At 38.6% G+C, this 1153433-nt stretch overlaps 8 protein-coding genes across 14 annotated transcripts; 4 read left to right on the plus strand and 4 right to left on the minus strand.

Moving 5' to 3' along the window:
- The first annotated feature begins 4650 nt into the window (after positions 1-4650).
- Positions 4651-82311, plus strand: ADAM19 (ADAM metallopeptidase domain 19). Of its 2 annotated transcripts, none has more exons than XM_058171154.1 (23): positions 4651-5227; positions 8093-8178; positions 18425-18495; positions 36072-36150; positions 39808-39884; positions 42540-42732; positions 45671-45736; positions 49045-49116; positions 50884-51050; positions 51416-51500; positions 52506-52645; positions 55537-55714; positions 56299-56388; positions 59732-59927; positions 61564-61672; positions 62623-62827; positions 64107-64184; positions 65489-65597; positions 65932-66076; positions 66817-66898; positions 69359-69577; positions 72030-72179; positions 77120-82311. In XM_058171154.1, the coding sequence occupies exons 1-23, from the start codon at positions 5134-5136 to the stop codon at positions 77171-77173; spliced, it is 2745 nt and encodes a 914-aa protein (XP_058027137.1). In that variant the 5' UTR covers positions 4651-5133; the 3' UTR covers positions 77174-82311. The 2 variants fall into 2 exon arrangements, with proteins under 2 accessions (XP_058027137.1, XP_058027138.1); XM_058171155.1 differs by having other exon boundaries at positions 8096-8178.
- A 1063-nt stretch (positions 82312-83374) lies between these two features.
- NIPAL4 (NIPA like domain containing 4) lies at positions 83375-97489 on the minus strand. The gene is made up of 7 exons (XM_058171849.1): positions 97380-97489; positions 97087-97179; positions 92208-92456; positions 91343-91399; positions 89487-89577; positions 88479-88639; positions 83375-86830 (listed from the first exon to the last, which is right to left on the minus strand). The coding sequence occupies exons 2-7, from the start codon at positions 97130-97132 to the stop codon at positions 86226-86228; spliced, it is 1209 nt and encodes a 402-aa protein (XP_058027832.1). The 5' UTR covers positions 97133-97179; positions 97380-97489; the 3' UTR covers positions 83375-86225.
- Positions 97490-122513: 25024 nt separating this feature from the next.
- CYFIP2 (cytoplasmic FMR1 interacting protein 2) lies at positions 122514-187708 on the minus strand. 2 transcript variants are annotated; one of them, XM_058172626.1, is made up of 28 exons: positions 187570-187708; positions 165781-165918; positions 164529-164618; positions 164358-164435; positions 163107-163208; positions 161061-161242; positions 160691-160787; positions 159539-159667; positions 158761-158865; positions 153670-153758; positions 147837-147954; positions 146015-146134; positions 144619-144744; positions 143964-144130; positions 142930-143077; positions 141258-141411; positions 140664-140820; positions 139860-139956; positions 139658-139734; positions 138747-138855; positions 136368-136487; positions 135133-135332; positions 133916-134003; positions 132387-132530; positions 131124-131214; positions 129462-129592; positions 123937-124009; positions 122514-123554 (listed from the first exon to the last, which is right to left on the minus strand). In XM_058172626.1, exons 2-28 carry the CDS (start codon positions 165895-165897, stop codon positions 123424-123426), a joined length of 3240 nt encoding a protein of 1079 aa, XP_058028609.1. In that variant the 5' UTR covers positions 165898-165918; positions 187570-187708; the 3' UTR covers positions 122514-123423. The 2 variants fall into 2 exon arrangements, with proteins under 2 accessions (XP_058028609.1, XP_058028608.1); XM_058172625.1 differs by having other exon boundaries at positions 153670-153761.
- A 1098-nt stretch (positions 187709-188806) lies between these two features.
- Positions 188807-229971, minus strand: ITK (IL2 inducible T cell kinase). The gene is made up of 17 exons (XM_058169065.1): positions 229748-229971; positions 212617-212721; positions 211498-211579; positions 210611-210739; positions 208731-208771; positions 207959-208110; positions 206995-207060; positions 205896-205950; positions 204866-204945; positions 202328-202464; positions 200853-200927; positions 199710-199881; positions 196927-197143; positions 195932-195996; positions 193984-194102; positions 192045-192202; positions 188807-190383 (listed from the first exon to the last, which is right to left on the minus strand). The coding sequence occupies exons 1-17, from the start codon at positions 229946-229948 to the stop codon at positions 190312-190314; spliced, it is 1926 nt and encodes a 641-aa protein (XP_058025048.1). The 5' UTR covers positions 229949-229971; the 3' UTR covers positions 188807-190311.
- A 6598-nt stretch (positions 229972-236569) lies between these two features.
- On the plus strand, positions 236570-240922 carry MED7 (mediator complex subunit 7). 2 transcript variants are annotated; one of them, XM_058171404.1, is made up of 3 exons: positions 236570-236719; positions 239258-239438; positions 239750-240922. In XM_058171404.1, exon 3 carries the CDS (start codon positions 239767-239769, stop codon positions 240457-240459), a length of 693 nt encoding a protein of 230 aa, XP_058027387.1. In that variant the 5' UTR covers positions 236570-236719; positions 239258-239438; positions 239750-239766; the 3' UTR covers positions 240460-240922. The 2 variants fall into 2 exon arrangements, with proteins under 2 accessions (XP_058027387.1, XP_058027388.1); XM_058171405.1 differs by lacking the exon at positions 239258-239438 and having other exon boundaries at positions 236573-236719.
- A 6407-nt stretch (positions 240923-247329) lies between these two features.
- Positions 247330-266137, plus strand: LOC131192345 (hepatitis A virus cellular receptor 2-like). Its single transcript, XM_058171403.1, has 6 exons — positions 247330-248075; positions 249533-249880; positions 252948-253036; positions 257651-257780; positions 263342-263381; positions 264663-266137. The coding sequence occupies exons 1-6, from the start codon at positions 248027-248029 to the stop codon at positions 264754-264756; spliced, it is 750 nt and encodes a 249-aa protein (XP_058027386.1). The 5' UTR covers positions 247330-248026; the 3' UTR covers positions 264757-266137.
- Positions 266138-356727: 90590 nt separating this feature from the next.
- Positions 356728-876729, minus strand: SGCD (sarcoglycan delta). Of its 3 annotated transcripts, XM_058165781.1 has the most exons (10): positions 876618-876729; positions 736871-736992; positions 683388-683575; positions 573720-573905; positions 508340-508441; positions 465020-465107; positions 455122-455241; positions 424415-424487; positions 364037-364160; positions 356728-360010 (listed from the first exon to the last, which is right to left on the minus strand). In XM_058165781.1, the coding sequence occupies exons 4-10, from the start codon at positions 573903-573905 to the stop codon at positions 359837-359839; spliced, it is 867 nt and encodes a 288-aa protein (XP_058021764.1). In that variant the 5' UTR covers positions 683388-683575; positions 736871-736992; positions 876618-876729; the 3' UTR covers positions 356728-359836. The 3 variants fall into 3 exon arrangements, with proteins under 3 accessions (XP_058021764.1, XP_058021763.1, XP_058021765.1); XM_058165780.1 differs by lacking the exons at positions 683388-683575; positions 736871-736992; positions 876618-876729 and adding an exon at positions 591103-591422; XM_058165782.1 differs by lacking the exons at positions 356728-360010; positions 364037-364160; positions 424415-424487; ... (1 more) ...; positions 736871-736992; positions 876618-876729 and adding exons at positions 453003-453969; positions 591103-591423.
- On the plus strand, positions 876689-890881 carry LOC131189594 (uncharacterized). 2 transcript variants are annotated; one of them, XM_058165784.1, is made up of 3 exons: positions 876689-877512; positions 878188-878323; positions 890847-890881. In XM_058165784.1, the coding sequence occupies exons 1-2, from the start codon at positions 876689-876691 to the stop codon at positions 878228-878230; spliced, it is 867 nt and encodes a 288-aa protein (XP_058021767.1). In that variant the 3' UTR covers positions 878231-878323; positions 890847-890881. The 2 variants fall into 2 exon arrangements, with proteins under 2 accessions (XP_058021767.1, XP_058021766.1); XM_058165783.1 differs by lacking the exon at positions 890847-890881 and adding an exon at positions 878617-878798.
- The last annotated feature ends 262552 nt before the right edge of the window (positions 890882-1153433 follow it).

Genomic DNA, 1153433 nt, shown 5'->3' on the forward strand with positions numbered 1-1153433 from the left:
TAATGCCTTGTAAGTATGTCTGCTACTATTCTTCCTGTGGGGTAGTAATCAGCTCCTCAGTCCCATTCAGCTGTGTATTTCATCCAGAATAATAATTGGCACCAATGTGTTTTATATGCATAGTAATTTTATCTGATTTTGAAATCAGAATGCAACTTTTATTGTCCTCATGCGTAATTGTGGGACTAATTTATGGATCCAGGTTAATTTTATCTGTAGGTATGTAGTCTACTTCTGTGGATGAGAGGGTGATTATTGATCGGTTTCTATTAGTCCAACTGCTCCCTCGTAGTGAAATAAGTTTATACTAATGGGTTTTCTGTACTTCCAGCCCATTTGCATCCATAACCTTGTACTTAGCTGACCAGACTGATCTTGAAATGTAAACTAGCATCAGATCTGGTTAAATTGGATGGGTAACCATCAAGAAACAGTAGAACCATAAGCTAAATTGGAAAACAAAAATATCAGAGTATAGTATTGTTGCCCCTAGTCACCAAAAAAGACATAGAAGTATCCATAAGTCAACAAAACATGAACTCAATTCAAAGATTTTATCTGCCCTACAACAGCTGCTACTGCTTAGACTAATTTTTCTTCAATATTTTGGGTATGCTTATTCGGTATTCTGAAGATTTGAAGCTAACATACTTGGCAGACTCCAATTTAAGAATAGAATAGAATTCTTTATTGGCCAAGTTGATTGGACACACAAGGAATTTGTCTCCAGTGCATAATCTTTCAGTGTATATACAAGCAAGTGATAAATTATGATCATAATCATAAAATACAATCATAAATCAGAAGATACAGCACTCAGTGATAGTCATAGGATACTAAATAAGCAATCAACATAAATCATAATAGGATACTAAATAAAAACAATCCACATAAATCATAAGATACAAAGAAGCAAAGTTATAGTCATAAGAAGCTAAGGAAATAGGTTATAGGAAAGATGAGAAGGATAATAGTAATACAGCGCTACTAGGTAGTTTGACATTCCAGGGCTTAAGACAGTGTTGTGGAATTAGTTGTTTAGCAAAGTGATGGTACGGGGGGCGGGGGAAAAATGTCCTTGTATCTAGTTGTTTTGGCATGCAATGCCCCATAACATTTATTTATTTATTTGTCACAACATCATATAAAAAGATTATATAGTATATACACATATATATGAGTAAATAGGAGGTATAAGCATATATATATATATATATATGAAGAAGAAAAGAAAAACAATAGGACAGGAATGGTAGGCACGTTTGTGCGCTCATGCATGCCCCTTATGGTCCTCTTAGGAATGGGGTGAGGTCAACAGTAGAAAGTTTTTGGTTAATGCTTTTGGGATTATGGGAAGAGACCACAGAGTCAGGTAAAGTATTCCAGGCACTGATGATTCTGTTACAGAAGTCATATTTTCTGCAATCTAGATTAAAGCGGTTAACATTAAGTTTAAATCTATTGGTTGCTCTTGTATTATTGCAATTAAAGCTGAAGTAGTCTTTAACAGGAAGAACATTACAATAGATGATTCTATGAGTTAAACTTAGGTCTTGTCGAAGGCGACAGAGTTCCAAGTTTTCTAAGCCTAGGATTTCAAGTCTGGTGGCATAAGGTATTTTGTTGTTTTCAGAGGAATGGAGAACTCTTCTTGTAAAATATTTCTGGACATGCTCAATTGTATTGATGTCAGAAATGTGGTGAGGGTTCCAGACAGGTGAGCTGTATTCTAGAATTGGTCTAGCAAATGTTTTATATGCTCTGGTTAGTAGTGCAGTGTTTTTGGAAAAGAAGCTACGCAAGATTAGGTTTACAACTCTTGGAGCCTTTCCTTCATTCTCTTGAGGGAAGTTGAAACAGTTTAGGACCAGGATGTGTTGGTTGGTTGATATTTTCACAGCCCTCTTTCTAGCTTGTGTGGTACACAGATTCTCAATGGAAGGCAGCTGGTTGCAAATGCTTTTTCTGCAGTCCTAACTGTCCATTGAAGTCTATGTCTGTCTTGTTCAGTTGCTGTGTCAAACCAGACAGTTATAGAAGTGGAAATGACAGAGTCAATAATTCCTTTGTAGCTGTATCAGCAGCTTTCTGAGTTTTCTGAATTGGCTCAGAAAAAACATTCTTTGTTGTGCTTTTTTGATGACATTTTTGATGTTAGGTGTCCATTTTAAGTCTTGAGATATTACAGTACCTAGAAACTTGAAGGTCACTACTGTTGATACTGTGTTGTTTAGTATTGTAAGAGGTAGTAAAATAGGAGGGCTTCTCCTAAAAATCTATCATTTCTACAGTTTTGAGTGTGTTCAGTTCAAGATTGTTCTAGCTGCACCATGCCAGTTGATCAATTTTCCATCTGTATGCAGATTCGTCATCTCAAATGAGACCAATCATTGTATCATCTGCAAATGTTAGTACTTTAACAGAGGGATCCTTTGAGATGCAATCATTAATATAAAAAGAAAAGAGTAGTGGAGGGAGCATACAACTCTGGAATACCTACTAATTGTACAGGGATGTGATGTGATTTTGTTTGGCTTCACCTGCTGCTTCCTAAGCTTATGATCTACTTACAAGTGTGGTCAGGCACAGCCAGCTGAGTCAGTTTAGTGAGAAGAATATTGGGAAATATGGTATTGAATGTCAAGCTGAAGTCTACAAAAAGGATCCTTGCATAGGTCCTTGAAGATTTAAGATGTTGTAAGATGTAGTGCAGTGCCATATTAACAGCATCATCTGCCGATCTATTTGCTCGATAGACAAATTGCAAGGGGTCTAACGGTGGATACATGATGGTTTTCAGGTGGGGCAGTACTCCAAATTAAGGGCCTGTTTCTATCTATCATAGAACCACACACCAACCTTTTTCATCAGATTCCATACTACGGTAGTGCTGTTTTTCTCTTGCGAAACAACAAACTAGAAAAATTACCTATAGTATATGAGACATTGTCTTCCTTTGCAGACGGCTTGCTTGATGCTTGGAGCCATCATTAAATATGAAAGAAAATTGTCCAGGACCATCTGCTCAACCCAGAAGATGGAGTAATGGAAAATATAGCAAACTATAGCTGCAATTTGCCTAGTTAAGAACATACATACATCCTTCCTTCATCATGAATCAAAGGAAATTATTGGAGACATAATACTTGACTCATTATCTTCTGGATAATATTTTCTATTAAAACCACCTAATACAGTATTCAGCTTCCTACAGGACTTGTTTTATGGAACCCAAAAGATTTATTATAGTATTATATAGCTTTTGTGGGCTACAGCCCACAATGGCAGATGCCAGAAATACAACACTGATCATTCACAAAATAATAATTTCAGGACACCGATAAAGATCCTGATGTTCAGAATAAAAACTGAATCCTTCAGATGAAGTCACCATTTCTTATTCTCTGGATTTATTGAATCTAACTCCAGTGGTCAGTGGATTTCATATGTAAACCAGCAACCACAGCTGCCGGAACTTGCTTTTCTTTCCCAGTTTGTAACAACTTTCTGAACAGCACTGGACTAGGCACTCTCACAAGGCCTTTCTCAAGACAACAGTGTCTGACGAGGGTGAGAAGGGATTAACAGTGATAAGATGGTGAAGGGAGCATTGTACTGTAAAGGCTGACCTTTTTTTTTTATATATGCTAAAGTCATTCTTTCTGCCTTGTCAATTTTGGCTGCTGCAGTGTATGCTGCTGGCACTAGTCTTGACTTTTAAATAGATCCTTTAGAGAGTGGGAATTCTGTCACTCATAAAAAGAAAATCAAATGCATGACTATAGGAGGAAAGGTACTTGGCCCATAAACTACTACCTTGGAATTTATGGTTTAAACCAGTGGCTCCCAACCTTTTGGGCATGGTTCCATGGAGAGAGCTATTTCTGCAGACCAGAGAGGATGTGGTTTTACATCCTACCTGCATTCTGCGGATGGGGCTTTGCTTGCTTGTGCGGACTGGTTGCTGACATGCCACGGACTGGTGTCGGTCCATGGACCAGAGGTTATGGACAACCTTCATTTAACCTTAGCACTGGAGAATTCTGGGACCTGAAGTTCACACATCTTAAAGTTGCTGAAGTTGAGAAACACTGATTTGGACTGTAGTGCTTTTCATGCCAAAATTTTGGGTTCCCCACACCATTGACATCAATGGTGGTGGGTTTCAAAATTTTTTACTACCGGTTCTGTGGGTGTGGCTTGGTGAGCGTGGCATGGCATGGTGGGCATGGCAGGGGAAGGATACTGTAAAATTTCCATTCCCACCCCACTCCAGGGGAAGGATACTGCAAAATCCCCATTTCCTCCTGATCAGCTGGGACTTGGAAGGCAGAGAATAGATGGGGGTGGAGCCAGTCAGAATCTTTACTACCGGTTCTCTGAACTACTCAAAAATTCCACTATCGGTTCTCCAGAACTGGTCAGAACCTGCTGAAACCCACCTCTGATTGACATCCACGAAAAGGAAGGTGGAGAGAAATGTTATTGTGGGTATCATTCTACCTCCAGCACCGGCTTCTGGAAACCAGCAGGATCTAGACTCGCCACCAGAGGGCGCACCGAAAGGGCCATTCCGGTTACTGCGCATGTAGACTCGCAATGCGGTTCCCTTCGGGGAGCTTGGTGGAGGCGCGCGCGGCGCTTTATTTCTAAGGTTGGAGCTGCTCGGGTGCTGTCGGCTCGATTTGCACGTTAAACCTTAAAAATAAGGGCAGGCGTGGGGAAAGAGCCATCCTCACGGATTTTAGATTCCAAAGGGGCTCCTTAGAAGCAAACCTGACGGAAGTAATAGATTGCACGTATAAATCCAATCGCACTTGGAGACTTGGAGTAGTTAATACCCGCTGCAGGTTCTGATCAGTTTTAAAACGGGAGGCAAGAAGAAGCTGGGAAGAAGGATCGGTTTTCTCGCCTGCATCTTTTGTGATGGCTTCGTATCATTGATACCGGGAGAATCTCTGACCAATGGGCGGAAGGATGGCTTCCGTGGGCGGGCTTTAAGAATGGCCTTGAGTAGGCGCACGAATTCAAGGGGCTTCTGCCCAATGTCCTTGCAAACGCGGAGGCATAGAGTGGCGGAGCTGTCAGTCTTCATCTCTTGGACGATCTCCTTCCTAGACCATTGGAAAAACGATGCCCATGTTGGCAGAAGGGGGCTTGGCTTATTGCATTGGCATCACCTTGCTTTGTCTAAGAGAGTTTGCAGCTGAGGCTTCAGGATGGACAGGTAAATGTTTGCATCGCTCTGCAAGGCTAATATTATAATTAGAGGTGCTAATTGAGTGGCTATTCAACTAGAGCAACTTAACGGTGAATGAAAATATCCCCAGCATTGGATAATAATCTTTATATTTTCTTTAAAAAGTGCCATTATTATTATTATTAAAAAGGGGGTGGTGGTTAGTGGGAAATAAATGTCCTGGGTTCTAGGGAATGGAACCGGTATGATATATAAGCATTTCTGGGAAGAGGAAATATGAGGTGTGTGTTTAGTTTTCATAACTGCATAAGAACTTGTGTATAAATTACAGGTCTAAAACAGATTGAACAGGGGAGCAGAATTGTTATTCCTCATCTCCCTGTTCTGCTTTTATTGCTACTGTAATTGTTCTGCTCCCAAGAAGGTTTAATTCAGAAGCAGTGCATTTGTTTGCGAAAAGAAGTTCAACAGGTATGCCCCAGAGAAATGGAATTTCTGAATTTTTTTTTCCAAAACAACAGCCACAACCTGGTGTCAGCAGAACCCTGTGGGATAAGTTACAGCAGCTGTAATTAACAGCCTCCAGTTGAACTAAGTGTAGAAGTTTTTAATTTTAGGTTAATTGGAAAGGTATGAGTACTCTTTGAAGAACTAACACAGAGTCTTAAAATGCCAACTGTACTTACAATGTTCTTTGTAAAATATGCTCCAAAAATGAATAAAGTGAATAACTCATACAGTAGGTGGGTTAATTTCCTCCTTGATTGGGGAAGAGGAGAGAGCAGCTTGCCTGTTACTTCACTCTGGTCATTGCTCTCCATGGTCATTTTTTAAAAACATATTCTGTCTCCTCTCTAGAGAAATTTTCAGCCAAATCAAATGGAGAAGAGTTCTGCCACTTCCTCCTTTAGCCTAAATGACAGGAAGAATTATACATACAAAGGTGTTTCTTTTCCAGCATGCCCATCATGGGGCCCATCAGATAAGAAAGTGTCAAATATGTAAGGGAATCAATTGGCGGGGAGAGGATGGGGGTAGAGGAAGGAAGGGATCCTACTAATGATCTAAACCAAATGTCCTGAAAGCTTTCCAGCCATGGATGGGAGGGATAAAGCAGCAGAGGAATCCACCAATCAGGGCAGTGGAAAACATGGTCCCTACAGAACCTCAGACCATCACTGGACAAAAAATAGCAAGTTTGAAAGTCAGAAAGGAATTCCTTGAGCCAGTGTGGTTCCCAGCTAGTTTATGCACAGCAATTGAGCAAGTTAAGACTGCAGTAAGGAAAAAGCAGGTAAGGGTGAATAGTACCCTTATTTATTTATATCTCACCTTTATTATTTTTATAACTAGCTCAAGGTGCCAAACATATCTAATATCCTTTCCTCCTCCAATGTTGCCCATAACAATAACCCTATAAGGTGGGTTGGGCTGAGAGAGAGTGACATGATAATTATCTTTCAGTACCTGAGGTTGTCACAGAGAGGAGGGGATTGACTTTTTTCTCTGAAGCACCTGAGGGCAGGGCAGGAAGTAACGGGTGCAACCTTGTTAAAGAGAGATCCATTCTAGAAGTAAGGAGAAATTTTCTGACAATGAGAACAATTAATCAATGGAATAGTTTGCCTCCCAGAGTTGTGGATGCTCCATTACTGGAGTTTTTCAAGAATAGACTGGACAGCCATTTGATCAGGATGGTATAAGGTCTCCTGTCTTGAGCAAGAGTTGGACTAGATCAGGGGTCTCCAACCTTGGCAACTTTCAGACTTGTGGACTTCAACTCTCAAAGCTGGCTGAGGAATTCTGGGAATTCTGGGAAGTCCACAAGTCTTAAAGTTGCCAAGGTTGGAGACACCTGGACTAGATGATCTCTGAGACCCCTGCCAGCCCTATGATTCTGTGCTATATGTTCTATATTCTAAAGGGGCAAGTTAATGTGAAAGATGAATAAAGGATGAGAAGAGATAAAAGATGAAACTTACTTTTCCAAGGGGAGAAAATGTAATCTGGTGTGTGCATTTTGAGAGGCCCCTTATAAAGCCAAAGCCAACAAACAAGGAGAGATTGGAAGGAATGGTATATACCCAAAGACCACCAACATCCTATGATGATTCCAAAATCTAAATCTGATGCCTCCAAGGGTAGAAAGAAAACCAACCTAAATAAAAACCGCAAAAAACAAAAAAACCATAAATTTTAACAGAATGGAAGTGACAGGATCCAATGACTGTGAAGAAAAACAGGGTCCCTTCCAACTCTGTTATTCTGTTCTGTTCTGAGTTTCTAACACTGTTTATTTTATTTTTCCAATATTTTTAAATATGCAATATAGTCAGATAATTTCTGTTGCAGGGCATATCCTAATAAATGAGATGATGATACCATTAAATTAAAGACGGAATATTTGAAAAACACTATTATTATTATTTATTAGATTTTTATACCGCCCTTCTCCCGAAGGACTCAGGGCGATTTACAGCCAAAATTAAAACAATAGCAATGTACACTTAAAACAGAATTAAAAAACGTATTATATAATTGGCCAAACTTTAAAACATTTAAAATCTAAAAACCCTTAAAATTCATCTAAAAAATTTAAAATTTAGGCCAGCCCCACGCGAGTAAATAAATACGTTTTCAGCTCGCGGCGAAAGGTCCGAAGGTCAGGCAGTTGGCGCAAGCCAGGGGGAAGTTCGTTCCAGAGGGTAGGGGCCCCCACAGAGATGAGTCTTTTCTGAAAATAAAGGATGCTGATGAAGGGAAGTAAGAAATATCCACCGTGATAAAAGTTGTTGCGTTCTTAATGAATTATGAATTATGGGGTTTTTCCCCCCTCTGATGACTGTTACAAGTTCATAATAGATCTTTGAGCAATTCCTTATATTTCTCCAGCAGTGAGGAATACGGTCAGTGCCCAGATGCCCCATGAAATTATAATCCCTCAGTGGAGAGCGGATGCAAACTCAGGCAACGCCAAGGTAGGTTGCCGAATTACAATTGCTAGCAAAGATTCTGTTTTCTGATGATTCCTCCAGATACTCATTCTTGATCTGCTCATGGCAAGAATGGTTTTGCCTGTGGCTGGTTGCTCCACAGCTGCAGTGACGAACCCAAAACAATGTGATTTGCATGTGTTTTTTGTACATGTGTATGAGAGAGAAAAGATGTAACCTTCTGAAGCAATATATGGGAAGAAAATTAGAGTTAAAGTTAAAATGAGTATTCCCTTTTGAGATTTGAATGCTTTGATATTAATAATCTCCTCTTCTAGAGAAGGAATCTTTGCCAAAACCTGTCTAAATGTTAAGCATTTGTTTTCCCTCTCATGGGTTTGTTCTGGGGGAGAGGGATTTAAAAAAGTCATGGTGATAGCTGAAAATTTCCAATTAAAGCCCCTGCTTTTTTACATTCCTAACTGCTCCAATTTTGATTGTAGAAAATATGACTTCAGTAACAGAGTTGTTAATACTTGGAATATACTACCTGACTCTGTGGTCTCTTCCCAAAATCCCCAAAGCTTCAACTAAAAACTGTCTACTATTGACCTCACCCCATTCCTAAGGGGTGTGCATAAGAGCACAAGCGTGCCTACCATTCCTGTCCTATTGTTTCCTTTCGTTATATCCAATTAATATAGTTATTACATACTCATACTTATATCTATGTTCATATATTGTATAGTTATTTCATGCTTATGCTTATATATACTGTGTGACAAAATATATAAATACAAGTAAAAAATATAAAGAAAAAGAAAGGTCCCTTTCCAATGGATGTCCCTGCTGCTTCTCTTAGAAGCATATATCAGATTCGGTTGAATTCAAAGTGAGTTGAATTGGAAAAGTGCAGAATTGTCTGGATCAAAGCAGGGCTTTTCTAGATAAGATTGAACCTAAATCCTTTGCTAATGATGTGGAGGAAGAGGAAATATATCTCAAAAGGGCTGATCTGCTTTTCTTCCTGTTCTTAAGCTAAGAAAAGCACCAGCCTGCAGAGCTTCCCCAAAGGAGATATCTGATTTTAAACAGTTAATCATTCATTGTCATTCTCCAGTTGCTGCACTTAGTTTCTGAAATTTAGCAAAATATTGACAGGATTATCAGTGGAAAGAGACTAGTGGTTAACCTATTGGAGTAAGAGTGGGAAACCTGCTGGGTATCCTCGGGACAGTCCCTCCCCCTCACTCGTAGGCAGAAGGCAAGAGCAAACCTGTTCTGACCCAGCTCCCCAAACACAACAAACCCTCTGTAGTTGAAGCAATGATTCCTTTATTAGGAACACCAGCAGCCCTGGCAAAAAGTTTGTCTCACACACAGCAGGCTAACAGGGAGATGAATAGTTGTCTGCCACATCTATACATCTCTGCTCCCTGCCTTTTATCCCCAGAGCTAGGGTGGAGCTTCACTAGCAGTGGTGGCTCTTCCGTTCCAAGGATCGGCCCACAGATTTCCACTGCTCTCCTCTCCTCTGTCTTCTGCACATCCACACGTCAGGCACTGGACCCAGCTCAGGGGTGAAATGCTTCCGGTTCAGACCAGATCGTCCGATCCGGTAACAATGGCGGCGGGTGGTTCAGAGAACCGGTAGCAAAAATCCCTGCCCCCCCCTGCCCCAGCTGAGCCGCACGATCATCAGAAGGTTTTTTTTTTTTTACTTTTAAAACATTTTTTCTTCGCCCAAAAAATGCTTTTAAAAGTTAAAAAAAAAGGCTCTGATGATCATGTGGCTCAGCTGGGATCATCAGAACCCTTTAAAAGCATTTTTTCTACAACCTCTTGGGCCGAAGAGGTTGTAAAAAAATGCTTTTAAAAGGTTCTGGCGATCAGGTAACTCAGCTGGGATCGTCAGAACCCTTTAAAACCCTTTTTTTCTTCTGGCAATCCCAGCTGAGTTGCCTGATCATCACAGGCTTTTAAAAGCATTTTTTTACAACCTCTTTGGCCGAAGAGGTTATAGAAAAAATGCTTTTAAAAGTAAAAAAAAATAAAAAAAGTTGGCCACGCCCACCCAGTCACATTACCCCACCACCAAGCCACAGAACCAGTAGTAACAAATTTTACATTTCACCCCTGACCCAGCTATTCCTCCTCTTCCTCATCAGCCACCTCCAGACCTGGAGGCTATTGACTCTCCATCTGAGGACTGACAGACGGCCCAGGCTCCTCTTCTGCCTCTCTCTCTGACAGCTCCATTCCCTCTTCCCCCTCAGTGTTCTCTGGTTGTCTTGATGCTCACCCTGACTCCCACACCTCCTCCTCATCTGATTCAGCTGTTGGAGGAGCTGGCAGCCAACAGGCCACAACAAAACCACTTCCAAAAACATTATCAAAAACCCCTCCCTGGACTTGTCAGTGTAGTTGTCAGAAGTCTGATTGATGAGAAGATCAAAAGGGAAAAAAGCAAAGAAACGAAGCAGCGAAAATAAGAGAAAGGGAAGAAAATGCATTTCAATTTTTTTCCAACTGTAAAGATACTCTTGTACAACAATTTTAAGGTCAGTAACACAAACTTGATCCCCTCATAAGCAATCAACATGCTAATCTGACAAACCTGCCAAGAAACCATTAAAATATATGGCAGTTCTATTTAAAAATAAAAATACAAGGTGTAAATAAACCTTACATATACTTACATACATTTATTTTATTTATTTATTCATTTGTATCCCATCTTTATTATTTTTTTACAAATAAGGCAGTTAACACATCCAACATACATACATCTTTCTATTTTCCCCACAATAATAGGTGGTAATACAGGCTGGTCTTCAACTTGTAACCATTTGTTTACTGATTGTTCAAAGTTACAATAGCACTGAAAAAAAGTGACCTATGACCATTTCTGACACTTATAACGATTGTAGAATTCCAGTGATCATGTGATCAAAATTCGGAAGCTTGGCAACTGGCATGTATTTATGACAGATGCAAAGTCCCAGGGTCATGTGATCACCTTTTGTGACCCTTTGATAAGCAAAGTCAATAGGAAACCCAGATTTACTTAACGACTATGTTACTGAATTAACAACTGCAGTGACTCACTTAACAACTATGGCAAGGAAATGGGCAAAACTAACAACTGTCTTGCTTAGCAACAGAAATATTGGGCTCATATAGTCATAAGTCAAGGATCACCTGTACCTTTACTGGAACCAACTGGTTATACTTGTTCTATATTTATGAGGTACTTCTAGCAAATATACATAACTGCTATTGTGCAAATGAAAATACTTTTTAAAACAGGGAAGCCTTATGTTTGTTAATAAATGTCTTGCATAACTTTCTGCTTTGTTCCTCTTGTTGCTTCCTCTTGCTTTACCTGGAATAATGTGTGAAAATGCTTAGCTCAGAGTATTGTATTAGTTTTAATAGTAGTGGAGCTTCCGATGTGGAGGTCATTTCATAGTAGAAAAATGAAATTACCAGTCTTTCGCACTTAAAAGACCATAATTCATGTACACATTTCATCTTGTGAATCATTCATTTTCATTGTGGATAAAAGAGGAAATACGCAATATGTTACCACAGTGTTAGATGGATTGCCTCTGAATTGCCCAAACTGCCGCTAAAAGCTAAAATTGCCTTTAAATTGCTAAAATCTCATGCAAGAACACTAAAAATCTGTGAGACTTTATGTATGTATATAGCTGATATGCATCACAATTTTGACATTTTGAAGGGTATTATTATTTTAAATGTTCTTCAGGCAAGTCTGACATTTTATACACACATACATACATACATACATACATACATACATACATACAGTATGATGTTGAGACTCTGGAAAGAATGCAGAGAAGAGCAACAAAGATGAATAGGAGACTGGAGGCTAAAACATATGAAGAACAGTTGCAGGAACTGGGTATGTCAAGTTTAATGAAAAGAAGGACTGGGGATAACATGATAGCAGTGTTCCAATATCTCAGGGGTTGCCACAAAGAAGAGGGAGTCAAACTATTCTCCAAAGCACCTGAAGGCAGGACAAGAAGCAGTGGGTGGAAACTAATCAAGGAGAAAAGCAACTTAGAACTAAGGAGAAATTTCCTGACAGTTAGAACAATTAATCAGTGGAACAACTTGCCTGCAGAAGTTGTAAATGCTCCAACACTGGAAATTTTTAAGAAAATGTTGGATAGCCATTTGTCTGAAATGGTGTAAGGTTTCCTGCCTGGGCAGGGGGTTGGACTAGAAGACCTCCAAGGTCCCTTCCAACTCTGTTGTTGTTGTTGTTGTTGTTGTTATTATTATTATTATTATTATTATTATTATTATTATTATTATATATAAATTCTATTTAATAAATCCTTAACAACAGTTCATTTAGTAGCCATTCAAAGTTACAATGGCACTGAAAAAAAGTGACTTATGACCGTTTTTCATACTTAGGACCGTTGCAGCATCCCCATCCATGGTCATGTAATCAAAATTCTAATGCTTGGCAACTGACTTATATTTATGATGGTTGCAGTGCCTTGGGAGTCACGTGATCAGCTTTTGTGACCTCCGTACAAGCAAAGTCAACGGAGGAACCAGATTCACTTAAAAACTGTGTTACTAATTTAACTGCAGTGATTCATTTAGCAACTGTGGCAAGAAAGGTCGTAAAATGGGGCAAAACTCACTTAACAAATGTTACACTTAGTGACAGAAATTTTAGGCTCTATTCGGTGGTGGGATTCAACCGGTTCGCACCACTTTGGCAGAACCGGTTGTTAAATTGCTTGCTGGCCCCACCGCTCCCCTTCCCGCCTCTTCCAGAAGTCACCCCACGGCCCGTCAGGAGGCTGCAGGGAGGAGCGAGCCAGGGGAGCCCAAAATGGGGCGCAGGGAGCCGGCGCCCCCCTTCCCCCCACATTTTGTTTTTTGCTCCCAGGGGAGTGCAGGAGGCCGAGTGCTGCCTGTCATACCCCCTAGCCATGCCCACCATGGCCACACCCACCCAGCCGGTCATTAGGACAGAGAACCGGTTGTTAAATTATTTGAATCCCACCACTGGCTCTATTGTGGTCATACGTTATTGACAATTGATAATTGTATCAACTTACAAAGATCTATCTATTATCATCCAAAGTTACAAAGGCATTGAAAAAAATGATTTACGATTGGTTTTTGTGCTTACAATTGTCACTGCATTCTCCCAGACGCATGATCAAAATTTGGGCCCTGGCACGTATTTATAACAGTTGTATTGTCCCAGGGTCACATGATCACCGCTTGCAACTTTCCCAGCTGGCTTCTAACAAGCAAAGTCAGTGGGGGAAGCGAGATTTGCTTCATGGTCACATGATTCACTTATCTGCAGTGTTTCACTTAAGCATGGCAAAAAAGTTGTAAAATTGGACCCAACTTATTTAACAACTGCTTTGCCTAGCAACGGAAATTCTAGCCCCAATAGTGTTGTAAGTTGAGGACTGCTTGTATTGGTAGATTCAGACTTGGATCCATTGGGGACATTGTTTCTTATGCTTTGTTCAAGACCATTAAAGAAACCCTGAAAACATAAAATTTATGCCTATGCAGTTTAATTGATCTTATTGCTTTTCCCAATTATTATATATTTATTGCTTTACTTGCTCTTTGTATATTCGTCCATCCAACATCACTTTTTTGCATCTAATCTCTTTGGTAAAATGATGGCCCAGACCAGCGATGGCTAACCTTTTTGCCATCGCGTGCCAAGAGTGTGGGGACTGCGGGGGAGGGGGTTCGTGTGCACGTATGCCCACACCCATAATTCAATGTGCCCTGCCACCTGCGCACAGGCATGATTCCCCCACACACACTCCTCCGCTTTTGGCATGTGATGGCACAGTAGGCCCATTTTTTTGCCCTCCCCAGGCTCCAGAGGCTTCCTTGGAACCTGGGGAGGGCGAAAACAGCCTTCCCCACTTCCCGGAGGCCCTCCAGAAGCCGGAAACAGCCCATTTCCCGACTTCCGGTGGGCCCAAAAGGCCTGAAAAGCAGCTGGGCGGCGCACGCACGCATGCTGGAGCTCACCTAGGGCAAAGCTCGCATGCCCAAAGATATGGCTCCATGTGTCACCTGTGGCACGCGTGTCATAGATTCGCCATCATGGGCCCAGACTATACACAGGTGATACATGTTGGTTGTTGCTTAAGGAACTGGTATTGTATACAAGACTTCGATAGCATGAATTAGTAATACTGATTGGATTCAGCCTCTCTTCATTTTCTTTTGCTCCGGGCCTCGGGCCAATGTTGAGAATTCTTTTAGTCCCTACCCAGTTATTTGCTACAGACAAATAAAACCCAGCTCAGGGGGCAGGATGATGTGAGATCATTCGGTTGTCAGCCTTCACTGTTCTGACTGTATAGTCGCACCAGCTGAATTACAGTGAACACAAGCAGAATGTTATTTCCTTTTCTGTGCATGTGGCAGTATGCTTTGCTTCAAACATCCTTCATTTGTGACCAAATCTTGCAGAGTAAAGGATGGGGAGGATGTGGTAGCTTTGTGCCTCATGCAGGAAAGAGTATTGTTATTCTGTTTTTGTTTTTCTTGAGTTTAGTGTCGTTACATAGATTGCCTAACAAAGGCATTGCATAGAAAACTGTCAAGCTGGGAACTCTGTCCACCTCTTTATCCTGGGTGTAAGCTGGATATCTATGCAGGCCTGATTAACTTAAAGGGAAAAAAAAGTTATGCTAAATTTATCCAATGGAAAGTGGGAGCCAGTGTCTCTAATCTGCAGACTCAACATTTACTACCTTCTCCTTTAACTTGATCATATCTTTAGCATTGTCTATGAATTTGACTGAATGTAAACTGAAAAATTCTAAGAGGAAAAAGTCCTGGTGGGTAAAACAAAGAGTTCTTCCATGGCAAAGGAGTGCAAAGGCATTGTGAATGTCCCGTCTATCATTCTACGGTGACCTTTGTACTGATTTATATTCAGTGGTGGGATTCAACCAGTTCACACCACTTCGGGAGAACCGGTTGTTAACTTTCTGAACAGTTTGGTGAACTGATTGTTGGAAGAAATCATTAGGGCAGAGAACCGGTTGTTAAATTATTTGAATCCCACCACTGTTTATATTCCCTCGCTTCAGTTAAATCCCAAGAGAAGGAGCAACTTCTATGGACCTTTGGCATCTTGGGAACCATGAATTGAGACAATCTGCAGTTGAAAAATGTAAAGATCATAACTAGGGAAAGGAACAGCAGCAGCCTCACAGACATAAATACCCTTAAAAATGAAGTAGAACACTTAAACATCATTTGTGAGTGTAGAAGCATTTCCAAGGGATTGAAAATGTTTGATATTGGCACAATATTAATGAAAATGAACCAAACAACCCCCAAAAGATGGAGGTTAAATAAAAAGAACAGAGAGAAACTAAAATTATCAACCAATATTCTAGTTTATCCAATTACTAACCGATATTACTCAATTACTAGCCAATATTCTGGTTTATCCAAAGACAAAACAAAAAATCCAGAGGCTTTGTAGGTGGAAAGGATTGTGACTGGAAAGCTCATTGTAATAATTTGAGGAATGCAGGGAACAGAATTTTAAAATTAAAATGGACATTTTCTTTCATAAATAATGAAATTGGATATATAAGATGGATTCACAGAGAGCTAGCAGGGCTTAGTGATCTAAGACTTAGGGGTTGGACTTGGACCCAGTCCTAGTTGTCCATCCTCAATCAAGGAACCCCTCTTGGAGCCTTCGGGTCAACTCACTTATCCCAACCCGCCTCACATGGTTGTAGTTGTGAAATAGAAAAAAGATTACCATCTGAAATTCATGGAGAAAAGACAAAGATATAAATCTAACAAATAAAGAATAAACAAATGATGGATGGATGGATGGAGTTAGCATCCTTTAATAGTGCGCCGAGTCATAAAAATTATGCTTGGACTCTACCTAGAGTATAATATATTTTCTTGATATTATTGTGTGCTCAGCATTTTAACATTTAGGGAATGAATGAATCTGTAATTATATTTAGGCAGCTGTCATAGCTAGAGGATTTATATTTGTGTGTTGTATCTAAATCTATGTTTGACCACAGGAAGTATGGTTTTAATGTCATCTGAGAGTGACATTAGTTACTAATGTCACTCTCAGATGACATTAGTGACTAAGGGTCAGGTTTCTAGATGATTTTTGAGGATGAAAGCTTAAAAGTAAAATAGGTATGTTAAAGTCTGTAGATTAATAATCTATTTAGCTTTTAATTTTCATGAAAACCACAAAAATTATGCTACAGAAAACAAGTGATTTGCTCTCAATTTTTATCGGTATGGTCTTGAGGAGGGCTAACCCTTATAATTGTGAAAAATGAGCTGAGGAACTGCATGTAGGTTTCATGTTTCTATCCCACATGAAAAGAGAAGTAATAATTTAATATTACAAAGAGAAAACAGGACCTAATATATGATGGTTACAAAACACACATCTATTCACCTAGATCGGGGTGGGGAACCATGGCCCTTTTATGACATGTTGACTTCATCTCCCAGAATTCCTGAGCCAGCCACAAGTCATAAAAGGGCCATGGTTCCCTATCTCTGACCTAGATAGACTATGTTCCCAGTATCCTGTCACTGATATCAGGGAAGAAAAGAAAATATAGAATACAAATACTGTACAGAAGCTACAACGTCCTACTAAGTAGAATGTCCTACTAAGACTACAGGGGACAGATGGTTATGCAAAACTATGAAGATGAGAGCAATTATTTAATGATATAATTTGGATTTCAGGAGCCCAAATTGCCATTTTCCTTTCTGTTCGTTGACAGTTTTAATTCATTATATCTAATACATATGCTGGCAAGGATATGCAGGGGAAGGAGACAATGGCTTGTTATTTTGTTCATGTTTGTTGCAATACCATATTTGGTTCCTCACTCATAGTTGACAGTCACACAAAAGTTCATTCTAATTGGCCAACTTCCCCACAGATGTAGCAAGAACTGTTACCTTCTTATTCAGAACCTGCTTCCAGTAACTGTCACAATATGTGTCCATGTTAATTTCCTTTTAAATCAAGTTTTTTCTATATAGCTGCTCATGTACCTTTGATGTATTTTTTTCTTTTCTTTTTTTCTTTTTCTTTTATGTACAATGAGAGTATATGCACCAAAACAAATTCCTTGTGTGTCCAATCACACTTGGCCAATAAATTCTATTCTATTCTATTCTATTCTATTCTATTCTATTCTATTCTATTCTATTCTATTCTATTCTATTCTATGTTGCATGTCCATGTACTGAGATTTTTTAATATAATTATACCACTTGAGCATTAGATAAGACAGCAAGGAAGAAAATCAGTTTTGGGCAAGATTAGAAAAAGCCACCTTTTTCTGGCAATATAATTTTAAATTAGTTTAAGTACCTGCAGAAATGTTGGTGGCAATTAGAGAAAAAGAAATTCTTAAAATGGCAGCAACTGAAACTAAGGTGTTTTAATGGGCTCTTGAAGATACTGAGTGGTATGTCAAGGGAAAGATTATAATAAAAGTGATTGAAAATACTTGGTGATATTTCAAGAGTCCCCTTGCAGTACGAGGGCATTTGGTTTGGCCTCTTTTTCCAGAAGCCACCGATTCATCAATCTGGTATCAACCAGAAAGCGTTGTACAGAGGTGGATTGGTACACATGCACAATCATAGCATTGAAGGGGGCTGCTTAGATTATCATGTCCTACTCTCTACTTAGAACAATCCAGATTGAAACATCTCCAACAGATAATATCAAGTTTGTACTTGAACACATCTGATGAAGAAGAATTTCCACCTCTCTGGTTTCCACTGCTCAAATGTTTGTAAAGGAAGGTTTTCATTACATTTAGTAAGAAACTGTCTTGCTGAAACTAGCATGGTTGTGAAGGCATGCGTTCAGTACAATTGAATTGGAATGTAGGAGTTATTTCAATGTTCATCAGTGTTGGCTCCAAAAATTAGCTTCTTCTGACTATTTTCCTCTCTTTTTATTATAGTTCAATGTACCATTTGCAAGTACAGTGTAGATTAATGGATTTGAAGTATAGTATCAACTGATCAAGAAATCTACATCAACAGAAATAAGGGAGAGAATGAAGCTATAAGTTGAAGTTGGCTTGCTCTGAAATTTGAATCCTGAAAACTCAAATGTTCACCTAGATAGTAAAGGGATGAGTGCATGTATCCACAAAGCTTCATTGTATGGATATGTATTAGTAACTGTTAATTTTTATATTCTATGTAGCATCCATCGAGAGCAGAACTCAGGATAACAGCTGAAGGAAGAAACTTTATTGTCGATGTTGAAAAAAACGAGTAAGTACTTGAAATCTTACCATCATAAAGACAGGTATAAATAGTCAGACAGTGCAGTGCTTCACACCAAATCTCCAAAAATAGCTTTGTGGCACAAATTAGCACCTCTCCATAATACTTTGAAGTAGCTGTTTACTTCTTTCAGGTTCTCAGAGCACCAATAAGTGTTTTTTAAATTCATTAAGCAAAAACATGAAGGTCTTTTAGGGTCTGAGTAATTAACCTGAAGGACGTCTATGGAGATTCTCAGTCATCCAGGTCATGGTTGTCCCGAAGGTGCTTTTTCAAGAGGCAAATGGACTTTCTGGTTTTTCTTTAAAGACATTGACATCCAAGAAGCTTCTTCAGCTCTGACTGGATGGTGGGGAATGGAAGGATGTATACTCCTTGCAGACAGTTGGACATTTGGATTCTTTTAGCAGCACAGTCCTTTCAACAGTTCCAAGAAGGCTCCACATTAATTTGTATCACTCAGGTGACCCTGATGATACAGATAAATCTCCAGGTGGCCTTAATGACCCTCTCAAAGAATGCAAATGACCAGCTGTCTTCAAGGAATATAAATCCTTGCATTCCCCACCATCCAGTCCAAGCTGAAGAAGCTTCTTGGATGAGAAGCAAAATGTCTTCAAAGAAAAACCAGAAAGTCCAGTTGCCCCTTGAAAAAGTACCTTTGGGATAACCTAAACAGACTGACATGTATCTTTAAATATGTAACCGAGAAAACTTTGGGAGGGTCTGTAATAGCTTCTGTCAATAATAAGATACATGTGATCTTTCACATTCCTCCTTTTCCTGAAATTTCACTTACTACGCATTGGTAAATGTTGCCTGGCTGCATTAAAATGGCACGCAATAATACATGGTATTTACTACTGTAAAGTAGCTTCAGTATTTGCATATCAAAGCAAAAAAACTGCCATATCAAGTTCTCAGCAATGAAAATTAGCATAAATTTTAGTATACTAAATGAAAATTGGAGCATGAACCTTCACTTGTGTCCTTAAGAAACAAAGAAAGGTAAATATACATGCATTTGGGAAATGAGGGAATAGCATTAAAAGCATTTAGCCTAATCCTATTATGAAGTGTGCATCTAGCTGCCAAACTCTCCCTCTACAGAGAGAAGTTTTCATCCTGTTTCCTAGTGATTTGGATCTACATCCTAGTATAAACATAACTCTCTCACCATCTGGCCTTAAATTTCCAGCAATATCTCTGAGTCGTATAAAGCAGTACAGCCAAAGCCACTGATGCAGCAGAATTGGAAGAAGCAGAATCATTAGTAAAATTCAGACATATATTAGCATGGAGGATAATGATATAACCACCAGATGCCTCCTGGGAATTAACGGTGCTATTGCCATGCAAAGCTTGCTCTCAACAGGCTAGCAAAACAGAATATATATCTTATCTTTACTTTCCCAGTGGGCTCACCATTCAATCAAATGTGCACGCATAGCCATTCAACTTTGAAAGGGATTGAAAGAGACAATGGTACAGATTCATAATTTTTTGTACTGTATGCACGTAAGTGCTTTAAACTTATTCTTGTGTAGATTTGAAGTGTTCGAAACATTAGCTCCTTAGTTTTTTGCTAATAGATTTTTTTCTTATTTATTTTTATCTCACCTTTATTATTTTTTGCATTTAACTCAAGGCAGCAAATGTATTCAACACACCTTTCCCCTCCTATTTTTTCCACAACAACAACAACTCTGTGAGGTAGGTTGGGCTGAGAGAGATTGGCTGGCCCCAGATCACCGAGCTGGCTTTCATAGCTAAGGACTTGAACTCAAGGTCTCCCGCTTACTAGGCTGGTGCCTTAACCACTAAACCAAAGGTGGCTCATCCAAACCAAGAAGTTCTTGAGTCCAGTAGCCATCATCTAGTTATTTCATTACCACTGACTTTATAATTTTAAGAAAATGAGCTAGGGGAAGAAGAAGATTAAAAAAAACGCAACAGTTGGAACATAGAAAAAAATCCATAGAGTTTGTATATTATAATAGTCTAAAAGTGAGGAGAAGATAGAAAGCCCGGCACCAGGCTAATTAAATAGGTAGACTAGAGCCAAGCAATCTGAAGGTAAATGACCACATTTAATATTTGTAAAAATACAGAAATTTAGGGTTGTAATGGGCAGGACAGTATTGTGCTCATGAAGTCAGACAGAATTTTCCGTTTTATTTCTGAATTGGAAGACAGACATTTTGAGATTCCTGTTGTAAAAAAAAAAATCCCCATCAGAAAAAATTGTATTAAACTGTACTTAAACTACATATACTTTGCTGATGACTACAGTTGAAATCCTATACGCAGGGGACAAATCTTGTCGAGAAGCTTGTTTAAGTATTAGGAAATGGCAAACTGTTGCGAAATTCTCCTTACCAGAGGATGTGCTTGATTTCAGCATCTGTTTCCAACAAGATGATCTCAGTTGCTGTACCCCTCTTTATTTGGAGATCACTCCCAAAATGGAGGCCAGACTGGGAAGCTAAATCCTTTACAGCTAAGAATGTATTATTTATTTAGCTATTAAAAGTGAGCTATGAAATAAGCATTTTTCATGCTTTTTAAAAAAACCTTTAAAAGTCATCTGAGTCCAAACATAATTTTGTTGGGATCCAAAGAATTGGAGCCAGATGGAAAAAAGCTTTTAACTGTCAGGTAGTCAGGAAGCAAAGTCCCTGGTTCAATAATTGGGTTAAACACACAGGCCCGTGAACCCCTAGCAAGCGAAAAAAACACAGAGAATGATCATACCCAAAGGACAATGCAACACCACCATCAATTAACTTGATAGCTTTCTCGAAAGTCTAAGGAATATAAGGATTGGCAGGAAAAAGAGTCAGGGACAAAATATGAGGTAGGTCCAGAGCAGAATAGTAGCATTCTGGAAGGAGATCTTGGATTCCACTTTATTTGAGTCTAGTTGAAGATATACTGAACACATTCTAACTAACATTAATTTACATTTGCCTTGATATTGCCAGTATTGTGTCAGTACAAAGCACATTTAATTCCACAGGAAGTTACTCTATTTACATATGAACTCTGAATTGATTCCTAAACACCCGGTGCACTCAAGTTTGTTTTTCACAGATGGGTTGTTGAAATGTTTAAGTTCTGCAGCTGCAAAACAGAAAGCCCAAAGCAGAAGGATATCATGAGAATTAGGGGGGGTATAACATTGGCCATTACTGTCAAAGAGCATCAGATGTTCACAGATGTGTTTCAAAGCATAATTTGCTGGGGGGAGAGAGGAAAGAAAGAAACCAGCCCTCTGCCTGAAGTTAATGAAGTCTTGAAGTTGCAATAAAAACAAATAACATTGTTTTAAGTCTGTGTTTAATTAGAATTAATGGCTTTGGGTCAGCACTGGCCATCTGCACAGGCTAACTGGGGACAAGTTCAGGAAGGAAAAGATAGGATGTCGGTTTAGTAATGGAGGCAGCAGCATTTTCAGGGGGTGGCAAGGGGAGTTGGAGTGATACTGCTGGAATCACGTGAGTTAGTACAAACCTTGCTCCCTTTCTGATATATGTCATGATATTAGCCATGTTCCCACAGGGGCAGAGTTTACAGCTCAATGCTACTTTTTTCATTGTGACCAAGCCAGCGAGAGATTATAGACATGACTGAATGGTTGTGGTCAATCATTTTAAAAAGATTTATCTAGCCATTTATTTATTTATTTGTTTATTTATACTTCTACGCTGCCCATTCTCAAGACTCTAGGCAGCTAATAGTGAACAGTTCTTTAAAAACAAACACCTAAATCAAAATGCAGAAAGAACATTTACATAGTAAAAACATAGTAAAAACAGAAACAAAAAAACAAAAAATGCATGCCACAGAAACCATATCGTAAAACACTCTCTTTCTGACTTATTGGAAGAAGTGAGTTTTAGCAAAATCTCAGAAAACTTTCTACTTCTGACAGGCCCAGGAGACATGAAATAGATCAAATTTGCACTGGGAGGAAGTTCAAAAGAATTGGAGCACTAATGGATAAAGCCCACCTCTTTCTGATAGCAATGAAACCCTCGAGTTAGTTCATCTATATGATCTGGTTGTACAAGCAGATAAATACAGGGGGTTGGAAAAAGCAATCCCTCAGATAATCAAGACTGGAGCCAGGTGGGGCTTTATACTGGTATTCATAGACAAGAATGTAGCTCAGGTTTGAAATGAGAGGTCCTTGATGCTCCCTGAGCTTGGTTGTTTTCTGGCAGACATTTTCTTACCAAACTAGGTAACATTATCAGAGAGCATCAAGGACTCTTCTTTATACAGATGACAATCAACACCTTGAATCACCCCTGGCAGCCCACTGGCAATGAATGGGATTCCCAAAGCAGAGAGGAAATTGAAGAGCTCACATTCATCACTATTTCAAGTTTCAAGTGCCACATTTTATAGTAACTGTAGCTTCCAACTTTCAAAGGCAGCTCTATCTTACTATGTCCTGGGGTGAGCAGAGCGTGACTGACAGAGCCTCTCGATCCAATAATGGTTGCAGCTGGTGTATCAGATGTAACTGCAAAGGTCTTCCGTAGTCACCTCTGTCCTCTGTTCCTCAAGCAGGAATTGTGAGTCTAGGAGAATTCCCAAAGTGTGAACCATCTTTGAGTCAGGGAGTATAATAACAATAGCAATAGCACTTAGACTTGTATAGCTCTTCATAGTGCTTTACAGCCCTCTCTAAGCAGTTTACAGAGGTGGCATATTTCCCCCAACAATTTGGACCCTCATTTTATGCACCTCGGAAGGATGGAAGACTGAGTCAATAATCCTATTCAGAGACAAAGATGGCGCCTCCCTGGAATGTTTGGCCCACAAACTCAGAGCCACTCCATCATCGACAGATTACACCGCCCTGAGTCCTTCGGGAGAAGGGCAGTATAAAAATCTAAATAATAAATAAATAAATAAATAAAATTACTCTTGAGTCTATTTCTCTTCATTCAGCTCCCATCAGTCTCCAGGCACTGGATCAACACTTCTATCACATTGCTTGTTCAACATGGAGCTGAGATATATACAGGAAGTCCTCAGCTTAGGACCAGCCATTTAATGACCTTTCGAAGACAACCTTGGAAAGGGGTTTTTACAGATGCTTTAAAGCATTTCTAGCCCTCATAAAATTTCACTGGCCCTCTCACTCATATGATGTCCCATAGCCACATGACCACAATTTGTGACATTTTTTGCTGGCAAAAAAATACCCTTTGGGAGAACGTAATTACTTTAAAAAATGTGAGATTCACTTAACCACATGATTTGGGCTTAACAACTGCATGATTCAAATAATGACTGCTGTAAAAACCAGTCAAAAATTGGGTCCAGTCATGTGGGTGCTCAAACTTATGACCAAAATAATTTAGGACTGAAATTCTGACCCCAACTGTGATCATACATTGAGGATTATCTGTATCTGTATCATTCACATATTGATGATACCAAACACTATGTTGAAAATGACTTCTCCTGTTGGTTCAGATTCCAATAATCCAATTTTGTCTTTCCAATTTACTTCTTTTTTGAGGAGTTTAACTTCAAGCAAAGAAGGCTGTTTTCTGAAAACTACTAATAAAAAGTAGACAATAACCAGAGCCTAGATCTTGAAAACCCAAGTCCAACATATTCTCCATGAAGCCACATTGAGAGATTTCACATATGCCATTAAACTTTCTTTCGGTTTAGTGTTCTCCAGGGTATAATTGCTGCCACAGAGTTTGCAAAGGCTTATTTCATGGCTTACATTGATGTGTGATCCCAATCACTCCTGGCTTATTCAAGAAACCATAGTTTTAAAAATTTATTATGAACTGAGACATTAGTTTGGAAAATCTCCTCATCCACAAAATCTCTGTCCAGTTTACCTAGAACCAGGCTACCAATAATGTGAACAAGCTGTAGCAAGTATTATATTTGCCACGTTTAATGTGGGATGTATCCGCTAAATTACTCTGCATTGTTTTATCTGAACTACATTCAGGGGACTGAAGGAGGCTGCCAATTTGATCAGGGCAACAACTCGGCTCAGGAAAACAAGTGCCTAGGTTCTTACATCATGCTAAACCATCGTGCATTCCCTTTGGGTTTAGGAAGTCTTGTGAACCCAGCCCGTTGTGGCTTATTCAATTCATTATGGTTAGCATTATGTGTAAGCCAAGTCAATGTGGAACTGCATGAAGGTGGTCTGAATGCTATTCTTCCCCCTGCAAGTTTTCTAAAAGAAGGAGAGAAAAAAGACGCTGAGGCCATGGCTCTTTGCGTTTTCTGAAGTTTCATCATGAAGGATGTTTGCCCTGAGACGTGGCATTTTGCCAGAAAAATTCCTGAGTAGCCAAGATGTGATGTAATGAACTCCATGACTAGAGCAGCTGGCATAGGAAGAAGTCCTGGCATCCAGCCCTATTCAGCGATCTAATTTTAGAATTGCAGTACTGTAGTTTGGAGCACAAAACTCCCTCATTGCCAAGCATACTGTACCCTTCCCTTGTGTCAGGGCTACTCTGAATGTCCTCCGGAGGTGCCCCCATCCCAAGATTCAGCTGTGCTGTTAATCTTTGTCCATCATTTCCTGCCTTGTGGTTTCCTTTCCAGTGTTTCCTTTAGAGATTGGAAAGAGGAAAGATTGTTTTCCAGTTTTGGCTTTGGGTTGGCGGGATAGCTGAACTTTTCTCTGCAGGGATGCCCTCGCCTTAACTTTTGTTGATAATTTCCTAGATGCAGGGATACTAATGGGGGCAAACTGACTGGATGCCTTGACCTTTTCCTGCAGAGTTTGCAAAACTATCTGAATGGTCAGAACAGAGCAGCCACCTGGGGGTTTGTAGTTCATCTTCCTCCTGGAATAATGATTTCATTTTCTGGAGGCCAGGCAAGGAAGCTTGTCTCTCTAAGTTATCTGTTCCCCATTGCAAAATTTCCTGGGAGGGAAGTATACTTCCTTCCTTTCCTTCACTGTTGACTTTTGGCTCTGCAGTTTCACAGTGCAACCCTTTGAGTGATAATTTAAAAGAGAGAGAGAGAGAGTGGGAGGGAGGGAGGGAGGGAGAGAAAGAGAGAGAGAAAGAAGCAAGCATTGCTAGAAAAGTTGCATTCTTCACAAATAGGAAGATGCTGAAGTATAGAGGATTGAAATCTCTGGCTTTGGCAGAGCACATGTTGAACATCAGCATCTAAAAAGGATGACTTTATCCTCTCTTTAGCTTAGGAGCTGGTTGTGTTAATGAAAGGTTGGCTTTTCTTCTTAGCCTCTCGGTGATCCCAGTTCAGCAAAATACAGGCTGAAAGATGTCAGTGCAAGCAGCCTGTCTAAAAGTACAAGCCTGAAAGCATAGTATAATAAATTGTGTGGATACAGCAGATAATCCTAGCTCAAATAGGTGATTATCTGCCTATAGTAAAGAAGCATTGATGTTCAAATCCCACAAGAAGTTTCCCTTCAAATTACGTTTTTCAGTAGAGTTGGTCCATAGATTTGACTGCAAATTATCAAACCTGTGAAAACTAAGTCTGCAATGATTACAAAGTATGTGTTGTCTTTGATATATGAATGTTGGTTCTTGGCCATTCCGTACATTTGGTACCTGGTATTGATGATATGCAGTCATCATTTTGTATTTTGTTCAGCTAACTGGTTGTTAAATTCCAACACTTTCTTATAGAGGTAAGATGGTTTTACAGAACAAAATTCCTCTCTTCCCTTTTAAACAAATAATACAAATAAGAGCTCTGATAGAACAAGACCTACCAGAGACTTCCATAGAGAATTGTTCATTGTAAAATAAGGACAGGAAAGGTGTTTTTTCCCTTGGTTGGAGCAATCTATCGGGGCAACCTGGTCTACCCAATTATGGGACGGAGCATACTGCTTCCATTTTCATTTTTCAGCCCCAACCCAGGGGCCTTCGCTGGCAGTCACTTTCACGACAAACTATTTTGTGTTAAATTTATGTTTTACTGAGAAAGAAATAAAGGGAAACTAATATAGATCTATTTCAAGCTATTTAGTTCTCATCAGCTAGTTATACTTTTCTCGGATGGCCCAGGTTCATATCCCAGAAGGTTATGGCTAGCTGATGAGAGCTAACTAACTTGAAATAGATCTGTACTAGTCTCCCTTTATTTTTTTGTCGGTAAAACATAAATTTAACACAGGATGAACATAGCTATGAAAGGTAGCATATTTGTAACCCTCCAGATGTTAATAAACAGCAACAGTTTCCACATCCTAAGCCATTCTGACCAGGAATGAAAGATTGCTGGGACATAACTTTAAAAAAAAAAAAGGTTTTGTATACAGAAATCAGCAGCTCTTAAACCAGAGGAGGTATCTGGTATCACAAGTTCTTCTGGAAGAGACTTTATAACAAGTGCTTGAACCTGCCTCCTTCCCTGAAATAAAAGGATTTGTGAAAATAACCTTGATCTTTTTGCAGCCTTCCTCAGTTTGGTGTCCCCCAGAGCTGTTGGGTCTATAGCCCTGAAAATGTTTAAGTAGCATGGTCTGTGGCTGTGCTGCCTCAAAAATGCTGACTGTCATAATATGATTTAAAGGACATTTGTGATTTCCTGTATTTTGTGCCAATTATTATCGCCATTCTCAACCATTAGACACCAAACAGAGTTGCCCAGAGTTGCATTAACACTGAGATGAGTGAAATGTAAAATTAATAAATAGAGCTGTGGATCATAGATAGTAGACTTTAGACTGAGATAAGGGATGGATGACATGTTTGAACTGTCAGAAGTTACAACTCTAAGCATCCTAGACAACACAGTCAGTGAAAAGGAATATTTGGAGTTGTGATTCAAGAACATCTGAAGACTCACAGATCTCTCAACCGTGTCTTGGATAGTCAGAGATATTGCCAATGTTATGGATTTGTACAGGACTTTTTTGTCTTTTAATTGTATTACATACAACACAGATCTCAGCTTTCTTCCATCATGGAAGAAAGAATCTCAAGAGGCTCTTGTCTTACATAACAGAAACAGCAAGAAACAGACAATCCTGGGTCAAAAACCGAAGCTAAGTTAATATGAACATAGTTGAAAAAACATAGTCAAAGCAAGTATTCAAACAAAAGGTTTCAGCATCCGAAGAAAAGTTCAAAATGTTAAGCAACAGGCATTGGCAAATTTGATAGAAGTAGGATTAATCAAGTTATATTTTTAGTGCCTGAATTACTTCAAGCAAAGGTTTTTATTCCAGAAGCTTCTGGATTTCACTGATCACAATTTATAACCCTTAAAATGAATTTTGCTTTGTGACTTGTTTTGGAGCTATAACGTACTCTGGAGACATGGTGTTCTTCTGAACTGCCTACTCCTCCCAACAATCTGGTGTTTCTTGGACCCTCCACTTTCTTCTCTTAAATGTGGGGAGGATGTCTTTGTTTTTGTATCCGATTCAAGAGTGTAGGATTGGGAATGGTGGAAGATGATTCCAAAGCCAAAACATATCTACAGTAAGTAAACAAGCTTATCATGTTTTATTTCCTATATGCTGGGCATTAGTATGTAGACCATAAAGATTCTGAACTTTGCAAATTAGTGTTGTTCCTGTGTTTTCACTGAGTGGTGCAATCACATGTAGTATTCCCAGAATAATCTCAATTAAAATATGAATAACATTAAAACCAAAGTTGGAAATTATTCAGGTAAAAAGAGTTAATCCACCCTGCTCCAAAGCCTAGAAGAATAGCCTCAGGGGGATGGAAGGCTGAGTCAACCTTGAGCCCTTCAGGATTGAACTCCAGACTGTGGGCAGAGTTAGTCTTCAATACTGCAGTCTAACCACTGCTCTTGCTCCTGGTGGCACAGTGGTTAGAAAATTGGTCTTAAGTATGTTTATCCATTCTGATGGGGTTTTCCGTTGTGTAGGAGATGATGAACTTAGTATAACAGTCTTGCAACAAAGAAACTATGTGTCTCTATTCTCATGTTTATGACTTTATGACATATTGGCATTTTCTACCCGAAATTTCCATCTGCCTCATTTATAAACTATTTGCATCCTTTCTCTTCATATTGGGTTAATGGCGTAAATGCCACAAAATAGAAACCCCCTTCACTGTAGGCGCCTTCGTTGCTCCATCCCCTATCCTGAAGATGGAGGCTTTGCTCAGAACAATGGTATCATTGACACAGTGGAGGATAGCCAAAAATGTGCTGAATTGGGTTGGAAGGGAAATAAAGCCTTTAAAACATCTGTATGTTGTGGCTACAGGCCAGGTTCTTGCTCATTCTCTGGATCTGACTCTGCTCCTGAGGTTTCTACTGTAATGAAAAGTGGCAACAGCTGTCTGCTTTCAGCCAACATCTGTATTTTAGCAGAAGGATGCTAGGTCTGCAGGCCACAGTCAAGCTGTATTCACAAAGTGAAAAAAAGAATCCAAGCTTTTGATTCTAATAATCCTAAACATGCAAATTTGGAAGTTAAGTCCTACTGAATTCATTGAGCTTACTTGAGAATAAACATGCCTGGGCCAAACTTCATATAATTCACAGTTATTTTACCCTCTATTTGTTCTTTCAGCTCGTGCTTATTTTCTCCAGATGTTTTTTTTTCAGATGCATGGCCAGGTAAACAAAGTAGCTGAAGCAGCGAGAGATAAAGTCAGGCATTGCTATATTCTGTGATTGCCGCAGTTTAAAAAACAGTTCCAAGTATATCATTCACCTTATCACTAGGAACAGTTTCCTTTTCAAATCAGGGCAGCCAATATTAAAAGCAAAACCCAGCAAAATACTAAAATCAGCAACCTGGTTAGGTCACTGTATTAACAGCAGTTTTAAATAAACATTGCAGGTAGTCCTTGACTTACAACCATTCATTTACTGACTATTTGATGGCATTGAAAAAAAGTGACTTGCACCTGGTCCTCACACTTAACATACATTGCAGTATCCCCATGGTCATGTGATGAAAATTCAGGTGCTTGGCAACCAGCAATTATTTACCATAGCTACAACATCCTGAGATCACATGATCACCTTTGTGACCTTCCCAACCAGCTTCTGATAAGCCAAACCAATAAGGGAAACCAGATGCACTTAATGACTCCATGCTTCACCTAACAACTGCATTGATTTGCTTAACCACCATGGTAAAAAAAATAATTGTAAAATTCAGTTGCTTAGCAACCGATATTCTAGTCCCAATTGTGATTCTAAGGTTCTGCAACCCAACAAGAAAAACACAGACTTCAGAGGATAATTAGAACTGCAGAAAAAAATAATTGCTACCAACCTGCCTTCCATTGAGGACCTGTATACTGCACGAATCAAGAAGAGGGCCGTGAAAATATTTAGACTCCTCGCATCCAGGACATAAACTGTTTCAACTCCTACCCTCAAAACGACGCTATAGAGCACTGCACACCAGAACAACTAGACACAAGAACAGTTTTTTCCCAAAGGCCATCACTCTGCTAAACAAATAATTCCATCAACACTGTCAAACTATTTACTGAATCTGCACTACTATTGATCTTCTCATAGTTCCCATCACCAATCTCTTTCCATTTATGACTGTATGACTATAACTTGTTGCTGGCAATCCTTATGATTTATATTGATATATTGACCATCAATTGTGTTGTAAATGTTGTACCTTGATGAACGTATCTTTTTTTTTTTATGTACACTGAGAGCATATGCACCAAGACAAATTCCTTGTGTGTCCAATCATACTTGGCCAATAAAAAAAAAATCTAATCTATTCTATTCTATTCTATTCTATTCTATTCTAAAATGAAACCAGTTTGGTTAAACAAGAAAGATTGACTATAGCAAAAAAAATTAATTAATTAAGGTTTTGTCATATACTCAGTCAATTTATACTTTAAATTATTGATTGGTCCTGAAACACTATCAGGTCCTCCTATAAAAATTTGGAATCTCTGTAAGTCTATCCATCTGAAGAACAAAGTGATTTTTGAAGGATCCAATCTGGGTCAGTCATCGGGACCAGAGGTTTTGTCCAAATTCCAAACCTCTGGTCCAGCTGACTGACCCAGTTCAATCTCTAATATGCAAAGCTGGCTGAGGAACTCTGGGAGTTGAAGTCCACAAGTCTTAAAAGAGCCAAGTTTGCAGACCCCTGTCCTAGGACATGTATAAATTACCTTCATTTGTGAAAGTGATTTTTAGCTTTTTTTCCTCTTCTTTTTTCTAAGATTCTGATTTTTTTAACATGAGGAATATAGTATATAACCTCTAAAAAAGGCTTCATCCTGAGGTAAATTCTAGTCCCTCTTAACATCCCTCACAGATCTTTTACAGGTGTAGGAAGAAGATAGAATACTACTGCAATTTTCACAAAATGATACCCATCAAATATTTTGGCTCCAGTTTGAGAAATCTGCTCCAGAATATTTTGGGAAGAGCATGTTGGAGATTGTTCACTGCTTTTTAATGTAATACTTCTTGGGACAAAAAGCAAATCTTTATCTCAATGTTTAGAGACTTGGGTATTAGAGTAATTAGTGCAGCAATCCACTTCTTTCAAGGACTATCTCATCATTCTGCAAAAAAGTTGTGGTCTTGTGTCTTTTGTTGTGTTACAGGCAGGGACACCCTCATGTACATTATCTTGTTCTCTGAATGAAAAGGCAGGATTCATAAGCAATAAATAAAAGCAGCAAAATACCTGAAGATGGGGGAGCCTGTTAAATAGAATCAATCAGTTGATTGATTGATTGATTGATTGATTGATTATGTGCCATTAAGACATTATCAACCATATAGATCAGGGGTAGAGCTATTCTGGGATGAGGCTCTTTTGTTTGTTGTCGCACTATAGCTCCATTTAGTTTCACTTACGTAACATGAACTAAACTTATGCACGGGTGATACAAATAGTATATTTTCAGAAATTTAAATTGTCACGGGGAATTTTATGAAAACCTAATGAAAATGTTTTTAAATAATTCTATGAAAAATTTTTTAAAAGTCAATTAAATTAAAAAAAAGTAAAGTGCTTCAGTATCGGACAAAACCCATACCTCCCACCATGAAAGCTGGAACGCCTACTAGTGGGTAGAAGGGACCAGGTTGACTACCACTGATGTAGATGGATAATAGTCTGTCCCCAACCTGGTCTTTCAGCCCTTCCAATAGTGCACTCATCTTTTTAACATCAAATATCAAACATAACTTGGTTAAGAGGAGGAAAAAAGGAAGTGGTTCACTGTGTTGGAAAATAGTATAAACCATCACACCTTGACCACATTGATCTTAGTTGCTCTAAACTCATCAGTCACATATTCATAAGGTTTACCGTTACAGACATTTTTGTGGTAAGATATCAAGGAAATGGATGATTTCAAATAAACAGGTAGGCTGGATTTTATCATGTTCTTCAGGGAAAAAAGACCACAGTACCCTTCGTCATAGTGAAATAATTAGTCATTCATCAGTTGTCATTTCATGATTGTCAATGAATAGCTCCAGAGAGATCTTTAGTGGACTTTTTGTACATCCATAGTCAAGTCATTGTTGAAGAGTAAAGTTTAAAGTTACTAAGGATGCTTAGATAAGTTACATGCATGAGACTCAGTCCCAATAAAGTTGGTAGATATGTATAGTTTGCATTGCTCATTTATTTCCATTCTAGCTAAGAATTGTTAGTATTGTATTCATAGCACGAGGCTGAGAAAAGTCAACATAAGCTTTACATTATAGAATAACTGGCTCTGTTGCTAGAGAACCAGCTTGGTGTAGTGCTTAAAGGTGTTTCATGTAATGGTTTAGAAACTGGAATAGTGTAAATTCTAGTTCTTAGGCATGGAAGTTAGGTGACTGTAATAGGCCATGTCTATCTCTCCCTCAGCCTTAAGAAGAAAACAGTGGTAAACTAGTATTAAAATGTTGCTAAGAAAAATATGTGGACTTGTTCATTTAATTGGTAGACTGATTTAAAGGTACATTCACATATATACATTGGCTTTGTTAGCACTAAACATTGGTTCGTATATCCAGATTTTGGTTCTTAGTGGGCATTTATTTATTAAATGTATCTACCACCCGGCTCATAGTGACCCTGGATGGCTTCCAATTGTCAGTGAGAAGTCAATAATAGCTGATGGGATGTGACAAGAAACAGACACTTTTTAAAGTATATGTTTGGTAATTAAATGAACACACAGTGCAGCAAAATGCTTTTTTTCAAGGTCCATCCATTTTTCATGTGTCCAGATTGTCTATGGGTTGTGAGCCAAATGAGCTCAGAGGTATTGCTAATGATGAACATGGATGGAGATAGTGCACTAAGCAGTAAATCCTTTGTATCATTAAAGTAATAGCTTCCTTATAATCCAAAGTAATTAGAGGAGGAGGCTGGAGAGGAAGGACAGTGAAGTAGCCAAGACACCTGAGAAGAAGTACAAAGATAATGGGCAGAAAGTAGGGTGGCAATGATTCAGTAACAAAGTAGCTATGGTGACATGGAAGGTGGAGGATCTCCTCAATCCAGAAATATCATTTGAGCCTCCCACCTTTTTTCTTATTGCAACTGGTGCCAATGCAGCTTCTTTCTTCTGTTAGATTTTTCTACTGAATTCTAACATTGTAGGATAATGTCTTTGATCATTTCACTCGGGGACCAAATGTTGAGTGGGGCATCCTTCTACTATAGGATTTGGGGGAGTTATTTTCTCCTTCCAGCTTTTATTAGATCTATTATATATATTCTATAACTGTTAAAAGGATAGTACTATGGAAGCGGAAATGTGTTCTCCTAAATTCTTTCTCAAAAGTAACTTTAGGGGGGAAAAGGATGGCCTTATTTTTTAGTTGTTACATTGACAGTAGTAAGACAAGAAAAAATTAGAACTAAGCATTAAACTTTACCCTTTTCAGATTTTAAAATATTGTACATAATGTTTTCCTTTGGAGTTTCATATAAATGCCCCTGATAAAGGTGCATTCCTACATAATGTACATGCTATTTCTAACAGAGATGGAATATTGACTAAACTCAACTTGTACAGTGGAATTTCTGTCTAAAATATAGATTATCCTAATTTCTTGTTTTTTAGGATTTACAGAACCCTCAGTGAATCCTCTATTTGCAGAAAGCCAGACATACTGAATAAAAATTCTTTCTCTGAGATTACATTTTAATTTATTAGATATCTAGGCAAAAGGAAAATGGTAACAATATTAAAGCAGTTGTCTCTCATCTGGGAATAGGCTAAGTCATCTTGATGCCACCCCAAAATCTGTTTTGCTTATTGTAAATGTTAAATTTGTGTTACTAGATAGAAATCAGAAGGTGCAGTTTTGTTTGTTCATTGTAAATAATCCCAATATTTCCTGTTTCTTTTATAGTCTAAAGAATGGCATCATAGGCTAAAGAACAATAAAGGGAAATGAAGTGATAAAAACACAATATAAGGAATATATAAACAATATAATTATACTGTATATATAGTGCCCTTGATAGTATCACACTGTCTGAACTGCAATTCATCCATCTTTATTTGTTTGAGACTGGAAGTTGGAAGAGAGCGAAGATATTTAAATCAGATTCAGTTATGGGTATAAATATATAGGCATACTGTATATGAAAAACGTAGCAAATCTACATACACTTGAAAAGCAGCTATGTGGGTAATAGATAAGCAGGTTCTGAACCCTGAACAAATGCAGATCAGTCAGAGTCAGATATAAAAATACAGTTTTATTTTTATATAATAAATATAAAATACTGTGTTTAGCTTCACCACTCCACAAAGCAATCTTGACTCAGCCATTCTACTGACCACTCTTTGCTAATTGCTGATGTCATTTTCCAGACAGGTAATACAATTGGCAAAGAAAATGATTGATTCTTGAAAATGCATGCTCTCCAGACCCTTGGTAAAACAGGATGTATAACTGAACTTATTTTGCAGTTTTGTTTGCTTTGATTAACCATAGTCTAAAGATGCAACTTGAAGTGACCTCTATTAACAAAGAGCTGGGGAAAAGCAAAATTAGATTTGTTAGAGTGTCACAATGGGAGGATAAAAGCTTCCATGACTCATCCGTTAACCAAAAGAGCAGTGGTCACCAACTGGTGGTCTGTGGACCACTGGTAGTCTACGAAAAAATTTTGGTGGTCCGCAGAAAAATTATTTGAATTTTTTATATTGCACTAAATCAGGGGTCCTCAAACTACGGCTCCTGGGCCAGATACATGCAGTGAATATTTGTTTGCTGCAGAGAGTCTCCCCCTTCTGAGTCTTTTTGTGTGGGTTGGAGGGAGGCAGAAATTCTGACTTCGGGTCTACTTCAGCCTCCTGGTGCAGGGCTTTGAGCGAAGGCTGGAGGGAAGTGCTGCTGGTGGCGAAGAGCCGAAGGGCCTTGTTCCAGTGAGACTGCATCATGGCCTGGAACTGGCTGACCACCACAGCCCACTGAGCCTTCAGGCGCCAGTACCTGGTCTTGCACTCCCGCAGGTCTTCCCTCTGCTTGGAAAGCCTATACTCGTAGTCCTCAGTGAGGTACTTCTATTGAGCCTCCTTCTTGGTCAGATCCAATTTGAACTGAGCTGTTTTGCCAACTCTTTCTCAGGGTGGTTGCTTAGTTCCAACAACTTAGTTCCAACAACAACTTAGTTCCAACAACAACTAAGGGGCGTGCATAAGAGCACAAACGTGCCTACCGTTCCTGTCCTATTGTTTTTCTTTCTTTTTTTCTTATATATATATATATATGCTTGTACCTCTTTATATTTCTTTATATATATGTTTATATACTATATAATCTTTTTACGTGATGCTTATGTATATTGTTGTGACAAAATAAATAAATAAATATAAATAAATAAATAAACTGCTTCCTGGGGCCCGAAGGAGCCCTGGTGGGGAGGCGAGGAGTGGCTGGGACGGAAGGGGTGAGTAGAGGCTGGCGAGGCACCCCTCGACATTGAGTTGGCCACACCCACCCAGTCACATGACTACCTACCCACGCCCACCCAGCTGGTCATTATGCAGATCATATTAGTGGTCCACGGGAATTAAAATTATGAATTTAGTGGTCCCTGAGGTCCGAAAGGTTGGTGACCCTGTTCTAGAGCACATTTAGTGTGCAAAATATTTAAGTTTCTCTAATCTTTTCTATGAATTCATGAGGTGAAGAACCATCGGAGGCTGTTTAATGACATGAACAATCATATGTTTATAGAGTTATGAATGGTATGAAAGGAGTGGAGAAAGACATTTTTCTTTCCATCTCATCTTGCATTATGCAGATTGTTGAAGTGTCAGATTGGCCACAGGGAATCAGATGTCCAGCAGTTTTAAGAAGAATATTTTTCACTTGCTAAATTGGTTCTACTTCATTTTGCCATTTTTCTTGGCACATAATGTTTATATTTATTAATCATTGTCACAACTTTCTATTTTTTTGAGTCTGATTGACAAATTTTTCTAAACATTACAATTGGTTATTGCTGAAATAGAGTTGCAAGATTTCATGTACATGAATATCCAAATAATATTAATATTATTTTTCCTCTCCTACACCCTATACCCCATCCTTCCCTCTTTCTTTGTTTTTGTTCGTAGGGATCTCTTTGCACCAGACTACACTGAAACTCATTATACCAAAACTGGAACAGCCCAAACCATCTGCTTGAACAAAACAGTGAGTATCAAATGTAATTTCATGAGACAAATCCATTTGAAAACACAACCCTGGTTCCAACTTGGATAGGCTTTACACAGAACAAGTCTTGACTGCACCCTGAAAAAAATGATTTGGAGGTACAAAAAGGTTGGAGAAAAAATGATAAAGGGAGCAGTTTCAAATACACTCTGATTCAAAGCAGGGGAGGTAAATAAATAAATATTCATTGGTTTTTTATTTTTTTTTGAAATGAGTTCATTACTAAGTGTAATGATGTAATATGGAAGTAGTGATTGAATAAGAATCTGATATGGGATTTATGATAATGGCTGCTATAGTTTTATTAACTGCAGCAGTCTATTCAGTTCATTTCTTCAACAAATCATCTTTCTATGACTAAATATAATAAGCCACTGTATTTTTTTATATCTTTACTGCCAAGAGTCATTTTGGAATAGTATAACATAGAAACTCCAACAAAATATAAATACCATTCATATGAGGCAGAATACTTGAAACAGCAAAAACTGAAATAAGTTCCATTCCTTTTCCAAACTGTGACTATCTTAAAAAGCAAAACTCTTGCAATCTACTATATTCCACATTAACAATTTACAAGATATTGTTTCATAGAATTCACTGAAATATTAGGTGTAACTGTGTAATGATGAACAGCACCATAGAGTGCTGTTACAACTGCAGTGATCCATAACTACAGATAATCAGTTTGCAGTTTGGGTGTGGCCCTTGAAATTCCATACAAAATTGGCAATGAACTTCCTTGGTGTCCCTACTAGAGTGCTGTCTTGCAGCGATATGGTGATGGGCCACTGAACTATAAAACAACAAACAACAACAACAACAAAACCAGTTGTCACCTCTCCGGTTGTAGTCGTCACCTCTTTGGTTGTAAGAACAAGTGCCCGCGTGGCCTGACGCTAAGGGCAAAAATATAAAGCACAAGAAAAGGCAAGGGCAGCTTACTCAGCCATGCCAAAGAGAAAGGTGGATCCTGCTGAAGAAGAGCCGAAGAGGCAATCCGCACAATTATCGGCTAAATCTGCCATTGCTGAAGTCGAGATAAAACCAAAAAAGCCCACTTCAAAGGTTAAGTCTGAGGAAAAGAGACCTTCAACAAAAGGGAGAAAAGGACTGAAAGAGAAACAAACTGAAGATAATAACAAAAAAGAAGTAAAGGATAGCTTGCATGCAGAAAATGGAGAAACAAATCTGATATATCAGAAGAAAAAGAAGAAAAAATCTGAGTAACAGTGTTTAATCAGTGGTTCTCTCACCGCTGCCTTGTACAATCCAGAGGAATATTTTTATCAACTATTTTTAAATGCAAGTTTTTTTTAGTGATTTTAGCAAATACACTTTTAAAATAGGATCTTTTCCCATATCTCTTTTAATGTAATTGAATGTATATGCCTTGTTTTAATGAAATTAAAATCATGTACTAGTTATGTGTTCTCTGTACAACCAGTAATTTAATGGAATGTTAGATGAAGGAATATTTCAGATTTTTACTACTTTACAGTTCAGTCTTCTGGATGTCCATTTAGAGGCACTTAATTCAATAAATATACATAGGATTATAGGTTTAACATTCCAGAAGCCTAGGGTGGGCAATTTACAATATATCGTTTATGTAGGATTTTCGTTTTAATGAATACAGGATTGCTTCTTTAAATTTCTAGCTCTTAATTGAAAACAATGCTTAAGTATATGCTAGTAGAAAATAAGTTGCTTATTCCTTTTGTAGATTGAAAGATAATTCAATAAACTATTAAGAAAAGCATTGCCTCAAGGAAAATAAGTGTGTGGGGGGGTTCACAGCTGTCATCTTTGATTCCTTGTTGGTTGATCTCACTTTCAAGTTAATCTATGACAGAGTTATTTTTTGTAGTACAGCTGTAGTTTATTTTTTCAAGTTTTCTAATACATTGTGAAAGATTGGGGATCTGGGTGTGTAGTGTGTGTGTGCTGTATAAATTTTCTGTTTAATGATACGACTAGACATGAGACACTGGTACTTTTCAAATTTAAATGGGTTATTAAAGAAATTGTGATAACACGGAGTTTACGTTCAATTATTGGAAGAAAAAATTATTGGAAGTATATGAATACTTTATGTGATTCATCCGATGATCTAATAAAATATTGACAATTTTACCGTTTCAAAACAACAACAACAACAGTGAACCAACCATTAGAGCTATGCAACTGAACTCATATGAAGCCATGTTATTAATGTGCATTCTTTCCGATTGCCATGTTTTGACATTTCCTCTTACACTTCCTACTTGTGTATTATCTGTTTGTGCTCTTGCCCATGTCTGATACCTACCCGATCCCTTGCTCCTGTCTGCAGAGGACTCCTCATGTCATAAAATTGAAGAGATTGGCTATAACCTTTTCTTTTGCCTCAATAGCAAAGTGCTTATACACGAAAATCCCAGATTCTAAATTTATGTGTGATGTCTGTACCTTCTAAGCTATCCAGTCTAGAAGTGCTCATGAACTTAAGAATGGATATCATCCAGGAGCTGATCTTTTAACTTCTGCCTTCTGCTAAGTGGGATCTGAAAGCTTGTTATCCTTTCAAGGCCTTCCTAAACTAACATGCCAGCTGGCTCTTGTCCAGCTGGGCCTCTCTTCTGACTGGAAAAAATGTTGACTGGCTAGCAGCACTTCAGATAGTGAATTAGGTGGTTTACAAATAAGTGTTCATAATAACAGCTTTCTTCTTCTCTTTACTGTAGTTTCCTAAAAGAGGCTGACTGTGCAAAATTGTAATGGCTGTTGGGTTGCGGATTTTTGTTGTTGTTGTTGCTTCTTTGCTAGTTTTCATAGTGGAATTCTACAGCTTTATCATTTCACGATATGTTTGTGGTTTTTCATAAGAATAAAATTGTAAAATACTAGCTACCCCAGAAGTCAGTAAAACTTTTTTAGCCAGAAATGTTTCCATCTTCTCTCCAAAGGTTTTGTTCAATAGAATAATAAACTCATTAGTACATACAATTCTCTCTCGCTTACCTTTCAAGTAGAAATAGTTTTCCAAATTATTTTTCCTTCCCCTACAACATACTCCCTCAACATTTACAAATAAATAAGGGTATCAAGGGTACAAAGGAAGTATTTGTAACTCAGGGTTGAAATGAAGGGTCCTTGGTGCTGTCTGAACGTAGTTGTTCAGCCAAGTTCACAGAGCACCAAGAACCTCTTAAATGAGGGTATGCATACAAAAGTAAGTGGGGTCACAAAGCATACTAATCCATAACATGATTTATGGCATTGTCCAAACATTTTGCTAAGCCATGTTTGATTTAAGTGTTATTTATTGAAAACTACAATTGGTTGAGTTTAACAAGACAAAACTAAGACAATACCAAGGTAACTGTATTATGGCTTAGACCAGTCTGGGAAGCCCAGCCATTAAGGACAATTCAGCTGTAAGCTTGATTTTGGTAGGAATGAGTAGAGGGAGAGTTTGGACAGAATTCCTATCTCCAGAAGGTTAAATAAGCCATGATAGAATCACTTTTATGCCTTTTCATGCCTACCTTTCATGTAACTCTGACTTGCATCCCTACCAAAGGAGTGAGGATAAGAGAAATGAATCTGCAGGATGAGATTACTTGCTCATGACACTTCCTTTCACCCTCTCAGGATAACTGCTTTTACCATGGAAGAGTGAGGGCCGTTCGTGAATCAAGTGTGGTGCTCAGCACATGCAGAGGTCTACGGTAATTTTTCAGCTCTTTCATGCATTCTCTGTCTACAAAGAAATATTTGCACAATCTCATAATTTGCAGTTAAAAGTTAGAGTGATGACCAAAGGACTTAAAAAAAAATACTAGATAGATGAATGGCTAAATAGTGATAGACAAAATCTATCACTAATTTCTGTATGCAACTCTGCTGTTAAACCGATATTTCTGAGGATGATCTCAGAAGGATTCAGTAAGCTTTATTTGTATTGTTCCTTCCAAATACCACAAGATAGGGATGGGCAGTTTTGGCAACAGGACTGCTGCTGCTGCTCCCTTTCCTTCTCCACCATCACCAACAACAACAACACTATAGACTATACTAAGATGACCACACTGGGGGGGGGATACTGATACACTCGTTTGTTTTAAGAAACTTGACTTTTTAAACAGAAGTATCCCACTACATCTATTTTATTATTCTTTTTTAAAAAATCATTTCTTCAGAGTTTTGCATCAAATTTCTGTAGACTAATTTTAAAAGGCTTCAAGGGTCATGAAAAAAAGGAGCTAGCTAGAGGGTAGCTTCACATAATTCAGAAGTTGGAAGCTGGTTATCCTTGCTGTAAAAACAAATGTTAATTTATATCTAGGGATTCCATTTTTGGAAGATCTATAGTCTTCTTGTTTAGCTTATTTGGAATAAGACAATTGATTGTCTAACCCAGCATTATCCTCCTTAACTGATAGCAGGTCTGCAGAATTTGGGATATGTGGGTTCTTTTCCCAAGTTTCCCTGGAGACATGGAGGGATAAAATCTGGAACTTCTGTATACAAAGCAAGTCTCTTCCAAAAATGCTACAGATAGTCCCCGGTTCTAACAAATGCCAGAATCTTTCCATTTTCATTCATTCTTGCCTTTCTTTAGCCTGATGTTATTTATCTCAGAAAAGTTTTCTGAATATTTATTTTGGTTTAATATTTGTAGCAATCTTGCAAACATCTGATCCTTACTAGTATGAAGTTCTCAGTAATGGGATTTTGTAAAATCCTTTCCTGCTGATTAACATATGCTAATTCTACAATGCACTTAAGAAATTAAACACATTGTTTTTATAAATAGGACTTGTTTTCCTTTTGGTCACTTCAGAGCCTATTGAAAGTTGGGCTTCTGTCCAGCTAGGAAATAGCTTTGGCCAATTTTTTTAAAATCCTCAATAGTCTCAAGCCAAACTTAATGTAAACAAATTGTCTGGGTGTATAAACAAAATAAAATCTTCCTTTTATGGCTGACACACAAGATCTGCACAAAATAGAAAGCATCACAGATGCAAGGTGAGCCACTTTCATCCCTCCCTTCTTTTTCCAATGTTTTGGGCCCTGGCTTCAAAATTTCCAACCAAAATTGTAGTTTGTTGTTAATGTTTTGATTGACTGTACAGCTGTTCCATATACTGGCCAGCATCCTTTACATTATTTGAATATCAAAATAATTTGGGACTCCTGATCAAAAAGCAGAAGGTAAATTCTTGCATATTTTTTTAATTCTCGTGGGAAAATAAAGCACAGCTAGGAAAGAGACTGACCACAGACAATTATTTCTTGCTTTGTAAACTGGTGTTCATTAAAAACCAATTTGGAACTTAGTGCTTAAGTCTGAATTATAACACTTAATATTTCAATAAAGCAGTTCTGTATGTAAGATATTACCTGAAATTTAATGATATTATTTTTTCTGTAGAAACCAGGAGTAGGTTGTGAATACTGAAATATTGACTAAAACTCATTCCACATGTATGAAAACATAGTGTTTTTAGCAGTTGATCACAATCATATTTTATTTATTTATTCACATAGCTGCTCACCTTATAAACATGACTATGTGGTGTAACATAAATAACTATAAATGAATAATATTGAAAATGTGCCTTATTTTTTAAAAAAGCAATATTATTAAAATACTGGGAAAATATTTACGGGCAGAAAAACATCTGACTAAAGAGAGAATTGGGTTTTTCAGAGGCTGATCTCCACAATAGTTTACAATAGTTTTCAGTGACTTAAAAAGCCTTCCTTCCAAAGAAGATTGTTGAACGCGAAAAAAACAGACACAATTAATTAATTAATTAATTAATTCCTTTGTTTCAATCAAATTATATGGCTGCCCATTTCACAGCAGTGACTTTGAGTAGCTAATAAAGTTAAAACTTAATTTTAAAAGAACAAGCAGTAACAATAGCAGTAAATATACATAGACTGGTTAGACCTAAAATATAGATATTTTAAAGGACTTTCATTTTTATTACAAAGTCATGTATTTCCATTACTAATTTTACTTCAAGATTCTTTTGTTCACTTAATATATTTAATATTAGGTGTATCAATGTAATATATTTAATATTAGTCTCCTTATAGCCATTTAAGAAAGTGGAATGGTCTTTTTGGGTCTTAGAAATAGCCATGTCTTTTCTTTGTTGGCTTCAAAATTTAAAATCTGGGATTTTATTAAATGTCCTGTTTAGCTTTGAAAATCAAGACTAAAAAGGGCTTACTGACTTTCCAATATTATTAAATGTCACTCTAGTAAATACCAACTCTGAACTACATCTTACTAAAGTCTGTTTTTCTGTATTTTTCTTTAGCTGATTTGCTTTCCCTGCCATCTTATGGTTTGTTGAATTGTTTTTCAGTGGCCTTATAGTTATAAGCAACAACCTCAGTTACGTCTTAGAGCCTCTTCCTGATAGCCAGGAGCATCACTTCATCTACAGGTCTGAGCATCTCAAAGTTCCTCACGGAAGCTGTGGAAATGAGCATTTGGAGTCAAAGGTGACAGATTGGCTTGCAGAGTTGACAGGCCGAACTGAACCCCGTTACCACAGGGTATGTCTGAGTCACTCCTCCTATCTTACAGTGTGTAGCAACATCAGAGTGGGAGGGAGTAAAGAAAAATAAAGTGGTGCATTTGTTAAGCTTTCAAATTGCTCTACATGGACTATTCCAGCAATCATTCAATCACCACCAGTTAGAAAATATAGGCTAGTTTATTATCACAATGCTGAGGGATGGAAAGCTGAAGCTGAGAAATAACAGATAGTCCTTGTTTACTGACCACTCAGTTAAGTGACTATTTGAAGTTGCAATGGTGCTGAACAAGTGATACTTAAAATGGTTCTCGAAATTCTGGCTATCACAGTGTCCCTGCAGTCACACGATTGTGAACTGAGTGCTTGCCATTATGACAGTTGCAGTGCCCCACAGTCATGTGATTAACAATTGTGACCTTCCCTGCCAGCTTCCCTTAAGCAAATTTCTCTCGCCTCTCCTGTTCAACATCTATATGAAGCCGCTGGGTGAGGTCATCAGTGGTTTTGGGGTGAGTTACCAACTGTACGCGGATGACACCCAGCTGTACATTTCCACCCCTGACCACCCCAATGAAGCTGTCGAAGTGCTGTCTCGGTGTTTGGAGGCCATTCGGGTCTGGATGGGGAGAAACAGGCTCAAACTCAACCCCTCCAAGACTGAGTGGCTGTGGATGCTGGCATCCCGGTACAGTCAGCTGCAACCGCGGCTGACTGTTGGGGGCGAGTCATTGGCCCCGATGGAGAGGGTGCGCAATCTGGGTGTTCTCCTGGATGGACGGTTGTCTTTTGAAGAACACTTGGCGACCGTCTCCAGGAGAGCTTTTTACCAGGTTCGCCTGGTCCGCCAGTTGCGCCCCTTTCTAGACCGGGATGCCTTATGCACGGTCACTCACGCTCTCGTCACTTCGCGCCTGGACTACTGCAATGCTCTCTACATGGGGCTCCCCTTGAGGTGCACCCGGAGACTACAGTTGGTTCAGAATGCGGCCGCGCGGGTGATAGAGGGAGCCACTCGTGGCTCCCATATAACACCGATCCTGCGCAGGCTGCACTGGCTACCTGTGGTTTTCCGAGTGCACTTCAAGGTGTTGGTTACCACCTTTAAAGCGCTCCATGGCATAGGACCGGGATATCTTCGGGACCGCCTTCTGTTACCACATGCCTCCCACCGGCCGGTACGCTCCCATAGAGAGGGTCTTCTCAGGGTGCCATCAGCCAAACAGTGTAGGCTGGCGACCCCCAGGGGGAGAGCCTTCTCTATGGGAGCACCTACCCTCTGGAACGAGCTTCCCCCAGGACTTCGACAACTTCCTGACCTCTGGACCTTTCGCCGCGAGCTGAAGACGTATTTATTCTTTCGAGCAGGACTGGCTTAAATAGGGTTTTTAAATATGGATTTTATTGGGGTTTATTTTTTATATTTTGTATGGTATTTTAAATTTAGGCTATTTTGAATAAGTTTTTTAAAATGTGTTTTATTGTAATATTGTATTATTTTATTTGCCTGTTCACTATCCTGAGTCCTTCGGGAGAAGGGCGGTATAAAAATTGAATAATAATAATAATAATAATAATAAAAGTAATTATTATTATTATTATTATTATTATTATTATTATTATTATTATTATTATTATTATTAAAGTCAAAGCGGAAGCTGGCAGAGAAGATTACAAGTCTCTCAAGGAAATATATCCTCCCAGACTCAAAATCATTCATGCACATCATTGCAACCACTGCTGTTGCAACAACCCATATGTCCTCCCCATCTGGTAGCAGGCCTGAAATCACTTGCATGCACTTTTGCAACTACCACATACTTTCCCCTACTTGGGAGCAGCCACTGACGCCCCCCTAACCCAACTGTTTCATCTCTTTGTTGGCAAACAATTGAGCGGAAAAGAACCAATTCACTTCTGATGTCCTTAAATATTTTCATTGCTTCATAAATTGCCATTTTCTTCCTGAAAACTCCAATAATGTCTGTGGTGGATGAGGTAATCACTCTAGCATTGTGTCAGTTTTGGAAGACAAAAATTGTTTGTTTATTTAAGAATGTATATTCTTAAATAAATTTATTTATTTAAGAAGGCATAATTTAAATAAATTAAAGAAGCTCAAGGCTTTTTTCTAAAGTAGAATCCAGTCAGTCCAGAAATATTTTGTAGTGTTTATACTTGGTAACCTAAATAAATCATAATTTAAAACTTGTGATAAAATAATAGCAGCTAATATTTATAGGCGAGTTCAGTGAGTATTTTGGGCAGAAATATAATATCTTGATAAGAAAATAAGAATACAAGTAATTTACAATTATATATCTGTGTATGTATGGCAGATGACTGAGAATAGGACTTAAATAAAGGGTAAACATGGTGAATCGTCTATATAAGAACAATTCCTAAATATGTAGCTTAAATGTAGTTTGCGTAAGATACACCATTGATACTTATTATGAACAGTTGCTCATCTGGGCTTCAACAATTACCTGACCTTAGGACCTTTCGCTGCAAACTTAAAACCTATTTATTTCGTATGGCTGGACTGGCCTGATTTTTAAATTTTAATTGAATTTAATGGGTTTTAAATTTTTGTAATTTTATAGGGTGTACTGTTATTTTAAATTTTTTGGCTAATTGAAATAAGTTTCTTAAGGGTTGTTTTTAATATTGTGTATGTTTCTGTTTGTATTTTATTTGGCTGTTCACCGCCCTGAGTCCTTCGGGAGAAGGGCGGTATACAAATTAAATTATTATTATTATTATTATTATTATTATTATTATTATTATTATTATTATTATTATTATTATTATTATTATTATTATTATTATTATTATTATTATTATCTACTGTATGACTGGTCATTATTTCTCTTAAAATGAACATATGTACGGAGGTTCATTGTTTGACCAAAATAAACCCCAAACATGTATTTTTGTGTGTGTTTCTGCCATAGGTGAAGAGGGATGATCAACAATCAATGAAATATGTGGAGCTTCTATTAGTAGCTGATTATGCAGAAGTAAGAAAGTTGCCTATTATGTCTAATTAGTGGTGAACTCAAGGCAGATAAGATACTAACTACACATAACATGGACAAATCAGTGATCCAAAGTCCCAGTTATGTTACCTTAGAAGTAGCTATGGGGAAGTCCTAGTATCAGTTTTGTGAGAAATAATTTTGATTGTACACCGTCTTGCCGAAGGTTAAGAGGCAGTTCTGCCATGTGCCTAGTCAATCTCTAGAACTCCAACTACAAGGATATGATTGTTTCTGAGTAGCCTCCCTTTAATTGTTGATCCCTAGTTTACTGAGGAGATCTGGGGATGAAACAGCTGAAAAGACACCTAGAGTGCTGATGTCACAAAACAAAGAAAAATACAATTAATACAGATACATCTCAGGTTCATGGCAATAAGAATGGTGCAACAGATTTATTGTGTCTGCAAAATTTTATCCATGACATTTAAGATGACCTGAATTTTGTTTGATCTGGGCATAGGAGAAGATTTCCTAGTAGGCCACTGTGGCTGATTTGCAAAACACTTGTAGTCAAAAATTCCTCAGAGTCAGGTTACACCAATACATTGAGTTAACGGAGATTATATATTATAATGTAAATCTAGGATTCCTTGGAGCTTGTAGACTGCAGTAGTAGGAAGGTTCTCTGCAAATGAACTCTTCTATCTACACATTGGACCAAACTCTTGCTTTAGTTAACTAGTGGTGGTGGTGATAGAGGTAGATGGATTTAAATGGTGGGAAGTGCTTCTTTAACAGCAGCTCTTACCTATGTTTAGTTGTTGAGTTCGTTCTTCATCATCCACTAGCAGCATCTAGACATCTCTTAATCCATTTAATCTCTCTTCATTCTTTCATATACCACAGAGAACACCAAGAGCCCCCGGGTTAGGAGACACCACTTGGGCACAATCTTGTCTAAACCTCATTCACTTTCCTATTCCAGATGGCGACTAGGGACTTGGCAGGACTATGCAGCTGATCTCATAACCTCCTTGCTCCCTCTGAAACCCATTAGGGTCAATCAGTCATTGGAGTAGACCAATCTAATAGGTTTCCCCCCTCCTCTGTGAAGGGGTGTGACTCAGGAGAAGATCATAGCTACCAAACTGTGATCTGGCAATGACAAAGGGATCAAAGAAATGATTATTAATCCCAGATCACAAAGGCACCACTCCTTCAAGAACACCAAATTGGGTGTGTGACCACTATTCCTAGCTGTGTCCTGCATGACTGGACAGGCCATATAGATCTAAAAACATTCTGTGTGAACATGTCTGGAATCTGTTTCTAATCAATTACTGGAACTAACTAGTATATTTCCCAATAGGACATTAGATCATTCATGAATTTTTAATTTTAATTCCTTTTCCTCCTGCTCGGTTCTTTTCAAAGATGCGATTTCTGCTGACATCATGTCTCTGGGGTAATTTGATTGTCTCGCTGGCTATTGACTATTTTTTCCTATTTTTAATTTACATTTGATACAAAGAAGTATATATTCCCAGCCATGGTGACAGCTATATTCATAGTCACATCACATATCTATACATCATACACCTGAGTGTCCAATTATGTGACTCTGAATTTGCCAAGTATAAGGTGCATAATAATATACCCAATAATTTTTTATTCAATTATCTTAGAGTGAATACGCCATCTTGTCTTACTCATGAATTATAGCTAAAATTGTGCAGATTCTGCTGAGTTATGATTATAATATATTCTTAGTGAAATGAACAAAAGTGTAATTTCATTTTTCTTTCCCTCTGTGGAGAAGGTGTGTGTGAGAGAGAGACAGCGGGGGGGAGACAAGCAATAAAGGAGTTTCTTGAGATTCCGAATGTTTCCTTTCTATATTTTGTTATATAAAATAATGCACTTAATTAAATTATGTTTCCTTAAACAGAAACAGGCAAGCTCTTCATAGTCAGCTCCCAAAAATGAATAAATAAATGCCTTACATCATTCTTTATTAAAGAAAAAGTTTATAAAGCCCACTTAAACCCATGGGATGGAGGGGATGAGAAGAGAGATCCAGCTTTCCAGGTGTTCTTTCACTTAACTCTCATTATCTCCGTGAATTATGCCCAACATATTAAATTACAGAAATGTATATTCATACATTCAGGTAGATTGAGTTGCCATAATGCTAAATGAAGGTAATGCAACGAGCTGACCATAGGAAAGAAGGATTAAAAATATTGTTTTCTAAAACACAAGCTTTTGTTCCCAATGATCCAAACGCTTCTGAAGTCTGTGCTTAAGATAATGCCCAACTATTGTAGGTAAAAAATGGAACAAATGGGAAGCAAACCTCCCTGGATTTCTCTGTTGGCTTTGGAAGTTGGGATACCATTCATCTGTTACTGCTTAGCACTTAGCAATAACAATGGCACTTAGACTTACATATGTTTCGTAGTGCTTTACAGCCCTCTCTAAGTGGTTTACAGAGTCAGCAAATTGCCTCCAACAATCTGGATTCTCATTTTAACAACCTTGGAAGGTTGGAAGACTGAGTCGATCTTGAGCCGGTCAGGATCGAACTCCTGGCAGTGGGCAGAGTTATCCTGCAATACTGCATTTTAACCACTGCACCACTATAGCTCTTAGGTGAAGCCTATTTGGTTTCTTTCCTTGCATCTCTATCACACCCAATCTTGTTGCCTATTAATACAATACAGAGATTGTAGCCCCTTGTGCGCTATGCTTCAGAAGAGAGAGGCCAATTCCAAGTTTCTGATATGCCAGTGAAGGTGTAAGTATCTTCAAGGCTTCGAGCAACCATTTTACTCGAAGTCCTGCCACCCAGCTATCCCCAGTTTAAACATTTCAACCCATATTTTACCCTGTCCATTCTGCTACCTACATATGGTCTGCCGGCTGTACTTTTTGCAAATGTGATGGAAATCATACAACCGAAAACATTAAGACAGTGAAGGAGAACACTCATTGAATAAACATGTGGATACATTACATAATTTATTTGGAGTCAGACATGTACTAGAAGAACAGAAGCTAGGGAAAAGAAACTTCATTGGTCATGATGTTCTTAACTCAAAGAGTTAAGACTTGACTTATAAGACTTGACTTATAAAATCCATGGGATAAATTTGAGACTTGGATTTCAAATTCTGGCAACTAGGCAGTAACAAGAGCTGTACATGAGTGTATTATCTACAGCTAGAAATGGCTGTATGGCACCTTATTCATTGTATTTATGAAAGTATATATTGTAACATAGTTTTGATTGATTATTTTGCAGTTCAGCGGCACTGATTATGGCTGAATTTCTTTTTCTATTTCAGTTTCAGAAAAATAAATATGATCTTCAAGCAACCAAGAATAAATTAGTGGAAGCTGCCAATTATGTAGATAAAGTAAGATCAGATATATATGTTTTAGAGGAAAACCTTTTATCTTTTTAAATAACAAATCAGGAAAAGCTGATTATTTAACTGCCTGTTCTGTGTAATTCCCCACACTTTCTAAAAAAGAAAAACAGAAAATAATGGATAAAAGAAAAAAAATTGCAGTAAAGATAAGGTTGTGGGAGAATTGCCTTTTAATTTAATTATTCTATTTCTTTAAAAATACAATTACAAAACAATTAATATTTATCTTCTAAAAGGATATATTCTTTGAAAAGGAAAAGGAAAATTAAAGAGGAAATAAGAAATAAGAAAAAAGGAATATGCAACTATAGGAAGGAAAAAGTTTCATTAGAAAATTCATGTATTTTTATATATCATGCAGCCAAATTTTAAGATAATATATAATCAATCTTTCCATGCTATCAATGGAATGTTGCTTTATAAAGAGAAAATGATTACATATCTCTAATCCTAGGTGGTAAATCCAAAATAACTCTGAAATAATGATTTTCCTTTCTACCCCTCATCCATGATCTTATATCAAAATTCCAGAATCTGCAATCATGAATAATTATGGATTTAACTGTAGATTCCAAAATTTTGGTATACAGTTTGAGGTCATCTTCACATCTTTAAACAATGATCTTTATAATAGTTTATTAATGGGAACATTAATAGAATCTTATCATAACGTCATAAGAGCTGAGAGCAAGTTTGGTGGAGTAGTTAAAGCATCAAGTTAGAAACCAGGAGACTGTGAGTTCTAGTGCCATCTTGGGGTGCAAAAGCAAGTGGGTGACTTTGGGCCAGATACTCTTTCAGCCCATGGAAGAAAGCAATGGCAAACTATTTCTGTCAAACCTTGTCAAGAAAACTTCAGAGACCTGTCTAGGCATTCTCCAAGAATTGGACACAATTGAGCAGAAGATTTTTTTAAAAAAACACAGGAGTAACTGTTCTCTAATATGTATGACACTTCTGTCATAACACAGTTAGTAAGCAACTCTTTGTAGACATTATGTGAGGAGCTTAATAGCTAAACAAAAGAAATAGTTTATCTCATTTTAAGATATACCAATATGGTTGATATTTTTAAAACCCTTTCTCATTGATTCAATGGTATAGGATATCTTGACTAATATGGACCTTAGTAATATGAATTTTTCTATTTCACTTTCTCCCAGTGATATTGAAAATGTGATAATGCTGTTGAATGAAAGAATACCACTGATGGTGGGTGGGTGCTTTTGGAGCAGAGAAGTGGTACAGGTAGCTTCTGTCCTTCACAATATATTTTCTGTTTGGAGACCAATCCCAGAAACCTGAAAACTGCAAAGAACTCAATTCAGCAGGAGTTCTTTGAAACATCATGATATTGTCAATACCATGCATATCAAACTAAACTTTGTCACAGTGGCGTCACGTGATGTATTGGGACTTTTCCACCTTTTGCTAAACCGGGCATGGGCATGGCCAGCACGTGATGCATCTGGCCCACAGGCCAGGAGTTTGACAGCTCTGGTCTATACCATGGGTATCAAACGTGCCACATCACATTGCCATCATGTGATGTTTCATGACATTTTTCCCATTTGTGGAGCATCCGGCCTGCGGGCTACCAGTTTGACACCCCTGATCCATACGGACATTTACTTCTCAGGGAGAAGAAATAAGAAAGAATCTGTCACAAAACCTTCTTGGAAAGGTAGCTCATATTAGAACAGTTTCATTAAGGCAAAGCCTGTTGATTAAGTAAAATTCTTCAACTTTTAGTTCTACAGGTCGTTAAACATACGGATTGCTTTGGTTGGACTTGAAGTCTGGAATGACTACAATAAGTGTGACATCTCTGAGAACCCACATTCAACGCTTTGGTCATTTCTTGCTTGGCGGCGCAGATTACTAATAAATAAAAAGCACGACAATGCCCAATTGATTACGTAAGTTGTTGATTTTGAAACAGTAAGACTCCTCCCAGATGTCAATTACAGCAAGGATAAGTAACCTTGGACCAAATCTGGCCTGCTCGGCTAGATCAGATCATTTTTTACTGATTTAAATGGAAGAAGGGTGAGGCTTTCTCATAAGTCTCTCTTCTTAAGTTCCTCCCTGTGAGATCATCTATCGTACTTTGTATGGTATGCAAAGTTAGATCTGATCCAGTTCCTTGCTATTGTCTCAGGAGAATGTAGTGCAAGCGGTCATATTTGGCTACATAAAATGGTCTCCTTTCAAAGTATTTGTCCATGCATAGATGGACAAATTTTATTCACAATTTCGTTCTCTCTCTTATAATATGGTACAGTGGGATGTCCTTCCATGGTACTACTATTGGCTTGGCCCCTCTGATGGCCATGTGTTCGGCTTATCAGTCTGGAGGAGTAAATATGGTAAGTTACACTTGATAAATAAATTCTTGCTTTGTTCAAAATAGTTTGAAATAAATAGGAACAAACCCAAAAAGATGAGATGTTAAGATGAGATCTTAAGGCTGTTTTTTTTCCCCTTCATCAGAGAGGTGGCATTTCAGGGTCCAGTTCCTTTAATGGACATTAGCGCCATGGTTTGCTTTGAAAACCTGGATTGTTTCATTATGGGGAAGGGAGGGAAAATTAATTTTTTTTCAGAAGGGTTTGGGGGAGAGAGTAATGTTTTGCTGATAGATTTGTCCACAAAGGGGATCAAAATAACTGGAAGGGGCACTTTGCGTGTTTCTGCTATTTCCCGCCCAAATTGCTTTGTACAGGCTTTACCTTCAATCAAATAACACATGCTCACTCAATAAAACTTGCTAGGAGTAGCTTTGGAACCTTCAAAAGCAAAAGTACTGCTTTATGGTACATAGTTAACATAAGGAATATGATACTAAACTACCACAAAACAAATTATGGCCACTATTTTAAATTGCTTTAAAATAGGATTAAATACATTAGTGGAATTTGAATCTTTCAGCTGATAACTCTTCATGTTCACAAGATGTATACATCTGAATATTAATTCCTGGGAGGACAAACAGTGCTTCTCTCATGTAGTCACTATAACAAGCCAATTATTTGATAGAATGATCCAGCAAGGAGGCCCTTAATGTTTTTTAAGAATGTAATCCTTAAAAAAGTTACATTCGCTTATTCAGGTAGTCCTCGACTTGCAACCATTCATTTAATGACCATTCAGCGGCACTGAAAAACGATTTATGACCACTTCTCACACTTGCAAACATTACAGCATCCCCACAATCACGTGATCATACTTTGAGCGCATGGCAACTGGCATGTATTAAAATGGACAAGATTGGGCTATGATCTTAATGCACTCTCCTTGGCTGAATGAGCCAGGAGTGGGAAATATACCATAGAATTATAATATTAAGTAATCTTAATTCTGTGCTTGGACAGGATCACTCTGAAAATGCCATTGGAGTTGCTGCCACTATGGCCCATGAAATGGGCCACAACTTTGGTATGAGTCATGATTCAGTTGGCTGCTGCTCTGCCAGTCCCAGAGACGGAGGATGTATTATGGCTGCTGCAACAGGGTAAGTTGTTTATGCATGTGTACAAAAAACTCACAGTAATAGCAATAGCAGTAGCATTTAGACTTACGGTATATACCACTTCACAGTGCTTCACAGCCCTCTCTAAGTGGTTTACAGAGTCAGCAACTTGCCCCCAACAATCTGGGTCCTCATTTTACCCACCTCAGAAGAATGGAAGGCTGAGTCAATCTTGATCCTGGTGAGATTCAAACTGCTAAATTGCAGGCAGCTGGCAGTCAGCAGAAGTAGCCTGCAGTACTGCATTCTAACCACTGCGCCACCATGGCTCTGAAATTTATTTATTTTATTTTGTCATATCAGTATATATAGGCATTAACATGAAATGAAATAGCTATATAATATATAAGCATATATATGAGCATAAGTATGTAATAACTATATTAATTGGATATAATGAAAAGAAACAATAGGACAGGAACGGTAGGCACTTTTGTGCTCTTATGCACGCCCCTTACAGTCCTCTTAGGAATGGAGTAAGGTCAATAGTAGATAGTTTTTGGTAAAAGATTTTGGAATTTTGAGAAGAGACCACAGAGTCAGGTAGTGTGTTCCAAGTGTTAATGACTCTGTTACAGAAATCATATTTTCTGCAATCAAGTTTGAAGTGGTTAATATTAAGTTTAAATCTATTGTTTGCTCTTGTATTGTTGCGATTGAAGCTGAAATAGTTTTCAACAGGAAGGACATTGCAATAGATGATTCTATGAGTTAAGCACAGGTCCTGTCGGAGGCGGCGGAGTTCTAAGTTTTCTAAACCTAGGATTTCAAGTCTGGTGGCATAAGGTATTTTGTTGTTTTCAGAGGAGTGGAGAACTCTTCTTGTAAAATATTTCTGGACACATTCAGTTGTGTTGATGTCAGAAATGTGGTATGGGCTCCAGACAGGCGCACTGTATTCAAGAATTGGTTTAGCAAATGTTTTATATGCTCTGGTTAGTAGTGTAGTGTTTTTGGAAAAGAAACTACGCAAGATTAGGTTTACAACTCTTAGAGCCTTTTTTGCGATGTAGTTACAGTGGGCTTTGGCACTTAGATCATTTGATATTAAAACTCCAAGGTCTTTAACAGGGTGAGGGTCATCTGTAAGGTAATGTCCATCAAGCTTGTACTTAGTGTTTGGGTTCTTTTTTCCAATATGTAAGACAGCATTTGCTGGTTGAGATTTGGACTTGCCAAGTTTTAGACCATTCGGATACAAAGTCAAGGTCTTTTTGAAGGGTAGCTGTATTGTTGGTGGTGTTAAATAGTTTGACATCGTCAGCAAAGAGAACACAATTACTTGTGATATGGTCACAGAGATCATTAATGTATAATATGAAGAGTGTTGGTCCAAGAACGCTGCCTTGGGGAACGCCACTCTTGATAGGAACAGGATTTGACAGGAATATTGCCTATTTTGACCACTTGTTGTCTGTGAAATGAAATGAAATGTTTTACTTAAATTAAGGCCTTCACAAGGAAAGGGGCTTTATCTGAATTACTTTTTTTGGCTATGGCTGATACATACAGTATGTAACCGATTCAGGGCATCCATAAACAAGATCAAAATAGGCAAAATGGACAATAGTGTCACAAGGCAAGAAAGGTCCCTTTCTTATGTACACATGTTCAAAAGTCGGGGCTTATATTGTAACATCACAAGTGTTTAGTATTGTATTTAAATAATGTTATAATTCAGTATTATACAGTAATGTCACACTGTACCCTTTTTTCATTGTTTTAATAGAATTTATTACTAAAAGTCAGCATTAATTTTATTTTTTCAGCTGTTTTGTATATAAAGAATTGAGCAAAACACTATTAACATTTAGAGGGTATCAGTTCAAAACCAAATTCCTTCTTTGACCCAAAGAGGTATGCACTGCTTGTTTTCACTTTTATAGGCACTTGGTCCAAATGTATCTGGTTCTTCAGGAACCAAACATTTTAGTTACCCTTCCAAAGGCAATTCTTTACAACTAGGAAAACAATCACAGCAGCTGGCAAGTTAGAATTTATCATTTGAAGTTATGGCCCTTGTTCTAGATGATCAGGGTCATAATTGTCATTCAGCCAACATCAACTTTCCAGCAAAGTGGACCAATTTTTTTACTCTTTCCTTCCTTACCCTCCAGTAGTAGTCCTACTTTTAGTGAACTAAGTCAAGTGAGTCACCAAGGTTACAATAATATTTATTAAAGGAACAAGTAGAGCTTGCAGGCTGGGGACTATTGTTAGATTTTTCTGCAGGCTCAACAGAAAAATGAAGTTTTGACTTTGAGATTTGAGGATTAGATTTAATTTGACTACAGAAATATTGTGGATTATCAAATAGCGCTAGTCCTCGATTTAAAGCCACAATTGAGCCCAACATTTCTGATGCTAAGCAGGACAGTTGTTAAGTGTCATTGGGGACATTAAGACATTGGGGATACTGCAATGGTTGTCACAAGTCATTTTTTTGGTGCCATTGTAGCTTTGAACGGTCAATAAATTGTTGTAAATTGAGAACTACCTGTATATGGCTATGATTTATTTACGGTTAATAAGCTTCTATGTTTTAGATTAAAGTTAAACTAAGAATATTTTTTTTTAATATTGGTTGTTAATACTTTAAAGTTTTACTTAAACTTAGAGGTTGCTGTATTATATAATTGTCTCTATATTGAAAAAAGTCAAACATCATTTTTATATGTTATTTTATGTATTTTTGGTCACTTTTTAACTTTTCCGTTCTATTTCTCTTTTTTCCTTTTCCCATTTATGTTAGTATGTATTTTATTGGGTTTTTTAAAAAAAAAGTAATAAAAGCCTTACTGTCGAACTTTTCAGAGGTACTAATGCTTGAATAATAACACTCAGTTTAAGATTTCTCCTTGGGTGTTTTACAGGGCACCCTTCCCCAGAGTCTTCAACGAATGCAATAGAAAAGAGCTGCAACGATATCTGCAATCTGGTGGTGGGATGTGTCTTTACAATATGCCAGATACAAGGACCTTATATGGAGGACAGAGGTGTGGAAATGGGTATCTGGAAGAAGGGGAAGAATGTGATTGTGGAGAAGTGGAGGTAATTCCTTTTGGTTGGTTTCATAGATTTTTCAGAGTCAATTGGGAATTAGTATTTAGGTATTCCTTAAGAAATAATGAGAAATATGTTCTTTTAATTATCGTTTCTATTATTGCCTCAACCAAATATTTTTTCTGGTTTGAAAGCTTCTGTTTATTATAAAAATGTGGTTTCCTGTAACTTAATGAACATGGGGACCACACCTCCTCGTTTCCTCTTATTTCTAGAGCTTAGACATTAAAAATTAAGGATTCAGATAAAACAGCAGCGAGCCAGTATTGATGCAATTGTCTGAGAAACTTAAGAGCAGATTCCATCGTTTGAGAAACTCAGAGTTGATGTTTTGGGGTTTTAATCTCAATTTATTTGAGAATTGAAGCATTTGAGTCCCAGATGTGACATGTTTAAGAAGCAACTTTGAAGCTTCTTGGATATTGTTACGCTTGGCATGAAAAGTAAAAGCGTATCTAGCTACAATCTTACAAGCCACCCAGAAAGACAGCCAAATGCTTTCCAATGTTTTCAGATATAGAACATCTGTTCTGTAAGTGCAGCACGTGTCATTTCTGTTATTTCTTCTGCAGGAATGTCATAATCCTTGTTGCAACGCTGGTAATTGCACTCTGAAGCAGGGCGCTGAGTGTGCTCATGGAACTTGCTGTCACAAATGCAAGGTGGGATTATACCTTCCTTTTACCTGTGCCTTTCAATTCCTGTTTAGTTTCTTAATTCTAATACGCATAATAAAGGCTTGAATTCTCATTTGAATCAGCACTTTGATTTGGAAAGATTGTAACCTCAGGACACACACCCTCTTCTGAATCACTGCAACCGGAAGAAAAGCAGGGTTAGGGTTACATGATTGCTTCATCTACTTGTGAGTAATTAAGTGCCAGAGAGGACTGGGTTGGTGGCACAATACCAAACAGGATCCCCTGGGTGTGGGGAAAGCTTCAGGTGGCCAGAGGGTTTGGTCTACCTATCATAACCACCTATCAAGCAGTGTGTCTTAACATGCCAAACTGTGTGTGCATACACACATACACCATTGTCATAACTTAAGGATATGTGTTAAAATGTTTGGGTTTAAATATACAGAATTGCAGAAGTTGTAATCAGGAAATAATTTTAGTTGCATACACTGTTTCTGCATTTATTCTGAGGAAACTCAGTCATTTAAAAAGGGTGTTTGTTTAATTGTGCAATTGTCCAAGGGCCTTGGATTTGGCTATTATATGGCCAATTCTACTTGTTACCAGGAGTTTTATGGCATTGTGCAAAAATTTATAGAGTCAGTTTGATTTAGTGATTAAGGACATGGTCTAGAAACTCGGAGATTATGAATTGTAGTCCTGTCCTAGACGTGAAACCTACCTGGGTATCAGGGAGAGAGAGTCAGTTATTCCCTCTCAGTCCTAGGAAGAAGGTAAGGATGAATAACTTTTGAAAAATGCTAGGAAAACAAATTCATGGCATGCCAATTTTCTGAATTGATACCAGGCATCAAGACTGACTTGAAGACATCAGACAAAGCAGAGAAGCCTAAGCAAAACGGAAGTTTCTTTATTTGTTTTATTCAATTTATATAGTTGCCCATCTCAAGTACGGTACATAACTCTCTGTGGCTCACAACATTAAGAACAATATATAAACACAAATACAAAACAAAATGCATAATAAAACAGATAGCAGCTTGAGAATCATAAAAAGCCCTTAGTATAGCCAGGAAACAGGTGCTGTCATATACACTTAGGACCCTAAGTTTGAATACAGAACCAGGTGTTCAAGGCCCTATGGAAGGCCGGCAGGATTGGGCCAATCTAATCTGTGGAAGGGATCATGTTCCAAGGTCTGCCGCCATTCTTCTTCAGGGCCCCACCAACTGACATTCCTTGGCTGACAGTACCCACAGCAGGCCTCTCCTGCCAGATAGCATAGGATAGATAGAGACAACAAGGTTCTGATTTTCTCACTTTTATATCTTTGGGAAGCCACCCAAAGCAGCTGGTTTGGCTAAAATTAGTCCTACCCTGAGATTAGAACTACAAACGCGAAGCTTGTCTTGCAAAGGAGGTTATTGAACTTCAGCTGGGCCTGAAGTTAAGCCTTCTGTTTGATTGCATTACCAGTCTTTTTTACATGTGGTGTCTGGCAAGACAAAACCTTCATTTAAAGTTTTCTCTGACTCTGTTTCTTACTGATAGTTTTCTGTTGTCTGTTATATTTTACTGAATTTGAGAAATCTGAATTTCTCCACAGATTGAGCTTCATTTCCTGGGTAGGGTGGAGTAGATAAATATGCAGACAAAAGATTCCTCCGTATCACTTTACATTATAGCTTTCTTAGGAAAATGTACTTAAAATAGTCTTGGTATGTTGGGTTTTCCCCCATATGTCTCCTGGAGACCCTGCTCTCATAAATGCATCCCTTGGGTTTGCTTAAAATTGCTGCTCAAGTTGGTCAGACAAAGCCACTCAATATGCAACGTTTGGATTCTTACACACCACTACCATCTGATATTTTGGATTGTTTGTGGTGGCATTCAGAAGCTTAGTCCTTTACATGGTGACAGCTGAATAGAGCTGCCTAGAATACCATCACAGAGCAAAAGTACCTTCCATGCAAATTCAAGCAGCAACCACATCCCCCATTACGGTGAAAAGTATTGGTGATTCTTAAGTGTTGCATGCAAACAGTAGTTCCTTTCCTTTGTTAAGCAAAGGAAGCTCCAGAATCCGCTTTAAAAGCATGATCTGCCTGAAAATAAACAGGGTAGCCTAGTGCTAGCAGAATATTGCCTGTTAAAATGATTGTTTAAAATTTATACAATATATACCAGATGTTCTACTTGCTCTGTGTCCATTAAGCCACTTGCTAACATTTATCAGTTCATCCTGCCAGGAGCTTTTAAGCAATAAATACACTACTTTTTTAAAAAACAAAAAATCAGAAAATGCTGGGAATTGAACATGGAATATTTTCCATCCCAAAGGTGCTTTTTCAGGGGGCAACTGGACTTTCTTGTTTTTCTTTGAAGACATTTCACTTCTCATCCAAGCAGCTTCTTCAGCTCTGACTGGATGGTGGGGAATGGAAAGATTTATATTCCTTGCAGACAGCTGGTCATTTGCATTCTTTTAGAGAGTCGTTGAGGCTACTAGGAGGTTTAACATTTTCTATCCCAACTCTGGTGTCTTCCTCTGTTATGGGTTCTCCTATGGAGTAAAGGTATAAGTGATTTGTAATGAAGCATTACTGAGCAGGAAGACTAGATTAGGATATGGTTTAAGATTGCTTTTGTTTGAAAAAATGTCCTCGGATATTTGACAAAAAGGGATTCTTTTCGTAGCATTGAGACAACAAAAATGTAATTTGGGAGCAATAATGAGGAGTTTGTTCCCTTTAGTGATGCTTCAGGAATTAGGTAGAATGGAAAGGATATTTGCTATACAGAATGAAGAGAACTGAAAGTCAGTTCGGCTTGTCTTCAGAATAAATCTATGATATATACATCTTTAAGCACTTAGATCAGGAGTTGGCAACCTTAAACACTCAGAGAGTCATTTGGACCCGTTTCCCACAGAAAAGAAAACACCAGGAGCCACAAAACCCTTTTGACATCTAAAATGAAAATAACACTGCATACATCACTTTTTAACTTTATGCTATGCATAAAAAAACCTATAGTGTGCTGCGTTTATGAAATCAATGACCTGCTACAGAGAAAACACATTTTTATTTCTGCATGCAACAAAAATATTTTGAACTCCAAAAAAAAAAAAAAAAAGATAGGCCAAAAAGCTCAATAAATCACATGCCAGCGGATGTAACACATTGGCGGTTGTGACGCATATTTTGAGCGACAGGGAGCCACAGCAGAGAGATGAAAGAGCCACATGCAGCTCCAGAGCCGCAGGTTGCAGACTTCTGACCTAGATCAATGCTTAGCCACCTTAACTGAAATGCTAAGTATTCCACACTATCCTGAAATAAATAATTATTTTCCCTTCCTTTAGTTGGTTTCACCTGGAACTCTTTGCCGGGAACAGGAAAGAACATGCGACTTACCGGAATACTGTTCGGGCAAATCACCGTTTTGCCCTGCAAACTTCTATCAGATGGACGGTACCCCATGCGAGGATGGCAGGGCATATTGCTACAATGGCATGTGCCTGACGTACGAGCAGCAATGTTTGCAGCTTTGGGGATATGGTAAGGAGGACCAATCTCTAAGAAAGACAGAGGCCCCTTGCATTCACAGGTGTAAGGAAAAGGAAGGAGAAGATTGTTCTTATTTTTAGTGTATGGAACTATAATTACATCAAGAAAGAAGAATAGAGAAAGGGAAAATGCAGGTGTTCATCCGCAGAGGCTATTGTGATCAGTAAAGGCCAGGCAGCTACTTTTATGTATAATTCTAAGCTTTGCTTTGCTGAATTATGGTTTGTTGGATAACATGTTAAATGGTAACAGTAACAGAGTTGGAAGGGACCTTGGAGGTCATCTAGTCCAACCCCCTGCTCACGCAGGAGACCTGTACTAGGGAGTCGAATTACCGAACTGCCAACCCTTCTGATTGACAAGCTCAGTGTCTTAGCCACTGAGCCACCTAGTCAGGCTGTTGATTGAGTCCATATCACTCTACCCTAATCCTAACACAATTCTTAGAGTGCAATGGCTGGGTTGACACATAACACACTAAATCAGAATGCCTTAGTGTGACCTTGCCAAGTCAAGTCTGGGTTTTTTTTAATTTTATTTTTAAGTTTGAGAATTGATTCAGATTTTCATTCCAAGGGCTAAAAACTTCTTTAAAATGCAGTGTGATATTTCTTAATGGTTTTAATACAAATAATCATAAATATAGATATGTGAGGGTAGAAGTTCGTTCTCTGAGCTTGTGGGTTGGTTTCCGAATGTTTCATTACCAGGCTAGGTAACATCTTCATATATGTTTAAGATATAGTTATAGATAATCATAGTTTATTTGTACATGAATACAGGTAGTCCTCAACTTAAGACCATAATTGAGTTTTGCTTCATTTAATGATTTTTCTTGCTACAGTTGTTAAGCGTATCACTGCAGTTGTTAAATTAGTAAGACAGTTCTTAAGTGAATCTGGCTTTCCCATTGACTTTGCTTGTCAGAAGCTCACAAAAACTGATCACATGACTACAGGACTCTGCAACCAGAGGTGGGTTTCAGCAGGTTCTGACCAGTTCTGGAGAACCGGTAGCAGAAATTTTGAGTAGTTCAGACAACCGGTAGTAAAAATCCTGACTGGCCCTGCTCCCATCTATTCTCTGCCTCCCAAGTCCCAGCTCATTGGGAGGAAATGGAGATTTTGCAGTAACCTTCTCCTGGATTGGGGTGGGAATGGAGATTTTACAGTATCCTTCCCCTGCCATGCCCACCAAGCCATGCCATTCCCACTAAGCCACTCCCACAGAACCGGTAGTAAAAATTTTTGAAACCCACCACTGCCTGCAACCATCATAAATATGAGTCAGCTACCAAGCATCTGAATTTTGATCACATGACCATGAGATGTTACAACGTTCATAAATGTGAAAAATGGTCATAAGTCATTTTTTTCAATGCCACTGTAACTTTAAATAGTCACTAAACGAACTGTTGTATCTCAAGGGCTACCTGTAGTCATGTCTGGTAAACCCCATGCGCATCAGATGAAATAAATTCTAGAGTGGGCTAGGACAGTTTTGCCTGTTCTATAAGCAACTATTTTGTCCTTACTGATGGATTCATACCCAATGCTACGCAGCTGTGTGATACAGTTGGTAAGTTACCTTTCACAAACACCGTACTTTGTGAATCTTTTCCATACAGGAGCAAGGCCAGCCCCTGACCTTTGCTTTGAGAAAGTTAACGCTGCCGGAGATTCCTATGGGAACTGTGGGAAGGATATCAGTGGGAACTACAGGAAGTGCGACACAAGGTAGAAAGACACAAAGCCAACTGTTTTCATGTGAGATAAGTCAGTATCCTCACAAGTTAAAAGACGAGAAAAATGAATTCAACCTACATTGCAAATAGCTGCAAATTCATTGGCCATTTTGTTGGACCAAATGGTCACTTTTGCTTTGCTTATATTAAAATCTTTCAGAACAAGTTCATACCCTGACTTTTCTGGTTGTGGAAAAAGTGAGATTATTTTTCATGACCTCATATCTAGGAAACAGCAGAGAAAGGACTCGTGGGTTGTGTGAATGTATCATCTGAAGTACTTTCCCCAATCCAGATAGGAGCTCCTTACTTCTTCCAGCAGATTTCTCTAAAAAAATCTTTTGAAGCTTAAAGCTTTTCAACAATCCCAGACTGTTTTCATAAGTAACCCCCTTTTTTTAAAAAAAAGAAGAACAGAAAAGCCACCAATACTTTGGTCTCAATATGGATCAGGACCCTTCACACTTGATACTGAAAAGAAAGAGATACAGTGTTCCAAGGTGGGATATCAAAATGCTCTTCAAGCCGTATTCTGTCTTAACAACTATAAGCATGCTCATTTTCTGGCAATTCCATAATCCTTAGATACACAAGGCAAACAAAGGTTTTATTAATGAAAAGAAGAAGTAAAATTGATCTCAGAAAGTAATGGAAAGTCACTGTAAATGTCTGAATACATGTACATAAAACTCTATGTGACACTGGGTTTTTACTTACCCTATTATTGGTAGGGTAATTTTGAGGTCAGTGAACATGAAATAGGATATTCTGCATTTTAAGAAATATACTTTTCAGCACATAACATGGAATGTGACTCACCAGGTCCCTCAAGACTCTTCATTTTATTGGAAGTGAATAATTTTATGGAAGCCTTTATGTTGGGTGTGTGTGAAGCTAAGATCTTAGCCAGAATACTGGGACTCATGAAATATTTCTTTCCAGAAATGCTAAATGTGGCAAGATACAGTGCCAAAGTTCTGCTTCCAAGCCTCTGGAGTCCAATGCTGTTGCAATTGATACAACTATCAAATTAAATGGAAGAGAAATTCATTGTCGTGGTACCCACGTCTATCGAAATGAAGGAGATGAAGGAGATATATTAGACCCAGGACTCGTGATGACAGGAACCAAATGTGGTGACAGTCATGTAAGCACTGGCTGCCTATTGTACATTATTCCACTTTGAAAATACATGTTTGATTTCCCCCAGAATTAATTGCATGCAACAATTTGTTTTAGAGGTTTAATACAACTTTGAAAAAAAAGAGAAAAACCCAAAGGGAATCCTCAAAATCAACAACTTGGAGTAAGAAGGACCTGCTGGGTGTAGTTTCCCTCCCTTGGAGCAGTCTGCTCTTTGGCTAAGATCAATACTGTCAGTCCCTTTACAAGTCTTGAATCTGGATGTATTCACACTCTACGCAACATGTTGGATCCGGCATTACAAATTTATGGAATTTTGGGGACTTAGTTTAGTAACCCTTCATCTTCCCATAACTAACTTCTATTAGTTGGACGATGCTAGCTTTAAGCAGCTGCTGAGAGCAATGGCCTTGCCTATGGGATAATTGCAAGAGTTGGCTTCGCAGAGTTGATGCAGTGGTTTTATACCGCAAACCTGCCTTGTACCCAAATCATTTAATAGCATTATTCTTGTAGTACATACAGGGGTGAAATGCTCCCAGTTCGGACTGGATCGTGTGATCCGGTAGTGATGGGGGTGGGTAGTTTGGAGAACCAGTAGCAAAAATCTCTCCCCCCCCCACCGCTCATGCCTCGCTGTTCCTCTTCTTTGTCCCTGAAGCTCTCGGTGGTGATATAGCTGCAAACGGCCTTAAATGCCTGCCACAGCGCTTCAAAGGGCCGCACTACAGCTGATCAGCGCTATAGGCAGCTAGTAGAACGGTGCCTCTATTTTTAAAGAAGGTAGACCGGTGCCTCCCAAAAAAAGGCAATTGGTAGACCGATGCCTCTATTTTTAAAGAAGGTAGACCGGTGCGCTTCCAAGTTTTGTATACTTTATTATTTTTATTATTTATTATAAATTTATTTATTTATTATTTATTTATTATATTATTATTATTATTATAATTTTTTATTATTATTATTATTATTATTATTATTATTATTATCATTATTATTATTATTATTGGCCATGCCCATTCAGTCACCTGACCACCAAGCCACCAATTAAACCACGCCCACAGAACCAGTAGGGAAAATTTTAAGGGTTCATTCCTGAGTAATACTATATTAAATATTAAAGTAGACACATTCTATAGGATTTTAATACTGCATTGTTTTTAAACATATGTAGGCAAATAATTTTGATTTCATGGACCTCTGACAGGGCCTTTGGGGACTTAGAACCACATTTTAAAAACCACTGCTCTAACATAATTCTGAATATTCGATTTCTCCTACAGGTGTGCTTTGAGGGCCACTGTCAGAATACCTCCTTCTTTGATAGTGGACATTGTGGAACAAAGTGCAATGGCCATGGAGTAAGTGTCTGTCCTTGTATTCCGATACCATGTGACTATATATATTCCTTGCTTTCTTGGCCAGCTCTTACTCTTTTTGTTGGGTTTCAGAAAACTAATAAGCAATCTAGATAGCATCCATGGAGAAAGATGTCCTATCAAAGATATGCCTGGTTGTAGAAAGACTTCCAGTTCAAGTTTATTTGGAGAGCTAGTTTGGTATGGTGGTTAAGAAGTTAGCCTAGAAACCAGGAGACTATGAATTCTAGTCCATCTTAGGCATGAAAGGCAGCTGGATGATCTTGGGCTACTCAGTCTCTTAGCCCAACCTATTTGGGGTGTAGAAAATAGGAGAGAATATATTACAAACATGTATGTCCACTGCTTTGAGTTACTCATAAGATAATAAAGGTGGGTTAAAAATCCAATAAATAAATAAACTCTTCCTCTGGAACAGGGATCAAACATATTGTTTAAAAACAGTTTAATTTGTACATTGACCAAAATATATTTTAGAACAGAAATGCATGTGTCTCCTAGCACCCCATTTGTGCCCTGCCAGCCCCTTGAAATCACGTGGCTAAAATTTGAGAGCAATGTGCCCATTTTTAAGTAAGCAAAACAGAATAGGAATTGATGAGAACAATAAAATAACAAATAAAAATAAGATTTCAATGGCTATAAATGCTTTTGTACTTTTTGTGGAACAAAATGCAAAACATTTTTGTATTTATGATCTATTTTTCTTGGCATATTTTTATAGCAAGTGGTAGCTAAGAGGTGGTTGAACGGTGAGACAGAATACAAAATGTTAGAGTAGGTGTCTGTCATGCAAGATTAAACTGATGCTTCTCTCACAGTTTTTAAAAATCTTTAGGGTTCTCTTCAGAACATAAAGACCGGCTATGAAGTATTATACTGATCTTAAATATCAAATGTTGGAAGGGGCGGCTTTCCTTAAGCTGTGGTTTTACATTTGAGAAGAAGTTATGGCCATTTGTTATGGAGAGAGTATTTATTGGGAGGTTAAAAATAGTGGGAAGTCATCTCTGTTCCTCTTCAGGAATGCACATATAACCCAAAGTGAATTTTGAAAGATGCAAATATACCCTTTGTGGCTTAAGTGTTAAAAATGAAAAGAATGTTCAAACACTGCATTTCTTGGGAGGGATGGTGGATATAACCATGGATTGTTGGGGTGACTTTTAAATGCACTGAGCTCTAACAAAATCCAAGGCAAGTTGCAAAGGCTTCTTGTGCTATTGGATTGGCCTGAGCAGGGTGTTTACTACAGAAGTAACACTGATGGTGTTCTCTCAATACAGATCTGCAACAACAATCACAACTGCCATTGTTTCAGTGGATGGGCACCTCCATTTTGTGATAAACCTGGAAAGGGAGGAAGCCTGGACAGTGGCCCCATGCTTGAAAAAAGTGGGTGTGATTTGTATTGTTATTTGATCATTGACATGTGGACAGAGCTTGTGGGGCAGGGATTTGGCTGAGTAGGGGAATCACAGGACCACAATGTATTGGGTGGTCCATTCCAATATAACTGAGGGGAAGATGGAGTTTGGCAAGTGAAGTTTTCGTCTCTCTCATATTCAGCATTGGGACAAATGATACAGATACTGTATGCCCTTCACTATTACCTGTTCAAATGCTGACATCCTACAGTGGGTGGGTTTGTGGGATTTTTTGGGTGGTGGTTGCATTTTAGCACAATCAGTGGATTTGAATAATTTTGACTTTTTTTTTTTTGGTCCAGGTCCTATTCCAATCATCATAGGTGTCCTGGTTTCCATCTTGCTTTTGACTTTAATTGGAATAGCTTTTTGCTGTTACAAATGGAGAGCCAAACTTGTGCCAGTTAAGAAGACTATCTTTGCTCCCAAGAAAACCCAACAGTCCAGGTGAATGAATGAAGGAAGGAAGGAAAGAAGGAAAGAAGGAAGGAAGGAAGGAAGGAAGGAAGGAAGGAAGGAAGGAAGGAAGGAAGGAAGGAGTGGGTGGGTGGATGATTTGTCAGTAAATGAGATGATTTTTTTTTATGGTAAGTAAGCATGAGGGTGGTTGTGATGTTGCTCATACCCCCTCATATCTCATTTGATTTATGGATACATACATGATAAGCCAGTATTCTTTTACTTATATACATATATTATAAATGTACCATTACAGTTTCTGGAAAAGCTTTGGAGACCATAATCAAGGCTTTTAGAGAAAGGTTAGCTTTGGCAAATCTTACTCTGTAGAGACTCCTGCCCTAAATTGATTTACGAACACAGTAGCTGAGTACATATAAGAGGTGAATTACATATAAGAGCCATACTATAGTGTGTGAACTATAATTTGAAATATATCCAGGGCATAATTCCACTTAGAATTTTGATAACTATTCAGACCTGTCAGCACTCACCCTATAGATCTCCTGCTAGAAACATTATGAAAAGAAGTCTCTTTTTATATTTAACAAGAGATTTCACCCATAGAAATATGAGTTGTTGGTTACTGAGTATATTGGCCTTTTTGCAGTGTTAGTCTAGATAAAAACATGTGGTTTTATTTGTAAGAGAAATCGTTATACAAATAATGCAAGTGCAATTGCAGAAATGATTTATAATACCCATTTGTCCCTATTGTTTGGATACAGCACACCTCCTTCCGTTCAGAAGGAAGTGAATGGACATGCCAACCCAGCATTCAAATTGAAAACTCCACAAGGACAGAGAAAGGTACTTTGAAATGACTAATTTCTAATCAAACTTCTGTTGAGCCATGCTCTGATTCCTCAGCATTTTAAAATATGCTATCAAACAAAGCAGTGGTGGGTTTCTACTAGTTCGTCCTGGTTCAGGCAAACCGTAGTGGCGGCAGCGGGAGGCTCCGCTCACCCACCTGGACGTCATCAGGGACGCTCTGCGCATGCACATCCACACATGAGCAAAGTGAGAGCGCGCACATGTGTGGTCCCGATTCCGAACCAGTAGCAAAGGTAAGTAGAACCCACTACTGAAACAAAATATCTTAATTTTACAACTAATTTTCTTGTTACGTTGTAAGAAACTTGTTCCAGATGTCAGTTCCCATAAATTCTGAATTAGACCATTTTGGGATCTTCAACTATTTTTTTCTCATTGCAAATCATTATTTATATATTTATTAATTATTTGTTAATTTATGAGTGTACTTGAGGCAGTGTAAGTGGGGGGTCTGTCTTACTCTTACAGCAATGCCCCAGGGAGAGGCTGGTCTGAAATATAATACCTGACTCAGTTGCTCAGTGTGTCAAGTGAGTAACTGGCTGACAAACTGCAATCAACGTGTAGTTCTCAATGGAGGGAAGTATGCAGTGGAGTACCCCAAGGCTCTGTTTTAGGCCCAGTACTCTTCAACATCTTCATCAATGACTTGGACGAGGGGATAGATGGGGAACTCATCAAATTTGCAGATGACACCAAGCTGGCAGGAATAGCCAACACTCCAGAAGATAGGCTCAAGTTATAGAAGGATCTTGACAGACTTGAACATTGGGCGCTAACTAACAAAATGAAATTCAACAGTGAAAAAAGTAAGGTTCTACATTTAGGCAAAAAACAACAACAAAATGCACAGGTACCATATATGTGGTACCTTGCTCAATAGTAGTAACTGTGAGAGGGATCTTGGAGTCCTAGTGGACAACCATTTAGATATGAGCCAGCAGTGTGCAGCAGCTGCTAAAAAAGCTAACACAGTTCTGGGCTGCATAAACAGAGGGATAGAATCAAGATCATGTGAAGTGTTAATACTACTCCATAATGCCTTGGTAAGGCCGCACTTGGAATATTGCATTCAGTTTTGGTCGCCACGATGTAAAAAAGATGTTGAGACTCTAGAAAGAGTGCAGAGAAGAGCAACAAAGATGATTAGGGGACTGGAGGCTAAAACATATGAACGATTGCAGGAACTGGGTATGTCTAGTTTAATGAAAAGAAGGACTAGGGGAGACATGATAGCAGTGTTCCAATATCTCAGGGGTTGCCACAAAGAAGAGGGAGTCGGGCTGTTCTCCAAAGCACCTGAGGGTAGAACAAGAAGCAATGGGTGGAAACTGATCAAGGAAAGAAGCAACTTAGAACTAAGGAGAAATTTCCTGACAGTTAGAACAATTAATAAGTGGAACGACTTGCCTGCAGAAGTTGTAAATGCCCCAACACTGGAAATTTTAAGAAGATGTTGGATAACCATCTGTCTGAGATGGTGTAGGGTTTCCTGCCTGGGCAGGGGGTTGGACTAGAAGGCCTCCAAGGTCCCTTCCAACTTTGTTGTTGTTGTTATTATTATTAAGTGGAGGCTTTCAAGCTCAGCCTCTTAACCACTATATTATAATGCCTCTTAATTTTGTTCTTTTTTAGAGTTGCAAATTGTATTTATTGCAAATATTTCTAATAAGGAACATGTATAGATTATATTTTAAATGTACTCTTCCAAGTGCTGGAATCTATAAAAATAAGGACACAAGAATGAACAGAAAAATCCATATATACATAAACACCCCACATACACACACACACACACACACACACGCACTTACTAAGCCAGGACATAAAATATATTGGCAGCATTTGGCAGCACTCATTCAAGAAAGATACTTGGAAAATAGAAGAGCAGTGATTGCTGTAACCTTATTTGATCTCTGTGAGTATTTGCCAGAGTAGGGAAAAGATAAAAATCAGTGGTGGGTTTCAAATTTTTTTACCAGTTCTGTGGGTGTGGCAAAATCCCCATTTCCTCCCCATCAGCTGGGACTTGGGAGGCAGAGCATAGATGGGGGCAGGGCCAGTCAGGATTTTTACTACCGGTTCTCCGAACTACTCAAAATTTCTGCTACCGGTTCTCCAGAACTGGTCAGAACCTGCTAAAACCCACCTCTGGTAAAGATAAAATGAGTTTAACTCCTGGTGACTTATGGACACATTCCCCTAGTAAATTTGGAGTTGTTCTTCGACTTCCAATTCTCACTTATAACTATGCAAATCCCTTGAGGTCCCCCAATTAAGCATGAACTAAGTCTATCCTAAGTCTTTTTGAGCCCAGACTGGGTCAGTTCGGTGCTGTCCCCTGTTAAAGCCAGAAAAAAGTTGGTTGTCAATCAGTCACACCAACTGATCAAATAGAAATGCCATCTTCCTCTTTGTATGATTTGCTTATAGATTACTGATATACAGAATGCACTCTCAAAATCTGAAGTGCTATACTGCGAGCCACCTACAGAGCTCAAGAGACAGGGTCAGCCACCACCCCCGGTTTTTCCAGCTAACTACACAAAGAAACCCCCCTTTCTGGAACAGCGTACCGAGGAGAAACATTTGCCAAAACGAACTCCACCAAACAGACCTGCACCTCCGCCTCCAAAAGTCATGGTTCAGCAGGTGAGGAATTTATATACCTATGAAATTCTCCTTGTCAGTAACTCTGGGTAAGCTGTACAGGTGTTTTAAAAATAGCGAACATTCAAACAAGTACATTTGGTATTTGCTACCAAATGTGTTCTAGTGTAATTTTAGAGTAGAAGTGTCTGCTTCAATCTCCATTGTATAATTGGACCGTATATTTTTCTCAACACAGATGTAAACGGTGTATCATTTGGGTGTGTCTTATATCTGAGATTGACTGTCACTTGTACGGGCATGACCTGGCCTATAAGGGGAGCACTCATAGTTCTTTTGTGTAAGCAAGTATTGACAAGGAAAATATATAGGATTATATAGGGTTTTTGACTGATGGGTTGATGCAGCAAGAGAGCATAGTGGTTGATGTGGTAATGTACTGAAAGTAGTTCAGGATCCAGTATTATTTTAAGAGAAGTATTTAATAATTTAATATTTAATAATTTAAATATTTAATAATTTAATATTTAATAATTTAATAATATTTAATAATTTAAATAAAATAGATTTAAGCTTAATGTTAACCGCTCCAATCTTGATTGCAGAAAATATGACTTCAGTAACAGAGTTGTTAATACTTGGAATACACTACCTGACTCTGTGGTCTCTTCCCAAAATCCCCAAAGCTTCAACCAAAAACTATCTACCATTGACCTCACCCCATTCCTAAGAGGTCTGTAAGGGGCGTGCATAAGAGCACAAAAGTGCCTACCGTTCCTGTCCTATTGTTTCCTTTCGTTATATCCAATTAATATACTTATTATATATATGCTTATATATTGTATAATTATTTCATGCTTATGCTTATATATACTGTGTGAAAATAAATAAATAAATAAAAAATAAATAAAATATTTATTCTCAGAGAAATGGTTTTGCTTGTATATATCAAAATGAGAGAATTAAGCATTTTAAAAAAGATTCCCATCAATAAATGATGAAGGACTTGCATTTTTGTGTTTTGGTGGAATTACTGCCAAAGTTTAGGTGAGTAATATATTGGGGCCTGAAAGCTGCAGGAGCTCTTCACAGCCCAGATTTCTCTTACCGCCCTTACCATTTCATCTCAAACAGATTCAAGTTGGTTGGCAAAACCAATAAGGTTGAAATGATAGCACCACCTTGTGTCTAACAAATTTCCTTTCCAATCTCTTCTCTGCATAGAACATCTCATTTCAGCGATGAGGAACTAAACTTCATTTTTAGCTTGGAATAATATATAGTTGGTTTAGTAAACCCTGGGTTCCAGATTTTTAACTTAGCCTTGTGATGAACCAAGCCATGTATCAACATTATTTTTAATAATTTCTAGGCCCTAACAAGCTACAATTGTTCATTCCTTGAAACCAAAAGTGCCCAAAATGTTTCCTGAAGCTGATTGTGCAAATACATCATAAATGTATGGACATGACAATTATGATGCTTAAATCCAGAATCTCTCTGATCTAATTTATCTACAACAACCAGACAGCCTGTCATGAGACTTCAGTGAAAAGAACTCTGAGACTGATGCAGCCTGAACAAAATGCTGTTATTGTATTTCATACTAACTGAGGTTTCTGCACTTTCTGCAAGATCAGTTCCGTGTATAGCACATTGGTTTCTTATATGAGAATCAGCAGCAATTTATGAGCCATGGGCGGACAGACAGACAGATAGCAATAGCACTTAGACATATATACCACTTCATAGTGCTTTACAGCTCTCTCTAAGCAGTTTACAGAGTCAGCATATTGTCCCCAACAGCTTGGAAGAATGGAAGGCTGAGTCAACCTTGAGCAGGACAGGCTCGAACTCCTGGCAGTGGCAATGCAGAGTCATCCTGCAATACTGCATTCTACCCATTGGACCATAATGGCTGTTGACACACACACACACACACACAGAGAGAGAGAGAGAGAGAGAGAGAGAGAGAGAGAGAGAGAGAGAGAGAGAGAGAGAACATGGTGGGAGCAATCATGTACATCTTCTAAAAATGCAAATCAGTGCATATTTTTGTCTTGCATAACATTTGTATACATCATAAAGCGTGAAAAGGAAAAACAGAATATAATTATCTTAAATTGACCTTCACAATTCTGGTGGCCTCCGGGTGTATTACATTGCTGCCCAAGAATTCTGAAGTTGCAACGCCACCACATTTGGGCATTTGGGGAATATATGGTACCTTAAATTGTGAATGTTTTTTCTGCCTAATAAATTTCTTTTCTTTCTGAGCTCTTCTAATGTTCTTTATACCACACTGTTAATAGATACCTGTTTATCTATCCAGTTATTAGATCTGTACAATTTTTATTTTGTTTTATTTTATTTTATTTTATTTCTCTCTCTCTCTCTCTCACCTATCTATCTATCTATCTATCTATCCATCCATCCATCCATCCATCTATATATCATATCATAAAAAATGAAGAATTCTTACTTTTTCCCCTAGGATTCTTCCAGACTAAAACCACCTCAGAGAGCACTTCCGGCTAATCCAGTCCCTTCAAGCAACAGGACGGGATTGTCCAAAGTGAAAACAGGAGCAGTACCATCCTATGGCACTTCAAAGAATACAGGAATACATGCAGTCTTGGCAGAGGTGAGCTATAAAATGATAACAAGGATATATAAATACAAGATAAAGGGGAAAAAATAACACTTGAGTGTTGTGTGATATTTTTCCTGTTTTGAAATATTCAACTGGACACATGATATCAATTTTTTTTTTGTTTTTTGGGAAGGACAGAAAGATAAGTTGATTTAATAAAAGAATAGTAAAGATATCCACCTAATTGTAGCATATTTTCCAGGGGTAGAAAAGCCTAAAACTAAAATTCACCAAGAGATGAATTTTAAAATAGATGCAAAAACCTTGAGGCAATGAAATGTCACTGGAAAATTTCAAGGCTCCAGATAAGCCTTTCATGGGAGACGCTTTAGTCCTTGGATGTCACCAAAAAAAAAAGCTCAATTGTCACTTGCCTCAATTGTCTTCCTGAAAAGAACTCTTTATTAAACCCCGCATTAAAAAGTGAAAACAAGGTGAGGTGTGCTTGGATCCCGGCATCTCTGAAGAATCCCTACTGTTTTTCCCTGGCTCTTAAAGAGGCAGTGGTTTGTTCAAGTAGCCCTGTCTGAATCCAGTAGTTCTGGCAAATTTTGTCTGGTTTCCAATTCTTCTCTTTAGGGAAGGTTGATGGAAAGTGATCAGTTTACAGCTCCTGTATGCCAGAGTAATGTTGGTTGAAGATATGAATATGTGTATACTTTGTATGCGGATAAAACCAATGTTGACTGGGAACTTATATGAGTGAGTGAATGCTAAGAGTGAGGAGCAGGGATCTTAAAATTACTGTATCAAAGATCAAGGTAGTTGCATTTGGGGGGTGGAAATTGAGTGAATTATTGCAACCTATACCTCGATGGTCAGCAGTTAGTACAAGTATGTGCATTTGTGAACTTGGGTAGAAAGTTTAGTAAATAAGGGGAAAAGCAGAAATTTTGGAGAATGCAAATCCTGATAGAAACCTAGTGGGTAACAGATGGTCTAAGAGAATATTGTTAGAAGGGACCTTGGAGGTCTTCTAATCCAACACCTGCTAAGAACAACAACATATTTTTACAGTCAGTGATCAATGTAAACATGAAGTAAAGTAAAGAAAGCATTTTAGATTAAGATGCAATGCATATTTATTTATTTATTTATTTATTTTATTTGATTTTTATACCGCCCTTCTCCCGAAGGACTCAGGGCGGTGTACAGGCATAATAAAACCGACAATACAATATACAAGTTTAAAATACGATTTAAAAAACTTATTTAAATTAGCCCAGTGATTAAAATTTACCATACTAAAAAACCTCGTTTAAAATTAATAAATTTAACATTAAAATCCCAATTTAAGCCAGCCCTGCGGATAAAAGATGAGTCTTGAGTTCGACGAAATGTCCGAAGGTCAGGTATTTGGCGAAACCCGGGGAAGCTCGTTCCAGAGTGTGGGAGCCCCACAGAGAAGGCCCTTCCTGGGGCCGCCAGCCGACATTGTTTGGCGGACGGCACCCTGAGAAGTCCCTCTCTATGGGAGCGCACGGGTCGGTGGGAGGCGTGTGGTAACAGCAGGCGGTCCCGTAAGTACCCAGGTCCTAAGCCATGGAGCGATTTAAAGGTCATAACCAACACCTTAAAGTGCACCCGAAGGCCACAGGCAGCCAGTGCAGTCTGCGCAGGAGGCGGTGTTACATGGGAGCTACGCGTAGCTCCTCTATAACCCGCGCAGCTGCATTCTGACTAACTGAAGCCTCCGAGCGCACTTCAAGGGAACCCCATGTAGAGAGCATTACAGTAATCCAAGCGAGAGGTAACGAGCGCATGAGTGACTGTGCATAAGGCATCCCGATCAAGGAAGGGGCGCAACTGCCGAACCAGGCGAACCTGGTGGAAGGCCCTCCTGGAGACGGCCGTCAAATGGTCTTCAAACGACAGCCGATCATCCAGGAGGACACCCAAGTTGCGCACCCTATCCTTTGGGGCCAGTAACTCGCCTCCAACAGCCAGCCGCGGCTGCAGCTGACTGAATCGGGGTGCCGGCATCCACAGCCACTCCGCCTTGGAGGGATTAAGCTTGAGCCTGTTTCTCCCCATCCAGACCCGTACAGCTTCCAAACACCGGGACAGCACTTCAACAACTTCATTGGGGTGGTCCGGGGTGGAAAAGTACAGCTGGGTGTCGTCAGCGTACTGCTGGTATCTCACCCCGAAACCACTGATGATCTCACCCAACGGCTTCATGTAGATGTTGAACAGCAGGGGCGAGAGAATCGACCCCTGTGGGACCCACAAGTGAGGCCCCTCGCGGTCGACCTCTGCCCCCCTGTCAACACCGTCTGCGACCGGTCGGAGAGATAGGAGGAGAACCACCGATATACGGTGCCTCCCACTCCCAATCCCCCCAACCGGCGCAGCAGGATACCATGATCGATGGTATCGAGCGCTGAGAGGTCTAATAGGACCAGGGCAGAGGAATATCCCCTGTCCCTGGCCCTCCAGAGATCATCCACCAATGCGACCAAAGCTGTCTCCGTGCTGTATCCGGGTCGGAAGCCGGACTGGAACGGGTCTAGATAGACATCTTCATCCAGGTGTTGGGGCAGCTGTCGCGCCACGGCACTCTCTACAACCTTCGCAACAAAGCGAAGGTTGGAGACTGGACGATAATTACCCAAAATAGCTGGGTCCAAAGAGGGCTTCTTAAGGAGGGTCTCACCACCGCCTCTTTCAAGGCGGCAGGAAAACCCGTCCAACAAAGCGTTGATAATCCTCTGGAGCCAGCCTCGTGTCACCGCCTGAGTGGCCAGTACCAGCCAGGAAGGACACGGGTCCAGTAAACATGTCGTGCCGTGAAGCCTCCCCAACAACCTGTCCACGTCCTCGGAGCCACAGGGTCAAACTCATCCCAAATGTGCTCAACAAGGCGTGCCTCCTCTCCTCGCTTGGATCATCCCAAATTCGGTCCAGACCGTCCCTCAGCTGAGCGATTTTATCGTATAGATAACCACTAAACTCCTCGGCTCGTCCCTGCAAAGGTCATCCCGCACCTCCTGATGTAGGAGAGAGCGGGTCACCCAGCTGGGGCGGCGGGCGGTTATCTGCCGGCGCAATGAGGGTGGAGGCGAGGAGCGCCTCGCTTCCCTCATTGCCACTAGGTAGGTCCTAGAATAGGTCCTAACTAGTGTCCGATCAACCGGGCGACTGGACCTCCAGGTGCTCTCTAGGCGTCTTCTCCGGCGTTTCATCTCCCTCAGCCCCTCGGAGAACCAAGGGGCCGGACGAGATCTACGCCGGGTCAGAGGCCGCAAAGGCGCGACACGGTCCAGGGCCCCGGCCGCGGCCCGCTCCCAGGCCACGACCAGTTCCTCAGTCGTGCCGTGGGCCAGATCCTCAGGGAATGGCCCAAGCTCCGTCTGGAACCTCTCAGGGTCCATCAGGCGCCTGGGACGGAACCACCGTATAGGTTCCGTCTCCCTGCGGTGGTGAATGGCGGTTCGGAAGTCTAGGCGAAGGAGAAAATGATCCGACCATGACATTGGTTCTGTTACTAAATCATCTAATACCAGATCATTTAACCACTGTCCAGAGATATAAATCAGATCCAGCATGCCTCCCCCCATGTGCGTAGGGCCATCATTTACTCGAATCAGGTCCAAGGCCGTCATGGAAGCCTGGAACTCCCGAGCTGCCGTCGATGACAAGCCAACTGATGGCAAGTTGAAATCCCCCATGACTATAAGTCTGGGGGTCTCAACCGCCACAGCAGCCAGTACCTCCAACAGCTCGGGCAGGGCTGTGGTCACGCAGCAAGGAGCCAGGTACGCGATCAACAAGCCCAACTGATTCCTATGGCCCCACCTCACATAGAGGGATTCACAGCCGGCAATCTGAGGAACAGTGGCCTCCCTCGGCTCTAGATCTTCCTTAATAACAACCGCCACCCCCCCACCCCTACCTTGGGCCCTCGGCTGATGAAATGCTCGGAAACCTGGAGGGCACAACTCAACAAGGGGCACCCCCCCCTCCGGGCCCAACCAGGTCTCCGTAATGCCCATAAGGTCCGGACTCCCCCTGAATAAGATCACAGATCAGGGGAGCTTTATTAGCCACGGACCGGGCATTATATAACATCAGCCGAAGATCCAAGCTCTGAGGATCATGGCCTCCTGAGGAACGGGTAGGAACTGAGGGGCCGGGGCACGGGATCGGCTTCAGACATTGAACACGTGCTCCCAGATCTCGATCGGCCCCCCTCCGCCATATCTGCCTCTCCCACTAACCACACAGATGGAACCACAATTGTCACCTGGAACATCACCTCCCCGAAACCTTCGGACCTATTAGCACCCCGCCGCAAACACGCGCAGTGACTGGCCCCACCCTCGGCGGGCTACCCCCAACACCCGCCCTTTCCCTCTCCCCCTTAAAATTCCCCTTAAAATCCCCCGATAAAAAACGACTAAAAGAGTTCATTAAAAATCCCCTAAGCCTCCTAGATTTCGCATGCCATCTCTCGGGGTTCCAAAACCCGTCCTCAAGATGTGCCCTCGATAATGTGGAGGGCCAGACCTGCAAGAGAGGGGAGTCTCGCAGGGCAAGAAGGTCCGCGGTTGAAAATCTTCGCATAAGTAAATAAAGTACAAAACGGTCAGCAGTCCATCCAGGCCGGTCAAAATGTCAAGGTGTTATTGTAGCGCGGTTATTATAGCAAGGTTAGGCTCTCTGGCTGGCAAGATGAACCGTGGACTTCCAGGGCTCCATGGGGCCGTTATTCTGCCCTCATATTTAGTACCCATTCTATTTTATTGCATTCAGCAGAGCTACAGTCTGTGGATCAGGTTATAATTCACTTATAGAAAGAAGTGATGTGACATTTAAAATGTTTGCATGCTGGAAATACCCATCTCTATCATTTCATCTAAATGCAAATATATCTCTAGTTTCTCCTATCTGAGACAAAACAAATACTAAAATTATTATATCTTTTGTAGAATCGAGTCATGAGAAATCCTGGAGCGGCAAATACTCTGAAGTTTAGAAGCTGAAATTTGTCCTATGGTTCTAAAATCTGCATCAATTCCATCTGGTTTCACCTGGAATTTTCAAGGGCTTTGTTTCGTTTTTTACAAGTCTCAGACCTAAAGTAACTGAGGCCAATTTCAGAGCAACCTTTAGGAAAGAACCTATATTTTGTGGCATGGGCTGATGCAATTCTCTAGAAAAGGTCTAGAGATCTCCCAATACATACCAAGGACCTTTCTCCATTACAACATTTGTTTGTTTAAATTGGCATGCAGAGGGAAGCAGAGGACTTAATTACTCCTGTAATTCATTGTTTCAACAATAGATGGATTGATTAATCAACATTGCATAATGGAGCCAATATATCCATCTTTGAACACTTTCTGGAACAATTAAAGAAGACAGAAATGTGATGCCCTAATATCATCGCATGCTGGTGAGAGATCCTCCCAAACTACTTTAAATCATGTAGAAGAATTTCCCAATTTGAAGAATTTTGTTGTATATGCATTTAAGAGAAGAATTTTCTTTCGCTTTAAGGAATCTTCTTACATATATTTAATCTCTTATATTCTTCTATGGCATCAGCTATCACTCCAAAGTTTTTTCGGTCCACACTTTTCAGAATTTAGAAATTTTAGTAATACAAGTGCAGTGAGTCCATATTTTGCCTTGAACTTCCACGATTCTCTGAGGTATACTCAGGTCTATTTCAGTAGTAGGTTTCAAAACCTGCTGCTACAGGTTTGTTATTGGTAGCGCATGGGCACCCACGCAGATCATTTTTTATGATGTCTGGACGGGTGGGCGGAGCCTCACGCCGCCCGAACCGGGGTGAACCCGGAGCAACCCACCACTAGTCTATTTGCCTTGGAATTATAACAAGTACTGACCAGCTATGCAGGAGTGCTTTTGTGATGGCAAATGTTTACCTTCAACCTTCAACTGGTCTTGACTTCATTTCTACTCAGATGTCTTATGTATCTCTGAAATGCAACTTTGGGAAATGATCGCTGATCTTTCCTCAAGTGTTACATGAGGTAATTTCAACAGAAAGTGAAGAATGGAGAGATGCTTCTAATATGACACCCATCTCTATTCCGAAGGAAAATACGTTGAAGGAACTTCATAAACCTTTTATATGAAGAGGGAAGTGGGCTGTTTTAGAGGGGACTAGAATAGAGAAGAAAAGGACAAAAATTAGGTTGGACTTTATCATGCATGGGGAAGGGGCAGGATTTTTTTCTGGTTTTTTTTTTTTTGGTAGAAGAGGTAGGGTAGGCTTTTAAAGCTATATTATGCCTATTTTAGGTTAACTTTAGAGTTTATTTATTGTCTGGTCTTGAAACAACATTTTACGGTACAGTTGGAGAAGGTGCAAGAATTCTTTTGCTCTGAGGGATGTAGCAAACCCTTGACCCAATACCCCATGGTGTGCTGGTTCACAAGAGCCAATTGTTACATTTTCTTGAATTTTGTGAGCTGATGGAGAACAGAACTCTGAGCTACTCTACCTACAGTACACACCAATCATCATTTACCAGCATATCAGTACCCATTTCTCATATACTAGGAGACCCTCATGGATTTTGCTGCATGGACTTTACCTTCCTGAGGACAAAAAAAGATGAGAGATATTATCCAGGGTTTACACAGTGTTTTTGTCACTGCTGCCCCACTCTGCTTAAGGAGTTTTTTAAAATGTATTTATCTTTCATATATAGACTGGGCTTATTCACTTAAAACATTTGAAAATTTCCTTAATGTAACTAGTGACTTTTTATACTTTCTAATTTGGCACTGGTATAAAGAATACAGCAAATTTATAATAAGAACAAAGTCATCAGATAAGGTACCACATTAACTTTTATAACATCATTATAATGGGGAATTTCCTGATTGAAATGCAATGCAGAGCTATTTATAAGTGTCCATTGATCAGTGTTTATGTAAGGATGTTAACTTACTCATCCCACATTCAAAGTTTTATAGGCTTCTCATTCCAATTCATTAGGGGATATCTAATGATCCAGCTTAATTAGAGGTCCACCACAGTTCACGAAGCTCAAAATAGGCTTTTTGATTCATGGTGCTAGTTGAGCAGTTGATAAACATCTATTGTTTGTCTAACTGTGCTCCACAAGTTGTCTTTGCACTTTAAACAACCTTGAATTGTAGTGAAAGTCAATTGTAACACTGAGGCATATCCGAGGCTTCACAAATGTTCTCAGGTTTTAAGTGGTGCTTCCTTTATCCTGTGGATTTATTTTCAGTTTGCTTTGCAGTATGTTGGTGCTAAAGAAATGCTGTTTGGTTTCTGATGACGTAAAATTGCCATGGTTAGTCTAGGACAAGGGTCTGCAAACCTGGCTCTTTTAAGACTTGTGGACTTCAACTCCCAGAGTTCCTCAGCCACAAAGCAAAATATGTCTCCTCAATACACACTATAAAAACACTTCTACTTGAATGTGTTGTGCTAGAACAGGGGTGTCAAACTCGATTTCATTGAGGACCACATCAGGGTTGTGTTTGACTTCGGGGGGCTGGGGTGGGTGTGGCCAGTATAGGCATGGCCAACTCAATGTCACTCGTGCTGGGGCGCCTGTGGTGGCCTGAGCTCTCTGCCAGTGAAAAAGGGCTCCCTTTCACCGTTTTTGCCTGAGATGGCTTCCTGCAACCCTCTGCCAGGGAAAACGGAGCTCAGGAGGGCCTCCCACAGCCCTCGCAAGCTACGTTTTTGCTGGCAGAGGCACCGCAGGCCAGTCCTTCCCTGTTTCCAGAGCGACCCCGCGGGCCAAATCTAAGCACCCCGTGGGCCAAATCCATCCCCCAGGCCTTGAGTTTGATACCCCTGTACTAGAACATAGTTTGAACAGTTTCATTCTGTTGGACAAAGCTTGAAACTGTTAAAAATATTCTGATCATAGGACTTAGTGGGAAATCTAGATCCCTATTTTTCATGCCAGAGAGCTACAGACATTTATAAATTAGCATTTCATGCCAAGTTTTATGTAGAAAATTTGATCAAGTAAAAACTAAAAACCCCAAAAAGTTCTTCAAAACTTTTTGAAAAACATTAAATCCAGAGAGGAAACAAGAGGAACAGAGTTCTGCTCTAACCATGTACTCTTTCCACTCTACAACTGACTTCCACATCTGCTTATCCAGTATGAACTATAACAGCAAGAACATCACTTAATCCTTGCTAGTTTACCGATATGCTGAAAAAGTAGAGAAAAGGGAACCCAGTCGTAAGCCACAAAGCAATAGCCCAGCTGCAGTTCTCAGAACAGGTAAAGTGCTGAAAATGACTCCAGCCTAATTTCACGCTCAGGACAAACTGCTGTGTTTTGTTCTAACCAAACTCTTGAACCAAACAACTTTTCGCTCCATGTTTGCAATAGCTGAAATGATCATTTTTAAAGCTAAAGTATTTTGTGCATTCCTAGGTGTATGTTTCAAACCCACGCCAATCAAGCAACTCGTTTACAGTAAGAAAGTATCTAGAAAGTGCAGCCATCATACGGAGTTATTCTTGGTCCTTTGAAGAGGATAGATAAATTTTCAATACAATCCTATAATGTCATTCAAAATTATGGCTGCAGGAGTTGAAGCCTTGCTGTAGCCATATCGTGTAATGACTGCCTTAATGAAATGCAAACACATCCTACATTCTCAGTCTTCCGTAATCTGAAAATCTGTTTCCAAAACTTTGCAGAATCATATTAAAAATCCTTTACTGAGAGCCGTGGCAGGTGAAGACACAAAAAAAATCAAATTCTTAATTTAGCACTGCTTTGATAAATATGCACAATCCTGCCATTTCTTCCACTAAACTTTATTTGGCCTATTATTTCATATTGCTTCAAGGTGTGTCTATTTCCAAGAATATTTTACAGCCAAAAGGGTATCTTATTAATCAGATTGCTAGTTCTTAAAAGTGACTTCCTCATAAGTTCTAAAATTAGCATCCTGCTCCCTTCTCACCGGTGCAGGAATACAACTCTATCTTCTCCCTCTACCTCCTGGGAATAAGAGACATTTCCTTGTGTGATAATGGAAGAGAAAATAACTCTTCCTACAGTTACTGCATGATGGAGGGAATTTTGGAACATTTCATAATTATGTTCTAGAGCAGGGGTCTCCAACCTTGGTCCCTTTAAGACTTGTGGACTTCAACTCCCAGAGTTCCTCAGCCAGCTTTGCTCTGGGAGTTGAAGTCCACAAGTCTTAAAGGGACCAAGGTTGGAGACCCTTGTTCTAGAGCAGGGTTCCTCAACCTCTGGTCTGTGGATCTACACTGGTCCCCAGCATGCAAGAAACCGAGCCCCATCCACGGGATGCAGGCAGCTTGCAAATGCTCGACGCCTCCAGTCTGTGGAAAAACCTCTCGCCACAGAACTGGTCCCTGGTGCCCAAAAGTTTGGGGGTCACTGTTCTAAAGGAGTCTTTTCAGATGCAGGAAATGACAGCCTCAATTACAGCATATGCCTTAATACTGATAATACTTCGCATAATTCTGTTTTTTCGTATGCATGGCATAGATTGGGAGAAAAATGTTACATGGGGCTACAGCTCAATACACATTGAATCAGTTTGTGCCCCTAAAATCCTGTGAAGCTTATTTCCAAGTTTAATAAACACTAGAGCTGTGCAGTGCTTTGGATTCAAAGGCAAAAGGCAAGATGAAGATTTACCAAATTGGGGGAGGGAGGGAGAGGCACAGTTTTCAAGCCATACATTATTTGGAGATGATCTTTGCTGCATGATCACAGGAAAAGATAATATTTGATTAAATGGGTTCCAAAGTGCCCTTTTTGCCTTTATAACTGAAGTACCGTACAACCCTAGACTGCACTATAACGATTTCCACACAAAATGTTTTGAAGAAGCCTTTTTTTACCATGTCTTACCACTTTGTTTTGGAGTTTACAGTATGATTTTTGTGTACCTATACAAATTGTACACCTATACAAATACTTGAACAATGCAGTTCGTTGTGCCTTTTGCCTAGATATACTGAATAAATTTTGTGATTGCTATTTGTATACTTGTCATAAATTATTGCATGGAGATTGCTACTATTAAAGAGGTAGGGGATAATATTTTTTTAACCAATTGTTCTCGTTGCTGGAGAAGTTTTCTTCAGTTTGAATTCAATCCAAGAAACAATGTGGATTTACTTAACATAACATAACATAACATAACATCAGAGTTGGAAGGGACCTTGGAGGCCTTCTAGTCCAACCCCCTGCCCAGGCAGGAAACCCTACACCATCTCAGTCAGATGGTTATCCAACATTTTCTTAAAAATTTCCAGTGTTGGAGCATTCACAACTTCTGAAGGCAAGTCGTTCCACTTATTAATTGTTCTAACTGTCAGGAAATTTCTCCTTAGTTCTAAGTTGCTTCTTTCTTTGATCAGTTTCCACCCATTGCTTCTTGTTCTACCCTCAGGTGCTTTGGAGAACAGCCCGACTTATGTAGTTTCCTTGGACAAAACAATACATAAATCCTGCTGAGTCAGGCCACAGGCCCACCTAATCAAGCATTTTGTATCACACAGTGGCCAACTAGATCACAGGTGTCAAATTTGCGACATGTTGCTGTCACATGATGTTTTGCGATGTTTTTCCCATTCATGGAGCTGGGCTGGGCGTGACCTATGTGTGACACAACTGGTCCGTGGGCCGCCAGTTTGCCCCCCCCCCCGGTGAACTAGATTAGGGAAACTCAAAAGTTTAGAGTAGAGAACAACATTCCATTCTGCCGGCCCTTCCCAGTAAATCAATAAGGCTTTTTGCCTATGATTCAGGAGGTACTAAACAGCTATCAGTATAGAAGTGGTTTGTCACTGTTTTCTTCAAAGATAATTTCTGAGTTTTGAGGATCAACTAAAGTTGGCTAGCTTTGTGCTGTCCCCCCCCCCCCAATGACATTGAACTTTTATTTTTAAACCCCTATGGCCATCAAGTCAGGTTGAAATATGGGATTTTTTTCTCTTTTTGTTCACAGACCATTCAGAGAGTAAATCTCAGACACAGGAGCATTTCTCCAAATGTGATACATGCTTTTTAGCTATATTAGATGACAAATCGCCTCCCATAAAACAAGGCTAATTTCGAAAAAGATGTTAAGGGGCAATAGAAACTAGCAAATGAAACAGATTACCAGCTTTGGAAGTTCATAAAAACAATATGTTCTTCCGTACTAAATACAGTAAATGAATTGTGCTAAAAGTCTTATGAATCAAACAAGAACAAATTTCAGTCATTTATAAAGCCATTTGCAAAACTCGATTATACAATTATCTAATTGTAAAATACATTCATTGGCAACGAAGATCTCCAAAGTTTTAAAAGATTTGCTTGACATGGTTTTATTTTTTTTGTAGTTTTGGAAAATGTAGTACCTGTGAAACAAACCTTCACTATAATGAAAACCAAAGCAGAGTGGCTGGGTTTATACATGCTAAACAAAACCTACATTATGGCTTAGCATAAGGAATAGATACAAAAAGTTGTTTTCTGATGCCAGATGAACACAACAGCCCTTAGTACCAGATCATTACATCTAACCATCCAGAAAGCTTCAAATATATCATTTTCCATCCCCAAAGTCAATGTAGAACCTTAATTTTGAAAATTTTATTATTTTTTACAGTATACAATTATTTACCTATCTATTCACCAATCTACCCATCAATCTACAGGTTCAAAAACCAAGAAACAACATTTTGCATTGGAAATAAAGTAGCAAAGGAAATAAAGTAGGAAATGTATAGAAGAAAATGACTACTTATATGAAGCGAAGCTGCAAATAGGGGAAATTTGGGAGGGGTCAGATTTTTTACCCCATTTTTATTATTTTTATAATTAAGATGATGAACATACCTAATACAGGAAGTCCTTGATTTATCACAATTGAGCTCGAAATTTCCACTGCCGAGCAAGACAGTTTTTAAGTGAGTTGCCCTATTTTATGATCTTTCTTGTCACAATTGTTAAGTGAATCATTGCAGTTATTAAGTTAGTAATAGTTGTTAAATCAATCTTCCCTATTGACTTATTTATTTATTTATTTATTTAAATTTTTATACCGCCCTTCTCCCGAAGGACTCAGGGCGGTGTACAGCCAAACTCTGGTTATCAGAAGATCGCCAAAGATGATCATATGACCATGGGGATGCTGCAACAGTCGTAAGTGTGAAAAATGATCATAGCTCACTTTTTTCAGTGCCGTTGTAACTCTGGTCACTAAGCAAATGGTTGTAAGTTCAGGACTACCTGCACTCCTTCCTCCTCCTATTTTGCCCACAGCTATCTGAAGTGAGTTGGACTAAGAGAGTAACTGGCCCAAAGCCACCCTTTCAAATCCAGGATCCAGGAAACAGAATGCCATTGCAAGGCATCTTTGTGCTACGCTGTTACAAAAAAATATACAACTTTACAAAAAATTGTACAGAGAACACTTTTGGTTTAGCACTTTCATACAACCATCCCATGAACTATATACATAGACGGATCTCCAATAAACCTTATTATGGTATTCCTCTTAAAAATTACATGTGCTCTTGTGATCCCTGCAGTTGTATCTATTGCATTATAAAATAGTCCTTTTTTAATAAATGAGAACTATGTTCTGCTGTTGACCAATAGCAAAGTACAAAGAACTATATATGTGGGGTCCTTGGTGCTTTCTGAGCTTGCTTGATTTCTTGCAGATGTTTCATTACCCTAACTAGGTAACATCATCAGTAGCATTGATGACGTTACCTAGTTTGGGTAATTAAATGTCTGCAAAAAAACAAGCAAGCTCAGAGAGCACCAAGGACCCTCATTTCAACTCTGCTATAAATATTCTCCTTTATTGGAACTATATATGAGCTTGCTTTGTCTACTTTTCTGACTTTACAATAATCAAAATAGGCTCATTAATTTAGAAGCACAGAGGCAAGACTCAAAACAGCCTGAAATATTTATCCAGAAGCTTTTTGCAATGAAGTATACCTTCAAACTTAACAAAATTAAGTTTGTTAATTTTGCACTTGATACAACAAATAAATAGTTATCTCAAGCCAGTCTTGCGAATCTTCACAAGCACAGACAATTGTAACACTTTAGATTGGAACATCTTGGTCATCCAGACTAAAAAGACTTTCATTAACCAGTAAAATAGCATTAATTGGGTGGCTAGTGATAATTATCATAGGCAGTTAAGCCTCTAACTCATTCACTTAATTAAATCTTAATTAACTTTTGACAGTTTTGATCCCAGTTTACACTTTCTGTGATCATAACTGAGTTCTAAATTATAGAAATTACCCCATTCCTCCAAAATATCTACAAAATATAGTTTTGTATGGGGACAAGAACAAAGCATTATCACAATTAAATTATAATTCATATTTGTGGAAAATGAAAGATAACTGCTGCTGTATCTGAACATCTAATAGTATCAGTAAAATTAATTAAAATAGGAAAAGCACCAAAATATATTAAAATCCAATATCCAAGAGAAATGTTGTAGGGCAATTTTTTGAGACTGCACCATTTAAGAATAAGGACATGACTGAAATTCTGAATGTCTTGGGCAACATTACTACCTGGAGGGAAACGCAGCTATTTATTTTACCATATTTTTAAAAAATGACTTGGGTATTCCTAGCTGGAAAAAATAAAAGGCTTTTTTTTGAAGCTTCAAATTCTTCACACACTTCAATGAATACAGCTTTTTCTCGTGAAGATAGGGGAAGAGTGAAAAAGATCTGGAAGAAACAATGCCAGTTGACAGTAGAACATTTCTTCCAAAGGCAGAGGGGATATGCCCATGTTTGACACAAATACATTCACCACTGCTATTGATTCTAGAGTGTGCAAAATCTAGTACCATTGCCAAGGATGAAAAGAGGAGAAGCACGATGCAGAAATGTGGAGGTAGCAAGCTGCGTTGAAGTTAGTTGCGGTTTTCAAAAGGCACAGATGGTGATGTTTCATTTAAATTCTTTCAGATGCATGCATGTTTTTATACTGCTTGACCCCATTACTCAAAGAAATAGAAATATTAAATTAGGTTTCAACTGAAGATCATGAATACTTTGGGTTTGTTCTGATCCTTGGTGTCTGGATTTTCCAGCTCTATTAAAGTGTTCTTGTCATCCTTAATTGGTGGCGGCTCATTAGAAGTCTGGAACGTTTGTGGCAGATTCTTCAAACTGACATCCATATCTTTGAAAGCATGGAGTAAAAAGACTCCTAAAATAATGGTAAGAAATCCACATACCGTCCCGATAATGTCTATTACAGACATGGTGACCCACTCTTTAAAGAGGATAACTGAAGTTGTGATGACAACAGTGGTGAAGAGCACATAGTAAATGGGAAACACCATAGAAGTATTGAAGATGTCCAGAGCTTTATTGAGGTAGTTGATCTGAGTAGCAATAGAAGCCACTAATGTGAAGACAAGAATCCAGGTCAATGGGTTTTGTAGAACAGGCAGATGAGTGAAAAAACTCTTGATGGCAATGCCCAGCCCTTTAACAGAAGAAACGGAGAAAGCCCCAATCACAGAACAAATGGAGAGGTAGATGAGAATATTGGTCTGGCCATAACGTGGTGCTAGGAAACAAATCAGAACTAAGCTGATAACCAAGAGGATGCTGGCATAAACAAGAAAACCTGGAAGAAATAAACAAAAAACAAAAAAAGGTGACAAATCGTGACATTTTTATACAAGATAGAATGCAATGCTTAGCACAAGCATTGGCCAGTACAATAAATGGATGGGTAGAGCAACAGAGCACTGCATTGTTTTAAGGAACTTAAATAAATCAATCAGTTTATTGTAAGGAATAGGCATCCTCCAACACATGCAAGAACATGGTTTAAGTCTATAGATAAACAAAGCTTTTAAGGACACAAGCCTATGGCCCTATAAAACGTGAAGGAGAGGAGAAACCTAGCAGACAGATGTGAATATCTATCCTGTCTTGCTGGCTGCAGACTACTGGAGTTGGGGATTACTGAAATAATCAGTAGGATTACCAGGAGAGCATTTTATCAGGTTCGCCTGATCCGCCAGTTGCGTCCCTTCCTGGACCGGGATGCCTTATGCACAGTCACTCATGCTCTCGTTACCTCTCGCCTGGACTACTGCAATGCTCTCTACATGGGGCTCCCCTTGAAGAGCACCCGGAGACTTCAGCTAGTTCAGAACGTGGCTGCGCGGGTTATTGAGGGAGCGTCTCGGAGCTCCCACATAACACCTATCCTGCGCAGACTGCACTGGCTACCTGTTGTTTTCCGGGTGCGCTTCAAGGTATTGGTTACCACCTTTAAAGCGCTCCATGGCTTAGGACCGGGCTATCTACGGGACCGCCTACTGCCGGCTTCTATCTCCCATCGTCCGGTACGCTCCCACAGAGAGGGACTCCTCAGGGTGCCGTCAGCCAAACAGTGTCGACTGGCGGCCCCAGGGAGGGCCTTCTCTGTGGGAGCTCCGACCCTGTGGAACGAACTTCCCCTCGGACTTCGACAATTAGCTGACCTTAGGACCTTTCGCCGGGAACTTAAAACATATTTATCTCGGATGGCTGGACTACCCTCATTTTTACTTTTATTGGACGTGTTTTTAAAATTTTGTTATTCTACGGGCGAGGACGTTTTTTAACATTTTGGGCATTTAAATTAGTTTTTTAAGGGATGTTTTTAATTATTGTGTGTATTTATATTTTATCTGCCTGTTCACCGCCCTGAGTCCTTCGGGAGAAGGGCGGTATACAAATTAAAATATTATTATTATTATTATTATTATTATTATTATTATTATTATTATTATTATTATTATTATTATTATTATTATTATTATTATTATTATATTCCAATTATTGAATTTAGGGCTACTTTGCAACTGATCATACAGCTCTAAGGATAAGATTCAGTGAAAGGCAGGCATACATGCTCTGTATACTTATTTTCTCTGAAAGGCTGAACATCAAAAGCTGTTTCTCTGTATCTCATCTCGAAAACCAATTTTTTTAAAATTGAAATTTATATCAATTCAAAATGAAATATTTAAAAAAATTGACAACAGGACATGAGAGTTTCATGGAAGATTTTCTCCCTCGGAAAGAGAAGCAAGACAATTGGCACAGCCCATGGGATGCCACCAAACCCAAATATGTACAAAATCATGGAAGATTCACCCTTGTGCAAGACAGTTTTACAACCATCACATTACTTCGCCTGGGAAGCTGGTTCAGATATGATAACATTCCAACTAAACACAACACCTTCATTCCTTTGCTATCTTATTTCATAAGCTTACCTGGTTCCTTCAGTTTTGAAAGCAATTCTCCCAAAGTGGTGATTTCCTCTTCTTCTGGAGCATGTATCACAAGAATGGTGCTACCCACAATGCTCAGCATGCAGCCAAGTTTGCCTAGCAAGTTCAGCCGTTCTCCAAGCAAATAAGAGGACAAAATGGCACTGGGCACAACAGACAAATACAGAAGTACAGCCTTTATTCTTCCTGTTACACTTGTAAATTACTGATAACAAACATAAAGTCAGTGGTGAAATTTGAACCGGTTTACTACCAGTTTGCTGGCTGCTTGTGCGTGCTGTGTACGGTATGCGCAGTGCGCACCACGCACCAAATGCGAGGTGCGCACACTCAGTGCACAAAAAGGAGGCATGTGGTAAGTAGAACAGTGCATGGGCATCAGCTGTGGCACACGATCTTTTTTATTACTTTTAAAAGCATTTTTTTAGCAACTTCTTAGGCCAAAGAGGTTGCAAAAAAATGCTTTTAAAAGTAGAAAAAAAGCCTCTGACGATCAGGCAACTCAGCTGGGATCGTCAGAGCCTTTTTTTTACCTTTTAAAAGCACTTTTTACAACCTATTCAGCTGAATAGGTTGTTAAAAAATGCTTTTAAAAGTAAAAAAAAAGGCTATGACGATCGCGTGGCTAGCTGGGCACGGGCGGGGTGGGGGGGAGGAGGGATTTTTCCTACCGGTTCTCTGAACCACCCACTGCCATCACTACCAGATTGGCTGATCCAGTCCAAAACGGGAGCATTTCACCCCTGCATAAAGTCCTTACAAATCTGTATTCTATTAATTGACATAGATTAAAGTCACTGAAACATAAAAGTATTATGCAAGATCAATTTTAAGAGGGGGGGAAAAAAAACAGGACTTAAGTACATATCTGGCTACTGGTATATTAGCACAAGATTAGAAATCTCTTTTCTGCTGGCAAGCCAGATCACATTATTAACACCTAGACCTAGAATAAATGTAGGAGAACAGAGCAAAATAAAAGGAAGTCACCTTATAAGCACACTAAGTGCCCCGAGTGGTGTAACAATTGTTGCAGCTGCAAAGGCATATGCGGCAAAGTTGGCGGCCTCTCCTCCACCCACTGAGCAAATAGCCACCAGGAGAAAAAAAGAAAAAGAACAGGTGAATTACAACTATTACTACCAGTATTTAGGTTCTCACTGGCCAGCAGCTCCACTCAGTTCCATACAATTGTCTTACTAAGAAAACATTAAAGCTTATGAATGCTAAGCAGAAAGTTATCTGTCCAGGTAATCCTCGACTTATGACCATTTGTTCAGAGATTGTTCAAAGTTATGATAGTGTTGAATGAAGGAACTTATGACCTGTGCCTAAAGTTATGACCGTTGCGGCATCCTTCATTGTCACGTGATCAAAATTCAGGCACTGGCAGCCCACCTGCACTTATGACCACAGGGTACCATAACTCCCTCCCACCTATCTCTTCCCTTCCTCCCACACCATCTATGCCTGTTTGGTCCCCTGCTGCTCTCCCCCATCTGGCTTTCACTGTCTTCTTGCTCTCACTGCTGACAAGGAATGCCCGGCCGGCTGCCTTGTGCTATGAAAAAGAAAGAATAGCCTAAAGAATAGCCTATGCACGGTCACTCACGCCCTCGTGACGTCTCGCCTGGATTACTGCAATGCTCTCTACATGGGGCTCCCCTTGAAGGGCATCCGGAGACTGCAGTTAGTTCAGAATGCGGCTGCTTGGGTTATAGAGGGAGCCCCTCGTGGCTCCCGTATGACACCTATCCTGCGCAGGCTGCACTGCTACCTGTGGCCTTCCGGGTGCGCTTCAAGGTTTTGGTAACCACCTTTAAAGCGCTCCATGGCATAGGGCCGGGTTACTTACGGGACCGCCTACTGCTACCGAATGCCTCTCACCGACCCGTGCGCTCTCACAGAGAGGGACTCCTCAGGGTGCCGTCAGCTAGGCAGTGCCGTCTGGCGACGCCCAGGGGAAGGGCCTTCTCTGTGGGGGCTCCCACCCTCTGGAACGAACTCCCCCCAGGACTTCGTCAACTTCCGGACCTCCGAACCTTCCGTCGCGAGCTTAAAACACATTTATTCATCTGTGCAGGACTGGACTAGATTTTAAATTTATAGGGGTTTTAAACTGGTTTTAATATTTATATTATTTTTAATAATTTGGCTTTTAGAATAAGTTTTTTAATGGTTATCTTAATTTGTACATAAATGTTTTTTATTTGCCTGTGAACCGCCCTGAGTCCTTCGGGAGATAGGGCGGTATACAAATACGAACAAATAAAATAAATAAAATAAAATAAATAAAGCAGCCCCTGAACCATTGCAGCACACTAAAATACCCCTTTGCAAAGAGCTCCTGGGTGGGGCTGAGGCTGGCTTTGCACTGTGAAAAGGGCAGGGGGAGAAGTTGCCTGCAAATATTTCCTGCATTTCAGTCCACCAAAGCTCACACCACTATAAATTTGTCAGTTGCTGAAGGCGCTACAAGGCACATTGCTGGCTCTGACCAGCAAATGTCTCTTCTGAAAATGAAATCATTTAAATTCCTGAACATTCCTATGTTATGGTGATAAGATCTGAAAAAATAATTTCCACAAGCTTCAGTGTAATCTGTCAGTGCAAAGAGGCCTTTCAGCATAAAAAGATCTTTAAGGTATTCAAACATAAACTTCAAGTACAAAAAGGCCCCCCCAAAAAAAAAAGTAATAGAAACAACTTCTGTAACTGAAGCATGCAAAATAATCTTTACAACCCTGGGAAACACAGAGTCCTCACAATTAAGTCCTCAGTAATCATCAAGGTTAAATATTTGATCAGATACAAACCCAAGCCTGGCTAAATATAATCGTACTTACTGGTTAGCAAACCAGCCCACCACAGCCAGTCTCTTAGATAGCCATGACCTCCATCTCCTTGGGAAATAAAAAAGACATATTTAGAGGAGCATTTTGTAAAAACCTTTTATATAAAATAAAATCAATTCTAAACAGAATGCTATGGTACTTAAACATAAAAGAGAGAAAGAAACAACAGCTTGGACTGAAAAAACAACAATTGGTCTACAATTCACAACATACATATGTTCAAAGACTTTTAAATGCCTTTCAAGAAAAAAAAGTAAATAATACCTGAACTGGCAGGCCCTTAAAATCCCTCCCCCATACCCGCACCTTTTGCGTGCATGGACTGAACTCTCCTGGCTTAAGATTTCTGAAATTAGCTGCCATAACCTTATGCTCTGACTTGAACATTTTATCATAAGCCATAGCATATATTGTTACAGACTTGTTTTTCAACATTTTCTCCAGAAATATATTATACTAGAAAAAGTATTGTTATTCTACAAAACAGGACTGGATTATTAATCCACTTGGATTTGTGCTATGAATACTGTCTAGTAGCATCTCTCTAAAGTTGCAGGTTGTGTATTTAAAATGGCAACTGTAGGATGAATTCAATGTGATATCTGAAGGGGTCTTAAGAGGCCAAAAGGTATTAATTACTTCTTCAAACTGGAACTTGACCGCTGTATTTTCTAACAACCATTATTCCAAAATTCAGAGCCACTGCAACATATCCTTGATTATACTGGCTCGGAATTTTTAAGAAAGTTGAAGTCCAATACGACAACACTTAAAGAAAGTTGGCTTAAATGCCACTAGAGTTCTTTTCCAGAAAACATATTTTTCTGTCCCGTCTCATAAATCAAAAAATTCATACCAGCTCTGGTGCCACCTTTCTCCACCAGTCGACGCAGTCCTTTCTTCTTGAGGATGACACTGGTGCCAATGAGAAAACTTGAAAAGATGGCCAAGCCCAAGCCAATGTAAAAGCCATATTTGTCTTCAACTTGTACCATCCAGTTGGAGCTTAAATTAAGATTTGTATGGGGTGAAACTGGAGAACTGATATTCTTAATGATTTCACAAACAGCATGATGATTCAGGCAAGCCAGAGTGATCAGAGAGCCTAACCAAGACAAGGAAATGTGGGGGAGAAGAGAAGATTAGAAATTAAGACATTAATAACTAGCAGCCCACATGTCTTTAATTTTGCATGCAACCTTCTAGATTATGTTATTGCTAAGAATTTTTTCTTTCTTCATTTGGATTCTTGCACCACAAGTGGCATTTAATTACTTCTTAGAAAAACTATGAGGTTAAAAATATACATTCCAAATCTATGCAAGGAGAAGAATTGAGAAACAATGGCATTCAGATGCCTTAAAACACAACCTTATAATAACCAACAATCTGGAGGCACTGTATTCTTCTTGGACTACAAATATTTTCAAGGTATATTTCAGACTTGAAATTCAGCTTAGATGAGGCCATGTATTTGGAAACCTACTGCTTCTTTAATTACATATTTCTAAGACTATGACATTATTGCTTTGTCCTTCCAATGCATGTGCTCAAGTTTGGCCTTGCTCTGCAATAAATTAGTATTTGTAAATAGCCTTTGACCATTTCCACTCTTTAAAAGGATCCCTGATTGTAAGATTATCTACAGGAACCTTCAATTTATACACATCATTTTAGTACATATTCAACAGACTGCTCCAGTGTTTCCCAAAGAAAAGCTTGTCTCCATTTTATTAGGTGGAAATAATGAGAAGATAATATTTTTTCACAAGTTCTGAGATGTCTCCTATTACAGGGTTGTCAAACTAGATTTCATTGAGGACCGCATCAGTGTTGTGTTTGACCTTGGGGGGGCATGGCTGGTATGGCGAGGGCATTACCCTCTGCCAGTGAAAAGGGAACTTGGGGTAGCTGTTTGTGGCCTCCCGGTGCCCTGTTTTCAGCCGGGACGGCCTCTTGCAGCCCTCTGCCAGTGAAAAGAGAGTTCAGGGGGCTGCACATGCAATCATAAGCGTTTCTCATGAGATGAGATACGCATTCTTAATATTAATTAATGTTCTTAATGAAGAAGTGAAATATAGTGGGAGAACAAAATCTAGGAAGGTTAACAGTTTCACCAAAGCTTTCCAAGGGCACCTTTAGGGGCAAGTAAATTTTTTTCAATCCAGATATGTAATAAGTGGATTTTTTTCCTCAGACAATATAGCCTTTTCTGTCTCTTTGCCCATCACAGCCCTCTTCCCAGCCATTCAAGGTATTTGTGATCATCTTTAAAGCTCTTCCAGCCATGGGCCCAGGTTACCCTGTCTTGTCCCAATTACATTGGCCCATCCCACCCAATCAGGCAGGGCCGCTAAAGAACTTTGATTAACAGGGTCTAGGAAGAGGTCCTTCTCTGTCATTGCCCCAATCCATTCTGTCCCTTGAGGTGAGGCTGATCCCTATCTTTCTGGTATTCCAGAATAGCATTAAAATATGGGTTTTATTGGCATGGGGGCAATTGGCATGGGGGCTGAAAAGTAATATACAACTCTAGGGTTTGTTTGTGGCTTACGGGCATTCCCTCCATCTTTTTAACTCTGTCATTTAACTGCCTTTTAAACTTTGTTAATTTTATTTTATGTATGGATTTTATGGATTTTTAAAAAATCTGTAAATTACCCAGAGTCACTATTAGTGAGATGGGTGGTGTATAAATTTGGTTAATAAATATATGAATTCCTGAATGTCATGGACGTTTTGGAATTGCATATTCAGATATTGTAGTGGAACAGGACATCAAGAGAAATTGACAGGGCTCCTTTGAACAAGTCAGGAAGTGTCTTTTTCTTTGAACCAGACAACCCTGGATCAAAACCACCTTCTTAAAAATAAATAATCTCATTCATTTATATATATATTTTTTGGGGGGGTTGTTGTTCCTTATTTGAGTTTTAATAATGAAGTAGTATGCATTGAATGGATACATTCACAAATCAGAAACTGAAGAATAGAATTGAAAGAATCATTACAGAAAAAAATATATTAGCAGCTCCATATTTATGAATTTGCTAAAACTGCTTAAATACAAAAGGAGAGATAATGACCAAATATACTGAGGGAACAGGAAACTCAAATCTGTCTTTTGTCAAATTAAACAGAAAAAAAGAATATTGCTGATAAATTATATCTACAGCAATGCAAATATAGCATGGTGGTGTTTAGACCCTGGCACTTTGCCTAATACAGGACAGTCTTTGTGAGCCTGAAAACAAAAAGAGAATTCTTATTAGTTCTGAAGCCACAATGCCCTAATGTCATGCAATAGCTGGCCCTTTCCTTCTTCTGCGATAGTTACCCTCAAAAGCAAATAATCAGAAAGAAAGAGGCTAAAAATGGAGAGTTGTTAAGTCATATATTTTATTAAGACAGCTTCTGCTGTACTTTTTGGTAGGAGATTAAGTTCAAAGCCCTCTGAATAGATAGGAATTGAATGTTAGGCCTAGTCCATGTACACAGCAGAAAGAAGTGGTGATAAAGCGGAAAGCATATTAAAGAAGTAGAATTTCCTTTCAAAATTTAAAAAAAGGATGTCTTATGGAGATTCTCAGTGATCCAGGTCATGGTTGTCCCAAAGGAAGAAGAAATTGTTTTGAACAACAATTCCTCTGTTAGAATCAGTAAAAGACAACTTTTCAAATCAGGAAACTGAATCCATTTGTCTCAGATCTAAGGCTTGTTTTGTAGAGGCAATCAGGTATCCCAATTTATTATGGGATATTTTAGCAATTCATATACACCTGTTTGTTTACTTAGGCAACTTGCCTTTCTTCTAAATTTCTGCAGACTATGCTAGAGAATCTCATAATTAACCCACACAAACCTGTCAACCATGGGAAATTTTAATTAGACACATGTAATAAGACATGCTCCCCAATAAAATCAGCAATGTACAGTACTGGGAAAGACTAGCAATGTCTACTGAGTCTGACAAGTGGATTTAGTTTATGGAAACAAGACTCAATTTTGCTCCTGCAAGAATAAATTAAATCTACATTGGTAATTTAACAACAGATGGCAAAGATTTATGTATGAGCAGCAGGATAATGCCTCTTAATATGCAAACTGGAGAACATTATTGCTCTGAAGAAGTGATTACACATCAATCTGTAGAATTAAGAGGTTGCTTTCCTGGATCAGGCTTCTAATAACTCTTTCAGGATCCACTGCCTAAAGAATCTTCTTTCAGAACAAACAGTTTGCTGCTCTATATTTTGCTTAGAAAAATATAGAGCAAACTCTATAAAAGAAGCTGAAAAGCTGAACAGGATTGTGGCAGGATGTTAGGCAATTACACCCCTGATCCTTTCACCTCCATTTCTAATAAGGTCTGGTTTCACTAACTTTGTAGGCTTAGGACAAACAGGAGTGGCTTGATGGAGCTGATTTGTTCCTTATATACTCAAGATCTTTGCTTCCTCGATTTGGTCTTCCCCCAGTTATATCACGAACAAACAAGTCAGTCCTAGAGGAAATCCATCCTGACTGCTCTTTAGAAGGCCAGATCCTGAAGATGAAACTGAAATACTTTGGCCACCTAATGAGAAGGAAGGACTCACTGGAGAAGAGCCTAATGCTGGGAAAGATTGAGGGCAAAAGAAGAACAGGACGGCAGAGAATGTGGTGGCTGGATGGAGTCACTGAAGCAGTAGGCGTGAGCTTAAATGGACTCCAGAGGATGGTAGAGGACAGGAAGGCCTGGAGGAACATTGTCCATGGGGTCATGATGGGTTGGACATGACTTCGCAATTAACAACAGTTGTATCACAGGAAAATGACCCACATTCCACTAGTCTGAATTCCAGTTTTGCCTTGAGAGTTACTCATGAATGCCAAAGAGAATGTTTTCAAAAGCAGTTTGGAGGCAACCCTCCTCCCATGAACCATACCACAATCTTGGGCCTTGTGTGGTTTCACCATGCATTAAATAAAAAAACCCGGCTGAATTCTTAATCCCAAATCAATAAGTATCACAGTGCAAACTGTTTTACAGCTGAATGCAAAATGAATTAGGAAATCAGTTAAGTTCATTAAAAAAGTCACCTTGCCCTCAGCTAATCCGTCTCCCTTTTGATCCAGCAATTATATCACCCTTGGCAGATTAATTTTAAGAAGTGTAGACCTCAGCTCCCAGAATTCTGCTCAGGAAGATGAAGTCTACACCTCTTCAAAGGCACTAAGGTTGAGAAATACTGAATTATACAGTAATTATACATTCTTGTTAAATTTTGTAGGAGGAAAGGGAGGAGGAGGAGGAAGAGTTGAGGGAAAACTTCTGGAAGCCAAGAAAACGGGTAGGTTCCGATCTTTTCCCACAGAAGAAAGAGCTGTGCCAAAGAGGAGGCAAGGTGGGCCAAGTGGGAGGAAAGAACTGGGGTGGAGACCTTATCCATTTTTAAATTTTCAGGGTTTTTTTTAGAAATCAGTCGGCCTTCTTGCATCTCTCCTAGGGACGACAGATGAAGTCAGGATCGTCGCGAAGGAGGTGTGTGTGTGTGTGTGTGTGTGTGTGTGTGTGTGTGTGTGTGTGAGAGAGAGAGAGAGAGAGAGAGAGAGGAAAGTTTCTCCCTAAATCTTTTCTTAGAAGCCAACGAATTTGGAAGAAAGGTTTTCCGTGAACAAGAGAAATGCAAGCGGGTAGGAAAGGGAGCCTCTTCAAAAGCCAACCTGGAGGCAAAACGAGCGCGCTCACTCACCGCTGGCACAGCTCCTATTCACCCACAGTGGCTCCGGGAGCTCCATGCGCGCTTCGGGGTGAGAAGAATCAGCACATTCCTAAAAGGCAGCCGCTAAGGAGACGCGGCAGGAGGAAATATGGAGACGGGGTGAGATGCGCGCCTGGTGCCCACGCTGGTTCGCTCGGCTTCGCTGCCGCCTCCCTCTTTCACTGTTGGCTCCCTTCGGCCGTCAGCTTCGGAAGGAAGAACGGCCTTCCCTTCCCTTCCCTCCCCTCCCCTCTCTCCTTTCTCCTCGCCCTGCCTCGCCTAACCTGCGCGGAGCTTGAAAATTGCCCCCTGGCGAAAGTGGGATCGCACCTGCTCCAGACGGATACGCCGCGCCACTCCTTCCTCCTCCTCTTGCGTGGTGCCTCCTTGAGCGTCACACACCTGTCCTCCTGGACCTACGAGATCGGCGGACTTTTGGAGCGGAGCACGTCACATACGAGCCCTTGCAGGCATTCTGTGTGTACCTGGCTTTCTGCACGAGTCCCTTGCGCTTTCATAGAATAGAATAGAATTTATTTTATTTATTTATTTTTGTCACAACATCATATAAAAAGGATTATATAGTATATAAACATATATATGAGTAAATATTAGGAGGTATAAGCACCAATATATATATAGGAAGAAGAAAAGAAAAGAAAAACAATAGGACAGGAACGGTAGGCACGTTTGTGCGCTTATGCACGCCCCTTATGGTCCTCTTAGGAATGGAGTGAGGTCAATAGTAGAAAGTTTTTGGTTGAAGCTTTTAGGATTATGGGAAGAGACCACAGAGTCAGGTAAAGTATTCCAAGCACTGATGATTCTGTTACAGAAGTCATATTTTCTGCAATCTAGATTAAAGCGGTTAACATTAAGTTTAAATCTATTGGTTGCTCTTGTATTGTTGCAATTAAAGCTGAAGTAGTCTTTAACAGGAAGGACATTACAATAGATGATTCTATGAGTTAAACTTAGGTCTTGTCGAAGGCGACGGAGTTCCAAGTTTTCTAAGCCTAGGATTTCAAGTCTGGTGGGATAAGGTATTTTGTTGTTTTCAGAGGAATGGAGAACTCTTCTTGTAAAATATTTCTGGACTCGCTCAATTGTATTGATGTCAGAGATGTGGTGAGGGTTCCAAACAGGCGAGCTGTATTCTAGAATTGGTCTAGCAAATGTTTTATATGCTCTGGTTAGTAGTGTAGTGTTTTTGGAAAAGAAGCTACGCAAGATTAGGTTTACAACTCTTAGAGCCTTTTTTGCTATGTAGTTACAGTGGGCTTTGACACTTAGATCATTTGACATGAAAACTCCAAGGTCTTTAACGGGGTGGGGGGTCATCTGTAAGGTAATGTCCATCAAGTATGTACTTAGTGTTTGGGTTCTTTTTTCCAATATGTAAGACTGAGCATTTGCTGGTTGAGATCTGGAGTTGCCAAGTTTTAGACCAAGTGGTTAGATGATCAAGGTCTTTTTGGATGATAGATGCATTGTCTGTGGTGTTAAATAGTTTGACATCGTCAGCAAAGAGAACACAATTACTTGCGATATGATCACAAAGATCATTAATGTATAGTATGAAGAGTGTTGGTCCAAGGACGCTGCCTTGAGGAACCCCACTCTTGACAGGAACAGGATTTAATAGAGCATTGCCAATTTTGACCACTTGTTGTCTGTTGGACAGAAATGCAGATATCCATTTGTGAAGGGGTCCTGAAATGCCATAGGATTTTAGTTTTAGGAGAAGTTTATCGTGTACTACTGAGTCAAAAGCTTTGCAGAAGTCTATGTAGATTGCCTCTATTGTTTTGCCTTGATCGAGATTTGTAGTCCATATGTTTTTACAGTGAAGAATTTGTAAGTTGCATGATAATTTTTTCCTGAAACCAAATTGTTTATTGGAGAGTAGGTTGTTAGTTTCTAAGTGTGAGGTAATGGATTGGTTGATGATTGATATAGAATATAGAATAGAATAGAATAGAATAGAATAGAATAGAATAGAATAGAATAGAATAGAATAGAATTTTTTATGGCCAAGTGTGATTGGACACACAAGGAATTTGTCTTGGTGCATATACTCACAGCGTACATAAAAGAAAAGATACGTTCATCAAGAATTCTAAGGTACAACACTTAATGATAGTCTAGGGTACAAATAAGCAACCAAGAACCAATCAATATCAACATAAATCATAAGGATACAAGCAACAAAGTTACAGTCATACAGTCATAAGTGGAAGGAGATGAATGATGGGAAAGATGAGAAGATTAATAGTAATGCAAATTTAGTAAATAGTTTGACAGTGTTGAGGGAATTATTTGTTTAGCAGAGTGATGGGGTTCGGGAAAAAACTCTTCTTGTGTCTAGTTGTTCTGGTGTGCAGTGCTCTGTAGCGTCGTTTTGAGGGTAGGAGTTGAAACAGTTTATGTCCAGGATGTGAGGGGTCTAAATATTTTCACAGCCCCTTTTTTGACTCGTGCAGTATACAGGTCCTCAATGGAAGGCAGGTAGTTAGACATTTCTTAGGCATATGTTTGGACTCCTACGTCTATTTTCAAAGGTGGAAAGGCCATCCGTTTTTCCACTCTGATTTAAACTATTTTTCCTTCTTAAGTTTTATTTATGCACTTTTTGTTTGTTTTGGCAAGGTATGACTTACTGAATGTGAGCATACCCCACACTCATCTTTGATGGTGTTACCTAGTCACGTAATAAAACATCTGCAAGCAAACAACCAAGCTCAGAGAACACCAAGGACTCCACAGTTCAACCCTGTTCAACCCTGAGATACATATCTTATTTTATTTTGAATTCAGTATAATCTTGTTCTAAATCTTATGGATTCTAACAGATTAACAGAGTTGGAATAGACCTTGTAGGTTATCTAGTTCAGCCCAGCAGAAGACCCAACACCAATTCTGACAGATGGCAGTCCCGTCTCTTGAAAGCTTCCAGTGATGAAGCTCGCACAACTTATGAAAGCAAGCTGATTCAGTGATTCAGGCCCTTATAGTCTCCAGGTACTGGAGAGGGATATCAGCAGTATTACCAGTCTTGCCTCCATGCTGTTGTGGTCCACCAGCAGCCTGTGGAGCTGGCAGCGGACTCGGACAGTGAGGAGGCTGGGGAGGTCAGTCCTGGAATTAGGGGAAGGCCCGGAAGAAGGTTCTGCATCAGAGGCAGAGATGGGGCCAGGGCCATCTGGGAGCGATGGGCGGATTCTGGAGCCTCCAGAGGCAGACAGTAGAGAGGCAGAGGAATGGGAGAAAACCGTTCCTAGTGCATGCATGCGAAGAGCTACCAGAAGGCAAGAGCAGCTAAAGCAAAAAGGATGACTCAGGAGTAAGGCCAGGAGATGATTGGCCCCTCCCATAAGGCTTAAAAGAGCAGCAACAGCTCTTGGGCTCTTTGTAGGAAAGCAACATTGCTACAATTGTTTCTAGTTGGTGTCTCTTGTTTCTGAACTTCGTGGGGCTTTGCCAAGAAAAGACTTTGGCAGGGTGCCAAAGAAGACAGAGTTTTGTGATAAGGCCGAAGGACATTTTATGAAGGATTTGTTTTGGAATTAATTTGGACTAAGCTAAGAATGAATTACTTCATTCTCAGCTTAGTCCAAATTAATTCCAAAACAAATCTCAGTAATTCTCAGCTGTTCTAATAAAATATGTTTGTTTAGGACTGATTGCATCTGGTAATAACTACTTGGGCCTAGGTCACAACACATGCAGTAGCAATGCAAATCTTGGGTATCAATTAGGATATTGATAATACCAAACTCCAAACAGCAAGGTAGCCTTATATGGATTGTTGGTGGGGACAGAGGACTGTCTCCTGTGGAATTGCAGAAGGGAATAGCCACTGGGCCTACCTGCCATCCTCACCCACTAGCCACTGGGACTGACCACTGAGGGAAGAGCAGCAAAACCACTGCAATGCTGCAGTCTCCAGACCCTGCAGGTGGTCCAGAAAGATACCATAACTGGTGGTAACGAAAGCTGCTAAGATATCTAAAATGATCGGAATAGGTTTATTTCCTCCAGTTAGTTCCTGGCCAAGGTTATCTGTTAATCCAGTCACTGTTGTCAGAATGTCTAAACTTAGACATTCATCTGCTTCCTCAATGGAGTTCTGCAGTTGAGCGTTCCTCATTGTCTCAGCAACCTCCCCCAAAAGAGAAGGCTGGATTCAGGAAAGACTTCAAGAAACGGGACACCACAGTTTCCTTAAAGGCCACTGGCAGGTTCCTCATGAACTGAGGTGTAGCAATCTATCAGCATTTTGTGGTAGGCCAATCAAGAAACAGACACTTCAGAAATTTCAGGAGTGCTGTTTATTGTTGAACGGTAGAGTAAAAGAATCCTGAACACTCTTCTTCTTTCTCAAGTTTCTTTTAATTCTTTCTTTCTTTAATTCTTTCCTTTCCCATTTTCAAGGACAGCTCTGCATTTCTTCATACAATCTACCAGATAGGAAACTCCAACTGCCATAAATATGTGTCAGTTGCCAACTGTCTGAATTTTGATCACATGACCATGGGGATGCTGCAACAGTTGTAAGTATGAAAAATGGTCATAATTTTTTTTCCAGTAATATTGTAACTTTGAACACTCACTAAATGAACTGTTGTAAATTGAGGAAAACCTGTACTTGTCCACCATTAGATTGTGAATGGGCAAGGTCTTATTGAAGCCAGACCTGGCATTTTGGATGGTTTTTTGATTATGCCAATTTATTTCTGTGGATGAGTGTTTATTTTAACTATGGATCTTGCTGCTGTTTAGCATTCTTAATAGAAAGCTGGCATATAAAGACAATAGACAAGATATATGAATAAACACCATTTTCAACTAGACATTTTGATAAATGTCATTATATCATACATAATACAGTGAGTACTGTGGTATCACCTAGTTGTCAATATAGAAAATAATGTTTTTCATTTACGTGCAAACAACGGGCAGGGAAGGGAAGTTCTTGTTAAAAAGGCCAGTAAGATACATGAGAAAGGTATGCCTACACATATATGATTACAAAATAATTTTATTTATTTAGAATCATAGGGATGGAAGGGACCTTGGAGGTTTTCTAATCCAACTCTCTGCTGAAGACAGGAAGGATTTAATTAATTTTTATCCTACCTTTATTATTTTTATAAGTCATTCAAGGCAGCAGATATACTTAATACTCATTTCCCCTCCTATTCTCTGCACAACAATAATCCTGTGAGTAGTTTGGGCTGAGAGTGACTGACTGGCCCAAAATCACTGGCTTTCATAATTAAGGCGTGATTAGAACTCACTCTCTCCTGTTTTTTGGCTTAATGCCTTAACTACTTAACATTAATTTTCATAATCCAGGTACAGGTCCCTGGTAAGAAGAAAGTTCTAAATCTAAATGTTTATTGCATGTCAGGCATCATACATCAGGACAGAGAGTTTCAGTAAATTACAGTGTTTTCCTAACATTGCTTGTTAGGTCTGGGCAGTGACTGAAGTAAGATATTGTGGCAAGGAGCAATAATATATCATTCTGAGAATGTTGACTTGACTAGTCAAGCTTTATTGCTTCAGGCTCTCCTCAGTCATTATTATGGCTTGCCAGCAGACTTAACAACAATCTGGCACGTTTGTTGAATACTGAGATTTGCTAGTTTTAATCCTCCCTCAATGTCTCCAACAAATCTTTTTACAATTCATTTACATTTATAAATAAATAAATAAATAAATAAATTTCATTTACATTTCACTGACACCGCCAGAATAGTTTTATGCCAAATATGTAGGGGAAAATTATTTGGTTACTCCCAAAAGATGTCTTTATAAATGCCTTTACGTAGAGTGTTTACATGAAGTCCAATGTATGCCTCCTTTCCAGATTTAAGATTATCTAACAGTCTTATCTGCTGCTTAATTTAGGTAATATATGTTTCTTTAGGCAGGTCTGTCATGAAGGCATACCTGGGATTTACAGACCTATTGGGTGCTTCTAGCACAGGGGTGTCAAACTGGATTTCTTTGAGGGCTGGATTAGTATTGTAATTGTCCTCTGCGGGACGGTCAGTAGGGAGGGGGGGAGATGGGATGGATGCCTCCTGCAGTACCCTGCTGGCCAAAATGGGGCCCAGAGGGGACATGTGAGGCCCTCCATACCCCGTTTTGGCTGCCAGAGGCACTGCAGACCAGCCCTTTGCTATTTCCAGGCTGCCCCCGCGGGCCAGATTTAAGCACCCCATGGACCGAATCCGGCCCGTGGGCCTTGAGTTTGACACCCCTGTTCTAGCACAATAGACTCAGTGGGAAGACATGGGAGGTTACTACAAAAGATAATATCTTTTGAATTCCTCTTATTTTTTTGTGAGTCAGGCAAGGCAATTGTTTGATAAAAGCCTTATGGGAAAGCACAAGATGAATCATATGTAAACTCTAGAGTTAATGGTCGGAAGTTCAACCTGTGTTCTAATTTAGAAGTACATTCCCAACAAAATTATTGTTTGGGAATATTGTGAGTTCTACCTCACTGATGATATTAAAGACTATTATGACTGAAAAATTATTAAAAGTAAAGATGTTATTTTAAAAGTAAAGATAGTCTCTACCTTCTTCCACAGGAAGCCTCGCATCCAATTACCATGCCTGAGCCTGCATAGGATTTTTGTGACCAGCCAAGGTTGGCTCAATGCTACTTCCTACTGTTGTCTTTTGCTAGAAACAGGTGATAAGAATGTAGGGTGACATTTCTGGCCTCAGCTCATTAAACTATCTGTGGAATTAAACAATTAAAACAAAGCCATGATAATAAAAGGTCCTTTCTTTCCTTGTGACGAAGTCTTAAATTGAAAGTACATCTGTATACCATAAATGTCACTGAGCCCAAATAAAACAGAGTCTTTAAGAGATGAATCCATGAAAAGGTCCTGCCAAGTCCCCTTGAAATTGGCCCAGTGAAACTTCTGTAAAGAACATTGTTTTTTCAACAATGTGGCCATGCTTGAAATACTGGTTTGCAAGCTGGGTGATGAGAATCTGAGGTAACTAAGAATCTGGAGTGTAGGTTAATTCAATGCTTCCCATTAAGTTACTCGGCTGAATAGGAAACATGAGGGATATTATCTGATCTAAAGAATTGCTTTTAATACTTAAAGAAGAGTTTCTCGTTTTTATAATATAAAAAAAATCATTGTTATAATAATTTTTCTTAGAGTTTAAAAATACAAAAATAAAAAATAAAAATAACTAATACAAACTAAGAAAAATATAAAAATTAAAAAGGGGAGAGAGAAAAAAAAATAAAGAAAAAAAGATATATATATATAAAATGACTCCCCTTGCATCAAGTACAATTTTAGTACCTTAACACCTTCTCTGACATTTCAACAAAAGATCTCTTCTTCCCATATCTCATTTGTAATCGTTAAACAAATTATGACTTAGTCACTCCGTCCTAATCAGCAAAAGTCTGTTAAGTTATTAGAAACAACACACACACAACACATAATGAAATAAATCAGTTTTATATTCTTTTCTCAAAAATCTTTTCTTCCCATCTCTTATCTCTAAACAAATTTTTGAATTCTTGTCATTTGGACCTACAAAAGAAAAATGGATTAAGAGCTACCAGAAACAACATGTATCATAATTTTTGGTCTGTAAGACATACTCCCCCCCTCAAAAGTGGGTGGAAACGTCTGTGCGTCTTATAGAGCAAATGTTGCTGAACCCCCCCCACACCCAACGGCCCCCACCCTTTGGGCTCTGCCTCCCAGCAATTTGGCTCCTTGCTGCAAACGGCAAACAGCCTGGTCAGATTCAGCACAGCCCAACTTAGCACAAGCAGCTGATTGGCAGTTGGATTGGCTGATCAGCTGTTCCAGGCTGTGGAGATCGCCACTGCCCATCACCACTGTCGCTGCCCATCACCACTGTCACCACCCATCGCCGCCTCGCATGCCCCATTTTTGGCCTCCACATCCCGTTTTCAGCCTCCATGCATCCTGTTTTGGGCCCATTCCAGGTGGCAGGAATAGGCGGCAGCAACAATTGCCGCCGCCTGTAACGGGCTGAAAATGGGATGCGTGGAGGCTGAAAATGGGGTGCATGGAGGCTGAAAATGGGATGAGCAGAGGCTGAAAATGGGGTGCATGGAGGTAGCAATAGGTGGCAACAGCAATGCGTGGCGACTGCGGCGATGGGCAGTGGCGATCCCCGCAGCCTGGAACAGCTGATCAGCAGTATTTCAGGAAGCCGATCCAACTGCCAATCAGCTGCTTGCGCTAAATACACAAATATACAAACAAACCTGAAATTTAATTGACGTTAAAGAAATAGATATAATTGAGTCAGATACTTAAAAGTGATATTGTGTAAAATTAAACAATGTGTGTAACTTTCTAAATACGTAACCAATTCCAAGAAATAGATTGGCCATTTGCTAAAACCTAAGAATGGAAATGACTTAGCACATATATGAAAACAGGAAGAAAATTATTTCAAAAGATTAAATTGGACTACAAAGCAAAAGGTGTAATTCATCAGTCAGGCATTCAATGTGGTGTTGTGTAATAGCATAGGCACTGTAGGAAGAGAGCCGTTAACCTATGGCAATCTAAAAACCAGTTTTGTATAGGCAGCACCTTTTCCAACCAATTCTGTTAAAAGGCATGAATTTTCATGATCTGCAGTTCATTTCATCAGACTCACTACCAGAGACCTTCTGATTTTTGACATACTAGTTTCATTTTTACTTCATGGAAAACCAATTCCTGACTTTTGTGTTCTGCATTTTGACCCTTTTTACTACACATTAGACCCTCTTATTCATGTGTCCAGCACCTTTGCCCAAGTCTGTCCACCTCAGAGTAGATTTTAATTCAGCATTGTTCAATGAGGAAGAAAAGAAAATACAAGTAGTTACACTAAATCATTTATGATCTTTTGAAATGGACCGGTTTTAAAATTTCCTTTGAAGACATCCAATGGAATTTAAATAAAAACATTATCTCTAACTTCTTGAAAGGATGTAAGAGACATTTACATAAAGTAATATAAACACAAGGTCAGATTGCATTTATGTTTTGAAATTTAACATATTAAAGCAGAATAAGTAGCTGTTAAAATTGTAAATCTATGTAATTAGGGTGGCTGGTTCACATGAGCCTAGTAAGGTATCCCTTTTTAACCAGCTTTTATTTTTCCTAAAGGAACAGGTTCTTAGAATGTTTCAATTAAGCTGGCTTGGTTTCTGTCCCTTCCCCCTTCCTTCCTTTCTGGAATTCAAGGCAATTAACAGTGGGTTTTTTTAAAAAAAACTTGTAAAAAGAGATATTAGAGCAATGCCCATTTTTTTAAAAACAAAAAACCAGTTCTATTAAACATGCTGGTTGCACCACTTCTTGGAAAACTGGTCTAGCACGTGTCAAATGCACTTTTGTGATTGCATAGACTAATTATGTGCAACATGCAGTTTCTGCCGCTTAGTTTAACGACAATGTAGAGCTTGATGCTGGAGCAAAAGATATGTGTTTTTAGTATGTATATTTAGTATACTAAATGTGCTGCATATACATATATGTGCTGGATATATGTATAGCTTTTATCCTCCCTCAGTGTCTCCTTATTGCTTTTTACCCCTGACTATTCTAAGCATAATTACCTTTTCCAGTGAGTTTGATCACATGACTTGGTCTAAATAAGATAGAATTTTGTGATTTTGCCTTCCAGCAATATGTTTCATTTTATACACACCAATACTTGCTTGTCACTTTTTTGCTGTCCAAGGAATGCACACAAGCCTTCTCTGTTAGTGCACCTTGAATGAATCAATTTTCTTCCTGTGTGGTTTCTTCATGATCCAAATGGACAAATAAAGAATTAATAAAATGCCACTTTCAGTTTCTTGATCTACCAGTCATACGTTCACAGAATATATCGCACAGAAGAATTTTTCTTCATCATCAGAAACCCATTATATGAGTGTTAAAGAAAGAAGTTGTATGTTTACTTTGCTTACACTACAAAGGTGTATAATCTGAAGCCTGATGCTGAGCAAGGCCACCAAAAGCCTTCAAGCCTACCCTTAGAAATTTTCCAGTGGTCGTTAGTAAATTGCCTTAATATGACACATTAATGCATGAGTTGAGAATGATGCTTATAATAATCCGCTGTAAATTAAAATTTAAAAATACCATTAAGTTCTGCCACACTGATGATAAAAAACTGTTATTTCCCAAACAGTAAGTATCCTTCATCAGGGAAACAATTATCCAGGTTTTACTCTTCTGTCATCTAATCACCTACGAAAAATGTTTGGATCATGATTTTAAGCTTGCCTAAGAGGCACAGAGGTTTTTCCTATAAGATTAGGAAAAAGTGTTACCATTGTTCCAGTTGTGTTCCCCTTCTTGCCATTCTAAAGATCACAGGGTTATGAGTGGCAATTTAAAATTGCAGCTGGAGAACCCAGATTTATTTGTAGCACCAGGTGATTCTGAAATGCCCAGTTCAAGGAAATTCATCTTGTATCCTAAATCACAGACAAAATCAAGTGCTGGAGTCATTTCTTCACCCTCGTGTTCACACATTTATTATTTCAAATTTCCCCCTTAGATTCATCCCAAGTTTATTGTACACATTGTTTGAAACTGCAATACAGGTCATCATCATGTCATAGCACGCAAGGTATCTTATTATTAGAGAAGCATTGGAACAGCAACAAAACCTCTGTTGACCAATGATGAAAGAACAAAAAATATAAAACAATATATACCATTTTCTGCTGCTTAGCAAATATGATTCAAACACCATAGCTGATCACTGCTGTAAATATACTGCACCATAAATAAATGTAAAGTCATTGTACAAAAAAACTTAGACATTTTTCATACAAACAGGATACATTTGGAAGAATTACACAAAGATTTTCCTTATATTTTCCTTTTAAAAGAAGATTGTGTTTATGTTCTCAAATATCCAAATACTAATGAAATGCAGATTAATACAGAAAAGCTGTGAAATTACTATGGGCTCTGATATATCTGACAAGTGCTGTTGGGGAAACGAATAGAATTCAAGTGTATATTTCATTTCAAATCACTTGTTTTTATCTGAAATCATTAAAACCAAAATGAGAGCAATTTAACTGAGCTAGAGGGAATCAGAATGTATTGAAGAGATCACTGCCTGTACTTTTCTTAGTTTAAAGGACTCATAATGCATTTTTGTAAATTGCTAATTCCCATGAAGAATGATTACCAACCAAACTTTGTATCACATGTGGTTGGATAGTTTAATGCACCAAAACTTTTTGTTGTTGTTATTGAAAATAAAACTTGAAAGTTGCAAATAACTAAAAAAGAGGTAGTTAGGGCCTCTCAATCTCAATTTTTCTATTATTTTCTTATTGAAAATCATATTTTCCTTCTCATTCATAAGAACAGGAAATAGGTGGTTTTGTACTTAGATTAACATGACCCCAGCGTCTGATAAGTGGAAAACAGCACGTGGTATAAAAAGTAGGTGCACATTTGAACTTCACAAACATGCTTTTGAAATGTGTGGAAATAAGCATTATTCGCAACAAAGACTTCAATTTCTCTGCCTTGCATGGATGGACTTCTAAACACTTCACCAAGGCAATCAATTGTGCTGTATGCCTATATGGGGTTAGGCTTTGTGGAGTTACAGATAGCTTTACATTTGCCCAACATTATTATTATATATATTTTTTGAAACAGAAATGTCCTCATGAACTTTGGAGTACTATCTTGGCCTATAGTTTGGGATGAGTGATTTACGTTTTAAAATTTTGAATATATCTGACAGCAGGAGGAATTAGAATAGCATTCTACAAAGCCCAATACAAACATGGGGCAAGTCATTCAGAGAACAAAATCTCAGAGAAAAAAATAGTCTCTAGCAGATGGGTCAACATTGTACAGCATTATTTAAACAAAAACCTGAGTGAAATATATCTGAACTTACTTTGAGGTTCTCTGACACTCAGTGACAAGACTGAATACCTTCAACAAAATCCTGCTTTTCTTTTCACCACCACACACACATACAGACAATATTTAGGATTTCCCCGCACTGATTTCTTTTTCTGGGAGTGATTGAGAACTCTTTTGTAATAGTGATATAAAAGCAGAACCTAACAAACCTCTTTCACATGACTGAAAATGCTTATTAGAATTACTTTTGTTTACACACTTCTTCAGAAAACAAGATATAGAATGCTACACCAATCCTAGAGCAGATACTTTGGGAGAATATTTGTTTTGAAGCTAACTGGAAAACTTAGAACAGCAGTATCCAGCTCTGATAGGTAACTACATTTTTTATTTACCATATTTAATGACTGCTGTAAGAAGAAGAAGAAGAAAGAAAAGAAAGAGGAGCAGAACATCTGCCTATCTTGCCAAGTGAATTCAAAATCAATCACAAGAATATGTTCGTGTTTGGTTTAGTTTTTAAAGTTTGCTTTGTTTTTTAAAGTTAATCAAAGCTTACTACGGTAGAAACTGTGATGTTAAGGAGTTCTGGCAATATTTCCATAAAAATCACAAGACACTTGAACTGTTCTGGCAGACATTTGGGATTAAAAAGAACAGGACATTTCCCTCCTCTGAACTCTTTTGTTTACCATTGCTGTCTGTGTACAGAGTCTTAATTTTATGAGCCTTTCATATGTCCATCAGTACAAGAGGCCCCTATTTAACCACCACAAACCCATTGAATGAATGTTAAGAATAAGCCCATCACACCTGAGATACTACACTAAATCAGACATTTGCATACGCAATGTACTTTTTGTTCTGAAAATGTTTTCATACATACAATTGTACAGATGTTGACTTCCATTTAACATGGAATCTGGTATGGCAAGGTTTGAGCTCATGTGAAAAGCAAACGATGTACGATTAGGTGGATATCTCCTTAGTACAAATAAGAAAACTGTATATTTGAATATCTGCTTTGATGCTCTTGGATAGAAGGCTTAGTGTTGTTGATATCATGGTTTTCTCTTGCATGAAAAAAAGCTGAAATATCTTACCACTTGAATAGCTGCCTCAGTGCTTATACATAGAAAACAGATATGATATGTGAAACAATATTCCATCAACTTCTGCATAAAGAGATGTAAACCTTCAGTGGAAAGAAATTTAAGAAAACCACATAATTAATACTAATAATGTTATGCTGCTGCTATTGCTTAGGACATAATGTTCTTACAAGATTGAAAACAGAGAACATTAAGCTAACCTTTTTTATATTTTTATCAGTATTAGTAGATCCTGGTTTAATAATACCTGGCAAATTCTGATGAACAGTAATTAAATATGCATTTATGATAAAAAAGAAAAAGCACAGGTGAAAATTTCTAAGATCTAAACGATGGAAAACAAAATCTTAAGCTAGATTGCCCCTCTTTGGTGTCTTTCCATCAGAATGGGGCCAGAATTCTGGAGGGCAGCAAATTTGGCAAAACTAGTCTTGAACAAGGTAAGGTCAAAAGCCAACTGTTATGGAAGAGTCTGGAACTGTTGGGAAACATCCAACACTGAAAGAGCCTGGCTTTATTTTTTGCAGGCTAAAGAACATGGAAACACCTCCACCACCATCTCCACCCTAAGAATTTCACAGATCATTACCTTAAAGTGGCACCAGCCACAAATTACCAAGATGTTCTAATGATCGAGCCTCCATAGATGAATAGAAGACTACTATTGTCTAGCATACTATTATTCATTTACATAAAGGAACTTTTTAATGCACTATACCCTTGCAGTTCTGAACAAACAAGGAAAACTGTCCAAATCTTTACTATTTTGAATTAATTTTGAAACTGTAAGCAACAATAGAGCAACATATATTTTCTTTATAGGAAATTAATCTGAACTGTTAGCTGACTTCATTCTAAAATTCCTGTTTTTACCCTGGAGAATTACAGGGGAACTTGCTTAATGAATTTTATCAAGTCCCTTAGAGCAGGGCTGTCAAACTTGTGGTCCACGGGCCGGCCATACCCACACCTGGTTTAGCGAAGGGGAAAAAAGTCACATGATGCCACAAGTTTGACCTGACCCTGCCTTAGAGTATACCAAAAGAACTCAGAAGTGAATTATTCTCTTAAGGTCTTAAAAGATCCTCCTTTTCCTTTTATTTCCTCTTATATGCTCCACCTTTGGTAATTAAACTAGTTCTGCTTGGGTAATTATAATTGCTAAACTGGGTAGCTTTTATCCTCAAAATCTTTTTTACTGTCATATTTGGACTCGCAAAGATCTTCTCACCCGATAAGAGTTGTGACTGACTTAATAGTTCTGTTTCTCTTTCATCATTCTTGCCCGATCTTGTCTCTTTAAGGCGTACCTTGTCCTATAGTACATATCTGTTATGGAAAGCGTCTGACTTAGTTTCTCCTGACTGTGTGTAGTACCCTTTCATACAAATTACATGGATTTATCTCCTAGATGAAGAAAGTAAGAGATCTATTATGAAGAAGAGCACATATGTGTTCTCATTCCCCTTCATTCTATAAGCTTTTTCATTTTTAAAATGAAAAATGAAAATTTCATTTTAAAATCAGCTATGGGAAATCCATATGTCATTGGAACCATACATATTAAAGGAAGACAAGCTGTTGCTTAGAACAAAGATTTTGTTGCATGTATTCCCAAGAGCATTTCCTTTCAATTACTAAATATGGATCTAAAGTTTTGAATTATCATAGATTCCCATTTTCAGGAAATACAGAAATGTAACAATCTCATTTTTTAACTAAAAGCATTCCAAAGAGAAAAAGATGTTGAGCTCAAAATATGAACCCCATTTCCAATCAACCTTCAAAGAAGATGTAGCCTGCTAACTTCGCTAAGGGCTGAGGCCATTACAATGTGTATCACATATAACATAACATAACATAACATCAGAGTTGGAAGGGACCTTGGAGGCCTTCTAGTCCAACCCCCTGCCCAGGCAGGAAACCCTACACCATCTCAGTCAGATGGTTATCCAACATTTTCTTAAAAATTTCCAGTGTTGGAGCATTCACAACTTCTGAAGGCAAGTCGTTCCACTTATTAATTGTTCTAACTGTCAGGAAATTTCTCCTTAGTTCTAAGTTGCTTCTTTCCTTGATCAGTTTCCACCCATTGCTTCTTGTTCTACCCTCAGGTGCTCTGGAGAACAGCCCAACTCCCACTTCTCTGTGGCAGCCCCTGAGATATTGGAACACTGCTATCATGTCTCCCCTAGTCCTTCTTTTTGTTAAACTAGACATACCCAGTTCCTGCAACCGTTCTTCATATGTTTTATCCTCCAGTCCCCTAATCATCTTTGTTGCTCTTCTCTGCACTCTTTCTAGAGTCTCAACATCTTTTTTACATCGTGGCGACCAAAACTGGATGCAATATTCCAAGTGTGGCCTTACCAAGGCATTATAAAGTGGTACTAGCACTTCACGTGATCTTGATTCTATCCCTCTGTTTATGCAGCCCAGAACTGTGTTGGCTTTTTTAACAGCTGCTGCACACTGCTGGCTCATATCTAGATGGTTATCCACTAGGACTCCAAGATCCCTCTCACAGGTACTACTATTGAGCAAGGTACCACATATACGGTACTGGTGCATTTTGTTTTTGGCCTAAATGTAGAACCTTACTTTTTCACTGTTGAATTTCATTTTGTTAGATAGCGCCCAATGTTCAAGTCTGTCAAGATCTTTCTGTAACTTGAGCCTATCTTCTGGAGTGTTGGCTATTCCTGCCAGCTTGGTGTCATCTGCAAATTTGATGAGTTCCCCATCTATCCCCTCGTGCAAGTCATTGATGAAGATGTTGAAGAGTACTGGGCCTAAAACAGAGCCTTGGGGTACTCCACTGCATACTTCCCTGCATGTGGATGTAGTTCCGTTGAGGACTACACGTTGAGTGCGTTGGTCAGCCAGTTCTGAATCCATCTGGTGGTGGTGCTGTCTAACCCACATTTTCTACTTTATCTAGTAGTAGGTTATGGTCTACTTTATCAAATGCTTTACTGAAGTCCAAGTAAATTATATCAACAGCATTCCTCTGGTCTACTAATTTTGTCATTTTGTCAAAGAATGCGATAAGATTAGTCTGGCATGATCTGTTTTGACAAACCCATGTTGGCTTTTGGTTATTACTTTGTTTGCTTCTAGGTGTTCGGTGATTCGTTGCTTGATTATCTTTTCCAGAATCTTCCCGGTATTGAGGTCAGACTGATAGGTCTGTAGTTTCCTGGATCTGTTTTTTCCTTTTGAAGATGGGAACTACATCAGCTCTTTTCCAGTCCTCTGGCAGCTCCCCTGTGCTCCAGGATCTTTGAAAGATATAGTTCAGTGGTTCTGAGATCACGTCTGCCAGTTCCTTCAGAACCTTGGGGTGTAATCCATCCGGTCCTGGTGATTTGAACTCGTCTAGGGTAGACAGGTGTTCACTTACCATTTTCTTCCCTATTTTAACTTGTGTTTCTAATCTGTTTTTTGTAGTGCTGTTTTTGATAGGTTGGATTGTTTTCCTTTTGTGTAAAGACAGATGCAAAATATGAGTTAAGTAGATCTGCTTTCTCCCTGTTGCTTGTCATCTTCTTGCCACTTTCTCCCAGCAATGGGCCAATTGTTTCCTTGACTTTTTTCTTGTTTTTAACATGTTGGAAGAAGCTTTTTATTATTTTTACTTTTGTCGCTAGCCTTTGTTCATTGTGAGCCTTAGCTTTCCTCACTTCATCTTTACAGGCTCGGGCTGTTGCTGATATTCTGCCTTAGTTATTTGCCCCTCTTTCCACTTTTTATATTTGTCCTTTTTGTCTTTCAATTTGTCAGATAGTTCTTTATGCATCCATGCTGGTTTCTTTTGTGATCTACTATTTTTCTTCTTCATTGGTATTGTGTTAGACTGTGCTTTTATAATCTCACTTTTCAAAATTTCCCAAGCTTCTTGAGTTGTTTTCCCCCTGAGGATTCTCATCCATTGAATCCTTCTCAAGATCTCTCTAAGTTTATTGAAATTAGCTCTCTTAAAGTCCAAGACTCTAGTTTGACTTTGTTCTACTACTTGTATTTGCTTAATGTTGAATTCCAATATTGTGTGGTCACTTGCCCCAAGGTTCCTGTAGCTTCAACACCTTCTATCATTTCATCTCTGTTAGTGAGAATTAAGTCCAATATGGCTGATCCTTGTCGCCTTCTCTATTTTTGGGAAACAAAGTTGTCTGCTAGGTTTGTTAGGAACCTTTATGGAATATTTTACTTGGGGCGTGAGGTCGGCTTTATTATATTGCATTAGGTGCTATAAACTGTCTTAAGAGACTTCACAGTGGATACCACAGTATATAAATTGTTGTATACATAAATGAACTCATAGCTCTTCAATGACCAAAAGACTTAAAAGGGAATACAATATTTCAAGGCAAAGCAAGAGAATGAAGTTCATTATCCTTTTGGAAATCTTATTTAAGAAGAGTTTCTTAAAGTTTCTAAATAGATTTGTCTAATTTTTTATACAGATGTTGATTTTTTTCTTTAACATCTTCTTTGTGCTACCCAATGAATACACTTATACATTAAAAAAGGCTACACTGAGAGTTAAGTATTTCCTTAACTGACATAAGTATATCAGTCTCTTCTTTTCTGCTCCAAGTCTTCTCTAATAATTTTAATGCAGACTATCATCAACTAGTATCAATAACAACACAATGTTTCTCAATAGTTTCAAAGAGTGATTGGCAAAATCTAAGTTCATATTTGTTTCATGTAGCAATCTGAGAGTGGAGTTCTATTGTTATCATCTAAAGTATAGAGTCACTTTCAATGGTGAGATGGATGGTATATAAAATAAATAAACAAACAAATAAACAAATAGAGTGACAGGGATATCCTGAAGGGGAAAAATTAACTTTAGAGAAAATGCAAAGAGATGCAAATCAAATTATTATATAGAAAATCTATGTATTCTATATTTGAGACTTTTCTTGAAATTAACAATACAGTTAAGGAAAAATAGATATTTTATTGCTTTCTTGAGACATATCCTTCAGAACTACACTGTTTCACACCTAATCCTCTGGTGTTTTCCATAATAATCATAAAAAATGCTGAGGTACACATGGTTCTCAATTTTGTATATAATATGTTTGAATATTAAGGAATGCCTATCTGCACTCCAGAGAAAGGGTACAATGTGGTACTGAATTGTGGAGATGGAGATATTAATTGAGGAGCTGAGCTGTGAAAAACTCAGTGGGATCCCACAGAAATATGGATAGCTTCTCCACAGACATTAGTATCTGTGGGATTAGTATTAGTATTACTCAGAAGCAAACAATTCAAGAACAAGAAGGCCCAAGGCTTTGCTGTGTTAGGAACAATCATCTGAGATCACTGAAAATACATCTCACTCTGTACTGGTTTATATTTAATGTCTCAGAATGTTCTTACTATGTATACTAAGATGGAACTACATGCACTTTCAAATCAGTTTCTGACTCCTGTTGACTGCCTGGACAAGTTCCTGAACTTTAGTAACCTTGAGTTATTTGAAAAATGAGAAAGGTGTATTAGGAAAACAGCAAATATTAAATTCCAAGATTCAATCAATAGAATGCATAATTTGACTTTTCCAAATAGGACAGCTGATTCAGTTTGAATAATTGTATTAGAGGCATCCAAACAGATTTAATTTCAACCATGAGCATTTGTGTTTTTATAGCATTAATAATCAATCTGAACAGATTCAGTTGAATTTAAATCATCAGGAGCAATCTGTACATCCATAGGATGTATAAGAAGACTGAACAAATTATATATTTAAGGTCAGTAATGGGTTTCAATTTCGGTCACTACTGGTTTGCTTGCGGGCGCGTGCTCATAGGTGACACTTCTGCGCATGCACAGAAGCTTCTGCGCATGTACAGAAACATCCGGGCAGGTGAGCGTAGCATGCCGCTGCTACTGGTTCACCCGATCCAGGGTGAACTGGTAGCAACCCACCACTGTTTAAGGTGTAGTGTTAAATCTAAGATGATAATTGGATGAGGAATATTTCTAATTGGAATCTGCTGTATGAACGGCTAACATTTGTTAGCACTTCATGCAGCTTCAGACTAGCTATGAGGATTTAAAGAAGGTTCAAGGCTGAGCAAGCTAGCTTCCTTCATACAGGACTGCTAGTGAAGCTTTAATTTTTTTAGAAAAAAATCTAATTTTGGAAATGTTTCAGGAAATGTTCTCATGTGCCACAGACTGCAGCTGATACAGGCTTACAAATCTCTCACTGCAATCAACAGGAGCAATGGATGTCATTTTATCTGAACTGCTGTTATAGGATAACTGATCAGCTAAGACTTGGGTAAATAGATGTCAGACAAAGAGCAAAGCATTACATACAGAGAAGCCCCCAAGCACTGAAACAGCACCTTCCAGGCTGGCCTCCACCATCTGTGTAGGGACAGCAACTACCAGCATAATATCTGGGGATTCTGAGAGTTACTGCCTTCACACATTGGAAAGGCAACACAGGTGAAAATTTGTCACAAACTTCCTTGTACTGCTTCATTTAGTCCTCCACAAGGATCAGTTCAAAATGGGCCCAAGAAATGAATTTATATTTAAATGTTGTGATCCAGAACAAATGTTAGAATACTTGGAGTCATAAGACAGATACGTAGCCTGTGCCATACTGGTATTCTGTCTTTTTAAAAATTAAGTGTGAGCATCTTAGTGGTTTTTGAAGTCATAATCATAAAAAGGGGAAAAAACCCTACTATATCTGATAGCTTAAAGGCCCAGCCCTCTATTAAAAAGAACCACAAGCAAAGAGCAGATGTATAGCAAAAAAGGGCTTTGCCAAGCACAAAGATGCAAGTGAGCCAAGCCACAGAATATAAAAGCATAGAGAAAACCCAACATTTCTGGAATTGCAACCAGTCTAGTCCAGACTGGCCATTATAAGTATGTATTCAAAAATGTAGCATGTAGAATGTCTGTGTATGCCTGTGTAATGTATGCCTGAAAGGGAGATAAGTAATCAAATGTCAAAATATGTGTTATCATCAGAGAGACAGGATTGATTGCAGGTTCTTGTGAAGGGTACACTAAGAAAGTGAATCAAGAAAATGTCTTGCTATACAACCATGTCCCCCTCTTTACTTTTTCCTCCTCCTGATAGTTGGGATAAGGGTTTAATCCCAAACAGGATTCAATGGTTATATTTTGGGGCACATATGGACCAATGACAGTGGTTTAAAAGTTCAGTCGAACACCATTCCTAAAAAATCTAATAAAAACCGTAGAAAGTTTGAAGTCACATCTGTAATGACAGTCAACAAGTGGTAAAATGTGAATCCTTATGTCTCTCTTCGCTGCAAAAAGGAAGGAGAGCAGATGAGAAGGCAAATTGAAGAGTCTACTTGGGTTTACGTAATACCAAATCTTCTGAAATGCTATGTTCACCCATCTCAGGGCAGAAGCTCACAAGGGAGAACCAACTATGCTTGGACAAGGCACAGACATGGAACACATGGTTATCTCCATCTCTTTATTACAGAGACATTCTATTGCCAACAGTGAAGCCTGGATCAAGAATAGGCAACAGTCTGTTGGTCCAAAAGGGTCGGATAGAAAAATCTAGAATTTATACTCAACGGTAAAATAAATGCATATAATAATAATAATAATAATAATAATAATAATAATAATAATAATAATAATAATAATAATAATAATAATAATAATAATAATAATTTAATTTGTATACCGCCCTTCTCCCGAAGGACTCAGGGCGGTGAACAGGCAGATAAAATATAAATACACACAGTAATTAAAACATCCCTTAAAAACTAATTTAAATGCCCAAAATGTTAAAAACGTACTCCCCATAAAATAACAAAATTTTAAAACCCATCCAATAAAAATAAAAATCAGGCTAGTCCAGCCATACGAAATAAATAAGTTTTAAGTTCAGAAAGGTCCTAAGGTCAGGTAATTGTCAAGTCCGAGGGAAGTTCGTTCCACAGGTGAGCTCCCACAGAAGGCCCTCCCCTGGGGGCCGCCAGTCGACACTGTTTGGCTGACGGCACCCTGAGGAGTCCCTCTCTGTGGGAGCGTACCGGACGATGGGAGATAGAAGCCGGCAGTAGGCGGTCCCATAGATAGCCCGGTCCTAAGCCATGGAGCGCTTTAAAGGTGGTAACCAATACCTTGAAGCGCACCCGGAAAACAACAGGTAGCCAGTGCAGTCTGCGCAGGATAGGTGTTATGTGGGAGCTCCGAGACGCTCCCTCTATAACGCAGCCGCGTTCTGAACTAGCTGAAGTCTCCGGGTGCTCTTCAAGGGGAGCCCCATGTAGAGAGCATTGCAGTAGTCCAGGCGAGAGGTAACGAGAGCATGAGTGACTGTGCATAAGGCATCCCGGTCCAGGAAGGGACGCAACTGGCGGATCAGGCGAACCTGATAAAATGCTCTCCTGGAGACGGTTGCCAAATGGTCTTCAAAGGACAACCGACCATCCAGGAGCACGCCCAAGTTGCGTACCTTCTCCATCGGGGCCAATGATTCACCCCCGACAGACAGCCGCATCTGCAGCTGACTGTACCGAGGTGCCGGCATCCACAGCCACTCCGTCTTGGAGGGATTAAGTTTGAGCCTGTTCCTCCCCATCCAGACCCGTCGGCTTCCAGACAGCGGGACAGCACTTCGACAGCTTCACTGGGGTGGCCCGGGGTGGAAAAGTACAGCTGGGTGTCATCAGCGTACAGTTGGTATCTCACCCCAAAGCCACTGATGATCTCACCCAGCGGCTTCATATAGATGTTGAACAGGAGGGGTGAGAGAATCGACCCCGCGGCACCCCACACATGAGGCACCTTGAGTCGATCTCTGCCCCCTGTCAACACCGTCTGCGTCCGATCAGAGAGGTAGGAGGAGAACCACCGATAAGCGGTGCCTCCACTCCCAACCCTCCAACCGGCGCAGCAGGATACCATGGTCGATGGTATCAAAAGCCGCTGAGAGGTCTAATAGGACCAGGGCAGAGGAGTAACCCCTATCCCTGGCCCTCCAGAGATCATCCACCAGTGCGACCAAAGCTGTCTCCGTACTGTATCCGGGCCGGAAGCCGGACTGGAACGGGTCTAGATAGACAGCTTCATCCAGGTACTGGGGTAGCTGACATGCCACCACACTCTCTACAACCTTCGCCGTGGCGAAGATTGGAGACTGGCCGGTAGTTCCTAAAACAGCTGGGTCCAGGAAGGCTTCTTGAGGAGGGTCTCACCACCGCCTCTTTCAAGACGGAAAGACCCCCTCCCGCAAAGAAGCATTTGTAATCCCCTGGAGCCAGCCTCGTGTCACCTCCTGAGTAGCCAGTACTAACCAGGAGGGCACGGAACCAGTAAACATGTGGTGGCGTTCAGCCTACCCAGCAACCTGTCCATGTCCTCGGGAGTCACAGGATCAAAGTCATCCCAAACCACCTCAACAAGACGGGTCTCGGAACCCTCGCCTGGATCTACCCAATTTTGATCCAATCCGTCCCGAAACTGAACGATTTTGTTAAACTCCTCGGCACGCCCTTGTAGGGGTCCTCCCGCCTCCTGTTGAAGGAGCGGCGGGTCACCCAAACAGGGCGGCCGGGCGGTTATCTGCCGGCGCAATGAGGGAGGAACGAGGAACGCCGAACCCTCATTGCCACTAGGTAAGTCCTACTATAGGACCTAACTAGTGTCCGATCAGCCTCAGAGCGGCTGGATCTCCAGGCACTCTCTAGGCGTCTTCTCCGGCGCTTCATCTCCCTCAGCTCCTCGGAGAACCAAGGAGCTGGTTGAGACCGACGCCGGGTCAGAGGCCGCAAAGGCACGACACGGTCCAAAGCTCCAGCCGCGGCCCGCTCCCAGGCCGCAACTAGCTCTTCAGTCGAGTCGTGGGCCAGGTGTTCGGGAAACGGCCCAAGCTCCGTCAGGAACCTCTCCGGGTCCATCAGGCGCCTGGGACGGAACCAACGCATTGGTTCCGTCTCCCTGCGGTGGTGGGTAGCGGTCAGAAAGTCTAGACGAAGGAGAAAATGATCTGACCATGACAAAGGTTCAACAACTAAATCATTTAAAACCAGATCATTAGACCACTGGCCAGAGATAAAAATCAGGTCTAGGGTACCTCCCCCGACGTGGGTAGGGCCGTCAATTAACTGAATCAGGTCCATGGCCGTCATGGAAGCCATGAACTCCTGAGCTGCCGAGGATGCTACGCCGGCTGATGGCAAATTGAAATCCCCCATGACCAACAGTCTGGGGGTTTCAACTGCCAACCCGGCCAGCAACTCCAACAGCTCAGGCAGGGCTGTAGTCACGCAGCAAGGAGCCAGGTACGTGATCAACAAGCCCACCTGAGTTCTACGACCCCACTTCACGAAGAGGGATTCACACCCAGCTATCTGAGGCACAGTGGTTTCCCTCGGCTCAAGACTCTCCTTAATGATAACCGCCACCCCTCCACCCCTACCCTGGGCCCTCGGCTGATGGAATGCTCGGAAACCTGGTGGGCACATCTCCACTAGGGGGACCCCCCCTTCGGTGCCCAGCCAGGTCTCCGTAATGCCCATAACGTCCGCGGTCCCTTCCTGAATAAGATCTGAAATCAGGGGGGCTTTATTAACCGCGGACCTGGCATTACATAACATCAGCCGGAGGCCCAGGTCCCGATTACCCTGGCCACTCGGGTCACGGGAAATTTCTGGGGGGCCGGAGCACGCAATCGCTCGTAAACAGCGAGGGCGAGCCCCCGAAACCTGATGTGGCCCCCCCTTCCGTCATATCTGCCTCTCCCACTTACCGTAGTAATAGCTCGACCCTGACAAACTGGAATGACGCCCCTCGCCATAACCCCAGGACCTATTAAGTTACCGCCGCGTAACTTATGAACCCTGTGATCTGCAGTAAGCAAATCGCCTGGTTATATATGATTTCTCTTTGATTGACTGATTATGTGCCATCAAGTCATTTTTGACTCCTAGTGATTACAGGGATTCTTTTTTCTACATGACAATTTCTCCACCGTCTGTAATAACGCACATTATCACATTCTGTGAAGCTTTTGCTCTATGGCTCTTACTGAAATAATAGTTGCATTTAGAAGTCAGGATTTCCAAATAAATAAATAAATCTCTATGTGATTGTTTTGTTATTTGCTTGGTTGCCATTTTATATTTTGTATTTATAAATTGTATTGCTTATTGTTTTTATTTGATTTATTGTTTTTAATGCTGTCACACTAGATGAGTTGGATGGCATTATATATCTAATAAATAAACAAATAATTGTGGCCAAGGCAATGTTAACCACAAACCAAGTCAAAATATGAAATAGTTCTAGAAACTCAAATGTACTCCATCAGGAGTATGCATTCTTAATTATTTTAAGACCCAGGGAATTATTTCAAACTCAGTAAGATGACAGTGATGTTCTGTTGTTATCTTTTAAGACTACTGTAATTCACACGTGGCTGCCCTTAAAGTGAACCAGAACTGCAGCTGCCACAGAATACAGCCACCGTCTTGTAGTGTGATGCTAGCTGGTTCCTTACTTTATGGAGTACTAATAGTTGAAATATCTTTGAATAGTAGTAGCTGGGGTTGGTAGTTATATTGTTGGTTTGAGCTCCAAGCTTGGCGATTTGGTTGTAAACATTTCGTCCCCATTTGAATGGGGACGAAATGTTTGCAATCAAATTGCCAAGCTCGGAGCTCATACCAACAAGTTCTAATAGTCGCCAGTGGGTTTCTGGTCTTAATTCGATGTGATGGTCATTACCTATAAAACCCTACACATAACCTGAGCTTTGTTATCTTTTGAACTCTCTTCTCCAAGCAGAATCTGCCTGCCTTACATAGTGCAGCCAGGAAAGGATGCTGCGGGTATCCATTCCCAGAGAGACTGAGGCTGGCAATGCTCCAAAAATGCCATTGTCAGTCGCATGTCCCCAGAACTTAGGTTAGCTCTTGTTCTTTTATCCTTTACAACAGTGGTTCGCAACCTGTGTCTGTGGACCTATGGGAGAGCCACGATGTCATCACAAAACATAGCCTGCGAAGCCTTGAAGAAATGTTATGATTTAAATCTTGAGAAGACTTGGGGGTCCTTTGACACAAAAGGTATCTAAAGGGGGTTTGTGGTGAAGAAAGGTTGAGAACCACTGTTTTAACAAACAATCATAAAAAATCTTCATCCAGAGGGCATTCAGTGAAGAAATTTTAAAACAAGGACAACATCAGATACAGTAGCTTTCACTTGTCGACTTCTTGTTCAGTGATCATGAAAGCACTGAAAAAAGATTTACAATCATTTTTTGAACTTGCAGCTGTCACAGCATTCCTATGTAAAGAAAAACACCAAGTGCCAATTTTTGTTTTGGGCATTTGGCAATTGGCACATATTTATGATGGTTGCAGTGTCCCCCTTTGAAGAGATTGCCATTTGCAACTTTCACAGCAGGTTTCTGACACAGTTAATGGGGAAATTGGCAGTCAGTCGCGATCATATATGACACTGCACATAACCACCACACAGCATTAACTTCAGAGCTGCAGCCAGAACTGATGTTGTAAGGCAGCAAGGTCATGTGGTGTTTTACTTTACAACCATGTCACTTAGTGACGGAGTTGCTATTCTCAGTTGTGACCTGTAACTTACGACTGCCTGTATTGATTTTATCACTGGACACTTCAATCTTTGAATACTGTTAGACGTCTAGAGTGAGTGGGCAGTTCATACAAATTTGCAAATGAACAGGTACATAATTTGATTGCCACAATTAATGTGCTATCTGAAAGCTGCATATTATAACAGAATGTCAGTGAAAATATGGAAAACTTGCCAGAGAAGTACTGTAATGGGTAGCCTGGTCTTATTCTTTGCCATGACAGAACCAAGAGAAAAAAAATTGGAGCCAGGGGTATAGGATACAGTAGGAGTCCATGACTATTTTGAAACTTCAGGGTCCATTTTCAGAGACAAGAGAATGCCTTGCCTGATATTCATGTGAACAACAATAACAACAACAAACATTTCAAATAATTCAGATTCAGGCCAATAATGACAAACTGATTGTCTCTGAAGCAGAGGGTGATTATGGTGGACACACAACTACATAAGAACCATACTGAATTTCACCAATTTTGTTCAGTCACAAGTAATGTTTCTATCAATATTCTGGGGTGTACAGCTGAAATCCAGGCAACAAAAATAGAAAGGCTTCTTGAGATCCAGGATGTTCGGGGGATGGGGGATGAGGAAGAATCAGGGCTGGGTGACGTGTTGTGTCATCCAGTCAATATGGGTTTCAATGTCATCCTTACCTGAGGAGTTCCCAGCCTCTCTATTAAGGGAACCAGGTGAAGTGGGGCATATTTGGCTTCGAGACGCTTCATGCGTACCTCCAAGCGTTCTCCTTCTGTTAAGCGAGCAGCAAACAGTGAAATGAGAAAGCAAAAAGAAAAAAAAAACCTAGCATTTCAGAGTCATCTCCCAACCATTATCCAACTCTGGGACAAGTATGACATAAAACCGTGGAAATGAATTGTGAAGAAAGGTCTTTACTGACAACTGTGACACCAAATACACTTGTAAGAGGATCTTGTTTTTAACGCAAACATCTTGCTTTGCTTATAGGGTGCCCTTTCTTGTGGATTAGCCAATAGGGCCCCTAGTCAAATGAAGGCAATGAATAGCTAACTACATCTAAGATTCTTCGAAAGCTGAAATTTCTGTAACTTCGCAGCTACTACATAGCTAGGGAATAATGACTGATTTCTGTGCATCTCTTCACTCCTTACCTTTGATGTAGACCCTGGGCAAAATATTTTGGAAGGGAGCAGCATGCAGCAAATCACACACTTCTTCCTGGGACTGAGGCAGGAGGAAGAAAAATAAAAGGTGTTAAAAACTACCTAAGAACTGACTGTTTAGCTGTCAACCAAACCGGGAAGGGAACAGTGATCCATTTGCTTTCAGAAGGCTATTCAATTCTATCTCAATATCCAGGACAACGGACACATAACGTGTGTCAAAAGTAAGTTTATAATAAAGAGAATCTTGTTGTGTTTTTTTTTGTAAAACTCAGGACTTCTGCTTTGTTTACTTCTTCTGATTCAGCAGTAGGATTTCTTGACCCCTGCTGCAAAATGGTGTACTTTCCATAAGATTGTAATAAGGACTGCTGATAATTAACCAGGTTCCTCCTTCTTTGGGTGATTTGAAGTTGTCAGGCACTGCCAAGGATTGTGCGGATCTGCGTTGATGTATCTTGAATGGTCACATTATTCCACATAGGTGTATCCACATATAGGCTGCTAACAGACATACTTAATTGATTTGTCCACTCACAACTGCCTTAAGAAGAATTCTCTGAATGCTTTGTTTAAATATGAACTATAAAGGCACCCTGAAAATTTCATTGAGTTTCAGTGATAAAGCATGTAGTACGTATTGCACTAACAGAAAAAAAACTCCAGAATGTACCAGATGTTTAGGTTTTCTACCAGGCTGTGACTTTAATTGTGATTGGATATCTGGACCTGCTACTGAGCATCCCCATTATAAAAACTTACAGTGTGTAAGTCAAATTAATTAAAAACTTATTTATTTATCCAAGCGGGACTGGCTTGATTTTTAAATTTCTAAATTTTAATTTTTTGTAATTTTATATGGGGTATTTTAGGTTGGGTCAATTGACGGTTTTAATTTGGCCATTATTGAATATGTATTTTAAATTGATATTTTAATTTTGTATATTTAAATTGTTTTAACTTTGGCTGTACACCGCCCTGAGTCCTTTGGGAGAAGGGCGGTATAAAAATTCAAATAAATAAATAAATAAATAAAATTATGTATGTGACAGACACTAGTTGCATTTAAGCCGGTAAGTTCAAACAATAAGCCAGAGCCGAGGTTTATGAGAAAATGTGTTTATATTATATTGTAACCTCTTTTGACAAGGCTTTACCTTGAAAAGCAGTATGACAATATTATAAATGAAATTAATATAGTGCAGTTGTTAACTTGCCTTTTAAAGAGAAAAAAATGAAAACCTGGTCATTTTTGGCTATGTTAATTATAAGTGTGCATCAACAAAGACTCAACATTTGGTAAATTGGAAAAAAAAACCAAGATGGAAAGTAGCAAGGGCATAACTTTGTCACAGAGCCTTCCTTGGCCACTAATGGCAGTGGGACAATGATCAATCTGATAGACGTACAGTCCGAGTTTGGAGGTTGGAAAGGCTGATCTGACACAGAGTATACAGCTGTCCTTGGAATAGTGTTGCAAGTCACTGTAATGTCTAATAGAAAAGTTAGCAGCCTATGGGCCCTGTGAAGCTGCAGCTTGAGTCCCAGTAGGGTGTTTCTAAACTTCAATAGCAAATCTCCAAATTATATGGGGTGGTGTTGGTGTTCACAAGTAAGTGATATATATATATATATATATATAGTATAGTATAGTATAGTATAGTATAGTATAGTATAGTATAGTATAGTATAGTATAGTATAGTATAGTATAGTATAGTATAGTATAGTATAGTATAGTATAGTATAATGGGGTGCAATGCTCCCGGTTCGGACTGGATCGCCCGATCCGGTAGCGATGGCAGCGGGTGGTTCGGAGAACCAGTAGCAAAAATCCCTGCCACCCCCATGCCCAGCTGAGCCGCGTGATCATCAGAGGTTTTTTTTCTTACTTTTAAAAGCATTTTTTCTTTGGCTGAAATATGCTTTTAAAAGTTAAAAAAAAAAGCCTCTGATGATCGCGCGGCTCAGCTGGGGTCGTCAGAACCTTTTAAAAGCATTTTTTCTACAACCTCTTCGGTAGAAAAAATGCTTTAAAAAAAAAAAAAAGTTGGCCACGCCCACTGTCATATTACCCCCCTACCACCAAGCCACGCCCACAGAACTGGTGGTAACAAATTTTACATTTCACCCCTGATAGTATAGTATAGTATAGTATAGTATAGTATAGTATAGTATAGTATAGTATAGTATAGTATAGTATAGTATAGTATAGTATAGTATAGTATAATCTATAATATAATATAATATATTATACAATATAATATTATTGTATGTATAGATATATAATTACTTACTTGTGTACACATAAATACACACATACATACTAAGTCTCTACCTGTTTTATTGTGGAAAATGCCCAAAAATATTTTTTAAAGGATCTGAGAATTCTGGTACTGCCCACTCTGATGTCCTCATTGGCATCATTTAACAGAGACTGACTTCCTGAGTATCTTCTTTTTTTACCAACTTCATTTGGAATCCAAACTACAAGAAGCAGAAGATGAACCAGACTGGGGGCCAAAGGTGACCCAACACAACTTCTATGTTGGGCATTTTAGTTGTTGCTGTGTTTTTCACCTGAAAGCAGCACGAGAGCGGTATGACATTTGGTTCAAGACTGTGCTTACAGGAAAGGAAGACTTATCTGATACCTACATGTCAAGTGGGTAAAAAAAAATAGAATGGCAGACATAGCAAGGAACTGCTCTTACTTTCAAAAACATGGGAGATCTTGAATGGCCTTCAGGCTTTAATTATACAGTGAATAATACAGCTGTTCTATCCATCTATATACGTTCAAACTTAAAGTTTCATGGAATTCAAAGAGGCTTCAGTTTTTTGCTGCAATATTTCCTGTGAATTTTAATTCGCTGCATGTTTCTTGGTATGGACCACTCTAAAAAGAGACTCTGTGATGTAAATTGCCTACTTTCCTGGGAATATAGCCCAGTGATCAGGTCAAACTTATTTCCAAGTAGCCATACTTAGAACTGAGCTGGAAGAGGCTGAGAGAGGAACCACAAAATGAGAAGAAATTTAAAAACACATACAGAGATCAAGAGTTAATCTAAACTGCAGACACACAAAGAGGCAAGACCTCGGAAGCAGGAATGTTGGCGGAGACTTGAGTAATGATTGCAGCAAATTCTGCATGACTCTACATGGCGGTATAGCAACAAAGTAAGCCATGATAGCTGCATGCAAGGAGGCAAGACACTGCAAAAGGAGGTGGTTTTGATATACCCTTGTGTGAAGGCGCATTTGGAACGTTATTGATCAATTTTCTAACTCCCAGACACACTTTATATGGACCAAAACATGAGCACTGGTCCCTTATACAAGCCTCAGTGATATACAGAATGTAATTTTATGTGCATTTTTCTAGGGCAGTCTAAAGGAGTTGTTGCCATATGGTAATATCTTATGGTAAGTAATATATCATATAATTTAGAATATCACGGTTTCCTATTTTATAAAAAAAAGGCCACATCAGAACTTGGTATGTTCGATTTCAATCTTTAGAAGGCCAACGTAGAGGGGAGGTTTTAGCTGCTAGAGGCAGCACCCCAACTAATCGTTTTATGTGAGAAAAAACTCTGCACACTGTAGAAGTTTTGTATAATCAGCACAAGACTGTGCTCTCCTACAGTCTTGGAACCATCAATCCAGTACAGTCACTTATACCCAGATTTGCTCCATCCTCTAAAGGAGAGGGAGCAGATTACCATTTTAATGCCAGAAGTCAGTTTTCTTCATGCTTAGGAGGCAAGGAAAGGTGCACACTTTTTAAAAAAAACTTTAGAACAACTTTAGAAACATCCTAAACTCCTACTTCATGATAAGTTAGTACATTTATAGATTATTTTTCTCTCAGAAAAGAATAGCAGAAAAGTAAACTTATATCAAAATATTCTCTTTAAGTCATCATTAAGAGACAGGTCTCAATCAAGAAGCATTCATAAATAATACAATGTACGCAGTAACATATGTTCAGCATGCACTATGCTTATTTTTGTGATCATAAAAAGCTCAGGGAAATTAGATCATTTAGTTATGGATACAATAAATATGGGTTTTATTCTTCCAGGGGATTGTTCTTGGCATATGATTCAGAATGCTTACCTCCATTCCACCTTTGGCAATCTGCAAATTATTGGCACTACGGTATTGTCATAATAAACAATGTGCTATTATTAAGTAATTAAAAACAAACAAAACATGTCCAATAAAAGGGAGAACCTATTGTGAACTTTTAAATATTATGCAAATTAGAAGGATTGTCCTAGCAACAAGGGGAATAGGCATGACTTCTTGAAATCATGACATCTTTAAAATTGGTAAATATGTTTTTCATCTTAATGGAAGAAGAGAAATATCAGAGAGTTATAAACTGGTAGGGAGTAGTGTGGCACTCCAGAACTTGCCGAACTACAACTCAGAACATCCCTAAACTATATAGCAAATCATGACAGATGCCAGGAATTGTAATTCAGCAACTGGAGTAGTATGGTTTGTTCATACTACATATTGATTATTAAGATTTATTCTGAAAGATTATCTATCTATCTATCTATCTATCTATCTATCTATCTATCTATCTATCCATCCACCCATTATCTATCTATCTATCTATCTATCTATCTATCTATCTATCCATCCATCCATCCATTATCTATCTATCTATCTATCTATCTATCTATCTATCTATCTATCTATCTATCTATCTATCTATCATCTATCTCAGATTTTTTCATTTGGAGCTGGATGCTATCCCAGGTATGTAGGAAGCAATATTGGATGCTAACTTGATAAGTCAAGTTGTCTTTACAGATATTAAGAACAATTTTATGCAAAATTAACCACATGCACTGCAACTACACTTACTGCTACCACACTTCAAGTGGGATTGAAGCACATATGAAGCACGTATATCATGTTATCAAGGTGCACATGTTATTTTGATACTATTGTGGTTTGTTAGAGATGCCGTGATCACAATCTGCAATGAAGCCTGAAGACAACTGCATTTTTTTTCCAATTAAAAAAAATGGAAAAGCAAATAAGTAAATAAATACAATCAGCTCATTGGTATTGTGTTTAGGCACTCAGAGTGCATTTATATGGACAAGTACTTCTGCTTCTGTGTTTGTCTCTGTACTTCATTCTGGCAGGCTTTTGGCAAGCCACTGAAGAGTACTGTGACATGTAATAGCAAGCTGCAGCATCCTTTTCAACCTTGGACCTTTCGGGCTGTGTGGGCTTTAGCTCACTGAATATCCCAAGCAGCATGGCAATTGCTACTGTAAATTGTGGGATTTGACACCCACCCATTTGAATGGCATACACATTGCAGAAGTCGCTGTGCAGGACTGGGAGTGTAGGAGCTGAAGTTCTGTAGACCACAGCTAAATTGACAGCTAATTGAACACAGATAGCTCATTTGTTTGTTCCTTTGTTTCATGTATAATGATTTAAGCCCAATTATTTTCCCAAATAATTCATTTTAACTCACCAGGGCCTGTTCTATGAGAAGGCAGAAAAGAATGGCATTACCCACTTCCCTCAGACTTTGGAATACATCAGTCTTTAGTTCTGCATATTCAATTATGTCCTTCAACTGGTGATGGAAAAACTCCAGGATTCCTGAGGAAAAGCAAGATATAAATAAAAGACCCAAAGGTGCTTTTTCGAAAGGCATCTGGACTTCGCTAGTTTGTCTTTGAAAACGTTTCACTTCTCATCCAAGAAGCTTATTCAGTTCTGACTGAATGGTGGCGAATGAAAGGATTTATATTCTTTGCAGTCATCTGGTTGTTAGCACCCTGAAGGTTGGTCGTTAGCTCTCTGAGAGCCATGGAGGCCACTTGGGGTTTTATCTAGGCCCACCTCATAGGACCTGCCAGGTGTACGTCCCTAGCAGAAGGATCTGAATCATGACCTCTCTGAAGCATATCAAATGCAATGTGCAGATATAACTGGGAAGAGGTGATGCCTCAGATTTTGTTAATGGGTAATAAAATTAAAACAATGTGGGTAAGCAACAGAAACTCTTCACTAAGAAACCAATGCAAGGTAGAGGATGGGGATTCTTAGCTTGGTAACAGAACTTGTAAAAAAGATCTTGTAATAGCAGCTGAGTGCAAACAGTGTGGTGTGGCTGCAAAAAAAGACAAAGACAATTTTTAGACAGCATCAAAAGAAAAAAAATATGTTCCAAATCATGGGAAGTAACTGTTCCACTTTCTTCTGCTTTGTTCAGATTCCATTTTAAATACATTTTAAATGTATCCCATTCTGAGAATCATATTTTAAGGATTCAAAATAACTGGAATGGATTTACTGTAGGACAAAGAGGACAATCAGGGGATTGGAAATTAAGTCTTACGAGAACAAACTGTAGGACCTGTGAAAATTAAGCTTTGCCAAAGGATTGGAGTGGATGGACTATTACAGCACCCTTCAAATACTTGAAAGGATGACATATTGAAGAAATTCGAAATTTTCATTCTGGTGTATAGGAAGAATTTACTCAATAATTTACTCAAAAGATTCTCAAACATTTAATGTTAGAAAAAAAAATCCAATAGAAAGTTTGTCAGTGGAACTAACAGCCCAGGTAAGTTATTGCCATACCTGGGAGGCCTTAATTTGGATTCTTGCACTGGGCTCAACTCTTGTTTCTACAGTGATTCTTATACAGTAATTACAGCTGTTTCGACAACTCTCAATTAGTTGCTAAATTAAACCTCTGTAATCTTAATCTTTAGTATATTTTTTTACATGTCTAAAACACAAATTGAGGCCAGAAAAATATGCTGTACACATGCAGATAAAATGGAATGGATAGTACAATGAAAAATTTAAAATAGTATAATTCAAAATAAGTCATGCTGGTGATTTTGGACAAAGGACAGGAAAACCCAAATGTGATAAATAAGAATTAACAGAATAACAGAGTTGGAAAGGATCTTGGAGGTCTTTTAGTCCAACCCCCTGCTCAAGCAGGAAACCCTATACCGTTTTAGACAAATGGTTGTCCAATCTCTTCTTAAAAATCTCCAGTGTTGGAGCACCCAGAACTTCTGAAAGCAAGGCAGTCCACTGATTAATTGTTCTCACTGTCAGGAAATTTCTCCTTAGTATTATGCAGATTTACTAATCTCACAGTACTAACCTGGAGATCCATACTCATGCCTTGGCAGGCGGCAAATCTTCGGCATCACCTCTATCAAGGTCTTCACATACTGAAGGATGGTTCCTTGCAGCTATCAGAAGCAATTGGGGATGAATGTCAGCTCTGGGAAGTAGACTCAACATTCAAAGCATCTGCAGTTTTACAAAGTAGCCTGCAGCTGCAAATCTTGGCTCCCTTCAGCCAATTTATGCAACTGCAAGTAATCTTGATCCTATCTCACTCAGTTCAGAGAAGAAGGAAGCTTTAAATATAATGGCTTATTAAACAGAAGTAAACAAATGTAACAATGCCAAAAACATTTTCTGAGCTCAATAGTTTGTAAGAAGAAGCCAAGGCTCCAGATGTTCCAAAATCCAAAGGGAAACATTTGCTAAATAAAAATAGGTGATTGAAATTGGCAACTGGATGTGTAAATTTCTGGGTCTCTGGAAGCTCCTCATGGTGTTTTTGAGCTGGGATCCAAACAAGTACTTTTGAATCACTTTTAAAGTGGTTACAATACTTAAATATATCCAAATAGCTGTTTAAAAATATTTTTCTTTGAAAATACAAGAATAAGAAAAATAAGAAAACAATTTTAGAAGTTTACTCTACTACTGTGTTTCCTCGAAAATAAGACCCTGTCTTATATTTTTTTTGAACCCTGAAATAAGCGCTTTGCCTTATTGCCATGCACTCAAAAGCCTGATTGGGCTTATTATCAGGGGATGTCTTATTTTGGTGGAAACAGGGTAGTAACCCTATTTAAAAAACCCAAGCAGACTTTTTATATTTTTATATTTCAGTGCATAAAAGTATTTATTCTTTTTTTCCTTTTGTTACCAAGAAATCACTATATCTTATGCTGACCTGATAATTTTGGTATATGGGTTTCTGAACACAGGTTTATCATATCATGGGAGCAGCTCCATTTCTGCCAGAATAATTACAGATTTATAGCAGAATTACTGGCAGATGTGAAAAGCTTCCTCAAATCCTATGCAGAAACCATGTCTGGAAAATTAATTAAAATCTGCCTTGCAGTCTTAGCACTATATTGAATGTCCCACGAATCAACTTCTATTTATACAACATGAATTTTCCTTCCTCTCTTCCCCAGATCCACTTCCGATCCGCCTCAAATCTTTGCCAGAACATCAGTTAAATTTCTGCAGCAGATTTTGGGGAACCACAAGGAACTTTAAGAGGAAGAAGAGAAGAAAAAAGAGGATTAAAAGCAGTGGGTTTATTTATCCCCATTACCAGGCTTTTGACAATCTTCAGCAATTCTTCCATCACAACAGCAATCCCTTGGTATCCAAGGAGTCGGCAGATTGTCTTGAAGTGGGGGGGTCCCACAAAGTTTCGGTAAGAGCTATAAATGTGGCTGTATGCAATGTTGAGTGGCTGAGAATAAGAGGAGCAAAACATTTATTTAATAAGACAAGCAACACATTATGGTTACAGTAAGGACAGTATGTTGATAATCACCAGACAATGATTGATAATTTATTATTTCTAACTTTTTAATATCCAAACAATTTGGCTCAGATTCTTTTTCTCTTTTAGCCATGGCATTTCAAACAGCTACTAAACAACAATGCATTGATTTATAAACTTTCTTTACAGATAATCTAAAGCCATGGAAAGATAATTTAGCAAAGCAGGATAGAAGCTGTAGTACTAGCCTTGCAATCTGAACTTTGTTGATACTACTATATTTTCTGATGCCAAAAGGACAATTTAGAGCAGGGGTCCCCAGCCTTGGCAAGTTTAAGACTTGTGGACTTCAAATCCCAGAATTCCTCAGCCAACTTTGCTGAGGAACTCTGGGAGTTGAAGTCCACAAGTCTTAAACTTGCCAAGATTGGAGACCCCTGGTTTAGAATCCATCTTAGAAAGTTGCTTCTGTCTCCAACAGTGGGAGCTGCTCCTAAAAACAGCATGAAAGTTTTGATGCATAATGTACAATGTCCTCAACTTGCAACTGTGTTCAAGTTCAAAATTTCTGTTCCTGAGCAATGTGAGCTTAAGCGAGTTTTGCCCCATTTTACAACCTTTTTTGCCACAGTGAATTACCGCTTTGCCACATTGAATTACTGCTAAGTTGTTAAGTTAGTAACAGCGTTGTTATGTGAATCTGGCTTTCCCATTAACTTTGCTCGTCAGAAGGTCATGAAAGATGAGCGCATGACCCTGGGAAACTGCAACTGTCATTCATGCATGCCAATTGCCAAGCATCCGAATTTTGGTCACGTGACCATGGGGATGCTGCAATAGTCATATGTGTAAAAACTGGTCGTAAGTCATTTTTTCCAATGCTGTTGTAACTTTTAAAGGTCACTAAATGGATGGTTGTAAGTTGAGGACTACCTGTATATAACATCTTGGGTATCAGGGTTCCAGAAAAACCTCCTCTGCATAAAAAAAACAGGCCTAGTATGGTTTCCAGGCCTGACATTGGGCTTAGGTATAGTGTGAACACTGATAACATGGGGGGAGGGAGCAGCTGACCTCTTAAAATTCCAGAAATGCTCTGATACATAAATAGTGAGTTACAGACATGCACTAGCTAACTTGTTCACAGTTATTATTTGATACACAATGCTGCACTGTTTCAGATGGTGTAATGCGGAAAATGTAACGCCTTTATTCTGAAGTGATCAAAAAATACTACAATACTACTGATTGTTCCTGCCAAGTATTCTATAAAATCAAGCTTTTCAAGAATTTTCAAAAGCCCTATCAGCTGTATGGAGATCTAGAAACAGCAAGCCTGTTGTTTGACTCACCTTTGAGCCATAAAGGTAATATGGCTGAACATTGGCGGGTTTATCTCTCTGGGGTTCTTGGGTGAATGGAATTGCTGTCCGCACAAACCTAATAATTGTAAAATGACACAAAAAAGGTGTGTGTGAGGAGGAGGGCTGCATCAGTCATCCTATGCCACTTATGACACAAAATAGCTATGTTTCAATTAAACATTGCTTCCTAATTTAACACTACTTATCCTAGATGGATCTTCAAGTAATACATCTAACACTTTTGCATCTGTGCTAGCAATTTATTTATTTATATTTATTTGTCAAGCACATATTAGATAATATATATAGGTATAAGCATGAATTGAATACATAAAAAGAATACAATTAAAGGGAATATTAGGACAGTGATGGTATACACACCCCTTACAGACCTATTACATTACTATTAAATATAATATAGTATAGTATAGTATAGTATAGTATAGTATAGTATAGTATAGTATAGTATAGTATAGTATAGTATAGTATAGTATAGTATAGTATAGTATAGTTTTGTATTGTATTGTATTGTATTGTATTGTATTATATTGTATTATATTATATTATATTACTATTATATTACCTATTACATGAAATCCATTATATAATGCAACTTGGTTTGGACCATAGAATAGAAAGGAGCCATTTAGGCTACAGAATCCAAACATCTATCGGTGCAATAATTAAAAATTAAATTATCCTAGACAAATTGTTGTGGAGTTTCTACTTGAAGATATACGGTGAAGACCACTGTCTCGCATGGCAATTAGTTGCACTGCGAAACCAGTCTTCTTGTTAAGAAATGTATTCTAGCATTTGGGAAGAGAATTTTTTTTTTTTGTTTACATTTATATCCCGCCCTTCTCCGAAGACTCAGGGCGGCTTACAGTGTATAAGGCAATAGTCTCATTCTATTTGTATATTTTTTACAAAGTCAACTTATTGCACCCCCAACAATCTGGGTCCTCATTTTACCTACCTTATAAAGGATGGAAGGCTGAGTCAACCTCGGGCCGGGCTTGAACCTGCAGTAATTGCAGGCTACTGTGTTCTAATAACAGGCTTCTTAACAGCCTGAGCTATTCCGGCCCCACTGAATGCAGAGCTGCAAAACTATTGTTGTTATTTATCCTAGCAGCTTAGTGATTTATTTCTAGTCTTCAGAGAGGGGACCAACACATATTATTTTGACATTTTATTTGTACCTGTTAGTAGACCCATTGTAGCAGTAATTAGGTAGAAAGTCAAAGTTTAGCTCCCAGAAGACATGCAACGTGATGCGCCCATAAGGAGCTGAAACATTATGATTGGCCTCGCGGAACATGGCATCAAAACTGTCTAAAGTCATGTGGTTGCACAAGAGTCTATGTGTCAAACGATTGATCTCCAAAAGCCATTCAAGTTCCTGCATCAGAAAAGAAAAGAAAAGAAAAAAGAAAAGAAAAAAAAGAAAAAAAATCTGCTTTCTCAGGATAAAAACTGAAATTTCTCATACATCAATGTTTATTTGTCCCATGTTATTAGATGAAATCAAATATTAACAAATGCATTCCATCTACAGGTAGTCTCTAATTTACGATCATAATTGAGCCCAAAATTTCTGTTGCTAAATGAAACAGTTGTTAAATTAATTTTGTCCCATTTTATGACCTTTCTTGCCACAGTTGTTAAGTGAATCACTGCAGTTGTTAAGTTAGTAACACGGTTGTTAAGTGACTTCACTGGCTTTGCTTGTCACAAAGTCACAAGCAAAGTCACAAAAGGTGATCACATGACCACAGGACATTGCAACCGTCATAAACATGAGTCAGTTGTCAAGCGTGCAAATCACATGACTATGGGGCTGCTTCAACAGTTATTAAGTGTGAAAAATGGTCATAAGTCACTTTTTTCAGAGCTATTGTAACTTCAAACAGTCACTAAATGAATTGTTGTAAGTGGAGGGCTACTTGTATGAAATGCATTTGTGAATCAGAATCAAGTCCCATTTTTGCATCTTCCCAACCCAAGTTGTTAGGAACATCCTGCCAATTCCTGGGGAACTTGAATCTTACACATATTTAGGAAGTATGAAAAATCTTGATAATTACAAAGAAATATTGATAATTCTTCCTTGCCTATAAATAAAATAATTAAATGCGGACAGTTGTCAAAAGTTATGTACAGGATTGACATCACCTCAACCAACATACCTGTGAGCAAAACAGAACTTACTATAAAAGCAGATGTATTTTTTATTTTATTATCACACTGGAAATAACACACTTTAATAAAGATTGATAGAAATAAACAGAATGAATTGATACAATTGTACTAGACATGCAGTACTGTGTAGTCTTGTATGTATGTATGGATGGATGGATGGATGGATGTGTGTGTGTATATATATATGTATGTATGTATGTATGTATATAGTTCCTTGTTTTGGAGAAATACTTACCACAATGGATGTCAGATCTTCACTTTCAAAGCGGCTTATAGCCTGATCTAGTGATTTGTACATCGCAGCTGAGATACGCTGGGTAATAAGTCTGTTCAAGTCAATTGACCTGCCTAGCAGCTGCAAAAGACACAAGTGTAAAACCAAGAAATTGGTGATTAAAAAAAGGACCAAAATCAAGTACAGAACCAGAACAGTAGAGCGCTTAAGGTTTTGGACTGGCACAAGATGTCAAACCTCAGGATGCTGAGCAAGACTAAGGGGACAAAAGCTATCAGCTTCCAATAAGGCATCTTTAATGTTCACCTGGGGCAACCAAATCTTGAAAAATTGGAGGAATTCCCCACCTTCATTTATAGTGAGTTAATTACAGCAATCTCTCTTTGAAAGCTTTTTTCCCAGATTTCTTCTCACCTGGGCTACATTATTTTTTATAAGAGAAACTGCCCACAGATTTATCCATTATCTATTTCCTTCCTTATGCTGAGAGTACTTTTTATATTTTCCAAAAATATGCCTTCTGCCATAGAGAGATTAATAATAATAATGATGATAATAATAATAATGATGATGATGATAATAATAATAATAATAATAATAATAATAATAATAATAATAATAATAATAATAATAATAATAATTTAATTTGTATACCGCCCTTCTCCCGAAGGACTCAGGGCGGTTTACAGCCAAGATAAAATACAATGAAAACACATGCAATACTAAAACAGACATTAAAAAAACTTATTAAATTTGGCCCAATTTTAAAATACAATCAAACCCTATAAAATTAATAAAAATTAAAACCCATAAAATCAACTAAAAAATTAAAATTCAAGCCAGTCCTGCATGACGGAATAAATAAGTCTTAAGTTCGCGGCGAAAGGTCCGAAGGTCTGGTAGTTGTCGAAGTCCAGGGGGAAGTTCGTTCCACAGGGTAGGAGCCCCCACAGAGAAGGCCCTTCCCTTCCCCTGGGGGCCGCCAGTCGACATTGCTTGGCTGACGGCACACTAAGGAGTCCCTCTCTGTGAGAACGCACCGGTCGATGGGAGGTACAAAATGGCAGTTAACGGTCCCGTAGGTATCCCGGTCCTAAGCCATGGAGCGCTTTAAAGGTGGTAAATAATACCTTGAAGCGCACCCGGAAAACAACAGGTAGCCAGTGCAGTCTGCGCAGGATGGGTGTTACATGGGAGCAACGAACCGTCCCTCCATCACCCGCACAGCTGCATTCTGGACTAACTGGAGCCTCCGGGTGCTCTTCAAGGGGAGCCCATGTAGAGAGCATTGCAGTAATCCAAGCGAGAGGTAACAAGAGCATGAATGATCGTGCATAGGGCATCCCGGTCAAGGAAGGGGCGCAACTGGCGAATCAGGCGGACCTGATAAAAAGCTCTCCTGGAGACGGTCGTCAAGTGATCTTCAAAAGACAACCGCCCATCCAGGAGAACGCCCAAGTTGCTCACCCTTTCCATCGGGGCCAATGACTCGCCCCCAACAGTCAGCCGCGGCTGCAGCTGACTGTACCGGGGTGCCGGTATCCACAGCCACTCCGTCTTGGAGGGATTAAGCTTGAGCCTGTTTCTCCCCATCCAGACCCATAAGGCTTCTAGACACCGGGACAGTACTTCGATAGTTTCGTTGGGGTGGCCTGGGGTGGAAAAGTACAGCTGCGTATCATCAGCGTACAGTTGGTACCTCACCCCAAAACCACTGATGATCTCACCCAGCGGCTTTATATAGATGTTGAACAGGAGAGGCAAGAGAATCGACCCCTGTGGCACCCCACACGTGAGGCACCTCGGGGTCGATCTCTGCCCCCCTGCCAACACCGTCTGCGACCGGTCAGAGAGATAGGAGGAGAACCACCGATAAATGGTGCCTCCCACTCCCAAACTCCCCAGCCGGTGCAGCAGGATACCATGGTCAATGGTATCGAAAGCCGCTGAGAAGTGTAATAGGACCAGGGCAGAGGAATAACCCCTGTCCCTGGCCCTCCAGAGATCATCAACCAACACGACCAAAGCCATCTCCATACTGTATCCGGGTCGAAAGCCGGACTGGAACGGGTCTAGATAGACAGTTTCATCCAGGTATTGAGGTAATTGACGTGCCACCACACTCTCTACAACCTCAGATTCACAGCTGAAGCCCTTACACAAGCTAAGGTACTTATGCTAAGATACTTATGCTAGTATGGTTACCTGGAAAACATAAATACTTGCAAACAAGTATTCTACGCCATGGAAATGTATGGCTTAGAATACTAGCTTTCCTATTTCCTATGCCAAAGTACTACCAGACTTTGGCATAGGAAATTAATGTGTGAATTTGTCCTAAAGAGCAGTCCATAAAAAACACCAAAAAGGAAATTGTACCTGGACATGTCTTTGTTTGAGCAATGTTTCATAGCGATTGGATGGTGGGTAAGGGATAATCACTCCATAATTTTTACATTCAGCCCGGAAGCGCTTATCCAGTAAAACACTGTGAATAAAAAATACTCATAAGAATCTTTACTTGATTGTCTCTTCACTACCACAAGTCATCTATTCTCAAGACATCAGTGACAAGAAGAGTTATGTAATAACATCTAGGGCTTGCATTAAGGGATAATGAAGAAGAAAAAAGGACAGAAGAAAACTCAAAGTAGAAACTGACTTGCTTTCTCTCCACAAATTTTAAATGCTTTTCTGAAGAGTTACAAGACCCTATGTATTTTTTTCTTCATATTGTTCAGTGTTAGTATGAAAAGATGGTTAGTCAGGAATACAATTACTATTGTCGTCGTCATCATAGAAATCTGCAAACTTAAATTTTTGGTTGTGGAAAAAATATTTCCAATATCTAAAATAATTTGTTCAAGCTACCTTGGGAAGGCATTGTCTCGTTAGCAGAAATCCAAACCAATAATTTATCAAGACTATGTGAACTGCCAAATTAGTGGAAAGATGAAATATTCTAGAAGCAGCTACCATTTTGATAATAAAGGAAATTGGATTCTCTGATGTAAAATAGATTTTAGGTAATATTATTCAACCAGTTGATTTTTAATTGCTGAAGAAACATTGATCATTCCGCCAGAAGCAATACTATGCGAAGGTTTGCTATAAATTACTGCTATCATGTTTGAGTATGAACAATCTTCTTTCATCAATGTCCAGTAATATCTATTTCTTGTAATGTCATCACACAAATCATATATTTTGCAGCTCGGGAACTAATTTATCCATACAGAAGAACATTAATAGCTGGTGCAACACTCCCCAAACCAATAGAGGTTTCATACCTGCCAGCCATTGCTTTATAGTAAGCAAAGATTTGATCTGCCAGTTTATACACAAACTGATCAAAACACAAGTTCACCTGGTAGAAAAAGAACAAAAATGGGTTTTATAATAACAGGCTTTATCAAAGTTGAAATGATATATGTAAAATAAATCAAAAGTTTAGTATTAATAATTAACAAAAATAACGCAGAGAGAACTCACTTCTGCTTCAATTTCATCATAGAGAAACTGCTTTTTAAACTTGGTCAAAGCATAATAGGCGCTATCGTTGTAGAGATCCAGTGGGTAGAGCACATATCTGCAATTAATGAAATAGGTCAGCCAGCACAGACATGTTTGTGCAAACATTTGTCTCAACTATGGTAGAAATTTTAAAATGCGATTTAATTTAAAACTACTGATTTCAGGAAAGCCTGCATAAAATTTGATACAATATTAAAGCAAGCTTCCTTAATTTTGTGCATTAAGAATCAATATTTGCTTACAATCTCTTTGGCTCTATAACAAAATTTCTTCATACATAAAATTTATATATACATAGTAGGCTTCTTCATAAGCCTACTACAATGGAATCCAGCCAATCACAAACGATCATGAACTTTCATGAATTCATTCATTTGCAACATTTCTATTGGCATATATCAACCAACTGCCCATCTACTAGCCTGCTCATAAATTATTTCCTATCATCAATTTTTCCTTATATCCTTAAAAATCTGAAGGGAAAAAAATCGCTTTATACAAATCACTTCATAATTTCTTTATTGCCTGAAACAAACTATTGTTTAAGAACACTTCAGCCCTTCGCTCCTCTTTGTGAGGATACCACTAGACTACATGCAATAAATAAAAGTAAATTATCCTTCCAAAGAGATTGGCAGATGCAACAGAAAAAGGGAGACTGAATTCTGCTCCCTGTCACGAGACACAAAGCTGAATTTGAATTAAATCAAATTCCTTCAAGTATTACCACAGATACATTTCATATCATCCTGGAGTTCTTACTCCATCATGGAGGGTTCTTTGGTATCCAGGATGTGATCAGTTAGAATCCAGGGCATTGACATCTCAATGGGGAACTGAATTCGGCGACCCATGGTCAACTCCAGAAAAAATTCCCGGAACCAAAGTTGGGACAAATCACAGCACTGTTGGAGGGCTTCTGAAAACATAAAATATTTCCCCAATTTAAAGTGTAAGTGAAAACGTATAATATTCCCCCAAAATAAAATGCAAGACAGGTTTAATACATATAACATAGAAAGATATTGCAGAGTATGTGAATACAGCAAGTGCATGTTATAAAATATTATATGGAGATAATGTAACAGCATATTTGAACTGATAAAATTGATTACATAAATATATAAAATTAGACTGCTTTCTTACAAGAATAAGATCACAATTTATTTTTTTTTAAAACTAAATAATTGGGCTAACAATTTCTTTCAAGTTCACACCCAGTTCTAATAGTTCTTTAATATAAATTACAATGCACTGAAAATTCATTGTTCCAGACCTGGTTACTCTTGACAAGCTAATTCTTGAGAAGTTAATTCTGTCTAGGTTATTTATTTCAGAGTTGATGTTGCTACTTGCCACTTATATTGAGAAGATGTGTAAAGAAGAAGGACTGTTTATGAAATTCTTCAATGGCCAGAACTATTGGTCCATCCAAACTGCTTCTAAGTGTCTTCTTTGAACCACTCTTGTCTGCAATGAGGGATTCCAACATGGTTCTCACCATATAAAGCTGAAAAGACATGTTGATGATTGTTATTACAGGAATCCTTTGATAAATAATAATAATCATGTATAAATAATAGTGCAGGTAATCATCAACTTAATACCAGTTGCTTAGCAACTATTTTGGGTTACAATGGTTATAAGGGCCTTGGGAAGGTGCTGTCATAAAATGACACACTGCTCCCCTGTTGGTCACATGACTCATTTCGAGTGCTTGGCAACCAGCTTATATTTATGACTGGTTGCAGCATTCTGCAATCATGTCATCATGATTTGCTACTTTTTTGGTGGTTTTTGATGTTTTACATTGGTTTCTGGCCAAAAATGTACGTTCAAGAGAAGGGGTTAGCCCTTACAACCATGTGATTTGATTAGAGACCCCATAACATGATTGTAAAATCAGGTCTGGTCACATCGGCGCCTTGACTGACAACTGTCATGATTTATGACTGAAATTCCAGTCCCAATTGTGGTTGTAAGTTGAGAACATATTAATATTCAGTGGAAACTGAGAAGAGAGCTGGTATTAGTCCATATCAGCTGTTCCACAGATGAAGGTGTCCTATTGAGTAGGCCTGCTCAAAGGAACTTGAAAGATAGAACTCACTTGGAGATCAGAATCTCAACTGAACTTTCCTCCTTGATCTCAGCGGAAAAACAGATTCATTTTGAAGCAGAGAAGGTTTGCTACTACTATTATAGTTATAACGATTTCTTTCAAAGAAGGAAGGAAGTCCCTGGATAAATAATAGAATACAGGTGTATTCTATAAATAATAGAATACAGGTGTCAACTCGCAAAGCATTCCTGACCTGCTCTTGAGTTGCCATAGGCAGGGGGATGGGGAACTGAACCTTGCAGCTGCAGCGAGGAAATTGCACTTCAGTCAAAAGAAAAGCACATTCCAGCCATCTCCATGTCAAGGCCATCTCCACAGAGACCCACAGTGGCTGGAGGGACTTCTACAACCCAAGAAATTGCTTAGTTGGAGAATATGATTGATGACACACATTGGGGGAGGGGGAAACAGGGTCAGAGTCGGGGCGTGAATCAAGTGAGGTCAGAGTTGGCTTCACTTGGTCCGTGCCGACATGAAGCTCCTAATAAATAACTGGATTTCTTTTGAAGCTTGGCTCAAGGCTCATGATTTAATTAGGTTGGAACACTGACAACAGGTAATATTTAAATTTTGACTGTAATGGAGACTGCCCAGTATGATTGTAAGATTTGACAGTTGTAAAGCTGGTAGATCATGTGATCAACTCATTTTACGTTATTTTTTGCAGCAGGTGACCACCATAGCAATAGCAATAGCACTTAGACTTATATACCGCTTCACAACAGCTTACAGAGTCAGTATATTGATTTCAACAATCAGGGTACTCATTTTACTGACTTCAGAAGGATGAAAGGCCGAGTCTTTATTTACTTTATCAGTATGAAACTGAAGTGTATAATAAAAAAACCTATTCTAAAGATCTGGTTGATAAATTAACCTGCATCTTCTTAATAAAGGAACAGATACCTGTGTGCTTGAAGGTCCAACAGCTCGTCGTGGGACTTTGATATCAAAACCACCTTTGGGATCTTTCTCCCCTCTCAGACAGGGATCATTTGGAGGCTCACGTCCTCCCTCCCAATCACAGATTGTCTTTCTAATTGCCTGAAGAACACTGGGAAGATGAAGAGTGGATCTATCATTGAACTGCTGTGTTTACAGTGAAGTCTAAATAATCAATTTAAATATGAAGTAGAAATATAATTACGTAAGTACTGCATGATGCTTTAGGGATATCATACAAATCTGATATTTAATGATAGTAGCATCAGCACTAATTAATCCAAAAAACTCTACTACTTTGGTATGTAAAAAGAGCTACGTATCCCATATCACATTAAAAGGCTAATTTCAGTTGCTAATCCATTCAGGCTATGAGCAGCAGATGAATGAAGACTGTCTTCAGTTACACCCACACATACATACACATTATATACACACACCCACACAGACAAAGAGATTGTGTTTGTTGGTGGAAGCGGTGGTGGCGGGGAGAATAGGAGAAACAAAATGTTCTGATAGTCTATTAAATGACAGCCAATAGAAACTAGAGAAAAGTAAAAATCACAACCCCAAAGCTTCATGGTTATAAGAGACATGACTATAATCCATGTCCTATCAAGATCTTCTCTATGGCAGCAATTACTGGCCAAACATTCAGCATATGTGGATACTGTCTGGAATGCTGATTTTCTAAATACAAATTCTTGGGGACAGTGAATATTTGAAAATGCCTTGCTTGACCACTATTGTTCCATCCAACCTGGCACTGTTTATTCTTTTTCCAGTTTTCTACACTTGCAGCCTAAGTATTTTCCAAGCGTTCTACTTTTTAATTGGCAATATTATAGATTTATCCTGGCATTTTCTGTGAGCCATGCATGGAATCAGTCCTGCACTTAAAAACATGCATGCTAATTTAATAGGTATAGGCAGGCAGAAAAAAATATATGAAATAGAGTCCATATATTTACAAAACTTCTAGCAAGTGATTTAGTTACCTGATGAGGACATTTTTCTTCTTCCTAACCGCTTGCCTCAGGGGCTCTCTCAGGGTCACCTGAGCAAAGTCCTGTAGAGCAGCATAGATTGTGTTCCTGATAGCCTGGTTGAAGACACTCTCCATGCGACCCATGAGCACTTGCAGGCCCTTGATCATAGCAATAACCTGCGTAGAATAAAAATAGTCAAAAAAATACTCTTTTAACTCTACCAGGCCCATTCACATGCAATCTTAGGAGAGCATCCCAAAGGCACTCTTCCAGTGCTATCCTGGAAGCCCTGGATTTGAGTGGTTTTTCTCTGCATACAAGAATACAAGAACAAGTGGAGAAAACAGGACAGTTGTAAATTAAAGACAGCAATGTCTGGATCAGTAGTAGGTTTCAAATCCCGGCGCTACTGGTTTGCTATCGGTAGCACATGGATGTGTTCGCTCGCTTTACAAGCGTGCAGCGCTTCTGCGCATAGCGTTTTTGATGATGTCTGGGTGGATGGGAGGAGCCTCCCACCACTACCACTACAGGTTCTCCCAAACCGGGGTGAACTGGGAGCAACCCACCACCTCCAATATTCCATTTCAACACAAGATTGCTTCAGTCATCCATTCAAGGAAACTATGTACCCTGGGCAAAAATGAGGGATATAGCCACCTACCTCCACAAAAGCAAACTTTTCCTCACTGGTATAATTGTATCTTGTAGCTCTCTCATACTCTTCAGCAGTGCCTGGACAATCTTTGTTACAGAACTTATCAGTGGGATGGACTAGTTTCCAAGAATACTTCGCGGCGGAAAAAAAACACAGAAAATCCAGATGGAAAAATCCAAAATATTGATTTCTTGGAAAATACTAAATTCAGCCTATAATGTAATTTCTCCAGTATATGTAGATTCTATTTTTTAAAGTCAGGTTTTGTAAACAGTACACAGGCATGCACTTCTTTAAATAAGTTCAATTTTTGCAAGCTTTAGAGGGAAAGTAAATTAAAACATGTTCAAGACTCTGATTTATGCTGAAGGCAGCTTTATTTATTTTATTTATTTTTATTTATTAGATTTTTATACCGCCCTTCTCCCGAAGGACTCAGGGTGGTTCACAGCCATAATAAAAATAGAACAATATACAATTAAAACAACAATTAAAAAACTTATTATATATGGGCTGAGATATAAAACAATATCCTATTAAAATTAAACTCTCTAAAAATATAAAATTATAAAATTTAAAAATCATGAAGCCAATCCCGCACAGATGAATAAATAGGTCTTGAGCTCACGGCGGAAGGACCGAAGGTCAGGCAGTTGGCGTAATCCAGGGGGAAGTTCGTTCCAGAGGGTAGGAGCCCCCACAGAGAAGGACCTTCCCCTGGGGGCCGCCAGCCGACATTGCTTGGCGGACGGCACCCTGAGAAGCCCCTCTCTGTGTGAGCGTACGGGACGGTGGGAGGTATTCGGTAGCAGAAGGCGGTCCCGTAAGTACCCTGGCCCTAAGCCATGGAGCGCTTTAAAGGTAGTGACCAACACCTTGAAGTGCACCCAGAAGACCACAGGTAGCCAGTGCAGTCTGCGCAGGAGTGGTGTTATGTGGCGGGAGGTAACAAGAGCGTGAGTGACCGTGCATAGGGCATCCCGGTCAAGGAAGGGGCGCAACTGGCAAATCAGGCGAACCTGATGAAAAGCTCTCCTAGAGACGGCCGTCAAATGATCTTCAAACAATAGCCGTTCAGCCAGGAGAACGCCCAAGTTGCGCACCCTTTCCGCTGGGGCCAATGTTTTGCCCCCAACAGTCAGCTGCAACTGCAGCTGCCTGTACCGGGGTGCTGGCATCCACAGCCACTCCGTCTTGGAGGGATTGAGCCTGAGCCTGTTTCTCCCCATCCAGACCCGTACGGCTTCCAGGCACCGGGACAGCACTTCGATAGCTTCGTTGGGGTGGCCTGGGGTGGAAAAGTACAGCTGCGTGTCGTCAGCGTATATAGTTGGTACCTCACCCCAAAACCACTTTACTTTAAAAATCAACATATAAATGTATCAGAAAAAAAAATACTTACCACTTCCATCACATGCGCACTCCACTTGGACAAAAGTTGAAGTCCCCGTAAAGCCAGGTCAAAAAGCTCCCTATATTCCTCATCTGACTTCTGACTATCCAATCCGGAGCCCGTTACAACCTGAAAAAGGAGTAGATCTCTGTCTCACTCAGTAATCTTTTCCTTTAATTGCTTCATGTTGCTATTTTCATTAACTGAGCAAAACATTGCAAACATTCATCAACAAGAGTTAATTGATGGACAGGGAATGAGGGGAGGATCTGAAAAATTAATTTATTGATTTATTTACTCAATTTCTATAACCGTCCATCTCAATCAATGACTCTGGATGGATTACAAATCCAGAATTGCTGGAAAGTTCCGAGATAAAATACACAGATGACTAACATCAAAATGACATGATTCCTCCAGTCAGTTTCATATTCTAGTCCTTCACCTACGTATCTCAAACAATATAATTCAAAGATAACACTCAATTATAAAAACTCATCCAGTTTCCTATATGTTCAAATAAAACTAGGAAGATCTTCAGAGAAAAATGCAGATGTACTAATTTCTTAATTATTGCAACTTTCACTGAATTCTTTCGGAAACATTTTGACTAAGAGTAAATATCTAGCTCCTATAAAAGAGGAATTCAAGGATAACCTCTTCTTTGGGCTGATACATGCAAATATATTGTGTAGCATAGTGCCCTCTATTGTGCAGGCAATCATCTGCCCACTGGCTAATTGTGAATCGTTTTTAAACCTTGAAATGGGAAAGGCCATAGATATCCAAGCTTCATAGGTGGTAGGTTTAAACAATTCTGAACAGTATGTAATCTGACAGCACTAAAAGCAATTTGGAATTTGGGAGGCCTAGGAGCACTTAGGGATGTTTAATTGTTTTCAGAAGGAGGTTCATATTTATTCTTCAATTGTACAATGCATCCACAATTAAAATAAGTAGATAGAATCTGGACAAAAACTAAAATTTATTTGGTTTAACCAGTAAAAGGTTCCCTTCGCGCATATGTGTTAGTCATTACCGACTCTAGGGGGCAGTGCTCATCTCCGTTTCAAAGCTGAAGAGCCAGCGCTGTCCGAAGATGTCTCCATGGTCATGTGGCTAGCATGACTAAATGCCAAAGGTGCACGGAGCGCTGTTACCTTCCCACCAAAGGTGGTCCCTATTTTTCTACTTGCATTTTTACGTGCTTTTGAACTGCTAGGTTGACAGAAGCTGTGACAAGTAATGGGAGCTCACTCTGTTACCCGGCACTAGGGATTCGAACCATTGAACTGCCGACCTTTCGATCGACAAGTTCAGTGTCTTAGCCACTGAGCCACCTTGGTTTAACCAATACTTAAGTTTAATTGAAAAAAAAACAATGAAACAGAATTACAAAGATTATTTTTTAATATTTTTCCCTACTGTCTAAATTTAAAAATGTATAATTTAAAGGCAACCTTTGAAAAAATTTGCAGGCTACAGGATGTCCCAGGACTGCACATGGGATATTGCATTATATACTGTTTTACTTTGCAAAACAATAAATAAGAATTGGACTGTAGACTATATGTATAATACAGAAGAACAGAGAGTTATATACTTTTGAATGAGAAAAATCTTTCTACTCTGAATATCTGGAGAGCTGCTGCTGGTTGGAATAGACAGAATTGGACATTTGCCATCTAAATCTCCAAGAGGCAACCTATTTGCATACCAACACCATAATCAAACCACAGAATCAAAGTAATAATGAATTGCCCATAGAACACACTCAACATTTATTCTTTCACACATGGATTGTGCAGCACATGCCTCCATGGAAGCTTACCTCACTGTTGCTGTAGCGAGCAAGTTCAGAGATAAACCGGATATGATCGTCTCGGATCTGTACCATCTGTTCACAGATGTTATACTGTGGACTGATGCTGCTCTGTGTGCATGTCCATCTGGGCAGAAAACCAATGTCTTTAAGTTAACACTCGTTTCTGACTCTACGGTTATTACTCAAGATAACTGTGGTCCACTGGTCCACTAATATCTCACTTGGTCCAATGTCTTTTGATAAGGTGCATCACTCAGTAACTGACAACTGAAAACTATAGTTGTTGGAGTCGATATGTTTTTTAATTTCCTAATTTATCCTACACTTGATATGTTTATTTTATTTATTTTATGTTTGTGCTAAAAGTATGGTAGCAAATCCATAGACGACAAATGGAATTATTTACTCAATAAGTGCACAACAGAATTTGAGGACTGGTCTTTAAGAAACTATATATACTGTAAACAAAAGTATATACGGAAAAGATGTCTAGAATTAAAAATGGGGGTCTATTTAACCTAGATAGGTTAAATGTTCTGCCAATTTAGAACATTATCAGCAAAAAAAGTTAAAAATTGAATTAGGAAATAGATAAGGGACAAAAATGTTACACCTGGCAACCCTAATAATAATGGCAAACCATAGTTTAGAATAGTTTCCTTTTCCTGGCTGCCAGAGCATGATCTATAGCTATGATTCATCTATTCAGATATCACACAGAATCATAGTAAGTAGCAAATGCTTTATAAAGTTTTCAGATTAGAATTTCTAAATCTTGGTTATAGATTCACAATTTCTCCATTTAAGATGACATCAATAATGACCCATCTTTAACATGATTTTCCATGAAGTTTGAATTTAGCCATTCATTCCTTCTTTTTTTACATGACTATGAATTATTCTTAAATGTAGCAAATGAACCTGACTTCTATTTAAATGTCAGTAAAGAGTATTTATAAAGGCTATCTTTGCTATTCAAAATTTGCTGCTTATTTTGAAAGAGTGGGATATTTTAAAATCTCATTTCTGGGACTAGATAGGTAATATTGAAGTAGATGCAATTATCTTAATTATGTTGACAGTGATGATTAGGTTCTATTATATTTCCAGATGTTCAGAAATCCAATGCTTTGCTCTTACCCTTCCAGTGTACTGTTCCCCAAAGAAATCATCAACAGGTTATCAGTGGTGATCAGATATTTGGCTGCACTAGCCCAACCTGCCATATATAATCTATTCCATTACAGAAAATTAAAAGGCCATACAAGAAAAAAAAAACCAGTTAATTTACATCTCACCACAAGGATGGAAATGAATTAGGGAGACAAAAAGGAAAAGAAGGACATGAATGTGCAGGAACATAAAAACCCCACAACTGTTGTGCAGCCAAGTTAGTGCCAAGGTGCTCAGAAGGCGATACTGCTCTGCTTAGAAACTGAATAAGAAAATAATTGTTAGTAAGTAAAGATGAATGGAAAAAATAGTTCGCAGTTTGATTATTGGGAATGGGGTAGGATAAATTAGAAATGGGATTTAAAATACACATTGTTAAATACTTCCATGGACCGGGCTGAGTTTAAAATCCAACTTATTTTGGCAATAGAAGGTTAGAATGATGAGTGAGAAACAACATACACATTTATGCTGGTATAGAAGCCATTAGTCAGATACCATAAAACGAAATAAATATACACCCAATGAACACCATGAATTCCAGTAATGAAATCCAATTATAACCTGATTTTTTTTTTGCAGTGATTAATTAGTGATTGTCTCTTATTAAGCAATAATTATGTGACTGCCGGCCTTCTGGTCTAAATTTGAGAAACTGAAACTGTTTTTTTGGTTCGAATCTTGGTAGTTATCCCAAAATAAAGTACACCAAGTTGTGTTGTGAAATGGCAACTGAAACTGCCAACTGAGAGGCATGCATCACATCAAATTTTGTGATCTTTGTATGATTGAGCCACTTTGGATTTACATCTGGCAACACTTACCCTTTATGCCTAGAAATAGCTACAGGGGAGGCTGCCTGAAATACAGCAGGACAGCATTGCCTTCTAGGACTCCATACCAAGATAGGTGGTCATAATTCAACCCTTAATTGTGATTTCATTTACCAGTGTCTTTATAGGGGAGATGGGCAGCATCAAAAGTAATAAACAAACAAACAAACAAACAAACTCATCCTCTCTAAGCTATCACTGAAAAGGCTCCCCAAGATTCATTCCTATGAACAATTCCATTGAAAACAATTCCAGTTGGGAGTAGCTAGAGTTTATGCTACATTTCTTTTGTTGTCCTGCCTAAAACCCAATCTGAGAATCCTTCTGGACAGATAGAGTGCTGTGTTCATGCTCTGGAGGATTTTCTATCCAATTGAAAAATGTGGATAAAAATTACCCAGAGCAGGCACACTCGGTCACATTCACGTTCACAGGATGAGCATTCATACCTACATTCACAGCTGCCAAGCACGCAAACGAATAACAGTCAACATACAGGTACAGACACTGAATTTAATATATGCAAATATATTCCCAATGTATACATTAACACTTATATCCATTTTTCTGCCATGTAAGTGTTCTTCACATGGACATACTTGCACAAGTCCAATCATTCCTTTCCATCTTCACAAATACCTCTCAGTCAATACTTTCTTATACACACAGGTATAAGTATATTATACGTATATAATATACATATAATTTCTTTATATGTATATTGGCCACCATATACATATTAACTCTCAGTGCAAATGTATTGATCTGCACTCAGTTTTAGCAATCATTTCCCTGTATTCTGAAAGACACATCTTTATGGCTATAATTTATGAACAATTTGCTAGTTAGAGACATTTAGCCAGCCCCTACGGGTAAGCATGCAGAAAGTCTGAGGAGGTTTGAGGAAGATAATCTACATCCTTGCTTGGATTAAACAGATCTCTAATATTGTGTTTCCCTGAAAATATGACCTACCCCGAAAGTAAGTCCTAGCCTGATTTTTACACGTGTGCCCAATATAAGCCCTACCCCCAAAATAAAGTACACCAAGTTGTGTTGTGAAATGGCAACTGAAACTGCCAACTGAGAGGCATGCATCACATCAAATTTTGTGATCTTTGTATGATTGAGCCACTTTGGATTTACATCTGGCAACACTTACCCTTTATGCCTAGAAATAGCTACAGGGGAGGCTGCCTGAAATACAGCAGGACAGCATTGCCTTCTAGAACTCCATACCAAGATAGGTGATCATAATTCAACCCTTAATTGTGATTTCATTTACCAGTGTCTTTATAGGGGAGATGGGCAGCATCAAAAGTAATAAACAAACAAACAAACAAACAAACAAACTCATCCTCTCTAAGCTACCAAAAGGCTCCCCAAGGCTAAAAGGCTCCCCAAGATTCATCCCTATGAACAATTCCATTGAAAACAATTCCAGTTGGGAGTAACTAGAGTTTATGCTACATTTCTTTTGTTGTCCTGCCTAAAACCCAATCTGAGAATCCTTCTGGACAGATAGAGTGCTGTGTTCATGCTCTGGAGGATTTTCTATCCAATTGAAAAATGTGGATAAAAATTACCCAGAGCAGGCACACTCGGTCACATTCACGTTCACAGGATGAGCATTCATACCTACATTCACAGCTGCAAAGCACGCAAACGAATAACAGTCAACATACAGGTACAGACACTGAATTTAATATATGCAAATATATTCCCAATGTATACATTAACACTTATATCCATTTTTCTGCCGTGTAAGTGTTCTTCACATAGACATACTTGCACAAGTCCAATCATTCCTTTCCATCTTCACAAATACCTCTCAGTCAATACTTTCTTATACACACAGGTATAAGTATATTATACGTATATAATATACATATAATTTCTTTATATGTATATTGGCCACCATATACATATTAACTCTCAGTGCAAATGTATTGATCTGCACTCAGTTTTAGCAATCATTTCCCTGTATTCTGAAAGACACATCTTTATGGCTATAATTTATGAACAATTTGCTAGTTAGAGACATTTAGCCAGCCCCTATGGGTAAGCATTCAGAAAGTCTGAGGAGGTTTGAGGAAGATAATCTACATCCTTGCTTGGATTAAACAGATCTCTAATATTGTGTTTCCCTGAAAATATGACCTACCCCGAAAGTAAGTCCTAGCTTGATTTTTACACGTGTGCCCAATATAAGCCCTATCCCCAAAATAAGACCTAATTAAGACCCCGCCCACTCCAGGGTGCATGGGTAAAAATTAAACTAGGGTGGGAATGGTGGGTGGAGCTGCCCTACTACTTACCTTCGGACAGTTGCAACCAGATCCCTCACACCCTGACACCTGCCTTGCTGGTCCATTTCTTCTGCAGCTGGCAAGGCTTTCTTGAAGGCCTCTGCAACTGATAACAGAGCTCCGGATCAATCCAGAACTCTGTTATCGGCTGCTGAGGCCTTCAGGTAAGCCTTGCCGGCCGCAGAAAAAATTCCTGAAGGCCTCTGACAGTGAAAAGGAGGCGAGGGGTGATGTGAGCAAGTGAGGTGAGTCAGTGGACAACTCCACCCCCAAAAAAGATAAGACCTGGTGCCTTTTTGGTGGCAAAAAAAAATTATAAAACAGGGTCTTATTTTTGGAGAAACATGGGTATTCCCTTACTAGCCAAAGGACTGGATGAAATTTGAAATTGAAATTAAGTTGGAAATAGCAAGGAAGAAGTAAGAAAGTTTAAGGTTAGGAGCAAAATCTGCCTGATTTAGGGAAAAACTCTAGGAATGCAAGAATTTTGAATGGTAGCCAGAGTTCACTGAGCTTGAAAAGTGTTGGTATAAGACAGAAATATAAGTCTTATACTTGGTATAAATCTTCAATAGTTGCATCCCTGGATTTGTCATCAGAAGTTAATAACTCTGTGCAGCCAAGCAGAGAAAGGTCCCAAAAGATCTGGAGTGTCACTTCAAGGGTAAAATAATAATCTGATTTAATTGCTTCTTCAGAGAGTTAATCTTGAATTGCTCCTTTAGTAGATCAAAAAAAAAAATTAGGGGCTTTTAGACACTCAATCAGCTCAAGATCACAGCCTGTTGGGATGTCAAAGAACTGGAAAACACCAGGGAAGGGAGATTAAGGTTGAAGAATATTTAATTCCAAAGGTGGCAGTACTTGAGGAACCAACATTTTAAAAACTGCACTCTCTGCATGAGTTATCTTTCCATTTCACTAATAAAGGAGAGTATTTGAAGCAGGGTTGACATGAGACGTCCTTGGTGCTCTCTGAGCTTGCTTGTTTTTCTTGTAGACATTTCATTACCCAAACTACACAACAACATCAGGCTAGTAAGGAGTGCAGTTTGCTGTCAGTTTACATGATGGCTTGCCTGTCAGTGTTGCTGTGGGTGGTCTTAGAGATTCTTTGGTTGATCTGTTTGCTGTTGGCTTCTTTGGCTGTTGGCTGATGATGTTACCTAGTTACATGAATGAAACGTCTGCAAGAAAACAAGGAAGCTCAGAGAGCACCAAGGACCCTCATTTCCATTTTTAGGACTTACTGGGAGGTCTGGCTGGGGAGCCAATGAAGAATTTCAGGGAGGTAAGGTATATTTAACTGTAGAAATTGGTACAATCAGTGTCTTTCAAGATACAGTAAAGAGAAAGGAAGAAATCATATTGTGACCTACATCCTTAGCAAAGCACTCATTTTTACATTCAGTCATTTAATCACTCGGACACAGGCTCACAGGCAGTCACGCAGTGAGCTTACACACGAGTGGAAGAGTAGACTAAGACACACCAAAGCCAAGAGACATTATGGCAGGCACTCACTTGGATTTGTTCTCCTCATAGTGAGCACTGGTCTTAATGTATCTGGCCAGCTCTATCTGCATATCGCCGAATAAAGGAACCACCTGCAGCTGCTGGAAGAAAAAACAAGAAATGGTTTAAAGAAGGTAAAAAGGCTTCCTTTGGTATGAGTGTGACACATGGAGTAAAGGGGCATTTAACCACCAGAGGGGGCTAAAAGACTGAAAGAGTGTTCCTGACAATATTGGGAGGAGCAAAATAGTTTGTGAATTTCCATGGTGAAGCCGAGAAATATGAGTAATTAGGATGATTCAAATCAGGTCAGCACAATTTTTAGCTAGCAGTTTATTATCATTTTGCATGGAAATCAATCCTGTTGAAAACTACCTCTGCAAGATTTCTGAATGCCAGGTCTATTCGAAAACCACACCTTTTTTACAATATAGTACATTGGAACACTCCTGGATCATTAAGTGTTGGGGGGATATATTGAAAAAGAAATACTAATTGATGGTCTTGAGAAGGTTAATCTTATCAATGGGATCTATTAGAAAGAAGCAACCATGTCCCCATGGGTTCTAGGGTGAGGAATATAGGTAGTCCTCAACTTACAACCACAACTGAGCACAGCATTTCTGTTGCTAAGCGAGACATTTGTTAAGTGAATTTTTGCTCCATTTTATGACCTTTCTTGACACAGCTGTTAAGTGAATCACTGCAGTTGTTAAGCTAGTAAGATGATTGTTAAGTGAATCCGGCTTTCTCACTGACCTTGCTTGTCAGAAGGTTGCAAAGGGTGATCACATGACCCTGGGACAATTGTCATAAATATGAGTCAGTTGTCAAACAGCTGAATTTTGATCACATGACTGTGGGAATGCTGCAATGGTTGTGTCAAAAATGGTCATATATCACTTTTTTCAGTGTTGTTGTGACTTTGAACGGTCACTAAATGAACTGTTGTAAGTTGAAAATTACCTGTAGTGCTATCATATGAAAACAAAACAGTGGCTCTAAATTGTCTGGCCAAATACACAAGAGGATAGGACTTCTATTGCTTTAATAATTGCCTAAAAGAAGAATGTCAGCAGAATTAATAGAAGTGCATGAGCATTAAGTTCTCTTGCACCTGGTCATCCTAATATGATTGCCCTTAACCCAGGAAATATATCTTCACCTTTTGCTTCCTATTTTGCTTCCTGCTACCATACCCAGCCATCAATCGCAACACATATAGAAGCTTAGTATACAGACAGGAAGATGGAATTTCTGCTCTCATGACAAATCTTGAATCACATTATTTCGTTTATTAAATATGAAGCCAAGTCTTCTCAATTGCCTCAGATCATTATTGAGTCTCAGAGAACTAAAAAGGAAAATAGCTTTGGCTAACGAGAAAGGAAATTTAGAGTTGGTAAATTTTCAGTACATGATTATATGATTCGCTTGAAGCAATTACCTGAATTTTGATTACCATTTGTAGGTTGCAAAAATCTGAATCTCTGCTGCCATCTAATGAACATCTAGATTTTGCAACTCAAATATGGGTAGCCTTAAATATAATATAAAAACTGTTGAAAAACCTAACAGTAAAGATAACAGTAAAAATTATCTTAAAAATAATTTGAAATTATATGCCCATTTTTATTGACAAAAACAATAGAATAACAACAACAACAGATTTTTTTTTTCCTAAAAGGAAACTATAGTCTTCCAGGAGTGCTCCTGGATTAAACATGGTCAGATTTTGTTCAACAAAGTGACTTCTCCCAAAGGTGCTTTTCCCAAAAGGCAACTGGACTTTGTTTTCCCTTGAAGGCATTTCGTTTCTCATCCCAGAAGCTTCTTCAGTTCTTCTTCATTTCAGAACTGCAGAAGCTTCTTGGATGAGAAATGAAACGTCTTGAAGGGGAAAAAAAGGAAGTCCAGTTACCTTTTGGAAAAAGCATGTTTGGGACAACCATGATTTGGATGACTGAGAATCTCCACTTCTCATTTCCATCCTTCTCCAAAGAATGTTTTTGATTACAGTGATTTGTTTGAATTATTCACTGTACCCAAATAGAACTACATCATCAAACTATAAACTACATCATCAAAGTTGAATCAACCAATTAGCAGCCAGTTACTAACACAATAGGTTCTCTAAAGAGGCAGAGCTAAGATTGCTTTCACTGTGATTTTTTTTTTTTTTGGTAAAGTAAAATTTTTAACTTGCAGGTAGTTTTCATTTAATAGCCCCTTGTTCAGCAACCATTCAAAGTTACAACAGAGCTGAGGGGGACATATAACTAGACCTCATAGTCTCCGTGATCACATAAGTGATGACAATTTGGACACTTGGAAACCAACTTGCAATTATGACATTGCAGCGTTCTACGGTTGTATGTTCATATTTTACAACTTTCATTGTCAGCTTCAGACAAGCAATGTCAATGGGGTACTTGGCAGGAGATTACAAAGGGCGACCACATGACCATGGGCCATTGCAACCATGTGGGATTAGCCTAACAGTGGCAGCTGGGACTGCCAGAATTGCTCTTGTAAATTGGCATGGAGATTGTGCTTTATGATCGCATTGTTTAGCAATCCCAGTTACTGTGAGTTAAAAGGACTACCTGTATATGGAGACGTTATTAGGTATCTGAAGACTATAGAAGTCTAATTCAGATATTTAATACGTTTTACTTTAGATCAGGAGTGTCAAACTCAATTTCATTGAGAGCCACATCAGGGTTGTGTTTGACCTCAGGAGGCCGAGGTGGGTGTGGCCAGTTTGACATTATTCATGTCAGGGGCGCCTGTGGTGGCCCGAGTGTTCTGCCAGTGAAAACGGGTTCCCAAGCTCTATTTTCACTGGCAGAAGGTTGCAGGAGGCCGTCCCAGCTGAAAGCAGAGATTGGGAGCCCGTTTTCACTGGTAGAGGCAACACAGGGCGGTCCAGCACTGTTTCAAGGGTGGCCCTGCAGGCCAGATCTAAGCACCCCATGGGCTGAATCCAGCCCGCGGGCCTTGAGTTTGACACCCCTGGATTAGATTTATATTGTACTTGGCATAGATTTAACACTATTTTTAAACAGGTACAAGAATCCAATGGACTTTCATGCGATAATGACGACTCTAAACTTTGGGGTACCTCTCACTTTTGAAATTCTTGTACTCCAAATATTAAGCTTATAGAAGAAATTTCCATATTAATTTTTGACAAATGCAAGAAATTACTAATATCTGCATGCGGGAGGAAGAATGAAACATGTAAATCAGTTAATGTGTAGCTCACATTCACAGGCATATGATTGGATTGTGGAATTCTTTCTGGAACTAGGCATTAGCTTCAAGGAATGATGAAGTTGAACAAGTATACAAATATCTTAATTTAAAATCTGCTCTTTTAATTAATCAAGAACCTTAGCAGCCGCGACCTTGCTGGTGTGCTGAGACTAGACCGATAATGGATGATATATTCACCATATTCATGTTTCCTTCATTTGCTAAATGAAACACATATTGTTACGTTTGAACAGCAGTAGCTAGAATGTTAGTAATTAGTAATTAGAGGTGATGTACTATAGCCACCATGTAGTTTTGAGTTACACTTAACAATGGAAAGTACTCATTTTAATGAACTTGCAACAATAAGCATTTAGCAATGCTGCAAACTGAACTGCTAAAAAATAAGCCACTGGAGAGGGCACCTGAATGTTTACAGCAATCTGTTGCCTTGATAATAGGAACTATGTTTGGTTACTTATATACAATGGTTGCTATTTTGAAACTTTCAAAACTTCTGCAAACAATTGTAAACTTTAATTCTCAATTCACCTTTCACTTCTCCACAATTTTTCATCAGAAGAAATGTTACATCCCCTTTTAAAATTTACCACGGCATAAAAAAGTATAATAAAAGACAATATTGTTAAGAGCTAAATCAAGCAAGAGTGAAACAATCAGAACACTTTTTATGCAGTTCAGTTTTTAAATGACTTTGTTAAATAAAATAAAAATGATAATAAAGTTTCCCTCCAGTTGAGTTTAACTTCTGATGGCCTCACTGGTGATTTCTTTGGCATCTGTTCGGAGCTATATTCTTCTGGAAAGGTTTTTTTTTAAAAAAAGACTTCTCAATCTAGTCTCTTCTACAGTCTTGGCATTTTTGGATAGCTTCCACTGTTACACTATAGAACAGAAAGGATAGCATGACCTCCTAGCAGGTCCAGCCCTTCTTAACTTTCAAAGATCAGCCAAAGCCAGCATCATGATGTTTTTAAAAGTTTGGTACCAGCCTGAGAATAGTGCACAACTGAGCTTTTTTTAAAAAAAAGAGAGGACAGAGGGGAATATATCAGAAGAAAGAACCAACCAAATTATGTGTTTTACAGTCAGCCATTACAGTGAATTCCATAAGAACTTTCTTTCTTCTCTCCTTTATCCACACCTAATTTTACTCAGAAAATACCTGAATGGAAGTCACAGCTTTCATTTATTGATGTATGCGTCTCCATAAATATACATGCCCTGTATGTTTTTGTTTTAGTTCCCGCCTCTGTTATAATTTTGCGTATTCTCTTTTCTTTTTCCCCCTGTATTTAATTTAAAAACTGAAAATTAAAAACAAAAGTATCTGAATGGAAAAGCTTGTGCACAGTAACTCACATTCTATTAAGGAATTCACCATTATCTAAAAGATAATCAACCTATTGTCCTTATATATGTAACTATGTCCATTGCAGGAACAAGATTTCCCCCGAAGAAGGCAAGGTAAACAGAAGAATTCCTGTTTATGATGCATGTCCTGCTGTTGATTTTCAGGTTTTACAGTGCAGAGGTGAAATCTGGTAGATATGGAATTAATCTGTATGAATCTGATTTTAATCAGGACATTTTTTGCAGAAATATTAGCATGCTATTAAAACACACAGAATAAAACCCCCCTAATTGCTTATTTTCAATTGTGCAGCGGTAAAATATTCAGATGTTTGCGAGTCAATCGCACCTTAGGTGCCAGCATGTCAAATCCTCCTGTCTTTGCTTTATCTCTTAGACAGTACCAATACAGATAATTTCAGGTCCCTCTGGAAATAATCATGAACCAGAGCCAAGCCAGACACTGACCTTGAAGAATTTATCAATTTTGCTGAGGTTGATTCTCTTCTTGGCATCTAATTTGTAAATATTACTGACATTTCCATCCATCAGGTACAGACCAAAACCCATCACCTAAAAGAAAAAAATGAGCAACATCTGAATGTTCATCACAGTCATTTAATAGTTACTGTTTGAAAGAAGGAAAAGGGCATATTCCATGCACAAATTTTCAATTTAAAAAAATCCCCACATATAATATCTGAGACTACATTTACTCTGTGCCCAACCATAACATACTTTTGATTTCCAAAATTATAGGAAGCTTCCTTAAATTGCTTCAAAGTATTTGTCCAGTTGACTCAATATTGTCCACTCAGACTGGCAGCTGTTTTCTGAATGTAAAGTTATTTTACTCTGGCTTGCTTTTACAACTTCCATTTGCACTGCAACACTTTTTAAAAAGTGTTGCACACACACACAAGATTGGGACCTTTCTGTGACCCACAGGCTTCCATCCCTTAGATAAATAAAGGTTTTTCAACCTGACGCTGAAAAAGATTTGCAGGATTTTTTGAATGTATTTTTTAAAATAGTTTAATTTTTTTTTTTGAATAATCCAATAATTATCTTTTCATAAAGAAGTTAAAAATTAAATTAAATCTGTATAAAAGGAGAAAAATATCCCCCCCCCCCCGCACAAAAAACTCCACACCACGACATACATCATGAAAATAGGCATCACAAAGTACTTCAGATAAATTGAAAGATGGCTAAAATACATTTGCGGAGAATTGAAAGAAATTACCTTCAAGAGCATATGCTTCTCGCTGGGTGTCAAATACATCTTGTTTTCATAGTAATCCACACAGATGTTGACAATATCAGCCAACAGTTCTTCATAACCAGGGATCACTTCCAGCTGCTGATGCAGGCACTTAAAAAAAATTCCCACAAGACCCTCACTAATTTTCAATGAGAATGAAATAAAAGGTCGTAAAGTTTAATTTAGCATCTTCCTTGCAGTGTATAGGCAACAAATTAATTTAAGAATGTACTGCTTACATCAAGCACTGCATTTGCTCTAAATAGTTGTATGCAGTGCTGGGCAGTGTAAGAACGATTAAACATCTCTTTTCCTATAGCTACTGTATCCTACCATCTGCCTAGTCCCGATGTATTTCTGCTACCACCATTCTTCTTGAAAAGGCAATAGTTTTGACTTCTGCACTAGCCAATTCTACATTTAGTAGCTTGCAAAAGATAGTTGTTTACAAAGGGTGCAAAAAAAATAATTTAAGTGTTTGTGTAAAAAACGGAGTGGAGTTCTTGGTGCTCTCTGTTTCCCTATCCTCCATGAAACACATCCCCTCAGCAAAAAAACACCTGGTGCAGGGTAAGTTGCTATACATAAAGAGGCATGTGTGTTTCTATATATTTGTATGTGTGTGTGTGAACGTATCTGTTATAGAATAAAAAACACAGTATTTGGTTGCTATGGAAATGTGGTTAAAAAGCTTTGCATGGCATTTGCTATTTCATAGCACAGTGTTTGCTATTTCATGGAGTTGATGTATAAGTGCCATCTATACTGATTTCATAATGCCCAGTGCTTCATAAATAGTCCAAGCTGACTCATTTCCTATATAACAACTTGCAATTAAAAAGGCCCAAAGTCCCAAATACAAATATATTTCTTAAGATGTACTGTATTCTCCAAACTCAAGTCCAAAGCATACATGTCAGGCAGTGGTGGGATTCAGCCAGTTTGCACCCCTTCGGGAGAACCGGTTGTTAAGTTTCTGAGCAGTTTGGCAAATGGGTTGTTGGAAGAAATCATTAGGGCAGAGAACCGGTTGTTAAATTACTTGAATCCCAGCACTGATGTCAGGTCAAAGTAAACTTATTTAAATATCATAATATTTGTAAAAAGATAAAAAGATAAGAGAGAACATTTTACCTGAGTGATTCTATTATGGTTTGCTAGGAACATGGAGAGGTTCTGTGATTCCTGAATAGACTGAGGATCAGCCATTTTTCTTAAGAACTGAGCTGCTCTAAAAAAATAAGAGGAAATTCAATTTTGTTGATAACTTGGAAGACCATACCAGCACATTGCTGAGTAACACAGACTTATAAAAGGGTCCACAAAAGGAATACAAGAATGGCATTTCATTGTCTTTATTCCACTATAAATATATTTTGACACAAAATAGGATTTAGAAGCCTCTATTCCATGACTAAGTACTATTAACATTGGAAAAAGCACTGGCCTATTTCCAAAGTTCCCAGTAATAAGCCCTATTAAAATACATACGTATTAATCTCACCTTTTGTAAGCAGAATGGTCATTTTTGACACTACACTTCATGTTCTTCAGTTCATCCAAGACTGCAAACATATTGATAAACTTTCCTAATGTCAGTAGATACGCTTCTGAAACGAAGTCTTTCCTTCTCTCTGCATGGCACAAACGCTTGACCTCGCTACAGAATCGTTCAATGGCCTTTCTCTAAGAAATAGTAAGACAGCAGTAATTTAAAGAAGGATTAAAAGAGAAGGAACTGCCAGTAATGGGTGAGAAATGAGGCTTTATTAAGTACATGAGATTCTACCATCTCCAGTCTAAGCTTGAACCTGCCTTACTTCCACCTCCTAAAGGGTTAAAGGAAGTTGTCATTTATTCATGCAGTTGATCTGTTGTCCTCAACATACCTAGCATTCTAAGAAACTAAAAATGGGAATTAGCCCAAACTGTGACATCCAGAAAATACTCCCAACAAGCTGAGGAAATACTATGAAGCATCCCAGTGCTTGGAGAATGGAAAAAGAAGGGATTCTTTTGGCTATGCTAAATGTATCATTTTTGAACACCAGCTCTTATGCCTTGTTTTCCTTGTGGATATGTGTGTGGTGGCTGATTTATATTTTTTTCCTGGTTTTGCTTTCAGCATGATGCCTATCTTGTTTTCTTTGTTTCTATTTTTTTTAAGAAAGTATATGCTGGAGATACTTTCTTTAGCATCCACCCAATAGCCTGCTGTCCCCACACTATGGGGATGAATTTTGTGAGCTCTGGCCTTGATTCTGATTTTTTTTTCATTTGGTAGTTGAATTATTTGCCTTTTCTTAAAAGCCTCACCAAATTACCTGTTTGAAAACTGACATTTTGTTATTTACTATTCCTCTAAATAATTTAACTAAGCAAATATTTTCCTCAGTTTGCACTAGATCCTGAATTGGCACATTGTCAAACTTTTAAGGAGACCCATCAACCCAAAGGTTTTGGGGACACCTACAGTTTCTCCTGTGAGAAAAGAATAGCTGAATGGTGCCTTTAGTCTGGCACTCACACACATAATTTCATTTGCTGAAAATTGTATTAAATGGAGTGGTGGAAAAAAATAAGATTCAATTGACAAGGGAATTTCAAGCAAGAAACTAGAATCTGTATTCCTCTTCTGTTTAATTCTTTTAAAGTCTGTCTAATTTTAGATATGATAATAGATAAATATACTTAAGTTAGAAAGGAAAATAAACCCATATCTGAGCAGAATGGTACTTCATGTGACACAATTAAGCAAAAAGTGACCACCACACAATAATATTTTTATTCGATGGTATCCCCTAATTGTGTGTTTATGCATTTTGAGTAGCCCACAACTATGATACTTTTAAAATATAAAGTATTTAAAGTATTTCTCCTGTTATTTTCAGTTTAGTCTGTTTCTATCATATTATCTTCCAACTTAAAAGGCTTTCATTATCCGGGGTCATATCCTTGGGTTTGCTTATTTGGACTATGATTTGCGGTGCAGTTAAACATCTTTCAAAACCGATCACAATGAACCTCACATTAGATTAGAGAATGGTTTTCCCACATCTGTGTAACTAGTCTTTTTAGGCAAGCAGAAGGAAAGGTCAGCCAATATTGACAGGAACTGGAGTACTGTCTGTGTGGCATCCAATAACACTCATTTGTTGACAAAATGGCAAAGGGACTGAATGCTAGCTTTTCCCGACACTATCAAATACGCCTCTGGAGAGAGTACTGTGTCTTTCAAAACAATTTGGGAAGTGCAGACGTATATATGGATGGGAATGGATAGAGTCAGCAGAAATTTGTTCATATAATTTTAGATATTGCCCTCTTTTACTAATTAAAGCAAAATAAGATTGGGTAAGTTTACTGCAAAAATTGTATTTTGTTTATTTATTTTATTTATCAAATTTATCAGTTTCCCATCTTACCACAGGGTAACTCTGGACCAAGGAACAACAGAAGATCTACTTTTATTTGTTCAGTATCTGTACAGACAGGGTTTTCCACAATAATAAGTGACGAGGACCGAAGCATAGGAATTTGGAACACCTACCTGAAAGTACATGAACTTCATGAGTTTTGTCACTTCTGGTTCTAAGACTTCCACTGTCTTCTCATAAATCTCTACTCGGTTTGGTTGCTCATTACACTTTACCTGAAAGTTAACGTAATAATTTGATATTAGTAGTGCTCATAGACATCGTGAAGAAGATCCATGGACACAGAGGGAGATCATTTCTAAAAGGATAGTTTGACAGTCTTATGTAGCAAAAACAAAAGATCTTGGAGTGCTTTTCAGATAAAACCAATTTAGAATGTGAGGGGCTTTCATAGACAAATCATAATCAGTTGTCAGATAAAAGTCTTCTAAATGAGAAAAATGCAAAGATTGTCAGAAAGTAATTAGTACTAGGAATGATATTCCATCATTTCACTGATCACACTTTTCTACAATTTGTTCTCTAGATCAGAATGAACCAATGTTGCTGATGCTTACTTCGTTTATTACGTTAATGTATACATTTTTCTTGCCAAAGAATAGCATTCACAAGCTTTTCAGAAGCCAAATACTTCTATGCCTTTTACATTTAGCTTGCTGAAAACCCATTTCTTCATTCCAGCCTCCTTGATATGAATGTTCTGGGGAAAGCATAATAATGCATTCTACTTACTATAATTGTATTTGTTGATTTTATTACATATTTTATTAGCTGTGCATACTATTCTAGATACATCTAACATTATAACGCAATGTAAAATAGATTATTATGGTTGGTTACGCAGTCAGCCAGATGTTTAGATTGGATTTGGCATTTTGGTTCACCTATCAAGTGTCAAGTCAATTAACTGCAGGATGAAAGCTTCTTAATTGAAGGTTATGGAGTTTAATCTACCCAATGGAATGGTCCATTGTGAGTTTGTAGTATTTTTCCTCCAATTTCCCAGTCTAGGATTGACTGGCCCAAATTCACCCAACCAGAATCTGTGTTTAGGAGTAGGCTAGTACCTGTGTCTTTACACTCTAATCCAGCACTACAATGGCTGTCCATAGTAGATTAAATAAGAAATAAAATCATCTGAGTGAATGTTCATCTATTAATGATTTGTTCCTTTGGAAATAAATACTGGTCACAGTATCGTTATTCACAGTGGGTCATTATTCTATAAGTTATTAGAGTGTCTATAAGTTATTAGAGTCTGAGAAAAATAAAAGCTTATGGCATTCTTTGAGTATCTTTCAATTTCTTCTTGACAGAAACTTCTCTCTGATTGAAGTGGATTACAATTTAATTTGACATCTTACCTGGGGAATAGCTCTGGAACAGCTCCTCCAAGTATAAAGCATTACCGCATATTCGTGCCCTTCCTCCAGCATCTCATTCTGAAACACATTGGGACAATGTAACAGCGCTAGTTGTCACATATCAGTCTATTCTGCATCCCCATAGTCAGCTCTGGATCACCTGATACCTACCATGCTAGAATGCACTGTTGCTTGTTCAATGTATCTAGCAATACCAGTTACAAAAGCATTTCTATCTTCAAAATTTGTATCAAAGTTGGCCTGAAAGCAGATAAAGAAATAATTAGATATTCTTTTTATTTAGATTTTCATTTGATTTCAGAGATTTTCCACTGTCCTATTGTAGGAATTATAGTATCAATGTGCAACCAGTTAAAATGGAAAATACAAAACTATAATAAAAACTATAATAATGCATAAAAACCTATAATAATGCATAAAAATTAAGCAGTTGTCAGATAACAGAATATAGTTACCTATCTATCTCAATATTTTAAAAAAGCTATCAGTGAACAAAATTACTGTATCAATAAGATAAAGTCAGAACAAAACCAAGAAAAAATGGAAATAAATATTAGCTTTACAGTGATTTAGCTGCTTGGCTAAGATCAAGTGTACATTGCATTATATAATGATAACTGCACATATCATTTGATCACTTGGGCATATATATAACTACAATCTACTAATCTATGTACGGAACCTAGAGTGGACAGTTTAAAAAGACATTCAGTTTTATAATATATTTATCGATATTTACCTTATTAAAAATTGCATTTTTTGCATTTATTGGTAGAAATGAAATTGATACTAGAGCTTCTCACAACTCTTTTATGGGATCCTAAGATCACGCTTTAAGAAGCACTGCTATGGATTATATGAGCACAGAGATGTACTGAACTTGAAGAAGAAGCAATAGAACTGTTCTATAATAAACAATGGCTTGTGTTTATCATAACAGCAAAAAACATATTTTGATATTAGGAGCATGGTTTAGCCAAGCTTGTACCTCTTAAAAGTTTGCATAACAACGAATGTTAAATGCTTTGTCAAAAGAAGCCAGTTCATATAATTTCCACTAATCTTTCTCCACCAGATTCATACAAGACAGTTTTGCAGTAAATTAAAATAAAAGAAGAACCAAAAATTTCCAAACTCCTGAAGGAGGGAAAATATGAGTACAAAGAGAACATCAACTTGTTTCTATGCCACTAAATCAGAATACAGCTTTACAGCCAAACTATCCCATGGTTAACATTCTTATCCTACTTCTTTAAGTCTTTTTTTGCTTGTCCTCTTCCACCTTATTCTATCTGCCTCTTGGAACTCTCCAATATTTTTTCCTTTGACAAACTTTCTTCTTCTCTTCAAAGCATGATTGATGAGTTACTTCAAGGTCTGATTCTAAGGAAATATTGGTTACCTGGTACATAATGGATGATGGAGGTGGCTCAATGCATGGCTGCTGATCTGGTAATGGCAGCTCCTCCAGGAGGTCCACATTGGACAGAGCATCTTCCAGGGTTACGTGAGTTGTCATGGTTCCCAGCTTTTAGACCCACTAAAACAACAATAACAAGTGCTTATATTATAGAACTGAAATAGAAATACACAACTATAGAATGAGTACTGAAGGAAATCAGGCAACAGCAAAATGTGACTGTTTTTGATGAATTCTAGTGATATCTTAGGCTAAATAGCTGGATGACGTTTAGGAGTACAAAAGCCTTCAGTATGAAAGTGTCTATGGAGATTCTCTGTCATCCAGGTCATGGTTGTCCCAAAGGTGCAACTCAGTGGTGAAATGCTTCCGGTTCGCACCGGTTTGGGCGAACTAGTAGTGATAAAAGCTATCGGTTTGGGAGAACCAATAGTAAAAAAAAGTTATCTGTCCATCTGAACCGGTATTTCTGATGATCAGCTGTGCCACATGGAAATCCTGCTTTCTAGCAAATCTAAATCATGCAGCACAGCTGTTTCCCTCTCACTATTCTACTTACCCTGTTAAGTTTTTGGCATGCACTATGCATGTGCGTGCACAGCATGCGTTTGGCGTGCACAGCACGCATTTGGTGCGCATGCATGGACAGCGAACCGGTGGCAATCCGCAGAGGATTTCACCACTGGTGCAATTGGCCTTTCTGTTTTTTCTTCAAAGGAAGGCAGTAGCCTTAACATTGAAGTTTACAGTAAACCCACACACACAGATCACTCTTTAGATTTTGATTCCACCCACCCACTGGAGCACAAAATAGGAGTCATCAGAACCCTACACCACTCTATACCACCAAGCTGAAGGTCTGGCTACCAGCAAAGATGGGGGGAAAAAAGAACCAAAACACATCAAGGAAGTCCTCAGAACATGTGGCTATCTCAAGTAGGCCTTCATCAAATCTCAAAAAAGACCCTGCAGAAGCTCCTCTACAATAGACAATGGAGAGGACAATAAACAAAGCAATGTCATTCCATATGTTGCAGGAATATCGTAAAAACTCAGGAGGATCTTCAGCCAACACAACATACATGCACAGTTCAAACCCAAGAATACACTACGGCAGAAGTTTGTCCACCCAAGGATAAAACACTCAGACACAAACTGAACAACATGGTATTTGCAATGAATGCAGTGAGCCATGTGCAGATTTTTACATTGGGGAAACAAAACAACCACTTTTATAAATGCATGGCACAACATAGGAGAACAAACCCATCAGGACAAGAGTCAGCAGTCCATCTGCATTTAAAAGACAAAGACCATTCTTTTGAAGACAGCAAAGTCCACATTTTGGACAGAAAGGACTGCTGCTTGGAAAGAGGGGTCAAAGAGGCCATCTATGTCAAAACTGAACATCCAACATCATCTATCTTCACTCTAAAACACAGTTCTTTCAACAGTTCCAAGAAACAGTTCCACATCAAACAAGAAGAAGACCTTCTGCGCACAAAATCCAATCGTGCTTTCTATAATTTTGTAAACAACAAACTTAAAGACTCGAGATCCATCCCATCCCTAAAAGGATCTAATGGTTAAGAATGCAATGATGAAACAGTTAAAGCAAACCTCTTTAACACATTCTTCCGTTCAGTCTTTGTTAACAGTGATGGATCATACCCAACATTCCCCAGTCGTACCAACAATGATTACAATGATCTAACACAAATAGATTTCACAGAAGATAATGTTGAAAAGGCACTTCGCAGACTGAAACCATCTCTATCTATTGGACCTGATGGTCTATGTGCATACTTCTTAAAAAAGCTTTCTACTGTTATAGCAGAACCCCTAAGCATAATCTTTTAAAAATCTTTCAGGACCAGCTCCCTTCCCAAACTATGGTCACTAGCCACAGTCATCCCTGTCTTCAAAAAAGGAGACCCCAGCCTAGTTGAAAACTACAGACCAATTTCTTTATGCTGCGCCACCTGCAAAGTAATGGAATCAATCATCAACCAATCCATCACCCTCCACCTAGAAACAAACAACCTACTCTCTAATAAACAATTTGGTTTCAGAAAAAAATTATCCTGTAATTTATAACTTCTTCACTGCAAAAACATATGGACTACAAATCTTGATCAGGGCAAAGCAATAGATGCAATTTACATAGACTTCTGTAAAGCTTTTGACTCAGTGGTACATGACAAACTTCTTCTAAAACTAAAATCCTACGGCATCTCCAGACCCCTCCATAACTGGTTAACTGCGTTCCTATCAAACAGGCAACAAGTGGTCAAAATAGGCAGTGCCCTATCAAATCCTGCTCCTGTTAATAGCGGTGTCCCCCAAGGCAGCATTCTAGGACCAACACTCTTCATATTATACATTAATGACCTCTGTGACCATATTATAAGAAATTGTGTTCTCTTCACTGATAATGTTAAACTATTAAACAGTACCAACAATGCGGCTACCCTTCAAAAAGACCTTGACTTTGTGTCGGAATGGTCAAAAATTTGGCAACTCCAAATCTCAACCAACAAATGCTCTGTCTTACGCATTGGAAAAAAGAATCCAAACACTAAATACATATTGATGGACATGACCTTGTAGATGACCCTTACCCTGTCAAAGACCTTGGAGTTTTCATATCAAAAGATCTAAGTGCCAAAGCCCACTGCAACTACATTGCCAAAAAGGCTTTAAGAGTTGTAAACCTAATCTTGTGTAGCTTCTTCTCCAGAAAGATTACACTACTAACCAGAGCATACAAAATATTTGTTAGACCAATTTTGATTACAGCTCGCCTGTCTGGAACCCACACTTCATTTCGGACATTAATACAATTGAGCGTGTCCAGAAATATTTTACAAGAAAAGTTCTCTACTCCTGTTGTGCCTCGCTCGCTCCCCCCGCCGCAGCCGGGCCCCTCTTATCTCCTGTCAGACGCTGATAGTGCTGAAGAATGTCCTGGCATGCCTCCAGCCCCCAGCCCTGGCACCATGCCCGGACAAAGCAAACAAACAAACCTCCCTCCGATAGCATGTGCGCCTGAAGCCAGCCACGAGCTGGGATTACCAACAGCTGGAGACGAAACGATGCAATGGATAGATCCATGCTTCCGGAGAATGGAGAGGCGACGTCACCAAAAGGAAGGGAGGGGCAGGCCTGGATAAGTGGTGAGTCATGGAGCCATACCCCATGGCCTATATAAAGGATCTGCTTTCTGGCATTATCTGAGTCAGGCAAAGTCTAATCTGGATTGCTGAAGTCACACCTTGGATTCCTGCCTGCCCTGAGAACTCTGATAGGACTTTGGCAGAGCTGCGGAGGCACGCTTGATACGGACTTCCCCAACCCGGCCGTCAGAGGAGTGGGACACGACAACTCCTCTGATTACAACAAAATACCTTATGCCACCAGACTTGAAATCCTGGGTTTAGAAAATTTAGAACTCCGCCGCCTTCAACATGACCTGAGTTTAACTCATAAAATCATCTGCTACAATGTCGAACATGACTTCAGCTTCAAGCACAACAATACACAAGCACACAATAGATTTAAACTTAAAGTGAACCGCTCCAATCTTGATTGTAGAAAATATGACTTCAGTAACAGAGTTGTTAATGCCTGGAATGCACTACCTGACTCCGTGGTCTCTTCCCAAAATCCCCAAAGCTTTAACCAAAGACTATCTACTGTTGACCTCACCCCATTCCTAAGAGGTCTGTAAGGGGCGTGCATAAGAGCACCAGCGTGCCTACCGTTCCTGTATCCAATTTGTATGGTTATTTCATGCTTATACTTATATTGTTGTGTCTGACAAATAAATAAAATAAAAATAAAGTGTTACATCCATTTGCACTATTCAGGTGACCCTGATGACACAGATAAACCTCCAGGTGGCCTCAATGACTCTCTAAAAGAATGCAAATGACTACCTGTCTGCAAGGAGTACAAATCCTTCCATTCCGCACCATCCAGTCAGAGCGGAAGAATGAGAAATGAAATATTTTCAAAGAAAAACCAGTAAGTCCAGTTGCCTCTTGATAAAGCACTTTTGGGACTTCTGTGTGAAACTGATTAAAAGGTGGTCAGTTTCAAGAAGCAAAGAAAGGGAGCCCAGGATTCTAATCAACTAATTAAGGCCATATAGCTGATATTATTAACTTACCCTTAGCACTTAGGGAAGCGCTATGCTGCAGATAAAAGCAGCTCAGGAAGAGATAGCTTGTTTAAGCAATTTCTCCACCTTGCAACATGGGCAAAAAGGAGGGGAAAAGAGCACATGACTGTAGGAGAGAACTTATCTGCACAAGATGGCAATAACTACTGGTCTTCTCAGCATTCTGAGTCATGTGTTCACTTAGTAACCATGTTTTTATAACCCTGTCATTGGAACAGAAAGTGGTCAGCCAATGAAGAGAGAGGGTATAAGCTAAACTACTAATAAAAGTGTGCCAATCCAAAGATATATATCAAATGATTTCTCTCCTGTGACTGATTTGGTTTTTTCCTCTCTCCCTCATGCAGAGGAGAGAGATTTGAGAGGAAGGGATTACAAGAGAATAAGTAAACATGCAATATGAAATACATCTAGCTGTTTGCATAGTATGCTTGCGATGGCTGGTGTCGCTGCATTACTTTTCATGTGTATTCCCCACGGTGCCTACTTACTCTCTTGTAATCTTTTCCTCTCCAATGAATGTAAATACAATCATTAATTTCCTTCTTCTAATTATCCCATCACCAGGTGGACATTCCGAAGGGAAAAGAAGTGGTTAGGAGGCAAACAAAAGTGAAAGGTGTGAATTTTATTAGTTTTGTCAGTTTCAAACCAACATCCTAGTACCAGGGTGAGCATTTCAAAGGGTAGGGAAGTGAGAAAATGGAAAGTACAATTACAGTAACATGATTTCCCACTTATGACTGCTTCACTTAAAAGAGATGTTGGTAGAATCTATATTCAAAGAAACCAATTAATCGGGGAAAACTGCAAAGCTATTTAGAAAAATATGGGGTGAAAATTGATCAAACATATAAGGAATTGATGGAAGAAGATATAACACAAGATGAGATTAATGGAATTATACAAAAAATAAAATTAGGGAAAGCTCCAGGTGAGGATGGATTACCTGCTGAGTTCTATAAAGAATTTAAAGAATTAATAATACCAAGATTGCAAAAATTATTCAATGGAATATTACATGGTGGAGAAGTACCTTCGTCATGGAATAGAACGGTGATATCCCTAATTCCTAAACCAGATAAAGATTTAGAAAGGATTGAGTCCTATCGGCCCATTTCTTTAATTAATCAGGATGCAAAGATATTTACTGCTATTATAAGTAATAGATTAAATAGATTTATAGATAGATATATAAGTTATAATCAAGTAGGTTTTGTGAAGGGTAGATACATGAGTGATATTGTTAGAAGAGTATTAAATATTATAGATGTAGCTGAATATAATGGTGATAAAATTGGTATAGTATCATTGGATATTTTTAAAGCTTTTGATTCTGTACAATGGGAAACTATTAAAGTAATTGTGGAGGCTTTAGGCTTTGGTAATAAGTTTATACATGTTATTTCAAAATTGTATCAAAAAAGCAGTGCAAGAGTGAAGGTGAATGGAATATTAACTGAAGAGATAAAATTAGAAGCTGGTACGAGACAAGGATGTCCCTGTCCCCAACATTATTTTTATTGGCTATGGAAATATTGACAAAATGATAGAAAAGATGAAGAATTAGAAGGATATAAGGGTATAAGATAAATTTGTATCGGATGATACTTTAATTATTTTGAAAATGTAGAGAAAGACCTGAAAAGATATATAAGCATTTGATAGAATTTGAGGAAATGACAGGTCTGAAAGTAAATTGGTCAAAGTCAGAATTATTGATGGATAGTAATGGTAATGAGTCTGAGAATATGCAAGAGCAATTTGGGATAAGGATTAAAATACATTGAAATATTTGGGTATAGTGCTTTCACTCAAGGTTAAAGAATTGAAAAAACTTAATTATGATGTGGTGATTAATGAAATTGAGAAGAAGATAGACAAATATAAAATGTTAAAGTTGTCTTGGTTTGGTAGAATTGCAATGTGTAAGATGATGTTGCTGCCCAAGTTCAACTTTTTATTCGAGATGCTACCGCTAAATTTGACAGAGAAAGATATTGAAGGATATCAGAAAAAATTGGATAAATTTTGTAATGGTGGCAAAAGACCTAGATTAGTGAAGAAAATGTGGTATCAAAATCAAAAGGAAGGTGGATTAGGAATCCCCAAATTATTTAATTATTACTGTGCGTATGGTATCCGGATAGTGGTAAAAATATTTAAAGGTGAAGATAACTATTGGAGAGACTTAGAGTTAAGGGATATAGAGAAATTTGGATCAAGGTGGTTTTTAGATAAAGCAAACTCAAAATGTGTAATTAGAAGTTATTGGTTAAAGGGATTAAGTAAAATGTGGAATAAATTTGTTAAAATTTTAATTCCGGATATAATCTTTTTGGGGGAGACAATTGGAAATTGGCCGATTAAAAATAATATAAAAGGTAATGAAGTGATAAAAGAGGAAAATATAGAAATTATTAGAGATTGGATAAAAGTTATGGAAAATGAAAGGAGGAATAAAGAAATTATTGAAAAATTAGGGTTAAGTTGGTTTGAAAAAATACAGATAGAAAAATGGACAAAAAAATTAAGGGAAAATTATTCGATAAATAGATGTGAAACTGAATTTAGAACTCCGCCGCCTTCAACATGACCTGAGTTTAACTCATAAAATTATCTGCTACAATGTCCTTCCTGTTGAACATGACTTCAGCTTCAAGCACAACAATACACAAGCACACAATAGATTTAAACTTAAAGTGAACCGCTCCAATCTTGATTGTAGAAAATATGACTTCAGTAACAGAGTTGTTAATGCCTGGAATGCACTACCTGACTCCGTGGTCTCTTCCCAAAATCCCCAAAGCTTTAACCAAAGACTATCTACTGTTGACCTCACCCCATTCCTAAGAGGTCTGTAAGGGGCGTGCATAAGAGCACCAGCGTGCCTACCGTTCCTGTATCCAATTTGTATGGTTATTTCATGCTTATACTTATATTGTTGTGTCTGACAAATAAATAAAATAAAAATAAAGTGTTACATCCATTTGCACTATTCAGGTGACCCTGATGACACAGATAAACCTCCAGGTGGCCTCAATGACTCTCTAAAAGAATGCAAATGACTACCTGTCTGCAAGGAGTACAAATCCTTCCATTCCGCACCATCCAGTCAGAGCGGAAGAATGAGAAATGAAATATTTTCAAAGAAAAACCAGTAAGTCCAGTTGCCTCTTGATAAAGCACTTTTGGGACTTCTGTGTGAAACTGATTAAAAGGTGGTCAGTTTCAAGAAGCAAAGAAAGGGAGCCCAGGATTCTAATCAACTAATTAAGGCCATATAGCTGATATTATTAACTTACCCTTAGCACTTAGGGAAGTGCTATGCTGCAGATAAAAGCAGCTCAGGAAGAGATAGCTTGTTTAAGCAATTTCTCCACCTTGCAACATGGGCAAAAAGGAGGGGAAAAGAGCACATGACTGTAGGAGAGAACTTATCTGCACAAGATGGCAATAACTACTGGTCTTCTCAGCATTCTGAGTCATGTGTTCACTTAGTAACCATGTTTTTATAACCCGTCATTGGAACAGAAAGTGGTCAGCCAATGAAGAGAGAGGGTATAAGCTAAACTACTAATAAAAGTGTGCCAATCCAAAGATATATATCAAATGATTTCTCTCCTGTGACTGATTTGGTTTTTTTCTCTCTCCCTCATGCAGAGGAGAGAGATTTAAGAGGAAGGGATTACAAGAGAATAAGTAAACATGCAATATGAAATACATCTAGCTGTTTGCATAGTATGCTTGCGATGGCTGGTGTCGCTGCATTACTTTTCATGTGTATTCCCCACGGTGCCTACTTACTCTCTTGTAATCTTTTCCTCTCCAATGAATGTAAATACAATCATTAATTTCCTTCTTCTAATTATCCCATCACCAGGTGGACATTCCGAAGGGAAAAGAAGTGGTTAGGAGGCAAACAAAAGTGAAAGGTGTGAATTTTATTAGTTTTGTCAGTTTCAAACCAACATCCTAGTACCAGGGTGAGCATTTCAAAGGGTAGGGAAGTGAGAAAATGGAAAGTACAATTACAGTAACATGATTTCCCACTTATGACTGCTTCACTTAAAAGAGATGTTGGTTGCAATTTTGATCACTAAGCAAGGACTACTGATATTGTTTACACATTTTGTATTGGAAGGAATTGATTTACAAATAACATTAGTAAAACATTTTTCCACTGCAAGGTGGACTTTCATATCATTCTCACCACTTTTGACTATTTCAAAATTCACATCAGAAAAATAAATAAGCATAAACTTTGTAGAGTAATAATCTCCAAATCTCAACCTTGAAGCAATAGGTAGAAACTCTGCAAAGCAAACAAGTAGGTATCAATTACTCAAAAAATTCAGGCAATAGGGGCATTATTGTCTTTTAAATTAAGCCCATATTGCCTTGAAGATCTTATAATGTTTTCATAATAGTATGAGAAGATTTTCATGCTTCTGCAGAGCTTTTTATATTTAATCAGATAACATATTGTTGTTTTTAAGAGCAATTTCACACCATGAAATCTTGTTAACAGTATGTAAAATCTATGCAAAAACATTAATGATAAGCAAGGGACTATAAAGTGTGCATATATAACCGATCACAATTGCATATCAAGATGCATCTATTCTTCAGCATCTATCAGTGGTTAGTGGCACTTGGAAATTGGATGGTTTCTCAGAAGCCCTTTTCCAGAAAAGAGGACAGATGGACTCAAGAATCAGATGAGGTAATTCTCCAAAGGTTTCTATGACAAGTGTGATAAACAGCCATCAGAGCAAAGCAGCTGTTCCCCTAGGCTTCATGAAGAAAATAGCATAGAGTAAGAGAGTTTTAGGAAAATGACACGAGGCCCTCCTATTTTGTCTGAAACAACTTAAATCTGATTGCTCCTGCACATTGATAGAATCTAAAATGTTGAATTTCACTGCCAAGGTAGCAACCCTAAGTATAAGATGTCAATTACCTTGAAGAATTATTGACATTATAATAGTATTGCCTCAGAGGCATTTGTTTTTTTCACAACAATCTTATCTCTTGTATAACAGTGTAAGTTTGGAGGGCTTGTACCAGGGGTAGTATTGACTTACCTTCGCTACCAGATCACAAATGTGAGCACGCCCACTTCGCTCTCGCGCAACACCCCTGCGCATGCGCAGGACCTTCTGTGCATGTGCAGAGTGTCAAAAACGGGACGTGATGACATCCGGGCGGATGGGCAGCCTCCCGCAGCTGCCTGGTTTGTCCGAACCGAATAGAACCAGCTGAATACCACCACTGGGTTCTACTTGCAGATGTGCAAATAAATTTGGAAACTAATTTCACAGAAAAGCAATCTCTTTCAACTGGTGTGTGAGGCAATGTACAAGCACTACTATTGAACTGCACTTTAGAGATTATAGTAAGCAGTTCAAAGAGCTTAACAGGTACAGAAGATCTGTTTCGTCAAAAGAAAAATTAAACAGAATGGAATTATCTACACCCATACATCTCCACAATACATGGAAGATATGGAAACTTAGAGAGGTGTTTCCAAAGGATAGATGGATATATATATAAAAAAGTTGAATAGTGACACCTGATCCTTTTCATATGTGTTACTTGTAAAATATTGTCCTCAAATATTATTGTTTACAAAAGCATTGCTAAAACAGGAGTTGGAAAGGAATCTTTCTCTTTCAAACTGCACAAAAAATCTTCATAGATTCTATGGGGATTCACAAAAATGAAGCTTCTCTTCTTTATTAGCATCTTTATAATTTAACAATTTTAAAGACATACAAAAATTTATTGGTGGGACTTTACAAGCTTATCTTCTGTATCAGGGGAAGTTTCCCTACTATGTTATTCCCACAAAAGAAGCTGTATTAAAGGGACAGAGACATGAGACACACTCACGCTTGGCAATCCAACAACTCTAATAAAGAAACAAATCATGAATCTTAATTCACAACAATTTCTACTGGTTACACTGGTAATTTCACCTTTGTGTTCCCAATTCTTGAGTTCTAAAAAAGCAAATGGGTTGCTGTAGCAGAAGATCTACCCAGCTTTCTCATGTGAATGAAGAACATCTGCCAGTTAATGTTAGAATCATTATCACAAGCAATCCAAGCCAAAGAAAGTTGCCCTTTTGCAAAGCTATAGCAATGAGTTCATGGGGTCATTGATCAAAGGTCAACATGAAATATTAGCCAACAGAAACCATCTGTGCCTCCTCCTAGGCCTAAACCAGGCAGGGTTGATTGAAGTGAGAGCTCAGAAGTGAACAAAACAGGATGGTGGGGGAAGGGGTGTTGCGGAAAGGCAAATAAGCTGTTAGGTCTGTGGTTCATGTATAAGTGCAACACTTCCTGCATCGTCATGCTCAAGAGACAGCAATTGCAACTCCAGATTCTCAAGATGTAACAGCTGGATGCTAGATGTAGATTATTCATTACCAATGAACTTGAAAGAGGGACTTTTGAAAAATAGGCTGTTTTACTTTTTGTACAGGAAATACAAAAACACAGAAAAGCACTATCACTATACAATCTGGAGTGATTTATGGCTCCGTTACAAAACAAATCCATGGAAATTCACCTCCCCTCTTTTCATAGAGATAAGTATATAAGTATTTCCAGCCACTACAAAACAAATGAAATCAGTAATATGTTTGAACCTCTGGAATGAATTTACTACTTTATGAACACAGAAAGGCTAGTTAATTAGTTTGGGGTTCTTTCTTTCCGAAATGTAGAGTTATTACTTTCCGGAGATGCACAGAAAAGTAGCTCTTTCATGTGCTTCTGGTATCAATCTAAGGCAGCAGCAACTCCAGTGGAAAAAATATCTTGAATTGGTTTGATGACATGAAAGAACTTTACGAATCTGGAAAAATTGCATGCTTGCACATTCATTGATTTTGGTTGGAAGTACTCAATTGCGTGGAACACATAATTTGATTGTGCTGTCATTCAAATGCTGAATCTGATATTGATTCAGATTTCTTCAGATTATTTGAATTTATTTATACATTTTTGTTAATTGCAGCACTAAAACAAGGGACATAAAAATCAGAAAGAGTCTGGTAGCACCTTTTCTAACTAACAAATGTTATTAAAATCTATAAGCTTTTGTGGGGACTTCCAGGGGAAATATGGGAAATTGAAGACAGCTCTGGAAAAGGACAGCCAATGACCATGGCAGAGAAGGAGTAACTGGTGAGTAGGTAGATCATAGGAATATCTCTGAATAAAGATGTAAGATTATCCACATGTGCTCTGGATAGCTGTTCCTCAGGAGTCTGTAGGACATTGGTTTTCTGCAGGTTTGAGCACAGAGAGACAATGGGATTTGCCATCTTGCTCACAATCACAGTGGAAACTTTTAAAGGACACTAAGTTTGCAAACTGCACTTTGCAAATCACTCTTGGAAATTGCTCATTAACTACTTCTAAGCTATTAGAAATCTTCAAATGATAAGTTTGAAAACATCCGATAAATCTGCTTATAATCCTGTATGAAAGAATACTTTAATTATAAGCTTATAAATATGAAATAAACAGCAAAAAGTAAATACAATTTTGATCTTAGAAACTTATATACCAAGAGTCCAAATAAAATTGGAATCTTTTACGGTACGATTTTTGAATTAATTATAAACACATTTTCACAGGAAATAGATTTTATTTTGGTTTTCACAAGACATAACATAAATACGGAATTTCATGATAACCGTAAGATGGTTATGACTTTTGAAGAATGGAATCAGAAAATCAGAAAATTACTGACAATAATAATGTCAGTAATGATATCATGCTTCCATGATTAGACTATGTCCAAAAGATGTTACAGAAAAAATATCATATGTAGAACAAATTTTACTTGACAAGACAGAGATGGATTGAAAGTGGATTTGCACGTGACAGGCTAAGACAATAGTTAGAAAAGGATGTTTCATTTGATGTAAAAAACAACAACAACCTGGTTAAAATTTAGAAAGGAAATAAAATGATAAACTGAGAGAGCAAACTGGATATTTTTTGCAACTAGATTTACAAAAAAGTCTTGTGAAAGCTTTGAAGAACTCTGTGCAATGAAATAAATGATTTCATGAAGAAATGAAGATAAATCAAATCCTATGACAGTGATGGCTAACCTTTATACCATCGCGTGCTGGGGGGGCACGCGCATGCGTGACTGTACCCATAATTCTATGTGCCCCATCCCTGTGCATGCACATGTGACTCTTCCCCCTGACACGCGATGGCCTGGTAGGCCCGTTTTTCTCTCTTATCTGTCTCCAGAGCTTCTCTATGAGTCTGGAATAGGTGGAAAATGGCCTTCCTTATTTCCCTGGAGGCCCTCCGGAGGCCAGAAATGGCCCATTTACCAACTTCCGGTTGAACAGGAAGTGAGGTTTTTTGCTGTCCCCAGCCTCTAGAGACTCCTAGAGAGGCTCTGGGGGCTGGGGACAGCAAAAAACATCACTTCCTGTCCAACCAGAAGTTGGTAAACGGGCCGTTTCTCGCCTCAGAAAGGCCTGGGGAGGGGTGGGAAAGGCAGTTTTCCACCCCCCCAGACTCCCAGAGAGGCTCTGGAGCCAGTAAGAGAGAGAAACGGGCCTTCCCCATCAACACCCAGGCCCTCTGGAGGCTGTTTCCCTACTTCTGGTGGGCCCAGAAGGCCCGAAAATCAGCTGGCCAGTGTGTGCATGTGCACCGGAGCTGAGCTTGCGTGCCCACTGATATGGCTATACATGCCACCTGTGGCACATGTGCCATAGGTTCGCCATCACAGTCCTATGACAATATTTGAATGAACTACAGATTAAGACTGTTGGAATTTCATTGTTTACTCCTCTCTCTTTTCTTTTCTAAATTTAATTTTTATTAGATTTTTCAATTATACTCAAAATTTTCACTTCATCACATGTATACAGTAGCCAGACTAATAGAAAAGTGTATATTTATATGTTTATTCATTTATAGTTTACATGTCTACTCATTAAATTGAGCAGATAGGTAATATAGCTAAGTTGAAAAGATGCATGTAGAAAATACAGTGGGATGAAAATCATGAAGTGACAGAGGAAGTTAAGTTGAAAGACTGAATAACAGTTGCCTCACACCTGGCAGCATAAGGAAGCAACGGATTTTTGGGAAAAAAAATGCGGTCTGTGGCTGGCAATCAGCAAGAAAGATGAACAAGAATAGTGTATAGTGGGATCTTTGGTTTGTTTCATGGCATCTGTCATTGGAGAGCTGGTTGGAAGAATTCCAACAATGAGAGAGTAGACTTGGTGAGATGGTAGAAGATTGAATGAGCACTAGGCCAAAAGCAACCACAACAGACCTGGCAAATTGCTGGAGGTGTACTTGCTGTTCAAGTCACCAGGAAGGTCTGATGAGCAGTGGCATCAGTAGAAAGCTGTCAGAGGTAGAGGGACCAGGATTTGAAAGAGCACTGGGAAGGTGTACCAGGTGCACTTCTGTAGTCTAGGGAGGTTACTTAGGTGGTAGACAGATGAGAATATACTCACTGTCAAGGGAAGTTCCTTGTTGGTTTATTGATGGGGAGAGTCAACAATGGCCAGGACATACTTAGACCAGTGATGGCAAACCTTTTAGAGACCGAGTGCCCAAACTGCAACCCAAAACCCACTTATTTATCATGAAGTGCCAACATGGCAATTTAATCTGAATAATGAGGTTTTAGTTTAGAAAAAAACAACTCATATGTAGTTAACGTCTTTTCTCTGAACCCGCCCCCCCAAAAAAACCAGAGCTTTCAATGAATCAAACAACTTTTTATTGAAAGGTAAAAGTTTGCATTTGGCATGCTTTTGATTAATGTGACTTTTGCTTTTGTATGCACACTGATAATTTTTCTAACATTGGCTCATACTTTGTAAGTTTGAGAGCAACATATGCAGCACTCAGGTCATCTGTTAGTCCAGGATACAGGATCCTGATACAGAACCGGTAGTAATAAAAATTTGGATTTCACCACTGCCCCCAATTACTTTCTACTTAACCACAGAGCACACTTGCATGCAAATGGGGCAAGACAAAGAGAGAGAGAGATGGAGCAAGAGAGTAATCCAATTGTGTATGTGTGGTGTGTATATGGGAGAGAGAGCGATCCGTGCTTCATCCAGGCCACCCAAACTGTTGGCAATGGTGTGGGCAACACCTGAGTAGTGAGGTGGGAGGGAGGGGTTGAGTACAAAGCAAGGCGAGGGGTGCGAAGCTGCCCCCCAGTGCCAGCACTGCCTTACCTGAGTGCCCTGCCAGCCAGGCACGGAAGCACTGCAACTGCCGCTGCAGTGAGACAGAAAGAGAGGAGGGAGGCTTTCCAAACCGTGTGTATGTGTATCTGTGCGTGTGTGCATGTGTGTGTGTATGAGAGAGAGAGAGAGCATGCGATCCCTGCTTTAGTCAGGGCAATCAAGCTGCTGTCAATGGCGATGGTAGAAAGAGCCAATTGAGCAACCATTTTTCTCCTTGTCCTCCCCATTCAAGCAGTGGCAGGCCCTGCGGGACAGCAGGGCCCCTCATTTCTCTCCCAGTGTGGCGAATTCCAGCTTCAGTCGGGGCATCAAGCTGCTGGCGGTGGCAGCCACCTAATGGTTGCCCCCTCCCCAACCAGCCAGCCAGCCCCACCTGACCTGCTCCCTGCCGACTGGCACAAAACCTCACCATTCTTCTCCTCGCCTTCATTGTTGTCCTCCTTGCCCAGGTGGCAGTGGACTCCACTGGACAGGGTCTCATTCCTGCCCTGGTGCAGTGAACTCTGGCAGGCTGAATGTGAGTGTGAAGGGCCTTGCTCTGCAATTTCTTGCTCAACTGAAGGCTTTATTCAGCATTCAAACAGTAAGGCTGGCACATGCAAGCAAGCAGCGTACCAGGGCCATGGACAGCCTTGGTTCCTGCACCTGGCCAGTTTTGATTCCATGGCCAGCCTTACTGTTTGAAGGCTGAATGAAACCTTCAACTGAGTGAGGAAGCACTGCGGGGCCAGTCCCTTTACACTTCAATGCCGCCAGTGGCACTGCTCAGCTGGTGGAGTAAAGAAGCTCATGGCAGCAGGAAAAGGGGCCTGGCCGTGCCGAACCTTGCATGCCCATCCCAGGGGTCACACTTTGAAAAAGCCAAAGTGCCCTCGCCAAAGACATTCGCCCATCAGCTGTCAACCCACCTACCCCGTGTGCCTTCTCTGCACTTTGGCTGAGCTCCCTGCTTGTGCACGCCCTCCCGGCCCCTTAACAGCCAGCCAGGGGATTGCTGGAGGAGGAGGAGGAAGCCACTACAGTTTGTACTTGTGTTGTGCCTCGCTCGCTCCCCCCGCCGCAGCCGGGCCCCTCTTATCTCCTGCCAGACGCTGATAGTGCTGAAGAATGTCCTGGCATGCCTCCAGCTCCCAGACCTGGCACCATGCCCGGACAGGCCGAGCAAGACGAATGGCCTGACGTGCCTCCAGCCCCCAGTCCTGGCACAATGCCCAGACAAACAGAGCAACTAAACCCCTCCCCCACAGCATGTGAGCCTGAAGAATGTGAAGCCAGTCATGAGCTAATATTACCAACAGCTGGAGGCTGGAGAGATCCGAAGAATGGAGAGGCGACGTCAGCAAAAGGAAGGGAGGGGCAGGCCTGGATAAGTGCTGAGTCATGGAGCCACACCCCATGGCCTATATAAAGGATCTGCTTTCTGGCATTCTCTGAGTCAGGCAAAGTCTAATCTGGATTGCTGAAGTCACACCTTGGATTCCTGCCTGCCCTGAGGACTCTGATAGGACTTTGGCAGAGCTGCAGAGGCACGCTTGATACGGACTTCCCCGACCCGGCCGTCAGAGGAGGAGTGGGACACGACAACTTGCTCCTCAGCTACGGGCATTTCCCCCTTTTATCATACTTTCCTCCTGGTTCCCATTCCCACCCCGCCAGCCCTTATGTTAGCGAGGTTGGCGTTGGCCACAGCCAAGTTAGGCCAATGTCTCAAAGCACAGCGACACATGCCCACAGAGAGGGCTCTGCGTGTCACCTCTGGCGCATGTGCCATAGGTTCACCATCACGGCCTTAGATTGGTCATAGGAGCAGAGCAACTGCCTGAATGAGCAGGAAGGACAAATGGCATGGTGTGATGAAAGTTTAATAGGATGGTTATTTAATGAATAAAATAGGAGAGGGTTACTGGATATGCTGGACATTTTAAGGGATTGCTCCAAACAGAATGATGGAAGAGTAGTATGAGAGTATGGGAATCTCAAGAAGCTAATATTGAGGCAGGGGACATATTCACATTGCCATGATCCATGGGAGCTATGACAGGAGGCTTCGGTGAATCATTCCAGAAGAGGGAATATCAGCAATTTTAATACAGGTCCTAGTCTTCAACATCATCCCTCAGTTCAGAGTAATAAACTAAGGGATGACTAGGCACAATGGTCTCAGACAGCTTTAGCTGAATGCCTCATTAGTATGCAAAAATATTTCATTCATCCACAATACGCTGGAAAAGTAACATGGATAGGACTTGCTTCACAAAGGTGTGGCTAGCTGAGGACAGGGATGTAACCATGGAAACCTCAAAACTTTTTCCAAAAGTCATACAGACAAATTAATTTTTCTGATCTAGAGAACAATCTTCCCCAATCCAAACATCTTTCATATATAAGCACTACCATCATCTAGGCAGTTTTATTTTGATAAAAATTGTTTCCACTCTATCTTTTGTTGTTACTACCCTTTTTATTATACAGGAGGGCAAAGAATGGGGAAACAAAATATGGGAAACATAAGGAAAAGGGAACTACTATGTATTAACCAAACAATCCACAATTATGATATCATAAAATGTCAGAAGAGATCATAAAATCAATTTTCTACTGATTTGAATAATAATAATATAGAAATACGAGATGCAATTAATTAGAAAAGGAGAAAGGCACTACAGGAATTTAAACTGAACATGTAGGTTATCTTAAATATGTTCACTTAAAAAAAATCACAGTGTGTCACATAGGTTTATTCCCAGATAAGCAGCATAGAAATGTGTTTAAAACAGGAACTAGTCTTGAATCTAATCTAGCAAATGAAATTTTTTTTTTCAAGAGGTATGATGGTTAAATACTCTTGAAACTATTCTAACTTTCTCAGTCCCTACAAACTCAATTTTATCTTTGGAATTTGTTCTTTCCCTTATGATGTCTGATTTGCTAAAATAAAGCCTAACAAACCAAGTATGGGTGTTACTTGGAATTTTGTTAAAGGTCCATGTAATTAAGAGAAAGAGACTTCATCAAATTCAATTTTTACAATTAATTTCTCAGTTGCTTAAATATTCCAAGTTAATATATAAATGGAAGAGGTAATCAGCTATTCTAAGATAGCAACCTGATCTCTTGTGCTCTCCCTTCTGTAGCTAAGACTTCCCAATCTTGCATGATCTCATGGAAGAATGCCAATTCATAAGTTTCTGGGGTGTCAGCAGCCAATGGATGGGAGGCAGAGATAAGACAACAATTGCAGCAGCGTGATCAAAATCAATCCCTTTTCATACCTGTGTGGTATTGATGAGCCTAACAGGAAGGATTTGGTACATTCAAAACTGCCCCACGGACTTCCTTTTAAAAATTTTTTTAACTATGCATGCCTGTGCTTTATTGTTTGATATGGCCTAGAGGTCTAGAGAAGTTGTTGTCCCTTGATCTACTTGAAAGAATCATATTCCTTCCCCAAACAAACTCAGGAGAGTTTACATGCAATTTCCTTCCTTTGACTGTAATTTTGTGCATACTTGTTTCAGATTAGAACTTACTATACTTATAGTCTTTTTTTTACTTTATTGTTCTAAATTGAGCATACCAAATCCATTTAAAATTTAACTTTTCATAAACTCTGGAGGCTGTGTGGCTTTCATTCTTATTCAATTAACTATTACTGAATAGATGATTATTGTGGCTTTGTCACCCACCTTTAAAGTGGAACTGAGTATGTTAAATTTGAATTGTGTACTTCTACTAAATAAATGCATTTATCATTTCTTTATCACTTAAATCACATAATGCCACTCCTTGGGTCCCATACCTCTCAGTCCAAAAACTCTATTCCTATTTCCTTAATTATTTATTAAGGAAATTATAATTATTTTCCAGAAAAATATTTGGCTTTTATCAAATGTTTCCATTAGTCGTCTTTTCTCAAAGAGGCAAAAGGAACATTTATTATATTATAATACTTAGGCCTTTTTTCTCTTCCCCTCTCCCTTTAAATATAGCTCTATTATCACTATCAAGTCTCTATTTGTACTTTTTCAGCATAAACAAAACAAAATTTAAAAACTATGAAATAGTTTATATTTTTGAATGCAGACTGTTTAGTCTTGTTCATGGTTTAGGAAAGCAAAACAAAATCAGATTGTGATAAATAATCCTGGTCTGTTTGATTCAGAAAAGCAAGCTCTTTTCCTCAAGCCATTCCAAAGAAGGCAGGGAACAAATCTAAGGTTAAACCAATTTAATACAATTTGCAAACCAATCAAAGTTTAATACAATTTTCAAACCAAATCAATGATTCATCTTTCTCTGATGCTTCTCCTCCATCGAATGTTAGCTATAATATATCTTTTGGCAGAGCCCTGTCTTTTTATAGTCTGCAAGCACAGTAATGAAGTATATATAACAACAATCCAGTCTGGCATAATCCTTACAGTGTATTCAATGAAAAATTATCTTTTTTTAAAATTTGCATTTATATCCCGCCCTTCTCCGAAGACTCAGGGCAGCTTACACTATGTTAGCAATAGTCTTCATCCTATTTGTATATTTATATACAAAGTCAACTTATTGCCCCCAACAATCTGGGTCCTCATTTTACCTACCTTATAAAGGATGGAAGGCTGAGTCAATCTTGGGCCTAGTGGGACTAGAACATGCAGTAATTGCAGGCAGCTGTTAATAACAGACTGTCTTACCAGTCTGAGCCACAGAGGCCCTGTATCTTAAATTACTATTGGCCTCTTTCTGTGTCCTATCAAGATAATTTTGATCTCCATACAGCTAGAAACTTCATATGGCAAGTTTCCAACATATGAATTTACCTCCTGTGAAAACAACTTGAGAAAAAGTGACTGTACCCCAAAACGTTCCGTGTGGGTGAGTGTGTATAATAAACATATGTGTAATAAACGTATATGGTAAAGTAGTATTTTTCATGCAATTCTGATTCCCACTGAAAGGCACACTGGAAGATTTACAACATTTAGAAGTGACTTTTAACTCTTGACCTAACATGAACCCCATCTTTTTATGAATGTTTTCTCACAACGAATAACCATTGATAACCATTGATAACTGTGTAAACTCTAAAGATGAAGCCAAATTCATTATAGTATAAAAATGTATTTGGAGCCTTACTGCTTGTTTTTTATTATTGTAAGTAGCCTTGGATGTCATCTTGGTCCCAAAATAGGGCAAAAACATAATAAAATCAAAAAGAGACAGAAAGTTATTTACAAGAAAATCTTCCTGAATCCTGTAAGTACCATGTAAATATGGATAGGTTTGATCCTCAAATGGCAAAGAAAAGCATTCACGGGCAAATAACAGATTCCAGGAAAGCAAAATGGGTTTGAAGAAAAAGTTGCTTATACAATACATACCCAAATGCACACACTGAAAATTAAGTTTAATTGTGCTAATCTGGAAGAATATCACCAGTTGTTTGGGTAAAGCTATTTTCTTGGCCACTGGGTTGGAGAATTTATTTTACTTTAAGAGCTGGTATTAGCTGAAGCTTTAGTTCAATGCAGATTAAAGTCAGCTGATTTCTTGTATTACACCAGCCAAAAACATTTTTTATCCACAAAGGTCCAATGTTTCTCCTAACAAAATAGCCTAGGAATAACATCAGATCTCTGCATGCCTCTCTTTCCATTTCCTGTAGTTAAGTCAATCTCATTACTTGAGATTTTTGTGATGGGAAATCCCTGAGTCATCCTAGTGACAGCAACAGATAGCTCAGGGGCCCTTCTATTTCACTAACAGTAATCTCGTTTTTACCTGCAAACTCCAAAATCTGGGTTAAGTTCCACAGGGGCTATCTTTAAAACAGCTGAATGAAACTACATTAGGCCATTCCTTTCTATATGTCCGGTTCCCTTTTTATTTCAGAGATCTCAGTTGTGATTGACAGTACAATTCATTGCAAACCTTATCTAGCTGTTGTTTGGCACTAGGAAATAGCTGATTTCCAACCCACTCATGCTTTATAAGCACAGAAGTTTGCCTCATACATTTGATGCTACATAGTCTTATTTAAGATATCCCCAAGGACAGAATTTAAACGACACATAAAAATAATAATTTGACGTAGCCAATTTCAGATTCCAATTCTGAAATTCTAGCCCAAACTCCCCATTGGCCTAACCTGTTCTTTAAAGACTCCATTAAGAACAAGATGGTAGAGAAACTATTCGAATAAGCATGGCTTAGATAACTATGTTTATTTTTCATATTTAACCACCCAAGCATCTTTTTGTATTTTTCAAGTTGAAAAATACACCTGCTGCGATTCCATTTCCTTTGAGCGTTCTCTATCCACCACCCCTCCCCAGATGTTCGTTCCTATGCATCACACCTTTTTATTTTGAAAGAAAGAAAGACTAAAGTACCAATTATCTCTCTAATTGCGGGCAGTTTAATTTAAACCCCCCCCCATCCCTTAATTCAGTCTGACGTATGTTTTGTGTTAACAAAAAATCCAATTAGTCATGGCGTGGAAAACCTAGCCTCGGATCACATTTTTTTTTTCAACTGCAAGACATCAATAAAAAAGGCTGATCACATGGCAGTTGCTTGATGCGCTCTTATAAACAAGGAGGCCTCTCGATGCATAAGCATAGGTATCTCTAAGCATTCTGGGATATAGCTCGTAAAAATCCTTCTTCCCGAGGGGGCTAGCAGGGCCCGCGCTCCCGGCAGAATGACAGCCGCACCTGCTGGTGCCCCCTCCTTCCTCCTCCTCCACCACCACCATCCCCAGCCGGGGTCTCTTAAGAGCCTGTTGCAGAAAGCCTTGAATCGGGGCAGCCTCTGCCGCTCGGGCTGAGCCACCCTGCAGCAGCCCAGCTGTCACCGCCGGCTCTTGGAGGCAAGCGTCTCCACCTCCCTCGCACCCGTCAACCCACCCAAGGCCGCCCAAGCCTAGCGATCGGAAGAGTGGTGGAGGAGGCCAGAGGCGGATGAAGGAGGGTGGTGGGCGGCGGAGGAGCCGAGGGAGAGTCCCGGTTCCAGCGCCCGCTTCCTCAAAGCTACACCTGCGGCTTTGCCTCTCGCTGTAGCGTCTCTTCCTCCCCCGCACTACCACCATCCTTCACGCATTTGCCCCCGCTTCCAGCCCTGTGGCCAGCAGGTCTGCCGTCTTTCATTAACTCGAAGAGCAACCCCCGCTCGCTCCCTTGCTCGCCCGCCGCCGCCGGAGCAGCAATCTCGCCGCCACCCCCCCCCCCCCCGCCTCGTGCTCGATGGTGGCTCTCCAAGCCCATGGCGAGGAGAAGAAGCCGCGAGGTTCCCGGGAATACAAACAGCGAGGAGTCCCGTTGCTTACCTGGCGGGAGAGGAAAGATGCTTTTACCCGGCCTCTGCGGCTGGGCTCAACGTTGGCTACAGCGGAGGAAGGAGGCAGGGATGCTACAGCGTCGACGCCACCGCCGCCGCTGCCACCACTCGGCAGTCTCCACCTCCGCCGCCAAAGCCACCGCCTCCTCCCCCCTCCCCTATTGCTGCTGCCGCTTGAATCTATTTGTGTGTGTGTCTCTCTTTCGCACACGCAGAGTAGAAGCCGACCGGGCTGTAGCCGGTGCAGATTTCCTGAGCTCTTGCTCTAAAACGACTCCCACCCGCCGCGAGAAAGAAACCTGCCTCTCCATAGCCTGCATGCCCGCCGATTGCTTACCCCTCAAGAAACCACACTCTTGTCCCGATGACAGTTTGCACCTGTTAATCAGACAAAGATTCATTCATACTTTTTAAAAAAATCATACACACACACCATTATCTAATTCTAATAAAAAATATTAAGAGTTTCCCTATCCCCAGTTTAAAAAGACTAAAAGAACAGAGTTGCATTTGTCATTCCTGAACCGAGCAAACTTGCATTTTACAGCTGGAAGATGAACTGACCGCCCTCTTTAAAATTAATGCAAGTTCTTTTTCCCCTCGTTCCTTAAACATCTTCTCTTCCTAACAATAAATAGGCTGTTACAATAAATATTTTGGAAGGAAATTGATTCTGGAGTTCCTTCTGAAAAAAAGTTGAAGCTACAATGTCTCTATGACAGGGAGAACCGTGATTCTCCAATCTGATGTCCTCCATAGATAGACTTTCCCATTACCTGCCATAAACTTCTGCCATGTTGGAAGGGGTTTATGGGAATTGAATTTCAACACACCTCAAAGACATACATTTGGGTTGAGTTGGACTACTTCAGTAGGTTGTACACAGAATTTTCTGAGTACATGACTGGAATTGCAACTGGATATGAGTGACATAACAGATGAATCAGGAACATTTTAATTTACAGTGCACTTTGCATACATAATTTAGACTTCACGTCATTTATTTTAAAATTCTTACTTTAGAATTATTCACTAACAGAATTAAAGGAAACTTTATACAGATAATGCACATCTACACTGTTACATTTTATAAATATGTATAAAACCATTATTTATTTCCCGGCTTAAAAACATATTTAATATTTTAACAATTCTCAAAATGGATTACACTTTTAAAGTTTAAGCATAATATAAAACATACAGCAATTATCTACAAAATCCTTCAATAGCAATTCCTTTCAAACAGAATTCAGTCATTTTAAACCATCCCTAAAATATCTAGGATATTTTATTCTGGAACAATTTACTTTTCCATCTAACAGTCAATATTTCTTTGAGCTCTGGGTCTTTCTTCAGTGTTCTGAGAAACTGAAGCTGAACTCTTGAAAAGCACCCTTCACAGCTTTTTACTGTATGCCATGTATGTGTGGTGGAATTTTAATTCAGAAACCAAAGTTTTACATGGTCAACAATCTCCAATAGCTTTCTCCTCCTTAAAAGAGCAAGATGTAGCAAACCCAGGGAAGATGAATTCAGGCAGATGTCAGACCCATAAGTGATTTACACTAAACAAAATTACATTCTGCTTATTTGATTAAATATATATTCAATACATTTTTGACAAAAAAAAAGAATTACATTTGCGGCCAGAAACAGATCAGACCAAGTTGCTAAGACTAGTTCAGAATAACTTCATAAAAGCAATCTTTATATCTCAGGCAATTCCACAAAAAATGAGTGAATGCCTTTATATATTCATGGCAACTTTTGATTGCATATAACAAACTTTAGCTTAAGAAAACTAAATTTGGGTTCAGAAGAAAACACAACATATCTGTGGGAGTTTTCAACATTTTTTTTTGCATGAAAATAGTTACACCAATCATACAATGGTGATTAGCCATAGAAAAAAAGATAGTTTGCAGGTAAAATCTTTAATTGTTGATTGAAAGTTGGAACTATTAGTCATTTATTTACAATCTTCCTCCTTTTCTTTCTAGGCAAAAAGCTCAATATCTTTTTGCTTTCAAAATTTTCAAATTAATAAAATGCTTCAACTTGTCTCAGATAATGTATTCAGCTGTACTTCAGTTCAGATATCTCCAGACTCAGTCCATAACAGTCCATAACTATGGAATTAGTGAATGAGGGATCCAATGTATCTGATGTAAGGCCTTATTTCACTGCAGCCAAATTAGAATGAAGATCAAAGATGTCTGCTCCATAATCTTCACCTCTCTCTCTTTCTCGATATATTAGTTGAAACTGGGAAAAAATAATTCACATTCTTAACCTTCCTATCTTTGTTGCATTCTGTCTCTCCAGTCAATCCATTCAATCTGCTATTGAAACTGTTCATTTATAAATAAATTGAATATTCTTTTTTCAGCTTTAAGCAAGCTTGGAGGATCTGTATCATAGTTTCACTAAATAATTTCCTGTGATACGCTCTAACAGATCTCTTCAGTTTATTACTGCTATTGTTATCATTATCATCTCTATCATCATAATTCCATAATTAAATGGAAACAGGCATGGGAACAGCACATCAGACTGCTTTTCTGTATCTTGTATTATCCACTTTCTTGGTTCTCAATTCTTTCAGAAGGCCAAGAGTCTTCTTAGTATCTCAGTGGAAGTTGGGTTACTCCTTCAAGAAGTGGATAATGAATATATTTGCCCAATGATTACAAAAATGTATATCTTTGTATCTTCTCAAAACCATAAATTCTTAATGATCAGAATCAGAAATTTCATTGAGATTGTAGAGCAGGTGAGAAAAAGGTGGTCTGTCGTTTTGCTTCTGCAGAAGAAAAAAACAAGGAAACAGAATTAAGCGCTAGCATGTGAGTGTACTTAGAATGGCAATAATGAAAAAAAAAGTCTATAATAAAATAGCATTTTAGATGAGCACTCCATATTGATGAATTCAAGAGACTATAATGGTGTACTCCAGTAACAAATGTATTAATTTCCCCCCTGCTGGAGGCAAAGCCATTTGTAACTGATAGGAAAAATCAGAAGGAAAATCCATAACAAAGCATTGTGCTACTAGATGAATGGTTCAACTTTACAGGAAAAAAATATTTAGCCTTATTTTTAAATAAGGATAATTTAAAATCCAAATATAAAATGAGCCATTCTAAATAATGTTTTTTTTAAAAAAATCCCACATTCCACATTAAAGATGAACATTTGCATCTTTTTGGCATTTCCCCATTGATAGAAACTCTTGACAAGTGATCACTTGTAATTTATTAGACACTAAGTCATAGCAATAGCACTTAGACTTATATACAGCTTCACAAGGTTTTACAGCCTTCTCTAAGCCGTGTACAGAATCAGCATATTGCCCCCAATAATCTGGGTCCTCATTTTACCGATCTTGGAAGGATGGTAGGCTGAGTCAACCTTGAGCTGGTGAGAATCGAACTGCCGAACTGCTGTCAGCAGAAGTAACCTACAGTACTGCATGTAACCACTGCGCCACCACAGCTCTTAGTAACATTATATGTGATCCCTATACCTAAGTAAGAGTACATATAGTTCAATAATTACATTTTTTCAATAATAAAACTTCCAGATAATAACTTAGTTATATCCTTAAAAACTCTTGGTAATATCAGCTAATGTTCTTAAATAGAGACATACTGCCTGTGCAAAGGTCCACCTGGAACTGTAATTTGACAACTGACAATCGTTTTTATTTGTTTATTTTTATGGTGAGCAACATGTTGAAGCCTTATAGTCGGGTATCATTGAAAATCTTCAAGGACAGAGCATCTTCTGGAATCTTGGTGGATATCCTATGCTGTTGTTATAATCCCACTCCATTTTAACATTATATTTGCTCTCCTTCAAGATCCAGTAAAAAATTCCAGACAAAATGCTATAGATTTTAAAAACTTCTATTATATTTGACTAATTAAAAACTCGATACATAAGTTGTTTTTCTTAGAAGTTTAAAATAATTTTAAGCTTCAAGTTAATTTATTTTTTCCTACATTTTCCAGTAGTGCTGTATAAAACTTTTTGAAAACTGGTTTTATAGATGGCAGTTCATACCCAATTTCAATTGTTAATCTGAGTTAAATTCCCTGGGTTCATGAGAAGCAATTAGAGAAATAATAATAATAATAATAATAATAATAATAATAATAATAATAATAATAATAATAATAATAACAACAACAACAACAACAACAACAACAACAAAAACAACATATTATTATTATTATTATTATTATTATTATTACATAATAATATAACATAATAACAAATATTAAGGCTATAGGTAGATAGACAATCAAAAACTGCCATTTTTTTGAGAAACATTTTCTTTACTGTTGTCAAAAAAACCCTCTACAATCAGGTCCATGAAGTCACCAAGAGTTGGGTGTGATTCAATGGAAAATACATTACTGCATTCTTACATCTTTCTTGCATGAAATAGGATGCACTAACCTCATTCCAACAATGTTGCATAAGTTTATAAATGGTATTGGAAGCAATTCTGGGTTTATACAAACGTAAGCCAGCAGTGACTTCTTCTACCACCTCAGCATTTGTCCGATTCTCATAAGGAGTTTTGCCTTCAGTGAATACCTCCCACATCAATACTCCTGAAATAAGGCAGGATACATAATTTATTAAGAATAGCATAACAATGTCCACCACTCCATCTTTTTCAAATAATTTAATGTTCTGGTCCATTGCTTAAAATAGACATTTTTTCCCCAGTGAGATTCACAATGTATTCCTATATATGATTACAGAAAGTTTCATTAAGTTTAGAGGAACTTTCTACCAAATGAAGATGTAAGGTTGCATATTGGTTAGTCATCCTATTGAAATAATATTAGCAGGCTCCAGATTGTCAACAGATTGTGAGTTTGCTTTTGACTATATATTCATATGTTGTTTGTTCACTGTCACTTACTATTACTACACTCCCCCTCCTCCCTAATCCTGCTGTTCTGTGTATTGTGGTGGCAGCACAGGCAGGGAGATATTACTGGATGAGATGAGTGAAGAATGCCAGAAATGTGTCAAGGGAATATAATTCTAAGGCATGGTGATCATCCCAGCTGCCCCGCTAAAGCAAGCAGGCCTCTATATTGAGCAGTGGTGATAGAGGAAGATGCTAGAAGCAGACGGCATCATTTCATACTGGCAGGAAAAGGCAATTATCAAACTACTTATGCACAATGTTAAATGTGAAAGACAATATAGTGCCGAATGGTGGTCCTCCTCAGGTCACATGGCACTCAACACACTATTGAGGAAGAGCTGTGGATCTTTCAGGGTATTAATGATTAGATTAAAGCCTCAGGATATTTAGTTGGTGATGTTGCATGGAAGAAAAGAAAATATTAAGCTACAAAGATAGAATTAGAATGGGAGCATAAAACGTAAGAAGCATAAACATTGGAAAGCACCACACAGTGGAGAATGAAATGAATTGCTTATACAGTGACATTTTAAGCATCAGCAAATCAACACTTTCAGTCAGAAGCTACAGCTAGTCCTCATTTAGCAACTGGCTTCTTTAGCAAAATAACAAAACTGATTATTTTGGGATCCTTGCAAACCTACCACAGTTGACTTGATTTTTATTCAGTCAGCATGGACAATTTTTAAAAAAAACAAAAATCTTAATTGCAATAGAAAGTTCTTTAGCTCTATTTTGGAAAAACAATCCCTGCTTACCTGACCACTGACTATGATAAGAGACCCCAAATCCTGCCCCCATGCTAAGCCACACTAGGTTCTAACCAAATGAAAGTTTTTGTCATTCAGATATTGTAACTGTATTTATACATTCTAGCCAAGATTCCCTTTTAGCTGAGTAAATTAAAATTTTAATTGCTTTTTAGCTGTTTATTCATAGATATGTGTTCATTTTCATTTCTGGATTATATTATTGATTGGCTGATTTAACAACACAATAAAAATATGAAATAGACTTGGAAGGGCAAAGCATAAAAGCTCCTTTTACGCAACTCATGTGATGTGGAGTGACAATAAACTATAGAAGGTTCTCATGTTTTGTGAAATTTTTGTTGCTCTATGTCAGGGCTGTCAAATTCCTGGTCCATGGGCTGGATGCGTCACGTGCTAGCCATGTCCATGCCCAGTTTAGCAAAGGGGAAGAAAATCCCAATATGTGATGCCACCATGACAATATGAGTTTAACACTCCTGTTTTTTATAAAATTCTAAAGATAAATATGGCTTTAAATACTTTACACTTTAAAAATGATATTGAAATATTTTTAGAGATCATCTAAGAAAAAAACATGGTCGAATTTCTTGTCCTGTTAAGATAAACAATGAACAGTTTTTTAACCATAAGAACTTGAAGCAATTATGTGACTGGGATGTTTGTTCTTCAAGACTCTTACCAAATGACCATACATCCGACTTGGTGCTATAGCGGTTATAGGAAAAAACCTCTGGTGCTGACCACCTGATGGGGAATTTAGTACCCATGGAGCTGGTATATTGATCATCAAGAACATACCTAAAAGACAGAGATTTGTTTAAAGTATTTAAACAATAATTCTAATGGTATAGCTCATGCATGAAAAACAAAAGATTAAAATCTCAGAAATGTTACTGAATTATTAATCTGAAACCATGAGTTATAATGATATAGAAGATTCTACCTTTTTATATACCTGATCCACCAGCAATAATAGAACAAGAATATATATACCCAGATTGGAAGTTACACAGATTGACTTTCATTCCATGTTATCAAACACTAACCATTCTCTAGACATGCTTCTCTTTAACTGTCAGTACTATGGAAGCTATTGAAATAAAACAGACAGCTTGTTGTTATGCTACAACCAATGCTATCATTGATTTTATGAGCACTGCTATTCTTTCACATCCTCCTCTTTAGAAAAGCAGTAATGTCTGTAGAAAGAAACTGACTTCAACTGACTTCAATTGACCAATAAAATATAATTGGAATATGTCTGGCTGGCATGTGATAGAAAGGTGTCTGGAAAGTAGGAAATGATCCTAGAAAGCTATGCATGATAGGATGTTGGGTGTTTCTGTGAGTGGAACACTTATTAGGTGAACTCCAATAACATGTCATGCAGAACTTCTATTAGCATAATTATGAGGAGATAATTTTGCTTTCCTAATACAGTCCTTTGGGTACCTTCAAAATCTGATCTTCAAGTTTTAAGGGAAGAGAAATTGCAGGATAGAATTGAGAAATAATGTCCCACTGTCCCAAAGGTGTTTTTTCAAGAGGCAGCTGGACTTTCTGGTTTTTCTTTGAAGATGTTTCACTTCTCATTTAAGAAACTTCTTCAGCTCTTCTGAAAGCACCTTTGGGACAACCCTGACCTGGATGACTGAGGCTATCCATAGACATTTAACGTCTCACTGAGCAAGCAGAGTTGCTATACAATACAGCAGTCATAACCTATCTGAAGAATCCCTGGTTGGAAAAGGCTGCATAACAAAATACCTTATAATTATATAACAAAATACCTGAAAACAACAAAATACCTTATCCCACCATACTTGAAATCCTAGGCTTAGAAAACTTGGAACTCCGTCGCCTTCGACAAGACCTAAGTTTAACTCATAGAATCATCTATTGTAATGACCTGTTAAAGACTACTTCAGCTTTAATTGCAATAATACAAGAGCAACCAATAGATTTAAACTTAATGTTAACCGCTTTAATCTAGATTGCAGAAAATATGACTTCTGTAACAGGATCATCAGTGCTTGGAACACATTACCTGATTCTGTGGTCTCTTCCCATAATACCAAAAGCTTTAACCAAAAACTTTCTACTATTGACCTCACCCCATTCCTAAGAGGACCATAAGGGGCGTGCATAAGAGCACAAACGTGCCTACTGTTCCTGTCCTATTGTTTTTCTTTTCTTCTTCATATATATATATATATATATATATGCTTATACTTCCGTATATTTCCTCATATATATGTAATCTTATAATCTATATAATCTTTTTGTGTGATGCCTATATATATTGTTGTGACAAATAAATAAATAAATAAATAAACCTTACATCTTCATTCATACTAGTTACAGTTTTGCAGAGGTGAACAGTGGGAAAATTCAAATGATAAACTAATACAAAAATACATTGATATCTTTTAGTTCTCTTAAACTGGCTGTCAAGGGAGGAGTAGGTTATAGAAATTGCAGCGGAAACAGAGCAGGGGTGAGCTTTAGAAGCTTTTGCCAATATAATAAAGTTAAATTGGGTTAGGTTGGATATAATTAAAAAAACTGTAATGGATTTCCACTCATCCTTACTATAGGGCTAATAATGAATCAGAAACCTATATTACCGTGACATTCCAAAATCTGACACTTTGACAACTTGAAATTCACCCACCAAACAGTTCCGAGCAGCCTGTGGGAAAGAAAAGACAGGATATATTTGTAGAGCTAAAATAAGCCACATTGTACAATACCTACATTTATTGCTGACAGAAAACCAGTGGTGGGATTCAAATAATTTAACAACCGGTTCTCTGTCCTAATGATTTCTGTCAACAACCAGTTCACCAAACTGCTCAGAAAGTTAACAACCGGTTCTCCCGAAATGGTGCGAACTGGCTGAATCCTACCACTGCAGAAAACCCTCTATGAACTTCTGGCGAACAGGAAAAAATGAACTTCAGCAGTGACCAGGATATGAATGACCATGAACAGGGCATGCTGATCCAGGAATGGGTATAATTGGTATGCAAGATGAAGCTGTGCAAAGGCCCCCTAATTCCTGGTTGTCATCTGCCTTTTGAGCAGCAGCCATAAGTCTAGAAAATTCTGTAAATGGAGCTCTGGCTTTGTTTCAGACTATGCTATCCCATCCGGAAAGAAAGATGGAAAGTCTCTGGATCCAGGAAGTCCCATAATCCACCAACACTCAATTTTATGAAGGTGGACTTTGAACCTGTTTTTTTTCCCTATCCAGTCCTTTATAATCCTCTCTATCTAGGCCCTCCAGACAGAACCTTGGTATGATATCATATATTATTATACCCAATAACAGTAAGAAATTAGAAAACCTATGAAGACATTAAATTTACTTTACATAGAAAACTACTGGGCACTACAAAACCAAATAAAATCAATAAAATTTTTAACACTCTCACATAGAATGAACAATCAGAAATATTGCACAATCCCCACTGTTGTACAATCCCCACTGTTGGTCCAAACACTGAAAGCCTTCTTACATTAAAATTTAAAGATAATATATGTCAGTAATTTCATTTTTATGCTGACTTTTTATGGTATGGATTTCTTTGCAGAGAAACAAGATATGATCCAGACATACCAGATCTCTATGAATGACAGATGCCTCCTCAAGGTAAGCCATTCCTTCACACACATCTTGACACATTCCAAGAAGTTCTTCCTTTGATAAGCTTCCACGTTGCTTCTTCAGGTAATCAGATAAACTTCCAAACTCCATGAACTCAAATACTAAACATATAGGAGAATTTTGCATGCATACCCCATGTAACTGGACCAATTTGGGATGAGAAAGTTTCCTGATGATGCAAAAAGATGAATCAGGAATTTACAACAGAAAATGAGGAAGAATACCAATATGGAAATATAAGAAAGAAAGAAAAAGGGAAAAGTGTAATTATTGTAAATAATTTCCCTCATTCACTATGGATAATTCTTGAAATGAAAATCAGTTGTGAAGTTACTCTTTTCACAAATATACAAAATTTCACTGACACTTTTTATTTTCTGAAAAATAAGGATCTTGTTAAATATGTGTTCATAGAATCACGGGGAATAAAGTTCACCTCAAAGAAAAATGATTTTCTTAAAACTTAATTGAAAACAGTATTAGAGATTGTACTTTGCAGAACTTGTATCTATTTAGCAATACAGCATCTTCAATCAAGAAACCAATTATTTAACGCCTGATTGTGCCAATCATGTTTAGGAGACAGTCATGTTTGTGAGACATAGCAAAACAGTGTAAATAAGATTTTTAAAAAAATCACAAAGCAGTCATATTTTAAGTTTCTTTGTGAGTGCCAATGATAGAAGCTCTTTACTACTTCAAAAATAGTACATAGCAAAAATTCAGACTTTGGGAAGTTTGTGAAGATCCTTTCCCAAACTTTGGTCACTTGCCAAGGTCATCCCTATCTTCAAAAAAGGAGACCCCAACCTTGTTAAAAATTACAGACTTATCTCTCTATGCTGCGTCACCTGCAAAGTAATGGAATCTATCATCAACCAATCCATTACCCTCCATCTAGAAACAAACAATCTACTCTCTAATAAACAATTTGGTTTCAGAAAAAAATTATCATATAATTTACAACTTCTTCACTGCAAAAACATATGGACTACAAATCTTGATCAGAGCAAAGCAATAGATGCAATCTACATAGACTTCTGTAAAGCTTTCGACTCAGTGGTACATGATAAACTTCTCCTAAAACTAAAATCCTACGGCATCTCAGGACCCCTCCACAATTGGATAACAGCTTTTCTATAAAACAGACAACAAGTGGTCAAAATTGGCAATGCTTTATCAAATCCTGTTCCTGTTAAAAGTGGTGTTCCCCAAGGCAGCGTTCTTGGACCAACACCCTTCGTATTATATATTAATAATCTCTGTGACCATATTACAAGTAATTGTGTTCTCTTTGCTGACAATGTCAAACTATTTAACACCACCAACAATACAGCTATCCTTAAAAAAGACCTTGACTTTTTATCTGAATGGTCTAAAACTTGGCAACTCCAAATTTCAACCAGCAAATGCTCAGTCTTACATATTGGAAAAAAGAACCTAAACACTAAGTACAAGCTTGATGGACACTACCTTACTGATGACCCCCATCCTGTTAAAGATCTTGGAGTTTTCATATCAAATGATCTAAGTGCCAAAGCCCACTGTAACTACATCGCAAAAAAGGCCTTAAGAGTTGTAAACCTAATCTTGCGTAGCTTCTTCTCCAAAAAAACTACTCTACGAACCAGAGCATATAAAACATTTGCTAGACCAATTCTTGAATACAGCTCAACTGTTTGGTACCCACATTTCTGACATCAATACAACTGAACGTGTCCAGAAATATTTTACAAGAAGAGTTCTCCACTCCTCTGAATACAACAAAATACCTTATGACACCAGACTTGAAATCCTGGGTTTAGAAAATTTAGAACTACGCCGCCTTCGACATGACCTGAGTTTAACTCATAGAATCATCTATTACAATGTCCTTCCTGTCAAAGACTACTTCAGCTTCAATTGCAACAATACATGAGCACACAATAGATTTAAGCTTAATGTTAACCGCTCCAATCTTGATTGCAGAAAATATGACTTCAGTAACAGAGTTGTTAATGCTTGGAATACACTACCTGACTTTGTGGTCTCTTCCCAAAATCCCCAAAGCATCAACCAAAAACTGTCTACCATTGACCTCACCCCATTCCTAAGAGGTCTGTAAGGGGCATGCATAAGAGCACAAACGTGCCTACCGTTCCTGTCCTATTGTTTCCTTTCATTATATCCAATTAATATAGTTATTACATACTCATACTCATATATTTGCTTATATATTGTATAATTATTTCATGCTTATACTTATATATACTGTGTGACAAAATAAATAAATAAATAAGTAGAAACCAAAAACTGACTACCATTATTTAATGCACATTTGCTTTAGAAGCTTTGTACCACTAGACTTGCCTAATGTTAAAAATGCCTGTTGTCAGCTTGAGACTAAGAAGCACTACACAGTTGCTAATATTCATACAAACATAGGCACATAACTGTAGACAACAACATTCATTTGATCATTCTAATTCTTCCAGTAAATATTTATAGAAGAGATGTGTAGACCATATCATATATTTTAATTTCATCCACGATGCACAATATTCAGTGTTGCTTGGAAGGAATGAGTTGGAAGAAGATTCTAAGTTTAATTATAAAAATAATTTAAAAAGTTTGTGGTCCAGCTTATCAAAATTATTAAAAATAAATAATAATGTGAGCCACATCGAATGATCATGTCACTGCATTATTCATTGTATAAATGAAATGGGAGTTTAGTAGGTGTTTATACTGCTTACATCATGACTTGGGCCTCTTCAATAAAGTCTTCTTCTGACATTGTTCCCGTGCGAATTGTCTTTATGGCCACTTTCATCCGATCAAGCCAGTTGCCAAGATGAACCACCCCAAACTCGCCAACACCAATCTCCTGTTCAAATGTTAGTTCTTGCGGATTAATAATCCATTTGCCTAGGAAAAAGCAAAAGAAAAACAACCTAATAGTTGCTTTTGTTCAATAAATAATAATTGTTATATAATCAATAGTGCCAGTGTTTGTGTATGTGGAAAGAACTTGATTAGGAAACCTTCATTTAATCATTACTTCCTCTAATACTCCGGACCCTTACTCCCATTCAAAGACACTTTCTGATTGCCTTATTTATTCTTATTTAAAATTTAAAGAAAAAAAGCATGAGTTTCACTTTCACTTTGTCTCAAAACCAAAAAATTACAAGGTAAATTAATCTGCACAACTATTAATCTTCTCACTGTTCCCACCACCCATCTTCTTCCACTTATGACTGTATGACTGTAACTTAGTTGCTTGTTTCCTTACAATTTATATTGATATTGTTTCCTGATTGCTTATTTGTACCCTATGGACTATCATTAAATGTTGTACCTTATGATTCTTGATGAACCAGTAGATTTAAACTTAATGTTAACTGCTTTAATCTAGATTGCAGAAAATATGACTTCTGTAACAGGATCATCAGTGCTTGGAACACATTACCTGATTCTGTGGTCTCTTCCCATAATACCAAAAGCTTTAACCAAAAACTTTCTACTATAGACCTCACCCCATTCCTAAGAGGACCATAAGGGGTGTGCATAAGAGCACAAACGTGCCTACCGTTCCTGTCCTATTGTTTTTCTTTTTCTTCTTATATATATATGCTTACACTTCCTTATATTTCCTCATATATATGTTTATATACTGTATAATCTTTTTGTGTGATGCCTATATATATTGTTGTGACAAATAAATAAATAAAAATAAATAAAATAAATGTATCTTTTCTTTTATGTACAGTGAGAGCATATGCACCAAGACAAATTCCTTGTGTGTCCAATCACACTTGGCCAATAAAAAATTATATTCTATATAAAAAGAAATTCTATCCTAAAATTATATTTAGCAAAATACCTACTTTACTTACCATAACTTAATCCAGCTGTAACAGGAGCTTTTTCTCTCCAGGTGGAGACAGCATACCTCAACCGAGTAACAAGACCTGTGTTTTGAAGAAAAGTACAAAAAGATTTTTAAAAAGATTCAAAAGTAAGAGTATATTGGGGGATTTTGGTAACTCAAAATTGAAATAAAGGGACCTTGGTGCTCTCTGAGCTTGGTTGTTTTCTTGCAGACATTTCATTACCCAAACTAGATAACATCACGAGTGCTAGTAATGTACAGTGATATACTAGCACTAATGTTATTACCTAGTTTGGGTAATGAAATATCAGGAAGAAAACAACTAAGCCCAGAGAGCATCAAGGACCACATAAGGGCCAACTTTTGACAGCTTAGAAAAAAATGATGGGCCCAGGGGTGAAATCCAGCAAGTTCTGACAGGTTCTGGAGAACAGGTAGCAGAAATTTTGAGTAGTTCGGAGAACTGGCAAATACTACCTCTGGCTGGCCCCAGAGTGGGGTGGGAATGGATATTTTGCAATATCCTTTCCCCAGGAGGGGGGAGGGAATGGGGATTTTGCAGTATCCTTCCCCTGCCATGCTCACCAAGCCATGCCCACCAAGCCACAGCACACCCACCAAGCCACGCTCACAGAACTGGTAGTAAAAAAATTTGGATTTCACCAGTGGATGGACCCTAAAAATAGAATTATGGAGATGTACTATAAGAATCAAATATAGAAATAAAGTTACCAATGTGACACTTCAGTAAAGTATACAAAACAATTTTCAGGAAGGTTTGTAAAGTTTTGAATATGCAGCATATAGGCACTTTGACCATGTACCTGAATCAGTGGTGGGTTTCAAAAAATTTTACTACTGGTTCTGTGGGTGAGGCTTGGTGGGCGCGGCATGATTGGTGGGTGTGGCTTGGTGGGCATGGCAGTGGAAGGATACTGTAAAATCTCCATTCTCATCCCACTCCAGGGGAAGGTTACTGTAAAATCTTCATTTCCTCCTGATCAGCTGGGACTCAGGAGGCAGAGAATAGATGGGGGCAGGGCCAGTCAGAATTTTTACTGCCGGTTCTCTGAACTACTCAAAATTTCTACTACTGGTTCTCCAGAACTGGTCAGAACCTGCTGAAACCCACCTCTGACCTGAATATGCTAAGCATTTTATATTAAATTTCTTCCAGAATATCTAGAAAGGCAAAGAATTGCCATTTATTTATATAATTTCTCTTCAATATAATTCAAAGTTATACTTAACAGGGGTACATATAAAGAGAAGGCAAATACAGGCTTCCTATAAGAGATCCAGTATTCAGGAAACTTTCAACACTTTATGATACTAAATAAATTGATACTCATTTATCACAAGAGCTTTGATAATAAGGAATTATTTAAAAGATCAGATGTCAAGATAATTTTTCCTTCCATTTTTAGAAACTTAGAATTAAGTTATCTACATCTTCTTACCTTTCTTGCCTGAACTTACCTCCTGCATTATACTGATGATAATTGATCAATTCCGGGATACAATCAAAAACATGTTTCTCTGCCAAGTAATACCTCTTGGGCTTGTCACTGGTCTCCTTGATGTGATAGTGCTTTATAACAGGGTTATTGTCATTGCTAAAAAGATAGCAAATATGCCTCTTTAATATAATGTAAAGGCAGCTAAAAATGTCCACCTAAGGCAAAATAACCTATGATTCGTGAAGCATCAATCCAATTTGGGTTTGATCCATAGAATAAATACTATGAACCACTTTATTAGAGTCTATTACCTATACAGTTCCACACTATTTTTTTTTTTACTGTGGAACTTTATACTATGGAACCAGTGGTGGGATTCAACCAGTTAGCACCACTTCGGGAGAACCGGTTGTTAACTTTCTGAACAGATTGGCAAACTGGTTGTTGGAAGAAATCATTAGGGCAGAGAACCGGTTGTTAAATTACTTGAATCCCATCACTCTATGGAACTATATATATTTTTTCTTCTCATGTTATGTTTCTTCAGACGAGTACCAGAATGCCACACTCTGGAAAATCTAAAAGTTTTACCATTTCTTCAAAATGAAGATATAAAACAAATAACCTTTCATCTTTTCCTCGGATTTTGAAAGAATAATCTTGGGATTAGGGAAAATACCAAAGGATCTGTGTAGAAAATCTATTGGCACTAAAAAAGGAACACTTTATATCTTTAGGAAAATGAAAAAAATACAGAAAATAAAAACTGTAATTCTTTATCTGGGTTGAAACTATCAAGATTAGGCTTTGGAAAGATTAAGGAACATTCACTGAAATGAATACATCAATGATATCATATTCTATTATTTTATTTTTAAAAAATGAAGATTATTTCTATAAATAGTTGGAAGAGATAGCAACATATAATTATTATTTAAAGAACCAATAATTCTGAAAACTAATTTTTAGAGGAATATGTAAATTATTTATTGAGTGTCTTGGTGGCCTAGTGGTGAAGACACTTCCTCCCACTTGGAAGGTTGAGAGTTCAATTCTAGGTAGCAGTAGATGTTTCTTTCCTAGGGCGCAAAGAAAAAATATCTGCTGCATACTCCATGTAGGCGTCAGGAAGGGCATTTGGCCAGTAAATGCTCAGGTCCATCCAGTCACCCTAACTCAGTGGTTCTCAACCTTTATAATGCTGCGACCCCTTTAATACAATTCCCCACGATGTGGCGACCCCTGAGGATCTCAGCGCGCCTCAGCAGCCGCAGAAGGGGAAAAAAAGCAGCAAACTGTTTTTTCTTAATTTATCGCGCCTGAAGCCGTATTGGCTAGCGATCTGAACTGCTTGTGATTGCCTTGAGGACGGAGGCATTAAAGCGGAGACTCCTCCCCTATTAAGTTTATCGCGCCTGAAGCCAGATTAGGCTAGCGATTGGGAGTGATTGCAGCTGGCTTGAGAGGGAGACATCAGAGCAAAGATTTTTCTCTTTTTTAATTCATCGCGCCTGAAGCCGAATTCGGCCAGCGATTTGAAGAGTCTGCAGCTGGCTTGTGGAGTCAACCATTGGAGCGCGATTCTTCGACTCGCAAGTATACTTCCCATATTTCCGATGGTCTTAGGCGACCCCTGGCAAATCGTCATTTGACCCCCAATGGGGTCGCGACCCACAGGTTGAGAACCACTGCCCTAACTCTACCCCAAATTAAAGGATTATATAGGGTCGTAAAAAAGAAATGTTTATGTAAGTTATTTATTGTTACAGCAACACCAAAATTATGCCTTTTGTTAGTGTTTAGAAATTAATATTGAAAAGAAATGTTTGTTTATCTGAGGGATAACCTCCTATATTCATCCATCATTTAATCAGATTAAATAGCATCAACTCTTTCTAGGTGCCATCACTAAAGGATTGTCACTTGATGAGGTCTTGTAAGGGGTCCGTTGACACTCTTTGGCAGGTTTGGTTATCTTTATCCATTTGGGCTTTAAAAATATTGTGAAAAAAAGCTATCAGTTCCATGTGTTGCAATTACACAGAATGCAGGATATTTGTATGTTTTGGTTTTTATTTTATTTTTTGTACTCCTTTAAATGCATTTGGGATTAGGGGGTCATTTTTTTTTGTTTGTTGATAATGTTAGCTGCTCAGATCCTTGGGGAATAAGCAGCACACAAGCAGACCAGAGCAAATGAATAATTCAGAGGGCAGCAAGAATACCTATAGCCTAAAAATAGTGATAGTAATAATATATTCCAATTGTCGACCTTTAGCACATCAATTATTAGAAAGTGTATTAATAACAAAGTCAGGATATTAAATATAACATCTACTTTTACATTATTTTGAAATATCAGATTATTTAAAAACAAGATGAAGAGAAATTACTATGGTGAAGAGAAGGATCTCCAAAAAATGTCATGAAAAATCCGTATATTATAATAAATTATGTTTATTACTTCTAATGCCTGATGAAGTTTTATTGCATATTAATTTTTATTTAAATGTGTTTTTTTTTAAAAAGCTGCCACCTTTCCTAAGATCTAGCTTACTTTAATGCTTTTGTGAAGACAGAGACTGTATAGGTGCCAGGCTGCCTTGAGTCTCTCACCATGAAAGCTCCTTCTTTATCCTGCAGAAAGATGAAATACAATGAATTTACAAAGGAGCCTATAAAACGGCCAGTTTTAAAGTCTGAAATGCTACATAAGCATTCATTCATTCATTCATTCATTCATTCATTCATTCATTCATTCATTCATTCCAGTTGTGGGAACTTCTGGACAAGTCCATGTAATCCTTTTGGCAATGTGTTTTTCAGTAGTAGTTTGTACAGAGAGGGATTTGCCCAAAGTTAGTCTTTGTGCCTAAGGCAGGATTAATATTTGGATTTTCCTACTGATAACTCAACACCTTAACTGGATGACCAGATGTATCCATTGCTAATCATATCATAAAGGCCTTTATACTTCATGCTTGTAAATGTACACATCCATCCATACACAATTTGCCTAAAGGAAAGTAAAACAAAGCAAAAGCACAAGAAAGCAAGAAAATGAGAAGATGTCTAACAAGGAACAGACCAAATACCCCAAAATTATGGAGAATGAACAGGGATGTAGTATTGTCAGATTAATTTGAACAGTCGGGCGGTTTTGGCTTCCGAAAATATTCAAAAGCTGCTGAAAGCTAGAATTTGGCTTTTATCTTAGTTGTGCCAAAAGTAAACTAATTCCTTCTTGCTTGTTCTGTATTGGTATCTCATGGTTTTCAAAAGCAGTATTTCTCCAAAGACTTAGGCTGTCAATAAGTAGTGATTTTGCCTATATTGTATATGCTCAGCAATCATATGAGGGAAGCAGACAGGCTGGGGAACAATGAGTGGGAATTATAATTTACAACGTTATTTGGCATAACCAGCCAAATCAAATTAAAGGTTTTTAACCAATTAAATTCAAAACTACTACTTGATTTCCTTATTACATCACTGAATGTTAATTTCCTATATGCCCAAGTAAGTGAAGCAAGACATTGATTTAAGTACAGTAAAATGTGGGTACTATTTAAAGGGAGTTACTTTACCTCTTCCCTGAGCATTGTTTCTGCTTTGGTTCGGCTGATATTATTGTTGTACCAGCTGCAATGATTAAGTACAAAGCAAAACATGTTGCATGTCAAGTGAAACCTATTCATAAACAGCATTAATGTTTGATATCATGACAAATAAATAAGATATTTTTGTAGATACCAGTAGTCCTCAGGTTATGATAATAATTGGAACCAGAATTCCCATTGCTAAGCAATGTGGTCATAAAGCATAACCACATTGATTAACAATATGAATGCCAGCTGTGCTCATTGACACTGTTAACTGAATCCAGCCGGTCACAATTCAAGGACCACACCATTCATGTCTTGGTTCTCCCCAGTCTCGAGCCTTGGCAAGGAGAGGAACTGCCTCCTCTTGAACTCTCCCCCCATCTCTGTCCTTCTGGCCACCCTGTACAGGAGCACTCCTTGGCAGTGATGGTAGTGGAAGGCTGAATTAGATACCTGGCAGTCTCAGCCAGCTACTCTTGCTCCCAAGCCTCTAACTTCTGCCCCAGTACCGCCACCCCATCCCTGCTGCTGAGAAGCCCATGGCACAATCAAGTGCCACAGTGCAAATCACCAGGTACTCTGACCATCCTGCACTTCCTAGACCCTGATGTCTCTAGCTGACCTTCACCACCTCTTTCCTTCCACTGCTGACAAGGCAGCAAGCAGCTGCCTTATGCGAGGCAGCTGCTTGCTGTGCCAGGCCTTCTTCCTGAGGCTGCCTATGCCTTTGAAATCCTTCCAAAGCATTGCATGATTTGGCGAAGGGTGGGCACAGCCTTCTTGAAAGCTTTTGGAAGGCCTTGTTAACAGCAAATATAAGAAGATGGCAAAGGTCAGCTGGTCCTGACTAGGATAACACCTGGTAAAAGGAAAGGAAAACTGAGATTTCCATTTCTTTCTTATATATAAAAAAGAACATTAATCTAACCCAACATTGCTTGAGAGTTATCAGTTTATTTTTCTAATAAAAAATGAACTGACATCTTAACGTTAAGATTTAAAAATTACATAATTCAAAGTTTCAGTTATAACTTAGTCTCTTGATAATGATATTACATATAAAAAAGCAGCAATTTCTTACTTATATATTTGAAGATTATCTGGTGATTTTTCTACTATGTAGCTGCTTGGCACATATCCTCCATGCCTGCAACAAGTAAGTTGTTCTTTTAAAAGATGAGAAACTTCAGCATATGTCTTGATTAAAATTAAAATTGATTTGACTTGATTAAAATTGTCTGTTAGAGCAGAATACATGGTACCAAACCTTCTGCTGATGGAATTAGCACCATTTCTTACTGAATACAGAAAGTAAAAGTGTCAATTTTATTTCAAAGCATACCATTATTTAATGTATGTCATATCATACGTGGTCTTGCAATATATATTAATTATTAATTAATTATTATATATTTCATCTAGATTAGTAAAAGACAATAACATATAAATGTTAAAAAGATCTATGTCCAAATACCAAAGACCAATGTAAAAAACATTAAAAAAACATATAATTGTTGCATTCATCATGGACTAAAGGTATAGTGCAGTATCCAAGACAGGAAAGCTGTCAGGCCTGGAAACCATACTAGACTTTAGGGTTCCAGACGCTGCCACATTTTTCCCCTGAGGGGAAGAAGGGGGGTTGAGGGGTATGGTAACATTCTTCAAGCGGTCAAGGTCGGATGGTGTTCACATCTGCAGGAGGAGTAGCGAGAAGATATTCGAATGAACTGGGAGAACGTGGGACCATGTGACCAGCAAACGGGTTAGGGGGGTGGGACTCTTGGGGTTGGTATAACTGGGAAAAGAATCCGGAAGTTCAGTTTTGGAATTTCACTCATCGTGTGCCAGTTTCCTCATGCTAGTAAAGAACTCTGAAAGACAATGGCTTCTGAGTTTTTTTTATGCAGAAGAGGTTTTTCTGGAACCTTGACAAAAGCAAAATGAATAAGAAATATACAACATATGGGAAAAATGTAATGTAGGAGGGAATTAGAACATACATTTTTTAAAAAAGTAAAGGTCTCTTTTTTCTATAGACCTACCCATTCTTATCCTGAACCAACCACCAATTGACTTCGGAGTTATCAATAACATAATATTCCTCATTGCATCGTAATGTCAGTTCCTGAGGATTCTGAGCAATATAATCATAAATGGCAACTACTGAAGATTCCTTGGTATCTAGTGATGATTTCTGGGGTTTTTTTTAAAAAAAGAAAGACATATTAAAAGCAGAAAATGACTACAAAAATATTTGATTACATATATAGTATGTCAGCATTGTCAAATCATATTTTTTTTTTAAAAAGAGATTTTTAGAATTACATGATATACTGTGCCTGTAATATTAATACTGTAGGGCATGCTAGCCTTTTTAAATTTATTATTTATTTATTTGTGGGCTGCCTTTATTATTTTTACAAATAATTTTTGTACCCAGCTTTCATGGGTATGGCAGGACTTCAATTCACACTCTCCCATTTTCTATCCTGATGCCTTAACCAATAGACCAGATTGGCTCAATATTATGACTTTTGTCTGTAAATAAATAATGAATGAGCCTTACATTTTTTCATCAAATTGGGATCTAGTTGCTGTATTCTTAGAAAGTAATAGTAGAAGGCATTATGCGAGATCATTCAAAAGATGAAATATGATCATCACAAATTGCAGAGCTATTGCTAAAAATTTAACTAGAGATGTTATAAAAAATTGCAATCATTAAGCCACATTGTAGATGAAAAATTTGATATAATATTTCAAAAATATTGCATGAGGCTCCTCTATTAATACTACCCATATCTTGATGCTCACCATGTTATTCTCCGGTGTAGGTGGAAGAGGTTTACTAGAGGCTAGGGAAAGAAAAACATATGAAATCAACATAACATGTGTGCATACCAAACAGAAAAAAAATATTAAGAGCTTTATAAACCTGAATGTCTTCAAGGACTACAGAGTAACTGTATATTTATTTATTTATTTATTTATTTATTGAATTTTTATACTGTCCTTCTCCCGAGGGACTCAGGGCGGTTTACAGCCAAGATAAAAACAACAACAATATACACATAAAACAATGACTTAAAAAACTTATTACACAGATGGCCGAATTAAAACATTAAAATGATAAAACCCCATAAAATTATGAAATATTAAAACATTAAAACTATTAAAATTCTATGCCAGTCCTGTGCGAATAAACAAATAGGTCTTCAGCTTGCGGCGGAAAGTCCAAAGGTCTGACAGTTGACGAAGTCCAGGGGGAAGTTCGTTCCAAAGGGTGGGAGCCCCCACAGAGAAGGCCCTCCCCCTGGGGGCCGCCAGCCGACATTGCTTGGCTGACGGCACCCTAAGGAGTCCCTCTCTGTGCGAGCGTACAGGTCGGTGTATTGTTTTCTATATTTTTTAATCTTGGGCTGAAGTAGAACATCTCCAATGACCCAGGGAATTGGTAAGGTACTGGCTGGATCAAGAATTATGACTATAAACTATAAGCAAACCGGTCTCACTTTTTGCTAAGAAATAATTTTAGGAAATGAGCACAAATACACAATTAACCACAATTATAAGTATACCAAATTAAATAGAAAAGAAAAAAAATTTACAAATAGAAATAGAATTCACAAAAGTTGTAAATGTTTTCTCATTTTGTTTTTCAGAGCTATATTTTTCTTTGGACCTAGTGTCCTTTTTTCTTTATAATATATGGGAGTCAGTGGTGCTGTGATAAAGATTTTATATATATATGCAAGAAGATCTGTCTTTTCGCAAAATACCAACAATCAGTAATGGCTTCCATTTACCTTTGCTACCGGTTCGGAACTGTGAGTGTGTGCATGTGCAGAACCTTCTGCGCATGCACAGAGCGTCCGTGATGACATCTGGATGGGTGGGTAGAGCCTCCCACCGCTGTCACTACCGGTTCGCCTGAACCAGGTCGAATTGGTAGAAACCCATCACTGCCTACAATACATAGCTGTACAATGTGAAGGGAATACAGCTTTGCTAACTGGACAGCCAATTATTTGGAGTAGGAACTGGCAATGGCCACAATAGCAACCCACAATCGGGGCATGGGTGATAATAGGATAAGAGTATTGCCCTTAAACACAGAGGCCAGACGAAAGGAAGTGAGGCTTGTGCACCAAAAAGAAAAACCACTCACAAATCCTAGTGAATCCAAAAGTGAAACCTAGTGCTTAAAGTAGATAATCCGCAATTTTGCTTATTTAAGATGTATAATTAATGTACAGCCCTTATGTTGCATGCCAACTAGCAGTACTATCCACATATGTTCTAAAGAGTTGCATCACAAACACAGGGCAAAAAGCACAAGAAAATAATTCTAGGTGGATTTTCCGGCATTTCACATTGCTTTGTACCATATTATGGAGAAGTTAAGCATTTAGACGTTTATTGGTTTTATAGATGAGCAACACTGAGTCTGGAAATCTTCAGTCCCAAAGGAAATGAATAGATCCACATTACAGATTCAAGCCATATGGTGAGTAGATCACTCTCCTGAGCCAGATCATAAAACAGTCAAGCCACTATATAAAAATAATAGAATTAAACATAAAGCTTTATTGAACTTCTCCCATACACATTTTGCAGATGTCCTGTAGCTTATATAACAGTACTTTAAATTATTCTTAAAACCTTGATGGAAGAGAAGTTTTTGAATTTCCTACCAGTCTTGGCTGGACTATACTCCATGCAGCCTGTTGCCATCTTCTCTAGCTGAGCACAACATCTCCATCGTCCGTCTATCCAGAAATTCGGGTGAAATTTTGACACCAAAGTGGTGTTGTTCCTAGTTTCTAAAATGGAGAAAATGTCAGATACTCCAAGCAGAGCAATCCTGATAATGATAAACAGCTTTTACCATTTTCCCCCATCTGATACCCTGCAAGCGTATTGGGATTGCCATTACCCAAATTCCTAAAGAGTCATTTTAATGATTACATTTGATGGGAAAGAATTGCTTCCATTACATCCTCCACCCCATGAAACAGAAGAGAGCAGGTATTGATGAAATTCCAAAGCATCCTGATCATGAGTCAGAAAAGCAAAAGCTACTTTTAGTGTGATTAAAACAAAGCAAAACACAAAACTCCTGAAGTTTGGCGAATAGGTTTCACCATGATATTATGAACACGCATTGCACTTGCTACAAATAATACAAGAATAAGCTATCATTGTAATAAGGACCAATCTTGTTTTATTTTAATGTGCTATTATGTAAAAGGAGTCATTGATGGAGCATATAATTTCATTAGATACGTAGATAAACACATATCCCTTTTATCCGCAAACATTATTCCCAGCATATGGAGATGAAATAAATTCCCATCAACAGTTTGCCATCAACTTTTTTTTTAAAAAAAAGTGATATTAGAATAATTGAAGGGCTGCAGCTGGAAACAGAAATATAAAAGTCACTTCAAAGCCACAAAAGCTAATGTTCAATATGTATTTCTTAGCCTTTAATTACCTTAGCCAGTATAATACCTTGACATACTGAATTTCAAATGAGGTGTTGACCTAAGGAATTACAATATGATGAGTTACAAATTACCTTCTTTCAGAACCATGACCCATTTCTGGCAGCTTGCTAGGTTGGGGGCAAAGATGTAGAGCATATAGTTGTCATGAAAAATCTGTGACCGGAGGAAAAAGGATTTAGAGTTGATTCTAAACTGAACAGGATCAGCCCACTTTCTATGAATGGTTTCTAATGTGATGTTAGAAGGAAAAGTGAACTTGTAAATAAAGTAAATAATAAATATTCTAATTACATATATTTGCACACAATGGATAAAACATAATAAAAAGCACTGAAGATCCATTATTCCATTGTTAGATCTTCTTAGCAAAATCTCAACAGATTTCCACAGACTGGAATAGAATTTTTCTCTTTAAAAGAGAGTAAACCTAACTGAGGTTCTAAAACTCCCCAATAAATATTCACTTCTGTATTTTTTAAGAAACAGAAACTGTAAGAAACAGAAACCATAAGCTATCTCTACCTTGGCCAATCATGAATTGTATCACTAGGATCAAACATTTTTCTTAATTTTTTGAATGGCACTGTATTTGTAGCACATTATGGATCGTTCATTTCACTGCCAAACAGGAAGCTAACATTTGGGCTGCAGCTGAGGGGAAAAATGATTTCACATGCTGTTTATGTTATTATATATCTGGCTTGCTTTAGTACAACCCACTCAAAAGAAACTCCATATATCCCAGAAGAAATGAAAAGTTTTCTCCCCAATTAATTACTTGTGTTTGGGGATGGGGTGGGGAGTTTCTAGAGTTTTCTTTCTAGAGAAAAATGCTATTGGAAGCATTTTGCAGGAGTGAAAATAATGTTAGCAAGAGCCTGAAATATAGACAAAGGAAGAAACAGCAAGAATATGTGCATAAAATTAAATTTTATATACTGTTCTAAAATTGGATCAGAAAGGTATTGTACAAAGCAGCTGGATTCTTTTTAGAAATGCCAATTAGCATCAAAAACAGAAACAAGTCTGAAAATGCTATAAGCTGTTTTTGGTACAATTTCCCTCTCACCACCTAAGCAGTTCTTACTCCTTAAATCTTTTGGTCAAGTAAAAAAGCATTAAGCATGACTTGCAAGTTTGATGTACATGTTATGCTTAGGATGATTGCAATGGCATATGTTGATACTTACCTGGAAAGGATATTTATAGTGACATGGAACTGGGACATCACTTTTTACAAGTTCTACACATTTAATCTTGGATAGCTCAATTGAACCTTTTAGAATTCTTTTTTTCTAAGAGGAGAAAGAAAATGCAAAATACAATTAGGGTCCAAGACAATTTGGTTTCGTTGGTTACTTGACATTACACTACCAAGTCTTTACATATTCATATCTGGAAAGTATTTTAGCAAGGGAAGTGAAAATAATGAATGACATGTTATGATTTTCAGCATAAAACAAGAGAGAGAGAGAGAGAGAGAGAAGAAAGAAATGTCTAGAGAAATGTCTAATTAAATTTCTGAACATGTAGCTGACTTATTTCCTGAGAAATAGCGGGGTTTTTCCCCCCTCTCTTTTTCATTGGTAGATCTAGGAAGCATCAATGCATTGGCTTGTATATTTTGCTATAAAAGCTGCATTGAACAGGAAGCCAAAAAGCAACAACTATAATAACCCCGCTGTCCACTAATGCCTTGCTTTGAATGATTCACAGCCCTCTTTTAAAGTAACTGATTTCCTGCTTTGATTTTTCTACAACTGAGATGTAACACTTTTTGTCATTCATTTCAGACAGAGGTTAAATGTGGAGCTTCTGGAATAATTCTTCTAATGTAACAAGCAACTGATCTTATGCCTTTTCTATCAGAAACAGATCTAAGCGGCTTACAAAAATGATACACAATTAATTATGCAATTCATAAGAAATGCCATTATCATACAAGCACAAGAAGAACATCAGAAGCATCTTTGATTGAAGAAAACTTTCACAAAATGGGAGGATAGATTTTGGCATAGTTGTCACTCACATATAATTAAGCCTTACATAGCCCACAGCTGTGTGATAGCTTATATTTTTCCATGCTTGAAGATGACAACTTAGTCCAAATAGATTGCCAGTTACATTCTATTTATAGGTTATGGCATTCACAGACACCATATGAGAATCTGAATAGAGTTTAGAAGGACTGATACATTTATCTGTCATCCATTATTTAAAAATGTGCCCAGAAGAATGCTAAACCCACATATAAACCCACATATAAAAGGATCCTGCAAAATGCCTGTACAGGGCATGGTGAAGCGCTGGTTAGATATTGCACAGGCAGATGCCTTTGGGATATAGAGTATCAACTCTTCCGCAGTCGCACCCCAATCCAAAATAGATATGGAGGGCATGACCCAACAATTGGCAGGGTGGAAATGTGCCAGCAGCAGTCAAATTTGACAAGTGGGTTCTGGGTCTGGTTATGCCATTGGTAACATCATCAATGAGGCATCAGAGGATGCTTATTCCTTCTCAACACAGGAGACGAAAAACATTAAAGCTCAAAGAGGTGAAGAAGAGCTGAAGAGTATGACACAAAAGATGCTTCACAAAGACACAATCTCCAAACCCATGTCCTCTAAAGGCAGAGGACTGGATAGTATTGATTCCAAATTTAGCTTACTCTAATTTTAAGGGGCATGCATAAGCACACCATGCCTACCGTTCCAGTCCTAATGGCCCCTTTTATTTGTATCCATTTCATGTATTCATAATCATGTTTATACTTATATCTGTTATTTAATATATGCTTGACCAATAAATATATAAAAATAAAAATAAATAACTTTTAAGCAATTTACAGAACAAGTCTGTTCTTGGATTTTTCTTCCAAACCAAACTTTGCCCCAAGCTATCAAGGCAAGCGATAACAAAATATGCCTGCTGCTCCTATATGTCGCTGTGGTTATAATTACATTTGTTTTGTTCCTTTTGCCCTCACTTGTAAAATGATTTGTTGCAGTATATAGTTAAATCTGTAGTCATGAAAAGAGCCTCTCCCTGGTTTATTTTCGGCAAATCCTTGATATCTATCAATATTTATTGTGAAATAAAATACTCTGCATATGTTCAAATGCACTAAATTCTTTCATGAATTCCTGTGAAAAAGAATTTCTGATGTTTATGTAGATATAGTCAAACAATTTTCTTGACAACAGAATGGAGACGTTTTGCCATTGCCCATCTTTTGTAACATTTTTCAGTTGCCTAGTCTGCTTTGTCAATTTTCTTCACCTCATTTTTAATGTTTATCCAGGTATTCAGAAGTTGCTGAATTAGCTAAAGAATAATTGGGATGAATTGGAATATTATTTATTGAGTACGGTATCCTATTAGTATTATTAATTAATAATTAATTAATAATATTAATTACAAACCCTGAGGGTTTAGAAATAGACAATATAAACAAACAGACCTGATATGACTATTACTATTTGTGATATCTTCTTTTTTGTATTATTCAATGAAATCTTTTTCTTTTGTATTTTACTATGTTAAGAATTTCTTAAAAAAAACAGGAAATACCAGGGTAGTAGATACCTAAGGCAAAAGTAAGTAATAATAGCAAAAAAAAATTATGCTAAAATAAAACCCAAGAAGTCAATAAGTTTTAAAAATTAAAAAATAAGCAAAAAAATACGGATATAAAATCTAAATATATTATGATTAAATAAACTGAATAAAGATTGAATAAACAAAAACAAAAGTTCTATATAGAAATACTTATATGGAATTAATTCAAATGTTGAGCTTATCGTTAAATCTGGACCATATAGAAACTTAATGTCATTTTATACTTATTAGAACACTAACACTTAAAAAAAAAAGAACAATAAGCTCAAAACCAGGATCTATTCCTGGTTAAAAGCAGCAGAATAATTTTTAAATAACATAGAATTATTCCTTTTAGTCCCTTTTAGAGACCTACAAGGGTTCTAAAAAGAAAACTCTTCCTGATATGACAAATTCTACATTTTAGGAAAATAATTCAACGTTACATTGGAGATACTTTAACATTTCTTTCCCAAATTATATCTATATCTATCTTTTAATTTGAAATAAAAACAAAGTTACAGTATACCCAGACTGAATCATGTGAATTAAAGAATATTCTTAATCACTAACATAAGAATTTCTATATATCTACCCATTTTTAAACATTCTTTGAGGGTTCCAAATAGGTCTGAAATAATATTGTCTGATAAATTAGTTTCATTTTTAAATCATAAGTATAGTTCAGTTTTTTAAACATCTGGACTCATTGATTCCTAAAATTGGATACACTAACTCTTCTTTCCATAGTTATATAACACATAATTCAATTTACCTTTTTTATATCTTTTAAAATTGAATTGTTGGCTTCCATTTAAAACGCAGCATGTCTTAAAGAAACTAAAATTGCAGGTATCTTAGAAGCTATTAGCACATACAGACCATATTGTTTAGTTGCTTATGTTGCCAACTGTATATGGAAAGTAAGTCAAACTTAAACTTTCAAAAGGCAATCTTTCAAAACCTTTACAAAAACCATTAAAATAACAAGTGGTTTGAAGTATTTCAATAAAACATGTTCCCTGCTATTTTCACATTTAGCCCTGGTCTTTCTTAATGATCCAAGTACTTATCTTGCTCAAAACAGTTTAGCTTCTGAGTCCAGATAAGATTGACCAATGCTGCTGCCAGCTGAAATACAACAAAATACTTTGTGCTGATTCAGGCTCCTCCACCATCTCCAACCGTTTTTAAAAAACTAAAATAGCCTGGCTGCTTTTATCTATGCTTTGGGAACAACTAGATTAATCTCTTGCAATAAATTGTTAAAACATTGTGCCTTAGAAGTTGCTTTTTGCAACTAACGCAGCAAAAAGATTCTAACCTGGTCAAATGGTAAGTTGCCTATTATAGGACAGCTGTTGTGGTTTCGTGTTTATTTATAGGAAAAACACAAATGGCTATTTTTAAACTTTCAGGCAATATGCAGCATATACTTGGATCATCTCTTCATGGGAACCTACCTGCCTGTACGGTTTAGCATTATAGTAAAGACCTTCTCAGTAATCCCTGCAAAAAAAAAAATCTCTTTAGGAGGATCTGCCTGAAGCCTATACATTTTAAAGATCGTTTTTTTTTTTTGTTGTGTCCAAAACTTTTTACAGTTTTATACTATGCTTAAATAGAGACTTTGATATTTTATTTGCTTTCTTTTTATAGACTATTATTACAATAGTTCACAATGCCATCTTGAATGTTAAAAATTAAACTAAATTAAACAAAGATAATCTATGAAAAATATCCAAATAATCCAACATTATTAAGGATAATTTATTAAGGATTTTTTAATCATCAGATGATAAAATACAAAATGCAAGGGATGAAAAAGAACCATGGAGCATTTCAGAAGTGCTTTGCTATACACACCATAACATCTCTAGTTTAAAATCAATCACAACCCAGAGGATTGAATACAGTCAGTAATAAAAACTGCATTTACAGGTCCTCTTAAACTATAATTACCAATAGCCATTCAGAGGCAAAGAAATTAGAGCTGAATCTCCAGCCCTTCAAAATACAAAGACCAGCTGAACCTCAATCTTTACAATAATAAATCACAGTAGAGCCAAGCTGTTGCTATTTCAATAAATGAATTTCTCCTAGGAAGATTTGTTGTTTAAATTTGCTTTACTACTTTATTAGCTGGTTACTGAATTTGTGGTTATCTGTGTACAAGGATCTACTTCCCAAAATTAAAGTCGGATTGTGTAACATAACCATAGATACCTGAAAGTAGGCATAAGGGAAGATTACAAATGTTACCTATTATGATGCTGTGACCAGCCTATGGACATTTAAGGAGGTACCATTTGACAATACAGAACAGAGCAAATTAAATTGCATAAATCTTGATCTCAACACAGAAGAGTCAAATGATAGGAATTTAGGAATATAATTTATATCGCAGGCTAAAGACGAAAGCTCTTTAGAGAAGCAAGCAGTAAAAACAACAAAAGAAAAATAGTTTTTAAATATCTCCTTCATGCTTTACTTTTCTTTTCCCCAAACGTAATTCTTTATCATTATAGAAAGGTATCTATTACTTATGAGAGAGAATTAGAATATAACTCTTTCCCCAGTGTTGTTAATTTCTGTCTTTGAAATGACAGTAAACTATACCAGTATAGCATTTGTAGCCCTCATGGCTGAATCCTATCCATAGAGGAGATAAGGAATGGCCTTGAAGGCTGGAGGAAGAGTTGCTACCAAGGCAACATTCAGATAAGCAGACCTTGAGCCCAGGTCAAAAAAATAACTTGAAAAAACTGCCTCAAACAAACCTCTCCTTACTTCACACAAAGATAAAGGGAAGGACAGAGGAAGTACTTTTAGATTTTCAAGGTTGTGTTACCGTAACTATTTAAATAGAAAATATTAAAATACCTACATGGCATTGGTTTCTTAGTCCACCTTATTGTGCTAACACTGCCTCAGCTGACTATGTTTTGAATCACTGCACACGCTTAGCTTCCCTCCAAAGTAATGGGTGACAAAGTCTAACAGATTTTATATACCTTGGAAATAGTATTTGAAGAGTGTCAGAATTAGAGGGAAAATGCTATTTCAGTGATGATATGGCTAAGCTTCACTTAAGCCTCTCACACTTGTGATCTGGGGATGAGATGATGGCAAAATCATGGGGACATGACAAATATTGCCTGGATGTATTTCTACAGTGCTTATATGCACTGGCTCTTAGTCAAACAAATGAGGGAGAGAAATTTCAATAATGTTAGATTTGACATACATTTTTAAGTTCAGACAAGCAGGCAATATTAGCAGGATCAAGGATGCAAGAAATCTTTCAGAAACAGTATTCCATTACAGTTGAAAGGGTTTACTTCTAGTGGGATTCCTACAGAATCTCATAGAGAGAGAATTATAAATATAGACTTACACAATAGAATTATGATGAGTCTATCAGATTCTCCCAATGATCATTGCTAGAAGCAAGAGAAGAGACCACTAATCAATTGCTTAATTGCTTACGATACTAATTAGGCAGAGAGCAGGGAACAGAAGGCATATAAAATGGCTGAGGGCTGCAAATTGCTGAGTGCCCATATATGCCTTAGATTTTTACAATTAGCTCCCTAGTTTTTGTCAGTATGCTAAAAAAAAAAAAAAAACCACACCCGCTAGTCATCTGTTCTGAACTACAGCAATCTTAGCATTGCAAAACTGGAGCAATTGAACATCTCTCTGCAGATCCCAAAAGCATATTGATTCCTTCACCGTGGAACTTGATAGTAATTGATAGGAAACTGAATGTGCTGGGTGAAGTACAAGCTGGCACTTTACAAGTTCCTTGCTTGCTGCACCTTGCTAACTACATGTTTTGTAGGTTGGACCCAGTGGTGGGATTCAGCCATTTCGCACCAGTTCAGGAGAACCGGTTGTTAATTTACTGAACAGTTTGGCAAACTGGTTGTTGGAAGAAATTATTAGGGCAGAGAACTGGTTGTTACATTACTTGAATCCCACCACATGATTCAGGGCTCCAGTGAAGAGACTATAACAATAAGTTCCTAGGCCCCAGAGTGAAATCCATAGAGCTTCAGCAGGTAACCTAGAGCCCTTGAAATATTTTGGAGTTCAACTCCTGTCAACCTTATCTAAACTAGCCAACTGAGAAGGACTGTGGAAGTATTAATCCAGGATATCTTTAGGGAACTGTTTTCCTTATCCATGTACTAGTGCAACAGAGACAAAGATCTAGTATTTATGGCTATCTGCTGTGCTTCATGTAATGCATAGCAGGGGATGAACTGCAAAAAGATGTCTCAGTCTCTCTCATGTGGTGGTTTTAATTCTGAAAAACCACAAGATACAATTCAGAGTAACAAAGACAAGACAATAAATTAAAATACCTACTGCACCTGCACTAACATGCAGTGCATGTGACTAAATTTTGTATTATCTATATACATAAAATGCAAGAAAAGTACACTGATAATTTTGGCAGATAACATGAGAAGCAACTTGGCAGAATGGTTTAAAGCAGCAGACATATTAGCTAACTAAAATTAGATTTGAGCTGTGTGGGATAGATCTTCTGTTATCCAACATAAAGAGGATAAAGCTCTTCTTCAAGTGAAACACAGCTCCTGGGGAATTGATAATACACTTCTTTGCAATTTTACTGGCAGCAGTTTAGAAGGATTTGTTACTACTTTCTTCCTGGATTCCCCCCCCCCCTCAACCTTCCAATCCAGCTCAAAGTTTTAATATTCCCTGGAATATGAAATAGCTAAGGAGACCTGATCCTGGTTCTTATCCCAGAGGTCATATCTGCCTATAATTTTTTTTTTAAAAAGTGTCACGTTTGTTCATACATACTTAAAATTGTATCCAACAGAAGCAAAAATGGTCTCAAGTAACCTGCAAAAATAAAGAGTTCATTCAAAAGATGATACAATAAATAAATTATTCTTGGGGGGGGGTTAAATTTATCACTTAAGCTTTTGAATGTTAAAAGAGTAAAGACTCAGTAAAGACTGAGCCTAACTAAATTGGGAAACTAAACAACAGGAAATATTAGAAGAAGCATGGATGGGTTCGTGGAAATATCAGCTGAAGTCTACCACCCAAATGGTAAATAGGTCCATCTCTACACAACTTTTATGGAGAATCAGTCAAATTTGATCTGGTCCTGCCTCTGGGTAAGTGGAATGATAAGCAGGAAAGTGTTCTTCATTCATATCAGCAGACTTCACCAAAAGAAGTCTTAGTTACTCTGGGAATGGATTACTAGAGAGGTCTTTTTTGACTTATGTTATGGCAAAGGGATCTTGCCTAAATCTAGAGTCAGTGTCCCGTTTCTTTTCTGTTCTGGGTGTGTTCAAATCAATAATGAAAACTCGTTCTCATTCATCCATTCCATGGTAAATTGTACTGTGTTCAAAAAGATCTCCTGATAGCTATATATACAATATGCAAAATGTACAAACAGGCAATTTAAGTCCACCAATCCTACACATGTTCTGTTCTGTTACCCCCAACCACAACACGCGAGCTGACTATATCTGCCAGCAATTTACTCCGACGACAGATATCAGTTCTGGCAACGAACCTGTGATTGCCTGCCAAGTTCTCCTATCTCCTCAGACCAGCGTAACTGCAGTTCAGAAATAAACAGAAGCCAAAGTCTTAGTCTCAAAATACTGCAGCCAAAGTTTCCAAGAGTCAGTTTTTGTCTGTCACAAAAAGCTATAGAGCAGCTCCTCCTCTTTTATACCCTGTGGGGTGTGGCTCCGTGACTCAGTACTCTCTAGGCCTGCCCCACCCCTTATTTTGTTGTTCCCGCCTCTCCTTTCTGTGATACCTGGGATTTAACCAGGACTGATTGTCAGCAGGGTCTTGGGAAGGTGTGGGAGAAAGAGGCCTCGTCATCTCCTCCACCTGGCCTGCCTCTGGGACCTGGAGCGGAGCCAGAGAGGAAGGTCCTGCAGAGGGAAGCCCTGTCGGCTCTTCCCCCTCACTCTTTGAGTCACTATCTGCCAGGAGGCCCGGCTCGGGGGCTGAAGACACAACATGTTCCTTTAGAATTAAGCTCATAAACTATATAATATATTTTAAACAACTTTTACAGAAATATATATGAATTTTTTGCTCATTTAGATATATTTTAACAGAAGACTCTATTTAAATCTAGAATTATATTAATGGCCCTTACAAGTTATATAGCTATCATTTAGTTTAGTTCATTTATGAAGTCTTTCTAATCAGCTGTAAAAATCTAGTTTCAAAGCAATGTATAAAAATATAACTGAGGAAAAGACACAAAAACAGCAGAATAAATGATCAAATTATTTTAGAAGGATTTTTTTTCACAATTACTGTCTATCATCTAAGGTATATATTTTTGAACTAAAGCCTGACAGGTAAGAAATAAGATTGGAAAGAAACATAACTGAAGACTTATTGCTTTCATGGTTTACCACCCTTATATATGAATGTTATCTTGCTCATAGCTCTCTCACCTATATATACAATTGGCTATGTTGCCTCTCTGTTGTTATATAGTCCAGCATTCCTCAAGTTAGATGCTCTTAGAATGTATGACTTTTGACTCTCATTATTCCATACTAAGCATAATTATTATGATTTAGGAGTTAAAAGTTAAAGAAAAGGATGCCTATGGAGATTCTCAATCATCCAGGTCATGATTGTCCCAAAGGTGCTTTTCAAAAAGCAGCTGAACTTTCTTAATTTTTTCCTTGAAAATGTTTTACTTCTTATCCAAGAAGCTTGTTCTGAAGGAAGTCCAGCTGCCTTTTGAAAAGTACCTTTGGGATAAAGATTGTGATCCAACACGTGATTCTGTGGCACCATAATTTTAATTACTATGATGACAGGTTTGGCGAGTGATCTTAGGGAAGCAACTTTTTCCCACCTGGCTCATGTATCAGATGAGCTCATGTATCAGACTTTTGTGAATATCATGATACAATAACATAAGTAAAGGATATCAAATATTTTAAAATACATTTTTAAATGCTAAATATACTATATTTGCAAGACAGAGGTTTGCATGTCCATTTATACATATTGATAAAAATATTGAAAACACAGTTGGATCAGGAAAAAAATGAGGGAAGTTTAACAAGCTACAGTATTTCAGGAGAGAATTGTGGAACTTCTGAAAATCTGGCCAGCTATGGTCCTTGTTTAAGGACATTACTATAAGGAAAGAAGAAGTGGTAGCACAATACGAATATAGCACAATTGCCGTATATAAAATTTAGTAATGGATTTTTAAAATGTATTCTTAAAATATTTTTTAAAAATTAGAAGCTAAACGTTCCCATAATATTTATGACCGTGCTGATTTCCTAATTCAGTCTGGATTCAATCAAATATCAAATTATCAAAATCTTCAAAGCAGGACTGAAGAGATCTTAAGATAGAAGGGCTTGCTTCTTATTGATCGTGGTTTTATTACTGACACACTTGTTTGCTAGATTATCATGATGAGAAAAAACAAGCAATAATTTAAGATTTTTTTTAAAAAAAATGATACATGAAATAAGTCAGATATTCCTGGCAATCTGCATGTCTTCTTTAGAATAGTGAGAAATACCATCAGTGCTTCCTGGCTGATGGAATATAAGTATATAAGAATTTTTGTCAACACAGATCCTTTCAAATGAATTTGATTTAAAACTCATGGACATTACAATGGCTGGACATTGTAAATGTTGCTGTTCAACAGATCTGCAAACTATGACAGTGGGAGGACTAATATGGAGAGATGTATCCTGCAATATACTAGAGAAGAAATTTGGAGTAATTGAATCCTATATTTTTATACCATCTAATTCCTCATCGCACACAGTGTAGCTAGGCTTTGTATAACTTAATAAATATTTTATAAATGCAGCTGTTTTGTGTCTTTGTAATTCCACTATGGGCATTTCTGAATATGATATATATATATATAAATGTATCTTTTTATAAGGCAGCTGTTGCTGTTTTGTAATGCACTGTCAGTTAAATACCTCAAATGCTACCATCTATTTTTGTTCCAAATAATACTTGCATGCTATATTATAAAGTAACCCTGATATGACCAAATGAGACTGAATACCCAAAAGTTACTGCTCTCAAGAAGTCCAGCACCAAATTACACTGAAGTTACATTTTTGCACATTTTTGCATGTGGTTTTATATTCTATAAATGTAGAATATGTCTATAATTCAGAAGTCACTCAGAATTTTGGAACAACTCAACACATACCTAGCTCCAATGAAAGAGTACATTCTTTTTCTTAAAGAAAGAAAAGATAAAATGACTTTTAACATGGAAGAGTTATGTTATCAGAGACAGCTACCAGAGAAGGCTAACTCAGCTACCATTTTCTAAAATTGCTAATATAGTTATAATCTCATTACAGAAAGCCTTACCATGACTTTTAAAATTGTGACTGTCATCCCTGGCACAGAAAGTTCTTTTTCCTCTTGCATTTAGCACGCAATTGCCATTAGCATTAATGAAAGGTTTGTATGTAATCAGGGGAAGAATTAACCCCAGAAAAACTATCAACAATAAGCATCTGTGTCTTCCAAAATTCATTATACAGTGCACAATGAGGACCTATCTCATCATGAAGGAAAGCACACATAATGGGTATGTGTGTCCAAGCTTGACTCCCTGCATAAGTCCACCAGCATCTCATAACTGGCTTCCTTATTATAAGATGCAAATTACTATTGCAGACAAAATTTTTCCCCTTCTTAAAATCTGACCTTACATACACTGACGTATGCATGCAAACTGTGCATATGCCTGCAGTCTAATTGGCAAACAGTCTGGCCCTCGGCCAAATTCCAGAATGTGAATTCCAGAAGTGCAAGTATTCCCAATTTTTTCAGGTTTGTTGTTTTTTCAAATTAGGATAGTGCCTTTTTGCAAACGACCCTCAAGGCAGATTTACCAAATAGAACCTAAAACCAGAAAACACAAAGACGGCATCAGCAGACAAATTGAAACACGCTAAAACATAGCGTGATCAGGAGATCATCGGTCATTGAACTGGTGCCCAAAGAAAGCCAATTAATTTCACTGACAAAGGCCAACATAAATTGAGGTCTGCCAACAAGGCTTAATAGCTTTCTCTGGAAGGGAACTGCAGTTATGTGGCACAACCAGAGAATACTTTACACCAAAGGTAGCCTCAGGAGCCAAAAGTTTGTTCAGAGATGGCACTCAAACAGGTATCACACAAGTCATAGGAGCATGAGAGATCCTTCAGTATCAGGCCTTGGTTACTCACTGAGGCACTTTACTCCTATTTTAAGGAAGACCAGAATGCCAATCTGGTTTAACTTCAGCATTAAAAATTCTTGTTCCCAGGCCAAATGTTTAGGCATAGTAAGGGCAATATAATATTCTTTGCCTATAAACTGTACTGTGCAAGCCAATTAAGTATTTTTAGTTTATTTTGCACAATACAGGTAAACCTTGACCACAATTGAGCCCAAAATTTATGTTTCTAAGTGAGAAATTTGTTGTTAGTTTTGCCCCATTTTATGACTTTTCTTGCCACATTTGTTAAGTGAATCACTGCAGTTGTTAAGTTAGTAACAGGGTTTGTTAAGTGAATCTGGCTTCCCCATTGACTTTACTTGTCAGAAGGTCACAAAAGAGGATCACATGACTCTGGGACACTGCAACCGTCAAAAATATGAGTCAGTTGTCAAGCATCTGAATTTTGTTCATGTGAGAATGGGGATGTACACAACGGTCGTAAGTGTGAAAAATGGTCACGAGTCAGTTTTTTCAGTGTTGTAACTTTGAACGGTCACTAAATGAACTCTTGTAAATCAAGAACTACCTGTAGTCTTTTTTCCCTTCCTAATCATATGCTAGTTACAAAAGCTTCTCTTCCTGATGTTTGGATTCTGAGAGTTGATAAGCACTGATTGTATTATCCTAAATACATTTTTGCAGGTGTAAGATTCAAGCACTTTACTACGTAATTAAACCATTGCTGCAGTTCTGGTGACAAGAACAAAAGATGTTCCATGACACATTTTGAATTTTACACTTTTGCAATCGGAGCAGTTTTGATTAATTAAGTCAGAAATTAGTGTAAGTCAGCCAATGAAATAACTGAGAATTTTTTTTAAATGCAAAAATTCCCTTGGGGATTTTTTAAAAAATATTGTCGTCATTAAGGCCGGAATTTTTAGTGGAAGATTAATATGGGGTAAAAAGGTCTCTGTTTCCTCTTGAAAGACTATTTTTCCATTCAAAAGAGTTTGCTTTCCAAATGGGTTAGCCTCTTCTCCTATGAAGGAGAGAACTACCTATAAAAATATTGCAGGCAGGAAAAAGTATATATGATCAGAGCACCCATTTGGAGGAAGAATATCAAAAAAGTCAAGATGGCAGTTGTGATCATGCAACGCAAGGCCCCGACCCCACAAAGTCCTGACTCAATTTTACTCATATTCCTTGCATATAATAGCATGCCATTACATTTTGACACATTTTGACTACTAATACACAAGTGTAACCAGAGGCCAGATTTGCCCCGGGGATGTACACACTATTATATACAAGCTATGCAATCCAGAGAGTATAGTCAAAATACTGTAGCCCACATTCCATTGATAGGGAGGAAATGCAGTATAGTGACCCACAATCTGGATGCAGGTAATATGTATTGATCAGGAATTTTCTATGACCTTACTTTTCTTATAAACTTGTAAGATAGTTGGTGAGAGTGAGAGAGGAAGGGACGGAGACTGGCTTAAAGTCACCCAGAGAATTTTTAGAACTTCCTGTAGGAGTGAGCTTGAGCCTGACCTATATCTTAGTCTAATTCCATCTTTGTTCAGCAGTACACTTGAACATTTTAGGGGCTCGTATTATGCACCTGCCTTAAATTATGTCACATTCACTCTTAAAGCGGGCCTGATTTGTATATTCAGACTAATTATATATGCCTGGACTACATATAGAAATAGGTTAAAATAGAAATAAAAGTGAATTCTTACTTTATGAAACATACCAATAAATATTGATATTTTTATCTGCTTGCAAAACAGATATCAAGTGCCAATGTTTAAGAGATACAGTGTAGAAGATGCAGAATATTTACTTCCAACCACCTGCTATTTACTTTAACTTAAAATCAGCCATATGGGAGCCTACTGCAAACTGGTTGAATGTATTGCATGACGAGATACTGTTCAGAAAACATCCTTGACTGATCTTTGAGCAAATAGCCTCAGTGTATGTGAGATGTTATTTTGGTTGGGAATTGGAGAGTGCTTTTTCCTTTTTTGTTATTCATTAAAAAACAATAAAAATACAAAACACAAAGTTTCTGAACATTAATAGGGTACTTAGTGATGTCAATGGAGATTCTCAATCATTCAGGTCATGATTATCTCAAAGGTGTCTTTTCAAAAGGCAAATGGACTTTCTTGATTTTTTTTATCTTTAGGGCACTTAGTGATACATTTTTTGGGGGGTGGCTTATAGGAAAACCAAAACAATACATAAATCTCTGCATAATACTTTTAAATCATTGGCAAAATAATTTACATTTGTTTTCCTTTTTTTTAATGTTTAATAAGTCAGTTTTCAAACTTATTAGGAGTGTAAAAATTAGCTTTCAATCAGCTAAGATGGTACAGCTAAGATGGTACAGGAGAAAGGAGAGATAAGTTGAAAAAATAATTATGGATGCTGCGGCTACAGTCCTAATTCTTTCTGAGATACTTTTAAAAGATGAGATGAGATCTCATTTGTACTGATCTCATCTTATATTATCAGAACATAATTTACACTTTTTACAAAAGATGTTCATCTCAGAATATAATTAATATCATACTTTATTTTTCTGCTTTTCTCTTTTTCAAGATTTAACACTCTACATTAAATGTAGGAAAATATGTGGAAAATTGGGGGCCCTTATCCTTGGTTTCATTCAATGCAAGGTTCACATGAATCATATCTTTTTTATTCAAGGCTATAAAACAATAAATTAAAACAGAAATAACTCCAAGACCTATTTCAATATTTACTTCCAGTCAACCTGCCTCACAAATAGAATTTCATGAGATTCAGACATAATCTTTCACCTGTAACCCTTTTTCTTCTCAGTAGAAAATAGTTCTCTTGCTTATATCTCTTTTAAAAAAGTGTTTAAAAAGGAATAGCATGGCCACACAATATAATAATATAATATAATATAATATAATATAATATAATATAATATAATATAATGTAATGTAATGTAATGTAATGTAATGTAATGTAATGTAATGTAGTGTAGTGTAGTGTAGTGTAGTGTAGTGTAGTGTAGTATAGTATAATATAATATAATATAATATAATATAATATAATATAATATAATATAATATAATATAATATAATATAATATAATATAATAAATATAATATAACAACAGAGTTGGAAGGGACCTTGGAGGCCTTCTAGTCCAACCCCCCTGCCCAGGCAGGAAACCCTACACCATCTCAGTCAGATGGTTATCCAACATTTTCTTAAAAATTTCCAGTGTTGGAGCATTCACAACTTCTGCAGGCAAGTTGTTCCACTTATTAATTGTTCTTACCGTCAGGAAATTTCTCCTTAGTTCTAAGTTGCTTCTTTCCTTTATTAGTTTCCACCCATTGCTTCTTGTTCTACCCTCAGGTGCTCTGGAGAATAGGTTGACTCCCTCTTCTTTGTGGTAATCCCTGAGATATTGGAACACTGCTATCATGTCTCCCCTAGTCCTTCTTTTTATTAAACTAGATATACCGACTTCCTGCAACCGTTCTTCATATGTTTTAGCCTCCAGTCCCCTAAATCTTTATACTGTTTTTTTTTCTTCCATACAATTATGTGCAATTCTTGTAGACAACATGGATAGGTCTCTGCTTGGTAAGATTTTTGGTAAGATTTTGGTAAGATTTTTCAAAATTGGTTTGCCATTGCCTTTTTCCTAGGGTTGAGTAAAAGTGACTGGCCTGAGGTCACCCAGTCGTCTTTGTGCCCAAGACAACACTAGAACTCACCTTCTCCCAGTTTCTAGTTTGATGCCTTAACCGCTATACCAACTGACTTTGACTGGTCATATCTGTCAAAAACCACTCTTGGGTGTGAACTTTTTCAGACAATGCTTTTATCATGCAGTTGGTTGTTTTGTTCAGAGAATTTTACAAGGAGATCAAACATGTTTGTAATCCATTTGACAACCCTCTTTTTTAAAATTAGTTACTTTTACTTGATTTTTTACTTTTAATTAGTTACTTGAACTCTTTTGATGAGTAAATCAAGGAGCATTCAGGGAGAACTCCACTATTCAGTCTCTTCCTTTTTGAATCTTTGCAACCTTAAGAAGTGATGAGACAAAACTACTGCTAATGTAAAAGAATCCCCACTTGAATTGACAGTTCCTATCTTTGGCACTAGATGTTGCCCTTCACCTGCCTAGCTGGATAATAAAGAAGGAAACTTCTACCTATTCAGAATATCTCCCTTTTTATCATCTATTACCACCTCCTATTTGTGATATTAAAAACATATTGGGGAGCAAGAAGTGGAAGGAAGCTGATGACAGGACTTGAACCAACAATGAGCCAGAAAAAAATACATTTGTCTTTCATCCTACTTTCATAGTGATTTAAAGGAAGACAGTCCAGCTTTTATGGAAAGACAAAGCAATACAATGGTAACAATTTTATCCTAATCATTTGTAAGAATTATCTGCAAAAAAAAATTCAAGAATATCCAGGATCCTAAATTCAGAAGTGTTTCAGAAATAAATAAATATACCACACAATCATAAAGTGGCAAACAGGAAACTATAATTTTGCTTATGATTTCAGCAATGGCTTCCAAATTGGTTAGCTAAACTTGAAGTGTTTAGCTGACAATGGTTACCTGCCAAGCACTTGGAAAGTTGGCTGATGGACTTCCCTAAACTGGGGATCTGAAGAATTAGTCTATATTTCATTTTGCTAGGTATTTAGAAAAATAACATTAGGCACATTAACTTCCTTTGAGGATATCTAAATAATAGAAACAATAGTACTATCAGAACACTCCATTTTCCTGAAAAAGATACTCAGGACAATTTTTGCTGACATGGTTGTATATGTGTATACATATGAAACATTGGTTCTGTATGTTCCTGCAGGGTTTGAGTAAGTCTGGTTTTCAATAAGAAATATGGACCTTGATAAATCTTTCAGTTGTAGTCAAAAGACTGTCCTTGGGGACGATCAAGCTGATTATCAAATTCTTGAGATTCAACACTCTTGTATATACATCAGTTCGTGTAAACTGAAAACATAGACACCCCGGGTGAAAAATACAGAGCTATCTACATTAACATTGTGGCTAAATTAAAGCATTTCTCTGTAAAGGAATAAACAGCATTATGTCTTTATGATGATCTCCCTCAAATGCACAGGTTAAAGTGTTAATTCACAAATTAATTATTTTTCATATCAGAAATTATTAGTCTGATGAAATCTTTGTTCTGTCCAGGTTAGTCTTATTTACAAAATAGCTGTGATGATACTGGCATATACTATGAATTCATTATATATATAGTTTTAAACAGAGTAAAACTTTGAATCCTTGCTCTACAAAAATCAACAGTAAAAAAAAATCCAGTGAAATATTCATTTTCTTAAGAACTTCTGTATATTTTGAGTGACAGAGCTAGGAAACTTCATGGAAAATAGCACACCTACCCCGGGCCGACGTTCAAAATATGCCAGTCTTGATTTTGTTAAGACGAAGAATCGAACTTTAAAGTTGGAAGGAGAGGTTCTTCTCTTTTGCTGAGATTTTTTGATCAGTTCTTCTTCCAGAAGAACACAGTTATTCATTGCCAGCATGTAATGATCCAAATTGCAGGATGAAAAGGGACCTGCTCTTAATACTCCACACATGAAACCAGGAAAATGAAATTAGAGACAAAGACAGAACTGTCTCAAACGTGCATGCAAAAAACAATGTAGGTGCTTTATCTTTCCATCTGTCATCCAGGCAGTACTGTTCTATAGCTTCCTTTCTGATATAAAAGCCATAACCACATCCTTTCAAACACACTGCGCAATACATTATAATTTATGTTACACATGAAATTAAAAGGTAACTCAAACAAAAGCTTGAATGACAACTGTTTGCTGTTAATCTAAAAAAATTAATGCTTTGGTGAAAACACTTGGAGCCAAATTTTGCTTATAAAAAAAAAATCCACAAAAGTATTTATTTACTTTTGTTTTGCCCTACTATTCAGTTTTAGGAAAGATTGAAATTAATATTTTTTAATCCTTGACATTTTTTAACTTGATTCCAAAGTTCAGATTTTTAATTAGCCCATAGTTATTGATATACTTGGAAGCTATTCATTTCAGGAAGTCTTGAGTATGATTAATTTGTGTTGATATTTCTTCATTACATTGTAGAAAATATATACAGGGATATTTAGAATAGAATAGAATAGAATAGAATAGAATAGAATAGAATAGAATAGAATAGAATTTTATTGGCCAAGTGTGATTGGACACACCAGGAATTTGTCTTGGTGCATATGCTCTCAGTGTACATAAAAGAAAAGATACCTTCATCAAGGTACAACATTTACAACACAAACGATGGTCATAGGGTACAATTTAACACTTAATGATACAACACTTAATGATAATCATAGGGTACAAATAAGCAATCAGGAAACAATCAATATCAATATAAATCATAAGGATTACCAGCAACAAAGTTACAGTCATACAGTCATAAGTGGAAAAAGATTGGTGATGGGAACGATGAGAAGATTTAGTAAATAGTTGGACAGTGTTGAGGGAATTATTTGTTTAGCAGAGTGATGGCCTTCGGGAAAAAACTGTTCTTGTGTCTAGTTGTTCTGGTGTGCAGTGCTCTATAGCATCGTTTTGAGGGTAGGAGTTGAAACAGTTTATGTCCAGGATGTGAGGGATCTGTAAATATTTTCACGGCCCTCTTCTTGATTCGTGCAGTATACAGGTCCTCAATGGAAGGCAGGTTGGTAGCAATTATTTTTTCTGCAGTTCTAATTATCCTCTGAAGTCTGTGTCTTTCTTGTTGGGTTGCAGAACCAAACCAGACAGTTATAGAGGTGCAAATGACAGACTCAATAATTCCTCTGTAGAGGAATTTTTATCGACTTTATAAAATATCTCTGCATATATCTCTATAACATAGCAAAATAGATGCCCTAAAATTTAAGCACTTATTTCCTAAATGTAAGCAAAGCCACCAAAATAGATTAACCATTATTCATTGACCAAAACAGATAATTGAATGAAATCATTTGACACAGATCCTAATTTTTGACTGATTATAACTATTATAAAATTACAACTGCTTGCATTTTTAGGGTGTTGATTTTTCTATCTATAGATCCATTCCCTTACTCATTCGTTCTCTTTTCAATTTATTGTGTGCTCATTTAGTTGTTTTGTTTTGTTCAGTGGTTCAATATAGGGTATTATTTTGTTGTCTGTGCTCAGTTTCAATAGAATTTGTGGGTCTGCAACTATTTTCAAATAGTTCTTTCATTGTTTTGACTTAAAGTTTAAGGAAAGCATATAAGGTATGTGTAAGAATGTGGATTATCCCAATTGCTTAACTGGCTGATTCAATCAGCTAGCATGTTACTGATATCATGCATAAATGGAGGTAGCCAATTATCTCCTAGCAGGAAGGAGACAAGAAACTTTCTAAGGGAGAACCTTCCCTTGACCAAAGAGATCTGAATAATTCTTTAAATATTCTAGGAACTATTATAACCCTAGAAAATGTGATCAAGATAATAGTTTTACAGATGTAGATTCATTTAAATGATATTAATTTGTTTAACCTATTTGAATCGGATTTCAGCAAGATATGGTTGCTGAAGTTGCTAGGTGGTTTTGAGGGATTATATTTTCTAGAAACTGCATGGGGGAGACTGCCTTGGTCAATCTTCCTCTCAGCAGTTTTAGTATACTTGACTACTGTATTCTTCTGAATTGCCAGTCGGGATTGAGCTTTGGCTGTGCTGTTTTACAGGAATCTAATACTTCATTTAGGGCTATGTGACACAGATGACACTGATGAACTATAATTGACTATTAGTCAGTTGACCTGCAAGATTCCATATTGGGCTCATTGACATAATTATGTTGACAAAGGTTGAAATGTGGTCAGTGTGTTGATGACATCCAGTTCAATTGCTCCTTACAATCCATCTCCAACAAAAAGTTCTTGCCAAAGTCCAGTATGTAATGAGAGAGAATGATTGAACATAAAATACTTTATAAAAGAAGGTTTAGTCTGGAAGTTACTCTTTATATTCAACTGTCACTGGATTATTAGTAAGAAGCTGTGGCAAGAAATGCCTTTACGCAATTATGCCTAGCCAACCTTCAAATATTTTTTTTGTCCCATATTTAAAAAAAAGACTTCCATGCTCAGTCTTACATATTGGAAAAAAGAACCTAAACACTAAGTACTTGCTTGATGGACATTACCTTACAGATGACCCTGTTAAAGACCTCGGAGTTTTCATATCTAATGATCTAAGTGCCAAAGCCCATTGCAACTACATAGCAAAAAAGGCTCTAAGAGTTGTAAACCTAATCTTGTGTAGCTTCTTTTCCAAAAATACCACACTACTGACCAGAGCATATAAAACATTTGCTAGGCCAATTCTTGATTACAGCTCGCCTGTCTGGAACCCATACCACATTTCTGACATCAATACAATTGAACGTGTCCAGAAATATTTTACAAGAAGAGTTCTCCACTCCTCTGTAACCAACAAAATATCTTATCCCACCAGACTTGAAATCCTAGGTTTAGAAAGCTTGGAACTCCATCGCCTTCGACAGGACCTGGTTTTAACTCATACAATCATCTATTGTAATGTCCTTCCTCTTAAAGACTACTTCAGCTTCAACTGCAATAATACAAGAGCAACCAATAGATTTAAACTTAATGTCAACCGTTCCAATTTGGATTGCAGAAAATATGATTTCTGTAACAATCTGTGCTTGGAACGCATTACCTGACTCTGTGGTCTCTTCTCATAATCCCAAAAGCTTTAACCAAAAACTTTCTACTGTTGACCTCACCCCATTCCTAAGAGGATTTTAAGGGGCGTGCATAAGAGCACAAACGTGCCTACCGTTTCTGTCCTATTGTTTCTTTTTCTTATATATATATGCTTATACTTCCTTGTTTCTCCTTATATATGTTTATATACTATATAATCTTTTTGTGTGATGCTTGTGTATATTGTTATGACAAAATTAAATAAATAAATAAAAATAAATAAATGCTGTGTTCGGGGCATATTTGCTATGAGCTTTCTGTGGAAGCTACTGCTGCTGCCAAATGGAAGACGCATTAGTCAAGCTTATGCTATTAATTTTCATTGATTATTTGTTTATATGAAACTTATGAATCCTGATACTATGTTTCTCAGTTGCTATTTACACTATATTCTATCATTGCCTTCTTATAGTATAGTAAACTAGGTAGCAATATTACATAGTTTCAGAGGTGGGCTGCTGCCAGTTTGGACCGGTTTGCCCAAAGTTGTGGTTCTGATTCTGTGCAGTTCGGAGAACCAGCAGAACCAGGCTGGCCCCACCCATTTTTGGGGCCGTTTTCAGCTGTTTTTCGGTCCAAAATTGGCATGAAAAACAACCTGAAAATGGCCCAAAAATGCTTTCCCTTTTGATTTGCATTCAAAGATTGAATTTTTGAAAATATTTGCATTTAAAGAAGCATCGATTATATGAGATTTTGTTATTGAAAAAATCCTTTTAATTCAAAGCATTCACTTAAAGAGTGAAATATTAATTTGATTAAAAAAGAAACACCAGGGATAGGTTGTCGTTCCCTCCATACAGTCTATATTGTTTTTCAAACCTAAATCATCCTCCAAACCTGCTACTTGCCTTTCTCAAAGCAAAAGGCTGTTTTCTATAAAAGCATGGCAAAATATAACTGTTAATATAACTGTTAATCCCAAAGTGTGTTTCTACAGTGCTTTCTACACATCACTGTATTTCATAAAAAAAGCAAAAAAGATAGTTCCTTCTCAAGCCATGATTAGTGCTGCTCTCTGCTGCCTAAGTGTGGCATAACATATGTAATAAAGTGGACCACAAAATAATGCATTTTTGTTGTTTTCATTTGTTCTATTAACAATGCATTTTTCATGTGAAATTTAGGTGGCAATAGAAATTCATTTGGAAAACTAGAGGCAGAAACATATTAGATAATACGTATTCCATGAAATCTATTATATTTTTTATGCTGTGTTACAAATAAAAAATGTTTTATTTTCTTATGTATTTATTTGGTATATTTATATTATATATAAATTGTATATGTTTATGTATATATTTGGTATATTTCTATTGATACATGTGACTCTGGGCAGCAGTTAAAAAACACAAAAAATACAACAAAATAGAAAATAACATAAGAAAAACAAAACTATTAGTGGGTGAGCGCATTCAGTTTCCCTAGTAATATAACCACTTTACAGGTTCCGTATCTATGTTCCTGGATCCTTAGGCCAAATGGTAAGGCCGTGACATCAGGCTATTTTGGAAGGCCAACAAGACGGAGCCAATCTGATCTATTGGTGTTTCAAAGGGTAGGGGTCACAGCAAAAGAGGATCTCCTCCTGGGTCTCATCTGATGACATTTTTTTCATGGACAGGACTCACAATAGTCCTCAACAGGACTTCCTGCTGGATCTGATAGCATGGGTAGATGTGACTGGTGAGATACCTCAAATACCCATCTTCTAGATGTGAAGAAATGAGGTTCTACAATGAGGAATACCCCTCTGAATTTCAATTGGTATCATGTGGATGTACAGTATATCACAGAAGTGAGTATGCCCCCTCACATTTTGTAAACATTTAAGTATACCTTTTCATGTGACAACACTGAAGAAATGACACTTGGTTATAATGTAAAGTAGTGAGTATACAGCTTGCATAACTGAGTAAATGTATTGTCCCCTCAAAATAATACAACACACAGCCATTAATGTCTAAACTGGTGGCAACAAAAGTGAGTACTTTTGCGAACCCGTGGTGAAGGTAAGTGAATACCACCCCTGATATAAGCTGTATACTCACTACTTTACATTGTAGCCAAGTGTCATTTCTTCAGTGTTGTCACATGAAAAGATATACTTAAATATTTACAAAATGTGAAGGGGTGTACTCACTTCTGTGATATACTGTATGTAATACACAGGAGTTCCGGAAAATCTATCTCATAATTTTAAGATGATGTTATTATCATCTAATATTTTAGCGTTTTGCATTATTAAAAAAGGACAAAAATGTGATCATATCAGAACCTACATATATTTCAACTACAATTCCCAGGCACAGTGATCAACATACTGGTAGTAACCCACAGACTTTCCTGATAACATAAAAACAGTCACTTTAGGATTGAAGAGCCATCTTTTCTGACAGCATAAGCATAAACTACTGAAAATCTCTTTTCTACCCAGTTGTCCAATATTGTATCTAGCCACCATATTTTACCCTGGAGCCACCAAAAACATTAAGCAAATCCAGGTTATAAAACAAATACCCACAATACTATATAAACCATACAGATACAAGGATAAATTTACATCTGAATATTTCATGGTCAAGAAATTTAACAGCTGGTTTTAAAACAGCAAAGATATTTTGGGTCTCCCAACATGTTATACAGGACCTTCCCAAGACATTTTACTGAGCAAAATATAGTAAAATGCAATTCAATATTCCATGTACACAAATGGACCAAACTGGGTATTCAGTTTTAATTCTGCTGAATGAACAAAATCACCCACTGCACTTTCCAACATCAGGCTATATTAATGAATAAATTCAGCCTTAACCCTAACTGTTCCAGTTTGTTCAGTGCTAATTCTCTTCTAGAATTTTCTGACAATAATTTACGGACAAAATTGGACTGGCAATCTAGTTAATTCCGATCTATTTTTGCCAACTCCAGCTTTGCACAACTGGCTGTGTCAGGAAAGCATACCTTCAGAGGATTATTTTATTACATAAATTTATACATATGATTCAAATTTGTTATGTATAGCAATTAGTCTAGCAGAGAGGGAAATGGCAAGAACGTATTTTAAATTTTTTAAAAACTTTTCCCAGGGAAGATCTGATTTTGAAAGAATTTGACTAACATTTGTGTGGCCGTCTAATCATAGCTACAATAAAACCCTAGATAGTTCCACGGCTCCTGTAAACCACAATAACATTTCAGGAAATATGCGCCACCCAAAAAACAAACCCCCGCCCCCATCTCCTTAAAGGTTTCTTCTTAGCAAGACTTCAAGAAGGAAACAAGAGGCAGGGTGGGTGACTGGCAACGGAAGCCACACGCGCAAATTCCTCCGCCCCGCCCCTTTTATCGGTCTGCCATTTGCTTTCAACGGCGTCTTTTTCGTTTTTCCGGTTTGGGGGAGCTCGCGCCTCCGCGGAAGCCAATGAGGAGAGCGGTGCGCTAACGTGCATATATTGCGCGCGCCGGAAACAACTGTTTGCTGCAGAGAAGAAGCGGAGTGGATACTGAAAACTGATACTGTGTCGCGGAGCTGCTGGAAGCCCGGCGACTGATTCCTTTTGGTGTGTCTGGGAGCCAAATATCAAGTAAGCCAAAGGTTTTCCCTTCGGGATTTCCCTCCTCTGTACTGTCAGGACCAACTCTTGACTGCTCCCCGCTGCTTTTTGGGAGTCTGCATCTTGCGCTTTCCCCCTCGTTTTGTCCAAAAGGACAGGTTAACGGACTAGGCACGACTTTAATTTCCTAGGACCAAAGATTAAAAGCGATCATCATCCACGTTCGCATTAACATCACGAGCCCAAATCTGTTCCTTTGTCTTACATTTGAATATGGGGCGTATAAATTTTGCTGCTGACACTCTCCCCTTAAAATCGAATCAATTTAGTTTTATATTTAGTGCCGAAAGAAAGAACAAAAAGCTAAGGAAAAAGCTGATGTGGACTTAGTATATATTGGAACGGCATCTTCTGTTTGTTTGTTACTGTAGAAGTGAATTTCTGCATAAGGCAAGGAGGTGGAGTAGGTCTTGACTGTATCACCAAACCTGTATTTCTTAAAATATGTGCTATGGTTGACAATAAAACAAAAAATACAGTAGGATCAAATGTATACATAATTGTAAAGTAGTGAGCAATAATATTAATAGGATATTAAAACAGTAAGGAAAACTATTGTGTCAACCCTCTTACACGTTCTTAGGCACCTTTCAAGTGTGTATAGTGAATAATATAAATTTTTGTCAATTTTTTTTTTAATTTTTAGGGGGAAAAAATTAATGGTTATTTTAAAAAAAGCCTGATACCTAGGAAACAATTGTGTTACTTTTTGTCTAAAGACTAATCACCAAATCTAAGCTGAATTTCCTTTTTTAATGTTCTTGGTTTTCCTGGACATTTCAGTTCTTTTTGTCAAATTCTTCTTTTTTTGTTTTGTAGATGGGGGAACTGTAAAGGGGTCACTACACCTCAGTTTTCTTTTCATGCTAGGCTCTGCATAGGAAACATCCTTTTTTTCCCCATCAGCTTGGATATCTTGGAGAAGTTTCAAGAGGGATTGAATTGATTCAAATCTTTCAGTATTTTTTCCCCCCCTGGTGCTGCATTTTCTGAACTTGTTTCTGGAAGAGCTTGTATGGGGTCAAGTTTCAAATTGTTTAATATTTTTCTTGAAGACAGTTAAGGTTATTGACAAAGCACAATCTCTTTCTGGGCTTTCCTGGGCTTCAACATAACTAGAGCTTTTATTGAGTCTGTCATTTGCACCTCTATAACTGTCTGGTTCGGTTCTGCAACCCAACAAGAAAAACACAGACTTCAGAGGATAATTAGAACTGCAGAAAAAATAATTGCTACCAACTTGCCTTCCATTGAGGACCTGTATACTGCACGAATCAAGAAGAGGGCCGTGAAAATATTTGCAGATCCCTCGCATCCTGGACATAAACTGTTTCAACTCCTACCCTCAAAACGACGCTATAGAGCACTGCACACCAGAACAACTAGACACAAGAACAGTTTTTTCCCGAAGGCCATCACTCTGCTAAACAAATAATTCCCTCAACACTGTCAGACTATTTACTGAATCTGCACTACTATTAATCGTTTCATAGTTCCCATCACCAATCTCTTTCCACTTATGACTGTATGACTATAACTTGTTGCTGGCAATCCTTATGATTTACATTGATATATTGATCATCAATTGTGTTGTAAATGTTGTACCTTAATGAACGTATCTTTTCTTTTATGTACACTGAGAGCATATGCACCAAAACAAATTCCTTGTGTGTCCAATCACACTTGGCCAATAAAAATTCTATTCTATTCTAAAAAAAGGCCAACTGAAGGAGAATCAGGATTTAGAGGCAAGGTTTTTGTAATATCCACAATAGTGGATATTCCAAAGTGCTGCAGTCTGGAACTTGGAGAAAATGTTCTCTCTGTATGGTATCCCTATCAAAATTCATTGTTTTATATCTATGTTTTTTTTCTTTTTAATTTCTGATTGTGGAAGTTCAGAATCTATATTACCTAAACTCTGTTCTTCCATCTCAGTTAATCGATGGGATTCATTATTCTCTGTAATAAGAGATTCTGTTTCCTTTGTCCCCTGCAGCTTATTAGTGTCTGAGACTTCTGTCTCTAGGTTGTTTCCAAATATAACAGAAAGGCCAGTTTTACGTTTTTTTCTCTTAGTCACATGTTTACTCAATATACTATCATTGTGTGATTTTGCAGTATCCTTATCCAGGATAGATAGTGAGCAGCTCCTGGAATTCTGTGGCACATTCCAAAGGTTGTCTCCAAAAATTGTGCTTGAATTCAATGCCAAAGTAGAGTCATCTACTGGATCACTATTTCCAGTACTTGCCAATACTTTGTCAGTGAAAGAAGAGAATGACTTCTTTACCTCATGGAAAGGCATACTCCTCTAAGTCTCACCAAAAGCAGATTCCAATAGATCTAAAGGGAATTTCTCCAGACTGGTGGATGTCTTTCTGCCACTGCCACTTCCTTCATCATCCATAAGAGATAGTGGAATTCTCATAAATTTTTGTGCCATTCTAGGACAGTTGCTACCATTCTGACTTACCATCATAAGTATCGTTTATCTCTTTTATCCAGCAATGGAGAATAGGAATCACTCTCAGAAAATCTGGTCAGCTTGATTGCAGTTTGAAAGCAGCTGTTCATAAAGAGCTTCAGTTCATCAATATATTTTTTCACGGAGGAGAGTTTTTGGCACAAGGAAGTATTTTCCAAGTGACCCAACTCTACTTCTTTCTGCAGCCACATCTTGTCATCAGTAAGTTCTTGGGCTGTTATCTTGGCAGCATTGAGGGCCAGAGCCAATGCTTTGTTGTTCTGTTTTAGGGAGACCTTAATAATAGAGGAATTATTAATTGTTCTTGTTCTAATCTTTTAAATTTTTGTCAATTTAAAATCCTCTAAATATAAACAGGTGGCAATCCGTGCTAGTAAATAGTATTCTTAACCATTTAGTGTGTTGGACAGAAACATTTTAGCTTTATTGTAATGTATAAATCCTTATCTTGTATGTGGTGTCTAAATGCTAATTTTATTTTTATGTTTGCAAATTTTATCTCTTTATTCCAGCAATTTGTTCTGCTGCAATGGGTGAACCTCAGCAAGTGAGTGCCCTCCCTCCACCTCCAATGCAATATATTAAAGAATATACTGATGAAAATATTCGGAAAGGTTTGGCTCCTAAGCCTCCACCGCCTATTAAAGATAGTTATATGATGTTTGGAAATCAGTTCCAGTGTGATGATCTAATTATTCGACCATTAGAAAGCCAGGGTATTGAACGATTGCATCCCATGCAGTTTGATCATAAAAAGGAATTAAGGAAACTCAACATGTCTATCCTGGTCAACTTCTTAGATCTCTTGGATATATTAATAAGAAGCCCAGGCAGCATAAAAAGAGAAGAGAAACTGGAAGATTTAAAACTGCTATTTGTTCATGTGCATCACCTTATAAATGAATATCGACCTCATCAAGCAAGAGAGACTTTGAGAGTCATGATGGAAGTGCAGAAACGTCAGCGTCTAGAAACTGCAGAGAGATTTCAGAAACATCTAGAACGAGTTGTAGAAATGATTCAGAATTGCTTGGCTTCTCTGCCAGAAGATTTACCTCATTCAGATGGAGGAATGAGAATAAAAGCTGAACGAATGGACACTGAAGACAGCATAAACTGTATTGGATCAAATGAACAGCAAAGAACAATTTCCAGTGTAAAAAAAGATCAGGTTTTGGATAAAGATGCTAACATGTGTAGCATTATTGATGAAATGACATGAAAAAGCTTTAGGATTTGTGATTTTCAGGGAACATGCAACAGAATATGATGTTTCTTTTCCTTTTGCTATGTTGATTTAAACAGTAATGGAACACAACATATAAATCGGTAAATATTGATAATTTATTTGTTTAGCTTTTGCATGTATATCTATGCTTGACTTTAAAGAACATCAATCTTACTGGTAGCTTTACCTGCTAGGCTAACTATGCAATTCATCAGTATCCAAATTTTGCTGATAGTCATTTATTGAAACAGGAGGTACTTTAAGGAATTTAAATACATGTGATTAAATTTAGCTTAAACTAAAAGACATGTTATACTACAGCAGCACTGTTATGTATACAAAGTGGAAGAAAAAACAGTAAATATTTTTTTCTTGTTATGAATATTTGTGAATTAAAGCAACTGCTTTCTGAAGATAAGTAAACTTTAACATTTATTAAAAAGAATGAAATTCTAAATTCTTTGAGAAAACTTTATCTTTAAAATATTTAACAGAAGACCTGATCCAAATTAGACATGTATTTTATAGGATGAGCCATATGCTTCCCTCTGATTTAAATATTGGGTTGTAAAATGGTGGTTCCTCAGATCGTGACTGCTTGTTAATGCTGACTGTGTTGAAATCTTTGTGTCTGTGTCAATTACTAAAGAATTGGAAGTACGTAAACAGTATAGCCATAGTATATATATATTCAATATTTATACCACATACCATGCATTTAAAATATTTCTATTTTTTTTCCTAATTTCTAAATTTCTACACAATCAGGAAAAGTTTCTATACAAGACAATTATTAATGGGCCAAGAAAAAATACTTGCAAAAACAAATACTAACATATACGTACCAAAGAACAAATTAAGTTCTGTATGTTACAAGGTAATGAAATTATTTTTGATCTCTACAGATTGAATAATTCAATTTTCCCAAATTCCATTATTTTCTGGGGAAAATGTGAGGGTGGCAGATATTTTTTTGACTTCAATCTGTATAGATTTTTTACTTTGCTAGTATGGTGTAACCAGAGATGGTTTTGTACTAATTAAAAGTATTAGGGAAAGTCAGTAATGTTTTGCTTCTATTTATCCTCACCTGATTATATTTGTACCATGTATCATGCAATTCAGAAAGATTCAAAATGGCTGGAGTGAGCAGCAGCTTTGAGCTTTGCTCTGCTTTTTACTCTCTACTTTTATCCTTTTTTAAAAAACATTATTTCTACTTTTAAATCAATTTTTAACTTTTTAACTTTGTTCTCTTTTTTACTCTCTATTTTTATTGTATTTTTATCTAAAACTACTCTTTTAACTCTTAAATCAATTTTTAAATTATTTTTTAACTTTTAACCTTTAAATTTAAAAAGTTTCAATTTTACTACTTGAAAAGAAGGAGGGCGGGGCTGCTGTTGCTGCTGCTGCTGGAGCGTTTTTGCAGCAGCTCCTCTTGGTTTTATTTTATTTATTAATTTTTAGTATACCCACTGGAGCCTTTTTATTTAAATAATATTTTTTGGAGACGATAACATCATAGACCACAACACAGACAAAGTTTTGGCTGAGGAGGAATAAGAAGGCATGGAGAAAAGAAAGAAGCGCCAAGGCACTAGCCCGGGATCTCTCCTACCAATGAAGAATGCAAAACAACCAAAAATTGATGAGCATTTTGCTGACAAGAGTCTTGTAAGTAAAAATATCACCCCCCTCCATTCCCAACAAACTGGAGAGATTAGAGCGGAATCGGCAAAGAGGTTTGACAAAACAGCAGATACTAGACTTTCCTAATCTGGGGGGAGGGGAGCAAAATAACAGCCAGCTGTTTTCACAATCAACGAGTCCAGCTCCAACTTGTATGGAGACGGAGATAAAGACTAAAAAGTTTTAACAACAAACTAATTCAGTTTATGGCAAAGCAATGCCTTCTTACAGCACAAACGGTGGTTTCAATATTTGAGCAATTAATAACCAACATGACTTGGAGACACTGAAAAAAGATATAGATGTTTTTCTGCAAGCACAACATCGGGCTACAGGCACCCACACTAAAGTCCATTCAATAGACTTGGGTGGACCACATACTCAGGATAGGGAGGAGAAAGGAGAGCAAAGACCCAGGGAAACAGCTGGAGAGCCTGCCAGAAAGTGGCAGCCCACGCAGAAAAATAGTCCTTTTTTAGACAAGGCATCAAGAGGAGGAGGTATTAATAGAGGAGTTATTTTGCTAGTATGGTGTAACCAGAGGTGATTTTGTACTAATTAAAAGTATGAGGGAAAGTCAGTAATGTTTTGCTTCTATTTATCCTCACCACCATGATTGTATTTCTTTATACCATGTATCATGCAATTCATAAAGTCTTTCAATTCTCAAAAGCAGCTTTCCAGAATAATCCTAATTTTTGTGCTGATTTTTAGTGTTTTTTTTGTTTTTTCCCTATATATTGGGTGTGTGTGTGAGTCTCTATATATATTGCACTAATTTGAATTATTTCAAAATTAGAAAATACAGTTTGGCTAACAAAGAGAACAGTAATTAAAATTCACCTCAGGAATTCAATTATGTAACAAAATACTTATCCAAAAATTGTGCTTGGATATTTTATCCTAGTATTACTAATGATAATTGGTAGTAGTGATATTTTAGCTACCTATTATCTTTGCAATGATTCATTTACACCAGTGGTAGTCAACCTTTTTATACCTACCGCCCATTTTTGTATCTCAGCTAGTAGTAAAATTTTCTAACCGCCCACCAATTCCACAGTAATGCACCGTGTATCGTCTGTGCATGTCTCTCATGCATCGTGGATTGAGTTTCGGGGGGGAGGGGTGCCAGCTACCAGGTCTGCTTGCTTGTTAAAGCTGGGTGGTGGTGGGGGAGATGTACGAGCTATTCTGGGACGAGGCTCTTTTGTTTACAGTTGCACTATAGCGCCATTCAGTTTCTCTTATGTAATGTGAACTAAACTTATGCGCAGGCGATACAAATAGTATATTTTCAGAAATTTAAATTGTCACTGGGAATTTTATGAAAACCTAATGAAAATGTTTTTAAATAATGCTATTAATTTTTTTAAAAAATTCAATGAAATTAAAAAAAAAGGAAAGTGCTTCAATATCGGACAAAACCCCTACCGCCCACCATGAAAGCTGGAACGCCCACTAGTGGGCCGTAGGGACCAGGTTGACTACCACTGATCTACACTTTATAATTTGCATGAGAAAAAATTACAGTCAAATTTATAAACAAAAGAGTCCAAGAAATATGAAGGTTTTGTCTTTATGTTCCATCTTCATTTGGCATTTCAGATTTAGTAAACATTAACAAAATAGTACAGTGGGCACCAAACCAAGTTAGATTTTTCTAATCTGTTTATTTTTGCATTTAATAATACTACATTGCTGAAAATAGGTGAAATCCCATGTAAAGAGAAGCAGAAAAATAGCTCTGGATTAAAAATAATTTATAAACTGCTGTGGAATAAAAAAGTTCTTTTTCTTGAAAACAGATGAAAATAATTTATGATGGGGAACAATGGGAGTTGATTTTTTTCTCCCTTAATAATGTACAACTTGTTTATGGAGGTACCTGCAATAGTCTTAATATTTAAATACAATGTAGCAGATTTTTTGCCTCAGAAGGAGGCAGCACCAAGCTGACTTTGGCTGAGCTCAAAGGCTAAGTTTTGAATGTCTTCTCTCAGCAATTGCATATAGATATTTAAAAACATCAGGTTTGGTGAGACCTATAAAAGAGGAAAGACCGAGCCAACTTCCTTTCCCCTCTAACTTCACTTCCTAAATAAAAAAGAATGGAATTGCTGCAAAATAGATGTTCTCAACCATGATAGACAACTTAAAAGGATACCACAATTAATGGTATTGAACACTACTGAGGGGCTCTAAAAGGACCTAGAGTTGCTCTCCCTCATGGAAAAAATTTCCATCCCATGGCCAGGATTCTACCCCCAGAGCCTGGATATTGAACTCTCCTGGCCCCATTAGCAGAGGAGATTTCACCACCAGTGACACTATGTAATCCAGGCATGTCAGAATGGCTACTGCTATGCCTTTCCATATTAGCTGCACAAATCCTAAATGCACGTGGAGGTGCATTTGCACTGAGACCTTCAAGAACAATACTGTAAGATGGAAAGCATCCTGCAACATCAAGGGGACTCATTCGAAGGAACTGCCAATAAGGAAGAATACTTTGAAAGCAAATAGCTTTCAAAGTGAAATATACATTAACCAAATGGTGCTGCGAATAGGTGAGAGCCTAAAATTGTGCCTTCAACTTGATATTGGGAACTGCAAAGGAAGTTACTTTGCTGCTATTATTGTTTTTCTAGAGACTATCCAGTAGAGAGTTTTCTGGGTGATTAGAGGACTGTTGCAATCAGGCACAGTGATGGAGATAGGGGAATCTTCAGATGTCTGCTGTGACAATGATGTAAGACCTGAAAGCAAAATCACAGGAGTTTTCATAAAGCCTGATGTTCATGCTGTATTGTAAAAGTTAAGGAATGGCATTCAGAAAACCATGAGTATGGATGTGTGGGACTGGTTTCAACTGGTATAGTCTAATGATGGGCACAAGGTTTTGGAAAAAGTCTGGCTGACCACATGGATTCTTGACCGATCATGGCATGTGGAATCTAGCTAAAGGGAATTGATTAGGCAATTAGTACATTTCTGAGCCATGCGCATAGTGGCCTTAATCTGGAAAACTGTCATCTACTCCTTAAAAAGAAACTGCTTTTTACAATGAAACTGCTGGCTTCAGTTTACCCATTAAATACTTAGCTAATTCTTGTTGAAGTTGATTTAAAGTGAAGCTTTTTTCACAGTAGGAATGCTTCTTTAATCATGTTTGTATATCCAAATTCATCCTGGTTTCTGCCATAATGATATCAGACCTGTTTTCAGAGTTGCTTCTGCAGAATTTTATTTTTCTATTGAGAAATATTAATTTATTCTTGTAATCGGACTACATTACACTTTGGAAGATTTGTGAGAATTTGGCCTTCGCTCTAATCAGGTCTATTTTTCAGATTAATTTCACTTCTGTGACATCTAAACAATAATTACAAACTGCAATTATGCTGTATCTTGTAAAGGTTTCATTTGCTTACCTATTAAAAAGTTTCTGTCTAAAATGCATTGGCTCAAAGATTGGCCCACTCATCAAAAGTTGTGTCATGGGAATAGAGAGTACATAAAATATCAGAAGGGAATGAGTTTTTTAATTGGAGTCCTCTTAATGTCATTTTTCCATTCTCTAACCTTTTATAAGGTTCTGCAAACTGTCAGCTTAAATTTTGCATAGGTTTGCTGAGAAAGTTAAGTGTACACTTGAGCAAAATTCTAAAATTAGAAATAATCTTCAGGTAGCTGGGGAAAAAAAGCCCAGTCGACATATTAAATCCCTCAGACCAAAACTATTTAATGAATTTTGAATTGATTAAAGTTTAGACTAATTGTGGAACTACATGAGTTTGGTTGTTGTTGTTAGTTGCGAAATCATGTCCGACCCATTGCGAGCCCATGGACAACATTCCTCCAGGCCTTCCTGTCCTCTACCATCCTCTGGAGTCCATTTAAGCTCATGCCTACTGCTTCAGTGACTCCATCCAGCCACCTCATTCAAAGGAAGGATACAAAAAAAAGACATAATAATTATACAAAGAAAAAAAAAGAAAATGAGAGAATGGGATAAAGGGAAGAAAATTTTAAGAGGTGGATTGCCGAATGGACCAAGAGAAAATGGTTAAAAAGAGTAATTAATGGAAAGAAAGAAGGGTGATATGATATGTACCTATAGTTATAAGTGAATGGTATTATTATTTATGTTTGTGATTGTAATATGAAATATATTGTGTAATTCAAATGGTAGAATGGAGAAAAACAAGGGAAAGGAGGAAAGAAAATATATAGAGTCATATGAATTGTATTAACCGTATTGTAAAAACTGAATTATGATATAAATTGTGAAATACAAAAAGAATGGTAGAAGGGTTAATATGATCTTATCTATTTAGAAGGGGTTAAGATATAGAACTTCAAATGAAATTGAAATTGAATAAGACACTAATAGAAATTAAAAAAAAGAAGATGATTAAGAGATTAAGATAATGTTTGTAAAAAGGTGGTGTGAAAAACAAAACTGAAGAAATATATTGTTTTTGGTAAAATGGTAAAATGATTAATAGGAAAATAAGAAATGATAAATTGGTCCATCATAGAAAATAATTGATATTAAGAGATAAATGTGAAATTAAAAAAAGAGAAAGAAATAAGGATGGAAATGACTGTGTTTAAATTAAGGGTTTCAATAGAAAAAAGAAAATAAGAGGAAACAAACTGATGATAATTTACAAATGTGGTGATTTTGAGAAATATATGTGATAAATGGAGAAATAAGATAATGACATGAAATAAAATTAAGATTGGAGGTTAGGGTGGATGGTAATATTGATTTTAAATTAAATATTAAGTAGAGATGAAAAATAAAGTGAACATTATGGCAGAAATTGAAATATATAAATTATATTTGGGAAGTACTTACATCACAAGCTGTAAATTTTGACTTGGTCAATACCCTAGTCAGAAAAAATGTACAGTTTATGTTTGTTTTAAAAAATAAAAATAAAAAAAGAGAAAGATATTGCTAGAGGTGGTGCTGGGCGGCGGGGGTGGGTGGGCAGCGGGGGACTATGGATAGGGATTTCCCTAATCCAGGAATTGAGAAATCTACTTGCCCTGGAAGGACCTGTACCCACTTTCAAGAAGCAGATGCATACTGTGGCTGTTTTTAGAACTCTTGTTGGAGGCTTTTATGGGGGGGGGGGAAGCTCTGGTAGGAATACTCTCTTGGTAGTACCACATTTGCCAAGAATTTGTTATGCAGCATCTAAAAATAAGGCATTTTTGATACAGGAGCCACAACTGTGAAATTATCTTTTTGTTCAGTTTGGGGTCATGTACTTTGTAAGCCTTTCATCTCATCGGACAAAATATTTGCTTAATTAAGTGTTTTAATTAAATAAGTAGTTTGAATTTGTGCAGCTGTACCTTACACTGATTCTGAATTAAGGAGGTATTTTACAGTTGTAATTTTTTTTTTGTATCCCCAATTTGAATTATTATGACTGTAATGAAATAAGGGAAAACAACATTTTGGAATAATAGAAGAACTAAAAAACAGTAGTGGGATTTCAAAGCTAAAGCAAGTCCAGAAGAAATAAATTCTTTGAATTGGTGTGTTCTATTCTATTTTGTTCTGTTCTGTTCCATTCCGTTCCGCTCTGTTCCATTCCGTTCCTTCCCGTCCTGTCCCATCCCATCAAATTTGAACATGCGCACAGTTATGCCCACATGACTGTTTCAGGCAAGGCTTCTTTCTAGAGACTGCTAAATTTATGACAGGAAGAGGAAGTTCTAGTCAAAGCTACATAAAGTGCACTATGACTAATGACATGCAGCAGTCAGAAGTCAAAGAAGTTCAGAAACTTGTTTGGGAAACAAGCCTTCTATTAATTAGGCAGAAGGAAATCTTTTCTGTGGTACCATGTTTTCTTGCCTGCTTCTGAAACAGATCCTGCTGATGCTATTAACAGGTAAATACATTTTCCTAAAGCTACACATAGATAACATCTTTGTAACAGTATTGCTTCAATCTCTTAGAGGATTTGGTAGTATGATTCTGGTCAGAATTTTGGCAAGTTATTGCATGTATTTTAAAGCTGCCATTCCAATACTAGGATGTAAATTGGATGGTTCATGTCTGAACAAAAATAATAGAATTGGAATGGATGAATGACTGAAAATTAATATACTGACATCAACTTCATATGTTATTTTTTTACATGGTAGGAAATAAAGGTATTATGCATGCTAATATTAATGCAACACCAGCACTGCCTTATTTAGAGTGTTCATTGAAGTTGATACTATTGATTTCCAATATTATATCTGAATCTTTTTTCTAATATGAGTGCAAAAAGAAGGAAAAGTCAAAACAAAATCTATACATTTTTACAAATAACATTTACAAGTTTGTGACTCCTTGATTACCCTGTGTATAACAACTAAGTATAGGCAGTGGGTGATCTGTAATCTTCGTTAATGCCAACTGAAAAGGATTAGTTGTAATCATGTTGAGACTATATATCTAACATTAATTCCTATGTTCATGGTTATCTGGCTTAAAATAGACAGCAGTGACAACTGTGCGCTAAGAACTTCTCAACTGAGCATTATCTCCATTGTGCAAATATGTGACTTAATTATATTTTCCCAGTTTTATAAAATAAGAATAAAATAGGAAAACATGGCCTTCTACCCACTGTATATAGTGACAAAAATGTTGCGAAGATGTGAAAAACAAAAACTCAAAAACAAAAATAAGCTTTTAAAGTTTTTAATGCAGGATACTATTTATTTATTTATTTATTTATTCATTCATTCATTCATCCCCCTGTCACTCTTCATCATATGCTAGCTTTGAATCACAAAAGGTCTTCCTGTCATAGCAACTGATTAATTAAGTGTTCTTTCATTTGTGGTAAAATATCACTTCCTCCACTAAGAAAATGCTTGTTTGCTAGGCTGAGAAGACAACGTGTTAAGATGCTGTAGACCCTCCATCAGAAAAGCTATAACATGTTATAAATAATGTCCTGTTTAGTAACCAACTATTACATAAACAGAACTTCCACAGTGAGAACATGGTACTGGATTTTTTTCATTTTATGAACATTTTAAAGAAGGTTATTGAGCCATAAAAATTATTTTGCACGGAAAAATAAAGTTCCTGGCAGGCAACCACAGGGTGTGCGTGGGTATATGTTTTAACCAGCATTTCCATCCTGGTTTTATTTTCTTTATATTACTCAGCAAACTGAGGCAGTGATGTCATAGTATCTGCTTAGGAGGATATTTCAGATGATAATTTCATTCTTCTAAGGAAAGCTGCTTAGAAGAAAATTCTTTTAGAAGCTATGGCCTAATTTGTCCCAAACCAATCTTGTTGTTTTTTTAAAAAATAATAATAATTGTAACTTTTCTGCTACAGGTTCCTTCACATCATATGCTGAAACTGTCATACAAGGAAAAGTGGGTGAAAACATCACTTTACCCTGTCATTATTCAGTTAAGGATAATGGACTCACAGATATATGCTGGGGACGAAGTTGCCCTGCAGCGGGTAGTTGTCCCAATAAAATGATTAGCATTAATAAATATCTGGAGATAGATGGGCAACTCCAAAAATACCATCTAATGGGAAGTGTCAGTCAAGGAGATGTATCTCTGACCATTGCTAACATTACAGAAGACGATGTAGGGACATATTGTTGTCGAGTGGAGTATCAAGGCTGGTTCAATGATGGGAAAATATTTTTCAAATTACTGATCAAGGAAGGTGAGCAGAAGATTTAAATTTCTAAAAAAATATGCTTGTAAATTTGAAAAGAAGTTTTATTTTTATGAACTTAATCTAATGACTGTCTCTCACTGCAGTGTCAGTACCATCTAAAATTATATGCAACATGATATTTACATGTGTTATGTATGTGCTATTTATGAATTATGATATAGTCATTAGCATTACTGGTTCTGGGTTTCATTTGATATGGAACTCTTCTACTGTGTTCTTTATTAAAAATACAACTCTATTCACACACGCATACACTTTGTTATGTACGTATATGTTAACCTACATATGTGTGTGTGTGTGTGTGTGTGTGTGTGTGTGTGTAGGTCTTTGGTTATTCAGGTTTTCTCCCACGTAAAATTGGAAGTGTCTTGGCAATGTTTCAACGAAGTCTCATTCGTCATCTTCAGACCTGTGCCATCTGCTTCATGCTTCTAGGAGCAATGTGTGAGCGTAGCTGTTTCTTCCTTTTAACTGCTAGTGGGGTTTGAACTGATTGGTTGGGAGCTTGGCTGTGTTCTGATTGAGTGGAGGTGTATCCTGATTGGTTGGGGGCTTGGCTGTGCTCTGATTGGATGGTGAGGTTGGCTGTGCTATGATTGGATGGGGTTGTGTTCTGCTTGGGTGGGGGCTTGGTTGTGCTCAGATTAGTCTGAGTTGCAGGGGGATTTGAGTTGGTGAGCTGCATTGCTGTTGTTTGGCTTCACGTTGGTGGTAGTGTTACATCTTCATGGTGGGTGTCAGTCTGCTGCATGTATGGATTGGAGGGGTTTGAAATGGCTAATGATACAGCTGTGGTCTGGCTTCTGGTCCGTAGTCGTGCTTCATCATCGGTGTGGGTTTGAGTCTGCTTTCTGCGTGGATGTGTGGTGGTGACATGCTGTGTGGCACTTGTGAGTGTGGGTCTTGTGTCATTCTTCATGTTAGGGACTTGTTTGTTGATAAGGGTGGGTTTCCAAATGGCTGGTAGGCGGGAGGTATCATCTCATTTATTCATGCTGTGTGGGCATTTTTCTATCTCGATGGCTTCTCTGATTATTCTGTTGTTAAAATGTTCAGTTTTGGCGATTGTTCTGGTATTTTTAAAGTCAATTTTATGTCTTGTGGCTTTAAGGTGTTGGACCAGGGAAGAAGTTGGTTGCTCTTTTCTGACTGAGTTCTTATGTTCTTCAATGCATGCACTTATTCTTCTGTTGGTTTGTCTAATGTATGTGGTGGGGCAGGTGGGGCATGGGATTTCATATACTCCTTGATTTTCTAACTCAATTTTGTCTTTGGGGTTTCCTAGGATGGTGGATATTTTTCGGTTTGTGCAGAATGCTGTCTTGATGTTATGTTTGTGGAGGATCTTGCTGATTCTGTCTGTGGTGCCTTTTATATATGGGAGGAGGGCTGTGCTGTTTTCTTGTTCTCTGTCTTGGATTTTAGTGGGGGGTTCTTTTTGGATTAGTTTGGTAATCTTATTTCTCTGGAATCCATTGAATGTTAGTACGTGTGTGAGAGTGTGTAGTTCGGTTTTTAGGTGGTGTTCGTCAGCTAAGCGTTTTGTCTAGAGATGAGTGTCTTGGCTACGGAGTTGATCTGTGCTGGGTGGTGGTGTGAGAGTGCAGGCAAACAGCGGTTTGTGTGTGTTTTCTTCTGGTAGATGGTGTGTCCTAGGGAGCCATTGGGTTTCTTGTAGACTAAGACATCTAGGAAGGGAAGTTGGTTGTTAACTTCTGTTTCCATGGTGAACTGTATTTTGGGGTGTAGGCTATTGAGGTGTGTGAGGAAGTTGTCAAGTTTTTCTTTCCTGTGTGGCCAGATTATGAAGGTGTCGTCTACCTATCTGAGCCAGAGTTTGGGTTTGTGATCAGATTTGGGTTTCAAAGTGTTCCATGTAGAGTTGGCAATGACAGGTGAGAGGGGTGATCCCATGGGTGCTCCTTCTATTTGTTTGTATTTTTGTCCGTTATAGATGAAGTATGTGTTGGATAGGCAGTGGTTGGTCAGAGATCTAGGATGTGCTTGGGGGGGTTATATTTGTTTTGGATAGCTGTCAAGGCTTCTTTGATTGGCACTTGGGTGAAGAGGGATATGACATCAAAGCTCACGAGTAGGTCGCTGGGCTGTAAGTTTTGTTTCTTTATGATCTCTATGAACTGATCTCTATGAACAGACCCACACTCACAAGGTCCACACAGGATGTCACCACCGCACATCCATCCAGAAAGCAGACCCAAACCCACACTGATCATGAAGCACGACCAAGGACCAGAAGCCAGACCGCAGCTGCAACATTAGCCATTTCAAACCCCACCAATCCATACATGCAGCAGACTGACACCCACTATGAAGATGTAGCATGACCACGAAGCCAAACAACAGCAATGCAGCTCACCAGCTCAAATCCCCCTGCAACACAGACTAAACTGAGCACAACCAAGCCCCCACCCAAACAAAACCCCCATCCAATCAGAGCACAGCCAAGCTCCCACCCAATCAGTTCAAACCTCCACTAGCAGTTAAAAGGAAGAAACAGCTGCGATCACACATTGCTCCCAGAAGCACGAAGCTGAAGCCTGAAGATGACGAATGAGACTTCGTCGAAACGTCGCCAAGACACTTCCAATTTTACATGGGAGAAAACCCGAACAACCAAAGACCTACATACAAACACCCGTGAAAACCTCAGAAAACATAAATATGTATGTCTTTGTATATTCATGTATACACACACAAATATGTACATACACATATGTGTATATTTATAAATATATGTATGGATCTGTATGTCATTTGAAATGATGTGTCTCAAGTTATATGATCCAATTAAAACAAACACGGACCCCAAAAAGCATGTTCAGACACAAATATTAGTTTAACACTATAAGATTTGCTTAGTGGTGAAAATGGTTGATGTTGAAAAAATAGAATGAATGATCTTTATAAATTTTATGGAATTCTGTCTTCCAAAATTGTTCTGTATGTATAGATAGATAGATAGATAGATAGAGATAGTTAGTTATACGTATACAATTTTTTTTTATTCTGTATTAATACTCTTATTTTTCAGCATTGCTTTATACAACGCCTATATATTTTAGTACGTCTAATTTTGTTCCTGAACCAAAATTGCTATTCATTACTGAATCTCCACTCAATGTAAGTATCAATATAAAAGTGTGTATGTTTCTGTGTGTGTGCATATGAATTGCTAGCTATTTATGCTAAGTCTTCTGAAACCTAGCATGCTTTATCTACTTCTCCTTTGTGTTGTCAATTTCCAGGAATTGGCTATACATTTTAGTGAGGGTCTGAAGAAAAAAAGGGGGAAAGTGTCCATGAAGCATTGGGTGCCCATCCTTGCCATATCATAACTATCATGTTTCAAATGCTAGACAAAAGGCATTATGATATTTCTAAGGGGTTTATTCTGGCAGGGGTGAAATCTAAAAATTTTCCCTACCAGTTCTGTGGGTGTAGCTTAATTGGTGACGTGGCTTGGTGGTCAGGTGACCGCGTGGGTGTGGCCAATAACAATAAATAATAAAAATAACAAAGTACACAAAACAATTAAGAGGTACCAAAAAACAACTTTCACACTTTACACACACACAACTGACTCACACACAATGTAAAAGCAGCTGCACCTCACCCAAAATGGCCCCTGCAAGAAGCAGGAACCTCACACAGCCCCAAAAAGCCCCAAAACAACTTTCACAGTTTACACACACACACACAACACAACACAATACAACTGACTCACACACACACACAAAATGCCACATACAGCTTTGTGAGATTTTGTGTGTTTGTGTAGTTAGAGTGAAACACTACAGAAAATCTTAGAAAGCTGCACAAATATTTTATTTTATTTATATTTTTAGATAAAAGCAGCTAAATTTAAAACTTCCTTAACTTTAAATTTATTTTTAATGTCTAAAAATAAAATAAAAAATAGTTAACTGGTGTCTAAAAAATACCCCATTAACTTTTTTTTTTAAAGTTCCCCCCCTAACTTACCTAATTCAAGGGAAAAGGCAGGCAGATTGAGTTACTCACCGATACGATGGATTGTAGGCAGGCAGATTCAGCTGCTAGCTGATGCAATTGATTGCAGCAGCCGAAGCAAGGCCGTAATAGCGAGCGAGACTGAAAGAAGCAGGAAGCTGCCAAGCAGGCAAGTAGGGACCGGGCAATTGGGTGGGCATGGGCATGGGGGGGGAGGGATTTTTGCTACCAGTTCTCCGAACTACCTGCCTTCATCACTACTGGATCACGCGATCCGGTCTGAACCAGGAGCATTTCACCCCTATATTCTGGGTTATATAAATAATGGAAATAGCATTGAGAACATACACAATTATTTCCTGAGGAACTCTGAGAGATGAAGAGCCAGAAGAGAACTCTGGTATAGCTTTGAAGGAAGATGAAAAGCAAATTGGATCAAAATATAAGAAAGAACCCATACTATGGATTAAATTGTGGCAAGTGTCTGCTGATAGTGACCCGGTTTTAGGTGACCCAATTCCTGGTGGGAAGAGATGTGTCATTGGCTATCTGCAGGGTTACAATGAGAAATATTCTTGCTATCTGACAAATGAACCTTCTTGGATCTGCTTGGAATTGGACTCTGAGTGGACATGTCCAATTGAACTACCCGACACAAGGTTTTAGACACCCACACCCACACCCTAGAAGTGTCAGTTCTGAGGAAGAGTTAAGCATAATCTTCAATATAGCTTTCAAAACTAGTTCCCTTCCAAAACTCTGGTCTCTAGCCACAGTCATCCCTATCTTCAAAAAAGGAGATCCAAGCCTTGTTGAAAATTACAGGCCTATCTCTCTATGTTGTGTCTCTTGCAAAGTAATGGAATCCATCATAAACCAATCCATTACACTCCATCTCAAAACAAACAACCTTCTCTCTAATAAACAATTTGGTTTCAGAAAAAAATTGTCTTGTAACCTACAACTCCTCCACTGCAAAAACATATGGCCTACCAACCTTGATCAAGGAAAAACAATAGATGCAATCTACATAGACTTCTGCAAAGCTTTTGATTCAGTAGTACATGATAAACTTCTCCTCAAACAAAAATCCTAAGGCATTTCGGGACCTCTTCACAATTGGATTAATGCCTTCCTATCAAATAGACAACAAGTGGGCAAAATTGGCTATATCAAATCCTGTTCCTGTCAAAAGTGGCGTTCCCCAAGGTAGTGTTCTTGGACCAACACTCTTCATACTATACACAAATGATCTCTGTGACCTCATCTCAAGTTATTGTGTTCTCTTTGCTGATGATGTCAAACTATTTAATACCACTAATAATACTTCTACCCTTCAAGAAGATCTCAACTTAATTTCCGATTGGTCTAAAACTTGGCAACTCCAAATCTCAACCAGCAAATGCTCAGTCTTACATATTGGAAAAAAGAACCCTAACATCAAGTACAAACTTAATGGACATTACCTAACTGACGACCCCCACCCTGTCAAAGATCTTGGAGTTCTCATATCAAATGACCTTAATGCCAAAGCCCACTGCAACTACATAGCAAAAAAGGCCCTAAGACTTGTAAGCCTAATTCTACGCAGGTTCTTTTCTAAAAACTCTACACTACTAACCAGAGCATACAAAATATTTGCCAGACCTATTCTTGAATACAGCTCATCCGTCTGGAACCCATACCTCATCTCTGACATAAATACAATAGAACGAGTCCAGAAATATTTCACTAGAAGAGTTCTTCACTCCTCCGAAAACAACAAAATACCTTATACCAACAGACTTGAAATCCTGGGATTAGAAAACTTAGAACTCCGTCGGCTCCGACATGACCTGTGTTTAACACACAAAATCATCTATAGCAATATCCTTCCTATAAAAGACTACTTCAGCTTCAATCGCAATATTACAAGAGCAAAAAATAGATTCAAGCTAAATGTCAACCGCTTCAAACTTGATTGCAGAAAATATGACTTCTGTAACAGAGTTGTTAATGTTTGGAACTCACTACCTGACTCCATAGTCTCTACTCAAAATCCCAAAATCTTCAACCAAAAACTGTCTACTATTGACCTCACCCTATTCCTAAGAGGACTATAAGAGGCATGCATAAGAGCACAATAGTGCCTACCGTTCCTGTCCTATTGTTCCCTTCATTATATCAAATTAATATTATTGATGCATATTTTTACTTATATATTTTCTTCAATACATGTTGTTTTATCTATGACAATTGTTTGTATATACTGTTGTGACAAAATAAATAAATAAAGAAAGAAAGAAAGAAAGAAATGAACGAATGGGAAGTAGTCTGATGATTATCTTGAGTAAATTCAGTTCTGTAAAGTGTACTGAAGTTTTGCACTTCGTAAACTTGGCCATCTGTTAGATCCAGGTCTCCCCTGGATGGTTAAGACTGCATAGGAGATAACCTGTGACTGGGCCCAGTAACTGGCTGCTTCTCTGAGGAAAGGATAGTCCCCAATGTCTTGAAAGAGGCCATGCTGTATCTGCTTCTTAAGAAGTTATCTTTGGACTTAATGATCCTGGAAATGGGCAATTTCCATCTAGTTTTCAGCCTTCCATTTTAAGGGGAAGGTGGTAGGGGAGGATCGTCAGGGTTCAGTTCTAGAGGACCCTAAAGAAACACATTATCTGGATCCATACCAGTTTGCTTTCATAGCAACATTGTTGTATTTATGAATGATTTGTGGTAGAACTGGGATGCGGTTAATGTTCATCCTGGTGCTCTTTGATCTCCCAGCAGTTTCTGATATATTTGATCAAGATATGCTGGGTTAGGTCATACATGGTTATTCAATTGTACAATTCAATACCAGGTGGACTAAGTGATGCTGTTGAGGTCCTGACCCAATGCCTGGAGTCTGTGGAGATCTGGCTCGGGAAGAGCACACTCAGGCTCAATCCTAGCAAGAGTCAGGGACTATTTTTTTTTTTTTACCTTCCCAGTTCTGGGAATATTCTATTTACCATTGCACTGTTTGCAGAAACAATTTAAAAACTCCGAATTCAATTTTAAAAAGTAAAGATTGAAGGCCAACGTTATTATTATACTCAATTCTCTCCTTCTGTGACACACCTAATAAACAACCAGTGATGAAGACAGTTCAAATCACAGTTGGAATACTGTGTGTGTATGTATCCAAATACTATTTGTATCTACACCACCCAAGTTCTAAGGAAAATTATAAATGGAACAGCAACTATTTTACTGCTAGATAGAGATTCTACTATTTTTGCAGTCTCCCATCATGTCTCATTTTAAGATTGCTACTAACTGTATGGTGTGGCTTTTTTTCACATCCCCACTTCTTGTTTTAGCTTTTTTTTTTTAGCAATTTGCTAAAGAAGAGTTTATCTGAACACTTGCACAACATTTTGTGACTTTTCTTGTGACTAATTTCCCAAACATAAGGGTGAGAGCCAATTGAATCTTTTGTGGGCCAAATTTTAAATTTATAACTATATACTTTTAAAGTTTGAATAAATCGTTCTTAAGTGCACACGCCCACCCACCCACACACACACCCTAGAAGTCTGATGAATGGCTTTCTTGTACTAAAATCTTCAATTGATGGGATAAATGCTCCTATTAACTTTCCTGAATGCTAATAATATTAATAATTAATATACTTTAGAGCTTGATGGCTCCAGTCGACTCTGGGTAGCTTTCATTAAATAAACAAACTGTTCAGCTCAGTGTGGTTCTGCTGTGATGTTTTTTGTTTATTTGCTTTTCCAGAATATTTCATTATATAGGTCTATAATGGTAAAGGAGCAAACAAAGAATTCACCTTATCGGATAGGCCTATACCTTGGAATTGGGATATGTGTAATTCTATTCGCCATTATAATCTTGCTACTTATAAAGTGTAAGTACTGTGACTTTTATTAAGAAGGGTTTTTTTGTGTGTGTTGGCCATGTAATACTTTGTCTTGCCATGTCCCTTTGCTATACTTTATTTAGTCTTTCTTATAGGCCACTTTGGTCTCTGTTATTCAGTAAGTCTTCATAGTATAGCAGCTTCACTGCATCTTCTTCATTGTCATTTAGATATTATTCCAATGCTTCTTTTCCCCTTTTCAACCATCTGGTGTATTTGCAACATTCCACACCTACCTCTTTTCCTTGATAAGTAGAGTCTGCATGGATGAAGGGCATGATCCGTTGTCATTATTTTTCTGATCTTCCTATCTAGAGCTTTTAGTTCTGCTTGAGTCTGCTCCACTATTCCAGCTGTGTATCTAATGATTGGAATTGCTCAAGTGTTAATTGCCCGGATGGTATTTCCTATACATTTCCTTTGAACTTTAAGATCTTCTTCACTCTTCATGATGTATTCACTTCTAACCTTCTTCTTGATTTTAATGTATTTCATGTTCTCAGCTGGAAAAATTCCCAGATATTTGTAGTGATCTTCTTCATCCAGACTCTTGATGTTATTTCCATCAGGGATCTTGATTTCTTCAGTTTTCACTATTTCTCCCCATTAATGGTAAGGGTAGCACATTTGTCCGGTCCAACTCCGTTGCAATATCTTGCCTATAAATATGGATAGTACATCATTGAACAATGATTCTGTGTCAGATGATATTTTTCCATACAGCTTTAGATCATCCATATAAAGAAGGTGGGATAACCTAGAAGATGCTGGGAAAGATTGAGGGCAAAAGAAGAAGGGGATGGCAGAGAATGAGGTGGCTGGATGGACTCACTGAAGCAGTAGGACATGAGCTTAAATGGACTCTGAGGGATGGTAGAGGACAGGAAGGCCTGGAGGAACGTTGTCCATGGGGTCATGATGGGTTGGACACGACTTCACAACTAACAACAACAAAGAGAAGGAAAGTGCAACTTTAATAGCTTGGGTTGATTATAAGAAGTCATTTGATTCTCTGCCACATGATTGGATAATCGAGGACCTAGAAATAAGAATAGTCAGAAGCTTTGCACAAAGATCAATGTAAGACACAGTTGTTAGTTAATGGTGATAGACTGGGATGGATTAATATCAAGTGATAAATCTTTCAAGGACACTCATTACCAACACTATTGTTTTCTTCTGACAACGATACTGAACAAATAAGGCCATGGCTATCAAATATCAAAAACATCTTCTAGGTTATCCCACTTCCTGATAAAATAATTGTTTCTAGATATTGAGGAACCCTTATTACCCTGTTTTCCCCAAAATAAGACATCCCCTGATAATAAGCCCAATCAGGCTTTTGAGTGCATGGCAATAAGGCAAATATTTGGCTTATAAGGCTTATTTCAGGGTTCAAAAAAATATAAGACAGGGTCTTATTTTCAGGAAAACATGGTATTATTATTGCTAATATTAATCCTGATGTTAACATTTATTTATTTATTTATTTGTTTGTTTGTTTGTTTTACACATCTTTGAACTGCCCATCTCCCTCAGACAATATAGAATATTTGCAGTGGAACTTATCAGCTGAAATGGAACTGTAGAGAAACTGCAGGAAGGGCCAATATCAAACAGCCAAAGCACTTCTTTGCTACAATCTGTCTTCTTGGTCTCAAAAGTTTCTTTCCCTACATAGAATCTTCTTTTTTCTACCTTCTTTTCACTGAAATTAATAATTATTGTGCCCCTGATTTTGAGCTGATTTCATTGTTGAGAGGTAAAACCTCTCAGAATTTTCCCTGAAAAATAAACCATAATCACTTCTGTTCTACCAAACTGAATGAAAATGGTAAAAGAAATACGCAGAAGAAATATTGCCTAAGCACTATATTAAAATGCCATATTAAGCACTGGTAGGATGACTTGGGATAGAGAGATTTTCTTTGTGTAGCACTTCTTGGTTTATCTTCTACTGCCAATGTATTTTGGGTTTCCCACTGCAAGTTTAGTGCATGAATATTGAAACAAGCCTGATATATTTTCTGCAATGATCATTGGGATCTTTCTCCTTGATTATTCTGTTAATGTAAAATGTTAGAATAGACTAGAGCTGGAAGGGACCTTGGAAGTCTTATAGTCCAATCCCCTCCTCAAACAAGAGAACCTATACCATTTCAGACAAGTAACTGTCCAGTCTCTTCTTAAAAACCTCCAGTGATGAAGCACACACAACTTCAGAAGGCAAGCTGTTCCACTGGTTAATTATCTCACTGTTAGGAAGCGACTCCTTAGTTAATAATCGCCCAATGACCCTCTTTAAGGTGAGCTGCCTCCTCATGGGGAAGGAGGAGATTGAGGTCCACCTGAAGGGGCGTGCTGAGGAATTTGCGGATTTTATAGAAGACAAAATTGCTCAACTTTGTTCCCAGTTAGATGCCGGCATGGTTGCTGGTCCAGTGGAAGCCCCTGAGGCAGGTTCATGCCCTGTTATCTGGGTGCAATTGAAGCTGCTGGTTGTCACCTTTAAAGCCCTTCATGGCTTGGGACCAGATTATCTGAGAGACTGCCTCTTGCTGGTCACATCTACCTGACCTATAAGAATGGGGAGGCAGGGAATGCTGTAGATCCCATCCCCAAGGGAGATACACCTGGTGGGACCCAAAAGAAGGGCCGTCTCTGTGGTGGCCCCCTCTCTCTGGAACATAATTCCCCCAGAGATTAGAATGGCCGCCACTCTAGTACTCTTCGGGAAGACCTGGTTCTGCCAGCGGGCCTGGGGAACTCAGAGCAGGATGGAGCCCATTAAATGCTCATGTGATCTGCTGTTGCTGGAGCAGGGGGTGGGGGTGATTTTATTATATTATACTATATTAGTTTATTTGATTTTATAGAAGACAAAATTGCTCAACTTTGTTCCCAGTTAGATGCCGGCATGGTTGCTGGTCCAGTGGAAGCCCCTGAGGCAGGTTCATGCCCTGTTATCTGGGTGCAATTGAAGCTGCTGGTTGTCACCTTTAAAGCCCTTCATGGCTTGGGACCAGATTATCTGAGAGACTGCCTCTTGCTGGTCACATCTACCTGACCTATAAGAATGGGGAGGCAGGGAATGCTGTAGATCCCATCCCCAAGGGAGATACACCTGGTGGGACCCAAAAGAAGGGCCGTCTCTGTGGTGGCCCCCTCTCTCTGGAACATAATTCCCCCAGAGATTAGAATGGCCGCCACTCTAGTACTCTTCGGGAAGACCTGGTTCTGCCAGCGGGCCTGGGGAACTCAGAGCAGGATGGAGCCCATTAAATGCTCATGTGATCTGCTGTTGCTGGAGCAGGGGGTGGGGGTGATTTTATTATATTATACTATATTAGTTTATTTGATTTTATAGAAGACAAAATTGCTCAACTTTGTTCCCAGTTAGATGCCGGCATGGTTGCTGGTCCAGTGGAAGCCCCTGAGGCAGGTTCATGCCCTGTTATCTGGGTGCAATTGAAGCTGCTGGTTGTCACCTTTAAAGCCCTTCATGGCTTGGGACCAGATTATCTGAGAGACTGCCTCTTGCTGGTCACATCTACCTGACCTATAAGAATGGGGAGGCAGGGAATGCTGTAGATCCCATCCCCAAGGGAGATACACCTGGTGGGACCCAAAAGAAGGGCCGTCTCTGTGGTGGCCCCCTCTCTCTGGAACATAATTCCCCCAGAGATTAGAATGGCCGCCACTCTAGTACTCTTCGGGAAGACCTGGTTCTGCCAGCGGGCCTGGGGAACTCAGAGCAGGATGGAGCCCATTAAATGCTCATGTGATCTGCTGTTGCTGGAGCAGGGGGTGGGGGTGATTTTATTATATTATACTATATTAGTTTATTTGATTTTTTATTAGTTTTATTGTTTTAAATGTGGTTTTATATTCTGTAAGCCGCCTTGAGTCGCCATGGGCGAATAGGTGGCTATATAAATTCAATAAATAAATAAATCCAGGTGCTTCTGTCCTTAATTAGTTTCTATCCATTATTTCTTCTCTTACCTTCTGGTGCTTTGGAAAATAAGTTGACACCCTTTTTCTTTGTGGCAAACTCTCAAATACTGGACTACTGCTATTATGTCTCCCCCTCTAGTCTTTCTTTTCTCAACATTAGCCACACCCAATTCCTGCAACCATTCTTCATATGTTTTAGTCTCCAGGACTTAAATCATCTTTGTTGCTCTTCTCTACACTTTTCCCATAATCTCAACATCTTTTTTTTTTGTAATGTGGTGACCAAAACTGGATGCAGTATTCCAGATTAGTTAGTTTACTTTATTGTCATTGTACCTCATACAAGGAAATTAAATGCCATCTTCAGTATACATTATACATAAAAAAAAACCAAAACAAAACACACATCCTTCATATTCTATACAATTGACTTGAAAACCCCTGATATTGCATTAATATTGCACTATACAGTAGAATTCAATATAGTTACTGCTCTGGGATAGAAGCTGTTTTTCAGCCTATTTGTCCTTGTTTTTATTGTCCTGCACCATCTGCCAGATGGTAATAGTTCAAAAAAAAAGGGTGCCCAAGATGAGATGGATCTTTAAGAATGTTTTTAACTTTCTTAAGGCAGTAGGAGCTACAAAATTCTTCCAAAGCGGGGAGAGGGCAACCAAGGATCCTCTGGGCAATGATGTTAACCCTCTGGAGCACTGACCTATCTGCCACTGTGCAATTGGCAAACCATACACAGGTGCACTAAATTAAAATACTCTCTATGGTGCAGCGGTAGAAGGTCACCAGCAGTTTTTCATTCAGTAGTTGTTCCCTGAGAAATCTCAGGTAGTATAATCTTTGCTGGGCCCTTTTGACCAGTGCTGAAATGTGAGCACCCCAGGTCAAGTCCTTTTTTATGATAACACCCAGAAACTTAAAACTAACTCCACTTGGTCTCTCTTGATAACCAAGGGCTGGTCTTAACTACGGTGTGGTCTTACTAAGGTTTTATAAATACTTCACATGATTTTGATTCTATGTGTGGGAATCTAGATGATATTAAAGGTTAAAGCTTTCAACTTTCCAGAATTCTGGGGAATTCCTGACCCTCATGTCAGAATCTCTAAAGACCTCCACCAAACTTCCTTCTGGCTTAGTTAGATATTTCACTATGCCAGACCTTGCTAGAACATGAGTATTATCATTAAGTGAAGCAAGCAAGAGGGCAAATGTGGTTTTTAAAACAGTGGGAATTGTAAAAGTTATACTTTCAACAGGGTTATGTAGAGCAGGAAAGGTTGAGAAGAATTACTGCCTGGTAGGACTTGATAACCTCTCTTCTTATAACAAGCAATATTAGTAGATTTGATTTTGATTTTTGAAATTGTGATTTCGTGATTTTGTGTATGTAGCGATTTCAGCTTCACTACATGTGTGCTTTAGAAGTGGATGCTATGCAGACACTCTCAAAGTACATGATTTGACTACTGTATCAAACCCAGAAAAAAGATATCTCATTCTTAAAACAATTGAGTAAATTGTTTTCATCTTCTTTCAAGTGAAAATTATTTGTTGCTCTGATTATCTTCCAGGGTACCTACACAAGAAGCAGAAGACAATTAATTCTACAAGGTAATTACTATTAAATCTGTTTTTATTTGAATGGTAGGAAGAATAAAGCCCTCACTTATTATATAACTGCTACAAGGAAACACAATACATGAATATGATGTTAACAGTTCATGAAAGCACTAACCTTCAAAAAGGCTGACTTCAACCTACCCTAACCATGGAATCTGGTCACTTCAAACTTATTGGATGCACAGAAATAGTTCTATGTATTTCATACTACTAACTCAGCATTCATACACACAGGAAATGCTTCATGTGATCAAATAGATGTGCATATAAATCTAAAAAAAAAATCCAACAAATTTGAAACTTAAGGGATTTTGAATATTTAATTTGGGTTTGTTGCCGAAAGGAAAAGAAAAAGGTGGTTTAAACAGAGCAATCTCAGTGGCACTTGGTAATTTTCTTGGCATTTCTCAATAAATAAATAAAGATGTCTTTTTTTTGAGAAGGTCATTCCAAGGAGAACGATGCATGCTAAGATTAGTAAGAAAGGAGGAAGTAATAAAGGAGGAAGAAAAATTGAACTACAAAAGTTTCGTTCCTGTTTTTGTTTTGTTTTTGGCTTGAGATACATTGAGTGAGTTACGTAAATTCTATGCCCATTCACCCATCCACCCTCACCAATTCATTTCTAATCGACCAGATTTTTCAGAAATCATATATGACCCAAAATGGAGATTAATTTTGTTCTGAATTTTGTAGCATCTGCTGTGAAGGCTTTCCTATGCCATTTTCTAATCTTTTTCCAAAACAAAAACAACAACAAAGGGAGATGGCAAGCTTATTGGGAGCATGCTGTTATAGCATCATTATGGTGCATGGGGAAATGAATTTATTAACAATTTAAAAGATGAAAATGGGTGACGCATTATATGGTGTTTAGGACAGAACATTTAATGCAGAAAGTGGATCAAAATATCGTCTCTTCCTCTTGCAACACTGGAACCAAATTAACAGTATTGTTAAGTTGAATGATGGAGGTTTGACAATGAAGCCGAACAAGTGCACTAAGTATAAGTAAACTGAATGAAGGAAATTGCAGGATGTGAAAGGTGTTATTTTACTGGATGTATAGTTAAAAATGAAAATCATAAGAGATTATTATAGTCTGCAATTTAGCTGTCTTCAAAGAGGAAGGTAAGGCCATGATTGGCTAATTATCATAATGTAATATTGCATTCATGCCCAGTGGAGTTCCTATAGCACCTGAGCAAATCTATGACATAATTCACCATGGCAGTTAAATTCTAATCTGATTTGTACTTTTGATTTTTACAGTCAGGTGGCATTTACAAATTCAGCAGCTCAAGGGATTCAGCATGTTGTCAGCGCTGATGTCCATGCGCCGGAAAATATTTATCACTGCTTTTGAAGAATCATTTTAGCAGACTCATGTCAAAGAAGGCACTCTATTTGGAACAGCATATTTGGCAAACAGGTCTTGTCATAGACGTGTATAGATTCAAGCTTTTGTTTATATTCATGAAATCAAATTAATGTATGTAATATGAGACAAGAGAATCTATTTTACAATCTTATAGTAGAAATATAATATTTCACTCTGTCAAAGACCTTGGAGTTCTCATATCAAGTGATCTAAGTGCCAAAGCCCACTGCAGCTACATCGCCAAAAAGGCATTAAGAGTTGTAAACCTAATCTTGCGTAGCTTCTTCTCCGGAAATATTACACTACTAACCAGAGCATACAAAACATTTGCTAGACCAACTCTCGATTACAACTCATCTGTCTGGAACCCACACTGCATATCGGACATTAATGCAATTGAGTGTGTCCAGAAATATTTCACAAGAAAAGTCCTCCACTCCTCTGATCGCAACAAAATACCTTATGCCACCAGACTTGAAATTCCGGGTTTAGAAAATTTAGAACTATGCTGCCTTCGGCATGACCTGACCATAACTCATAAAATCATCTGCTGCAATGTCCTTCCTGTCGAAGACTACTTCAGCTTCAACCACAACAATACACAAGCACACAATAGATTCAAACTTAAAGTGAACCGCTCCAATATTGATTGTAGAAAATATGACTTCAGTTGTTGTTAATGCCCGGAATGCACTACCTGACTCCATGGTTTCATCCCAAAATCCCCAAAACTTTAACCTAAAGTTGTCTACTGTTGACCTCACCCCATTCCTAAGAGGTCTGTAAGGGGCATGCATAAGAGCACCAGAGTGCCTACTATCCTTGTCCTAATGTTCCCTTTAGTTGTATTCATTTTGTGTGTTTATTTCATGCTCCAATACCCAGTTCTCCCTTTTCCTGACACTAAGTCCAATGGCCTGGGCTGCGTATTTGTCATCCATCTGCCACAGGTAGAGACAAACTATATCAGTGCTTTGCTTATTTGCTTTCTATTACCAAGTGTGGTCATAAGGTCACAAATTGCCCTTATACCACCACCAGATGATGCACTTGGATTTAAAATGTTTGCTAGGTTATATGTCTGCATTTTATTTTTCATTCTATTGTCTCTTCCCAGTTGAAATATGCTTTTCTTTCCATTGCATATAGTCCATATTTTTTTTCTTGATTTGTCATTCTTTGATACCTAACACAAACCTAAGCAATATTGATGTTGATGTATTTCAGATGATGTTTCCTCTGATGATAAAAATTATGTCTATTTTTTAAGTGGTCACTGAATTATCTTTGTTGAACAATAAAGATTTTTTAAACAACACAGAAATTGGCAGATAATTACAATTAACAAGGATTTTGTTGCATTGCTGTCTGATATAGAATGCTACTAAAACATCTAAGTATATTTTGAAGTTGCAGTATAACATATGCTTTATATATTTCCCCCATTATCAATTCCAGTGCCACTTTTCCCACTAGAAAGGTGCTGGAAAATATGCTTGTGTGAGATGGTCCGATGTATTGCTCTCATAGGTGCTGTGTGTTTTCAGTACTAAACACTTGAGTTTTCCATATGACTTAGTTTTGATGATTTCATGTTAAGTAAGTTTTCAAACTGGATATAAAAATCAAGACGTTTCCTTTAAAATTCTTGGCATTGGCCATTACAGAACTTGCTAAAGTCACATGTTAGAAAGTGAAAATAAGAACTACATTTCATTGTAATGTATTGTTAAAGAAGTAATGAATAAAAACAGGGAAGAGGATTTTTTCTAAATACTTTTGCTTTTCAGCTGGGGAAAAAGGGAGTTATTTACAGGAAAAAACATACTGAAGTGATAAACTTGATACCTTTTTTAACTGTAATATATTAGAAAAAAAGTCTCTTATGTCTAATGTAGAGTAGGACTTGATTGAAGTCCTAATACTTACCAATCCAAAAGTCACAATATGTTTTGAACAACAGCCATTGCATAGGCTTTGCTACCATCCAGATCAACTCAGTGACCCAACCATGTTTCTAAGACCCTAAAAAATGCCTGAAGTCCAAGAATGTTGTTTTGGCAAGATGATTTGATATATTAATTCAGCCATGACTTTTTCCAGGTTTATTTAGAAATGACTGGGAATAGCTTTTGATGTAGTTGTTTTAGCAATGCAGCAAGAGAAGCTGATTGTACATTCTATGTATTATTTTAATCCCTTCAAACATTTCTTTCATAAAAGAAGTTATATAAAAAGAAATTGCATCAATTATAAAGCCTTCCTTTGATAAACATCTACCCATTGGAGGCTACTGAAATCATTATGGGTTGGGAGACTTATGCCCTGCCTTCATGAAATTTTGGAAATGGCAACTACTATAATCCATGTCATCAATCCTGGGGCAGAAAAATAGCCTTGTGAATTATCCAGAACTAAACTTTCAGACTGATTGGTGGTTTTTTGTTTTTTTTTTTGGGGGGGGGGAAGGGCTCTCATATTCCAGGAACCTTTTTTCCTAATTTTCTTTTAATAGCAGCACTTTCTCAAGTTTTCTCTGAAACAAAAGAAAGAACATTGTCATTTTTGCTTCCCCTTTTTCCGTGGAATGGGGAAATGGATGCTTACGCCTTATCTTTGGCGTGGGATGTGTGCAGAGAAACTATAAAAAACATGTTTTATTGAGTTACTGCTGTTCTTCTGATTTGTGTATACACGATTTAATATTTTATATTCTCTTATGTTGTTTTTACCCTTTTCAACTGAAAGTCCATAGAGAGTGTGATGCTTACCTCAATATTTCTAACACTTGGGCACCAAGATAGGAATTTTAGTTTCAAAATAACCATAGCCAATAATGCAAGGGCAGGAGGGAGTGGAAAGGGGTGAAGAGGAGGTGGTTCACTGGGGAATATATTGTCTTTTCCCTTTTACAGTAATCAAATAAAAAAAACAAAAAACAGATTTCACGTTTGGTGAATGAGCATTTGATGTTACCTATGATCTCATGAAGGTCACTTTGGATCTCTGATGTAGAGAAAAGGACCTTTTAGAACAGGAGTCTCCAACCTTGGTCCTGTTCTGTTTCCCTTCCCCCAATACTCCCAGCAAAGAGTCCGTCAGAGGCCTTCCTTTTTTCCTTTTATTTACATAGATACATGTCCTGGCCACGTCTACCCACGGGCCTGCCAAGTTTCTGGAGATAACGAGGAAATTATAGATAAGGCCAGAATTACTCACGAATATATTCTTCCCTCCATTAAAACAGTTAGCTCGCGCCAATTCATTAGCTCGCGCCAACTCATTACTTTGTCCAAGACAAAAAACCAGGAAGTCCCGCCTCCTATTTATAGTCTCTGCAGATGTCACTGCATGACAATTATGACTTGGCTTTGTCCCAACTCTTCCGCTGCTGCGCACGCCGATCAAGCCTTCGTAATCTTGCGTCCCTCCAAAACTGTTCTTGGGGCGTTGCCAAATCAGAAGAAGGCCCGGGAGAATCAGGCCTTGCCGGCCCCTCCCTTTGAGTGGGTGCCAGGGAGGGAGAGGGCTCAAGAGAAGCAGGGCTTGCCAGGTCTTCTCCCTCATTTTCTGAATCATCCGAGTCCAGGAGTCTGGGTCCAGGAACCTGGGTCACAACACTATCCCTCACCGCAGGGCCCTTCCCCCGGGGCTGACGATCGGGATGCGGTCGGGCTGGGTTCTGCTCATGGAAGGCCTGCACCAGGTCAGGGGCATGAACGTCGGAGGCATCTACCCAGGAGAAATCAGTCCCGTATCCCTTCCACGCGATCAAATATTGGAAACGACCCTTTAGCCAGCGAGAGTCTCGCGCTGTGGACTTCAGATTCCTCCGACCCGTCCTCGGCGACAGTGACGGGTGCTGTTGGGCACCGAAGGGGACTCGGTGTGGCCTCAGGAACCAGAAGGGACCGTGAAAACGGGTGGATCCGCATGGATCGTGGCAGGGTCAGTCGGTAGGCTACCGGGTTGATGACTGCCTCGACAGGGAACGGGCCGATGAATCGGTGGTCCAACTTCTTTACCGGCCGGTCGGACGGGAGGTGTTTGGTGGAGAGCCACACCCGGTCTCCAACTGCCAGCGGGGGCGTTGCCCGTCGGGAGCGGTCAGCGGACCGTTTGTAGTCCTCCTTTGCCCGATTCAGCTGCTGTCGTCAACTGTTGGACCGCATGCAATTCCGTCAGGAAGGTCTGCGTTCGGGAACAGGAGAGTCCGGTGGTGCCAGAGGAAGAGCGCGGATGGTACCCCACATTGGCAAAGAACGGGGTCATCTGAGTAGAGGTGTGCTGAGAGTTGTTAAAAGCAAACTCCGCCAGAGACAGGTAGTCGGCCCAGTTGTCCTGTTGCTGGTTGATGAAGCAACGGAGATACTGTTCCAGTATACCGATGACCTTCTCTGATCCCCCGTCGGTCTCCGGATGGTGCGATGACGACAGACATACCTGCACCTCCAACGCGCCATCAGGCTCTTCCAGAAGCGGGCTGTGAACTGAACTCCAGCGGTCCGAAACCACCCTGTCCGGTAGACCATGGAGGCGGAAGATGTGCTGCAGAAAGAGGCGGGCGTTTTGCGGCTGTGGGCAGTCCGCGGCATGGGATGAAGTGTGCCATCTTGGTGAGCATGTCCACCACCACCAGCACCGTGGTGAACCCAGAGGACGGCGGCAGGTCTGTCAGGAAGTCCATAGAGATCGCCCCCCAGGGTCTGTCGGGTGTCGGCAAGGGCTGGAGGAGCCCGGGAGGGGCCCCGTGGCGGTCTTGGCTTGCCGGCACGGCACGCAGGATGTCACGTAGGCATGTATATCATGCCGCACTGGGCCACCAAAAGGTCCGTGTCACCAGGTGGAGGGTCTTGAAGAACCCAAAATGTCCTGCTGCAGGGTTGTCGTGGCACTGGGTCATGACGAGGGCTCGGAGTGGTCCTGTGGGCACATATAATCGCCCAAACTTGAGTAAGTCCTCCTCCAAGGTCCAAGGAGACGTGGGGCCCACCTCCGCTCTCCTTTGCTGCGACCAGGCGTCCTGGCGCTGCGCCTCGCACCTGGGCCCGCAAGTCCACTGGCTCCCGTGCTGCGGCCAAGGCTTCTGCCGGCAGCACTGTCCGTGGAGGAAGGGGTCCTTGGCGCAGAGGTACTCTGGCTTGCGGGACAGGGCATCCGCCCTCCGGTTGTGACCGCTGGGAATGTAGGTCACGCGGAAGTTGAACCGGGCAAAACAACGACCACCGGATCTGCCGCTGGTTTAACTTCCGAGCTGTGGTGAGGTGCTCGAGATTCCGATGGTCCGCTCGACCTCCACCTGATGTCGGGCCCTCCAGATGGTGTCGCCAAGCCTCGAATGCAGCCTTGATAGCCAGCAACTCTTTTCCCAGATAGTGTAGTTGCGCTCGGAAGGGTTGAGTTTCCGGGAGTAGTAAGCGCGGGAAAAAGTGTGCCACCATTCGCCGGAGCCTGTAGCAGCACCGCTCCCAGAGCCACATTGACGCCCGTTTCCACCACAAAAGGCCGGAGCGGGTCGGGATGCCTCAGGACGGGTTCCGTGACGAAGGCTTTCTTGAGGGCTGTGAATGCTTCTTGCTGCGGGGACCCCACCGAATGCAACCTTCTTCCTGAGGAGCTGGGTAAGTGGAGCTGTCAGTGTGGCGAAGCCGGGATGAAGGTCCGGTAGTAGTTGGCGGCCCAGTAGGCGCTGAACATCCTTCACCCGACGAGGGCTTCCCAGCTACACAAAGCTTCTACTTTACATGGGTCCATGGCTATGCCTCGGGCGAGATGATATGCCCGAGGAATTCTATGGAAGTCCGGAAGAAGACGCATTTCTCCAGCTTCGCATTGAGTTGTTGCTCCATAGCGTTGCAGAACCAGACTGGCGTGTCGAAGGTGGCTTTCCTGGACCGGGAGTAAATCAGGATGTCGTCGAGGTAGATAACCACGAACCGATCCAACATGTCTCGGAACACGCTGCTCATGAAGTGCTGAAAACGGCGGGAGCATTGGTCAACCCAAATGGCATGACAGTGTATTCGTAGTGTCCGTATCGGGTGCCGAATGCCGCCTTCCATTCGCCTCCTTCTCGTATCCGCACCAGGTTGTAGGCCCCGGAGATCGAGCTTGGTGAAGATCGTGGCCTCCGCAACCTTTCCAGTAGCTCCGGATGAGCGGCAGGGGTAGCGATTCCGCACCGTAATGGCGTTTGGCGGCGGTAATCACAGCATAGGCGCAAGTCCCTGTCTTCTTCTTCACAAAGAGGACCGGGGCCGAGAGAGGGACTTTGAAGGCCGGATGAACCCTCGGGCCAGGTTTTTGTCCAGGAAGTCCCTGAGGCGGCCAACTCGGGCTCCGACATGGAATACAGGCGTCCCACAGGCAGTGGTGCGTTGGGCAGAAGGTCCACGGGCAATCGAGGGGCCGGCGCGGGGTAGTCGGTCCGCCTCCTTCTCGCTGAACACGCCGGGCGAAGTCCGTCAGCTCAGGAGGCAAGGTGATGGCAGCGGTGGGGACGTTCTGGCCGGCACAGGTGTGGCGGATGTGATCGACGCACTGCAGACTCGGGAAAGAGATGGCGTTCCGCGACCAGGCCACCTGAGGATCGTGGGTCCGGAGCCAGGCCAACCCAAGGACCAAGGGAAAATGAAGGTCCGCCGTGACATAAAACTGGATCGCCTCCTCATGGTCCCCAATAGCCAGGCGCAAAGGCTGGGTGGCGAATTTAATGGGGCCGGACACCAGTTCTCGTCCATCAATTGTCTCTACCCGCATCGGAGGGTCCACCGGAACCACGGGGACCGCAAACTGGGTCACAAAGGCCTGGTCCATAAAGTTTGTTGTGGCCCTGAGTCCACCAGCGCATGCGCCTGGAGCCCGTCCGACTGGTTCCCCAACCATATCCGTGTGTCCAGAATCAGATGCCGAGGGGCCCAGAGTCTACTTCCATGGCGTCCAGTGGGGCTTAATGCGTGCCCGACCTAGGGTTTCCCGAGGTCGGGCCTGCTCCGCTTCCGATTGGTCACGCTGTGATTCGGGGACGGCGTGCGTGCCCGCCGCTTTCTGGGGCAAGAAGCGGCGAAGTGGCGGGCTCCCCACAGTACAGGCACAATCCCCTTGGCGCCCGGTTCCGCCTCCTGGGCTGTTAGGCGAGGTCTGGCCGCTCCCAACTCCATGGGCTCTTCCGCAGCGGTTACAAAACGTGGGGCGACCCTGGGTGCTGGTGGTGCAGGAAGTGGGGTGCAGATGTCGACGGAGGGTCCCGGGGGTGCGACGGGACGGTCGCCGTTGCAGGCAGACGGGCATCGAGGCGGAGACAAAGGGCACCAAGTTGTCGAGGGTCCGCGCGCCCACGCGGGCCAGCTCGTCTTGCAATTCCTCTGAGAGTCCCTCCTGAACGCTCCACCAGCGCTGCATCATTCCAGTCAGAGTCCTGGCACAAAAGACGAAATTCGCGATGTACTCCTGCAGGCGTTTCCTTGATGGAGTTCCTTAAGGCGCCTGGTTGCCGTCAGCATTCGAACGGGTCCTCATACATGGTGCGAGGTGCTGCCAAAACGCTGTTGGTCCGCCAGCAGGGGCTGTCCTGGAGCAAGAGGGCGTGGCCCATCGAGCAGCCGAGCCGGAAAGAAGGTTAATCACGAAGGCCACCTTAGCCCGGTCGTCTGGGAAATCCTCTGGCCTCATAGCCATGTAGAGCTGGCACTGTCCCAAGAAGGTCGGGAACATCTCAGGCTGCCCAGAAAACTTATCCCGCACGGTTATCGGGCACTTGCGAGGAGGAGGAGGGGGAGGATGGGGGGGGGGCTGCAGGCACATTCCTGGCAGCAAGTTGGCCTGCCAAGTGAGCCACTTGCTGCTGGAGCTGTTGATTAGCCGCGTGTAGCTGCTCTAACTGCTGCTGTACCTGCTGCTGATCCATCTTTGGTGGAAGATGTTTTAGTCAGGTCTTGGACAAAATGTTCTGTTTCCTTCCCCAATACTCCCAGCAAAGAGTCCGTCAGAGGCCTTCCTTTTTTCCTTTTATTTACATAGATACATGTCCTGGCCACGCCTACCCACGGGCCTGCCAAGTTTCTGGAGATAACGAGGAAATTATAGATAAGGCCAGAATTACTCACGAATATATTCTTCCTCCATTAAAACAGTTAGCTCGCGCCAAATTCATTGCTTTGTCCAAGACAAAAACCAGGAAGTCCCGCCTCCTATTTATAGTCTCTGCAGATGTCACTGCATGACAATTATGACTTGGCTTTGTCCCAACTCTTCCGCTGCTGCGCACGCCGATCAAGCCTTCGTAATCTTGCGTCCCTCCAAAACTGTTCTTGGGGCGTTGCCAAATCAGAAGAAGGCCCGGGAGAATCAGGCCTTGCCGGCCCCTCCCTTTGAGTGGGTGCCAGGGAGGGAGAGGGCTCAAGAGAAGCAGGGCTTGCCAGGTCTTCTCCCTCATTTTCTGAATCATCTGAGTCCAGGAGTCTGGGTCCAGGAACCTGGGTCACAACAGGTCCCTTTAAGACTTGTGGACTTCAACTCCCAGAATTCCTCAGACAGCTTTGCTGGCTGAGGGACTCTGGGAGTTGAAGTCCACAAGTCTTAAAGGGACCAAGGTTGGAGACCCCTGTTTTAGAAAAATGTTATTCTCCCCCACCCCCGAAAAACCCAAAAAACTCAGAAATACTTTTTCAGTGACTAATATTGGAAATTCTAGTGCAGAGAACTGATGCCATGAAAGAGGATAGACAGCATTTTAGTCTGTCACAAATAGAGGCGTCATGATTGCTTGTTCTAGTATTTCCATTATTTTCCATGCCTTTCAATTTACAGTTACGGACTGCATCTTATTTAGAAAGGACACAGGGGGAAAACGCCTTGTTAACTTCTATGTCATAATGCAGGGACATTCCTCATGTGAAAGTCAATCCATATTTAGCTACATGCGTCAAACTTTCCTCCTGCAGGTGATGCTGGAGAGAAGCCAACACCTTTGAATGACATTGGCAGAACAGGTGGTAAGACTTCTTAACCATAGTACTCTTAGGGAGAGCACTCTGATTCAGTAAGTACCTGAATGGTTCTTAACACTATCCACATTGTCCAATGAATGGGGAGGTTTTGATTCCAATAACCTCCATAGACCAACCCAAAAGTCACTGGTTATTATATCATATTGTCATGGCATGTCATATATCAATTCAGATTAATGGATTTAGGAATAAATCTCTATTTGAACCAAGGTTGACTCAGCCTTCCATCCTTTATAAGGTAGGTAAAATGAGGACCCAGATTGTTGGGAGCAATAAGTTGACTTTGTATATAATATACAATGGATGAAGACTATTGCTTGACATAGTGTAAGCCGCCCTGAGTTTTCGGAGAAGGGCGGGATATAAATGCAAATTAAAAAAAATTTATCTTGAAGAGATCTTGCTCTAGAAATGCAAATGAGAAGCAGCATAGGAACCCAAGCGCCCTTTCTTTCTGCCTTGCTGTTCATATCCCCACTTCTAATTATTTACTCAGACTTATGTCTGAATTTACAAAAGAGATCAGAAGATAGGAAACTCTATAGAATTCAAATGAATCCTGCTGGAATCTATTTAGATGGAAATGCACTGAACTAATTCATGAAGAACTGATACCAGCTGTCAGCATATTTAATGAAAGGTTAAAGAGAGTTTTGAGAGGCAACCATAAGAAGGAACTTTTCTCTAAAGGAGTCAGGGACTGAAAAGCTGGAACCTCTGGGACAGGAATGACACCTCTTGTAACTTTGTCAAGCAATGAAGCACTTAAATCTCAATATTCATAATTTTGTTTCACTGGAAAGAAGTCCTTAGTTCTGGTTAATGATGAATGATCCTGTTACAATGGCAACATTAATCAATCTGACATACACTCAGATGGCAGTTCTTTAGCATTACAAAGCAGTTCTGTGTTTGCAGATGGGCAAAGTGCATCAACTTCTGCCTTAGGCACAAAGCCAGCTGGGTGACCTTGGGCCAGTTAGCCCTAGGAAGGAAACAGTGGCAAATGACTTGTGAATCTTGCCAAGAAAACTGCAGGGACTTGTCAAAAGTCAACATTGCCAGAAGTCAACATTGACTCAAGGTCTTCATTAGATCATTACAACTGATGTGCAAACTAATCAGTCAGTCATTTTATTTCAGTCACTGATCTGCAAAACAAAAAGTTATTTTGGGGGTAAAAATGAATATATTCTATATTAATATATAGAAAGAGTATTATACAGTATATGCTTGCCACCTTAATGCAGGATAAAAATCTAAGAGATGATAGACAGACAGACAGACAGACAGACAGACATAGTTATATAAATAAATTAAATCATTCTTTAAAATAACAAAATAGTGAAATATATAGAACCATTATAATACATATACCTGAAGAAAATGTGATTTATAAGTAACTTTAATATATAAGTAGTGATTATGGGTTTTAAAAATTAGAGTCCAATTATAGTGACTATTTATAATGTTAAAATGACACTGGCAGCTAATGAAAATAAGACATAAAACATTGATTGAAAATTGAAATTAAATGGACAGCTGCTAGATTATTAAGTAGTAAACTAATTTTATTGAATGCAATATTGTAATTTTTCTTTTGGTTTGTTCCCACATATAACCACAACAGTTAGTACTTTACTTTTTAGGTTGTACTGTATATATACAAGTACAAATTGGCTTGCATTGATGACAGGCTGATGAGCAACTGCAAATGTAATATGATTTCTGATTTTAAAGTGACAGAGCACCATTGCCTCTTAGCCAGACAAACAAGAGATTAACTATAGTGCTTGCCACAATATGTGATATAGAGCAGGGGTCCCAACCTTTTGGACCTCAGGAACCACTAAATTCATAATTTTAAATCCTGCAGACTAATATGATCTGCCTAATTGGGTGGCCATGGCTAGGTGGTCATGTGACTGGGTGGGAGTGGCCAACTCAATGTCACTCATGTCGAGGGTTGAGGGCCACTATTTACCCCTCTCCTCCCAGTCACTCCTTGCCTGCCCACCAAGGCTCCTTAAGGCCCCAACAGGAAGCAGTTGTTGGAGCTAAGCAGTCACGATGAGAAAGAGTTGGCAAAACAGCTGGTTCAGTTCAAATTGGATCTGACCGAGAAGGAGGCTCAGCAGAAGCACCTCATTGAGGACTACGAGCATAGGCTTTCCAAGCAGAGGGAAGACCTGCCAGAGTGCAAAGTCAGATACTGGTGCGTGGAGGCTCAGCTGGCTGAGATGGTCAGCCAGTTCCAGGCCATGATGCAGTCCCACTGGAATGAGGCCCTCCAGCTCTTTGCCATCAGCAGCACTTACCTCCAGCCTTCATCCAAAGCCCCACACCGGGAGGCTGAAGCAGACCCTAAGTCACAATTTCTGCCCCCCTCCAACCCACATAAAAATATCCTGAAGGGGGAGACTCTCTGCAGCAATACAAACATTCATTGCACGTATCCGGCCATAGTTTGGGGACTCCTGATTTAGTGCAATATAAAAAATGCAAATCATTTTTCTGCGGACCACCAAAATTTTCTCGCGGACCACAAGTGGTCCACGGACTACCAGCTGATATAGAGCATTCCCAGCATAATGAGAATTCTAAGCTATATACACAGTGGTGGGATTCAGCCAGTTCGCACCACTTCGGAAGAACTGGTTGTTACCTGTACAATTAGCACAGGGCCCCCCCCAAGGCTTTGTGCTCTCCCCACTTCTCTTCTCTCTGTATACCAATGACTGCATCTCCAACAATCCATCTGTTAAACTACTGAAGTTCGCAGATGACACAACAGGTCTCATTCGAGACAATGACGAATCCACATATAGACGAGAGATCGAACGATTAGCCTCGTGGTGCAACTGAAACAATCTGGAACTGAACGCACTCAAAACCATAGAAATGGTGGTAGACTTTAGGAGAAACCCTTCTATACTTCTACCTCTCACAATACTAGACAACACAGTATCAACAGTAGAAACCTTCAAATTTCTAGGTTCTATCATATCGCAAGATCTAAAATAGACAGCTAACACCAAAAACATCATCAAAAAAGGACAACAAAGAATGTTCTTTCTGCACCTACTCAGAAAGCTCAAACTGCCCAAGGAGCTGCTGATCCAGTTCTATAGAGGAATTATTGAGTCTGTCATTTGCACCTCTATAACTGTCTGGTTCGGTTCTGCAACCCAACAAGAAAGACACAGACTTCAGAAGATAATTAGAACTGCAGAAAAAACAATTGCTACCAACCTGCCTTCCATTGAGGACCTGTATACTGCACGAATCAAGAAGAGGGCCATGAAAATATTTACAGATCCCTCACATCCTGGACATAAACTGTTTCAACTCCTACCTTCAAAACGATGCTATAGAGCACTGCACACCAGAACAACTAGACACAAGAACAGTTTTTCCCCGAACCCCATCACTCTGCTAAACAAATAATTCCCTCAACACTGTCCAACTATTTACTAAATCTGCACTACTATGAATCTTCTCATCGTTCCCATCACCAATCTCTTTCCACTTATGACTGTAACTTTGTTTCTGGTAATCCTTATGATTTATATTGATATTGATTGTTCCTGATTGCTTATTTGTACCCTATGATGATCATTAAGTGTTGTATCATTAAGTGTTAAATTGCACCCTATGACCATCATTTGTGTTGTAAATGTTGTACCTTAATGAAGGTATCTTTTCTTTTGTGTACACTGAGAGCATATGCACCAAGATAAACTCCTTATATGTCCAATCACACTTGGCCAATAAAAAGGACCCAGATTGTTGGGGGGGCAATAAGTTGACTTTGTAAATATACAAATAGAATGAGACTATTGCCTTATACACTGTAAGCCGCCCTGAGTCTTCGGAGAAGGGCAGGATATAAATGTAAATAAAAAAATAAAAATAAAAATAAAAATTCTATTCTATTCTATTCTATTCTATTCTATTCTATTCTATTCTATTCTATTCTAATTTTCTGAGCAGTTTGGCAAACTGGTTGTCGGAAGAAATCATTAGGGCAGACAACCAGTTGTTAAATTACTTGAATCCCACCACTATATATACTCCTTTTCAAAGCCTCCTTAATGATCCCAGAATCTATTTAAAAGGCTTCTGAGTGGCAATTTTTAGTGTTGTGGGGAAATGTGTGACAGCAATTACAAATGCATGTGTTAATTGTAAGTACATTTAACTTATTCATATTTGGTTTTTTCTTCTTTGTGGCATACACTCAAAGGCCAAACGTAATTGTCACATCCAAAAATTGGGGTCTCTTACAGTAGAAGAATGCAATTAAGATAAGTTACTTTCTGCAATTAGCCCTAAATAGATAGCAAATGCTACCAAATACTGTGTTAGAATCTTCCAAATGGACTAGAGTTACAGAGAATTATATTGTATGGTGCCATTTAGGAGATTTAACATCTGAACCTGTTCAAGTTGACAATATAAGAAATATCATTTTGCTTCTTGATTTATTTATTTTTACGACTGCCATAGTTTCTTCCACATATGTATAGCAGGCTGTCACCTTCTCGTTAAACTACTGGTTGATTTTGGAAGATTTGAAGCTGTTCGTCAATGCTTTCTATATATGGAAGGAAACACAATTTATCACTTATGTGCGTGTATTGGAATGACTTATTATTTTTGCAGTGGGCTCGTGAAAAAAGTTTGTTCAGTCAAGAAGAAAGTATATCATTTTAATGCATCCTGGGTAATCCGTAGTCACTCCATGGCCCAAGTGGTTTTTAATTTGCTCAGATTCAATGTCAAGACTTAATAGTATTATATCTAAATGACTTGACAAGGCAATATGGTAATTCAATCAAAAGTACTTTACTTTTCTCTGCAAAATAATTTCATATGGACCTAAAATGTCTAGGCTAAACTGACAAACAGATTGACTCAGAAAAGCCTGAAGAGAGAGGATAATGATCTTAGCACCCTGATTAATATAGGCAAGCTGGAGGAAAGTCATTAAATATAAAGATATAACTGTTTTGGAAGAAGAATTGGATAATGAGGAAACAAAAGAAAGCTGCAGCAAATCCAGAAAGCAGGTGAGACAGAAAGACAAGTCCTTTAAGAGGAAGGTATTAAAAGATTATTTCACAATTAATGGAAGGTCGCAATGACTTTGTTAATAAGCCTCACTGTAGCAGATATTTTATTTCAACCTTTTCCTTCTTGTTTCATTAGTTCTCCTAAGACTTTTTTTTAAAGGATTCTTGAAGCAAGCAAAAGCAACAGCCTTTGAAGGATTTAATAGGGCTGGGATTAATTTTTTTTAGAATGAAAATAGCAAATTAAAAAGCCACCTGCTGAAAGGATTTACAATTTGAAAAAAAATCTGAAAGGAAAGATACACAACAGTGAAAAAGGACACATATTGATCAAATTCAACTAATCAGTATAGTCTGTTCAATTTAGCAGACTTTTTTTTTAAAAAAAGTGACATGACAGAAGATGGCATAAAGGAATTTTCTAAATTAAAGAACTGAATAGACTGAGAAGTAAGTATGCTTTTATTTTCCCTTTCTAAAAGGAGATCAGCAACAAAATCCCTTGCCATTTAAAAAAAAATATATTTTCCCCTGAACACTTATAATTCAAATAATATATGCGTTACATATAGTTGTGGGTCTATCAAATATGTCTATGGTAAAATCCAAAGCACTTAGTATCATAATGAGTCACTCATACGGTTTGGAATTATTATTTCCAAACTTATGAGTGAGTTACAGAATATGAAGTCTCTGCCCAAAGCAAGCATGATTTACATTACAGGCCCACTTGATTATTCTTAGATAATGACTTGCCTAGCAATAAATTGAACTGCTTGGTTTTAATTTTTTTTTTTTTGATATTATATTTTTAAGAAAAGTGTACAATATATAGATACTCTGCATTTTAAACTTTTTAACCATTTTAAAATAGTTATTGAACAGTTAACTATTTTAAAATAATTAAAAGAGACTTGCATGATATAATATCTGTGAATCTAATATTTAAAACAACCCTAAATCAACAAGTTATCTATTTTGAGATACAGTATCTCAACACTATTTTTCTAGGCAGTACACATTCTGTATTAATTCTGAATAATTCAACTCACTTTAGCAAAGCGTTAGTTAGAATTATACAGTAAAACTTTTTTAATATCCTCATTAAATATGGCATGAATATAAAAGACCCTTGAATCTTATTGACAGTGCATCCTTATGATATGGATGATATGGATGACTCTCATACCCAAAATCTCAAACCAACTGATGTAACATAGATAGCACTTCTATTACCAAATATTTACAGACCCCTCGTATCCTAGATATAAACTGTTTCAACTCCTACCCTCAAAATGATGCTATAGAGCACCGCACACTAGAACAACTAGACACAAGAACAGTTTTTTCTCGAAGGCCATCACTCTGCTAAACAAATAATTCCATCAACACTATCAAACTATTTACTGAATCTGCACTACTATTAATCTTCTCATCGTTCCCATCACCAATCTCTTTCCACTTATGACTGTATGACTATAACTTGTTGCTGGCAATCCTTATGATTTATATTGATATACTGACCATCAATTGTGTTTTAAATGTTGTACCTTGATGAACGTATCTTTTCTTTTATGTACACTGAGAGCATATGCACCAAGACAAATTCCTTGTGTGTCCAATACACTTGGCCAATAAAATTCTATTCTATTCTATTCTATTCTAAATCCCAGTTTGTTTCATTGCTGAGTCGAAATCCTACCATGCCACCTTGCTAAAGCTGATGGCAGACTCCTAATAGAAAGTATTGGATATTATAAGTGAGATGTATTTTGAATTGAGCTTCTAGTTCATCAACACCAATCCAAATTTTCCTTTTATAAATAGAGCCATCCTGTGATTTCCTTTCCTTTAAAAAAAAATCCCATGAAAGTAAGTGTGACATGTTATTAAGTATGATTTATTAGGGCAAGATGCTTCACTGGGGTTATCTGTCCCAGGTAGACCTCTCCTTATCTGCTTCCAAATTTGCACCAATTATTGATACTGGTTGTCTGGCTCCTCTTTATTATCTCCATTTTTTTTTGTAGAACTAAGTTCTCAGAGTCCACAGGTTTTTTTTTTCCTTTTATAAATGCAGGAATGAACAGAACTCATCTTTGCCTATGAAAAAACAATAGAGATGGAGGATAGTGATAGTCAATCTGGCCCTAGTCTTGTGCCCCAGTACACATAGACCCCAATATGAGGCAGGAAGATCATTTAACTAAGATTTATTCAGAACAGTCTGCTAAAAAGAATTCCTCTCATTCAAACAGAGAATCCTGAGGTGAGAAGCAGCAATACTGGTTTTTTAAAAAAGTATTATTTTATGATGCAATTTTGAAAAGTAGACAAAAGAACAAATTGTCATTTAACTATTTTGGAGAAAGAGGAAAAATACACAACACTGGAGAATATAATTTGGTTATTCCCCCCTCCCCACAACAAGAAAAGTTGTATTGTTCAACTGTGAATATGCAGGGCAATTGAGAGAACGTATAGAGCTATCACATCTGTGTTTCAGAATTTCAGACAATTACTGTGTAGTGGTAAACAAACACTGAAAACAGTAATTCTTTGCTATCATCCAGTCCAATATCATGGCCTAAACATTGTTACTATTCTACAAATAACATCACCATACCTTTGTGATTGTATACTATTAGTGGTTTTCGTTTCCCTTCTGCAGCTAAGTAACTGCCATCTCAGCCATGATATAGAAAAAAATGATGCAAAAATAGGTTTGGGTCTATAATACTGAAGATGCAAGTTGATCAGTCCCTGGTTAGTGCTGATATTTGCACCTTCACATTATCCAGCTAGAAGAAGCACTGATCATCTATTCGGAATGCCTAAGAGCTATTTTGCTTTGGGTTCTATTTAATTTGCTACCGGTTAACTCATGTGAGCACGCTCACTCGCACACGCAACACTTCTGCACATGTGGAAAAGCATCCAGGTGGGTGGGTGGAGCTTCTCACCACAGCTGCTATCAGTTTGCCTGATCGAGGGCGAACCAATAGCAACCCACTACTGCTTTGGACTAATTGGGACCTGTAAGTGAAATCCTTCTGTCTCAAGTGACTAGATATATTCTGAAGCAATACACCTCTGTATCTTTATAAAAAGACCCAGAAAAAAACTAGGAATCTCAGGAAAATAAAAATAGTAATTAAAAACACACAGATTTCTGCTGAGTTTCATCAGCATCATATATTTGGAAAGCAAATGCCATAACCTTTGTGATACTAGAGGATTCATAGTAAAGTTAGCTCTAAAAGGCATGAGAAACTTTGATAAGCATTAAGTCAGCTGAATTGGCATTCCTACCTCTGAAAAGTAGCCAATGAATTGCTGGGAATAGCCTGTAATAAATTGTAAGGTGCTATCTCAAATGGACAGGAGTGCTCCAGGCAATATAACATTGGAAAAGTATTATTTGGCAGTGCAACAGAAAAAAACACACTCTTAAGTCACTTTGACAGTGAGTGGGAGTTTATTAGAGAGCAATATTTTATCTGATTAGGCAGGAAGGCCATGTTGCAGGTCCTGCCAGTCAAGAAGTGTTGACTCGTAGAGTTCAGTAGGAATGCCTTTTCTACCATGGCACTGCCCTCTGGAACCTCATCCCTCAATCCCGCTGGCCTTGGCCTCGCTCAGACCTGTGGCCCTGGGCATATTACCTGACTATGCTGAGGGTTTTTAAATAATTCTTTAGCTGCTATGTGTATTATTTTGCATTGGTATATATTTATAAATATATTTATATTCTGTGTGTCTATCTCTGTCTCTCTCATTCTCCCTCTCATCTCTCTATATAGACATGTATACATACACACATATACACACACACATCTCTATACATCCATTATCTATCTATCTATCTATCTATCTATCTATCTATCTATCTATCTATCTATCTATCTATCTATCTAGTGTATATGTGAGTCTCACTTATGTTGGCCATGTCATGTGGGGAATTCACTGGAGAAAGCAATTATGTTTGGAAGAGTTAGTGGTAAAAGGAACCAGGCCACCAAAGAACACAATGGCTGGTCAAAATTGACACCAGTCAGAGCATAAGAAAAACTCAAAGAAGCAGGGCAAGATCAGAAAATGTGGAGAAAGATGTGGCCCATGGAATCGCCAAGAATTGGATACTGAATTGTTGGGTAACACTATCATCATATATTTTTATTTTATTTGTTTTAATGTTGTGAGGCACCCATAGTCTATCCCTGCAAAAAATATTGTAAAATAAGTCATAGTCACCTAATTTGCATTTGCATACCGAGCAAATAGATCAACAGATGATGCTGTTAATATGGCTCTGCACTACATCCTACAACATCTTGAGTCTCCAAAGACCTATGCAAGGGTCCTTTTTGTAGACTTTAGTTCAGCATTCAATACCATCATTCCAGACATTCTTCTAACTAAGCTAAACCAGCTACAGGTACCGGAACAGACTTGTAAGTGGATCACAAGCTTCCTAACAAACAGGAAGCAGCAGGTGAAGCTAAGCAAGATCACATCAAATACCTGTACAATTAGCACAGGAGCCCCCCAAGGCTGTGTGCTCTCCCCACTTCTCTTCTCTCTGTATACCAATGACTGCATCTCCAATGATCCATCTGTTAAGCTACTGAAGTTCGCAGATGACACAACAGTGATTGGTCTCATTCGAGACAATGACGAATCCGCATATAGACGAGAGGTCGAACGACTAGCCTTGTGGTGCAACCAAAACAATCTGGAACTGAACACACTCAAAACCGTAGAAATGGTGGTAGACTTTAGGAAAAACCCTTCCATACTTCCACCTCTCACAATACTTGACAACACAGTATCAACAGTAGAAACCTTCAAATTTCTGGGTTCTATCATATCGCAAGATCTCAAATGGACAGCTAACATCAAAAACATCATTAAAAAAGGACAACAAAGAATGTTCTTTCTGCCAACTCAGTAAGCTCAAACTGCCCAAGGAGCTGCTGATCCAATTCTACAGAGGAATTATTGAGTCTGTCATTTGCACCTCTATAACTGTCTGGTTCGGTTCTGCAACCCAACAAGAAAACACAGACTTCAGAGGATAATTAGAACTGCAGAAAAATAATTGCTACCAACTTGCCTTCCATTGAGGACCTGTATACTGCACGAATCAAGAAGAGGGCCGTGAAAATATTTGCAGATCCCTCGCATCCTGGACATAAACTGTTTCAACTCCTACCCTCAAAACAACGCTATAGAGCACTGCACACCAGAACAACTAGACACAAGAACAGTTTTTTCCCGAAGGCCATCACTCTGCTAAACAAATAATTCCCTCAACACTGTCAGACTATTTACTGAATCTGCACTACTATTAATCGTTTCATAGTTCCCATCACCAATCTCTTTCCACTTATGACTGTATGACTATAACTTGTTGCTGGCAATCCTTATGATTTATATTGATATATTGATTATCAATTGTGTTGTAAATGTTGTACCTTGATGAACGTATCTTTTCTTTTATGTACACTGAGAGCATATGCACCAAGACAAATTCCTTGTGTGTCCAATCACACTTGGCCAATAAAATTCTATTCTATTCTATTCTATTCTATTCTATTCTATTCTATTCTATTCTATTCTATTCTATTCTATTCTATTCTATTCTATTCTATTCTAATGACTCATTTAACAACTGACATGACTTACAATTGTAATTATAGGCTCAATTATAATTGTAAGTCAAAGGTTACCTCTGTTTTAGACTTAAGAACTGCTTGTTAATAATTACGCTCAGTGGACAGCTTGATTGCAACAGAATGGTGATTTAAAATTGCACCTTGTTATGATCTATTCCTTTTATCTTTTCCCCGTAAGTATGGATACAGAACAATAGAGATATCCTTGTAGCTGTATATTCTGAATTTGTCAGGCAGTATATTGTCCTTTTAAAAGTTTAGATTTTTTTAGAGAGCTCTGTCCATTAATCTGTTAAAAGATCTGGGAACAGTATATTTTATTGCAAACTATGCACTAAAAAGGAATTGTTGTTTTTGAAAGCAGAGCAGTTATAATGACATACAATCACAAGGAGGATCATAAACCTGTTAGGCCTCTGTATTTACAAAGGGTTTTGGCAACAAACAGACATTCAAACTTGGTTTAACTGTGAATGTCTCTCCATTCTGTGTTTATAGTTTTTCCATCATTCCACTGATTTGTAACGGGATAATTATATTTGCTGATAAGGCTTATTAACAGTTAAAAAGCTAAAATGATAAAGTTATATAGAATTTAGCAAACAATTTTTCCAAGTTAAATTGGCCTTGTTGAAGAGAGCAAAAGTATCTATTAGCTCTGATAATCTCTGAATACACAGCAATGGATATTTGCTTAATAAAATATATGACTCTTAGTGGTACTGTTCTTTCTCTCATAAATCTCAGTGAATCTCAAGAAAGATAGAACTAGCATAGAAGCACCCTGATGAACATTTAATTGTTCAGAGCACAAGTGTCAGGGTTCCAAGTAACATCCCCAGCAGAGGTAAAACTTCAAGGCAGGCAGTTCCATTTTATTAGAGAAGTCATATTGGCAAATCTGGGAAAATCCAAATCTGAAAGGCCTCCAAGTTTTCCCCACCCAAATCAAAATCAAGGTTCCTTCCCCTGTACTCACATGTCCATCACACGGTCCAATCATGTCCCCATTCCAACTGGAGTTGCTTCCCAGTCACGCCTCTCCAGGTGCACGTCCTCCACATCCTTGACTCCCAGGGAAAAGAATGTTGTTATGGCTATACATCTCACCCTGCCTCCATCCACCCCCCCCCCATTTCCCACTTGCCCGTCCACCAAGTGTGGCAGCCCTAAAGATCCAAAATAAAAGATTGCTTCCAGGGCTGACAACAAGTTTCTAACTTCTGAGATTCTTCTTTGCAGTGTGGATCTAATTTAGATATTTTTCTTTACTTTTCTTTTTTTTCTTTATATTTTCCACATCCTGTCAGCTTCCCGATTGAGTGTCCTTGTGAGAAGCTGCCAGAATGCCTCAGAAATCTCCCTTCCCTTCTCTATGTGTGCCTTCAAGTTAGCGTTGCTAAGAGTCAACACTGACTTGAAGGCACATACATACAAATAGACCTCCTCCACTCCACCCAGTTGGGCAGTGTTGAGCTTCAGGGTTTCAAGACAGTGGTCTAGACAGCATATTTCCTGAATGATTACAGCACAACTGTGGCTGGCATCTTCAGAGGAAGTTGGTCTACTGTGGACCATAGGCAGCAGATACAGGAACTGACTGGACTCCTTTCTTTATAGTCAGGTGATCTGTTTTCTGATTGGTATGTAGCTGATTTGTATATATAAGGGATACACCAAATATTAAAAAGGAGAGTCTTAAAAGCCATGTCCATAAACATGGTGTGTTCCTTTTGCACTTTCAAATTAGAAATGCAAGAAATGTGGCCTGATGGGATGGGAAAAGTGACCTTTAATGTTTCCTTGTGCCCATCTGTCCCAGACTTCAGTCTCCTGACAACCATCCATTGACAGGAAAGTCTGTGACCACCTCTTATCCCTTTGACTGTCTTTGCCTCCTCTGTGTTTAATTCCTTCTCTTTCTCTCTACCTTTCTACACCTTTTGCGGACAAAATTTGCATGTATCTGATTTACACACACACACACACACACATAATGCTGACAGAGTTCCTTCTTTTTTTCTAAATTGGAAAATCTAACAAAAGAAAAAAGAGTCTAAGAACTCCGATAATCTATAAGATTAAAGTTACAACACAAGAATTACAACAAGGGCCCCACTTTAAAAAGAAACACCAATATATAAGGAAATGATGGCACCAAAACTCCTCTTTGTTTCTTCTTTCTTGTTCAAGGTATTCAGTAGTCATTGACAGCATGGATACCTTCTGGAACTTTAAATCATCTAGCATTTCAAAGAGGCACTTTGTAACACACAGAATGAAGTCCATTAAAGCCATAATGTCTTTTTCAAGCAGAGGCATTCACAGGATCTAGTACTTTCTTCGGAATAATTAAAATAGCAGCATAAGGCCTCAAGCTTTGATCCCCTTTGTGTATCTGTGCAATGTCATGATGCATGTCTCCCAGAGTCCCAAAGGCATTTATTTTCCCCCAGTGCTCCTTTCTCGATGGATGCTGCTGCTTGTAAGGCTGATACAAGGTATTTATTTATTTATTTATTTATTTATTTATTTATTTATTCGTCAAACACAACAGTATATATAAGTATAAGCATGAAATAACCATAAGAATTGGATAGAATCAAAGGGAACATTAGGACAGGAACGGTAGGCACGTTGGTGCTCTTATGCACGCCCCTTACAGACCTCTTAGGAATGGGGTGAGGTCAATAATAGATAGTCTTTGGTTAAAGCTTTGGGGATTTTGGGAAGAGACCACAGAGTCAGGTAGTGCATTCCAGGCATTAACAACTCTGTTACTGAAGTCATATTTTCTACAATCAAGATTGGAGCAGTTCACATTAAGTTTAAATCTATTGTGTGCTAGTGTACTGTTGCGATTGAAGCTGAAGTAGTCTTCGACAGGAAGGACAATGTAGCAGATGATTTTATGAGTTATACTCAGGTCATGCCGAAGGCAACGGAGTTCTAAATTTTCTAAACTCAGGATTTCAAGTCTGGTGGCATAAGGTATTTTGTTGTGATCAGAGGAGTGGAGAACTCTTCTTGTGAAATATTTCTGGACATGCTCAATTGTATTAATGTCCGAAATGAGGTGTGGGTTTCAGACAGGCGAGCTGTATTCAAGAATTGGTCTAGCAAATATTTTGTATGCTCCGGTTAGTAATGTAATCTTTCTGGTTCTGAGTGCTTCTTTTGCTCCCCGTCCCCCCCAAAAAAATATTGAAAAAGTTGTTCTATGTATGGAAGTCCTTAAGCAATGTTCAGCTTGGGAAAATGTTGAAGAATGGAATTCTATTCTAAGGCACTAATTTACTTTAAAATCTTTGTTCATGTAATTGTGACTGTGTGAATGAATGAATGAATGAATGAAGCAATCAGTTCTGATGGTTTCCAGTTCTGATGGTTTCAATTCAGATGGCAAAAAAATATACTTGCTAACTGGAGAAAGGATGGAAGAGACTTAAAAAGCAATTTCTCTTCTCAGGTGGGTCATCAAATATATTTCTTCTCTCTTGATTCAAATTAACTGAAAACTGAAAACTAATGGAAATATTAATCAGAACCTGTTTCATTCATCTCAGTCATGGGAAAGCAGGTGAACATTAAGCATGGTATTTTACAATGAAATTGATCTGTTGAACGAATATAGTTAATTAAGGTTTCAGAACAGTGCATTATTTTAATTGATAAAAGGAAGTCCCACTAAATACGTGCTTTAAAGGTTGTTAGGAAAGAGAACTCTTGAATTCATTTCTCTCCACCCTTGAACAGCCTAATGGGGTTAATTTTATCTACTCCGTCTCAAATGCAAGGCACATTAATGAAATGATAATTGAGCTGAGAGATGTGTCTCAAAAGCAGAGAACAAACAAAATGTTCTTCAGCTGTGTTTTTTAGGCAACTGAGGTACGGGCACCACTATGAATAACAAACAGTTATGGCTTTTAACAAATCTTCCAGGGCAAGATTTGCACCAGCAAAGGGATACAATTAGTTTTTCCTCTGTTATCGTTTTCATCCATTTTTATATTATGCTTTTAATAAGTTATTAGTAATTAACACACTTTAGATAAGCTTTTGGCGTTTTTTTTTCTCCACAGTAGCAGAAATAGTGACCTTATGTGGTCATACAGGAAGTTTAAGAAGTGCTACTGATAAGGAAGTTTACATTGGAAGAATTGATATTTGTTAAAGGATAGTTGGGGCTATTTTAGCCTGATATAAGGTTATAAAAGCAGACAGATGTCAGCTGACATCAGCTTCCTTACCGGCAGCATTTTCTATTATCTCCAGTGGATGGAGAAGAAGGAAAATGTGGAAGGAGATTCTGGTAGATTCAAGTATGCAGTCTGGTATATGAATAAGAACCCATGAATGCCACATTTCCTCCTTTTGCCTTATCTAACTTTCTTTTGGGATGCCTATAGACTTATGACCAGAGATGGGTTTCAGCAGGTTCTGACCAGTTCTGGAGAACTGGTAGGGGAAATTTTGAGCAGTTCGGAGAACCAGTAGTAAAAATTCTGACTGGCTCCACCCCCATCTATTCTCTGCCTCCCGAGTCCCAGCTGATCGGAGGAAATGGAGATTTTGCAGTAACCTTTCCCTGGATTGGGAAGGGAATGGAGATTTTACAGTATCCTTCCTCTACCACACCCACCAAGCCATACCCACCAAGTCACACCCACAGAACCGGTAGTAAAAATTTTTGAAACCCACAACTGCTTATGACATATACATTTCCTATATAAACAGGAATCTATTTCCTATATAAACAGGAATCATGACATCTTAATATTTACTTTTCTGCAGTTTGTCATTTGTTTTTCTGACGCAGTAGGACATACACAGCTTTCAAAAGGATATTGTGCTGACCTTTTGGAAGCTGTGTAGGGGATTTCTGTGCATGAATTGCTTACTTAAAAGTGGTTTGTTGAAAATATCAATTCAGAAATGAATATTCTTCAAGGATGACTGCAGGGAAAAGCTGATTATAGCCCTGATTCCTAAAGGGAGAGAGCAAATCAGTCTACAATGTTCTCCCCAGATTAATACGCAGGAGTTGTTGATAAGGGGATGTGGGATGCAGATGAAAGAAGAATGACGTGAAACCAGCTTTAAGCAAAAATAATGTTTCAAAGAATTGAACAAAAAATATGTTTCCTTTGTAACAATTGGATGTGGTTGGATCAATTTTAATAAGGATAGTTTTTTATGTGTGAGAGTCAGGGCCATCCCCAGGAGTGTCTATCATATCTTCTTATTTTCTCATTGTTGCTTAAACATTAATAGAACCATTGTCATAATCTGGGACTGTAGTAAAACATAATCCCTAATTATAGCAAAGCAATGTTGAAGAGCTTTGGGCCACCACCCTTACAAGTATTAAGTAAGTGTCTCAGCCAAAGCTGCATCTAAACTAAAAGAGATAGCCATCCATCTTGTTCCTGAGATTTTGGACAAGTAGTAATGCATTAAAAACATAACATTTTTAAAAATAATCACTATTATAACATTTATAGAAGGCAGCTAAAGTCCTAACTGAGTACCAGTGGGAACAGTCAAGTTATTAAGGCTTTTTGGGATTATGTCACAAATCTGCATGTATGATCCTGGAAACAGAATCCTTTGAATATTACCAGAGTGCATATAATTTATTATTCTTTTAAAGTAGCAAGTTTCTAGTTCTTCTTGTAAAAAAAGATTAAGGAATTATGATTAATTAATGTGCACAGGACTATTACGGTGAATTTGCTTTGAAGTTTTAAACAAAAGAACATTACAGGAGAGAATGATTGGCTGTTTGTAAATAATGAAGCAACTGCTTTTTTCATGGTATTGCTAAAAGAAAGCTTCTTGATCTGCCTGGAATGTTCTCTATGAAAAAAGGCCGTAGCAAAATGAACTTTTTATTCCCAGTGACATTTCTGTGTGCTTATGAGAAAAAGCAGAAGATCAATTCAAGACTGAGAATGAAAAATAGACCAAGGGCAGCCAAGAGAACTGAAGTGAAATGGGGAGACATATTGGATTTAAGGATCCGATGTGGGACTGATAATCTGACTAGTGTTCTGTTCAGTTTGTATGTTTGTGAAATGGACCCTAACATTTCTGGATGGCTGCATCTTTATAATTTCTCTTTCTTAAAGAAACAAAGGCCAGTTCAGCACTGAGTCTGCAACCCTTTATCTTTTAGAAAAGTGTAAAATGGGCATGAAACAATGCAAAGTTGATATGATGTTTATTGCAGCTATAGAGGATCAGAAATATTTTAATTGTTGCCCTAAAATGCATTTACAATAAGATGACACCCTTTCCTTCTTTGATATTTAAATTCTATGTAAAAATTAAAAGAAAATCCTGCTACTTTGTTCTGTAGGACATCAATTAAAGCTATGGTAATTCAAAACAAATGTGTGTTTATTGTTCATGTGCATTTTTCTTTGGAATTAATTCTATTTGTTCAAATCTGTGAACTGTCTCTACATCAGTGCAGCAGATTGTTAAATGTTTAAGAAATGCAGCATTCTTTATCTGAAGGAAAAGATCATTATCTGCCTAAGAAATGTTTTAGAATTTGACCAGTGGGTGCCACTATTTTCCTATAGTTCAATTCAGAACTACAATTCAGAAGTTTCAAAGGAGCATGTTTATAATTTTGTTTATTGCCATTTTCCTGTCATGTAAGTGAGAACAAGAACAATGACACTCATCATAAGATTACACCTTGAAAATATCACTAGTAAAAAAAAACCTTCCTTAATTTTCTGAAAGTTATTTGTATAATTCCTCCCCCATAGTTTTGCTTTATGTTATGTATTAACAGTTGTGCCTTTAAATATTTGAGCGGGAAATCAGCACGTTGCTGATTGGACGAAGCCTCCAGCAGAACTGTATAAAAGGAGAGGTTTTTGCCCCAGCCTGTTGCTGGGTTCACCCTATATTAAAGAGCTGTTGTCACTACCCTGGTCTCCAGCCTCGTTACTTCCCGAACTTAACATTGGCGACGAGGATGGGATCTCGAGGCTAAGGAGAACCAGAACCGAGCTGAAGCACGCTAGTCCCGAACCCAGCAAACTCAGGGCAGAAACGCGGAAATGGCAAACACGCCACCCGCACCGTACAACCCGGCAAGGAGAAATGGGGAACATATATGACCCGTTTGAAAGCTTTCTAGAAGCCAACGAACTACAGGATCCCTGATAACCGCAAGCGGGCTTACTTCCTAAGCCATTGCGGGCCGGAGGTAATCGAGATTGCGGAAGCCCTGGCAGAGCCAACGCCGATACAATCGGTATCGTGGCCGACTCTGCAGACTTTGCTGAAGAACCATTTCGCACCGGCGCCGTCCAAATACGTGCAGCGGTTTGAATTCGGAGAACGTAGACAGATGGAGGCGAGTCCATCGGTGACTACATGGCGCTTTAAGAAGGCGTCCAAGGACTGCGGATACCGAGACTTAGGCGAAGTGCTACTCGAGCAACTCATCCGAGGGGTCAAGGACATCCGCCTCGGCGGCGACTGCTAGCCAGGAGCAACCTGACACTAGCCACCGCTCTGGGCGAGGCCAGAGCACGAAATGTCTACTAAAGCAGCAGAGACTCTGCAAAAGCCTCTTCAATCCAAGGCGGCGCAAAGCCAGCGCCAGTACACCAGGAGGAGATTCAGTCCGAATCCGAAGGTGAGGCGAGGATGAGAAGGGTCTGCCGGACCGAGAAACGCGACACTGAGGACCGTGGCGAGTCACGGAAGCTGCGGAGGGCAGCATCAGCGCCAACGCTGCAGGTTTAAAGACGCAACATGCCGGCGGTGTGGGAAGAAAGGACACTTAGCTCAGGTTTGCAGAGCGGCCCAACCTTCCGCCGAAAATTCAAATCGGCCAATCAAAGCGGAACCGGAAAGGCGGCCGCGATTGGTTCAAACAAGAAAGGCGAAGTCTAACCAAGCGACTGTCATTATAGGCGCGCCTCAACCAAAGTGGAAAGAAGATTTTCACAAAGCCCAAGATCGAGGGAGTACGGTGCAGGCTTGAAGTGGACACGGGATCAGCGATCACCATCATGTCCTGGGACACCCTGGCGAAGTCGCTGCCGTCCGTCGCGGCGCCATCTGCAAGCACAGCGGCTACGAGTGCACGACTACCAGGGAATCGCATCCCTGTTCGAGGACCACCTCCGTCCGAGTCGAGTCGGCCCTCACAAAAGACCCTGCCCATCACGATCGTCGAAGGAACTCTGCCCAGTCTGTTGGGACTAGACTGGTTTCGTGCCCTGGGCATGGGAGTGACTGGCATCTACAGAAGTGACTGCAATTTGAAAGACATTCTCTTTAACGAGTTCGAAGATGTCTTCAAGGACTGCCTGGGCAAGTACAAGGGACCCCTATTTCCTTCAACTTAGACCCCAGGTAGCCCCATTAGGCTTAAGGCGAGGAGGTCCCTTTTGCCCTAAAACCAAAAATTGATAAGGAGCTGGACAAGCTCATAAATCAGGGGTTTTGGTGCCAGTCGATCACGCAAAGTGGGAGGCGCCAATCGTCACCCCATCAAATCGGACGGGTCAATTAAATTTGCGCTGACTACAAGGCGGCGCTTAACAAAGCCTTACAGAAAAGCGCGTGCCGGTTCCGTGGTGCAACATTTATTGCACTCCTTGGGGCAAGGGCAAGTCTTTGCAAAGTTAGACTTGGCCCAAGCCTACCAACAACTGCCAGTAGACGCCCGCACAGCGAAGCCCAAGCGATTGTGGCGCACAGGGGGCATTCAAGTGCACCGATTGCAATTTGGGGTTAGTGTGGCACCAGGGCTGTTCAAAACCTGATGGAGCGACTACTGCAAGGGCTCCCAGGGTAGTTCCCTACTTGATGATGTCCTAATTTCAGGGAAAACATGGAGGAATTGGGGAGCGGTTAAGAAAGGTCTTGAGCATTTTCGGACAGCGGATTAAAAGTCAAGACAAATAAATGTCAGATAGGGGTCGAATCGGTCGATTTCTTGGGCTACGGATAGACAAGAAAGGAATTCACCCTACTGAGAGCAAAGTTAAGGCAATTAGGAAGGCTCCAGCGCCCAAAAACAAAGCAGAGCTGCAGGCATTCCTGGGATTGGTTAATTTTACGCGGTCTTTTAAAGAACAAAGCAACCGTTCTTGGAACCGCTGCATAGGCTCTTAGGAAAAATACTGTTTGGTCTTGGGAAAGTCAGAAAATAGGGCTTTTGAAGCAGTAAAGAACCTGCTCTCAAGTGATAGCCTGCTCATCCAATATCACGACTCACTACCCCTAGTGCTGGTTTGCGATCGTCCCCTTATGGGGTGGGGCTGTACTCAGCCATAGACTTCAAACGGCACAGAAGCCCCTATAGCGTTCTACTCTAGAACGATGTCCTCCCCAGAGAGGAACTACAGCCAATTAGACAAAGAAGCATTAGCCATTGTATCAGGGTCAAAAATTCCATGAGTATGTCTTTGGGCGGAATTTTGAAATCGTGACTGACCACAGACCGTTACTGGGATTACTGGCTGGCGACCGCCAACGCCTGTGGCACTTTCGCCACGTTTGACTCGATGGACTATATTTTAGCCGCTTACTCATACAAGCTGCAGCATCGACCGGGAAAGAAGTGGGGCATGCAGGCGCATTGAGCCGATGCCCACTGCCAGGGGCGACCGAAGACCCCACTCCGGGACACCCATCCTCCTTATTGACTCGTTGGACTCTGGCCCAGTCACATCAAAGGAAGTGGCTCGGGCATCATACCGGGACATTGTGTTAAGGACTGTACTCGGTTGGGTACAGAGAGGGTGGCCCGCTGCGCGGGCGAGCAGTTCAAAGAATTTGTTAAAAGCGTGATGAGCTCTCGGCTCAAGGGGTGCCTGTTATGGGGTGATCGTGTAATAATTCCTGTTAAGTTAAGGGGCAAGGTATTGGACCTCCTCCACGAGGTCACCCAGGCATCGTAAGGATGAAGGGTTAGCTAGAAGCTATGTATGGTGGCCACTCATGGACGCAGAGATTGCTGAGAGGGTAGGGAAATGCCAAGCTTGCCAAGAGTCCAGACCGCTACCCCAACAGCCCCAGTCAGAGAATGGGAAAAGCCCCAAGGGCCTTGGTCAAGAATCCACATTGACTTTGCTGGCCCTTTCACGGCCAAACGTTCCTAGTGGTGGTGGACGCATTTTCCAAATGGTTAGAGATCATACTTATGAAGTCCACCACAGCCGAAGCAGTAATCGCAACCCTGCGCCACCTATTCGCAACTCACGGGTTGCGGACACTCTGGTGTCCGACAATGAGCCCCAATTCACGGCAGCCCAGTTTGAAGAGTACCTGGCAGAGGAAGGCATCCGACATGCCCTCTCTGCACCTTTCCACCCTGCGTCGAATGGCCTTGCAGGCGTTCCGTCCGGGCGCTAAGGAGGCATTGTCCAGGCTCAAGCCAGGTGACTGGCAAACAAAATAGACTTTTCCTAGCCGTCCAGCACAGAACCCCAAGCACAGCCACGGGAAAAGCCCAGCCGAATTGCTAATGGGACGAAAACTCCGGTGCCCACTTGACGTTTGAACCCCATTACACACCCGAGGGTTACAAGGGGAGCTAGAAAAACAAGGAAATGAGCATAGGCGACGGTGTGGGCCGAAACTATGGGGACGGCCCGAGTTGGGTCGCCGGACAAGTAACAAAAGTAACAGGGCCAAAATCGTCGTGGTAGAGCTACCAGACAACCGAATGTGGCGGCGCCACATAGATCAGTTAAGGAAACGAATAACTGGCCAAACCAAACCAACAGAGACAGGTAATGACCAATACCACTTTGAATCCACAGCCGACAATGACCCGGGGGAGGCGCAAGACTTAGCTGAGGTTCCAGAGTTCCAGCGGCGCCATCAGGTCCCCGAGGGAAACAGCAAGGAAAATTCCAAAATTAATCCAAGGCCGGATGGCCAAGAAAAAGAGTCGGCCAATAATCCAGAGCCCGATGGCCTAGAGAAAGAGCTGGGAGGAGAAAACAGCCCCTCCGACCAGCTCAAAACACCACCCAGAACTGAACCGCGCAGGTCAGAAAGAACTAGGAGACGCCCAGGTTATTTGCGTGACTACGTCGAAAAATAACATGTGAATAAATATGTAAATAAGACCAAGTGTTTTCTGGGAGGGGAGGAGTGTTATGTATTAACAGTTGTGCCTTTAAATATTTGAGCGGGAAATCAGCACGTTGCTGATTGGACGAAGCCTCCAGCAGAACTGTATAAAAGGAGAGGTTTTTGCCCCAGCCTGTTGCTGGGTTCACCCTATATTAAAGAGCTGTTGTCACTACCCTGGTCTCCAGCCTCGTTACTTCCCGAACTTAACACTTTATATAAGAGGACACCACTCTCATAAATTGCAGACAATTCCAAAATGACTCAGAGAAGCACAGACCTCCGATCAACAAATACTTACAAATAAACAATACAATATAATTTTGGGAGACCAAGTGTGATGTAATATAGCAGTTAAGGTGACAGATTACAAACAGGGAGACTGAGCTCTCCTCTCGTTTTAGGTATGGAAGTCGTTTGGTGACTTTGGATCAATCACACTCTCTTAGTCCATCCATCCATACACACACACACACACACATACATACATACTAAAGTAAAAGCAGGATATCAATCAAATAATAATAAATAAATAATAAATAATGATAAAGAAGGAAGAACAAGACAGAAAACAAACTCTGCTGAAGGAATCTATGTCATGCAATCTGAGTTGATCACCGGAACCAAACGTTTATTCTTCCAAGCTTCCAGACTCATGATGGAGCCAATCTTCAGAGAACTTCTGGTCCCTGTGATTGACTCAGATTGGATTCTGCAACATTTATCCTGTGACACATATATTTGCCTTTGTCCACAATCTATGTCTACGAAGGTAATTCCTTGAATTTGTTTCTGAGCAGGGGTTCAAATGAGAGGCAAATAGTTGGCAGGGTAATAATAATACAGCTAATTTGCCCTTCTAAATATATAAAAAGTGTATTTGCTTACTCATATTTTTCAATACAGTTTTCCATGTCGTCCCTGAAAGTGGAGATAAAATGTACACATTAGAGAAAATGCATTCCCACATACATATAATAGATAAAACTGGTCTTACTGTAGTTATACTTTAAAGAAATGTGAATAGAAAAAGACATGTATGAGGAATTTTTTTTTTCAAGTGCAGGCTGATGTAGAAATTTAGTCCTATGTCTGTACTACAACATACTTAATTACAGCCCCATGATAAATTTACTATTACTACAATGAGATCATATAAATGTCCTAATGTTCCCTACCAGAGTAAAAGGTATCTCATTCTACATGGCACACCTGCCACACATCAAAAACATTTCATAAGCAGTAGAATACAGCTTCTGAGATCTGCAAGTAGGCATCACACACCCAGAGGCTACCATACAAGGACAAATTATGCATTATATAGATTGCTTGAAGGTGAGAGATACTTTCAATGTAATCTTCTGGATCCCCTACGTGGATTGCCCTGTGACTATGTAGGACAGGCGGAGAGTCAGACAAGAAGACCAAAACTCATTGGTAGCCTCACATTGCAATGAACAAGGACATACATTCAATTTTGCAGCTACTAAGATTGTTGGATGAGCAGGTACTAAAACAGCCAGGGAAGAGATTGAAGGGAAATAGGACTCTCATCAGTCAACAGGAGTGCTGATTTCCAACCAGTTATCAAATACTTAGGAGGCAAGGGCTTGGCAGTAGAAGGAAATAACAGCCAATGACTTAATAGCCAATCAACAACTAAAAAGCCACACACAACCAGGCACTATATAAATACCACACACAGAATAGCCCAAAGCATATACTGTGCTGGAGAACAGTTCCCTGAGGATGGGTTCCAGCATGGATCCAAAAGCTTGGAAGACTAAATCTCTGGTCCCAGTGACTGACCCAGATTGGATCTTGTAGATTCGCTTTCATTTGTTAGATATCTTTCAGTTTTAGAAGGGAGCTCTATAGGTACTCTGATAACTATTATTTTGTCCCAAGGATACAGTACATATTTGAATATATTTTATTTATTCATGCATATATTATGGAACACATTCATTATCTTGGATACTACACAAACATTTTCTGGAACCTCTTTTTAATTAGTTTGGAAAGCAGCCGATCTTCGATGCTTTAATCAATTGCAAACTGCTGAAGTGTGGAACTCCGAGCCTTGTACGTTGAGTCAGGGGTCCAGCAGGTGGGAGCATATTATTGTTTTTCCTGCAATTTGCACTCAGCAAGAACTGAACAATGGATAAACTAGCAAAAGGCTCACAAAAGAGAGGCCTTGATGGTACCCCAATGGGTTTTTATTTTAAATAGCATAAAGATAATTAAACTTGACAGAGGTGAGGGACATAAATTTGATTTCTGCTGGGATTGTTTGTTATTCCTTTCTTGTTTTAAAAGTGAGTTTGAATACTAATACTATTGTTGGGTTAACTTTGGGTACTCACACACTTCTCAGTGTGGGCTAAAGTGGCAGAACTGCAACAGAAAAATTTCAGAGAACTAATAAAGAAACTTGCAGTTCATTAAAATGGGAAATAAAATTTTAGGTATTCAATCTAGTACTATCAATAGATAACATAACCACTGTATGTCCAAAATTTACTTCTTGGTTTCTTTTTTTTTATTTAGTCTGGTTGGTTGATTTAAAATAAGTCTGTATAACTTTATAGAGGGAAGGCAAGAAGTACTATCTTTATAGATGCTTCCTGATTGCCCGCTATTTTCTCAGTTCATCAATTCGTCACATTCTGAAGCAAACTGGCATAGGACCGGGTTATTTACGGGACCGCCTGCTGCTACCAATAGCCTCCCATCGACCTGTGCGCTCCCATAGGGAGGGTCTCCTCAGGGTGCCGTCAGTCAAACAATGTCGACTGGTGACCCCCAGGGAGAGGGTCTTCTCCTGCCCTCTGGAATGAGCTGCCTCCGGGGATACGTCAACTCCCTGACCTCCAGACCTTTTGACGCAAGCTAAAGACCTTTTTGTTTTTATCACGCAGGGCTGGCTTAATGTAGTTTTAATATGGGTTTTATTATAGTTTTAGTCTATTCTCGGCCTAATTGAATTAGTTTTTTAAAATGTTTTTTAATTTTTGTGGAATTTGTTTTTTTTTTATTTGGCTGTAAACCACCCTGAGTCCTTCGGGAGAAGGGCGGTATATAAATTAAATTAATAAATAATAAAATAATAATAAATAAACCGTATTCCTAAGGAAGGACTTGCTCTAATTTCAGGATATTAAGGCATTCACTAACTCTTAACTTGTTAATCGGTTTCTTGCCCTGTATTTTTACTTGTATCCTTATGATTTATACTGATATTGATTGTTTCCCGATTGCTTAATTGTAGCCTATGACTATCATTAAGTGTTGTAAGTGTTGTACCTTGATGAAGGTATCTTTTCTTTTATTATTTATTTTATTATTATTATTATTATTTATTAGATTTCTATACCGCCCTTCTCCCGAAGGACTCAGGGCGGTGTACAGCCAAAGTAAAAGCAAACAATACAATATACAATTAAAACGAAATTAAAAAACTTATTACACAATTTTAGTGTACAATTTTATGTACACTAAGAGCATATTCACCAAGACAAATTCCTTGTGTGTCCCATCACACTTGGCCCAGGAAAAATTCTATTCTATTCTATTCTATTCTATTCTATTCTATTCTATTCTATTCTATTCTATTCTATTCTATTCTATTCTATTCTATTCTATTCTACCCTCCCTCCTTTTGAAAATCTTGAAACATATAGTGGAAGATTTGTATTTGACTAGGAGCAGTATAGGTAAAGAGAAGCTCCTTTTTAATTCACCCTTTCCAGTAATTTTTCGATTTTCTTTTTTCACATGCTGAAAAAGCTGCCCAGAGTCACCTTGTAGGGCAGATGGGTGGCATTTAATAAATAAATAAATAAATCAAATAAAAATATATGTTTTTATTGTATAGGAAAAGATAGTTTCTTTTTAAAAGAGGTGGCTCTTTCTCATTTATTACTGGAAACACTTCCTCCAACAATACTGGGCATTGGTGTTGTCTACATACTACATACAAACAAACAAAAACCTAAATTGATGTTTATAAAAATCACCTGAAGGTGGCAACATTTATATAAATCCTATATGGCTTCAGGCTGTGATCTAATTACCTTAGTTCAGAGGGCAGATAAAAAGCCATATTCAACCGTATCATCCAAGTATGAAAAGGTTTGAGACATTATATGCAGAGATAGAGACACATTTATGTGATATGTGAGTTATATTCTCCATCTATGCCCACTTATTCTCAATAATTATAGCCTATAATAACTGTGCAAATGTAGAATTGTGAACTGAAGATATTAAAAATATAACAGTGAGCTTCACAATGTATTCTTGATTAGCTGGATAGAAATCTATTGTGGATACAGGAACCATCACTACAGTTTTTTTTTTTTAAAGAGGACTTTTATATTATCAGTTATTTAACATACTATCCAACTGAGTTCTGCTGCCCTGGCTATTTGTTCAGACTGGCTTATGATTTTCTCTTCCATGCCTTTCTGGGTTCAGCAAGCGTTGCACATTTGCAGTAACTGCTTGTCATTGCATTGTATGATTGTAACATACATTTTTGTATGATTGCATCTCCAGCAGAGGGGTCATAGGGTGCTGAGCAAAACTATGACAGCTTTTGTAGAAAATGTAACACATTGGACGCTAATGTATGATGGGTCTTATTTTGAATTTTTTTACGTGTGAAGGTAATAATCATTTATTGTTCTAACATAGAAAGTTGAATGAGCATTATCTGTTCTTATAGCCCACTTCCAGACTCTGGATATTGTGCCCCCACCTCTCTTTTATGTAGCCTTTCTATTAACAGAAAGAGAAAACAGTAAATCTGAATACAGAATAGGTAATATACTAAAATATGTAGAGACAGAGGGATAGAATCAAGATCATGTGAAGTACTAGTACCACTTTATAAAGCCTTAGTAAGACCACACTTGGAATACTACATCCAGTGTTGGTCACCATATTATATAAAAAAGATGTTGAGACTCTGGAAAGAGTTCAGGAAAGAGCAACAAATATGATTAGGGGGTTGAAGCTAAAACATAAGAAAAGACAGTTTAGGAATTGGATGTGTCTAGTCTAGTGAAAAGAAGGAGTGGGGAGCATGATAGCACTGTTCCAATATTTGAGGGGCAGCAACTAAGAAGATGCCTCAATCTATTTTCCAAAGCACCAGAAGGCAAGACAAGAAACATTAGGTTGAAGGAAAAAAGAGAGAAGCAACCTAGAACCAAGGAACCAAGAACTGCTGTCAAAGAGAGAAGCAACCTAGAACCAAGGAGAAATTTTTTAACATAACAATTAACCAGTGGAACTGCTTTCCATCAAAAGCCTTCACCACTGGAGGCTTTTAAGAAGAAAATGGACAGCTGCATGTCTGGAATGGTATAAGGTCTCCTGCTTGAGCAGGAGGGTGTACCAGAAGACCTGCAAGGTTACTTCCCATTCGTTATTCTGTTAAATATGAGAAAGTAAAACAAAAACTGATGGTTTAATTCTTTCCTAGAATATGATTCAACTTCCTGTATGTGAGCTGCCATGAAAGGCTGAGTGAGTGATGGCAACAGATTTTAGACATAGATAGAAAAACACATTAATACAATCCTCCTTTCAACATTTAATGCCTTGACATACACATCACAGGGAATGTAATGGATGTTGAACAAAACATAAAAGTGAATATTAAATGACTGATTTATAAGTTGATCCCCAGTATTTTTTGTAGGAAAGGACCTCCAGTCTTTGAATATCAGAGTTATTTTAAAGCATGACTTGTCCCATTAAATTTTATACCTTCCCAGTGAAGGTGATATTTATGTTCACTTTTCTTCTGTTTTGAGAGAAAAGCAGGGGTGAAATGCTCCCGATTTGGTCTGGATCGGGCAATCTGGTAGTGATGGGGCAGATAGTTCAGAGAACCAGTAGCAAAAATCCCTCCCCCCTCCCCCCCGCCCATGCCCACCCAATTGCCTGGTCCCCACTTGCCTACTTGGCAGCTTTCTGCTTCTTTCGGGCTAGCTCGCTGCCTTGCTTTGCTTCAGCTGCTGCAATCAATTGCATCAACTAGCAACTCAATCTGCCTGCCTGCAATCCATCTCATCAGTGAGCAACTCAATCTGCCTGCCTTGTCCCTTAAATTGGGTAAGTAACTGGGGGGGGGGGAGCTTTAAAAAAATTGGGTTTTTTTTAAGGAGTTTTATTATTATTATTATTATTATTATTATTATTATTATTATTATTATTATTATTATTATTATTATTATTATTATTATTATTATTATTATTATTATTATTATTATTATTATTATTATTATTATTATTATTATTATTATTATTATTATTATTATTATTATTATTATTATTATTATTATTATTATTATTATTATTATTATTATTATTATTATTATTATTATTATTATTATTATTATTATTATTATTATTATTATTATTATTATTATTATTATTATTATTATTATTATTATTATTATTATTATTATTATTATTATTATTATTATTATTATTATTATTATTATTATTATTATTATTATTATTATTTATATTATTTATTCTTATTGGCCTTGCCCACCTGGTCACCTGACCACCAAGCCACATCCACCAATTAAGTCACGCTCACAGAACCGTAGGGAAAATTTTTAGATTTCACCCCTGGAGAAAAGTAACCTTATTTTGAAGATCTTTGCTATTTGCCTTGGTATATGATAAAAATAAAACAAATTACATTTTAGATATGCACTAGGTGTCTTTTTAGCAATAATTTTGTAATTTTTTCTTATTAATTCTAATCCTAACATCAATTAATTACACTGCTTTATAAGTATTAAACCCATATTTTCCAAGAAAATTTTAAAAGATGTGCTGTTTGAAACCTGTACTGTGAACAGCTGGAATGTGTCTGGAGACAGAGAACATGGATATTTGCCTAATTTTTTTTTTAAGATGGATTTTTCTTTTAATGCAGTAAATGTAAGAATCACATTTTTGCATTGCTAATTCTTTAGCAGAGTGTCAGTATGGTAACCACATTTGGAAGCATTCTGCTTGTTATATAGCTTACTGATGAACCATTAGAAAAATAAATTAATTCACTTTGCTAAATTAGAAGCATTGCCATAAGCACGGGAAATGTTAATAGGCATGTAGTCATGCAAAAATATTTGGATTTTATCAGTAATAAACAGTATGCAGATGAAGTAAGCATAACACATCCATAATCTAAATACAGAGCATGGAAGGAAAATAAAGTCTCTTTTTTCTTTGTCTTCAGTTTGTAATTTTCAACATGCAGTTTTCTCCCTAGGAACTGAACCTGATACGTGTATATTGAATTTCTAGGAAGGTAAATGCTTAGAGGTTAAATTCTTTTCTCCTGGTGAATATGAACATGGTCTATATAGCAATATAGTAAAGAATGACAAATGTTTTACAATCCTGTCAGCTCTGTTTACATTCTCCTTTTTCTTGTAATTTTGTATAACTGTGTGATTGAATTTTTCAGATGTGGTATGTTCATTTTTCAGTTACTTCTCACACACCTAGTGGTTTCAGATCTTCAAGGGATATTAGTTTATTCATGTGATCAGGTGGAGGTTGAGCTTTTAGAAATAAGTGATGGAAAAGGACACTGCGTTACAGTTGTGTTGGAAAGCAGCAGATAACTTTATTTTTTAAATGTTCACTGGCTGAAAAACAAATTGGGACAAAAAAGGAGGGGGAAACCCTAGAAAATAGTATTTTTGCATCAGATATATTGTTCTCAGGAAAGAGTAGTGTTTAGAAAATTCAGCAAGTATGTAGAAGGGTATTCTCGTTATATAATGAACAACTAAAATTTTGTTAATATTGTGGTAGACTCTAAGATAGACAATTCCTATTCTGGTATGTTTGATCTCAGGTATTGTAAGGTCATTTTAGATAGAAAATGTAGAGTTTAAAGTCCAAAACATTTGAAGGGCTTCAGGCAAGGAAAATCTATTTTAAGACATTATAACTTGTTGCTATGTATTAAAACTGTTTCTGTGAAATTCTTGGATATGACTTGTCACTGCTATCTTTCCCCAAACATTACTAGTGCTATCATAAATGGCTACAATTTATTATACTGATATTTGAGATGCTGAGTGGCTAGAAAATAGAAAATCAATGATTGAAGTGGGTAACATTTCCCCCCCAAAAATGTTGCTTCCTGAAAAACTTTTGGTGATTATGATAGACTCCTTCAAACTGAATACACAAATGTAATTTCAGTTTGACAGTATCATGTAGGAATGTTAAAAAATTTGAAATTAACTTTAATGACATCTTCTTCTCTTTTTTACACACTGCATGAATTCAACAAGGCTGAAAGTGTTTTGCTGGTGATTTTTGTTGGTAATCAGTGTCTGATGCATCTCACTGCAGTGTCCATCAATAGTTAACCAGTACTGATGAATTCCAGTTGCCTTGATACAATTTTCCCATTGAGGCAAAGTCCTGGTGAAATCTTTCACCATATTCATCACTCACTGCACCTAGATTTTCAGAAAACAATGCAGAAAATGAATCTTCAGTGGTGGGATTAAAATTTTTTTATACCGGTTCTGTGGGCATGGCTTGGTGGGCGCGGTGTGGCTTACTAAGCGTGGCTTTGTGGGCGTAGCAGGGGAAGGAAACTGTAAAATCCCCATTCCCTACCCACTCCAGGGAAAGGTTACTGCAAAATCTCCATTTCCTCCCGATCAGCTGGGACTTGGGTAGCAGAGAATAGATGGGGATGGGGCCAGTCAGAGGTGATATTTACTGGTTCTCCGAACTACTCAAAATTTTTGCTACCGGTTCTCCAGAACTGGTTAGAACCTGCTGAATACCACCTCTGGAGATATTGCATTTCATGATCTTATATGTTATAAGAAGTTTGTCAACCAGCTGAATGTAGTTTGGTGCTCTGTAGTTGCCAGAAAATTCTCAACGACATCCTTGAATGCTTTCCAGGCAATTTGCTCTGGCCCTGCTACCAGATCTTTGAACCACTTGTCATTGATGAGACATCTGATTTATGGACAAACACAAACGTCTTCCTTAATCTTGACTTCAGATAGAAACATCTGTCTTCATTAACACAAACCTTTACCTTCCTTATTCATCATACACACACAAATTTTCCTCAATCCAAGTTTTATATGAAATGAAGGCAAAAATATCTTGTTGGGTCAACAAGCGGTGTATATGCCAAGTTTTTCTGGGCTGGAATCAAATCCAGCATCGCTTTTTTAAAAAAATGCAACTCTTTTGCACAGCTGTTCCATTTGCATATGTAACAACAGTACTTTGTATATCTGAGCTACATTTGAACTAGCAAAGCCACTACTTTTAGATCTCCACGGATATTCCAGTTGTACTTGGCATATTGGATGTGCTTCAACAACAGTTTTATATTTCTTTCATATATGCAGCACAGATAAGTACTGAAGGGCATACATTGCGATTGTGTAAAAGCAGAAGATTTTTTATAAAGTGGTATATGATAAGCTAAATTACAGGTTGTTTTTGTGATTAGCAGTCAAAACTTTTTAGAACACCCACAAGTGTTCAGGAAGCAAAATCTTTGTTGTCCAATGATTAGCCAAAGGTTAAGTCACAAAGCTAGAAACTAGGAGATCAGGCGTCATGGTCCCATCTGAAGCACGAAGCTAAATGGGGATCTTATAGCAGTAGCACTTAGACTTATATACCACTTCATAGTGCTTTACAGCCCTCTCTAAGCAGTTTACAGAGTCAACATATTGCTCCCAACAATCTGGATCCTCATTTTATTGACCTTGGAAGGATGGAAGGCTGAGCCAACCTTGAGCCTGGTGAGATTTGAACTGCCAAATTGCAGGCAGAAGTAGTCTGATGATTAGCCAGTTTTGTGTAGTGGTTAAGGCACAAAGCTAGAGACTAGAACTCAGGAGTTGTGGTGGTCCCATCTGAAGCACCTTATGCCAGTCCTTTCTCTCAGCCCTAGAAAGGAAGCAAGGGCAAATCATTTTAGAAAAACGTTGCCAAGTAAATTGCAGGGATTTGTCTAGGCAGTGGTCAGGAATCAACATTGACTTAGAAGAGTGCATGTGTACACACAAACATATACACACAAAATGTATCTGTATCTACCATGTATCTAATGCTGTACATCTGAGTTCTGATAGAGGCATCCAGTAAGTATGAATATGGCCTCTGGTTTATAACCTTTCTGTTTACCTTTTTCTTTGATAAAACTTCTCAGTACTGATTTTTATTTTCCTCCTTGAATGGGAATGACCCATTTGATGTCTTACCAGGAATCTGGAATGATGATGAAGCACACTTTATGCCTTGATCCAGGCTAAATGGTGATTAACCTTGGCTACTTTCTGTGCTGATCCTTTTTGTGGTCATATCAATATCCTTCAGGATAAAAAATGCAGAAGCAAGTTTAGCAGGTGGAAAAATATAGATCTTCCGAATATATTTGTTCTAATAAAGTAGTTCTCCCTCTTCAAAACAAATACACACACACACACACACACACACACACACAGGGAGGGAGGGAGAGAGGGAGGGAGGGAGGGAGTTTTCTTGCATATAGAACATAATACTCAACATCCAGTAGTGTCTGTTGGGTGGGTGCCAAAATGTGTAAGATAGCAGATACGATGTCTCACACATGAACAAAAGGAGCAAGTTTCAATTACAACACCATCTGTCGTCTTGCACATTTTGACACCCATCTCCCTGCAGACACAAAGGCACACATCCAGACCCAGATAACAAGCTAGGAGATTTAGCATCTTTAAGACTGCCATCTTTTTCAATAGCTCTGTTAAAACAAACTAAAACCAGGCACCTAAATGTGGGAAGAAAGAAAGACTTTCCATCACCATTAAATATTGATAAATGAAGTTTCTGTTGCACTTTGCAAACCCCAAACCTGTTAAAAGCAGTTCATTTTAATGACATGAAGATGAGAACTATGTGAGTTGGGTGTAGGCAAAGAGCAGGAAACAGTACCCACCTATGCACCCAGCAGGAAGCACAATGGTTGTTCACCTCATCAATGGACGGGAATACATTCATTCTTTGTTTCTTTGGCACTTTTAGTATATTTTTGGATGTTTCAGATAAATTGCCCATTGACCAATGATGCAAATCAACAAGTGGCTGTAACTCTGAGCAAAACTCTAAAGTATCAGGCTGCTTTGTTCTGCTCTTGAAAAAACAACCCCTTCAATCTCTGTAGGAAATGTGTCCTAAAAAGAAAGAAGACAATGTGCCAAATTTGACAAGGAGTGAAATTGAACATTCTGATTATGAAGACATGAGATAGAATTACCAGTTCTAAGATGCAAAAAGATCATCCCTGTACTGCTGGAAGAGAGTTTTTAATATCTTTTTGCTGCCATCAAATGGTTGTCCAGATTTTGAAACTGTTGAATTAAAAAGGAGATGAATGGATCAAACTAGACTATTTTTGACAGTGCTCCAGTGAAGGGTTTCAAAATTTTGATTCTCTGGGTGTGGCATTGCTTGATGGGTGTGGCTTGGTGGGCGTGGCATGGGAAGAATACTATAAAATCTCCATTCCCACCCCACTCCAGGGGAAGGATACTATAAAATCTCCACTTCCTGTCGATCAGCTGGGACTCAGGAGGCAGAGAATAGATAGGGGCGGGGCCAGTCAGAGGTGGTATTTACCAGTTCTTCGAACTACTCAAAATTTCCAGTTCTCTAGAACTGGTCAGAACCTGCTGAAACCCACCTCTGCAGTGCACCTTTGAAAACTGTTAGGTCAAGTAGACAGTTGGAGATTTTAGCATTTCTTGCCTACCATCCAGTATTCTAGATTGTTGCAACCCACATCTGGTAGACCAAAATGAGGAAGGAGGTAAATGGACCTTGAAAAAATAATTTCTGATAGTGTGTCTGGAAAGTTCCAGATTAGTTTCCCAATATATAATTCTGTGTTTTGTTTCTCCCTCATCTTTCTTCCTTCATGCTCATAAGGCAGTTGTTATTGGTATTGATAGCATTTCTTTTCTATATCTTTCTTTTCTTTATAATGGAGCCTAAAAGTAAGGAACCTTTATTGTAAGCTGCCCAGATTAATTAATTTAATTAATTAATTAATTAACAAACAAACAAATCTGAAAACCTATCGGAGTGGCCTATTCCCAATGCCAACAATATCACTTTTCTTTCTGTTTTTCTCTTACCAATGCTGGCTTGTTTTGATCTGACCTCAATATCTAGTCTTCTATATTTAGCAGTATTTGTGATGACTTCTAGGAAGTTGGAATCTTCCTGCAAAGCCCTATGAGCACAAAGCACTCTCATTACCATAGCTACAGTATCTGCAGCTTAGCTTCTGCTCTGAGAAGGCTCTATGGTTTCCTCGCCTCAAACAAATAGGGATTTTTTTAAAAAAAAAGCCAAAAACAGAAAGAAAAACCTAAACTGAACAACAATCTCAGGGATGGCTTTAACTTTTCCTTTGTTGTTTTCTCAATATTAGTGAGTTTCTGGAGAATTGTAAGTTTTTGAGTGAACCTCTGCAGCTTTAAACCAGTGGTGGGTTGTCCCCGATTGGCACCGGTTCTATAGAATTGGTAGTAAAACTGGTGGGAGGCTCCGCCCACTGACCCAAACGTCATCAAAAGTGATCTGCGCATGCGGGCATGATGCAAACCGGTAGTAAGGGTAAGTAGAACCCACCCCGGCTTTAGACCAAATATTCCAGCTCTCACAGTTCTAAAGGCTGACTAATGGTATGTATCCCATCAGATAGAGGGAATTTGTGAGTTCTAATTCTGCCTTAGTTACAAAGCCAGCTGAGTGACTTTGGGTAATCATTTTCTCTTAGCTCTAGAAAGAAGGCAATGACAAACTACTTCTAAATTTTATTAAAAGTTTTAAAAAACAAAGATAAAAACCAAATGCAAACTAATATAAAAAAGAAAACAGAAAGAAATTAAAGAGTAAGTTAAAAAAAGAAGAAAAAAATGAAAAAATAGAAAAGAAAGAAAAAAGACATAAAGATGTTGCCTTCAAATCTTTTCTACGCCACTTCTAAATTTACCTCTTTTTCTAAAGTTACATCATAACTATCATTTTTTTCTAAAGTTTTGATTTCTTTTGTACATTGATTTTTAAAATTGTTCGAATCAATGTATGTCACTGGATTTTGTAGGTTTTTTTAACATGTCCACCAAGCATAATAATATGATCCTTCTTGTAACATTTTTGTCACATTTACAACATGTATACTTTTATATATTCTAGACAGTTTCTCTGGTGACATATACCAACAGTACATCATTTTATAAAAGTTTTCTTTAAGATTATAATAGTGAAAATTTCAACCCTTTCCCATTAGAATATCTGTACATTTTAACCAAAAGATTAGCCCATTTTATTGTACATTCTTTACTTATTCTTGTTCTATTTCAAATTTCAATAAAAGTTTACACATTTTGGCTTCCGGTGGCTCCGCTGCTCTGATGGCGGTCTTTTTTTAGATCGCCAGCTCCACGATCTCGTAGAGTCGTCCAGACAGCAGATATCAGCTTCCTGGTGGCTTGAAATCTTCCCCTCGGGTGAAGAGGGGAAGCAGAGCATTTGGGCTGAAGTTGAGCCCCCTGGAAAGCCCCAGAAATGATTCTGGAGGCTTGAGGGTGAAGCTCCTTCTAAAGCCCGAAACAAGCTCCGGATCTGGAGGCACCTCTGTTCCAATGAGCAGAACTAAAAGCAGCGTCCATTCCTGCCATCGATAAGGATCAATGATTGGATTTTAAGGCAGGTGGAGCGAAAACAGGAGTACAGGCATGTATGTATCAATTTAAACTCCCTAATTAGAGGATTTAGTTTGAAAAAATAGAGATGAAGAAAAGAAAATGGCTTGTGGATTGTGAAAGTTAAGGAAATGCCTGTTAGTTGTCGGTGTTGATGTTAATTGAAGAGATTATGTTAAAGGAATAAGGATTTGAATTATTTTATTTTTTTTATAATTCAAGAGGAGAAGAAACAAGATTTTCCCCCCCTTCCCTTTAAGTGGAAACTGTAGGTGAAGAAAGCGAAAGTTAAAAAGTTGTTTTTTAATATTGCTTTGCCTAGAACTTTGCTACTTGCTGGATTTGATTCTTATATGGAGAAATAAAGTGGAAACTGGGAAGATTTATAATTGATTTAATAAAAGATTTGACTTTGGTTGAATATAAAATAAAAGTAAAATGGCTTCTGTGAAAAATTTTAAGGAAGCTGGGCTTCGTTAGTCCAACTTTATAAAGTACAAGACGAGTTGAAGGAATTTCTCAAGGCTCAAATGTTGGCTCTGGATAAAAAAATTAAAGAAATTAAGGACAAAATACTGCAAATTAAAGACACTGTTGAAGCTGAGAATGAAGATATAAGAGAAGATCTGGTGACAGCAATTAAAGGTGTGGCTGAATACACAACAAAATTGGAGGGAAAAGTGAAAGGGGTTGATCAAGCTAATTTGAACTTAAAAAGTAAAATAGAGGAATTTCAAATCAAGGTGGAGGATATAAAGCAATTGGATGACAGATTTGAAGAAATTAATCAAGTAAATTTGGATTTTAAAAACAAAATAGAGGAGCTCCAGATCAAGGCGGAAAGAGCAGAGGATGAATGGGTTTTATTGCAATACATATTATGGAATATGTATTAAGAGTAAGAGGTTTGAAAGAACATAAACAAGAGGCTCTAAAGAAGATTTTTGCAGAGGCCTTCGCACAGCTGATGGTAAAGAGCCCAGTGGATATTGAAATTCAAATTGAAAAAATTTATCGTGTTAATTCATGGGTAGCAAAACAGAGGCATTTACCAAGAGATATAGTAATTTATTTTACATCTAGGAAGATTAGGAATGAAATTTCGCAAGTTTCTTATAAAAATGGAATTCAAATATTGGGACAAAAGGTATTGGTATTGAAGGAAATTCCTTTTAAAATGTTAAAAAATAGAAAAGAATATACATTTTTGGTGGACCAGCTTAGAAATCTCCAGATACAGTATAGATGGAATATACCAGCTGGAATAACAGTAAATTATAAGGGAGTGAAATATTGTCTTAATACAGTTTTTAAAGCAAGAAATTTCTATACTAAAATATTGAAGGCTGGATGTTTACCATTGTTAGGAAGTAAGAAGGAAGGAGAGGTGGGAATGGCTAAAGAAGGAGAGGAAGTAAAGTGAACACAATTTGAATCTGAGACCTTAATGCTGGCAGCAGAATTACAGAAGGTTGTGTGGGAGGATCCAAGCAAGACTGTAACTATTAAGAATAGAGAGTAAGAAGTAAATTGTATATTAAAAGGAGTATAAAATGTTTAGGGAATGAAGAAGAGAAAGGATTTTAGGAATATTAATTGAATATAAGTTAAATGTTTAATACCTTAAATTTTGGGTATGTAATTGTAGTAATGGTATTTGATGAAACATGGTGATAGTTTTGTAACATATAGTGGTGGGAATATATGTAATTTTGAAAATGTTGGATTTATACGATTTAAATGCTGTGGGAATTAAAGCAAGATTGTAATTATTAAGAGTAGAGAAAGAAGTAAATTGTATGTTAAATGGAGTGTAAATGTATAATGAATGAAGAAGAAAAATGATGTTAGGAATATTATTTTTAGGTATGTTAATTGATTAGGGATAGTTTATTAAATGTTTGGTAATTTAAATGTTAGATATGTAATTGTAGTAATGATATTTGACTGATGGAGCAACATCGAAAAATGGAATATTAATTGTGGTGTTGATTGGTGAAGATTGGATAGTAAAAACTACAAAATCTGAAGAAATACGTAAGTGGAGAAGATGGACTGTAATTTAAAAATGGACTGAAAGAAGAAACCTACGAAGGGAAGACTGTATTTGTATTGATGGAATTATATTTTCTTTCTTCGTTTTTATGGATAAGGGGAGTTAAAGTTTTAGAGAGGGGTGGGAGTCTATGTATAATTAGTTTATTTTAGTTTGTGATTGTTGGTTATAATACCCTGTATTTGCTCTGGGAAGTCCTGTGGGGGGAGGGTTGGGGGAGGAGGATGGAAGATGGTATATGGATTGATTAAAAATGTACAGGTATGACTGAAGATATGTAACCAAAAAGCAAAAAAATTGAAATGAAACTGGGGCTGCTCAAATACAACTTCTGACTGAACTGGTGGGAATAAGGGATTAGAAAGGGAGAGGAGGAGAGAGAGGGAAAGAAGGAAGTAGGGTGGAAAAACGAGAGAAGGAAAGAAGAGGGGGGAAAGGAAGAGAGGAGTGGGGAAGGAGGAGAGGAAGTAGAAAAGGGAAGGAGAGGGAGGATGGGTAAGTAGAAGAAGGTAGAGAGGGTAGAGGAGAAGGGAAGGTTAAGTTAAGGAAGGAAGTGGTAAACGAGTGGTAACAAATGAAAGTTAAAAGATGATGGATAAATAACTGTACATTAAATATGATGATAGAAAATGAAAAAATAAAAACTTTTGGGGGGAAAAAGTTTACACATTTTAGCAATTATATGTTCTTTATTTGTATACAGTTCTATTTCAAAATAAGTCTTACAAAGTTCAATACCATAAACTCTGGTCCATTTTAAATCTTTCTGATAACAGTAAGTAACTATATCCCTCTGCCACCAATTGTTCTCTTGATTTTATTTTGTATGTCTCTTGACAAAATTCTAGTATCTCATGATAAGTTACCATTTGTTTTTTGCCTATTATTTCTTGTCTATAAAATGCTTCTTGTACTAAGAACCACAAAATTGATTTTAGACACAACTTAGATTTCTATTTACTCCATCTTCTCAATGTTGTATGTTTAACATTATGATTTTTTAAATCCATATTAAACTTGACTTTATCATGCTCCAAATATCCACCCAAATCTCAGATCATATCCTTTGTAACTGTAAAAACCTTCTGTTTCTCAGCAACACCCACTCTTTCATTCAAACCAAACAGGAAATCAAGTCTACCCAATCTTTCTCTTTCCTTTACATTTGTAGTACCTTATATTAACTCCATGATTTGTTTTCTTGCCACACAGACATAGACATAGTATATCCTTTTGTCATTGTTTAAATAATGCATCAGTTGTCAAAACAGGTGTAGTCTGAAACAAAAACATCATTCTAGGCATTTATTTTTATCACAGAAATTCTCCCTAGCAATGACAGCTGTAGTTTTTCTCATCTTAACATGTCTTTTTAAAAAAAAACTTCATTCCATATTTTCACACAGTTATTTTGAAATAACATATAATTGAGATTTGTAATGGTGATATTTTATTTTCTTCTTAATCTTAAAACCTAGTTTATTTTTCTATTCTGTTTGCTCCTCTGTTTTCATGTTTTTTTTTGTTAACATTTTAATTTTCTGTTTGTTAATCTTAAAACTACTAATGTACCAAATTCTTTCAGTTTTCCCATTAATGTTTCAATTCCCTTTAAAGGATCTTCCAAAATCAACACTAAGTCATTTGTAAAAGCCTTTAACAAGTTTCTTGTTTATTCTTTACTCTCACAACCTTCTCATCTTGTCTTATATCTCTATTTAATATTTCAAGGACTAAAATAAACAAGAGATGAGACAGTGGGCATCTCTGTCTTGTTCCTTTTTGTACCTCAGAAGGCTTTGTTAGATCTCCATTAATAATTATTTGTGCTTTCTGCAAAATATAAATCAATATGATCCATTTTATAAAGTTCTTTCTAAAGTTATATCTTCTAAAACTTTGAGCAAGAAATCTCAGTTCAAATTGCCAAAGGCCTTCTACATGTCTAAGAAAATCAATGCAGCTTGTTTTTTTTTTCATTATGTTGCTTCAAATATTCCAAAATGCTCAACACATTTCTAATATTGTCCTTCAATTGTATTTTATAGATAAAAACCCACATCGATACTTGTGAATAAATTCTTGCAAAGTTATTTTCAACCCATCAGCCAAACTAGTTATAAACAACTTGTAGTCATTATTGAATAACGATATCGGCCAGACAATTTGTAGTACTGAGGTCAGATATGGGCCAAGCCCTGTTCATTCACAGTAACCACTACATTCATTTTAACAGTCTCCCTGTTTTCTCCCACATTATTTGCAAGAATAGATGGGATGGGGAGTAATTGCTGCTTTCATGCCATCTTCAGGTAATACATTCAGATTGGGACAATCTGAATGTATTACCTTCTCTTCCTAGGAGAAGTTGCCACATGAGATTTCCTAGTTTTTGCTTCATAATTTATATTGTGGCTGAGTTAATGGTTTGGTGATGTATGATTTGTATATTTACCCTGGGAACACTTGGCTACTGATAATTCTGCAGTAATGACTTGTTAAATATATACAGACTTTTACTTGGTTCACAGGTACATTATTAACATGCATGAGGCCTCAGAATAAATTTCTGGCATAACTTGCTAGGTCTGAGAAAGATTCCTTCTTCAAATCCTGTCAGATCCTTTCCAAATAGACTGGGGGAAAAATGAGCTATAATGAAGACAGGCATATAGAATAATAGAATCATAGGACTGTTCTAACCATCTGCCGGGTGTGTGTGTGTGTTAGACTGTTCTAACCCCCTGGCAGGATATCTTATATAATCCCCAATCAAATAGTTGTCCAATCTTTTCTTGAAAACTTCCAGTAGTGGTTCACCCACAACTCTGGAAGGCAAGCTATTCCATTGGTTAATTGTTCTCACTGTCAGGAATTTTTTCCCTAGTTCCAGATTGGATCTTTCTTTAATGAGCTTCCATCCATTGCTTCTTGTCCTACTCTTAGGAGCTTTGGAAAATAAGTCCACTCCCACCTGTTTGTAGCAGCCCTCATGAACCAGAAAACAGCTATCATGTCACCCCTAATTCTCCTCCTTGTTAGGCTAACATAACTAGTTCTCTTAATTGTTCCTCATACAATTTATCCTGCAGACTTCTTACCATCTTGTTTGCTCTTCTCTGCACACTTTTTAGGGTTGTGGCATCTTTTTTGTATTGTGGTGACCAGACTTGGATGTAGTATTCCAAGTGTGGTCTCACCAGTGCAGTACAAAATGGCACTATCATTTCTTGTGATTTTAATGCTATCTCTTTGCTGATTTGTTTTTTTTGGAAGCTGCAGCACACTGCTGTCTCTTATGTGGTAGTCAACTAGGACAGATCTCCCTCACAGTTATTACTGTTTTGCTCGGTACTCTCTATTCAATACTTGTGCATTTAGTTTTTCTTACCTAAGTGTAAGTAAGTGCAGAGCCCTTTTCTTACTACTGAACTGCATCTTGATGGCTAGGGCCCTATGCTCAAATCTGTCAAGATCCTTCTGAATCTTTAGTTATCATCCAAAGTGCTAGTAATTCCTCCCAATTTTCTGTCATCTGAAAATTTGATGAGTTCTCCCCCTCATCTAAATCATTTATGAAGATGTTGAAGTGCATTGGTCCCAAAACAAAACTTAGAGGTCCCCCGTTGCATGCTTCCCTCCATGTAAATTTAATTCCATTGGGGAGTACATGCTGAGAAATACTTTATATTTTAAATATTTTATATTTTCTGGGTGTCCCAATTCCTTTATCTCCCAATAATATTATGGGTGATAAAGCTTGTACTGTAACTGAGTAATCTGATATATTATTGGTATATTAGTGGATTGATATGGCTAATATGATTGAGGATAAATTGAGCTGAGTTAAAGGATGGGCTTGTAGTGCTACCCAAACTCCACTTTGACACATGGAGATTCACAGTCAATGAGACAGCAGCACTAGGGAAGTCTTCTTTGTCAATTTGGAAATACGGAGATATTTAACAGACTCCGATGCAATTCGTTTTGGGTGCAATGGATAAAATCCCATTGGATTGTCATTATTATATATCTGTGTGCAGCAGCATTGTTATTTGAGAGAGTTCCAGTCCCATCTTAGCCATAAAAGCCAGCTGGGTGTCATGCACCAGTCACTCTTAGTTCAGGTTGCTGTTGTGGAGAAAATAGAAAGGAGAAGGTGTGTTGGATATATTCATCTCATTTTAAAAAATAATAAAGGGATACAAATAAATAAATAAATCCATCTATTTGCATCTCTTTATATTATTTGTGTAATGATGTTCTCATAGATGATGTATTTTTCAATTTAATTCACAGCTGCTCCCTCAACCAATTCATTCAACTAAAGTTTTATGGATACATTCTTTTTTTCCCCAAAGAGCCTTTCAATTTGAAACAGAATAATACGGAAAGAATGTTTGATTCTGATAGCTGAATAGTTGCATCTTAAACTTCAGCCCTGATTTGATCCCTTCCTGTATGATCTTTAGGACTGCTTAGGTTTCTGCATCTGTTTGGAAGTCTGAAAAATGTTACAGGGAACATGCTTGGCTCATAAAAGCAATAGTAGCCATGTTGTAAGGGAGAAAAAAATTCAATGAAAATTTAGTCAAAACCTTTCTGGCATAACCTAAGATGGAACACCTTTTGTCCAAAAGTTGTGAATGCTCCAAGGAGCATTCCAAGGAGTCACCTCCTAATAGTGAGAAAATTAACCAATAGAACAGCTTGCCTTCCGAAGTTGTGGATGCTTCATCACTGGAGGTTTTTAAGAAGAGATTGGACAAACATTTGTCTGAAATGGTATAGGGTTTCCTGCCTGAGCAGAAGGTTGAACTAAAAGACCTCCAAGGTCTCTTCTCTTCTCTTCTCTTCTCTTCTCTTCTCTTCTCTTCTCTTCTCTTCTCTTCTCTTCTCTTCTCTTCTCTTCTCTTCTCTTCCCTTCCCTCCCCTCCCCTCCCCTCCTTTCCTCTCTCCTATTCCTATTCCTATTCCTATTCCTATTCCTATTCCTATTCCTATTCCTATTCCTATTCCTATTCCTATTCCTATTCCTATTCCTATTCCTATTCCTATTCCTATTCCTATTCCTATTCCTATTCCTATTCCTACCCTACCCTATCCTATCCTATCATCAGAAAAAATGGACCAATTTTATAATTTCCAGAACCATTGATTGGTATTGTACCGCAGAACTCATGATATATGAATGAAGCAAAAACATCCAGAAGGAGGCTTCATATTCTCTGTTACTCAGAGTCAATAATTCACAAGGCATAGTAATTTTTATTTTATTTTTATTTTATTTTATTTATTTGTAACACAGTATATATAGGCATAAGCATGAAATAACTATACGATATATAAGCATATATATAAGCATAAATATGTAATAACTATATGAATTGGATACAATTAAAGGGAACATTAGGACAGGAACGGTAGGCACGCTTGTGCTCTTATGCCCGCCCCTTACAGACCTCTTAGGAACAGGGTGAGGTCAATAGTAGATTGTTTCTGGTTAAAGCTTTGGGGATTTTGGGAAGAGACCACAGAGTCTGGTAGTGCATTCCAGGTATTAACAACTCTGTTACTGAAGTCAGATTTTCTGCAATCAAGATTGGAGCGGTTCACATTAAGCTTAAATCTATTGTATGCCGTGTATTGTTGTGATTGAAGCTGAAGTAGTCTTCAACAGGAAGGACATTGTAACAGATGATTCTATGAGTTAAGCTCAGGTCATGTTGAAGGCGGCGTAGTTCTAAATTTTCTAAACCCAGGATTTCAAGTCTGGTGGCATAAGGTATTTTGTTTTATTCAGAGCAGTGGAGAACTCTTCTTGTAAAATATTTCTGGACATGCTCAATTGTATTGATGTCAGAGATGTGGTGAGGGTTCCAAACAGGCGAGCTATATTCTAGAATTGGTCTAGCAAATGTTTTATATGCTCTGGTTAGTAGTGTAATGTTTCTGGAGAAGAAGCTACGCAGGATTAAGTTTACAACTCTTAAAGCCTTTTTTGCGATGTAGTTGCAGTGGGCTTTGGCACTTAGATCATTTGATATGAAAACTCCAAGATCTTTGACGGGGTGGGGGTCATCTACAAGGTAATATCCATCGATCTTGTATTTAGCGTTCAGATTCTTTTTTCCAATGTGTAAAACAGAGCATTGTTGGTTGAGATTTGGAGTTGCCAAATTTTTGACCATTCCGACACAATGTCAAGGTCTTTTTGGAGGGTAGCTGTATTGTTGGTAGTGTTAAATAGTTTAACATTGTCGTAATCCTGGAATATTAGGTGAAATTGTGCCCTTCTGGCACCTAATGCTAACAAATACGTTCAGTCAAGGAACACTGTTTTAAGCCTGGATAGCAATGGAAAAATGGATGTGGTCAGTTAATTAGTTTTTAAGCCAAGCTGTAAAAAACTTGCGTTCCATATACAGCTGTAACAAATATATACATTAGTTTTGATGGATTATTGGAAAAAGGTATGGATAACATCCGAATATTAGTAGGCAACCACAAACATTCACAAGCAGCATCCAGTCATGCTTTCAAATCTAGTTTCCAGGAAACAAAAATACACATTTCCAGACAATTTTTTTAGTATTTTTTGCTCATAATGGCTTGGGCTATTCTAATATTTTAACCTTTCGTTGCAGCCAGTCTTGAGAAAAAAATAGCCACTAGCAAGGAAGTAATTATTTTCTGCAAGTTATACATGTGTAGTTAATGAAAAGGGAATGCACCACCTGAGAGACCAAATAGGAAGAGGAGTAACTGTTCCTAGAATTAATGAATGCTTTGCCTGTCAACAGAGGAGCAGGAGGTGTGGAATCTCTGCACCTCTGAGAGACATGTCTGTAAGACCCCTGGCTAAAGCTACGTGCTGCAATCAGGACCTTCTGTGTGCTTTCTCTTTTGTCCTTGAAACACAATAGAGCAATCAAATTCTAATCCCATTTTCAGTATGTCTGAATTGCACCCTGGAACAGCTGCTGACCATGAGATTATCAATAATACCTTGGTGATCATTGCTACTTTTGGGGAGGTAGGTGGGTGAGGAAGAATTTATGGCTCACAAGTATCCCCAGGCCTATCACATGACTTTGCAATGTACCAAAACAATTGATTGCAGAATGCGTCTGACTTTTCCTTTTCACATACAGATGCACAGTATTTGCTAAGCAAATATTTGGTAGGAACAAAGCAAAAGGTTGGGTTTCCAATGCTTGTTTTCCTTTGTTAACAGCCTTGTCATTCACTGTTTTTCATAAGATGAACTGCCTTCATCTCAAAGATTTTATTCAGCTGTCTAGCAAGTAAAAAAACAACAACACTGGAATTTATACTTTTCCAGATTTCAGTGGGACATCAGTATTACAGATCATTTATATGTTGTACACTAATACTTTGGTCTCATAATTATGTGGCAAATTCAGCACGTCTGGGGGAGATTGTTAATTTACATATAATCTATACTGACCACACTTTATTTGTCTATTTAGGATCAGATGTAATGACAGATACTACTACTATTACTACTACTACTACTACTACTACTACTACTACTACTACTACTAAATATAACATAATGTGACATAAAAATGTGCCCCAGACTGAAAATATGTTGCGTGTGAGCTTAAAATAAAACCCTAAGCATATTTGTGTAACATTCTGAGTGCTGCTTTCTATCAACATTGCAGAATGGTTTTAACAGTTTATAACAGTTGGAAGGGACCTTGGAGGTCTTTTAGTCCAACTCCCTACTCAAGCAGAATACCATTTCAGGCAAATGCTTGTCTAATATTTTCTTAAAAACCATCTGTATTGGAGCATCCACGATTTCTGGAGGTGAGTTGTTCCACTAATTATTCTCACTGACAGAAAATTTCTCCTTAGTTCTAGGTTGCTTCTCTCCTTGATTAGTTTTCATCCATTACTTCTTTTCCTGCTTTCAGGTGTTTTGGAGAGTAGATTGACTCCTCTCTTCCTTGTGGCAATCCCTCAAATATTGGAACACTGCTATCAGGTCATCCCTTCTTTTCATTAAATTAGACATACTCAATCCCTGCAAATAATTTTCACATGTTTTAACCTTCAGTTTCCTAATAATCTTTTAGAGAAATGGAAGAAACTGCCCAAGGAGCTGCTGATCCAATTCTACAGAGGAATTATTGAGTCTGTCATTTGCACCTCTATAACTGTCTAGTTCGGTTCTGCAACCCAACAAGAAAGACACAGACTTCAGAGGATAACTAGAACTGCAGAAAAAATAATTGCTACCAACCTGCCTTCCATTGAGGACCTGTATACTGCACGAATCAAGAAGAGGGCCGTGAAAATATTTGCAGATCCCTCGCATCCTGGACATAAACTGTTTCAACTCCTACCCTCAAAACGACGCTATAGAGCACTGCACACCAGAACAACTAGACACAAGAACAGTTTTTTCCCAAAGGCCATCACTCTGCTAATAATTCCCTCAACACTGTCAGACTATTTACTGAATCTGCACTACTATTAATCGTTTCATAGTTCCCATCACCAATCCTTTCCACTTATGACTGTATGACTATAACTTGTTGCTGGCAATCCTTATGATTTATATTGATATATTGATCATCAATTGTGTTGTAAATGTTGTACCTTGATGAACGTATCTTTTCTTTTATGTACACTGAGAGCATATGCACCAAGACAAATTCCTTGTGTGTCCAATCACACTTGGCCAATAAATTCTATTCTATTCTATTCTAACTGATAAAAAATGCATTAAAATAAATTTCCTTGGAAAAGAGAGACAACTGTTTTGCTCCCACTCATTGAACCAATAGATTTGAAGTTAATAGGAATCACATAGTTACCCACTTCGAGCCAAATCCAGCTGGAGTTTTTTTTTCTAGTGTAAGTGACCCTCTGGGTCTCTCTACCAACAAATTGCAAGATAGCAATTAAACTATTTAACATTACCTTCAATTAACACATCTTCTCTTTGAAATTATCTTATTCTTTGTAATTTACCAGCCAGGAAGAAGACTTGTAAAAACATTTTCTTTGCGGGTGTTTTTACTTGCAGATCATTGCTAGCCACATAAAAAAGAATTATCAGTGCTTCTTACCCATATTAATAACTTTGCAAGAAATAAGGGTGAGTTTCCACCCTCAGTCATTTTTTTTCAGCCCAGTCCATTACAAAGGATTAGTATTATGGAGGTGGAAAAAAGACTGCATTGTTTTGAGACCCAGCAAAAATTGTCTCAATTTTCTTATTGCCAATTCATAGTGCAATTCTATACATATCTATTTCAGAGGGAAAGTTTCTCTTAGTTCAGTAGGGCTTACTCCTAGGTAAGTAGGCACAAAGTAATGGCAAGAGAGAGAAAAGCAAATATACTTCTCTATTAAGAGTTCAGTCAATAATTTTTTAACGATTTGAAATGTCAGAGCAGGTATGTAAGACTATATTTAACTATAAGCACTGAGGTATAGCAATGATATCAAGGATCACAGTGGAATACTGCAGGATATTAAAGTAATATGGTGCTTTTTTGAGTTTAATCAAGCTCAACATGTGTTTCTGCATATGAGTCATGCAGCATGACTATGTATAGCCTTTGAATAATTTTCAGTATCATAAATCTAAACCAGGCGTTTTACAAAAGGGCTTAATGTTGCTTATCACTTATTATACCATAACCAGACAGAAACGACAAAATCAGTGAACAGGGAAAAGAACAAGTTATCTTGGCAAAAATTGGACCCACTTGTATAAATACATATATGAATTTTTAAGCTATTTGCAGCTGAAAAACAACGTTACCAGAACAGATGCAGTGTTTTGAGGAAGAGACTGAAAATACTGCTCTTGTGCTTTTTTGCGTGGAAGTAGACCTGATTCAGGTATCATTTCTGGTAATGATGCCAAGGACTAGTATGGCACTTCCAACATCTCAAATAACAAAGGTGTTAAGTCGTTAATGTAGCATCTGTGAAAGGGAAATAGTAGAGTCAAGTTTAGATTATTGAGTATTGTTTGTTTAAACAGATTTCTATCAGTGTCGGAGGAATGATTTTACAGAATATTGACATAAAGAGGAACCAAGAAGGATTTCCTGCCCCCCTCCCCAAAGAATTCAATAAGTATAAGAAAGATGTGAAAGGCTTGGCATGCGGATAGATCTGCATCTACAAAAACTTTACCTGTCTGCCAGCTGTAGCTTCTGTGCTAAGCAGTATTCAGGGGGAAGAACAGTAAGGGAGGAACTGGCTTTCAGTATTGATTTAACTAGACGTTGGCTTCCAGGTTTTCATGTACTGTTCAAGTGGAGAAAACATGGTGTGATTATTAGAAAAATGAAGATGACCAGTTTAGTTACTTTTAATATGCTTTGAATGAAGAACCCCATGTAAGAAGCTTCACACAAAGGTATAATATACAGTCTAGACATCCCACGATACTGGTATCCCAACTAGGTGTTGGGCTTTCTTTTTCTCCTTCCATTTATAAATACTGCACTAGAAAGTGAATCAAAATACATGTATCTATTTGACAAAGCTTATGTAATTGTTAGCAACGAAAGATCTATTTTTAAAAATTATTTCCAAAGCATACTAAATTTGTGTATGGAATGAGCTTGTCACTCTATATAAATCAGGAATATTCTGACAAATATTCCAGAAAGCACCCTTAGGTATTTAGAAAAGCAGAACAACAGAGTTGGAAGTGTTAAATTCGGGCAATGAAGAGGCAGGAGACCAGTGAGTGACATCAGCTCTTTAGTTTATTGTGACCCCAGCAAACACAACCGGCAAAAACCCCTCTTTAAATACTCTTTTGGTTGAGGCTTCAACCAATCAGCAACGTGCAATTTTCCCGCCCAAAATTCCCTCTCAAAGTTCAAAATACATTACACTCCTTCCCTCCCAGAACGCTTTGCACCTCTATTTACATAATATTTACATGCTATTTCTCTACGTAGTCACGCAGGTAGACAGGGCGTCTCCTAACTCTTTCTGACCTGCGCAGTTCATTCTCTGGGAGAGAGTCGAGCTGGTCGGAGGGACTGTTTGTTCCTCCCAGCTCCTCCTCTAGGCCGTCCGGCCCTGGATTATTGGCTGAGTCATTCCTGTTGCCTTCAGGAGGAACCGGTTGGCGTCGCTGGACTTCATTGGAATCAGATAAGTCCTCCGCTCGCCTTGGGTTTGAGTCAGCTGCAGATTCAAACAATTGGTAGTCCGGGCCTGGTTGTTTGGTTTCTAGTTTGTTTGGTATACGTTTTCTTAACTGGTCTATGTGGCATTTCCATACCCGGCCGTCCTCCATGTCTACTACGTATGATTTGGGTCCGGTTATGCCCAGAATTTCCCCCTTTAACCATGTTGGGCCCTCGCTATAGTTGTGTGCCCATACTGGGTCACCCACTGTCATTTCCCTGGTTTTTCCTTGAATACCCTTGTACCCGTCTGGGGTATAAGTTGGGTTTAGTCGGTCTAGTGGGCACCTGAGTTTCCTGCCCATTAAGAGTTCTGCTGGGCTGCGGCCAGTTGTTACACAAGGGGTCCTATGTTGGACGGCCAGGAAAGTGTCTATTTTCGTTTGCCAGTCGCCTGGACTTATCCTAGATAGCGCTTCCTTGGTGCTCCGAACGAAACGTTCTGCAAGTCCGTTCATCGCCGGGTGGAAAGGCGCCGAGAGGACATGTCTGATGCCCTCTCCCGCTAAATACCCCTCAAACTGGTTTGCCGTGAATTGCGGGCCGTTGTCAGAGACTAGGTGTCGGGCAGGCCGTGTGTTACGAAAAGATGCCTTACGACTGTGATTACTGCTTCGGCCGTTGTGCTTTTCATGAGGATGATTTCTAACCATTTTGAGTAGGCATCTACTACAATTAAAAAGGTCTGCCCATGGAACGGCCCCGCAAAATCTATGTGAATCCTGGACCATGGCCCCTGGGGTTTCTCCCACTCTCTAACTGGGGCTGTAGGGGGTAGCGACCTCGACTCTTGGCAGGATTGGCATTTCCCTACCCTGTCGCTGATGTCCTTATCCATTAAGGGCCACCATACATAACTCCTCGCTAAACTCTTCATCCTCACAATCCCTGGGTGGCCCACATGCAACAGTTCCAACACATTTTCGCGTAATTTTTCTGGGATAACTACCCTATCCCCCCATAACAGACACCCCCCTTGAACCGACAGTTCTGATCATTTTTTCGCAAAGTCTTTGAAACGCTCACCCGGTGCAGCGGGCCAACCCCTTTGCACCCAACCGATTACAGTCTGTATTGTAATGTCCCTGTAAGATGCCCTAGCCACCTGCTTGGATGTGACTGGGCCAGAGTCCAAAGAGTCAATTAGCAAGATGGGTGTCCCCGGGGTGGGGTCTTCAATTGTCTCTGGTAAAGGGCATCTGCTCAGAGCGTCCGCATGCCCTAAGTCTTTTCCTGGGCGGTGGAGCAATTTGTAGGAGTATGCCGCTAGGAAAATAGTCCATCGGGTCAGCCTGGGAGAAAGTGCCACGGGTGTTGGGCGGTCACCCGCTAAGAGTCCTAGAAGGGGTCTGTGGTCCGTGACTATCTCGAAATCTCGCCCGAACAAGTATTCGTGGAATTTCTTAACCCCGGAGACTATGGCCAATGCTTCCCTATCTAACTGGCTGTAGTTCCTTTCCGCAGAGGACATCGTCCGGGAATAATACGCTATAGGGGCTTCTGTTCCATTCGGTAACCTATGGCTGAGCACCGCCCCCACCCCATATGGTGAAGCATCGCAAACTAGCACTAGTGGCAACGTGCCATTGTACTGGATGAGGAGGCTATCGCTGGACAAAAGGTTTTTTACCCCCTCAAATGCCCTAGCCTCTTCTCTGCCCCAGGACCACACAGCTTTCTTTGCTAGCAACTTATGTAGCGGTTCGGCTACTGTTGCTTTATTCTTCAAGAATACCGCATAGAAATTAACAAGCCCCAAGAATGCCTGTAATTCTGTTTTATTTTTTGGGGCTGGGGCCTTTCTAATGGCCTGTACCTTGCTCTCCATAGGGTGGATCCCTTCCCTGTCTATTCGGTATCCTAGGAATTCTACAGATTTCACCCCAATGTGGCATTTGTTGAGCTTAACTTTAAGCCCCACAGACCTAAAAATGCCCAACACCTTCCTTAGTTTTACCCCGAGTTCCTCTAAGTTTTCAGCTGATACCAATACATCGTCGAAGTATGGTACCACTCCTGGCAGGCCCTGTAATAATCGCTCCATTAGGTTCTGGAAGAGCCCTGGGGCCACGCTAACTCCGAACTGGAGTCGCGTACATTTGAAAGCCCCGCGGTGCGTGACAATTGTCTGCGCCTCAGCTGTGCTGCTATCTACAGGTAGCTGCTGGTAGGCTTGAGCCAAATCGAGTTTGGCGAAGACCTGCCCTTGCCCTAATGAGTGTAGCAAATGTTGCACCACTGGAACGGAGTATGCACTTTTCTGCAATGCTTTGTTAAGCGTTGCTTTGTAGTCAGCGCAAATCCGGACCGATCCATCCGGTTTGACTGGGGTTACTATGGGTGTCTCCCATTTTGCATGATCGACGGGGACTAGTATTCCCTGGCTTACTAGCTTGTCTAATTCTCGGTCAATTTTGGGCTTTAGGGCGAATGGAACCTTCCTAGCCTTTAACTGATGGAGGCGACTTGGGGGTCAAGGTTGAAAGAAGTAGGGGTCCCCACGTACTTGCCCAGGCAATCCTTGAAAACATCCTCGAACTCCTTCAGTAGTTCGTCTCTGAGGATGACATCGCTCCTGTGGACCCCAGTCACTCCCATGCCCAAAGCTCGGAACCAGTCCAGCCCTAGCAAGCTCGGTAGAGTTCCGTTTACTATGGTGATTGGCAGGGTCTTTTTGAATTGTCCATATTTGACTTGGACGGATGTGACTCCTCGAACAGGGATCCGATTCCCTTGGTAGTCCTGCACTCTCAGCTTCTGGGTTTGTAGCTGACGTTTTGCGATGGCTGGCAAGTCTCTCACGATGGTGTCCCAGGACATAATTGTGATTGACGACCCAGTGTCTACTTCCATTGGGCACTGCACCCCTTCAATGTAGACTTGGGTAAATATTTTCTTCTCTAGTCGTGTCGATGCGTGGCCCACTCTCACAGTGGTCTGGTTTAACTTCGCGCCCTTTTTAAATGGACCAATCCCGGGCCGCTTCGCTGCTCCCGCGCTCTGATTGGTCGGTTTGAATTTTTGGCGGGAAGGTTGGGGGGCTCGGCAGGCCCGAGCTATGTGTCCTTTTTTTTCACACCGCCGACAAACCGCGTCCTTGAATCTGCAGTTTTGCCGTTGGTGTTGCCCCCCACAACTCACACATTCGTCCCGGTCACCTCTCTCCAGCCTCCCGGTGTGGAACACCTCTTCCTCTTCCTCACCTTCCGATTCGGCCTGGACTTCCTCGCTGTGGACCGGTGTAGTCTTTGTCCCGGCACCCTGCGCGTTTGGCTTTTGCAAGGTCTCCGCCGCCTTGGTGGACATCTCATGAGCTCTGGCTTCGTCCAGGGCTATCGCTAAAGTCAGGTTGCTTTTAGACAGCAGCCGCCTTTGTAGTCTGATGTCCCTGACCCCACAAATGAGTTGTTCGAGTAAGGAATCCTCCAAATCTCTGTACTCACAGTGGTTTGTGGCTTTCCTCAACGCGGCCATGTACACGCTTATTGATTCACCTTCTCGCTGTACCCTTTGCCTCAATTCGAACCGTTGGACGAACTTTGAGGGTAAAGTGTTGTTTGTAGTGTCTGCCATGGTACCGATTGTACCGGCGTTGGCTCTGAGAGTGACTCCGCCGTATCAAAGACCTCTGGACCGCAGTGGCTCAGGAAGTATGCTCACTTCCGATTGTCCGAGACTCCCTGTAGTTCGTTTGCTTCGAGGAAACACTCGAAGCGAGCCATGTACGACCCCATTTCTCCTTTGCTGGGTCCAATGGCGCTGGCGGCGTGTAGCTGGACATCGCTATTTTCCGCCTTCGAGAACTGGCTGGGTTTTCGAATTCCTGGTTCTGTCAGCTCTTTTTACGATCTCACTGCCTCAATATCCCACCTTCGTCGCCAATGTTAAGTTCGGGCAATGAAGAGGCAGGAGACCAGTGAGTGACATCAGCTCTTTAGTTTATTGTGACCCCAGCAAACACAACCGGCAAAAACCCCTCTTTAAATACTCTTTTGGTTGAGGCTTCAACCAATCAGCAACGTGCAATTTTCCCGCCCAAAATTCCCTCTCAAAGTTCAAAATACATTACAGGAAGGGACCTTAAAGGTCTTCTAGTACAACCCCTGCACAAGCAGTAAACCCTATACTATTCTGGAGAAGCAGGAGACCCTATACCCGTGATGGCGAATCTATGGCACACGTGCCAGAGGTGGCACGCAGTGTCCTCTCCGATGACACATGAGCCATTGACTCAGTTCAGTTCCACTGCACATGTGCAGGTGCCTCCCACCAGCCAACTGGTCTTCAGATCTCTGCCGTGCATGTGTGGGAGCAGGGTTTGTGCAGGGGGGATGTGCATACATGCGTGGGGGACTGTATGCATGTAGGGGGCTGCACGCGCATGAGTGGGGGCAGAGCACATGCAGGGGCATGTGCATGGGGGGCATGCATGTATGTGCATGGGGCACATGCAGGGGGGACTGCAAATTTCCCTGGGGGGCAGGACATTACGGGCGACCACATGTACATGGGTGAGGGCTCTGCATGTATTGCATTTTGGGGGCTCTGGTACACGCACACGCACTTGCACATGCACGCTTTGGGTACTTGGTCCAGAAACACTTCACCATCACTGACCTATACTATTCTGGACAAATGGCTGTCCAATCTCTTCTTAAAAACCTCCAGTGATGGAGCACCCACAACTTCTGAAGGCAAGCCGTTCCACTGATTAATTGTTCTCACTGTCAGGAAATTTCTCCTTAGTTTTAGGTTGCTTCTCTCCTTCAGTAGTTTCCATCCATTGCCTTGCCTTCTGGTGCTTTGGAAAATAGGTTGACCCCCCCCTTCTTTGTGGCAGTACCTCAAACATTGGAACACTGATACCATGTCCTTCTTTAGATTAGACTAGACATACCCAATTCCTGCAACCATTCTTTACACATTTTAGCCTCCAGACCAATAATAGCAATAACCATAGCACTTAGACTTATATACCGCTTCATAGTGCTTTACAGCTCTCTCTAAGCAATTTACAGAGTCAGCATATTTTCCCCAACAATCTGGCTCCTCATTTTACCAACCTCAGAAGGATGGAAGGCTGAGTCAACCTTGAGCCTAGTGAGATTTGACCTGCCAAATTGCTGGCAGCCAGTGATCAGCAGAAATAACCTGCAGTACCACACTCTAATCACTGCACCAGCGTGCTCATAACCATTTTTGTTGCACTCTTCCTAGAGTCTGAAAATCTTTTTTATAGTGTGGCAACCAAAACTGGACGCAATATTCCAAGTCTGTTCTTACTAAGGCATTCTGTCGAGACCCTTCTGGATCTTGAGCCTATCTTCTGGGATGTTGGCTATTCCTGCCAGCTTGGTGTGATCTGCAAATTTTATGAGTTCCCCTTCTATTCCCTCATTTAAATTGTTTATGAAGATATTGAACAGTACTGGACCTAAGACAGAACCTTACTCCTGCTTACTTCCGTTCATGTAATTGTAATTCCATTAAGAACAACATGTTGAGTACAGTTTGTCAGTCAGTTATGAATCCATCTGGTGGTGATGCTATCCCATATTTTTCTAGCTTAACAAGGAGTAGGTTTTGGTCCACTTTGTCAAATGCATGACTGAAGTCCAAGTATACTATATCCACAGCATTTTGCTGATCTATTAATTTGGTCACTTTGTCAAAGTGACTTCTTTTTGCATGAAGACAGATGTGAAGAATGAAATAAGACACTCTGCTTTCTCCTTGCTGCCCATTAGTTCCTTGCCCTCTTTTCCCATTAGCGGACCAATTGTTTCCTTGACTTTTTTTCCTTGCTTTTTACATGTTGAAAGAAACTTTTAAAAATTATTCTTGACATTTGTTGCAAGTCTTAAGTCATTCTGAGGCTTAGCTCTCTTGATTTCATCTTTGCATATTCAGGCTTTATGATAGCAGTAGCACTTAGACTTATATACCACTTTATAGTACTTTACATCCCTCACTAAGCAGTTCACAGAGTCAGCATATTGCCCCCAACTATTTGGGTCCTCATTTTACCCACCTCGGAAGGATGGAAGGCTGAGTCAATCTTGAGCCAGTGAGATTTGATCTGCCAAATTGCAGTCATCTGGCAGTCAGCAAAAGTAGCCTGCAGTACCGCACTATGCCACCGCAGTTCATGGTATTCTGTCTTATGTGTCCCTCTTTCCATTTTTTGTACTTGTCCCTTTTGTCCCTTTTGTCTTTCAGTTTATCAGAGAGTTCTTTATGCAACCATGTTGGTTTCTTCTTGGGTTTCTTATTTTTCTTTTTCAATGGTATTGTGGTGGACTGGGCTTTTATAATCACATTTTTTTTCAGTTTCCCAAGCTTCTTGAATTGTTTTCCCTTTAAGATTTTCATCCCTGGAATCTTTCCCAAGCTCTCTCTATTTTTTTGCTGAAATCAGCTCTTTTAAAGGCTAAGATTAAATTTGACTTTGTTCTATTACTCATGTGTGCATTATATTGAATTATAATATGCCATGGTTACTCTCCCGGGTCTCCCCCAAAGTCCCTACAATTTCAACCCCTTCTATCATTTCATCTCTATTAGTAAGAATTAAGTCCAATACAGCTGACCTTCTAGTTCTCTCTTTAACCTTTTGGATGACAAAGGGTCAGCTAGCTCATAAGGAACCTGTTTGATCTCCCATCTGATGCAGAGTTTGTTTCCCACTTGATGACAGGGTAGTTAAAATCCCTCATTACTGCTGTGGCGTGTTTCCTACATACATTAGTTATCTGATTAGCAAAAAGTTGTGTGGCCTCTAGTATACACCTATGACAATGTGATTCTTTTGTTTTTTTATATTAACCCATATGCTTTCAAGGAGGCGTTCATCCTTGGTTTATGTGTTTCTGTAGAGGTAACATATAATGCAACTCCACCTTCTTGTTTGTTAGATCTCTTTCCTTTGAGTTTATATCTTTCCAGCAGTCATGAGTTTCATCCCACCAAGTTTTGGTAATGGCAACTATATCATATCTGTCTCATATTTAGTACTTCAACTTCACCCTATCTGTTCCCCACTTTATTCCACAGACATATGCTTTTTCTTTGCTCTCCCTCAGTCCATAACAAAATTGCCCTGTAGAACAGAGACTGGTTGCAATTGCTTTATTTACAAAGAGTGTCATGTTGAGTTACTTTCATCCTACAATGACCTTGCTGAACTTGTCTTCTGAAGAGGAGGAAAAGCAGGGGATGAAGTAGAGCACCTAGGGAGAGGAGGTGATTTTAGTAGTATTGAAATAAATGACTCCATTCTGGTTGAGGTTGACCTAGCAACCTCCCAGGATTCCCTACTCAGAAAACTGAGTCCAAAGGTTGGATAGTCTGGCTCAAAATCAGGCCAGCAGTAGAGTAGACTTTAAAAAGTAAGGTGCCTCAGCTTTGCATTCGGGTGGTGGCTTGGCTTGGTTTATTCATTGGCTTTTCTCTCTGAGAGAAAATGCCAAGAACATCTTTTAAAGCTTTAGCTCTATTGTGTTTACCTTGTTGTGCTTTAAACTCTGAACTCCACTTCACTATGTCTCTTGTCTTATTCCTTGGACTTGTCCCTTGCTTATTGGGTTCATGGTCTTGACCTGTGCCAAACCTTTGATTATATTACAGTTGCTGCCTTTAGATATAGGAAAAAAAAGGATTCTAACAGTTCTGTCTGAGTTTGCATATCAGTGGACTGTGGCAGGCAGCTTGCTATCTTGTTGGTTGGTAGAAAACACCAAGTATTTTATCTGCCTGGATGTTTTGAGGTACATCTAATCCTGATTCCAGATTGGTATCTTTTTGCGCTGGGAGAAAACACTGGATACTTTATCTGCATAGCTGTGTTGAGGTACATCTAATCCTGAATCCAGATTGGCATTATCAGTTTTGCTCTTGACTCCCCTTCACTGAATAGGGGAGTATCACTAGGTAATCTCCAATTTCCATTCAATTGATTTTTATAAAGGTAGTGAGAGAGGAGAAAGAAAAATCAGCTGAAGCTATGAACATGAAATCATAGTTTGGATCTAAGGAAACAACAGCTACATTGTTAAGAAGTGAGCCTTAGTTAGTACAATGGTGAAAAAAAGGCTATATAATGTCCATATCCTAATTTTTTTCAGTTCACTGCCTATTGCCCAAAATGGCTGTCCAGCTCAAGCAATGTGCTCTTCAGCTAATTAGTTTTTATGCTGAGGGGAAAATAGCAAGGCAATCCTTTAATGTGCAACCAGAGCTTACTTTATAAGTGTAATGTATTACTGTAAGTTTTGGCGGGAGTTTTAGGCGGGAAATATCTCGTTCCTGATTGGTTGCAGCCTCAGGCTGAAGTGTATATAAGGAGAGGTTTTTCTCCAGAGCTTTGCTGGGTCACACTATATTAAAGAGCTGTTGTCACTAACCTGGTCTCCTGCCTCGTCAATACCCAAACATAACATTGGCGACGAGGGTGGGATCTTGAGGCAGAGCACCAGAACAGAGCTGAACTCACTACGAGAATCAAACCCAGCAAGGTGATAGCGATTGCAGCGATGACCGGCTACACGCCACCCACTCCGTTTGACCCTGCCCAGGAAACATGGGGAATATACATGACCCGTTTCGAAAGTTTCCTGGAGGCAAACGAGTTACAGGGAGTCTCCGACAACCGCAAACGGGCTTACTTCATAAGCCACTGTGGGTCCGCAGTCATCGCCGTCGCAGAAGCCCTGGCGGAGCCAACACCGCTACACTCCGTGTCGTGGCAGACCCTTCAGACCCTCCTGAAGAATCACTTCGCACCAGCCCCGTCCAAATACGTCCGGCGGTACGAGTTTGGGGAGCGCAGGCAACAAGAAGGCGAGTCTATCAGTGACTACATGGCAGCCCTGAGACAAGCCTCCAAACATTGCGAGTACCGCGATCTGGACGAGGAGCTGCTGGAACAACTTATACGGGGGTCAGAGACATCCGTTTGAGGAGACGGTTGCTAGCCAAGAGCAACCTGACATTGGCAAACGCCTGGACGAAGCCAGAGCCCATGAGATGTCCAACCATGCAGCAGACACCTTACAAAGCGACTCACGCCGATGGCGGGCGCAAAGCCGAGCACAGTCCACCACGAAGAAACCTATCGTGAGTCAACCAGCGAAGAGGAGGAAGAAGTCCACTACACCGGAAAATCGACAAGGGAAGACCCGGAGGAATGCGGAAGTTGCGGGGGGCGACATCAGCGCCAAAGATGTAAGTTCAGGGGCGCCATTTGCCGGCGGTGTGAAAGGAAGGGGCACCTGGCTCAAGTCTGCCGGGCACCCCAACCTTCCGCCGAAAATTCAAATCGGCCAATCAGAGCGGCTCTGAGTCAGAGATGCAAACCCCACATTCCGCCGAATTTCAAACCAGCCAATCAGAGCGCGAGATCGGCGAGGCGACCCGCGATTGGCCAGGAAAGAAAGAGCGCGAAGTCAAACCGAATGACTGTTACCATAGACCACGCAGCTACCCGCATCGAAGAAAAGATCTTCACAAACCCGACAATTGAAGGCGTACCGTGCCGACTGGAAGTAGACACAGGATCAGCTATCACAATCATGTCCTGGGCCACTTTTGAGAAAGCCTTGCGCGACATCGCAAAGCGCAAGCTACAGAAACAACGACTCCGGGTGCAGGATTACCAGGGCAACCGCATCCCTGTTCGAGGGACAACGACCGTCGAGGTCAAGTACGGGACATACGAAAAGACCCTGCCCATCACGTTAGTCGAGGAACCTTGCCAAGCTTGCTGGGGCTAGACTGGTTCCGGGCGTTGGGAATGGGGTGACTGGCGCCCACCGAGCGGATGCAACCTGCAAACGCCCTAATGGAGGAATTCGCAGACGATTCGAGGACCGTTTAGGCAAGTACAAGGGGACCCCTATCTCCTTCAATTTAGACCCCAAATAGCTCCCATTAGGTTAAAGGCAAGGAGGGTTCCTTTGCACTCAAACCTAAAATCGACAAAGAGTTAGATAAATTAGTCAGCCAGGGATACTAGTGCCAGTTGACCATGCCAAATGGGAGACGCCAATCGTCACCCTATAAAACCAGACGGGTCCATAAGAATTTGCGCTGATTACAAGGCTACCTTGAACAAAGCATTGCAAAAGAGCGCCTACCCAGTTCCAGTAGTGCAACACTTATTGCACTCACTAGGGCACGGACAAGTTTTCGCCAAATTAGACTTGGCACAAGCGTACCAACAGCTACCCGTAGATGCTAGCACAGCTGAAGCCCAGACCATTGTAACGCACCGGGTGCCTTTAAGTGCACCCGGTTACAGTTTGGGGTGAGTGTGGCCCGGGCTATTCCAAAATTTGATGGAGCGGCTCCTACAAGGGTTACCGGAGTCGTGCCCTATTTCGATGATGTGTTGGTATCAGGGAAGATTTAAGAGAACTGGGAAGCGATTAAGGAAAGTTTTGGCCATTTTAGGTCGGCAGGATTAAAAGTTAAAGCAAGCAAGTGTCAGATAGGGTCGAATCTGTTGAATTTTGGGCTATAGAATAGACAAAAAGGATTCACCCACTGAGAGCAAAGTCAAGGCGATAAAGAGAGCCCCAGCACCCAAAAACAAGACAGAACTCCAGGCTTTCCTGGGTCTGGTAAACTTTACGCCGTGTTTTTAAAGACAAGGCAACCGTTGCTGAACCGTTGCATAAATTGCTTGGAAAAACACTGTTTGGTCGTGGGGAAGTCAGAGAATAGGGCATTTGAGGCAGTAAAAGTTTGCTATCAAGCGATAGCCTGTTAATACAATACAACAACAGACTGCCGTTAGTATTGGTTTGTGATGCGTCCCCTATGGAGTAGGAGCTGTACTTAGCCACAGACTCCCAAACGGCACTGAAGCCCCTATAGCGTTCTATTCACGAACGATGTCCCGGCTGAGAGAAATTACAGCCAGCTAGATAGGAGGCTCTCGCAATAGTGTCAGGGTGAAAAATTTCACGAATACGTTTTGGGAGAGACTTTGAAATTATCACTGACCACAGACCACTATTGGGCTTACTGGCTGGCGACCGCCCAACGCCAGTGGCACTATCACCCGGCTGACCAGATGGACTATTTTTTGGCCGCCTACTCTACAAACTGCAGCATCGACCTGGAAAGAGCTGGGGCATGCGGACGCACTGAGCAGATGCCCATTGCCGGGAAATCGAGGACCCTACTCCGGGCACCCCGTTCTACTAATTGACTCTTGGGACTCTGGGCCAGTCACATCGCAGGAAGTGGCTCGGGCCTCCTACCGGGACGTTGTTTTAAGAACTGTAATCGGTTGGGTTCAAGGGATGGCCGCTCTGGCGACCGTTTTAGAGAATTTGTAAAGAAAAGAGGGAATTGTCTGTGCAAGGGGTGCCTGCTCTGGGGGATAGGGTGGTAGTTCCAGAGAAGCTGAGAAAAAGTCCTGGAACTACTGCATGAGGGTCACCCAGGAATTGTAAGGATGAAGGGCTAGCCAGGAGCTATGTCTGGTGGCCCCTAATGGACAGGGAAATCAGTGACAGGGTTGGCCGATGCCAGGTATGTCAGGAATCCAGACCACTACCACCCACGGCCCCAGTGTTGGAGTGGGAGAAACCCCAAGGCCCTTGGTCCCGCATTCACATTGATTTTGCCGCCCTTCCACGGCCAAACATTTCTAATTGTGGTGGATGCATTCTCCAAATGGCTGGAGATCATCCTAATGAAATCCACAACCGCTGGAGCTGTCATTTCAGCACTAAAACACCTTTTCGCCACGCACGGGCTACCGGACACCCTCGTGTCCGATAACGCCCACAGTTCACCGCAGCATTATTTGAAGGGTACCTGGCTGAAGAGGGCATCCGACATGCCCTCTCAGCGCCGTTCCACCCGCGCCGAACGGCCTTGCTGAACGCTTTGTTCGGAGTGCGAAGAAGCGCTATCACGAAGCAGCCCGGAGACTGGCAGGCACAAATCGACGCATTCCTAACCGTCCAACACAGGACCCCTGTGTGGCCACCGCCGCAGCCCAGCCGAGCTATTAATGGGCGGAAGCTAAGGTGCCCGCTAGACCGGCTACACCGAACTACGTGCAGGACGGGTTCAAAACAAAACCAGATAGAATCCGGGAATTAAACATAGGAGACTCAGTGTGGGCACATAATTACAGCGACGGCCCAAACTGGAAGAGGGGATAGTCATAGACAAACGGGCCCCAAATCTTATCTAGTGGAAATAGACGATGGCAGAGTTTGAGGCGCCACATAGATCAATTAAGAAACAGATTGAGCGATAAGGCAGAATTAGGCGAGACCAGCCCTGACTATGATTTAATTAACCCCACAGCTGACTGGAGCCGAGAACAAACAGAAAGCATAGAACCAAACAGAGACTTATCTGAGTCAGGCGAGGTCCAGCGACACCCTCCGGTCCCTCTAGAGGACAGCAGGTCCGAGCCGGCAAATAATCCAGGGCCGGATGGCCGGGAGGAGGAGCTCAGAGGAACGAAAAGTCCCTCCGGCAAGCTCGACTCAACTCCAGAAAGTGAACTGCGCAGGTCCGGGAGAGTCAGGAGACGCCCCACGTACCTGCAGGACTACGTAGAGAAGTAATATGCAAATATTGGCAAAGTGCCTTCTGGGAGGGAAGGAGTGTAATGTATTACTGTAAGTTTTGGCGGGAGTTTTAGGCGGGAAATATCTCGTTCCTGATTGGTTGCAGCCTCAGGCTGAAGTGTATATAAGGAGAGGTTTTTCTCCAGAGCTTTGCTGGGTCACACTATATTAAAGAGCTGTTGTCACTAACCTGGTCTCCTGCCTCGTCAATACCCAAACATAACAATAAGGCTCTGCAACGTTAACGGCATTTAACAGATCATAAATGTGACTTAATTGCAAATAATTCACCATAACTTATGTGGAAATCTTTTAAGATTCTAACCTTGTCTTCCTCATAGCTAGTTCCCTTTGACTGTTTATATTAAAGGCTGCCTTGCATTCTTCCACAAAACATTTCAAGATTCATTGGTATGTTTAAACATTCAGAATGCCTGACTGGTCTTTTTCTTACTCTGCCTTCCCTATCTGGGTGACTTTCTGCTTCCAGAATTCCAAACCAAAGAGGATGAAAGCAGCACTAGGTTAGGAAAGTTAATGTTACCAACCATGCTTTAAATACCATTAAAAGGAAATTCTCCCTGCTGAGCTTCTGAAGTTATTTGCACAGACGTAAGAAAATAATCACATGCAAAACAGAAAAAATATGAATGGTGAAGGGATATTGCACAGGCCTGATAGAAATTAGAGTCAATGCTAGACAGAAATTAATACCTGCCTATCAACAATCAAATCAGCAACAGGATTTAGACTTTCATACTCCTTGTCTTTTTAAATGTCCAGATGTTAAAAGAGAGATGTTCTTTTATGTAATTTTCTGGTGCACTGGTTTCAAAATTCAGATTATATGTACACTGTTCCACTAAGATTTAATTGAGGGATTGTTAATTAAATTAATTACAAAAAGTTATTATACTCTTATTTCTATGCAGTCATTTAATATGCGACAGTCTGTTATTAATACAGCTGCCTGCAATTACTGCAGGTTCTAGTCCCACCAGGCCCAAGGTTGACTCAGCCTTCCATCCTTTATAAGGTAGGTAAAATGAGGACCCAGATTGTTGGGGGCAATAAATTGACTTTGTATATAAATATACAAATAGGATGAAGACTATTGCTAACATAGTGTAAGCCGCCTTGAGTCTTCGGAGAAGGGCGGGATATAAATGCAAATAAAAAAAATATTTGACCCATCTTACTATAATGGAACAATAAAGGATGGTGGACACTAAAAGGAGCTCAAAGATCGCTTCATTAATCCATACATTGATTGTTTCATTGCAGAAAAACCCTGATTATTGCTGAATTTGCAAAGAGGGATGTTAACGAAGCTGGAATGGACTAAAGTAGTTTAAGCATATAATTTTATGCCATAGTGGTGAGATTTGGCTTTGGATGGATGATCTAGATTAGTGAGAGACCATAGCTGAAATAGATTAGAACTCAAATTCCTGATATTCTTGAGAGCTTTAGGAGATACCAGAGTTTGCAAGGTTGATAATTAAAGCTTCTTTTTGTCAGAATGGAGGGTAACATAAGACTTGGCATTCCCAGTGAATCCCACTCTCATTATTAATTTTATCCAAACTCCACTATGGTCCATTTCATCTTGTCTATTAAGATTTGGGTCAATGTTTAAAGGTGAGAATGCCTTCCTTCCTTAAATGATTCCTCTTCTCTTTAATATTCCCAAACATTGGTAATCTTGGGATACTGCAGATAATCACTTTATACTTTGGACTGTGACAGGGAAAAGATTATCTGGTTTAGCTGTTATATATCATTAAGCACAAGTCTGAAAGGCCTAAAAGAAGCAGCTTTAGTTAGTTACACCTTGGAGAAATTTAGAAAAAGAATAGGCTGAGATGCAGTTTATTGAGCTGGAGCTCTGGAGCAACTGTAAGGTGCATGTTTGATTAAAAACAGTATGGAGGAGCAGAAGCTATTTGGATGCTAATACCACGAATCTCCATTCTGCAGCCTTAAAAAAAGAGAGATACGCATTCAGATTTACAAATAAACAATCAAAACATGCTTCCATGTGGAATGTTCTATGAACATTCTATGAACAGGAAGATTTTGTATCAATGTCCCATGTTATTGTAACTTATTAACTAATGGGTGTCTAGTAAAATCAAATGATTCTCTCTTTCACTTTCAACAGAGATGGTCACCCTCATGAGAAACAACTTTACACCACAAACTGTGCTTGAAGCAATAGAAAATAGCTACAGATAGAATAAAAATACTGGTTAGAAGACAAGGAGATCTGTATTTGTTGAGAGAAGCTTATTACCCAGGGCTAAAATGGAATATAATGTCCTTTATATTTTAAAAAGTGTTCTCACAACTGAAAGTAATACATCTCACAAGTTTTTTTTCCCTTGGCGAATATTATCTTACATTTTTCCAGGTGAAAAAAAATGTACGATTTCCCCATTTTCTTCAATTGCTTTAGTTACATTTATCCCAAACAATAAGCCTTTTTAATGGGGGAAAATTCCTATTCAGTGACTGGAGGGGTTTAATTTACTATCAGAGAAAGTTGTGGTGATGAGATTTTAGTTTTTGATTCCAGTACTATTTACTGGTGTCTATTGGACTGGGAGAGGTCTGAGTTAAAATTGTAGTTGCATCATTGGGTTAGGAAGCATCAGATGGAACTGTGGATATAAAATATAAGTTATTTCCTTTAAAGAAGCAATCAAGTATGTTTCCAGCAAAATGTACATATATAATGTAGGGATGTTTCTTACCTTCCAGTGATATGTCACTTCAGCAGAGGAACATTTGTATTAGAGAAATTAGAAACCTAATAGTAATCAACGTCACCGACTCTGATGAATTCACCTACATCTCTTAGCATCCATCCTTGTTTGGTGAGGCACACAAATCCTTCTTTAACCATCAAAAGCCTTCATTCAAAGCCATATATCTTAAGATTGCCTTGAAATCAATCCAGATAATTATCCGATGCTACGAAAGAAAACTGTAGTTATAATACTACCACTTAATAATGGTTGTTAAATATTTTTACTTTTCCTTGTTACGTGTGACCTGAAAAATGTAAATACAAAATGTTTAGTGTTCCTTGGAAACAACGTATAGCGGAAAAACACTATCATAGATCTCTTTATAACTCTTTAAGAAGATACATGGGGGAGCTCAATCAATAATTCCTAAGCATAAAAGCTATGCTTCAAGATTGCTCTCCGGTTAGAGACATTGTGCCTGTCTTTGAGCTTCCCCAATGGGACCGTTTAAGTTAATGGAAAAATCTAGCTGTTTGAGTTTTACCAGGATTTGGTAGCAACTGTTCTTCTATTCTGCCCGAACTACCAGGCTCATATACTTTATTAGTTACCCTAAGAGAGGACCCGCTCACCAACTGTTAAAAATCTGGGAACACAATGGGAACCAGCTGATGAGCAAAATCTATGGTTACTTGAGTCATGTTCATGAAGCTTATGGGGATTCCAGAAACTTTAAATCTTTTAATTTCTCTCCTTGAGTGAAACTCCTAGCTGGGAAAAAAAGAAATATAAAAGGTTACCTTAGATCAGGATAAAAGCCAGAATGCCAGAAAAGTATACTAGAAAATAAAAAGTATTTTTTTTGCTCTTGAAAAATCTGTATTTTTTTTCTCAGAATATAACTTTCTCCTTGTTGCTTTTATGTACTCTTTTGGAATGAGTGATCTTCCAGATTATGCTTCTGCTGGGATCAGTTGAACAGAGTATGGAGATAAAAAATGAAATATAGGTCTGCCACAATTATAAAAGTTAAGTGCATATGAGTTGTAGAGCCAGGATCAATTCTTCTGCCCTAAACTCAAATGCTTAGTTTTATTTATTTTTAAAACAAGTGTCTGTGGCCATCCCACTCTAGAGCAACTTTACAGAGTTTGTGTTGTGGCATTCTAGTTCCTGGTCCTTTAAGGGGCCACCTCACAGCCCTTCCTCAGATTCGGCATACAGTGAGACTCCCTTCTATTATCAGGCAGTATTAATTTGGTATTTCTGATTCTTCTTTCATCCTTGCAAATATTTTTTGCTTAGGCAATGGCCCTGGAATGAAATTAACAACAGACTATTCTCCCCTTCTTATTCTTCTTATATGCTAATGAAGACTCAATTATCCAGGCCAAAAGTATCTGAAAGGGTTAAATCATGGCATTTTAAATCATTGAGTCTTCATTAACGTATTGAAATACATTTTGGGGAGAAACCCCTGCAGTTGGAGTGGCAAGAGTTGGTACATTCCAATGACTCTCTGCCTATTTTTTTAAAAATTTTTTTGACTGATGAAGTTACTGAGATAAGTAATGAAACGTCTCAGATTAACAAATTTTGATCCAGTTGCCATGATCTAGCATTTTTAGATTTTTTTCCTCTTGATTTTATTGCAGCTGATTATAAAGCAATAAGACATTATAAAGGAACTTCTTGGGAGAAAGGAAGGTATTTTTTTATGGATGGTATTAACTGAGTGGCTTTTGATACTTCTACTACTTAGGGAAACTTTAATGTCCTTGGTGCCTATCTGTAGTCATTGTTAAGAATCTACCTCTCCCATCCCCAATTCCAGTCACTGTGGTAACATACAGGCCTAGCCATAATGACTGGGAAAAGTATGTCAGAGCTGCTCCCCTGGTTACCGTGTTTTCCTGAAAATAAGACTGGGTCTTATATTAATTTTTGCTCCAAAAGGTGCATTAGGGCTTATTTTCTGGTTAGGTCTTATTTTGGGGGGAAATATGGTACTAAATGCATCCATCTGGCAGACAATCTTAACTGAGGCTTATTTTGGGGGTAGGGTTTATATTACGAGCATCCTGAAAAATCATACTAGGACTTATTTTCTGGTTGGATCTTATTTTCGGGGAAACAAGGTAATTTTCTCTGTCCAGTGCCCCTCCACCCTTCTTCCCTTATTGTCCAACTGTATTTGAATAAATACAAATACCTGGTTGTAAAATTACCTGTCTGTTGTTACATCATTAGCTAGCAAGGCTTTTCCATGCAACAGAGGAATGGTGACTTGCTGGCTTTGCAGCTACCTCTTTACATCATTTGTACAGATTGTTCCCAGATGTGCTTGGAGCAGAAGATGATTTTTTTCCTTTTGGAGTGGAGTGTGGAATGCAAGGGATTTTTGCTGTTTCTAGCCCTGCAGAAGCTAGAAATAGGTGCTGACTGGTTCATGTATCCCCTGCCTGATCTGAAGGCCGTAGTGGTAAAGGCAGCTTCAAGACAATTTGCAGGGATTACATAGTCGGGGAAAAAAAGTCACTTGACAATACTCTTGGCTGTCAGTTATAGCTGCTAATGTTCAAACACTGGGAAAATAGTTGATGGCTGGAAATATTTGCAGCTTTTCAGCCAAACCTCAAGACACGTTAATCTTAGTATCAGTGAGATTTTGTTTTTGCCAGATAAATCACTGCACCAGATGATAGTTTTCTAAATTATGTATCTGAGGAATAGTTGAAAATTCCACCCCCACCATCTTTCTCTGAGAAAGAGCAGATGGTGCCAACACATCCCAGCCTCTCAAGGCAGTTGGCATTTTGCAATTACACCGGTGTATGTTCTGGTGAGATGAAAACAAAGGCCTTGCAAGGGAGGAATGAAAACTGTTTATGGGGGTGGGAGAACCAGGCAGTTGCTGACAAATGCTGATTTGCAAATGTAAACATAATATGGTCCTACTAAGACAGGACAGTTGAAGAGAAAGAAAACAGAGCTTCCTTGTATTTTAATGTGTAACAAACATACAACTTACAATTCAGTTTTTGTTCTCATGTTTGGTTTACAAACTCACATTTTAATTAATGAAGGGGGAAAGAAATTAAGGGGGAAAAAAGACCTTTTCAGCAGCTGAAGCTGTCAAAATCCATACTGAAGAATACAAAGATTTAATCAGCAAGAATAAGAGGGGCCCCTGCAATTCACTCCAACCCCTGGCCTGGATATTACATCATTGTCACTTTAATCTTTCCCATCTCTACTGTGTTGGGAAATTCAGCACTTTTATATAACAAATTAACATTTTAAATTTGGGAAACCTGTTTGTTCCCCCAAAATGGTATAATTTCAGTAGGTATTGTCAGAGTATGAATATTCATAAACTGGAATAGATCAGCCAGTGAATAGGCATAGCAACTAAATCAGCCAATGGGGACTTTGGATAGACATGGTAAGAGGTTAGCCAATGGGGACTGTTTAGAAACAGAAACTTAAGTAAGAAGTCTGGGCATGGCTTAGCCCTGCAGCTTTAAGCTCTGAGTCTGTGCTTAGAACTAAACAAGTCTGGGCTTGCCTGCTCTGAACTGAGAACTGAAACTGATCTGTGGTAAACTCTGAGCTCTGAAGCTGCAAATTTGTCTGTCTGCTGTACTCTGCTTGTGTTTTGCCTGTAACTGCCACGTTGGAAGAATCAGCTATTGGTATTGTACATTTTTCTTCATCTGTTATTATGTAGATTGTTGTCCCCAGTTCGGGTCTGAGCCTGGCACTGAAGCCAATGATGGACGCCAGACACAAGGTGCAGGTTTTCTGATTGCTTTTTATTGGAAAAGGGCTCCTGGGCAAAATGCCAAGGACCAATTACAAAGGTTTAAGAAAGCTTTATACATTTTCACTAAAAGAGAAGGCAGGACAAGGCGAGATAATAAGAAATATCATCTAATAAACATTTTAGTAATAATTCTACATTCGTTCTATTGGTCTCTAGCTGTCCCTATTCCTAAGCCTTGGCTAATGAATACCCCTGGAGTTATCTAATACACATTTAATTGGCTGCAGGCCATCTGTATTCCTAATTTTTAGCTGAGGCCTGCAAGTTGTCTTACTGTTGTTACTTTTATTAGTTTACTAAATACCCAGAATTGTTACAAGATTTATACTTGCATATTTCCTGTAGATAAGCATTCTTTGTTCCGCAATTACAGGCTTCCTGATTTACTTTCAAGTGTGTGTCATGACCTGGCTTTATTTTAGCATACAACCCATCAATATAAATAAATTAATGAATCCTGCTGCATCAGTCTGCCTGTATGTTCTTTCTGGATGTTTGGTTTCTGCAACAAACAGTGACAGGTATGCATTGGAAGTCATGTGCGAAATTAAATGGTTAATGATCAGTAGGTGCTAAGAACATGTTTTTGCAGTTTACTATTCATTTCTGAATTCAAGGTAAAAAAATTACAGCCCTACACACCCTTTGTGCCTTCTGATTTGGGAGCAGTGTTAAGATTCCGTTTTATTTATTTTAAAATTTTATACTTTACATATAGTGATATGTGTAAATGTATAAACTGTCCAGAATTGCTGGGATTAAGGGAGCATAGAAGTTATCATAATTTCTATGATATAATAAAGAATATTATATACATTATATATAATCATATTCTCAGTTAAAATACAGTGGGATAGATAGTACCACATTACTTCATTATGTGTATAGGTCTGTTGTAATGGGAATTAAAATAGCATATGCAGTAAATTTCAGAAACTTCAGCTGGAGTTTGTCAGTGTAGCATTTCTACAGGAAATATTTCAAAAAGCACAACAGCTTTCTTTTTGGCACAGAAACAGCATTGCCTTTTGGTATTTGAACGTATTAGCTTACTGTTTTGATGCCCAAGTCTTGATTGAAATGGAATCTCCTAACTGATCATTTTGTTGAAAAAGAAGACCAGCTGTTCTTTCCTGACATATGGACTACAACATCTGACCATCCTTATAACTTATCTGTAGGACATACCAGAGTTCTGCTTGGACTCTAGAATTGACATTGGGAAGAAATTCTGTAGCATAGCCATTGCCAATTAATATTTTTTTAAAAAAAGAAATAAAAAGCTGTAGGATGTAATGTAAAATTTCATTAGCATAGATTTATAGATCTAAAGCAGTAAAAAAATGGGTTGAATTGAGCTTGTTCACTATTTTAATATATAGTAATTTATCTTATAGACAGAAACTTTAAGAATGCATAGAGACTCACCTGTTAGTTTTCCTCTCCATAGTTTTTGTATACATAGAGTGTTTTTTAAACATTAAAGTGAAGTTATTTACACCTTCCCAAATATGTTGGTACATTTATGGACATGGAAAACTTCTGGATCAGGGTAAATGTTTTTGAAAAGATTGACCATTTATAGCAAGTCTTCTTCGTAAAATATTTTATATATTTATTTATTTATTTATTCAATTTGTATGGCTGCTCATCTCAACACTGATTCTAGGCAGCAAACAGAATTCAAATAAAGTAAAAACAATTGCAACAATACAAAAATTAAAATACACAGCAGCTGAGAAAATATCATATCCCATAATCACATATTGATGTTAATTTGTTTTTATTATGATTAAAAATGGAGCCACATTTTCTTTCTTAATAATCATTATTTTATTAATATATTTTACAAGATTGCAGGTTGAAACAATTTTAAATACAAATCTTTTATACAGAAAGTGTAATAAAGTTAAAATAGTTCCTTGTGTAATCATAGCATTATTGCAATGCTTACAAAATTTTGCATAGAGTGTGCAAGGATTGATGTTACTTGATAAAAAATGCTTTTTTTTCCTCTCACACAATCACACACATACATAAATTAAGAATAAAAAATAAGAATCCAAACAAAATGTGAATATCTCCATGAACACAACATGATATAAAATTGTTGGGTGTACATAATGAAGGCCTTGATGTCAGACAATGCATTCTACTATAACAGATGGAAAACTCTGATGGCATATGGATGGTGTTTTAATGCTACATTCATAAACAGCTAGGATTTTGACAGCTTTAAGTTTCATTGCTTAAACCAGCAGAGAATGTATTCTGCTCTCAGTGCTCAATACACAGTGTTTTAGTTGTTCTTAACACTAGTAATTATGTGATACATTAAGCACTGCTATCCAGACAAGGCAATCTATAAAATAAAGGGTAACTTATGATCAGGAAAATGACTGATCTGCAACCCCCAATCAATCTGTTAAGTAACTTACTACTTCCAATAGGATTGTGAACTGTGAACTCTATAAATCAATCTGAGTTAATAATAAGATGCTTGGTCCAGATTTAATCATGCTTAAAACAAAACAACTGAATCAAAGAGGAAAGTAAGTGTAGGGTAATTTAAATTCTATTGATTTCAACCGAATCAGTGGGTTTGGTGATTTCATTGAGTCTACTCCAAGCATGACTAAATCTGGATTCAATTTATTTTTAAACACTTAAGAACAAACACATCTCAGTTTAACGCTACATTCCTTTGTCCACAAGTCACAAAGCATATAGTACAACTATGGGCTGGCAGTCTGTGAGTGCTTTCACGCCTGGTAAAGTTTCTAGAACACAATGCAGGGTCTGGTTGATGTTGGAAACAGAATGCTAGATGGATCTTTGGTTTGATTCAGCAAAGTTCTTTGTTAACGTGTGAACCAGTTCTGATTTTAGGACTTAAACCAAGAATCTGAAGGTATTTCAGATGTCACTTTAAAATAACATTTGAGCCTCTCCCATCATATTAGTTTGCATATGCATGCTATCAGTGCAAAATTGTGAATGAAAAGTCAATTCTAAATGAATGATTTAGTTAACCAACGGGAAATTTCTACTGGTCCTGTAGATGTGAAAAGTAGAAGCAAAAATAAATCTGAAATAATGTTACATAGCTAATGGTGAACAATTTGTCCTTTCACTCAAATTAAGTTGAACATCAGATCAGTTTTAAATCCTAACACCTCAACCCAAAATTAAGGATTGTAAAGATGAAACCATATGGAATCATAATGAAGAAGGTTGAGGGCAGCTTTTTGAAATGTGTATGATAAAATCTTAAAGAGTTTATAACATTTTAGATTATTAGTCACATGAATTTATGAAAAATAGTACTACTGAAAGAGAAAAAAAACCCCAAGTAGGCTCTTTAATTTAAATAGAAATTATATGCTAGTGGAAATACATGACACGCTGCTAAACACAATTATAGTGGATATAAGGAACACAAATGAAAAGCCGTGCAAATAAGAGCGGATTTCATATAACACATAATACAATCCTTATATTCTCTCCCCTTCCTACCGTCATTCTAATGCAGCTATTGTTGTGCTGTAAGCTACTTAGCTGTTTCCCACAGTGATGGACAAATCAATACCATGGTAGCATGATTCAACATTCTGCTCATTAAAAGGCCTTGACAAAGGCACCAACAGGTCTTACAGGGATGTTCAGCAGTCAGTCAGCAGCTTGTCTCTCTCTATGTCTACATTTGCTTTGGAGCACTAAAGAGCTCAACTGGATTCTTTATTTCCTGCTTACTTTCTATCTACCAATTCCTCTTTAATAATCTTTGTCGTGGATGGCAATGAATTACAAAATGAGAATAAACCTTACTGGAACTGAAAAAATACCAGGCTGAATATTAGTGAAGAGTTACAGAATTAGATTTTCTTTCAGGAACGTTTGCCAACAGAAAGGGCAAGAGAGAATCATCCTTGTTTCTTTAAGAATGAACTGGAACATTTAGAACCGTGCTGGCGCAGTGGTTAGAATGCAGTATTGCAGGCTAATTCTGCTGAATGCCAACTGGACTTTAGGACTCTGGCAGTTCAAATCTCACTGGCTCAAGGTTGACTCAGCCTTCCATCCTTCTGAGGTGGGTAAAATGAGGACTCAGCTATTGTTGGGGGCAATATGCTGTCTCTGTAAACCTCTTAGAGAGGGCTGTGAAGCAAAATATAAGTCTTAAGTGCTATTGTTATGATAGTTAGAGTTTAGCATTTAAGATAAAGAGCTACAGATGGTTCAATACAGGTTTAGCTCATTTATTGCAATGAAAAATGAGTACATTTTTTTTTTTGTTTACATTTATACCCCGCCCTTCTCCGAAGACTCAGGGCGGCTTACAATGTATAGGGCAATAGTCTCATTCTATTTGTATATATTTACAAAGTCAACTTATTGCCCCCCCAACAATCTGGGTCCTCATTTTACCTACCTTATAAAGGATGGAAGGCTGAGTCAACCTTGGGCCGGGCTCGAACCTGCAGTAATTGCAGGCTTTGTGTTCTTAATAACAGGCCTTACCAGGCAGAGCTAAACCGGCCCCATGCTTCATGTTGGCTTGTGCCAAATCTAAATACCAATGTGCCTTTGGATGCCTGCCTTGGTGCTCATCAGCTCAGTCCTTCGTCCCTCCTTCCCTTGAAATTATGATGATGCAAAGCAAAGGGCCAGTCTTCAGCATCATTGTTATTTACAAGAATGATTCTGAATACCAGACAAATCCTATTGTTTTCTTAGAAAGTAAACAACAGCAAAATGTCACCTTTTGGGACCAGCCACAGCCACATTGCAGTTTGGTGGTTTACTGGTGAATTAAATCTGTTCAGAAACTGTGATGGGCTTTTATCTATTCTTTGTTTCAGTAAGAAAGTGGATATTTATCAAATCTAAAAACTGAAATAGATATGACAGAATATCTGGGATGGAATCATTTTTCTCACTTTGTAGCAGCTGGGGGCATTTAAATTTTGATTACAGCAGCGGTGCTACGCGGGAGCAAGTAAGCGAGGAAGTAATTGAACTTTATCTCCTGCTGGCTTGTTGGTTTACATTCTGGCACCTAATTTCTCTTAGACCAACAGGTGACTGGCTATCATGCCCATGTTCCTGCATCATTGCTGCAAACTGGTTGGAAAAATAGGGCAGGAACAAAAGTTAGCTCTATTTCTCAATGTTGATGGGCCATTAAAAGCAGACTCCATTCCATACATGTAACCGATTAGTAGTTGACAATAATGATCTTAATGAATGTTCAGAGGTGAGAAATAAACATCTTTTTATCATGTGTCTAATTACGCTTAGAAGTTTCCTCCGTGACTAAAACTCTACAATAACGGGTCTATCTGAATAAACAGACTTGGTCGCATGTTTTGAAGGGCAATGAATTTGGCTGGTACACACCTTTTCTAATTCATTCCGCCTTATTCCTCCTGCAGGGCCAACCAAAAAGTTCAAAAAAGTATCCAATCTTCTTAAAGAAAGGTGGGTGAAGCTGGACTTTGAGGCCTGAGAAGCTTCTAGGGAAGAGTTGATCATAATTTTTGATATTGACAGTTTGTCAGCAAGTTATGCTTTAGATCAGGGTTGGGCAACTTTAGGGTGGCTGGAGGGCTTATTTCAGATTTTATGGGGGAAAGGCTTTTAGATGGTAGGATTAATACAAAATAGAGCGACCCATCTACATAGATAGAGCCAGGATATTTTTGGGTGAGTTGCATGAATATTATTTTAAAATTTACATGATAGCTTTCTTGTGTTTGGAGCACGACAGTTGTGCCTGGGTGTTACTGTAAAGCCTTCAAGGTATGCAGGTTGCCCCTTCTTGCTGCAGTTATGCAGAAGAACAGGAGGAAGTGGAAATCATTCCATTTTGTTCACAATAACGTATAGAATAGTATGCAATGCTGTAAAGATTTTTTATAACTACACTATCATATTTTCTCTGTTCTAAAAATGGTGCTCATAAACTCTATATCAGGGGTCACCAATCTTTTGGACTTCAGGGACCACTAAATTCATAATTTTAAATCCCGTGGACCACTAATATGATTTGCCTATGACCAGATGTGTGGGCATGGCTAGGTGGGCATGTGTCTGGTTGGGCGTGGTCAACTCGATGTCACTCATGTTGAGGTGCCTCACCAGCTTCTACTCGCCCCTCCCCTCCCAGCCCCTCCTTGCCTACCTGCCCGGGCTCCTATTAGTGCCCCAACAGGAAACAGTTGTTGGAGCTAAATAGCCACCACGAGAAAGAGTTGGCAAAACAGCTAGCTCAGTTCAAATTGGATCTGACCAAGAAGGAGGCTCAGCAGAAGGACCTCACTGAGGACTACAAGCATAGGCTTTCCAAGCAGAGGGAAGACCTGCGGGAGTGCAAAATCAGGTACTGGCATCTGGAAGCTCAGCGGACTGAGATGGTCAGCCAATTCCAGGCCATGATGCTGTCCCACTGGAATAAGGCCCTCCGGCTCTTTGCAGCACTTCCCTCAAGCCTTCGCCCAAAGCCCCGCACCAAGAGGTTGAAGCAGGCCCTGAGTTGGAATTTCTGCCCCCCTCCGACCCACACAAAAAGACCACAAAGGGGGAGACTCTCTGTAGCAACACAAATGTTTATTGCATGTATCTGGCCGAGGGGCTGTAGTTTGAGGACTCCTGACTTAGTGCAATATAAAAAATGAAAATAATTTTTCTGTGCACCACCAAAATTTTCTCACGGACCACCAGTGGTCCATGGACCACCAGTTGGTGACCATTGCTCTATATCATGTTCCATAGCTACAATTTAGATTCCAGTTGCAGAAAGTAACTTATGTTTTACACAGGATTATATTAATTTTTTACAAGGATTATATTAAATTTGTCTAAGAATAGGATCATTTCTTTGTTCAAGACTCACTTTTTTGCCCTCTGACTTCAGATTGCATTAACACCTATCACTGTTCATATGACTAACTTGTTGCTGCATTGATGTTGATACTAGCTTGATGGGTATAGTATGGCTGGAAAAAACTACAAAGCAAAATATACTGTTTGGGGTAATGTATTTGGGTGTCTGTAAGTAAAATTGGGTATATCATTAATAGCTAACTCATTAAGCATCAATTATTTATTATATCAATATGGGTAACAATAATTATCCAGTGCAGCTGCCTGGAAACTCAGTCCAAAATAAAGGGTCTACTCTCAAAAACTCAACAAACACTAATTTTATTATCAGCATACAAGTATATGAACCAAAGAAGTCTTCAACTGAAAATTCTGAGTATAAACAATAGGAGACAACACAGTGCTCCCTTTTTAAACCAGTGGACTGGTATGAAAAAAGTCCTACACAATTATTTATGATATGCATCATTTGTTGTTTTCAGATTGAAAACTGCTTACAGGCGCTGCTTTGCTAGAGAAAAATTGTAAAAGCTTACAGCAATAACACTGCTTTAGAAAGCAGTAATGCATTTACCAGCAGAAAACTGGAGGTTGTTTTTTTGTGTGTGTGTGTCTTATCCATGATTATGACTTTAGTACAGAAAATGGAAGAAGACACAAACATGAATATAGAAAAAAAATTCTGTCACAATATAAAAAAGGATCTGACACACCGTAGTCAGTAAACTTATTACAATTCATTGTAAGGAAACTTTTTGAAGGGCTTCAGTGTGATTTTAAAAAAAAGGAATTGGGTGGATTTTTCCTAAAGCAGCCCAACTTTATTTCAAGGATTTGGTAGTGTAGCCACACTGCAAATATAAAAAAATCCAAATCTTTTCTTCTATCACCTATAACATCTGGCAGAAAAAATGAAGCAGATTCAACAATGGTGCATCTATTTTAGATTTTCCTTTAGCACAGTGAGACAATGGTAACAAAGCAAACTAAATTTGATAAAATTATCAACAATCCACTATTCTCAACATTACCTCATCTTGCCTTTGAACTTGTAGTCTGATGTTACTAAAAATATACTAGTGAGGAAGCAGAAAGATGAAAATATTCCCCCAAAATCTATTGGATTATCTGCCTGCCCAATCAATTGAATTTCTTTACAGGAATACCAATGTCCTGCTGGCAGTCTTCCTTTTAGCCTAGTGAGATATTCTCCTATGCTATTCTTCCCTGCTGTAATCCACAGCTTCCTAATTTCCTCTAACGGATTGAAAATCACTCCTGAGAAAATGTTGAAGGTTACGTCAGAGGTTACAGGACAAAAAGGAGTGCTATGAGATTCGAAGAACAATGGCTTCTCCATAGAAGGAATAATTGGCTCATACCTTCTTTTAGCAGGTTCTATAAGGTGTATGCTGGCAAAAGATGAGCCACTTGCAAAGTCTGCTTCATTTTAAAAATTATTTCCTTTTTAAAAATTAAAAATTTTTAAAAATTAAAATTAAAATTAAAATTTTTTTTAAAAATTAAAAAATTTTAAAAATTATTTCCAAGACTGTTGATTGGACAATACTGGAAGAAAGAAGAGATACCTACATTAGAAGAATGGATATTGAAAGTTATTAATTTGGCTGAGATGGCTAAAATCTCAGCGTTTTTAAAAGACAATACGCAGGAAAGATATTTAATTGAATGGAAAAAATGGATTGATTATCTACAAAACAGATATCAGATTAAGAAATATCAGATTGCCTTTGAATAATTAGAAAGTTATTTTATGTAATGGGGAGGGGGTTGGGAGATGAAAAGCTTTGGATGTGGTTATTTGGATTGGAAGGGAAAATTTTATTCTATGTTTGGTTTATGTATAACAATACCTTGTGATTGACCCGGGAAGCCGGGGGGGGGGGATGGGGGAAGGGTTTTGTTTTTTTTTTGGGAGGAGGGGGAAAAAAGGGGGAAAAATGTTTTTGTTTTTTAAAAACTCTTTCAATAAAAAAAAATAAAAATTATTTCCTTTTTGATGAAATGAGTTAAATTTTTTTCCTGCAGCTTCTTTTCCCTGTGGCAACTTCTTTTGGAACAGTAATGCCTATTTTCAGCATTTCTGACTTAACAGAAGATGATATTAGGACATTTCTCAACTGTTTTTGAGAGATTTGGGAAAAGAAATGGCAGGTGTGTGGAAGTATTTTGATTTGGCTAACTCATGGGTGTCAAACTTGCGGCCCGTGGGCTGGATGTGTCATGCACTGGCCATGCCCACCCCCATTTTAGTGAAGGGGGAAAAGTCACGATACGTCACGTGATGACAAGGTGTTGTTGCGAGTTTGACACCCCTGGGATGACTTATAAAAAAGATCTTATTCAAGGCAGGATTAACTCTTGATGACTTCATAGTCACATGCACCAAGGCTTCTTGGCAAAAGTATGTTACTAGTTTGCTACTGCCCTTCCTCCAGAAAAAAAAAATCAATGCCCTTATCTAGAATACAGCCCTGGGATTCCCCAGCCATATACTAACCAAATAGGTGTGAGAGTCAGACAAGATCAGCCTGATGCTGCTACCTGTAAGCACTTCTGCATAATTGCATTATGAATCAAACAGGAATTATAATTAGATGAACATAATAATGTAAATGAGCAAATTGTTTTTCTTTTCATTTCGCTGATTTTTTTTTTTAGCAATCTATGGCCCTTGTTCAGATACTCTGCAGTTTGAAAATAAACTTAAAACAAATACAAGTATCTTGATGTCCATTCCAAAAGCAGAGATAATTACCAAGAGTACCATTCATACTGGAGAAAGTGTTGTTTGATAGCGCCTTTGACCTCTGCAGCATAATTTATTCTCCCACAGCATTCCATTTCAGAATTTGGGATATCCATAGATGTGCTGTAGCCTTTCCTCTCTGTTGTAGAGGGAGGGGGAGGGAAACAGCTATATGGGAATATCAAGTAACACTTTCTCCAGTATGAATGGTATTCTTGGTAATTGTTTCTGCCTTTGGAATGAACATCAAAATGCTTGCATTCGTTTGACGTTTATTTTCAAACTGCAGAGTATCTGAATAAGGGACATAGGTTGCTAAAAAATATCCCCAGTCCCCAAGTTGAAGTAGAGATATATGTTTAACACTGCAGTCTTAATAAATAACTACCTAGATCTAAATTCCATTTATTTTAGTGAGTTTGACAACAGGTAAAGAGATTTAGGAATATAGCCTAAATCTGTCTTTTAGGCTTCATTATTACTGTCTCTACCTTTTCAATGCCTTTAGTTATTTTCTATGAATGACAACTTTTTGGAGGTTTTGGAGGTTTACATATACTTTATAACAGTGGTGAAATGTAAAATTTGTTACTACCGGTTCTGTGGGCGTGGTTTGGTGATGGGGGTAATGTGACCGGGTGGGCGTGGCCAACTCTTTTTTTTTAACTTTTAAAAGCATTTTTTCTACAACCTTTTTGGCTGAAGAGGTTGTAGAAAAATGCTTTTAAAAGCCTCTGACGATCCCAGCTGAGCCACGGGATCATCAGAGGCTTTTTTTTTACTTTTAAAAGCATTTTTTTGCCCGAAGAAAAAATGGTTTTAAAAGTAAAAAAAAACCTCTGATGATCCCGCGGCTCAGCTGGGCATGTGGGGGGGGGGCAGAGATTTTTGCTACCAACCACCTGCCGCCATCCACTTTCCAACCACCTGCCGCCATCACTACCAGATCGGGTGATCTGGTCCGAACCGGGAGCATTTCACCCCTGCTTTATAAGCTTGCTGACAACATTCAATTTCTTCCACATCAGGAAATATTTCAAAGTCACCTTAAATCTACATATGTTATTTAATAAAGTCCACATTAATTATAAATACAAGCTACAACTTTTGCAACTAGTTTAATATGATAAACTTTCACCGCAGCGTATATGAAAAATATCTGAACTGGGAGGAAGAACAGATTTAAAAAAAGGAAAAATGACTAGGATGAGGAATGATTTGGTATGTTTAGCCTGCAGAAGAGAAGATTGCAAGAAGAAGTGATAGCTATCTTTTGATCACCTGTAATGCAAGACAGAGTAAATTTTTCCAATTTGTTGCAGAAAGTAGAATAAAAAACCATGGATTTAAATTCCAAATAGATTTTATTATAGGTTGTTCAAGAATGGAACATGAATTGGGAGGTAGAGAGAGGCTTATACATTGAAAACTGAAGTTAGAGGACCATAATAATAGGTTCTATAATCATGGATTCCTGCACTGAGCAAGTGATTGGAGCAGATGATCTTTGAGATATAGTCCAACTCTTACATTCTATAAGTCTATGAGCTTTGTAATTAGGGTTTCCATGTTACACTGAAGCTACCTCCAACTCAAGTGTCCTGAGGCTTCTTGTTATATGACAATGCTATACCTGAAGTTTAATCCTACTTTAGGGATTAAACCCACAAGTAGAAACTATTAAGGTATCAGGGGTGAAATGCTCCTGGTTCAGACCGGATCACCTGATCCGGTAGTGATGGCGGCAGGGGGTTCAGAGAACCAGTAGCAAAAATTCCTGCTCCCCCCCAGCTGAGCCGCGCGATCATTAGAGGCTTTTTTTTATTTCGGCAAAAAAAATGCTTTTAAAAGTAAAAAAAAAGCCTCTGATGATTGTGCGGCTCAGCTGGGATCATCAGAGGCTTTTAAAGGCATTTTTTAGAACCTCTTCAGCCGAGTAGGTTGTAGAAAAAATGCTTTCAAAAGTAAAAAAAAAAAAAGTTGGCCATGCCCACCCAGTCACATTACCCACCCACCCCCACCAAGCCATGCTCAGAGAACCGGTAGTAACAAATTTTACATTTTACCCCTGTAAGGTATTGTATAAAAATATTCAACCACAGGTAAGTCTAAAGTTGATTTGTCATTCTGTTTTCTAGCTTTTTATGTAATTAGCACAAAGACCTACAAGCCTTTAATAAATACTGAGCAAGCTTCAAGTTGTGTGCATTTCTAGAAATCAACCAATGCCTGAAGAAAGATATTACGGTCCTAAAAGACTCACAACTGTTCCCCATATTTTGCATATTTGTGTGCCAGAGAATGACTTCCTAATACATAGAAAGACTTTACATTCTACTACTAGGGAAGCCTCAGCATTAAAGAACAAGTGGAACTATGATGCTTAAGAACTTCTTGCTTAATTTTGATTTTAGTGCTCATTTATAACATTGGAATTAATCAAACAGAAAAAATAATACTAAACAATAGTAAATAATAATAAACAATAATAGGAAATAATAACTATGTATGGAGCCAAGGTTTGTGCGTGAGAATGCATGAATTTTTAAACTTTCCCAGGTGGTGAGCAGCACTGTGTTGAACACATGTTGGAAGAGTTGGCTGTCTCATGATTTTTTTCCATTTTTATTTGTTACTTTAAAAAATAAATACATAACAATGCTTTAAAATGTGGTCATGGAGGGAAAGGACCCTCGGCACCAGGGGTGAGATCCAGCAGGTTCTGACAGGTTCTGAAGAACTGGTAGCAGAAATTTTGAGCAGTTCAGAGAACCGGCAAATGCCACCTCTGGCTGGTCCAGAGTGGGGTGGGAATGGAGATTTTGCAATATCCTTCCCCCAGGAGTAGGGAGGGAATGGGGATTTTCCAGTATCCTTTCCCTGGAGTGGGGTAGGAATGGAGATTTTGCAGTATCCGTCCCCTGCCATGCCCACCAAGCCACACCATGCCCACCAAGCCACGCCCACAGAACTGATAGTAAAAAAAATTGGATTTCACCACTGCTCTGCACCCTTTACTGCGGGTACCCTTGGGTGCTATAGATCCCTGCTTTGTAATCATCAAATTAGAAGGGATCTCAAACACCATGCAGGGCAAAACCATTCTGCTTGTTACAGGATCTGCTAAAACATTTTAAACAGTGACTATACATTCTTTTTTGAAAGCTCCTGGCAAGGGGAAATTTACTATTTCATGTGGCATGTGGCATTGGTTGACAGCCTCTTACTATCTGGAAAGTCCTCCTCATTATTAAACTGAATCTTTTCCCTTATAGGCTCAGTCCACTGGTCCTGGTCCTGCCCTCTGGGATGACATAGAACAAGTCCACACACTCCTCTGAACTGCTAATATACTGTATCTCATCTCAAAACTATCTTATATAGGTTACACATATTCAGTCCCTGTAGATTATGTATGCCTATTCAGATATAGATATACTATTGTAAGATAAGTAGTCCCATGATTCTATAGCTAGTTGACATGTTGTATGAGATCAGAAATGACTGTACCACATCTAACAACATGATCACTAGCAACTGCATCTGTATGCAATTTGTGTATGCTTGAAGTTTTGGGAGCTTCTGATAGCAAATTATTTCATTGTGCCAGGTTCTCATCAGAACATGAGTTGTTTTAATTATAAACAACCATTATCTACATAGTGTTGTAGCTGTTTTTAAGAATATATTTTCATTGTGACCATTTTCTAAATGGTAACTTTTCATTCCGACTTAAAAATTGCAATGACAGTTGAATCAAACCAAACCAGAGAATAATGCAAACTGTTCCCAGTTAATACAATTAGGTTACTTCTGTACAGACTATTGATATTAACCATGTCTACCATACTTCTCAGATGTAAACTTATTTTAAAATGTGCGGAAAGTACTGCAGGCCTGTCTTCTTAACCATGGAGTTTATGGTTGGATGAGGTATACTAAATATAACAAGAAGAACCTTTAAGCATTTCAAAAAGAAATAGCTGTAATATAAAATGAATAACAAATATAACTGCTTGAAATCATCTACATTTAAGTAATGTGAATTGGAGAATAACGTTTCTGATACTAAATCCTTATAGAGAAAAACCTTTGGATACCAATAGCTAGCATTTCAGCCTGACTTCAGTGCAAATCCACCATTAATATTTCTTCTTCTTGGCAACCAAAGATGAACACTAGTGGTCATTGAGAGAAAAATGGTCAAAAATGCTAGTAAAAACAGCATACCAACCTTTCATGGGCTGAAATAATTAGATAAAGCCAATGAAGTAAACTCAATCCATCAAGATTTCTGTGGAATTTATTGAACTCCATGGTTATTACATGGAAAAACTGAACAGTTTTTTCATGGAGCAATCACTAATAAAATTTGAGGGGATCACTCCAAAATTTGAGGCAACAATCCCTTTAGAGCAGTGCCCCCCAACCCTTTAGGCACCAGGGATCAGTTCCTTGGAGACAGTTTTTTTCTGTGAACCAGAGGGGGCATGGTTTTGTGTGCTGCCTGCATCCCATGGATGGGGCTTTGCTAGTTTGCATGGCTTGGTTCCTGGATTGTTGTGGCCCATGCCGATCCACGGACTGGGGATTGAGGACCTCTGCTTTAGAGTAAGAAGGTTTTTTTCTCTTGCAATTACTTTCCACAGAAGCCTGTAGAAATCGCTTTTAAAATCAGAATTGGAGAGATAGAAGAATATAAAGGGAAACTAACGTTATAGTAAAATAACAAACATTTGTTAGAGGTATCAGTTTTTAAAAGTATTCATAAAACATACTGTATATGTGTCCAAATTTTTGATATATAATACCGTATTTAAAAACATTCACATTGGTACAAATATTAACTTTATATGGAAGGTATTTGTGACTGATCAAAATCCGAGTATACAAAGAGTTATATAATTATAATTGAGCTCTATATATTTAAAAATTTACCAATTACTTATTTTAATACTGAATCCTAACACTTTGAACATATTTTGTTTGTTATTGGATATTATTTCTTTTGGAAAAAACAATATAGAGTACAATGGGAAAAAGTTATTGATCTAGTTTTTCAACAAAGTGAATTGAAATAGTTTGGAGTATGGCATCCATCTTTCCCATGACTGATTTGATAGATTTACCTGCAAAACAGGCAAGTATCTATCATCTTTAAGGAAGCTAATTGTAAAAGTACGGTTATTGTCACAACCACCATTGTGGTTAAAAAATGACATTATTATTGGGATTTTATGTACAAGTATACACTGCATACAAATCATACTTTGAAAATTTAAGCATCCTACAACTTAGATTGGGAAAAAGCAAAGAAAGAGGAAAATGTTTTCTATGACTCTATGTAATTTTACAAATATCAAAACACCTTCTCACATGTGATAAAAGAACAATAAATTAAAGCCTAGTAGTTTTTAGCAAAGGAAGCAGATAACATCTTTTCCAATGAGAGCTTTTGTTGCTTTTGGGATGGCAAATTTCTCCCATATTTTAAGCAGCTTTTTCTAACCCAATGTTCATTAATAGCTATGTTGGCTGAATTAATGGACTTTAGAGTCCTGTTTATGTGATGAGGATTTGTTTGTGGGGAGCCTAATTTAAATTACTAACCAAATTCAGCACCTAAGCTTACTGTAGATTCTAAAGACCATTTGATGGTTGTTGTTGAACGGCTTGTTTGTCTTATTTTTGCTGTTGTATTTTTTCTCTCACCATAAACATTCTTCATTACTGTCAATTTAGTTAACAACCAAACTAAAGATCAGGAGCCAAATTAATATACAGACTAAACTAGCAGAAAGTTAAGCCCTTCAGAAACAAAGAAGCAAATACCCAGACACCTGCAGTTCATTTCAATAAAACTGCTTCTTTCCTTATCGGTAAAATTGATGATAGAAGAAAAGATAAAACCTTGTCACATTGCAATATGACTATTTTCTTTGCAACACCGAGTTCATTTACCATCATGGGCACCCTGACAAATGTTCCTTAATGAAATGAGTCTTACAGTGAATCACTATTCAGTATGAAATGAACAACAAAAGCAAAAACACAGTTCACAAACACATCTGATGATTTGAAGTTGTACCTTCAGTATAAATTTAGATGTTCATTACTCAGACAAAAATAAGATTGAGGTTACCAGTGCCTCTCAGCCTTGGCAGTTTTAGTTAAGTCTACCTCATAAGTCCGCATTCATCTTCCAAACATTACAATCACCATTCTTTCCAACATTTAGTCTAAAATATCAGATAAAATGGTTTTAATAATAAGATAAATATTGATGTGCTTCTCCTTGCTGAGTGCATTGACTTAAGGCATAGGCACAAGTCTCCCTCTTTTAACAGAGATGGTATATAGTTGTGTCCCAATACAATTATTATCCCGGGTGACCCCCTTGCATTTAAGTAGCTCAAAAAATACTTTGCAACAACCACCGAGTTAGCCAATGCTTTAAAGACTTGATATAGTCACTAAGGCTGCACCCTTAACTATGTAAAGTAAATCTCATAGAGCGTATTTGACCTTATTTCTGAGTAAGAATGTCTAGGATTGCATCGCAAATCTAATCTGTAACTACACATTTTACTGTCCATCAAAAGTGCACTTTACTGGTGTCTTCAAGTCTTTTTAACCAATGACTTGAAGCACCTAATTATATTTAGAAATGGCTTAATCCAAACTCTACTGAAAACAGTAGTGAGAATGTTATTTAAACTGAATTCAGCTGACTTGCTAGGAAGTTCTTGGTGTACTCTGGATCAGAAAGCCTCAAAACTGGCTTGAAGTTTCAAGCTTGTTAGAAGAGTAACCAATAACTGATGTGTTCCCCCAAATCTCGGAAGTTATAGATCAGATCTATTTCCTAGACTATTACAAACGCATTTGGGGATCAGCTAAGGAATCAATTGCCTGAATCATCTGCCTTTTCCACGATAGAAGATGCAAAGAAGCGGTGCTTCCTATCACCTTTTCTGAAGTGCAATTCATTTTAGGTTTTTGGTTTTAACAGTGTGATTGAAAAGGTTTTTCTTTTTGCTGCTACCATTGTTCCTTAATCACTATTTTTTAAACGAGTTAAAAAAAATTAGATTTTTTTTTTTTGCAGGGAATGTTTCTAATGATCAGATGGTTTGCTTCCAAGATACCATTCCCAGGCCCTTCTTAAAGCCTCTTCTGATTATATGATATATGGTGGTGGGATTCAGCCAGTTTGCACCACTTCGGGAGAACCGAAGATTGTTAACTTTCTGAGCAGTTTGGCAAACTGGTTTTTGGAAGAAATAATTAGGGCACAGAACTGGTTATTAAATTATTTGAATCCCACCACTGGGTGGCGCACTGGTTAGAATGCTGCATTGTACGCTAACTCTGCTCATAGCCTGGAGTTTGATCGTGACTGGCTCAAAGTTGTCTCAGCCTTCCATCCTTCCGAGATTGGAAAAATGGAGACCCAGATTGTTGGGGTCAATATGCAGACTCTGTAAACCGCTCTAAGAGTGGTTTGTTTTATATATGTTTTAAACTCGTTCTGCTCTTCTGTTTATTGAAAGTCTTTATTTGTCGCTTGGATATATTCTGCCTTCTTTTTTAGTTTCTTACCTTCATGAGGAGGGTTGCCTTTGCTTTTTTGGTTTCATGTTTAGGTTGTCTTTATACACTTTCTCCACAGAGACAGATATCTATATGGCCACAGAAGAACCAACAGCACCAACAGGAATATGTGTTCAGCATCATATAAACATAACCTCCGTATTTCCTTTTCCTAGACAGCTGGGGAAACCACAATTGCAGATCTAGTGCCTTTGCACACAGCAGATTAAACATGGGTGCAGTCTCTTGTGACATGATTGAATTTCTTCTTAGAGTTATGTAGATTAAATGTTACATGTGAACTAGCCTTTAAATTTGGAGAGGCTTGAAAACCCTTGACAAATGGAGACATACGTTCAACAGTCTGAAACTCTGGAAAAGATCTGCATCCAGTTCACTCATAGTTCTTACATTTTGATGCAGTAGTGATAAATGCTACACCAAGAGGGTCACCCTGGAATTTCTTGTACTGAAACCTCATTTTATGGAAAGGATATATATATCTATATATACTTATATCTATATATATCTATATATTTATATATTCACACACACACACACACACACACACACACACACACACACACATGCACGCACACGCCCCCTCCCCCCAAACATACACACAAGTCTTTGATAGGCTTTCTGTGTTCTAGCAAAATTAAGTGGCAGCTTAACTGTCTTGCCATGAAGTCTGCTGCAAACAGTCTCTTTCAAAGGCAGATACTTGGGTTTATCTGGCAGGTGGAGCTAGATCCAGCCTGGGACAGAAACAGCTTCCCATTGGAACATACGCACAGCTCGTAGATTTTTTGATTGGATCCTGAAGGGGAGTAGGATCCCTGAGGCAATCTAGGTAGTTTGATTTTTGAAGCCTCCAACTTTATCTGAAAGAGAAGGAGGATAAGATGAAGGAGGAAGGGGGGAAAAAAAAGAATTTTACTTTTGGTCAGGTTCGTGATTTAAAACCCATGATGTAAATTAAATGTTCTGTAGTACACATATGTATTCAGTGAAGAATTGGCAATTAGGCTAATATTAACACAGACCCCAAATATTTTATGCTATAGTTATATATATTTAAGTACTTACCCGTATAATTTTGCATATAATACATGACATTCTTAAATGTGTGTGTGCAAGTACATCCCACACTCTCCTGCAAATTGTGTTGTGATCCGCCAGCAGCCTGTGGAGCTGCCAATGGAGTCGGACAGCGATGAGACTGAGGAAAAACATGGGCCAGTCCTGGAGGCTGGGGAAAGCCTGGATGAGGGCTCTGCGTTGGAGGCAGAGATGGGGCCAGGGCCATGGGGGAGTGAGGTGCAGACTCCAGAGCCTCCAGAGGCTGACAGTAGTGAGGCAGAGGAACAGGAGGAGCCTGTTCCTAATGCACGCATGAGAAGAGCTGCCAGAAGGCAAGAGCAGCTAAAGCAAAGAGGATGACTTGGGAGTAGGGCCAAGAGATGATTGGTCCCTCCCATAAGGTTTAAAAGACTAGCAACGGTGTTTGGGCTCTTTGTCAGAAAACAATGTTGATAGCCTTGCTCCTTGTCTTGCTGCATTTATTTCTTGTCGGCATCTTCTGCTTTTGAACTTTTGCCAAGAAAAGCCTTTGGCAGTTTGCCTAATTATACCAAGATTGGTGATAAGATTGAAGAATTGTGTTACGAACAATTTTCTTTGATTTAGTTTGGACAACACTGAGAATGAGTTAATTCTCGGCTGTTCTAATAAAGTCTGTATGTTTTTGAACTGACTGTGTTTACTACTACCTACTTGGGCCTGGGTCACAACAAATTGCTGAGATGAATACAAAGTCATAGCAAAAAGAAACATTCAGAGTTCACATTAAATAGTGCATCTTATAAATGTTGGCTAGGTAGCATGGTCTTATAGACAGATATAAGTCTGCTTATATCAGTGCTAAAAGTGATGAACAATATTCACATTTATATCTACATTCCACTGTAAATGTTTCTATCCCCAATACTATTTGCCTTAAAATGAAAGTCTGAATGCAAATAATCCCCCAGCACTGAATGGTCAGGCAGTGAGAAGACAAGACTCTTCCAAGATGCCTATGCCAATTTGGGACCCTAGGAGGAGGCACTTAATGATCAGGAACATGATTATGTCTCTTCATGCGCTATGTCTTAAGTAAGAATGGACAAATTTCAATGCGTTAGTCTGCATATTAATTTGCAAAGTCTAAATGAAAATACAAGTTAAATTAATTGTTCCCATATAAATGGTGAAAGTGGAATGATGTTTACAATATAAAAATTATTCACTGCTAGAAGATCCTTAATAATTGCCATAATAAACAACGTAGTCTTCTGCTCTTTACTCATTGTTATTTGTAGTCTTTGATATCATTTTATTATTTTTTCTGTGATAGTTTAATGATGCACAGGAAATCCATTGTTTGAAATATATAAATATGTTTGAAATATATAAATATAAAAATTAAATTTTCCATAAGTAGATATTCAGTGCTAGAAAAATGCAATATTATTAGATTACAAGTGACCAACAAAATGTGCAGTTACTGGGATAAAAGATGATTGTGCTGATTTATAATGTCCTTTAAGCATAATTAATCACAGCAAAAATTACCTACTATTTGAATTCCTAAAACTAGATTGCCTTGGAGTTGCCCTTCATCCAAATTAGCTTTTAATATTTAATTTTTTAAGGATATCCTATTTGCCACACACCACTCTCAGTCATTTCTCAGTTAAAAAGAGTCTGCTTTGATAATGCATTTTCAAAATGTGTACAGAGAAGCAAAGAAAATGGAAGACAAGGGGGAAATCTAGACAACGAGAGAAATGCAGATAGAATTTACCTTGAACTGAGTTTTATCGAGGCTGACTTTCTGCATCTATTTTCAGTGTTAGGGTTCAGTGAGGTTCTAAAAATGTATAGAGAGTTTTCAGATGCTCTCTTGGCCACTGTATTTATTGCTATTTCCAGCTCTCTGGACCAAGGCATTTAGGTCAGAACTCTTTTGATGTTTATTTCACAAATTAAATGCAACTTAACAGTTGCAATAATGTTTAGGAGTAATTATTATTTGAATGGTGATTAAAAGCTTTATGGAAGCTGTTTGGAGTTTGCCAGAAAGTTGTGATTACATTAACTTTGTCTGCTAGGTGTCTAAGTCTGTAACTAGAAATTAGAGGCTGTTGTGTCTATTGTTACGTGAAACAGGACCTTTGGAAAAGCTCTAGTTAATAGGTACAGATTGGTGGTGGTATTCAGCCGGTTCTATCCAGTTCGGGTGAACTGGTGGTGGTGGCAGTGGCAGGAGGCTCCACCCACTGGCCCGGCCATAATCACGTCCCATTTTTGACTCTCTGCACATGGACAGAAGGTCCTGTGCATGAGTGGAAGGTCCTATGTGCGCATTCACATTTGCGAACCGGTAGTGAAGGTAAGTGAATACCACTGAACAGATATGGTACAGATAAAGAGAAAGTTATGCTGTTGTTGTTATAGTCAATGTGCTGGAGATGAGGGTTAGGAAACCTCAGATCTGGAGGCTGTTGCCCAGGGTTAGAGCCAGAGGTAAGCAGTATGTGTGAAGGTCCTGGTAAGGCAAATGGTCCTCAGGCAAGAAAATAGTATATAGAGGGGGAAAAAATAGTCAGAGGGAATATGGGAAGTTTCTCTGAAAAAATAGTAAAATAAAGCTGATTTGAAAGTAGGTTGAAAGGTAGAAGGAAAAAAATTCCTTCAAAACAGCATGGCTAATTCTTTTAGGATTATACAGTATGTACCACTTACTGATCACAGTAAGGTACTGTGAGTTGTAGATATAGTATTCATTCAACATTTCCCTGAGACCTGAAAATTGTTTCAGTATTCCTCCAGGTTATTAAAAAGGTTGAGAAAGGCTATTTTAAAAGGTGGAAATGACTTAATCGTTTTTCTTTCTTGAACTGAAGATTGGAATGTGTTTGTTACCATCATCAGTATGGAAAACCAAGGAGAGATAGGAGAATAGGACACAACCTCCATGGCTACATGTTACTGATCCCTTGACAAGAGGCTGAACTAGGACAACTGAACATTAAATATTGTGTAATTCCAATTATATTGAAATTGGCTTGGTACACTTTGATTACTGGGTAATGCCTGAGTTATTAAATTTGTGGACTATCACTGCAAACTCCTAAATACCTTCAAAGCAGTGGTGGGTTGCCCCTAGTTGGGACCGTTTCATGAGAACCGGTAGTAAAACTGGTGGGAGGCTCCGCCCACTGACCTGGACGTCATCATAGGTGATCTGCGCATGCGCAGAAGCTTCTGCGCATGTACAGAAGAGCTCGTGTGCACGCGAGTGCTATGCGAACCGGTAGTAAAGGTAAGTAAAACCTACCCCTGCTTCAAAGATCTAAACAGTTTGCTTTAACGACGTTAAAAAATGTTGCCATGCTTTATAGATCAATAGGAGTGAGTTAATCCCACCTCACCACAAAATAATATAAGAGGTAATTATACTGGTCAAGAAAAACTCACTTTAAACTGTCAAACAAAATGGGAATTTAGTGGTACTACTCATTTTTACAGCTAAATAAATCTGTTTTCTATAATCATTGCTATTATCCCAGCCTTTTAACGCTAATTAATCAACTTGCCACTTTGTATGGGAGAAGCACAGTTTGCATACAATGAGTTCCATCATCTTGATGAGGACCTTTAATATACTAACTATCCACATTGCTTTTTAAAAGCAATGCTAAATGGAATTGCCAAGAGAATTTCCAGTGCTAAATGGAATTACCATCCAACTTTTAAATCTGAAAATTGCCTAAATGTACCAAGCTCTGTTCTGTAGTCGTTGCAAATTAGACAGCCTTCACAATAGACCAAAACCAGAGTCCTATACTGAACTTTCTCCGTACCTCACCATCTTTGGATTGCAGCTTAAGCTCCGTCCGGCACGTTGCTTCCAGGTTGCCAGCCTCAGCATTGATCAAAACTCCCTTGGGAGCCTCCATCACCAAAGAGCGTGTTGGAGACTCAAGTCTGTAATATCAAAAAGGGCTCACATCAGTATCTGGGTTTTTGAGGAGGAGGAAGAGGAGACTCGTTTGCAACTTAAAAAGATTTCCTCTGAATTGATGCTGAATCTAAGAAAATACATTCATTTGGAAATAGTGCTAAGCATGAAGATTTATATACAGCTTCACACTGTTTTACAGGCCTCTCTAAGCAGTTTACAGCATATTTCCTACCAAATATCCTACCATATATCCTACCAGCCAATGGATAATTCAGCTTCAACCAAAACAATACAAGAGCACACAATAGATACACAGTCATAGTAAACTGATCCAAACTAGACTGAAGAAAATACAACTTCAGTAACAGAGTTGTCAATGCCTGAAATGCACTACCTGACTCTGTGGTCTCTTCCCAAATCCCCAAAACTTTAACCTTAGACTGTCTACTGTAGACCTCACACCTAAGGTCTACAGTCTACCTAAGAGGTCTTTAAGGGGCGTGCATAAGTGCACCAGCATGCCTATCATCCCTGTCCTAATGTTTTGTTTTATTTGTATCCTTTTCTTCTATTTATAATTAAGTTTACACTTGTATCTGTCATAAAATGCCAGCTTGACAAAAATAAAATAAAATAAAATAAATATGTAAATAAAATATTGCCCCCCACAATCTGGGATTTCATTTTACCGACCTCAGAAGGATGGAAGGCTGAGTCAACTTTGAGCCGGTCAGGATCGAACCCCTGGCAGTCAGCAGAATTAGCCTGCAATACTGTATTCTAACCACTGCACAACCACGGCTCTTGAAATACCACTATTTCAATGACATTATGTTATATTTTCTTCATCCATTCAAGCTAAACCTTTCTATAGCAAGCATTCATGACACTTTTGCTGAATGGACATAATCTACTTGCCAATTAATAAATAAGAATTGGTGTTCAGTGATGTTTACTATAGAAAAAAACAGGCCCCAGATGCAGGAGATGTAGGCCCAGAAGGAAGATCCTAAAAGGTGTGTGAGAAAGGTTTTTAAGAAAGAAATTAACCCAGGAATGAACTGTTCCTAATATATACTGCTTTTAACTTGGTAACATAGATATGCATGCATATTTTTCACATACATAAAAAATTGGGAATATCACATGAATATATTTTTTATGTGAAGTGGGTGGCTATATAGTTTTTCTTAATAAATAAAATATTATTCACAGCAGAACTCTTAATAATCCCCAACAGTGCAGCTATCTTCTATATGTATGCAATATCCTCTTCGTATTCTCCCTACCGGTACAAAAACAATTGCAAAGCTCTTTTTTCAGCATGTTATTTTATCTCCAATCTCTTGAATCAAAACTGGAAAAGCAGAATGGAGCTCCTGCAGGGCCGTATTTTAAGAGAAGGGGTGGAAAAGAGTGTACCCTCTGCAGATTTTGTTCAGATGGATCAATACTTTTCATTCAAGGATAAGAACTAAATCTACCAGACCTGGGTGAAAGTGAAATGAATGCTTACTAGTAGCAAAAAGATACAAAAAAAACCCCTGTAGCTCTTTATTGAATTTACTTGTCATCTGAATTTTTAGGGCTCAATTTGTTAGTCTTAATTTTTGTTTGTATGAAGTATACAATGGTAGCTACTGTTACCCAATAATCTGGGGCCATTGAATTCAGTGGATAAAACAATCTAAAAATTACACTGATAGATATTATAGTGGGGAGGGGAATATATTTTAGTCAGTGAACTCTCAAAAGACCCTCGGTCATTAACTTTTTCCCAATTTTTGGGGGGAGGGAAAGCTCTTCAAAGGGGGAAATAAAATGTGAGCCCACTAATGATGGTCTGCTATTTACTGGGTGATGGTTTGATTTGCTTTCATTCCAAAAGCAATGAAAAATACCTGCATTTTGTTCTTCATTTAAAAAAAAACCATTTCTGTCAGCAAAAAACAGTCTTGAATGTAGGCTGACACAATGTAGAATATTTGGACTCTATTAAGATACTATTTAGTCATCATCAACATAGCATTAAACTTCTATATGTCTATGCCAGGAATGGCATCATCTGTTCTATGAAACCTACAGATAGTTATTTATAGTCCTGAGTTATGTTAGACAGCGGCAAGCATGATAGCTTGCAAACAAGTCACACTTGCTGTTAATATCTAAATATTTAAAAGCAATACTTTAAAAATCTTTAGATCTTTTTTATTTTTTATCAAACCCACTTAGAAAGGATATTGAAGCTTTCACTGCGGCCTTTAACACACAATTATCTTGCGGTCAGACTCCTATGAAAGTTGCTGGATTAGCAACAGTGCTAAAAATAATTATCATGAAATACAAGCATGTGACAAGCCTACTAACTTGCTTTTTATCAAATAATACTGATGAACCAGACTCCGAACTACCTAAACGTTTATGCCATAGTAGATTTGTAGTAAGGTTTTATTTTGATAATAGGTTAACTCCTGATCACTAGGAGATACTACACAACTAGTTTTCATCCTTATTGAGATTCTTCAGGCATAGGAATCCTCCATGCTAGTTTCCAACCCATTAAATAGTTGAACATAGAATATTTAGTATGGAGTTTACTTATCCCTGAAGAGTCTCAGTAAGGATGAACTGGTTATTCAATAGTGTCACTATTGTCATGAACTAATATAACCTCTAAACTGTATAAACCTCCCTTAAGAGCCTTAAGTATAATAAATATACAAGCCAGTGAAACTTTCGTGAGATTCCTCAATTTCTATCCCGCGTGCTGCAAATATTCTCTTCCAATGATAGATTGTTAATGCTATTGGGGAAAAAAATCAAATGAATGCCACTGCCTGATTATCTTCATACCTTGTGCACACAACACAATAATACACACACACACAAATTATTACTGTACGTCTTAACAAGTGCCCAGTAATAAATGGCATTTGTCAAGGTGAGAGAAATGAATTATTATGATTATGTTGGGAGGCAAGAATTTCTTTACTATAGTAAGTTATTATTAGAAAGAGGTATTACTGCTATTAGTAGTAGTACTAATAAGATAATTTATGGGCTTCTCAACTCCCAACAACTCTGGGAGGCATACAGTTAAAATATAAAAAATGCAACACTTAGCAAATAATAATGAGCGGTCAACAAGACAACATATAACCAGAAAATCCATTCAGTAGGGTTCAACCTACATGTTTCCCCAAAGCCTGAAAGAACAAAAGATAATTTTGAGATCTTCAGACTGGCAACATAGTCTCTTCCCAACTATTTCACAGGTCACTCCAAATTTAGCTCCAAATTTTACTCATACTGTTTTCCTGTTTATACATTCTGCCTTTTCCTAACGTTCTAATCTGTTTTTCCCCCTTGTCTTTTCTTTTTTTTTTCTTAAAATATATTTCAGTGAAAGAAAAGAAAAAAAAAGTAGGAAGAACAGTTAACATAGGCCAGCCAGCTTGAGCTGGTGTAGAACTCAGTTATGGAAATCAACATACCGGAATTGGATGCTTTCCTTGTTATACTGTTTCTTCACTGTTTTTGTGAGTGATCCTAAATACTTTGCTTAAATACTCTTTTCTTTCATGTTTGTTTCTAGAAAATTATAATCTTAAACAGTCAGATGGCAGATGGTACATGGCACCTGCCTACCTTCTAAAGAAGTACCTTGGCATTGTCAAGTTCTATACTGTAGAATCTCTTATCCACAAAAGTGCAAAACCTTCCTTTTCTCAGTTTGAAAATCCCTAGAGTAATTTATTGGAGGTCAACCTATCAGGTTGTACTGTGCTTTTAGAGATATTCATTCTCTTGAAGCAATCATTACTTATCCAGATTTCTAGTTTTCACTTCCTGCATCATACAGAGCCTCATTAATCATTTCAGAAGGAGGACAGCATTTGAGATTATTACTTTTGCATTTTGCATCATATTTTTAATGGTACACATAATGGTGCTTTTGTTCTTCCTTAAGTAGATTTGAAATGAATCTTCACAAGTATGTATAATTTGTGAACAATAACCTTTGCAAGAAAAATTGAATTTGCATATTATTGTGAATTCTACCTCAACTAGCCAACAAGTGATACACACTTTAGTTATAGTATGTGTTTAATTAGGCAGCTTTTCTTTCAAAATACTACTTTTCAGTCACAATAGCAACACATCAAATACTTTCAAATGCTATTATATGTCTGTCAAACTCTAAGTGCTCCTTACTACTATTGTTGTTAGGTTTTCAAAGCATCATCTCCGAATTGTGGAAACTTCTCAAGAATTTTGAGGTACCCAAGAATCACTGTAGAATTCATTCTTAAATCATTAGTGGTCTGTAGAGATTCTTAATCATCCAAGTCATGGCTGTCCCAAAGGTGCTTTTTCAAGAGGCAACTGGACTTTCTTGTTTTTCTTTTGAAGATGTTTTGCTTCTCATCCAAGAAGTTTCTTCAGCTCTGACAAAATCTATCCACTGTTGACCTCACCCCATTCCTAAAAGGACTCTAAGGGGCGTGCATAAGAGCACAAACGTGCCTACCGTTCCTGTCTTTTTGTTTCTTTCCCTATATATATATATGCTTATACTTCCTTGTTTCTCCTCATATATTTGTTTATACATTATATAATCTTTTTGTGTTATGCTTGTATATATTGTTTTGACAAAATAAAATAAATAAATAAAATAAATAAATAAATAGTGGGGAATGGAAGGATTTATATAGTCTTCGAGGAATATGATGAGAAGCGAAATGTGTTCAAAAGAAAAAACAAGAAAGTCCAGTTGCCTCCTGAAAAAGCACCTTTATTTAATGTATTTGATGTGAAACTGCCTTTTAAGATTAGTTGGGAATTGCATTTAATTAAAAAATATAGGAATTAGTATTGATTGGAAATGATTACTTAAACCATATTTACCAGTTCTCAAATTTTTCTATTGAATTTCTGTTTCTATCTTAAATACAATTCAAAGTGAAGATTTCATGTTTTCAGCTGATTTTTAATTGCAGTTCTTCGGAACTATTAGGATTGTTATGCTACTTTCTACTATGAACTAATATAAATTTTTGTTGTATTTTTGTTTTAACTTTTCTTGTAAACTATTTTGTACATCCAAATAATTGAAAATTTTGTGTTAACCCTACTAAATCTTTCTTCGTTCCTTCCTTCTTTTTATTTTGTGGGATTAATTTTGTGGGATATTATTTAGCCCACAAAATTATTTTGATTTATTGGACAAAGAAAGAAAGAATTAATTCTAAATTGCCTGCAATGATTTATTTCCTAAACTGAATCTACACTATGCATGGCTGTACCTATTGGCTGTTATTTCTTATGGATATAATTCTTTCTTTTAAAAAAATCACTGTAGCATTCCACATTGGGCATAAAATTAGCAATTATTATCAACCAGGTTTTCCTGGTGGTAAATAATTATGCCCAAATGCCTAGAGTCAAATCATTGTTTAAGCAACTCCTCTCAGAATGCAATCTTTATTTTATTAACATCAATGATTTTTCAGCCATACCTCTGTGATTCTGATATTTAAGTTCCATCATCCAAAAAACAACGATTTCCCTCCAGGAGGACTCAAGAGCAAAGAATAGAATAGAATAGAATAGAATTTTTTATTGGCCAAGTATGATTGGACACAGAAGAAATTTGTCTTGGCGCATATGCTCTCAGTGTACATAAAAGAAAAGATAGAAAAGGCAATAATAATACCCATCAATTAGATCTTAATTAGCCAACATACTTTTTATTTTTTAAAAATGCATCTATAAATAGTTTCATTCTAATACTTGAACATCCTGTTTTGATTATGAGGATTTAATAAAATTTTCCCCAAATTTATGTACTTCCAAAATGATGGAAGTACATAAATAGCTTGTTGGAAAAGATGTTGCCAAGAGATACAGGTAAGATTCACAATGGAATTTTCACTTTATTCTGTTGACTTTCTCCTCACAAAGGCAATAGAACAGTGAAAGCAATGAAGGATCTTGTAACTTAGGCTAAAGAGGATTCTATCTATATGGAAAAACCTAGAAAGATATTGTATGGCTTGGTGTGTCCTTAATGTAACAACTCAGGAATGGATTCACTGAATTTGGAATGACACGCTGGAGCATAATTTCAAGGAATTTTATTTTTTTTACAAAAAACACCTTTTAAACAGTTACTTTGGTTTATCTGTATTCTGATGCCTGTATGTACTCATGAAACCATATCCTTAAAAACAAAACCACAGAAACATAAGTAGAAATCTCCTTAAACTTGGGAAAAAGTCTGATAAAATAGCAAAGCCAAAGAGGCTGGGGGTTCTGAAATTATCTTATAAACAATGTTTGTAGAGCAGCATTGATTAACAAAAGCAGGCAATAGAGCTAGCATCATTGTGGTTATAGCCACAGCTACATTTTGTAAATCAAATTATATGAGTTGGGTGGATTGCAAGCCTTCAGGTGACTTGAATTTGGGTCATGCTTATTGTACTGACGATAGATCAGCTAATGATGAATTTAGTAATAATTCTTAAAAATGCATCAGTTTTAATTAGTTATTATGGTTGGATTACTGCTACCGAATACCTCTCACCGACCCGTGCGCTCTCATAGAGAGGGACTCCTCAGGGTGCCGTCAGCGAGGCAATGTCGTCTGGCGATGCCCAGGGGAAGGGCCTTCTCTGTGGGGGCTCCCACCCTCTGGAACGAACTGCCCCCAGGACTTCGTCAGCTTCCGGACCTTCGGACCTTCCGCCGCGAGCTTAAAACATACTTATTTAATTGCGCAGGACTGAGCTAGATTTTAATTTACGGGTTTTAATTGGGTTTTATTCTTATATTTTTAATTATTAGGCTTTTAGAATAAGTTTTTTAATTGTTTTTAGACTGTATTTATCTGTTTTTTAAATGCCTGTAAACCGCCCTGAGTCCTTTGGGAGATAGGGCGGTATATAAATATGAATAATAAATAAATAAATAAATAAATTTATAATCTGCCCCAATTTAAAAAGATTTTGAACTGCTAACAACAAAATATAAAGTTAAAACACTGTATAAACTCAATAATGAGAGAGATAAAAAGAAACATGATTAGTTTTACCTGTGATAGTTACCCAAATCATCCAAGATTGAAAGCATACTAGAACTGTATTGATTTTAATTGTTTTCAAAATATAACAGAGTGCAGATGCTGCCAGAGAAGATATTTCAAATAGAAGATGGAACTCTAGATCAAAAATCACTATATTAGCAAGCTTATAGCATTAGATTTCACACAATTCAACACTCCATCACTATGGCTTGGCCAGAGTTAATATTTCACTCAAAGGCAGTAGGAAGAACTTGCAGTGTGAGGAACAAACCAACTGTAAGGACCATCTATATAGAGCTCTAGATAGAAAAAGAGATGTCTGATGTTCAAACTGGCTTTAGAAAAGGCCAAGGAGCATGAGACAATATTGTGATAGATGCTGGATAATTGAGGAACTCAAAGAATAATTGAAAGAAGTTAGTATATGTTCTATTTATTATAGAAAGATCTTTGATTGTGTCAATCATGTCAAACTGGGAGACATGCTTAGAAAATGAGAATTCTGGAACATCTAATTTTCTGTATCACAACTATATCCACATCTAGAACTCAGTGTACAAGCAGAACATTGTGAAATAAACTGGCTCCAAGTTGGCAAAGAAATGAGACAAGACTATATGCTTTTCTCTTATTTTATTTAACCTGTATTAGGAATATATATTAAGGGAAGCAAAATTGGAAGAAGATAAGGGTTGAAGGACCTGGAGGACAAGGATAGGTACAGATCATCTTGGAGAACATCCATTCAGTTGCTAAGAGATGATACTGATTTGGTGGCCCATAATCAGCCAATCAGTTTATGCTAGGCTGTCTCAGGCTACGATAAAGGAATATACTTATAGTCTATTTCTCAACTTAGGAAAAATGGCCTACTTAGTATGAAGATGACTTGGAGCTTAGAGTTTTTGTGGTGCCCATAAAAAGAAATAAATATTAATTATGACGGCAGACCTTTCTTAATCATTGTGGCTCATGAACTGCATACACCCCTATAGAAATACCAAGATAATCAGCCTCTTTGTAAACATGCCCTCAATATCATGGCACACAATTAAATATTTATCAAGATCATTTATTGCATGGCACTAACATCAATCTTGTTTTCAATTATGTTCTAATGAAATGCACCAATTATTGTTTGAATGGTGACATACAATTGTAATCTCATTCAGCAGATAAATCTTGCTCAAACAAGCTTTTCAGCATACTTTCTTCCACAGTATTAATTACAAATATAAACAAAGATGCATTATTATCTTGGTATTCTGCAATAAATCCAGGGATTTAGTATAACATGCTCTTCTGTTTGACAGCTTTAATCACCATGCAGTTTCCAACAATTATGCTGCACATCCATAACAAAATCCAAGATTTGGAGCAGTAGATTCTGAACCTGTTCCTGTGACCTTTTATTTAAAATGGTCTACAACTCCTTTTATATGCCAAGTAAGAAAAGATAATATCTATTTTAATATTTAAACTCCTTAAAAACCTCAAGTTGTTGTTTCTCTGTGTCATATAATATATGTGGGTATGTGGGCATATGTTTGTTTGTTTGTTTGTTTGTTTGTTTGTTTGTTTGTTTGTTTATTTATTTATTTATTTATTTATTTATTTATTTAGTCATGTTTGCCCTCCCATTAACCTTGGAGAAAAGGGTAAGAAATCACCATGTAATATAAACCAAAGTTTCTACAACAGCCACAAGAAAAGCACCATATGTTGCATGGCAAACTATCTCCTCAAAAGCAATATATCAGGAGACTTCCAGTTGGATCCATTGATGATGGAGACGGTCTTTTTAGATCGCCAGCCCCGAGATCACGTTAGAGCCGTCTAGACAGCGCAAATCAGTTGTCTGAGGGCTCGGAAACCTTTCCCTCGGGAGAAGAGGAAAAGGTGAGCGTACAGGCGGAGGTAGAGGTCCCTGGAAAGCCCCAGGAGTGATTCTAGGGGCTTGAGAGTGAGAGCTCCCTGTTTAAGCCTGAGAGCTCCGGATGCGGGACGAGTCTGCTTTTTAGCAGACCAAATCACCACAACCATCTCTGCGATCAATATGATAATTTAAATTGATAAATGGCAACGCAGACAGAGCAATGTCAGGAAGGTGGATAAATGCAAGTACCAGACCTTAACTCCGTTTTTAAATAGTACTTGAGAAGAGTACTTAAGAAGAATAAGAAAATGGCATTTCTATCTAAAAGGGCGTGAAAACAAAAGTTAAGGAAGTTCTCATTAACAAGGCTAGCGCTCTTAGTTCCGTTTAAACTTGTTGGAATTTACACTTACATGAAGATTTTATAAGGAGTGAAATAAGATATTCTCTTTTTTTTTTTGAAAATATTACAGACTTACTGAATTTTTTTTTGTTTTGTTTACATTTATATCCCGCCCTTCTCCGAAGACTCAGGGCGGCTTACAGTGTATAAGGCAATAGTCTCATTCTATTTGTATATTTTTTACAAAGTCAACTTATTGCCCCCCCAACAATCTGGGTCCTCATTTTACCTACCTTATAAAGGATGGAAGGCTGAGTCAACCTTGGGCCGGGCTTGAACCTGCAGTAATTGCAGGCTACTGTGGTCTAATAACAGGCTTCTTAACAGCCTGAGCTATCCCGGCCCCTTGTTGCAAAGTATAAAATTAAACTGAGAAATGGATCTTAAAGATACAAAGTTTAATGTTAAGGACGGAGGGGATCTTGTCATTTCAAATACATAAGCTACAGGAAGATATGAAAAAAAATTTAAAGGGACTTTTAAAGGAAGCCTTGGAGTCACAATTTTCGGTTATAGATCAAAAATTTAAGCAGATTCAAGAGGAAATCCTGGAAATTAAAGATCAGAATGAGGATATAAGAAATGATGTGTTGGCAGCATTTAAATGACTATGTGAATGTGTGATTCAGTTGGATGAAAGAGTAGAAGAAATCAATCAAGTTAATTTGAATTTGGAAAATAAAATAGAGGAAGTGTTAAGTTTGGGCAATGAAGAGGCAGGAGATGATGCAAGTGACAACAGCTCTTTAGTTTATTGTGAAACCCAGCAAAAGACAACAGGCAAACACCTCTCTTTATTTAGTATTTGGCTGAGGCACCAGCCAATCAGCAACGTGTATTTTCCCGCCCCAAATTTCCCTCCAAAATTTCCAAAACCTTCCACAATTTGACCCTTAATTCTCCCAAATCTGTGGCTGATATTAACACATCATCAAAATATGGGACTACTCCCAGTAGACCCTGTAGGAGCCGTTCCATGAGGTTTTGGAATAACCCAGGGGCTACACTAACTCCGAACTGAAGTCGAGTGCATTTAAAAGCACCCCTGTGTGTGACAATTGTCTGTGCTTTGGCCGTTTCGTTGTCAGCTGGTAACTGTTGGTAGGCCTGTGCCAGGTCGAGTTTGGCAAAAACCTGTCCCTGCCCTAACGAATGCAACAAATGTTGTACGATGGGGACAGGGTAAGCACTCTTTTGCAATTCTTTGTTAAGCGTTGCCTTATAGTCAGCACAAATACGGACATATCCGTCCGGTTTAACTGGGGTCACTATTGGCGTCTCCCATTTTGCATGGTCGACTGGGACTAGGATTCCCTGGTTTACTAGTTTGTCTAATTCCCTGTCTATTTTGGGTTTGAGCGTGAATGGAACCCTTCTTGCTTTTAGCCTAATCAGAGCTATCTGGGGGTCTAAATTGATTTAAATGGGGGTCCCCACGTACTTGCCCAGGCTGTCTTGAAAAACGTCCTCGAATTCCCACAACAATTCGTCCTTCAGGTTGTCACCGACGCTGTGAACCCCGGTGATGCCCATTCCCAAGGCTCGGAACCAGTCGAGACCCAGCAAGCTGGGCAGGTTTCCATCGATGATGGTTATCGGCAGGGTTTTATTGAATTGTCCGTATCTCACTCTGACCGATGTGACTTCTCGAACAGGGATTCGGTTTCCCTGGTAGTCTTGCACTCTCAGCTTTTGGGGTTGCAGCTGGCGTTTCGTTGTCAGCTGGTAACTGTTGGTAGGCCTGTGCCAGGTCGAGTTTGGCAAAAACCTGTCCCTGCCCTAACGAATGCAACAAATGTTGTACGATGGGGACAGGGTAAGCACTCTTTTGCAATTCTTTGTTAAGCGTTGCCTTATAGTCAGCACAAATACGGACATATCCGTCCGGTTTAACTGGGGTCACTATTGGCGTCTCCCATTTTGCATGGTCGACTGGGACTAGGATTCCCTGGTTTACTAGTTTGTCTAATTCCCTGTCTATTTTGGGTTTGAGCGTGAATGGAACCCTTCTTGCTTTTAGCCTAATCAGAGCTATCTGGGGGTCTAAATTGATTTAAATGGGGGTCCCCACGTACTTGCCCAGGCTGTCTTGAAAAACGTCCTCGAATTCCCACAACAATTCGTCCTTCAGGTTGTCACCGACGCCTGTGAACCCCGGTGATGCCCATTCCCAAGGCTCGGAACCAGTCGAGACCCAGCAAGCTGGGCAGGTTTCCATCGATGATGGTTATCGGCAGGGTTTTATTGAATTGTCCGTATCTCACTCTGACCGATGTGACTTCTCGAACAGGGATTCGGTTTCCCTGGTAGTCTTGCACTCTCAGCTTTTGGGGTTGCAGCTGGCGTTTCGTTGTGAACTGGTAACTGTTGGTAGGCCTGTGCCAGGTCGAGTTTGGCAAAAACCTGTCCCTGCCCTAACGAGTGCAACAAATGTTGTACGATGGGGACAGGGTACGCACTCTTTTGCAATGCTTTGTTAAGCGTTGCCTTATAGTCAGCACAAATATGGACAGATCCATCCGGTTTGACTGGGGTCACTATTGGTGTCTCCCATTTTGCATGGTCGACGGGGACTAGGATTCCCTGGTTTACTAGTTTGTCTAATTCCCTATCTATTTTGGGTTTGAGCGTGAATGGAACCCTTCTTGCTTTTAGCCTAATCGGAGCTATCTGGGGGTCTAAATTGAATGAAATGCGGGTCCCCACGTACTTGCCCAGGCTGTCTTGAAAAACGTCCTCGAATTCCCGCAACAATTCGTCCTTCAGGTTGTCGCCGACACTGTGAACCCCGGTGATGCCCATTCCCAAGGCTTGGAACCAGTCGAGACCCAGCAAGCTGGGCAGGTTTCCATCGACGATGGTGATCAGCAGGGTTTTATTGAATTGTCCATATCTCACTCTGACCGACGTGACTCCTCGAACAGGGATTCGGTTTTCCTGGTAGTCTTGCACTCTCAGCTTTTGGGGTTGCAGCTGGCGTTTCGTTGTCACGATCCCTGGGTGGCCCACATGCAATAGTTCCAAGACATGCCCTCGTAATTTCTCCGGAATAACCACTCTGTCCCCTCATAACAGATACCCCCCTTGTACCGACAGTTCTGAACGCTTTTTGGTAAACTCTTTAAATCGTTCTCCCGGTGCCATTGGCCATCCCCTCTGCACCCAGCCGATTACAGTCCGTACAATAATATCTTTGTAGGATGCCCTAGTCACTTCTGTTGACGTGACCGGGCCAGAGTCCAAAGAGTCAATCAACAAAACAGGTGTCCCTTGGGTCGGGTCTTCAATAGTCTCTGGCAATGGGCATCTACTTAAAGCGTCCGCATGTCCCAAGTCCTTGCCCGGTCGGTGAGACAGTTGGTACGAGTATGCTGCCAGGAAAGTAGTCCAACGGGTCAGCCTGGGTGATAATGCAACCGGTGTTGGACGGTCCCCCGCCAAGAGTCCCAATAAAGGTCTGTGGTCTGTGACTATTTCAAATCGCCGCCCAAACAGATACTCGTGGAATTTTTTAACCCCAGAGACTATGGCAAGCACTTCCCGGTCAAGTTGGCTATAGTTCCTTTCTGTTGCAGACATCATGCGGGAAAAATATGCGATAGGGGCTTCTGAACTGTTCGGTAACTTGTGGCTGAGGACAGCTCCTACCCCGTAGGGTGATGCATCACAAACCAATACTAATGGCAATGTCCCATTGTACTGAATTAAAAGGCTATCGCTGGACAAGAGTTTCTTAACGCCTTCAAATACCTTAGCTTCAACCCTGCCCCAAGTCCATACAGAGTTTTTCGCTAGCAGCTTATGTAGTGGTTCGGCTACCGTTGCCTTATTTTTTAAGAATACTGCATAGAAGTTTACAAGCCCCAAAAATGCTTGTAATTCTGCTTTGTTTTTTGGGGGTGGAGCCTTCCTAATGGCTCGCACCTTGCTCTCCGTGGGATGGATGCCTTCCTTATCTATCCGATAACCCAAAAATTCTACTGATTCAACTCCGATATGGCATTTGTTAAGTTTAACCTTAAGCCCCGCAGTCCTGAAAATTTCCAAAACCTTCCACAATTTGACCCTTAATTCTCCCAAATCTGTGGCTGATATTAACACATCATCAAAATATGGGACTACTCCCAGTAGACCCTGTAGGAGCCGTTCCATGAGGTTTTGGAATAACCCAGGGGCTACACTAACTCCGAACTGAAGTCGAGTGCATTTAAAAGCGCCCCTGTGTGTGACAATTGTCTGTGCTTTGGCCGTTTCGTTGTCAGCTGGTAACTGTTGGTAGGCCTGTGCCAGGTCGAGTTTGGCAAAAACCTGTCCCTGCCCTAACGAATGCAACAAATGTTGTACGATGGGGACAGGGTAAGCACTCTTTTGCAATTCTTTGTTAAGCGTTGCCTTATAGTCAGCACAAATACGGACATATCCGTCCGGTTTAACTGGGGTCACTATTGGCGTCTCCCATTTTGCATGGTCGACTGGGACTAGGATTCCCTGGTTTACTAGTTTGTCTAATTCCCTGTCTATTTTGGGTTTGAGCGTGAATGGAACCCTTCTTGCTTTTAGCCTAATCAGAGCTATCTGGGGGTCTAATTGAATGAAATGGGGGTCCCCACGTACTTGCCCAGGCTGTCTTGAAAAACGTCCTCGAATTCCCACAACAATTCGTCCTTCAGGTTGTCACCGACGCTGTGAACCCCGGTGATGCCCATTCCCAAGGCTCGGAACCAGTCGAGACCCAGCAAGCTGGGCAGGTTTCCATCGATGATGGTTATCGGCAGGGTTTTATTGAATTGTCCGTATCTCACTCTGACCGATGTGACTTCTCGAACAGGGATTCGGTTTCCCTGGTAGTCTTGCACTCTCAGCTTTTGGGGTTGCAGCTGGCGTTTCGCGACTTCTGGCAGGTCCCTTGCGAGTGTGTCCCAAGACATAATCGTGATTGATGAGCCGGTATCCACCTCCATTTCACACTGCACTCCTTCGATGTAGGTCTTGATGAATATTTTCTTTTCCAGTCGTGTCGATGCATGACCCACTCGCATAGTGGTGTGATTCGACTTCGCGCCTTTTTTGAATTGGCCAATCCCTGGCTGCCTCGCGGAACTGGTGCCCTGATGATTGGCCGGTTTGAATTTTTGGCGGGAAGGTTGGGAGGCCCGGCACGCCTGAGCTATGTGTCCTTTCTTTTCACACCGCCGACAAATTGCGTCTTTGAACCTGCAATTCTGTTGTTGGTGCTGGCCTCCGCAACTCACACACTCGTCACGGTCGCCTCTTTCCGGCCTCCCGGAGTGGAAAACCTCTTCCTCTTCGTCCTCTTCCCACTCTGCCTGGATTTCCTCGCTGTGAATCGGCGTCGCTTTCACTGAGGAATTAGGCGTGTTCGGCTTCTGTAAGGTTTCCCCCGCTTTGGTGGACATCTCGTGCGCCCTGGCCTCATCTAGGGCTATCGATAGGGTTAGGTTGCTTTTCGAAAGCAGCCGCCTCTGTAGTCGGACATCCCTGACCCCACAAATGAGTTGTTCTAATAGAGTGTACTCCAAGTCTCTGTACTCACAGTGGGTTGCGGCTTTCCTTAATGCGGCCATGTACACGCTGATCGTCTCGCCCTCTCGCTGGACTCTTTGCCTTAGTTCGAAACGTTGCACGAACTTCGATGGCACCGGCGCGTAGTGTGCTCTTAGTGTTGTCTGTAGCACTGGCCATGGTACCGACTGAACCGGCGTTGGTTCCGACAGCGATTCAGCGGTATCGAAGACTTCTGGTCTGCAGTGGCTCAGGAAGTAGGCACGCTTTCGATTATCCGACACTCCTTGCAGTTCGTTGGCTTCGAGGAAACACTCGAAGCGAGCCATGTATGACCCCCATTTTTCTTTGGCTGGGTCGAATGGCGCTGGCGGCGTATAGCTAGACATCGCTATGTATCCGTCCTTGATAACTGGCTGGGTTTGTAACTAAGTTGCTCCTTCAGTTCTTTTCCTAGTCTCCCTGCCTTCAATATCCCATCCTTGTCACCAATGTTAAATTTGGGCAATGAAGAGGCAGGAGACGATGCAAGTGACAACAGCTCTTTAGTTTATTGTGAAACCCAGCAAAAGACAACAGGCAAACACCTCTCTTTATATAGTATTTGGCTGAGGCACCAGCCAATCAGCAACGTGTATTTTCCCGCCCCAAATTTCCCTCCAAAATTTCAAATACATTACAGGAAGTTCAGACAAAGGTGGAGAAGATAGATGATGAATTGGTAGTGTTGCAATTTAAATCAATGGATTTTGCTCTGAGAGTTAGAGGACTTAAAGAAAATAAGCAAGAGAATTTAAAAGAAATTTTTGCAGAGGTTTTTGCACAGGTGACTGGAGAGCAACCAGAAGATGTTGTAATTCAAATTGAAAAAATATATCGTGTTAATTCTAAGGTTGCCAGACAGAGACAGCTACCAAGAGATATTGTGATTTATTTTAGAACCAGGAGGATGAGGAATTAAATTTTACAAGCATGTTATAAAAATAAAATCCAAATATTAGGACAAGAGATATTAAATTTGAAAGAAATTCCTTTTAAAATGTTAAGAAGTAGAAAGGAATTTGCTTTTTTGGTGGATGAGCTTAGAAATCATCAGATATGGTTTAGATGGGATGTTCCAGCTGGTTTAACAGTAAATCATACAGGAAGAAGATATTGTCTTAATACAGTATCTAAAGCAAGAGATTTTTATACTAATGTATTAAAGGCTGGAAGTCCATATCAAATAGTTGGGATTAAAACTGATGCAGAGGAAACATTGGAAAAAGTAGGGGATGTAAAGGAGAAAAGATTCAGTCAAGTGGTTTTTAAATGTAAAGAACAAGGAATAAAGAAGCAACAATTTCAAGTGAACAGAGTTTCTCTTTATGGGAAAGGTTAAATTATAATTAACTTTTGTTAACTTATATATGTTTGGAAGAATAGTTATTTGGAATTTGTAAAATTTATTTGTATCTGTTTGAATTTATAATTTAAATGTTGGAGATGTAACTGTAGTGATATTATTTGTTTACATATGGTTGAATTGTCAACAACTGAATTATTTGATTTGGGGGAGTCTTGATAAAAACAGAACAAGAAATGGACTTAATTAAGGAATGTATGAAAATGGCTATAAATTATTTGGTAATTTATAGTGTTGGATATATGGGGAAGAAGTGGGATTAAATGTAAATGGTATTGTTTGAATTTATATTCTAAATGTTGGAGTGATTGTAGTAATGCTAGTTGATTATATGTGGATTTGTTAAAATCTAAATTAATTTTGATAAAAAATAAGGTAATGATAATAATAGAATAAGAAATGGAGTATTTTTCGTGTGGCTGTTGATAAAAATAGGATTGCCAACATGATCGCCAACATCCGATGATGGATATGACACAAGAAGAAGAATCATCCCTCTTGGCCTATACTCTACATTGCACTGCTTGTCCTGAAAAGGAATAATAAGATTGGTATGTACCTATGAAAATTTTTTGGATAGTCAAAGACTGCAGATAGGAAGAGGTTGTTAAGGAAGAAACTGAAAGTTTTACAGGTAAGGTATGTTTGGAAGAAAGTGACTGAAGAGGAGTAGAAAAATCAAAAAGCATTCTGCATAAATACATCTTAAGAGTGGCTTTCTTTATTATCCAATAAATGTTGCTCTGGGGATCCTGATACAGAATAGCTATAGAAAAATGCCTTCAACAACCAAGGAAGATGATAAAAAGGAAGTGAGTTGGAAATTCCCTATTGAAAGATAATAAAGATGGTTAAATTTTAAGTACATCTCCTGCAACATGCTTCATGCTTATTTTATTTCAAGATGGAATTGGCATGTTGTAAAGGGACACGGTGGCTCAGGGGCTAGGACGTTGAGCTTGTCGATTGAAAGGTCGGCAGCTCAGCGGTTCAAATCCCTAGTGCTGCCGTGTAACGGGGTGAGCTCCCGTTACTTGTCCCAGCTTCTGTCAACCTAGCAGTTTCGAAAGCACGTAAAAATGCAAGTAGAAAAATCAAAAGCATTCTGCATAAATGCATCTTAAGAGTGGCTTTCTTTATTATCCAATAAATGTTGCTCTGGGGATCCTGATACAGAATAGCTATAGAAAAATGCCTTCAACAACCAAGGAAGATGATAAAAAGGAAGTGAGTTGGAAATTCCCTATTGAAAGATAATAAAGATGGTTAAATTTTAAGTACATCTCCTGCAACATGCTTCATGCTTATTTTATTTCAAGATGGAATTGGCATGTTGTAAAGGGACACGGTGGCTCAGGGGCTAGGACGTTGAGCTTGTCGATCGAAGGTTGGCAGCTCAGTGGTTCAAATCCCTAGTGCTGCCGTGTAACGGGTGAGCTCCGTTACTTGTCCCAGCTTCTGTCAACCTAGCAGTTTCAAAGCACGTAAAAATGCAAGTAGAAAAATCAAAAGCATTCTGCATAAATGCATCTTAAGAGTGGCTTTCTTTATTATCCAATAAATGTTGCTCTGGGGATCCTGATACAGAATAGCTATAGAAAATGCCTTCAACAACCAAGGAAGATGATAAAAGGAAGTGAGTTGGAAATTCCTATTGAAAGATAATAAAGATGGTTATATTTTAAGTACATCTCCTGCAACATGCTTCATGCTTATTTTATTTCAAGATGGAATTGGCATGTTGTAAAGGGACACGGTGGCTCAGGGGCTAGGACGTTGAGCTTGTCGATCGAAGGTTGGCAGCTCAGTGGTTCAAATCCCTAGTGCTGCCGTGTAACGGGTGAGCTCCGTTACTTGTCCCAGCTTCTGTCAACCTAGCAGTTTCAAAGCACGTAAAAATGCAAGTAGAAAAATCAAAAGCATTCTGCATAAATACATCTTAAGAGTGGCTTTCTTTATTATCCAATAAATGTTGCTCTGGGGATCCTGATACAGAATAGCTATAGAAAATGCCTTCAACAACCAAGGAAGATGATAAAAGGAAGAAACCGAAAGTTTTACAGGTAAGGTATGTTTGGAAGAAAGTGACTGAAGAGGAGTAGAGAAATCAAAAAGCATTCTGCATAAATGCATCTTAAGAGTGGCTTTCTTTATTATCCAATAAATGTTGCTCTGGGTATCCTGCTACAGAATAGCTATAGAGAAATGCCTTCAACAACCAAGGAAGATGATAAAAAGGAAGTGAGTTGGAAATTCCCTATTGAAAGATAATAAAGATGGTTATATTTTAAGTACATCTCCTGCAACATGCTTCATGCTTATTTTATTTCAAGATGGAATTGGCATGTTGTAAAGGGACACGGTGGCTCAGGGGCTAGGACATCGAGCTTGTCGATCGAAAGGTTGGCAGCTCAGTGGTTCGAATCCCTAGTGCTGCCGTGTAACGGGGTGAGCTCCCGTTACTTGTCCCAGCTTCTGTCAACCTAGCAGTTTCGAAAGCACGTAAAAATGCAAGTAGAAAAAATAGGGACCACCTTTGGTGGGAAGGTAACAGCGTTCCGTGCGCCTTTGGCATTTAGTCATGCCGGCCACATGACCATGGAGACGTCTTTGGACAGCGTTGGCTCTTCGGCTTTGAAACAAAGATGAGCACCGCCCCTTAGAGTCGGCAACGACTAGCATGTATGTGTGAGGGGAACCTTTACCTTTACCTGTTAAAGACTTATGGTCTTCTTAAATTTCAGTGTCACGCAGCACTCTTCCTCTTGGGAAAGCCTCACATATTTGATAGGAATCAGATTCGTGAGGCTTTTGAGGGTTTTTTTGAGGGAAGAACCACTGGGGATCCATAGCTGGGGAGTGGAGATCTGTTTCTGAGCTTGATGCAGAGATCCTCCTACACTTCCAGGGATGCAGATGCCTGGAAATGCTATTAGAAAAGACTGCAGGGATAAGAATGCTTCCTTGAAGAGAAAGATTCTTAATCTTAATTAAGATTAAGTTCTTAATTAAGAATTTAAGAAGTGTAATTAAGTTTCTACAGCAATAAAAGGAGTGGTTAAAAATATTTGAAAGGGGAAAGGGCTTAAGCTACTTCAAAGTCATAATTCAAAACTAAGCTTGGAATATTTCCAAAATGACCAGGGGCCTTGCACACCTCTATTAGTAAGAAGCATTTCTTGCTGGCACTGAAAGATTAACAACTGTGCCTTGAATACAAAAGCATTAAAGCCTTCACTGCTGGAATAATGTATGACATTATTCTTACTGTCTGTGGTTGCTCTTTACTGCTCACCTCCTAACTCCTGAACTCATCCATGCCGAGTCATCAAGCCCTTCACAGTATGTTTTTCAGAATACCATCTGACAATGTTTGCCTCAGTTGTCTTTTTCTTTCTGCATATCTTCAGAGCGAGCTCTTAGAGTAATCGATTCCTTACTAATTGGAGCCACAACCTTAAAAACGTAAACTTAAAATCTTAAACCTTAAAATCTAAGAGGAAAATCTAAGAGGAAAACCAGCAATAATATATAACCAAAATAATATGAAGATGTAATATTGCAATAAATAACTCAGAAACAACTTCTCTTCTCTCTGTATAACAATGACTTCATCTCTAACGATCCATCTGTTAAACTACTGAAGTTCGCAGATGACACAACAGTGATCGGTCTCATTCGAGACAATGATGAATCCACATACAGATGGGAGATTGAACAACTAGCCTCGTGGTGTGACTGGAACAATCTGGAACTGAACACACTCAAAACCATAGAAATGGTGGTAGACTTTAGGGGAAATCCTTCAATACTTCCACGTCTTACAATACTAGACAACACAGTATCAACAGTAGAGACCTTCAAATTTCTAGGTTCTACCATATCGCAAGATCTAAAATAGACAGCTAACATCAAAAACGTCATCAAAAAAGCACAACAAAGAATGTTCTTTCTGTGCCAACTCAGAAAGCTCAAACTGCCCAAGGAGCTGCTGATCCAATTCTACAGAGGAATTATTGAGCCTGTCATCTGCACCTCTATAACTGTCTGGTTCAGTTCTGCAACCCAACAAGACAGACACAGACTTCAGAGGATAATTAGAACTGCAGAAAAAATTGCTACCAACCTGCCTTCCATTGAGGACCTATGTACTACACGAGTCAAAAAGAGAGCTGTGAAAATATTTACAGACCCCTCACATCCTGGACATAAACTGTTTCAACTCCTACCCTCAAAACGATGCTATAGAGCACTGCACACCAGAACAACTAGACACAAGAACAGTTTTTCCCCCAATGACATCACTCTGCTAAACAAATAATTCCCTCAACACTGTCAAACTATTTACTAAGTCTGCACTACTATTAATCTTCTCATTTTTCCCATCATCCATCCCCTTCCACTTATGACTGTAACTTCGTTGCTTGTATCCTTACAATTTATATTGATATTGATTATTTCCTGATTGCTTATTTGTACCCTATGACTATCATTAAATGTTATACCTTATGATTCTTGATGAAGGTATCTTTTCTTTTATGTGCACTGAGAGCATATGGACCAAGACAAATTCCTTGTGTGTCCAATCACACTTGGCCAATATAAAATTCTATTCTATTATATTCTCAAAGCATCTTTGGGATAACAGAAAAGCACAAATAAAAACATCAACAATGTATTACATTAAATTTTCTGGCTACTACACTAATTTATAGGGAATTTAAATCTGAATCCCTGTATGTTGTACCTTCTGAAGTGAGCTTATGTTGTGTGCAAATGTTAACTTAATCTGAAGAGCTCTCTTTGGGTGATGAATTGCCTGTAACTTGACAGCTAGTTCCAAAGAGCACTTTAAAGACTTGACTTGGTAATGACATCTGTGGCATGCTCATTTATGTAGAATCAATTGATAATGATTCCATCAACTTAAGCCTTCATTAACCATTTGATTTCTTTGGGCTGTGACTTCTCTTTTAATTAACTTTAATAATACGACAAAAATATCCAATATTTAACCCCAGCAAACATTTTATTTGAAATCCATAGATTATTTTGGATAACAGACTTGTGAAAAAAAGATGGAAATTAACCGAAATGTAAGTTTTCACATTGTGGTTAACTTTTTCTTGTGGCTCTCAATAGATGTTATTTGCCCTGACACTACCTTATATTTTTTAAAAAAAATCAGAAATGCATGTTTTAATGGGAGTAAATTGCATTAACAACACATTGAAAAAGATCAAGATACATTTTTCAACAAAATTGGTTGAGTTTTGAAGATTTGATTCGTCAAATCTAGAAGAGAAATTGGCATTGAGGGCATAATTTTGAATATACTTACTAAAAATTAAATTCAATATTTCTGTCTATGTATACTGTATACCTAAGAGATATGACATATAGGATTAACCTCTCTACAAATGGAGGCAGAAGATGTCTCTTTAAGACACTCTTAAAATAAGATTTAAGTAACCCATCTTTGGTGTCAACAATAATCGAATTCTGATCAAAACTATACATCACCAATTCTACAAATTAAAAGTACGCCGAGCAACTAACAATTACCATAGAGTTTAAGAACATGTCAGGAACCGTATGAAAATAATAGCAGCCTATTGAAGAAAAATTGCAAAATACTGATACTATAGTGATTCATACATTTCATCAGAATACAGAATATACTGTAGAATAACATAGTTGGGAAGGGTTTGATAAGTGGATAAAAATACTGATGTCTAAACATCTTACTGACTGAGTGATGAATCAATTGCAATTTTAGCACTCACACCTCTTTCTCCACAAAATGATATATAGGTTTCAGACACTGGAGTAAACAGGATAGTAAAAAATCCCCAATGGTTTCCGGGATGGTGGTGTTTGTGTGTGAAATGCAATGCAAATCTGCCCTTTTTGTATATGTGCCACATTCACAAATAAAAGGACTTATAGTATGATGCTACTTCTGGCATGTTGCCTGTTTTTCACTCCACCTTAAATGCACCTACATCGGTGGTGAAATTCAATTTTTTTTACTACTGGTTCTGTGGGAACGGGATACTGCAAAAACTTCATTTCCACCCCACTCCAGGGGAAAGATATTGCAAAATCTCCATTCTGACCCCACTCTGGGGCTCTGGTCAGAGGTGGTATTTACTGATGCTCCAAACTACTCAAAATTTCCCCTACCTGTTCTCCAGAACCTGTCAGAACCTGCTGGATTTCACCCCTGATCTACATCCTATATGTAGTTCCTCCTAGAGGAACTAATTCATCAGACTTTGACATGTCCCTATTTTCCTACAACTACTGTTCCCAAATGATATTCAAACAAGCTGTATTAACTCATTTCCAACAATATGGTTTTTAACCCATCTCTGTCTGTGTTTCCCCCTCTGCCCTTTTAGTGGCTATACAAAGAAATTTCATATCCTATCACCAATTTGAAGCATTTCAGGGATACAGTGCAACCAATAAACTAGAAATAGTCTACATATTTGCTCTGTTGAAAAATGATTTATAAAAGAAAATCCTTCTTGGCAAATCGGTTACCATACCTTTTATTTTGGATAACAGACTTGTGAAAAAAAGATGGAAATTAACCGAAATGTAAGTTTTCACATTGTGGTTAACTTTTTCTTGTGGCTCTCAATAGATGTTATTTGCCCTGACACTACCTTATATTTTTTAAAAAAAATCAGAAATGCATGTTTTAATGGGAGTAAATTGCATTAACAACACATTGAAAAAGATCAAGATACATTTTTCAACAAAATTGGTTGAGTTTTGAAGATTTGATTCGTCAAATCTAGAAGAGAAATTGGCATTGAGGGCATAATTTTGAATATACTTACTAAAAATTAAATTCAATATTTCTGTCTATGTATACTGTATACCTAAGAGATATGACATATAGGATTAACCTCTCTACAAATGGAGGCAGAAGATGTCTCTTTAAGACACTCTTAAAATAAGATTTAAGTAACCCATCTTTGGTGTCAACAATAATCGAATTCTGATCAAAACTATACATCACCAATTCTACAAATTAAAAGTACGCCGAGCAACTAACAATTACCATAGAGTTTAAGAACATGTCAGGAACCGTATGAAAATAATAGCAGCCTATTGAAGAAAAATTGCAAAATACTGATACTATAGTGATTCATACATTTCATCAGAATACAGAATATACTGTAGAATAACATAGTTGGGAAGGGTTTGATAAGTGGATAAAAATACTGATGTCTAAACATCTTACTGACTGAGTGATGAATCAATTGCAATTTTAGCACTCACACCTCTTTCTCCACAAAATGATATATAGGTTTCAGACACTGGAGTAAACAGGATAGTAAAAAATCCCCAATGGTTTCCGGGATGGTGGTGTTTGTGTGTGAAATGCAATGCAAATCTGCCCTTTTTGTATATGTGCCACATTCACAAATAAAAGGACTTATAGTATGATGCTACTTCTGGCATGTTGCCTGTTTTTCACTCCACCTTAAATGCACCTACATCGGTGGTGAAATTCAAATTTTTTTACTACTGGTTCTGTGGGAACGGGATACTGCAAAAACTTCATTTCCACCCCACTCCAGGGGAAGGATATTGCAAAATCTCCATTCTGACCCCACTCTGGGGCTCTGGTCAGAGGTGGTATTTACTGATGCTCCAAACTACTCAAAATTTCCCCTACCTGTTCTCCAGAACCTGTCAGAACCTGCTGGATTTCACCCCTGATCTACATCCTATATGTAGTTCCTCCTAGAGGAACTAATTCATCAGACTTTGACATGTCCCTATTTTCCTACAACTACTGTTCCCAAATGATATTCAAACAAGCTGTATTAACTCATTTCCAACAATATGGTTTTTAACCCATCTCTGTCTGTGTTTCCCCCTCTGCCCTTTTAGTGGCTATACAAAGAAATTTCATATCCTATCACCAATTTGAAGCATTTCAGGGATACAGTGCAACCAATAAACTAGAAATAGTCTACATATTTGCTCTGTTGAAAAATGATTTATAAAAGAAAATCCTTCTTGGCAAATCGGTTACCATACCTTTTATTTTAGAGGTGAAACATTTAAATAAAACATATTTATTAATGAAGTCTAATTAATTGGGTTCAAGATTGAACTGTTAATTTGTTGTCTTCATGAATCTTCTCCCACAAGGTACATACATACAATTCCCTGATACATGTAATTCCCTGATATGTCTTGGTTTACAGGCAATGTTAGATATATATTAGTTTTATCAATTAAGAAGTCTTTTGGTTTCTCAGTAGGTTTGAAACGATGCAATGGGAATTCCTACAGGTAAAGGTGATAGTGAGTTCACTGAAATAATAAAAAAGAAGTGAGGTTTGTAATTCTTAGCAGCTTATATAATGATTAAAGCTTTTCATTCACGCTAATATTTTTGTAGAGGTTTTAATTTATTTTTATTTTACAGCTGCAAAAACCCAAGAATATTGAGTGACAACTGCTTTATATTGTTACTGGTTTTTTTGGGGGGGGGAGTAGCAAGGTTTCGATATGAATAAAGACTGTAGAAACTTGCTAACATTGGAATAAGATTGTATCCATATTCAGTGTTCAACAGGAACATGCTATAATAATATATAAACTCCCTGATTGAGTATTTGAACCAGTGGAAACATGTTGGTGATTAGGCTGTTTTATGGATGGATGCATTTGTAAATTGTGTTTTTTTCACATTCATTTCTTTTCAAATGTAAATTTCTTTCCATCTTGTTTAAGAAAAGTGTGAATTTTGGAAAGTTTTAATATATAAAATAACAAGCAAAATTCTCACTCAACTTTAACCATTCAGAAGGTAAAGAAAGAGGGATATTGTTAAGTTTGGGTATTGACGAGGCAGGAGACCAGGTTAGTGACAACAGCTCTTTAATATAGTGTGACCCAGCAAAACTCTGGAGAAAAACCTCTCCTTATATACACTTCAGCCAGAGGCTGCATCCAATCAGAAGCGAGATACTTCCCGCCTAAAACTCCCGCCAGAACTTACAGTAATACATTACACTCCTTCCCTCCCAGAAGGCACTTTGCCAATATTTACATATTACTTCTCTACGTAGTCCCGCAGGTACGTGGGGCGTCTCCTGACTCTCCCGGACCTGCGCAATTCACTTTCTGGAGTTGAGTCGAGCTTGCGGAGGGCTTTTCGTTCCTCTGAGCTCCTCCTCCCGGCCATCCGGCCCTGGAATATTGCCGGCCCGGACCTGCTGTCCTCTAGAGGGACCGGAGGGTGTCGCTGGACCTCGCCTGACTCAGATAAGTCTCTGTTTGGTTCTACGCTTTCTGTTTGTTCTCGGCTCCAGTCAGCTGTGGGGTTAATTAAATCATAGTCAGGGCTGGTCTCGCCTAATTCTGCCTTATCGCTCAATCTGTTTCTTAATTGATCTATGTGGCGCCTCCAAACTCTGCCATCGTCTATTTCCACTAGGTAAGATTTGGGGCCCGTTTTGTCTATGACTATCCCCCTCTTCCAGCTTGGGCCGTCGCTGTAATTATGTGCCCACACTGAGTCTCCTATGTTTAATTCCCGGATTCTATCTGGTTTTGTTTTGAACCCGTCCTGCACGTAGTTCGGGTGTAGCCGGTCTAGCGGGCACCGTAGCTTCCGCCCCATTAATAGCTCGGCTGGGCTGCGGCCGGTGGCCACACAGGGGGTCCTGTGTTGACGGTTAGGAATGCGTCGATTTGTGCCTGCCAATCGCCGGGCCGCTTCGTGATAGCGCTTCTTCGCACTCGAACAAAGCGTTCAGCAAGGCCGTTCGACGCAGGGTGGAACGGCGCTGAGAGGGCATGTCGGATGCCCTCTTCAGCCAGGTACCCTTCAAATAATGCTGCGGTGAACTGTGGGCGTTATCGGACACGAGGGTGTCCGGTAGCCGTGCGTGGCGAAAAGGTGTTTTAGTGCTGCAATGACAGCTCCAGCGGTTGTGGATTTCATTAGGATGATCTCCAGCCATTTGGAGAATGCATCCACCACAATTAGAAATGTTTGGCCGTGGAAGGGCGGCAAAATCAATGTGTATGCGGGACCAAGGGCCTTGGGGTTTCTCCCACTCCAACACTGGGGCCGTGGGTGGTAGTGGTCTGGATTCCTGACATACCTGGCATCGCCAACCCTGTCACTGATTTCCTGTCCATTAGGGGCCACCAAACATAGCTCCTGGCTAGCCCTTCATCCTTACAATTCCTGGGTGACCCTCATGCAGTAGTTCCAGGACTTTTTCCCTCAGCTTCTCTGGAACTACCACCCTATCCCCCCAGAGCAGGCACCCCCCTTGCACAGACAATTCCCCTCTTTTCTTTACAAACTCTCTAAACGTCGCCGCGCATAGGGCCATCCCCTTTGAACCCAACCGATTACAGTTCTTAAAACAATGTCCCGGTAGGAGGCCCGAGCCACTTCCTGCGATGTGACTGGGCCAGAGTCCCAAGAGTCAATTAGTAGAACGGGGGTGCCCGGAGTAGGGTCCTCGATTTCCCGGCAATGGGCATCTGCTCAATCGTCCGCATGCCCCAGCTCTTTCCAGGTCGATGCTGCAGTTTGTAAGAGTAGGCGGCCAGAAAAATAGTCCATCTGGTCAGCCGGGTGATAGTGCCACTGGCGTTGGGCGTCGCCAGCCAGTAATCCCAATAGCGGTCTGTGGTCAGTGATAATTTCAAAGTCTCTCCCAAAACGTATTCGTGAAATTTTTCACCCCTGACACTATTAGAGCCTCCCTATCTAGCTGGCTGTAATTCCTCTCAGCCGGGACATCGTTCGTGAATAGAACGCTATAGGGGCTTCAGTGCCGTTTGGGAGTCTGTGGCTAAGTACAGCTCCTACTCCATAGGGGACGATCACAAACCAATACTAACGGCAGTCTGTTGTTGTATTGTATTAACAGGCTATCGCTTGATAGCAAACTTTTACTGCCTCAAATGCCCTATTCTCTGACTTCCCCACGACCAAGCAGTGTTTTTCCAAGCAATTTATGCAGCGGTTCAGCAACGGTTGCCTTGTCTTTTAAAAACACGGCGTAAAGTTTACCAGACCCAGGAAAGCCTGGAGTTCTGTCTTGTTTTTGGGTGCTGGGGCTCTTTATCCTTGACTTTGCTCTCAGTGGGGTGAATCCCTTTTTTGTCTATTCTATAGCCCAAAAATTCAACAGATTCGACCCCTATCTGACACTTGCTTGCTTTGACTTTTAATCCTGCCGCCCTAAAAATTGCCAAAACTTTCCTTAACCGCTTCCCAGTTCTCTTAAATCTTCCCTGATACCAACACATCATCGAAATAGGGTCGACTCCGGTAACCCTTGTAGGACCCGCTCGATCAAATTTTGGAAAAGCCCCGGGGCCACACTCACCCCGAACTGTAACCGGGTGCACTTAAAGGCAGCCCGGTGCGTTACAATGGTCTGGGCTTCAGCTGTGCTAGCATCTACGGGTAGCTGTTGGTACGCTTGTGCCAAGTCTAATTTTGCGAAAACTTGTCCGTGCCCTAGTGAGTGCAATAAGTGTTGCACTACTGGAACTGGGTAGGCGCTCTTTTTCAATGCTTTGTTCAAGGTAGCCTTGTAATCAGCGCAAATTCTTATGGACCCGTCTGGTTTTATAGGGTGACGATTGGCGTCTCCCATTTGGCATGGTCAACTGGCACTAGTATCCCTGGCTGACTAATTTATCTAACTCTTTGTCGATTTTAGGTTTGAGTGCAAAGGAACCCTCCTTGCCTTTAACCTAATGGGAGCTATTTGGGGTCTAAATTGAAGGAGATAGGGGTCCCCTTGTACTTGCCTAAACGGTCCTCGAATCGTCTGCGAATTCCTCCATTAGGGCGTTTGCAGGTTGCATCCGCTCGGTGGACGCCAGTCACCCCATTCCCAACGCCCGGAACCAGTCTAACCCCAGCAAGCTTGGCAAGGTTCCCTCGACTAACGTGATGGGCAGGGTCTTTTCGTATGTCCCGTGCTTGACCTCGACGGTCGTTGTCCTCGAACAGGGATGCGGTTGCCCTGGTAATCCTGCACCCGGAGCCGTTGTTTCTGTAGCTTGCGCTTTGCGATGTGCGGCAAGGCTTTCACAAAAGTGTCCCAGGACATGATTGTGATAGCTGATCCTGTGTCTACTTCCAGTCGGCACGGTACGCCTTCAATTGTCGGGTTTGTGAAGATCTTTTCTTCGATGCGGGTAGCTGCGTGGTCTATGGTAACAGTCATTCGGTTTGACTTGCTCTTTCTTTCCTGGCCAATCGCGGGTCGCCTCGCCGATCTCGCGCCTGATTGGCTGGTTTGAAATTCGGCGGAATGTGGGTTTGCATCTCTGACTCAGAGCCGCTCTGATTGGCCGATTTGAATTTTCGGTGGAAGGTTGGGGTGCTCGGCAGACTTGAGCCAGGTGCCTTCCTTTCACACCGCCGCAAATGGCGCCCTGAACTTACATCTTTGGCGCTGATGTCGCCCCGCAACTTCCGCATTCCTCCGGTCTTCCCTTGTCGATTTTCCGGTGTAGTGGACTTCTTCCTCCTCTTCGCTGGTTGACTCACGATAGGTTTCTTCGTGGTGGACTGTGCTCGCTTTGCGCCCGCCATCGGCGTGAGTCGCTTTGTAAGGTGTCTGCTGCATGGTTGACATCTCATGGGCTCTGGCTTCGTCCAGAGCGTTTGCCAATGTCAGGTTGCTCTTGGCTAGCAACCGTCTCCTCAAACGGATGTCTCTGACCCCGTATAAGTTGTTCCAGCAGCTCTTCGTCCAGATCGCGGTACTCGCAATGCTTGGAGGCTTGTCTCAGGGCTGCCATGTAGTCGCTGATAGACTCGCCTTCTTGTTGCCTGCGCCCCAAACTCGCATCGCCGAACGATTTGGACGGGCTGGTGCGAGTGATTCCTCAGGAGGGTCTGAAGGGTCTGCCACGATACGGAGTGTAGCGGTGTTGGCTCCGCTAGGGCTTCTGCGACGGCGATGACTGCGGACCCACAGTGGCTTATGAAGTAAGCCCGTTTGCGGTTGTCGGAGACTCCCTGTAGCTCGTTTGCCTCCAGGAAACTTTCGAAACGGGTCATATATATTCCCCATGTCTCCTGGGCAGGGTCAAACGGAGTGGGTGGCGTGTAGCCGGTCATCGCTGCATTCGCTATCACCTTGCTGGGTTTGATTCTCGTAGTGAGTTCAGCTCTGTTCTGGTGCTCTGCCTCAAGATCCCACCTTCGTCGCCAATGTTAAGTTTGGGTATTGACGAGGCAGGAGACCAGGTTAGTGACAACAGCTCTTTAATATAGTGTGACCCAGCAAAACTCTGGAGAAAAACCTCTCCTTATATACACTTCAGCCAGAGGCTGCATCCAATCAGAAGCGAGATACTTCCCGCCTAAAACTCCCGCCAGAACTTACAGTAATACATTACAGATATGGTATATCTGCCAGCTGTGTAGTGGTAAATGATGAGGAGCCTGGCAGAAAACCCTGATCCAGCACTGCAAATATGGCTAAATATGGATTCACATTTATCCTTGAAACAGATGAAGATTCACATCTATTTCTGGTTATTTCATAAATGAAACCTCAGTCTGACATCTCCCAAACTCATTTTTTTTCTTTTTTTAAATCTCAACATTTTTATTTTTTCCACGATGAACATTTTCTGAGATTGTTGACTCAGGGTAGAGTTAGAAATTGAAATACTTTAAATTTAGACACTTTATAAATTGAATATAGAATATTGTATCCAGGGGTGGGTTCTAAATTTTTTTACTACCGGTTCTGTGGGCGTGGCTTATTTTGTGGGCATGGCTTGATTGTCATGTGACAGTGGGTATGGCTTGATGTCATATCAAGGCCTGGCCAACTCAATGTCTCTCATGTCAAGGGGTACCTCGCCTGGCCCCTCCCCTCCCAGCCATTCCTTGTCACACCCAGCCTCAATGTATCTATAGTTCTGCAAAAATGTTGTTCACCTTTTTTCAACTTTATTATCTACATACTATAGATCAGGGTTATCCAAACTTGGCCACTTTAAGACTTATGGACTTCAACTCCCAGAATTCCTCAGCCAGTTTTGCTGTCTTAAAGTGGCCAAGGTTATAGATGCACTTTCATGGACCACTGAAAGGAGGAAATGGCTCACATGCTTTGCCCAAGAGTGTGATAGGCAACAGTCTTTTAAGGGGCTGCTAGAAAGAAGGGGAGGGGAGTATTTTCCAAAGCACCAGAAGGCAAAACAAAAGCAATGGATGGAAACTCAACAAAGAGAGAAGCTACCTAAAACTAAGGACAAACTTCCTGACAGTGTGAACCTATATAAGTTTCCGTCATAATTTCACATATAAAATAGCCATTCATGTAATACAACCTGCATATTGTTCAAAACAATCATTAGTATTATGGCTGATGTTTGACAGCAAGCCTAAAATCTCCATTCCCTCCCCACTCCAGGCTGATGTTTGACAGCAAGCCTAAAATCCCCATTCCCTCCCCACTCCCCACTCCCCATTTCCTCCCCACCCCACTAATCTGTTCTGGGAAGGAATCAAACTCCCCCTCTTCATTTCCCAAATAAAATATCCCAGATAATTAAGGAATAATCAAGCTGCTAGCAAGGAACCTGCCTGGAATTCCATATTCCTGCCAGCTGCATAAAGGAAACTCTTATCCAATTTGTTGTTCAGCTGACCAAGAAAGGAGCTTCTAGCTGCTTTGACAATTTAAAAAGACAGCGTTTTCCCCACCCCCTTCTTCTTGGCCAAGTGATCTCCTGGCTGAGAAGCGAGCCGATCAGTTGGGAGGCTTCTTGGCTTCTCAATTTAAAGGGATGGTTTCTTGCTTTTTTTTTCTCTTCTTCGACAAGTGAATCTTGATTTTTTTCCTTCTAGCTGATCAGCTGGGAGTCGGGAGGCAGCAATAGATTGGGGGCAGGGGCAGGCAGAATTTTTACTACCGGTTCTCCAAACTACTCAAAATGTTTACTACCTGTTCTTGCGAACTGGGGAGAACCGGTAGCAACCCACTACTGATTGTATCTCATTCTGTCACTAAAAAAATATTGGGTTGGAGAGAAGAATTAGAGATGAACTTCTTGGGAATCACCATGATAGATTTCAATTGATAACATTACTTGAAGTGATACTAATTCTTTTCTGTCTGACCTCTATGGTACACACATTTAACATATGATGGTCCATGGCTTTAAATGTTGTCGAAGGGTCAATTAGAAAATCTCTCAATCTATGTAATAACATATGTAAATAACATAAAGAAGTGTATATAAACTATCAGTGGTCTAGATATAATCCTGTTCTCAATCTGAGATTACTCACTCATGGATAAACTGATTCCCAACAGACCATTTTAAGTCTAAGGAAATGAGATCACCAGATCCATTATTTGTTGATAGAATGCATTTTAAGAGAGATGAGGGGAACCCATTATTAGTGCTCTCATACACTTGCTCTTTAAATCATCTTGAGCTCTGATATTCTTGGAGGCATAACAGGAATATAACAATGAGAGGAGTGAATGAAATGAAAGTATAAGCATTTGATTTTGGACAAATACCAACAGAATATTTTAGTTCGTACTCAAGTATTCCAGCCACCTTTCCACCTGTTTCTGGCCCAGCCTTCCTTGCCTACTCTTATTTGTTTGGATGACCTTGAGAAGAGAAAAGCATTGTTTATGAGGATGGGTATTGAACAAGATGACTTCAAATTTATTCCAATCCTATTATCATGTTCTTTTTGTTGTGTCATAAAATAATGTGATGTTGAGAGAAACAGCCTCCTTTTGGAACTCTAAGAAGCAATTTAATTATATAGTCTCCTCTTCCTGGAACAAGACAATTTTATTTTCCCAGGTTTTTTTTTTTAAAATCTTAAAATGTACAGTTTTCCTCATCTTTAACCCCCTCCCCCGGGATTATTTAATGTCTTTCTTTTTTATTAAAAAATCTTAAATATTTTACAGTAAAATAGAAATAAATAAGTTCCTTTCTGCAATGGTTCACCATTCACCATTCACCATTCTAGATGGTGGAATCAGAGTAAATGACATCTAAAACTGACATCTAATTCCATTTGTTTGGCTATAAGTCTCATTGACTTACATAAGACTATTTTCTGTGTCAGGACTAGATTATGTATAAAAAGGGCTGTAGATCTGAATTCTGTAACATCATCAAGGAGAATTTTAACACCTATTATTTTGTTCAAAGACCCCTAAAGTATTCTTGTTATATCTTATCATTCAGGATAAAACTGTAACATCAGTCATACTAGTTTATGAATTACTTAAGGGATCAAGTGTTATGTATTCATGTTTGTACCTTTAAATATTTGAGCGGGAAATCAGCACGTTGCTGATTGGACGACGCCTCCAGTAGAACTGTATAAAAGGAGAGGTTTTTCCCCCAGCCTGTTGCTGGGTTCACCCTATATTAAAGAGCTGTTGTCACTACCCTGGTCTCCAGCCTCGTTACTTCCAGAACATAACCTTGGCGACGAAGGTGGGATCTCGAGGCTGAGGAGAACCAGAACCGAGCTGAAGCACGATAGACCCGAACCCAGCAAACCCAGGGCAGAAAAGCGGAGATGGCCAGTTACACTCCGCCCGCACCGTTTGACCCGGCGAAAGAGAAATGGGGGACGTATATGACCCGTTTGAAAGCTTCTAGAAGCCAACGAACTGCGGAGTTCCAGATAACCGAAAAGGGCTTATTTCTTAAGCCACTGTGGTCCGGAGGTCATTGATATGGCGGAAGCCCTGGCAGAGCCAACGCCGTTACAATCGGTGTCGTGGCCAACTTTACAGACTTTACTAAAAAACCACTTCGCACCAACGCCGTCCAAATACGTGCGGCGGTTTGAATTCGGAGGCGAAGACAGATGGAGGCGAATCCATCGGTGACTACATGGCCGCCCTAAGAAAAGCGTCCAAGGACTGCGGATACCGTGACCTGGGCGAGGTGCTCCTCGAGCAACTCATCCGAGGTCAAAGACATCCGTTTGCGGCGGCGGCTGCTAGCAAAGAGCAACCTAACGCTGGCAAACGCTCTGGGCGAAGCCAGAGCACATGAAATGTCCTCCCAAGCGGCAGAGACACTGCAAGCCGGTCCCACAAAAGGCGGCGCGAAGGCAACTCCGGTGCACCAGGAGGAGGTTCAGACCGAATCCGGCGGTGAAGATGAGGAAGGGTCTGCCGCACCGAGAAACGCGACAAAGGGGACCGAGGCGAATCACGGAAGCTGCGGGGTCAACACCAGCGCCAACGCTGCAAGTTTAAGGACGCGACATGTCGGCGGTGTGGGAAGAAAGGGCACCTAGCTCAAGTTTGTCGAGCGCCCAACCTTCCGCAGAAAATTCAAATCGGCCAATCAGAGCGCGGAATCGGCAAGGCGACCCGCGATTGGCTCAAACAAAAAAGGCGCGGATTCCAACCAAACAACTGTGGTCATAGGCCGCGCCTCGAGCCAAGTGGAGAAGAAGATTATCAACAAGCCAAAATAGAGGGAGTACGGTGCCGGCTTGAAGTAGACACGGATCAGCGATCACCATCATGTCCTGGGACACTTTGGCGAAGTCGCTGCCGTCCGTCGCGGCGCCACCTGCAAGCACAACGGCTATGAGTCCACGACTACCAGGGGAATCGCATCCCTGTTCGAGGCCACCTCCGTCCGAGTCGAGTACGGTCCATACAAGAAGACCCTGCCCATCACGATCGTCGAAGGAACTCTGCCCAGCCTGTTGGGACTAGACTGGTTTCGTGCCCTGGGCATGGGTGTGACTGGCATCTACAGAAGTGACTGTAACCTGAAAGACATTCTCTTTAACGAGTTCAAGATGTCTTCAAGGACTGCCTGGGCAAGTACAAGGGGACCCCTATTTCCTTCAACTTAGACCCCCAGGTAGCCCCCATTAGGCTTAAGGCGAGGAGAGTCCCTTTTGCCCTAAAACCAAAAATCGATAAAGAGCTGGACAAGCTCATAAATCAGGGGATTTTGGTGCCAGTCGATCACGCAAAGTGGAGAAGAAGATCTTCACCAAGCCGAAAATAGAGGGAGTACGGTGCCGGCTTGAAGTAGACACGGGATCAGCGATCACCATCATGTCCTGGGACACTTTGGCGAAGTCGCTGCCGTCCGTCGCGAAGCGCCACCTGCAAGCACAACGGCTACGAGTCCACGACTACCAGGGGAATCGCATCCCTGTTCGAGGGACCACCTCCGTCCGAGTCGAGTACGGTCCATACAAGAAGACCCTGCCCATCACGATCGTCGAAGGAACTCTGCCCAGTCTGTTGGGACTAGACTGGTTTCGTGCCCTGGGCATGGGAGTGACTGGCATCTACAGAAGTGACTGTAACCTGAAAGACATTCTCTTTAACGAGTTCGAAGATGTCTTCAAGGACTGCCTGGGCAAGTACAAGGGGACCCCTATTTCCTTCAACTTAGACCCCCAGGTAGCCCCCATTAGGCTTAAGGCGAGGAGAGTCCCTTTTGCACTAAAACCAAAAATCGATAAGGAGCTGGACAAGCTCATAAATCAGGGAATTTTGGTGCCAGTCGATCACGCAAAGTGGGAGACGCCAATCGTCACCCCAATGAAGTCGGACGGGTCAATTAGAATTTGCGCTGACTACAAGGCGACGCTTAACAAAGCCTTACAGAAAAGCGCTTACCCGGTTCCCGTGGTGCAACACTTATTGCACTCTTTGGGGCAAGGGCAAGTCTTTGTGAAGTTAGACTTGGCCCAAGCCTACCAGCAACTGCCCGTAGACGCCCGCACAGCCGAAGCCCAAACGATTGTAACGCACAGGGGGGCATTCAAGTGCACCCGATTGCAATTTGGGGTCAGTGTGGCACCAGGGTTGTTCCAAAACCTAATGGAACGACTACTGCAGGGGCTCCCAGGGTAGTTCCTACTTTGATGATGTCCTAATTTCAGGGAAAACATGGAGGAATTGGGGAGCGTTAAGAAAGGTTTTGGGATTTTCCGGACAGCGGATTAAAAGTCAAGGCAAACAAATGCCAGATAGGGGTCGAATCCGTCGATTTCTTGGGCTACCGGATAGACAAGAAAGGAATTCACCCTACTGAGAGCAAGGTTAAGGCAATTAGGTAGGCTCCAGCGCCCAAAAACAAAGCAGAGCTGCAGGCATTCCTGGGGTTGGTGAATTTCTATGCGGTCTTTTTAAAGAACAAAGCAACCGTTGCGGAACCGCTGCATAGGCTCTTAGGGAAAAATACTGTTTGGTCTTGGGGAAAGACAGAAAATAGGGCTTTCGAAGCAGTAAAGAACCTGCTCTCAAGTGATAGCCTGCTCATACAATATCACAACTCATTACCCTTAGTGTTGGTTTGCGATGCCTCCCCTTATGGGGTGGGGGCTGTACTCAGCCATAGACTTCCAAACGGCACAGAAGCCCCTATAGCTTTTTACTCTAGAACGATGTCCTCCCCAGAGAGAAACTACAGCCAATTAGATAAAGAAGCACTAGCCATTGTGTCAGGGGTTAAAAAATTCCACGAATATGTCTTTGGGCGGAATTTTGAAATCGTGACTGACCACAGACCGCTACTAGGGATACTGGCTGGCGACCGCCCAACGCCTGTGGCACTTTCGCCACGCTTGACCCGATGGACTATATTCTTAGCCGCTTATTCGTACAAGCTGCAGCATCGACCAGGAAAAGAAGTGGGGCATGCAGACGCGTTAAGCCGATGCCCACTACCAGGGGCGACCGAAGACCCCACTCCGGGGACGCCCATCCTACTTATTGACTCTTTGGACTCTGGCCCAGTCACATCTAAGGAAGTGGCTCGGGCATCATACCGGGACATTGTGTTAAGGACTGTACTCGGTTGGGTACAGAGAGGGTGGCCCGCTGTGCCGGCCGAGCGGTTCAAAGAATTTGTTAAAAAACGTGATGAGTTCTCGGCTCAACGGGGGTGCCTGTTATGGGGTGATCGTGTAATAATTCCTGATAAATTAAGGGGAAAAGTATTGGACCTCCTCCACGAGGGCAACCCAGGGATCGTAAGGATGAAGGGGTTAGCTAGAAGCTATGTGTGGTGGCCACACATGGACGCAGAGATTGCTGAGAGGGTAGGAAATGCCAGGCTTGCCAAGAGTCCAGACCTCTACCCCAACGGCCCCAGTCAGGAATGGGAAAAGCCCCAAGGGCCCTGGTCAAGAATCCACATTGATTTTGCTGGCCCCTTCCACGGCCAAACGTTCCTAGTGCTTGTTGATGCATTCTCTAAATGGTTGGAGATCATACTCATGAAATCCACTACGGCCGAAGCAGTAATCGCAGCCCTCGCCACCTATTCGCAACTCACGGGTTGCGGACACTCTGGTGTCCGACAATGAGCCTCAATTCACGGCAGCCCAGTTTGAAGAATACCTGGCAGAGGAGGCATCCGACATGCCCTCTCTGCGCCTTTCCACCCTGCGTCGAATGGCCTTGCAGGCGTTCCGTCCGGGCGCTAAGGAGGCATTGTCAGGCTCAAGCCAGGTGACTGGCAAACAAAGATAGACTTTTTCCTAGCCGTTCAGCACAGAACCCCAAGCACGGCCACCGGAAAAGCCCAGCGAATTACTAATGGGACGGAAACTCCGGTGCCCACTTGACCGTTTGAATCCCATTACACACCAGAGGGTTACAAGGGGAACTAGAAAAGACAAGGAAATGAGCATAGGCGACCGGTGTGGGCCGAAACTATGGGGACGGCCCTAGTTGGTTCAGGACAAATAATAAAGATAACCGGCCCAAAATCGTACGTGGTAGAGCTACCAGACAACCGAGTGTGGGCGCCACATAGATCAGATAAGGAAGCGAATAACTGATCAAACCGAACCAAATGAAACAGATCATGACCAATACCAATTTGAATTCACAGCTGACAATGACCGGGGGCGCAAGACTTAGCTGAGGTCCCAGAGTTCCAGCGACGCCATCAGGTTCGAGGAAACAGCAGGAAAGTTTCAAAATAATCCAAGGCGGATGGCCAAGAAAAGAGTCGGCCAATAATCCGGAGCCCGTTGGCTCAGAGAAAGAGCTGGGAGGAGAAAACAGCCCCTCCGACCAGCTCAAAACACCACCCAGAACTGAACCGCGCAGGTCAGAAAGAACTAGGAGACGCCCAGGTTATTTGCGTGACTACGTCGAAAAATAACATGTAAATGAATATGTAAATAGAGGCAAAGTGTTTTCTGGGAGGGGAGGAGTGTTATGTATTCATGTTTGTACCTTTAAATATTTGAGCGGGAAATCAGCACGTTGCTGATTGGACGACGCCTCCAGTAGAACTGTATAAAAGGAGAGGTTTTTCCCCCAGCCTGTTGCTGGGTTCACCCTATATTAAAGAGCTGTTGTCACTACCCTGGTCTCCAGCCTCGTTACTTCCAGAACATAACACAAGTGATTTTGCAGTTCTGATTTCATTCAAGTCCAAATGCTTTTTTTAGGGCTAATCTTTTGTTATACCCCAGATGACTATTTTTTTTCTTTTTCTTTTCTTTTTCTGTAAAAAAAGTTTCTTAGCTTTGGAACTAACCTCAGAGGACATTTGCTTTGGTGTAAAAGTAATGAGCCAATCACATACAGATTAAAAACAAGTCAGTGTAGGAAAAATGTTCTATTATGAGGGCCTGGAGAAGCCCTTGTCATTTTAAGCCAATAGGTCACATGAAAGCCATGTTGTATTTTGTTAACATATCCTTCACAAAAAGTACTTGGACTTGAATGAAATACTGCAAAAATACTCATCACTTAAGTCATTCATTAAATCATTAGGACTGACGTTATAGAAGAAAAAAACAACAACTAATGGAGATTTAATACAATATTTTGCTTCAGTAAGGGTGGGTAGAAAATGATTTAATCAAACTAATTCTTTGGTTAGATTAATATGCTTGATTTCAATATTATTGGAAAATGTGGCTTATCTAAACGAATGCAAAATTACCCTGGAAAAACATTGCGTTGCCATAACAATAAAAATTAATTTTCTTTAAGTGAAATTTAATTTCTGATATCTTCATGTACTTTTCTTGGTAGAAATATAAAAGCGGTTTACAACTGTCTTCTTTGTGGTTTTTTTTACCTGCCAATTATCCTTCAAGCTCAAAGAATTCTCCCATCCACCTACCAGCTAGGTCCAAAATGCTTAATTTTTGAGCCTAGTAAGATGGTTCAATGCTGCCACCCATTAAGACAATACCATTCCAATAAAATAAGTTCCTGTATGATCCAGATCTGTTTGGTTCAAAGTTGCAACAGCAACATGTTATTATAATTTCCATTATTTGTAGTTTAGATAAGATGTTAGATAACAAACAAAATCTGTTGCCAGATGGACAGATTTTCTTTTCTTTTTTTTATTTCACAGCAATGCTTCCTGAATCCTTTTACTCCATTCCTCCATTTTAATTAGATAAAACTTAAGTTGCCTTGTAATTGCCATTATGCAATGAAAAACCTGTATAGCAGGTATCTTCACAAACAGATCAATTTGAATGGCTGTAATTTAGCAAGGAGATCATTATAAGCACAGCCACAAGACACAATTCCAGCACTAGCTGGACAGCTATTTTGTAGTCTTGCTAAATTGAAATTGCTTAATTCTCTCATTAGTTCTGCTGCTGCTGCAGCAAAGTATTTGGGTTTCAAACTTTTATTTTCCAAGTTGTGAGAAGCATATTTGAGGACTGAACTAAACATTTTTTTTAAAAAATCCCTTTTTAGGAAAATTCAGTTTATTTTATTGTTGATGCAATTTGCATTATTTGTTACATAACAGAAGAATATAGCAAAAGCATAGAAGAAGTTCCAATCAACTCCTCCTTAAATCACTATAATATGAGGGAGGGGAAGATTCAATCAGGCTTTCAATATTGTTATAATATTCTATATCAACAAAGCATAGTTGTAGTCAGAAATCTGGAGTTGTTTCCTGATCTAACCTATCTCAAAGGAATGGCAAAATTTGGATGCATGATGTTTGACCCCTCCTGGTCCTGGTGGATTGTTCACTGTTCATAGACCATGGTATCCTTCTGGATTGTCTATGAGGGTCAGGTGTTGAAGGCACTTTGCTACATTTGTTCTACTCCTTCCTAAGTGGGAAATTCCAAACAATAGAGATTGAGTATGTTTGTTTGAACAGTTGCATGCTTCTCTCATGACCCAGGCTCAGGACTCAGATTCTCACATTAGATCTGGTGCAGAAGAAGCTGCTCCACCCAAGCCTATGGAATGTCAGCCTCAGAAAGGACAAAGTCCAGAATCATATGAGGTGATCAAACAAAGGCATCACCTGAGCAGCTGCAAAAGTCAGAGGCTTATATCAACATACCATTCTTAGCCCATCTGCCTAACGAGTACAGATGAGAGCAGAACGATGAAGGTCTATTAGGCTTTCCCAAACAAAGAACTAAACCTTATGATTAGGGACATCAGACTCAAGTCTACATAAGAAAATTCAATTAAAAAATAAGTACAATAGCTTGGACTGTGCTCTTTTGACTAGAAATAAGTAACTGTCTTGTGACTGTCTGGCCACCAGTATTTGCATGTGCCTGGTGTATGGATTTTACTCAAGAACCTCTGATCCTATAATTGACAACCTTGACCTATCACTGAAACTTGGACTGATTTTGCACACTCCTGTTCTGACCCAGCCTTAGCAGAACCAAGAAACAAACGCCTTGTCCCAGGGGTGAAATGCTCCTGGATCGGACCGGCTAGCGCAATCCAGTAGCGATGGCAGCTGCTGGTTTGGAGGACCAGTAGCAAAAATCCCTGGCCCCGCCCCACTGCCTCTGCTGAGCCCCACCATCAGCAGAGGGTTTTTTTTTTACTTTTAAAAGGTTTTGCTTCAGCCGAAACATGCCTTTAAAAGTAAAAAAAAAGCCTTTGAGGATCCTGCCCCTCAGCTGAGATCGGCAGAGCCTTTAAACTTAAAATAAAAAATAAAAAATTTAAAGGTTACTCTGGGGATCTCACCTGAGTTCCTCATCATTTTATACCGCCCTGAGTCTTCGGGAGAAGGGCGGTATAAAAATTGAATAAATAAATAAATTGAATAAATAAATCAGCAGAACCTTAAAAAACATGTTTTCTGTAGAAAACATGTAGAAAACCTCCTTTTAAGAGATTCTAAGGTACTTACCTGATTACTGATGACCTCATGGCTTTTTTCTTAGCCCGAAAGCCCCAGTTTCGCTTTTAGCACCAGACAGAACTAATCTAAACTTAGCTAATTTATTTCATCACTGAATGATTAATGCTGGCTGGCTTTGCTTGCTGAGGAACTCTGGGAATTGAAGTCCACAATAAAATAAAATAAAATAATAAAATAAAATATTTGTACAGCTTTCTGAGATTTGGTGTGTTTCTGTAGTATTTCACTCTAACTACACAAACACACAAAATCTCAGAAAGCTGTATGTGGTATTTTGTGTGTGTATGTGTGTGTGTATGTGAGTTGTGTTGTGTGTGTGTAAAGTGTGAAAGTTGGTTTTTGAGTTTTTGTGGCTGTGTGAAGTGTGAAGTGCAGCTGCTTTTACATTGTGTGAGAGTCAGTTGTGTTGTGCTGTGTTGTGTTGTGTGTGTGTAAAGTGTGAAAGTTGGTTTTTGGTACCTCTTATTGTTTTTTTATACTTTATTTATTATTTTTATTATTTATTGTTATTGGCCACACCCACCCACCCATCTGACCACCAAGCCACGCCCACCAATTAAGCCACGCCCACAGAACGGGTAGGGAAAATTTTTAGATTTCACCCCTGCCTTATCCTGAAAAAACCCTCTTTATTTAGCAACTGTGAATTCATGGCATTCACACACAGAAGAGTCCAGGCAATAATACTTCAAGGGTTAATTGCAATAGCAGACCATATCAGTCCTTGGATAATTGCCAGGCCAAGAGCTTCCAGTCACAAAGCTGCAAATTAATTCCTGGCAAGAAGTCTCTGAGGCACGAACCACGATAAGCAAAGAAATACAAACTGTTGTCTCTTGCAACCACCACTCCCTTTTTGCTTCTATTTATTCCCCAGCTAGGAAGCGGCCTTTCTTTCTGAGTCGGCCCTTGTTCCTCAGTTGTTCTCCTCTCCTGATAGCTCTGCGCATATGTGCATCTGGAACAGGCCCCAGCTGTTCTTCTTCCCACTTATCTCCTACTCCGAAGGCAGCTGGGAAATGTCGGATGGCCCTGGCTCTATCTCTGCTTCCAATGCAGAGCATCCATCAGAGCCTTCCCCAGACTCCAGGACTGGCCCAAGTTCCTCCCCAACCTACTCATCATCTGAGTCTGCTGGCAGCTGGAGGGCCACAACAACTCCTTTCTTAAACTATGTAAGCAAGTCTTTGTTTTGTTTACATTTTCTTGCTTCACTGTTTATCAGTTTTAATTCAAAGCTGAAGAGTAATCTCCTGAGTAACTGTGTGTGCATGTGTGGCTGCAATCTAAAACAGGACAACTCCTGTATGGGATAGTGCAGGGTTTGGCTCTTTCCCACACACTATTTAACATCTGTATGGAACTTCTGGGTAATGTCATTGTGAGGTATCATCCATATAAAGATTATACCCAGATATAGGTATCTTTATCCTGCATGAAGCAGGAGTTATAGTGAATGTTTGCATGGAGGATATAATGGATTGAGTGCAATGAAAAAGATGAAGCTAAATTTCCTTTAACAGCAATGAAAAGGATGAAGCTAAATTCCCTGTAACAACAAGTTGGGGTTTTATTTATCTAGAAATCTTTGCTGCTGGTTTCTGTTTTCCCTCTGAATGAGATTCCTGATTATCCTGGATCTGTTGCTCTTCTTTCAACAACAGCTGAGTCAGTGGATAGTGAAACTTTGGCCCAGGTTCAGTCTATTGTGGTTCTTTTTAGAGTGATGCAAAAATGCAACAGCCCATATCCAAGCAAGTAAGAGCTTTGCAATATTGCAGCTATGTTCCAGGTACTGTATTGATTGGTACTCGAGATGCCCTATTTAGCATTCAAGTTCTTGTACAGTGTTGTAGAGATGTCAATCACAGTGTTTATATGTGCTTCATTGATTTTGAAAAAGCATTTGATAAAATAAGACACAACAAACTATTACAAGTCCTGAAACAAGTGGGACTAGATGACAAAGACATCCGAATCATAAAGAATTGGCATCAGGTAGCAAATGTGAGATTAGACCAAAAATACTCAGATGATGCAGAAGTACGAAGAGGGTCAGACACAGCTGTATTCTGTTTAATATCTACTCTGAGTGAATTTTCAACGAAGCATTGGAAAACATTGATACTGGCTTCAAATAAATGGTGTTTGGTTCAACAATTTAAGATATGCTGATGATACAGTTCTGCTCACCAGTAAGCATGAAGATCTTCAGCTCCTCATCAACAAAGTCACAGAAATATCTGAAAAATATGGCTTGAAGCTTAACACCTCAAAAACCAAGATCATGGTCATCAGCAAACAACCCATTAATTTACCACCAATAAATTTGGAAGGAATACCACTAGAAAAAGTTGAAAGGATCACATACCTCGGTTTACATGAAAGCTGGGACATGACACTGAAGTAAAGGCAAGGCTAGAGAAAGCTCGAACAGCATTCTTCAAAATGAAAAAGGTCTTCTGCAGTCATGACATAAGCCTAAGACTGAAAATGAGGCTTTTCAGATGTTACATCTTTTCTATCCTGCTCTATGGAGTTGGTCTCTAACTGAAAGCCTCTTGAAGAAACTAGAGGCATTTGAAATGTGGATTTACAGACGGCTGTTATGTATGACAAAATCAGAAATGAGGAGATGATAAGCCACCTGGGAAAACCAAGGGAAATCATCAAAACCATAAAAAAGCAAAAGTTAGAATATTTTGGGCATATGATGCGACACCTGGAAAAATATAGCATCCTTCACTTAATGCTCCAAGGAAAGATTGAAGGCAAATGAGGTCCAGGCAGAGAAGAACATATGGCTTCAAAATCTAAGGGGCTGGTTTGGACAAACCTCAGCAGCACTTTTTCATGCGGCTGTTGATAAAAATAGGATTGCCAGCATGATTGCCCATATCTAATGTGGATATGGCACAAGAAGAAGAAGAAGCTATGTTCCAGGTGCTGTATTGATTATCAATATGTTTTTGAGTTCAATTTAGGATGCTGGTGTTAATCAATAAATTGTATATGCCTTGGATCAAGGTCATTTACTGAAGGCATCAGTTTATGTTCACAGGATAATTATGAACTAGTAATTGTTTCTTACTACTGGAATTTATAGTTTGTGTTCAGACAATGGTAATGTAAAAATGCAGTTGTCTACATCTGCTTACAAAACAACTAATTTGCAAAATGCCACGCTTGATATGACATTAGACAAATATATATGCAAGTAAATATGTTTAGGAATTCAAGCTGACCCAAAAATGTATTTTTCATTTTTTACAAAGCATGCTTTATTATCTTGATTTTGTTTGTTATCCTGCTATACAGAAAAAATATATCTTCCTTCAGAGGAAAACATGTTGAAAATCTCTGTTGCTTACAGTATAAAAAGACAATCAGGATTACAAGTCAGCTTTACGTAACTTCAATGTTTGTTAATTATTAAGTATTAATAATTGCATACTTTGAGATACAGTGTTAAGTGCCTTGTTTTTAAGAAACATAATTTTTGTTATGAAATATGTTTGTGAAGTTGGATTATTAAATCAGTAAAAGCCTGATTGTCCCTCTATATGTCAGGAGCTACTCAAAAAATTATTTTTAGAAAATATGTAAAACAGAATAAAATATATTAGCAAACCAATGACACTATTGTGACACTATTAACTATCAAGAGGAAAGAACACAAATAAATGAAAATAGAACAAATAATAGAGACTGTATTATTTGTTTTATAAAGGAATGATAATCTTTAACCTCTGAAATCATCCATGAAAGTATTAGATTTGGTTATGCTCAGTAATTTTGATAACCTATCATTAATATCTATTCAGAAAAAATAATCTTATATTAAAGGTAGGACAACTAAACTGTTATGGCAAGAAATAAACCCAGTTTAGCATTATGAGTGACTTGACTTTTTCTAAGTGCAAGTGGTGGTTCATCTCTATAAAAATTCATCCTCCCTGTTGTAAAATGTTATGCTTTGTTTTCTGTCCTCATTATTTTGAGTATAGGTGGATTTTTGTGAGGTTCATGGGAGGTGATTAGACTAACGGATTTAATTTCAAATTCTCTTTTATGGGTCAGACTTTTCCAAGTACTGAAGGCAGCTTACAGCCCCCCTCCTTGCTGATAATATTCAATATTGTATCTGATTACTTAAGAATTTTCCTTTCTTCACTTTTTAACTCAGTCCTTGGTCTGCGTTTTTTAACTTTTTTAACTTTTTTTAAACTTTATCAAAACCACTGACATAGGAAGAATGCACTGTCTATTTGAAAGCATGAGCAGATGTTTCCTCATGATTGACAAATTATCTTTCTTTTCAGTTGCTGAAAAACATTTTAAAGGCAATTAATTTTACATTACATTAATACATAAATAAAAATAGGTATGATTGTGCGGTCATTCATACCCTATGAATGACTGCACAATGAATTCACCTTCCACTTCTGTCTACATAGAGATACAGATAATTAGAATAGAAGATTGCTGATTCTTCTCTTTATGTCATGCTGATTATTGCTATCTTTAGTGAATCCTTGAAGCAATTTCTGAGTCTATTCTGATAATCCCATTAATTAAAAGATTTGATACGTTCATAAATTATGCTTGTGAAATAGATAAAAAGTCGATTTTTTGGCATAAAAAAATTCATTGAACAAATGATTAAAAACCTGCTGTAGATAATTCATAATTCCATATGAAATATCTTTTGCTGGCATGGATCACTTCAGTTTGCAGACAGGAACTTGATTATCTGCAGGCTTACAACCCTTATAGCAGTGATGGTGAACCTTTGACGTCCCCGCGTGCCAGCCTCCATGCCGAAGTGGCACCCGAAACCATCCCACGAGGTATGCACAGCCCCGCTGGCTTTCACGTGAACGGGAGCGCCAATACTCAGAAAAGTGGCGGTCCATTGCGAATGCGTGAGCTGGCACCCAAACACCTGGATACTGGCATAGAAGCGCGTCCGACGAACAGCTGGCCATCGTGCATGCGCACAACATCAACCCAGAAGATCGGGTGCCGGCCTGCACATGTGTGATGGAACGCTGCTCTTCCAGGTTCTGCCTGGTTCTGCCATGACAGCGGAAGGCTGACAGCTGACCGGTGCGTGTGTGATCACAGGAACTACAGAATAGGAGCCAGAATAGGAGCCAGTGCATTCTTCGCAGGATGGTTTCACATGCCGCTTCCGGCACACGTGCCATAGGTTCGCCGACACTGCCTTATAGGATTCCCAGTGTACATTTTAGATGAGAAAACGCCTACATGTATGCAGGGGAGAGTTTCTCAAGAGAGAAAGTTTTGAAGTCCTGTTTTTCTTTGGTCTATTAATTTTGATTGGACAAGGAGCTGGGTTCAACAAATAAACTAGGATAATTGTCTATGAGAGGCCTTAATTAGAAAAAAAATGATTTAGTGCTTCTGACAGATGATCATTCCAGTTTATGCCTCATCATGTTGAGAAAAAGCATCTTCTTTTTCTGTCCTCAGATAAGTTTGTTTCATTTGCGGCAAGTATTTGGTTTGGTTCTCTTCAAGGCAGTCGATTGCATTCAGCAAGCAAGTGTGATAATCAAATTTCTGTCTCTGCATTTTCTACTTCATCCTTCAGTCCTGTGATACTGCATGAAATACATTTCTGTAAGAGTTATTTATCCAAGGGCACCCTGTCTTTGTATGGTTGGAATGAAAATCAATTTATTATTTTACGTGCCAGCAAAACCTCTCACAGACATTTTTTTACATGTATTTCAAACAGCTACTTTGGTTGATGGAGCAACAACTAAAGTGCATCTGTCAACTGCTGCTTTTACAGACTCAATCAAGATGGTTTTTGCTGCCCTTCGAATGCATTGCAATGTCAGCATTTCCATATGCTAAAACCAGGGAGCTGTCCTAATCTTTATTTTTTTATTTTATTTATTTATTTGTCACAACAGTATATATAAGCATAAGCATGAAATAACTATACGATATATAACAATAAATATAATCATAAGTATGTAATAACTATATGAAATTGGATACAATCAAAGGGAACATGAACAGGAACAGTAGGCACGCTTGTGCTCTTATGCATGCTCCTTACAGACCTCTTAGGAATGGGGTAAGGCCAATAGTAGATAGTTTTTGGTTACAGCTTTTTAACCAAAAAGCTTTAAAGGATTTTTGGAAGAGACCACAGAGTCTGGTAGTGTATTCCAAGTATTAACAACTCTGTTACTGAAGTCATATTTTCTGCAATCAAGATTGGAATGGTTAACATTAAGCTTAAATCTATTGTGTGCTTGTGTATTGTTGCAATTGAAGCTGAAGTAGTCTTTAACAGGAAGGACATTGTAATAGATGATTCTATTACATGTTGAAGGCGGCGGAGTTCTTCCTAATAAAAGACCGAATGTGGCTTTGGTTTAAATATGTGTCCTTGTACTTAAGCATCTGGGAAACTATTTTAGTTGATATAATTCAGAACATTTGTGTTGGAAATATATCAATCACACACAGATGTTTACGAAAATCTGAGTTTAGCTGCTCTGATATTAAAATCTTTTCTAGAACGTACCCTCTCTTTTAAAGCTATAGGTGTATTTCTAAATTATATTCCCCAGATCTGAAATTGGTCTAACTATGAATAACTTTGGATTTATCATGTTTGAACTTTGGGTTTCCCAAAAATTATGAGTTTCTGGAAAAATACTTGTTTGAAGTTGAATTTGCTTGAAAAGTTTTTTAAAAAAATATAACGACATAAAGGAAAGAGAACAATTTCAGTCTCAAGGTCAACATTTAGTTAATTGCTTAAAACAAAATTAACTAAATTGTAATTCATATAAATAGATATATACCGTATATACTCGAGTATAAGCCGAGTTTTTCAGCACGTTTTTTGTGCTGAAAAACGTCCCCTCGGCTTATACTCGGGTCTATACGGCTTATACTCGAGTTTTTTTTTTTTTTAAGCCCCTCGGCTTATACTCGAGTATATACGGCTTATACTCGAGTTTTTTTTTTCTTTTTTTCACATTTTACCGGACGGCGCGGGGAAGCCCTGCCGGTGCAGTGAGAGGGCGGGGCGGGGGAGCCGCCAGCCTTCTCAGCTGAGGAGGAGGTTTCAACCGGTAGGTGCCTCATTTCCCACCCTCGGCTTATACTCGAGTCCCCAGTTTACCCCAGTTTTTGGGGTAAAATTGGGGACCTCGGCTTATACTCGGATCGGCTTATATTCGAGTATATACGGTAAGTACAGATATACAATTTGGATTATGTATTGGTTATATTCTACTGCTGTATTAGATCTAGATTTTTTTCCTTTTGGTTTGTTTCATTTTTTAATATATCTTGTATTGTTTTATTTGCATTCACATTTTTCTTCCTTGTGGTTTTATGAAACCAATGTGAAGTAATCATCATCACCATCCTTCTAGTGAATTGAATTTTATGACAATGCAGTCTGAGATTTGGATTTGATAGGAAAATTACAGCTGTTCTGTTCCCAACAAGATTAAAGTAATACCTAGTGTTATGCTATATTAGTTAGTTTTACTTTTGACATAAGACTAGTGTGGCAAAGTCGGAACTATATTCATTTAACTATTGGCTAGAGAATATTTTTTAAAGCAATGGACATCCTTATATGGTGTATGGATCCCTAGGTGATATACATAATTTAAAGGGCTGCCTTTGCATAATTATGGCAAGCAGGTTTCTTCTTGGACAATGCAAAGTAGAATCTGTCAAATTGGAGATTTCTGAAATCAGTGGACTTATTAGTGCTGTGACAACAAATTTGTGATCAAATACTTCAGAAATTAACTTTTGAATGTGCCAACTGTAGGGAAAGAACCTGGCAAGGCAGGATCACCAACTCCTGGTCTAGAGAGAACAATTAGGTCACTGGCATATCTTCTCTTCAGAAGCATCTCCAAACTTCACTGCGCTGAAATTTCATGGACAAGTTATTTTAAAGAGCTTTCAGACTGTGGGTACCTCTCTTGAATTTTATTTGCTTAATTTGTGGGATGAGTTTTGTTTTGATAAACTTGGAAAGCTTGGAAGGTTAGAAAGGTTGGAAACATGGAAACATGCCTTCCAAGAATATCAACAGAAAGTCAAATAGTCTCATTGACTGATGGGAAGAAAATGCTTAGAATATATTGGACTTGAAGACCTCCAAGATCCCTTCCAACTCTGTTATTCTATTTTATTCTGTCTATCTATCTTTGATAAGATACTGTATAAGTTTTGATTTCTTCATTCTACAGTAGGCAAATCTTCGGGGTATAAATATGGTTTCATTCTTGCCTGCAATTAAAAGATTAATCTAAACAAATAGCATCTGACAGCATTCTGCGGAGTAATGTCACTTTCTCAACAACTGTGTGCAGAGCCAAAACTTACAGTCAAATTTAATATGAAGCCTGATACCAATGGTATCTTTTATTTTCATGATTATGATTTGCAGTTAATGTCCTATGTTTCATTGCAGTTGATCTTCTTGCCCAATATTAACCTTTTTACCATCCCATGTAGATTCTTTTTTTTCACCTGAAGAAATTTACATTTGAGAATTTAATAAAACTGAACTCTAGTGCAGACACACTAATACACAGAACAAAGTTCACATTTGGTGTTCTTCTCCCAGGTTATTGACAAGAGAATCGAAAAGAACATTTCAATCATTTCTGACACTGAACATCAAAGAGGAACTTTTAAAAGGACATTTAAAAAAAAGTGCTGTGCCATAATTTCATGGATATTGATTTTAAATCTGAGTTATATTGTAAAATCAATCCTTTCTAACTTCCCTGTCTATTCTGCAGGTAAAAAACTGAAAGCCTCTTTGAAGTTAGACAGCTTTGACAAAACAAGAGTGGTCCTGATAAACAATAGAGACACTGACAGAGCAAGCTAATGTATATAAACAGGGAGTAAATCCTACATTCAATAGCACCAGTGATATTACGCAGTCTGGTAATGAAATGTCTACAAATAAGTAACCAAGCTCAGAGACTATCAAGGACTCCACAGTTCAACTCTGAGCTACAGATATTCTCTTCTATGGAAATACAATACTCTCTTTAACAGAAACCTAGTTAGCCCAATGGCCATATGTTTAAATCTGCATGGGCTTATACATATGAAAACCACAACTTGTTATTAAAAGATAAAATCACTTTAAGCTGTAGGGTGGTGACACTAGGAACAAAGCTGTCTCTACTTGGACTCAGACAAAACAGCTACAGTTCATACTAAGGGTAGTTTAACTGAGATAAAAGAGTTTGTAGACATAGTTGCAAGATTTGGATTTCACACTGTTAAGTTTACAAAACACCGTACATGGAAATGTTGAAAAATCCCACTATATTTCAACATAACACTTAGTTCTTGTAGGTTTTCACACTGTTATGAAATAGCTATTGATTGCTGCTGCAGTCAACAGATGGAATGTTTAGAGCTAGATATTTGTTGTCATAACAACAGTGGATTATCAGCCAAATAATTTAATTTAATGATTCTGCAAATGGCGCATAATGCAACCTACAGTTATTTGACTACTAAGTTACACAGATCATAGTGTAATGCAAAGTAGCTGTATATTATAGTAAGCTACATTTTATGCTTGCTAAATGTGTTATGATCTAAATTCTTTGAATACTTTCCAGGAGTATTTAAATGACTTTGTAATATAGCATTTAAATATATAAATATCTTTCTATTTCATGGTTATAGGTTATAATGTTACAACATAACATGAATGCTATTTTTATCTGGCTGTAAACTGCCCTGAGTCCTAATTTAATACAAATTAAATTATTATTATTATTATTATTATTATTATTATTATTATTATTATTATTATTATTATTATTATTATTATTGAATAGGACAGAAAACAGTACTAAATCAAAATCTCTCTCCTCCCCTCCCCCCTTTCTCTCTCATCTCTCTATCTAGAGTGCATGTGTAATAGAGGATTTCAAGCATTGATGGAGCATTGGTGAAATAATTCTTCTCAAGATTATGATTTAAGCTGCTGATCCAGTTCTACAGAGGAATTATTGAGTCATTTGTACCTCTATAACTGTCTGGTTCGGTTCTGCAACCCAACAAGAAAAACACAGACTTCAGAGGATAATTAGAACTGCAGAAAAAATAATTGCTACCAACCTGCCTTCCATTGAGGACCCGTATACTGCACGAATCAAGAAGAGGGCCATGAAAATATTTGCAGATCCCTCGCATCCTGGACATAAACTGTTTCAACTCCTACCCTCAAAACGACGCTATAGAGCACTTCACACCAGAACAACTAGACACAAGAACAGTTTTTTCCCGAAGGCCATCACTCTGCTAAACAAATAATTCCCTCAACACTGTCAGACTATTTACTGAATCTGCATTACTATTAATCGTTTCATAGTTCCCATCACCAATCTCTTTCCACTTATGACTGTATGATTATAACTTGTTGCTGGCAATCCTTATGATTTATATTGATATATTGACCATCAATTGTGTTGTAAATGTTGTACCTTGATGAACGTATCTTTTCTTTTATGTACAGTGAGAGCATATGCACCAAGACAAATTCCTTGTGTGTCCAATCACACTTGGCCAATAAAATTCTATTCTATTCTATTCTATTCTATTCTATTCTATTCTATTCTATTCTATTCTATTAAAAGGATAGAATAGAAAATAGTACTGGAGATATGTTTCAAAACTTGGGTCAGGGTGAATTTACGAATGGGGAATGAATTGAAGTCAGTGTCATCCATAACCATACTCAAGAAAACGTGGGTAGCCCATAAGAATGATGGAGCAAACAGAAAATGTAGATCTAGCATAACTAATAGCTAGCTATTAATTAAAGAAATGTTTCTAAGTTATATTCCAAGACTGCTTCCTTTTTCATTTTTTATTATCAATCATTATTATCAATAATAAGATATTATTATTATCAATCATAAGATATTTGATCAAATTTAGATATGAATTTATGAAATTTATAAATTTATCAAATTTATCAATTTGATAAAATTGATCATCACTCTGCTAAACAAGTAATTCCTTCAACACTGCCAAACTATTTACTAAATCTGCACTACTATTAATCTTCTCATCATTCTCATCACCCATCTCTTTCCACTTATGATTGTATGATTGTAACTTTGTTGCTTGTATCCTTTCAATTTATATTGATATTGTTTTTTGATTGGTTATTTGTACCCTATGACTATCATTAAGTGTTGTATCTTAGAATTCTTGATGAATGTATCTTTTCTTTTATGTACACTGAGAGCATATGGACCAAGACAAATTCCTTGTGTGTCCAATCACACTTGGCCAATAAAAATTCTATTCTATTCTATTCTAAGTAAAAAGGACACCACATATCAAATTTTGCCTCCTTTAATGTATCCAATATAAGCTAATTCAGAGGAAAGGATTGCATAATATTCTGTAAGAGGTGATACAAATTGCAAACAAGTATTATAATACACTTCCCTTTGAATCTATAATTCTATAGTCAACAAAAGGCAAGAGATTTGCATGATCTGAAGAGAAACTAGACTAGTCTTATCATCTTTACTTGGTATTAGCTGATAAAATTTTGAACTGTGACATAGATAGATCATAGCTAGCTAACTAGATATACATAAATAACAGAGGTGGGTTTTAGCAGATTCTGACCAGTTCTGGAGAATTGGTAGTGGAAATTTTGAATAGTTTGGAGAACCAGTAGTAAAAATTCTGACTGGCCCCTCCCCCATATATTCTCTGCCTCCCAAATCCCAGCTGATCAGGAGGAAATGGGGATTTTGCAGTAACTGTCCCCTGGATTGGGAGGGAATGGAGATTTAACAGTATCTTTCCCCTGGAGTGGAGTGTGAATGGAGATTTTGCAGTATCCTTCCCCTGCCATGCCCACAAACCACGCCCACCAAGCCATGCCACACCCACCAAGCCACACCCACAGAACCTGTAATAAAATTTTTTGAAACCTTCATTGATAAATAATGTAGGCTGTTTATATTTGATGTGAACAAGAGTAATAATTTATTTTACAGTTTTGTTAGAAACGTATTATTAGCTGCAGTGACTTGCTATACTTCAGAGGAAAGTGTGATTATAATAATAGTGATTCGAAATTTAGATATTTATTAAAATACTATATGGTACTGTAATACAAAAACACATTCATTGCACATTGTTTCTCAGCTAATAATGTATGCTGCACTATAAATATTTTACAGCAAAAAAAAAAAGGATAAATGGCGTAACAAATTGTTTTCCTCATTTCATGGCAGACAAAACTTGATTTCTAAACACAGAAGAGATGGTAGCAAAATAAAAAAAAATAATGTTGATGAACTTCAAATCTATTTGGAAGTTAAAGCTTCAGGCCCTTCTAATGTTGAATTCCAGAAGCATGTGAGGCTATATGATCTTTCTAAAATACTTGAAAGCATTACCTTCTTGATTAAGAAAATCTCATATACTGAGATTGAACCTCATATTAAGGGAGTAGCTAGCAATGCCATATATCAGTTTAGTAGTTCATAAGGTACAACTTTATCTAAGAAAACAGATCTTGCACTTCACCTTGATTAAATCCAGCGTAACACCTTTGATTACATTCATCCTAATTATATCTAGAGATCTCAGCAGGATGACTTAAATGGTACTTTTCAACTTTGAAGGTTATATGTTTCTGTTATAAACTGCTCTATATCTTTCAGAGCCAGCTTGGTCTACTGGTTAAGGCACCAGGCTAAAAAGTCGGAAACCATGAGTTCTAATCAGTGGTGTGTTGCTACCATTTCTCCCTGGTTTGGGAGAGCTGGTAGCGGAAATCTTGATATGAGAGCGAACCAGTTTGCTCCTAATGTCAGCTGGGCCCTCCTGACCGCCCCTGCGCTATACCTATACCTCAATGCGCTTGCACGAAATCCAAGTTTGGCGCGCGTGGGAGTAAAGGAGCATCCATGCAGCAATCGCGCGCGAAGCACGTGTATGATGTGAACCGGTGGTAAAACTGGTTAGAACCCACCACTGGTTCTAATCCTGTCTTAGCCATGAAAGCCAACTGAGTGACTACTTTGGCCAGTCACCCTCTCTTAGCCCAACTCGCCTCACAGCTTGTTATTGTGGGGAAAATGTGAGGAGAAAGGAATATTAGGTATTTGTTGCACTGAAATATTTGTAAAAATTGTAAAAAAAATGTAAAAATAATCAAGATGGGAGACACATACTGGTAAATAAATAAATAAAGAGGCCGTGGTAGCTCAGTCTGGTAAGAAGCCTGTTATTAGAACACAGCAGCCTGCAATTACTGCAGGTTCAAGCCCGGCCCAAGGTTGACTCAGCCTTCCATCCTTTATAAGGTAGGTAAAATGAGGACCCAGATTGTTGTGGGGGCAATAAGTTGACTTTGTAAAATATACAAATAGAATAAGACTATTGCCTTATACACTGTAAGCCGCCCTGAGTCTTCGGAGAAGGGCGGGATATAAATGTAAATAAATAAATAAAAACTTTGAAAATAGTTTGGAAATTTTAGTTAGGGGGTACTACCTAATTGCTTGCAGAGATCAGTTAACAGGAACATGTAGAATATCTGAGTACTGTAGTAACAACTGCATCCACTACTAATTTATATGGACATTCTTGTAAAAATGGGACCTGGGGAAAGTTAACCCTATTCAATCTGACTGGTGAGCAGATGAATACAGGAAAAGTGTCCTCATGGATAACCTGATCCAGAGACATAGAGTGGCTTGACAACCAGTGCTCTGAATCACAACTGGAAGCCAGCAATCATTACAGTTCCTAAAGAAATGGAATCTGAGTGTACTGGGACATATTTATAACTGCCTAGGCCACCCTATTTTATATCAGCTGTAGCTCTGAAGGCCAGCCCCAGGTGGAGTGTATTAAAGTAATATTTTACAGAAATAATCAAATCATTCCTTTATTCCTAAATAATTAGGGCATCATATTAACTGTGCTGCCACCAAACCTTTTAAGAGTCATAATCCATATATATATATATATATATATATATATATATATATATATATATATATATGTATGTATGTATGTATGTATGTATGTATGTATGTATGTATCTGTATCTGACCACTGTTTATCATAGAGGTAGGAAGGTAAATCTTTATTATGGTTTTAACATGTGTACACATATATAAAATACCTAAAATATACATTAAAGACAGCAATTAAAATAAGTTGCGAGTTAAAGAGGAAGAAAAGGAGAGAGAAAAGAGTCCATCCCAAAGGAAGTGAATTTTTTATGCCACATAAGTTTCACTACATTCCAATATTCTCACTACAGAACTTGTACCCATATCTTTAAGAGTGTTGGCGCTTGCAGTAGAGAGTAGTCTATAAGTGACAAGAGTTCCTCATGTACAAATCCCACAATTTCCTCTTAATCAGCAGCAATGCAGTTGGCATGCTGAGTTTTCAATGAATAACTGAGAACCTTTCCCACTTATTTCCCCCACAGATGTCCTTGTAAAATTTCATCTCCAGAAGGTCATGTGCACTTGAGGGAAAGAGGAGTCTTGTAATTAAGTATTAAATATTTTCACTAGTCTGAACCTGCCTGCCATAGTATATGAACTGGCTCTTATTATTTTAATGGCCTGCATTTACTAGCCCCCTTTTCCTGGACAAAGTTTGTAGAGGACAGTTAAAATAGTTTGAAATGTCTCTCCCTTCCCACCGCCCCCAAGCATTTACATACATCTAGATATTATGTGAACGGAAATGACTGCAAATGAGATTAGCTCTACTTCTTAAAGATTAAATTATAACTCATAAAAACATAACACTTTCAGATGTAGGCTAATTAACCAGTTGGACTACTTCTATCAGTAAGAAAAGATATAAGGTAAGCTAAGCAGGATATAAAACAAAAATTTTGGGGATAAAACCCATAGATGACTGTACGATAGGGTCACAATGGCAATGAATGGGCTTTCCGTTTTGACATTATAGGTAGTCCTTGACTTACAACAGTTCATTTAGTGACTGTTTAAAGTTACAATGGTATTGAAAAAAGGACTTATAACCATTTTTCACACTTACAGCATCCCTGTGGTCATGTGATCAAAATCAGACACTTGGCAACTGACTCATATTTATGACGGTTGCAGTGTCCCGGGGTCATGTGATCCCCTTTTGTGAACTTCTGCCAAGCAAAGTCAATGGGGAAGCCAGATTCACTTAACAAGCACGTTACTAACTTATCAACTGCAGTGATTCACTTAACAACTGTGGCAAGAAAAGTCATAAAATGGAGCAAAATTCACTTAATAACTGCCTCACTTATAGCAACGGAAATTTTGGGCTCAATTTTGGTCATACGTTGAAAACTACTTGTATAGGAAACTGCATTTTGACAAATGTAAATGGAAACAGTGAGAGTTTGAGGGCAACCCTTCTCCCAACCTATTTGTCTTTATTTGATGTGGGATATGCATAAAAATGTTGCAGTTGTGGTAAAGAGGCAATTGGCAGGACACTTAATTTCATAAACGCTTTTTAAGCTTTGATTTGAATCTCTACTTTTACCAAGTAGCTACGTGGCTGATGCAAAGACATTCCAAAGGGACTTTTCAATCAGTTACTGTGACAGGAATGGAAGATCTGTTATATTAACTTGCTTTGGGCTCTCTGATGGAGGAGAATGGGTTCATTTACTTACTTGCCTAAAAACACATTCGTAGCACTGTTGCCCAGAAAGGCTATATATATATATATAAATCTCATTCGTCATCTTCAGGCTTCAGCAGTTAAAAGGAAGAAACAACTGCGATCACACATTGCTCCAGAAGCACGAAGCTGAAGCCTGAAGATGACGAATGAGATTTCGTCGAAACGTCGCCAAGACACTTCCAATTTTACGTGGGAGAAAACCCGAATAACCAAAGACCTACATACAAACACCCGCGAAAACCTCAGAAAACACACACACACACATATATATATATACATACATACATACATATATATATATACACCAATATTAATAATATTAAATCACCAGGACAGCAAAGTTAGATTAGAGCCTTTAATATCTATTATTGATAAGCATATTAATAAAAAGTATCTCACAAAAGCCACAATCTAATGTCACAAAAAGCAGAAAGGCCAGAGATGGTTTGCAACATTTCTTGTAGGTGACAGTCCTTCATTAAAGATGAGATTTCTTTTTAATAATCCTCTTTTAGCTCTACGGATTTAAAACTGCTGTAGCCATTTCCTTTCCAGCAATAGGTTTATCGGTGAATAAATCTCAGCTTTCCCAGTTGCCCTTCTTCCTGAAATTATTCACTTAAAGCTCTCTTAGGGTCAAATGATTTTTGTTCTTCTTGCCTTTATCTTATGCTTCTCTCTCCTGCTAAGAAGCAGGATGCACTTCAGATGCATTCATTGTCAACCGACAGCATGCAGCCTTTTGCTAATCACAGAGGTTGTGAAACAAATTTCTGGTCATTTCGAATGGGCATGAAAAATGACCCCACTTATTCATGTCATCCTGAAATATAATAACTATTGTCCTGACTTATGTGAGTGAACAGAAAGCACTGGAAACATAGTACTTGGGGCTTAGGAAGGGTTTCTTTTTTTTTTTAAAGAACAGTTGGGAATGTATGCCAAGTACAGTTAATTCTTGACCATTTGTTTAGTGATCATTTGAAGTTACAACAGCTCTGAAAAAATGACTGTTTGTCACACTTACAACTGTTGCAGCGTCCCAACAGTCACATGATCAACATTCAGATGTTTGACAACTGGAATGTATTTATTTATTTACACTGATATTTAATATTTCTAAATTGCCCATCTCCCCTACAACAGTTACACTGTCCCGGGATTACGTAATCACCATTTGTAACCTTCCCAGCCGACTTCCGACAAGCGAAGTCAATGGGGGAAGCCAGATTCACTTAACAACTGTAGTAATTCGCTTAACAACTGTAGTAATTCGCTTAACATTTTACAACAACTGGTTGTAAAATGTGACAAAATTCACTTAACAACTGCCTTGCTTAGCCATTGAAATTTTGGGCTCAGTTGTGGTTGTAAATCAAGGATTACCTGTAAGTATATAAATTAGCAGTTCCTGGTGTAATAACAAATGACCTAAAAAGTTTTGGTTTTTTTTTTTTAAATAATCCCATTAGCTCATATATGCCAAATAATAAGACCAAATTTAAAAAAGGGCTAATAATGGGAACAGGATAATAAACATGTAACCATACTAGATACACTGTGTAAAAGGCGGCTCGGTGAATAACTTTCCATCTCTAAGTTTCTTCTTTAATTCAGCACAGACCTCAAAGGTTGTTGAACTGAATCTATACATACTTGCACTAACAGATGGTAAGCACAAATATCTCTGTATTATTCTTCTCCTCATATTACCTAGCAGCTGGTATTGAGAGGCATACTGCCTTTGATATTGGAGATAATATATAGCCATTATGATTAGTAGGCAATGATGGCACCAGTTTCATTGGAGTGAATAACTTCATTGGAATGTGTGCTTTGTTGCACACATGCTGCCTTTCAGTATGTACTGGCAAACATTCTGTTGATCTAGAAATCTTTGTGATCTCTTTAGTCTGATTCCTTTCTTGATTGGGACAAATTAACTACAATCCTTTTATTCTCCCCCTCAATAGTCAAGCAATGAACATATGCTGCCCAGCAATTTTGTTGGCGTAAGAAATGCATAAACTAAGCTAGGACAATGGTTATTCTTGTCAAACAAGCTGAAAAGCAGCACAAGACCTGCTATTTTTCCTTTATGTTAAATGACAACCATGACACTCACTCTAAAGGTTTATTACAAACAATACTTTGCATTCATTTTAATTCTCCCACTGTCTTCAGAATCCCTGATGATAGCTAAGAGGCCAGTCTTGCCAAGTGTTTGGATTTTTTTTAAAAAAAGCGGCCCCACATTTGTAAAGAACAATGATCCAGGGATTATAGAATTTCTGTGGAGAGTGATGGCGAGGTAATCACCTGGAACTTATTCTTCTGCATGATACACAAGGCATCAATAAAAGCAACAAAGATGGAGAAGATGAAAGAAACTGAAAATATCAATATATGTGCATTTAAGGACTCAAACAATACAAAGAATTACAAGAGCTTCAAGCATTGATCCAATGAAGGTACAAGAGTACAAGGCAAAGAGAGAATTAGTGTTCAGTGAAACATGATGGTGCACATATGAATTTTTTTTTGAAGAAAAGCACATATTGCCATTGGTCTCAGCAGTTTATATCAAGTCTGAAAACGGCCAGCCCTTTAGGTAATTCCTTGTAAAGAAGTTATAAAGTATTGTATGGTTCATCTCCAGGTACGCCAGCTGGGTTTCTCGGAACTGGTACAACATATAGTATATTGGAGGCATCAGGTTGGAGAAGACTGATGGAGAGGGTTTCCATATCACCAGGTTATATTGTGAGTTTCGTTGTTTAAATGAAACATCTCTAATAATGAATATCTGTGCATTACGGACACTGTTTAGTCTTTCTCAACCTTGGAACTTGAAGACATATGGACTTGGGAGTTGAAGTCCACGCATCTTCAAGTTGCTACGGTTGAGAAGCACTGGTCTAGTTAAAACTCCCCTTTTATGACCCCATCATCCCTTAATTTGGAACCGTGTTGGGGCAACTGGATGGAGCTGAGCGTTTACTGGCTGGCTGCCCTTCCTGACATCACACAAGAAGTTTGCAAGAAATATTTTTTCTTTGCACCCTAGGAGACAGAAACATCTGCCACAACCTAGGATTGAACTCTCAACCATCTGAGTGGGAGGCAAGGTCTTCATCACTAGGCCACCATCTAGCTACCACTTTAATATAATTGTGGGCCTATATCAACAGTTGCTTTTTATGGCCTTTTATTCAGCTATTTCATTCAGAGACATTTATCCTATTTTTTTAAAAAAAACCTGTGCTTGGGGAAGGGAGATGAAACAAATGACTGGCATGAATTAATTTGGATCAGTCATTTACTATAGTTGGAACTCAGCTGCTTCAGCTGCTGGGGGAAAAAAATTAGCTTCTGTATTTGAAAGCACTGTTTCCTATACAAAGCGCTGAGTAGGTGATTGCCAGGGACTTCAGCAGGAATCCCTATCATAGCTGAGAGCCACTTCGTTATGTACCTTGTAAAATGGGAAAACCCAAAAAGGAAAAAGAAAATCATGCTGTCATAATAGCTGCTGTATTGGGAGTTTGGAAGCAGGCAAAACTGGATAAAAAGAAATGCAACGGCTTGTGGATTGTGTCCTGCCTATTTTATACAGAATCTGTTTTTCCAGTAACACATAAATCAGGTTAGTGACAGCTGTCACGGATGAATACAGGTTCCAAGTTATTTTATCTGTATAGAAAGTAATTTGACCAATGTACCACTTTTCTCTTTGCTGACATTCTGTGATACCTGGAGGCCATACTTAATCATTACTGACCAAAGAGACCTTTTTAGCCCCCCCCCCCCCAAAAAAACCCTCCAGTCACAAATATAAGAGTTTTAATTCCATGAGCCAATGCTCTTTTAAAAATTTCAGATTTACTTGAAGTATAACTGTTTTCTGCTATTCAGTAACATCTATGCAACTGCATGTTCCTTAATTACTTCAGGATTTAAAATATCACCAGACAGAGCGCACAATTCAAGCAAGGTACCTTTGCGTTTACATTAGAACTAAATGTAAGAGTTTACCTTAGTTCCTTGAAGGGGTCTGCCCTGACATTAGGAGTTTCTATAGATTTGGGGAACACTGTGCCTTCTGCTCCTGAAACCACAAAACAGAACACAAGGCATAGCTGTTATAAACTGTTAGCTGAGGAATGGTATGCAAATCACACATCACATATTTTACAATTGTCATAACTCCCTTCCAGAATATATACATACTACAATCCTAAAAAAATCCAGAACCAGGACAATGAATATTTTTGCAGTCTTATATAATATAAAACCCCACTTCTATTTTACAGTACGAGGGAGGAAATGAGGACATGAGCCTTTCAATTTCTTTCAGTTTTCAATTTTTGTCATCTTAAATTGGCTCTCATCTTTGCAGCCATTTGCAATTTTTAAAATGTATACATTTTAAATATCATGAAAGTACAGTTCTAACCAGTGGTGGGATTCAAATAATTTAACAACCGGTTCTCTGCCCTAATGACCAGCTGAGTAGGCGAGGCTCGGTGGTCATGTGACTATCTGGGCGTGGCCAACTCAACATCACTCAATCGATGAATGCTTCACCTTAGCTGTTACAATGTAATAAGGGTTAATCAGAGAGGCAGTTTCTCCTAAGCAGGGCAATAAAGATTAGGCTAGAAACAACACCAGAATGCTTCCTTCCTGCCTTCCTTACAGGATTAGCCCTATAAAGTGGAAAAAAATAAAATAAGATTTCTTCCAACAACTGGTTCTTCAAACTGCTTAGAAATATAACAACCGGTTCTCCCGAATAGGTGTGAACTGGCTGAATCCCACCACTGGTTCTCACCCTTGTGTTTGCCTTACTTTGAAAAATAAGAGATGGGGTATGGCTGAGGAAAGGAGAATGTACACCTTTGCAGGCAGCATTTGTATCTTGGTGTCCTTCCAAAGTCTGAATCCACTAATGAAGAGCTAAGACTAGACTTGGAATGTTTTAGAAATGTTCTGCTTTGATCTGGACATTTCCTAAATCTGTCAAAATACGCCTAATTTGGTTTAGGATTGGGAATTCATTCACTAATGAAGGCATTTTAGTTTGGATACACATGTGTACCCACACGTGTGTGTATGTGCACGCATACAATCTGTTTTTTTTAAAAAAATGTATAAACAAAGTACCTTTCCTTTGCCAAGCCCCCTTTTGCCTAAAATTACTCCTCCTGCTATTAATAACAAATTCATTGTGGATTTATTTGTGAAAGAGATAGTACAGATATTTCCTGCTAACCAGCTCCCCTCACTGGCAGGTATCCCAGTCACTCCATTGCATTCCTTTTTCCACATACAATATGGGCTTATGCCATTTCCCCTCCCCTCGTGATCTTCAGGAGGGCATGGTTGGAGCCTCCACTTTCTCATTCTTCTCCTTCCACTTCCTCCTTAAGTGACTCTTGGAATTTTCTGCCACTGTGTTGTGGCTAAAGAGAACAAAGGGAGATGCACAGCATGAGGAAAACTGTCCCCATACTCTCCATTTTTGCATGTCCCAAGGGCCTCCTCCCTCCAATGAGGAACAGGGCTCATGCTGGCATCTACCAGCCACACCTATTTTGCCAGAAGGCATCTGAGTTGCTCCTTTCTTCCTCAGCCACTACCATTAAGAGATTTCAAATTTCAGTTTTGGTTTCAAAGCAACCAATGGTTACTCACCCTCTGAATCTTGCCACCACCAATTGGTTACTGGAGCCTGAGAAAGGCGAGAAAGAGGCTGGGGACATGCCCATCCATCTTCCCCTGCACCACATAATCTATGGGTTTCTGGGAAGTTTATTAGAAGGTATGGTGGCACTGAAATAGCTACAACTACAACTTTGCCAAATTTCAATCCCACAGGAGTCATGTGCCCTGAAAAATAGTTGATCTATGGTGTATGATTTCATCAAACTGAAGGTTACAAAGAAAGAAACATACGTGAGAGTTTTAATTATGTGTGTGTGTGTATGTGTGTGTGAGAGAGAATATGTATTATTTCAATTATTTGAATAAATATATATAGATTCTATTGACATGGGATTTATTTAAAGGTATGAGGATTGGATTGAACAAGATAGGAGAAATTTCCACTTTTATTTCTTTTTAATTGAAATTATTGTTAAAAAGCATAGTGGAAGTAATTTCATTTTCAGTTTAGCTGTGCAAGAATGATTTACAGTTTATAACAACTTTTGTCACCATCTGTACAGATTCTCCCTTCCTTCCTAATAAGGCAGTGTTTTAGGAATAGGTGAGAGATTATAATCACTTTCCAATAAATGAAGGAATGTTTCAAGGAATATGGAATAGATGTATTTTCCCTAGTACCTAAGAAACAGCAGGCCTTTTCACTGAGATATCCAAAGTTGAACTAAGGAGGAAGAATTTCCTGATTATGAGAGCTATTAATCAATGGAAAAGCTTTCCTCCTGAGGCTGTGGGTAGTCCTTCAATGAAGGCTTTTAAGAAAAGACTGGACAACCATTTGTCCAGAATGGTATGAGGCTTCCTGCACTGGGCAGACAGTTGGACTAGAAGGCCTCCAAGATCCCTTCCAACTCTTATGATTCTACAAGCTTAAGAGTACAATCCCCCCCGAACTTTGATTTTGAGTTCTAAATTCCAAGCATGTATTGTATAAATGCATAGACTGCCATCTAAGTTTTAATATATCAGTGCCCTATTTAAATTCCACTTCTATCTATTCTTTCTAATTCTACGGTTAAGGAAACTCTTACAGATATTACAGTACAGGTAGTGTTGTGACCCAGGCTCAAGTAGGTAGTAGGAGACTCAGCCAATGTAAAAACAAACAAACTTTATTAGAACAGGTGAGAATTAATTCATTCTCATTGTAGTTCAACTAAATTAAAGCAAATTCCTTCCAACACAATTCCTCAGTCCTATCACCAACCTTGGTCCAATTAGGCAAACTGCCAAAGGCCTTTCTTGGCAAAAGTTCAGAAGACAAAACAAATGCAACAAGACAAAGCTATCAACGTTGTTTTCTGGCAAAGAGCCCAAATGCTGTTGCTGGTCTTTTAAGCCTTATGGGAGGGGCCAAGAGATGAGTCATCCTCTTTGTTTGAGCTGCTCTTGCCTTCTGGCAGCTCTTCTCATGCATGCATTAGGAACAGGATCCTCCTGTTCCTCTGCCTCACTACTGTCAGCCTCTGGAGGCTCTGGAGTCTGCACCTCACTCCCCGATGGCCCTGGCCCCACCTCTGCCTCCAACACCGAGCCCTCATCCGGGCTTTCCCCAGCCTCCAGGACTGGCCCATGTTCTTCCTCAACCTCAGTGCTGTCTGACTCTGTTGCCAGCTCCGCAGGCTGCTGGCGGACCACAACAGGTAGTTCTCAATTTATGACTGGTTGTTTAGGAACTGTTCAAAGTTACAACCTATCTGAAAAAGTGGACTTAGGACCCAAATCCAGTGTTCTGACTTTTGCCCCCCTCTCCCACCCCATGATCATATCACTGCACTGCAGGTGATCAGCAACACACCACATTTATGGTTGTAACTCAAGGATTACCTGAGGGGCAAGGCTTCCTTCTTCTTTAGTTCATCAGACTAATTGGCAGCTGGCCTCAGTCTAGCTGGCAATACTTGGATAAGTGTAACCCTATTTTTTCCACCACATTTCCACCCCACTGAAGGCCTTCTGCAATGAGCATGGTTGCATGGATTTTTTCTTTGAGGGACCCCCTCAAATGCTTTGCGGACTGCAAGCGATTCATAAACTAATGGGCTTTCAGCTGTGCAAACACTGCCTAATCCATTTTAGGATTAACAGTTGCCTTTTTAATGCTAGTGAACATAATCATCCATGTTAACAAACTAGTACAAAACCATCACCATTTCTAGGAGTAATCACTTCCAATCCAACCTTAGTCCTCCCTAGAGTTCTTCTGAATGTTGTTTTAGATTTTCCTTTTGCCATCCCTTCCCTATCTATGAAACTAGTTCCTATCAAATACCTTACTCTCGGGTCATTATTGAAAAACTGACTTTTGTTTGGACATCTGCATGTCCAGACAAGGATATGTGAAGAGCCAACAAGAAGTGATGCTAAGAGCAGACACATCAGGTGTGTGTGTGTATAAGTGTATTAAGGAATATAAATAAAAAATAAAAACTTTTTTTTTTAAATAGTTTTTTAAAAAAATATATATTTCAGATAAGTAGTTTTCACTGTATTAAAGGACTATCTAACAACTAGCAAATAAAGTACTAATAGGGGACAGAAAAAAATAATGTATAAAATATTAAGCAACCATTTTTAATGGAATATAGTAGGATATTATAGTGCAATTTCCATGTATGGAGTTATTATAGTAGGAAAATCTACTTCTAATGTATTTTGCAGAGACACAACTCTGAAATTATTTCTTTAGTTTTATTTATTTTATCTTGACTCTACCCTTATTCTTAATGAACTCTATGGTGATGAACGATAAAAGTATAATATATCTGAAATAATCTAGCCCATTCACACATAATAAGGTAATAACTAACATGTCCATAGTACGTTTGTATACACAAAAACAATAAACTCGATTTAAAATTGTTGGACAAACAAAATTATTGTGCAATATTGTAAAAAACTCATAGTACTGGAATTTCCTTAGATATTCTAGAGTCAGATAACACATAGAAAATGTCTTCACTTTTGTATGAAATATTTTAAGATATTTGTATGGTAAACATTTTAGAAGAAACCCAAGTCAGAATTCCTGCTAATGAATTGAATAGAGTCATTCAAGAGCAATTCTATGTGATAATAATACGACAAAAAGATTACTGGTGCATGAATAATTGCAGCCAAGATCTCCTTGTTTAGAAACTGCTTAGAAACGGTTTAGAAACTGCTGCTGTTGGTGAACTAGATGAAGATAGTACAAGATATTATCTATTAACAAAGCTGTCTTATTTCCAATGGCTAGATGATCAACTCATAAGTTTAAAAAGGTTGAAAACTGATTTCCTGGAACAAAAAACACAAGACGGTGTGCTCATGCTCCTTTTATTATTGTGAAGAATCCTATAGATGACCTTAAAAAAATAATGTGATAATTCTAAAACATAATTTAAGGCCAGGAAAATTGGGGAACATAAGAAACAGATTTTTAAGACTGATGTCAGCTCTTAGAGCTAGGCCCAGTCAAGAAACAGACTCTATAAGAAATACTTGATAAATATAAGCCATAGAATCCAAACCTTGAAAGCCTGATGGTGTTTTCCCCTTCCCCCTCTCTTGTATTAAAGAAAGTCAAGGTGTAGCAGTTTAAGTTTAAACTATAGTAATTAATATTCTCTTTCCCTAGCTTAAATTTTGTTTTCCTAACCATCACACTCCTCTTCCAAAGTCATGTCTGTGATTCTCTACCATTACGGCTCATCAGTTCATTAAATCATCTAGATTGTAATCTAATTGCCCTGATGCCAATACAATTGATGGTTTTTGCTTCAAACTTCCATTTTAGCACAAATGGTCTGCAAATGTTAGTGTAAACTCTAGAGGACAGCAAACTGTTTTCTATATACGATTAACAGAGTTGGAAGGGACCTTGTAGTTCCAACCCCCCAACCCCACCCGGCCCAAGCAGGAGACCCTACACCATTTCTGACAGATGGCAGTCCAATCTCTTCTTGAAAGCTTCCAGTAATGAAGCTCCCACAACTTCTGAAGGCAAGCTGTTCCATTGGTTGATTGCTCTGACTGTCAGAAAATTGTCTGATACTGTCTTTATTTCCAGGTTGAATCTCTCCTTGTTCAGTTTTCATCCATTATTCCTTGTCTGGCCTTCAGGTACTTTGGAAAATAGCTTGACCCTTCTCTGTGGCAGCCCCTCAAATATTGGAACACTGCTATCATTTTTCCCCTGGTCCTTCTCTTCCCTAGACTAGCCATGCCCAGTTCCTGCAACCTTTCATCATCTGTTTTAGTCTCCAGTCCCCTAATCATCTTGGTTGCTCTTCTCTATACTCTTTCTAGAGCCTCAATATTTTTTTTTATATTATGGAGACCAAAACTGGACGCAGTATTCTAGGTATGGTCTTCCTAAGGCTTTATAGAGTGGTATTAGTACCTCCCTTGATCTTGATAGTATCCCTATGTTAATGCATTTTAGGACTGCATTGGCTTTTTTGGCTGCCGCTGCACACTGCTGGCTCATATTTAGCTGGTTGTCCACTAAGACTCCAAGATCCCTCTCATAGTTGCTGCTATTAAGCCTGGTTTCACCCAGTCTATATGTGTACTTTTGGTTTTTCTTGCCTAAGTTAATTGACATTTAATATTATCTGGACAACCTCAGCCCTCCAAACAGTATTTATCCAAATTTTATATCAGTTGGTAGAGTTTTATGCAATTTCAAGTTAATAGGAGCTAGCACAGAATTTTGTGAGACCTGATAATTTAATTACTAAAGACTATTGTATTTATTTAGTTCAAGTAATTTTCAAACTTTGATTTTCTAAAAGCCAATGTTTACTGTTTAATTGCTCCCTCTGTATAATTAACACAAATATCATGTGTTAATAGCATAAAATCGAAATTCCAGTCTCAAAATTGCACTTTTAACCTGGTTACGTCCATTCCAATTGTAATACCTATTAAATCCAAGTAGAGCTTATTTCTTAGTAAAGGAATAGAAGCTACCGCAAATGTCACAACAAGCTTAAAAGAAATAATTCATGAATACATATTGTGCTCAAAAGCAAACTAATTGTTACATTCTAATTGCTTTTGCATTCACAATCAAATGCTATCTAAGAATGTTCATGATGGATAGAGCCTTCAGGAATTTTAACTTCAGCTGATAAAATGGAAAACTGAAGTTATATTAACATTTCAAGAATTTTCTGAAGAGTAGGAGAGGAACCAGCTCTAGAAAAGAATGAATACATTAAAAAAGTAGAAGAATAAAAAGAAATTAAGAGTATACTTCGATTGATATCAGAATAAAGAATCTAAAAAGGAAATGTGGAAGTAGAAGGAATCAAAGGAAAATAGAAAGTTGTTGGATCAAGTGCATATGATACTTATAAACAGTATCCTGAATGACAAGAAGTGAGCTTCCTATAATCTTCTCGGCTGTCCTTACTACTCTCTGAGTGGACTTTCTAGCTGAGGCACTGGTGCCCCCAAACCAAACATTGTTGCAGTTTGTTAAAACGCTCTCAATCATGCCTCTATAAAAAGTGGCCAGGATAGAAAGAGAGAGATGTGGCCTCCTCATCTGACGCAGGAAATGCAGATGCTGGTTTCCATATTTTAAGAAGGATAACGTGTGGATAAACCAGTTCAGATTGTTAGTTATCTGCACCCCCAGATACTTGAGACTGTTGACCACTCTGCAGGAATAAGCAGCACCTACATCAGAGAAACTTTAAGTATCTTAAGAAGGTCAGCATTATTTATATTATATTGTCTTGTGTTGTCATGCCATGTCACTTTAGACCACTAAAATAAAACCAAGCAGAGCAATGCAAAGCACTGCACTGGTCCCATAATCACCCTGAACCCAAGGCCTGGGTTAATAACCAGGCTTCAACAATTGTCTGACTGATGAGGAGATATGAACCATACCATTTCCTGGGGAGAGGGGGATCATTCCAGGAATTGCCACAAAATAGGAAGGCTTCCTCAGTTCTGCAGCATGACACTTTTTAATAGATGGGACTTGGAACACATTTGCCCTGCAGGATCAAGGTGAGAGAGAAGGAGAGACAAGACTGCATGGCAAAGGGATTCTTTAACAGCTAAGCGGGCCATAAGATATTCAATACAGATTTTATTTTTCTGCTATATATTTCTATAAACTACAAAAGAAAACAAGAAAACACTTCATTATCGCGCTTCCATCTTTACTGAGCACAAAGCAAACCCTGTCAAGATTGTTGATAAATCAATATCTCTTATTTCTTTTGCTATTGGAAACATTTCTCACTATATTTTGAACAAGGGGGAAAGTAACTCTATGGTTTGGTTTAAAGTATTGCTTTATATTAAGCAATTGATTTTGTGGTTCACAATTCTATGTTCTCAGTAAAATATAGAAAGCAAGTAGCCACAAACCTGTGTATTTTATCCTTATTCAAAACTACAATAAATTATTCTTTTATTATTTACAAAAGGTTTTTTTATTACAAGCCCACTACACTAAATCTTTCTTTTAACGCTATGTTATATATCAGCAACAAATGTTCATAAATACTTTGAGCGGAAAATCCATAAAGCTATTTCACCTTTATTTTAAGTTCTATTTAATGCTTCTCCAAAATGATTTCATCAGTGATGAGTCCATCTGCTGGCTTTCTGCCCAACAGCCTAATTCCATACACTCAATCAGGAATTTATAAAGCATGTGACACTATCTGTCTAAAAGGTTTTGAGTTATTGTAATTATTTGGCCAATGCTTTTTTCCTTCCCCTCGTCCTATATCAGTGTGCAATGGGAAAACCAATTTGCAAAACAAACAACAATCCCCCCCCGCCCATTCTCATATAAACTCAGTTACTATAGTTACAGTGAGCAAGCTGCTTCTGTGAAAGGGATAATAAACACATAGGCACATGTTATGTGAAGAGAAAACCCCTCTTAATGCTACTAAATAACATAGTTATTGTGTCAGCCTTGCGAGGTAGACCAGATAAGAAGTACACCTCTATCTTTATTGTCAAGCCACATTAACAGACACTTGTAAGACTGAAAGTAAATGTGTGTTCCCCGCCTCCCATTGCCTTTACTTCCCAGGGAACCAGGAAGAGTCCTAGTTTGCCATACCCTTATTATTTCGGCAGGTTCAGTTGCTAGATTTGTGGCTCTTCCTCCTGTCTCCCAATGTCATTCTCACATGCTATTTCATCTGGACCTGCCATTTCACTTCTAAAAGCTGATTTGTAAATATCAGGTATCTTTCTTCTGAAGAAGCTCATTGGTTGCATGCAGATTTAAGCTGTTTTTTATCCCCGCAACCTAGGTTTTTCCCCCCTCCTGGTTGCAATATATGTTGTTAAATTCTTCAGAAGGGAAAGAAATATCTATGGGGGGATATCTACCCTAAGGTCTTGCATTGTATCTCTGGGGTGTATATTTAGAAATCTTTCCTGAGGCTGCCTCCATCTCACTGACTACTTCATGAAGCTACCTCACTATGTGCCACCTTGGAATGGAATAAATTCAGCATTAAAGAAAAACAATTTTTGAAGAAGTTTAAAAAGCTAATTCAATCCACCTCATTAAGAACCTATCCATCACTGATCCTATTTTTCTGGTTTCACCATACACATAATGCAAATGTTCCATTCCCACTGTGCTTGACTTTTATGTTTCTTCTGATGTATCCAAATATCAGTTTCCTGTAACAAAGTGGACTAAAGTATCATCATGCAGTCATTTTTACTTCCTTCGGAAAACATTCATTCCTTAGAACAGATAGCATATCAACCTATTACCCTTCTACCAACACTGTCACATTTTAAAATTTCTTCTCCCATTTCTCTAATAGTAACATTCTACCAAGAAGCACACATTAATCAATTTGCACTAATTTCCCCCACTTCCTATCATTCACTATCTTGGCTGCTGTGTATATTTATATTTGTTGTCTTTTATTGTTTTAATACTTTTGGAATTGTAAGCCGCCCAGAGTCATTGATTGTGATGGACAGCTATAGAAATTGAATAATTTCAACTCCATTTCCTTCAACTGACTTCAATACATTAATTTGCAGATCTATTACATCATATAAATAAGTCATTTATGTTGTCAATCCCTTGATTTTGCCTTAATGCAACAGAACCCATATAGTTATTTCTTTCTTAACATAACTGTAACATTATCACAAGTATTTCTTACAATTTTTCTTTACACATTAAATAAATAACCAAGAGAATGCCAAATATCCTTGACTTACTTTTTATTGTGTTTTTAATGCCATAGGTACTGCCTATTTCAGGAAGATTTTTTTTCCTAAAACCAAATGTACAAAACTGGCTCTCCTATACCACAGATCTCCTGTTACTTAGAATTTAAGATATGTACTATATCTGAGGGAAAATATTTATGTAAATATTTTCCCTCAGATATAGTACATAACCAAAAGCTCCCCACAAGAAGGCACAACTTACACTGAGAACATTTACTTTACTTGAGAAACAAACCCAAACTGCAAGTGTTTCAAACTTCCCAAAATTATTTCTTCCTTTTCAATGAATAATTGTTAGCAGTAAATTTTTCTAAAAAAAATATTGTAGAAAAACAAACATGAGACTTTTTGTGAGGAAATTCACAGCAGTACAGTAAGAATGACACAGAAAAACCTAAAGACAAAAACAGGTATGATCAACTATGGATCCTTATAGTTTGCATAGTCAATTCGGGTGCATGGTAACTGGCTCATAATTATGACTGATGCAGTATTTCTGTGGTCATGTGATCATCATTTGTGACTGCCAGCTTCTGACAATCAGAGTCTGTAAAGGCAAAATCTAGTTAATTAAGGTTCTTGTTGGAACTAGTAATAAAACCATAGTACTTCTCCAAACTGGTACTTCTCTGCTAGTTGTAAAAGCAACTGAAATTATTCTGCAGATGAAAGTAGGTGAGAATAAGAAGAAATGCACAATTTGGGGATCCCAATGTGGACAGTTCCCCAGGCTCTGATTTAATGTAATATTTTAACATTCTTTTTAAAATGAAAAAAGCTAACAGAATTCTATATTATTGTATTTTTCTTTTATTTACAAGAATAACATAATAACAGAGTTGGAATGGACTTTGGAGGTCTTCTAGTCCAACCCCCTGCTCAGGCGGGAAACCCTGCACTATTTCAGACAAATGATTGTCCAATCTCTTCTTAAAAACCTCCAGTGATGGGGCACTTTGATAATTCTAACTGTAAGGAAATTTCTCTTTAGTTCTGGGTTGGTTCTGTCCTTGATTAGTTTCCATCCATTACTTCTTTTTAGGTTTTTTTCAATAAGTTTCAATAAGTTTACCCTCTCTTCTTTGTGGTAGCCCCTTAGATATTGGAACTCTACTATTATGTAACCCCTAGACCTTTTCATTGAACTAAACATACACAATTCCCGCAACCATTTTTTACATGTTTTAGCCTGCAGTCCCCTAATCATATTTGTTGTTCTTTTCTGTACTCTTTCTAGGGTTTCAGCATATTTTTTATGTCATGGCGACCAAAACTGGATGCAATATTCCAAGTGTGATCTTACCGAAGTATTATAAAGTGGTATTAACATCTCACACAATCCCTCTATTAATGCAGCCTAGAATTGTGTTGGCTTTTTTTGGCAGCCCCAGCAGACTACTTGGCTTATATTTAAGAGATTGTCCATTAGGACTCCAAGATACCTCTGGCAGTTTTGTGTTGCCCAATGAGAAGAATGTTCCCGAGTCTTACCACAGACACCTAAGCGATTTTAGAAAACAATAGCTACTATTTTGAAGTTTGCCTCCTTGCTAAAAACAATTTAAAGGAAAGGTGGTTGATCATGGCATCAGTTGTTTGACTTCTGCTAAGTGGGTATTTTATGACTGCCCACAGCAACCATGACAATAGGCATTTTGTGAATTATCATCTACTCTTTGTGATTTGATAAAACATGGCAGTATCCAGATGTATCACTTTACAACTTTTAGAATGACATGAATTATAATCTGACATATCAAGAGAAGCCAATTCCCTTCCAAATTAAATTTAACAGTGGAAAAACTAAGCAGTTTTCATTGTAACAGTGTGAAGGAGAGAAGGGATTGGACTGGACTAATTTTATTTGGATAGAAATTAGCTTGGAGGCTTATACTGAAAAGTAATTTGGAAGTTTGTTTTGATCAAAGGAACATAAATCAAAAGTGGTGTAAGCAGACTACTTTTAATATTCTGTGTATTCGTTATTGGATTGCCCATTCAATTACTGCTAGAACATTGACTGTCCTTCATTTGTTGAGATACGTTTGTCAGAAAACTAATAATATTGAAGCAAGTCAGGGCAAGGTTCACTGTCTCTGCTGCAATATTAGCAAGCTACAGAGCAGGCAGGTTATGATTATGAATACCATTTACTTATTATTGTAAATCTATATGTGGAAGTGCCTGTGAAGAGGCAAAGAGATAAAGGCTCCCTGTTTTTGAAGTTGCTTTGGACTATTTTTTTTTCACACTCTGTCCTGCCTGAGGACAAATTTATTCATTCAGCTACTGCTTGTCCTACTGTGGTACTGATTAAATGAGAAACAGGGACTGAAGACAAAGCAGAGCCTTTGGAATTAATGCCAAAACGTCTCCCTATCACCCTCCTTAGTAAGTTTAAAAACATATTTGCAATTATGCAGTGCAATTCTTACAAATATCTGCTTTTGAATTGATCCAGATGCATTTAGTCATGTGTTAAACTAATGAAAACAATGGGAATTAAGTTAATGATTTCACTTAGACTGGATGCAATCCTTTTAATTCCATTATGTGGAAGGATGAAATTCAACAAAGCTAAATGAATTTTAATGGTATGTGTTACCCCATGAGAAGTTCCACCCAGTGTTCTGTATGGTGAGAATACTTCATTATGTCTGATCTATTTTGAAGATTTCTTTGCAATGTTTACTTTTATGAAAAAAAATCCCAAAAAACTAAACTATTGGAATATTGGACAATAACTGTTCTTCCAAGTACACAGAAATAAATGTGGACTCTATGTCATTGCCCCGAGGACACCCGAGTTTGGGATTCCTACTGTGATGACCGTGGTGTGACACAAAGGCAACACAGCCAGAGAACCGATATGAGTCCTTTTACTACCACCAAATGTGCCCCCAATGCCCCTTTTAATTCTTCGTCCTGGAGAGAGCTCTTCCACCAACCTGTAATAGTCTTTGGCTGGCAATACTTCAGTCCCAAACGTTGTAAGCAGAAAACTTCTAACAAAAAATTCAAAGGCAAGACAAGGTAATTAATCTGGCAGGGCAAGTAAATAAGGAATTCCACAAGTAAAGTAGCACAGCAATAAATCAAACCAGTTGAGAGGTTGCCAGGATTCAAATAAACACTAGATAAACTCAGTGTTTGTTCCCAACAACCGCCCCTCCCATTTGCCTCTACTTTTAAACTCCATCAGCAGCTGTGCCTTGTAAAGAGGATCGGGTCCCTTTCTTCCCTCGTAAGCCACACAACCCACATTACTCTCTTCTCCATTCCTCCCTGCACTGCCTAGGATGAGGAGGGGGTGGGCCTTGGTCTTCATCTGAACCCCCTCTTCCTTGTTCTACCTCTCCCCTGCTCTGCCCAGTCTGACTTTGCACTTCCCCAGTGTCTTCCCCAGCCAATGGATCCACTCTCTCACTCTCTGTCAGCTGTGCCTCTTCCCCTTCGAATTCAGACTCCGACAGGGGCATGACACCTAGACTCTTCCTTGTCCCCCATAAATGTGGAAACTGGCAAGAAAAAAATGCTAAAAAATTAACTGCAGCTGTGGATAGTTCTTATTACACCCTCTTCTAGTTTAGTGACTGAATTCTATCTCCATGACTTTGTTGTTAAGTGAAATGGTTACATAAATATGTGACACAGAAAGAGAGAGAGGGGCTTGTTGGAAGATCACTGATGGCTGCCATCTCAGGTGACGTTCTCTTATTCAATGTCCTATGTCTGACCAGAGGTGGGATTCACATACTGTAGCAACCGGTTCACCCAGCAGCAGAAATGTATGCGTGCACCATCCTCCCCTGTGTACAAAACACAGCAATTCGCTCTCACGCACCATCCACAGATGCATGCGGCATCAAAAACACAGAGATATAGGATGTGATCGTGCCCATCCCCACTACCCTTTCACCAGAACCAGTCTGAACCAGCTGAGTACACCTCTGTGTCTGACCCATTTCCACCTTTTTTTTGGTCCCCTTGCAGGTCAGAGGAGTTTGCTTAAATAAGCTTTCCCCTTCTGAGCTACAGTTCTCCATAGCGCAGCCCTTCCATAAATAGCGCTAACCGTAAGTTAACAACCTCACCTCTATGAGCTTAATTAATTGATTAGAACTCTTCAATCTGTTTGCCCTGCTTCCTGAAATTGACTGGGCCTTAATCAGTTTCACACTGATTGCTTTTGTTGTCAGGTGCACAAAATTGGGTTGTAAATGCATATACTGGTGGAAGAATGAATTTTTTATTATTTATCATTGTTGTATTTGTAAATGGCGGTTAACCAAGGTAGCTGTTAAATGAGGAGTGGTTTTATAGATAAAGCATAATTTGCTCTTGTACTGCCAATTTATCACAGTCCTTTTTCTAGGAACTACAGCATCTTCTGCCGCAATTCCTTCCAAAGAAAATGGGGAAGAGAGAAGTAAAAAGAAGCACAATTAAGAGCTAAAGGGCACACAAAAACAACCTATTTATGACATTCAGAGGATTTTTTTTAGTAATTATATCTGTGGATTTTTTTTTTTTTAAAAAGGACTCTGCTGTTTCTTATTGGTAGCATACATAGTCCTGAAACTGTGGTTATTCTGTTCAATAAGATGATCTTGAAAATAAAGTTGATCTTTATTATCCCTACAGAATAGGATAATAAAATAACATTCAACATTCGGCTTAATTGAGATACTCCATTTCTACAGTGTTATCCGTAACAATTGTGTTCAGAAATGTACCACCTTCAAACAATGTACTAATCTACCTTGTACCCATCTTGCACTTGTTCTTTTGTTTGTTTGTCTGTTTGCAGGATGGAGATTGGGATTAGAGACGGGATTACAACATGTGGCTACGTTTCTTTTTTGCAGATGGAGTTTCATAACTGAGACGAAGAGAAACGTAAATAGCATAAGCATACAAAGCAAGCGTTCTTTAGGAACGACGTTGTAGTTCAAACAGATTCGTAGGAAACCAAATACGTACATAATAGTTTCTAGATTTCTTGATCTTGAACAATAAAACTTACATAACATCCTGACTATACTTTTATAAAAATAACCAATGCACAGGGTAGTTATTAGTTGCTTGATGTGGATGATAAATATTCATGGACATGAGTTGTTTCCCCCCCACACTCTTTTCTCCCACCTAAGTACGTATTACAAAACTTGGGTGAGAATGCCTGGGATGCAAAGCCCTGAAACAATAAGGAAAATTTTATACAAAGATGGAATTATTAAATCATCACATTCACCTCCCAAACTAAGCCAAAAAGCAGCCAGGGCCAAGGCAGATTATTTCTTCTTCACCTTCTAGAAAGAATGCCAGCTCCCGGGGATACAAGGCTGCACAAAGAAGCAGCTTTTGGAAACCAGGGGAAAGAATGCTATTAGCGTAAAGCTCTCTGCTTTAATTCCATGAACACTTACCAGGAAATAATCCCTACACAGAATTACGTTACATATGAGACATTGTGGTCATTACGTTTTTAAATAAATCCTATAAATATCTTGATGAAGGCATTTTACAAATAAGAATGGTAAGGTTAACTGTCTGCACAAATTCTGAGCTGACATGTCTGCGGATCTTGTACTTAACTATTACATTTTGAAAAATATCAAATATGAGTTTTTACCCAGCTTGTCAGGATGGGGGAGAGTTGCCATCTCTTTGCTGAATCTTCAGCCCTCCTGCTGATTTAATCAGGCAGGGGGATGCTGAGCTCACAGCTGCAAGAGATAATTAGGGTTTCCTTGTTGGAGGAGTAAGCTTCCCTTCGCCTAAAGGAGGAGGGGGTGAAGACTTTATTAAGTAAACCTTCCCTTGATGTGAAAGAGTTGGGAAATTACTGGTTGTTTTAAATGTATTGGGTGGGGGCCTTGCCCTATGGAAGCTGTTGGTTATCTGAACCCAATTTAATTAAGCTGTTAGGTGGTGTATGGCATTGTGGCTGCTTCGTGGATTTTATGTGATGAGAACTGGATGTAAGGAAAGGGACCATAGCCATTTTGGTACTCTTGAATCTTTCATCAGCTTCACTTTCTGCATGAAACTGTTGGAAATAATCAATATGAATTCCAGAGACAGGTACCATCAGCATGCTGATGACACCTGGATTTACCAATCCTTGCTATTGAATGTCATGTACTTAATTTCCTTGACAATTTCCTTACTACAATAGTAGAATGAATAATCAAAACACAGAAGCCTAATAAACATTTTTTGGTAAACGATCTAAGCAAATGGAGTATGGAGAAGGAAACTTAAGGAAGACTACAGTGCCAGCAGTGTTAAGATCTCATTTCTTTTACTAGCTGGTTGGCATTTCCAAAAATCTGTTTACTGGTCTTTATGTCCACTACTCATTTTTTTTTGGTTGAAATCTGCCTTGAGTTGCCTAATCTCTACCTTCATCTGGACAGAAAGTTAGGATGTAAATAAAATTTGAATTATAAAATAAATCAGAATTATCCACAAGTGTATTTTAATTTTATTTTACTATATTGAGTACTGCTCAATTAATTTCAGAATAACCAATTTCACTTTATATATTGGTCAGCTAATTTAGTTTAATTTAATTTAAATGATTATATGGCTGCCCATCTCACAACAGTGGCTCTGGGTGATGTACACAAATTAAAACAACTGCACCATAAAACCCATGAGGCTCAAGGTTAAAACAAACTCCAAATTGCAAAACAACAACGTTAATAGCAGAGTTTATCTAACTTTCTGGCTTAAATGCCTTGGGGACCAGCAGGATCTCCAAAACCTTGGGAAAGTGAGAGCCATTCAATTCTCCAGAGGGAGAAACAGATGTTGACTCCTGGCTTCAGCAAGATTATGCTATTTGATAAAGAGAATCCAGAGTATGTTTCTTTGCAAATCTGGTGGGCTGAGCAGAAATAATGTGTGTGTGTGTGTGTATGTGGGAGGGATTGTGGTCCTACAAGTAGAGCTTCATAGGTATAACCAGTATCTTGAATCACAGCTAGAATACAAATATGAATTGTAGCTCACAGAGCAGTGGTATTATATGAGCATAATAGTGTGGTTCACCAGCAGCTGGTGGAGCTAGCAGCAGAGTCGGACAGTGAGGAGGATGGGGAGGACCGTAGGCCAGTCCTGGACTCTGGGGAAGGCCTGGATGAGGGCTTTGCGACGGAGGCAGAGATGGGACCAGGGCCATCTGGGAGCGATGCATGGACTCTGGAGCCTCCAGAGGCAGCCAACAGTGAGGCAGAGGAACAGGAGGAGCCTGTTCCTAATGCACGCATGAGAAGAGCTGCCAGAAGGCAAGAGCAGCTCAAGCAAAAGGATGACTCAGGAATAAGGTCAGGAGATGATTGGCCCCTCCCATAAGGCTTAAAAGAGCAGCAATGGCTCTTGGGCTCTTTGTAGGAAAGCAATGTTGCTACATTGATTTATAGCTGGTGTCTCTTGTTTCTGAACTTCATGGGGCTTTGCCAAGAAAAGCCTTTGGCAGGGTGCCAAAGAAAACAATTGTTTGTGATAAGGCCGAAGGACTTTTTCTGAAGGATTAGTTTTGGAATTAATTTGGACTAAGCTGAGAATGAAGTAATTCTATGCGGTTCTAATAAACTACATTTGTTTAGGGCTGATTGTGCCTGGAAATAACTATTTGGGCCTAGGTCACAACACATAATGAGAAACACAAAAAACTGTGCTTGGAATAGGAGATGACCAAACTGACAGTTCCAAGGATTCCTACACTGTGCTTCAGGCAATTACATAGGACTTATATGGCTGGCTCCAGGTGAATCTAAGTTATTTAATCTGTCAAATGCCTAGAATAGTCCTTACAATCCTGATGGTGTTTCCACCCAGGACACCATGCAGGTATGACCCAACTAGGAGGAACCGGGATACTTTGAAGAAAGCCAAATGCCTTTATGAAGATGATAGATGCCTTCTCTAGATATTATTCCACCTAAAAAGCAGCATTTGGGATCATTCTCCCCTGAAAGTCCTGCTTTATATGAGAACTAATAAATCATAGCATGCCATTAATATATCTAAACTAAAACCAGTAGCATTCATTACAACTGATAACAGCAAAAGTATTAATTCATTGTGAATTGAAAGAATTAGTTTCTTTCAATTTCTTCTCTGTCATGAATCTAATAAGAATTTCATTGATGACCTTGGAGTTCATTTTTATCTGTTCTACTATGAAATTATTTATTGTACGTATTACCCAGAGAACACCTTTTATTGACTATTATTAAAGTAGAATGAAGAAATCAATAATGGGACGGAATTCTCTATTTTTTCCTCACCGTTTTCGCGGGTGTTTGTATGTAGGTCTTTGGTTATTCGGGTTTTCTCCCGCGTAAAATTGGAAGTGTCTTGGCGACGTTTCGACGAAGTCTCATTCGTCATCTTCAGGCTTCAGCTTCGTGCTTCTGGAGCAATGTGTGATCGCAGCTGTTTCTTCCTTTTAACTGCTAGTGGGGGTTTGAACTGATTGGGTGGGAGCTTGGCTGTGCTCTGATTGGCTGGGGGGGGGTTGTGCTCTGATTGGCTGGGGGTGTGTCCTGTTTGGGTGGGGGCTTGGTTGTGCTCAATTTAGTTGTGTTGCAGGGGGATTTGAGCTGGTGAACTGCATTGCTGTTGTTTGGCTTCGTGATCATGCTACATCTTCATAGTGGGTGTCAGTCTGCTGCATGTATGGATTGGAGGGGTTTGAAATGGCTAATGTTGCAGCTGCGGTCTGGCTTCTGGTCCTTAGTCGTGCTTCATGATCAGTGTGGGTTTGGGTCTGCTTTCTGGGTGGATGTGCGGTGGTGACATCCTGTGTGGACCTCGTGAGTGTAGGTCTGGTGTCATTCCTCGTGTTAGGGACTCGTTTGTCAATAAGGGCAGGTTTCCAAATGGCTGGTAGGCCGGAGGTATCATCTCGTTTGTTCATGCTGTGTGGGCGTTTTTCTATCTCAATGGCTTCTCTGATTATTCTGTTGTTAAAGTGTTCAGTTTTGGCGATAGTTCTGGTCTTTTTAAAGTCAATATCATGTCCTGTGACTTTAAGGTGTTGGACCAGGGAAGAAGTTGGTTCCTCTTTTTTGACTTAGTTCTTGTGTTCTTCAATGCATGCACTTATTCTTCTGTTGGTTTGTCTGATGTATGTGGTGGGGCAGGCGGTGCATGGGATTTCATATACTCCTTGATTTTCTAACTCAATTTTGTCTTTGGGGTTTCTTAGGATGGTGGATATTTTTCGGTTTGTGCAGAATGCTGTCTTGATGTTGTGTTTGTGGAGGATCTTGCTGATTTTGTCTGTGGTGCCTTTTACATATGGGAGGAGGGCTGTGCCGTTTTCTTGTTCTCTGTCTTGGATTTTAGTGGGGGGTTCTTTTTGGATTAGCTTGGTAATCTTATTTCTTTGGAATCCATTGGATGTTAGTACGTTAGTGAGAGTGTGTAGTTCGGTTTTTAGGTGTTGTTCGTCAGCTAAGCATTTTGTTCTGGAGATGAGTGTCTTGGCTATGGAGTTGATCTGTGTTGGGTGGTGATGTGAGAGTGCATGCAGATAGCGGTTTGTGTGTGTTTTCTTCTGGTAGATGGTGTGTCCTAGGGAGCCATTGGATTTCCTGTAGACTAAGACATCCAGGAAGGGAAGTTTGTTGTTAGCTTCTGTTTCCATGGTGTATTGTATTTTGGGGTGTAGGCTGTTGAGGTGTATGATGAAGTTGTCCAGTTTTTCTTTCTGTGTGGCCAGATTATGAAGGTGTCATCTACGTATCTGAGCCAGAGTTTGGGTTTCAAAGTGTTCCATGTAGAGGTTTGCAATGACAGGTGAGAGGGATGATCCCATGGGTGCTCCTTCTGTTTCTTTGTATTTTTGTCCATTATAGATGAAGTATGTGTTGGATAAGCAGTGATTGGTCAGATCTAGGATGTGCTTGGGGGTGTTATATTTGTTTTGGATGGCTGTTAAGGCTTCTTTGATTGGCACTTGGGTGAAGAGGGATATGACATCGAAGCTCACGAGTAGATCGCTGGCCTGTAAGTTTTGTTTCTTCATGCTCTATGAACTGGAATGAGTTTTTTACGTGTGAGGTGATGGATTCTGCATAGGGCTGTAGTTGTTTGATGAGAAATTTGGCTAGGTTTTGTAGAGGTGAGCCTATGGAGCTGACTATGGGTCTAAGTGGGATTCCTTCTTTGTGTATCTTGGGGAGACCATAGAGCTTAGGGCATCTGGATGATTTCTCTCTGGGAATGATTCTTTGCTGGATTTCTTCGCTGATGGTGGAGGCTTTTACTTTGGATCTAGTGGTTTTTTCTAGGTAGGTGGTGGGGTCTGTGTTTAGGGGTTTGTATGTGGAGTCTTGGAGTAGGTTGGTTAATTTGGTTTGGTAGTCAGATGTGTTCATAACCACCGTGGCGTTGCCCTTGTCTGCTGGTAGGATTATTATGCTGGTGTCTTCTTTCAGGTTACGTAGTGCTGTCTGTTCCTCTTTGGGTAAGCTGCTTTTGGGTGGTTTGCTGGTGCAGAGGATGTTGGTGATTTTAAGTCTGATTCTGTTAGCGGGGTTGATTTTGGTCAGGCTGGTTTCAACTCCGCATATAATGGTTTCAGTGGGGATGTGTTTGGGAGCGACTGCAAAATTGAATCCTTTGGAAAGGACATCGGTTTCGGCCTTGGTGAGGATCCTATCTGAGATGTTATGCACTGTTTGTTTCATGTGTGGCTGTGAGGGGGGCGTTTCTGGCGTTCTTGTAGTCTTTGGAGTTTGTTGGTGTGTGTGTCTGTCTTGAGGGTGGTCTGTGTTTCGGCTCTCCAGACGGCGAGTTGTTTGGATTTGTCCCAAAGTGCGGGGTGGATCTTGTTGCTGAGTTTGAGGTGAAGTGTGAGGAGATCTTTGTTGATTCGATCTAGGAGGAATCTTTTTGTTTGAATTTCTTTTCTGATTAGGGCCAATTCTGTTCTTTTTAGGATGCGTTTGGTGGCTGCAGAGTTGGAGGAGAATTTCAATTGAAGCATGTGGGATTAAATTTTGATTTCAGCAGTTTCATAGGAATGCAAGGTCACATAAAATGGAAGCTCTTTAGACTTCTAGTTTTTCATAGGTCCTGGTCAGATGGTGGATTTCCTCTCCGTAGAGGTGCGATATTTGTTTTCTGAGGTTTCCGTGGGTGTTTGTATGTAGGTCTTTGGTTATTCGGGTTTTCTCCCGCGTAAAATTGGAAGTGTCTTGGCGACGTTTCAACGAAATTTTACGTGGGAGAAAACCCGAATAACCAAAGACCTACATACAAACACCCGCGAAAACCTCAGAAAACAAATACACACACAGACACACACACACACACACAGAGTCAGGAACTATTTTATCCAGTCTTCTAGATGAGGCTCTCAAAGCCCTTCCTATTGTGACATTCACAATTCCTCTCCTTCTTACCTCACAGCTGGAATTAGCAGTGGCAGGAGATCCAGTGCAGGCAGAACTGAAATGGGACTAAATTCAATTTCATTCTGTGTAACTAAGCATGAATAGAAACATTTTTATAAATTAGCTGTAAGTCTATCAGTGAGATACATTGACCATTTCGCTCTGAAGTTCATTGGCATCTGCATCTCAACATTTTTTTCTAGCTCAGCTACTTTCTCTCCTGTTTTCTTTCTGGAGTCAATCGCTTTAAATATAGACAGCTTTAGGTGGTATCAGCCCTTCAAGTTAAGGTCAAGAAACAGAAACAGTAGGAATTCCAGAAATGGTCTTTATTGTAGCAAGGTAGATTTTTGAAGGCCTGTCCAACTTTCTCTTTGCTGCTTTTTATACTAAACACAAGCAAAGTGGGATTATTTTTCCTTTTATATTTTTCCTTTTATTTTTATTACATGTTTTGGCTGCCCATCTTATGCCTTCTCCTTTCCCAGAAGTCTGTATTGTAATCACTTCTGCAAGTCTTCCATTAACAGTTTGGTCCTACCCCAAGGTCAGTTTTATCTTTCTCTAGAAGCAGATAGAAGAAATGTAAATAACACACTGGTTATTTTCTAATAACATATTTAACAAGTTAAGTGCGGGGTTGTAGATTAGTAGTGGGAACATAGAAGATAACTTTGATTTGTTTTCCTGAACAGTGAGGAAGTCACTAAAGACATGATCACATTTTTAAAGAAGACCTAGTGAAATTTTTGGAGAAAATGTGTCTGCTGCCTCTGCCGGGGAATGCTGGAGTCTTTAAGACTCCTTAAGGGGGCTGCTATCGCCGCCGCTGCCTATTGGCAGTTGGATTGGCCTCCCAGAATACCACTGATCAGCTGTTCCAGGCAGTGGGGATTGCCACCACCTATCGCCACTGCCTGTTGCTGCCACCGCCTATTGCTGCCTCTCGCTGCCACCGCTCTCTGCTGAATGGCTACAACCGCCAATAGGAAACAGCAGCGCATGGCATTGGTGATAGGCAGCAGCAGCAAGTGGTGGCAGCAGCAAAAGGCTATGGCAGCGATAGACAATATTCACTCCCTAAGACACATAGACATTTCCAACCACTTTTTTGGGGGAAAAAGTGTGTCTTATAATGCAAAAAATACAGTACCACAACACTAGTGTCTTAGTAGCCCGTTGGGCCTGAAGCTTACCATATTGGCAATGGCCTGTCCATAACTTGTATCACAACAGTTTGGATATTGTGTAGTTCTTTAAAATATCAGTATCCTGCTTTTCTTTTCACCAACAAACAAATCATTCAGGATCAATGGATCAGAAAATAATTGATGGAACAAATAAATTACAGCCTCACTGCACTAGTTCTAGATAAAGTCCAGCTGTTCAAAGTGAAATTTGCTTAGTGTAGAACTGAAAAGGTGAGTTGATGTTTGGTAAGAAGCAGCACCTGAATTCTTCAATTAGGGGATTTATTATGCTAGATTGGACAAACATCACAATAGTCATACTTCAAGCTTTCTCAGTTTGCATATTTATTTTTCTCATCAGGGTTCCAATAGCATTATGTTTGAAATCAGTGTTGACTACCGTATATACTCGAATATAAGCCGATCCGAGTATAAGCCGAGGTCCCCAATTTTACCCCAAAAACTGGGGTAAACTGGGGACTCGAGTATGCAGGGTGGAATGAGGCACCACCGTTGGGGAAACCTCCTCCTCAGCTGAGAAGGCTGGCGGCCCCCGCCCGCCTCTCACTGCACCGCAGGGCTTCCGTCCGTAAAATGTGAAAAAAAAAAAAACTCGAGTATAAGCCGTATATACTCGAGTATAAGCGAGGGCTTAAAAAAAAAACTGAGTATAAGTCAGAGACCAGTATAAGAGGACGTTTTTCAGCACAAAAAATGTGCTGAAAAACTCGGCTTATACTCGAGTATATACGGTACATGTCAATTGTTATCGTTCTATAGGCTAATTTGATTGTGGTTTCTTTTCTTAAAAAAAGTCTCATTCTAATTTAAATTACTTTATCTTTCATTAAAATGCTTTTATGCAGTGATAATAATTTGACTCTGCTAGTGAGTGATCAAGTGGCATGTAGAGGACTTATTTAAAACTAATCTGTAGTATAAAAAGAACTAATTAACAGAATAATGTTTTATGATTACCCTTTATTTATAAGTGTTGTAACATTCAATTTTCATTAAATAAATAAGTAATTAATGAACATCAAAATTAATTTTCAGTGTTTTCTTATTAAAATATAGTTTAGCTACAACTGTTGTTGCTCCATATGCTCAATAGAAGAAACAAATCAATGTTTCTTTTTTGGAAAATCCTAAGACAACATCGCCAACAAAATGATTTACAAGTATAATTAAGTGTTCATGTTTCATTGACCACTAATAACTCTGGATTCCATTTTACACACTTGCTCAGGAATACCTCCAAAGAATGCTGAAAATTCTTCTATAGTTTAGAGTTGCCACTGCAACCAATGGGTCAGAAAACACCAGCACAATATTTATATTCTTAAACAACCTGAAGCAGATCTATGTGGTTGCTATAAGTCGACACTGATTTGATAACACATCAACAGTCAAGCAATATATTCCTAAACATTTCTGGCATGTATCTGAAAAATTTCTCTGCAGCCATCAATAAAAGATTTAATTTTGTATATTCAACTCTCTTTCTTTGAGAAAATGACAGATCAATAATTTAAATTACTTTACTAAATATATATTTGTTTCTCTACCTTGAGACCAATGATTTACTGATATAAAATTTAAACCACTATGGCTGAATCTCCAAACATGTCTAAAATGCAACTAAATTTGCATTGAAAAAAAAAAAATTTGCATTGAAACAAAATAATTTATAGTAAAAATTAAAGAATTTAAAATAAAATATAATTTAAAAATCCTTTTAAAGTATGTGATCAAATAATCAACTTCTGTTACCTTTTTATGAATATATAGAAAATTAAAATTTTGGACCAAAACTTCTATTTTAATTAAATATTTCAATAAACTTAATGGATGTGTAACAAATGAAGGAAGTCTGGCTTGAGAATGGCGTAAGATCTCTTCAAAGTCTTGACTTTTGGTCCACTGTCCAAATTCTATGCAATGCTGACAAATATTTAGAAGACATCTATTTTCATAAAGAAGCTGCCCCAGCATTACCAACAACAATTTGGAAAGCTTGAAAATAAGTTCTTCTCTAATTAAATATACCTGAACTTTGACAATGGAGGCTTGGAATTGAAGTTTACAGCCCCAATTAAAAAAAGGAAAATAAGTTTGTTTTCAATTAAACAATTGTTTTGAGATCTTTGGAAGCTTTGATACTATTTAAGATATACATAAGAAAAGAAAAAAGAGAAAGGAGCTAAAGGAATACTACATGTTCCATTAAAGTCAATGGGACTAAAAGAAACATAAAGAAATTATTAAATTGGGATAAGATTTTGAAAAAGGGCAACAAGCAGAGACAAAGAAAAGGCGTGGTCTAGTATCACAGAAACAAAATAGAGACTGTTTTATAAATTAAAGACACCTAAAGGCAGAGGAAGAAATGACACAAGAAGAAGTGTAACTGTTTTTAAGCATGATAGATATAAAATGGCTACTTTGTTATTTGTGAATTGCAACTTTATCAAGGGTACCTCTAGAGGCAGAGGGAATGGTTTTTGTGATTTCAGAACTATTCCTAGGAAGATGGATATGTTGGTGTGATTGCATGACAGCTTCAAGAAAGGATTTTGGATGGCTGACCTCAGATTTAAATATATTAAAGAATTAAGCAGAGAATTGTGTCATTTAAGAAAGAATACAAGTGATAATTACAGAATAATTATTAATATTGTTTTGGGGAATGGAGGAAAGAATTATAGAAAATAACAGGGAAAGTGGGAAATGAGTGTTAAGGAATCTATGTTGAGGAAATAAGGTGTGTTTTTTTCCCCGCTTTTCAAATGGAATTGAAATAATTTGTGATAAAATTTACAAGGGAGTAGTTGAATACAATGAGGGAAATTATTTGAGAAACAAGAAATATTTATCCCTTTTAATTTTTAGATGGTTGATTTTTTATTTAAAAGGAATACAGAATAAGTTGAGACTTGTGAAATTTAAGAATTTAAGAGATAATTAATAGAATGATTACATATGATGTTTTGGGGAATTAAGAGAACTAAGTTAAATATGATATTGAAACTGAAATGGTATGTAAGAGAAATTTTATGTTGTTGTTTCCTTTTTGTATTTGTTTTCTTTTTTTCTTTCTTCTTTCTTTTCTTGTTGCTTTTTTTTGGGTACTGGGCTATGTAATAACAATTGTTTTTATGAGATTAAATTAATAAAGGAGGGTAGAAGGGGTTTAAAATATGGGGACTAGACTTGATTTAAATATTGATTTCAGAATGCGGGGATGGAATAGAATCTGGTGATAGATATGTGCAAATAAAAATAATTTTAAAAGGGAGAAGGAAATATATTGGCGAAGGTTGTAGAGAGTGTGGTTGCATGGCAGCTTCCCCAGTACCTGGATGAAGCTGTCTATCTAGACCCGTTCCAGTCTGGCTTCCGGTCCGGTCACAGTACGGAGACAGCTTTGGTCGCGTTGGTGGATGACCTCTGGAGGGCCAGGGCCAGGGGGTGTTCCTCTGCCCTGGTCCTATTAGATCTCTCAGCGGCTTTCAATACCATCGACCATGGTATCCTGCTGCGCCGGTTGGATGGATTGGGAGTGGGAGGCACCGTTTATCGGTGGTTCTCCTCCTATCTCTCCGACCGGTCGCAGACGGTGTTGACAGGGGGGCAGAGGTCGACCGCGAGGCGCCTCACTTGTGGGGTACCTCAGGGGTCGATTCTATCGCCCCTCCTGTTCAACATCTATATGAAGCCGCTGGGCGAGGTCATCAGTGGTTTTGGGGTGAGTTATCATCTGTACGCTGACAATACGCAGCTGTACTTTTCCACCCCGGACCACCCCAATGAAGCTGTCGAAGTGCTGTCCTGGTGTCTGGAAGCCGTACGGGTCTGGATGGGGAGAAACAGACTCAAGCTCAATCCCTCCAAGACGGAGTGGCTGTGGATGCTGGCACCCTGGTTCAGTCAGCTGCAGCCGCAGCTGGCTGTGGGGGGCGAGTTATTGGCCCCAACGGAGAGGGTGCGCAACTTGGGTGTCCTCTTGGATGGGCGGCTGTCGTTTGACGATCATTTGGTGGCCGTCCGCAAGAGGGCCTTCCACCAAGTACGCTTGGTGCACCAGTTGCGCCCCTTCCTTGACCGGGATGCCTTATGCACGGTCACTCATGCCCTCGTCACCTCCCGCTTGGATTATTGCAATGCTCTCTACATGGGGCTACCCTTGAAGTGCACCCGGAGGCTGCAGTTAGCCCAGAATGCAGCTGCGCGGGTAATAGTGGGAACAACTCGTTGCTCCCATGTAACACCACTCCTGCGCAGTCTGCACTGGTTACCTGTTGTTTTCCGGGTGCGCTTCAAGATATTGGTTACCACCTTTAAAGCGCTCCATGGCTTAGGACCCGGGTACTTACGGGACCACCTGCTGTTACCTTTCGCCTCCCACTGACCCGTACGCTCACACAGAGAGGGTCTTCTCAGGGTGCCGTCCGCCAAACAATGTCGGCTGGCGGCCCCCAGGGGTAGGGCTTTCTCTGTGGGAGCTCCCACGCTCTGGAATGAGCTTCCCCCTGGTTTACGTCAAGTGCATGATCTTCGGACCTTTTGCCGTGAGCTGAAAACGCACTTATTTATTCAAGCGGGACTGGCCTAAAATTTTATTGGGGTTATTTATATCTTAATATTTTTTAAATTGTTTTAAATTCGGCCACTTTATAATATGTTTGTTTTAATTTCTTTTAATGTTTATACTGTGATTTTTTACTTGGCTGTACACCGCCCTGAGTCCTTCGGGAGAAGGGCGGTATAAAAATTGAATAAAATAAAATAAATAAATAATAAAATAATATATTGGATTTAATGCAATGAGGGGTGGAAATTTGAAATTTGTTTAATGATGTACCTGACTGATATCCTGTTCAAAATGATTTCTTTTATATTTTACAAAAAATAAAAAATTTCTTGGGGAAAAAAACAATTTGGAAAACTTGGTCATAAAATACATGCTTTGGTAAAGCACTAAAATTAAAAATAGATAATGACAAATTTAATAATTGAAAACTTTGGGAACTACAAACAAAAAGATTAAGCTAGTTTATAGCATTCTGGTCCTTGCAGTACCTACCAGAACATTCATCTTTATGTTAAACACTGCTAGAATCACATCGAAGTTAGTTACAAATTAAACATAGTAAAAGAAGAATTTTTCAAAAACTGCAGATCTTATGAAATTTCTGCTTTCTTATATGAGGTCTTGAAAAATTGGTTGAGTGGTTGATAGTAAGAAAAGGGTCCCAATATGCATGTATGTACAAATGCTTTAATGATGATTGTGTATCATTAAGTAATTGTCAACTGTTACCCATGTATAGATTTTTGTCCATGAACATCTGTCCCTAACCTGGTCCTTCAGTTCTTCCAATGATACACACATTCCTACCATAACTAAATCCATCCAACTTTCTGGTCATCTTCTTCTTTTCTTTCCTTCCACCTTTCCCAGCGTTAGAATTTTATCCCCCCGTGTTGGGTTTTCACCAGTGGTGAACTCTCCCCGGTTCTATCCGGCTCACTAAAATGGTAGCACCGGCGGTGGGAGGCTCCGCCCACCCACCAGGATGTCATTACATTCTGTTTTTTAACCATCTGTGCATGCACAGAAGATTCTGCACATGTGCAGAGGAGGTGCAATGCACATAGTGTGTGTGTGCTCCTGTGTGGGAGTACGCCCGAACTGGTAGCCAAGGTAAGTGGATTTCACCGCTGGTCTTCACATAACATAGGTACAACAATTTAAACCTGACCAGTGTCTTAATGTATGCCAATAAAAGTAAATTACTCTTTAAATGTTTCTCTCAAACTTCTCTTCTTCATGAAAAGGACAGACTGTAATATTTTCTATGCTCATCATGGCTGGTAGTTTGCAAAGCAAAATACATGTTAATGCCTTCTTTTTAAAAAAAAGAAGTTCTAACTTTCAGATGTTTTAAATATTGTTTTTCGCTCCTTGCTTGGTTTTAATTCTGGAAAAGATGTGAAGCATTCCAATAAAAAAAAAAAAGCGAGCGAGAGAGAGAGAGAGACAACCTTATTTTATTACTTGAAGGCCCTCTGAACTGCTTTTAAGAGTAAATTTCAGATCAAGCTTTGAACAAGTACAAAGAAAAGGAAATAATTATCATTAGCCAGATTAAAAACAGAATATGTACCCAATCGTTGCTGCTCTAACCTCTCCAAAACAACTTTCCTGCCAGATTATAATGTTGTATTTCTTTCTTTCTTCCTTTTTTGTAACAAGGTCATTTGCGGGAATAACAAGAGTATCTGAAGATTGTTCACACAGAAAAGAGATAGTAGAGGAACCTGGACTTTGCCAATACTGAAATAATTTATTAGTAGACATGCTCTACCCTAAACTAATTAGATTACAATCAACAAAAGAAATAAGTGTAACACATATCAAGGAGGTCATTTAAAGCTGTTATACATTCAGCTTTGATGTCATTGTCTCATTTTCCTTTGATGTCTCTTTTAAGAGAGAAAAAGAAAAGCTGAGGACATTTTGCTGCAAACATAAGCACCACATCACCAAAACTATACAAATAAGTTTTTAAAAATCTGATTTATTGGCTTTTTTGAAATTCATAAAATATAAATCTTTTTAATAATAAATATACATCTATACAAAACTCTCAGAAAAGATACTGAAAATAATATTTCCCCTTTTGGAGCTGATTATTGCTTTATAGGACATGACTGAAACCAGTTGATGCAAATATTGTTAAAATCTTTTATCAAAAGTAGAATAAACTAGTATCTGTTGATGTCAATTTGCATTATTTCACCAGAGATTCTGGAAGTTTCAAAATTATGCATAGTTGAATACCTGCTTTGTGAAAGGTATTTGAAAGCATAAAAACGTGATTGCTAATACCTGCATCATAAACATTAGGGGAAGAAACTGAAAATATTATTTTGTGAGTGGGAAGTAGAAGTGGAATTGAATGGAAGTGGAATTCTATAGTTGACTTCATATTCTTAAATATCCTCCAGAAGGCTTCCAATTCTCCAGAGTGAGTTTTAAGGGTGTGCAGAGAGACATAGATAAAAAGAAAAACAATGGAAATTCCATTTCATAACCAGACATTTGCTTATATAAAACAAAATTCTATTTTATTTCTATTTTATTACCTAAAATAAAGTGTAGTACCTGCACTACTATTAATCTTCTCATCATTCCTATCACCCATCTCCTTCCACTTATGACTATATGACTGGAACTTTGTTGCTTGTATCCTTATACTGTATATTGATATTGATTGTTTCCTGATTGCTTATTTGTACCCTATGACTATCACTAGGTGCTGTACCTTATGATTCTTGGTGAACGTATATTTTCTTTTATGTACACTGAGAGCATAAGCACCAAGACAAATTCCTTGTATGTCCAATCACACTTATCCAATAAAAAATTCTATTCTATTCTATTCTATTCTATTCTATTCTATTCTATTCTATTCTATTCTATTCTATTCTATTCTATTCGCAACTGCTGATATTAATTTCTACTGCCTAAGTAAAAAAGTATTATGGTTTGGGGATCACAAACAGAAATGGACTTAACATAAGACTCTAAATAATAATAAAACAGCCTACAAGCTGTTTTTAACTACCATTTTGCCCCAAGGTCTAGCAGTACAGCCAAATTATTTTAAGTGATTTAAATAGTCTTAGCTGTGTACTGTGGATGATATAAATTGCAGGCTTCTGAAGTGATATAAATGCTGACAAAACCAAATGGCTTTAATGCAGAATGTGCAGCATTGCTACTTTCATTACTGAGGACCGAATGCCATTTCATTTTTAAGCTTTAACACATAAAAACCATTTAGAAATGGGTTTAGATGGAATGGCGTGGCTTACTTGCCCACATCTGTTTGTGAAAGGATGAGAAGCAAAGACGTTTGTCTTTCATAACACTGCTTTGTAATATATGCCGTGACCAAGATGATGGTCACCCTGATTGATTTCCCAAATTCCTTATCCTAAAAGTCTTTAATAAAGAAAGCTGAATTCACAAAAAAACATTTGATCAATTTTTACCGAAGCCATGAGAGAACATTTTTTCATAATGACTGTAAAAGAGATCTTATATATAAACTATTTTAAAGTAGTCAATATGCTGATAATAAGAGAAGCTTAGATGAAAATTGTTTACCTAAAACTTTCAGTCTTTCTGCTCCAACGACCACTTCATTATCATCTGCAGAAAATAACAATTTCCCTGAAGTGGTTAGCACTTGAAATTTTTGGCTGTAGGCTTCCACTGCTTTGGGACCTAAAGAAAAGAAAGAATTTAGTGGTCTATATGACTAATCTAATCCTGGAAATTAAACATAACTAATATTTATTAAGCATAATGAACAAAGCTTCATGGAGTGGTTTATGCTAATAAACTTGAATAAATAAATAAATATTCCTTGAAATACTGATAAACATGCCTGCCTATATTCTACTATATTTACAGCATGTTGTTGTTAGTTGTGAAGTCGTGTTCGACCTATCGCGACTCCAAGGACAACGTTCCTCCAGGCCTTCCTGTCCTCTACCATCCTCTGGAGTCTATTTAAACTCATGCCTACTGCTTCAGTGACTCCATCCAGCCATCTCGTTCTCTGTCATCCCCTTCTTCTTTTGCCCTCAATCTTTCCCAGCATTAGGCTCTTCTCCAGTGAGTCCTTCTTTCTCATTAGGTGGCCGAAGTATTTCATTTTCATTTTCAGGATCTGGCCTTCTAAGGAGCAGTCAGGGTTGAACTCCTCTAGAATTGACTTGTTTGTTTGCCTTGCAGTCCAAGGGACTAGCAGGAGTCTTCTCCAGCAGCAGAGTTCAAAGGCCTCGATTCTTTGGCGCTCAGCCTTTCTTATGGTCCAACCTTCACAGCCAACTGGGAAAACCATAGCCTTGACTATACGCACTTTTGTTGGCAGGGTGATGTCTCTGCTTTTTAGTATGCTGTCTAGATTTGCATGTTACTTTAAATCATAAACATAACATAAATTTACTTTAAATCATAAATAAATTAAAATCAATTTTAAATAAATTTAAATCATAACATAAATTTACTTTAAATCATAAACATAACATAACAGCATGTTACATTAAATCAATTAGGCATGTGTTTTACATTTATATTCTTTAAAAAATCACTACTCTGTTGTTTGTTACTGACTTGAATACTGTCAAAAAACATTTTCAAGTTGTCATTACCAGCTAAAAATCCATGAAATTATGAACCAGGAGCTTCAACATTTCCAGTAAATGAAACACTGGTTCCCCTGTATCTCCATAAAGGGAAAGAAAAGATGCCTAGTATAGATAATCTGAGAAAGAACTGACTGAGTGGCATGGAATCTATTTATGTATTGTATTTTTGCAGCATATTATACAGATGTATATTATGTAGATGCCAAAGAGTAACACAGCTGACCTCTGACAGTACCATTAAGATTAGAACTTGCATCTTGCTTGCATAAAATTCTCATTTAGAAACTCAGGGTAAAATTCAAAGTATATATGTATTTATTACAACTCTCATAGGCCAACCATCCCTACACATCTCTAACACAAAAGCAATCATAGAAAGATAAATAAAAACAAGAAATAAAAAAAACGCATTTGAATAAATAAATATGGTTTTAGCCTATTCATAGTCTGTTATAAAGAGGAGGCTTGCCTTAGTGGCAATACATTTCATAACAAGGGCTTACTATACAGAAAACTGAATTTATCACTGATATTTTAAATTGTCTGTACCCCCTCACTGGATTTAGGTAAACTGTTTCATCCACTTAACTAAAGTAGATGTATAATCTACTTTAGAGACACAAATTCTCTTGTTTCTGAATAGAAACTTCCCTTCCATCTATGGAAGGCTCTCATTCATATGAGGAATTCCATTGGTGGGAAGACACATTTTGCAATCCCCAGAATTACCTTCCATAACATATTTGACAAATTTATCTATCAGTGACAGAACACATTCAGAGAATGTGAGTTGCACCAGTGGGAATTGACTATAGTAATTTCTTTTCCTTATTTCTGAGTGAGAGCAAATACTGAACAGAGCTCTAGTTAAGAAAACTCTCCACTCTCACTCTCTCTACACATACATACATACAGTGGTGGGATTCAAGTAATTTAACAACTGGTTCTCTGCGCTAATGATTTCTTCCAACAACCAGTTTGCCAAACTGCTCAGAAAGTTAACAACCTGTTCTCCCGAATTGGTGCGAACTGGCTGAATCCCACCACTGCATACATACATATTTATGAATATGAATATGAATATGAATATCAATATCAATCATTTGGTTTTCTCAACAGTATCAGTCATTGGTGTGCCTGACACTACCACAGGCAAAGATAAACTTTTCCTGAAAAACAAAAGGCCAATGGAAATGAAAAAGATTTATAGCGAAACCTGATTGACTAGAACTAGATTGACTAGTTCTAGTCACCATCACTCTATGGCATGTGTGCCACAGGTGGCATGCACAGCCCTCTCTGTGGGCACGCGAGCTGTTGCCCCAGCTCAGCTCCACCGTGGATGCATGCGTGCCTCCCGCCAGCCAGCTGGTTTTCGGGTCTCTGCCATGCATGCATGGGGGGTGAGGCGCACGCAGGAAATGCACACGCAAGCACGGGGAGCAGACTGCACACAGGGTATCGCGCACGCATGCGTGGGGGAGAGGGGGTCGCACATGTATTTCATTATGGGTGTGCATGCGTGCACTTTGGGCACTCGGTGCCAAAAAGGTTAGCCATCACTGGGCTAGAACATTTTAAATGTTCTGATTAGTCTTTCAACATTATAGAAGATGTCATTTAGTCTGAACTCATTTTAGAGTATACTGAAGAACAGCAAAAAAAGATGTCCCATAAAGATTTGAAATACAGCAAAAAAAGATTTCAATAGCAGTTTATTCTTCTCTCCTAACAGAAAACTAAGATTCAAAAAAATACTGCTATACTTCTAATAAATCTTTTTTGAATAAAATGCCTGACCCCTTCTCTCACAAATCTCCCTTTAATTGCCACAATTTCTGAATACTCCCATTTTCTAAAAATAAATAAATAAATAAAATACAGGCTGCTCTTCATTCAACATAAGGTTGGGCATCACTTCTATACCTATTAAGGTTCTCTTGTTGCCTTTTAATCAGGAGCAAAATCATATTTAAATAGTTATAATACTGTACAATGTATCTTTCTTTGAATACGTTTTACAAAAAATGGTCTGTAATGATATCTACATCATAAGTTAAGCTTCTCCTTCTACAGACATGCCCTGTAATATATTTCTGGTCAACAATTAATATGTAAGGATGCTGTGTTACAATGAAGTATGAATGAAGTTCATAAAGAATACAAGGTATTTGACACAAAACATAGTTGTGTAGTTCAAGGAACAAATTAGGAAATAGATTCATTCAAGCACAACAACGTGGCTAAGCTCTACAGATTTAGGAATGAAGGAAAAGTTACTCCCATTCTAAATATAGTTTTCAATTAAATACATATATTACAGTTGAATTATATTAACATTGTAACACATTGTAACATTGTAACCTGACTAGCATTTTTCACTTCCAAAGGGAATGCATTTTTACCCTTTTAATATATTTTGTGTTGGACTAGCACAGTGAAATTAGATTACTTTTTGCATTACTTCAATAAAATGGAATCCACAGTGAAAAGGGTTATGTAGTATTGTTGCAACTGCAAATATTTTCCTCATTTCTTCTAATTGCTGTTTATGTCCCACCACAAGCCTGTGTAAACAAGGCATTACGAACTCTAGCTGACCAAATCATGGAGGCTGAAGCCAAACACCCTGATTCACTGGCTATTGTTTTGGGAGATCTAAACAAGGCAAACTTAAGGAAAGAACTACCAAAATACTTTCAGCATGTCAATTGTCCCACCAGAGGCAAGAATACTCTAGACCACTGCTACACAACACTAAAAGATGCCTATCGGTCTTTACCACGTGCAGCTGTAGGACACTCTGATCATTGCATGATTCACCTTGTACCTGCTTACAGGCAAAGACTTAAAGCCATAAAACCAATAATTAAATCAGTGAAAACCTGGACGGAGGAATCAGAATTAAAGCTACAGGCATGTTTTGACTGCACTGATTGGAATATTTTAAAGATACCTCTGCAGACCTGGATGAACTCACAGATACTGTAACATCATATGTCAGCTTCTGTGAAGACCTATGTGTACCTACAAGGAACTTGCGAATACACAGTAACAACAAACCTTGGTTTACACCTAAACTTAAGCAGCTACGACATTCCAAAGAGGAAGCCTACAGAAAAGGTGATAAAATGCTGTACAATCAGGCCAGAAATGCACTAACAAGGGAGATAAGAGCAGCAAAAAGAAGCTACTCTGAAAAGCTAAAGAATCAATTTTCAGCAAATGAACCAGCAAACATGTGGAAAACTCTTAAAAATATCACCGGCTATGGCAAACCTCCTTCCCAGGCTGAAGGTAATCAACAACTGGCAGATGACCTGAATGAGTTTTACTGCAGGTTTGAAAGGAAACTACAGCCACCTATCTCCACAACCCCCATCTCAGACACACCAACAACAGCCAAGCCTCCTACAACTGACCCCATTTCATTGGGTTCACAACCCCTAGTGATCACAGAAAAGGAAGTGCAGGACCTATTTCACAGACAAAAGCCAGGAAAAGCTCCAGGCCCAGACAAGATAACTCCTTCTTGCTTAAAAGTCTGTGCTGACCAATTGGCCCCCATCTTCACCCATATTTTCAATAAATCACTAGAGATGTGTTATGTTCCTTCTTGCTTCAAACGCTCTACCATCATCCCAGTGCCGAAGAAGCCCACCATCAAGGAACTGAATGACTACAGACCAGTTGCTCTAACATCTGTAGTCATGAAAACCTTTGAAAGGCTAGTGCTTTCCTACCTGAAAACCATCACGGATCCGCTGTTAGACCCCTTGCAATTTGCATACCGAGCAAACAGATCAACAGATGATGCTGTTAATATGGCTCTGCACTACATCCTACAACATCTTGAGTCTCCAAAGACCTATGCAAGGGTCCTTTTTGTAGACTTTAGTTCAGCATTCAATACCATCATTCCAGACATTCTCCTAACTAAGCTAAACCAGCTACAGGTACCAGAACAGGCTTGTAAGTGGATCACAAGCTTCCTAACAAACAGGAAGCAGCAGGTGAAGCTAAGCAAGATCACATCAAATACCTGTTCAATTAGCACAGGGGCCCCCCAAGGCTGAGTGCTCTCCCCACTTCTCTTCTCTCTGTATACCAATGACTGCATCTCCAATGATCCATCTGTTAAGCTACTGAAGTTCGCAGATGACACAACAGTGATTGGTCTCATTCGAGACAATGACGAATCCGCATATAGACGAGAGGTTGAACGATTAGCCTTGTGGTGCAACCAAAACAATCTGGAACTGAACACACTCAAAACCGTAGAAATAGTGGTAGACTTTAGGAAAACCCTTCCATACTTCCACCTCTCACAATACTTGACAACACAGTATCAACAGTAGAAACCTTCAAATTTCTGGGTTCTATCATATCGCAAGATCTCAAATGGACAGCTAACATCAAAACATCATTAAAAAGGACAACAAAGAATGTTCTTTCTGCGCCAACTCAGTAAGCTCAAACTGCCCAAGGAGCTGCTGATCCAATTCTACAGAGGAATTATTGAGTCTGTCATTTGCACCTCTATAACTGTCTGGTTCGGTTCTGCAACCCAACAAGAAAAACACAGACTTCAGAGGATAATTAGAACTGCAGAAAAAATAATTGCTACCAACTTGCCTTCCATTGAGGACCTGTATACTGCACGAATCAAGAAGAGGGCCGTGAAAATATTTGCAGATCCCTCGCATCCTGGACATAAACTGTTTCAACTCCTACCCTCAAAACGACGCTATAGAGCACTGCACACCAGAACAACTAGACACAAGAACAGTTTTTTCCCGAAGGCCATCACTCTGCTAAACAAATAATTCACTCAACACTGTCAGACTATTTACTGAATCTGCACTACTATTAATCGTTTCATAGTTCCCATCACCAATCTCTTTCCACTTATGACTGTATGACTATAACTTGTTGCTGGCAATCCTTATGATTTACATTGATATATTGATCATCAATTGTGTTGTAAATGTTGTACCTTGATGAACGCATCTTTTCTTTTATGTACACTGAGAGCATATGCACCAAGACAAATTCCTTGTGTGTCCAATCACACTTGGCCAATAAAATTCTATTATTATTATTATTATATGCCTCATTGACATATTTCAGTTGTCATTGCTATGCTATTATTTCCTAAAAGAGAGAGGTTAGGATATTATTATAATATATTATATTACTGTTATTATTGTAATTTTTAAAGTTATCTAGCTAATTGCAGACTCTGTATGGTTCATCAATTGCAGGATAATTTGGGAGCTGATTTTTACAAATGTAAAGTCAAAGATCAAAGCTAGTAAATAATTAAATAACTCACATTCAAAATCTTAATGTGATTATATAGTACTGTACTATAGTACCATACTATTCGAATCAAATGTCACAGGGTTGAACTACTTGACAGCATTATTTCACAAAGGCATAAAGAATTAATAACCCAAGATGTTATTATAAAAACTTTGTTAAATGAACTTTTAAATTTTTCATAGGTACATGCAAATAAAAGGACTTTTCACTTCCTGCCTGATGGAAGATATATGAACTAATCTCTACTGGGTTATTCTGTGCCATAGCTATTAAAGACTGTATTTGTATTTTTGCATGTCAGGGGAAGTCTATGGAGATTCTCAGTCATCCAGGTCATGGTTGTCCCAAAGGTGCTTTTTCAAGAGGCAACTGGACTTTCTGGTTTTTCTTCAAAGACATTTTGTTTCTCATCCAAGAGCTGAAAAAGAAAACCAGAAAATCCAGTTGCCGTCTGAAAAAGCACCTTTGGGGTATGAGGGAAAGATTTTTTCACACTGTCCCTATGTCCATCTTTTACCTATCCCATAGTTAATTAAGTGAGTCTCTGTGTTTAAGAGACAAAGGTTATTTTTCCCCTCTCATTTTTATTTCTCTTCAAGATGTAGCTTAGACAGAAACAGGGCTTTCCAATCCTGTCTATTTTTTTTTAAATAAACCTTGCTTTTACTTCAAATAAAATGAGACTTTGCTAGAAATCACCAATTAAGAACACTGAGTGTGTGTTGCATGTGTGTGTTTTTTTATGCTTATATTTTGGGTCATATTCTCTCACAACAGCATCCGCTGTATCAAATCTCTTACAACAGCTGGCTAAGTCTAAAAGATGAGGACAGACTGGCCCAATGGCACAAAGCGCTATCCAGTAGGTTGCTCACTCTCATGGCTGGTTACAGTAGTTGAATGGTAGAAGAGTAAAGATTCTGAACTAGCCTTTCCTTGCAGATCTCTTAATTCAGGGTTTTCCCACCAACTGGGCCACCATGTTAGGAACCGGGCTGCAAAGCTGGAAATGAGCAGCGGGCGAGCAAGTGAGCAAAACTGGAAAAATTATCTTCCATGAAACCAGTTCTTGGTGGGTACCATCAGATTGCGGACCGCTGCCTTAGTTGACAATCTGGAATGAACTTGATATCAACATTGGACTGTATTAAGCTTCTTTCCTGAGAAGGATGGTCACATCCACTCTGGCAAGCAAGGATCCATTTCAAAAACATCTGAAATGTATCAATGAAAGAAGCATATTATATATTTGGTATTCGATTCGATGGAGTTGGTGGCCTGAAGGAGGAAAGATTCTGTATATTTTCATGCACTGGTTAGGTTATCCCGATTAGAAGAGTTAAAACTAATTAGTGTTAACTAATCAGTTACACCGATTAGAAGGGTTAAAATGCTGATGGATTTGACTAATCTCATGGACACCCACTTCTAACCCTAACCCTTTGCCAAAGAAATCAATGATCTTTCAATCATCCTGGCCATTTTACCTTTGGTTGGTTACATTTTTAAGTATTAGTCATGTAATTTTTTTTAAAAAATGGTATACTAATACTTTTATGTTATATTTTCTTATTTCTTGTTAGCTATTTTGAAAACCCTATGGGTAAAAGGAAGGGTACGGAAGGAAGGAATGGAGTCAATCCAGAAATGGTTCTTTTTCAAATTTCCACTTACAGCCCAGTTCAAACCAGCATCATACTCCACAGAGATGGCCACCACTAAATAATTACTTTCCTGTGACTACTCCACAAAGCTCATTGCATTTTTAATTTTAGTTTACTTAAATTGCTGTTCTTAGTTCTTATAGCAATAGCACTTAGGCTTATATACCGCTTCACAGTGCTTTACAGCCTTCTCTAAGGAGTTTACAGAGTCAGCATATTGCCCCCAACAATCTGGGTCCTCATTTTACCCACCTTGGAAGTTAGCATTGTTTTTATGAGCATGCATAGAACTTAAATTAAATCTTCTTGATTCTGTTTGACAAACTCAAATATATGGGTTTTTTTTATATCAATTTATAATTTATCTACAGGAATTATAACAAAACTCTTTCTCCTATGTAACACAAAATACCTGAAGTTTTCAGATTTTGTAAAATATCTACACTATTGATTCCTGTCAATCTCTATTTCTTCCAGGATACAGAAACTTAAATTGGAATGTTTAAAGCAAACTATGGAAACCTAAAAAACCCCCACAAAGTACAGAGTTATAGGGCTGTATAAAGCTGGGAAAAGATCGTGAGTTTTATCAGGACTTCAGACGAAATACTCATTTGAAGCTGCTGCATGGAAAAAGGAGAACTTCTGCTTCTGAAGCTACTGCATTTTGGTGTGTTCAGTACGTCTAATAGAAGAGTCTGGCTACGAAAGCACTGGGCAAAGTCCCCAGTGGGATCCCCAAACCCCTCCATTTCTGAGGAAGTGGAAATGAAGAGTGAGAAAATACAGATTTCTTCCTATCGGATACCTACACTGTTTACTTTTTTTTCTTATTTATAAAACTGGAATGCATTTTTTTTTAAATCAAACAGGTTGAAGAATGATTGCATAGCTGCAAAACATGCATGCAAAAACACTTGATGTGGCTTCCTGTTTTGTCCTCCTTGTTTCAAAAGCAAAGTTGCATTTTTTTGAGAGAACCCCACACTCCAGACATTTCAGCAGATGGCACAAGTCTTCTATTAGCAATTCCTCCATGGTGTCTGTCATTCCTTTGCTCCTCTTACTATTTTCTGTTATTCAGCCGTTGGTGCAACTCCTCATGTTCCGCCTGCCAACAGCAGATGAGTCACCAACCATTCAACCATAAAGCAAGTGATGACCAAGGCTCCTTACTGAATTACTTAGCCTGCTGTCTGGAACACAAAACAAGCCAGGTGATCTAATTTCATCCAGAATGATATGTGATTGCATGATTCTCATGTCCCAATCCTGGGCCATGTTCTTTGCTGCTGTTGCTCCTACTGTAAAAGCTTACCCATGCTTAGAAGGGACAGCTCTGCTGGGGAATTTCAGAAGCATCCACTTCCCTGTCAAACACTGAGTGTAGCATTTTGTGAACATAAATGATACTCATCTGCACGAGGGATTTTTAAAAGATTTTTAGAAATCGTTTAAAGACAGAGGACTTCTGTGCTATGAATATTAATCAATTTGGTTCAAGTTGTTTCAGGTAAGTGTAAAGTATTCAGGGATCTGTCTGTTCCAAATCCTTGAGACAGCTGGCACTTTACTGATTAATATTTATAATGGTATCAGAAATGACAATTCTAGTCTGAAGTTCTGCTAGAATAAGGGAGCGTTAGTTTCTACATCTGTGAATTATCGGTGTCCTGAACAGGCCTGCTTCTTCAGTTGCCATGCAGGCTTTTTCTTTCTTCAATTTTGCAAGGGCAAGCTGGAATCATGGTTTGTATCAAAGGAGGTATGTTACTGATGATTATTCCAAGGGCTAATGCTCTCATCATCATGCCCTTTTGGTTCCCTTTTTCTCTTCCTCAGATATTTCCCTTGCCTTACCTGTTACCAGACGTGTAAGAACTTTACTCTCCTCATTGAGAATGTTCACTGTAACATTCTGAGCAGACTGGAAGTACAGAGGGTTGCCCTACAATAGGAGCACAAGAAAAAGAAATTAATGAGGTGGACATCACTTCCCATAAGAAAATGCACTTTCTCTGACCTTTGTCCTAGCCCAGTAGGGCGGAAATGCCTAGATCAGTTTTATATCTATTTGATAAAATGTTCCATGGCTTCTTTTCAGTTGCTCAACAAAATGTCTGGAAAAGTAGAGCACTGTACAATATGACCAACTTTTTTTTAAGGGTAGAAACTTGCATAGATTTGCTTCTGTGTGATAGCAAATCACATTCTGAAGTTTGGTCTGAGGCATAGTCAATAGTGTACTGCTTGGCATTGGTAATAAAAAAAAATCTAAACATATAGAAGGATAAAAGAGATTGAATGGAATGTTGAACGCTACTACTAGCTACTACACTGATTTGCTATCGTTTCATGTGTATTTCAAGTTACTTTTTCCTATACCACATTTTTTTTAAACTTTTCTTTTTTTAAATGAAGCCTATTAGACCACTTGCCCAGTGTAAATTGCTATCATGAGAGACTTGACTCAGATTGGCAATTTTTAAAGTTTATCTTTAAAAACACAAAGTGGTATTCAGACCTAAAATATGTAATGGTGGCATGGACGAGGTTACCAAATGTTACCCCAGTACGTCACTGCCCCTGCTACTTGCAGATTGAATCTCCATTGGGAAAAAAACGTAACTCATCAGAACTGAAAGAAAATATTCATACGGCTTAGCCAAAATATTTTTTATTAAATCCCAATATCTTTTTTCTTTAATGTATGTTTAAGATGCTTGGGTTCAAAAAGTAGTGTGATGCGGACACCTATTTATTGCAAATAAATATATATCTAATAACTTCTTTAATTGAGGAATTAATGGCATACTGATCAAAAAAAATAAGGCCATGATTCACCGACATACAAACTACCCTACTGGTCATTTTATAGTGGAAAATAGACACTGCTTCCAATATAGGCTAGCCATGCCCTTCCCAAGCTCTACACAGTTGATCAAGATCAAGGAAGGATGAATTATCAGAATGATCTCTTTAAGCTAGTTAGGGGTAGATACGGAACCCTAGAATCTGTGAGAGGGATTTCCCATTCCCGTTTTATGGTAAATCCATAAAGCAGAATTTCTAAATGTTTTGGAACACTGCTTCAAGGTTTATCTCAAAGTGGGCTAAGTTACGCTGGAATTACCTGTCATTTGATTTGCCCATTCTCTTTAGATTGCTTATGTGTAGTGTCTCCTCCATTCCTGCCCTGGGTTGTCCAGAAACTCTCACACAACTCCCTTCTCTTGTCCCCACCTTCATTCAGCATGGAATGGAAAGGAAGATTCTGTTAACAACCCTTCCTGTCCAAAGATGACTTTTCAAGCCAAATTCCACTGGGAAGATACAGAAGAAGCAGGCATGGCTTTCTGGTTGTCTAATTCTCATACAGCAGTGTTTTATTTAAGGAAGAAGACCAGGATAGAAGTGGGGACAAGAACAAGGACCCTATTTCAGCCTGAATCAATAACCATAAACCAGATGAAGACAGTTTCAAGGGTTTCCATTTACAGGGTTACTACAGATGCACAGCTTGGGATGCATGCATATTAGCTGCAATTTCCCGAGATCTATTAGGATAGATCTAATGAATTAAGTATTTCAAATCGCCAAATTGCCCCTCATCATTGTTTAAAATCTAAAATATGCTCTACTTCATATTCTTCCTGCCAGGAAAAAAAAGGGAAGGAATAAGGTGTGCGTGTGTGTGTCGCAGAGCAACATGGTCTTAATAAGCAATAGTTAATAAAGAATAGAAATCAATGGAAGGCCAGATGGATCTTTATCGAAGTTGGCACTTGTAAACAAAAGGTGACCACTAATTAGTGTGGATAAAGAAAAGGGGCTGATAAATTTTGAATCTAACTTCCATGAAGGGCAGGAAGATGGCAAAAACTTAGTTGAAGCCACACAGCAATACTTAAACACTCCTGTCTATGGCCATTTGTCATATATTTATGAGTCACTGTGGCAAGGTCCAGCTGTTCCTTGAGAGGGAGTTGTGCTGCTTGCTGTTCCTCTAGGAAGGTGGATGTATTCTCATCTGAGAAACTGCAGTTGAGGGCACCTTGGAAGATTAATGGTACAGATTATAGCTATAAACCATCTGGATAAGTTGTGGCATGCAAAGGGTTGTTATATGCAAATTCTGGGCACAAAGTCCAGCCAATTGACCTGTTGATACAAGACATAGCAGTGTAAGTATTGGTAAAGGGTTGTGTTGGTTCTCTCTGTCTCCCTATCTGTCTTCAGGGGGTTGGTGGATGATAAATGAATTTACATATGAAAAAAACTGGAAGAAAGATTTCCAAAAAAAGGGATGTAAATTGGGCTCAATGATCATACCTATAATGAAGGAGATTGATTAAAAAGAGCTTGACAGTTTCTCGTGCAGAGTAGTCACATACAGTAAATTGATCCATCTTGGTAAACAGATCAATCACCATCAAGTCAGATAGATGAGTAATAACATCCCATAAGATTTTATCCCAAATTCCAGCCTACGATGGAAAGGTTTGGCCACAACAGACTTGCCTCGACAATAGGCATGATAAAAAAAAATCTAAACATATAGAAGGATAAAAGAGATTGAATGGAATGTTGAACGCTACTACTAGCTACTACACTGATTTGCTATCGTTTCATGTGTATTTCAAGTTACTTTTTCCTATACCACATTTTTTTTAAACTTTTCTTTTTTTAAATGAAGCCTATTAGACCACTTGCCCAGTGTAAATTGCTATCATGAGAGACTTGACTCAGATTGGCAATTTTTAAAGTTTATCTTTAAAAACACAAAGTGGTATTCAGACCTAAAATATGTAATGGTGGCATGGACGAGGTTACCAAATGTTACCCCAGTACGTCACTGCCCCTGCTACTTGCAGATTGAATCTCCATTGGGAAAAAAACGTAACTCATCAGAACTGAAAGAAAATATTCATACGGCTTAGCCAAAATATTTTTTATTAAATCCCAATATCTTTTTTCTTTAATGTATGTTTAAGATGCTTGGGTTCAAAAAGTAGTGTGATGCGGACACCTATTTATTGCAAATAAATATATATCTAATAACTTCTTTAATTGAGGAATTAATGGCATACTGATCAAAAAAAATAAGGCCATGATTCACCGACATACAAACTACCCTACTGGTCATTTTATAGTGGAAAATAGACACTGCTTCCAATATAGGCTAGCCATGCCCTTCCCAAGCTCTACACAGTTGATCAAGATCAAGGAAGGATGAATTATCAGAATGATCTCTTTAAGCTAGTTAGGGGTAGATACGGAACCCTAGAATCTGTGAGAGGGATTTCCCATTCCCGTTTTATGGTAAATCCATAAAGCAGAATTTCTAAATGTTTTGGAACACTGCTTCAAGGTTTATCTCAAAGTGGGCTAAGTTACGCTGGAATTACCTGTCATTTGATTTGCCCATTCTCTTTAGATTGCTTATGTGTAGTGTCTCCTCCATTCCTGCCCTGGGTTGTCCAGAAACTCTCACACAACTCCCTTCTCTTGTCCCCACCTTCATTCAGCATGGAATGGAAAGGAAGATTCTGTTAACAACCCTTCCTGTCCAAAGATGACTTTTCAAGCCAAATTCCACTGGGAAGATACAGAAGAAGCAGGCATGGCTTTCTGGTTGTCTAATTCTCATACAGCAGTGTTTTATTTAAGGAAGAAGACCAGGATAGAAGTGGGGACAAGAACAAGGACCCTATTTCAGCCTGAATCAATAACCATAAACCAGATGAAGACAGTTTCAAGGGTTTCCATTTACAGGGTTACTACAGATGCACAGCTTGGGATGCATGCATATTAGCTGCAATTTCCCGAGATCTATTAGGATAGATCTAATGAATTAAGTATTTCAAATCGCCAAATTGCCCCTCATCATTGTTTAAAATCTAAAATATGCTCTACTTCATATTCTTCCTGCCAGGAAAAAAAAGGGGAGCAATAAGGTGGGCGTGTGTGTCATGAGAGCAACATGGTCTTAATAAGCAATAGTTAATAAAGAATAGAAATCAATGGAAGGCCAGATGGATCTTTATCGAAGTTGGCACTTGTAAACAAAAGGTGACCACTAATTAGTGTGGATAAAGAAAAGGGGCTGATAAATTTTGAATCTAACTTCCATGAAGGGCAGGAAGATGGCAAAAACTTAGTTGAAGCCACACAGCAATACTTAAACACTCCTGTCTATGGCCATTTGTCATATATTTATGAGTCACTGTGGCAAGGTCCAGCTGTTCCTTGAGAGGGAGTTGTGCTGCTTGCTGTTCCTCTAGGAAGGTGGATGTATTCTCATCTGAGAAACTGCAGTTGAGGGCACCTTGGAAGATTAATGGTACAGATTATAGCTATAAACCATCTGGATAAGTTGTGGCATGCAAAGGGTTGTTATATGCAAATTCTGGGCACAAAGTCCAGCCAATTGACCTGTTGATACAAGACATAGCAGTGTAAGTATTGGTAAAGGGTTGTGTTGGTTCTCTCTGTCTCCCTATCTGTCTTCAGGGGGTTGGTGGATGATAAATGAATTTACATATGAAAAAAACTGGAAGAAAGATTTCCAAAAAAAGGGATGTAAATTGGGCTCAATGATCATACCTATAATGAAGGAGATTGATTAAAAAGAGCTTGACAGTTTCTCGTGCAGAGTAGTCACATACAGTAAATTGATCCATCTTGGTAAACAGATCAATCACCATCAAGTCAGATAGATGAGTAATAACATCCCATAAGATTTTATCCCAAATTCCAGCCTACGATGGAAAGGTTTGGCCACAACAGACTTGCCTCGACAATAGGCATGATAACAAGAAAGACAGTCCTAAGCATCCATCTGCATGTGAGGGCACCAGAAACTGCTAAATAAAAGATGGACAGTCAAAGCTGGGTTATATCTTGGATCTTAGAAAAGTGACACATATTAACGAACAATGTAGAAAAGAGCAAAGAACTATGTCTCCTCGACCCAGTCTAGACATATGGATACCACTGCTGCTGTAGTCTCACATTGTCTAGAGCAGGGGTGTCAAACTTGCGTTGTCATGGTTTTGTTTTTTTTTGTAAATTTTAGAGGGTAATATTTTATCTATAAGTAGCCATATCAAATAGGTTTTTTAAGAGTTGTTTTTAGTTTTGTACTGTTGTTTTCTTTCTGTATTTTATTCTTGGCTGTACACCGCCCTGAGTCCTTCGGGAGTATGGCCGTCTATAAATAAAAATATTCTATTCTATTCTATTCTATTCTATTCTATTCTATTCTATTCTATTCTATTCTATTCTATTCTGTTGTCATGTGTCGTATCGCAACTTTTCCCTCTTCACTAAAATGGGGGTGGGGGTGGCCAGCGCATGATGCATCCTGCCCCGGACTACGAGTTTGATACCCCTGGTATAGAGGATCAACATTTCTAATGTTTTGGAAAGTGAGTGGCTGAGGATCGGATGGGGGAAGCAAAAGATTCAGGTTTCTAGATAGTGGTGGGAGGTTGCCAATTGATTTACTGATTGTTAATGTCAGGTCTTCCAATTTTTTCCAGTTTTCCCTTAATATCTGTTGAAATTAGTATCAACTTTCCATGTTCCTGATAGGAACTCTAATGGCAGTATCTATTATCCTTTCAAATAAAGATGCCAGAATATTTCCTGCTCTTGATGACTTGATGGCAGGATGGATGACTAAATCTAGGAATTGTTCAATTAGTGATCAGCATCGTCACAGTTCATAACATAAACTGTTTGGTAGCAATACCCTCATGTAATGAAAAATGTTGCATGCATTGAAGCATGTGAGTATCTCTGAATTAATTGAAACATGTGAGTATCTCTGAATTAATGAATCTGAATTTCTATTGTTCTTCTATGCAAGCAGTACTTTCTTTTGACTGAGACATTTTTAATTTAGAAGTGCTCACGTTAAAGAATATAATTAGGGGTATATTTGTTCTGCTAAATGCAACCTAGATTTTGCTTTTCAAACCAAATGGAAAAACAAAGTTGAGAATATAAACATTGTATTTCATTGGGGGTGGTGGTGTAGTATTACTTGACTTGCCATCCTTCTCATTGAATTTATTCTGGGCTATGAATTACAGATAGTCCTTGGTTAATGATGGTTTGAAATGACAATGGCTCTGAACAGGTGTTACTTACCACCGATTCTCAAAGTTCAGCTGTTTCCGCACCCCTGTGGTCATGGGATCATGATCTGGGCACTTGGCAACTGATTCACGTGAATAACAGTTCCAGGGACCCATAGTCATGTGATCTCTAACCTTCCCTGATGTCTTCTCACAAGCAAACTCATCATGGAAACCAGCAAGAGAAGTCACAAGTAAGCCCTTTAAGACATTCCCACTCATTCCCACTTGTTTTCCTGAGAAGCCTGGCTACAGAGTACAAGATCCCAGGGACCTCCTATTTCAATGTACATGCCTGCCTGCAGCACCCTCTTCCCGCATTTGGCCGTGCACATCTGGTTGGCTGTTCTTGTGTGGTGATTTACTCATCCACTGGCCGGCTGGACTTATAACTTTCTGCCAGCTTCCTCATTGACTTTGCTTGTTGGAAGTCAGCGGAAAATTGCAAGGAGGTCCTCATTTAACAATCCATGATCCTCAATTAATAACAGCAATGTTGACTGCTGGAATTGCCTTACAACTGCATCACTTAGGAACAAAAAAAATCTGGTCCTAATTACTGTTATAAGTGATTAATTTGATATATTTTCTATAAGCAGAAAATCATTGTGTAGTTCATAAGGCTGATACATTACCAGTTTGCAATTACCAGTTGATATAAAGACAATGAAGAAACTCGTATGTATGTATGTATGTATGTATGTATGTATTTGTTTTTGTAGGTTTTCACGGGTATAGGTATGTAGGTTTTGGCATATTCAGGTCTTTTCCCATGTAAGGTTGAGAGTATCTTGGCGACGTTTTGATGAGGTCTCACTCATCATCTTGAGGCTGGTGCTTTTGGCTTCGGGTTTGCTCACACAAGCACGAAGCCAAAAGCACCAGCCTGGAGATGGTGGGTGGGGCCTCGTCAAAACTTCGCCATGATACTCTCAACCTTACATGGGAAAAGACCTGAATAATATGCCAAGACCTATATACATACAAATATACATATATATTTTCACGGGCATATGTATGTAGGTTTTGGTATGTTTGGGTCTTTTCCCATGTAAGATTGAAAGTATTTAGGCAACGTTCCGATGAGATCTCACTCATCATCTTCAGGCTGGAGTTTTTGGCTTTGTTCTTATGTGACAAAGTGTGGATTTTAACTGCTGTTTCTCTATAAATACTGGTGGGGGCGTGTATTTTGAATTGATGGCCTAGCTGTTGCAAGCTGATTGGTTGGCTGTGTTACTACATATTGATTGGTTATTGGAAGACAGCCTTCTGCACAGACCAAAAAATAGCTAACATCTTAAGAAACCCCAAAGACAAGATCCAGCTAGAAAACCAAGGAGTCTATGAAATACCATGCAAAATCTGTCCAGCAACATACATTGGACAAACTAATAGGAGAATAAATGCACACATAGCAGAATACAAGATTGCAGTCAGAAAAGAAGAAAAAAATTTCATCTTTTTTCCAACACCTTAAAGCAACAGGATATGACATTGATTTTGAAGGAACCAAATTAATCTCCAAAACTGAACACTACCACAAGAGAATAATTATGGAAGCCATAGAAATAGAGAAACACCCACATAACATGAATAAATGTGATGATACTTCCCACTTACCAAACATCTGGAAACTAGCCCTAGTCAAGAAATGAATCCCAGCTACAAAAATTGATACCAACACACGACAGGACCTTGAACTCAAAACCAGACCAGGGCCCAAAATGCTATTCCCCACACAAACTTCAACACATAACAGGACCTGGAACTCGGAACCAGACCAGGGCCCAAAATGCTACTTCCCACACAAACATCAATCCCATTAACCAATTAGTAACACAGCCAACTAATCAGCCTGCAGCAACTAGGCCAGCAATTCAAAAAACTCCAATAACCAATCAATATGTAGCAACACAGCCAGCCAATCAGCTTGCAACAGCTAGGCCATCAATTCAAAATATACCCCCCCACCAGTATTTATAGAGAAACAGCAGTTAAAATCCACACTTTGTCACATAAGAACAAAGCCAAAAACTCCAGCCTGAAGAAGATGAGTGAGATCTCATCGAAACGTTGCCTCAATACTTTCAAGCTAGCCATACCCTTATTCGGCTTCGAACATGACTAGCTGATGAAAGCTAAAAAGCTTAAAATAGATCCCTTTATTTCTTTATCAGCAATATATATTTGGTATAAAATGGTTTGTCGTGAATGGGACTGCTTGAGGGCTCCTGGATTGGAGCTGAAAGGCAAAAGGGAAGCAGTATGCTCCCTCCCACATTGGGGCAGACTAGGTGCTTCGACAGAAACACACACACACACACGATGTTAATAACCCCAGACTTTGAAAAAAAATTAATAACTCAAAATTACATGCAGATATCAGTGTACAGCCCAATGTACAAAATCTTCTCTATTGCTTCCCCACAGCCCCGAAGAACATTATTTCATACAGCAAAGTACAGTGTTTTCTCCTCTAAATCGGTCTTGGTTCACTCCAACTTAGTGCCTCTTGTAAGCAAGCATCTTAACCAAAGGTGGCAGCCCTGAAGATCCAAAGAAGGCATGACTTTCAAAAAACAGAGGAATTGCTTGCTTAAGTTAGTTTGTCAGTCAATGGTTATGACAACAACTTGCTGGTGGTAGTAATAATGTAAAAAATACCGCCATCACTCTGATACAAAATTATTCACTACCATCAGCATGCCTTCTCCATCCACATCTCAAAGCTGCCAAAGTGCACTGTTTGTTGCATTGCTGCATTTAAAACCTATATTATTTTAGCTCCTATAGCTAAAGGAGATGGAATGGAGCTAGCTTGACCTAAAAAGCCAGGATTTGAGTAAGACTATTTAAAAAAGCCCACCCACATCTCAAACATCACAATTTATAAGATTCAGATACAGCTCAGCTGCTGAACAGTGACAAAGGTTTACAGGAGTTCACAGCTGATTCTGGAAGCTGAAAGGCTCTATATAAAAGAACTTGTTGGGCTGCTTGCTTCTTTAATACTAAGGTAGTTAAGCAGAATCCAAATCGTTTAAACACCTAAGATGATACAATTGCAAATGCCAAGTGCCAATTGAAACAGTAAAAAACAAAAACTGCCTTTAGCATAATTATAAGAAAAGTATGTTGATGAAGAACAGATAAAAGAGGGTTTGGCATAGTGATTAAATCTAGAAACTGGAGACCATGTGTTCTTGTCCTCCCTTAGGTATAAAGCTAGCTGGGTGGTTTTTACAAGCCCATGGAAGAAAGGCAATGGCAAACCGCTCCTAAAAATGTCACCCAGAAAATGGCATGAACTTGTTCAGTTCAAACAAACTTGGAAGGAAAAAAAGGAACTATTCATAAATAACATTTTTATATTCTAGACCAGGGGTCTCCAATCTTGGCAACTTTAAGACTTGTGGACTTCAACTCCCAAATTGCCAAGGTTGGAGACCCCTGTTCTAGACAAGGGCTCACCAAACTCTTCAACTATATCTCTTTGCTATCATTCAATGACCACTTGAATCTTCCCAATGAAGATATGGTAGCCCTATACAAACAGAATTTATATTTGTTCCCACATGTCCCCATTCAGAGTTATGGATAAACACAGAACAAACCTTGACAATTCTAATATCTCATAACAGTCTTCTCAATGAAAAAAAAATCTTTTATGCATAGTGCCTTTTGATTTTAAACCCTCTGATACTGAGAGATTTCTATGGTTTTCTTTTACTTTTGTTTTTTGTTCTGTTTTCCACTTTAAAAGATTCCTGTTTGGAAATCATTCTGACTGGTACTGCTTGTCTGCTTTAATTATATGAGCTGTTCTGGAAAAGTCAGTTTTGGTCTCTCTTACTAACAAGAACTTTTTATTACTGATTTACATAAAATGGGAGCATGCTGTTTAAAAATAACTATTCCACAGAGGAGCCAACATACGTTTTGAAATACTTAATTCTTTCCCCTTTAAAGATAGTTAGTTTACACATTCAGACCTTAGCTTCTTGTGGTTTTCAGAAGAAGGCTCAGTTTGCCTGATGAAAGAGCAATAGTTGCAACAGTCTGTAAGAGATTTTTTATGCTGCCACTTAATTTCCATAATTCATATGATTAAAGGCTAAAACAAGCTAACAAGAAGGCTGGTACTGTGTTACAAGACATTAGCATCCAATGCCTTGTGCCAAACTTTATAATATTTTTATCTTGAGATAGAGTGTCTTTCATATTTATTTGTAGCACCCAGTGTTTAAGAAAAAGCAATAAGAATTCTCCCCCAACATCGACTGCAACTGATTGCAGAAAATGGTTGCTCATAACAGAACAGATACTGTATGTTCTCACTGTATGGAGTCCTGCTGTATCTGTACTATTTGTACAATAATAATGATGATTGTGAACATCTCAACAGCTGGTAGTATATCTGGTTTATGCCACTGGTATTTTCACGGGTGAATCACATAGCATTCAAGAAGTATGTGAACCAGAACTTTTTCTCAGCATAACGTCTCAATCAATTATCCCAGTATGTTTACATCAAATAAATGTATGATTGAATTCTGATCCCTACAATATTTTTGTAGCCTTTTAACTTCCATGGGGTAAAGATATTGTTGTTGACACATCATTATCACCTTCATAGGAGTGCAACATTTGTTTTTAGCACCCCAGCAACAGCTGACTGTTTGCAAACACTGTATGGTTTTTTTCTAGGTTTTTTCCCCTCTCTCTTTGTGATAAACAAATGCAATCATGGACAGCTATGAGCAGAACTAGCCACATCAGAGAACTGAACTTTTTCTCAGATGGGCAAGAAAAAGACCATGGCTTTCCTAAAATTCAGGTAAAAAAGAATTAATGATGTTGTTTGAACATGAAATAGGTTCCATACTTCTATCAGGAATAAAAACTGGAAATATTTTCTTCAAACTAGAAACAGCTAGAAACTTCTTTACCATTCTAGCTTTTCATAGAAATTGTTTTGGACTTCAGAACAAGGAATCGATGGCTGCAAAACACAATATTAATTGCAGAATGATTCAGGAATAATTGTATGCTTGAAACCCGGCATCTGAAAAAACCACAGGATTTCCTGTACCCTGGAAGTTTTACCGAACACTTAACAAACACATACATTGTGTTAGTAAAGGTATGGTATCAGAGAAACACAAACACAGCAGGCCCTTGAGCAAGATGAAATGGCACAGAGAAGGATGCTTGTACTATAGTGTAACAACAGGTCCTAACCTTGTTCATGGATTTTAACTGTTCATACTCTGGGAAGCCCACCGCACCCCAGAAGAATGAAATATTTTGGGAAATATTAAAAAAAGACAGAATATTATATTTCCCTAAAGGAAAAATGGAGAAACATGTTTTTAGAGGCAGAAAGCAGCCCCAAGTCATTCTTAATAGCCCACAGCAGATGCCAGCACTTAAGAGATAAAGAGCTTATTGCAAGAGGTAGACAATTGAAAGCTTATTGCAAGAGGCAGAAATCCATTCAAGGCAGGGTATTTTGAAACTGCTTGCAAGAAAGTTTGACTGCTAACAAAAGCAGAGTGATAGGATTAGAAGCAGCCTCTCACTCAAGATCCAACACAATACGAATTGCCCAACACACTTTCAGAACACAAGCTCCTTCATTGCACCACCCCCAGAACAGCTCAAACTTCAAAGTCACAGAAACTTATTAAGATCCATCCATTCATTCAACCATTTGTTCAGCTGACCCAGAACTATGGTTCTGTTCAATAAATCATTTTTCCAATCAGCTTCCATGTTGTTTCCAGTGCCTTTCTCCTGGCTTGGAACTGAACCAGGTTAATTTTCCTCCCAACAATACTTTCACAAAAGGACTACAATGTACTCACAATGTGACAGCTGGGATAGGTGTGGACAGCCTAAACTACAGTTTCTTAGAAGGCAAATACGTTTGCATCAGACTCGGAACCAGAATGTTTTGTATATTTAAATTAGGAAAAATAATTCCTGTGGATTCCTTGATATTCTCTGAGTTTGGATGTATATTTGCAGACATTTTATTATCTGACTAAGTAACATCAGTGCTAGTGAATGTGGTGTTGATGTCTGTTAATCCTTGGCAGAGTTGGTGGAGATATTGTTTTCTCTGATTGTTTGTCTGGTGCTTATCCCTGCTTATCTGAATATAGATTGCTGGACACAATATGGTCTTATTGTTTCCTTTGTTTTTTTATTGACTTTTTTGAATGGTGTGTAAACATGATTTAAGTATCTATTGATAGCCGATTTGTCTGAATGCCAAGCTTTCAAGAATTGTCTACCATTTTTGGATTTAACTTATCTAGGAATCTCAGTTTCCCAGTTGAAACTATGGTTGAGATTTCTGATTGCTAGTTGGTGTTCATGCATGCAGACTGGTAGTCTTCTCCCTGCCTGTACTACAAAGTGGCTGTTACAGTCCTTACACTGTATATTGTATACGACTCCAGTTTTTTCTTCTTGGGCTATTGGGCCTTTTGTGCCTTGTTTTAATAATAGTAGATTGGTTATAGCCTTTCATTTATTTGAGTGTAGATTGAAATACTGCTTTATTGTTGACAATTTTGCTTCCGTATTAATAATAAATCTGATAAACTAATGAGCCTAAGTAACATCTTGCTGAAGAAACTGAATACAAAAGCAAAACAAAATAAACAAACAAGAAACAAAAAGGAGATCTCCAAAACACTAAGGAATTACTTAATTGATCATTTTCTGTTGCAAGAGAACATTTATTTCACTAAGGCAAATTTCATCTCGGCCAAACAAAACACCCTTTCCAATATGGTAATTTTGCTTTCTTTGTGAAAGAGGCTTCATTCATTCCACAGAAGAAAAACCCCATCTCCTACAAAACACATAAACACACTCACTAACACAAATACACATTCCTGAAAGGACATCCACAATGTTCTCACCTAGAAACAGAATGCGATGCACATTTTTTTTTCACTCATATCCAACCAGGTTTTGTCTCTTCATCTTTTGCCCTAGATTTCTAGTAGAAGAAACCCATTCATTTTGTTGCTCATTCCACTCTGTATTCAGCAGAAGTTTTCATGAATATGACCTCTTCAATGTAAGTTGGAAACTTGTAATAAAATTCTAAAAATCACATTTCTCTTTAGCTTTTGTACCAGCCTCTCATTAAAGATTCCCACTAGGGTTTCGTTGTAACATTGTGTGGTTGGACATGTACTTGTATTAGCTGTTCCAGACACTCAGTTCATTAAAACACATGAGATGCATTGAAAAAAACAATATTTGAAAGGTGGAGCAAATCTAGCAGTACAATGTGGGCTGTTCCTTAACAATGGATGAGCCACTGAACCAAACAAGGTAATTTTTACAAATAGGAAGAAAAGGTATTGATTTTATTAGGCTCAGTATAGTAAGTACCACTTAGTGTCTTCGTTTGCTTCACTTCCAAGAAAAAGTAAAATCTTTTTGGTTAGAAATGGAAGGCTAGATAACCAAGGGTCATTCCCCTTAACATTTATTAGATATTTTACACTGTGCATATTTCTTTGATATAATTTATAGAAAAAATATGGAAAAGAGGAAAGCAATTTTTGTATGTTGTATGTTTACCTACAAATTAATAATAATTCCATCTTCCTTTTTATTTTTATTTTTAAAAAGCTAGTTAAAGACTATAATGGAGCAATTTAAATGGAGCAATTCAAAGGCTAAGTGAGCACAGATTATCCTGAATTTGACAGAAAGAACAAAGATGTATTTGTACTTTTTAAAATGTATTGGTCTGTTACAAAATTAACCAAAAGGCATATTAATTAACAATGAAGAAAATGTATTGGGTTTGCCTTGTTTTATTAAAGAAAAGAATACATTTGAAAAGAATATGAATTCAACAGAATATCAGTCAAATAGAAGGAAACTAAAGTTGCCAGATTTGGGCTATGGAATTCTGGATAACCATTATAGGTAAAGGTAAAGGTTTCCCTCACACATATGTGCTAGTTGTTCCCGACTCTAGAGGGCAGTGTTTATCTCTGTGTCAAAGCTGCCGTTGTTTGAAGATGTCTCCGTGGTCATATGGCCAGCATGACTAAATGTCAAAAGTGCACAGAACACTTTCCTTCCCACCAAAGGTAGTCCCTATTTTTCTACTTGCATTTTTTACATGCTTTCGAACTGCTAGGTTGGCAGGTGCTGGGAAAAAGTAACAGGAGCTGACTCCATTACGCGGCACTAGGGACTCGAACCATTGAACTGCTGACCTTTCGATTGACAAGAACGATTAGATAACAGCAAAGAGATAATAGAAAACTCCCCCCCCCATCAACTAGCGACTTTTTAGACTTTAGAGTAACTGAAATCTGGTAATGATAATTGCTTTAAGTCGTGCCATACTGCTAGAACAATGTTTTAGGTTTAACTAATGTAAGGAAATCAGAATTTTAACAGAAAACAACATGACAATCAACACAGAATACCAAGTTTAAATTAATCTTAATGCAATCACAAATACATCACAGCAGTGTTACTTGAATATATTTGTTTTTATTTATTCATACATTTGTCAAAATGACTTTACATTTTGGAGCTTTTAGGCATGATGTTCATATAACTAGATCATGGGGAGGTGGTGTCAAAATATATAAGTTTTAAAGAATAAGTACAGCCTATGAATAGGATAGAAAGGGTAATGGAAACATATTAAAATGAGGACATTTTAAAATCCACTGGCTCTTTTTTAAAAACAGAGTTAAAATATTATTTGGTATTTTTCTTCAATGAAACAGTAGTGATCTGAAAGGATATGATAACAGTTTTGATTTGCAATATCTAAATTTCTGTGACCTTTTCCAAAGCTATCTATAATGCACTACTCCATCTTACATGCTGTACCATCATTATTTTCAAATGCCTCCAATTTTTTTAAAATTCCTCAAATAACTCATCCCTTAGATAGCAATCAAATCAGCAATTTAAGGCTTCAGCTTGCAACAGGCAATGAACAACAGACAATGAACATATCTTCCCAGTGGCATTCCTCACCTCCCAAGTATGAAGAATTGACTGTTCATCATTCAGGAAAAGTTACCTGCAGGGAGCAAACTCTGAAACTTTGGTTAAGGGTAGCAGTATGTGGCTCAAATGGTAATCCAACAATATTCATATAGCAAGTTGTTTACCTCTCCCACCAATCCAAAAATCTGTTGGCCTGAACTGTCAGCCCTTCCAGGTAAACCAGACAGAAACACAGCTAAATAAGGTAATTCTACTTTGTTGTAAGGCTGTGTTAACACAATCTTGCACATCTGAAGGTATAACTTTCCCACCGTCACTTTTAATCATCTGAACAATCATCGGTGGGTCCTTCCTAAGTTTCTTTCTCTGACTGTTAGGCCACTGTGGGCTCCTGCCTTTCTTGTCTGATTGTTTCCTAAGCAGCATCTCTTCCCCTTGTCTCCCAAGGACATCTACACACTCCACTACATAGAGTAAACACATGATCAAAATTCCAATTATTCTTTGCCCTCATTTTGTCATTTTATCCCTTGAACAAAGGAAAAATATTGAGAAGCTATTCTCCTTGTAATTAACAAGAAACATTTATTTACCTTTTCTCTTGGGAGAAAATTATAGTATCATGTTGAATGATTTAGGTTCTAACCAAACTATGCCAGAAATCTAGAGAACGATTCAGTGACCTACAGAATGGAAGAGGTCAACCTACATAACAATACCAAAGAAAGGAGATTAATAAAGCGCTTAAATTATTGTATTATTTCCTTAATTCACATGCTAGCAAAATAATGCTTTGAATGATCCAATACAGATTAAAACCTTATGTGACAGATGTTCAAGCTGGTTTAAGAAAAGACTGAGGAGAAAGAGTCATAATTGTTGTCATATGCTAGATAATTGAGAACGAAAAGGAAGGGGAGGAGAAGGAAGGTAAGGTAAAAGAAGTTAGCATATCTTCACAGATTATAGAAAGGCCTTTGATTGTGCTGATCATGCCAAGCTATAGAACATTCTTAGATAACATCCCAGAACATTTGGTGTCTTCCCATGAAGCTTGTACTTAGGTCAAGAAGCTATAGTCTAGACAGAAGAGGTGGCTCCAGACCGGCAAAGGAATGTGACAAGGCTGTACACTCTTTCCTTATTTTATTTTTTTATTCAAAAAGTTTTACAGAAAAATTTTTTCCCCTTTCCCCCCCTCCCCTCCCCCCTCCCTTCACAACCCCCCTCCCCCCCGACTTCCCGGAACGAGCACAAGGTATAGTTAAAAATAAAACAAACATATGCAGAATCCACCAGCCCAACTTTTATTCCATCTAACTGTTGCCCTACCGGCCTTCTGGCCGTTGTTTGTGACTGTTCTGGTTCTGCCCATCGTCCGCGATACCATCTATCGACCGGGAACTTTTCTCTCCCCGCTGTTATTTAGATCTTTATGCATGAAATTACGGCTGCCGAACTTCTTCAACTGCGAGGTTCCCCCGCCTCGCAGGAATGGCCCTCTGGGTTATCGAGGGCCGGCCTTAACGAGGGGTCTTGGGACCCGGAGAGGTGGCATGCGAGGAAGAAGAATTTATGGGGTTTTATACATAGGTTTTTTAATAAGGGTTTTTTAAAGGGGGGGAGGGAAGTGACGGGCGGGGGGAAGAACCCATCGGGGAGGGTAGGTTCAGTCCCAGTTCACGGCATTTTTTCATCAGGTCCGAGGGAGGGGGGCGAGGGGTACGTTCCAGAAGTGGAAGTTGGCTCCATCTGTACGGTAAGTGGGAGGGGCAGATATGGCGGAAGCAAGAGGCCGTATCGTTCGTTGGGAGCACGTGTTCGCTGTTTAAAAGCGATCACGTGCTCCGGCCCCCCAGTCTTTCCCCGTTCCCCGGAAGGTCAGCATCCTCAGAGCCCGGGCCTCCGGTTGATGTTGTGTAATGCCCGGTCCGTGGTTAACAAGGCCCCCCTGATTTGTGATCTTATTCAGGGGGAGTCCATGGACTTTATGGGCATTACGGAGACCTGGTTGGGCGCAGAAGGGGGGGTGCCCCTAGTTGAACTGTGCCCGCCAGGTTTCCGAGCATTCCATCAACCGAGGGCCCAGGGTAGGGGTGGAGGGGTGGCGGTTGTAATGAAAGAGGGTCTGGAGCCGAGAGAGACCACTGTCCCTCAGATAGCCGGCTGTGAATCCCTTCTTGTGAAGTGGGGCCATAAGAATCAGATGGGTTTGTTGATCACGTACCTGGCTCCTTGCTACGTGACTACAGCCCTGCCTGAGCTACTGGAGGTGCTTGCCAGGGTGGCTGTTGAGATCCCCAGACTTTTGGTCATGGGTGATTTCAACCTGCCATCGGCCGGCCTGTCGTCAACAGTGGTTCAGGAGTTCCAGGCTTCCATGACGGCCTTGGACCTGATTCAAGTAACGGATGGCCCTACTCACACGGGGGGATCCACGCTGGACCTGATTTATATATCTGGACAGTGGTTTAATGATCTGGTAGTAAGAGATTTAGTGACGATACCAGTGTCATGGTCAGATCATTTTCTCCTCCGCCTAGACTTTCAGACCGCTACTCACCACTGAGGGAGACGGAACCAATGCGTTGGTTCCGTCCCAGGCGCCTGATGGACCCTGAGAGGTTCCAGACGGAGCTTGGGCCGTTCCCTGAGGATCTTACCCACGGCACGACCGAAGACCTAGTGGCAGCCTGGGAACAGGCCGCGGCTGGGGCTTTGGACCGTGTCGTGCCTTTGCGGCCTCTGACCCGGCACAGATCTCAATTAGCTCCTTGGTTCTCTGAGGAGCTGAGAGAGATGAAACGCCGGAGAAGATGCCTAGAAAGTGCCTGGAGGTCCAGCCGCTCCGAAGCTGATCGGACACTAGTTAGGTCTTTTTCAAAGACCTACCTAGTGGCACTGACGGTGGCGAGGCGTTCTTACGCCTCCTCCCTCATTGCGTCGGCAGATAACCGCCCGGCCGCCCTGTTTGGTGACCCGTTCCTCCTTCACCAGGGGACGGGATGACCCCTTGCAGGGACGTGCCGAGGAGTTTAGCGGTTATCTATACGATAAAATCGCTCAGCTTCGGGATAGCTTGGACCAAGATTGCGATGATCCGGATGAGATGACTGAGGCTCGTCTTGTTGATGTTGTTTGGGATGAGTTTGATTCTGTGGCTCCCGAGGACGTGGACAGGTTGCTGGGGGGGCTGCATGCCACTACATGTTTACTGGACCCGTGCCCCTCCTGGCTGGTGCTGGCCACTCAGGATGTGACACGAGGCTCGCTGCGGGGTATTATAAATGCTTCTTTGATGGAGGGGTCTTTCCGCGCCTTGAAAGAGGCGGTGGTGAGACCCCTCCTCAAGAAGCCTTCCCTGGACCCAGCTATTTTGGGTAATTATCGTCCAGTCTCCAACCTTCGCTTTGTGGCGAAGGTTGTAGAGAGTGTGGTGGCACGGCAGTTCCCTCAGTACCTGGAGGAAGCTGTCTATCTAGACCCATTCCAGTCCGGCTTCCGGCCCGGGTATAGCACGGAGACAGCTTTGGTTGCGTTGGTGGATGACCTCTGGAGGGCCAGGGGTTGCTCCTCTGCCCTGGTCCTGTTGGATCTCTCATCGGCTTTTGATACCATCGACCATGGTATCCTGCTGCGCCGGTTGGAGGGGTTGGGAGTGGGAGGCACCGTTTATCGGTGGTTCTCCTCCTACCTCTCCGACCGGTCGCAGACGGTGTTGACAGGGGGGCAGAGATCGGCCGCAAGGCGCCTCACTTGTGGGGTGCCGCAGGGGTCGATTCTCTCGCCTCTCCTGTTCAACATCTACATGAAGCCGTTGGGCGAGGTCATCAGTGGCTTTGGGGTGAGTTATCATCTGTACGCTGATGATACTCAGCTGTACTTTTCCACCCCAGGCCACCCCAGCGAAGCTGTCGAAGTGCTGTCCCGTTGTTTGGAGGCCGTACGGGTCTGGATGGGGAGAAACAGACTCAGACTCAATCCATCCAAGACGGAGTGGCTGTGGATGCCGGCATCCCGGTACAGTCAGCTGCAACCGCGGCTGACTGTTGGGGGCGAGTCATTGGCCCCAATGGAAAGGGTGCACAACTTGGGCGTTCTCCTGGATGGACGGCTGTCGTTTGAAGATCACTTGACGGCCGTCTCCAGGAGAGCTTTTTACCAGGTTCGCCTGGTCCGCCAGTTGCGCCCCTTTCTTGACCGGGATGCCTTATGCACGGTCACTCATGCTCTCGTCACTTCTCGACTGGATTATTGCAATGCTCTCTACATGGGGCTACCCCTGAAGTGTACCCGGAGACTTCAGTTAGTCCAGAATGCAGCTGCGCGGGTGATTGAGGGAGCACCACGTTGCTCCCGGGTAACACCACTCCTGCGCAGTCTGCACTGGCTACCTGTGGTCTTCCGGGTGCGCTTCAAGGTTTTGGTTACCACCTTCAAAGCGCTCCATGGCTTAGGGCCCGGGTACTTACGGGACCGCCTGCTGTTTCCACATACCTCCCACCGACCCGTAAGCTCTCACAGAGAGGGTCTTCTCAGAGTGCCGTCCGCCAAGCAGTGTCGGCTGGCGGCCCCCAGGGGAAGGTCCTTCTCTGTGGGAGCACCTACTCTCTGGAACGAACTTCCCCCCGGTTTACGCCAATTGCCTGACCTTCGGACCTTCCGCCGGGAACTGAAAACTTATTTATTTATACAAGCGGGACTGGCCTGATTTTTAAATTCTAAATTCTAAATTTTAAATTTTAATGGTAATTTTACTGGGTATTTTATATGGTCAATTGGACGGTTTTAATCTTGGCCTTTTATTGAATAAGTTTTTTAATTGTTATTTTAATATGTATATTAACTGTTTTAAATGAAGGCTGTACACCGCCCTGAGTCCTTCGGGAGAAGGGCGGTATAAAAGTTTAATAAATAAATAAATAAATAAATAAAAAACCAGCAGCATAGTAGATGTACCCTATAACAGCAGCAGTGGGCACATCATTGGAAGTCCTGAAGGACCAGGCTGGAAAAGATTGTCCTGGAGAAAATCTATGTGGGTGGTCAGAGTCCACATGTGAAGGCAGATAATCAAGGTAGATTTATTTGTACACTGTGAGCTTATGCACCGGAGACAAATTCCTTGTGAGTCCAATCACACATGGCTCATAAAGATTCTATTCTATTCTATTCTATTCTATTCTATTCTATTCTATTCTATTCTATTCTATTCTATTCTATTCTATTCTACTCCACTCCACTCCACTCCACTCCACTCCACTCCACTCCACTCTCTATTCTATTCTCAACCAAAATTGTTCAGAAGTCACTGTAGGCAGGCTGTCTAAATATGACATGTATTTAACTTTTTCATCTTTGAAAGTCCCCATTTCTAAGAAGCCAGTAATGCTGCTATTGAATCATGCTGTTTGAAAAGGATGTGCGCATTACATTTATTTAGCATCATATAAATTATCAACCCTCCCCCTCCTCCCAAAAAGATCAAGTAAACCATTATCACAAAAAGAAATATATCTATGATGACCCAAATTTGAATTTTTGGCATTATTTGGCTCAAAAGATGTGAACAGAAGTGCAGATAGGCTGACTCCTATAGGCCATATAAATTTACAACAGAATAAGTGTATTTCCAAAAGGGATTTGTGAAGAGTGGGATTGATATTCAAGCTCATGTCTCCAAATTTTATCCAGATCTAATTAGGTTTTATATCTTACTGCTATCATCTGTGCATAAAACATGTTCCCCAATCTCTGGCTGTAATGGACATTCTGCATAGCTAAAAAGAGATATTGTAGGATCTTGTCAGCTGATCAGACTGTTATTTTTAGCCAGGGATCATTGAGTTTATATTAAAAGACAAGCATGAAGGACGCTGCCTATGCGAGACAACTGTCCTCAGGCTGATTTGAGTGGTCCGCTGAATACTTAAGAAAGTCTCCAAGGTTTTTCACCCAATCAATTGTAATACTTCAATCAGCCTAAATAAGAGTAATTTAGGTTCATTTCTAATTTCTAATCTCAATGAAATTAACACAGTTAAAGAACTAGCAAACCAATTATGACAGTAGAACACGACCACAGAGGCTGCAGTTATTTGGAGATGGAGAGGTAAGCTAGCGCTAAGCAGCGAGGAATATTTTTCAGCAAGCATGAACAATTTTTAAGAAAAAGATGCTGAGACTGGAAAGAAGGGAACTGCAATTTGCAGGGAGATTATTTAGCCTAACAGTAACAGAATAGTCTTCCTGATTTTTGTGCATTCCACATGGGTTGTCTGATACCTCCCAGCCTTAATAGTCAGTTTGATCTAGTTTTTGATTGTAATACTGAGATTTGTCACCCAACTCATCCAGAAGGCACTGGCTTGATTAGAACAGCACTGAAAAGCCAATAAGCCTAAGTAAAGTTAAAGTCAGATGGTACTTTATTTATTTTTATTTATTTAATTGTTTATATTTCTATACCGCCCTTCTCCCGAAGGACTCAGGGTGGTTTACAGCCATGTTAAAACAATATTTACAAACACTAAAATAATTTAAAATGAAATATATAAATTTAGGCTGACTCCTTAAAACCCATTTAAAATTCCCAATTAAAACTATCAGGCCAGTCCTGCACGATGAAACTTGATAAACTTGATAAACAAATGAGAAAACATTTGCTAATTTCACATGCAGGAACCTGGGACTTTCTTTGCAGCTTGTATATATACAATATTGTTTTAATTTTGCATTATTATATGGAGCCAAATTCCTGTTCTTGGATTTCTGAAGATATGGACAATGCAGCAAACATCTCTGGGAGCAAATGATTTAGGAAAGAACATTTGTTTTTGAGGCCATTCAATATTGGATGCCCTAATCTGAAACAGAATCATAGAATAGAATAGAATTTTTTATTGGCTAAATGTGATAGGACACACAAGGAATTTGTCTTGGTGCATATGCTCTCAATGTACATAAAAGAAAAGATACATTTATCAAGAATCATAAGGTACAACACTTACTGATAGTCATAGGGTACAAATAAGCAATATCAATATAAAGAATTATTATAAAAAAGAGAAGGAATCATAGATCATTTTTTTAATACAAGCAAGTGCGTTTCAGAGAAATGTCTGCAGAAAGAATATAAATGTCATATCCAATGTGCAAAGATTATAGTTTTCTTTGGAACTTCAGTTTCATTCATCACTCTCCCTATTTTTATTATAACCCACATCTACACAAGCCAGCATGCTTCATGATAACAGTAGAACAAACTACAGAAGACATCCCATCTAAACTTAAGAAAGAATTGGCCAGGGAATAGGTTTTACTGCAGAATTACTGAGCAGTCCTACAATCTTGACTAGCATAGTTAATAATGGGAACTGTTGGGAATTGTAGTATAATTGAGCAATAATTGAAGATCTGAAGGTTCTATTTCTCCAGCTTGTATTCTCAACAGATGAAAGTAGATTGTTATGACTGATTTATATAATTGATTTATAGGGCCACCTAACTCAAATAGTATGGCTCTGAGAGGCATACAACAGAAAAACTAACCAAAAGAACCATGTAATATTAAAATATATACAATATATAAAATATAAGATGGTGGCAAAGCACAACAATAAAAACAGTTAAAAGAGGACAACACTTAACTGAACACAAATTCCTGGGATAAAAGCTAGGAACTATTATGACTTTTCTGGAGGTGTACAGAGTTGGGCCCAGGGGTGGAATTCAGTTGGTTCATACTGGTTCAGGCAAACAGGTAGTTGTAACCTGTGGGTGGACCCCGCCCCGGCATTATGCTGTCCTATTTAACTGCATTTTTTAAGCCACGTGAATGATTGCAAGTGCGCGTGCAAGCAAAACACATGTGCAGAAGGCTGCTCACATTTTCGGTGCCGGAGCAAACCAGTTGTTAAATTATGTGAAGCCCACCTCTGGTTGGGCCTGTTGTGTATCAGAGGGATAGAGCAGAAAGGCATCCTTTCTATGAAATATTAATATTTAAAGAGGGAATCTTCAGTATGTCCTCCATTTGGGAGCATATACGGCAGTCAAAAATCCTTGGGAGAAGGCAGTCTCACAAATAACTTGATCCTATTCAATGTAGGGTCTTAATTATAATAACCAATGTTATTGGTTGTAACATTGTTATAATTACAGCATTTATCTCCTCATCCCATATGCCATCTCTTATCTATAAACAAATTCATAAAACATCCCTTTCCAATCCTGGTGTCATCAGAATGTCCATAAAGAGTTGCCAGAAATATCAACATATCTGCTTTAATTTGATCAAATAAACCAATATTATGTTTACATTCCTTCCTTTTACTTCTAACAATTCTTTCAAATATTGCTGTAGGATTTGATTTCTCTTCATTTCTTTTTGTCCTATCATAAAGCGTTCTTCAAATTTTAACAAGCCTCTTTTGCAAATCCTGTAGAAAAAAATTATCCAGATCACTCTCTTAGTTGTCATTTGTATTTCCCTTTTAAATTTTAAAATCCCAGACAATTTCTTTTGTAGATCCAGTGAAGCATCCTTTTTTCAATCACTCTAGCAGCCTGTCAGTTGCAAAATCCATTTTTGATACCATCTCTACCTTGCAAATAAAATTTGACATTTCTTTTAGACATCTTTTGAATATATAGTAGTTCTTCATAGAAGCAAGACATCATTATTGATATTGTTGATTTAATGGCTACAATTTTCTGATTCCATTATTCAGAAGCCTCATTCCGTATTTTTATTGTTAGAATATTTTGCATCATCTTTCAAATATCTTTCCTGCACCTAAATTCTTTAGTCTCTTCAACATAACAGTTTTTAAAATCATGAAATTCTTTATCTAGCTTATATCTTGTAAAAACCAAAACAGGATCTTATTTCCCACACAACACTTTTTATGCTTTATAATTAATTACAAATCTTATTGTAAAAGCTTCAACATTCCAATTTTATCTGGAAACTTAGTCCATTTATAACTTTCTAGTATTAAAATCTATTTAGGTTTTTTTTGCTATTCATTTCAAATTCTTTAAATTATTAAGTTTATGATTAACATTTTCTTTCATTCAGGTTTAAAAGCAGACTTATCCATCATTTTCAAACTTGCTATTTCAAGGGTCTCTAATAGCTTAGAAATAGTTAATGAGCTTTTTCAAAAGTGATTAGAAAGTGAAGTTTGTGAACTTAGTGTCTTAATAGTCACTGCAGTTGTGAGCAAGATGACTAATTCCATTGTTTCCTGGCACTTAAACTCAAGGAAAACTGTCCTGCAGTCTTCACATGGAGAGTAGCTGTCTGGAAAACATGTGGGAGATCTCCACTATGTTTTTATCTGGAAAGGTTTCAAGGAATTGGTCTATTCACCAGTTCCTTGTTCTTTGTTATGGTTGTCAATTCTGCCAGCCATTTTTTTTAAAATAGAGTGATACAGGTTAAAGCAGGAGTGTCGAACTAATGGTCCACGATCTGGATGCATCATGCATTGGCCATGCTCATCCCCATTTTAATGAAGGGGAAAAAAGTCACGGTACATGACGTGAGTTTGACATCGGGTTAAAGTATTACCAGTTCCAAGATCAGTAAGATCCATGCCTATTAGAGATCATTTTTTTAACAGAAGGTTGGTCTATTTGAAGCTCTAGAAGAACCTGGATAAAGTGGATTATCTGTGCTTCCCCCCTTCAGCTGATCTCCAGACCTGGTTACAACATTGAGAGCAGAGGTGGGTTTCAGCAGCTTCTTACTACTGGAGAACCAGTAATGGAAATTTTGAGTAGTTCAGAGCACCAGTAAATACCACCTCTGACTGGCCCCACCCTCAACTATTCTCTGCCTCCCGAGTCCTAGCTGATCAGAAGGAAATGGGGAGTTTGCAATATCCTTCCCCTGCCACACCCACCAAGCCATGCCATACCCACCAAGCCACATTCACAGAACCGGTAGTAAAAAATTTTGAAACACACCACTGACTGAGAGGGTACTAATTGCACTTCTGAGAGGGTACTAATTGCACATTCTTGATGACCAAGTATGTCAGTTTCACCTATTTCTGCATCAACTGACCCTGCTCAGAATAATTTAGTTATCTCTCAGTTGGGTTGTTATAATGCTCTGGGTGGGACAAGTTGCAGAATTCAGTGATGTGGAAGTTTGGATTAAGTAGTATTCTGCAACAACGTGAAATAAACTTATACAAATAATTATATCTGATTTTAAAATGTTATATGGCGGAACCTATGGCATGCGTACCACCTGTGGCACACAGATCCATCTCTGCGGGCACGCAAGCTGATGCCCAGGTCAGCTCCACTACGCATGCTCACACGCCTCCCTCTGGCCAGCTGATTTTCAGGTCTCTGCTGGGAGATGCACGTGCATGCGTGGGGGGCGGGGGAAGCGCAGGGTGGGTCACGTGCATATGTGGGGGGATGGGGCCAGCATTATGGGTATCAGCAGATGCATGTGTGCTGTTGCACGCGCGCTTGTGCTTTTGGCACCCGAGAAAATAAAGGTTTGCCATCACCGTTATGGGATATAACCATAAAATATTTGCATTTAATTAACTGAAACGTCTTACTGTGTTTTGAACTTGGGCCAAGAACTAGAAGACGACTGAAAGAAATCAGATTTAGTCTAATATATCTCTTTCTGTTGGCTAATATATAAGAAATGTTCTTCCACATCATTCGGAATAAGGTTGTTTTTGAAGCCTGTTAATTTGAGACAAGATGACAAATTATAGCAAGAGAGATTGGCTGCTCAATGGCCTTTGTGAGAATGAAGTAACAACCACCATGATTACATCAGGATCAAAACAGATTTTTATTGCAGGGTTTTTTCCCCCCTATCAAGCAATGGCTGATCAAGGAGCTGATGAAATACAGTTTCAGATTTATGAAGACTAAGGTTTCCTCAAATTAGAAGCGGTAAGGAATATAAGTCACACTGATTTCAGCTCAGTAACAAATTTGTCAAACATATACTTTATATAAATAGGCTGGTAATGATAATGCCTTTCCCAGCAACCTGTACAGGTGAAATATTATTTTATTTTTCAAGGCCTCTCCCTGGATGGGAGAGGCCTTGAAAAATAAAATAATATTTCACCTGTACAGGTTGCTGGGAAAGGCATTATCATTGATGCTTGGATGACTAGTGATTTCCTACAGTTAGCCTCTGAGCATTGCTTATCCTTATTTGTCTTGCACTTAAAACAATCAAAATTTATTTACAACATGTATGCTTTTTGCTGATTCAGGAAGAAGAAAACTTAAACACTTAAGTACAATTCTATCATTAGGTATGCAGATGTGATAGACTGCTATGTGAGTGTTGTCAAAAGTCATTAGAGAATGGAAGTTGAAGGATATGCAGAAACTTATGAAAACAATGCAAAATGCTTTTATTAGGGGTATCTATTAATCTGAATGTGCATACTACAAGTATTTTGACTGTTGTGGTGATGGCTTCTGACAACTTTAAAAGGTATTATCTGATTCTCTTTTCAGAAACAAAGGACATGATCTTGCCTTTCTCGTTTGAAAAGTCCCTTGCTTTAACTCACTATTTTATCTTTGAAACACTTCCAGCATTTCAAATGGCCCAAATTGGTTGTTTAAATGAGATACAGGCCTTTTTGTACTGATGTCACTTTTATGAAACTTCACCCACAAAAGTTATTTTAAATGTATTTTTTTGAAACCATGCAGAAGTTTTGTTTTGGTGGTCCCTTGATAGTTGGCCCCAGTGGTGAGTTCTAACCAGTGTTACCACCAGTTCGCTTCACACACGCGCTTTGCGTGTGATCAGACCAGAGAATGCACGTCATGGGCAATCTTGTACAATATGTTGGTCAAAATGCAGTATTGCAGAGAAAGTCTATCCACAGCCTGACAGGACTCAAGGTTGACTCAGTCTTCCATCTTTCTGAGGTTGGTAAAATGAGGACCTGGATTGCTGGGAGCAATATGTCAGTTCTGAAGTGAACCTGGCTGAAGCCATCATAGTTGCCACAAGCTCTGAGAGGGGGAAGGGAAGGGGGAAGTAGATAGACTGGCTAATCCGTCAAAAGTTTTCTTGTGGGAACCAAGATCATCTTAACAGGTGGCTGTGCAAGGAGGAGAGAAGTGACCAAACAGCCTGCCAGCACTTCATTGGACAATGTGACTGGTGACACGTGGGGAGAGAAACTTTTACTTTTTTAAAATTAGGTGAAAACCGTGGGAACTTTTAGAGTTGGTTTTCACTGGCTGTGCCTATATGATGTGTCCAGTAAACATGTTCTTTGCGAAATCTACCTGCCTCGGAGTTCTGCTTTCAATGGGTGCATTACTTGGAACACTAAGACAATATGCTGCATTGTAAACCACTCAGTGGTTTTCTGACACTAAAACTGGTATGATTTAATTTTATCATTCTTAAAGATAGAAGAAGATACCACAAAGATAAGAAATTAACAAAACCCTTGTATAACTGTATTTTATTTTATTTATTCATTTTTGGGAAGGAACTTGCATTGAGAAGTTTACAAAAGGATAGAAAACATGTTGGTGATTAACATCCTGTTTAAAGTATGAATTTGATGGAAATATTTTTTATAGTAGTAAAAATAAACCTAGTTAAATAGGTAACCTGCAATCTCATTGAGGCTACCCATAGCATAATGAAAATAATTTCATTAAATCCTCGTAACATGTCATAGGTTTCTTCAAATGGAAGGGTAATGGTTCATGACATCTATAAGCTTTTTAATTTCATGCAATATGAGCAGCATAATCAGTACCTATTAAAGTCTATCAACTAGCCCAAATGGACTACCTGCCTTAGATTTGCCTACTCACATTGGATTCACCTGATTCTAAAATACAACATTTGCACCATATCAAGAGTAACTACCTGTTAGACAATTGCAGAACTATTTGGATGCAAATACACGCTTCAATGCCTAAAATCAGAAGGTTTGATGCTAGGCCTTGCAATTTGTCATAAATTCTCTTTTAAGCAATAGATTAATCTTCAGTTCACCGAATTCTTCAAAATTAAATATGAGAGGAAAGGAATTAAAAAGATAAATGATCATGTGTTCTGTCAGTGGATTTTGATAGAATCAGCGCTGTTAAAGTTCATCACCAACTAAGATGCATGGATGGAGTGGGCTAGCTTTTATGCCTGTGCAATGGATCATAGATTCATTCTGACAAAGTGATTCACGCTGTGGAGGCTGCATGATCCACTTCATCAAAGTGTAGAGACTATCTGATTTGCTTCGATGATGTGTGTGTCCTTGAATTGCTTAAACTAGTGTTGTGGAAGTAACTCCTCTCAGTCTTCTCCACCAATGCTTCCAGGTTCAGTGGTTGTGGGCTTCTTTAAAGGGCATCTAAAGTGGCCTAACATAGAAGACCTTTACCATGTTCACTAAAAGGTGTGATACTGGAAGAAGTGTCTCTGTCCTGTATCAGGGGATGGAAAGATTCCCCTTGTTGCAATTGTGGTGCTGATATGCAAACTATTAGCAATAGCAATCACATTTAGTCTTATATACTGCCCCATAATGCTTTGCAGCACTGAGTGGTTTGCAATGCAGCATATTGTGTTAGCGTTCCAAGTAATGCACCCATTATTTAGATATTTTTTTCTTTTTCTTTACTATATTATTATTTTTTCTTTCTTTTCTTTTTCTTATTTTTTACCCTTTCTATTTTTCTTTGATTCTTTAACTTTCGTTTGTATAGGTTTTTTACCTTTTTAGTTGCAATTTTTAATTAAATTACAATTAAAAAACCTGAGCAAATTCTCCTGCTATAAAAATGCTTACTTTCTCATACGGCAAACAGAGGCGTTGAACTAAGTTTCAGTATTTGTACATGCTAGCATTTAAAAATTTTTTTTTAAAGCATATACATGTGCATCAAATCCAGTAGTTTCTGCTTGAAAACTTTCACTTACGCTATACAAATGCCAATAAAGATTTTATATCAACTTGTGATGGTTGCATTTAGTTGACAGTTCCTGCAACAGAAACAGCTGCCACATTAATGGTCTCTGCTTGGTTTATTCTTCTGGTTGTCTTTCCTTATCTTGCTGTTTACATTTGGCCAGAGGCAAAAAAATATTAAATCGAAAGAAACATCTCAAACTTCCCACAATGAAAGGGAAATAATCGTATTGCCTTGAAACAGAGATATGTACCACCCCATAAAGTTTCAGTAGTAAGTAGCTAGATATTGCTGTGCAAAATGTTCATTTATTAGTAGCAGCTGAGTAGAACGTTTTATGAATTTACTAGTGTTTTAAAATATAAATATCTTGTGCTTGCACAACACTAAAACTATGAAGCAACAAACAGTAAATGTGACTTCAAACCACTGCCTTGCTCCACACTGACTGAACTGTTTTATATTTCAGAAAGAGTATGACCTTAATTACCCAATGTAAATATTCCTCAGCAGATTTCACTCTGCAATCCAATGCTAAAAAATTATCCTAAACATACAACCAGTTGTTTAATGACCATTTGAACTTACAATGGCCTCTGAGAGTGTGGCTATCATAAAATATAGTACCACCCCCAGAAGTCATATGATCATAGTGTGGGTGCATGGCAAAATGTTTGCATGTACAAATGGTTGCCAAGTACTCCATGATCATTTAATCCCCATTAAATGAGCTTTGGTGGTGCAGTGGTTAGAATGCAGTACTGCAGGCTAATTCACTGCTCAGTTCAGGAGTTTGATTCTGAACGACTAAAGGTTGACTCAGCCTTCCATCCTTTCAAGGTTGGTAAAATGAGGGCCCAGATTGTTGGGGATAATGTGCTGACTCTGCAAACCACTTAGAGAGGGCTGTAAAGCACTGTGAAGCAGTATATAAGTCTAAGTGCTATTGCTATTTGCAATCCTATCTGCTGGCTTCCCCAGAAAGTCAATGGGGAAGCTGACAGGCAAGGTTGAGAGGTGCTGCACCTGAAGAGAGGACTCTGGGGGCTGGTTGAAAATGCTGCTTGGTGAAATGGAACTCAGACCTTGAAAAAGCTGAGCTCTGTCCTGCAACCCACCAGAAGAACCGAACTTCTCTGGTAGGAGGCAGAAACAGAGCTCAAATCTCAAAAATCTGAGCTGTGTTCCTTCATGTGTTGTTCCTTTCTACACATAGATGGAAGCTGAATTCAACAGGCAGTTCTTCGCTCTGTCCACTTATGATAAAGGAGATTGCTTAATGATTACAACCAAGAGTGCTGGGATTGCAGTTGTTGAGTGAATTAATTATATGGTCATTTTACTTAAAGTTTTTTTTAACAACTAGGATTCCAGTCACAATTATAGTTGTAAATGGATTTTTGTTAGAAGTAATTAAATATAGGGCTTAAAACTACTTTGATATTTCATGACCGGTGGGTCTAAATCAACTAGATAAATAGTGAAATAGAGAAGCCCAAATTACTTAGATTTTTAGACTTAAAATGCCATTATAAAACTAGCACAGTGAAAACAGCTATCTTACATTTTAGAAGTCCAGATGGGGATACATTTTGGAAAGAAAGTTTATGTGGCATTATAGGTAAATGTTTAGCCTTGCTTTTACATTAAATGAAAGAGGATCAATATCTGTGCTGAATGTGGGTCATCATAAATCCATAAGAGGATTGGCTAATATATTCTTCCGTATGAGAAAAGATCCTGATACTGAAAGAAAGCAATAAAATATGAAATTCTCTTTCTGCCTTTTTACTGGTTTCCATGCTTGATTTTTTCTCCACAGATTGGAATCTTACAATTGTAGAAAATATATTAAAGTTGGTGGTGGGGTGGTGGTGGCAGAAGAAGTCAGAATTCGAAAGATTCATAATGCTCTGAAACCTTTTCTATGGCCTCAACAAATGAGAATTTTATATTAATATTATTATAAATAATAATAAATAGAAAAAACAATAATGTACTTCATTTCTATTCTACTAAGAAGGTTACAGTCCTATATCTTAGACTGAGTTAGAGTTGCTGGATATCATTGTTATTCAAATTAATATTTTAGTGCTCAGTAATAAGCCTATCCAAGAGAGCTTTTCTCTAAGCACAAATAAAGTAGTATAATAACCTGAATTATGAAACACATTCAATGTTCAGATTTTTCCTTGACCTTGTATTTTAACATCCTACAAGTGAGTTTGCAAAGTTGTTATTTCCCAGAAATAAAGCTTTTTTTTTGTAAAGTAAAGAAAACGTGTAAGATATAATAAAAGCAGGAATTTGTATGAAGAGAAACACTGAACAGGAGATTAACCTTAATTAACTGAATAATAGGCCTGTGAGACTCAGGCATTGTCTGACTCAGATTCTCCTTTCAATTTGGAAAAATAGTTTTGTTATGTTTGCATGTTCTAATAAAATTGTTGAACTGGATTGATTCAATTCAGATTTCCAAAACCAGTTTGGAAGAAGAATAGCACAAGTGCATCTAAATTATTCAAGCAGTTTTAGAGGCATTCATTTTCCAAAATTAAATTGACTGATTTTCTTTGAAATCCTTCATGGGATGGAACTGATTCTATTTCAGAAGGAGACAATTATTTCTTCCTCAACTTCTCAGTGCTCTAGAACAGGGGTCTCCAACCTTGACAACTTTAAGACTTGTGGACTTCAACTCCCAGAATTCTGGGAGAACTCTGGGAGTTGAAGTCCACAAGTCTTAAAGTTGCCAAGGTTGGAGACCTCTGCTCTAGAACAGATGCAGAAGGGTAGGAAAATGATGCTCCACTCTTCTTTAATCTGATGTGGTGAAAACACAAGTATATATACATTCTTAATGTATATCCACAGAGTAGAATGAATTCTGCAGGTTAGCAAGAGATTTATAAAAAGTTCTAAATTTCATAAAACTTCATCTGTCTGTCACTATGATTTTTTTCTTCCCTGTGGAGTCATATTGAAACAGAATACTGTAGAATGCTGCAGAAAACTTATTTTGTAGGAACTACCCATGCTTTACCCAAAGCGTCAACTGCACTAACTGGTTTTTCTTTGAAGACGTTTCGCTTCTTATCCAAGAAGCTTCTTCAGCTCTTCTTCAGACCCGGACCTGGATGACTGAGCATCTCCATAGATATATATCCATGCTTCACTTTAGGCAAACAGTGTTTGTACATTTATGACAATATAGATGACAGCAGTGCCTTTATTATGTGAGTTGCCATGGGGCAAAATGAGCCAAGGGGATCGGCCATTCAGGAGCTACACTACTTCAGGAGCTATTATTTGGGTCAATATAAAAGGGGTGAAAAACGATATTGCCATAGGTCTATACTATAGGCCACCCAACCAAACAGAGGAAGTGGATGAACTTTTTGCTAGTCAGCTAACTAAAGTATGTAGGAAGCACATCACAGTAGTAATGGGGGATTTTAACTACCCTGACATCAACTGGGAAACAAACTCTGCACCAAGTGGAAGATCCAACAGGTTCCTAACAAACCTAGCAGACAACTTTGTTTCCCAAAAAATAGAGAAGGCGACAAGGGGATCAGCCATACTGGACTTAATTCTCACTAACAGAGATGAAATGATAGAAGGTGTTGAAGCTACAGGAACCTTGGGGGCAAGTGACCACGCAATATTGGAATTCGACATTAAGCAAATACAAGTAGTAGAACAAAGTCAAACTAGAGTCTTGGACTTTAAGAGAGATAATTTCAATAAACTTAGAGAGAGCTTGAGAAGGATTCAATGGATGAGAATCCTCAGAGGAAAACGACTCAAGAAGCTTGGGAAATTTTGAAAAGTGAGATTATAAAAGCGCAGTCTAACACAATACCAATGAAGAAGAAAAATAATAGATCTCAAAAGAAACCAGCATGGATGCATAAAGAACTATCTGACATATTGAAAGACAAAAGGACAAATATAAAAAGTGGAAAGAGGGCAAATAACTAAGGCAGAATATCAGCAAATAGCCGAGCCTGTAAAGATGAAGTGAGGAAAGCTAAGGCTCACAATGAACAAAGGCTAGCGACAAAAGTAAAAATAACAAAAAGCTTCTTCCAACATGTTAAAAACAAGAAAAAGTTAAGGAAACAATTGGCCCATTGCTGGGAGAAAGTGGCAAGAAGATGACAAGCAACAGGAGAAAGCAGATCTACTTAACTCATATTTTGCATCTGTCTTTACACAAAAGGAACAAAAACAGCACTACAAAAAACAGATTAGAAACACAAGTTAAAATAGGGAAGAAAATGGTAAGTGAACACCTGTCTACCCTAGATGAGTTCAAATCACCAGGACCGGATGGATTACACCCCAAGGTTCTGAAGGAACTGGCAGACGTGATCTCAGAACCACTGAACTATATCTTTCAAAGATCCTGGAGCACAGGGGAGCTGCCAGAGGACTGGAAAAGAGCTGATGCATTTCCCATCTGCAAAAAGGAAAAACCAGATCCAGGAAACTACAGACCTATCAGTCTGACCTCAATACCGGGGAAGATTCTGGAAAAGATAATCAAGCAACGAATCACCGAACACCTAGAAGCAAACAAAGTAATAACCAAAAGCCAACATGGGTTTGTCAAAAACAGATCATGCCAGACTAATCTTATCGCATTCTTTGACAAAATGACAAAATTAGTAGACCAGAGGAATGCTGTCGATATAATTTACTTGGACTTCAGTAAAGCATTTGATAAAGTAGACCATAACCTACTACTAGATAAAGTAGAAAAATGTGGGTTAGACAGCACCACCACCAGATGGATTCGTAACTGGCTGACCAACCGCACTCAACGTGTAGTCCTCAACGGAACTACATCTACATGGAGGGAAGTATGCAGTGGAGTACCCCAAGGCTCTGTTTTAGACACCAAGCTGGCAGGAATAGCCAACACTCCAGAAGAAAGGCTCAAGTTACAGAAAGATCTTGACAGACTTGAACATTAGGTGCTATCTAACAAAATGAAATTCAACAGAGAAAAAAGTAAGGTTCTACATTTAGGCAAAAAAACCCAAAATGCACCGGTACCGTATATGTGGTACCTTGCTCAATAGTAGTACCTGTGAGAGGGATCTTGGAGTCCTAGTGGATAACCATTTAGATATGAGCCAGCAGTGTGCAGCAGCTGCTAAAAAAGCCAACACAGTTCTGGGCTGCATAAAGAGAGGGACAGAATCAAGATCTCGTGAAGTGTTAGTGCCACTTTATAATGCCTTTGTAAGGCCACACTTGGAATATTGCATCCAGTTTTGGTCGCCACGATGTAAAAAAGATGTTGAGACTCTAGAAAGAGTGCAGAGAAGAGCAACAAAGATGATTAGGGGACTGGAGGCTAGAACATATGAAGAACGGTTGCAGGAACTGGGTATGTCTAGTTTAATAAAAAGAAGGACTAGGGGAGACATGATATCAGTGTTCCAATATCTCAGGGGTTGCCACAAAGAAGAGGGAGTCGGGCTGTTCTCCAAAGCACCTGAGGGTAGAACAAGAAGCAATGGGTGGAAACTGATTAAAGAAAGAAGCAACTTAGAACTAAGGAGAAATTTCGTGACAGTTAGAACAATTAATAAGTGGAACGACTTGCCTGCAGAAGTTGTGAATGCTCCAACACTGGAAATTTTTAAGAAAATATTGGATAACCATCTGACTGAGATGGTGTAGGGTTTCCTGCCTGGGCAGGGGGTTGGACTAGAAGGCCTCCAAGGTCCCTTCCAACTCTGTTGTTATATTATATTATATTAATAAATCCTTTGAAAGATATTTGGAAATGTGTGGGAACTATATGCATTTTTCCCCATCTTCAAAAATTGCTCTTGAATTTCTCAATATGCATGCATAACTTTGGAACACTACAGGAAACACTTTTGCTCAGTCTTGAAAATCTGCTTTAATAACTCCTAAAGAGAGGATTTGTAAGGCATTCCCATACATTCCAAAGCATCTATTTCAAAAATGTGCATACCTATCACACAGCATCTTTACAACTCACCCAGGTTTGTATAATTTGGAAGATTCCAAGGAAGAAATGGCAAGACGTTCCTTTCTACTTATGCTTGCCAGTATGAGCAGCATAAGACACAATAGCCACGTTATTAAAATAGTATTAACATGATTGCGACTAGGATTAGGATTGCGTACTGAATTTCTAAGTTTGTCACCTAGTGTGCAACCAAAGAAACAGATAATACAGCTGCTTCTGTATTTACTTAGAACGGTGTGCATATTGTTTGCTTCTGTTTTGATAACTCAAAATACACCAAGAAGGTTCCAAGGCATTCAGGTGAGATAGGTATTATAGAAGTAGGATAAATAAATAAAAAAATAGATATGGTCCACCTGAACAATTTTTGATACAAGAGATTTGTTCAGAAGTAGTGATGCATTTTCTTGAAAGAAGCCTCCAGGTATCTACTACATGGTAGGATAAACCTGAACTTATTTTTGTCTTGGTGTTTACTGACCTGCATAACACTGGAAGCAAGGATTTACTTCTGACATTTTTTAATCGCTAAAGGCCTTTCAGAGTTTATGAAAACTACTGTCCTCATTTTAAGTAGTCGTCAAAAGGTTAATTAGTTAACCGTTAGTTAATTAACTAACTGTACTTAGTTAATCTAATTAACTAAGTACATACTTGATGGACATTACCTTACAAATGACCCCCATCCCGTTAAAGACCTTGGAGTTTTCATGTCAAATGATCTAGGTGCCAAAGCCCACTGCAACTACATAGCAAAAAAAGCTCTAAGAGTTGTAAACCTAATTTTGCGTAGCTTCTTTTCCAAAAACACCACACTACTAACCAGAGCATATAAAACATTTGCTAGACCAATTCTAGAATACAGCTCGCCTGTTTGGAACCCTCACCACATCTCTGACATCAATACAATTGAACGTGTCCAGAAATATTTTACAAGAAGAGTTCTCCATTCCTCTGAAAACAACAAAATAAATTATCCCACCAGACTTGAAATCCTAGGCTTAGAAAACTTGGAACTCTGTCGCTTTCGACAAGACCTAATTTTAACTCATAGAATCATCTATTGTAATTTCCTTCCTGTTAAAGACTACTTCAGCTTTAACTGCAATAATACAAGAGCAACCAATAGATTTAAACTTAATGTCAACCGCTTTAATCTAGATTGCAGAAAATATGACTTCTGTAACAGAATCATCAGTGCTTGGAATACTTTACCTGACTCTGTGGTATACTTTACCTAACTCTGTGGTCTCTTCCCATAATCCTAAAAACTTTCTACTATTGACCTCACCCCATTCCTAAAAGGACTATAAGGGGCGTGCATAAGTGCACAAACGTGCCTACCATTCCTATCCTATTGTTTTTCTTTTCTTCTTCCTATATATATATATGCTTATACCTCCTAATATTTACTCATATATATGTTTATATACTATATAATCTTTTTGTATGATACTTACATATATTGTTGTGACAAAAATAAATAAATAAAAATAAATAAAAAATAAAATTTGTGTATCTAGATATTTATCTGATCCAAATTACCAAATAATATTGATCATGCTGCAGAAAGGAAAACAACAACTAAAATTAATTAATGGACACCAGGGGTCTTGCAAAATACTGTAGCAGTTTATCAGCACATAAATAGATGGATCTGTTTCAAGACAGAACATATTTATATATTTGTAACAAATATGAAAAGTTATTTCTTAAAAAGGATGTCTTTTAACATTATTACATATGGTAGTTCATATATATATATATATATATATATATATATATATATATGAACTACTCATATATATATATATATGAGGAAATGCAAGATTATAAAAATTTCATAGAAGATACAATTAACAAATTATGCTAAGTTTAATTCTCACTCAGACTTGGTTAATGCAATTTTTAAAAGCTAGCAGATGGTTTGTGAATTAGCCTACAATAAATTATAACACTTATATAGACAGTTATGTACCAGGAACTGCAAAGAATCCAGGCTACAGATGACCCTTCTGATTTTTAATAATCTCTGTAATTGATGTACAGGCAAAAAAAAATAAAAATACACAGATGTCTAATGTGGTTTCTTGATGAAGCACAAATCACTTCTATTTACTCAGGCAATGCTTCATGGTCCAGTTCATTTCTTAATTAAATACATCAAGATGCACAAATGGCATTGAAAAGAATGTTTAGTGTGCTAGATGTTCAGCTGGGGGTTTTAGATACTTTCCTTGCTTCTCTAAATCCTGACTGGTTTATCATTTCCCTTTAAAACATAACTAAAACACATTTAATCCCCGTGTAACGAAAGACATCGTGGCTTCTCCTTAATTTGTTTTTATTATCTGCTTAGAATATTAAACTATGTTATCAAATATAGGAAGTTATACATCAAGGATTTTTGTAAAAAGAACCAGTGGGATTGTGGTTAGGTAATGCTTAGCTGAAAAGTGTGGAATAATATAAATATTATAATCCTTCAATATATATTTTATTTGGAAAGCTAACATTTAACTGGATATGGCTTAACCTGGACAATTCCATCGACAAATTGCATTAGTTTGGCCTTCTCAGCAAGCAGCTTTGTTGCATTTTTTTTAAAAAAAATGATGGGTGTCATATCGTTGTATCATTTTGATTCATGGTAAAAAGAATGATTCTAAGAAAGGAAGAACAAATTTAGACAATATCATTTATATATTATATTACTAAGATAACAAAGATTGGCTAGTTAAACAGTGAGGATCTATAATTGTAAAAGCTGCATTTTGATAAAGAACTCCGTCGCCTTCGACAAGACCTAAATTTAACTCACAGAATCATCTATTGTAATGTCCTTCCTGTTAAAGACTACTTCAGCTTCAATTGCAATAATACTAGAGCAACTAATAGATTTAAACTTAATGTCAACCGCTTTAATCTAGATTGCAGAAAATATGACTTCTGTAATAGAATCATCAGTGCTTGGAATACTTTACCTGACTCTGTGGTCTCTTCTCATAATCCTAAAAGCTTTAACCAAAAACTTTCTACTATTGACCTCACCCCATTCCTAAGAGGACCATAAGGGGCGTGCATAAGCGCACAAACGTGCCTACCGTTCCTGTCCTATTGTTTTTCTTTTCTTCTTCCTATATATATATATATATATATAGGTCTTTGGTTGTTCGGGTTTTCTCCCGTGTAAAATTGGAAGTGTCTTGGCGACGTTTCGACGAAGTCTCATTCGTCATCTTCAGGCTTCAGCTTCGTGCTTCTGGGAGCAATGTGTGATTGCAGCTGTTTCTTCCTTTTTAACTGCTAGTGGGGGTTTGAACTGATTGGGTGGGAGCTTGGCTGTGCTCTGATTGGATGTGGGTTTTTTTGTGCTCTGATTGGCTGGGGGTGTGTCCTGTTTGGGTGGGGGCTTGGTTGTGCTCAAATTAGTCTGAGTTGCAGGGGGATCTGAGCTAGTGAGCTGCACTGCTGCTGTTTGGCTTCGTGTTTGTGGTCATGCTACATCTTCGTAGTGGGTGTCAGTCTGCTGCATGTATGGATTGGAGGGGTTTGAAATGGCTAATGTTGCAGCTGCGGTCTGGCTTCTGGTCCTTGGTCGTGCTTCCTGATCAGTGTGGGTTTGGGTGTGCTTTCTGGGTGGATGTGTGGTGGTGACATCCTGTGTGGACCTCGTGAGTGTGGGTCTGGTGTCATTCCTCGTGTTAGGGACACGTTTGTCAATAAGGGCAGGTTTCCAAATGGCTGGTAGGCGGAGGTATCATCTCGTTTGTTCATGCTGTGTGGGCGTTTTTCTATCTCGATGGCTTCTCTGATTATTCTGTTGTTAAAGTGTTCAGTTTTGGCGATAGTTCTGGTCTTTTTAAAGTCAATATCGTGTCCTGTGACTTTAAAGTGTTGGACCAGGGAAGAAGTTGGTTCCTCTTTTTTGAATGAGTTCTTGTGTTCTTCAATGCGTGCACTTATTCTTCTGTTGGTTTGTCCAATGTATGTGGTGGGGCAGGCGGTGCATGGGATTTCATATACTCCTTGATTTTCTAACTCAATTTTGTCTTTGGGGTTTCTTAGGATGGTGGATATTTTTTGGTTTGTGCAGAATGCTGTCTTGATGTTATGTTTGTGGAGGATCTTGCTGATATATATATATATATGCTTATACCTCCTTATATTTACTCATATATGTGTTTATATACTATATATTCTTTTTGTATGATACCTACATATATTGCTGTGACAAAATAAAATAAATAAATAAAAATAAATAAAGATAGAAGATGGAGCCTTTAAATTACGGAGTTTAAGTTGATTGTTAAGGGTACCATTAATTGCAAAAAGACTTATTCAAATGATCCTAGATGACATAAAGCCTTCCTTGAAGAGATGATCAGTAAGAATAAATTGGACATATTTTTCTGTTTTACTATGCTAAGTTGCCCAGAGAAGCCCCACTGTGATATAGGCAGCAAATAAATTTAACAAATGAATAAAAATAAAATAAAATCATGGACTAATATGAGCATTTGTCCATAAGGTTGTCATGGTTCTGGCTTGACTCAATTGCATCTGAATAATTCATGTAGTTATGAAGTTATTGCACATTCATTCAGGTTTATAACTGCTAACCTCCAGAAAATGATGACAAAATATAATTTTATTACAGGTAGAAATTATGAGATCATCAAGAATAATATTCAAAATAGATTTGATGGAGCAATATAATGAACCCTATATGAATGAGCATATTACAAAAATCAAAACCAGGTGTTAATTCCTTTTCATAAAAACTTTGTCATTTCCCACCAATTATCTAGTGTGTAAGTCTGTTACTATTTGTTGATTTCCATAGAACCACCATAATTGAAAAGCAAGGCAAAGCAGTGAAACCAGTTTATGGGTTTTATTTCACTGACTTGGATGATCATAGTCTGATATGTTCACTGATACTCAAGTATAGTTTAGACTCCTTGGCATATTTTGCACATCCTCTTTGTAACCTTAGTTTTCTCTGCATATGTTTGATTCTTCACAAAAAGAGGGCAAACACAACCATCATAGTATCAAAACTTAGAAGAAGAAATGTTTCTTTTAGTAACTGCAATTAATGCACAATTTAACAACTTTAGAAATATATTTATAAAACTATGACAGTCATTTTTACTTCTTTTGAATATATTAAAGTAAAATCATTTATATGGGTCAAATATTTTCTCTTACTCCTAAAAACAATAAGATATGAAGATTTCCTTAGTATCCGTTCTTTATAAATGTTTGCCATTATTTGGTTTTAATTTACAACCAATTTGCAAAAGTTGTAACTTTCAGCTGTAAAAGAATTTATTCCATGGAACATATTAAAGAAATCATAGTAAGGCTATTTCATTAGTTATTTGTGACTAAATGAAACACTATGTAATATAGGAAGCAAATTAATATACTCCAAAATGAGCAGGAAATATGACCTCACTTTGTATCCTTGAAAATTATATAAAATCTATTCATGTTAAGGCTGATGGTTAAATGAAACCATCTTAGATGTTCTGGGGTGCACAAATTATATTAAAAACTATCATTAATATTTAATCTATTGTTCTGTAATAGATTTTCACTTTCCCCCCCAAATGTTTGGGAAATTAATTATTTTAATATATAATTCTTATTCTCTGTCCTTCAAAGCTTATACTCATTTCGTAATGATTTTTCAGGATATTCTGAGTAGGCATTGTCCATCTCTCTCAGCTAACAAGAACCAAGAAAAACCCATGTATATTGTTTCTCAAATAAGGAGATATATTTAAACACATATGATAAATTAAATAGTAAATATTATGCGCACTAATCAGTTCCTTAGAGTTGGCCTTAATATTAAACTACTTATCTTAAGCACAACAACTTGAGATATTGACATGAAAGCCTTTCAAGTCCAAAATATTTGAGCTCAAAATGCCGCATCTCCGATTTGCTGGAAATGGTTCTATATGTGTGAGGGATAATAATGCATTTCCAAATCATTTTTCCGTGAAAGTCTCCAGCTTCATATTCAGGAGGAAGGTTGGTGGCTTGTGAGAAGCAGAGTCAAATCAAAATCCTGAAAGTTGTAGAAAACCAATACTCAAAGCAAATTGCCTTTTGTTGAACAAGAAAGCAGAATTTCTCCGGAAACTGCAACTAATTTCCAACAAGATGCATGGCACAAAGTATTCACAAGAGATTTTTTTAAAGGAAATTCTCACTTCTTAAGAACTTCTGATGAACTATGAGCAAAAAGGAGCATACAGCATATGAAATTCCTCAACCTGATTTTTATCTCTGTCTCTAGATGTTAGCCAACACAGAACCTTTAGTATTAGAGAGAGTATAACATTTATTACTAGAGATAAAAGACAAATCTAGGTAATTATATCCCTTGCTTGTGAATCTGCCACAGCATGCAACTGGCACTATAGAAGGGGAGTACTGGACTTGTGGAATCTGGTGTAAACCAAGAAGGCTGTTCCACTTGTTAATAAATAATGTTGCACATTCTTCCTTCTCCTGTAGACTCTGACTTGAACTCAGTAAAGGCTTCCTAGAACACAGCTGGACTATATATTCAAATGGAGCCGTTTTAAGTCATTGGCTATCAATATAAGAGTGTGATGTTCACACCTATAGCAGTTTAAAACTGGTGTTTCTTTTTCATGTTAACAGACATCCTACTTTAGATGGGCCTTGGAGCAAAGGGCCAGTGGACTATTAGCATGGAATAAGTCAACTCACCGCAGGGCAACTCGCCATGGCCAACTCACTGCAGGACAATTCAACAATTTAATTATTTAAAATAGTTTAAAAATATTTTAATTTTTGTTGTTCACATTTCATTTTGTACCTCCTTTGACATCCTTTCTTTAATGATTCTATTCCTCTAGTTCTTCAATATTAGTATAACACTTGTTCTGTCGCAAGTTGTCCCATGGTGAGCAGGCCATGGTGAATTGTCCCGTGGCGAATTGGCTTCTATGAGTTGGACATGGCAAGTTGACCACAGTTGGCTGTGGCAAATTGTCTTAGACGCCTATTAGCATAATCAGCATTTCTGTTCCAAAAAACCCCACGCTCTTTAATTTCAGAGGTAATAACAACCACCATAACTTCCTGCCTTTACAGCAGTGGACTTAATGTTTATTTCATATTGAGTATAACCTAGTTGTCCTGTGATTGATCCACTTTTTCAGTTAATAGAGGAAGAAAGATTGCTTCAACAAGCTAGCGGTTCTTAAGCTGCTTTCCTGAGCAGTGTGCTGCTCGCTTACCAAGCAGGAGCTGTGAACTAACAAGCTCCTCTTTCTGACCTTAATCAGTTGATAGATGTTTCCTTTCTCCTCCCATGTGGTTCATGCCTCACTGCCAAATGACATTATAAGGGAAATTGCTTGTGCTACTGTGTACCTTTCTATGGACTTCCCCCATTGTTCGCCTAAATGTCCTTTTCTTCTCCTTTAGAAGCTAAAGAATTTAACAGATTTAACAGATTAACAGGGTTGGAAGGGAGGTCTTCTAGTCTAACCCCCTGCTAAAGCAGAAAAACCTGTACCATGTCTGACAAATGGTTGGAAAATCTCTTTTTAAAAACCTCCAGTGTTGGAACACCCACAACTTCTGCAGGCAAGTCCCATTTCATTGATTAATTGTTCTAACTGCCAGGAAATTTCTCCTTAGTTCTAGGTTTCCTTTTGGTTATTATTCCCTAGACCAGGATGAACAGTCCAAGGGGGTTCTAAGATCTGACCCTAAAGGCAACTCTTTTATAAGTAGATGCCATGACATTTCCTGCTTGCTGATTTGGCTCGGGGTGAATGATTGATGATGCTGTAAGTACTGCATTTTCATTAATAAGCCCTAGTTAGTTATAATTATACTGACAACATTTTTTGTGGTCACCTTTTTTGAAATCCAATCTGCAAATTCTAAATTTGCAGGTTGGATTTCAGAATTGCAGCTGCACCAGTCACGATGTAGTAATGGCGTATTTTCAGTCCTATCAAGAAATAAACATTTTTAGAAGTTCTGACTTACTGTCCTGGACCGGATTTCTTTGGCGTAGAGAGGTTTCAAGAATTCCGAATCTCCTTCTAGCTTTAAACCTTTTTCTGTAATCCTTAGATTTCCCATTCCATCCTGAAATATAGAAAGGAGTCCCATTACTATGATTTTATAAAACCGAGGTTTATAAAAAACAACAAAATCTTAAGAGAAAACACCACATAAGTTTTGCTGTCCAATCATTCTTTTGGCATAGGTTTTGTAAGAAAAATGTGTTTTAAACAAACTAAAATTCATGTCTCTAAATAAGACATTTATTCAGGTGAATGATGTCATCTGGGAGAGGAGCTCTAAAAACAAAGTATTCTGCACACTGAATGACCCTCTTTCTGTCTGCACAACTCGTTTTTTTGTTTATTAATAACCTCACTTTGCCCAAACAACCTTACAAATATCTTATATAGTTAAATATGCTCATTAGAATTCTACAATTCTACAAAAAGAAATAAAAATAATGTTCAAGTGCCGAAAAGCAATTTACCAGAATGAATGTTTTTATACCCCTCCTTAATCTGTAGCTTTTTATTTTACTTTGTGAAATTTAGCACAGGGCTGAGCATCATTCTTTTGTGGATGGCTACATCTCCTTAGAAATCTATAGATGACCACATGAAAATGAATGCTAAGGCCATTACAGTTTTTTCTTTTGCCTCCTTCTTCTTTTATCTCCTTTCACATGAACTAGATTAGAATGAATTGCTGTTGACAAAGATCTGAACTTGAAAGTTCAGAAAGTTTTAAAGTTAGGCTGAGGACTAATCCTTTCTCTAGCCATTAAATTTGATAGTGAAGCAGATTATCAAGAAACTTGTCATCTGCTATACCGGTTAAAACAATTCTTATGGCTTAAAGGCTTCAAGGGCTCCTATTCCCTTGAAGTTCTGTTTCTAAGGATTTTGCCAACAACTCCGGTATCCAGAAGTTTCAAAATAAAGTGCATGGATAGTTATATGCACACATAGGCCAATGCATATTAGGCCTCTGCTTTGTGAACTGCATTACTTGTCAGTCTGCTTCTGGATCCAATTCAATGTACTGGTTTGTGGCATGGGACTGGGCTATTTGACTGCCTTTTCCTGTTTATAATAATAATAACATATAATAACATAATAATAACAGAGTTGGAAAGGACCTTGGAGGCCTTCTAGTCCAACCCCCTGCCCAGGCAGGAAACCCTACACCATCTCAGACAGTTGGTTATCCAACATTTTCTTAAACATTTCCAGTGTTGGAGCATTCACAACTTCTGCAGGCAAGTCGTTCCACTTATTAATTGTTCTAACTGTCAGGAAATTTCTCCTTAGTTCTAAGTTGCTTCTTTCCTTGATCAGTTTCCACCCATTGCTTCTTGTTCTACCCTCAGGTGCTTTGGAGAACAGCCCGACTCCCTCTTCTTTGTGGCAACCCCTGAGATATTGGAATACAGCTATCATGTCTCCCCTAGTCCTTCTTTTCATTAAACTAGACATACCCAATTCCTGCAACTGTTCTTCATATGTTCTAGCCTCCAGTCCCCTAATCATCTTTGTTGCTCTTCTCTGCACTCTTTCTCGAGTCTCAGCATCAGATTTCGCACAGAAGGCATGCTGCAGTTATCTTTGGCTAGGAATAAAACATTTGCTGGGCTCCAAGAGCCATGCCGTCTCTGCTATGGAACCCACCTTATGGACTATTCTTCCTCCCGCTGAAATTAGATTTGTTCCATGGCTTTCAATATTCTGAAATATGTCCAGTTCTGGCACACCCGTGGAACTGGACACTGATCTAGAGTGCTCCATTGTTGAAGGAGCCATTTTTATTACTTCAAGCATGGGATTTCCAGTTTTTTTAAAGGATATTTATTATGACAATCTTTTATATTTGTGTTTGCTATTTTTATATTCATGGTTTTTATCTATTGTTGTGCCCTTTTAAAAGTCATCTTGGGTGAGATGGGTGGCTATATCAATTTCATAAACAAACAAACAAATAAAGCTGACAGGCGGGACCAAAACAGTAAGAAGTAGCACATATAGTACGATATATGATGTAGCATCGTCAATGCTGTATAGTATTTGTGAGCAAGAGATGGAGAAAGTATGAAGCATTGGAGAAAGTATCAGAAGAACAGTGGGCAACCAAGTCAGAGAGCAGTAAGAGGCCTAAACAGCTTTACATGGGAGAAGAAGTAGTTTGTGGTTCTAAGCCAGGAGAAGAAAGACCACAGGAAAAAGGTCTGACTTTCAGTGGTTTTTTTTCCTCCTCTTCTCTTGGCAGACACAAGCAGAATAAATACATTTTGGAAGGGTAGAGGAAAGCTGCTTTGACTAACTGTTCCTTCAATCATTCAATATACCCGGTTTCCCCCAAAATAAGACATCCCCTGATAATAAGCCCAATAGGGCTTTTGAGCGCATGGCAATAAGGCCAAGCCCTTATTTTAGGGTTCAAAAAAATACAAGACAGGGTCTTATTTTCGGGGAAACACGGTAGTTTAATTTTTCTATTTTACCTGTGCATTAAGTACATACTATTAATACTTCTGTACACAGTTTCTAATAGTAAATGCTATTAAAGTTTCACAATATGAGGTGTGTGAAATTCTTTTTCTTATTGGATGCCCCAACAAAGAAGGAAGATCCTTGCCCTTCCCCTTCTCATCCCTCAAAACTGTGAGCAGGTTTAGTAGCAGACATGAAGAGAAAAGGAGTTGAAAGATAGCCTGCTTTGAATTTTTTAAGAAAAGTGAGGACTTACTCTTGGGACTGATTTTAGGACTACAGTAGAGACTGTATGTTATTTTATATTCTTAGCCATCATGATTATCTTAAAACCTTCTCAGTCTAGCATTGTTTTAGCTTCTCAGCTCTGGGAACCTAAGCTAGGTTAATTCCTAAAATTGTGCAATTAATTCAGTGGAAAAAATACTTTCCAACAAACAGAAAAAGTTGTATCCAAGTCACTGCAGAAGACTGAAATAAGACTACTTCTTCTAGAGATGCTTTAACTATATATTTTCAACATGGAACAAAACTTCTATTAAAATGTAAAGCAAACACAATATGTTAGAATTACATATAATTTTTTCTTTGCAATTTGTATGCACTACACTAAAACAGTAATTAGAGCCATAACATACTCTGTAAACCTAAGTATCAGCTATGTAATTAAAGAAGACATATGGAGCTAATTCATTCATTCTGCTGCTATGTTGAGTGTGAGAAAAATGGAAAAGGATACATGCATTGGAAATGCCATTTCTGATGGTATAAAGTTATAAAAGGGAAAGTTAATGGATTCAGTTGATAATCTTGAATCTGTTCAGGCAGGAGAATAATATCCATAGTAGACTTTTGACAGAGTATTATCCTTTTCTTTTCATTATTACCCATGTTTATCAGAATGTTCATAACTGGAGAGTACTTATGAAAAGTACTATAGGCCCTTTTCATCTTTCTCTCCGTAACAGACTTTCAGGGGTAAGAAAAAAAAGAAATAAATAAAATATGAGATGGTTATAAATGGAAGATAATGGGTACTCCCACATGATGGTGGTCCTTGTCTGCATGATTTTGATTCCTCTGGAACATTTAGCCTCTGTGGAATTTATAAACAGCCGGATGGTCTAAGAATCGGCATTATTGAGAGCCAGTTTGGTCTAATGGTTAAGGCACCAGGCTAGAAAGTGGGAAATTGTGTGTTCAAGTCCTGCCTTAGCCCTCAAAGCCAGCTGGGTGATTTGGGGCCAGTATACTTACTCTCAGCCCAATGGTCTGAACAGGGTTGTTGCTGTGGGGAAAATAGGAGAATGAAGGTATGGTGGATAAGTTTGCTGACATAGAATAGAATAGAATAGAATAGAATAGAATTTTTTATTGGCCATGTGTGATTGGACACACAAGGAATTTGTCTTGGTGCATATGCTCTCAGTGTACATACATATTTGTAAAAATAATAAAAGTGGGAGAGAGAGAGAGAGAGAGAAAGAGATCAGTGCTATACTGTCTACTTGCCACCTGTTCTCTGCCCTCTACTTCAAACTTCAGTGTTATTCCCCTTTACTAATAAATTAAGGGGAAAAGAATTATTTTGCTGACTTTTCCTGTTACTGTTTCCTGCTACTGTGATGGCATTTCTCTTCTGTCTCCTCTGTCCTCTTCCTCTATATAACTTCAAGCATGGACATCCTGGAAGCTCTGCTTTGGGACTGCTGCACAATTTTGCTTCCCACATTATGGTAAGGTTGAATATGGGAGATGGGCATTACAGATATTCTATTAGTATGATCATAGCTGTCTGGGGGATTCTGGGAATTGAAGGCCACGTGTCTTACACTTGCCAAGTTGAGAAACACTGCACTAGATCATCCTTCCTATTGGCAGGAAATGTATCCAAGCCATTCAGAGTCTGGAAGTGTCCTACCTATGTGGATGTTGTAGCCATAAAATTATGTGAATGAATTAAGCCAATTATTCAATAACAATTTAATCTTAAAATAACCATGCAAGCACACTTTTCCAGTCTCTTTTTACATCTCCGTAGAAAAAATTCCCCAAATATGCCTCCAAGATCCAAAAAAGAGAAAAACATATTATATTAAGACAGTAAGGTCACTGAGACTTAAGGTACAGTTAGAAAGAACAAAGATAAGTGAATGAGTTCCAGTATAAATGAAGTTTGAGTTTTGTTTCATGTTAGCCGTATTTGGGATCCCACCAGTCATCTTATTTGGTGTGTGTACAGAATAGTCTCTTCTCATATTATCTTTTACAAATTTTCTTCAAATGTTATAAGAAACTGTATTCTATGTATCAATAGGCTTTTCCATATCCAAGTAGAAATGTTTTCTGCACAAGGCTCTCTGAATCCTGCCCAAGAATTTGGTAGTAGAATTTTATAGAGAAAAAGTGGCTTGATATTTATTACATATTTGTCTATTTTTTAAAAAAAAATGGTTTGCAAGAGTTGTGCAAACTTTGTTCTGTATTAGGAAAAGGATAGGTCTTCTAAAAATGAAACCTAAAAAATGTTGCAGGCAACTAAGAAACCATAGATGCAAAATGAGATTTTTTTCCTCTTGCTGAACAACATTTATTCTTCTCTAGTTGACTGGTATTTCATTTTTTTAAAATTAGGATTCCTCAGGAATATTATCAAAATTAGCAAGTTTCTTGGCAGTCAAGAACAAATCAATTAGGTCCTGAAGATTTAAAATCATTTAAGAGATTTTTCTTGTCCATCTTTTTATTGGTCTGAATTTTTTTTTTCATATTTTGTTTTATATTTCTATTCACAACCATCAGATAGAACATCAACCTCATGTTCGAAAAGACTGAGCCAAAACAAGATATGAATAGCTTTGTCTTTTCTCTGTTTACCTATTAGTAATGTACTGATTTTTCATATTAAACAGCTGATATACTGGTTCCTTTTTGTTGTCTCAGCATCAACATTAGCACATTTTGAGTTTTAGCATTCCTAGAGGCATACATGGGGGATGGGGTGGATTTTAAAAAAAGTAAAGAGGGCTGGTGCAGTGACATGTTCCTGCATCTTCACTTTTAGTTGATATGTCCCCCTGCAGGTACCATTTGCTCCTGATTCCTACAGCTCTGGATTACATATTCCAGCTTCTCTATAGTACATAGTTTGTTTTCAGATTTTTTTAGTAGAATTTTTTTGTGAAATTTGGATTCTTTTGTTGTCCTCTATTTTCTCCCCACTAGAATAATTAGCAAATATGATTTTCAGGATTACTTTTTACAACATGGCCACAATGCTGCTGGCCAAATACAATTGACCATCTACTTGCTGGTCTGTAAGACTTGTTTTCTTCAAGCCATCCTTGAAAGTTGTATCCTTGTAATGAAAAAGCCTATTTTGGCTCAGTCCTATTTTACATTTAAACATCCATCATTTTAGCAAAAGTACATTATAGTATATTTGGAATATAATATACTATATGTAATGCACTACTTCTAAATCAACAAGTAATTAAAAAAAACACTATCAGGTAGCATTTTCAGAAGCTGTTTAGACTTCAAACAAAGACATATTTGAATAACTTTTGCAGATGCAGCCATAAATCATAATCAAGTATAGATGAGATCTATCCTTTTGTCTCTATGAAACAACCAGATTCAGCAGAAATGTTTCGTATTTTCTTTTTACATTGCTTTGATTGTTTAATTCTTGGCTGCTATTGCTTACTCACTGAACCACATGACAAAAATGAATCTACAGGGTAAAATTACTAGCTGAATATCATATCCAGGATTAAGAAAAAGCAGAGGAAAATAGGCAGTTTTAATTATAATTGGAAAGAATACCAAAGTATAAAAAAATCCTCATCCTCAAATACATTTTGCGCACAATATGCATAGAATAAACATATGCTCAGTAACATCTGCAGTTATCTCATGCCAGCTTTTGCTTTGTCAATGAGCACATTAGAATGCTCAAATGGCCAAACCCATTTTCAGCTTGGAGAATCTTATTTTCATAAGTTCATTCATTTTTGGATTTTCCTAGTCAATGTTCATCTTAAGTGTGTGAGTAAAAGCCAACTGGATTTGGATAAATTTCATTTTGGTTTGTAGTCTATTGCCATAATTTCATTTCCTAAGGTGGATCTAAAATCAGCTAATATTTTTCTCTCCTTGCTGGAAAATGTAGTTCACTGCTGGATTCAACTTTTATTTGAAACCTTGGCCATTATGCTATTTGCTTTAGGGCAAAATCCAACAGCCATTTAATGACTGTAGACCAATTTCTTAAGCAAAGCAAAGGAAGTGTAAATGGTGCTTTCTAGTTAATTTTGCAATTAACTTAGAACTAGTAAATATGTTTTTAATGACAATCTGTAATGGAACCTCTACAAATAAATCAGTTTATTTTATGCCCCAAATAATCCTTTCTCTTTTGCTTTCTGTATAAATATTATAGTATATTTCTCATATTATTCTTTAATTATTATTATGGATACAGGGATTTTATCTTAAACTGCTCTCATGTCAGACCACAGTGCTATGATATACTGGACAAAATTACTGTGACTGTTAAATATATTACCATTTTAAACATATGTAAAAGCATTTAACTACCAGCATATATCAAGCTACAATATGAATTTGAAATGATTAATTCTAATCAATTTTATATTAGCTCCCCACTTTGAAAATTGTCCCCAACAGCTAGTAAAATATTCATGGTGGTTAGCAACAAAAAGTCTTTAGAAAATAGCATTAAACTATAGTTATATAGTTAATATTTTATATTTCTATATTTAATAAATATAAAATGAATATAAATAAATTCTATATTTTCCATGCTATTAAGGTCTTATGATAGTTCCAAATCCATCCTTGTATTTATAATGGAGCATTCTATTCTAATGGAATATTCTGTTCCAGTAGGTACTGTAAAATTATTCATTATTAAAATGAATCCTGTCTGTATTATTGCCACATTCCCCAGTACTGATAGTAAGATTTTTTCACTAAATTAATTCTCTAAGCTAATAGGACTATGAACTAACAGAGCTTAAGCAACAACGTAACGTTACCTCCCACCTATTCAATTCCTTCATTATTGAGAAACACTAGACACAAGAACAGGTTTTTCCCGAATGCCATCACTCTGCTAAACAAGTAATTCCCTCAACACCATCAAACTAATTACTAAGTCTGAATTATTATTAATCTTCTCATCGTTCCTATCACCCATCTCCACCCACTTATGACTGTATGACTGTAACCTTGTTGCTGGTATTCTTACGGTTTATATTGACTGTTTTCCTAATATGATTTGATTGCTTATTTGTTCCCTATGACTATCATTAAGTGTTGTACCTTATCATCTTGATGAATTAATCTTTTCCTTTATGTACACCAAGAGCATATGTACCAAGACAAATTCCTTGTGTCACACTTGACCAATAAAGAATTCTATTCTATTCTATTCTATTCTATTCTATTCTATTCTATTCTATTCTATTCTATCCTATCCTATCCTATCCTGTCCTATTATTATTTAATGCTGTAAGTAAACTTGTCCCAAATTCTATAAATGGAGGCAAAATAGTATAAAACCACTATTTCCTATAATAACATTGTCTGCTAATATGAGAACCATGCCAATTATTATTAAAGCCAGAATCCCTTGAAAAAAGGAAAAAAGGATTATATGGGGATTCTGAATACATGAAAAGAGATTGCAAGCAAACATATAAAATACAAGGATATTTTTCTTGTTAAATTCTGGATCAATGACATCAAAGTAGGCAAGAAACAGCAGATGTTATTCTTCTGTCTATTGACAAAAGGTTGCCTAAGATATTAATAAGTGAATAATTATTCCCTATCTATATTAATGCTCAATCAAACCAATATTGATAGCTTTTCTACTTCTTTGTTAACAAAATGAGCAAGAAGTAGCTTTTCTGATAAACAAAAACAACTTTTATTGAAAACAGAAAGTGAAAAGGAATTGTCATGCAGCCCTGCACATAAGCACACCTGGAAATAATAAAGGTATGGATAGTATTTCTTATTTTTAATCCAAAGTGCATGGCACAAACACAAACTTTTTTCAGGTTTTTCAAGTGCTACTCTATGATGCATATTTTGATGTCAGTATAAATAAAATAAATGTGCTTATGACTATGTTTATACGGTAAATGACCACCAGTCCTTTTCAGATAACTCATTTTAAGAGTTTATTTGGTATACAAATGGCTAGTTTGTATTATTATGAAAAATCAAAAAGTTATGGTTTGATGTTAATGCTTTTTTTTTTACTGCAACAGAGAGAGTCAGAAGTCAATGTGTCAGCGTTCCAGAAAAAGACCCCAACTCCGAGTAAAAACTCCGAAGCAAGGATCTTTCAAAGTTCTATTTACTAGGATAGGTAAACTGGTACATCTGGAAAAACCCAAATCTGAGAGATGTGGGTTTTCCCTCAGTAAATCAAAACCCCCCAAACCATCCCCTGACTCTGCAGTCGATCACATGCTTCAATTGCCATCCGTCCCACCTTGAGACAGCACGCTGACCACTCCTTCTCCAGGTGCAGGATTGGCCTGACTTTGACCTACATAGAATGCTATTATGTCTAAAGACAATCCCTCTACTAAATCCCTCCTCCTACTTTCCCACACATGAGAAGGTGGCAGCACGGAAGCTTCTGGCCTAATATGGCTTCCAAAGCTGACACAATGCTTCTTCTTTTATTTTCCCCAGTTTTTCCACACTTTTCTCTCCTCTCCCCCTTCCCCCCACTGCGTTTTCCTATTTACTTTTGTATTTTATCTTATAACTTAATAAACTATTAAGAGTTTATTTGGATGGGAACTTATTTTAAATAAAATTCCCTTATCTTGAGAAGCAACTCAAACATTCTTCTTTAAGAAACTACTAACCAGCAGTCCAAGAATATGCTGTACGGTAATATTTATTAGGGTAGCAATTAAAGCTTTGGAGAAACAATATTCATACAGCATTCCATGTCTATATCTGCAAAATATAATACTATGCACAAAATTTTCTTTCCTGTGACATTCTACAGAAGCCAAAGTTTAATTTTGAAAAAGTAGGATAGAAAGATCTTCGATGCCTTTGAACAATATTTCCACTAATGACACAAACCTCACAACCCCTTGGATATTCAGCCACTTGTAATTGTTAAAGCTTCCTTCAATACTTTACTTCTGGTTTATGCACAAGATTAACCAATTACTTGAAATAAAGGGAAAAGAAATGAAACAATTATTTTGCAGGCATGAGTTTATTAAGTGTGAGATACATTTGTAACCAAGAGTGCTACAGATCTCTCAGAGAGGCTGTATTTTATCCCTTGACTGAGCTAATTTTCTACTTCGGCAATCAGCTGTCTTACACACCTTCTTTAATGAATACATGTTCCTCTGATTAAATTAACATTTTTTGTCTATCTAATTAGCCTGAAAAAAAAACACTATGCTGAACTGATCCAAGAGCTACTGTAATGCTACTCATTACTGTTCACTAGTGCATGTTAGCTCCCTATCATTTTCAACTCAATAGACTAATGGTCAGGAAAACATTAAGTTTGGTTAATTTGGCTTTCCATGCCAATCATTATGCCAATCAAGTCTCTGAATTGACCCTTTAGGATAGAGACAGATGCTTTAATCTTACTGATGAATTCATTAGCTTCCATCACTCTACTTGCCAGGTTTGTGGGATAGGAATATAAAACTGAAGCTGGTGAAGTAGACTCTTACATTACACTTTAGTTCATTCTTTTTTCTACCAATGTTCTTAGGAAATGTCTGATCAGAGTTATAAATAAAACTATGTTTACTTATACTTGGGTGCATTCTTAAATAATAGCACCAGAAAGTTATGGAAGCACCTTAATACCTCAGTGATCAGCTAATTAAGTCAAGCCAGAGAATGAACCAAGTGAGGAGATTGCTGTCATGTAAGCAAGCCTTAGCAGAAACTATTATAATTCAGAGCACAGATGATTAGAGAAAGCCCCTTAAGTCAATGGAACTCTTAGATGTCAAGTATAAATATCATCTCCTGCTTGCTGAAGGATGGAAACATTATTATTCACTTTTGCAAGTGGCTATTCAGTCGAGCAGATTCAAGTTCAAAACAACATGTACTTGTTGGTGAAATGGACTAAAAGCTTCAATTTGACTCTGTAGCACCTTATGAAATAAGCACCATACAAAGTAAGAAATACTGCATGAAATACATTTACAACAAAGTAATAATCACACGTTAAATTTCTTTTAGAAATAAAAAAACCCAAGAGGTTTGTTGATCTTGGGGCATGTCTAAACAACACTAGCCTTGCCATTAAGGACTAAGAAGTGTAACCTTAATGTGTTCACTCTTTTCATTTGCAGTGTTGTGCTGCAAATGCATCTAAAGATAATTCCCAGGAGTGGTGTAAACAAATGAACAGGGACAGGATAATTATTTCCTTTAACAGGGGAATGGCAAACTATCCAGAATTGTGGGTTGTGAGAGGGAGAGCAGCAATATTCTTGTGTATCATCATGACACCTGTTTAGCTTGTAGGGTAACAGGGATATCAGGGTCTATATCATTTTGCTAAAAATTCATATGCATCAAAACGGGGTTTACAATGTCCTCCTTAGTATATTCCGATCATTTAACAGTCTCTGCCTCCCATGCAATCAGTATTTCTGTCTCTTGAAGATAAAAGTTTAACCCATTAATCAGATATTCCATCACCTTTAAATTAGATTGTATTAGCACTAATGGAAACTGATTTTGAAAACAATAGAAAGTACAATATTATTAAATTAGTGGTTCACTTTCCTGTATTACCATTTATTTATTTATGAGATTTGTATATTCACACACAAAAGAAATGACTCTGGGTGGTGTACAGTAGGGGTGTCAAACTCACGTCGTCACGATGTTGTCGCATGACATATCACAACTTTTCCCCCTTTGCTAAAATGGGGGTGTGCATGGCCAGTGTGTGACACATCTGGCCCCGGGGCCGTGAGTTTGATACCCCTGGTGTACAGCTTGTATTTCAAAAAGCAATAAATATATAAAAGCAGTCATTATTAAAAACTATAAAAATTATTAAAAAAACCCTTAAGAACAAGAGAAGATGATGTTAATCACAGTAAGGGAGCCAAGATCTATCCAGTCCCTTGGGACCCCCAGGTCAGATAGTCTTGCCAGGTGTTGAGGGACTTGTAGAATGCTAAAAAGAACAAAGCTAATCTCTCTTCTGGGGGGAGAAAATTTCACAAGGTGGAATTGGCAGAGAAGATCTACCTCCTGAGATTGGTTAGGTATCATTCCCTGAAAAATGGGATCTGCACCATGCATCTCTGCCAAATCTGATTGGATGGGCAGATATAATTGGAAAGAGAGGATTCCTCAGATAACTGGGCATGATGCCATTAATGACTTTAAAGTTAAAACCAGCATCTTGAATTGGATCTAGGTTGAAACTGGCATCCATGGCCTGTTCCCTATCTCCCACCATATCTCTCCCAGCCCATCACCACCATAATATCTTGCTCCATCCCCTCAATAGAATAGAATAGAACAGAATAGAATTCTTCATTGGCCAAGTGTGATTGGACTTGACTTTGTACATAAAAAGAAAAAAAAGACATCCATCAAGAATCATAAGATACAACATTTAGTGATAGTCATTGCTTACTAAATAAGCAGTCCAATTAAACTAGGAAACAAATAACAATTTAGATTGTACAGATACAAGCAACAAGATTATAGTCATTAGTGGCAGGAGATAGGTAATATGTAGGATGAGAAGAATAATAGTAATATAGTCTTATTAAATAGTTTTCCCGGTGTTGTGGGAATTAGTTGTTTAGCAGAGTGATAGCATTTGGGAAAAAACTGTTCTCGTGTCTAGTTGTTCTGGTGTGCAGTTCAGTTACTTGCTGAAGGGTTTGTTCGGCACTGGGATGATGTTCTGTCTCCCCTCGCCTCCGTCCAAGCGATGGCTTAATTAGCCAGCACTATCAGCTCTGGCAGCAAAATAACGAGTGTCTGCCAAATGTCTCTGTTATCTCCCTCGACGCCGATGAGTCACCCAGGAACAAACAGTACTTCAGCTCTTAGTTAAGCAGTTAATTTGCCTGCTATGAAGAGGTACAGCAGCTGTGGGGTGTGGCTCCATGACTCAGCACTTCCTAGGCCTGCCCCACCCCTGCTTCTCCCACCTCTCCTGCCTACGAAACCTAGGGTCTAGCCAGGCCTGATTGCCATCAGCTGGGTCTGGAGGCGTGGCCTGTGGGGGGAAAGAGTCAGGGGACAGAGGCCTCATTATCTCCTCCACCTGGCCTGCCTCTGGCTCCTGGAGCCGAGCCAGGAAAGCCGGTGCTCCCGATAGCCCTTCCCCCTCACTTTCCAAGTCACTTTCTGGCAGGGGCCCCAGCTCGGGGGGTGCAGACACAACAGATGATAGTAGAGCATTTGAAGCAAGAAGGAACATAGCATATATCTAGTGATTTATTAAAGATTCAGGTGAAGATGGGGGCCAGTTGGTCAGCACAAACTTTTAAGCATGAAGGAGTTATCTTGTCTGTGCCTGGTGCTTTTCCTGGCTTTTGTCTGTGAAATAGACCTTGCACTTCATTTTCTGTAATGTCCAGAGGTGGTGGGCCCAATGGGATGGGGTCAGCTTGGCTGTTGTTGGTGTGTCTGAGATGGGGATTGTGGAGATGGGTGGCAGTAGTTTTCTCTCAAACCTACAGTAAAACACAGTCAGGTCATCTGCCAGATTTTCTTCAGCATGGGAAGGTTTGCTGTAACCGGTGATATTTTAAAGAGTTTTCCACATGTTGAGAACTGATTCCTTAGCTTTTCAGAGTAGCTTCTTTTTGCTGCTCTGATCTCCCTTGTTAGTGCATTTCTGGCCTGATTGTACAGCATTCTATCACCTTTTCTTTCGGCTTCCTTTTTGGTACGACGTAGCTGCTTAAGTTTAGCTTTGAACCAAGGTTTATTGTTACTGTATATTCGCAGGTTTCTGGTCAGCACACATAAGTCTGTGACTTCCCCATTTCCAAATCCAGTCCCCTTAATTCCCAAGATTGGCAACCTTCCACTCTCTTCATCAGCCATCACTAGAAAGAGAAGCTGGGCACCCCAAAACACTGTAGTTTCACCATCTCTTCCACTTTCCCCCACATAATGGAGAAAGAGGAATGGTACTCAGGCAATTGTGGGAAATACACATTCCAGCATCCCAGTCCTTCGTCAATTAGATGGAAGCTACATTCCCCCTCCCCTCTTCATGGCTACAGGAGTGAAGAGAAAAGACTTCCATGTGGGAGGGGGGTACAGTGATCTGCTACTTTACTGCAATTCCTCAACCTGGCCACTGCCTTTACTGTCTCTCCAAAGGCCAATATCTAACAACAATGCGTATCTAACAAAAGATGGACTATTCCTATAGTGCTACTGAGTTTGAAAATATAGTTGTTATGGCAAGTGTAGCAAAAGAATGAAAGCAGCCCATCTTCCAGTGTTGGCCATTCTCTGGCCTACTCCTCAGGCCATTCCTCCAAGAAACAAGCTGAGTGGTTCTCCAGAACAGCCCAAGGAAGACCTCTCAGCAATAGATCTTTTCAAAGGAGCCAAGTCAGTCCAAAAAAGCCACAAAAGTCATAAATGTGGTCAGCACAGTCAGTATGGCCAGTGTTGTAAAACAGCAAGTGCTGATGTCCTCCAACCTGAAGTCCTCCAACTTGCACAGGTTGGTGGATTGTCTGAGCAGTCCAAAACAGTCCTTCGACAGGACCTGAGTTTAACTCATAGAATCATCTATTGCAATGTCCTTCCTGTTGAAGACTACTTCAGCTTCAATCACAACAATACAAGAGCAAACAATAGATTTAAACTTAATGTTAACCGCTTCAATCTTGATTGCAGAAAATACGACTTTTGTAACAGAGTTGTTAATGCTTGGAACACACTACCTGACTCTGTGGTCTCTTCTCAAAATCCCCAAAGCTGCAACCAAAAACTGTCTACTATTGACATCACCCCATTCCCAAGAGGTCTGTAAGGGGCATGCATAAGAGCACAAACGTGCCTACCGTTCCTGTCCTATTGTTTCCTTTCATTATATCCAATTAATATAGCTATTATATACTTATGCTTATATATATGCTTATATATTATTATATAGTTACTTTCATGCTTATGCTTATATATACTGTTGTAACAAAATAAATAAATAAAATAAAAATAAAATAAAATAAAATCCTGGCTTTCATTCAGGTTGGTAAGTGCCACCCCAGAAGCATCCCTCCAAACAGACACATAAGCCTGCAGAACACAAAATGACAAGACTCCCTCTCTCTCTCCAGCATCTTATATTACAAGTGCTAGTTCATGAAAATTAAATGCCAATTCTCTTAACTCTGGATCAATCATGGACATTACTTTTTAAAATTCTGGCCAAATGTGTCTGATTCTTAGAGATGGTCTAGACTTGTCCCTGTGGTTTTCTGGGCAAGGTTTCTTAGAAGTGGTCTCCTTCCTAGACCTGAGAGAAAGTGACTAGTCCAAGGTCACGCAGCTGACTTTGCACCCAAGGTGGGACTAGAACTCACAGTCTCCTGGATTCTAGTCTGATGCCCTAACCACTACTGGTTCTCATCTATTATTTATGACGTTCCAAATGATCACGTATTTCTGCCTGTTCGATTTTCTAATTCAAATGCATATACCCTTATCAACAACACAGATCGTAATTCGAGTTGTGCTGTTCCTGTAGTTCAAACCACTAACAGGTGCAATATGTTATGAATGCAATGCTTTCAACATTATGTAAGCTCACATGCATTACTTAAATTAGGAAGGCAATGGCATATTTATATCACAATTAAAATGTTAAGTATTCCCTCAGGCACCATTCCTCCCAGTTATTTTATCTAAAAGTGAATTAATCTTCTAATATCATGGAACTGCATAACAAAAATGTTTGGTTCTTTAAGATTTAAGTTGACGCTGTAAGAAACTTTTTTTAAGAAAAAGAATAATATTTCAAATTACAAAATACAGTCATTTACCCCATAACCCTATTACAACTATGATTTTCAAAGTGAAGTGAGATACACTAAAGAGTCAGTAATTATATTTAAAAGGTAAGATGCAGCAAGATGGGCAGCAAGCAAATTTAATAAAATAAATAAATAAAATAAAATTATGCTTATCCCTCTCCTGTTCATTTCTACATAAATATCTTGTTTGTTCAGTCGATATAGCTAAACAAGCTATATTTAGTTGCAATATTTGATTACATTTTACTATGTTTGACTTAAATATCCTTACAGAGTTTTTATAATGTATTTTTATCCAAAACAAGTTATTTATTTCAATAATTAATTTTACCCTAGAAGAGTGAAGGCTAACCTTTTCCAGACCGAGTGCCCAAAGCATGCGTGCGTACCTGAATGCGTGCATGTGCCCGAACCCCCAAAATGAAATGCACACGCGGCCCCCCTGCACGCACTCTCTGTGCAAGTGCACATGCTGCCCCACCTGTGCATGCATGCTCCCCCACCTGCGCTCCACCCCCTGTGCGTGCACAAGCCCACCACATGTGTGCATGCCCCCTTGCACATGTCGCGCCCCCTGTGCATGCGCATGTGGGCCACACATGTGCCCCACCTCCCGTGCATGTGCAGCAGAGAACCAAAGACCAGCTGGGCAGCAGGAGGTGTGCACGCATGCGCGGCAAAGCTGAACTGGGTTGACAGCTCACATGCCCACAGAGAGGGTGCTGTGTGCTACCTCTGGCACATGTGGCATAGGTTCGCTATCACAGCCCTAGAAGGAGCTACATGTTTCCCCAAAGTGTAACACAATATTAAGCAAGTTTATCTGAAAGCAACTGATAGCAAAAATCCCTGCCCACCCTCCAGCTGAGCTGCGTGATCATCAGATTTTTTTTTTTACTTTTTTACTTTTAAAAGCATTTTTTTCTTCAGCTGAAAAAATGCTTTTAAAAGTAAAAAAAAAAGCCTCTGATGATTGTGCAGCTCAGCTGGGATCATCAGAACTCTTTAAAAGCATTTTTTCTATAACCTCTTCGACCGACTCAGCTGGGATCGTCAGAACCCTTTAAAAGCTTTTTTCCCTCTGGCAATCTCAGCTGAGTTGCCTGATCATCACAGGCTTTTAAAAGCTTTTTTTTTACAACCTCTTTGGCTGAAGAGGTTGTAGAAAAAATGCTTTTAAAAGTAGAAAAAAAAAAGTTGGCTACACCCACCCAGTCACATTACCCCCCCCCCAAACCACACCTACAGAACTGGTAGTAACAAATTTTACATTTCACCCCTGTATTAAACTCATCTAGAAGCACAACAAATTAATTGGATTAATCACTGCAAAATCATCACAAGAATTGTCTATTACAGTGATGGGTAACCTTTTCCGGACCGAGTCCTCAAAGTGCGCACATCAACCCTCTGTCAGGCCTGGAAACCATACTAGACTTTAGGGTTCCAGACACTGCCACATTTTTCCCTGAGGGGAAGAAGGGGGGCTGAGGGGTATGGTAACATTCTTCAAGCGGTCAAGGTCGGATGGTGTTCACATCTGCAGGAAGAGTGGCAAGAAGATATTCGAATGAACTGGGAGAACGTGGGACAATGTGACCATCAAAGGGGTCAGGGGGGTGGGACTCTTGGGGTTTGTATAACTGGGAAAAGAATCCGGAAATTCAGTTTTGGAATTTCACTCATCGTGTGCCAGTTTCCTCATGCTAGTAAAGAACTCTGAAAAACAATGGCTTCTGAGTTTTTTATGCAGAAGAGGTTTTTCTGGAACCTTGACATCCCCAAAATGCAATGCGTGCGTGGCCCTGATACATGCACCTCACCCCCACGCATTTGCACAGCCCCCTGCACATGCCCCTGCACATGAGTGTGTGGTCCCCCCACATGTGCCCCACCCCATGCATGCATGGCAGAGACCTGAAGACCAGCTGGTTGGTGGGCGGCATGTGCGCATGAGCGGCGGAGCTGAACTGGGGCGACGGCTCACATGCCCACAGAGAGGGCACTGTGTGCCGTGTCTGGCACACATGCCATAGGTTTTGCCATCACGGGTCTATAGTTATATAGAACTATAGTTTTCATAAGTCATGTCCTTGGAGAGACAGTTATGATCATTATTAAATCAAACCAGAGGAAAAATTGGTATAGTAGAGAGCTTATTGCATTACAGAGAATCCCTTTCGTGTCTGAATGATATAATCCTTTAGCATCACAGCTGTCAAGAAAAATATCATTTTTATAGATATTGGCTGAATGCTATAGATTTGGACTTTTCCATTTTCTGTGTGTATGTTTATATTTCACATCTTATTTAGTGTTTTGAAGAAAGAAAGATGACAACAGAAAGTTATCAACAAAATACACACTAAAGTTTTTTGGTTTTTTTTTGGATTTTTAATTTTGAAAACAATTGAATTTAGTATTCAAAAAAGACAAGCCGTCTAAAAGTAATTTTTCAATGCTCTGCACATCGCTCCATTATGCATAGCTATTCAGAGGCAACCCCATTGCATGTTTCCAGAAGGCTTAGTCAAAATTAACTAGGGTTCACATGTAATTTTAAATTTCAGATAATGCAATACTGAAGTAAAAGTTTCCTTAGAGCCGTATCAGAACAGATGATGGAATGGCTTATAACATTAATGCTCATTTAGACATATGCTCAAAACATTTACAGTAGTGTTGGGTGCAAACAAAGGAAATATATAATCATGTTTGCTTCAAAAAATAATTCTTTAAAATATTGGTCTATATTTCTACTATTATTTAGTATAAAAGGACCTAGCATAACAAACATTCTGGGATTGGCATACAAACATTCTTGGATTCAGTTTCTGGAATCTCCAGAAATAGCTGAGAAACAATCCTGTTTGCTTGAAATTTTATCAGCTCTATAGATAAATTCTGGATGGATTATAGGAGTGTAGTCTAGTCTGGATTATAGGAACTTCATATATGTTGGGACTAATTGCCATGATATACTGTATCTTATATTTCAATTGCTCTATGGCTATGCATTTGACTCATGCAATCTCTTGAAGGGGGCTATCACTGCCATCATTCACTTCGCATGTCTTTGGAAGAGTTACAACTGCCACAGAAAGTCTACTTTGCAACCCCATAGCTCATCCTTAAAATATTTTCAAAAGACATTAGACAAAAGTTAAGAAAATAAGTCTAAGAGTATAAACAATTTGCAGGCCTAGGAACATAATGTTGCTCCCTAAGCATCAGCTTCATTTCCCTTATTTGAGCAATTGCACATTCTTTTTAAATTTATTTATTTAACAAATTTATGGGATGCCCATCTCACAAGAGTGCAGCTATGCAGCTAAATTTATGGAGAATAGATGCCATAAATCATAGCATCTTCTGTCTTAAAGACACACAGTTTCAAAATAAGACCGATACACTTCTAGTGAAGTATGCTGGATATTTTACTGGCAGCAAGTTAGTGATATTCAGTATTACAATAGTAAAGACATGAAACAACTCAAAGATTGGGCCTTGAAAGCTTTCTTCAATAAACATATGAGATTATATCTCCAGTCCTGGATGGTGAAGTTCTATGTTGAACATTTTCAACGCACATTTTAAAAGCATCTTTCAAATTTTCACAGATTATACGGACACTGATGCACTTAAGTACTTCCACTTCTTATCCTTATGCTACATTATTAATAATCTCTGTTTTTTCATTTCCCTATTTCTTACTTAAAAGTATGAATCATATAATAACATGGAGAAGGAGTGGGGTAGGAAGTAAAAAAGAGAATAGAAAAGTGGTATGGAAAAGTTGAAGAACTTTCAAACAGCTTTCCTATCTGTCAAATTGACCAAGTAATATTCTCTTCCACTTAAGTATATATCAAATGCAAAGATGAAGATTTTCTATGATTTGGCTTTTGAGGGATGCGTGCTTGTGGGCTTCATTTGAAATACAAAAATCAAACCTTGGACAACTTATTTATTGTTCCATGAAAGGTCCTTACTTTTATTAAATGTTGAAACAATTCTATTTTAAAGAGAGCATTTTAAGTTTCTAATCACATATTGGTTTGTACTATGTGCAATTAAAAACAGTATGACTTTCACATTGACACTGATTGCTAAAGTAAAGCTCCTATGATAATACACATATTGTCAGTGTCTGCATTTTGCTCTGAAATTAAAAAGAAATGAATCAACAGGGAAAACAGCTTTTAATTTAGGGAAATACTACTTCAAAGGAAAATTGCTATGGAACTACATTAGAGAAGGCCATAATTCCTTTAATCAAGACATGTAATTTACTTAAATAATGTCAATCTCAATCACTGTGTACCAGTGAAGATCTACAATTGCCTTCTCTTTGTGAATTTTTCCTACTATTCAGGGTAGCATTTCTATGCAATCTGGCAAATATGGCATAAAATCCAGCAGATTTTTCATATATGTTTGACAAAAAAGCCCCAAAATTGAATATGTGAAAAATACAACTTATTTTTCAATACACGAGAATATATGTATCTCAAGGTTGCAAGCAAACACCAAGATCAGAGAGTAGCAAGGACTTTACAATTTATGTTGCCTCACTAGTGAGTTTATTTCTTCTTTACTCCTTTGTTATCTATTTGTTGACAGATGTTTCCAAAATGAGAGAAGAAATGGCTTAAAGAATGGTGAACAGAAAAATTCCACTTAACAACCAGAAGACGTATCAAGCAGGCAAATATTGGCAAGATCCATATACCTTGTGGGGGGGGTGAGGAATCCTGCCAATCTCCATCCATGGAATAGAATAAATGTGGAATAGAATAAATGGAATTAAAACAATGTATTATTCTGTTTAAGTTCAGCGTGAAAAGCACATGCTCCTTTACTTTCTTTGGCGACATATTCTGCATTATTTCAAGCCATAGGCAGAATAGAACATTTATATTCAATGCTTTTCCAAAAGAGCTTATTCAGAGTTTCGCTTTAAAAAGCTATCCTTCCTTTATGGCAGGAAATGCACTCATGCAAATACTGACAGTTCAAAAGAGTTAATTCAAATTTAAAAAATTGGGAGAACTAATGGGGACATTTGAAGGTATGTTATTTTTTCCCTCCTCTGTTTGTACAGATGAGGGAGAAGAAACTGACCCTGTCTATCTTTTCTTTGGCTGAATTATTCCAGGAAACATTTCCTAAGTGAATCCATGAATTGATATTGACCTTGAAACACTTTCAAATTACATGAATTCATTCAGGTTTTGATATTAAACCTGAAGGCGATTATCAGAGCTGAGGGCAGCATATTTATGTGAAAAGAAATAGTGTTATGAGCATTTGCTGGAGGCATGATTCCTCAGTCTGAAAGGAAGAGTGATCTTGATGGACAGCTACACAGGCTGCATGATCTCTGTGGAACTCCAGTATAAAGGTGACCTAATACAGGTATTCCACCTCCATCTGTATTGTGATGTTCTCTCTGTTCTCTAAACCAGGGGTCTCCAACCTTAGTAACTTTAAGGCTTGTGGACTTCAACTCCAGAGTTCCTCAGCAAAGCTGGCTGAGGAACTCTGGGAGTTAAAGTCCACAAACCTTAAAGTTACTAAGGTTGGAGACCCCTGCTCTAAATGACAACGCTCGCAGGATCCTGTCCTGTCCTACAAGTTCAAGGTCATATTCATAATATGGATGATATTCATAATATATCAGTACCTGGATGAAACATCTATCTTGATCCGTTCCAGTCTGGTTTCCGGCCTGGTTACAGCATGGAAACAGCCTTGGTCGCGTTGGTTGATGATCTCTTGAGGGCTTGGGACAGAGGTTGTTCCTCTGTCCTGGTCCTATTAGATCTCTCAGTGGCTTTTGATACCATCGACCATGGTATCCTGCTGCGCCGGCTTGGGGGACTTGGAGTGGGGGGCACTGTTCATCGGTGGTTCTCCTCCTACCTCTCTGACCGGTCGCAGACGGTGTTGACAGGAGGGCAGAGATCGGCCCTGAGGCGCCTCTTATGTGGGGTGCCGCAAGAGTCGGTCTCTCGCTTCTTCTGTTCAACATCTATATGAAGCTGCTGGGTGAGATCATACGTGGTCTTGGGGTGAGTTGTCATCTATACGCTGATGATACTCAGCTCTATATTTCCACCCCTAACCACCCCAACGAGGCTGTTGAAGTGATGTCCCAGTGCCTGGAGGCCGTACGGGTCTGGATGGGGAGGAACAGACTCAGACTCAATCCCACCAAGACCGAGTGGCTGTGGATGCCGGCGGTCCGGTACAGTCAGCTAATTCCATCGCTGACCATTGGGGGCGACCTATTGGCCCCCACGGAAAGGGCTCGCAATCTGGGCGTCCTCCTGGATGTACGGCTGTCTTTAGAAGATCATATGATGACCGTCGCCAGCGGAGCTTTTCATCAGGTTCGCCTGATACGCCAGTTACACCCCTTTCTGGATCGGGCTTCCTTATGCACAGTCACCCATGCCCTTGTTACATCCCGCCTGGACTACTGCAACGCTCTCTACATGGGGCTCCCCTTGAAGGGGACCCGGAGGCTTCAACTGGTCCAGAATGCAGCTGCGCGGGTGATAGAGGGAGCACCTCGTGGCTCCCGTGTGACACCTCTGCTGCGCAGTCTGCACTGGCTCCCAGTGATCTTCCGGGTCCAATTCAAGGTGCTTGTTATCACCTTCAAAGCACTCCATGGCTTAGGACCCGGGTATCTACGGGACTGCCTACTGCCACCAGTAGCCTCACACCGACCAGTGCACTCTCACAGAGAGAGCCTCCTCCGGATACCGTCAGCCAAACAATGTCGGCTGGCGACCTCCAGGGGGAGGGCCTTCTCTGTGGGGGCTCCCGCCCTCTGGAATGAGCTGCCTCCGGGGCTTCATCAACTCCCCGACCTCAGGTCCTTCCACCGCGAGCTGAAGACATTGTTGTTTCGAAGAGCAGGATTAGCGTGAACATAGTTTTAAATTGGGGTTTTAAATCAGGGGTTTTAAACGGGGTTTTAAATTTGTATTTAAAAGTTTTAGGCCATCAATTGAATAAGTTTTCTATTCTTTTTTTGCTGTTTTATATGTATTATATGTTTTCTGTTGTTTTTATTGGCTGTGAACTGCCCTGAGTCCTTTGGGAGAAGGGCGGTATACAAATATAATAAATAAATAAATAAATAAATAAATAATGTGGAGATGGAAAATAAACCTTGCTTGCTATGAACAAGAAATTTCATTTAGAAAGCAGTGTGCTTCCATTGGTATGTACGTGTTCAATTAATCTGGAATCTGAAGAGAAACCTTTGGGCTTTGATGGACAGATCTGCTGAGATTAAAACAGTGCTTTTGTGTCACTATCTTTAATAAATTTGTATAGTTTTAAATAATTTGAATGGAAATGTCAAAGAGGGTGAGCACTGAACCCATCTTCTACTGCATTATTCAAGTCCTAACTCTCTTGGACAACTATACATAGGTTCAACTGATTGTGAGTACTGCTTTTTTTCAGACTTCCTATGGAGACATGTGTACTTTGGAGAGAGATAGGGCAGAATTCTTGTCTCCTCCCCAAGAATACCTTTCCCAACTTTCAGACAGATGCCTGAATGGGATCAAAAATTTCCCACATAGTTCCTTCCAGATGTAGAACATTTTTATTTCCCATCAGTATTTGGTGAAGATTCTTATAATATATTATGCACACACTGTATCTTGTGTCATTCAAGATTCCAAGCTATGGAATTCATTTATTCATTATTCTCTCCATCAACTTCAAGTTGGGCCTTTTGAGTTGGTTGATTATGATTGTAAGCATTCTTTAGGTATTTTAAAAATGGCTTTTAATTGTTTTATATTAGATTTTGCTTTCGTGTCTATAGCCATAGGTGCCTTAGGATGGAAAACCAAATTACAAATGAAATAAAAGTTTTGTTTATATTCTGAAAATGAATATGATCTCTGACCCAGATTTTTCTACCTTAATCATTGCTTTTAAACAAAGCAAGATAAATACAGCTGTAGAAGAATGAATTCTATAGCATTTTCTACATCACCAGGAAACCAAACAAATGGATCATTGAACAAATCAAGCCAGAGTTCTCAATCAAGGCAGAAATGACCAGGCTCAAATCATCCTGCACTGGACACATTATGCAACTTTTTAGAGAAGGTTCAAATACTGGGAGAGGTGGAATAAAAGAGAAGATGATGATCAGCATGATGAACCAGATCAGAGACAGATTATTTTGGAGAAAATCCATATACTGACTAAGAATTGACACTGACTTGATGACACATAGTCATTATCATGAATTATGTATTGTTAGCATATGGAATTCTTTTCCAAGGGAGCACAATTTAACATTTATTGATATGCCTTTAGGCTTTCCATAGTACTACAGTCACATTTTTCAAAGCACTGAACATGTTGTCATTAGGATAATATTTAATAGCTAAAAGGGAAAGTAACTCTCTTTTTAAAGGCATATATTCATGTAAAAACATTAAGGGTCTCCTTGCTGGATTATACATATAGTTCATTCTGTCAAATGTTTTCCTTGCTATAGTGACCAGTCCAGTGGTGGGTTGCTACCAGTTTGGTGCGGATTGGGTGAACAGGTAGCGGTGGCAGCGGGAGACTCCACCCAGACATCTCTGTGCATTCGCAGAAGTGTTGTGCATGCGTCCACAAGCAAACTGATAGCGAAAAAAATTGAAACCCACTACTGGAGCAGTCCCAAAGAAAGGTCCTGCCAGGAACTAATATATTCAGATGTATCATGCCTGCGAACCTGGGGACTTATTAAAACCTGCAGCTGATTCCTGCAATAAGATTCAACTTCCACAAATTCATTTAATTCTGTTTTAAAGCTTTTTAAAACAGTAAGTACAAATGTCCTTTCTGGTGCTGTGGGAGTTCCATGAAGAAATAGTATCTTTAGTGTGTTCCAAAGCTATTGCTAGCAACTTTTACTTGGTGAGAATGCATTACTTGATTGAAGTATTAAAATGAAAATATAAGGTATATTCTAGCTATATTACAAAAGAATCATAGAAAGGAAAGACCGTCAAACTGTGTGTGTGTGTTTCTCTCTCTCTCTCTCTCTCTCTGATCAATATAATCCTATTTAAGATGGAAGCCATACATTACTCTTGCTACAGATCTACACCGTGAAGTCAAGGCTAATGGTGTCTAGAAAAGTTGTTGATATTGGTCTTGAGTTGAACTGCTTTTGTTATAGTTACATTCAAAAACAGTGGATGTGTTCCAAGTATCTTCTGTTAATAGGTACCTTCTGTTAAAAGTTGTCACTTTTGTACTGCCCACTAAAACATGCTCCTCCCATACAAATGGTGGCCTCTCTCATGAAATACAAATACAAATGGTGGCCTCTCTCATGAGATTCCAAAAAGCCCTTTAAACCTGACTTCGTATTCAGGCCTGGAGTTAATGCTTCTGGGCGGGGGGGTTGTCATGCTTTGTTTTAGTAATTGCTTTAATATTATATTTTATAAGTTGCCTGGAGTCCACTAGAGAGGGTGGTTTTATTGAATTTATATATTACAATTACTGTTAATAGAAATATATCCTGCTGCCGACAATGTTTTGAGATAGCATCTTTTTTGCAAAAGATTATTCAGTACTGATTCAATAGGAAATTCTTTCCTTATGTTCTCATGTTGTTTTCTAAGCATTAATTAGTCATCATTTAATGCTTAGCCATCAAGAGACATGATCTTCTATCTCTCATGTCCATCCACGAAGACTCAAAAGGACACAAATTTGATCTAACCGGGACCAGAGTTGTAACCCATGTGAAGTCAAGGAGAGAAAAGGAATTCCTGGAAGCCAATAAATAGACACATGACATTGACTCAATCTACCAACCACCCAGAATAAAAGAATAACATCAACCGCGATCCTGAAGGCAGCATTTAAAGTAAATGAACAGTCACGCTGCAAAGTCACAACTTGACAGATCACAAGAAATCGGAGCACATCACACGCAGCCAATCTAATCAATCTGAAACCAGACCATGACATCATCAGAAGACATCCTAACAACAACACCAGCACTAATTTACATCACAGAGATGGTACTTAAAACCAAGGACTATGACTCAGCAACTACAGCCAGCCAATGACACAATCTGAAATCAGACCAGGACTCAGAAAGGTATTTAAAGGCCAGTGCTCCCTTAGACAAGCACAATCCAAAGTGCATTGAAGATGTCTCCTGGAATGGGGATGAAACGTTTGCAACCAAATCACCAAGCTCAGAGCTCAAACCAACAATATAACTACTAACCCGAGCTAGTAATATTCAAAGACATTTCATAACCATCATTGTTTGAAGCAATAACCTCAACAAGTATAAGATACTTCTCCTTCTATAGCTCTAACATCTTCAGCAGGTGGTCACATCTGACTAAATTTATCAAGACTCCAAAGGCAAGCTGGGTCATGCCCTATTATTTCATGAATGGGATATTATCAGGATATTCACAGTTAGATGCTACATTGGAAAATTTCCTTCTTTTTTATTTATCAAATGTATCAAATAAGAGAGCAGGTTTAACCTAGTGGTTCAGGCACCAGTATAGAAAGTGGAGATCATGGAGATCATTGTGGCACAGTGGTTAGAATGCAGAATTGCAGGCTGCCAACTGCCAGCAGTTCAATCCTGACTGGCTCAAGGTTGACTCAGCTTTCCATTCTTCCGAGGTCAGTAAAATGAAGACACAAATTATTGGGGGCAACATGCTGGCTCTAAACCGCTTAGAGATGACTATATAGCACTATTAAGCAGGATATAAAAATAAGTGCTATTGCTATCATGAATTCAAGTTCTACCTTAGCCATGAAAGCTGGCTAGATGACTTTGGGTCACTTTTTTGTCAGCCCAATTCATATCACAGGGCTGTGTGGAAAATAGGAGGAAGAAGATGTGTTGGAAAGGTTCACCATCTTAAGTTATTTGTAAAAATAGTAAAGGTGCGATACAAATAAAATAAAAAAATATGACTGGCCTTCTCATGAGAATGATTTCATGAGTAAGAGGGTGGAAAACATGTCACTACTGTTCACCAAGGAAACACAAGGCCATGAAGTCCCAAGGAGTTGACTCAAACCCAAGTTGACTTCTTGATGAAAACTGTTATTGAATGCATATGCATTTATGCACCATGTATTGAATTACTTTTTCCCCATATAGAAGCACTAATAAAATGAACTCATGATATATGCTCCAGATGTAACAGGTACACTTGAAAGAAGCCTTTCTCTTGAAAAAAAAATAGGATTAATGGCTTTAGGATTAATGGCTTTATTTTCAGATTTGTTCTTAATGCCTTTGGCTGTACAGTTAATTTCAGATTGTCCCATTATTTTCACTTACATTTAAAAACCTCTCCTTCCAAAATGACATAAAGACATTCACCTTTCCTGAGAAAATGTTATTAAAACACAGAGTAGTAGCATATTCAGACATGATACATTTGGAAGAAGGTATGGTTTATGGGTTATTAAGTATAATGTAACTAGTGCTATATCTATAAAAATAAAGTCAGCTAGAAAGTATTAAAATGAATTAGTATGAATAGATGAGGGACTGTATATAATACTAGCAGTTCGGTACTACATATATAAACATTAAATAATGTTTAACATAAAATAATTTAACGTAAAATGTGGAACTGCCATTAAAGTAATTCTAACTAATTAATCCTAAGAGTTTTTATTAATAGATTCCACAATTACAGTTGGCAAAGAAAAGGAACAGAAAACAAGCTAGGAATCACTTTCTCTAAGCCCAACCTAATTTACAGGGTCATTATTACGGGGAAATAAAAGAAGGGAGTGCTATGTATGCTGCTTTGAATTTCTGAATAAAAGCAGAATATAACTAAATCCATTGTTGTCAGGCAGATTGATGTTTTGTCCCTGATATATAGTTATTCTCCAAGGACTCCTGTAGTTGTTTTTAGAAACAAAAAAATCAACTGTGGGACTCCGCTTTCCCGCGCTCAGAAATTTAAATTTTGATTAACCTTTGAGCAAAATATCCTTTATATACATACTGCTTTAACTATAAAATACTTTATGATTAGGAATCTAAAACTGAAAGGAATTTAGCCTGGTTAGACAACTTATAATTGGTCTTTGACTAGAGGCAATGTGAGCATTTTGTTTTGACTGAAGCAGAGTTTCTCATTCTGAGCGGAACCAACCTAAAACACAAACAAATGTTTCAGCTTTCTTCTCCTTTTTATGCGTGTGTGTGAAGGGGACTCACTTTTTCAGTAATCCAAAATAGCCTGAGGTTATGAATGACAGATACCTCCCAGATAATAATATCTCATTGTCCTAGAGGACCAAATCCCTCCAATTTAAAGTCTCCAAAATAAATGCACACCAGAGAACAACACAGGCACTTTATATTTTAATTTCTAGGAAGATATTTTTTTTTTAAAAAAAATACTATTGGCTTCTCAACTGTCCATCATCACAAACTCATTTATCATAAACTTTAGTCATGTAAATGTATGCAGAAGATGTACCATTAATACATATTTATTAGTGACATCTAGAAGTTAATAAGACACCATGAAATTGCATAAATACTTGGCCATCACTAAGACACAAAGCTACTAGAGACAACATCATAGATTTGAAAATTAAAAGGACCAAACAGAAACAACAGCTCAACTGTTCAGCAGTAGTATCAAAGCAAGTGCATGAGCATTTGAATCAGATTAAAAAGGGATGGAGTGGGGGGAAAAAACCCAGTACTTTTGGTTCTCTCAACTGAAGGATCAGAACACCCACTCAATGAAAAATAAAGAAAGCAGTGGTGGGTTTCAATTTTTTTTACTACCGGTTCTGTGGGTGTGGCTTGATGGGCGTGGCAGGGGAAGGTTACTGCAAAATCTCCATTCCTCCCCACTCCAGGGGAAGGATACTGTAAAATCTCTATTCCCACCCCACTCCAGGGGAAGGATACTGCAAAATCGAAATAAATAAAATAAATAAAATAAATAAATAAAATCCCCATTCCCTCTCCACTCCAGGGGAAGGATACTGCAAAACTCCCATTCCCTCCCCACTCCACGGGAAGGATACTGTAAAATCTCTATTCCCACTCCACTGCAGAGGAAGGATGCTGCAAAATCTCCATTTCCTCCCGATCAGCTGGAACTTGGGAGGCAGAGAATAGATGGGGGCGGGGCCAGTCAGAATTTTTACGGTTCTCTGAAGTACTCAAAATTTCCGCTACCGGTTCTCCAGAACTGGTCAGAACCTGCTGAAACCCACCTCTGAAAGAAAGGTAGTTTAATTTTACTTCACTGTTGGCAATGACACCACAGTCTCCACTATGCTGAATGGCTGTAGGATCTTCTGGAACAGAAGGCTCAGAAGGCTGGCTGGGGAATTCTAGAAATTGAAGTCGGTGCATCTTAAAGTTGCCACGGTTGAGAAACACTATTCTGAAGAATAGAATACCCTATTCTGGTTTCAACAATTTCCACTATTGAAGGAGACACTTTATTCCAACTGCTAAAAAGAACAGCATCTGCACTGAGATGCTGAGAGTCTCATATATTTCAGAATTGTACTTCCAAAAGGAAAAAGTCCTTATGGAAAGGATTTGACTAATCTGGTTTGGGTAATCTCATGCTCCTTTTCCTTTTCTAGATGGAATCTCCACACCTGATTCTTATATGCCTCTATTGCACCATCCCCCCTTTTATTGGGAACAGATCCCAATGACCTGTCACACATTGATATTACTTACTTCCACCTCTCATAATACTTGACAACACAGTATCAACAGTAGAAACCTTCAAATTTCTGGGTTCTATCATATTGCAAGATCTCAAATGGACAGCTAACATCAAAAACATCATTAAAAAAGGACAACAAAGAATGTTCTTTCTGCGCCAACTCAGTAAGCTCAAACTGCCCAAGGAGCTGCTGATCCAATTCTACAGAGGAATTATTGAGTCTGTCATTTGCACCTCTATAACTGTCTGGTTCGGTTCTGCAACCCAACAAGAAAAACACAGACTTCAGAGGATAATTAGAACTGCAGAAAAAATAATTGCTACCAACCTGCCTTCCATTGAGGACCTGTATACTGCACGAATCAAGAAGAGGGCCGTGAAAATATTTGCAGATCCCTCACATCCTGGACATAAACTGTTTCAACTCCTACCCTCAAAATGACACTATAGAGCACTGCACACCAGAACAACTAGACACAAGAACAGTTTTTCCCCGAAGGCCATCACTCTGCTAAACAAATAATTCCCTCAACACTGTCAGACTATTTACTGAATCTGCACTACTATTAATCGTTTCATAGTTCCCATCGCCAATCTCTTTCCACTTATGACTGTATGACTATAACTTGTTGCTGTCAATCCTTATGATTTATATTGATATATTGATCATCAATTGTGTTGTAAATGTTGTACCTTGATGAACGTATCTTTTCTTTTATGTACACTGAGAGCATATGCACCAAGACAAATTCCTTGTGTGTCCAATCACACTTGGCCAATAAAATTCTATTCTATTCTATTCTATTCTTATTGTGTCTGCATGGATGTATTTTTGATGTTTGTTAAGATGGCTTATGTAAATAGTAATTATATTTACAACCTGGAAAAGTCACTGTTAGACCTCTATCTTGTTCTGAATCTTTGAGCAGAACACTGTAGCCCGGGCATAAGATTTTTATATTTTCCCAAAGTAAGATCTATGATTCTGACATATTGAAATATATGCACATGTATATTCCCAAAAAATTTTCCATAACAGAAACTGAAATGAATCTGGTCACAGCAGATATTACCTAATCTAAACCTCAACTATTGCTAAATTTAAAAGACTCTCTCTATATACATAAAGCCTGATGAAGTATACATGAAACATAAAGTGTGTTACAATATTTAGGTTTAGCTATTAGGACTTTGAACCTTAAAAGATGACAAAACAGCGGTGGATTCTATATAGCTCAGCAGCTGAACTACTGTGCTTTTAAGATTAATTTCCAGAGAGTAGTGTGCTGTTCCTTCAATGTGCTTAATCTGTTTGAAAGGGCAAGAAAGAACAATCGGAAAACTAGATGTTCTACCCTGAACTCTTTTAACTTCATCTCATAGCAATATTCTCCTTTAATCTGGCACTTAATATTGTCTCATTGTATGCAAAACAGTGTACAGTGTTGGCCTATATTTCTGGAACAACAAGTACAGTGTGCTGAGCTGCAAAAGATGCATTGCCTCTCATGTCCAGTGACAACAGGTCCGTGGGAGGAAAACATAATTACTCTGTTGTCCTTTCAGCAGATTCATTGTGCAGATTGACAGATGACAATGTATAGACATTGTCTGAAGCTTGCAAAGTTAATTAGTTTGTCTACAAGACATATCAATGTCAGCATCCCATCTGATATAAAGAACAGTAAGCACTGATAAGATTTTAAGATTTACATTTTTTTAAAAAAAGTTTATATAATCTTTTTTTTTAAATGAAAGGAACTAATGAAAGTGAATACCTACAGTATTTCACTGTGTATTCAAAAGCATCTTTTTAAAAGCAGTAGCTTAAAATATCACCAATTTCCTACACTACTAGTTTCAAACAATTTTTCCACATGAGTCACTAGTGCCCTCTTCACCTTGAAACAATAGATGGTTACTGATACATATAGCTTACTGTTCGTTTCATTTATGTGTATGTGTATAGTATTGTTAACATCTTTTTGTTGTCTGTTTTCCTTCAAAATCCTGGATGTTCACAACCCTTCTCAATGGAAAATATAATTTTGGCATACTGTGTTTCTGATGACTTGCTATTTGGAAAAGTGAAGGTTGAGCCAGCAGTGCAATAGAATATAGATTCATAGAGTCTGTCAGGTGCATTTTAACATGTAACAACTGAGGGTTACAGGTGCAGAATTTCTGAGAAAATTCTAAGGTTTTTCATACATCACAGCCATCATCTAAGCCCTTTTTGCCAGTACATGGGAAGAGATCACAGCATATTCCTTTGAAACATCTGGCAGGGGAGGAAAAAAAGATGGCAGGGCAGCAAAGTCTAGTGAGATGACAGAACAGGTGCCTCAACTGTCTGACTGCTAGTTCTGTTAACATCTCTTGCTGTAGGGAAAGGAAACAAAAAAGGAGTGAAAGTTATTTTTATCTTAGTCACTCCCAGGAGTAAAACAAAGGTGATTGACAGCAAATATTGGTGGTCAGTTTGTATCACAAGCCTACTGAAATAGGGGTTTAAACATTCACAGGAATGTCAGCTTCTTTTTAAATATATTTCTCAATGCTTTCATGAGTCTCAGGCAAGACTTGTAATGGAGAGATAGGAAACAACCAGGTAGAGTTGGCCTCAGTTCAACAAGAAGGCCCATTCCATATACAGTACTTCTGGCTAAACAAACATTTGTAATGCTTTTCATATGGAATTACCTACATAGATATATATTTTTAAAGACCCATTAGTAGCACATGTCATACCACCAATGTGTTTAGTTGAAATAAACTATGAAAACAAAGTTAATATAAATGCATTCCAAGATGGGGAATAAATAGAGCTTGGAAAACCTAGCAGTGCAGCTCAAAAAGGATGTGTAAGGAAACACAGTAATTGAAGACTAAATTATATTTAATTACATTTACAGAGTTTCCATTTTTTGCACATTTTTATTAAAGTGTTTTCAATATAATTTCATAGAGAATCATGACACATTCTTATACTGCAAAATGTACTCCTTATCCAAATCGCAGATAGTGAAATGAATCCGATTTCTTGGCTTTAAAAATACATGGTTTTACTTGGCTTTATGGACATGGTTCTAAAGTCCTCATTTAAATATAGTTACCAAAGATGGAGATAAAGCCAATGACCTATGAAGAGTCCTGGGTCAAGTGCCTTGTGGGGTGTGACCTACTTCCTTCTCCGACTCCTAAGGGTCTGCAGTGACCATCATGGACTTCAAAATAGTCAATTGGGTGATAAAAGGCCCTGACACTTTTTTGTGAGAATTTCATGCATACACAAAGGACCAGGTCATCATTTAGCAGGTCATGTCCATCCTTTGTAGCCAATGACTCTCTCTGCAGATGCTCTTCTCCCTGCTTCTTTCTGATTTTTCTACACCACTGATTCCCACATCACTGCTTTCCTGACATTATTGTTTCTCTTGGGTTCATTCTTTGCCACATTACTGTTCTGCTTCCATTCTTCAGCAACGAGAGTATTGTTCCAGTTAGCCATTACAGGTTGCAGCTTAAGACAGAATGTTGAAGGGCAGTATATATATGGGACTATGAGAAGTAAAATGAGATGCAAAATGTTTCTAAAATGTTTTTTTAGTACTTCAGTTTTCAGTGTACCCATAAGGCTGGGCCAGCTTATTAATTATTACAGTGATAATAGGAAAAATATAAAACTGGCTGAAACTTCAAAGGAATGATTGGTGTGGCATTATCTATATTTAGATAATGGGGATATTTGATGCCTCTCTAACTACAATACAGGATTCTGAATTTGCCTTCCTATGATACAGACTTCAGAGGATAATTAGAACTGCAGAAAAAACAATGGCTACCAACCTGTCTTCCATTGAGGACCTGTATACTGCATGAGTCAAAAAGAGGGCTGTGAAAATATTTACAGACCCTTCACATCCTGGACATAAACTGTTTCAACTCCTACCCTCAAAATGACACTATAGAGCACTGCACACCAGAACAACTAGACACAAGAACAGTTTTTCCCCGAATGCCATCACTCTGCTAAACAAATATTTCCCTCAACACTGTCAAACTATTTACTAAGTCTGCATTACTATTAATCTTCTCATCGTTCCCACTACTCATCTCCTTCCACTTATGACTGTATGACTATAACTTTGTTGCTTGTATCCTTACGATTTATATTGATATTGATTGTTTCCTGATTGCTTATTTGTACCCTATGACTATCATTAAGTGTTGTACCTTATGATTCTTGATGAATGTATCTTTTCTTTTATGTACACTGAGAGCATATGCATCAAGACAAATTCCTTGTGTGTCCAATCACACTTGGCCAATAAAAAATTCTATTCTATTCTATTCTATTCTATTCTATTCTATTCTATTCTATTCTATTCTATTCTATTCTATTCTTTGTCACTAGGAGTACTTCTGACTTCATTGATTTAATTATAAGTCTTTTAATTATATCAAGTTATTACAAATTTAGTAACAAGTTTTATCTTAATCACTGTAATCCTGCAACAATGGCAGCTTTTTACAGTTCTTCTGGCTCAGCATTTAAATAATATGCAGATGACCCAATGCCCTCAATGGCAAGTTACAGCATAAGCATAATCACTGACCCCTTAAAGGTGACATTAGCTTACTTCTGAATTTGCAATGATTTTTAAATAAAGCCTCATACAATTTCTCTAGCTCAAATAACAAAAGTCTTCCGACACACTATGAAATGAGGCTGTGCTTATCCTCTGCTATAGATATATGCTTATTATGGAATAGAGAAGCATCTGTTTTTGAAATGTGGGGTAATATTTAAGTCACAATTAGCTTTTAAAATAAAGTACTTCAGGCAAACCTACTTAACCTTCATAATCTAAAATATAATTCCACTTCTTAGATGAGCTAAGAAGATGACAATAGGAGAGATGCAATTTATTCCAAATTTCAAGTGGCAATTGCAATGCAAGAATGGTTTCAATCACAATAAAGAGACAGTTTCTATACTAACATTTGATAATTACCTGGTCCCTTTATTAGGACCCAGGCTAAGAGACTTAATGGTATGGTACTCCACAAAAATTGGTTTTTTATCAATTTGTCTACAAAATTGAATTCACTTTATAAGTGCTGCCATTCTCAGTAATGAAGCTGGGTTTCTATATTCTTTTCCTACACTCCTCTGGTTGCTTTGAATTAAGATTAAGTCAACAGCAAAAAAAAAAGGAGGTGGGAAATAAACTATTATTTTATTGATTACTTTGTATTCCACATTTGTGCTTGGGCAAATACTCATAGTAGCTAAGAGATTTAAAACAAAAACATTGCAAAGCCTTCTCCCTCAGTATAATGTTTTACTGCAAATCTGAGTTCATGTGTTCATGTGAACATATGTTCATATGTTCACCTATCTAGTGGTGGAAGGAGCCAAAATTGGTTATCAAATTTATTGAAATCTGATGGTTTTAGCCAAATAGTAGGGCCAGCGTGTTTGACCTATGCTAGATGAAAGCAAAGAATTCTCTATATTTCTTGGCTACCATCTAATGGACATTCAGAATTTGGCAATCCAGACCCAACAGTTTTATTACATGATCTAACCGTAAATGTATATGAGGAAGTATATTCCTCAGTTCTGGGAAGTAATTATCCATTTCAGTGTAGCGAAAATATTCTGTTTAGCTCATGACTGTCATGTTCACGCTATCTTTCTGGTTTGAAATCTCTTTCAACAGCTGGAACTCTTATATTATATAGGTCCCTGGCTAATGTGCATACTGATTCTAATAAGCACGATAGCAGCCTTCTAGAAGCACTTCTGCATTAATATTGTATTCTGCAAGCCCCAAACATCATGCCAGCTCTTCTCTAAACACCTGATTCTAACAAAGCAGACTATATTTTTGCATAATGGCTTCTACCTGATACTGCAAGAGATGTCTGTCTAGAAAGACCTAGAAAAATGGTACAAGCTATTGGAGTGAGTTTGTCAGAGTTGGGTTTAAGATGGGAGGTCATACAAATCTTTTAAATAAATAAATAAAGCTTCAGAAAAGAATCATCATTTAGGTACAGGCCTACTTCACAAACTTCATCATGACCAGTTAGCGTCAAGTGCAAAAAAGGTCATCCTATTTTTTAAAAAATTGGCTCTGTTCAAAAGGTGATCCCTGATACTGACAAGCGATAATACAAGGATGTTCACACAGTCTCATGTATGGGCTTTTTAAATATAAAGGTAAAGGTTCCCCTCACACATACCTGCTAGTCGTTGCCGACTCTAGGGGGTGGTGCTCATCTCAGTTTCACAGCTGAAGAGCCAGCACTGTCCGAAGACGTCTCCGTGGTCATGCCTTTGGCATTGAGTCTTCATGACTCAATGCCAAAGGCGCACGGAACGCTGTTACCTTCCCATCAAAGGTGGTCCCTATTTTTTCTACTTGCATTTTTATGTGCTTTTGAAACTGCTAGGTTGGCAGAAGCTGGGACAAGTAACGAGAACTCACCCCGTTACACGGCAGCACTAGGGATTCGAACCACTGAGCTGCCGACCTTTCGATCGACAAGCTCAACGTCCTAGCCCCTGAGCCACCACGTCCCTTATATGTTTAAATATACAAGCTTTTAAAATATAAACATTAAAAGCAATTCACTAAATGCTATTCTTGATACTAGGGAAGAAATTGCAGTACAATTGTACAATTAACATTGTACTGTAATAAAATTATTCTCTTATTAGTTTCTCTGCAATGTAGAGAAACTTTATAATACCCACCACTCTCAATAATCAGGTCTGAATTGTTTTGAGGCTGTGTTTCTGTAGTTATTCTCCATGCTCATCAGGTTGCTTTGAATTAAAATTATTCTCAGTCTTATCCTGAAACTGGTTTATGTTTCATCTTTGGTGCTCTGGTGCATGCAGAGATGTGAAATTATGTGGGAAGATTACATAGGATGTTACAAACTTTACAAACTTTTCTTTACATGCAGTATCAGAGTATCAGAATGAAAAAATGAAGAAGAATCAGCTATGTTTCTTGGAAACCTAATAATTTAGTTTCTGTCACAGTCAATGATGTGTCTGTTAATGGATAGAGATGGGAAAACTGACTTTTACATTTGTTTGTACCATTTATCTTTTACATTGCTATATAACCTTTGTATTACAAAACAGATGCTTTAACACTCTGGCATAATCAGTAATTTAAGTTTTTCCAGAAACAAAGCAAAAATTATTCTGGTGCCTTCCCATCTAGACCACTTTCATTATTCTCATCCACTTGGTTAGAATAAATGCTAAAGTACTATTTCATTCAAAATAACGTTCAAATGGCAGAAGATTTTTTCTGCAGAGGTTAATGACCAGTATTAACCAAAAGAGTCATGTTTGAAAAATGAGCAGGCATTTCAACTGTTAAAATAAAATAAATGATATTCTTTGTAATTTCACATTAGAAAAATTGTATTTGCTGTACTTCTTCAAGAGAAATTGAATTCTTCCGAATTAATTCCCACATATCACTGTAAGCTGAATAACTGCATAAGCTAATACATCTCTCCTTCTGTCTTGCATGGGATTGGATTAATGAATTTTTGACAACATTGCATGAAATTTTGTCAGTCCTTACTTTTTTTATGTACTCTTTAAATTAATATCTTCAGACTGAACTGCAGAGTCTTATTTATTCCAAATATTTACTTAGTTCCTTAAATTTGTAAGCAAATCTTAAATTTCAAGTACAAATTAAACTGGGATGGATGAAATTGTCAATTTGAATGTCTCTGAATTTTATAAGCTTCTGCTTGGTTAAATCTTTTCCTGCTTCACTCTGTAATTTCCTTTTTTAAAAAAAAAAGTCTGCATGGAAATAGAAATGAATTTTCATGCACACTTTGCTGACTACATATATTACTCTGTACCCTTTTGCTATATACATTTTGAAAGCAATTTTCATAATATACTGCATGTAAAACTGCACAATTTGTTTGATGTGGCATTTTTCATTAATATACATATTGGTACACATTTTCCCATCCATACTTGATTCATCAAATTTGGACACCACATAGCTGGGAATGTTGATGTATTGTTGACGTATAAATATTACATCCTTCTTTAAAATGAGCAGATCATTTCTTAATTGGAAAAAAATGGTATCGACAGAATGTATCATAGTGAAATTCAAAGCACAGATGATAAAGAGAGTTAGAGAACACTACTGTGACATATTCAGAAACTCTGACTGGCATGTGATAAAAGGAACATTGTGCATACAGCAGGAAAGATCAAAACTATGGAACTGTAGTAGAAAGCAAATAAAAGAGGCAAGGACAAAGCAATTTAACGGACAGCATGTGGCATGGCCAAACATTATAACTGAAGGTGTTTTTCCCATTCCAAGTTCAGAATTCATATGCAATTTGGATTCTCAGCTCCTGCTTGAACAGCAAGTGGCAGATGTGATGAGGGAGGGGGGCTTTTGCACAGGTTCATCTTTTGCACTAATTATGCCCATTCTTAACCTGGAAGTCTTAGTCAGTTCCTATCTGGATTACTGCAAGATGCTCTGCAAGGGACAATCCTTGAAGAGCATTCAGAAGCTGCAGTGGCACGAGTAGTTTTGGCATTTCTTGTTATGCCGATGTAATACTGTAACTCTGTGAACTGATCTGAATCTGGTAGGTACAATTCAATGTGCTAATCCGCACTTAAAAGCCATCTACAATGAAGAACCAGGCTACTTGTCAGACCAACTTTCTTCTCTTGTTTCTTCCCAGTCTATTACATCTAGTAGAGATGTGTTATGTTCCTTCTTGCTTCAAACGCTCTACCATCATCCCAGTGCCGAAGAAGCCCACCATCAAAGAACTGAATGACTACAGACCAGTTGCTCTAACATCTGTAGTCATGAAAACCTTTGAAAAGCTAGTGCTTTCCTACTTGAAAACCATCACGGATCCGCTGTTAGACCCCTTGCAATTTGCATACCGAGCAAACAGATCAACAGATGATGCTGTTAATATGGCTCTGCACTACATCCTACAGCATCTTGAGTCTCCAAAGACCTATGCAAGGGTCCTTTTTGTAGACTTTAGTTCAGCATTCAATACCATCATTCCAGACATTCTTCTAACTAAGCTAAACCAGCTACAGGTACCGGAACAGACTTGTAAGTGGATCACAAGCTTCCTAACAAACAGGAAGCAGCAGGTGAAGCTAAGCAAGATCACATCAAATACCTGTTCAATTAGCACAGGGGCCCCCCAAGGCTGTGTGCTCTCCCCACTTCTCTTCTCTCTGTATACCAATGACTGCATCTCCAATGATCCATCTGTTAAGCTACTGAAGTTCGCAGATGACACAACAGTGATTGGTCTCATTCGAGACAATGACGAATCCGCATATAGACAAGAGGTCGAACGACTAGCCTTGTGGTGCAACCAAAACAATCTGGAACTGAACACACTCAAAACCGTAGAAATGGTGGTAGACTTTAGGAGAAACCCTTCCATACTTCCACCTCTCACAATACTAGACAACACAGTATCAACAGTAGAAACCTTCAAATTTCTAGGTTCTATCATATCGCAAGATCTCAAATGGACAGCTAACATCAAAAACTTCATTAAAAAAGGACAACAAAGAATGTTCTTTCTGCGCCAACTCAGTAAGCTCAAACTGCCCAAGGACCTGCTGATTCAGTTCTATAGAGGAATTACTGAGTCTGTCATTTGCACCTCTATAACTGTCTGGTTCGGTTCTGCAACCCAACAAGAAAAACACAGACTTCAGAGGATAATTAGAACTGCAGGAAAAATAATTGGTACCAACTGCCTTCCATTGAGGACCTGTATACTGCACGAATCAAGAAGAGGGCCGTGAAAATATTTACAGACCCCTCGCGTCCTGGACATAAACTGTTTCAACTACTACCCTCAAAACGATGCTATAGAGCACTGCACACCACAACAACTAGACACAAAAACAGTTTTTTCCCGAAGGCCATCACTCTGCTAAACAAATAATTCCATCAACACTGTCAAACTATTTACTGAATCTGCACTACTATTAATCTTCTCATAGTTCCCATCACCAATCTCTTTCCATTTATGACTGTATGACTATAACTTGTTGCTGGCAATCCTTATGATTTATATTGATATATTGACCATCAATTGTGTTGTAAATGTTGTACCTTGATGAACGTATCTTTTCTTTTATGTACACTGAGAGCATATGCACCAAGACAAATTCCTTGGGTGTCCAATCACACTTGGCCAATAAAAATTCTATTCTATTCTATTCTAGAGACAGCCTACTCTGGGTCTCTTTGACTAAACAACTTCATGTGCATGGACTCTGGAGTTATAACTTCTCAATGGCAGCATCTTCCCTGTGCAACAGATTCAAATGGTGATGGGAGAGATGAGCACTGCTACTATTGGGGATTAGTTTTTAATAGTTTATCCTTAGGCTCTAGTTTAGGGGGGGGTCCCTTGAATGACATGGGCAGCTATATGTATGATAAACAAAGAAGCAAATAAATAAACTAATAATTTTAAGTTTAACCAGAATTTTCCATCCTTTGCTTCAAGTTCATTCCAACCATCCAATATTCACATCCTGCGTAGGAATGCTGATATTTTCTTCTCTATATGTGATTAAGGGAGAGGAAGAAAGCCCATGTTTGTGTTTTAAGGTACCAATCCCCAGCATCAACCATCCTCAGAAATCTGGATATTATCATAGCTACTGACCTTTTGTAATGTTGTCAAAGGGCACTGGGGGTTCTTTTTCTATTTATTTTTCAAGAACTGTACAGCTCTAATGCAAATACAAACCTTTCTAATTTTAGATCCAAGTACCAGAACATTCCTAATTGTCACCATATTGCTATTGATGTTATCCTGTATCCAATTTTATATTGATTGTTTCCCTATGACTATCATTAAATGTTGTACTTATGATTCTTGACGAATATATCTTTTCTTTTATATACTGTGAGAGCGTATGCACCAAGACAAATTCCTTGTGTGTCCAATCACACTTGGCCAATAAAAAAATTCTATTCTATTCTATTCTATTCTATTCTATTCTATTCTATTCTATTCTATTCTATTCTATTCTATTCTATTCTATTCTATTCTATTCTATGTTGTCTCCTTCTGTAAAGCTTGCATTCCTTGGTGGTTCTTCCATTCTTGGGAGCTTGGCAGAATAAATCTGCACCCTCTTCTATCTGTTAACCTTCATGTATTTGAAGATATAAGGAAAGTAATTATGGCCATCATTATTGAGGATTTCTTTTTAGAAAGACATAAACCATTTTCAAGAAGGCCTAGGTACAACAGGTATACTGAAACGAACAAACAAAAAAAGAAACAAGTAGAGAAATAAAAAGAATTTCTCTTTTTAGAAATAAGTTGAGACGATATTGTTTCCCAAGTTTCTGCTAACCTGGCAGTCAGATGAAACAAGAGTGCAAGAATGGGTTTCAAGAGATTTGAACTTGTGTGAAACTCTATCTTGAAGGGAAGGGGATCAAGTGGTGGGTCCCTGTCTTACTCTAAAAAGAATCTTCCTCAAACTGATAACTGTAGATGGTAAGAAATATAAACTAACACAGGTGTCTTCATAGTAGTCTGTGCAGTATAGATCTTACAAGGAAATCTGTACAGAGACCACAAAAACGTAAAATCTGATTTTTCTATAATGCATAACTCCTCTATTATTTCTCTCATCAATTTCTGTCCATACTTGTCAGTGTTTTGGCTTTTTCTACTTCTACCGTAATATTCTTTTCTCCAAAGAAGCATGGCATAGCATAGCAGGGAGTGAAAAGTGATCAAAAGAACCATCTTCTTCAGAAAGAATGAGATCGCAAGTTCTGTTTTTTGCCTTTGGCTAGCACTATAGATTACAGGGGGAAAAATATAGCTGAGAAAATAGCTGCATGTTAAATAGAAGACTCTAAACAACACAGGATGCCCTAAGGAAATGCTTTCCCTAGTGTAGTATAATCCTATTTTCTACATGACCTTGACAACCAAATCTACACTCTAGTATTCTAAATTCCTCCATTCCTGCCTTTAGCAAGTCGAACTTCTGTAATGATAAATGCTCCTTGGAAAAATTAATTAAAAATTAATTGTTTTGCTTCAAAAATCTATTTAGCAATAGCAATAGTGCTTAGACTTATATACCATGTCATAGTAGTTTACAGCCCTCTCTAAGCAGTTTAGAGTCAGCATATTGGCCAGAAAGACCCAGAATCGTGGTCTAATGGTTTGTAACTGTAATGCCTCAGCAGATAGCCAACCATTGCTGATCTTACATGCTAAGCAGAATCATCGTTTTTTTGGAGCCTTGACTGTACATGGCTAATTGGGATGACCTCAGGAATCTACATTGTTGGCAAAATTGGAAGAAATTTCTGAGAAGTAGGCACTAGCAAGCCATTTTTATAATGCTGCTGCGAACATCACATGGATTTTGGAAAGTTTGACGCAAGGACACCTGTACCTTTATGTACAGCAATACCTTGCATAAGTACTTTAAAGGTCTTTCAAAAGAAGATGGGGAGATACAAGAGATACCTACAGTGTCCCTTTGTTTCTGCCTACTGTAACATTTTGCTCTACCTACAGTGGCCATTTCTGTTGTCTCTAAGATTCACTGGACAATGGTTGCCATGGGATACTGTACATTTTTTCTCTTGAAAGACAGACTTTTTCTCAGCCTCTTACAAGTTGCTATGGATAGGAACAAAGAGAATTTACATAGGGCATTTTTCAAATTCATTTTATGTCAGCTGCAACACAAGCACTTTTTCCATATTTTCATAGCAATGGTGGTGTGCTTAAGAAAACCTTCAAGTGACACAACAGAATATATAAAATTAAACCTGAAGTGCTGTTTCTGCTACTGTCCTAGCAACAATCAGCACTATGATATGTGTGTGCGTGTACACATACATAATACACATTCTACACATACATACACACACACACTTGTACACACACAAAGAGTAGCACTCATTGTCTGACACATCTATTGAAGTAGTGAAATCCATATTTTTTTACTACCGGTTTGTGGTTGTGGCTTGGTGGGCGTGGCAGGGTAAGGATACTGCAAAATCTCCATTCCCTTCCCACTCCTGGGGGAAGGATATTGCAAAATCTCCATTCCCATTCTACTCTTGGGGTAAAAATATTGCAAAATAGCCATTCCCATCCCACTCCTGGGGGAAGGATATTGCGTAATCTCCATTCCCACCCCACTCTGGGGCCTGCCAGAGGTGGTATTTGCCAGTTCTCTGAACTGCTCAAAATTTCCGCTACTGGTTCTCCAGAACCTGTCACAACCTGCTGGATTTCACCCCTGATCTATTGTATCTATATATTTACACACACAGACACACAGACACAGACACAGACACACACACACACACACACACAGATACAATTCCTTGCAAGAGCATTACATATTCCATATAGTCAAAAGGAGTTTGTTGAGTTATGTTGAGAGCAGTCATTCATTTTAGGATGCTTTTCATTTGGCAATATGAGCAATAAAACTGAGTTTTAGACAAAGAATAACTATTAGAACCCAAGTTCTAGTCATGTAATATATATTTTTTTATTTATTAATCAAATTTATATATATGTCAATCTACACAGAAGACTCACAAATGATTAAAAACAATATAAATCAGTAAACCAATGCATAAGTAAAACAATAAAACCATATAAAGTGGTTATGTGGTCACTGACAGTGAGTGGATTGTCATAAAGTTTCATAAATAAATAAACAACAAACAAACAAACAAACAAACAAACATATAAATAAATAAATAAATAATGGGACTAGATATTCAAATTTTTATTTCTCATTTCCCCAGTAGTAATTCTGACTCTGAATAAGTACTTGTCTCCATTCCATATTGTAGAACAGAAAGCTACAGTTTTATCTTTTGTCTTTTTAATTTTTTATTCTACAGTTACTTTTCTTCTGTTGATAGGTTGGTAATCTGTACATACATTAAAGAAAATCTATTTTTTCCACAACAGATATATATCTTTTCTAGTATATAACTCTGCACACAGAGCAATATATATAAGACTATGTGCTGGTTCAGATTATGTTAAAGTATAATTTAATTCAGGGGACACGGTGGCTTAGTGGGTAAGACGCTGAGCTTGTTGATCAAAAGGTTGGCAGTTCAGCGGTTTGAATCCCTAGTGCCGCATAACGGGAGGAGCTCCCATTACTTGTTCCAGCTTCTGCCAAACTAGCAGCTCGAAAGCACGTAAAAAATGCAAGTAGAAAAATAGGGACCACCTTTGGTGGAAAGGTAACAGTGTTCCGTGTGCCTTTGGCATTGAGTCATGCTGGCCACATGACCACGGAGACGTCTTTGGACAGCGCTGGCTCTTCAGCTTTGAAACAGAGATGAACACTGCCCCCTAGTCGGGAATGACTAGCACATATGTGCGAGGGGAACCTTTACCTTTTCCTTTATAACTTAATTCATGTTTATATTTAAATAAGCACAATTTAGTCTAATATTCTTTTGAATATTTATTTATTTATTTGTTTTATTTATTTATTTATTTATTTATTTATTTATTTATTTATTTATTGGATTTGATAAACAAAAAATATCCAAAAGTCATGCTTCAGAGGTTTAGAGGAAATTTTCTTTTGTTCTAATATTCAGAAGATTGATATTATTACAGGGAAGGAGAAAACACATGAAGGATTATTGGTGACCATTTGAAAATTCTATCAGAGTAGCCAGTGAGTAGAAATTAATTTGGGAAAAGCAGTAATTAGTTAACATGGAAAATTCTATTGTTTTAAATTACTCAAGAGATACAATAAAGAGCAAAAGACAGAAAAGAAAGGGAAAAGGATAAGTTTAATGTGATATATAATTAAGCACTGTGAAAAGAATTAAGGATGCAGTGCTTAATAAGCATTTAACTGTAGTTTCCTATACTAATAAGGACTTAAAATAAAAGATAACCTTAATATCAGATTGCTGCATATTGTACAGCAATTTAACATGTAAAATTACAATTTAATGTAATCTATTCTCCCCAAATGGAATGAGCAGCATTTTCAAATGAACAGAATGCTGTAGAAATAAATAAATAAACAAATAAATAATAGTTAGTTAGTTAGTTACTGGAATCTTATTGAATTCAATAAATAAAAGTGGACTGTCTTTTCTTGATCACCTGATCACCTTAAATTCATAGATTAATTGAGTTGGAAGTGGTCATTTCACAAATCCAGTCAATGCAGAAATCCAAATCAAAGCAACTTTTGACAGATGGTTGCCTGACCTACTCCAGAGACTATCTAGTGAAGAGAAGCCAATTACTTGTCTGGGAATCAGTTCCTTTGTAAGATTGCAGTAATTCACCTCCCATCTCAATCTTTTTTTTTCTAAGGCTAAATCTTTCCTGATTCCTCAGCCTCTCATTATAGAACCTAGTCTCTGGAATATCCTCATTGCTATTTTCTGAGCCTGTTCCAGTTTGCCAGAATATTTCTAAAAGCTGGCTACACCTGAACATAATATTTAAAGTGGAAAATGTAAAAAATGTAGAGGAACTACATTTCCATCAAGAAAATTGATGAAATAATTGTAACATAGATCTTGATAGAAAGTTTTCCATCCAATTGAGAATTGAGGAATATTAAAAGATACAAATGCTGGCAGAAAAGGAGTGGGTAGTATATGGTTTGTAGGAAGAATGAATGATTGTTGAAAAAATATAAACAGCTACATAAATAAGAATCTACTTCTGCTGACTTAGTTACATGGAAATAACACTTGGATATGTTAGAAGCAGCACAAAAGCACCTTAGGCTGAAAACTTTGGGGGGAGGGGAAAGCTATAGGAATTTGCTGCTATAGGATATTTGACAGATAGCCACCAGCCTCTGTTCAAACACTTTTTAGAAGGAAACTCCACCAACTGCCTATGAAGTCTATCCTATTATTGAATAAGTTTGTCTCATCTGCAGCTGAAATCTACTTTTTGTACGTTTTAGCCCATTGGTTCTTATCCTATGTTTCAGAATAATTCTGAATAATTAGTCTCATCTTCTGCACAACAACCCTGCAGATATAAAACAGCTGTTGGGTCTCTATGAAGACTTCTTTTTTTCCAGCACACCCAGTGAATGAATTGTTACATGAATGTTTGCAACAATAGAAAGGTAGAGATATAGTGAATGGTTGGATGTAAACTTTTGCTTTACTTTTCTTATCTCCTACCTTTAATGTCCTTGGCTTACTATATCTTACTTTCTTTTTGAGCTTTGCATAACTTTTCTTGGCACAAAAAGGAGTAGACTAATGGGTATTCTGTAGGTGTGGATAAATTTAAAGTATTCTACATTTCTTCTCTTTCTATTTATTCTGTTTATTTCTAACACATTGCATCCTTCAGATCCTACACAGTTGTCATGGGAGGCATCTCAGAAGATCTCCACTATACCTATTAAATCATTCTTGCCACCATGTTCTAAAAGTTCAAGCTCACAGAAAACATGCAGATATACCTTATTTGTTTTCTATTTGGGGGGGTTTTTTGTTGAGGGGGATCTCAGGGTACTTAAATATCTTTAGAAGTTATATTAGTCACTGAGAAGGCCCTAAAACAACTTCATCCTTATCGGGTCTATGCAAGCATACTAGATGGATGGCTATATAAATTAGATAGATAGATAGATAGATAGATAGATAGATAGATAGATAGATAGATAGATAGATAGATAGATAGATAGATAGATGTTAGATAAATACTAGAGATTATGTTCAACTTTTTAATCACCTACATATCTACATACAGTTCATGAAGTAAGTTTATAGATCTCAAATATACCTTTACTTTTACCTTTTACCTATCTATATCTATATCTATATCATCTATATCTATATCTATCTATATCCTCTCTCTCTCTCTCTCTCTCTATCATCATCATCATCACCATTATCATCCATGGGAGGGAGGTGTCCTGATCTCCCCCAGAATCCTTGACACCATATCTTGTTGTTCCCAACAGAATATGGCCAGTGCGGCAAAAATTCTTGTAGCATAGTCGATTAGCAATAAAATTGCTCTTGAAACTTTTCACAAGTGATTCTGGTTGCTTTTGCAAGACAAGTTCAGCTGACGGTCTCTACTTCTAGTAATCTACAAAATTGTTTCTCAAAGAAAGAAGGAAATTGCCTGAACATTTGATTACAAAGTGATGCAGGTATGGTGGTTCATTTTTTTATTTATTTATAATTTAATTTCTATACCGCCCTTCTCCCGAAGGACTCAGGGCGGTTTACAGCCATATTAAAATACAAATATAAATAACAATATTTAAAAACAAATTAAAACCAAATATTTAATGGCCAAATCAATTAAAACGGTCTAAGACCGATTTAAAACCCGTTTAAAATTACAATAAAATATTTCTTAGGCTAATCCCGCACGATGAAATAGTAGAGTCTTCAGTTCACGTTTGAAGGCTCAGAGGTCAGGGAGTTGTCGTAACCCCGGAGGCAGCTCGTTCCATAGGGCCGGTGCTGCCACAGAGAAGGCCTTCCCACTGGGGGCCACCAACCGACATTGTTTGGTCGACAGCACCCTGAGGAGGCCCGCTCTGTGGGAGCGCATAGGTTGTTGGGAGGCTATCGGTGGCAGAAGGCGGTCTCGTAGATAACCCGGTCCTAAGCCATGGAGCGCTTTAAAGGTGGTAACCAATACCTTGAATTGCACCCGGAAGGCTACCGACAGCTAGTGCAGGCCGCACAGGATGGGTGTTATATGAGAGCAATGTGGTGCTCCCTCTATCACCCGCGCAGCTGCATTCTGGACTAGCTGGAGCCTCCTGGTGCTCTTCAAGGGGAGCCCCATGTAGAGAGCATTGCAATAGTCCAGGCGGGAAGTAACGAGGGCGTGAGTGACCGTGCGTAAGGAGTCCCGGTCAAGGAAGGGGCGCAACGGGCGAATCAGGCGAACCTGATAAAATGCTCCCCTGGCGACGGCCGTCAAGTATTCTTCTAAGGACAGCCGATCGTCCAGGATAATGCCTAAGTTGCGCACTTTTCCCCTGGGGGTCAATACTCCCCCCACAACAGTCAGCGATGGCGTAAGCTGACTGTACCGGGACGCCGGAACCCCCAGCCACTCTGCCTTGGAGGGGTTGAGCTGGAGCCTGTTCCTCCCCATCCAGACCCGCACGGCCTCAAGACACCGGCCCATCACCTCGATGGCTTCGTTGGGGTTCATGTTTCAGTGCACGTTAATAAGTTAATAAACAATGACTGGCCAATTAATTCTGTCTATTAGAAAAAAGAAGCTGAACTTTCAGTCTCAACTAGGGTCCCCTTTGACTAGACTTTACTATTGTTTGCTATTTAGAGCAAAAATTGGTTTATGCTTAAGATGGCCCAGGAGAAACAATTAACATGGAATAATGCTAGGTGATTAGATTTTATTCAGAAATAATTTTAATGCAAAGTAATTAAAACAAAGCCCATTACTTTAAATATTTGATGTCTAATACATCTTTCCTACTGCATTATCCCATGATTATCTTTACAAAACTATAATGAAACAGGTAGCTTTTCCACAAGAGAAAATAAGTATATTAAAAATAACTTTTCCTAACCAATTAAAAATTATCTCCAAAATAAAGCAAGGTAATGATAATAGTTGGTATTTAAATAGTGCAAATTAGCATTCATTTTATAAAGCATTTAATCCTATATCTGGATTTTTATACAAAAATTATCATCCACCTTTTATTGGGGTCACTAACATTGCTGAAATAGTACAGCACATATCAGTGTCTATGTAGAGATACTGAAATAATAATCCGAAATGCCAAAAATGTTACACCAAACGTATCAGAAGAGTGTATTCCAATGGCTCAGCCTACTGTTAATAATGATAACAACCTATGGCATATCAGCACAAATGTGATTACAATAAACATTGCTGTTGGGTCTTTGTCTAATATCAGGTGATGCTCATGGAACTTATCTACCAGTTACAGTAAAATAGGGCATGGGTCAAGGGTAACAAGACCCATACTGTATTTTTTCCTGCAAATGAGCTTTCTGAATCTTCCCTCAAGAACTGCTGATGGCAAGATATCAAATTGTATTAGCATAAAAGCCCTGTCGAATTTTTGACCGGTGAGATGCTCAAAGCATCTAAGTGACAGGGTTTAAAATGATTCTTACGACATCTCAGCTCAACTCAACTCCGAATATGGAGTTCCATATTCAGAAAACTTTTGGCCATGATCTGTTGATAAGATAAAGCCAAAACACTTCAAGAAATATCCATAGTGCTGCAGTTTGTCAACATTGCCTCTTTTCAGGAAGATTGATATTGTAGCTATTGATCAGACTTTGAAACCAAACCTTGTCATAGAAAATTAAGCCTTAGCCAAGAGCTGAATTTTTATTTCAGCCATTTACTTCCCTTAACACCTCTTTTCTATGGGGATGAGAAAATATCACTTTGTTAAAGATGGTAAAGAAAGGTTGAGGGGAAGACTCCACAGTTTATCTCCTTGGCTGCAAGCAGCACATGTATAATACTGTATGTGTGGTTGCATTGCTCACTTCCCTATTCTCTGCCATCTGTTACTCTTCATATTTCCTGAATACTCTCCTTTCACTAGAGTAGAGTACAGCACCAAAAGAAGTGTGAGAATTAGCTCATGTAGAGCAAGTATCGTCTTTTGAATTAGACCCCAGTTAAAACATGTTCAATGTTTTAAAGATACTTAAAGAATTATATGGAAATGAAATCGTTTCATTTACAATTTGTTTTTCAAATAATAAAAAAGCTAGATAATTTCTAGAATCTTGGCACTCTGTCTAATTAGCCATCAATAGACACATAGACATAAACAATATCTACATACTGTGCCAAAGAGACAATCAACAAACTAAAAAGGGAACAAAAAATCCAAAACACCTCCCCACCAATAATCAACACCCAAATGTACACAGATTAACATCAGTCCAACAATCAAATAAACAATACCCCAATCAAGGAACTGCCAAAGAAGTCAACAATAAACAGCCTTATCAAAGAACCTCTAAAACCATCCCAGGGCAAACCGCTAGAATAGAAACTGAGAGCAAACCCACTTCTTATTAGCACTGATGATGTTACCTAGTTTGAATAATAAAACGTCTGCAAGAAAACAACCAAGTTTAGAGAGCACTATGGACTCCTCATTTCAACCTGAGCTACAAATATTCTTCCTTATTAATTTCATTCTACAATCACTACGAAAAGCCTGAAAAACAAAAACTAATCAACACAAGTGTTAGGAGCCGAAAACTGCATTCTAAAAAGCTATGATTTAATATAATTTATCATCTTAAAGACCATGGACACCCCTATATACACCCCTACACCCCTACCCTATTCTGTAAATTGTGCCATTTATTAGTCAAAGATATACACTCGGTAATTCATAAATGTAAGCCCTCTCCCATTCCAAAAATATATACCAACATTGTATGGCAAAGGAATAATGTCAGCAATTTTGTCTCAGGAATAGATCAAACTTGAAGAATCTCCTTGAATGTCCAGCCAGGTGAAACCATTAATGGGTAGGAACTATTGTAGATGAGGGTGAGTTTGTATATGCTTGTGAATGTAGCCATCTTAGCTTTCCTCTACTATCCCTAAGGCTACCCACCCAAAACCTGTATGAGTTTAGCACCACAGGCTAGCACGGTCACTCATTAAATTACAATGAGTGCTCATTATACCCAGTAAATGCTCATGGTATTTTAATGAGTACAACAAACATTCTTCTGGGAAAAGCTCACTGCAATAAAAGCTTAGGTCTACACAAGAAGTTATTTGAAAAAGGCAACTAATGGTAAGTACTTTCAATTTTTCATACTGAAATTTTGAATCAAGCATCCAGAATGAGAAGAAAGCATACAATATGTCACATAAACACATAAACCCACACAGACAGACAAGACACTAGAATACAAACTGACAGCAAACAGCACTCCTTATCAGCCCTGATGATGTTACCTAGTTAGGGTAATGAAATGTCTGCAAGAAAACAAGCAAGCTCAGAGAGCACCAAGGACCCTTCGAACACATAATGTTTACTTATTTTACTTTGAACTTCCGGTAATATTACACTACTAATCAGAGCATACAAAACATTTGCTAGACCAATTCTCGAATACAGCTTGTCTGTCTGGAACCCGCACTGCATATTGGACATTAATACAATTGAACATGTCCAGAAATATTTCACAAGAAGAGTCCTCCACTCCTCTGCTCACAACAAAATACCTTATGCCATCAGACTTGAAATTTTGGGCTTAGAAAATTTAGAACTACGCCGCCTTCGGTATGACCTAAGCATAGCTCATAAAATCATCTGCTACAATGTCCTACCCATCAATGACTACTTCAGCTTCAACCACAATAATACATGAGCACACAATAGATACAAACTTAAGGTAAACTGCACCATGGTTTCATCCCCAAAACCCCCAAATTTTAACCTTAGACTGACTACTGTTGATCTCACCCCATTCCTAAGAGGTCTATAAGGGGTGTGCATAAGACCACCAGCATTCCTACCGTCCCTGTTCCCTTTAATTGTATTCATTTTATGTATTCAATTCATGCTTATATATATTATCTAATATGTACGCGACAAATAAACAAACAAACAGACAAACAAACAAACAAACAAACAAGCTCTTTCTTGGGCTTTGGGATATCTCATTTTTTTAAAAATCACTCCCAAAGGCATAGGCTACAACATTACAATTTGATTTTTTTTTACGGTTATGAGACAAATATTTTTATTTTATTTTATTTTGTCACAACAGTATACACAAACATCAACGTAAAACAATAACACATCATATAAACATATATATAAGCAAAAGTATCCAACAACTATATTAATTTGATATAATGAAAGGGAACAATAGGACAGGAACAGTAGGCACTTTTGTGCTCTTATGCACGCCCCTTATAGTCCTCTTAGGAATGGGGTGAGGTCAATAGTAGACAGTTTTTGGTTGAAGTTTTTGGAATTTTGAGAAGAGACCACAGAGTCAGGTAGTGCGTTCCAAGCGTTAACAACTCTGTTACAGAAGTCATATTTTCTGCAATCAAGATTGAAGCGGTTAACATTAAGTTTGAATCTATTGTTTGCTCTTGTACTGTTGTGATTGAAGCTGAAGTAGGCTTCAACAGGAAGGACATTGCAATAGATGATTCTATGAGTTAAACACAGGTCTTGTCGGAGTCGGTGGAATTCTAAGTTTTCTAATCCCAGGATTTCAAGTCTGATGGTATAAGGTATTTTGTTGTTTTCAGAGGACCGGAGTACTCTTCTTGCAAAATATTTCTAGACGTGTTCAATTGTATTAATGTCAGAGATGTGGTATGGGTTCCAGACAGGTGAGCTGTATTCAAGAATAGGTCTAGCAAATGTTTTGTATGCTCTGGTTAGTAGTGTAGAGTTTTGGAAAAGAAGCTGCGTAAAATTAGGTTTACAATTCTTAAAACCTTTTTTGCGATGTAGTTGCAGTGGGCTTTGGCACTTAGATCATTTGATATGAAAAATCCAAGGTCTTTAACAGTGTGGGGGTCATCTGTAAGGTATTTCTGGGACTTACCCATAGTACTGCCCATGTTGTTACAGTTTTTAGAGCTCACTAGTCAAAAAAGAGCCAGACTTTGCAGATGGTCTCATGCAAGAGTAGTATATAACTCAGCTGCAAACTGTGTTTTGTCAATAGAAAGTTTCAGTTCCCTATTAAAAGGTTCTTAGACAGGACTGCAGACAAGGTTCTATCTACTTGGCAGATCATAGCCTAGATAGATAGAATTGTGACATATGCCAAATCAGAGTTGTAAATGTGTTTTGTCAAGTCTGAGGAGATCTAGAAAATGCAGAACTGGGTAGTACACATTTTTGGGCTGGGATCTGAATCAGTAACTTATAGTGTACCACACCAAACTGGTTAAGGACACACATGTTTAAAGCAGCCAAACCATGTTCATAAACCTAATAGCACAAAAGCTCTGGAGTTCTACCGAATATTGTGCATACCCAGACCATTATTTCTTAGGCAGACCCTCATTTCACCAGACTATGTAACAGTTTTGTGCATATATTGGAGGCATTTTTTTAAAATTTTCAGTCCTTACTTAAGTGTCTCATTTCCCCCCTTAGTGTTTTAATTTTTATATCCTTTTTATGCCCCACAATCGATCTAACATATTTCAAGCAACTAGGGAAGGGTTTTTATTTTGATATAGGAAGGAAAATGAAGGGATACTGTACTGTTGCTTTCATATAGATATTAGAATCTGTTTTATTTTCCCTCACTTGGAAAAATGTTCAAGTCATTTTGATACTTTCAATATCTCTTTCAATATCTCTTTTGCTTCTCTGATGTTCCAAAATTCTGGTTCACTGAAAACAAATATATGTATGTATGTATGTATGTATGTATGTATGTATGTATGTATGTATGTAGGTCTTTGGTTATTCGGGTTTTCTCCAGCGTAAAATTGGAAGTGTCTTGGTGACGTTTCGACAAAGTCTCATTCGTCATCTTCAGGCTTCAGCTTCGTGCTTCTGGGAGCAATGTGTGATTGCAGCTGTTTCTTCCTTTTTAACTGCTAGTGGGGGTTTGAACTGATTGGGTGGGAGCTTGGCTGTGCTCTGATTGGATGGGGTTTTTTTGTGCTCTGATTGGCTAGGGGTGTGTCCTGTTTGGGTGGGGGCTTGGTTGTGCTCAGATTAGTCTGAGTTGCAGGGGGATTTGAGCTGGTGAGCTGCATTGCTGTTGTTTGGCTTCGTGTTCGTGGTGGTGCTACATCTTCATAATGGGTGTCAGTCTGCTGCATGTATGGATTGGAGGGGTTTGAAATGGCTAATGTTGCAGCTGCGGTCTGGCTTCTGGTCCTTGGTTGTGCTTCATGATCAGTGTGGGTTTGGGTCTGCTTTCTGAGTGGATGTGTGGTGGTGACATCCTGTGTGGACCTCGTGAGTGTGGGTCTGGTGTCATTCCTCGTGTTAGGGACTCGTTTGTCAATAAGGGCAGGTTTCCAAATGGCTGGTAGGCGGGAGGTATCATCTCGTTTGTTCATGCTGTGTGGGCGTTTTTCTATCTCAATGGCTTCTCTGATTATTCTGTTGTTAAAGTGTTCAGTTTTGGCGATAGTTCTGGTCTTTTTAAAGTCAATATCGTGTCCTGTGGCTTTAAGGTGTTGGACCAGGGAAGAAGTTGGTTCCTCTTTTTTGACTGAGTTCTTGTGTTCTTCAATGCGTGCACTTATTCTTCTGTTGGTTTGTCCGATGTATGTGGTGGGGCAGGCGGTGCATGGGATTCCCCCATCAGCGAAGAAATCCAACAAAGAATCATTCCCAGAGAGAAATCATCCAGATGCCCTAAGCTCTACGGCCTCCCCAAGATACACAAAGAAGGAACCCTACTCAGACCCATAGTCAGCTCCATAGGCTCACCTCTACAAAACCTAGCCAAATTTCTCGCCAAACAACTACAGCCCTATGCAGAATCCATCGCCTCACATGTAAAAAACTCATTCCAGTTCATAGATATCATTAAGAAACAAAACTTACAGCCCAGCGACCTACTCGTGAGCTTTGATGTTATATCCCTCTTCACCCAAGTGCCAATCAAAGAAGCCTTGACAGCTATCCAAAACAAATATAACCCCCCCAAGCACATCCTAGATCTGACCAACCACTGCCTATCCAACACATACTTCATCTATAACGGACAAAAATACAAACAAATAGAAGGCGCACCCATGGGATCACCCCTCTCACCTGTCATTGCCAACCTCTACATGGAACACTTTGAAACCCAAGCACTAGAAAAATCTGATCACAAACCCAAACTCTGGCTCAGATACGTAGAGACACCTTCATAATCTGGCCACACGGGAAAGAAAAACTTGACAACTTCCTCACACACCTCAATAGCCTACACCCCAAAATACAGTTCACCATGGAAACCGAAGTTAACAACCAACTTCCCTTCCTAGATGTCTTAGTCTACAAGAAACCCAATGGCTCCCTAGGACACACCATCTACCAGAAGAAAACACACACAAACCGCTATCTGCACGCACTCTCACCACCACCCAGCACAGATCAACTCCGTAGCCAAGACACTCATCTCCAGAACAAAATGCTTAGCTGACGAACAACACCTAAAACCGAACTACACACTCTCACAAACGTACTAACATCCAATGGATTCCAGAGAAATAAGATTACCAAACTAATCCAAAAGAACCCCCACTAAAACCCAAGACAGAGAACAAGAAAATGGCACAGCCCTCCTCCCATATATAAAAGGCACCACAGACAGAATCAGCAAGATCCTCCACAAACATAACATCAAGACAGCATTCTGCACAAACCAAAAATATCCACCATCCTAAGAAACCCCAAAGACAAAATTGAGTTAGAAAATCAAGGAGTATATGAAATCCCATGCACCGCCTGCCCCACCACATACATTGGACAAACCAACAGAAGAATAAGTGCACGATTGAAGAACACAAGAACTCATTCAAAAAGAGGAACCAACTTCTTCCTGGTCCAACACTTTAAAGTCACAGGACACGATATTGACTTTAAAAGACCAGAACTATCGCCAAAACTGAACACTTTAACAACAGAATAATCAGAGAAGCCATCGAGATAGAAAACGCCCACACAGCATGAACAAACGAGATGATACCTCCCGCCTACCAGCCATTTGGAAACCTGCCTTATTGACAAACGAGTCCCTAACACGAGGAATGACACCAGACCCACACTCACGAGGTCCACACAGGATGTCACCACCACACATCCACCCAGAAAGCAGACCCAAACCCACACTGATCAGGAAGCACGACCAAGGACCAGAAGCCAGACCGCAGCTGCAACATTAGCCATTTCAAACCCCTCCAATCCATACATGCAGCAGACTGACACCCACTATGAAGATGTAGCACGACCACGAACACGAAGCCAAACAGCAGCAGTGCAGCTCACCAGCTCAAATCCCCCTGCAACTCAGACTAATCTGAGCACAACCAAGCCCCCACCCAAACAGGACACACCCCCAGCCAATCAGAGCACAAAAAAACCCCCATCCAATCAGAGCACAGCCAAGCTCCCACCCAATCAGTTCAAACCCCCACTAGCAGTTAAAAAGGAAGAAACAGCTGCAATCACACATTGCTCCCAGAAGCACGAAGCTGAAGCCTGAAGATGACGAATGAGACTTCGTCGAAACGTCGCCAAGACACTTCCAATTTTACGCGGGAGAAAACCCGAATAACCAAAGACCTACATACAAACACCCGCGAAAACCTCAAAAAACATATATATATATACATATACATACACACACACACACACACACACACACACACACACATATATATAGTCAGCCCTGGAGGCCATCTTTTCTTTGGAACTTCAGAACTGCCAGATTTAGTGCCTGGGAAAATGGGAGGGGCAATTTGCAAGGATTAGGTGAAGATATATAACCATAACAACATTCTTTTCTCTGGGAGTCATGGATGTTCAGCCTGCACCTGGGTAGGAGTGACTGGGGGCTGTCTCCAGTTGGACGGTGGATTGATTGGATCAAGTGATGGACATGTGGGTGCAGGAGATGGGTCTTTGACTTTCTTTTGGGTGGGAAAAACCTGGGAACATTCAGATTCAAGTTTTCCCAGATGTGCCAATATGGCAGCTTTAATAAAATGGATCTTTGAGGAATTGCTAGCCTCGGAGTCTTCTTTAGTTGGAAGTGTTATTTGGAACCCTGACATACATACATACATACATACATACATACACATACATATATATATATATTACAAATGACTTCACAGATACACTTTAACAGATGACTTGCTACACATCTAGCAATTGACTGATTTACTGGGTTGTGAAAATTGGAATGACCAAGGAGATTGTAACAGTTTTATAATAGAAATGAATGTTGCACACATAAAACTAACATTTGAATCCTGTACAGCAGTATGATGATAACTTCAAAATAAGTGCATCTGGAAAGCACTGAAGAATCTAGCTATTAAGCATGGGAATATATATATATTAGTGCATACAAGATTTACTGCTTGTATGCACTAATTCCAAAAATACAATTCAGAATAAACCAGGTCTTTTCTTATCAGTGGTTTAGAATGATTTTACAATTGATACTATCTCCTAGTCGTTTGCAACAAGATACCTGTCTTGATATGGGTTTCACTAGAACTTGGATAGCAAATGGAAAGGAAGGGATGTAATCAGGGGTGGGATTCAGCCAGTTTGGACCAGTTCAGGCAAATCGGATGTTAATTTTAATCTGGTTCACTAAAACAGTAGTTACAAGGACTGGCAGATCACACTCACTCTGCCCCTCCCCTCCCTGGAGTCTCCATACAGCCCATTTTGGATGCAAGGTAAGTGCAGGGCCCGCACAGAGGCTCTGGGAGGGCAAAAAACGGGCCTACCGCAAGTCCCGGAAGTCTGGAAATGGGCCCATTTCTGGCCTCTGGAGTGCCTCTGGAGCCCAGGGGAGGCCATTTTTGCCCTCCCAGAGGTTTGAGGAAAGCCTCTGGCGCCTGGGGAGGGCAAAAAACAGGTTTATCGGAAGAACCAGAAGTCTGAAATGGGCCTGTTTCCGACCTCTGGAGGGCCTCTGGAGCCTGGGGGAGGCCATTTTCACTCTCCCAGAGGCTCTAAGAAAGCCTCTGGAGTCTGAGGAGGGTGAAAAGGGAACGTTGTCTTACCTGAACGTCCCTTCTTGGAGAGGGGAAAACGGCCGTCAGGATTGGGTAGAATCTCCTCATTGCTAATTGGACCGAGTCTTTAATTTGTTGTTTGTGGTCCCAGCCTACTCCTCTTTCTTTCCAGCTTTTTCGGCGAGGATTTAACTGCAGGTCGTCGTGTTGTACTGAAATGAGAGAGAATTAGCGCCCTCCCGCCCCTGAACCCAGAATTGACAGTCGCCTTGGGTGGGCTGACGGCCGTTTTCCCCTCTCCAAGAAGGGACGTTCAGGTAAGACAACGTTCCCTTCTCCCAGTCGGGGAAAACGGCCGTCAGGATTGGGACATACCAAAGCCCTATGTCTTACCGGGAGGGTCGATGGCGGCTAGTCATTGTTGTTGTGAAAAAACCGTCTGTAGGACACGTCTGCCAAACGCCGCATCAGCCGACGCATAGGAGTCCACCCGGTAGTGTCGAATGAACGAAGAGGGGTTGGACCACGTCGCCGCTCTGCATATCTCCTCAATTGACGCCTGGGCTCCCCAAGCGGCAGAAGATGCTGCGCTCCTGGTAGAGTGTGCCGTAATCTTGCGCGGCACCGGGAGAGACTGACTTTCATAAGCTGTGGCTATTGCTGCCCTGATCCACCTGGCCAAAACCGACTTGGTCACCTTCTGACCCAGAGAAAGTGGTTGGAACGAAACGAAGAGAGCCTCCGTCTTGCGGAAGGTCGATGTTCGATCAATGTAAATCTTTAATGCCCTCCTAACATCTAGAGTGTGCCACACCTTTTCTAAATGGTGCCTAGGATTTGGGCAGAAATTAGGCAGTACGATTTCTTGCGTTCTATGGAATTGACTATTAACCTTCGGGAGGAAGGTAGGGTCCAGACGTAGCACCACTCTATCATTGAAGAACATGCAGAGGTCCTGCCGAATTGATAAAGCCGACAGTTCCGAAATCCTACGGGCCGAGGTGATGGCTATCAGAAAGGACACCTTCAGCGACAGAACACGGAGGGAGGCGTCTCTAAGTGGTTCAAACGGTGTCTTGGTCAGGGCATTGAGCACAGCGTTTAATTGCCAAGATGGGAAGCGGTGCACCACAGGAGGGACATTGTTAGCCCCCCGGAAGAATTGTTGAATGAGAGGCTCTTTTGAAAGCAATATAAGCGAACCACACCTCAGGACTGACGAGATTGCCGCAACTTGTCTCTTGAGTGTATTGGTCGCCAACCCTGAATCGAGCCCTCGTTGCAGAAAGGCTAGAATATCTAAGACAGAAGCTGATGAGGCCACTATACCTTGAGGAGCACACCATCCTTCGAACGTGTGCCACGTGGCCTCGTAAATCCTTTTGGTCGAGTCTCGGCAAGAGGCTAGCATGGTGGGAATCACCTGACTTGGAACTTTTGCACTCGTTAAGACGCTCCGCTCAATCTCCACACGGCTAGGCTTAGCCATTGCGGATCGGGATGTTGAACTGGTCCCTGGAAGAGAGACACCTGGTTGTCCGGAATCCTCCAAGGTTCTCGGATTGACAGAGTCATCAGGTCCGCAAACCAGGGTCTCCTGGGCCAGAAGGGAGCGACCAGTATCAATTCTGACTTCTCCAAGAGGAGCTTCCGTATTACTCTGGGGATCAGTGGGATTGGTGGAAAGGCATATAGTAGGCCCCGAGACCAGATGCTGCATAGGGCGTCCACTGATTCCGCTCCCCGAGAAGGGAACCTCGAAAAGAACCGAGGCACCTGATTGTTGGTCTCGGAGGAGAATAAGTCCACCACCGGTAGCCCGAAACGGGATGACAACTCTTGGAAATTCTCTGGGGACAAGGACCATTTTGACTGGTCGATAGTCTGACGGCTGAGGGAGTCCGCCATGCAATTTTCCGTCCCCGCAATATGTTCTGCTCTTATTGAACTCAGATGGGATTCGGCCCAATGACCTAGCATAAGCGTTTCCGTCATCAACGAGCGAGAGTGAGTGCCTCCCCATCTGTTTATATGCGCCTTCGCTGTCATGTTGTCCATGAGGATAAGGACATTCCCGTCCCGGATGAAATCCTTGAAGGCCATGAGAGCCAGACGGATGGCACGTAGCTCTAGAAAGTTGATGCTGTGGCGGATATCTGCTGGGGACCACTTGCCCTGAGCCAGGTGTTGATCGAGGTGGGCTCCCCATCCTGACAGACTGATGTCGGTAGTGATGACCACTCTCACTGGTTCCCTGAAGATAGATCCTCTGGCTACCATCTCTGGGTTCCACCAAGCCAAAGAGTTGACCACTTCCCGCGGAAGAGTTACCCGTCGCCTGGAAGGACAGAGTCGGCTCCTCTGGTGTGGCAAGAGAAACCACTGCAGGGGCCGACTGTGGAGGCGAGACCAAGGGATAATATCGTATGATGATACCATCTTCCCTAGTAGCTGGGAAAGTTGGTCTAAAGGGACTGACTGTGAAGACATAGAGATGCTAGCTAACTCAGTTAAACTAACCTGACATTCAGCCGACAGGTAGACCATTGACTTCTGTGAATCTATCTGAGCCCCTAAATGGACGATGGTGGTAGATGGAAAAAGATGACTTTTATCCCAATTAATCGAGAACCCGTGTGACTGTAGTACATCTAAGGTAAGGGAGATATCCCTGTTAGCCCGTTCTTGAGATGTTGACAGAATGAGAATATCATCTAGGTAGGCCTGAAGCCTAACGGGTATCCCCCGAATGTGGGCCATTAATGCTGCCATTACCTTAGTGAAAACTCTGGGGGCCGAGGACAACCCGAAGGGCAAGGCCCTGTATTGATAGTGAATGCCCCTAAAGCAAAACCGGAGGAATTTACGGTGCTCTCGTCTAATGGGAATATGCAGGTAGGCTTCCGTCAAATCAATGGAAGCCATATAATCTCCCGGCCGTATGCACTCTAAGATGGAACGTAATGAGTGCATTTTGAAACGGCGGTACACGATGTATTTGTTAAGGGCCTTAAGGTCTAGAATGGCTCTCCAGCCCCCCGACGGTTTACTTACTACGAAGAGCCTGGAGTAAAAACCTTGTTTTAGTTGATCCGAGGGAACCAATTGAATAGCCCGGATAGCTAGAAGATGGTTGACCGCAGACTCCACGAGGGAGACGCTCGAGCTACGGTTGGAAACCGGGCAAGGTAAGAAAACCGTCGGAGGGGTGGAGATGAACTCTAAGGACAGACCTAGCCGAACGGTATCTAGGACCCACCTGTCTGAAGTGGAAGAACCCCATTGGGAAGAAAAATAAGCCAGCCGGCCTCCAATGGGAAGATTCCCTACGGGATTATTTGAAACGGCTGAACGGTTTGCCCCGACCCCCTCTGAATGGATTGCGGGCGGTGAATTTTGACCCTGTTCTAACCTGGTCGGCTCGCTGGGAATTTCCTCTGTAAGGTGAGAATCGCTGTCTTCGAAACCCCGAACGTCCAAATTCCTGGCCACGAAAGGAAGAAGAAGAAGAGGAAGTCGTGGGACGAAAATAGGGCTGTTGACGTAGTTCCCCTCGCCGCAATAAAGATGGCAACACCTTCTTCTTGTCCTTGGTTTCTACTAGAATCGGGTCCAGAGAGGCCCCAAATAAGTGCGAGCCTGCATAAGGGGAGGATGCCAGACGCCACTTATTCCGGGTATCCGCACGCCAATGGCGGAGCCAGAGGAGCCGGCGAGATGTAATCGTAGACCCGATAGATTTCGCTGAAAAGCGGGCAGCATTCAGAGTGGAATCGGCCGAAAATTCTAAGGCTGCGATGACCTTGTTAAGGTCCTGATGAGCTCTCACGTCTGCTGTTGATATGCGGGCCTGAAACTGCTTGAGCCACATAATAGAAGCTCTGTTGAAAAATGAAGACGCCATGGAAGACCTGACGGCCCAGGCCGAGGCTTGATGGGACTTGACGAGGGATTGGTCCGCTCTCTTATCCTCTGGGCGCAGGGCCTCATTTTCCGGACCCGTGACATGTGAGGCCGTTGTTAAGGCGACTACTGGAGCATCCACAGTGGGCACCTGTAAGATATTTTGAGATCCGGGCGCAATTGTAGAATTTTTGTCCGTGGTATTAGGGTTAGAACCTGAGCCCGGATGAGACCACTGTCGCTGGCCCACGTCCACGAACATTTTGGGCGCCGGGATGGTCTCTGTCACCACTGAGGGTTCCACAAAGAGGCTAGTTGAGGTGCTAGGCAGGGACTGAGGATCTGTCAGAGGGCTTTGGACAGCACCTAAACCCGTGGTTGCTAAAGCCTTAAACAGAAGGGACCGAAACAGATGGGGTTTGAAGAGCCCCACGAACGATGGTTGATCCGGCCCTAGCCCCTCGTCCTCCGACAATGCCTCTCCGGCGTCTTCCTCCTCTGATAATGAGGCCTGACTGTCCTCCTCGGTGGATTGCTCCCTATGAGGCCTAAACAAGACTGATTCTGAAGTGGAAGTTTTACGTGCTCCTTCCCCCTTACGTGATTTGGGGGCAGAACTGGGAGCAGATTCCCTATGCAGAGACAAGGCCAGTTCCTGGCGTATAGCCTGCTGAATCATCAGCCCAAAGGAATCAGGAAGTTGAAAAACTGGCAGTTGTGGTAATGCGGCCTCTGGATGTCGCATAGGGGCTCCTGCGCCCTGGGCCACGTTGCCTGACTGGTTAGGAAAAGGGCCTGGAGTATGTTGAATTTCCGACTCAGAAAGAGTGCGGAACAATGGGGCCACTCCAGCCTGGGCCGAAAGCCAGGGAGATGTCCTGTCTGGAGACCAGGATCCAAACCCCTGGGTTGATTGAGTCATGAAACTTGGGCTTGGAGGGTCAGGGAGGTCTGCCTCATCCCTCTTTCCTCTTGGAGAAGGGGATCTGTGGGCCCTTTTGGAGGCCTTAGTAAACACCCTCTCCAGAGCCTTATGACGCCTCTCCTCTGCCCTAGCCCCCTTTTTTGCCCTGGTCACTTTCTTACCCCTGGGAGGGGAAACCCGAGGTTCAGAAGATGTGCCCTCCCCAGGATCAATTTGAAAAATAGCTTCTGGGGTTGAAGCAGGCAACTCTGGCTGGGAGTTACTGGCGTCCGCCATCTTGAAATTTTTTTTCCCCCCCGCCAATTTAGGACCGCCTTGGCCTACTTACAGACTGTAGAATCCTGTGGAGGCTGCAGGAGAATCGGCCCACTAACGTCCAGCTGGATTGATTAATTGAGAGCAGGATCCAAGCGGCCAAAGGTAAAATGTCTCTCTCCGTTGTTGTTTTTTTGTTTTTTTTTATATCGGCCGCACGCCCCAGAGGTCGCCGCTCGAATGCCGGTGAGATAGAGCGAGCCGCTAGCCTGTAGGCATCAAGCGCGGCTTATTTTAAAAAACTCCCTGAGCGTTGGTGGTAGTGGGAGTAAGGCCAGAAGCTCCGTGAGGCATTGGTGGCAGTGGGCAAGGCCGTGAACTCACTGCGGCGTTGGTGGCAGTGGGCAGCGAGAGAGAGAGAGAGGCAGGGAGAGCCGCTAGCCGGGATCGCGTCGGGGACTAGCCCGTGAGCCTGCCGATTGCCTCCTCACCGTTCCGGATCCAAATGCGGCTCTCCGCGCTTCGGGGACCCGCCCGTGAGCGCTTCTCAGCTGTTTGGCTGGCCGGCAAAAAGTTAAAAAGAAAAAAATTGCCGAAGCCGCCCTCAGCGGGCTCGGGAGCCAGTCCCTTCTTCGCTGAATTTAAAAAAAAAATATTCAAAAAATTCAAAACATTCAAAAACAAACCACAAACAAACAAAATTGTAAAAAAAAAATTATAAACCTGAAAAAACCTCAAACTCCCTTTCCTAAGCCTGAGGTAAAAATTACACGTCCGGTCCAAAGCTAACCGAGTCGAAAAAGCTGGAAAGAAAGAGGAGTAGGCGGGGACCACAAACAACAAATTAAAGACTCGGTCCAATTAGCAACGAGGAGATTCTACCCAATCCTGATGGCCGTTTTCCCCGACTGGGAGAACATAGGTGTGGCAGGTGCCTGTATATCTGGATTCTGAAGTCCTAGAGCAATTTAACTTCTTCATTTTCTATGACTTTTTCTACTTTATGGTCCCACCAGTTCTTGCTTACAGGCAAATTATAATTCTTGCAGATCTTCCAATGCACCATTGTTGCTACTTTGATGATGATGATTTTCCTTTTCTCCTCAAAGAACAATGAATAGTGTTTTTCAATCTTAAATACATAAGAAAGGAAATCACACTGTCGATGTGGCATTCTCGTTCACTATATATCCACCAACTTTTAGGTCACTTGCGTAATAACAGTGTAGGACAGTGTTCATTTTTAGGAATTATTCTAACCTTTTTCTCTGTGATAAGGTTTGCTGTATAGACAAATTTGGTGATTTTCCTCTCCAGCAAGGATGATAGATAACTGTACTTTTTATTATACTGACAACTAGGACTAAAAATAATGTAAAGTATGAAAACTTAGCATTGCATTTTGTTTGTTTTTCTTTCTCATTTTCTTACAAACAAGTATTTTCAAAGGTCAGCAACTATCTAGGGGAAATGTTTATTTCCTAAGCTGGACCTCTAACTCAAGAAAGCCTTTGACAGAGTGCCTCATGATATTTACCTTACTGAAATGTTAAAATATGACTAGATGATGTCACCATTTGATGGACGCAAAGTTGGCTGAATTATTGCACTGTAAGAGTGCTTGCCAGTCTCACACACACACACACACACACACACACACACACACACACACACACACACACACACACAATTCATCTGAAGAGAAATATTGAATAGAATCCCACAGGATTTTGCATCCTGTGCTGTACAATATTTTCATCATTAATGATTGGAGGGGGGCACTTATAAAGTTAGCAGATGACAAAACTGAGTGGAATGGCTAATACCTTACATGAAAGGGATAAGATTTTAAAAGAACTTTCACAAGGGCTTGGTATAACAAATTATAAGACCCATGGTGACAGAATGCTTAGAATGCTATATTGCAGGCTCTGCCCATTGCTAAGAATTCGATCCTGACTGACTCAAGGTTGACTCAGCCTTCCATCTTTCTGAGGTCACTAAAATGAGGACCCAGATTGTTGGAGACAATATGCTGACTCTGTAAACTGCTTAGAGAGGGCTGTAAAGCACTCTGAAGTGGTATATAAGTCTAAGTGGTAATGCTATAACACGTTATAACCAACTGCTGAGTTTTAAGCAGAGTAATGGCTAACTTTATACAAATCTTTCAAGATTTAAAAACAAAAGGCTAACCTTCATCTGGTACACAACCAACTTTAAAATGGTAAGGTGGAGTATAGTCTGAATCAGTGGTGGGTTTCTACCAGTTCGCCCCTGTTCGGGTGAACCGGTACTGGCAGTGGTGGGAGGCTCCGCCCACCTGCCCGGACAGCATCACGGATTCTCTGCACACGTGCACGCTCCCAATTCCGAACCAATAGTAAAGGTAAGTGGAACCCACTACTGGTCTGAATGTATGCAAATGAGTGAAAGAGTGGAAAACAGTAAAGTCCTATAAGCTTGAGGTATTCCACATTTTTTCCGGTTAGATTCTTTAAGAACTGCCTTGGAAGAAAGAGAAGGGAAATTTAAGCCTCGAAGCTACTAATGAAGAAAGCCAAAACATTGCAAAGCATTGTGTGGAACTCTTAAACTTCAAAATGTTCAGTGGAACAGGACAGACCCACAAGGAAATGTTTAGGTGGTGGTCCAAGGTGTTGAATGGAACTGTTTTATTTTAGAAATTTTATCTTTTTTTTTTAGATTTTTTAAAATCTTGTCTTTATTATTTTTATAAATAACTCATGATGGCAAGCATATCTAATACTCCCTCCTATTTTCCTCACAACACTGTGATGGTTGAGAGAAAAAGAATGACTGGGCCACAATCAACCAGCCTAAGGCAGAATTAGAACTTAAGAGTTACCTGGTTTCTATTCTGATTTCTTAATCACTAGCTTAATCACTAGAACTCCAGAATTAAAGTACAGATCCACTAATCATCATGTGAATTAAGAAGAGAGAAAATAGATTCGCCTCAAGTCTTGCCTACGACCAATGCCTGAGCTCATTTTAACCATTCTTGAGATCCAAATGGTTAACTACTATTACAGTTGTATGCCCTAACTTTAAAGCCCAGAGAAAATTTGTTATGTACAAGTCTTTTCAAGCAAAATATCATCTACTTACAATTGTGAAATTCATAACTTTGAGAATCCAGATGGTCATGGCAAGATTCACCAGGATTAAAATCATTAGAAGTAGCACAAAGAAATAGAGGCACCTCTTCCGCCAACCATAAATCCCCACTTTGTATACATGTGGTCCTTCTGAGCTCTGCATGGTGCTTCTCTGGGCATACTGTTCTTGAGGCATCTGGAAAAGAAAATATAACCAGACATCATAGGCAAAAACTGTAGACATGATGAGACTATGTATTCCTTTATTTAAATGATTTAAATGGCTGCCCATCTCACAGGAGTGACATGAGGCAGTATACCAGGATAAAACAATAAGCATACCACAAATCTCTAGGTGACCAAAGTTAATACTATCATCCTAACCACAGGGGTGAAAGGGTAACAAGGGTCAGGACAATCCAGAGGTATGGAATAATGCTTTTTTGAGTGCAGGCACAGTTTGTAGGTCCAACAAGATGGTACCTGGCATATGTCCTCTCCAAGATCTGGTGACAGAAACAATGGAAGTCTTGCAAATAGCCTCTTAGCAAGTGAATATAAAATAATGCATTTTGGAAATACCTGTGTAGATAATATATCTTTTTTTGACTTTGGACTGTAATGCAAATACAGATGTTTCATTACTGAGCTGTAGAAGCCTAATTTTTAAAAAATGTAGGTGGAAAAGAAACATTTATTGTCAAAATAGTGTTATTTATGGTATGGTTATGTTCTCCTTTCTTACTTATTCCTTTTTTGCTAAAATGCAACTCCCTCCCCAAATCTAAATTTGAAATGGAGAATAATTTAATTTGGTTTATATTGATAAAATGAATCGACCTAATTCATGCTTGCAGAGAGAGAGAGAGAGAGAGAAAAGGACCTGTATGCAATCATTACTCAGATTTCATCACTCTCTGGGTTTTGCAATTATATTTTTTGCTAGTACAAAAAATATTTTTTAAAGAAAAATATATGTTAAAGGCTATTCTGTATGGCATGGAAAATAATGTGGAAATGTACAAGTCAGCTGTTTGTCAGTTTTTAATTTTTAATTTATGTAAGGTAAAGGTAAAAGTAAAGGTTCCCCTCATACATATGTGCTAGTCGTTCCCGACTCTAGGGGGCGGTGCTCATCTCTGTTTCAAAGCCGAAGAGCCAGCACTGTCTGAAGATGTCTCCGTGGTCATGTGGCTGGCATGACTAAATGCCAAAGGCACACGGAATGCTGTTACCTTCCTACCAAAGGTCGTCCCTATTTTTCTATTAGCATTTTTTACATGCTTTCAAACTGCTAGGTTGGCAGAAGCTGGGACAAGTAATGGGAGCTCACTAGGGATTCGAACCCCTGAACTGCTCACCCCATTACGCAGCACTAGGGATTTGAACCGCTGAATTGCCGACCTTTTGATCGACAAGGTCAGCATCTTAGCCACTGAGCCACTGCGTCCCTATTTTATACACACACACACACACACACACACACACACACACACACGTATGTATGTTTTCGTAGGTTTTCACGGTATAGGTATGTAGGTCTTGGCATATTCGGATCTTTTCCCGTGTAAGATTGAGAGTATCTTGGCAACTTTTCAACGAGGTCTCACTCATCATCTTTAGGCTGGTGGATTCCAACGGATTCCAAAGAAACACAATTACTAACCTAATCCGAAGGGAGACACCACCCAAGAACCAAAACACAGAACAGGACAGCGGCATCGCCCTCCTCCTGTACATCAAAGTACATCAAAGGCACCACAGATAAAATCAGCAAACCTCTCCACAAACACAACATCAAGACAGCCTTCTGCACAGACCAAAAAATAGCCAACATCTTAGGAAACCCCAAAGACAAGATCCATCTAGAAAACCAAGGAATCTATGAAATACCATGCAAAATCTGCCCACCACATACATTGGACAAACTAATAGGAGAATAAACGCATGCATCTCAGAACACAAGAACGCAGTCAGAAAAGAAAAAAAAAACCTCCTCCCTTTTCCAGCACCTTAAAACCACAGGACATGAAATTGATTTTGAAAGAACCAAATTAATCTCCAAAACTGAACACTATAACAAGAGAATAATTATGGAAGCCATCGAAATAGAGAAACACCCCCACAACATGAATAAACGGGACAACACCTCCTGCCTATCAGACATCTGGAAACTAGCCTTAGTCAACAAACGAGTCCCAGCCACGAAAATTGACACCAGACCCAGAATAACACACGACTCCACCACCAATCATCCTCACCAGATTCAAACCCAAACCCATCCCACAGACGAAACACAACCACCATCCAGAAGCCAGACTATGCTGGCACCATTGGCTGCTGCGCCCCCCTCCGATCCCCACGGAGCCAAACCAAAACCCGGGATGCTGCATCACAGCCATCTGTTCAAGACATCACATCACAGAACACCAGAGGCCACAACACCAAAGCTCAGCACATTACAATACAACCTACTACCCAGGATGTTACAGCACACGACTCAGGAGGTCACATTCCCAGAACTCAGGACATTTCCAGGAAGCCCATTACCACTACAGGAGGTCACATTCCCAGAACTCAGGACATTTCCAAGAAGCCCATTGCCACTACAGGAGGTCACATTCCCAGAACTCAGGATGTTTCCACACAGCCCATTGGCCAGGTCATTGCAGCACGGAGGATTAGGACCACACCCACACAGGATGCTACAAAACAGCCGACCAATCTGCAAACTCCCACTCCAACTACCAATCAAGATGCAACCACACACCCAAACAACCCGCTCACAGAAACACTCCCCACCTCCCCACCAGTATTTATAGAGAGATGGCAGCTTCGACCATGCTTTGCTCACACAAGCACAAAGCCGAAAGCACCAGCCTGAAGATGATGAGTGAGACCTCATTGAAACATCACCAAGATACTCTCAACCTTACACGGGAAAAGACCCGAATATGCCAAGACCTACATACCTATACCCGTGAAAACCTACGAAAACATAATGTAAAGTCCATTTATTAATATGTCTAAGCTCATACCTGCCAATCAAGAGACTTAAACAGAGGCTTGAGTAAAATAGCATTTAATCTTGATCAAGCTTAAATGGTTAGCTGTTCCGAACATACTCAAGATACATGCAAGGAAGAACTACGGACTCATGACAGAAAGCCATGTTCTCTTATACACAAAAAGTCATAAATCCTCAACTCTGGCATCTGCGTATTCTGGAATCTGGTTTGCATGTTCCCATAGTATAAGTCAGTGAATGTAAACTAACTTCTGGATTTACATCGGGTCACACAATAGTAAGGGTCAATGAATGTAATCTGACTTCTTTCTGTGGTGTTATCTTTTCCATTTGTCTTCTTAATTACCACTTGATTTCCTGGAGGATGACATACACGTTCTCAGCCAGAGTGGGGTGGGGAGAGATCAAATGATGGACTCTGACAATTTCCAGAGACTGTCATTGATGGGATGAGGTATCAGTAACAATTCAGGAATTTAGTCAGTTTGACCTCAATAACCATCCATGATGGCATATTTATGTTCTAACCACAAAAGGGCACAATATATATATGTCAGTGTTATGGGAAACAGATATTTACCATGTGCAGTTATACAAACAAGAGACCAAGACATCAAATATCATTTAGCAAGTTTTCTCCTAAGTATGTATGTTCCCTTCAATACATACATGTGTGTGTGTGTGTATAAAATAGGGGCACAGTGGCTCAGTGACTAAGATGCTGAGCTTGTCGATCAAAAGGTTGGCAATTCAGCGGTTCGAATCCCTAGTGCTGCGTAATGGGGTGAGCAGTTCAGGGGTTCAAATCCCTAGTGAGCTATAATATATATATATAGTTTATGTACTGACCTTGAAATCAAGTAACATGGATTTATGAATATAAATATATGTGAGATTGATACTAAATAATGAAAAAAGGGGTTGATCTAGTTGTATTTGGGTCAGAAGTAACCAGGATGCAAAAGGACTGCAGTAAGAGTTCAAACTGATTGAAACCTCTTTTTGAAAATTGAGCAGATTGACCCCTATCCTGAGGTCAGAAAGAAAACAACCATACATCCAATGACTGGCAAGGGCCAGAATGCCTAGGCTTTAAAGCCTGGAGCAGACATATATGAAAAGCTTGATTTCTGTGTTTTGTGGGGGACGGGCATACTCTCTGTGCAAATACAGCATTTAAGTCAAGAACACTATGAGCCTACAATAAAGCATAATCTAGTCATGTCTTCCCTCTGAACCACTGCTTTAAGCAGATTGCTAAATGTCTGGGCAGTCAAGATTTATAGCTGAACCTACTGAAAGTCTGACCAGGGCTCTGTATTAGACTGGGAAGCAAAATAAACAAATGTGAAACTTCTCTGTGATAGCTTTATGAAGATGCACTGCAGATGCTATTTCTAGTTATCCTAGAAATTCCCCTATTAAGTCATTTGTTTCAATAACTTTACTATATATGGTTGTATTATAAACGACAGAATGAACAATCGTTACTTAAAAAGAAACAAACCAGAAAAATATCAAAATGTTCAAACATCTAGAAATTGTACAAGATGTTTGCTTGTTTTTACATCCTATATTGCTCCCAAGCTATTAAATTCACTCAGAATGTCTTTACTTTTTCCTCCTTCAGGGAAGAACTCACATTCTTCTTTACTGGCTAGGCCTGCTCAGTTTGAGTTAGTTTTAACAGGGACGTTAATGTTTTCTTTTCCTTTTTAAATTATTTTCAGTTGTCTTAAATGCCATATAAGCTGAAATCCTAAATGCATGTGTATGCCTTTAAATTGGTGTTGACTGCTGGCGATGGCCTGGACCTATATGGACTGCCTGGATTTAAATGTTTTTTAGAAGTGATTTGGCATTTCCTGCTTTTTTTGAGGCTGGCTGAGAGAGATATAATATAGTTGGATGGAGAGATAAGTCTGGTTTGTGTGTTTTTGTGTGTCCATAGAAGTGTAGGAGGGGCAGGTTAAAAGAGCTTTCAGTGACCTTACCAAGATCTTTCACTAAGAAGAATCATCAGTGGATGAAAAGCAAGGGTGGACCTGTCCTCCCATGCTTTTATGGACCACTCAAAACACACAATCTATACATGCCTCTCTGTTTAATTGTATCGTTACCAGGATCCCTCAACCTACAAAAATGCTAAAGAATTGGCAAAAAACCTTGGACAACTCATAGAGGGAAATAAATATTCCATGAACTCCCCACTGTAGTGTCTTCAAAGAATCAAAGATGTGACAATAAATGAAGATGAAACTGTGATCTTATTTAATGTTCACAACACTCTTTACATCCATAGTCCTAGAATTAACCAAACGGGATCCAATCTGAGTTGGTCACTGGGACCAGAGATTTATTCTTCCAAGCTTTTGGATCTGTGCTGGAGCCCAACCTAAGGGAACTCTCCAGGGTGTGTGCTAAACAGTCCATGGCAGCTTTACTACATAGTACATCTGCCCTAACCAAATATACCAAGATTAAAATTCCCAGAATCATGGATCTCATCAGCTTTTGCCTAATCACATACTTTCAGTTTGGTGGACAAATATATCAACAAATCAAAAGAACCCCCATTGAACCACTGCTTTCAGGACTCATAAGGGTGACCATAATGCATTGCCTAGAATCTATAACATTCCCACAGATCCAAAGTATGGATCTGATATGTAGGTGATACCTTTGTCATAAAAAAAGAACCAACTAGAGAACACACAAAACATCTTCAAAGGAATACAATTCATAATAGAAAAAGAAAACAACAACATGCTACTCTTCTTGGGTATCCTCATCATCAGAGGCAATGATAGTAAATGATTAGAAAGGCAAGTCTGTCATAAAATTACCTAGACTAACTCAGTGGTCCACTATCAAACTAACAACCTAACCTCCCACAAGATAAGCTGTGTAAGAACATGTAAGAACACTACTTAAACAATTACAAACACACTTCACCAACCCTGGTTCCCTGAAAAAGGAAACCGATCAACTATACAACATCTTTCAAGAAAATGGGATAGCCATGCAGCTTTGCTCACTCAACCCAATGAAGCACAACCAACACAAGCTGTGAAAAGTATAATACTACTATACATCAAAAACTTCTCAGAAACAACAACCTCATGGGATCACTGTAGTACTCAAACCAACTAAAGCCCTGAAAAATATCCTAAGTAAATCCAAAGACTCAGGAGACCCAGAAGAAAATACAGAGGACATCTACAACATACAGTATAAGCACTGTAACAGCCAGTATATGGGATAAACAGGCATCCACGAACACCAACCAGCAATCAGAAGACATGATGAAAACCCCTTAATTTCACAAGACATGGATACAAACTAACATCAAGATTAACACTAGACCAGTAATCAAGAAATGAACAATACCCCAATCAAGGAACTACCAAACTATGACATCAAGCTAACAACAAATAACATCCTAATGAAGGAACCAAGACCACTCTCACCAACACTGAGAAGGCAGGCCAGTAGCATATAAAATGAAAGCAAACCCAACTCCTTTGTAGCACTGATGATGTTACCTAGTTTGATAATGAAACATCTGCAAAAAAACAACCAAGTTCAGAGAACATTAAGGACCTCACATATAGAAGAGTCCTAACCAAAAATTCAGTGGATCATCTATTGCAATTGCTTGACTTCTGCATGAGACTTGAACATGTCATGCATTTCCCTTGCTATCACTCCCTATCACAGCAAAGATCATTAACTAATGTTAAGATAAATAAAGTAATACATGTTACCATTGAAAGAAAGGATCCCATAAGGTAATAGGACCATCATCATTATATTATCTATTAAATAACTGCTATTGTTGCCTGAAACATGCTACCCATCAGGAAGCAATGGATGGGTTCCGATTGTTGTGTCTCGTCCGATCTCACCACCACAGCCGGGGTCTGCTTATCTGCTTCCGAACGCTGAAGAATGTCCTAGCATGCCTCCCGGCCCCAGCCCTGGCTCCATGCCCAGACAGGCTGAGGAGGGGGCATCTCCTGGCCCCAGCCCTGGCTCCATGCCCAGACAGGCTGAAGAAGAGCAAGTATCTCCAGCCCCCAGCTCTGGCTCCATGCCCAGGCAAACGGAGCAACTAGACCCCTCCCCCTCCTCCACAGCATGTGAGCCTGAGGAAGGTCTATTATCAACAGCTGCCAATTGGAGTGACCCTCGCTTCAGAAGAATTGATAGGCGGCGGCGTCAGAAGGAAGGGAGGGGCAGGCCTGGATAAGTGCTGAGTCATGGAGCCACACCCCATGGCCTATATAAAGGATCTGCTTTCTGGCAGTCTCTGAGTCAGGCAAAGTTTAAACATATCTTGCTGAAGTCACTTTCTGGTCTCCTGCCTGCCTTGAGGACTTTGCTAGGACGGGTCAGGAAATCCGAATCAGGCTTGCCTCTGCAGCTCTGCCCAAAGTCCTAGCAAAGTCCTCAGGCAGGCAGGAGACCAGTAAGTGACTTCAGCAAGATAAGTTCGACTTTGCCTGACTCAGAGACTGCCAGAAAGCAGATCCTTTATATAGGCCATGGGTGGCTCCATGACTCAGCACTCAAACCAACTAAAGCCCTGAAAATATCTTTGGCATATGCTCATTGGCAGGATTCTAAGCAAAAAACTGCAGCCTGTAGATGCTTAATGAGCACCTCGGGGCTATCAGTTAACTAAATCAAAATGTAAATGAAATAGAAAAGTCCTTTATCTCTGATTTCAGAAGGCAACCAGTTCTCAGATTGTAAATAAATACAATCCCCATGCTCTATGCCAATAATACAATCACAACTAAACAATGAAAGTTTCAAATAGTGTTGGTTCTAAATTAACAGTCTGAATTCTGCGTGCCTGTTGCCTCTTCTTCAGCCCAGACAGAGAAGTAAAATGCCATGACCAACTTAGGCAAAGAATCTGCAACGCTAACTTTATTTATAATCAGCCCGATGCAAGGAGGACAGCTTCAGGTCTGCTCTAAGCAATAGGAAAGAAAATGGCAAGATGCCAAAGAGAGGCTGATTGAAGCTGTAATCTTTTACCCACTTAACTGGGAATAAGTCCATTCAGCTCAGTGACTTTACTTCTAACCCTTTAGCAGTAAATCTCAGTCTTTCTAGCTTATTATAATGTCTAAGGCCACAGCAGTAAGATTTATTCTGGTGGCAAATTGTATATAATGTAATTGGTACAGTTCTATCTTCTGATCCTGTCTGTATGAAAAGGAATATTGGTGGTTATTTGATTAGGAAGTGTTAATTGCCTAAGAGTTGTGCTAATTGCAAGGCTTGTGCAAGGGCACTATTAGAAAGATAGAAAGAATGTAAGACATAGTTTCTACACATGAAGGGGATGGCAGAATGTTATTGACATACCTGTTTTTTTGAACTTTTTCTTCATTGAAAAAAATATATATGAGCATGTACAAGAATAAAGCAGAATAAAAGAATACAATATTCCACTATTTAGCAAGTAGAACCCTGAATTATCTTATTTGGGGAGGGGGGGTTGAAGGAAACTAAGGTTTTTTTGGGGGGGGGAGATTTTCACTTTCTCCCTGGAGTTATAATGACAACTTGATATGCACTGAAAGAACCTTGTTTACTCCTACAGAAATATCACATGACAATTTGATGGGATGTAAGGAGTGAAAAGTGAATGCAAAATGAAAGTGATAAAAATGTGACAAGAACAAATGGACTGGAAAAATGATGCCCCCCTTTTAAAAAAAGTTAACCACACAGATATTTTAAACTACACGTAAGTCTTCATAAATAAGATTCTTGAATTCCAGAGGGAGTGAAATTCAGCTTATGGACCATCTTGATTAAATAAGTAAGTGCTGTTTTTCCTCTAATGGGAAAGCCTCTCAGAAAAATGGCTACAGGCAGGTATAAGATTCTTGAATTCCAGAGGAGTGAAATTCAGCTTATGGACCATCTTGATTAAATAAGTAAGTGCTGTTTTTCCTCTAATGGGAAAGCCTCTCAGAAAAATGGCTACAGGCAGGTATAAGATTCTTGAATTCCAGAGGAGTGAAATTCAGCTTATGGACCATCTTGATTAAATAAGTAAGTGCTGTTTTTCCTCTAATGGGAAAGCCTCTCAGAAAAATGGCTACAGGCAGGTATAAGATTCTTGAATTCCAGAGGGAGTGAAATTCAGCTTATGGACCATCTTGATTAAATAAGTAAGTGCTGTTTTTCCTCTAATGGGAAAGCCTCTCAGAAAAATGGCTACAGGCAGGTATAAGATTCTTTACAGATCATACAGTAGATTCTAAACCATGTCATAAAAGAAACATGTTACGCTATATGGAGTTTTCCCCTTTTTCTTGACCACATGCAGAAATATTTTACTGCAGGAAAGTACAATGAAATGTGAAGTTAAAATATCCCTTTAAAAGTAATATTATAATATTAAGTGGGCTACTCCAAATTTTATGTATTTACTGCCGAAAAGACAGATTGTAATGTAATCAGCAAGAAAACAACATGTGACTTTTCATGTATTCTGAGTGGTTTCGATTTCTCTTCTGGGTATATTGTGTGAAAAGACACTTTTTAAAAAATTACTCACCGTCATTTTATTTACACTTTGTATTTTTTATACAGGAAAGATATTTTGGAGCAAAACACATAGTGTTTTAAAATTGCCCTGCTGAATTTAAAGAAGGTCCTTCTAGGATCAAATATAGCCCTAATTGCAGTGAAGTGTTATTTACTTCATACTTCATAATATATTTTGATATCCATGCATTATTTACTTTTGATTTAAAAAATACATAGACTACAACCAGATGTATTCACCTTTGCGTTCAACTTTGTATTTTTATACAGGAAAGATATTTTGGAGCAAAACACATAGTGTTTTAAAATTGCCCTGCTGAATTTAAAGAAGGTCCTTCTAGGATCAAATATAGCCCTAATTGCAGTGAAGTGTTATTTACTTCATACTTCATAATATATTTTGATATCCATGCATTATTTACTTTTGATTTAAAAAATACATAGACTACAACCAGATGTATTCACCTTTGCTCAACTTTGTATTTTTATACAGGAAAGATATTTTGGAGCAAAACACATAGTGTTTTAAAATTGCCCTGCTGAATTTAAAGAAGGTCCTTCTAGGATCAAATATAGCCCTAATTGCAGTGAAGTGTTATTTACTTCATACTTCATAATATATTTTGATATCCATGCATTATTTACTTTTGATTTAAAAATACATAGACTACAACCAGATGTATTCACCTTTGCTCAACTTTGTATTTTTATACAGGAAAGATATTTTGGAGCAAAACACATAGTGTTTTAAAATTGCCCTGCTGAATTTAAAGAAGGTCCTTCTAGGATCAAATATAGCCCTAATTGCAGTGAAGTGTTATTTACTTCATACTTCATAATATATTTTGATATCCATGCATTATTTACTTTTGATTTAAAAATACATAGACTACAACCAGATGTATTCACCTTTGCTCAACTTTGTATTTTTATACAGGAAAGATATTTTGGAGCAAAACACATAGTGTTTTAAAATTGCCCTGCTGAATTTAAAGAAGGTCCTTCTAGGATCAAATATAGCCCTAATTGCAGTGAAGTGTTATTTACTTCATACTTCATAATATATTTTGATATCCATGCATTATTTACTTTTGATTTAAAAATACATAGACTACAACCAGATGTATTCACCTTTGCTCAACTTTGTATTTTTATACAGGAAAGATATTTTGGAGCAAAACACATAGTGTTTTAAAATTGCCCTGCTGAATTTAAAGAAGGTCCTTCTAGGATCAAATATAGCCCTAATTGCAGTGAAGTGTTATTTACTTCATACTTCATAATATATTTTGATATCCATGCATTATTTACTTTTGATTTAAAAATACATATGAGCATGTACAAGAATAAAGCAGAATAAAAGAATACAATATTCCACTATTTAGCAAGTAGAACCCTGAATTATCTTATTTGGGGAGGGGGGGTTGAAGGAAACTAAGGTTTTTTTTGGGGGGGGGGGAGATTTTCACTTTCTCCCTGGAGTTATAATGACAACTTGATATGCACTGAAAGAACCTTGTTTACTCCTACAGAAATATCACATGACAATTTGATGGGATGTAAGGAGTGAAAAGTGAATGCAAAATGAAAGTGATAAAAATGTGACAAGAACAAATGGACTGGAAAAATGATGCCCCCCTTTTAAAAAAAGTTAACCACACAGATATTTTAAACTACACGTAAGTCTTCATAAATAAGATTCTTGAATTCCAGAGGGAGTGAAATTCAGCTTATGGACCATCTTGATTAAATAAGTAAGTGCTGTTTTTCCTCTAATGGGAAAGCCTCTCAGAAAAATGGCTACAGGCAGGTATAAGATTCTTTACAGATCATACAGTAGATTCTAAACCATGTCATAAAAGAAACATGTTACGCTATATGGAGTTTTCCCCTTTTTCTTGACCACATGCAGAAATATTTTACTGCAGGAAAGTACAATGAAATGTGAAGTTAAAATATCCCTTTAAAAGTAATATTATAATATTAAGTGGGCTACTCCAAATTTTATGTATTTACTGCCCGAAAAGACAGATTGTAATGTAATCAGCAAGAAAACAACATGTGACTTTTCATGTATTCTGAGTGGTTTCGATTTCTCTTCTGGGTATATTGTGTGAAAAGACACTTTTTAAAAAATTACTCACCGTCATTTTATTTACACTTTGTATTTTTTATACAGGAAAGATATTTTGGAGCAAAACACATAGTGTTTTAAAATTGCCCTGCTGAATTTAAAGAAGGTCCTTCTAGGATCAAATATAGCCCTAATTGCAGTGAAGTGTTATTTACTTCATACTTCATAATATATTTTGATATCCATGCATTATTTACTTTTGATTTAAAAAATACATAGACTACAACCAGATGTATTCACCTTTGCGTTCAACTTTGTATTTCATTTAAATACATTTTTATATGAAGCTGTCATCTCTCCCATAATTTCAATGAAAGATATCAGAAATGAAAGAAACATCAGATTCTGTAATTCAGAATTATTACTTTTAATTCAGAAAGTATTTCTCAGGCGTCTTCTTTTATCAGCTTCTATTTTCTATTTTATTTCCTGTCCAAGAGATTGAAATATTTTTTTCCTGACTGTAAAAGCTGATGTTGGCGTTCAATGAATTGAGATTCTTAAGTTAAAAACAACAGTGACCAAACATACAAATAAGCTGCTCAAAAAATAAAGGGAACACTTAAACAACACAATGTACAGTAGTTGAATGTGCTGACAACACAATCACACAAAAATTATCAATGGAAATAAAATTGAGCAAGCCATGGAGGTCTGGATTTGGAGTTACATTCAAAATTAAAGTGGAAAACAACACTACAGGCTGATCCAACTTTGATGTAATGTCCTTAAAACAAGTCAAAATGAGGCTCAGTAGTGCGTGTGGCCTCCACGTGCCTGTATGACCTCCCTACAATGCCTGGGCATGCTCCTGATGAGGTGGCGGATGGTCTCCTGAGGGATCTCCTCCCACACCTGGACTAAAGCATCCCCCAACTCCTGGGCAGTCTGTGGTGCAATGTGGCATTGGTGGAAGGAGCGAGACATGATTCCCAGATGTGCTCAATTGGATTAAGGTCTGGGGAATGGGCGGGCCAGTCCATAGCATCAATGCCTTCGTCTTGCAGGAACTGCTGACGCACTCCAGCCACATGAGGTCTAGCATTGTCTTGCAATAGGAGGAACCCAGGGCCAACTGCACCAGCATATAGTCTCACAAGGCATCTGAGGATCTCATCCCGGTACCTAAAGGCAGTCAGGCTACCTCTGGTGAGCATATGGAGGGCTGTGCGGCCCCCTAAAGAAATGCCATCCCACACCATTACTGACCTACTGCCAAACCGGTCATGCTGGAGGATGTTGCAGGCAGCAGAATGCTCTCCATGGCGTCTCCAGACCCTGTCACCTCTGTCACATGTGCTCAGTGTGAACCTGCTTTCATCTGTGAAGAGCACAGGGCGCCAGTGGCGAAGTTGCCAATCTTGGTGTTCTCTGGCAAATGCCAAACGTCCTGCATGGTGTTGGGCTGTAAGCACAACCCCCATCTGTGGACATTGAGCCCTCATACCACCCTCATGGAGTCTTTTTCTGACCGTTTGAGCAGCCACATGCACATTTGTGGCCCACTGGAGGTCATTTTGCAAGGCTCCTGTAAAGGCAGAGGTAGCGGTCCTGCTGCTGGGTTGTTGCCCTCCTACGCCCTCCTCCATGTCTCCTGATGTACTGGCCTGTCTCCTGGTAGCGCCTCCATGCTCTGGACACTACGCTGACAGACACAGCAAACCTTCTTGCCACAGCTCGCATAGATGTGCCATCCTGGATGAGCTGCACTACCTGAGCCACTTGTGTGGGTTGTAGACTCCGTCTCATGCTACCACTAGAGTGACAGCACCACCAGCATTCAAAAGTGACCAACCATCAGCCAGAAAGCATAGGAACTGAGAAGTGGTCTGTGGTCACCACCTGCAGAACCACTCCTTTATTGGGGATGTCTCGCTAACTGCCTATGCTTTCTACCTGTTGTCTATTCCATGTGCGCAACAGCATGTGGAATTGATTGTCAATCAGTGTTGCTACCTAAGTGGACAGTTTGATTTCACAGAAGTGTGATTGACTTGGAGTTACATTGTGTTGTTTAAGTGTTCCCTTTATTTTTTTGAGCCGTGTACAAAATATACAATTTGCTCTTGGAATACTGTAGTTAGCACCAAATCTGCTGAATACCTTTGGATGTCTCTAAAGAAGGAAGGAAGGAAGGAGGGAGGGAGGATGGGTCTGTGTAAGAAGTCAAACCATGAAAATAGGTCTGGTGACAAAATATTTCAGAAGACATAAAAAAGAAATGGGGTGAGATGGGGTGTATTGATCGTTACACTGACTGTGAGTAGTTCAATACCTCTGATTCAAGAGATCTGTCTGTTCAGAGAGAGAATGAAGGTTATTAAACTAAATTTGGTTTGTCCAATTCTGCCTAACTGGTTTTTATCCCCCACTACAGAAATGTGTATGTTTGAATTTGATGCACTACAAAAATATTGTCATGTTTTACATTCTTATATGTAAGCACAAATGTGCACTCTAACGTGTTTGTGACAAGTGTAAGTGTGACATCATAGATATGGAACTGGCTGTAATTTTCTATTATGTAAACAGTGGTAAACGTTCACTGTCTTGTAATACAATGTTAGGAAGTCTCCAAACAGTCTCTTTAGGAATGGGGCCAGTGGAATGTTAATTCTCAACTCTGCCATGGCCAACTCCTCTTGCTCTGCACACATAGACTCATAAGGTTGCAAGTGGAAAAGAGTCCAGATGCTGTATTAGATCCCACTTGAGGCACCACAATTGAAAAAAGGACAAACCTGAGTTAGTTCAGAAGAGGACTATCAGGATGGTAAGGGAAGGCAAACCTTAAGAGGGCCTGGATAAGTTTAGCCTACAAAAAAAAGTCAACCAAGGGAAGATATTTATTTATTTATTTATCTCCTTAATAAATTTATAAGGCTTCCCATCTCATATACACAGCTTTGGGTGCTAATACAAGTAGTCCTTGACTTACGAAAGTTCATTTAGTGACTGTTTAAAGTTATAATGGCACTAAAAAAGTGACTTATGATGGTTTTTCACACTTATGACTGTTGCAGCATTCCCATGGACACAGGATCAAAATTTGGACACTTGGCAAATGGTTGAGATTTATGATGGTTGCAGTGTCTTGGGGACTACAAGCAAAGTCAATGGGGAAACCAGGTTCACTTAACAAGTGTGCTTCAAATTTAACAGCTGCAATGTTTCACTTAACAACTATGGCAAGATTAGTAGTAAAACTCACTTAACAACTGTCTCGCTTAGCAACATAGATTTGGAGCTAATTGTGATTGTGAGTCAAGGGCTACCTATAAATAAAATGGTATAAAAATAAATAATAATAATAATAATAATAATAATAATAATAATAATAATAATAATAATAATAATAATAATAATTTAATTTTTATACCGCCCTTCTCCCGAAGGACTCAGGGCGGTGAACAGGCAAATAAAATAATACGATACATTTCAATAAAAACACTATTTAAAAAACTTATTCCAATAGCCTAAATTTAAAATACAATACAAAATATAAAATAAACTCCAATAAAATCCATATTTAAAAAACCCTATTAAGCCAGTCCTGCTTGAAAGAATAGATATGTTTTAAGCTCGCGGCGAAAGGTCCGGAGGTCTGAAAGTTGTCGAAGTCCTGGGGGAAGCTCATTCCAGAGGGTAGGTGCCCCCACAGAGAAGGCTCTCCCCCTGGGGGTCGTCAGCCTGCACTGTTTGGCTGACGGCACCCTGAGGAGGCCCTCTCTATGGGAGCGAAATAACATAAATAATACTAAACAGTAGCTGAATGCTTATGAAATCACATCTTCAATATATAACTATGACCAAGAAACTGACTCAAAATACAACCAGGGCTGCAGTCCTGATAGCAAAGTCAGATTTTTAATGGACTGCAAAAGGCCAGCAGAGTCAAGGCAAATCTAATCTGGTATAGTAGCTGTCTTTTACATAGAAGTAAGTTTAGGACTAACAAACTGTTCTAGGAAGACATAAATATTTGGGTAATGCAACCAATAATAATACTAGAGTTTGATTATTTTTTATTAATAGGTAGATATTTGTCCTGAAATTATCTTGCTTTCTTTTCTTATGGATTATTACTTGGGCCTGTTTAATTTCCAGCCCAGCCATCAAAGCAATTTAAACAAACATGGTACCATGAAAAAAAATCAGTTCTAGATAATCTGTAGAGTATTCTTTTTCCTCCATTTGATTTGATTGATGTATTTTGCTTAATTTATTTTATAGTCTGTATTATATTTTATAGTCTCATTATCCAGACCCCATGTCTCTCATTTCAAATTAACCCATTAAATATACCCATTTTCTGCCTTTATTTATATCTACAGTCATTATTTCTCTTTAACCCATTTTGTTAATAATAATTTCTTAATAGGATTTAATCTATTTTATGGAGTGATCACTTGTTTCTTTACTTCACCTAGTAATGACTTCTTGCTATTTTATTTAAAAGTTGACTGTAAAAACTCCTTTTCCTATACCTCTCTATTCTGGATTTTCATTCTGCTCATATATCCTAAAGTATTAATATCAGCACACTTTACACAGTTCTATAGCCCAGTTTAACTGTTGCCAATTAATGCATAAATATGGCTTCTGCTGCCCATATATTATTAATTCAGCTTTTTATTTTAATACAGCTTTGCCTCTTAAGACAAAGTAGAGCAAGGGATACGCTCAGAGCAGAAGAAAAAATACATGTTGAACAGATCTGAGAAAAAAAACCTTTTCTGCTATTGCAGTCTGAGTCTAGACAAACAAAAAAGAAATGGAAGGGTTGTTTCAAAGTACTTCTCATGCTGTGCAACCACTTTTAAAGAAACAGCAAACAGGCCAGCTAAGATTTAATGGTCACTGGTGAGGAAAGGCAATAAGCCTTAATGCGCCAAAATAGGGCATGGAGTAACAAGACACACATTCACTTGTCATTTGCAGGAGAGAAGCCCGACTTTTAAAATAATTTGTTCAGGAAATATTTATTTGGCAAAACATTTCATGAAATGAAAAGTAGCAGGTGGTGTTGAATGGAGTAGCTTGGAGAAAAATAAAGTTTTCTCCAAAACTTTCTTGATTTATAGGCTACTGCAATTTTATTATAAATGATTGTATTATTTTGCCCCAATTCTGGGTAAACACAGAAAAATAAATAGAATTGTAGCCTTATTGCCTTGTGTTTTACATATGTACTGTTTACTTTAAAAAAAAAATGCTCCAAACTACTCAGCTTTTGCCTCACAGTCTCTTTGTAAAGCTATAGCTATATCTGCATATTGAAGCTGCATTGATAGCAATTTGTGAAACATACTAACTAGCTGATCACATATTCTAATAGGCAGAACTGTCCAACTTTCTCTAGCTCATCCATACACACCACTGTGTAAACTTTAAAAACAGGATTCTGTACTGTTGGGTGGGAGGTTCGACAAATATGCATGCCCACTTAAAGAGAAAGCCTCCGCTCCGGCCCTCTCTGCAAGAACTTCAGTAGAAGTTGGAAAGATAATCAGCCGATCCCTCTGTAAATTAAGTGGCAGATCTCCAACTTCTTTCTCTGTTAAGTGAGTACCCCGACGGGTCCCTCTATTTGTAAAACAAAAGAGCAGCAATGCCCAAGAAAGCTGTATTAAGAAAGAATAAAAAGCCTCTTACCTCTTCTGGGGGGCAGGAGCCCAAAGAACACAACAAAATCCGGGATATGCCAAAAAGGGGGCCAGAAGGAAGGTGCCGTGTTGCTTTCAGAGGAGCGCAAGGCCTACCCTGGGTTCAGAAGCTGCCCCTGTCATATTTTCCAGCAGCAGAACCGTCGCCAAGTCCCTGCCCAGCCCGAAGAATTTCCTGAACAGCATTCCCCTTCTTTCTCTAACTGCTTTGAAACCACACTCTGTCTTTTACTTCAATGAGGCTTTGTCAGGCCAAGTTACAGCTACTGGTCTGGCTCCAGATAGCAATTGAAAACACATGTGTTTTGCATGAAAGCCTCCCCACATACTATCGTGCCGCTGCGCCAAACACAGGGGACTGGCATGTTTCGCATTTGGAAGGCTAAAGCCAATCATTTCTGCAACAACTGTATATGCTATTTTTATTTCAAGACTGCTCTACGCTTTTCCTTTATTGCAAAACCAAGAGAAACTTTTCTTAGTGTTAACTTCTTTCCCTGACCAAACCTGCAGAGAGAGATTCAGATTCTTATGCTGTCCACCACCTCCCTTTACCTAGCTTTTTCTTGTGTTTTAATTTCAATTGCGTAAAGCGAGGTTTATTTTTAGAAGCTCTAGGCTCTGCTCAGCACATTGCTGTGTATCCTAATCTTGACATGTAGCACTGTAAGCTGAATATACTAAAAATACTACAATTATGCCTGAGCACTTGGATTCTTCTCTACTGTGACAGTCTCTCACAATAATTCCCAAAACAGCTTTTTTTAGATTGCCTATAGGAAAGTTTGGGTTTAGCTTAAATTATGGGAGAGACATATGCTTTATCTTTTGTCAAATGGCTCTCCTTGATCTTTTTCAGTTCCGTATGATACCATAGATCTAGGTTTGTTTTTTAAAAATACTTTATGTTTCTGTTACTTCAGATACTCATACTGATAACATACAGATCCCTCTCCTCTCCACTCCTCTCCTCTCCTCTCTTTTCCATTTCGTTCCTCTCCTAAATTCTACCAGAAAGGTGGGGGGGAAGCTTATTTGAAAAATCCCAAGCAGATAATTATTGATTTTTTAAAAAAAAATACTATTTTTTTCCAGTGTGTTGTCATTCAGTGGAATCTCCATATTAGTTAGTCTTTAGATGGCTGGATGAAAGTGGTACTTATTTCATATTTATTCCACATGTATGGAATAAATACACATTCAAAGGAAATAGTGAATGGTACTATTTCTTACACATTTTCTATACTCTGCATGGCATTGCTTAATTTGATCGGGAGTAGTAGGATGGGGTATGTTTCTACGTCTTTTCATGCTGTCCAAAATTTTAGAATTTTTTCAAAAATATTAAATCTAATGGAACTGCCTTGTTTACTTTATGAAGGAGACCAGTTCTTCTAAATGAATCCTCATGCAAACTTATATATGTAGCAAATAATTTTGGTTCACCTAACATGAACATAAGATTTTTTTTAATAACATTTAAAAGCATTTGAACATACCTGTCAGCCAACTTTACATCTCAGTTCAGGTGGCTGCTATTTATGGAGTTCTTTCTATAGTGAACATTAATTTTACAAATAATACACCCACATAACAAATATAAACTTATGATTCGCACACTATTAACCAAATAAATCCATCTATGCATTTTAAAGGCCAAAAGATTTAGATAAGGCCAGGGATCTCTGTCCTGCCTACTGAGCAATGACTATAAAATTCCCAGAGGGATGGTGATGGAAGCCATTGTAAAGTCTACTTACGTGGAGCATGACATAAATAACATCAAAAGTTCTCTCTGCTCTGAAAGCTTAAGGGAAGGTTGCCAATGTGTATCCTTTTGATAAATACAAGAAACTGAGATATTTGTGAGGAGGGGAGCATGACAAATAATTGAACTATGCACTTTAAATCTTACGTAGATTTGTTTTACATTTTATTATTAGTGATCATTTCAACATATTAGCGAGATGCTAAGTTTTGGAGCCAGACATTTGCACTGTGTACTGTGTTTGTGGCAGAAAGTATCATTGCAAGGAACAGTTAGACAGGAGAGTCACTTTCCTTAGTGACTTGCTATATAGTGCAGGCTGTGGAAAAGATGCAGATCAGTAAGTTACACAGATGTATTTCCTCCAAGCTTTTATATTCCTACATCTAGTTCTATAAAATGCCAGAGGGGAAAGAATAATCTATATTTTTGGATATTCACTGACTAAGCTAAGTACAGCATTCCTAGTACCCTTGGTTGAAAATATAAAATGAGCATGTATTACATTCATATGTACAAAAGGAATGCTATTATGGCGGGGGCGGGGGGGAGAGAAAGAAAGAGGGAAGGAGAATTAATGAGCATGTCTTCAGGTAAGAACATGAATATCTCCTGATTATTTTCTTGGAAGTGGTTTTCCATGGCCTTCTTTTTGGGATTATTTTCTCCAGCTAAATCTGTATTCCTGCATTTATCGATGGCTTCTCATTTAGACATATAGCTATTTAAAGAGAAGTTCATTCAAGATGTAACTTGCTATAAGAACAAGATTTATATACTTGCTTAATTTTTAAAGAATGGGGTGACAGATATGTGCTTCCATTAAAATTGCCTCACACAGTTTCCTATGACACACAGAATTGGGGAACAGTGTTTTGTGGAAACAAAGATTGAATTATTCATATCGTTGGTATCTTTTCAACACACAGCTTTTTCCTTTGGCTGTCTGGAATCTGAAAATCACACACACACATAAACTTTTCTACAAAAGTAATCCAGAAAGTTACAGTAGCACTGGGAAATAAGTAAGTCTGATGCAAAGTGTCAGGAGATTTACTTGGAGAAAGAAATAAGTACTAATAGTGTGACTGTATTTATCTACAATTGATAAAGGAGTCAGAAACAAAGGAAGACGACGAAACGTTAATCCATTATGGGAAGAGTTTGGGGACCATTGGTAAATACAATAGAGTCCACAAAGATCTCCAGGAAAGAGGGGAAGGTTGTACGAAAGAATAGAGAGGGAAGAAATAAAACTCAGAATTTGGGGAAAAATATACCTAATGGGATCTGGGTGCAAGTCACTTCACATGGATAGTTACACCCAGACAAATAGGCAGAAGAGAAAAGAGAGAAGTGGAAGTTTGCCTGAACAGAGAAGTAAAAAAGGAAAAAGGAAAAAGGAATAAAAAAGCATAAATAAATAAATAAATAAATAAATAAATAAATAAAAAAGAAAGAATAAAAAAGCAGGAATAAATAGTTTAGGAAGTTCAAAAAAATTGGATTGGTTGGCAATGTGGATAGAGTCTGAAAAGTTTCAGAATGTGCGACACCCCTTGAGATGATCATTACCAAGAGGAAGAGAAGCTGACTATATTCAGGCAGGCCAGGATAGAAGAAGTTGAAGAATAAACAACTTAAAGATAGAGTAAGATACACTGCTGCATGAAACTTATGGAGGGAAGCATGGCTGCAATCTTCTTTACCAAGGGAAATGAAGGAAGAAAAGGGAAGGAGGGAGAAATCTTTCAGAGGATTTACTGAGTGATTAATTTTCATTGAATTCAATAGCTACTGTTGTTTAAAGTTCTTCTTGTGTGTCTATTTGGTTCTGCAACCCAACAAGACAGACACAGACTTCAGAGGATAATTAGAACTGCAGAAAAAACAATGGCTACCAACCTGCCTTCCATTGAGGACCTGTATACTGCACGAGTCAATAAGAGGGCTGTGAAAATATTTACAGACCCCTCACATCCGGACATAAACTGTTTCAACTCCTATCCTTAAAATGACACTATAGAGAACTGCACATCAGAACAACTAGACACCAGAACAGTTTTTTTCTGAATGCCATCACTCTGCTTAACAAATAATTCCCTCAATACTGTCAAACTATTTACTAAATCTGCACTACTATTAATCTTCTTGTTATTCCCATCGCCCATCTCCTTCCACTTATGATGGTATGACTGTAACTTTGTTGCTTGTATCCTTATGATTTATATTGCTATTGATTGTTTTCTGATTGCTTATTTGTATCCTATGACTATCATTAAATGTTGTACTTTACGAATCTTGATGAATGTATCTTTTCTTTTATGTACACTGAGAGCATATGCACCAAGACACATTCCTTATGTGTCCAATCACACTTGGCCAATAAAAAATTCAATTCAATTCAATTCTATTCTATTCTAATCTATTCTATGCAATATGCATGGGTGCATGTATGCATGGTGATTATTTGTTTCTTAATGCAAGCTGTACAGTAAAATATAGCTGTTCTTGTCTACTCATGAGTACAGATACATTTTTCTTCATGGGAGAATGTGGCTGAAGTAATCCATTAATTCTCCCCTAGCTAGTTGGACAGTAGGGAGCAGGCTTGTTTACAGAGATTTAGAGAGAAGCTAAAAGAATCCTACTAGAAGATTCTCTGAGGAATCAGTTTTTTAACTCAAAACCAGTTACTACAAGAACTATACAAATATGAAATGTGAAAAAGGGAAAGAGAGAAAAGCATGATCCCAAGATCCATTGTAAGTGTTTCATATAGTGGAAAACAACAGTACCAAATTGTGTATGATTTACGCCAGTTACACAATAGTGAAAAGACAGATTTTGGTTTCGTTCTTCCAAGTAGCTAGCTGGGAAATTCTGGGACTTGGAGTCCACATGTCTTCAAGCTGGCAATGTTAAAATAACACTGGGTTAGAGAATTAAATCATTAAATTGTTTGAAAAGTAATTCACAACCTGGTTTTTCCTGGACTAAAGCCAAAAAGTAGGCAAAAAAGATATTTTAGTACAATTTGTTATCTGGTAATAGTATTCAAAATTCCCTTTTTGTTGTTGCAGGAATAGGGTATGGACAGTCTAGAGAAAAAAAGGACTAGGGGTAACATGAAAGCCGTATTCCAATATTTTGAGGGGCTGGCACAAAGAAGAGGGGGATAACTTATTTTCCAAAGCACCAGAAGGCAAGACAAGAAGCAATGTATGGAAACTAGTCAAGGAGAGAAGCAACCTGGAATTAAGGAGAAACTGCTTAACAGTGGAACAGCTTGCCTTCAAAAGTTGTGGGTCCTTTATCACTGGAGGTTTTTAGGAAAAGACTGTTTGAAATAGCGTAGGGTCTCCTGCTTGAGCAGGGGGTTGGATTAGAAGACCTCCAAGGTCGCGTCCAGCCTCTATTCTGATTGATTGACCTCCTGAGAGCCAATTTGGTGTAGAGGTTAAAGTACAAAGCTAGAAACCAGGTAACCGTGAATTCCAATTCTACCTTAGGCATGAAAGTCAGCTGGGTGAGTTTGGGCCACTCTTTCAGCCTCAAGAAACAATCAATGGCAAGCCATTTCTGAAAAGCTTTGGCAAGAAGACTACAGGGTTTTCTTGTCCAGGCAGATCCCAGGAGTAAACATTGACTCAAAGTCATAAACAAACAAGCAAGCAAATAAATTGTACAGTAATAGTTACATTTAAGAAATCACATGCCATACTTGCATTATTTACTCAAAGTGGCTTTTAAAAGAGTAATGATAATTTATAAAATATATTCAGTTTTTTTAAAAAAAAAACTGATACAAGGGTATCAGTATAAATAAAAAACATGCTTCTTGGTGGAGACCAAATGCCAGAAGAAAGATATACAGTATTAGAATAGAATAGAATAGAATAGAATAGAATAGAATAGAATAGAATAGAATAGAATTTTATTGGCCAAGTGTGATTGGACACACAAGGAATTTGTCTTGGTGCATATGCTCTCAGTGTACATAAAAGAAAAAGATACGTTCATCAAGGTACAACATTTACAACACAATTGATGGTCAATATATCAATATAAATCATAAGGATTGCCAGCAACAAAGTTACAGTCATACAGTCATAAGTGGAAAGAGATTGGTGATGGGAACTATGAGACGATTAATAGTAGTGCAGATTCAGTAAATAGTCTGACAGTGTTGAGGGAATTATTTGTTTAGCAGAGTGATGGCCTTCGGGAAAAAATTGTTCTTGTGTCTAGTTGTTCTGGTGTGCAGTGCTCTATAGCGTCGTTTTGAGGGTAGGAGTTGAAACAATTTATGTCCTGGAATTAGAATTAGAAGAAAGACAGGCAATTCTAAAGTGGGACAATTTCTGTAGCCTTGGTAATATAGAATAGAATAGAATAGAATAGAATTTTTATTGGCCAAGTGTGATTGGACACACAAGGAATTTGTCTTGGTGCATATGCTCTCAGTGTACATAAAAGAAAAGATACATTCATCAAGGTACAACATTTACAACACAATTGATGGTCAATATATCAATATAAATCATAAGGATTGCCAGCAACAAGTTATAGTCATACAGTCATAAATGGAAAGAGATTGGTGATGGGAACTATGAGAAGATTAATAGTAGTGCAGATTCAGTAAATAGTTTGACAGTGTTGATGGAATTATTTGTTTAGCAGAGTGAAAAAACTGTTCTTGTGTCTAGTTGTTCCGGTGTGCAGTCTCTATAGCGTCGTTTTGAGGGTAGGAGTTGAAACAGTTTATGTCCAGGATGCGAGGGGTCTGTAAATATTTTCACGGCCCTCTTCTTGATTCGTGCAGTATACAGGTCCTCAATGGAAGGCAGGTTGGTAGCAATTATTTTTTCTGCAGTTCTAATTATCCTCTGAAGTCTGTGTTTTTCTTGTTGGGTTGCAGAACCGAACCAGACAGTTATAGAGGTGCAAATGACAGACTCAATAATTCCTCTGTAGAACTGAATCAGCAGCTCCTTGGGCAGTTTGAACTTACTGAGTTGGCGCAGAAAGAACATTCTTTGCTGTCCTTTTTTAATGATGTTTTTGATGTTAGCTGTCTATTTTAGATCTTGCGATATGATAGAACCTAGAAATTTGAAGGTTTCTACTGTTGATACTGTGTTGTCTAGTATTGTGATAGGTGGAAGTATGGAAGGGTTTCTCCTAAAGTCTACCACCATTTCTACGGTTTTGAGTATGTTCAGTTCCAGATTGTTTTGGTTGCACCATAAGGCTAGTCGTTCGACCTCTCATCTGTATGCGGATTCGTCATTGTCTTGAATGAGACCAATCACTGTTGTGTCATCTGCGAACTTCAGTAGCTTAACAGATGGATCATTGGAGATGCAGTCATTGGTATACAGAGAGAAGAGAAGTGGGGAGAGCACGCAACCTTGGGGGGCCCCTGTGCTAATTGTACAGGTATTTGATGTGATCTTGCTTAGCTTCACCTGCTGCTTCCTGTTTGTTAGTTGAATGCAAGAGCTGGTTTTTCATGTTGAAAATGCTTGACCTCTGAAGTTAAGCATGCTTTTTATTTGACTTAGTCATTGTATAGAAAATGAGCTAAATCAACATGTTGGCAATACTCCCACAGCTAGCTTAAATTATTGTAAGTGCAGGCTATAGTGCACTGAATGCTTGGTTATTATTAAATGATATCAGAGTTAAGTTTTCATTACATTCGGGAACACTCAACATAAGTTGATCCCATCCAAATGTTGGGCCTTCTGCAGCACACATAGATGCTTTGCCCTGTCTCTCTGCCCCCACATGTTACATTTATCTGAATGCCAACAAGATTACATTGAGTTCATGAGTAAAAATTCTGGCCTCATTTTAATTATGTAAAAATACATTTAAAATGTATTTACTTGCTTCTTCTCCACCCATTTTTTTTTTTTGGGAAAAAAAAGTATATTGTCTGAAGAAAAAGCCCAGGTAGCTCTTTTTTGTTATCATGTTTTGCTTAGTCCTAATAAAAGATATGACCTAGCTATAGATTTGTATTCCTTCTTGCAGCCTCCAAATTGCTTTTTTATGTCTCCTTTAAATGGCTCTCCAAGGGCCCAAGCAGAGATCTGGAACACATTTGAAGGCTTCTCTGTTTATGGGGCCATTCAGCCCATCATTATATATTTTAACTGTTGATGACTCTTTGAAGGTATCTGGAACATAACCTATTACAAAAGTCCTTTATGTGAATATGTCAGGTACTTATCCTGGCATTCAGTTGACTACCTAGATACCTACCCCCAACTTTCAATAGGGCTGAGTTTTTTTTTTTATTATCAAACAGTGCTTGTATTGTATGTATCGAGCTATCATATCTGGGCTATAAAATCCATATAGGCAGTAGATAACTGCAAAAGGACACAGGCCATTCCAAGTATCCACTGCCAATTAGTGGTTGTCTGGTTTTTACAGTCCTTTTACAGATACTTAAGTCCTAGCTAGCATGTGCAGGTGAAGGGAAGGGAGGGCAGGACAAAACTGCTTTATCAATGAGCAGATTTGCTGGAAAAGACTGGGGTGGTACCTATTTTTATCAGGTATGTAGTTGCTATGGGAACTAACTGGTCAGCCAACTGTTTCTCAATAGGTGGCTCTATGAAAGATTTTCCTGGATAAGAAGAATTTTGATACAAATCAATAGATGTTTCTATGTATTATCTGCTCACTAAACATACTGTAGACAAGGTTTCAGTAAGAAAGGAACTGGCATCTGATACGAGATATAAGAGTCTAAGAGTAGTATTTGTTGGACTACAGGGTTTTTTTCTTTGTTCGGCTGATAGATTTGTAAAGAAATGTACTTATTACAAAATGCCAATCAATTGCTCTTTCCAACTATATGCCATATGTTCAAAAATATGGCAGATGTTTGCATCAGCATATGATTCCTTTAAAGGCCACAGATAAAGAACTTCAAACACAAATGTGCCAGTCATGAATGACAGACAAAAGCACTCTTTTGAAACAACTCAATGTCTATTTAACTGAAATAGAAATGTTCACTACCTCCCTGCTTTTTCAGCAAATAAACTGTAACCCTGCATGGGGAAAAAAAACCAAGAAAATCCACTCATTACAGACACAGAGCAGTAATAGCATTGTATGACAAAAGAAATACAATATTTCACTTTCCATCAAAACAGGGAAGACAATTTTAATTTGAACTATTTTCTATTAATTGTTCTATATATATGGCATACTGCTCTACTTTCCTTTTCCTATTGATCTTCTACTGTAGTGATGCTTCTGCAAAAGTTCAGGCTGGTCCTATCCTAAAAGTAAAAAAAGCCAAAGGCTGCTATATATAAATTATCAAGATTTGAAAGTGCTCCCTGATCCTCAGTTGTCACTAGATTCATAAATGCTGGCAAAAACCACTTTTACACAATATCATCTGATGCCCCAGTGATTCCTTTTGAAACCAGTTGAATTTGATGATGAGGAAATCACACTTTATTTGCTGCTATCAAAGGGATTGCTGCCATCACTATGAATCTATCCAGTAATAAAGATTACAACTAAGGATCACCTTCTCTTATGTTAAATATTTCATATTGCCACAGTAGATTAAATGCTAGATACTGGATGCCCAGAATAAAATTCTAATGTTTCCTAACTACCGCTAATCTTAAATATAGTAGGAACTGAAAATCAAGAGAAAAGACTTTTCAGTCTTCATGCTTCACTAAACTAATAAAAATTAATATGAAGATAGAGAAAATCTAGAAAGGCTGTATGTATGTACGTTCCAGCATAACTTTGGAACATCTCAAGCAATTTCAACCAAACTTGGTACACAGATGACTTACTATCTGGAAACAAATACTATGGGGGTAAGACACCCCTGGTGGGTGGGTGGGTGTGTTCCAGCATAACTGTCGAATGGCTTGTCTGTTAAGGAGAGTGAGTGCAGTGTCCTAGAGCGGCCATTGTTTGTGATGTCATGGGAGGAGGAAGGGAGAGCCTGGGCCATTAAGGAGAGTGAGTGCAGCATCCTAGAGCAGCAATTGTTTGTGATGTCAGTTCCTTCGCAGCTTCCTCTGGAAAGGCAGCCATGACATTCTCCCTCCAGTGGAGCAATGGGGAAGCACCTGATGGATTTGGGGCAAAGTGCCAGGATTGTAGACAGGGTGTGAAAGGGGAGTGCATGGGAAGGGGAAAGAAGAAGGCAGGGATGATGGGCATGGGAGTAGGGAGAAGAAAGGTCCCTCTCAATGGCTCCCTATCAGACAAAGGCTTCGATGTCTATAAATACCTGGGAAATGCTGGGTTACTAGCTAATTTATTATAAGACAGCCTCATCTTAAATTTATTTTCTTTGCAATATTTAAAGAATCTGTAGCCAACAAAGAGGTTATTTACAGAGACACACCTTATAGCTGATGAAAGATTTTATGAAGGTTTTGAATGAATATTTTTGGAAATCATGCCTCTGGGAGAAGCAATTTTATGTAAACACCGCGTATGTGCCGGCAGAATGTCATATTAACATAATTTTATGCATTTAATTTCATAGAATATTTGCAAAAGTGAACAGAAGTAAAACTTCAAAGGTCATAAAATATGAGCATCAACTTCATGGAAAAGAGGATCAAGGAAAAGGACATATATCTTTCGATAGCAATTGTCAAATGTTTTTAGTAGCACATGATGAAATTAATTGGATGAGCACAGAATAGCTAGAGTAGGTCTAGGAATGCTGAACTTAGCCACTACTTCTCCAGAATAATTTCTTGAATCCCTATCCAGAATCAGTCCTTTCCAGCCTTACACACATACTTTTGTTGGCACTTTTTCCTTTTTCCTTCACTGGGAAACAAACTATTACTGGAATCAGTACTGACTATTTCTCCTTTCTCATTCATTTCCTTATGCTGTTCTCTCTTCCTTTTTTCTGACAACTTTAGCCCTTTTTTTTTAAATTTACATTTATATCCCGCCCTTCTCCGAAGACTCAGGGCGGCTTACAGTGTATAAGGCAATAGTCTCATTCTATTTGTATATTTACAAAGTCAACTTATTGCCCCCCAACAATCTGGGTCCTTCCCCTTCTGTATTTCTCTGGGATATATTTTTTGAATGCCTCCATCCACCCTCTCTTTTAAAATGTAAAATCAGTGGTGATATTTGAACCGGTTTAGTACCAGTTTGGTGGCTGCGCATGCGTGCTGTGTGCCAAACACATGCTGCGCACGCACATGCACAGTGCGCACCACGCACCAAATGCAAGATGTGCACGTGTGCAAGTGCAGTTCACACCAAAAGGAGGCATGGGAAGGAAGGTAAGTAGAACAGCACACACACGGGAGGTGTGATCAGCTGTGGTGCGCGATCTTTGGAGCCTTTTTAAAAACATTTTTAAAGCATTTTTTTACTACCTTCTTGGGCGTAGGTAGTAAAAAAATGCTTTAAAAAAGTAAAAAAAAGGTTCCGACAATCGCGTGCCATAGCTGTGATCGTCAGAACCTTTTTTTTACTTTTTTAAATGCATTTTTTACTACCTATTCGCCCGAATAGGTAGTAAAAAATGCTTTTAAAAGATAAAAGAAAGGCTCCGATGATCACAGCCGAGGCAATCGTCGGAGCCTTTTTTATCTTTTAAAAGCATTTTTTACTACCTATTCGCCCAAATAGGTAGTAAAAAATGCTTTAACAGGTTTTAAAAAAGGCTCTGACAATTGCACACCACAGCTGTGATTATTGGAGCCTTTTTAAAAAAATTTAAAGCATTTTTTACCACCGGTTCCAGAGAACCGATAGTAAAAAAATGCCTAAAAAAAAAAAAAAAAAGTTCCCATGATCACACGTTGCTCAGCTGATTGTTGGAACTTTTTTTTTTTTACATTTTTTACTTACGGTTCGGTAAACCAGTAGCCTTTTTTACTACTGGTTCAGGTGAACCGAACTGAATCAGTAGCATTTCACTTCTGTGTAAAATCCATGGAGCAAGATGGCACCTAAAATGAACAATGTTCTAATGATAAAAGCAGCACATTGGCCTTACTTATTTTGATCTCATACAACTTTTTCATCACTTTCAAGATGACCAGCTATTTACAGCTAGAAGAGACAACCTCTGAATTATTTAGTTATCCAGAGATACCAACTATATGTTCCAAAATGCAACACTATTTTAATTGTTTATTAATAACTATCTATTCAATAAATACTGCAACATCACAGCTGTTTAAGGTAACATAGACCAAGACTTAATAAATATATGAAAATAATAATTAAAACTAGAATATTCATTTTGTTTGAAAGTCTTTTTTTAAAAAAAAATCTGCAAAGCAATTTTCTTCCTTTGACGAGAAGAAGATTCCAAAGACAGAGGATTAAGATAGTATATCACGGCAAGCCAGTGCATCGACTGGAAAAGTTTTATTTATCTTCTATGATGGAAATAAATGTTATAGAACCAATATGGTGAAAGTTAGAATAATAAGATAAGACATGTCACGTGCTTGTTTATTGTACTTTATTAAAAATAAAGTTGGTTATTGATAGTATTTGCTATCAATAAATCAAATTGATATGCAGATAGTAAGAGATGAATACAATAAAGAATTAGAGCTTCCTATAATTCCAAGAGAGTAACTTCTGTAGTAATAGAATCAATAGAGCTTAACCTACGACTTATGCAACAAAACTAACATTTAGAATTTATCAGACTCTATAACGTTTATATAGAAAAGAATTGTCCAGGGTAGCATTTTGTTGGAGATTTAATATGGACAGTGGTACTCTAAAACATAAGTTTCTACAATGTCCTATACTTACTGAGTCTGGGGAGAAAGCTGGGGAGGTATATAAATGTGACTGTGTGACAAATGTTAAAATTTTCAGAATTTTCTTGAATTACATGCAATTTGACAATTAGATAATATAAATGGATTCTCTGTGTCCTTATAGTTAAAAGACTGATATTGCATAATTGGAAAGATAAATTAAAGCATTAAACAACAATAATCTAGGTATTAGGTACCCAGGTTAAGTGGAATTATGTTCTCTCTGTCTCAGATATGACATGCACAGCATCTTTGATATAACTTTGATTTCCAACACAAAATTGGTATGGTATCTTACAGTTAAAAGTATGTAATACAACAGAATCGAAGCCCCAAGAAGATATAGGTCTGGTCAATCCCAGATGGAAGAATCCGTACAGCTCTGTTGGGAAAGATAGGGTGTAACTAATAAATAATATGCACCTTAAAAAAAATAGGCTCTGGAAAGTAATCAGCTTTATCGTGTTCGTATCTTATTTTGCTTTAACCACTGTAGAGATCACATTACATGTTATCTTAAGAATATTTCAGTAGTTTAAGATAATTTCATGGCTGAATGAGGATTTAAACCTAGATACCTATTTATCTCCACCATATTTCTCTAGAAATGAAGCCTGCTAATGTCTCTAGATACCAAGGTGTGAAAATACTGCTTATTTAACAAAAGGGAACTATGCTGCTGTCAGAGTGAATTATCAGCAGATTAAAATGAAGCACAGAGATTTTTACGAAAATAAATCTTAAAAGAATAATTCTGAAAACATTTTGATGAACATATTTCTGATATTTTGCACAACCCTGTTTTCACTTCCCCATTCCTCCATAGCAGTTTTTTTAAAATGATATATAATTATTTTCATAGTTGCCAGCCTGCAAGGAACATAAGGAACATGTTGAGATTGCCACATGCCAATTAGTGCTCCCTTCAATTGATCAGTTAGAGAGCATCCACAATGTTCAGTTATTTCCCCATCCATTGATTTTCTTTGAATTTCCATAGTCTAGTCCTGAGGATCAAATCAAAAGCATCTTTAAAACTTGCATAGTCTTTCCCTCGCCAACCGCTGTCTGAAGGTACGCTTTTCAATTAGAACAGTGTTTTTCAACCTTGGCAACTTTGAGATACATGGACTTCAACTCCCAGAATCCCATAGACCTTGTATGGTTGAACTTTGATGCCAAAGTTGAGAAACACTGAATTAAATTTGCAAAATTAAATTTTCTTTGACTACCCTCCCTTAAATCCTAAGATAGGTAAAAAGAAAAGTGAAATGGGGCATTCTAGTGCAGTATAAAGCAAATAAATTGGAATGCTAAATAAGACCTTCCCGTACTCAAACTTCTTTTTTTAGGTCTCCTAGTTGATGAACTAATCAAAACAGTAGTCTCTTTTTTTCCTTCCTTCCTTCCTTCCTTCCTTCCTTCCTTCCTTCCTTCCTTCCTTCCTTCCTTCTTTCTTTCTTTCTTTCTTTCTTTCTTTCTTTCTTTCTTTCTTTCGTTCTTGCGCTGGGTGGGGGATATGGATTGAGTTTTCAGTTTGGCAGGTTATGAAACTGATTAATCTCATAATTACATGGAAAGTAGTGATTAGAATAAAAATCACTATTTGCAGTTGTAATAGTAAGATAATTATTAGCAGCAATGCCAATGAATGCAGAATTTCCAATATTTATAATATTGATTAAGAATGCAGTGCTGGCACATACTTAAATTGTGTAAGTTTTTGACAAACATGTTCTGTAGATATAGTGAGGAATGAAATTACTGCTCAATTTTTTTTTCTGGAACCAGCAATTAATAACAACAGCAATTTTCTAATCAGTATGCACTGTAGCCACAAAATACTGTATCTGATATATATGGTACTTCAAATACTGAAGCAATGCTGATAACAGAATTTTTTTTTCTCTCCATAGAATTAATTTCCATGCTTTATAGAACTACCTCTATCTACTCCGATTTAGTAAATCTTGCCATGATTTGGTAGATCTATTTAATTAACTCCATATTACAGATCTATATCTGCAACCATCCCTTAAGTTTATGGCTAATGTGACCATGGAATGATGAATTCTGGATCTTAGCAGAAGTTCCATGGTGGCGCAGTGGTTAGAATGCAGTATTGCAGACTAACTCACTGCACATTCCAGGAGTTCGATTCTGAGTGGCTCAAGGTTGACTCAGCCTTCCATCCTAAAATGAGGACCCAGATTGTTGGGGGCAATATGCTGACTCTGTAAACTGCTTAGAGAGGGCTGTAAAGCACTATGAAGCAGTATATAAGTCTAAGTGTTATTGCTATTAGCAAGATAACTCTTTAGGACTTTTAAGTTTACCCTTTTAACCTTTTACAAATTTTAACTAATTTTAACTTTATCAGCTTTACCATTTTAACTTATCTACATATAGAGAAAAATGTAGTTTACTAAAAGTTGTTTCAATGAAGTTTATATTATATAGAACTTACTGTATGCCATTAGTAGAATTCCTTGTGCCTTGCTGAGCTAATCTTTTATTATAGGGGGAAATTGCCAAATAAAATATGGATGCCTATAAAATTATATTCATATTACTCAGCTGCTGAAAATGTTTTATTGCAAATTTGTAAAGCTGAACATGCAAATAAAACCATCTCTGGAAAATACAAACTGGAATAAAATATTGCCTTATTACACCTTTTTTCTTGTATCTTCATTTCTCTGTAAACTAGTTTATTCTAACTGCGAACCCCATTTTTATGTACAAGTGATGGAATTACTATAATATCCAAGAATATACCTGTCTCTCATAAACATACCTGCTGTAAAAGTTACAATCATATTCTGTTTCTGACTTGTTCTGTTTATTTTTTTGAGGGGGAAATGTATTCGTGGATGACTTACAACATTCTTCAAGTCTTCTGGGACTTTCTATCCAGGTTAGCTGTTACTTTACTACTTCAACAAGCTAACCATCATTTTCTTGATTTAGTTTTTTACAAGTCCATGACACAAATCATTTCTAAAAAATATCCACCCCTACTGCCTTCCAGCTCGCAAAATAAATTGGCTCAGCAACTATTTTTGAAGGCAAGGAAGAAAAAAAAAGAAGACATTTTATCCTTGCCATTTTGGTTATACAGAAAGAAATAGAATCTCCTTCTGGCCAGAAATAATTCAAAGCTTCTCTGTGGGGTTGGGTTTATATGTTTTTTAACAGTTACATAAGAGAAAAAAAAATATGTATATGTGTGCAACTCTGGCAGATTTTGAATCAAATGTAAAACCAGCTTCCCAATAAACACCTCTAACTATAGAGTAGGTGATAAACCACATTTCTAGATGTTTTTCTGACACAAGTTTTGATTCTGCGGAATAACTTGTAACTCGACAGAAAGTTTGTAAATATCTTCACTTTGATTCCTGTATTTGAGGAACAAACATATTCAGTTGTAGAGACTTCTCAGCTATAGAATGCCTTCTGTTAGATCTATTAGATCTTTCTATTTGTCATAAGAATTAATACTACTAATTCTAACACAACTGCTTAATACAGCATTTGTTCAAAAATAAAAATGCATTTATCACTTGTATGGTAACATTTAGCAGCTTCTCTAATTAAAATAAAAGAAAATTTGAAAGTTTAACTAATAGGATCTGTGTCCTTGTTTAGTTTCATGATGTTCTGCTATATTTGCACTAATATTTTAATTTGGAAAATACTCTCAGATACTTCACCAATTTCAAATCTGTTTCAGTTCAAAATCTGCACATCAAGAGTAAGGTTTGTTCACTTTTAAGTCACCAATAGAAATCATGGATTGATTTTTGAACTAATAGATATTTCTTAAGCAGTTATGTATGGCTGATTAACTGTTATACAATTATTGTAAAGGGATAAAGTTTGACATCAAAAGGGCATGAAAACTTTTATTTCTGAAAATGTGGGTCTCTGGATTCTCCAACTATGATACCTATTGCATCTCTCCCAATTTATAAGCCCCACCCCCATTGCTAGCTAGAGGATATTAATAAGGGGAAAACACAACAGGGTCAATTATCTTCCCTGTAATTTATAGAACTATCTCTATCTACTCCGATTTAGTAAATCTTGCCATGATTTGGTAGATCTATTTAATTAACTCCATATCACAGATCTATATCTGCAACCATCCCTTAAGTTTATGGCTAATGTGACCATGGAATGATGAATTCTGGATCTTAGCAGAAGATCCATGATGGCGCAGTGGTTAGAATGCAGTACTGCAGACTAACTCACTGCATACTTCAGGAGTTAGATTCTGAGTGGCTCAAGATTGACTCAGCCTTCCATCCTTGTAAAAGGTGTATATACTGAGCTATGGTTCTGAATTTCTCATTGCAGAATTTCTGGAAGATAAGTTTCTTTCATTGGAAAGTTTGAAAGCCACAAGTTTAGCTTGCCTGTCTGATATTTTGGGATCATCTTTATATTATATAATTTGATAATATAATATAATATAATATAATCTTGATATATTAAGGATAATGGTTGAAAAATTCAAACTAGGTCAGCCAACAACTTGCAAATGGAATTCTCAGGTACTTTCAAGAAGCTTTTCCAGGGACTGAGAACACATCTCAAACTGGAACTCACAATATTCCATAGAAAAGTTCTGAGGTTACTTAATTTGAGATGTAAATGTATTTTCCCCATGTGCCTTTCAGTTAATGTATTGTTAATAACATCAATCAGATATTCTTAATGATTTGAGTTCTACTGCTAATAAGGTATAATGTAATATTTTAAAATATTTCAATCAAATCATATTTTGATGTTATTTATTAACATCATCCTCAGATATCTTCTTTAAAATTATTTATCAAAATTATATTAATAAATAAAAAAATCTTTGCATAGCAACTGAACAATTGATAACACTGAATGGCTAATAGGCATAATTGATTGATTGACAGACAATACCATCAAGTCAATGTAGACTCCTAGCATCCACACAGATTTTTTTTGTTTGTTTACATTTATACCCCGCCCTTCTCCGAAGACTCAGGGTGGCTTACAATGTAGATTTTCTTCATGGTTATCTGACCCCGACTTCCAACAGTGCAGTCATGGTCACTGCAGCTGAGTCCATTCACCTTCCTTCTACCTTTCCAGTATTATAGACATCTCTAGAGTTAGGTCTGGGCATAATTTGTCTAAATTAAGATAGTCTGTGTCCTGGGTGAGAATTCTGGGTTGATTTTTTTGAATATCCAATTTTAACTTCCATAGAGTGTTACATGGAGTACCATGGTTTATGTGATTCCCCCCCCCTCTTTATAGATATAGACTTATCATGCATTTGAATATTTTTTCCAAGGGCTTCACGGCTGTTCTACCAAGTGCTAAGTCTGCATATTTCTTGACTCTTTGTTCCTTTACTATTGATTGTTGATCATAAATATGACTTCTGTAACAGAATCATCAGTGCTTGGAATACTTTACCTGACTCTGTGGTCTCTTCTCATAATCCTAAAAGCTTTAACCAAAAACTTTCTACTATTGACCTCACCCCATTCCTAAGAGGACTATAAGCATAAGCGCACAAACGTGCCTACCGTTCCTGTCCTATTGTTTTTCTTTTCTTCTTCCTATATATATATATATATATGCTCATACCTCCTAATATTTACTCATATATGTGTTTATATGCTATATAATCTTTTTGTATGATACCTACATATATTGTTGTGACAAAATAAATAAATAAATAAATAAAATAAATAAATAAAAGACAGAAGCTATCTACCACTTTGATATCTCTATTGTCATTTCTAAAGCTGGTTGTTCTGCCTAATGCAATAATACATTATCTTAAAAGTGTTAGAGGGTTTGTGGCTTAATTAATTAATTAGTATGGAAAGTGCATTTCGCTCTATCTTTGAAGCAGATTGTGGATTCTGTTTAGCAGTTACATTTTTCTTCTAACAGAAAACCATTTCACCATTTTCTAGAAGCAAGTTCTAAATTAAGTAAAAGCTGTGATGATAATGATTATTATTATTACCAACAATTTCATCATCTTATGTTTGAAATAATTTATGAACTGCTGTACATATTAAAACATTCTCTCCAATGCCAAAACAGAGTAGTGGAATTGAATGAATTGCATTTTCTAATTAAGAATTGTTGCTGAAATGTTATTTAGCAATATTCCTTAATGTAACTATTTTGTGCTTGTAAATTAATAGTCTTTATCTTGCTGTTAAGATATGCCACCTCTTTATAAGTGATAGTGCAGTTTTTGCAACTAAATTGTACATAGTTTGCAACAGGAAAGTAATCATGGGGCTCTACAATTTCTTTAGGCTCGAACTGCATTATTTTCTACAGAGTACAGTTATTTTATTAAGGAATATGAAATGATTCTTAAATCCATTATTATATGAACTTTAGAACTATTGAAACCTCTCCGCTAACAAGACAGGAAATTTAACAAGGAGCACTTATTAGTAACTCTATTGTCTTTTACAGAGCCATGATTTCAGCACAAAGTTACCACAATTAACTGTTGAGAATCCTTCCCATTTATAAAAAACTCATTAATTTCTTCATGGGTCCTGGATAATATGGAACCTCAATATGGAACAAGCTGAACCAGGACTCTGTATGATTTCATATATGGAGAAATAAGAAAAAAGGATTTCTATTACCTGCCAATTGGTCACATGCAAATGCACATACTCAAATTCATTATTTTCTAGTTCCCCTACAAGATGGATTGTTAATGAATATTTTTTTCAGACATCAACAGGAATTTTTAAAGACTAATTGTGAACAACTGTTTTTTGTGCCACACATCCTTAACTTTCTCCCAGTAAATCAGCAATTGTCCTTTTTCTCCAGAAAATATATTTACTAAGATTCTATTTGTTGAGGGAAAAATCTCACATTCAGTTCCTTCTTTTTTTCCTTACTTAATATTTAATTTTCTGTCCTTGTGATTATGCTATAAAATCAGGAGAAACACATGTTTACATCAGGCAACTGCAGCTGTGTAGAAAGTGCTTCAAAAGAAAACAAGAGAAATATCATCAAACATTTATCTTTCTGAAAAATATCAAGTGGAGCTTATTGCCTTCCTTGCCCTGAACAGAACATTATGGCATTTCCCATAATTTCTGGCTATCCCAATTCTTAAATCATTCTGAAAACTGAAATATTTGTTAAGAAATAGTTAAACATTTTGCATTTTGCACATTTTTGCTTAGGAAATCAAGGAAATCTTCTGAAGTGGTCTTACAATTTATTGTTTAAAATAGAAGGAGCACTCTTTGTCAAAGAACACATCAAAAATCTCTTGAATTTAAGAACAAAGGAAACTAGTTTATACTAAGTCCATCAGCCCATCTTGCACCTTATTTTGAGTATTTGGTCACAGTAGCAACTAGGTTTTTATATAGGGGCTTTTACCTGGAGAAATCAAAGTTTTAACTTTGTATCTTCTGCATGTAACTAGCATTCATCCACATACATTCTACTTCCCAAAGATCAATCTCTGGATTTTAGTTTTAATGAAATTATTTCAATTATTCAATTCTATTATATCTGGGATTCCAAGGTAAGTCTCCTACTCAGGCATTATTTTTTTTTTTTACATTTATACCCCGCCCTTCTCCGAAGACTCAGGCTTACAGTGTATAAGGCAATAGTCTCATTCTATTTGTATATTTTACAAAGTCAACTTATTGCCCCCAACAATCTGGGTCCTCATTTTACCTACCTTATAAAGGATGGAAGGCTGAGTCAACCAATATTGACAAGACCAAGTCCGAATCATTCTTTTCAACGGATTTACTTTTTATTACCAATAGGATAAATAATTGATTACATCTCTCTCAAACATCTGTAACATCTAACAAATGGTGAACAACAAACATCTGTTTAGGAATGGCTTGCAGTACAGCTACAATGCCAAGTTTAAGAACTATTACATCTGAAAGATAGGATATGGTATGCCATCTTTTTACCAAAACCTTTACTGACTATAAAGCTCAGAATTTGCTCAGAGCAAAATAACATTGTTTTTTTCTGAAAGAGGAGCAAGAAGAAAGCACAAAACACGGGATATTCTCTATGCTGCTTGATAATAATTTTTTATTTTTTTAAAAAAAGGAAGAAAAAGAGCGTCTTTTAAAATCTGGGTTTTAATTACTTCACTTGATTACCTATTTCTTGGAAAGAGAGCAGTGAACAAATGTTTACCTTTGTATGGATGGTGCCATAACTACTTTGACACATCTATATCATTTTAGCTTACATTCATTCTTGGCTTGTGGACCTTTGTGCTGTGATTAATACAACATGTAAGCAATGATAATGGAGTAGAAGGAGAACAGTCATTTACTGAGTTTCTAGAAGTCCCTTTTGCTTGTCAATTTATCAATCAAGTTGCTCTCTAGTGGTAGCAGGTCAAAATTCTGAAGGGCCATCTGTCAATGGAAATCAAGAGCATGCACAAACACATCATCTTTCCTAAAAACACAATGCACACACAATACACATCTCTATGCAACAACATACTTCTCACAAGCTATTGAAAAGTGATTTGTTCACCTTTCTGCTGAAATTAGAAGCAAAAACAGAGTAGTTCTGTACTCTGCCTAAAAAGAAACTTCATGAAGCTTTCATTCCCTCCTTGGGAAAGAACACATCAAAAATCTCTTGAATTTAAGAACAAAGGAAACTAGTTTATACTAAGTCCATCAGCCCATCTTGCACCTTATTTTGAGTATTTGGTCACAGTAGCAACTAGGTTTTTATATAGGGGCTTTTACCTGGAGAAATCAAAGTTTTAACTTTGTATCTTCTGCATGTAACTAGCATTCATCCACATACATTCATACTTCCCAAAGATCAATCTCTGGATTTTAGTTTTAATGAAATTATTTCAATTATTCAATTCTATTATATCTGGGATTCCAAGGTAAGTCTCCTACTCAGGCATTATTTTTTTTTTTTACATTTATACCCCGCCCTTCTCCGAAGACTCAGGGCGGCTTACAGTGTATAAGGCAATAGTCTCATTCTATTTGTATATTTTTACAAAGTCAACTTATTGCCCCCCCAACAATCTGGGTCCTCATTTTACCTACCTTATAAAGGATGGAAGGCTGAGTCAACCTTATCCAAGGCCAGACCCACTTTCCTTGCATCTCACTCAACAACAGTTGCCGAATTTGGATAAATAATTGATTACATCTCTCTCAAACATCTGTAACATCTAACAAATGGTGAACAACAAACATCTGTTTAGGAATGGCTTGCAGTACAGCTACAATGCCAAGTTTAAGAACTATTACATCTGAAAGATAGGATATGGTATGCCACCTTTTTACCAAAACCTTTACTGACTATAAAGCTCAGAATTTGCTCAGAGCAAAATAACATTGTTTTTTTCTGAAAGAGGAGCAAGAAGAAAGCACAAAACACGGGATATTCTCTATGCTGCTTGATAATAATTTTTTATTTTTTTTAAAAAAGGAAGAAAAAGAGCGTCTTTTAAAATCTGGGTTTTAATTACTTCACTTGATTACCTATTTCTTGGAAAGAGAGCAGTGAACAAATGTTTACCTTTGTATGGATGGTGCCATAACTACTTTGACACATCTATATCATTTTAGCTTACATTCATTCTTGACTTGTGGACCTTTGTGCTGTGATTAATACAACATGTAAGCAATGATAATGGAGTAGAAGGAGAACAGTCATTTACTGAGTTTCTAGAAGTCCCTTTTGCTTGTCAATTTATCAATCAAGTTGCTCTCTAGTGGTAGCAGGTCAAAATTCTGAAGGGCCATCTGTCAATGGAAATCAAGAGCATGCACAAACACATCATCTTTCCTAAAAACACAATGCACACACAATACACATCTCTATGCAACAACATACTTCTCATAAGCTATTGAAAAGTGATTTGTTCACCTTTCTGCTGAAATTAGAAGCAAAAACAGAGTAGTTCTGTACTCTGCCTAAAAAGAAACTTCATGAAGCTTTCATTCCCCTCCCTTGGGAAAGAAAGCAAATCAAATTTAATTTTTGCTGCCTCAAATAAAGAGTTCTGCTTTTGCAGAGAGGAAACTAAGAGCTACAATATTTGGATGCTGAGGAAGGTGCTTGGGGTTAGAGTTTCCTTCTAATAAAGGATTTCCATTGATCAGTTTTTCTTGTTACATAAAGCAGTTTTGCTTTTTCCTTTATCCTCACCTTTCCTCCACCTCTGCCTTCCACACACCTTTGTTGTCCACAGTATTCTCAGGAATCGTCAAAGTTTAAAAATGTCAGTACTCTTTCTATTCTGTTCTTCAAAGCTTCAAATGCATGGCACAATATAGGAAAACAAACCCATCAGGACAAGATTCAGTAGTCCACCTGCATTTAAAAGATAAAGGGAACTGTTTTGAAGACAGAGAGAGCACCACTGGTTTGAAAGAGGGGTCAAAGAGGCCATTTATGTCAAAATTGAATAGCCTTCTCTTAACAGAGGGGGAGGGATATGACATCGTCTATCTCAACACAGTCCTTTCAGCAGTTCCAAGAAGGCTCCATACCCATTTGCACTACTCATGTGACCCTGAGGACAGAGATAAACCTCCAAGTGGCCTCAACGACTCTGCATAAGAATGCAAGTGACCAGCTGTCTGCAAGGAATATAAATCCTTCCATTCCCCACCATCCAGCCAGAGCTGAAGAAGCTGCTTGGATAAGAAGCAAAACGTCTTCAAAGAAAAACAAAAAAGTCCAGTTGCCTCTTGAAAAAAGCACCTTTGGGACTTCAAAGCTTAACTTTCACTTCCACAGGGTGTCACAGGGAATAGCATAGTTTATACCAGTGCTCCGCAGACCCGGGTTGAGAACCATTGGCTTACACAATTCTAATCTTTCCAGGTATAGACACAACAAATACAAATACAAATACCTTTTTCGAGGCCTTCATGCTCCTCTACCAAGTGCTACTCTGCAGATATTTCTTGATGGCTTGTCCCTTTAAAGTTGATTCTAAAAGGCAGGAGCTATCCACCACTTCAATATCTCCATTGTAAGTTCTAGCGTTAGTTTTTCTATCTGTTTTCATTAGCTTGGTCTTCCTTACATTTGATTTTTGTCCTATTTTTTTCACTGACCTCCTGTTGTGCCTCGCCCGCCCCCCTCTCCGCAGGCGGGCCCCTCTCATCTCCTGTTATCTCAGCCAGGGACTGATAGTGCAGACGAATGGCCTGGCATGCCTCCAGTCCCCAGTCCTGGCACCATGCCCGGACAGATGGAGCAAGACGAATGGCCTGGCATGCCTCCAGCCCCCAGTCCTGGCACCATGCCCGGACAGGCCGAGCAAATAAACCCCTCCCCCACAGCATGTGAACATGAGGAGCCTGAAGCCAGTCACGAGCTGGAATTGCCAGCAGCTGGAGGGTGGACGGATCCATGCTTCCGGAGAATGGAGAGGCGACGTCAGCAAAAGGAAGGGAGGGGCAGGCCTGGATAAGTGCTGAGTCATGGAGCCACACCCAATGGCCTATATTAAGGATCTGCTTTCTGGCATTCTTTGAGTCAGGCAAAGTCTAATTTGGATTGCTGAAGTCACATCTTGGACTCCTGCCTGCCCTGAGAACTCTGACAGAGCTTTGGCAAAGCTGCAGAGGCTTTGTGGCCATGCTTGATACAGACTTCCCCGACCTGGCCGTCAGAGGAGGAGTGGGACACGACATCTCCCTACCTTTTATAATTAGAGCTTACAGATCATGTGGATTTTTTACTGCCAGCATTGTGCAAACTATTGATCTTTCTTCCTCCAATTTTAAAACCATGTTTATTCTGTACTGGGAACTAGAGGGTTGAAGAACTGAAGTGAGGCAGAATATGAAGGCTAGCAACTTTTATTTCTAACAATGGTTGCAATAACAAGGCAGCTAACAGAGTGCCTGCTCAGCTAATGGCAACAGCTGAGATCCTATTTGACAGCTCCTTTTATACTGAGCTGTCAGACAGGTGGCCAATCAGGATTCAGCACAGCGCCCCTAGGGAAGCGAACTGGAGTGAAGACATAGCACTCCTTCCCACCTAGAGGGCATGCGTAGTCCTTTAGGTAGGCAGGGTGGTGCCTGGTTCCCCCTGATCTTCTCAGTTCAACTTCAGTGGCTGGAGTGGGAGGATGGTTCCTTGTGGCTCCTAGATTACTAGGACACTGAGTCACTGCTTCTGTCGACATCGATCTCGATGGAACCCAGTCTGGTTCCAATGGTAAGTCTGCCATTCAGTTGACATCATCCGACTCCACATTGCTTGGTGGGCTAGTGTTTGTGGTGCATGCTGGCGTCAAGTTTGGAGGTTTTCTGGACTGATGCTCCTCCACCCCCGCAACTGGTCAATGTGACACCTCCATAATTTGCCATCCTCCAGTTCGACTTTGTAGGAACAGGGTCCTGTGATTTCTACTATTTTTCCCAGTAACCATAAAGGGTTGCCTGAGAAATTCTTGGCATAGACTAAGGCCCCTAAGTTAAAGGCCCGTAGTTCCCTGGTTGAGTCCAGAGGCTTCTCTGGGGCATAACTGGGATGTAACCTGTCAAGGGTGGTCCTCAACCATTGGCCCATTAAGAGCTGGGCTGGGCTGTAATTAAGAGGCATGGAGTGGCTGTTTTGTCCCCAGGGGCTATTTTTCCCAGTGCCTCCTTGGTGGAGTGCACCATTTGTTCTACTTACCCATTGCTAGATGGGTCAAAGGGGGCTATCATGGTATGGCAGATCCCTTGCCCAGCTAGGAAAATTCTGAATGGTGCTGCTGTTAACTGAGGGTTGCGAATAGCTTCTGAAGGGCCCGTATTATGGCCTCAGACATGGTAGATACCATAATAATGACTTCCAGCCATTTAGAATAGGCATTTACGACTATTAGGAAAGTTTCCCCATAGAACAGGCAATGTTATATAATAATAATAACAACAACAACAACAACAACAACAACAACAACAACAACAACAACAATAATAATAATAATAATAATAATAATAATAATAATAATAATAATAATAATAATAATAATAATAATATTTTAATTTGTATACCGCCCTTCTCCTGAAGGACTCAGGGCGGTTAACAGCCAAGATAAAATACAATGAAAACACATACAATACTAAAAACAGACATTAAAAAACTTATTAAATTTGGCCCAATTTTAAAATACAATCAAACCCTATAAAATTAATAAAAATTAAAACCCATAAAATCAACTAAAAAATTAAAATTCAAGCCAGTCCTGCGAGACGGAATAGATAAGTCTTAAGTTCGCGGCAAAAGGTCCGAAGGTCAGGTAGTTGTCGAAGTCCAGGGGAAAGTTCGTTCCACAGGGTAGGAGCCCCCACAGAGAAGGCCCTTCCCCTGGGGGCCACCAGTCGACATTGCTTGGCTGACGGCACCCTAAGGAGTCCCTCTCTGTGAGAACGCACAGGTCGATGGGAGGTACAAGATGGCAGTAGACGGTCCCGTAAGTATCCCGGTCCTGAGCCATGGAGTGCTTTAAAGGTGGTAACCAATACCTTGAAGCACACCCGGAAGACAACAGGCAGCCAGTGCAGTCTGCGCAGGATGGGTGTTACATGGGAGCTCCAAACCGCTCCCTCTATCACCCGCGCAGCTGCATTCTGGACAAACTGGAGCCTCGGGGTGCTCTTCAAGGGGAGCCCCATGTAGAGAGCATTGCAGTAATCCAAGCGAGAGGTAACCAGAGCATGAGTGACCGTGCATAGGGCATCCCGGTCAAGGAAGAGGCGCAACTGGCGAATCAGGCAGACCTGATAAAAAGCTCTCCTGGAGACGGTTGTCAAGTGATCTTCAAAAGACAACTGCCCATCCAGGAGAACGCCCAAGTTGCGCACCCTTTCCATCGGGGCCAATGACTCGCCCCCAACAGTCAGCCGCGGCTGCAGCTGACTGTACTGGGGTGCCGGCATCCACAGCCACTCCGTCTTGGAAGGATTAAACTTGAGCCTGTTCCTCCCCATCCAGACCCATACGGCTTCTAGACACCGGGACAGTACTTCGATAGCTTCGTTGAGGTGGCCTGGGATAGAAAAGTACAGCTGTGTATCGTCAGCGTACAGTTGGTACCTCACCCCAAAACCACTGATGATCTCACCCAGCGGCTTCATATAGATGTTGAACAGGAGAGGCGAGAGAATCGACCCCTGCGGCACCCCACACGTGAGGCACCTCGGGGTCGATCTCTGCCCCCCTGCCAACACTGTCTGCGACCGGTCAGAGAGATAGGAGGAGAACCACCGATAGACGGTGCCTCCCACTCCCAAACTCCCCAGCTGGTGCAGCAGGATACCATGGTCGATGGTATCGAAAGCCGCTGAGAGGTCTAATAGGACCAGGGCAGAGGAATAACCCCTGTCCCTGGCCCTCCAGAGATCATCAACCAACGCGACCAAAGCCGTCTCCGTACTGTATCCGGGTCGAAAGCCGGACTGGAACGGGTCTAGATAGACAGTTTCATCCAGGTATTGGGGTTATTGACGTGCCACCACACTCTCTACAACCTTCGCCACAAAGCGAAGGTTGGAAACAGGACGATAATTTCCTAAAACAGCTGGGTCCATGGAAGGCTTCTTGAGGAGGGGTCTTACCACTGCCTCTTTCAAGGCAGCAGGAAAAAACCCCTCCAACAAAGAAGCATTTATAATCCCCCGGAGCCAGCCTCGTGTCACCTCCTGTGTGGCCAGTACCAACCAGGAAGGGCACGGGTCCAGTAAACATGTGGTGGCATTCAACCTCCCCAACAACCTGTCCATGCCCTCAGGAGTCACAGGGTCAAAACTATCCCAAACAGTCTCAACAAGACGAGTCTCGGACCTCTCACCTGGATCTACCCAATTTTGATCCAATCCATCCCGAAGCTGAACGATTTTATCGTATAGATAACCGTTAAACTCCTCGGCACGCTCTTGTAATGGGTCCTTCCGCACCTCCTGTTGAAGGAGAGAGCGGGTCACCCGAAACAGGGTGGCCGGGCGGTTATCTGCCGACACAATGAGGGAGGAAACGTAGAAATGCTTCGCTTCCCTCAATGCCACTAGGTAAGTCCTACTATATGGCCTAACTAGTGTCCGGTCAGCTTCCGAACGGCTGGATCGCCAAGCACTCTCTAGGGATCTTCTCCGGCGTTTCATCTCCCTCAGCTCCTCGGAGAACCAAGGAGCTGGTTGAGACCTACGCCGGGTCAGAGGCCGCAAAGGCACGACACGGTCGAAAGCCCCAGCCTGTTCCCAGGCCGTGACTAGTTCTTCAGCCGTGCCACGGGCCATATTCTCAGGAAACAGCTCAAGCTCCGTCAGGAACCTCTCCGGGTCCATCAGGCGCCTGGGACGGAATCAACGCATTGGTTCTGTCTCCCTGCAGTGTTGAGTAGCGGTCCGAAAGTCCAGACAAAGAAGAGAATGATCTGACCATGACAGAGGCTCGACAACTAAATCATTTAAAATCAGATCATTCAACCACTGGCCAGAGATGAAAATCAAGTCTAGGGTGCCTCCCCCGACATGGGTAGGGCCGTCCACTAATTGAGTCAGGTCCATGGTCATCATGGAAGCCATGAACTCCCGGGCCGTCGAGGATGCCACACCAGCTGATGGCAAATTGAAATCCCCCATGACCAACAGTCTAGGGGTTTCAACTGCCAACCCAGCCAGCAACTCCAACAGCTTGGGCAGGGCTGTTGTCACGCAGCAAGGAGCCAGGTACGTGATCAACAAGCCCACCTGAGTCCTATGACCGCACTTCACATAGAGGGATTCACAACTAGCTATCTGAGGCACAGTGGTTTCCCTCGGTTCCAGGCTTTCCTTGATAATGACCGCCACCCCCCCACCCCTACTTGGGCCCTTGGCTGATGGAATGCTTGGAAACCTGGTGGGCACATCTCCACTAGGGGGACCCCCCCTTCCGTGCCCAACCAGGTCTCCGTAATGCCCATAACATCCGTGGTCCCCTCCTGAATTAGATCTAAAATCAGGGGGGCTTTGTTCACCACAGACCTTGCATTGCATAACATCAGCCAGAGGCCCAAGTCCTGAATACTCTGGCCACTCGGGAAACGGGAAGAAATCTGAGGGCCCGGAGCACGCGATCGCTCTTAAATAGCGAGGGCGTACCCCCGAAACATGATATGGCCCCCCTTCCGCCATATCTGCCTCTCCCACTTACCGTGTCAATAGGACAGCCCTGGTGAACTGGAACGGAACCCTCCCCCGTCACCCTCGGACCTGTTACCTTAACGCCGCGAACACACGTTGGACATGGCACCCTCCCCGATGGGTTTCCGTCCTTGCCCACCCGTCCTTGCCCTCCCCCCTTTAAAAAACCCTTAATTAAAAACTTATTTAAAAACCCTCAAAGATTCTTCTTGGACGCATGCCACCTCTCTGGGTCCCAAGACCCTTCATTAAGGCAGGCCCTCGATAACGTGGAGGGCCATTCTTGTGAGGCGGGGGAATCTCGCAAGCGAAGAAGTTCAGTAGGTGAGTATCTCATAGAGAAAAAGGTGACTAAAAGGTGGCATTGACCCTGATTGATAAAGATGATAAATAAAATCTATTTCAGCTTAATTGGGTCCATTTAGGGCCTGGTGTAAGATGGAAAAAAAAAGTTTGCCAGTCAGTCTTCCAAGGTAAAAGCCCTGGCAATAGTCGAATAAAAATAAATAGTCTGATGGATGACAATCACAGACCGCTTCAAAGCACACAGGACCAGGATGTCACGGACCATAATAGGGGTTGACACAGCCCGCAGAATATATCTCCCTCGTCCCTCCATTTCCGTTGTCACCTCCATCACTCCGTCCCTCCACATGACACAGCCCCATTCTAGGCATTCCGGAACAGCCCAACCAGATTACATCCCCGAGGATCGCATCAACCTCTGTCTTCCCCACCAACGTCCTCAGGCAAGGCAGGAATTGTCCGGGCAGCCAAAAATTCCAAAGATCGACAGAGAACGGCCAGGGCGGCAAAAAACGCCGCAGATGGAACCGCCGTCGCTGAGAAGTCACAGCTGCAGCCATTGGAGAATCCCAGCTGGCGATGGAAGACCTTATCGGCTGTGGGAGAAACCCCCTCACCGATAGGTAAATGCTCAGCTGGAAAGATGCCATCTGAAGAAGCCAATGGACAGCCGCCACCAGGGAAGCCGCCAGACAGCGAACAAAAATCTTTGTGTTGCGGCCTTCAGGCCCCCAGGCCAAAACGGCTAGGGCAGGCGGGACAGGCCGGCTGGGATGCTAGGCCGGGACGCTAGGCCGAGACGCTAGGCCAGGACGCTAGGCCGGGATCCTGGGACAGGCCGGATCAAAATGCCGCCCCCACGCGCCGATGGAAGAAGCCGATGAACAGCCGCCGCCGCCAGGAAGCCGCCAGACAGCAAACAAAACCTTTTGTTGCGACCTTCAGGCCCCCGGCCAGAACGGAACGGCTGGGACAGGCCAGGCCGGATCAAAATGCCGCCCCCACGCGCCGATGGAAGAAGCCGATGAACAGCCGCCGCTGCCAGGAAGCCGCCAGACAGCAAACAAAACCTTTTGTTGGGACCTTCAGGCCCCCGGCCAGAATGGAACGGCTGGGACAGGACAGGCCGGGACGCCACCCCCACGTGCCCAAAATGGACGCCACCACATGCCGCTCGACTCCCCGACTCAGTTCTCGGCGACCAAAGATTTTTCATGAGACCCGGAGGTCTCATTTGGTCACCGAGGCATTCCCACATCGAGTCGGGGGGCAGAGCCGGCCCGGCGGCAGGTCCGGGCGCCGCATCGGCTCAGGATCCTCTAGCCCACCATTCCTCGGAAATCAAGATGCCACCATTTCGCACAGAAGAATATGAATATTCATAGAACATTGAATATATAAAGGAAGAGTATACAGCCTTTGCTAACTAGGGACAGTCTTAGAACAGGAGAGTATTAACTACTTCTAACAATCTCCTTTCTAGGGAGAGTTAATGTGGGGTAGGGGAAGGGAAATAACATTAACTTGTCACAAATCACCATTCAAAGAACACAAACTGTGTAACTTTGTAACTGCATAAATATTTAATTACATAATTCATGTCATTTGCATAATGAGATCATGATGTATGCAATGTCACTGTGATTGGTTCCAGACATGGATGCTTCTTTCAAACATGTTTTTCTTAAAAGTTCAGGAATCCCAGGGGGTCTGCTACACAGAAATGGGAGGCAAATATTCACTTTACATTTTAATGGTATTGTAACGAGAACTCACCCAATTTACACTTCCTCAAACTATTTCTGATCTGGACTGCATGGAAAAATACTGGAACATGCAGATACTGTTCATCAGCTAATACTGACTCTGTAAATCATTTAGAGAGGGCTATAAAACACTGTGAAGCAGTATATAAGTTTAAGTGCTATTGCTATTAAATTTTGCCATGAAGTTTGGAGCGCAAAATAGTTACATATAGCAATATAGACTTAAAACTGAATGTTTAAATATTACAGTTAATAAAATTCTTGGAAATATTAATGTAATCTTCCTGTGATCAGGAAACAAGCAAGCTATCATTACTGATGTCAGGAAACTGTTTTCCTCCTTAGGCAAGATATTAGTACACATAAATCTCATAAACTAAAGACAAAAATGATGTTCCTAGGGCTAAAAGTGACCTTGGAGGTGGTCTGGTTCAACATCCTTGTCTAACCAAATGCCTGTTCCAACTTTATTTTAAAACGTCCAATGATGTGATTACTTCCAACTCCAGGAAGCCAGCTGTTCCACTGATTAAGAGTTTTCACTGTCAAGAAATTCTTCCTTATTTCAAGTGTGAATCTCCCTCTATAAACCTTCCACCTTCTGGTCTTGTCCTATTCTCAAGTACTGTGGAGAATAAAACTACACTTGCTTTCCTGTGACAATCTTTCATTGTTTTGTCTCCATTTAGCCTTCCGGGATGGCTGGAACTTCAAGGACTCATTTAGTGCCACCATAACTTTTAATAATCACTGAATAAGTACTAGTTAGCCAAGGATTCCCTCTACAGTAATAAGCCTTTATGATTATGCAGAATGTATCTTTTATTTTTGCTGTTATTTAAGCAGCCTTCCACAATATAAATACAATATCCAAATATGTTGAATTTTAGTTTGTGCTATTTCTGTTAGTGTTGGATGATAGAATATGTACTCCAACACATTTGGAGAGCAAATATTACCTAATTTGGGATTATTGTATTCAAGGTTGTTTTGTGCTAAGGAAAGGATTAGAGCTAAATAGATGTTATTGCAAAATATATATGAAAGACAAGGAAACTGTTCTGTTTTGCAGTGAGCAAGCTGAAGTGTTAGGAAAATCTTTGGCAAGCAGTTATTCGTCCAGATTTCTGGGTGGTGCTCTTGCTCCAAATCTGAGATGTGTTTGTTCCTTTGTCTCAATAATTAATGGGTTGGCATCCATTTATTTAGTTGTTGTTTGATTGTTAGCCACTTTTTTTTTTTACAGAAGCTTATGGTGGCATATTTGGTTCTCTATTTGGCTATTTGCCAAATCTGTAACAAATAGCCGAAGCAGGAGATCAGTTGAAATAAGAGGCAGCAATTGGCCCTTAAGTAAAGTATATTTGACATTATATTGGTTTTTAGGAAAAGTACCTTGATTTTCTATATTGCCCACTCTACTGTTTTAAATGTTTCACATCTTCTATTTCATATCAAATATCAGTCCTGGATATTTCACATCTTGAATAGAAAATATTTTGATGCTAGAGCATGACAGAAAATGTTTTGTAGGAAGTAAATGTAGAAAGCTACTTTGTTCAAGGTCAGACTGACTAATGTACTTAGTTAAGTATCCTCTATTGACCAGAATTTCTTCTTCTATCCCAGTCCTACCTGCAGAGATCAGGGACTGAAAGCGAGGCTTCTGTACACATTCTACACCTGTGTTCTACCTAGATAACTTATCCTCTAGTCAATTTGACATTTCGGCTCCATCAAACATTTTTTCTAAAGCACTCCTTACAGTGAATTGTTTCAATTTATACCCATCCTCTTTTTTTTCCTCCCCAAGAGCTAACAGGTGCCTCCACTTGTTTCTGTTCAGGCACTGCATAATACTGAGCTCACTGCAGTGCCATAAGACTGTGTATTTTCCTTTGTTCAGTTTGCTATTTCAAAGGTTGCTCAGGGCTGGTTTCATGTTGCACAGCAGGTTTCCAGAAGAAAGCAAGAGCATCTTGAGTTTCTGCACAACATTAAAGTAACTAGAATATTGGGATTAACATCCAATTAACCCTAACTTCCTATGAGGCACTGCCAAGGTTCACAAGTGACTGCATAGACTCTTTTAAAGAGTTAAAAATGTAAAAATGTTTGCTTTCATACAAAGGCAATTAGCTGAATTAATTAGAATGTTTCTGTTCCTTTCAGTCCAAACCATGCTGACCATGTTACCATTTTCACAATGAAATACCCCTGCAGACAATAAGTTGAATCCTTTTCCAATCGTATACAATAGATTATATTCTACACAGTTGTTTGCTTAGTTTATTAAAAAAAAAACAAGCAAAAACAACTATTCATATCTAATCTTTTACTGACACTTAGAAGGAAAGGATCTGAATATTTACTTAAAATAGAACTAATTCAACATACAAAGATCCTTACTGCATTATTGTGCTCCTAAATATATATGGCATAGGGTTTGGAATAATCATCATCATAATCAATATTGAGTCATCTCATTATGTTGCTGCTTGAGATAATCTATGCTATAAGGTAGATTGGGACTTTTCATTTAGTTAGCATTAGACAACTGAGATATTTCCTTATTTAAACCAAAAAAAACCAGAATGATCATGGGCAGGCAAAAAAGCAATGGGAAGAGGAAACGACTTCCTTCCAACTTCTCCTAGTATCCTTGTGGGAAGCTGGCATGAACATCAGAAATCTTCCTTCCTTCCTTCCTTCCATCCATCCGTCTGTCAGGGTTCCAAGCAACACCCCCAATGAAGTAAGATTCCGAGGCTTGAGCTTCCTCAAAGTTCCATTTTATTAGAGATGTCATATTGGCACATCTGGGAAAATCAGAATCTGAAAGTTTCCAGGTTTTCTCACCCAAAAGAAAGTTCAAGTCCCTGCCTAATGTCCATTGCATGATCCAATTAGGCACCATCCAAAACCTGGAGATACCTCTGTCACCTCATCACAACTGTAGGGCAAGGCAGCCTTGACTTTCTGAGAAAGAATGTTATTTTGACTATCTATCTTCCACACTCCATACAATCCCCCCTCCCAGTTTCCCACAATAGAAAATGTGGCAGGCCTGAAGTAAAAGATAGCTTTCAGGTCTGACACCTCCCTCCCTCTCTCCTTCCCTCCCTCCTTTTTCTTTCTTCCCTCTTTTTTCTCCTTCCCCCCTTTTTCCTTTCTCCCTGCTTTTCCTTCCTTCCTCCCTCCCTCCCTCCCTCTCTCCTTCCCTCTCTTCCCTGTTTTTAAACATTTTAACAACTGTAAACCATCCAGAAATGTTGGGTCGACTACATATACATTTAATAAATTATTACCAATAATACAACTGTAAAGCAATCTGACTTCCTGGGGCACTGGATAGATCACAAAACACAAATAATTTTGTCTTCAATTTCTCATTATTGCTGTCTCTGACACTTCCTCTACCTGTCTAAATATAATACTAGTCAACAAAGTAAAAAACTAATGTAGGGAGAAGCTGAAGTTTGAAAAATATTATTACTATCAATGAGGCAAATATATTGGCTGCTATGATGGAAGATCAGACTGTAAAGGGCAATTTTCAGAATCTAAATGAGCTATAGTTACTTATTAAATATAACTATATCCATGTGCACACATGTAAAGGATAAAAATACTATTAATTATTTGATTCAATCCCCACTTTCCCACTCTGGCAAACGCAATTATAAACACATAAGTGATAATTATATCAAACAGAAAACTAACAGGGGCTTATTGATACACATGGAAAAAGAGACTGATATTGCCAGTAATATAGAACTCTGTTCCTGCATGTGAATAGAGCTGCCTTTCACTTATTCAGGTTCAGATCTAAGGCTAAAAATTAACTACTTAGATTGAAAAAGGAATAAGGTAATGAAGGATAACCATGCATTGATATTATTTCAAAGGCGTTGTAAACAGGGCCTCTTGGCCAGGTTCAGAGTCAACTATGTCTGCAATGCCAAGAGGTTATAAATTACTATGGACTAAAATAATAATACTGTAATTTCCATTCATTGGAAGCACTGATATTATCTACAAGTCTTTCCAAGTTAGTTTATTGATTGTTTCCTGATTGCTTATTTGTATCCTAAGACTATCATTAAGTGTTATACCTTATGATTCTTGATGAATGTATCTTTTCTTTTATGCACATTGAGAGCATATGCATCAAGACAAATTCCTTGTGTGTGGCCAATATACAATAAAATACACAATACCCACTTGGCCAATAAAAAATTCTATTCTATTCTATTCTATTCTATTCTATTCTATTCTATTCTATTCTATTCTATTCTATTCTATTCTATTCTATTCCATTCTATTCTATTTATATCAATGTGCTGTCATATCCAGTCTTTTCACATCTCATTTTAAGGAAGTCTCTATGAAATTTTGGAGAGCCTCTGCTCCTTGCTGAAGACAATGGACCAATGGCATTCAGGGTAGTTTCTTACACTGAGCTTAATGACTGGATTTTATTTAAATCATATTAAACTTCATGATATATAACAGCATCAGGTTCTCTGGACATCTCTATCAATAGTATTCTTGACACATGGAGGAGATAACTACATCTCATCTTTCCTTTGTAGTGAGAGTACATAATGCCTGAGGGTGAAAGAACCAAAGCATATTTTTAATGATAGTATTCAAGTATTTCTATCTGATGGATTATTACTATTAAGACAAAATAATCTCAAATGTAGCCATTGTTCTTTAAAGGCTGTCTACTCCAAAATAATTCTCCCATTTCTATAATGTTGCTGCTATTTCCCATTTTTTCTGGGGAACCAGCTTAAGAAAGTACACATTAACTGAATGGGTTAATGATACAACATACATACAAAATCAAAAATCATGCAGATTCTTAAGACATAGTCCTATATCTCTGAAGAAAAGAACAGAATCCTAAAAAATAATATTTCTGTGACTTACAAATCCTGAAATATATATCCATAGTCAAAATTTTTCCGAACAAATCATAAAACAAGAAGCTCTCTTTCTAGCAGTCTTAAATCACCCTGACAGTTACTATGAGTGTAAGCATGGAAGACAAAAAATTTAAAGGGGATGATGAAGAATTAGTTGATTTCAGACAGAAATACCATAGGATCTGCTTCTTTAATATATGGATTGAATTTTAAGATTCAGATATAATAATGAAAAGATGTGACTGCTCTGTAAATATAGATTATAGAGGTCATAACTGAAGATCAATGATCATTTATACTATTATGTGGGGAAGAACAATATTTTGAGTCCAACAGCTTAGTTTGAAAAACATGGTTCCATAATCTCAAAAAACATCCTTCCCCATTTTATTTCTTCCTATGGTCACATTGGCTGCGATTCTGGGAGACAATCCAATATCTGAACAGCAACAGATTACGAAATGCTGCTTGCAAGAATAAATTATCACATTTCTTTATGACTTTTAGGCTCATTACAACCTTCCACCTTCTTAAACTCCTATGCATTATCATGTCATTATCAGTATATTTGGGAATGCCCTCTTGTGACTCCAAAACACATTGCAAAAAACAATCCCTGCAAAAATCAGCTTTTGTGAACAAATTTAACTGAAGTCAATATAGTGCATATTTTGCATGTTGGAAGATGACATACAAGCTAATCTTGAAATATTCTGATATATTACCAACCAGGATCTTATTTATAAACTAACTGTAATTGATTTTATTTAATTTTAAAGAAGAAGGAACGCGGTGGCTCAGAGGCTAAGAGGCTGAGCTTGTCGCTCGAAAGGTCGGCAGTTCACAGGTTCGAATCCCTAGTGCCGTGTAACAGGGTGCGCTCCCGTTACTTGTCCCAGTTTCTGCCAACCTAGCAGTTTCGAAAGCACATAAAAATGCAAGTAGAAAAAATAGGGACCACCTGTGGTGGGAAGGTAACAGCGTTCCGTGCGCCTTTGGCATTGAGTCATGCCGGCCACATGACCACGGAGATGTCTTCGGACAGCGCTGGCTCTTCGGCTTTGAAACGGAGATGAGCACCGCCCCCTAGAGTTGGGAATGACTAGCACGTATGTGTGAGGGGAACCTTCACCTTTACCTTAATTTTAAAGGCCTTCTGACAAATTAAGAATAAGAGACTTATCCCAAAGGTGCTTTCTTTCAAAAGGCAATTGGAGAGCACAGTTAAATGCTAACAACCACATGACAGCAAGAAATATTAATGTTTCCGTTCTCCACCATTCAGTCTCAGAACTGAAGAAGCTTCTTGGATGAGAAGCAAAACGTCTTCTAGGCAAAACAAGAAAGCCCAGTTGGCTTTTGAAGGAAAGCACTTTTGGGACAACCATGACCTGGATGACTGAGAAACTCCAAAGACAACAAGACTTTATTGAAGGCGGGAATAACAATGGGCAACTAATTGTCTGTTGCTTTATAAAGAAACCTTTGAGTAGTAGTATACTAGTATAAAGATCTTCTGTGTCCTGTTACCACTGAAATTATTTCTGAAATGTTTTCAGTCTTGAAGAGGTCATCCATAAGATTCTATAAAAACTAATAAAAAAATAACCTTAGATATGTAAATGTTGATTCACGCAATGACTGTAATGCTCAGTCTGTTTTTTTCTGACATTGAAAGAAGTGTTAGTCTATAGTAGCAAAACGTCAGGAGGAGTCTGGTAGCCCCTTTTCCGACTCATACATTTTATGGAAAGGCTTTCGTGAGCTGTACTTCCCTGTAAGTCAGTGGCCAATGATCAGAAGTACCTTGACCAAATGACAGTCAATCACTGCAAAGACTAAGGGGAAACTACCAATTCTTCCTTTTGGAGGTCCGGGGTTGAAAGGAGGATGCAAAAAACCTTCAATGCCTGATCGTGTTCAAAACTACCTGTGCCTTTCTGTCCTTGCTTCACTCTATGTGACAAATTCTCTAGAATTCCTAGAGCAGCCCCATCACAGGGCATGTATGCCAGTAGCAGGAAAAAGAACTTGAACCCCCTGTATTTGTCTCTTCTAATTGAATAAAAGAGCTGATTAAGATCAGTTTGGCCTAAAACAACACCAATATACTTTGGGTTTAAAATCAATCCTCTCTATAGCCTGGAATGATTAGCTCTGAGGTCTACATGACTTATTCACCCTACCAAAGGCTGCAGTTAGTGTGTTGTTTTAATCCAGGAAACCAGCCTGAGCTTTCTTTGGACATGCATGTATGGAGATATCTGTTCTGCCAGTAATAAGTTTACCAAGAGGATTCCTGAGATTGCATTGGTATTCTGTTTTTTCCCCCCAAAGTAACTCTTTATCTTAAAACATTTGCCTTCCTCATCTAATTCTAATGGTTACCTTTTGCTTATTCCCTTGCTATAGAAGGCAAACATTTCCGATAATCAGAGGACTTGTTTGTTTGTTTGTTTGTAGGACTACAGAAGGATGCTTACTTTTATTAAGGCTTGAAGCAAGAGCAGTCAATAGATTGAGGGTGATGTTTTATTCGAAATGTGTATTCCACTAACACATTCCACACAACTCTCCTTTCTCTCAAAGTTATATAGACCCATTAACATAGTATCTGATGTCACAAATACTTTAATGCATCCTTGCAGCGTTCCTTGAAGTAATGAAGTGCTTACAGAGAGGGAGAGAAAACTAAATGACTTGTCCAAAATAATCAGTGAGGCTGTGAAACAGCTCTCTGGAAATTAAAAATGCTGCTAAGACCATTACTTGTGTGCAAGGTAATGTTGTTCTGAAAAGTTTAGGCTTTAACTCACGCTGCTTTTTCAGCCTGCAGCAATACCCATTTTTCTAAATGTGTCCATTCTGTGATGCTCTTTTCCACCTCAGCCTAATAATACAGGCTGACAATGTACATTACGATGTGGATAATATTACATTCTCTTTCAGTTTTGTCTCTGAAGACACAGTATATCATTTTCAGTGTATGCATCAGCTTGACAGAAAACAAACACAGGAAGTATCAGTATATAAAAACTTCCTTGGGGAAACCTGAAACATAAACCATAAAGAGTGCAGTTGTTGAACTCTAGAATGAGTATCACATTCAACCCTTACACATAGGTTTCTGAGGAAGTTGCCACTCAATAATTTTAATAAGCAGAAGTAGGAAATTGTTAAATAATTGGGGAGCAATACTTTAGTTGTATTTCATTAATTAAATATTAGTATAATTAAATGTAAAAAATAAATAAAATAAAATCGCACCATTTTTTTTGCCCTAGCTTTGCTCGCATCTTTAATCTGCCTACTTTTCAGAGTATGATCTTTGGTGTGGATCACAACAGTTAAATGCAAGCCCTTCAGTCCACTCTCTGGTGATGCATATATGCTTGTTCCACATCTAATAGCCCCAGATGTTCAATCTCCAGGGCTTCTAGGCTGATTTGAAGATCTGAAGGAAGCTTTTATTGTGTTCACCTAATGGCTCAATTAGGTAAAACATGAAACAAGGCAGAGCATCGGAGTGACCTCTGTATCTCTGATGTGGTACAAAGATTTGTATCTGCAGTCAAGCCTAAATTTAATAGCTAAATCATACTCTGAATCATAAGACTGAGTGACTCTGGGTTTGGGGTTCTTTGGTTCATGAGAATTGCCACCTTTGGTCTTGGATGGGGTGGCACTGCCCCAAACAAACTGAGTGCATAAACTGGGTGTTCTCCAGGACTCACAATTCCTGATTGAAAAGCAGGTGGCAGTCATGGCCAGTAGGGCCTTTGTGCAACTGTGGATTGTGCACTTTTCTGGAGTAACAATTCCTACTCATGGTCACTCATGCCCTACAGGACCTCCTGTCCTGACTATTGCAATATTTTCTACATGGGGCTAAATAATTAATTAAAAAATGATGCATAGCATGAAAATTCTACTTTACAATAAGATACAGGCCCACCATCTTGGAGAGCTTCCACTTTTCCACTCTTTTCACTTATTTTCCAAAATATTTCCCCATAAAGAATTACCTTAAATAAAAGAGGAAAGTGAGAGCTGAAAAACAAAGAACAAGTGATTTGCATACTATATATGATAGTTCTGAACAACATAAAACTCCACACTGCTTTCTCCCCCTCAGTCACATGACCTCTTTCTGGGCACTTGCATTTAGGATTGGATGCAGCATCCTGCTGTCACATGACCATGATTGGCTTTGCTTATTGAATACATGATTCATTTAACAACTTCAGGAACTTGCTTTACAACTATCATAAAAATGGTAATAAAACTGAGGCAGGTCACATGGTAGCCCTGCTTAATAACTGCCCTTACAAAATTCTGTACCCAATTGTCATAAACCCAGGACTATCTGTGTAAAGGGTAAAAGAGTACTTTAAAACTGTAGCAGAAAAAACACACTCAGAAATCATACATGCAAAGGGAGGAACATGAGTACTGAGTGGCATCTTCTGTCTTGCCCTCCTAAAAATGAATGGTGGCACATTCTGGAGATGGGCAACTGGGCAATGCATCTAAAATGTAAGTCTCTCTTGTTCTTCAGTGCGTCTTCTGACTATGTTTAGCATACTCTGTACAGTCTGTTGCCATGGCAATGCAAATTTCCTAACTGTGGAGAAGATGGTTTATTAGCTCAGCTGAATGGACAAAGGATCCTCCTTCAGAAGTTAAATGGTGGAAGGAATATGTGTGAAGACGCATATGCAGCCTGGTGTATGGAAATCAGAGTTGCCTATACTGAGAAGGGCAGTGAATTGTAGTAGAATAAAGCATCTACAGACTTCTCAAAAGTCATGGGAAATTACTTATAGTAAACCTGTCATCTGTCAATATGATGATGAATGCTTTCATGTTAAAGCTCCTATTGATGAGCCACCTCTGGTTGGTGAGTCTTTACTGAATAGTCTTCTTCCCCAGTGATAATGAAGGTAAGTAAAAAATAGTGCAGTGTCATTCTCACTGTCAGCTCTTTGAGTTAGGCCAAGTCAAGAAAAATGCATGACAGGGATTTCAAGAATTATTTTTATTGTTGTAAATAATAGAATCTTGAAAGTCTGTCCAAGTTTTTCTCTGCCTTATCATATGTTAAACAAACCAAGATGGTGGGATTTTGAATTCTTTTATCACCTGTCCCTAGAACACACTTTACATGGAGCTACACTTGAAGAGCATTTGGAAATTACAATAGGTGCAGAGTGCAAAGTTTTGGGGGGCCCATAGGTAGCCTCTGTAACATCACTGCTCCACCAGCTGCATTGGCACTGGTCTGCTTCTGGGTACAATTCATGGTGTTGGTAATCACCTTGAAAGCCTTCATGGCATGGGTCCAGGCTACTTGAAGACTGTCTCATCCCAATAGGACTGTCCCTTGGTGGCAGAAGAAGCATGTTTCAGGTCCCATCAGCCAGGGAATTCTGGCTGGTCGGGTCCAGGAGAAGAGCCTTCTCTGCTGTCACATCTGCCCTTTGGAACATCTTGCCTTCAAGAGTGATGTCAGCTCCAATCCTCCTTACCTTCCATAAGAGATTAAAGACCTGGCTCTGCCAGCTGACTTGGGATTCCAATGGAAGGGTTTCACACAGGTGGTGACTGTAACAACAGATTCCACTCTCTCCCCTTTTCATCATACGCCCTCCCCCACATCTTTTTAGCTAGGTTGATTTTATAGTATTGTTGTGATGACCCGGGGCATGGCATGGAAGCAGTACAGCCAGAGAAAGGTCTAACTCCCTTTTATTGCTCCAACTTTGTCCCCAAATGTCCCCACATTAACTACAAGTCCTGGAGCTAAGCTCTCACATGCACCTTCAACAGCTTCTGGCAGCTAGTAGCCCAGTAAGCAAAGTTAGCAAAGCAATAACCAAGGTCAGTAGTCCAGTGAGCAAGGCAGAGCACAGTAATCTCCAGACATCAGCAAGTGCACACGAGGCACCACAGATTCAATACTTGTTCCTGACAAATGCCCCTTCCCACAGCATTTCCTTAAGTCTCAGTCCCCAGGTGTGCCTTGTGAAGAAGGGTATGGCAGTCTCCTCCCGAGTAGCTGGCTCAGTCTGCGCTGTTCTCGCCTTCTCGCTTCTCTCCTTGCTCGAGGACCAGAAGCGGGTGGTCCTTGCTCCTCGCCTGAGTTCTGTCTCTCCTGCTTACTGCCTAGCCCCCCTTGGTCCTCCTGCCCCTGTTCTTCCCTGCCTACAAGCTGTTCTGAAAAGCCCTGGCCTCTGCCATTCTCCCTTTTCCTCTGAAGCCAACAAAGCCGCCCCCTTGCTCTCTGTCGTCTCCCGTTCCGGCTCATCTTCCCCACAGATTCAGGCTTTGATGGGGGCATGACAATGGTATTTATATTATTATAAATTATACAGTTTCATCTTTAAATACTGTAAGCTGCCCAGAGTTACCATGAGGCAAGATGGGTGGATAATACATTTTACAAATAAATAAATAAATAAATAATCTTTGCTGCAGGCGTGCTTAACAGCTTGCTCACTTATTCCCTATTCCCTACATTCCTTCCCACTCATAAACTTGGCTTTCTTTTTAAAGACAGCATATAGAATAGTCTCCCAAAATGCCTCCCTCCTGATAAAATTGCTAAAAGGTTATAAAATCTCATGAAGGGATATCAGACTCTCAAGCTATTCTACTGCACTGGCATACAATTCTTGCTGTCTCATACAATCTCATGACATTTCACTGATTTTTAATGGCTATCGTTGACACAAGAGGCATTGTGCAAAAGCAAATACTGTCTACAAGCAGAAACACATGCATTACTCTCCCTGTGTCACAAGCTATTCAAAGGGATGATATGGTAGTTCTTCCAATCTGAAGAAGTCCTGTTGTTGTGAAGTTCATCTGTGGATGGATATGGAGGTGGGCCTGCAGTCCCATGCTGGAAGTACAAAGTCTAGCACAATAGGGCCATTGTTGTAGTAACTGTGGGCATAGGAAAACATGGATCTTCTAAACAGCAATATAGCAGAACAACAAATTACAAAAGATGCAACTGAGGTCAAAAGGTGTGGGCACAGGGGAGGGAATAGCTGTAGGGTTTTGTCAGTCTCTAACAACATAAAAACCCAAATGTTTACAGGGAGGGAGAGACTCAATCCAGGAGTCCTGCAAGAAATAGCAATAAAGTTGGAGTGAAGAAAGAAGTCTAACTTTGGAGAAACAGATAGCTGAGTTTATGGAGATGTTATGAAGATACTCCGAGAGCGTATGCATCAAGGCAAATTCCTTGTGTGTCCAATCACACTTGGCCAATAAAGAATTCTATTCTATTCTATTCTTAATGGAGTAGATGTTCATTGAGTATATAAATTTCAAAAGTATTTAAAAGACTCGTCTTCATATGTAGATCAGGTAAAATGATATTATTAGTGCACATCATTTTTCTTGTGTAATCTTCATAGAGAAGGTCATGTGAGATTTGTAGAGCTTACCTTGTATAACATATTTATAAATCCATTCAAATGTGCCTAATGCTGTTTTTGAGTCACAGATGACCTGTTTTATTATTTCAGGAAGAGGCCAAATGGTGAGTCCTTGGTCAGTAAAAGGAGAAAACCACACTCTGCCTATGCTCAGAGACAGTTTGTAAATTTTCATTGGCTAATAATATATGTATGTATATATATGTATATATATGTATATGTTTTCTGAGGTTTTCGCGGGTGTTTGTATGTAGGTCTTTGGTTATTCGGGTTTTCTCTTGCGTAAAATTGGAAATGTCTTGGTGACGTTTATGTATATATATATATATATTGTTAGCTATCAGGCCCAGACTCAAACTGTAGATCTCTAATCACACATTAATCAATTCTCACATGAAGCCATTGTGTTTATTGTTTAAGGTAAAGATAAGGCTTCCCCTCACACATACATGCTAGTCATTCCCGACTCTAGGGGGCGGTGATCATCTCCATTTCAAAGCCAAAGAGCCAGTGCTGTCTGAAGACGTCTCCATGGTCATGTGGCCAGCATGACTCAATGCCAAAGGCACACAGAATGCTGTTACCTTCCCACCAAAGGTAGTCCCTATTTTTTTTACTTGCATTTTTTACGTACTTTTGAACTGCTAGGTTAGCAGAAGCTGGGATAAGTAACGGGAGCTCACCCCGTTATACGGCAGCACTAGGGATTCGAACCACTGAACTGCCGACCTTTCGATCGACAAGCTCAGCGTCTTAGCCCCTGAGCCACCACGACCCTCTGTTTATTGTTTAATAGGCTGTTCATCTGTTAATCAGGTACAGATTTTTAAACAGTCCTAAAATGAGTAGCTGGTTTGCTATAACAGTCCTCTAATATATCAACTACTTTTAGTACATAAGCTTTTTTTTTTAGAAAAAGTTTTAAGCATGCTGTCATATTTAAAAACAAACATCCCCTCATCCTGCCAGTCACAAAGATGTTCAGATGCTCTTTAGAGGAGAATCATCCTTTCAACCCGCAACATTGTTTTTGTGTATGTTTTCAAATTTAGACGGCACTTGCAGTCCCTTTGAGGTCTCTTTTGAAATGTAGTCTCTAAGTAAAAAGCCATCTACAGTAAGCAAAACAAAACTGAAAATAGAGGCAGATTATGGCCGATTATTTGTTAGTAATTTTATAGGAGAGTTTTATCAATCTAGAGAAGAATTTGGAAAATGGGCACTTGTCTGCAAGGGCCGTTGCTCTGGGCTGCTTAGAAGTCTGTCCTCCTGTGGCCTCATTAACTGAACTCTCACAAGCGAAGCAGCAACACACTGCCCCAGATTTCCACAACCTGAAACTGACATTTCTAATGTACTTTTCAGTCTTCAAAAACAGCAATTTTTAAAATTTTACAATAGCTTCCAAATATCCCCAGTTCAGGCAGTGTAGAGAGAAGCCACTGGGCCTCTGTGGCTCAGACTGCTAATGCAGTCTGTTATTAACAGCAGCTGCCTGCAATTACTGCAGGTTCTAGTCCCACCAGGCCCAAGGTTGATTCAGCCTTCCATCCTTTATAAGGTAGGTAAAATGAGGACCCAGATTGTTGGGGGCAATAAGTTGACTTTGTATATAAATATACAAATAGGATGAAGACTATTGCTAACATAGTGTAAGCCGCCCTGAGTCTTCGGAGAAGGGCGGGATATAAAAGCAAATTTTAAAAAAACAAAAAACCCATGTTCTTGTTAGACATGAGTTTGGATTCTGACAGAAGAAAATATCTGCAGTTTAGGGTTGAACTGTGAACTTTGTGCTGCTCTCTTGAACTTCCTGGTTACCAACAACCACCAAATTCAGAGACCACAAAGAACAATAGTGGGTTCCACTTACCTTAGCTACTGGTTTGGAACTATGAGCGCGTATGTGCTTGCTTTGCTTGGGCGCGGCCCTCTATGCATGCGCAGACCATCCGTGATAACATCCAGGTGGGTGGGCAGAGCCTCCCGCTGCCACCACTACCAGTTCACTTGAACCGGAGCGAACCGGTAGAAAAAGGACAAAAAGGACAAATATAAAAAATGGAAAGAGGGGCAAATAACTAAGGCAGAATATCAGCAAATAGCCCGAGCCTGTAAAGATGAAGTGAGGAAAGCTAAGGCTCACAATGAACAAAGGCTAGCGACAAAAGTAAAAAATAATAAAAAAAGCTTCTTCCAACATGTTAAAAACAAGAAAAAAGTCAAGGAAACAATTGGCCCATTGCTGGGAGAAAGTGGCAAGAAGATGACAAGCAACAGGGAGAAAGCAGATCTACTTAACTCATATTTTGCATCTGTCTTTACACAAAAGGAAAAAGCAATCCAACCTATCAAAAACAGCACTACAAAAAACAGATTAGAAACACAAGTTAAAATAGGGAAGAAAATGGTAAGTGAACACCTGTCTACCCTAGACGTGTTCAAATCACCAGGACCGGATGGATTACACCCCAAGGTTCTGAAGGAACTGGCAGGCGTGATCTCAGAACCACTGAACTATATCTTTCAAAGATCCTGGAGCACAGGGGAGCTGCCAGAGGACTGGAAAAGAGCTGATGTAGTTCCCATCTTCAAAAAGGAAAAAAACAGATCCAGGAAACTACAGACCTATCAGTCTGACCTCAATACCGGGAAGATTCTGGAAAAGATAATCAAGCAACGAATCACGAACACCTAGAAGCAAAACAAAGTAATAACCAAAAGCCAACATGGGTTTGTCAAAAACAGATCATGCCAGACTAATCTTATCGCATTCTTTGACAAAATGACAAAATTAGTAGACCAGAGGAATGCTGTTGATATAATTTACTTGGACTTCAGTAAAGCATTTGATAAAGTAGACCATAACCTACTACTAGATAAAGTAGAAAAATGTGGGTTAGACAGCACCACCACCAGATGGATTCGTAACTGGCTGACCAACCGCACTCAACGTGTAGTCCTCAACGGAACTACATCCACATGGAGAGAAGTATGCAGTGGAGTACCCCAAGGCTCTGTTTTAGGCCCAGTACTCTTCAACATCTTCATCAATGACTTGGACGAGGGGATAGATGGGAACTCATCAAATTTGCAGATGACACCAAGCTGGCAGGAATAGCCAACACTCCAGAAGATAGGCTCAAGTTACAGAAAGATCTTGACAGACTTGAACATTGGGCGCTATCTAACAAAATGAAATTCAACAGTGAAAAAAGTAAGGTTCTACATTTAGGCCAAAAACAAAATGCACCAGTACCGTATATGTGGTACCTTGCTCAATAGTAGTACCTGTGAGAGGGATCTTGGAGTCCTAGTGGATAACCATCTAGATATGAGCCAGCAGTGTGCAGCAGCTGTTAAAAAGCCAACACAGTTCTGGGCTGCATAAACAGAGGATAGAATCAAGATCACGTGAAGTGCTAGTACCACTTTATAATGCCTTGGTAAGGCCACACTTGGAATATTGCATCCAGTTTTGGTCGCCACGATGTAAAAAGATGTTGAGACTCTAGAAAGAGTGCAGAGAAGAGCAACAAAGATGATTAGGGACTGGAGGATAAAACATATGAAGAACGGTTGCAGGAACTGGGTATGTCTAGTTTAACAAAAGAAGGACCAGGGAGACAATTGGCCCATTGCTGGGAGAAAGTGGCAAGAAGATGACAAGCAACAGGAGAAAGCAGATCTACTTAACTCATATTTTGCATCTGTCTTTATACAAAAGGAAAAAACAATCCAACCTATCAAAAACAGCACTACAAAAAACAGATTAGAAACACAAGTTAAAATAGGGAAGAAAATGGTAAGTGAACACCTGTCTACCCTAGACGAGTTCAAATCACCAGGACCAGATGGATTACACCCCAAGGTTCTGAAGGAACTGGCAGACATGATCTCAGAACCACTGAACTATATTTTTCAAAGATCCTGGAGCACAGGGGAGCTGCCAGAGGACTAGAAAAGAGCTGATGTAGTTCCCATCTTCAAAAAAGGGAAAAAAACAGATCTAGGAAACTACAGACCTATCAGTCTGACCTCAATACCAGGGAAGATTCTGGAAAAGATAATCAAGAACGAATCACCGAACACCTAGAAGCAAAAAAAGTAATAACCAAAAGCCAACATGGGTTTGTCAAAAACAGATCATGCCAGACTAATCTTATCGCATTCTTTGACAAAATGACAAAATTAGTAGACCAGAGGAATGCTGTTGATATAATTTACTTGGACTTCAGTAAAGCATTTGATAAAGTAGACCATAACCTACTACTAGATAAAGTAGAAAAATGTGGGTTAGACAGCACCACCACCAGATGGATTCGTAACTGGCTGACCAACCGCACTCAACGTGTAGTCCTCAACGGAACTACATCCACATGGAGGGAAGTATGCAGTGGAGTACCCCAAGGCTCTGTTTTAGGCCCAGTACTCTTCAACATCTTCATCAATGACTTGGACGAGGGGATAGATGGGAACTCATCAAATTTGCAGATGACACCAAGCTGGCAGGAATAGCCAACACTCCAGAAGATAGACTCAAGATACAGAAGGATCTTGACAGACTTGAACATTGGGCGCTATCTAACAAAATGAAATTCAACAGTGAAAAAAGTAAGGTTCTACATTTAGGCCAAAAAAACAAAATGCACCAGTACCGTATATGTGGTACCTTGCTCAATAGTAGTACCTGTGAGAGGGATCTTGGAGTCCTAGTGGATAACCATCTAGATATGAGCCAGCAGTGTGCAGCAGCTGTTAAAAAGCCAACACAGTTCTGGGCTGCATAAACAGAGGATAGAATCAAGATCACGTGAAGTGCTAGTACCACTTTATAATGCCTTGGTAAGGCCACACTTGGAATATTGCATCCAGTTTTGGTCGCCACGATGTAAAAAGATGTTGAGACTCTAGAAAGAGTGCAGAGAAGAGCAACAAAGATGATTAGGGGACTGGAGGATAAAACATATGAAGAACGGTTGCAGGAACTGGGTATGTCTAGTTTAACAAAAAGAAGGACTAGGGGAGACATGATAGCAGTGTTCCAATATCTCAGGGGCTGCCACAGAGAAGTGGGAGTCGGGCTGTTCTCCAGAGCACCTGAGGGTAGAACAAGAAGCAATGGGTGGAAACTGATCAAGGAAAGAAGCAACTTAGAACTAAGGAGAAATTTCCTGACAGTTAGAACAATTAATAAGTGGAACAACTTGCCTTCAGAAGTTGTGAATGCTCCAACACTGGAAATTTTTAAGAAAATGTTGGATAACCATCTGACTGAGATGGTGTAGGGTTTCCTGCCTGGGCAGGGGGTTGGACTAGAAGGCCTCCAAGGTCCCTTCCAACTCTGATGTTATGTTATGTTATGTTAAACCCACCACTGATATACATACAGAAATATGAGGACTGAATTTGGAATAGCTGATTTTTGTCATTATTAAGAATAACTGTACCTGCAATAAACTTTACCATTCTATCCATGTGTTACCTTGGCTTCTCATGAAAGCTGGTGAATAGGATTTGAAGTACTTGAAAATATTTTTTAAAATAGCTTGAATAAAGGCTGAAGAGAACAGGTACAAGGAATGATTGTGGTTAAAATATTCAGCTCCCATTGTTGAGGTTTTCTGTTAGTCTTATAAAATAGAGACAAAAGAGAACGACCTTTTTTCTGTGTGGAATTTCAATAACTAGAAGATTGTTCCAGAGAATACTACTCCAGTAAAAGTTTATTCACACTGTCTTAATTTCTACATCACCAGAATGAACAATAATATATATGTTGGTTTTTTTTTTACAGACAGGAATGGATGACATTGCACTTCATTTGCTTCTCAAATGCAACTCAAAGATATTTTCCTGATGCTTTTTAAATGTGCAGTTTATATTGCTTTAAGGGTTCCTTGGCCATGTGCTTTGTTGCCTAATCCCAGCAATTCCTAGTTTATTCCAATCCTTATGATTTATATTGATATATTGATCATCAATTGTGTTGTAAATGTTGCACCTTGATGAACGTATCTTTTCTTTTATGTACACTGAGAGCATATGCACCAAGACAAATTCCTTGTGTGTCCAATCACACTTGGCCAATAAAAAATTCTATTCTATTCTATTCTAAAAATTCTACAGAGGAAGGAATGCACCTCATTTTATTTATTTATGACAGTTTTGCTGCTTCTATTAAAATGATTCCCTCCCCCCACACCCATAGAACAGTTTGGTTAAGGCACTGAGTTAGAAACTGTGAGACCTTGAATTTTAGTCTCATCTTGGGCACTAGCTGGAGGTCCTTAAGTCAGTCATATTCTCTTGTAGTCCTCTGAAGCAAGCAACAGCAAACTACTTCCAAAAAATCTTGCCAAGAAAACTCCAAGGTCCTGGAACTTGCCATGAGTCAAGGCTGATTGGAAGACACAAACTAACAACTCTCCCCTCCATCTCTTTAAGTCCAACAATCCATCATTCCATCATTTCTGCATTCCCTTATCTCTCTGAGATAAAAGATTCATATATGTGTAGTGAGAGTTGTCCATAGAAACATAACAATAGACCATTGTTTTCATAGACTAGACAACTGGGAGGACATAGCAACTGGCAAATTGTCCAGATGGGGGAGCCTGAATCCTTCTCAATATGTTGCCAAAGTTGACAGGTTTTTCTTCAAGCCAGTTTGGAACTGAACTACCAGGATCATAAAAAAGGAACAACTTAAAAATGTAATACAAATATGCCCTAAAAACCTCACATTCCAGCAATATGATAATTAATTGGGTACCTTCAAGTCAGACTCAGTTTCTAGTTAGTTCCATGTGAACAGATATCCATCATTTTGACCTATCTTTTTGTAGCCTTTTTACTGAATCTCTTCATCTCATCCATCTACATTATCTGCTGTCACCCACATTATCTGCTGTCTTTCCAATCTACGTATTTCTCTGAACCCTGTTAAGAACAGTAGATTTTTTTTTCTCCAGCTCATATTCTGAATTACATACCCAAAGTACACAAAGTCCTGCTTGCTTATCACTGCTTCAAAAAAGCAGAAAGTTTATATGATGGAGGACGGGTTGGGTTTAATAGGAGTCCATGGAAATTACACGTAGTTTTTAGTATATGACTCCAAATCTATGACAATATATGCATGGCTTGAATAAATGTAGAGGTCATCAAAGAAGAGATTAATTCCAAATAACCTACTGAGTAGTAGGGAAAAAAAGGGTAATTTATTATCACAACAGATATCTAGCAGACAACTGCTAGTCTCTCATGGTCAATGCTGCTTATTTATTTTTCAGAAGCAGGTGTAATGAAGGTAGTGGGTTTATGACTTCCCTTTTCATTGCACAATAACCTCTAAGATTCAAAAGCTAAGATTTTTGATACAATCTAAAATTCTCATGCCAGAGGGTAATATAAGGTAATATAGGGTATAATAAGGTAATTTAAAAAAAAGTATAGAAATGGCATGTTTAATTTTTATATACATATTTGATCAGTTGCCAATATTTTATTACATAGAGGTTCACAAATACGCATTCAAGGAAAAAATAGAGCAAAACATTATCGCATTTATTATTTTAATTACCAGTTGTCCTGTGTAATTATACATGTTCCTTCAAATATATGTGTAGTTGGGTGCTTTTTAAGTTGTTCAGTAATTTATACAATTCTTTGAGAAAGCAAAATGTAAGTTTATCCTATTCAGGTCATCAACTGAAGCAGCTTTTAAAATAAAGCAAACAGGATTTTTAGCTAATGCATGGGCAATATGTCATAATTGTCACAAAATGACAAAGGGTGTAAATTGGCATTAACAGCATGAACCACAGAGACAAGATGGAGGCTGCAGTTTTACAAAGCAAATATTCCAGCATAAAGTTCAGTGGTTCAGTTCTAATAAGAAATGTGTTTCTATATTTGCCCTGGCAATTTAGCCCTTCAGAACAAAATGCATTTAGAACAGATAGCAGAAAGAGTAAATATTTATCTCTTGACACTAAAAGAAAGGACAAAGCTGACAGGTTTTTGAGGCACTATGAGGTAAACGATGCCAAATCTATCATGACAAAGAGATAGTAAATGAGATGGGAAAAGCGAAAATGGAACATTAAGAAAGTATGGAAATAGAAGGATTTCACGTTAATAGACACATCAAAATGAAGACAATTTTCTGAGCACAATCAGCTAAAAGCTGCTCTCATTTCAATTAAAGAGGCCCCCTCTTCCACAACCCTTGCTGAGTATCTGTCATCTTTAAATGCACTCAAAAGGGTTCTGGAAGAAAAAAAATGTTTATGGAAAGACATAAGGAAGACATGTCCTTCCTTAAATGTGGAATTTAAGGCCCTCCCCCCAAAAAAGAATGGATAGGATGGAAAAGTGTCAAAAATCCTGTGCAATTTTCAGTTTCGCAAACATTATTTCACTGTTGTCTACAAGTCATTAAAGAAATAAACTCCTAGGCAACTAAAGTTTTATAAATCTCAGGGAAGCTGAAATTTACCATCCTTTTCCTTATGTCAATAATTATAAACTATAGAGAATAAGAACACATTAAAATATGACTCATGTAGCTTGAGGCATATCTGCCAGCTTTATTTTTAAATCATTCCTGGGGTTCACCTGTACCTGGTCAATTGTGGTGGCAGTGCAGCAGGTAATCCATGTCACTGCTGAAATAGATCGATTTAAAAATATTCCTACGCTTATAACCCTAACGGTGGCCCTGGTTATTGGTGACAATCAGTGGAACAGTGGAACTTTTAAGTCTGGAAGGACTATAATGTGGGAAAAAGTAGAACATACATTCCTTCTTAAGGTAAGCAAGGTTCCACAAAGTGGCAAAATAATAATAATATTAAAGCACGGCAAAACTAATTCAGATTTAGGGAATCCTTTTTTATCTATGTAAATCTATCTTAGGAAAATAGAGATCACTAAAGATGTTTGATAAAATGTATTTTGTGATTTTGGGTTAAAAATAAATTTATGATGAAGTTTTAATTAACTGCCCCACGTCACTGGGAATTGGATGGCATATAAAGGTAATAATTTATTTATTGTTTATTATTGTGTTTTCTCAAAATAGTTGCTCATAAATTTCTTGTCTAACATAAAACCTAAACTGTTAAATTAAAAACAATATATATATGAAAAGGATTTATGATGCAGCTACTTCAGTTATCTGAAATGGCCACTTGTCAGGCCTCCCAGGTAAACCAGACAGGAAACACGACCAATTGAGCTAATTCTACATTATTGTGAGGTCACACATTAACAGAACCTTGCAAGTCTGAAATCTTCTGCAAATCTCCTTTATAGTCTGAGAAACCAGGGAAGGTTCCTTCTGAGCCTCTTTCTCTGCCTATTATGCAGCTGCAGGATATGCCCTCTCTTATCTGACCCTACCCTTGGCAACACTTCTTCTCTCATTTTTTAAGGTCTTTTTCAAATACTATCACACTGCCTCAGTTCCTTTTCTACAACTCATACTATAGAAATCTGACAGTTATTATGTGAATGTTATATTAATTTTTGGAAACCTCTTTTAGGTTGTTTTAACATGTTAAAGTTAATTAATTTTAAATTCAAATCATGTGTTTTTAATTAATTTTTTTAAAGGATGACTGAAAGGTAAAATAAATGCATCTAATATTCCCCTGCCCAAAAGAAACAAAAATGTATTTAAAAAAAAACAAATGCATCTGTTAACTTCTAAATTAATGTAAGAACTAAGACAGAAATCCAGAAAAGACATTTTTAAACACAGCCTCCACTCACAATTTCAATATTTTCCTCCTAAATACCAGATCTTTAAAATTTGGCAGGCATCACTGAATCAAATTGATCACCTCACCCCTCCTCAGTCAAGTTTTGATCTTGTATAACGTATCAGTTTGTTCAACAATGATCAAATGCTAAACCTTTTCTCAATTATAAACTGCATGATTAACAGCAACACTTTTGGGAGCCCTTAATTATTTTTGAAAAGTATGAAGTTATGAATGTATACATTTACAAAAACAATTCAAAATAAGCTAAAATTCAACAATAATGCAGATGCAAGTGTCCTACAATAATTATTTCTATAAGTGACACCTAAATAGATGGAAGGTCCTTGTATATACCATACTATCTAGTTCAAACAACAAAAAGAACTTAAATGTTGGTAAATATATGTTTATAATTTGGGTTTCCTCATTTCTTAATGAGTTGGGTCAATTTTTTCTTATCAGGCAATTTCCAAACTTTTCCCAAATATTTTCTAAACCATTTCCTGACAAATTAAAGGCTGAACATGAAGAGGCTGCCACCTCCAGACTAGCTGTGGATCAAGGAAACACAGATAAAGTTTGATTTAACAAAGTTATTATCTCCAATGAAAAAAGAAAGAAGTAAATACTTCAGCTTCAATCACAACAATACAAGAGCAAACAATAGATTTAAACTTAATGTTAACCGCTTCAATCTTGATTGCAGAAAATATGACTTCATTAACAGAGTTATTAATGCTTGGAACACACTACCAGACTCTGTGATATCTACTCAAAATCCCCAAAAACTATCTACTATTGACCTCACCCCATTCCTAAGAGGTCTGTAAGGGGTGTGCATAAGAGCACAAACGTGCCTACCCTTCCTGTCCTATTGTTTCCTTTCATTATATCCAATTAATATAGTTATTACATACTTATAATTATATATATGCTTATATATTATACAGTTATTTTCATGCTTATGCTTATATATACTGTTGTGACAAAATCAATAAAATAAAATAAAAAATAAAAGAGAATTCACCACAATGACTGATTTTAAAGACTGTTATGTTAGCGTTTTAGGGATGCAGTGGCTTAGTGGGTAAGACGCTGAGCTTGTCGATCTAAAGGTTGGCAATTCAGCAGTTCGAATCCCTAGTGCCACGTAATGGTGTGAGCTCCCGTTACTTGTCCCAGCTTCTGCCAACCTAGCAGTTTGAAAGCACGTAAAAAATGCAAGTAGAAAAATAGGGACCACCTTTGGTGGGAAGGTAACAGCGTTCTGTGACCTTTGGTGTTGAGTCATGCCGGCCACATGACCATGGAGGCATCTTCTGACAGCGTTAGCTCTTCGACTTTGAAATGTTCGAAATTGAGATGAGCACCGCCTCCTAGAGTCAGGAATGACTAGCATATATGTGCGAGGGGAACCTTTACCTTTATGTTAGTGTTTACGGGATCTTCTTCCAAGAAAATCACATAGTCACATGGATGAAGTTAACAGAGATTTAGTTGGACTTAGAAATTTATAGAAGATATGTTGTCAGACAGATAAGGTACATCCATGGAGCCAGTTTGGTCTCCTGTTTGAAATACCAGGCTAGAAAATGATAGGCCATGAGCTGAAGTCCCAGTTTAGCCATGAAAACCAGCTGGATGACTTTGGGCCAATCACTCTCTCAGAGCCTCACCTACAGAGTTATTGTTGTGGGGAAAATAGGAGGAGGAAGGTATGTTAGATATGTTCAATGCCTCGAGTTATTTTAAAAATAAAAATAAAGGCAGGGTACAAATAAATAAGTGAAATAAATGTGCATTCCCCTACATACTCTCCAATGTATGGGGAAGCCTGGACTACTTAATTTATTTGTACAGTATTTGATGCTATCCACACATGTAATTTATAGAATAACAATGCCATTTCATTATATAGTAAAAGGTAAAAGTTCCTCTCGCACATATGTGCTAGTTGTTCCCGACTCTAGGCGGTGGTGGTCATCTCTGTTTCAAAGCCAAAAAGCCAGCGCTGTCCAAAGACGTCTCTATGGTCATTTGCCCAGCATGACTAAATGCCAAAGGCACACGGAATGCTGTTACCAAAGGTGGTCCCTATTTTTCTACTTGCATTTTTTACCTGCTTTCGAACTGCTAGGTTGGCAGAAGCTGGGACAAGTAATAGGTGCTCACTAGGGATTCGAACCCCTGAACTGCTGACCTTTCAATTGTCAAACTCAACATCTTAGCCACTGAGCCATAGTACAATCCAAAAAACTAGTTCATCTAGCTAACCCAATAAAACCATAGGAATATAATATATAAATAAATAAATCACATAGATTAAGAGAAGAAGCCTATTGGCAACCGATGTATTGCCTTTAAGATCCTCATAAAGAGCTGACTGCTGAATTTTGAACTAATTACAGTTTTAAATTGTTTTCAAAGATAAAGTCATGTAAAGCACATTGCAGTAGTTTATGCAAAGGGTGATGAGGGCATGGGTTATTATCAGTAGGGGCATTTTAATTTTAATGTAGATCCTAAGCCGATAGTATTTGGAAAAATTATTTAGGCCACCTAACTTTCATTGTATCTCTACTGCAACAGAAAGGTCAAATTTCCAGAAAAAATAATGAAGTTACAAACATATTTATTTCAGTTAAAATAAACTATTCTGCTTTCTCCTCATGCCCAGAATTGCCATTTCACATCTACAGGCACTGAGCAAAATAAGAGACCTCATGCCTTTGAAGGCAACAAAAAGAAAAACATTCAACTGACATAACTAGATCATCAGATTCTGATTAGACTTTGTCTATTTAGTTCCTGTAGTATCACATGTATTGACTTATTAAAATGAAACTGTTCATTCACTCTCATCAGAGGAACCATATCAAAAACAAAATACATGATCTTGTTTACATAAGCTAAATCATGATTAATGTATACCATATGGGAGCGTGTGCTATTACTAATGAATAGTTCCCTCTATGGCAACTGATAATAGGTTTGCAAAAGAGACGAGTTGGCACTTATCAGAAGAATAGGATAAAAGATCAAAATAGAATAATAGCCAACTGGCTAGCAACTCCAAAATAGCAACATTAGCAATTAGAATGAATACAGCTTTCAAACGAAGGTTCAAATGGGGCAGAACTATTTGGATGGCTTTCTGAACAGATGCCTGGGACAGCAATATTTATGTCTGCTTCTCTCTTGGCCTACAATAGGAAGCCAAAGCTGCGCTTCAACAAATAACTTTCAACAGCTTGAAAAAAGCCATTAAAAGATTGAACGTTTGTCTTCCTGAAATTATTTATAAATCTAACCAGGTAAGAAATTTAGAGCAAAAACCAAGTCAGATCAAAGAACTTCTATTACCCAATCCAGAGAAAAAAATTTGAGGACAGAAGCCACTGCTTTTCATCCACATACCCTTGAAATGCCAAGACCCATTTATTTAATAACACTTAACTGAACTCATTAGTCCCTTTTGATATGTTTTTTAAAATGGAAATCTGTAGTAAATCTATTCTGGATTATGCATGGCATAATGTGTGCAATTCTTCATACTATTAAAACTGAATTTCCATCGGCTGAGTTTGTCAATTATTTTTATTACCCCTGCCAATAATAATGTAACATGCATCGAAGGTATACAACGTTGTCCAGGAAGAGGACTTTTGCTGTTTTTTTAAGTGGTATGCTGGGGTTCATTTCCCAAAAGTTATGAATGTGGTAAAAGTGTGATAAAAAAACCAGTTTAATTTTTATGTAAATTTAATTGCCATTCAATTAAATAATCCAGAGAAATGTATTTCATATCAAAAATTCCAATTTGATAACAATTTTTGGAGGTCTCTGTAAGACCTAAACCTGCGGCTGTGTGAAAGAATGCAGACCTGGATTGGGAAGGGAGAAAGAGCGATCAAACTGTTAAGGAAAGATTTATGTTATTCAGTCTTGAAAAAGGGAAACACATAAGAAAAAAATGCAAAACATTGGATGCATTTGTTTTAAGTTGGAGTAGAGACAACTGTCAGTTTTCCTTTCTGTTGCTGACAGAACAAATTTTGTTCCTCTAATATAGATGGTGGACAAAAGATTGGATATAAAGGGTATTCAGCCAAATTTGAATTGGCTAGGTTATTAATACGGTTTCACAATCAGTTAATTTGTATCCATTTTAATGTAGTGAATAAAGAAACTGGGAGGTCGTGAATTCTACCTCTGCCTTAGGAACAAAGCCAGCAGGATAATCTTGGATCTGTCTCTCTCAGCCCTAGGAAGAAGGCAAGGGCATATGACTTCTGAAATCTCCCAAGAAAATTGCATGGACTATAGGCTCAGTAAAACCAAAGTTTCAGGCTAACAAGCTGACAGAAGACACTTAGGAACCAAACCATTGATGGCCTGGGTCAACTGAGCATTGCAGTCAGTGAAGTTTTAACCAAGAGATCTGTTGGATCAGCAAATTTCCTCACTGCAAACTGAGATATTTATCATATCTAAAGGCTGCCATGGATGAGTTCCAAATCTCACTCATGCTTCAGCCAGACAGGGATGGGCCTTCTAACAATAGCACTTCATGTTGAATGAGTCATAGTTGCTTTTTCACCCCTAGAGTAAAACTAGTGAAATGCATGAACTGCTTGGGCAGATATTGTCTGACCCATGGAAGTTAGCTTTTGGATGATTAGATCATATCTGAGAACAATCCATCTAATTCAGGCAACGAGGTAGTGGAATAGTATGACACATGGTACACAAATTCCGTATTCTGTCTTGCTTTCTGAGCTGCTGGTGTTATTATGGTTCGGATGTTTAGACTGGCTTTGGCATTTTTATTCACCTATTGAGTCCTTCCCAAGTACCTGGGATAGGCAGATGTTCACTAATGTCTATGGAGTTGTCCACTAATGTTTAAGGTAAGATTGTAGGATGTAAGTTGTTCCAAGTAAAGTTGCCTTTTGCAATTGACTAACTGTGATATTGTCAATGCCGATGGTGTTCAAGTGGTGCCCCAGAAGTTTTGGGATTGCATCCTAGGTACCTATTATTTATTAGTACTGTTTCCTGTCCCATAATTCTATTTTCAGGTCTTTGTATTTTGTGACTTTCTCCAGTTCTTGCTCTTCTATTATGTTGTTTCCAGGTACTGCCATGTCCATTATCCTGACTTTTTCATCTTTCTTATAACAATTGTTAAGTCAGAAGCAAGTGCTTGTCTGTTTGAATTCTATAAGTCCCAGAGAATTTTAGCATCTTCATTTCCTAGTTATCTGATTTGTGATCTTACCCACTCTTCTTGCAGGCAAGTGATATTTCTTGCAGATATTCCAATGTACCATGGTTGCTACTTTGTTGCTGAACAATTACCCACAACAGCCTCACCTATCAGAAAAATTGTTTGAGGCCACTGAAACAATGACACACTTATAGAGACAACCCTGAAGAAAGCCCCAAGAGAAATAAATCCCATACTATTGGCAATGGCAAGAAGAAGGCAGAAGCAGCATCCATTAGCAGAAGAAATCAACAGGCCAAATTATTGAGAGCAGCAAGAGATGTTGCAACAACTGTGCCAAAACCATTGTAGCAGCAGCAATTGAAACCAACAGTGTCAGGACAGCAGGGTGGCATCCATTATAAGTTGATTTAATAGTGGTGAAGAAGAATGTGACAGGACAGCTGATAGGAGCTGTGCTGCCCTGCACAGTCATGCAGAGCTCATCCTGCATGTACAATTTCTTGGAAAAGGTATGTGTGAGGCAGATAAGGCATTAAAAGATTAATTCCAGGGGAGTTAGCATTGCGTGTAGAGAATAGCACATTGGTGACATATAGAAGTGAGGTACTATGACTGAGGATTTGGTATTAATTGTAGATAGAAGAGACTGAAGACACTGAGGTAGACACCAGCTCATAAAGTTTAAAAAGACATCAGTTTAGCAACAAGTGGCAACCAAAGTAGCCAGCCAATATGGTAAGATCCGTAATTGGCTGATTGTTTCTGGCATAATGTCCAAGAAAGGCAAAAATACTAAGAAGACTAACTGTGGAAAGTTGCAGCGTTTAGTGGCACAACTAACCAAACAGGAGGGTGTTTGGAGGGTGACAAGAAGGACAAGAGAGAACTCCTGTCTCTTTAATGTTATTCTTTGGCACAAGCACCTGGCTGTGAAAGTAATTGGCAAAGTAGTTTGAGCAAGAAAGGAGGAAAGGAACCGTATTTACTACATCCATGGGCAAGGAATCCCAGCTGTAGCAAACCAGTAGATTTGGCACTGTAGGAGAAAAGGAAAAGGCAGGCAAGAAACATCTTTGGAGTTCTGGCTAGAGAAATAAGGAAGTATATGACAATTCAGTTGAGGAAGTAAGAGACAAGGTTAGGGATATGGTAGATTGCCATATACTAGCTTAGAACAAACTTTAAAGTGAAAGTCAGTGAAATATATAATCAGAGAATGGACAGGTGAGAAAAAGCAACCTTTTATGTATCACATTTGTTCAACAATATAAATGAAATTCATCAGGAAAAAAAACACCTCTATGTGATTACTATACCAAACCTCACAATCAACTAGAAAAATAAGGGGGATGGCAGTAAGAAGAAAATATGGCTACCATCCTTTGAAATATAGTCAAACTGCATCAGGAACATTAATTTCAGGCTCATATTCAGATAAGACATCATCAAGGAGAATTTTTCAATGGTAAAACAGGGAAAACAGACTTTCATATTGGAGAGAAAAAAACCCAAATCAGAAAATCAGACTGAATAATCAAATCTAATCAGATGGCTCTGAAATGATTGGGATATTTTTGCATTCATGCAAAAATACCTTTTCTGAATTTATCTTAAAATCTATATGGAATCAATATAATTTTATAACAAGTGTCTACGTCAAATTTTCCCAATCTATATGAATTGTCTAATTGAATAAAATCAAATTGCTGAATCAAATCCATTATTCAAATACAATTTTTCCTGATCACAGAAGTCAACTACTGAAGTCTTCATTTTTCTCTTGCATTATCCAACCCCAATTGTATACTATAGAGATTTCAATTAATTTCATATATTCTTCTTGGATGGCAGTTCAGATATTGGGCATATATTGGGAATATTGGGAATCATGTAATAACTGAATAAGGATACCAACTTTTGTTCTTCTTTCTTCTTAAGTTGGCCTAATGCATTGCTAGACTTGTTTCTCATGTTCTCAGAACAAAACCCCTTTAAACATGTAATACATTTTGTAATTGCCACTTGAATATTGGCAGTGTATAAGAGGTAATATTTTTAGAATCTCTCTGTAGCTCAAGGCAAGCTTCTGATAAACAGCCAAAACATCTTCCAACATGAAACCAATAGACTGATTCCAAATGACAGCTGGACTGGTAGTTTCAATTCTACTTTTCTTTTGATGGTCTCACTAATTATTCTTTTTTTTTTTTTACAGTGCTGAGAAAAAGCAACCTTTTATGTATCACATTTGTTCAACAATATAAATGAAATTCATCAGGAAAAAAAAACACCTCTATGTGATTACTATACCAAACCTCACAATCAACTAGAAAAATAAGGGGGATGGCAGTAAGAAGAAAATATGGCTACCATCCTTTGAAATATAGTCAAACTGCATCAGGAACATTAATTTCAGGCTCATATTCAGATAAGACATCATCAAGGAGAATTTTTCAGTGGTAAAACAGGGAAAACAGACTTTCATATTGGAGAGAAAAAAACCCAAATCAGAAAATCAGACTGAATAATCAAATCTAATCAGATGGCTCTGAAATGATTGGGATATTTTTGCATACATGCAAAAATACCTTTTCTGAATTTATCTTAAAATCTATATGGAATCAATATAATTTTATAACAAGTGTCTACGTCAAATTTTCCCAATCTATATGAATTGTCTAATTGAATAAAATCAAATTGCTGAATCAAATCCATTATTCAAATACAATTTTTCCTGATCACAGAAGTCAACTATTGAAGTCTTCATTTTTCTCTTGCATTATCCAACCCCAATTGTATACTATAGAGATTTCAATTAATTTCATATATTCTTCTTGGATGGCAGTTCAGATATTGGGCATATATTGGGAATATTGGGAATCATGTAATAACTGAATAAGGATACCAACTTTTGTTCTTCTTTCTTCTTAAGTTGGCCTAATGCATTGCTAGACTTGTTTCTCATGTTCTCAGAACAAAACCCCTTTAAACATGTAATACATTTTGTAATTGCCACTTGAATATTGGCAGTGTATAAGAGGTAATATTTTTAGAATCTCTCTGTAGCTCAAGGCAAGCTTCTGATAAACAGCCAAAACATCTTCCAACATGAATCCAATAGACTGATTCCAAATGACAGCTGGACTGGTAGTTTCAATTCTACTTTTCTTTTGATGGTCTCACTAATTATTCTTTTTTTTTTTACAGTGCTGATAAAAATGATAGCTCACAAATTGTTTAGTCTTTTTTGTTTAGGGGGATAATACATCTTGTATTAACACTAACTAGATCAATGAAATGAGATGGAAATGCAAGTATCCAAGAAAAATTTCCAAATCACTCACAAATAGACATGAGCAATAAACTGTTTTTGGCTTGTTTTAAATGAAACTCTCTCTTCCATTGTCAATATCATGACATTAGAGAGAAGGAAATGGTGGGAAGGAATCTGTGTACAACAACCATGTGAATCCCAAATGTTTCCAAGCAAGCATTAAAGTTATCTAAGAAAAACCGAACAGAGACTTAGATACATTTGGTAATACTTATAATTGTTGCTTTCCACAGGGTAGTCATAATGCTAAAGATGGATTCTATCACTCTATGGAAGAATAGCTAACTAATTGTGGCATAGGCTTCACTATCTTGAATAATGTATTATATTAAAAGTAAATCTGGCACAGATTTTAATTTAATTTGGAACTAACGTTTAGACAACAATATAGTATATGAATGTGTACCTCATCCAAAATGTAGGTTTCTCTTTACATAAAGTCTTAATATTTCAGTTTTATAGAACTTCTTCAATTATAACAGTCTTTTCATAGTATGGACTAGACAACCCAGAAGCCATTGGGTTATCATTTCATAGTTTCAAAGATTGTCATTGTTTCAATGATATCTCCTTATCCAAATAGAGAAACAGAATGAACATGAGTGGGCAAAAAAACCCAAAACAACAACAACAAACCACTGGCATGAGCTACTTTTAAATGCTGGCTTCCCCATTGAGTTTCTTGATGTGAATCTGGCAGACAGTGTCAGAAACCTTCCTTCCTTCCTTCCTTCCTTCCTTCCTTCCTTCCTTCCTTCCTTCCTTCCTTCCTTCCCCCACCCTCCCTCCCTTCCTTCCTGGAGAACAATAAATAAACTACATCATTTGAATTACTTTTGCTTTTCCTGAGACTCCAGATCTCACCCAAACTAGCTGTGCATTTATTTCAATTGTCTACTGTACCTTTTTAGTTCACTTATTTGGTATTAAATAAGCCCTTGTTCTTCAAGTGTAGCAACAGAAGAGAGAGAAATGTTCCAATAGAAGAAAAAAAAAGGACGAACTAGGGAAGTTGTATGAAACAACAATAATATCTTCAAAGGAATGAAATTCTCAAGGCAAGAAGAAAACAACAATATACTACCCTTTCTGAATATCCTCATCAGCAGAAGAAATGACAGCAAATTATAAACACAAATCTATCAAAAAACAACCCACACTAATCATTACCAAACTAAGAACCCAACCTCCCACAAGAGGAGCTTTTTCAGAACATTATTCAAATGCACTAAAGCAACCCAAAAGACCAGAAAAAGGAAGCAGACCTTTTATATAACATCTTCCAACAAAATGGATAACCATAGAACTTTATTAAAAATGTGCCTGATCATTCAATCCACTATAGCAAAATTAACACAAACTATGAAAAGGATAACATTATCCTAACCTGAAAAATATTTCAGAAACCAATTTTCAGAAACCAATTCAACATGGCATCACTATAGCACTGTAGCACACAAACTAATTATTAGAGCAGACCATCTCTAATAAATAAAAAAACCCAGTAAAAAAAAAAGCAGGAGCCATCTACAATCTACTGTGTAAGGACTGCAACACTGCAGTCTATATAGGACACTATATAGGACAACCAACTAGCAGAACATATCCATGAGTACCAACTAGCAGTCAGAAGACATGATGAAAACTCTTGAATTTCACAAAATATGGACAGACTTAAGCATAGTTTCAACTAGAAAACCATGACCATCCTAGACTTAGCCAAGTCCAAAAACATTAGAGAATTCCTGGAAGTCTGACAAATCAGCTATCAATAGATAAAATGGAGATAAACCACATTTACATACCATTCAAAACAGATAATGTACAAGTGAAGAAGGGACCAAAAAGACCACAAGAAAGATATTAGCAAAATACTACCTGTGAATACAAGATTCCATAATAATAAGAGAGAGAGAGGGAGGGAGGGAGGGAGAGAGGAACAGCAACCTAAATAAGACAGGGTTCATCATGAGGAGACTGCTGTCACATCAGAGATAAAGCCTGAAATCCAAAAATAGAAATTTAAGAAAGTGGAAGAAAAGATTTAAAATTCTGTGAAATCATTCACACAAAGATAGAAAACTAACCCAATGGAAGTAGTAGATATATGGTAGTACGTATGCAGGATATATTGGAGAATAGCACTGGTAGTATGGACTCCTAATACAAAAATATCCAAGACTAATTTACGAAAATGTGCATCAGTATTTGGATAAAAGTGTTGCCTTTAAAGTCACCTGATCAGTGACTTTATTCAAATAAATAAAAGTGTTACATGCTATATATTAAAATACTGAAAATTTTAAAATGTAATAATTGTTGGACAATACATTTAATATAACAATAAGTACCATCTAAGTAATATCTATAATAGTATAGTATAAGTACATGGAGAGAGATATGGACCAAAATGAAAAAAAAATTAAGATTAAGGAAGAGACCATATAGAATATTATTTTTTATGTTGAAACTTTTGGTTTTAAACCTTTTATCTATAGCACTAAAATTGTACCCACTTCTCGAAACACAATTTTAATACCCTATGTAGACTTTGAATATTTACATGTATAGATGTTTATGTGTCTGCAATTTTACTCATGTAGACCAAAAACGTCATGATGGTTTAACTGTAATCCTAAATTGTATTAGCTCCCTTTCCATAGTAACAATATTCAGATATGGTAAAATAGTATATCATCTTTTTAACTATCTACCAGAAACCAGACAATAGTTTTCAATAGAAAACTATTGAAGAAAGTTTTCTGAAAATCACTCTGCTTTAGCATTTTCTCAGAACAGGTATATTCTGTTGCTCAGTTGGCACAAGCCAAAGATAAGGACTTTGAAAAGGATACTATGCATGCAGCCATTTTGTCTAGCTACAGATTCACAAAGTGCAGTGCTCATAGGAAACCTGATAGTCAGCAACCTTTTGGTCAATATGTAATTAAAAGTTGGCAACAAATATTAAGAGCACACTGGGTATGTTTACAAAGATCAGCATGCTTAGTGGAACTACTATATATTAAATATGTATAACCCCTTAAGGGGACTCTTTCTCTACCTTCTAAGCACATTGTATGCAATGTTTAGATAAAATATGTGCTGTGGACTAATATTTACGGTGAGAATTCAGCAGATTATAGTATATATATATATATATATATATATATACTCATCATCATCATATATACTCACTCATCATCTTCAGGCTGGTGCTTTCGGCTTCGACCTTCTGTGGGCAAAGCGTGGTCGGAGCTGCCGTCTCTCTATAAATACTTTAGTTCCGCACTGTCCGCCAGAATATATATATGTGTGTGTGTGTATATGTATGTGTGTGGGTGTGTGTGTGTATGTGTGTGTGTGTGCATGCGTGTGTGTGTATATATATATACATATACATATACATATACATATACATATATATATATATATATATATATATATATATATATATTTATATATATATATATATATATATATATGTAGGTCTTTGGTTGTTCGGGTTTTCTCCCGTGTAAAATTGGAAATGTCTTGGCAACGTTTCGACGAAGTCTCATTCGTCATCTTCAGGCTTCAGCTTCGTGCTTCTGGGAGCAATGTGTGATCGCAGCTGTTTCTTCCTTTTAACTGCTAGTGGGGGTTTGAACTGATTGGGTGGGAGCTTGGCTGTGCTCTGATTGGATGGGGTTTTTGTGCTCTGATTGGCTGGGGGTGTGTCCTGTTTGGGTGGGGGCTTGGTTGTGCTCAATTTAGTCTGTGTTGCAGGGGGATTTGAGCTGGTGAGCTGCATAGCTGTTGTTTGGCTTTGTGGTGGTGCTACATCTTCATAGTGGGTGTCAGTCTGCTGCATGTATGGATTGGAGGGGTTTGAAATGGCTAATGTTGCAGCTGCGGTCTGGCTTCTGGTCCTTGGTCGTGCTTCATGATCAGTGTGGGTTTGGGTCTGCTTTCTGGGTGGATGTGCGGTGGTGACATCCTGTGTGGACCTCGTGAGTGTGGGTCTGGTGTCATTCCTCGTGTTAGGGACTCGTTTGTCAATAAGGGCGGGTTTCCAAATGGCTGGTAGGCGGGAGGTATCATCTCGTTTGTTCATGCTGTGTGGGAGTTTTTCTATCTCAATGGCTTCTCTGATTATTCTGTTGTTAAAGTGTTCAGTTTTGGCGATAGTTCTGGTCTTTTTAAAGTCAATATCATGTCCTGTGACTTTAAAGTGTTGGACCAGGGAAGAAGTTGGTTCCTCTTTTTTGACTGAGTTCTTGTGTTCTTCAGCAAGCTCCCAGAAGCACGAAGCTGAAGCCTGAAGATGACGAATGAGACTTCGTTGAAACGTCGCCAAGACACTTCCAATTTTACGTGGGAAAAAACCCGAATGACCAAAGACCTACATATATATATATATATATATATATATATATGTCTTTGGTTGTCCGGGTTTTCTCCGTAAAATTGGAAATGTCTTGGCAACGTTTCGACGAAGTCTCATTCATCATCTTCAGGCTTCAGCTTCGTGCTTCTGGGAGCAATGTGTGATCGCAGCTATTTCTTCCTTCACATTGCTCCCAGAAGCACGGCTGAAGCCTGAAGATGACGAATGAGACTTCGTTGAAACGTCGCCAAGACACTTCCAATTTTACACGGAGAAAACCCAACAACCAAAGACCTATATACAAACACCGTGAAAACCTCAGAAAACATATATATATATATATATATATATATATATATATATATATATATATATATATATATATATATAAACATCATCTCCAAGATGAGGCAAAGCACCTATTAATTCTTCTTTTTAACACAACAGCATTGTTATAAACAATTTGTTGAGTTTCAAAAATTCATGGCAGAGTGGATAAAAACAGTCTGGATAAAGAAATCATTACTACTAATGGTGCTATTCATCATGTTTATTATTGATGAGAGAAAAAGAGAGACAACACACATCAGCATCTATTATTCCCTTCCATGCTAACTGAGCACATTCTACACCCTCTAGAGAATGACACACACATCCAGAAGTCTCCTATAAGTACCATCCAGCCATTTCGTTATATAGAGAACTCAGTTGGTCAGGACTTTATTTCGTTTGGACCCCACCAATGTCGCTCAATGATATCAGCCTAAGAAAGACATCATTGTGCAAAGCCAATTTTTGGAAGAGATTTTCTTGCTGCCGATGCCGAGTTAAATGTACTGCTATCATGATGGCATTACAGTAATTGGGAGGGTGTTGTATCTGAGCAGCATTCTGGATAACATAATGACTGAACAGCCTAGGATTATTATTTTACTATGGGATCTGTGCTAAATGACTTGATGCCCCATTAAGTCACATAGAATAAAAGAATCTGTGGTCCCCAATCTTTTGGGCATCATGGAGAAAGGTTTTTCCATGGATGGGAGGGGGCGTGGTTTTGCATGCTGGCTGCATCCCGCTTGTTTGCACAGCCTGGTTTCTGGCATGCTATGGACTGGGAATTGGGGACCCCTGCTGTTGAGGTTGGACCATGACCTTTTCAATGAGGTAGAAGTACCCCTACATGGAAGAAAGAGTTTATAATATGAATCTAAATGAATGTCTCTGTCTTCTTAAATGTAATAAGCCACGAAGATCAAAGGTCAAGTAAATAACTTGTCCAAAAGAACCTGAACAGAACCACAGATGCTGCTGTACTCTGACCTGCCAAACCCCCTGACCTTATAACTAAAGTGATCAATTTTTATCCTCACAATATCTAGTCAACATTCCACAGTAAACTATGAGAGTTCTGTGTAATTGCATCTAAGGTAAAGGTAAAGGTTCTCCTCACACATATGTGCTAGTCGTTCCTGACTCTAGGGAGTGGTGCCCATCTCCGTTTCAAAGCAGAAGAGCCAGCGCTGTCCAAAGACATCTCTGTGGTCATGTGGCTGGCATGACTAAATGCCAAAGGCATACAGAATGCTGTTACCTTCCCATTAAAGGTGGTCCCTATTTTTCTACTTGCATTTTCTAAGTGCTTTCGAACCGCTAGGTTGGCAGAAGCTGGGACAAGTAATGGGAGCTCACCTTGTTATGCAGCCCTAAGGATTCGAACCACTGAACTGCTGACCTTTCAATTGACAAGCTCAGCATCTTAGCCACTGAGCCACCGTGTCCCTACGCAGTGCAATAAATAAATTGCATCTATTTATTGGTAATATAGTGGAATTAACTGAATATCTTCACTCAGCAGAAATGGAAGGGGTTTTCCATCTCTAGTACAGCCTGTGAAGGCACCCTTGAGAGGTAATACAGGCAAGAAACACAGCCAAGAATACTAGCTCTATCTTTATTTTAAGGTTACATTGTCTTGCAAATTTCTCTTCCCCTCGCCTTTACAATCCAAGAAATGTTTCTGAGAGGTTTGCCTTATCCCCATTCCTTCTCTGCAGTCTAGACTGCAGCCCTTCTTTCTATCTGCAAAGCTCATTCCCACAAACCATTACATCTTGTGATGTTCCAAAATTTGCCTCAAGATTGGAGAAAGCCTCCAAAGCAGATTTAGAAAATGTAAGTGATTATAAAGGAGAAGGAAGAGCCAACAATGGTTATAAAGCCTCTCCTTATGATACTAAAGGCAAACAAATGTTAAATAGTATGGTGTCACACCTATTTACCTATTAGAAAAGGCTGGTTACTTTATGGAACTTTTACAGGTTGTCCTTGACTTACAACAGTTCATTTAGTGACTGTCCAAAATTACAACGGCACTGGAAAAAAGTGACTTATGACCATTTTTCACAATTATGACCTTTTCAACGTTCCACGATCACGTAATCAAAATTAAGACGCTTGGCAACTGGTTCATACTTATAACCGTTGCTGTGTCCCAAGGTCATGTGATCATCTTTTGCTATCTTCTGCCAAACAAAGTCAATGGGGAAGCCAGATTCACTTAACAACTGGGTTGCTAACTTATCAATTGCAGTGTTTCACTTAACAACTGAGGCAAGAAAGGTCGTAAAACAGGGCAAAACTCACTTAACAAATGTCTCATTTAACTACAGAAATTTTGGGATCAATTGTGGTCATAAGTCGAAGACCACCTGTACTTCCTTGGAAGTAGCTGAGGAATGGAAACATTAAACTTATAAAAGGATTTTTTACTGTAGGTGACAAAAAAAACCTAAGGAATTAGATGGAATGTACCATGTTAGACAGATAGCAATGTAGCTTTTTGATGCTGGTGCTAATGCAAATATCACATGCATTTGACAATTAGGTTACCTTAGATTTTGTTTAAAAAGTCTGGTTCAGTTTTGAGTGTTGCTTTTAACAATATATTAATATTCCATCTTTCTGTTATGTATGATGGTTAATAAATGAAAAATACATTGCGGTATAACTCTATTAGACAGAGATATACTATATATATATATATATATATATATATATATATATATATATATATATATATATATATGTTTTCTGAGGTTTTCGTGGGTGTTTGTATGTAGGTCTTTGGTTATTCGGGTTTACTCCCACGTAAAATTGGAAGTGTCTTGGCAACGTTTCGACGAAGTCTCATTCGTCATCTTCAGGCTTCAACCTCAGAATATATATATATATATATATATATATATATATATATATATATATATATATATATATATATATATATATATATATATATATATACTCTATAGTATATAGAGAGATATTCTATATATACTATACATATAGATATATTCATTGCTATATTTAAATCCCATACAGAATCAAAACTCACTCATTTGAAATACAAGCAAAGAACCATATAAATTGCATACATGAATTATTTTGGATATATATAAGTAGCTGTTCATCTGTTACAACTCAAGTTTTCCATATTTTTAAAAACAATAGTTTGCAAAACAAAATTATACAATATTTTCAAATATTTAGTACTGTTTCCCCCAAAATAAGACATCCCCTGATAATAAGCCCAATCGGGCTTTTGAGCGGAGGGTAATAAGGCCAAGCGCTTATTTTAGGGTTCAAAAAAATATAAGACAGGGTCTTATTTTCAGGGAAACACGGTAATGATACAATTATTAAAAATGATATTGCTAACGTGATATGTTCTTTATCCCAAAGGATCTCATTTCTAATCATCAAGGTCTTGGTTAATGCTATGAAAATTTTAATAAAAGTATTGTCTGTGGCTTAAATAAATTGTACATAATATTACACTGAGGTACCACCTCTCTAAACTACTACAGGTAGACTATTTCATGTCCCCCTGGCTCATGATAAGGAATGGTACATTTAGATATTGTACTATCCAAAAAAATTTAGAAAAAGAATCAGGGTGCGCAAACATTTTAAGCCCAATTTAGTTTTTACTAAACTCTTAATTATAAAGGTATTAATTATAGTGCTAGATATTTCAAAAGAACTGATGTTCCATAAGATCTTTTCAAAATGTTTTGACAATCATTTTTAATATTTAGTCCAGACAGCTTCTGCATTAATTTGCATGGTTCTGTATCATATACTAACATGATAACTTGCAATTCTGAGTCATCGCTGTCTTAAACGTTTATACTTAGGTTCATAATTCATTATTTGTAATGCTGAGAAAGATCACAGAAATACTTCCAATGTCTGAATAAATTAATATATTGGCTGATAACGTATGGACATTTTTCTGGGATGATACAGAACATACTGAACCATTTATCTAATAGGTGCAATTAGACTTAATAGATTTTTTTTTGTTGAACCCACAACTAAATAAACACTTCTAGACTGGCTGCCTAAAATTGCAGAACAACTCTGACTCACAGCTTCGTCATCACTGGGTTTTATAGAACTCAAGAGTCTGATATAATTGTCATCTTAAACTTACAAAAATAGATTCTGCAATTTTTATGAGTGATGACAGATATGCTTTGGTTTGTTTACATGAACATTGTTCTTATATATTTTGAAAGTGTGAGCCAAAAAGTTAAACAGCTGTAAAAGCCTGAGATTAACTTGAAATCTGATGCATTTGTTTGTTTTACCTTATATTCATACTGTACTTCACTTACTAGCTTAGATATGTCAGCCTAAAGAATTACAATTGTTTACTATGCACCTGAATCTTACTCATCTAATCAGAACTGCTATATATTTATGAGAACATCACATCCCTAAGAAATCCAAGTAAACCCCACCCCCACCCACCCCATACACAAAATCTGTAAGCAATATATTTATTGCTTTATATTTCACATTAAAGACTCTGTTAATAGAATAGAATAGAATAGAATAGAATAGAATAGAATAGAATAGAATAGAATAGAATAGAATAGAATAGAATAGAATTCTTTATTGGCCAAGTGTGATTGGACACACTTGTTCAATTGCATCCGATTATGTTCAGTTGCATCTGATTATGAAATGAATCATTCTATGTGTTCAGACTTTTATTGCTACAGCAACCAATCAGATGACTTTGAGAAGTTCATGCACAGTATTGCCTTCCCACTTAAGCTGCCTGGCAGCTAATACTCAAAGGAATACAATCATCCATACCGAAGGTAATATGTAACTTTTATGATTTATAGTAGCAATCATCAATAACCTGATTTGCCAAGACTGAAATCCCTTTTAAATCTAGGTAAAATAATTACTTTACTGATAAACTCCAGAATAATGCACTGCGTGTAACAGTTTCATTTTACCTGTCCCAAATTCCCATTATTCAATTTGTTTGGATTTTGCGAGGGGGCAAAGAATCAGTCAATTTCTTCACATCCTGTATAATTTTATATATTTGTACAAGCTATAGATACCTAATTGTTTTAATCTTTCCCCATAGGATGCTGTAATTGATCATTACTTTGGAAACCATTTTCTGCCTTTTTTTCAGTTTTAAGATTCTTTGAGAAGAGTACGAAGTGTGGTTAAATTGTAAAACTGGAAATGTTTTTTTTAAAATATATTTTTTCAATATTCCTTTTCATTACTTAGCATCCATCAAAAAGTTGATTTCCCCACCCCAAAAACAGAGATCAAGTTTGAAACTGGCCCAGATTTAGCTGCTATAGAAAAAACAATCCAGGAAAAATGTCCTGATGAATCATTATTGTTATGTATTCTTGTATGTACCTTTAAATATTTGGGCGGGAAATCAGCACGTTGCTGATTGGACGAAGCCGCCAGTAGAACTGTATAAAAGGAGAGGTTTTCCCCCAGCCTGTTGCTGGGTTCACCATATATTAAAGAGCTGTTGTCACTACCCTGGTCTCCAGCCTCGTTACTTCCAGAACTTAACACTGGCGGCGGTGGGATCTCGAGGCTAAGGAGAACCAGAACCGAGCTGAAGCACGATAGACCGAACCCAGCAAACACAGGGCAGAAAAGCGGAGATGGCCAGTTACACTCCGCCCGCACCGTTTGACCCGGCTAAGAGAAATGGGGAACGATATGACCCGCTTCAAAGCTTTCTAGAAGCCAACGAACTGCAAGGAGTTCCAGATAACCGCAAAAGGGCTTATTTCTTAAGCCACTGTGGTCCGGAGGTCATTGATATCGCGGAAGCCCTGGCAGAGCCAACGCCGTTACAATCGGTGCCGTGGCCAACTCTACAGACCTTACTAAAAAACCATTTCGCGCCAATGCCGTCCAAATACGTGCGGTGGTTTGAATTCGGAGAGCGAAGGCAGATGGAGGGCGGATCCATCGGTGACTACATGGCCGCCCTAAGGAAAGCGTCCAAGGACTGCGGATACCGCGACTAGACGAGGTGCTCCTCGAGCAGCTCATCCGAGGGGTCAGAGACATCCGTTTGCGGCGACGGCTGCTAGCAAAGAGCAGCCTAACGCTGGCCAACGCTCTGGACGAAGCCAGAGCACATGAAATGTCCACCCAAGCGGCGGAGACACTGCAAAAGCCTCTCCCACCAAAGGCGAGCGCAAAGCCAACTCCAGTGCACCAGGAGGAGGTTCAGACCGAATCCGACGGTGAAGATGAGGAAGGGGTCTGCCGAACCGAGAAACGCGACAAAGGGGACCGAGACGAATGCGGAAGCTGCGGAGGTCAACACCAGCGCCAACGCTGCAAGTTTAAGGACGCAACATGTCGGCGGTGCGGGAAGAAAGGGCACCTAGCTCAAGTTTGTCGAGCGGCCCAACCTTCCCGCCGAAAATTCAAATCGGCCAATCAGAGCGCGGAATCGGCAAGGCGACCCGCGATTGGCTCAAACAAAAAAGGCGCGGATTCAAACCAAACGACTGTGGTCATAGGCCGCGCCTCGACCCGAGTGGAGAAGAAGATCTTCACCAAACCAAAAATAGAGGGAGTACGGTGCCGGCTCGAAGTAGACACGGGATCAGCGACCACCATCATGTCCTGGGACACTTTGGCGAAGCCACTGCCGCCAGTCGCGAAGCGCCACCTGCAAGCACAACGGCTACGAGTCCACGACTACCAAGGGAATCGCATCCCTGTTCGAGGGACCACCTCCGTCCGAGTCGAGTACGGACCACACAAGAAGACCCTGCCCATCACGATCGTCGAAGGGACCCTGCCCAGTCTGTTGGGACTAGACTGGTTTCGTGCCCTGGGCATGGGAGTTACAGGCATCTACAGAAGTGACTGTAACCTGAAAGGCATTCTCTTTAACGAGTTCAAGATGTCTTCAAGGACTGCCTGGGCAAGTACAAAGGACCCCTATTTCCTTCAACTTAGACCCCCAGGTAGCTCCCATTAGGCTTAAGGCGAGGAGAGTCCCTTTTGCCCTAAAACCAAAAATTGACAAGGAGCTAGATAAGCTCATAAATCAGGGGATTTTGGTGCCAGTCGATCACGCAAAGTGGGAGACGCCAATCGTCACCCCAATAAAACCAGACGGGTCAATTAGAATTTGCGCTGACTACAAGGCGACGCTTAACAAAGCCTTACAGAAAAGCGCTTACCCGGTTCCCGTGGTGCAACACTTGCTGCACTCTTTGGGGCGAGGGCAAGTCTTTGCAAAGTTAGACTTGGCCCAAGCCTACCAACAACTGCCCGTGACGCCGCACAGCGAAGCCCAAACGATTGTAACTCACAGGGGCCTTCAAGTGCACCCGATTGCAATTTGGGGTGAGTGTGGCACCAGGGCTGTTCCAAAACCTAATGGAACGACTTCTGCAAGGGCTCCCAGGGTAGTTCCTACTTGATGATGTCCTGATTTCAGGGGAAAACGTAGAGGAATTGGGGGAGCGGTTGAGAAAGGTTCTGGGCATTTTCCGGACAGCCGGATTAAAAGTCAAGGTAAACAAATGCCAGATAGGGGTCGAATCCGTCGAATTCTTGGGCTACCGGATAGACAAGAAAGGAATTCACCCCACTGAGAGCAAGGTCAAGGCAATTAGAAAGGCTCCAGCGCCCAAAAACAAAGCAGAGCTACAGGCATTCCTGGGGCTAGTGAATTTTTACGCGGTTTTTTTAAAAAACAAAGCGACCGTTGCTGAACCGCTGCATAGGCTTTTAGGAAAAAATACTGTTTGGTCTTGGGGAAAGTCGGAAAATAGGGCTTTCGAAGCAGTAAAAAACCTGCTCTCAAGTGACAGCCTGCTCATCCAATATCATAACTCATTGCCCCTAGTGCTGGTTTGCGATGCCTCCCCTTACGGGGTGGGGGCTGTACTCAGCCATAGACTTCCAAACGGCACAGAAGCCCCTATAGCTTTTTACTCTAGAACGATGTCCTCCCCAGAGAGGAACTACAGCCAATTAGATAAAGAAGCACTAGCCATTGTGTCAGGGTGAAAAATTCCACGAATATGTTTTGGGCGGATTTTGAAATCGTGACTGACCACAGACCGCTACTAGGGATACTGGCTGGCGACCGCAACGCCTGTGGCACTTTCGCCACGCTTGACCCGATGGACTATTTTCTTAGCCGCTTATTCTACAAGCTGCAGCATCGACCAGGAAAAGAAGTGGGGCATGCAGGCGCGTTAAGCAGATGCCCACTACCAGGGGCCATCGAAGACCCCACGCCGGGACGCCCATCCTGCTTATTGACTCTTTGGACTCTGGCCCAGTCACATCTAAGGAAGTGGCTCGGGCATCATACCGGGACATTATGTTAAGGACTGTACTCGGTTGGGTACAAGAGGGCAGCCGCTGCGGGCAACGCTTAAGGAATTTGTTAAAAACGGGATGAGCTCTCGGCTCAAGGGGTGCCTGTTATGGGGTGATCGTGTGGTAATCCCGATAAATTAAGGGAAAGGTATTGGACCTCCTCCACGAGGGCCACCCAGGGATCGTAAGGATGAAGGGGCTAGCGAGAAGCTATGTGTGGTGGCCACTCATGGACTCAGAGATTGCTGAGAGGGTGGGAAATGCCAGGCTTGCCAAGAGTCCAGACCTCTACCCCAACGGCCCCAGTCAGGAATGGGAAAAACCCCGAGGGCCCTGGTCAAGAATCCACATTGATTTTGCTGGCCCTTTCCATGGCCAAACTTTCCTAGTGGTTGTCGACGCATTCTCTAAATGGTTGGAGATCATACTCATGAAATCCACTATGGCCGAGGCAGTAATCGCAGCCCTGCGCCACCTATTCGCACCCCACGGGTTGCCTGACACTCTGGTGTCCGACAACGGCCGCACCACGGCAGCCCAGTTTGAAGAATACTTGGCAGAGGATGGCATCCAACATGCCCTCTCTGCGCCTTTCCACCCTGCGTCGAATGGCCTTGCAGAGCGTTCCGTCCGGAGCGCTAAGGAGGCATTGTCCAGGCTCAAGCCAGGTGACTGGCAAACAAAGATAGACTTCTTTCTGGCCGTTCAGCACAGAACCCCAAGCACTGCTACAGGCAGAAGCCCAGCCGAATTATTGATGGGACGGAAACTCCGGTGGCCACTTGACTGCTTGAATCCCCATTACACACCAGAGGGTTACAAGGGGAAATAGACAAAACAAGGGAATTGGGCATAGGCGACCAGTGTGGGCCCGCAACTATGGGGACGGCCCAAGTTGGCTCGCAGGGCAAATAATAAAAGCAACCGACCCAAAGTCATACTTGGTCGAATTACAAGACAACCAAGTATGGAGGCGCCACATAGATCAGATAAGGAGACGAATAACTGAACAAACCAAGCCACATGAAACAAATCATGACCACTCCTTATTTGAACCCACAGCTGACCATGACCCGGGGGAGGCGCAAGACTTAGCTGAGGTCCCGGAGGTCCAGCGACGCCATCAGGTTCCCGAGGGAAAACAGCAGGAAAATTACAAAGTAATCCAGGCCGGATGGCCAAGAAAAAGAGTCTGCAAATAATCCAGGGCCCGATGGCCTAGAGAAAGAGCTGGGAGGAGAAAACAGACCCTCCGAACAGCTCAAAACACCACCCAGGACTGAACCGCGCAGGTCTGAAAGAACTAGGAGACGCCCAGGTTATTTGCGTGACTACGTCGAAAAATAACATGTAAATAAAATGCAAATAGAGGCAAAGTGTTTTCTGGGAGGGGAGGAGTGTTATGTATTCTTGTATGTACCTTTAAATATTTGGGCGGGAAATCAGCACGTTGCTGATTGGACGAAGCCGCCAGTAGAACTGTATAAAAGGAGAGGTTTTCCCCCAGCCTGTTGCTGGGTTCACCATATATTAAAGAGCTGTTGTCACTACCCTGGTCTCCAGCCTCGTTACTTCCAGAACTTAACAATTATCATTGAGGCAATTCCACACTACATTAGAATATTGCTGAATGTAGATCTTAAACATGTTAGTGTCCACTCTTTGCTTCTCAATGTTTTTGTACATACTTATGAATGAAAAATAGTAGATAAACAATGCAAATTTTACTACAAAGCAAATTTAACAAAATTAAAAATCCAGAAAATAAAGAAAGAAAGAGGAAAAAGAAAAAGAAGATTGGGATTTTAATTTTCCTTTTACATCATCTTCTTTTTTTTTTTAAATTTATTGAATTTCCAAAAGTTAAAATACACAATTCAAAAAGCACAATATACAAAAATAAAATAAAATAGAATAGAATAGAATAGAATAGAATAGAATAGAATAGAATAGAATAGAATAGAATAGAATAGAATAGAATAGAATAGAATAGAATAGAATAAAATAGAATAGAATAGAATAGAATAGAATAGAATAGAATAGAATAGAATAGAATAGAATAGAATAGAATAGAATAGAATAGAATAGAATAGAATAGAATAGAATAGAATAGAACAGAATAGAATAGAATAGAATAGAATAGAATAGAATAGAATAGAATAGAATAGAATAGAATAGAATAGAATAGAATAGAATAGAATAGAATAGAATAGAATAGAATAGAATAGAATAGAATAGAATAGAATAGAATAGAATAGAATAGAATAGAATAGAATAGAATAGAATAGAATAGAATAGAATAGAATAGAATAGAATAGAATAGAATAGAATAGAATAGAATAGAATAGAATAGAATAGAATAGAATAGAATAGAATAGAATAGAATAGAATAGAATAGAATAGAATAGAATAGAATAGAATAGAATAGAATAGAATAGAATAGAATAGAATAGAATAGAATAGAATAGAATAGAATAGAATAGAATAGAATAGAATAGAATAGAATAGAATAGAATAGAATAGAATAGAATAGAATAGAATAGAATAGAATAGAATAGAATAGAATAGAATAGAATAGAATAGAATAGAATAGAATAGAATAGAATAGAATAGAATAGAATAGAATAGAATAGAATAGAATAGAATAGAATAGAATAGAATAGAATAGAATAGAATAGAATAGAATAGAATAGAATAGAATAGAATAGAATAGAATAGAATAGAATAGAATAGAATAGAATAGAATAGAATAGAATAGAATAGAATAGAATAGAATAGAATAGAATAGAATAGAATAGAATAGAATAGAATAGAATAGAATAGAATAGAATAGAATAGAATAGAATAGAATAGAATAGAATAGAATAGAATAGAATAGAATAGAATAGAATAGAATAGAATAGAATAGAATAGAATAGAATAGAATAGAATAGAATAGAATAGAATAGAATAGAATAGAATAGAATAGAATAGAATAGAATAGAATAGAATAGAATAGAATAGAATAGAATAGAATAGAATAGAATAGAATAGAATAGAATAGAATAGAATAGAATAGAATAGAATAGAATAGAATAGAATAGAATAGAATAGAATAGAATAGAATAGAATAGAATAGAATAGAATAGAATAGAATAGAATAGAATAGAATAGAATAGAATAGAATAGAATAGAATAGAATAGAATAGAATAGAATAGAATAGAATAGAATAGAATAGAATAGAATAGAATAGAATAGAATAGAATAGAATAGAATAGAATAGAATATTCTATGTGTTCAGCCTTTTATTGCTACAGCAACCAATCAGATGACTTTGAGAAGTTCATGCACAGTATTGCCTTCCCACTTAAGCTGCCTGGCAGCTAATACTCAAAGGAATACAATCATCCATACCGAAGGTAATATGTAACTTTTATGATTTATAGTAGCAATCATCAATAACCTGATTTGCCAAGACTGAAATCCCTTTTAAATCTAGGTAAAATAATTACTTTACTGATAAACTCCAGAATAATGCACTGCGTGTAACAGTTTCATTTTACCTGTCCCAAATTCCCATTATTCAATTTGTTTGGATTTTGCGAGGGGGCAAAGAATCAGTCAATTTCTTCACATCCTGTATAATTTTATATATTTGTACAAGCTATAGATACCTAATTGTTTTAATCTTTCCCCATAGGATGCTGTAATTGATCATTACTTTGGAAACCATTTTCTGCCTTTTTTTCAGTTTTAAGATTCTTTGAGAAGAGTACGAAGTGTGGTTAAATTGTAAAACTGGAAATGTTTTTTTTAAAATATATTTTTTCAATATTCCTTTTCATTACTTAGCATCCATCAAAAAGTTGATTTCCCCACCCCAAAAACAGAGATCAAGTTTGAAACTGGCCCAGATTTAGCTGCTATAGAAAAAACAATCCAGGAAAAATGTCCTGATGAATCATTATCATTGAGGCAATTCCACAGTACATTAGAATATTGCTGAATGTAGATCTTAAACATGTTAGTGTCCACTCTTTGCTTCTTAATGTTTTTGTACATACTTATGAATGAAAAATAGTAGATAAACAATGCAAATTTTACTACAAAGCAAATTTAACAAAATTAAAAATCCAGAAAATAAAGAAAGAAAAAAAGAGGAAAAAAGAAAAAGAAGATTGGGATTTTAATTTTCCCTTTTTGCGCATCATCTTCTTTTTTTTTTAAAAAAAATTTATTGAATTTCCAAAAGTTAAAATACACAATTCAAAAAAGCACAATATACAAAAATAAAATAAAATAAATAAAACAGACAAAGATAAACGCATCAAAATTACATTACTCATAACAGCTTTTCCTACATGGTATCTCTTACCATGTTTAATCTTTATATACAGATTCTACTTCTAAATATCTCTATAAACCAACATTCTTATTTAAATAATCTTAACCTCTATTCAGAATTCAGTCTCATGACAAAAATCTCGCTTAAGTTTTATGCTTACTCTCCAGAAATGCCATCTCTTCTATATTCAATAGTACTCAGTATCTTCCCTCTCCTTCATTTCCATCTATAATCTGTCAATTTCTGCACATTCATATATTGTTTTTATTATAATTTGATCTGGTGGGATATCCAGATGTTTCCAATTCTGTGCTATCACAATTCTACATGCCATCAATATGTGTAATATGATTTTTTTTTTTTACATTTATATCCCGCCCTTCTCTGAAGACTCAGGGCGGCTTACAGTGTATAAGGCAATAGTCTTGTATATTTACAAAGTCAACTTATTGCCCCCCCAACAATCTGGGTCCTCATTTTACCTACCTTATAAAGGATGGAAGGCTGAGTCAACCTTGAGCCGGGCTTGAACCTGCAGTAATTTATTTATTTATTTATTTTTCAAATTTATATACCGCCCTATCTCCCTAAGGACTCAGGGCGGTTCACAGGCAGTTAAAATACATATAAATACAGATTAAAAAACAACAATTAAAAAACTTATTCTATTGCCGAATTTAAAAAACAATATAAATAATAAAAAACCCCTTAAAACCAATAACTTTAAAATCTAATCCAGTCCGCAGATGAATAAGTGTTTTAAGCTCATGACGAAAGGTTCGGAGGTCCGGAAGTTGACGAAGTCCTGAGGAGTTCGTTCCAGAGGGTGGGAGCCCCACAGAAGGCCCTTCCTGGGTGTCGCCAGACGGCACTGCCTAGCTGACGGCACCCTGAGGAGTCCCTCTCTGTGAGGCGCAGGTCGGTGAGAGGTATTTGGTAGCAGTAGGCGGTCCCGTAAATAGCCCGGCCCTATGCCATGGAGCGCTTTAAAGATTGTCACCAACACCTTGAAGCGCACCTGGAAGGCCACAGGTAGCCAGTGCAGTCTGCGCAGGATAGGTGTAACACGGGAGCCCCGAGGGGCTCCCTCTATCACCCGCGCAGCCGCGTTCTGGACCAACTGAAGCCTCCGGATGCCCCTCAAGGGGAGCCCCATTTATTTATTTATTTATTTATTTAATCGTATTTATATACCGCCCTATCTCCCGAAGGACTCAGGGCGGTTTACAGGCACTTAAAAAACACATAAACACATAAATACAATATAAAAACAATTAAAAAACTTATTCTAAAAGCCCCAAAAATTAAAAATATAGAAATAAAACCCAATTTAAAACCCATAAATTTAAAATCTAGCTCAGTCCTGCGCAATTAAATAAGTGTGTTTTAAGCCCGCGGCGGAAGGTCTGAAGGTCCGCAAGCTGACGAAGTCCGGGGGATAGTTCGTTCCAGAGGGTGGGAGCCCCACAGAAGGCCCTTCCTGGGTGTCGCCAGACGGCACTGCCTAGCTGACGGCACCCTGAGGAGTCCCTCTCTGTGAGGCGCAGGTCGGTGAGAGGTATTTGGTAGCAGTAGGCGGTCCCGTAAATAGCCCGGCCCTATGCCATGGGCGCTTTAAAGATTGTCACCAACACCTTGAAGCGCACCGGAAGGCCACAGGTAGCCAGTGCAGTCTGCGCAGGATAGGTGTAACACGGGAGCCCGAGGGGCTCCTCTATCACCAGCGCAGCCGTTCTGGACCAACTGAAGCCTCCGGATGCCCCTCAAGGGAGCCCCATGTAGAGAGCATTGCAGTAATCCAGGCGAGACGTCACGAGGGCGTGAGTGACCGTGCATAAGGCATCCCGGTCTAGAAAGGCGCAACTGGCGCACCAGGCGAACCTGGTGAAAGCTCTCCTGGAGGCGGCCGTCAAATGGTCTTCAAAGACAGCCGTTCATCCAGGAGAACGCCCAGATTGCACCCTCTCCGCCGGGGCCAATGACTCGCCCCAACAGTCAGCCGAGGACTCAGCTGACTGTACCGGGATGCCGGCATCCACAGCCACTCAGTCTTGGAGGATTGAGCTTGAGCCTGTTTCTCCCCATCCAGACCCGTCGGCCTCCAAACACCGGGACAGCACTTGATAGCTTCATTGGGGTGGCCGGTGTGGAAAAGTACAGCTGGGTGTCATCAGCGTACAGCTGGTACCTCACACGAAGCCACTGATGATCTCACCCAGCGGCTTCATATAGATGTTGAACAGAAGGCGAGAGAATCGACCCTGCGGCACCCACAAGTGAGGCGCCTCGGGGCCGACCTCTGCCCCCTGTCAACACCGTCTGCGACGGTCGGAGAGATAGGAGGAGAACCACCGATAAGCGGTGCCTCCACTCCCAATCCCTCCAACGGCGCAGCAGGATACCATGGTCGATGGTATCGAAAGCCGCTGAGAGGTCTAATAGGACCAGGGCAGAGGAACAACCCCTATCCCTGGCCCTCAGAGATCATCCTGTGACCAAAGCCGTCTCCGTGCTGTAACGGGCGGAAACCGGACTGGAGCAGGTCTAGATAGACAGTTTCATCCAGGTGCAGAAACTGATATGCCACCATACTCTCTACAACCTTCGCCGGGCGAAGGTTGGAGACAGACGATAATTACCTAAGACAGCGGGTCAGGAGGGCTTCTTGAGGAGGGCCTCACCACCGCCTCTTTCAAGGCGGCGGAAGACTCCCTCCAACAAGGAGGCACTCGTAATCGCCTGGAGCCAGCCTCGTGTCACCTCCTGAGTGGCCAGCACCAGCCAGGAGGGCAGGGGTCCAGTAAACACATGGTGGCATTCAGCCTACCCAACAACCTGTCCATGTCCTCGGGAGCCACAGGGTCAAACTCATCCCAACAAATGTCACCAAGACCACCCTCAGACGCCTCATCTGAATCGCCGCAATTTTCCTCTAGACCGTCTTGAAGCTGAACGATTTTATCATATTGATAACCGTTAAACTCCTCAGCGTCCCTGCAGCGGGTCATCCCGCTCCCCTGGTGAAGGAGGAACGGGTCACCAAAAGGGCGGCTGGGCGGTTATCTGCCGGCGCAATGAGGGAGGCGTAGCAACGCCTCGCTTCCCTCAGTGCCACTAGGTAGGTCCTAGTATAGGACCTAACTAGTGTCCGATCAGCCTCTAAAGCGGCTAGACCTCCAGGAGCTCTCTAGGCGTCTTCTCCGGCGTTTCATCCCCTCAGCTCCTCGGAGAACCAAGGGCGGTTGGGATCTGCGCGGGTCAGAGGCCGCAGAGGCACGACACGGTCTAAAGCCCCAGCCGCAGCCCGTTGCCAGGCTGCGGCTGGTTCCTCTGCCGTGCCATGAGCCAGACCCTCAGGAAGTGGCCCAAGCTCCGTCCGGAACCTCTCCGGGTCCATCAGGCGCCTGGGGCGGAACCAACCTTGTGGTTCCGTCTCCCTGCGGTGGTGGGTGGCGGGCAGGAAGGCCAGGCGAAGGAGAGTGATCTGACCATGACAAAGGTTCTATGACTACATCTCTCAAATCCAGACCCTCCAACCACTGACCAGAGATAAAAATAAGATCCAGAGTGCCACCCCCGATGTGAGTGGGGCCATCAACTACTTGAGTCAGGTCCAAGGCCGTCATGGAAGCCATGAACTCCCGAGCCACTGTCGATGACGAGCCGGCAGATGGCAAGTTAAAGTCCCCCATGACTAAAAGTCTGGGGTCTCCACTGCCACCCGGCAAGCACCTCCAGGAGCTCGGGCAGGGCAGCTGTCACGCAGCAAGGAGCCAGGTGCGTGACCAGCAAGCCCATCTGACACCTATGACCCCATCTCACAAGAGGATTCACACCCGGCAATCTGAGGTACAGTGGTCTCCCTCGGCTCTAGACTCTCTTTAATAGCAACCGCCACCCCACCCCTACCCTGGGCCTCGGCTGATGGAATGCACGGAAACCCGGTGGGCACATTTCGACCAGGGCACGCCCCTTCAGTGCCCAACCAGGTCTCCGTAACGCCTATAAGATCCGGCGCCCCTGGATAAGATCGTGTATTAGGGGCCTTATTGGCCACGGACCGTGCGTTGCATAACATAAGGCGAAGGCCCAGGCTCTGAGGGTCTTGACCATCCGGGAGCAGGAAAAGTCAGAGGGATCGGGACGCGATCGCTTGCAGACATCGAGCGTGACCCCTAGACCGATACGATCCCCCTTCCGCCATATCTGCCTCCCACTTACCGTGCAAATGGAACCACCCTCACAAAGGAACACATTCCCCCCATAACCTCCGAACCCACTAAATAATCGCCACGAGCGCGAGACTGGTTTCCCTCGACGGGCTACCCCAACACCCGCCCTAACCCTCCCACCCCTTAAAATGCCCTATCTAAAAAACCCCAAAGGCTCTTTCTCTTCGCATGCCACCTCTGTGGGTCCCAAGACCCGTCATTGAGGCCGGCCCTTGGTAGTGAGACGGGCCATTCCTGCGAGGCGGGGGCACCTCGCAGGCGCAAGAGTTCATGTGCAGCGTAACGCATAGAAAAGTACGAATCGGTGAGGGTGCTAAGATGGTAACATCCCAGATGGTAAGACGTTAAAAGATGGATCCTCCAATGGATGTCCAGATGTCAAAGAGGACAAATAAAGCTGGAACCAGATAAAGATGATAAGCCCAGGCAAACAGGCCGGCAGCCTCCATGGTAAACCTATGGAAAATGTTTCTACAGAAGGTCTTAATCAGGTAGAAATGGCTGTCAGTCTGTTCATAGTCCATAGTCCAATCCAGTCCAGTCCACTCCAGTCCAGAAACCCGTGGGTATAAATACCTGACGACCCAGCTTCGATGGTCAAAAGTCCGGGGGGGGGGGAGGAAGGAAGGCCATACAGCAAAAGGCAGATGAACAAAGCACGATGTAATGTGCCAAAAGTTGCAGGCTACTGTGTTCTATATTGTATATTTTATTCCATTTTCCCTTCCAGAATGCCCAGTAGGAATAGTTCCTTTTACCCCCCTATTTTCTGCCCTGTTATTTCATCCAGCCAGATTTTTATCTTCCCCCAAAATTTCTTAATCTTAGGGCAGGTCCACCACATGTGGTAGAATGTCCCTTGTTTGTGACCAAATCTCCAACAATTCGGGGACCTATTCTGAAACATCCTGGCCAATCTCGCTGGTGGCAAATGCCATCTATAAAACATTTTGTACAGATTTTGCGCATCTTCTAATTTACAATATTTATAAACATTTGGACCCCTTAAAAGACAGACTGTAGATGTTTACATTTGTTGTACTGTATAATATATGCTTAGTGTGAGAAACATTATTGTTTAAATTTGATGATTATTTATTTTTCATATTTAGGAAAAAACCATATCTCCCACAGGGGGACTCTAGGTTGTGTACAATAAAATATTAAAAGTGCAAAAAACAATATATAAACTTCAGTTATGAATATATCCTTTAATTTTGACATTTCTGCAAGTTTAAGTTCCTAATCACATATTGTCAGAATTAAATCGTTCTTCCATGATTGGGCAAAATTTATTCTTGCTCCTGATTGTTTTACTTGCAAAGCAGGCTCTGAAGTGGCATTAATTCAAGTATCTTTTCCATTTAAAACCAAAATGTGGGTTATATCTGCTTATTAGACTTATATACTATATTTCAGGGTAACATATAAAGCACTCCATTTTCCAATTTCTCATTAAAACAATTTTTGAATAGGCTGGGCAGACAAAGTATAACTGACCAAAGTCAGCTAGTTACTTTTCATGACTAAGAATGTAAGGTCTACTTTTCGCTGTTGTAGTTCAAGATCTTACTACACCACTCTCAAACTATAACTGGTTCCTGGCTCACCAGTTCATTAAGTCACCAAATTAATGCAGTTGTAATAGTTCAGTAATTTATTTATTATTATGCCATTTTAGTGTACTCATATAAATTTTTTCCTTATTTGAATTCCTGTAAAAAGGTAATCAGAAATTGATTTTGGAAGTTTTCAGCTAAAAAGCCATTTCCAGGATTTCTGCATTGTTTCTTTTCTCATTTCACACGTATTTTAAATGTAGCATTACAATTGGAAGTAGGTCTGAACAGGATTGACTTTTATTGCTGCCTCAAACTGAACTTTTTAAAAGTCTTAGCACATCCCATCTTGATAATGATCATTCCAACTAGCACAGAAATATACAATCAAAAGAGGCTTCATATAGATTTTCACCTCTCTTATTATCTCTGGCATTTGAAAAGGCTAAACAAAGCAACAGTGACTTTTTCTTCCACAAGTTAGTGACAGTCAAACTTACAAAGTAACAGATGTCATTTAAACCAGTTAATTTTTTAATCTTTCACAACAAGCCAGATGCCTTATCTGCTTCATGGTTTCTAGGCAGCATATTTATTAATTCGCTAAATTTCACTATCCACTCTCTTAGAAGGTGAATATGTTATCCTATGAAGGTCTGGACTTATCCCTGTGGAACAGGGAAGCTGAATACTTTAATTCAAGTTTAATTGAATGGTTTATTTTATGAAAACATTTGAGCTGCCTATCATTACTTCTGCTGCTGAGTAACACATGTTAGAACTGATCTATTTTAGGTCTTTTGGCGGATCCACATTCAGTTGCTGCTCTTAGTGTAGCCAAATTTTGTTTTGTTTATAGAAGCAAACAACCCTTTGGGTTTAACAACCCAGAATTTTGTATGGCAGATGTAGATATGACGGTGGTAGATTTGCTTTGCTATGTCATGTCTTGCCTTCAATCTGTATTGTTCTAAGACACTAATAAATACTGCTACTATATTATAAAATGTCTATGCATAGTCATACCAATAAAATTTAGATAGCCTTCAGGCCCATAAGTATTTATTTCAACTGTTTACCTCTCACCTGTCAAGATAACAACTTCCTAGCAGCAATATAAAAATTATAAATAAAGACACAATATGGAAACTTTCTACTAGTCACATAACAGTAGATATCAGTCTAAGAATCTGCCATTCCCAGAAATGGAAGTAATATATCCAACCAAGCGGGCTTTTCCAGTAGTTATACTTTGCTTTCCTAGTTTCTCTTCAGGGAATCTTTCCCATGGAGAAATTTGTGGTAATTGCCCTGTGAGGTGGCATCCTTCCCACAGAAAAGTTTGTGGTAATGGGTCTTTGGGATGGGAGGAAATGTCCAACTGAGAAATCTTCATAGTGTGTTTTTTTTTTACTGTATTCCTGGATCTTCCAACAAATAAGTAGATTTCTTCATTAAAGTGCCATTTATATCTCACTAATATTTAATGCTTTAATAACACCACAGTGGTGATATAGATAATTAGGCAGTTTGCAAGGAACCTACAACCTGTAATGGGTTGATGATTATTTTTGTTATCCTTAAAACAGCAGGTTCATCCAGGGATACAGCCATTCACTTATGTAATTAAGTTTAGAGCCAATACACTATGTGTCAAACATTTTAATAACACTATGTTTTGCCATGAGCTGCCATTTTTGGAGATTATTGTGGGACAAATAAAAAAATCCTCTCTTTCACATTTTAATTTCAGAAATTAAACTTTTGAGAAAGACTTTTTTTGTTTAAAAGGACCTGACAGTCACAAAAACAGAAACACCTAACCCATGCTTTTATAAATTTTAAAAATGGCCCCAATAATGAAGCACCACAAAATGACTTTGTGGCATATTTGCCAAAATAACTCAGTTTTGTATAATCGTTTTTGATTTAAAAATATACAAGAAAATTAGTTGCCTTTGTATCACCCAATCATAATGCATTCTACAAACATCCACCTACACCATTCTATATTTGATGTATCTCATATGAAATGTTCTCTGTATACATGGATTTCATTCTAGCTGTCAGATTTATAAAGGTTTTATATTGCATGAAATTCTCTTTTTCACCTTTCAAGAGTTGCTTGCGAAAATACCAAGATTGCAGTACATCAAGCTATCTTCTAGAATTAAAACATATCTGGGAAAGATTTTTAGTATAGTGGCCAAACAACTACTTGATTATCATTACATAATTTATTGATGGGTATATTTTATGCTTACATTAGGATTGTATTTTTTTATTTTCAACAATGTATTCAACAAAAACCATTTTGCTGATCTTTTTGAGAACATTTTATGCATAGATATATTAATTATCAGACATTATACTTTACTGTATGACAAAGTGATGGATTGGGTGAAAGCTTTATCAGGACAATTTGATTGGAATACTATACGTTGCAAATACGACATGATGACAAGATTAAGCATGAAATCTGCTGAATTTGCAACTTGGTAAAGAAAGAATTAAGACCCATTATTTCAATGGTCAAGTCTAAATAATTTGACATATTATGAAACACTGTGAAATACTATGCTACACTGTGAAATAAAAATGAAATACCAATTTCATAATTTAATATTTTACTTGTGCAATAAATGCATATATTTTTAGCAGTGACGTGATTATATATGCAATACCATTCCATAGTATTTGATCAGGTCTTTAACAGTTCTTCAAGCAGAAGCAGAATGGTCATCATTCAGGGCTATTTTAATGGATCCTTTATGGATCAGGGAGTAAACTAGATGGTTTCTAAGATCCCACCAACTCTGTTACTTTATTGTGTGTAATAAGATCGGTAAAGTTGGAAGAAATCTTTTTTAATAAATATGACCTCCTCTATTTGGGAGCTTGATAAGCATTAAAATGGTTCTTTCCTTATAGAATCTAGCCTTAAATAAGTCAGACTGATTTCATTATCCAAGCAGTCATCAGAAAAATAAGGCTTCTTCCCATTACTATCAGTTGTCTATCAATTAATATCAAACTTTAACTTGTACTTGCCTCTCAATTTTGAGCTCAAGAGAGTCATTATTCCTGCCTCCCTACAAACATGAAGTTCTACTGTGGTTGAAAAATTAGAATGTTATACTATCATCACAGTTTTCATAGGAATTTATATGCGAAATAAGAAATTCTAACAGCCAACCTATTTGCATCAAAGGTTAAAGCATTTTGCAAAATAGATAAAAAGACAGCAGGTACTGATTTCTTATTTGGAGGGGGGAAAGCAGCAATTCCTTGTTAAAGTTAAAATATTCAAGAGCTGCCATAACTCAGAAGAAGGACATTGAATTATGATTTTTGTAAACTTCTATTAGTCAACTGGCAAAAGTGCTGATCAGGTTAATATTTTCCCTGTTCGCCTGCAGTATTCTGAGATCAGTGGGAAGGAAGACAAAGACATTCTAGAAACATTACAGATGGAAGCAGTAGTATTCAAGTTTCTTGGTACATGAACTTTGAACATTTCAGTGGATATTACAATGTAGAGATATTCCATATGCCATGGTTTGTAAAAAAACAACAACTTTCTTTCACAACCATAAGGAACCAATTAACATACTAGTTTTTACTACTATATATTCCAAATCTAAAAGTTAACTCCCTAATAAACCCATGAAAGAAGGAATCTAATCTACTGCTGTCAGTTCCCAACAAGGTACAATATCACTGATGTGATATCACCATTTCAAAAAAATTATACCCAAATTTATTATTTATTATGGAAATAAAATGCTTTCTTTAAAAAAAAATCCATAGGAAATCCCATAGCTAATGTTTTCATCTTTTAAAACAGCCTATGAATAGAAAGAATGTGAAAAAAGACAGCCAAAAGTAGTGGATAGCTTTTGCCTTTTATGATCAGTCATCAATAAGAGTAGTATTTAGTAGAGCAGCTATGAAGGCCTTGGAAAAGAGATTCAAATGCTGTGATATGTCTATGCTGGGAAAGATCAGAATGATGCTAGTCATGATACTCCCTATGACACTCTATGGAAGAAAAAGTTGGACTTTGAAGAAACAGGATAGGAAGAGCATTTGAACTTTGGTTTTGGAAAAGCCTCCTAAGAATACCATAGATCTGTGATGGTGAACATATGGCAAGCGTGCCAGAGGTGGCACATAGAGCCCTCTCTGTGGACATACATGCCATTGCTAGCTGGTCTTCACGGGTGCTGGAGCGCTGTAAAATGCCTGAAAACAGCCTAAAAACTGGCCTAAAAACAGTCCCCAAAACAGACAAAAACGGACAAAATACAAGCATGCGTGCACCAGCCAGCTGGTCTTCTGCTTTCCAGTGCTCCAGCATATGCGAAGACTAGCTGGCTGGCACACATGCATGTGCCAGAAACCTGAAGACTATTGGGCTGGCGTGCGCATGTGCACACACATGCACGAGTGTTCCAGTTTGGTACTCAGTGCTGAAAAGGTTCGCCATCACTGCCATAGCCAGTCAAGAAAACTAATCAAATTAATCTACAAACAAATCAACCCAGAGTTATCACTCAAGGTACAAATGATCAGGGCCAAATTTTCTTACTTCAGACAAATTGTGTGAAGCCCTAACTCTCTGGAGAAGGCCCTAATGCTGCAAAACGTGGAAAGAAAGATAAGAAGAGGATGACCAGCTGCAAGGTAGAGGTACTCAGTTAGAATGGTGATAAGAGCACCATTGCAAGATGTGAAATACCAACTTAAGGACATCATGGAGATAAATTATCTATTTGGTCACTAAGAGTAAACAATGACCTAATGGCACAAAATCAAAATCAAAAAGAAATCTTAGTTGCTAACACCTTTCCTTGGCATTTGACTTGGTTTGCTTTTCTTACTAATACTGTTTCTTTGCATGCTCCCTGGTTGGTGAATTTGCTTATGCATGTATGACTGAAAGTTATAATCAAAATAAACTTGGTAGATTATAATCTTAAATCAGATAAGCACTTCCATTTGTTCCAAGCAAAAGAATGCTAAGTGTTGTAGCCATTCCTTATTCCTGCTCTTAATCATTTTGATTGGCTTCTCTGTACCACTTCCAACTTTGCAGTATCCTTTTAAAGGTGATTAGAACTCTGTATAACATTCCAGCCAGAGTTTCATCACAGATTACTATAATGGCATTATTTCATCAGCAATTCAATCTTCAGTTCTCTTTGTAATGATTCAAAAGTGGGAGTTTGCCATTTTCACAATTTTTTGACACTTTCATAATTTTGTGACGCCAAGATCTCTTTCCAGGTCAATCATTACTATGTAAAATTTTATTGAAGTATAGGTAAAGAAAGAGGTGGTGTGCCACCATTCATTATTTTATACTTGTTTACCTTGCATATCTACCAATTTTCATTAATTCTCTTGGAATTACTCAGATTCTCCTTCTTGAGTTGACTCCTAACTGTAAACTTGGCCACTTCACTGATCAAGCCTACTTCATATTTACATACTTCATATGTAATGTAATTCATATTTACATTACAGTTTAAAAGAACCAATTTCTGGAGGAATCCCTCTTTGCATATCTCCTAAGTATGAGAATTGCCCTTTTATTCCTCTGCATGCTATTTTGTAACCAATTGCCAACTTATGAAATCACCTTTCCTCTTATCACACAGCTGCTCAGCTGAGTTTGCTCAGGAGCCTTTCTTGTAATATGGTATGAATATGCAGTGAATTAATATTTTATGATTTCTAATGTTGTGCTTTACATAGCCTAAATAACATAAGTGGGAAGAATAAATGTTGTTAAGTAAATTGACAATATTCCACTGATGAAAAGTAGAATTTCCTCGTGTTAGAATAGTGCAGCTTTCTAATGGATTTTCATCAGCAGCTGAATATTGGGAATACAAAATGACTTAATTTAAAATGTTTAACAAGAGTTTTGTAACAGATTTTTTAAAATCCTATTTAAGTTTTTTTCCCCAAAGAATACAAACAAAATGAAATCTATTTTAATGCACAATTTATGAGAGAGGAGCAATCTGTTATTCTCAGATGTCTGTTAAATAAAAAAGGAAGCCATCATAATAATTTGTCTCATTTATATAATTATAACATTACATCAGTGGTGGGTTTCTACCGGTTCGCCCTGATTTGGGCGAACAAGTAGCAGCGGCAGAAGGCTCTGCCCACCCACCTGGATGTTATCACGGACGCTCTGCGCATGAACTTTTCTTCATTTAAGCTTTATTCCTGAGGACTTCAAAGACATAACCATGAAGGTACCTTTGCCTTTTAGAAAAGTGTTGTTTTTAACATCCCAGTCTGATACTTCCTGATGAGCTTGTTTATTTATTATATTTTAAACCATCCAATAGTCAAATATTTCTAGGCAATTAACAACAAAGCACACCAAAAGAAGAAATCCAATTCAAATTAAAACATAAATCAAACCAAATAAATGCCACAGAAGCTAGGTAGCAGCAGCGAGGCCATCATGAAAATCTAATACAAACAAATTCAAATACGATTACAATATGACAAACGTGCTACTGGGGCTCTGGCTTTTCAAAACAGCTAAATTGGGTAGATGGTGCCATTTAATTGGGCAACAGGAAGGAAGAGGTATCATTTTTAGCCTTTCCCATTTAAAAACTTGGAGAAGTGTTAGAGCTGACACCACTGCCATCACAATTCACTTTAAACTATTGGATCACACCATGGGGACCACTCCAAACATAATCTTCAGGCAATTAAAAACTGAGAGATGAAATACATTTCTTCATAATGATCCCATATTTTTTCAGAGGGTTTTAAACATACTTATAAGATTTTTAATTACTTCTCTGCATCACATGGTGTATTTCTAGGGTTTGGTTATACATTTACAATGGTAGCACCACATGTCTTGTAAATAATTCATTTATATTATTCAGCAAAACACAGCTAGTTTTAGATAACAAATGACTAATTTGTTCTGTAGAAATAATATAATCCAAAGCAAAGATGTAGATCTGGCCTAACAGTGCAAATGTTAGAATAAGCAGCTTGCCTCTGCAATGTAATTTCCTGTTCCCCAAAACCATTAAACATAGCGTGCTTCTTTTCTTATCTCTTTCTGTCCAGTCAAGTTCTGTCTTACTTGATATGCCATTGCAAAGCTAGTAAAATCTCTCATATTTAAAACATAGCAGTAATGAAATAGAACAGGATATTTCATTCAAGGTCAAGAAGGAAATAAGATCAAGATAACAAGCTGTAACTGTGCTATGTTCTGACTTTCTTGCTTATAAATATTCAGAAAGCATTGGATATTTGTTTTTCTGGTTACAAATGCATGCTTGTAGCTGTTGCCTACCAATCAAATCAACAGATAATCTAATACAAGTACAGTGTATTAAGATATTGCTATATAAATGATTAATTAATAACAGCTATAAGCAAATGCTTAAGATTTTATCTCAAACAAAAAGCAAAGAGTTAATCCAAGCATAAGTGTATACCTTGGCAAGCCTGATGGTTCAGAGTTGTTGATCCAGATTTTGTTTTCAGAGCAACATTGGAGTGAAGACAAATGATGTTCCTCAGGTTACCGCCAATGAGAAATCAGTCTTGAGTGCCAGAAGCTTGATCTTCTGTGTTTACACACCCATGTGGCTTTGCCTGAGGGGGACTATAATTTCTTCTAATTCTTTAAGAGTCACAGAAGGGGAGGGAGGGAAAGAGAGAAATTCTAAAGTCATTTGTTTGGTTGATTCAGAATAAAACGTAAAAAGCATCTGATGGAATAAAATGTAACACGAAGAAAGAAAGCTTCTGATAGTTCATCATATATGACACAGTTTTCACAATAATCACTGAATTTAAGAATTCAGGTGCAGGACTATTAAATTTTTCTTTAATACTTTTTTCCCTGTGAGATAATTACAAAATGAACAGAAATGGAATCTGTTTTATTGTCATTTGAAATGACAAGTATAAATTGACATCAATACCAAACCTTCAAATAATACGTTCAAAACAAAAATGTATCGTTCAAATTACAGATTTAAAATTTAAAACCTAAATTGAACAATACACCTACAATTTCATGCCTTGCATGATATGATTGTTCTGATACTTTTTTCAATTAAGCATAGATAAGCACAATGCACTGGAGACATTCTGAGAGAAAGAGAGTCCCATGTGCAAAAGATACAAATGCAAATAAAAGGCAAGAGGTCATAATTTACAAAGGACAGAGAACTCCTCTTAGGCTATATGTAATTGCTGTGAAGTCATAAATATAAATTATTTCCAAAGTAAACTTCTTAAAATGCTCAAAGATCTCTTTACCATGTAATATATTGTAACCCATTGTTCATTATATGGCAGAAAAATAGTATTCCCAATGTTGGTAGCACCCAACTTCATAATTATTCATAAAACAGATATTTGCCTAGATCATAATGCTCGGATTTCACTTAAATTCCCAATTAAAAAGTTATTCCTTATAATAGCATTGATAAAAGCTTGAGTATTCTCTGCTTTGGAGAGAATTGGCTTAGTTCACTCTGATCTATGATTAGTTCTCAGAGAAGAACAAAGGATAAGATCTGCCCAATATTTGACTTTGATCTGCTTCAAGAGAACTTTGAACTGAAACCACATGTTTTTGAGATTGATTTGCAGAAAGATCTGAGGTTTTTGCCTACGCTGCTTATGTTGGGCTTGTTTGGAAAACCCTTGTCAGCCGCTAATTACTTTTGCCAATATTTTATCTCTTTCTTCTTCCAAGATATGAGGTCCTGCCATCATCACTGCTAGAAGGAAGATTGAATAGCGCTCCTCTGAAGAGTGTCTCTGTCGAACCCTGAGAGAATAAGTAGAATCAGCTTCATAATAGACTTCATTGTCTGTTCTAGGGTGAGGATGTACTCGTACCTCTACTAATTAGTTATCATGAAACCTTGAAGGAGAATTTTTTCTTCTTAGTTGAGAGCTAGTGTTAATCTCCAATTTTTTTTTTTGCTGAATTGCCATTGTAATCCGTTGTTTAATATAATAGTTTCCACTGTTTACTATGTTATATGAATTACCCAATCATGCAGATTTTGTGTTGGAGTATACACTGCAGTCTTTCTAAATAATTATATTGATTAATATGGTGATACAGCTAATTGTAGAATAATGGTGCAAATAACTAATGATAGAATTATAGTTAAAGCATTCTCCAATTATGCTTGTTAATGCAATTCAATTTTCTGAGTAAAACTAGGGAGTGTTTATGCATCAAAAGTTTTCTATAAACACCATCAACAATATAGTCCCTTTTCTGGAGATCAAACAAAGGTCTTTCTAAGGGTAAATATGAAACAATAGAATTCCACCTCCTCCCCCTCATTCAATTGCTCACTCACTTGCTTCTTCATAACAATTCAAGACACAAGTGAACTTCAACTTGTGTTCTTCAACAAAATGGAATGTCGCCTCACATTAACAAGGCAAAGGTTATGCAGACAAATTTGGATGTTGCTGTATTGTTGAAGTCCTAGAAATATCTTATCTCCTCAATATTTAATTGATAACTGGTTTATATTTTAAAATAAGTCTTCTTCTGCATTCCAAATTAGAATGGAATCATTTTCTTCTGAACATGAAGACCAATCAAACTAGCTAAACATTATCGGATTCCAGAGCTAAAACCACTGCTTAAAATTTGGGGGGAAAAAAGTTTGCAATTACCGTATATACTCGAGTATAAGCCGATCCGAATATAAGCCGAGGTACCTAATTTTACCACAAACCTGGGAAAACCTATTGACTCGAGTATAAGCCGAGGGTGGGAAATGAGGCAGCTACTGGTCAATGTAAAAAATAAAGATAGAGCCAAGTAAAATAACATGAATATTTATTTGAACGAAAAACAATAAAAGTGCAAAAGGGGGTCCCCAAAAAGAATATGGTATCAAAAATACAGTATCTTTAAAAGTAACAGCAACCAAGCTAACGAGCGCTAAAATCCCTCAAAACTGGAGTTCTCCTCCTCATCATCTGTTTGTCCAAACAGAGCTTCAGCTACTTCAGCTTCTGTGATGTTATCCGCATATCGTTGTCGTCATCACTGAGTTCACAGTCGTCATCATCACTGCTGTCACTCTCATACAATGCGCTGTCTTCACTGCCATCCATAGCATTACTAATGCCACATTTCTTGAAGGCACGTTGCACCATGTCCTCTGGAATATCTTCCCATGCATCACGAACCCACTGTGCTATTAGTTCTATGTCTGGCTTTCTCAGATTTCCAACTTTTGTCAGACGAGCTTGACCAGATGTCATCCATTCATGCCACATCCTTCGCACATGGTCCTTGAAAGGTTTATTTAAACTGACATCTAGGGGCTGCAATACAGATGTAAGCCCACCTGGAATAACGGCCAAAGTGACTTGAGATGACTTTGCCAATTTTTTTATGTCATCAGATGTGTGGGCTCTGAACATATCCCAAACTAACAGTGATCTTCTAGTCCAGTCCCCACTCCTCAAGCAAGAGATCCTATACTGTTTCAGACAAAGGATTGTCCAGTCTGTTCTTTAAAAACCCTCCAGGAATGAAGTGTCCAATAAGGTTCAAATTGCAAGTACCGGTAGTCCTCAATTTAAGACTGCAATTGAGCCCAAAACATTGTTTTGTTATTTTTCCCTAACCGTGTATGTATCCCCCTGCCCTCCATTTTACGTCAGGCTGCCATCAAAGCGAAGCACGGCTGAATATTATTATTATTATTATTATTATTATTATTATTATTATTATTATTATTATTATTATTATTATTATCATTATCATTATCATCATCATCATCATTATTATTATTATTATTATTATCATTATCATTATTATCATTATCATCATTATTATTATTATTATTATTATTATCATTATCATTATCATTATTATCATTATCATCATCATCATCATTATTATTATTATTATTATCATTATTATTATTATTATTATATGATGATGATGATTTTTTTGCATTGGACAGAGCGAGCTTCAGTTTACCAAACTTTGTATCTTTTAATGAAACGTGTTAGTCTGGAAGGGACTGTTTGAACTCACAAAACACTTGCAACTTTTAGTTCCGTGCTGAGGATTTTTGGAAAGCAGCCCAGCAATATTTATTTATTGCTCGGACTGCTCTTATTTTCACTCCCCTTTTCTTTTCTTTTCCTTCCTCCTCCTCCTTCTCTGCCTCTCTTTCGTCCCCCACCTCCCGGGATCCTTGCGGGTCGAAGGTTCTGCCCTGCCTTACACCAGCCGCCCACCTATGCCAAGGTCTCCTGGCTCTTTCGCTCTCTGTAAGCAGCGGCTTCTCGGCAGCGTCGCCCCCTCCCTCCATGGATCGGCTCCTTCCCCAGCACTGAAGGCATCCTTAGGAATACACCTCCACCTCCAGGAAAATAAAAGAGGCAGAGAAGGTAAATCGCCCGCCCGTTCGGAAAGGAAGGAGAGGACTCCAATGGAAGAAGGAGAGGAGAATTACCAATAACAAACACAAAGCGCTGGGTTAGAGGTGCCTTGTCATGTACAAGGAGATCAGAGAGGGCAACCACCATGAAACAATAATCAGACTCAAAGCAGGCTGCTTATTTGCCATTTGCTCTGGGTAGAACGGGTTTTTAAAAAATTGGTTTGGAGAAGGAAAGCTAATTTGCTGATCTCTGCGAGGTCGGTTTCTTTTGCCTCCTTCTTCTTCCTCCTCCTTCTTCCCACCTAGCTTGCAATGCCCCATCTCCTCCTCCTCCTCCTCCTGCCCCCCTCTCGGGAGAAATTGTTTGTTCTTGCCGTATTTCTCCGCTTTCCAAGAGGCTTTTCTTTTCACCTCTTTCTCCCCACCTCCCCAATTTCCATAGGGAAAAAAACCCTAGGAAAACTTGGCAAAAATAAAATAAAATAAAAAGTACTGAGTGCAAATGTTTTTTTATACTGTAGTTGGAGTTTTCCACGTTTCTTTCACATTCAAGGCAGCATTCTCCCCATCCTCGCTGCTTTTCCAAAACATGCTTTGAAACCTTTGCATTTTATTGGGATGTATTCGTGACAACGCCCCTCCGCCCCTCCGAGGCGAGAGGAGGGCAGTAAGAGGCGAGTGACAAACAAATAAAAGAGAGTTCTTCTGCCCCTTGGCGTTTGACACACTCGCCGTCCTCTCCAGCCGAAATTGAGTGCGGCGGCAGTGGGGTGGGTGGGTGGGTGGGGAGGCCGCCGTGAAGTGCCGGCTGGGGAGCCGGGATTGAAGTGCCGGCATGCTTTGCCAGCTCGGCCGGCTCGTTTTGGGCGGCGGCTGGCCTCAGCGTTTTCTTCCGCCGCTTTTGATGGCGGCGGCGGTGGTCGGCGGAGGCGGAGGGGCGTTCGACATTTCGCCCCTCTCACTCGTCCTCCTCTTGCCCGCGGTGGGGGCGGAGGCGTTGTCACCTCGCCCTCCTCTCCAGCGAAATTGAGTGCGGCGGCAGGGGAGGCCGCCGTGAAGTGCCGGCTGGGGGCCAGGGCCAATCCCGGGCTCCCCAGCCGGCACTCACCGACCCCCACCTCGCTCGACTTTCGAGGAGGCGAGGGTGACAACGCCAAGCGAGAAGAACTCTATTTGTTTGTCACTCTCGCCTAGGCGTTGTCACCTCGCCCTCCTCTCCGGCGAAATTGAGTGCGGCGGCAGGAGGCCGCCGTGAAGTGCCGGCTGGGGGCCGGGATTGGCTCGGGCTCCCCAGCCGGCACTTCACGGCGGCCTCCCCACCCACCCACCCACTGCCGCCGCACTCAATTTCGGCTTTCGAGAGGAGGCGAGTGACAACGCCTCCGCCCACCGCGGGCAAGAGGAGGCGAGTGAGAGGCGAAATGTCAACGCCCCTCCGCCCCCGCCCCTCCGCCGACCACCGCCGCCGCCATCAAAAGCGGCGGAAGCGCCGAGGCCAGCCGCCGCCCAAAGCGAGCCGGCCGAGCTGGCAAAGCATGCCGGCAGCATTTGGGCTCGTCCTGCCGGCCCAGCTGTTCCCGAGGGCAAAAAACCCTCTCCCTGGGTCGGCTCTGCAAGGGTAGACTCGAGTATAAGCCGAGGGGGCGTTTTTCAGCACAAAAAACGTGCCGAAAAACTCGGCTTATACTCGAGTATATACGGTATGTTCTCTGTATTCCACTATGCTTTGCAATTCGGTGTTTTGCTCTCATTTTTCACCCACTAGGGTAAAACAGGTAACACAGAGGATGATGCTATTTTTTTTCAAAGTTTCTGATAGTAAGAAGCCAGAGGGTTGCATTTACAGCTCCCCAAGGAAGAATAAGGGAATGATATTTTTATGTAAGAGACAAAGTAGGTCTTCTTTCCAGCTATTATTCAGTCTCAGGCCAGGACTCCTAATGAGCTTTTCCGACTTTGATTGTATACTGGAACAATCAACCACTGAAATGAAAATATGCACTACTGCTATTTCAGTTGTGAGCTTGGGAAGAAGAATTCTGTAATAAAGTGATGAATTGTGTTTATTATTTCCACTGTATCTTCTGCACTATTTTTAAGCATCTTCTTCCTTTGTAAATTAATATCCCTTCAAAAGAAGGGATATTATTCAGAGAAAACACAATATATTCAGAAAAAGTAAAATATAATACAATATAGAAGTCTACCCTGATATCATTTCTCCACCTGATACTTTTTCAATTAAGCATAGATAAGCACAATGCACTGGAGACATTCTGAGAGAAAGAGAGTCCCATGTGCAAAAGATACAAATGCAAATAAAAGGCAAGCGGTCATAATTTACAAAGGACAGAGAATTCCTCTTAGGCTATATGTAATTGCTGTGAAGTCATAAATATAAATTATTTCCAAAGTAAACTTCTTAAAATGCTCAAAGATCTCTTTACCATGTAATATATTGTAACCCATTGTTCATTATATGGCAGAAAAATAGTATTCCCAATATTGGTAGCACCCAACTTCATAATTATTCATAAAATAGATATTTGCCTAGATCATAATGCTCGGATTTCACTTAAATTCCCAATTAAAAAGTTATTCCTTATAACAGCATTGATAAAAGCTTGAGTATTCTCTGCTTTGGAGAGAATTGGCTTAGTTCACTCTGATCTATGATTAGTTCTCAGAGAAGAACAAAGGATAAGATCTGCCCAATATTTGACTTTGATCTGCTTCAAGAGAACTTTGAACTGAAACCACATGTTTTTGAGATTGATTTGCAGAAAGATCTGAGGTTTTTGCCTATGCTGTTTATGTTGGGCTTGTTTGGAAAACCCTTGTCAGCCGCTAATTACTTTTGCCAATATTTTGTCTCTTTCTTCTTCCAAGATATGAGGTCCTGCCATCATCACTGCTAGAAGGAAGATTGAATAGCGCTCCTCTGAAGAGTGTCTCTGTTGAACCCTCAGAGAATAAGTAGAATCAGTTTCATAATATACTTCATTGTCTGTTCTAGGGTGAGGATGTACTCATACCTCTACTAATTAGTTATCATGAAACCTTGAAGGAGAATTTTTTCTTCTTAGTTGAGAGTTAGTGTTATAATCTCCAAATTTTTTTTTGCTGAATTGCCATTGTAATCCGTTGTTTAATATAATAGTTTCCACTGTTTACTATGTTATATGAATTACCCAATCATGCAGATTTTGTGTTGGAGTATACACTGCAGTCTTTCTAAATAATTATATTGATTAATATGGTGATACAGCTAATTGTAGAATAATGGTGCAAATAACTAATGATAGAATTATAGTTAAAGCATTCTCCAATTATGCTTGTTAATGCAATTCTATTTTCTGAGTAAAACTAGGGAGTGTTTATGCATCAAAAGTTTTCTGTAAACACCATCAACAATATAGTCCCTTTTCTGGAGATCAAACAAAAGTCTTTCTAAGGGTAAATATGAAACAATAGAATTCCACCTCCTCCCCCTCATTCAATTGCTCACTCACTTGCTTCTTCATAACAATTCAAGACACAAGTGAACTTCAACTTGTGTTCTTCAACAAAATGGAATGTCGCCTCACATTAACAAGGCAAAGGTTATGCAGACAAATTTGGATGTTGCTGTATTGTTGAAGTCCTAGAAATATCTTATCTCCTCAATATTTAATTGATAACTGGTTTATATTTTAAAATAAGTCTTCTTCTGCATTCCAAATTAGAATGGAATCATTTTCTTCTGAACATGAAGACCAATCAAACTAGCTAAACATTATCGGATTCCAGAGCTAAAACCACTGCTTAAAATTTGGGGGAAAAAAAGTTTGCAATTACCGTATATACTCGAGTATAAGCCGATCCGAATATAAGCCGAGGTACCTAATTTTACCACAAAAACTGGGAAAAACTATTGACTCGAGTATAAGCCGAGGGTGGGAAATGAGGCAGCTACTGGTCAATGTAAAAAATAAAGATAGAGCCAAGTAAAATAACATGAATATTTATTTGAACGAAAAACAATAAAAGTGCAAAAGGGGGTCCCCAAAAAGAATATGGTATCAAAAATACAGTATCTTTAAAAGTAACAGCAACCAAGCTAACGAGAGCTAAAATCCCTCAAAACTGGAGTTCTCCTCCTCATCATCTGTTTGTCCAAACAGAGCTTCAGCTACTTCAGCTTCTGTGATGTTATCCGCATATACGTTGTCGTCATCACTGAGTTCACAGTCGTCATCATCACTGCTGTCACTCTCATACAATGCGCTGTCTTCACTGCCATCCATAGCATTACTAATGCCACATTTCTTGAAGGCACGTTGCACCATGTCCTCTGGAATATCTTCCCATGCATCACGAACCCACTGTGCTATTAGTTCTATGTCTGGCTTTCTCAGATTTCCAACTTTTGTCAGACGAGCTTGACCAGATGTCATCCATTCATGCCACATCCTTCGCACATGGTCCTTGAAAGGTTTATTTAAACTGACATCTAGGGGCTGCAATACAGATGTAAGCCCACCTGGAATAACGGCCAAAGTGACTTGAGATGACTTTGCCAATTTTTTTATGTCATCAGATGTGTGGGCTCTGAACATATCCCAAACTAACAGTGATCTTCTAGTCCAGTCCCCACTCCTCAAGCAAGAGATCCTATACTGTTTCAGACAAAGGATTGTCCAGTCTGTTCTTTAAAAACCCTCCAGGAATGAAGTGTCCAATAAGGTTCAAATTGCAAGTACCGGTAGTCCTCAATTTAAGACTGCAATTGAGCCCAAAACATTGTTTTGTTATTTTTCTCTAACTGTATGTATCCCCTGCCCCCATTTTACGTCAGGCTGCCATCAAAGCGAAGCACGGCTGAATATTATTATTATTATTATTATTATTATTATTATTATTATTATTATTATTATTATTATTATTATTATTATCATTATCATTATCATCATCATCATCATCATCATTATTATTATTATTATTATTATTATCATTATCATTATTATCATTATCATCATTATTATTATTATTATTATTATTATTATTATCATTATCATTATCATTATTATCATTATCATCATCATTATTATTATTATTATTATTATCATTATTATTATTATTATTATATGATGATGATGATTTTTTTGCATTGGACAGAGCGAGCTTCAGTTTACCAAACTTTGTATCTTTTAATGAAACGTGTTAGTCTGGAAGGGACTGTTTGAACTCACAAAACACTTGCAACTTTTAGTTCCGTGCTGAGGATTTTTGGAAAGCAGCCCAGCAATATTTATTTATTGCTCGGACTGCTCTTATTTTCACTCCCCCTTTTCTTTTCTTTTCCTTCCCTCCCTCCCTCCTTCTCTGCCTCTCTTTCGTCCCCACCTCCCGGGATCCTTGCGGGTCGAAGGTTCTGCCCTGCCTTACACCAGCCGCCCACCTATGCCAAGGTCTCCCTGGCTCTTTCGCTCTCTGTAAGCAGCGGCTTCTCGGCAGCGTCGCCCCCCTCCCCTCCATGGATCGGCTCCTTCCCCAGCACTGAAGGCATCCTTAGGAATACACCTCCACCTCCAGGAAAATAAAAGAGGCAGAGAAGGTAAATCGCCCGCCCGTTCGGAAAGGAAGGAGAGGACTCCAATGGAAGAAGGAGAGGAGAATTACCAATAACAAACACAAAGCGCTGGGTTAGAGGTGCCTTGTCATGTACAAGGAGATCAGAGAGGCAACCACCATGAAACAATAATCAGACTCAAAACGGGCTGCTTATTTGCCATTTGCTCTGGGTAGAACGGGTTTTTTTTAAAAAATTGGTTTGGAGAAGGAAAGCTAATTTGCTGATCTGCGAGGTCGGTTTCTTTTGCCTCCTTCTTCTTCCTCCTCCTTCTTCCCACCCTAGCTTGCAATGCCCCATCTCTCCTCCTCCTCCTCCTCCTGCCCCCTCTCGGGAGAAATTGTTGTTCTTGCCGTATTTCTCCGCTTTCCAAGAGGCTTTTCTTTTCACCTCTTTCTCCCCACCTCCCCAATTTCCATAGGGAAAAAAACCCTAGGAAAACTTGGCAAAAATAAAATAAAATAAAAAGTACTGAGTGCAAATGTTTTTTTTATACTGTAGTTGGAGTTTTCCACGTTTCTTTTCACATTCAAGGCAGCATTCTCCCCATCCTCGCTGCTTTTCCAAAACATGCTTTGAAACCTTTGCATTTTATTGGGATGTATTAGTGACAACGCCCCTCCGCCCCTCCGAGGCGAGAGGAGGCAGTAAGAGGAGGCGAGTGACAAACAAATAAAAGAGTTCTTCTAAGCCTTGGCGTTTGACACACTCGCCGTCCTCTCCAGCGAAATTGAGTGCGGCGGCAGTGGGGTGGGTGGGTGGGTGGGGAGGCCGCCGTGAAGTGCCGGCTGGGGGAGCCCGGGATTGAAGTGCCGGCATGCTTTGCCAGCTCGGCCGGCTCGTTTTGGGGCGGCGGCTGGCCTCCGGCGTTTTCTTCCGCCGCTTTTTGATGGCGGCGGCGGCGGTGGTCGGCGGAGGGGGCGGAGGGGGCGTTCGACATTTTCGCCCCCTCTCACTCGTCCTCCTCTTGCCCGCGGTGGGGGCGGAGGCGTTGTCACCTCGCCCTCCTCTCCAGCCGAAATTGAGTGCGGCGGCAGAGGCCGCCGTGAAGTGCCGGCTGGGGGCCAGGGCCAATCCGGGCTCCCCAGCCGGCACTTCACGGCGGCCTCCACCACCACTGCCGCCGCACTCAATTTCGGCTTTCGAAGGCGAGTGACAAACAAATAAAAGAGTTCTTCTCGCCCCTTGGCGTTTGACACACTCGCCGTCCTCTCCAGCCGAAATTGAGTGCGAGCGGCAGTGGGGTGGGTGGGTGGGTGGGGAGGCCGCCGTGAAGTGCCGGCTGGGGAGCCGGGATTGAAGTGCCGGCATGCTTTGCCAGCTCGGCCGGCTCGTTTTGGGGCGGCGGCTGGCCTCAGCGTTTTCTTCCGCCGCTTTTGATGGCGGCGGCGGCGGTGGTCGGCGGAGGCGGAGGGGCGTTCGACATTTCGCCCCTCTCACTCGTCCTCCTCTTGCCAGCGGTGGGGGCGGAGGCGTTGTCACCTCGCCCTCCTCTCCAGCCGAAATTGAGTGCGGCGGCAGGAGGCCGCCGTGAAGTGCCGGCTGGGGGCCAGGGCCAATCCGGGCTCCCCAGCCGGCACTTCACGGCGGCCTCCACCACCACTGCCGCCGCACTCAATTTCGGCTTTCGAGAGGAGGCGAGTGACAAACGCCAAGGCGAAGAACTCTATTTGTTTGTCACTCTCGCCCGGCGTTGTCACCTCGCCCTCCTCTCCAGCCGAAATTGAGTGCGGCGGCAGGAGGCCGCCGTGAAGTGCCGGCTGGGGGCCGGGATTGGCTCCGGGCTCCCCAGCCGGCACTTCACGGCGGCCTCCCACCACCACTGCCGCCGCACTCAATTTCGGCTTTCGAGAGGAGGCGAGTGACAACGCCCCTCCGCCCCTCCGCCCCTCCGAGGCGAGAGGAGGCGAGTGAGAGGCGAAAATGTGACGCCCCTCCGCCCCTCCGCCCCTCCGCCGACCACCGCCGCCGCCGCCATCAAAAGCGGCGGAAAGCGCCGAGGCCAGCCGCCGCCCAAAGCGAGCCGGCCGAGCTGGCAAAGCATGCCGGCAGCATTTGGGCTCGTCCTGCCGGCCCAGCTGTTCGAGGGCAAAAACCCTCTCCTGGGTCGGCTCTGCAAGGTAGACTCGAGTATAAGCCGAGGCGTTTTCAGCACAAAAGCGTGCGAAAAACTCGGCTTATACTCGAGTATATCTGTATGTTCTCTGTATTCCACTATGCTTTGCAATTCGGTGTTTTGCTCTCATTTTTCACCCACTAGGGTAAAACAGGTAACACAGAGGATGATGCTATTTTTTTTCAAAGTTTCTGATAGTAAGAAGCCAGAGGGTTGCATTTACAGCTCCCCAAGGAAGAATAAGGGAATGATATTTTTATGTAAGAGACAAAGTAGGTCTTCTTTCCAGCTATTATTCAGTCTCAGGCCAGGACTCCTAATGAGCTTTTCCGACTTTGATTGTATACTGGAACAATCAACCACTGAAATGAAAATATGCACTACTGCTATTTCAGTTGTGAGCTTGGGAAGAAGAATTCTGTAATAAAGTGATGAATTGTGTTTATTATTTCCACTGTATCTTCTGCACTATTTTTAAGCATCTTCTTCCTTTGTAAATTAATATCCCTTCAAAAGAAGGGATATTATTCAGAGAAAACACAATATATTCAGAAAAAGTAAAATATAATACAATATAGAAGTCTACCCTGATATCATTTCTCCACCTGATACTTTTTTCTTCTTCCTTTATTCACACAGCTCCCTCTTTTAATACCTTATATCTGTGGTTTTTTTAAAACTTGGCAATTTTAAGATGTCTAGACTGCAACTCTCAGAATTCTCCAGCCAGCATCTAATATCCACCTGGTGAACACTCTCATTCATCCTTTGTTTCTTTTCACAAAACTTTACTAAATTTCAAAAAAGTATAAAATGCAATAAATCAAAAATAAATAAATAAAGTAAAAGCAATATTGGGGATTGCAGACAAAAGAGGGGAAAAAACTTTGAAAAGAAGTAATTTTCAACTTTCTTCCATATAGATTAAAATCAGTGAGACTTTGAATCACAATAAACCATAAGAAACAATCATTCTATTATTATAAACAAGTCTAATCATCAATACCCAAGGTTAAAATTTCATTTCTTTCAGTTTCAGTCAAAAAATCCAAGAGTGGTTTCCAAGAAGAAACCAAGTTAGATAAAGTATTTTCTTTAATTTTGCCCTCTCCACCAACTCCATTAATCTCAGCATCCATTCCTCTATTCTGGGTCCTTCCATCTCTGCACTTAGAGAAGTCTTGCTGCTCTTGTAATGTATAAGAACAAAGTTCCATTTTGTTTTTCCAATGTATTTGTCCACACGTAAAACTTCTGGCTTTAGTTGTACGTTCACTTTAAGAATTCTCTGACTTAAAATACATATCTGAATTCAATAAGTCTTAGCTATCTTACGTGTCCACCAGAGAAAATAAAAAGTGCCTTTCGCCTTCATTCTTTGTTGTATTCTTTTTCAGTGTCTTTTCATTGTCTCAAGTTGGCTATGAATAATATAGATATTGATTCTATCTCTGTCTTCTACGTTGTACTCTATTGAGTCTGATTCAGCCAAAAAGACCTTTCCATAGTTTTTTTGGTTGTATTTTCCCCATTTGTTTCCAGGGCTCTCAGATTATTCCATTCTTCTTAGCTCTCAGTTTCAGAAGACTGATTGGTAATTAAGCGACTGGTGCCCATATACCGATCTCGTAGCAAGGGTTGCCAATTCCTATTTCATGACATTTGAAGGATGGCAAGGATGAGAGGTGGCTGTGCTCCTGAATCATCACTGACTAAAAGGCAGGCAGAGGATTCTAAAAATATTTCTCCCCTTAACCATAAAGTTCTGTGGCCTGAAAAAGTTGGAGAATTTTTTTTGCCGCCTTCCTATTTCACATTGACCTTAAACCGTTGAATGTTCTTATCAGTCAGTGTGGGGTTCAGTATTATCTGACCTGAAAAAGGAAGCTAGAACCGAATCCAAAAGAGACCAAACTAATGGCAAAAGATAGAACAAAAATCGTTAGAAACTTAGAAACTAACAACCTACTCTCCAATAAACAATTTGGTTTCAGGAAAAAATTATCATGCAACTTACAACTTCTTCACTGTAAAAACATATGGACTACAAATCTTGATCAAGGCAAAACAATAGATGCAATCTACATAGACTTCTGCAAAGCTTTTGACTCAGTAGTACACGATAAACTTCTCCTAAAACTAAAATCCTATGGCATTTCAGGACCCCTTCACAAATGGATATCTGCTTTTCTGTCTAACAGACAACAAGTGGTCAAAATTGGCAATGCTCTATCAAATCCTGTTCCTGTCAAGAGTGGCGTTCCTCAAGGCAGCGTCCTTGGACCAACACTCTTCATACTATACATTAATGATCTTTGTGACCATATCACAAGTAATTGTGTTCTCTTTGCTGACGATGTCAAACTATTTAACACCACAGACAATGCATCTATCATCCAAAAAGACCTTGATCATCTAACCACTTGGTCTAAAACTTGGCAACTCAAATCTCAACCAGCAAATGCTCAGTCTTACATATTGGAAAAAGAACCCAAACACTAAGTACATACTTGATGGACATTACCTTACAGATGACCCCACCCGTTAAAGACCTTGGAGTTTTCATGTCAAATGATCTAAGTGCCAAAGCCCACTGTAACTACATAGCAAAAAGGCTCTAAGAGTTGTAAACCTAATCTTGTAGCTTCTTTTCCAAAACACTACACTACTAACCAGAGCATATAAAACATTTGCTAGACCAATTCTAGAATACAGCTCGCCTGTTTGGAACCCTCACCACATCTCTGACATCAATACAATTGAACGTGTCCAGAAATATTTTACAAGAAGAGTTCTCCATTCCTCTGAAAACAACAAAATACCTTATCCCACCAGACTTGAAATCCTAGGCTTAGAAAACTTGGAACTCCGTCGCCTTGACAAGACCTAAGTTTAACTCATAGAATCATCTATTGTAATGTCCTTCCTGTTAAAGACTACTTCAGCTTTAATTGCAATAATACAAGAGCAACCAACAGATTTAAACTTAATGTTAACCGCTTTAATCTAGATTGCAGAAAATATGACTTCTGTAACAGAATCATCAGTGCTTGGAATACTTTACCTGACTCTGTGGTCTCTTCCCATAATCCTAAAAGCTTTAACCAAAAACTTTCTACTATTGACCTCACCCCATTCCTAAGAGGACCATAAGGGGCGTGCATAAGCGCACAAATGTGCCTACCGTTCCTGTCCTATTGTTTTTCTTTTCTTCTTCCTATATATATATAGATGCTTATACCTCCCAATATTTACTCATATATATGTTTATATACTATAAAATCTTTTTATATGATGTTGTGACAAAATAAATAAATAAATAAATAAATAAATTTGACAATAAAGATATTGAAGTGGTGTAAAGTAACAGAAAGTCAAGAAATAGGCTGTAGACTCTTAACACTGTAGAGTAGGGATGAAGGACCTGGAAAAGATATTTAAGTGTCATCATTTTTATATAATTACAAAGAGTAGAAAAGCAACTGTTTTCCTGTGAGACTCTATGGAAATGGAAGTTGGACTTCGAAGAAGTAAGACTGAAGCTTTTGAGCTTTGGTGTTAAATAAGACTTCTGCAGATACTATGGATAACCAGAACACAAAAACAAATGGAGCAAATCAATCTGAAGTTCTCATTCAAGGCACAAAAGGTCATTATATCTTGGATATAGTATGCAAATCCCTAGGTATCAGGACAAAACTCTAATGCTGGTAAAGGTAGAAGGAAAGAGAAAAAGAGGATGACCAACAGCAAGTCATTATATGATTATTATTATTTTTTTAAAGGTAAAAAAAATGGTGGATGGACTCAGTTACAATGGCAATGGGTACACTGTTAGAAGACTTGAATGGCCAAGCTGGAGACAGGCTTTCCTGGAAAGAATCCATTTAGGTGGTTTCTAAGGGATCATTGAAAATCAAACTAACATTCATCAGTAAAAAAGAAAAACATTATACATATTTATACATTTTTATGTAAGTGAAATGGATACGAAGCAGTTTAAAACAAATTATATGTGAATATATATAAAGTTTATTTGTGATTGTAGAATGAAGCAAGCATAAATCTTGTAATAAAAAAGAGTTAATAACTGGATACACATACTAGTGGAAAGTTTTCTATGCATTCTCCAGAAATGATTAGATTAGATTAGATTAGATTAGATTAGATTAGATTAGATTAGATTAGATGTATTGTCTGATGGTCAGTATTTACAGATGTTAATGTAGTAGTGTAGTAGTGTTTCTTCTTTTTTTAACAATTCTCTGAAATTCTTTGTTAAATTCATTGGTGAGATTTTTGTTTTTCTTAGCTTTGAATTTCTCTTCCTTGCAATTTCCATTGTTTGTTTTGACATCTAGTTTGGTGGTGTTTTTTTTACTGTTTCTTCATTTTTTATATTTCCTTTTCACATTATTTCTATTTGTAGATTACCTTACAAGATGAAACCTAGGTATGGGATTCCCTATGTGTCTCTAATCTACAAGGAGGGAAATTACTTGACCATCCATTCATATCTATTTCTTTTTTCAAAGTAGAGTACTAGCTTTTATGGCAATAGTTCTGGTTTTTTTTTAACCTGAATTAATGCATTTTTTAACCATACTGAAAGAAACACATGAAGGACAGTATCAGGTATATCTTGAATGCTATTGATTTTATAATCAGAGTAACAGGAAGATAACTGATCTTTCTTAATAAGGAGTAGGCTTTTGATAATTTGGAATGGTCTTTTATTATTATATCTCTGAAGAATATGTATTGTATCTGACTTTTTTCATATTGATAAAGAATAATCATAAAGAACATAAAGCCGCCTTCAACATGATCTGAGTTTAACTCATAAAATCATCTATTACAATGTCCTTCCTGTCAAAGACTACTTCTATTGTGGCTCCAGCACCCCCCCCCCGCCCCCGGGCCTGGCCCCTTGCCAGAAAGTGACTCAGAGAGTGAGGGGGAAGGGCTGTCGGGGCTCCCCTCTGCAGGGCTGGCCTCTCTGGCTCAGCTCCAGGAGCCAGAGGCAGGCCAGGTGGAGGAGGTGACGAGGCCTCTGTCTCCTGTATCTCCCCCCGCCTGGGCAACTCTTCCAGACCCAGCTGTGGACAATCAGTCCTGGTTAGATCCCAAGTTTCGTAGACAAGAGAGGTGGGAACAACAAAAGAAGGGGTGGGGCAGGCCTAGAGAGTGCTGAGTCACGGAGCCACACCCCACAGGGTATAAAAGCAGAAGGGGCTGCTCTACTACTTCGTGACAGACAAAACAAACTGACTGGAGAAAACTTGAGCTGAACTATTTGACTGAGCATTTGACCTGGATTGCTGTTTGTTCCTGACTTCCTGGTTGCTCCGGTAACGAGCTTCTGTGACGCCGGCATCAGGGAAGATAAAGAAAACCTTGACAGACATTTGCTAGTCTGCTGCCAAAGCTGATAGCTGCCATGGACTAAATTGCTGGCTAATTGAGTCAGTTCACGTGTCTCCCGGACTGAGGTGGGGGGGGGGACAGAACAACTTCAGCTTCAATTGCAACAATACATGAGCACACAATAGATTTAAGCTTAATGTTAACCGCTCCAATCTTGATTGCAGAAAATATGACTTCTGTAACAGATGTCAGGAATTAAATTAGTAATTCAATAACATAGACTGAAATTATATGCTTCTGATTCTGCTTTTAACTATTTATTCAGCCAAAAATACTTTTTAGAATTTGATAGAATAAATATAGTGATATGGTTCCGTGATACTGGATCAATAAAGATTAAACTCAAATGTTGACATGGCACTTAACTGAGGTAGATAATAAAAAAGTGAATTAAACAATGGGGTTTAATGCCACTGCTGAATAAACCAAAACCAAAACCAAACAATATCAATGAAATGGCTTGGAATTTACTTGACAAAATGAACAAACACTTATTTTTTAAAAAAGTATTCACATCTGGAAAAATATGAATATGAAGAAAATTCAAAACTGTATGGGATATGAAGAAATGCATTATTAAAGTGAATACTGCACCAAGACTTAATTTTCTATACTAAATGAATGCAATAAAAATTGAAAACAAGGTATTAAATAACAGACAGAAAATGTAAAAATGTAAAAAAATGTATAAATGTATACATAAATGTCTAATAAATGTAGAATCTGAGTTTCTATTAACTTAAAATCTTTAGTTGCCTGGATAGAAATGACCAAAATTCTAATTCTAAGTGAGATCATCTGACACCATGGGTTGAAATATCATCAATATGCTGATGACACTCAGTTTTACATATTCAACTCTGATGAGCCAAGCAATTTTTTGGCTGCTTTTCATAATGCCTGGAAGCTCTCAGGGTCTGGATGGAGTACAACAGCTGAATCCAGGCAAGACAGATGCAAGATGTGGATGCAAAAGACCTAAGGATCTGGTTGTTTATCATCATTATGGGGTTGCACTACCCCGAGAGACCTGGTGCACAACTCCTGCTCAAAGAATAGATGGTTAAGAGGACTTTTGCGCAACTTCATGTTGTGCACCAGTTGTATCCCTAACCTGGATTGTGAAGCCCTGGTCATGGTCACTCTTGCCCTACTCATCTCTCAGTTTTACTGGATTACTGCAATGAGTCTACATGAGGCTACCCTTCAATAGTATTCAGGAGCTACAGCTGGTCCAGAATGCAACAGTGCTCACCATTCTAGAACCCCAGTTGTACATGTAACACTGCTACTGCATGAGCTGCATTTGTTATCAGTTTGCTTCTGGATCCAATTCAAGGTTGTTACTTTTAAAGCCCTATATGACTTGGGTCTAGGGTACCTGAGGGGGTGTCTCTCCCCAATGGGATTAGTCTACCCCACTCGAGCCAGCAGAAGAGCCAGCTACATATCCCATCTGCTAAGGAATCCCAGCAGGTCAAGAAAAGAGCATTTTTTTTGCTGTGGCCTCGATCTTGTGGACTGCTTTACCACTGGAGGTGAGAACTGTTCCAGCTATTTAGCCTTCCATAAGGGTATTAATACTTGGCTTGAGGCCCATCTTCATTTCTGGAGGTGGATAATGGGGTAAGAACATCTCATCCCCTGCCATCAATCTCTTAGTTTTGGTTTTTGTATAGTTTAAAAAAAATAATCTGCATATTTTTAATATTTTAATATATTCTTTAAAACAATATTTTATAATCTGTAAGCCACCCACAGTCATCTTATGGGAGAGATGGGCGGCATAAAAATCAAATAAAAAACAAACAAACAAGTAAAACTGATATCCATATAGTCCTCAGTTATTAAAAATATTTGTAGTTTTTAAAACAATATATCATTTACTTAAAACAAAGAAATGAAATAATAAAAATTTAAGTCTAATTCTATGATGGCTATAAACTTCTCAATAATCCACTTTATTTTGATTGTGGGTTTTTTCTCTCCATTTTCTTAAAAATGGTTAATGAAAATGTAACTATAAAAAGCTTTACATTAAACATGTAGATGTACAAAGAAAAGGAAGATGCATTTTGAATCAAAACAGAAATTGCCAGGTTTCAGGTTGTCACTGGTTTGCTACAACAGGTCATTCTTTGCCACATTTCATAAAAAAGGACTAAGTAGAAGTTTCAAATAATATTACAGATTATAAGAAACTCTAATTATTATCTTCACATGCAGCCTGATGGAAGGCTGAAGTTTAAATACTCAGTTCTGTAACTCAGTCAGAAGAAAAGAAAATAATGACCATAATACAGGGGGAAAAAACATAAAGGGACTATCATAAATTATTGGCTAGACTTCTACCTGTTGCTACCTAATTAGTAAACTTTAATTATTTGATTTAACCCAACATAATCAGTGGACTCTTGATGTAGTACAATTTGAAATTTGAAATCAAACAATCAAATAGTCAAAAACGAAATTCAGAGATAGTCTAAAAAACACATTTTAAGCAATCAAAGAAGAAATAACGAGATAGATGCATTCAAAAAGATTCTTGAATAGCTGTTTTTAATAACTTCTCAAAATCTAATAATAATGAGCGAGCTACTTGAATTTCACAACTACAGGGTATTCCAAAGCACAGCATCATCACAGAGAAACTGTGTCTATAGACTAATACTCCGTTTTTCCTGAACTAACACATTCTCTTGGGAATTTACCATGGACAAGTCAAAATAAGGTAGAAGAATTACTTCTGGAGGCCTTTCCCTTCCAATCTACTAAGTTATCCACTTTTTCGACATTCTAGTCTTTAATCAAAGATTGTGATAGTTTCTTGGTCCACAACTTCTTTCTCAGTTCTATCTCTATTTTTAAAAAGATCAGCCTTTTCCTTTTTTGAGAAGAAGATGGGGTGGACTCTGTATTCAGCCTGAGTTTGAATGTGGCCAAGAGGCAATTTGTCTATCTCTATGACAAGGGCAAACAAAAAAAAAGTTTAAATATATAATTTTTCCTTATTTTTCAGCAAACCTGTTTTTCTTTCAAAGTGATATACACTCAAATTGCACAGTTCACTGTTACTATGACTGACATTAAGCCTTTGAAAAGTAGATTACATTTTCTTTGACAAACAGAGTGATGCCATGCAGGAAACATGATTCTCTTGGCTGAAGCAAAGAGGCAATCTGATTTTCTTCGACAGTAATGCGCATCAGTACTACAAATCATTTTGGGTCAGAATTGTGAGAAAAGGCTCTTTCACTGTTTTCAAGCAAGCCAATATTGAACAATATGGCTGCCCTTGCATTGCTCTTTGGAGTGAAGGGAACATCATGGTTTGTATGATAGCTTTGAGGAAATGCTTTATTTAAGCCCCCATCCAACCAAAGCATCCTTTCAAAGATTTCACCCCCAAGCAACATATCTAATATGTAATATAACTATCAGCTAAATGGATTTACCTCAGAAGTATCTACTGCCTGATACAACTGGTATTAGATGTCTGGCATTGTCTTAAAGAAAGAAACAATTGTTGTGAGCTTGGTAATTAATGGTTTCTATTTCATCCTAGCCATGAAATCACTGGAGGGCGTTAAATACAATATTCCACAAAGTAGCCTTTTCTCTTTAGCACTGAAAAAAATGGTGTATGCCTGCTTTATAATGGCATATTATAAAGCCTGGGAAGATAATACTCCTGAATCACTCCCCACGTTTGGTTGGATAGCAAAAGGAAGTGATTTTTCGTGAACAATATGTGAACACTTCCCAAGTTGCCTTGAAGCAGGTGAGATTCCTGGGAAGAAGAGACATATCTCTGAAGAACAGAGGTATGATGTTAAGTAAGCAAGCAAGCAAGCAAATAAATAAATAAATAAAGATTATGCTGCAAACGCTTTAGAAAAAGCTTACCATGTAATGATTCATTACACAGAATTGTGAGTGAAATATTTAAAACTAATCTATCATCCATTCATAGCATAATTAATGGTAAGATTTATTGCAGAGTGCTTTGTTTCCTGTTTTTCTAATAAAGAAAAGACAAATATACAACTACACAGTCAGCATCAACTTGAGCTCAGCCCATTAGATATGGAAACCTAAGGCTTAATTGCTTGATTTAAATTTGGTTAGTAAAAAATGCATACTGTAGCATTGCTCACTTAATTATGTTAATTTATATCAGAAAAGCTAAATTTACAAAGGCAATACCATTAATTATTTATTTTGCCATTCAGGCCAAATATATGTTACTCAGCTAATTAGCTTCCTTAAGTCTCCCTCCCTCTAAAAAGCTCCCAACTTTATAAATTGATCTATATATATAAAAAAACCGAGGCTGCCTGTCTATATAGCATTTTTCCCCCAGCTGCTTTTTTTCTATTTTGTTTACAACAGGAGCAAGGCTATAATCATTTCAATGATAAGAATAAGGACATAACTTCTTAAGCACTGTAAGATTAGCTACTGGTTCTCCCTTCCAATGGAGAGGTAACTCTGAAGTCTTACTAATGCTTCTCTGGGATGGTCATAAATTCTACAACTTATGGGGGGAAGTGCAAATAGGGCATGCATTCTACATGGCGTATTATTTTATTTATTTTATTTCATTGATTTATTTTGTCAATCATATATAAGATAACAGGTATAAATATATAATAAACGTAATTTGAATACATGAAAAGAATAAGTAAAAAAGGAATATTAGGACAGGGACAGTAGGCACGTGGGGGTTTACTTATGCAGGCCCCTTACAGACCTCTTAGGAATGGGGTGAGGTCAACATTAGACAGTTTAAGCTTAAAATTTGGGGGGTTTGGGGAAGAAACTACAGAGTCAGGTAGTGCATTCTAGGCATTGACCACTCTGTTACTGAAGTCATATTTTCTGCAATCGAATTTGGAGCGGTTTACCTTGAGTTTGTATCTACTATTTGCTTGGGTATTGTTGTGGCTGAAACTGAAGTAGTCATTGATGGATAGGACTTTGTAGTAGATAATTTTATTTATTATGTTTAGGTCAGACTGAAGTCGGTATAGTTCTAAGTTGTCTAAGCCCAGAATTTGGAGTTTGGTGGCATAAGGTATTTTATTGCGAGCAGAGAAGTGAAGGACTCTTCTTGTGAAATATCTCTGGACTCTCTCAATTGTATTTAAGTCCCTGATAAATAGCTGGCTTATTTATTTACCCTCTCTGAAAATAATGGTTTTATATATATATTTTCTTTTTTGGGGGAAAAAAAAGCTTCACAACTTTTATTGCAGCAAGTAACAGGAAAAGATAATTCCACCAGCTGTATTCCACCCCCCCACCCCCTGATTTCTTTAATTCCACAATGGTCTACTGTTTCCAGTGACTTAAATGGAACAATTCTGCAAATAGGCATATCATAACAGGAATAAATCCAAAAATATTTCTAAACTCTTCATCAGTTGTTCAACATTTGTTTTTCTACAGTGGCATTTTTTTTCTATTTTCAGTCTCTATGTGCAGTATTTGACTAATTAAGTGCTGATTAAGCTTTCCGTGATGTAGCTCAAAACCCTTTTGATATGGGGTTGGTGAGGGAGAACATATGTGAGATGATCAGCTATATAAAGTAAGTAAAATGTAAATGATGTACGCAAAAATCAATGAACAATGATTTAGTGTTAAGGACATTCTCTGAAAAGAAAAAAAATGAAATGATGGAAAAGTGAAATAGCAGAACATGATGCAAGATAAGTTATTGGTTCCAGATCAATGAGGGTCAGTAGTAATAAACAGTATACTAGAGTAATTCCAATTAAAGCCTAAGAAATGTTTATTCTGTATAAATAAAATGAGTTCATATCCAGTAATATTCTTGTACTTTCATGTTAAAAGATCTACAGTGTGGGCAACTGCTAATTTTGGAATTCTGGAATAATTCCAGAATACAACAAATCTAAAGAAGATAAAATACACTGAAATGAAATAATTCTTGCAAAAAAAAATTAGCTTCTCTGTCTCACAACAACAATCTATCAGTAATCCTTCTAATTAACACTCAAATATATTTTTAGAAATTCATGGTCTACTGTTACTGAGGGCACTGGTTTCATTAATATTTTATCTTTCATTCTTCATGAGTTGGGTAGCTAGAATGCTCAATGAACATTTATGCAGGCATGTTGATAATAAAATAGAGTACTAATGGCTGCAACAATTAGCATTGCATTAATATATGAGAAAAAGCCAATCTGCACACTGTCAAAAAGGATACTTTAATCCCATTTGACTATGTGTTTAAATTTAAGAAGCAATCTTTTCCCCTCTATACTTCACCATTGCAAACTTGATCCTTAAATGTGAATGGAACAACTGATAAATTAAAACTTCCGTCTTGTATCAAAATAGCATTTCTTTCAAAAAAGAAAAAAAAATCCCAGCAAGCTGGCTACAGTGGTGATGAGAGTACCATTGGAAGACCAGATTAGGGATAGAAAATCTATCTGTACAGTCACTAAGACAATAAAAAAATGACTCGATGGCACAAAGATAACCAATCACTCCACAATTAACCAAGCCAAAAGACATTACTATGTATTTGCCATTATTTGCATCAAGTATGATCAAGTCTGTCTGAGAAGGAATGTGAGCATACAAGCAGGCAGACAATATAGATGGTTGACTTAAATAAGGAAAAGGTAGTTATGTCCCAAATGAGTATACACATCTCTTCACCATGAAAATGATTGGGATTCATTTACAAGAATACAATTGCCTCTTGAAAATGCATCTTTGGATTCTCCACCATTATTCTCCACTATTCAGTCAGAACTGAAGAAGCTTCTTAGATGAGAAGTGAAAGATCTTCAAGGAAAAACAAAGAAAATCCAGTTGCCCTTTGACAAAACACCTTTGAGAGTAGGCAAAAGGTTTCACTGCTTCTGAAAAAACAGGTTTCATGTGGCTGAATTTTCTACAGACTTGATTATTTATTGAGGACTATACCACTATTTGGACTACTCTAACATCATTTTACATACTTCATGAGCTACTTCCAGGCACAGCTGCCAGGCACAGCTTCTCACTACTAGGATGGCCATTCCCCTGGGTTAGGATAGATAAATCAATCAATCAATAAACAAGCAAGCTGACAGATCTGTAGAGTGTTAAAATGTGAGGGATGCAGCAGAAGACTAGTCACAGGCACATCAATAATGCCCCTTCGACCTGTCAGTAATGCCCCTTTGATAATAAATGTGGCATGGGAACTGCTATCTTGTTGATGACTAGCATTTCTATATCTACAGTAGCCTCCATTCTTGGTTGTTTCTGGTTGTTTATGTTCCTTGTTTACTGATTTACTATGGCTAGTTGTCTCTTTTGGTATTGTTTGGTTATATTAATCTTACTGGAGGAAGGGAAAGTCTCTTTGGAGCATTACATAATAAATTATCAAAATCGCAGATGACACAAAACTAGGAAAAATAGCTAGGTTTCTGAAATGAAAGTCCAGCATGCGGGCAGAAAGATGGAGTGATCTGGCTTGCCCATAGTTTAAGTAAAAATCATCTGAGCTTCCTAGTAGATCATAAGTTGACACTGAACCTGTTTTGTGATGCAGTCGCTAAAAGGATAACTGTCATTTGGCTATGTATTAACAGGAGGAAGGAACTCATATCATGGGAAATAATTATTCCATTCTACTCTGCCTTGAGTAGACTCGTTCACTCTTGATACGTAGGGAAGATCAGAATCAATGGGTTGAAATAATGGAAAGTAAATTCAAGTTAGCTACTAGAAGGAACTTCCTGATAGGAAAAAACCATCAACAAGTGGAACACCCATCACTACAGGTCCCCAAACAAAAGCCACCGTAAAATACCTTGGAAGATCCTGCACTGAGCCAGGAGGTTAGAATAGAAGACCTCTGAGATCCCTTTCGACTCTGATTTTATGATTCTATGACCTCATGTGATCAATATTTTTAAACAAAAACAGTATGTTTATAAAAGGAATACTCAAAGAATAATAAAAATGATTAAGGGTGTTTAATTCCCTGCCCTATTTTCTTATATAGATCATCTTTTAGAAACAACTTCAGCGTATTTCTCCTTGAGTCTGAAAGAAAACCTATACAAATGAATATGCATTCTTGTGAAGCACTGGCATAATAGGAATGCAGAGGCTGTGCAATACACTGCAAGCAGATGTGAAATATAATTGGTTGTTCACAGATGATTTATGCCTTTAGAATTAGAAGCCCATTATTTGTTGAAATATTCATACATTTCCAAAAGGTTCCTCAAAATCCTTCATGTTTTTTTAAAAAAGTCGAATTGAAAACACAGTAAAACTTCCAGATGATGACATAAAACTTTAAAGACCATAAAACACCCGTCATATAATAAAGTAACTGAAGATCAAAGGCCTGTGCATATGGGAAGAAGCTATTATTTATATATCTTGCCTCCAAAATCTTTTCGTTCACCAAATGATTTGAAGTTAGGTAGTTGGTATGAAAAGGCCATTGCCGGGAGTTTACCATGAAACAAGCAAAACATTTAGTAGTAACTAACACTGTTAACACTGTTTCTATGTATCAGGGGTGTTCAGAGGGTATGTCATAAAAGTCAAGATGTTGGCTGTAATGGTGCCATCGAAGTTCTGCCTGTTTTGTTCCGCCTGGTACTACAATACCACAATGTCCATAAAAAACTTTGTGCGTCTCAGCTGCCATTTTGCCTTTTTTTTTTACTGCATCCTACTATGTAATTGCAATAATCTAAAAGATAACTATCAGCAGGTAAGATTTATTTTTACCCAGAAAATAATGCAGCCAGAATTATGTCCAGATCTGATTAATGGAGAATCAAACCTCTGTGAAACAAGGCTAACTCTTCTGAAGCTTTAATCTTTCAAGATTAGTGTTGAGGACATGAGGGAGATCTAGCCCTGGCCCCTCATATGTGGGGTGCCCCAAGTTCAGGAGCAGTTTTTTCACCCTTTCTATTTAACATCTGCATGATGTCTCTTGATGAGGTCATTTTGCAGCATGATTATCCATTATTCTGATCATAAAGGCTGGGCAAGTTAAGGTGCTAACCCAATGTCCGGGGAGGTTGTGAGGGTCTGGCTGGGAGAAATATGCTATGATTCAACACCCGCAAGACAGAATGATTCAGGATTTCAGGTCTCCTGGATCTAGAGAGTTACCAATTTAACTACCCTTTAACTCTTGACAGTTGGGGGTTTCTGCTCAGCTTTTCATAGATTCATCTTGTGTGTCAACTGTATACATTCCTGGACCAGCTGCACTTATGATCACACATGCTCTAGTCACTTCCTTTTTGGACTACTGCAACATGTTCTATAAGGGGCTGTCCTTCAGGAAAACATCAACTGGCCCAGAGTGCAATAATATGTAGAGTTTGGGGCAACCCATGATTTGCCCATGTTACATCGGTTTCCAGCTTTGTTCTCAGTGCAATTATCTAAGTGCTAATTATCATCTTTAAGGTCATGTATTGCATGTGGCCAGATCATTTGAGGGACTACTTCTCCCTCAGGATATCTAGCCAACAAACTAGACTGAATGGGTAGGCTTGTCCAGGTTCCCCTCAGTAAAAAGTTCCCACCTGGTGGAAATAAGTCTTTTCCATAGCTGTACCTATCCTACAGAACAACCTAATATCAGAGATACAGAACACCCTCAACCGCCTTGCTTTCTGGGAATCCCTTAAAACTTGGCTGTTTCCTCAGGTATTTGTTTAGAATAGCTAGTGAGCCAAGTATCTGTGTTTTTTAGAGAATAATGTTATGGCATTTGATGAGGTGTAAATTCTTTTTAAATCAAGTACATTTTATTTAATGTACTTATTTATTTTAATTTATTTATTTAATTTCTTTATATCTACTTGTTAGCTGACAGCAAATTGTTCTATTAATAGCAAGCTGTTTCACTTCTAATCATGGTTAGTACTTATCCAGCCTATTATTTTATCCAAATTCACCTTCACCACCTACTTAGCATCCAATTATAAAAGATACAGAGATAGGTATCAAGAGCAAATACAAATAATTTTCAGATCACACAGATCAAATAATCCTTTAACATTATTATTTGTATCATTATCATCATGCACTTGCAAGCTTACTTTTATTTACATGTATACACATATGAACAACACTTTGAAAATGCACCAAATATCTATGTTAATAGCACTCCGTTTTTTTAAAATCCTGTTAAACCATGGTTTAATATTAAAAATGAACCATGCCATAATTTATAGATACTATATGTTTTCTGCTATTTTCTGTTAATGGTTGCAATATAAATCCATTCATATAGCAATTGATGTTATAGTATCTAGAATACTAACATTACCTTACCACAACTCAGCAGCTCATAGCCCAGCAGCCTGTTACAGTACAACAGCCAACTCATCAGTTCACCTGATGTCCTCTGCTATTTGAAGCATACAACAGATATATGATGAACTATTAAAATATCCATTACAAAATAATTGTTTCCACTTGGATCTCCAGACACGGAATTTCTTTAATCAAGGGAATATTCCTAACTTTTAGTGGTGTCATCATCCCCATCCATCAGTTTGTTTCTTCATGATGCAGAACAGAAGACGGATCACCTGATACCCTACTTTCCATCTCTATTCTCCTAATATTATATACACTAAAGGCTGCTGCTTTGATAATTGTCCATGCTATTTGCCCACAGTATAGCTTCAAGTGGCTCTGGAAAGTTCTGTACCTTTTGACTTATGTAGATCTACAGATACTATAAAGTGTTCCTATTGTTTATATGTTGTTCTCCTGCTTTTGTCTGCCCTTGGTACTATTTTTGGCAGCTGTCAAATGATTTGCATGTTTGTTCTGACCTGGATGTAGAGAATGTCTGGGAGCATTCCAAGTGCAAACTAAACTGCCAATTACCCACTGTAATTTTCCACAAACTTGATCTCATCCAATGTGTTGGATCATAACTTTCATTATCCCCGTCACCTTAGTTTGGGAGTTACACTCATGGGCTTTTTAAGACTGAGCAGTTTGAGGACAGAACATTAAACATTAAACCATTAAACTATTTCCCCTTACTACACACACACACACACACACACACACACCACCCCTTCCTGCAGCATCCTATGCTGATGCATTTTTTTTCCTCTGTTGGTGTCAATTGAAGTTAATGGCCCATTAAATGGGAAAGTAAATCCTAGCTGATTAGTTTTACTGCTATAAATGGGAAGTGTCAATTATTTGATCATTTCAAATACTGAACTGTAGGCTAGGGTCCTATGTGGAAGGTCCATGGCAATTACTTCCCTTACGCATGTTCCCTCTTCCCAAAAATGTTTTGTCTAAAGGGCACTACTTTTTTTAAAATAGTATCAGAAAAAGAAAAGGCACAAAATACCAAAATACTTATATTGTCAAAAAAGGAACCCTCCCAAAAAAGTGAAAATACTACAGAAAATAACAAAACAAAGTATGTATCATTACAATAGTAAGCAGTTACAGTTCTAATGCAAATTAACTAATGCAAACATTATACACGTGTATCTCTCTATGTGTATATTTCTAACACACTTACATAACTACTGTGCTTTCTTTTCAAACTTCTGCATTCTGCATAATTGATTCCCATATTTCATTACACTTATCCATACAAAGTCTATGTTTATAGCCAATATGTTCATAAGAAGCAAGTGTAAGCAGGTCTTCAATTCACTGAATAAATGGGGCCTTACATTTATTTTTTTCGATTCTACAATATCAGTCTTTTTAACTGTATAAAAATTTAATAAATAAATAAATAAATAAATAAATAAATAACCTAGTTGGAGTTGGGGTACACCAACTGCTAGTGTAACAATATCAAATGGAACACAGTAAGATACTAAAAAGCTGAAAACGTTTGTAAGCTTGATTGCTCTTTCAGTCCCAACAAAAGTGAAAGGCAAACATCTATTTTGAACTGTAAAACAGCAAAATAAATGAAAGGAATCATAGCATGCTCAGGAGAGCCGATTTAGCCACTATAGTCTGTCTTAATAAAAATCTTTAAAATCACTAATAATAAGATTATTTGTGTTAGGTAGAAAACTGTCTCATTTGCTAAAAGGCAAACTTAAAATACTTTGACAGAACAGACAAGAGAAACAAGTTTCCAAATTATTCAGTAACAATCTGAGAAATCCTGTGTTATAGCAGGGGTGAAATCCAGCAGGTTCTAACAGGTTCTGGAGAACTGGGAGCAGAAATTTTGAGTAGTTCAGAGAACCTGCAAATACCACCTCTGGCTGGCCCCAGAGTGGGTTGGGAATAGAGATTTTGCAATATCCTTCCCCTGCCATGCCCACCAAGCCACACCCACAAAACCAGTAGGGGTAAATTTTGAATTTCACCCCTGTGTTATAGCAAGGAGTCAGGATGACTAGATGATGAGAAAGTATCTGTTGAGGAAAGATAATATGCCCTTTTGAACTGAAATGTACTGATTAATGTATGTGTCAAATCTTGGTGATTACATAGACAGATTTTCTTTTTATTGATGTGGCTTTCTTGGTAAAAATCAGGAGTAGTTTACCATTGCTTTCTGCCATTCAGAAATGCTACCTTGTCACTAAAGTGATTATCTGCTTCTAGTTGCTTACCCAATATACTGTAGGTGCCTGTTTGCTTTAGTGGGCAGCTGGGATCTCCAAGCCTTGGATAATCTGCTGAGAATATATGTTCTTGGCATCTATTCCCTACATTTATTCTTCATATAATATATTTATAATATATATATTATAAAAGCCCAGTCTAGCACAATACCAATGAGGAAGAAAAATAATAGATCTCAAAAGAAACCAGCATGGATGCATAAAGAACTATCTGACCAATTGAAAGACAAAAAGGACAAGTATAAAAAGTGGAAAGGGGGGCAAATAACTAAGGCAGAATATCAGCAAATAGCCCGAGCCTGTAAAGATGAAGTGAGGAAAGCTAAGGTCACAATGAACAAAGGCTAGCGACAAAAGTAAAAAATAACAAAAAAAGCTTCTTCTAACATGTTAAAAACAAGAAAAAAGTCAAGGAAACAATTGGCCCATTGCTTGGAGAAAGTGGAAAGAAGATGACAAGCAACAGGGAGAAAGCAGATCTACTTAACTCATTTTTTGTATCTGTCTTTACACAAAAGGAAAAAACAATCCAACCTATCAAAAACAGCACCACAAAAAACAGATTAGGAACACAAATTAAAATAGGGGGGAAAATGGTAAGTGAACATCTGTCTCCCCTAGACGAGTTCAAATCACCAGGTCCAGATGGATTACACCCCAGGGTTCTGAAGGAACTGGCAGACGAAATCTCAGAACCACTGAACTATATCTTTCAAAGATCCTGGAGCACAGGGGAGCTGCCAGAGGACTGGAAAAGAGCTGATGTAGTTCTCATCTTCAAAAAAGGAGAAAAAAAACCAGATCCAGGAAACTACAGACCTATCAGCCTAACCTCAATACCAGGGAAGATTTTGGAAAAGATAATCAAGCAACGAATCATCGAACACCTAGAAGCAAACAAAGTAATAACCAAAAGCCAACATGGGTTTGTCAAAAACAGATCATGCCAGACTAATTTTATTGCATTCTTTGACAAAGTGGCAAAATTAGTGGACCAGAGGAATGCTGTCAATATAATTTACTTGGACTTCAGCAAAGCATTTGATAAAGTAGACCATAGCCTACTACTAGATAAAGTAGAAAAATGTGGGTTAGACAGCACCACCACCAGATCGATTCGTAACTGGCTGACCAACCGCACTCAATGTGTAGTCCTCAACGGAACTACATCCACATGGAGGGAAGTATGCTGGGGAGTACCCCAAGGCTCTGTTTTAGGCCCAGTACTCTTCAACATCTTCATCAATGACTTGGACGAGGGGATAGATGGGGAACTCATCAAATTTGCAGATGACACCAAGCTGGCAGGAATAGCCAACACTCCAGAAGATAGGCTCAAGTTACAGAAAGATCTTGACAGACTTGAACATTGGACATATCTAACAAAATGAAATTCAACAGTGAAAAAAGTAAGGTTCTACATTTAGGCCAAAAAAACAAAATGCACAGGTACTGGATATGTGGTACCTTGCTCAATAGTAGTAACTGTGGGAGGGATCTTGGAGTCCTAGTGGACAACCATTTAGATATGAGCCAGCAGTGTGCAGCAGCTGCCAAAAAAAGCCAACACAGTTCTGGGCTGCATAAACAGAGGGATAGAATCAAGACCACGTGAAGTGTTAGTACCATTTTATAATGCCTTGGTAAGGCCACATTTGGAATATTGCATTCAGTTTTGGTCACCACGATGTAAAATAGATGTTGAGACTCTAGAAAGAATGCAGAGAAGCACAACAAAGATGATTAGGGGACTGGAGGCTAAAACATATGAAGATGCAGGAACTGGGTATGTCTAGTTTAATGAAAAAAAGGGGAGACATGATAGCAGTGTTCCAATATCTCAGGGGTTGCCACAAAGAAGAGGGAGTCAAACTATTCTCCAAAGCACCTGAGGGTAGAACAAGAAGCTATGGGTGGAAACTAATCAAGGAGAGATGCAACTTAGAACTAAGGAGAAATTTCCCGACAGTTAGAACAATTAATCAGTGGAACAACTTGCCTGCAGAAGTTGTAAATGCTCCAACACTGGAAATTTTTAAGAAAATGTTGGATAACCATCTGTCTGAAATGGTGTAGGGTTTCCTGCCTGGGCAGGGAGTTGGACTAGAAGACCTCCAATGTCCCTTCCAACTCTGTTGTTGTTGTTGTTGTTGTTGTTGTTGTTGTTGTTGTTGTTGTTGTTATTATTATTATTATTATTATTATTATTATTATTATTATTATTCATCTCTCCCAGGAACACTCACCTCCCCCACAAAGAGAATAACTTCGTTGGAATAACTTTACTACAAGTTTAGTATAACAAGAAAATCTTGAAAGACCTATCAAAGGATATTTCAATCAGTAAACTCAATAATGTTTTAATGAAAACTTGATTTACAGGTTTCCATCCACAGAGACTACAGTGAACAATAAATATTATGCAAGAGAACACACAAAAGATAAGACGTAATCATGCAGCATATGTTATTGATCTACAGGAAGATTTATAATAGAACTATACATTAATAAGGGATAATTGTATTACTTTTGCATTGACCATCTGGGATAAAAAATGTTCCAGATAAAAAAAAATTATGTACTTTGCTGAATGGAATTCAAATTCATTTCTGTTTTCAGGAAATGCTTCAATACCAATACTAAATAAATTATTGTTATCACAACTTGTTGTCTAATGGGTTTAACACTAAGCACTGATGAATGCTGACAATTTCTCCAGCTTTTACTAAATGAGTATGAATGAAATTATCTTTTTAAAGTTTTAGACATTAGATGTTATATAGCAATGATCCTAGAGAAGGGAAAAGAGATATAAGTAGAAAATGCAATCTTAATGCATAAACCTAATCTATAATTTCATTATTTATTCAGTTTGCATTTGGAAACTTTCACTTCCACTGCTGTATAATCAATGTATCATGACTCCTGATTGAACCCAGGTAGACCTTGTGCTACCCTAAAAAGTGCATAGATGAAAATGAATTAGATTATGCTTGATTTATAGCAGAATTATGACTGCTTTTCCCCTAGGATCTCTCAGACTGATAATTTGTTCCCCACTAATACATGATACCCATTCTCCTTGAATCAGGCCAATCAAGACCAAGCCCCTACTACAAGGACATGATACAGCTATAGGTTTAGCCATGGCAGAGTGGTTAGAATGCAGAATTGTAGCTAATTCTGTCAACTGCCAGCAGTTCGATTTTCACAGGCTCAAGGTTGACTCAACCTTTCATCCTTCTGAGGTTGATAAAATAAGATTGTTGGGGACAATATGTTGACTCTTTAAACCGCTTAGAGAATGTTGAAAAGCATTATGAAGGAGCATGTAAGTCTAAGTGCTATTGCTATAGTAAAGAACTGCCAGCCAAAAAAAGCTCCTAGACACTCTTTCTCCACTGAGAGCAATCTTTTCTGGAAGTTAACCAACAAAACACACTGCAGTTAACCAAGTTACTCACTTTCTTTCAAGCGTAGCCATCTTTCTTCCAGGCTGAATTAGCTCTTTTTGGTCCTTAGAGCAGTAGTCAGTCAGAGATATTCCTGCTTGAATTTGTATTTAATTGTTCCATAGAAGGAGACTATTTCTGCTTTTTTGGCAAACAATCTGCCAAATGATTCCATGTATTCCTTACTGTATACTCACCCAAACACTTGCTTATGAGATGGGTGGCTCTACAAATTAGATAGATAGATAGATAGATAGATAGATAGATAGATAGATAGATAGATAGATAGATAGATAGATAGATAGATAGATAGATGGTAGATAATGAAGATAGATGAGAGAGAGAGAGAGAGAGAGAGAGAGAGAATAGACAAAAAGACAGACAGATAATAGATAATTTGGCACAGCTGGAAAGGTAATCAAGCTGAGCATTGAGCATTTTAGGAATAGAATAAGTAGACAAGTTTATCAGAATTACTTAAGAGATTTTATGGATATTATCATTCAAAAGGCCAACGGTTACCAGACTATTTTATGATCATTAACAATTCTGTATTCAATGAACTGAAGTCTCAGCTGAATGAATTCTCTATTCACTGAAAAGCTTATAAGAAGAATTTGATTCAACATTAAGATAGTTCCTATTCAAGTACACTAAGGCTGAAACTAATGGTAACTATGAGTGAGGATTCTGTTAATTGGGCTAGGCAGATGAGCTCTTCTAGCCATAGATTATCATCCATCTCTCTTCAGGGGCCCTTCACCCTTTCTTTATCTTTCATAAGGCTGGAGGGAAAAATTTACCAGAGAAATATTCTTCCAAAAGACAAACAAATTATGACTTCCTTTCCTACATCTAGACAATTTTTACATCTGAAGTAAACAGCTGTAACAATGTGTGATATTCAATATTCCTACCACCTTAGATATAGCAGGATTCACTGGTTTGAAATCCAGATATATATTTGGATGAACCTTGTAGGACTTTTTAAAAATATATTCAAAATCGGTGCTCTCTAACCACAGAAAAAGAACAGTCAGGAGAAGTAGGAGGGGAAGTTACAAAAAGATACGTTAATTCTCTGAGAAATATTTAAAATGGAGGAAAACAACTATGTAATTTTCACTCAGAATAATATATTCTCATGAAAAGACTGAGGTAACTATATTTTTCTATAGAAAAATAAATAAATCGTACCTCTTAGCTTACTGCCATCAAATTGTTTTCCCGGGCTTTCAGAAATTTTATGGTTTTTTTTACCACACACACATTGATTTGAATCTTTTCTTTCTTGAACAGTCTTATATCATCAACCTACCATGTCACAATTATATGTTATATAATTTAGTCCTGACCTCTCAATCCTTGTCTTACTAATGGATTTTAAGGCCATTTTAACAGTTTATAACAATTTATAACTGAGTAACCCTTTTTTAAAAAGCTAGGCTCATAACTATACTAATATCGTATTTTCAAAATAACAAAGAAGCATAGGTCAGAATAGATTCTAAGTATATTTTTCCCCCATACTCTCTCAGAAGGTTAATTTGTAGAATATTCACTGTAGGAAGCACTTTACCTGGCTTTAAGGAAAACCAAATTAATGGGGGAAAAGCTTTAAAATAGTTTAATGGACTAAATACAATAGCACTTTTACGGACTAGCAACTGTGCTATAACATGAAAATCGTGCAGAGAAGACAGAAAAAGATAGAGATCAACAGCAAAGAAGAACTTGGAAATTCCAGATAAATCCTGGCAGTTGAAGTCTTCCTTATATTAAAAAAAAAAAAAAGCAGAACATTGTATTTGAAACACCTGAAAAACAACTTATATAATAAGATGAAACTATGATGAATTCATTTTGCTGATCATACAGTTGCCTGACTTCTTAAAAACCTCACATCTGACACAGCAGTGTCAAACATCATCCTGAATGTAAGTGTGATGTATTCTCTGCTTAGAAAAATCATCAATATGGAATTTTCTCTCTCCCTTTTTAATGAATTCTTGTTCAATTTTTCTGCCACATGCAGAACCACTGGAGAGGCATGATGATAATATATGTAGCAATAACACTTAGCAGTAGACTTATATACCGCTTCACAGTGCTTTACAGTCCCCTCTAAATGGTTTATACAGTCAGTATATTGTTCCCAAACAACAATCTGGGTCCTCATTTTACCTATCTCAGAAGGCTGAAAGGCTGAACCTGGTGAGATTTGCAGGCAGCCAAATTGCAGGCAGCCAGCAGTCAGTAGAAGTGCATTCTAACCACTACACCATCGTGGCTCTTAAAGAGCTTTTAAAGAGAATTTGCATGATACTGAATACATATGTTTGGCAAAATATCCAGATAATTTTAATTGCGCTTATTACCATTACCTGTTGGGAAGGGTAAATTTAGTTTTCACACATTCAAGTTTACCTCTGGGCATTTAGCTGAACATCTATTATTGTCTTGAATAAGGAATTTAGAATTTGGGGGCTTAGTCTGAGAGTAATTATCTCAACCCATTTAAACCTTAACAAACACTCTTTCTGTTGGAATTGGTTTCAATACATGCCCTTAATGCTGCAAGCATGTATTGGAAATATTGGGCCAAAGATTTAACATTGCCCAGTTTATCCTTGAAAAGCTTACATTATGATAATCTCAGTTTAAAAATAGTTTAAAAATTGGTTTCGTGAATAAACTGAGCCTCTCACAATGGAAAAAGGATAGCTCCTCTTAGAAACCTACCTGAAGCACAATACCAAACTGAAAATACCTGAGCCTGAATTCAAATATTTTCACATCAGGGTTATTTTAAGAGAGAACGTGAAGCTGTTATAAGCTATTTCCGAAGATCCAATCCTGTTTTCCCAAGCTTGCATGGAAATTACATTTTCAAAGCATAGCATTTCTTCCTCGTCTTATCTAGCATTCCTGATTGCTGCTCATGACAGTGGAAAAGATCTACAAAAATGCAAGCCTTATAGGGATTATTTTATGGGTTTTTTAAAATAGTTTTCAAAGCTTAGCTCCTTCATCCCTTGAGAAAGCTTTTTTAAAAAAAGATGTTACTTTTTCCTCTTCCAGTGTTTGAATAGTTTGTATTTTTTAAAAAGAGTGAAAACATGACCTTCCTGTCACAATTTTCCTTTCCATCAGTGCTGTTTTTTAAAAAGCTGAGTACAATGCATCTTCTTGCATTTCTGTAAAATATGTTACCATATATACTACACAGACACAGACGCATACACACACACACATCTTCTTGGATTCGATAAATAATATGCAATGATGGAGGATTACATGTCTGCCAAATTTTTATGTCAAGCCTAATATATTGTGGAATAATATTTAAGAGACTGAAAAACTAATATTTGTGAGATGCTTCAGATTATAACAACTGGATGTGCAATAAAGTACAACTTCTTGAGAAATTTTTTTGGCATCTGCAAGCTATTTCAAGTGTATCTGCAGGACTTTGATAGAGGATAATTTGTCTAAACATTAGGCATAAAATATTTTTTTCTTGCAAGTTTTCCCTTAGGGACAACTCAGACAAACTATTCTTTCTGGTAGAAGCAGAATCTTCCATCTTGGATTAAATTGTTCCTGGCTGAAGGCAAGGAGGATTCATGGGTGATGGCTCAAAAAAATCAAGATGTCTGCTGAAACCGTGTGATCCGTAAATCCCACCTCTTTTTTACATGTCTTGACTTTTTTTGACTTCTTCAAAGATGCCTCAAGTTGAAGACCAATAGATTTTAGCAGTACATTGTGATTGAAAAATAATAAATCAACAATTGATGGGTTATTTGCTACATGAATCATACTAACTATATTATTATTATTAGAGTACGTTTGGTCTAGTGGTTAAGGCACCAGGTTAAAAACCAGAAGACTATGAATTTTAGTCCCACCTGAAGTAGGCAATGACAAACCCTTTCAAAATCCTGCCAAAAAAATTAGTCCAGGCAGTTGCCAGGAAGCAAAACTGATTTGAAGATACACACACATACACACAGCATTCTTATTAGTGAAGGTTAATAAGTCATAAGTCAGTATTAATAAATTAGTTCATGTGCAAATAGGAACTTTGGCTTTTTTGTATAACTGAAAGAAAAAAGGCATCATTAAAGACCCTACCTAATTCAGATGAATGTTTGAGATAAAGTGTTTTTGCTATTGCAAATTCTTTTGAAAAGGACTGATTCTAGATGCTATTTCAAATACTAATAATGTCCCTGTTTTTTTTTAATATAAGTTGCCTTTCATTTGATTTCCACATTGTCAGGAACGTTACATTTTTTTCATCTCTTTGTTCATCTCCATTACTTTGTACATTGGATGTGGCAGAATACTATGGAGGAAGGAGAACATCCAGCTCATTTAAGGAATCAAAGGAGCCTCAGCAAGCATTCCATGTGTACTGTGAGCTCCATTCAATCGATTATTTTATTTGATTAATGCTCATTTAAGTTTTAAAATAAAAGATTAACAAAATGCCATTTAAATTAAAATACCAAAACAAAAGTGAACTCTTAATCACAACAATTAAGATATAAATAATCAGAAACAATCTCCCTTATTAAAAATGCATCCTAGAGTGGTTACACTGCAGGATTTATTAAATGGTTCTTTATTTTGTGAAAATGTATCTGTTTATTTTAATTATAACCTTTGACATGTGTTGAAAAAGGGGAGCTTGAGTTATTAGTGTTCTCTGAGCTTATGTCTCTTCTTGAAGATGTTTTATTACCAATTTAGGTAACTCCCTCAGTTACCTAGCCTGATGATAAAACAACTGCAGGAAGAACAACAAGCTCAGAAAATGCTAAGAACCCAATTATTCAACCTTGAGCTACACATAGTCTCCCCTATTACAAAGTGAACTTGCTTCAAGAGGTTCACAATATGGGTCAAAAATCCAGCACTGAAAAAAATGGGAAGACAGCATTAAGCAAATACATAATTAAATGAAAGCAATATTTTCTTTAAATCCTTACATGGCTTGGGACTAGGTTATTTGATTGTCCACCTCTCCCCAATTACAGCTACAAAACCCACCACAGCAGGAGGAGAGCCCTGCTGTGGGTCATAAGTCTCAAGGAAATACATCTGGTGGGAAAAGGTCCTTCTTCTCTGTGTCAGCTTCCTACCTTTGGAGCATCATTTTTCCAAAAATAAGATTGGCTCCCATTTTGTTGCATTTCCTCAAGGGGTTGAAGCCATAGTTTTTTCAGCAGGTTAAGGTTAGAGCCTGTTTGTGGCTGATCAAGTGGCTTGTTTGATTCTGTGGTCATCACCATGGGATGTGGGGTTAAATTGGAACTTTTAACTGTGGATTTTTAATATTATATGCCACCTGGACTCCCTGTGTGTGAGTTGGGTGGCTATATAAATTTGTTTAATAATTATTTTTTTTTGGTTCTGAAAAAGTAAGATCTTCAACAGTCTGCTAAATAGTGAAAGATTCATGGAGATAATAAGAATGATAATAACGCCTCATGAAAAGCAAATGATTGAAAGGCTAGCAATTCCACATAGATCAGTCTTCACTAGTAAAACTTGATGTTCCTTGGAATAATTTGGAAGTTGAAATGGACTTTGCAGTGCTGCACTCTATCCCTGACATTTAATGTCTACCTTCCTCTTAGGGAAGTTAACATCCTATTCAAATTAATTGCAAAAATCATGAGTAGTTATCACTTCAGAAGTAAAGATGATATAGGAACTTAATAAGTTTTGGGAAATTCCTGAAAACAATGGATTAGCTCTTCTAAAAATTAAGAGAGAAATGGAAAGGAAAGCACCAATCCTTAGCAACACTAAAAATAAGCTATTCCCTCCTCCCAACAGTTCTGATTTACCAAAGGATACCAAAAGACAAGCAGCTTTTGCAGTCATGGATCAGTTATTCTTAGAGGTAAGTGTCGTCCTTGGAGAAAAATTGTTCTCAAAGCTGCTAAAAGGCATTCCAACAGCATCTGGAGTGCAATATTTAGCTTTTCAAAACACTTTTTGATTGCATCTGAAGCCTGGACTTTGAAAAGCTACTGCAGTCACCAAATGACAGATGAATTAACAGAAGGCTCACGGAAAGCAGAAAGTAGCAAACAAATAGTCAAAGTAAACCTCCCTTTTATAATTTGAATATGTTAATACATTTCACTTATATTTTGAAATGGTTGTTACTTAGGGGAATAGAGTTGGATAGACTATCACTATCCACCAAATTGTTTCCTTCTTGTTTCAGAATGCAAGTGGGTTCATCTGCTTTTCATTTCTATTTTCAGCTATTGTGTACACTTAAAGATTTAAAGCTGGAATAACCAAAAATCACTTATTTTAAAACTGTTCATGCTACATACCCAAATACTATTTCCTGTGGCTCTGGAAAACTTTGTCCCTTTTGACATAGATAAATCTAAACATAATATAAATACTTGTCTGTTATTTATGTACCGCATATTGCTTCCTACTTTTGCCTATCCTTTGCCAGTTCACCGTTTTGAAGTTTCCTGACATATAATAAATAAATATCAATCTATATTTTGCTAGCTATATTGAGGCCATATATATTTGCTCTGATCTATCCCAAGATTTTGCCACTTTATGAGAAAAATATCATTGATGGCTTGCTGAAGTCCAGGTATATTACGTCAGAACAGCATTTCACTGATCTTCTAATCTAGTAACTTTAACAGAAGAGAAGATATGGTTAGTCTGAACTTATTTATCCATAGCAAATCTGTACTGACTTTTGTTAATTGCATGTTTTGTAAACTTCACATTGAATTTGTCCATAAAACTTATCAACCTCATGTTCTCTTGCAACAGTAGTTAGAGCATAAACTTGGATAATAGTCATATTAAAGGGCTGTCCATAATGTCTAAACATATCCATTGTCTTTTCCTTCTTTCATTTTACACATTGAATTTTCCTACTCATGTTCAAAATATGTTAGTTTCTGCTTGATTATCATTCCCTGAAAAAATCAATTTAGATACATCCAATAGCCTAAGCATCTTTCTCATTCTGGCATTATGTATACAATTGAAGGGCTTCCTTTTCAGGGAAGGAAAGTAATATACCTTTTTGTGTTTTTCTTCTTCAGACCTTTATTAATTTTTGGCTAGCTGAGTGATCTCATGTTTCTCTGCCAGTTATGATATCCACCAGTTCATTTAGCTTTTCTGTGCATGAATGGCTTATTCCTCTTTGTAAGAGCTTATGCAAAATTTTGCTTGTGTGGAGGATTAATATAATTCTTTGAATAATTGTGCCTTTGTTTTTGTATTCCCCCTGTTCAATATAGGTATATTCACTGGCCTTTTCCATTCTCTAGGTCACAGAATTTGTTGGATATTTGTTGACATGGACCAGTTAATTCTTTATTGCCTCTTGTCTTGCAACTTTAAACAGTTCATTGGTGTTTTGTCTCTGTCTGTTTGACAGTTGGCCTATTGTCTCTCATACATCACCATCTAATGAAATTGGTCCCCCAATGTATTATCTCTCTACAAAAGTTTTTGTCATTCTTTAATCTATTTACAAAATGTTTCATTGTCTTCAAATATTCCTTTACCCCAGGCCTTTATCAAATCAATTCTGTGATTACTGTTGAAAGTTTTTATCATAGCTATATATTTTTTCTTGAAAAGATTTTTTTTCGTTTCTTTTATTTGTTATATTCCCCTATTGACTTTCTTCATTGAACTATTTTTCATGTGCCTTACTTGATGCTAGAAACCTGTGTTCACTTACTGTATTTCTTCATGTGGTCTATGATTTTCAAGTTTATCTTTCTGCGACTATAATGATAGCTTATCCAGAAAGCCATTTGGAATTTTCCCTATCTGAAATCTGGGCATTTTTTTTCCTGCTTCAGTTTTCATAATATTGTTTAATTTCTCTGATTTATTTTACATAATTACCTCTGCTAAATCTTTTCTTAGATTGATGTTATCATCTGACTCTATGTTAATATGGTCTTACTGGCATATCTTTGCCTTTAATTTTCCAGTCCAGCAGCCATCACTATTTCATCATCTATTCTGCATTCTGCACCTGGAAATTAACTTAATTGCATTCCTCTTTTTCTGGTTTTCTATTATGTGGTGTTTTTGAATCTATGTTATTCAGTTGTGAACATTTATGTCTAGAGTCTGTATTTACATTGCTTGTAAGACATATTAGTGATAAACAAAGAAATATTTTAGAAAAACACAATTAACAAACCTCCTGTAATATTGCATTTACATAAGCTATATCTTGTAATTATAGGGTTTTCCATTTCTCCCCCATTAATAGTTCTATATTAAATTTTGATATTTCACATAGACTCCTAAGTAACATATCATCTAATCCTCTGAGTTAGATTAATATATTTAACTCTGTTTAAAGTCACTTATTCTTAAGACCCCCTCTGTTAACTTTGTTTTGATAATTTAAGGTTCATCACATTTTATATTTCAGTAATATATTGTTCTTTCAATACTGCCTATTGTGACCAGACTTCCTAGTAGCTTTGATCTAGCTATGTCATTATCACCAGATCTAGTTTGAAAGTCTGATGCTTTTCCACAATAATTTAAAGAATACTTTCGAACTGGGGTGAGGATCTCATACTCTGATATTCACATTCTTTTAAACATTACGGCTATGTCTACTCCTTTTTATCATCAATATAGAAGAGGTCTGCCATGGCTTTATTCTAGGTGGTTGGTTTCTCTTATGTTTCTTCCTTTGTGAATTATTTACTGATTGTAATCCACAGACTCCCTTCTCTTCTTTCAACTAGACTGAAAAGAACAGTTACTAAGAGTTCTTACTTCTGAGACAAAGGCCACTGAAGGAGCTAATTTCATTTTCAGCTTCATATCACTTCTAGAAATTGGAAATATCATTTTCAGCTTCATGTTATGGAAAATACCATGGCCTTGGTATGCATGACTTAAGGAATGCTCAACTCCCAATGACTTTCAGTACTTATATGATATCAAAAGGTAGAACAATAAGATAAAAGAAATTCACAAGAGTACAAAGTTCTACAGGACCTCATCAGCCACCTACCCCAAGGCCCAGGAAAACAGCAAGATTTTCAGTGATTTTTCAGAATCGTCACAGACTGTGACAGTATGTGGGAATGATCTTGGGAGTCAGGAGGAACAGCCACAGACTAGTCAAATGTAATGCAAAAGGTATCTCACCCCAAGAAGAAAAATGCACGAGGAAGTATTTCCGAAAAGATCCTACCATTTTTTCTGGAAAATAAAAAATAAAGGAGAGAAGTGTTTTCATATTTGCAAATTCTGTTATTGTATCCCTACGATAGTGTTAGTACTTGGCTTGTGCTTCTTACCTGGACTACCTCAAAGGCCTGACAAGGTAGGAGTTATACAGATCTCTGAAGTAAAGCTCTTCTATAGAGCAGGTACCAGGCATGCAATCAAGATCTCATTAGGCATTGTTTATTTAAGGAAATTTGAAGGGTACTCACTCTGCCAAATTTCATTGGCTAAGGAGAAACTATTAGAAATAGGCAATCCATCAAATACACTGGCCCTGTGCCATGAAAACCAGATAGGTGGTAACCAGCAACTTTAATTGCACTAGGAACCAAATGAGCAACCATGCGGCTTGTAGAGCAGTAATGTCACATGAGCACATCAAAGTATTTCCAATATCACCCACGCTGCTGTATATCTGACCACCTATAGCTACTCAATGATCCTCATACACAATGCAATGCATTAGTCCATACAGCATTCCAATTTGGAAAAAGGCACCACTGGCATATTAGATGAATCTGTGCAAAAGTCTCTAGGCCACAGCTGCTACTTGTTCTTCAAGCTGGAATTGTGAGTTCAAGATGATCCCCCCCCCACTCACACACACAATTGTGCATCCAAATTGATCAGAGATGAAGTGAAAAGCACAACTTAAACTCAAAATAATCTGAAGGGAAACAACTAAGACAGTGACTTAGTTTCACAGGGATGTAAGTGAGAAGGCAAAGTAAAATCCAACCATACTTGCAAATATAACAGCCCATAAATTTTGATGAGAAGACTCTGATTCATGCCTAGGAAGGAAGTCAACTGTCCAAGAACCTGACAGAGAAGCTTAGTTAACCTCTTCAGAGAATCTTGACTAATCTCAAAAAGTTAGAAAGGGTGAATGACATTCTTCCAGCATAAAGAGTTAGTTCTTTGATGGAAAACCACCAAGGAAAAACTGCAGCTGAAAACTAGTTTAGGAAACTATAAATACATCTGAAGAGAAGATCATAACAAAACAAAATGACAAATTATAAATTTGTCAACAAAATGGACAAATTAACAATGGAGATCAAAGAAAGATACGACTCAGATTATTACAAAGTGTGGAACAGGTTTTATACATGGTTAGAAAACAGAAATCAAATTAAGAAATAAGAATATAAAGTGAAATTTGATATTAATACACAGGACATAAATGTAAATAATGACCCTGCTTACAAAAAGGTTAATTATGAATATTTAAAAATAAAGAGAAGGAGCAGGAAGATAAAAGTTAAGAGTAAAGACAAAGTCGATGTGGAAAGTTGTAAAATTGTATATATCTGTTGTTAGTATCATAGTTCAACATTTGATGTAAGTGTGCGTGTGCTTTTTTATTTTTTATTTTATTATTATGTGTTTGGTTTTAAAAATGTAAAATACTCAATAAAAATATTTTTTAAAACTATCTTTACCTTTTTTCATTTATCAATTAGAACAGGGGTCCCCATCACCCGGGCCACATTCCACAGCTCATGCAACCCAGTTGCCCTCTCCCCTCCTCAGCCAGCATGCCAAGCTGCAAAGGTTGGGGACCACTGAACTAGAATGCTATATATGCAAATGATCATACTATAGACTACTTTTATTTTTTTAAAAATCTATGCTTTTTGACACATTTAAAAATGTTTGCACACTTTCTGGCCTTTTGGAATTCAAGATTAGCATCTTTAGTCCTTGATTTTTAATCGGGCGAACTGAACTGCTGGGGAATTATATTATTATTATTTTATTTACACAAAATGAGAGTATACACAGTAAACGAGATAACTATGCTGGATTTCGTATCACAGATCACTAGTCGAACACTTCCCAAGCGTTTAGGACTGCGTGATGTATCAGTGAATTATGCAAGCAGATCCCAGTAAGGTGGCCTTCTGCAGCTGACCAACGGAGATCTTGTCAGCGCCAATTGCTTTTAAGTGCTTGCCTAGGTGTTTAGGCACAGCTCCCAGTGTGCTGAGTACCACTGGAACCACCTGCACTGCCAGAGTCTCTGCAATTCAATTCTCAAATCTTGATATCTGGTGACTTTTTCAAGTTGTTTCTCATCGATTCTGCTGTCACCAGGTATAGCAATGTCGACTATCTACACTTTTTTCTTTTCCACAATCGTGATATCTGGGGTATTGTATTCCAAAACTTTATTACAGGGACGTGCTGAGGATTTTGTACAGTATATGTCTGATAAAATCGCTCAGATTCGGGATGGCTTGGACACTGATTGGATAGATCCGGGTGGGATGGCGAGAAGAGTCTTGAGAATGTTATCTGGGCTGAGTTCGATCCTGTGACTCCCGACAACATGGACAGGTTGTTGAGTAGGTTGAATCCCACCACATGTTTATTGGACCTGTGTCCCTCCTGGATGGTACTGACCACACGGATGGTTACACAAGGCTGGCTCCTGGGAGTTACCAATGCTTCTTTGTTCGAGGGTGTTTTCCCCGCCGCCTTGAAAGAGGCGGTAGTGAGGCCCCTCCTCAAGAAGCCCTCCCTGGCCCCGGCTGTATTAGCGAACTATCGTCCAGTTTCCAACCTTCGCTTTCTGGCGAAGGTTGTTGAGAGTGTGGTGGCATATCAGCTTCCTCAATGCCTGGAGGAAACTGTCTATCTGGACCCGTTCCAGTCCAGTTTCAGACCCAGATACAGCACCGAGACGGCTTTGGTCACGTTGGTGGATGACCTCTGGAGGGCCCGGGACAGGGGTTATTCCTCTGTCCTGGTTCTATTAGATCTCTCGGCGGCTTTTGATACCATCGACCATGGTATCCTGCTGCGGCGGTTGGAGGGATTGGGGGTGGGAGGCACCGTTTATTGGTGGTTCTCCTCCTATCTCTCTGACTGTTCGCAGACAGTGTTGGCAGGAGGGCAGAGGTCGACCCCAAGGCGCCTCACTTGTGGGGTGACTCAGGGGTCTGTTCTCTCGCCTCTCCTGTTCAACATCTATATGAAGCCGCTGGGTGAGGTATCCGTGGTTTCGGGGTGGATTATCATCTGTACGCTGATGATACTCAGCTGTACATTTCCACCCCGAACCACCCCAACGAAGCCGTTGAGGTGATGGGCCGGTGTCTTGAGGCCATGCGGGTCTGGATGGGGAGGAACAGGCTCTGACTCAACCCTTCCAAGACAGAGTGGCTGTGGGTTCTGGCGTCCCGGTACAGTCAGCTTACACCATCGCTGACTGTGGGGGGGAAGTACTGACCCCCAGGGGAGGAGTGCGCAACTTAGGCGTTCTCCTGGACGATCGGCTGTCCTTAGAGGAACATTTGACAGCCGTCGCCAGGGGAGCATTTTATCAGGTTCACCTGATTCGCCAGTTGCGTCCCTTCCTTGACCAGGATGCCTTACGCACGGTCACTCACACCCTCGTCACTTCCCGCCTGGACTATTGCAATGCTCTCTACATGGGGCTCCCCTTGAAGAGCACTAGGAGGCTCCAGCTAGTCCAGAATGCGGCCGCACGGGTGATAGAGGGAGCACCACATTGCTCCCATATAACACCCATCCTGCGCGGCCTACACTGGCTGCTGGTAGCCTTCCGGGTGCAATTCAAGGTTTTGGTCACCATCTTTAAAGCGCTCCATGGCTTAGGACCGGGATATCTATGAGACCGCCTTCTGCCGCCGATTGCCTCCCAACGACCCGTGCGCTCCCACAGAGCGGGCCTCCTCAGGGTGCCATCGACCAAACAATGTAAGCTGGCGACCCCCAGGGGGAGGGCCTTCTCTGTGGCAGCACCGGCCCTGTGGAACGAGCTTCCTCCGGGGTTACGACAACTCCCCGACCTCCGGACCTTCAGACGTAAACTGAAGACTTTATTATTTCAGTGAGCTGGATTAGCCTAAGAATAAAATATTTTAGTTAAATTTTAATGGGTTTTTAATCGGTCTCTACCTTTTTAGTGACTTGGCTATTATAATATTTAGTTTTAATTGGGTTTTATATTGGTTATTTATTATATTGTTTTATTTTAATATGTCTGTGAGTCCTACGGGAGATGGTGCGGTATAAAAGTATGATTAATAAATAAATAAATAAATAAATATCAGTCTGTATTCAGAAATCCCACAGTAGTTTTGCATACTCATTTTCAATCACTTTTTCAGGCTTATGATCCCACCAGTTCTTTGCTACAGGCAGATGGTAGTTGTGACACAAGTTCCAGTGGACCATCTGAGCAACTGTGTTGTGATGTTGTTTGTAGTCGGTCTGAGCTATTGTCTTACAATAGCTCAGTATGTGATCAATGGTTTCCTCTGCTTCTTTGCAGAGTCTGCATTTGGGATCATCAGCAGATTTTTCTATTCTGGCTTTGATTACATTTGTTCTAATAGCGAGTTCTTGGGCTGCAAGAATCAGGCCCTCTGTTTCTTTCTTCAATGTTCTGTTGGTCAGCCATAACTAGGTCTTTTCTATTATTGTTGTTGTTGTTGTTTGTTCCAAGTGATAGACAAAAACCAATCTGTAATTATTCTTCAGACATCATTTGCCCTTTGTGTGAATGACAAATTTCATTCAGCTCATTTCAATAGAATCTAAGTGAGGAGGAAAATACTTTGGCATTGGCTCTGATGATGATGTTATCCATTCATTCATGTTTGATTGTCGATGATTCTGTGGGCCAGAGCTCTCTACCTCTTTCAATCCTGCACTACTTGTTTGAATTGTCTTATGCTCTGGCTGGTGTCAGCTTTGATGGTGATCAGCCACCGTGTTCTTTGACAGCCTGGTGTCCTTTTTCCGCTAACCCTTCCTAACATAATTACTTTCTCCAATGAATTCTTCCACATGACATGCCATGGCATTGGCTCTACTAACCTTCAAAACTTTAGAATTGAAGCAGAAGTACACTGCAAATGCTTTACTCTACATGCTGCAAAGCCAAAAGGCTAATCGCATGACCAATTTCTGTGACAAGAAAGAAAGGAAGGAGAAAGAGGAAGAAACTAATATTTACCCAAGCCACTTTTCAATTCATTTGTAAAGCTGTTCATTCTTTAGAAATAACTTTTTTTTCATACGTCATCTCACAGGATATAGCTAATAAAGCTTTTCTGTCTGTTAGTCATACTATACAATTCCTGAATTGTAGGCTAGCAGATGCCTGACATCTCAATTCTGTCCACGTCGACTCAAATATCCCCATGAATTAAATGGGCTTTTCTCCCCCAAATGTGGATATGAAGTTACAGTTTGAGTTATGATTGGAACCACTTGCTTGATACAGTGAACAGAGAAGAAAACTCAGTTTAGGAATCATTAAAAGCCATCTGGGGAACAGCTTAAAAGTAGTTACATTGAACTTCTCTCATTATATGGTCACAAGTCAAAATAATAATTCTGAAATAATATAGTTCTATTAAGAGGAGAAACTTAATGAAAGCTGATTGAAAAAGCTTTCGGACAGCTGCTCATATCAGAACTGAGTCTAATAATGACATTAACAACTACCATAGTTTTAAAGTGATAGGAGTACATTAACTTGTGTGCCCCCATTTTAAATAAATGGACTGATACCACTATTCGATAAAATATATATTTTGCAAGTATTTTAAAAAGGATTCTATAGCAGGTCTGTTGAATAAAGCCGAATTGCAGAGTGCTGAGGAGTTTAACGGCTTCCAAAAGGGGGAGAAAAGTTATATTTTTTAAGGAAATATAAACAATAATGAATATTTGATACACTTTAAATCTAGAACCCACAAAAAGTTATCTTATCTGAATAGATGTGTTATGATGTGCAACTTCTGTTCCAAGATGTCTGCCTATTTATAAAATGGCCTTTTCATTATTAATAAGTTTATAATTGTTTTGAGGGCCAATTAATCATATTGGTGAGGTTTGTATTTGTTTCCTAAAAATTCAACCAATTAATAATGTACATTTATAGATTTGATTTTATTTATCAATTTACATGTTACCTCAACCCATAGTAAATTTAGGGAGTTTAATGAAAAAAGATGCTAGGAACATCTCTAAATTTGAGTATTACATCCATCACAATTTCGACCTGGGGTTGGGTTGGGGGGAAGGAAAATAATTTTAACTACAATACTAATCTTAAAAAACTATTGTTCTCACTGCTCAGCAGAATAGAAATCGTTTAACATTATTGATAAAATACACAAATCAATGTAAAAATAAATTACTTGGAAATACAGGGCAGTAGTAGAAAAAAATGTATAAATTTTCTGTTTTTAATTGGATTATCACTGAAAAAAATGACTTATGACCATTTTTTCACACTTATGACCATTGCAGCATCCCCATAGTCACATGGTCAAAATTCAGATGCTTGGCAACTGATTCATATTTATGATAGTTGCCCAGGGACACGTGATCACCTTTTTTAAACTTCTGATAAGCAAAGTCAATCTGGGGAACCAGATTCACTGACCAACCATGTTATTAACTTAACAACTGCAATGAGAAAGGTCGTAAAATGGGGCAAAACTCACTAATGTCTTATTTTGCAACAGAAATTTTGGGCTCAATCATGGTCATAAATCATGGACTACCTCTATATTATGCAAAAAATAAAATAAAATAAAAGTAAAAATAACCAATGATCAGTTGCATTGGTAGAAACTGTGAAGGAGAAACTAAAAATGCTCACTTTTCCCTTAAAAAGTTAAGTACAGATGACACCTAACTCTTTCTTTTTGTGAATAAATGCAAAGGCATAATATATGGCCTTGATGAAATTGAGGCTTAATTCTGACAAAATAGATTTACCAAAATTCAAAAAATTAATCCAGCATAGAGAAATATCTATTCTAATCAGAAATATACATACTAGGTAAATTAATAATGCTTCATATCATGATGACTTCCAATTTTTTAAACATATACTTTAGTAATACATTCAACCATATAGCTGTTTCTAAAACCATATTAGTAAACTAAGAGAAGTTAAATCTGTTAACAGGACAGCAATGAGGCAAGTCCATATAATATACACAAAGGACCTTCTTCCACCATAAAAAGTTAACATCCCATTGTAAATATTTTTAAGGTGTCTGATAAAGATGAAAATGTATATTGTGGTATGTAATTTATTCATAAATATTTAAGAACTCTTAACTATTGATTTGTTGATATCAGCTGTATCTGACTGGCAATAAACGCATCTATTTCCCAATAGCCCATGAAATCCTTAAAAAAAGTGAGAAAAATAATATTTAACTATTATCCAAATGATTAAATTCAGCATGTAAACATTATACTCATGTTTACTTTATTTTATACTTTATTATACTTTCACCCAAGCAACTTGAAATATGCTTTGCAGTCTTTAATGCTGGAAATTCATTCGTTGATTCATTCATCCATTTGTTTGTTTGTTTGTTCATTCGTTCGTTCATTCATTCGCTATAGATGCCCATCTGAATCAATGACTCTTTGTAAGAATTCAAAAATATATATTACAATTAAATACTGAAACATTTTAAAAGAATAAACAAACAACAGAAAACAATAAAACATCCAAAATAAATAAATATAGATAGTAGCTGAGATGCTTGATCAGTTAATAGTAAAGCCAGCAATCTAGGCTCAGAAACATGGCCAGGGTTGGAGCCATTCTAATCTCCCAACGGAGGGTGTTCCATAGAGCAGTGACCACCTCAGAAATATAGGTTTTTATTAAAATGGAACCAAAGCCCTGACATTATATCAATAGTCATGTATTAAGCTTCAATATATACTCTTAACCGTTTTGAAAATTGGTCATTTGTATTTCATGCAGAAATTAAAAATTACATGCCCCATGATAAAACTGGAAGTTAGCAAAGTTAAGAACTCCTAATGTAAATTAAAAATATCTAGGGAGTTGTCCCTGCCATAAAAATATTCCTAAAATATTCATAATTATTTCTGAGATATAATATATCATCCAATATGAAAAATTGGGTTTAACTCTAGCTGTTTGTATGTCAGAAATGCCCTTTGATTGTCTTAATGATACCAGGATAAAATTAAACATAAGAACAGACAAAGGACATTCTTGATAAGTTCCATGAGATATCTTGGTAATTTGAAATAATTCTATTTTAATAAAATTGGCAATAATATTCAACAAGTAAATTGGTTAACTTGCCCAATCAGCAGAATCTTTACTAACCTTCCAAATCAGAGTTATATAAGCTACATTAAAGGAAAGTGGCAACCTTTTATTCAAGAAAGAATCATTATAAATCTTCAACAACAGCAAAAGAAAAAATGCTTTATACCATTCAATGTGATAGCCCCCAGGATTGGAACTTTTCTTGTTTTCACAGATTTAATAATGTCTATTATTTCTTGAAGTGATAAAGCTGCAACTAGATAAACAGTTGAGTCATGTGTAACCTTTGGACAAAGTAAAGTTTAAAAATCATGCATGTTTCTCATGGTAATGTTTTAAACATGAATACATTTTTAAAAATAAAAATAAAAGAATGGAGGAAGAGGAGGAGGAGATACATCCACTATTTTTATATTCTGAATATTTCAATGTGTAAGTTTAATATCTGAATATGGATCAAAATTGCACTTATACCTTGCAGTCTTTATAGCAAGAAACACTGGAGAATTATGGTCAAAAGAAACCATGCCCCTATAAGGGCTGAATATTTGCTAAATGAGGCATAAATGGCTATGTGATAGGGGTGTTTCTGCTCACTGGAAAATAATAAACGGTAGTATGTCAAGTAGCATTTGAACATGGTAGGAGCAAGGAAACAAAGGTAATTTCCAAGGATTAAAATATATGGAGATATATGTTGACTCGTGTTACCTTGAAAGGAAATCGTATTATGGGTAATTATGTAAATGTGGTATCAATGAGATTGAAATTTATAATTTAGATGAAAGAAACAACATAATCTGACTTGTCTCCAGTGATATTGACTGATCCATATAACAAAGTAAAATTCCATCCCATCACCTAATTCAAAATAGGTTCCAACAAGAATGTAATAAACATGCTACAATTATGATATGGAACTGGAGTTATTTCTTCAGGCCATTTGTTGGCAAATGGGATTTTAGATTTTTATTCCTTTATTATTTTTATAAATAAGTCAAGGTGGCAAACATATATAATACTCTTTCCTCCTCCTCTTTTTCCTACAACAACAATCCTGGGCTATGACAGAGTGATGACCCAAAGTCACCCAACAGTTTCATGCCTAAGGCAAGGCTAGAACTCCTAGTCTCCTGGTTTATAGTCTAGACTAGAGTGTTAACAGTTAAATCAAACTGGATCTACTTTACAAAATGTTCTGCATTACAAAATGACTTCCTTGCATATAATGGCCATTTCAAGCTACTTGTTCCAGAGAGTGGTAATATAATAATAGGAATCAGATGTGAACAAAATTCATCTGTTTCTTTCATGTGTTTTTGTTTGGAACCAATCCAATAAAAGCATAATATTCTCCAGATGTCCTTGTATATTATGCTAATATTGGATTGGTTTCAAATCTTCTGACTTTCCCATAATTAATACTCACAGAAGAAAGGAAAGAAAATTCATTAAGGATAAATGTTTTAAATGGTAGCAAATAGAATAATACTCTGGCCAAAACATCCATGAGTAGGAAAATATTGAATATATGGATAAATTTGGGTGGGGAGAGATCCTGTGTTATCTCATCAATACCAGGATACTTCTGTTATCATCAAAAACATGTGGAGTGCTGTTGTGAATGATGCTTACAATAATGTAATTAACAAATTCTACCATTTTTAATTTTCTTACTACCTCACAGTTTACACCATTATTCATTCCAGCTGCAGAATCTTAAAAGAGATAGCAAAGACACTGTACCTTTAATGAAAGATTATTAATTTTATCCTTTGTTCCATATGATTTTGCACAGAGACCCACTTTCCTTTGCAGAAACATATCTCAACCTTCCTATATGACATCTGGAATACATGTTTTCCATAGTGACTAAGTTTGGAACAACTGTTATTGCTACAGATTTTGTTATAAGCATTTGTTGCAAACCCTGGAATTTAAAAGAGAAAATCCTGCATTGGTTTTGTCATTAAGCAATTGGATCCCCTTGTAAATCTCTTGTTTTCCTACAGAAGATGTTCCATTCTTCTAAATATATATCTATACTAGTTTATTTATACACATGGAGACACCCCTGATCATATTGTTTGTGCTTGTATTTTTTTTCTAAATAGATCTCCAGTTAATGAAATTTCCATCTGAATCCCAACCTCAAATTATATTAGACAACCGCTAAAATTACTAGTACTAGATTGGCCTGTCCTGAAACTGAACTAGACTGGAAGATCTCTGTAAATATCTGCCAGTCAGAACATTTTACATGTCCCAAGTAGCGATCCTGATGACATGTTTTAACTGGGACAGAGAAACATAGCTTATTTGAATAGCTGTTAGGTTTGTTACCCCTTACTGCAGTATTAAAAATCATTCCAGACTTCCTCTCACAGTATTTCCAAAAGGTTATTCCATCGTTTTCATAGAGCACTTTAGGATTGTTCCAATTATGTGAGCAAACAAAGAAACGGGCAAAAAAACTTAAATCACACTGTCTCCTCTTTTTCACACATACTGTACCTATATCCAGAGTAGTTCACATGTGTATCATCACAAGCTTTATTCTTGTTTTGTAAACCAACTGGTGAATGATGGTAACTGGAGCATTTTACAGCTACTGCTCTAATATTTGGCTGAAAGGTTATTTTGTACGTTCCGTATCTCCTATTACTTCGCTGCCACTTTACCTCTGCCTCGCTTTCATTGGCTGATTTAGCGTCTGTCACATTCAACAGTTGGCAAAAATCACTGACAATTGTTATTTCACAAATGAGGAATACTATTGTACCTTTCTATCCTTTATATGCTAACAAAAGCCTCATGAGCAAAGCAAAAGATAAAAACAGTTCTGTTTCCAGTTGCGTTCCCAGCGCTTCACAGCTCTACTTACTTTGAGATGCTGATCCACTTGCCAGACGGAGGGATGAATTCCAGCCATACTGTGGGAATTACGTTGAGTGCCAAAATTTCCTAGAGCAGGAATGCTGATTAGCTCAACAATCAGCATCAGACCTGAGAAACGCAAAGCAAGGTATCCGGTAAGTTATTGGAAAGGTGGGGAGAGCAAGTGCTGGATTTAAACTGCAGTAGGTGTAAAGGGGACTGTGGTCTCATGTGGACTGAGGGCAACTAACTGCTTCAAGTGGCATCAGCCTAGTGTGCAGTAAAGATTCTTATGGAGCTGTGTTGTGCTGAGCATGTCAGTAGCTTTTGCTGAGTTCGAGCCGAGGAGCCTGACACATTCACCGAGTTGGCAAAATCCCTTCATAACCCAATACAGCTATTGCTATGAAACAGAGAGAGAGAGGGAGAGAGGGAAAAGGAAGAGTAGTAAAATCAAAAAAAATATTTTCAGTTCATTACTGTTGCTTTAGTTTGGAGACATTACTATTTTAAACAATTGAAAAGGCTTCAAAATGAGGTAACAGAATTGAAGCCCTGCCTTTAGACTTCATGGGGGTGTGTGTGTGAAATCTGCTAAAATATATTGGCAATGAAATCCAGAAAAAAACAATGTTCAGGCTCACCTAAATAAGTAACTAAAAAGACTGCCGAATTGAAAGGTAAAACATTGCTTCAAAATTGTTTACTCGCCAGAAGATCTGTATATAAATCCTGCAAAGAACCCTGAACCAATAATTTGCCCTGGAAATTATACCTTTCTTCATTTATGCCTAGCATTTCTATTCACTGACTACTAATATTCTTCAGCAACATCATATATTTATCATCTTCATCATCATTTCTAGATTCAGTCATTTCAAGGCTCAACTGTCATGCATTCAGTGATTCCAGTCCATATATTTTATGCTGCTGTGAGCTGATGATTCTTTCATTATTGCTGCGATCAAAAAGGCAGCAAAATTAATAACGTCCATAAGTAATCAACTGGAACATCCAGTTAATATAAAACAAGCCTAGGTTCTAAATTAAGGAACATACATTTATTTTCTGTACAGCCTAAGTGCCACCCTTTCCAGGAAAACCAGATAGGAAACATAATCAGATCAACTAATACAAGTTTATTATAAGGCTACCTTAATAGAATCTTGCAAGTCTCCCACCATTTCTTTTACAGTTTAAGAAATTAGGGAGGGTCCCTTCTAATTCTCTTTCTCTGCTTATTAGGCAGCTGCAGGCTATGCTCTCTCTTATTTGACATTTCCCTTGGCAGCATCCTTTTCCTTCCTCTCCCAAGGTCTTTCCCACAAACCATTATATTAGGTGACACTTTTAACAAAATGCCTGCTGTTGTAAATGCAAGTGCCTTGTAGACTCAGCATGTGTGCTAATAAAAGTTACTGTATAATACAGTTCAAATTAAGTTGTTGGAATCCTATATTCTCAAATCAGCAAAGTTCAAACATCAACACACATACACACACACACACACACACACCCCAGTAGTAAGAGTGACAAAGTCAAAAAAGCTGTGAGCTAATTACCATTTGCTTTCATTTAATAGTGTTACTATTGCTTTCATTTAATCGTGCTATTAGGGTTCAACAGGCCCCCATAGAAAATGCTTTTGGGGAGTCATATCTATTCTTGGGTATTCCCTTTACCTATTATTGTCTTATTGCTATCCCCTCTAGAGTGCTTTTTCTTCCCATCCCTCTTTCCCCCGTCTTCAAAGCCTTTCCTCTTCTTTCTTTCCTTCTCCTCTTTATTCTCCTTCCATTTTTATTTAAAGAAATTTTGATCACCTTTTCCTTTAAAAATGTAGATGTGTTCCGGGAACAAAGCAGCAGTTGCACATCTTTATTTCTCCAAAGGACCTCTTGGGGGGTTCAGGTGACAGCTGGACAGTAACTCTGCTGACTATTATTTTTATAATTACTTTTAAAATGTTTGTGGTGCAGAATTAGAGAACTTCTCGGCTACAGGATCTTGGACGTGTGCCCAGCAACTCAGCCATAGCAGCAAACTGCTTTCATGACCGTTAGACATCTAAGGTGCAATCATAATATGTTGTCACAATCATTACATATCTCTTCTACAACTATGAGTAGGTCATAACTCCCATATTAGATATCTCTACATTATCATTATATATCTCTTCTACGACTATGAGTAGGTCATAACTCCCATATTTGCCCACTATCACCTACCCCTGATGTGCTTTTAATCTGCTTACATTTACCACTTTTCATGGAACACTTACCTCAATAATATTGCACTCTGTTCTAATGCCAATGTGCACAGGTTAACAATGCAACAAACTATTTGGCCCAGCAGTCATAACTCAAAGATAGGAGTCACTTGATGTACTCTTTCAACTATCGCTGAAATGTCTATGATACACACTTTCAGATATTCACTTTGCAGTTAAGTCCTCTCCTGGGAACTCTCTTAAATGAAAATAATGCTCCTGATAAATCAAAGACACTATTGTTGTGAGAGACAATTATTAGAGAGAAAAAGTATCATTATTATTGCACATGGTACGGGAACCTGTACATAGATATTCTCAAATTAAAAGGTTTTTTTTTAAAAAAAACACAACTAAAATATTCTAAGCTTTAAATAAGAAAGCACACAATAGAGCTTGTTAGTTTTTCTGTACACATGGTTATCTCAGGGATAAGCAAGCATTACAGTAAAAGAGCTATAATTAGTGCATATATAATACAGAAATGCAGGATGACTGGAAATGTGGGCTTTTCCAAGTATTACAATGCATGTACATTCATTGAAATGAATGAATCCTATAAATAAGACTTTGGCTGCCTGTGTCCAGCCTGGGGCATTGGCTGTGGAACAATGTTGGGGTGGCAGTGGTGATGGTAGGGGGAAAGGATGTCACATTGGAGAGGAGGGCAGAGTTGCAGCAGAGGATGTGGCTATAGCAGGGGTGGGGGCATGGCAGCAGTGGTCCTCCCCAACTGTCCCAGTGTCAGCATTCCAGAAAACCCCTCCTGCAGAAAAAGACTCCAAAGCCAACACCTTTCAAAGTTCTTTTACTGGCACAGTTGGATGAAAACCAAAACTGGGGACTCCAGTTCCTCCCTCAGTAATACAAACCCCAAGATCTCCACCCTCATGACCCCTCTGCCGGTCACATGCTCCAATCCTCAACCACCCCATGTCGAAGCATCACTCCAACCACTCCTTCTCCAGATGCGAACCCAGCCTGATCTTGACCGGCAGGAAAAAATGTTGTTATCTCTAATCATCCCTTGCACTACCACTCTCCTCCCCTTCTTTCCCACAGAGGAGAATGTGGCAGCATGTGGAAGCCTTCGGCCTAATATGGCTTCCAAAGCTGACACCCAGTTTCTCAACTGGCCCCTTAGAAAATTAATTTCCCACTCCTGGTATTAATAAACTTACACAAACTCTTTTACTCTTTCCTGATTTCAGAGACCTCATAATTGTTAGAAAAATAATCTTCACAATGTTTTTTCCCCCCAGATGGAAGCGCTTTAGGATATCTGTAATTTTTAAAATAAAAAAGGTGCTAGTTAATACAGATAGCCCTTGCGCTACGACTGTAATGGAGCCTGCAGTTAGAGTCTCAAGTTGGGACAAACGTTAAATAAACTGCCTCAACCAGCCATCCCTGTTCTCCTGTTTGTTAATCAAATGTGTGGGGTCACTAAGTGGAGCAGGGATGATGCAGGGTTTAGGGAGATCCTGGGAGGCCTAGTGCAGGCATAAGCACACCTGCCTTGGGACTTCCCAGGCTTCCCCCATCCCCAGAGATATCTCAGGTTCCATTTCCCCATCTCATGTTCCTTGGGTGACACAGCTGATTGTCACGCCAGCAAGAAACAGGAAAATGCTGGGAGTGCCTGACATTACTGGTTCTGTCACTGCCCTTCCTTCTGCCAAGGTACCCCTGCCTTTCTGGGGCAAAATAAGGATCCGTTCCCTAGCCTTTCAGAGCTTTTTACTCTGATCCGTTGGTCTTCAGGAGACTGCTAACCTCTCCTGCCTCTTGCTTGCCTTTAGGAAACCAGATCTTGCATGCTGAGGCAGGAGCTTCGGGATGAACTTCTCACAACTTTTGTCTTGCTTTTAACTCCCTTCCTCCTCTTCAATTTTTAAGAGAGTTAAGTTTAGTTTTAGGTGCTAAAGCTAAGCTCCCAACCTCCTCTTTCTAATAAGTAGCCTGTTTAAAAACCTTATCTTGATTCCAGGCTGAAGAGTAAAGGAAAGGAAGCAAGTAAGCAAAGAAACTCTTTCTGCAGCTTTTCCCCTTGAGGAATAGTGGCAACAAAAAAAAAAAAAAAATCAGTGCAGGAAGTTCAGCCATGTACAGCAATAAAAAGAGGACAGAAGCTGGATGGTTGCAAAGTCTGTCAGAATCCCTATAAGGCCCAGTGAGGAGTCGCCTTGTATGTGAGTGGGCTAATTTGGGAATTGGCATAGAATTAATTCCTTTTCAAACAGAAGATAGTTACCAGGGTATTTAGGAGGGGCAACTGAAAGTTTCTCATACATGTATCATTATCTATTATTACTCTTAATTCTGACTAATTATGGAGGCATCTCTATTTAAAGGTAAAGGTTCCCTTCGCACATACGTACTAGTCGTTGCTGACTCTAGGGTCGGTGCTCATCTCCGTTTCAAAGCTAAAGAGCCAGCACTGTCCGAAGACGTCTCCGTGGTCATGTGGAAGGCATGACTCAACGCCAAAGGCACACGGAATGCTGTTACCTTCCCACCAAAGGTGGCCCCTATTTTTTCTACTTGCATTTTTACGTGCTTTCGAAACTGCTAGGTTGGCAGAAGCTGGGACAAGTAAGGGGAGCTCACCCCCTTACACGGCAGCACTAGGGATTCGAACCACCGAGCTGCCGACCTTTTGATCGACAAGCTCAACGTCCTGAAGGGAGCCACCGCGTCCCTTCATCTCTTCATCTCTATTTAGGGCCCTGTAAAGAAAGTCAGAAAACTTTCTGAACGTGCATGGATGAAAGATATCTTTTAGTGATATGTACAGGTAGTCCTCGACTTATGACCACAACTGAGCCCAACATTTCTGTTGTTAATTGAGACATTTGTCAAGTGAATTTGGCCCCATTTTACAACATTTCTTGCCTCAGTTGTTAAGTGAATCACTGCAGTTGAACCCGGTTGTTGAGTGAGTCTGGCTTCCCCACTGACTTTGCTAGTCAGAAGGCCACAAAAGGTGATCACATGACCCTGCGACACAGCAACGGACATAAATATGAATCAGCTGCCAAGCATCTGAATTTTGATCACATGATCATGGATGGGGATGCTAGAAAGGTTATAACTGTGGCAAAACGGTCATAAGTCACTTTTTTCAGTGCTGTTGTTAACTTTGAACGGTCACTAAATGAACTGTTGTAAATTGAGGACTACCTAAACAGCAAACAGTGAATTATCTTTTAATTCTGTTGACCCAGGAGCAAATCCAAGGCAAGGTAGAAAAATAACTGCCCTACAAAATTAGTTTATAGCCCAATTCCCTAATGGAGACATATTTAATACATTCCTCTATAAAGTAATCACTTGGCAGATTGCCAGGACTTTAACTCATAGTTAAACATAGTGGTCTCAAAGCTGAAATTGCTTCTGATTTTCTTTTAGATGAGGTTACTGTTCTTTAACTTCTTCTTAATCATGCTGTATCTTTTCTATATATTATCAACACCATCAATATATTTCCAAAGGAGAAAGTTAATTTCAAATTATGCTATCCCAAGCTATAACATCAGATAAAACTTCTGATGTAAGAATAACTCTCTGTAGCCTTCCAGTCTGGACTGAAGTTCCAAAGTTCCCACATGATGAGGGAGGTAAATTTCTCACAGGAAGCCTTACTCCTTAGTTTTGTAACAACAGATTTGTATGCTACATAACAAACAAACCCCACTAACATTTTGTAAATAAGATTCAGTCTGAGTAAGCCTCCTTAGGGAAGCCACGCTTTAATGAGAACTGCTAACACTCAGAAGTAATAGCATGAGATTCCTCATAAATAATTTGAGGCCATACAATCCCCAAATTCCTTACTTCTATTTATATATGCAGACCTTCACTTAAAGCTCTTGAATGCAGAGATGTGCTCATGTTAGGATGTCACCTTTCCATGCCATAAATACAAAAAAAAAAACAAAAAAAACAACAACGAAGCAGCTTAGAATGTTTTAGTTCTCAAACAATTAGTCTCCAGGCCCAACTTCCTTGATTTGGAATGGGTTTAGAGGGGAATCAGAAGAAGGGATCTGGAAACTCAGCTATCTATGGAGCATATGCACCAAAGACAAATTCCTTGTGTGTCCAATCACACTGGGCCAATAAGAATTCTGTTCTGTTTTATTCTATTCTAGTTAAAAGAGCTAGAGATAACTTAGTTTGCCAAAAAAAGAAGAAGAGTGAATGGAAATATGACAGTAATCTGCAAATATTTAAAGGCCTGACATATGCAAGAGGAATTGGGGGGGGGTATCCTTGACTGAAATGAGAACAGGACAAGGACTTTGGGTTGAATTAAGATTGGAGATTCAGGTTGAATTTCAGAAAACCATTCTATTTTGTAGTTGGAGCAGGAATTGGATTGGACTAGGAGGATGTAGATTTCTTCCCAACCTAAACATTCTGTGTTTGTGCAGCCATAAAGAATTATTCAGCCCAAACACACAAAATGATAGTGAGTTCAAGACTCAAGAATACATTTCAAATCCACTAATATCCCAACTTCCATTACTGACTGGATTCCATTACTGACACATTGAGCAGATACGTTGGAGAGGAACAGAAATTTCAATGGAGGGATTTTAAGAATAGGATTTATGTAGGATATCTTATCTATTAATTTTCAGATAAATTGGTTAAACTCCTGCAATAAATTGGAGCTATGTTTTATTCCAACACCTCATTCCAACCTAGATGTTTACACCCATAGCTTGAAATATATATTTATATTAGATTCTCACTGCCTGAACTGCACTTCTCAAACCTTTAGTGACCTAGCTTAAATTTGACATAAATGGATTTTCATTCTTGCCAAGCTAAACTGAAGATATGTAAACATCTGGAATTATTCAATGTGGTTGTTATCTTCATTGCAATAATTTTATTATTATTTATTTTATTCATTAAACATGAAACTCAGTCAACTGGACATTTAAAAATGTGTCATAAATGCCATTGACTGGTGTTAATGGTTGATACAGGTTGCTGCCAGCGTCCTAGGTATCAACCAAGTATCTTCTTAAAATATATGATGTTCCAAGTAGCACAGTTTTTTGCAATTCCGCTGGTGTTATTGCAGGAACCTGCCATTTCTTGATGTGTTTTGTAAAATTCTTGGACGTGGTACCAAGTGCCCCGATGACAATGGGTGACATTTTTTATCCATAACCGTGTAGTTTCAATGACCAGGTTGTGATATTTTGTGATTTTTTCCAGTTCTTTTTCTTCAACTCTGGCATCTCCTGATACAGCAATATCAATAAACTGTACGCTTCGGTCCTCGATAACCGTGATATCTGGCATGTTGTGTTCCAAATGATGATTTGTCTGTATTCAAAAGCCCCACAAGATCTTCACCGTCTTATTTTCGGCAACTTTTTCCACTTTATGTTCCCATAACTTTTCAGATACAGGTAGGGCATATTTTTAACATAATGACCAGTTTATTAATTTAGCAACTTGATCAGGGGTGAAATGGTCCTGGTTCAGATCACATTGGCCTGATTGTTGAACTGCCTGATCATGAGCCTTTTTTTTTTTACTTTTTTTTTTATTCAAAAAGTTTTACAAAAAATTTTTTTCCCGCTTTCCCCCCAACCCCCCTCCCTTCACTAATACCCTCCCCCCTCCCCCCTGGCTTCCCGGAAGAAGCACAAGGTATAGTTAAAAATAAAACAAACATATGCTAAGAAAATTTTCTCCCAAAACTATTATACCAATTTTTCCTCTCTAGCTCTGACTTCCTCCTAACATAACCAAAATCCTTCAAAAAAATAAAAAATAAAAATAAAAATTAAAATTAACAATTAACAATAGTAAAATATATAAATCAATAGAACAAATTAATCCTAAAGTATTTAAAACCAGCTAAAGCATAAAAATCCAATCCAATTCAAAAAATATGTCCCTTATAACTCCTATAACCATATAATTTCCCCCCCATGTCTTTCTTACATAAGATCTTTTGAGAATATTCTATTTAAAATTTAGTGCAACACCTTATAAAATTTCAATACAGAAAATTACAATATCTATTCAACTTTACTCCTTCCTCATCAAAATCCAGTATAGATCCAAATATCTAGTCTTTTATGATAGATATAAAACATATAATCAACCCATTTCTTCCAGATCTTCCTCACAAATTGTCTTTCCGGGACACTAATATTTTTGTCTGTTAATATTTTAAAAAAACCTTGTTTCAAGGATAATACTTTTGTCTCTTGCCATTTTTTTGATGCATTAATCTCTGTCTTTCCTTCATTACTCCTTTTAAAAAGTCAATCACAATATTTCCTAGTAATTCCTTATGTCCAAGAATCCAAAAATTACTGCCGTATATTCCATCAGTCCAAAAAGAGAACTCTTGGGAAACATTAAGCTTGTGAGTCTTTTCCGTTCGAGGGACAATCTCCTGTAGCACAAATTCAGGCATTTCATCCAAACTATTTAAAGAAAACTTCTTTACATCAACTTGTTTCTTCACGATCAAATCTTCATATTTATCCACTTTTATTTGTATCTCCTCCATTCCATTTTCCGAATGATTGCACTGGTTAATTTGCTCCAAGCTCTCATCCAAAACGTCCCCATTTTTTATCAATTCGTATTTTTGAATAATTAAATACATACTTTCTGTATAGTCCTGTATAAAGTCTCGAATCCATTCTTCTGAAAGAACCTCCATGACAAAGTTCCTGCTGAGAATCCCCTTATAAAGTACTTAAACAATGTAATATAATCCAACAGTCCACAGTCAAACACAATAAGATAAAATCTCCATTCAGTTTCGATTCAAAAGCAAGGCTCCCTTTGATGTATCGCTCTGCTTTCAGTTTCTCTAAAACGAAACTGAAGGGGGGGGGATTTCTCTTTTTTTTAAAAAAAAAGGTAGAAGTCAGAAAATCAAAAATACTTGCAAACCAATAATTGTTCACTCACGCTTCTTCCGTCTGCTTTTAGTAACCACAAAAAGAAATCAGTTGTTAGCAGAAGTGGACACCTTCCTCTTTTCCTGCTTTTTCAGGAGCGCAGTGAATACTGGAGGTTGGGGGAGGTTTCAAGGGGATTCGACCTTTCAGGACTTTGCATTACAAAAACAAAGCCCCTAGGGGAATCTACCACAATTCCCCCCCCTTGCTCTTTCTCTCTCTTTCAACCAGAGAGGGAAATTAAGCCAGGATCAGCTGTTATCACCGGCTTTTACCATATTCAATGCGGAGTGCCATAAATTAGCACCCAGCGAGAAAGGTGGCGCCACCCAGAAGCCCCCCCCTTTTTTTTACTTTTAAAAGCATTTTTTATAACCTATTTGTCCAAATAGGTTGCAAAAAATGCCTTTAAAAGGTAAAAAAAAAGGCTCTGATGATCACAGCTGAGCCGTGCGATCGTCAGAGCCTCTTTTTTTACTTTTAAAAGCATATTTTTACAACCTATTTGGCAAATAGGTTGCAAAAAATGCTTTTAAAAGTAAAAAAAAAAGATTGTGTGCCACAGCTGATCCACACACCCCACGCGCTGTTCAACTTACCCCATGCCTCCTTTTGGCATGCACTGCAGGCGTGCACCTCACATTTGGTGCGTGGTGTACATTGCGCATGCGCAGCCAGCGAACCGGTAATAAACCAGTTCAGATTTCACCACTGAACTTGATCATGTCTAGCTTTGTAATCAGTTTGGGCGATTTTGCTGCACTCACATATTAAGTGTGAAACAGTTTCAACTTTGTCATGGCAAAGTCAGTAGTTTATTATTATTAATAATAATACCCATGTTTCCCCAAAAATAAGACCTTGTCTTATATTTTTTTGAACCTTGAAATAAGTGCTTGGCCTTATTTTCTGGGAGGTCTTATTATTTTGGAGTGCATGGAGCAAGATGGGGCTCCTCTTGCTGTCTTATCTGATTCCCAGCTCTGTCTCCCTAACCCTAACCAGAGGAAATGGTTGCTCTGCAGCTGTACGTGCATTTAAATATTTTTGGGGAGGGCTTATTTTCAGGGAGGGTTTATTTTCCGGGTGGAGCTTATTTTAGCGCATGCATTCAAAAGCCCGATTGGGCTTATTATCAGGGAATGTTTTATTTTCAGGGTAATAGAATAGTAGTAGCAGTAATAGTAGTAGTAGTAGTAGTAGTAGTAGTAGTAGTAGTAATCATCATCATCATCATAATCCTGAAAAAGTGATTGAAAATGAGCATGCAAAACTACTGTGGGATTTCTGAATACAGACTGATAAAGTTTTGGAACACAAGACCCTGGATATCACGATTGTGGAAAAGAAAAAAGTGTGGATAATCGACATTGCTATACCTGGTGACAGCAGAATTGATGAGAAACAACTTGAAAAAGTCACCAGATATCAAGATTTTAGAATCGAATCGCTGAGACTCTGGCATAAACCAGTGTAGGTGGGTTCCAGTGGTATTCGGCACGTTGGGAGCTGTGCCTAAAGACCTAGGCAAGCACTTAAAAGCAATTGGCGCTGACAAGATCACCGTTGGTCAGCTGCAGAAGGCCACCTTACTGGGATCTGCTTGCATAATTTGCCGATACATCACACAGTCCTAAACGCTTGGGAAGTGTTTGACTAGTGATCTGTGATACGAAATCCAGCATAGTTATCTTGTTTGCTGTGTATACTGTCATTTTGTGTAAATAATAACAATAATAATAATTTCCTTTGGTTCATTCCTGAAAAATAGACATGGCTAAAAAATTAAAATATTTGTTCTATATTCATGCTTGGAGATGTTTAAAAAAATGAGCATCATAACATAAATAGAGGAAAAAAACAAACTGTCAGATTAATCTGGAAGTTAGATTCTTCTCCAAGGTGACCAGACATAATCATCTGTCTTCTGGAGACCCCATTGCCAGAGCCTGTCAGGACACTCATTTGTCATATGCCACCTCATACAGTGGTCCTTGAATTGTACATACACATTAAAACAGAACAGTAATTCAACAATCATTCTTCCAGACGTGTCAACTGTGAAGTATATAATCTAAAATAACCTAGGCCAGTTCATCTGAAGTGCAAACAAGCAGTTGGTATGCATCAAAAAAATTCAGTAAGTGACTTTCAAAAAGTATTGCATCTGCAATGAGAAAAATATTGAAGTTTGAATGAGAATTCCAGAGGGGTTATCAGAAATGTTAAGTTGTACATATCATTTGTCAATCTCACTGCATTAGCAGCTTTTAAAATATACTGACAAGACAGGGTAATATTTCTTCCTGTTCTCCTTTTCTTTCTAAACAAATCCCATGTCAACTTTAATTACACTGTCAATTGCTTTTGTCCTTTAAAAAAGGTCTTCTCTCAGCAAAACTACAATCAGCAGTAAGAGAATCTATATCTTAGGGTTTTTTTAAAAAAATATATATATCCAGAAACATAAGCTCATTTTACTTTATTAAAGTTCAATGGTTATCTTGTGATTAAAATGTGATTAAATAAATCTTATACATAAATTGGAAAGACATCCAAATTAGAATAGGGAAACATACAAGTAGTGGTCAGCTTGTGACCATTTCTTTAGCAACAATTCAAAGTTCCAATGGCACTGAATGAATGATGGTTTACAATTGTTTCTGGATTTTCTGGACTACAACATCCCTGTGATCATGTGATCGTGATCTGGGTGCCTGAAACCAGTTTGCATTTATGACCAGATCCCAAGAGCTCCATAATCATATGATCACTATTTGCAACTTCCCCAACCTCCATGGCACCTCTCATGTGCCCCAGGGGTGAGTTCTACTTACCTTTACTACCAGTTCGCAACAGGAGTGTGCATTTGCAGATCACCCATGATGATGGATGATGTCATGGCGGGTGGGCGGAGCCTCCTGCCAGTTTTACTACCGGTTCTATAGAACCGGACCGAACTGAGGGCAACCCACCACTGATGTGCCCTCATACACCCCTGCACATCCTCCCCAATTCTCACAGGGAGGAGGCCACATAGGGAGCCAGAGCCCCAGCTACCTGCCTTTTCCAAACATGACTCACACTTTGCCTGAACTTTTTACCTTGCAAATCCTCAGGCTCTGTCTGGAAACTCCTTTGGTGCATCAGTTATCTGACGTGGGATGATTGAGCAGGCCCCATCTCCCCCATGGAGAAGAATGATGCCAGCATGGCTGAAGACCAGCCCTATCAGGCTAAACCCAAGAATTACAAAGAACAATTCAGTCAGGGTTCACTTCTTTATTTGCTTACATATGTCAGACAGAATCTTGCCAGGCTAAATTCTTACAACTCTCATCCTAATGGATGTACCTGATGGATTCTAGGGAGTTGCTATCCTTCTACTTCTTGGGTCCTCTATCCAGCTCTTGACTGTGTTGCCTCTTCTCTCTCCTGCTTCTGGAATGTACCCCCTCCTTCCTGAGAAACTGTCGCTTCACTGTAGTCCATCACACCAACTTCCCCTCCCCCTGGGTATCATTTCTCAGACTCCCAGAGTGATCTCTCCATAGCAAATGATTGATGTAAATGTCTTCCACTACCAGATCTAAGCTCATGTAGCAGATTTAAAATAATAATTTGCTTTAAAAATATATAGCGAAACAATGGCAACTCTGAAAATATTGCTAATAATGGACAGCTAGAATATATGGGGAAATTATAAAGACAAATATTGGGGAGAATAACAAGAGTTTAGAACTCCTGCATCTTCATTCTCAGATCATATTTCATATTTTTCACAGAATTTGTAGATTGCATAGCTGAAATGATGGTAACCTTGGGAACATTCCTAGTATGACAATAATCTTACCTATATTGAACAATTTTTTTTCCCAGTAATTAAAGTCTTTGTCATACTTTTCAGCAACTACTCACCTAGGCACTAAAAACATCTTAGATTTTTAAGTTGTGAATAAAGCTACATATATATTAAACATATTGTTTATATATACTATTTGTTTCAAGAAAATCAGAACAGACCAGGGAAGAACTCCAGACTGTTACAAGTGGTGGAGCCAACCTGGCCATGAGAGGAGAGAGCCATGGATTTTACAGTAGAATTCCCAGAGAGTGGGGGAAATACTCATTGAAGTTTTGCATAAAGAGATTGGATCATCTCAGCCGTGCTTGCTTTTGATTAGGTTCATCAGTCGAAACATTGACATCAACCCAGAAATTTTTTTGTATTCACACAGCATCCTAAAATTAATTAATTGATTATTTTAAAAAAATCAATTTAAACACCAGGAAGGCAGACCCTGGTTAATTTTTTTTTTAAAAATCCAAACAGTAGAGTTAGTGGAATCAATTAGTCAAAGGAATTATCTTGGGGTTAGCCTGGTTTACCAAGTACATTGGCAAAGATAAACTGACAAAGATATTTGTCAACTGGACAATGGAATGACAAGCAGCCTTTGAGAAATTTGACAGTATGCTGATATACTGAAGTACAAGCTGAACACCCATTTATGGGTGATGCTGTAATTTTGTGTTCATGAATGGAATAGGGATTTGGATTTTTTCCCCCAACTTTTTATGATGTTGTACATTAAATTCTGACCTGAGGATATAGAAAATAACAACATACCACAGAAATCTTCAAAATTAAATGCCTAGTGACTTAACATGGTGATGAGGAGATAGATGTGACACTATGTATAATGTTAATGAATACTTATTTGCCACAGATACCATTTTGTTATTTATATAGGAGCTTCACTAATGAGCAAAAATCTTGCTTGCAATCCCTCTACTAAGCTAATTTAATATGCACTTCCTAACTCACTCTAGTTTTCAGTTGTAATTCTACCAAAAACTCTCCAGGCACACTTAACAAGCAGATACCCCTGTAGTTAGAGCATTCATTTTTTTACACTTACTTTTTCTTTTTGCATAGGGAGATAAGATACCTAAGTCTAGTCATTGGGCAAAGATGCTACTTTCACATTAAATGAATTGCACAGCTACTCCATATACAATCCATGGCCATATTTAACTTTTCTCCAATTACACTTTCAATACCTGCAGCCTTACAATTTTTCAACATTCTCACAGCATGTATGACTTCATTATTTGCTTTAATTTGAACACTATTTTTATAGCATTTGTTTCAATTCCACTGTTCGGCATTTCATTATCACATAAATTTCTAAATAACTCCTTCAGCACTTTCCATACCAATTTTTAAATAACTTCTTCCATCAATAGCCCAATCATTTTCTTGCTTTGTTCGTAACCATCCATTAATAACATTTAGCAGAATAATTTTTCTCCTTGATTACATTCAGCATGTTGCTCAGTGTTTCCCAAATCTCATCTTTGCTTCTTTCATTATCAGTGTTTACTGAAGCATAACAAACATCACCAAGCTATGCATTCCAACTTTCCCACATATCCATAGCAACTTAGATGGCATGAATTAATATTTTCAGTAATACAGTTTTACCCTTTTATTTACATTACTTTTATTCTTCTTGTTGTTGTTATGGTCTCAGAGTTTTTAGAACTCTTCTTTGGAAGTAAGGTTGGAAATAAGGTTAGATAGATTGGAGACAATCTATTGATTTAAGATTGAGATTGTTTTAAGATTATGATAATTTTAAGATTGTTTTAAGATTAAGATTGAGTTTAAATGGACTCCAGAGGATGGTAGAGGACAGGAAGGTCTGAAGGAACATTGCCCATGGGATCACGATGGGTCAGACATGACATCACAAGTAACAACAACAAGAAGATTGGAAAGATGAATGTAGAAGAGACAGAAGTGGGTACAAATTGCAGGTAAACTGAAAGAACTGGACAAAAGTGAAAGAAGACAAGAGAGGATATTTGGATGTCCGGTGACAGATGCAACTACATCAAGAAAGGATAGTTGGACAGAGTCTGATTGACAATACCTGGAAATATCTTACATCATCTTCCTACTTCTTATAAGACTATCACTCCCGCCCCAAGTCCTCGCCCAAGTAGGAGAGGTACCAAGTTAGCACCAATATTTTATTGTAACAAGCCACTAGCTGAGCTGAAATTTTTGATCATTTAGAAAACTTAACTGGGATGGCAGTGACGGAGTACATGACTGAGTCAGAAGAAGAAACTGATGTGAGTCCATTGGGTGTTAGACAAGGGAGCTGATTCAAATAGAAAAGACTACCACAGTAGATGAATAGATAGGAGACAACATGGGAGACAGAGATAATGGCTGGAGCAGTGAAACATACAGAGGTAAATGCAAATTAAAGCTAAAGGACAAAGACAGATGTGAAGAAAGAGAGCATAGAACAGTAAGGACTATCAGGATAACTACTAAGACAAACTGAGGAAGATTTAGGCATCTCACTAAGCTGTGGGGGGAAAGAGAATTTTGAGGGAACTGAAAACAGGACAATTAACAGATTTGATTTGATTTGAAACTGGGAAACTGTGATATCTAGTGCTGTTTTAGGCAAAAAGCCAGCTGGGTGACCTTGAACCAGTCACTCTCTCTCAGCCCTAGGAAGGAGGCAACGGCAAACTAAAACTTTGCCAAGAAAACTGCAGATCTAGGCAATCTCTGAGAATTGGACATGATTGAAAGGAAGAAAGAAAAAAAAATAATTGGTTGGGGAAGATATGCGGGGAGTGGCTTGGCAAGTCCTTCCACAGAAAGGGAATAGTTGGGTGCCTATTTCTCCTATTCTGGTCAGTTACTTACCCCAATATCCAGATGTGGATTGCTGATAATGTTGGAATCACAAATATTTCTGAAAAATTCCATGTCTGTGGGTAATAAGATCATATACAATTACAATTTGGTTTCAAATAGTGAACAGATCTGACCTATATTATCAAATGTATGGGGGTGATTAGTGATATTGCTGTCTCTGAAATCTGTCTTGCCAAATTTCAAGTTCTGCATCAGCCACAGTCCCAAGGTATAAGTGAAAAGGGATGGCAAGGGTACTTCTGTGGCGGTAATAAACCATTAATATGTTTGTAACAATGGGCCAAGGCACATCATTGTGTTTGTGAAAGGCCCATCTTGCTATACAACCCTACCTTTGTTGCCTTCAGGCAGTTACTGATGATCTGTAATTGACATAAAGGTGAGTTATTTGGCACGATCCGATCACTCCTTGATTACTATAAGACTCATTCCTATTGAGAACTTCCAATCAAAATTTTTCACACACATAGACTGCCCCCCTCTTTTAGGAAGGGCAGGCATGGGTTGTCTCAAAGAGATTGTCAAAATTGATCTTAGGATGGAAGATATGCTTGCTGCCTTGAAAAAAGTTGGTGGAGCACTCCCTTTTGAACAGAACTTCCTGGGATTCAGCAAACCTCGATATTGGCTGCCAAGTCTCCAGCTATCCATTATTGTGAAAATAGATGAACTTGGGCACCTTGGCAGAAAAATTAGTGGATGTGGGGAAATGGAGAAAGTTTAAGATATGCAAATACTGGAAGAAAGTTAGTGGTTAGTTATGTAATCTTATAAGATGGCTGAGAAAGATATGAGAGGACTTCTAGAAATGAGCAGATAGCAAAGTTCATTAGTGGTTTTATCACTAAAACAGTAGTTCACTGTAGGGTGCAGAAAGCCTGGGGAGATTCAACACTTTCAAAGACACTCTGACTTAATTGAACTCACTAATGAAAGTGAGCTGGACATTCCTTTCACATTTTCTAAGATTCTGTACCACAAATCTAATTATTCCATTAAAACTCTTTATAGAAGCCTATGTGATGCTTGCCTCCTTATCTGTGGCCTGCTATACAGGTTTGACAGAACTGTTGTAAGGCATAAATGTTTGTTGAAAGAAGTAAAATAGCTTTGGATAGGACTTGTATTCCGTTACGTGGAAATGAGAATTAGTATATCTAGTTTTGCAAGGTTGGCAAATTCAGGATGCGAGGACTGCTTGGATTTCTGGAAAGATCTTTATTGCTAATAGGCTAATGTAACAAAACCTTAAGAGCCTGACAAGCAATTCCCCTGCTCAACTTTAATCTACCTTAATTAAAGAAAAACAGCTCTGAGTCCCTTTCTTATGCTTTCTCCTTCCCATCTCAAGTGTGTCATTTGCAAGAATCCTATTTCTTTCCTATTTTCTACATGTCTGAGAGGTCTCCATACCACTGCAGTACCTATGCATATATAAGATTACATCCCCAAAGTACCTGGGCTAAAGTTAGAAAATTAATGCGAGCTACTATTTGCCTACAATTTTGAACAGCAGTCCAATCTGTTATATATTTATTGTGAATTTTATTATTTATTTATTTATTATTATTTATTTTATTTGTCAACAAATACAAGAAAACAAGTAACAGAGTAGACACAGATATGGACATATGAAAAAATTTTGGCACAAAAAAAAGGAATATATATTGACAAAACATAGCCATAAACACATAGAATGATTACATATAGTTGGGAACAGTAGGACAGGGACGGTAGGCACGCTGGTGTGCTTATGCATGCCCCCTTAGGGACCTCTTAAAAAGCATGAAAGGTCCACAGTAGACAGTTTATGGTAAAAGATATGGGGATTAGAGAGCAGGATCAGGTAGAGTGTTCCAGATATTTATTACTCTGTTGCACAAGTCATATTTCTTACAATCAAGATTAGAGCGAATTACGTTGAGTTTAAATCTATTGATGGCCCTTTTATTATTATGGTTGAAATTAAAGTATTCAATTACAGGAAGAACATTTTGGTAAATAATCTTATGAACTAAGCATAGATCAAAACATAAACAACGTAGTTCGAGGCTTTCTAGACCTAAGATTTGGTATAGGGAATTTTATTTCGAGCAGAAGATTTGAGAACTCTCCTAGTAAAACGTCTCTGGACTCTCTCTAATGTAATGATGTCTGAAATACTGTGAGGGTTCCAGGCAGGTGAACAGTAATCAAGTAATCAAGTATCAACTTATATGAGGATGCTTCTAAGCATATAGGAGATCATAGAGACCATAGTACTTCTGCATGGAATAGAAATCAGTATGTGCAATACTGAGAGTTGCCATTATATACAGTAGGTGAACTGTGTTAAATCAGACAAATACAGTAATTCTGGAGAAATTATGCAATCTAAGTAGGTGTAGTTTGAAAATTGTTAACCATCTGGAGGAAAAACTGGACTTCTTTCTAAGTTCATTAATGTAAATAGAATTGCAAAAAACTAAACTTTGGTTCAATCTATGACCTCTACTAATGCATACAGAAAATGTAGTAAATGCAACCATAAACTACAAACAGGATCATATAATCACCAAACTATATAAAGCTTCCAATTCAGCCGAAGGATCACAAAAAGAAGGAATATAACTTCTAAGTCAGCAGAAGCAGAGCAAGGAAATTTTAACCTGACCACAAAAAAAGTGAGAACAGACATATCCAAAGCACACTTAGAAATACTTCCAAAAAGTCCAGTATCAGAGACATATCATGAGTGACCTCATGGCACATGGATATACAGATAGCCAACTGATATAGGAAACTAGAAAGCATGTAAATTATGTCCCCACATAAACAACCAACAACAAAAATTAAGAAATAGAGAAGACTGTTTTGTTTTCACAGTCTATTTTATTTTCACACAATACTGATTCACCAATACAAAAAGCAAATCTTCCTACATTACTTATAGATGATTTTAAGATCTCGGAAAACATGCCACTCTTAAATCACGCTGCAGTCCCTCTGCAGCCTCCTCTGAGCACAATTGTTAAAACAACAGTGATGTTATTTTGAAGCAGGAAATACATAAATGCCCTAAAGGATTTTCCCTTGAGAAAAATCAGGAAAGTAAGGCTTCTGATTGACCATTCCCCATCTGTGTAATCAGTCACCTACTGTGGCTTTGTCTTCTCCCATATGCCAAGTGTGGTTGCTGGCCACCTAAGGGTATCAACCCCTGGTTTATAAACTATAAGGGAAGTTTGCATGATCTTTCTATATACCAAACTAATATTTTATTGTATTGAACAAAATCCCTTGATTCTATATAACAAATAATTTGTACTGAGATGAGAAAGATGTGGATCATCATGTAAGTTATTTATAGCACTCACAATTTTTTTTATCCTTCAGTATACTATCTCCTCCTACATACATGAAAGTGGGACACAAATTTCTTTCTCTGTGTTACATACAGTACATTACAATACTGTAAAAAAAAACGGAATGGAAAATTGAAAAGGAAAGTGGAGGAAGATGAAACAGCAAAGGTCTAAATGGAACTATTACCATAAAATAAGAAACAAAATGAAGCCACGTTTTGACAAACCCTATCTTACATTTTTTTTAATGTATTTTAAATACAACAAAAAGATGCCACTTTCCTTAATTCCATGACATTGCTGGGACACTGTAATTCCTACTTTGGTAGATAGAATTCTCATCACCATAAATTAATTGTAGAGACAGATTACTACAAATCTTAAATTACGGGGATTTTTTTAAAAAAAAAATACATTTGGCATGTGATAATAACCATATTATTCTCTACATTCATATGTAATGGATGGGGAAAAAGTTGTCTTATTGAAGACAAACAAAGATATTATTCTATTGTAATAGAAACCTTTTAACAAAACTGCTTATTCCACCATTTCTTTGGATCCTACTAAATTGCAGGACTTTGTTCAAAACAAAATGGAAAGACCTAGAATAAAATGGAGCAATTTGAGCAGTGAAGAATACACCTGTAATTCAATTTCATGGCACCTGGTTTCACTATATGTTACCATTGCTGTACTGAAAATCTGTCTGAGTGTAACAATTCTTACCTTAGTAAGCCAAATTCTCAAGACACAAGTGAGCTTTAAATGGCAAAGATTACAAGCAATAAGCAATTTGTACCACTTCCCTAAGGTTTTTTAAAATATCTCTTTTTTATTTCAAGAAACTCCTAGGAACAATTTTAAAATAATTCTTGATCATTAGTGCCACAAATATGCTTGGGTTGCAGAAAGTACCAGAAAGGAAGCTGCACCCCACCCCCAAACTAATGAAAGAAAATGAGAAACTTAGTTGTTGATGTAATGGAGAGCAATTATAAAACAATAGAAGAGAATAGAAGAATCTCAACCATAATTTCAACTGGGAAACTGTAAACATCCTAAATGAAGCTAAATTTAAAAATGCTAGGGAATTCCTGGAAGTTTGTCATTCAAATAAATCAGCTATGAACATGGCACATAGAAATGAACCATATTCACACACCATTGAAAAAAGACAATAAAAAAACTAAGAAGGAAACAAATAGACCAAACCATCCTTCTCTAGCAAGCCACAGCCAAATAAGCAGGGATTAACCTTAGACAAACAATAAAGAAGAAAACAATAACCCAATCAAAGAAATGTCCAGGAGAAAGCCATAACCCCACCATCATTGGTAGAGCAACATATATAAACAGGAAGCAAATCCCACACTCACTAGCACTGTTGATGTTACCCAGTCAGGTAATTAAACATCTGCAAGCTCAGACAGTATCAAGGACTACGAATTTTATAACAATTTATCTTTTGCTGCTATTTGCAAAGCAAAATAAACAAAAAAATCAGTGAGAAATGGGATCAGAATTTCCAGTGGAGTCATAGAGAATTACATAGGTATTTGTGATGAATGTAGATTATAGGTGTTCAATTTCTTGGTTTGCCTGAGCCATACAGAGCAGAGGAATTGTCTGGGGCCAGACTTTCTCATACTGTACAGGTAGCCCTCGATTTACAACCACAATTAAGCCCAAAAATTATATTGTTAAGTGAGAAATTTGTTAAGTGAGTACTGCCCCATTTTACAACTTTTCTTCTCACATTTGTTAAGTGAATCACTGCAGTTGTAAGTAACACAGTTGTTAAGTGAATCTGCCTCCCCCATTGATTTGCTTGTCAAAAGTATGTAAAAGGTGATCACATGAACCCGGGACACTGCAACCGTCATAAATAGGAATCAGTTGTCAAGCATTTGAATGTAAATCTTGTGACCATTGGGATACTGCTAAGGTCTTAAGTGTGAAAAATGGTCATAAATCACTTTTTCAGTCCTGTTGTAACTTTGAACAGTCACTAAGTGAACTGTTGTAAGTTGAGGACTATCTATAAACCACTGTAGGCTAACTGCACTTACGGTTCTCAGAACTGTCGAACTGATTGCAAGTTAAATTTAGAAAAGATAGTTGCTGTCTTATGACATGCCTCCCAGTATGTTTATATTTGATTCCTATCAATGCTATTGTCTCAACTGCTAAAATTGTAACTAAATTGTATCAAAAATTTGGGTATAGCATTTACCTGATCTGGTAGAGCTATAGGTTTATCTTTAAATCTGCAGCTATCATATAGAAATGTATAGAAAGAAAATGAATTAATTCTGCTTAACAGCTCTGATATTTATCCTTCTGTGAAAAGGGAACCATAACCTTAATGTTTTCCGATTTCATTAGTCCTGGCCATTACGAAGGTACAACATTAATGAAGTATGCTATAATAGAAGCAGACAGCAAGTGAGAAACTTATCCTCAGCAGTTTATAAATCTAATGAATATGCTAAAAACTTTTCCTTCTAAAACCTATTTTTCATTTTTACTTCTAATGCTGCATTCGTGAATTAAACTAATTGTGAACACCACCACACAGAGAGAATAAATTAACATCAATTACATTTTGGTGTAAAAGAGAGTATTGCAGGCTAATTCACTGATCATTGCCAGGAGTTCGATCCTGATGGGTTCAAGGTAGACTCAGCCTTCCATTCTTCTTAGGTTGGTAAAATGAGGGCCCAGATTGTTGGGGACAATATGCTGACATTTGTAGAATGCTCAGAGAGTGCTGTAAAGCACTATATGCTATTGCTATTGGTATCAGTTACATTTTTATTCATAAAACTTGATAAAATCCATTCCCAAAAAAACCAATGTGATTGAGTACCATCAAGTTTCTCCAGGTACGAGGAAAATGGTGCTTAAACTCAGTGGAAATTAACTAGCTGTATACCTGAAGTTCCATAATCTATACCAGATTGTACTTTCCTGCCTTAGTAAATGCATTCTATGCTGCACTTCATTAGAGGTGCAACATATAGATGAGCAGCAGAATGAAGGCATCACAATGCACATATGATAAAATATTTGCAAGCCTGAATTTTAAATGTAATAAAATTTTCTAAAGAGGATAAAGAGTAATAATATATTCAAATTACCGTATTACTTTGTGGTTCCTTTGTTTTATATCAGTAACAGAAGCCAGAAAAGAGAAATTCTTGACCAAGATAATTAACTTCAAAATTTTAATACAATCTCTGTAGTTTCCATCATATCCCAGAGCAAGTGAATAGAGGTACCTGATGGTTTACAGCAATGTTTCTTAACCTCAGCAACTTTTAAGATGTATGGACTTCAATTCCCTGCTGGCTGGGGAATTCTGGGAATTGAGGTCCACACATCTTAAAGCTGTTGAGGTTGAGAAAAACTTTTTTTACAGCACCAATGCAGAAAATCAGTCAAGACACAAAGAACTGTAAAGTGGCAAACATAATGTGATGATTCTTTCTCCCAAACACCTATGGAATAACTCTTTTAACAATTTCTAGAAGGCCAACGATAAAGGTGCCAATCTGATCTTAAGGCGAAGAGCGTTCCAAAACATGACGACTGCCACAGAGAAGCATTACTTATGAGCCCTGGCCCCATTCTCCTTTCCAATATTGAGACAATTTAAAGATATTGGTTGGAGAGTTTTACTGGATGAGTTTACGTGAAGATGTCAGTACAGAAAGCATTACAATGCCAAATTGTACCAGACCTTATAGATCATTTGGGATTGCATCTGAAGTAACTGGTAAACAATTCTTCAACCAGAAAATACATGTTGGGTAACTATACTACACGGGTGTCAAACTCGCGGTGTCACATTGCCGTCACATGATGTTTCATGTTTTCCCCTTCGCAGAGTTGGGCTGGGTGTGGCCCGTACATGACACATCTGTCCATGGGCCGCCAGTTTGACACTTCTGCTATAGTGGCTTTGATTTGCAAATGCATGGGCCATTATATTTTTCACTAATTACAGTTTCCAGGAAATCTTCAGAGGCACTGCATGCATGGAAATAATCTAAACCAGGGGTCTCCAACCTTGGCAACTTGAAGACTTGTGGACTTCAACTCCCAGATCCTGGGAGTTGAAGTCCACACGTCTTCAAGTTGCCAAGGTTGGAGACCCCTGATCTAAATAACTGTGGATAGAAATACAGGTTACTATGTCAAGTGACCCCTACTCCAAGTAATGCTGCACCTGTAACACCGGCCCACGCTGGGTAAAAGCCCTCCCTCAACAAAAGCCCTCCCTCAACCTTCTTTTAAGAACAGTGGCACATTCAAGTGTCAGTGCTGGAGATGATTCTTGCTTAGGTTCAATTTCAACTTATTTCATTCTGGCCAGAAACTGGTTTGATACTTCCAACAATTTCCAGTTCAGCTTGGGTATATAGAAATATACCCAAGTATCCTCTAGGTCAGTGGTGGCAAATCTTTTCGGCACTGAGTGCTGAAACAGGAGCATCGCGCCCGTGGGGAATGCCAGAAACCAGAAGAGCAGCTCCCCAGCACACATGCGCGCACCAGGAAGCTCAGCTTCCAGCTTTTGGTGTGTGTATGCACACTGATCACCTGGTCTTCCAGTTACTGGCACGCATGCACGCGCTAAGATCAACTGGCCGACATGCATGCGTGTGCTGGAAACTGGAAGCTCAGCTTCCAGGTGCGTGCATGCAAAGATCAGCTGGCCAGCGTGCATGTGCAAGCCAGAACCTGGAAGAGCAACGGGTGATGGCTGGCATGCCTGGAGAGATGTCTTTGCATGCCACTTCCGGCACACATGCCATAGGTTTGCCATCACAGCTCTAGATATTCACAGAATATTGCTTTCTTGACACCTGTCTCAAAAAAGGAAGGCTGAAGACAGGGCAATAATTATCTAAAACTGTCAGGTCCAGGGGTGACATTATCAATCAGCTGATTAATTTAACTTATACCCATCTTACAGCAGCACTACTGCCATCATGTCAATCACCTTATCTACAAAGGCATCCATAGAAACAATCAAAGGGAAAAGGAGCAAATGATGAAACAACATTCCAAAAACTGCAATGCGAGTTCCACCCCTTTTGTGTACGATTTTCTACATATACAGTATATGAAATGGGTAAATCTTATATGAAAGAACAATGAAGCTTTTGTCTTTTTGAGAAAAATCTCCAATCCAGCAGATGCCCCTGCTTAACTAGGAATAATTTAATAAGGTTTACTTCCATACAGATATATATATATATTGGACGGTAGTGCAAGCCAGAACTTTGATTATTTATTGTTCTGTTCAAAATAAAAGCAAAATAACAGTGCCAGGCCAAGATAAAAAAATCACTCTGAAGGAAATTCTTTAATGTGGTTATCCAAGAGCCATCCTTGTGCTTCTTTCAAAATGACAGCTGGCACCTGTGGCCTTCTGTGAAATACTTCTGACACTGATGGAGTGGGACAGATGGCCAAATTGGCAGAAAGTGCCATATTTGATTGATAAAGCATTCTAAGTGTCACAGGCTTGTAGACTGTCATTAACATTCAATAATTCCTCTGCAAAAGAGGTAGATCAACCAGCATAACACAGGTACTAGTAAAAATATGAGCAGTTGTAAGGTGGTGTAAGGAAAACTCATGCTCTTTTATTTATCTAGGGACCTTGTTTTTTTACCAAGCAAAAATTAAAACCCGAGCTTGCAGCATGCTTCCCTCTATAAAGACATAATTTCATTCCTCTACTCATAAAAGAATCCCTTATGTCACCAGACTTGAAATTCTGGGCTTGGACAATCTGGAACTGCACCACCTGAAGTCCGATCTAAGCATAGTACACAAAATTATCTGCTACAATGTCTTACCTGTCAATGACTTCTTCAGCTTCAACCACAATAATACACGGGCAAACAATTGATACAAACTCAAGGTAAACCACTCCAAACTCGACTTCAGAAAATACGACTTCAGTGGCATGGTGGTCAATGTCTGGAATGCTCTATCTGACTTAGTTGTTATAGCCTCAAACCCACACAGGTTCAACCTCAAACTGTCTACTGTATTCAGTAGACATAAAACCAGTGGTGAAATGTAAAATTTGTTACTACTGGTTCTGTGGGCGTGGCTTGGGGTGTTAATGTCACTGGGTGAGCATGGCCAACTTTCTTTTTTTTACTTTTAAAAGCATTTTTTCTACAATCTCTTTGGCCGAAGAGGTTGTTAAAAAAATGCTTTTAAAGGGTTCTGGCGATCCCAGATGAGCAGAGGCTTTTTTTTTACTTAAGAATAGAATAGAATAGAATAGAATAGAATAGAATAGAATAGAATAGAATAGAATAGAATAGAATTTTATTGGCCAAGTGTGATTGGACACACAAGGAATTTGATTGTTGGGGGCAATAAGTTGACTTTGTATATAGTATACAAATGGATGAAGACTATTGCTTGACATAGTGTAAGCCGCCCTGAGTCTTCGGAGAAGGGCGGGATATAAATGCAAAAAAAAAAAAAAAAAGGTGTTGTAGGATGTAGTGCAGAGCCATATTAACAGCATCATCTGTTGATCTGTTTGCTCGGTATGCAAATTGCAAGGGGTCTAACAGCGGATCCGTGATGGTTTTCAGGTAGGAAAGCACTAGCCTTTCAAAGGTTTTCATGACTACAGATGTTAAAGCAACTGGTCTGTAGTCATTCAGTTCCTTGATGGTGGGCTTCTTCGGCACTGGGATGATGGTAGAGCATTTGAAGCAAGAAGGAACATAACACATCTCTAGTGATTTATTGAAAATATGGGTGAAGATGGGGGCCAATTGGTCAGCACAGACTTTTAAGCAAGAAGGAGTTATCTTGTCTGGGCCTGGAGCTTTTCCTGGCTTTTGTCTGTGAAATAGGTCCTGCACTTCCTTTTCTGTGATCACTAGGGGTTGTGAACCCAATGAAATGGGGTCAGTTGTAGGAGGCTTGGCTGTTGTTGGTGTGTCTGAGATGGGGGTTGTGGAGATAGGTGGCTGTAGTTTCCTTTCAAACCTGCAGTAAAACTCATTCAGGTCATCTGCCAGTTGTTGATTACCTTCAGCCTGGGAAGGAGGTTTGCCATAGCCGGTGATATTTTTAAGAGTTTTCCACATGTTTGCTGGTTCATTTGCTGAAAACTGATTCTTTAGCTTTTCAGAGTAGCTTCTTTTTGCTGCTCTGATCTCCCATTTCTGGCCTGATTGTACAGCATTTTATCACCTTTTCTGTAGGCTTCCTCTTTGGAATGTCGTAGCTGCTTAAGTTTAGGTGTAAACCAAGGTTTGTTGTTTCTGTATATTCGCAAGTTCCTTGTAGGTACACATAGGTCTTCACAGAAGCTGACATATGATGTTACAGTATCTGTGAGTTCATCCAGGTCTGCAGAGGTATCTTTAAAAATATTCCAATCAGTGCAGTCAAAACATGCCTGTAGCTTTAATTTTGATTCCTCCGTCCAGGTCTTCACTGATTTAATTATTGGTTTTGTGGCTTTAAGTCTTTGCCTGTAAGCAGGTACAAGGTGAATCATGCAATGATCAGAGTGTCCTACAGCTGCACGTGGTAAAGACCGATAAGCATCTTTTAGTGTTGTGTAGCAATGGTCTAGAGTATTCTTGCCTCTGGTGGGACAATTGACATGCTGAAAGTATTTTGGTAGCTCTTTCCTTAAGTTTGCCTTGTTTAGATCTCCCAAAACAATGGCCAGTGAATCAGGGTGTTTGGCTTCAGCCTCCATGATTTGGTCAGCTAGAGTTCGTAATGCCTTGTTTACACAGGCTTGTGGTGGGACATAAACAGCAATTAGAAGAAATGAGGAAAATTCACGAGGCGAATAGTAAGGTTTGCAGTTGATAATTAGAGTCTCTAAATTGTTGTCACAGAATTTGTAAATTATTTTAAAATCTTGACACCAGTTTCTATTAATATATAGACATAAGCCTCCTCCTTTCTTTTTACCAGATGTTTCTGATCGTTCAATCTGAAACCCTGGAATGTTCAGGCTGCTATTTTCAATTGATTCATTTAACCAGGTTTCAGAGAAGCATAGGACTGCTGAATTGCGAAAATCAGAATAGTATTTGTTTAAGAGGAGTATTTCATCCATCTTATTTGCAAGTGAGCGTATATTTGTTAGGAAAATTGAAGGCAGAGGAGTTTTAATGCGATTTCTTAGCCTGATTAAGATCCCAGATCGTTTACCTCTCTTCTTTCTCTTTCGTCGTTTGGTTTTTTTAGTAGTCCATGGCTCCGTGGGAATTGCCTCCTCCTGTGTTAGAATCTCCTCCGTGTTTGTAAAGACAGGCGGGGGTGAGATCAAAGAAAGCTGCTCCTTAAAGAAATGTTCCTTAATTTTTAGCAGATGGTCTCGTGAGTAGGAAATCCGTAGTGAGTCACAGAGAACAATTAGAAATAAAGAAACAGTTAGAGAGCATTTCACCGAGGCAGCCTTCGTCAGCGCCAAATAACAACAGAGTTGGAAGAGACCTTGGAGGCCTTCTAGTCCAACCCCCTGCCCAGGCAGGAAACCCTACACCATATCAGACAGATGGTTATCCAACATCTTCTTTAAAATTTCCAGTGTTGGAGCATTCACAACTTCTGCAGGCAAGTCGTTCCACTTATTAATTGTTCTAACTGTCAGGAAATTTCTCCTTAGTTCTAAGTTGCTTCTTTCCTTGATCAGTTTCCACCCATTGCTTCTTGTTCTACCTTCAGGTGCTTTGGAGAACAGCCCAACTCCCTCTTCTTTGTGGCAACCCCTGAGAAATTGGAACACTGCTATCATGTCTCCCCTAGTTCTTCTTTTCATTAAACTAGACATACCCATTCCTGCAACCGTTCTTCATATGTTTTAGCCTCCATTCCCCAAATCATCTTTGTTGTTCTTCTCTGCACTCTTTCTAGAGTCTCAACATCTTTTTTACATCGCGGCGACCAAAACTGAATGCAGTATTCCAAGTGTGGCCTTACCAAGGCATTATAAAGTAGCACTAACACTTCATGTGATCTTTTTATGCAGCCCAGAACTGTGTTGGCTTTTTTGGCAGCTGCTGCACACTGCTGGCTCATATCTAAATGGTTGTCCACTAGGACTCCAAGATTCCTCTCACAGGTACTACTATTGAGCAAGGTACCACAAATACTTTTAAAAGCATTTTTTCGACCAAAGAAAAAATGCTTTTAAAAGTAAAAAAAACAACCTCTGATGATCACGCGGCTCAGCTGGCCATGGGGGGGGGCAGGGATTTTTGCTACTGGTTCTCTGAACCACCCGCCACCATCGCTACCTGATCGGGCGAACCAGTCCGAACCGGGAGCATTTCACCCCTACAGCAAACATATATGAATGATCAATATCAGGATATTAACAGGATGCACAGTATTAGAATACTAATTTTAAAAATCTTTTTCTTGTCTTTTAATAAGTCTTCTACTATTTAACACATCTATATCCTGTCATTGTATAAAAAAGATTATAAAAATGGGGAAACTTGATGGTAGCTTGGGAAACAATATTTTCCAATTGAGAAGTCTGACACTGTAGTCTCTTAGAGTCAAAATAGAAGTTTTGACTCCATCAAATCTAAGTCTGCTTCTCATGCCTATTTCCAGGGAAAAATAGGAATGGATTTTTAATCATCCTATTATGTCACATCAGGTAGACCTGCTCCCAATCCCTTCCCACAAACATTGTGATAATATTTTTTATTGTGGGAGTAAAAAAAAAGGATTTAGAAAATGGGAATTGTGGTTGTTGTATTGTGGGAATTAGAAAATGTGCCATTTCTATGGTAGCGCCTGCACTATGGACCATTCTATAGTTCACAGGCTTCCATAAAGTTGTAATGACCTGTTTTTTTCTCCCATGTATTGAGAGAGATGATGGCATGTTACCATGAATTAGTGCCAGGTTTTTCTTGTTTTAATGTTTCATGTTTTAACCAGTTATGTTTTTAAAATGATTTTATATGCTCTTTCATATTTTTGATTGGGAGCTGTCCAGAGTTTGCTGAAAGATGGCAGCTATATGCATGTTTTAAACAGACAAAAAAAAATCCCTCTGGAGAAGAAACAAGAAGGGCTATGTAGCAAATTTCAAAAACCACTACAGAAATATATGCAACCAAATAAAAACTGAATACACCAATTACTACACCAAGCAAGAAGAAGACCTTCTGCGCACAAATTCCAATCGTGCTTTTTATAATTTTGTAAACAACAAACTTAAAGACTCGAGATCCATCCCACCACTAAAAGATTCCAACGGCAAAGAATATAATGATGAAACAGTTAAAGCAAACCTCATCAACACATTCTTTGGCTCAGTCTTAGTTAACAGTAATGACATTCCCCAATCGTATCAACAATGAGTACAACAACCTAACACATATAGATTTCACAGAAGATAATGTTGATAAAGCTCTTCACAAACTGAAACCATCCCTATCTATTGGACCTGATGGACTATGTGTATATTTCTTAAAAAAGCTTTCCACTAATATAGCAGAACCCCTAAGCATAATCTTTGAAAAAGCTTTCATGACCAGTTCCTTTCCCAAACTTTGGTCACTAGCCACGGTGACCATATTACAAGTAATTGTGTTCTCTTTGCTGATGATGTCAAACTATTTAACACCACCAACAATACAGCTATCCTTCAAAAAGACCTTGACTTTGTATCTGAATAGTCTAAAATTTGGTAACTCCAAATCTCAACCAGCAAATGCTCAGTCTTACATATTGGAAAAAAGAACATAAACACTAAGTACAAGCTTGATGTACATTACCCTACAGATGACCCTGTTAAAGACCTGGGAGTTTTCATATCAAATGATTTAAGTGCCAAAGCCCACTGTAACTATATCGCAAAAAAGGCCTTAAGAGTTGTAAACCTAATCTTGCGTAGCTTCTTCTCCAAAAACACTACACTACTAACCAGAGCATTTAAAACATTTGCTAAATTCTGGACCAATTCTTGAATACAGCTCGACTGTTTGGAACCCATACCACATTTCTGACATCAATACAATTGAACGTGTCCAGAAATATTTTACAAGAAGAGCTCTCCACTCCTCTGTATACAACAAAATACCTTATGCCACCAGACTTGAAATCCTGGGTTTAGAAAATTTAGAACTACGCCGCCTTCGACATGACCTGAGTTGAACTCATAGAATCATCTATTACAATGTCCTTCCTGTCAAAGACTACTTCAGCTTCAATTGCAACAATACAAGAGCTAACAATAGATTTAAACTTAATGTTAACCGCTTCAATCTTGATTGCAGAAAATATGACTTCTGTAACAGAGTTGTTAATGCTTTGAATACACTACCTGACTCTGTGGTCTCTTCCCAAAATCCCAAAAGCTTCAACCAAAAACTGTCTACTATTGACCTCACCCCATTCCTAAAAGCTCTGTAAGGGGCATGCATAAGAGCACAAGCATCCCTGTCCTATTGTTTCCTTTTGTCATATCCAATTAATATAGCTATTACATACTCATACTTATATATATGCTTATATATTGTATAGTTATTTCATGCTTATGCTTATATATACTGTGTGACAAAATAAATAAATAAATAAAATAAATAAAGGCTTTTCTGGTTTCGAAGCTAAACGTTTTAAAGCAACGAAAGGTAAGATATGGATGTTCTTGAGTGCACACAGACAAAGATCTGTAGAATTGTCTGGAGGTTTATGAAAGAGATCCACCATTGTCTTCTTTTGGGATGTTTTTCAGCTTTCCAGTCTATGCTACAGCTCTGGGATTGTCTGGTATTCTCCCATCCATGTAGTAATCAGGCACGAGCCTGCATAGCTTCCAAATGCAGGTAACATCTGCTAGGAACTGCTTCCTGCTGTGATATATTTCAAGAACATTTGTTCATAAATTAAGAATATACAACCTGCTTCCAAGAGCACTGAATTTCATAGCAGAAGCATTATACAAAGCAGGAGGCATTTTTTCCTTCCAAGAGTTATATTTTGCTTTATTATTTTACTTATATTTTATGCGTTCAGTATTTTAAACTCTTCTTTCCATCCTAAACTTTTCAAACAAAAGACATTTCACGGTGATGTGAAATTGAGATGTAGATTGAGTGAGGCTGAGACAGCATGACTGGTTCAAAGTCACCCATCAGGTCTCCATTCTTAATCTAATTCTTTAATCACTATTTCTTACTGGTTTTTAATAGTTTAGTAGAGCCCAAGTATGGAATACTTTTCCAGATGCTTATTGGGGAAAATGCCAGTGCTAACTTTCCCACATCACATTTCCTTTTTCTGATTATCATGTAATACAGTGCAAGAAACCATTAGAAATAGTTTAAAATTTCCTGTCTCACCTGTATCAATAATATATATCTTCCTCAGTTTCAGGTCTTATACCAGAAGTCTATGAGTTTGAGGATTCTGTACGGTATCTTTGCTAGTCTATCACAGTACTCTTCTGGGCAGAGAGCTTTGATATTGTTCCTGGAAAGTATTGGGGCCACTCTCCAAGCTAAGGATCAGAACTCCAAATACTCTTAACACCATTGGTCTTAACCTTCCACATCCTTTCTAGTTCCTCTTTCAGGTCATAGTAATTCTCCAGCTTTTCATCCTCCTTCTTCCGGCTGTTGCTGTTACTTGGTATTGTTACATTTATCACCACTACTGTCTTCTGGTTCTTGTCCTCTACCATGATGTCTGGTTATTTGTCCATTACCGCCTGTTCTTCTTGCTTCTTCCACAGAACCTTAGCCCTCTTATATTTCATAACTTCTGCAGAATCTTCTATCTGGACATGGGAGGGTATAGTTCATACATTGGTCCAGAAGTTCCTGTATAACACCAGCTACTTGGTTGTGCCATTCAGTATATGCTGTTCCTGCCTACATCTTACATTCTGCCACTATGTGTTCGACTGTCTCTGTGGTTTTTCTGCACCTTCTGGTGTAGTAGATCCCTGCTGTTATGGATCTGCTACTTAATGCCTGTTCTTGTGCTACTACAATTAGTAAGTCAGTTTTGTCTTTTAATCTAACTCTTTCCAGCCATTGGAAAGATTTCTAAATGTCTGTCATCTCAAAACTATCTGTTGATAGTACATTCCATGCAGAATTTTGTTTTGCCATAGCGCTTTCTCTGCTTGATCTTCCTCCCATCCCTGCTGCTGCTTCAGGCATTTCCTCATCAGCTCATTTTTGGGTGCCATCTTAATGATGTACTTCTGGATGCTCTGGATTACATCAAGGACTGTGACTTTGACGTACACCACACTGGGCCTGTCCTCTTTTTGGTTATGTACAGTCTCCATAGATGGAAACCTTTTCAAGGAGCTTCCAGGTCTTCACATTGGCACTGTCCTTCTTCAACCAGCTTACTATAAGAGGAGATCTGAAGACTGACAGGGTTAATGGCATGGATCTTGTACTTTCCATTGAACTAGTTCTTCTGGACTTGTCTTATGCTTTGTGAGTACTTGGTTGTTGTTGTCTTCCTTGCCTACTCTTCATAGTTCCCATGTGACTGTTAGATACCAGGTACTTGTAGCTGGTCTGTATGTTTATGTAGTCTGCTGGTAGTTCCACTTCATCAGTCTTAATTTTACTATCTTTCTATTGTCTCTGGCCATATTTCTGCAATATGGAAGACATCCCAATGTGCTTGCTTTTGATCCATGTCAGGTTGATCAGCAAGTGCACTGAGTACTTGTTCACTCAGCAGTAGTGACAGCGGGAGGCTTCGCCCACCCATCCGGACATTTCTGCACATGCGCAGAAGCATTGCGCACCTACGAGCAAACTGGTAGCCACCAAAATTGAAACCTACTACTGAGTTTAATGCCATCCATGTAGAAAAAGTGGTTGATGATAATTTCAGTCCAGTTTGAAATATGTTTGTGTGTGTGTGTACATGCGTGTGTGTGTGTGTGTGTGTGTGTGTGTGTGTAAAGAAGCAGACAATTATTTTGAATTCAGGTAAATTTGAACTAATGAAAGATGAATAAGATGCCTCTCCTGATTTTTCTCCTCAGTGTAAATGCTGCTGTTGTGTATTTTTTCACATTCATCCAGATACATTTGTTCCTAATGCACCTACTTTACTGTATTAGAAAAAAGCTCAAACTCTTTTGTATTTTTCTAACTGATATTACCTTGACGAGTTAGTTTGGTGTAGTAATTAAGGCACTAGGAGACTAGAAGTTATAGTCCCACCTTAGGTACAAAGCCAGCTAGATGACCTTGGGCCAGTCACTCTTTCTCAGCTGTGTAAAGATAGCTATGGCAAACCATTTTGAAAATCTTGCCGAGAAAACTTCAAGGACTGGTTGAGGTCGTTACCAGGAGTCAACACACAGACACAGAACAAAAAATAAATTATTGTGAGTTAAACTTTTAGCTACTCATCAATATGAGTAGTAAGAGAGATAATGCCATAACAACATACAAAAAGCTCCAACCAGATCACGCCAAAGGGATCTTGAAATGAAGCTGTGACCTAGAGTGAGGAATGATGATATGGTATAAATTTTCAATTCTCAGACTAGATCAGATAGCTAATGCACCCCATCAAACACTGTCAAAATTTTCTTTTTCAAGCTGCATTTTAATTCTCATCTTCCTAGTTCAGAATGTTGAGAGAAATACTATTTAAAGATTAGTAGAAGATGCTATTATTTATGTTATCATCTTAATGTGAAATGTAATTTGTTGACATGAATCCATCATTCCAGTATTTATTTTAAATGGGATTGCTTGTCTAATCCATTACAGAACCAGATGAGAACTTTTCTTATATCAAGCAGGCTATGTTTTAGAAGTGTTGTATAGCAATATAAGCACATGAGCAGTGTCATAATACATTGGATCCCTGGCCCATCTTTCCCAGCAATGTGTTTTTACAATGGCCAACCAACTGCACAAGGAAATCCATAGTCACCCATCGGATAGTCTTCAGAAATGCACACAAACTCAGCAAAACTAATAGCTATTGAATCCCATAACTTCCATGACTTGGTCTGATCCTTTTTTTGAAAGCAAATTGGTAGCCAGCATCTCATAGTAGCATATACCAAAACGTAATTATGTGTTTTGTAGAAAAAATATATTTTCCTTTTGCCTGTTGTGTCCTTTTTATGGATGCATTTTCTGAAAGCCAAGGAAAACATATTTTGTAGATCTCTTATCTGCCTATTGGAACTTCTGGGGAAAAAAATAAAGTACTGTGCTGCAAAATCTTTCTTGTCACTCAGATAGTGAGACCCCTTATCTTTTTGTGTATTCACCTTTTGAAGATGACAATAAATTTCCAGATTATACACTCCTGATTTCACATTTTTTTTACAAAATTAATAGAAAAACTATCCCCCTACCCACCCCAGGAAATGATGCAATATTTAGGAAGGGGTTTCTTCCCCCACTTAATTCAGTTCGATTAATAAAGTTCACCCTTCATTCCAAAAATATAGACCAATACTAGGCAGTTTGGCAATGGGAAACTCCTTCATGTTCATTTGCTTTCAAACAGTTTTCCTCATGATAAAAATATATAAAATTGCTTTTGTTATAAAAAAGCATTATACTTCTAAAATGCTAGAAAAATAATCAAATATGCCTACTGATAATGGTTTTGCTGACAACAGATACTGGGTTTGATCTCCTCCCTTCAGGAAGCTTTCATCTTCTCTAAACTGAGGATTTATAATAAAGTATTTTTGTATCAAGGATTCCAGTAACAAATTTTGAATTAAAAAAATATGTCTCAAGAGAGTTGAATGTCACCACTCTCAATACAACATTTTGAAAACTGAAGTGGGATGCTAAATATATTCCATTATTGTCTAGGACTGTTACACTAGACAGTCTTACTTTTTTGGATAATTGAATTATCTCCCATGCCATATTTGCATTTACTGCTTCTATGATTCCTCTTTCAAATGTACTTGGGAGCAATAGTGGCATCATTTTTGCAGAATAAAAGCAACTATTATACTGACAGTCCTCATTTCTGTCATTTAAAGCAATGTTGTCATCCGGAAAATCACAGACTGTAACTGTTGTCTCTTATAAAGCAAATTTCAATTGCATTGTTACAGTACAGGACTGTTACTTCATAGGCATTAAAACTTACTCCACTTTCTCTACATAGCATAAATGTACAGTAGGACTCTTCTTGATTGGCACCACCAAATAAGCTAGTTAGAGTTTCAAGCTTATTCAAAAGGCAACTTATTTTTGTATACAGTTTTAACATGAAGATGCTGTTGAACACAAAATCCTGTAAGAGAAAAAAATCCTGTGTAAAGGCTTTCCACTATTCAGTATTGTTTACTGCCATCAAAGTATTAAGTTTAGAAATTTAAATGAACATCAACAACTACATAATGTATTTATTTATCTACAGATGGGGAACATGATGGAAAGTTGATAGCCTGGGTTTGAGACCCAGCACCACATGATGGGTGAGCTCCCATTACTTGCCTGCCCACTTAGCAGTTTGAAAGCATGTAAATGTGAGTAGATAAATAGGTACCATTTCAGTGGGAAGATAACAATGTTCCATGCACTTCAGCATATAGTCATGCTGGCCACCTGACCACGGAAATGTCTTCAGACAACACTGGTTTCCTCAGTTAAGAAACAGAGTCTGACCTAGGGTCAGACATGACTGAAAAGGGTAAACCTTTAGTTTCCTATTAGAAACCTATTTATCTATTTAATTTTCTATGGTACTCTCTTTCAGAAGAATCTGAATGGCTTCCAACACATCATCAAGCAGGATTTAAAACTAATACTAAAATCCATTCACAGAATTGTAACTACCACTATTCATTCATAATATTGCTTTACTCATCTCATCTTTTCAGAATTTTTACAAACTGTAAAAGAGGAAGAATTATTCAAAAAGATAGGGAAGTTCAGTGAGAATTTTTCTAGCTGTACAACAAAACTGATGTTTTTGCTCTAGCAATATTTCAAATATGAAATAATTGTTACTATTTACTCCATAATGGGTATTTTATTAACAAATTATTAATATACATGGCATCATTTATACAAATCTTTAGCACAGCATTTATCCAATTTGCTATTCAAACCAGTATTCTGTATCAACTATATACTTTGCAGGCATTAAACAACAGTAAAGTTATTAACAAAGGGACCACAGGAGATTGTTGATTGACTGTGATTGGAAATCAACTTACTGGTCTAATTATTCTTCAGTTTAATATCAACTTCTTCCTGTGTATTTCACTAAAGTGTAAATTATTCTGCATATAATAATTTTTCCAGTAAATGAACTATGGAATTTTCAAAATGGAAAACCCTAAGGGAGCAAACTCCAATGGATTTCAACAGCACTGTTTTTAAAATAACAATAAAAAAGCTATTGATCCGCTGGTGCATAAGGACAATTGAATTTTGTGATTTCACTAGTGAATTTGTGTGCTCTAACTATATCAACATTATCTGACAGCTGACATTGAATGTTTATGTTTTAGCATTGATTAAAAATGAGACCATAGTTCAACAGAAGAAGACATCTTAAGGCCAACCCTGTCATATCTAGTTAGTTTTAAAACTGGGAAGTACATTGCACAAGAAACCTTGGAGTAATAACGTTAGTCAACACTGATTGACAGTGGAGACAGATACAATAAATTCAGCGATACTTTTGTTACAAAACAGATATACTGCAACACAGCCTTTCTTAAAATTATCTCGAAAAGTATTTGGTTGTTTCTGTTTTCTCAGAGTGCTTCACATATATGTTGCTTTTGTTGCTGCTATTGCTCGTTTTTTTAGGTGGGGACATTTATGTATATTAACACTAACTGCATTTTTTTATGTGGGGGGGGAAGTTTATTATTAATCTCTTTGTATTTTCTGATTTCCAATGTTCACTTCCCCCCCCCCATTGAAATAAATAATTATGATCAAAAGAAAGCAAAATAGTAATTTTAGCCATCCCCAGAAGAATAAGAGCTACTAGAAACAGATATATAAATTCATAGACTAGATATAAGACAAATACTTCCCTTTTTAAGAATTATAGATTCTTTCTTCCCATTCTTCAACCAGGGACTATGATATGCATGACATATTTAGACTTGGACCACAATTAGAATATAATGATCTACATTTTTTTCTTTTTCTTTCCTACTCTAGTGTTGACCAAATGATTTTTTCCATTGAAACCACAAGTCAATCATTTAACTATTTGGCTTATCAACCACTTGGTACAACAAAGCCGATTTCACTTGGCTGCAAATTAGGAGTTGTCTGGATTTATCCAGCCAAAATGCAGTGAGTGGATAAATGCTACTAAAGAGCTGGAAAGGGTTTTAATTTCCCTAAGAGTATAAATATTATGAAGTTTTATGAAGAGATTGAAGGGTTTGGAAATGTTTAGACTAAAGAAGAGAGCTCTTTCAAGAAAAGGACTCTTTCAAAATCTGAAAATATAGCACACGAATGTGCAGCTTGTTCTCTACCATTCTAAAATATAGGATATGCAATACTGGATTTAAGAGACCAGGTTCTATTTGAAAATTAACCAAAGTGTCCTAACAATAACAGCAAACAGAAGCTGGATAGATACTGGCTGCAGATGCTCTAATCTGAATTGCTAATTCCCACAGTACTGTTTTATGTCTAAGTATATTTACCCATGTAGTTTACCCATTGCTATATTACTATTATCCTGCTCATCTTTTCTATTACCTTCTTATTGGTATTAGTATTATTATAATTATTATCTGCATTGGAGACAAATTCCTTGTGTGTCTAATCACCTTTAGCCAAATAAAGTATTGCATTGCATTACATTGCACTCTACTCTACTCTACTCTACTCTACTCTACTCTTCCATTTCAATCTGATGACTTTATCTCTTCACAGTAGAGGAAAACCATCTATACTGTCAGCCTTCTCAAAATGTATCTTTCCATAACCATTTTTTCAGATGACATTTTCATGTTTCTCATACCCATACATGAAATGGAAAAAATAAAATACATTCTAGATTACGCCATGATGTAAACCAGGGATTCATTCTTAATCATATAAAAACAGAGAAAACAATATCATCTGAATGAACTTTCTGAAAACAGAAGGTAATTTATTTTCTTTAGATACTCCTTTAATAGTCATGTAATACAGAAATAAACATCTACCCAATACTTTACCTAGTTGTATAATTCACTGCACTAGTTGTATCGAAAAACTTCACTTCCTTCCGGATTGCAAATCAAATAATTACAATCAAAATAATCTAAAATCAAGGAAGGCATAGCTCATTAATACCAGTGAAGAAATTTGTTTTCCAATGGGCTTAAAAGAACTAGATCTCACTATTGTATCTTACATATAGCTAATTGTCTACTGACTGTAGCTCAGGTAGTTCTTGACTTATGATTCATTCATTTAATGATGGTTCAAAATTACAATGACTTCAAGAAAAATGCACTCACAACATGTGCTTGCACCACCCCTTGGTCATGTGCTTGCAATCTGGGTGCTTTGCATGTGGCTCAGATTTATGAATGGTTGTAGCATCCTGCAGTCATATTACTGTGATTTGAGACACTTTTTACCAATTTCTGGCAAAACCCAGCAAAAAAATGCTGGTTAGAAAAGATGGGTTCACCTCATAGCTGCATGATTTACTTAATAACTGCCATGAAAATTGTCATAAAATCTGTTCTAACTCAACTTATGACCTAATGACTTCTAGTGGAAATTCCATCTGAATTGCGGTCACTAGTTGAGAATTACCCATATAGGTAAAAGTTCTGATCTTTCAGTGCAGAAAAACAGGATTGCTACAGATCTTAAATGAAAAGCAAAGCCTTACAAGGCATAATTCAACAGTCTACCAAGCCATATAAATCATTTAATCAATCAAGTTGCCAGCAGTTTGGGGAGGAGAGGAACAGTGCCACAGCTCTTGGAAGGTGATATCCTTCCAAGAGATTCCTTGGCCTGCAGCCAAGAATGATGCCAGGAGCCATTTCTCCTCAGCCTGACTCTCCCCATCCTCAAAAGATGAGATGTCCGTAAGGCCTCTGATCCACAATTTGCAAAAGTTTTTTTTTTTTAATTTGCATTTATATCCCGCCCTTCTCCGAAGACTCAGGGCGGCTTACACTATGTTAGCAATAGTCTTCATCCTATTTGTATATTTATATACAAAGTCAATTTATTGCCCCCAACAATCTGGGTCTTCATTTTACTTACCTTATAAAGGATGGAAGGCTGAGTCAATCTTGGGCCTGGTGGGACTAGAACCTGCAGTAATTGCAAGCAGTGTTAATAACAGACTGTCTTAACAGTCTGAACCACAGAGGCCCCAATCAACTGTCTTTTTCTACTGACATTTGAAATCCAGCAAGAAAGGGAATAGGACTGGGGTCCTCTTCTCTCCTCTCTTTTCCTCTTTCCCTGTTCTCTCTTTCCTTGGAGAGCAGCAGGAAAAACTTCTCCTAAAACTAAAATCCTATGGCATTTCAGGACCCCTTCACAAATGGATATCTGCTTTTTTGTCTAACAGACAACAAGTGGTCAAAATTGGCAATGCTCTATCAAATCCTGTTCCTGTCAAGAGTGGCGTTCCTCAAGGCAGCAACCTTGGACCAACACTCTTCATATTATACATTAATGATCTTTGTGACCATATTTCAAGTAATTGTGTTCTCTTTGCTAACGATGTCAAACTATTTAACACCACTGATAATACATCTATCATTCAAAAAGACCTTGATCATCTAACCGCTTGGTCTAAAACTTGGCAACTCCAAATCTCAACCAGCAAATGCTCAGTCTTACATATAGGAAAAAAGAACCCAAACACTAAGTACAAGCTTGATGGACATTACCTTACAGACGACCCCCATCCCGTTAAAGACCTTGGAGTTTTCATGTCAAATGATCTAAGTGCCAAAGCCCACTGCAACTACATAGCAAAAAAGGCTCTAAGAGTTATAAACCTAATCTTGCGTAGCTTCTTTTCCAAAAACACTACACTACTAAGCAGAGCATATAAAACATTTGCTAGACCAATTCTAGAATACAGCTTACCTGTTTGGAACCCTCACCACATCTCTGACATCAATACAACTAAACGTGTCCAGAAATATTTTACAAGAAGAGTTCTCCATTCCTCTGTAAGCAACAAAATACCTTATCCCACTAGACTTGAAATCCTAGGCTTAGAAAACTTGGAACTTTGTCGCCTTCGACAAGACCTAAGTTTAACTCATAGAATCATCTATTGTAATGTCCTTCCTGTAATGTATCTTTAAAAGTTTTGGCGGGAAAATAGCACGTTGCTGATTGGTTGAAGCCTCCGGCTAAACTGTATATAAAGAGAGGTTTTTCCCAGCACTGGCTGCTGGGTTCACCATATAGTAAAGAGCTGTTGTCACTATCCTGGACTCCTGCCTCGTTATTGCCCGAATCTAACACTGGCGACGAAGGTGGGATCTCGAGGCTAAGAGCGCCAGGAAAAGAGCTGAACTCACCAGAAAGACGCGAACCCAGCAAACAAGGGGCGGAAAGCAGTGATGTCCGGCTACACACCGCCAGCGCCATTCGACCCAGCTAAGGAAAAATGGGGGTCATACATGGCTCGTTTCGAGTGTTTCCTCGAGGCGAACGAACTTCAAGGAGTTTCAGACAACAGGAAACGAGCGTATTTCCTGAGGCACTGCGGTCCAGAAGTTTTCGACACCGCAGAATCCTGGCGGAGCCAACGCCGTACAGTCGGTACCGTGGCAAACTCTGCAGACTTTATTGAAAGCCCATTATGCACCAACGCCGTCCAAGTATGTGCAACGGTTCAATTCGGGAGCGAGACAGCAAGAGGCGAGTCCATCAGCGCATACATGGCCGCCCTGAGGAAAGCCTCAAAACATTGCGAGTACCGAGACTTGGATGAGGCATTGCTGGAGCAACTCATCCGCGGGGTCAGGGACATCCGTTTGCGGAGGCGGCTGCTGTCTAAAAGCAACCTAACGCTGGCAAACGCCTTGGACGAAGCCAGGGCTCACGAGATGTCTACCCAAGCGGCGGGAACCCTAAAAAAGCAGGTCGCACCAACGGTTGGTGCGAAATCAACCCCGTCCACAATGAAGAGGTCCAGGCTGAGTCGGACGGTGAGGAAGAGGAAGGAGTCTTCCACACCGGGAGGCCGGAGAAAGAAGACCGGGGTGACTGCGCGAGTTGCGGAGGGCAACACCAACGACAACAATGCAAATGGAAGGATGCAACTTGTCGGCGGTGCGAAAGGAAGGGGCACCTAGCACAGGTCTGTCGAGCACCCCAACCTTCCCGCCAAAAATTCAAACTGACCAACCAGAGCGCGGGAACGGCGAAGCGGCCCGTGATTGGTCAGTTCAAAAAAGGCGCGAAGTTGAATCAGACTGTCGTGAGAGTGGGTCACGCATCAACACGCCTAGAGAAAAAAATCTTTACAAAGGCAAAGATTGAGGGGGTGCCGTGCCGATTGGAGGTGGACACCGGCTCATCGATCACGATCATGTCCTGGGACAATCTCGTGAGAGCCTTACCCGCCATCGCAAAGCGCAAGCTGCAACCACAGAAATTAAAGGTACAAGACTACCAAGGGAATCGCATCCCTGTTCGAGGGGTAACGTCCGTCCACGTCGAGTATGGACAATACAAGAAAACTCTGCCCATCACCATCGTCGATGGGACCCTGCCAAGCTTATTGGGACTGGACTGGTTCCGAGCATTGGGCATGGGAGTGACTGGAATCTTCAGAAACGAAGTCGACCTCAAAGACGCACTCATGAAGGAGTTTGAGGACGTTTTCAAAGACTGCCTGGGCAAGTACAAGGGGACCCCTATCTCGTTTAACTTAGACCCACAAGTTGCCCCTATTCGTTTAAAGGCCAGGAGGGTCCCGTTCGCTCTAAAGCCCAGGATTGACCGGGAACTGGACAAGCTAGTAAACCAGGGAATATTAGTGCCAGTTGACCATGCTAAGTGGGAGACCCCTATAGTCACCCCAGTCAAACCGGACGGGTCGGTCCGGATTTGCGCTGACTACAAGGCAACGCTCAACAAAGCATTGCAAAAGAGTGCTTACCCCGTTCCGGTGGTACAGCACTTACTGCACTCATTGGGGCAAGGGCAAGTTTTTGCCAAGCTAGACTTAGCCCAAGCCTATCAACAGCTACCCGTAGATAGCAGCACAGCCGAAGCGCAGACAATTGTGACTCACAGAGGGGCTTTTAAGTGTACCCGGTTACAGTTTGGGGTTAGTGTGGCTCCAGGGTTATTTCAGAACCTAATGGAGCGGCTGTTGCAAGGACTACCAGGGGTGGTACCATACTTCGACGATGTATTGGTATCCACCGAGAACCTGGAGAAATTAGGGACAAGGTTGCAAAAAGTTTTGGGCATTTTCCGGTCTACCGGTCTAAATGTTAAGCTGAACAAATGCCAGATCGGGGTTGAATCGGTGGAATTCCTGGGTTACCGGATAGACAGGGAAGGGATTCACCCCACTGACAGCAAGGTACGGGCCATCAGGAAGGCCCCAGCCCCAAAGAACAAAACGGAGTTACAGGCATTCTTAGGTCTGGTCAACTTCTACGCGGTATTTTTAAAAATAAGGCAACAGTAGCCGAACCGCTGCATAAATTACTAGCAAAGACAGCTGCATGGTCTTGGGGAAAGGCGGAAGCTAGGGCATTCAAGGTAAAGAATCTCCTATCGAGTGATAGCCTCCTTATCCAATACAATGGCACGCTGCCATTAGTATTAAGCTGCGATGCATCTCCCTACGGGGTGGGGGCTGTGCTCAGCCACTGGTTGCCAAATGGCACAGAAGCCCCTATTGCATACTACTCCCGAACCATGTCATCAGCTGAAAGGAATTATAGCCAGCTTGATAGGGAAGCCTTGGCTATAGTCTCCGGAGTAAAGAAATTCCATAGACCAGATAAGGAAACACATAACCGGTAAATCAGAAACAGACGAAACAGGCCCTGACTACCCAACGAATGAATCCACAACTGACTCAAACCCGGGGCAAACGCGAGACTTATCTGAGTTCCAGAAGGTCCAGCGACACCAACCGGCCCATCCTGAAGACAGCGGGGACGACGCTACAAATAATCCAGGGCCGGATGGCCTAGAGGAGGAGCTGAGAGGAACAAACAGTCCCTCCGGTCAGCTCGACTCACTCCCAGAAAGTGAATTGCGCAGGTCCGAAAGAGTCAGGAGACGCCCAGTCTACCTGCGTGATTACGTAGAAAAATAAGATGCTAATTTTATGCAAATATTGGTAAAGTGTTTTCTGGGAGGGAAGGAGTGTAATGTATCTTTAAAAGTTTTGGCGGGAAAATAGCACGTTGCTGATTGGTTGAAGCCTCCGGCTAAACTGTATATAAAGAGAGGTTTTTCCCAGCACTGGCTGCTGGGTTCACCATATAGTAAAGAGCTGTTGTCACTATCCTGGTCTCCTGCCACGTTATTGCCCGAATCTAACACTTCCTGTTAAAGACTACTTCAGCTTTAATTGCAATAATACAAGAGCAACCAATAGATTTAAACTTAATGTCAACCGCTTTCATCTAGATTGCAAAAAATATGACTTCTGTAACAGAATCATCAGTGTTTGGAATACTTTACCTGACTCTGTGGTCTCTCCCCGTAATCCTAAAAGCTTTATCCTAAAAATTTCTACTATTGACCTCACCCCATTCCTAAAAGGACCATAAGGGGCGTGCATAAGCGCACAAACGTGCCTACTGTTCCTGTCCTATTGTTTTTCTTTTCTTCTTCCTATATATATATATGCTTATACCTCCTAATATTTACTCATATATATGTTTATATACTATATAATCTTTCTGTATGATACTTACATATATTGCTGTTACAAAATAAATAAATAAATAAATAAATAAATAAATAAATAAATAAACAAACAAACAAACAAACAAACAAACCATGGCAAGAGATTGAGTAAGCAGTTCTGCTAAGTGAAGAAGTGCCCCGGATGAGTAGGTGAGTGGTTTCTGGGGGCTTGACCTGACACAGGATCTCTAGGCAACTAGGGGCAGCCTCACTCAACATATCCTCTCAGGAAGCAGCCAGGCAAGAGAGATGAGGCAGGTTGGGCTGGGCACAGCCAGAGGAGAAAGAGAATGAAGAGAGTGATGGGGAAGTTGGCCACCACTGGGATACAGTGTGTGGGATCTGGGAGGCTTTGCAGATTTCTCTAAAATTGTGGCACCAGGGTGTGCCCGGAGCCACTGCAGGCAGTTCAGGGAAGCGAGGAGCTGATAGGGTACTGAGTTGTCCCCATGTTCAGCTGGCCAGGACATGTTCTGTGCCAACCCAGCCTTGCCCACACAGTGCACTAACACAGCTGTGCCAACTTGAGCACAACCATTTGGTCACCCTGACTTGGCTGTGCCCAGATTATCCATGCTGAATCATCCACAACAACCCAGTCATTTCCACTCATCCACACTGGCCTGGTCACATCCTCCCAGCCACAACCATCTAGTCACACCAACTTGGCTACACCCAGTCATTTGCATTGAATCATCTGTGCTGACCCAACTCTATTGGGTCAGCGCATGCTGACCTTGCCATGGTGAATTGTTCTAGGCCCAGAGCCAGGGGGCTGGAGTGGCTAAGACCACTGAAGGCCCCAAGCATCTACTTCAGCCCTAGCGCTACCCCCAGTGAGTGCTGCTATGCAGGGTAGTGAGTGCTGTTGTGCACTGTAAATGCAGACAGGATGTCAAGTGCCTGAATTCTGATCATGTGACTGTGGGGCCACTGCAACAACCATAATTCAGGGACTGGGTATAAATTCCATTAGTTCAGCACCACCATAACTTCAAACAATTGCTGTTGTGAATAGTTAAAGATGAATGGTTGTTAACAACCGTACTTCTATAACCATAGTAGAACTAAAGCTGGAGCAGAGATTTTCCCTTAGAAGAAACAGATCTGCTGGTGATTTTTTTTTTCTGAATGTTTCTTCTTCCTGCCAACTTTAAAATGTCACCAAAAGAAGCTCTTCTGACAGAAAGAAACAACTCAATCAGACAAAATAGATACATCTTCTTTTTCCAATTCTAATATAACTTGTTTTAGCAAAAGTCTAATCTGTGCATTGCTTCCACTGAAAGAGAGACATTGGAGTTCTTGTTTACGGTCGTATTGTCTTGCAGGACAGTTGAAAGCATGGTCAGGGAAAAGAAATTATGCAAAATTCACTCGTTCGCTTCCATGAGCTTGGGGATATAAAATACACAGAACTTAAATTTCTAAAGACAAAAATTTCAAAACCTCTTAATCTATATGCCACCAATATTTTTGTAAAAAGCAAATATTGGCATATTTGCAAAGTAGTTGTTTAATTATAAGATACATTCCTATTTATGTTGGCAGATTATTGGTATGATTTTTTTCTTCTTCTTGGTAAAATATCCAGTTCTAATTTAGCATCAGCTGCTCATATGTATGCCTTTTCTAATCATGAGAGTCAGAAACACATTAGGGCAGCTCAACAGCAGGTGTCAACTCAGCAGCAAGCAGAACCAGATCTTAAATTGGGCTAGTCAATGCCATGATATACTAATTATAAACTGAATATTCCCATGAAGCCATTTAATTTATCAATTTTTGCCTTCAGATGTTTCTAGATGTTTTGAATTCCAACTTTCATTTAATTAAAACCTAGAAGTTTCTTGGGCAGACGCAGGCAACGCACTGCATCTTCTGAAGGTCATGTAAGAGTGGTTGGCAGAAAAACAAGAGAGAGAAAAATCCTCAACAATAAAGGGAAAATGGAAATGACAGAAAGTTTGTTCAGTTCATATCTTAGCACAGACTTCTCAGATTGGTGCTTCTCCACGTAAATGTGCAAATCAAAACACAAGTTTTCTTGTTTTTCCAAATTTTGTAAAGCAGTTTTCCATAAAGAAAAAATTATATAAAAATGTGTGGGTCTGAAAAAAAACCCCTCTCATGCTGTTTGATTAAAAACAGCAAATAGAACTTTATATCATTCCAAAGTTGCTTTTTTCAAAACGGAACGAGACTTTGTTTTTCCTTGAAGTCATTTTGCTTCTCATCCAAGAAGCTTCTTCAGTTCAGGCAAAAGCGAAACGTCTTCAAGGAAAAAACAAAGTCCAGTTGTTTTCTGAAAAGCATCTTTGGGACAACCATAACCTAGATCAAGGCTGTCGAACTCCTGGCCCACGGGCCAGATACATCACGTGCCGGTTTAGCAAAGGGGGGGGGGAAGTGCTGATACGGCACGTGATGCTTCCGTGATGACGTCAGTTTGACACCCCTGACCTAGATGAATTAGGATCTCATAGACAATTGTATATTATGTTTCAATATAACAGACAAGATATTATAATATTTATCTATTTATATAATGGATTAATTGTGCAATAATGCCTGCATATTGTAAGAAATGTGAATGAGATTACATAAAAATGTTGTGGTGTTTTTTTGTTGGTTTTGTTTTTTTAGAAAAAGAACTTATCTGCATTAGGAACTCTGCTTATCTAGCAACAGATTGGGCTTGTTTGCATGACACATTAAGCAGACAGTGGGGCTTAATAGGAAGTTGTGCACAGCTGTTTAAATTTCCACCAAAATGTCTGTATGTAAAAGCATGACCCTGAGACTTTGCTGGAAATAATAAAGTTGCTATGTTCTGTCAATTCTACCTGGAATATAAAACCATATGTATGCATTGATTTTACTATCACTTAGTGATAACCAAAAATCTGGCAATTTTACATTCACGTGTTATTCTAAATCACAGAGCTGATGTCTATGGATGACCGGGATAAGTAGATAGCATGCTGGTGCATGATAATAAAGGAGAATGGTTTAACACATCTTCGGAATATGTGCATAAGTAGCTGTGTGAATGCTCTTTGCTGTCAAAATTAGAACCCAGCATATGTTTAACCATTGACAGTTTCAGAGTGATTTTATAAAAATTTTTTTGCACAGCTCAGTATTCTCCTTAGTGTGCAATTATTCACTTCTGCCATCTCTCTTGACCTATTTTGTCATTCAGAAATAGGGCATTCAATGCACTGCACAAGACTTTCATAAAATAATAATAATAATAATAATTTCCAGAGCTGTTATTATAGCATTCTGTCTAATTAGTTATTTCTTAAGTTGACACAAAACTAGCATATTTTTTTAAAAGGTCACGTCACATTGCTTTAATTTCACAAAGTAAGGGTAGTTTTTACAAAACACTATTTTTTTCCAGAAAACAGAAAGAGGAAGAGACCATTTAGATTAGAAAATGCAATAAAAGCCATGGCATTTTCCCATTTGACATATTAAATAGAATGCAGACTTCCATGGATTGTCTTTGTCCCAGATAGACATGCATATACTACATTTATTTATTTACCATATTTTCACACTGCCCATCTCACCTAAGCAAACTCTGGGCAGTTTATGATTAATGAGAGAACTGCAAGCCAATGACAATTCAAAGTATGTCTGCAAAATAAGCTCCAGTTCTTCAGACAGCAGTGATGGATGAGAAGAGTGACAGTGTAACAATACTGACCTTTTATGCCCATCTTTAGGGATGGGTTCATTCAGTCCCAAATGAACAGAATTCAATATTTTCAATATTTTGATGAATTCTAATTTAGCCGTTTTAACACAAGTATATTAAGCTTGTTTAAAACTATTGCTACAAAAGATTAATACACTGGATCCCCATTTTAAAATTGGAAGGGTTTCTTGCTGCTTTTCAATGGTAGGATAAGGCCAGTTGAACTTAGCCATGAAGATTAAATGTATCTGGGCCATGTATTTTGAGAGCCAGAAAAGTCTACAGAGTAGTCTGGGTACCAGCAGTTGCTAGTTCACACTGTCGCACTATCCAAGGAGGCAAAATAGCCTCACACCCACTTCCAATTGTTGATCACACTGTGACTGGCTGTAAACTGAGGGCATACACCATTCCAGTATTTTTTTTTAATATAAACAATGCTGCACTTCATTGGTTAGATGGCCTAGCCATTGGTATTTGAATATAAATCTTTTTAATATTTAAATTTTATTGTGTTTTACTAATCTAGATGAAATGTTAATATGTATTCCTACTCCATATATAATATGCCATACACTAAATAATAGTAAATAAATAGTATCTGAGCCACTCAATCTCAAGACAAAAACTTCCTCTCGTGATCATTGTTGTGCAAAATAATATTGTAATGAAACTCATAAAAACATGGATGTGGAATTTGGGCATCCAGGAGTTTCAGTATTTGCTATTTCACTTTTAAAAACTTGATTAGTTATATATATATTTTTAAAAGGATAACTTTTTGTTAATGACTGTTGATATCCCTGGATGGGTTTGCTAACTTGACATTAGGATATAAATAACTGCACAAGGAGTCCTCGACTTACAACGATATTTGAGTCTGGAATTATGGTTGTAAGTCATTGCAGTAATAAATCGAGGCATCCATGGGACTGGAAGTAATTTTACAGCCTTTTTCATAGTAGTCATTAAGTACACACTGTGGCTGTTAAGTGAATGGCACGTGCATTAAGTGAACCCATTCATTTGAATATGTGGTTTTTGCCAGAAATTAGTAAAAAATGCTAGTAATGGCAAAAAACAACAACAACAAACCATCATGAATCACATTCTGAATGTTACAGTGACTCATAAAGCTAACTCACTTGTGGCTGCCAGGGAGGGTTGCAACCATTTACAACCTGTTCCTTGGGTGTCATAACTTTGAACAGTTTTAAAACACTGGTCATTAAGTTAGACCTACCTTCAATGAACTCCAGTTATTAGATTCAGATAAAGTGAATTTTAATTAGTTATTTAAAGACAACAAGCTAGCCTTACTGAAATATACTTCAGTGTGTGTGTGTGTGTGTATAGTATATATAAAGTGTGTATGTGTGTATATATACTATAGTGTACACACACATATAAACACACACGCACACACACACACACGCACGCATATATATACACATGCACACTTTATTTTAGACATTGTTTAGGTCTATGATGCAGTGATTTGGGTAGTGAACAGACAGCCTCCCCAGCTTTAATAAAGAGCTAAAAGTATTACAGTTACCATGCAGTGATTAAATATAAAAGAACAGCACAAGATACTTGAAACATTATGTCAGCTCACCTATCTGAAATCTCTAATTTTGTCAATGAGAGCCTGTTTGCCATAGTGGTTTAGATGTAAGGTTCTAGAACCTGAGAAACTATAAGTTCTAGTCAGGGGTGAAATTCACTTACTTTCCCTGCCAGTTTGCAAATGTGCGTGCATGCGTAAAATCTTCTGCACGTGTGCAAAGCCTTCTGCGCATGCACAGAGGCTGAAAATCATCACAAAAAAGCGACGTGATGACATCCGCATGGGTGGGCAGAACCTCCCACAGCCACCGCTACTGGTTGCCCGAGCCAGATAGAACCGGCTCAATTTCATCCCTGGTTCTAGTCCTGCCTTGGGCATGAAGCCAGTTGGATGACCTTGGGCCAGTCACTCACTCTCAGCCCTTGAAAGGAGGCAATGGCAAACCATGTCTGAAATCTTGCCAAAAACCTGCAGGGACTAGAGTAAACTTTGACTCAAAGATACCGCCTGCCCTCCCCCACCCCCAAATAACCCTATCAAAAATGCAAGTTTTTAGTTTAAAAAAAAAAAGCAATAATGCCAAAGTGAAATTATTTATAGCTTAAGTTTTAAAATTAAGTTTACCATGCTTCCAAAGGGCCATTTAAGAACTAAAGATAGTGTTCCAAAATATATTTAACAAAACAAGAAAATAAACCATATGTGTTTATAACAAAGTGAAAACATTTTGGATCTTATTGAAACTGCATGTTGATGTGACTCATTTCCCTTGAAAAGTATTATTTCAGTGTCAGATCAGAGATAAAACCCTCAATATGGATTATTTCAAACTCTGCACGGTTGAAATATTTTGAGGTAAAAGCATTTTGCACTTTTCTGTTTTAATTTGTCATCTCGAAAGTAAACTGGCAACAACTTTTGTTCTACTTTATCATATACTCCAAGGCAGACATTTATTTTTCTCTTATTCCCATCACACCATGACACAAACAAGAGAATTATGTTGGGTCATGAGAATATACAACCTTGGTATGTCTTATAAGCTAGTCATTGGCTTTTAATAAGCCATTTTTTAAAAAATCATGGCTTCATGACCAAGCTACATCAATTTCCATTATAATTCTAAGTTATAATGGATAGATTTGTGTACCATGATAAAACAAGACAAGAATACAGAATAGCCTTGTTTTATACAAAACTAGAATTTTCCAAGTCTAGACTCAAATACTCAGAAGCAATGAATATTAACACAAATATGAATATAGTAAGCCAAGAAGGATGATGCATAAGGGTATTACTGGAGAGAGAAAAAGCCATTGAACTGCATATACACAATAAAAAGATGGATTTTTGCCCCATATAAGTATCTGGGGCTGAATAATATCTGGAATTGTCTTCACTGATAATCACAGCTGTTCGTAACAAAACAAAAAATAACATGTTATGGAAATATTTGCAGAAATTGCTGTTGCAAAGAACAGATCCCTTTCAACATTAACTTCTTGTTCATTCGCCCAGGAATTTTAAATCTTGTTATTTACTTTTATTTATTTACTTTCAATCCTACCTTTATTGTTTTTATAAATAACTCAAGATGGTGAACATACCTAATACTCCTTCATCCTTCTATTTTTTTCTACAATAACAATCATATCAGGTGGGTTGGCCCAAGAGAGAGTAACTAGTCCAAAGTTATCCAGCTCATGTCAAGACGGGATTAAAATAATTCCTAAATAAAACTCTCTCTCTCTCTTTTCTATTTTCCTCTCTCAAGGCTGGTGCATTGCACTTTCTATTTATAATCTTATCTATAGACTCTTCATGTGGGGAGGGGAATCTATTCAAAGTTATTTTACTTCTTGTAGATATAATTTTTATCTCATTGGAAGACAAAGTGCATTTCCTAAACGGTTGTAAACTACTGGGAGGGTCAGGTTACACACATTGAGAAAACCAGTCACCTTTGAAAATAAATGGGATTTTGTAATAATTACTATATGTAATAATTACATATATTGACTATGTTGATGATAACAACAGTCAGAAGCAGTCACTGGCAATGTCTGAGTTTTGCTAGCAACAGCTAATAAAAGTTAATGTGTTTTCATAAAATGTGTTAATCAGAAAAGGTGCTTCCAGCTTCCTTTCAAATAAATAAAAAGAAATGTAAACTCTTAATGGGGTGCTGCCTTTGAAGACGACAAGAAAGGAATACACAGAATTGTTTTCCTTGAGCAAATGAGAAAATAAGTTTATTGCTATAATCACAGATTATAATATAGATTTTGAGTAAGAACCTTCCAAATGTAAATATTTTTTAATTTTATTTTGTCACGACAGTATACACAAGCATCAACATAAAACAGCAACATATCATATAAGCATATATATGAGCAAAAGTATGAAATAACTATATTAATTTGATATAATGAAAGGAAACAATAGGACAGGAACGGTAGGCACGTTTGTGCTCTTATGCACGCCCCTTATAGTCCTCTTAGGAATGGGGTGAAGTCAATGGTAGACAGTTTTTGATTAAAGCTTTTGGGAGTTTGAGAAGAGACCACAGAGTCAGATAGTGTGTTTCAAGCGTTAACAACTCTGTTACAAAAGTCATATTTTCTGTAATCAAGATTGAAGCAGTTAACATTAAATTTAAATCTATTGTTTGCTCTTGTATTATTGAGATTGAAGCTGAAGTAGTCTTTAACAGGAAGGACATTGCAATAGATGATTCTATGTGTTAAATACAGGTCTTGTCGGAGTCGGCGGAGTTCTAAATTTTCTAATCCCAGGATTTCAAGTCTGATGGTATAAGGTATTTTGTTGTTTTCAGAGGAGCGGAGAACTCTTCTTGTAAAATATTTCTGGACATGTTCAATTGTATTAATGTCAGAGATGTGGTATGGGTTCCAGACAGGTGAGCTGTATTCAAGAATAGGTCTAGCAAATGTTTTGTATGTTCTGGTTAGTAGTGTAGAGTTTTTGGAAAAGAAGCTACGCAAAATTAGGTTTACAACTCTTAGAGCTTTTTTTGCTATGTAGTTGCAGTGGGCTTTGGCACTTAGATCATTTGACATGAAAACTCCAAGGTCTTTAACGGGATGGGGGTCATCTGTAAGGTAATGTCCATCTAGTATGTACTTAGTGTTTGGGTTCTTTTTTCCTATATGTAAGACTGAGCATTTGCTGGTTGAGATTTGGAGTTGTCAAGTTTTAGACCAATCGGATACAAAGTCAAGGTCTTTTTGAAGGATAGTTGTATTGTTGGTGGTGTTAAATAGTTTGACATCGTCAGCAAAGAGAACACAATAACTTGAGATAAGGTCACAGAGATCATTTATGTATAGTATGAAGAGCGTTGGTCCAAGAACGCTGCCTTGAGGAATGCCACTTTTGACAGGAACAGGATTTGATAGAAATCAGCGTTAAATTAAATTAATTTAAATTAAATTAATTTAAATTTAAATTAATTTAAAATTAATTTAAATTAAGTTAAAATTAATTTAAATTAAGTTAAATTATGTTAAATTAGCGTTCTTATTCCACAATACCATGTTATAATCTAATGCATCTGTATTTACATAATGGCGAGCATCTGAATGGAGAAAGATAATACAGTATCTAAAACTGTCCAGTTTCCACATTTTTCAGAAATAGTTTTATTAATTTCCTTTGATTAAGTACTGTACTCTTACTTAGCAGGCTAGATATCTCTGCTTATTCTCTTTAAATACATTGTATTTAAATACAATGTTGTAATGATTCAAATCATCTTTCCAGGAGGAATTATCATTTACTGAAAACAGTTTCTTTGATAAACTAAAAACTTTACTTGGTATTCATTTAATCTCAGTAATCATCACAGATAAATATATATAATACTTAATAACAATTAGAGATTTACTGTCTGTGAATAATAAACAGCTGGTACAGAAGATAAAAATATCTACTTTTTAGATTTTTTTAAAAAAAACAACAACTGGGGGGGACGCACTTTCAAACTTTCAAGATTCTGTTAATATAACCTTGTAGTAAGGTTAAAGCTACTACTTCTGGATATACTCCTTGTCTGAACTATCTAATAAGGATAAAAGTGGAGATGGTGTGTGATAAGCCATATGCACAACTCCAGAACTGTACAGGATTGTATTGGTCAAGTGAGAATGGAAGTCCCATATCAAGCAGATATGGAGTTGTGATGGCACAGTGGTTAGAATGCAGTACTGCAGTTCAGCAGTTCGATTCTCAACAGCTCAAAGTTGACTCAACCTTCCATCCTTCAAAGGTCAGTAAAATGAGGACACAGATTGTTGGGGGCAATATGCTGACTCTGTAAACTGTTTAGAGAGGGCTGTAAAGCACTGTGAAGCGGTATATAATTGTAAGTGCTATTGCTATTGCTATGGGGAAGGGGGTGGGGGGATCAGGTTATTTTTTTTTTAAAAAAAACCTCTGTTGTAAAAAAAAACAACCCACTATAGATACAGTGGGGAAACTTCCACTGAATGAAGTGGTGTAAGTTTTGAAGTGTCTCAAATTTCTTTCTCTTAAAGTGAAGTTTATCTTCAATACTTTCATAGATCTGGTTTTAATTTGGATTGATAAGCATTTTTCTAATTGTTCTAGGTTCCAGTTTCAAGATCATAATAAACTGAAGCTTATCATTGTGGTTTCCTCATTGGAACATGCCACACAGATTATGACAAGATTCTGGTGTATATGTTGTTGTTGTTAGTTGCGAAGTCATGTCCGACCCATCGCAACCTCATGGATAACATTCCTCCAGGCCTTACTGTCCTCTACCATCACCCAGAGACCATTTAAACTCATGCCAACTGCTTCAGTGACTCCATCCAGCCACCTGCCATCCCCTTCTTCTTTTGCCCTCAATCGTTCGTATATATGTTAGTAATAACCAAACATTCCCTTATTTATTTGTTATATGAACATATTGTGCGTCAAAGACTCCAAAGATTTGTTTAGAGTTTTGAAATCTATTCATGTTGGTTTTGGATAATATCAGAGTGTGAAAATGAAACTGCAACTTCCTATTAAACAACCAGAAAGCCAACTTTTCAGACCATCTATGGAGAATCTTCATTATCCAGGTCATGGTTCTCCCAAAGGTGCTTTTCCAAAAGGCAACAGAACAAAAAAGCCCAGTTACCTTTTGGAAAAGTTCCTTTGGGACAATTTTTGGTATTGGTATTATAAAGCCTTGGGGGAAAAATATTTCAATTCCTACCCTCAAAATGACCCTAACCCTAGACACAAGAACAGTTTTTTCCCAAACGCCATCACTCTGCTAAACAAATAATTCCCTCAACACTGTCAAACTAGTTACTAAGTCTGCATTACTATTAATCTTCTCATCGTTCCTATCACCGATCTCCTCCCACTTATGACCGTATGACTGTAACCTTGTTGCTGGTATCCTTAAGATTTATATTGACTGTTTCCTAATATGATTTGATTGCTTATTTGTTCCCTATGACTATCATTAAACCTTATGATGACGAATGTATCTTTTCTTTCATGTACACCAAGAACGTATGCACCAAGACAAATTCCTTGTGTGCTCAATCACACTTGGCCAATAAAGAATTCTATCTAAAAAGTACGACCTAATCCTAAATCCTTCCTTTCTTCAATAGGTCAGTTGGACTTATGACCTCTTCATACTCTTCATAACATATTGCACATTTCAATCCAATAGCTTTAACTCTAGTCTATGTTTATATTTCAGTCATAGGAGGCTGAAATATCAAGGGGTCAGCCTCAGGTGATACAAAGTGCAACAAATTTTGGTATCATTAGAGTTTTTATTCAGAAACCTTCATGTCTGATCAGTCTGGTTTATTGAAAAAAATATCCCAAGTAAGGAATTAAAAATTGATCTGGTAATAAACATAGTGCAAAATTATATTTTTGTCCAAACGTGACAAATACTGGAAAAAGAGATGCAGTTCACATAATCACAGTTTATTGTCACCATTCCAGAAGTTTTACCACGGTGCTTATTTTATCAGCCTCGGCATCTTAATTTAATGATGCCTTTCCCAGTTAATCATCCAGGCAGATCTGATGAAACTGCAACCTTTCTCTGATCTGTCAATAGAAACCTCCAGAAAGGCTGACAAATTCTGTTTAATTGCAATTGCTGTAAGGGTGCTAATTGCTTAAGTATAATATGTTAATTAGGAAGACATACTTTTTTTTTATTGTCAGATCTTGTAATAGTTTTTTTATAGACTACTATGCAGTTCAATTAATCACTTTTTAGGTTTACCTTTAGTAGGATTTGCTCTCTTGCTTTTCTTTTCTGCTTGTTAAGTGAATTATATTTTGAACAATTAGTCAAAGTCCAGCCAGCAATCAATAAATCAATCAATTTGTAGAAGGGCTAGCACAAAGGCTTCCTCGATGACAGGTAAATCAGTGGTAAGTAAAATATATAGGATTTAAATATGCCCACTTGTTCATGTACATTGTCACCTGCCTTTACCATCTGTTCACCATGGACTTTTGTGTCTGTATGAAAATGGGCTTTCTTAGGACTCTAGGGATTATTTTTCCCCATAGGTACCCAATGGTTATTCCCATAATGCCTGGTTCTGCAAACTAATGCACAACTGAATAGATCTTAAAGTAAAAAAAAAAGTCATTTTAAAGAGTTCTGTTCCCACTTCTAATCAGTTTTATCTTTTACAAAAAGCTACATTTGCATCTCAATTATATTCTGAATTAGATAACAAGCTTTGGCTGGCAGAACAGGCTGACCTTTTAGAAATGTTCAAAATATTTCCAGCAAGCAGAAGTGATAGCAGAAAACATATCTTTAAAAGGCAGGCACACAAGCTAAATTCCATAAGATAAAGGGAACAAATTGTCTTTGGTACTGACAGCCAAATTGTGCAGCATATATATTCTCAGCATTTAACCATTTTGCACAAAACATCAACAAGAAAAAAGTTAGGTGTAAGTTTTCTGTTTTGCAGTCAAATCAAGTATTTGCTTTTCATATAAATATTTATTTTGTATGTCAGCTTTTACATCTTCTTTAATTATGACTCTGATTTGCAATGACCCACCAGTAAACTTAAAATGCAGCATTGGCAAGCATAGAAAAACCTTTAAAAAAATCTATGGGGCCAAAGCCACCATCCCATCCCATTTTTTTTTCTAGCATGCATACAATACATCACTGAATTCTATACTGGGGTTCTCTCCCATTAAGAGTAGTGCAGTATGGTGGACATTCAACAGCTTTGAAAAGTATTTCAAAATTTTAGTTAGTATGAAATGTGAACTGTTTGGGACTTGCCTGACCATTCAGTCCTAGACAACCTACATTAGTTTCAAATTTGTTATGTACACAATATATTTGACTCCATTTTTTTCTGTGAAATGGCCCACAATTTAAGATCTTTTGTGTGAGTTCTATTATACAGTAAATATCAATATTAATAGAGGTTGGGTTGGCAATAACACAAAATAGGACTTCTATAGCAGCATACTAGTAATGAAATACTTCATTGTAAGATGGGATTTAGTTAGTTAATGTATAGGGAGCATAGACATTCATGATTTAATGAATCAATATTGATTCAAGAGCTTTTCATTAACTATTGGAAATTTTTCTGAAGTTCTGACATCTTTTGAGTAATTTCAGATTGATAGTATTAATAGGAGTGACTATTAATGGTATGACATTTTTTCTGATATCATGTTTATTAGGGCAGTGGCCGTAACCTTTACAGCTTGGCGGCCTGGGGGGAAGAGTATGCGCGCTGACCCGCTGCTTGCGCAAGTTGAGCTGCATATACACACATGTGCGCCAGCCAGCCTCTCACACAGCTCATTTCCAGAGAGGCCATGGGCCAGATTAGTAGTAGTTGGGGACCCCTGTATTAGGGTACAGACCAAGCATGACTGTACACTACCTACCAGTGCTTCTTGTTATACTGTCAATCCACATTCCCAGAGAGATGCTGGAGTATCACTTAGTACATCTTTGCTGGTGACAGAAAATGTTTGATTATTTCAAACAAATGATATAAACTGGGGGGGGGGGGAACTCCAGTACAATCTATGAAGCAAGACAAGAAAAATCATAATACTAGCATTTTTCATGAGAAACAGAATTTCCAGTAATTTTAATGCAGCACTGCATTCTAACCACTATGCCACCATTGCTCTTTGCTTGACCATACAGTCCTAGACAACCTATATTAGTTTTAAATTTATTATGGACACAATATGTTTGATTCCACTTTTTTGTATGAAATGGCCCACAACTTAAAATCAAATTGTTACTTCTGTAGAAACTTGTAAAATATCTAAGCAGGAATTTATACTGAGTTCATAATTCTTTTTTTATTTCTTGTGCTAAAGTTTCATGTTCTTATTTTTCTATGCAAATTAAAAATTGTGGGTAATTTCAACTTTCATTCTCTACTTCAGGTTGCATTCAAGCAGATTCCTACAATTTCTAATATTAATTTGAAATAATTATCCAGTTCCTTTTTGGGACAAAGTCTTCTTTAAAAAGATAGGCTGTGATAGGCTGTCTTTACCTTATAAACTGACCAGAGCATTATATTTCTCTTAATTTTTTCTACTAATTGAAACTAAATTGCAGATTTAAATTTTCCTAACTAATTTACAAATTGTATCCTTTGAGCTATACAGCTCTTTAATTATCTTCTTTATCAGTGGATGTTTGTACAGTATTTTAACACTTAAAGATAAGATGGCAGCTACCCTTTATCTTCTCTCTTTTTTAAGGAATAACCTTTTGTTTATCTCCTATGAGATTGGTTTATCTCTCAAAGGGAGGGAGAAAGAGCTACATTTTCTACTTATCACAGCCCCTTGATATAAAGCCAGGAGATTATACTTTGTTTTTTTACCTTTTAATCAGCAAAAAAGCAGCATGATTATTTTTTTATAATGTTTATGTGGCTGTTCATCTCAAAAAACATCACTCTGGGCAGTGAACCAAAAAAAAAAAAAACCCACCATAAAACAAATAATATTATAAACATGGTTTCCTGGCTATATTGCTAATCTGCCAAGTATCTTGCTCCTACGTATATTTAATATGGATGTTTTTATTATTTTAACTGTAATATTTTTAACTTATTGTAAATGGTAAGTGAACACCTGTTTACCCTAGATGAGTTCAAATCACCAGGACCGGATGGATTACACCCCAAGGTTCTGAAGGAACTGGCAGACGAGATCCCAGAACCACTGAACTATATCTTTCAAAGATCCTGGAGCACAGGGGAACTGTCAGAGGACTGAAAAAGAGCTGATGTAGTTCCCATCTTCAAAAAAAGGGGGGAAAAAACAGATCCAGGAAACTACAGACCTATCAGCCTGACCTCAATACCAGGGAAGATTCTGGAAAAGATAATTAAGCAATGAATCACTGAACACCTAGAAGCAAACAAAGTAATAACCAAAAGCCAACATGGGTTTGTCAAAAACAGATCATGCCAGACTAATCAAAGTGACAGAATTAGTGGACCAGAGGAATGCTGTCGATATAATTTACTTGGACTTCAGCAAAGCATTTGATAAAGTAGACCATAACCTACTACTAGATAAAGTAGAAAAATGTGGGTTAGACAGCACCACCACCAGATGGATTCGTAACTGGCTAACCAACCGCACTCAACGTGTAGTCCTCAATGGAACTACATCCACATGGAGGGAAGTATGCAGTGGAGTACCCAAAAGCTCTGTTTTAGGCCCAGTACTCTTCAACATCTTCATCAATGACTTGGACAAGGGGATAGATGGGGAACTCATCAAATTTGCAGATGACACCAAGCTGGCAGGAATAGCCAACACTCCAGAAGATAGGCTCAAGATATAGAAGGATCTTGACAGACTTGAACATTGGGTGCTATCTAACAAAATGAAATTCAACAGTGAAAAAAGTAAGTTTCTACATTTAGGCCAAAAAAACAAAATGCACCGATACCGTATATGTGGTACCTTGCTCAATAGTAGTAACTGTGAGAGGGATCTTGGAGTCCTAGTGGACAACCATTTAGATATGAACGAGCAGTGTGCAGCAGCTGCCAAAAAAAGGCCAACACAGTTCTGGGCTGCATAAACAGAGGGATAGAATCAAGATCACGTGAAGTGTTAATACCACTTTATAATGCCTTGGTAAGGCCACACTTGGAATATTGCATTCAGTTTTGGTTGTCATGATGTAAAAAAGATGTTGAGACTCTAGAAAGAGCAACAAAGATGATTTGGGGACTGGAGGCTAAAACATATGAAGAACGGTTGCAGGAACTCGGTATGTCTAGTTTAACTAGGGGAAACATGATAGCAGTGTTCCAGTGTTCCAATATCTCAGGGGTTGCCACAAAGAAGAGGGAGTCAAACTATTCTCCAAAGCACCTGAGGGTAGAACAAGAAGCAATGGGTGGAAACTAATCAAGGAGAGATGCAACTTAGAACTAAGGAGAAATTTCCTGACAGTTAGAACAATTAATAAGTGGAACGACTTGCCTGCAGAAGTTGTGAATGCTCCAACACTGGAAATTTTTAAGAAAGTGTTGGATAACCATTTATCTGAAATGGTGTAGGATTTCCTGCCTGGGCAGGGGGTTGGACTAGAAGACCTCCAAGGTCCCTTCCAACTCTGTTGTTGTTGTTGTTGTTGTTGTTGTTATTTATTATGTACATAAAAAGTTTTAATAAAAATTATAGAAGTTATACAAATGAAAAAAAAAGATGAATGATGATGATGATGGTGATGATTTCTATGATGATTACAATGTCACCAATTTATTCAATCATCATTTCCTTGAGAACCCAAAGCCTGACAGAGTCAGCTTTTGAGAGACTTCCAGAAGGACATCAAGCATCTTTGAGGGATGATGTGGTTAGTGGCATGGCAGAATAGGCTTATGTCCTATATCATTAAAGTATTATTTATGAAATACTGGTACTATAGGATGAAAATTAATGAAAGGTCTCTGGAAGACAAATGATGCCAGGAGCAACCACTAAGTCACCTGTTTAAAATAGGAGGCAGAGCTATGATATGAAGAAGGCTTCTGAGAGAGGAATTTTGAGACCTTAAGTCTTCCATTCTACAGGTTCAGCTATCCACTACATTAAGCAAATTTGGCTTAGACCTTCTTCTCTGTATTCTGATAAATTTGGAATCTTGTCCAGCTACTCGACCTCCGTACTTCCCGACCTCCGTACCTTCAAGCGGGAACTGAAGACTCTGCTATTCAATCGGGCGGGACTAGCCTAAATATTTATTTTAATTTAATATTTAGTTTAACTTAATTTTAATTGAATTTTAATTGTACTAATTTATTTATAATTTTATATTCTAAGGGTTTTATATCGGTCTCCGACCGTTTTAGTTTAAATTGGCCGGTTAAATATTTCATTTTAAATGTATTTTAAATTTGGGATTTGTATTGTGTATCTATGTGTTTTAAATAAGGCTGTACACCGCCCTGAGTCCTTCAGGAGAAGGGCGGTCTAGAAATCTAATAAATAAATAAATAAATAAATAAATACTCTGGAATAGAGTGATGCCAGTAGCTCGTAGAAAGTAAATATAAGGCTTGGAAATTCAGTTAATGTTCTGATCCTTTTGTTCAGTTTTCTATAAGAATTATCAGGAATCTTTCACAACTGTTAATGTGAATTTATATTCTGTTACTATATAAAAGGAAGACCCAGACAGATGGTCTAAAATTCCTTTGAGTACTAGAGGTTAGGTGGAATAAATGTGATTAAACTGAGTTTAACTCTTAGGTTGGTTTTCACTTTGAGAGTCCTTTCTACATTTATTCCAACTTATTATTTAAACAAATTTGTGGAATTCTGAATAAATTATTTTGGCAGGTCTACTTGTGCAAATTTTAAAGTGTAAATTGTAAGTATCAACTGGAAAAAGTGGTTTTAATTTTCTATACTTTCAGGCTGGGTATTTATCTTAGCTTTAGTTACAGGCTGGAAAAATTGACATCAAAATTTAATTTTTGGGGGGGGACTAAAGAAATAATGATAAATTATTATGGTTGGTTGCAAAGTCAGCCAGATGTTTAGATTGGCTTTAGCATTTTTGTTGACCTATCAAGTCTTTCTCAAGCACCTGGGGATAGGCAGATGTTGTAAATGCTGATGGTGTTCAAAAGACTCTCCAGATGTTTTGGAACGGTACCCAAGATGCCTATTATTATAGGTAATATCTTTGCTCGCTCTTTTTCTCTTTTCTTTTCTTTTCTTTTTTTGTTACATATACTTTACTTCTATTCTACAAAGATCTCTTTATTTTGTGAGTTTATCTAGTTTTTTCTCTTCTACAAGTAGTTCTTGACCTATGACCACAATTGAGTCCAAAATTTATGTTGCTAAGTGAGAAATTTCTTAAATTAGTTTTGCCCCATTTTACAACTTTTCTTGTCATGTTTGTTACTTAACAAATCACTGCAGTTGTTAAGATAGTAACATGATTGTGAAGTGAATCTGGCTTCCCCATTTTCAGAAGGGTATAAAAGGGATCACATGATACCAGGACACTGCAACCATCATAAATATGAACCAGTTGTCAAGCATCTGAATGTAAATCACATGACCATGGAGATGCTGCAATGGTCATAAGTGTGAAAAATGGACATAAGTCACTTTTTTCAGTGTTGTTGTAACTTTGAAAGGTCACTAAACGAACTGTTTAAGTCAAGGACTACCTGTATTCTACTGTCTTCATGTATTGCACTAGCCAGACTTTTTTGTCTGTCTTATCATTATTTCTCGGAGTATAAGACACACCGGAGAATAACTTTAGTTTTGGGGGATGAAAATAAGAAAAAAGCTGATTGGCAGGTGGATTGGCCTCCCAGAATACCCCCAATCAGCTGTTCCCAGAGGTGAATTTTAGCAACAGGTTCCTTGGTTGTGAGCTCAGTGCCTTGCTTTTTTTGCTTTTTTTTTCTGCCTCTGAAACTCCATTTCAGAAAAAACATTTTTCTGCCTCTGAAAGCCTCCAAAACAGAACTTCAGAAAAAAAGCCTCTGAAGCTCTGTTTGGGGGCTTCTTTTCTGAAGCTCTATTTGGCGGCTTTTTTTCTGAAGCTCTGTTTGGGAGTGTTTTTCTGAAGCTCTGTTCTGAAGCTCTGTTTGGAGGCTTTTTTTCTGAAGCTCTGTTTGGAGGCTTTTTTTCTGAAGCTCTGTTTGGGGAGTTTTTTTTCTGAAGCTTCTTTCAGCCTCTGAAATCTCCATTTGAGAAGCTGTGTGGGCTACATTCGGAGTATAAGACACACCCAGATTTTCACCCTCTTTTTTGGGGGAAAAAATTGCATCTTATACTCCAAAAAATATGGTATTAAGTCTGGAATATTATGCAGCAGGGACTTTTCTGTTTGAATTCTAAAGTTCCATAGCATAATAGATTCTTTACTATCTATTAGTTTGTCTACTGTGTGGTTCCATCAGTTTTTATTGGAGGCAAATGGTATTTCCTGCAGATATTCCAATGCACCATATTGCTACCGTGTCATGCATTGCTTGATAGTCAGTGCAACCTTTTTAAAAAAAATAAAAATAAAAATTTAAATTTAAGCTTTATTACATTTCTACAAAGAATAAAATATGAAAATATTAACAAAAATTGAAAAGAAAAATAGGGAAGGGCAAAGTGCAAGGAATAAATGAGAAAAAAAGAGAGAAAGGAAAAAAGAGAGCAACTTCTGTCTTTCTTTATATTAGCCTCCAAACTTTAACACTGATAAATTCCACAAATTCAGAAAGTATGGTTCTTTCTAAATTAATATATTTATATATTTAAGCTTGTCTCATTTGGGATAATGAAACTGGTAATGCAACAATTTATGGCAATATTTCTGAATTTCAGCAATTTTAAATCCCAGAATTAGAGTAGCACCTATATTATTGCACCATTACATATGTCAATTGATAGCCTGAATAAATAAATAAGTAAATAATACAGCTTTGGAGTTACTTGCTTTCATCAATTCCCCTTTCCACTAAATTAGCATTTCTATGACTAATTTATTTTTATTTTTTTATTTTATTTTGTCACACAGTATATATAAGCATAAGCATGAAATAATTATATAGTATATAAGCATATATATAAGTATGAGTATGTAATAACTATATTAATTGGATATAACGAAAGGAAACTATAGGACAGGAATGGTAGGCACGCTTGTGCTCTTATGCACACCCCTTACAGACTCTTAAAAAAGGGGTGAGGTCAATAGTAGACAGTTTTTGGTTGAAGCTTTTGGGATTTTGGGAAGAGAACACAGAGTCAGGTAGTTTATTCCAGGCATTAACAACTCTGTCACTGAAGTCATATTTTCTGCAATCAAGATTGGAGCGGTTAACATTAAGCTTAAATCTGTTGTGTGCTTGTGTATTGATGAAATGATAGAAGGTGATACAGGAACCTTGGGGGCAAGTGACCACGCAATATTGGAATTCGACATTAAGCAAATACAAGTAGTAGATCAAAGTCAAACTAGAGTCTTGGACTTTAAGAGAGCTAATTTCAATAAACTTAGAGAGAGCTTGAGAAGGATTCAATGGATGAGAATCCCCAGGGGGAAAACAACTCAAGAAGCTTGGGAAATATTGAAAAGTGAGATTATAAAAGCACAGTCTAACACAATACCAATGAAAAAGAAAAATAGTAGAGCTCAAAAGAAACCAGCATGGATGCATAAAGAACTATCTGACAAATTGAAAGACAAAAAGGACAAATATAAAAAGTGGAAAGAGGGGCAAATAACTAAGGCAGAATATCAGCAAATAGCCCGAGCCTGTAAAGATGAAGTGAGGAAAGCTAAGGCTCACAATGAACAAAGGCTGGCGACAAAAGTAAAAAATAACAAATAAAGCTTCTTCCAACATGTTAAAAACAAGAAAAAAGTCAAGGAAACAATTGGCCCATTGCTGGGAGAAAGTGGCAAGAAGATGACAAGCAACAGGGAGAAAGCAGATCTACTTAACTCATATTTTGCATCTGTCTTTACACAAAAGGAAAAAACAATCCAACCTATCAAAAACAGCACTACAAAAAACAGATTAGAAACACAAGTTAAAATAGGGAAGAAAATGGTAAGTGAACACCTGTCTACCCTAGACGAGTTCAAATCACCAGGACCGGATGGATTACACCCCAAGGTTCTGAAGGAACTGGCAGACGAGGGGAGCTGCCAGAGGACTGGAAAAGAGCTGATGTAGTTCCCATCTTCAAAAAAGGAAAAAAAACAGATCCAGGAAACTACAGACCTATCAGTCTGACCTCAATACCGGGGAAGATTCTGGAAAAGATAATCAAGCAACGAATCACCGAACACCTAGAAGCAAACAAAGTAATAACCAAAAGCCAACATGGGTTTGTCAAAAACAGATCATGCCAGACTAATATTATCGCATTCTTTGACAAAATTAGTAGACCAGAGGAATGCTGTTGATATAATTTACTTGGACTTCAGTAAAGCATTTGATAAAGTAGACCATAACCTACTACTAGATAAAGTAGAAAAATGTGGGTTAGACAGCACCACCACCAGATGGATTTGTAACTGGCTGACCAACCGCACTCAACGTGTAGTCCTCAACGGAACTACATCCACATGGAGGGAAGTATGCAGTGGAGTACCCCAAGGCTCTGTTTTAGGCCCAGTACTCTTCAACATCTTCATCAATGACTTGGACGAGGGATAGATGGGAACTCATCAAATTTGCAGATGACACCAAGCTGGCAGGAATAGCCAACACTCCAGAAGATAGGCTCAAGTTACAGAAAGATCTTGACAGACTTGAACATTGGGCTATCTAACAAAATGAAATTCAACAGTGAAAAAAGTAAGGTTCTACATTTAGGCCAAAAAAACAAAATGCACCAGTACCGTATATGTGGTACCTTGCTCAATAGTAGTACCTGTGAGAGGGATCTTGGAGTCCTAGTGGATAACCATTTAGATATGAGCCAGCAGTGTGCAGCAGCTGTTAAAAAAGCCAACACAGTTCTGGGCTGCATAAACAGAGGGATAGAATCAAGATCACGTGTTAGTACCACTTTATAATGCCACACTTGGAATATTGCATCCAGTTTTGGTTGCCACGATGTAAAAAAGATGTTGAGACTCTAGAAAGAGTGCAGAGAAGAGCAACAAAGATGATTAGGGGACTGGAGGCTAAAACATATGAAGAACGGTTGCAGGAACTGGGTATGTCTAGTTTAACAAAAAGAAGGACTAGGGGAGACATGATAGCTGTGTTCCAATAACTCAGGGGCTGCCACAAAGAAGAGGGAGTCGGGCTGTTCTCCAAAGCACCTGAGGGTAGAACAAGAAGCAATGGGTGGAAACTGATCAAAGAAAGAAGCAACTTAGAACTAAGGAGAAATTTCCTGACAGTTAGAACAATTAATAAGTGGAACGACTTGCCTTCAGAAGTTGTGAATGCTCCAACACTGGAAATTTTTAAGAAAATGTTGGATAACCATCTGACTGAGATGGAGTAGGGTTTCCTGCCTGGGCAGGGGGTTGGACTAGAAGGCCTCCAAGGTCCCTTCCAACTCTGATGTTATGTTATGTTATGTTATGTTATTGTTGCAATTGAAGCTGAAGTAGTCTTCAACAGGAAGGACATTGTAATAGATGATTCTATGAGTTCAACTCAGGTCAAGTCGAAGGCGGCATAGTTCTAAATTTTCTAAACCCAGGATTTCAAGTCTGGTGGCATAAGGTATTTTGTTGTATTCAGAGGAGTGGAGAACTCTTCTTGTAAAATATTTCTGGACACGTTCAATTGTATTGATGTCAGAAATATGGTATGGGTTCCAAACAGTCGAGCTGTATTCAAGAATTGGTCTAGCAAATGTTTTATATGCTCTGGTTATTAGTGTAGTGATTTTGGAGAAGAAGCTACGCAAGATTAGGTTTACAACTCTTAGAGCCTTTTTTGTGATGTAGTTGCAGTGGGCTTTGGCATTTGATATGAAAACTCCAAGGTCTTTAACAGGGTGGGGGTCATCTGTAAGGTAATGTCCATCAAGCTTGTACTTAATGTTTAGGTTATTTTTTCCAATATGTAAGACTGAGCATTTGCTGGTTGAGATTTGGAGTTGCCAAGTTTTAGACCATTCAGATAGAAGTCAAGGTCTTTTTGAAGGGTAGTTGTATTGTTGGTGGTGTTAAATAGTTTGACATCGTCAGCAAAGAGAACACAATTACTTGTGATATGGTCACAGAGATCATTAATGTATAATATGAAGAGTGTTGGTCCAACAACGCTGCCTTGGGGAATGCCACTTTTGACAGGAACAGGATTTGATAGAGCATTGCCAATTTTGATCACTTGTCTGTTTGATAGGAAATCTGTTATCCAGTTGTGGAGGGGTCCTTAAATGCCGTAGGATTTTAGTCTTAGGAGAAGTTTATCATGTACTACTGAGTCAAAAGCTTTACAGAAGTCTATGTAGATTGCATCCATTGCTTTGCCTTGATCAAGATTTGTAGTCCATATGTTTTTGCAGTGAAGAAGTTGTAAGTTACATGATAGATTTTTTCTGAAACCAAATTGTTTATTAGAGAATAGGTTGTTTGTTTCTAGGTGGAAAGTAATGGATTGGTTGATGATAGATTCCATTACTTGCAGGTGACGCAGCATAGAGAGATTGATCTGTAATTTTCAACTAGTCTGGGGTCTCCTTTTTTGAAGACATGGATGACTGTGACTAGTGACCAAAGTTTGGGAAGGGAACTGGTCGGGAAAGCTTTTTCAAAGATTATGCTTAGGGGTTCTGCTATATTAGTGGAAAGTTTTTTTAAGAAGTATGCACATAATCCATCAGGTCCAATAGATAGGGACGGTTTCAATTTGCAAAGAACTTTTTCAACATTATCTTCTGTGAAGTCTATATGTGTTAGGTCGTTGTACTTATTGTTGGTACAATTGGGGAATGTCGGGTATGAGCCATTACTATTAACAAAGACTGAGCCAAAAAATGTGTTAAAGAGGTTTACATTCTTTGCCATTAGATTCTTTTAGTGGTGGGATGGATCTCGAGTCTTTAAGTTTGTTGTTCACAAAATTATAAAAAGCACGATTGGAATTTGTGTGCAGAAGGTCTTCTTCTTGCTTCGTGTGGTAATTTGTGCAATTAATAATTAATTAATTAAATATTATTAATTAAATAATCAGTAATTAAATGTTCAGTTGGGAACTTGAATCACAATTGCTTTATTTATCAGTGAAATTGCAATTAGAACTCCTGAAAAAAAGGTCCAAGAAGAATGTATCACATCTGAGAATATTGAAATTATGTCCTTGTCACAGCTTCTAAAATTTTTAATTCACCAATTTCAGTACTGCAAAGCAAAAAATAAAAATAAAATCATGTATCTAGAAATACCCACTGGGACAAAAATGAACAAATATGCAAACTCTGTATTTTTTCATGAAAGAAATGACATATGTTTCTATTCCTTATTCCTCATGGGAATATTTCTCATTGTTAGGTAATATGTATAAGAATAAAGGTATACAAGTCTGCACTACACTTTTTCACACACACACACACACACACACACATGAAAATTACTGTATTTTGCTATATAAAACAAAAAGAAAAATAAACAGTTGCCTTTTATAGCCTATTGGGAAATTTTAAAAAAATGTTTTTATGTGGTATTCCTACGTTGCAGTAACTGATTAACTATCCTAAAACTTAACACTAAAATAATAACTCATCTTCCTTTGCAATACAGATTGTTGAGAAAATGAGGCTTACATTTTACTACCTTCAGAGTGTGTCAGATTGGCACATCTCACAGGATGATGGATCTGAGCAAGGCACTCACATGAAATGATTTAATTACATACAAACTAAAAAATAATATAAATTGTGCCTCAGGGCTCAGTACTCTCTCCACTCCTTTTTAACATCTACGTGAAACTGCTGGGTGAGATCATTTCGTCAGCAGAGGCTGAAGTATCATCAGTATGCTGATAATATTCAACTTCATATCTCCATCCCTGGTGAGCCAAGTGATGCTGTGGCTGCCCTCTCGTGGTTCCTGGAAACTGTGGAAGCCTGGATGAGGGAATAACAGGCTTTGGCTGAACCCTGGCAAGACCCAGTGGCTTTGAGCACATGGGTCTTTAATATCTTTAATTCTAAATGGGGTGGCACTACCCAGACAGATCCAGTCCACAACTTGGGGTTTTTCCTGGACTTGCAACTCTTGCTCAAAGAGTAAGTGGTAGTCACAGCTAGGTGTCTTGTGCACCACTTGTGGCCTTTCCTAAAGTCCCTGAGTCCCTGTGCTCAATCACTCAAGCCCTAGTCATCTCACATTTAGACTACAGCAATGCACTCTACATGGAGCTATCCTTGGAGAGCAATCGGAAGCTACAGATGGTGCAGAATGGTACAGCCCCTAGAGTGGCCCATGTTAAACTACTGCTACACGAGTGCTTCCAAGTACAGTATTGGTTATTACATTTAAAGCCATGAATGGCATGGGTCCCGATTACTTCAGAGACCATCTCATCCTCATAGGACTGGCACACCCCACTGTGCCTGAAGAGGGAGCATATTGCAGGTCCTGCCAATCAAGGCTGGCAGGTTCAGGAGAAGTCTTCTCTGCCCTTTGGAATATCTTACCCCCTGAGGTGAGGTGGCTCCCATCGGATTTTTCATAAGAACCTTGAGTCCTTGTTCTGCCAGATGGCTTGGATCCCATTGGGGGAGCTTCAAACCGGAGCTGTTTGATTGAAAGTTAACCCCATCTACCCACACACACACACACCCCCCAGTGCTTTTGGTTGCATCCTTCTCCATCTTTTAATATTTTAATATGCTTCTCTTATGATTTTATTGGGTATGATTTTAATCTTTTTTATGCTGTAAGTCTCTTTGAAACAAGATGGGTGGGAAATAAGTTTCAAATAAAATAAATAAAATAAAATAGACTTTATTTTTTAAAGAGTAAGAAATTAGATTCAAGCTTATATGATCCGTAAAATGTCCACATTTGGAAATAATGTCTTTTATACTTTTCTAACAAACTGCATTGTCTTCTTGAAATCTGAATGGAACCAACACACATGGGTGAAGGGATTTTTTGACTTATAATAAAGTCCCAATAAATTCCTCTCTTTTATGACTTCAGGTCACTGTCAAAACAATTCTCATTTCCCCAAGCAGCAATAGACTTCTATCTTTTCCTGAGTCTTTTATAATCTAAACAGATCTCTACATTACCAGCCCTGTGAGAGCCTTTGGATAAAAAGAGCTGTCCCCTAAATCTCCTCAATTTACCAGAGCCTACAGATATGAAAAAATAAATACATGCAGTTTGAAAAGTTGAACGGCAGGAAGGAAAAAATTCTAATAGCTCTCATAAACTCTGAGTTCACATTTAGAAATGTAAAAAATCAATTTGATAAGAAACAGAAGTGCTTCTTTTCAAAATAATGGATGTAACGATTCTATAAAGATCCGATGAATAATATATTTTTTTATTTTTGTCACTTTATATACAAGTACATATATTGAAAGGAAACAATAATGGAATGGTAGGCACTTTTGTGCACTTATGTACGCCCCTTATTGTTAGTTATTGTTAGACATGAAGTAGGTAAACTTTTTTATAGTTTTAGTTTTAATATCTTTTCAGTTATGTTCACTCAGAATGACTAAACGTCTGAAACACAATTAGTAAGGAGAATATTCAATCATTTCAAATTGACAAAATAAAATTTAGGATTAATTAACAAAATCCTTTTAAGGATAAATATCATAATTGAACAAAATATTGCTTAGTTGGCAAACATAGTTAAGTCTTAACTTCAAATTGAGAGATCAGGCTGGACTGTGGAAAAAAAATCAGGTTTATAAAGCAAAATATTTCACACAAATGTTATTGTATTGAGATCCATCATTGAAAATTCAATACAAATCAGTGCTAACACAAAGGCTAACTAGTACAAGAAAAAACTGTGTGCATTCAGACTCTTCTACCAAGAGGAATCAAAGGTATTAAAAGATGGCTGGAATCCAAAAATTTGCCAGGTACAAATCATATTATATTTATGAATTATGATATTAGACAAATTAGGGTTATCTAATTAGGGTCCGTGGACTGGTACCAGTCTACGGTATGTTAGAAAAAGAGCTCTGCAAACAAGCAAAGCCCCATCTGCAGGATGCAGGCAGCACACAAAACCATACCCCCTCTGGTTCTACAGAACCAATCCCTGGTGCCCAAAAGGTTGGGTGCCACTGAATGAGGGTGTAGTTTTGCTAATCTAAATATAAGTGGAGCTATGTTTCAAGCAGAGTTGATGTTCCAGATTGTTCCTGGCAAGAAAGCTGTTCTGACTTTTGACTTGACTTCTTGTGAAAAATAACCTGGATGGTACATTCATATTTCAGATAAAGACACATTACTAGCACATTCTGTTTGATCAGTTGGCCCACCAGATTACTCTCAAACTTATTCTATAGTCAACACCCAATTGCCTTCTCTGGAAGAGCTTGACCTCAAACATCAGAAGAGTCAGTTCCTCCCTGGCTTTTAGAAAGTCCATTAAAACATGGCTATTTTACCAGGCCTGGTAGAATATGGCTATTCTACAGGGATTGGAATGCTGTGATTGCAGTGACAAATGGTGTTTTCATTTCTGACTCACTGAATGTAGTGTCCTTATTTTGTTTTTGTTTTTTAAAGAAAATCTTTTTTTTCCCTTTCCAATTGGTTTGGCCCATGGGGATTATATATATTGTTATATTTAATTTGGTTTTTAAACTGAATTTACAAAACTAGGGATTATATGCTAATCAAAGTCAACTCTGATTGGAGTAGTTTATAAGACTTGTAAATAAAATAAATAAAAACTGTTCTTTTGCAATATTTTATGTAGCTATCAGTTATTGAGTGAATTTCTTTCAATCGGTTTTGACAGTTATCTATGTGTACTAACCTATTTTTTTGCCAGGGTAGACAAGTGAGTTGCAAAACACACAACTAAAAAGTCACTGGTTCTGGGAAGAGAGCGTATTAGTTCCCCATTAATGATGTTCCCCATCACTGTGGTGAACCCCACAATGAAATACAGTTAGAGAGCTTCCCTTCAAACTCAGGGATGGGGTTATTTTTTGCTGTGCGTCAATTAGGAACCTGTAATTGTAAGGGACGTGGTGGCTCAGGGGCTAGGACATTGAGCTTGTCGATCAAAATGTCGGAAGCTCAGCAGTTCAAATCCCTAGTGCTGCTGTGTAATGGGGTAAGTTCATGTTACTTGTCCCAGCTTCTGCCAAGCTAGCAGTTTCGAAAGCATGTAAAAATGCAAGTAGAAAAAATAGGGACCACCTTTGGTGGGAAGGTAACAGCATTCCGTGCGCCTTGGCATTGAGTCATGCCGGCCACATGACCATGGAGACGTCTTCGGACAGCGCTGGCTCTTCGGTTTTGAAACGGAGATGAGCGCCGCCCCTAGAGTTGGCAACAACTAGCAAGTATGTGCGAGGGGAACCTTTACCTTTTAAAATTAATATAATGAGCAGATGCACACTGGAACTGGTCTTCCTGGGTAGAAATGATCACTGAAGAGAGGAGGAGCAATTTAAAATGGTGGATCATGAGGAAGAGAAAACTAGGGGGGATTTGGATGCCAAGACATCTGTAGTAGAGGAAAGGGCATCTACCACTTTCAAGAATGGATGAAGAACTATCACTACCATATAATTTTATGTTTTCCTAAAAAATAAATCCCATAGCAATTCATAGAGCCTTTATCTAAGAGAAAATTAGCAGGCAACAAATATTATCAGAATTGGTAATTAGATAGTTCAAGTCAAGCTTGACTATTTGCAACTACACAGACACATCCATGTAACTTTCTTGTGAACAATATGACATGTAAGAATATGTGCAGTGTTAAGTTGAGCTGATCTATGAAGTCTTCATCAGTTTTCCTGCTGCATGAACTTTTTTTCCTTCTCTTGCTTGCAAAGTTCAGAATGAATAACATTAGGGCAGCAGACAAAAATGATACAGTACGTGTTTTTCTCACAGCCCTTTATTACAATCTTGAATATTTTATTTTACAGACAGAAAACCTAGTCTCTGCCTGATTGCCCCTCATCTCTTATAACAAAAGGACTTACAGCATGTCCTTTTCCATTTCAACATCACTTTCCTTTCTCCTTAGTAAAAAAGGAAAAAAAGTTTAAGCCATGCTCTGAAAATTATCTACATGTGGGAACTGTCACCTCTTATTACTTTCAGAGTAACGAATCAGTTCTGGTCAGCATAATCCTTCTCTTGAGTAACCTTCCCATCAAATAAAGGACAGTTATAGATTCATAAAGCAGAGGTCACCAAGATCAGGCAGCCATGAAACAGCTTGTTACAGATATAGCCATGAAACAATGGATTTATATCACTAGTGATAGTGCGGAGAACGAATCTATACATACTCCCAATAAAACCAATGAGCCTTATTCCCAAGTGAATGTGCATAGCTGCCTGGGATAGCTGTTTGACTCCTGATACAACAAGAATTACTTAAAAGCAGCTGCTAAGTTTCAAACAATATGATTGTCCATTAAGTAAGTCCTTTAACAAGTTACTATCAAGGACAATAGGAGTCACTGTCCTGGTCTATTTTAGACTTTTCTTAAATTGCATTTACAATCTTGGGGTATTAGATGTTAGCTCAAAATATTAGACCTACCATCACCTATTGTGGAACTCAGTTCATTAAAGAATTGCTTCAATGAAGAGAAAATGCAAGTTTTACTAATTTTCCTACATTCTATGTTCTCCAAGACGAGATTGTCTCTTACCCTCCAAACTAGCAGTTGCCTTTATTTAGAGTCCCTTCTGTATTTCTCCCAATGTAACTTAGAATCCAGTTTGTTTATGAATTTATAAAGCAATTTTAATGATATTTGTTGTTGTTAGTTGCAAAGTCGTATCCGACCCATTGTGACCCCATGGACAACATTCCTCCAGGCCTTCCTGTCCTCTACCATCCTTTGGAGTCCATTTAAACTCATGACTACTGCTTCAGTGACTCCATCCAGCCATCTCGTTCTCTGTTGTCCCCTTCTTATTTTGCCCTCAATCTTTCCCAGCATTAGGCTCTTCTCCAGTAAGTCCTTCTAATTCATATTGGATTTGGATGAAATTTACAACCTGGTAAAACTTTGTTTTAAAAAAAATAGAGATAGAACTTGCTTGGAGATATAGAATTTGCTATCAGGAGCAAATTACTTATAATTCTATAGTATTAAAATAGTTACTTTTAAAAGAGTTTGCAAAACAAAAAACTTAACTGAGCAATAGATAAAGAAGTTTATGGCAAAATTTATATTCCATAACTGGGGAAGTTGTAGCCCTCAAAAAGCAGTTTTTGTAATAGATAATCTTTAAACTACAGAATGAAAGGACATTTCCAAAGAGTGTTTCAAAGGCATAGGCATAGGTAAAGGTAAAAGTAAAGGTTCCCCTCGCACATATGTGTTAGTCATTGCTGATTCTAGGGGGCAGTGCTCATCTTTGTTTCAAAGCCGAAGAGTCAGCGCTGTCCGAAGACGTCTCCATGGTCATTTGGCCGGCATGACTCAATCCCAAAGGCGCACAGAACGTTGTTACCTTCCCACCAAAGGTGATCCCTATTTTTTCTACTTGCATTTTTTACGTGCTTTCGAAACTGCTAGGTTGGCAGAAGCTGGGACAACTAATGGGAGCTCACCCCATTACACGGCAGCACTAGGGATTCGAACCGCTGAACTGCTGACCTTTTGATCGACAAGCTCAATGTCCTAGCCCCTGAGCCACCACGTCCCTTCAAAGGCATAGAAAGACCCAAATAGAAGTCCTCTGATCATCCATCCATCCATCCAATATTGAGATCCTGAGACATGAAGAATTTAATAAATCAAGTTAACATTTTGAATTGGGCTTAATGTGGCCTACTGGATGTATTAAAATATATATTTCAAAGTAACTCCTTTATTTAAGCCATAGGCTTCACAGGCAGCTTAACACATTATATTTATATTTCATGAAGTAAACTCTCACTCTCTGAAGTCACAATATTTCACAGAGTCTTAATTACACAGAAATTCTACTAAAACAATATTGACATTGTTTTTATTAACAAAATAAAATATTATGTAAATTGAGCAGCCTAACATAGTATACATATCAAATCACAAATAAACTAGAGTCGCCTAGAACAGCTAGGAGTTGTTAATAATCATTATAGTTTCTTGTCACTCTAATAAAGCACATGATAAGAATGAGTAGGAGTTCTTCAGATGGAAAAAAACACAAGCACTTAAGTCTGAATTTTATTTATTTATATCCAGCCTTTATTGTTTTTATAACTAACTCAAGGTAGTGAACATACCAAATACGCTTTCTTTTTCTTTCCCCTACAACAACAATCCTGTGAGATGGGTTAGACTGAGAATGTGACTGGCCCAAAGTCATCCAAATGGTTTTCATGCCTAAGGTTGGATTAGAACTCACAGTCTCCTGGTTTCTAGCAAGGGCCTTCACCACTAGACCAAACTATCCAATTTCTAATAAATTACTGTTTTTGCAGCTAGTAAAAAATATAGTAAGAGATATTTCAGTTATTCTACAATACGTAGAAATGTAGTAGATTCAGTTTTACAGTCTATTATTTGTTCAAGATAGTTTATTATAGGTTGAATTAAATGAGGTCATGAGTATCCCTTGCAAGAATCACTATTTAGGGTTTGTCAGATAGGAAGTATATATGTATTAAAATAAAGAAGTAAGAATCAAGTAAGGATAGACATACGACAAACTATATAAAAATTCCAGAAGGAAACCATGAGATCTTTCAATACTAAGAATATCATTCAGCTTGTCCTACCTCAGGGCCAAATACACATACACACACACACAAATGTGAATTTGTCCAAGAAGAAAAAACTCAGTATCTATTGTAATTTTAAGTACTTTTGAGTCACATTAAGATTTATTTCTAAGTTTTATCTCTTTTCTCATTTTAGAAATTCATGCTATAAGCATTGAATTGCCAGCATGCTTCGAAATGCAATTCAGGCTTCTGATTGTTACCTATAAAGTCCCCAGAACATAAGGCCAGATTATTTGTGAGGCCACTTATCTCCCATGATTTTGGTCCAGCTTGTAATATGCCAATAAAATCCATTTACTTGGATTCAGGAACCATGCTTTCTCTGTTGTGGTGCCTACCCTCTTAAATGAGATCCTCCTAAAATCCTGTTGGCATTCCATAAAGGCTTAAATATTTTGTTATTCTCCCAGACCTTGGATTGAGATGGATGAAGGTTGTTGATGGATGTGCCTTTATGGTTATTTAGGGTTATATAGCATTAATTGGATCCCATATTGTTCTATATTGTACTGGGTTTTTAGGATGTATTATCAGAGTCAGCTGAAGTGGCAGTATAGCTGAAAGAATACATCTGCTAATCATTTTTATTTCAGTTCTTGTATCCCTACATTACATACACTCACCTTATGCCAGTAGGAGAGATTTTGTTTTCCACATACACATTCATAAATGACTTAGTGTTACATAACTGCAAAAGTAGACAGCAAATAGGTAGGTGGCGAAAAACTCAGTAACACAAACTACACAGACGGAGTTCACCTGTTCCAGTAATAGTTTATACAAAACAAATATCCACACTCTTTATCCTTTGTTATTACTTATTCCAGTGCAAAAAATAACGAGCTATTACTTACCCACAAGCAGGGATTTAAATATCTCAGCTAATACAATTAATAAGATCAGACGCAAACAGAAAATGAGGATTTCATATATGAACAGATTATAAAATCATCATATATTTTTATGTGTCAGAGAAAGAGAAGGGGTGTGTATGTGTGTGTGAGAGAGAGAGAAAGGGAGATCTATACATTCACACTCAAATATCGATATTGCCACAGGCAAAAATATAAAGCAGCCTGATAATATTTTTCCAGTCATTACTTTACATGGTACGGTAAGTTTGTTTACAAAATAAACAAACACTGCAATTGCACAAAGACCCATATGGTTTGGTGCTATTTTGAATAAATTGAAAGGCATTTCTTAGAGCCCGGAGAAAAAAACATAAAGCACAATAAGTGGAAGGTCAAAGGCATACGTTTACTAATTCTCTCTTGGTGTTTCTTTTGCAGCATCATGCTCACTATACAATTGGCTATTTCAAAAATTTTAACATTTGACATTTTAGATGAAATGTCAGCAGCATTACTTAGAATCTCTTGATGTTATATCTTCAGAATTAGCAGTACTAACCCTTCTTCTCATATCCTAGAAAGGGACAGGAAAGAAGCCTTATTAGGAACACCACCACACCAGGAGAATGCAGTCTTGCAGACTGACTCTGCCCACTGTCAGGAGTTCGATCCTGATCACCTCAAGGTTGACTCAGCCTTCAATCCTTCCAAGGTTGATAAAATGAGAAGTCAGATTGTTGACTTCCGCTTGGCACCACCTTTCTCGCTGGGTGCTAATTTATGGCACTCCGCACTGGATATTGTAAAAGCCAGTGTAAATAGCTACGAACAGCTGTTCCCGACTTAATTTTCCCTCTCTGGTTGAGAGAGCAGGGGAAAGAGCAGGGGGGAGAGTGGTAGATTCCCCTAGGGGCTTTGTTTTTGTTATGCAAAGTCCCGAAAGGTCGAATCCCATTGAATTCCTCCTATCTCCAGTTTCCAGCGCGTCTCCTGCAACAGCAGGAAAAGAGGAAGGTGTCCAAGTTCTGCTAACAATTGATTTCTTTTTGTGGATTTCTATAGCAGGCGGAAGAAGCATGAGTGAACAATTATTGGTTTGCAAGTATTGTTGATTTCCTGACTTCCTCCTTTTTTAAAGAGAGGAAAAAAATTTATTCCCTTTCCTTAAAATGGCATTTCAGACTAACTGCAAATAGACCGATAGCCTTGCTGCGAAATCGAAACTGAATGGAGACTTCATCTTATTCTGTGGGATTCTGGATTGTTGGATTATATTACGTTGTTTAAGTATTTCATAGGGGGATTTTCAGCAAGAACTTTGCCATGAAGGTTCTTTCAGAAGAATGGATTCGTGACTCTATACAGGATTACACAGAAAGAATGTATTTAATTATTCAAAAATACGAACTGAAAAAAAATGGGGACTTTTTGGATCAAGGCTTGGAAGAAATTAACCAGTGTGATCAGGACTTAAATGCACTGGAGGAGATACAAATAAAAATGGATAAATATGAAGATATAATTGTGAATAAACAAGTTGATGTAAAGAAGTTTCCTTTAAATAGTTTGGATGAAATGTCAGAATTTGTGCTACAGGAGGCTGTCTCCCAAACCGAAAAAATTTACAGGCTTAATGCTTTTCAAGAATTCTCTCTTTGGATTGATGGAATATATGGTAGTAATTTGTGGATTTTTGAACATAAGGATCTATTAGGCAATATTGTGACTGACTTTTCAAAAGGAGAAATGAAGGAAAGACAGAGATTAATGCATCAAAAAAAATGGCAAGAGACAAAAGTATTATCCTCTGAATTATTAACAGACAAAAATATTACTGTCCCTGAAAGACAATATGTGAGGAAGATCTGGAAGAAATGGGTTGATTATATGTTTTATATTTATCATAAAAGACTAGGTATTTGGATTTATACTGGATTATGATGAGGAAGGACTAAATTTGAATAGCTACTATAATTCTTGGTATTGAAATTTTATAATGTGTTGTATTGTATTTTGAATAGAATATTTTTGAAAGAGTTTATGTAAGAAAGACCTGGGGGGGGGAAATTATATGGTTATAGAAGCTATAAGGGAGATATTCTTTGAATTGGATTGGATTTCTATGCTTTAGTTGGTTTTAAATACTTTAGGATTAATTTGTTTTATTGATTTGCATATTTTGTTACTCTTAATTGTTAATTTTTTTATTTTATTTTTTTTCTTGAAGGATTTTGGTTATGTTAGGAGGAAGTCAGAGCTAGAGAGGGAAAATTGGTATAATACTTTTGGGGGAAAATCTTCTTAGCATATGTTTGTTTTATTTTTAACTATACCTTGTGCTTCATCCGGGAAGTCAGGGGGGAGGGGGGAGGGATTAGTGAAAGGAGGGGGGTTGGGGGAAAAGGGGGGGGAATTTTTTTTTTGTAAAACGTTTTGAATAAAAAAAAAAAGAGAAGTCAGATTGTTGGGAGCAATATCTGCAGAACACTTTATGTGTTGATTTAAGCTTCCTTCTGCATAAAGTTGCCAGATTGCAACGCAACAATCTTGCTTCTTCATTTAAAAATTCCATAGGAACTAATGAAATTAATAAATATGTTTTCTGCTTCAAATAGAGCTGTATAACAATTTGAAATGGTATTTCGCAAAGGCAGAGGTTTGAGGGAAGTGCTATCTTGATGTTGTTATATAAAACAACATGGCAACTTTAGAATAGAATAGGATTTTTATTGGCCAAGTGTGATTGGATACACAAGGAATTTGTCTTGGTGCATATGCTTTCAGTGTACATAAAAGAAAAGATACTTTCATCAAAGTACAACACTTACTGATAAGAGCAAAAAAACCAACATTGCAGCCTCTCAGAAACTTTTGCAAACAGATGTTTTTCAGCTTCCTCCAGACTATATATAAAAACCTTTGGTGAGCACCACTTGTTGAAGCTTTTTTGGTAAGTCATATTGTGGAACAGTCATCTTCTCCGATCATCTTCTCTAACAATCCTTTGCCAAAGCCTTTTGTCAAGAACAGTGCTGAAAATACTGTAGCAAAACAGAAGTACTTCGTTGAAAAACATCACATTGATTTGTTTTGCCAACAAAGAGAATGTCCTTTCCATAGTAGAAATGTCTTCTTCAATAAATATGTAAGTTGCCTTATACAGGCTCATTTTCAAATTGTGATAGTCATTATGAGCTTTTAGCAAACCCTTTCCATGGCACTAATGTCATTCTTCAGGTTCTCCTCTGCCAGTTCCCTCCAACTCTGCTTTCTCACACATCTGTGAATATGTCTTCCTTCTACATATGTGCTTAAATAATTGAGAGAGGGAAAAGAATTATCATGTCACTTACAACTTCTCCACTGCAAAAACATATGGACTTCTAATCTTGATCAAGGCAAAGCAATAGATGCAATCTACATAGACTTCTGCAAAGCTTTTGATTCAGTAGTACATGATAAACTTCTCCTAAAACTAAAATCCTACGGCATTTCAGGATCTCTTCACAATTGGATAACTGCTTTCCTATCAAACAGAAAACAAGTGGTCAAAATTGGCAATGCTCTATCAAATCCTGTTCCTGTCAAAAGTGGTGTTCCTCAAGGCAGCATTCCTGGACCAACACTCTTCATACTATACATAAATGATCTCTGTGACCATATCTCAGGTTATTGTGTTCTCTTTGCTGACGATGTCAAACTATTTAACACTACTAACAATACTACTACCCTTCAAAAAGACCTTGACTTCGTATCCGATTGGTCTAAAACTTGGCAACTCCAAATCTCAACCAGCAAATGCTCAGTCTTACATATTGGAAAAAAGAACCCAAACACTAAGTACAAGCTTGATGGGCATTACCTTACAGATGACCCCCACCCTGTAAAAGACCTTGGAGTTTTCATATAAAATGATCTAAGTGCCAAAGCCCACTGCAACTACATCTCAAAAAGGTCTCTAAGAGTTGTAAACCTAATCTTGCGTAGCTTCTTTTCCAAAAACTCTACACTACTAACCAGAGCATACAAAACATTCGCAAGACCCATTCTTGAATACAGCTCACCTGTCTGGAACCCATACCACATCTCTGACATAAATACAATAGAACGAGTCCAGAAATATTTTACAAGAAGAGTTCTCCGTTCCTCTGTAAACAACAAAATACCTTATAACTCCAGACTTGAAATCCTGGGATTAGAAAACTAGACTCCAACATGACCTGTGTTTAACACACAGAATCATCTATTGCAATGTCCTTCTATTAAAGACTACTTCAGCTTCAATCGCAATAATACAAGAGCAAACAATAGATTCAAACTTAATGTTAACCACTCCAATCTTGATTGCAGAAAATATGACTTTTGTAACAGAGTTAACGCTTGGAACACACTACCTGACTCTGTGGTCTCTTCTCAAACTCCCAAAAGCTTTAACCAAAAACTGTCTACCATTGACTTCACTCCATTCCTAACAGGACTATAAGGGGCGTCCATAAGTGCACAAAAGTGCCTATTGTTTTTATTCATTATATGTGCTTGTATATAATGTTGTGACAAAAATAAATTAAAAAAAGAATAATTACAGCTGCATAGGTTAAGCTATTCCTGAATGAATGGAAGCTTTCAGAATTTTTAAAAAATCCTGTTTCTAGTTTACAGCAGGAAAAAGTTGTAACAGGAAAAAAAATGGATTTAATGCTATGAATCTTCAAGACATGGAAAACTAGAAACAAATATTCATAGACAAATACATTTGCAAGCTTCAAGGCAAACATGGGAGAAGGGAGGAAACTAACATAAGCTTCATGTTTAGTTGAAGGGGTTTTTTTCCTGCAAGAGCCCAAAAGTCCTACCTCTTTTTATACCAATATAACCAAGATTCAACAATACTAAGAGGTTCTTCTCCATTTGGTGAATTTGAACGAGAATGTTCTTGATCAGAAAATACACACCTTAACAGTATATTAGTTGTTTCCTGTTTGTAAAGAACAGAAAGCACCGTAATTATTTATTCATAGGTTTAAATGCCAGCTTTCTTCCTAAAGTTCAAAGATAGACCTTACATTTAAAGTACACAGCGTATGGCCCTTGGTCACAAGTGTAGCCCCTCCAGAAACTGTCATCGCGTTGTCAGTGTTTTGTCACAAGAGAAGAAAAAGAACTGCACTGTATTTCACTCATCAATATTAAATTTTATGTTAAAATTCAAGTACATTCAGTTATTCTCCAACATGACATTCAAAGGCCAAGTGCTCAAAAACTGTTTGACTTCTGACATACATAATACCCATTTTCTCCAATTATATGCTAACAGCAACAAGTCTGTAAAGTTTGTTCCACTGAGAAATAGTGAAGGCTTAAATAGTACTGACTCTTTCAAACATTGAACGGTTTTTTTTTTCTGAGAATAGCATGGATAGCCAAGGGGAAAAATGGATCATAAAATAAATCAATCAAGAGCACAAATGACCAAGCTCAAAATATTATATTTTGGGCATATTATGCAAAGAGCTAGTTCTCTTGAGAAGTCTATATAATTCCAGAAAACATGGAAGGAAAGAAAAACACAGGTGGAAAGGCGGATGGATTCTATTATAGTGGCAACAGGAAGACATGAAAGGTGAAAACAAATCATTCTGAAGAAGATCTATATCAATGATGGCTGATAACATTTTTGACATCACGTGCCAAAAGCGGGGGTGAGTGCAGGGGGAGTCGCGCATGTGCATGCCCACACCCATAATTCTATGCCCCCGACACATGGACGCATGACCCCCCCCCCATGCTTCCCATGCTTTTGGCACGTTATGCTCTCCCCAGGCTCCTAGAGAGGCTCTGGAGGGCAAAAACCACCTTCCCTATCCCCCTGGAGGCCATCCGGAGGCCAGGAACAGCCTGTTTCCCGACTTCCAGTGGGCCCAGAAGGCCTGAAAATCAGCCGGTCAGTGTGCGCATGCACACCAGAGCTGAGCTCCCATATCCACCGATATGGCTCCATGTGCCTCCTGTGGCACTCATGCTATAGGTTTGCCATCACGGATCTATACGGTCATTAAATGTTGAGACTGATGGCACATGATTGATGGCATCAATCTATTAAGCATATAGGGATAAAATTGGGATGATCATCATAGTAAGTAAAGGAAAAGCTTAATCTTTCACTCTTCCCCCTTGCTTTTTTTATCCACTTCTAAGGTAAATTGTATCCACCCTTTGAACTGATAAAAACTATCCTAATATGAAATTTCCCCATGGCTTATCCCTATCTGGTCTCATTTCAATGTACTGAAATCCCTAGATATTTGTCCAAAATAATGGATGACAGTGTCTACGAGTGTACACGTTTTTAGAATCTTACTCCTAGATAGTGTTAGAATAATGAAGAAAAAAGTGAAAAGGATACGAGACTGTATGTGAAAGTAAGTCCTTATTCTGGAATAAGAGTGACCAATTATGAGAAAGATATCAACAGTTACTTCCATGTATTTGTTACCCAAAAGAAAAATATAGCAATAGCAATTAAAACAGGGGTGAAATCTAAAAATTTTCCCTACTGGTTCTGTTGGTGTGGCTTAATTGGTGGGTGTGGCTTGGTGGTCAGGTGACTGAATGGGCATGGTCAATAATAATAAATTATAAAAATAATAAAGTATACAAAACTTGGGAAGCACTGGTCTACCTTCTTTAAAAATAGAGACCCCGGTCTACCAATTGCCTTTTACTGACAAGCCCCGGTCTACCTTCTTTAAAAACAGACCCCGGTCTACCAATTGCCTTTTACTGACAGGCCCCGGTCTACCTTCTTTAAAAATAGAGGCACCGGTCTACTAGCTGCCTACAGCGCTGATCAGCTGTAGTACGGCCCTTTGAAGTGCCGTGGCAATCATTTAAGGCCGTTTGCAGCTATATCACCACCGAGAGCTTCAGGGACAGAGAAGAGGAACAGCGAGGCATGGGCAGTGAGGTGGGGGGGCAGGGATTTTTGCTACCAATTCTCCGAACTATCTGCCCCCATCGCTACTGGATCTCGTGATCTGGACCGAACCGGGAGCATTTCACCCCTGAATTAAACTTATATATCACTCCATAGTGCTTTACAGCACTCTCTGAGCAATTTACAAATGTCAGCATGTTGCCTCCAACAAGCTGGCTTCTCATTTTAATGACCTTAGAAGGATGGAAAGATGAATCAATGTTGAGCTGGTCAGGATCGAACTCCAGGCTGTGGGAAGAATTAACCTGCAATAGTGCATTCTAACCATTATGAGACCACAGTGGTTAAAATCTAGAATACAGCTAACATCAGCAAAGACCCAGGCAACATAGAGATACTTGAATAGTCATTTTCATTCATTCCTAGTCTCTGAATAGTCCAGATACTTATGTATTTTCTTATCTCATTCCCAACCAGCCATTCATATCCTTTCCCTGGAATATGCTCATTCAAAATGTTGAACAATTTAAACAACAATGTATTAACCACTAAGCCACTAAGGGAAGCAGTATGCAGTATACTAGTCTCCCTTTATTTCTTTGTCAGTAAATACAAATTTAACACAAAATAGTTGGTCATGAAAGTGACTGCTTGTGAAGGCTCCTGGATTGGGGCTGAAAGGCAAAAGGGAAGCAGTATGCTTCCTGCCAAATTTAGGTAGACCATGTTGCTTCAATAGGAAAAAACCCACTTAATCTTTCCCCTGGTACAGCTGACAAAACGAGGAGAACCTGTGGCTTAGTGGTTAATACATCTGCCTAATATGCAAGCAAGCCCAGGTTAGAATCCCAGAAGGGTATGGCTAGCTGATGAGAACTAAATAGCTTGAAATAGATCTATACTAGTCTCACTTTATTTCTTTGTCAGTAAATATAAATTTAACACACACACACACACACAACACACACTGTATATTAAAAAATTAAGGGAAGATAAAAAAGTATAAAAATGAGTACAGAATGAAGAGAGGAGGAAGGAGGGAAGAAGAGAAGAGAAGAGAAAAAATTAAAGCTTCCAATTTCCCCTTCAGCAAATTTATGTATAATTACAAGTTACCACTTAATGTATGATTACAAAAAACTCATTTTTTCTATTATCCGTTTTTTTCTAATCATCAAAGCCACAAATCATAACTGCACTTTTTCTGTTTCATTTAAAAAGTCTGTAAGAGGTTTCTAGTTAGCCATAAATGTAGATATTGTCTCTTCTTTAATCAAAGAAATTAATTTACACATCACTGCAACTTTCATGATTTTCACCAACTATTCTTTCACTGTGAGCAATGCCAAACCCTTACCACTTATAATAATCTTGTTGCAGTTGTTACATATATAAAAACAATGATTTATTTTTCTCGTTGCCCGTCCATTAGTCCCCAAACAAAAGTCTCTGGTTTCAATTATATTTTAACCTTTAAAATCTCATGAAATAATGCTTGTATTTGTAACCAATTGTTTTAGCTTTTTTACATGTACATCAAACTTGATAAAATTTCCTTTCAGATTGTTCAGTAACAAGCCAGTGTTATAACAAACACTTTTATGTTTATATATAACTCAAGGCAGTAAACAAATCCACAACTCCTATATTTCCTCCTATATTTTCCCCACAAAAACCACCCTATCAGATGAGTTGGGCTGAGAGGGAAAGTTACCCAGCTGGCTTTCATGGATAAGGCAGGACTAGTACTCAAGTCTTTTTTGTTCCTAGCCTGGTGCCTCAGCCACTAGACCAAATTGGCTCAGTCTAAATTAAGTCTAAGTTAGGCACCAGGCTAGAAATCAGGAAATTGTGATTTCTAGTCCTGTCTTAGTCACTGTCTCAGTCCATCCCATTTCACAAGGCTGTTGTTGTGGGGGAAAAAGTAGGAGAAAGGACTGTCAGTTATATTCATTAGTTTGAGTCATTTATAAAAATAATAAAGGCAGAATCTAAATAAATAAATAATTCCTTCACTTGCTCTTCTATCTCATATTTCAGCAAAAGTCCATACACTTTAATAACAACATGTTTATTATTACATGTAGTACTCAACTTACAACCATTCATTTAGTAATTGTTCAAAGTTACAACAGCACTGAAAAAAGTGACTTATGATCATTTTTTCCTATTTATGACTGTCGCAGCATCCCCATGATCACGCTTGGGACCTGGCATGTATTTATGAAAGTTGCAGTGTCCCAGGATCATGTGATTATCTTTTGAAACTTTCTGACAAGGAAAGTCAATGGGGAAGGTAGGTTCACTTAACAACCGTGTTCCTAACTTAACTGTGATGATTCACTTAATAATTTTGTCAAGAAAGGTCATAAAATGGGGGGACTCACTTAACAACTGTCTTACTTAGCAATGGCAATTTTAGGCTCAATTGTAAGTTGAGGACTACCTGTAGTGTATAATTCTGCTTCAAATTCAGTGTTACATTGTTCAAAACCATAAAATCTTTTATCCAATTTAAATCTGTCTGACAATAGTACATAAGAAAACCATGGACAAGTATATCCTTCCTTTGTCAAAACCTCTCTTATTTTAAAATCTCCTTGAAAAAATTCTAGTACATCATGATAAGCTATCCATTTATGTTTACATATAATTTCTCATCTACAGAAAGTTTTTTGCATTGAAAGCCACAAAAGTGCTTTCAGGCACAATCCACCCAGATTTATATTTATTCCATTCTCTTAAGAATGATCTGCCTGACATAATGGTTTTTGAAGTCTATATTAACTTTAGCTTTTTCAGACCGTAGATATCTATGCCACCCAAATCTCAAAGCATGTCCTTCTGTCTCCAATAGCCTCCTATTCTTTAACAGCACCCGCTCTGTTATCCAAACTTATCTGCAGGCAGCAATAGATAATTTTGAATCTTAAAAACCTAGCCCTTCTCTTTTCTTTGCACCTTATAGTACCTTATAACTCATGGGTTTCCTCCTCCTCCGCCATATAAATTTAGATATATCCTTCTGCCATTTGCTTACATAGGACACCAGTTGTCAAAACAGGCATTGTTGAAAACAAAAACCACATTCTATGTAAAACATTCATCTGAATCACAGAAATTCTATCCACCAGTATCAATTGTATTTTGTCTCGTCTTGACATATCTTTCTTAAGTCCACTCCATGTCTTATCATAGTTATTTTGAAATAATATTTGTCATATTTCATATTTGTCATTATTATAACCAAGTATTTTATCTTCTTCTCAATTGTAAAACCCATTTTATTCAGCAATTCTGTTTGATCATGTATATTCATGTTTTTTGTTAACATCTTCTGAGGAAATTCTGTTGCTGTGTCAATTGCTTGTCTTTCCTTACGGGAATATCTATGTGTACAAAATTTATATACAAATAAAAAAGCTCAGCAGAATAATTTTTATTAAGTTCAGGGGGAAAAAAACTTGAATAAATAAGTATGTAAGTAATATATTACCAAAAGTTGTTGAGTACTTTATTCATCTGAGCTATTTGAAAGGAAGAGAACTCATGTTCAGCATTCTAACAATGCTTTACCACAGAACATTGAAATTTGAAGCAATAATTCTCTTCAAAGTAATGAATTGGATCAGGACTTTGGACTATTTTGTAGCTTTTTGAAGTACTTTTCAAATGTGATTTTTTCTTCTCGTTTCTGTGATACAGCTCATACTTACAATCATAACCACATTTAATCTTATCTTCCTTTCACAGCAATTGTTAAGCAGTTATAAAGCAAACACAGGAGTCATTAAGTGAATACTTGCTGGGGTCATTAAGTGAACCTACTGTTTGATATGGGGCAATTTTTGCCGGAAACCAGAAGTAAACACCTGTTTCTGGCAAAAACATAATTAATTGTGGTCATGTGACCATGAGGTGTTACAAATAGCTATAAATGCAGGCCAGTTACCAAATGCCCAGAATGCAGACATGTGATGGGGACGGGGGATGATCAGAACTTTGAATCCATGTTGTTAGTCTCATTTTTGGATCCATCATAATTTCAAAAGGTTGCTAAGTGACCAGTCATAAATGGAGGTGATAATATTTTGCAGATTAATTACATACATGGAGAACTCATACCAAATGCAACCTCTCAAAATTTCAAACACATTTAGCAGTAACACCCTGTGGTTACTGCTGAGTATCCTGGCAGCGTATGCCTCATCTGGCAGATTTCCTCAATCTTAAACTCAATGTCTGGGCTTAAATGATAAATTCCCAGTAATAGCCTATTAATAGGAGGAAAGAGCTGACATAAAATAAATCTAGATAAACATTAAGAATGGTTTTATGCTTTTATGGATATTTGCACATGAGAGCATATGCACCAAGACAAATTCCTTGTGTGTCCAATCACACTTGGCCAATAAAATTCTATTCTATTCTATTCTATTCTATATAGATTAAACATATAGATTAAGCATATCAGATGATAATGTACTGAAAGAATATATTAGAGAGACAAGAAAATTCTATTGAAGAAAAGTATTGCTAAAAAAGTATTCTATGACTTGCTTCTAATAATTCAATGTAGGCCATTTTCCAAGAACTCATTCTAAACTTCCCCTATTTGTCAAGCTGGACTCCTAGGGATCAGTTACGATTGTTGCTATTGTACCAACCTCCCTACTATATAGCAACATTCCTGTCTGAGCAACTTGACTATATTTTTGGACTGGTAGTGGGGTACCCCCAGACTTCTGATTGTAAGGGACTTCAATCTGTCTTTGCTAGAAATGAGGTCTGAGGCAACTGTGGAGTCTTCTTCTTCCATGTCAGATCAAACTTTAGACTGCCAAAGTGAAGCCAGCTTCTTGGCTTTGTTGTTAGGCAAAAATAATCATTTTGGTAGATGTTTCCGGTAGTAGCTGACATACCAGCAGATAGGACGACTCTGCATGTCTCCACATTCACGGATCAATGGATGGATGGATGGATGAATGGATGGATGGATGGATGGATGAATGGATGGACGGACAGAGACAGACAGACAGACAGACAGACAGATCCTGTCAGCAGAGCATTAATTTTTCCATACCAACTAAAGCTACTAGCTGAAGCAATGGAGAGATGGATGGAGAAATAAAATGTGTATTGTGTATTGTGTAAAATGTGTATATTGCATTCCTCAGCTCTCTTTTTACACATTTCCTCTTGCTGACCATATTCCAAGTTCCTGCTTTAAGAGATGCTGCACACACAAACACACTGCTTTGTGTAAAGGGAGGGTGTAGGTTAGCCTGAAATCCCAAGCTTTTGCCTTTATTCTTGTTAAATATGAAATCAATTATCTATATTATAGTTGGCCACTTTCAGGGTTTTAAAATAAGCATAATCTTGCAAAAAGCTAAAATTCATGCACTGCCATTTCAAAAAGCCAAATCTCTACTTAAGGGGGAGCTTGTTAACCTTTTTCTGATAATTTTGTCATGGCTCCCATGGCATGAAACTCCAGACAGCTTTTAGAAAATTTGCAAAAGGACAAGCAGAACTGCCAAGTCAGAACTGTGGCACAAGTTCAGAAAGAAAGAGACTGGCTATGCAAGAAAGGGAAGTGTTATAGTGATGTTTTAATTCAAAAAGAAACTTCACTAATCCCTGGAAAGATTTATTACCTATATAGAAAAAAGGACTGCAGTTAGCTACACAATAAGCTACTGGATTCCTAAGGTGCAATTTAGAGTATAAAATGATGGACATCTAGTCCTAAAAACCCAGAAGTCAGTCAGAACTTTACTCTTACCTTTCATTTGATTTAAACATTCAGTAGTGCTAAAATGAAAATGCTGTGTAAGGGGAAATCTATAGAATAGACCACACTAAGTATCTTTGCGGGCTTGAAGTTATTCATACAAAATATTTGTAGAAAGGCTTTTCCTTCCCAATATGCCTTGTTAAAGCCAAACAACCAAACTGCAATGTCTTCAATCTTTAAAAGATAGGATTGAAAATCCAAACAGATGGTTTGAGTTTGTCCAATCTTTAGGAAAATGGAAAGGTAGCTATTTCTTGCTAAGCTCACATTTCAAGCTGCAGATAACAGAACTTTCTGAAGAGCACCACACATTAGTAACCATGACAAAATTAATGACAAAGGTGCTATTTTTAAAAATGTATATGCCACCCATCTTACTATCCAAATGTATTTATTGAATCAGTATGCTACCATCTAGCTATGATCATATTATTAAAGAAGCAAATGATTTCATAATTAAGCTTAATGCCAGCAATGATTGTTGAAGTTGCTCACACAGAATGATTAACCAACGATGCACTGCAGATGCATCCTTTTCTCAACTTATTGAAGAAACCCCAATTTTTCCTACATTATTCTACCATGTTTCCCCGAAAATAAGACACTGTCTTATATTTTTGAACCCTGAAATAAGTGCTTATTGCCATGCACTCAAAAGCCCGATTGGCCTTATTATCAGGGGATGTCTTATTTTGGGGAAAACAGGGTATTAAATAAACTATTTTACAAAAAAGCAGAAAATAGATTCTAAACTTCATAAAGAAGTGATGGTAGTGATAATGGGGAGTTTTATCTATTACATTTACTGACCTACTTCAAAAGACTCAAGGTAGCATGTACAAATGCAACATTTATCAAATATGTAAGGTAAAGGTAAAAGTTTCCCTTGCACATATGTGCTAGTCGTTCCCAACTCTAGGGGGCGGTGCTCATCTCCATTTCAAAGCCGAAGAGCCAGCGTTGTCCGAAGACGTCTCCGTGGTCATGTGGCTGGCATGACTCAACGCCAAAGGCGCACGGAACGCTGTTACCTTCCCACCAAAGGTGGTCCCTATTTTTTCTACTTGCATTTTTACGTGCTTTTGAAACTGCTAGAAGCTGGGACAAGTAACGGGAGCTCACCCCATTACACGGCAGCACTAGGGATTCGAACTGCTGAACTGCTGACCTTTTGATCGACAAGCTTAGCGTCCTAGCCCCTGAGCCACGGTGTCCCCAATCAAATATGTAGTGCATGTATAAACCAACATGACTGAGGTCACACATCCAAAAGCTAGACTTTCTTGCCTAAGTATACCACATTGGTTAAATCTTATCAGAGTTTGTTTGTTCATAGGAATTAGTCCCCTAGATTCATAACAAATATTTCTGTAGATAAGCTGTTCCTGCTAGAAAAGCAACAAAGCAAAGCTTTAGTTTAACACATTATTTAAAATAAATAAACCATATTTAGTAAATACTGAATTATACAAATCATGAAACATTGAGCAGTGGATTAAGGACATAAGCAGTTATTGCAAAAAAACTATAGATCTATGCCATCTATGTCATGAGATTATATCAGGCATAATTTCTGTAAGAAAATATTCAGATATTGCATTTTATTTTGCAACATCATGATTAAAAAAGCATAGGATACACATTTAGACAAGATGCATGACATCACCAGAAGCTTTCATGTATTAATATTGAAATCATGAGACAGGACCAGGAAAATTCCTCTCCTCCAACCCCATCTATTCATCCCAGAATTCCAAAAATTAATGCTTTAATGCCTATGAAGCATCATTTTAGTTATTTTATTTCATTATTTGCCACCCATCTCATTTCAAAGTGACTCTGGGCAGCTTACAGAATTAAAAGCATTAAAACTATAAAAGGTAAATATTTCTAAAAGGATAAAAATAAGGTTACAAGCAAAGATAAAATTATAGTTAAAAGAAGGGGAAGGAGGGAGCAGAATGTACGGGTGGGGGAGGTAGAATTATATCATGCTATCTTGCTAAAAAGGATATAGACCAATATAAATGATAGACACCCTCTATTTCTATTCATAGTAATAAGGATCTATTGTTAATCACTTAGATTTAAAGGAGAAAATTCATTTTACATCACCAAGGCAATAGGACAATTTCAGTAGTAACAAAGACTATTGGTTTTCTTGTTGAAAGTATACAGGGCAATTTTTTTATAGCAAGCTATGCTATATTATAAAAGCTATTTGGGATAACAAGATGATACGTTCCTGTTGGGACCTATAATAGTTTTGAAATTAGGTACTTATTTACAGATAAGCTATGTGCAGACAAAGATATTTGGTTATAAGACGGCATGTTATACTACAGAGAAAATTGACTGGCATTTAATAATAGTCTGAAAATCAAATTATATAGGCATCAAGGAAAAATGCAACTCATTTGTTCAATTTCTAGAAGCAAATACTACATGCAATTATTCCTTGTTGTAGATAAAAGAATGTTATTATCAATTTAAAATGTCAGATTAATCTTATAATTCATTTTGAAAGAACAATCTGAACAATCATGAAGTCAAAGGCAATGGATGCATTTGTACAACTTCTTCGGACATTACTAGAAAAATCTGTGACCTGTTGGGTCATCTTTGAGAGAAAGGTAGTGAAGTAATGAGACCAGAATGAACATTAAATTTTAGGTTGACCATATTTTTTTATCCCAATGCTAAACAGTCCCCTAATTTAAGAAAAATATATGCCAAAGCTACAAAAATAATTGGTAAATGAACTTCAATAATAAGTCAATATTTACTTATTAAACAGATAAACAAAGGACTATAGTCCTTTGGCAAATAGGGGGAATGACTTCCAACTTCCTGTTGGCTTCTTCACTGGTTTTGATTGACAGCAGCTTTCAGGGATCATTGGAAATCACAATAATGTGACCTCGGGGATGCTGAAACAGCCACAAGTATTTTTAAAAAAACTGGTCTGAACATTGCGGAAATTTCAATTCCACATAACTAATGGCTTCCAGATTTGTTATACATTCTTTAAGTTAGCAGATGTTAGGTACCTTGATTAAAAAATTGTTGGTATAATGTACTTTTGGGCTAACTTGAGGGTACAAGCAAACAAACAGATAAACACAATGAGAGTTTAATAATGAATAGATTATTTGTTAAAAAGAAAACACTGCAGTAAGTTATTATTAATGCATAACAGCAAAAATAGATAACAGTCAGCATTCTACTGATCTTATCATACTATATTCAAGCGGTCTCTAAACTATATTTTCTCATATCCTATTAATGGTCTGCTAGAGACAAGGAACAATGAAATCACTGTGCGCTTGAGACGGTTTTTAAATATTTCACTTATTGTCAGAACCTCTAGAACTACTCAGTAGGTACCAGTAGAACAGATTTAAATAATGCATAAGGAAGATCTAAGGATAAATCTGATCATAAATGGATTTTACTGAAAACAATAAAACGTAGAACGTTGATTTTGAAAAATTAAGACTGACTTAAAAGAATATTTACTGTGGGGCATTTCATATTTTATAAAAGTATATATTAAGATTTTGAAATCATATACTAAGATTAGAAATCATTACATGGGATAGTTTTGTAGATTAGAAAATAAACAAATGAAAAGAGAGTGCTTGAACAGAGGGAACCAGAGAGAACTAACAATTACATTTAAAGAAGAGATCCATTAATACAGTTATTTAACTATAGAATAAATTAAAGCTGCTATATTGTCCCCAAATTACTTATCAGATTGCCTGATACTATAATAAAGGATATAGAAGAACAGCATATTTTATTGGATAAAACAGAGACGAGGGTTGATCTGAATGTGGATTTGGATTTTTGAAAAATGCCTGATTACAAAAATAATATCAAAAGCAATGCTGTGGATGTAATAATGGATTTTTAATGCCAGCATATGAGTGATATGGAAAAAGTTTCCACAATGGATTTACAAATGAAACCATCTGACGTCTTAATAAAAAAGGATATCCCAATAACAAAACAGAAGAGTGACTTGGAAAACCTTCCTATCTTAGATTTACAGAAGGGAAATATTAAATTTACTGTATAAAACTGTTCCTGAGAGGAGACAAAGAAAAAATGACAAGGCTTTGGTTTCTGGGATATTATTTGACTGTAAAAGTCAAGTAAACAGAAGGAATTCAAAGTGGACTTGTTTGATCAGGGTTAATCTATATATTAAAGGTTTCTTAATATATTTTTATCCAGAAATGAACAACAAAGCTTTATAAATAGGGAGAGATTCCTTTAATTCTTAGAGAAAGTGATAAATTGGAATACAAAATGAATTTATTAGATTAAGGTTAAATTATCTTACTATTTCTGGTAGCTCTTAATAGACTTTTGACTATTAGAATTGAAGGATAAGTTTTATAATTTTATTATTAAAATACTATTATTTTAATAATAAAATTATATTAAAATACTGAAATACTAGAGAAGGTGTTAAATTACTATTTTTTATATACATCTGGAGGAAAGGGTGTCATCTTTTATGTATCTTTTTATTTTCTACCTCTTTATACTTTTTCCTTTGTTTTTATATTTTATATTTGTATTATATTTAATACAAATCTTAGTTTACATTAGCCTTTTCTCTTTTTATTTGAAACTTAATAAAAATTATTACAAAAAAAATGATAAAATTACTCAGACTCATTAATATTGCTTGGCAAGACTATACCTAGCATGTAAAAGGTTTTGGTTAAGATTTTGGTTACCACCTTTAAAGCGCTCCATGGCTTAGGGCCCGGGTACTTACGGGACCGCCTGCTATTACCTTATGCCTCCCACCGACCCGTACGCTCACACAGAGAGGGCCTTCTCAGGGTGCCGTCCACCAAGCAATGTCGGCTGGCGGTCCCCAGGGGTAGGGCCTTCTATGTTGGAGCTCCTACGCTTTGGAACGAACTTCCCCCTGGTTTACGTCAAGTGCCTGATCTTCGGACTTTTCGCCGTGAGCTGAAAACGCACCTATTTATTCAAGCGGGACTGGCTTAAAAGTTTTATTAAATTTTTAATTGGGGCTATTTATATTTTAGGGTTTTAAATTGTTTTAAATTCTGGCCGTCTCTGTAATATGTTCGGTTTTAATCTTGTTTTAATGTGTATATTGTGGGTTTTATTTGGCTGTACACCACCCTGAGTCCTTTGGGAGAAGGGCGGTATAAAAAACTAATAAATAAATAAATAAAACACATACTCTGGTCACATCAGTCTGAATAGTGTTAATGTTTGACTCATGAATGAGTAGATTAAAATTTTTATATCTGTTTATCCCACATTATTGTGCTGATGATTTTTGAGTTTCAGTACATAAACCAGCTTTACCTCTTCTGAAGGAGAAAGAACCAATGATAGTGGTGCATGTACTCATAACCTGAAATGTATCCTTTGGCTGGGACAGTCCATCAAGTTTTCCAGGAAGTGGAAATAACTCAGAATGTAGCATCTCAAGTAGCAAGTGGCTCTTTCATGTGTCCCGACTCCCAAGTAATACTTTTATAACCAGGTACTGCACCTTACTATCTCATATATCCTAGGCTGTAAAATCTGCATACAGATTTGGCTATTTATTTAGGACTTAAACATATAGCAATAGCATTTAGACTTATAGTGGTTTACAGTTATTGTGTTGTGCCTCGTCCTCCCTCCTCTCCTCAGCCGGGCCCCTCCCGCCTCCTCCCGGGCCTGCTATCAGATTCAGAGTCTGATAATGAAGAGGAACGGCCTGGCATGCCTCCAGCCCCCAGCCCTGGCACCATGCCCGGACAGAATGTCAGGAATGAACAAACAAACCTCACTCCTACAGCGTGTGAGCAGGGAGCCAGCCACGTGCTGGAATTACCGGCAGCAGATCCAGAGGAAGAGAACCCACAGTGGGAAGATCCCCGCTTCCGAAGATCTGAGAGGCGACGTCAGCAGAAGGAAGGGAGGGGCAGGCCTGGATAAGTGCTGAGTCATGCCCCACAGCCTATATAAAGGATTAGGTTGAGTCAAGCAACTTTGAGTCAAGCAAAGTCTCATCTGGTTTGCTGAAGTCACAACTTGGATTCCTGCCTGCCCTGAGAAATCTGAAAGGAATTTGGCAAAGCTGCAGTGGCTTCATGGCCACACTTGATACAGACTTCCTAGACCCGGTCGTCAGAGGGGGAGTGGGACATGACATATTGCCCCCAACAATCTGGGTCCTCATTTTACCAACCTCAGAAGGATGGAAGGCTGAGTCAACCTTGAGTCGCTCAGAATCGAATTCCTGCAGTGAGTTAGTCTGCAGCAGTGGTAGGATTCAGCCAGTTTGCACCACTTCGGAAGAACCAGTTGTTAACTTTCTGAGCAGTTTGGCAAACTGGTTATTGGAAGAAATCATTAGGGCAGAGAACCTGTTGTTAAATTAATTGAATCCCACCACTGGTCTGCAGTACTACATTCTGACTATTGCGCCACCACTGCTCAGTAGTAAGTCTTCCCTGTGTAGAATTCTACTGTAGGTGACCACATGAACATGCCTAGCAACAATATGTAAATGTTTAGGCAGTGTCACCTTCTGAGATGTTTTCTCAGCTTCCCAGTCAATTCTATAGCTCTGAGATATCATAGTGGCCTGTCATTTACAAACTACGCAGGTCTGATCCTATTTAACTTTATTTATGATCAGGCAATTTGTCTAGCAGGTGCCATCTGTCATAAGTAACTCCAAATATTTTTATACAAAAGAACTGTTTATTGGAAGAGCCACAACTATGCCTCTCAGACCCTGGAAACTGTTGGGTAAATTATCTGAAATTTATGCATTTGATATGTGATATAGGATCATCAAAAATGAGGAAGAAATTATTTTCAAATATTTTACAGGATCGTAAAAAAATCAACTGCTTATCAATGCTTGAAAATCATCCATTAACTTCTGAACTATAATTTTTAAATCATAAGTCATAATAATTCAAGGTCTCAATAAACATTAGGTAGATCCAGTGAAATCAAGGCACAATTTAATGACAAATATCTTATTTTTTTATCCATTGTTAATTATTAACTTCAAACCTATCTTTTTCTTTTCAGATCTAGCACAGATTTAATTAACAACTTAATAATATGCTATGTGATACAATTAAATCAACAAACATATATTTTAAATAGAGTGTTTGACATTTATTTAAGACAAGTTTCCTGTCCAACATCTTTCAAACTGTACATTTTGATGATTGTTTGCAGTTAGGAAATAAATATAAAATAGTATGTACTATATTCAGATTAACAACCTAGGCACCCAATAATTTGAATAAATATTTAGGTATAAAACTGCTTCAGCTGTTTTGTGTGTGTGACTTGCCGTGATCACCATATAACCAAGTCATCAAACGATCTGCTGCAAAACATATTGAACCAAGAAAAGAACTTCTAGCACCGGCCATGGAGTCCCAGCAAGGCTTCTTCATTTTAAACAAAAACAATGCAAAGTTCCTACAGTGTTCATTCATTCTTTTATAGACCTTTTTTTCAGCAAGAAATCACAGCTGTGCTTGTGAGAAGTAATATGAAAGCAATTCAGAATAGGAAATAAAGCTGAGCACACCTGGGATTGATTGGACACAAACACCATTTAGACAACAGATGTGAGGGGGAGGGGCAACTTACCTACTCTTTTAAACAAGAATGGGTGTATTCATAACTGAAATAGCCTTACATTCTTGCCTGAAATGTTTACTGGATTAAAACTTGTGCTAACCATTATGTGGATTGTTTAGTGCTGACTTAGTTTTTTGGGGGGATTCCAGAATTCTAGTGCAGAGGTCTCCAACCTTGGCAACTTTAAGCCTGGTGGATTTCAACTCCCAGCCAGCTTTGGGAGTTGAAGTCCTCCAGACTTAAAGTTGCCAAGGTTGGAGACCCCTGCTCTAGTGTATCGACTTAAACCACTTTTAAGTAGAAATTTATGGAACAGGAAGAGTTAAGTTTACAATGAAAAAATACATTTCATAATTTTAGTTTATGGACATGCCTGCCTGGGACCTGGATATTTTAAAGACATCTCTATCTTGAGTGCTTAAGCTTTAAATCAGATTTGTTTTAAAGAATCGAACATTCTTGAAAATTTCTTTCACACTGAGTTTCATAAAATCAGTTATCACAGTTATAACTATAGTATTTAATCCAAGATCATAGTATAAAATACTATAACTTGTCCCTTCCATGAATAGCACAGTTGCAAAACTCTAGGCATTCACCAGATAGTGAATAAAGATTTTCTGTATTTGTTAGCTGTATTTTTAAAAAAGAAATGCAGAGAAAATATATAAAATAATTAGAATAGAATAGAATAGAATAGAATTTTTATTGGCCAAGTGTGATTGGACACACAAGGAATTTGTCTTGGTGCATATGCTCTCAGTGTACATAAAAGAAAAGATACGTTCATCAAGGTACAACATTTACAACACAATTGATGATCAATATATCAATATAAATCATAAGGATTGCCAGCAACAAGTTATAGTCATACAGTCATAAGTGGAAAGAGATTGGTGATGGGAACTATGAAACGATTAATAGTAGTGCAGATTCAGTAAATAGTCTGACAGTGTTGAGGGAATTATTTGTTTAGCAGAGTGATGGCCTTCGGGAAAAAACTGTTCTTGTGTCTAGTTGTTCTGGTGTGCAGTGCTCTATAGCGTCGTTTTGAGGGTAGGAGTTGAAACAGTTTATGTCCAGGATGCGAGGGATCTGCAAATATTTTCACAGCCCTCTTCTTGATTCGTGCAGTATACAGGTCCTCAATGGAAGGCAAGTTGGTAGCAATTATTTTTTCTGCAGTTCTAATTATCCTCTGAAGTCTGTGTTTTTCTTGTTGGGTTGCAGAACCGAACCAGACAGTTATAGAGGTGCAAATGACAGACTCAATAATCCCTCTGTAGAATTGGATCAGCAGCTCCTTGGGCAGTTTGAGCTTACTGAGTTGTTATGTTGTTATGAAGTTGTTGTACCAAAAGAAATAAAAATGAAATATAATAGACTAACAAATCAATAGAAAAACACATACATAAATGGATTATTTTTAAAAAATTAATCTTAGCACTTTTCCATCTCTACTTTCAAAGAATACACATACACAACATTAAATCATGGAGACAATTCTTACTTCCAGACTTCCATACATTTACTACATATTTTATTCCAGAAAATGCAAGCAATATGACTGTGTGAAGTTTTAGCATATAAATACGATTAAGCGTTTATTTCCACAGGCAAAAAGCTATTTAGCCTACAAATTTTTTTGTAAGGAAAAAAAATTGAACAATGCAAACTACAATGTAATTTGAACATAAAAATTCATCAGTGTTATATTTTCTTCACAGCTTTATTAGTACAAATGGAACAGAGGGAAGAGTATGTAACTCAACACAGCCAGAATTAGACATAACTTGTAATATAAACAAGTTACAAGTTTATAGCCTACAAAGTATTCTTCTCCTTTGTTATGTTTGCAAACATGAAAGTAAATTAAGTCCTCCCATACCATTGATATGATCCTCATTAATTGATTAAGGTATGTTTTGTTTCTGCAATCATTCACACTTTTATGTTCAAAGAGGATTTTTCCATACCACATCAGAGAATATGTTTTTTTTATGGCATTCCTGCCAAGTTTAGCTGTTACAAAGCCTTATGCTCCATTAGCACTTGCCAAGGACAGCTTCTGTAGCTTCCCATAGCTTAGGATCTCACAATGTCTAAAGCTTACAATTCAGATTATTCTTACCTATTAAATATTAAATAACTAGTTTTGTTATTATATAACTACTAATATTATTTATATTATTATTGCTTGGATGCTATTTTTTAATGGATGCTATGAAACCACCATTCTTTAAGGATATTGTAACCTAAGAAAGTTTACCTATGAGATAGCAACTGTGAAATTCAAACCATATTCACCAAGTTAGGTGGAAAATTAAATTAATTGAGAGCTTAAGTCACTTAAAATATAACATGTCCTCTTCATTCATGAATCAATTTGCCAAGGGATTCTGGTCCAAAACATGTTTACAATCCTAATGGTAAATTGAGCTGGTAATTTAGAATCTCCCACATGAGAAAGCAGTAAGTACAAAGTACACCTTCATAAGTCAGGTCTATCACTATATTATGTCAATTCTCTCTGCGGGTATATGGCCAGTACCTTTAGATGTAACTCAATTAGTAAACAGAATAACAGAAGGGACCTTGGAAATCTCTTAGTCCAATCCCCTTCTCAGGCAGGAAGCCCTTTACCATGTCAGACAAATGGATGTCCAATCTCTTCTTAAAAACTTCCAGTGTTGGAGCATCCATGACTTCTTGAAGCAAGTCGTTCCACTAATTAATTGTTCTGTCAGGAATCTTCCCCATAGTTCTAGGTTGCTTCTCTCCTTGATTAGTTATTTTGTCAATTGTCAACTCCTTGATTAGTTTTATTTTGTCAATAAAAAGAGCATCTACCGAATTTCCAAGCAATAGATCAAATTATATTAATTCCAAGCTAAGATTTATGGCTTTTTGATGACATCAAGCACAATGCAATTATGGCTGCACATGGGCTAGATTTTAAATGTTTCAATGGACTGATTCCTTGCATCAAAAGTTCCTTTATATAGTTAAGAACAGCTGGGGCTGCAAAGATGTGTGAAGATTCATAACAGAAAACAGATATACAAACAGAGATGACCACGTGGTTGGTCTGATTTTATTGTTGATATAGGTAAGATTTATATATTTTTATATTGTGGATTTTTAATGTTGTAAGCCTACCAGACTCACCTTTCTCTGGGAAGCAAGGGTGGGAATATGTTAGGAGAATTGTTGCTTCATATGTAGGCTGGCCCCTTAGCAGGCTTCCAAAGAAAAGGTTTTCACACTTAGCAATAGCTGATGTTGTTAACAATATGTGCAGTTTTTGAAGGAGTGAAATAGTAGTGAGGGAAGGTAGGCAATGAGATTTTTAAAGCAGAACCAATCCTAAGCAAAAGGTGTAAAACATTAAAACTATTTTCTGCTTGTTTAGTTTTATTAGTAAAATTATTATTTTAAAACAGAAACTCACTGTGAAAATTGCCAAAATATTCCTCACATCATAAGTTTACTAACTATATGATATTTTAACTTTTAACAAAGCACTTTTTAATCTGCATATTGACAGCTAAACACCACTTATTTCTTAAATAAAAATCTCTACCATTCTGGTAATGCTAGCACATATAAATTGGCATCAAAAAATTATCGTGCTACAATTGACCAAATGACATTTATATTAAAAAGCTCTTTACAATTAATACCTTAAAAGCATCTATAAATTTTCAAAGAGGTAAAGGGAATTTGCTTAAGTGGTAATTCAGACCAGATGTACTTTTTCCAATAAATAAATAGGAAATGCTAAAGCTTGACAGATAATTATTTTTAAATTTATTCATATTGAAACAACATATGGCTGCCTAACTCTGGCAAGGTGACACAGGGTTAATCACTCACAATTTATTTAAAAGACTATATATTCTATATATAATTTCCTGCCACACTGCTAACAATAGGTTCTTAATGTGAATTCATTGGATATAGTTATCTAAAGTGCAAAAGTCCATGAGTTCAAATCCAGGACCTATGGAGACTGCAAATAACATATATTTAAAGGTAAAGATAACAGTTTCCTGCCCAGTTGTTTCCAGCTCTAGGAGATGGTGTTTATCTCCATTTCTTAGCCAAGGGAGCCAGTGTTGTCCAAAGACATTTCCACATGACTATACAGCAAGGCGCATAGAACACTGTTACCTTTCCACTGAAATATCTTTTATCTACTCGCATTTACATGCTTTCAAACTGCTGGATAAGCAAGGAGACATAGCAAGTAATGGGAGGTCACTATGTCACATGACACTTGGGTCTTGAACCTTGTCAGCTTTCTAGCTAACAAGCTCAGCATCTCTTAATTGCTGAGCCACTGTGCCTCCATAACAGAGGTGAGTTTTACAGAACCGGCAATAAAAAAATGTGAAACCCACCACTGGCCCATAATATCTGTTTACATATGGCCAAAGAATAACAAATAGAATGAAATGGTCATCCATGGCTTCCTGTAACTATTATTGTATATCTGTATGTTTGTATATTTGTAACAGCGTTCCGTGCGCCTTTGGTGTCTAGTCATGCCGGCCACCTGACCACGGAGACGTCTTCGGACAGCGCTGGCTCTTCGGCTTTGAAACGGAGATGAGCACCGCCCCCTAGAGTCGGCAATGACTAGCATGTATGTGCGAGGGGAACATTTACCTTTACCTTATGTTTGCACTATGACTATATACTAAAAAGCACATGGAGATAAGTTTTGCTCTGGGTTACATGATCAAGAGTGATATGTGCTTAATGATGGAAAGGTCAGCCGAGATTCAAGCCAATGTCCTACTCTCCCCTATAGGGAATCATTGGGGGTACTTCTTTTCTGCATTCATTTTCTTTCTCTGATGAGATCAGGCCTATTTTCAAGGTGTGCCTTCTGTGGGCTTTTTTCCATTTGCCCTGAAGTGATCCATTATGTTCTGTTTTGAAAGAGTGTATTCTGCTGATGGACAGAAGCCTTCATCCCTTTTACATAGTTTTCCTACTGACCATTTGTTGGGTTGGGAGGACTAAAGAAAAACAATACTGCTTTATCAAATGCATAATCCCTGGCACTTGTTGCATTCTCTGAAATGCAGTTTCTCCTGAAATCCAGATGGTCCCCACTTTATTGCTGTTATTGAAAAAGTGGTGAAGACCTAGTTTTCTCACCTTTGGTGGGGAAAAGTAAGACCATTGCTTCATTCCATCTGGTCTATTGCACTTGCTGTCTTTGAAGTTATAGTAATATTTTTATTGTTGTGAGCCTACCGCCATTGGAGTCAAGTGGCGTGCCACTTTTATTACTGCTAGTATATGTATTTATGTATATGCTTACGCTTCCAATTTTCTATGGCTCCTAGTGATTGTTAATAGAAGGACAAAATTACCCAAATGGAATCAGTTCTTTCTCCCTGGCTTTTCAAAACCAATTGCAATATCAGATTGAGGCTGGTATTCCTAAATATAAAGTCTTTGAAGGAATAGAGGTCCTTTCAATGCTGAATATCTCTATCAAGTACTGATATCCATCTGCAAAACCTTAAATCAGTGATGAGCAGCTTGAAGTTCTACAGCATACCATATATGTCTCCACCAAAGCCTTGGATTTAACCTATAAATATTTTCTAAGCTGTAAATTAGAATGTGAGAAGAATAAATTATTAAATACATAGGAAGTAATGTTAACTATTCTAAATTAAATTACATTTAGCTTAAATGAACTGAAATTGTACTAGTCTCATCTTTTTTGGAATGTAGCCTATGATCTACCACTCACAGTATTAGAGCTTTTTTTCTTCTAAAAATATAATAGGTTAAATTGAATCAACCGTATCATCACAGTACAAATCTTTTGTGTCATTTGTGTGAGATGGGTAGCTATATCAATTGTATGTATGTATGTATGTATGTATAAATAAACAAATAAATGTTACTGATGTTATCATAATAATGAAAGATGGGGATTTTCTTCAAGCTGAAACCCAAGGTGATTACATGCTATCAGGTCTTCCAAAGGTGCATCCATCATTGCCACTGTAACTCAGTCCATCCACCTTGCTTCCAGTTCTTCAGCTATTTACTGCACCAGCTTTCACCAAATTGCTTCCCAATTTGTTCATTTCTTAAATAAGGTAACCATAACTACAAAACGAAAAATGCAGGCACTGCCCAACTTGCTTTCATTGCATTAAAACATCACTGAATGAAGTACAGATGATATCCAGAAAAATAGCAAGTTTCCTTGATTGAGAGAATTGTTCTGGGACAAGATCTGAAAACTCAAGTTGATAATTGAGGAAGTAGAAGACCCCAGCACAATTTCAAATAGATGTCTGTCCACAGGGAATTTCGGCAGGTAGTTCTGGAAACAATTTAATTATCCTGGAAGCATTTCTTTCCAACTGGGGAGAATTAGCTAGGATGAATTTAAGGAAAAACATCTTAATTAATTAATGAAAATTTCTAAAATATGGGTTACTATAAATAGTGAGCTTCCTGCAAAGGGTGTATTATTATGTCTAGAAGGAGAGATAGTCATTTTTCAGGAGATTCTTTAATTTAAATTCCTGTATTAAGTAAATCAGTGGATTCTCTCACTAATTTCTTTCTCCCAATCAACTCAACTCTGACTCCTGGAGATTACAGCATCAAGTCCCTGCAGTTTTCTTAATAATACTTGCAGAAATGCCTTTGTCATCATTTTATACCTAAGTCTGAGAAAGTGATTGGCCCAAAATCACCAAGTACCTTCAATGTCTAAAGCAGGACCAAAACTCACAGCTTTCCAGCTTCTATTTCCAGTTTTAAACACTCAACCAAATTGGTTCTCCTCAGTTAAATCGTTTCTTCCAAATTTGAGATTTTAAATACACTTAATCCAGTGGTGGGTTTCAATTTTTTTTACTACCGGTTCTGTGGGTGCGGCTTGGTAGGCGTCGCATGGCTTGGTGGGTGTGGCTTGGTGGGCATGGCAGGGGAAAGATACTATAAAATCTCCATTCCCTTCCCAATCCAGGGGAAGGATACTGCAAAATGCCCATTTCCTCCCAGCTAGGGACTTGGGAGGCAGAGAATCTGGGATTTGGGAGGGACTTGGGAGGCAGAGAATCAAAGGGGGTGGGGCCAGTCAGAATTTTTACTACCGGTTCTCCGAACTATTCAAAATTTCTGCTACCAGTTTTCCAGAACTGGTCAGAACCTGCTGAAACCCACTTTTGATTTAATCCTAAATGACTAAGTACCTGCATTTAATTAATTTCACCCTAAAATGTGAAATAATGTATTTTCAACATAAATATTACTGTAAATAATGGGACTTTTATTATTTGTATGAGTTTGCTTTAAGTGGTGATGCCAGTCCTGCATCACTTTACTATGAGACAGAATTTTTTAATGACAGTATTCCACAAACCAAATGCAATCAATGTTTGAAAAAGAGAGTAACATGAGCTTTGCCACAAAGTTGTACATATTTTATTTATATTTTATATTCATATTTAATTTATTGTATGTGTAAAATAAATTAAATTTATTTTATAATTCTGGTACTTCCTAGAATTTTGAAATGTTTGTTATGTACCTGCATGTTTTTTTATTTTATTTTAATTTAATTGCTAATTTAATCAACTGCAGCACAAAGGGAAGAAAGCTATTCAAAAACTATTAAATTAATTGATTTGAGTAGAAAAGTTATTCTACCCTGGTAGAAATCAAAGGCATGTAGAATCCACCTGTTTTCACTGAAGATGAAGAAACTATTGATCTTCAGAGAAACAATAATATAACTGTTATTAATAGCAATAGGACTTAGACTTACATACTGGTTCACAGTGTATTACAGCCCTCTCGAAGCTACTTACAGAGTCAACATATTGCCCCCGACAATCTGGGTCCTCATTTTACTCACCTCAGAAGGATGGAAGGCTGAGTCAACCTTGAGCCTGGTGAGATTTAAACTTCCAAATTGCAGGCAGCCAGCAGGCAGCAGAAGTAGCCTGCAGTACTGCACTCTAACCACTGCACCACCATGACTCATTAAGCTGTGCAATTGGTAATAAATTTCATAAACTCAATGCCATGCCAATTTATAATATATAGTCAGGTTAAAAATCTCATTTATGTGTAGATGGTATATCACTATTCCTAACTTTGTAGCTTTTAAGGAAAAAACAGAATATTGTTTTATTGGCAACTACAGAACAATAACTGGGCAGTCCACGTGCAGAAAATGCTGAAGTTCAAATGGATTGAGAATAAATTAGAAGCAAGAAAAATAATATAGAATCTCTTCATATTTCTAACTTAGACATCTTACCTAATTAACAGTTCACAATATTTTTTCCAACACCCAGAATCTTATTCTGACAACTTTAAAATGTTAATTACTCACCTAATGTTGTTTCTATTCCCAGTGAAAATCACAAGCACTTGACCTGTCACACTGATGGAGTGAAAAATACACTTCAAGCATTATAGATATAATTGAGTCCTGCATGAATGTAGTATCATGACTGAAGAAATGCAAATTTTACTTGAAGCTTGTCTAGCATTTATATAAAATATACTAGGATTGTCCAGCCTTCAAAAATGATTCAGAAGATATGGCTGCTTTAAAAAATCAATTTATAATGCTAGGAATTCTAACATAAATAGACCCAACACAAAGAAAAGAAGCAGTCTTACTTTTTCTCACTTCTTCTGTGCTGGAGTAGTCCAGAGATATTTTGATAACGAACGTGGCTGGTGTTGTTGATTCATTATATTTCTCTTTACAGTAATGTGCTAAAGGACTTCCAGTTGACCAGAACTTTCTAGTCACTCACTTCTACACAATTCTACATAATCTAAATTGCCTCTTACATGTCTCATTTGCCTCTTATGTGTCTGATGCCTGGTGATAAAATTATGGAATGTTTACCAGTGGTGGAATTCAAATTTTTTTACTACCGGTTCTGTGGGCATGACTTGGTGGGTGTGGCTTGGTGGGCATGGCAGGGGAAGGATATTGCAAAATCTCCATTCCCACCCTACTCTGGGGCCAGCCAGAGGTGGTATTTGCCGGTTCTCCAAACTACTCAAAATTTCCGCTTACCGGTTCTCTAGAACCTGTCAGAACCTGCTGAATGGCACCCCTGATGTTTACCAAAGTGATGTATGAGACTTTGAGAACATAATATAGTCAAAGTTACAAATATGAAAAATCTCATTCATTTATATAAGTAAGGGTTCCATTTCACATTATCTTTACAGCATTTATCAAGAGTATTCATTAACCACAAACCCAGGCTTTGAAAATTACCTAATCCAGAACTAAGAATTTTCGATTCAATTAAACAACTATTTGGAATGTGTCCCACTAAAATGGCACTTCATTTGTCCCATAGTCTAGCATAAGAGAAGCCTATGTGACTGTAACTTTTTTGTTTGGGAGAGCAAATAAGATTATATTTTCCAGAATATAATACTGTAGTTCTTTAGAGTAAGGTCAAAGTCTGCCAAAAAAATGGATGCATAAAGAACTATCTGACAAATTGAAAGACAAAAAGGACAAGTATAAAAAGTGGAAAGAGGGGCAAATAACTAAGGCAGAATATCAGCAAATAGCCCGAGCCTGTAAAGATGAAGTGAGGAAAGCTAAGGCTCACAATGAACAAGGGCTAGCGACAAAAGTCAAAAATAACAAAAAAAGTTTCTTCCAACATGTTAAAAACAAGAAAAAAGTCAAGGAAACAATTGGCCCATTGCTAGGAGAAAGTGGCAAGAAGGTGACAAGCAACAGGGAGAAAGCAGATCTACTTAACTCATATTTTGCATCTGTCTTTACACAAAAGGAAAAAACAATCCAATCTATCAAAAACAGCACCACAAAAAACAGATTAGGAACACAAGTTAAAATAGGGGAAAAAATGGTAAGTGAACATCTGTCTCCCCTAGACGAGTTCAAATCACCAGGACCAGATGGATTACACCCCAAGGTTCTAAAGGAACTGGCAGACAAAATCTCAGAACCACTGAACTATATCTTTCAAAGATCCTGGAGCACAGGGGAGCTGCCAGAGGACTGGAAAAGAGCTGATGTAGTTCCCATCTTCAAAAAAGGAAAAAAAAACAGATCCAGGAAACTACAGACCTATTAGCCTGACTTCAACACCAGGGAAGATTCTGGAAAAGATAATCAAGCAACGAATCACCGAACACCTGCAAACAAAATAATAACCAAAAGCCAACATGGGTTTGTCAAAAACAGATCATGCCAGACTAATCTTATTGGATTCTTTGACAAAGTGACAAAATTAGTAGACCAGAGGAATGCTGTCGATATAATTTACTTGGACTTCAGTAAAGCATTTGATAAAGTAGACCATAACCTACTACTAGATAAAGTAGAAAAATGTGGGTTAGACAGCACCACCACCAGATGGATTCGTAACTGGCTGACCAACCGCATTCAACGTGTAGTCCTCAATGGAACTACATCCACATGGAGGGAAGTATGCAGTAGAGTACCCCAAGGCTCTGTTTTAGGCCCAGTACTCTTCAACATCTTCATCAATGACTTGGATGAGGGGATAGATGTAGAACTCATCAAATTTGCAGATGACACCAAGCTGGCAGGAATAGCCAACACTCCAGAAGATAGGCTCAAGATACAGAAAGATCTTGACAGACTTGAACATTGGGCGCTATCTAACAAAATGAAATTCAACAGTAAAAAAAGTAAGGTTCTACATTTAGGCCAAAAAAACAAAATGCACAGGTACCGGATATGTGATACCTTGCTCAATAGTAGTAACTGTGAGAGGGATCTTGGAGTCCTAGTGGACAACCATTTAGATATGAACCAGCAATGTGCAGCAGCTGCCAAAAAAGCCAACACAGTTCTGGGCTGTATAAACAGAGGGATAGAATCAAGATCACGTGAAGTGTTAATACCACTTTATAATGCCTTGGTAAGGCCACACTTGGAATATTGCATTCAGTTTTGGTCGTCACGATGTAAAAAGGATGTTGAGACTCTAGAAAGAGTGCAGAGAAGAGCAACAAAGATGATTAGGGGACTTGAGGCTAAAACATATGAAGAACGGTTGCAGGAACTCGGTATGCCTAGTTTAACGAAAAGAAGGATTAGAGGAGACATGATAGCAGTGTTCCAATACCTCAGGGGTTGCCACAAAGAAGAGGGAGTCGGACTTTTCTCCAAAGCACCTGAGGGTAGAACAAGAAGCAATGGGTGGAAACTAATCAAGGAGAGAAGCAACCTGGAACTAAGGAGAAATTTCCTGACAGGTAGAACAATTAATAAGTGGAACAACTTGCCTGCAGAAATTGTAAATGCTCCAACACTGGAAATTTTTAAGAAAATGTTGGATAGCCATTTGTCTGATATGGTGTAGGGTTTCCTGCCTGGGCAGGGGGTTGGACTAGAAGACCTCCAAGGTCCCTTCCAACTGATATTATTATTATTATTATTATTATTATTATTATTATTATTATTATTATTATTATTGTTATTGTTATTGTTATTGTTATTGTTATTGTCATCATCATCATCATCATCACTGAATCTTATGCAAGGCTTTCTGAGTTAAGTTCCCAGAACATAGTATTTAAATGTTCTTGTAGCTTCTTTCTGAATAGTACATAAAATATCTGTTGAAATTTACATCAACCCTTAATTTGTCCCAAATTTCAGACAGGTAGGCTGAGAGGTATGTGACAGCTTGTAGTCACCCAGTGTTCCCTGCTGTCCTATGAAATGTATTGCCAGCCTGGCATGTTATTCTTTTTAGCTCTGAATGTAGAAGAAATAGCCTATTTCCCCATTGGTGAAAAAAAAGAGGGGGAGGGGAACTATGATATAGAGCAGGTAGAGAAAATTGGAAATGGAAAAGGAAGAAGATGGATGAGGGTGATAGGTGGCAATTCAAAAAGGATTCTAGACATCACTGACTGTTAAAGATTTGTTGAAGACTCTTGAAATGGAGATGAGTGAATGTTCTGGGGAAAAAAGCCTCTGAAAGAAGAATGGGCACAATTGAAATTGGATGTAATAGCAAAATCTGGCAAGTCCAATAATGTTGTGCCTCCTCCCCTTTCTTATATTCCAGTGAATCTGGGCATCCTCTGTCTGAGAAGTTTGCAAATATTATCTCCTTTTGTACTTTAAAAATTCTTCATCTCCTTTTGCCTAGGCAACAGACCCTGCTTATTTCCATGAGGATCATCTTCCTTACTCTTAACCCTGACTCTCCTTCCTTCCCTAGAAATGCTTAAAAACAGTCTGGATGGCTGTCTCTTCAGGATGCTGCAGTAATGGATTCCTGCTGTGGGATCAGTGATTTACAAATTCCCATGCACTCCTTACATATTATTTATTATCTGTAGGACCAAAAACACACTGAGAGGCACACAGTGGCAGATAGAAAAGAAAAAGGCACACCAAAGACAGTGACCATCATGCATAGAATTGAAAACAGACCAAGGGACCAGTTTCTAGAGAAAAAGATAAAGATGATGGTAGCAGGTGGGAGGGAGATGGGCAATACTTCCACATTTCCATTGCATTCAGTGCTCAAAGTTTTGGAAGCAATATAAAGGCATTCCACCTAACTTATGTTAAAATGCTGTGGGGGGAAAAAGTACAAACTGTGGGATCCTTGCTGCTCTCTGAGCTTGGTTGCTTTTCTGCAGACATGTCATTATTCAACTAGGCAACATCATCAGTGCAAAGTACCAAACCCATCAACCCTTTTCAGAAGGCCTTGAAGATTCTGCAGTAAACAGAAACAAAAGCCATCACCCCATTTCACAAAAGGCGACTGAAAAGCAGAAAGCCAGCTGGGTGCACATGCATATGTGTGTATGTGTGCATACATGCAGAGTAATCCAGGACTTTGCATGAAGGCTTCTTGGTCATACGAAGGAAAAGGGGAAATGGACTAAACTCTTGTCAATTTCCCCCTATTGATTTTGTCTGAGTTACTAAGAGAGAATTACAAAATTATCAGGCTATAATTTTCTTTATGGAATATGAGGATAAGTAGCTATGGTAAAGAATGAAGCAGGAGTTAATTCAAATAGGGAACTGAAACCACAGTTCTGGGAGGGAGGGAGGGAAGGAAGGAACCTAACTTTGCCTCTCTCTGTTACTGAGCCAGAAATAAATTATCTCAGCTTTCTAACACTGCTGACATACAGTAATCCAGAGCTGCTTTCAAACTGACAGAGAATCCTTGTGGAGAAATGCTTAGAGGGTTTTTTTCTTTTACTCCTGTTTAAGTGAATGGAGAAAATACCTAAATTGCCTTGAATCAGGAAATTTATTTATTTATTTATTTATTTATTTATTTTGATTTTTATTCAGGATTTTTCTTTCAGAATTGCTAATGTTCCAAGATACATGGTTATGAAGCAATTTATTTTATAGCTGGCATGGAAAAATCCAAACTTTCCAAAATTCAAGGGGTCTCTATGATAAGAATATGGCATTATGCTTTTCCTTTTAATACTTCCTAATACAGTATGCAAAAATTCTACATTGCATACAGTGTAGAAAATCCATAAGCTTGCACTATAAAACAAAATGCCAAATTAAGGTCATTAGGACTAAAACATGTTTAAGATATATTGAAAAAGCAGGCTGTGGTAGATTGGATTATACAAGTTACTGGATGATTAAGCATGGCTATGATTTTGTATTATTATTTATTACCTTGGGGCTGTCTGTTTATGTTGTAATTCTTGCAGACTCACTGGCATTAGTTTTGCTATAAGTTTCAATGACACAAGGAGCACAAAAACTTACTCCTTCCTTTGATGTCTTTTGTTTGAATAATAGAAATGAAACAACACAGACAAGAAGCTGTGTTAAAAATGTCACTCTGAAAGCTTCTTCCATCATTATTAGTTGTAGGTCTACTGAAGAAAGGCATACTGTATCAGCTGCAGGAAAGGAAAAAGCGTTGAGCCTCTTTCTCAACTGAGCAGTTAATAAAATCACATTTTCAACACTAGCTTAAAGAATTTTCATTTAAAATAGTCTTGGATTGCTACACAGGCCATTACATTCCGCACTGCCATGCAGCAAAATGTGAAATCAATAGTCATGGAAAGCCTGCTGCTGAAATGTTAACTTTATATAAAAGAGCAAGCGAATAATCTCCAAACTGTCCTTGTCCGCATGCAAATATTCAGGTGATAAAGAAAGCTGGAGTGACTGTCTTATATTTCACACTGCTGCTGCAGTTCCCAGGTTATGCAACCACCACCCAAAGAGGTCTGCCTATGATAACAAACACCATTCCAAGGACATGCAACATTGTGATGCCTATCAACATTGATATAGGATGCCAATTAACATAGATATAGGATCAGCCACAATACAGAAATGAGATAACATTAAAAGAGAAGTTATTTCTTTTTCTTTTTCTGATCATTATGTTAGCACTGCTAGCGCTGGAAAGCCAGTTTAGTCTAATCTAGTGCTAGCCTGCTGGCATCAGGCTAGAAACTAAAAGACCATGGGTTCTTCTAGTCCCATCCCAGCCTTAACCATATGTAGGAAATGTCTGTGGGAGATGTTGGGTCCAAAAAGGCAATGAGAAGGGTCTGTAAATGACCCAGCAGAGGGAGCTAGGCTTTTCTGTTTCAGTCATGACAGCTGAGCAAAATAAAAGGTGAAAGAGGAACTAAGAAGGAAGGCAGCTGGGGAAGGCTGCTTGCTGTTACGCAAGGCAATATTTAGGGTGACAAAAAGTATAATAAATGGGGGGGGGGTAGGTAGATAAGGTAGTGAAGGGAGCTGAAGCAGTTGCAGGTATGGGTAAACACCTGAATAACAGAGTTGGAAGGGACCTTGGAAGTCTTCTGGTCCAACCCCCTGCTCAGACAGGAAACCCTATACCATTTTAGACAAATGGTTATCCAATCTCTTTTTTAAAATTTCCAGTGTTGAACCATCCGCAACTTCTAGAAGTAAGTCATTCCACTGATTAATTGTTCTCACTGACAGGAAATTTCTCCTTAGTTCTAGGTTGCTTCTCTCCTTGATTATCTTCTATTATTGATTCTTGTCCAGCCTTCAGTGCCCTGGAGAATAGATTGATTCCTTCTTGTTTGTAGCACCCCCTTAGATATCGAAACACTGCTATCATGTCACCCCTAGTCTTCTTTTCATTAATAATAATAATAATAATAATAATAATAATAATAATAATAATAATAATAATAATAATAATAATAATAATAATAATAATAATAATAATGTTTTAATTTGTATACCGCCCTTCTCCCGAAGGACTCAGGGCGGTGAACAGGCAGATAAAATACAAACATACACAATAATTAAAACAACCCTTAAAAAACTGATTTAAGCTTGCCCGAAAATTTAAAATGACAATACACCCCATAAAATTACCAAAATTTAAAAAACCATCAAATTCAATTAAAATTTAAAGGTAAAATCAAGCTAGTCCAGCCATACGAAATAAATAGGTTTTAAGTTCGCGGCGAAAGGTACTAAGGTCAGGTAGTTGTCGAAGCCCGAGGGGAAGTTCGTTCCACAGGATCAGAGCCCCCACAGAGAAGGCCCTCCCCCTGGGGGCCGCCAGTCGACACTGTTTGGCTGACGGCACCCTGAGGAGTCCCTCTCTGTGGGAACGCACCGGACGCTGGGAGATAGAGGCCAGCAGTAGACGGTCCCGTAAGTAGTCCGGTCCTAAGCCATGGAGCGCTTTAAAGGTGGTAACCAATACCTTGAAGCGCACCCGGAAAACAACAGGTAGCCAGTGCAGTCTGCGCAGGATAGGTGTTACGTGGCAGCTCCGAACCGCTCCCTCAATAACCCACGCAGCCGCATTCTGGACTAGCTGAAGTCTCCAGGTGCTCTTCAAGGGGAGCCCCATGTAGAGAGCATTGCAGTAGTCCAGGCGAGAAGTAACGAGAGCATGAGTGACCGTGCATAAGGCATCCCGGTCCAGGTTGGGACGCAACTGGCGGATCAGGCGAACCTGATAAAAAGCTCTCCTGGAGACGGTCACCAAATGATCTTCAAAGGACAACCGACCATCCAGGAGACGCCCAAGTTGCGTACCTTCTCCATCGGGGCCAATGACTCACCCCCGACAGACAGCCGCATCTGCAGCTGACTGTACCGAGGTGCCGGCATCCACAGCCACTCCGTCTTGGAGGGATTAAGTTTGAGCCTGTTCCTCCCCATCCAGACCCGTACGGCTTCCAAACACCGGGACAGTACTTCGACAGCTTCACTGGGGTGGCCTGGGGTGGAAAAGTACAGCTGAGTATCATCAGCGTACAGTTGGTATCTCACCCCAAAGCCACTGATGATCTCACCCAGCGGCTTCATATAGATGTTGAACAGGAAGGGTGAGAGAATCGATCCCTGCGGCACCCCACACATGAGGCACCTCGGAGTCGATCTCTGCCCCCCTGTCAACACCGTCTGCGTCCGGTCAGAGAGGTAGGAGGAGAACCACCGATAAACGGTGCCTCCCACTCCCAACCCCTCCAGCCAGCGCAGCAGGATACCATGGTCGATGGTATCAAAAGCCGCTGAGAGGTCTAATAGGACCAGGGCAGAGGAGTAACCCTTATCCCTGGCCCTCCAGAGATCATCCACCAGTGCGACCAAAGCTGTCTCCGTACTGTATCTGGGCCGGAAGCCGGACTGGAACGGGTCTAGATAGACAGCTTCATCCAGGTACTGGGGCAGCTGACATGCCACCGCACTCTCTACAACCTTCGCCGTGAAGCGAAGGTTGGAGACTGGCCGGTAATTCCCTAAAACAGCTGGGTCCAGGGAAGGCTTCTTGAGGAGAGGTCTCACCACCGCCTCTTTCAAGGCAGCAGGAAAGACCCCCTCCCGCAAAGAAGCATTTGTAATCCCCCGGAGCCAGCCTCGTGTCACCTCCTGAGTAGCCAGTACTAACCAGGAGGGGCACGGATCCAGTAAACATGTGGTGGCATTCAGCCTACCCAGCAACCTGTCCATGTCCTCAGGAGTCACAGGATCAAAATCATCCCAAACCACCTCAACAAGACGGGTCTCGGAACCCTCGCCTGGATCTACCCAATTTTGATCCAATCCGTTCCGAAGCTGAACGATTTTATCGTATAGATAACCGTTAAACTCCTCGGCACGCCCTTGTAGGGGGTCCTCCCACCCCTCCTGTTGGAGGAGAGAGCGGGTCACCCGAACAGGGCGGCTGGGCAGTTATCTTTAAACAAGATATACCCAATTCCTGAAACTTTCCATATGTTTTTGCCCTAATCAACTTTGTATAGTAACCTGAATTTGCATCATTTGACCCCAGGGACGCTGCAAGGGCTATAACTTCAGGCAGGGATGTAAGTCCATTTTTTTTAACTACCATTGTAATTTCAAAGGGTCATAAGTTAAGAACTATCTATGTACATAAAATTCTTTCAGTTTCCATAGTAGGTTAAAAAAAATGGGCCCTAGTGTTCAAGAAAACGATACATTAATAGATAAACAGTTTCTACATTTTTAAGTCCAATGAAGTTTGAAACAATATTACAGTACTGTATATGCTTTTAATATAGAAACATAATTCATATATTTGGAACCAAATAATTTAGAATGAATTAGCTGAATACCAGTATCAAAAACATGACAAAAATCATGGGAGTAATATACAACTGTGCCACTTTTATAGCATAAATCAGCTCAATCTGAAGCTAATTTCTCTGACTGAAGAAATAAGTAATTAGCCTTACTGTTTTAAGAAAACCAGTAACAAAGATGAAATGTGAGAGCAAATTTGTTTCTTGACTTTATAAAACTTATAAGGTGTATATTTTTAATTGTAGAACATGTAGACATTATTCACTTTAATAGCAAAACCAATTTCTAAACTAACTCAATATGTTGTGGTTACAGCATTTAATAACTAATGATTGATTTTTTTTTAATATGGATTTTAATAGAAAATGTTTAAATAATGTACCAAAGAGCATGGTCACTTATGGTTTAACCAAACATGCTCTTCCAATCACAAATTCTTTCTATGTAAAGAAGGAAGAGGAGGAATAATGCTTTTGTGAAAACATGCCTTCATCAAGCTAAAATAATATTCAGTACATTTTTAGATTTTATCCTCTCATCTTCCCAGATTGATTATTTTGTCAATTTTTAAAATGCATAGCAGCCAAATATACAGTAGATTGGAGGTTGGGTGTTTTTTTTTGTTCTTTATTGTCTTTCTGTAAACTGGTGATCTGATGGGTCTTTTCACTGATAATAAAAGAACTAGCAGACAGCTATTTATCAGTGTCCTGAATCCTAATTTGCCTGGCATTTTATTACTAGAGTCTTCTTTTGGACTTCAGGTTGTTTTTGTAAAGTTATATTGATTTTAATTCTTAATTTTCCATATTTGTATACACCTTAGATTGGGACACGCTATAAATATCTTAAAACAAACAAGACATACTCTTTTAGAAACATTAAAGATTTAAAAAATACTGGGTAAGACCACAATTAGAATATTGTGTCCAGTTTCAGTCATCACAATACAAAAAGATGTTGAGACTCTAGAAAGAGTGCAGAGAAGAACAATAAAGTCACAAAGAAAAATGGGGGCAATCTATTATCCAAAATACCTGAGGAAAAGACAAGAAATAACAGATGGAAACTTTCAAAGATAGATCTGACCTAGCACTAAGGAGAAATTTCCTGATAGTGAGAACAATTAATCAGTGGAACAGCTTGCATTCAGAAGTTATGGGTGCTCCATCAGTGGAAGTTTTTAAGAAGAGATTGGACAGCCATTTATCTAGAATGGCAGGGTATCCTGCTTGAGCAGGGAGTTGGATTAGAAGATTGCCAAGGTCCCTTCCAGCTCTGCTGTTCTGTATTCTGAAATCATTATTTGGTTCATTAATAAATTCATCTTGTGGTTTTGTGATCACTATTCTTAGAAATAGAAATTGTACATATTTTAAAGCTGATGGAGGACTTCAAAGTAGATGAAGCCACTATTTGTTGGGTGAGCATTTATTGTGACTATTTTAGTCTACACTATAGCTCTCATTTTGCTCCCTACTTTGTGGAATGCACAAAGGCTATCAAGATTGGTTCTTCCAGTAACCTTTTGAGAGGCTTCCACCAATAGTAGTGACTATACTGGAAGCATATTTTCCCACTGCAATAACATTTCTAATTGTTAGTACATACGGTTTTAAGTTTTAACTCTAGTTAAAGAGATGAAGAATATACAGTTCTAGCAAAGTTACCCAAAGCGTTCTATCCTAGTGCTATAAGAAAGATCTATACTGCAGTAAAGAAAGATATATATTGGGAGTAGTGTTTTCAAGAATTTTAGAATCTGCAAGCTCCAGAAATGAAAATAGAGTGAAAAAATAATGGACTATGATAAAACATAAAGGGGAACAAAATAATGACAATAGATACAGAAACCAGCCTTAGTATTAACAATGAAGATTCTGAAGTAGTGGATAGCTTTTACCTTTTAGAATCAATTATCAACAACAAATGGTTTACTCTGTGACAGTGGGTGAAAAAGGAAGTTAAATTTTAAGAAACAGGATTGTCATCTTTATATTCTGTTGTTAGAGAAAAGTCCTCCAAGAACAGAAATCATAACATAAATCAACCCAAATGACCAGACTAAAATTACCATATTTTGGACACATTATGAAAACATCTCTTAAGTAATTTTAAGAAGTCCATAAAGCTGTTTGACTTTAAGGGTTTAGTTGTTGTTTTATTTAAACAGCACACCGGTTCAGGGCACAAACCATAAAAGAAGCGTAGAAGGCTGAACCTGCTGAAATTTGGTCCTTAACAAATAGAGAATTCTACACTATGTCTTAAAACATCCATTGGACTCATAACAATCAAGATAGTCTTTGAAAAAGCTAGCCTATAAATTCACTTCCAGGTTTATAGTTAAAACAATTAATTTTTATAATTACTAAAATTAAAGTTCACTGTTTGCCAAAAGCAATAATGTGGAATAAAGGTGCATTCATAGTAAATTCCTTTAGCAAAATATAGAGATAGTTAATTCATATGAAACTCTACCTTGGCCTTATCTTTTGCAGAAAGCAGAAAACATAGTTTGTCTTGCATTATCTGTAATAAGATAGACAGTCCTTCATTTTAACTAGGTGCCACTGCCAATATCAGTCCTGCTGAATGAAAAGCCAATGCAGTGCTTTCTTTTCCCTACAAGTAGAATGAAACCTAGGGAGACCTGAGGCAATTAATTATACTTTCCACCAGCTGGCAGATATTTTGTATTCAGTCTGTACCTTGGTAAAAATTATGGCAGCAGATTAGACTCATAGCACAATACATCAAGGCATCAAATGACCTACTTCTACCAAGCTGCCAACAATTAGTTATTAGCACCATGCTTCAAACCACAACAGTAGTATTACAATTCATTTGAACCTTTTTCTAAGAAGTATGGAATTTGGCAAACTACCTCTGAAAAACCTTGCCAAGAAAACTGCAGGGACCTGTATAGGCAATTTCCAAGAACTGGACAGAACTGAGTGGGATAAAACAATTTTTTAAATCCTAGTAACTCCCAAGAAAGTGCATTTTTCCCTTTCTCAATTTATGAAAACAACAAAAATGCATTTTATCACTAAGATTTTTTAAAAAATTATAATGCTGATTTTAATTTACTTCTACGAGTCTTAATCTTTAGTTGATTCAAATATTGCTGATTTCTTTTCAATTCTTCGTTATCCCATCTCACAAACTTTTTCAAGATCTTAACAAACCTCTTTAGTTGATCCAATAAGTAAATTTTCCAAGTCATTTTCTTGGTCTATCATTTGTATTTTCCCTTTAATTTTTAAAACTTCAGCCAGGTTTGTTTATTTGTTTTGTATATCCAAAAAAGCCTCTTTTTCCAAATGATTCTCTTGGCCTGTCAGTTCCAGTTCCATGTATTCTGTACCTTCTATCAGTGGTGAGTTGCTGCCCGTTTGCCCCTATTGGGAGGCTCTGCCCACCCACCCAGACGTCATCAAATACGATCTACGTGAGCGAACTGGTAGCAAAGGTAAGTGAAACCCACCACTGCCTTCTATGTCTTTGTCAGACAAAATTTGTTCCGTATCTGTCATTATCTTCCTTTGGGCCTACTTTTTATATTTTGTGAAAACTTAAATTACCTAAAAGTTAATTTTGCTGCCAGTAACATGCCAAGCTGGGCTATGAAAGTCACAATTGTTTATCTTTAGCTGCTATTCAGCAGAAGGGGCAACAATAAGTATCAGAGTGAATATGAAACAGGAAGACCATCACCTAATTTTCTGGGTGACAAAATTAGTTGTCTTCTGCCTTTCTTCATTATAATGTTTAAATAAGAAAAGAAAGAAAACTGCTATTAAAGAATTTTAAAGAAATGAGCCAATCATACTTCAGTGGCATTGCAAGAACACGTTTCACCATAAAGAGATTACCACTTTCATAAATAACAAATAGCTCCATTTAATTCACTTTGAAACAAATCAGGCTTTTTATAATTTACCTCAGAAAATCCTTGATGTGACTTTAAATCAATAATTGATCATCGTGGATTGGCTCTTGGAATCAGTAAGAAATTTTATCTTATTTTCTCAACTAAGGAAATTATCCAGAAAGTAATTAGTTTTGGCTTGACAACTCAATTTGTCTGGAAAATAAGGTCATGAAGAGGTTATAAAAATAAGGGACCTGTATATTACTGTTAGGTGCAAGAAAGTAGGAACCGGGACAGCGTTCAAAAGTACTATGAGTTCATTTCATGCTACTTATAGACAAGAATCTGATTTACCAACTGTCAAGGCAAATTGATGCGACGTTAACAGTCAATGGGATTCACAGGGGGCTGGACTTAGGTCTCTTGTGGGAGTGTAGCGATTCCAAATTGATGAAACATTTGACCCACTCTCGGGCTCAGCCGGTCCATCTAGTACAGCCACATAATAAAGTTATGCAGACTTCAAAAATAATGCAAAAGAAATGTTTTGAACTTCACCTATTCATTAAAACAGCCTGGGTTTCTTCTTTATTTTTGTATTTATATAAATGTCAATTTCAAGAAATATAATTTTGATATGTGGACAGAGAATTGCTAAAGTTATACAATTAATGTTCAATGTTCAGCAACAACATAGAGTTGTTTTTATGATATAAAAAGCAATATGGTTTGTTTTAGCCAAATACCAAAATCTTTACTTTTATTTATATTTTAAAAATAAAATAAAAATAATATTAAAATTAATATAAGTAAATATTTAATTTCTGCTTTCCCCTTCTTTGTAGCTTTGCAGTAGCTATAAACTGCAAGCTATAAAATAAACTTTAGAAATCATACTCTTAAGCATTTGTATTTACCTTGTTATGTAATATATAAAACTGTGTATATATATATATATATAAGCCATTCTTGCTTAAATTTAGTTAAACTTACTTATGTTTATATACTGTTAAGTTTTATCATGCTACATGTTCTCCAAATTTAAGGTCTCAATCACATATACTATGCCTTTTTTTACAGTGTTGTGAGATGTTTTCCTTACAGCCAAATATAACTTAATACGATATCATATTTTAATTGATATGTTTTGTAATTATACCTAGTTAAAATGTGGTTTCATTTCAAATTTGATTTCTTTCTTAATGATGATGTGTAATTATTTCAATAGTCAGGATTGTTTGCATGTCTATCTCAAATAGTAGAACATTCCGTCTGTGTCATGGCATTTACAGCATTTATTAATATATGATTTGTCTATTTTAGCAATTGTTGAGGTTGTATATCATCTGAAAAACTCTTTCTCTCAAACCTCAGCTTGGGGTAAATTTTATAGTTATACAGTTTTTAACAGCGTTGTATTAGAGCCCTTTTATTAAAGTTCTGCATCCAGTTTAAAATACATGTTTTTATTTATTCTATCTCCATTTCATATCCAAGTAGCTTCTTGTTTTTTGTTTCGAAACTTTGCATGAGTGGGGGAGGAGGAAAAGATGATGCTGCTTTAAGGAGTTAATGAAGCAATTCTTAAAATAATCATATCTTTTTCTCAGATTCACATGGATTCCTGAAAACAGATGGTGGTATTTAATGAAGAGTACAGTGCTGCTGTGTTACATGAGGTCCAAAGCATTTGTGAACCATACTTACTGCAAAAACAAACTGCCAAGCTTTGGTCTTTTATATGTTTTATATGTATTAGGCAGAATATAGAAGACTAAAACTCTGCAGACTTTTAAGAGGATGTTTCACTCCAATGAGAACTTGAACAAGCACCTTCTTCTGTCAAAATTGCTTCACAAAATAATGTAGTCATGCTACACTGATTTGCACTTTTATGAATCCTCATCCTGCACTTACAATCACTGTCTTTTCTAAAAATTCTGAACACTTAGAATAATAGTAGGCTGTAGATAACACAAATTGCCTCATGAAGGTATATCACATTGTTTCTTCGCACCATCATGTGATGGATCATTTTGTCTTCACAGTTTGAAGCAATTCATCAGGGAAAATTATTTCCACAAAATCATAGTTTTTTACATGCATAAACATCTTCACACATTGAAAACACATACTCTGTAATACAGCACAGTCTAATTATAATTAGAAAAGCAGAAATGGATATGGAATTAGATGTTGCTTACAACTCATATCCAAATCTACTCTCCCTTTTTTTTAACTTTTGTGTCTTATTGTGAACCTACTTTGAAGTTCATTTAAAATGTGTTGTTTGGAACTAAATTAAAATCCTATATTATAGGATCTTTTAAGAAGGAATTAAAAAAACGAATGCACAGAAAATAGGAGAAATGAGCACATAAAGAGCTACTCTTGATCTCCTAACCATGATGAGCAGACCTGGTAAAACTGGCTTATCTACATCATTTCTCTCTTCCCTTTTAACATTTTGAGATTAAAACAATGAACATTCCTTATCTTTTTTGTTTAACTATAATTATTTGTAGAATCCTTAGGCATACATCATAACTCTAATGTATTTTTGTTCAAACCAATACTACTAAAGAAATCAGAAAATCATGTTCAGCCCATATCTAAGTAAAATGTGCGATGGTGCAACAAGCTCAATATGTCTTTTTCATACTAATTATATCATTTCCAAAAATGACAAATAAAGATTAGAATGGCAATTTTGTTCCCTCTGAAAATGCAAATCTCTTCCAGACATTTTTGTCCATGGCATTACAAAAGCAGAATATCAATGTACAGTAAAGTACATTGTATATAAATGGCTCATGATTCAACTTTTGGAATCTTTAAGTACTATTGCAGAAAATTCCTGCCTATGAATCCAAAAAATTGCTATCTATCAGTAAAGCATAAAATAGATCAGAATCTATTTATTAGGGGTGAAATCTGAAAGGTTCTGGAGAACCAATAGTGGAAATTTTGAGTAGTTTGGAGAATCGGCAAATACCACCTGGCCGTTGTGCGTGCGCGGTGCTGGTGGACTGCGCATGCGTGAGGTGGCACACGTGCTGAAGGTTCGCCATCACACATGTGTGAGGTAGCACGCATGCCGGAGGTTTGCCATCACGCATGCGCGATGGACCGCTGCACTTTCGGGGTTGCCAGCACCGCATGCGCGACGACAGCTGGCCGGCACACATTTTACCACAGGAACATGATGGGAGCCGGCGAGGGCACGCATTTGTCTCAGGACGGTTTTGCTTGCCACTTCCGGCACGCGGGCAGCATGAGAGAATGCGGAAGGTTCGCAAACGCTGACCTAAGATGTCTTGGTAAAATTCAATTAAAAAAATAACGATAAGAAGAATGATTTAATGTCTAAATGGATAGAAACAACAAATGATTATGAGCCATATTAATTTTGGAGGCCTCGAATGTACATTTTAATACATCCACATATCTTTTATCCCTCTTGGCTTCCGACAGCAGCTAAGGAGGTGACATGAAATTGGGACTATGTGGTTGTGTTGGCCTTTTTTACAAAAGGGAGTGGTTCCACCAGCCTTCAAGGGGGCGATAGTATGTCCCTTCCTCAAAAAGCTATTACTGGACTCAAAGGTCCTGTGTTCCAGTTGCTAAACGACCGATTGCAACTTGAGAACTACCTGCATTGTTTGCAATATTTGTAATTTTTCACTAAATGCAGTGAAAGCTACATTATTACAACAAAAATATCTTTGTGAAACTTCTAACATTTTTATATTGTGGCATCTGTTTTCGTAGGCCAGAAACTATTTTTCCAGTTAGGTTTGGGTGAATGTGAGTCTACTTCTTTTTATTTTAAGGTTAAGCAAAATTGGAAGAAATAAAATTAGAAAGATTTGTAGTTTGTCTTCAAATGCTATCAGAAAAGAAATTATATCAGACTAAATCTAGTGCTTCTTTGAGAGGCTGTCCCTTTCTCATGCAGAGATGGGTACCACATACAAACAAAAAACCAAAACACCACACTTATATACAATATGTTTTATACCATTCTAGCTGTAAGTGCTGAACACCATTTTTTCATTGAGGTAAAGATGAAAAATATAATAAATGTCTTATCTTCAAGCAAGTAATACATTTTTTTAAAACTAATCATTTTTTAAAACTATTTTTTCTTTCTCTTAAAACAACTTATCTATGGGTTTAACCATATATTTATGTTGGATTATTTGAACATATCCATAGAAAATTATTATCATTGCTCCCACTCAAAATGGTAACTAGCAGGTCAGCACATACATACAGCTCTTAATGTTGCAATTATTAATCTTTTTATCTGTTACAAAATAATTTACAAAATGTTTTGAAGAAATGCATTCTAATTAAAATGACAAAATGACAAAAAAAGTTTCTTTAGTTTTAAAAAGAATTAGAAGAGGGAAGTAAAGATTTAGGTTATGCATCAAACTAATTCTTGTGACAGCATGTGGAGTATCATGCTACATAATTGGGCAAATTACTTTGGAAGTTTTCTGTCATTTTTAGTATCTAATAAAATGAAATGTATGAAAAACCTTACCTGGAGCAAGAAATGATGTAACATACACATCTGGTGGTACCAAGATTTGCATTTACACTGACCATAATGTTGTAGTGATTAATTATTCTATTTCCTAGCCTTTGCCACTGAATTTGAATGCCAAGATACTTAAACAACCAAGATGAAGCAGCCAAATGTTCACTAAACCTTTGAAAAGTCAATTTGTGGTGAACATCTGGGTCTTGCAACTTATCTAGAAATTGGTTTCTGTTATAAACTTTATTTATTTATTTATAGAATTTATATTGCCACCTATTCGCTCATGGTGACTCAAGGCAGCTTACAGAATATAAAACCACATTTAAAACAATAAAAACTAACAAAAAGAATCAAATAAATTAATATAGTACAATATAACAAAATCATGCATGTGCAGAGGGTCAAAAATGGGATGTAATGATGTCCCTGTGGGTGGGCGGAGCTACCGGTTCACATGAGCTGGATAGATCCAGCTGGATTTCACCACTGGGTTCCCTCGAGGTGCACTCACTTAGTGACAGCAGTCCTAGCAGTCAAGTAGATGCTATAGCATGGTGTAAGGACCGTTGAGATGAGCATGGCTTGTCAGCTGAGGGAAAAGGCCTACAGAGTTACTGCAACATGAGTGTTGCTGCACTGGAGGTGGCTGCTGCCAGGTGAAGGAGGATATGCACACAGCCACCATGGCGCAAGTGCGGTGGGAAGCCACGGGTGCCTGCTGCCAGGTGGGGAATGGTTCACAGATAACTGAAATGGGTGAGTTCAATTCAATTCAAATCTTTATTGTCAGTACACAACATATGTACAATGAGATTAGTTGAGCTCCTTCAGTGCACCTCCGAACACATACAACTCACAGTGAAGACAGAAAATCCCTAACCCAATAAATCATATTAACAAAACACCCAGTCCTATTGCACCAATGTGAACATGTTACACATTGCTCCAGCCCTGCAGTCCATCATACTACGTAGTTATGATGTTATTTCTCATTCAGGAGTCAGACAACCCACAGATAAAAACGGTTCAGCCTTTTTGTGCAGCTGGCTATACTTCTATATCTCCTTCCCGATGGTAGGAGGGTAAAGAAGTGGTAACCAGGGTGAGAGTCGTCCTTGAGAATTTTCCTCACTCTTCTAAGGCAGCGAGCCCTAGCGATCTCATCTAGTGGTTTCAGGGTACAGCCCACGATGTTTTGTGCTGTGCTCACCACCCTCTGTAATGTTTTTCTATCCGCGGCTGTCAGACCAGCATGCCATACCATGATGCGATAAGTGAGGACACTTTCTATTGTGGACTGGTAAAAAGAGGTCATCAGTTATTGTTCCACCCTGTTTTTATCAAGACCCTAAGGAAATGGAGTCTCTGCTGGGCCTTCCTGGCCACGTGGATCGTGTTGTTTTTCCAGGTGAGGTCTTTGCTGAGATGGACTCCCAGGAATTTAAAGGAGGATGTAGCATGTCCATTGCTTCACATGGACATGCTACAAAATATAAATTCTCCTAAATCTCATACTCCATAGCCAGGCTGCTCAAGAGAAAAAGTGACAGGACTGTGAATAACTTATAGGAGCATCTTAAAGGCTTCCCCACCAGTTTCCCTATTGACTTTGTTTATAGGAAGTCAGTGGGAAAATCACAAATAGTAACTACATGAACCATGGAACATTGTAGCTGTTATAAGTGTAAGCTGATTGCTGAGCACCGGGACTGTGATCACATGAGCTTGGGGCTGCTGAGATAACTGGAACTTTGAGCACCAGTCATAACTAACATTTGTTCTGTGCCACTGTAACTTTGAACAGTTACTGAAAGAGTGGTTGTTAACAAAGAACTACTGTATTAAAATGTAATTTTATTTTGTTGGCTGGTTAACTTTGTGTTTTTTATCATTTATGATTTCATGACATATATCTATCTATCTTGAGAATTATGGCTAAAGGACAAGCAGAAATACTGTAATAAATATTTAAAATCATAAGGAGATTTGTCACATCAGTTTATTGTTAATTGACAGGCATAATAAAATAAAGGCAAAATGTTTTGAAATAGAAAGAAATAAACCAAGACTTTCTTGTCCAAAATGCAGTACCTTTGGTATCAGATAATGAGTTAACTATATTCCAACTGTATTTTTATCTTCAGAAAAGAGGTTACACTATAACTCAAAGTGTTCTCATTGAACTGAGAAGTATTGTACAGAACTAACACCAGTTAATGCTGCAGGCAGGCAGTTGAAACTTTAAAATAGCCTTAATATAATTTGTACAGATAGTCCAGTAATTCCATCCAGTGGTCAATTTGCATAATAAGAATTTCATAGTCCTACTCAATCTTCTTTTGCACTTTCAAATTTGCTCAGGAGGGTTTCCCAAACTTGGAAGATGTGAGGATAATATAGAAGAAGATGAAGTCATTACACAATTAGAAGACATAGCTCTGTTGTTCAAATGCAATTGGGTACAATCCATTATTTTATATTCAGAGGAAAAGACCAGTGTACATATAGATCTTTATAAAATCCTGACAATAAAAAGCAACATGTATTTGGCATGGAAGGAACAGCCTATTGCCAAAGACAAATGCAAGAAATGATAGGGAAAAGATAGAAAAGATACATGTCCATCCCCCTCCAATAACTTCTGAAATATTGACCTCACCCCATTCCTAAGAGGTCTGTAAGGGGCGTGCATAAGAGCACAAACGTGCCTACCGTTCCTGTCCTATTGTTTCCTTTCGTTATATCCAATTAATATAGTTATTACATACTCATGCTTATATATATGCTCATATATTGTATAGTTATTTCATGCTTATGCTTATATATACTCTGTGACAAAATAAATAAATAAATAAATAAATATTTGCGTTCTGAATTAGAATTCATTCCCAGTTTGATAAATAAAATCTTATTGAAAATAAGATTAAAACATTCTTTCTGAAAAATATAATCTTTATATAAACATAGATGATAAGAAAATCTGTAAAGAAAGGTATGAAAAGCTCAATGAAACCTGGAGATTGAAGTACAAGGAGCTTTTTAAGGTCTTTGTGATTAAAGAGAAAGCAGCTATATATTTAGTTTAGTATAATGTATGACATGCTGCTTAAATCTTGTTTTCTCATTCAATTGATGCTTCAGAGCAGGTCTCTTAGACTGAATTAAAATCTTCTTTCTTACTGGCATTGTCAGGACTTGAGAAAAGTTAGCTTCAAGGGTTAATTGTTTGGAACAACTGGTTATGTGCCCAGTTTCTTGACTGTGTGAAGAGCCCCATTTCCTGGTTGTATTGAAATTTATGGCTTATAATATTTCTCAGTTGCTGTATTTGTTTGCTTTTTGTATTGTGTTTTAATTGATTTAAATTGAGTTTATGATTGTTTACCACCCAGTTTTGTTTGAGCCTAGCAGCCACACTGTGCTACCCTGCTCACACACACACACAACAAAAAGTTCTAGGTAATTTATTCAAGTCACACCCCACCAAACAGGTCCTCAGGTGGAATACATGTTGAACAGGTCCAGTTCCCAAAACCTGGCATGACAAGTGGAACTAGGCGAGTCCAGTGCAAAAGGCCCAAACGAAGTCAAAGAGAGCAATCCAAAAGTCAGAGAATGAAGTCATGAGATACATGAAAACACACAGCAGGAAATTAGACATATTGTTCCAGTGATGCTCAATTCCTCAGGGCGGGATTATATAGGTGATGCTATGTGGTGCTTCACAGAAAGCGAGGTTATCTCCTCTCAAATAATAGAGCCAATTGACATTGTGTCTCTCCCTTAACCACCCAGTGCATCCTTGGATTGGGAGGAGGTATGAACTTCACCTCCTTCTCATCCTAACTGCTGGCAACTGCTCTTGGTTCCTCACCTGGAGCCTCCTGATGAACTTGTTGCAGCTGTGGCTGCCTCAATCCCCAATCTGAGTTCCCACTTAGCTCCATGTTCCCTTCTCCCAATTCAGCCCCTCCTCATCCTTTGAATTCTCATCCGGGATGGGGTCTGGGGGAAGATCCATGATACAAATTTGTTTGAGACCCAGTACCCCAGAAGAGGGACGCGGTGGCTCAGGGGCTAAGACAGCTGAGCTTGTCGATCAAAAGGTCAGCAGTTCGGCGGTTTGAATCCCTAGTGCTGCCGTGTAACGGGGTGAGCTCCCGTTACTAGTCCCAGCTTCTGCCAACCTAGCAGTTTCAAAAGCACATAAAAATGCAAGTAGAAAAAATAGGGACCATCTTTGGTGGGAAGGTAACAGCGTTCTGTGCACCTTTGGCGTTGAGTCATGCCGGCCACATGACCACGGAGATGTCTTCAGACAGCGCTGGCTCTTCGGCTTTGAAATGGAGATGAGCACCGCCCCCTAGAGTCAGCAACGACTAGCACGTATGTGCAAGGGAACCTTAATCTTTACCTTTATCCCCAGAAGGAAAAAAAGGAGTCTTCTACAACATACAGTGCAAGGACTGTACATAGGACAAACAAGCAGAAGACTAGCAGACTACATCTATGAAAACCAACTAGCAGTCAGAAGACATGATGAAAACTCCTTAATTTCAAAATACATGGACTCAACCATAGTTTCAGTTGGGAAACTATAAGCATCCTAGATCAAGCCAAGTCCAAGAACATCAAAAAATTTCTGCAGACCTGGCAGTCAGACAAATTGGCCATCAACAGGCATATAGAAATAAACATCCCCATACCATTCAAAAGAGACAATCAAAATCCCCAAAGGAAACAAGAAGACCAAGGCACCTCCTCACCAGCAATCAATCCATATGAGCACCAAAATTAATACTATACCAGCAATCAAGTGAACAATATTGAGTGAACAATAATGAACAATAAGTGAACAATAATGAGTTAGTGGCATACGGCAGCAGCCAAAAAAGATAATACAATCCTTGGTTGTATAAACAGAAGCACAGAAACAAAATCACGTGAAGTATTAGTACCGCTTTATAAAACCTTAGTAAGACCACACCTGAAATACAATATCCAGTTTTGGTCACCACATTACAAAAAAGTTGAGTCTTTGGAAAAAGTGCAAAGAAGAGCAACTAGGATGATTAAAGGCCTGGAACCTAAAACATACGAAGAACAGTTGCAGAAATTGGGCATGGCTACTCTAGAGAAAAGGATTATGGGTGACATGATAGCAGTATTCCAGTATTTGAAGGGCTCCCACAAAGAAGAGGGGGTCAACTTATTTTCCAAAGCACCAGAAGGCAAGCCAAGAAACAATGGATGGAAACTAATCAAAGAGAGAAGCAACCTGGAATTAAGGAGAAACTTCCTAACAGTGAGAACAATTAACCAATGGAACAGTTTGCCGTCAGAAGTTATGGGTGCTTCATCACTGGAGGTTTTTAAAAAGAGACTGGACAGTCACTTATCTCAAAGATATATGGTCTCCTGCTAAACTTGGACTCTTGCTTGGACTAGAAGACCTCCAAGGTCCCTTCCAGCTCTATTCTGATTGAAATACTCCAATCAAGGAACTACCAGCACAAGCTAACAGTAAACAACAGCGTAATCAAGGAGTACCAAGAAAACTCCCATCAATGCTCTCAACAGCAAGCCATTAATATATAAAAATAAGAGCAAATCCATTCCTTTCTGCCACTGCTGTGTTACTTACTTTGGTAATGAAAACTGCAAGAAATCTGCCAAGCTAGAGAGCACCAAGAACCTCATAGTTCAACCTCTTCTGTTGGTATCACTTGTTTGAGATGGACAGTCATATAAATTGAATAAATAAAAAAAAGTAAACTCGAAAAGCAAACATGACTAAATGCAAAATATGAATCTAATTACCTGTATTAAATCTCCAGAATTCAACATCTCATTTCAAAAAGGCTGGATATAGAATTACATCTTAAATGTCACAGGATTTATTCTTACTTGAATGAAATTCAGTGACAGGATTCTGTGGGGAAAATGTGAAAAAACAGCTCTCATGCTATTAACACTGTGAATTGGATCTTAATTGTGTGATTGTTGCCACACACTCCTCATTAAATTATTTGCATACAGTAATTTATTTGAAATACAACGTTTATATGTGCCTCAATGAATGACAAAGGATTACTCTTCCTTCGGAACAAAAGAGTTTATACAATGACTAAGCATCTCTAAACCACATTTTATATCATCATTAAGGACCATTATCTAGGTTCTAAAAGGGCCGGTTTAGCTCAGGCTGGTAAAGCCTGTTATTAAGAACACAGAGCCTGCAATTACTGCAGGCTCGAGCCCGGCCCAAGGTTGACTCAGCCTTCCATCCTTTATAAGGTAGGTAAAATGAGGACCCAGATTGTTGGGGGGGCAATAAGTTGACTTTGTAAAAATATACAAATAGAATGAGACTGTTGCCTTATACACTGTAAGCCGCCCTGAGTCTTCGGAGAAGGGCGGGGTATAAATGTAAACCAAAAAAAAAAAAAAAAATCTTTTTATTTAACAAATGGAGAAACATTTTTAATGTGTCTTGAGATTTATTCACTGTAAAAAGATTTTTTTGTTCTCAACAATTTTCTAAAACTTATTTATTTATTTATTTATATTTATTTGATTTCTATACTGCCCTTCTCCCGAAGGACTCAGGGCGGTGTACAGGCAAAAATAAAACAAACAGTGCAATATATAATTTAAAATGCAATTAAAAAACTTATTTTAAAATTGGCCTGAAAATTAAAATATACAGTGAGCTAAAAACCCCATTTAAAATTAATTAATAAGAATTTTAAAAATTTGATAAAATTCAATTTAAGACAGCCCCGCGCGAATAAAAAGATGTGTCTTCAGTTCGCGACGGAATGTCCGAAGGTCAGGTATTTGGCGTAAACCCGGGGGAAGTTCGTTCCAGAGTGTGGGAGCCCCCACAGAGAAGGACCTTCCCCTGGGGGCCGCCAGCCGACATTGCTTGGCGGACGGCACCCTGAGAAGTCCCTCTCTGTGAGAGCGTACGGGTCGGTGGGAGGCATGTGGTAACCCAAACTTATAAAACTTATAAAACTTATAAAATTTATAAAAGCATAAAAACTTATGCTTTTATTGTTATTCAATCATATATGAATTTATTCTTGTGACCTACCTTTTATATATGAACATACAAATGTTACACACATAATAATTTGGGTGGGACAAACCTACTGAATCCAGTAAGATTTGCTTTTGAGTAGATGTTTAAATGATTTACCTGTAAATAAATACCTTTTACAGAATTATTTCTGAAAAAAATTAAAAGGAACATATCCAGAGATGGGATTCAGCCAGTTTGGACCACTTCAGGTGAAGTGGTTGTTAAAATTCTGCACAGTTCAACGAACTGGCAAATCCCACCACTGGCTGGTGCTGCTCCACTCTGCTCACCCCACCCCACCTCTTACAGCCACTCCTTTTCTCACCTCGCCTGGTTTGGCCACTCGCTTGCCTTGCTTGCCAGCCTTCGCCAGTACTCAGTAAGTAGCCTAGACTCATGCCCATGGCCCAACTGCTCTCTGGCTCCTTCTCTGCTTGCCTGCCTTCCCCCCTAGCCTACCACGCAGCTCCCACACCCTACCTGCCTCTGGATCCTTCCCTGCTTGCCTGCCTTCACCCCTTGCCTGGTAAGTTGCTGTCATGTACAGGGACAAAGGAGCCAGGTGGGGGCCTTTCTCTCCTCCCTCTTTTGGGCAGCTTTAGAAAGAAAGAGCTGGGAACTTAAAGCGAGGCATGCCCCGCACGCCCTGCTTTGCTTCACCCACTCTGCTGGCAGCTCCAGGCTGGGAAGCATTTTGGGCAGCATTTCCCAAAATGCTGGCCACACCCCCAATTACCGCCTTCCCTTCCCTTCCTGCCATAGCTGGTAGCAGAGAGGAAGATGAGCCAGGTTCAGCCACCACTGCTCATCCCTCTCCCCCAGCCACATCTCACTCCTGCCCTGACTTGCCTGTCGGGTTGTGGGAGTGCCTGGCCTCCCAGCCACCCCCTGCTCTCTGGAATGGCAGCAGCAGGGAACACGGGAACACCTGGCAGCGGGGAGGGAGAGGGTGGCTGCTAGCAGAGAGGGGAGCGTGCAAGGTTGGTACTTCTGGGATGAGGTGAACCAGGAAGCATCTGGATCCAGTTCACCCAGTCTCTCTTCCTCTAGAAGCTATGTGTCGTCCAACCGGCATGGATGGCAACTATGTGTTGCCAGTGCTTCTGCTAGTACACCAAGGACATTGGCTTTATTAAGGTGAGGGGGAGGGCAGCTGTGTAGGCCCGAGACATGTGCTTTTGGTTGCCCACTGACACCCCCTTCATTGCCCAGAGTTCTCTGGCAATGACCCCCACCCTGTTAAAGACCTTGGAGTTTTCATATCCAATAATCTAAGTGCCAAAGCCCACTGCAACTACATCGCAAAAAAGGCTTTAAGAGTTGTAAACCTAATCTTACGTAGCTTCTTCTACAGAAACACTACACTGCTAACCAGAGCTTATAAATCATTTTCTAGACCAATTCTTGAATACAGCTCGCCTCTCTGGAACCCATACCACATTTCAGACATCAATACAATTGAACATGTCCAGAAATATTTTACAAGAAGAGTTCTCCACTCCTCTGAATACAACAAAATACCTTATGCCATCAGACTTGAAATCCTGGGTTTAGAAAATTTAGAACTACCCCGCCTTCGACATGACCTGAGTTGAACTCATAGAATCATCTATTACAATGTCTTTCCTGTTGAAGACTACTTCAACTTCAATCATAACTTCAATACAAGAGCAAACAATATATTTAAAATCAATGTTAACCATTTCAATCTTCATTACAGAAAATATGACTTCTGTAACAGAGTTATTAGTGCTTGGAACACACTACCTGACTCTGTGGTCTCTTCTCAAAATCCCAAAAGCTTTAACCAAAACCTGCCTACTATTGACCTCACCCCATTCCTAAGAGGTCTATAAGGGGCATGCATAAGAGCACAAACGTGCCTACCGTTCCTGTCCTATTGTTTCCTTTCATTATATCCAATTAATATAGTTATCACATACTTATGCTCATATATATGCTTATATATTATATAGTTACTTTCATGCTTATTCTTATATATACTGTTGTGACAAATAAAATAAATAAATTTTTTTTTAAAAAAACCATTCATGAAGTGCACAATCTGGACAATAAAAAAAATATGCCCATGACATCTCCTAGCTCTAACGGTCATGTGCAGGCTAGGGAAGTAAATCTGAAAACATGTGTAATGTAACGAGAACTGGTTGTTAAATTATTTGAATCCCACCCCTGAACATATTGTGTTCCAGGCTGATATTGTATATCTTATTTAATATTTGTACACATGAAATATGCAAAACTCTCAGGGGTCAATAGCTAAGATTCCCCCACCCCCCAGTCCTAGTTGTGAAAACTACTGTTTTGCAAATGTCTACATTCCGGTAATATCACACTGTTTGTGACTAAATTGAGACGAAAGTGTCAATGATCCAGGGATAAAGAAACAGCAACAAAGCATCAAACAACGCAAAGTTTTCTTCTAGCTTCAAAGAATCATAAAAATTCTCTGTAATGGAAGTGAGCCTGAACAAATTTAAAAAGGAATGCAGAAAGAATTGTATTTAAGGATAGAGGGGAATTTATCAAAATATTTGACACCATAAAACTTCAAAAAATATGAATTAAACTATTCTTTAATATATGTCACCAAGTTTTTCAAAAAAATAATAGTTCTATACATTTGACTTTTAAACATTTCAGTGGAACTTTTGCTTTTTCATGTGTGTATGTGTTTTGTCAGCTTTGGACTCCTGACAACTGCTTGGATTAGTCCCTGAAATTGTTTTGGCAAGATTTACAGAAAAGGTTTGTTCTTGTCTTGTATTTAGGGCCTGCAGTTGAAGCTCAAGTACTTTGACCACCTAATGAGAAGACAGGACTCAATGGAAAAGACTCTGATGTTGGGAAAGATTGAAGGCAAAAGGAGAAGGGAATGGCAGAGTATGAGATGGTTAGATAGTGTCATTGATGCAATGAAAATGAATTTGGACAAACTCCAGGAGCCAGGGAAGGACAGGGGAGCCTGGCTTGCTATGGTCCATGGGGTCACAAAGAATCAGACACAATTTAGTGATTGAAGAATAACAACCTTCTTAGGCTAGGAGAGAGTGATTAGCTCAAAATCATCTGGTTTTGTACTTAACACAAGACTAGAACTCATGGTTTCCCGTTTTCTAGCTTGATGCCTTAATCAGTACACTAACTGGGCTCCCTTTTGCTTCATATACTCATTCTGCAATATCTAACATTCCTTTTCTACAAAATTAACAACTTTTTCTGTTTTTTCTTTCCTAAAAGCTTTAATACCTTGTGGGAAAAGGCAATGGGAAACATTCCTCTATTTCACCAGGAAAACCACATGGGTATACAAGATAAAGTGTCAGATGATGGGCCTCTCAGATCAAATAGCATTCAACATGCTATTCTGAGGAGTAGCTGAAGATCTTTCAGAGTACTAATGGTATTTATGATGAGCTATATAAAACCTTTGGGATGTCTGATACTGTCATATAGAAAAAGAAAATCTGACGTTATGAAGAACAAATTACAGTGGAACACAATGTAAGAAGCATGAACGTGGGAATACTCAACACAGTGAAAGATGAAATGAAATGACATCAGGCATCAATGAATTAAACTGGACTTGAATGTTTCAATGAGAAGATCACACACTTTGCTACTCAGGATACACATATACAAACACAAAAAAATAAGGAACTCATTGATTTCAAGTCAGGAAGAATAAAGCAAAGACAGCACTTATAATACTGTGGTGGAACCATTGGCTGAAGGGGAGGACATCTGTTTAGGGGGAATTAAGAGGCACTCCAGCTTACTGTCTGTTGGAGGAGGAGGAGGAGTTTTATTGTTCAATTCAATTTGAAATTCACAGAACAGAACAACCAAGTGGGTTTGGAGACAGGAATAAAAAAGTTGGGGATTTTAAGGATAAAAATGTAGTTGAATTCTATGGCCTAGGACCATGATGCCGAACTTATGGCATGCGTGCCAGAGGTGGCACACAGCACCCTCTCTGTGGGCACGTGAGCTGTCACCCCAGTTCAGCTCTTCCACACATGTTCAGCATCTCCCACCGGCCAGCTGGTCTTCGGGTCTCTGCCACGCATGCACGGGGCCACATGAGGGGACTTGCATGTGCATGCATGGGGGGGTGCAGGTGCATTGCATTGGGGGGGGGGTTGGCTGCACACGTGCATTAGGGCACACACACTTTGGCCACTCAGTCCAGAAAAGGTTAGCCATCACTGGCCTAGGAAATCAAAATGAAGCAAGGGAACAACTTATACTTTTTTGTCAATCCAATGTTTCTTTGTTGCCAATGCAGTCTTCAAACAACCAAAATGATGCCTGAATACATGGACATCAACACCTTCTACACCTGAGACAGAATTATTGGCTGAAAGTCACCCAGTTGGTTTTATGCCTCAAAGCAGGAGTAGAACTTGAAGTCCTCTAGCCCAGTGCCTGTAACCACTGCTTAAAACTAAACTAGCTTTCATATGCATTTGAATATATGATTCAAATCAGGTATTTGAAACAAGAATATATTTTCCCAACTTTCACCATCCTCATTCATCTCAGATATCCAAGTAGTCCAAACATTGTTTACAGTATTCTCTAATTTGTTTTCCACTCAGCCATTCATATCACTTAACAAGATACAATAGTATTTTTTTCCTGCTAATAATAAGAATAATATTGTTCAGTTTCGGAACATTTTATGCAGGATGCCACTATTAAGTTTTATTTATTTATATATTACACATATCTTGAAGCCACTGGTTTGCAATCTAATTTCTTCTTGAAGTATAGGTACAACTACAGATTTTTAAAAAAGAAGCACATAAATTCCCTTTTTTTAAACTTAAAGAATCATTTAAACAAAAATGATTTTAAATATAGCTATCTGCCATGCAAGATTGCTCAATCAGAAAAATCTTTCTCATTCAGTGCATCTTGAAAAATGGATAGCATATACAATATGTATGTGACCGTGAATGAGACCTACCAGCTTCAATAAAATAGCATTTACTCAAACCAAAATAGAATTTAGTTCAAATAATTCAGGCCATAATGTTATAATTAGATGTTCTGGATCAGCAAGTTTTAATGAGGTTAAAATTATGCACATCAACACTTTTTAATACTAAAAGGATTTACATTCTGCAAGATATTCTGGCATGATATTTCCAAATCAAATAACAAATAAAGATGTATTATTTGCCTATCATTTTGTACTTCTAAGGTTATGATTTACTGGTTCTATGAATATAAAATATATACTAATTTAAACATAAATAAAAATTGTCTAAAGCAACACGTTGTCATAGTTTCCTGGGGAAAGAAGATAGCCTGTCAGTTATTTTGAAGAATGCCCCATTAACTGTTTTTCATTTTAAACTAGGCCCTGATGAGTTTTTCTCATTTTACAGCTTTTTGTTATCAGCTGCCCAAGCATACAGGAACTAGTAGCAAGTTTATTTCACATGGCAGTCTCAAAACTTGACAATGTGGCAGAAAAGAAAATAGAATCTGGCTAATGCACCTAAGAGGTAGTCATTTATCATGCAATCTTACTTACCATATGATGTTGATTGCTGCAAAGAATAGGATGCAGACATTCAGGGGCAGAGAATAGTACAGCCAATGGAGATAGATATTTCTAATTAAAAAAAGCCTTTTGTTATACTTTTATTCTATGAGCTAAACCTTACTCTGGTACCTTACCTACATGGCCTGAAAAAGAGTATTTGGAATGGGGGGAATTATAACTGCCTCATACAACAACCTTTTGCAGTTATGACAGGGATAAAAACTCTGTGATCAGTTAACGTTTTTACAACCATTGCAGATTTTTAAAGCAAAAAAAAAAAAAAAAAGAAAAGCTAAAGACCATAAGCACAGTTATGACTTCACTTAACACCCATTTTGCTTAACAAACAAGTTGCCAGCCCTAATAGTGGTTGCTAAATGAGGATTACCCGTTCAACATTCAGATGGATGATGTAGCCAAGAAACTTGTCTTTCATTCTCAACTTTTATTACTACCTTCCTAATGGACAACATAAACAGTTATACTAAACATTGATATTTTCATTATTAATTACATTTACGACGCTTACATTGATATTGAAAAGCATATATTAATTACCTTTGTATCTTTTTTTTTAAGACCCTGTTATCCCTTTTATGAGGATGGACTTGGGGCAACTAAATGGAGTTGCTGCACTTCCTGATGCCTAGACAGATTTTACAGCAGTGTTTTTCCTCTCGTTGCTCTCTGACAGAGAAACATCTATTGCTGCTTATTGCACTCTCAACCTTCCAAGTGGGAGGCAAGTGTCTTCACCTCTAGGCCACAGCACTTCTCTTGATTATCTTTATATCATATAATCCCAATATAATTCAGATAGACTCAGCCAAATGCTACTGCCCTTGCCTTTCCAGATGAATGGGATAGACAGAGAGGAAGTAATAAAATGAACTCACAGCCAGTTAAGACTCCAAATATTATAGTTCTTTGGGTCGTACAGATGTGAGTCTCAGCTTCATCGATTTTTGCTATTGCAAGAAACTTCAATATTTTCTTCAGAGGTATATAACCCAAACCCCCAGAAACACATGAAGACTTAGATAGAACTACCCAAAACGCTCCAAAATGTTTACCTTTTACCAAATTGTGTTTTTACTGTATCAGAGGAGAAAGTGTTAACTATATAAATAATATTTAATCTTAATTGGATTTTAAAATTAGTGAAATAAAATTACATTTAATTTCACTAAAGGTGAGGCTTTTGGCCCATGATGTTTAGAGTCAGTGCACTATGGCTCTTCACTCAGAAGCTTCCAAATCTTTGTAATATCTCATTGTATTTAATAAATTTTAAGATAGTTTTCTTGTTCTTATCTAAGTTTGCAGCATCATTTGTTTTAGACTAGTTGGTCTAAAACTTAGCTCACACTCACAGTCTACCTGGTCCATAAGTTAAGTCCTTAGTTCTGGTGGCAGTTTAGCTTCCATATTATAAAATGGGCTTGATCTCATCTTCTTTCCAGATCTTCCAGGTTGCAGTGAATCATAAAATTCTTGAGCGAACATGCATAGAAGTCAAATATATATGTTAAAAAAATCTTAATTTACCTCCTTAGGAAAAAAATGCAAATCAGGTTAACCTTTCAATTATAACTGAGTTTGATACCTATAAAGCAAGTTTAATTCAAGATCTTATATCATTAACATGTTATATAGGTGTTTCTCCCCCAAAGAAAAAGTCTTTAAAATATTAAACAATTAAATCATTCTCAAATCATGGGATTCCTAAGACTTATTGTCAGCTTTAAAATATATATTTTTTCCTGTTGTATCAACAGTATTAGACAACAAAACTGTGAATGTTCCATTGCCGTTTTGATCTCTGCAGTAACCTTGAGACTCTGAGTCTTTGGGATAAAGATCATGGAACATTGGAAAAAGAAACTGTAGATGCATTCCAGGGCAAAAGATTATTGTGCTCAATAAGAAAATTATTAAATATCACATTCCCATTGAAATTGAACTCTTCTACAAAAATCAATAGATACAAAGCATATGCAAAGCTCCCAAATGCATTCGTTTAGAAACTATGAAGCAAAAATAAATTATCTCTGAAGCAATCTAAGTTTATAATGTCTAAGGGGGAATTCTAATGTTACGTGTCTAGTTTTTACTTGCACAATAGTGTAAATTACTCCCTCTTGCAGACTTCCTCCCTCAGATCTGCCCTATGGGATTCACAATCCCATAGGGCAGATTTGAGTTAATCTAATGAGGCAGGAAACTACAAGGAGGAAGGGCTATTTGATCCAGCAGTAGTTTCCATCCCATTGGTGGAAGGAGTTTTTAAAAACTATCCTAAAACTGCAATTCTTTGCATGCTCAAGAGTAAGAGCCATGTAATCCACTGGGTTTTATATTAGAATTGGTAGATAGACTGCAATATTTGTTTAAAATTTTACCAAAGCTTGTAATATTTTTCAGTTAATACTTCCGCTCCTTCCAGTAGCAAGCTACTTTCAAAGAACTGAACCTGTCGGAGGTCATTTATAAAGTGACTTAAGTTATGCTAATACTGCATAAAAGTGAATGAGATCATTCACTCTGTTATAACTTGAGGTCACAGCCAAAAAGGCACTTCAGTTGTCATCAGTATGCCTTTATTTGCAACAAAATTCCATCAGAATGAAAAGATGTGAAATATAGTAAAGAAATTTTGTTCATAGATACTAGTCCAAGTCCTAGAACTTAGCATTTATTACTAAGAATTGCAAAAAAGAATGTTTAAATGTATTTTATTGCCAAGACTCTTTGGTAACAGGAGGTATGCCACAAGATTTCTACACCTGATAATTTTACAGAGTAGGGAAATTCATGGAAGTTTTTTAGTACAATTCAATATATGTTTTCAAGTTTCTTGTCAAACTTAAAACTTATTCCTTCTAAGCCATTGGCAGATTTATTTCTAGATGCTAGAATGCTTCCAAAATATAAACAAAATCCAAAAATGGCAACATAAACTGAATCCATTTAAGTAAGTTTCTATCAGCACTATTAGCTTGTAAGATGCTTTTGCCAATATATCTTTCCCCCATTATCATGTTATTCTGACAAATTTCCCTGATGTTAAAAACTACATATTGGAGCTGTTAAAATCAGATACAGTCTCAGAAAGACATCAGAAAATTATTAAGTAAGTTATTGAAAAGACTGCCCAGCAATCCAGAGTTGTATAATTCATGGCTGAGAGATTTTGTGACTGAAAGGCTATTATTTTCCCAGAGGGATTGCTGCATAACATTTTGCTGAAAGCAAGAGAAATGCTCACAGAGAGGTATATACTTATCAACCCACACCCACCCTGCTATTTAAATCTTCCATTCCTTCAATCAAAATGGCATGTCAGCTTCCCCCTAAGTTCATGCCACCCTTTCAGGACATTTAAAGTGATTCAGCTGGGAATTTACTATTGCACAGCAGCATCCTAGGAAGAAAATGACATCTCTCACCAGTGGTTAAAAAGAAACACAGATTGTGCTATTCTTTTTACCCCTTCTATGTGCTATTTGAAACTAGGACAAGCTTCAAATAATTGGAAGTCCAGCCTTTTTGTTCATATATTAACTCCTCCACCTGTTGAACAGTATGGATCCATCCATTCAGGTTTCTCTGAGGAAAAGGACACAAGTAGCAGAATCTCATTCACTAGGATCTTTCACGGGACACTTGGATTTGTCCTAAGACAACCTTGATTTACTTGCTGTGACCTCCTTTTCTTACTTGGATTATAGGCACGCTGCCTCCAGTTTAACCGAGACTGAAAACCCACAGAAGACCGCTTAAAGCCGGAGAAGAGCATTCCCGATCGTTAAGGCAAACCAGGCAAAGGGGTGAGGGGAGTCAGTTTTCTCGCAAATGTCAGTAGATCATATAAGCCCCCACCTTCCAAATTACAACATCCCGCCGATGCATTATAAAATCCGATTTTCCACTTTGGAATGCAAATCAGGAAGCTGCACTCCCGCGCGCAAAAACGCGCGCCTTACGCGCGTGAGCGCGCACACATACACACACAAAAACCCCTAAGAACAGGAGAGGGGGAGAGAGAGAGAGAGAGAGAGAGAGAGAGAGAATGAATGAATATCTGTTATCCTCTAGACTCGGTACCCAAAACAGAAGATGCAAAGCTGAAAACGTTACAAACTCCGGGCAATGTCAAATTCCTGGCTCCTGGAGAAGCAAAGAGACGGCCGAGGATTTATAAGTAACTGTTATAAAGCAGCCTCGTTCATTGCAGCCGATCCAAAGTAACTTGATCCCTCCTCCGCTTTCTTTCCCCACTTGACCCCAGCCGCCCCAACTTGTTTCCAGGTTAACCCCCCAACGAGTCAGGCTACTCACCCTACCTCGGTTGCTGGAGGGTTGCTGTTGTTTTTTTCCCCCAACTTGAGCGCCTCTTCTCCAAACTGCGTCCAGAATGGATGGGACAAACGTGCCTTTCGGAGCGGGGGGGCGGGGAGCTCGCCTGTCCCGAGCAACGCGAGTACTTCAGCAGCGCCCCTTCCAGCAGAGTAATTCCATGGAGAGCGGGGAGGGGGAGGGGAGGGGAGACCGTGGAAGCGCGAAGCGAAGCGCGAGTCGAGCGAGCCCGTTAGGAAATCATGGTGCCTCCTGCTGCGGGGCCAGTGGCGCGGGCAGCTTCGGGCAAGGAGGAAGCCAAATGCTCAGCCGCCTCTCTCTCTCTCTCTCTCTCTTCTTTCTTTCTTTCTTTTTTGGTAGCTCCCGGGGAGAAGCCCTCTTCACGCCCGGGCAGCGCGGGGCATCCTCGAAGGAGCGGGAGCCCAGGCGAGGGCTGCTGCCTGTCACAAGTCCACCCCGCTTTCGGCACTCAGCGCATGCTGCACTCACCCGGATGCTGCTGGTGGGGCTGATGCCTTGCCTGGCGAAACATCGCTGTGGGGAACACACCTGGACCCGCTGCTGCTCCTGCCCCTGCTGCCGCCGCAACCGCTCGGCAGGCCGGCAGTCTAGGAAAAAGAAGGAAATTCCCACTTTCGCTGTCACCTTCCTCTTCCTGGCTCGCCTTGCCAGCTGCCGGGCTTCCCCTGGCGCTCGGCTCTCCCCTCCCCGCGCCTCAGCGGCACTCTCCTCGCTTCCTGCCTGCGGGATTCCTGGCGGAGTCCAGCGAAAGAGACAGCACTGGCAGAGGGAACACAAGGCGCGTTTAACGCCAAGCTCGCCTCAGCGGCGTCGGTGGCGGCGACGGCAGAGACAACCACCACCGGCAGCTCCAACCAGCCAGTAGGAAAGCCCCCCCCTTCCTCCTCCCCGCCCCCCCCCGCGCCTTATGGCTTTCCCACGTGCTGCGTCTTTCCCCGGTTTATGTTGGCGGCGGGGGGGGGGGCGGCGGGGAGAGAGGCCAAAGGGGAACAGCGTCCAGCGGCCGGGTGTTCGCTCGCGCCAGCCCCACCCCCCTCTGCGCGCCGTGCTACTGGGACTTTCCCCTGCCGCCGATGCCAGGAATCCCGCTTCGCCAAGCTCTCGCATCCTTGGAGGAAATGGAGGGAAAGGGTGGCCCGCCTTTCAAAACCTGCAAAATCGGGGGCCGGAGCAAGCTTTCTCTCTCCCAGCTCACCTGACGCTACTCGCGGTCAGTCATCCCGCGAGTTCGTGTATCGCTAAGTGTGCAGGCAGCATTTCAACTTGTTTGCTCCTGGTTGGAGAAGGTCACCTAAGCTAGGCATGCATGGGACAAGCATGATAACCTGAGCAGAGTACTCTCCCCCCCCCCATATCCCCCCTCATTGACATCTTCAGGAACGGTGGTGTGTGTAAATATGTGTGTTTGTGGGTGCAACTGATACCTCTTGCAATGTGATGCTGAAGTCAGGCAAAATGTTGTCTCTCAAGTACTTGCATGCAAGTATGAAATCACATTATTTGCATAGGTGGGCATCCCTGTGGTTTCTTTCCTAGGCTGCTGTCTGTCCTCAGGACATTACCTTCATCTGATTTCTAGCCCATGAATGAATGGGTTTTACAAGATGGCTACATCCATTTTTAAGGAATGATTTCCCCTTTCAGCTAGCAAGTAACCTGTGTTAGTTTCAAGGTGAGTGTATTTTGACATGCTTCACTGTATTCTGTTTATACTACAGTTTGATAGCCTCTGGGGGGGGGGGGAAGAGGGTGGATGGTGGGAATACCCAGCATCTATTGGCCACTTCAGGCAGCAACACCAGATGCAATCATACTTCCCTCCGTTGGAATCCTGCCTCTATTCTCTCCCTTTTCCCTCCAGTAAGAAAGATCAAAACAAAGCAGCAACTGCACTTTCAATGTAGTGAATAAGGAAGATGACCTTGACAGTGATCATTTATTTATTTGTTTATTTAATTTATATAGCCACCTATCTCACCAATAGCAATTATGCCTAAAGCAAAAGGGACTGAAGCATTTTCAAAGTCCAGAATGGCCAGAAAGGGCTCAGATGCATACAGTCTTCGCTGATCTATAAGAAGTAGGAGGAGGAAATACAACACAGACTTGTAAGATTTTGTTATTGTCATAAAATCTCAATAAAATTACTTTTGGCTTCCTTGTGGAACTAATTTCCTAATCAAGCCTACCTTGTGAGGCTGACATATAAGTAGTTCTCTACAATCTGCCAAACATCTGGATGAATTATCTTGGGAAGAAGGGGAAGAACTGCAGTCAGGGCAGTGGTTGGATAAGGGGCAGCTTATCCCTCCCTTGAAATCATCTCAGGAGGGACCCTCTCCAGTTTCTTGGGTCATAAAGCGCAGGGGAGGAATACATGGTACTTTCAGACTTGCAAGATTCTGTTAATAAACAATAAAATACGGCTGTTTTTTCTTGGTGTACTTGCCTGGGATACGTTGCAAGGCTGACATTAGTAAAATGAGAGATTGGCTCTCTCAAATTTCAGGAACCCCCATTTTACGTGCTGTTCTCCCTGTTGCTAATCAGCTGTCAGACAATCTTGTTTTGACAGTGGGTTTAGCATGCTTTCAAAATTCAACAGTTTCACTCCGCAACCTCACTTCCAAAACAACTTCTATGACCAGCTGATTGGCAATAGGGGAGAGAGGGAGATGTTTACTGAAGCAAGAAGCCTACCAGTTGATTGTTAGAATTATCCAATAAAGTGGACAGAAAGTAACTCTCTCTGTTACGTTACTGCAGAAAAACTGCAGCTGCTTGTAAATGCAAACCATTGTTTTGATCCTCATTTCCGGAACAACTATTCTGCCCTGCCTTCCATATAACAGCCCTTCAGAAGAGAACGATCACGGCTCCTCACAGCCTTCTGCAGACTATCTAGTTCCTCCAACCATTTCTCATTGGGTTTTCTTTCCTGTCGTTCACCCCACCCCCAACTTGTCATCATTCTTTTTTTTTTCTCCATTGGAAAAAATTGCAGTTTTTCAATGTTCCTTCCAGGGTGCTTTAGTTGTTCATAACAAGCAAGACAGCAGCCATTATATCATGAGTGAAGCTTTTGCACATGCATGACAGTTGACACAGCTAGAAAATAGGTAGAGCTTTAATTAATAACAGAATAATAACAGAGTTGGAAGGGATCTTGGAGTTCCATCCCATGCTCAAGCAGGAAACCCTAAATCATTTCAGATGAATGGCTGTCCAATCCCTCCTTAAAAGCCTCTTGTGATGGAGCATCCACAGCTTCTGTAGGCAAGCCGTTCCATTGATTAATTGTTCTCACTGTTACGGAATTTCTCTTAGTTCTAGGTTGCATCTTTCCTTGATCTGTTACTTCTTGTTCTTGCCTTCAATTATGATGTCACTATCACCATCTTTTTTGTTTTGAGCTGCACTCCAAATCTAGAACTTTGCATTTGTCCCCATTGGAGTACATCTGGCTAGTTTGGACCCATTTGTTAAGCTTGTCAAGTTCCCACTGAATTTTAATACTGTCTATAAGACGTTTGCTGCCCTTCCCATTTTTATGTCATCTGTAAATGCACGATTGAAGTTTTGTTATCATCCAAATTATTAATTTGCTAAGCAGCACAGAGCCTGACTGCAGTTCAAGACTTCCTTTCAGCTTGAAACAGAGCTTCTGAGGTACACTGTTTAGATAGAATTGTTCAGCTAGCTTTGGTTATTTTCTCATAGAAATTGAAGATACTTCCAATCCACTTGAGAATAAAGTAAAAAATAAAGATGGGGAGAGGGCTGGGAAATGAGAAGCTTTCCCTGCAAAGTAAGAAATAATTCAGACAAATGAAAAATAAAATTTAATACAGCAGGTGGCAGCATATAGCTGACTTTGGCTATATTTAGGAAAGACTTGGATGGGAGACCATGGAGAAATTCAAGAGTGAAAGGTTAGACTGAGAAGCAAAAACACATGGGAAGCAGACACACAGACACACACACACACAGTAATTCCGGACAGAGGCAATGCTAGATTTCCATGCTGCTTAGATGTATCCTTCTTCAAGGATAAACATCTGTTGTCTTCTCAAGATGAAACAGATCAAAAATTATCCAATCCACAAAATCTTCCTATAGCTGAAACTATTAATGTGGTTACTTTCTGGATTCAGATATTCCCAATTAGATTCTTTTATGTGTACTCTCTAAATAGGGATTTTTTTTTCTATTGTGTTTCTTCCAATGTTATTGTTTTTAATACCAAGATTACAAAAGGGTACAAAAAAATAAACAGTGGTGGAAGCAACAAAATACTAAAGTCAATAACAAAAAATAGAAATGCAATCTTGGGACAGAAAAAAAGAAATAACATTAAATTTCCATAATAAAAGAATAATTTGTTGATACATCCCATGTGAACTATGAATTCAAAAGGGTTTTTCAAACTGACTGTAACGTCATTCCACAGTTTCGGGCAGTCCAAATCAAACATGACAATAACTCATTAGTTAAAATTTTTCAAAACAGAAAAACTTACTTGCCATTTTCAAACTGGGATTATCCCAAGAGGAATAAAAAAAAAACTTAAGAAAATAATATTTATAACAGCTTCCCCAAATCCCCTGATGCCTTTAATAATGGAAATGAAACAATAAAAATAAAATGAAATGAAAAGATAGGACAAGACAAGATAAGATAAAAGACTATAGAAACCAAATAGATGTTATTAGAGATAATCCTCAAATGGCAACTACAATTGGAACCAGAATTTCCATTGCTAAGCAAGGGAGCATTTAAGTAACTCATGCTTCATTTTATAACCTTTTTGGCCATGGTTGTTAAGCAAATCACCATAGTATTAAAATGAATCATATGGTCTTTAAACCAATCTGGCTTTTTCCTATGACTTTGCTTGTAGGAAGTATTATGGGAAGGTCACAAATAGCAATCACATGATCCTGAGATTTTGCAACGATCATAAATACATAAATACATTCCAGTTGCCAAGCCCCCATTTGATCACATTACCATGGAGATTATGTAAGAGTTGTAAGCCACTTTATTCAGTGCCATTGTAAGTTTGAAAGGCTGTAAATCGAGGACTATCTGTAAAACAAAGTGATCAAATAAGAACTTAGTTGTGCCTATAATGGTTTTTCAACTGGGCACTTAAAAGTCTATAAATAAACAGAAATCAATAACAGCTTTATGTTGCGTTAAAACAGAAAATCAGGAATAGTTATAATTTAGACAAAATCTAGGGGCTTGTCCTTGACATAGAAAATGTTTTAATAAATTACAGATCTCTATAAATATCTTAAAAGGTATTAAAACTGGACTATCTCTTAAGTATGTAAGTAATTTGGAATAATACTTATTCATGGAACATTTTTCTTTTCTCATAAGTTCATTTAACTATTTGTTTATATCAGATAAAGAGTTTGATAAAGTCACATTTACAAACAATATAGTTTATTTCTGATAATTATTCCAGGAGAATTAGAGTAAAAAGTAGCATTATCATGCTAACTACCACGGTACCATGGATTCATTAGATCCTATAGAAAAAATGTGAGACTTATTCCAATTACTGAAAAACCTGAGAATTCACCTAGGTATTGTACTATATTAATATATATCAAAATAATAGTTTCAAGGGGCGCGGTGCAGGGGTGAAATCTAAATTTTTTTCCCACTGGTTCTGTGGCTTGGTGGGCGTGGCTTGGTGGGCATGTGACTGGGTGGACAGGGCCAACATGACATCACTCACGTCACTCTTTCTCTCTCTCTCCCTTTTTTCCTTTCTTTCTTTCTTCTTTCTCTCCCTGTCAGCCCTGCTGTGCTGGGACTGTCATTTTGGTAAGGACGGCAGCCGACGGAGCCATCTGCCCCACATTCCAGCCTAATAGCCCAATCTTTACCTAATAGATTCATAACTATATTTAATATAATTTAAATATTTCAAATTCATTTTTTTTGCAGATCGGCCATCCAGACTGAATAAAATTTATCAAATAAAACCTACAAAGCAGAGCCTATAACTGCACTTGCACTATTTTGCTATCAGCAATATATGGGTTTTGCCAGCCGCAAAAACAAATTTTGCAACAGCAAGAGTTTCCTTGGGGTTCTTATCTGCTAGTAACAATTTCATGTAGAACACTTCAGTCCATCTGAGATATGGAATTAGAAGAGGTTAAGAGGTACCATAGTATGTCTCCATAGAAATTGCAACATAACAGAATATGAGTTTGTGTTTCAATAATCTCAGCATGCCTACCATCCCTGTCCTAATGTTCCCTTTAATTGTATTCACTTTATATATTCAATTCATGCTTATACTTATATATATTATCTAATATGTACTCAACAAAATACAAAAAAAATATATGAAGTTTTATAAAGTTTTCCTTCCAGCTCTGCTGATGGCATCCTACTGAATTGCAGGATTGCAATTGAAATTCATTGCTTGTGAATTGATCTAGGTAGAATGCCGCTTTGAAATGTGCATTCTTATGTTCCAGTTGTGCCCTTGACAAGAGGTTACCATAATCTGACTATAATTCTGTCTATAATTAAAGGAACCTTTGTTTAAGCGTCACCATTGCCTGATCTTGTCCCATAAGCAGGAATCTCTTGAAAAATCTCATTTGCATATTTTTTTTCCTCAATTTTGAATTTCCAGGCTGTATGATCAATCAATGTTAGTTCAATCAGAACTTGGGGTTAAAAGTGAACCAATATTTAATTGTGCAAACCATACCCTTGTTTTGACTTTGATAAGTCCTGTCTCCAGCCTCAAGGTAGGCATTTTGCCACCTGGAATAGCTTTCTTAAGAATTTCTACTGTATCCTTTCCAAGTTCTGGTAATTGATTCCTAGGTTTAACTGGGCTCTGTATAACGGCTAGGATAATGTCTTAGCTTCAGAAAGCTTGAGGGCAGATGGTATATATTGGGCACTTCTGGAGAACAAGAAAGAAAGAATTGCTGCTCAACTCCTCTGGGCATGTGGTGCTTCGCGGAGTGGTGAAGCACAAATCCCAAGAATTGAAGCTGGGAATCTGCTCTATTTTCTGCCTTCAAGAGTCCAATGCAATTTTAAAAAAACATGGCAACTCTTAGAAAACTACCTATCTGAACTAATGATAATTTACACAGAAGCAAAGGTTATTATAGGAGGATATTTTAAGACTTGGCCCAGGTGACTTGGTCCTATATTCAAAGTGCCACAAATACCCTACATAAATGTATTTGTCACCAATGTTGGGAGGGAGGGAGGGAGGGAGGAAGGAAGAGCACTGAGGGAGGGAGGGAGGGAGGGAGGGAGAGAGGAAGGAAGGAAGGAAGGAAGGAAGGAAGGAAGGAAGGAAGGAAGGAAGGAAGGAAAGGTTGGTAAACTCAGTGAGGAACCTGGCAAGAAAATCACCAATTTTATAATTGCACTTAGTGTACATTTGCTGCAAAGAAAATTAGAAGTTATTCTATTTCTTTTCATCCTTTTTTGTATTTTTTTTTTTACTGTATACTACTTTGCGTTAGTTTTTAATCTTCCTCACAAAATTATTAATAACAAATAATAAAAACCCAATAGATTATATAACCTTTTTCTGAGGATTTGTGAACTTTCTAAGACTTTGCAATAGTAGGTGCAAAGGATGATAGGATAGAGCTAGTAGATATTCCCTTTCTATTGGACCAGAAAGGGTGCTATTTTCAGAACATTAATAAGACACAGCATATTATCAGCATATAATAGCTATTATATATATTCAACTATTCCAGTTTTATTTCTATTCCAGAAGAGCCTTCAACTTCTTAATAAGAGAGGCAAGTCATTCCAATATTGTATTAAATATAAGAAGAAATAAATGAAACATTGGCAAGTTCCACTGCACATCTTAATAGATTAAGAAATAATTACATTTGTGATAATATTGGCAAAAAGATTAGGATACCATATATGGATCCAATTAACAGAAAAGAAGCCCATCCTTGGCAAAAGCCATTATACATTATCAAAAATCTTTTGAACTGGAATGCAATGAAATCATCAGTGTTGGTTCCAGTTTTTATTAATGTGTATCTAAAATATAAATTAATAATTTAATATTATCTGAGACCCGTCAACCTTTCATAAAAAAATACTGCGCATGAAAAATAATCAAATATAATATTATATTTGCCAGGTATGCTATCAAAATCTGACATAACATTCAGCAAGGAGATCAAAGAGTGGCTCAAAATTATCTAGCCAGCTTTCTTGGCTGAGGAATAATTAGAATTCACTGTCTCCTGGTTTCTAGCCTGGTGCCTTAACTACAACTAGATCATATGATTGGAGAGAGAAAAAATTGCTAGATATCCTTTACCGCTCACTGGATAGCCATCAGGATATTTTCCAGTTTTTATATTTTTAATAGTATCTATATTTCTAAAAAAGGTAAATAAATAGCTTACTTTGGCAGGCTATGTTGCATCAATTTCTTCAGTAACCTTTTTATTATCATAATAATTAATGAATAGTTATTAATGAATATTAAAATATTAAATTATCAGATTAAAAAGATTTCTGAATCATTTATTTTTTAAAGTTACTACACTCCTAGGAAATGATGTATTCCCATTAATGTATGTTTGACTACCCTACAGTATAAATGTAAAATGTTTCTTGTAAAAAATAACTACAATTTTTACAATTTTTAAATTACCCAACTTAATATTTGAAGATCTTAGTATCTTAGTATCTCTTCGAACAATATGTAAAACCTTTATATTCCCTGAAGTCCTGTAACTAGAATTGTAAGTAAAAGACTTCACATTGACAAAGCCATATTTCCATAAGTCAAATAAACAAAAACAATCAGTTTAAAAAATTAAATAAAAGAAAATGAAAAATTACAGATCAATAAAATTAAGAATAGAAAAAGATTTTAAAATAGAGAATATTATAAAGCTAAACTGAAAAAAACTAGATTTACAATTCTTACAAATACACTAAAAATTCAATACAGTTGCGTGCCCTAAACCAAGTTGGTTAATCTGTTGTCTAAATAAAAAATATTAAGTGTTCAATAAGACTCCTATCTTTTCATTTCAGATAACCCAAAACGTCACACTTTTTCCTTTGCTCTTTCATAGCAGAATTCATAGATTCCCTCCAAAAAAGAAAAAAAAATCCTATTCTATGCAGCTGCTAGCTAAACTTTACTAAATGGTTTGTAGAGCTGGATCTAGAAAATGAATTATCTTCCTTGCATTCAGTTTCAAAAATCCTATAGATAGACAACATGCAGAATGTGGTGCCATTCTCTAGATTTCAAAAATATCGCAACAAGAAAATAGAACTAGCTTTTGTTCAGAATAGAAATGAAAATTGAAATTATACTTTTAAGTAGTGTTGATTTCAAGTTAATATTTTAGTAATAAGAAATCACAGTATAATTTTTTCCCCAGAGTTTATCTTACTCATGTTGGATTCTAAAATCCTAAATGATCCTCTAAACCGGGTGTCAAACTCATGGCCCATGGGCCAGATGTGTCACGCGCTGGCCATGCCCAGGGAGTGTGACACCCCTGCTATATACTTTGCAATTAGGTTACTCTATTCTGTATACTTTTATTTCAAAACTGTTTCCACATTCATGGCACTATTTTGTAGCATTTTGAAACTAAGTGATTGTAATTTCACATGACTGAATCAGCCAAGGTTGTTGGTCATTGTTTTCTAATCTAAAATATCAAATCTGAAGTTCACCTCCAGGAAGTGTATATCTGCATAAATGCAGAGATTGTAAAAGTGTATAATCCTATGAAATTACTGTTAAAAAGGGAGACTACACATAGGTTTATTTATTCCTTTTTAGTTGGTTTTATAGCTTTTTCAACCTGCTTAAAAAGCGGTTCTCTCTCTGAAGAAAAAGGAGAGGAGATATTTTTTTTCCTCCTCCTCCTAACTCAAGTGAAAACAAGGTAGTAATTTAAAGGAAGAAAAGTAATATGAGTTTTCTGCTGATAAGTAGAGCAGTAAAGATCAGGAGATAAACAGAAATGAAAGTTGTAAATCATTCTTTTGTCATGCCGATGGAAATCTTAATTAGTATCTACCTCCATCATGTTCTAATTTGCCCTAAAGATGCACAAATATTTTTCTGCTGTAATAAACATTATTGTAAGTAATTGGGCCAATAACAACAGCTGGTGCTACCCTCCTTTAAGTGAATTGCTGTTTTGGTTAAAACAAATTATTTTGCATGATTTTCTGGTGTGGGTTTTTTTTTTTTAGAATAGAATAGAATAGAACAGAATTTGTTATTGGCCAAGTGTGATTGGACACACAAAGAATTTGTCGTGGTACATATGCTCTCAGTGTACATAAAAGATACGTTCATCAAGAATTCTAAGGTACAACACTTAATGATAGTCATAGGGTACAAATAAGCAATCAGGAAAAAATCAATATCAATATAAATCGTAAGGATTACCAGCAACAAAGTTACAGTCATACAGTCATAAGTGGAAAGAGATTGGTGATGGGAACGATGAGAAGATTCATAGTAGTGCAGATTTAGTAATAGTTTGACAGTGTTGAGGGAATTATTTAACAGAGTGATGGCATTTGGGAAGAAACTGTTCTTGTGTCTAGTTGTTCTGGTGTAGCGTTGTTTTGAGGATAGCCTTGTTTTGAGGGTAGGAGTTGAAACAATTTATGTCCAGGATCCGAGGGGTCTGTAAATATTTTTACAGCCCTCTTTTTGACTCGTGCAGTATAAAGATCCTCAATGGAAGGCCGGTTGGTAGCAACTGTTTTTGATGCAGTTCTAATTATCCTCTGAAGTCTGTGTCTATCTTGTTGGATTGCAGAACCAAACCAGACAGTTATTTTTATTTTTATTTATTTTATTTATTTTGTCACAACAATATATATAAGTATCATACAGAAAGGTTATATAGCATATAAACATATATATGAATAAATATTAGGAGGTATAATCCCGTCTGGATTATTGCAATGCTCTCTACATGGGGCTACCCCTGAAGTGCACTCGGAGGCTTCAGTTGGTCCAGAATGCAGCTGCGCGGGTGATTGAGGGAGCTACACATTGCTCCCATGTAACACCGCTCCTGCGCAGTCTGCACTGGCTACCTGTGGTCTTTCGGGTACACTTCACCTTTAAAGCGCTCCATGGCTTAGGGCCTGGGTACTTACGGGACTGCCTGCTGTTACCTTATGCTTCCCACCGACCCGTACGCTCACACAGAGAGGGTCTTCTCAGGGTGCCGTCCGCCAAGCAATGTCGGCTGGCAGCCCCCAGGGGAAGGGCCTTCTCTGTTGGAGCACCTACCTCTGGAATGAACTTCCCCCTGGTTTGCGTCAATTACCTGACCTTCGGACCTTTCACCGTGAATTGAAAACGCACTTGTTTATCCAAGCGGGACTGGTTTAATTTTTTAAATTTTTTGAATTTTAATATTTTAATTGGGGTATTGTATTTATGGGTCAAATTTGACGGTTTTAAATTTTCGACCACTAATAGAATATATTATTTTAACTGTTGTTTTAATCTGTATATTGTATTGTTTTAAATCTGGCTGTACACCGCCCTGAGTCCTTCGGGAGAAGGGCGGTATAAAAATCTAAATAATTAGTAAATAAAAATAAATAAATAAATAAATAAATAAATAAATAAATAAGCAAGCATATATATATATATATAGGAAGAAGAAAAGAAAAACAATAGGACAAGAACGGTAGGCACGTTTTTGTGCTTATGCACGCCCCTTATGATCCTCTTAGGAATGGGGTGAGGCCAGTAATAGAAAGTTTTAGGATAAAGTTTTTAGGATTATGGGAAGAGACCACAGAGTCAGGTAAAGTATTCCAAACACTGATGATTCTGTTAGAGAAGTCATATTTTCTGCAATCTAGATTAAAGCGGTTGACATTAAGTTTAAATCTGTTGGTTGCTCTTGTATTATTGCAATTAAAGCTGAAGTAGTCTTTAACAGGAAGGACATTACAATAGATGATTCTATGAGTTAAACTTAGGTCTTGTCGAAGGCGACGGAGTTCCAAGTTTTCTAAGCCTAGGATTTCAAGTCTAGTGGAATAAGGTATTTTGTTGTTTACAGAGGAATGGAGAACTCTTCTTGTAAAATATTTCTGGACACGTTCAATTGTATTGATGTCAGAGATATGGTGAGGGTTCCAAACAAGAGAGCTGTATTCAGGAATGGGTCTAGCAAATGTTTTATATGCTCTGGTTAGTAGTGTAGTGTTTTTGGAAAAGAAGCTACGCATGATTAGGTTTACAACTCTTAGAGCTTTTTTTGCTATGTATTTGCAGTGGGCTTTGGCACTTAGATCATTTGACATGAAAACTCCAAGGTCTTTAACGGGATGGGGGTCATCTGTAAGGTAATGTCCATCAAGTATGTACTTAGTGTTTGGGTTCTTTTTTCCAATATGTAAGACTGAGCATTTGCTGGTTGAGATTTGGAGTTGCCAAGTTTTAGACCAAGTGGTTAGATGATCAAGGTCTTTTTGTTATAGAGGTGCAGTTATAGAGGTGCAGATGACAGACTCAATAATTCCTCTTCTTTTTTTTTTACTTTGAATGGCTTTAAGGTAGGAAAAAAGACATGATGCCTGTTCTATCACAAAAGATTCTTTGGAGATAATTATTCAAGTCTCATTAAGTTAGATGTATGCTGCTAGGTTGGCTTTTATGTTGATAAAGGAAAGCTGACCTTAAACTGAATTTAACTCATGGGCAAATCCTGATGGTTGTTGTTTTTTTCCTGGAAACAGAATAAAAATAGGTTGTCATTACCTTTTCTTTTTTTAAAAATTTCTCAGTTCTGGAATTTCCCCGTGGTTTCCTGACCAGATACTACTCTGACCTGATGTGCTGATACAAACAGTAGCAAGATGCTGCTGGGATTAGTTTTGTTAGGTGCCAGATAAAAAGTCCAGAGATATTTCACAAGAAGAGTCCTTCACTCCTCTACTCGCAACAAAATACCTTATGCCACCAGACTCGGAATTTTGGGCTTAGATAACTTAGAACTTTGCCGTCTTCAGTCTAACCTAAGCATAGTGCATAAAATCATCTGCTACAATGTCCTATCAGTCAATGAATACTTCAGCTTCAACCAAAACAATACAAGAGCACACAATAGATACAAACTCATGGTAAACCGATCCAAACTAGACTGCAGAAAATACAACTTCAGTAAAAGAGTTGTCAATGCCTGAAATGCAGTGCCTGACTCTGTGGTTTCTTCCCCAAATCCCTAAAACCTTAACCTTAGACTGTCTACTGTAGACCTCACCCCATTCCTAAGAGGTCTGTAAGGGGTGTGCATAAGCACACCAGCATGCCTACCGTCCCTGTCCTAATGTTTTCTTTTATTCATATCCTTTACATGTATTTTTAATTATGTTTACACTCATATCTGTCATAAAATACATGCTTGATGAAATAAAATAAATAAATAAATAAACAAAAATAAATAAAAAGCTGTTTTTTGCCTAGATATTTTTAACACCATGGTCAATTTTATTTAGAAGGGGCTCATTTACTGAAATTCTGACTTTATTACATTCTGTACAGTTCTGCTGTTTATATATTTTTTTAATGTAGATGGTTGTTTTTTTAATTGATAGGCATTCTTGTGATACCCTGAGACTGAATCACAGGATAAAAATACATTGAATAAGTAAATAAAGAAGCAAAATACAGATAAAAGAGACATGGAAAGCTCACTGGGTACTGTCTGATAAAAGGAACAAAGTTATCACTGTGCCCTTGTTTTGCAAATATACTTGCATCATCATGAGCGAACCAAATAAATTTGATATCACATCCTAAATTCTGCACTTGTTTTCCACCAATAAAATGAAATAACACTTGAAGGTTTGTTTGTTTGTTTTTATGGAAAGAAAATGAATGGAAGTTGATGGAGACTTTCTGTGGAACAACTTGAGAAAAATAGATATTAGGATTAAGCCGTTAAGGATGTTTATATTAAAAACAGAACATAAGGATTAATATATGTATATGTATGTGTATATGTATATGTATGTATGTATGTGTATATAAAGTATAGCCTTTATTTGTCATTGTACATCATGTATACAATGAAATTGATTATATGTGTGTGTGTGTGTGTGTGTGTGTGTGTGTGTGTATTTTCTCTCTATATATATAGCATCGAATCAGAGAAAGAAAAATTGATGGGATGAGAAGAAAGTTCTAATCAATTTTCATTCAGCATTAAAAGAATAAATGAATAGAAGATGACACTTTTTTTTTTACTGAAACTAATGCATTAGTTTGGTATTTGTGGAACAATATAAGATTATATCTAGCTAGTAGTTCTGACTAGCGGAATGACATTCATCAACGGTATAATTCATCTCCAAGTCCCTTGTCCTCTTTCTGTTGTTTGGTACATCTCTAGAACAGATGTGGGAGTGAAGATAAGAAAGGAACATTCCTTTGTTTGAAGAAGAATCTGTATGATCATGGACTTAACCCTTTGTTAAGTAACCCTTTGTGTATGTAACACCAAGTCAGATACCAAAAACGCCATACTGACCTCAGAGTAACTCTGAAATTAAATTTTAATGTGGGCAAAATTGGAGTCTGTTTGTAAATCTGTGAACATGAATGTAATTATAATGTTTAATAACAATTCAAATTCGATTAAAGGTAAACATAAACAGCATAAACTGTTTTAGAAAAATAGATTGCAATGTGAATTAGATTTAAGGATTTGGTTTGCAAGAAGGATTGAAAGAAGTCATACAAGCAAAACACAATAAAAAAATCCTCAATGTCTTCATGTGTTGCAGTTACTACACTTGGCAAACATAATTGGCAAAGGATACAAAATCATTAAATCAGTTTCGGATCCATTCCTTTTACTGCTTGAGAGGTAAAAAGAAAATTGAAAGGCCTGTTAAAACTAGAGATATCAATCAAAAAATTGCATTCCCTTTTAAAGGGAATGCAATTTTTGCCTACCTGGCATTTTTTTACCTACCTGGCATAATATATAGAGAGAGTCATTAAATGAATCACTGCAGTTAAGACAGTAGCAGGGTTGTAAAGTGAATCTGATTTCCCATTGACTTTGTCAAATGTGACCACATGACCATGGCACACTGCAACCGTCATAAATATGAGTCAGTTGCTTGAGTGTCTGAATTTTGTTCACATGACCGTGGGGATGCAGCAATGGCTGTAAGTGTGAAAAAATCGTCAAAGCCTTTTTTTAGTGCTGTTATAATATTGAATGGCCACTAAATGAACTGTTGTAAGTCGAGGACTACCTGTAATAATTCAAAATATTGTGACCATTGCATATTGTGTTTGGCCAGATAAAGGAGGGGTTACCAAATCTTAGATTTGTGTCTTGTGTTAGTGGAACATATAGCTGAATAAATGAACATAACGTAAATTCTGCAGTGAGAAGATAATATTCATGATTCATGGGCTTGTGATGACCCACCATAACGCTCCAGTCTCTCACACATACATCCATACCTTTCTCTTCCTTAGTCACCCTAATTCTAAAATTTTGGCTTAAGATGGAAGTAGTAGTGCAGGAGAAGGATAGAACAAAGATGCAACAGATCTATATCTCCTCAGTATGGTTGCTGGCAGGTTTATGAATTAATTTTCTAGATGCAAAACTCTGTAGATGGCTAGTTGCAGAGGTTGGGGCAGCTTCATTAGCTGTTTCAACCAAGTAGGAATGATCTCATAATTTTCAGAATAACAAAGGTGGAAGTAAAATATTTTGCTTTTAGCAAAGCATTGCTAAGCATTTGGTCATCCTCACTAGCACTTCAAAATAGTTCCCAGTCATTTTAGGATATTATCCCCAAACTTTGCAGTATGTTAGATAACTCTGGACCTCAAAATGTTGCATACCCATGGTTTATCTGTTTTTCTTATTTTAAATCAGGGCATGTAAAAAAATTTCATACTCTATATTCATATAACAGCAAAGGAAGGTATTCCAGAATCAGTAAAGTATCAGCACAGGTGATCTTGATTTATGACCACAATTGAGCCCAAAATTTCTGTTCTTAAGTGAGATAATTATTAAGTGAATTTTGCTCCATTTTATAACTTTTCTTGCCACAATTGTTAAGTGAATCACTGCAGTTGTTAAATTAGTAACATGGTTAACTTTGTCAGAAGGTTGCAAAAAGTGATCACATGACCACGGGACACTGCAATTGTCATAAATATGGGTCAGTTTTGATCACCTAACCATGGAGATGCGGCAATGGTGGTAAGTGTGAAAAACAGTCATAAGTTCAACAGTCATAAGTGCTGTTGAAACTTCTAATGGTCATTAAATGAACTGTTGTAAATCGAGGACCACCTGTATTTAACATTCAGAATGTACTTCAGATAAAAAACATATTTGGGATCACAAAGTGTGACATGTAAAATGTTTCAGATTTTGGAATAGTAAATTGAGCATTACCCAGCATGACTGAAATCCAAAAATCCTCCTTTGAAGAAGGCAACTTCTTAATTGTACGGAAGCCCCCTTAAATGAGATGCTGAAGAAATAATGCCCAGAAGACTGCTATTCCGTGGAAGCCTTGGCAAAGGCATCGAAAAATTACTTCAATTTCATAGTGAAACCTCCTGAGGCTCATCGTTTATCACGTAACTCCTCAGAACACTTGCAGCTAAGAGTCCGATATTTCAGAGCTCACAGGAATACCTAATTGGCCACTAGAGATCCCACTTAGAAGAAAAGTCTGTTTGGGAAAAGAGTTCTTTTCAAGAGGAATGAAAGGTCATAGCTGTAAACAAAGAATCAACAGAAGATGAAGAAGAATAGACATGGCTGCAGCTGTTTAAATAAACTTTAATCTGAAACTATATCTGGTTCAAGGCCTTCAAATATACATTTATACACTTAGGAACTGTAGTTATTTTGGGACCTTGAACTTGTAGAGAACCAATTTTAAACTTGCACACAGTAGGTTTAACAATTCACCATTTTATCCAATTATTTATTGATAGTAGAAAGTAATAATGTTTAAATAAAATAGTAAGTCCTTGGACTTGAATTGTATAAAGGAGGCATGTTTGGCAATTAAACCACTTCCACATGACCTGCCTCTGTAGAATTCTGAGGATCTGCTGGCAGAACAAGGTGCCAGATACAAAAGTCCTCTCCAGAGCAGGCCATCAGTTCACACCCTGCTGAAGAAAGCCCAGACACTCTGGGCAGGCCATGTTGCAAGGATGTCAGACCATCACATCCCTAAACAGCTCCTCTATGGTGAGCTATCTCAAGTAAACGATCACATGGGGGACAAAGGAAGTGATACAAAGACACGTTAAAAGCCTCTCTTTTTTTTTATTTGCATTTATATCCCGCCCTCTCCAAAGACTCAGGGCGGCTTACACTATGTCAAGCAATAGTTTTCATCCATTTGTATATTATATACAAAGTCAACTTATTGCCCCCAAAAATCTGGTTCCTCATTTTACCTACCTTATAAAGGATGGAAGGCTGAGTCAACCTTGGGCCTGGTGGGGCTTGAACCTGCAGTAATTGCAAGCAGCTGCTGTTAATAACAGACTGTCTTAGCAGTCTGAGCCACTCAAGGACTCCTTCAAGTCCACTGTGAATATTGACACCACCTCCTGGGAAACTCTGGCACAAGATCGATCGACATGGCACACGCTGATCCAGCAAGGCTGCCAGACATCTGAGGACAGAAGAACAACCATAGCACAAGAGAAGCAAGCACTCTCCAAAGCCAGAGCTGCAAATGTTGCAACAATGGTGCCCACACATGTCTGCCCATATAGGCCTTACCAGCCACCTGCACACCAATGATTGGTTGTTACTGGTTCACCCCAGATTGGGCGAACCAGTAGCAGTGGTGTCGGGAGGCTCCGCCCACCTGCCTGGACATCTCTGTGCATGCACAGAAGCGTCGTGCACATGAGCGCATGCACACCCAAGAGCAAACCAGTAGCAGCCAAAATTGAAACCCACTACTCAGCAGACACATCATGCACATCCCACAACCTGTTAGATGCCAAGGTCTTCTTTGAACACAATGGACAAACATCAGTAGGCATGACTGACATTTTAGAGAAGTATAATTTTGAGATACGTTTGTGGCATAATTAGTTATCAGGGAAGGATGTTTGGAATGCAGTGCGATGCAGTAACAGAAGCCACATTGATGTGGTAGTTTTGGGGAAATGCTCCATCTATTATGCACATTAGTAACAGGAGAACTTGATCAAAGCCACTACACTAAACTAACAATTGTTATTAAGGCAATGACAGGATTAGCCATTTGCAGCAAAAGGCATTCTCAGAGGGCCAATTACATTTAAATTTGTATTTAGCTCTCACAAATTTTAAAAGACAGACTGCCTCTTTCTGTGAAGTTTTCCCCTTAAGTACATGCATGAATCTTTGAAACAGGCAACCTTCAATGCAATTCTTTATGTCAACACTAGCAAGGAGAACCATTTTCTGTTATTTTAATCCCTCCTATGAATATGCCTTTTGCAGTCAATATTTTTTAGGGAGGAGATTCATCTTTGCATTTAATAAAAAATAGATTATTTACTATGGAAGTGCTGTCTCATTGCTGGCCCTTGTTCAATATATAGCATACAGTATTGCAGGTAAACTCTACCCACAGCCTTGAATTCGATCCTGATGGGACTCAAGGTTGACTCACTTCCATCCTTCCAAGGTCACTAAATGAGGACTCAGATTGTTGAGGGCAATAAGTAAATAAAGTGTTACATTGTAAACCACCCAGAGGGTGCTGTAAAGCATTATGGGCCTAACTTTTATTGCTGAATGCTATTCCCAAACTGAAAGATGAAATTTGTTGCAGTGAAATAAGTACCGGTATGGCTTTAAAGAAATGTCCTGAATTAAGACTTTTTTTTTTTTTTTGCAAAAAAGGCAAAGGGAGGATTTTGCATCCCAATTTATTGTCACCACCCATTTTGGTTTTGCCTGATTTATGAAATAATGGCAATTATTTATGACTTCTAACTAGCAAATCTTTCTTTGCTTCTGAAGATATACCTTAACATTCACTTTTATAGATTACCTTGTCAATCTGAGTAATAACTAAGTTTTTAAAACAACACAAATTGTACAAGTGCACTGAAGCTTCTTTTGATGTTTTTGAAACAGAAGTAGTATTTTTCTATGAAACTGATCTAAGATTTGCAAAGTTCTTTTTCTTCATTTCAGTTTCAGTAACTACGATGTGCTCTTTTTCCACACTAATGATGAATACATTCTGATGAATGAATTCAATTCTAGGAGAAAATGGTAACAGAGCAGAGACTTCTATATTTTCTATATAGCAGTAAGACAGAACAAGAATACCATACATTTTATTTGATAAGAGTCATCCACCTGAAGGCACCCTTAAAGAAGATGTATTACCTGGACTACTGCAGATCATCATGTTATATTCTGTCCTAATATGTAATTTTGTATATTATGAACATAGCCAATACAAAGTGTAATATTTTTCTTCATTAGAAGGGAGCTTACAGTAACTGTGGACTCCTTGGTGCTCTCTGAGCTTGGTTGTTTTTCTGCAGATATTTCATTGCCCAACTGCATCTGCAAGAAAATACAAGATCTGCAGAAAAACAACCAAGCTCAGGGAGCATGATAGTTCAGTCCTGAGCCACATACAGTATATTCTCTTCTGTTAGTTTACAGCAGGGGTCCTCAAAGTTTTTAAAGGGGGGATCAATTCACGGTCCCTCAGACGGTTGGGGGCCCAGACCAGCTGGTGGGTGTGGCTAGGTGATCATGTGACTGGGTGGGCGTTGCTAGGACATGTGACTAGGTGGGTCTAGCCAATTTAACAGTCCATTAAACGATGCACACAAAGTAAAGTTTAATTTTTGTTGACTTTTCTTTTTACTAGATCATTTTTTCAGTTGTTTATTAGTAGAAAACTCAGTTTTACAGCAATTCTTCTCAGTTCCAAGGAGCTTACAATCAAGTCTCTCTTTCTCTCTCTGTGTGTGTGTGTGTGTCTTGTCTCTCTCTCCCTCCCTTTCTCTCTCTCTCTCCCCTATCTCTTTATCTTCTGGAAGCGGGTAGGTGAAAAACAGGCAGTTTTTGCCGGTATTTTTGCCTCCTGGGGCATCTGTCCACCCCATTTTTTTACCTCCCCCACCTCCAGCAACATTTTGCAGTAAAAAAATTGTTAACCTTAATTTTCAGTTCCAGCCTGCGGGGCTCATGAAGGTAAATCCTGCGCTCAGCTGAAGAGTAGGCAGAGCAATGTGGGCAGGGCAGCCTTGTGGTCCTCCTTGCGCCGGATTAATGGCTTTGGCAAGCCTCATGTGGCCCGCAGGCCATAGTTTGAGGACTCATGGCTTGTAAGGACATAGGAACATGCTTTTGACCTCTTATACAGCAGGTCAAAGGACAGACATTCGGGGTTAGAAAGTATGAAGAACAAGTTTGGGTTCCTTTTACTTCCTATGACACCTAAACAGTAGAAAAACAACCACCAAAACAACCGATGAATCCATTATAGATGATCAGTTGCAGAAATGACCACTAAAAGTAAGATCTTCAGAAATTTTGGTTATTTCTGATGGGCTTTTAGACCAGCATAAACAGGGCAGATTTTAGAATTTACCTTTCAATATAATTTTTCATACATTGTCACTGATAATATATTAGATGTTTCAAGCTGAAATGAGAAAATAGATAAACTGCCCCAATCCAATTATACATAGCAAACTACTGATTTTCAAATATATGTGTTAGATGGAAGATAATTCATATCTATGCACATTTTAACTACAAATCTGAAATATCACAGTGTTTTCAGTCAAGAATTCATTGTCCTTTTCTGCAACAGAACAGATAGCCCCATTTCTGCAGCATCCATATAAACAACATTTCCACTATCTGATCACGAGTTCTAGTAGACAAAATATTTAAAAAAAAATTACATTCTGAACTTTGCATTCCTTTGCTACTTATGTTTTTCCATCAACTACTAAGTCCATCTCCATACTATAAAATATATATAAAGGACACCTCCATAATTTCTTATATTCTAAAGCTGACTTTGGTTTAATTTACTAGTAGGCCTAATGAGTTAGAACCCTACAAATGATGGGACTCAAGGTTGATTCACTTCCATCCTTCCGAGGTCACTAAATTGGTTTCAGAACCTTCCTCATCTGACTAACAAAACATTAGGTGAGTCATATTGCAAGAATGTGTGTGGAAATAAGTAAACAATAGTATATCATCTGCTTTTTCTACACATTTTTTTTTAGTACGGGCCATCCGTATTGTTCTATGTCTTGAAGTGGCTCAAGTCCCTTTCGGGCTAAGGAGAAATAAATATCGAAACATAAGTATTTAGATGTTAGAAATTTCTTGATATAACCACATTTTGTGGGCATATGTTGTTCTTGCCATGAACTGGATCTGGCAATATTGTGAGATTTTAAGCATTAAACAAGATTTTTTTTAAAAAATCACACAAAAAAAATCTATTTAATTTTGGATTTTGGGTGAGAGAGTGCTGTGTTAATAATTGCAGGAGTATGTGATAGGCTGAAAAGCTATGTATATATGTATGTATGTATGTATGTATGTATGTATGTATGTATGTATGTATGTGAATCCCATTATTAATACCTCTAGATGAGTCAGGGCTCATATTAGGAAACCATGGGAAGATAAAAACCCAGTAAAGCTCTAAACAGATTTCACTCTTATTGGCTATTCATGAACGATCATGGATACTTGTTTTTGATGCTTAGGTCCAGTGGGTGGGAAAATGAGAAGTCAATGACAGGAACCAGCTTCTTAATTGAGCAGTGTCTCATCTTTCTTTCTTGAGTGAATGCATGACTCAGTAAGAAGACATCTGCTGCTCAATCTGCTACAGAGGCTGATGGTTGGCGTTCCCAGAAACAAACTTTTAAAGTCAACCAATCTGTAGCCTGAGGAGAACACTGATAGATTTTGCAACCTGTCTTACAAATAAATTACAACAGAACAAGAAAAGAGAGGAAATTCTTTAAGTTAAAAGAAAATAAATACTTTTTATTTTAAATTTTGTTTAGACTTTAACATTTTGCAAATGAAAGCTTATTTCGCTTTTCTGCAGAAACCTGGGATTGGTGCATGTCTCCAATCACATTCTTGAAAGGAGGTGTGTGTGTGAACAAAGAATAGTACATACAAGACAAAAAGCAATCAGAGAGTGATAGTAACATCAGATTATATCAGATTATGCTTATATTGGCCCAAGGCAAAAATCAGATGGGGTGTGAAACAACATCTGATGTCTATACATCAGACAGTGGTGGGTTGATATTGGTTTGCCCCAGTTTGGGCGAACTGGTAGCAGCGCCGGTGGGAGGCTCCACCCATCCACCCAGCCATCATCAAATATGCTCTGCACATACACAGAAGCTTCTGTCCATGTGCAGAAGTGGCACATGCGTGAGCGAACCAGTAGCAAAGGTAAGTGAAACCTACCAGCAATTACTTAGGATGGCTCCATGGTTGCCATAAACTCTGAATCTGTCTCATGTCACCACTTAGAGATCAAATACAAAGGAGATGTGTCTGGATATATACATCTTCTTTACATTCTACTCATTCTTGGCCTTGTCTTTGTCTTAGTGTTCCTATAAATGCAGGAAGTTCTGACATTTGTATTTTTCATTTTCTCTATTGTTTACAATTATATTTAGGAAAATGCTGTTTAGCGATGTGCATTTAATTTCCTTGCTATGTGTGCTCTGAATGGGAAGCTGTTGCACTGAAATTGTTGGCACTCAGAAAGAAAAAGGCTGTCATGTCTTACTGTCTGTAGCAGTGTCTGTTTGCAAACAGAACAACAAAAATAATGAGAAAAGTCCTTCTTAGTTGAAGGCTCAGTTAATTAAGCTGTCCTTTTTAACATCCTTAAGGAATTGTCAAATTAACTAAAGCTGAATTCAATTAATATGTCAAAGGGTATCTCTCCATACCCATTAGTCATTATTGACAATACTTGAAATTAACTCCATAATTTGACCATTCAAGAGAATCTTAATAAAACATTGTTCTTCTAAATAATTTCAAAGATGTCTGTTTTTGTTTGTTTGTAGAGCTAACAAATATGAACCATCAGTACAATATAACAATTAAACAAGATGAAGGAATTTGTGAATACATTTATTTTCATTGATTCCATACAATGTTGCTAAGGATTGGAGCAGCTATTCAGGAATTCTAGAATAATTAATCCACACACATCTGCAGGATATGAGATGGTAGAAGGCTGATTTCAACATGAGGGTTTTTTCTTCAATTGTTCCATGGTTAGTTGCTCTACGGCAGCGAGAAGGCATTTGTGCAAATCCCAGGGACATAGAGCACCCCAAATCACCTTGCTCAAACCCAATGTTTACCATTAAAATGTTGTGACTCTTATTTGGCCTTTGAATAAAGCAAAAAGGATATGTTAAGCCACAATGCCCTTTTTCTGGACACCAAGACTCCCTCATGCCATAGTTTCTCCCTTGTTAACATAATTGGATATTCCTTGAATGACCCTAGGAGGCTCAATACAAAAGATTATAAAGTTGAAGAAATGTACCTGCTTTGTGGCTAGACATGTTTCAGATGCTATATCACTTTCTAGGTCTCATTTTATTCCTGGATTTATTTAATTTACATCCTAATGGTGGCTAATTACATAAAAAGGAAGATATAATAATAAAACTTTTAAGTATAAACTATAAACGATGGACTATGGAACTATCAGAAGCCTCTATCGGTTTTTGACACTTGCTCTCAAATTCTCTCACCTCTCCCCAGTTACAAGCTCTTTCGGTTATTTAGAAAATTGAATACTTGAAAGGGCCCAAAATAGTAATAAATAATCCATTTATAAAAGTGTTTGGTTTCCTATCAAAGTGAAAACCTTTACCAGCTTGAAACTGGAATTGATAAGATCCCCTCATTCATGCATTACTTGCAATTGCTCAATACTCTTTGAGTAGGGGGGAACAATGTTGAGGTAGGATGGAAGGGAGGAATAAATCTATTTTTCCTCTTTTCTTCACATCCATCCTGCCAGTCTTTTGTTGGCAAAGTTTGAATGACGCTGGAGCATCTTAGAAAAATAAAACCATGTTAATAAGAAAGGAAAAAGGGCAACCATCAACTTAAAAGGCACTGCACAGGTTTAAAGTATACAAACTAAGAAATTGTAGGAATAGAAATCTTGTTTTTTCTTTTCATATAGTCTGAGCTTAGTTGCATTTGTTGTGAGGCATGAATGTTTAGGAATGGTGGGTTTAATTAATAAAACTAATTATCCAGATTAATGTACAAATTATCCTTCTTACTAATACATAATGTTCATAACTCTACACATGCTATGAGACTTTTCAGTTGTATAAAAAAACAAGACTGGTCACAGAATTTTAGTTATCTCCATGCATCATGCTTCAAGTTAATCATGGAATATCCATGCAAATTCAACTTCCCATTAAGCACTATATGGCCCATTAAACAGATCTATATTTATCTGACTTTTTTAAAAACAACAACAACAACAACAACTCACACTATAGTTAGCATTTATGTGAGGAATAGCAAGTAGCAAACAAATTGTTTTGTTTAATTTGAGATGTATTTGGATTATGGGGCATATATTTCCAATGGTTGTTCTGTATTTACAGCATGGCTGTCTCGTTACACCACTGCACTATAATTGTTTGCCTGCTGAGAATGATAGCAGCAAAGTTACTTTGGGTACTATTACAACTAATTATAGTCTTGCTTTGGAATTTAAGGGCCCCCCTGCAAAGCTCTCTTCTCACCATTTACACGCAATGGACAGGAATGCATTTTGAATGCTGGATGTAATTTTAACTTCCTGGCAGGCCACTTCCTGATGCATGGCACTGCAAGCTATTTTAAAGTTTTGCTGCCCAAATTGTCTTCTGGTTTACTGGACTTTCAATTCTCAAAAGGGAATTTGAAATCAAATAGGACACTATTTCCCAAGATGCAAAAAGTTATTGCATGCCTTTGTAATTCTCTCTACATATATCTGAACAAATGTCCCACTTTATTTAACTGCATTAATTTTGTATGCCGGAAAATATGCTGTGTGCACATATTTAAAATATGTGCATTTAAAAAAGAAGAAAAAATCTTCATTTGTGCCAAATGTACAAATCTGCTACATATATTTCCCCAAATTACATCATTTCTCATGCAAAAACTGACAAACAACCTGTTTGTTAAAAAGATAACTCAGAGGTAAAACACATGGAATCTCTTCTATACAACACCTACTACAATGTTTTCATATATTAAATACATTATATTATGTTTAGTACAAAAACATACACATTGTTTTCTGTGCAGGACTCGGAACATGGGCTTCTATTCTGATAACTCCGGTTCCACACATCTTAAAATTACCAAGTCTGAAAAACACTACTCTAAAACATGAAACTAGATGAAAAAGTAATATGTATATATTAATGAGTACAATCTTATCTAGGGAAGGGAAGGGATTCATTTATCTTATTTACAGTGTTCAAAATATATGGCTACTCATGTCATACAAAATTCTAGGCAGGGGACAACAATCTGTGAAACAATTAAAAAGGAAGATCTCTTTCCCCACACATACACACCAGATACCAGCCCAAATATGTTCACTTCACCATAATATTCTTATCTCCAGGTAATTATAATGGTTGCAGAATTATCCAGCCTCCAAAAAATCACAGAAACTTAACAGGAATGGTCAGGGGTAGGATTAGGATTAGAGGAGTTTTTGGTTTACAATACTGTATTCTTCTCATCTCAAGGGGATGTTAAACTACACCCAGGAACAAACAAAGTTCTGCACAACAAAAAATTGTTTCAGTAAAGACATCCTATCACAAGATTTTATTCAAACTTATTATATACACCGATTTAATGCTTTTTTCAAAGTGAACTAGATATTGGTTTCAAAAACACTAGCATTAGTCCTATCCTCCACATCTGGTTGATTTAAATCACGAAAGAGACCTGATATTTGCCAGCTGTGTGTTGCAGGTTCTGTCACCCACAAGTGTATGACAGGTTTTCTCTGACTTCAACTGACAAGGGGGTTCACATTGCTCTAAATATTTGCTCTTTTTAATTCTTGGAGAGAGTGTTATTACAAGTGTCAAAAAATGTAGATTGCTTTGTTTGAGTATTTATGACTTTTCAGGTTCTTTCTATTTTTAATATTTCTATAAACAAGTACAGAGAAGCAATGGAATGACTTTAGGGAAAATATACAGTGATAATTAGTAAAACAAGTTTTGTCCAGGAAAACAAGGAAGTCTGAGAAAGAAACTCAAGATTGCCTTATCTTAACACTCTTTGGTATAAGAGAGAACAAGAAAATATGTTCTTAGGCTTTCAAGAGTCATGTTAAGAGGTGATGCCCATAGAGGGAAAGCTGATGTGAAGGACCACAATGAGGGAGCAGTTTCCCAGGAAGGAGGGAGCACATTCCAAAAAAAGGAGAAGAGGGGAGGCAAGAGGCAGTACAGCCCAGAAATGGATAGGAGACAGAAATTTTGGATAAGTTCTTTCTAGAATCTCTCAGAGTCTATTCATTAGTCTGAAAGTAGTAAGGATTTCATCTGGCAAGGTTCTGTCTGTTATGTATAAACAGAACAAGAACTGAACTCTGGCTAAATTGTACCATGTTACTCTTGGGCTTAACCTGACATCTCTGTTATTATAGTCCATGGATGTCAAACTCACAATGGCACGCTGTCTTCACATGATGTATCATGATTTCCCCCCCCCCTTCGCTAAACTGAGGGTGGGCATGGCTAGCATGTGACGCATCCAGCCCACAGGCCGCAAGTTTGACATCTCTGTTATAGTCCATATCAATAAGAGCTCTTGTATTTTTTTGTGTCTCTTTCCTGTCATCCTTGCCTTGAAGAGCTGAAAAATAAATCAGGATTTTGTTTGTTTGCTTGTTTTACCAAGCAAATCACACTTCATAAAAGTCCAGCAATAATTTAAAAAATCCAGTTAGTGATAATTTCAATGTGAGTAAGACCTGGAGTTATTTTCATTTACTTTTTAAATATCCTTGTTCATGATGTTCGACAAATGTTGAAGAAACAGACACAAGTTTAGAGACTTTTTCCTTAGTCTCATTTTGCTTTGAGAATCTCCTTAGTTCCTTATCAAGAGGGACCAAACAAAAAGTCCCAAATCAAGAAGGATAGCCTATATTGGTTATTTTTATTTATCCCATACTGAGGTGAAATAAAAACACATATCATAATCTATATAAAGAAAATAGAAGCTAATTTCTTTTGGGGGAAAAAGGATTACTAGACTACAGAGAGACAATGATGTAATGAACCATTGCCTTAATATTATCAGTTAACTAAATGATCAAACTTGCAACTCCACCCTTTATAGGTAATCAGTATCCTTTGCCACTTCACAAAATGAACTTCCTGTAGGTTTCAGATTCCCATCCAAAAGGTAAAGATGAGGGTTAGCATTGTAAAGCCTTTCTAAACCTAAGGTGTAATAATAATAATAATAAAACACCTAATGCTGAGCCATTGAAAGCTGCAGTATAGGTTAATCCATATCAGGATACCCAAATAATTCGCTGCACAAAAGGATATAATTTTCTCAAGAGCTAAAGGGCAGTTTCCTGACTGACAGGATTGCTTGGTGTCAATGTATTAGAGAAAGCACAAAGAATTGGAATAAGTTTGGTTTGCAGCTTATAAGTTTCACAAAAATTGCATCTCAGAAGTTTACAAAAATTACTAAATGGAATCTAGAACCTACTACAAACAGAAGGAAGCAAGAAAATTGCTTGTTGAAATAATAATTGGGACACCTTCCCTGAGGGCTTTTGTAAATATCTTATCTTTGTATGGAATTAAGCCACACTTATTGGTTCGTTGCTTTGGTAACAGATCTTTCCTTTCTCCATCAAGGCCATGCTCTATACTCTCTGCACAAAAAAAAGGAGATTTAACACAATAACTATTATACAATGCCCTTAACTATTATACAATACCCATAATTTCAAACGCCAGCAAAATACAATGCCAAAAGTCACTTGATTGTAGGTTGAGTGGCAATAGAAATACAATAAATAAATAAATAATATTAAGATCATCCAAGGAAGCTTAGAGCTCTTCATGGAAAAAGAGATGCCAGATGTTGAAGTTGGCTTTAGAAAAAGCCAAGAAACACAAGTCATTATTGCTGATGCCTGCTGGATAATTAAGAAAACTAAAGACTACCAAACAAATGCTATGTGCTACATTGATTATAGAAAAGCTTTATGGCAATCATGTCAAGCTGTGGAATATGTTTAGAAAAAAATATAATGTTGGAACACCTCATTGTCCTCATGAGAAATTGGATCCAGTCTTTATGCAGGTCAGAAAGCCACAGTATTGGCAGAAGATAGTGAAACAGACTGAATCCAAGTTGGCAAAGGAGAGAGATAAGTTTCTATACTCTCTATTATTTGTTCAACCTACATGCTGAATATATATTAAAGGAAGATGGATTGGAAGAAGATGAGGAAATGGGATCTTAGAATGGGAAAAAGAAATATCAATAATTTTTGCTATGCTGGTGACATTGCTCTGATAGTGCAAATGCTAAGATCAGAAAGCTCTACTAATAAACCACAATGAAGAGCACAATGAAAAAATGGGACTAAAATTAAATATAAACAAGATATACCTAATGACCCTCCAAAAAAACCTGCCATAGAGATGATAATTAAGATACCAAAATAGTAGGCAGCATCCTTTTTTTTTTTTATTCAAAAAGTTTTACAGAAAAAATTCCCCCCCCTTTCCCCCCACCTCCCCTCCCCCCTCCCTTCACAACCCCCCTCCCCCCTCCAACTTCCCGGAACGAGCACAAGGTATAGTTAAAAATAAAACATATGCTAAAAAAATTTTTGTCCCAACTTAATTATACCCCTACAATCATCAATTCCTAACTTCCCCCGAAAACAATAAAAAATAATACATCATAATCATTCAAAAACAGTCTGATAACTCTTAGTCTGATATCTATTTTGAATATAGTCAATCCATTTTTCCCATTCCTTTAAGTATCTTTCTTGCGTATTGTCCTTCAAAAAGGCTGATATCTTCGCCATCTCAGCCAAATTGGCAACTTTCAATATCCATTCTTCTATTGTAGGTACTTCTTTTTTCTTCCAGTATTGTCCTATTAGTAATCTTGCTGCTGTTATTAAATTTAAAATCAATTTAGTCTCAATTACTGTACAGTCCGTAATAATTCCCAACCAAAAAAATTGCGGCAGGAACTTTATCTTAAATAAATAATATTCTGGATGGGGAGAAACAGGCTCAAGCTTAATCCCTCCAAGACGGAGTGACTGTGGATGCCGGCATCCCGATTCAGTCAGCTGCAGTCGCAGCTGACTGTTGGAGGCGAGTTACTGGCCCCAAAGGAGAGGGTGCGCAACTTAGGTGTCCTCCTGGATGAACGGCTGTCGTTTGAAGATCATTTGACGGCCGTCTCCAGGAGGGCCTTCTACCAGGTTCGCCTGGTTCGGCAGTTGCGCCCCTTCCTTGATCGGGATGCCTTGTGCACAGTCACTCATGCGCTCGTTACCTCTCGCTTGGATTATTGTAATGCTCTCTACATGGGGCTCCCCTTGAGGTGCACTCGGAGGCTTCAGTTAGTCCAGAATGCAGCTGCGCGGGTGATAGAGGGAGTTACGTGTAGCTCCCACATAACACCGCTCCTGCGCAGACTGCACTGGCTACCTGTGGCCTTTCGAGTGCACTTTAGGTTACGACCTTTAAAGCGCTCCATGGCTTAGGGCCTGGGTACTTACGGGACCGCCTGCTGTTACCGCATGCCTCCCACCGACCCGTACGCTCTCACAGAGAGGGACTTCTCAGGGTGCCGTCCGCCAAGCAATGTCGGCTGGCAGCCCCCAGGGGAAGGTCCTTCTCTGTGGGGGCTCCCACACTCTGGAATGAGCTTCCCCCGGGTTTACGCCAAATACCTGACCTTCAGACCTTCCGTTGCGAACTGAAGACTCATCTTTTCACTCGCGCGGGGCTGGCTTAAATTTTATCAATTTTAAATTTTCTATTAATAATTTTAAATGGGGTTTTAGTTTATTATATATTTTAAACTTTTTAGGCCAATTATAAAATAAGTTTTTTAATTTGCATTTTAAATTGTACATTGTATTGCCTGTTTTTTACTTTTGCCTGTACACCGCCCTGAGTCCTTCGGGAGAAGGGCGGTATAAAAATCAAATAAATAATAATAATAATAATAATAATCTTCTTTTTCAAAACATTTTGTAAAATCCACCAAATTTTTATCCAAAAGGCCTTTATATCCTTACAAGTCCACCAAATATGAAAATATGTAGCATCATCACAATTACATCTCCAACATTTTGCTTGCATATCTGGGTACATACAAGATAATTTCTTAGGATCTAAGTGCCATCTATAAAACATTTTATAAAAATTTTCCCTCAGATTCTGTGCCTGCGTGAATTTAACATTTCTAACCCAAATTTTTTCCCAAGTTTCCAATAATATTGGCTCCTGAAAATTTTGTGCCCACTTTATTATACAGTCCTTTACCAAGTCCCTTTCAGAATCTATTTCAAGTAACACATTATACAATCTCTTTATATGCTCCTGAGACTGATTTCTAATTTGCTTTACCAAATTTCCCTCGTTCTGCTCTATACCAATTTTCTGATCTTCCTTTCATCTAGCATGTAGTTGCTCATATAGATAGAATAGAATAGAATAGAATTTTATTGGCCAAGTGTGATTGGACACACAAGGAATTTGTCTTGGTGCATATGCTCTCAGTGTACATAAAAGAAAAAATACGTTCATCAAGGTACAACATTTACAACACAATTGATGATCAATATATCAATATAAATCATAAGGATTGCCAGCACAAGTTATAGTCATACAGTCCTAAGTGGAAAGAGATTGGTGATGGGAACTATGAAACGATTAATAGTAGTGCAGATTCAGTAAATAGTCTGACAGTGTTGAGGGAATTATTTGTTTAGCAGAGTGATGGCCTTCGGGAAAAAACTGTTCTTGTGTCTAGTTGTTCTGGTGTGCAGTGCTCTATAGCGTCGTTTTGAGGGTAGGAGTTGAAACAGTTTATGTCCAGGATGCGAGGGATCTGCAAATATTTTCACGCCCCTCTTCTTGATTCGTGCAGTATACAGGTCCTCAATGGAAGGCAAGTTGGTAGCAATTATATTGAAACCAAGTATAATTTTTCCCTTCTTCTTTTAGTACGTGCAGAGATTTTAATTGCAAATTACCTCTTTCAGTATACAAAAGATCTTTATATGTAATCATTTCCTGATTCTGTTCTATATTTATATTCTCTATTGTATGTCTAGGACTTGCCCATATAGGAACCTTATAATTTAGTTTGTAAGAGTATTTTTTCCAAACACGCAGAAGAGCAGTTCTTAACACATGATTTTTAAAGGCCTTAGTAGGCAGCATCCTTCACTTAGGATCAACCAGCAATAGAAAAGGAGCAAGCAGTGAAGAAATACACTGCAGATTAACACTTGATACAATAGCCATGAAGGTCTTGAAAAAGATATTCAGAGGCCAAAATGTATTTATTTATTTATTTTTTAAAAAAAGGAATTGTGTAAACAATGATATTCCCTGTTATACTTTATGGAAAGTAAAGTTTAAAAAAGCAGGATCAGAAGAGTATCAATGCTTTTGAACTTCAGTGTTAGAAAAGACTCAGGAGAATACTGTGGGTAGCCAAGAAAAGAAACAACGGATCACTCAAGACATAAACAGCCCAGCTCAAATTATCCTACTTTGGACATATTATGTGAAGACCCAGCATGCTGATTGGGGAGTTCTGGAAGTTAAGGTCCACATATTTTAAAGTTGCCAAGGTTGAGAAACACTATAGAATATACTAAATGACAATGGTCACACTCAAAACGTATTTAAACACATTTCAGTAAGGAGATTCCTTCCCCCCAAACAACCAGGTCTTGGTAATATATGCCAGATTGGTCCTCTCATTCTTGGGTTTCAGGTTGTTCTAAAGTTCTAATAACCAGGACCCAAGGTTGAACATTTCAGTCTTAATACTAAGATGACCTTCCCCAAGGACAGCCAACCTCTGTCTCCCACCATACTACCTACTGTTTATTGCTGTCTGATAGAACCTATCACCTCTATCTCTCATGGTCCCTCCCCAGGTCAAAGAGAGGTAATACATGAAATAATAGCATAAAAGAAATAGCACAATCAATTCTTCATTAAAATTACATTGTTCGTAGTTATACTTTGAAGATTCAAGTATTGATACAAAAAAAATCTTAGCGGAAAATACAATATAAATTTTCTGTAAGTAAATCCTACACTATTATGTAGTTAATTATTTCTATTTGTTGACACAAATGAAAGTACATAGAAGGTTTCCATGTAAGGGCAGGATTGAAAGAATGCAGAATATTTATATTTATATTTATTGAACTTTTTAAACCTCTGTTGCTATTAATGTTTAACTTCTGAACTGTTTTTAATATTGTTTTTAAGGAGCCATGGTGGCACAGTGGTTAGAACGCAGTATTGCAGGCTAATTCTGCCCATTGCCAGGAGTTCTATTCTGACTGGCTCAAGGTTGATTCAGTCTTCCAAGGCCAGTATTGTTATCAATAAATTCATCGGCAGTTGTACTCAAGGATTAATGTATAATATAGGAATATAGTTAGATGCTAAATGGTATGTTAACAAATAAGGAGGAGTACTGAAAACATTTTTGGAGATTAAGGAAACATTATAGTAAGAATATGACCTATACATTCCACTTTACAGAGAAGAAGCTGTTATATATATATTCCACAGCAAATAGAGGTTTAAGAAATGCTAAATCTCAAAGCTTTGATTCTGATTGCATTGTGTAAGAAAAGCCTCCTAGAATAACCAGTGTTGCTGTTTTTCATTGTCTTCTAAATTCAGAATTTGCATAAGTATAACTAAAGCCATACTTTTTATCTACTGTATGCCTATTTATTTAATTCACTCTTATAGAATGAAGAACAAGCAAAAATGATTTCTTAGAGCCTTATTTGCCCTGAGCAGAATTACCGTGCAGAGACTGGCAACACAGCTAAAGTCTCCCTTTTGCTTTTCTTCTTCCTTCCTTCTTCCCTTTAACTCCTTTTAAAAGGTTTCAATTCTCTGTCTTTAGATAGCTGATGCCCAAATGTATTTATTTAAAAAATTTAAATGGCTGCCTGTCTTAAAATAACTCTTGGCTCATAACAACACTAAAAGTATTAAAACCAAATAAAACCTAAAAACCCAGCACCTCAATCAATCTCTTAGGGTCTCCCTCTGTAGCCCCCACCACTCTACTCCATTGTCTGGGGGGAAAGCCAGGTCTTAACAGCCTTCTGGAAGGCTAGGAGGATTGGGGCCTGCTGAATAACCAGGGAAGAGTGTTCCATAAGGGCAGCCACAGAAAAGGCACCTGGAGTGTGTCCACTCTATCTGAGCTAATGAGAAGGGCAGAAATTCTTAGCAAGGGGTGGTCCCACAAATAGCCTGGTCCTATGCCATGGAGGGGTTTAAAGGTAAGCCCGATCCCCTTGAATCGCACCCAGAAGGAAACTGGAAGCCAGTGTATCTCACACAGGAAGGGCGCACATTTTGCACTGCATTTTGGACCAGTTGTAACTTTGGCCTTCAAGAGCAGTTGAAAACTTCAACAAGTATGGAATATGGCTGCACGAGTAGTAAATGGTATTAAATATGCAACACATGCAACGCTACAACTGTGTGAGCTACATTGGTTACAGGGTGTTTCTGGGTACAATTCAAAGTGCTAGTTGTCACCTTTAAAACTGTACATCCATGGGACCAGCCTATTTGTTGGACTGCCTTTCTTTTATTGGGTTACCTGAGGAATTGTCTTTTCCCAATAGTTTCTAACTGTACAATTCAGTCCAGCAATTTGGTTGGGTTGCAATGTTGACTAGTAAGAACCAGAAGATATGCCCTCTCTGTTGTAGCCCCTACCCTTTGGAATATCCTTCTTTTAGTGATTGGGATGGCCCAAATCCTGTTGGCCTTTCATAAGGCTATAAAACCTGCTATGTGCCCAGGCTTGAATTCTGGGGACAGAAAAATAGACACAAAGAACTCAAGAGGTATCGAGTTGCTCAGTTCAGGCCTGAGACAAGTCCTTTGTCCATCCAGCTCTTAGAACTATAGTTCATGCTCTGATTAGAGGATCTAGTGAGGATCCAGTGAATTTGCCACACAATCAATATGCTTCTTGAGCTGATCCAAATGAATACTTAGCATGCTTATGATGTATTCCTCATATTGGGTGACTCCCAAATGCAGGACTTCAATTCTCAGAATTCCCCAGTAGGATTGTAACAAATGAGAAGTTGAAATTTGCACAACCAAAAAGTACCCTAGATCTGGAATACTGATATAGAAACTGATTCAGCACTGTCAATATATCAGATTCTGGTATATTTTATCAATCGAAAAAATATCTTTATATCAGGGTTCCGACCGATGTCCTAATTACATCATGAGCCTTGAGCCAAGCTTCAAAAGAAATCCAGTTATTTATTAGGAGTTTCATGTCGGCATGTTCCTAGTGAAGCCAACTCTGACCTCACTTAATTTACATCCAGGTTCTGACCCTGTTTTTCCCTTCCCCCAAAGTTGTGTCATCAGTCACATTCTCCAACAAAGCAATTTTGCAGGTTCTAGAGATCACTCCCCTCTAGCCACTATGGGTAACCGTGGAGATGGCCTTGACAGAGAGATGGCTGGAATGTGTTTTTGTTTTGACTGAAGTGCTCCCTTGCTGCAGCTGCTAAGTTCATTTTCCCACCCCGCTTGCCTATGGCAACTCAAGAACAGGCCAGGGATGCTTTGTGAGTTGACACTTTAAGCATGGCAAAGATGTAAACTTTTCCTACTTTTCAGCAAAGTGAAATCCATATCAGGCAAAGCATACAAAATTTATTTATTTATTTATTTATTTATTTATTTATTTATTTATTTATTTATTTATTTATTTATTTATTTATTTGCATTTATATCCCGCCCTTCTCCGAAGACTCAGGACGGCTTACACTATGTCAAGCAATTTATAACAGGACGTGCACAAAAGCTGACTTCTGCCTGATTAATTATTAATTTTAATGCGTAGAAATTAGCAAGATTTGGATTGGTCTTCAGTTACGCTAGTAAGCTTCATAATAGCATACTGCTACCCCACCCAAAGGTAACCAGGTAGCTATTAGACTAATGAAAGCTAGTCTGGGAATGAAATGCCTGCAAACAAACAATCAAACTGAGAGAGCACAATGACTCCTCCGTTCAACCCTGAGCTATGAAAATTCTTTTCTACCGGAGCTGTGTCTTGCTTAGCCTTCAGACTTTTCTCAAAGACGTCTGGAAGAATTCGGCATCACCTCAGATGCCTATTATTTACCAGCACTTTTCAGTAAAGTTGCTAGATAAAGTGCAGGATTCCTTTATTGAGTTTCTTCTATTGGCTTTCACAGATGTCTCTCACCTAGCTCTTAGCTGCTTCTTCCTTCTTTGTCTGCCTGGCAGTTATTACTAGTCTGAATGTCGGCTCTATATAAAAAAAGAGAAAGACAAAAAAAACCTGCCCTGTCATCTTGTCCAACTTTCTTCTCTCTCTGTTAGTCTGCCCAGAATTTTTGAGGCCTGGATTGCTTATTACCACTCCACTCTCCACTCTCCTCTTTGTTCATTGTCTGGAGTCTCTTTCTCTTTCTTACCCTTTGTTGCTGTCACCTCTCTCACACAGAGGTTGATATTTTGGGGAATTTCTGAATCTACCCAACCAATGTGCCTGATTCAGGGAAGGTAGGACCTTTCCCTTCCCAATGCCTTACTTTACTCTTGGTCTTCCTCTGCCTCTCCTTTTCTCACATAGGTATAGTTCTCACATCTTTCTTCTGCTTGATTTCAATGAAGTTTTCTGTGGTCAAATCCCATCTACTAGCCAGGAAAGGAAGCAAATGCAGACGGATATCAGGGAGTATATTTAAGTCAGCCTCGGGTAAAACAGAAGTTTAGATACCGTAACGGTGGGTTCCAAGCCAGATTTGCTTTAGTTAAAAGATTTTAGTAAAGTAGAATATTTTGAAAGTCCTTTATTCCTGTGTATCTTACATCTGAACCAGGGATGAAACTAAAATTTTTCCCTACAGGTTCGGTGGGCGTGGCTTAATTGGTGGGCGTGGCTTGGTGGTCAGATGACTGGGTGGGCGTGGCCAATATCAATAAATAATAAAAATAATAAACGAAGTATAAAAAACAATAAGAGGTACCAAAAACCAACTTTTACACTTTACACACACACACAACACAACTGACACACACACAATACCACATACAGCTTTCTGAGATTTTGTGTGTTTGTGTAGTTAGAGTGAAACACTACAGAAACACACTAAATCTGAGAAAGCTGCACAAATATTTTATTTTATTATTAAAGTTTGTGGACTTCAGTTCCCAGAGTTCCTCAGCCAGCAAAGCCAGCCAGCATTAGTTGCTCAGTGATGAAATAGATTAGCTAAGTTTAGATTAGTTCTGTCTGGTGCTGAAAGTGAAACTGGGGCTTTCGGGCTGGGAAAAAAGCCATGCGGTTGATCAGTAATCAGGTAAGTGCCTTAGAATCTCTTAAAAGGAGGTTTTCTACATGTTTTCTACAGAAAACATATTTTTAAAGGTTTTGCTGATGAGGAACTGAGGTGAGATCGCCAGAGGAGCCTTGAAATTAAAAAAAAAAGTTTAAAGGCTCTGCCGATCTCAGCTGAGGAGTGGGATCCTCAAAGGCTTTTTTTTACTTTTAAAGGCATGTTTCGGCTGAAGAAAAACCTGCTTTTAAAAGTAAAAAAAACAAAACCCTCTGCTGATGGTACGGCTCAGCAGAGGCAGGGGGGACAGGGCCAGGGATTTTTGCTACCGGTCCTCTGAACCAGCAGCTGCCATCGCTACCGGATCACGCAAGCCAGTCTGAACCGGGAACATTTCACCCCTGATCTGAACCAGGGGTGGGTTCTACTTACCTTTACTACTGGTTCACAACGGGGCCACACGCAGAAGCTTCCTGATAATGCCCAGGTCAGTGGATGGAGCCTCCCACCAGTTTTATTACCAGTTCTTGCGAACCGATCTGAACTGGGGGCAACCCACCACTGATCTGAACTATGTTGCTTCTCCCATAAGCTGAATTCTTCCTCCTCTCCTGCTTGTACACATTCTCTCACTTTCTTTGCCATCTTTCTTTCTGTCATCCTTTTCTCGTCTAGACATACATTGAGCTTTCAGGTGCTTCACTTCTTTAGGCTGTACTTCATCTTTTTCCTCTTCCTCCTCAGAAAGCTAGTTGGATGTTTGCCTTTTTCTCTAATGAACAGTTAGTTTCTCCTAACAGTCTCCTGTTCCTTTTTAAAACCAATGAACTTTGATTCTTGCTTCTAGAAAGGAGGTTACCTACATGAGGCTGGATATGTTCTTCTGGTAAAAACTTGCCACAGATAGCTGATGATCTTCATTAGAACATCAAGATGATCTGTAGAATACCCTTCCTCCCAGGATCTGACAGGCCCCCACTCTCAGCCATATAAATAACAACAACAATAACAATAATGGTAAGTAAATTTTATCTCTTATTGAGATTGTGGAATATACCTAACAAAATATAACTAGTCTATGAACCTAAATTGAACAAATATTGTACAATGCACATAAAAAGGTAGGCTATAGTGTTAGCTCTGTAGTGTTCTGAAACCAAAACCATGAGTTCTAATGCTATATGTATTCATCATCTTCTTTTAACGACCTCATAAACTCTTGCAGGGTGGAGTCTGGGCAACTGAATGGAACTAGCAGAGTGTTATAATGGCTGGATGCCCTTTCTGTTGCCAATGCAGAGTTTGTTCAATAGATATATTCTCAGTATGCTTAGAGAGAGAAATATCTGCCTCTATCTAGGATCGAACTCACAGCCTCCTGATTGTGAGGCGAGAGCTCCACCTCTAGGCCACCACACCACTCTGTACAATGCTACATTGTATTGTAAAGTTATAACTCGTCTGAAAGCACATATTCCCTCTCTTGCCTTTACTTTCTAGAGAACTAGAAAGGGTATCTTCTGAGATGCTTTCTCCACCTCCATTCTTCCTCAGATTTTGTTTACGAGACCATTATCTAGGCTAAGGCTTTTTCTCCTATCTCCCAAGATTATGCTCACAGCCCCATTACATGTGGCATTGGAAAGTTAAAGTAGTAAAATGCTATTTGAGGATCATGCTGTGGTAAGACCATACAGTGGTCAATTTTATCTGTACTTTCAAAGATCTGTAACTGAGAGGAAATCCACTTTGGAATTTACAGTTCAAAGCTCTGAAATTGGAGGCCTTTCAACTAATTATTGAAATAACACTAGAGGAAATGAGGGCAATGATGCAGGATAAAGACATTTGTCTGAAAGAGTGCTGAGAAAAAAAATATGAGGAAAGTAGCAGAAAAAGGGACACCTGGAAGAACAGACAAAAGGAAGTCAAGGAAATCTATTATGTGTTAAAGTATCATCAGCAAACCTAGGTTTGCCGGTGACTAACAGAATCCTTTAATTCATTGAGAATTATAATTCTATTCAATCAAAAGAGAAAAATTACAAAAGCTTTAAGGCAAAGAGCCAGTACTGGCAAGGAAGATTAGATAAAAGCTAACAGAGAACATTGAATCTATTCCAGAGGTTGTATAAAAATTTGTCCAACAAAACTCAGAAGATATGCTGAGAATTATTATTTTATACTGCTGTTGCCCAATGTAGGTGCCAACTTGCTTTAGCTGGGAATACCTATGGCATACATCCCCTACATTCTTGGCTCATGCTTCCCATGAACACACCAGCAGGACCACAATGAGGCAATGCAGAGCGACTTGGGGAGAGGGACAGAAGACTATTATTATGACTTCACTATTGAAAATTCGTAAAAATATTTGATTAAAATCCCATTAAGTTTACAGAGAAAGATAAATGGAGTGAAATTAATTTCACTTCAGCAATGCTGTAACTCTTGGAGGTATGACATTAGGCATTTTAGTGAGAAGGACAATTCTCTAGATTTTCTTAATCTAATTTATGCATCAACTTTTTTTTTTTACTTTTAGCTTTATCATTTAGTATTTTAAAAGCTATAATATATAAAGGACAAAGGTGGAACATGAAATAAGAAGATATTGTGTGACACTTCACAAGAATGGACCATTCCTTACTGTCTAAAATAAAAAAGGTAACATTTGGGAATAGAATGGTAGGTGAAGAAAATAAGAATAGCCAAATCATCAAAAGGAAAGGGATGAACATCAGGGGTGAAATGCTACTGGTTCGGGCTGGTTCGCCCCAACCAGTAGTAAAAAATGCTACCGTTCACCCCAACCAGTAGTAAAATTGCTTTAAAAAGTAAAAAAAAAAGTTCCGACAATCAGCTGTGCCGCACGATTGTTGGAACTTTTTTAAAAACTTTTTTTTTTAGCATTTTTTACTACCAATCGGCTGTGCCTGATTGTCTGTGAGATTCCTGCTTGTTGCAGGGGCCATTTTGTGTGAACTCCAGCTGCTTTTGCATTGTGTGTGAGGCAGTTGTGCAGCTTTTGTATTATTTGTGTGTAAAGTGTGACAGTTGGTTTTTGAGCTCTCTGTGAGGTTCCTGCTTGTTGCGTGTGTGCGTGCGTGCACGTGCAGGTACACATACGCACACACACACACACACACACACACACACACAGTGCACAACTACTTTACAATATCCTTAATATCATATGCCAACAAAATAATGCTCAGGATCATCCAACTCAGATTAGAGCCCAACATGGAAAAAGATATACCAGATAGTCAAGCTGGCTTTAGAAAAGGCCAAGGAGCACAAGACAATTATTGCTGAAGTATATTAGATAATTGAGAATCCTAAAGAATATTCCTCCAAAAGTAAGCATATGTTTCATTAATTATAGCAAATACTTTGATTTTATATTGACCGTGTCAAGCTGTGGAAATGTCTTAAAAAAATATGGGCTTCCCAGAACATCACATTGCCCTTGTGAAAAATGTATATATTGGCCAGAATATGGTGAAAAAGACTGGCTTCAGGTTGGCAAAGGAGTGTGACAAAGATGAATACTGACTGCGACAAAGATGAATACTGACTGCATATTTATTCAACCTATATGCTGAATATATAAGAAGGGAAACTGGAATGGAAAAAAATGAGTATGGTTTTAAAACTGGAAGAAATATCAATAACCTGTGTTATACTAAGGATACTGCCTTGATAACAAAAAATGCAAAGGATCTGCAAGCCCCAGTATGAAATTTAACATAAAGACAGCCAAACTAATGACAACAGATAGAACAGCCAGCCCTAGTATTGACAATGAAGTTACCAAAATGACAGATAGTTTTTTATGAAAAGGTGAAAAGCACTGAAATACAAGACAGAAAAAAAGGCACCAGTTGTAAGTTATGCTTTAATTTTCAAAAAAAAATTATGGGGTGAAACTGGTATTAAAATGTTTTAAGCAAATACATAGACATACCTGCAGTGATTTATTTTTTAAAAAACAATTCTAATAGTCATATCCCTTTACTTTTACTTTTACCCTATGACTATCATTAAGTGTTGTACCTTATGATTCGTGACAAATGTATCTTTTCTTTTATGTACACTGAGAGCATATGCACCAAAGACAAATTCCTTGTGTGTCCAATCACACTTGGCCAATACAGAATTCTATTCTACTCTATTCTATTCTATGCTATGCTATGCTATGCTATGCTATGCTATGCTATGCTATGCTATGCTATGCTATGCTATGCTATGCTATGCTATGCTATGCTATTTCTTAGTTTTGTTGTTGTTTTCAAAAAATATGCACCCACATGCCTATTTGAATGACGTTTCTAATTTGATGGACTTTTGACTATGTACCAAATATACTTTCTGACTCCTTCTAGTCTAGAAAAGTCTGCCAGCTATATAGCTCTTGAACCTGACATTCTTCATTCTTCTACTTATTTCCTCTGTGGTTGACTGATTTCTGTTTGATCAACTTCAGACAATCTGATTACTCTTCCTTGGCATTCACAGCATTTTTTTTCTTTTCCCCACTTATAGAAGGCCAACACTTGAAATGGGCCGAAACATTTTTTTTTCTTTTTCAAAAAGTGCTACATGGAGGACTTCCAGTATGCTGTGACACCCCAGCCACATCCTGCAAAAGACTTCTAGTTTCTTTCACATTCCTATCACCAAGGCCATTCACTGGCATTATATCAGCTATTCCAAACCACAGTAACTTTCTTTTAAATTCCAGATAAGGAAATTTTAGAATACAGGCTTTGACAGAAACATAAATGTTCATCTGAGCTTTTAGCAAAGTTCTATCTACAATGATGGGAAGACCTCAGATGGCTTAGAATAAACTCTGAAATCTAGCTATTTTTCTAAAAAAATTTCTTTTATCACTTTTCTCTCATTACCTTACTTCTCTTGCTATTCTAATGGTCATTTATTAGAGGAAGAAAGACATACTGTCAGCTTTGGAAGCCATATTAGGCCGGAAGCTTCCGTGCTGCCACTTTCTCATGGGTGGGAAAGTAGGAGGGGGGGATTTAGTAGAGGGTTTGTCTTTAGACATAATAGCATTCTTCCAGTCAGTCACGATCAGGCCAATCCTGCATCTGGAGAAGGAGTGGTCGGAGTGCTGTCTCGAGATGGTACAGTTGGTGATTGGAGCATGTGATCAGGGGATGGTTTTGAGGGTTTTGATTTACTGAGGGAAAACCCGGACCTCTCAGATTTGGGTTTTCCCAGATGTGCCAGTTTACCTATCCTAGTAAATAGAACTTTGAAAGATGCTTGCTTCGGAGCTTTTACTTGGAGTTGGCTTTTTTTCTGAAACGCTGACACATACATTTGAAGCAGGGGTGGGCTGCTGGGGGTTTGCAAGGATTCAGGAGAATCTCTAGCTAATATTCTGTGCAGTTCGGAGAACCCCCAAATCCCACTCCTGGCTGGCCCCTCCCCTCCCAGGAGTCTCCATGTGGCCCGTTTTGGATGCAAGTAAGTTCAGGGCATGCATGGAGGCTCAGGGAGGGCAAAAAATGGGCCTAATGGAAGTTCAGGAAGGCCCGGGAAGGAGGTCCAGAGGGCCTCTGGAGCCTGGGGAGGCCATTTTCGCCCTCCTGGAGGCTTGAATAAAACCTCCGGAGCCTGGGAAGGGCAAAAATGCCCCCTGCCATGGTGCAGGAGGCCAACTAGGCCATGCCACCATGGCCACACCCACCCAGCAACTGGGCAGAGAACCCCTTGCTAAAATTTTTGAAGCCCACCCCTGATTTCAAGTGTTCTTCTGGAATTAGCAGAGAGTAATAGTATGGAATAAGTGTGTGTGTGTGTGTGTCAGAGAGAGAGAGGGAGGGAGGGAGGGAAAGAGAAAAACAATTATTCTAGATATTTAGAGTGGGAAGGGCGAGAAAGAGAGATATTTATCCCTTTATAAATAGAGTAACAATAGAAGAAACTTACAAGGGAAGAAAAGCTCAATATGAGATCAGAGCGGAAATTCTCTGGTTTAGAGCAAATAGCACCAGAAAAATATTTTTACATTCATATATTAACTTATAAGTGAACATTGCAAGTAGGTCACTTTTTTATTTCTAGTACAAATATTAACATTCTACCAAGATTCTGTGCCATGCAGAGAACTATTCCTGGTTCTGAAGACTATGTTACTAAAGATCGTTTTATCTGCCAGCCTCACATGTAACTGTGATGTTGCTCCTTTACTACTTCAGCTTTGCCAGAAACTGCTATCATATTGATATCTGCAGGAATTTGGGAATTTGGGAAGAGGGACAAGAAAGCTGCAACATCGAATGCAAATTGAATTGCTTGCATAGTGCACATAGATAAAACGTATCTCACCACCCATTTTGTTTTGTTTGCAAGTATGTCTTATTGCTTAGTGGCATATTTCAGCCCATACAAGCATCTTAACAATCAATTAGACATTTTAAATTGTGAACATATATAAAATATTGGTCCATCTGGTTTTATTAAATGTTATATATGTTCACAGAGTCCACAGTGATGTGCAGCATATTTTTGACTTTTCAGGTTGGAATTTTTTCCAGCCAAACTTGGAGAGGCCAGAGACTAAATTTAGGGCTTTGGCAGGAAAAGGAAAAGTCTAACGCTGAGCTGCAACCTTTTCCTGTATCCTGGAAATGCTAGTGAGCATTGTGGAAAGTTGCAAGGGAATCTGTAGGTAGCATTTTTGCAGTAGAAATGTTGGGGTGGGTGGGAATACAGATATATTAGGCAAGGATTTGGAGTTCAGTTTGTATTTCACCCTGAGGTGAAAGTTTAAGAGAGGAACAAAAATTGTTCTTGCTTTTGTTAGAGATGCGCTTGTATTCTTTGAAATATGAAGGAACAAAAAACAGGAATAGTTCTACAAATTAATGAACATATATTCTGGTAGCTAGAACCAGATACTAATTACATTTACAGTGGCAATTTCTGTTTAACCAAAAGCAAATTTCCTTATCAACAGCATATAGAATAGAATAGAATAGAATAGAATAGAATAGAATAGAATAGAATAGAATAGAATAGAATTGAATTGAATTGAATTGAATTGAATTTTTTTATTGGCCAAGTGTGATGGAACACACAAGGAATTTGTCTTGGTGCATATGCTCTCAGTGTACAAAAAAGAAAAGATACATTCATCAAGAATTCTAAGGTACAAAACTTAATGATAGTCATAGGCTACAAATAAGTACCGTATATACTCGAGTATAAGCCGAGTTTTTCAGCACGTTTTTTGTGCTGAAAAACGTCCCCTCGGCTTATACTCGGGTCTATACGGCTTATACTGAGTTTTTTTTTTAAGCCCTCGGCTTATACTCGGGTCTATACGGCTTATACTCGAGTTTTTTTCCTTTTTCACATTTTGCGGACGGCACGAGGAAGCCCTGCGGTGCAGTGAGAGGCGGGCGGGGAGCCAGCCTTCTCAGCTGAGGGAGGAGGTTTCCCCAACCGGTGGTGCCTCATTTCCCACCCTCGGCTTATACTCGAGTCCCCAGTTTACCCCAGTTTTTGGGGTAAAATTGGGGACCTCGGCTTATACTCGGATCGGCTTATATTCGAGTATATACGGTAATCAGGAAATAATCAATATCAATATAAATTGTAAGGATACAAGCAACAAAGTTACAGTCATACAGTCATAAGTGGAAGGAGATGAGTGATGGGAATGATGAGAAGATTAATAGTAGTGCAGATTTAGTAACTAGTTTGACAGTGTTGAGAGAATTATTTGTTTAGCAGAGTGATGGCGTTTGGGAAAAAACTGTTCTTGTGTCTAGTGGTCTGCAGTGCTCTATAGCGTCATTTTGAGGATAGGAGTTGAAACAGTTTATGTCCAGGTTGCGAGGGGTCTGTAAATATTTTCACAGCCCTCTTTTTGACTCATGCAGTATACAGGTCCTCAATGGAAGGCAGGTTGGTAGCAATAGAGCAAGAAGACATTTTTTTGCATAGATTGAAAGGAATGTTCACTTTATTTTTTTTCCCAATGTGTTTGACTATGTCAGCTCTACATTATTGTTAAACCAAGCTTTGGTTTGCATGCATGAGTCTTGGGTTCATTTTTTTTAAAAAATAGAACTAAAGGAATATGCTGTATTTCCTATGATTCTAGGTGGATGTCAGGTGAATGCACTTCAAGAGCAGAGAATCTGTTTTCTTGCTGGCAGCTGATGGCCTTCGCTTCTCCTATTTCTTTCAGGCAGGGTTAAGTTGAAGCTAAAGCTTTATTGGAAGCCGCTACTCATCTGAATCATGAATTTTCGGTCAGTGGCAGCTGGTTATCGATAAGGATTAAAGCAGCAGCCAAGATAAAGGTAATGATGGGATGTTCCCTGTAGGAAACATCCTTATGCTTTCTGGATACATCAGATTCAGTTTGTCACTATACAACCTCTTAATGGTGTCTTTTTTTTTTTTTTGGCAATGGCACATTTTTGGAATAGGAAAAAGAGGGAAGGGAGGGAGGGAGGTATAATCAAAGTTTGATATTGCCTATCATAATACATACGAAATTACATGTAAACTGAGAAAGTACCAATAGAATATTGATTTTTTTTCTTATATACATTATTTTTAGTCAGTACTTGAACACAAAACATTCCCTTGTAATTATACTTTTAAAACTGGATCATTTATTGTTGTTTTTCCAAAGATTTAAAAGCATCTGTTTAATAGAATGAGGTAATGCATAAATTATGGATATTGGATAGGGCCATGAGCCATGCTCCATAACTCAAACATAATTCAAAAACAAAATTGAGGTGCCATTAAACAGACTGAAAAAAAGATTTCTCAGTGCCAGGATGGTGTTATCCCAGCCATCCCAGCCAAAAGATGCAATTATTGGGGGTTTCCTGAATTCGACATGATCTCATAGAAAGAAGGGAAAGGCTGCTTAAAAAACAATCACCTGACAGTTCTGGCATAACAAGCTGTCATTGAAAACACCTTTTCTGCAAGGTACCAGACAGGGACAGAAAAATTGCCATTGTAGTTGTAATAATAATCAACCCACCTTGTAGCCAAAGACAACGAGCACTATAAAGAGATCCAACAAATGCAATATTCTCAAATTCTCTGTTCACTGCAAACCGTGCCATAAATGAGAATCTGAGGGGTCTCTGAGATTAGGGAACTGATCTGACGAACATCATTCAGCAGTGATTTGCATAGTTTGAGTCATAAAAACAATTCTCAGTTTGTCTAACTGTGCTTGTATTAAATGTCAGGTCAAACATTAGTGACAAAGAGAAATACTGCCATAAGGCACAATGGTTTCATTCTGAATTGATTTCATCATACTATGTTGGCATATATTTTCATAAAGTATTTGTCTTTTTGTCATTCTTCACTTAACATATATTGTATTGCTTTATTGCTATTGATTTTGCTTTTTATTTACTGGTATTTTCACCCCCCCCTTCTATTTATGAAGAGTTTTAGAAATAAACCTGAATTTCTGTTGCAGAAGTTTCTGTGGAAGTAAAGCCTAGGAAGTATAACATTAGGGAAAAGAGATCAAATATCTGAGTTTTGTAGTTATAGAAAATGGAATTCCACCAATACAAAAATGTACAAAAAATAATAGTTTTGTAACAATTATTTGTAAAAAGTACAAAATGCATTACGGTATATCAGCCTGGTCAGAAAATAAGAAAGATCAGGCAGGTTGCAGAAAAGGTTCATTTCTTTTTATCTTTGTTGAGTTGTGGGCATGTAGAGACCAATTTAGGCTGAAATTCTCAGCATTTTTTGAAAACTGAATGTCTTGTGTACATTTGCGCCAAATATTTCTCTCGGCATAATAGATCTGTACAGTACAGTATAGTTAGCAATCTCACCTAAATATATGTCTTTTGCTCAGGATTCATGGCCTTACAAAACTTATCCATGAAATACTTGTTTTTTTAAAAAAAATGAATTACTTGAATTGCATCACATAGAATAAGAATAACCACACAAGCCTAGTGTTAAGTACTCTACATTGTCTTGAGAAATGCAACATAGCCTTCTTGTTTTTAAAGATGCCACCCAGGGTTGCAATGCTCCCGGTTCGGACCAGATCTGGTAGCAATGGCGGCAGGTAGTTCAGAGAACTAATAGCAAAAATCTCTGGGGCCCCCCCATGCCTAGCTGAGCCACGTGATCGTCAGAAGCTTTTTTTTAACTTTTAAAAGCATTTTTTTTAATAACTTCTTCATCCAAAGAAGTTGTAAAAATGCTTTTAAAGGGTTAAAACAAGGCTCTGACGATCCCAGCTGAGGTGCCTGATGTCAGAGACTCTTTTTTTTTACTTTTAAAAGCATTTTTTTTAAAAGGTAAAAAAGGTGTAGTCTGCTAGGCAAAAAATGGGGGGTGTACGCAAAAAATGGGGTGGGGGATTCGTTTGAGAAAGAGAGAGAGATGGAGGGAGGGAGGGAGGGAGGAAAAAGGAGAGGAAGGAAGGACTACAAACCTGACACTAGACACAGCTGGTGTCTAGTGGATAATCCAGGGCTGGAAGGGACCTGGGGGTTATCTAGTCCAAACCTGCTCCAGCAGGACATTGTTAGTGAGTTTCTGTCTTTTGATTCTCCAGCCACATAGCCATGCCCACACACTCACATGACCCCCCCACCAAGCCACGCCCACCAAGCCACGCCCACAGAACCGGTAGGAAAGAAATTTAAATTTCACACTAATGCCACCTATAAAGAATAGGAGTGAGAAACTTAAATAACACTTGAAATAATAGAGTTGGAAGGGACCGTGGAGGTTTTCTAGTCCAACTCCTTGCTCAAGCAGGAGACCCTATACCCATGATAGTGACCCTACGGCACACATGCTGTCGCCAGCTGCTGGTTTCTGGTATGTGCATGTGCATAGGACAGCCGGTCTTTGTGCGCACCGGAGCGCTGAAAACCTGAAGACCAGCTGGCTGGTGCTCATGCGTGCACGCTGGACAGCTGATCTTCGCGCACGCCAGAGCACCAAAAACCTGAAGAACAGCTGGCTAGTGTGCATGCATGTGCAGGCCATCAGGTCTTTGGGTTTCCAGTGCTCTGGCATGTTTGCCGGCCATCTGGTCTTCAGGTTTCTGGAGCTCCGGTGCATGCGTGCATGTGCATGTGCCCAGATTGGGCACTTAGTGCCGAAAAGGTTCACCATCACTGCCCTATACCATTCCAGACAAGTGGTTGTCAAGTCTCTTCTTAAAAACCTCCAGTGATGCAGCACCCACAGCTTCTGAAAGCAAGCCATTGGACTGGTTAATTGTTAATTGTTCTTACTATTGATTGTTGAACTATTAAACTATTGTTAAATTAATTTAATTGTTTAACAATTAAAATATCAGTTAGTTGTTAACAGTTAATTTTTAAACTGTTAATCTCCATTGGTTAATTGCTCTCACTGTAACAATTTATAACATATAATATATAAATATTATTTATAACAATATATCTGTTATAAATAAAAAGGGTTTTGGCTAATCAGCCAAATAACCCCCACACCTAGAATATCATACAAAAAATGAATACCATCAGTGAAGTTACCCTTGGATATTTTTAGAGTAAATACCTATGAGTCTATTAATGACTGATCTGGACTTCATAATAGTATCAGAAGTCTCATTCTTTTTGTTGTTTCAGCCAGTTATATTCCATGAGAGTAATTTCAGAGTTTGCCTTTTAGTGTAGTAGCTTATTTGTACATTTTGATTAATCTCTAGATGTGGGACTAAGAGATTTAAAGGCTTGCTTCTGTTATGCTTCCCTAAGTAATATGACCTTACAGTCAACAAATCACAGATATTCCCTTTACTGCTATCCATATCCGTGGATGTTGAAGTAGAATTCCATATTGAGAATGAGAGCATGTAGTCGCTGTGACAGCTATTACTCAACTGATCAGCAAGGTTGCTTCAGCTGATCTGACTGAGGATGCAAGTATTCTGTTTCTCCTGCCCCATTCCAAGTGTGCCCCTCACTACATGCTGCATGGAAGCTGCATGCTTCATGGAAAATGATGTCCAGCCTAGATTGGAGTATACTATTCTTTGGCAAGGATATACAGTAGCTGCACTCCCACGCTAGGACTTCAAATGAACATTCCTTGCTAATATTTGATATCAGTTCCTATCTCAGTGATTGGTCTCATTCGAGACAATGACGAATCCGCATATAGACGAGAGGTCGAACGACTAGCCTTGTGGTGCAACCAAAACAATCTGGAACTGAACACACTCAAAACCGTAGAAATGGTGGTAGACTTTAGGAAAAACCCTTCCATACTTCCACCTCTCACAATACTTGACAACACAGTATCAACAGTAGAAACCTTCAAATTTCTGGGTTCTATCATATCGCAAGATCTCAAATGGACAGCTAACATCAAAAACATCATTAAAAAAGGACAACAAAGAATGTTCTTTCTGGGCCAACTCAGTAAGCTCAAACTGCCCAAGGAGCTGCTGATCCAATTCTACAGAGGAATTATTGAGTCTGTCATTTGCACCTCTATAACTGTCTGGTTCGGTTCTGCAACCCAACAAGAAAAACACAGACTTCAGAGGATAATTAGAACTGCAGAAAAAATAATTGCTACCAACTTGCCTTCCATTGAGGACCTGTATATTGCACGAATCAAGAAGACGGCCGTGAAAATATTTACAGACCCCTTGCATCCTGGACATAAACTATTTCAACTCCTACCCTCAAAATGACGCTATAGAGCACTGCACACCAGAACAACTAGACACAAGAACAGTTTTTTCTCGAAGGCCATCACTCTGCTAAACAAATAATTCCCTCAACACTGTCAAACTATTTACTGAATCTGCACTACTATTAATCTTCTCATAGTTCCCATCACCAGTCTCTTTCCACTTATGACTGTATGACTATAACTTGTTGCTGCCAATCCTTATGATTTATATTGATATACTGATCATCAATTGTGTTGTAAATGTTGTACCTTGATGAACGTATCTTTTCTTTTATGTACACTGAGAGCATATGCACCAAGACAAATTCCTTGTGTGTCCAATCACACTTGGCCAATAAAAAAATTCTATTCTATTCTATTCTATTCTATTCTATTCTATTCTATTCTATTCTATTCTATTCTATTCTATTCTATTGCTACTTTTATTGACATCCAACAAATTAAGTTATGAATTTTTATTTTATACATATCCATATTTAAGTTATTCTGAATAAATCAGGTAAGATCAGGGTGATGATTATCCCTCATTTCTTTTTCTTTCCAATTGAATAGTGATAAACATTGGGTTTCCGCTTCTTGAATCAATATAAAAAAGGAGGTGTTTTCTTAGTCCAACATTAGTACAATCTGGGAATAAGCTCAACAATCCTTGTCCTCCCTAAAAGCCTTCTATGGTTTTTAGAATAGTTTGGCCATCTGATTTTTTATTTGGGAACTCAATTGCCTGTACCAAAACCAAAGATGGCATTTGATATTAACCGATTAGTTGGTTTTTAAGGACATCTGTCTTAAACGCATTTCTATAGATTGGCTTTTACCAAGTACTCCAGATAGAACAGACTTACCCTGGGATATCCAGCTATTTCATTAAAAGAGTTGGGAGGGGAAGGGAGGGAGGAGCATAAAGGAGGGGAGGGGAGGGAAACGACTGTACCAGCCTCAAAAGGTGAAATAATAACAAAGGAAATTATTAAGGAAGCAAATATAATGATCTACTAAACAATTTTACAAATTGATTTTCTCTTCTAGTTTTACTCTACAATAATATTGTCTAATGACTCAATGACACTAACCACTTAAAGAACACTGATTGACCATCCCATTGTAATTTTTTTTCTTTTTGATTCATAACCTTAACTAGCTGATGTAAAAGTCATTTACTGATTACCTCACAGACAACAGCAGGATTTGAACTGCCTTTTATATTATATTCTTTTGTCTGGTAAGAGGGAAATAATCATCCCATGCTTTAGGTTATAGTTTGGAATATAGCATGATTTAAGATTAGAAATGCTCAGATTTGCATGAAATTCAGAACTGTTAATGCTAACCCCTGTTACAAAAAGTATTGGTCTAGTTGTCTAGGAAAAACCATAGATATTGTTTAAAAAACAAACACAAAAAAGGAATATTCATAACTGTAAAGTCATCAAGATGCTATTCAGGAACTGATATTTTTTCCCCTGTAGGGAAAGGAAACGTTGACAGAACTAGAGATGATAGGGTGAAACGCTAATGTTGTTTCATTAAATGAATTGTGGAGGCTGGGATAAAAACAGAATCCTCAAAGTATAATTTCTTTAAATACCTTGTGCTTAAGATTCCCCTCTAGGCAACTTTTCATCTTTCTTCCTTTTAAAAAGCAGCATTAAATTTTATAAGAGTCCCAATTAAGCTGATAACTTCCTTCAAAGTACATGCCGGCTTAGGTGAAATGTGATACATTAACACTGATGGAAGATTGCCCATAAAAGCTTTTTAATTTTTTTTTTAAAAAAATATTCTTCAGGAATTCACACTAATTTGATTGATGTATTTTGGGGGAAATGGCACCAAAAATGCTGAGGTTTAAGGTCAGGCTTTAAATAAAGTTGAAATGAATGGGTGAAAAGCATATCTACCAGGCTTTGAAATACAATCAAAAGCCCCCATATCTGTAGAGCTAGACTATAGCTTTTGGACCTGAATCCTTCTTAAATTTTAAGATGAAGTTAAGCCAAGATGTGAAACTAGTGCCTTTTATTTGGTAGGCAGTTTATATTCTGAACTTCTGTAATTGAATACAATTAAGTGAAAAAGATCTTAAAGTCCAAACTTAGTGGAGGATTAAGGCATGTAATACCTGGGCAGTTCCATTCATGAGATACACAGCTGAATAGTGTATTAGATTCTAGTTCAAGTTGAACTAGAAGCCCTGGATAGGAAGACCAGAAATATAATGACAATGAATCACGCCTTCATCCATGAAGTGATGTTGACAGACTATCAGTGCTACTCACCATAGAGGAATGGTTGGTGAACATGTTGGGATTTGCTGAGATGGTTAAATTGATTTCTTTGATCAGAGAAAAGACAATATCTGCAGTTTATTTATTGCTGACTTCAAACCCCTTACGGACCTTTTGAGTAAAACAAAACAAACCCTGAACTTTATGGGTTAGATTAGATACAACAGATTATTTTAAAAAGGAGTTATATTGCAACCATTCTGTTCATTCTACCATGATGTCTAGCTGGGTGGCCAGTAACTGTCTGTCCATCTGGATCTGGAAGTCCCACATGATCTTAGCCCTGTTTTTTTCCATTTGGATTTGGGAAAAGATAGGTTGATGATAGATGATAGATCATGGAGGAGGAGGAGGAGGAGGAGGAGGAGGAGGAGGAGGAGGAGGAAGAAGAAGAAGAAGAAGAAGAAGAAGAAGAAGAAGAAGAAGAAGAAGAAGAAGAAGAAGAAGAAATATAATAATAATAATAATAATAATAATAATAATAATAATAATAATAATAATAATAATAATAATAATAATAATAATAATAATAATAGAGAGATATGGAGTCCATTTACTTTATGAGTTTTGAGAATTGGACAATATACAAATTTTATAAATAAATAAAGTGAGTTGTCCTAGATAGAACATGGATTGTTGGATTTCATCATTCTCAGATTGACAAATTGCCATGGAAATTGAGCACAAGAACAGAAGTATAAAATTTACCCTTGCATATCAACCTATTAATCTTTATATCTTTGCAGGTTTATATAGAAATAAGGTTCTTAATTTCAATCAATCTTATATAAATGCATATAACGTAAAACTTTATCATTTTTACTCATTTTTAAAAAAATCTATATAGAATAGAATAGAATAGAATAGAATAGAATAGAATAGAATAGAATAGAATAGAATAGCATTTTATTGGCCAAGTGTGATTGGACACACAAGGAATTTGTCTTGGTGCATATGCTCTCAGTGTACATAAAAGAAAAGATACGTTCATCAAGGTACAACATTTACAACACAATTGATGATCAATATATCAATATAAATCATAAGGATTGCCAGCAACAAGTTATAGTCATACAGTCATAAGTGGAAAGAGATTGGTGATGGGAACTATGAGACGATTAATAGTAGTGCAGATTCAGTAAATAGTTTGACAGTGTTGAGGGAATTATTTGTTTAGCAGAGTGATGGCCTTCGAGAAAAAACTGTTCTTGTGTCTAGTTGTTCTGGTGTGCAGTGCTCTATAGCGTCATTTTGAGGGTAGGAGTTGAAACAGTTTATGTCCAGGATGCGAGGGGTCTGTAAATATTTTCACGGCCCTCTTCTTGATTCGTGCAGTATACAGGTCCTCAATGGAAGGCAGGTTGGTAGCCATTGTTTTTTCTGCAGTTCTAATGATCCTCTGAAGTCTCTGTGTGTCTTGTTGGGTTGCAGAACCGAACCAGACAGTTATAGAGGTGCAAATGACAGACTCAATAATTCTTCTGTAGAACTGGAGCAGCAGCTCCTTGGGCAGTTTGAGCTTACTGAGTTGGCGCAGAAAGAACATTCTTTGTTGTCCTTTTTTAATGATGTTTTTGATGTTAGCTGTCCATTTGAGATCTTGCGATATGATAGAACCTAGAAATTTGAAGGTTTCTACTGTTGATACTGTGTTGTTTAGTATTGTGAGAGGTGGAAGTATGGAAGGGTTTCTCCTAAAGTCTACCACCATTTCTACAGTTTTGAGTGTGTTCAGTTCCAGATTGTTTTGGTTGCACCACAAGGCTAGTCGTTCGACCTCTCGTCTATATGCGGATTCGTCATTGTCTCGAATGAGACCAATCACTGTTGTGTCATCTGCGAACTTCAGTAGCTTAACAGATGGATCATTGGAGATGCAGTCATTGGTATACAGAGAGAAGAGAAGTGGGGAGAGCACACAGCCTTGGGGGCCCCTGTGCTAATTGTACAGGTATTTGATGTGATCTTGCTTAGCTTCACCTGCTGCTTCTTGTTTGTTAGGAAGCTTTTGATCCACTTACAAGTCTGTTCCGGTACCTGTAGCTGGTTTAGCTTAGTTAGAAGAATGTCTGGAATGATGGTATTGAATGCTGAACTAAAGTCTACAAAAAGGACCCTTGCATAGGTCTTTGGAGACTCAAGATGTTGTAGGATGTAGTGCAGAGCCATATTAACAGCATCATCTGTTGGGCAAACAATATTTGGTAGTGTATTCTGTGAGTTTAGTATTTTGCTTTTTGAAATCCAATTATATATTCAGTTTTATGCCTATACAGACAAAGGATTTACAAAACAATTGCATATCATATTACATATTACTCTGTATACCCGTTGTCTGCAAGCAATGTATTCTGCTATAATAAACCATGCAAACTGCTTGTACTTTAATAATAAACATAGGCTTTGATGGTATGGGAAAGGAGATCAGAATAAATCCAACCTGACATTTCTGTCAGATGGGACTTCAGCCTCTTTCCAGTCTGCCTGATGCACGAGGAATTTAGCCAAGGTTTGGAAGAGAAAGGATTGCATTGTACCTGCTTAATAGTAAATGCCAGAGGAAGAAGTTTTAAGTAGACATATTTCAGAAGGTCACATCCAATAGAATGGCATTTCAGTTGGGAAGCTTTTAAGCTGGTATAGAAAATCTAGTTTATGTTTCCTTCTTCTTCAGCTAAGATCTCATAGCTCTATCCCTAGGAAAGGTGGCATTTCCATTTATATATATGTGTGTGTGTGTGTGTGTGTGTGTGTGTGTGTGTGTGTGTGTGTGTGTGTGTAGTCTTCTGTTCCACAAAGCTCTAGGCATCTCTCAAGTAAATAATTACAGCTAAAAATATTGTCTAAAATATAAAACCATAAACCATGAATTATCAGCATAAAGGAAACAACAGCAATAATATATCTGAAATATTAAAAGCAGCAATTGACTAAGAGCAGTCATGTATGGATTCAATTTCCATTCGCAAACTCACTTGTATTTTTATCTCTAAGTCATAATTCAATTGCCTTTTTGGAATGAGATGTGGAAGAAGGATGTAGAAATGCTGAATGCGTTTTGGTGACATCAAATGTTCTCCCACAGCAGTTTTATGTAGATGTTAAATGTTTTCAGATTTCTGTAAACTGAAGGATTAGATTTATTTATATAAATATTACACACACACACACACACACACACACGTGTACATACATACAAACGAACAAATTAATATAAAATAAGAAAAAGAAAGAAAGCAAAGAAAAAACGAAGTATAAGAAAGGAAATAATAAAAATACAAAACTAAGAAAAATAGATACAAAGAAGTAGGTTACAATATCTTCTTTACAGTAATTATAATTAAAACTATAAATTTACATTTTACTCTATGGTTACAGCATAACTCTCCTCTTTATATAATCTATCATCTAATCATTATGATCATAAATCATAAGTTCAATTTTTCTTAAGCAGAACATCCATAAGGGAATTGCAATCAGCAATAAATTTAGACATTGTCTTTTCTCTGATCATAGAGGTCAATTTAGCCATCTCAGCAAATTCTATCAACTTCATCAACCATTCCTTCACTCTGACTAGTGCCAAATCTTTCCATCATTGTGCGTACATCATTGTGCATCTTGCTACAGTTTTCATGTACAAAACAGTGTTTCATGACTGTTTTTTGTTGTCCATCAACCCCAACAGAAAAACTTCTGATCTCAAATATTGATAAAATCCTCTGAATCAATGTGTTTATTTGAATCCAGAATTTTCTAGCTATTTTACACAACCACCAAATATCATAAAATTTCCCTTCTTATTGTTCACATCTATAAATTCTAGAGATTTATACATTCTAGAGATTTTTTTTCTGGTGACATATACCAACAGTACATGATTTAGTAAAACTTCTCTTTAAAATTATAGCGTAATGTAAATCTCAATTCTTTCAATTACATATTTCCCCATTGTTCCATGTGTGAATTATAGCCAACATTTTAGGTCAGTTTATCATATATTCTTTCATTTGTTTCTCTTCTGTTTCAAATTACCATAAAAGTGTATATATTTGAGCAATTACATGTTCATCATTTGTACACAAAGTAATAGACTCCTATTCTCCATTTTTGCTGTTTTTCTAGTGGTTGCTATTTTGATATCATAATCCAAAGATGGAAGTATTTTAAACAAGGGTTCCCTTTTTTTCTCTTTTGTGTTCCTGTGCCCTTAATAATTCCATTTCAAAGGACACACCATAGTTACAATAAGCATCACAGTCTGGTTTATATTATCTTTATATGTCTCGTGTGATTAGGTTGCTGGGTTGGAGATTAGCAAGCCCATGTTTCCATCTCCACTTATATTATATAGTTATTTCATGCTTACGCTTATATATACTGTGTGACAAAATAAATAAATAAATAAAAAATAAAATAAAAATGTTCGAGACACAAGTGTTGCTGTGGCTTGGTGAGCTCCTGTCATTTGCTCCAGCTCTTGATGGGGACATGAAAGGAGCCCCCACAGGCATCCCCTGTGCAATGGTTAATCTTTTGTTTGCTAATCTGTTTGCTGGTTAATCTATTGCTGGCTAATCCTTTCAGGTTGGAACCACCTTAAACGGTGCCTCCAACATGAACGGTATGGGACCTTTACATTTTGTTTGATAAAATCCATCAATTGTGTAGACTCTTTGCTAGTAATCAGGTAAAAAAAAGTTCAGTTTGTTGAATTTAATTCAATTTTGAAATGCAGCCCGTACTATCTGGCTCAGGTGAACAGGTAGGGCTGGCAGTGGGAGGCTCCGCCCACTTGCCCGGATGTCATCACATACCATTTTTGACACACTGTGCATGCGCAGAAGGTCCTGCACATTCGCAGAGGTGTCATATGCATGCTCCCATCTGCAAACCGGTAGCAAAGGTAAGTGGATTTCACCCCTGATTTAATTCCAATTTATTTAAAAACACTTTCACCCCAAAATAATCTTTCAGAATAACTGTCCCCTTTATCTATTTTAAACTTTCTTATATTGATTCCTTGTTATATGTTTTGCCAATATGTTTTTTAATTTTTAAAAACCTTTCTTCTTTTGTAATCTAGAAAGAATAATAAGTCACCAAGAGGAATTTTTATTCTTATGCTCAGAAAATTTCTCCTTAGCTGTAAGTTAAGTTTAAGGTTAAGAAATGAGATTCCTATGAAACTTATTTCCATATCGACTGCATTATGGCTGTGAAATTGATTGAAATCCCACAACTCCCAGCCATTCAACTCATGAGCAGACCACAAAATATCAGTCCCAACAGGCTATTCATAAGGGGCAGCTGTCCAGAGTGCAAATTAGTGATCACACAAGCTCTCCTTTTTTTCTGGAGAGAATTCTCCACCCAGAATTTGCCATCTGGCTACCATTCTCTGGCTCCATGCCACTCCTGCTCCTTCAGAGACATCTAATCTAAACATCTATATGAAGCCGCTGGGTGAGGTCATCAGTGGTTTCGGGGTGAGTTATCATCTGTACGCTGATGATACTCAGCTGTACTTTTCCACCCCGGACCACCCCAACGAAGCGGTTGAAGTGCTGTCCCAGTGCCTGGAAGCTGTACAGGTCTGGATGGGGAGAAACAGACTCAAGCTCAATCCCTCCAAGACGGAGTGGCTGTGGATGCCGGCATCCCGGTACAGTCAGCTGCATCCGCAGCTGACTGTTGGGGGCGAGTTAGTGGCCCCAAAGGAGGTGGTTCGCAACTTGGGCATCCTCCTGGATGGACAGCTGTCTTTTGATGAACATCTGGCGGCCGTCACCAGGAGGGCCTTTTACCAAGTTCGCTTGGTTCGCCAGTTGCGTCCCTTCCTTGACCGGGATGCCTTATGCACAGTCACTCACGCTCTGGTTACGTCTAGGCTGGATTATTGCAATGCTCTCTACATGGGGCTGCCCTTGAGGTGCACCCGGAGGCTGCAGTTAGTCCAGAATGCGGCTGCGCGAGTAGTAACGGGAGCCGCTCGTGGCTCTCACGTGACATCGCTGCTCCGTAGCTTGCACTGGCTTCCTGTGGTCTTTCGGGTGCGCTTCAAGATTCTGGTAACTATCTTTAAAGCGCTCCATGGCTTAGGACCCGGGTACTTATGAGACCGCCTGCTGTTACCTTTTGCCTCCCACCGACCCGTACGCTCTCACAGAGAGGGTCTCCTCAGGGTGCCGTCCACCAAACAGTGTCAGCTGGTGGTCCCCAGGAGTAGGGCCTTCTCTGTGGGGGCAGTGACGCTCTGGAACGAACTTCCCCCTGGCCTGCATCAAGTGCCTGATCTTCGGACCTTCCGTCGTGAGCTCAAAACATATTTATTTATTAAAGCGGGACTGGCATAATTATTGATGAATTTTAATTGGGTATTCTTAATATTTTTTAAATTTTAAATCTAAATTTTAATAATCAGCCTTTAAAATTTGCTCTTTTTAAATGTTGTTTTAAATTGTATATATTTTGTTCTTATTCTGGCTGAGTCCTTCGGGAGAAGGGCGGTATAAAAATCTAATAAATAAATAAATAAATAAAATAAATAATTCACCATGAGTCCTCACTGGAAGTTCCCAAAGGACAAAATCTCTAATAGTTGTTTCTCCAGTATCACCTCTGAATAATGACTTTTCCAAAACACTAAAGTACTATCATCCCCTCATATCGCCAATTCTTACAATGTGCAAAGAGAAAAAGAGATCCAACAATAAATCTCTGGGAATAAGAGATAACATTGTATCCAAAATTGCTCACCATTCTATGGTATTTTTTAATATTGATTCCAGATTCCATAGTGCCATTGGTCACATATGAAATGGCTGAATACAGATAGCAATAACTAAAGTACAGTGTGAACAAAACAGAAACATTTCTCAAAATGTTTGACTTTAACTGACAATGGTAAACATTGTTTTCTCTTTTTTCAAGTTCTTATGCTTCTATATAAAACAATGACATAGTATAATTCCCTGTCGAATTCTTACAAAGAAGTTTTAAAAGGATATATTAGTAGAATCTGATCTGCAAAATATCAGTTTATCTTTCTGTCTAATTGAGAGTCAGATGCTTAATGAATGGAAAAAATAAGCTTAGCTATGCAAGACAAATCAGATCAAATTCTGTATGAGCATTCTGTAGACCATTTATATAAAATTTACAAAGTAAACATAACAGTGCAAATAATATAAAACAACTCCATCAGAAATACAACAGAACTGGAGCTTGCCATTTCCAAAAGATCAAAAATATTAAAAATTTTACCATAATAAATAAGTTGGATTAAATGCTTGTATTATCATTGCATGAAAACCAATAGTTTCTTCATTTCAGAACATTAATTTGCTTTCTGTATTTGAGATAACTTTATTTATCATGACAAAAGAAAAACAAGAACCTTTTCATTATACAGTGAAAGCCACTATAGGGAACTATAATGAACAAAACCAACTATGTAATTAATGCTAAGTGTGCCAATAAAACATCCAGCTCAGACAATTTAAAAATTTAGCACTTTTTGCAGTAACATTCAGACTCTTTATATTTTCTAGTTACAATCTAATAAAATACAATTCAGAAAAATAATCAAATCCTAACAAGAAAGAACAACATGAACTGTAAAAATTTCCTGCAGTACTTATTTTTTCAAAACCTACAATTTACTTCTATTCCCGTGGTCTAATGCTCACAATGTTATCTAATCATTCAGGTTTGTATTGCTTTATGAAGTACCAAATGTTATCTTTAGACAATACACAGGTAGTCCTAAACTTACCACCACAACTGAGTCCAAAATGTCTGTTGTTAAGTGAGACACTTCTTAAATGAGTTTCGCCCCATTTTACAACCTTTCTTACCGCAGCTGTTAAGTAAATCACTACAGTTGTTAATCCAAGTGGAAAATAAATGTTTGGATATATTGATCTGGAAGGGCACAATCAGAATCCTATCAGAATCTTCTGTAATTTTCACATCATTTTATTGTCATTATGTTGTACTTAAAGCTTCTAGAGCTTGATGGCTTATTAAGTCATTAAATAATGTATGTTGTGCAATTAAAATGGAATAATAAAGATCTGAAAATTAAAATTATGGCATAAACCAATCATGGTGGTCCCAATGATTATCAGCACACTGGATGCCATAGCAACAAATCTTGGATGGCAGTTACAAAATCTGCAGCTTGACAAAATTTGTATCTGTCAATTGCCAAACTGTCTGGATCCACACATTTACTACTGATATGTTCATAGATTATGATATCTTGGGTTCTTGGGAGGAACTTGATCAGTGGTTGGATTCAAATAATTTAACAACCCGTTCTCTACCCTAATGACCGGCTGGGTGGGTATGGCCAGGGTGTGTGAGAGGCAGCACTCAGCCCCCTGCACCCCCCTGGGAGCAAAAATGGGCTGCAGGGGGGATGCAACCCACACACCCCGTGCTCCATTTTGGGCCTAGGAGGCCTCAATGAAGCCTTCTGGGAGTGAAATCAGGCCATGGCGGGTCATGCTGCATCCCCCCACCCGCATCTTATTTTGAACCTAGTAGACCTCCCTGCACTTACCCGGGAGCCAAAATGTCTCCTGGAGTCCTGGAAGGGGTGGGGAGGGGAGGGGCAGGGAGGGGAGGGGCAGGGAGGGGTGGGGCCAGCCAGCAATTTAACTACCGGTTCACCTGAACTGGTCCGAAACAGCTGAATCCCACCATTGAACTTGATGTATATGAAGGTCAACTCCAGCTAAAGAATTAGCATCTGCAACTTCACATTGTTTTGAACAGATAATGATGATAATAATCTCCACAATTAGCATCTTCACAGACAGTATAACTTGAAGATGAAGATTCTCAGTCATCCAGGTAAAATTGTCTGGAAGTTCAGTCATGGCAACTGGGCTATTTTTCTTGTTGGTTCAAAAGTTTTGCTGCTTATCCAACTAGCTTCTTCGTCTGAGCAAGTTGGTTAAGGGGACTCCATATATATCCTCACCTAATCCTTAGGTGAGTAGGCGCAGAGTTGTTGGGATGCAAATGTTTCAACTCCTAAATCCTTTACTCTAGCTGGTTGTTTAGTGTGGCCTCCCTGGTGAACCTGTGAAGTGGTATTAATCTTCCTGGGGACTGATTAAAGAGCAGCATAAAAAAGTAGGGAACAGGTTATGTCTGAGGCCTCCACCTCTATTGAGAGAAGGATTTCCATTTTGGCATAAATGGATTCCTTCACTCTTCTCTCAAACTATTTACCTCTCCTGTCCAAAATGTGAAGATTATTGTCCTCAAAATAGTGTTCTTTTTCTTTTAAATGAAGTAATACTGATGATTCTGTTTCTGTGGTGTTGCTTATCTAATCACCTGCTTAGCTGCTGCAAGAAGATCACACAAACTGACTACAAACAATAGCATGGCAAAGTAAAAACAATGGTGCATTGGAAGATCTGCAAGAAGTACTCCTTGGCTGCCAAGAACCAGTGAAGCCTCAAAATAGAGAAAGTAATAGAAAATGGAACTCTAGGATTCCAGCAGATAGGCACATGCCACATAATCACCCAGCCTTAACAACTGTAGATAAGAAAGACCATAAAAAAAGCATGGATAGTGGATGTGCAGTACCTGGAGACAGCAGAAGAGAAGAGGAAGAGCTGGAGAAGATAACAAAATACACAGACCTGCAAATAGAACAACTGTGGCAAAAAGAAGCAAAAGTAATATCAACAATAATAGGAAGCCTTGGGTGTAATCCCAAAACAATTGGATCACAACTTGAGCATCAGCAGCACTGACAATTTCACCATCAATCAATCTCAAAAGGCAGCTTTATTTAGAACTTACTTAGTTTACATCCTGCGATATCTGTAACACCATTAAACTTCCACATCTGCCTATCCCAGGTTCTTGGGAAGAACTCAACAGGCAAGCAAAAATGCCAAATCTGAACATCTGGCTGACTGTGTGACCAACCATAATAATATACCAAAACATTTAAATGAACTGGGCTCTGGTGGCTCAGCAGACTAAGTCTGCTTGCAATTATTGCAAGTTCAAGTCCCACCAGGCCCAAGGTTGACTCAGCCTTCCATCCTTTATAAGGTAGGTAAAATGAGGACCCAGATTGTTGGGGGCAATAAAGTTGACTTTGTATATAATATACAAATGGATGAAGACTATTGCTTAACACAGTGTAAGCTGCCCTGAGTCTTCGGAGAAGGGCGGGATATAAATTCAAATAAAAAAAAAAGAACTGATAAATTCATGTATAACTATGTCTTTTGTCTTATCGGCTAAGACACTGAGCTTGTCAATCAGAAAGGTCAGCAGTTTGGTGGTTCAAATCCCTAATATAGGTCTCCTGCGTGAGCAGGGGGTTAGACTAGCTGACCTTCAAGGTCCCTTCCAACTCTGTTACTGTTAACTGTTTATTTAACTTTTGCTTTTTTATTTCTTTCCTGTATGTGCATTTCAGATCTCTGCAAGAGTTAAAATTGCTTTAGCGACACTGCAAAATTCCTTTTGTAACTTTGTGGAGGTTATCATAGTGTATAAGATTACGATCGAGAACAATGAATGGCTCTAGATAAGAACTGAGCAGCCTGTACAAGGCAAGCAATTTAAGTAGCACAATCCACAAGTCCATCAATATAGATTAAAATTTACCGATATGAATGATTTGCAGAGTTTGTTTTTCAAATATATGATATTCTGTACATGTATTAAAAAAGGGGGAAATTAAACATTTTTAATTAAATGATTTTTCTCCTTTTCTTTATCCACACAAGATGTGAAAATAAAGGATCATATATTCATACAGGGAGCACTGATGTCCACAACAAAATCTCATACTTTTTCTAACCGGTGCTATGCTGAATTAGGGGAATGGCATTCAAAATATGAATGAATTCCACAAAAAACTGGGGGGGGGGGAATGTCACCTTAATTTTCTCCCCAGAAGCTGTTCCCATTCTACAGTGCCACAGTTGCCAATGCCATCTTTTTTTCTTTCTTCCAGAGATCACCAAACCAAAAAAAAAAAAAAATGCACCCTACATCTGTCCTCTCTTTCATTTGTCTTTTCAACAGATTCTTCTTCATCAGTCTGAAATTCCACATATTTGATTCACACTCCTTATTCTTTATAGGTGGACAAAAATGCTAAAAGCCCATCTAAACACATGGCTGAGTGATTAACCATAGTAATAGTAGTAGTAATAATAATAATAATAATAATAATAATAATAATAATAATAATAATAATAATAATAATAATAATAATAATAATAACAACAACAACAACAACAACAACAACAACAGCAACAACAACAACAACAACAACAACAACATCACTATCAAACAACATCTGCCTATCCCAGGTTCTTGCGGATGACTTGATAGGTGGATAAAAATTCCAAATCCAGTCTAAATATTTGGCTGACTGGGCGACCAACCATAATAAAGATGGGAAGAGGATGTTCCAGGTGATTGGGTGTAATTAACTGGGTGGGTTTCCTTCCTGACAAAAAAAATCACAAGACAGATGGCCCTGAAAAGGTTGCACAGATTCCTTTTCTTGATTACTGAAAGAAATTCCATGGAAGAGCCAAAAGTATGTGCCTACTGCATTGACAAACAGCAAAAAAATGGCCTATTAAGAGTCCATGACTCATATATAAATAAATAAATAAATAAATAAATAAATAAATAAATAAATAAATATGTTAGCTTATTTTATTCATTTGTTTGTTAGTTTGTCTGTTTGTTTATCATTTCCTGCCTTGATTATTTTTTACAAATAATTCAAGGCAGTGAACTTATCTAACATACGTTCCTCCTCCCCTTTTCTTTTGTCTCTTATTAAGACACAAATCAGCAATGCAAATGGGGGTCATTTTTAGGGGATGTTTACCCAATCTTACTGTGGAAAAATTATCAAGTGAGGGTTTTTTCATAGGGCCTTCTGTGAAAGAGAAATGGGAATTTCCAAATCCACAGAAGGATTTGGCCTCTGGGTTCCAGAAGAAGATGGGTCCTCCTGCAAAAGCTGGCAAAATTTCTGGGAATTGAAAAAAAAATATCTGCCTTTGTTAATCTTAAAACTACTGGAGGTTTTTAAAAAATGAGATTGGGTGACCATTTGTGTGAAATGGTATAGGATTTCCTGCTTGAGCAGGTGGTTGTTCTTGAAGATCTCCAAGGTCCCTTCCAACTCTGTTCTTCTCTCTTATCAAGAAAACAGTTGGTCCACTAAAGAGGTAAGATGGCAAGAAAGTAACAATCAGTAGAGAGAAAGCAGAGCTGCTTAACTCATTCTTTGCATCAATCTTCATGCAAAAAGAAAATATAGCCCAGCCTACCAAAAACATAACTAAATGACAGACTAGAAATAAAAATTTAAATAAGCAAGAAAATGGTAAGAGAACACTTGTCTGATCTTGATGAATATAAATCATCAGGACCTAATGAATTACATCCCAGAGTTCTGAAGCAGCTGGCAGATGTTTTCTCAGAACCACTGTACCATACCTTTCAAAAATCATGGCGCACCAGGGAACTACCAGAGGATTGGAAAATAGCTGATGTGGTTCCCATCTTCAAATAAGGAAAGAGAAAAACAGACCCAGGAAACTACAGACCAATCAGCCTAACATCAATACCTGGGAAGATACTGGAAAAATAATAATAAAAAAACCTATCTGTGAACATCTAGAAACAAGTTATAACTAGTAGCCAGCACGGGCTTGTTAAAAACAGATCATGCCAAACCAATCTTATTCATTCTTTGACAGAGTGACTAAATTAGTAGAAATGCTGTGAACATAGTATACTTAGACTTCACCAAGGCATTTGACAAAGTAAAACCACAACCTACTTCTTGGTAAACTAGAAAAATGTGGGGTAGACATCATCACCACTAGATGGATTTGTAACTGGAACAGTGTTATCATGTCACCCCTAGTCTTTCTTATTTTCCAACTTATTTTCCAAAACATCAGAAGACAAAACAAGAAACAATGACTGGAAATTAACCTGGAATTAAGCAGTAATTTTCTAACAGTGAGGACAATGGTTATTTGCCTTCAGAAGTTGTAGGTGCTTCATCATTGAAGATTTTGAAGAAAAAACTGGACAGCCATCTATCTGAAGTGGTATAGGGGCTTCTGCTTTAGCAGGGAGTTGGACTAGAAAATCTCCAAGGTCCCTTCCAGCTCCATTCTGAATGAATAATTGAATAATCCTTTTAGTATCATTTAGTATCATTTGAATTGTGTCTATAGAGTGAGTCGCAGAAGGCTATTGAAAGTTCTCCATTGTTTTTCCAGCTAGGTTTCTTTGCAAACTTGAAATCTGTCATTATATGTCCCACAAGTTCCAAAACTTGGGAATGTTATTGATGTATTGTGAGTATCTTTGAAAACTAGCTAGCCCTGGTAAATCCCATTTTCCAAAAAAAATAAGTGGTGAGAACTCTACTTTCTCTAGCCTTTCTAGTATTTTCCCACAACTGTAGGTTTACTTTTTCCAGAGAAACTGAGGGTCAATCCATTGTTGTGACAGGAATTGACCAACCAGCTTGTCATCCTAGGCTGACATCATGGCTGAGAGTGACTTTCCCAAAGTCACCCATCTGGTTTTCATGCCTGAAGAGGGTCTAGAACTCATAGTCTCCTAGTTTCTAATTTTAACATTAGATCAAACTGGCTTTCAAACTGTCCCCCCCATGTTCCATATTATGTCCAGGTTCTCTCTTTTTTTCCTAAATGGACTCTTTTATGCCATTGGAGTATAATTGCCTACAACTTTTTTTCTATTACAAGACTGACTGAAAGCATTTTTTCCTGGAATCTTTCTCCACTTACAGGAAGCTGTCAAGAATTCAGCCTGGGACCTTCTTTATGCAAAATATGTTTAGACCACTCATTTACTGATTGGATTGAGCCTTACCTACAAGGTAATCCACAAGCCATCTATGTTTAATAACTTAATCCTTTAAGTCAAAGCAATTATACTGTAAATTTTTATATACCTTAACTTAGAATATTCCTTTCTGTCTGGCTTTATTTAGCTACCGCCGGAGAAGACGTCTAGAGAGCACCTGGAGGTCCAGCCGTTCCGAAGCTGATCGGACACTAGTTAGGTCCTATTCTAGGACCTACCTAGTGGCAATGAGGGAGGCGAGGCGTTCATATGCCTCCACCCTCATTGCGTCGGCAGATAACCGCCCGGCCACCCTGTTTCGGGTGACCCGCTCCCTCCTTCATCAGGAGGTGCGGGATGACCCGTTGCAGGGACGTGCTGAGGAGTTTAGTGGTTATCTATACAATAAAATCGCTCAGCTCCGGGATGGTCTGTACCGAAATTGGGATGATCCAAGTGAGGGAGAGGAGAAACGTCTTGTTGAGTCCATTTGGGATGAGTTTGACCCTGTGGCTCCCAAGGACATGGACAGGTTGTTGGGGAGACTTCACGCCACTACATGTTTACTGGACCCGTGTCCTTCCTGGTTGGTACTGGCCACTCAGGAGGTGACACGAGGCTGGCTCCAGGAGATTATCAACGCTTCTTTGTTGGAAGGGTTTTCCTGCCGCCTTGAAAGAGGCGGTGGTGAGACCCTCCTCAAGAAGCCCTCCTGGACCCAGCTATTTTGGGTAATTATCGTCCAGTCTCCAACCTTCGCTTTGTTGCGAAGGTTGTAGAGAGTGCTGTGGCGCGACAGCTACCCCAATACCTGGATGAAGCCGTCTATCTAGACCCGTTCCAGTCCGGCTTTCGACCTGGGTACAGCACGGAGACAGCTTTGGTCGCATTGGTGGATGATCTCTGGAGGGCCAGGGACAGGGGTTATTCCTCTGCCCTGGTCCTATTAGATCTCTCAGCGGCTTTTGATACCATCGACCATGGTATCCTGCTGCGCCGGTTGGGGGGATTGGGGGTGGGGGGCACCGTGTATCGGTGGTTCTCCCCCTCTCTCTCTGTCCGGTCGGAGACGGTGTTGACAGGGGGCAGAGGTGGGCCGCGAGGGACCTCACTTGTGGGGTGCCGCGGGGTCGATTCTCTCGCCTTCTGTTCAACATCTATATGAAGCCGTTGGGTGAGATCATCAGTGGCTTTGGGGTGAGATACCAGCTGTACGCTGATGACACCCAGCTGTACTTCTCCACCCCAGGCCACCCCAATGAAGCTGTTGAAGTGCTGTCCCGGTGTGTGGAAGCCGTACGGGTCTGGATGGGGAGAAACAGGCTCAAGCTTAATCCCTCCAAGACGGAGTGGCTGTGGATGCCGCACCCCGATTCAGTCAGCTGCAGCCGCGGCTGACTGTTGGAGGCGAGTTATTGGCCCCAAAGGATAGGGTGCGCAACTTAGGTGTCCTCCTGGATGAACGGCTGTCGTTTGAAGATCATTTGATGGCCGTCTCCAGGGGGGCCTTCCACCAGGTTCGCCTGGTTCGGCAGTTGCGCCCCTTCCTTGATCGGGATGCCTTGTGCACGGTCACTCACGCTCGTTACCTCTCGCTTGGATTATTGTAATGCTCTCTACATGGGGCTCCCTTGAAGTGCACTCGGAGGCTTCAGTTAGTCAGAATGCAGCTGCGCGGGTGATAGAAGGAGCCTCGTGGCTCCCATATAACACCGCTCCTGCGCAGACTGCACTGGCTACCTGTGGCCTTTCGAGTGCACTTTAAGGTGTTGGTTACTACCTTTAAAGCACTCCATGGCTTAGGGCCTGGGTACTTACGGGACCGCCTGCTGTTACCACATGCCTCCCACCGACCCGTGCGCTCTCACAGAGGGACTTCTCAGGTGCCGTCCGCCAAGCAATGTCGGCTGGCGGCCCCCCGGGGAAGGTCCTTCTCTGTGGGGGCTCCCACACTCTTGAACGAACTTCCCCCCGGTTTTCGCCCAAAACCTGACCTTCGGACATTCCGTCGCGAACTGAAGACACATCTTTTTATTCGCGCAGGGCTGGCTTAAATTGATTTTAACAAATTTTTAAATTCTTAGTAATTAATTTTAAATGGGTTTTTTTAGCTTATTATATATTTTACTTCTCAGGCCAATTTTAAAATAAGTTTTTTAACTGCATTTTAAATTTGTATATTGTACCATCTGTTTTATTCTTGCCTGTACACCGCCCTGAGTCCTTCGGGAGAAGGGCGGTATAGAAATCAAATAAATAAATAAATAAATAAATACCTATGTACAACATTTTCTAATATAAGGTAAAGCAGTACAATTAGATAGGGTGACAGAGTAGGATCTAGCTGAGAAAAAGAACATAATATTTCAGTTTAGGATTTAGAGGTCATGTAGTATAATAGGTTCATTTAAACACACCACATATAATTATTAGAATAAAGTGAAGACTCGGGAAGCATAATTTATAATTCGCTGTCCTATTCATTTTTTCCATAAAGCATCACCAAAAAGAGATTGGATGTATTAATTCACAATATTGGTACTAATTATATAAACCATTAAAACTGTGACCTTTGTTGTCCTTCCAAACTTATTCTCTGAAGGATCAGTGTTCTTACTTTTAATCTAAATCCATCTTATTTGTCTCACTTAATTTCCCAACTGTTTCCAATTATAGTTTCCCAGATGTGGATCTATTGTGACTCTTTCTAGCTTACCTCCATAGTTTCTTTGGGAGAGATGTAATATTAAACTTGTGCAGTACAACTCACAAATTCAGACTCCAATAAATTATGAAGGACTATAAAATAATAAAATAAATCTTTGGCTGCAAAAATTGTACAATAGGGTCAAAGTTCCTGCAGGCTGTTGACCTGCGTTTTCCTTTCTTATGGATTGTATTCCTTTCTTATGGATTGTTCCCTGGAACTTTAAGAGGGCAAAGTACCACACCTGTACTACAGGCTGATAAAAAATAAATGCTGAAGACCCAGTGTGTGGATGTTGGTGGAAGAGAGAGAGGTCCTAAAGTGTCAGTCAGGCTTGGAAGAGATGAGACCAAACAGACTGGGTAAAAAGAGACTTGGAAGCCACCACAGCTGAAAAAGGAATAACAAAATCTTATGCAGGTAGTCCTTGACTTACTACCATTCATTTAGTGATTGTTTAAAATTACAACAGCACTGGAAAAAACATGATTTATGACCATTTAGATACATTGCAGCACCCCATGGTTACATGAGCAAAATTGGGTGCTTGACAACTAGCATGTATTTAGGACAGTTGCCCTGTTCCAAGGTCATTGGATCACAATTTGTATCCTTCTTAGTGGGATTCTGACAAGCTAAGTCATAAGGGGGACTTAGTCAAAAGGTTCTGGAGAACTGGTAGCAGAAATTTTGAATAGTTCGGAGAACTGGCAAATACCACCTCTGGCTGGCCCCAGAGTGAGGTGGGAATGGGAATTTTGCAATATCATTCCCCCAGGAGTGGGAAGGGAATGGGGATTTTGCAGTATCCTTCCCCTGCCATGCCCATCAAACCACACCACACCCACCAAGCCACCGAACCAGTAGTAAAAAAAATTGGATTTCACCACTGGTTGGAAGGTAGAAGAACATACAGGGCTAAGTATAGGATAAAGGGACATTAAGCCCTGAGTAAATCCCAGTCCTTAAATGAGAGGGCTCGGGAAAGGAGTGTGGCACTCCTGCCTTATTGTTGGTAAAGGTGATTAAAAGAGAAACCTGTAAGTTGGTTAAGTATTGTAATTTTTCACTTATAATTGTAATATTGCCACTGTAGGCAAAGTAGATATATCTTGTATATACAATGCAGTGGTGAAATCCAATTTTTTTTACTACCGGTTCTGTGGGCATAGCTTGGTGGGTGTGGCTTGGTGGGTGTGGCTTGGTAGGCATGGCAGGAGAAAGATACTGCAAAATCCCTATTTTCACCTCACTCGGGGCCAGTCAGAGGTGGTATTTGCCCGTTCTCTGAACTACTCAAAATTTCCGCTACCGGTTCTCCAGAACCTGACAGAACCTGCTGGATTTCCTCCTGATACAACCAGTATATACTAGTAATGTTATATTAATGTATAACAGCATATATTAGTATATATACTGTTTAACAATGAAGGTTCAATTAGGCTGAAGGATCAATTGGGAAGTCAAAATATAGCCAAGAAAAAGGCAGGGGGAAACAGCTGCTCTTGTAGATTATAAATCCTTGATTTATGAATGGTTGTTTAGCGCCTGTTTGAAATTATGATAACTTCCCCAGAGCTACTTATGGGACCTATATGTGAAGTTCTCATGGGCAGGGCCTCTGTGGTCATGTGATTGCACTCAGCAATTTATGTTTGCAGTCTCCCACAGGCACGTGATCAAGATTTATGATATTTTCTGCTGGAAACTAGGATTTCATCTGATTTCCAGCAAAAAAAAAGGCCGATTGCAGACTGCACTGATTCACTTAACAACCACTGCAAAAAACTTTTGAATCCAAACAGACAGACATCTGGCCCATAACATGCCTGACATCACTATGTCAAATAGGAAAAAAAAAAGTCAGGTTCACTGATATTGTAATACCAGGTGATGCATGAATGGAAGAGAAACAGCTAGAAAAAATAACTGTTATTTGCAAATTGAAACTGAGCGATTGTGGAGGAAGAAATCAATGGCGGTACCAATAATAATAGTAGCCCATAGGAGCAATATCCAAAGGGCTACCCAGATACATGGAAATTCTGAACTTATTAGACCTAAATATTCTGACTTTGCAAAAAAAACACCCTATTTAGAACTACCTACTGGATATACTTTGATGTTACCTTAATAGCTCTTAGATCAGGAGCGTCATCATGGTGTCATCGCATGATATATCGTGACTTTTTTCCCCTTTGCTAAATCAGGCATGAGTGTGGCCAGCACATGACACATCCAGCCCACAGGGTGTGAGTTTGACACTCCTGTCTTAAGTACTTAGCTAGGACTTGAACTGTTGAGTTTTTTACCAGTAGATTCAGATGTGAACTGAACTGAAAGTTAACCAATAGTAACAACAACAACAATAATACAAGGGAACAGTAAAGTAATACTATAGGTATCATGTGCCCTACCATGCACATTTGCTTCTGACTTACTGCTCAAACTGCGCTATGTGCCAGGAGATATGGTAAAATATGCCAGATGCTAACACATACTCAGTTAATTAATGTATGTCTCCAACAACTGGAGGTTGCTCAGCTTCAAACATAGAAGAGGGATTATTGCTATAGCAACAGCTTTATTTTTCTCCCCATTCTGGAAAAAAAATCTCATACATTCTAAATTTGATACATATATCTCCTTTTCTCAGTCACAATTTCTGTTTTTGTAGATTTGCTGCTTTCTGGAATAACACAAGAGCACATATTATAGACATTCATTACACAAAATTGCGTCCAATTATATTAATACACATACATATGAAATAGTGTGCATTTTCTAAGTGTGGGAAATGTGACTTATTAATATACTCATTAATTTGGCTTTTCTGTAATTGTAGCCTAGAGGTTTGCAGTAGAATTGGCAAATAAGTCTGGCGCAGACTGGTATTCATTCATTTATTCTTCCATTCATTGAATTTGGAGCCCATTGGATTATTTATTTATTTATTTATGTTTGTTTGTTTGTTTGTTTGTTTGTTTGTTTGTTTTACTACCCACCTCACAGTTTGGGGCAACTCTTGGTGGCTTACAAAAGTAATAAAACATAGAGATATAAAAACAATTATCAATATAAAACAGATCAAAATTATGAAAGATTAAATACAGAATATTTTTAAAGACCTCTGGAACCTCATTAGGGCGACAGTCACAACATTTTTATGTATGTGGAGGCATCATTTCAAAGGGCAGGTGATGCATCAGAGAAGGCATGCTTCCTGGTCCCCAATAGGAATACTGAATCATGCCCAATACTGCCTGCATCACTGCATTGTGGACCACCAAGTGGTCTTCCAAGGCAGATGTGACACAAAAGAAAATGATTGGGGGAGAAGTGGGGGCGGGGGGAAAGCAAGTTGGATATCTTAAAATTATTTTCATTACAACCTGTTGAAGTGGCCTCATGGATCAGCTTGCTGCTTAAGCAATGGTTGGATCGCTTAAGCAAATCATGGAATAGAATCACTTCCCTTTCTAATGTGCCTGTTAAAAAGGTTAATATCAAGGGATACTTTATTATGTTGCTTCCATAAAGTTTAGAGTCTTTGAGAGGAACAAAAATGGTTAAATTATGACATGTGAAACTTATTCCTATTACTAAATGGTTTTTCTGGAAATCTGTCTTCAAGATTTTAACTATATGCTGTTAACATACAGTAGTATATTTTGGGGCTGCATCCTACATCAATATAATTGATCCAACTTAACCACACAGAAGTCTGAGGGACTTCTGCTCACATGCATGCCAGAATTCACTCTTATTGAATCAAAGTGCTTCTCCACTTGGGTTCTTTCCAGTCCAACCTTTAGAAACAGGATGTGGCATTGCATTATGATAGCAATAATCAAGTGAACTTCTCTTAATTCCCTCCCTTCTCTGACCTCTTATATGTCTCCCTGAACTACTCTGACAGGCCTTTCAAGACTGATAAAGTGCCTGATCAAATTTCCCCATCTCACTGATAGTTAATCAAAGCTGAACCCGTGATCCAAATGCACTGGCATCTCCAGCAAGATCAGATTTCATGAAAATAATGAAATTTTCATCATGATGTCACAATACAAACTATGCCATTTACATACATATGTGCAAAGTAACAATACAAGCACAAAAGGGAAGAATTTGTGTTTTCACGATCCATGTTTCTTATTTGCTCCCGTTGAAGTTCATGTTCAGACTTTACACATGAATTATTCCAATAGAATAGAATAGAATAGAATAGAATAGAATAGAATAGAATAGAATAGAATAGAATAGAATAGAATACTTTATTGGCCAAGTGTGATTGGACACACAAGGAATTTGTCTTGGTGCAAACACCTTCAATGTACATAAAAGAAAATATACATTCATCAAGAATAATAAGGTACAACACTTAATGATAATCATAAGGTACAAATAAGCAATCAAATCATATTAGGAAACAATCAATATAAATTGTAAGGATACCAGCAACAAGGTTACAGTCATACAGTCATAAGCGGGAGGAGATGGGTGATAGGAACAATGACAAGATTATTAGCAGAGCAGACTTAATAAATAGTTTGACAGTGTTGAGGGAATTGTTTGTTTAGCAGAGTGATGGCGTTCGGTGAAAAACTGTTCTTGTGTCTAATTGTTCTGGTGTGCCTAGCACTCTATAGCGTTGTTTTGAGGGTAGGAGTTGAAACAGCTTAAGTCCAGGAAGCAAGGGGTCTGTAAATATTTTCATAGCCCTCTTTTTGACTAGTGTAGTACATTGGTCCTCAATGGAAAGCAGGTTGGTAGCAATTGTTTTTTCTGCAGTTCTAATTATCCTCTGAAGTCTGTGTCTGTCTTGTTGGGTTGCAGAACCAAACCAGACAGTTATAGAGGTGCAGATGACAGACTCAATAATTCCTCTGTAGAACTGAATCAGCAGCTCGTTGGGCAGTTTGAGCTTTCTGAGTTGGAGCAAAAAGAACATTCTTTGTTGTGCTTTTTTGATGACATTTTTGATGTTAGGTGTCCATTTTAGGTCTTGAGATATGGTAGAATCTAGAAATTTGAAGGTCTCTATGGGAGGGTTTTTCCTAAAGTCTACCACCATTTCTACGGTTTTGAGTATGTTCAGTTCCAGATTATTCTGGTCACACCATGAGGCTAGTTATTCAATCTCCCATCTATATGCAGATTCATTATTGTCTCGAATGAGACCGATCACTGTTTTGTCATCTGCGAACTTCAGTAGTTTAACAGATGGATCATTTGAGATGCAGTCATTGGTATATAGAGAGAAGAGAAGTGGAGAGAGCACACAGCTTGGTGGGGGGGGGCTGTGCTAATCATACAGGTATCTTATATGATTCGGCTTAGCTTCACCTGCTGCTTCCTGTCTGTTAGAAATCTTATAATCCACTTACAAGTGTGTTCAGGTACCGCTAGCTGGTTTAGCTTAGTTAGAAGAATGTCTAGAATGATGGTTTGTTTATTTATTTTATTTATTTATTTTGTCACAACAGTATATATAAGCATAAGCATGAAATAACTATATGATATATAAGCATATATATAAGCATAAGTATGTAAACTATATGAATTGGATACAATTAAAGGGAACATTTGGACAGGAACGGTAGGCACACTTGTGCTCTTATGCACGCCCCTTAGTTTAAACTTTTAGTTTAAACTTTTAGTTTAAACTATAAACTTAGATTATAGTGTTGAATCCTGAGCTAAAGTCTACAAATAGGACCCTTGCATAGGTCTTTGGAGATTCAAAATGTTGTAGGATGTAGTGCAGAGCCATATTAACAGCATCATCTGTTGATCTATTTGCCCAGTATGCAAATTGCAGGGGGTCTAACAGCAGATCCATGATGGTTTTCAAGTGGGACAGCACTAGCCTTTCAAAGGTTTTCATGACTACAGATGTTAGAGCAACTGGTCTGTAGTCATTCAGTTCCTTGATGGTCGGCTTCTTCGGCACTGAATTAAATTTCATTTAATCAAATGAGCTCTTGTAAATAGCCTAATTATGATATGCTTTCCTCTCAGACTTTGTAAGTGTCTATCCTTGACTATCATTTGAATGTACAGTTGATTTTTGGACTCTACAATTTTAAAAATATGCGTTTTTTTCTCATTAGAACTTTGGAGTGTTTTGTGGGTTGTTGTTTTTTAAGATTGGAGGCCAGAACATTTTTTATTCTGGGAGAAAATTGATTCAGTGCCTTATTACTCCATAATAATATATACTTATTAGGGTAATCCATGCTTCAAAAATTATATAGTGGTGTTTATTTTTTATTCATTAAAACAGGAGTCTCTCTTTTAGTGTGAGCCTGAAAATAGATGTTGCTGTTGAAAAAGGCATACTAAAGATTTTTCCTTTAAAGATTGGTTCATTAAAGCAGCAACATACTTTTGTCAAGCTTGTATGAAAGCTTAGTAAAAATCATTTTTAAAACTTGGCTGGCTGATTAGCCTATATAATAAATAGATCCTAACTTGCTCTTCCATTCATGCTAAAGGGGCAATTTCTATCAACTCCATCTGCATCTTTGCCCCTGGACCATTGTCCTGATTATTTCAAATGTTCCAACCCTTTAGGAGCAGATATCTGGGGAATACAAAGAACTGCAGAGACAATGAATTGCTTAGATATTCTGGCCCATATATGTAAATTTTAATCATCAAAGCTTTACTGCTCATAGAATTATGTGTATCGTTAACACTTCTGTATACAATATTCTGCAGTTAATTGTATGCATATCCCATACAATAAATAGAGCAGATGATATACTGATGATGAAAAAAATGGTTACTCGAGGTGGGCCTGGGATTTTAACCTTCATTGTCTTAATTTTCCTTCAGTAGTGTGAAGGAAGTAGTGTGGTATGTTACTGATTTATATTATCTTTCTGAGAATTGCTAGGTGACAAGTTTTTGCTTTTCATCTTCTCTGGAAGCCCACCAATATTTATTGAGCATGATGCATCTTTGGCGTCCTGGAACAATATTTATTTTCATCAAAGCAGGTAAAGCAATTTATGCAGAACCTATTATTAATAATGGCTCTTTATCATTTCTGCTAAACTGCGTCCAACTACAGCATAACTGGGTAATTATAGAGCTGTCTTAATCTAAATAGTTCTCTGGGATACTCTGTATCAAGTCATTTGTTAGTAGCTTGTATCTACAACCTGAAGATGGGGGATACCCCCAGAACCAGGGTAGAAAGCATGCTAATATAACTAAAAAGTGGTGAGGATTAACTTTTGTGCACCTGTGCAGAAAGCTTCCTAATTAAACTGAACAAATTGCTTCTAAATAAAGTGCTGCTTTCTATTCCCACTAAAGGCTTTTTACTACTAAATTTCCATTTTTTGTCTGTTACAAGCCATTAAAAGAAGAATTGTAATTTAAATCTAGGTAGTAACAATCTTTATTTTGTGCAAATAAAATTTAGCAGAACAACTGCATTTAATGTGATCATAAATTATCAACTGCTGCAAGTGATCTTTCTTCTCCTCCACCCCTTTTCTTTAAGCAATGTAACTCTCATTGCATAGACAAACTGTGCAAGGAGAGTGAAGTAAATATTGCTCTTATTATTAAAAAGTGGGCAAGTGTTTAGTAAGATGGCTCCTGGTTAGTTTCCCCCTGTATGTTGATCTGGGAGAGTTCCTTGGTTTAATAAACACTGCAGGAGATGAAATCTTAAAAGAGATGCCTAAAGTAATGAGGGTGAAAAAGGAGGAATAAAGATAACTGTACAAGGACATGGATGCTATTTAGAGTTTACTATGACATAAAGAACTTACTGCTTAGAACCTATATTAACTAGAGGCTACCGCCCAGCAGCCTTGGGTAAGGTTATATATTTCATGCATAACAGATGGATGTAGAACATTTATGGAGAAGAACATCCATAAATGGATCTGGCTCATCTGCTAACAACATTGTGGATAAAATCATTCATTTTACTAAATATTAGATATCTGATGGGCAGAACTCAGTTAGAGAAAAGGGAAACAACATGAACATCTGGCATTGATTCAAACCTGTGAACTCTGAAGAAGTTGGCAGGGTACTCTGTGAGATGAACTCTGTCAGTTGTGGGCTTGATCCTTGTCCTACCTTGTAGGAGCTACCAGGGAGAGAACAAAGATTAGTACAGGTGTAGCAAATGATTCATTCAAAGGGAAGATAATTATGCCAGCTGTGAAAGAGGCACAGATGTACCTTCTCAACAGACTATCCCTTTATCCAGCCAACATAAATAATTGTGAGTTCTTTCCTACTTTCTTTTTGTAAAGAATTGTGATGTGAACGTGATGTGAACATGGATTGTTTGTATCCTTTCCAGTGAAAGTGCAGCAGGGATGAAATGTAAAATTTGTTACTACCAGTTCTGTGGGCATGGCTTGGTGGGTGGGGGTAATGTGACTGGGTGGGCGTGGACAACTTTTATTTTTTTTTATTTTTAAAAGCATCTTTTCTACAATCTCTTCATTCAAAGATGCTTTTAAAAGCCTGTGATGATTAGGCAACTCAGCTGGATTCGCCAGAGGGAAAAAAGCTTTTAAAGGGTTCTGACAATCTTAGGTGGGATCGCTAGAGGAGTCTTTTAAAAGCTTTTTTTTACAACCTCTTTGGCTGAAGAGGTTGTAAAAAAAAATCCTTTTAAAGGGTTCTGACAATCTCAGCCGAGCCGCGCGATCATCAGAGGCTTTTTTTTACTTTTAAAAGCATTTTTTCGACCAAAGAAAAAATGCTTTTAAAAGTAAAAAAAAAATATCCGATGATCGCGTGGCTCAGCTGGGGCGGGAGGAGCAGGGATTTTTGCTATCAGTTCTCCAAACTACCCGCCGCCATTGCTACCGGATCACGCGATCCGGTCCAAACCAGGAACATTTCACCCCTGAAGTTCAGGCTCAAGTATAGGATAAGTATAAGTAACTGTTCTGGTTATCTTTGGCCATTCTGGATCTGTAGTAAGATTTCAGTGGGGGACATCGTTCCGAGTCCTGCTTTGCCTATCAGAATGATTCAGTGTAATTGTTCATGGTAGTCTCTTTCAATGGCTGTGAGGGTTCAAGACTGTTCCACAATGGTTCTGCTATTTCCTGAGTGAGTGTTTCCCTTAGCTGTTATTGGGAGAAGAGAGCTTGGCATCCCCCAATTCTATATGCAACTAGTGATGAGAGAGACCTTCTGTCATTTCAAGTGAAGTGTCATTGACATACTAATTATTCCCTGATGTATGTCTCTATCCTAGGCTACACATGAGATCTGGTGGAAATCTTGTGTTGTTGCTGTCTGAAGGCTATAAGAGACTAGATGGGACAAGCTTAAGGTCAGAATGAATCCCAGAAGTGCCATTTCTTAAGAAGCATATGGTTCCCACTGGACCTTTAATTCTGGAAGTGGTGGTATTACAGATCTGTATATGGATCAATAAGTAAATCTATAGCCTGGGGATCCTACTCATAAAACAGCAGGTCGAAGCTGTAACTTGAAATGTCTTTGCTTACCTTTGATTGGTATATCAATGTGACCTTTTCTGGATCAAGCAACAATTACTCAAACTTCTAATGTGGTAACTTGTTCCATAGCAACATGACCTGACCACTTAGAATCTACAGCTGCTGCAAAAGTGTAGCTGCTCACATGCAGACAGACCAACACCACTATAGCAGAACAATTACCTTTTAGAAGTTGCATTGGTTACGACTTCATTTCCAAGCCCAGTTAAAGATGCTTTATGATCACCTATAAATCCCTTCTTGTAGAAAAAGACCCTTCCTTACTACCTTTGTGGCCATCTGATCAAATTATAATCTGCTTGATGGAGCTGGGAGCCTGTGAGTACCAGAAAAATATCCACAAGCTTAGACATGACCATATTGCAATTCTATGGAAAGACAGCTAGCAGGTATTCCCCACCCCCCAAAGGAGCATCAAGATACTGATTGTTATAACTGCTAGATTACAAACACATTATGGGTTTTTAAAGTACAATTAACTAACATTGTAGTGTAGCAATCATGCACTTCTGAAGAAAGCAATATTTTTATTTCACTCCAATATGTTTGCACATTTTTTTAAAAAAAAGAAAACCTAGAAATAAATAATGTAATATGAACTTGACAGAACAATTCTTTGAAGAGTTCTGACTGATGTAGACCTTGTCCACTTCTGGTAGCAGATGAGGACTAGTTTTTGAGGCAAAATATAACTTTTATGATTAGATATTTTCCTATTTATGGCTAAACTGTTGTGCTGAATTATTTTAATATTTGTACCCAAGAGACCTTGTAGAAATCTATTGCTACGAGTAAGCTAGAAACAGTTGTCAGTATATCCTTTGCCATGAGAATGCAGTTTGTTTTTTTTAAAAAGATGCATGTTATAGATATTTTGTTCTAGCAGGGAAAATTAAACAAACATCAGATCTCAGTTGAATTATACGTTTATTAGGAAATAACATTATAAGAGGGTGTGCAAATTTTCAGTTTCTCCAGTACCAATCTTCAGAGTATCAGGAAAGATAAATACACAACACATATTCATGCTGTGACTGAATTGCTATAACAATTGCTTAGAAATGAGATTTCAAAGAGTCAGGTAGATAATACTTTGAGATTTGAGAATAGACTGTGCTCCCAGCAGTGGATACTAAAAATCACAAAATCACAAACCATCACTTTACCTCTAGTTTGTGCAAAATGATTGTATTTGTTTTTAAAAGTTAGGGCTGACAATTTGACTGTTAACGCAGATTACTCTTTGAAAGAATAAAGGATAAATTAAAGAAAATAAACTTCAGAAGTCTACTTGGAACTGGACAACCATAGTAACTGAATGTGGTGAAGTCTAGTTCGGACATAAGTTTTGTTTTCAAAAGTAACAATGAGACAGACTGTCCAGAAATGCCTCTTCTGAAAGAGTTGAACAGCCATTCTTCCACTCTCAGACAAGCCTTCTTGTAGAGAAAAAAAATTAGAGATTCTTACATACCTCAGCTTTGTTATCTCCAAAAAGATGGGGTATAATTGCAGCAAATGAAGTATTAAAAGAAGCTGCATTGTAAACAGGCTGTTGACATCACTGTTGTAGGTGTATTATTGCTTAGTCTCTTGTGGTAAGATGGCCTTCTCTGAAACTTAGATAATGTCCAAAACTTTGTAATTGAAGCTAGGCTAGGAGGAGGTAAAAGAATACTAATGACTAGCTCATGTCTTGTAGGCCTTACACCATGTCTAAATTCTCTCCCTTCCTGCAATTTCCTGATCTTTTGAAAGCTCTGTTACCATCAAAAGGAAGCTCTGGCCTCATCACCTTTTCATTTGCACATAAACAGTTGGCACAATATGGTGTCTATCTTTTCTATGATTTGGTGGTTGGGAAAATCATTAGCTTACTTTGTGAATTCTGAGAATGGGAAAAAATGCATTATTCAATGCTTTTCATTCAAAGTTCCTTTTCCCCCCCTCCTTTCCCTCACTGAGCAGATGTTTATTTTAAAGTATGAAAGGAAAGATATTACAAAAGCTGACCTCTCTCCTTCTAATCTAGCTGGCCTAAAATTATAATATTTCAAGGAAGCCTTTTGCAGTGTAATTCAGGAATGATGAGGGGTTTTTTTTTCCCCTTTTCATATATCTAGCAATATATTTGGCACTGAACCCATCAACATGACAAAAAGTATATGAAGTACCTGATGCTGTATGTGTATCGTGAGGTGAGTCATCCACTGCATTACAGGATTGGGCATCACTGCTGCTCTTTAACTAGAATTCTAAACAAAATTACAATGGGGTTTAAGCAGCAGCTGCTCAACTACATACATCATAGTCAGCTATACATATGCAATGTCTAAGAGACGTTATGGTGTAATGGAAGTCCTTGTCATATGAGGAAATGTTTGGCTTCTAGATATAGTGTAATTGAGTAGTGGCCTCTACTATTTGTAAAAATCTATGGCTGCAAAGAAGTATTTTTTATAATAGCATTATGACAGTCAGCTAGTATATGTATAATATTCTTGGCTAAATCTGCTTAATCTGCTATAAACACTGCAATCTGCTACAAATCATGCCCACATGATTTCATATTCTCTTGATTCTTGTCATAGGGCTCCAGCATCAGCAGGGGCACAGTGGCTCACAGGGTTTGAACACTGGGCTGACAATTTGCAAGCCCATATTTGAGACCCAAGTGCTACTGTGCAAAGGGGTGAGCTCCTATCATTTGCTCCAACTCTTGATGACCTAGCAGTTCGTGCAAACACAAGTATATAAATAGGTACCACTTCAGTGGGTTTATTAATGGGGACATGAAAGAAGCTCCCAACTAGGCATCCTCCAGGCAATGGTGATGTCATCAGCTGATTTTTTTCCACAACAGAAGCACCTCAATGCTTTCGACAGAGAAAAAAATCAGCAGATCAAAACACATCTTTTTTTACAGCAAATCAGGGTACTGTAGTTTAATATTGATTTACTAAAGCAGACTTAGTAACTGAGATGTCATTTAACACACTGAGTTTTCAGAACCCATGCTATTTGTAAGAAGAAAGAGACCCAGTGTTTGATTTCACTATTAATTCCTAAACCAAGGTTTAGAAAAATAAGATCTGAAAGGAACAGCTATCGTTTCTTTGGATAAAAACATATTCACATCACTCTCATTCATCTTGTTGATTGAGATCCATAATTAGCAACATATAGCATTGGAATAGCAACCGAAGTACTTGATATGGGACCTTTCTCCTGGGATCAATTAGTTTCTCTCTTTTGGAACAAAGAGAAGGGAGGAGGGAGGGAGGGAGGGACGGAGGGAGGGAGGGAGGGAGGAAGGAAGGAAGGAAGGAAGGAAGGAAGGAAGGAAGGAAGGAAGGAAGGAAGGAAGGAAAGAGAGACTTTGCATTGGCTTGATTCCAATAAAAGTCTCTTTGATAGCTATGCTGTACTGGCTTAAATTTTAGTGAAATGAAAGATTTACAGTCCCAAAGGTGCTTTTTTCAAGAGGCAACTGGACTTTCTGGTTTTTCATTGAAGACATTTCGCTTCTCATCCAAGAAGCTTCTTCAGCTCTGACTGGATGGTGGGGATGGTCAGAACTGAAGAAGCTTCTTGGATGAGAAGGGAAATGTCTTCAAAGAAAAATCAGTAAGTCCAGTTGCCTCTTGAAAAAAGCACCTTGGGACAACCATGACCTGGATGACTGAGAATCTCCATAGAAAGATTTATAGGTATGCTTAGGGAATTAAAGACAAAACTACCAAAGGAATTTAATCCATGGCCAAGAACATGCTCGGAGAACATCAGAAGTTTTATATTGCCATAGTTAACATCCTTTAGAATTTCTGGGCAAAACCACTATGATGTAACATGCTCAAAATATGTGCTCAGAGATATTGCCCATATAATTACATCTCTAATGTAATATATATCCCTGTTACTTATTTCCCAGCAGGTTCACATTAAGTTGATATTTCAACTTCTCCATATTCTTTCTCTTCTCATACTTAAATTCATGATGAGAACAGCATATTTTAAGTGGTATAATCTCTTTTCTTTGAAAACAATAATTATTGCCATGGAACATCCAGAATTTTCAAAGCAATCTCTGATGGTACTGCTGATAGACTAATTCATTCATGTTGTGAAACATAATGGGTCTTTTTTTTAAAATCCATTTTTATTTCTTCTAGCGAAAAAACTAATTTTTTGCTTCTGTTTAGCAGGAATACTACAAAATAGGGATGATTCATTCCTTTAACAAAGCTAGACTTTTGTTATTCTCCAAACTCTTCTTCCCCATCCCCAAAGTGTTTTGATCTTATTTTGCAGATACAAGATGGAAACTGCTGAAGGATAGGCGGAGTAACATTGATAGTTAATAAGCAACTTCTAAGGATTTGCTGCTGCTTAGAAACAGGCTTCAACTAATACTATGGGTGACTAGAGCAAGATTAATCACAAGAACTCTGTGTGCCACTTCATAAGATGACTTGCTTTCTCATAATGGAAACATGGCCCTCAGATGTAAAATTCTATTGGATTGTTACTTCAGAAGGACTCAACTCTCATGAATCTGCATTTCAAACAAAGAGTTAGATATTGCTCCCAGTAAAGTAAACAAAATGGGAATCATGTATTATACTAAATATCAGATGTCTCTTGAAGAAAAGACAGCCCTATATCCGCCCAATAAAAAATAAATGTTGAAATAATTGTAATAAAGATTCTGTAGCATCAATGTACCGTAAGTTTAGCTTTTTATTGTAGTCGTAGTGTTTATATTTCATATTTCTATAATTATTACTGTATTTTATTATATATCTTGTCTTTTTATGTACACAGAGAGCATATGCATCAAAGACAAATTCCTTGTGTGTCCAATCACACCTGGCCAATAAAGAATTCTATTCTATTCTATTCTATTCTATGCTATGCTATGCTATGCTATGCTATGCCATGCCATGCCATGCCATGCCATGCCATGCCATGCTATGCCATGCCATTCCATTCCATTCCATTCCATTCCATTCCACTCCACTCCACTCCACTCCACTCCATTATGGACCACCTGCTGTTACCTTTTGCCTCCCACCGACCCGTACAGGGGCTTCTCAGGGTGCCGTCCGCCAAACAATGTCGGCTGGCGGCCCCCAGGGGTAGGGCCTTCTCTGTGGGAGCTCCTACGCTCTGGAACGAGCTTCCCCCTGGGTTACGTCAAGTGCCTGATCTTCGGACCTTTCGCCGTGAGCTGAAAACGCACCTATTTATTCAAGCGGGACTGGCTTAAAATTTTAGTGGGGTTATTTATATTTTAATGTTTTAAATGGTTTTAAATTCGGCCACCTTATAATATGCTTGTTTTAATTTCTTTTAATGTTTATAATGTGATTTTTTACATGGCTGTACACCGCCCTGAGTCCTTCGGGAGAAGGGCGGTATAAAAATTGAATAAAATAAATAAATAAATAAATAAATTATATATACGAAAAGCCATCTAGAGTCCAGATGAATTGAAGCAGCATACACCTTTATTTAATACTTAGTTGTATCCCCTTTTGTTATTTTTACAAATAAGTCAAGGCAGCCAACATTTCCAGCACACCTTCCTCTTCCTATTTTCCCCACAATAGCAATCCTGTGAAGTAGGTTGGGCTGAGGGAGAGTGTTGACCCAAAGGCACCTAGTTAGCTTTCATAGCTAAGATAGAAATTGAACTTGCGGTGTCTCACTTTCTAGCCTGGTGCCTTAACGCTAGACCAAATTGGCATTTCATAGAAAGAAGCACAAAAAAAAAAAGAATAAACAAGAAGAAATTAGTCCACAGCAGTGGTGGGTGGCTACCGGTTCTGACCGGTTCTCAAGACCCGTTGGCAAAAATCTGGCCAAGTTCGCAGAACCGGTAACGATTCCCAGCTGGCCATGCCCCCGAACTGGTTTCCTTGGCCAAAGAGGTTGTAAAAAAAAGAAGGTTTTAAAAGGCTCCTCTGGCAATCCCAGCTGAATTACCTGATTACCAGAACCTTTAAAAAACATGTTTTCTACAAGCTCTTCAGCCTTGAGGTTGCGATCATCTGGGCTGCCATGAGGCAAGCCTCATGTGATGGTCAGAGGAGCCTTTTAAAATCTTTTTTTCCTCTGGCGATTCCAGATGACTTTCCTGATCCTCACAGGCTTTTAAAATCACTTTTTTACAACCTCTTACAACCACCCATGCCCACCCAATCGCCCCCTCCCACACTTACCTATAATTGCTGCTCCTTTCTGGCTCGCAAAGCCATGCTTTCCTTTGGCTTTTGCAATCAGTTGCATCAGCTAGCAACTGATTCTGCCTGCCTAAAATCCATCTTCTTGGTCAGCAACTGAATTTGCCTGCCTCAATTGGATAAGTAAACTATTAAAAAATAGTTAATTGGGTTTCTTTTAAGGAGTTGGGTTTTTAGACAGCAATTAAAAGTTAAGGAAGTTTTAAATTTAGCGGCTTTTATCTAAAACGGGTCTCTAACCTTAGTAACTTTAAGGCTTGTGGACTTCAACTCCCAGAGTTCCTTAGCCAGCAAAGCAAAGAAAAACAAAGCTGGCTGAGGAACTCTGGGAGTTGAAGTCCACAAACCTTAAAGTTACTAAGGTTGGAGACCTTAGTCTGATCTAAAAAATATAAATAAAATAAAATAATAAAATAAAATATGTGTGCAGCTTTCTGAGATTTGGTGTGTTTCTGTAGTGTTTCAGTGTAACTACACCAACACACAAAATCTCACAAAGCTGTATGTGGCATTGTGTGTGTGTATGTGTAAGTCAGTTGTATTGTGTTGTGTTGTGTTGTCATAAAGTGTGAAAGTTGATTTTTGAGCTTTTTGTGGCTGTGTGAAGTTCCTGCTTGTTGCAGGGGCCATTTTGGGTGAAGTGCAGCTGCTTTTACATTGTGTGTGAATCAGTTGTGTTGTGTTGTGTGGGTGTTAAATGTGAAAGTTGGTTTTTGGTACCTCTTATTGTTTTGTATACCTTGTTTATTATTTTTATTATTTATTGTTATTGGCCACGCCCACCCAGTCACATGATTGCCAAGACACTCTCACCCAGTCACATGACCATCAAGCCACACCCAGTGTGACATGACCATCAAGCCACACCCACAAAATAAGCCACGCCCACAGAACCGGTAGTAAAAAACTTTAAAACACACCCCAGGTCCACAGGATATCTTACATATGATTAATATAATCCCTACAAAGCAACTACCATTTCATATCGCTGAATGAAAGGACCTCAGCATGAAAAAACTACCAATTGCTAAACATCTACCTTAATATTAACTTGAAAAACTTCTAAAGTTTGTGGACATCCAAAATACTGCCTCTATCGAGTGAGATAATAAAAAAAAATACAAATAAGATATCCAAATTAAATAAAATAAAGAGAGCCTATGAGAGAGGCTGTTCCATAGGGACAACACCAGGGGACAGAGAAGGCATACCTCTTAGGTCCTGCAAGATGAAATTATTTTGCACAGTGATGGGATTCAATTTTTTTTTCTACTGGTAAAAACATTTTTTTACCAGTATTTTTTTTTTTACTACTGGTTCTGTGGGTGTGGCTTGATGGGCATGGCAGGAAAAGGATACTGCAAAATCCCCTTTCCCTCCCGATCAGCTGGGACTCAGGAGGCAGAAAATAGATGGGGGCAGGGGCGGTCAGAGGTGGTATTTACCGGTTCTCCAAACTACTCAAAATTTCCGCTACCGGTTCTCCAGAACTGGTCAGAACCTGCCGAATACACCTCTAATTTTGCAGAAGGGAACTGGAGGCAGCCCACATTACTGCATCTGGTAGAACAGATGGAAAGCAATGTAGACAGGCAGTGCCTCAAGCATTTTGAACTAGATCTGGAAACCTACTGTGAGTCTGATGGTGTTACTTATTTGTACAGTGTTGTTTCATGGATGTTCTGCAGCATTCTGGGCCAGCTGCAATTTCTGATTGCTCTTCAAGGGTCACACCATATAAAGCACATTGCAATAGGTCACATTAGATTGTGCCATCTTTTCAAGAGATAACCCTGGAACTACCGGAGTACCCAATGCATAACAGCAGCTCTATCTTGGTTTACTTCAATTTTACTTTCATTAATCCCATCAGTATCTAACCTCTAGGTACATAGACAAGATAAATTTTGGTGGGCTTGAGCTGAAGCTTGTTCTTCCCCATTCAGGCCCTCACAGACTCCAAGTATTTATTTTATTTATTTATTTATTTTGTCACAACAATATATGTAAGTATCATACAGAAAGATTATATAGTATATAAACATATATATGAGTAAATATTAGGAGGTATAAGCATATATATATATATATATGTTTTCTGAGGTTTTCACGGGTGTTTGTATATAGGTCTTTGGTTGTTCGGGTTTTCTCCCGTGTAAAATTGGAAGTGTCTTGGCGACGTTTCGACGAAGTCTCATTCGTCATCTTCAGGCTTCAGCTTCGTGCTTCTGGGAGCAATGTGTGATCGCAGCTGTTTCTTCCTTTTAACTGCTAGTGGGGGTTTGAACTGATTGGGTGGGAGCTTGGCTGTGCTCTGATTGGATGGGGGTTTTTCTGTGCTCTGATTGGATGGGGGTGTGTCCTGTGTTGGTGGGGGCTTGGTTGTGCTCAGTCTAGTCTGTGCTGCAGGGGTATTTGAGCTGGTGACCTGCATAGCTGTTGTTTGGCTTTGTGGTCGTGCTACATCTTCATAGTGGGTGTCAGTCTGATGCATGAATGGATTGGAGGGGTTTGAAATGGCTAATGTTGCAGCTGCGGTCTGGCTTCTGGTCCTTGGTCGTGCTTTATGATCAGTGTGGGTTTGGGTCTGCTTTCTGGGTGGATGTGCGGTGGTGACATCCTGTGTGGACCTTGTGAGTGTGGGTCTGGTGTCATTCCTCGTGTTAGGGACTCGTTTGTCAATAAGGGCGGGTTTCCAAATGGCTGGTAGGCGGGAGGTGTCATCACGAAGCTGAAGCCTGAAGATGACGAATGAGACTTCGTCGAAATGTCACCAAGACACTTCCAATTTTACACGGGAGAAAACCCGAACAACCAAAGACATATATATATGTCTTATATAGACATATATATATATATATATATATATATATATATATATATATATATATATATATATATATTTTCTGAGGTTTTCACGGTGTTTGTATGTAGGTCTTTGGTTATTCGGGTTTTCTCCGCGTAAAATTGGAAGTGTCTTGGCGACGTTTCGAAGTCTCATTCGTCATCTTCAGGCTTCAGCTTCGTGCTTCTGGGAGCAATGTGTGATTGCAGCTGTTTCTTCCTTTTAACTGCTAGTGGGGTTTGAACTGATTGGGTGGGAGCTTGGCTGTGCTCGGATTGGATGGGGTTTTCTGTGCTCTGATTGGCTGGGGTGTGTCCTGTGTTGGTGGGGGCTTGGTTGTGCTCAGTCTAGTCTGTGCTGCAGGGGTATTTGAGCTGGTGACCTGCATAGCTGTTGTTTGGCTTTGTGGTCGTGCTACATCTTCATAGTGGGTGTCAGTCTGATGCATGAATGGATTGGAGGGGTTTGAAATGGCTAATGTTGCAGCTGCGGTCTGGCTTCTGGTCCTTGGTCGTGCTTTATGATCAGTGTGGGTTTGGGTCTGCTTTCTGGGTGGATGTGCGGTGGTGACATCCTGTGTGGACCTTGTGAGTGTGGGTCTGGTGTCATTCCTCGTGTTAGGGACTCGTTTGTCAATAAGGGCGGGTTTCCAAATGGCTGGTAGGCGGGAGGTGTCATCACGAAGCTGAAGCCTGAAGATGACGAATGAGACTTCGTCGAAATGTCGCCAAGACACTTCCAATTTTACACGGGAGAAAACCCGAACAACCAAAGACATATATATATATGCATATTTATATATATATATATATATATATATATATATATATATATATATATATATGTTTTCTGAGGTTTTCGCGGGTGTGTGTATGTAGATCTTTGGTTACTCGCGTTTTCTCCGCGTAAAATTGGAAGTGTCTTGGCGGCGTTTCGAAGTCTCATTCGTCATCTTCAGGCTTCAGCTTCGTGCTTCTGGGAGCAATGTGTGATTGCAGCTGTTTCTTCCTTTTTAACTGCTAGTGGGGGTTTGAACTGATTGGGTGGGAGCTTGGCTGTGCTCGGATTGGATGGGGGTTTTTTTGTGCTCTGATTGGCTGGGGGTGTGTCCTGTTTGGGTGGGGGCTTGGTTGTGCTCAGATTAGTCTGAGTTGCAGGGGGATTTGAGCTGGTGAGCTGCACTGCTGATGTTTGGCTTCGTGTTCGTGGTCGTGCTACATCTTCGTAGTGGGTGTCAGTCTGCTGCATGTATGGATTGGAGGGGTTTGAAATGGCTAATGTTGTAGCTGCGGTCTGGCTTCTGGTCCTTGGTCGTGCTTCATGATCAGTGTGGGTTTGGGTCTGCTTTCTGGGTGGATGTGTGGTGGTGACATCCTGTGTGGACCTCGTGAGTGTGGTTCTGGTGTCATTCCTTGTGTTAAGGACTCGTTTGTCAATAAGGGTGGGTTTCCAAATGGCTGGTAGGTGGGAGGTATCATCTCGTTTGTTCATGCTGTGTGGGCGTTTTTCTATCTCGATGGCTTCTCTGATTATTCTGTTGTTAAAGTGTTCAGTTTTGGCGATAGTTCTGGTCTTTTTAAAGTCAATATCGTGTCCTGTGGCTTTAAGGTGTTGGACCAGGGAAGAAGTTGGTTCCTCTTTTTTGACTGAGTTCTTGTGTTCTTCAATGCGTGCACTTATTCTTCTGTTGGTTTGTCCGATGTATGTGGTGGGGCAGGCGGTGCATGGGATTTCATATACTCCTTGATTTTCTAACTCAATTTTGTCTTTGGGGTTTCTTAGGATGGTGGATATTTTTTGGTTTGTGCAGAATGCTGTCTTGATGTTATGTTTGTGGAGGATCTTGCTGATTCTGTCTGTGGTGCCTTTTATATATGGGAGGAGGGCTGTGCCGTTTTCTTGTCAAACATGAACATGAAGGGCCAGGATAGCTCGGGCAATAGAGAAGCCTGTTATTAGAACACAGAGCCTGCAATTACTGCAGGTTCGAGCCCGGCCCAAGGTTGACTCAGCCTTCCACCCTTTATAAGGTAGGTAAAATGAGGACCCAGATTGTTGGGGGGGCAATAAGTTGACTTTGTAAAAATATACAAATAGAATGACACTATTGCCTTATACATTGTAAGCCGCCCTGAGTCTTCGGAGAAGGGCGGGGTATAAATGTAAACAAAAAAACAAAAACAAAAAAAACATCAGCAGTGCAGCTCACCAGCTCAAATCCCCCTGCAACTCAGACTAATCTGAGCACAACCAAGCCCCCACCCAAACAGGACACACCCCCAGCCAATCAGAGCACAAAAAAACCCCCATCCAATCAGAGCACAGCCAAGCTCCCACCCAATCAGTTCAAACCCCCACTAGCAGTTAAAAAGGAAGAAACAGCTGCAATCACACATTGCCCCCAGAAGCACGAAGCTGAAGCCTGAAGATGACGAATGAGACTTCATCGAAACATCGCCAAGACACTTCCAATTTTACACAGGAGAAAACCCGAATAACCAAAGACCTACATACAAACACCCGCGAAAACCTCAGAAAACATATATATATATAGAAGAAAAGAAAAACAATAGGACAGGAACGGTAGGCACGTTTGTGCGCTTATGCATGCCCCTTATGGTCCTCTTAGGAATGGTGTGAGGTCAATAGTAGAAAGTTTTAGGATAAAGCTTTTAGGATTATGGGAAGAGACCACAGAGTCAGGTAAAGTATTCCAAACACTGATGATTCTGTTACAGAAGTCGTATTTTCTGCAATCTAGATTAAAGCGGTTGACATTAAGTTTAAATCTATTAGTTGCTCTAGTATTATTGCAATTAAAGCTGAAGTAGTCTTTAACAGGAAGAACATTACAATAGATGATTCTATGAGTTAAACTTAGGTCTTGTCGAAGGCGACGGAGTTCTAAGTTTTTAAGCCTAGGATTTCAAGTCTGGTGGGATAAGGTATTTTGTTGTTTACAGAGGAATGGAGAACTCTTCTTGTAAAATATTTCCGGACACGTTCAATTGTATTGATGTCAGAGATATGGTGAGGGTGGTTTGGCAAGCCAAAGTACTCTAACAGAATGTCAACAGCTTCCCTAGGTCAGCCAGGGACAAAGATAAATAATAGAGGATCATCATCATCATACAGATGATAGTGTACCCTATACTGATGGAGGACTTCTTCCTGCATAAGAGAGAGAGTAAGGAGAGAATAGAGACCTGAGTCAGCAGACGTTTGGGGCTAGAATGTTCTCCCCAACACCAGCTGGAGGAAAGAAGCAAACAGCTGCAAAATAGTACCGCCCTATTCTTAACTCTTATGCTGGCCCAGAACACTGTGTATGATGATTTGAAAGCCCCTGATAAAACAAAGAGGTTCAAGATGGCCACACTATCCTAAATCTGCCAATGATCATCCAGCACAGGGGTGAAATTCAGCAGGTTCTGACAGGTTTTGGAGAACCAGTAGCGGAAATTTTGAGCAGTTTGGAGAACTGATAAATACCACCTCTGGCTGGACCCAGAGTGGAGTGGGAAGGGAGATTTTGCAATATCCTTCCCCCAGGAGTGGGGTAGGAATGGAGATTTTGCAGTATACTTCCCCTGCCATGCCCACCAAGCCACGCCCACCAAGCCATGTCATGCCCACCAAGCCACACCCACAGAACCAGTAGTAAAAAAAATGGGATTTCACCACTGATCCAGCAGTGTGATCAAGGCAGTCTCAGTACCATGACACAGTCTAAAATCTGACTGAAAGGGTCTATTGAATTCCATAATAAAGTGACTGTATTATATTATATTACATTGTGTTGATTGTACATTATTATGCATCGTATATATTTTAAAAATGTCAGATTGTATTAACTTTCAAAGATAGATGGCTGCAAAGGTAGGTCTTCCTTGTGGCAGGATTGTAGGGTTGCCAACACCAATTTTGGAAACAAAATAATACATTGAATCAGATGAAAGATACGTGGATGATCCTACTGTACAGCAGAGGTCTCCAACAGAGCCTCACAGCTGGAAATGAGCAGCAGGCAAGTGAGCAAAGCCGAAACCCTTTGCACCTCAGTCAGCGGAAAAATTGTCTTCCACAAAACCAAAAAGTTTGGGGACTGCTGAGGATTGATTCAAAACTGGAAAAATATATAGCAAAATACGATTTATTTATTTACTAAATAAGCATAAAATAGAGTTTTTATGGAACTATAACTGGTTTTATTTCTCTGACAGAGTTTAGATTATTCAGTCTATAAAGGTTAGGATTGCTGGTGGTGAGATTTTATCTTTGTTTCAACAACCACTTACAAACAGAGTCTGAGCAACTTAATCAACTGCTCTGAACCCTTCTGAATTATTCTCAGGAGGCATCTGTTCCAAGGAGTATCTGCTCTATCTCGTTCACCTCTTTCATTCTACCTTTGGTATTCCATCTGTTCCTTCTCTGAGGTTACTGAGGTTGTAAACAGAAGGGAATGGAATTAGCTCCTGAGCAGAAATACAGTATGAGCAAAAAGGTCAATTGCAGCTGCTAACTTTTCATAGGGCCTGTCAGAGAGACAGTGTGCAAGCAACAATTAAAACTACGGCACTACTTTCCACAAAAAAAAAAAAAAAAATGCAAGGAAAATCACATAACGTATTTATTCCTATGAACAAAACTGAGAACCTGGACAAGGCAGACTTTATAGACTTCTTTCAATCCAACCATTAAAATAATTAATACTTTTCCACAATGAATTATCTTTAATTTTTACAAATCAGATTTACATCTACTTGGGTAATTTAAGGCAATTTAACAGTAGTCCAATATCTGAAAATAACTCATCTTCTCCTTTCGTAGGAGATCAGAGAATAAGATTTGGAATTACTGCTAGTCCTGTTTACTGGTTTAGTCCTGTTTACTGGTTTACTGGTTTAGTGGAACCATTTTTATGGTTTTATGGTTCCAATAAAGGAACCATATACCATTTGTTCATTGACTGTTCCAAATTACAGTAGTACTGAACAAATTGTACTTATGCCTGGTCCCAGAGTTATGGCCATTGAATGTCATCAAAATTCCTCACTTGCCAGTCTTTCCACACTTATAACTGCAGGAGTGCTTCAATTCCCCCTCTCTGCCCTTTTGGTCGTGCTTCACAGTGGCACACTTCAGCAGAGGCAGCACTATAGGGCTGATGCAGATGCCTTCAGGGGTATCGGCTGGCTGCCCCTATACCCCCCCGGCCTCTGATTGCCACTGAAGAGTGGTTCCTCAACCTCCATGCCATGGCCAGGTACCCCATTACCCTAGGACAAAGCCTCCATCATCCCTGTCACCCCCACCGCCTTCCATTTCACAGGTACTGCTGCATCTAGTCTCAAACCTTGGGGTTTGCCTTACCAGGGGGGAGGGACAGTCCTGGTGGTGTGGGATGCCGGCGGCTGCAGCCATGCGCCAGAAAAACCCCGTTGGAGCACCAATCAGCTGTGTGACTAGAAGGCAGCCAATGATCACCTGTGTAACTGGGACACCCAACGATCAGCTGTGCAGCCACACGGAGCTGGTGAGCAACTTCTGGGCAAGGCCTGTGCTGGCGGAGGGCATGGCTTGCCTATATAACCGCACTGGGAGGCGGAGGCTAATTCCCGATTGCATCTGTTTTGTGACCAGTGATTTTTGGAGCTCATTTGTGTGCCTGAATCTGGCTTAATAAACCCAGTTATCACCCGCCTTTCCAATGATTTGGAAAGTTTGTGAGGTTTTCTGAAGCCTCCGGAGAAGGCTCCACCCACTGTTTCCCAAATATTGTGTGCCATTCTCATGATGCTTCAGAAGACTTCAGAACTTTTTTTAAAGGCTTTCTGAAGCATTGCAAGAATGGTGCACATAATTTGAAGGATGTGAGCCAATAGCTTCCTCACGTAGGACCAGATTGGCATGCCTCAGCAGCAGCACAATGAAGATGGTAAAAATCAGCAAGGCATGGCAGGACCTGTGAAGTGCAGGGCAATGGGGACCACTTGGGCTTTGTGATGTGGTACTGAAGGGCTAGCCCCAGTGAATTATAGGGGGTTAGATTTAAAAAAAAAAAAAAAAGATATAGTCTGACTCAGAATAAAACAGTTCCTGCAAGTTAAATGCAACTTTATTCTGTGTTTAAATCAAATGTGCCCTCACATTTTTCCTTCAAAGAAGAAAAGAAGCATGACACTGTTGCAAATTTTGGAAGCTCTGTGGTTATCAATGACTTCTCATCGATACGTAGGTAACTACTCATAGCCTCTCACATTTTGTCAGATTTTCATCCATGTCCCTTAATTCTTTCAGTGATGTTCTAATATTCAACTACAATTTTTTAAAGTATCTGTTGAATTCACTTTTGGAAGGAACCATCACTCACTACCCAAATTAAGAAGCAGTCATCACGTCTTGACAATCTTTCTCTCAAGAGACCTTTCTCCTTTCTCTGGTGCTCCCGTATTTCATTTTTCATTTATTAACAACGGCATGAAATGCTTAGCATATGAGCTCTTAGTTCAAAGCCGAAGGATAGTGCACTTTAAGCTAATCACCTCTTTTTGGGGAATTAGGGGGAAAAAAAGGAAACTATCACATTTGAATGCAACGTGTCTATAATTGGAAAGAATCACAGGGCATCAAAGGAAAAATATCAAGCAACAGAATAAAAAAGGCTGAATGAGAGGAGTGGGGAGAGAGAACAGAATTTAACTACAGGAATTGAAATCAGTGAGATGCATTACAATGCAACAGAGAAATATTGCCATTATTATTGAAGGGACTGGCAAAATTGATAGATAGAGGTTATAATTGGTAGGTGCTTAAAACCACAATAAACGTTCAGTTAGAATGCAATAATAGGAAAGGCATACTGGATCCTGAAACAATGTGACAAAAAGTATCTCTAATTATACACTGATAATGTCTTGAACTAGCAGCGAGTGAGTGAGGAAAATGGAGAATGGGGTCTCCTATAAATAAAGAATAATGTCAAGGAAATGAGAAAGAGGCAGAGACAAGAGAAAGAAAACCCTTTCTTAAAATAAAAGCAGTTTTCTTCTTTGATGTGTGCATTCATCCAAATACACTACTGGTAGTTTGCCTTTGAAATGAGTTCAAAAAGATGCTGTTGGAATGATTCGGATCTAAAAGCTGACCAGAATTGATGTCACATTTGAGAACTCTTCACTTAGTACAATGAGAAAAACCAACATTGCACGGTTGGTACATCCCTTTGGTTCTTTACAAGGTACTGAAAAGTGGGCTTTGGGGATACTAATGGCAGGCAGAAGACAGCTCCTCTTTTGCATAGCCAATAACCATGGAAAAAAGAAGAGCAGGTGAATGGATCAGCTCCTTGAAACTCCTATCTGCATCAAGGACAGGACAGGACGGGACAGGACTGTACTAGACTAGACTAGACTAGACTAGACAGAAGGGACTTGGAGATTTTCTAGTTCAACCCCCTGCTCAGTCAGGAAACCTTATAATATTTCAAACAAATGGCTGTCCAATCTCTTCCTAAAAACTTCCAGTGTTGAGCATTCACAACTTCTGGAGGAAAGTTGTTCCACTGATGAATTGTTGTAACTGTCAGGAAATTTCTCCTTAGTTCTAAGTTGCTTCTGTCCTTGATTAGTTTCCATCCATTGCTTCTTGTCCTTCCCTCTGGTGTTTTGGAGAATAGCTTGACTCCCTCTTCTTTGTGGGTTTCTTCCGTACAGAATCTTGTAAAGAGATTGTAAAATAGCAATCTCCAGGATTTGGGAACTCTCGGAACTGGAAGGGAAATCATATTGACTAAGCTATAGTTTGGTAGCTTCAGAGGGACACTGGGTTCATTTATTTCCTCTCTTAATTACTTTAGGAAGCTGACTTTAATTGACTTTTTAGATTAACTTTAAGATTGATTGATTGACTCTTCTAGGGCAGGGGTTTCCAACCTTGGCAACTTTAAGCCTGGCGGACTTCAACTCCCAGAATTCCCGAGCCAGCAAAGCTTTGCTGGCTGGGGAATCCTGGGAGTTGAAGTCCGTCAGGTTTAAAGTTGCCAAGGTTGAAGACCCCTGTTCTAGAGAGCAAATTTTATTATGTCTAGATAATCTGCTTCTACGCTGGATGAAAAAAGTTATATGTAAATTTAAAGATTAAAAAGAAAAATAATAATTTTTGAATAACAGCAAAGGGGGAAGATTAGAATGTTAATTTTGGAAAATTAGGGGACTAGATCAACTTGAAGGCATGCCCAACACTTTATTTAAAAAAATGCATGAAGTTTTTGAAATGAATTGTAAAAAATCTTCCCATGGGAGAATTTTGTTGATTGAAAAATAAACAGGTGATAACAGGAAACCTGAAGGTTGTCTAAAAGAAACCACAGAGAACTAACAAGTGTTGTGCAAGTGCCAATGGGGGCTTCCTGGATTTGAGTTCTCTGACCGATAAATGAGGAAGATTGGCATGCACCGGTAGGAGTGCATTTCTCATAATTTTTCTGTATTCTCTTACTAGTGCATCTTGCCTTCATAAAGCTGGCAGTGCTCAGAAGAGGAAGCCAGCAAGTCAGAGTGATTTTAATACATCCGCTTATAATCCTCATGGTGTCGTTGAATCTGATTCTAACTGACTAGTATGGCAGCTATTAAACCATATAGGGGCACAGTATTGTGCTGCAGAGAAAACCAATCCTAGTGCTATAGACCTCAGCATGGCAGCTGAAGCTCCCCATTTAGTTCCACATAATTTCTGGAGTATGTTGTTCCTAGTATTGATTTTTGCTGCCAAATTCTCTATTTTAATTAGATTAAAATATTTCAGGTCCAGGGATGGTTGCCTTTGGATTACAGAACTAAATGAAAAATTTGTTATTTAAGCAAAATATGAGGGATCGATATGGAATAAAAGGAAACATCTTAAACAAGAAGAAACCTAATTGTGTTTTAAAATGTCCAATTTATTATTTGTGATTTGTAATTGTATTAAAGAATGATTTCCAGAGGCAGAGGCAGAATGTAAGAATGGAATAGCGGACTATTCCCACAAAGATGGTTCTGTTGATATGATTGCACGACATATTTAGAAAGGATTTAATAGCTGCTCTCAGAATTATGTTAAGAATTTAAGTAGAGAATGTTAACATTTATGTAAAAATACAAGTGACAATTATGCAAAAATTCATAATGATGTTTTGAGGAATGGAGGGAAAGATTGTAGAATAAACTGGGATAAGAGGGAAATGAGTGTTATTATGCAGAGGAAAAAGTTACTTTTTTTGTTTTTAAGAATAAGTAAGGAATAAAAATGATTGGTAATAAAAACTTCTAAGGAAACAGTTAAACACAATGGAGGAATAATTGGGGGAAATAAGTAGTAATTACCTTTTTAAAATGTCGAATTTTTTGTTTTGTATCAAAATTGATTAGATGGAAATTTTTAAAAAAATATATGTTATTTAAAGGCAGAGGAAGATGATAAGAGGGAATGGTCCTTGTGAGTTCAGGACTATCCCTAAGTAAGAAAGAAATTGTCTATGTGATCGCTGGGCAGTTTTAAGAAAGAGTTGTTAGATGGTCTGACCTCTGATTAAGTAATATAGATATAAGGTTCAGATTTGTGAAATCTAAGAAGTTAAATAGAAGATTCATTAATGTTTGGGGAATTAAATATGGGGACTAGACTTCATTTAAATATCTTTCAGAATGGGATGGAATTGATTTTTCTTTTTTATTATATATGTACAAATAATAATTAAATTTAAGAAGGAGAAGAAAATATATTGTATTAGACCATAACAGGGAGTGAAAATTAATATGCTCAAGGATGTACCTGACCAATAATCTGTTCACAGTGATTTTTTTATTATATTTATAAAAAATAAAAAAAATTCCAAAAAAAAATTAGATTAAAATATTTTTAAATGTTTTTTTTATTGTCTTGTAGGCTGCATTATTAGCTGTCCCAGTCCTCACGCTGGGTTTAAAAGATGGCAGATTAAGAGTTGCAGAAATGGCATTTTTAAATCCTATAAATTGCCTTGAGAGATGTATAGACATAAAAGGTGGATACAAATATAGGAAAGATGTAAATAACATTTATATTCAGTTCACTCAGTGGTGGACTTCTGTGATGTTTGTAGGGGTCTCTCATTTTCAGCTCAGCCGACTTTTGGTCTCTGCAAGACAAACCACCAAATAGGCTTAACTGAAAAAAGTTCTCCCTCAGTTATGAAAATGGCCCCTGTGGATTTTCTTTCTTTTTAGAGATAAGAATTAAAATAGAACAAATTAATAGATAAGTAGGGAGGGGAAGCGCGGGAAGGAAAAATGTAGAGGTACTGACTGCTGATGGCTAAAATGGATTTTTCCTTCCATTTTAAGGCTTTCCTTTAAAGCCTTAAAATAAAATCTCTTAAAATATTCGCCAACCAGTAATTATGTATAAATGTTGCAATTACTTTTCTCAAAGCAGCTAAGTGGCAGGTGGGGAAAAACTGAAACCCACTTAGGCAAAACAAGTGCAAAAGATCTATCTACAAATCAGATGAAACTACCCGCAGCAACTTTAAGTCTGAACATCCAGAAAATAAAAATCATTTTAGAAATTCCTTGATTTACCTGCCTCTTCCCCACCCCCTCCCCTCCCCCACCCACCCCAACATTAGACACCAGTTTCAAATCAAGAAAGATGATAAAGGTCAATCTAAATATAGAATTAGCAAAATCATGTTTTAATTTGCTGGCTTTACAGATGAGAATTCAGATTTTTTTCCCCCTGACTTCTATAATAAGGTTAGACATTTGTAAATTAATGTTTGTCACATAGGGAATAGGGAAATCTCTCTGTCTCTGTCTCTGTCTCTGTCTCTCTGTCTCTCTCTCTCTCTCTCTCTCTCTCTCTCTCTCACACACACACACACACACACACACACACACACAGAGGGAGGGGGAGAGAGAGAGAGAGAGAGAGAGAGAGAGGAATTATAATATAATATAATATAATATAATACAATACAATACAATACAATACAATACAATACAATACAATACAATACAATACAATACAATACAATACAATACAATACAATACAATACAATACAATACAATACAATATAATATAATATAATATAATATAATATAATATAATATAACAACAGAGTTGGAAGGGACCTTGGAGGCCTTCTAGTCCAATCCCCTGCCCAGGCAGGAAACCCTACACCATCTCAGTCAGATGGTTATCCAACATTTTCTTAAAAATTTCCAGTGTTGGAGCATTCACAACTTCTGCAGGCAAGTTGTTCCACTTATTAATTGTTCAGGAAATTTGTCTTTAGTTCTAAGTTGCTTCTTTCTTTGATCAGTTTCCACCCATTGCTTCTTGTTCTATCCTCAGGTGCTTTGGAGAACAGCCCGACTCCCTCTTCTTTGTGGCAACCCCTGAGATATTGGAACACTGCTATCATGTCTCCCCTAGTCCTTCTTTTTATTAAACTAGACATACCCAGTTCCTGCAACCGTTCTTCATATGTTTTAGTCTCAACATCTTTTTTACATCGTGGCGACCAAAATTGAATGCAATATTCCAAGTGTGGCCTTACCAAGGCATTATAAAGTGGCACTAACACTTCACCTGATCTTGATTCTATCCCTCTGTTTATGCAGCCCAGAACTGTGTTGGCTTTTTTAGCAGCTGCTGCACACTGCTAGCTCATATCTAAATGGTTATCCACTAGGATCCCTCTCACAGGTACTACTATTGAGCAAGGTACCACATATACGGTACCGGTGCATTTTGGTTTTTTTGCCTAAATGTAGAACCTTACTTTTTTCACTGTTGAATTTCATTTTGTTAGATAGCACCCAATGTTCAAGTCTGTCAAGATCTTTCTGTAACTTTTTTTGGGAGGGAGGGGGGGAAAAGGGGGGGAAAATGTCTTTGTTTTTTTTTAAACTCTTTCAATAAAAAAAAAAAGATATTTCTGTAACTTGAGCCTATCTTCTGGAGTGTTGGCTATTCCTGCCAGCTTGGTGTCATCTGCAAATTTGATGAGTTCCCCATCTATCCGCTCGTCCAAGTCATTGATTAAGATGTTGAAGAGTAGTGGGCCTAAAACAGAGCCTTGGGGTACTCCACTGCATACTTCTCTCCATATGATGTAGTTCCGTTGAGGACTACACGTTGAGTGCGGTTGGTCAGCCAGTTACAAATCCATCTGGTGATGGTGCTGTCTAACCCACATTTTTCTACTTTATCTAGTAGTAGGTTATGGTCTGCTTTATCAAATGCTTTACTGAAGTCCAAGTAAATTATATCGACAGCATTCCTCTGGTCTACTAATTTTGTCATTTTGTCAAAGAATCCAATAAGATTAGTCTGGCATGATCTGTTTTTGACAAACCCATGTTGGCTTTTGGTTATTACTTTGTTTGCTTCTAGGTGTTCGGTGATTCGTTGCTTGATTATCTTTTCCAGAATCTTCCCCGATATTGAGGTCAGGCTGATAGATCTGTAGTTTCCTGGATCTGTTTTTTTTTCCTTTTTTGAAGATGGGAACTACATCAGCTCTTTTCCAGTCCTCTGGCAGCTCCCCTGTGCTCCAGGATCTTTGAAAGATATAGTTCAGTGGTTCTGAGATCACCTCTGCCAGTTCCTTCAGAACCTTGGGGTGTAATCCATCCGGTCCTGGTGACTTGAACTCGTCTAGGGTAGACAGGTGTTCACTTACATTTTCTTCCCTATTTTAACTTGTGTTTCTAATCTGTTTTTTGTAGTGCTGTTTTTGATAGGTTGGATTGTTTTTTCCTTTTGTGTAAAGACAGATGCAAAATATGAGTTAAGTAGATCTGCTTTCTCCTTGTTGCTTGTCATCTTCTTGCCACTTTCTCCCAGCAATGGGCCAATTGTTTCCTTGACTTTTTTCTTGTTTTTAACATGTTGGAAGACGCTTTTGTTGTTATTTTTGACTTTTGTCGCTAGCCTTTGTTCATTGTGAGCCTTAGCTTTCCTCACTTCATCTTTACAGGCTCGGGCTATTTGCTGATATTCTGCCTTAGTTATTTGCCCCTCTTTCCACCTTTTATATTTGTCCTTTTTGTCTTTCAATTTGTCAGATAGTTCTTTATGCATCCATGCTGGTTTCTTTTGAGATCTATTATTTTTCTTCTTCATTGGTATTGTGTTAGACTGCGCTTTTATAATCTCACTTTTCAAAATTTCCCAAGCTTCTTGAGTTGCTTTTCCCCTGAGGATTCTCATCCATTGAATCCTTCTCAAGCTCTCTCTAAGTTATTGTTTCTGATTGTACTATCCTTCCTTCAGACAAATATTTATCATCTGAATAAGGTATTCTACATTTGCCTTCTAGTTAACTTTAGCAAAATTCCCAAGGAGCCTAGGGTGATGTGAGGGCCTTCTTGAGAGAGTTGCTTGCTTGTGCTTTGCTGCTGTACAGTGACAGACTGCCATGAACTATTGGGATGGTGGTGATGAAGCGGGAAAAATGCTTGGGGTAAAATGAATGTAAGTGCTGTATTTCCTCAAGATGCTGTCTTAAGGTCACCTAGCTGGAAGATGGAAGGAGCCAAATACCAAACTACACCTGGACTGACCGTTATGAAAACATGTTTGCATTTATTTGTCATGTATGTATTTTATGACAGATACAAGTGTAAACATAATTATAAATACATGAAAAGGATACAAATAAAAGAAAACATTAGAACAGGGACGGTAGGCGTGCTGGTGTATTTATCCATGCCCCTTACAGACCTCTTAGGAATGGGGTGAGGTCTACAATAGACAGTCTAAGGTTAAAGTTTTGAGGATTTGGGGAAGAAACCACAGAGTCAGGTAGTGCATTCCAGGCATTGACAATTCTATTACTGAAGTTGTATTTTCTGCAGTCTAGTTTGGATCGGTTTACAAGTTTGTATCTATTGTGTGCTCTTGTATTGTTTTGGTTGAAGCTGAAGTATTCATTGGCTGGTAGGATATTGTAGCAGATGATTTTATGTACTATGCTTAGGTCAGACTGAAGACAGCGAAGTGCTAAGTTGTCTAAGACCAAAATTTCAAGTCTGGTGGCATAAAGTATTTCGTTGTGAGCAGAGGAGTGCAGGACTTCTTGTGAAATATCTCTGAACTCATTTGATTGTATTAATGTCCGATATGCAGTGTGGGTTCCAGACAGATGAGCTGTATTCAAGAATTGGTCTGGCAAAAGTTTTGTATGCCCTAGTTTGCAGTTCAATATTACCAGAGAAGAAGCTATGCAAGATTAGGTTAGCAACTTTTAATGCTTTTTTAGCAATGCTGTTACAGTGAGCTCTGGTACTTAGATCATTTGAGATGAGTACTCCAAGGTCTTTGACAGAGTGAGGGTCATCTGTTAGGTCGTATCTGTCCAGCTTGTATTTTGTGTTCTCATTTTTTTTTTTTTTTTGCCAATGTGTAAAATAGAGCATTTGTTTGTTGAGATTTGGAGTTGCCAATTGTTTGACCATTCTGACACATAGTCAAGGTCTTTTTGTAGAGTAGCAGCATTGTCAGTGGTGTTGAATAGTTTTACATCATCTGCAAAGAGAATGCAGTTGCTTATATTATGATTGCAAAGGTAATTTATATAAAGTACAAAGAGTGTGGGTCCTAAAACACTGCCTTGGGGGACACCTCTGTTAATAGGTGCAGGGTTAGATAAGGCGTTTTCTATTTTGACTACTTGCTGCCTGTTTGATAGGATTGCAGATATCCACTTACACAGGAATCTGGAAATGCCATAAGATTTTAATTTTAGAAGTAGCTTGTCTTGTACCACTGAATCAAAGGTTTACAGAAGTCTATATAAATTGCATCTATTGATTTACCCTGGTCGAGTTTTGAAGTCCATATGTTTTTGCAGTGTAATAGTTGCAGATTGCAGGACAATTTTTTTCTAAAGCCAAATTGCTTGTTAGAGAGTAGGTTGTTAGTCTCTAAGTAGAGGGTAATGGATTGGTTTATGATTGATTCTATAACTTTGCAGGTGACACAACATAATGAGATTGGTCTGTAATTATCAACTATGCTGGGGTCACCCTTTCTGAAGATAGGGATGACCATGGCCAGTGACCATAAGTTAGGTAAGGAGCTGGTTCTGAAAGATATTTTGTAGATTATGCTAAGTGGTTCTACTATGGTGGTTGAGAGCTTATTTAGGAAGTAGGCACATAATCCATCAGGGCCAATCATTAGAGATGGTTTTAGGTTGCATAGTGCCTTTTCAATGGCATCTTCTGTGAAATCGACATGTAGGAGATCGTTGTGAGTAGTTATGATATAATTGGAAAATGAGGAGCATGAGCCATTGCTGTTTACAAAGACTGAACTGAAGAATGTGTTGAAGAGGTTGGCCTTAACGGTTTCATCATTACAGTCTTTTCCATTTGGTCCTTTTAGTGGTGGGATGGATCTTGAGTCTTTAAGTTTGTTGTTTATGAAATTATAGAAGGCCTGGGTGGATTTAGTGCGTATTAGGTTTTCCTCTTGTTTGCTGTGATAACTGATACATTCTGCCTTTATCTGTTGGCATACGGCTTTGTAGCAACTTTTGAAGTTAGCTATGTAGCTAGTTTTGTTTTTGCGCCAAAGAGGGTTTTTTGTGGTCTGAAGCTTCCTTATTGTTATGGGTAATTTATTTTTCCTGGTTTTGGGGGTTATTAGTGGTATGTATAGTTTGATTATTCTTTTGAGTTCTTGCAAAAAAATGTTATAATGGTCTTCGGCAGTGATGCAGCCAGTGAATAGAGTTTGCCAATCAAAAGATGAAAGGTCATCAGTTATGAGATCATAGTTGGCTTTTCTAAAGTTATACTTTGGGTTTCCGTCATTATGATTGTCTATGCAAGGATGTAAGTTGAAATAAAAGTCTATCATGCTATGGTCACTGTTGGAAAAGAGTTCTTTTATTTGTAATCCATACATTGAATTGAGTTGAACTTAGGGGTTATGGTGTGTGATTCTCAATTCTGCCTTTGCATTACTGCAATACATTTGATCACTAATAAAACTCTCTCTTTCTCAACAAATAGAGCTAAGGAGGGGTGAAATGCTCCCAGATTGGACCAGGTCACGTGATCCGGTAGCGATCATGGCCGGTAGTTCGGCGATCCGGTAGCGATCATGACCAGTATTTTGGCAATCCAGTAGCGATGGTAGAGCCCGAGTGTCATTACTTCTTGGTTTTAACCAGGAAGTAATGTGTTTTTTACCTTCTGCACATGCGCAGAAGTTCTGCATGCTCATGTGAGACGCACAGGTGGCATGTGCACTTCCGACCCGGTAAGGAAGGTAAGTATATTTCACCCCTGAGCTAAAGATAGTTTCTACTTAGAGGTTTAAGTTCTGGCAGGTCTGATAGCTGCTGAATGTTAGTGCATATTTTTTTTTAAAAAATGTTTGATAACTCAGTTTGTGTAGCTCCTAATCTGTGAACTATTGAACATCTCATACCTGAATAGGCAACACACTGTTTCTTAAACTTGACAACTTTAAATAAGATGTGTGGACTTCAGCTCCCAGAATTCACCAGTCAACATGTGCGGAGTCCAAGTCCAAACATCTTAAAGTTGTCAAGTTTGAAAAACACAGATATAATAAATTCGGAAGGATATTGAGTCAAGGACAGCCTTCAGATGCAAAAAAATCTATTTCTCATATTATTAGAGGTCCCTATTGGGGATTATAGAACTATATGGCCAGTGGATCCTGATGAGTTCTCCACAACCATTACAGAGTAAATTGGGCATGTTCTGCCATGCTCTAAAATGTGCCACTGGCAATGTCTGAACATGACCTTACGGAGAGAAAAATATTCATTGAACATGAATTGTTTTAACTGAGCCCTTTCCAAATTAAGCAGGTGTGGCTCACATGTCATCTCTAATTAGGTTTCTATAATAATTATGCTTCAAGGATGATCTGATTCATGTTCCTATCTGTTACAGTATTTCATCTGAGCTGAAAGGTCAGTAATTTTTTATTAAAATGTTGGCTCTTAAAATAAATTACTGCCCTCTTTAGTGACTGTTCTGAGAGGAAGTTGAGATGTTTTTTCATTTAGGGAGATCCACTCAAGTTGAAATCTGATCCAGGTAATGCTCTCACTCAGAACTGTCACTAATAATTATGGCATGCATTTGGGATGGAATGGTTATTCAGCACTGTAGTATCTCATTAGGGCCACGAGGCCTCAATGGATGAGATAATGGCTGATGATTGACTGTGATAGTAATAGGCAATATGAAATACATGCTATTAGCATATATACACATTTTCAATTAGCTAGTAATAAAAAAATTAAATACAATGTAGTCTGAAACTTCAATGAGTGAATTACAGTACTCTCATTGTGTACTGTAGGTGGTTTAAGCAGGTGATATCTGCATATGTACAAAGGGATAAAAATACAAGTCAATATGTTAGTCACAACTATGCCATCAAAACCTCATCCATCTTTAAGTTCCCATGATACATATAAAAACGGGGCATCTTGAATTTTTTATCTCTCTGCAATATATGCCCCTTGTTATAATTATTGTTATATTGCTATTGTTATTACTTTCACATTTTACATGAAAGATGTTCCAGCTAAAAGAAAATCCACAGGAAGCACATATTTGAATCATGCACAAATAACTAATAAAATGATCATATGCTTGTGTACCTAGAAGGCTGGACAGCTCAAGGACATTAAGTTTTACTTTTGGACGAATTTGTGAGGATTGTACTGCAAGTTGCTATTTTGGACATTTTAGAAATGCCTGAAAACTCATGAAAGTTTCCATCAAAAAAATTCATTTGATGGATGAAATCCCAATTATTTATTTTATTTATTTATTTATTTTATTCAATTTTTATACCGCCCTTCTCCCGAAGGACTCAGGGCAGTGTACAGCCAAGTAAAAAATCACAGTATAAATATTAAAAGAAATTAAAACAAACATATTATAAGGTGGCCAAATTTAAGACGAATTAAAATATTAAAATATAAATAACCCCAATAAAATTTTATAAAATTTTAGGCCAGTCCCGCTTGAATAAATAAGTGCGTTTTCAGCTCACGGCGAAAGGTCCGAAGATCAGGCACTTGACGTAAACCAGGGGGAAGCTCGTTCCAGAGCGTGGGAGCTCCCACAGAGAAGGCCCTGCCCCTGGGGGCCGCCAGCCGACATTGTTTGGCGGACGGCACCCTGAGAAGGCCCTCTCTGTGAGAGCGTATGGGTCGGTGGGAGCAGGCGGTCCCGTAAGTACCTGGGTCCTAAGCCATGGAGCGCTTTAAAGGTGGTAACCAAAATCTTAAATCGCACCCGGAAGACCACAGGAAGCCAGTGCAGACTGTGCAGGAGTGGTGTTACATGGGAGCAATGAGTTGTTGAAATATATACATAGTTATTGAAAGGTCCTTTAAGAATAATTGGCATATACTGTTGGGTTATTTTATTATTTTTGGTTTGACAATATATTATTTCTGCATTGACCCATGCTACTTAATCTCTTTTCCTTAATCTGTAAATATATAAACATTGTCCACTTGATGTAGAAAACAATTCACATTTTTATCCACAGTGGATGTACAAAGGATTAATAGCTTCATGAAAAGCTATGTTGATGTTGACAAACTATCCTTGAGGACACATCTTAACTGAATGATATTCAATAATTGGATTACTGCAATGCTCTCTACATGGGGCTCCCCTTGAGGAGCACCCGGAGACTCCAGGTAGTTCAGAATGCAGCTGCGCGGGTGATAGAGGGAGCCCCTCGTGGCTCCCACGTAACACCTCTCCTGCGCAGACTGCACTGGCTGCCTGTGGCCTTCCGGGCGCGCTTCAAGGTTTTGGTAATTATCTTCAAAGCGCTCCATGGTATAGGGCCGGGCTACTTATGGGACCGTCTGCTGCCACCGATTGCCTCTCACCGACCCGTGCGCTCTCACAGAGAGGGACTCCTCAGGATGCCGCTGGCCAGGCAGTGCCGACTGGCGACACCCAGGGGAAGGGCCTTTTCTGTGGGGGCTCCCACCCTCTGGAACGAGCTTCCCCCAGGACTTCGCCAACTTCCTGACCTTCGAACCTTCCGCCGCAAGCTTAAGATACATCTATTTATTTGCGCAGGACTGGACTAGAATTTTTAAATTTTAAATCTGGTTTTAATGGGGTTTTATTATTTATATTTCTATTTTAAATATTCGGCCTATTTAATAAGTTTTTTAAATTAATGTTTTATTCTGTATATATATATATGTTTTATTTGGCTGTAAACCGCCCTAAGTCCCTAGGGAGATAGGGCGGTATAAAAGTACGAACAAATAAATAAATAATGAATTTTATTTATTTAGGGTTTTTTCTTCTGCCGCCCTGAGTCTTCGGAGAAGGGCGGGATATAAATGCAAATAAAAAAAAAACTTATGGCCCAACTCCTTTTTCTTTTTCAAAACCCTCTATGCTTGAAGACAAATATTTCTTGACCGTCCTGATAAAGATAAAATTCATCTTCCCAATGGCAACTAGATATATTACTATGCAGTTCCAGACAGCAAAGTACATTTCTTAAATTTTGAATGACTTTATCCACGGTCACTGTTAACAATCATATTATTGAGCATTAGAATTCAGCACTGGATCAACAGCGGCTAATGAGATTTAATTTTGTCCAATACTGTTCTTCCAGATATGCTCTTGAACCTTAGTCATTCATTTTTATTCCATGTGGCATTCATCCCAGTCCATTCTTGTCCTTAGTAAGTCATCCCTTCTCAAGCATATTCTTTCTTGTCCAGAGTGAATGGAGCATATCAAGTATAGCAATTATTGAGATAAAAATAAAAATATTTATTCAGCCTTTCTGAACTTATACGAAATGAGTTTTGAATGATTTGGGGGCTCTTGGCCTGCAGGATCAGGAAATACAGCTATCATTTTTAAAAAATATTTTAAACTCTGAATTAGAGGAATGCCAAATGATCCCTATGGTTCAAACTGCCAGTGAAAATTTGTCCCTTTTAGAAACTGTAATGACACAATAATTACTACTGTTTAAGCAGCAGCAAGACCAATAAAAGGTATAACAGTGGTTTATGAACCTTACCCAAGATTGCAAATTTTCAGTTATTTGTAAACATCCAGTTTCCTAGCATGACTATTTTTGATACTAAGATCACCATGATCAGATGGGCCATCTAAATGTTAGCGATAAAGTGAAAGTGTTAATCTACCCCGGAAATGCAAAGTAGATTAATATTGGAGCATGCATGAATAATAGCAGCTAATTTCTGTCTGAGTTTAGAAATTGCAGTAGCTTCTGATATGGAGATGCACTTCAATATTTTATCAGCTTACCGAACACAGTTCCTCTGCTTATTTTCTGAGTTAATAGATAAAAGGAACTAAATAAAGCAGATAAAATTAGCCAGGCTACTAGAATATGTGTATGATTGATTTCTGCTAGATTGTAAAGGTGAGTAATAATTTCCCACAATTTCCATTTTTTTCTTAGCATTTTCCCACGAAGGCAGAGTTTTTTCCTTTTCTTTTCCGGATCAACAAAGTGTGAATCCATTAGGTATGACAAGAATTGATTGACTGATTGACTTGTCACTCAAGCCTGACATTGTGGGCTGATAGAGTGACTGTTCCAAAGTCACCCAGTTGGCTTTATGCCTAAAGCAGAACTAGAACTCACAGTCTTCTAGCCTGGTGACTTCACCACCGCACTAAAATGGCTCCTCAATTTTCCATAATTTACATAATGATGAAAAAACAAATAATATTTCCCCAATGCGTTAAAAATGCAATCAGAAGCTATGTTTGTAGAATTTAATCAATCGTGAAGTTTGGTTACTCTGAGTGCAGCCACAAAATCTTTCCGTTAAGCAAATGTCTTTGGTTTTTTTTTTAAAACATGCATTTCAAATTCAGGATGGATATTATTTTCAGTAGAATTAACCATAAAAATATAGCGGTGCCCTGGCAGTTTTTATTATTTTTGGTGATGGACATGTAAGGAAGGTAAGAATGATTGGAATCAAGTATCTATTTTAATTCAGAGAATTCTGAAACTGAATGTACAACTGAAGCCAGAGCCTTTCTTTTAAGTGTAATGGATAGATAGAAAAAAACTGTGGAACTTTGATATGACAACAGCAGCAAGGTTTCTCTATGCTGAGAGATGGAAGGACTCACATATATCCACAATGGAATGATGGGCTGGGAAGATTAATGGAATTGGCAGATATGGCAAAATTGACTGCTTTGTTTAAAGAAAAAGTTTTATCTACAGTTGGAAATCACTCTTGGATTTATTGCTTGAAACTGAAGGAAATTAAATTTTAACCTTGAGTTTTGATGATTAGACTTGTTTATAATGATAGAAGTACTGTTTGTTATAGTTTATTCTAGTTCAAAGCCATATTGATGTTTAGGTTTTTATCAGCCTTGAAGAAAGTCAGTTCTTTCTATAGCTTTTCCCTCTTTTTGCCCTCACTCCCCAATTTTGCTTTTCTCCTAACCTTTCCATTCTCCCTCTCTCCCCCCCTCTCCTTTTTTATATTTTTTTTTCTGAAATTTAATAAAATTTTGGGGACTTCCGGTGGCGCCACCTTCTTCGCTGAGTTCCTAATTAAGGGGCTCCGTACTGAACATCGTAAAAGCCAGGAAAAGCCGGCTTTAATCTCTTTCCCTGGATGAAAAGGAAAAGATAAGAGCTGCGGGGGTGTGATGGTAGATCTCCCCAGGGGCTTTGTTTTTTATTAAACAGAGCCCTGAGGGTCGAGTCCCATAAATCATCCTGCCATAAGCTCCGACTTCAGTGCACTCCTGCAAAAGCAGGAAAAGAAGAAAGTGTCCATCTCTGCTAATTGTCTTATCTTTATGGATTTCTATAAGCAGACGGAATGAGCACGAGTGAACAACTATTGGATTGCAAGTATTTTTGATTTCCTGACTTCTACCCTTTTAAAAAGAGAAACTTTTTTTCTTTGTTTCAACTGACTCTTTAAGATGGCGCCTGAAAGGGAGTGAAAGTAAAGAATGGAATTTTAAACAGCCTGTGTAACTAAGAAGATAAGAAATGTTATGTGTGGATTCTAATGAAGTGAAGTGAGCTCTCCTATACTTAAAGGGGAAAAGAGAAGTTTCTAGACTTATATTTTGTGAATTTTAAAACTGAAATGGCTACTAACCACCTAAGACTGGGGGTAGAAGGGGTTCTGAACCAGCTTTAGAAGATTTGATTAAAGAGCAAGGGAAAGTGTTTGAAGAAAGGTTTAAGGAGATTATGGATAATAATGAGAAAATAAGAGAAGAAATAAAAGAGAATAATAAAAAAAATAAGAGAAGATATTTTGATGGCTTTTCAAGGTTTGGCAAAAAGACTGGAGGTGGTGGAGGAGGAGGTGCAAGAAATTGCTCAGTCAAATCAGCAAATAGAAAATAGAATGGGGGGAATGCAAATCAAATTGGACAAAAATGAAGATCAAGTGGTGGTGATGCAGTATAGAATGATGGAAGGAGCTCTGAGAATTAGGGGCTTGAATGAGAAGAAAGGGGAAGATTTAAAAAAAAATTATCAGAAGCTCTGGCTGAACTTATTGAACCTGATCCACAAGAGGTTGCTTATCAAATTGACAAAATTTATAGAGTTAATTCCTGGATTGCTAGGCAGAAGAAACTTCTTGAAGGTTGCCAATTTGGCTGAGATGGTGAAGATATCAGCCTTTTTGAAAGACAATACGCAAGAAAGATACTTAAAGGAATGGAAAAAATGGGTTGACTATATTCAACGTAGATATCAGACTAAGAGTTATCAGACTGTTTTTGAATGATTATGATGTATTATTTTTGATTGTTTTCGGGGGAAGTTAGGAATTGATTATTGTAGGGGTATAATTAAGTTGGGATGAAAATTTTTTAGCATATGTTTGTTTTATTTTTAACTATACCTTGTGTTCGTTCCGGAAAGTCGGGGGGGGGAGGGGGGTTGTGAAGGGAGGGGGAGAGGAGGGGGGGGAAGGAGGGAAAATTTTTTGTAAAACTTTTTGAATAAAAAAATTTTTTTGGAAAAAGTGGGAATATAATCACTCTTCCTTCTTATACAGTTGTATAGTATACAATAAGAAACATTGGCAGAAAAAATTAACAACTAAGGATCAGGGCTGGACGTTCTCAGTATGGGAAGCAACAGGTTCAATAATAAAATGAACCTATTGACTTTCCATAGAACAGCAGAGAAAGGAAAGCCAAACTGAGATTCCGAAGTTTGATAATGAGCAAGTCCTTGCTTTTAAGCAGGCACTGAAACAATCCTACGGCAGACTCAAGCACTAGATGGATTTGCAGGCAGAAAATCTTTTCAGGCTCTTAAATCAAAAAATCCACTGTCCTACTCTATCCCGATTTGGGGGTGCTGTAAGTTATAGCTGGAATTGGCAGCTGGGAATGGATGAAGCTCAATTGGGAGTTTATGGTTAAATCTCAAGCATTAACTGCTCAACATACCAAGGTTTATGTTGAAAGTAACTGCAGGTTCATCCTGTTGACAAGCTGTCCGTGTAAGCTGTTGATAACAAGCATCCACACTGACCAAAAGAAACAAACTAAAAATATAGCGTGCCTTGCATTGGGAGCTGCATTTTTTTTTCTAAAAAAATCTTGTGCTTTATAGGCAGAGTCTCATGACACTTAGGCAAAATACATATATAGAAATACCTAAAGTATTTCTTATCAATATGATGTTATAGCAGTTTTGTCTAAAGAATAGCCTCAGGTGACATTCTTGATTGGCCCTTATCTCATCAGTAAATTTGATCATTATTTTAGAATAAAATCAGAACTAGCTTTAATAACTTATTTGTTGAATTTAGATACCGCCCATCTCATTCACAGAGTGGCTCTGGCAAGAATCAGTTAATGATTCTTGATCTGTATTCATTTTTTTAATATGGCGTACGTATTCAGGTTTGTAACAGAATTGGTCTTTGCACCTTTTCAAACTTGTTTTAAAATTATATTTAATAAAGAAAAATAAGTTTGCCACTTTCTGGATAACCTTCAGTTCAGACTTATCTGAATTGGACAATCATTCTGATTGCAAGGAGCCCCATTAGCCGACCTTCTCCCCAAAGGCCCTCCAGCGCTTTCCAATAATTTCTGTAGTCAGCTCGGTTTTGCTCTTTACCTTGACTGCATGCTTCTTTGGCCTATCTGCCCACGTACACAGCAGCCCTCTAGGGAAGAAGAGGGAAATACTAAAAAACTTTCTAGGTCAATTTTAGCACAGAAGCACTGAAATAGGCTATCCTGTTTCTCCCAATTTGGCTGAAAGTAGGCATAGATATTAGGCAGAGATCAAGAAGCATATTGCATTAGTGTGGTCACTATGCAGACTAAACAAGAGTTGATATAATGATTAGAATTTTAGATTAGGATCAGGATGACCAAGTTAATGACCATCCTAGATGATAGAAATTCAGTAGGTGCGTATAACCAGTGACTTAGATTTAGACTAACTTTATTGTCAATTTAAATATACACTAATCGGCATACATTAAAATGAAATTTCATTGCATACAATTCTCAGAGGGTCTCCACCTCCAATATATATACTACATAAACATGACAAAATATAAAGAAATAAATAAAAATATGCATATACCCACATATATTATATGTCACAGAGAAACAACACAGTCTACTTCGGATGTATACATGTACATGGTGAGAAAGATGAATCTGGTGAGTTTACCAGATGGATGGCATAGGGAAGACCTGAGTGCTGCTGTGTGATGGGGTGAGTTTCCAACATTTGCTCCAGCTCCTTCTCACTTAGCAATTTGAATGTGAGTAATCATGAGTAGATAAATAGGCACTACTTCAGCAGGCAATTAATTTTTTGAGCAGTGTATTATGGTTTAAATCTTGAGTTAAGTCTTGGAGGATTCATGGCCATGGACTGTGACTGCAAAAGGTATTTAAAAGGGGTCTGTGATGAAGAAAAGGTTGAGAACAACTTTATTAACGCATGGAGTATGTGAAACTCATAGATTTAGCCTGTGGAGCTGCCTCAAGTCCACTCACTATACTAAAGCAATCTGCTTCATAGCAGTGTCTCAGGAAAGAAAAGCATTGTGTAATCAAGACCATCAAGATTGGTTGTTTCATTTCCTCTGCCTGCATCTGCCATATCAAATAACTCCATTAATAACTTCCAGTGATCTGCTATGTATGTGGAAGAAATTTTACCCAGAAATGGACAGAAATGTTTTTTTTTCTACTTGCATAGCAGATCACTGGAAGTTATTAATGGAGTTATTTGATATGGCAGAAGAGCTGTGATACAGCACCTAGAGCAAACCATCAAAGAAGCTGACTAACATACAGTAATCCTGTTCTCTCTCCCAATAAAGAACATCAGTCATGACAATCGAAGTTGTCTCCCTGCTATACGCTGGCTTAAAGCCAGCCTGAAATAGGTCTAGATCAGAAGTGCATGATCTGAAGTCCATGGTATTACCACCATCATCACTGCTCAAAAATTTTGGATATGACTCCCAGAAATCTCTAAAAGTTCATATTGTGATTGGTAATGTGACAGGAAGGAAAATCATTAATGATATTATTTTAATTGCAATCAAACATTAATACAAATTGAAATCTATTTTTGTGTTTATCCTGGACTCACTATTCTGCCTTTATACTATTCAGCATAATTCTGGCATGCGTTCAAATGCTAAATGTGTTTCTTGGCTTGGATAAATTCTGCTTTAGCTAATACGCTTCTTCCAAGCATATTTATAATTGATCAATCACTAACTCTATCCTTTTGCCCTGGAGAGGGATATTTGCAACTGGTTAATCAAAACTTCCAAATCCAGAGAGGTTGCATCATTATCTCTTTCAAAATGCTGGTACCATAATCTTCATATAAACAGATGTTAACTATTTCCTTGCATCATCCAATTAAACATCTCTTGCTAGGGCTTAAGAGTCCAAGCATCTAGAGAACAGGGAGCTGATGGAGCTGATCCCCACCAGCACATTTTCCACTTATTCAGTCCATAGTGACTGTAAATGATCCCTAGACTCCAATCAGAAAATGTGAATAATTTCACCCCTTAAGCAATTTGCACTTTCCAAATGTTGAAAATTGCCAATTTCTTATAACAGGCAAATGTTTTTAATAAGGATAGCATCTGATAGATTAGCACTACTTATTTACCGCCCTGTTGCAGAGACTTGCACCCCAAACCCAATTTAATTCACATTATTTCTGAATAAATTAAATCTAGAACCACAGTTGACCCCAAGATGCTGCACTATGTCATAAATACATGCTTGCCAGTTGCCAAGTGGCTGAATTGTGTGACTGTGCGGATGCTGTGATGGTGGTAAATACAAAGACTAGTTGTAAGTCACTTTTTTTCACTGCCATTATAACTTTGAACAATTGCTAAGCAAATGGAAGTCAAGGATTACCAGGTATGGACTTCAATTTCAACAATGGTTAGTCGGCATGAATCAAATATATACATTCAGTTTAAAGAGGAAGGCAGATAGAACTATCATTCTGGACTATGAAAAGGATTACAAAGAAAACAGGAGCAGAGGTCTCCAACCTTGGCAACTTTAAGACTTGTGGACTTCAACTCCCAGAGTTCCTCAGCAAGTTGGAAGTTGAAGTCCACAAGTCTTAAAGTTACCAGGGTTGGAGACCTCTGTTTTAGAGAGCCATGGTAACACAATGGTTAGAATGCAGTATTGCAGACTAATTCTGCCAACTGCCAGCAGTTGGATTCCCACTGGCTCAAGGTTGACTCGGCCATTTATCCTTCCAAGGTTGGTAAAATGAGGAGCCAGATTATTGGGGACAATATAGAGAGGGCTGTAAAACACAGTGAAGTGGTATATAAGTCTAAGTGCTATTGTTATTGCTATAGCTTTCCTTTCTGAAATCATTAGAAATGAGTTGAAATGCTTTTAAGCCTTGGATGAAGATTTTAGTGCCTCTCATTTTAAAAGAGAACACCAGGCCAACTGAACTTGATTGTGTACACGTAATATAATCTGTGTCCTTCCACGGCAAGCATTTTTTTAATTATGATGCATGCTCTTAATTATCATATGCATACATACAGTTGTGGGTCATCCTGGCATAAATTAGAGTTCCATAATAATTTATGATTTTAATCAGATCATCCATTACTAATATATGGAGGAGTGAAACAATTAACTAAGTATTTTATACACATAAACACATACACATACGTCTGCAGACTGGCACTTTGTGGAAAGTAAAGGGCAAATAGACACAACAACTCTTTTCATTTTTATCCCTCACTCTCTTCACCTGAACCCTTGGGTCTGCAGGAACAACTGCAAGGGTAAGGAAAGAAAGGAAGAAAAATAATACAGATCTATCCCAGCTGCCTTTTTTTGTAGTGAAAACAGAAGAATGGTATGGATTCACCTAGTTGAGAAAGAGAAGCAACCTGGAACTAAGGAGAATTTTCTTGACAGTTAGAACAATTAATCAGTGGAACAATTTGCCTCCAGAAGTTAAAAAAACACTGGAAGTTTTTAAGAAGAGATTGAACAAACATTTGTCTGAAATATGTATAGGATTTCCTGCCTGAGCAGAGGGTTGGACTAGAACAGGGGTCTCCAACCTTGGTCCCTTTAAAACTTGTGGACTTCAACTCCCAGAGTCCCTCAGCCAGCAAAGCTGGCTGAGGAACTCTGGGAATTGAAGTCCACAAGTCTTAAAGGGACCAAGATTGGAGACCCTTGGACTAGAAGACCTCCAAGGTCCCTTCTATCTCTGTTATTCTGTTATTCTGAGATCTCAGTAATTACTGTCAACAGGGATTTGTGAAACTATGTAGTCACCCGTTTTTCCCCCTGGACCTATGAACACTGCACTATGTTAGTTGAAACTAGAAAAGTGAAGTGAAGCAAGCAAATGATAAGACAGATTCTTCACATACTGTACATAGATATTATAATCTGTAATAACTTCAGTCCAAATGAAAAGATTGTTGTTTTAATCTGATATTGACTACACTGCAGGGGAACTAGAAATTGAATGGGCGTGGCTGTCAAAACTGAACAATGGTGTGGAAACACACAGCTCTGATTCTAAATCTGGAATAACATAAAGGCTCCATATGAAAGAGCCTTTGCTTTACATTCTGGGCATCTTGAATAGGACAAGAAAACAGGAAGGAGCACAGCCAATTATTACTGCCAGCACCAAGTGAGATGGGCCAAGTATGACTCAATAGAAGGCTGCCATGTTGCACAAACATTCATGTGGCTACTATCAATGGCCACTCTTAATCATGGGAATATACTGCCTCCAGATCCCAAGACGGCATGGTTTAAATACAATTTGTTTGAAAGCAATAATGGAGACAGTCTTTTTCCAATGTCTTTCTTGACTGCAGTTTCACCCTCTCCAGCAGAGCTTTTCTTATGCGCCTTTTAATAAAATATTTTCATATTTTCAAATCTTTTTGCCAGGGAACTCAGATTGCAAATGCAGATTTTTGTATAATAAACAATGGTTCATTTCAGACATTTCTGTTGAGACCATTTCTGTTCTCCTTCAGCTCTGCTTAAATTATGTGCTGCATGTTATTTATTATTATCTCATGTTACATTTATTATGTTTTTCTATTACTTGAGACCTACTTGAGGTAGATATTATATACGAAAATACATTAGCAGATTTTATATGCATGATCCAAAAAAATAAAGAAATCCTTGAGTTTAACTCAACCCCTTTAATTTCTTTTATGAACAACCGTATAATTTTATTGTCAACTACTTCTGGTTTAAATTTTTAAAAAATCACAGTTTTCCTTACAATTCTGGAATTTCCAGGGTTTCTCAGGTAAGTGTTAATTAAGTCTTACCTGCCTCTTCTTTGCAATTAGCCAACCTGCTTGCATCAATATTCTCTAATGAGCATACAACCAGATGGACCTATCTGGTCTAAAAAAATCAAATATATACTATAAGCAGATTTCAGCAAAAGCTGCATGTCCACTGGAGAGTGATTCCCTATAGCAAAGGTCATCTGTAAACTTGAAATTTATCCAAGATTTATGTAAATATATTCACATCTGTATTTTTTAAAAATATTTCTGTGGGAGAGTGGGTAGGTGGGTGTCTGCAAGTCTTTGAATAGCATATTCTGAAAAGAAATGGACCTAATTTTGAGATTTTGTTGAATCTATTAATGTGATCTTCAGTTCTGAAAGAAATAACCTTCAGATGCACATTGGTAGGGAGGAAAAGCTTATTTGGGAGAACCCATGTTAATGCATATCTATCTGTGAACCTGTTTTCCAGAAATCAGTGCAGAAGTATTCACATTAAGCTCAACCACTCTCCATAGATCTTAATTTGCCCTTGTATTGCTGCTAAATTCCTTTCTTAATAATTTTCCACTCTCCTTGAAGCTCATTGTGCAAACAATATTGATGCAAGCAGGTTAATAACTATTGATGTAGCTATGTAAATAATTATTTCACTATCCATGGATCAGTGTCCTCCCCACTGCCCATTAATGGACATAGCACACTTAATCACTGTTTCCCAATGTCTGTGGATCTCAATTCATCCCATGAACTTTTAATAATTCTGAATATCTAATCACAGTAATTTCTCACTGTCCAAAGCTGCAAGTTCACCCTATGCTTCGTTCTGCTGTTCTAGTTAATCATTTTAATCTCTCAGTGCTCATGACTGTGAAATGTGTTGACTGCTTTAATGGCTCACCATCCCAAAACACGGGTCTGAAGTGTATCTCTGTGCTTCTCATAAAACAGAGCAGAAGAGTTATGAGTCTTTGGTCCTAAAATCAAATCAAATTTTTAAAAAAAGTTTCTACCCCTAGCATTTTTTTTAAAGGATCACATCTTCTGATTTTCTGCACCATTCTGCACTTTAATCTTTTGGAGTGTTTCATCACTAATCGTCTCATCAAATTCTTACTATTGGATAGAATGGGCTAAAATGCATAAACCAGGTCAATCTCCTATAAAATGTACCTGTTTAAAAACATCAAAAGTTTTTTAATTTATTTTTAAACCTGTTTTAAGAGTGGCACAATTCCTATTGGTTTTCTTGAGGCATTGCTTGGAGTTGGGATGGGGTGGGATAGAGGCCTAGAACGTAAGTTGGAATCTGTTTTTTTTACTTAGACTTTAAAGATTTCTAGAACAGAGGCCTTGTGCTGGTTCTGTGATCATCCCCAAAATAGATGCCTGGTGGATACCCAGCACAGCAGGCTTTCAGTGTGTGTTATGACATCTCCATAGCTGGCACACTTAGAGAGTAAACTATTAGACCAGCAAGAGTTATAGCATCTTTTGTGAATCCCACAATACAGTCCAGAATTTGAACATTCACATATCTCTATCTATGTATCGGGCCCAAGAAACCAAGTAACTTTGAGGAGTTACTTCAGAGTAATTTATTGTTGCTCATCCATAGAGAGAAATCTTGACAGATTAAAGCACTTATTTGCATAACTACTAGCCATACCCTGCAGACAGCTAAGGGGAATCTGCCTTTGCTCTCTTTCTACATACTTGGTATGTAGAAAGTTTCTTTGTTTCTTTGCTCACTGGCAAAGGGCCCCTCTCTCCTGCGCCTTGGAATGGCCCACTTTTCACCACACTATGTCAGCTCTAGCTACCTATTTGCCATTAGTATCATAAAGATAGTAAAGGCAGAGGAAGTAGCTCCCTTAGGCCTGAAGAAAGTGATTTCTGACAGGTTCTCACACTTTTGACCAGTCCTCACACTTATGACCGGTCATCATTTATGCCTGTTGCAGCATTTTGTGCATAGGGACTACTCAGAGGGCTGAAAAAGTTATTTTTGACCTGTCCTCACACTTTTGACTGGTCCTCACACCTACAACTGTCCTCACATTTTACATTTTGCACCCTATCTTGTAACCATGGTGAAGAGAAGCAGTTGTGAAATGAGTGACATGGTTGTTAAAAATGCTGCAATGGGCATAAATGTGAGGATGGTCATAAGTGCGAGGACCAGTCAGAAATTACTTTTTTTAGCCCTCTGAGTAATTTCTATGCCCATAGCCAGGGCCACCCGGTCACATGAGCAGCTAGGCTTGCCCACCTAGTCACATGAGCAGCTAGCCACGCCCACCCAGTCACATGACCACAAGCCACACCCCAAAATAAGCCACGCCCACAGAACCGGTACTAAAAAATTTAGAAACCCCCCCTCCGGTCAATGGTGTCCCACTTTACCAATGTTAAAATCTGGTCACTATACTTATAGCTTCTACAAACCTGATTGTGGGATAGGCCTATGGTTTCAGGGCTGTGACTGGAAACAGTATTCTGAACCCTTTGCCGTTAATAGGGCTATAACAGAAGAATGGTGCAAAAGAAAAAGGGAGCTGTGAGAGAGGGAAGGAGAAGATATCACCAACATAGCAATGTGATCTTTGCATAGCCTAAAGCAGGGGTGTCAAACTAGATTAGATTGAGGGCCCCATCAGGTTGTGTTTGACCTCGGGAAGCCAGGGTGAGTGTGGCCAGGGTGAGCTTGGCTAGCTCGACATCCTGCAGCCTGTGTGCAGTCCTACCGGGCTCCATTTTTGTCTGCAATGGCATCCTGCAGCCCTCTGCCAGCAAAAACGGATCCCGGGAGGGCTGCTCCATTTTTGCTGGCAGAGGGCTGCAGGAGGCCATCACAGCTGAAAACAGAGCTCAGGACGGCATGCAGCCTTCCTGAGCTCCGTTTTCAGTGGCAGAGGCACTGCGGCCTGGTCCTTTGCTGTTTTCAGGGTGGCCCCATGGGCCTGATCGAAGCATCCTGTGGGCTGGATCTGGCCTGCAGGCCTTGAGTTTGACACCCCTGGCCTAAAGCCTTATATGGATGCTTTAGCTTAATTCCTCTTGACTTCTGAATTTGCTCCCAGCAGAAGAGCAGGAAGCCTCAGCTTTTGGTTACAAGGCTCCTTTTATTCTCCTTGCCCATCAAACTTTTCTATTATTTCTACTCCTAATTTCCTACTTGTCTCTCAAGCCTAAAAAGCATACTCCCTCAATGAAAGGTGTCAATCCCAAACTGCGACAGGCAGTGTATACGTGAACAGAGTGTATAGAGGACTGCTATGTACATGTTCAGATTGGCCAAAGGAAGGGACTTTGAGTGAAGGATCTTGTGGCAGTTTGGCATCTGAGTTCTTTTACCATTGGCAACCATCTGCCTTGGGGTCAGAGCTCTGTTTACAGCCTGCTCTCCACCAAACTGTTTATAGAGCACTGCACACCAGGACAACTAGACACAAGAACAGTTTTTTCCTGAAGGCCATCACTCTGCTAAACAAATAATTCCATCAACACTGTCAAACTATTTACTGAATCTGCACTTCTATTAATCTTCTCATAGTTCCCATCACCAATCTCTTTCCATTTATGACTGTATGACTGTAACTTGTTGCTAGCAGTCCTTATGATTTATATTGATATATTGACCATCAATTGTGTTGTAAATGTTGTACCTTGATGAACGTATCTTTTCTTTTATGTACACTGAGAGCATATGCACCAAGACAAATTCCTTGTGTATGCAATCACACTTGGCCAATAAAAATTCTATTCTATTCTATTCTATAGACGAACCTGATAGTTGGCTTGTTTCACAGATAACCAATATCAATGCAGTCTATGCAATAGTGACCTCCCAGCAATTGTGCCTGCAAAACAGATCAATAAAAAGTGATTCCAATTCTTGGTGTTTTGTTTGAATAAATACATACTATTCGGTCTACCGAATAAACATTACAATGCAGACTTAGCTAGATTTGCTCCTATTAGATGCATGCTTGTACAGACAGAATTCTTTATAATCTCCTGCTGACTATAAAGAAATATCAGCCAGCACATTATTCCGTGAACAATCATTGTATTCATCTTTCAACTGCTTTTCAAAAGTCAGCCAATTTCTTGGAAAATGAATCAGGCATCATGTCCCTTTCTGTCTATCCTGTTTTCCCCAAAATAAAACATCCCCAATAATAAGGCCAGTCGGGCTTTTGAGTGCATGGCAATAAGGCCAAGCGCTTATTTCAGGGTTCAAAAAAATGTAAGACAGGGTCTTATTTTCGGGAAAACATGGTATTAGGGTTGTGCAATGCTTTGGATTTGTTGTTTGTTTTTTTAAAGGTGTTATATAGGATGAAAACACCCCTTGTCTGCAACTCTGTATGCCACCATGTCTTGCCTTGTAATTGTGCAGCTGCCACAAGATCCTAGGAAAAAAGATGCCCAATTTCAAGAGTTGCAGACAGGTGCTCCATGGACATTCTCACTAGCTTTAAAGCACTATTTTGGAATTTGAATCCAAAACACTGTGTACCCTTAATAAACTCCACACAGAAAAATGAAGATGGAGGAGATCATTGTCTTCCCTAATGGTTATATATTTAAAACATAACCTTGGATTTTGTGATTCACCAGATTTGCTAAACACCTTGTTAAATTTTGTTTGGGTCTCCCTGATCCCTCTTCTGATCCTTGATTGCTTTCATTAGCTGAGAGTTTAGATGATGATGATGATGATGATGATGATGATGATGATGATGATGATGACGGTGATGATGATGATGATATTAATAAATAAGAAGCAGTATTAATTTCAATTTGGAGACTGTTCTGACTTGATGAACAAATCTTGGCTGTTATTTGGAAGTACAAATTATTTCCAGTCTATGGCACAAAACTATTTTTCAATTTACAGAGAGATCTGCTTTTAAAAATTACCAAAATAAACAGAATTAGTCTGCTAGAAAATTAAAAATAATAAAAAAAGACTTTTAAAATCTCTTTTTGGAAGTCAACAGCATCTTCTGCACAAAAATATCACAAAATATGTGGCTATGTGACCTATTTACCAACCATAAGATTCAGACTGGAATAAGCACACACCTCCCAATTTGACTCCAGGGTTAATCCAAATTAACATGTTTCACATTTATATCCTTAAGAATTATTGGTGGCTGTAACACTGCTATTTGCAGTTTCAAAAAAGAACTTGCTGATCACCTACACTTTTTGTGTATGCATACACACGCAGACTTCTGTTACAAACTGAGGGCTGAGAATCTCTCTGAGATTCTTCAGGAAAAGGTAATTATGGGAGGCTACTGCCACTTTGGCTGAACTGACTTGGTGGGTTTTATCTCATATTTTTTGCAGAGAAGATGGTGGGAAAGAGATATTTGGGGCTACATTGGAGGTGTTTGTAAGCAAGCCCTTCTTGTTATGTCAACTTCTGTGCCTTATTTGTCAAATAAACACTTTCTAGCGCTCTGCTTCCTAAGTCCACCAAAATCTACCCTCAAAATATTCCTGCTTCTGAGCTAGGAAAACTAGCAAAGATAATTAAATACTTGAATATTCCTGTGATATTACTTCAACATTCCTTCCACAAAGATGTCTTGGGGATTAAATTGAAACTACTGATTGTGATTAGAAGCCAAAACTCTCAATAACAAAATGTCAATCTGGTTCCCCCCTCTGCAGGATAAACTTAAACTTAAGATGTAGTGAAACAATATTTATTTTGTTAGATTTTATGCCTAGAAACTCAAGGCAGTATGTCCTGTGGGGTAGGCTGATTAAAAACTGACCACTCTGAAGTATTTCTAGCAGAACTATCTGGTTCTGTAATAGCTTTACCCATGCTTCTGACGTGAAAGCAGCACCAGTTCAGTTTAATTCATGTGTTGACTTTGAACTGTAATGTCCTCAAAGGTAAACTATGTATTAAAATCAGCTGTGGACTCCTGCTTATGACCCCACCTGTACCTATAGTTAATACTATGATGACAAAATATAAGACTTCCTTTGAGGTGGTACCCCAATTACGGAGCTCTCTCCCAAGGAAAGTATAACTGCTACCACATTGCCTGTATATAAATGTTTAGGTAGACTTTACAGAGAAAAACTAGTACTGAACAAGAATGTGTCACTTTGAGCCACAAGATTAGCAGCATGTACGTAAATTTGATTAAAAATAAATAAATTTCCTTTCAAAGGAATTTTCCTTAATTTATGTGTTGTGTTTCTAATACTTTTTGTCAACTTAGTTCATTGTTTATTCTTTTATTAATGAACATTTTAACTGTATTAATGCTGATTCATTTCTTTATGACTACAAATCTCTTATTTTCAAATAGAGATAATGATAGGAGACAAATCCAATGATAAATGAGTAACAAAAGTAAATAGATAATCAGTATTCCTTAAAATCAGTGGTGCTTTTCTAAACATCACTGTGTTTTGTAGCATTATCTTCCAGCTAAACATGCTTAAAAGACCACATGCTGAGAATCATAGTGATTATTAAATTTGTATATTGCCTAACTCTGGCATCACCCTGGTAGAACTAGTTGAAATGTCTATCAGTAAAGAGTTATTAGTGGAAAGCCCCAAAGATGCATTTTCAGGAGGCAATTGGACTTTCTTGGGTTTTTTTAAGACGTTTCACTTCTCATCCAAGAAGCTGCTTCAGCTCTGACAGGATAGTGGGGAATGGAAGGATTTATATTCCTTGCAGACAGCTGGTCATTTGCATCCTTTTAAAGCAGGGGTGTCAAACTTGTGTCATCATGGCTATTTCAGGTGACATATCACAACTTTCCCCCCCTTCACTAAACCGTGTGTGGCCAGTGGGTGACGCATCTGGACCACGAGCCGTGAGTTTGACAGCCTTATTTTAGAACAAGGGTAGTCAACCTTTTTATACCTACTGCCCACTTTTGTATCTCTGTTAGTAGTAAAATTTTCTAACCGCCCACCAGTTCCACTGGTTCTACAGGTTCTACAGTAATGCGCCGTGTATCGTCGTCTGCGCATGCCTCTCGCACATCGTGGATTGGGTTTGGGGGGCGCCGGCTACCACTCTGCTTGTCTGTTACAGCTGAGTGATGTGGGGAAGATGCGCAAGCTATTCTGGGATGAGGGTCTTTTGTTTGAGGTTGCACTATAGCGCCATTTAGTTTCACTTACGTAATGTGAACTAAACTTATGCGCGGGCAATACAAATAGTATATTTTCAGAAATTTATATCGTCACAGGGAATTTTATGAAAACCTAATGAAAATGTTTTTAAATAATGCTATGAAATTTTTTTTAAAAGTCAATTAAATTAAAAAAAAGGAAAGTGCTTCAGTATCGGACAAAACCCCTACCGTCCACCATGAAAGCTGGAACACCCACTAGTGGGCGGTAGGGACCAGGTTGACTACCACTGTTTTAGAGGATTGTTGAAGCACTTGGAGGTTTATCTGCATCCTCAGGGTCACCTGCGTAGTGCTCCTAGTTTCTGTAGTCTGCAATTTTTTCTCTGGAAATCCATTCCTGTTCCCACACTATTCAAAGGGTGTTCATCCCAAATTATATAGCTAAAAGTCTGTAGAGATTCTCAGTCATCCAGGTCATGGTTGTCTTAAAGGTGCTTTATCAGGAGGCAACTGGACTTTCTTGTTTTTTTCTTTTCTTTTCCATTATTAGTGGAAAGCCATTCTGTTGTACCTATCAAGCTTACCAGGGAATTGTGAGCTCAGTGTGTCAACCAACCTATCTCAGTGGCATAAAATGGGGTAACTGCTGTGTGCCATTCTGATCAATTTGAAGTTAGAATGGGAACAAAAGGACACAATAAAGTCTTTGTTTTTCACCTGCAAAAGTCTGAAGAATGCCATGATAGGGAAAATTAATTGAGAAGTTGAGAAGCAGATAAATTAATACCTGCTATACATAAGATTATTTATGTTTTCTTAATCCCTTACATGCAACAATGTTTATTCAGTTTAAAAGAGGTTAAAAGTGCAGTGCAGAAATTAATTGGCTTGTTATGGGAAGGATTAGAATTTGTGTATGATTTGCTAAGGAGGGATAAATAATCATTTAAAATTCCAATCATGAATGTTTGTATTAGTTGAAAGAAACGAGAGTGCTTTCATTTCTCAGTCACAGCTTTGAGATGAACACACACACACAAACAGCTAATACAGAATATCATTAATCTAGAATTTAAAAAGCAAACACATGAATTGCTGTACAGATGAAATGCTGCACAGCTGAAAAAGACAAATTTAACTTAAATACCAATTTCAGCCATTAGTAATTTAGCTATCACTAGTGAGAGCCAGCTGTTTTATTTGGCTCTTCTTTTGGTATTATTGTACCAATATTGACTGTTCAACTTCAAGTGAAGATAAGTAGAAACTATTTCCAATCTGATTAAGGTTGTTATTTAAGCTGATATGGCTGCGGACAGAAAAGACATGCTTGGCATGAGTAGGGATGTTATACACCAATTTGTGATTCCTTTTCCTGCATTATTTATTCACCCATGATAGCTTTTATCTTTCAACTTTCTCTTTAGAGTCCAAGTCAACAGATGCAAGGCTGTCTTCCCATTTGAAATTAATTTGGCTAAAAGTATTAAACCCCGCATCATCCAATGAGCTCAGTGATTAAGTGGGAACTCTGATCCTAATTCACTACTTCCTTAACCACAAAGGTATCCTGGTTCTTCAAGAGACTTCTATCTCAGCTTGTTTTTCATTGATACAGCAGCAAAAAAAGAAAGAAAAATACCCTCAAAGGGCAGACTCAATGGTCTCTTTCTGCCATCAATTTTCTATGTTTCTGTGATACAGGCAATATTCACTCCGTATGCTGCAACCTGGTTTCTGAATTAACCTGTTTTCATCATTCACATAATTCATTGAACTCTACATTAACCAAATGGGCAGGATTTGTACACATGGGAAGTCACAGAAAAATTACCATGATTATCTTTAGTCATGCTTGGAATAATGAGCATTCTCTGGGCCTTTAACTGATCTGGTTAAACATGTTACAGTATATGAACAATGTATATAATTTGCATTAATACTGTTCCTAGTTGCCAAAAGAGGATAAAAAAATCCCTATTCTATGCCTTTTGTGTTCTAACTTTTACATCATTATTAGCTCCCACTAAGGAAAAAGCTACTTGTCATTCTGGATCACCAAGCAATTTTTTTTCAACTGAAAAAGCAGGCTAGCTGCTACAACGGTGTGAAAACTATGGTGGGAGCTTTGAATCAAGGATGCTTTAACTTGATGGGCCAAAACTAAGCTGATGTTACTTGGGAGCCAAGAATGCACTCAAGCCATCATCCATAAACGTCACACGCCAACATAAACTTCCCACACAAAACAGCTTTAATTTTCTTTAAAGCAAAACTGATCATCCAGGACAGATAATATAATACAGATTTGGTCATCTATGTTATGTGATTAAAAAATCCCACTTATCTATGTAACCTAACCTACATGCCAATTTTGTTGATAGTATTTTTTTTTAATGTTTGTTGATCTTGTGGACTAATACTGCATCAGGGACAATTTTCAGCAAATGGTTTGTTCATCCACTATTCATATCAGCTACTTAAGTAGATCAGATCACGTCACAAAATAGTGTGGAAATATTGAAATACAAGGACACTTTCTTGTAAATAAGAGGCTTCACAAAGCATTTTTACAGCATTGCTGCAAATAAGCAGCTAGCTTCAAAGCATTTAAAAACCGATGTTGCTTGCTATCAAAGTAAGTTAACTCTTCAGTGTAGTAGCCCCTGCAATTGTTTACTAATCCCACGTACAAACTTAGGTGCAGCATTGGCTGTTCAATTCCTCCTCTCCAATCTGATCTCTAAAGAATCTACAGTATTGCTTAATTTCTCCTGAATTTTGTTTTTGCTTTGTCTAATCTTTATTTATTTATTTATTATTTATTTAATCATATTTATATACCGCCCTATCTCCCGAAGGACTCAGGGCGGTTCACAGGCGCTTAAAAACATATAAATACAGAATAAAAACAATTAAAAAAACTTATTTTAAAGCCCGTTAATTAAAATATACAAATAAAACCCAATTAAAACCCAGAAATTTAAAATCTAGCTCAGTCCTGCACAATTAAATAAGTATGTTTTAAGCCCGCGGCGGAAGGTCCGAAGGTCCGGAAGCTGACGGAGTCCGGGGGGTAGTTCGTTCCAAAGGGTGGGAGCCCCCACAGAGAAGGCCCTTCCCCTGGGCGTCGCCAAACGACATTGCCTCGCTGACGGCACCCTGAGGAGACCCTCTCTGTGAGAGCGCACGGGTCGGTGAGAGGTATTCGGTAGCAGTAGGCGGTCCCGTAATCAATTGATTGGTATTTTTATTGCCCAATTCTTGGGCAATAAATGAAATGTACCATCCTTTCAGGGGGTTTTTCTCCATTTCATTTGACACTTGCCTATTTTTGTCCCATGTAACAGTAACAGAATTGGTAGGTCATCTAGTCCAACCCGCTGCTCACTCAGGAGACCTATACTAGGGATTCAAACCGCCAAACTGCTGACCTTTCTGATCAACAAGCTCAGTGACTTAGCCACTGAGCCACCTAGCCTCCACCATGTTTTAGGTGCTTGCACCAATTTTTTTCTCCGAAGTTGTGTTTGATCAATAAATCATTCCTGGTGACATCTGCAGCTTCAAGATGTCTCTTCTCTAAATATGTTGAGATTTTGAAAAAAATCTTGCCATTTTTTTCCTTCACATCCCTCCAAACAACAACAACAACCTTGTGAGTTGGCCTGAGTGAGAACAACAGGCCACTCAGCTGGTTTTCAAGCCTAAGGGAGGTCTAGATCTCAGTTTCCTGGTTTCTAGGCCAACATATTCATCATCACAAAAAATAATATCATGCACAAATCACAAACCTTAGCATAATTTTACTTGTAAATAGCTTTAATAAAAAATTTGTTGTATTGTTTATTTGTGCTTGTGCACTCATATCTAAATTCTCATGCTGGAAACTCTTAACATGGCCAAAGTTGAAAAGCAGCTTGTAAGAAAATAGCTTAAAATATTTTCTGCAAAGCAAGCCTGAAGAAATATGTGATTTTAGGCTGCAAAAAGAGTGGTTGATAATAAAAGGTTCACAAAGAAGAGGGAGTCAAGCTATTCTCCAAAGCACCTGAAGGCAGGACAAGAAGCAATGGGTGGAAACTAATCAAGGAGAGAAGCAACCTAGAACTAAGGAGAAATTTCCTGACAGTTAGAACAGTCAATAGGTGGAACAACTTGCCTGCAGAAGTTGTGAATGCTCCAACACTGGAAATTTTTAAGAAGATGTTGGATAGCCATTTGTCTGGAATGGTGTAGGGTTTCCTGCCTGGGGGGTTGGACTAGAAAACCTCCAAGGTCCCTTCCAACTCTGTTATTATGTTATGTTATGTTATTTCTCTTTGCTGCCAACCAGTGGTTGTCTGGTTTTTTTCATCCCAGAGTTTAAATGTTACTGAAATAACATATGTGGGGCGAATACCTCTTTTGAATGTTTTCATAGGCCTTGGTGAATAAGCCATTAAAAAGGAAAAATATGTTATTGTTAAAGCCAGTAACTGTATTTAGCTAATAAAATTTTGGTTGTATGATGATTGTAATGCTAAGATGATTTCAGTTTGCACCAGAACTTTACTAAGGGCTTCTGGGACAGAAAGATTTTAAAAATGCTTTATCCTACGTTTTGACTATAAAATCATTTAGAGTTATCCCAAATCTATTTTTTATTCTAAGACAAAAGTTAGAGGACTTTATATTAATAAAATCTGAGATTTTTAAAAAGTTGCAGTTCCAAATGTTTAAAAAAGTACCGGTACATTGAAGCCAAATGAGGTAATGATTAAACCCAAGTTTTAGAGTCCATTATTGAAAGATTAAATTTGTTTCTATCACTACTATTGTGATTACTATTACTACTATTACAAAGCTATTCATTGTGACTATAATAAAAAACAACATTCACCCCTCCCTAGTTAATTTTTATAATTAAGGAACATCAAATGTATTTCCCATTCTGAATGATGCATGTTTTTTGAATTACTCAATAATTCTTTAAGGTTGCTTAAATGGCTAAACTTTGCAGTTTTACATTTGTCTTTACACTGATCTGAAACTTCTTATTTATCACAGTTATTAATGGATCAATTAGGACCTAGAAGTAGGTGATTCATAATGACTTCATAATGACTTAAAGTCAATCTTAAAACTGCTTGCTGAAATCTACAGAACCCAATTCATTCAACATCAATACATGCAGAAAAGAATAAAACATGACTTCCAGTCACATTTTGCTTTAAAAATCAGGCAAATATTGACAAATATCTTCGAACTGTTTGATCTGCTCTCACAATGAAGTGATATCTGCAGGATGACTTGTTCTGCTTTTGGAGCTTACTAAGCAAATTTTGTAGGTTTAGTTGATCTACTCAACCAAAGCAAAGCTCTGTTCCTCATTAGAAGAAAGCAGGACAAATCTTCCAGAAGGGCTTTGTAAAATTAATGAGAAAGAGCTGGCTGGTCTGACTTTGAAAAGGATAACCTTTTATATTATTAAGGGGGCTTAAGGTCTAAAAAAGAAAAAGAGGACTCTTTTGCATCCTAATTTATGCAACATTTGTGTAATTGGTATATTCCTTGGTCCAACAAGCCCAATTTTTATTTTGGTTGGGATAATAGCAGGGATAATAGCAACTGTGATGCCCTCCAACTCTTTCAAGATTGGCTGCTACTCCCAGATAAGAAAGCAGCATCTCCCTGTCTCAAGCAGGATCTTCCTGAGCAGAGATGCTTAAATTAGCAGGTAGCCAAGAGAGAGGTCCTCACCACTCTCTCCCCCTCTCTGAAAATCACTGGGGGATTTTGTTTTTGGGAAAGCCCCAGACTGTTCTCTGTGATGGAAGGGAGATAAGAAAGGAACTGTGTGCTGAGGTGGTAGTAAGGGTAAAAAGAGAGAGCTAATATTCTCCTTCAGTCTCAGATCCAAATTGGAATTTGCAAGAAGAAGGATTTTCCAGATAACAAACTGGTACAGTGCTTACATCTTTTATGAAGAGCATTTATTTTCTAGATGAATAGGAAAAAGGCAGCTAAGAACTGTGCTCTGTGTGTTTAAGTCTAATTTATAGTCCTTGGGGATCATTGTCTCAGTTCTGGCCTGTTTTATACCAATTGGCACTACTTTACATCAGGCATATTTCTAAATGGGAGACCATCTTGAGATTTGCACAAAGCTTTACATTTTGAGTGTTTGGTGTTTGGTGTTGCCATAACAAACAAACTTTCCCCCACCTTTTTTTTTAAAAAATAAAGCCTGATTCTGTTTATATCTTCTGAGACTAATCTATCTCTCCAATGACAGGAAGGGGAAGAGAGGATAATTTTTCTAGTTGCTATAAACTGATACCCTTTTTAAGCACTGGTGGGTTGATCCAGACAGTTACTACGGACTCCGGCAATACAAGTAGTCCTCAACTTACGACCACAATTGAGCCCAAAATTTCTGCTGCTAAGTGAGATGGTTGTTAAGTGAGTTTTGCCCCATTTTACGCCTTTTCTTACCACAGTTGTTGAGTAAATCACTGCAGTTGTTAAATTAGCAAGATGGTTGTTAAATCAGAATCTGGCTTTCCCATTGACTTTGCTCATCAGAAGATTGCAAAAAAGGTGATCACATAATCCTGGGACACTGCAACTGTCATAAACGTGAACCTATTGCCAAGCATCCAAATTTTGACCACATGACAATGGGGATGCTGCAACGGTTGTAAGTGTGAAAAATGATCATAAATCACATTTTTCAGTGCTGTTGTGTCTTTAAACAGTCACTAAATGACTTATTCGAAGGCTGTTAATTTTCTAATCAGAATAAACTGATTTATTTTATAGATCAACTATATTTTATAATTACTTCAACAATAAAGATCTTTAAACTGTTGAAGTCCTGGTTTTCCATAATTGTATAAGTGAGATTAAAATGGAGATTTAACAAATTTCATTTAACATAGTAATCAATGTAGGCCATGATCTTTCAGTAATGTTTACTCACAAATAAAGTTTCAACAGAATAAAGGTCTATTCCAATAAAAACACTCAAATTGGTTGAACTTCCGATATGTCAGGTTGGCCATTCTAGCTCTTTTGCAGGTTTGTCTGCAGTTTGAACCAGATTGTTGTGATCATGCAGGCATTCCATAGCCAGCATTTTTTTAACGAAGAAAAAAAAATCCTGCAAGCTCCTAAAAGTTGGAGAATGCATAAACGAATAAAACAGCATGCATAAATTCCATCTCTGCTGCTGTTGGCTGAAGCTAGTTGAGGAAAAGTTCGGAACAAGGAAGAGTCAATTAAACACATGCTGCTGCCTGCCAGGCAGGTCATTTTAATGCTGTTTAAAGCATTTTCTGCTATATGGAGTTGGAGTTCATGGATTATAATATAATGACATTGTTTCTATACCTTCTATGTACATTAGAGTTCCTTTCTCTGTCCTGTTGCCAAATGCAAACAAGAGCATTGGATATATGCATCATTAAACCACGAATTCATGCTAAATACATTGCAATAACCAAGTTCACATATGATGGTATTGATGAAACAAATAAGTGTCAAGTTTATATGTTACAGTTTGGTTGACAAACATGAGTCACAGTGAATATTTTCTTACAACATGCTGCATCACAATATATTCAATTCTGTTTTAGCCTAGATTAATCTGCTTGTAAAACAAGCCAGGTTGTTGCCATGCTGATCACATTTATGATTTCCAAACACTATAATACTTTGCTTGCTTATTAATTTCTTCACAGAGGTTGCCAGAGGCCAACAGAATGTTATGTGCCTGCAATTGTAAGACAGTCTAGTCAGTAGCCAGTAGTTCATTTTTGCTGTTGTTTTGTTTTCAAAGAACCGTTTTGAAATGGATCTACCGTTACTGAGGATATGAGTTTTTATGGGTTACAAATAGGTGGAAAGAAGAAGCTGCAAAAGGCATGTTTCTTTTTATTGTCTGTTAGCTAGCTTTCAGCATAGACTTTCACGGAGACATAGAAAAATCAATATGTGAGACCCCAGTCTAGAAAACAACTTGAGTTTCTTCATTCCTTACAACAGATCAATATTTTTTAAAAAATCTGTTTCATCAGAACACAACCCACTCAAAAGTTCCAAATGGAACACACTTAGAAAATTTTGTTCCAAGCTTCCTCCTTTTCTAATTTTGGAATACCCTCATTTCACCTCAGGATTGCAATATTTTACTGCAATCCTCATTTAATTTCTTGTTGTTAGTCTTGGCTGGAGGATTAATAACAACCACCGCTCATTTTTCTATAAGTAGCATCTCAATTATATCTGCAATATGATTATGTTCTATTATGGGTTAAATGGCAGGAGGAAGAGAAAAGCTTTCATTATTCTCTATGAAGATCCTTCTTTATTATATTACCATATTTATTTTCAGAACACATGAAAAAGATAGGTAGAATTTAGTTCACAACTTTATTATCATAATCAACATTCCCTTCAAAAACATGGTTCTTGAAGTTTCATGAAAGGAATAATTCATGGTAGCACAGTATTATGGAGCACAACCAATTAAAATCATGTATAGGTGGCATTTGACTCCAAGTTAAATTGAAGGAAATGTATCTAAACATATTGGAAGTGCAATTTCAAAAGGGCCAATTAGATGTATGGTGGTATCATTCCCCAGAAATCAGACACCAATAATTCTCATTAAACATATGAACTCAGTTTCTATTAACTTTATTGCCATTACTTCTTCCACATTTTAAACAAGATTTTCAAAAATAACTAATCTATTGAGATTATCCATAATTTGCTGACCTGAACAATAGTAAATATTCCTAACTGGGTCTAACTGGGGGCAATTATCATTTTTAAAAAGCAATCATGTCATTCTAATTCATGTCTGGAAAGTATGGTTTGGATGAATGAATCATTTCTCTTTCCAACCTTCTTTTCATAAACATTAAGCTCCGCTTTCCTGACATGATGTGATGTGGAAAATGAGTTGTCTACTTGATGTAAGAAGCAAAAATCTACTCCTTGGCTTTAAATAACCCAGAGGCAAATTATCTGTAATAGTCATTTAAAATAATTAAATATATTGCAACTACTATAACCACAGATTGGTCCATTTAAGAGGAGCACAGTGGCTCCTCTGGTCAGGACATTGGGTTGACAACTTGCAAGTTTGAGTTCGAGACCTGAGAGCTGCTATTGACTGGGTGAGATCCTGTCATTTGCTCCAACCTAGCAGTTTGAAAGCATGTATTTGCAAGTATGTAAATTTGAAATTTGAAAGCATGTATTTGCAAGTAAATAGATAGGCACCACTTCAGTGGGCACATTAATGGGGACATGAAAAGAGCACCAAACCAGGTGTTTTCCTAGGCAATGATGATGTCACCAGCTAACCCTTTAAACTTGGAAGTGCCTCGGTACTTCCCACACAAACGCACGTGGTCCAATTAAGGAATTATCTTCCTAGGAAGAAGATTGCCAGGTACCCAGGTTGATATATTTTGGGCATGAGCCATTTCTCTCCTTTAGTCTTTCCTCAGAATTCAGGGCAATGTATATAATATCTCATCATCTTTCTTGGAATTACAACTGTTTAGAGGATTTGGGTTGAGGAAAGGTGACTGGCACAATTTTACTTAGCAAGTTCTGTGGCTGAAGTTGAAGTTGAACCTGATTTTTTCCAATGCTTTAACTACCCTACCTGTAGGAGAAGAACAGGCAGAGCCTAGGGGTGGAATCAAGAGATGAATCGGCCTGAAATCATTATGTTCCCACAAGCGATACAAGTCCAGTCTCCCCTTGAATTCTGTTAACTGTCATCTAGTGCCAATTTAGTGCTGACCATTAGTTGACTAGATTCTTGTGTATAGGCAAGACTAATAAATCAGCTTAACTGGAACTTAGAATGTGATTCTGATCCTTTGAGCCTGACACTACACCACGCTCATTTGAAAGCAGCTTTTGATTTACTTCTCCACAGGAGCTCATAGAAGAAACTGTCACCTTCAACTACCAACCACCACCTCTTTCAGCTGATGATGGTGCTCTGTAAGGGCATGTTAAATGTAATCAGTAATGACCTGTCTGCTCCCATTTCCACTCAAAAGGCAGTTAAGCAGAGGTGTTTTCTGGCATGTGACAGTGGGTGTGGCTTGATGGTCATGTGACTGGGTAGGCTTGGCCAACTCAATGTCTCTCATGTCAAGGGGTACCTCACCTGGCCCCTCCCCTCCCAGCCATTCCTTGTCACACCCACCCTCAACGTATTTACAGTTCTGCAAAAATGTTGTTCACCTTTTTTCAACTTTATTATCTACATACTATAGATCAGGGGTCTCCAAACTTGGCCACTTTAAGACTTCTGGACTTCTGGTGGCACAATACTGGAAGAAGGAACAACTGCCTACTATTGAAGAATGGACACTAAAAGTAACAAACTTAGCAGAAATGGCAAAAATTTCAGCATATCTGAAAGACTATTCACAAGAAAGATATATATAGTGGAATGGAAAAGATGGATAGAATATATTCAAAACAAATATCAGACTAAAAAGTATCAAATAGCATATGAATGATTAGAAAGTAATAATTGTATTTGTATACAGTATTTTCTTTTTTTAATCTTTTTTTTATATGAAACAAGGGAGTTATGGTTCTAGGGGAGGGATGGGAGTTTATGAATAATTAGCATATTTTAGCTTATGATTGGTAAATGCTATACCCTGTATTTTCTCTGGGAAGCTGGGGGGGGAGGGGGGGTTGGGTAAAGGGGGAGAGGGGGGGAGGAGGGGGGAGGAGAAGGGTAATGAATTGTTAAAACTGTGGTAAAACTTTTTAATAAAAAAAAGACTTATGGACTTCAGCTCCCAGAATTCCTCAGCCAGCTTTGCTGTCTTAAAGTCTTAAAGTGGCCAAGGTTAGAGACCTCTGCTATAGATGCACTTTCATGGACCACTGAAAGGAGGAAATGGCTCACATGCTTTGCCCAAGAGTGTGATAGGAACAGGCTTTTAAGGGGTGTTAGAAATAAGTGGGGCGGGGAAGGGCAAAGTATTTTCCAAAGCACCAGAAGGCAAAACAAGAAGCAATGGATGGAAATTCAACAAAGAGAGAAGCAACCTAAAATTAAGGACAAACTTCCTGACAGTGTGAATCTATATAAGTTTCAGTCATAATTTCACATATAAAATAGCCATTCATGTAATACAACCTGCATATTGTTCAAAACAATCATTAGTATTATGGCTGATATTTGACAGCAAGCCTAAAATCTCCATTCCCTCCCCACTCCAGGGGAAGATTACTTCAAAATCCCCATTTCGTCCCCACCCCACTAATCTATTCTGGGAAGGAATAAAACTCCCCCCTCTTCATTTCCCAAATAAAATATCCCAGATAATTAAGGAATAATCAAGCTGCTAGCAAGGAACCTGCCTGGAATTCCACATTCCTGCCAGCTGCATAAAGGAAACTTTGTAAGCAGAAAACAGAGTGCTTAGAGATCATAGAAAGTGGAAGCCGGAAGTTCAGCTCCATTTACAAGCAGGCAGAAAACTCATCCAAGACAGGATACTTCATAATGGAAATCGCCCAAATCTTTTTAGAAACACAAAGCCCATGTTGCACAAACCCCAAAACTTCAAAAACATTGAACCATATAAGAATTCCTCCTCTTATCCAATTTGTTGTTCAGCTGACCCAGAAAGGAGCTTCTAGCCACTCTGTCAATTTAAAATGACAGCGTTTCCCACCCCCTCTTCTTCTTTGCCAAGCGATCTCCTGGCTGAGAAGCGAGCCAATCATTTGGGAGGCTTCTTGGCTTCTCAATTTAAAGGGACAGTGTCCTGTTTTTTTTTTCTCTTCTTCGACAAGTGAGTCTTGATTTTTTCCTTCTAGCCGATCAGCTGAGAGTCGGGAGGCAGCAATAGGTTGGGGGCAGGGCCAGGCAGAATTTTTACTACCGGTTCTCCGAACTACTACCGGTAATGTTTACTACCGGTTCTTGCGAATTGGGGAGAACCGGTAGCAACCCACTACTGATGTCGGCACAAGCCCATGCAAAATATGAATTCATTGCTGAGTTTGGCCCATAACTCAGTTCCCATTCCATTCTTTCACTGATGATGCCATAACTTGATCTCCATTTCAAATTATACTTTGGCAAAGCTTTTTGAAAGTATCATCTTGCTATGAGAAAAAAATAGAAATTAATTATTCAAAAATTAAGGAGGATGTATTCATCATTGCCACCTATTTTGATAGAAGAAAAACTTAAATGATAGCCATACTGAACAGGTAAGACTTTTAAATATCTAAGCATCTATATGCAATTCTTTTCTAGCACTTCAAGACATCAAACTGGTTACCTTGATAACATGGCCACAAAAGACAACCCATGAAGCAATCAGATTAACAAGTCATTAGGGCAATAACCATGCTTCTGCAACACTTAAAATATATAACACTAAGTTGTTAAACATTCTGCAATATTTTACAACTTTGCTCATAAAGGCATGCAACTGCTCTAGAAGCAATTCAGTCAAAATTTTTGAGACTGTTGTTTCCATCCAATCTATATACTTACTACCCTGTTTCCCCCAAAATAAGACATCCCCTGATAGTAAGCCCAATCGGGCTTTTGAGTGCATGGCAATAAGGCCAAGAGCTTATTTCAGGATTCAAAAAAATATAAGACAAGGTCTTATTTGGGGGGAAACACGGTACTAAAACTCTCCCATATGAGATTCTTCTGTTTTAAGTATTAGTCTAAACAAATATTTGGAAATGAGTCCCTGGCCCAGTTTATTCTGACAGATAAGTATGCCTTCTCATAGAAAGAACAAATAACTTCTGCTTTGTCTTACTTTAGGCCTCTCAATCCATGTTTTACATATTATGGGACTAGAAAAAAATATCTTTGAGGTTAAGCAGCGAATTTTGTTGTTCTTTTACTTAGATCTATAAAATGATATATATGATCATTACAGTCTTGTCACCCCTGAATAGTTTCACAGTACTTTTTTTTTTTTTTTTTGCCTCATGTAGGAGGGCATTCATACTAAGATTAGATATCTTGCCCTCAAATATGATGGAGTAGAGATTTAACAACACATCTCACCACTATGTTTTCATTTGGATGCAAACAACGAGACAGATGCTCAGAGCTCATTTGTTTCTTCCCACCCCTATTAACATAACATAACATAACATCAGAGTTGGAAGGGACCTTGGAGGCCTTCTAATCCAACCCCCTGCCCAGGCAGGAAACCCTACACCATCTCAGTCAGATGGTTATCCAACATTTTCTTAAAAATTTCCAGTGTTGGAGCATTCACAACTTCTGAAGGCAAGTTGTTCCACTTATTAATTGTTCTAACTGTCAGGAAATTTCTCCTTAGTTCTAAGTTGCTTCTTTCCTTGATCAGTTTCCACCCATTGCTTCTTGTTCTACCCTCAGGTGCTCTGGAGAACAGCCCGACTCCCACTTCTCTGTGGCAGCCCCTGAGATATTGGAACACTGCTATCATGTCTCCCCTGGTCCTTCTTTTTGTTAAACTAGACATACCCAGTTCCTGCAACCGTTCTTCATATGTTTTATCCTCCAGTCCCCTAATCATCTTTGTTGCTCTTCTCTGCACTCTTTCTAGAGTCTCAACATCTTTTTTACATCGTGGCGACCAAAACTGGATGCAATATTCCAAGTGTGGCCTTACCAAGGCATTATAAAGTGGTACTAGCACTTCACGTGATCTTGATTCTATCCTCTGTTTATGCAGCCCAGAACTGTGTTGGCTTTTTAACAGCTGCTGCACACTGCTGGCTCATATCTAGATGGTTATCCACTAGGACTCCAAGATCCCTCTCACAGGTACTACTATTGAGCAAGGTACCACATATACGGTACTGGTGCATTTTGTTTTTGGCCTAAATGTAGAACCTTACTTTTTCACTGTTGAATTTCATTTTGTTAGATAGCGCCCAATGTTCAAGTCTGTCAAGATCTTTCTGTAACTTGAGCCTATCTTCTGGAGTGTTGGCTATTCCTGCCAGCTTGGTGTCATCTGCAAATTTGATGAGTTCCCCATCTATCCCTCGTCCAAGTCATTGATGAAGATGTTGAAGAGTACTGGGCCTAAAACAGAGCCTTGGGGTACTCCACTGCATACTTCCTCCATGTGGATGTAGTTCCGTTGAGGACTACACGTTGAGTGCGGTTGGTCAGCCAGTTACGAATCCATCTGGTGGTGGTGCTGTCTAACCCACATTTTCTACTTTATCTAGTAGTAGGTTATGGTCTACTTTATCAAATGCTTTACTGAAGTCCAAGTAAATTATATCAACAGCATTCCTCTGGTCTACTAATTTTGTCATTTTGTCAAAGAATGCGATAAGATTAGTCTGGCATGATCTGTTTTGACAAACCCATGTTGGCTTTTGGTTATTACTTTGTTTGCTTCTAGGTGTTCGGTGATTCGTTGCTTGATTATCTTTTCCAGAATCTTCCCGGTATTGAGGTCAGACTGATAGGTCTGTAGTTTCCTGGATCTGTTTTTTCCTTTTTGAAGATGGGAACTACATCAGCTCTTTTCCAGTCCTCTGGCAGCTCCCCTGTGCTCCAGGATCTTTGAAAGATATAGTTCAGTGGTTCTGAGATCACGTCTGCCAGTTCCTTCAGAACCTTGGGGTGTAATCCATCCGGTCCTGGTGATTTGAACTCGTCTAGGGTAGACAGGTGTTCACTTACCATTTTCTTCCCTATTTTAACTTGTGTTTCTAATCTGTTTTTTGTAGTGCTGTTTTTGATAGGTTGGATTGTTTTTTCCTTTTGTGTAAAGACAGATGCAAAATATGAGTTAAGTAGATCTGCTTTCTCCCTGTTGCTTGTCATCTTCTTGCCACTTTCTCCCAGCAATGGGCCAATTGTTTCCTTGACTTTTTTCTTGTTTTTAACATGTTGGAAGAAGCTTTTTTTATTATTTTTTACTTTTGTCGCTAGCCTTTGTTCATTGTGAGCCTTAGCTTTCCTCACTTCATCTTTACAGGCTCGGGCTATTTGCTGATATTCTGCCTTAGTTATTTGCCCCTCTTTCCATTTTTTATATTTGTCCTTTTTGTCTATTAGTAAATGTTTTAGTTGGCCCTAACCAGTAATCTTGAATTTTGTAGTAAGAGATAATCACAGTGGAATTTCTATGCAAGATGCAAAATTTTCCATCGTTGCAATCACTATTAGGAGAGACCGGGTCTGAGTTATTTATAGTCACAATGGCTTATGAAGAGATTGTTTTTTACCTTTTTAATTTTTTTTGTCAATTTACTCTCCTTTATCTGCCTTATTTTTAAGTTAACTTCTTGGTCAATGACAATGACTATGAAAATGCCATAGTGACTCTTTTCTTCATTGTGTCATTCTATAAGAGTTTAGTATATTGTCATTTTTTATTTAGGATTAGAAATATTTGTATTGAAAGGCAGAAAATATGAATATGTATGTGTTTGGGGTTGATGTATATGCACTGTGTATATGCATGTGTGTAATTTTGGTGAGATAAATAATTATGTTCTGCTTCCAATTCTATATGTTACTGTGTTATTTCATTCATATAATTGTTCATCATTGTCAAATTATATGATAAAATATGGAGAAAACCCTGATAAGGGAAGGATTCATGTTGTTGTAGTGATTCAAGAAACTAAGATCTCAGATCATATTCCTGTTCTTTATATTCTCCAAGCTAATTAATTTTAATTTCCAAAAACACTTTTCATGGGACTATGGTTTTCTTTCATGGATAAGATTGGAAGTGTAGAAAAAAATATTACCACCTGTAAGGAAGTATTAATTGCTTGTAACAAATCAGTTTGGTTCATAATTATTTTCTACATGAATTCATTTAGAAAGCTGAAAAAATGTAGATGAGAAAGAGAAAGCGTAAAGTTGACAAAACAAAACTATCATGTCCTACAAACACCTAGCTAACATTTAGGTACAAGACCTTTCCCCATTGGTTAACATAACCATCATTCCTTCTTTCCTATTTTGTATGTAAGATAACAATGGGGCTTTTTAAAAAATCAGATAAATTAGTTCTTTTTTTTAAAAAAAATAAAACATTATTTTCAGTTTCAAGATATGTAATGTGTTTTAAGGTCTCTTTTCCCCACATCCCATTGTTCTATTTTTGATAATTGCAAATATAAATAGGACATAAAGAAATCCACTCTACCTATAAGGCAAATAATGAACTGAAAAATTACATGTCAATGGTGAAGAAATTATCTGTAGCCAGGGTTGATTTCCTTGGTGTCAAATGTAATTTTCAATTAGTGTGGTCCTCGGCAGCTGCTTTTGTTTCCTTGTACAGTGGGAAACAATAGCACATATTGTGAAAGTAGTAATTTCCAACCGATGAGCTTTATCATGATGGGGAGGATATTAATCCTTCAGTCAGGTAGACCTATTGATTATATTCAGAATAAATTTCAGGGATTTCCAGAAACACTGCTTCCATTCTTTTGTAATCATCCTACTGCAAGTAATTTTAGTGCATTTTATTGTTCTTCATTTTTGAAAGAATGTAACAAATAAATGGAAGAATCGTGTACAAGTAATACAATACTGGCAGATGAACAACAAATCTGGCCAATCGTAAAGTTAAATATTTGAATGCTTCATTAAAATATAATTTTATAAGATATTTCATATCTCTTTTCTAATTGAATAGTATATGCCTTTCTTAAAACTTAAGTCCGAAGGGCTTGGTTAATACAACCAATCCCTAGAAAAGACTGTAAGTAATAAACAACATTGTTAATCAAACCGTAAATTATACCTCATATTAATGCACAGTACGAACTCTGAAACCCAGATATTGGATGTGGCATGATTCCATGTATACCGCTGTAGTAAGCATGGTTTCTAGTTCTGCAAATATTATTAAGATGTACCTTCTTTCAGAAACCACATACTGTTTATTGCTGAACTTTTTGATTACTGCATTGAAGTCCATGACACAAAAGCTTGCAGTTGTCCTATACAAACCACACAGCTGGAAAAAAAAATGTAATCTATTTTTTGCTTATGCCAGAAGGAAATCAATGCCTATGCTGTGACAATACACATAGATAAACCCTAAAAAGAGGACACTACAGTTTGCCATTGTTTTCCGCAAACAGTGCTCTGATCAGTTGATGAAAAATCCATATTGGCATATTTGTTCGCAACAAGAAATACTCAATAGTAGCTGAACAGATATGAAGTAAAATAACAACTTTAGAATCTTTAGGATGAAAAGTCAAATAAGAAGAACTAGATAAATTTAGGGAATCTGGAGGTAAAGACATGTGTTGAGTAGACTATCTAATGTGTATGTTTTTTGTGATCTCTCTTACCTGGTCCATAATGGGTAAGAGGTGGTTAGAATGGATTATTGCAGGCTAACTCACTGCTCACTCCAGGAGTTGAATTCTTAGCACAGTGGTTCTTAACCTTTATAGTGCTGCGACCCCTTTAATACAATTCCCCACAATGTGGCGACCCCAACCCTAAAATTATTTTCGCTTTGAATTTATCGCGCCTGAAGCCATATTGGCTAGCGATCTGAACTGCTTGTGATTGCCTTGAGGACGGAGGCATTAAAGCAGAGACTCCTCCCCTATTAAGTTTATTGTGCCTGAAGCCAGATTAGGTTAGCGATTGGGAGCGATTGCAGCTGGCTTGAGAGGGAGACATCAGAGCAAAGATTTCTCTCTTTTTTAATTCATCGCGCCTGAAGTCGAATTCGGTTAGTGATTTGAAGAGCCTGCAGCTGGCTTGTGGAGTCAACCATTGGAGCGCGATTCTTCAACTCACAAATATACTTCCCATATTTCCGATGGTCTTAGGCAAACCCTGGCAAATCGTCATTCGACCCCCAACGGGATCCCGACCCACAGGTTGAGAACCGCTGTCTTAGCAGCTCAAGGTTGACTCAGCCTTCCATCCTTCTGAGGTTGGTAAAATGAGGATTCAGATTGTTGGGGGCAATATGCTGACTCTGTAAATTGCTTAGAGAGGGCAGTAAAAGTACTGTGAAGTGGTATATAAGTTCCATTGCTATTGCTATTTGTGGTTCCAAGAAATCAATATTCTGCACTCTAAAATGATTTTAGAGCACAGAATAGGGGAAAGGAATCAGAAACACCTAAAACTACCTTTTGCAACCTGAAGTTTTAAATGTTGGTATTTGGGTCTCATAATCCTGCAGACAGCATGGCCATTATATATTTAAAAAGTTACTCCAGGGTATGTGAAGGATCCCAGATTGGAAAAGGTTACTAAACAAGCACTAAAAGCCTTATTATAATTTTCCTAAAAGTGTTACCCTCAATACAAAAATCTGTCAAGGTTCCAGAAAAACCTCTTCTGCATAAAAAAAACTCAGAAGCCATTGTCTTTCAGAGTTCTTTACTAGCATGAGGAAACTGGCACACGATGAGTGAAATTCCAAAACTGAACTTCCGGATTCTTTTCCCAGTTATACAAACCCCAAGAGTCCCACCCCCCTGACCCCTTTGCTGGTCACATGGTCCCACGTTCTCCCAGTTCATTCGAATATCTTCTCGCCACTCTTCCTGCAGATGTGAACACCATCCGACCTTGACCGCTTGAAGAATGTTACCATACCCCTCAACCCCCCTTCTTCCCCTCAGGGGAAAAATGTGGCAGCGTCTGGAATCCTAAAGTCTAGTATGGTTTCCAGGCCTGACAAAATCTCAAAGATTTTTCTAAAATAGTCCCTGAAAAAGAAAGTGATATGCATCAGGGGGACATCATGAAGGTTGCTCTGTGTTGTAATAATCATCCTTTAGTTATTTTTGGTTTTCTTCCCAGCAGGAGAACTTATATGGGGAAAAAAAATGGCCAGAGAGAACATGTTTGAACTCTATCAATTAGATACTCCTATGGCTAATTAAGTCTTCTTTATTGTGATAAGCTGAAAAGTTTTTTTAAAAAAGTTTTTTTAAAAAAAATGCCGAGCTCAAAGTTCTCCATGTTTGGGCTATGCAAATAAGTCCATGATGCTAATTAAAACCAAGGAGAAGAGGAAAATATGCTTTTATTTTCATGCTGATTTATTTTCAAGATAGCCCAAATCAGCAGAACATGTCATAGATATCCACATACCTTGGAGTGGTTATTTTTTGACCTCCTAATGTTAGAAGTCATATCACATACAAGTTCAAAACTCAACAGAAACATATTGCTGGGATTGTCTCCTACAGGTGGATATGCTAGATGAGGGAATAGTTGACTTTAAAAAAATATTTGATTGTAAAATTGATAGGACTGCAACTTTTAGAAATCCCAACCATACTAAAGATTCAATTTGATGTGATTCAAATAAATATATATGGTACAAATTGATAGAAGCCAGTTGGAATAGAAAAAGGAGCAGCAATGGGAGCAGGAATTCTCTGGGAGGCAAGTCACTGAATTGTACCTTACAAGCTAACCCAGTCGCTAAAACAGCTAGAAAGGCTGCATTTTTGACATTTGGAACATCTTTTGATCAGGTATCTATGGAGATATCTATGGAGATTGTCAATCATCCAGGTCATGGTTGTGTCAAAGGTGCTGTTCATAAAGCACCTGGACTTTCTTGGGTTTTTTCCTTGAAAACATTTCACTTCTCATCCAAGAAGGTGGATCAGGTGACCCTGAGGCTACAGATAAATCCCCAAGTGGCCTCAACAATTCTCAGAGAATTAACAACTGACTTTCAGTTGATCAGATGACTAGAAAGAATGCTTTCATGCCCCACCATTCAACCAGAACAGAGGAATTTTTTTGGGTGAGAAATGAAATATTTTCAAGGAAAAAACCTTTGGAACATTTTGGTCAGATAGTTTCAGGCTGTTATTTGGGTATTTTGAGTCAAATTTTAGTATTTTACTTCCTTGAAGTTTCTTTAGAGCCTTGGTGGTACAGTCGTTAGAATGCAGTATTGCAGGCAAACTCTGCCAGCTGGCAGCAGTTCGATCCTGTCTAGCTCAAGGTTGACTAAGCTTTCCATCCTTCCTAGGTCAGTAAAATTAGGACCTAAATAGTTGGGATCAATATGCTGACATTTATAAACTGCTCACAGAGTGCTGCAAAACACTATGGAGCGGTATATAAGTCTGAGTGCTATTGCTATTATTCCCAAACTTAAATCCACTCTCCAAGAATCACTCCTCCCAAATTACATCCACTTCTTTCTATGATGTTGTGATATTGCTGGTAATGTCCCTGTAGCTTTTATCAAGGAGTGAGAGTTGTGCTCTCTGACCCTCAAAAAGTTGTTCAGTTTAGTTTCAGTGCTTTTATTTATTTCTTGATTATTTATTAAAACATCACCTGGAAATACCTAGCACCTTGAAATAGAGACTAAGAAAATGTTTGTTATTACAGTTTTCATAAGAACCATGAATAATTCCTTGTATTTTTGTAGTTCAAAGGGATATGTGGATAACTATCTGGAAAATTGCAAAAAACTCAACAGTATTTATGGTACAGTGAAAAAAAATTGGTATCAGCACAGAAGATAACTATTTACTGTCAGCATACTGCCCATTCAATTCAAACCATATTGAATTTTTAGGTGCTGGACTGTGTTAGCAAATATAATCTATTGTTAACTTTTATCTTGGATCCTAAAAGAGACAGACAAAATGTATATCTTTCATCTCCATATCTGCATTCTGTAACTACAGAGCAGTAAAGAATAAAGTAAGCAGGGTTTGAAGAGTTCTGTTCAAAGCTCTCTTTTACTTAGATTCACAGAAGATAACATTGTTTGGACAAATGACTTGAATTTCCCCAAGCAACTGTAATAAATAATGTGTACAAGTAATAAAAATGACAAAGGAGTTCTTTGTGAGAATAAATGGTTCTCTCTTACATGGCTGTGTAAATCTTTGAAGGGTGCTTTGCTTTTGTGATGTTTTCTGTGAACCCTTTCCCCAACATACCTTAGAAAGCAGAGCCTCTTCACTTCCAACAGCTAAAAGAAATAACCATGATCATGCTCTACTTTGCACCCCCCTTCGGCATCCTTAGGACCTCAAGTTAAACGGGAGACTCTTCACTGAAGAAATTAAGAGGAGAACTATGATATGACACTCTTCTGTCATGCCCCCATCGGAGTCTGAATTTGTGGGGGAAGATGAGCTGGAACAGGAGCCGACAGAGATCGAGAGGGTGGTTCCAGAGGTGGGTTTCAGCAGGTTCTGACCAGTTCTGGAGAACCGGTAGTAAAAATTCTGACTGGCCCGGCCCCCAACTATTCTCTGCCTCCCAAGTCCCAGATGATTGGGAGGAAATGGGGATTTTGCAGTATCCTTCCCCTGCCACACCCACAAAGCCACACCCACAGAACCGGTAGTAAAAAAAATTGAAACCCACCACTTAGTGCCTCTGTTGGCCTTGGAGGAAACTGGGGAAGGGCAGAGTTTTCAAGATTAGAAAGGCTTGCAGACAGGAGAGGCAGCAGGAGAGAGGGAACTCAGGCAAAGAGCAAGGACCACCCCTTTCTGATCCTAGAGCACAGAGAGAAGAGAGACGGTGAGACCAATGGAGACTAAGCTGGCCATGAGGGAGGAGAGTGCCCCTGCCCCCTCTTCACAAGGCACACCTGGGGACTGAGATGTAAGAAGGTGCCAGTGGGAGGGGCATTTGTCGGGAACAAGCATTGTTCCCAACACTGGAATAATGTCTGGAGATTACTGTGCTCTGTCTTCTGGGAGTTGCCCGGTTTGCCTGCTTCACTGAACTTCTTACTTTGGCTACTGTTTGGCTAATCTTGCTTACTGGACTACTTGCAGCCAGAGGCTGCTGAAGGTGCGTGTGAGAGCTTTGCTCCAGGACTTGTAGTAAACGTGGGGACATTTGTGGGCAAAGTTGGAGCAATAAAGGAGAGTTAGACCTGTTCTGTGGCTGTGTTGCTTTCATGCAACATCTCGGGTCATCACACACTTCTCTTGGTGTTCTCTGAAAAACAAGCACAGAAACTTCTTTCAGGTTTTCCTCTGAAGAGAAAACAATAGGAAGCTTAGAGATGACACAAGATCACAATACTTTCATGATTCAAAACTCTGTCAGGATGAATGTAAGATCTCCACACCATCCTCTCCTTGAGAAGAAGGGTATGCCATTTAGGGAAGTGTTGCCCTCACAGCATTCCAATTATCGTGCCTCAGAAATGTTTCAGAAATGAGGCTAGCAAAGTTGTCACCTTCCCATGGGGACAGTGGCTTCTGCTGCAACTGTTGGAGTAGAGGAGACAGGAATTGTGCCTGTCACTCTCCCCTACAACCCCAGGCTCAGACCTCTGGCTGAAAACTGTCCAACGCTATATGGATACAACTAGAAACTATGAAGTAACAATGGTATATAATTTGCAGCAAACAGGCAGGTAGTTGTCATTATGTATAGACACTGCTTCAATGAAAGATCAGGGATGGTAGCAGAAGTATAAAGGCAGGGTTTGCCATGATAGGCAAACCAATATCAGTAGAATGACTTTGTTGAATGCATTCTTCAAGGTCACTCCTCCTTTTAGAGCCAAAATAGAATGAATAAACAAACTAACAAACAAACAAGCTTCTGGGCAAGATTTTATTCTACCTGGCAGCCAGAGGAGAAATATCCATGAAGGTATGTGTATGGACTGGAAGGGACAATACTACAGTGGAATAAATGGAGGCCTGAAAGTCATTGACCTAGCTCATGCTCCTCACCAGATAGAGAAGGCTTGTTATATTTTTCCACTGAAAATACCACTTTCTTGCCAGATGTTTTTGACTGGGCCATAGCAGCAGGTGGCCCAAGTTTTGTTGTGAGGGCATGTCCTCAACAAACAGAAAGGAAGCCATCATGAATCTGAGGAAGTAGGTTTGTGGATGAGTCATGAATCATGTCCTTCAAAGGAAAATGAAGCAATTTTATCATAGGTGAAATCCAGCCAGTTCTCACCGGTTTGCCCGAATCATTAGTAAATTGCTTAGGCAGCTCGGAGAACCGGTTAAAAATAAAGTGCAAGAAGTTCTCTGTCTCTCTCTTTCTCCCTCCCTTCAGTTAATAGCTCCACTTAACAGTTGCAGCTGGAATGCTGCAATGCTCTCTACATGGGGCTCCCCTTGAAGAGCACCCGGAGACTCCAGCTAGTCCAGAATGCGGCTGCGCAGGTTATTGAGGGAGCCGTTCGGAGCTCCCATGTAACACCTATCCTGCGCAGACTGCACTGGCTGCCTGTTGTCTTCCGGGTGTGCTTCAAGGTGTTAGTTACTACCTTTAAAGCGCTCCATGGCTTAGGACCGGGATACCTACAGGACCGACTACTGCCAACGTCTATCTCCCAACGACCGGTGCGCTCTCACAGAGAGGGGCTCCTCAGGGTGCCGTCAGCCAAGCAATGTCAGCTGGCGGCCCCCAGGGGGAGGGCCTTCTCTGTGGGGGCTCCTACCCTATGGAACGAGCTTCCCCCTGGACTCAGACAAATACCTGATCTTAGGACCTTCCGCCGCGAACTTAAAACCTACTTATTTCGTCTTGCTGGACTTGCTTAAAGTTTATATTATTAAATTGATTTATGGGTTTTTAAATTTTTTAGTAAATTTTAGAGGGAATATTTTTATCTATAAGAGCCAAATTAAATAGGTTTTTTAAGGGTTGTTTTTAGTTTTGTATTGTTGTTTTCTTTCTGTATTTTATTTGTGGCTGTACACCGCCCTGAGTCCTTTGGGAGAAGGGCGGTCTATAAATAAAATTATTATTATTATTATTATTATTATTATTATTATTATTATTATTATTATTATTATTATTATTATTATTATTATTATTATTATTATACATGCTGAATCAAGTCAATAAACAACAGAAACTGACAGGATTAGGGCAGGGAAAGCAGGGGTTAAATACTCCCAGTTTGGACTGGATTGCCTGATCTGGTAGATATGGTGGCGGGTGGTTCAGAGAACCAGCAGCAAAAATCCCTGCCCTCCCCTATGCCCAGCTGAGTCACACGATCATCAGAGGGTTTTTTTTTTACTTTTAAAAGCATTTTTTCTTTGGCCGAAAAATGCTTTAAAAAGTTTTTAAAAAGCCTCTGATGATTGTGTGTCTCAACTGGGATCATCAGAGGCTTTTAAAGGCATTTTTTACAACCTCTTCTGCCAAAAAAATGCTTTTAAAAGTAAAAAAAAAGTTGGCCATGCCCAGCCAGTCACATTACACCCCCCTCCCCCCAAGCCATGGCCACAGAACTGGTGGTAACAAATTTTACATTTCACTCCTGAGGGAAACCCATCAATCACCCATCCAGGGATGGGATTAACCTCTTCCCTTGAAGAAGAAGGACAAGATTACAAACATTTTCATTATAAAGAGTATTAAGTAACACTTCTGTGATCAGCTGATACTCCCTGGAGTTTCCCAAGGCCTTTTATAGCTGCTGCAGTTTGGCTACTTCTTGTTTCTTCCTGGGGGAAAAGATACAGGAGGGGACAATTATGCAGCTTGATCATACAGGCTGTGAATTTAATGCATGTGTGGTCCAGCCAGCTCTATTGTTTCTGCTGTGAAGCACTCAATTTATAACATAAAGAACATAGAATAATAGAGTTGGAAGGGTTAATGACTTTTGGCAGTATGCCCAGGCTTTCAAGTAGGCTGAGCAGCTGCTCTTAGTTTTCCTCTCAGCTGCTGTTTGCTTTGGGGTTGACTTTTTTTAAAAAGGGGAATGGGTGTTTTAAGTTTTCTGCATTGTTTTAGTAGTTTAGTAGACTGTCTGCTTGGGGTGTACTTCCCTCACTCTTTTTGAAAGCATCTAGTAATGGAGCACCCACAACTTTTGAGGGCAAGCTATTCCATTGGTTGATTGGTCTCACCCTTAGGAAATTTCTCCTTAGACCTAGGTTGCTTCTGCCTTTGGTTAGTTTCCATCCATTGTTTCTTGTTGTGCCTTTTAGTACTTTGGAAGATAGATTGACTCCCTCATTTTTGTAGAAGCCCCTCAAATTTCCTGACAGAACAATTAATCAGTGGAACAACTTGCCTCCAGAAGTTGTAAATGCTCCAACCCTGGAAGTTTTAAATAAGAGATTGGATAATCATTTGTCTGAAGTGGTGTAGGGTTTCCTGTCTAAGCAGGGAGTTGGACTAGAATACCTCCAAGGCAGTGGTGGGATTCAAGTAATTTAACAACCGGTTCTCTGCCCTAATGATTTCTTCCAACAACCAGCTTACCAAACTGCTCAGAAAGTTAACCACCGGTTCTCCCGAAGTGATGCGAACTGGCTGAATCCTACCACTGCTCCAAGGTCTTTTCCAACTTTATTATTCTGTTGTATTCTAAATATTGGAACAGTGCTATTTTATTGTGCTATTTTATTGTGAGTTGGACTAAGGAGAAATTTTGAATTTCACCTATGAATTTTATGCTGGACCTCCTGCTAGGAGTATGTGAATTTATCCAGATTTGATAGACTGGGAGGGGCAAGATTCAATGCAAGTTGGTAGTTCAGAATTTGAAGTCAATGAAAGTACCTCTGATGCTTTGCAACACCACAGAACCATGATGGCACAGTAGTTAGAATACAGTGAGATGAAAGAGGTATTTGTAAGCAATGAAAGAAATTACTCAGAAATTGGAGTAAGAGTTCTATAAAAAAAGTTTTTCTTTTTAATATAGATGATAAACTTGTACAGGAAGGTTATACAATTAATGTTATTTTTATATTTCTTATTTAATCTCTCACAATATTGTACTTTATGGATAAAACTGTGAAATGAGTATTGAGTTAAGTGACAGAAATTAAGGCAAATCATTTAGGTAATGAAAAAAGAATGGCTAAATAATCTCAGTAATTAATCTGTTGGGGCTGTAACTTGTGTTTTTTTCCATAGTAACCTTGTTTTCTTAAACATACCAGTAGCCTGGTCATGAAAGGGAAAAGGGAAAAATTCACAGTTTTTGAGTTCTAGTACCAGTTGGCTCAGGTCAGCTAAGGCAGAAAAAGCAAATAATAAGCTATGCAGACAGTTCTTCAACTCAAGGCTTCCTTCTTATAGACCAGTATGAGATTTTTTCAATCCTGGTTTGTTGAACAAGGCACAGTAGCTTCATAGACACAGGAAGCTATGTCATAACAGCTGGGCTCATATATCATCCTTGGCCATATAGAATAGAATAGAATAGAATTTTTATTGGCCAAGTGTGATTGGACACACAAGGAATTTGTCTTGGTGCATATGCTCTCAGTGTACATAAAAGAAAAGATACGTTCATCAAGGTACAACATTTACAACACCATTGATGGTCAATATATCAATATAAATCATAAAGATTGCCAGCAACAAGTTATAGTCATACAGTCATAAATGGAAAGAGATTGGTGATGGGAACTATGAGAAGATTAATAGTAGTGCAGATTCAGTAAATAGTTTGACAGTGTTGATGGAATTATTTGTTTAGCAGAGTGATGGCCTTCGGGGAAAAACTGTTCTTGTGCCTAGTTGTTCTGGTGTGCAGTGCTCTATAGCGTCGTTTTGAGGGTAGGAGTTGAAACAGTTTATGTCCAGGATGCGAGGGGTCTGTAAATATTTTCACGGCCCACTTCTTGATTCGTGCAGTATATACAATCAAATCCCATAATGGTTTAACATGGTACATAAACTCAACCAGCACTTTAGGCAGGTAGACATATGGGAATTGCTGGATTTTTAACATGAATCTCTTGCATTTGTAGACTTACTTTGCAAAATGTAGTCTTTGGTTCCATCTCAAAAAAACTCATGGCTGAAAAGTTATTGAACCCTAAGTTATTGAGTTTTAATTTTTCACATTAAAAGTAATTGAAACAAAATGGGGTTTTATGCCCAGATCTATTTATTTGGGTGACTTATTGGACTAATCTTCATGTCATATAAAAAAGAATATACTGAGGTTGACTCAAGTTGCATCAATGCTTCAGAAATAACCTAAGATTAAAACCGCATGTTGCCAACCAATGTACCTTCCTGCCTTTATTAAACTCCTTCTTAGGAAAGATGTAAGTTCATAATAAATCCCATTTCATTTTTTCTTTTGTATGGAAGCCAATGTTAATGAAGTAATTTTGTTCAATTCATGGTTAGACATTGTAAGCAAATGATTTCACAGTTGGAACTCAAGATAATACCTACCTAATTTCCACCTGCAATCTGAGTCATAAAATTAGCCCAGTCTACTTTAGAAGGTTATTCCATGATGCTCCAAAATGCTTCATTTTTTTCTCGTTACTTTTCCAAGTTCAATTAAGATTATTTTTTTATTATTGAGGAACCTAATCATGTGTTTTCAGGGGATTAAATCAAAGTCAAAACCTCACTTTCCCAAATGCTGATATTTATGAAATAAAATTTGTATATTTTTTTTTTTTACATCTTGTGTCACTGTGGGATCAAATGTGGAGAGCATAATTCTATCAAAGTCATTCAAGGACAAATATAATTTAAACTGCTACTGAAACTTTAAGAACCATTGACAAACTTATAAGGAGAAAACTTACTGAGTTATCTTTCTCACTTCTCCCTCAAAAGTTATTTGTCCAGGAATTTCATTTCGCATACCTGTATCTATGTGAAATATGGCCATTAAGTTTAATTTATAACATTTAAATTGATTTTAAATCCTTTATATCAAAATATAATGCAAGGACATTATCATAGGACATGGGCCAGGATAGAACATAGTATACTTATACGTGCCTCTAGTACACTTTTTAATCTGTTCTGCAATAATATGTAACATGTATAATTCTGAGAATACTTTGCCATTTAATTGGTTAGTTAATGATCGTCTTTCACCTCAGCTTCCTGCAAACCTAGCTCCAGGCCAGTAATTACTGGCAGGACAACTCAGCTGTCACTTTCTCTGAGTTAGAATGAGGACACACTCACAAAGTTTTGGCAATGAGGAAAAGATTGCTATTTTTATTTTACTTAAAGGATTCTAGCCAAAAATTGAGTTGGAATCTTCTTCATTGCCATTCAAGCTGAAAACTAAGAGTGGGGAAAGGGAAGGGGGAACCTGTAAATTGCCAATAATGGCTGTTATTAAATATATGAAGAGGCTAGAGGAGACAAGATGCTTTTTGAGATGAAAAGGATATTTATTTATTTTTAAAAAGGTCACTTAGAATCAGGGGTGAAATCCAGCAGGTTCTGACAGGTTCTGGAGAACCGGTAGTGGAAATTTTGAGCAGTTCGGAGAACCGGCAAATACCACCTCTGGCTGGCCCTAGAGTGGAGAGGGAATGGGGATTTTGCAGTATCCTTCCCCTGGAGTGGGATGGGAATGGAGATTTTGCAGTATCCTGCTTCGGCCCCTGCCACGTCCACCAAGCCATGCCCACCAAGCCACACCCATAGAACCAGTAGTAAAAAAAATTGGATTTCACCACTGCTTAGAACTCAAATCATAAAAGTAAATCATCTAGAATTGTAATTTAAACCTTCAGATTTGAAATCCAGCACTTCAATTTCTGTCAGATTGTTAGCCAGCATGTTAAATCTTCCATTCACCAATATTAATACTCCTCAGAGTCATGCAAAGTGATTCTGTCCTGGCTCACACCACTTACTATGTTTTCATTCTGTTTGTACATGTTAGTCAGCCAGAATCTTGCATATGAATTGGTGTCCATATAAATTTATGAAATAAATAAGGGGATGAAAATAAGAAAAAAGCTGATTGGCAGGTGGATTGGCCTCCTGGAATACCCCCAATCAGCTGTTCCCAGAGGTGAATTTTAGCAACAGGTTCCTTGGTTGTGAGCTCTGTGTCTTGCTTTTTTTTTTTTTTTGCTTTTTTTCTGCTTTTGAAACTTCTGAAACTCGGTTTCAGAAAAACTTATTTCTGCCTCTCAAAGCCTCTGAAACAGAGCTTCAGAAAAAAAGCCTCTGAAGCTCTGTTTGGGGGCTTTTTTTCTGAAGCTTCGTTTCTTTTTTCAGGCTCTGAAACCTCCATTTGAGAAGCTGGGCGGGGCTACATTCGAAGTATAAGGTGCACTCAGATTTTCACCCTTGTTTTTAGGGGGGGAAAGGTGTGTCTTATACTCTGAAAAATACAGGTAAGTAAATTTATCTCTCAATAATCTATATTTTGATTTCTTATGCATTGTACTGCACATCAGATGTGTAAATACGATCACATTTATTTCTCAATTAGCAGCTCATCAGCATAAGCAGTGCTTTCAATCTTAATAAATGTTTGTATCAGGTACAACTGTTGTTAGTACATGAATTAAAATAATTGAATGCTATTAATGAAGCAGCAATATTCTGGCTTCAGATAAAACATATGGTTAATTTCATTATATACAGTACCAATAATGCTTACAGCCATACACTGAGTGAAATGAGAACTGAATCTATGAATCTGCTACATAAGATAAATTCATTGAGTGTGAATGATTCCAGTTATATTCTCCACAGCAGAGTAATCCCAAATTGTCGGATTAGTTTAATGATTAGAGACAATATAACCTTCCTTCTTAATGTGTGTTGCAATGATACTTAGTTATGCAAAGCTGATGATAAACAAGCAATCCCAGAGTGTAATGGATAATTTGAACAAGGTAAAAAGACCATGAAACTCGACATTCTGGTGGTGAAGAAAATAAATTACGAATGAAGCAGCAGATCCATTTTTCCTAGGGAACAGAATTTCCCACTGAAATTATGTATACATGTCATGCATAAATAAATGTAGAATATACAACTAGAGATCTCTGCACCATGGTAGGAAGGTTAGAGACTGTGGGAAGTGCTAGTCTCCTGCATCTTTTCCTTATCACGTCTGGTTATTGGGTATTTGTCTGTTTACTTGTTTGTTTTAATTTAAAATTTTTGGAAGCGGATGCCTTCAAGTCACTTTATATCTCTGAATTAACCGCTGCAGGTTGCTGGCAAGATTTCAAAAGTGATTTGCCCTTGCCTCCTTCCTAGGACTAAAAGAAGATGACTGTCCCAATGACCCAGTGGTGAAATCTGAACCAGTTTACTACCGGTTTGTTGGCTGCGCATGCACGCTACACATGTGCATGTGCAGTGTGCACCGCGCACTAAATGCAAAGTGCGCGTGGGAGCACGCAGTGCACACCAAAAGGAGGCATGGGGTAAGTAGAACAGCGTGCTGGGGGGGGGGGATGATCAGCTGTGGTGCGCAATCTTTTTTTTTACTTTTAAAAGCATTTTTTACAACCTATTCGGGCGAATAGGTTGTAAAAAAATACTTTTAAAAGTAAAAAAGGCTCTGTTGACCACGCAGCTCAGCTGTGATCATCAGAGCCTTTTTTTTAACCTTTTAAAAGCATTTTTTTTAAAGAAGCGGCAAGCGGGCAAGCGGGCAAGCGGACAACTGGGCAAGCGGGCAACTGGGCAATTGGGGGGGCATGGGTGGGGGGCAGGGATTTTTGCTACCGGTTCTCTGAACCACCCGCTCCCATTGCTACCAGACTGGCTGATCCGGTCCAAACCAGGAGCATTTCACCCCTGCAATGACCCCCCTGGCTTTGTGCCTCAGATATGACTAGGACTGACAGTCTCTTTGTTTCTAGACTGATGCTTTAATGACACCAAACTGACTCTCTTAATTTAAAGCATTACAAAAGCAGAACTCCAATCTCTATCAGCAACTTTATTTTTAAGAATGTCTAAAGCTTCTACACAGACCACACTGATTTTCTTAGAAACTAGAAATTAAAGGGCAGAGGTCTCCAGAGGTCTTGGCAACTTTAAGATTCGGGGACTTCAACTCCCAGAATTCCCCAGCCAAACATGTGATATCACACTGGTTCTACTTCATTTCAAGCAGACATGTTATTATTTTTTAAAATCAATATTTTATTTATCTTAGCACTTCTGAAGATTCTATTTCTTCTGTTTCCTTAACAAGCAATTTGTTATAGACCTTGCCAACTAGGTATTAACTCTCATTTTTTCTGGCAAACCCCAACCAATTTGCATCAAACTTTGATACCTTTAATTATTTCTCTCTAATGCAGACTTCTGAATTGCATAGTGGTATTCTTCTTTGCAAGATCTTAAGCAATACTTCGTGACATGAGCAATTAGTGAAATGCATCTTTAATGTATACATGCTATTGCATCTAATTTCTTGTTCTGAAGTTTCCTTTTTAAAAAAAAATATATCAATTTTTACTATGTCTCTTCTCCCTTCCCATTGTGTTGAGATTCTATTTCAATTAAGTGCATTGAATCTGCTTCTTATCTTGGTGTTATATCTTGACTGTATGTTTTCCTGGTCAAATCTTGCTGGCACACTTGTTCCTGAACATTTATTTATTTATTTATTTATTTATTTATTTATTTATTTATTTCAATTTTTATACCGCCCTTCTCCCGAAGGACTCAGGGCGGTGTACAGCCTAGTAAAAATACAATGTATAAACATTAAAAAGAAGTTAAAAAGAAATATTATAACGTGGCCAAAATTTTTAAAACCATTTAAAATCATAAGACATAAATAACCCAATAAAATATCAATCCAGTCCCGCTTGAATAAATAGGTGCGTTTTCAGCTCACGGCGAAAGGTCCGAAGATCAGGCACTTGACGTAAACCAGGGGGAAGTTCATTCCAGAGTGTAGGAGCTCCAACAGAGAAGGCCCTTCCCCTGGGGGCCGCCAGCCGGCATTGCTTGGCGGACGGCACCCTGAGAAGGCCCTCTCTGTGTGAGCGTACAGGTCGGTGGGAGGCAAAAGGTAACAGCAGGCAGTCCCGTAAGTACCCAGGTCCTAAGCCATGGAGCGCTTTAAAGGTGGTAACCAAAATCTTGAAGCGCACCCGAAAGACCACAGGAAGCCAGTGCAAGCTGCGCAGGATTGGTGTTACATGGGAGCAACGAGTCGCTCCCACTATTACCCGCGCAGCTGCATTCTGAACTAACTGCAGCCTCCGGGTGCACTTCAAGGGCAGCCCCATGTAGAGAGCATTGCAATAGTCCAAGCGGGAGGTGACAAGGGCATGAGTGACCGTGCATAAGGCATCCCGGTCAAGAAAGGAGCGCAACTGGCGCACCAAGCGTACTTGGTGGAAGGCCCTCCTGGAGACGGCCGCCAGATGATCGTCAAACGAAAGCCGGCCATCCAAGAGGACACCCAAGTTGCGCACCCTCTCCGATGGGGCCAATAACTCGCCCCCCACAGCCAGCTGCGGCTGCAGCTGACTGTACCAGGGTGCCGGCATCCACAGCCACTCCGTCTTGGAGGGATTGAGCTTGAGTCTGTTTCTCCCCATCCAGACCCGTACGGCTTCCAGGCACCGGGACAGCACTTCGACAGCTTCATTGGGGTGGTCCGGGGTGGAAAAGTACAGCTGAGTATCATCAGCGTACAGATGATAACTCACCCCGAAACCACTGATGACCTCACCCAGCGGCTTCATGTAGATGTTGAACAGGAGGGGCGAGAGAATCGACCCCTGAGGCACCCCACAAGTAAGGTGCCTCGCGGTCGACCTCTGCCCCCCTGTCAACACCGTCTGCGACCGGTCGGAGAGATAGGAGGAGAACCACCGATAAACGGTGCCTCCCACTCCCAACCCCTCCAACCGGTGCAGCAAGATACCATGGTCGATGGTATCAAAAGCCGCTGAGAGATCTAACATATCCTGGCTTACTGAATTGCACCTGTCCATCATCTATTTCTTATTATATATCCAGTTTAATTCCAAAGGACAAATATGGTATTCAGCATTTATGTTATCTGAAGCAGTGAAATTATTTTCTTGCCAAACTTTTTTCACTTCCACCTCCAAGTATCTGTGCTGGCCAATCCAAATAAAACTGTAATTCCAGGTTCCTCTTTTCCACCATTTTTGGCATTTCAATCAAGAATTACATCTATTCTAGATGTGAGATGGGTAGTGGTGGGCTTCAAAGATTTTAGCAAAGGGTTGTCTACTTGGTTGCCGGGTGGCCATGACCATGTGGGTGTGGCCTAGTCGGCCTCCTGTGCCACCGGGGTGTGTATGTGTTGTTTTTTACTTCCCTGGGCTCCAGAGGCTGTCCTAGAGCCTCTGGGAGGGTGAAAACAGCCTCCCCAGGCTCCGGAGGCCCTCTGGACCCTGGAAATGGGCCCTTCCTGAACTTCCAGTAGGCCTGTTTTTTGCCCTCCCCGACCTCCACATGCACCATACACTTACCTGCATCCAAAACGGGCCATGTGGGGACTCCTGGGAGGGGCAGGGTGAGGTGAGCAGGGCCAGCAAGGAGTGGGGATTTGGGGGTTCTCCGAATTGCACAGAATCTTAGCTAGAGGTTCTGCCGAACCCCTGCGAACCCCCAACAGCCCACCTCTGGAGATGGGGCTTCCCTAGATGACCTATCAAAAAGTGCAGTTGATCCAGAGTACATAGCTCAGTATGCCCATGTGATGCCTGCAGTAGTTGCCAATAGGTTATGTGCACAATTCAAGGTGCTGGTGGTCACTTATGAAGCCTTTCATGGCCACTTGCCTCCCATGGTATTTGCCAGTCTGATAAGATCAGATAGAGTTTGTACACTTTGGGTACTCCAATGAAATAATGCCATCTTGGAGTAAGGTATTTTGGGGGTCCAGGGTAGTTGGTTCTTGTGAAGTTTGTCCAGCTGTTTGATTCTTTTTATTCTTCTGTAATTTATTGGGTTATTCCTGAGCATATATTTAACTGTTTTCTCTTTTGAGTATTATTGTGACTCTATTCCTTTATATTGTCTTGTGTTCTGAATGGTTTATCACATAATGATTTGATTTAAAATGGTCTATTCTAGTCCATTAGTCTAGTCTTATTATACAGCATCTAATTTAATTCGCTTCCTTTCTGCTTTGATAATTAAAGTTGTCCTTGGGTCATCCTTCTCACTTCGTGTGTTCCATTTATTTATTTAATATACTTACTTGCTGTTTCCTATGCTAAAGCATCTTGAAATTGTCTGCAATAAAAGCAGCAATAAAGGGTATCATAAAACAGTACATTAAATGATATAAAACAATATTCAGTGAAACATTCTTTTAAAAGGTTGGAGGAAAAGAGGAGGCGGCATTCTTTCCACATTCATATTGAGGAGGTAAAGCATTGAATCTTTAACAAGTACATAAAAGATGTTACAATAATTGCCCACCAAATTTCAAGGAGAACAGTATGCTTGAATGTAGATGCCACCACAGACTCACTCCCTATCACCGCCATTTCCAGCCACGAGATGGCATTTCTCATGGCATGTAATTATTACCTCAGGGGAGGACCACTTTCTATAACAGCAAAGGCAGGTTTCCAGGTATTCTGATGCTGGGTTGTTTAGAGTCCTAAACGTCATAACCAAACTTTGAACCTGGCTTAGTAGGTAGTTGACAATCTTGGGCAATTGCTTCAACAGAAGTATAACATATGTTCCTTCTTGCTTCAAACGCTCTACCATCATCCCAGTGCCGAAGAAGCCCACCATCAAGGAACTGAATGACTACAGACCAGTTGCTTTAACATCTGTAGTCATGAAAACCTTTGAAAGGCTAGTGCTTTCCTACCTGAAAACCATCACGGATCCGCTGTTAGACCCCTTCCAATTTGCATACCGAGCAAACAGATCAACAGATGATGCTGTTAATATGGCTCTGCACTACATCCTACAACATCTTGAGTCTCCAAAGACCTATGCAAGGGTCCTTTTTGTAGACTTTAGTTCAGCATTCAATACCATCATTCCAGACATTCTTCTAACTAAGCTAAACCAGCTACAGGTACCGGAACAGACTTGTAAGTGGATCACAAGCTTCCTAACAAACAGGAAGCAGCAGGTGAAGCTAAACAAGATCACATCAAATACCTGTACAATTAGCACAGGGGCCCCGCAAGGCTGTGTGCTCTCCCCACTTCTCTTCTCTGTATACCAATGACTGCATCTCCAATGATTCATCTGTTAAGCTACTGAAGTTCGCAGATGACACAACAGTGATTGGTCTCATTCGAGACAATGACGAATCTGCATATAGACAAGAGGTCGAACGACTAGCCTTGTGGTGCAACCAAAACAATCTGGAACTGAACACACTCAAAACCGTAGAAATGGTGGTAGACTTTAGGAGAAACCCTTCCATACTTCCACCTCTCACAATACTTGACAACACAGTATCAACAGTAGAAACCTTCAAATTTCTGGGTTCTATCATATCGCAAGATCTCAAATGGACAGCTAACATCAAAACATCATTAAAAAGGACAACAAAGAATGTTCTTTCTGCGCCAACTCAGTAAGCTCAAACTGCCCAAGGAGCTGCTGATCCAATTCTACAGAGGAATTATTGAGTCTGTCATTTGCACCTCTATAACTGTCTGGTTCGGTTCTGCAACCCAACAAGAAAACACAGACTTCAGAGGATAATTAGAACTGCAGAAAAAATAATTGCTACCAACCTGCCTTCCATTGAGGACCTGTATACTGCACGAATCAAGAAGAGGGCCGTGAAAATATTTGCAGATCCCTCGCATCCTGGACATAAACTGTTTCAACTCCTACCCTCAAAACGACGCTATAGAGCACTGCACACCAGAACAACTAGACACAAGAACAGTTTTTTCCCGAAGGCCATCACTCTGCTAAACAAATAATTCCCTCAACACTGTCAGACTATTTACTGAATCTGCACTACTATTAATCGTTTCATAGTTCCCATCACCAATCTCTTTCCACTTATGACTGTATGACTATAACTTGTTGCTGGCAATCCTTATGATTTATATTGATATATTGACCATCAATTGTGTTGTAAATGTTGTACTTGATGAACGTATCTTTTCTTTTATGTACACTGAGAGCATATGCACCAAGACAAATTCCTTGTGTGTCCAATCACACTTGGCCAATAAAATTCTATTCTATTCTATTCATATACATTCAGGATCCTTATCCAACAATCCACTCAACTGAAGAACACACAAGGCAAATAATTAAGATTACTTTATTTGGACAACAACACATCCAGCCCATCAAATTATGTAAGGTGATGGTAAACAAAATAATTGTATATTTTGCTTCCTTTATCAATAACACTGCCAATGTTTTAGACTATTTTGTGTCCGGAATCAACTTCTAAAGGCAAGCAGTGTCAGCTGATGTTGTTGCAAATTCTACATGAAAGGGTTGACTGACAGTCAAAGTATATAATGTCAGTGGGTAGAAACATTAAATTTAAATATAAATGCAAATTCAAAGAAGCTAAATATGGTTTTCAAGTTAGTTGTCTGACCAACATAGTAAGATAATTCTTAACCTGGGGTAAATAAATGATACATATTCTGGTGGGGAGGTTTTTTAGGCCATTAACATCGTTATTTGCTATTGACAGAAGTGAAAAGAAAGGAAATATACTTTATTTGGTCTGCTGATATCACTATAGTAAAAAAAAATCAGAAAATATAAAAAGACCTTTTGAGAATTCAGAAGAAAATTAAACATTGGTGGTATTCACCCTGCTGGAGATTGTAAGGTAAAGGTAAAGGTTCCCCTCGCACATATGTGCTAGTCTAGGGGGCGGTACTCATCTTTGTTTCAAAGCTGAAGAGCCAGTGTTGTCCAAAGACAACTCCATGGTCATGTGGCTGGCATGACCAAACACCAATAGCGCACGGAACACTGTTACTTTCCCATCAAAGGTGGTCCCTATTTTTCTACTTGCATTTTTTACATGCTTTCGAACTGCTAGGTTGGCAGAAGCTGGGACAAGTAATGGGAGCTCACCCCATTATGCAGCAGTAGGGATTCAAACCACTGAGCTGCTAACCTTTTGATCGACAAGCTCAGTGTCTTAGCAACTGAGCCACTGCATCCCTTGATGGAGATTGGAGGAAAACATTAAATTCAAGCAGATATAAAAGAACTGATAAACTGTATCTCAAATGAATCTACTTTAAAAAATGAAAAAAATATGGTACAGTATTATTGTTTCTGGTCCCATTTTCTGGTGATGTAATATCATCATAGTGAAGAATACAAGAAAACACTCTTTTGTGGATTGATCTTGTGAAGTGCTTTTCATGGAATGAGCAAAATGCACAGAGTTTGGTTCCACTTTTGATCCTACAACCTTATTGGCTCAAGCCCTGGACACATTATCCAGAAGACTATTTAAGGCTGGTGCTTCCTTTTTAATATAAAGATTTTATTAAAAATCAGTTACACAGACCAAAAAAATAGAAAGTGCAAAAAAAAAAAGAGTATGTAATAAAGAAAAAATAACAGAATAACAGAACAGAATAAAAGAGTTGGGACCTTGGAGGTCTTCTAGTCCAACCCCCTGCTCAGGCAGGAAACCCTACACCATTTCAGACAAATGGTTGTCCAATCTCAATCTCTTAGCCTTGGAGCACTCATAACTTCTGGAGGCAAATTGTTCCTCTGATTAATTGTTCTAACTGTCAGGAAATTTCTCCTTAGTTCTAAGTTGCTTCTCTCCTTGATTAGTTTCTACCCATTACTTTTTAGTTCTAAGTCTCCTTGATTAGTTTCCACTTCTTGTCCTACCTTCATGAGGTTTGATGAATAGCTTGACTCTCTCTTCTTTGTGGAAACTTCTGAGATATTGGAACACTGCTATCATGTCTCCCCTAGTCCTTCTTTTAATTAAACTAGACATAACAAATTCCAGCAACCATTCTTTATATGTTTTAGCTTCCAGTCCCCAAATCATCTTTGTTGCTCTTCTCTGCACTCTTTCTAGAGTCTATCTTTTTTACATTGTGGCAACGAAAACTGGATGCAGTATTCCAAGTGTGGCCTTACCAAGGCATTATAAAGTGGTGCTAACACTTCACATGATCTTGATTCTGTCCCTCTGTTAATGCAGCCTAGAACTATGTTGACTTTTTTGGCAGCTGCAGCACACTGCTAGCTCATATTTAAGTGATTGTCCATTAGGACTCCAAGATCCCTCTCACAGTTACTACTATTGAATCAGATACCACCTATATCAGGGGTGTCAAACTGAATGCCGCGGGCCGGCTGGGAATAGCAAAGAACCTGCCTGTGGCACGTCTGCTAGTAAAATGGCATTTGGACCTGGGCAGCCTACTGCATTTTCGGCCTGGGCAGCCTCCCCATTTTCGGCCTGGGCAGCCTCCTGCATCACTCTGCCAGAAAAAATGGGGCATGGGAGGGCTGTGCACACCCTCCCCATGCCCTGTTTTGGCTGGCAGAGTGCTGTAGGAAGCGTCCATCCTGTCTTCCCCTCCTCTGGTCGGCCCACAGAGGACAACTACAATGCTGATCCGACCCTCAAAGAAATCCAGTTTGACACCCCTGATCTATATTATACTGCTGCATTTGGTTTTTCTTGATTAAATAGAAAAGATAAGAATATAGCAAAGAAACTGAAAATAAATATATAAAGAAGGAACTTTGTCAGAAGTACAGTGTTAACAACTTATACCAGTCTCTTAAAATACAGCCAACAATCTCTTCATCCCATATCTTATCTATAAGCAGGTTCTTAAAACCTCATCATTCAGTCCTAGCCAGAAAAAGTCTATCAAGGATTACCAAAAATAACCGCATATCTATTTTAACCTTGAACTAAACCTACTTTTATCCCTTCCTTTTACTTTTAGCCATCTTGATCTTTAATCTCTTCAAATAATATTCTAGAGTTTGTTTTGTTTACATTTTTCTCGGACATTGTTCTTTTCCTTCTCAAAAACCCTTCAGATCCTTAAAAAAAATCTCGTTTGAAGATCTAAAATAAGAAAATTATCCAAACTATTCTGTTGATCTACCATTTGTATATATCTTGTAATTGCTAAGACATCAGCCACTTTCATTTGTAAACCTAGTGTAGCTTTTCTTTTCATATCATTTTTATAGCTTTTCATTTTTGAATCCATGTTCAGATCTGTCTCAGTCTTATCCAGTAAAACGTGTTCCTCTTCCAAATAATTTTTTCAACAGAGACTGTCTACAGGGAAAACATTGCCTAGAGACATCTAGTTTACCATGAATCCTCACAGGAAGTCACATAGCCAGTCCTTCTTCGTGTGATGGCTACTTTTCCAAAGAAGATGTTGTCAAAGTATGAGCTTCCAAGAAGTAGGGTCAGATGACATATTTAGAATATTCTGTGGTATATAAAGTTAATCACAAAACCATTATAACATAGAAGGAAGAGGAGTGCTGGAATCAAAAATTTGTTCTAATTAATGATTTTTATTTTCTTTAATAGTGGTGGAAAAAGAACAAAACACAAAGAAAGTTATTATGGGAAATTCTTAAAGTGGCAAAAAGGCATAAAATGCTTTTAAAAAATTAAATAAAAACAGAAAAAAGAAACAAAGTACAATGTAATATTGTAATAATTTATATTTACTTATCTAATGTAAATATTATTCCAATGCACATATATTCGTTTCTACTATGCTAATATAACTATCATTCTTTTAATATATACAGTGTATTTTCCAAAGGTCAAAGGAAAGATAGAGCAATGATTCCAGCTATTGCAGTGAAAGAAAGAAACTTCAATAGAAATAAATGGTCAATTAGTTAAATTCTATTCAGAATTATAATGCAAACCAGAGAAAGTATTAAATGAAGATACAGAACCCTTTTAAATAAAATTAACCTACCGTGTTTGAATGATTCACAAAAGCAGCTTTCTTTTCCTGTTTAGCTCCAGTATTTAAAGTAGAGATTAAATAAATAATTTTTAAAATGGCAAGTGGTTAAAACACCAGGATTGGATGGATAGATTCCTTATAGAGTGGTATAAAACATTTACAGAACTTTTAGTGCCAAAACTATGTCAATTGTATGATGTGATATTTGATAAGGGAATTTTATTTGCAGCATTTAATCAGGCTTATATTACAGTTATACCAAAACCAGGAAAAGTTACACTCTATGTACTAATTATCATCCAGTCTCATTGATTAATGTTGACACAAAGATCTTAAATGCAGAGTTGGCAATTAGATTATTGCAAGTGACATTGTTTGTTGTTAAGATTGCTCATCAAGGTTTATAAAAAACAGTCAAGCAGCAGACAATATTAGTTGTAGATTTAATAGATTTGAATAAAAATAAAGCTCAGTTTATAATTTTATGATTAGAGGCTGAAAAAATTGACAAAATATATAAACAATACATGTTTGCCATATTAAACAGGTTTCGTTTCTTTCTGAATTCATAATGTGGATCAAGATATTATATATTATATATGAGTGGGTAGAACAGAATAGAACAGAATTCTTTATTGGCCAAGTGTGATTGGACACACAAGGAATTTGTCTTGGTGCATACACTCTTGGTGTACATAAAAGAAAAGACACATTCTTCAAGAATCATAAGGTACAACACTTAATGATAGTCATAGGGAAACAGTCAATATAAATCTTAAGGATACCAGCAACAAGGTTACAGTTATACAGTCATAAGTCGGAGGAGATGGGTGATAAGAAAGATGAGAACATTGATAGTAATGCAGACTTTGTAACTAGTTTGACAGTGTTGAGGGGATTATTTGTTTAGCAGAGTGATGGTGTTCGGGAAAAAACTGTTCTTGTGTCTAGTTATTCTGGGGTGCAGTGCTCTATAGTCCTCAATGGAAAGTAGGTTGGTAGCAATTGATTTTTCGGCAGTTCTAATTGTCCTCTGAAGTCTGTGTCTGTCTTGTGTAATGGTGTAATAGTTGCTAAATGAATGATTGTAAGTCAAAGACTACGTATTATTTAAGCTTTAAGATGGTGTTTGCTTTTTTTTTTTTTAACACAACTGCATTACACTGCTGACTTCTTTCGTGTGTGTATGGTGAACTAGAGTTTTGAAATCTTTTTCACAAATTCTGTTGTCAGCCTGTCCTCTACATGTGCTTTGATTTCTTTTTCCTAAGTGAAGCTTTTTGTATTATCTCGGTGAGGGAGGGAAAAAAACATTCTTGGAGGCCAGCCTGCTATTAAATAGGATGGCACTGCCACCTCCCAGAGAAATAGTGTGAGTTGAGAACAGCAGTCAGGTTGTGCTATATTCTCAAGTTCGTCTGTTGTCATCAACTAGCAACAAGCTTCTCTCCACTGAACAGTTTTAGCATAAGCTTCAATTGATAGGTTCACCCATTCTGAAATTTATTTACATACATATACTCTCAACCTTACCATGTAGACTGGACAGGAAACACAACTAGATAGGCTAATTCTACTTGATTTTAAGGCTTTATTAGAAAAATCATGCAAGTCTGCTTGTACAAATCTTCCCTGCCCCATTGTGTTTTTTGTAGCCTAATAAATTATGAAGGCTTCTTTCTGAGTTTCTCTATCCATTATGCAGCTGCGGGCTCTAATGCCTTTTAACTGGTCATTCTCTGGACATCATCTTCTCTGCCCCTTCTCCTAAGGTCCTTCCCACATACCATTATATACACAGAAAAATACAATATGCAGAAGCAACACAATGTTTTGAGCAGTCTTGAGTCCAGATTACACGTACGTGCAGCTAGATTCTGGTGTAAATTCAAGGGATTTACAGCAGATGTAAATAGTTTACATAAACACATCACATCACATCACATTTAACTCTCTGCTTAGGAGAACAGAAAGGCAGAGATTTTATTTTCAGATAATCCAAGAAAATAAAACACTAGGAACGATCCATGTGTAGTCGCTCTCCAGTCTGAAGTAGTGTATATAGTAAATAGGATTGCAGGTGGGTAGAGGTAAAATACTGATTTCCACAAAGAATCAGTCTAGCTGCCTTTATACAGACCTTACTGCTGGCTTGACAAAAATCACACTTTTTTTCTTTCAAATAAGTGGATTGAGTTTTTTTGTTCTGCTTTTCCTAATTTGCAATGTGTTGGTGGACTCCTGACCTTGTTTAGCTCAAGTTCTGCATCTACTGACTCAACCTGCACCTGTGACTCCTTAGATGTATTCTCTCTGGCTAATTTCTTCTGGTACAGTGTGTGCAATCAGATTTTGAGTCTGATTCCTTACCCTAATCCATTGGTAAGTCTCCAAACAGGGGGTCACGGCTGATTTTTCCATTATGGATCATCCATTTTTTTTGAAAAACCAAATATCTTTTGATGAGAATTAATCTAATTTATGTTGGAATCCATAATCTAAATGCCACAATATCTAGGCACCTGAGAAATTCAACCAGTTTTATTCTTGGAAATTATTACCATCTGGGTTATGATAATAGTCTATTTTTTTCCCTGAGACAGAAGACTTTCTTATCCATTTGTTATTTTAATGAAGAAGAGTCTCATCATAACCCTTGTTAAAGTGCCATTAAACAATTACAAAAGAAACAAAGATGTTTGAAAGTGAACATTAAAAGTAATCTCTGTCCATCAGAGCAGAAATTATAAGCTTCAGAGAAGCTTGAAGAGACAATCCCCAAAATAAAATCATTACTCTGCTAATGAAATTGTAGCATTTTTTAAATTGTTTTGGACACTAATAAGTCTTTTCACGCATTTTAATTCTCGACATAGTTGAGGCAAAAGGAAGAGAAAAAAAGGAACTGTTATCAATATAATGTCCTCATATATATATATATATATAAAATTGAATATTAAACTTGTGTGAGATTAAACAACTTTAAAGGAGGACAGGAGACTAAGAAAGAGAACAACATTTCCAAAGTCTTCCTGTCTTGTGCCAACAAGAACAAATTGAAATATTAAAAGCTGGTTTGATACAGGGAAGGGAGGAAAGATTGCTAACTTGATTCTGGTAATTAGAATCTTAAGAAGGATAGGACAAGGTAAATCAAGCTTGCAGTCTATAATTTTAGGGCTGTGCAATACTTCAAAAATTATTGAAGTATTCAATACTATGATTTCACTTTTTATTCGCGCGGGGCTGGCTTAAACTGAATTTTACTAAATTTTAACTTTTATTAACTAATTTTAAATGGGGTTTTTAGTTCATTGTATACTTCCAGGCCAATTTTAAAATAAGTTTTTTAATCGTATTTTAAATTGTATATTCTACTATCTGTTTTATTTTGCCTGTACACCGCCCTGAGTCCTTCGGGAGAAGGGCGGTATAAAAATCAAATAAATAAATAAATAAAAAAATAAATAAATAAATTTGGAACCTGAAAAAGAGTTATGATTTCACTTTTTAAACCACTTACATTTTCCTTCACATTATGATAAAAGCAATGAAGGAAAAAGCTATGGATGAACTAATGAAGAATAATTCCAACTGAATTACTAGATGTAAGTATATAAACATGCATATAGATTCAGTACTAAGCAAGCTTCAGTTTTAGACGTCATAGTACTGTAACTATGTAGAATGTATGTTTTAATTTGTTTATTTATTTAATTTGTTTATTATTACTTTATAAACAACCCAATACTTAATACTCATTCCTCCTTCTGTTTTCCTCACAAACCATTGTGAGATAAGTTGGGCTGAGAGAGAGTGACTGGTCCAAAGTCACACAGCTGGCTTTCATGCCTACAGGAGTACCACAACTCACAATCTCCTGGTTTTTAGCCTGGTGTCTTAACAACTAGACCACACTGGCTTTCTTCTTCCTCACTCTGCCCCAATTCTCCTGGGTCATCAGGCATTTGCAGTTTGCAGTCTTCCTCAAATGCTCTTCAAAATTATATATGCTAGGATAGAATTGTCAACTTCAAACTGAACCTGGCCGTAGCCATCTTTCTGTTCCTCAGTTGCCACACAGAGGTAGAAGGAGGTTGGAATGCATTACTAGATACAACAAAGAGCTTTCTCATGAGAACCAATGTCATCTCTACTGGCAACAGATAAGGCTGGGGAAGTAGTGCCTGAAGAGCCCACCAATTAACCCAATTGGCCAATGTGACCTGTGACACTTGGGGATGAGGTTATTTCCTAGTTTAATTATACTGAAACAGCAGGAAAAAAATAGATTTGGTTTTCCATTGGAGCTGCGCTGATATTATGTACTCATTAAAGAAGACCTTTGAGAAGGAGCCAAGTCTCAGAGTTCTGATTTGCTTGGGTTCATTAGTCGGAGCCTTGACATGAATATTATTTGTCCCATGCACACTTAATGTTGTTATAGCTGTAAACCTGGGGAGGTGGGGGGTGAATAGTTCAATTATTCAACTTATTTATAAAACTTCCCAACGTATGTATGCAGTCCACAGGACAATCAGATCTTATGTGGCTTCCAAAAGTTCCCTAGATGTTGCCCCCAGACTCATGCCATCACCACTCTTCAGAACCTGCTTCCTTGTTTTCATTCCTGTCCTTTCACCTACTGATTTTTCTCCTTCAAGCTGCTCCTTTCTCTGTGCTAATTGAAACCTGTCAATAGACAACGTACCTGAAACCTGTCAATATTTTGATAACACAGATTTTTTCCCCATTTAGTCCAATTTGTTCCTGAATATTTTTTTTCTGAAAGGTAACAAATTAGGACAAATTGGACCACTTGCTTACCTTGCAAGGCAGACTGAGGTATTTTATGCAGATGAACATTTCACAGCATAAACACATAACGAATTATGCATAGAGTTGCAATTCATAATTGGCAGATCCAAAATAAATGAACAGACCTTGATTTGACAAGGCTGAATGCTCTTTCCAGATGTTCCAATCTGAAAGGACTGATTGATTTCAGCAGAGCACACTTGACAGTCACCTGGCTGAGTGCAAGGCAAGCAAGCAGCTTGATGGCACACATTTGTCTAGTGCAATGGGTAAAGATTTCCAGTTTCTACGGATTTTTGTCATGTATCATTACTGCTTATATTAAACAGGAAGTTTTATATTTCATGGATGTATAAAGAAGCTAAAATATTTTGGTTACAAATACATTACATTAATTCTGAAGATTTTAAAAATTAAAGTACAACTGAAAATGCAGATTTTTCTTCTGGGACTAATGAATAGGCACCTATTCATTATATACATGATGGGACTTGTAGAGATGGCTAAATTAACTTCCCTGATCAATATATTGTGTGGTGTGTGCGTGTGTATTGATCAAGGAAGTTAATTTAGCTATCTCTATAAATCCCATTTTGTGTGTGTGTGTGTAATAGTTGCCTATTCATTAGTCCCAAAAGAAAAATTTGCTGTTTCAGTGGTACCTTAATTTATATGTGGTAACTGCAGTGAAATTATTATATGCTCAAAAGTAGAAAAGTTTGACAATGAAGCTTGTGAAGATGATGGGACTTGTAGAGATGGCTAAATTAACTTCCTTGATCAGAGAAAAGGCAGTATCTAAACTGATGATTGATTGGAAATGACTGAATGAATCATTTCAATGAATTTCAATGAAATTCTACTACAGTAGAATTTCTGCATAAAATGGAAAAATGTGAACTTAATACTTATAGTTTTGATGAATAGAAAAATGGATAATAGAAAAAGTAGGGGGGGTTGTAATCATAGAATAGGAGATAATTTTGTAATTGTATTTACTGCAGATGAAGTCAGAAACTTCTATTTCTTTTTATTACTTTTCACTGTACCTTTTTTTTCCTTCTCTCTTTCTTTCTTTGTTCTCTTTCTTTCATATTAATATGTGTTTGTTTTATGTTTTCCTCAAATCTTTTAAATACTGGTTTTTAAATGGCAGTAATTCCCAAATTAACTGGGGTGGGAGACAATGTCAGCGTACAACTATTGGACATAATGGTGCTGTCCTGCGTGTTTAGTTTAATCAAGTATCTTTGGCTTCCTTTAAAAGATTATTTCTGTTGAATAAATATAGCATGACAAATTTTGCTCTCCAATTGAGCAAGGAATGAGAATTTCCACCTCTGTTGAAACTCTGGACAATGACATCTATCTTATTGCAGGAAATGTGAGAAAAATTACACATCCAGAGTCCCATAGTATTGCCTGCAAATTATGGCTAGTGCAGATCCCTTGACTCAAAAGATTCCTGATCCAAGTTTGCATTTTGGGGATGAGGCAGATGTGGTTGGAAAAACATTCATGCCTATCTAGCAGAGGTGGGTTTCAGCAGGTTTTGGCCAGAACCGGTAGCGGAAATTTTGAGTAGTTCGGAGAACCAGTAGTAAAAATTCTGACTGGCCCCGCCCCCATCTATTCTCTGCCTCCCAGGTCCCAGCTGATTGGGAGGAAATGGGGATTTTGCAGTATCCTTCCCCTGGATTGGGGAGGGAATGGAGATTTTACAATATCCTTCCCCTGCCACACCCACTAAGCCATGCCATGCCCACTAAGCCACGCCCACAGAACTGATAGTACAAAATGTTGAAACCCACCACTGCTATCTAGCTGCTCCATTATTTTCTTCCCCAGCTTACCCAGCAAAAAATACCAAAGCAGCTATTGGGTAAGTAGTCCCTTCTTTTCCTCAGAGGCACTGGAAAGCTCTCTAATAATCCAATGTAGAATAAGCTCTACCATAAAAGATGTCACACCACCTAAGATAAGGTTAGTAAGGAAGACACCAGGGAAAGACACTGAGAATTTAGGATTTTGGCTTGGCACAAATGGAGATGTCTATCTGTAACAGAGTTAAAAACTGACAGATGAGCGGCATAGCATCAGCAGTAGTATTCAGCAGGATCTGACCAATTCTGGAGAACCGGTAGCTGAAATTTTGAGTAGTTTGGAGAACCGGTAAATACCACCTCTGAGTGGCCCCGCCCCCATCTATTCTCTGCCTCCCAAGTCCCAGCTGATCAGGAGGAAATGGGGATTTTGCAGTATCCTTCTCCTAGAGTGGGGAGGGAATGGAGATTTTATAGTATCCTTCCCCTGCCATGCCCACAAGCCATGCCCACAGAACCAGTAGTAAAAAATGTTGAATTCCACCACTGCATAGCATCACAATGCAACCCATTCCTCCCTTCCTGTTATATGGGTGTACAATAAAATGCACAAGAGCAGTAAGACTTGACTCCTGACATTGCACATACTATCTTGCAGATTTTTCACACCCGCTACCCATGGTATAACCACTGGTATAGTATAACTTAGTAAACATGTATTTATTGAATGTTGTTTAATGTACAATTTGATAGAGAAGAATAGAAAGAAAGACTTCAGCAAGCAGTATTGTATTTCAAGTGAATATTCCTGAACTCCACAAACCCAAAGCTCACCAGTTCCTGATATTTTTCATAGGAATATTTTCTCCCTAGCTCATGCTGGCAGCAATTTGTCTGAATGATCCGGCGGATAGCAGAAACAAAAATTGACTACCCTTCTTGTTTCACCAATCTGAATTAATCCTGAAGATTTTAAAATAAGTTCCATAGAAGTTAGGTGATAGCTCTTCTGTTTCCTGTATATAGGATTTGGTCAAATCCACATTCTGTGGAAAGTTAGGCTATTTCAAGTATGAATTTCTACTTTGCAAAGCCAGGCAAGGCAAACTATTTCTGAAGTAGTCAGAATTAAATGGCAATGTTGCAAATTTTATGTCTAATTTGGAGCTTTGGAGCACATCTACACATTATGCCTTTTCTTTCATAGTGATAGAATAGAATAGAATAAAATTTTTATTGCCCAAGTGTGATTGGACACACAAGGAATTTGTCTTGGTGCATATGCTCTCAGTGTGATATATATATATTCACTCAGCAATCATGAAAAATGTAAGAATAGAAGAACCAGCTCTAGTGGACTAGGGCAAGCTTTATCTTAATTCAGCATCTGGTTTCTCACAGTAGCCCAAACACAATTTCTGAGCTGTTCTCAAGCAGGAGGCGGAGATCTTCTACCCCTGTTCCCCTACAACTTGCCTTTAGAGTTCTAAGAAGATACCACAATCATAATCCTACTGTGCTGGTGCAGTGGTTAGAGTGCAGTACTGCAGGCTACTTTTGCTGCCTGCCGGCTGCCTGGAATTTGGAAGTTCAAATCTCACCAGGCTCAAGGTTGACTCAGCCTTCCATCCTTACAATTTGGGTAAAGTGAGGACCCAAATTGCTGGGGGCAATATGCTGATTCTGTAAACTGCTTAGAGAAGGCTATAAAGCACTGTAAAGCATTATATAAGTCTAAGTGCTATTGCTATTGCTTCTATCCCCAACCCAGTGTTAACACTGAGACCTCCAATCCAATACCCTTTGATAGATTTCTCTCCAAAAACATACTCAATCCCCTCTTAAATATATCCAGGTTAGTGGATTTCGGAGTAAAGGGTCCCCATGAGATAAGATAAGCTTATATTGGTACTTCATTGGGATGCAGCATGGGAAACCTTCTTTCATTGCTGCTATCTTTATCCCCAAAAAAGAGTTGAATCATTTCAAAGGATTCAGCATCTGCTCCATGCTTTCTGGGTTCCATATAAGATGCTGAAATGATGTTTCTTTGGATTCTGTATTGCTGGGGCATCTGCAGTGGGACCAAGTCCACTGTCAGAAGTTCTAGGCTAAGAGCAACAGAGGAAGTAGTTTCTTTACATTTAATTTACCTCCAGGCAACCAGTTGTCTGACTTCTACTTATGGAATGGAGCACTGCATTACACATACACACAATCATACAATTATTGCTGGAAACAACAGGAAATATGATTGTGGGATCTTTTTAGAAGTTGTCAGATGTGTCAATTGTAAAAATATGCTTTATGCTGCCGTAGTTAAATGGGTGACCCATAGCTGCTAGAATTATTTTGTAAAAAAAAAACACTATATTACAAAGTTAGTTTAGTAAAACACTTAGTTGTTTCAGCAAGTTCTCGAACTGTGACCGCAGGCTCTCAGTACATCCATCAGCTTTCAACTTAATTATATACAAAAATGCTATCTACAAGACAGTTCTCTCCTCAAAAATAATATATATATTTTATAATCAGGTTTTCAGGTAAGGCTATGAATTGTTTTAAGGCAGTTTCCTTAGTTTTTTTTAATTTCTTAGTAGTTGCTGAATTAATCTGATGCTCATTTGTATCAAAATCAATTTTACCTTTATAAAATGGCCTAGATACTTCACATTTATCAATAAGCTCTTTTGGAGGTGTTCCCTCTCTCTCTCTCTCTCCCTCTCTCTCTCTCTCTCTCTCACACACACACATGGTATTGATAAAAGGCACAAGCCCTTTTTAGATGTTTACTTAAATGCACAAAGAAATGAAAGCCATGGAAAAAGAGTCAATACTATATTCTGCCACCTCCTATCTAGAGTACAGATGGATTGGGGAGGGGGGGGTATCAGAAATAATGTTAATTGTTCAAGTAGTTGAATTTGGTCAAATCCCAATCTGAACTGGGTGTATTTAAACAGCAGGATTCTTCTAGAGTACATCCTTATTATTAATGCGTATTATTTCTCTTTTAATTGTGACTCTGAAGAGCTAATTTAGAAATAGATTGCAAATGACAAAATATTATCATTTGCTCAACAAAAGCTTGCTGAAATTATCAATTTTGCTCTTAATTGAGTAAAACGGGCAAAATCATTAACAGGAGGGGAGAACACCCACAAGTATCATAGTGTTGTTGCATAAATCTTATATTTGGACTATTATGTGCATTTTTGGTTGGTCTGTCTCAAATAAAGATTGACAAATTTGCAAAAAAATAAAAATAAAAATGAAGAGGGAGCATCTAGGCGTTTTACTCCCTCTCTTCCAATCTAAGAAGTGTTGCTGGGCTAAAGTAAAGCAGAATATTAAGGATCAAGAAAAGAGAGGGTTTTTATTTTTCTGCACTGCTTAATTAACCTTTCCAGAAAACTTGGCAAGGAATACCAACAAAGATGGCTTTAAAAGGGATTAAATGAATTCCCGGGGGACTTGGAACCTCTAGATTCATAAATGCATGTTTCTATGAGATGTCAGAGGAAACAATGGGAAACAGCACTCCCCATCAGTCTTTCTGGTGAGCTTTCAGGGAGAGCTGGCAGGACACCCTATGAAAAAGATTCTTGGCACTTAGAATGCTGGTAGAGATTAAAAATGAGGGAGGGGGAGGAGATTTTCAGGGAGAAAGTGACTGGCAGTAGAAAGCTTCAACACCCTGTTATTGACTGAATCTAGTGGCGGCAGTTTGTTGTCAAAATTGTCTAATTGTTAAAATTACACAGAAGTTCACTGGGCAAAAATATTTATCCAAGCTGTTGCTCTTCCTATAATTTGGATAATTTTTTTAGAGTTAAGAATGCTAAGATATATTTTCTATTTCACTCTAATCGTGCCCACCAACTTGCAGCAGACACTCGTGCTAGGAGTAATAAGGGTATTCGTGGGATGTTGGTGTCAAAAAAGTCAAAATGGCAGCCACAGCTCAAAGGTCCCACTACTTTTTAATGTTTGCTGCATGCACAACACAAAAAAGAGCAAAAAAGAGGCAATATCCCTGATATTGGAGCAGTACAAGCCATGTTATTGCCTCTGGCTATAGTTCTGTTGATCTTGTTATACTACAGCAACTTATTTCTACATACATTTCACTGAGAAAATGAGATGTGCCTTGATATATTGGCAAAGTCTTACAAGATTCAAAGGAAAAACTTGGGACTTTTCCTTATGAACAAGCTAAAATGCTACTTCCCAGCAGAGAAATATATGGCATAAATAATGCTGCCTCCACTGCCAATCACTATTCTGCCACTCTGAATTATTATCTACAACCGCATGCAAGCATTTAGGCTAACCCGGTCAGTCTATATGTTCTGATGAATTTCAAAGTGAACAGAAGCTGACATAACCTCCACATGGTGCAAAGTTAAACATGACAAGTTTCTGCAAATGTGAATGCATTCTTGTTATTTTTGTGAAGATGTTGAAGCGTCAGAATGAGAAAATTGTGAATATGGACAGTGCAAAAAATTCATCTTTTCAGTCAGTACTTTGTAACATCACCTTGGGGAAAACAACAGCTTCCAGACATTTTCTTGTAAGTAACAATGGGGTTTTTTATTCTTTACCAACTCTTTGCTGCAGAAGCTTAAATATACAGTATTCTTAGATTTTATTGCATGCATTCTATTAGGAGCCAAGCTAAGGGAAAGGGATTGTAAAAACTGTAAAAATTTCAGATGCTAAAAGCCAATTTATTTTGGTGTTAAAATGTGGTTCCTGCTGCATGACAAAGAAAAGGGATGTTCCCTGGCCTCACTAGGAGCTGGTCTGCCAGATTGGGGCTCAATTAGTAGTTTTCCAGAAACAAGATAAAGAGTTGGCCTTCTCACCAAATACTCAGTAGGTAACAGGACTCCACGGGCAGAGTGGGGTGCCTAGTTGGCTCTTATATCAACTTCCAGTACTTAAAGAATGGAGATAAAAGTTCATATATTATGGAATTTGTGCTCATATGAGCCTCAGTGGTGCAGTGGTAAGAGTGCAGTACTGCAGGTTACTTCTGCAGACTGCCGGCTGCCTGCATTTTGGCAGCTCGAGTCTCATGGGCTTAAGGGTGACTCTGCTTTCCATCCTTCCGAGGTGGGTAAAATGAGGACCCAGATTGTTGGGGGCAAGATTGTTGTGGAGCCCCCTAACCCCTGGGCCTGGCCCCCTGCCAGAGAGTGACTCATAGAGTGAGGAGGAAAGGCCATCAGGACTCCCTTCTGCAGGGCCGGCTTCCCTGGCTCAGCTCCAGGAGCCAGAGGTAGGCCAGGTGGAAGAAATAATGAGGCCTCTGTCTCCTGTATCTCCCCCTGCCCAGGCAATGCTCCCAGACCCAGCTGAGGACAATCAGTCCTGGTTGGACCCTAGGTTTCGTAGACAGGAGAGGTGGGAACAACAGAAGCAGGGGTGGGGCAGGCTTAAGAAGTGCTGAGTCACAGAGCCACACCCCACAGGGTATAAAAGCAGCAGGGGCTACTATACTACTCCGTGGAGAACAAATCAACTGCTTAGAGAGAACTTGAGCTGAAGTACTGTTTGTTCCTGGTTTCCTGGTTGACTCGCCGGCATCAAGAAAAGATAATGAGAAATTTGGCAGATGCTCGCTAGTTTACTGCCAGAGCTGATAGCTGCCATGGACTGAATTGCTGGCTAATTAAGTCATCACTCGTGCCTCCCGGACTGAGGTGGTGGGGGAGGACAGAACAAAGATGCTGATTCTGTAAACCACTTAGAGAGGGGCTGTAAAGCACTATAAAGCGGTATATAATTCTAAGTGCTATTGCTATTCTGGGATAAAGTTTGAAGGCATACTAAAATGTTGCTTCTCCTCCCAATTCTGTTCTTATAGCAACTAGCTCTGATTGTACTATGCTTTTGGAAGCAAATGCAGGTAGTCCTCAACTTACAGCAGTTGATTGAGTGACCGTTCAAAGTTACAACAGCACTTTAAAAAATGACTGAAAAATTCCATTTGATTAATCTCCACAATTATTAAATAGCATTTATAATTCATAAAAAGGGTAGTTATTGGAGGCGTAGCATGGCAATGCTTTCTTTCTCTCAGATTTTTTTTTCTTGCTATCACAATCTGGAGTATAAAGGTAAAACCAGGAATTCTAAGGATGAGTGGTGCACAATAACCTCAGCTACTGCATTTGATGGACCTAAAGATGAATACCTTTTACAGCAAAGTTTCCTGCTCTGGAGCTGAGAGAATTTGATGTATACACATATCCTCATGCACCAACCATGCCAACTCAGCTGTCCTAAGGGAATGCTTTCCTTGGAAACACTGTAAGCTCTCTAAGAACAGAAAAATGCACAAAAATGCCACATTTTGCTTGGACCCCCAAGTTTAGTTGCAGTGGGAATAGCTGAAAATATTAAACCAAGCATAGTTGGAAACTATTTTTTCCTATCAATAAATAAGTAAATAAATCTGTTTAATTAAGCAAAGATGAACGGGGTTATTTCCAAAACAGGGTGAAGATTTTTCTAATACGAATGTTAAAGAGAAACAGACACAAAAATTGCTGTGCAAAATCTCTCTCTTTCTCTATTCAGCCTCTCAGGTAATGTTCACCCCTCAATTAAGTAGAGCAATTAAAGATTGTCTCATTGCCTTCTTTAATTTGGTGTCCTCCAGCTGAGTTGGGAGTTCATTTTTTAAATATTTATTATGCATTTGTAAGCTGTATGATTAATCACTTTGGTGTAATGGTTAAGGCACCAGACTAGAAACTAGAAGACTGTGAGTTTTAGTCCCACTTAAGTACAAAGCCAGTGACTTTGGGCCACTCACTCTCTCTTAGTTCTAGGAAGTATACACTGGTAAACCACTTCCAAAATCTTAACAAGAAAACTGCAGGGACTTGTCCAGTCAATTACCAAGAGTCAGGACAGGATAGGGCAGGATACCAAAAGAAAGAACATAATATCATGAATAAAAAACACTATCCTGACTTTGACTTATGTCCAGAGACAGTGTCCCACAGTTGACTCTGACCATAATGTCACTAAATTTGTCTTCCTCAACAGACTCAACCTTAGATTAATGCATTTCAGGTGGACATCTCTGCAGGAAGTTGGGTGCCCTATATGAAGTTCAAATAAGGCCAGCGTTGATTTTCTATTCTTGGGGTGTCCATGGGGGGACTGAATAAGACATGGGCATCAGCCTCATGTTCAAAGCCCCATCTCTTCTTTCATAAATTGAATGTGCAAATGCATATAAAAACAAAGTAAAGCTTCACCTGTGTCATCATGACTCTCCTTACTTTCCTGGCATTCTGTGGCTCTTCTGCATATCCCTAACTTATAAAGAGGGCTACAGGTTTTTTAAAAAGTTAATTAATTTTATTTTTATTGAAATAGCAATCATTTTAAATAACAACTGTGGCATAATAAATATCATCTAACACATTGTATGGATCTGGCCTCCTATAAAGCCTAAACATTATTAAAACCGCTTGGTTACTAAAAATAAGGCTACTTGGAAAACTAGAGCCTTGTTCCATACTAGATAGAATTTGGCTATTTGGTGTTGATTATGGAAAGGCATTTGTTATGTATGAAACTATTGGAGGGAAATTTAGGCGAGAAAATACACATTGCCAAATGGTACCTCAGCTAGGTGGGTATAAAAGGACAGTGGTTTAATTTATTTAAATAAATAAATAAATAAATAGTGCCAGTTGTTGGATTTTCACCCTATATTAAAGACCTGTTGTCACTGATCTCATCTCTTGCCTCCTCATTTGCCCGATTCAACATTGGCGACAAAGGTGGGATTGAGGCTGGCACAGAGCTAAGAAGAGCGAGCAAGTCACTCTTGAATCCAACCAAGCGGCACAACCTCGACGAAGACCAGGCATGGGATGTCTGCCTACATGCCTCCAGCTCCATTCGATCTGGCCACTGAAAAGTGGGGTTTGTACATGGCCCAATTCAATTGCTTCCTCGAAGCAAACGACTTTCAAGGACTACCGGACAATTGGAAGAGAGCCTACTTCCAGAATCACTTTCCGAGCCGACGCCAGTCCAAACCGTTCCCTGGCACATTCTCAAGGAAACCCTCAGGGTATACTATGCCCCGATGCCATCCAAATTCATACAGCAGTACGAATTCTGCCAGCGGCTGCAGCCCAAAGGCAAACCAGTCAGTACTACATGGCCACCCTTGCAAGGCTGCGACATACTGTGGGTACCGAGATTTGGATGATGCGATCCTAGAGCAATTAATCTATGGAGTGAGGGATATACGGCTACAAAGATTACTGTCAAGGTCCAACCTAACCCTACAAGTCGCAATCGATGAAGCAAGGGCACATGAACTATCATCAAAAGCCGCAGAAACACTTCAGAGACCAGGCACATCTAGCACATCGGCAAATGTGGCTCCAGTTCACCGAGAAGAAACTAAGCTCGAAATCTAAGAGTCAGAAGAAGAGGTTTTCAAAACAGATAAAGCGGGATGAGATGAAGAAGATGAATGTGGTAGCTGAGGAGGAAATTACCAAAGAAACAATTGCTGATTCAAATACGCTGCCTGCCGGCAGTGTGAGAGAAAGGGACACCTGTCAAGAGTGTGCTAGGTGAATCAACCTTCCTGCCAAAAGAATAGAGCCGAATGGAAACCAACCAATCAGCAGCTGCCCTCATGCCTAAGGACCCAAAATGGTCCCTTTAAAAAAGGCGCGAAATCAAATCAAGTCCACATCAGCCAAGCCAATGCCAGCCTAGAGGAAAAGATTTTCACCATGGTTGGCATCGACAGCAAACAAATAGAAATGGAGGTCGACACCAGAACGTCCATCACAATCATCTCCTGGGACAACATCAAACCGGCACTGCCACACATCAAGAAAGAAGCCCTGGAATACCAAAGACTTCGTGTGCGAGACTATCAAGGGAACCACATCCCTGTGGAAGGAATTGCAACCGTGAGAGTGACCTACAGCCAACATAACAAACAACTACAAGTGACCATCATTTGAGGGAAACTCCCAAACCTCCTGGGGCTGGACTGGATCAGAGCCCTAGGGATGGGAGTCTATGGGGTCATCGGAATTCACGCCATTAACCAAAGCCTGAAGGAAGACCTTCCATGAGAGTTCCAAGACATATTCACCGGCAACCTCGGCAAGTATGTGGGGACCCCCATTGCCTTTAACTTAGACCCTGGGATTGCCCCAATCAAACTAAAAGCAAGGCAGGTACCTTTCGCACTAAAGCCCAAGATCAACCAGGAACTGGATAAGCTAGTCAGGCAAGGGATACTAGTTCCCATTGACCATGCGAGATGGGAGTCACTAGTTCCCATAGTGACCCCCATAAAGCCCGATGGGTCTGTCCACATCTGCGCGGACTTCAAAGCAACCCTAAACAAGGCCATGCAGAAGAGCGCCTATCCGGTGCAGATAGTGCAACATCTATTGCACTCCCTGGGGTCAGGAAAAACATTTGCTAAACTTCACTTGGCGCAGGCATACCAGTAACTGCTGGTAGATGGCACCACAGCCAAAGCACAAACTATAGTAACCCACAGAGGTGCCTTCAAATGCACCCGGTTACAATTTGGAGTCAGCCTAGCCCCTGGACTTTTCCAAAACTTAATGGAAAGGTTACTGCAAAGAATACCAGGAGTAGTACCATACTTTGATGATGTCCTGGTATCGGCAGATAACCAACAACAACTGGGAGACAGACTAAGGAGTGTCCTGACAGTCTTTAGAAATGCAGGACTTCAAGTCAAGCTGGACAAATGCCAAATCAGGGTACTGACAGTAGAGTTCCTAGGATACCAAATAGATGAAGCAGGCATCCACCCCACAGAGTCCAAAGTCAAAACCATCCAAGAAGCACCCACTTCACAAAACAAAGCAGAACTGCAAGCCTTCCTGGGGCTCCTAAACTTCTATGCCATCTTCCTGAAACAAAAAGCCACAATAGCAGAACCCCTACATAGACTCCTAGCTAAAAAAGCACCCTGGGTCTGGGAGAAAGTTGAAGTGGCTGCATTCGCTGGGGTCAAGAAATTACTAACAGAGGACAGCCTATTGATTCAGTACAATAATACTCTCCCACTTGTCCTCCTCTGCGATGCCTCACCCTTTGGAGTGGGAGCCATGCTGAGCCACCGGCTGCCCAACGGGTCTAAAGCACCCATCACATATTTCTCCCGAACCCTGTCCAGTGCTGAGAGGAATTACAGTCAGCTGGACAGAGAAGCCCTGGCCGCCGTTGCTGGGGTCAAAAAATTCCATGAATACCTTTCCGGCAGGACATTTGAACCAGGGGTGAAATCTAAAACTTTTCCCTACCGGTTCTGTGGGCATGGCTTAATTGGTGGATGTGGCTTGGTGGTCAGATGACTGGGTGGGCGTGGCCAATAACAATAAATAATAAAAATAATAAACAAAGTATACAAAACTATAAGAGGTACCAAAAACCAACTTTCACACTTTACACACACACAATACAACACAACTGACTCACACACAATGTAAAAGCAGCTGCACTTCACCCAAAATGGCCCCTGCAACAAGTAGGAACCTCACACTTTCACATTTACACACACACAACACAACTGACTCTCTCTCTCTCATACATACACAAGCACGCACACACACACACACACACACAATGCCACATACAGCTTTGTGAGATTTTGTGTGTTTGTGTAGTTAGAGTGAAACACTACAGAAACACACCAAATCTCAGAAAGCTGCACAAATATTTTATTTTATTATTATTTTTATTTATTTTTTTAGATCAGGGGGTCTCCAACCTTAGTAACTTAGTTTGTGGACTTCAACTCCCAGAGTTCCTCATTCAGCAAAGCAGGAAGTCAAAGCAAACTGTAATCAGTAGCTGAAGAAAAGCAGGAGCAGTAATTATAGGTAAGTGAGGAGGGGGAGTTGGCTGGGCATGGGTGGGGGCTCTTGTAAGTGGGGGCTGTTAAAAAGTGAGTTTAAAAGCCTGTGAGGATCAGGAAACTCCTCTGGGATTGCCAGAGGAGGCTTTTAAAACCTCTTTTTTTCCCGCCCTTCGGCTGAAGAGGGTTTTTTAAAAAAAACTTTTAAAGGGTTTTGATGATCTCTGCTCAGCCCCGTGATCATCAGAGGGTTTTTTTTTTACTTTTAAAGTCATGTTTTTGGCTGAAGAAAAACTTTTAAAAGTAAAAAAAAAACCTCTGCTGATGGTACGGCTCAGCAGAAGCAGGGGGCGGGGCCAGGGATTTTTGCTACCGGTCCTCCGAACCAGCAGCCGCCATCGCTACCGAATTGTGCAAGCCGGTCCAAACCGGGAGCATTTCACCCCTGATTTGAACTCATTACATACCACCGCCCCCTACTAGGACTGTTGGCAGGGGACCGACCCGCACCAGTAGCCATGTCACCGAGACTGACAAGGTGGGCTATTTTCCTGGCGGCATACTCTTACACCCTGGTCCACTGCTCTGGCAAAGACTTGAGCCACACCGATGCTCTAAGCAGATGCCCACTGCCAAGGCTGGTGGAAGACCCAACCCCAGGAAAACTAGCACTGCTAATAAACTCTTTGGACTCCGGTCCCCTTACATCAGCAGAAGTAGCGAGGGCATCCAGAAGGGATTTTATTGTTAAGACGGTCATTGGCTGGGTACTGAGGGGTTGGCCTAAGGAACCAGTACCAGGAAAATACAAACAGTTTCTGACGAAACAAGGTAAACTGTTAACATGGGGGGGTGTTATTGTAGGGAGATCACATTGTTATACCAGCAAGTATACAAGATAGGGTATTGGAAATATTGCATGAAGGACACCCAGGGATTGTACGGATGAAAGGGCTGGCAAGGAGTTATGTGTGGTGGCCACAAATGGACAATGACATCTCTAAATGGGAGGGAGATGTCCCCAATACCAGGAACCCAGACCCAACACACACCCCCAGGAAAAGAATTGGAGAGACCCCGAGGCCCCTGGCTCAAATCCATATAGACTTCACGGGATCATTCCATGGCCAAACATTTTTAATAATAGTTGACGCTTTTTCAGTGGCTAGAAGTATATACCACTGCAGAAGCGGTCATTAGAGCCCTCAGAAAACTATTTGCTACCCATGGGCTACAGGACACCCTACTTTCAGAATATTGGCCCCAATTCACTGCAACCCTTTTTGAGGGCTACCTGGCAGAGCTGGGCATCTGCCATGCCCTCTCGGCCCTGTACTACCCGGTTGCAAATGGTTTGGCAGAACGATTTGTTAGATCCATGAAAGAGGCATTGGCACGACTAGGGCCAGGGGATTGGCAGGAAAGAATAGATATTTTCCTAGCGGCCCAACACCTTGCACAGCCACAGGCCTCAGCCCAGCTGAGTTACTGATGGGAAGAAAGTTAAGGTGCACATTGGATAGGTTGAACCCCAATTATTCCCCGGATGGGTACCAGTAGGGAGGAGAAAGGACAAGGGGTTCCAAACAGGGGATCCAGTATTTGCAAAGAATTATGCCAAAGGCCCCACATGGCTGGCCAGCATGGTAGAAGGGATCACAGGCCCAAAGTCCTACACCATGGACATGGGCAACGGAAAAATAGAAAGGAAACATATAGAGCAACTGCGAAGGCGGGTAGAACAAACACCAAAGAAGCCAGTCCCTGACTACAAACAAATCTCTCCAACAGCTAACTCAAGCCCGAGGGTACCGGAGGACTTACCTGAGGACTTCAGTGTTCAGCGATGGTCTCCACCACAGTCAGTTCCAGCCGATGACAAAACTGCCAATAATCCATTAGAAAGTGAACAAACAGCCGCCAATAATCCAAACCAAGAGGGCCCAACAGAAGAGCTGGGAGGAACAGAAAGTACCTCCGACCAGGATGCCTCCCCGAACAAAACAGAATTGTGCAGGTCAAGTAGACACAGGGAACGCCCTAGCTACCTGCATGATTACATATGCAAATAAATGTAAATTTTGAGCAAAGTGTCTTCTGGGAAGGGAGTGGTGTTATGTATGAAACTATTGGAGGGATATTTAGATGGGAAAATACACGTTGCCAATTGGCTGGTACCTCAGCCAGGTGAGTATAAAAGGAGAGCTGTTCCCTGGTGTCAGTTGTTGGATTCTCACCCTATCTTAAATAGCTGTTGTCACTGATCTCGTCTCGCCTCCTCATTCACCTAATCCAACAGCATTTACCCTTTTCTTTTCTAGAGAAGCATATCTGAAAACTGAGGCTATTGACTTTATCTTCTGGAATCATTTGGAGTTTACAATGCTGAAATTCAAATTAATTAAAAATGGCCATACACGAATGTGTATTGGAACAATTTTGGCATTAGAGCCCCAAATCTGGAACAGACTTCTTAGCTGGACACTAACTAAGTTTGGGAGGGGGGAGAGGTCACTGGGCACATTTGGACATTGCAGTATGTACCTTATGTTCTTTAAAAATTTCAGCAGGTTCTGACCAGTTCTGGAGAACCGGTAGTGGAAATTTTGAGTAGTTCAGAGAACTGGTAGTAAAAAATCTGACTGGCCCCGCCCCCATCTATTCTCTGCCTCCCAAGTTCCAGCTGATCAGGAGGAAATGAGGATTTTGGAGTAACCTTCCCCTGGAGTGGGTGTGGGAATGGAGATTTTACAGTATCCTTCCTCTGCCATGCCCACAAAGCCACATTCACAAAACTACGCCCACAAAGCCAAGCCACACCCACAAAGCCACGGCCACAGAACCAGTAGTAAAAATCTTTGAAACCCACCACTGGCATGTTTCTATCGCTAAATGTTATCAATATCAATATTATCCTAGTATCAAGATAACCTATTTGTTGAGGATCTGTCCTTGTAATGTAGCAGTGCCTTCAACTCAGCAACAAGGATGCAGCTGGAAAGTGAGCTTTTCCATTGGAACATACAACACAGCTTCCTCTGCAAATATTTGGATGCCTGAAAGAGTAGGCCACCGGCAGGACTCCAATTGGCCTGCTATAAGACTATCCCTCCCAATAGGCATAAAGCCTCAGGGCCATTTCTGCTTTGGTTGCTGGAGAGAATCGGTCATCACAAATCTGGTTGCCTCTCTTCCAGCCAAATGGGAATAGCAATCTGGTGGACAATATTCCATGAAGTTGCTATTCCTACCAATAACATCTGTGCTACCTCCTATTAAATGATCCCTTTTTCGCCTTTCTTTTCTCCTTTTCAGAAAACATATTGACTTGCCAGAGAGAAGAACAAACTGCAAAGAGAACAGTGTAGTTTTCCTCTTCTCCAGAAGCAGGGATCGTTCAACCTCCTTGCTTTTTCTTCATGAACTTTAGCTTCATACCTTGCCCTCGTGTGAGACTGATTTTGGAGATGAAGAAAAGCACAGCACCATAGCAGCATGGGGGAAAACCTATAGTGATTGTGAAGAATTCAAAAAGACCCATTGATTAATAGGCCAGGTTTTGCTTCCCAAGTCCCAATACTTTTTATGATTACTGTATACTTTTCGGAACACTAGTAAGCACTAGTGATTCAGCATTTTTATTTCCATGGAACCTGCATGAGACTTAGATGGGTCCCAAATCATTAAATAAAAATGATGCTGAAGGCTAGTGCTTTTCTTCGTTATATTTTCTTTGTCATATTTTCACTTTTTTAATTGGAAAGATCTTTAAAGAATTAAAGTCAGGAATGCCTGTTTTCTTCTGCTTTAGAGAGTTAAATCTGGCTTCTTCAGTGCTGGGTTTTGTTGTTTCTTTTTCTTTTTGTTTGGGTTTTTTTTTTCATTGTGGGTGTTGTTGTTGGGGGTTTTTTGCTGGGTTTTTTTTGGCAATAAAGATAAATTTTTATGCTATTGGCCTTTTCCAGATTACTGCTTTTAAGGAATATTTAGCTACATTGCAAGCTGCTAGTTCCTGAGTTGTGTTGTAAATATATTGCTTAGGCTGCTAAACTGTTATTTTATTGCATGCCAATTTACTATTTATAAATCAATTTCACTCTATTAAAAGAAAGGCTAGGGCTGAATTGCAAGAAAAAGATAAATAAAATTACGCCCATGTTCACACAGTGTTTCTTCCAGGAAATTAGTATCCAGTCTCCTGCTGCCAGATTTTGCAGACGTTTTATTTCCTGTGAGTGAACTGCTGTGTTCACTGTTTGAATTGTTTTTGTAGATTTATATAACTTTTCCAGCTGTAGCCTGAGAGATGAAAACTTTCCAACATTATAAACAGGTTTACTATAACCAGCAGCAACTGGCCTGTGGCCTGTGACAGGAAGCTTGGCCATGCCTTGATGAGGCCCTTTGGAGCACAACAGCGATGGAATTCTTCTCACTTAGATAAAAAGGCAACATGATTCTCCGTGACAAGGCACTTCATATTGCCTTGAAGCCTTAACTGACCATTCCAATAATGCTTCTACAGAAAAGCAGCTACTGGAATGACCTGGGGGAGGATTCAGAAGAGAGAAGAGGCAAAGTAGTGTATTGCGACCACTTCATTCCCGTATTAGGGGCAAAGAAGCCATGCTATCTTCCAAAGCAGGTGTTTTACCTTTTTCAAAAATCTGCACAGCTACTTCCAAGAAATCAAAATAATAATAGAATAACAGAATTGAAAGGGACCTTGGAGGTCTTCTAGTCCAACCCCCAATACCATTTCAGACAAATTGTTGTCCAATCTCTTCTTAAAAATCTCCAGTGTTGAAGCACCCACAACTTCTGGAGGGAAGTCATTCCACTGATTGAGCAAAATAAGGAGCTAGTGAATGAATAAGATGAATAAATTCCTCTCTGAATAAGGAAGAGACTTGGAAAATGGCCACATGTGCTCCATACATTAGCTCCTCATGAAGAGAGTGTAAGAAAGTGGTCTTTGGCTGGTTTTAGAGCTCTGGGAGCTGAGGGATCACCATCTTTTCTCAAGCCATGGATGGCGCTTTTACAAGGATACATGGTTTGGATACTTCCTCTCTTAATCACTTCTGGAAATTGCTAGTTAATTGCTTTTTGGGTAGAATCTTCAAGAACGGCAAGTTTCATTCCGCTGGGTGAGTCTCTTTCAATCCTTAGCAAAAGAAGCTTTATGCAAGTTTAAGTTTTAAAAAATATTTTGGAATAAATAGCAACAGGATGATTAGAATATTGATTCCGAAAAGTTATAAACAGACTAAAGGACCAGATTAATTAGAAATAAGATTTTGAGATAAAGGTTTTGAAATAAATTACAAAAATCCTTCCCGCAGTAAAATGTTGTTATTTACCATTCTATAAAAATGTAAAGGTTTTAAGTTAAGCATAAGAAATCTTTCCATGCGAAAATGCTATTAATTGAAAAAAAATGGGACTTTGAAGGTTAAACACTAGAGGTAACCAGAAAGAATTAAACATTATAATTAAAGGAGAAAAGACCCACTTACACAAAATGGAAAAAAAATACTCTAACTTTGGACGAGTTCAAGGATATTTAGGAACAATGTATTCAGAAATTGATTTTAAGATTGTCTGCTATCATAAAACTGGATTTAAAAGAAGTTATAGAAAAAGAAAGAGGTTTCACTGGACACAATCAGACAGTGATTCAAATGGATTTGAAAATGATAGATTACAAGAATGATATGGAAAATATTTTACACTAGATATACAGTTGAAACCAGATTACGTCTTAATAATTAAAAGAGGTATACAAATAACAATCAGAATAATGACTTTTCTAAGAGACTGTTCTAAGAATTTTCTAAGAGATAAAGAGAAAATGAAAAGAAATCAATTTCTGGGGCTCTAAAGAGTTTTAAATTATTTAAAGATATTTTATATTGCTAAAAGTAAAGGGAAGATATATAGAGTTGGTTTATTTGATCAGCATTAAATTATATGTGTTATTTCTAGTAACTCTTAATGGACTTTTGCTGATTAGGACCAAATGATGTGGCTCTAAGGTTTTATTTATAAATAAAAGAAAAACATCTTTTGCTGTAGTATCAAATAAAGTGATAAGTTACTGAAATTGTTTGAAGGAGAAGGTCATTTCTTTAGATATATATATATATATATATATATATATATTTGTTTTCTGAGGTTTTCACGGGTGTTTGTATATAGGTCTTTGGTTGTTCGGGTTTTCTCCCATGTAAAATTGGAAGTGTCTTGGCGACGTTTCGACGAAGTCTCATTCGTCATCTTCAGGCTTCAGCTTCGTGCTTCTGGGAGCAGTGTGCGATCGCAGCTGTTTCTTCCTTTTAACTGCTAGTGGGGGTTTGAACTGATTGGGTGGGAGTTTGGCTGTGCTCTGATTGGATGGGGGGTTTTTGTGCTCTGATTGGCTGGGGGTGTGTCCTGTGTTGGTGGGGGCTTGGTTGTGCTCAGTCTAGTCTGTGCTGCAGGGGGATTTGAGCTGGTGAGCTGCATAGCTGTTGTTTGGCTTTGTGGTCGTGCTACATCTTCATAGTGGGTGTCAGTCTGCTGCATGAATGGATTGGAGGGGTTTGAAATGGCTAATGTTGCAGCTGCGGTCTGGCTTCTGGTCCTTGGTCGTGCTTCATGATCAGTGTGGGTTTGGGTCTGCTTTCTGGGTGGATGTGCGGTGGTGACATCCTGTGTGGACCTTGTGAGTGTGGGTCTGGTGTCATTCCTCGTGTTAGGGACTCGTTCAAAAAAGAGGAACCAACTTCTTCCCTGGTCCAACACTTTAAAGTCACAGGACATGATATTGACTTTAAAAAGACCAGAACTATCGCCAAAACTGAACACTTTAACAACAGAATAATCAGAGAAGCCATTGAGATAGAGAAACGCCCACACAGCATGAACAAACGAGATGACACCTCCCGCCTACCAGCCATTTGGAAACCCGCCCTTATTGACAAACGAGTCTCTAACACGAGGAATGACACCAGACCCACACTCACAAGGTCCACACAGGATGTCACCACCGCACATCCACCCAGAAAGCAGACCCAAACCCACACTGATCATGAAGCACGACCAAGGACCAGAAGCCAGACCGCAGCTGCAACATTAGCCATTTCAAACCCCTCCAATCCATTCATGCAGCAGACTGACACCCACTATGAAGATGTAGCACGACCACAAAGCCAAACAACAGCTATGCAGCTCACCAGCTCAAATCCCCCTGCAGCACAGACTAGACTGAGCACAACCAAGCCCCCACCAACACAGGACACACCCCCAGCCAATCAGAGCACAAAAAACCCCCATCCAATCAGAGCACAGCCAAACTCCCACCCAATCAGTTCAAACCCCCACTAGCAGTTAAAAGGAAGAAACAGCTGCGATCGCACACTGCTCCCAGAAGCACGAAGCTGAAGCCTGAAGATGACGAATGAGACTTCGTCGAAACGTCATCAAGACACTTCCAATTTTACATGGGAGAAAACCGAACAACCAAAGACCTATATATATATATATATAAAACCAAAGACCTACATATATATATATATATATATATATATATATATATATATATATATATATATATATATATATATATATATATATATATATATATATATATATATATATATATATATATATATTCTTTTTCTCTTTTATTTCTCTTTTTCCCCTCCAGAGTATTTTTGCTTTCTTTTCTCTTTTTTATATTTTTCTTAATTTGTATTAGTTTTTTAAATATTTATAACTGTAAACTTCAATAAAAATATTATATAAGAAAACTAAGATCTGCACAACCATAGGAAGCTACATTTCCAGAAAAATAAAAGATTTTATTGTCAATGGAGGAATTCATCCAGGTCATGATTGTCCCAAAGGTGCTTTTTCAAGAGGCAACTGGACTTTCTGGTTTTTCTTTTGAAGATGTTTCGCTTCTCATCCAAGAAACTTCTTCAGATCTGACTGGATCCTTCTATTCCCCACCATCCAATCAGAGCTAAAGAAGTTTCTTGGATGAGAAACAAAACGTCTTCAAAAAAAAACCAGAAAGTCCAGCTGCCTCTTGAAATAACACTTTGGGGACAAAAGGCCTGCTTTAGAGTTCACGTGCCTATCAATATAGCTCTACGTGCCACCTGTGGCACGCATGACATCACAGTCTTAGATAGACCCACATTTTCTGATTAGTTAATGGACCCTATCCAGCTTGCTAGATAGTAATGATCACAGAAGTATCAGACTGACAGAAGAAAGTGTGGGGAACATTACAGGCAAAAGAAAATCTGACAGAAACTGGTTCTCATTAAATACTAGGTCCAGTCTGAAGAGACTTCAATCCACTCCATTGAAAGAAAGAAAAACAATGTTTAGGGAAGCAGCATGGTTGTCATTCCTAATGTCTGAGATCCATCAACAGGGATCTGTGCAGTGGAGGATAAAACTTGTAGATGGAGAGAAGACAGCAAATATTTTTCAATTACAGAAGAGAGCCATTTTCTACTTCAAACAGAATGGAATTCACAGGAACCCAGGGCTGAGTACCAGAAGTTAAAACACTTCAGAACTCTCTCCAGTACACAAGAACAACACTGTATCTTTTCTTTGAAGAATAAAATGTTTATGTTTCTAATTTTGGGCATAATGAGAGGAGTTTTGTTCCTACATCATACAAGTTTTAAAAAGGCAAATGTGCCTTTCACTTCCAAATCACTAACCTCGGTCTGATCTTTGAAGCACTCATAAGTGAGTGTACATTTTATGATGACTTTTGCATTATGATACAAAGGGCCAGAATTACTAGAGAAGATGTTTCTGCTGATCTTCAGTATCACATGAACCATAAAACTAAACATTTGAGCATATTCAAAAGTTTTAATGTTCATTCATAAAATTTCCCTTGCATTCAGAGTTTCTATTAGGCTTAATATGTTTCTTGTTTTGACAGTTACATTTCTATCCATTTCTATCTAGCTATGTTATGAAAGTTTTCCATCTACATCTTGTCCTCAGAATAAACACATCATGTGTACTCTTCCTATTGTCGATCCTTAGAACCAGAGCTTTGTTTTTCTTCATATTTGCAAAACATGAAGTGGATAACATCTTAGATCAGTGATGGCTAACCTTTTTGCCATCGCTCGCCAAAAGCGTGCCCACATCCATAATTCTATGTGCCCCACCTCCCTGCGTTCCCCCCGCTTATGGCACAGTGGGCCCAGTAGGCCCATTTTTCACTCTCCCCAGGCTCCAGAACCTTTCTAGGAGCCTGGGGAAAGCAAAAATAGCTTTCCCCACCCCACTCCAGAAGCCAGAAACTGTCCATTTGCTGACTTCCGGTGGGAGCAGAAGGCCTGCTTTAGAGTTCACGTGCCTATCAATATAGCTCTACGTGCCACCTGTGGCACGCATGACATCACAGTCTTAGATAGACCCACATTTTCTGATTAGTTAATGGACCCTATCCAGCTTGCTAGATAGTAATGATCACAGAAGTATCAGACTGACAGAAGAAAGTGTGGGGAACATTACAGGCAAAAAGAAAATCTGACAGAAACTGGTTCTCATTAAATACTAGGTCCAGTCTGAAGAGACTTCAATCCACTCCATTGAAAGAAAGAAAAACAATGTTTAGGGAAGCAGCATGGTTGTCATTCCTAATGTCTGAGATCCATCAACAGGGATCTGTGCAGTGGAGGATAAAACTTGTAGATGGAGAGAAGACAGCAAATATTTTTCAATTACAGAAGAGAGCCATTTTCTACTTCAAACAGAATGGAATTCACAGGAACCCAGGGCTGAGTACCAGAAGTTAAAACACTTCAGAACTCTCTCCAGTACACAAGAACAACACTGTATCTTTTCTTTGAAGAATAAAATGTTTATGTTTCTAATTTTGGGCATAATGAGAGGAGTTTTGTTCCTACATCATACAAGTTTTAAAAAGGCAATGTGCCTTTCACTTCCAAATCACTAACCTCGGTCTGATCTTTGAAGCACTCATAAGTGAGTGTACATTTTATGATGACTTTTGCATTATGATACAAAGGGCCAGAATTACTAGAGAAGATGTTTCTGCTGATCTTCAGTATCACATGAACCATAAAACTAAACATTTGAGCATTTTCAAAAGTTTTAATGTTCATTCATAAAATTTCCCTTGCATTCAGAGTTTCTATTAGGCTTAATATGTTTCTTGTTTTGACAGTTACATTTCTATCCATTTCTATCTAGCTATGTTATGAAAGTTTTCCATCTACATCTTGTCCTCAGAATAAACACATCATGTGTACTCTTCCTATTGTCGATCCTTAGAACCAGAGCTTTGGTTTTTCTTCATATTTGCAAAACATGAAGTGGATAACATCTTAGATCAGTGATGGCTAACCTTTTTGCCATCGCTCGCCAAAAGCGTGCCCACATCCATAATTCTATGTGCCCCACCTCCCTGCGTTCCCCCCGCTTATGGCACAGTGGGCCCAGTAGGCCCATTTTTCACTCTCCCCAGGCTCCAGAACCTTTCTAGGAGCCTGGGGAAAGCAAAAATAGCTTTCCCCACCCCACTCCAGAAGCCAGAAACTGTCCATTTGCTGACTTCCGGTGGGAGCAGAAGGCCTGCTTTAGAGTTCACGTGCCTATCAATATAGCTCTACGTGCCACCTGTGGCACGCATGACATCACAGTCTTAGATAGACCCACATTTTCTGATTAGTTAATGGACCCTATCCAGCTTGCTAGATAGTAATGATCACAGAAGTATCAGACTGACAGAAGAAAGTGTGGGGAACATTACAGGCAAAAAGAAAATCTGACAGAAACTGGTTCTCATTAAATACTAGGTCCAGTCTGAAGAGACTTCAATCCACTCCATTGAAAGAAAGAAAAACAATGTTTAGGGAAGCAGCATGGTTGTCATTCCTAATGTCTGAGATCCATCAACAGGGATCTGTGCAGTGGAGGATAAAACTTGTAGATGGAGAGAAGACAGCAAATATTTTTCAATTACAGAAGAGAGCCATTTTCTACTTCAAACAGAATGGAATTCACAGGAACCCAGGGCTGAGTACCAGAAGTTAAAACACTTCAGAACTCTCTCCAGTACACAAGAACAACACTGTATCTTTTCTTTGAAGAATAAAATGTTTATGTTTCTAATTTTGGGCATAATGAGAGGAGTTTTGTTCCTACATCATACAAGTTTTAAAAAGGCAAATGTGCCTTTCACTTCCAAATCACTAACCTCGGTCTGATCTTTGAAGCACTCATAAGTGAGTGTACATTTTATGATGACTTTTGCATTATGATACAAAGGGCCAGAATTACTAGAGAAGATGTTTCTGCTGATCTTCAGTATCACATGAACCATAAAACTAAACATTTGAGCATTTTCAAAAGCATTTTCAAAAGTTTTAATGTTCATTCATAAAATTTCCCTTGCATTCAGAGTTTCTATTAGGCTTAATATGTTTCTTGTTTTGACAGTTACATTTCTATCCATTTCTATCTAGCTATGTTATGAAAGTTTTCCATCTACATCTTGTCCTCAGAATAAACACATCATGTGTACTCTTCCTATTGTCGATCCTTAGAACCAGAGCTTTGTTTTTCTTCATATTTGCAAAACATGAAGTGGATAACATCTTAGATCAGTGATGGCTAACCTTTTTGCCATCGCTCGCCAAAAGCGTGCCCACATCCATAATTCTATGTGCCCCACCTCCCTGCGTTCCCCCCGCTTATGGCACAGTGGGCCCAGTAGGCCCATTTTTCACTCTCCCCAGGCTCCAGAACCTTTCTAGGAGCCTGGGGAAAGCAAAAATAGCTTTCCCCACCCCACTCCAGAAGCCAGAAACTGTCCATTTGCTGACTTCCGGTGGGAGCAGAAGGCCTGCTTTAGAGTTCACGTGCCTATCAATATAGCTCTACGTGCCACCTGTGGCACGCATGACATCACAGTCTTAGATAGACCCACATTTTCTGATTAGTTAATGGACCCTATCCAGCTTGCTAGATAGTAATGATCACAGAAGTATCAGACTGACAGAAGAAAGTGTGGGGAACATTACAGGCAAAAAGAAAATCTGACAGAAACTGGTTCTCATTAAATACTAGGTCCAGTCTGAAGAGACTTCAATCCACTCCATTGAAAGAAAGAGAGAAAAAACATGATGAGCTTTAATCAAAATGCTGATGAAAAAAGAAGGATAACCTTGGGGCAAGATGTTCTTTTCACTTAGTTCTTGAAGCATAAAATGTGAAACCAATTTGAAAACAGTCAAGTTTTTTTTTTCCCCTGCCCTTAAAAATGGGAAAAGAATGTCTGACAATATTACAAGAGAGCTTTCATCCCCATTGTCTAAGTCCCGCTTCTACTAGGATCCATATGAGCAAAATAATTAGACATACTTGCAGTACTTTGATGGTCATTAATTGAATTACCTTCTCTACTTCCCTCACCCTACCAACATTCTCCTGGAAATAGGTACCGCAAATAGCACATCATGCTGGAGGGCCAGGGACAGGGGTTGCTCCTCTGCCTTGGTCCTGTTAGATATCTCATCGGCTTTTGATACCATCGACCATGGTATCTTGCTGCGCCGGTTGGAGGGGTTGGGAGTGGGAGGCACCGTTTATCGGTGGTTCTCCTCCTACCTCTCTGACCGGTCGCAGACGGTGTTGACAGGAGGGCAGAGATCGACCGCGAGGCACCTCACTTGTGGGGTGCCACAGGGGTCGATTCTCTCGCCTCTCCTGTTCAACATCTATATGAAGCCGTTGGGCGAGGTCATCAGTGGCTTTGGGGTGAGCTATCATCTGTACGCTGATGATACTCAGCTGTACTTCTCCACCCCAGGCCACCCCAGCGAAGCTGTCGAAGTGCTGTCCCGTTGTCTGGAGGCCGTACGGGTCTGGATGGGGAGAAACAGACTCAGACTCAATCCATCCAAGACGGAGTGGCTGTGGATGCCGGCATCTCAGTACAGTCAGCTGCAACCACAGCTGACTGTTGGAGGTGAGTCATTGGCCCCGACGGAAGGGGTGCGCAACTTGGGCGTTCTCCTGGATGGACGGCTGTCGTTTGAAGACCATGTGGCGGCCGTCTCCAGGAGAGCTTTTTACCAGGTCCGCCTGGTTCGCCAGTTGCGCCCCTTTCTGGACCGGGATGCCTTATGCACGGTCACTCATGCTCTCGTCACTTCTCGCCTGGATTATTGCAATGCTCTCTACATGGGGCTACCCTGAGGTGCACCGGAGACTTCAGCTAGTCCAGAATGCAGCTGCGGGTGATTGAGGAGCACCACGTTGCTCCCGGCTAACACCACTCCTGCGCAGTCTGCACTGGCTACCTGTGGTCTTTCGGGTGCGCTTCAAGGTTCTGGTTACCACCTTTAAAGCGCTCCATGGCTTAGGGCCCGGGTACTTACGGGACCGCCTGCTGTTACCTTATGCCTCCCATCGACCCGTACGCTCTCACAGAGAGGGTCTTCTCAGGGTGCTGTCCGCCAAGCAATGCCGGCTGGCGGCCCCCAGGGGAAGGGCCTTCTCTGTTGGAGCACCTACTCTCTGGAACGACCTTCCCCCCGGTTTGCGCCAAATATCTGACCTTCGGACCTTTCGTCGGGAATTAAAAACTCATTTATTCATTCAAGCGGGACTGGACTGATTTTTTAGATTTTTTAAATTTCTAAATTTTAAATTTTAAATTTTTAAATCTTCTGTAATTTTATATGGGGTATTTTAGGTTGGTCAATTTGACGGTTTTAATTCGACCACTATTGAATAGGTATTTTAAATTGTTTTTTAACTTTGTATACTTATTGCTTTTTATCTTGGCTGTACACCGCCCTGAGTCCTTCGGGAGAAGGGCGGTATAAAAGTTTAATTAATAAATAAATAAATTAATAATTAATAAATAAAATGTGCAGCTTCTATAAAACCTGGTGCAAACCTTGCAACACTGAGGTTCATATATCATGGGCTGGTGAAGTTAAGTACTGTATTTTTCAGAGTATAAGACTTTTTCCCCCCTTAAAAGAGGATGAAAATTTGGGTGCGTCTTATACATCGAATGTAGCCCCGCCCACCTGCTGACCCCCACTCTTTGGCCCTGCCTCCCAGAAATTTGCCTCCTTGCAGCAAACAGCCTATTTCAGTTTCAGCTTCAGCACAGCCTGACTAGCACAAGCAGCTGATTGTCGGTTGGATTGGCCTTCCAACCATCAGCTGTTTCATAGCCTATTGCCACCTCTGCATGCCCCATTTTCCGCCCCATCACCCAGAATGGGGAGAAAATGGGGTGCGTGGAGGTCAAAAACTGGGCGTGCATAGGCTGAAAACAGGGCGGGTAATCTGACAATCAGCTGCTTGTGCTAATCAGGCTGTGCTGAAGCTGAAACTGAAATGGGCTTTTGCTGTTTGCTGCAAGGAGGCAAATTGCTGGGAGGCAGAAGCAGAGGCAGATTTTTTTTTCTTGTTTTCCTCCCCAAAAAAGGTAGGTGTGTCTTATAGTCCAGAGTATCTTATACTGCAAAAAAATACAGTATATAATTAGAGTACAAATCAGGAATAATTAAGTCTGTATATAACAATGTGTCAACCATGTCTATTAGACATATCCTTGGACTAATTTAATCCTTTTATTCCAGTACTAGTGATGGTAGATAATTTTAAACTATAGACTTCAGAGTATTATGTAGGGATATGGATCAATTTACACAGGTTTATATCTTCCCTGGGAAAAGCATAACTGAAAATGTATAATGGTCATCTGCAATTAAATGTATGCCAAGCCAGCCATCCCTGATTGGATTTTTTTTTAAGATAGAAGTTTCCCCAATGAATGCTGAAGTGAGCAATAGTATCTCTGATTGGCTTTGACAAACTCATAACAGTCAAAATAGTGAAGCCAGGTCTGTTGCTCTTGCCTTAATTACCTGACATTCCAGAGGTGGAGCCATATGCCCTCAACCTTTGACTGCAAGGCCCAAGCCTTGATCCCAGCCCACTAGTTTTTCACTCGGTTCTCTACATTCTTAGATCTTTTCCACCTTTGCTATCTTTAAAGAGCTACTTTGTTACTATCAGAACCCAAAGAGCCTTTATTTTCCAAGAAAACAGGTTGCTATATGCTACTATCATGTGTACTTTTTTCCATTAGTGTTGCTCTTGTATACATAACCTTTAGTTTCCTTTTGAATGCTAAAAGCTTCAGAAGTTACTATTCTTTATTATATTTGTTAGGGAAAGGTGGAAGCTAATAGCATCATGGAAACCTGCAGGCAGAATGGAGTTGATATGTACACAGAAGCTCCATGCAATTCAATATAAATAAAATAACCACTATATTCATTATCAAACAAGCATGAAATGCCTTCCCACACAGGACAAGCTGCAATGTTTGCGTAATTTTATTGTAATGTATGTTTTTAAGTGAATAGTTGTATCTTCAGGCAAATACATTATTCTTCCCAATAACATGTCTGCTGAATTAAGAAGTGAATCAAATTAACATTTGGGTGAGAAATCAATGATATGAGGAAAATATAAACAAGTCTGTTTGAACCACATCCTTTAAAACACACTGAGTTTTACTAACACAAAGTCTGAAAAATGGTCAAAAATGTGGAATGGTGTAATGGGCAGAGGAAAACTTCCAGTAAAGATTTATATGTGTTAAAAGAACATGTTGCATTTAGAAAATTGTAAAAAAGGAAATAGTTGCTGCTGCTGCTGCTGCTGCTTAGTCAGTGTAAGCAGAACTGAATCTATTTCTCAAGAAATGGCTATGGTTGTTTTTTCATTTATTTTAAAATGCCTTACAGGCATTTGAATTTATTGCACTGAGGTAAAAGAGCTTCCTACTTCAGAAAATAATTTGTCCATCGTCTTAGAAACATATCTCTTTAAGACTCATCGTCACACCTGCATACTACAGTACCAAGATGTCCCATTAATGACTTCTCTACAACTTGATGCACATAGCAGATATGTGCTTGGAACATGCCTTGAAATGTCAAGATCAGGGAACTCTCCATGGGGAAAATATTGACTGCAGATAAATTGGTCCTTCAGAATGCAGAAACACTTCTAAGGCCTCCCACAAGCAACCCAGTCCTCTTCTTAGCTGTGAACCAGTGAGGACTGTGGGCAATGACAGCCTAATATCACACTCCTTGAGCAAACTGGGCATGTAGAAGGCCATCCTGAAGTATTTAAATTTGTTGTGACCTTGGCATCTATCCTCAGAAAGTCTTTCCTCCTTTCCTGGCCTTGCGCTATAGCTATAAGCAGTGCTATTCCATCTACCTTCCATCAGGTGATCTTTTAGGCATGATAGGGACTTTCAGTTTTATGCCCTCTAGATTTATCAGTGCCACCCAAAGATTGGTAATCTTCTGCCCAATTTCTCATTCTTGGGGATAATTGCTGCCACTACTACAGATCTAGTAATCTTCTGCCCAATTTCTCATTCTTGGGGATTATTGCTGCCACTACAGATCTAGTAATCTTCTGCCCACTGAATAAGCATCACTATTTTCCTGCTCTCTGGGTTTACCTCTTATTCGAACAGATGCTCTGTTTTTGCAGCGTAGCCACTCGCACACCCAAATTACACCTTTGATATATCATTTGAATAGGCTGTATACATGAACCGTAGCAATCAGTGCAGATTAAACTCTTTGCTTCTTTACTTAATTGAATACAATATTGTCCTACCAAATTCAGCATCTCAATCTAATGAAGCAGGAATACACAAAGGAGAGAGAGAACAGAAAATAAGAATGAGGGAAAGGTCTTCATGGGAGGCTTTAACTAAAGGTTTGCTGTTTGTCTCACCATCTGTTACTCAGTCGTAGTGTTTCATTGATCTCTTCGAGGTATTGCTTGGAGAGGAAGGAGTGTTGAATAATATTCCCAAAATCCCCAAAACTTTAACCTAAGACTGTCTACTGTTGACCTCACCCCATTCCTAAGAGGTCTATAAGGGGCATGCATAAGAGCACGAGCGTGCCTACCGTCCCTGTCCTAATGTTCCCTTTAGTTGTATTCATTTTATGTATTCAATTCATGCTTATACTTGTATATATATTATTTAATATGTATTTGACTAACTAACTAGCCAACTAACTAACTAACTAGCCAACTAACTAACTAACTAGCCAACTAACTAACTAGCCAACTAACTAACTAAATAAATAAATAAAAATAACCACTATATTCATTATCAAACAAGCATGGAAATGCCTTCCCACACAGGACAAGCTGCAATGTTTGCGTAATTTTATTGTAATGTATGTTTTTAAGTGAATAGTTGTATCTTCAGGCAAATACATTATTCTTCCCAATAACATGTCTGCTGAATTAAGAAGTGAATCAAATTAACATTTGGGTGAGAAATCAATGATATGAGGAAAATATAAACAAGTCTGTTTGAACCACATCCTTTAAAACACACTGAGTTTTACTAACACAAAGTCTGAAAAATGGTCAAAAATGTGGAATGGTGTAATGGGCAGAGGAAAACTTCCAGTAAAGATTTATATGTGTTAAAAGAACATGTTGCATTTAGAAAATTGTAAAAAAGGAAACAGTTGCTGCTGCTGCTGCTGCTGCTTAGTCAGTGTAAGCAGAACTGAATCTATTTCTCAAGAAATGGCTATGGTTGTTTTTTCATTTATTTTAAAATGCCTTACAGGCATTTGAATTTATTGAACTGAGGTAAAAGAGCTTCCTACTTCAGAAAATAATTTGTCCATCGTCTTAGAAACATATCTCTTTAAGACTCATCCTCACACCTGCATACTACAGTACCAAGATGTCCCATTAATGACTTCTCTACAACTTGATGCACATAGCAGATATGTGCTTGGAACATGCCTTGAAATGTCAAGATCAGGGAACTCTCCATGGGGAAAATATTGACTGCAGATAAATTGGTCCTTCAGAATGCAGAAACACTTCTAAGGCCTCCCACAAGCAACCCAGTCCTCTTCTTAGCTGTGAACCAGTGAGGACTGTGGGCAATGACAGCCTAATATCACACTCCTTGAGCAAACTGGGCATGTAGAAGGCCATCCTGAAGTATTTAAATTTGTTGTGACCTTGGCATCTATCCTCAGAAAGTCTTTCCTCCTTTCCCTGGCCTTGCGCTATAGCTATAAGCAGTGGTGGGATTCAGCCAGTTCGCACCACTTCGGGAGAACCGGTTGTTAACTTTCTGAACAGTTTGCCAAACTGGTTGTTGGAAGAAATCATTAGGGCAGAGAACCAGTTGTTAAATTACTTGAATCCCACCACTGGCTATAAGGATATAAGCAGTGCTATTCCATCTACCTTCCATCAGATGATCTTTTAGGCATGATAGGGACTTTCAGTTTTATGCCCTCTAGATTTATCAGTGCCACCTAAAGATTGGTAATCTTCTGCCCAATTTCTCATTCTTGGGGATTATTGCTGCCACTACTACAGATCTAGTAATCTTCTGCCCACTGAATAAGCATCACTATTTTCCTGCTCTCTGGGTTTACCTCTTATTCGAACAGATGCTCTGTTTTTGCAGCGTAGCCACTCGCACACCCAAATTACACCTTTGATATATCATTTGAATAGGCTGTATACATGAACCGTAGCAATCAGTGCAGATTAAATTCTTTGCTTCTTTACTTAATTGAATACAATATTGTCCTACCAAATTCAGCATCTCAATCTAATGAAGCAGGAATACACAAAGGAGAGAGAGAACAGAAAATAAGAATGAGGGAAAGGTCTTCATGGGAGGCTTTAACTAAAGGTTTGCTGTTTGTCTCACCATCTGTTACTCAGTCGTAGTGTTTCATTGATCTCTTCGAGGTATTGCTTGGAGAGGAAGGAGTGTTGAATAATATTCCCAAAATCCCCAAAACTTTAACCTAAGACTGTCTACTGTTGACCTCACCCCATTCCTAAGAGGTCTATAAGGGGCATGCATAAGAGCACGAGCGTGCCTACCGTCCCTGTCCTAATGTTCCCTTTAGTTGTATTCATTTTATGTATTCAATTCATGCTTATACTTGTATATATATTATTTAATATGTATTTGACTAACTAACTAACTAACTAGCCAACTAACTAACTAACTAAATAAATAAATAAATATTGGAATCCGAGAACCATCTGGTCTCCGAGAGGCTAGAAATCCTCATCCCTTCTGAATGGGTCTCCCTCTCAGCCCTTTAGGAAACAGCGGCAGCATCTTTCCTATTTCAGCCTGTCCTTAGCCATGGTTCCTTAAGTAATCTAGACCCATTACATGCCATGCAGGCCTTTAAAGGTGATAAACAACACCTTGAATTGCACCCAGAAGCAAACCGGCAGCCAGTGCAGCTTGTGAAATAGCGATGTAACATGGACCACTCTAGGGGCCCGAAGAATGGACCATGCCGCTGCACTCTGAATCAGCTGTTGCTTCTCAATGCTCTTCAAATAATCATTTGATTTATTAAGAAACAATAGAAATATAAAAAATATTAAAAAGTATAAATAGAAATGTGTATCACTTCCCACATCCGGGAGGAAAAAGTTGATTTGGTTAAGACAGAGATATTTTATTTGTTTCTATTTTGATATTGCTTCTAGTTTTTATGCTAGAAATAGAAAACAAAATTCAGAATTTAGTTTGAAGATTTAATAATTGTGTAGTTATACAACTGGCTTGTAATAATTATAGGTAATATAAAAAGTTGATTTGGTTAAGACAGAGATATTTTATTTGTTTCTATTTTGATATTGCTTCTAGTTTTTATGCTAGAAATAGAAAAAAAAATTCAGAATTTAGTTTGAAGATTTAATAATTGTGTAGTTATACAACTGGCTTGTAATAATTATAGGTAATATAAAAAGTTGATATTGTAATTGTATTAGTATTTCATTGTGTTGGAAATCAACACCTTCTTTCTTGTCTCCATTTTTTTCATCCTGCACCTGCACCCTTTTCATTGTATTTTATGTTATAATAAACCTTGCTGGTACTAGTTTGTTCTCTGAACTTGTTGTTCAGTTTCTGAACATTTCATTCCCAGACTAGGTAACATCATCAAAAGAACTTTGGTTGAAGTGTCTTGTTTCAGCTCTCTTCTGTTTTTATAGGTTTATGTGTTCAGTGATTGACTAGTCTTGCCATGTGAGGGTCATCTGGTGGTGAGGTCATCCTGGCTGGAGGCCATGTGAGTCAGCTGGTGGTCAATGCTGTCATTGGTTGGTCACTTGATTGATCTGACTTCTTAGAGACTTGTAGCCTGGTTTCAGATGTGTTTGCTGAACAGGTCAATCAACAAACACATAGATCTGCAACCAGCCTATCAATCTGTAAGAAATTGGATCAACTGAGTGACCAACCAATGATGGTGTCAATCACCAGCCAACTTACATGACCTCTAGCCAGGATGACCTCACCACCAGATGAACATCAGTTCCAGGCAGGGTGATCCCCACCCCTAGATGATCCTCACCACATAAGACCTATAAAAGCAGAAGAGAACTGAAACAAGACACTTCAACCGAAGTTCCACTGCTAATGTTACTTAGCCTGCTTGTGAAATGTTTGGAAACTAACCAACAAGCTCAGGGAACAAACCACCACCAACATCTATCACCCAAGCTACAAGTATTCTCCACCATTTCTAATAATAAACCTTTATAAATAAAAAATAAATAAAAAACCACAGTAGCCTATGTCAGTGTCAGAGGATGTGGTATGTCTTATCCCATTTTATTTCATAGGTATAATTCTGCAATGGGAATACCAATCACATGTCTAGGAGAGAATCAATAAGTTAACAATATTAAAACAAAAGAAATTATAGGGGGACAGAGCAGCTAGAGTTTATAAGTACCTCACTGATAATAGTTCTGAATAAAATAGTGAATGAAGGTGACTTATTGCACTAAGAAGGATATTGGCTAGGAATAGAGCTATAGCAAGGGAAAGCTCTAATTGGAGTCTAAACCTCTGGTCCCATTGACTGACCGAGACTGAATCCTCCGCTAATTAGAGTCCCTATAGTTTCTCACAATATATCTGTACAGATGACAATAATCCATTCTGGATGCATGGTAAGAATAGATTATGGGGTTAGAACAATTTATGCTGTCTTAATTTCCTCCTAGTTTATAGATTTGAGGAAAGCTAATTAAAAACATCTTTCTGTATAAGGCCTTAAAGGTAAGGCACATTTCGCTTTGGGCACAGTCACAACTGAAGTGGCTTTAGTGTTTCTAAAATGGATGTGATAAGCAGAGGCAAGGTAGATTTCAAGAAGAAATCAGTTGCAGAAAAAATAGTTAACATGCAGTACATTCATTTTGTACTATGTAGACACTATTGAAATGCACTGCAGATAGAATTTCATAAGTGAGATTTGTCACATCACCCAGCTGGAAATATCTTGCCTGCTAAACCTCTTATTGTCATAAAGTTATTAAAGAATAATAAATTTCCTCCTGCCAGTTCTGAATTTCAGAGCTGAAAAAGCTTCATGGATGAGAAATGAAACTTTTCAAAGAAAAAAAAAACCAAGAAAGTCCAGTTGCTTTTTGAAAAAAAAAGCTCCTTTGGGACTATTGGTCTGTTGCACCAACTCATCTTATAAAAATAACTTCAATAGTGCCATCTAACATAAGGATTTCCAGTTATGGATCAATGCTCACTCCAGAGCATTATATTTAAATATGTGCATGCATATAATTTATCCAAAAAAGTTAGTAGAGAATTAGGGTTAGGGCTGCTGCTTGATCCAATTTCCACATAGAGGTTGCTTAGTGACTGTTCAAAGTTATAACAGACATAAAACCAGGGTCTTATGATTCAGATTTGACATTATCCACCACACACTTCACATGATTGTATTGCTTGGCAACCAGTCTACATTTGCAGCCATTTGCAGTGTCCTGTGGTCAGGTGACTGTGATTAATGGAGTTTTTACTAGAAACCAGTATTTGCTTTCAGTTTTTGGCAAAACCGCCTCCCCCCCCCCATTGTAGACAATAGTTTCACTTAACAACTGATATAATTGGTGTAATGTAATGACCTGCTTAATTTCTGGCCTGACTTATGACTGTCATTCTGGGCTCGATTACAGTCCAAAATGTATAAGTCCTTCTTAGAATGAGGCAGATAAATATTTCTTCTTGTTCTCACTCCCCATCTTGAGTCTAGTGGAATGAGAGGCTTTGAATATGATAGTCTCTCCCATAGCTTTTGTTACAGCCCTCTTAGGGTTGTTTTGCTGGGTGATAATGTAACAATCCTAAAACTGTTGTATATTTTAAATGGGAGTTAGGTAGAGGTAGCTGAAGGGCACCAAGTATTGTCATTAATGACATGTGGAAACAAATTTGATGCAAAAGATGTAGCAATTATTCAGAATGCTATGATGCAAAATGTAGTTTCATTCAGAAAGATCTTCAAAAAGAAGAAAAAGTGGGTGCTTTTCAGTTCCTTTCATAGAAAAACATACAAATACCCACCAGCCAAGACATGCTGAAAGGAGGAAGGACTCTTGCTAAGTTTTTGGGTGGATCTAATTAGTCAATTAAAAATTTATTTAGTTCAGACCTCCTATATTCCAATTAGCCCTCACCTGTCATGCATGAAGAATATTGTGGGATTAGCTCAAGGCTTGACTGATCTTATTATGGTATCTCTTTTGAGGAGCTGAGTTTATTTCTGGCTCCACTCCAGTTTACTGGAAGCCATGGAAAAGCAGGAGTTTTCCTCTGAATTGTGATCACTCTGAAATACATGGGTAGTCCATGTTTTGACTGTTAGACTTTTACCTCCTCCACTTTCCTGGATTCAGTTATTATTTCCAATCCCTAACTCAAGAATCTATTCCTGGAGTTCATGTCTGGGCAAATTATCTAAAGTTTACTCATCCTCTTCCAGTCCAGCTGCTTGATTCCTGAGCAAGGGATTGGATTAGAAGATCACCTTCCAACTCTGTTATTCTGTTAATACTGCCATAGCAACTTGTAACCATAGTCAAAGCCATTGGGAAAAGTTGCAAATTTGCCCAGTTGCAAAATGGCCACTCAACTGTCATATCAGCCTTAATTTAGCTAGGATTGTAAATGCAACAAAAGAACGATAGCAAGTCAGTTGGGAGGACTTTGGAACATCTCAGTGCTTCTATTTACATTTTTTTAAGAACTGACCTGTTACATAGCTTCCTAACATGGAATGTGGTCAGAATTTTTAACAGACCATCAGACAATGCCCAAAGACATATGTTGAAAATGGTGAGGGAGCAAATGTTACTTTTTTTATTGGAGTAGAACCTGAGGAGATTTTTGTTACTTCAGAACTAGTGATAACTGAAGGAATACACAATACAGAATAGATGTTGTGGTCCACCAGCAGCCCACTGGCAGCAGAGTCAGACCGTGAGGAGGTTGGGGAGGAATATGGGCCAGTCCTGGAGTCTGGGGAAGGCTCGGAGGAGGGCTCTGCATCAGAGGCAGAGAAAGTTTAGGCATAAGAATTAACATGCTGTGGGAATTATTTGTTTAGAGTGATGGCATGGAGGAAAACTGTTTTTGTGTCTAGTTGTTTTGGCATGCAAATGTTCAACATAGCCATATCTGAAACAGAGAGAATAGTCTATCTCATCTACCTCCCTACTTTATTCATCATGTTTTGAGTGACATGTGCAGAAATATTGGCACTATTTTAAAAAAAGGGGTGGCAGAACACGGTAGTCCCTATTAAAAATTTAAAAATCCCAGCTCATTTATAGGGCAGTGGAAATGTCAGTACAACTCTCTGGATGGCATTAAATTAAAGTGAATGACTTATGTCAGATGATGTTATACTGTAGATGCTATGTGCCAAATCCCTTTCTATAGCATTCGGATCAGTGCAGCTATGGATTGCTGTGACATATTTCACTTGTTATTTCATTTTAAACTTCTTCCAATTTTTATATCCATAAACAATGCTAAGCAGTTTGAAGGGGTTTTTTTTTAAACTAAATTTGATTTTAATATAGATGTGATCTTGAGGGAACACAGAGAACATTATTATTATGAGCTTCCATAATGTCGTTTTTAGGTTAAAGTGGCAGATGAGTAACAATTGCAAACAAGTACTGTCTGGAAGTTTATTAAAGTTGTGATTTCAGTGGCTGTACCATTTTGTTGTAGGGTCCATTGGTTTTGTACTAACTAGCCAAGTTGTTACAGCAAATTTTGTCAATGCATAGTGTGACAAGGGAGGTTGATTTTCAGCTGGATTGACATGCAGCCTGACATTCATTTGAACTGAGAGGCAGTAACTGGCCCAAGGTCACCCAGTGGTTTCCAAGCCTAAGGGAAGATATAACCTTAATCACTACACCATGCTGACTCTCACTAGTGCCTATTAAGGTTATGACACCTATATGGAAATGAGATAGGTGGAGTCCCCCTCTCTCCTCATGGACCTATTAAAAAAAAGAACAGTACAATGTATCAAACTAACTGGAACTATCCATGGGCTCTGCTGACATAGATTTTTCCCGGAAGAAAATGCTTAAGTTGCATCTAATCATGTTGCTTTGTTAGTTCCACCTAAGGACTCTAATAAGATCAGACTGCAGGTCAGAAAGCTAATTGAAGCTGAAGAAGCCTCCTGAGTGGGATAAGTCTTTTTACTTCCACCTTGAAAATCTAGTAACGAAAAAATATATCCTATTAAGGTGAATATTCATTTGTGCGCCACCTGTAGTTTTATAAGTAAATGCAAATATTACAAACCGAAGCCTCTAACGTTTATCTCCAACCTCAAATTTTTCAGTATTCAGGAGAATTGGGTTTGGGAGGACATGACAACTTACATACTAAAGAAGAAGCTTTGTGAGGTGATTTTACCTAATGGCCTACAGCAAAGACATAGGATGTGAAAGAATTTGAAAAGAAAATATTTGGGCCCTGGATTTCTCATTATTTTTATTCCTCATATTGTCTAAATCTGTTTGTCCTACTTGCAAAGGTAGAGAAGTGATCCTGGGGTTTTTGTTGTTGTTTGTTTGTTTGTTTGTTTGTTTGTCTTGGGGGTTTGTTGTTTTTTAGGCTACATCAGAGAACTAATATGCAATCTGAAAACCATATCAGGTCAAATTTAAATGTATAGACTCAACCTTGTTCTCGAAAGAAACTAGTGTTTGTTGTCTTGGGTCCTCTTTCCTCCCTCCCTCCAATTTTCTTTGCCTTTTAATGTAGGAAACATAACAGCTGAATGAATAACGTAACTTTATAGCCACAACTGCAGGGTTATTACCCTGACAGTATTATCCATAAATGGTTTATAATAGAGAAGCACCTCATTTACGCCTGGCTTGAAGAACTTGGGCAACAGCGAATAATTTCTCAATGACAGATAAATCTCTTGCTTAGTAACAAACAGCTCTGAATCTGGAAAATGGGAGAACCTTTTAGTGCCTGGCAGTGGTAAATTAAAGCAGACTTGGCATTTATGATCCAGGCCCTTGTGGCACATCAGAATTGCTTAGGAGAGAATAGAGTTACGCTGAACCCTATGGGCAGGTTTCTAACTATTATTTCTCTGCGGTACTGGTGGCAGAAATCTGATTGAAGAGACATAGTTATTCGGCTAAGAAAATAACCCCTTTAGAACATGTTAATTCAAAGAAGAAAATAAAGATCGGAGAAAGGGAGAAATTGAAGGCATTTCTGAAATGAAATGTGATTTCAGCATATCATAATATAGAAAATACAGCCATTGTGCTACATTCAAGATAAAGTGTATGAGAGCATCGCTGACATACAGTGTATTGTGGCTGATCCCTTTGCCCCAGTTCAAGGCATACTGTCCAGACATAGTTATATTATAGTTAGTTATAATTATAGTTAGTTATAATTATAAAATTATATATTTTATTGGGAATTTTATAAAAGGATCTCAGAACAGTTAATATGATTCCCTTCCTCCCTGATGTGATTCTTTAGAATAGAATTTTTTTATTGGCCAAGTGTGATTGGACACACAAGGAATTTGTCTTGGTGCATATGCTCTCAGTGTACATAAAAGAAAAGATACGTTCATCAAGGTACGACATTTACAACACAATTGATGGTCAATATATCAATATAAATCATAAGGATTGCCAGCAACAAGTTATAGTCATACAGTCATAAGTGGAAAGAGATTGGTGATGGGAACTATGAAACGATTAATAGTAGTGCAGATTCAGTAAATAGTCATGACAGTGTTGATGGAATTATTTGTTTAGCAGAGTGATGGCCTTCGGGAAAAAACTGTTCTTGTGTCTAGTTGTTCTGGTGTGCAGTGCTCTATAGCGTCGTTTTGAAGAAGCCTTGGTTAAAAGAGATTAATTAATCCAAGTTCCTTATGGAAGCCAAATTCTTAATCCAGGTATTCCATTTGCTGCTCTTGGGCATTCAATTTGAATACATTGTTAGTGGCAATTGCTTGTTAAATATGAACCATTGTGAGAATACCCATGTATTGTACCAAAGGTGCTTTTTCAAAAGGCAACTGGACTTTTTTGTTTTGTTTTGCTTGAAGACATTTTGCTTCTCATCCAAGAAGCTTCTTCAGCTCTGACTGAATTCTGACTCCATGACTTGAACGACTATATCCAAAGACTTTATTTCTTTCTTTCTTTCTTTCTTTCTTTCTTTCTTTCTTTCTTTCTTTCTTTCTTTCTTTATTTATTTATTTATTTATTTATTTATTTATTTATTTATTTATTTATAAAAGCAAACAGAAAAACTGGGCAGGTATAATACAAGCAGGAAAGACTCCTCCGTTTTAGCCTGTCAAGTATTATAATAATTATCGGAATAGTATCCAGATATAGAGAAGCAGTAAATGCACACTTACCCACACATCTGCAGAAGGAGTTTTCATATAGGGTGGGTTTAAAAAAAGTTCATATCACAGAGGATAGTCATAATCAAAATGCAATAAGAATGTTTTCCCCATCATTTTATATTGTTAAACCTGATTTTGGTAAATAATAATAATAATAATTATTATTATTATTATTATTGTTGTTGTTGTTGTTGTTGTTGTTGTTGTTGTTGTTGTTGTTATTATTATTATTATTATTATTATTATTATTATTATTATTATTATTATTATTATTATTATTATTATACAGACAAAAGCCAGGAAAAGCGCCAGGCCCAGACAAGATAACTCCTTCTTGCTTAAAAGTCTGTGCTGACCAATTGGCCCCCATCTTCACCCATATTTTCAATAAATCACTACAGATGTGCTATGTTCCTTCTTGCTTCAAACGCTCTACCATCATCCCAGTGCCGAAGAAGCCCACCATCAAGGAACTGAATGACTACAGACCAGTTGCTCTAACATCTGTAGTCATGAAAACCTTTGAAAGGCTAGTGCTTTCCTACCTGAAAACCATCACGAATCCGCTTTTAGACCCCTTGCAATTTGCATACCGAGCAAATAGATCAACAGATGATGCTGTTAATATGGCTCTGCACTACATCCTACAACATCTTGAGTCTCCAAAGACCTATGCAAGGGTCCTCTTTGTAGACTTTAGTTCAGCATTCAATACCATCATTCCAGACATTCTTCTAACTAAGCTAAACCAGCTACAGGTACCGGAACAGACTTGTAAGTGCACAGGGCATCCCGGTCCAGGAAGGCGGATCAGGCGAACCTGATAAAAAGCTCTCCTGGAGACAGTCGTCAAGTGGTCTTCAAAGGACAACCGTCCATCCAGGAGCATGCCCAAGTTGCGCACCCTTTCCATCGGGGCCAATGACTCGCCCCCAACAGACAGCTGCATCTGCAGCTGACTGTACCGGGGTGCTGGCATCCACAGCCACTCCGTCTTGGAGGGATTAAGCTTGAGCCTGTTTCTCCCCATCCAGACCCGTATGGCTTCCAAACACCGGGACAGTACTTCGATAGCTTCGTTGGGGTGGCCTGGGGTGGAAAAGTACAGCTGCGTGTCATCAGCGTACAGTTGGTACCTCACCCCAAAACCACTGATGATCTCACCCAGCGGCTTCATATAGATGTTGAACAGGAGGGGCGAGAGAATCGATCCCTGAGGCACCCCACACATGAGGCACCTCGGGGTTGATCTCTGCCCCCCTGTCAACACCGTCTGCGCCGGTCAGAGAGGTAGGAGGAGAACCACCGATAAACGGTGCCCCCCACTCCCAAACCCTGCAACTGGCGCAGCAGGATACCATGATCGATGGTATCGAAAGCCGCTGAGAGGTCTAATAGGACCAGGGCAGAGGAGTAACCCTTATCCCTGGCCCTCCAGAGATCATCCACCAACGCGACCAAAGCTGTCTCAGTACTGTATCCGGGCCGGAAGCCGGACTGGAACGGGTCTAGATAGACAGTTTCATCCAGGTACTGGGGTAATTGACGTGCCACCGCACTCTCTATAACCTTCGCTGTAAAACGAAGGTTGGAGACTGGACGGTAATTTCCTAAAACAGCTGGGTCCAGGTATTATGAAGTTGCTTGTTTGGGTTGAAAGTATTACTTAGTATTTACAAGAGCTGATAAAAATATAACTAGTTATTTCTGAATATGTTACCTGTTTAGGTATTGTACACATGGAATAGCTACTTGAAATTAGTTACTGCATGAAGATGCAGCAATACATTTATGACTTCCCCAAATGTTTAGAAAGAAAGGAAAGAGATTGTGGAGGAGGAAGAGATTATAGAAAATGTGATAAAACAAGATAATCACACACACACACACACACACTCACACACACAGAGTATCCACATTAGAAATAAAATACAAAACACAAATAAAGATTTAAGACCTTTCAGATTTTCTAAACTGATGTAGGTCTTATCTACTTATCAGTTTTTTTACCCCCTCAGGCTTCAAAACCAGGTTTCTATTCAAAAGCAGGATTTTATTACAGTTATTATTGAGAAAGTCTCACTTACTATCTGAGTTCACATCTTTTGGTACAGTGAACAGTTTCGGGGAGATTAACCAGCTCTATATATCAGAGATCAAAACTGTCCCCACAAAAAACAACAACACCTCATCTGTCTATCACACAATGAACATTTTGCTTCAAATGTGGCATGACAAATCCTATGGACCTTCATTTCATGAGCATCTTCCATATTAGCATCCAATAGAAGAGAATGTATGTATCTCTGGGTTGAATTGTGGAGCCTTGGATGCTCTCTGAGTTTGGTTATTTGCTTGCAGATGTTTCATTATCATCTAGGTATCACTAGATGTTACCTAGTTGCATAATAAAACATCTGCAAGTAAACAATCAACCTCTGAGAGCACTAAGGACTCCACATATTAATATCCCATTATTATTGTTGAGTCTGATATAGAAAATGGAAAGTAAACTTTCAGATCAGCATACAATTTAAACAAGGTGTTATATCTGAGTTTTATATTCTTCTGCTGGCAACTGTAAAGATTTAAAAAGTCAACTTCGGCATCTATACCAATATCTACAACCTGGACAGTTTATCTATCAATGAGGAATAAGAAAAATATATTCTGTCTTTTTTACAATTTTGTACAGTTGATTTTAAAGTATAATATCCCAGTTGCTATCTTTTCATTTACTGTCAATCCTTCAATGGATTCTTCAAAAAAAGAGCTGCCCAGCAGATGAAATAGCAAGTGGAATGTATTAGAATGTTATGTGCAGATATAGAAAGGGTTGTTCTTATTTAAACTATCTCAGGAACATAAAGAAATTCCATTTCAGGAATTCAGTGGAAAAATAGATAAGTCTTGTGTCCTTATATCTATTTTCTTGGAGTAAGCCCTGCTGAATTTTACTGGGTTTCTTTCTGCATTAGTATATATTAGACTGCCTTGTAATATTCCAAACCTTAACCTCAAAACATTATAAAGTTGTATTCTTCCTAGGAACTACATCTCATTGAATTCAATAGGAGGAATCTGAAGTACCGTAAGATCATCCTCTGAAGCCCTTTTTCATATGCCCCCAATACTAATATTTCGAAGGTGGCAAGAAAGCAATATCAATCTCCAACCTGAAATAATAAAGCAGGCTTTAAAATAGCATCCAAAGAAATTTCCAGGAAATTGGAAGATTGATTCATCCATGATCACACTTTTTGCTTACAGCTGTATTTTGTATTATTAATTTTGTGCTGTGGAGTTGACTCCATCGATTTTGTTGTACTTTATCATGTAGATTGTATAGTGCCAAGGTGTTTTTATGGCACCATAATAATATACAATATAATAATAATGCCTCATCATAATCATTATACCTGCAGCTTGTTCTGTGTTTAATAGATCCAATCTAGGTCTGATTTTAAAGAGAGAGAAAAAGAATAGGCATGAGGAATGAAATCCCATGAACTCACATTCACCTATGTACCTAAATATTCCCTCCTCACATGCCTTCTAGTGTTGAAATTTGGCCAAAGAGAAATATATTGGGACAGTGGAATGGGGCATAGGCTGAGAGAATGAAGAAAATAACCTTGATGGAAACATGCAAGAATATTTTCTAGGCAAAAGGTGCTGAAACATTTTTTAACTCCAGAGAAATATTGATGTGGCACAGATAGAGGCTGCCCAGATTCACTGGAATATAAGAAGGGGAAGGAGATGCAGACCTATTATTATAGCCAAGCTTAATAAAAAAAATAGCTATGGCCTTTCTAAGGAGTTGATTTCCTGATCAACTACCTAGTGGGCTGACATTAAAGCAAGATGAGCTTGAGCCACACGATGAATGGTGATTACCACGGCAAGCAGTTGTGATAGACCTTTGTGCAGATCACTGCTTCAGAAATAGCACCATGTTCCTGAGTAGGACCCAGAGGGGCTTTCTCTCTACTGTTATTAAAGAGGATTTTTGATTTGCTCTATCTCTCAGCTCCTGGGAACCTTTCATAGTAACATGCTGTTTCAGTGAAGAAAAGGGCACATTCTCAGTAGGAGTTTGGAAAGCAATAGAGGTCAGCTTTATTTTTATGGCAGCTGGATAAGATGTTTGCTTTAAGCTGAGGAAGTCAAAGGAGGCCCAAAGTTCCTGGCTGCAAGCGATTACTAACTGGCTGAAAGTTGTGTGGCTCAGCTTTTGGCTGGGCTTGCAAACTTACCTCTGCTTCTGCTTCTGAGGTCCAGGCGGATCTGGAAAATAGTCAAAATATAGTCCAGATCATTCTGAGATGTACTTTATACTGAAATCAGACATGCTAGCAAATGGAAAAGTCAGTTGCCTGGAAGAGGCTACTCTGCAATAAGCTTTGTGAAAAGAAATTTCAGTTCTAGCTAAGCTAATGCTTTTCTGCTATTGCATTGAACTTGGTCTTAAAACAAGGGAATTGTGATATGAACACATATACTTTGCCAAGGACCAGAGATAAATTGCTAAATGAGGGACGCTTCTGAAGAACACGTTGCTGGATTAGGAACCAAGCAACCAACAGGGATTAACTTTTTTTTAATTAAAAAAGAAAAGTGTAGTGGTTCTCTCTCAAAGTTACCTGGGGAACCACCTCAAATGAACACTGTTCTAGCTTTGTTTTGAAAATCAGTGGGTGCCCTATCAATATTTAAAATGAGAGCATCCAAAGCGGCCTTCCTACCTCCTCTTCATATTATCTTCCAATTGTTCAGAATGTTTGTTTGTTATTGTTTGTTAATGAAGCAACTAAGCACAGCACGTTAAAAACAATGGGGATCATAAAGTCAGAGCCAGCAAGCAATAGCATGGGAAAATGTTAAAGAAAAGATCATGATTGTAATTGAAATAATTAGATGATACAGCTTATTTGGTCAGCACTGTATACTATGTTTTTGGGGTCTCTCCAGCATGCAACAGCAGCTACTTCTTCACCAGAGCTCTAACTTGCCATCTCTTTTTTTTTCCTTCCAAAAAGGGAAATCCACAACTAATCACTGCATACTATGCCTTGTCACTTGAGAGACACTGATTGCTCATTGCAAAGGATGTCTAATTAAGGCCATTAAAACAAAAAAATCAATCACCGAAGAGCATTCATGAGAGTCTGAAATGGAAACATACACACATACACACTCCTTTATAAAAACTAACCCTATTATTACTGACGATTGATACGAGGCTTATCAAGTGGATAATCCTGCTCTGACAATAAACTTAGCAAAATGTCTTTGCCTGAAAGTAATAGGAATCATGTATTCATCCACATATTTTATTCTTGAAGTCAGCCTTAGTAGACATTTATGTGAGAAATGAAAAGATTTTTGTTTCTCTTAGAAAACTCCATCTAGACTGTCCAGTTAAAGTATAACAGCTAATATCATCAAAGGAGTTTGCTGCTTCAAGAGAACTTGCTTCACCTTCAATTCCATGTACGTTGGGGTATCATTCGGCACTACACTTGAAGGTGGTAGGCTAGTTAGGAGGGCGCAGACAAGCCACAGGATAACAACTTTGTTTTCAAGCAAGTCATGGATTCTCCAGCCTCCAAGGGATGCAACTTTGATCATGCAGTCATAGCCACCATCTTGATTTGTTTGAATCCGTCAGCAGTCAGCCCAGCCATCTGAAATATTTATTTGTCATTGCTTAATGACATGGTTGGCCATGTTGCTTCTCCTTGGATTAAAAACCTCAGTGGATGTTGTTCAACTGGTAGAACGGTTATTCATTTTCCAAATCCAGATTAATATGTTTCTATTCTGTCAGAGGTTTGAGATTATTAAAATTCAATAGTTCCTTTCTGAATGCACATCAGAATAATAGTTCTGTTCTAATATAGAACATCTTATAGGGTTATTTTCTTAGTCCTGTTTCTATGCACTTTCTTTTGTTACTTTTTATAGCTTCATAATTTGCTAGAGTTATATAAGGGTACAACACTATAATCTTTATAGTTTTTTAATCTGTTATAACAAAGACTCCTACAGCTGGTCCATTATAAATATAATTGTTCTAATTATTCTACAGTGGTTCTCTTTTTGCCCCAGAGCTAGCTCCAGTCAGTGTTGGTTGATGGGGGAGAGGTTGGTCCATCATCCAATCTATTGTGAGGTATGATGAGATTATACCCCTTTACCCTTTTAAACATCAGCATGAAATTGCTGGGTGAGATCATCCACCAGTTTGGAGTTTAACATCATTGTTTATATATCATGATTCCAGGCTATACAGGTAAAGCTATCAAGATTTTGTCCTAGTGGCTAGAAGCTATGCAGGTGTGGATGGGGAAGAATCATTCCCAAATCAATCCTACCAAGACCAAGTGCTGTGAGTTTTTGGGCCATCAAGATCCGCAGATATTTCATCTCTGATCTTGGATGGTTTTTCACTTCCCCATTTAAGAGTAATGTGCAATCTGGAAATCTTCTTGGGAGTCACAGCTCCTGTTTGATGAGCAGATGGCAGTTGTGGCCTGGAAAGCCTTTTATGCAGCTTCATCTAGTGTGTGAGTTGAGTCCTTTCCTCAGTCAGAAGCAGTTTCTAACACTCTGATCACCTCATAGTTCATAGCGTGAAGACTGTAATGTATCGTACATGGGATTGCCCTTTAAAACTTGAAAAGCTTCAACTGTCCAGAAAGCAGTAGTGTGAAAAGTGATGGCCATACCTGAGTATGTCCATGAAACATCTCTGGTTCATGAATTGCACTGGTGGCCAAATTGCTTCTGGGTGCCACTCAAGATGCAGGCTGTTACCTAGAAACCCTTCATGGCATAAGGCCAGTTATTTGAGAGATCATCTATATTTGCCCAGCCAATTTAATCTGATTGAGTTGATATGCTCTGGGTTTCTTCAATTACAATGCCATTTATCAGATCTCTGGAGTACCACAGATTGAAAAAGAGCATGAGGGAATGTATAGAATGCTGCCTGCAGTAAAAAGAACAGGAAATAGGATTCTCAGTGCAAAATTATATAAGAATGAATGACATCAAACCATTATGTCTGAGACTTCCGGTGGCATCGCAGGCATTGGAGACGGTCCTTTCGGACCGTCAGCCCCATGATCTTGTTAAAGTCGTTCAGACAGCACTCATCAGCTGTCTGATGGCTTGGAAACCTTTCCCTTGGGAGAAGAGGGAAAAGTGAGCTGCCAGGCAGAGGTAGAGCTCCCCGAGACCCCCAGAAAAAATTCTAGGGGCAAAAAGAGTGAGAGCTCCCTATTTAAGCCTGGCAAAAGCTCCGGATCTGGTATCCTCTGCATTAATTTATTAATGCAGAACAAAATGCCGCAACCATCTCTAGTATCAAGATGAAGATCAATCTTAATTTACTTTAAGCAGATGGAGCAAAGGCAGGAGAACAGGCTTATGTAAGCACCAGACCTCAACTCAATCTTTGAATGGTACTTGAGAAGAAAGGAAATGGCGCCTCTGCTTAATAGGGCATGAAAACGAAAGTTAAGGAAGTCCTCGTTAGCATCATTAGCGCCCTTAACTCTGTTTAAACTTGCTAGATTTTATACTTATGTGAAGAAATGTTAAAGGGAAAAGTTGAAGGACTGCAGAATTGATTTACCCAACCCAAATAAGGAGTTTATGAACAGATTTGACTTTGTTGCAAAGTATAAAGTTTAAGTAAGATGGCTTCTGTGCAATTAAAGCCTGATGTTTTTAAGGAAACTGGTGCCTCGTTAGCTCAAATATATAAATTACAAGAAGAGTTGAAGGAATTTCTAAAGACTCAAATTTTTGCTATAGACCAAAAGTTCAAGGAAATTGAAGAGAAAATAATGAAAGTTAAAGATACTCTTGAAGCTCAGGACGAAGAAATAAAAGAAGATACGGTGGCAGCATTTAAAAGTTTTCTTGAATACACAAATCAGCTGGATGAAAGAGTTGAAGAAGTTAATCAAGTTAATTTGGACTTAAAAAATAAAATAGAGGAGCTTCAGACTAAAGTAGAGACTGCAGATGAAGAACAAATTTTGTTGCAATATAGAGTAATGGAATCTGCATTGAGAGTGAGAGGTTTGAAAGAAAATAAGTGAGAGAATTTAAAAGATGTCTTTGCAGAGATTTTTGCACAGATGATTGGACAGAAACCTGTAGATCTTAAAATGCAAATTGAAAAAATCTATCATGTTAATTCATGGGTTGCAAGAGAAAGACAGTTACCAAGAGATGTAGTGATTTATTTTACAACTAGGAAGATTAGGACTGAGATTTTACAAGCTTCTTATAAAAATAAAACTCAAATATTAGGACAAGAAGTATTAGTGTTAAAAGAAATTCCCTCAAAAATTTTAAGAAATAGAAAAGAGTTTGCTTTTTTGGTGGAAGAATTTAGAATTTGTCAGATACGGTTTAGATGGGATGTTCCAGCTGGACTAACAGTAAATTATGGAGGAGAGAAATATCGACTTAATACGGTGTTTAAAGCAAGAGATTTTTATACTAACGTATTGAAGGCTGGAACTCTACCATTGCTAGAAGTTAAAATGGGAAGAGAAATGGATGTGGTTAAAAAGTGTGAGAAGATAGCAAAGCAAATACAATCTAAAGTAGAGACTGTGGCTAAGGAAGAAAGGTTGAAGATGGACTGACTACAATTAGAACAATTATTGGATGAAGAAATATCAAATATCTTATGAATGAACATTTTTTTCCTCTTTATTATGGAGAAGGGGAGTTGAGGTTATAGGGGAGGGATGCGAATTTGTGGATAATTAGTGTATTTTAGCTTATGATTGTTAGATCTTATACCCTGTATTTTGCTCTGGGAAGTTTGGGATGTATGTATGAAGATGGGTGGGGGGAGGGGAGGGGGATGTATTGAAAAAATTCTTTGTAAAACTCTTTAATAAAAATAAAATAAAGAAACCATTATGTCTGAGAAGTAGAATTAAAGATAATGAATAGAAGAAACTGGAGATAAATACCATACAGGTCTTTATTGGAGTATGGGTTGTTTTTGATATATTTCCTCTGCAACGCAGAAGAACCTGGAATAGGGCTTTCATATCTTGTGTGAAAAAGCCTAGATACCCAGTAGCATTAGACTGTTTTGAATCTCTTTGCTCCCATTTAGTGGTGATCTGGATTTCTGCACCTTAAATAGCTATACTTGGGGGTTATTTCATTTATAAGGTGGAAATTGTAAATTGATCATTCCTTTGCCTTCTGTATACATTTGTATTCAAGACAGATTTCCTATAGAAGAGATTTCCCAATGAAATGCTTACAGTTTACATTTCAGTACCTAGTTTGCCATGCATAAGATGGATTTATAATGTGTACATTATAATAAATTACAATTTGAGACAATGGTTTGAAGAAAATCATTTGCTTGGGAAACTCCAGAACCTTCTAAAGAAATGTCCTCAGGTCATCATAAAGAATGTGGCCTTGCTCTGTCACAAGGCATAGAATTAACTTTTCTATTAAAAAGGATTCTTTTAGAACAATTGGCACATCATGTTTGAAGCGATGTCAGAAGACTATGAATGAGTATTATTATTTTATTTCTTCCAAAATGTCTCTTTCTATATTAACGATGTAAAGAATATGACATTATTTGCTGCTTTGAGTGTAAACATGGAAATGTCAAAACTTTTGTGTGAAAAGAGTCTGTCCAAATGTCAGAAGATTTAGGGCATAATTTGGTAGCATACTACAGATTCACTACCAAAAATAAATACCGTATATACTCGAGTATAAGCCGACCCGAATATAAGCCGAGGTACCTAATTTTACCACAAAAAACTGGGAAAAACTATTGACTCGAGTATAAGCCTAGGGTGGGAAATGAGGCAGCTACTGGTCAATGTAAAAAATAAAGATAGAGCCAAGTAAAATAACATGAATATTTATTTGAACGAAAAACAATAAAAGTGCAAAAGGGGGAAGGAGGATTCCCAGCTCTAAACAAAGGGAAATCCCGGAATGCCAGCGCGAAAGGCGGTGCTCGCGTTCCTCCTCCCTTGCTCAAAAGCCCCAACATGATATTGGAATTGGATGCCATTATATACCTGCTGAGGGGATAATTTGAATAACTTGAAAGATATAAAAGCTCTAAACATATTTGTTTAAAAATCTAAAATCTATACTTAAAATAAATAAATAAATAAAATAAAAATAAATGAATATAAAGTAATAAAGTTCTTTAAAGTTGTAATTCACTTTGCTGCTGAAAAAGAAAAGAAGCTTAACACCTTAAATGGTATTTATTAACTGAAATATCATCAAATCAAATATATAATGAGGTATATTATAATGACCTTTGTTTTCAGAAAGAAGCATGATGGAAGTTTTTCAATAAAGGGGGAAATATAGAAAAAACTTAGTGTCATGCTCATATATCATCTTTACAGATGTTGTTAACACTATACTATGGCAGCATATGATGGTACAATGTTTCAATCAATTTCAGGATGAAAAACTCATCAATGAGGAGGAGGAGTATAATTTATTAACCTTGTATGATATCAGTTTCTCAAGGACTCTAGAAGGACCCGAGGAAGAAATCTCTGCCCCCTCCCCACTTTCCCTTTCCAACCCAGCCTTCCAAGGGGACCCGAGAGGAAGAAATCTCTGCCCCTCCCACTTTCCCTTTCCAACCCAGCCTTCCAAGGGGACCTTTGAGGAGAAATCTCTGCCCCTCCCACTTTCCCTTTCCAAGGCAGCCTTCCAAGAGGACCTCTCGAAAAGAGCTTTCTCCTGGCGTTTACCACCACCACACCCTCCACGCCGCCATCCTAGGCTGGGTTAGAAACAAGGAGGGGGAAGTTCAAGGACCACATCGACGGCACGAGCTCAGATTGCCGGCTGGGGATGATGGGCGCTGCAGTGCGATCTCGGGAGAGACTAGGGGGGAAGAAAGAATGACTGTTTCCCCACACCCTAGGATTGGGGAAAACATTGACCCCCCCCTTAGTTGCGGGAGGAGGGTTGCGCTTCAAAGCGGTCGCCTCCATCCATCAATCCATCCTTCCTTCCTTCCTTCCATCCATCCATCCATCCTTTTTTTTTCCCAGCGAGCGGTGCGTGTGTGTGACATGCAAGCAAGACGTCTCACGGGGCGTGTGTGTGTGTGTTTGTGGTGGGGGTCTCGTCCCAGCCACCCACCCACTCGCTCCCTTTCCTCTTCGGAGCGTGGGCTGGTCTTAGAAGCCGCGCTGGGGGCCGTCGCCTCCTCCTCTTCCTCCACGCCGCTCCTCTTGCACGCCTCAACCCCCATCCCCACCCTCTCCGCGCATGGAGGTCACCTCGTCCCTCTTCGAGGCGGCGGCGGCGGCCCCGAGCGGAGCGCCACAGCCGGCAGCTCCGCTTCCCTCCCACCTTCCTTCTTGCTAAAGGGCCAAAGTCGGCGGTGCCCGGTCGCCGCCGCCGCCGCCGCTCCCAGCGCAGGAGATCGGAGGACGGAGGCCAGGCGAACGGGAACCATCCCGCTTTCCCGGGACCGCTTGTAGCCGCCTCACCCGGCTTTCTCTCTCTCTCCAAAGACGGCCAAGCGCCTCACGCAGCGCCGTCAAAAGCAGTTCGCCAGGCGAAGAAAAGAAAAGAAAAGAAAGAGAGAGAGAGAGAGAATGAAAGAATGAAAGAAGGGAGGAACGGCCCTCCTTTCTCTCTCTCTCTCTTCCAGCGCCAAGAGAAGGAAGGGACTAGGGCACACAGGCGCACACACACACACACACACAAAAGGCCTTTCCTGCCCGCCGCAAGATGCTCTTGGCAGGCTCGGAAGAGAAAGAGAAAACATCATGTTTGAAGCGATGTCAGAAGACTATGAATGAGTATTATTATTTTATTTCTTCCAAAATATCTCTTTCTATATTAACGATGTAAAGAATATGACATTATTTGCTGCTTTGAGTGTAAACATGGAAATGTCAAAACTTTTGTGTGAAAAGAATCTGTCAGAAGATTTAGGGCATAATTTGGTAGCATACTACAGATTCACTACCAAAAATAAATAAATGCAGCGCATATACAAATCTTGCCAATTCTGTGGCTGCACCATATTGTGAACACATCCAAAATATTTTTTAATAAACATAGCTTTCCATATTCACTAGAAGATGGCAGAAGTACCCAGCCAAAAAAAAAAAAATATATCATCCAGCATCATTCAGCAATATTCACTGAAATATTTAGTAATATTTATTTATTCTATTTATTCTCAGTAATATGTCACATTGTGCAAAATAATAACTCTAGTTTATTCATGTTACAAGATTACTAATACGTAAAGTCTAATGCTGTATTGTATTGTACTGTAAATTATTGTAAATCTAACATTACAGATTATTTTCTTTTTAAAAAGTGATCATTTCAAACTACCCATAATTGAGTTCCTCTTAGACATATTGATATTTTATTTATTTATTTTATTTATTTATTTATTTTGTCATAACAATGTACATAGGCATCACACAAAAGATTATATAGTATATAAACATATATATGAGGGAATATAAGGAAGTATAAGCATATATTTATATATAAGAAGAAAAAAAAGAGAAACAATAGGACAGGGACAGTAGGCACGTTTGTGCTCTTATGCACGCCCCTTATGGTCCTCTTAGGAATGGGGTGAGGTCAACAGTAGAAAGTTTTTGGTTAAAGCTTTTAGGATTGTGGGAAGAGACCACAGAGTCAGGTAAAGTATTCCAAGCACTGGTGATTCTGTTACAGAAGTTATATTTTCTGCAATCTAGATTAAAGCGGTTGACATTAAGTTTAAATCTATTAGTTGCTCTAGTATGATTGCAATTAAAGCTGAAGTAGTCTTTAATAGGAAGGACATTACAATAGATGATTCTGTTACAGAAGTTATATTTTCTGCAATCTAGATTAAAGCGGTTGACATTAAGTTTAAATCTATTAGTTGCTCTAGTATGATTGCAATTAAAGCTGAAGTAGTCTTTAATAGGAAGGACATTACAATAGATGATTCTGTTACAGAAGTCATATTTTCTGCAATCTAGATTAAAGCGGTTGACATTAAGTTTAAATCTATTAGTTGCTCTAGTATTATTGCAATTAAAGCTGAAGTAGTCTTTAACAGGAAGGACATTACAATAGATGATTCTGTTACAGAAGTCATATTTTCTGCAATCTAGATTAAAGCGGTTGACATTAAGTTTAAATCTATTAGTTGCTCTAGTATGATTGCAATTAAAGCTGAAGTAGTCTTTAATAGGAAGGACATTACAATAGATGATTCTGTTACAGAAGTTATATTTTCTGCAATCTAGATTAAAGCGGTTGACATTAAGTTTAAATCTATTAGTTGCTCTAGTATTATTGCAATTAAAGCTGAAGTAGTCTTTAATAGGAAGGACATTACAATAGATGATTCTGTTACAGAAGTTATATTTTCTGCAATCTAGATTAAAGCGGTTGACATTAAGTTTAAATCTATTAGTTGCTCTAGTATTATTGCAATTAAAGCTGAAGGAGTCTTTAACAGGAAGGACATTACAATAGATGATTCTGTTACAGAAGTTATATTTTCTGCAATCTAGATTAAAGCGGTTGACATTAAGTTTAAATCTATTAGTTGCTCTAGTATTATTGCAATTAAAGCTGAAGTAGTCTTTAATAGGAAGGACATTACAATAGATGATTCTGTTACAGAAGTCATATTTTCTGCAATCTAGATTAAAGCGGTTGACATTAAGTTTAAATCTATTAGTTGCTCTAGTATTATTGCAATTAAAGCTGAAGGAGTCTTTAACAGGAAGGACATTACAATAGATGATTCTGTTACAGAAGTTATATTTTCTGCAATCTAGATTAAAGCGGTTGACATTAAGTTTAAATCTATTAGTTGCTCTAGTATGATTGCAATTAAAGCTGAAGTAGTCTTTAATAGGAAGGACATTACAATAGATGATTCTGTGAGTTAAGCTTAGGTCTTGTCGAAGGCGACGGAGTTCCAAGTTTTCTAAGCCTAGGATTTCAAGTCTGGTGGGATAGGGTATTTTATTGTTTTCAGAGGAATGGAGAACTCTTCTTGTAAAATATTTCTGGACACGTTCAATTGTATTGATGTCAGAGATGTGGTGAGGGTTCCAAACAGGCGAGCTGTATTCTAGAATTGGTCTAGCAAATGTTTTATATGCTCTGGTTATTGCTGTTGTTATTATATCATAATAATAGCCAGTGAAGTGCAGTGGTTAAGGTGTTGGTTTAAGGCAAGGAAGATCTAGATGTTAGTCCATTGTTAGCCAAGGAAATTTGCTGGGTAGGACTTTGAAGCATTTTCTCTCAGCCCAATCTATTTTACAGGACTGCTGTTGGAATAAAAATGAAGGATGATCCCCATATAAGCTATGTAGATGCCTTTGGGGTTACTTCATAACAATTTCTGTTGTTATCTGTTATTCAATATTTATCATACTCAAACTTAAACATATCAGAGAATTGCTTTCAGCAATAGCTAAAGATGTTTTATCTCCTGGACAGTTGATACAATAATACTGTTCCTTGCACAATACCTTTCCACCTATAAATGCCAGACAGACTCCAAATGATAACTGGAGAGTGCCCTCAACCTGATCTAAGGGCATCTTCTTAAATTTCACCACCATTCTTCAACCGATCGTCTCATTCTACCTAGAGCTAGAACCTGTCCCATTGCCTCCAGCCACATGTAGAACATGGCATAAGGAAGACTCTGACTTAAAGGGTAAGAGGAATAAAGAACATGATAAAGAACATGATTTAGTGAAGAAAGAAAATCAATACACTACATCTTTGCAAAGCTAAGATAAAGGGGAAGAGTGTAATAGATCTGAATGAAAGTTATCTAAACTTGTCGGAAAGGAATTGATGTGCACAAGTAGGAAAATTAAGGTGTAGGCACAGCTATAAGTGCAAAAATGTATGTTAAAAATTATTGATTGATCTAGTTTGTGAGTGGGTGTGGGTGTGAAAGGAAGAAACCATAGTTTAGTGATAATCCTATGTTATGCTCTGATAAATGATGATAAAGAAGAACCAGGGATGTGTTTGGGGAAAACAAAATTGAAACATTCAGCATGAATGTGATCTATGGAGAAAGATATTATGTGGCCCGAATGGATGGCTAATAGTAACAAGACCACAAAGTACAGAAAAAATATTAGAGAATGGCGATTGTTTGGTAAGCCTCTGCTTACAAAACAAAAAACAAAAAAACTCATTTTAAATTCTATTGATTATTTAAATGGAAGAAGAACAAATCAAAAACATGATTAATTGTTTATAAGGAAAGATTGTGAAAATTAATGAAGTATACAAAGGCCTCAATGTTGGGTTGATCATTATTTATTATTGTAAAGAGTAGATTTTGGGGGAAATGGATATTGAAAAAAGGAAGGAAGTGGAAGAAACAGTAGAAAATAAAATGCAGAAAGAAAGGATAATTTTTATATGAAAAAGCACATCAATTCTTCCCCTCCCCCCAAAAAATGACTGGAAAATGAATATAAGGAAAGATTGTGGAAGTTGCTTCAAAATAAGTGAAAAGATTTATGCTAACAGGAATTATAAAAAACAGTGCTTGATGGAATGATATAATACAGTACCTGAGAAAAACGTTTCTAAGAGAATGATTGCTGCAGAAATTAGATGACAGAACATAATATACAAGATATATAGTGAGAAAAAGAAGAGCAAGGAATGATTAAGATTGGAAAGGGCAGAGCGATTTTACAAACTGGAAATAAAAAATAGTTTTGGAAATGGTTAAAAATGACTAACAATGGGTTTCAAGCAGAGAGATTGCAATGAAAAACAAAGGTGATGAACTTATTTGGTAATGCTGGAAAGCACATTTTAAAGTTTTATATCAGAATGGTAGTGATATGTTGAAGAGTAGAACTGAAATAAATGCGGTCAATTTTAATCAGGAACAATGATGAAATGGAAACAATAAATTGCAACTATTAAAAGCTGCAGGTATGGACAACAAAATTAGTGGGCTATTAAACTATGAGTCAAAAGGGGTGTGTATCAATTAGTAAATAAATAATTAGTTGTTTTTTTTTGTTTTGTTTTTTTTGCATTTATATCCCGCCCTTCTCCAAAGACTCAGGGCGGCTTACACTATGTTAAGCAATAGTCTTCATCCATTTGTATATTATATACAAAATCAACTTATTGCCCCCAACAATCTGGATCCTCATTTTACCTACCTTATAAAGGATGGAAGGCTGAGTCAACCTTGGGCCTGGTGGGACTAGAACCTGCAGTAATTGCAAGCAGCTGTGTTAATAACAGACTGTCTTAGCAGTCTGAGCCACCAGAGGCCCTTATAGAGTAGCTATAGTTTGCTTATAGAGTAGCTCTGCGACTTGTGTAATGTGTGTGAGAAGACTTCATCACTACCTGATATTTTCAAGGATGCTGTAATTGTTCCCCGTACAAAGGAAAGGACAGAATGTGAAGTGTACAGGGGGATTAGCTTATGAAGTGTGCCCTGGAAGCTGTTTGGCATTATTATAACTGAAAGAGTAAGAGAAGTGATAATGAGCAAAATTTTGGAAGTATGGCAAGGTTTTATATCAGAAAGAAGTCTTTTTCTTTTTCAACAGATAATTGAGAAATGTATGAGCCTGACCAAGAGAGTTTATTGCTTTACAAGAGCTTGTGGATTTCAAGGAAGGTGTGAAAGAGAGAAAAGATTTGAAATATGAAAAGTTTTGCTTGAAGATTGGTTGCTGAATTTATGAAAAGTGGTAAGTGTAGAAGTATGAATGAAAATAAATGGTACGCTGAGGGAAAAAAAAGTTTCAACATTAAATAGAGAGTAAGACAAGGATTTGTGATGCCTTTTTAACTGCTTAACGTATTTATGAATAAATGTATAAATAATGCTTTATGTGAAATTAGAGGTAGGTAGTTAGAGATATAATGACTTTTGCATATAGTTGATACAGTATTGTTTGGGAATTTGAATGATTTGCGAGAAATTGTGGATGAGTGGTAGGATATAGCAAAGATATAAATCTGAAAATTAATGCAACAAAGGTGTTTGACAGAAAAATTAAGTAAAATGTTGCAAGATATACATAAATAGCAAAAAAAAAAAAAAAGTCCTAAAACAGTTAGATGGGTAGCTTGGTAGGAGTTTACCAAAGATACAGAAATGGATAAAGAAATTTTAAAATATTCAAATTAGGGTAGAATTGTATTGGGTAGTATATAGTCTATTTGGAGAGAGAAAAAGGTTGTCAAAAGAAGCAAAAGTGAAAGAATGTAAGAATGTGCTTCTGCCTGCTTTATTATTAGGAGTGAGCATGGAGTATAACAAGAGAAACACAACTGTAAGTGGAATAAAATGGGGATCACGCAAGCATAGACTTCAGAAACTGTAAGATACAGGATGTATGGTTGCTTAATGTGGATTGAATAGAAAAGTATGTTCATATGGTTGAACATAGAGACAGAATGTGGAAAGTCTGCACTACAAAACAAATACATGACAGAAGAATGAATGGCTTGAGAAGAAAGTGAAGACTGAGACTATGTCATGGGTGCATGATATAGTGTACACTACAGAGTTGGTGGAACAAAGGATGATTTGCTGGGAGAAAAAAATGTAGAGATATAATGACTGTTGTCGTATTTATAAACTAAATATAAATACTGTACCTTTCTTTCTCTTTGTTCTCATCTCATATTGTCAATTTCATACGACTTTTCTGAGCTTTCCATAATGTTGCTCATCCACAAAGGAATAAAGGACATGATGGGTATGTATGTATGTTTGTATGAACAGTATGTATCGTGTTTCCCTGAAAATAAGTCTGGGTCTTATATTAATTTTAGGTCTTATTTTTTGGTTAGGTCTTATTTTGGGGGAAATACGGTACTAAATGCATCCATTTGGCTTACAATCTTAACTGGGGCTTATTTGGGGGATAGGGCTTATATTACAAGCATCCTGAAAAATCATGCTAGGATATTGGAAATTTCTCAAAAACGTTTGCTATGGATAATATCATTACATGGTAATGGTTTTAACATGAAAACATCTGTGAAATATTCATAAAATACTAATGAGTAAGCTATGTGAGAGGGGATAACTTCTTTAGCATAATTTGGTGCCAGGCCTGGCGGTTAGATATAGATAAAACAATATAGTTGTAAGGATAGAAATAGAGATAATGACCTGAATTATTTTCAATCTTTTTACAATAATCAAGCAAAATAAGCAAGAAAGACTAAGAAGTGAATGTTCCCATTCCTGGAACTCTGCAAAACAAACCCAAATTCTAATTATTGGCAGGGAAAGGACCAGTAATTTCTTGTCACCTTCAACTTCTGGACCCTGATTAAGATATCTCAGATGGACACAAGAGCTAGTTGTGGCAGTGACAGAATGATAAGAGAGGACTCAGCCAGAGAAGCCACCTTGTGATGCCATCTTGACCAAGGATTCTCCAAAACCAGGATGGGACAAAATACAACTCTGCAAAGAATAACTAGTCATCTATTCTATTAGCAAAGTCGCTACCCTGGTTTTAAATAAGTGAGACTTTTATTTTGGACAACAGGTGCTGGGAGGTAGCATTTTGTCCTTTGCATCAAGCAGCAAATGCCTTTGGCTGGAATAATGTGCAGTAGGAATGTACAAGAACTTTGCCATAAATTTTGCTGGAAACTAATCTGGACATTCTGTTCCCAGAAGGCTTTGGCACAGCATGAATCCTAGCATCAAAGAACATAATCTTTCCCCAATAAGACATCCACAAAATATTCTTAAATAAATTGCATTCAAAGAGCAATATTTATGTTTGAAGGCAGCAGCTGTTAGGCAATTTGCATGTAAACCTTATATCGTTATGTGTTTAAAAAATTGCAGCAGAGAAGTCCAGCAAAAACAATAGCCTGAATGCAAAGAAACAAAAGCATCTATTATAGGCAGGAAACCTGAAGCATCATCTGTTTCATCATAACTCAAGCTGAAATCAAGGCAACCTTAGTGCTTTCTAATAAACACAAAAAGAGCTGGGATGATGAATACATCTGCTCACTATATTGCAATAATAAAACATATCAAGAACAACCTATAATTTGATAGAATTCTTTCTCAGTGGGATATAAAAAGCAATCCACAGACTTGCATTAATTCACTGGTTTCCAACATTACAACAGAATGTCAAGGACTGATGCAGTAATGTATCTGAAGAAGAAGCATAGAAAGCTTATTAGGAAAAAGCCGGAAGCAAAGAATTCATAGTATGTATCTGTTCATAGAATTTAGATGTCTGTATATTGCATAAGATACAAAGAATCCAGCAGGCAAGAAGTTTAATAATTTAAGGGAATATGCAGGGCTAGGCAGTGAAATCAAGAATACAGCTAAATACAGCTGGGTATTGAATCACTGTCTGTCTAAACCAATATTGCCTCTTGATCCTGGCCAACAACTTAGCAAGAAATGGGTCTTTCATCAACTAAAGATAACAGGAACTTATCAGAGCCATTGAAGCGTGGAGTCCTGAGCCTAGAAAGAAGCCATCTGAAGAACCCAATAGGGTGTTCAAAGCCATTGTACATTTCTCCATGTAATTATTCAATTTGAGATTTGTGTTCTCTTTCCACCCAACAAAGATGCTCAAGGAAATTAACAGAACAAATTATATGTGAGAATGAATGAGGGTTACTAGATATTTAATAAAGCCTGTTGCTTTATACTGAATTTATAGACTCTGGGACACCACATCAATTCTTCATAAGATCATTCCATCAGAATGTAGAAAACAGAGGTGCTCAGGTTTAAATTTTCTGAATTTGTAACAAGTTCCAGAGTGGCACCATTTCTTTTGACCAGAAAGTCTTATAGTCCATTTGAATGCATGATATTATTATTATTTCTTTTATTCATTAAACAGTCAACTGAACATTTAAAAATGTGTCACAAATACCCTTGACTGGTGCTAATGGTTGATATTTGTAATTTCCTTTTTGTTCTACTGGGTACAAACTGTTTTTCATCAGATGATTGAATACTGATTTTGCCAGTACTCTTGTAAAAAGTTTGAATGTTGTTGGCAGACAAGTAATTAGGCAATAGTTGCTTGGTTCTGTGCCCTTTTCTGGATCTTTCATTATCAGGCAGATGTTAACCATTCTTTGCTTGTTGCATTTTGAAGCATTTTATCAAATTGAATGGCCATTTGGTGATGGAGGCTGGTTAGATGTTTTAACCAGTATCCATGCAATTTGTCCAGGCCAGGTGCTCTCCAGTTCTTGACCTTCTTTATTTGTTGTGCAACCATATCAGTTGTTATTACAATATTCTCTATTTTGTTTCGTGTTGCTTGTTTTTGAGTATCTTTGATCCAGGAGGCAGTTTTATCGTGTTTCCACTGGGTTTTCCCACAGTTGTTTCCAAAAGTTCAGAGTTTTTTCTTTACATGGGTGAACATTAGTATAGTTTCGACTTTCATCAAGTGACTGATAGAAGGTGTTGATTTCTTCTGAACTGGACATTTTCATGATATTGTTTTATTTGTCCTTCATATCCTTCTATTTTCTCTGCTGTTGCTATTACAAGCTATTTTAGTTCTTCCATAATTTCCATTACTGTTTTTCCTCCAGGTTGTATTTTTGTGCAAACTATTTTTCAGCTTTTTATTCTTTAGTTTTCCTTCTTTCAAGCATTTCAAATTGCTGACATCTTGTATTTTTTAAAATTTTATTTTCAAGTCAAATTTTCCACTTTGGTGTTCCAGTGGGTTTCTTTTTTGGCATTTTATAACCCATTTGTGCAGTTATAACAGTGGCTGTGTTGGTTTGTTTCATGTAGTATGCTGGATGGAATGGAAGTTAAAATGTTGTTCATGGTATTAGGTCTTTCACTCATTTGCTATGTACTTAATGAATGGCAGGCAGTCTTTTTCTTTCTGTGTTTTCTTTGATGTGGTTTTCAATTTTTTCTTTCAGCATTTTCGCTCAATCACTTAGCTCTACACTTTCAAGTTGTTGCACAGGAAGATTTTTATCCTGTATTTTGGTTTCTTCCACATGTTGGTCAGTTTGTTCAAGTGCTGGAACAGTTTCTTCAGCCTGTACATCATTACTTGTTGTTTTCTTTCTAGCCAATGTTTCTAGATGTTGCATTTCCATATCTGTGAAAACTTTATTACAGATGATGAAACATCTTTGATCCATTAATCTTTGTTCAGTTATGTTGCTTTCTGGGTGTTTTTCCTTCCACAGTTGCATCATTCTTTTTTGAAATTCCTTGGCTGTTGGTTCTGCCTGGTAGTAACATTTGATGATTTCTCGATTTTCTTCGGTTGTCCAAGTTTTGCACTTTTGTCCCAGTTGCTTACAGTTGCACGCCCTGGTTCACCTGCAGTAGCAACTGAGCCCTGAAGCCCATTTTTCGACAGATGTCCAGGAGCCATAGCATCTGACGCGGTCCTTGTTGATCAGGGTGATAATCGATCCGGTATGGAATTTTGTTGATTTCTTCTCATCATTGGTGATGGTAGGTGCCTGGGTTGTTTCATGGTGGCTAAGCCACTACTGATCCAAAGACTGGCAATTCCATAACCATAGGGACTGCACCCGATAGCCATCCAGGCCCAGCCATGGGTGGTGGAAAATGTGGGCATCATCATCATCATCATCATCATCATCATCATCATTATTATTTTATTTACACAAAATGACAGTATACACAGCAAACGAGATAACTATGCTGGATCACAGATCACTAGTTGAACATTTCCCAAGCATTTAGGATTGCGTGATGTATCAGTGAATTATGCGAGCAGATCCCAATAAGGTGGCCTTCTGCAGCTGACCAATGGTGATCTTGTCAGCGCCAATTGCTTTTAAGTGCTTGCCTAGGTCTTTAGGCACAGCTCCCAGTGTGCTGAGCACCACTGGAACCACCTGCACTGGTTTATGCCAGAGTCTCTGCAATTTAATTCTCAAATCTTGATATCTGGTGAATTTTTCAAGTTGTTTCTCATCAATTCTGTTGTCACCAGGTATAGCAATGTAGATTATCCACACTTTTTTCTTTTCCACAATCGTGATATCTGGGGTATTGTGTTCCAAAACTTTATCAGTCTTTATTATTTATTTATTTATTTATTATTTATTTATTTATTATTTATTTATTATTTAATCATCGTCGTCATCATCATCATCATCATTATTATTATTATTATTATTATTATTATTATTATTATTATTATTATTATTATTATTATTTATCTTTATTCATTAAACATGAAACTCAGTCAGCTGAACATTCAAAAAGGCATCACAAATACCATTGACTGGTGCTGATGGTTGATATGGGTTGCTGCCAGTGTCCTAGTACCTTCTTAAGATATATGATGTTCCAAGTAGCACAGTTTTTTGCAGTTCTGCTGGTGTTATTGTAGGAAGCTGCAATTTGTTGAAGAATCTTATAAAATTCTTGGACATGGTACCAAGTGCCCCGATGACAATGGGTATCACTGTTACATGTTTCATCCATAGCCATGTAGTTTCGATGGCCAGGTCACGATATTTCATGATTTTTTTCCAGTTCTTTTTCATCAACTCTGGCATCTCCTGGTACCGCAATGTCAATGAATTGTACGTTTTGGTTTTCCACAACTGTGATATCTGGTGTTCCAAGTGATGATCAGTCTGTATTCAAAAGTCCCACAAGATCTTCACCTTCTCATTTTCTATAACTTTTTCCACTTTATGTTCCCATGACTTTTTGGATACAGGCAAGTTGTATTTTTTACATAATGACCAGTGGATTAATTTAGCAACTCAGTCGTTTCTAGCTTTGTAATCAGTTTGTGCAATTTTGCTGCATTCACATATTAAATGTGAAACAATTTCGACCTTGTTGTTGCAAAGTCAGCAGTTTGGATTGTTGGTGAATTTTTGTATCTTTGCTTTCATGGCATTAGTTTGTAGTGCTTGTTCTTGAGCAGCGAGTATTAAACCTTCTGTTTCTTTCTTGATGGTTCCCATCTTAAGCCATGCCCATGTCAAGTTGTCATCACATTTTCCTTCAATGCTTTTCAAGTGCTGTCCATGCAAAGCTTTGGTTTTCCATCTATTTAATCTGTCATCCAGCTGTTTTTCCTTATATTCTGCCTTTGTTTCTGTTGTTTTTATAATGTTCCCTGTTTTTACAGCCTGCAGCAATTTTTCTGTACTTTTGTTCACATAATCATTCAAACTTCATTTTTCTTCTTCCACAGTTTGATGGATTTGCAATAGCCCTCTGCCCCCTATTTTTCTTGGCAGGTGCAACTTGTTGATGTCACTTCATGGATGTAAAGCGTGGTACATATTCAAAAGTTTGCACGTTTTCTGGTCCAAATTTTCTAGTTCAGCCAAAGTCCAGTTGATGATTCCAGCTAAGTAGTGTATCACTGGAATTGCCCATGTATTAATGCCTTTAATTATGTTTCCAGCATTCAGCATTGATTTTAATATTTTGTGGACCCTTCTGATGTATTCCTTTTGCGTTGACGCTTTGACTTTTCCATTCAAGATGTTATCTGCTTCCAATATGCCTAGGTATCTGTAGCCATCATCCTTTGCTAATGCTTTTACTATGTTTCCATTTCCCAGTTCTATTCCTTCTATTTTTTTCATTTTTCCTTGCTGCATGGATAATATAGCACATTTTTCAAGTCCAAAGTTCATTTTGATGTTGCTGCTGAACAGTTGAACTGTACTGAGTATTGATTTAAGTTCAGTGGGGCTTTTCGCATATATTTTTAAGTCATTCATGTATAGTAGATGTTTTATCTTGCCATGTTGGCTTAAGATTTGGTATCCCAGTTTTGTGTTTCATAGGATTATTGTCAATGGAATTAATGAAATGATGAACAGTAGTGGTGAAAGTGAGTCCCCCTGGAAGATTCCTCGTCTGATGTTGACTTCACCAATGTTCTCCACATTTACTGCTAGAACTGTTTTCCATTTTTGCATATTTGCTTTCAAAAATGTACAAATATTTTTGCTGAGTCCAAAGATTTCTAGACAGGTGTTAATCCAGCTGTGGGGTAATGAGTCAAATGCCTTCTTGTAATCAATCCATGGCATATTTAAATTTGCTTTTCTTCATTTTGCATTTTTAATACCATTTTGTCAATGAGCAGCTGATCTATTATTATTATTATTATTATTATTATTATTATTATTATTATTATTATTATTTATCATTATTAATCACACAGTCAGCCAGATGTTCAGACTGGGTTTGGCATTTTTGTGTACTTATCGAGACCTTACCTGATCTAGATGTTTGATAGTGTTACAGATATCGTCACAGGATGGAAGTTGTTCCAAGTATAGCCGCCTTCTGCAATTGACTGATGGCAAATTTGTCAATGCCAATGGTGTTCAAGTGGTGCTCCAGTTTTGGGATTGCACCCAACACACCTATTACTAGTGATACTACTCTTGTTTGCCTTTGCCACAGTCGTTCTATTTCTATTTGTAGGTTACTATTATTAATATTAATAATAATATTTTATTCATTAAACATGAAACTCAGTCAACTGAACATTCAAAAAGGCATAATAAATACCATTGACTGGTGCTAATGGTTGATAAGGGTTGCTGCCAGTGTCCTAGATATCACCTTCTTAAGATGTGTAATGTTCCGAGTAGTGCAGTTTTTTGCAGTTCCGCTGGTATTATTGCAAGAAGCTGCAATTTCTTGATGTATTTTATAAAATTCTTGGACATGATGCCAAGTGCCCCGATGACAATGGGTATCACTGTTACATGTTTCATCCATAATCACAGTCTTCAAACCACAGGCACAGTCTCTCATCCTTCCATTTAAGATTAATGTTTTGCAGGTCTTCCTAAAATGTTTGGTGCCAGGTGTTCTTTAACCTTTCTTTAGCATGTTAACTGTCTAGCTGAAGACTTTAATCTGTAAAGTAAAATGCATGCCATTTTATTCAATATAACAAATCGCCATTTTATCAACAATGAGGTTTTTTTTCCTAAAATAGATATGTTCTGTCAATTTCTTCAAAATCTACATAAAAGAAATAGAGGAGAAGTTGAAGGGTCCATTCCTGTTCAGAAATTCAAGCAAACAAACTTGATAATGATGTAGAGAGCATGTGTTAAAGTAAGTAGAGCAGGTGTGTTAAAATTAATGGAGTAAGAAATAAAAGAAATATTTTTATTTTAATGCCTACTGTTATCCATCCTGTCAAGGAGATGGTATGAAGGAATACTTCTGAAAGATAACTGCAAATCTTTCAAAAAACACTTGAAATTGTAATGAGGATGAATTTTAATTAATCCAGTTTATCAGCCGTTCCCAACCTTTCCATCTTGGCAAACCGGCAAGGGCAGGGGGAGAGGAGATGGTTCCATGTGAATGGCAGACTCATACAACTGGAGCTTCTCACATGAGCACAAGTGCCTGCCACTCATGCAAGCAGAGCTGCGTGCAAATGCATGCATGCCTGCTGCTTGTGTAGCCCAGATCCAAATGGGCCATGGCCCGGGGATTGGGGGCCCCTGCAGTATATTTTGAGGAAAACAATTCTGCCAAGCATGGTCCTTCCTGAAAATTTCTGGCTTCTCTTTCTGACAATATTCTACTTTAGAAGGTGATGTGGAAACACAAGAGAATCATCTATCCCTGATATTAACCAATAAGGAAAGAAATGAAAGCAGCAGAGGAAGATAATTCTGGTTGATGACCTGAAGATCAGGATTTCATGACCTAAAGTAGTTTTTCTCAACCTTGGCAAATTTAAGATTTGTGGACTTTGACTCTAGAATTCCCCAGCATCCTGATTAGGGAATTCTGGGAGCTGGAGCCCACACATCTTAAACTAGCCAAGATTGATAAACACTGACCTAAGTAACCCCTTCTGCCTCTAACATTATTCTGTTTCCGTGGGCAAAATAGCATAAAATCCAAAGATAACATTCTCAGCTGAAGTAGCCTTAATTGAATTTAGGGCTACATCTTGTGATACTCCATTTCCAGATTTTCTTTACATTATCTGCATTTAATTTTAATTGCATTTAACTACATTTAAATTTCAACCTGCCCCTTATAATCTGGAATATGTCTATTTTTCCAAATAAATTGGATAAAGTATTAGGATAGCCCATTGTCCTGTTTTACCAGTATTTCACTCTAAAACTGATTTTGTAGCTCTTCTGGAGATGTGTAAATTATTTAATTGGGCATTTGGCCAATTGAATCACAATCAATTCATCCTTGATCATGATGTGCACCAGGACACACTTTTTTTTTCCAATCACAGTTTCCCTATTTGATAATATTTTGATGATCAATTAACACATTTATTAAAAGGAAAGAATCAGCAGCATATGAAAAAAGCCATGACGATGTTGAAACAGCAATTTCTGTATCATGATGCCGCTACAAAATTGGTATGATGTTTTAATGTTTTATGATATCTGATAATTTACAATACATAATTAATGTATTTAAAGAATGGATGCATATGTCTTCTTTTGACATAACCTTTCTTCAACACAAAAACAGATGCCCATGAAACTATTATCATACTAAGGACTTCCAAGTAGCATGGAAAACTGAAGATGGGTCTGCAAGTGAGCAGAGCCGATGATTACGGCAGAAAAACAGCCAGTGAATGAATGAATGAACTCCCTGAACACTCTGGATTTAGGGAAGGACCTGGAATTATCCATAATGCTTCATACAGATGCACCTTGTGATGAGACCAATAATGGTCTCCAGCAGGTTTCATTGGTTTCATTCAGCTTTGCCTAAGCTGCAATTAGGAGCCTTCAACAGGGACACTGGGTTCACCCACTTCCTTTCTTAATCACTTTGATTGGATATGGCCTGTAAATTGCTTTTAGAGATTAAGAACTTTCAGAAGGACATGTTTTATTACAAGGGTCCCCAACACTGTATTGGGCCATGAGCTGTTCAAAACTAGGTGTGCTGCTCACTCACTCACATACACATGTAAGTGGGTTTTAGAGAGTTTATTAATGTTCCCCAGAACTTACCTTCACCCAGCCTCAGAACTGTCCCAAATAAAGCTAGCCACAAGCAGGCCAAGATTAGTCTACAAGGCAATAGCCAATAGTCCATAAAACAATAGAAAGTTGCCCTAACAAGTAAGTCCACCAAACAAATTTAAAGTCACCAGGCAAAACCAAAAGTACATCCACAAGAGCTCACTTGGCAAGAAAAGTTCAGAGTCTCCAAGGCAGCAAGTCAAGCAGGAAGCATGAACAAACACACAGCCATAAACCAAACACGTTGTTCTCAGCAAGGCCTCCATCTGCCTGCCATGATAAATAGCTTTCTAGTACAGCCTATCAAGACAGGTGGGACTTTCTCCTGAGTAATCTGGCAGATGTCCTTTGCTCTTGGTCTTTTCTCTGTCCTGCATGCTCTCAGATGCAACACAGAAGGCAGCTCCTTCTCCTCTTCACTGACCTGCAAACTGTCCCCAGCCAAAGCCCCCCATAAATCTCTCAGCTAGCAGTTCAGAGTTATTAATTAACTCACTTCCTGATGTGCCAGGAAAGAACTCATCCTCCCTGAAGCTGGCCTCTGAGGAAGAGTCAGAGGAATCATCCAAGGGAGACATCACACCGGGCCACCCAAAGCGATGGGCAAGTGCATGCATGTGCCCTCATCCCCCCTTACAAATGGAGCTCAACCCATGAGTGCACTTGCCTACCATTTGTGCAGAACCAACCCCCTCCCCCACCCATGAAAGCCAGAAAGATTGGGGAACTCTGTTTTATTACACTGGGTGGTTTTCTTTTAATCGTCACTGAAAGAAGTTTCATGTAAATTTAAGAACTTAAAGACAAAAACTTTTTATTTGAAAATAAGCAGCAGAAGGGCAAGTAAAGTGTTGATTTTGGAAAGTTTGTAAATGGATTATGGACCCAGATTGACTAGAAATAAGATTATGAAACAATTATAAGAATCTTTCCTGTGGTTTCTTTAAAATCCTATTAAAAATATATGAAGATTTTGAATTTAAGCAATTTAAGCATATAAAATCTTTCCCTGAGAAAATGTTGTGGATTAGAGAAAAAGAAGAAACCTTGAAGGCTGGTTACTAGAAGCAGCCAAAATGAACTAAAGATTATAATTAAATGAGAAAAATACAGTACATATAGTACAGTATGGAAAAAGTATTTTAACTCTGGAAGAATTCAAGGATATCTGGCAACAATATGTTCAGAACTTTCTTTTCAGATGGTCCATTGCTATAAAAAGGGATCAAAAGAGGAAAAATAAGAGGATACAACTGAGAATCAGGCTATTTTGATTATGGATTTAAAATTGGCAGGATATAAGAATGATATTGACAAAGAAGTTATACAGGATTTGCAAATGAAACCATTTTGAAGGTTGATATTTTAATAGGACACAGAAATAATAAATCAGAAGAGTGACTTGGATGTGTGGATTTAAACTTGGACAACTTTCTATTTTGGACTAACAAAAGAGATGTATTATACCTATGAATATACATGTGTGCGTGTACAGTATACAGCATATATATTAACATATTTTTCCTTTCCCCTCCCTTTCTTTTTCTCTTTGCACTTTTTTCTTTTTGTATTTTTCTTCAGTATGTGCATCAGTTTGCATTTTTAAATTTCAATAAAAATTATGATTACAAATGAAATAGTATCATATTAAGAAGTGTGAAACTCCAGTGGCTGATGTAATCACTTTGAACTCAGCGATGTCTCAAAGTGTTAATGAGTAATCTGTACACTCAGTATCTCTTTCCACCAAGCATAGACAAAAGAGCTCATGCATTCAACTTCAAATTACAGATTGCATATTCAAAGACAGAAATTTAGATCTAAGGATAAAATTCAGGTTTGGCTTTTCAGCTATGACAAATTGAAAGCATAACAGAGTAAAAAGATACGTTTGGAAACTTCTAAGACAGAATTACAAAGTATTTTTGAAATATCAACACAAGGGATATTTATTTAATTAAAATACAAAAGGGATAAGAGGCTGGAGAAGATGTCTTAATCATTGGCTCTCTCGGAAGGATGTTCAGACTTTTCTATCTTAATTGAGCTATATAAATAATCACCTCTTGACAGGCTGATTGAATAGCTCACCTAAGCAAACAAGCAAAGTGCTTAACTGCCAAGAAGATCCAATGTACATTTGAAAGAAACATACAGAAAGCATCATCTAATCTGTGGAAGATGCAAAACCTGCTACCTCTATCATAGATACGAAAAGAAATCCATATCTTATCCTAATCTACCAAATACAAAAATCAGCACACTTACCAAATCCTCACATTTTATTTTATTTTTATTTTATTTTATTTTTATTTATTTTATTTCATCAACCATGTATTTTATGACAGATACAAGTATAAACATAATTATAAATAATGTAAAGGATATGAATAAAAGAAAACATTAGGACAGGGACGGTAGGCATGCTGGTGCGCATATGCATGCCCCTTACAGACCTCTTAGGAATGGAGTGAGGTCTACAGTAGACAGTCTAAGGTTAAAGTTTTGGAGATTTGAGGAAGAAACCACAGAGTCAGGTACTGCATTTCAGGCATTGACAACTCTGTTACTGAAGTTGTATTTTCTGCAGTCTAGTTTGGATCGGTTTACCATGAGTTTGTATCTATTGTGTGCTCTTGTACTATTTTGGTTGAAGCTGAAGTATTCATTGGCTGGTAGGACATTGTAACAGATGATTTTATGTACTATGCTTAGGTCACACCAAAGGCAGTGAAGTTCTAAGTTGTCTAAACCCAAAATTTCAAGTCTGGTGGCATAAGGTATTTTGTTGAAAGCAGAGGAGTGGAGGACTCTTCTTGTGAAATATCTCTGGACTCATTCAATTGTATTAATGTCTGCAGTGTGGGTTTCAGACAGATGAGCTGTATTCAAGAATTGGTCTGGCAAAAGTTTTGTATGCCTTAGTTTGCAGTTCAATATTACTGGAGAAGAAGCTACGCAAGATTAGATTAACAACTCTTGCTTTTTTAGCAATGCTGTTACAGTGAGCTCTGGCACTTAGATCATTTGAGATGAATACTCCAAGGTCTTTGACAGAGTTTGATAAGACTTGGAATATTGACCAGTAAACTTGCATCCTGCTCCTGCTTAAAGAAAAATTATGAGGACAGTTCTAGAGTTCCAGGACAGGCAGAATTCCATCCATGGAACTTCTACCTCATTCTGTTCCCCAGCTCCTGCAGTTCCCCAGTAGTAAAATATAGCTGTTTCTTGCCAACAGACCTCTGCCTTCTACAGTCACACTACACAGTTCCACAAAGAATGATAGATATAAAGGAAGGACAAGAAATGGGGCAGAATGCAGGGTAGCTATATTTTTAGCACCTTGCATTGGTCATCTAGGAAAAGTGCTGTTTAGATACAGTGAAGACTATTGCTAGGAGTGGCATACTGAATCAAAAACAGTGGTTACATTTGAAAAAGAAAAGTGTCAAAGTCTTAGCAGAATGAGTTTTACAAGGAGTTTAGGGCTTAGAGGTCAAGATTAAGAGATCAGTCCATAGTTGTTGCCTCCCTGGATAAAGCAGACCAAGAAACTGAATTCAATATGGGTCGGTCACTGGAACCAGAGGTTTAGTCATCCAAGCTTGTGTGATATTCTGCTAGAACGAAGTTTCCTGAAGCACAGAGGGGGCGGGGGAGGGGGGAGGGCTGCAGTCAGTTCATTGTTGAAGAAGCAGATGTCTTGGAATTTATTTTTCAAATGGATAGTAAGTTGTGCCTTTCATTTCTTAATCGTTTTAAGCACTATCAATCTTATTAAACTAAGACATACTGTTGTGACCCAGGTTCCTGGACTCGGACTCCTGGACTCGGATGATTCAGAAAGTGAGGAAGAAGGCCTGCTTCTCCTGGGCCCTCTCCCTCCCTGGCACCCACCCAAAGGGAGGAGGAGGGGCCGGCAAGGCCTGATTCTCCCAGGACTTCTTCTGATTTGGCAACGCCCCAAGAACAATTTTGGCTTGATGCAAGACTGCGCAGACGTGACCGGCGTGCGCAGCAGAGGAGGCGTTGGGACAAAGTCAAAGAATGATGAGTCACGCAGTGACACCCACAGAGGCTATAAAAGCAGGAGGCGGGACTTCCTGGCTTTTTGTCTTGGACAAAGCAGTGAATTTGCGCGGGCAAACTGTATCAATGGAGGGAAGAATATATTTGTGAGTAACTCTGGCCTTATCTATAATTTCCTAGTTATCTTCAGAGACTTGGCAGGCCTGTGGGTAGACGTGGCCAGAACATTTATCTATGTAAATAAATTAGAAAAGAAGGCCTTTGACTGACTCTTTGTTGGGAGTATTGGGTGAGGGAAACAGAACACATACTCTTTTTAGTCACCACCTGTTATTCCTTTTTGAAGATCTGTGCCATCTTGGGGGTTTATTATTTATTATTAAACAAAAGGAAAAAGGCTGCTAAGGCAAGCTAAAATAAGGAAGTGTGGTATATCTTTCTTTTAAAAAAATTGATATAAAGTTTCTAGTTCAGGGGTAGTCAACCTTTTTATACCTACTGCCCACTTTTGTATCTCTGTTAGTAGTAAAATTTTCTAACCGCCCACCAGTTCCACAGTTATGCGCTGTGTAATGCACATGCCTCTCACACATCATGGATTGGGTTTGGGGGGGGCACCATCTACCAGCTCTGCTTGTCTGTTATAGCTGGGTGATGTGGGGGGAGATGCATGAGCTATTCTGGGATGAGCCTCTTTTGTTTGCGGTCACACTATAGCGCCATTTAGTTTCACCTAAGTAACGTGAACTAAACTTATGTGCGGGCAATACAAATAGTATATTTTCAGAAATTTAAATTGTCACGGGGAATTTTATGAAAACCTAATGAAAACGTTTTTAAATAATGCTATGAATTTTTTTAAAAAAATCAATTAAATTTTAAAAAAGGAAACTGCTTTGGTATCGGGCAAAACCCCTACCACCCACCATGAAAGTTGGAACGCCCACTTGTGGGCAGTAGGGACCAGGTTGATTAACACTGTTCTAGTTTATTGTTTTCAGTCATTTGTAGCTTGTTCTGCTTGGTGTGGGTGGCTAAAATTTCTGATTTTTTCTTATTGGCCAGCAATTCTTCAGTGACTTTCCAAAAAGCCACTCTTTGACTAAAGAAGAAGTTAAGAAGTTGGGGGAGCAAACTATTAGAGATGTATTTGAAAAATCCTTAAATAAAATCCAACAATTCATAAACCAGCTATGCTCCAAAGAAGTTAAAAAAAAACTACTCAAACTTCTTTAGAGGTGTAAATATGTGTAGAAAGTTACCAAACCACCAAGGTAATTTCACAAGTAGCTGACAATGTAGCTGACAATTGTAATGTCAATTGCAATTTTGGAATATAACTTGATACCAATCTTCATTATTATGGTTAAAATATAAACCTTCCAACACAACTGAAAGAAGAGTTCCCAAAAAATCTGCAACCTTCAAAAGGACAAGTATGGGATTCTTTCTTCATGGACACTACAAGGTTAACAAGTCCTTGAGAAAAAGAAAAGTTTATAACTACTTGATAAACATTCCAGAGAAGAACATGATTTCATTTCATGAAGCTAAGCTGGACGGAGTGACTTAAACTTAATGAGTCAATTTGCATTAGGATGGATTTTATCAGTCTCATATTTGTAATTGAAAGAAATTTTTTAATGTAAAGTGGGTCTGAAAATGCTTTTCCCCCTTTTATATATAATCCTTAAGTAATTCTTAAAGCTTGTAAAAAATTACTGAAAGTGTATTTGAAAGTATCTATGTCAAGAGAAAGTTAAAGAAAAAGATATATTGGCTGAAAGAAAAGTTTAGAGTTTTAAAAAGAATGTATTCAAGAAGAAAAATTTTATTTTCTGAGGGTAACTTGGAGGGACTGATTTAAATTTAATGAGTTACTGTATTTTTCAGAGTATAAGATGTTCTGGAGTATAAGACGCACCTTAGTTTTTGGGGAGGGGGGAAAATTCTGCCTCTGCCTACCAGCATCAATCAGTATTCATCTGGCTAGTGTCCTTGCAGCAAATAGTGAACAGCCAGGTCTAACACAAGCAGCTGATTGATGGGTGGATCAGCCTCTTGGAATACCCTCAATCAGCTGTTCCAGGCTGCAGGGATTGCCACAGACCATCTGTCGTGTCCCACTCCTCCTCTGACGGCCGGGTCGGGGAAGTCCGTATCAAGCGTGCCTCTGCAGCTCTGCCAAAGTCCTATCAATAAAAATAAAATAAAATAAAATAATTGCTACCAACTTGCCTTCCATTGAGGACCTGTATACTGCACGAATCAAGAAGAGGGCCGTGAAAATATTTGCAGATCCCTCGCATCCTGGACATAAACTGTTTCAACTCCTACCCTCAAAACGACACTATAGAGCACTGCACACCAGAACAACTAGACACAAGAACAGTTTTTTCCCGAAGGCCATCACTCTGCTAAACAAATAATTCCCTCAACACTGTCAGACTATTTACTGAATCTGCACTACTATTAATCGTTTCATAGTTCCCATCACCAATCTCTTTCCACTTATGACTGTATGACTATAACTTGTTGCTGGCAATCCTTATGATTTATATTGATATATTGATCATCAATTGTGTTGTAAATGTTGTACCTTGATGAACGTATCTTTTCTTTTATGTACACTGAGAGCATATGCACCAAGACAAATTCCTTGTGTGTCCAATCACACTTGGCCAATAAAAAATTCTATTCTATTCTATTCTATTCTATTCTATTCTATTCTATTCTATTCTATTCTATCAGAGTCCTCAGGGCAGGCAGGAATCCAAGGTGTGACTTCAGCAACCCAGATTAGACTTTGCCTGACTCAGAGAATGCCAGAAAGCAGATCCTTCATATAGGCCATGGGGTGTGGCTCCATGACTCAGCATTTATCCAGGCCTGCCCCTCCCTTCCTTTTGCTGACGTCGCCTCTCCATTCTCCAGAAGCAAGGATCTGTCCACTGCATCATTTCGTCCCCAGCTGCCAGTAATCCCAGCTCATGGCTGGCTTCAGGCACACATGCTATTGGAGGGAGGTTTGTTTGCTCAGTTTCTCCGGACATGGTGCCAGGACTGGGGGCTGGAGGCATGCCAGGACATTCTCCTGTACTATCAGTGTCTGGCAGGAGATGAGAAGAGCCCGGCTGCGGCGAGGGGGGCAAGCAAGGCACAACACCATCACCGCCTCCGTGCCTCATGTTTTTGGGCTCTGTGCCTCTTATTTTTAGCCTCTGTGCTTGCTGTTTTCAGCCTCCAAATGCTTCATTTCAGACCCATTCAAGGCTGCAGGGATCGTCAGAGCACAACGCTGCTGATCACCGCCTCGGCACATCGCATTTTTGGCCTCTGTGTATCACGTTTTCGGCCTCTGCATGCCCAATTTTTGGTGTCTGCATGGCGCATTTTCAGGCGGTTCCAGGCAGCAGCAATGGTCTGTAGCAATACCTGCAGCCTGGATCAGGTCTAAAACGTGATGCACAGAGGCTGACAATGGCCAAAGGGTAGGGGCCAGTGTGTGGGTGGGGCTACATTCGGTGTATAACAGGGGTCATCAACCTTTCAGACCTCAGAAACCACTAAGTTCATAATTTTAAATCCCATGGACCACTAATATGATCTGCCTAATGACCAGCTGGGTGGGCGTGGCTGGGTGGGTGTGGCTAGGTGGTCATGTGACTGGGTGGGCATGGCCAACTGCTTGCCTCCGCGCTAGGGCTCCTTAGGGCCCCAACAGGAAGCCGTTGTTGGAGCTAAGCAGCCACTATGAGAAAGAGCTCAAATCAAATTGGATCTGATTGAGAAGGCGGCTCAGCAGAAGCACTTTACTGAGGGCTAGGAGCATAGGCTTTCCAAGCAGAGGGAAGATCTGCAGGAGTGCAAGGACAGGTCCAGGTGCCTGGGGGCTCAGCGGGCTGAGATGGTCAGCCAGTTCCAGGCCATGATCAGTCCCACTGGAACAAGGTCCTCCAGCTCTTTGCCACCAGTGGCACTTTCCTCCAGCCTTCGCCCAAAGCCCCGCACCAGGAGGCTGAAGCAGATCCCCAGTTGAAATTTTTGTCTCCTCCGACCCACACAAAAAGACCTCGAAGGGGGAGACTGTCTGCAGCAACACAAATGTTTGTTGCACATATCCGTCCCAGAGGCTGTAGCTTGAGGACCCCTGATTTAGTGCAATATAAAAAATGCAAATAATTTTTCTGAGGACCACCAAAATTTTCTCACGGACCACCAGTTGGTGACTGCTGGTATATAAGACACACCCAAATTTTTACTCTCTTTTAGGGGGAGGAGTGTGTCTTATACTCTGAAAAGTACAGTAATTGGAGTTTGTTTAAACTTTTTAGGTCTAACTGAAAGTGAACTTTAAAAGAGGAAGTTGAAGAAAAGAGGTATTAGAGCTTTTTGATCTTAGAAATGCTTTTAAAGCAAAATGTAGTGTTTTAAAATAGATGAAATTTTTTTTCTTTAAGGTTAAAGAATCTGAAAGAATACAGTGAATTTTGTTAATATAAATAGTAATAGTTTATAAAGATTATTAAGTGCAAACAGAAATATATATTATTTCTTCCACAGCAAGAAAGAAAAAACAGAAATGATTAAACTGATTGCTTTATTCAAAGAGGAGAATATATTTAATTAGGTTTTCTATTTGGAAATCACTTCTGGATTTCGTGCTTGTGATGGGAAAAAAATGAAACTTTGACTTTGATTTTGCCATAGTTGCTATAGAAGTGGCTGGTATATACTAGTGTATAAAAGTAAAAAGTTGAGACTATACAATGTTATCTTCTGTTGTGCTAAAAAGAGTTGGAAGTCAACACTTTTTTACTTTTTTCCCTTCTACCCCATATTTTCTTTCCCCCTTTCTTTTCTCTTCCCTTAATTTCCTATTTTTATTTTCCTTAAATTTTATACTTGGATAAAACAATAAAAGTCAGAGTTTTAAAAAAAATGGGCTCCAGCATGAGTACAAAACCTCTGGTCCTGGTGACAGACCTAGATCGGCTGATCCGATAGCAATGGCGGCAGGTGGTTCAGAGAACCTATAGCAAAAATCCTTGCCCCCCCCTACCCTGCCCATGCCCACCCAAAAGCCCGGTCCCCCACTTGCCTGCTTGCTGCTTCTTTCCGGCTTGCTCGCTTTTCCCTCCTGAATGGTAGGAATAGGTTGTAAAAACTGCTTTTAAAAGGTAAAAAAAATGGCTCTGACAATCACAGCTAAGCCGCGCGATCATCAGAGCCTTTTTTTAACTTTTAAAAGCATTTTTACAACCTATTATGTTGTAAAAAAATGCTTTTAAAAGTAAAAAAAAAAAAAGATTGTGTGCCACAGCTGAACATCTCCCCCTGTGCACTGTTCTAATTACCCCATGCCTCCTTTTGGCGTGCACTGTGCATGTGCGCACGCGCACCTCACATTTGATGCATGGTGTGCACTGCGTATGCGTGCACACAGCACGCGTTTGGCGTGTGGCGCGCATGTGCAGCCAGCAAACCAGTACTAAACCGGTTCAGATTTCCCCACCGCTTTCTCCCCTTTTGCCTAGGTAAGGTTCCTATAAAACTTCATCAAGGTCATCTTCCTTCTTCTCTACAGTCAGACATAGTGGACAATTGAATGTATTTTGAAGCTTAAAAACCTGGACTGAAAGGTAAGGATAGCTCCCTCCTACTGTCACTTCCCAGCAACCAGCTTTTGAAGTACATTGCTTATTTTAAGCAGGCAGAAAACAGCCATCCAAATTAGCAACTACTGACAGTCTGATTCTCCACGAACGCTTCCCTTTTAAAGCAATCCAGGCTGGCTGTTGTAATCAAAACTGTTGGCAGAATGTTCCACAATTTAACCTCATGCTGTGTTTTTTTTTTTAAAGTATTTCCTTCCATTGACACTGATTTTACTGCATTTAGTTTCAGTGGGTCACCTTGAGCTCTTGCACTGTGAAAGAGGGAGAAAAAATGATTTCACTCTCTCTAACACTGCACCTAGGTCTATATATACTTCTTTCATGTTTTCCTTTACCATTTTCATAATAAGCTAAAGAACCCCAATTTCTATAATATTGCCTCATAGATCCACTCCAGCTCAGAATACATTTTTATTAACCTCTTCTTTTTTCTTTCTGACCTTTTCCCACTTTCTATATTCTTACAGTGCAGTCATCAAAGCTATTGGATATACTATATCCAATGTCAGCTCATCACAGTTATGTATGAGGGCATTATTATGCCTGCAATTTTATTTTCAATTTGTTTCCTAATGATTCCTAATGAGCCGAGGTGGTGCAGTGGTTAGAGTGCAGTACTGCAGGCAACTTCAGCTGACTGCTAGCTGCAGTTCGACAGTTCAAATGCTTCTTTGCGGGAGGGGGTCTTTCCCGCGGCCTTGAAAGAGGCGGTGGTGAGACCCCTCCTCAAGAAGCCTTCCCTGGACCCAGCTGTTTTAGGGAACTACCGGCCAGTCTCCAATCTTCGCTTTACGGCGAAGGTTGTAGAGAGTGTGGTGGCGTGTCAGCTACCCCAGTACCTGGATGAAGCTGTCTATCTAGACCCGTTCCAGTCCGGCTTCCGGCCCGGATACAGTACGGAGACAGCTTTGGTCGCACTGGTGGATGATCTCTGGAGGGCCAGGGATAAGGGTTACTCCTCTGCCCTGGTCCTATTAGACCTCTCAGCGGCTTTTGATACCATCGACCATGGTATCCTGCTGCGCCGGTTGGAGGGGTTGGGAGTGGGAGGCACCGTTTATCGGTGGTTCTCCTCCTACCTCTCTGATCGGACGCAGACGGTGTTGACAGGGGGGCAGAGATTGACTCCAAGGTGCCTCATGTGTGGGGTGCCGCAGGGGTCGATTCTCTCACCCCTCCTGTTCAACATCTATATGAAGCCGCTGGGTGAGATCATCAGTGGCTTTGGGGTGAGATACCAACTGTACGCTGATGACACCCAGCTGTACTTTTCCACCCCGGGCCACCCCAGTGAAGCTGTCGAAGTGCTGTCCCGGTGTCTGGAAGCCATACGGGTCTGGATGGGGAGGAACAGGCTCAAACTTAATCCCTCCAAGACGGAGTGGCTGTGGATGCCGGCACCTCGGTACAGTCAGCTGCAGATGCGGCTGTCTGTCGGGGGTGAATCATTGGCCCCGATGGAGAAGGTACGCAACTTGGGCGTGCTCCTGGATGGTCGGTTGTCCTTTGAAGACCATTTGGCAACCGTCTCCAGGAGAGCATTTTATCAGGTTCGCCTGATCCGCCAGTTGCGTCCCTTCCTGGACCGGGATGCCTTATGCACAGTCACTCATGCTCTCATTACCTCTCGCCTGGACTACTGCAATGCTCTCTACATGGGGCTCCCTTGAAGAGCACCGGAGACTTCAGCTAGTTCAGAACGCGGCTGCTGGGTTATTGAGGAGCGCCTCGAGCTCCCACATAACACCTATCCTGCGCAGACTGCACTGGCTACCTGTTGTTTTCCGGTGCGCTTCAAGGTATTGGTTACCACCTTTAAAGCGCCCATGGCTTAGGACCGGCTATCTACGGGACCGCCTACTGCCGGCTTCTATCTCCCATCGTCCGCACGCCCCACAGAGAGGGACTCCTCAGGGTGCCGTCAGCCAAACAGTGTCGACTGGCGGCCCCGAGGGGGAGGGCCTTCTCTGTGGGAGCTCCGACCCTGTGGAACGAACTTCCCCTCGGACTTCGACAATTACCTGACCTTAGGACCTTTCGCCGCGAACTTAAAACTTATTTATTTCGTATGGCTGGACTAGCCTGATTTTTATTTTTATTGGATGGGTTTTTAAAATTTTGTTATTTTACGGGGGAGTACGTTTTTTAACATTTTTGGGCATTTGAACTAGTTTTTTAAGGGATGTTTTTAATTACTCTGTGTATTTATATTTTATCTGCCTGTTCACCGCCCTGAGTCCTTCGGGAGAAGGGCGGTATACAAATTAAAATATTATTATTATTATTATTAAATCTCACCGGCTCAAGGTTGACTCAGCCTTCCATCCTTCCGAGGTCAGTAAAATGAGGACCCAGATTGTTGGGGGCAATAGGCTGATTCTGTAAACCACTTAGAGAGGGCTGTGAAGCAGTATATAAATCTAGGGGCTATTGCTGTTGCTGTTCCAAGCATAGAATTCCTTCCTTCCTTCCTTCCTTCCTTCCTTCCTTCCTTCCTTCCTTCCTTCCTTCCTTCCTTCCTTCCTTCCATAGTTAAATTTACTTTAGCCTATTAGCTATACTGTAAGCTATACTGTAAAGCTATACTTTAGCCTATAAACTATACTGTAGCCTGTTCTTACAGTATAGCTAATAGGCTAAAGTAAATTTAATCATGAATAGAAGGACACTAGGACACTCAGTCAACTGTTCTAGCATAGAACACACCTCCCAAACTCTGATTGGGCTAAATGACCTAACCCCATAGTTACTCTTACCTGTTTGTCAATGAAATGAAGCTAAGGCATTTTGGGGGGGACATGGAAATATAGGAAAAAGTCTATATTTCTCAAATGGTGACTTTGGGGCCTCTTTCACTGATAAAGTATAGTCAAAATCACCAATACAGAGAGTTGACTAGGTTGATTTTTGTTGTTGTTAGTTGCGAGGTCATGTCCGACCCATTGCGACCCCATGGACAACATTCCTCCAGGCCTTCCTGTCCTCTACCATCCTCTGGAGTTCATTTAAACTCATGCCTACTGCTTCAATGACTCCATCCAGCCACCTCGTTTTCTGTCGTCCCATTCTTCTTTTGCCCTCAATCTTTCCCAGCATTAGGCCCTTCTCCAGTGAGTCCTTCCTTCTCATTAGGTGGCCAAAGTATTTCAGTTTCATCTTCAGGATCTGGCCTTCTAAAGAGCAGTCAGGGTTGATCTCCTCTAGAACTGACTTGTTTGTTTGCCTTGCAGTCCAAGGGACTCGCAGGAGTCTTCTCCAGCACCAGAGTTCAAAGGCCTCAATTCTTTGGTGCTCGGCCTTTCTTATGGTCCAACCTTCTAGGTTGATTAGATTAGTGTTAACTATGAAATGGAATCAGTGATTATGCCTTAGCCTGTGAGGGTATGCAAGAGGAGCCACAGCTAGGGCAGTGCTTGGTAGCTGGCATATGCTTTCCTAGAATCTCCTTCACACAGTTAGTACCAAACAATGTGCTGGATTGGAATCTTTGCAGGATCCATTTCAGATAAAGCCCTATAAAGTCCAGTCAAAATGAACTAATTGAATGCACCCTCTATTTAATATGGGTTTGTTAAATGCTTTCTGGCAAGTTTTTCACTAAATGCTTAACCCAATCAATGAAAGTTTCATTCATACAAGTCAAGCTTGGTTGATTTAATCTGTTAGCATTTCTTCAAGTGATTATAAGTGAACGTTGTGTTTCAGCTGCAGTCCAGTTGCATCCACCTCACTGTCTCACTTATACTTTCTTCGGGAAACACCACACACTGATACGTTGTTCAGGAAACACAACATACTTGGTAAATTCTTTCCCCCTCACCTTGCAACATACAACCTTGCTTATTTTCTCTCTATTACATAATTCTATGCCATTCTGGGCTCTATTCCAGCTCCATTTCCACCTACTTTCATAGCAATTTATATGATGATATACTGTCTTCCCAACCCCTCTGACCTTTAGCATTTGTTCCAGCTACTCTGAAATATTAAGGTTATGTTATAATGCCTTATACATTGCTGCAATATTAAATCATTACTTTTAAAATACATTTCTGACTCTCTCACACTCATAAACATGAATCCAGGTAGTAGAATAAGTTATCCAAACAAACTCCAGGGTAAAAAGTTAAGCGCAGTTTTTCCGATATGCGTTTAGACAAGCTGCTCTTCTATGTATGCACTTTATGAAACACTTATCAATGCAATTATTATGCTTATTAGTTCTAACAGCTAGATTGTATCCCTTTCTTGTTGACAAACTGCTACAGGACGATTGTTCTGCAGCAACATGAATGAAAATTTTGTCCGGATGTTTTAATACACTATAAATAGCTACAAATGACTAAGCTCTGAGATAGCTCACTATTGGACTGCCAGAGCTAGAAACATAGATTAACGGAGTTAGGAGGGACCTTAGAAGTCATTTAGTCTCACCCCCTGCTCTAGCAGGAAACCCTATACCATTTCAGACAAATGGTTTTCCAATCTCTTCTTAAAAGCCTCAACTGTTGGAGCACCCACAAGTTCTGGAGGCAAGTCATTCCATCTCACCATTAGGAAAATTCCCTTTAGTTCTAGCTTGCTTCTCTCCTAGAACTAAGGAGAAATTTTCTCAAGGTTGCATTCTGGATCAAGCATGCACATCATCACCACAAAGGGACTATAATGAGTGCTATCCTTTCTTACCCTTTCATTTCCCAATTCATTGACATAATTTGCATACTCCTAGGCTGTTCAGTAGAAGGGAGCAGAAGGTCACTGTAAGTAAGCAGATTAGTTGGTCTCTATATCATTAGGTGGAACTAGCAGCCTGTGCATCTAATGGTGTGTGAAATTTACCAGATTAATCCGCTTCCTCCCTTTTCATTGTTTTTCAGAATATAGGATTCATAATGTTTTGCTTCTGTTTTCCTACCCCTTTTTTCCTGACAGTACATGGAAGTGTAGAAAGAAACAAGTATTTGGACTTGTACAATCTGTGAGTGACATAGAAAAGTAGGTAAGGTGTATCTATGATGAGTTTCAAAGTATGTTCCATGTTTATATTCCATATTTTAAATATATATATATATAACCGGAGAGGATCACAGAAAGTATACATTCGGGGAAATTAATGTGCTTTGAAACATTGCAGGAGATAATAGGGGCATATTTCTTTCTTAAAGGTTCTCTTTTGAAAAAAGTGATTTAACAGAGTAACCTACTAAATTCTAGATGACTGACAAGGCCATACTGATATTCAATTGCATTGCTCTAAATACCCAAACTATAATACAATGATGTAACTATTAGACACTATCCCTTCAATTGTACTGCTGAACTTTGGCTGTGCAATCTCTGTAAACTTAAAACATTACAAGCAATAATTTCCTACTGTTTTAAAACCCCATTCCGCTGCAATCTGGGGTGGGGGTGGGGAGATGAAAAAACCCCTCACTAATATTGAGCATAATGTCAACACACCTTTGCCCATTCCTCCTCCTTCTGCACAAAAACTGCCTTTCTGACCTATAACACCAAGTACAGTCCATACTAAACCAAGGCTACAGTCCATGCTTCCTCTCCCAACTGGAATGCTAGTAGCCTAGTTCAGACAGCTCTCATTCTTCTGCTCATTCTTCCTACCAGTACTCAATATTACTCGAAGGAATATTTGCCTCTGTTCTGACCTAGGCTTCCTGAGACAGTAAAAAGCACATGATTAGTCCCCAAAACCCTCTTTTATTTCAACGACTGTGAATTATTGTTCACTCATAGCTTGTAATGAGTCCCAAAGAGTTGGTAAAGAGTCCGACAGAAGTTTGCCACAGTCCTTCATGATAAGGCTGATAAGCACCCACTTTTATCTCCCTTGACATGCTGCCAAAAACCTAACTGGCAATTAGCTTTGCAAGGCCACATGGAGCACAGAGTCAAAACGGAGCTTCAGAATTTAAACCAACCAGCATGAACAAAGTTTCTTCCTGAAAAGGATCACATGCCTTTGCTCCTCCATTATGTCTTATGGGAGGGGCCAATCATCTCCAAGCCCTACTCCCGAGTTGTCCCTTTTGTTTTAACTGTTCTTTCCTTCTGTCAGCTCTGCGCCTGTGCACACTGGGAACAGGCTCCACCCATTCCTCCGCCTTGCTGATGTCTGACTCTGGAGGCTCTGGAGGCAGCACATAACTCCCAAATGGTCCTCTCTGCCTCTGATGCAGAGCCCTCATCCAACCCTTCGCCAGACTCCAGGACTGGCCCATGTTCCTCCCCAACCTCCTCACTGTCCAACTCTGCTGCCAGCTCCACAGGCCACCAGTGGACCATAACAGTCTCTGGATTTTGTCTTCAGCAAAGAATTGGCAGGGGATGAGACATTAACCATATAGGATAAACCCATAAAGCTACACTTCTCTTCTTTGTTCCTCCCATGTTATTTTAATCCAGCTACCACTAACTTGGTTGCCTTCCAGATGCATGGATTTCAACTCCCAGAATTCCCAGAAACACACCTGCAAGTTGGAAAAATCTGGTCACAGTAGCAGAGGAAACTGCTAGAAATTGTCAATCCCTTGTTGTTTTGTTGGGCTGCAAAAAAAACTAAACTAAACTAAAACCCCTTACTTGTAGATAAATGAAACAAAGAACAACCTGCAGGATGCTCCAGTTTACATACCAGCTTCATTTATTGACACAAAGGCCTTTGAGCAAACAAGAAACTAATAAAACCTTTCCCGCTCAATGGGAAACTGACAACATCAGTAATGTTGAGGTTGCTTTGTTCAATGGACTGCATATGAATGAGCCCACTGATTGAGTCATAAAAATGCTGATCATGAAAAGTAGCCTATTTTCTAAGGCAAACAAGACAGCCAATCACACATTCCCATGTCTTTTGTGCGTAGAAACTCATGATATATCAGAAATCATATTTCAAAGGGTAGAGAGTGAAAGCTTGACTTCTCTGGATTAAAAAAAAAGTTAATTAACATAGATATATAGTCCCTCTCCAAAAGTTGGCAGAGGGCAAAGATGGAGAAAGAGTAGAGGTAAGAAAATCTAAACTATGATGAAAATTGGAGCAGAGTTGAAAGGTCATAAGTAAAGAATATTCTGTTATTCATTAATAACAGAATAACAGAGTTGGAAGGGATCTTGGAGGTCTTCTATTCCAATCCCCTGCTTGGGCAGGGAACCCTTTACCATTTGAGACAAATGGTTCTCAAATCTCTTCTTAAAACTTCCAGTGTTAGAGCATTCACAAGTTCTGGAGGCAAGTTGTTCCACTGATTAATTGTTCTAACTGTCTGGAAATGTCTCCTTGTTTCTAGGTTATTTCTTTCCTTGATTAGTTTCGATCTATTGCTTCTTGTCCTACCTTCAGGTGTTTTGGAAATAACTTGACTCCCTCTTCTTTGTGGCAGCTTTTGAGATATTGGAATGCTGCTATCAGATCACTCCTAGTCCTTCTTTTCATTAAACTAGATATACCCAATCCAGCAACCATTCTTTATAAATGTCAAGACTATTTTTGTTTTAGACCCCTTAAAGCAGGAGTGTCAAACTTGATTTCATTGAGGGCCATATCATGGTTGTGTTTCACCTCAGGGGGCCGGTCTGGGCATGGCCAGGGTGGGCGTGTCCACCTCAACATCATTTGTTTTGGGGGCACCTCTGACCGCCCAAGCGCTCTGCCAGAGAATACCGGCTCCAGAGCTCCGTTTTCGGCTGTGACAGCCTCCTGCAACCCTCCTGGAGATCCGTTTTTGCTAGCAGAGGCACCTCAGAATGTCCATCACTGTTTCCAGGGCACCCCCATGGACCATATCTAAGCATCCCATGGGCCAGATACGGCCCACGGGCCTTGAGTTTGACACCTATGCCTTAAAGTGGTTTCTACACAAAGTGTTTTCACTGACACTTTTTATCAGGGCCGTAGCTTGGAGGAGAGAGAGCAGGCTAGATCTATTAGATGTGCTAGATGTGCTCATCTTATTGTCAGTATGGTCCATCCACTATTTCTTGAATTCAGAAATATATGGCATTGTCCTTTATCAGCTTCCAGGCCACTACAAATGGGTCTTTCTTCCCATATTCTGCCTCAAAACTACTGTTTTACATTCCAAAGAATATAAAGACCCTCCAAGAGATCTTCTTCATCATGTTTCATTCCTCTGTAGTAACTTCCATATTTCTGACTGGCTATATAATGCCTACCACACCCACTTCTCTGAAACAGCTGATTGCTGCCCAGGTTGGATGTAACATATTCTCCTTTCCTTCCAGTTCTGGGTTCATTGTACTACAATACTTCCCTTTTTCTTCCTTTTTTAAAAAAAATATTGTTAAGTTGCAATGTGGGCATGTTGAATCAAAATTACACAATTTAATAAATACTACTTCTGTGAAGTTTCCAAAAGATGCCCTAATTGTCTTTGTGAACCCAAAGCATTGTTGCCACAAAGTTTCTATGGTCCCAAAATGGAATGAAGAAATAGCATCTTCCTTTAATCATTACAGGATTGAAGTAGTGATGGCAATCATGCAGGCTGGGTGGGTGAGTGGAGAGAATAAATTTTGCTAGTGTCAGGTAGAATGTGCAAAGAGATATCACACATCTGGGAAAGGTATGCAGATTTATAAAGGACAGTCCAAAAAAGGAGAAGGTAAGCATGGCCACATGGGGGCATACCATATTTGCATGGATGCAAACAGCAAAGGCAGTGGACTAACCAATCTGGGTTTGCAGTGACTGCAGTCCAGACTGGGCACCACTCACAGGCCCCCTTACCAAACCACTGTAATACAGAATGGCTTAATCCGGTTTCAAAAATAACTGGAAGCAATAAGAAAGACCAGAGGATTAAGATGCTATGTGGAATTGCCTTCACTCTCCTTGTCTACTTCGATACCAGTAAGAAGTAATCCTTTGCTATAGGATTTGACCATAGAAACATAGGAAGATATAATAGATATATTAATGGATATTCTTCTATATAAAAGGAAAGGAAACTACATTGTTTGCTGCTCATCTCTGCTGGCTGTGAAAGCAGGGAGAAGGAGCTACCCTGAAAAGAATTGTATTGCTTGTGCTTTTTTTAATTTTTTGTATGAAGAGGAGATGTTTTTAGGTTTAGCTTATAAATCCAAAACTATCTCTTCAGACTTATGTCACATTACTCGTGGTCATGATGCTCTTTTCATTTACCTGAGAAGTCTTCATTCTTATCCATACATTTACTGTATTTAATGATTAAAATGTCTGAATTACTTGAGGTAATCCTTAGCTACAAAATTCAATAGGTGCTCTTTGGTAGTAGGAAAAGGCTAGAGAAAGATTTAGAGAAAGGTGGAGGCATTTTTTTCATTAATTCCCCTTGGGAAGAGAAAAAAGGCATAGGATATTAATATGGCAAAATCCATGAGTGCCATATTTAGCATGCATCTTTGTATTAGTACAAATAGCTATTCATATCAATAACTATGCTTGCTTGGATGCTTAAGTAAAATCCAGAAGTTTACATGTGAAAATTTCCTCATGTCAGAAACTTGATCTTCTGCAAGATCAGTACTATATGTGAAAATCAGTATCTAAATCATTGGACGCCTTTCCGAAACTGTCAGTTGTTTGTCTAAGTGAAGAAGCACAGAATTTCAGTGGGTTATTAGCATTAAACTGCATAAACATGGAACACTCTAACATTTTCAGTGGGGCTCAAAGTGGCAGGATAGTTACACATTTACTCCACACAATCTGCAGTCATAATAACATTTCCTGCCTTTTATCGACAGTTTTTCAAAGTGCTAATGTCAGGCTGTCAATACAGAAGACTTTTAAAAATAATTTCTCTGTTTATGATGTCCTGAAAGCATGTAAAATATTTATAAGATTTGCTTGCTTCAGATAATGATATTTTTATAGAAAGATTTTTTTTAAAAAAAAGCTGTTATTAAGGATAGGAGGAATGTGAATTAGAATACACTAAGCAGAAAAATATGGGCTGTACAAAGGGAGTCAGGCTCAAATTACCCTAATTCAGATATTATGTGAAGACCTCATTATCTGGAGATGGCTCTAATGATGGAAAAGGTGGAAGGAAGGAGAGAAAGACAACCAGAAGCAAGCTGGATAAGCTCAGTTTCAGTGGCAATGACTGTACTTTTGAAAAATCAGATTAGAGACCTGCAGAAAATCTATCAACGTGATTGCTTAGAGTCAACAATGACGTGATCAGCAGCATATCATCAATCAATCAGAAAGGAAGTATTTAAAAACAAGGACAGTAATGTGAAGGAAAAGGATAAACACATGGAAACTACAAATTGGTCATTTGAAAGGACAGTCATACTCTCAACAAACCAAAATGAAATTAAAACAAAGCATGTCACAGCATGCTCGTCAGCATAAGAAAAAAAAATATAGATTGAATATAGATTTTTTTTGCTTAAGTCTTTTTGCTTAAGAATATTAATGTGTATGAATACAACGCAAACATTCTCGGTTGTGCTTGTTTTATATTTGCCAATTATATTGGTTTTTTATTATGATCTTCTTTGTTATTTTGGCTGTTTTGTTGATACTGGTCTTTAGAGTAAGTTATCAATGAAGGAACAGAAGTATTAGTAGAGGAAACTGAATGTCTCTATGTATTCTCTTTGAATGAGATGAGGATAACACAAAAGTGTTCCTACATGGGCATGAATACGCTTGGAGCAGTGTTACCAGAGATTTTCAAATGGAGAATTTCATTCCTCTAGGAGGGTCAAGAATCAACCCCTTTACCTATACAACATTGAAGCTATAATGTTGCTGTGTTTTTTTTCCTGATGAAACTAGCTATTAAAAAGAGGAACAAAGCCAACAGGGCTATACAGTTGAGGTGCAAATACTGGACAATCATAATCAGCAATAAAGAATTAGATGTTTTTTGTTTAACTGTTCACCACAACATAGGAAACATCCAGACCATTTTTCAACATACATCAGATAGCCCTAAGAACCACTGTTGTCTGTTAGGTAACTAAATGTGTCTTTGTTTGGGTTACTAGATAGGCCTGTACAAATCTAGACTATGGTAAGATGGCAAAAAGGGGATACAGAAAATTCTAAATTAAATTAAATTAAATCCAGATTTCTGCAGCCTGGTCTGGTAGTCACTTGACTTACTGTCTTTTAATTGTGTTTCAAATGAGGTATTTCGATATTTTAATTAAAAAAATTATTTTCTATTTTATTGCAATTTTTTTAACAGAAAGGTAAAATATAAATAAAAGAATAATGGATAGATGTATCTGAGTATATGAGAGAAAGAGAATAAATGCAAATGTAGGTGAGAAATATTATGTGATTGAGAGTGTGAATCTAGACTTATATTTATGTTTACTCTTTATTCTATTTGTTTTTACTCAGAGACATAAATTTCACTGAGTGACATAGAAAACTTTCAGAATAAATAGCTTGAATAAATATAGTAGAACTCATTTGTCTGGATTCATTGGACGACAGCCAAAATATCTGAATAATCAGAAGGATACAGTTTGATTTATATGCTGGGGGTGGGGATTGTCCCACACAAGGTGATCTTGAGCAGTCAGTGCATAAAATGTGATCTTGTGAATGAGTCAGATTTACATTTGATAACACAGATGCAGGTAGGCAGAAATCTTTTAATGAGCAGATTTTCCAAGCAAATTAATTATCATATGAAATATTCAGCTGAAGCCCATTTCTGTTTCTTGGTTTTTGCCAGTGATCAGTTCAACAGCATAATTAACAGTATTTAAAGTCTGGATTGGTGGTCCTATGAGCCTCAATCAATGAGAAATTGCAAAATACACTGTTCCTTTTCATTCTGAAGCATAAATCATTCAACGTTTTGGATAATGCACTTTTTGCATTCTGTCCAGTCTAAGTGCCCAAGTCATCTAAGTGCTGATGTCTGCTTGCTTCTCCTGGTTTATTTCAGATTACTTTTCCAAAAAGGAACAACTATCTCCTATAGCTGGTCATGTATTAAAGGCAGACTAGGAAAGGGAGGTTACAGAAAAGAAAGGGAAGGGAAGAAAGAGAGAGAGAAAGAGAATAAATGCAAATGTAGGTGAAATATTATGTGAAGACCTCATTATCTGGAGATGGCTCTAATGATGGAAAAGGTGGAAGGAAGGAGAGAAAGACAACCAGAAGCAAGCTGGATAAGCTCAGTTTCAGTGGCAATGACTGTACTTTTGAAAAATCAGATTAGAGACCTGCAGAAAATCTATCAACGTGATTGCTTAGAGTCAACAATGACGTGATCAGCAGCATATCATCAATCAATCAGAAAGGAAGTATTTAAAAACAAGGGCAGTAATGTGAAGGAAAAGGATAAACACATGGAAACTACAAATTGGTCATTTGAAAGGACAGTCATACTCTCAACAAACCAAAATGAAATTAAAACAAAGCATGTCACAGCATGCTCGTCAGCATAAGAAAAAAATATAGATTGAATATAGATTTTTGCTTAAGTCTTTTTGCTTAAGAATATTAATGTGTATGAATACAACGCAAACATTCTCGGTTGTGCTTGTTTTATATTTGCCAATTATATTGGTTTTTTATTATGATCTTCTTTGTTATTTTGGCTGTTTTGTTGATACTGGTCTTTAGAGTAAGTTATCAATGAAGGAACAGAAGTATTAGTAGAGGAAACTGAATGTCTCTATGTATTCTCTTTGAATGAGATGAGGATAACACAAAAGTGTTCCTACATGGGCATGAATACGCTTGGAGCAGTGTTACCAGAGATTTTCAAATGGAGAATTTCATTCCTCTAGGAGGGTCAAGAATCAACCCCTTTACCTATACAACATTGAAGCTATAATGTTGCTGTGTTTTTTTTCCTGATGAAACTAGCTATTAAAAAGAGGAACAAAGCCAACAGGGCTATACAGTTGAGGTGCAAATACTGGACAATCATAATCAGCAATAAAGAATTAGATGTTTTTTGTTTAACTGTTCACCACAACATAGGAAACATCCAGACCATTTTCAACATACATCAGATAGCCCTAAGAACCACTGTTCCAGAGTGTGGAGCCCCCACAGAAGGCCCTTCAGCCGACATTGTTTGGCGGACGGCACCCTGAGAAGTCCCTCTCTGTGGGAGCGTACGGGTCGGTGGGAGGCGTATGGTAACAGCAGGCGGTCCCGTAAGACCCTTCGTTAAGGTAAGCCCTCGATAGCTTGGAGGGCCATTCCTGCGAGGCGGGGGAACCTCGCAGTCGTAGTAGATCGGCAAATGAATATCTCATGGAGAAATAGGCCCAAAAGTCGTGGCAAAATGTCCATCCTTAGCCGTCAAGATGTACGCCGTCCATGTCTCCACCCCTACGTCGGCAGATTATCCTCTGGACCCAAAATGGCCCCACATGCCGCTCTGCTGTTGTAACAAATTGTCCAAGCCAACCACCTCTCCGTCACTGATGGAATAAATAGCTTGAATAAATATAGTAGAACTCATTTGTCTGGATTCATTGGACGACAGCCAAAATATCTGAATAATCAGAAGGATACAGTTTGATTTATATGCTGGGGGTGGGGGTTGTCCCACACAAGGTGATCTTGAGCAGTCAGTGCATAAAATGTGATCTTGTGAATGAGTCAGATTTACATTTGATAACACAGATGCAGGTAGGCAGAAATCTTTTAATGAGCAGATTTTCCAAGCAAATTAATTATCATATGAAATATTCAGCTGAAGCCCATTTCTGTTTCTTGGTTTTTGCCAGTGATCAGTTCAACAGCATAATTAACAGTATTTAAAGTCTGGATTGGTGGTCCTATGAGCTTCAATCAATGAGAAATTGCAAAATACACTGTTCCTTTTCATTCTGAAGCATAAATCATTCAACGTTTTGGATAATGCACTTTTTGCATTCTGTCCAGTCTAAGTGCCCAAGTCATCTAAGTGCTGATGTCTGCTTGCTTCTCCTGGTTTATTTCAGATTACTTTTCCAAAAAGGAACAACTATCTCCTATAGCTGGTCATGTATTAAAGGCAGACTAGGAAAGGAGGTTACAGAAAAGAAAGAAAGAAAGAAAAGTATCTTTTAGAAGAAGTGATTCAGTTTCAACTGCAGCATAGCTGCTGGTCTTGTTTTCAGTTTCTTTAAGGATCAGATTACTATTACAATAGTAATTTTTCCCATTAGTTCTTATTTCCATGCCTTCTTTAATGATCTTATCATATAATTACTAAAAGAGCTAAAAAGAAAGCATTTGTCAGACTGACTTAATAACTTTCTTCTCTTTTCAAAGGGACGCTTACACTTGTAAAATAATTACGGATTCAAATAGATTGGCCTGTAATTTAAAGGAATATATTCCCCTCTTTGCATGGGAAACTGTGTTAGGATAACAATAACTTTCCAACTTACACTGACTACTTCCCTCAGAAAAAGTGTCTTCCAGATTGGCTGCAACCGTCTTTCACCTTTCAATAACCTTCTCTGACTTGGATAAAAGTCTCTGATGCTTAAACTGTTATGTATTCATGTTGTACCTTTAAATATTTGAGCGGGAAATCAGCACGTTGCTGATTGGTGAAACCTCAACAGAACTGTATAAAAGGAGAGGTTTTTCCCCCAGCCTGTTGCTGGGTTCACCCTATATTAAAGAGCTGTTGTCACTACCCTGGTCTCCAGCCTCGTTACTTCCAGAACATAACATTGGCGACGAAGGTGGGATCTCGAGGCTGAGGAGAACCAGAACCGAGCTGAAGCACGATAGACCCGAACCCAGCAAACCCAGGGCAGAAAAGCGGAGATGGCCAGTTACACTCCGCCCGCACCGTTTGACCCGGCTAAAGAGAAATGGGAACGATATGACCCGTTTGAAAGCTTTCTAGAAGCCAACGAACTGCACGGAGTTCCAGATAACCGAATCAGGGCTTATTTCCTAAGCCACTGTGGTCGGGAGGTCATCGACATCGCGGAAGCCCTGGCAGAGCCAACACCGTTGCAGTCGGTGTCATGGCCAACTTTGCAGACTTTGCTTAAAATCACTGCACCAACGCCGTTGCAGTCGGTGTCATGGCCAACTTTGCAGACTTTGCTAAAACCATTTCGCACCAACGCCGTTGCAGTCGGTGTCATGGCCAACTTTGCAGACTTTGCTTAAAAACCATTTCGCACCAACGCCGTTGCAGTCGGTGTCATGGCCAACTTTGCAGACTTTGCTAAAACCATTTCGCACCAACGCCGTTGCAGTCGGTGTCATGGCCAACTTTGCAGACTTTGCTTAAAATCACTGCACCAACGCCGTTGCAGTCGGTGTCATGGCCAACTTTGCAGACTTTGCTTAAAATCACTGCACCAACGCCGTTGCAGTCGGTGTCATGGTTTTGCCAGTGATCAGTTCAACAGCATAATTAACAGTATTTAAAGTCTGGATTGGTGGTCCTATGAGCTTCAATCAATGAGAAATTGCAAAATACACTGTTCCTTTTCATTCTGAAGCATAAATCATTCAACGTTTTGGATAATGCACTTTTTGCATTCTGTCCAGTCTAAGTGCCCAAGTCATCTAAGTGCTGATGTCTGCTTGCTTCTCCTGGTTTATTTCAGATTACTTTTCCAAAAAGGAACAACTATCTCCTATAGCTGGTCATGTATTAAAGGCAGACTAGGAAAGGGAGGTTACAGAAAAGAAAGGGAAGGGAAGAAAGAGAGGGAGAGAGAGGAAAAGAAAGAAAGAAAGAGAGAGAGAGAGAGAGAGAGATACAAGGAAGGAAGAAAGGAGAGAGAGAGAGAGAGAGAAAGAAAGAAAGAAAGAAAGAAAGAAAGAAAGAAAGAAAGAAAGAAAGAAAGAAAGAAAGAAAGAAAGAAAAGTATCTTTTTAGAAGAAGTGATTCAGTTTCAACTGCAGCATAGCTGCTGGTCTTGTTTTCAGTTTCTTTAAGGATCAGATTACTATTACAATAGTAATTTTTCCCATTGGTTCTTATTTCCATGCCTTCTTTAATGATTTTATCATATAATTACTAAAAGAGCTAAAAAGAAAGCATTTGTCAGACTGACTTAATAACTTTCTTCTCTTTTCAAAGGGACGCTTACACTTGTAAAATAATTACGGATTCAAATAGATTGGCCTGTAATTTAAAGGAATATATTCCCCTCTTTGCATGGGAAACTGTGTTAGGATAACAATAACTTTCCAACTTACACTGACTACTTCCCTCAGAAAAAGTGTCTTCCAGATTGGCTGCAACCGTCTTTCACCTTTCAATAACCTTCTCTGACTTGGATAAAAGTCTCTGATGCTTAAACTGTTATGTATTCATGTTTGTACCTTTAAATATTTGAGCGGGAAATCAGCACGTTGCTGATTGGTCGAAGCCTCCAGCAGAACTGTATAAAAGGAGAGGTTTTTCCCCCAGCCTGTTGCTGGGTTCACCCTATATTAAAGAGCTGTTGTCACTACCCTGGTCTCCAGCCTCGTTACTTCCAGAACATAACATTGGCGACGAAGGTGGGATCTCGAGGCTGAGGAGAACCAGAACCGAGCTGAAGCACGATAGACCCGAACCCAGCAATCCCAGGGCAGAAAAGCGGAGATGGCCAGTTACACTCCGCCCGCACCGTTTGACCCGGCTAAAGAAATGGGAACGATATGACCCGTTTGAAAGCTTTCTAGAAGCCAACGAACTGCACGGAGTTCCAGATAACCGAAAAGGGCTTATTTCTTAAGCCACTGTGGTCCGGAGGTCATCGATATCGCGGAAGCCCTGGCAGAGCCAACGCCGTTGCAGTCGGTGTCGTGGCCAACTCTGCAGACTTTGCTAAAAACCACGCACCAACGCCGTCCAAATACGTGCGGCGGTTTGAATTCGGAGGCGAAGGCAGATGGAGGCGAATCCATCGGTGACTACATGGCCGCCCTAAGAAAAGCGTCCAAGGACTGCGGATACCGTGACCTGGGCGAGGTGCTCCTCGAGCAACTCATCCGAGGTCAAAGACATCCGTTTGCGGCGGCTGCTAGCAAAGAGCAACCTAACGCTGGCCAACGCTCTGGGCGAAGCCAGAGCACATGAAATGTCCACCCAAGCGGCAGAGACACTGCAAGCCGGTCCCACAAAAGGCGGCGCGAAGGCAACTCCGGTGCACCAGGAGGAGGTTCAGACCGAATCCGACGGTGAAGATGAGGAAGGGTCTGCCGCACCGAGAAACGCGACAAAGGGGACCGAGGCGAATCACGGAAGCTGCGGGGTCAACACCAGCGCCAACGCTGCAAGTTTAAAGACGCGACATGTCGGCGGTGTGGGAAGAAAGGGCACCTAGCTCAAGTTTGTCGAGCGGCCCAACCTTCCGCCGAAAATTCAAATCGGCCAATCAGGCGCGGAATCGGCAAGGCGACCCGCGATTGGCTCAAACAAAAAGGCGCGGATTCAACCAAACAACTGTGGTCATAGGCGCGCCTCGACCAAAGTGGAGAAGAAGATCTTCACCAAGCCAAAATAGAGGGAGTACGGTGCCGGCTTGAAGTAGACACGGGATCAGCGATCACCATCATGTCCTGGGACACTTTGGCGAAGTCGCTGCCGTCCGTCGCGAGCGCCACCTGCAAGCACAACGGCTACGAGTCCACGACTACCAGGGAATCGCATCCCTGTTCGAGGGACCACCTCCGTCCGAGTCGAGTACGGTCCACATAAAAGACCCTGCCCATCACGATCGTCGAAGGAACTCTGCCCAGTCTGTTGGGACTAGACTGGTTTCGTGCCCTGGGCATGGGAGTGACTGGCATCTACAGAAGTGACTGTAACCTGAAAGACATTCTCTTTAACGAGTTCAAGATGTCTTCAAGGACTGCCTGGGCAAGTACAAGGGACCCCTATTTCCTTCAACTTAGACCCCAGGTAGCCCCCATTAGGCTTAAGGCGAGGAGAGTCCTTTGCCCTAAAACCAAAAATCGATAAGGAGCTGGATAAGCTCATAAATCAGGGATTTTGGTGCCAGTCGATCACGCAAAGTGGGAGACGCCAATCGTCACCCCATAAAACCGGACGGGTCAATTAGAATTTGCGCTGACTACAAGGCGACGCTTAACAAAGCCTTACAGAAAAGCGCTTACCCGGTTCCCGTGGTGCAACACTTATTGCACTCTTTGGGGCAAGGGCAAGTCTTTGCAAAGTTAGACTTGGCCCAAGCCTACCAACAACTGCCAGTAGACGCCCGCACAGCCGAAGCCCAAACGATTGTAACGCACAGGGGGGCCTTCAAGTGCACCGATTGCAATTTGGGGTCAGTGTGGCACCAGGGCTGTTCCAAAACCTGATGGAACGACTACTGCAGGGGCTCCCAGGGGTAGTTCCCTACTTCGATGATGTCCTAATTTCAGGGGAAAACATGGAGGAATTGGGGGAGCGGTTAAGGAAGGTCTTGAGCATTTTCCGGACAGCGGATTAATAGTCAAGACAAACAAATGCCAGATAGGGGTCGAATCCGTCGATTTCTTGGGCTACCGGATAGACAAGAAAGGAATTCACCCTACTGAGAGCAAGGTTAAGGCAATTAGGAAGGCTCCAGCGCCCAAAAACAAAGCAGAGCTGCAGGCATTCCTGGGATTGGTTAATTTTTACGCGGTCTTTATAAAGAACAAAGCAACCGTTGCGGAACCGCTGCATAGGCTCTTAGGAAAAAATACTGTTTGGTCTTGGGGAAAGTCAGAAAATAGGGCTTTTGAAGCAGTAAAGAACCTGCTCTCAAGTGATAGCCTGCTCATCCAATATCACGACTCATTACCCCTAGTGCTGGTTTGCGATGCCTCCCCTTATGGGGTGGGGCTGTACTCAGCCATAGACTTCCAAACGGCACAGAAGCCCCTATAGCGTTCTACTCTAGAACGATGTCCTCCCCAGAGAGGAACTACAGCCAATTAGACAAAGAAGCACTAGCCATTGTGTCAGGGGTCAAAAAATTCCACGAGTATGTCTTTGGGCGGAATTTTGAAATCGTGACTGACCACAGACCGCTACTAGGGATACTGGCTGGCGACCGCCCAACGCCTGTGGCACTTTCGCCACGCTTGACCCGTTGGACTATATTCTTAGCCGCTTACTCGTACAAGCTGCAGCATCGACCAGGAAAAGAAGTGGGGCATGCAGACGCGTTAAGCCGATGCCCACTACCAGGGGCGACCGAAGACCCCACTCCGGGGACGCCCATCCTACTTATTGACTCGTTGGACTCTGGCCCAGTCACATCTAAGGAAGTGGCTCGGGCATCATACCGGGACATTGTGTTAAGGACTGTACTCGGTTGGGTACAGAGAGGGTGGCCCGCTGCGCCGGGCGAACGGTTCAAAGAATTTGTTAAAAAACGAGATGAGCTCTCGGCTCAAGGGGGGTGCCTGTTATGGGGTGATCGTGTAATAATTCCTGATAAGTTAAGGGGAAAGGTATTGGACCTCCTCCACGAAGGTCACCCAGGGATCGTAAGGATGAAGGGGTTAGCTAGAAGCTATGTATGGTGGCCACTCATGGACGCAGAGATTGCTGAGAGGGTAGGGAAATGCCAAGCTTGCCAAGAGTCCAGACCTCTACCCCCAACGGCCCCAGTCAGAGAATGGGAAAAGCCCCAAGGGCCCTGGTCAAGAATCCACATTGATTTTGCTGGCCCTTTCCACGGCCAAACATTCCTAGTGGTTGTGGATGCATTTTCTAAATGGTTGGAGATCATAATCATGAAATCCACTACGGCCGAAGCAGTAATCGCAACCCTGCGCCACCTATTCGCAACTCACGGGTTGCCGGACACTCTGGTGTCCGACAATGGGCCCCAATCCACGGCAGCCCAGTTTGAAGAATACCTGGCAGAGGAAGGCATCCGACATGCCCTCTCTGCGCCTTTCCACCCTGCGTCGAATGGCCTTGCAGAGCGTTCCGTCCGGAGCGCTAAGGAGGCATTGTCCAGGCTCAAGCCAGGTGACTGGCAAACAAAAATAGACTTTTTCCTAGCCGTCCAGCACAGAACCCCAAGCACGCCACCGGAAAAGCCCAGCCGAATTGCTAATGGGACGGAAACTCCGTGCCCACTTGACCGCTTGAACCCCCATTACACACCCGAGGGTTACAAGGGGGAACTAGAAAAGACAAGGGAAATGAGCATAGGCGACCGGGTGTGGGCCCGAAACTATGGGGACGGCCCTAGTTGGTTCGCAGGACAAATAATAAAGATAACCGGCCCAAAATCGTACGTGGTAGAGCTACCAGACAACCGAGTGTGGAGGCGCCACATAGATCAGTTAAGGAAACGAATAACTGACCAAACCGAACCAAATGAAACAGATCATGACCAATACCAATTTGAATCCACAGCTGACAATGACCCGGGGGAGGCGCAAGACTTAGCTGAGGTCCCAGAGTTCCAGCGACGCCATCAGGTCCCCGAGGGAAGCAGCAGGGAAAGTTCCAAAATTAATCCAAGGCCGGATGGCCAAGAAAAAGAGTCGGCCAATAATCCGGAGCCCGTTGGCCCAGAGAAAGAGCTGGGAGGAGAAAACAGCCCCTCCGACCAGCTCAAAACACCACCCAGAACTGAACCGCGCAGGTCAGAAAGAACTAGGAGACGCCCAGGTTATTTGCGTGACTACGTCGAAAAATAACATGTAAATAAATATGTAAATAGAGGCAAAGTGTTTTCTGGGAGGGGAGGAGTGTTATGTATTCATGTTTGTACCTTTAAATATTTGAGCGGGAAATCAGCACGTTGCTGATTGGTCGAAGCCTCCAGCAGAACTGTATAAAAGGAGAGGTTTTTCCCCCAGCCTGTTGCTGGGTTCACCCTATATTAAAGAGCTGTTGTCACTACCCTGGTCTCCAGCCTCGTTACTTCCAGAACATAACATAAACAATGTAAACATGTTTCTGAATGGCAAATATAACCTTCCGGGTAGCATCAGTGGGGAAAGAACGAAACAAATGAAGTATATCTGTACCTGCAGGAATGTTTCTTCATCCCAGCAGACCAAAAGAGACGATCAAACCAAAGCCAGAGATTGAATGAGTGATTGATTGATTTTGGGTCTTTGTTTCAAATCTGAATGTTATATTTGAATATTGGTCTCTAAAGATATGCAATTCAGAACGAAGAAAAAACACCTCTGACATTAAAAATAATGCTATTACTTTGGCCGTATGACTGACAATGTCAGACCATAAAAGGACGAGTGATAAAATATTCATGTATATATTTCTATTAAGAAGCAATGAAATCTAAAGTATCACAATTTTTAATTGTTTCTGCTCCAGTGAATCTCACCTCTGTACAAGTGCTCTTCTGCAAGGTGTTGTGTGCTCGCAAAGCATTCTGCACAATTACATATGATACAAAAATAGGCAGATGTTTAATCATGCTGACCATGGCTAAACTTGCACTTCACTTTCATTGATTTGTATCTACAAATTTATCCAGGTTCCAAAATGATACTACTATGAGTATTGATAATTGGGGTGGGTGGGGGTGGGAGGGAGTTTGAAAATATTTTGTCATTCAACATATTTAAATTTATATTGGTTTTAAATGGGTTTTATTATTTATATTGTTTTTTAATAATTCGGCCTTGTAGAATGAGTTTTTTAATTGTTACTTTAGTCTGTATTTATATGTGCTTTTTACTTGCCTGTGAACTGCCCTGAGTCCCTTGGGAGATAGGGCGGTATATATATGTGATTAATAAATAAATAAATAAATAAATATTAAAAGACTTCACTTTTGTATGTAAGATATATTACAAACTTGGCTTTGATTGTATGTTGACAAAAGTATAGAAGTAATTAATCACTGTCATATTCTGATTATTTTTTTCCTTCTCAGGTAACAGCCTAAAATTTCCAAATGTCTACAATCCAAGTAATAACCAGGACTAACTTAGCTTAACTTCTGAGTTCAGCCAAGGGTGGCTAGATGCTGCCATCAGTGGAGATAAGATAAGGCACCTATCTCTGTTGCTACTATTAAACTTTGCTTTCTTTTTGCCACAGTCATTCTACTTCTATTTGCAGATAATTGTATTTTGTCATTTTTTCCAGTTCTTTCTCTTCGATTCTGCTATCTCCAGGCACTGTAACATTCACTATCCAGACTTTTCTCTTTCTAATTGACAATTGTTACATCCGGGGTGTTATGTGACTGTTTGAATTCTAAAATCCTAGAGCACTTTAGTTTCTTCATTTGCAATTACTTTGTCTATTTTGCGACCCCACCAGTTCTTGCTTGCAGGCAAATAGCTACTTCTTGCACATCTTCCAATGCACCATTGTTACTACTTTGGCATGCCATTTGTGGTCATCTTGTGCAATTTTCTTGCTTACTAGGCAATCCACTGTTTCTTCAGTTTCTTTGCAGAGGTGGCACTTCTGTCAGTTACTATTTTCTCATTATTATAGTTTGTTACACAGTCAGCCAGATGTGTAGACTGGATTTGGCATTTTTGTCTGCGTATCATGTTCCTCTGAAGGATCTGATATATGCAAATGTTTCTGTTTAATGGTGTTAATGGTATCATCACAGGATATAAGTTGTTCTGAGTAAAGCTGCCTTTTGTAATTGACTGATGGTGATTTTGCCAATGCGGATAGTGGTGCTCCAGTTGTTTTGGGATTGCACCCTAGGCAACCCAATGCATTATTGTTGTCATGGGAGGCTAGCTTGAGAAAATGTACACATTCTGAATATTTAACCTTTTTTCAATTAATGGTGAATAGTTTGGCCAGCTATGAATGAAGATGGGGCTGCTGCATTTTTAAATAGCTGTGCAGAAAACAAAATTTTAGCATTTATAAATTTGCATGACAAACTAAGCCACATCTGCTGGAAAAAAAAATCCTTCTACATAATTATTAAAGGTGAAAGAGTTTCCCCCACTTTTACATCTGCCCACTCTAGTAATGAATGAGTCCACTCTACTTCCAGCTGTTTCTAGTTAATGGTTGCCCGTTTTGTTTAATTGGTCCTGCTCCAGAGCTCTATTCAGAAAGCTATCAGGCAGAAGTTTCAGAGGACTCTTAATAGATAAAATGATGAATGAAAAATGAAACTACAGATTAGTTTCTGAATTTCAGTCTGCCTTTAAAACACTGGGCATATAAAGTACCAGGGAAAAATATTTCCTATAGATAAAAGAGGATGCAAATCAAAGAGAAGAGGAAACTTCAATCCATCCATATTAAACGGCAGTGTATTATTAAAGGCTACATTGGATGTTTTTGAAAACCTTGAATGCTATTGAAATAATACACTGGCCTCCCAGTGATTTCGACTTAACACCGTCACCCATGATACCAAACATGAGTAACTGAATAAAATTCACAGCAGCTTCAAGGCAAGCATAGATAACAACAAACAAGATGCTTTGCTAGACCAGAACATTAAATGTGTCACATCTCATCAGACTGTTATGACTGCAGTGTAAACAGCTTTTGATAGTTTATTCTTTCAGCCTTCCTGCCTTGCCCTGCCCTGCCCTGTTGTGTCTTGCCTTCCCCAAGTCCAGAAAAATATAGTTAAGGTCCTTTGCAATCACTTGCCATCAGCAAGTGATTGCAAATATGCAGATACCATATATTGCCCAGAGATTCTTGCCTTGTCTATGAGGGTAAAAATCCACTTTTTACATATATTTAGCAGTTACAGGAAAATTATAAGGTAAAGTTTCAAAGTATCATTGGAAATCCTAGATATAAGGGTCATGATCAGGAGTTCAGAAAATATGCTACTTGACTACAAAGCTTTTTTGTAGTCTATTTTTTATGAACATAAAAAAAACCCTACCTTATAAAGAGTCAAATCCTGAGGCATTCAGCTTAGCATTGTCTGTAATGGTTAAGGTACTGGACTAGAATCCTGGAGACTGTAAGTTCTAGTCCTGCCATAGGCATGAAAGCTGGCTGGGTGACCAATTCTTTCTGCCAGCTTCCCAGAAGGAAAGTCAATGGGGAATTCAGCAGAAAGTCAGAAATCAGTCCAGCTCCAACTGCTTTTTTGTCTACCCATGGCCTCTCAGATTGGCCATAGCTACTTCCTAGGAAGAATGACCCTTGACTCCATAGGTGTTAGTGAAAATGTACTTTTAGTAGAAATGTTGAGTGCAGCATGAGTGAGGCAAACTCTGAAGGAAAACCGCACAAAACTAATATATTGAAGGCAATCCCCAATGTCTGAAAACCTCCCCCCTCCAAGAGTAGTCCAATCAGGTTCTCTTCTGATGTTTTGGGAACCTGGTGCCTCAGGCGCTGCTGTAAATTCCTTTCCCAGGGCTGGTGTCAGTGGTGGGATCCAGCCAGATCGCACCTATTCGGGAGAACCAGTTATTAACTTTCTAAGCAGTTTGAAGAACTGGCTGTTGGAAGAAATCTTTTTTTTTTCCACTTTACAGGGCTAATCCTGTAAGGAAGGCAGGAAGGAAACATTCTGGTGTTGTTTCTAGCCTAAGCTTTATTGCCCTGAGTACAGAAACTGCCTCTTTAGTTAACCCTTATTACATTGTAACAGCTAAGGTGAAGCGCCCATTGACTTGAGTGACATTGAATTGGTCACACCCACATGGTCACATGACCACCAAGCCACGCCTAGCCAGCTGGTCATTAGGGCAGAGAACTGGTTGCTCAATTATTTGAATCCCACCACTGGCTGGTGTCCTTGAAGGCAGGAAGATGACTGGATGACAGGAATCAGGTTTAGCACCTCTGATTCCTGTTAGTGCCATACTTTCCAAATTCCCATAGCATTTTTTCAAACCTCCAGCACTCTTCCCCTCCCAAACACCCCCTTCCCCCCCTCCTTATGACAGAAAAGATTAGCAACTGACATGGACATTCTGTTTCTCTGTTTAGGTAAGGAAATATCTCTGAAATGATGACCCACTGAGGCATGGATTGTCTAGTCGTTTGTTAAACGTGCAAGGTCATCTTAGATTCAGAATTGACTTTTGTGTAAAACAAAACAAAATGAATTTAAAATCTATGGTTTTGACAATTAGATAGGATAGATTATAGAAAAAAGAGTGTCCATGTAACTTTAGAGAAAGAAGTAAATCTATAATTGTACTGCTGTAAAATTTGGAAGCCACTTCTTTATTTTTTCTTTCATTACTATTTTTCTTCTGTCTTTTCCTTTTCCTTTTTGCTTTCTCTTTTATTTTTTCTTCTTACTCTATGTGAGGTTGCATTCATGGTTACTCTTGGTTTTAATTTCAATAAAATTATTTTTAAAAATGCTATATAGTATTAGGGATCATGCCAATGACCAAATAATAAATCTATTTTGGAAGTACACTGAAATTAACTTGCTAATATGCTGAAATAAGTTTGTAAAGAAGATAGATAATCCTATTAAAGAGAAACACACACACACAAAATTGATGAAAAAGCCTTAGTCTGGTTACTTGCTAACTAATGTGTCCACAAATCACTGATGTCATATTCTAGTGCATTGGTAGATTGAAGTCTTAGTGTTTAATCTATGGTAGTTAATATACCAGATTCATCAAAATCAATTTCAAAGGAAAATGTAGTCAGAATTTTTAGCACTTAATTGGCTGTTAATGGAGCTCAATAATCCAAATAAAAGCATTGAAAAATTCAAGGAACAGGTGTTTCCTCTGGCAAAATTTCAGTTGTCAGACTGAACAGTTCCTTAACAATAATTCTAAGGGCTTGCTTTTATTATTTTTTTCAGATTATATTATCAATTATTAACAATATTAGCATCTGGTCACTTAGAAAAAATATGTCTATATGCTAAGGCTGAACCTTAGCATATAAACTTAATAGTTTAATTCTTACCACTATTGTATATTGTTGAATAGAATAGAATAGAATAGAATAGAATAGAATAGAATAGAATAGAATAGAATAGAATAGAATAGAATAGAATAGAATACACTGTAAGCCGCCCTGAGTCTTCGGAGAAGGGCGGGATATAAATGTAAACAAAAAGAAAAGAAAAGAAAAGAAATTTTTTATTGGCCAAGTGTAATTGGACACACAAGGAATTTGTCTTGGTGCATATGGTCTCAGTGCACATAAAAGAAAAGATACATTCATCAAGAATCATAAGGTACAACACTTAATGATAGTCATAGGGTACAAATAAGCAATCGGGAAACAATATCAATATAAATTGTAAGTATACAAGCAAAAGTTACAGTCATACAGTCATAAGTAGAAGGAGATGGGTAATGGGAACGATGAGAAGATTAATAGTAGTGCAGATTTGGTAAATAACTTAGTAAATAAATTATACAAAAAACTCAACTACTTATTTAACTTTACCTATCTGTATAAGGTCAATATGCTCAATTATGTAGTAAGGGACTGTTTTCAGTACTTCTAGAGCTTATCATTTCTTAAAGCTTTGCATTCAATATACTGAATGAAGTAAAACTCATATTGACTAATAAAATACTACATACAACTGTAATGTGATTGGATTGATTTTGACATCCTTGTAATATGCATCTATATCTCTTCAACATTGTCACCTGCACTGAAGACAACGCTTCTATCAGCTAAAAAGTAGGCAGCAGATTATTCAATGGGGTCATTAAAAATATTCTAATCTGATCATGAACTTGTAGAATGTGTGTGTGTGTGTGTGTGTGTGTGTGTGTGTGTGTGTGTATTTGGAACCAGGCCGCACAAGTGGTGGGTGAATGACAAACACATGCAGTTCCATTTGTGGTGGGCACTCACACAGGAAGCTCCATTTGTTTGAGTGGCAGGTGCTCATGATCATCTGGGAAGCTCCATTTGTGTGAGCAGTGGGTACTCCACACATAGCTCCATTTCCACAAGCAGCCTGAGTAAATGGAGCTGTGTGCACAAGTGTGTGTGCCTGCTGCTTGTGCAGAACCATTGGAGACCCCTGCCCTATAGAATTCATTTTGCTGAGATGATGAAGCTCACCATACTTTCCAAAAGGAACTTTTCAGCATGTTTCAGTGAAGACAGGTTTTTCCCTCTTCTTTAAATTTAAAATGCCATGATGCAGCTAATTAAATGCCTGCTGTAGTTGTTTTTATTCTGATCTTTTCTGCAATGTGGACCACTGAGAGATAAGTTGATGTTAGCAGTTAATGGAAAAGTTTAAACTTGATTGCTCTCTTTTTGGTTGTGATTTTCATCTAACAAAAGTACAGTTATACTGCAAATTGCTCGCTTGTGTCGATGATGGCAATTCACAAAATAAACCTTTCTGCTCAATAAAGCAAGGGGAAGAGCTGAAACATTTATTTCTTCAGGTCTGCCAAGTAACTATCTCAAGTAGAGATGTGAATCTATGACATATTTTCATGAACTATAATTCAGCAGCCCTAGTCAGCATGGTCAGGAGTGAGAAAGTTTGGGACTTATCATTTGATAACCTCCGAAGAGCCATGGATTTTACACTTCTAATTGAATACCATAACCTTATATCAGATTATTTTGGAGTATCAGATAAGTAAAGCCTATTAAACAAAGCTACATAAGATCAGAATGGTAATGCCTTAATGTAGATGTATTTATTAAACGATGCATTTTAAGATTCTACTTGTTCTGTAGCTGTAATCATTACAAAAGTTATTCCCACACGATCAAAAGTAATTACATGATGCAGGTGCTGGGATGACTTTTAACAGACCCCAGAATATAGCCATAGGTTGTCTGGGTGTTTTGAAAGACAAGCAGGCTTTCAATTATGCCTGTTAAAGTCAGGTGCTGTGATCTCACTAAGCCTTTGACTAAATTAAAAATGCTTCTTTGTGTGATCTCTATGCAGTAGCTAAAAGGATTTCAGTTTGCTTACTTTGGGGAAAAAATAAATCACAGTGAGAAGAAGAAGCACAGCCCACACTGTGCTTTGTTCCTATGTTCTCAAAATGGTCTTTGGATTGTTTTTTTCACCTTGTCCTCATTTTATTCAGTTGCTCCAAGGTAGAGATCTGCCATTTCCTTCAAACAATAGCAGCAAAGGAAGAACAAAAGTATAGGCCACTGACAACTGAAGGAATACATAGCTGGCTTAGTTGGACAACTGAATGCAGCATGAAATTCCTGCAATAGTTTTATGGTGATTGTAGAAGTGCCCTCAGTTAACAAAATAGTTACTGTGATTGTTTACTGATCAGAAGGAAAACTGAAGGCTTTCAGTCAGGCCTCTGTGGCTCAGACTGCTAATGCAGTCTGTTATTAACAGCAGCTGCTTGCAATTACCTAGTCCCACCAGGCCCAAGGTTGACTCAGCCTTCCATCCTTTATAAGGTAGGTAAAATGAGGACCCAGATTGTTGGGAGCAATAAGTTGACTTTGTATATAAATATACAAATAGGATGAAGACTATTGCTAACATAGTGTAAGCCGTCCTGAGTCTTCGGAGAAGGGCGGGATTTAAATGCAAATAAAAAAAAGGAAATTCAATCAGAAACAATATATAGCTATAGTACTTAGACTTATACTGCTCCATAGTGCCTTACAGCACCTTCTGAGGCGTTTACAAGGTCATCATATTGTCCCCAACGATCTGGCTCCTCATTTTACTGACTTTGGAAGGATAGATGTCTGAGTCAATCTCTAGCCTGTCAGGATCGAACTCCAGATTGTGGGCAGAGTTAGTCTACAATACTGCGTTCAAACTACTGCGGCACCAGGGCTCACATATATATATCATAGAATGAGACAATTCACCACAGCCAACTTGCTGTGGGACCCTAGCTGTGGGATAATTCAACAAATACAAAAGTTAAATTAATTTCAACGGAACTGTGGCCAATAATAACAAAATAAAGAAAATCAGTCCAGAAATACAAGTTTTGCAATAATTTTGATGAAAACATGGACACCAATAATAAAAGAACCTGAATGAAATGAATAATACAGAGTTGAATTCTTCTGCGGCGAGTTGTCCCACGGCAAATTGGCCATTGAGTTGGTGTCAGTGAGTTGGCCAGGGTGAATTGGCTGTGGTGAGTTGTCCTAGGACCTAGACCAGTGGTGGGATTCAGCCAGTTCGCACCACTCTGGGAGAACCGGTTGTTAACTTTCTGAGCAGCTTGGTGAACTGGTTGTTGGAAGAAATCATTAGGGCAAAGAACCGGTTGTTAAATTATTTGAATCTCACCACTGACTTAGACCTATATACAATGCTGATGCACAAACCAAGAAATGTTCAAACACTCTAGTTCACAGGGAAAAAGAAAACCTAGGGAGAACTTGAAAGAAAGAGGGAAATCATTTTTTCATGGAAAGCTATTCTAGTTGAGGAATTCTGAGAATTGCAGCCCTATCATGTATGGAGATTGCCAGATTAGAAAAAGTGGTCTAATTATGCAAGATATTTTTTTTTACATTCTTAAACAATATATTGGCAAAGCCAAGTTTAGCCTGGACTTAATTTAAACAATCCTAAGAGTCCATTCTTGAATAGTAAATGCAGTCAGCAGTGAAAGTGTAAGTTGACCCATTTGTAACCTAGAAGGAAATCAAAAGAACTTTCTTAATTGTATCATTAGTGTTCTAAGTTCAAATAGCTTGATTTCTCAGTGGATTTTAATTGCAGAGTAATGGTTGCTGGGAAGAGAAACTGAACATGAAACATGGAAGGCCTCTGTCTGTTTTGCTGACTTGATAAAGGAAAGGAATAAATATGCTTATAGAGCAGCCTTTCCCTTCTTTCTGTTTTTCATAATGACTGAGGTGTCACTTCACGTACAACAGCAGAAACAAATCTTTCTTCTCATCTCGCCTTCCCGTTTAGTCGAGACAAACCGAGAGAAAAGACAAACTTCTCGCTCAATGACAGTACAGTGAACCCAGGGGAATTGGCTTCCCTTCAAGGCAATCAGGTTTTCAAAAGCTCCTGTTGAAACCAATCTGAGGGATTTTCCCCTAACTCTTGACAGATGGAGAAATGCATCGGAATTTGGATTCTGTATTTAACATAATCTTCCCAGTGTCAAATTGGATTTGGTTTTGGTTCCCTTGGCACTGCATTGCTGGAAGAGATTGTTAACCTGCCCATCAAATGTGGCTGAAATTACTAAATATATGCACGATATTAGTCAAGCAGCTGCAGCATTTCTTTAATTTGGCCTTACTGGTTTCTGTTTATTTGCTTTCCTTATTATAACCCCATCCCTTCCATTATTAGTTCGTTAGTTTGCTATAGGATACACTGTTAAGTGGAAGGATTCCTTCCCCAAGGATTCTGTTCTCAATATTAAAATATGAAAAATTCAGGGTGGAGAGTTATGTCAAGTGTGATGAGAATTCAGCCATTATTGTTATCGCAATTATTTGCAAAAGTCTAAACAGAAGGTACAAGAGAAGGAAAACAAAACAAAACTCCCAATGACTTTTCTAAAGCTGTGGGTAATGGGTCCTCTGCAACTAGGTGTCCGGAAATTAAAGCATATTTTTAACAGGCTGCAGCTTACCTGTGTAGAAGAGCTGTCACTAACAGCTCAGAGGGACTAATTATGAAAACATGGTTATAATGGATTAGGCACTCTGTCAATCAGAGACATGAATCTGGTAACAAACAGGCAGCAGGTGAAAGTGCCACAGAATTGGAGAATTAAGTGCTATGGGTTAAACACCATCTTTATCTTCTGGGAAGGGAAGGCAGGATTATTCAGTGGAGAGTCAGACAGTTTATAGAATAAAGTAGATAACTGTATCTGTCGGGGAAGAATCAGAGTTTCACCCAAAGTAATGCAAGAAAACTTTTATTAAGAGAATAGCACTTTTCCTTTCTTTCCAGAGAAGGTATGGCCTGCAAGGAAAAATGGATTTTTCTGCAAGATGTGTGCTTCACTGATGAGCATCCTTATTGGTGTCCACCTATATTTATCTTCTTGTACCCAACAACCACAACCAAGAGCTACATGGACAAGAGAAAAAAGACATAGTAATACTTGAATGCTGTTATTAAGCTATCAGTCTAGCAGGTAATAGTAACACTTTCGGATGGTATTAGCTTCAAAATAAAAAGTAAAAGTATGATTGAGCAGAGTGGGTACAAGCAACCCCATCGAGTGGGACACTGGACACACTGGACCTTCTGTGTCACACCTGCCCCCTTTGGAACCGCATGTTCCAAGATTGACGGAACTCTATGACAACTTCCCACAGCCAACTCGCCATGGCCAACTTACCACAGCCAATTTGTCATGAGACAATTCACCATGGCCAACTCGCCACATGACAAGAGTTGCACAAATATAGAAGAAGTAGAGGAATAAAATCATTAAAGAAAGGATGGCAAAGGAGGGACAAAATGTAATGTGAATGACAAAAATTAAAATATTTTTTAACTATTTAAAATAATTAAATGGAATTGTTGAATTGTCTCACAATGAGTTGTCCTGTGGTGAGTTGGCCATGGCAAATTGTCCTGCAGTGAGTTGGCCGTGGTGATTTGGCCATAGTGAGTTGGTTATGGTGAGTTGTCCCATTCTGTTTCTACATTTTCTGTGCCTGAAAATGTGTCTTTGTTCTCAGGTTGGAGTTGGGTTGGTTGTGGTGAGTTTTCCTTGTCCTTTGGTTTGTTTGTTTTGTTATCAATATGTGTTTGGACCAGGTGCACAGGTCTTTTCTTCTAAATTGTTTCCCTCTCTTTTAATTATGTAAGTCACCCAGAGGTATTTGACAGTTGAACAGCCTTCTAAATCTAATAAAATAATAAGTATTGTATTATGTTCTATTATATTATTTATTGTATTATCATGTAAAAATGAAATACCAAATGTTTATTTCATATACAAACTTCCACCCAAATATCACTTTCAACCAAATTTTAGTTTTTCTTTTTTTCTTTCTTTTGAGATTCTGTCAAGAGCAAAACAGAAAACGTTGCCAGGAGTCAGGTGGCAAATAAATTTAATGAATAAATAAAATAATAAACTGGTATGAGAGAAAAGAACAAGGAATCTTACCCATATACTTGGATAGATTTAGAAGAATTATAATTTTTATTGCTTATACAGTTCATGAAATTTTGCATCTAGTCACTTGGCAATCTGAACATTGGCCAATGCCATCCTCTTAGCCAACATATTAATAAATTTCTGAGAAAATCAATGGGAAAGTAATTTTCTCTCCTCCTGGCATCTGGTATGTCATCTATAATTATATAAATATTCTCTCTGATGTCATAATGCAAAGATAGGCCTTTGTATTTGCCTACTGACACCCAGACATCAATAGACAACTCTGTGGTTTGTGCTATGATTTTACAATGCGCTTTTCATGTTTCATTTTTTCTTCCCCAGCAATGTTACTTGTATGCACCTGATATATATTCAGCCAGGCAGCATACCACCTTGTCACAAGAGTCTTTCTATGCAATTGTATAATCTAAATTATGTGTAGTCCTCAAAGGGACTGAGAATCAGTGTATGGTTATATCTTAACCTTAACCACAAAGGAATAAGGTGACAAATTACTCTTGGAACTAGTGAGTGCCTCACACACAGTGGTATAATTATATACCACTATGTGTGAGACACTCACTAGTTCCAAGAGTAATTTGTCATGTTATTCCTTTGTGGTTAAGGTTAAGATATAACCATACACCACTTCTCAGTCTGTGTTGAAGTGATTCCTGAGGACCAGAGTGTAAATCACACAACAGAGAAGATGCTTCAAGGCATAAGTTGAACATGGTACTTGATGGCCTTTGATTTCCATTTGCTTCAATAAATGGGATAATTAATGCCCAGAACAAAGAAAAAAATCATGAGTTCATTAGAGCGAAGAAAGAATGTTATTTTTTTTTAGAGAGAACTTACTAAAAAGAATCATAAATACTCCAAGAAAGCAAGACAACAAATTAATGTCCAATGTAGCAATGAGCA

Source organism: Ahaetulla prasina, chromosome 2 (assembly GCF_028640845.1).
Source record: "Ahaetulla prasina isolate Xishuangbanna chromosome 2, ASM2864084v1, whole genome shotgun sequence".
NCBI lineage: Eukaryota > Metazoa > Chordata > Lepidosauria > Squamata > Colubridae > Ahaetulla > Ahaetulla prasina.

Bases quoted from the DNA above. Each gene is read 5' to 3' on its own strand.
- CYFIP2 (XM_058172625.1), bottom strand. From the start codon at position 165,897: ATGACAACTCACGTAACCCTGGAAGATGCTCTGTCCAATGTGGACCTC. The intron at 146,135-147,836 runs GTAAGCTTCCAT...CTCCTTTTTCAG, and splicing joins CTCGCTACAGCAACAGTGAG to GTTGTAACGGGCTCCGGATT. The intron at 144,131-144,618 runs GTAGGTGGCTAT...TATTCTACGCAG, and splicing joins AAAAGTTTGCTTTTGTGGAG to GTTATTGCTATGATCAAGGG.
- MED7 (XM_058171404.1), top strand. From the start codon at position 239,767: ATGGGTGAACCTCAGCAAGTGAGTGCCCTCCCTCCACCTCCAATGCAA.
- ADAM19 (XM_058171154.1), top strand. From the start codon at position 5,134: ATGCCCATGTTGGCAGAAGGGGGCTTGGCTTATTGCATTGGCATCACC. The intron at 56,389-59,731 runs GTGGGATTATAC...CCCTTCCTTTAG, and splicing joins CTTGCTGTCACAAATGCAAG to TTGGTTTCACCTGGAACTCT. The intron at 69,578-72,029 runs GTGAGGAATTTA...TTTTTCCCCTAG, and splicing joins CAAAAGTCATGGTTCAGCAG to GATTCTTCCAGACTAAAACC.
- NIPAL4 (XM_058171849.1), bottom strand. From the start codon at position 97,132: ATGGAGCTCCCGGAGCCACTGTGGGTGAATAGGAGCTGTGCCAGCG. The intron at 91,400-92,207 runs GTATGAATTTTT...TTATTTCCCAAG, and splicing joins GAAAGGTGGCACCAGAGCTG to GAGATGGAGGTCATGGCTAT. The intron at 89,578-91,342 runs GTAAGTACGATT...CTATTTGCTCAG, and splicing joins GTGGGCTGGTTTGCTAACCA to TGGGTGGAGGAGAGGCCGCC.
- LOC131189594 (XM_058165784.1), top strand. From the start codon at position 876,689: ATGGATGGGACAAACGTGCCTTTCGGAGCGGGGGGGCGGGGAGCTCGC. The intron at 877,513-878,187 runs GTAGGAAAGCCC...TTTCTTTCCTAG, and splicing joins CCGGCAGCTCCAACCAGCCA to GCTGCTGTCTGTCCTCAGGA.
- SGCD (XM_058165781.1), bottom strand. From the start codon at position 573,905: ATGCCTCAAGAACAGTATGCCCAGAGAAGCACCATGCAGAGCTCAGAA. The intron at 465,108-508,339 runs GTAAGTCAGAAC...CTCCTATTGTAG, and splicing joins AAGAAATCCGGTCCAGGACA to GGCAACCCTCTGTACTTCCA. The intron at 455,242-465,019 runs GTAAGGCAAGGG...TCTTTTCTTTAG, and splicing joins TCTTACACGTCTGGTAACAG to GTCCCAAAGCAGTGGAAGCC.
- LOC131192345 (XM_058171403.1), top strand. From the start codon at position 248,027: ATGTTTTCTTGCCTGCTTCTGAAACAGATCCTGCTGATGCTATTAACA. The intron at 249,881-252,947 runs GTGAGCAGAAGA...CTTATTTTTCAG, and splicing joins CAAATTACTGATCAAGGAAG to CATTGCTTTATACAACGCCT. The intron at 257,781-263,341 runs GTAAGTACTGTG...ATTATCTTCCAG, and splicing joins AATCTTGCTACTTATAAAGT to GGTACCTACACAAGAAGCAG.
- ITK (XM_058169065.1), bottom strand. From the start codon at position 229,948: ATGTGTGGAGTATTAAGAGCAGGTCCCTTTTCATCCTGCAATTTGGAT. The intron at 207,061-207,958 runs GTAGGTCTATAG...TACTTGTTGCAG, and splicing joins TTGGTTCAGGATAAGAATGG to GCATGGAGGATATGTGCCAA. The intron at 200,928-202,327 runs GTAAGTTCAGGC...TTCAAAACACAG, and splicing joins TCATCAGTATAATGCAGGAG to GTCTTGTTACTCGGTTGAGG.